This window comes from Rutidosis leptorrhynchoides, chromosome 8, assembly GCF_046630445.1.
Source record: "Rutidosis leptorrhynchoides isolate AG116_Rl617_1_P2 chromosome 8, CSIRO_AGI_Rlap_v1, whole genome shotgun sequence".
Classification (NCBI taxonomy): domain Eukaryota; kingdom Viridiplantae; phylum Streptophyta; class Magnoliopsida; order Asterales; family Asteraceae; genus Rutidosis; species Rutidosis leptorrhynchoides.
This window is the reverse complement of record NC_092340.1, coordinates 240340074-241493506: the sequence shown is the minus strand read 5'-3', so window position 1 is coordinate 241493506 and position 1153433 is coordinate 240340074. Positions and strand designations below refer to the sequence as shown.

The following is a 1153433-nucleotide window of genomic DNA, read 5'->3' as shown; positions in this document are numbered from 1 at the left end:
TATAGAGCTTAGTATTACTTCTTCTAATACATGGGTATTAGACACTGGATGTGGAACTCACATTTGCAATTCTTTGCAGGGGTTCAAAAGAAGTAGCAACCAAATGGGAACATCAAGTCTCTTTATGGGTAATGGAGCCAAAGTGCAAGTGAAGGCTCAAGGAGACTTTGTATTAAAGCTTCCAAGTGGTTTGGAACTTATTTTGAACAATGTTTTGTATGCACCGGATTTATGTCGAAACATTATTTCAGTTTCTCATTTAAAACAATGTGGTTTTTATCTTAATTTTGTTAATGATGATATCCACGTTTATTTAGATAATGTATTCTATTTTAAGGCTTCACCTTCAAATGGAATTTATGAATTGGTTCATGATGACACATCGTCTAGTAGCTCAATATACCATACTAGTACCAAGAAACTCAAAAGGGATTTGAGTGATTCCTACTTATGGCATTGTCGCCTTGGTCACATAAACAAGAATCGAATGCATACACTCCAAAAGAATGGCCTTTTGAAATCAAATGAACTAGACTCATTTGATGTATGTGTATCTTGTTTACAAGGCAAAATGACTAAAGCACCTTTCAAGGGGACCTACGAAAGGGCTAAGGACTTATTGGGATTAATACATTCGGATGTATGTGGACCCTTTAAGCCCATAACTAGGAATGGTGAAAGATACTTCGTTACTTTCATTGATGACTTCAGTCGTTTCGGATATGTCTACTTGTTAAGACATAAGGACGAAACTTTTGAAGCATTCAAAGAGTATCAAAACGAAGTACAAAATCAACTCAATAAGACAATCAAGGTACTTCGTACTGATAGAGGAGGTGAATACCTAAGCGATGCCTTCCAAGATCATCTTAGAAGTTGTGGGATTATCTCGCAACTTACTCCACCCGGGACACCACAGCTTAATGGTGTGTCCGAAAGGAGGAACCGAACCCTAATGGATATGGTTCGATCTATGATGGCTAGAAGCTCGTTACCTCTATCATTTTGGGGTTATTGTCTATGCTCCACGGCTCGTATTTTAAATATGGCCCTAACCAAGAAAGTGGAACGAACACCTCATGAGATGTGGTATGGAAAACCTCCATCTCTATCATACTTAAAAGTATGGGGATGTGAAGCTTACCCTAAGCGTTACGTCCCCAATAAGTTGAATGCTCGATCCACGAAGTGTATCTTCATAGGATATCCCAAGGATGATATGGGATACTATTTCTATGATCCATCCGAGCAAAATGTATTTGTTGCTCAGATGGCTGAATTCCTTGAAACTAAGTTCCTAATGGAAGGTAATAGTGAAAGGAAGATAGATCTTGAGGAGGTTCAAGATCAAGTAGATGATACACAATTGGTTGACACTAGCACTCAACATGAAAATGTTGAGAATGATCAAATGGATGATCAAAATATACAAGACGTTCGTAGATCTGGTAGGATTAGTAATCCACCTGAGAGATATGGGTTTCTCATGGATGGTTGCTATGTGGTTGATTTGGATGAACCAACAAACTACCAAGATGCTTTATCAAGGATTGATAAAGATAAATGGCAGGAAGCCATGAACGCTGAGATGCAATCCATGTATGACAACCAAGTTTGGGAACTTGTTACACAACCGACTGGCTCAAGGCTAGTTGATTGTAAATGGCTTTTCAAAATGAAAACCGACATACATGGAAACTTGGATACATATAAAGCTAGACTTGTAGCAAAAGGTTTCACTCAAACTCAAGGGGTTGACTATGATGAAACTTTTTCACCTGTGGTAATGCTAAAGTCTATTAGGATATTACTTGCCATTGCTGCTCATTATGATTTTGAAATATGGCAAATGGATGTCAAGACCGCTTTCCTAAATGGATATCTTATGGAAGATGTCTATATGGTTCAGCCTGAAGGTTTTGTTGATCCGAAATATCCTAAAAAGGTATGCAAGTTAAAGAAGTCAATCTACGGATTGAAACAAGCATCTAGAATGTGGAATCATCGTTTTAATGAGGAAGCCGAGAAATTTGGCTTCATTGAAAATGGTGATGAAGCTTGTGTATATAAGAAAGCTAGTGGGAGCACTGTCATGTTCCTTGTACTATATGTGGATGATATATTGTTATTTGGGAATGATCTTCCGGCAATGCAAGGAGTTAAAACTTGGTTAAGTAAATGCTTCTCCATTAAGGATCTTGGAGAAGCACAATATGTTTTGGGGATTGGGATCTACAGGGATAGATCCAAGAAACTGATAGGTTTGAATCAAAGTGCATACATTGAAAAGATCTTGAAAAGATTCAAGATGGAAAACTCTAAGAAAGGTTTGGTACCTATTCAAAGAGGAACGCTCCTTAGCTCATCTCAGTGCCCCACCACGAAAGATGAACAAGAGAGAATGAAGAAAGTCCCATATGCGTCTGCCATTGGGTCAATCATGTATGCAATGATATGCACTAGACCGGATGTGTCATGCGCTCTTAGCCTGACAAGTAGATACCAGAATAACCCAGGAAATAGTCATTGGATTGCTGTTAAAAGCATATTGAAATACCTTAGGAGGACTAAGGATATGTTTCTAATATATGGGTCTGGTGAGGAGGAACTCGCTGTAAAAGGTTACGTGGACGCGAGTTTCCAAACTGATCGTGATGATTCTCGATCACAATCCGGTTATGTCTTCACATTAAATGGAGGTGCGGTCTCTTGGAAGAGTTCAAAACAGGATGTTGTTGCATTATCCACTACAGAGTCGGAGTACATTACCGCCTCATTGGCAGCTCAGGAAGCCGCATGGATGAAGAAATTCATTGACGACTTAGGAGTAGTCCCTTCCATTCAGGACCCTCTTGAGATCTTTTGTGACAACGAGGGTGTGATTGCTCAAATCAAAGAACCTCGTGCTCATCAAAAGACCCGTCACATTGAGCGGAGATTCAACTACATAAGGGATGAAGTTGAAAAAGGAAAGATATGTATTCGCAAAGTTCACACAGATCTTAACATAGCGGATCCACTCACGAAGCTCTTACATGGATCAAAACATGCAGGACATGTCTGTGCTTTAGGGCTTCGATATTCTAGTGATTGGTCATGATCTGTTTTAAGTATTGTTACGGAACGAAATTGTTCAAACTCATTAATATAATTATGGTATTAATTTATTTTGAGTTATGTTCCTATTTTGCATATTTTATCCATGAATAAGTAATTATTCTAAATTCCGTAGTCGATCACATTTGTGGGAGTAAATGTGAGGTTTAGACTATTATGAACTTGGATTGGTATACATTCAAGGACTGAATGTGGGGCAAGGTTACTACCAAGGTTCATAAATATTTGTGGGATGCAAATATTGGAAGACCCGCCCTCAAGATTTGCTAAATGGAGCCTTTGTGGTTGATCACATGTAATCTTGAGTAAAGGCGAATATCATTGTATCCTCTGACCTGAGATACATATTGGGTTCAGATATTCACCAAGTACTGTGCCTTGATTCTTTCCATCGCTATTCTGAAATATGGTAGTTCATAAGGAAGAGCTCAGGTACAATGCAAGGTACATATTTAGGACGTATGTAGTCAAGATAGAATTTGTCCCTCTTATTCGTTGAGAGTCAGATGTCTAAGGCCTGATAAAGTTAAATCTAGAAGAGAGTGATCACTCTGTGTCTCTTGGATTTAACATGACATCTAGGATGAAAGGAAATAATGAAAGATTCACCTATTCATATTCGAGATGGAAACTCAAAAGGGATGATGTTATTGAATGGCACAAAGTCATAACATGTTGGGGGTGATGGACGGTCGTTAGGTGGTATCCATCGCTTGCATTAATTTCTTATGTTTCTCGTGCAAGTGGGAGATTGAAAGTATTTCGTATGCCCAAGAGACATATTAAATTAATGTGGCTAATGTGTTATGATCCAAGTCGGGTCATACCCAATAACAAGCTTACCGACACCTTATAAGTATTTAATCTTAACGATTGGATCATTGATTAAATACGCGACACTTGAACATTAAGAAAAATGGTTTTCTGAAATTTTACTTGATGTGTACGTATATATATATATATATATATATATATATATATATATATATATATATATATATATATATATATATATATATATATATATATATATAAATTATGTAATAATTTATATAATATGGATTTAATTATTTATAGGTTAAATAATTAATAATGTTATATTACATTATTTTATATAATTGGTTTTATATAAAATGTAAATATAATTATCCATAGAAGTTTATAAAATGTTTTATAAAATCTTATTCTTTTATAAAACTCATTTAATAAACAAATGTGGGAGTGGCATTGGAGTCTCAACTTGCATGCTCTTGACTAGCCATTTTGAATGGTTAATTCTCTTTTCAAGGTGCATAAGACCAAGCCTTTTGTGGAGACCAAGTTACACTTTGAATACTCATCAAAACAACTAAAAAAAACTGCACTTGACCCCTTTCTTTTCCTGCCTGCTGCCGTGACTTTTTTTGTAAGGAAAGGGGTTCTAAATTTTTTTTACAAGTTGGTTCAAGTGTTGCAATCAAATCCTAACTAAAAGCAAAGGTGTTGGTGGTTAGCTTGAGGTATAACTACTTAAGGTTTCATTGTTTTGGAGCTCCATTCATCATCATCTTCATCATCATCTATCAACAAGCTAGGAGAAGGTATAAACACTTTTCTTACTTGTAGTTTGTAAGTATGTTTCACAACTTGATCCTAATTGGGATTTAACTTTAAAAAGGTTAAAGATTAACAAGTTTAATTGGTAATAATTTTCATGCTTCCGATTTAATTTGATCTTTAAATATTCAAGTATGTTTATGAACTTGTTAAATCCCAACAATAACATGAACATGAATTAAACAAAACTCAAAGTTTATGTAAATAAGTTAGGGTTTATGTTATACCTTTGAAGATTCGAAGACGACTAACAAAGAAAAGATGAACACGATGAAGATTGAAGATCAAAGCCCTTAAAGATTCGAAGAACACCTCGAAGATTCTTGAAGAACGCGAAGAACACTTGAAGATCACTTGGAAATCCCTTGAAGGTGGTGGTGGATTTCGATGGTGATGGTTTCGGCTTTGAGCTGAAAATAAGAGGGAGAGAGATTTTTGGGAGAGAGATTTGATTGTGATTTGGTACAATGAAAAGGTTTAGGTTATGCCTCTATTTATAGGAGTGTTAGGAAAATTCTAGAATTAGGGTTAGGGTTAGATTTACTTAGGGAACAAGTTAGCTTGATGAGGGGGTTAAGAGGGTAGCTTAGGGCCGAAATTTTTAGGGGCAAAAGGGTAATTTTACCCTCCTAAAATCGGCTAAGGTTTATGGGGATTAGGGTTTAACTTTTTCACTTAAGTCCTTGTACTTTATTTTATCTTAAATGGTTCATTAATTATCCAAGTTTAAATATTTTAAGTACACAAGTTTTAAAGTTATTTATTTATTCACAAAAGTTAATAAGCTTATTATTTTTATCTTTTATTAACTTATTAATTATTACACAAAGTTAATTAACCACCACCCACCCACCACCAACCACCACCACCAACCACCACCAACCACCACCAACAACAACAAACAAAACCACCACCACCAATCACCACCAACCTGCACCACCACCCACCACCACCACCAGCCACCACCATCACCACCACCCACCACCACACACACCACCACCACCACCCACCACCACCCCCACCCACCACCACCACCCACAACCCATCACCACCAACCACCAGCACCAACTACCACCACCACCTCACCACCACCCACCACCACCAACCACCATCCACCACCATCAACCACCACGACCACCCCCACCAACTACCACCACCATCCACCACCACCACCACCCACCACCACTAACCACCAACCACCACCACCACCCACTACCACACTCCACCACCACCACCACCAACCACAAACAACCACCACCAACTACCACCACCAACCACCACCAACCAACCACCACCAAGCACCACCAACCACCACCACCACTACCACACACCACCATCCACCACCACCACCACTAGCCACCACCACCATCACCACCACCAGCCACCTACTCCACCACCACCAACCACCAGCACCACCAACCACCACCCACCACCCATCACCACCAGCCACCAGCACCACCTACCACCACCACCTCACCACCACCCACCACTACCAACCACCATCCACCACGACCACCCTCCACCAACTACCACCACCAAACAACCACCACCACCACCACCAACCACCACCACCACCACCCACCACCACCACTACCAACCACCACCACCAACTACCACTAACCACCTCCAACTACCACCACCACCAACCACCACCACCAACCACCACCAACTACCACCACCACCAACCACCGCCACTGACCACCAACCGCCACCACCAACTAACCACCACCAACCACCACCACCACACACCACCACTAGCCACCACCATCACCACCACCCACCGCCACACTCCACCACCACACACCATCACCACCACCAACCACCACTACCAACCACCACCAATCACCACCAACCACCGCCACCATCACCAGCACCATCCACCACCACCACCACCACCCACCACTAGCACTACCACCACCCACCACCCATCACCACCAACCACCAGCACCACCACCACCTCAGCACCACCTACCATCACCAACCACCAACCACTCCCACCACCATCCACCACCACCACCACTACCACCTCCACCAACCACCTACCACCACCACCAACCACCACTACCACCTACCACCACACACCACCACCACCACCACTAACCACCACCTACCACCACCACTAACAACCAATAACCACCACCAACTATCACCAACCACCACCACCTTCACCACTAACGACTAACACCACCAACTACCACCAACCACTACCCACCACCAACCACCACTACCCACCACCAACCACCACCACCATCCACCACCACCAACCACCAACACCACTCACCACCAACCACCACCCATCACCACCACCTACTACCACACACCATCACCACCACCATCCACCACCCACCACCACCCACCACAACCACTAACTACCACCACCACCACCATCCACCACCACCACCCACCACCACCAACCAACTAGCACCATCAACCACCACCAACCACCACTAACTACCACCACCAACCACCACCACCACACTCTACCACCACCACCACACTCCACCAACCACCACCAGCCACCACCACACACCGCCTCCACCACCCACCACCACATTCCACCACCACCTCACACCATCACCACTACCAACCACCACCACCACCAACCACCACCACCACCACAAACCACCACCACCAGCAGCACTATCCACCACCACCACCACCCGCACCACCACCAACAACCAGCACCACACACCACCACCACCTCACCACCAACCATAACCACCAACCATCACCACCACCAACAACCACCACCACCACCACCCTCCACCAACCACCACCACTACCACACACCACCACCACACACCACCACCACACACCAACCACCATAACCAACCACCACTAACCACCACCAACCATCAGCACCAACCACCACCACCACCACCAACAACCATCTCCTCCACCACCAACGACCACCACTACCAACCAACAACCACCACCACCACCAATAACCACCACTTCCACCACCAATGACCACCGCAACCAACCACCACCCGCCACCACCAACCACCACCACCCAAAATAATTATCATTCATTTATCATTTATTAAATCATTCATCACAAAAATGATTATCATTCATTAAAACATTTATCATTCAGTAAAACATATATCATTTATCGAAAAACAATTACAATTCATCAAACAATTATCATTCATTACACAGTTATGATTCATAAAAGCAACAATTACAATTCATCTGAAAAAACTATCATTCGATTGAGTTATCTTGCATCGAATAGTTATCATTTTTTTAAAACAGTTATTATGCATAAGAAAGTAATAATCATTCATCACAAAAGGATTATCATTCATTAAAATAATTATCATTCATCAAAAAATTATTATTCATCAAACAGTTATGATTCATAAAAGCAACAATTATCATTCATCACAAAAAATTATCATTCATCAGAAAAAAACTGATCATTCATCTAAGTTATCATTCATTAAACAGTTATCATTTATAAACATATGATGAATGATAAAAAATGATGATGATGATATAAAAATAAGATGATTGAGAAAAAAATATGATGTATGATAAAAGTTTTAGTAACAATCACATGTCAATAAGAAGTCAAAAATGTTAACATTCAAAAGGAAACTTGAAACAACCCAACCCGTACTCCGTACGATAAATTTTTAATTTTTTTTAAATATAATACACATTTACGCGCCAATTAAATATGTAACCCATTCCACACGATTCGTCAAAATATACTACGAGTTTAATGTTTACAAAAAGGCACAAAGGCCATTAACGAATGTGATACAAGTTTGACCAACAACAAATGATAGTTTATAATCCAAACGACACTCGAGCATGGTTTGGGGCTAAACTACCCAAAACATTCGGCCACTTCAAAAGCTATCCCAAAAGCATCCCCTGTCAACACAAACGGGAGACAACTAATCCAACCGTATGCCCTTACCCTTGTCCAAGCCGGAACCTATAAAATGGTAAACAATGAGAGGGTAAGCAATGCTTAGTGAGTGCAACAATTATACATACATATATAACCTATCCATTTGCAATCACAATACCAAATACCTCATATGAACTTGTAACTCAATTAGCATGTCAACATACCCGTAACACTAACAAGTCGTACATTATCACACCACTTCATTAGCATATACTCAACTCAATATATTTTATATACTAAACAAACAACAATCTCAATATGGTTAACCAATAACGCTATGGTGCTACCAGCTCGTGGTTCACACCATACGCATTTGAGTCATACTCGTTTATAGTGCTACCGGCTCGTGGTTCACACTCGATGCTACCGGCTCGTGGTTCACATCTTAGTTTATAGTGCTACCGGCTCGTGGTTCACACTCGATGCCACCGGCTCGTGGTTCACATCCCATCCCACACATGTTATGGCACTACCAGCACGTGGTTCATACCATAACATTCACAAATAAACACACCATATACATGAACGCATAATTATTCCACTCACCTTGTCACAAGGATGATGATTTAGCACTTCCAAGCTTCAACGCAATGTACCTAAATCATTAAGTGCACATTCAATTTCACAACTAGTGGGATTAACTACAATACTCCCACTTGAGCATTTAATGACCCAATTTGCATTAAATGACTCAACTACTCACAACCGCCCATAAATGGCCAAGACTCGACTTTAATCACTAAGACTAGTGAATTAAAGTCTATTAACTTCAATTAACACAAAACTTAGGGCAATCCGTACCCATCTCATCTAATTAGGTCAACTAGTACATTTTGACCCATTTTATATTTCTTAGATTCACAATCAAGTCAAACTTACCCATTTACACTTCTTTCATAAATCTTAAAGTGCATTAGTGACTAACAACACCAATTGACACTTACAACCTCAAATCACAAGGCCAAAACCCTAAATTGTGGCTATTAGGGTTTCATTACAACAACATAACACAAACTCCCCCATTTTACTCTCAAATGGGTCATACAAATCTCTAGTAACCCAAACCCTAGCCATTACCCAATCAAAACTTAAAATATAAAGTTAGAACTTACCAAGACTATCTTCTTATAGCTAGTAACAAGGAGAACAACTTTAAATCTCGCTCCTAGGTTTGATTCACACATCTCCAACTCCAAATCTCAAGATTAAACTAAGTAGGTTTTGTGTTTTGGGAGAGAAATAGGAAAGAAAAAGGAAAAGGAAATGAAATAAATGGATGTGTGGTGGAGAGTTAATGCCCCCATCAGATTTACATGTCAAATTACCATTTTATCCCTTAAAGTCATTTAATTTAAGCTAAAACCGGAATCAGAACTGCAGAATTGCCGCGGCGCGGTGCTAAATGTCGCGGCGCGAAGTTACAAAGGAAAAACCACCACTCTTAACTCATGTTCTGATCCATATTTGCTTTGCTTGTCGCGTCGCGGACCCATTTCTCGCGGCGCGGCAGTGGCCTGATCCTGATCCCTTCGACAAGTTAGCATAAAATGATGGCTCAAACCACTAACACACCTCGTTCACTCTTCTTATGCTCGTCTAAGCTTCGACCTTAAGCCTCATACGACTCAATACCAATGCAATACATATACATATGTATATATATATATATATATATATATATATATATATATATATATATATATATATATATATACTCATTAACTAACACTAGGCTCATTTAAAAACGTGCTAATAATTAAGTTTGTACCTTTAGACGTGCAAGGGAAAACGGGGTGTTACAACTCTCCCCCACTTAAATCGGAGCGCGTCCTCGCGATTCAAGCCGCATGACAAGAAGGAAGATAAACCAATACAAACTCTTCGGGCTCCCAAGTAAACTCAGAACCCTTACTACGATGCCATTGAACTTTAAAAGTCCTAACCTCTTTATGTCTCAACCTTTTGACCTTCTCATCAAGTATGGCAATCGGTTCCTCGATATACTCTAACTTATTATTTAGCTCAATCTCGTCTAATGGCACCCAAGATGAATCATCCGCAAGACACTTACGGAGGTGGGAAACAGGAAATGTATTATGGATCCCCGCAAGCTCTTCGGGTAATTCCACACGATACGCGACCTCACCAACACGAGCTAAAACCTTAAACTGCCCAATAAACCGAGGAGCTAACTTTCCTCGTTTCCGGAATCGAATAATACCTTTCCATGGCGAAACCTTAAGCATCACCATGTCACCTTCTTGAAATTCGATCGTTCGTCTACGTTTATCGGCATAAGATTTTTGCCTATCTTGAGCCTTTTTCAAATGCTCTCGAATCACATCAATCTTGCTATTCGTCTCTAAAACCAAATCGGTACTCCCGATTTCCTTTTGTCCCACTTCACCCCAACAAATCGGGGTTCGACACCTACGCCCATAAAGCATCTCATAAGGTGGCATCCCAATACTAGTATGATAACTGTTATTGTACGAGAATTCCACCAAAGGTAAGTGCTCGTCCTAACTACCACCAAAATCGATAATGCACGCACGTAACATATCTTCCAAAGTTTGATTCGTACATTCGGTTTGACCAGTTCGTTTGAGGATGATACGCCGTGCTCAATTTCAATTGTGTACCCATATCCTCATGAAACTTTTCCCAAAATCGAGATGTAAAACGAGTATCTCGATTCGAAACAATCGATATAGGAACGCCGTGTTGAGAGATGACTTCCTTGATAAACAACTTAGCCAAAGTCTCCGACGATATCGCTTCCTTAATGGGAAGAAACAAAGCACTCTTCGTCAATCGATCTACTATAACCCAAATCGAATCAAATTGGGTTCTCGCTGTTTTAGGTAACTTTGTGATGAAGTCCATGGTAACGTGCTCCCATTTCCATTTCGGGATTTCTAACGGTTGTAACTTACCATACGGCTTTTGGTGCTTAACTTTAACTTGCAAACACGTGACGCATTGCTCAACATACTTCACAATATCACGTTTCATGCCCGGCCACCAATAATCTTTCCTTAAATCAAGATACATTTTCGTCGCACCCGGATGAATGGAATACTTTGACTTATGTTCTTCATCGAGTAGCACTTGTCGGTAATCACCCATCTTAGGCACCCACACTCTTCCTTGAAAAGACAACAAACCACGCGAGCCCATAGTAATGAACTCCGATTGTCCCACAATTCGCTCTACATGCTTGTTGTGAACGTAAGCCTCTATTTGAATCACACCGAGTTTATCAAGAAAATCGTTAGTAATAATCATACGTAACAATCCCAATCGTAACGCCGGGTGATGACTCTTTCGACTTAACGCATCCGCGACCACATTCGCCTTGCCCGGATGATAAAGTATTTCACAATCATAATCTTTCACCACATCCATCCACCTACGTTGACGATAATTCAAATCTCGTTGATTAAAGAGGTGTTTCAAACTCTTATGATCCGAATAAATCGTACACTTGACACCATACAAGTAATGGCGCCAAATTTTCAACGCATGCACAACCGCCGCCAACTCAAGATCATGAGTCGGATATCTCGTCTCGTGTTCCTTTAATTGTCGAGAGGCATAAGCGATGACTTTACCTCTTTGCTTTAGAACACACCCGAGTCCATTTAACGAAGCATCACAATAAACCATCATGTCTTCCACTCCTTCCGGCAACACTAACACCGGAGCTTGACATAACTTCTCCTTTAACAATTGAAAGGCAACTTCTTGCTCGTTCTCCCAAACAAACCTCGCGTTCTTCCTCGTCAATTTCGTCAATGAAGAAGCGATCTTAGAAAAGTCTTGGATAAACCGACGATAATAACTGGCCAATCCGAGAAAACTTCGGACCTCCGTAGGCGTAGTCGGTTGTCTCCAACTCTTCACCGTCTCTATCTTCCCCGGATCCACTTGAATACCCTCCTTGTTCACAATATGACCAAGGAATTGAACTTCCCTTAGCCAAAATTCACATTTGGAGAACTTAGCATACAACTTCTCCTTTCGTAATGTCTTCAATATTTCACGCAAATGACGTTCATGTTCGTTCATACTCTTTGAATAAACAAGTATGTCGTCAATGAGCATAATTACCGACTTATCCAACATAGGTTGGCACACTCGGTTCATAAGATCCATGAATGCCGCCGGTGCATTCGTAAGACCAAAAGGCGTAACTACGAACTCAAAATGCCCATAACGTGTTCGAAAAGCCGTTTTCTCAATATCTTCCTCACGGACCCGCATTTGGTGATAGCCAGACCGTAGGTCGATCTTAGAGAAATACGTCGCACCTTGGAATTGATCAAACAAATTGTCGATCCTAGGCAGTTGATATTATTTTTGATTGTCACTTTATTCAACTCCCGGTAATCGATGCACATCCGAATACTACCATCCTTCTTTTTCACGAATAAAACCAGAGCGCCCCACGGCGAAGCACTCGGTCGAATAAAACCCTTCTCGAGCAACTCTTGGGTTTGATTTAACAACTCTTGCATTTCCGTTGGTGCTAAATGATAAGGAGTTTTAGCAATGGGAGTAGCTCCCGGAACCAACTCAATGCGGAATTCAACTTGTCTTTCTGCCGAGACACCCGGTAACTCATCCGGAAAAACGTCTTCGAATTCCCTAACCACCGAAATTTCACGAATACGTGGTGGCTCATCACGAGTATCAACAACATGGGCAAGAAAAGCCATGCCACCACTAACAAGAAAACGACGTGCCCGTGCAAAAGAACATATCGGCACAAGTCTTCTTCGTCTATCGCCATGAATAATCAACTCTCTCCCACTTGGGGTCTTCACACGTATAAACTTTTCTTGGCATGCAATATCGGCTCTATTTCGATTGAGCCAATCCATACCAACAACGATATCAAAATTGCCCAAAGTCATAGGGGTGAGATCAATTTTAAAGTTTTCGGCACCAAAAATGACATCACAATTCTTACACACATCAGCCACTAGCACCGTCTTGCCGTCCGCTATTTCGACTTCTACCGGATAACTTAACTTAGCTAATGGTCTATCAAGTTTAGGCACAAATTTTGGAGACACAAACGACAAATTTGCACCGCTATCAAAAAGAATCCTTGCTGGATTAGAATTAACCAAGAAAGTACCTGAGACAACTTCGTTGGATTGCTTGGCTTCGTCGTTAGTCATCAAATAGTTTTGACCCCTAGCCGTACCTGCCGCTTTCTCTAACCGCTTAACGTTATCATTATTCAAATCGGGGCATTCCTGCCTCTTGTGCTCCTCTTTACCACAATTAAAGCAAGTGACTTTGGTTGACACCTTGGTGCAATCACGGGCCATGTGTCCTCTTTGATTACAATTATAACACGTGGGCCCGAAACCCCCGGAAGCACCCTTCTTCACACTATTAACGCTTTCGAAGCCTTTCTTGTTCTTTTGATTGGAAAAGTTCGAATGACTCGAACCTTCAAACTTTCTTTTAGAAAAAGTGAAATCACTTTTCCTTGGAACCTCTGGCTCAAAACCCCGAGCCAACTCAAACAACTCCTCAAAAGACTTAGCCATACCCCGACTAATCTTACCCTTCAACTCATCATTTAAAGTACGGTAGAAATCTTTCATTAATTTGTGATCGTCACCAACATATTCCGGGCAAAAGCGAGTCTTTGCCAAAAAGGTAGACTTGAGAGTAACCAAGTCCATTGAACCTTGTTGCAAATGATGCAACTCGTCCCAGATTCTATCAAGGTCGGAAGAAGTTCGGTATTCTTGGAAGAATTCTTTCTTAAACTCCTCCCATGTCAAACTCATGCATTGCTCTTCGCCATATAAATTGATTTTATCGTCCCACCACAACTTGCCTTCTTCACGTAACATGCTAGACCCATACCTCGTCTTCTTCTCGGGAGGACATTCCGCGGTACGGAAAGCTCCCTCGATATCGGAAATCCAACAAGTGCTTTTCAATGGATCCCTCACCCCATTAAACATCGGAGGTTGAGTATCCTTGAAATTTTTGTAGTGGAAGTCCCGCCTTCCACCCCCACCATTACCTTCACCCCCTTCGCCTCGAGGATAAATGTTTCTAGCCTCTAAAGCCTCCTCTATTGCGGCTTTCATTCGATCGTTGATCAATTCGGTCACTTGTCCATCGACCGACTCTTGAAAGACCTTCCGGACATCGTCAAGAAAATCCTTCTTTAACTTTTTAAAGATGGCCTCAACCTTGGCCGTGAGTTCAACATCCTCACTCGTACCACCGTTATCATTATCGTGTCCGTTTCTCGTCTTCATTCTATAAAACGGACAAGATCAAACAAAGAACGAAAAGACATAACATGTAAGTATATACATGTACACCACACTACTCCATCTCGCTCGACAATCGTCGTACATTACTTGTTTGACACGATTTGCACACGTAACAACGGTAGCTAATCGTTGTTACGCGAGCACGTCGCATTAACTCGCTAGTACAACGTCCGTCTTGCTTGATGATTGCTAAACACAATACAAAACAATTAGCACAAGGTTAGTTCACATAAACCAAAGCACTAACAATTCCTGATTAGACCCAAAGTTCTACAAGTCCCGCATAAAGCGCTCACACAATAAAGTCCAAGTCTAGGCACCTATCTCAAGTCGCCTAAATCCCTTAGACCATGCTCTGATACCACTTGAAACAACCCAACCCGTACACCGTACGATAAATTTTTTTTTTTTAATATAATACACATTTACGCGCCAATTAAATATGTAACCCACTCCACACGATTCGTCAAAACATACTACGAGTTTAATGTTTACAAAAAGGCATAAAGGCCATTAACGAATGTGATACAAGTTTGACCAACAACAAATGATTGTTTATAATCCAAATGACACTCGAGCATGGTTTGGGGCTAAACTACCCAAAATGTTCGGTCACTTCAAAAGCTATCCCAAAAGCATCCCATGTCAACACAAACGGGAGACAACTAATCCAACCGTATGCCCTTACCCTTGTCCAAGCCGGAACCTATAAAATGGTAAACAACGAGAGGGTAAGCAATGCTTAGTGAGTACAACAATTATACATACATATATATAACCTATCCATTTGCAATCACAATAACAAATACCTCATACGAACTTGTAACTCAATTAGCATGTCAACATACCCGTAACACTAACAAGTCGTACATTATCACACCACTTCATTAGCATATACTCAACTCAATATATTTTATATGCTAAACAAACAACAATCTCAATATGGTTAACCAATAACGCTATGGTGCTACCGGCTCATGGTTCACACCATACGCATTTGAGTCATACTCGTTTATAGTGCTACCGGCTCGTGGTTCACACTCGATGCTACCGGCTCGTGGTTCACATCTTAGTTTATAGTGCCACCGGCTCGTGGTTCACACTCGATGCCACCGGCTCGTGGTTCACATTCCATCCCACACATGTTATGGCACTACCGGCACGTGGTTCATACCATAACATTCACAAATAAACACGCCATATACATGAACGCATAATTATTCCACTCACCTTGTCACAAGGATGATGATTTAGCACTTCCAAGCTTCAACGCAATGTACCTAAATTATTAAGTGCACATTCAATTTCACAACTAGTGGAATTAACCACAATACTCCCACTTGAGCATTTAATGACCCAATTTGCATTAAATGACTCAACTACTCACAACCGCCCATAAATGGCCAAGACTCGACTTTAATCACTAAGACTGGTGAATTAAAGTCTATTAACTTCAATTAACACAAAACTTAGGGCAATCCATACCCATTTCATCTAATTAGGTCAACTAGTACATTTTGACCCATTTTATATTTCTTAGATTCACAATCAAGTCAAACTTACCCATTTACACTTCTTTCATAAATCTTAAAGTGCATTAGTGACTAACAACACCAATTGACACTTACAACCTCAAATCACAAGGCCAAAACCCTAAATTGTGGCTATTAGGGTTTCATTACAACAACATAACACAAACTCGCCCATTTTACTCTCAAATGGGTCATACAAATCTCTAGTAACCCAAACCCTAGCCATTACCCAATCAAAACTTAAAACATAAAGTTAGAACTTAAAAAAGACTATCTTCTTGTAGCTAGTAACAAGGAGAACAACTTTAAATCTCGCTCCTAGGTTTGATTCACAAATCTCCAACTCCAAATCTCAAGATTAAACTAAGTAGGTTTCGTATTTTGGGAGAGAAATAGGAAAGAAAAAGGAAAAGGAAATGAAATAAATGGATGTGTGGTGGAGAGTTAATGCCCCCATCAGATTTACATGTCAAATTACTATTTTGTCAATTAAAGTCATTTAATTTAAGCTAAAACCGGAATCAGAACTGCAGAATTGCGCTAAATGTCGCGGCGCGATGTTATAAAGGAAAAACCACCACTCTTAACTCATGTTCTGATCCAGATTTGCTTTGCTTGTCGCGTCGCGGACCCATTTCTCGCGGCGCGGCAGTGGCCTGATCCTGATCCCTTCGACAAGTTAGCATAAAATGATGGCTCAAACCACTAACACACATCGTTCACTCTTCTTATGCTCGTCTAAGCTTCGACCTTAAGCCTCATACGACTCAATACCAATGAGACACACATACATATGTACATATATATATATATATATATATATATATATATATATATATATATATATATATATATATATATATATACTCATTAACTAACACTAGGCTCATTTACAAACGTGCTAATAATTAAGTTTGTACCTTTAGATGTGCACGGGAAAACGGGGTGTTACAAAACTGTTATCATTCATCACAAAACAATTATTGTGCATCAAAATGTTGTCATTCATCAAACTATTATCATTCATTAAACCGTTATCATGATTACTTTTATAAAAAATATGGGGCATTCCGAGAATCAAACTTGGGACCTCCCGCCCTGAAAGCGAGAATCATACCACTAGACCAAATCATTAGCGCTGAATTGTAGTCATTCATATAAAACAATCATCATTCACCTAATTGTAGTCATTCATATAAAAATTTGGTGATGAATGTTAAAAAGGATGTGAATGATAAAAAAAGATCTAATGAATGATAAAAAAAAAGAAGATATAATGAATGATAGAAGATTTGGAAGAAAAAAATGAGGTGAAGAATGATAAAAACAAGATGAATGATAAAAAATGAAGTGATGAATGATAAAAATAATGTGATGAATGATAAAAAAACAAGATGAATAATAAAAAGTAGGTGATGAATGATTAAACACAAAATGAATGATAAAAAAGATATAATGAATGATAAAAAGAGTTGTAAAAATGAGGTGATGAATGAAGAAAAGGAGATGATGAATGATAAAAAGAAGGTGATGAATAATAAAAAAACAAGATGAATGACAAAAATGAGATGAAGAATGACAAAAAAAACAAGATGAATGATAAAAATGAGGTGATGAATGATGAAAAACAAGATGAATGATAAAAAGGAGGTGATTAAGGATAAAAATGAGGTTATGAATGATAAAAATAAGGCGATGAATGATAAAAAAAAGAGATGAATGATCAACATAATGAATGATAAAAGAACGTGATGAATGATAAAAAATATCTGCTGAATGATAAAAATATCCGATGAATGATAAAAATACTCAGCGAATGATATAGATAGCTGATGAATGATAAGCGAATAATGATAAAAGAACGTGATGAATGATAAAAAACACCCGATGAATTATAAAAAATACCCGACGAATGATAAACATACCCGATGAATGATCAAAATACCTGATGAATGATCAAAATACCCGATGAATGATAAACGAAGAATGATAAAAGAATGTGATGAATGATAAAAAAATACCAGATGAATAGATTACACTATCAACAAATGTTAGATGCATAGATGTTACAGAATCATGAAAGTGTCTTTAATTTCTGATTTTTATAACATGCAGCTGGTAAAATCACATTGGTTACAACATCACACTTCTTTTTATGTTAAATTAACCTTAGACAAAATTGCTCAAATCATCCTCATGTTATATCATTTTAGCTGATTTCATCCCTCCCAATTATAAACTGCTTGATTTTCATCCCAAATTCATCCCTAGTCCTAGCAATTGTTATCTATCCATTAATTAACTATCTATTTGCAGAGATTCTCATCTCAAATCCTCGTTGCTCCCAAATCATATAATTTCTACAATTTCTTAACCGTAGGTGCATTATCTACCAAATGAATGCTAAAAGTAGCTGAAGAATGATAAACGAATAATGATAAAAACAACATTGATTTATCAACATACTTCCAAATATCAGTATATGTTTTCCCTATATGTTTATGTAACTACAAATATCACTCATCAGAAAAGAATTATCATTCAGTAAACAATTTGTAGCGCTTACATCTATAACGGTTATCATTCAAAATGAAACAATTTATCATTCATCACAAATCAATTATCATCCATCAAAATGTTATTCACGTGCTTATTACTACATTTTAAATTGCTCCATTTGTTAGAGATATATTTTTACTACTTTAATGATGAGATTTTTAATCAAAAAAAAAAAAAAAAAAAAAAAAAAAAAAAACTACATGCAAATGAAAAAGAAAACTCCTACACAGAATCACCGCCTACCCTTATACACAGATCTACATATACACCATACATGACTTGTTTCTTACAGTTTGATTTTTTTTCTCTAATATTGATCTGCAATTCGGTAATAACTATTTGTGTAACGATAATTACAGGACAAAGGACAGAAGATGGAGGTCACACATGGAATTCGGTAACAAAGAACTTAGCACTTTAGTGATGTTGCAAGAAATATGAGTTACAGCTCATACTATGAACTGAAAATTGTAGTTTATTTATTGTTTCTAAGTATAAGTTATGTAATTCTTTTTTAATATCATTTGCTCTCACAAACACAAACTGCTTATGTACTGGTTACTTATAAATTAGATACTTCTATGTTTCATGTCTACAGTATGTAGGATCCTACACCGTTGACACCAAATTCTTGAGTCACTTGCAACTTAAAGTTACGTTTTATTATAAACTGATATCATTTAGTCAACATTGAATTACAACCATCGAAAAAACCAACAGTAACCATTCCTAAGATAGACACATATCAAACGAGTCATATGACAACTCACCTCACCCATCTCCAATTTCCCTCCAGGTTTCGGCTGAATTCGACCAACCATCTTGCTGAGCATAGCATCGTATTCCGAATCACGTTGTTCTTCGATAACATTATCACCACTGTTTCTTAATTGATCATCTAACAAGATAAAGCAGTATATCAATTGGACCAAATGCCCAGTAATCATTACGCTTTCCTCCATGAAACCTCAAATTTCGAGTTTTCTATTCTGTAACTTACAATCAAAACATATATTATCTACGAATTAATTTCTGTATGTATCAAATTGTTAATTTTTTTTTTTATCTTTTTCAGTAGTGGCACGTGAACCCAGTAACTACTAAGTGGCTCTGCCCCATGACTCAACTATTAAATTCAGAACAATAACGTATACAACTACACAAATAATTGTTATAATTCAGTAGGCTTATAACTACCTTTAGTGGTTTGATTCTTGATTAAGAATGCTAATAATGAAGTGTAAGAACAAAGATGATAATGGAGAGAAAGAAAGAAACACTTTGTAAGTGTGAGAAAATGGTGCAAGTTTAATGCTTGCATTCATGGCTATTTATAGCAAAAATATCACAAGTTTAGGTAATACAATAATATTACTTTGTGTATCAATAATTGACTATCCATTTATATATATATTTATATATTATAACACTCCCCCTTGGATAGCAATTTTGTTTGTTGAAGATCAACTGTAAGTTACTGCCTCGTTAAAAACCTTGCTAAAGAAAACCCAGTGGGAAAAAAAACTTTAGATAAGAGAAAAAGAGTGCAGCATGGAGTTGACTCCCCCTCAAGTAGACATCGCTTCAGTTGTTACATCTTTTGAACATGTCTCATACCAATGTTATGAACGTGTGTTCTGAAAATAGCAGTTGGAAGTGCTTTCGTGAAAAGATCAGCAGAGTTTTTGCTGGATTGAACATATCTCATTTCAATCTCGTTGTCCTTAATGAGATTTTGAGTGTATGAGAAGAATCTAGGAGGTATGTGTTTGGTTCGGTCACTTTTGATATACCCTTCTTTCATCTGTGCTATGCAAGCTGCATTATCTTCATAGATAATTGTTGGACTTTTATCGCGTTCTAGTCCACAAGAATCAGTAATGATTTGTGTCATTGATCTCAACCAAAAACATTCCCGAGTAGCTTCATGTAATGCAATCACTTCGGCATGATTTGATGATGTAGCAACAAGTGTTTGTTTTTGAGAACGCCATGATATTGCAGTACCTCCATTTAGGAATACATATCCAGTTTGAGATTTAACTTTATGTGGATCAGATAAATAACCTGCATCAGCATAACCAACCAAATCTTGTTTTGATTCGTTAGAATAAAATAATCCTAAATCAGTAGTTCCTCGAAGGTATCGAAATATGTGTTTGATCTCATTCCAGTGTCTTTTGGTAGGAGCAGAGCTGAACCTTGCCAACAAATTAACTGCAAAAGAAATGTCAGGTCTTGTACAATTTGTAAGATACATAAGAGCTCCAATTGCACTAAGATATGGTACTTCTGGTCCAAGAATATCTTCATGATCTTCACATGGACGAAATGGATCAGTTTCAACATTGAGTGATCTAACAACCATAGGAGTACTTAATGGTTTTGCCTTGTCCATATTGAAACGTTTCAAAATCTTTTCAGTATATGTTGTTTAATGTACAAGTAAACCATTAGGCATATGCTCAATTTGTAAACCAAGGCAATACTTGGTTTTTTCGAGATCTTTCATTTCAAATTCTTTCTTTAGAAGTTGAATGGCTTCATAGATCTCTTTATTTGTACCTATGATGTTAAGATCATCAACATAAACAGCTATGATCACATATCCAGATGTTGTTTTCTTAATGAAAACACAAGGGCAAGTAAGGTTATTTGTATACCCTTTGCTTATCAAGTAATCACTTAATCGGTTATACCACATACGTCCCGATTGTTTTAACCCATATAAAGATCTTTGTAATTTAATCGAATACATTTCTTTGGGTTTTGCATTTGATGCTTCTGGTACCTTAAATCCTTCAGGTATCTTCATATATATATCACTATCAAGTGATCCATATAGGTAAGCAGTTACAACATCCATGAGATGCATTTCTAAATTTTTAGAAACTGCCAGGCTGATTAAGTACCTAAAATAATTGCATCCATAACAGGGGAATAAGTTTCTTCATAATCAATTCCCGGTCTTTGAGAAAAACCTTGAGCTACAAGTCTAGCTTTATACCTTGTAACTTCATTTTTCTCATTTCTTTTTCGGACAAAAATCCATCTGTATCCTACAGGTTTCACATCTTTAGGAGTGAGAATGATGGATCCAAAAACTTTTCTTTTATTGAGTGATTCTAATTCAGCTCGTATTGCTTCTTTTCATTGAGCCCAATCATGTCTATTTTGACATTCAACCATAGATGTTGGTTCTGGATCATTATCATTATTCATGATGTCATATGCAACATTAAATGAAAATTTCTCATCAAGATTTTTCATTTCATTTCGGTTCCATAATATTTTTGAATATGCATAATTGATTGCAATTTCTGTATTGACATCATCAATCTCCTCTGCAGCAGGAGTACTGATTTTTGGTTCTTCTTGAACACTTTCTTTTACTTCATTATCAGCTGATTTTCTTTTTCGAGGATTTTTATCCTTTGAACCAATTGGTCTTCCATGTTTCTGACGTGGCAAAGATTCATGAGTGACGTTATTGCCAGCTTTTGGAATTTCAATTCGAGCTGGAGTATTTACTGCTGGTATATATGATTTTGTCACCGTTTTTGTATCTGTAAATGCATCAGGCAATTGATTTGCAAGTTCTTGTATATGCATTATCTTTTGAACTTCTGTCTCGCATTCTTTTGTGCGAGGATCAAGATACTTTAATTGAGGTTCACACCATGAAACATCATTTTCTTTATTTTTCATTTCTCCCCCTAATCTAGGGAACAATGTTTCATTAAAATAACAATCAGCAAAACCTGCTGTAAAAACGTCACCTGTCATAGGTTCAATATACCTTAATATTGAAGATGTTTCATATCCAACATATATTCCCAACCTCCTTTGAGGACCCATTTTTGTACGTTGTGGTGTCGTAATTGGAACATACACTGCACAACCAAATGTTCTAAGATGGGAAATATTTGGCTCTTGACCAAAAGCAAGTTGTAGGGGGGAATATTTGTGACTTGCACTTGGTCTGATACGAATCAATACAGCAGCATGTAAAATTGCATGACCCCATATAGATACAGGGAGTTTTGTTCTCATTATTAATGGTCTAGCGATTAACTGTAAACGTTTAATCAATGACTCGGCTAAACCATTTTGTGTATGCACATGATCAACAGAATGTTCAACAACAATTTCTATAGACATGCAATAGTCATTAAATGCTTGAGATGTAAATTCACCAGCATTATCAAGTCTCACCCTTTTAATGGTGTAATCAGGAAAATGAGCTCTCAATTTAATAATTTGGACAAGAAATTTTGCAAATGCCACATTACGGCTTGATAACAGACAAACATGAGACCATCTGCTAGATGCGTCTATTAGAACCATGAAATATCTAAATGGTCCACATGGTGGATGAATTGGTCCACATATATCACCTTGAATTCTTTCAAGAAACATTGGTGATTCTTTCTCAACCTTAAGTGGTGAGGGTCTAGTTATCAATTTTCCAAGAGAGCAAGATGTACATGGAACCATTGTATCATGATGGATTTTTCTATCCTTTAGTGGATGTCCATGAGTACATTCAATAATCCTTTTCATCATTGTTGATCCTGGATGGCCTAATCTGTTATGCCATAAACTGAATACACCAGGATCAATATATTTTTCGTTAACTACCATATGTATTTCTAGTACATTTATATGTGTATAATGTAATCCAGAACTAAGTCTTGGCAGTTTTTCAACCACATGACTCTTGTCAGTGATACTTAAATATTTCTCATTTTCTGTTGTCACTGACTGATAATCATACCCGTTAAGGTATATGTCGGAGAAACTCAATAAATTTCTGCTTGACTTCGGAGAAAATAAGGCATCATTTATTAAAAATTTTGTACCATTTGGTAGTATGAAATTTTCCTTTCCTATCCCTTTTATCAAGTTAGCAGGTCCTGATATTGTATGTATAGTTCCTTCCGTTAGTTTTAGATCAATAAAATATTTCTCGGATTTAAGTATAGTGTGTGTAGTTCCACTGTCTGCTATACAGAGATCTCCACCACTTGATTGATGTTGTATTCCAGCAAAATTCATATTGAACTTCATATATAAGAAATAAATAGTGAGTACATTAATATTACACAATATTTTACACGCAAATAGATAGTACTGAAACATTTAGCAAACATAATGACAAAGACAGACGATATTAAATCGTTTATTTTTCGAAATACACACAACTTAAACATTCAAGAAATCTTCATATAAATCAGATGGTTTCTCAGTGACTGTTGGATCGATGTTATCCACAAAGTTTACTTCCTTTTCTTTATCTTTCAGCGAATCCTGATACATCTTAACAAGATGTTTAGATGTTCAGCAAGTATTAGCCCAGTGGCCCATTCTACCACATCTGTAGCAAGATTCTTCAGAATTTTTAGAAGAATTTTCTTCAACATCTTGTTTAGTGGGCTTGTTTTGTGGTTGATATTTATATTTTCGTGGATTATTATTTCTTTGACCACCACGGCCACGACCACGACTACGTCCTCGCCCATTACCATTACCATAAGGATGGTTTCTACCATAGTTATGGCTTTTGGCATGATGATGGTGATGGTTATACGACCTTGCCCGCGTCCTTGTCCCTGTTTATAATTATTTGCAGTATTTGCTTCAGGGATTGCAATTTTACCAGTAGGACGGGATTGCTGATTTTTCATTAATAGCTCATCATTTTGCTCTGCAACTAAGAGATATGAATTAAGTTCAGGATATGTTTTGAACTTTAGCATTCTCAAATTTCTTTGCACTGTGATGTTTGCAGCATTCATTGTGGAGAAAGTTTTCTCCATCATGTCTGCATCACTTATTTCATGTCCACAGAATTTAAGTTGTGAACATGTATTATACAGAGCTGAGCTATATTCATTTACTTTCTTAAAGTCTTGGAACCTTAATGTTTTCCATTGTTCCATAGCAGCTGGAAGTAAAATTTCTCTTTGATTATTGAATCTGCTTTTGAGACCTTCCCATAAAACATGGGGATCTTCTACAGTCACATAATTATTTTGTAAGCATTCATCAATATGTTGATGAATAAAGCAACATGTCGTTGCTTGTTCTTTTTCAGAACAAGTGTTGTTTTCATTTATGGCTTCAAGAATGCCCATTGATTTAAGATGCATTTTTACTTTTATAACCCATGGCATGTAGTTGTTTCCAGTTGATTCTAAAGGAGTAAATTTAAGCTTTTCCAGATTCGACATTTTCTATTAAAACAAACAACATGATAAATTATAGTCACTTTATATTCATAAGTATATAAACATTAAACATAAATTTAATATAACATAAATGATAAGTAGGTGACAGTGTCGACAATATGTAAGCAATCATTAATAAATGTTATATAACATAAATATAAATATTAGTAAACATAAATGATAATTAGGCGACAGTGTCGGCCATATAAATGTTAGATAATAGAAATATAAATGTTAGTAACATAAATGATAATTAGGCGACAGTGTCGGCCATATAAATGTTAGATAATTGAAATATAAATGTTAGTAACATAAATGATAATTAGACGACAGTGTCGACCATATATTATTCAGGTGGTATAACCGACCATATATCATTTAGGTGGCAGAGCCAACCATAATTAGTATTAAGATTATCGTGCTGATAACGTGTTATAATTCAGTAGGCTTATAACTACCTTTAGTGGTTTGATTCTTGATGTTATAATTCAGTAGGCTTATAACTACCTTTAGTGGTTTAATTCTTGATTAAGAATGCTAATAATGAAGTGTAAGAACAAAGATGATAATGGAGAGAAAGAAAGAAACACTTTGTAAGTGTGAGAAAATGGTGCAAGTTTAATGCTTGCATTCATGGCTATTTATAGCAAAAATATCACAAGTTTAGGTAATACAATAATATTACTTTTGTGTAACAATAATTGACTATCCATTTATATATATATTTATATATTATAACAATAATAACATATTAACAACTATGCAACTAACAAAAGCTAAAGATGTAACATGAAAATCACAGATATTACAAATGGATGACTTGATAAAAAGGAAAACATACCTGTTTGTGTGAATCCAACACGAAATTTGCTCTAAATCGTTTCAGGAACACTTTCCTATCATCACTTTAATCAGAAACATCACGAAACTCTCGAATCAATTAGTTGACCGAAAGTGAGCGAAGTTTGACTTGGAATCTGCAATTTCCATGATGTTCTTCAATCTAAGTCGATGAATCACGAAGTACAAATAAGGGATAATGAATCTAAATCTATGCTCATTTCATCCTGAGATTGTCTAAATCGTTCTATACTCCTCGATTTGTGAAGTTTTCGAATGAAACATGAATTCGAGATCAAACTCTTCAAATTTGTTTATTTAAACCGAAATTGACGATGAACGTAGTTTAGGATTAGTGCTAAGATCATGTAACATCAATTTGTTGTAGGAATCATCATTTAAAACTCAAAATATGAATTTTGATTAGATAATGATGATGAACGTGAGTGTGTGGATGAACCCTAACTGCAGTTTGTTTCCTTTTCTTTTATTACTTTTAAAAAAGCTATGGAAAAATAAATTGTTAAAATGACCAAAATACCCCTCCGCGTTTTTTAGAAAAAAGTTAGGATTTCTAAAATGTGAGGCTCATATTCACTTATCCAATTTGTACCCCATTTAGTGCTTAGCTATGGATTGATCCAATATATATATATATATATATATATATATATATATATATATATATATATATATCAGTATCAATGAAAACGAGCCCCAACTCCAGAGTCTGTAAACTCATTTCCTTCAACCTTGCCTGTAACTGACAACTAAGCATGATACCCATCTCATTCCACCTATCCGCACCCTATCTCGCTGAAATTTATTTATATATATATATATATATATATATATATATATATATATATATATATATATATATATATATATATATATATAACCATTCAGGCTTGCCTGAGTGGCCACCGAGTTGCCCAATGAAGCATACCACCCGGGTTCAATTACTGGCTATGACAAGTTGTTCAAAAAGGGAGTGTGAGTAGAGGGTGTGCATAATGCGCAATTCACCCGGTACCAGGTCTCGCGCTCGGGGGGCTTGATTATCCGAGGTTTTACCTTCTATGGGGGTGCCAATGTGCTCGTTCATAGGAGGGTTTCCTCGCTTATCCAAATATATATATATATATATATATATATATATATATATATATATATATATATATATATATATATATATATATATTGAATCTACGACAAATTCGGAGTGTTTTTTTTTTTGGTAAGTGAGGAAACTCTCCTATGAACGAGTACATTGGCTCCCCATAGAAGGTAAAACCTCGGGTAATCAAGCCACCCGAACGCGAGACCCGGTACCGGGTGAATTGCGAATTATGCGCACCCTCTAGTCACATTCACATGAGTTATATATATACTTCGTCTATGTTAATAATATGTGAATTAATATGTAACTTGTTTCGTTTACACCGGAATTTCTACAATATGGGTGGACAAACTTTCAAAATTACTGATGAAGAGGGATGGTGCACTATTTAAAGGATTAAATCCAAGTATTCTGGGAAAAACGATAACATTACAACGTTTTATGTTACTAATTTCCCAGAGTCTCCAAGTCCTAATGAACTGAAGATTCTTTGCAGTCCATATGGTGAAGTGGTGGATACTTATATTGCCAAAAAAAGGTAAAAGATGGGAAACGATTCGCATTTGTAAGGTTTAAAGGGATTCTAAATACTGCTAATTTTGCTGATATTCTATCATCGATTCGTCTGAGTCTCTGAGAGGATAATATCTGTATGCTTCAGTGGCAAAGTTTAAAAGGGACGAACCGAAGAAACCTGAAGTAAGTAAGATTGCAGTAAAAAATCGTGTTAAACAAATTTATGTTCCGATCAATTATAATAATGTCACTTCAAAATTTGGAGAAATTTCATTTGCATCTGTGGTTAAAGGACAAATGATTCATAAGGATGAATTACTTGTGTCGGACAAGAAATCTATTTCGTTAGAGGAGGAATTACATCAGACATCAAATCATCAGGAGGTTTTATTACTTAAATGTAACGAAGTCGAATCGATGCATAATATTTATAATTTATGCACTCAAGAAGGCTTCAATGATTTCAATATCAGACATGTTGGTGGTCCGTGGATTTGGTTACGTATTTCAAGTGCTGCTTCATGTAAGTCCTTTAAAAACAATGCTACAATGAAATCATTATTTTCGGTTATGGAAAATTGTTGGTCCACAATCAACAACCTAGAACGTTTATATAAGATCAATTGAACAAAATAACAAAAAGTTATAAAGTACGGAATCAATTGAACTTTATCAATTAAATTTACACAAAGAGAATGAAATAATAGAGAAGATAATTGTTATTGAATTGACGCATTGGAATGAATTACATGTTCCCTATTTATAGATTTGAGAAACACGCTCCTCAAATCTTATCAAATCTATTCCAAAACAAATGTAGCTAAATAAAAGGAAACAAGATAATATCATATCTTCTCCTAGAAATCAGAGATATTCGTTTAGATGAAATCTCTTCATTCTTATCTTTAATAATTTCACGCGTATTTGATTTGATCTTTATCTCTTTTCAGCACAAATAGAATCTGTATTTCTTGTTGAGTAGAGTCTGTGTTCTTCAATCTTCCAGACTCTAAATATTACAGACTCTAAATATATTGACTCAAATAATACAGACTCAAAATACTTTTCAGCCAAGACTTATTTGACACATCAGATTTACAAAATTCCTAACAATCTCCCCCTATCTGATGATGTCAAAACACATAAACAAAAATATAAGTTTAACTGATCTGTGAATACATAAATAAACTTACAGACATAATTACTTAGAACCATTCAGTTTTTCTTTTCTTTCCTACATCCTTCCTTTGACTTGAAGATTCAGTTGTTGCACTTTTCTTCTGAAGTTTTACATACTCATCCTTGATAACATCACTTATGAATCTAAGACTTGAATTGCTTTCAATCTCAGTCAAATTTTTAAACAAAAAGTCCACCAATTTTCTTCTGAATGGTAAACTCTGCTCAGATTCACACTTCTTAAGATGTGCAATCAGATGACTTAGCTGTGTATCCTTGAACTTATCAACCTTCTTCAAACATTCAATGTTTCTTCTATCTTTATACATTAGTCATTCAGGATCAGATATATAAACATTATCTTCAAACTTCACATGACTTGGAACCTGAAACATTGGATTCTTCTCATTTTCAAAAATCAGATTTACCCCATCAATTTTTGTCCTTTCTTCCTCTGAATGAACCCTGCAGTATCCTTTCTGACAAATCTTTGATGGTTCCAAGCTCTGTAGATAGACCAACAACCTCTGATCTAAGACTGTCAACCTCATTAACAGCTATCTCCATTGATTCTAACCTCCTATTTATAGTCTGTAAAATAGCATTGTTAGAACATGAAGTGGTTGCCTGATCCTTCTGTACCTGCATCACCACACCTGACAAATTACCAACCAACCTCCTTACCTCCGCCAGCTCATTTCAGTTTGCCAAGTTATTATTCAAGTTGTTAAACTCATCCTGCACAATTTTTAGCTTGTCATCAAACTGTGTAGTCCACTTAGTCAAAGTATTCAACATACCAACCAAGTTGACTTGTGCCTCAGGTTGGGGTGGAATACCAGTAAGGGGTGATTGTGTTGTTTATGTGTTCTTACCTTCCTCCTGTTGAGAATGACTGAGATCATGAAACACAGAAGGTTTTGGAGCCTGTACCTCACCCTGTGACCTGAGATTAGCATTGGCAGCTCATGCTAGAATGTGTAAGGAGTCATTTGTGGGAGATGAGTAAGTCAGATTTGCATATGAGGTGGTAGTGGGTTTAGGTGAATTTGGTGGAGCTATGGATTGGTTTGTTGAGTCTAGGATTGGGACCTCTGCCGTGTGAGCATCTGAGGGGGTTTTCTCAGTGTCAGTAATGTGGGAATCCAGGTTAACTATTCTAACAGATGAAGGCTGGGTTTGATCAATAACTTCATCAGTCCCTTGCAGAGATGAAGAAGCATTGATTTTTTGCATCTAACCTAGTAGACAGATTTGGCTGAGAGTTACAGATGCTAGTTCATCTATGGTTTCAAGTATGGTGGTATTCTAAGTATGACCTGGTGAAGTCATAAGGTTGTGTGAGGAAATATTTAATTCTTCGGTAGCAGTGGGTGATGATGGGTTAGAGATTGGTGGTTGTACCTCACTCATATCCTCAGTCTGCAAGTTAGTATCCATACCTGAAGGTGTTGTAGAAGAAACACCTTGATCACCTGCAATAGAGGGTGCTGTCGAATCTGCATCATTAGTTGAGTGTTCAACTTCTGGTGCAGATGAATGAGCCCCTTGACTAGGACTAGTAGAAGACCCAGAGTTTGTGAACAAATTAGAATCTGATAAATCAAAGTCTGAACTTTCATCCTCCCCAGATTCAGGTTGCCAATCCTCTGAGGAAGATGACCCAACATTATCTGCTGGTTGATTATTGACTCCAACCCACACCATCATAGCTAGTGTTAAAGCAACCTCAAGTGGGTTGATACGTAAGTGAAACATTTTACTGCTGCACTCTGGTACTGCCATAAAGTCAAATTCATGATTTAGCCCTCCATACAAAGGTGGAGATAGGGCATCCTCAGACATCGAACTCATGAATTCAATGAATGGGACATTATGATCACTAGTGCTCCTGTTAACCAGCATTAAAAGTTCATTGAAAAATAGATTTACAAAATCTATGTCTCTCCCTGTCACAAAAGCATTAAAAATTTGGATTTCCATCTCATTCATCTCACTCAAACTGCCACTTTTATAACTTAGGCTTCTTAAAATATTTACAATTATAAAACTCCATCTTGAAGAAAATATATTCATTCATAGGTTGACCCACCATTGGAAAACTTTGCTTTGCCTCATATTTAGAGGCAAAAGTAACAAAATTGTCTCTAGCAGGCAAATTCAAAACACGTCTTAAAGATGCTTCAGATATAGTTAAAGTGTTTGCACCATCACCGTATGTGCCAGTGATGGTTCTTGCTTCAGAGTTACCTGTACATGTATACCAGAATTCTGCAAGCATAGCTTGATACATGTAATCAGGCGTTTTTAAAAATCATTCTCTGAGAGGATGATTTTTCAAAAACAAAACAAGCTGTTCATATTCCTGGTTTTGATAATTAGAAGGTATATCAATACAAGCCACCCGATTGTTTACAGGCACTTACACATCCTTACCTCATTTAATAGGGCGAGCCATATTCATATTAGCAGTAGGGATAAGAATATAGGGGATGTATTTCACCATTTTTTTTTAAAGAATTAAAAAAATTAAAGATTAACAAGAAGATGAACAGTAATCGAATACCAGATGATCGACAGTGTTTGATTAGAAGATGATGTGGAAGCATCTGTGGAATTGCGATTGCAAAAGTGTCTCCCAATGGTTGAAACTATCTATTTATACCTTTCACACAAACCTTAATTTACCTTAATTAAGAGATTTGACACAAAAGTTACCGTTTGCCCCCAAAATAAAAATTACCGTTTTAAATTAAAAAAAAACTAGCCGTTGTAATAGATTTTAAAAACCGTAATCATTACCAAACCAGAAAAGCATTTTAATTTACACAAAAAACTTCATGAAAAACAAGAAAATGAAATAGTACAAAATTTTACAACTGAGTCTATAAAAAGAGAATCTGGATGATGTCACCCAGACTCAAAAATACTCATTTTTTAGATTCTCCAGATAACATCTCTGGAGAAGGGTTCAACATGCCCAACCTTTCCAAAATATAAAAATGTCTTTCTTCACTTAAAGGTTTTGTAAAAATATCAGCCAACTGATCATTAGTTCCCACAAATTTTAGCACAACTTTTCCTTTTTAACACAATCGCTGATGAAGTGATGTCTAATCTCAATGTGTTTAGTTCTTGAATGAAACACATGATTTTTAGTTATTGCAATTGCACTTTCATTATCACACATGATAGGAGTCTTTGACAGAATCACATCATAATCTGGCAATTGATGTTGTATCCATAACAATTGAGCACAACATCCACCAGCAACAACATACTCAGCCTTTACAGTTGAAGTAGCAACATAATTTTGCTTTTTACTTGACCAACTAACCAATTTTCCACCCAATAATTGACAACCACCAGAAGTGCTTTTTCTATCCAACTTACACCCTGCATAGTCAGCATCTGTATACCCAACGAGATCAAAGCCAGAGCCTTTGGGGTACCACAGACCCAAATTAGGAGTCCCTTTTAAGTACCTGAAAATTCTTTTAACAGCCTTATAATGAGAGTCTTTAGGGTTTGCCTGATATCTTGCACATAAACATTTAGCAAACATGATATCAGGTCTGCTGGCAATTAGGTATAATAATGAACCAATCATTCCCCTGTAAGTCTTTTCACACACAGATTTTCCAGATTCATCTTTACTCAGTTTCTCTGACACACTCATGGGGGTTTTCAAGGTAGAACAATTTCTAAAACCATATTTTTCAATTAAGTTTAAAACATAAGTGCTTTGGTTTATGAAAATTCGCTCAGGACTTTGTTTGATTTGCAAACCCAAAAAGTGATTTAACTTAGACAAGTTACTCATTTTGCACTGTTTAGACACTGTATCATAAAACCATTTACCCAAATGTGAATTTGTAGATCCAAAAATGATATCATCCACATAAATCTGAACAAGCAATACATCACCTCTATCCTTTTTAATAAATAAGGTTTTGTCTATTAATCCTCTGACAAATTTCTTTTACAGAAGAAAGGATGTCAGAGTATCATACCAAGCCCTTGGTGTTTGTTTTAAACCATACAGTGCTTTATCAAGCCTGTAAAAATAATCAGAAAATTTCTTACTTACAAAACCTGGAGGTTGTTTAACATACACCTCCTCTTGAAGTTTCCCATTCAAAAATGCACTCTTTACATCCATTTGTGACACTTCAAAGTCCATGTGTGATGCATAAGATAAGAAGAGTCTGATTGCCTCTATTCTTGCCACAGGAGCAAAAGTCTCATCATAATCAATACCTTTTTCTTGTCTGTAACCTTGAGCAACAAGCCACGCTTTGTTTCTTACAACAATACCAACTTTATCAACCTTATTCCTGTACACTCTAGTTCCAATAGCAGTCTTCCCAGCAGGCTTTGGTATCAAAGTCCAAACTTCATTTCTTTCAAACTACATTAACTCTTCTGTCATGGCTTCAATCCAGTTATCATCCTTTAAAGCTTCATCAATCCTTTTAGGCTCAATGAGAGACAAAAAGCTTGTATACAAGCAGTAGTTAGCAATTGCATCATCAGACATAGGAGTTTGTGAAGTAGAAGCTCCTATTGGTAAACCTTTGGTGTTGACAACATAATCCTCAAGATATCTTGGAGGATTAATAGATCTTGTAGATCTTCTAGTACTTTCTGAACCATGAATCACAGGAACAGCATCAACTTCTTCTTCATCATAACTTACTTCAATAGAAACATCAGTGACTTCCACTTCAGTAGGAGAAGTTTCATTTGAAGCATTCAAAGATTCATTTACCTTTACACAACCATCTTCATCTTCAGATTCATTTTCTGAAATATAAGTCTGTAAACCAGACTCATCCTCCTTGGAAGAGAGTTCAAACAGAATACTGGAATATGTATTAGCAGAGATATCTGTAGCAACAGAATTCTCATCAAAAGTGATGTGAATAGATTCCTCAATCTTCTTTCTTCTAGAGTTGAAAGCTCTATAAGCTTTAGAAACAGATGAATATCCCATGAAGATGCCTTCATCGGACTTAGGTTCCATTTTTCCTAGCAAATCTCTTTGATTGAGAATATAGCATTTACAACAAAAAATTTAAAAATAGTGAACAGTAGGAACTTTCTTGTGATAAAGCTCATAAGCAGTCTTTCCATGCTTCTTGACAATAATAGATCTATTTTGAGTATAACAAGCAGTATTGACTGCTTCTGCCCAAAAACCGATAGCAACATTTTCATGACACAACATAATCCTTGTAGCTTCAATGAGAGTCATATTTCTTCTTTCAGCAACACCATTTTGTTGTGGTGTCCTAACAGCAGAAAAGTTTTGACCAATACCAACACTTTCACAAAACTCAACAAGAGTAGCATTCTTGAACTCTGTTCCATGATCACTTCTTAATTGTTTAACCAGCTTGCCCATTTGTACTTGCTCCTTCTTAATCAAGTTAATGATCTCTTCAGGTGCATCACATTTAGCATACAAGAAAATTACCCATGTAAACCTGGAGTATTCATCAACAATCACCAAGATATACTTCTTTCCTCTCAGACTTCCAACGTTCATAGGCCCAAAAAGGTCCATGTGAAGCATGTGAAGAGGTTCATTAATAGAAGCTAGAGTCTTAGAGTGAAAATGAGCTTTAGTTTGTTTACCCTTAACACAAGAAGAGCAGACTTTATCCTTCTTGTAGGAGAGCTGTGGCAGCCCTCTTACTAACTTCTTTTTAGACAATTCATTTATATTTTTGAAATTCAAATAAGAAAGTCTTCTATGACATAACCAATTTAACTCAGGAATAGTCTACGAATAAAGACAAGTATCAATACCAGAATCTGTAGCATCAAGATCAACTACATACACATTCTGTTGCTACCAAGCAACCAAGATAGGTTTCCCTTTAGGATCTGATATCGGTCAAAAAGTCACATTTTTATCCCCAATATTAAGCCCTAGAACAATAAAGATTTAAAATTTGTTGGCAAAATTATCGCTTTTTTGGTTGATTTTGTAGGTTAAGTAATTGCGAAGGCGATTCAAAAAGAATCAAGTAAAACAGAGCTAAAACGAAGATTCTAGAGCGAAAACGGTGAAAGATAAGAAATCAAGTTACGATCCAGCAAATCTGCAAGCCAAACGGTTTACCAAAAAGGCTGCCAAATGGCCTGCTAGTATGGCAAACGGCCTACCAAACAGTCAGAGCAAACGGGCACCTTAAATGGCCAAACCTGGCAAATGGGCTCTGCAAACGGCTTGCCAAACGGCCTGCCAGCCATTTGAAGGCAAATTTCAAGTCTATTTAAAGGGCTTTTTCCATCCATTTCAACCAAGGTTGAAAACTACGTGAGACGGGGTCGAGACGGTTGGGTTCTAAAAAGGTCGAGACGTTCAAGACGGGGTCGAGACGGGGGTCGAGACGGACGTTGATCAAAGTTGACTTTTAAATATATAAGTATATAAATGTATATATGTGTACATATTTTAAAGCAAAAAACTTTAATTGACTAATTTGTACTCATAATTGCTATCACCGTTAATATAATACATAAAATTCAAACTAAAGTACGACAAACTTGACCGATTTTACCGACTTTCTAGCTTTTCCAAATTTTGAGAGACGTTGACCTGATTTTTTTCAACTTTGACCCGAATTTTGACCGTTGACTGTCATATTAGACGGTTTTCTTCGAGATGGGACGGGCTAGTCACTAAAACGTCGCAACGGGCGTCGAGACGGCTCGAGACGGGGTGTTTTGCAACAGTGATTTCAACACACACTCAATTTGTAATTCATTTCATATTTTTAAGCTTTTAGCTAGTTTTTAGTAGTAGTTAGCTTAGCTTTTATTTCCCAGAGGATATCCCGGCGAGTCCCTGCGATCTCGGGCAGATTTCTTCGGCCTTTATCGGTTTTTATCTGAAACTCTTGTCTTTTTTATTAAACATGTGTTCTTACTTTTTATGTTTAATAATGTGTTCCGATATTACCATGATAGCTTAATTAATCTGTATGTTGCCATGATAGAAGTTTGGGTTAGCGTAATTATGTTAATTTAGTACGATTACTGTTATATTACTGAACTAGGAAGTCTGATAGATTTGTATGCTAGCATCTTAAGGATTGACCAACCTAGGTTGTGATCAGGACTTGTCCACCTATATGAAATTAGCTACTTCATATGATTAAGACCCATGGTTATGCTGTATCTGAAGATTCTATGAACTCGGTATGGTCGGAGTTCCCGAGAGGCATTTAATGCGCTTTTAGGACATGGAACTTAGGAATTGAGACATGAATGACCTAGTATGCTTATTGACTGTTCCGAAGAGACTTCTTAGGAGCTGTTAAGATCTAGTTAGTGCCTTCACTATGTGACCCAAGCCTATTGCATGTTCTTGTCTGGTTGTTGCCTTAAGTCTTAGTCATATCAACTGTTTAGGTATTCATTAGATTTCTATCTGCTTTACTATCAGTATATCAACTGTAATGCTGTATAATGCTTGAATTGATATGATCTCATTAGTATGATGGAATGGTTGTTAGTTTTCATTTAAGGTTTTGCCAACTCAAACCGACGGATTCCTTTCGTTTGATCAGTGTTCAATCAACACGGCACGTTGTTATTCAGTTAACTAAACTGATAACGAGGGTTAGGATTAGAGCTCAACTCACTAATAAACCTAGTACTTTACTGAGGATAAACTCTGAGGTATAGCTACCCTTCAATTATACGGCCAAGTGACATACTTTTCACTGCTCAAAGAGAACTCCGAGAGTTCAGAGATAAGTAGGTCTGTGTAATTGGCTCATCCAACCGGATCTACATCAATCCAAGCATAGTCTTAAAATAAGCATAATTACCTTTCCCTAACCCAACACTGATATCTTGGTCAACATTTCCCTGATCTGCATACTCCGGATTTCCAACCACTTATTTACGTTTCTGCACTTAGGACTTTCAGCTAAAACCAACTACTATCTTTTATCTAGGTAATTTAACTAAAAGAAAAATTATCAACTTGATCTTCAGTTCGTTAATTCATAAAAAAAACACCACACTAGGTTAACTTACACCTTCTACACCTTAGAAAGTAAAAGTAAATTTAGGCCTCGCACAATATAAATAAACAAAACCAATGTGTGCTACCCTGATCATCTGAACCAGACGTCCTGCGACTTAATGATACCCCACGAATAAAACCGTCCGTTTTGGCCATATCATAGTGGTAATGAGTTTTCTAGCGCCGCTGCCGGGGATCGAATATTTTGATTGAGAAAGATTTTAAACAGACAAAAGTGTTGTTTGGTGGTGTCTAAGAAAGACAATTATACACGGACTTGGTTGTTGGATTTTCTGAATAGTCTCCAATTATATTGGAACCAAAAGGATCCTGCCTCTCCGTAGTCGGTCTGGCCACCTCGATACAAGTAATCCGTAAGAAATCCTATAAGTTAAGATATTCGATATGGTTAGCGACCGAATTTCAAGAATAATTGTTTTTATTAAATTATTGATTCTTTTAGTAAATTAATATTTTCTAAAAGATACTTTTAAGTCTTTTTAGATAGAAAATCTAAAAAAATGGAACAACAAGATACCCTTGCTTCTATGCATAAGTCATGCTTAGAGGAAAGAGGAGGACCAATCACCTTAGGAACCGAAGGAATTCCTGAAATCAGTTCACATATGATTAAACTAGTCAGTATGATCTGTAAATTTCAAGGATTACCAACAAACGAACCAAACTTTCACTTAAACAAATTTATCAGTCTGGTTGACTCTTTTAAGAAGGAAGAAAATGAGAAAAACATTTTAAAACTTCATCTTTTTCAATATTCACTTTTAGCACACGCTTTAGCATGGTTTGACGAACCTAACCTGAATTCAATTCATTCATGGGAGGATTTAGCCACTCAATTTCTAAACAAATTTTATCCACCCTCCCTGCAAACCTGTTTAAGAAATGACATCACAAACTTTTCTCAAAAAGAAAATGAGTCATTGTGTCTAGCATGGAATAGAATAAAGATGATGCTTAAAAGATGTCCGAATCATTCGTTAAGACGGGCAGACATAATCTGTACACTTTACAATGGTTTGACCAAGGATGATAAGTCTCTCCTAGACATGGCCTTGCAAGGAAATTTCATGTCCCGAACAGCAGACGAAGCATAGAATCTCTTGAACACAATAGCTGCACAACAGGAAGATTGAAGCAACGAAGCTGCTGAGAAGGATGACGTCTTCGCTCATACGGTAAAAATGCTAGAAACCAGGTTACAAGATCTCACCCTCACTCTTCCAAAATTACCAATTCCTAGAAACTCCGATGCTACTAGAACCAGTCTAAGGTATCCTTACCCTAGATGGGCACACAAACATCAATATAGCTCGGATCGTAATATAATCTTCCTGTTGCACAAACCTACTCTCCACTCTAAGGAAATTTTAGTTGAATTTATGAAAAAGCAATACACGATAAACCTTCAAGTCATATAATGTCAGAATAAGTTCGACACTTTGATAAAGACTTTTGAAGAATTGATCACTAATTTTCAGCTTACGCTTAAATGATTAACCACTAAAATTGAAATAGAGTGCAGTGAGTTTGATGCCCTAGTAATCACTAGAGGAGGGAAGGAAACAACTGTCAATATACCCATACAAGATTTTTCTGATAAGGAACCTGTGCCAATTGACCCAGTTGTCAATCCACCGGAACCTATCTCTCCTAAGGCCCCGGAAATTATTCTGCGCGCCCGCATACCTTTTCTAGGTAGGCTTAGGAAGGAAAAACAAGAAGCACAATTCGCTAAGTATTGGGATATTATTAAGAATTTGCATTTGAATGTACTACTAGTAGATGCTTTAGTAGAAATGCCAAACTGCGCTAAATTTTTCAAATAACTGCTTTAAATAAAGAGAGATTAAGAGAGATAATTAGCTTGCCCCTAAGTGAAGAATGCTCGTTAGTGTTACAACATGGAATTCTCCCTAAGCTAGGAGATATAGGAAGATTTACGGTACGTTGCTACCTGCAAGATGTCCAAATTAGCAATGCATTAGCAGACTTAGGAGCCAGTGTAAACCTAATGCCCTATTTATTATTCAAAAAGCTAGGATTAAATGACTTAAGGCCAACCAGAATGACTATCCAACTCGCAGACAAATCAGTTAAGATTCCTCGGGGAATAGCTGAATATGTCCTAGTTAGAGTGGATAAGTTCACGTTTCCTGTTGACTTCGTCATTATGGATATTGAGGAAGACACAAAGGTCCCACACATTCTTGGCACACCATTCCTGAATACTGCCAAGGCCGTAAATGATGTGCACGAAAAATTGTGGAAATTAAGGGTTGGAGGAGAAGAAATCACATTCAATGTTGATCGTCTCATGAACCATCCTAAAGAAGAAGATGTGAATCTCTCTGATTCTTTTCAAGAACTCATCAATGAATACCTGGAAGAAACCGTGGCTATATTTAGTCAAGATCAAATTTCTAAGGATCTGTTTTTTACACCTCTTGAAGGAAATCTCGACAACCATTCCTCTATAAACCTTAGTCAACACAAATCTCTCCTCTCTGAAAGTAATTTTCTTGGCAAGACTATTCAAATAGCACTACTAGGACAAGACATTCCTTTACCTCTATTAAGAAGAAGACCGAATGAAGAAACGGATTTCATTCCGGTATATCAGGAACCCCAGTCAAAGGAGGACTGTGAGGAGTTTTCCGAACCTACCTTCGAAACTAAAGAAGACGTTTCTGAAGAGGAAGCATTAAGAAGGACAATTTCCAGAAATGAAGAACAGATAGCATTAGTGACCGCTACTGAAGAATCATAATTCCAGGAGAAGTATGACTCGTTAGACCGAAAGGAGATAGCTAGGATGAAGCCATCTATCTAGGAACCACTGGAATTGAAGTTAAAGAAGTTACCCGACACTATGGAGTATGCATTCTTAGAAGGAGAATCGCAACTCCCTGTAATCATCTCGAAAGACCTCACGCCACAAGAGAAGGCAAAACTGATTCAAGTTTTGAAATCACATAAGAAGGCAGTTGCTTGGAAGATCTCTGACATAAAAGGTATCAGCCCCAACTATTGCACCCATAAGATTTTCATGGAAGATGATTTCAAACCTTCAGTTCAGAGGCAAAGAAGGGTCAACCATATGATTCAAGAAGTCGTCAAGAAAGAAGTAATCAAAATTCTGGACGCCGGTCTGATCTATTCCATCTCTGATTCGCCATGGGTTAGTCCTGTTCAAGTGGTACTCAAAAAAGGGAGGGACAACCGTAATTCAAAATGAGAATAATGAGCTTATTCCAACTCGGGAAGTCACCGGTTGAAGGGTTTGCATAGATTATCATAAACTAAATGATGCAACCCGAAAGGATCATTTTCCATTACTTTTCATCGATCAAATATTGGAACGTCTATCAGGAAATGAATATTACTGTTTCCTTGACAGTTTTTCCAGCTATTTTCAAATTCCCCTCTCTCCAAAGGACCAAGAAAAGACAACCTTTACCTGTTCTTATGGAACATTTGCTTATCGATGCATGCCCTTTGGGCTATGCAATGCACCAGCTACATTCCAGCGATGCATGGTAGCAATATTCAACGACATGATTGAACGTTGTATGAAAGTCTTCATGGACGACTTCTCAGTCTTTGGTTGTACCTTTGATTTGTGCCTTTCAAACCTTGACAAGATGCTCACCCAGTGTGAAGAGTCAAATTTAGTTCTAAATTGGGAAAAATGTCACTTCATGGTTAAAGAAGGGATGGTTTTAGGACATAATATTTCAAAAGCAGGAATAGAAGTTGATAAGGCTAAGATTGAGACCATTACTAAACTTCCAGAACCTACCACAGTAAAAGCTGTAAGGAGTTTCCTAGGACACACCGGTTTTTACCGACGTTTCGTTAAGGGTTTTTCAAAGGTCACGCGACCTCTCACTCATCTCCTAGGAAAGGAAGTCCTGTTTGTCTTCGATGAAGAATGTTGAAAAGCGTTCAACTATCTGAAGGAACAGCTAACACATGCACCCATCATGATAGCTCCTGATTGGAGTCTACCGTTTGAAATCGTGTGTGATGCAAGTGACTTAGTAGTTGGATCTGTGCTAGGACAACGGGTAGATAAGCACTTTTATCTAATCTATTACGCAAGCAAAACCTTAACCGAAGCTCAAGAGAATTACACTACCACGGAAAAGGAGCTGCTAGCTGTAGTATTCGCCTTCGACAAATTCTGTTCCTATCTCATCTTATCCAAAACTACGGTCTATATAGATCATTCAGCCCTCAAATATATATTCACTAAGCAAGACGCGAAACCAAGACTCCTACGATGGATCTTACTCCTTTAGGAATTCGACATTGAGATTAAAGATAAGAAAGGAGCAAAGAACATCGCAACAGACCATCTTAGTCGTTTGGAGAACCCAGCGATGGAAAAACTTGCTGAACAAGATGTCAGAGACAAATTTCTGGAAGAACAGCTTATGAGTTTAGGACAAACTCACATAGGATCACAATTTACTGACACTCCTTGGTATGCCGACATGGCCAACTACCTAGTTGCAGGAGTAGTACAGAAGAGAATGAGCACCTCCCGAAGAAGGAAGTTCTTCAGGGATGCCAAGTACTACTACTGGAAAGATCCATACCTGTTTAGAATTTGCCCTAATAAGATAATCAGGAGGTGCGTAGATGAAAAACAAGCAGCAGGGATTCTTCACCATTGTCACCATGGACCAACTGGAGGTCATCATGGAGCAAACTTAACCGCAAGAAAAGTCTACGAATCAGGATTTTATTGGCCATCTATATTCCGAGATGTGCAAGAGCTTGTAAAGCGTTGCGACGCATGCCAAAGGCAAGGTATTATCTCTATGAAAAATGAGATGCCTCAAACTAATATCCAAGCTTGCGAGATCTTCGATATATGGGGATTAGACTTTATGGGGCCATTCCCAAAGTCTAATAGGAAAGAATATGTCCTCGTAGCAGTAGATTACGTCTCTAGATGGGTCGAAGCCCAAGTATTTCCAACCAATGATGCCAAAGTCGTCACCAACTTCCTGAAGAGACTCTTCTGCCGATTTGAAGCTCCCCGTGCTATAATAAGTGATAGAGGCACACACTTCTGTAATACTCAATTTACGAAGGTGATGCAACAATACGGAGTTACCCACAAAATGTCCACTGCCTATCATCCGCAGACTAACGGACAAGCAGAGGTCACGAACAGAGCACTTAAAAGAATCTTAGAACAAACTGTCGGCCATCATGGAAATAAATGGGCCGAGAAACTAGACGATGCTCTGTGGGTATTCCGGACTGCTTACAAGAATCCTCTAGGGACTACACCCTACCTCATGATCTATGGAAAAGCCTGTCACCTTCCACTGGAACTTGAATATAAAGCTCTCTGGGCACTGAAGACCTGCAACCTCGATCCCTCAGTTACCGCAAATCATCGGAAGATGCAGATGAACGAACTCGCCGAATTAAGATACCAAGTATACGAGACGTCATACATATACAAGGAACGAATGAAGCTTACGCATGACGCAAAATTGATTCCTACAAAGTTCGCTCCTGGAGATAAAGTTCTGCTCTTCAATTCTCGGTTCAAGAAGTTCGTAGGAAAATTTAGATCAAGATGGAGTGGCCCATACAAAGTTGTACATGCTTTTCCACATGGAGCCGTGGAATTGGAAAGACCTACTGGCAACTTCAAAGTCAACGGCCACCGTCTAAAAGCTTATCTAGAAGACCACAATAAGGAGGAGCACCTTTTCTCCTTTGATCCATTCTGAAGATCTGACAAGGAAAAGTCGAGCTGTAATAACTTGATAAACAAAGCGCTCTTGGGAGGCACCCCTTGCTTATCCTTTTTATTATTATTTATTTTTATTTCGATTATTTTCAGTCTTAAAATATTATCTCTGTGTACTAAAAACTAAGCACCGTACTTGCACTTAGTACTTACAAGTTTGTTGACTGTGTTCAGGCAAAAAAGCCAAGTTCAGGAGCTTCAGCTTACATCCCAGTTCGCAGGAGGAGGACTCCTAGAGTTTACTCATCCGGAAGTAGTGCTGATTAGAACAGGCCATCAACAGGGTAATTAGGCCCAAGGCGATTGATATTGAGAGTGTTAAGGAGGATATTGGCACATCACCGCCAGCTCCTCCCATTTGACGATCTAGACGTTTAGCCAGGAGACCTGTCGAGCACACACAGCTACCTGAGACACATGAGCCACAGACGGTGATACACTATGGAGCCACCTTAAGTGACCCTGATGTTACATGGGCACTACTCAGAGAATAGCAGAGGCTCTACCGAGCTCTTAGAGCATACATTCAGCATGAGGGGATGCCGCACAGTACTCTGGGCCCGTCGTCATTTAGGCTAGCGCACCGTATCCAGCCGACACGACAAGCTACCCCCAAGTGATCTACACCGGCCTCAGTTCACTCAGTTGCCTCAGCTGACATGCCTGCACATGCTATTCCTATTCACATCACGCCACATGCTCCAGTCACCGAGCCAGTTCCAGTCGTTGAGCTACCTGAGGGTTGTCACTTAGTCACTATTCCCATATCACTTGAGCCACCAACGGCCCAGGCATTTGAGATCACCGGGAGCATACCTGACGAGGAGCCTTTCTCGAGCCTATCCCACCTGGAGTTGCCGTCAGACCTATGTCTGGATTCACTACTAGGCCCTGACTTGGATATAGGGCAACCACTTGAGTACTTGCCTAGACTAGAGGATGATGATGATCTATTTGGATACTTCGCAGCGCCGACTCAGCACATTGTTCAGGATAGCATTCTATAGACTACTTTACTTTATTTTACTTTTAGTTTATCTTTTTAAAGCATTGTACTAAAAAAAGTTATATATAGTGGAAATGCTGCATTTCTCTTTTGTTCTTCATGCAGAAATATTATCAAAAGAGACTGGTCCTTAGGAGACTGACCGTAGGAAAGCCCAGCACTAGGAAAGTAACACGACCATAGGGAAGTAATCCTTCCTCAAACCTATTTCGATTATTACGCACTAAAATCTCTAAGTATGGGGTAACCTCCGCAACTAACTTGGAAATTTTAGAAGTCAATATCCTTAATTTATAAAGTATTAAAATATTCTTTCTAGAGAACATTAGGGACAATGTTCTTCTAAGTGTGGGGTAATGGGTAAAGGTTTTAAAGGTCGTGTAACTGAAAACGCCAAGTTTTGAAAAATTCTTTTGTCTAAAAGTAACTAAGCAATGGATATTGGGTGATTTCAAAAAATTCTTACCTTGTTTTTGCCCAAAAGATCTAATAAAACTACTAGAAATCGGTTTTCGAAACATTTATTAGAACGGAACGATTAAGCTGAAACTTATGTTTTGTGTCAAAAGACTTCTTTTAAGAAAATATGTAAAAGGCTACGCATGATCGAGCACGAACCCTACTCCCAAAAATTTAAGGAATCTTGGACCTAAAGTATCTGTATGACCCATCAAATCTACAGTACTTTGTCATTTTGATTGATGAGCGTGCCGGTGTACGGTTCAAGTTAGAACTTGGTCCTGACATACGTTTCAAGACCAATGGTTAGTAAGCGCCATACGTGGTGCAGGTGCGATACTCTTTTCGAAATCATTCTGAATAGAGAAGACAAAAAGGCATCCGTTTCCGTTTCCACTCAATGCAATTTAAACCGACCAAATCACATAAAGAGTTGATGAATCAAAAATATTCACCCCAAATTCACTCTCAAAATACACCATACACTATTCATTCAACTTTCCATTCATCAAAAGATCCAGAGATTAGTAAAGAGATAGATCGATCAAATTCGCTTCAAAAGCACTTGTTGAAAGATTCCTAACCCCTGATTGTTTTTGATAGGTCAAAGACCTATTTTCAGTGGATTATCACTTCCTCTCTGGGCACCAGGAACGAAATACAAAAGTTATGAAGAAAGGGTATGTCGAAAAAAAATTTGAAAGAGCAAAGTCTCTATAAATAAGGTAAAGAAAAACCCGAGAAGTTACCCTAGAGAAGGATGCCGGAAGAGCCAAAGAAAATTCTTGACAAAGTCTTAGCAAAATCCTCCTCTTCCGAAGAAAACTTTTACGGATTCCAGGCCGTTCTCTATCTAAAAATGGATACTCTAAAGAATCAAAGTCTATCAATTCTCTCAAAAATCAAAAGATCTAGATACCTTTCACCAATCCATAAATTTCCCGACCAAACCCTACAACCCATCTTCCTCTTGAAAGAATGCTTAGGAAGAAGATCAGTGCTGTCCTTACTTAACCGGTGGAGATATCGATGCTTTACCAAGCCTATGATGAGAACTGTTACACGACTGGCTTCTGAGCGACAATACAATTAGAATAGGATGCCCTAAACACTTGAGTGATACAAGTGATCCGCTAGTGAGGAGCCTGATCATGTATACTCTACATTTGAGAGTTGGAAAGTACGCCTTTTTTACTATGGACGCGATTGAAATCTAGCGACCAAATCATCGAAGCTCGAAACTTTTTCTAATACTTTCGAAAGATGTGCTGACTTCTGATGAAGGCATAATAAAAAGATCTACGGGTGGGGAAAGGATGAGTCTATTAGAAAGATCCTTATATTCCCGCTTTTTGCTTGAGGACAAGCAAAGCCAAGTGTGGGGTATTTGATATCGGTCAAAAAGTCACATTTTTATCCCCAATATTAAGCCCTAGAACAATAAAGGTTTAAAATTTTTAGGAAAAATTATCACTTTTTTGGTTGATTTTGTAGAATAAGTAATTATGAAGGCGATGCAAAAAGAATCAATTAAAACGGAGCTGAAACGAAGATTCTAGAGCGAAAACGGTGAAAGACAAGAAATCAAGTTACGATCCAGCAAATCACAAGCCAAACGGCTTGCCAAACGGGCTGCTAAATGGCCTGCCAGTATGTCAAACGGCCTGCCAAACGGTCAGAGTAAACGGGCACCTTAAAAGGCCAAACCTGGTAAACGGGCCCTGCAAACGGCCTGTCAGCCGTTTGCAGGCAAATTTCAAGTCTATTTAAAGGGCTTTCTCCATCCATTTCAACACACACTCAATTTGTAACTCATTTCTTATTTTCAAGCTTTTAGTTAGTTTTTAGTAGTAGTTAGCTTAGCTTTTATTTTCCGGAGGATATCCCAGCGAGTCCCTGCGATCTCGGGCAGATTTCTTCGGCCTTTTCAGGTTTTTATCCGAAACGCTTGTCTTTTGTATTAAACATGTGTTCTTACTTTTTATCTTTAATAATGTGTTCCGATATTACCATGATAGCTTAATTAATCTGTATGTTGCCATGATAGAAGTTTGGGTTAGCGTAATTATGTTAATTTAGTACGATTACTGTTATAATACTGAACTATGAAGTCTGATAGATTTGTATGCTAGCATCTTAAGGATTGACCAACCTAGGTTGTAATCAGGAGTTGTCCACCTATATGAAATTAGTTACTTCATAGGATTAAGACCCCTGGTTATACTGTATCTGAAGATTCTATGAACTCGGTATGGCTGGAGTTCCCGAGAGGCATTTAATGCGCTTTTAGGACACGAAACTAAGGAATTGAGACATGAATGACCTAGTATTCCTATTGACTGTTTCGAAGAGACTTCTTAGGAGCTGTTAAGATCTAGTTAGTGCCTTTACTGTGTGACCCAAGCCTATTGCATGTTCTTGTCTGATTGTTTCCTTAGGTCTTAGTCATATCAACTGTTTAGGTATTCATTAGGTTTCTATCTGCTTTACTATTAGTATATCAACTGTAATACTGTATAATGGTTGAATTGATACGATATCATTAGTATGATGGAATGGTTGTTAGTTTTCATTTAAGGTTTTGCCAACTTAAACTGACGAATTCCTTCCGTTTGTGATCAGTGTTCAATCAACACGGCACGTTGTTATTCAGTTAACTAAACTGATAACGAGGGTTAGGATTAGAGCTCAACTCACTAATAAACCTAGTACTTTACTGAGGATAACCTCCGAGGTATATCTACCCTTCAATTATACGACCAAGTGACATACTTTTCACTGCTCAAAGAGAACTCCGAGAGTTCAGAGATAAGTAGGTCTGTGTAATTGGCTCATCCAACCAGATCTACATCATTCCAAGCATAGTCTTAACATAAGTATAATTACCTTTTCCTAACCCAACACTGATATCTTGGTCAACATTTTCCTGATCTGCATACTCCGGATATCCTTCCACTTATTTACTTTTTTGCACTTAGGACTTTTAGCTAAAACCAACTACTATCTTTTATCTAGGTAATTTAACTAAAAGACAATTATCCACTTGATCTTTAATTCGTTAATCCATAAAAAAACACGACACTAGGTTAACTTACACCTTCTACACCTTAGAAAGAAAAAGTAAATTTAGGCCCCGCACAATATAAATAAACAAAACCACTGTGTGCTACCTTGATCAACTGAACCAGGCATCCTGCGACTTAACGACACCGTACGAATAAAACCATCCGTTTCGGCCATATCAGGATCATAGATGATTCCAACATTTTTCCTTATCCATATGTCACAATCTTCATCAGCAACTTGACTCACACTCAACAGATTATGCATTAATCCTTCTACAAGAGCAACCCTCTTTAAGGAAACACCACCAGCTTTGACAGATCCATACCCAATAGTCTTACCAACAGAGTTATCTCCATATCTAACAGAGGGACCTTTTTTTTTCTACAAACCCTTGAAGATGCTCCTTGCATCTTGTCATGTGTCTTGAGTATCCACTATCCAAAAATCATTTTCTTTCATTCTGCACAAGACACAAAACAATAAACATTAGTTACCTTTGGGAACCCACTTTTCAGTGGGTTCACATGAAGAGTTTTTTTACTCTCCAAACAATTGGTTTGTTCTTTATCCAAACAATTTTTTCTTTACATTGATCCTAAATGTTTGACCATTGTTTGTCTAATTTTATCCATTTGTTGACTTTTTCAAGACTCTTGGGTTTGTTTAACTCAGTTTTGACTTTAGGTTTATCTTTCAACTTTTTACAGAGTTTTAAAATTCTCTTTTTCAGTTTAATAATAGCTTTGACTTCAAAACACTTTTGTTTTTCACTTTTAGAATCATCATGTGTCATTTTATCACTTTGTTTGACTGAGTCTATATCTGAGTCTGTTGATCCAGACTCTGAATTTGAGTCTGCATTTCCAGATTCTGATACAGGCTCAGTGCTATAGATGAATCCTGATTCTGGCCTAACAAAAGCATTTGTTAAGAATTGCTTATCACCATCAACCTTAATAAAAGTATTATGTAAAATCACAGGCTTAAATCTATTTGGATCCTTTTCTTTTTCCATTCCGGTATCATTCTTGAGATCAAAACCTACACCAAGCACAGCCCTAATATCTGCAGGTATTTACCTAGCTATAGCTTCTGAGTTTTTCTTAGATGATACACACCAAGATTTACAAATTTTTTCATACTAATCTGCTCATTTCTCTAATTTTCCTTTTCTCATCATCAAATCTTATAATCTCCTTATTAAAACTAGATTTGTATGCAGCTAGTTCAATTATGCATTGCTCTGTTTCACTTATGTGGAAGTCTTTCTCTCTAACTATGGCTTTAAGATCATTTAGTTTAGATTTTAATCATTTGTTCTTATCTAAACAGGATTTAAAGTCATTCAATAATTACTGAAACATGCTTATCTTTTCATTATCAACATAGTGAACAAAGTTTTGTACCTTATAAGCAGTAGATTTATCACTATTTGATTGACTATTAAGTTTCTCAGTAATTTTCAAATCAGCTTCAAATTGACTAGATGACTTCTCCTGTTCAGCAACTACCATCAAACACTTATCTACCTCTTCATCAGATGATGAATCTTCATCATCCCAAGTTTTTGTGTAGAGAGCCTTCTCAGCCTTCTTTACCACTGGCTTCACTCCTTCCTTCTTCAAGTTCTTGTACTTCTGCTTGCACTTTTTTGCTTTTTCCAAATACTTACCAGAGTGTGAACTAGAATCTACCTTAGACCAACACTCAGTAGCAATGTGACCAATCTTTTCACACTTAAAACAAGTAGCCTTGTTGGGATCAAAAGAACTTTTTCCTTTCCTAGGTCCAAACTTTTTCTTTTCAATTCTTTGAGTAAGAAGAGCCATTTATTTTTCAAGCATTTAAACCTCTTCATCTTCTGAAGAGTCATCACTTTCCTCATCTGACTCAGCCTTGGTAGAAAAAACTTGAGAATAGTTCTTTGTTTCTTTTGGTTGTTGTAACTAGAGCATCATCTGGATCTTTAGCTATGTTCTTAGCATTGATATTCTTCTTCAATTTGGTTTCCTCAAAATTTGTGTGGATTCCAAATAAACCACTAAGATCATAATTATCTAACTTCTCACTTACTACCATAGAGGTAATGATAGATTCAAAAGTTTCTGGAAGTGCATCAACAAACTTTTGACACAATTCTGCTTGTGTCTTTGTTACTCCAGCACCTTCCTGATCATTGATCAAAACCTGAAATCTTGAATGAAGATCAAACAATGATTCCTTTGGTTCAGCTGTAATTTTCATACAACCTTACAAAATTCTTCTTCTTTTGAGTTTTAACCACAGTAACTCCTTCAAAATCATTTAGCAGAATATCCCACATAGCTTTTGCAGTTTTAACATGTCCTACCTTTCTCAAGATAGGAACATAAATGGCATTGCCAACGAGACTTCTAATTTTGCTATTTAATCTATAAAGAATAGCATCTTGGTCTGTCCACTGAGTTCTTGGAGTTTGAATAAACTCAGCAGGTTTGACCACAGTACCATCTGCATTGCTCAAAACTTCAGTCCATTTTCCTGGAATAATGGGTCCTTCAGTTAGAACTCTTTCCATTTCATCATGAAAGGAACCTAGATACCAAAGTAACTTTAGTTTCCAGGTTGTAAAATCAGTACCATCAAAGATGAGAACACCTTTTTCTGCCATAACTGGAGCAGTAATTGTAGCAGACATGATGACTGTGTGTTCTTGTTCTAGGTTTTAATAGATCGTTTAAATAAAATCAAAAGAATTTATATCTTTAACCGCTCTGATACCAGTTGTTGGTCCACAATCAACAACCTAGAACGTTAATATAAGATCAATTGAACAGAATAACAAAAAGTTATAAAGTACGGAATCAATTGAACTTTATCAATCAAGTTGACAAAAAGAGAATGAAACAATAGAGAAGATAATTGTTATTGAATTGGCGCATTGGAATGAATTACATGTTCCCTATTTATAGATTTGAGAAACACGCTCCTCAAATCTTATCAAATCTATTCCAAAACAAACTTAGCTAAATAAAAGGAAACAAGATAATATCATATCTCTTCAATGATCTTCTCCTAGAAAACAAAGATATTCTTTTAGATGAAATCTCTTCATTCTTATCTTCAATAATTTCATGCGTATTTGATTTGATCTTTATCTCTTTTGAGCACAAATAGAATCTGTATTTCTTGTTGAGCAGAGTGCGTGTTCTTCAATCTTCCAGACTCTAAATATTACAGACTCTAAATATATAGACTCAAAAAATACAGACTCAAAATACTTTTCAGCCAAGACTTATTTGACACATCAGATTTAAAAAATTCCTAACAAAAATATTTCAAACGATTTTGTTGTTGACGAAAGAATGGCGTGGGTTGAAATATATGGTTTACCTTTATGTGCTTGGAAAGAAAATGCTTATATAAAGGTGGCTAATATATTTGGTGAGTTTATGTTCTTTGAAAGTGAGAAAAATGGTTCTTTGAGATCACTCGTATCGGTACCGCCCTTGGTACCGTGGTTGAATCCGTGGCCTAATGGTGCCGATACTAGCATTCCGCCATTGGGTCCGCGGTTGTAAAACGTGATGGGTTTTTTCGTTGAACGACATTTGAAACCACGGACTGGTGCACTGTATAACGTTTGAAGTTGCAGACTTTGCAAATGGTAAAATAATTTGAACTGCACATTGAGGCTATATATACATGCATGAACACAAACACAACACACACTACAAATCATTTTCAATATATAAAACACACACACTCAAACACTTCTTCTGTTAAAAAATATACACATTCAAACATCAAACTTATGGCTCGTTGTCTTGTTTCTTTGGATGTTTGGTACGGGGGATCACTAAGCGAAGATTGGAAGATGTATATGGACGGGCAGTGCAAGTCGTTCGAGTCACTCGATATCACCTACTGGGACACGGGGCGTTTGTTCGACTACATACGCGAACATGTTGACTTCGAGGCCTCGGATTTTGCTTGGTGTGATCCAGAAACCGATAAGTTTGAGTTTATCACGACCGAAAAAGAATGGCATGAATTTGTCGGGAGAGCCTTACTCAAATGCAACAGAATCGAGTTGTATTGTATTGGTATTTGGACCCGACAATTCAACACCCGACCTCATCCTCAATACCCGCACAACAGTAGCAATGAGGGTTACGTGAGTGATGACACGATCAGGTCGTATAGAACTTATTTTTTTTAGGACTTTGTAGTGGTTTTTTTTTTTTTTAATTTTAGGACTTTGTAATGTTTTTTATTTTTTTATTTTTTAGGAATTTGTAATGCTTTTTTTATTTTTAGGAATTTGTAATGTTTTTTATTTTTTTTTATTTTTAGGAATTTGTAACATTTATTTTTATTAATAAAATGTTTATTATCTAGAATTTTAAATGTTATATATAAGTTAAAAATATAAAAGTTTAATATAAAAAAATAGAGGTGAGATCAAGTAAGAGGTACGTCATGGATGTTAGCAGTTTAGTGGTTGGTTAGTGATGGGAAGTAAGTGCTGATGTGGCGCTGATGTGGCAGTCAGTTATCCCATGACGGACCGTCATGGTTAAGAGTGGTCTAAGTGTTGGGCGTTTATGTATCAACACTAAGATTAAGAATTTTATAAGGAGAATGTTTCGGTGAAAGTTCGCGGTGTAGATTATGATGTTCACATACATGAATTGAGTTCATGGAATATGAAATTTAATCATTTAGATGTCGATTGTGATGACGCCTCTGTGGATCAAATAATGATGAAAAGGAAAATAATGAAGATAATGCATTTGATAACTTTGATCATGAGGATGATTGTAGTGATAATGATCAGATCAATGGAATGGAAGAGAATGATAATATGAATGTTGGTGTTGGTTGTAATGAGAATCAACAAGGAGGGTCAGTGAGTAGTCATTCTTTATCTAAACCTCTGGGAATTTGAAATGTACAAAGATTGGGAATCTAGTGGAGTAAATTTAAGCAATTCGTTTGGAGTTTCAAAAGAGTATGAGATTGAAAAAAATGGTTGAATTGGGTTTGAAGTTGGGATACAACGAAGTTGACTGTCGAAGGTCATTTGTTGCACTCTTTAATTCGAATGGGAGTTTTGTGAAATCAAGATGAATGTTCTTTCTTTGAATATGTAGGGTAGTAAGTTATGGCGTAAAAGGAATTGGGTTCGGGAGTTATGCTGTTCTAATAAAATTCAATTTCTTTGTATTCAAGAAACAAAAATGACGAGGCTTGAACTCTTTAGATTAAAATCGACGTGGGGCAATTTTTCTTTAAAGTATGCGTGTAGTCCATCTAGAGGCATGTCCGGTGGTATTGTTTCTATTTGGGATCCGATGTGTTTTCGCAAAGATAGAATTTGGTGCGATGATAATTTTATAATTGTCAAAGGTAGTGGTGTATGTTACATGATTAACATCTATGGACCTCAAGATCATGTTGCAAAATCTAGACTTTGGTCAAAATTGTTGGATTTTATTCATAATCATGAAGGTTATTTATTCTTATTGGAGATGTGAATGAAGTTAGAAATGAAGGTGATCGACTTGGCTTGGTTTTTAACAGGAATAAAGTCGATGTATTTAACTCTTTTATTACTGATTCTGAATTATTTGAGGTTCCTTTGGGTGGGCGTAAATTCACGTGGATGAATAAACAAGGATCGAAGATGATTTATATAGATAGGGCATTGGTTTCAGAAAATGTTCTAGCTATTTATCCTGATCGATTTGCGTTTGACATCGTTAGAGAGAGGGTGGTCGGATCATACTCCATTGCTTCTTCATAGTATGAAGATCGATTTTGGACCTATTCCGTTCAAATTTTATCATTCTTGGATGCAATATGATGATCTTGAGGAGGTAGTGCAATCGGTTTTTGAGGTGGAAGGTTCGAATGGTATGTCGTTTACCGAAAAATTAAGAGTTGCAAAAGGAAGAATCAAGTCTTGGATTAAGGTGAAAAAACTTGAGAATTTGTCTCGATCAAAACAGATTCTAATTCGGTTAAATGAGATAGAGATATTGATTGAAAATGGTCAAGCATCAGATGAACTTTTACCCGAAAGATTATCTTTATTTCATGAGATGGAAACTGTTAAAAAGAAGGATGATATGGATATCCACCAAAAGGCGAGAATTAAGTGGGATTTAGAGGGAGACAAAAAATCAAAGTTTTTTCATGGCTTGGTTAATCAGAAGAGAAGATATCAAACCGTTAGAGGCATTATGGTTGATGGTGATTGGGTTACGGATTCAAATGGAATTAAAAATGCGTTCTATGAGTTTTATAAAAATAAATTAGATCAAGAACCTAGTCAGTTTTTATTCAGCGAATTGCTCCCTGATAATAGACTAAGGGGAGATGATTGTTCTTGGCTTGAAAGGGATGTTACCGAATCAGAGATTAAGGAAGCGGTAAGGTCTTGTGGTAATGATAAAGTTCCCGGACCCGATGATTTTACGTTTCTTTTCCTAAAGAATTTTTGGGAGATTATCAAAGGTGATTTGTTACGTTCCATTACAGCTTCTTTTAACGATCGTAAGTTGCCTAATGGGTCTTCGTCGGCTTTTATTACTTTGATTTCAAAAGTGGATAATCCGACTATTATAAAGGATTTTCGGCCTATTTCACTTATTGGAGTGTTCTATAAAATTATTTCGAAGTTACTCGCTATCCGTTTAGCTAAGATTGTTGACAAAATTATTAGTGTGGAGCAATCGGCATTTATAGCGGGTCGACAAATCCTTGTCGGACCATTAGTACTTAGTGAAGTGATGGAGTGGTATAAGATGAAACACAAAAAATTAATGTTGCTTAAGGTTGACTTTGAAAAGGCTTATGATTCGGTAAGTTGGAAATACCTTGAAAATATGCTTTATAAGTTTGGTTTTGGTGAAGTTTGGAGAAGTTGGATACAAATGTGTCTAAAGTCGGCTCGAACTTCAATTTTGATTAATGGAAGTCCTACTAAGGAGTTTGGTTTTAAGAGTGGGCTTAGACAAGGAGATCCATTGAGTTCGTTCTTATTTATCACAATTATGGAAGGCCTACATATGGACTTTAAGGCTGCAGTAGAAGCCAATTTCATAAAAGGTGCTAGTGTCGGTGAATCGAATTGTAAGGTTTCACATTTATTCTATGCAGATGATGCCTTACTAATTTCGTAATGGGATGAAGAATCCTTGAAAAATATGATGAGAGTTCTTGACATCTTTTATCTTGCTTCGGGCCTTAAAATTAATATATCGAAGTCTAATGTATATGGGGTTGGTATGTCGAATACGGAGTTGGATTTTGTTGCGAATAGACTTGGATATAGTCGAGGTAGTATGCCTTTTAACTACCTTGGATTACCAATGGGTGCTAATATGAATTTGATTGTGAATTGGAAGCTTCTTATTGAAAAATTTCGAAAGAAGTTGTCAAAGTGGAAGGAAAATATGCTATCAATTGGAGGTAGAGTGACGCTTATTAAATCGGTTCTTGGAAGTCTTGGGATTTATTTTCTATCGTTGTATAAATGCCCGGAGACGGTTCTAAGAGAATTGGAAAAAATTCGTTGTTCATTTTTTTGGGAAAGTCAAGCTGGAAATCATAAGTTATGTTGGGTCAAATGAGAGAATGTGTTAGCCCTTTGGATAAAGGAGGTCTTGGTATAGGGAGTCTTAAAGGCTTCAATATTGCTTTAATGATAAAATGAATATGGAGATTCCGGACGAATTCTAAAGGAATATGGGTGAAGCTTATTCGTGCAATACATGGTTCAAATGGCGGTATGGATGGTCATATTAATGGTAAACTTGGAGTGTGGAAAAATTTGGTTAACGCTTATGTTATGGCTCAAGATAAAAGTATTATTTTTAAAAACCCAAATTCATTTAAGGTAGGAAATGGTAATACTGCTCACTTTTGAAAGGAAAATTGTCATGTTGTTGATATATGGGATAATGGAGAGTGGAAATTAAGTTGGAATCGAGATAGTCTGGGGGGTCGAAATGCAAATTTTCTAAATGAATTATATGCTATGTTGCTTTCTGTTTCGTCGACTTCAGAAGAGGATAAAGTTACATGGGGTCTAAACGGGCATGGTGAGTACACTGTTGCAGGTACTAGGCGATTAATTGATGACAATATTCTTCCATGTTTGCAAAATGGTACAAGGTGGATCAAGTTAATTCCTAAAAAGGTGAACATTTTTATTTGGCGAGTAGCGATTGATAAACTCCCTACAAGATATAATCTTCTTACCGAGGAGTAAATATTCAAGATTTTGGGTGTCCTCATTGCAATTGTGGAGTGGAAGATATAAATCATGTTTTTTTAATTGTGTTGTTGCTAGAGATTTATGGAGAAAAATTGGATTGTGGACTGAGGTGGTGTTTGATCGTTTTGATTCGTGGAATGATTGGTCAAATTGGATCGATAATCGAGCTTGCCCATCTATTACGAAGGATCAGTTGCAAGTTATTGTGGCGACTTTGGTTTGGGTATTTTGGAGGTTTCGAAATGGAGTTATTTTTTTCGTAGTCTAACGTGAGGAGAGACGAGCTATTTGATTCAATTAGAAGTTTCTCTTATTCTTGGTTGTCAAATAGATGTAAATATAAAATAAGTTGCAACAATTGGCTTTTTAAGTCATTGTAGTTTGTATTATTTTCTTTTTTACTTCTAGTTTTTTGCTAGAAGCCGTAATAAAAAATTTCTGTTCAAAAAAAAAATATTATCTAATTATCTAGACTTTTTTGCTCCGTTGGTCCTTCAAATTTACACGAAATTGCAATCCGAGTTCCTCAAGTTTTTTGGTTTTTTTGGATTTTCGAGTCCTTTAAATTTCAAAATTTTGCAATCCGAGTCCCTCCGTCAGTTTGCCGTCTAAATTAGCCGTTAACCCTTGACATGTGCCATGCATGTGAGGGTAAAATCTTCTTTTTACTCTTTTCTTCAACTTTTTTGCTCCGATGGTCCTTTGTTTATACACAAAATTGCAATCTAAGTTCTACAAGTTTTTAATTCAACTTTTTATCTATTTCTTTCATACACTTCATCTCCTTCCTTTACAATTAATTATTCATTAATCCAAAAATCATTCACATAATTATATTTAATATCCAAATGGGTTTCTGATCCAATTTCTTGCATCTGATCATCGAAGTGAACAAATGGGTTTTTGTTTTAGCACTTATTTAAAATTTTAAATTGACGCAATTGCTTAGATTTGGTCATCTGAAGTGAGGGATATTTGGATGTTAAATATAATTATGTGAATGATATATGGATTAATGAATAATTAATTATAAAGGAAGGAGATGATGTAACGACCCGGATTTTTCCGATCGTTTTATACATATAAGATTAATATTTACATAAATTAAACATTACCAACATGATAAGTAATCCAATTTGTTGAGTCTTGTGTTTTCGAAAAGGGAGATGATAAATCCAACATGATTTTTACTTCTTCCAACATCATTTCATTCCTCTTTCCCAAAATATCCTTCAATAAATTACAACAAAAAGTTTTAAAATTTTTACATTAGTTTATCATTAAGGGCATTTTAGACCATTTAAGTGGAAGAAGTAAAAATAATGTTGGATTTATCATCTCCCTTTCGAAAAGAGTTTTACACAACGTTTGACCGTCCAATTTGATCGATGATATCACGAACTATATAACATACGATAATTATTCGATTGTGTACATATACGTATTTATACATATTTAACATGATCTAAGGATGGTTTAACATCTCATTGTGTACTAATAACAATGAGTTATAAGTATACTTTGAGACTACTAACTTAAGTTTTCAAAACGGTAACTATACGTAACGTTCTTTGACATATATACCTATAAATTATAATGCTTATACAAGTATCGTATAAATACGTATTTAATCACTTTTAAAAGGGCTTAAATACATAAAACAATATAAGTATATTCACAAAAGATAATTATATTTGAATTCTCGTTCCGTTTCCTCAAGATTTCTATACGTATACCTAGGGTATATGTACCCGTATTGTACGCAGCTTATAGACTTATTTACTATTGATAAATACCAATTATTAGACCTCAATTATATGTTCTTGGCAGCCTTTGTTAGTCAACAACATGTGGGATCAAGTGTTAACATCTAGGAAGACTTATGAGCTAAAAATCAAAACAAAAATCCTTATATATACATGCATATACACGTTTTACATACACATACATACACTTTCATATCAACTTTCTTTTAAGCTAAATGATCTTCTACACTCTCTTATCTTCAACTTTCAAGTGTTCTTCAAGGTCTTCATAAGTTTCTAGCTTCATAATCAAGGTAAAACTATGTTTAAACTTTGATTCAATTCATGTAAGTTAATTATCTTAAATCAAGATATAAACTTACTTACAACCTTTGTTTCTTTTCATGATTTCACTTCTTAATCTTCCAAGTCATCAAGAACAAGTTCATATCTTGTTTATTGTAACGACCCGCACTTTTTCGATCATTCTATACTTATAAGATTAATATTTACATAAATTAAACCTTGCCAACATGATAAGCAATCCAAATTGTCGAGATTTATATTTCCGAAAAGAATTTTACACAACGTTTGACCGTCTAGTTTGACCAATGATATCACGAACTATACAATATATGATAATTATACGTTTGTGTATATATATGTATATATACATATTTAACATGATTAATGAATGTTTTAATATCTCATTTTGTATTAATAACAACAAGTTATATGTGTATTTTGAAACTACTAACTTAAGTTTTCAAAACGATAACAATACGTAACGTTATTTGACTTAAATACTTAAGACATATAATGTTTATACATATATTGTATAAGTAATGTATTTAATCACTTTTAAGAACTTAAATACATAAAATCATATAAGTGTATTCACAAAAGATAGCTATATTTGAATCCTCATTCCATTTTTCACAAAATTTCTATACGTATACCTAGAGTATTTGTACTCGTATCATACCAAGCTTCTATACGTATTTACTATTGGTATATACACATCAAATCACCACCTAACCAGCCCTTATTCATGCCTTATGTATAAGGTAATTACTTTTGAATCATTGCAAGACTAATTACAAAAATACAAACTAGAATTTTGTCATGTTATCCTTAAAGATCACATTTTTAGGAGTATATATGTATCATCATTTTTGATTCATTTTTACTTCAATCTCTTAACTAAAAACACACACTCTTTCTTACTCTCTAAACTCCATAACAATCCAGCAAAGTTCCATAAAGATCTAGCTTCAAAAACCATACTAAAACACCATAAGAAAACCATACAAAAACACTTCAAGAAAACCCTCCAAGAACACCAACTTACTTCCAATCTTTCATCCACTTCTATCACCCTTTTGATTCTAGCTTCTTACTCCTCTTTTACAGCAAACTTATCCAAGGAACTTGAGGTAGTAACTATGTTCATAACCTTATTCGATTCATATATATATAGCTATCTTATTTTGTGGTACAAAAGTTTAACAACAAGAACATAGTTTGAATGTTTTCAAACTTGTTTGCAAACTAAATAGATCCTTCTAACTTAACTTTTAAAATACTTCAAGACCTGTAATATAACTTATGTATATGCTAATTTAACAAGGTAAAACTTGGTTTTTCAAAGTATAAGTATTTTTAGAAAAATGGTCATTAAATGATTTTGTTGTAACAAAAATGTTTAACTTCATATGTTTCACTAATGTTTCACTTATGCCGTATGATTTTGAATACAAACCAAGGTATTTACAGTTCATAGTCTTAAAGAAGAACTCGATCCAAGAAGATGGCAATTTGAATCAACGAAAACGGATTTGTAACGAAGAAACTATGACCGAAACAAAATTGGTTATCCTAGATCATTTCAACTACGGGATCAATTGGAAAAAAATGATATAAATCACATATTTCTAAGATAACATGATATTTTATATATATGTACTTATAATTCAATTTTATATGGTTCAGGATCACCCGTAAACAATACGAGAAGATTAATCATAAGATCCCATGTTTGTACGCAACACGTCATTTGACAACACCGGTACTTTATGTACGCAACACGTCATTTGACAACACCGGTACCATGGGTCAAGATTAATCTCGACCAACACATATACGATGGGGTTTTATTGATTTCGTTGGGGGTTTTATTTATTTCATTGCGGGTATATTAAACATCTAAAAATGAACCATTAAAATTGAATTACTAACATCGGACTGCTAACTACGGACTAAGGAATTATTCAAAGTATTAAAAGTATAACAAGTATATATTTATAACGTTTGTTTAAAAATGAAAACATATTGATATATTATATATGGATAGGTTCGTGATATCAACCGGAAGACCGAGTCAAAATATATATATCATCAAGACAAGAGTGAGTATATAGTCCCACTTTTAAACTCTAAATATTTCGGGATGAGAATACATGTATTTTATGTTTTACGTTATGGACACAAGTAACTGAAAAATATATTCTACGTTGAGTTGTACCACTGGCATACTTCCCTGTAGCTTGGTAACTAATATTTACAGCGGTATTGTAAACGCGAATCCTGTTGATAGATCTATCGGGCCTGACAACCCCAACCGGACTGGACGACCAGTATTCAACGGTTGCACAGTACTTCGTTTCGTGACTACACTTGGTACGGTGTAGTAAGATTTCATATTAAAGGGAATATGCGACGTGAAAATGTTAAGTATGGTTACCAAGTGCTCAACCACTTAGAATATTTTTATTGAAATGTTTATATACGAAATCTTGTGGTCTATATATATATATTGCTGCGCACTAAACCTATATCTCACCAACTTTATGTTGACGTTTTTAAACATGTTTATTCTCAGGTGATAATTAAAGCTTCCGCTGCATTATGTTGAATCTAAGCAGGATCATGCGTACTCATATTTGTGTCAAAAATAAAACTGCATATCCGAGGACGTGTGTTGTAAAATATGCTAGAAATCGTGTTGTTATTATCATTTGTAAAGTTTGTAAGTCGAAGATTATCGTTAAACGATAATCATCTTTTTATTGTCTAAAGCTTGTAACAAAAATAATGGTTTGGTTTGTAATGTATAATATATGCAGTTTTCCTTTTTAAAAATGTCGCATATAGAGGTCAATACCTCGCAATGAAATCATACGTTATCTAACACGTTCTTATGGTTAAGGACGGGTTATGACATGTGGTATCAGAGCGTTGGTCTTAGCGAACCAGGTCTGCATTAGTGTGTCTAACCGAGAAGCCGTTAGGATACATTAGTAAGTCTGGACTTTGACCGGGTCTGATTTAAAAAAAAAAAACCATTGCTTATCACTGTTGGTTAAAATTTATATGTAAATATTATATAAGTACTAATGGGTTAGTTGTTGTGTGATAGATGTCGAGCTCAAAAATTGTTATCACAATCAACGACTCCGAATCAGAATCTTCAGATGGCGTTCCAGTCATTAACCTGTCCGATGACGAAAATGATATCCTTGGGGAAGACTCACAAATTCCGGATGAACCAACTATAGAGAACCCGGAAAGTGAACCCGAGGAGGAAAGTGAACCCGAGGAGGAAAGTGAACCCGAGGAGGAAAGTGAACCCGAGGAGGAAAGTGAACCCGAGGAAGAAATACAGGAAATTACAAAAGACGAGTTCGAACTAGGAAAGAAACGAAAGGCTAATGAATTAGAAAATCCAAATCCCGAGTTTAATGAGAATGAAGTGGCACCAATTCCACTCAACACTACCACCCCTATCCCCGCTATTCCTATTCGTTCTGTCCCGGCATCCAGTTCTTCAGTCCCACAGCCAAAATATAGGCAGACAGTTAGGATAAGCGTTAAGCAAATCTTTGTGTCTAAACGTCCTAGAAAATAGATCAAACGATGCGCTGCTGTGTCAAACCATGGAACCGAATAATGTTTTGTATAATATTAATAGTGTGGTTTGCTTAATGTTCGATGTAAGATAAGCATATGTAAAATATTGAAGTATGAAATGCAATAATTTTCCATGGTTAAGTATTATTTAGATTGTAGTAATTGATTCTGTACTAAGCTATTAAGTATGAACATTAACGGGTAGGTACTACCCAAGATATAATTATAAAACGCTAATAAGAAGAAAAGGCTTTTATAATAATACCTAGTTCATATTATTAATAAGCTATAATGTACTATAAATACACACTACATCTATAATAATCCATGTGAATAATTATTTTCTTTCATTAGGAAATGGCGCGATTGAATCGAATGACGGAACAAGAACTCGAGGAACTCATCAACCAGCGAGTGAACGACAGAATGTTATGGGTTGAGGCTGCAAGAGCTGCTGCAGTTAATCCAAATCCTCGTGTAGGATGCTCCTACAAGACGTTTCAAGCTTGCAAGCCATCATCATTCAGTGGAACGGAAGGACCTATCGGTTTAACCCGATGGATAGAAAAGATGGAGACGGTGTTCAAAATCAGTGGTTGTGATGAAAAAGACATGACCAAGTTTGCATCGTGCACTTTACAAGATAGTGTACTCACATGGTGGAAGAATTATGTGAAGGCGGTAGGAGGAGATGTAGCTTATGATACTCCATGGGAAGAATTCAAAGCAATGATAATCACCGAGTATTGTCCAAGGAATGAGGTTATTAAGTTAGAAGATGAGTTACGAAGTTTGAAGGTGGTTGGTACTGAAATCACCAACTACAACCAGCGATTCATGGAATTAGTTTTGCTATGTCCTGAATTGGTTCCAACCGAAGAACGGAAGATTGAAATGTACAAAGCTGGTTTGCCCAAAAAGGTCAAGGCAAATGTTACAGCATCGAAACCTAAGACAATTCATGAAGCTATAACCATGGCAAACGAGCTAATGGATCAGGTCATCATGGATAAGAAAGTATCCAATACTGATGTGAAGGTATCAGGTAACAAAAGAAAGTGGAATGGAAGTTATGATCGAGGTAACCAACAACAACCTTATAAGAAACAAGAAACCACAAAAGGTGCGAGTAGTGGTTCAGGTTTTGGTTATAAAGGACAAAGTCCTTTATACAACCGTTGCCACAAACATCACTTTGGTTACTGTAGTGTGTTATGCACCAAGTGTAATCGACAAGGTCATCTTGCGGAAGATTGTAAGGCTCTCGTTACAAATGGCAACAAGACTCCTGCCACCAACGCAAATAGAACTGTTTTGGCTACCATTACTTGTTTTGGTTGTGGAAAACAAGGTCACTATAAGAGTCAGTGCCCGAATCAGAATGGCGGACCTGCACGTGGAAGAGCGTTTGTTATTAATGCTAGAGAGGCACGAGAAGACCCGGAGCTTGTTACGGGTACGTTTACCATTAATAACTTATCAGCATCTATTTTATTTGATACTGGCGCCGATAGAAGTTACGTGTGTATAAATTTTTACACTAAATTGAATTGTTCATCATTACCTCTAGATGCTAAGTACATGATTGAGTTAGCTAATGGTAAACTAATTAAAGCCGATAAAATTTGTCGTGATTGTAAAATAAATTTAGCCGGAGAAACGTTTAAAATCGACTTAATACCCGTAGAATTGGGAGGTTTTGATGTAATAGTCGGCATGGACTGGATGTCCAAAATAGGAGCGGAAGTTGTTTGTGCTAAGAAGGCAATTCGTATTCCTGGTAAGGATAAAATACCGGTGATGATTTATGGAGAGAAGGGTAATTCAAAGCTAAAACTCATTAGCTGTTTGAAAGCCAAGAAGTGTTTAGAAAAGGGAAGAAATATGAATGGACCTCGGAGCAGGAGAACGCATTTCAAATACTGAAGAAGAAGTTAACTACGGCGCCTATTTTATCGTTACCAGAAGGGAACGATGATTTTGAAATATATTGTGACGCTTCGCGACAAGGTTTTGGTTGTGTTCTTATGCAACGAAAGAAAGTAATTGCATTTGCATCCCGACAATTGAAGATTCACGAGCGGAATTATACGACGCATGATCTAGAATTGGGAGCAGTCGTGTTTGCATTGAAGATGTGGAGACACTACTTGTATGGGGTTAAATTCACTGTGTTTACTGATCATAAAAGCCTTCAACATATTTTTGATCAGAAACAATTGAACATGAGGCAACGTAGGTGGGTCGAGTTAATAAACGACTATGATTGTGAAATTCGTTATCATCCCGGGAAGGCGAATGTGGTGGCTGATGCTTTAAGCAGAAAAGAACGAGAACCAATTCGAGTACGAGCGATGAACATAAAAATTCGCATGAATCTCAACTCACAAATCAAAGAAGTTCAACGAGAAGCACTTACTAAAGAAAATATAGGAAATGAAATAATGAAGAAGTATGCGAAGCAACTCGTTATGCGGGAAGATGGAATTCGATATTTTGCAAATCGTATTTGGGTACCGAAGTTGGGTGGATTAAGGAAGTTGATATTGAACGAGGCACATAAGACAAGATATTCGATACATCCTGGAGTTGGAAAGATGTACCAAGATCTTAAGACGCATTATTGGTGGCCTAATTTGAAGACAGACGTTGCAACATATGTTGGGGAATGTTTAACTTGTTCCAAAGTCAAAGCAGAACATCAAAAGCCGTCAGGGTTACTTCAACAACCAGAAATTCCAGAATGGAAATGGGGCGGTATTACCATGGATTTCATCACGAAGTTACCAAAGACTGCCTGGGGATACGACACCATTTGGGTGATTGTTGATCGTCTCACCAAGTCTGCACATTTCTTGCCTATAAAGGAAACAGATAGAATGGAGAAACTATTACGATTGTATATAAAGGAAGTTGTTTCAAGGCATGGAATACCTATTTCCATTATATCCGATCGTGATAGTAGATTTACCTCAAAGTTTTGGCAATCACTACAGGAGGCACTAGGAACTCGGTTGGATATGAGTACCGCATATCATCCACAAACCGATGGACAGAGTGAAAGAACGATTCAGACTCTCGAAGACATGCTCAGGGCATGTGTGATCGATTTTGGAAACGGATGGGATAAATACCTACCGTTAGCAGAATTCTCGTATAATAATAGTTATCATGCGAGCATTGGAGCTGCGCCATTCGAAGCATTGTATGGAAGGAAGTGTAGATCTCCTATCTGTTGGAATGAAGTAGGAGATCGACAATTAACTGGTCCTGAGATCATACATGAAACGACTGAGAAGATAGTGCAAATCAAGGAGAGATTGAAAACAGCCCGTAGTCGCCAAAAGAGCTACGCCGATGTTCGAAGGAAACCATTAGAGTTTCAGGTCGGGGACATGGTTATGCTAAAGGTGTCACCTTGGAAAGGTGTAATACGTTTCGGCAAAAGGGGTAAACTGAACCCAAGGTACGTAGGCCCGTTCAAGATCATCGAACGCATTGGACCGGTAGCTTATCGACTCGAGTTACCGCAACAACTCGCCGGAGTACATAATACCTTTCACGTCTCAAACCTTAAGAAATGTCTTGCAAAGGAAGACCTCACCATTCCTCTTGAAGAAATCCATGTCGACGAGAAACTACAATTCGTCGAAGAACCAATCGAAATCATGGACCGTGAAGTTAAACAGCTCAAACAGAGTAATATACCGATTGTTAAGGTTCGTTGGAATGCTAGAAGAGGTCCCGAGTTTACTTGGGAACGAGAGGATCAGATGAAACGAAAGTATCCGCACTTGTTTCTCGATGACGCAAAATAGGTACAATTTTAAAATTTCGGGACGAAATTTATTTAACGGGGAGGTAATGTAACGACCCGCACTTTTTCGATCATTCTATACTTATAAGATTAATATTTACATAAATTAAACCTTGCCAACATGATAAGCAATCCAAATTGTCGAGATTTATATTTCCGAAAAGAATTTTACACAACGTTTGACCGTCTAGTTTGACCAATGATATCACGAACTATACAATATATGATAATTATACGTTTGTGTATATATATGTATATATACATATTTAACATGATTAATGAATGTTTTAATATCTCATTTTGTATTAATAACAACAAGTTATATGTGTATTTTGAAACTACTAACTTAAGTTTTCAAAACGATAACAATACGTAACGTTATTTGACTTAAATACTTAAGACATATAATGTTTATACATATATTGTATAAGTAATGTATTTAATCACTTTTAAGAACTTAAATACATAAAATCATATAAGTGTATTCACAAAAGATAGCTATATTTGAATCCTCATTCCATTTTTCACAAAATTTCTATACGTATACCTAGAGTATTTGTACTCGTATCATACCAAGCTTCTATACGTATTTACTATTGGTATATACACATCAAATCACCACCTAACCAGCCCTTATTCATGCCTTATGTATAAGGTAATTACTTTTGAATCATTGCAAGACTAATTACAAAAATACAAACTAGAATTTTGTCATGTTATCCTTAAAGATCACATTTTTAGGAGTATATATGTATCATCATTTTTGATTCATTTTTACTTCAATCTCTTAACTAAAAACACACACTCTTTCTTACTCTCTAAACTCCATAACAATCCAGCAAAGTTCCATAAAGATCTAGCTTCAAAAACCATACTAAAACACCATAAGAAAACCATACAAAAACACTTCAAGAAAACCCTCCAAGAACACCAACTTACTTCCAATCTTTCATCCACTTCTATCACCCTTTTGATTCTAGCTTCTTACTCCTCTTTTACAGCAAACTTATCCAAGGAACTTGAGGTAGTAACTATGTTCATAACCTTATTCGATTCATATATATATAGCTATCTTATTTTGTGGTACAAAAGTTTAACAACAAGAACATAGTTTGAATGTTTTCAAACTTGTTTGCAAACTAAATAGATCCTTCTAACTTAACTTTTAAAATACTTCAAGACCTGTAATATAACTTATGTATATGCTAATTTAACAAGGTAAAACTTGGTTTTTCAAAGTATAAGTATTTTTAGAAAAATGGTCATTAAATGATTTTGTTGTAACAAAAATGTTTAACTTCATATGTTTCACTAATGTTTCACTTATGCCGTATGATTTTGAATACAAACCAAGGTATTTACAGTTCATAGTCTTAAAGAAGAACTCGATCCAAGAAGATGGCAATTTGAATCAACGAAAACGGATTTGTAACGAAGAAACTATGACCGAAACAAAATTGGTTATCCTAGATCATTTCAACTACGGGATCAATTGGAAAAAAATGATATAAATCACATATTTCTAAGATAACATGATATTTTATATATATGTACTTATAATTCAATTTTATATGGTTCAGGATCACCCGTAAACAATACGAGAAGATTAATCATAAGATCCCATGTTTGTACGCAACACGTCATTTGACAACACCGGTACTTTATGTACGCAACACGTCATTTGACAACACCGGTACCATGGGTCAAGATTAATCTCGACCAACACATATACGATGGGGTTTTATTGATTTCGTTGGGGGTTTTATTTATTTCATTGCGGGTATATTAAACATCTAAAAATGAACCATTAAAATTGAATTACTAACATCGGACTGCTAACTACGGACTAAGGAATTATTCAAAGTATTAAAAGTATAACAAGTATATATTTATAACGTTTGTTTAAAAATGAAAACATATTGATATATTATATATGGATAGGTTCGTGATATCAACCGGAAGACCGAGTCAAAATATATATATCATCAAGACAAGAGTGAGTATATAGTCCCACTTTTAAACTCTAAATATTTCGGGATGAGAATACATGTATTTTATGTTTTACGTTATGGACACAAGTAACTGAAAAATATATTCTACGTTGAGTTGTACCACTGGCATACTTCCCTGTAGCTTGGTAACTAATATTTACAGCGGTATTGTAAACGCGAATCCTGTTGATAGATCTATCGGGCCTGACAACCCCAACCGGACTGGACGACCAGTATTCAACGGTTGCACAGTACTTCGTTTCGTGACTACACTTGGTACGGTGTAGTAAGATTTCATATTAAAGGGAATATGCGACGTGAAAATGTTAAGTATGGTTACCAAGTGCTCAACCACTTAGAATATTTTTATTGAAATGTTTATATACGAAATCTTGTGGTCTATATATATATATTGCTGCGCACTAAACCTATATCTCACCAACTTTATGTTGACGTTTTTAAACATGTTTATTCTCAGGTGATAATTAAAGCTTCCGCTGCATTATGTTGAATCTAAGCAGGATCATGCGTACTCATATTTGTGTCAAAAATAAAACTGCATATCCGAGGACGTGTGTTGTAAAATATGCTAGAAATCGTGTTGTTATTATCATTTGTAAAGTTTGTAAGTCGAAGATTATCGTTAAACGATAATCATCTTTTTATTGTCTAAAGCTTGTAACAAAAATAATGGTTTGGTTTGTAATGTATAATATATGCAGTTTTCCTTTTTAAAAATGTCGCATATAGAGGTCAATACCTCGCAATGAAATCATACGTTATCTAACACGTTCTTATGGTTAAGGACGGGTTATGACATTTATTCATTAACTTTCTTCATCATACTTGAGGTATAACCTTGGTTCATCATCTTGTTCAATTCATATATAACTATCTTACTACAAATATATAAAAACAAGAACATAGTTTGAATGATTTCAAACTTGTTCGCAAACTAAAAAGATCCTTCTAACTTGACTTTTAAAACACTTCCAGACCTGTAATATGTCATAATGATATGCTAACTTAACAAGATATAACTTGATTTTACAAAGAACACCTTAAAACTGAATCTACGTCATCAGAGTGCAACCGGGGGCTGTTTTGGGTTGGATAATTAAAAACCATCTTAAACTTTGAGTTGGAAGTTTATATTTTGGAAAAATGATATTTCCAATGAATATGTTAAAATATAAAAATCTCATGGTGTAAACTAATCATATATTTGCTAATTAATATGATATTTTATATATATTTAGTCATGATTTGATTTTATATATTTCAGGACCACCCGTAAACAACACGTGAAGATTAATTATAAGACCTCATGATTGTACACAACACGTCATTTGACAATACGGTACTTTGGGTCACGATTTTAAATCATAAGACACCATGTACACGATACGCCATTTGACAACACGATACCATGGGTCAAGATTAATTCTGATCAATACGAATACGATGGGGTCTTTATTTTATTAAGCAACTAATTGTGGACCACTAACATCGGATTGCTAACTACGGTCTAATAGATATTAAAAGTATTATAAGTATATATGTAACAATTATTTGAAAAGAAAACATGTTGATATATTATATATGGTTAGGTTCGTGATATCTATCGGAGACCAGGTCGTGTTATATATCTTCAAGACAAAAAGTGAGTATATAGTCCCACTTTTAAACTCTAAATATTTCGGGATGAGAATACATGCATTTTATGATTTACGTTATGGACACACGTGATTAAAAATATATTCTACGTTGAGTTGTACCACTGGCATACTTCCCTGTAGCTTGGTAACCCCAACCGGACTGGACGACCAGTATTCAACGGTTGCACAGTACTTCGTTTCGGTGACTGCACTTGGTACGGTGTAGTGAAATTTCATAATAAAGGGAATATACGACGTTGATTAAATGTTAAGTATGGTTATCAAGTGCTCAACCGCTTAGAATATTTTTGATTAAAACGTTTAAGTATATGAAATCTTGTGGTCTATATTTATAACGCTGCTAGCATTAAACCTATATCTCACCAACTTTATGTTGATATTTTAACCATGTTTATTCTCAGGTGATAAATAAAAGCTTCCGCGGCATTATGCCGAATTTAAGCAAGATTTGGAGTATGCATATTTGTGTCAAAAATAAAACTGCATATCGAAAGATTTGTAATGTGAAATATGTTGGAAAACGTATTGTTATTATCAAATGTAAAGTTTGTAAGACTAAGATTATCGCTAAACGATAATCATTATTATGTTGTTTAAATCCTTTGGTTGTAATAAAGGTTATGGTTTGTATTATAAAAACGAATGCAGATTTTGAAAAAATGTCGCATATAGAGGTCAATACCTCGCAATGAAATCATATGTTATTGTATTCATCCTTATGGATTGGGACGGGTTGTCTCATGTGGTATCAGAGCGGTGGTCTTAGCGAACCATATTTTTGCATAAAACGTGTCTAAACTAGTTTTTGATGCATTAGTGAGTCTGGACTTTGACCGTGACTGATTTCGAAAATTATTGCTTATCATTGTTGGTTAAAAATTAATATGTAAATATTATGTGGTACTAACGTGCTAGTTCTTGTGTGATAGATGTCTGGCTCAAAATTTGTTATCACATTCAGCGACTCCGGACCAGAATCCCCAGATAGTGTTCCAGTCATTAACCTATCCGACGATGAAAACGACACCTTTTGGGAAGACTCATAATTTCCGGATGAACCAATTGAAGAGGAACCGGAAAGTGATCCTGAGGAGGAAAAAATACAGGAAATTACGAAAGACAAGTTCGAACAAGGAAAGAAACGAAAGGCTACTGAATTGGAAAATTCAAATCCCGAGTTTAGTGAGGATGTTGTGACATCAACTCCACCAAATACTACCACCCCTATTTCCGTTATTCCTATTAGTTCTATCTCGGCATTCAGTTCTTCGGCCCCTCAGCCAAAACGCAGGGAGACAGCCAGGATAAGCGTTAAGCAATTTTTTTGAACACAAACGTTTTGGGTTAAATGATGCGCTGTTGTTTTAAACCATGGGATCATATAATGTTTTGTATAATATTACTAGTGTGGTTTGCTTAATGTTTGATGTAAGATAAGCATATGTAAAATAGTGAAGTGTGAAATGCAATAATTTTCCATGGTGAAGTATTATTTGGATGGTTGTAATTAATTTCCGTACTAAGCTATTAAGTATGAACTTTAACGGGTAGGTACTACCCTAGATATAATTATAAAATGTTAATAGGAAGAAAAGGCTTTTATAATAATAACTGGTTCATATTATTAATAAGCTACGATGTACTGTAAATACACACTACATCTATAATATTCTATGTGAATAATTATTTTTTTCATTCTTATTGAAGAATATGGCGCGATTGAACCGAATGACGGAACAAGAAATCGAGGAACTCATCAATCAGCGAGTGAATGACAGAATGTTGGTCGAGGCTGCAAGAGATGCTGCAGTTAACCCAAATCCTCGTGTTGGATGCACCTACAAAACTTTTCAAGGTTGCAAGCCCTCATCATTCAGTGGAACAGAAGGACCGATCGGTTTAACCCGGTGGATCGAAAAGATTGAGTCTGTGTTTAAAATCAGTGGTTGTATTGAGAAGGACATGACCAAGTATGCATCGTGCACCTTACAAGATAGTGCACTCACGTGGTGGAAAAACCATGTGAAGGCCGTAGGAGGAGATGTAGCTTATGATACTCTATGGGAAGAATTCAAAACAATGCTAATCAACGAGTGTTGTCCAAGGAACGAGGTTAGGAAGTTGGAAGCTGAACTACGAAGCCTGAAAGTTGTTGGTACTGAACTCACCAACTACAATCAGCGATTCATGGAATTAGCTTTGCTATGTCCTGAATTGGTACCAACCGAAGAACGGAAGATAGAACTGTACAAGGATGGGTTGCCTAAAAATTTCAAGGCAAATGTTACAGCATCGAAACCCAAGACTATTCATGAAGCCATCACCATGGCAAACGAGTTGATGGACCAGATTATTCTGGATAAGAACACTGATGTCAAGACATCGGAAAACAAAAGAAAGTGGGAAGGTAATCATCAACAATCCAACAAGAAACTGTAACAACCCAACCCGATAACCGACCATAAACAGTCCCAAAAAAAATTTTAAAAGCTGCTGGACAGGGGAGTGCACGGCGCACATCCCCTATAGTGCGCGGCGCGCATAGAGCATTCCAGCTTCTGTCCGAACTGTTTTTAACACACAAAAAGATGGACCACTTCCTGACATTTTTAGACCGAACGCTTTTCACAACAAACTTATATATGTAAAACTAACACGAACCAAACATAAAAATGATGTTTTACAAGCGGGGCCCACACGACCCAAAATACAAGTTTAGAGTTTCGACCACCAAAAAGTTTAAGTTCCAAACTACACAATGAGCATGGCGTTTGGGATTAAACTACCCAACTACCGGTCAAACTCCAAGAGCTACTAAAGCCAAAAGCGTCCCCTAGCATCAAGCGGGATCTCTAGTCCAATACGATGCCGTTACCCTTGTCCAAAACCGAACCTATAAAATGGTAAACAATGAGAGGGTAAGCAAAGCTTAGTGAATGCAATAATTATACGAATACATATATAATTATACCTACTTGCATACACTTACACAAACCGCAAACGTGCTAGCAACACAATTAGCTTATCGTCACATTAACAAGCTATAATCTCCAATACCACAAGCTAGCAACAACCGCATACTAATATAACTCGAAATGATATAATATGCTTACAACACAAGTAACCATGGTCGACCAATAGTACAAGGGAACGGCGCTCGCGAAAACGCCATCGGTGTTCATAACATCCATTAGGGCACTTAACACCTCGCACCACTAACCCCTAGGGTGGCACCTTAACACCTCGGCACATCACCCCGAGTGGCATCTTAACACCTCGATGCAACACTCATTATTTTATGGAGTGGTGTCTTAACACCTCGACACTACACTCCTAGGTGGCATCTTAACACCTCGATGCTACACCCGAGTGGCATCTTAACACCTCGATGCTACACCCTTCACGTGAAACGTGGTGTCTTAACACCTCGACACTACACCTTTCACGCTACAACAAATAGATACATTATATACATACGCATATAATTATTCCACTCACCTTAACAATTAGATGACGATTTCAACCTCCACAAGCTTCAAAGCAAAGTACCTAATATAATAAGTACTTGATCAACACACAAGCTAAGTGGACTCAATACTAACACTTACACATGAGCATTTAATGACTTAATGTATTAAATCGCCCATTTATACCAAAACCGCCCAATTAAAGTCAAGACCACCACTAATCACTTAAAAGCTAGTGATTAAGGTCCAACAACACCAACTAATACATAATTAGGGTAATTCATACCCATCTTTCCAAACTAGGTCAATTTATTACCCAAATAACCATTTTAAGACAACACACCCATTTCGGGTCATCCACTAACTAACCAACACCCATTTACTAAATAACTAGGTGTGTTAGCAATTAACTCACCAATTAGGGTTCATAAACATCATTTAATACTTTGAAACCCTAGACTAGTCACCAATTAGTATTCAAGACTCAATTTTACCCGAGAACACCCAAAATCACCAATAATGGGTTTTGTGTTTATCATTTACTCAAACCCTAACCCTTACACTAAATCAATGTAAGGAAAATAAAATTAGAACATACCACAACTACCACAACGAAGCTAGAGATAAGATGAACGACTTTAATGCTTGAACTTTAACCCAAAACAAGCTCCTTCCTCTTGAATTTAAGCTTTCTCTCTCAAAAATCACAATCTCTCTATAGAATTAAAGTTAAAGTGATAAGGTTGTTGATAATGGAGTAATGGTGCTCCACAAACTGACCTATCTGTCTTTAACCCGTCCATAAGTGAATTTACCAAAATGCCCATCAAAATATCTGATTTAAAAAGCTAGAACCCGGCTACAGTAAGGGTGCGCGGCGCGCACTAGGCTCAGCTCACTCGGTGACTTCTGTTTAACTGCACAACATCACCCACACTCTATGTAACATATTTACACTGCTGTACAAACTGATTAGGGTCTTACAACTCTCCCCCACTTATTCGGAGTGCGTCCTCACTATCCAAGCCGCATGACAAGAGGGAAGATAAACCAACACGAATTCTTCGGGCTCCCAAGTAAACTCGGAACCTATACTTTGACGCCATTGGACTTTAAAAGTCCTCACCTCTTTATTTCTCAATTTCTTAACCTTTTCATCGAGTATAGCAATCGGCTCCTCAACATACTCCAACTTGTTATTTAGCTCAATATCGTCTAACGACACCCAAGATGAATCATCCGCAAGACACTTACGGAGATGGGAAACATGAAAGGTATTATGGATCCCCGCAAGTTCTTTGGGTAATTCCAAACGATACGTGACTTCACCAACACGAGCTAAAACTTTAAAGGGACCAATAAACTGAGGAGCTAACTTTCCCCGTTTTCGAAATCGAATAATACCCTTCCATGGCGAAACCTTAAGCATCACCATATCGCCTTCTAGAAATTCGATCGTTCGTCTACGTTTGTCGGCATACGACTTTTCTCTATCTTGAGCCTTTCTTAAATGTTCCCGAATAATATCAATCTTGTTATTCGTCACTAAAACCAAATCGGTACTCCCGATTTCTCTTTGACCCACTTCTCCCCAACAAATGGGAGTTCGACACCTCCATCCATAAAGCATTTCGTAAGGTGGAATCCCGATACTAGTATGATAACTATTATTGTACGAGAATTCCACCAAAGGCAAATGCTCATCCCAACTACCACCGAAGTCAATGATGCACGCCCGTAGTATATCTTCCAAAGTTTGATTCGTACGTTCGGTTTGACCGTCCGTTTGAGGATGATACGCCGTGCTCAACTTCAATTGCGTACCCATATCTTCATGAAACTTTTCCCAAAACCGAGATGTAAAACGGGTATCTCGATCCGAAATAATAGATATAGGAACCCCATGTCGAGCGACCACTTCCTTGATAAACAACTTAGCCAAGGTCTCCGACGATATCGCTTCTTTAATGGGAAGAAACAAAGCACTTTTCGTCAACCAATCAACTATTACCCAAATCAAGTCAAATTGGGTCCTCGCCGTCTTAGGTAACTTTGTGATGAAATCCATGGTAATGTGCTCCCATTTCCATTTCGGGATTTCTAACGGTTGCAACTTACCATACGGCTTTTGGTGCTCGGCTTTAACTTGCAAACAAGTAACACATTGTTCAACATATTTTACAACATCACGCTTCATGCCCGGCCACCAATAATCTTTCTTCAAGTCAAGATACATTTTCGTCGCGCCCGGATGAATGGAATATTTTGACTTATGTGCTTCATCAAGTAGCACTCGTCGGTAATCACCCATCTTAGGCACCCACACCCTTCCTTGGAAAGACAACAAACCACGCGGACCCATAGTAATAAACTCCGATTGGCCCATGATTCGCTCCGTATGCTTGTTGTGAACATAAGCCTCTATTTGAATCTCACCAAGCTTTTCAAGAAAATCGTTGGTAATAATCAAACGTAACGATCCAACTCGTATCGCCGGATGTCGACTCTTTTGACTCAACGCATCCGCGATAACGTTCGCCTTACCCGGATGATAAAGTATCTCACAATCATAGTCTTTCACCACATCCATCCACCTACGTTGGTGATAATTCAAATCTCGTTGATTAAAGAGATGTTTCAAACTCTTATGATCCGAATAAATCGTACACTTGACACCATACAAGTAATGTCGCCAAATTTTCAACGCGTGCACAATCGCCGCCAACTCAAGATCATGAGTCGGTACCTCGTTTCATGTTCCTTTAATTGTCGAGAGGCATAAGCGATGACTTTACCTCTTTGCATTAGAACACACCCGAGACCATTTAAGGAAGCATCATAATAAACCACCATGTCTTCAACACCTTCCGGTAACACTAACACCGGAGCTTGACACAACTTCTCTTTTAACAATTGAAAAGCAATTTCTTGCTCGTTCTCCCAAACAAACCTCGCATTCTTCCTTGTCAATTTCGTCAACGAAGAAGCGATCTTAGAAAAATCTTGGATAAACCGACGATAATAACCGGCCAATCCGAGAAAACTTCGGATTTCTGTAGGCGTAGTCGGTCGTCCCCAACTCTTCACCGTCTCGATCTTCCCCGGATCTACTTGAATACCGTTTTCGTTCACAATATGACCAAGGAATTGAACTTCCCTTAGCCAAAATTCACATTTGGAGAACTTTGCATACAACTTCTCCTTTCGTAGCGTCTTCAATACTTCACGCAAATGATGTTCATGTTCGTTCATACTTTTCGAGTAGACTAGTATGTCGTCAATGAACACTATTACCGACTTGTCCAACATAGGTTGGCACACTCGGTTCATAAGATCCATGAATGCCGTCGGTGCATTTGTAAGAAAGAAAGGCATCACAACAAACTCAAAATGCCCATAACGCGTTCGAAAGGCCGTTTTCTCAATGTCTTCCTCACGGACCCGCATTTGGTGATAACCGGACCGTAGGTCGATCTTAGAGAAATACGTTGCACCTTGAAGTTGATCAAATAAATCGTCAATCCTAGGTAATGGATAACGATTCTTGATCGTCACTTTATTCAACTCACGGTAATCAATGCACATACGCATACTACCATCTTTCTTCTTCACAAATAACACCGGAGCGCCCCATGGCGAAGCAATCGGTCGAATAAAACCCTTCTCGAGCAACTCTTGGGTTTGATTTAAAAACTCTTGCATTTTCGTTGGTGTTAAACGATAAGGAGTTTTAGCAATGGGAGTAGCTCCCGGAACCAACTCAATACGAAACTCAACTTGTCTTTCCGCCGGAACACCAGGTAATTCGTCCGAAAAAACGTCTTCGAATTCACTAACAACCGGAATTTCACGAATAGGTGGTGGCTCATTGCGAGTATCAACAACATGAGCAAGGAAAGCCATGCCACCGGTAACAACAAAACGACGTGCCCGTGCAAAAGTGCATATCGGCACCGGTCTCCTTCGCTTATCACCATGAATAATTAACTCTCCCCCACTTAGGGTCTTTACACGAATAAACTTATCATGGCATGCAATATCGGCTCTATTTCGATCGAGCCAATCCATACCAACAACGATATCAAAATCGCCCAAAGTCATAGGGGTGAGATCAATTTTAAAGTTTTCGGCACCAAAAATGACATCACAATTCTTACACACATCAACCACTAGCACTGTCTTGCCGTCCGCTATTTCGACTTCTATCGGACGACTTAACTTAGCTAACGGTCTATTAAGTTTAGGAACAAATTTAGGAGACACAAACGACAAATTTGCACCGCTATCGAAAAGAATCCTCGCCGGATTAGAATTAACCATGAAAGTACCTGAGACAACTTCGTTCGATTGTTTGGCTTCATCATTAGTCATCAAGTAGTTGCCACCCCTAGCCATACCTGCCACCTTCTCTAACCGCTTCACATTGTCGTTTCGCAAGTCGGGACAATCCGGCTTCTTATGCCCTTCTTTGCCGCAATTAAAACAAGTGACTTTGTTTCCGGAAGATGGTTTCGGACACTCACGAGCCATATGACCCGGTTGCCCACAATTGTAGCACGTATAAGAAAACCCACCAGTAGTGCCCTTCTTTGCACTATTGACACTTTCGGCCCCCCTCTTGCTCTTGCTCTTCTTGCTTGAGGCGTTAGAGTAACTAAAACCTTCAAACTTTCTTTTGGAAAACATGAAATCACTCTTTCTTGGAACCTCCAGCTCAAAACCCCGAGCCAACTCGAACAATTCATCAAAAGACTTAGCCATACCCCGACTAATCTTCCCCTTGTACTCATCATTCAAAGTACGGTAGAAATCCTTCATGAGCTTATGATCATCACCAACATATTCCGGGCAAAAACGAGTCTTTGCCAAGAATGTGGACTTGAGGATAACCAAATCCATGGAACCTTGTTGCAAATGGTGCAACTCGTCCCGGATTCTATCGAGGTCGGAAGAAGTTCGGTATTCTTTGAAAAATTCTTTCTTGAACTCTTCCCAAGTCAAGCCCATACATTGTTCTTCACCATACAAGTTGATTTTATCATCCCACCACAACTTAGCTTCTTCGCGTAACATGCTAGAACCATACCTCGTCTTCTTTTCGGGAGGACATTCCGCGGTACGGAAAGCTCCCTCAATATCGGAGATCCAACATGTACTTTTTAAAGGATCCCGCACCCCATTAAACATCGGGGGTTGAGCATCCTTGAAGTTCTTGTAGTGGAAGTCCCGCCTTCCTTCACCTCCTTCACCGCGAGGATAGATATTCCTAGCGTCAAGGGCCTCTTCGATAGTGGCCTTCATTCTTTCATTTATCAAATCGGTCACCTGCCCATCGACCGAATCTTGAAAGACCTTTCGGACGTCCGTAAGAAAATCCGCTTTTAACTTTTTAAAGACGGCCTCAACCTTGGCCGAAAACTCGGCGTCCTTGCTTGTACTTCCGTTATCATGATCGGGACCGTTTCTCGTCTTCATTCTATAAAACAAAATAGGTTAAACCACAAAAACGAAAGGACAATTACATATGTATATACATATATGCCACACTACTGCATCTCGCTCAACAATCGTCGTACATTGCTTGTTTAACACAATTTGCGCCCATAACAATGGTAGCTAATCATTGTTACGCGAGCACGTCGCATTAACTTGCTAGTACAACGTCCATCTCGCTCGATGCCCGCTAAACATACATAACAATTAGCGCATGATTAGTTTACATAAACCTATGCACTAACCATCCCGATCCGACCCAAATTCCTACAAGTCCCGCATACACGCGCACACAAAAGTCTAAATCTAGGCGCCTATCTCAAGTCACCTAAATCCCTTAGACCATGCTCTGATACCACTTGTAACAAACCAACCCGATAACCGACCATAAACAGTCCCAAAAAAAAAATTTTAAAAGCTGCTGGACAGGGGAATGCGCGGCGCGCATCCCCTATAGTGCGCGGCGCGCACAGAGCATTCCAGCTTCTGTCCAAACTGTTTTTAACACACAAAAAGATGGGCCACTTCCCGACATTTTTAGACCAAACGCTTTTCACAACAAAGTTATATATGTAAAACTAACACGAACCAAACATAAAAATGATGTTTTACAAGCGGGGCCCACACGACCCAAAATACAAGTTTAATACAAGTTTAGAGTTTCGACCACCAAAAAGTTTAAGTTCCAAACTACACAATGAGCATGGCGTTTGGGATTAAACTACCCAACTACCGGTCAAACTCCAAGAGCTACTAAAGCCAAAAGCGTCCCCTAGCATCAAGCGGGATCTCTAGTCCAATACGATGCCCTTACCCTTGTCCAAAACCGAACCTATAAAATGGTAAACAACGAGAGGGTAAGCAAAGCTTAGTGAATGCAATAATTATACGAATACATATATAATTATACCTACTTGCATACACTTACACAAACCGCAAACGTGCTAGCAACACAATTAGCTTATCGTCACATTAACAAGCTATAATCTCCAATACCACAAGCTAGCAACAACCGCATACTAATATAACTCGAAATGATATAATATGCTTACAACACAAGTAACCATGGTCGACCAATAGTACAAGGGAACGGCGCTCGCGAAAATGCCATCGGTGTTCATAACATCCATTAGGGCACTTAACACCTCGCACCACTAACCCCTAGGGTGGCACCTTAACACCTCGGCACATCACCCCGAGTGACATCTTAACACCTCGATGCAACACTCATTATTTTACGGAGTAGTGTCTTAACACCTCGACACTACACTCCTAGGTGGCATCTTAACACCTCGATGCTACACCCGAGTGGCATCTTAACACCTCGATGCTACACCCTTCACGTGAAACGTGGTGTCTTAACACCTCGACACTACACCTTTCACGCTACAACAAATAGATACATTATATACATACGCATATAATTATTCCACTCACCTTAACAATTAGATGATGATTTCAACCTCCACAAGCTTCAAAGCAAAGTACCTAATATAATAAGTACTTGATCAACACATAAGCTAAGTGGACTCAATACTAACACTTACACATGAGCATTTAATGACTTAATGTATTAAATCGCCCATTTATACCAAAACCGCCCAATTAAAGTCAAGACCACCACTAATCACTTAAAAGCTAGTGATTAAGGTCCAACAACACCAACTAATACATAATTAGGGTAATTCATACCCATCTTTCCAAACTAGGTCAATTTATTACCCAAATAACCATTTTAAGACAACACACCCATTTCGGGTCATCCACTAACTAACCAACACCCATTTACTAAATAACTAGGTGTGTTAGCAATTAACTCACCAATTAGGGTTCATAAACATCATTTAATACTTTGAAACCCTAGACTAGTCACCAATTAGTATTCAAGACTCAATTTTACCCAAGAACACCCAAAATCACCAATAATGGGTTTTGTGTTCATCATTTACTCAAACCCTAACCCTTACACTAAATCAAAGTAAGGAAAATAAAATTAGAACATACCACAACGAAGCTAGAGATAAGATGAACGACTTTAATGATTGAACTTTAACCCAAAACAAGCTCCTTCCTCTTGGATTTAAGCTTTCTCTCTCAAAAATCACAATCTCTCTCTAGAATTAAAGTTAAAGTGATAAGGTTGTTGATAATGGAGTAATGGTGCTCCACAAACTAACCTATCTGTCTTTAACCCGTCCATAAGTGAATTTACCAAAATGCCCATCAAAATATCTGATTTAAAAAGCTGGAACCCAGCTACAGTAAGGGTGCGCGGCGCGCTCCCTTTAGTGTGCGCGGCGCGCACTAGGCTCAGCTCACTCAGTGACTTCTGTTTAACTGCACAACATCACCCACACTCTATGTAACATATTTACACTGCTGTACAAACTGATTAGGGTCTTACAGAAACAAGAAACCACGCAAGGTGCGGGTAGTGGTTCAAGCTCAGGTTACAAAGGACGAAATCCTTTATGTAACAGATGCCACAAACATCACTCTGGTTATTGTAATGTGGTGTGCAACAATTGTAATCGAAGGGGTCATCTTGCTGAAGATTGTAGGATTCCCGTTACAAATACAAATGGCACCAAGACTCCTGCCACCAATGCAAATAGAACTGCCCTGGCCACTGTTACTTGTTATGGATGTGGGAAACAGGGTCACATTAAGAACCAGTTCCCGAATCCAGAGAAGAATAACGGACCTGCACGTGAAAGAGCATTTATTATTAATGCTAGAGAGGCGTGTGAAGACCCGGAGCTTGTTACGGGTACGTTTACCATTAATAACTTATCAGCATCTATTATATTTGATACTGGTGCCGATAGAAGTTACGTGTGTAGAGACTTTTACGCTAAATTGAATTGTTCATCATTACCTCTAGATGCTAAGTACATGATTGATTTAGCTAATGGTAAACTATTTAAAGCCGATAAAATTTGACGTGATTGTAAAATAAATTTAGCCGGAGAAACGTTTAAAATTGATTTGATACCCGTAGAATTAGGAAGTTTTGACGTAATAGTCGGCATGGACTGGATGTCCAAAATAGGAGCCGAAGTTGTGTGTGCCAAGAAGGCAATTCGCATTCCTCGTAAGGATAAAATGCCAGTAATGATTTATGGAGAGAAGGGTAACTCAAAGTTAAAACTCATTAGCTATTTGAAAGCTCAAAAGTGCTGCGAAGAAAGGGTGCTATGCTATCCTAGCACATGTTAATAAAGTCAAAATGAAAGAAAAAGAGAAGTGCATCAACGACGTGCCTGTGGCAAGAGATTTTCCTGAAGTCTTTCCGGAAGAGTTGCCAGGATTACCTCCATTTAGATCTATAGAATTTCAAATAGATCTAGTACCAGGAGCTGCACCAGTGGCTCGTGCTCCATACAGACTTGCACCATCTGAGATGAAAGAGTTACAAAGCCAGTTACAAGAATTACTGGACCGTGGTTTCATTCGACCGAGCACTTCACCGTGGGGAGCTCCGATTTTATTCGTCAAGAAGAAAGATGGATCCTTCTGAATGTGTATAGATTACCGTGAATTAAATAAGTTAACTATCAAGAATCGGTATCCATTACCGAGAATTGACGACTTATTTGATCAACTGCAAGGATCATGTGTTTACTCGAAAATCGACCTAAGATCGGGCTATCATCAACTACGCGTCAAAGAAGAAGATATTTCAAAAACTGCTTTCCGGACACGCTACGGTCATTACGAATTTTTGGTCATGCCGTTTGGATTTACAAATGCGCCAGCTGTATTCATGGACCTCATGAATCGAGTTTGTAGTCCGTATTTAGATAAGTTTGTTATCGTTTTCATTGACGATATTCTCATCTATTCCAAAAATGAGCAAGAGCATGAGCAGCATTTAAGGTTGGTATTAGAATTGTTAAGAAAAGAACAGTTATACGCAAAATTTTCTAAGTGTGCGTTTTGGTTGAAAGAGGTGCAATTTCTTGGTCACGTTGTTAGTAGCAAAGGAATTCAGGTTGATCCAGCTAAAATTGAGGCCATTGAAAAATTGGAGACTCCTAAGACACCAACACAAATACGTCAATTTTTGGGCTTAGCTGGTTATTATAGAAGGTTTATTCAATATTTTTCCCGAATAGCTAACCATTGACAGCGTTAACGCAAAAAGGGAAGAAGTACGAATGGACCTCTAAGCAGGAGAGTGCATTTCAATTACTGAAGAAGAAGTTGACTACAGCGCCTATCTTATCGTTACCTGAAGGGAACGATGATTTTGAGATATATTGTGACGCTTCGCGACAAGGTTTTAGTTGCGTCCTTATGCAACGAAAGAAAGTTATCGCGTACGCATCCCGACAATTGAAGATTCACGAGCGAAATTATACGACGCATGATCTAGAACTAAGAGCAGTCGTGTTTGCATTGAAGATATGGAGACACTACCTATATGGGGTTAAATGCACTGTGTTTACCGATCATAAAAGCCTTCAACATATTTTTGATCAGAAACAGCTGAACATGAGGCAATGTAGGTAGGTTGAGCTGATAAACGACTATGATTGTGAGATTCGCTATCATCCTGGGAAAGCGAATGTAGTGGCCGACGCTCTAAGCAGAAAGGAACGAGAGCCAATTCGAGTACGAGGATGAACATAAAAATTCGCATGAATCTCAACTCACAAATCAAAGAGGCTCAACGAGAAGCTCTTACTAAAGAAAACATAGGAAATGAAATAATGAAGAAGTATGAGAAGCAACTCGTTATACGGGAAGATGGAATTCGATATTTTGCAAAACGTATTTAGGTAACAAAGTTGGGTGGATTAAGGAAGTTGATATTGAACGAGGCACATAAGACAAGATACTCGATACATCCTGGAGTTGGAAAGATGTATCAAGATCTTAAGACGCATTATTGGTAGCCTAATTTAAAGACAGACATTGCAACATATGTCGGGGAATGTTTAACTTGTTCTAAAGTCAAAGCAGAACACCAGAAGCCGTCAGGGTTACTTCAACAACCAGAAATCCCAGAATGGAAGTGGGACGGTATTACCATGGATTTTATCACGAAGTTACCCAAGACTGCATGGGGTTATGACACCATTTGGGTAATAGTTGATCGTCTCACAAAATCTGCACATTTCTTGCCTATAAAAGAAACGGATAGAATGGAGAAACTATTACAATTATACATAAAGGAAATTGTTTCAAGGCATGGAATACCCATTTCCATTATATCCGATCGTGATAGTAGATTTACATCAAAGTTCTGGCAATCACTACAGGAGGCCCTGGGAACTCGTTTGGATATGAGCATCGCATATCATCCGCAAACTGACGGGCAGAGTGAAAGAACAATTCAGACTCTTGAAGACATGCTCAGGGCATGTGTGATCGATTTTGGAAACGGATGGGATAAATATCTACCATTAGCAGAATTCTCGTATAATAATAGTTATCATGCGAGCATTAAAGCTGCACCATTAGAAGCACTGTATGAAAGGAAGTGTAGATCCCCTATCTGTTGGAGTGAAGTAGGAGATCGATGATTAACTGGTCCCGAGATCATACACGAAACTACTGAGAAGATAGTACAAATCAAGGAGAGATTGAAAATAGCCCGTAGTCGCCAAAAGAGCTACGCCGATGTCCGAAGGAAACCATTAGAGTTTCAAATCGGTGACATGGTTATGCTAAAGGTGTCACCTTGGAAAGGTGTAATACATTTCGGCAAAAGGGGTAAACTGAACCCAAGGTATGTAGGCCCGTTCAAGATCATTGAACGCATTGGACCGGTAGCTTATCGACTCGAGTTACCACAACAACTCGTCGGAGTACATAATACGTTTCAAGTTTCAAACCTTAAGAAGTGTCTTGCAAACGAAGACCTCACCATTCCTCTTGAAGAAATCCAAGTCGACGAGAAACTGCAATTCATAGAAGAACCAGTCGAAATCATGGACCGTGAAGTTAAACAGCTCAAGCAGAGCAACATACCAATCGTTAAGGTTCGTTGGAATGCTCGAAGGGGTTCCGAGTTTACTTGGGAACGAGAGGATCAGATGAAACAAAAGTACCCACATTTGTTTCCCGAGAACGCAAAATAGGTACAACTTTAAAATTTCGGGACGAAATTTATTTAACGGGTAGGTACTGTAACGACCCGAATTTTTCCGATCGTTTTATACATATAAGATTAATATTTACATAAATTAAACATTACCAACATAATAAGTAATCCAATTTGTTGAGTCTTGTGTTTTCGAAAAGAGTTTTACACAACGTTTGACCGTCCAATTTGATCGATGATATCACGAACTATATAACATACGATAATTATACGATTGTGTACATATAGGTATTTATACATATTTAACATGATCTAAGGATGGTTTAACATCTCATTGTGTACTAATAACAATGAGTTATAAGTATACTTTGAGACTACTAACTTAAGTTTTCAAAACGGTAACTATATGTAACGTTCTTTGACATATATACCTATAACCTATAATGCTTATACAAGTATCATATAAATACGTATTTAATCACTTTTAAAATGGCTTAAATACATAAAACAATATAAGTATATTCACAAAAGATAATTATATTTGAATTCTCGTTTCGTTTCCTCAAGATTTCTACACGTATACCTAGGGTATATGTACCCGTATTGTACGCAGCTTCTAGATGTATTTACTATTGATAAATACCAATTATTAGACCTCAATTATATGTTCTTGACAGCCTTTGTTAGTCAACAACATGTGGGATCAAGTGTTAACATCTAGGAAGACATATGAGCTAAAAATCAAAACAAAAATCCTTATACATACATGCATATACACGTTTTACATACACATACATACACTTTCATATCAACTTTCTTTCAAGCTAAATGATCTTCTAAACTCTCTTATCTTCAACCTTCAAGTGTTCTTCAAGGTCTTCATAAGTTTCTAGCTTCATAATCAAGGTAAAACTATGTTTAAACTTTGATTCAATTCATGTAAGTTAATTATCTTAAATCAAGATATAAACTTACTTACAACATTTGTTTCTTTTCATGATTTCATTTCTTAATCTTCCAAGTCATCATGAAAAAGTTCATATCTTGTTTATTCAGTAACTTTTTTCATCATACTTGAGGTATAACCTTGGTTCATCATCTTGTTCAATTCATATATAACTATCTTACTACGAATATATAACAACAAGAATATAGTTTGAATGATTTCAAACTTGTTCTTAAACTAAATAGATCCTTCTAACTTGACTTTTAAAACACTTCAAGACCTGTAATATGTCATAATGATATGCTAACTTAACAAGATACAACTTGATTTTACAAAGAACACCTTAAAACTGAATCTACGTCGTAAGAGTGCAAACGGGGGCTGTTTTGGGTTGGATAATTAAAAACCATCTTAAACTTTGAATTGGAAGTTTATATTCTGGAAAAATTATATTTCATATAAATATGTTAAAATATAAAAATCTGATGGTGTAACTCAAAGTGTAAGTATTTTTATAGAAATGATCATCTAGATGTTGTTTTTACGACGGAAATGATCACTTTCATAAGATTCACCCATGTTTGACCTATAACCTGTGATTTCGAATGCAAACCAAGGTATTTACAGTTCATATTCATAAATAATGGCTCGATCTAAGGAAGTGGCAAGTTAAACCAACAAAAACGGAGTTGTATTGAAGAAACTACGGCTAAAACAAAATCGGGTATCCGAAGCTAGTTTAGCTACGAAAATATTTTGAGTAAAACTAAACTAATCATATATTTGCTAATTAATATGATATTTTATATATATTTACTCATGATTTGATTTTATATATTTCAGGACCACCCGTAAACAACACGTGAAGATTAATTATAAGACCTCATGATTGTACACAACACGTCATTTGACAATACGGTACTTTGGGTCACGATTTTAAATCATAAGACACCATGTACACAATACGCCATTTGACAACACGGTACCATGGGTCAAGATTAACTCTGATCAATACGAATACGATGGAGTCTTTATTTTATTAAGCAACTAATTGTGGACCACTAACATCGGATTGCTAACTACGGACTAATAGATATTAAAAGTATTATAAGTATATATGTAACGATTATTTGAAAAGAAAACATGTTGATATATTACATATGGTTAGGTTCGTGATATCTATCGGAGACCAGGTCGTGTTATATATCTTCAAGACAAAAGTGAGTATATAGTCCCACTTTTAAACTCTAAATATTTCGGGATGAGGATACATGCATTTTATGATTTACGTTATGGACACAAGTGATTAAAAATATATTCTACGTTGAGTTGTACCACTGGCATACTTCCCTGTAGCTTGGTAACTACTATTTACATGCGGTATTGTAAACGCGAATCCTGTTGATAGATCTATCGGGCCTGACAACCCCAACCGGACTGGACGACCAGTATTCAACGGTTGCACAGTACTTCGTTTCGGTGACTACACTTGGTATGGTGTAGTGAAATTTCATAATAAAGGGAATATGCGACGTTGATTAAATGTTAAGTATGATTATCAAGTGCTCAACCACTTAGAATATTTTTGATTAAAACGTTTAAGTATATGAAATCTTGTGATCTATATTTATAACGATGCTAGCATTAAACCTATATCTCACCAACTTTATGTTGACGTTTTAAGCATGTTTATTCTCAGGTGATAAATAAAAGCTTCCGCTGCATTATGCCGAATTTAAGCAAGATTTGGAGTATGCATATTTGTGTCAAAAATAAAACTGCATATCGGAAGATTTGTAATGTGAAATATGTTGGAAAACGTATTGTTATTATCAAATGTAAAGTTTGTAAGACTAAGATTATCGCTAAACGATAATCATTATTATGTTGTTTAAATCCTTTGGTTGTAATAAAGGTTATGGTTTGTATTATAAAAACGAATGCAGATTTTGAAAAAATGTCGCATATAGAGGTCAATACCTCGCAATGAAATCATATGTTATTGTATTCGTCCTTATGGATTGAGACGGGTCGTCTCAGATGAAGTGTATGAAAGAAACATATAAAAAGTTGAATTAAAAACTTGAGGGGCTTGGATTGCAATTTTGTGTATAAACGAAGGACCACATGAGCAAAAAAGTCGAAGAAAAGAGTAAAAAGACGATTTTACCCTCACATGCATGGCACATGTCAAGGGTTAACAGCTAATTTAGACGGCAAACTGACGGAGGGACTCGGATTGCAAAATTTTGCAATTTTAAGGACTCGATAATCCAAAAAAAAATTTAGGGACTCGGATTACAATTTCGTGTATAATTGAAGGAAAAAGTCAATTATGTATGACAAAATTATTTAAAGTTGTCCACACACTTTAATAAATATACAAATATAAATATAAATGAGTTCATCCTAAATAATTAAATATGTGACTACATTCGTTGGAGATAAATTATTGCAAGTTAGTTGTACGCAATTCGAACAAATAGAATTCCTAATATTCGTGTTGCACGTTGCATGACTTGAAAGTGCGCCTCACGTAGTACTACCATTTCACCAACCTTACTAATTCCCAATCATATCTATGTGTATTTATATACATAAACTCACTTATGATTCATACAACTTATATCTAAACTTATACACAATGAACATTTCTAGCTTTATAACCTACCTTCTCATAATCTCATTTTTTGTATCGGTTTTAGCCTACGATTACTCATCAACGGTTCTCAAGGTACCGACCCTCGAAGACCTCACGGATGTTCAAGATGATCTCTCCTACTCGTTTTACCACGAGAAATGCCATGATGTGGAAGGTATTATTTACAATAAGGTCAAAGAATGGGTTACCAAGGATCCCACACTCGCACCCAGTCTTCTAAGGCTACATTACCACGACTGCATTGTTCGGGTACAATTTTTTTTATTAAATAATAATTGTAAATATTTTAAAATTTTTACGTCTGGATATAAATTACGACCGATGCTGTTGATTATAGGGATGTGACGCGTCCATACTTCTGGATCATGAAGGGAGCGAAAAGAGGTCGAATATGAGCAAGTCACTTAGAGGGTTTGAAGTAATTGATGATATAAAAGCCGAAATTGAGAAGAAATGTCCAAGAACTGTATCTTGTGCCGATATTTTAACAGCCACGGCTCGAGATGCCACAGTTTTAGCAGGCGGAAGATATTGGATGATCCCTTTTGGCAGAAAAGACGGCCGAGTTTCACTAACCAAAGAAGCCACAATGATCCCTAAGGGTTCTGAAAGCGTCACCAATCTCATCGAGTTTTTCCAATCTAAGGGACTAAACGTGCTCGATTTGGTTGTCCTCTCTGGTAATTAATTCAGAAAAAAATTAAAATTAAAATTGATTATTATTATTATTATATTATGAGATATCCAAGTAAAAATGATAGTATGGTGATTGGGACCTTGAGCTCCACCCGGAGGTCTCGTTCAAACCCCACTCGAAGCAAATTTTGGACTGACAAGAAATAAAGTCGAAAATACCCTGAAAGGATTAAAATATTGGCGTGAGCAGTAATCACCAAATCTCAAATGATATAATTAAAATATCCTTATCCGTTTATCTGTTTAGATTATTATTATATTTTTTTTTTCTTTTTTCGTAACGACAAACCTCAATCTATCATGGATCATACTTATGTGCAACTATTAACACGTAATAAGTTTTGTATATTAGGTGCGCACACGATTGGAAAGACTACATGCGAGTCAGTGCAACGTAGGTTATACGATTACAAAGGAACAAAGAAACCTGATCCATCTTTGGATGTGAAATATTTGAACTACTTGAGGAGAAAATGTCGATGGGCATCTGAAAATGTGTACCTTGATGGTGAAACACCGAACACATTCGATTCACAGTACTACGAAAACCTTAAGAAGAACATGGGGCTCTTATCGACTGATCAAATGTTGTACTCGGACTCGAGAACTAAACCTATAGCCAATGGTTTGTCATACGATTCTTCGCTCTTTAAGAACCAATTCGGTGTATCGATGGTGAAGTTTTCGAATATTCTCGATTTGACATCACAAGATGAAGGAGAAATTCGCGTTAATTGCAAATATGTTAACTATTAAGGAACTTGAAAGTGTGTTCAATTTTTACTTATTCCTTACATACTTTATACTCATACAATCATTTCTCTTATGATTTACATCGTCATTTAAAAACTAAAATGTAAACATAATTAATTTGAATTAAATAATTTAATTTTAATTATTGTATTATTAGTTTAAAACCCGTAAATTCGCGAGATTTTTATAAATGACAAATTAAATATCCAACTGATTCATTGTTATGAATTTATATAGCATTTATTAGTTTGTTTTGAGCTTATATTTCTCTAAAGTGTATTCAAGTACTTACAAACTAACTCGTATTACACAGGCTCGGGAATCAAAAAATCTAATAATGAATGACAGTTTAAGAGCAGGTCATTTTATTACGCTAACGAACTAAAGTTTAAATAAATTGTAGAATTGATAAGAAAATAAACAAAATAAATTGTGAAGGGTACCGATAAAGTCTTGAATGCGTTCTTCTAGGATTTCAGCATTATTGTTCTTTTCTCTGGAGATAAAGGTTGTATTCGTCCTTAATAGCCGTGATTCTTTCGGTTAAACGTAGCGTGTAATCAATTGTTGATTTATGGATGGCTTCGAGTATCTCTTCAAATTCATCGGTGTCATTGATGAAGGTTATCATGTCGGCGTGAGTAGATATGATCGGAATCCGATCTGAAGAAGAGTCCTTCTCCTCCTGATCTGGTTCGGATGGAGAATATGAGTTATCCCGAATATCTTCATGTTGCTCTTCCTCGTTATCATCGGTAGAATAATCGTCTGAAGATTCGTCTGATGAATGGGTTTCTTCAGTATTATGGTTCTTCACTTTGACACCTTCGGGGTCAATTTCTATGTCCTTAACTTCAACCTTATCAGTCTTCTTTTTGAAGCGAATGATTAAACTGTGATTTTTAGTGTCAAGCCACATTAATTGTTCGTGACGCTCTGGGCTTGGAGATGGTATTATCGCAGTTTCTTTTACGTCTTCCATTTCCTCTTCCTCTTCAGATTCCTCCTCTTCCTCTATTTCTTCGCTGGGATCCTCTTCTTCCATTTCTGGATCGTCAACAGACTGTGACTCGACACTCATCTCGATATCTTCGGCTGGTGGCGGGGACTCATCATCGGAAGTGATCCGTCTGGTGAAAATAGCAAACATCTCTGCCTGCCCAGAAAGATCGGTAGGTTGGTCAATTTTGAATGTGACGCTCTCCCCATGTGATCGTAAGATCAGGGTTTGATTGTATACATCAATGACGGTCCTAGCCGTATTCATGAAAGGTCTTCCTAAAACTATTAATATGTGTAGGTCTTCCTGAATGTCCATCACTACTAAATTCGTAGGATACAAGAATTTGTCGACTTTCACCAAAACGTTCTCAACTATTGAAACAACCCAACCCGTATTCCATACGATAAATTTTTTTGAAATAATACACATTTACGCGCCAATTAAATATGTAAACCATTCCACACGTTTCGTTAAAACATACAACAAGTTTAGTGTTTACAAAAGGCACAAAGGCCATTAACGAATGTGATACAAGTTTGACCAATACAAAAATGATAGTTTTAAACCAAATAACACATCGAACATGGTTTGGGACTAAACTACCCAAAACGCTAGGCCAACTTCCAAAAGCTCCAACATAACATCATCAAGGGACACCTAGTGCCCAACAACCCCTTGCCCTTGTCCACACCTGCATCTAAAAAGATAAACAACGAGAGGGGTAAGCTAATGCTTAGTGAGTGCAACAATTATACGTTTGCATATACAACCTACTTACTTGCAATCACTTACGCATTTACCGCATACATGCTAGCATTATAAGTAATCATACCATCACAAGTATAACACTAAACCTTCCACCATACGAGCTAGCATAACAATAGCATATAGTTTAAACAATATAATATGCTACAATCCACACACACACAACCATGGTTAACCAAACGAACGAGGGAACGGTGTTTAAAGACCATCGGAGTTCATAACAACCATTAGTGCACTTAACACTTCGTACACTAACCCCACGGGTGGCATCTTAACACGTCGATACTTCACCCCGAGTGGTGCCTTAACACTTCAACACTTCACCCGGAGTGGTGTCTTAGCACATCGACACTTCACTCGTTACATCTCTCGGAGTGGCATCTTAACACATCGATACTTCACTCCCGAGTGGTGTCTTAACACTTCGACACTTCACTCGCCACGTGAGGAGTGGTGTCTTAACACGTCGACACTTCACAACTCAACTACACAAATAAATACATCATATATGCACACATATAATTATTCCACTCACCTTAACACTTCGGTGATGATTATGCACTTTCGAAACTTCAAGGCAACGTACCTAATACATAAGTACACATTCAATTACACAACTAGTGGAATTAACCACATTACACATACTTGGGCATTTAATGACCCGATTCGCATTAAATGACTCAAACACACCAAAACCGCCCTTAAATGGCCAAGACCCGACTTTAATCACTAAAGCTAGTGAATTAAAGTCTACTAACTTCAACTAACACAAACTTATGGCATTTCATACCCATTTCACCCAATTAGGTCAACTAGTACATTTTTGACCCATTTTAATTAATTAGACTCACAATCAAGTCAAACTCACCCATTAACACTTCTTTCATTAATCTAAAAGTGTATTAGTTACTAACAACACCATTTGACACTTACAACCTTAAATCACAAGACCAAAACCCTAGATTGTGGCTAGTAGGGTTTCATTACAACAACATAACCTAAATTCACCCATTTTACCCTCAAATAGGTCATACAAGTCTCTAGTAACCAAAACCCTAGCCATTAACCAATTAAAACTCAAAACTTAGAGTTAGAACTTACCGAGACTATCAACGGGTAGCTAGAGACAAGAGGAACAACTTTAATTCTTGCTCCAAAGATCAACCCTCAATCCTACACTCTCAAATCTCACCTTTAATTCAATTGGATTTTAAGTTTTGGGAGAGAAAATAGAAAGAAAAGGGAAAAGAATTTAAATTAAATGAACTAGTGGTGCAAATTTAATGCTCCAATCTGATCCATACGCCAAATTAGCAAATTGCCCCTTAAAATCACTTATAAAGAGCTAAGTCCGACACCAGTCTGGCAGTAATGCCGCGGCGCGGCTCAAATCGTCGCGGCGCGACGAACAAAGGGAAAATCACCCTTTCTTAACCCATGTTCTGTCCCTGGTTTGCTTGATATGCCGCGGCGCGGACCCATTTGTCGCGGCGCGGCCTAAGGCACTATCTGGCCAGCTCGACAACCTTAAACACAAAAATCATTTTACACAACATTCAAGTCATTCAAGCTTCCAATACACGTCAAAACATCGTATCTAAGCCTCACATGACCTAACGCTAACCAAAACTCATTTACAAACTTATATACGCACACATTAACAAGTACATATATATATGTATCTACACAATTACGCATAAACAACGAGTTACAAACGTGCAAATGATTAAGTGTGTATCTTTCAATACGTACGGGAAAAACGGGATGTTACAACTCTCCCCCACTTGAATCGGAGCGCGTCCTCGTGATCCAAGCCGCATGACAAGCTGGAAGATAGACCAAGACAAACTCTTCGGATTCCCATGTAAACTCGGAACCCTTTCGATGTCGCCATTGCACCTTGAAAGTTCTAATTTACTTGTTTCGCAACATCTTAACCTTCTCATCAAGGATTGCAACCGGTTCTTCCACATACTCTAGTTTGTTATTCAACGTAATCTCATCTAAAGGCACCCAAGTCGAGTCATCCGCAAGACACTTACGAAGATGGGAAACATGAAACGTGTTATGGATTCCCGCAAGTTCTTCGGGTAACTCTAGTCGATAAGCAACCTCACCAACACGTGCCAAAACCTTGAAAGGACCAATAAACCGAGGAGCTAACTTTCCTCGTTTCCGAAACCGGATAACACCCTTCCATGGAGAAACCTTAAGCATCACCATGTCACCTTCTTGAAACTCAATCGTTCTCCTACCTTTATCGGCATAAGACTTTTGTCGATCTTGTGCCGCTTTAAGTCGAGCCCGAATCATTTCAATCTTACTATTCGTCTCCAAGACCAAATCGGAACTCCCGATCTCTCTTTGACCCACTTTTCTCCAACAAATGGAAGTTCGACACCTACGCCATAAAGCATCTCATACGGTGGCATTCCAATACTAGTGTGGTAACTATTATTGTACAAGAATTCCACCAATGGCAAGTGCTCATCCCAACTTCCACCAAAATCAATAATACACGCCCTTAACATATCCTCCAACGTTTGGTTCGTACGCTCGGTTTGCCTGTCCGTTTGAGGATGATACGCCGTGCTCATTTTCAACTGAGTACCCATATCTTCATGAAACTTGTTCCAAAACCGGGACATAAAACGAGTATCTCGATCCGAAACAATAGATATAAGAACCCCATGTCTCGATATCACCTCTTTGATAAACAACTTGGATAAAGTCTCCGATGATATCGTTTCTTTAATGGGAAGAAACAAAGCACTTTTCGTCAAACGATCAACTATCACCCAAATCGTATCATATTGGGTTCTCGCCGTCTTTGGTAACTTAGTAATGAAGTCCAGGGTAATGTGCTCCCATTTCCATTTCGGGACTTCCAAGGGTTGTAACTTACCGTACGGCTTTTGGTGTTCGGCCTTAACTTGCAAACACGTGACGCATTGTTCAACATACTTAACCACATCATGTTTCATACCGGGCCACCAATAATCTTTCTTCAAGTCATAGTACATCTTTGTTGCACCCGGATGAATTGAATACTTTGACTTATGTGCTTCATCTAGTAGCACTTGTCGGTTACCACCCATCTTAGGTACCTACACTCTTCCTTGAAACGACAACAAACCACGCGAGCCCATAGTAATGAACTCTGTTTGCCCCACAATCCGCTCTTCATGCTTGTTGTGAACATACGCTTCTATTTGAATCTCACCAAGCTTTTCAAGGAAATCGTTAGTAATAATCATGCGCAATGATCCTACTCGTATCGCCGGATGTTGACTCTTTCGACTCAACGCATCCGCGACCACGTTCGCCTTTCCCGGATGGTAAAGTATCTCACAATCATAATCCTTTACCACATCCATCCACCTACGTTGACGATAATTCAAATCTCATTGAGTAAAGAGATGTTTCAAACTCTTATGGTCCGAATAAATCGTACACTTGACACCATACAAGTAGTGGCGCCAAATTTTCAACGCATGAACCACCGCCGCCAATTCAAGATCGTGAGTCGGGTATCTCTTTTCGTGTTCCTTTAATTTTCGAGAGGCGTAAGCGATGACTTTACCTCTTTGCATCAAAACACACCCGAGCCCATTTAAAGAAGCATCACAATAAACCGTCATATCTTCTACCCCTTCCGGCAACACTAACACCGGAGCTTGACACAATTTCTCTTTTAACAATTGAAAAGCGATTTCTTGCTCGTTCTCCCAATTGAACCTTAAGTTCTTCCTCGTCAATTTAGTCAAAGGAGAAGCAATCTTAGAAAAGTCTTGGATGAACCGAAGATAATAATTGGCCAATCCGAGAAAGCTTCGGATTTCCGTAGGCGTAGTCGGTTGTCCCCAACTCTTCACTGTTTCTATCTTCCCCGGGTCTACTTGAATTCCTTCTTGATTCACAATATGTCCAAGGAATTGAACTTCCCTTAGCCAAAATTCACATTTGGAGAATTTTGCATACAACTTCTCCTTCCGCAATGTCTTCAACACTTCACGCAAATGGTGCTCATGTTCCTTCATACTCTTAGAATAAAAAAGTATGTCGTCGATGAACACAATTACCGACTTGTAAAACATAGGTTGGCACACTCGATTCATAAGATCCATGAATGCCGCCGGTGCATTCGTAATACCAGAAGGCATAACTACAAACTCAAACTGCCCATAACGCGTTCGAAAAGCCGTTTTCTCTATGTCTTCCTCACGGACCCGCACTTGATGATAGTCGGACCGCAAGTCAATCTTAGAAAAATACGTTGCACCTTGAAGTTGGTCAAACAAATCGTCAATCCGAGGCAATGGATAATGATTCTTGATCGTCACTTTATTCAACTCCCTATAATCGATGCACATCCGCATACTTCCATCTTTCTTTTTCACAAACAAAACCGGAGCACCCCATGGCGAGGAGCTCGGTCGAATGAAACCCTTCTCAAGCAACTCTTGGGTTTGATTTAACAACTCTTGCATTTTCGTCGGCGCTAAACGATAAGGAGTTTTAGCAATGGGAGTAGCTCCCGGAACCAATTCAATGCGAAATTCTACTTGTCTTTCCGCCGGAACACCCGGTAACTCATCCAAAAAAATGTCTTCAAACTCATTAACCACCAGAATTTTACGAATGGGTGGTGGCTCATCACGAGTATCAACTACATGAGCGAGATAACATACACCACCACTCTTGAGAAAACGTCGTGCCCGTGCATAAGTGCATAATGGTGCGAGTCTTCTTCGTTTATCACCATGAATAATTAACTCTCCCCCACTTGGGGTTCTCACACGAATGAACTTATCATGGCATGCAATATCGGCTCTATAACGATCGAGCCAATCCATGCCAACAACAATATCAAACTCACCCAAAGTCATTGGAATGAGATCGATTTTAAACGTTTCGGTACCAAACACAACATTACAATCTTTACACACATCAACCCCTAGCACCGTCTTACCATCCGCTATTTCAACTTCTACCGGATGACTTAACTTAGCTAGCGGTTTGTTAAGCTTAGACACAAATCGAGGCGATATAAAAGACAAATTAGCACCGCTATCAAATAATATCTTTGCCGGATTAGAGTTAACCATGAAAGTACCTGAGACAACTTCATTGGAATGCATGGCCTCATCATTGGTCATCAAATAATTCCGCCCCTTAGCCGTGCCCGCCGCCTTCTCTAACCTCTTAACATGATCACCCCGCAAGTCAGGACACTCCGGCCTCTTATGCCCTTCTTTACCGTAATTAAAACAAGTGAGCTTGGTTGTGGTTGATTGTTTCGGGCACTCACGAGCCATGTGCCCCCTTTGCCCACAATTGTAGCAAGCATAAGTAAAATCACCGGAAGCACCCTTCTTAACACTACCAACACTCTCGGAGCCCTTCTTGTGCTTCTTGTTAGAAAAGTTCGAATGACTAGTAGCTTCAAATTTCTTTTTGCCGAAGGTAAAGCCACTCTTTCTCAAGATGAGCGACTCGAAACCTTTGGCCATATCAAACAACTCATCAAAACTCTTCACCACATTCATGCTTATCTTCTCTTGATAATTATCATTCAAGATTCGGTAAAAGTCTTCCTTCAACATTTTATCATTCCCGACATACTCCGAGCAAAATTGAGTTTTCGACAAGTAAACAGATTTAAGAGTATTCAAATCCATCGACCCTTGCCTTAAGGAACGTAACTCGTCCTTAAGCCTAGTAAGATCGGCCGAAGTTCGGTACTCTTGGAAGAACTCCATTTTGAACTCATCCCAAGTAAAATCCATGCATTGTTCTTCACCATAAACTTAGATTTTCGCATCCCACCATAGCTTAGCATCACCTCTTAGCATGCTACAACCATACTTTGTCTTTTTATCAAACGGGCATTCACAAGTTCGAAAGGCCCCCTCCATATCGGAAGTTCAACGGGTCTCTTTCGCCCTCAAAAGTAGGTGGTTGAGCATCCTTAAAGTTCTTATAGAGAAAGTCACGTCTTCCCACATTATCTTCTTGTAGGACGGCTTTAACTTGTTCTTTGACTACATTGACCAATTGTTCGTCAATTGAGTCTAGGAACATCTTCTAGATATCCACAAGGTACTCCGCCTTTTGACTTTTAAGAATGGCCTCAATCTTGGCCGTCAACTCGGCGTCCTCACTAGTGGCCCCATTTTCGGTGTCGTGTCCGTTTCTCATCTTCATTCTATAAAACGGAAAAGATTAAACAACGAACGAAAAAAAAGGACATAACACGTATGCATATACGTATACCCCACACTTCTCCATCTTACTCAACAATCGTCGTACATTACATGTTTGACACGATTTGCACCCGTAACAATGGTAGCTAATCATTGTTACGCGAGCATGTCCCATTAACTTGCTAGTACAATGTCCATCTCGCTTAATGATTGCTAAACACAACACAAATCAATTAGCACGAGGTTAGTTCACATAACCAAAGCACTAACAATTCCCGATTAGACCCAAAGTCCTACAAGTCCCGCATAAAAGCGCATGCACAATAACGTCTAAGTCTAGGCACCTATCTCAAGTCGCCTAAATCCCTTAGACTATGCTCTGATACCACTTGAAACAACCCAACCCGTATTCCATACGATACAATTTTTTGAAATAATACACATTTACGCGCCAATTAAATATGTAAACCATTCCACACGTTTCGTTAAAATATACAACAAGTTTAGTGTTTACAAAAGGCACAAAGGCCATTAATGAATGTAATACAAGTTTGACCAATACATAAATGATAGTTTTAAACCAAACAACACATCGAGCATGGTTTGGGACTAAACTACCCAAAACGCTAGGCCAACTTCCAAAAGCTCCAACATAACATCATCAAGGGACACCTAGTGCCCAACAACCCCCTTGCCCTTGTCCACACCTGCATCTAAAAAGATAAACAACGAGAGGGGTAAGCTAATGTTTAGTGAGTGCAACAATTATACGTTTGCATATACAACATACTTACTTGCAATCACTTACGTATTTACCGCATACATGCTAGCATTATAAGTAATCATACCATCACAAGTATAACACTAAACCTTCTACCATACGAGCTAGCATAACAATAGCATATAGTTTAAACAATATAATATGCTACAATGAACACACACACAACCATGGTTATGTAGAGACCCGAACTTTTCCATGTTTATATATATATATTAAATGAAATTGTTATTTACATGATTAAGTGTTTCCAACATATTAAGCAATCAAACTTGTTAAGACTTGATTAATTGAAATAGGTTTCATATAGACAATTGACCACCCAAGTTGACCGGTGATTCACGAACGATAAAACTTGTAAAAACTATATGATGACATATATATGGTTATATATATAGTTAACATGATATTATGATAAGTAAACAAATCATTAAGTAAACTAATAATGAACTACATATGTAAAAACAAGACTACTAACTTAATGATTTTGAAACGAGACATATATGTAACGATTATCGTTGTAACGACATTTAATGTGTATATATCATATTAAGAGATATTCGTACATCATAATATCATGATAATATAATAATTTAAAATCTCATTTGATATTATAAACATTGGGTTAACAACATTTAACAAGATCGTTAACCTAAAGGTTTCAAAACAACACTTACATGTAACGACTAACGATGACTTAACGACTCAGTTAAAATGTATATACATGTAGTGTTTTAATATGTATTCATACACTTTTGAAAGACTTCAAGACACTTATCAAAATACTTCTACTTAACAAAAATGCTTACAATTACATCCTCGTTCAGTTTCATCAACAATTCTACTCGTATGCACCCTTATTCATACTCGTACAATACACAGCTTTTAGATGTATGTACTATTGGTATATACACTCCAATGATCAGCTCTTAGTAGCCCATGTGAGTCACCTAACACATGTGAGAACCATCATTTGGCAACTAGCATGAAATATCTCATAAAATTACAAAAATATGAGTAATCATTCATGACTTATTTACATGAAAACAAAATTACATATCCTTTATATCTAATCCATACACCAATGACCAAAAACACCTACAAACACTTTCATTCTTCAATTTTCTTCATCTAATTGATCTCTCTCAAGTTCTATCTTCAAGTTCTAAGTGTTCTTCATAAATTCTACAAGTTCTAGTTTCATAAAATCAAGAATACTTCCAAGTTTGCTAGCTTACTTCCAATCTTGTAGAGTGATCATCCAACCTCAAGAAATCTTTCTTATTTACAGTAAGATATCTTTCTAATACAAGGTAATACTCATATTCAAACTTTGATTCAATTTCTATAACTATAACAATCTTATTTCGAGTGAAAATCTTACTTGAACTGTTTTCGTGTCATTATTCTGCTTCAAGAACTTTCAAGCCATCCAAGGATCCTTTGAAGCTAGATCTATTTTTCTCATTTCCAGTAGCTTTATCCAGAAAGCTTGAGGTAGTAATGATGTTCATAACATCATTCGATTCATACATATAAAGCTATCTTATTCGAACGTTTAAACTTATAATCACTAGAACATAGTTTAGTTAATTCTAAACTTGTTCGCAAACAAAAGTTAATCCTTCTAACTTGACTTTTAAAATCAACTAAAAACATGTTCTATATCTATATGATATGCTAACTTAATGATTTAAAACCTGGAAACACGAAAAACACCGTAAAACCGGATTTACGCCGTCGTAGTAACACCGCGGGCTGTTTTGGGTTAGTTAATTAAAAACTATGATAAACTTTGATTTAAAAGTTTTTTTTCTGGGAAAATGATTTTTCTTATGAACATGAAAATATATCCAAAAATCATGGTTAAACTCAAAGTGGGAGTATGTTTTCTAAAATGGTCATCCAGACATCGTTCTTTCGACTGAAATGACTACGTTTACAAAAAAGACTTGTAACTTATATTTTCGACTATAAACCTATACTTTTTCTGTTTAGATTTAAAAAATAGAGTTCAATATAAAACCATAGCAATTTGATTCACTCAAAACGGATTTAAAATGAAGAAGTTATGGGTAAAACAAGATTGGATAATTTTTCTTGTTGTAGCGACGTGAAAATTGGTAACAAATCTATATTAATCATATCCTAGCTAACTTATATTGTATTATACATGTATTCTAATATATTATGTAATCTTGGGATACCATAGACACGTATGCAAATGTTTTGACATATCATATCGACCCATGTGTATATATTATTTGGAACAACCATAGACACTCTATATGCGGTAATGTAGGAGTTAGCTATACAGGGTTGAGGTTGATTCCAAAAATATATATACTTTAAGTTGTGATCTAGCCTGAGACGTGTATACACTGTGTAGTGACCCGAACTTTTCTATGTTTATATATATATATTAAATGAAATTGTTATTTACATGATTAAGTGTTTCCAACATGTTAAGAAATCAAACTTGTTAAGACTTGATTAATTGAAATAGGTTTCATATAGACAATTGACCACCCAAGTTGACCGGTGATTCACGAACGTTAAAACTTGTAAAAACTATACGATGACATATATATGGTTATATATATAGTTAACATGATTTTATTATAAGTATGTATTACATTAGGTATTTTAACAATGAGTTATAAACATAAAAATGAGACTATTAATTTAAGAAATTCGAAAACGATATATATAACGATTATCGTTATAACAACGTCTTACTAGGTACATATGAATCATATTAAGATATTGATACACTTGGTTAATTATGTTAAATGATAAGTAAATATATTATTAAGTGTATTAACAATGAAATACATATGTAAAAATAAGACTACTAACTTAATGATTTCGAAACGAGACATATATGTAACGATTATCGTTGTAACGGCATTTAACTGTATATATATCATACTAAGATATATTATATATCATAATATCATGATAATATAACAATTTAACATCTCATTTGTTATAATAAACAATGGGTTAACAACATTCAACAAGATCGTTAACCTAAAGGTTTCAAAACAACATTTACATGTAACGACTAACGATGACTTAACGACTCAGTTAAAATGTATATACATGTAGTGATTTAATATGTATTCATACACTTTTTAAAGACTTCAAGACACTTATCAAAATACTTCTACTTAACAAAAATGCTTACAATTACATCCTCGTTCAGTTTCATCAACAATTCTACTCGTATGCACCCGTATTCGTACTCGTACAATACACAGCTTTTAGATGTATGTACTATTGGTATATACACTCCAATGATCAGCTCTTAGCAGCCCATGTGAGTCACCTAACACATGTGGGAACCATCATTTGGCAACTAGCATGAAATATCTCATAAAATTACAAAAATATGAGTAATCATTCATGACTTATTTACATGAAAACAAAATTACATATCCTTTATATCTAATCCATACACCAACGACCAAAAACACCTACAAACACTTTAATTCTTCAATTTTCTTCATCTAATTGATCTCTCTCAAGTTCTATCTTCAAGTTCTAAGTGTTCTTCATAAATTCCAAAAGTTCTAGTTTCATAAAATCAAGAATACTTCCAAGATTGCAAGTTTACTTCCAAGTTTTCTAAATCCATTCCAATTAATCATCCAAGATCAAGAAATCTTTGTTACTTACAGTAGGTTATCTTTCTAATACAAGGTAATAATCATATTCAAACTTTAATTCAATTTCTATAACTATAACAATCTTATTTCGAGTGGAAATCTTACTTGAAATTGTTTTCGTGTCATGATTCTGCTTCAAGAACTTTCAAGCCATCCAAGGATCCTTTGAAGCTAGATCTATTTTTCTCATTTCCAGTAGGTTTATCCAAGGAACTTGAGGTAGTAATTATGTTCATAACATCATTCGATTCATACATATAAAGCTATCTTATTCGAAGGTTTAAACTTGTAATCACTAGAACATAGTTTAGTTAATTCTAAACTTGTTCGCAAAAAAAAGTTAATCCTTCTAACTTGACTTTTAAAATCAACTAAACACATGTTCTATATCTATATGATATGCTAACTTAATGATTTAAAACCTGGAAACACGAAAAACACCGTAAAATCGGATTTACGCCGTCGTAGTAACACCGCGGGCTGTTTTGGGTTAGTTAATTAAAAACTATGATAAACTTTGATTTAAAAGTTGTTATTCTGGGAAAATTATTTTTATTATGAACATGAAACTATATCCAAAAATTATGGTTAAACTCAAAGTGGAAGTATGTTTTCTAAAATGGTCATCTAGACGTCGTTCTTTCGACTGAAATGACTACCTTTACAAAAACGACTTGTAACTTATTTTTCCCACTATAAACCTATACTTTTTATGTTTAGATTCATAAAATAGAGTTCAATATGAAACCATAGCAATTTGATTCACTCAAAACGGATTTAAAATGAAGAAGTTATGGGTAAAACAAGATTGGATAATTTTTCTCATTTTAGCTACGTGAAAACTGGTAACAAATCTATTCCAACCATAACTTAATCAACTTGTATTGTATATTATGTAATATTGAGATACCATAGACACGTATACAATGTTTCGACCTATCATGTCGACACAGCTATATATATTTCGGAACAACCATAGACACTCTATATGTGAATGTTGGAGTTAGCTATACAGGGTTGAGGTTGATTCCAAAATATATATAGTTTGAGTTATGATCAATAATGAGATACGTAAACACTGGGTCGTGGATTGATTCAAGATAATATTTATCGATTTATTTCTGTACATCTAACTGTGGACAACTAGTTGTAGGTTACTAACGAGGACAGCTGACTTAATAAACTTAAAACATCAAAATATATTAAAAGTGTTGTAAATATATTTTGAACATACTTTGATATATATGTATATATTGTTATAGGTTCGTGAATCAACCGGTGGCCAAGTTTTACTTCCCGACGAAGTAAAAATCTGTGAAGGTGAGTTATAGTCCCACTTTTAAAATCTAATATTTTTAGGATGAGAATACATGCAGGTTTTATAAATGATTTAAAAAATAGACACAAGTACGTGAAACTACATTCTATGGTTGAATTATCGAAATCGAATATGCCCCTTTTTATAAAGTCTGGTAATCTAAGAATTAGGGAACAGATCTAAGAATTAGGGAACAGACACCCTAATTGACGCGAATCCTAAAGATAGATCTATTGGGCCTAACAAACCCCATCCAGGTGTCCCGGAATGATGGGGATATTCTTATATATATGCATCTTTTTAATGTCGGTTACCAGGTGTTCACCATATGAATGATTTTTATCTCTATGTATGGGATGTGTATTGAAATATGAAATCTCGTGGTCTATTGTTACGATTTGATATATATAGGTTAAACCTATAACTCACCAACATTTTTGTTGACGTTTAAAGCATGTTTATTCTCAGGTGAATACTAAGAGCTTCCGCTGTTGCATACTAAAATAAGGACAAGATTTGGAGTCCATGTTTGTATGATATTGTGTAAAAACTGCATTCAAGAAACTGATTTCGATGTAACATATTTGTATTGTAAACCATTATGTAATGGTCGTGTGTAAACTGGATATTTTAGATTATCATTATTTGATAATCTACGTAAAGCTTTTTAAACCTTTATTTATGAAATAAAGGTTATGGTTTGTTTTAAAAATGAATGCAGTCTTTGAAAAACGTCTCATATAGAGGTCAAAACCTCGCAACGAAATCAATTAATATGGAACGTTTTTAATCAATAAGAACGGGACATTTCAGTTGGTATCCGAGCGTTGGTCTTAGAGAACCAGAAAATTTGCGTTAGTGTGTCTTATCGAGTTTGTTAGGATGCATTAGTGAGTCTGGACTTCGACCGTGTTTTCTTTAAAAATGATTGCTTAACATTTTTGTTGGAAACTATATATTATTAACATGTATATATTATGTGATATATTAATCTCTTAACATGTTTAATTTTGTGTGATAGATGTCTACCTCTAGCACAAATCCCATTGACTCACCTAATAATAAAGAAGAGTCGAATATATATTGGACTGATTCACAAGTTCCCGAAGAAGAACCGGAAGAAGAATCAGAACCGGAAGAAGAATCAGAACCGGAAGAGGAGGAACCGGAGGAGGAAATAGAACCGGTGGGGGAAATAATAAAACGGTTAAGTAAAAGAAAATCCTCAACCAACCGACCAAGGTTAATTATGGTCAATGGTGTTTCCGCCAAGGAAGCAAAATATTGGGAGGATTACCAATTCTTCGATGAATCGGATTTCGACAAGAATTCCGATGATGTTATAGAAATTACCCCAACTGAATTTAAAAAGGTAAAAGAAATTAATAAGGGAAAGGGCATAAAAATAGAGAAATCTAATTCCAACTCTGATGAATTTTATATGTATCGTCAACCCCCGAAGCCCTTAAGTTGTAACAATGACCCGGGAACCTCTAAACCACCAGGTTTTTCTAAACCGTTGTGGAAAACGACAGCTCGTATTAGGGGAACATCATATATCCCTAGAAACTTGGCAAAACGAACCAAAACCGAAGAAGAAGAAACGAGCGACTCGGAATAAGATAGTTGTATTCGTGTGGTGTAATATATGTAATATAGTGTGCTTATGCTTTATGATATATGTAAAAATTGCTTGTATTAATAAGTATTTTTTTTTTATGAATCTAACTCTTGTCTATTTTACAGTATAAAAACACAAAATGGATAGACAACCCAATATTTTAAGAGACCTACCCGGAGACATGATTGATGAAATCTTGTCTAGAGTCGGTCAGAATTCTTCGGCACAACTATTTACGGCGAAATCAGTTTGTAAGACATTCGAAGAACGTTCCAAGAATGTCTTGGTTTATAAGAGACTTTCGTTTGAAAGATGTGGGATATCACATTGGGAAACCCATAAGTTACGATGTGTTTACTTTGACGCATATATTGCGGGGAACCTAAATGCTATTTTACGCAACGGGTTAAGAAATTATTTTGACTCAATGTATCCGAATATAGGACTTCATGATTTAGAAAAAGCGGCTAACATGCAACATAAAGAAGCATGCTATGCTTACGGGTTAGTAATGTTCGCTTCTCACTAAAGTGAGAAAAAGAACATCGGGCTACAACTATTAAACAAAACGTTCCCACAAGTGACGGAGTCGGTAATTGGGGTAAGAAATGAGGTTTTTAGGTTATTACGAGACTGTTGGTCATTACGTAACCCTCGTCCCTTTGACGACGTTACAACACGCTGTCTTATCAACGGCCATAACGGTTATGTTCCACAAGACCAAGGATGGGAAGTAGTCCTAGTAAAACCAGAATGCATGACTTGTTTCTGGACGTATGAATTACGTGTCTTTATTGCCTTTGCTGAACGACTTGTGTACTAACTAGAATTATCTTCACAACTATCTTGTATCAAAGTTATTGTGTGCTATATTTCATGCTTTATGTAAAATAAGCGGTATTGTAAGTTTGTAAAATATTGTATAAAAGTTTGAACGCGAAATATTATTATAATCAGTTTTTCATATAGAATTGTAGTAGTTGAATTGTATATTAGCTACTAAGTATGAACTTAACGCGTAGGTACTACCCGAATTTAAACTTATAAGACGCTAATATGAAGAAAAAGCTTTTATAAATGTGTTCATATTATGCTACGAAATACTATTAACTACTCTTAATATTCTGTATGATTAACTTGTTCCATTTGACTATTTTGAAGGAAATGGCACCGACTACTCGACACACCGTGAATATGAATGAAGAGGAATTCCGTACTTTTCTAGCTTCAAACATAGCCGCAGTACAGGCTGCGCTACATACCAACAATAACCTTGGATCTAGCAGTACAGGAAATCGTGTAGGATGCACCTACAAAGAATTCACTGCCTGCAAACCTTTGGAATTTGATGGAACCGAAGGACCGATCGGATTGAAACGGTGGACTGAGAAGGTCGAATAGGTGTTTGCCATAAGTAAGTATACTGAAGAGGACAAAGTGAAGTACGCTACGCATACCTTCACAGGTTCTGTGTTAACATGGTGGAATACCTACCTAGAGCAAGTGGGACAAGATGATGCGTACGCACTACCGTGGTCAGCATTCAAGCACTTGATGAACGAGAAGTACCGTCCCAGAACCGAGGTCAATAAGCTCAAGACAGAACTTAGAGGGTTACGAACCCAAGGATTTGATATTACCACGTACAAAAGACGATTCACAGAATTGTGCCTATTGTGTCCGGGAGCGTTCGAAGATGAGGAAGAGAAGATCGACGCGTTTGTGAAAGGATTACCGGAAAGAATCCAAGAAGATATAAGTTCACACGAGCCCGCCTCCATACAACAGGGATGTAGAATGGCTCAAAAACTAGTGAACCAGATTGAGGGAAGAATTAAAGAACAGACGGCTGAAGAGGCCAATGTGAAGCAAGTCAAAAGAAAGTGGGAGGAAAACGGTGATAAGAATCACCAATACAACAACAACAGCAATTACAATAATAATCGCAACAATTATCCCAACAATCGCAACATCAATCGCAACTACAACAAATGGCCCAACAACAACAACAACAATAACAACAACAACAACAACAACAGCAACTACAACAATCATCCCAACAACAATAACAACCGTAACAACAACAACAATCAGAAGCAGCTATGCCAAAGGTGTGAAAAGTATCACTCGGGGTTCTGCACCAAATTTTGCAACAAGTGTAAAAGAAATGGTCATAGCGCGGTGAAGTGTGAGGTCTACGGACCAGGGGTTAACAGAACGAAAGGAACAAATGGTGTCGGAACGAGTAATTGCGGAGCAAGTAGTGTCGGCGCAAGTTATGCCAATGTAGTTTGTTATAAATGTGGAAAACCGGGCCACATTATTAGAAATTGCCCGAACCAGGAGAACACGAATGGACAAGGCCGCGGAAGAGTTTTCAATATTAATGCGGCAGAGGCACAGGAAGACCCGGAGCTTGTTACAGGTACGTTTCTTATTGACAATAAATCTGCTTACGTTTTATTTGATTCGGGTGCGGATAGAAGCTATATGAGTAGAGATTTTTGTGCTAAATTAAGTTGTCCATTGACGCCATTGGATAGTAAATTTTTACTCGAATTAGCAAACGGTAAATTAATTTCAGCAGATAATATATGCTGGAATCGAGAAATTAAACTGGGTAGCGAAATATTTAAGATTGATTTGATACCAGTAGAGTTAGGGAGTTTTGATGTAATAGTTGGCATGGACTGGCTGAAGAAGGTGAAAGCAGAGATCGTATGTTATAAAAATGCAATTCGCATTGTACGAGAAGAAGGAGAACCCTTAATGGTGTACGGAGAAAAGGGCAATATGAAGCTACATATTATTAGTAATTTGAAGGCACAAAAACTAATAAGAAAAGGTTGCTATGCTGTTCTAGCACACGTCGAGAAAGTACAAACTGAATAAAAGAGCATCAATGATGTTCCCGTCGCAAAAGAATTTCCCGATGTATTTCCGAAAGAATTACCAGGACTACCTCCACATCGATCTGTTGAATTTCAAATAGATCTTGTACCAGGAGCTGCACCAATAGCTCGTGCTCCTTATAGACTCGCACCCAGCGAGATGAAAGAACTGCAAAGCCAACTGCAAGAACTATTAGAACGTGGTTTCATTTGACCAAGCACATTACCATGGGGAGCTCCTGTTTTGTTTGTCAAGAAGAAGGATGGTACATTTAGGTTGTGTATTGACTACAGAGAGTTGAACAAACTTACCATCAAAAACCGTTATCCACTGCCGAGAATTGACGACTTATTTGATCAACTACAAGGCTCTTCGGTTTATTCGAAGATCGATTTACGTTCTAGATATCATCAAATGCGAGTAAAGGAGGATGATATTCCAAAAACTGCTTTTAGGACGCGTTATGGTCATTACGAGTTTATGGTTAGCCCGTTTGGATTGACTAACGCACCAGCTGTGTTCATGGACCTTATGAACCGAGTGTGTGGGCCATATCTTGACAAGTTTGTCATTGTTTTCATCGATGACATACTTATTTACTCAAAGAATGATCAAGAGCACGAAGAACATTTGAGAAAAGTGCTAGAAGTATTGACGAAAGAAAAACTGTACGCTAAGTTTTCAAAGTGTGCATTTTGATTGGAAGAAGTTCAATTCCTCGGTCACATAGTGAACAAAGAAGGTATCCAGGTGGACCCGGCAAAGATCGAAACCGTTGAAAAGTGGGAAACCCCAAAAACTCCGAAGCATATACGTCAATTTTTAGGATTGGCTGGTTACTACAGAAGATTCATCCAAGATTTCTCCAAAATAGCAAAACCCTTGACTGCATTAACGCATAAAGGGAAGAAATTTGAATGGAAGGATGAACAAGAAAAGGCGTTTCAATTATTGAAGAAAAAGCTAACTACGGCACCTATATTGTCATTGCCTGAAGGAAATGATGATTTTGTGATTTATTGTAACGCATCAAAGCAAGGTCTCGGTGGTGTATTAATGCAACGGACGAAGGTGATTGCTTATGCGTCTAGACAATTGAAGATTCACGAGCAAAATTATACGACGTATGATTTGGAATTAGGCGCAGTTGTTTTTACATTAAAGACTTGGAGGCACTACTTATATGGGGTCAAAAGTATTATATATACCGATCACAAAAGTCTTCAACACATATTTAATCAGAAACAACTGAATATAAGGCAGCGTAGGAGGATTGAATTGTTGAATGATTACGACTTTGAGATTCGTTACCACCCGGGGAAGGTAAATGTGGTAGCCGACACCTTGAGCAGAAAGGACAGAGAACCCATTCGAGTAAAATCTATGAATATAATGATTCACACTAACCTTACTACTCAAATAAAGGAGGCGCAACAAGGAGTTTTAAAAGAGGGAAATTTAAAGGATGAAATACCCAAAGGATCGGAGAAGCATCTTAATATTCAGGAAGACGGAACCCGGTATAGGGCTGAAAGAATTTGGGTACCAAAATTTGGAGATATGAGAGAAATGGTACTTAGAGAAGCTCATAAAACCAGATACTCAATACATCCTGGAACGGGAAAGATGTACAAGGATCTCAAAAAACATTTTTGGTGGCCGGGTATGAAAGCCGATGTTGTTAAATACATAGGAGAATGTTTGACGTGTTCTAAGGTCAAAGCTGAGCATCAGAAACCATCAGGTCTACTTCAACAACTCGAAATCCCGGAATGGAAATGGGAAAATATTACCAAGGATTTCATCACTAAATTGCCAAGGAATGCAAATGGTTTTGATACTATTTGGGTAATAGTTGATCGTCTCACCAAATCAGCACACTTCCTGCCAATAAGAGAAGATGACAACATGGAGAAGTTAGCACGACTGTATTTGAAGGAAGTCGTCTCCAGACATGGAATACCAATCTCTGTTATCTCTGATAGGGATGACAGATTTATTTCAAGATTCTGGCAGACATTACAGCAAGCATTAGGAACTCGTCTAGACATGAGTACTGCCTATCATCCACAAACTGATGGACAGAGCTAAAGGACGATACAAACACTTGAAGACATGCTACGAGCATGTGTTATTGATTTTGGAAACAGTTGGGATCGACATCTACCGTTAGCAGAATTTTCCTACAACAACAGCTACCATTCAAGCATTGAGATGGCGCCGTTTGAAGCACTTTATGGTAGAAAGTGCAGGTCTCCGATTTGTTGGAGTGAAGTGGGGGATAGACAGATTACGGGGCCGGAGATAATACAAGAAACTACCAAGAAAATCATCCAAATTCAACAAAGATTGAAAACTGCCCAGAGTCGACAAAAGAGCTACGCGGACAGTAAAAGAAAAGATATAGAGTTTGAAATTGGAAAAATGGCCATGCTTAAGGTTTCACCTTGGAAAGGCGTTGTTCGATTTGGTAAACGGGGGAAACTAAATCCAAGGTACATTGGACCATTCAAGATTATAGATCGTGTGGGACCAGTAGCTTACCAACTGGAGCTACCTCAACAACTCGCGGCTGTACATAACACTTTCCACGTCTCAAATTTGAAGAAATGTTTTGCTAAAGAAGATCTCACTATTCCGTTGGACGAAATCCAAATCAATGAAAACCTTCAATTCATTGAAGAACCCGTCGAAATAATGGATCGTGAGGTTAAGAGACTTAAACAAAACAAGATACCGATTGTTAAGGTTTGATGGAATGCTCGTAGAGGACCCGAGTTCACCTGGGAGCGTGAAGATCAGATGAAGAAGAAATACCCGCATTTATTTCCAGAAGATACGTCAACACCTCCAACTGCTTAAAATATCGGGACGAAATTTATTTAACGGGTAGGTACTGTAGTGACCCGAACTTTTCCATGTTTATATATATATTAAATGAAATTGTTATTTACATGATTAAGTGTTTCCAACATTTTAAGCAATCAAACTTGTTAAGACTTGATTAATTGAAATAGGTTTCATATAGACAATTGACCACCCAAGTTGACCGGTGATTCACGAACGTTAAAACTTGTAAAAACTATACGATGACATATATATGGTTATATATATAGTTAACATTATTTTATTATAAGTATGTATCTCATTAGGTATTTTAACAATGAGTTATATACATAAAAATGAGACTATTAATTTAAGAAACTCGAAAACGATATATATAACGATTATCGTTATAACAACGTCTTACTAGGTACATATGAATCATATTAAGATATTGATACACTTGGTTAATTATGTTAAATGATAAGTAAATATATTATTAAGTGTATTAACAATGAAATACATATGTAAAAATAAGACTACTAACTTAATGATTTCGAAACGAGACATATATGTAACGATTATCGTTGTAACGGCATTTAACTGTATATATATCATACTAAGATATATTATATATCATAATATCATGATAATATAACAATTTAACATCTCATTTGTTATAATAAACAATGGGTTAACAACATTCAACAAGATCGTTAACCTAAAGGTTTCAAAACAACATTTACATGTAACGACTAACGATGACTTAACGACTCAGTTAAAATGTATATACATGTAGTGTTTTAATATGTATTCATACACTTTTGAAAGACTTCAAGACACTTATCAAAATACTTCTACTTAACAAAAATGCTTACAATTACATCCTCGTTCAGTTTCATCAACAATTCTACTCGTATGCACCCGTATTCGTACTCGTACAATACACAGCTTTTAGATGTATGTACTATTGGTATATACACTCCAATGATCAGCTCTTAGCAGCCCATGTGAGTCACCTAACACATGTGGGAACCATCATTTGGAAACTAGCATGAAATATCTCATAAAATTACAAAAATATGAGTAATCATTCATGACTTATTTACATGAAAACAAAATTACATATCCTTTATATCTAATCCATACACCAACGACCAAAAACACCTACAAGCACTTTCATTCTTCAATTTTCTTCATCTAATTGATCTCTCTCAAGTTCTTTCTTCAAGTTCTAAGTGTTATTCATAAATTCCAAAAGTTCTAGTTTCATAAAATCAAGAATACTTCCAAGATTGCAAGTTTACTTCCAAGTTTTCTAAATCCATTCCAAGTAATCATCCAAGATCAAGAAACCTTTGTTACTTACAGTAGGTTATCTTTCTAATACAAGGTAATAATTATATTCAAACTTTAATTCAATTTCTATAACTATAACAATCTTATTTCGAGTGGAAATCTTACTTGAAATTGTTTTCGTGTCATGATTCTGCTTCAAGAACTTTCAAGCCATCCAAGGATCCTTTGAAGCTAGATCTATTTTTCTCATTTCTAGTAGGTTTATCCAAGGAACTTGAGGTAGTAATTATGTTCATAACATCATTCGATTCATACATATAAAGCTATCTTATTCGAAGGTTTAAACTTGTAATCACTAGAACATAGTTTAGTTAATTCTAAACTTGTTCGCAAATAAAAGATAATCCTTCTAACTTGACTTTTAAAATCAACTAAACACATGTTCTATATCTATATGATATGCTAACTTAATGATTTAAAACCTGGAAACACGAAAAACACCGTAAAACCGGATTTACGCCGTCGTAGTAACACCGCGGGGTATTTTGGGTTAGTTAATTAAAAACTATGATAAACTTTGATTTAAAAGTTTTTATTCTGGGAAAATTATTTTTATTATGAACATGAAACTATATCCAAAAATTATGGCAAAACTCAAGGTGGAAGTATGTTTTCCAAAATGGTGATCTAGACGTCGTTCTTTCGACTGAAATGACTACCTTTACAAAAATGACTTGTAACTTATTTTTCCAACTATAAACCTATACTTTTTCTGTTTAGATTCATAAAATAGAGTTCAATATGAAACCATAGCAATTTGATTCACTCAAAACGGATTTAAAATGAAGAAGTTATGGGTAAAACAAGATTGGATAATTTTTCTCATTTTAGCTACGTGAAAATTGGTAACAAATCTATTCCAACCATAACTTAATCAAATTGTATTGTATATTATGTAATCTTGAGATACCATAGACACGTATACAATGTTTCGACCTATCATGTCGACACATCTATATATATTTCGGAACAACCATCGACACTCTATATGTGAATGTTGGAGTTAGCTATACAGGGTTGAGGTTGATTCCAAAATATATATAGTTTGAGTTGTGATTAATACTGAGATACGTATACACTAGGTCGTGGATTGATTCAAGATAATATTTATCGATTTATTTCTGTACATCTAACTGTGGACAACTAGTTGTAGGTTACTAATGAGGACAGCTGACTTAATAAACTTAAAACATAAAAATATATTAAAAGTGTTGTAAATATATTTTGAACATACTTTGATATATATGTATATATTGTTATAGGTTCGTGAATCAACCAGTGGCCAAGTCTTACTTCCCGACGAAGTAAAATCTGTGAAGGTGAGTTATAGTCCCACTTTTAAAATCTAATATTTTTGGGATGAGAATACATGCAGGTTTTATAAATGATTTACAAAATAGACACAAGTACGTGAAACTACATTCTATGGTTGAATTATCGAAATCGAATATACCCCTTTTTATAAAGTCTGGTAATCTAAGAATTAGGGAACAGACACCCTAATTGACGTGAATCCTAAAGATAGATCTATTGGGCCTAACAAACCCCATCCAAAGTACTGGATGCTTTAGTACTTCGAAATTTATATCATATCCGAAGGGTGTCCCGGAATGATGGGGATATTCTTATATATATGCATCTTGTTAATGTCAGTTACCAGGTGTTCACCATATGAATGATTTTTATCTCTATGTATGGGATGTGTATTGAAATATGAAATCTTGTGGTCTATTGTTACGATTTGATATATATAGGTTAAACCTATAACTCACCACCATTTTTGTTGACGTTTAAAGCATGTTTATTCTCAGGTGAATACTAAGAGCTTCCGCTGTTGCATACTAAAATAAGGACAAGATTTGGAGTCCATGTTTGTATAATATTGTGTAAAAACTGCATTCAAGAAACTGATTTCGATGTAACATATTTGTATTGTAAACCATTATGTAATGGTCGTGTGTAAACTGGATATTTTAGATTATCATTATTTGATAATCTACGTAAAGCTTTTTAAACCTTTATTTATGAAATAAAGGTTATGGTTTGTTTTAAAAATGAATGCAGTCTTTGAAAAACGTCTCATATAGAGGTCAAAACCTCGCAACGAAATCAATTAATATGGAACGTTTTTAATCAATAAGAACGGGACATTTCGCACTGGGTCGTGGATTGATTCAAGATAATATATATCAATTTTTTTCTGTACATCTAACGTTGGACAACTAGTTGTAGGTTACTAACGAGGACAGCTGACTTAATAAACTTAAAATATCAAAATGTATTAAAAGTGTTGTAAATATATTTTGAATATACTTTGATATATATGTACATATTTGTTATAGGTTCGTGAATCGACCAGTGGCCAAGTCTTACTTCCCGACGAAGTAAAAATCTGTGAAAGTGAGTTATAGTCCCACTTTTAAAATCTAATATTTTTGGGATGAGAATACATGCAGGTTTTATAAATGATTTACAAAATAGACACAAGTACGTGAAACTACATTCTATGGTTGAATTATCGAAATCGAATATGCCCCTTTTTATTAAGTCTGGTAATCTAAGAATTAGGGAACAGACACCCTAATTGACACGAATCCTAAAGATAGATCTATTGGGCCTAACAAACCCCATCCAAAGTACCAGATGCTTTAGTACTTCGAAATTTATATCATATCCGAAGCGTGTCCCGGAATGATGGGGATATTCTTATATATGCATCTTGTTAATGTCGGTTACCAGGTGTTCACCATATGAATGATTTTTATCTCTATGTATGGGATGTATATTGAAATATGAAATTTTGTGGTCTATTGTTACGATTTGATATATATAGGTTAAACCTATAACTCACCAACATTTTTGTTGACGTTTAAAGCATGTTTATTCTCAGGTGAATATTAAGAGCTTCCGCTGTTGCATACTAAAATAAGGACAAGATTTGGAGTCCATGTTTGTATGATATTATGTAAAAACTGCATTCAAGAAACATATGTCGATGTAATATATTTCTATTGTAAACCATTATGTAATGGTCGTGTGTAAACAGTATATTTTAGATTATCATTATTTGATAATCTACGTAATGCTTTTGAAACCTTTATTGATAAAATAAAGGTTATGGTTGTTTTAAAAATGAATGCAGTCTTTGAAAAACGTCTCATATAGAGGTCAAAACCTCGCAACGAAATCAATTAATATGGAACGTTTATAATCAATATGAACGGGACATTTCAGTTGGTATTCGAGCGTTGGTTTTAGAGAAATAGAATTTTGCATTAGTGTGTCTTATCGAGTTTGTTAGGATGCATTAGTGAGTCTGGACTTCGACCGTGTTTACTTGAAAAATGATTGCTTGACAAATTATGTTGGAAACTATATATTTTTAACATGTGAATATTATGTGATATATTAATCTCTTAACGCGTTTGATATTATGTGATAGATGTCTACCTCTAGAACAAGTCCCATTGACTCACCTAATAATAATGAAGAGTCAAATGTAAATTGAAATGATTCGTGGACTGATTCACAAGTTCCCGAAGAGGAACCGGAAGAAGAGCCGGAACCGAAAGAAGAATCGGAACCGGAAGAAGAAATAGAACCAGTGGGGGAAATAATAAAACGGTTAAGTAGAAGAAAATCCTCAACCAACCGACCAAAGTTAATTATGGTCAATGGTGTTTCCGCCAAGGAAGCAAAGTATTGGGAGGATTACCAATTCTCCGATGAATCAGATCCCGACAAGGATTCCGATGATGTTATAGAAATTACCCCAACACAATTAATAAGGCAAAAGAGAACAATAAGGGAAAGGGCATAAAAATAGAGAAATTTGATTTCAAACCCGATGAACTTTATATGTATCATCAACACCCGTATTTCTTAAGTTGTGACAATAACCCGGGAACCTCTAAACCACCAGGTTTTTTTAAACCAATGTGGAAAACGACGGCTCGTATTAGGGGAACATCATATATCCCTAGAAACTTGGTAAAATGAACCAAAATCGAAGAAGAAGAAACGAGCGAATCGGAATAAGATAGTTGTATTCGTGTGGTGTAATATATGTAATGTAGTGTGCTTATGCTTTATGATATATGTAAAAATTGCTTGTATTAATAAGTATTTTTTTTATGATTCTAACACTTGTCTATTTTACAGTATAAAAACACAAAATGGATAGACAACCCAATATTTTAAGAGACCTTACCCGGAGACATGATTGATGAAATCTTGTCTAGAGTCGGTCAGAATTCCTCGGCACAACTATTTAAGGCGAGATCAGTTTGTAAGACATTCGAAGAACGTTCCAAGAATGCCTTGATTTATAAAAGGCTTTCGTTCGAAAGATGGGGGATATGACATTGGGAAATCCATAAGTTACGATGTGTTTACTTTGACGCATATATTGCGGGGAACCCAAATGCTATTTTACGCAACGCGTTAAGAAATTATTTTGACTCAATATATCCGAATATAGGACTTCGTGATTTAGAAAAAGCGGCTAACATGCAATATAAAGAAGCATGTTATGCTTACGGGTTAGTAATGTTCGCTTCTCACCAAAGTGAGAACAAGAACATCGGGCTACAACTATTAAACAAAACGTTCCCACAAGTGACGGAGTCGGTAATTGGGGTAAGAAATGAGGTTTTTAGGTTATTACGAGACTGTTGGTCATTACGTAACCTTCATCCTTTTGACGACGTTACAACACATTGTCTTACTATCAGTCACAACGGTTATGTTCCACAAAACCAAGGATGGGAAGTGGTATTAGTAAAACCAGAATGCATGACTTGTTTCTGGACGTATGAATTACGTGTCTTTATTGCCTTTGCTGAACGCCTTATTTTTTAACTAGAATTATCTTCGCAGCTACTTTGTATCAAAGTTTTATGTGCTATATTTCATGCTATATGTAAAAAAAAGCGGTATTGTAAGTTTGCAAGTTATTGTATAAAGGTTTGAATATGATATTTTTTTTTTGTGATTAGTTTTTCATATAGAATTGTAGTAGTTGAAATGGTATGTTAGCAACTAATTATGAACTTAACGGGTAGGTACTACCCGAATTAAAGAGTATAAAATGCTAATATGAAGAAAGAGCTTTTATAAATAAGTTCATATTACGCTACGAAATACTATTGACTACTCTTGATATTCTATATGATTAACTCGTTTCATTTGACTATTTTGAAGGAAATGGCACCGACTACTCGACACACCTTGAATATGAGCGAAGAGGAATTTCGTGCCTTTCTTACTTCAAACATAGCCGCAGTACAGGCTGCGCTACATACCAATAATAACCTTGGATCTAGCAGTACAGGAAATCATGTAGGATGCACCTACAAAGAATTCACTGCCTGCAAACCTTTGGAATTTGATGGAACCGAAGGACCGATCGGATTGAATCGGTGGACCGAGAAGGTCGAATTGGTGTTTGCCATAAGTAAGTGTACTGAAGAGGACAAAGTGAAGTACGCTACGCATACCTTCACAGGTTCTGCTTTAACATGGTGGAATACCTATCTAGAGCAAGTGGGACAAGATGATGCTTACGCACTACTGTGGTCAGCATTCAAGCACTTGATGAACGAGAAGTACCGTCCCAGAACCGAGGTCAATAAGCTCAAGACAGAACTTAGAGGGTTACGAACCCAAGGATTTGATATTACCACATACGAAAGACGATTCACAGAATTATGCCTATTGTGTCCGGGAGCGTTCGAAGATGAGGAAGAGAAGATCGACGCGTTTATGAAAGGATTACCGGAAAGAATCCAAGAAGATATAAGTTCACACGAGCCCGCCTCCATACAACAGGCATGTAGAATGGCTCACAAACTAGTGAACCAGATTAAAGAAAGAATTAAAGAACAGACTGCTGAAGAGGCCAATGTGAAGCAAGTCAAAAGAAAGTGGGAGGAAAACGGTGATAAGAATCACCAATACAACAACAACAACAATTACAACAATAATTGCAACAACTATCCCAACAATCGCAACATCAATCGCAACTACAACAAACAGCCCAACAACAACAACAACAACAACAACAACAACAACTACAACAATCATCCCAACAACAATAATAACCGCAACAACAACAACAACAACAACAATCAGAAGCAGCTATTCCAAAGGTGTGAAAAGTATCACTCGGGGTTCTGCACCAAATTTTGCAACAAGTGTAAAAGAAATGGTCATAGCGTGGCTAAGTGTGAGGTCTACGGACCAGGGGTTAACAGAACGAAAGGAACAAATGGTGTCGGAATGAGTAATGGCGGAGCAAGTAGTGTCGAAGCAAGTTATGCCAATGTAGTTTGTTATAAATGTGGAAAACCGGGCTACATTATTAGAAATTTCCAGAACCAGGAGAACACGAATGGACAAGGCCGCGAAAGAGTTTTCAATATTAATGCGGCAGAGGCACAGGAAGACCCGGAGCTTATTACGGGTACGTTTCTTATTGACAATAAATCTGCTTACGTTTTATTTGATTCGGGTGCGGATAGAAGCTATATGAGTAGAGATTTTTGTGCTAAATTAAGTTGTCCATTGACGCCTTTGGATAGTAAATTTTTACTCGAATTAGCAAATGGTAAATTAATTTCAGCCGATAATATATGTCGGAATCGAGAAATTAAACTGGTTAGCGAAATATTTAAGATTGACTTGATACCAGTAGAGTTAGGGAGTTTTGATGTGATAATCGGTAAGGACTGGTTGAAAGAAGTGAAAGCAGAGATCGTTTGTTACAAAAATGCATTTCGCATTATACGAGAAAAAGAAAAACCCTTAATGGTGTACGGAGAAAAGGGCAACACGAAGCTACATCTTATTAGTAATTTGAAGGCACAAAAACTAATAAGAAAAAGTTGCTATGATGTTCTAGCACATGTCGAGAAAGTACAAACTGAAGAAAAGAGCATCAATGATGTTCCCGTCGCAAAAGAATTTCCCGATGTATTTCCGAAAGAATTACCGGGATTACCCCCACATCGATCCGTTGAATTTCAAATAGATCTTGTACTAGGAGCTGCACCAATAGCTCGTGCTCCTTACAAACTCGCACCCAGTGAGATGAAAGAACTGTAAAGCCAATTACAAGAACTTTTAGAGCGTGGTTTCATTCGACCAAGCACATCACCGTGGGGTGCTCCTGTTTTGTTTGTCTAGAAGAAAGATGGTACATTCAGGTTGTGTATCGACTACCGACAGTTGAACAAACTTACCATCAAGAACCGCTACCCACTACCGAGAATCGTCGACTTATTTGATCAACTACAAGGCTCGTCTGTTTATTCAAAGATTGACTTACATTTCGGGTATCATCAAATGCGGGTGAAAGAAGATAATATTCCAAAGACTGCTTTCAGAACATGTTACGGTCATTACGAGTTTATGGTCATGCCGTTTGGTTTAACTAATGCACCAGCTGTGTTCATGGACCTTATGAACCGAGTGTGTGGACCATACCTTGACAAGTTTGTCATTGTTTTCATTGATGACATACTTATTTACTCAAAGAATGACCAAGAACACGGTGAACATTTGAGAAAGGTGTTAGAGGTATTGAGGAAGGAAGAATTGTACGCTAAGTTTTTAAAGTGTGCATTTTGGTTGGAAGAAGTTCAATTCCTCAGTCACATAGTGAACAAAGAAGGTATTAAGGTGGATCCGGCAAAGATAGAAACTGCTGAAAAGTGGGAAACCCCGAAAACTCCGAAACACATACGCCCGTTTTTAGGACTAGCTGGTTACTACAGAAGGTTCATACAAGACTTTTCCAGAATAGCAAAACCCTTGACTGCATTAACGCATAAAGGGAAGAAATTTGAATAGAATGATGAACAAGAGAAAGCGTTTCAGTTATTAAAGAAAAAGCTAACTACGGCACCTATATTGTCATTACCTAAAGGGAATGATGAGTTTGTGAGTTATTGTGACGCATCAAAGCAAGGTCTCGATTGTGTATTAATGCAACGAACGAAGGTGATTGCTTATGCGTCTAGACAATTGAAGATTCACGAACAAAATTATACGACGCATGATTTGAAATTAAGCGCGGTTGTTTTTGCATTAAAGACTTGGAGGCACTACTTATATGGGGTCAAAAGTATTATATATACCGACCACAAAAGTCTTCAACACATATTTAATCAGAAACAACTGAATATGAGGCAGCGTAGGTGGATTGAATTGTTGAATGATTATGACTTTGAGATTCGTTACCACCCGGGGAAGGCAAATATGGTAGCCGACGCCTTGAGCAGGAAGGACAGAGAACCCATTCGAGTAAAATCTATGAATATAATGATTCACAATAACCTTACTACTCAAATAAAGGAGGCGTAACAAGGAGTTTTAAAAGAGGGAAATTTAAAGGATGAAATACCCAAAGGATCGGAGAAGCATCTTAATATTCGGGAAGACGGAACCCGGTATAGGGCTGAAAGGATTTGGGTATCAAAATTTGGAGATATGAGAGAACTGGTACTTAGAGAAGCTCATAAAACCAGATACTCAATACATCCTGGAACGGGGAAGATGTACAAGGATCTCAAGAAACATTTTTGGTGGCCGGATATGAAAGCCGATGTTGCTAAATACGTAGGAGAATGTTTGACGTGTTCTAAGGTCAAAGCTGAGCATCAGAAACCATCAGGTCTACTTCAACAACCCGAAATCCCAGAATGGAAATGGGAAAACATTACCATGGATTTCATTACTAAATTGCCAAGGACTGCAAGTGGTTTTGATACTATTTGGGTAATAGTTGATCGTCTCACCAAATCAGCACACTTCCTGCCAATAAGAGAAGATGACAAGATGGAGAAGTTAGCACGACTGTATTTGAAGGAAGTCATCTCCAGACATGGAAAACCAATCTCTATTATCTCTGATAGGGATGGCAGATTTATTTCAAGATTCTGGCAGACATTACAGCAAGCATTAGGAACTCGTCTAGACATGAGTACTGCCTATCATCCACAAACTGATGGGCAGAGCGAAAGGACGATACAAACGCTTGAAGACATGCTATGAGCATGTGGTATTGATTTCGTAAACAGTTGGGATCGACATCTACCGTTAGCAGAATTTTCCTACAACAACAGCTACCATTCAAGTATTGAGATGGCACCGTTTGAAGCACTTTATGGTAGAAAGTGCAGGTCTCCGATTTGTTGGAGTGAAGTGGGGGATAGACAGATTACGGGTCCGGAGATAATACAAGAAACTACCGAGAAGATCATCCAAATTCAACAACGGTTGAAAACCGCCCAAAGTCGACAAAAGAGCTACGCTGACATTAAAAGAAAAGATATAGAATTTGAAATTGGAGAGATGGTCATCCTTAAAGTTGCACCTTGGAAATGTGTTGTTCGATTTGGTAAACGAGGGAAATTAAATCCAAGGTATATCGGACCATTTAAGATTATTAATCGTGTCGGACCAGTAGCTTACTGACTTGAGTTACCTCAACAACTCGCGGCTGTACATAACACTTTCTATGTCTCGAATTTGAAGAAATGTTTTGCTAAAGAAGATCTCACTATTCCGTTAGATGAAATCCAAATCAACGAAAAACTTCAATTCATCGAAGAACCCGTCTAAATAATGGATCGTGAGGTTAAAAGACTTAAGCAAAAAAAGATACCAATTGTTAAGGTTCGATGGAATGCTCGTAGAGGACCCAAGTTCACCTGGGAACGAGAAGATCAGATGAAGAAGAAATACCCGAATTTATTTCCAGAAGATACGTCAACACCTCCAACTGCTTAAAATTTCGGGACGAAATTTATTTAACTGGTAGGTACTGTAGTGACCCGAACTTTTCCATGTTTATATATATATATATATTAAATGAAATTGTTATTTACATGATTAAGTGTTTCCAACATATTAAGCAATCAAACTTGTTAAGACTTGATTAATTGAAATAGGTTTCATATAGACAATTGACCACCCAAGTTGACCGGTGATTCACGAACGATAAAACTTGTAAAAACTATATGATGACATATATATGGTTATATATATAGTTAACATGATATTATGATAAGTAAACAAATCATTAAGTAAATTAATAATGAACTACATATGTAAAAACAAGACTACTAACTTAATGATTTTGAAACGAGACATATATGTAACGATTATCGTTGTAACGACATTTAATGTGTATATATCATATTAAGAGATATTCGTACATCATAATATCATGATAATATAATAATTTAAAATCTCATTTGATATTATAAACATTGGGTTAACAACATTTAACAAGATCGTTAACCTAAAGGTTTCAAAACAACACTTACATGTAACGACTAACGATGACTTAACGACTCAGTTAAAATGTATATACATGTAGTGTTTTAATATGTATTCATACACTTTTGAAAGACTTCAAGACACTTATCAAAATACTTCTACTTAACAAAAATGCTTACAATTACATCCTCGTTCAGTTTCATCAACAATTCTACTCGTATGCACCCGTATTCGTACTCGTACAATACACAGCTTTTAGATGTATGTACTATTGGTATATACACTCCAATGATCAGCTCTTAGCAGCCCATGTGAGTCACCTAACACATGTGGGAACCATCATTTGACAACTAGCATGAAATATCTCATAAAATTACAAAAATATGAGTAATCATTCATGCCTTATTTACATGAAAACAAAATTACATATCCGTTATATCTAATCCATACACCAACGACCAAAAACACCTACAAACACTTTCATTCTTCAATTTTCTTCATCTAATTGATCTCTCTCAAGTTCTATCTTCAAGTTCTAAGTGTTCTTCATAAATTCTACAAGTTCTAGTTTCATAAAATCAAGAATACTTCCAAGTTTGCTAGCTTACTTCCAATATTGTAGAGTGATCATCCAACCTCAAGAAATCTTTCTTATTTATAGTAATATATCTTTCTAATACAAGGTAATACTCATATTCAAACTTTGATTCAATTTATATAACTATAACAATCTTATTTCGAGTGAAAATCTTACTTGAACTGTTTTCGTGTCATGATTCTGCTTCAAGAACTTTCAAGCCATCCAAGGATCCTTTGAAGCTAGATCCATTTTTCTCATTTCCAGTAGCTTTATCCAGAAAACTTAAGATAGTAATGATGTTCATAACATCATTCGATTCATATATATAAAGCTATCTTATTCGAAGGTTTAAACTTGTAATCACTAGAACATAGTTTAGTTAATTCTAAACTTGTTCGCAAACAAAAGTTAATCCTTCTAACTTGACTTTTAAAATCAACTAAACACATGTTCTATATCTATATGATATGCTAACTTAATGATTTAAAACCTGGAAACACGAAAAACACCGTAAAACTGGATTTACGCCGTCGTAGTAACACCGCGGGCTGTTTTGGGTTAATTAATTAAAAACTATGATAAACTTTGATTTAAAAGTTGTTCTTATGGGAAAATTATTTTTCTTATGAACATGAAACTATATCCAAAACTCATGGTTAAACTCAAAGTGGAAGTATGTTTTCTAAAATGGTCATCTAGACGTCGTTCTTTCGACTGAAATGACTACCTTTACTAAAATGACTTGTAACTTATATTTCAGACTATAAACCTATATGTTTTCTGCTTAGATTCATAAAATAGAGTTCAATATAAAACCATAGCAATTTGATTCACTCAAAACGGATTTAAAATGAAGAAGTTATGGGTAAAACAAGATTGGATAGTTTTTCTTGTTGTAGCAACGTGAAAATTGGTAACAAATCTATATTAATCATATCCTAGCTAACTTATATTGTATTATACATGTATTCTAATATATTATGTAATCTTGGGATACCATAGACATGTATGCAAATGTTTTGACATATCATATCGACCCATGTGTATATATTATTTGGAACAACCATAGACACTCTATATGCAGTAATGTGGGAGTTAGCTATACAGGGTTGAGGTTGATTCCAAAAATATATATACTTTGAGTTGTGATCTAGCCTGAGACGTGTATACACTGGGTCGTGGATTGATTCAAGATAATATATATCAATTTTTTTCTGTACATCTAACGTTGGACAACTAGTTGTAGGTTACTAACTAGGACATCTGACTTAATAAACTTAAACATCAAAATGTATTAAAAGTGTTGTAAATATATTTTGAATATACTTTGATATATATGTACATATTTGTTATAGGTTCGTGAATCGACCAGTGGCCAAGTCTTACTTCTCGACGAAGTAAAAATCTGTGAAAGTGAGTTATAGTCCCACTTTTAAAATCTAATATTTTTGGGATGAGAATACATGCAGGTTTTATAAATGATTTACAAAATAGACACAAGTACGTGAAACTACATTCTATGGTTGAATTATCGAAATCGAATATGCCCCTTTTTATTAAGTCTGGTAATCTAGGAATTAGGGAACAGACACCTTAATTGACGCGAATCCTAAAGATAGATCTATTGGGCCTAACAAACCCCATCCAAAGTACCGGATGCTTTAGTACTTCGAAATTTATATCATATCCGAAGGGTGTCCTGGAATGATGGGGATATTCTTATTTATGCATCTTGTTAATGTCGGTTACCAGGTGTTCACCATATGAATGATTTTTATCTCTATGTATGGGATGTATATTGAAATTTGAAATCTTGTGGTCTATTATTACGATTTGATATATATAGGTTAAACCTATAACTCACCAACATTTTTGTTGACGTTTAAAGCATGTTTATTCTCAGGTGAATATTAAGAGCTTCCGCTGTTGCATACTAAAATAAGGACAAGATTTGGAGTCCATGTTTGTATGATATTATGTAAAAACTGCATTCAAGAAACATATGTCGATGTAATATATTTCTATTGTAAACCATTATGTAATGGTCGTGTGTAAACAGTATATTTTAGATTATCATTATTTGATAATCTACGTAATGCTTTTGAAACCTTTATTGATAAAATAAAGGTTATGGTTGTTTTAAAAATGAATGCAGTCTTTGAAAAACGTCTCATATAGAGGTCAAAACCTCGCAACGAAATCAATTAATATGGAACGTTTATAATCAATATGAACGGGACATTTCTGGTTAACCAAACGAACGAGGGAACGGTGTTTAAAGACCGTCGGAGTTCATAACAACCATTAGTGCACTTAACACTTCGTACACTAACCCCACGGGTGGCATCTTAACACGTCGATATTTCACCCCGGGTGGTGCCTTAACACTTCGACACTTCACCCCGAGTGGTGTCTTAGCACATCGACACTTCACTCGTTACATCTCTCGGAGTGGCATCTTAACACATCGATACTTCACTCCCGAGTGGTGTCTTAACGCATCGACACTTCACTCGCCACGTGAGGAGTGGTGTCTTAACACGTCGACACTTCACAACTTAACTACACAAATAAATACATCATATATGCACGCATATAATTATTCCACTCACCTTAACACTTCGGTGATTATTATGCACTTCCGAAACTTCAAGGCAACGTACCTAATACATAAGTACACATTCAATTACACAACTAGTGGAATTAACCACATTACACATACTTGGGCATTTAATGACCCGATTCGCATTAAATGACTCAACCACACCAAAACCGCCCTTAAATGGCCAAGACCCGACTTTAATCACTAAAGCTAGTGAATTAAAGTCTACTAACTTCAACTAACACAAACTTATGGCATTTCATACCCATTTCACCCAATTAGGTCAACTAGTACATTTTTGACCCATTTTAATTACTTAGACTCACAATCAAGTCAAACTCACCCATTAACACTTCTTTCATTAATCTAAAAGTGAATTAGTGACTAACAACACCATTTGACACTTACAACCTTAAATCACAAGACCAAAACCCTAGATTGTGGCTAGTAGGGTTTCATTACAACAACATAACCCAAATTCACCCATTTTACCCTCAAATGGGTCATACAAGTCTCTAGTAACCAAAACCCTAGTCATTAACCAATTAAAACTCAAAACTTAGAGTTAGAACTTACCGAGACTATCAACGGGTAGCTAGAGACAAGAGGAACAACTTTAATTCTTGCTTCAAAGATCAACCCTCAATCCTTCACTCTCAAATCTCACCTTTAATTCAATTGGGTTTTAAGTTTTGGGAGATAAAATAGAAAGAAAAGGGAAAAGAATTTAAATTAAATGAACTAGTGGTGCAGATTTAATGCTCCAATCTGATCCATACACCAAATTACCAAATTGCCCCTTAAAATCACTTATAAAGAGCTAAGTCCGACACCAGTCTGGCAGTAATGCCACGGCGCGGCTCAAATCGTCGCGGCGCGACGAACAAAGGGAAAATCACCCTTTCTTAACCCATGTTCTGTCCCTGGTTTGCTTGATATGCCGCGGCAGCGCGGCCTAAGGCACTATCTGGCCAGCTCGACAACCTTAAACACAAAAATCGTTTTACACAACATTCAAGTCGTTCAAGCTTCCAATACACATCTAAACATCGTATCTAAGCCTCACAAGACTTAACGCTAACCAAAACTCATTTACAAACTTATATACGCACACATTAACAAGTACATATATATATGTATCTACACAATTACGCATAAAAAATGAGTTACAAACGTGCAAATGATTAAGTATGTACCTTTCGATACGTACGGGAAAAATGGGATGTTACAACTATGCCCTTAGGATATCGAATTGTGTGATCGGAAAGTTGGATTATCATTTTAGTTGGTGACAAGTCTCCTAACTCTAATCTCTTGTATAGAAAGTAGGGGATGAGGTTGATACTTGCTCCTGAATCTGCTAGCACATGAATGGTTCCAGATTGGTAGATTGAACACGGAAAAATGAATTGGCCCGTATCTCCTAGCTTCTGCGGTAGAGAGTTTCTGAGTACTGCTGAGCAGTCTTCACTCAGTGGAATTTTGTTAGAATCTGGTATCTTTTCCTTTGTAGAGAGAAGCCTTCGGATATATCTCTTTTGATTAGGCACTTTGAACACGGTGTCCAGGAATCTTCTATCAAGTTTGAAGGAATCAAGCTTAGATGGTTTCTCCTGCAACCTTCTAGGGTAGGGTACACGAACCGGAGTTGCGGTGGACAACTGCTGAGTACATGTCGATTTGTTCTTGATTCTAGCTGACCTTCTCCGTGGTTCTTGAAATGTCCCGTTCATATTGATTATAAACGTTTCATATTAATTGATTTCGTTGCGAGGTTTTGACCTCTATATGAGACGTTTTTCAAAGACTGCATTCGTTTTTTTTTAAAACAAACAATAACCTTTATTCTATCGATAAAGGTTTAATATACATAACATAGATTATCAAGTAATGATAATCTAAAATTCAGCTTTTACACACGACCATTTCATAATAGTTTACAATAATATTTTACAACAATTTATTTTCCGAATGCAGTTTTTAAACAATATCATACAAGCATGCTGACTCCAATTCTTGTCTTTAATTAGCATGCAACAGCGGAAGCTCTTAATAATCACCTGAGAATAAACATGCTTTAAATGTCAACAAAAATGTTGGTGAGTTATAGGTTTAATCTATATATATCAAATTGTAATAATAGACCACAAGATTTCATTTTCCATAAACATCCATCTCATATCAGGCATTTCGTAAACTGCATAGAGATAAAAATCATTCATATGATGAACACCTGGTAACCGACATTAACAAGATGCATATAGAATATCCCCAAAACAGAATCCTCTCGTCTGTATAACAGAATCCTCTCGTCTGTATAAAAACCGAAGTACTAAAGCATCCGTACCTCGGATGGGGTTTGTTAGGCCCATAGATCTATCTTTAGGATTCGCGTTAATTAGGGGTACTGTTCCCTAATTATTAGGTTACCAAGCTAAAAAAGGGCGATATTCGATTTCGATAATCCAACATAGAATGTAGTTTCAAGTACTTGTGTCTATTTTGTAAAACATTTATAAAACTGCATGTATTCTCATCCCAAAAATATTAGATAGTAAAAAATGGGACTATAACTCACTTTCACAGATTTTCAAATCGTCGGAAATAAGACTTGGCCACGGGTCGATTCACGAACCTATAACAAATATATACATATATATCAAAGTATGATTGAAATATATTCACAACATTTTTTATTATGTTTTAATGATTTAAGTTTGTTAAGTTAATAATCCAATGTTAGTAGTCCACAATTAGTTGTCAACAGTTAGTAGTACATAAATAAATCAATATATATTATCTCGAATTATTCCACGACCCAGTGTATACAAGTCTCAGACTCGATCACAACTCAAAGTATATATATTATTTTGGAATCAACCTCAACCCTGTATAGCTAACTCGAACATTACCGCATATAGAGTGTCTATGGTTGTTCCAAATAATATATATAGATGACGTTGATATGATATGTCAAAACATTGTATACGTGTCTATGGTCTATCAAGGTTACATAATATATGTTAAACTACATGTATAATACAATATAAGTTAGTTAAGTTATGGTTAGTATGGGTTTTTGTAAATTCATTCCGTAGTCAAATTAATCATTTTTAACCAATTTTGTTTTACCCATAACTTCTTCGTTTTAAATCCGTTTTGAGTGAATCAAGTTGCCATGGTTTCATAATGAACCGAAATTTATGAAACTAAATAGAAAAAATACAAGTTTATAGTCGAAAATAAAAGTTACAAGTCGTTTTTGTAAGAGGTAGTCATTTCAGTCAAAAGAACGACGTCTTGATGACCATTTTGAAAAACATACTTCCATATGACGGCGTATGTCCGGTTTTACGGTGTTCTTCGTGTTTCCAGGTTTTAAATCATTAAGTTAGCATATCATATAGATATAGAACATGTGTTTAGTTGATTTTAAAAGTTAAGTTAGAAGGATTAACTTTGTTTGCGAACAAGTTTAGAATTCACTAAACTATGTTCTAGTGATTACAAGTTATAATTTTCGAATAAGATAGTTATATATATATGAATCGAATGATGTTATGAACATCATCACTACCTCAAATATAGTAGGTAAACCTACTAGAAATGAAAAGAAATAATCTTGAGCTTGAATGGATCTTTGATGGCTTGGAAGTTCTTGAAGTAGAATCATGACACAAAAATAATTTCAAGTAAGATTACTACTCGAATTAAGATAGTTATAGTTATAGAAATCGAATCAAAGTTTGAATATGAATATTACCTTAAATAAGAAAGATAACCTACTATAAATAACAAAGGTTTCTTGATCTTAGATGATTGATTGGAATGGATTAGAAAGCTTGGAAGTAGACTTGCAAACTTGAAAGTGTTCTTGAAGTTTTTTTGAGTAGTTGTTTTGTAAGTTGATTTATGTATGGATTTATGAGCTAGATTGATGTAGATTTTGATGAAGATGATGAAGAACACTTAGAGCATCAAGAGAGAGCTTGAGAGAGATGAGTTTGATGCATGGAAGTTGATTAAAAATGTGTGTGTGTGTTCATCATTCACGTGAATGTATGCATGTGTATATAGGCTCCATTAGTTTGATTTTTAGTGTAATCATTCATGCTAGTTACCAAATAATGGTTCCCAGATGTTTGATGACTCATTAAGGCTGCTAAGGAGCTAATCATTGAGTGTATATACCAATAGTATATACGTCTATAAACTGGGTATTGTACGAGTACAAATACGGATTGAATACGAGTAAATAGTGTTTAATGTAGTAAATAGTGTTCACTGTAGCAAATAGTATTTTAATGCAGCAAATACTATTTTTCTGTAGCAAAGCGAAAATTTACTGTAGCAAATAGTGTTTTACTGTAGCAAAGTGAAAATTTACTGTAGCAAATAGTGTTTTACTGTAGCAAAATAGTGTTTTACTGTACATCTTTGATTTAATTGTATTTCTTCTTATATATATATATATATATATATATATATATATATATATATATATATATATATATATATATGAAAGGACCCGTCCTAATCCATCCGGACGAAGTCCATATCGATTATAAACGATTCACAATAGTTGATTACATCGCGAGGTACTTGACCTCTATATGATACATTTTACAATCATTGCATTCGTTTTTGAAAAGACAATCTTTCATTACATCGAAAGTTGACGGCATGCATACCATTTTAGAATATATCTAAGTATAATTGACTTAATAATAATCTTGATGAACTCAACAACTCGAATGAACGTCTTTTGAAATATGTCATGAATGACTCCAAGTAATAACTTTAAAATGAGCAATTGCACAGCGGAAGACTTCTTTCATACCTGAGAATAAACATGCTTTAAAGTGTCAACCAAAAGGTTGGTGAGTTCATTAGTTTATCAAAAACAATCATTTTCATCATTTTAATAGACCACAAGATTTCATTTTTTCCATAAACATACATCTCATATCAGGCATTTTGCAAATTACATAGAGATAAAAATCATTCATATGGATTGAACACCTGGTAACCGACGTTAACTTAATGCATAGAATATCCCCAAAACAGAACCTCTCGTCTGTATAATAATCTCGAAGTACTAAAGCATTCGTACCCCGAATGGGACTTGTCAAGGTCCATAGATCTATCTTTAGGATTCGCGTCAATCAGGGGCCATTTCCCTAAATTCTTAGGTTACCAGACTTGAAGGGCGATATTCGGTTAATAATCCAACCATATAATGTAGTTTTTGTGTCTATTTCGTAAAACATTTATAAAAGCAGCGCATGTATTCTCAGTCTCAAAAATATATATTGCAAAAGCTTTTAAAAAGGGAGCAAATGAAACTCACCATACTGTATTTCGTAGTAAAAATACATATAACATCATTGAACAAGTGTAAGGTTGGCCTCGAATTCACGAACCTATATCATTTATATGTATATTAATACATATACTTGTAATCGAATAAATTCCTATATTATATCTTAAATTATATATCTTATATATTTAGGTTGTATATATTTAAAATAGTTAATATTTATATAGTTTAATATTATATTTAAAAATAAATAATTTGTTATATGTAAATATTTATATAAGTAATCTTAATATATATAATTATATATAATATTATGGTAACTGTAATATATATACTCTTATATAGAAAATATAGAAAATATTTATTTGTTATAATAATATTGTTAATATAAAAGTAGTAATCATAATAATACAATTAATAATAATAATAATAATTAGTAAAACTACCTTCCAAGATAAGCTCCAAAAATATAAACTGCCTCATCACGGGATCGAACCCGCGACCTCCCGCTAACCCATACCAACGCCTAACCACTCCTCTATGGTTCTTTTTCTGTTATGATTCTTAAATTAATTCTATTTAACCAATACACGACTGACTTCATCTTTATCATTATTCTTTATTATTATTATCTAAATCATCATCAAGTAACACATAAAATCATGAACGTATCATCATTATTGTTGTATCATCATCGCCATTTTCTATCAGTATCTCATCATCACAGTCTTCACGACAAGATCAAAGAAGTAGCAGGCCAAGTTTCTTGTATACGGCCCAACACCACAATTGTATTAACTCGGCCCGACACCTTAATTGTATTAATTCGGCCCAACACTCACTTGGATCTTAGTCTAATTCAATCGGCCCATGTTTTATTCTGAGTTTGATCAGTTTATATAATATTCGATTATATCCATGTACAGCTCATCATACCACAACAAGACCCTACCATTATCAATCAACAGATAGGTTTGCCGACACATTAAAACCTAAGATTTGTATATTTAAATAATTATTCAAGTATAGTCATAAATATTATCCTCCTTTATTTGAAACAGAACGTAACTTACAGTAGCGATAGTTTTAAGATTATAGCATCTGGTTTCGTTGAGTGGGGATTTAAACAGAGAAAAACGTGGAAACAGATGAACCGAAATAGCAGCAGGTAAATGGTGTTTTCTTAATGGTTGTTGTGTTGATGATTCATGGAGTGGTTCAAGATCAAGGATTTGTAGAGAGAGAGAGAGAGATAGTGAGAGAAAAAGTGAAAAGGGATGATGGTCGTGTGGGTTATTAATGAGGTGGTGTTGAGTGATTGTTCGTTGTCCCAAAACCGAAACAGAAGTCAGGAAACCGAAACAGAAAAATGGAGATGGTTTGGTTTGACATTACCTTTGAAATAGAAAAACAGAAGTACAAAAGTGGTTAGTAGTGAAAGATTATGGTAATGTTTGTTCGTGGCAGGAAACACAGAAACAATTGGGTTCTGGTTATGGGTCTGATCGATAGGGGGTATTTTGGGCTGAGTCTCGAGCAAGCAAAAGGTAATAGCAGTTGATGATAGTGGTGGTGTTTGTTTGGGTTATACGATAGTAGAAGAATTGATGATGGTTTTGAATAAGTTGCAAAAGGTTCATGGGGGTGAATCATATGGTGGTGTGATCGAATAACAAGGCTGCAGTAACCGTATCTAATTTAGATGATGGTGATCGATGTTATGGTGATAATGGTGGCGGTTGAAGATGGTGGCATGGAGTTGTCGACGAATCAAATAATCAAAAGTAATTGGCAGCTTTAGCACATGAATTGCAGGAACATGGTTGTTGTTGTTGATGATTCTCATGGTGAAGTGGTTTATGAGTAGTAGACAACACAGAATAACAACTAATGGTGATGGGTTAGTGATTGATGATGGTTTGTAGTTGTAGTTCATGATGGTTTGGTCGTAGTAGGAAGGTGCTAGCCACAACAAAAATAAAAGAAAAGTATCGACTAGTAACAGTGGCAAGGTTGTAGTTGGTGGGTTAATGATTTAACAAAGAGAAGTATATTATGTCTATATGTAAATGTAGATGCATATGTTTAATATAGATATTTTATAAAGAGTTCAGATAAAAGATGAAACAGATAGTGGTTGACATATAATCACAGGCAAAACAAGAAAAATATAAAAAGACACATTGGACTGTGATATCTAACAGAAAATGATAATGGGGTTTGTCTCTTATATTTGTTGATCGAATTTTATGGTGTTAGTGGGAGACTAACACATGGGACAAATTATGGATAAAACAATAGTCACACGCTAGTTCACATTCCATACCAATTTCAGTATTTTAAACATACAATATTCGAATTAGATAGATATATATAATATAGTATTAAATATAATAATATTATATTATGTACTCTTGATAAAAGAAATGGGTGAAGTGAATTGAAATGGAATAGAAATTGTAAATTTTCAAAGAAAGTACAGTACATCACTTTATAATTTGATGTGTTGGGTTGATGTGTTCGATAGAAAAGAAACTGAAGACAGTGACAGGGTTTGTTAGATGTTTTGATAGGTAGATATTGATTGATAGATATGGCTAACAGAAAACATTATAATTCAATCATAAACACACCACTTCAATCGTTCAATCAGGCACAGTAGTCAAATAGTAAACTTAATGTAAATCACGGATTCAATCTATTGAGATTGTAAATATATAATATAATAATATTAATAAACGTGCATCTAATTAGATATCTTACCGACATTTTTATTAGAGATATTATATCGTGTAATATTTTATATTTTTCAGTTCTAACGATTAAATCGTATATTATTATTTTAAGTTATTATATATACATACATAAATATATACATGTTTATTTGCAAGTAATTGTTCGTGAATCGTAGAGATAGTCAAAGGGTAATTGATTACATGAATATAGATTTTAAAACTTTCGAGACTCAACATAACAGATTTTGCTTATCGTATCGAAATCAAATAAGATTCAGGTTTAAATTTGGTCAGAAATTTTCGGGTCATCACAATATATATATATATATATATATATATATATATATATATATATATATATATATATATATATATATATATATATATATATATATATATATATATATATATATATATATATATATATATATATATATAAAATAAAAACTTATATCATAAAATAAATAAAACGATTATATAATTATCACAAGTTATGACGTTCATGAAGCATCAGGCAAACTGGGTGGTCAAACGTTAACACTAAATCCGTTTCAGTTAATAAAGTCTTAACAAGTTTGATTGCTTAACATGTTGGAAACATTTAATCATGCAAATGTAGTTTTCATTTAATATATAATAATGGAAATTTTAAGCTGTTGGAGGTGTTGACGTATCTTCTGGAAATAGGTGCGGGTATTTCTTCTTCATCTGATCTTCACGTTCCCATGTGAACTCGGGTCCTCTACGAGCATTCCATCGAACCTTAACAATTGGTATTTTATTTTGCTTAAGTCTTTTAACCTCACGATCCATTATTTCGAAGGGTTCTTTGATGAATTGAAGTTTTTCATTGATTTGGATTTCGTCTAAGGGAATAGTGAGATCTTCTTTAGCAAAACATTTCTTCAGATTCGAGACATGAAAAGTATTATGTACCCCGGTGAGTTGTTGAGGTAAGTCAAGTCGGTAAGCTACTGGTCCGACACGATCTATAATCTTGAATGGCCAATGTACCTTGAATTTAGTTTCCCCCATTTACCAAATTGAACAACGCCTTTCCAAGGTGAAACCTTAAGCATGACCATCTCTCCAATCTCAAATTCTATAACTTTTCTCATAATGTGCGCGTAGCTCTTTTGTCGACTCTGGGCGGTTTTCAACCGTTGTCGAATTTGAATAATTTTCTCGGTTGTTTCTTGGAATATCTTCGTACCCGTAATTTTTCTATCCCCCACTTCACTGCAACAAATCAGAGACCTGCACTTTCTGCCATAAAGTGTCTCAAACGGTGCCATCTCAATACTCGAGTGGTAACTGTTGTTGTATGAAAATTCTGCTAATGGTAGATGTCGATCCCAACTGTTTCCAAAATCAATAACACATGCTCGCAGCATGTCTTCAAGGGTCTGTATCGTCCTTTCAATCTGCCCATCAATTTGTGGATGATAGGCAATACTCATGTCTAGACGAGTTCCCAATGCTTGTTGTAACGTCTGTCAAAATCTTGAAACAAATCTACCATCCCTATCAAAGATAATAGAGATTGGTATTCCGTGTCTGGAGACAACTTCCTTCAAGTATAGTCGTGCTAACTTTTCCATTTTATCATCTTCTCGCATTGGTAGAAAGTGTTCTGATTTGGTGAGACGATCGACTATTACCCATATAGTATCATAACCACTTGCAGTTCTTGGAAATTTAGTAATGAAATCCATGGTAATGTTTTCCCATTTCCATTATGGGATTTCAGGTTGTTGAAGTAGACCTGATGGTTTCTAATGTTCAGCTTTGACCTTAGAACACGTCAAACATTTTCCTATGTATTTAGCAATATCGGCTTTCATACCCAGCCACCAAAAGTGTTTCTTGAGATCTTTATACATCTTTCCCACTCCGGGATGTATTGAGTATCTGGTTTTATGTGCTTCCTTAAGTACCATTTCTCTCACATCTCCAAACTTTGGTACCCAAATTCTTTCAGCCCTATATCGAGTTTCGTCTTTCCGAATATTAAGATGTTTCTCCGATCCTTTGGGTATTTCCTTCTTCAAATTTCCTTCTTTTAAAACTCCCTGTTGCGCCTCCTTTATTTGAGTAGTAAGGTTAGTACGAATAATTATATTCATAGCTTTTACCCGTATAGGTTCTCTGCCCTTTCTACTCAAAGCGTCGGCTACCACATTCGCCTTCCCCGGGTGATAACAAATCTCAAAATCGTAATCATTTAACAATTCAATCCACCTACGCTGCCTCATGTTCAGTTGTTTCTATTAAAATATATGTTGGAGACTTTTGTGGTCGGTATATATGATACTTTTGAAACCATATAAGTAGTGCTTCCAAGTTTTTAATGCAAAAACAGCAGCGCCCAATTCTAAATCGTGAGTCGTGTAATTTTGCTAGTGAATCTTCAATTGTCTGGACGCATAGGCAATTACCTTCGTTCGTTGCATTAATACACAAATGAGGCATTGCTTTGAGGCGTCACAATATATCACAAAATCATCATTCCCTTCAGGCAATGACAATATAGGTGCCGTAGTTAACTTTTTCTTCAACAATTGAAACGCTTTCTCCTGCTCATCCTTCCATTCAAATTTCTTCCCTTTATGTGTTAATACAGTCAAGGGTTTTGCTATTTTGAAAAAATCTTGGATGAACCTTCTGTAGTAACCAGCCAGTCCTAAAAATTGACGTATCTGTGTCAGAGTTTTCGGGGTTTCCCATTTCTCAATGGTTTCAATCTTTGCCGGATCAACCTGAATACCTTTTTTGCTCACTAAGTGATCGAGGAATTGAACTTCTTTCAACCAAAATGCACACTTTGAAAACTTGGCGTACAGTTTTTCTTTTCTTAACAATTCTAGCACTTTTATCAAATGTTCTTCGTGCTCTTGATCATTTTTAGAGTAAATAAGTATGTCATCGATGAAGACAATGACAAACTTATCAAGATATGGTCCACACACTCGGTTCATGAGGTCCATGAACACGGCTAGTGTGTTAGTTAAGCCAAACAGCATAATCATAAACTCATAATGACCGTAACGTGTTCTGAAAGCAATCTTCGGAATATCATCCTCCTTCACTCGCATTTGATGATAACCGGAACGTAAATTGATCTTTGAATAAACCGACGAACCTTGGAGTTGATCGAATAAGTTGTAGATTCTCGGTAGTGGATAACGATTCTTGATGGTAAGTTTGTTCAATTCTCTGTAGTCGATACACAACATGAATGTACCATCCTTCTTTTTGACAAACAAAACAGGAGCTCCCCACGGTGATGTGCTTGGTCGAATGAAACCACGCTCTAAAAGTTCTTGTAATTGACTTTGTAACTCTTTCATTTCGCTGGGTGCGAGTCTGTATGGCTCACGAGCTATCGGTGCAGCTCCGGGTACAAGATCTATTTGAAATTCAACGGATCGATGTGGAGGTAGTCCCGGTAATTCTTTCGAAAATACATCGGGAAATTCTTTTGCGACGGGAACATCACTGATGTTCTTTTCTTCGGGTTTGACTTCCTCGATGTGTGCTAAAATGACATAGCAACCTTTTCTTATTAGTTTTTGCGCCTTTAAACTACTAATAAGATTTAACTTCGCGTTGCTCTTTTCTCCATACACCATTAAGGGTTTTTCTTTTTCACGTACAATGCGAATCGCATTTTTGTAACATACAACCTCTGCTCTCTTTTTTTTCAACCAATCCATGCCAATTATCACATCGAAACTCCCTAACTCTACTGGTATCAAATTAATCTTAAACGTTTCGCCAACTAAATTAATTTCTCGGTTCTGACATATTTTATCCGCTGTAATAAATTTACCGTTTGCTAATTCGAGTAAAAACTTATTATCCAAAGGCGTTAGTGGACATTTCAATTTAGCACAAAAATCTCTACTCATATAGCTTCTATCCGCACCCGAATCAAATAAAACATAAGCAGGTTTTTCATCAATAAGAAACGTACCCATAACAAGCTCCGGGTCTTCCTGTGCTTCTGCCGCATTAATATTGAAGACTCTTCCGTGGCCTTGCCCATTAGTATTCCCTTGGTTTGGGCAGTTAGTCCTGAAGTGGCCCAGTTTCCCACATCTATAACAAATAATGGTGGCATTATTTGTTCTGACATTATTTGTTCCGACATTATTTGTTCCCTTAATTCTGTTGATCATTAGTCCGTAGACTTCACACTTTGTTGCACCATGACCACTTCTTTTACACTTGGTACAAAATGTCGTGCAGAACCCATTCGGATGGTACTCTTCACACCTTTGGCATGACTTTTTCTGATTCTTGTTGTTGTTACGGTTGTTATTATTGTTGGGACGGTCGTTATGGTTGTTGTTGTTGTGATGGTTGTTGTTGCGTTTGTTGTTGCAAAAAATGGTGCCAGTGAAGTTGTGATTGTTGTGTTGATTGTTGACGCGATAGTTACTGTTGTTGTGTTGGTGACCCTTGTCACTATTTTCTTCCCACTTTCTCTTGACTTGTTTCATTTTGGCCTACTCGGCCGCCTGCTCTTTAATTTTTCCCTCGATCTGGTTTGTGAGCCATTTGGGTTGCCTTTTGCATTGAAGTGGGCGTGCTTGCACTCACATCCTCCTGAATTCTCTCTGGTAACCCCTTTACAAACGCATCGATCTACTCTTCTTCATCTTCGAACACTCTTGGGCACAATAAACACAACTCGGTGAATCGTCGTTCGTATGTGGTGATATCGAATCCCTGCATTCGTAATTCTCTAAGCTCTGTATTGAGCTTATTGACTTCGTTTCTGGGACAGTACTGCTCGTTCATCAAGTGTTTGAATGCTGACCACGGTAGTGCGTAAGCAGTATCTTGTCCCACTTGTTCGAGATATGTGTTCCACCATGTTAACGCAGTACCTGTGAAGGTATGCGTGGCGTACTTTACCTTGTCTTCTTTAGTACATTTGCTTATAGCAAACACAGATTCGACCTTCTCGGTCCATCGTTTCAGTCCGACTGGTCCTTCAGTTCCATCGAATTCCAGAGGTTTACAGGCAGTGAAAGCCTTGTAGGAGCATCTACACGGTTTCCTGTAGAGTTAACTCCACTGCTAGACCCTGAGTTATTGTTGTTGTTTTGCATTGCGGCCTGTACTGCGGCTATATTTGCTGCAAGGAAAGCATGGAAGTCTTCCTCGCTCATGTTCAAGTTCTGCCTAGTAGTCGGTGCCATTTCCTTCAAAAATAGCCAAAAGAGTTCGGTTAATCATATAGAATATTTTAGAGTAGTCAATAGTATTTCATAGCATAATATGAACGTATTTATAAAAGCTTTTTCTTCATATTAGCATTTTATAATTTTTAATTCGGGTAGTACCTACCCGTTAAGTTCATACTTAGTAGCTAATATACAATTCAACTACTACAATTCTATATGAAAAAACTGATTACAATAATATTACGTTCAAACTTTTATACAATTTTTACAAATTTATAATACTGCTATTTTACATATAGCATGAAGTATAGCACACAATAACTTTAATACAAGGCAGTTGCGAAGACAATTCTAGTTAATACGCAAGTCGTTCAGTAAAGTCAATAAAGACATGTAATTCATAAGTCCAGAAACAAGTCATGCACTCGGGTTTTACTAGTATTATTTTCCATCATTGGTCTTGTGGAAAATAACCCTTGTGACCGTTGGCTAAGTAGCATGTTGTAACGTTGTCAAAAGGACGAGGGTTACGTAATGCCCAACAGCCCCGTAACAATCTAAAAACCTTGTTTCTCACCCAAACTACCGAATATGTCACTTGTGGGAACGTTTTATTAAGCAGTTGTAATCCGATGTTCTTTTTCTCAATTTGGTGAGAAGCAAACATCACTAACCCGTAAACATAACATGCTTCTCTAAGTTGCATGTCGGAAGCTCTTTCTAAAGAACGAAGTCCTATGTTGGGATATGTGGAGTCAAAATAGGATCTCAACCCGTAGCGTAAAATTGCATTTGGGTTCCCCGCATTTAATGCTTTAAAGTAAACACGGCGTAACTTAAAATCTCCCCAATGTGGTATACCCCATCTTTCAAAGGAAACCCTTTTATAAACTAATGCATGTCTGGAACATCTTTCAAATGTTTGACAAACTAATTTTCATAAATAATTGTGCCGATGAATTCTGACCGACTCTAGACAAGATTTTATCAATAATGTCCCCGGGTAGGTCTTCTAAAATATTCGGTTGTCTATCCTTAACGTCCATTGTGTGTTTTTATACTGTAAAATAGACGATGATTAGATTCGTAAAAGATAATTAACAAACAAAATAAGCAATTTTTACATATAACATAAAAGTACAAGCACACTTCAATATATATATTACACATCATGGTTACTACTCTTCATTCCGACTCACTTGTTTCTTCCTCTTCGGACTTGGTTCGTTTCGCTAATTTCCTAGGGATATATGGTGCTCCCCTAATACGAGCCGTTGTTTTCACAAATGGTTTAGAAAAACCTGGTGGCTTAGATGTCCCCGGGTTATAGTTAAAACTTAAGAAATACGGGTGTTGACGGTATCCCATCGGGATATTTCATGTTAACATAAAGTTCATCGGGGTTGGAATTAGGTTTCTCTATTTTGATGACTTTTCCCTTATTGTTTTCTTTTGTTTTTTCAAATTGGGTCAGGGTAATTTCTTTAACATCATCGGAATCCTCGCCGGGATCTGATTCATCAGAAAATTGGTAATTTTCCCAATATTGACCATTTTTAATTTTGGTCTATTGGTTGAGGATTTTCTTTTATTTATCTGTTTTTCTGCGGTTCCTAATATTTTCTCCTTCGGAACATCTTCTTCCGGTTCCTCTTCTTCCGGTTCCTCTTCTTCCGGTTCTTCTTCTTCTTCTTCTTCCGGAATTTGTGAATCTTCCCAAAATACATTCGACTCTTCATTATTATTGGGTGAGTCGATGGGATTTGTACTAGAGGTAGACATGTATCACACAATAGCAAGCACGTTAAGAGATTAATATATCACATAATATTTACATGTAAAAATATATAGTTTCCAACAAACGTGTTAAGCAATCGTTTTTAAAGAAAAGCACGGTCAAAGTCCAGACTCACTAATGCATCCTAACAAACTCGATAAGACACACTAATGCAAATTTTTGGTTCTCTAAGCCAACGCTCTGATACCAACTGAAATGTCCCGTTCATATTGATTATAAACGTTTCATATTAATTGATTTCGTTGCGAGGTTTTGACCTCTATATGAGACTTTTTTCAAAGACTGCATTCATTTTTTTTTAAACAAACCATAACCTTTATTCTATCGATAAAGGTTTAATAGACATAACATAGATTATCAAGTAATGATAATCTAAAATTCAGCTTTTACACACGACCATTTCATAATGGGTTACAATAATATTTTACAACAATTTATTTTCCGAATGCAGTTTTTAAACAATATTATACAAGCATGCTGACTCCAATTCTTGTCTTTAATTAGCATGCAACAGCAGAAGCTCTTAATAACCACCTGAGAATAAACATGCTTTAAACGTCAACAAAAATGTTGGTGAGTTATAGGTTTAATCTATATATATCAAATTGTAATAATAGACCACAAGATTTCATTTTCCATAAACATCCATCTCATATCAGGCATTTCGCAAACTGCATAGAGATAAAAATCATTCATATGATGAACACCTGGTAACCGACATTAACAAGATGCATATAGAATATCCCCAAAATAGAATCCTCTCGCCTGTATAACAGAATTCTCTCGTCTGTATAAAAATCGAAGTACTAAAGCATCCGTACCTCGGATGGGGTTTGTTAGGCCCATAGATCTATCTTTAGGATTCGCGTCAATTAGGGGTACTGTTCATAATTCTTAGGTTACCAAGCTAAAAAGGGCGATATTCGATTTCGATAATCCAACATAGAATGTAGTTTCAAGTACTTGTGTCTATTTTGTAAAACATTTATAAAACTGCATGTATTCTCATCCCAAAAATATTAGATAGTAAAAAATGGGACTATAACTCACTTTCACAGATTTTCAAATCGTCGGAAATAAGACTTGGCCACGGGTCGATTCACGAACCTATAACAAATATATACATATATATCAAAGTATGATCGAAATATATTCACAATATTTTTTATTATGTTTTAATGATTTAAGTTTGTTAAGTTAATAGTCCAACGTTAGTAGTCCACAATTAGTTGTCCACAGTTAGTAGTACAGAAATAAATCAATATATATTATCTCGAATCAATCCAGGACCCAGTGTATACAAGTCTCAGACTCAATAACAACCCAAAGTATATATATTATTTTGGAATCAACCTCAATCCTGTATAGATAACTCGAACATTACCGCATATAGAGTGTCTATGGTTGTTCCAAATAATATATATAGATGACGTCGATATGATATGTCAAAACATTGTATACGTGTCTATGGTCTATCAAGGTTACATAATATATGTTAGACTACATGTATAATACAATATAAGTTAGTTAAGTTATGGTTAGTATGGGTTTTTGTAAAATCATCCCGTAGTCAAATTAATCATTTTTAACCAATTTTGTTTTACCCATAACTTCTTCGTTTTAAATCCGTTTTGAGTGAATCAAGTTGCTATGGTTTCATAATGAACTGAAATTATGAAACTAAACAGAAAAAGTATAAGTTTATAGTCAAAAATACAAGTTACAAGTCATTTTTGTAAGAGGTAGTCATTTCAGTCGAAAGAACGACGTCTTGATGACCATTTTGAAAAACATACTTCCACTTTGAGTTTAACCATGATTTTTGGATATAGTTTCATGTTCATAATAAAAATCATTTTCGCATAAGAACAACTTTTAAATCAAAGGTTATCATAGTTTTTAAATATCTAACCCAAAACAGCCCCTGGTTTCACTATGACGGCGTATGTCCGGTTTTACGGTGTTCTTCGTGTTTCCAGGTTTTAAATCATTAAGTTAGCATATCATATAGATATAGAACATGTGTTTAGTTAATTTTAAAAGTTAAGTTAGAAGGATTAACTTTGTTTGCGAACAAGTTTAGAATTCACTAAACTATGTTCTAGTGATTACAAGTTATAATCTTCGAATAAGATAGTTATATATATGAATCGAATGATGTTATGAACATCATCACTACCTCAAGTATAGTAGGTAAACCTACTAGAAATGAAAAGAAATAATCTTGAGCTTGAATGGATCTTTGATGGCTTGGAAGTTCTTGAAGTAGAATCATGATACGAAAATAATTTCAAGTAAGATTACTACTCGAATTAAGATAGTTATAGTTATAGAAATCGAATCAAAGTTTGATTATGAATATTACCTTGAATAAGAAAGATAACCTACTGTAAATAACAATGGTTTCTTGATCTTAGATGATTGATTGGAATGGATTAGAAAGCTTTGAAGTAGACTTGCAAACTTGAAAGTGTTCTTGAAGTTTTCTTGAGTAGTTGTTTTGTAAGTTGATTTATGTATGGATTTATGAGCTAGATTGATGTAGATTTTGATGAAGATGATGAAGAACACTTAGAACATCAAGAGAGAACTTGAATGAGATGAGTTTAATGTATGGAAGTTGATTGAAAATGTGTGTGTGTGTTCATCATTCACGTGAATGTATGCATGTGTATATAGGCTCCATCAGTTTGATTTTTAGTGTAATCATTCATGCTAGTTTCCAAATAATGATTTCCACATGTTTGATGACTCATTAAGGCTGCTAAGGAGCTGATCATTTAGTGTATATACCAATAGTATATACGTCTATAAACTGGGTATTGTACGAGTACGAATACGGATTGAATACGAGTAAATAGTGTTTACTGTAGTAAATAGTGTTACTGTAGCAAATAGTATTTTACTGCAGCAAATAGTATTTTACAGTAGCAAATAGTGTTTTACTGTAGCAAAGCGAAAATCTACTATAGCAAAGCGAAAATCCACTGTAGCAAATAGTGTTTTACTGTACATCTTTGATTTAATTGTATTTCTTCTTATATATATATATATATATATATAAAATAAAAACTTATATCATAAAATAAATAAAACGATTATATAATTATCACAAGTTATGACGTTCGTGAATCATCAGGTAAACTGGGTGGTCAAACGTTAACACTAAATTCGTTTAAGTTAATCAAATCTTAACAAGTTTGTTTGCTTAACATGTTAGAAACATTTAATCATGCAAATATAGTTTTCATTTAATATATTATCATGGAAAAGTTCGGGTCACTACAGTTCTTCTCCTAGGATTACTGAGTCCATTTGCTTAGCTTCCTCTATGTGGGAATTTTGGATAGTATTACTAGGTAACCTTCCCTGTGGTCGGGTTTGAAGGCGTTGTGATAACTGTCCGAGCTTTGTTTCTAGACTTTTGAGCAGAGCCAGTTGATTTCTCATTAATATCTCCATCTGATCTTCTCCAGATGCAGTTCTCTGATTTAGCTGTTCCTGTCCTTGAATGAAATGCATCAACTTATCATCAGTTTCGAGAGTAGGGTTGGCTACTTTTGTAATTTGGGTGGTTGGGGAATTTTTCTCAGCTGGTGGGCCAGTGAGCTGAAGTGGTTGATCGTAGGTTAATTGAGATTATTGGGGTGGTTAAGGTGGGTAACGATAGCGAAAAGGTTGGTTGTTTCTTTAGAATTGGTTAACCCTAGGTTGTTGATTGAATCCGGGATTTGATTGGCGAGCTGGGTATTGAACGTAATAGACTAAACCGTTAGGGTTTCAGTGGGTTGCGGGTTGGTATAATTAATACAGGCATGGACCTGGTTAACTTGCTGCGGCTGCATCTTCAATTCTCCGAGCTGTTTAGCAAGAGACTCCATCTTGTCTGTAAGAGATTTGATAGCCTCTATTTGATTATTAACTGCGGAGAGTGGTGCAGATGATGAAGTTGTTTCACCACTGTTGCAGTCATGATGATGTATTTTCATGTTCTCGAGAAACTCCCATGCTTCGTCTGCGGTTTGGTTCATCAGATTTCCTTGAGCGGCGGCATCGATCGTCGTCCTATGATTTACCGTAAGACCATTATAGAAGGTGCAGATTTGGGCTGACCGTTCTACCTGGTGATTAGGGCATTTCTTCAGCATGGTTTTGAATTGCTCCCATGCAGTGGGAAGAGATTCATCATAACTTTGTTTGAAGTTAATGATGTCATTCTTAAGTTTGGTTTGTTTAGAAAGAGGGAAATATTGGGTTAGGAATTTAGTAGCCATCTCCGTCCAAGACGTGATGGAATTGTTTTACAGTCCTTCGAACCATGTATGTGCATGATGAGTGAGAGAATAGGGGAACAAGTATAGCAGGGATATATCTTGTCCTATACCTGGCTGTTTGTAGGAATTTGAAAGAGATATGAATTTATCAAGGTGATAATTTGGATCGTCATTCGGTAATCCATGGAATTGGCAGCCATTTTGGATGAGCTGTATAATATGATGTTTTAACTCGAATGAGTGCCCTTGAATCTCTGGAAATCTAATCGGTCCTCCTCGACCTTCAATCGAGGGTTTAGTTTTGTCTGTTAAAGTAACGCGTAACGCCATTTGTTTTCTGATTCTTGCTTCCTTGCGTGCTTTAGAGATTATGGCGTCTGGATCAGGTACGAATAACAATGGCCCTGGTCTAGATCGGGTTTGGGTCATACACTGGGTATGCCTCTTTTTGTTGTTTTAAATTTTAAGCAGAGAAACTAGGTTCCTAATTTAGTCTAAGGCAATCTAAGATAAATCTAAAGTAATCTAAGGTAGTCTTAATCTAAAGTAATCTAAGGTATTCTAAGCTAAAGTATTCTAATTATCCTAATTATAGATATGTTTTTGGTTCTTGCTACTGATTTCATGGTATTTCGATAACAGAGGTTCACACAAACTATTCAACAAACCAAGTGGCCAGGCCGACTACGGAGAGGCAGGATTCTCCTGGTTCTAATATAATTCGAGATTGTTCGGAAAATCCAACAACCAAGTCCGTGTATAATTGTCTTTCTTAGACACCAATTAAATTCTTGTGAATGAGTTTGATAGAGAGCAATATTCGCCGATAGCAGTTCCCCGGCAGCGACGCCAAAAACTTTGTCTCTCTCTTGATATGGCCAAAACGGACGGTTTTATTTCGTGCGATGTCGTTAGGTTACAACGTATCAGAGTCAGCCACTGAATAGAACCTATATCTAAAACTTAAGATAATTCTAAGGTGCAGGAGTAGTGGTTGATTACCTAATTTTGGATTTTCTAGATAAAGTTAAGTAAATGCGATAAAATTTGTAATTCATATAAGGCTAAGACAAGAGCATGCTATGATTTCATCAGTTACTTTACCATTATTATGGAGTGCTGGCTCATGGATAGGCAGTGACCTTGTATTTACTATACTAGTCCTTGTTGGGATTTTAACAAGTTTGATAAGTCTTAAAACCTTTTAAGAATCATTATGAACGGAAGCGTGTAATTACCAATTAAACTTGTTTAATCTTTAAACCAATTAAAGTTAAATCCCACAAGGATCAAGTTATGAAATCATGCTTACAATTAACAAGAAAAGGAAGAGTTATATACCTCCTTAAAACAAGTTTAAGGGCTGTTCAAAATGGTAGTAAGATGATGAACAAAAGTGTAGAACTTCAAGCCTTTGAAGCACCAAAACCACCCTTGATTTAAGTTAGGATTTAGACACTTAATGAGCTAAATAACCAAGCAAGAACCTCTTCCTTTTGAGCTTACTGATTTGGACAGCAGCTACCTTCAAAAGTAGGTGATGAATGGAGTTCCAAAACTATGGAACCTCAAGAGATAATACCCCAAGCCAACCTCCAACACCTAGTACTTTAGTTAGGATTTAATGACACTTGATTAGAGCTTGCAAAGATCAAAATTTGAACTCCTTTTGACCTCCAAAAGGCCACGGCAGCAGGCAGCAAAAGAGCTGAATTGTGTGCAGTTTTTTTTGATCTTTTGATATGTGTTACATCCATTACTTGAGTCAAGACCTTGGTAGACTACTTAAGCATGTACCTAAGGAGTTGTGCTATCTTAAAAGTGACAAAACAAAGCATGGGTGTCTCCTTGGAGACTCCAAAATCTGCACACTATTAATTTTATAACAAGGTTTATATTTTATACAACTTGTTATAAAATACTTTGTAATTATATAAAACTTGTTATATAAAGTATGCATTTGTTAAATCACTTATTTTATAAACCAATTTTATAAAATATAACACAACATAATTATGTAAACCTATAAATAATTAAATACAAATTATCCAAATAATTTGTTTCAAGTAATAACATTTCAGAAAACCGATTTCTTAAAGTTCAAGTGTCGCGTATTTATTTAACGATCCAGTCGTTAAGATTAAATACATATAAAGTGTTGGTAAGCTTGTTATTGGGTATGACCCGACTTGGATCATAACATGTTGGCCACATTAATTTAATATGTCTCTCGGGCATACGAAATACCTTCAATCTCCCACTTGCACGAGAAACATAAGAAATTAATGCAAGTGACGGATACCACCTAACGACCGTCCATCACCCCCAATATGTTATGACTTTGTGCCATTCAATAACATCATCCTTTTCGAGTTCCCGTCTCGAACATGAATAGGTGAATCTATCATTATTTCCTTTCGTCCTAGATGTCATGTTAAATCCAAGAGATACAGAGTGATCACTCTCTTATAGATTTAACTTTATCAGGCCTTAGACATCTGACTCTCAACGAATAAGAGGGACAAATTCCATCTTGACTACATACATCCTAAATATGTATCTTGCATTGTACCTGAGCTCTCCCTTATGAACTACCATATTTCAGACTAGCGAAGGAAAGAATCAAGGCACAATACTTGGTAAATATCCGAACCCAATATGTATCTCAGGTCAGAGGATACAATGATATTCGCCTTTAATCAAGACTACATGTGATCGACCACAAAGGCTCTATTTAGTAAGTCTTGAGAGCGGGTCTTCCAATATTTGTGTCCCACAAATATCTATGAACCTTGGTTGCAACCTTGCCCCACATTCATCCCGTGAATGTATACCAATCCAAGTTCATAATAGTCTAAACCTCACACTTGTTCCCACGAATGTGATCGACTATGGCATTTTAGAATAATTACTTATTCATGGATAAAATATGCAAAATAGGAACATAACTCAAGATAAATTAATGCCATAATTGTATAAATGAGTTTGAACTACTTCGTTCCGTTACAATACTTAAAACAGATCATGACCAATCACTAGAATATCGAAGCCCTAACGCACAAACATGTCCAGCATGTTTTGATCCATGTAAGAGCTTCGTGAGAGGATCCGCTATGTTAAGATCTGTGTGAACTTTGCGAATACATATCTTTCCCTTTTCAACTTCATCCCTTATGTAGTTGAATCTCTGCTCAATGTGACGGGTCTTTTGGTGAGCACGAGGTTCTTTGATTTGAGCAATCGCACCCTCGTTGTCACAAAAGATCTCAAGAGGGTCCTGAATGGATGGGACCACTCCTAAGTCGTCTATGAATTTCTTCATCCATGCAGCTTCCTGAGCTGCCAATGAGGCGGCAATGTACTCCGACTCTGTAGTGGATAATGCAACAACATCCTGTTTTAAACTCTTCCAAGAGACCGCACCACCATTTAATGTGAAGACATAACCGGATTGTGATCGAAAATCATCTCGATCAGTTTGGAAACTCGCATCCACGTAACCTTTTACAGTGAGTTCCTCCTCACCAGACCCATATATTAGAAACATATCCTTAGTCCTCCTAAGGTATTTCAATATACTTTTAACAACAATCCAATGACTGTTTCCTGGGTTATTCTGGTATCTACTTGTCAGGCTAAGAGCGCATGACACATCCGGTCTAGTGCATATCATTGCATACATGATAGACCCAATGGCAGACGCATATGGAACTTTCTTCATTCTCTCCTGTTCATCTTTCGTGGTGGGGCACTGAGATGAACTGAGAAGTGTTCCCTTTTGAATAGGTACCAAACCTTTCTTAGAGTTCTCCATCTTGAACCTTTTCAAGATCTTTTCAATGTATGCACTTTGATTCAAACCTATCAATTTCTTGGATCTATCCCTGTAGATCCCAATCCCCAAAACGTATTGTGCTTCTCCAAGATCCTTAATGGAGAAGCATTTACTTAACCAAGTTTTAACACCTTGCATTGCCGGAATATCATTCCCAAATAACAATATATCATCCACATATAATACAAGGAACATGATAGTGCTCCCACTAGCTTTCTTATATACACAAGCTTCATCACCATTTTTAATGAAGCCAAATTTCTCAGCTTCCTCATTAAAACGATGATTCCACATTCTAGATGCTTGTTTCAATCCGTAGATTGACTTCTTTAACTTGCATACCTTTTTAGGATATTTCGGATCAACAAAACCTTCAGGCTGAACCATATAGACATCTTCCATAAGATATCCATTTAGGAAAGCGGTCTTGACATCCATTTGCCATATTTCGTAATCATAATGAGCAGCAATGGCAAATAATATCCTGATAGACTTTAGCATTGCCACAGGCAAAAAAGTTTCATCATAGTCAACCCCTTGAGTTTGAGTGAAACCTTTTGCTACAAGTCTAGCTTTGTATGTATCCAAGTTTCCATGTATGTCGGTTTTCATTTTGAAAAGCCATTTGCAATCAACTAGCCTAGAGCCAGGGGGTTGCGTAACAAGTTCCCAAACTTGGTTGTCATACATGGATTGCATCTCAGATTTCATGGCTTCCTGCCATTTATCTTTATCAATCCTTGATAAAGCATCTTGGTAGTTTGTTGGTTCATCCAAATCAACCGTATAGCAACCATCTATGAGAAACCCATATCTCTCAGGAGGATTGCTAATCCTACCAGATCTACGAATGTCTTGTGTATTTTGATCATCCATTTGATCACTCTCAACATTTTCATGTTGAGTGCTAGTGTCAACCAATTGTGTATCATCTACTTGATCTTGAACCTCTTCAAGATCTATCTTCCTTTCACTATTTCCTTCCATTAGGAACTTAGTTTCAAAGAATTCCGCCTTCCGAGCAACAAATACATTCTGCTCGGATGGATCATAGAAATAGTATCCCATATCATCCTTGGGATATCCTATGAAGATACACTTCGTGGATCGAGCATCCAACTTATTAGGGACGTAACGCTTAGGATAAGCTTCACATCCCCATACCTTTAAGTATGATAGAGATGGAGGTTTTCCAAACCACATCTCATGAGGAGTTCGTTCCACTTTCTTCGTTGGGGCCATATTTAGAATACGAGCCGTGGAGCATAGACAATAACCCCAAAATGATAGAGGTAACGAGCTTCTTGCCATCATAGATCGAACCATATCCATTAGGGTTCGGTTCCTCCTTTCGAAAACTCCATTAAGTTGGGGTGTTCCTGGTGGAGTAAGTTGTGAGATAATCCCATAACTCCTAAGATGTTCTTGGAAAGCATCGCTTAGGTATTCACCTCCTCTATCGGTACGTAGTACCTTGATTGTCTTGTTGAGTTGATTTTGTACTTCGTTTTGATATTCTTTGAATGCTTCAAAAGTTTCATCCTTATGCCTTAACAAGTAGACATATCAAACGACTGAAGTCATCAATGAATGTAACAAAGTATCTTTCACCATTCCTAGTCATGGGCTTAAAGGGTCCACACACATCCGAATGTATTAATTCCAATAAGTCTTTAGCCCTTTCATAGGTCCCTTTGAAAGGTGCTTTAGTCATTTTGCCTTGTAAACAAGATTCACATACATCAAACAAGTCCATCTCATTTGATTTCAAAAGTCCATTCTTTTGAAGTGGATGCATTCGGTTCTTGTTTATGTGACCAAGGCGACAATGCCATAAGTAGGAATCACTCAAATCCCTTTTGAGTTTCTTGGTGCTTGTATGGTATATTGAGCTATTAGATGATGTGTCATCATGAACCAATTCATAAATTCCATTTGAAGGCGAAGCCTTAAAATAGAATACATTATCTAAATAAACGTGTATATCATCATTAACAAAATTAAGATAAAAACCACATTGTTTTAAACGGGAAACTGAAATAATGTTTCGACATAAATCCGGTGCATACAAAACATTGTTCAAAATAAGTTCCAAACCACTTGGAAGCTTTAATACAAAGTCTCCTTGAGCCTTCACTTGCACTTTGGCTCCATTACCCATAAAGAGACTTGATGTTCCCATTTGCTTGCTACTTCTTTTGAACCCCTGCAAAGAATTGCAAATGTGAGTTCCACATCCAGTGTCTAATACCCATGTATTAGAAGAAGTAATACTAAGCTCTATATATACCATATATATGTTACCTGAGGATTGCCCCGCATCCCTCTTTTCCTTCAACTCCTTAAGGTAGACCGGGCAATTGCGTTTCCAGTGACCCATTTCACCGCAACCGAAGCACGGGTCTTCCTTGGGGTTTTCTTGTCCGGCAACCTTTTGCTTCTTGTTCTTGTTTTTGGTTAGGGTAACCATTCTCCCCTTTCCTTTGCCTTGATGGGCGGGTCCTTTCCTCTTAGCCGCCTTTGGCTTAGAGGTGTTGTTACCTTTGGACCCACCATCATTGATCTTTAGCACGGGTGAAGCCCTCTTACCCATGCTAGTTTCCGCCGTCCTTAACATGCCATGAAGTTCACCAATGGTCTTATCCATCCCATTCATATTGTAATTAATTACAAATTGGTCAAACCTCTTTGACAGGGAGTTTAGGATAAGATCAGTGGCTAGCTCATTAGATATGTTGAGATTAAGACGGTTTGCGCGATCAATAAGGCTTTTCATTTTGAGGACATAAGAGGACACGGATTGGGTGTCATCCATACGACATGCATGTAACGCTTGAACCGTTTCGAAGCGCTCGACACGTGCTTGTTGAAGGAACATCTCCTTCAATTGCGTAATCATGTCATATGCACTATGATGTTCGAAATCCTTTTGGAGTTCGGGTATCATAGTCCCAAGCATTAGGCAAGCGACTTGCACCGAATCGACGCAATACTTATCCCAATAAGCCATGCCTTCCGTATCATCCTCGTCGGGTTGATCGGGAATGGGGTCTTCCAACACATACGCCTTATCCTCAAGTTTGAGGACAATCCTAAGATTGCGGAACCAATCCATAAAGTTTGTATGGTTGAGTTTGTCTTTCTCGAGGAGAGACCTTAACGATAGGTTGTTCAAGTTAATAGGTGCGTTTTGCATGTTGTTGTTATTGGCGGCCATCTACAAAATTTAACAAAGTTGTTTAAGTATTAATTTTAATTTAACAATCAATACCCTTTAAATCCAATTGATATTTATTAAATTTTTAGAATCCAACGGTAAACCAAATTTCGGTTAGGTGACCTTTATCCCGTCATTTGATTTAGCTAGGTAGTCATTATATGACAATTGCAATCCTTTTGCAACTTCTAAGTTATGGGATCATGCAATCCTTTTGCATGGCATATTATCCCATCAACGCCTATTTGTTCATCATGCTTCGGTGACCCTAAGTTCATGATTCCCAAATCAAGTCGTCCTACTTGTGCTAACGTGTAAATTCAACATACTAGTGGTTAGGTGACCTTTATCCCACAAGTGTGCGAAATTTACCTCAATCATATTAGTTTGCTCATAACGGTTAGGTGGCCTTTATCCCATTAAGAGTTCCCTAATATTTTTAAGTGTTTGCACAAAAGGATGGCATTTAACTTGTTTGTCTTGTTGTTTAAAAGGGATTTTAAGTTTTCGTTATTTCTAGTTTGAGAAAACATTTATGCCATACACCAACATGCATTTAGTGTATGGTACTTATGAAAAACCAATTTCATGTCTTGTAATTGAGCCAATTACTTGATATAAACCAATTTATATTTGTTATCCTTTTCTTGTTCCTAATAACCATTTATTAAGGTCTTTAGTTGCCTTTTCAATTTAACCATTTAAATTGCCGTTTTGCATGTCGTTAATACGTCTAATTTAACTAATTAAATTGTCGTTATGTTTGTTGTTAACTTGTGTGATTAATTTGTTACAATCAAACATACAATCCATAAACATACAAACAACCACACATGCAAAATAAGTATGTTCACAATCTAGCCATTTAGGTGGACATTTGTTTAGCCGAAAACAAATGTCACCGGGTAAGGGTTTTCAACACAAAGCAAGAGATTTCCAATCTCCCACTTAACCTTGCATCCAAATGCTACTTGTGTTCTTCAAGTCTTCATTCATCATCTTGTATCTTCATTTTACAAAATATGTATCCTAATACATTTTTCTAGAAAATGAAAATACAACCTAATCTATTTTACATACCAAATATAAAATAAAATTACATAGCCTTATGAATGAATTATTATATACCAATTGAACAAATATTACATGCCATTGAATAATTATAATTACAAACCAAATGAATCATAAATCAACCAAATATAGCATGCAATCAACACACGGTCAAGGCTAGGATTGTGAACATCAACATGCAACCAATTGTGACCAAAATGCAAGAGCCCAAACCCAATTTTGGAGCCCTAACAATTCGGAATTCATCAAACACCCTCCCAAAACCCATGATTTTTGCATTCTTCTTTCATGCATGTACTTAGAATGCAAAGTTGATGGGTTTTAAAACAACAATTCGAAGCATATTTCAACAACTTCGGCTCTAGATACCAATGTTGGGATTTTAACAAGTTTGATAAGTCTTAAAACCTTTTAAGAATCATTATGAATGGAAGTGTGTAATTACCAATTAAACTTGTTTAATCTTTAAACCAATTAAAGTTAAATCCCACAAGGATCAAGTTATGAAATCATGCTTACAATTAACAAGAAAAGGAAGAGTTATATACCTCCTTAAAACAAGTTTAAGGGCTGTTCAAAATGGTAGTAAGATGATGAACAAAAGTGTAGAACTTCAAGCCTTTGAAGCACCAAAACCACCCTTGATTTAAGTTAGGATTTAGACACTTAATGAGCTAAATAACCAAGCAAGAACCTCTTCCTTTTGAGCTTACTGATTTGGACAGCAGCTACCTTCAAAAGTAGGTGATGAATTGAGTTCCAAAACTATGGAACCTCAAGAGATAATACCCCAAGCCAACCTCCAACACCTAGTACTTTAGTTAGGATTTAATGACACTTGATTAGAGCTTGCAAAGATCAAAATTTGAACTCCTTTTGACCTCCAAAAGGCCACGGCAGCAGGCAGCAAAAGAGCTGAATTGTGTGCAGTTTTTTTTGATCTTTTGATATGTGTTACATCCATTACATGAGTCAAGACCTTGGTAGACTACTTAAGCATGTACCTAAGGAGTTGTGCTATCTTAAAAGTGACAAAACAAAGCATGGGTGTCTCCTTGGAGACTCCAAAATCTGCACACTATTAATTTTATAACAAGGTTTATATTTTATACAACTTGTTATAAAATACTTTGTAATTATATAAAACTTGTTATATAAAGTATGCATTTGTTAAATCACTTATTTTATAAACCAATTTTATAAAATATAACACAACATAATTATTTAAACCTATAAATAATTAAATACAAATTATCCAAATAATTTGTTTCAAGTAATAACATTTCAGAAAACCGATTTCTTAAAGTTCAAGTGTCGCGTATTTATTTAACGATCCAGTCGTTAAGATTAAATACATATAAAGTGTTGGTAAGCTTGTTATTGGGTATGACCCAACTTGGATCATAACATGTTGGCCACATTAATTTAATATGTCTCTCGGGCATACGAAATACCTTCAGTCCTAAACATCCCTATCATAAGACATGTCACTGGGTAATGCGATAGGCTTAAAGATTCTGAATAGACAGCAACGTCCCTTACCCCCGACGCCCGTTCACTATGACTACATGCATACACGTTCAGACTGCTCATCCAATTGAGCGACTCGGTTGGGTGACGTATTAACATTCCAAAATGGTCTAAACTTTTTTAAGTATAATAGAATATATGGTTTTCCATATCCGAGAGACGTGATGTGCCTCGAAGCTTTCGTTAATGATTGGTTTAAAAGATAGTTAGGCCCTTAAAAGAGTTCAACCATAAAGAACACCATGACCAAGTCAAGCTGACTTCAATGAATACGTTCGGTTATCCTAACGGTCCAATCCTTTATGTGTTCGAACAAACAGTTCCTTAATTAACTAAGAATCCCGCGTTATGGTGAAGTGTACTAGTCAACACTAACCGTGTTCCATGGCCTTACTTTTGAAAGGACCCGTTCATATCGATTATAAACGATTCACAATAGTTGATTACATTGCGAGGTACTGACCTCTATATGTTACATTTTACAAACATTGCATTCTTTTTAAAAGACAAACTTTCATTTCAACGAAAGTTTACAAATATGCATACCAATGATATTATCGTGTTTCCCAAATATGACTGACTAATCTGTCATTCATCTATTAACAATCTTTTTGAACTCAAATGATTTGAATGCAACGTATTTTGAAATATGCCATGAATGACTCCAAGTAATATCTTTAAAATGAGCAAAAGCACAGCGGAAGATTTCTTTCATACCTGAGAATAAACATGCTTTAAAGTGTCAACCAAAAGGTTGGTGAGTTCATTAGTTTATCATAATCAATCATTTCCATAATTTTAATAGACCACAAGATTTCAATATTTAATCACACATGTAACCCGTGTACAAAACACGATTCCAATAACCTGTGTATAAAAATCATTCATATGGTGAACACCTGGTAACGGACATTAACAAAATGCATCTAGAATATCCCCATCATTCTGGGACTCTCATCGGATATGATAAATCGAAGTACTAAAGCATCCGTAACCCGGATGGGGTTTGTTAGGCCCAACAGATCTTTTTTTAGGATTCACGTCAATTGGCGGCAATTATAATAAACACCAATTCTTAGGCTACCAAGCTAAAAAGGGTGATATCCGGTATAATAATCCAACAATAGAATTTAGCTTCAAGTACTTGTGTCTATTTCGTAAAACATTTATAAAAGCAGCGCATGTATTCTCAGCCCAAAAATATATATTGCAAAAGCATTTAAAAAGGGAGCAAATGAAACTCACGATACAATATTTTGTAGTACAAATATGCATACGACGATACTGAACAATACAGGGTTGGCCTCGGATTCACGAACCTATATTAGTTACGTACGCATTAAAACATGTAACAAGTTTATATATATACACTCATAATTATATGTAAACAAGTATGTATAATTATATTATTAATATACTTTTTATATTAATAACATATATGTTATATTAATAACAAGTTCTATATATATAAAGTAGTTAATATATATTTCCAAAATTACATTTATTAATATAAATACTTTCTTTTTAAAAATAGTTTAATCATGTAATTTAATTCAATATAATATAATAATAAAAATTTGTATTAAAGTTTATATATATCATAAAAACATATATTTATATGTTAAGTAATATAATTTAATTAATATCATTTTAATGAAGGAAATATAGTGATATGTAATATTAATATAATTATATTATACATAGTAAATATATTTATATGTATCAAATATTTATTTGGTAAAATAATATTAATAATATAAATAATGAATAAAAGTTGTATTATTTTGTAATAATAATAATAATAATTATTTTGGAAATAAAAATAATTATATTTACAATGATAATAATAATAATTTTGATGGTAAATAATAATTATTTGTAGTAATACTAATATCATAATAATTATAATATTAATGATAAAAACGTTATGATCATCTTAATGATTATGATAATACAAATAATGTTAATAAAAATAAAAATGATAATAATGATAATTTTAATTAAACGATAGTTTTAAATTCCATACTTTTTAATAATAATATATGATAATTTTTAATAATAATAATTTTTAATAGAATGACAGTTTTAATAACAATGATAAATTTTAAATGATGAAAATAACGATGCTTTAGTAATAATGATAATAATAATTTTCAATATTATTGTAAATTGTCTTAATAATAATATTTATTAAATATACTAATTATCATAACAATAATAATAATATTTTATAAAAATAATAATTCTATCAAGAATGATATTTTTAATGCTAATGCTACTCTTAATAATAATAATAATAATAATGATAAAATATAATAAAATAATAGTTTTTATAAATATGTTTATTTTTAATAATAACGATAACAATAGCAACAATAGTAGTAATAATAATAATAATAATAATAATGATAATAATAATAAATATAATAATAATAATAATAATAATAATAATAATAATAATAATAATAATAATAATAATAATAATAATAATAATAATAATAATAGTAATAATAATAATAATAATAATAATAATAATAATAATAATAATAATAATAATAATAATAATAATAATAATAATAATAATAATAAAAGTGACGAGAGTTATACCATCCTAATCTCAGCGTCATTGACCTGCTATCCACATTGTACCCTTAACCTCCTTAGCTAACCCATAACTCCACAACTATAACCCATAATTTCCTTAGCTCTAATCTATTTGAACACCCGTTTTGAAAATACGCGAGCAAAACTTCGTCATAGTATTTTATGTATAATACTAATAATAATACTAATAATAATAATAGGATTAATAATAATAATAATAATATAAATATAATTATAATTATATACAGAGTACATATATAAGATAGAGAGATTGAGAATGAAATTGAGTCGAGCAAGCAGAACAATCGAGCTTTTATAACCCTTTTCTGGTCCCATTAACTCCGCGATCGTGGAGGTTTTAAGGGAGTGAGGCTCGCGATCGCGGCACTCCAACTTCCAGCTCAGACTCGATAATCTCGTGGGCTGCCGACAGTTTTTATTATATTATAAATATATATTATATTTTTATAATTATATATATTATATTATATTCTCGTGCATAGTTAACTCGTAATTTTTGTTCCACTGGATTGTACGTTGACACTCGACTAGTGTCCTGGTTTTGGTTTTTCGAACGACGTTTCGTATGCTTAGAAAAACTTATACCTTACATTTTGTGACACGTACCTTTATTAATAATTAGACTTAAATCATCCCTAAACTATATCACTCAAAGTGTAACTTAAACGTTCGAGTGTTTTGGTCATTTGCTTCTTTAAATCAACTTCTCGTTGTTTATTAAAATATATATAATAGTATTATTTTGAATCAAAACGTTTTATAACTAAGTTAATATTATATTTTACCACTTTGCGAAATATATATATTCTCATTTAGAAATATAAATTTGTACATATTATATATAATTAAAATAATTACTTAATAATATAATATTTAGTTTTTCAAAACTAATATATTTCAAAATTTATTAAAAATCGTTTAGAAATTATTATTTCGTATCACATTTATCTAAATATATTTGCAAATACAAAGCTTTAATTAACTTCTTCAAATTTTATATATATAAACAAATTACCTTAATAAACATTTTAATAATAAAGTTCTTTTTAAACTGAAAACGTTTTAGTACATTTGAAACTAAATCAAATAAATATTATAATTTGTTTTCCAAAGCTAAATATACTTAGGAATCGTTTTGTTAAAAGGTTAAAATAATGGAAATCGTTATATCATAAAATGTTTTAGAAAAGTAAAATCGTACATAACTCATAACAGGTTTTCAAGTTTTTAGATTACCATTTGCTGGTGAAGCGTAAGATAAAGTCCAAAGGTTAAATAAAGGTATGAAATCATCTTAATGTAAAATGTCGATTTACTTAACTTGTCGCTATCCAATTTCTAAGTTATCTACATTCCCAAAATTTCACTTTCACCCTAAATAATATGAAAGCTAACTAGTTAACGCATATATAGGAAATCGAACAGGAAACTCCACTAACCCTTGTCTAGTTCCCGTTAATTGACACTTTTATTCTTACTTGCAAATCACTTTACCATTTTCCGAATATTGTTAAAAAGGACAGATTTCTTAAATCACAGTGGACCTCTCAACAGAGACCCGTAATCATATCACAATGTATCAGATAACTCAATCATTTGATATTGTCTTATAATTCCGTCGATAAATATATTAAACATATATTGAAACAAATACGTTCGTGTAAAGTATTATATATCTAATACTTTATTAATTAATATAACTATATATTATATATACATATCTATATACACATAAATGTTCGTGAATCGTCGAGCACAGTCAAAGGGTAATTGATTATATAAAAGTAGTTTAAAAATTTTGAGATTCAACTTTACAGATTTTGCTTATTGTGTTGAAATCATATGAAGATTAAGTTTAAATTTGGTCAGAAATTTATGGGTCGTCACAGTACCTACCTGTTAAAGAAATTTCATCTCGAAATTTGATTGGGATCGTCATGGCTGACAATAAGTATGTTTACATGACTCATACGAGTTGGAATTTAGAGTTTTATCATCAGTGAGTAATATGGATAAAAAAATTTATTGATGTGAAGAGTACGAGTGAAGCTATCATAAAAGAGAGAAATGAGTAAATGTAGGTTCGTCTTAACCGGTGACGTAGTCACGCTTGATTTCCGGAATTGAAGGGATTTAGAGTAAATATCCGTAATAAGATTTGGTTCTTAGGTAATTAAGGAAATTAGGATCCTCTTTGGTTAAATGCGATGATCTGTCTCGATTGCCCTGTCTAATATTTCACTATAAATCTATCCTATTTATTTCTTTATTTTCACATCTCTCATCCTCTATACTTTCCTCTTTAATTCATACTTCGAAAACATTCATCAATATGCTCCATCCAGTTCTGATTCTTGATATATTCTTGACTATCACATCTGTCATTCTTCTTTTTTGTCTACCCCCAGAGGAATCTATTTACTTCTACTATGCTCTTGGGTTCATAGTATTTTTAGTTCTGCCGTCTCTTTATATTGCTATACGCATTGATATACACGGTTTGTAATTTCTGTGTTGTTGTCGTACTTATATTTTCCATTTTATTTTGGAGCTCCATGCTTTTGTTTTCTCTTCTCGACTTTAAGTAAAGCGAGTAATGGTCCAGAATTTGTAGGTAAGGAGTTTCAAATGAACATAACTAATGTTCTAAGCAGAAAAAGGAAATGTAATAGCACGATCTTGATTTGTTAAATTACCAGAAGTTACGGGAAAAGATAGAACTATCAAGAAAATATGTTATTGATTTGTTTAGAGATTTTGTAGAATGTAAGAGTCATGTAACATGGCTCATGATGATGGTATGGTCTGTGAATCATCATGTTCCATTAGAAACTCAGCATGACTTACTGTAATATAATCACGTTGATCAAGTATCATTATATTATACTAACTCAGGCTTCAATTCCCAACACTACTTCAAAAACATTCATAATTTGACTCGAAGGTTTACAGAATATAGAAACTAAACAGTTTCGTTTATGATGTAACACTGTTAGCGTGAAGAGATAAATGATTTCAGATAAGAATAGTTATGAAAATATCTTCAGAAATATCGAGGATATTTATAATGAAGGATACGATGATATCTTAGAATTTATAATATCAAATGATGATGAAAAAGATCTGTCCGTAAAGGTTTAGAGTCAGGAGCAAGGTATTCGTTAATGACTTCAGCAGATATTGAATCATTTAGATTCTTTGAAAGCAGGTTTAGTCTTTGTGATTTGTCCACAGCCTCCTTCATGGTTTGCTCAATCCGTTTTCTAGTTCCAACTGTTCTGTGCTTTGCCAACACACTATTCTTTATCAGCAAACCTTCGATTGTTAAGGTCGTTTGCAGTTTTTGCTGCTTCATTCAGCTTTTTCAACATTCAGAGTATTGATTCGGAGACTGGGTGCTTTTCATAATTTCAGAATGAAAGATCATACTTCTAAGAGATAAATGTTATATGTATACATGTAACTATTGATGTAAAAATGTTGCGAGATTCAAAATACTGATTGCTGATTCCCGGTAATTGGTATGGCAATTCTCGTTACCAGATGCGGATGAGTATATGATAGGGTTTTAATGAACAATTATAATGGTTTTTTGGAGAGACTTAAGCCAATGAGTAATGAAGTTGCTGGTAAGTTTACTGCTAATGTGGTAGGATATAAAAGGTTCCCCAGTAACGACGACGAAGGGGCAAACATATATTTTAAAGTTATAATAAGGTTGATCCGAAAAAAAAAAATCAAAGTTGATTTGTTGGATGTGTGACAAAATTGGCTATTTTGGAAAGGGATTGCAAAGTTATTTTCAGTACTAATAATGCCAAAGGATCTGACACAGATACGTTTTAAACTTTTACTTAGGTTTCAAGAGTTTTCCAGGTGTATAACCATTATGTCTAAATCTTTCTTTTCGTAGATAACGTGTGGTTGAATCATCCTATCGGTTGTTTCTTATTTAAGGTGTTTTCAAGAATCATGAAGGGTTTGAATGCAGATTGTAATCATATGATGTTCTAAAATTTTCAATGATAAGAATATTTTTCTGGGTTTTTATGAATATAAGTGATGTTCTAGCACAGTTTTGAAGTCAAAGTATATCTTTGAAAGATGTAGGGATCTAAGAATGATGTCACCTGTTAAATCTTGACTTGAATTCTGATCTGTCAAAACCAGAATATGTAATCAAATTTGGATGAGAATGGTTTTTCTGTTTTCTATGAAGAATGTATATCGTTGTGAAGGTAGCGAGTATAGTTGATGATTGTTGAATCAGAATCGAAGAATGTAACATATTAATTGTGAATTTATATATCTCTTGGGTATTACATACCCGTTAAAGTTTCACAAATAATATTTTGTACAAGAGAATTTTATTACAATCTTTATGAATATATATATATATATATATATATATATATATATATATATATATATATATATATATATATATATATATGTATGTATGTATATTTTCTTCAGATAAAATACAGCTTTAATGAGTTAATATCATATTAAGCTCTTTTGATTTTCGGCTGGAATTAAAAAATGAATAATCTCTAAAACATTAGAGATTACATACTCTTCGTGGAATATTTCACTAATGTAATCAATACTTCATTATTTATTCTTATTGATATTCCTTGGTGACAGATGTTGATGCTCGTGGTATTCTTGCGAACTTTGCAAGGTACGAATGATGTTTAGAAATCTCGAGTACATCGAAGATGAAAGTTTAAAATCAAACATATGATTGAATAATACACTTGATTTATTATGAAATGGAATTCATTTTGTTGAAACAGAGATTGTGGTTAACGATGGTTAAGTTGTTGACGAAGGATATACATCATAGCATATTAGTAATATGAATATGAATTAAACGAGTAGTATCTACCCTTTTTCAATTCCTACATAATAGCTTAGTACGAAAAGATATTATGTATTCCAAAATTTATATATATAATATATAAATTCTTTGGAAATAATGAGTTAATGCTCCATAACTCGTTATTTCAATATACCCATCGATGATTGTGGTGTCGATATCGTCGGTGGTTATGTAGCTGGTGTAGTTTGTGATGTTATAGATGTTGTTGGTGTTGGCGATACTGACGGTGATGCTGGTGGTACTACTGGTGACACTTGTATAACAAATCTAGCTTGTAATCACGCACCATTCTTGTCAGGGTTTCTACTCTTCCTTTTCTCATTGCGGTCCACTCATCTGATTTATGGTTAAGGCTAGAATAGATAATCTCTAAGACTTTAGAGATTACATAATTGTCATAGAATGTTTCTCTATTGAAGTTATGAATCAATACTTCATCGGTTATTGTTGTTGGTACTCCTTGGTATCTATGGTGCGTATGACATTGATGCTTGTGGGACATTTTGTGATGTTGAATCATGGGATGCAGATGTTGTTGTTGTTGGTGGTAATGGTACTGTTGGTGTTGATGATTGTGGTACTGTTGGTGCCAGTGATGCTGCTGGTGCTTGTGGTATTGAGGCTTGCGATGTGGATGTTGTTGGTGGTACTGGTGTTGTTGATGGTGCTTGTAATCTTTGCACCATATTCTCCAAAGACAATACTCGAGCGCGAAGCTCATTGACTTCTTCTATTACACCGGGATGATCGGTGGTTCGTACGAGTGGGTGAATAAGATCTAGAATTTGAGATAGTATATCAGTAGTTCGGATGATCGGTGGTTCGGATGATCGGTGGTTCGAACTCAGTGGTCTAATATTACTGAGTCTTTACTTCCACTTTATCACCTCAGAATAGCATATCTTGAGTTAGTATATAATGCTTTTCCAAATTATGTTTTATCAAAACAATGATGTAAAACATTTTGATACATCACGTGGGTCAAGATGTCACTTAACTTGTTCACAGAACCGAGTTCCATACACAGTACATCTAGTACGCACGGATTACCTGACACACATATCAAAAATCATCATTTTATTATAACTATATGTTATATTTGTTTTATTTGCATGTACGAACCCCAAATTGCATAATTAATGCTTAACGCTCGTGCTGAAAATCTCACACTTGTGAGCTGACAAGAATGAGCCATCAAACGTGTGATTGAGCCCTCAAACGCGAGGTTGAGCTCTCAAATGCTTGGTCAAACGCGGGGTTAAGCTCACTCGTGCATTTGAACTCACTCGCGTGGTTGTGCTCACTCACATGGTCAAACGCGCGGTTGAGCTGTCAAACGCTTGGTCACTCGTACGGTTGAGCTGTCAAACGCGTGGGAGCTGCAAAACAGTACCAGGTCGCTGCTTTTGGGTATTTTGCACCTAAAACTCAGTGTCTGCTAGTTTTGGCCAATCTAATGCATCAAGGACATCATATATATGATATATACACTCTAACAATCATCAAATCGACATCACAAACACATTCAAAGCATGAATCAAGCATCAAAAGCTTATGTTTCAAAAACCCACTCAAAACCCAATTTAATTCACCAAAATATGAGATATTTACATTGTTTTGATCCTTGAAAACACTAGAATCAGATGCACGGAATCACTAGGCTTGAATTACACTTACTGATTTATGGATTTAAAGAGCAGTAAGTGTTTTAAGCTTTAAGTTTCTAAAATGAGTAAGTGAAGGAACGTACGATGTATATATCTATTTGGGGTTACTTCATTGTGAGGAAACCCCATTCACCATTTCACATGGGTATTTACCAGTTATCTGAACCACAATGTACCTCATTAGTGAAATGTCCCGTTCTTATTGATTAAAAACGTTCCATATTAATTGATTTCGTTGCGAGGTTTTGACCTCTATATGAGACGTTTTTCAAAGACTGCATTCATTTTAAAACAAACCATAACCTTTATTTCATCAATAAAGGTTTAAAAAGCTTTACGTAGATTATCAAATAATGATAATCTAAAATATCATGTTTACACACGACCATTACATAATGGTTTACAATACAAATATGTTACAACAAAATAAGTTTCTTGAATGCAGTTTTTGCACAATATCATACAAGCATGGACTCCAAATCTTGTCCTTATTTAAGTATGCTACAGCGGAAGCTCTTAATAATCACCTGAGAATAAACATGCTTAAAACGTCAACAAAAATGTTGGTGAGTTATAGGTTTAACCTATATATATCAAATCATAATAATAGACCACAAGATTTCATATTTCAATACACATCCCATACATAGAGATAAAAATCATTCATATGGTGAACACCTGGTAACCGACATTAACAAGATGCATATATAAGAATATCCCCATCATTCCGGGACACCCTTCGGATATGATATAAATTTCGAAGTACTAAAGCATCCGGTACTTTGGATGGGGTTTGTTAAGCCCAATAGATCTATCTTTAGGATTCGCGTCAATTAGGGTGTCTGTTCCCTAATTCTTAGATTACCAGACTTAATAAAAAGGGGCATATTCGATTTCGATAATTCAACCATAGAATGTAGTTTCACGTACTTGTGTCTATTTTGTAAATCATTTATAAAACCTGCATGTATTCTCATCCCAAAAATATTAGATTTTAAAAGTGGGACTATAACTCACTTTCACAGATTTTTACTTCGTCGGGAAGTAAGACTTGGCCACTGTTGATTCACGAACCTATAACAATATATACATATATATTAAAGTATGTTCAAAATATATTTACAACACTTTTAATATATTTTGATGTTTTAAGTTTATTAAGTCAGCTGTCCTCGTTAGTAACCTATAACTAGTTGTCCACAGTTAGATGTACAGAAATAAATCGATAAATATTATCTTGAATCAATCCACGACCCAGTGTATACGTATCTCAGTATTGATCACAACTCAAACTATATATATTTTGGAATCAACCTCAACCCTGTATAGCTAACTCCAACATTCACATATAGAGTGTCTATGGTTGTTCCGAAATATATATAGATGTGTCGACATGATAGGTCGAAACATTGTATACGTGTCTATGGTATCTCAAGATTACATAATATACAATACAAGTTGATTAAGTTATGGTTGGAATAGATTTGTTACCAATTTTCACGTAGCTAAAATGAGAAAAATTATCCAATCTTGTTTTACCCATAACTTCTTCATTTTAAATTCGTTTTGAGTGAATCAAATTGCTATGGTTTCATATTGAACTCTATTTTATGAATCTAAACAGAAAAAGTATAGGTTTATAGTCGGAAAAATAAGTTACAAGTCGTTTTTGTAAAGGTAGTCATTTCAGTCGAAAGAACGACGTCTAGATGACCATTTTAGAAAACATACTTCCACTTTGAGTTTAACCATAATTTTTGGATATAGTTTCATGTTCATAATAAAAATCATTTTCTCAAAATAACAACTTTTAAATCAAAGTTTATCATAGTTTTTAATTAACTAACCCAAAACAGCCCGCGGTGTTACTACGACGGCGTAAATCCGGTTTTACGGTATTTTTCGTGTTTCCAGGTTTTAAATCATTAAGTTAGCATATCATATAGATATAGAACATGTGTTTAGTTAATTTTAAAAGTCAAGTTAGAAGGATTAACTTTTGTTTGCGAACAAGTTTAGAATTAACTAAACTATGTTCTAGTGATTACGAGTTTAAACCTTCGAATAAGATAGTTTTATATATATGAATCGAATGATGTTATGAACATCATTACTACCTCAATTTTAGTAGGTAAACCTACTGGAAGTGACAAGAAATGATCTAGCTTCAAAGGATCTTGGATGGCTTGAAAGTTCTTGAAGTAGGATCATGACACAAAAACAAGTTCAAGTAAGATTTTTGCTCGAATTAAGATAGTTTATAGTTATAGAAATTGAATCAAAGTTTGAATATGAATATTACCTTGAATAAGAAAGATAACCTACTGTATATAACAAAGGTTTCTTGATCTTAGATGATTACTTGGAATGGATTAGAAAGCTTGGAAGTAAATTAGTAAACTTGAAGGGATTTTTGAAGTATTCTTGAAGTGTTCTTCTTATGATGATTATAGCTTGATTCTTGAAGTGATTTTTGATGAAGATGATGACTAACTACTGGAAAAATACCTTCATAATAGTGTGGGTGTGTTGAGAGAGAATTAGAAAGAGATTTGGAAGTGAAATGGAGTGAATGATGAGTGTTAATTGGTGAGTGGTGAGTGGGGTTAAAAGGAGTTCTAGTTAGTTGACTAGCTCATGGTAGAAGTTAAAATTGATTAGTCATACATGACATAATCAAGAGTGGAATCCCATGCTAGTTCCTATTGGTATATACCCATAGTAAGTACGTTTTGAAGCTGTGTATAATACGGGTAAGAATACGACTAGAATTCTTGATGAAAGAAAAGAATGGGAAAGTAACTGTAACCATTTTCGTTAAGTATGAGTGTTTTGATATATGTCTTGAAGTCTTCCAAAAGTATTTTAATACATCTAAATACACTACATGTATATACATTTTAACGGAGTCGTTAAGTCATCGTTAGTCGTTACATGTAAGTGTTGTTTTGAAACCTTTAAGTTAACGATCTCAATTAATGTTGTTAACCCATTGTTTATTATATCTAATGAGATGTTAAATTATTATATTATCATGATATTATGATATATTAATATATCTTAATATGATATATATACATTTAAATGTCGTTACAACGATAATCGTTACATATATGTCTCGTTTCGAAATCCTTAAGTTAGTAGTCTTGTTTATATGTATATAACTCATTGTTAATATACTTGTGGAGATACTTACTTATAATAATCTCATGTTAACCATATGTATATCCATATATATATCGTCAAGTCGTTTTTACAAGTTTTAACGTTCGTGAATCGCCGGTCAACTTGGGTGGTCAATTGTCTATATGAAACATATTTCAATTAATCAAGTCTTAACAAGTTTGATTGCTTAACATGTTGGAAACATTTAATCATGTAAATATCAATCTCAATTAATATATATAAACATGGAAAAGTTCGGGTCACTACAGTACCTACCCGTTAAATAAATTTCGTCCCGAAATTTTAAGCTGTTGAAGGTGTTGACGAATCTTCTGAAAATAGATGCGGGTATTTCTTCTTCATCTGATCTTCACGCTCCCAGGTGAACTCGGGTCCTCTACGAGCATTCCATCGAACCTTAACAATTGGTATCTTGTTTTGCTTAAGTCTTTTAACCTCACGATCCATTATTTCGACGGGTTCTTCGATGAATTGGAGTTTTTCATTGATTTGGATTTCATCTAACGGAATAGTGAGATCTTCTTTAGCAAAACATTTCTTCAAATTTGAGACGTGGAAAGTGTTATGTACAGCCGCGAGTTGTTGAGGTAACTCAAGTCGGTAAGCTACTGTTCCGACACGATCAATAATCTTGAATGGTCCAATATACCTTGGATTTAATTTCCCTCGTTTACCAAATCGAACAACGCCTTTCCAAGGTGCAACTTTAAGCATGACCATCTCTCCAATTTCAAATTCTATATCTTTTCTTTTAATCTCAGCGTAGCTCTTTTGTCGACTTTGGGCGGTTTTCAACCGTTGTTGAATTTGGATGATCTTCTCGGTAGTTTCTTGTATAATCTCCGGACCCGTAATCTGTCTATCCCCCACTTCACTCCAACAAATCGGAGACCTGCACTTTCTACCGTAAAGTGCTTCAAACGGCGCCATCTCAATGCTTGAATGGTAGCTGTTGTTGTAGGAAAATTCTGCTAACGGTAGATGTCGATCCCAACTGTTTCCGAAATCAATAACACATGCTCGTAGCATGTCTTCAAGCGTTTGTATCGTCCTTTCGCTCTGCCCATCAGTTTGTGGATGATAGGCAGTACTCATGTCTAGACGAGTTCCTAATGCTTGCTGTAATGTCTGCCAGAATCTTGAAATAAATCTGCCATCCCTATCAGAGATAATAGAGATTGGTATTCCATGTCTGGAGACGACTTCCTTCAAATACAGTCGTGCTAACTTCTCCATCTTGTCATCTTCTCTTATTGGCAGAAAGTGTGCTGATTTGGTGAGACGATCAACTATTACCTAAATAGTATCAAAACCACTTGCAGTCCTTGGCAATTTAGTGATGAAATCCATGGTAATGTTTTCCCATTTCCATTCTGGGATTTCGGGTTGTTGAAGTAGACCTGATGGTTTCTGATGCTCAGCTTTGACCTTAGAACACGTCAAACATTCTCCTACATATTTAGCAACATCGGCTTTCATACCCGGCCACCAAAAATGTTTCTTGAGATCCTTGTACATCTTCCCCGTTCCAGGATGTATTGAGTATCTGGTTTTATGAGCTTCTCTAAGTACCATTTCTCTCATATCTCCAAATCTTGGTACCCAAATCCTTTCAGCCCTATACCGGGTTCCGTCTTCCCGAATATTAAGATGCTTCTCCGATCCTTTGGGTATTTCATCCTTTAAATTTCCTTCTTTTAAAACTCCTTGTTGCGCCTCCTTTATTTGAGTAGTAATGTTATTATGAATCATTATATTCATAGATTTTACTCGAATGGGTTCTCTGTCCTTCCTGCTCAAGGCATCGGCTACCACATTTGCCTTCCCCGGGTGGTAACGAATCTCAAAGTCGTAATCATTCAATAATTCAATCCACCTACGCTGCCTCATATTCAGTTGTTTCTGATTAAATATGTGTTGAAGACTTTTGTGGTCGGTATATATAATACTTTTGACCCCATATAAGTAGTGCCTCCAAGTCTTTAATGCAAAAACAACCGCGCCTAATTCCAAATCATGCGTCGTATAATTTTGTTCGTGAATCTTCAATTGTCTAGACGCATAAGCAATCACCTTCGTTCGTTGCATTAATACACAACCGAGACCTTGCTTTGACGCGTCACAATAAATCACAAAATCATCATTCCCTTCAGGCAATGACAATATAGGTGCCGTAGTTAGCTTTTTCTTCAATAACTGAAACGCTTTCTCTTGTTCATCATTCCATTCAAATTTCTTCCCTTTATGCGTTAATGCAGTCAAGGGTTTTGCTATTCTGGAAAAGTCTTCGATGAACCTTCTGTAGTAACCAGCTAGTCCTAAAAACTGGCGTATGTGTTTCAGAGTTTTCGGGGTTTCCCACTTTTCAACAGTTTCTATCTTTGCCAGATCCACCTTAATACCTTCTTTGTTCACTATGTGACCGAGGAATTGAACTTCTTCCAACCAAAATGCACACTTTGAAAACTTAGCGTACAATTCTTCCTTCCTCAATACTTCTAACACCTTTCTCAAATGTTCACCGTGTTCTTGGTCATTCTTTGAGTAAATAAGTATGTCATCAATGAAAACAATGACAAACTTGTCAAGGTATGGTCCACACACTCGGTTCATAAGGTCCATGAACACAGCTGGTGCATTAGTTAAACCAAACGGCATGACCATAAACTCGTAATGACCGTAACGTGTTCTGAAAGCAGTCTTTGGAATATCATCTTCTTTCACCCGCATTTGATGATACCCGGAACGTAAGTCAATCTTTGAATAAACAGACGAGCCTTGTAGTTGATCAAATAAGTCGTCGATTCTCGGTAGTGGGTAGCGGTTCTTGATGGTAAGTTTGTTCAACTCTCGGTAGTCGATACACAACCTGAATGTACCATCTTTCTTCTTGACAAACAAAACAGGAGCTCCCCACGGTGATGTGCTTGGTCGAATGAAACCACGCTCTAAAAGTTCTTGTAATTGGCTTTGCAGTTCTTTCATCTCGCTGGGTGCGAGTCTGTAAGGAGCACGAGCTATTGGTGCAGCTCCTGGTACAAGATCTATTTGAAATTCAACGGATCGATGTGGGGGTAATCCCGGTAATTCTTTCGGAAATACATCGGGAAATTCTTTTGCAATGGGAACATCATTGATGCTCTTTTCTTCAGTTTGTACTTTCTCGACGTGTGCTAGAACAGCATAGCAACCTTTTCTTATTAGTTTTTGTGCCTTCAAATTACTAATAAGATGTAGCTTCGTGTTGCCCTTTTCTCCGTACACCATTAAGGGTTTTCCTTTTTCTCGTATAATGCGAATTGCATTTTTGTAACAAACGATCTCCGCTTTCACTTCTTTCAACCAGTCCATACCGATTATCACATCAAAACTCCCTAACTCTACTGGTATCAAATCAATCTTAAATGTTTCGCTAACCAGTTTAATTTCTCGATTCCGACATATATTATCTGCTGAAATTAATTTACCATTTGCTAATTCGAGTAAAAATTTACTATCCAAAGGCGTCAATGGACAACTTAATTTAGCACAAAAATCTCTACTCATATAGCTTCTATCCGCACCCGAATCAAATAAAACGTAAGCAGATTTATTGTCAATAAGAAACGTACCCGTAACAAGCTCCGGGTCTTCCTGTGCCTCTGCCGCATTAATATTGAAAACTCTTCCACGGCCTTGTCCATTCGTGTTCTCCTGGTTCGGGCAATTTCTAATAATGTGGCCTGGTTTTCCACATTTATAACAAACTACATTGGCATAACTTGCTCCGACACTACTTGCTCCGCCACCACTTGTTCCGACACCATTTGTTCCTTTCGTTCTATTAACCCCTGGTCCGTAGACCTCACACTTCACCGCGCTATGACCATTTCGTTTACACTTGTTGCAAAATTTGGTGCAGAACCCCGAGTGATTCTTTTCACACCTTTGGCATAGCTGCTTCTGATTGTTGTTGTTGTTGCGGTTATTATTGTTATTGGGATGATTGTTGATGTCGAACGAGGTGTATATAAAATAGTTATTATTTTACTAGGAAAATACTATTAAATACGATACAATTTTACACAAGATATTTATTTATTTATAGAATGGATATACTTAAACCTTGCTACAACACTTATAGGCAGTGTACCTAATCGTACAGTAGTGTAGTTTTTAGTAAGTCCGGTTCGTTCCACAGGGAAATCTTTAAGCAAAGCTCAACGCTATATTAGTTTACTTTTATAAAAATACAAATATATATATAAGTGATATTATTATTATAAAGGGGGGTTTTTACCGTTTAATGACCGGTTTGTCGATTTTAAAACTTTAGTCGCAGTTAAAACCTAATGTAAAATATAAAATAAATACAAGACTTTAAATTAAAGCGTAAAGTAAATAACGATAATGAAATTGCGAATAATAAAAATGCGATAAAAATTAAATTGCGATAATTAAAAAGTACGATAATTAAAAGTGCGATAAAATGAAATAACAATAAATAAAAGTGCGATAATTAGAAGTGCAATTAAATATAAAATAAAGGAAATAAAATATGATATAAAAGAATTATGCTTATTTAAACTTCCGTAATCATGATGTTTGACGTGTTGGTTTTAGTTTTATGCCCATGGGTTAATTGTCCTTTGTCCTGGATTATTCAATATGTCCGTCTGGTTTTTGTCCATAACAGTCCATCAGTCATAAATATAAATTGCAAGTGTCCTTGTCAAATTATTATTATACCCGAAGATAAATATTCCAACTAATTGGGGATTCGAATTGTAACAAGGTTTTAATACTTTGTTTAATGAATACACCAGGTTATCGACTGCGTGTAAACCAAGGTTTTACTACTTTGTTAACAATTACACCAATTACCCTTGAATGTAATTTCACCCCTGTTTTAATTATTCTAGTGGCTATTAATCCATTCCCGTGTCCGGTTAAATGAACGATTATTCGTACATATAAATACCCCGCCCATCGTGTCCGATCGAGTGTATATGGTAATTTATAGGGACGCCCAATTGTAAATCTTTATATTAACATTAACAAACTTTCATTTAGTTAAACAAATATAAAGCCCATTAATAGCCCATAGTCTAGTTTCCACAAGTGTCGTTCTTTTGTCCAAACCCCAATTATGGTACAAAGTCCAATTACCCAATTTTAGTAATTAGCCCAACATCATGATTACTTCGTTTTAAATAAGCATAATAATAACTTAGCTACGAGACATTAATATAAAAAGGTTGAACATAACTTACAATGATTAAAAATAGCGTAGCGTTACACGGACAGAATTTCGACTTACACCCTTACAACATTCGCTAACATACCCTTATTATTAGAATTATAATTAAAATTAAAATATAAATTATAAATATAAATATATTACTTCGTATGAAGAGAAGAAAAAAATGATGATGATTTTGATCAGAATTCGGGTTGATTTATAGCCAGGAATGATTTTTGGGGCTCCGCGACTCGCGGCCAAAAGCCCTTAAAACTCCGCGAGTCGCGGAGAGGTATTTTCAGTTTACACCCTTGGAGTTTCCTGCTGCCGACGGTTTTAAATATATATATATAATATATATATAATTAATATAATTAATTATATATTATATTATATTTATATATATAGTTAACTTGTAATTTTTAGTCCGTTGCGTCGAGCGTTAAGAATTGACTCTGGTCCCGGTTCCGGATTTTCGAACGTCCTCGCGTACAATTTAATATCTTGTATTTTGCGTTTTGAATCTTGTACTCTTGTGATTTCGAGACGTTTCTTATCAATAATTGGAACCTTTTTGATTGTCTTTTGTTCTTTTGAGCTTTTTGGTCGTTTGCGTCTTCAATTCGTCGAATCTGTCTTTTGTCTTCACCTTTTATTATTTAAACGAATATCACTTGTAAATAGAACAATTGCAACTAAAAGCTTGTCTTTCTTGAGGAATAATGCTATGAAATATATGTTCGTTTTTAGCATTATCAAATATTCCCACACTTGAGCGTTGCTTGTCCTCAAGCAATATCGTCTTGAAATACTAGAATCACTTCTTTATTCTTCACACTTTGTACATCAGTGATTTCTATACGGCGGTATAAACAATGGTAGTAACGATATGGTTTACAGTCCCACATGACTATAAAAATTTAGATCCATTAAGGAAATTGGATCTTTATGAAAACATTTGATCTTTTGAAAATTAAATCTAGTTTTTACCCTAGATAAGTTTTCCGGAATAACCCTTTACCGGTGTTTGCAAAATATTTTTGTGGGTTTGGTGGGTTTCAGATTTGAAAATTTTAGCTCAAAACTTGCGGTTTTGTGTCACCCACTTGCTAACCTTGTATTTGGAAAGCAACACGTCCAGTTTACTTGTTCCGTATATTACCTTTCGGCAAACTACCGTCCGGTTGTAAAGGAAAGCGTTGAACAAGCAACTGTTTAAGGCAATGTCCCGTGACATGCTTTTGATTATGGTCTATAACGTGTCGGACGCAATTACTATCCTTGGTAGGAGCAATAGTAAAGCTCACCCTTATAATTTTTCGGTCTGGCACAAGGTCCTGTCTTTGACCATGCTATGCAACCACCGTTCTTACGGTTGACACCCGATTTGATTCAGGTGACCTAATGAATTCCAGGTGAATTCCTAGGATTTTACGTTCAATGGTAATGAACGCATTGAAAATAGGGTTTTCAGAAAACAAATCGGTTTATAATTTTGATCAAAATATTTTTTCGTTTAAGCTCGAGTTTAGATATCATTGAATTCCATGAGTTTGAATTCTTAATCTTTAAGGTCAATCTCTAGGATTGAGTAATATCAGTCTTAAAAGCTGATTTTTAATCTTTAAGGAGATTATCCTTTCTGGGGATCTGATTCATTAGTCTTATCCAGCTAATTTGCACGGTGCCTCCCCATTGTACGAGATAAATCCTTCTCATGGTTAGGATAAATCTGACCACTTGGCGACCCTGTTTAATGCTGAGGTCCGTGGATTTCCTGCTGATTTTAGTGATGACTTTTCTAGATTTTTCGTCAACCTACAGCTGGTCTGGACGACAACTTCATGACCTAAATCAAGAAGCGCGTGTCTTTTTCGGAAGACTTTACTTCCTTTTAATGATGGAATTGATTCATCGTGTAGATCCATCTCTTCTTTTCTTTCATTGGGTAAAACAGTTTAGTTTAGTTCAAAGCAAAAGTATTTTCAGTTATTTGTTACAAATATATGTGGCATATGTTTAAAATAACTTGGTAAATTTTCCCACACTTGGCTTTTTATTTTTCTTTTTATCGTCCTCTATTCCATTTTAAATGAATTTTAACATTTTAGTTTGTTTCTCAATTTATGTCCTTTCCGAGGTAACAATAATTTCGGTGTTAAAACCTAGTTTTATCGTTCATAAATATGTATAAACATGATTTCAATTCATTTAATTGAAAATTTTGAAAAATTTTACTAGAATTGGGTAGTCAGTATATAAGACTAGGGCTGTTCTTTTTTTATCAGAGAGCACTAGATTCTAATACGACTACTGCTTTACTAGTATTTTTAATAGTAACCAAGTGTTTAATATAAAAATTTTAAAATCCGAAAGAATTTAACCCCTTCCCACACTTAAGATCTTGCAATGCCCTCATTTGCAAGAAATCAGTAACAATTTAAATTATTGAGGGTGATTTGTGTGAAAATGATTAAATTTTTACCAAAGTTTCCAAATATATTGGCTTTTGTTTGCTGAATGATAAATGGTGCACATCATTTGTTCATTCCGTCTTGTTGTTATTTCACATATATTTTGCATCTTGTCGTCAAAATTAGTTGCTTTTGCTGAACTTAATGCCAGTCTTTGAAAATGCGTTGTTTTACCCTGTTGTGTACATAAGATAAACTGCAAACATATATACATATTTTTGAAGTTTGGTATATTACCCCACATTCAAAAATTATTAAAATCTAAGAATAAAAGTTAGATAATTATAAAAATGATTACAATATTAACAAAAGTATTAAACATATCAATAATTACAAATTACAAAATAAAAATAAAATAAAAAATAAACTAAGGATGATATTGGTACCAATAGGGGTTCCACGCATAACCATAAGTGCTATAGAATGCTTCGGCAGGGTCATACGTAGGATATGGTGGCTGCATCTCTATCGACCAAGGAGGGAAGACGGGTTTCGGAGTAGGAATATAGTTTCTACCTATATGTTGGCAATGCGCTATGATCTGGTTCTGATGAACTTGCCAATCTTCAAATGCTCTCTGTCTAGCATTTTCGTATTCCTGAGAAGCTATAAACCTATGTATTTCTTGTCCCCCTCCTACATTACCTTGTTCCTGGTTTCTCTCTACCTGTGGATGTCTACCATTGTATCGTACTGCGGCGTTATTTCGCCGCTTCAACACTTTCGCACCATGGTATACATTTAAACCTATAGTGTCGCGGGGTTCCGGCTCTTCTACTAATAATCCCCCCCGACTTATATCCACACCGAGATATTCACCAATCAAAGTAATAAAAATACCACCTCCTATTATGCTATGTGGACGCATCCCTCGAACCATAGCTGATAAATAATAACCCACACAATATGGTATACTTACAGCGCTGTGTGGGTCTCGAATACACATATGGTAAAACAAATCTTGTTCATTTACCTTTTCTTTGTTTTTACCCCTTTGTGTAATCGAATTAGCTAAAAACCTATGTATTACTCTTAATTCGGCTCTATCTATATCCAAATAAGAGTAGTTTCCCCCTTTAAAACGGTGATGGCTTGTCATTTGACTCCACACACCGTGTGTATCAAAATTTTCATCTATTTTCCTACCGTTTAGTATCAATCCTCTACAATCGGCAGACGCTAATTCCTCAGGCGTGTATATACGTAAAGCCTGAGCCATGTCCAGTAAAGACATGTGGCGCATCGAACCGCCTAACAAAAATCTAATAAAAGAACGATCGGTTAAACTAGCTACCCGATCATTCAACTCTATACTACATAACAACTCTTCACACCATACTTTATATACAGGTCTGCGTATGGTGAATAAACATATCCAGTCATTAAAAGAAGAATTACCATACCTCTGTACCAGTAATTCCCTAATTGGCCCGGCCAATTCTACAGCTTCCAAGGGTCCCCATTCTATGACCCTCGGTACCTCAACAACCTTGGAATGAAGAGTATGCAAACCCCGTTGATATTTTGGATAATCTATCCAAAGTCTGTCAAATCGCAGGTTCGGGTGCAACTGTTCCAAGTGCATATCTGAAAAGGTCATAACTGGATGAGGTACATCCTGCTTGTAGTAATTATCTACCTCCTGTTGTTCCAAGTTCTCAGCAGGAGCGTGACGGGCTTGGGATGAAGATTCACCCCTTTCATTCTGCAAAACACATCAAACACAAATTTTGTGCATCCAAATATGCATTAGTGTCAGCAAAATCATCAATCAAAATAATTACAATGACATTATCAATTTATATCAAACTTAAGCTTATTTCCACATTTTTATCAAATCTACACTTTTTCAAATAAGCATATACGAAAATTTTCGCCAAGTTCATAAGCATTCAACTCAAATAACATGTCAAAATAATCATTATTAGCAAATAAACAAGTCTCAAATGGCATTATCTTTCAAAAATCAAGTTCATGAATTTTGGACTTGAAAAAGTCCACTTTAATTCTCAAAATCATGTTTAGGCTCAAAGTTTGGATCATTTAACTACCTAGACATGTTACACTACTCAATTTAGCAACAATTCATGACAAAAATCGGCCATAACCTGTTTATATCAAAAAGCCCCAAATTGCTCAAGAACACAAACCCTAGATTCTAAAGATTTTGAAGTTTTTGGCTTCAAATCATGTTAACAAGCATCAATCTAGGTTATACATGCATAATATACTAACAATTTAACACTAATTACACTAAAAATTAACAAAATTCAAATTATGAAAATATGCTCAAGAACACACTAAAATTCGGATTTAAAGGTGATTTGGGGTGTAATTGTACCTGTTTTCTTGAGTAGTTCCTAGATATCATCCTTCTCAACATGATTGTAGTGAAAAATTTGAAGATTAACGGTGAAAAATCGAGTTTTTGGGATGATTTTCGTGGGTTTTCTCGTGTTTTTTCGCAGCTATTTCGGGTGTTTATGTGTGTGTGTGAGTTATCTGATCGAGCAGCTAGTTTTATTTTTTTTCTGTAATTTTGTCCCTCCGCGAGTCGCGGAGGTTTGTACTGAAAACTCCGCGAGTCGCGGAGTTACTTTTTTTTTTTTTTTTTTTTTTTTTTTTTTTTTTTTTTTTTTAATCCTTAACTTATAAAACAATTAAGAAATTAATTTTAAAATTTTGTTTCCCTTGTTATTTAGGACGAGGTCGTTTCGGATCGATGTCCTAGTCCGTCCCTCGACAAAATTTTAAAATTTGTCTTTTTGTAGCGATTGTTTTAAAAGCTAAGATTTTTGGGTTTTTTCAATGTTTTTGGCATACTTTAAATCAATAAGATTAAAAATAATGATAATAAAAGTTCTCGTCCCTCCCTCGGGTAAAGCAATTTCGGTTCAAAGACCTAGTCTTCAACTTACGACGAATTTTAAAAATCATATTCTTAACTTAATGAGATAAAGTAAATTTTTGTTTTTAAATTCACACAACTTAAATATAAAATTTAAAATTTCATATTTAAAAATTCAAAATTCACACCAAACTTAATTTAAAAATTCATAAATTCATACCAAACTTATATTAATTTTTCAAATATTTACAATTTTAAAAATATTGTTTTTACAAAGTTTACAATATTAATTTAAGATTTAAATATTAATTTTAAAAACATGGTAAAAATAAAATTAAAAATCTTTTTGTCTTTTTATCCCACTTTTAATCAATCAAATATTATCAAAAATATGCGCCCCTCTTTTTGGTAAAGTAATTTCGGTTTCAAGACCTAATTTAACTCATGACGAATTTTTGAAATATTTTGGGTTGATTGATTAAAGATATTTATACCTTAAGAATAAACGTTAAATTTCGCAGTGATGTAATAAATTTTTGAACGATATCAATAATTTCGGTCGCCAAACCTAATTTTATTCAATACCAATTTAATACTTTTTAGCGAACAAATTAGCGTTTATTATCAAAAGGTTAAAAATAAAAATAAAAATAAAAACTGTACAGACATACCTGTGAAATAGATTTCTTAGTTATATGATCTATTATATTCATAAGATAGTCGGTTTAATTGGTCTTCCATGGCTGCATAGGCGTAACCTCGAGCATTCATTGTCTTTTCTTCTAAACATATGAACGGTCCGTCTCTGCATAAAGTAACAAATTCGGTATTTGAATAGGTTTGATTATTTGAACATTTACCTCCATGTGACCATTTTCCGCATTTGTGACATTTTTCTAGGTGTCGTGCTCTTCTTTTCGCTGCGGATTTTGATTTTCCTTTACCAAATTGTAACTTATTATCTTCGCATCTGGATCCTTTTCTAACTCCGTCCATTCTTTCTCTGATTACTGATACTATTTCACTCGGGAGTATGTCATTATTACGTTTAGTGATCAAAGCGTGTAGCATTAGACCATGGTTTAGTTCACAGGCAGTCTTCATTACGTAAAAACCTAAAAAAAAATAAAAATTCAGAATGGGGGGAGAAGACTAGTTCTTTAGGGTCTGCTAGGGAAAGACCATACGTGTTCCATTTTCGAGAACTACATGAAAACAGACAATCTAACTCTAACAGAAATTCATATTATTCTTTAAAGACTTGATTCTCCCCACACTTAGTTAGCTGTGGTGTCGAAATTGTGATTAACTTCGTTGTCGACTTCCATCGGACCATGTATGTAATGTTTAACTCTGTGACCATTAACTTTAAATTCAATCCCATTTGAATTTATTAATTCTATCGTTCCGTATGGGAAAACTCTTTTTACTATGAATGGTCCAGACCATCTTGATTTCAATTTTCCAGGAAATAGCTTGAATCGTGAATTGAAAAGAAGAACTCTGTCTCCTTCTTTGAATTCTTTTGAACTTCTGATTTTTTTATCATGCCATTTCTTCGTTCTTTCTTTATAGATTAACGAATTTTCGTATGCTTCATGTCTTAATTCTTCTAATTCGTTTAGTTGACTTAATCGTAGACGTCCGGCTTCATGTAAATCAAGATTACATGTCTTCAAAGCCCAAAATGCTTTGTGTTCAATTTCTACTGGAAGATGACATGCTTTTCCATAAACAAGTCTAAAAGGTGTGGTTCCAATTGGAGTTTTGTAGGCTGTTCTAAAAGCCCAGAGTGCATCCTCCAATTTAATGGACCATTCCTTCGGATTTGATCCTACGGTTTTCTCTAGAATACGTTTTAAAGCTCGGTTTGTATTTTCAACTTGTCCACTTGTTTGTGGATGATATGCGGTGGAGATTTTATGAGTTACTCCATATCTTTTAAGAACTTTTTCAAGTTGATTATTACAAAAATGAGTACCCCGATCACTTATTAAAGCTTTCGGTGTTCCAAACCTTGCAAAAAGACGTTTTAAAAAGTTGACTACAACTCGTGCATCGTTAGTTGGGAGAGCTTGTGCTTCCGCCCATTTAGATACATAATCAATGGCTACGAGTATATATAGATTATTATGAGATTTTGGAAATGGACCCATAAAGTCAATACCCCAAATGTCAAATACTTCACATACTTGGATGACATTTTGTGGCATTTCATCACGTTGACTTATTCTTCCGGCCCTTTAACATGCATCACAGGATTTGCAAAGAAGGTGTGCGTCTTTGTAAATTGTAGGCCAATAGAATCCAGCTTCATAAACTTTTCTTGCTGTTAGTTGAGGCCCATAATGCCCTCCTGTTGGTCCTGTGTGACAATGGTTTAAAATTTTACTAGCTTCATCTCCAAATACACATCGGCGTATTATTCCATCGGGACAACTTTTAAACAGGTGTGGATCTTCCCAGAAATAGTGTTTTATATCACTGAAGAATTTCTTTCGTCTTTGGTACGATAATCCTTTTTCAAGGAATCCACAAACTAAGTAGTTTGCATAGTCTGCAAACCATGGGATTTCTTTATAATCTATCTTCAATAGATATTCATCAGGAAAGTTGTCTTGTATGGCCGATTCATTCAGAACTTCTAATTCGGGATTTTCAAGACGAGAAAGATGATCAGCGGCGAGATTTTCTGCTCCTTTTTTATCTCGGATTTCAATATCAAACTCTTGTAAGAGTAAGATCCAACGGATTAATCTTGGTTTAGCATCTTGTTTTGAAAATAGGTATCTAAGAGCAGAATGGTCGGTATAGACCACCGTTTTTGCTAGAACGAGATATGATCGAAATTTGTCAAAAGCAAAGACAATAGCAAGGAGTTCTTTTTCAGTAGTTGTATAGTTCGTTTGTGCTCCTTGTAATGTCTTACTAGCATAATATATAGGTTGAAATCGTTTTTCAATCCTTTGTCCTAAAACGGCTCCCATTGCAAAATCACTTGCATCGCACATTAGTTCAAATGGTAGATTCCAATTTGGTGTTATCATGATCGGCGCATTAGTGAGTTTTTCTTTAAGAATATTAAAAGATTTGATACATTCATCTGAAAAGATGAATGGCGCATCCTTTTCTAGGAGTTTATTCATAGGAGTGGCAATTTTAGAAAAATCTTTTATGAAACGTCGGTAAAAACCGGCATGCCCTAGAAAACTCCTAACTCCTCTAACATTGGTGGGATGTGGAAGTTTAGCAATTACATCTACTTTAGCTCTATCCACTTCAATTCCTTCTTTTGAAATTTTATGTCCAAGAACGATGCCTTCTTTAACCATGAAATGGCATTTCTCCCAATTAAGTACTAGATTTGATTTTTCGCATCTAATTAGCATTCGTTCCAGATTAACTAGACATGATTTAAATGTATCACCGAAGACTGAAAAGTCATCCATGAATACTTCCATGCATTCTTCTATCATGTCATGAAAAATCGCCATCATACACCTTTGAAAGGTTGCAGGGGCGTTACAAAGTCCAAATGGCATGCGTTTGTAAGCAAAAGTACCATAAGGGCACGTGAATGTGGTTTTCTCTTGATCTTCGGGTGCTATTGGAATTTGAAAATATCCGGAAAATCCATCTAGAAAACAATAGTAACTATTTCCGGCTAATCTTTCCAACATTTGATCTATGAAAGGTAAGGGAAAGTGATCTTTTCTGGTGGCGTCATTTAATTTTCTATAATCAATACATACACGCCATCCTGTTACAGTCCTAGTAGGAATAAGCTCATTTTTCTCATTTGTAATGACAGTCATGCCACCCTTCTTAGGCACGCATTGAACTGGGCTTACCCATGGACTATCAGAAATTGGATATATCAAACCTGCATCTAGCAGTTTAATAATCTCTTTTTTAACTACATCTTGCATATTAGGATTTAGTCTTCGTTGGCGTTGCACATACGTTTTATGACCTTCTTCCATAAGGATTTTATGTGTGCAATACGAAGGACTTATTCCTTTAATATCATGAATCTTCCATGCAATGGCTGGTTTATGAGCTTTCAACACAGAAATGAGTTGTGATTTCTCATTTTTAGTAAGAGAAGACGATATTATTACAGGTAATTCAGATTCACCATGTAAATAAGCGTATTCCAAATGGTTTGGAAGTGGCTTTAACTCTAATTTCGGAGGTTCTTCTATCGATGATTTATATCGATATCTGTCTTCTTCTTTTAGCATTTGAATTTCTTCTGTTGTTGGTTCATATCCATTAGCTATAAGTGTAGCTAACATTTCAGCTTCATCAATTGGTTCATTACCTTCTCCTAAAGAACATTCTCCCGTTCCTTGTAATTCTGGAAATTCTTCTAATAATTCTGCATGTGCATTTATAGTTTGAATATAATAACATGTATCATCTGCAGATTGTGGTTGTTGCATTGCTCTATCAACTGAAAAGGTAACACTCTCATCCTCTATACTTAGGGTCAGTTTCTTACCGAACACGTCTATCATTGCTTTAGCCGTGTTTAAGAATGGTCTTCCTAATATGAGAGGAACTTGAGAATCTTCTTCCATGTCCAAAACAACAAAATCTACTGGAAATACTAAAGTACCAACTTTAACTAGCATGTTCTCCATTATCCCTCTAGGATATTTTATTGATCTATCGGCTAGTTGTATGCTTATTCTGGTTGGTTTCAATTCTCCAAGGTCTAGTTTAGCGTATAGTGAATACGGCATTAGATTTATACTAGCACCTAAATCAGCCAATGCTTCTATTGAACTAAGACTACCCAGAAAACATGGAATTGTGAAACTTCCTGGATCAGATAGTTTTTCTGGTATCTTATTCAACAGCACTGCTGAACAATTAGCATTCATAGTAACAGCCGAGAGTTCTTCCATTTTCTTTCTATTCGTGATTAGATCTTTCAAGAATTTAGCATATCTTGGCATTCCTGAAATCACATCAATGAAAGGAAGATTTACATTTATCTGTTTAAAAATATCCAAGAATTTGGATTGCTCGGCTTCAAGTTTTTCCTTCTTCATTTTACTCGGATAAGGAAGTGGTGGTTGGTATGGTTTAACATAAGGTTTATCCTTAACTGTGTTATCTTCATTAACCTTTTCAATTACCGGTTCTTTTTCCTTATCTTGATCAGGTTGTGGTTCTTGTGTAGTAGGAATAGTTTCATCAGAAGTTACAGGTATTTCAGGTGGTTTAAGTGTTGTACCACTTCTTGTGGTAATAGCTTTAGCTGTTTCATTCCGGGGGTTAGCATTTGTATCACTAGGTAAACTTCCCGGTTTTCTTTCACCTATTAACCTTGCTAGGTTACTTACTTCTTGTTCCAGATTTTGAATAGAAGCTTGTTGATTTCTAAATGCTTGAGCATTTTGTTCATTGGTTTGTTTCTGAGATGTGAAAAACTGCGTTTGAGTTTCAACTAGCTTCGTCATCATATCTTCTAAATTTGGCTTTTTATCATCGGTTTGTTGTGGTGGTTTGTTTTGAAAATTCGGTCTTTGCTGATTGTAAGTATTATTGGATAATTGTTGATTGCTAGGACCTTGTTGGTTGTTGTATGGAATATTTCGGTTATAATTCTGGTTTTGATTGTAAATCGGTCTTGGCGGTTGATAATTATTCTGATAATTATTTCCAGGCCTTTGGTTTATGTATGAAATATTCTCTCTTTGTTCCATTGTTAATTCAATACTTAGACAATCTTTTGTCAAATGTGGTCCTCCACACTGCTCACAACTAATTCGTATAGCATGAATATCCTTAGTCATCTTTTCCATTCGTCTCTCGAAAGCATCTATCTTTGCCGAAATGGAATCTAAGTCATGGCTAGAATCGGCTCTAGCTGCTTTAGATGATCTAATGATATCTTTTTCTTGGTGCCACTCATGTGAGTGGGAAGCAGTATTATCAATAATTTTGTAAGCATCAGTTTCGGTTTTCTTCATAATAGAACCACCAGCTGCTATATCTATGTCTTTCCTTGTAGTGATGTCGCATCCTTGGTAGAATATTTGTACTATTTGACAGGTGTCTAAACCATGTTGCGGACATCCTCTTAATAACTTCCCATATCTTGTCCACGCCTCATATAGAGTTTCATTTGGCTTTTGTGTGAACGTAACAATTTCTGCTTGAAGTCTTACGGCTTTAGATGCAGGAAAGAATTGTTTAAGAAATTTATCAATTAAAACATCCCATGTATCAATTGCCCCTTCAGGTAACGATTCCAACCAATCTTTGGCTTCTCCCTTTAAAGTCCAGGGAAATAACATGAGATATATCTGTTCATCCTCCACTTCTCGTATTTTAAATAGTGTGCAGATCCTATTAAAGGTACGTAGATGTTCATTTGGATCTTCCTTCGGCGCACCACTAAATTGGCATTGATTAGTCACCATGTGTAGAATTTGTCCTTTGATTTCATAATCTGGCGCATTAATGTCTGGATGAGTAATTGCGTGACCTTGGCCAGTGCGTTTAGCTCTCATTCGGTCTTCCATACTTAAAGGTTCCAGATTCTCCATAATTGAATTTGTTGAATCGGTATCACTAGATGATTCTGATTTAATAGTTCGTTCCTCAACAATCTCTGTTTGAATGATTGGTGGTTCCGGAGGAAAGTTTAGTGGTTCAGGATCTACGAACCGTTCCTGAATATTTTCTGGATTCTCAATTGTGAGGTTTGTTTCAAAAACTGGATTATCGGAAATTTGAGTTTGAGGATTTGGTCGACTTGATGACGATTCTAAAGAAAAATCAACGGCGGCGATATTCGTTAAACGATGTCTTGATCGAGTTACAGGTGGTGAACGTATGACCGGCGGCGAACGTCTTGCTCGGTGCATTCACTGAATATCCTATTAGTTTTTAAAAAAGGAAAGAAAAATTATAATAAGTTATCCAACCAATAGACTTTTCTGATTTTGCCCACGTTTCGAATAGCCAAAAGATGCAGCAGAGGGGCAGGATTCGTTTGGTCTCAATATAATTGAGGACTGTTTGGCTCCAATAACCCGGTCCACGTACAAATCCAACTATTACTACGAACCAGAAAATTTTGATGTCTATCAATTTAACCACTTAAAAGAAATTTTCGTAATTTTAAGAAATTTAGAGAAGAAGTAGAAAAAAATTCTAAGTCCTAAAAACTAGAATGGCGAGAAATAAGAGAGAAAAAGATTGCGCGTCGAAAAATGTCGAAAAAGAAAAAAAATGGTTGAAAAATAAAAGGTGACGGAAAAATAAAAGAAACTTATAAAAACTTAAAAATACTTAACTAATTTAACCTTATTACTACAACTAACTTAAAATTATAATCGCAAATTGAAATTACTAATTGGAATGATAATTGATACATAGTATAAGGTCTAAAAATATTAAAGCTTACAGGAAAAACTAAATCCCAAATGGAAATAACTTAAAAAGAAACTAAAACTTAAAAAGGCGTCGCAAAATTCTAAAGCACCTAAATCTTAGTCTAAAGAAAAGGCACTTAAGGAATTCTATGGCAAAGCCTAAAAATATAGGAGTAAAAATAACTATAGCAAAAACTAAGTTTAAAATTAATTATGAGCTAAAAATACAAAAGTTACGCTACAACGATTAAAAAGGTACAAAATATAAAAATATACAAAAAGTTATAAAAAGTACAATTTTTATAAAAATATTATTTTTATATTATTATTTTATTAAACTACTAATTTTACAATTTTAATAAAACTAATTTAACAAAATACATATATAAAGTAAAAAGTAAAAATAAAACTAAAATTAATAATAATAATAATAATAATTAAGTTAAATAATAATAATAATAAATTAAAACTCCGTAATTAATGCAACTTTAGGGTTTTGTCCGTGTGTCAGAAGACCTCCGCGAGTCGCGGCAAATAAAGAGGAAAACCCCGCGAGTCGCGGGGTTCAGAAAAACAGTTGACAGGTTTCACTTTTTACGCGTTTTTCTTTATTTTTTTTTTTTTTTTTTTTTTTGTTTTTAGTTTAAATAAACGATTTTTAATAAAATTTATATTTTTATAAATTAAAATAAAGATAAAGAAACTTATAAAACTTAAATATTTAACAAAATCCTAAAAATACTTATATTTTTGTTTTTCTTTTTATATTTTTGAATAATTAAAACGTAATTTTTACAAAAACGACTTTTAATAAAAGTAGATAAAATTTTTTTTTTTTTTTTTTTATTAGCGTTGCGCTTCCGGCTTTTAAGAGTAGTTCCCCGGCAGCGGCGCCAAAAATACTTGATGTCGAACGAGGTGTATATAAAATAGTTATTATTTTACTAGGAAAATACTATTAAATACGATACAATTTTACACAAGATATTTATTTATTTATAGAATGGATATACTTAAACCTTGCTACAACACTTATAGGCAGTGTACCTAATCGTACAGTAGTGTAGTTTTTAGTAAGTCCGGTTCGTTCCACAGGGAAATCTTTAAGCAAAGCTCAACGCTATATTAGTTTACTTTTATAAAAATACAAATATATATATAAGTGATATTATTATTATAAAGGGGGGTTTTTACCGTTTAATGACCGGTTTGTCGATTTTAAAACTTTAGTCGCAGTTAAAACCTAATGTAAAATATAAAATAAATACAAGACTTTAAATTAAAGCGTAAAGTAAATAACGATAATGAAATTGCGAATAATAAAAATGCGATAAAAATTAAATTGCGATAATTAAAAAGTACGATAATTAAAAGTGCGATAAAATGAAATAACAATAAATAAAAGTGCGATAATTAGAAGTGCAATTAAATATAAAATAAAGGAAATAAAATATGATATAAAAGAATTATGCTTATTTAAACTTCCGTAATCATGATGTTTGACGTGTTGGTTTTAGTTTTATGCCCATGGGTTAATTGTCCTTTGTCCTGGATTATTCAATATGTCCGTCTGGTTTTTGTCCATAACAGTCCATCAGTCATAAATATAAATTGCAAGTGTCCTTGTCAAATTATTATTATACCCGAAGATAAATATTCCAACTAATTGGGGATTCGAATTGTAACAAGGTTTTAATACTTTGTTTAATGAATACACCAGGTTATCGACTGCGTGTAAACCAAGGTTTTACTACTTTGTTAACAATTACACCAATTACCCTTGAATGTAATTTCACCCCTGTTTTAATTATTCTAGTGGCTATTAATCCATTCCCGTGTCCGGTTAAATGAACGATTATTCGTACATATAAATACCCCGCCCATCGTGTCCGATCGAGTGTATATGGTAATTTATAGGGACGCCCAATTGTAAATCTTTATATTAACATTAACAAACTTTCATTTAGTTAAACAAATATAAAGCCCATTAATAGCCCATAGTCTAGTTTCCACAAGTGTCGTTCTTTTGTCCAAACCCCAATTATGGTACAAAGTCCAATTACCCAATTTTAGTAATTAGCCCAACATCATGATTACTTCGTTTTAAATAAGCATAATAATAACTTAGCTACGAGACATTAATATAAAAAGGTTGAACATAACTTACAATGATTAAAAATAGCGTAGCGTTACACGGACAGAATTTCGACTTACACCCTTACAACATTCGCTAACATACCCTTATTATTAGAATTATAATTAAAATTAAAATATAAATTATAAATATAAATATATTACTTCGTATGAAGAGAAGAAAAAAATGATGATGATTTTGATCAGAATTCGGGTTGATTTATAGCCAGGAATGATTTTTGGGGCTCCGCGACTCGCGGCCAAAAGCCCTTAAAACTCCGCGAGTCGCGGAGAGGTATTTTCAGTTTACACCCTTGGAGTTTCCTGCTGCCGACGGTTTTAAATATATATATATAATATATATATAATTAATATAATTAATTATATATTATATTATATTTATATATATAGTTAACTTGTAATTTTTAGTCCGTTGCGTCGAGCGTTAAGAATTGACTCTGGTCCCGGTTCCGGATTTTCGAACGTCCTCGCGTACAATTTAATATCTTGTATTTTGCGTTTTGAATCTTGTACTCTTGTGATTTCGAGACGTTTCTTATCAATAATTGGAACCTTTTTGATTGTCTTTTGTTCTTTTGAGCTTTTTGGTCGTTTGCGTCTTCAATTCGTCGAATCTGTCTTTTGTCTTCACCTTTTATTATTTAAACGAATATCACTTGTAAATAGAACAATTGCAACTAAAAGCTTGTCTTTCTTGAGGAATAATGCTATGAAATATATGTTCGTTTTTAGCATTATCAATTGTTGTAGTTGTTGTTGTTGTTGTTGTTGTTGTTGTTGTTGGGCCGTTTGTTGTAGTTGCGATTGATGTTGCGATTGTTGGGATAATTGTTGCGATTATTGTTGTAATTACTGTTGTTGTTGTATTGGTGATTCTTATCACCGTTTTCCTCCCACTTTCTTTTGACTTGCTTCACATTGGCCTCTTCAGCAGTCTGTTCTTTAATTCTTTCTTCAATCTGGTTCACTAGTTTGTGAGCCATTCTACATGCCTGTTGTATGGAGGCGGGCTCGTGTGAACTTATATCTTCTTGGATTCTTTCCGGTAATCCTTTCACAAACGCGTCGATCTTCTCTTCCTCATCTTCGAATGCTCCCGGACACAATAGGCACAATTCTGTGAATCGTCTTTCGTACGTGGTAATATCAAATCCTTGGGTTCGTAACCCTCTAAGTTCTGTCTTGAGCTTATTGACCTCGGTTCTGGGACGGTACTTCTCGTTCATCAAGTGCTTGAATGCTGACCACGGTAGTGCGTACGCATCATCTTGTCCCACTTGCTCTAGATAGGTATTCCACCATGTTAACGCAGAACCTGTAAAGGTATGCGTAGCGTACTTCACTTTGTCCTCTTCAGTACACTTACTTATGGCAAACACCGATTCGACCTTCTCGGTCCACCGTTTCAATCCGATCGGTCCTTCGGTTCCATCAAATTCCAAAGGTTTGCAGGCAGTGAATTCTTTGTAGGTGCATCCTACATGATTTCCTGTACTGCTAGATCCAAGGTTATTGTTGGTATGTAGCGCAGCCTGTACTGCGGCTATGTTTGAAGCTAGAAAAGTACGGAATTCCTCTTCATTCATATTCACGGTGTGTCGAGTAGTCGGTGCCATTTCCTTCAAAATAGTCAAATGGAACAAGTTAATCATACAGAATATTAAGAGTAGTTAATAGTATTTCGTAGCATAATATGAACTCATTTATAAAAGCTTTTTCTTCATATTAGCGTTTTATAAGTTTAAATTCGGGTAGTACCTACCGGTTAAGTTCATACTTAGTAGCTAATATACAATTCAACTACTACAATTCTATATGAAAAACTGATTATAATAATATTTCGCGTTCAAACTTTTACACAATATTTTACAAACTTACAATACCGCTTATTTTATATATAGCATGAAATATAGCACACAATAAATTTGATACAAGATGGTTGTGAAGATAATTCTAGCTAGTACACAAGTCGTTCAGCAAAGGCAATAAAGACACGTAATTCATACGTCCAGAAACAAGTCATGCATTCTGGTTTTACTAGGATTACTTCCCATCCTTGGTCTTGTGGAACATAACCGTTATGGCCGTTGATAAGACAGCGTGTTGTAACGTCGTCAAAGGGACGAGGGTTACGTAATGACCAACAGTCTCGTAATAACCTAAAAACCTCATTTCTTACCCCAATTACCGACTCCGTCACTTGTGGAAACGTTTTGTTTAATAGTTGTAGCCCGATGTTCTTGTTCTCACTTTGGTGAGAAGCGAACATTACTAATCCGTAAGCATAACATGCTTCTTTATGTTGCATGTTAGCCGCTTTTTCTAAATCACGAAGTCCAATATTCGGATATATTGAGTCAAAATAATTTCTTAACCCGTTGCGTAAAATAACATTTGGGTTCCCCGCAATATATGCGTCAAAGTAAACACATCGTAACTTATGGGTTTCCCAATGTGATATCCCCCATCTTTCAAACGAAAGTCTCTTATAAACCAAGACATTCTTGGAACGTTCTTCGAATGTCTTACAAACTGATCTCGCCTTAAATAGTTGTGCCGAGGAATTCTGACCGACTCTAGACAAGATTTCATCAATCATGTCTCCGGGTAGGTCTCTTAAAATATTGGGTTGTCTATCCATTTTGTGTTTTTAAACTGTAAAATAGACAAGAGTTAGATTCATAAAAAAATACTTATTAATACAAGCAATTTTTACATATATCATAAAGCATAAGAACACTATATTCCATATATTACACCACACGAATACAACTATCTTATTCCGACTCGTTCGTTTCTTCTTCTTCGGTTTTGGTTCGTTTTGCCAAGTTTCTAGGGATATATGATGTTCCCCTAATACGAGCCGTCGTTGTCCACATTGGTTTAGAAAAACCTGGTGGTTTAGAGGTTTCCGGGTCATTGTTACAACTTAAGGACTTCGGGGGTTGACGATACATATAAAGTTCATCGGGGTTGGAATTAGATTTCTCTATTTTTATGCCCTTTCCCTTATTATTTTCTTTTGCCTTTTTAAATTCAGTTGGGGTAATTTCTATAACATCATCGGAATTCTCGTCGGAATCCGATTCATCGGAGAATTGGTAATCCTCCCAATATTTTGCTTCCTTGGCGGAAACACCATTGACCATAATTAACTTTGGTCGGTTGGTTGAGGATTTTCTTTTACTTAACCGTTTTATTATTTCCCCCACCGGTTCTATTTCTTCATCCGGTTCCGATTCTTCTTCCGGTTCCGATTCTTCTTCCGGTTCCGACTCTTCTTCCAGTTCCTCTTCGGGAACTTGTGAATCAGTCCACAAATCATTCCAATTTACATTTGACTCTTCATTATTATTAGGTGAGTCAATGGGACTTGTTCTAGAGGTAGACATCTATCACATAATATCAAACACGTTAAGAGATTAATATATCACATAATATTCATATGTTAAAAATATATAGTTTCCAACAAAAATGTTAAGCAATCATTTTTAAAGAAAACACAGTCGAAGTCCAGACTCACTAATGCATCCTAACAAACTCGATAAGACACACTAATGCAAATTTTCTGGTTCTCTAAGACCAACGCTCGGATACCAACTGAAATGTCCCGTTCTTATTGATTAAAAACGTTCCATATTAATTGATTTCGTTGCGAGGTTTTGACCTCTATATGAGACGTTTTTCAAAGACTGCATTCATTTTAAAACAAACCATAACCTTTATTTCATCAATAAAGGTTTAAAAAGCTTTACGTAGATTATCAAATAATGATAATCTAAAATATCCTGTTTACACACGACCATTACATAATGGTTTACAATACAAATATGTTACAACAAAATAAGTTTCTTGAATGCAGTTTTTGCACAATATCATACAAGCATGGACTCCAAATCTTGTCCTTATTTAAGTATGCTACAGCGGAAGCTCTTAATAATCACCTGAGAATAAACATGCTTAAAACGTCAACAAAAATGTTGGTGAGTTATAGGTTTAACCTATATATATCAAATCATAATAATAGACCACAAGATTTCATATTTCAATACACATCCCATACATAGAGATAATAATCATTCATATGGTGAACACCTGGTAACCGACATTAACAAGATGCATATATAAGAATATCCCCATCATTCCGGGACACCCTTCGGATATGATATAAATTTCGAAGTACTAAAGCATCCGGTACTTTGGATGGGGTTTGTTAAGCCCAATAGATCTATCTTTAGGATTCGCGTCAATTAGGGTGTCTGTTCCCTAATTCTTAGATTACCAGACTTAATAAAAAGGGGCATATTCGATTTCGATAATTCAACCATAGAATGTAGTTTCACGTACTTGTGTCTATTTTGTAAATCATTTATAAAACCTGCATGTATTCTCATCCCAAAAATATTAGATTTTAAAAGTGGGACTATAACTCACTTTCACAGATTTTTACTTCGTCGGGAAGTAAGACTTGGCCACTGTTGATTCACGAACCTATAACAATATATACATATATATTAAAGTATGTTCAAAATATATTTACAACACTTTTAATATATTTTGATGTTTTAAGTTTATTAAGTCAGCTGTCCTCGTTAGTAACCTATAACTAGTTGTCCACAGTTAGATGTACAGAAATAAATCGATAAATATTATCTTGAATCAATCCACGACCCAGTGTATACGTATCTCAGTATTGATCACAACTCAAACTATATATATTTTGGAATCAACCTCAACCCTGTATAGCTAACTCCAACATTCACATATAGAGTGTCTATGGTTGTTCCGAAATATATATAGATGTGTCGACATGATAGGTCGAAACATTGTATACGTGTCTATGGTATCTCAAGATTACATAATATACAATACAAGTTGATTAAGTTATGGTTGGAATAGATTTGTTACCAATTTTCACGTAGCTAAAATGAGAAAAATTATCCAATCTTGTTTTACCCATAACTTCTTCATTTTAAATCTGTTTTGAGTGAATCAAATTGCTATGGTTTCATATTGAACTCTATTTTATGAATCTAAACAGAAAAAGTATAGGTTTATAGTCGGAAAAATAAGTTACAAGTCGTTTTTGTAAAGGTAGTCATTTCAGTCGAAAGAACGACGTCTAGATGACCATTTTAGAAAACATACTTCCACTTTGAGTTTAACCATAATTTTTGGATATAGTTTCATGTTCATAATAAAAATCATTTTCTCAGAATAACAACTTTTAAATCAAAGTTTATCATAGTTTTTAATTAACTAACCCAAAACAGCCCGCGGTGTTACTACGACGGCGTAAATCCGGTTTTACGGTATTTTTCGTGTTTCCAGGTTTTAAATCATTAAGTTAGCATATCATATAGATATAGAACATGTGTTTAGTTAATTTTAAAAGTCAAGTTAGAAGGATTAACTTTTGTTTGCGAACAAGTTTAGAATTAACTAAACTATGTTCTAGTGATTACGAGTTTAAACCTTCGAATAAGATAGTTTTATATATATGAATCGAATGATGTTATGAACATCATTACTACCTCAAGTTTAGTAGGTAAACCTACTGGAAGTGACAAGAAATGATCTAGCTTCAAAGGATCTTGGATGGCTTGAAAGTTCTTGAAGTAGGATCATGACACAAAAACAAGTTCAAGTAAGATTTTTGCTCGAATTAAGATAGTTTATAGTTATAGAAATTGAATCAAAGTTTGAATATGAATATTACCTTGAATAAGAAAGATAACCTACTGTATATAACAAAGGTTTCTTGATCTTAGATGATTACTTGGAATGGATTAGAAAGCTTGGAAGTAAATTAGTAAACTTGAAGGGATTTTTGAAGTATTCTTGAAGTGTTCTTCTTATGATGATTATAGCTTGATTCTTGAAGTGATTTGTAGCGACCCGACCAAATTATGTTTGACGGCGCCATCTACTTAGGTCCCGTTACGTGGTCATAAGTCTTTAAGACAAAGTTTGACCAAAATATGTCGCCTTCATTTCATAATAAAGATTGTTCCCAAAGTTTATAAGAATTGTTCAACCAATAGTTAAGTTACAACGTTATAATACGAATGAAATCTAGGCGACACGGTTTAAAGTAAAGTCAAGAGACGCTCCATGAAATGCACATATACTCGACATCCAATGCAAGTATCAAATAATGAGCGGAAGCATGTATCATGTATCGTTCAAGGACCTGAGAAAAACATAGAAATCTGTCAACGAAAACGTTGGTGAAATCATAGGTTTAAGTAAGTAAGTACAAGTGAACCACAAGATTTGCATCAATGAAATAATAGTAAATACATTCCAAAAGTTTGTTTCACGAGCACCCAATTATCAATGCTTAACATTTCCTTCCATTGAACCCCATCACTTAGTGCTAGAACATACACTGTTTCTCGAAAATATATTTCATTCGTAAACGGTAGCGAACCGTTTGAATGAGGGTTTGTCAAACCCATATGGATCCATACAACATAAGTTCTCGCTTACACCCGGCAAGTGTAACTAATGATAATCGAATTGAGGATTTTGTTCTAAACTCGTATGTAGAATGTTTGTTTTCCTGTACTTGTGTTCGCTTAGTAAAGAAATGTTTATGTTTTCTCATCCCAATTGTAAGTTCAAAAAGAGTAAAAGTGGGACTATGATCTCACCTTGTATGCACGAACCAAAAAGTACTTCGACAAGTAAACGTGCAGTAACAATGCTAGTCTTAACCTAAACAAATAGGTTGTATCAATAACGAAAGTCACGAGGGGTCAAAGTTGTTCAATTAGTCCTATGGCTCAATACGACTCGATTACGAAGCATGTGAAGCAAATAGTCAAGTTTCATGCAAGGTACACGTATAGAACAAGTTAGAAAGATTACATAAGTAATTGGTCAAGTTTGATTAAAAGTCAAACTTGGTCGGGTCAAAGTCAACGAAAAAGTCAACACGTTCGGGTCGGGCCTCGAACGAATTTTCTGAAGTTTTTAATCATATATAAGCATGTTGGAACAAGTCTCATGTGAAACGGAGGTCTAGAACGTCCCAAACATTTTTCGTTAAATGACAACCAAAACAGCCCACTTTAGGCTTATGGGACGGCGTCCCAAAAGGCCTAGACGGCGTCCCAATATGAAGGTTGGGACGGCGTCCCAGGTTGCTAGACGGCGTCCCAATATAAAGATTGGGACGGCGTCCCAAGTTGCAAGACGGCGTCCTGGTTGGGTTGCAGGCCCTGTTTGCTGCAACTCTAAGTGCACGAACCAACAATCAAACCAACCCAAATTACAAACCGCAAACAATTAGAACATGTATTTTATATCACCGGAAAGGTAATTTGACGAGGAAAACACCTAGACACATTTCATCAAGCAATTCAACACTTACACACCCCAAAACCGCATTTAAACGTCCATAATCAAGGTTCAAGTTCCAAATATGCATTTCATGATTCGGGCAACCAATTTACATGTACGATATGCCGTTTCGAAGGTAATTAAGCATACAACACAACTTAACACTTATAATTAACACTTCATGTCATTTAATGCATCAAAATCCATTCCTAGTTCATGAAACCCTAACCAAAAGTTACCAAATTTCATAATCAAGTTTAAGAGATTTCTTTGATCAATCTTTACATCATAATGAAGCTAGTAACACTAGGAACAAGATTAAAACATGAAGTCTTAGCATCTAACAACACATGAACACTTAAAACTCAAGATTAAGCATGTTAACTTTCCATATGAACTAGTTACTCCAAAATATCAAAAACGAGCATACAAAACACATAAACAAACTAGACTTGAGCCATAGATACTAATTAACAAACTTATAACTTAAAAATCTCAAGAACACAAAGATTAGTGATTTTAGAAAGTTACCCAAAATTGATGAAACCGGTATGAAATCGAAGAGGAGATCACGAGGAGTTCAAATATGTATTTTGTTTGGCAAGAAGATCACTAGCTCGGTTTTGGATGATGAATCTTTGTTCTTGAAGTTGAGAGGAAAAATTGAAGTATTAAGAAATTGGAAGAGATGAATGAATGGATAGAAATGAGAGTTTGACTCTTTGACCTAGTCACAAGTTTCAACATTTGGCAAGATTGGTCCCTCAACTTAAATCGGGTGCGGGAATTACCTAACAAGATAATTCAAACGCATATTAACGAGATGTGTTATAAACATCTAACGGAACTTAAATAGTTAAACGGAAAAGTTGACGGAAAAAGGCGGGATGTTACATTACCTACACCTTAAAAGAAATTTCGTCCCGAAATTTAGGTAGGCGTAGTAGTCGTTGTTTCTTCCTCGAGATCTTGCGTTTCCGAATTCACGAATAGATGAGGATACTTCCTTTGCATTTGATCTTGTCTTTCCCAAGTAAACTCGGGTCCTCTTTTGGCATTCCAACGAACCTTGACAATCGGAATTCGGCTTTGTTTCAATGTCTTGACGGAGGTGTCCACAATTTCAACCGGTTCCTCCACAAAATGAAGTTTGTCATCAATAGTAAGTTCTTCGAGAGGGATGACGATATCGGGTTCGGCAAGACACTTTTTCAAGTTAGATACATGGAAGGTAGGATGAACGGAGTTCAATTGAGGCGGAAGATCTAAACGATAAGCAACGGTTCCAATACGCTCCAAGATTTCGAAAGGACCAATATACCGCGGATTTAGCTTCCCGCGTTTCCCAAAACGGATTACACCCTTCCAAGGTGCGACTTTTAACATTACTCGGTCACCGACTTGAAATTCAAGATCGTTGCGTCGTTTGTCGGTATAGCTCTTTTGACGACTTCGGGCCGTCCTAAGCCTATCTCGGATTTGAACGATTTTCTCGGTGGTTTCGTGAATGAGTTCGGGTCCGGTGATTTGCACGTCGCCTACCTCGGCCCAACAAAGAGGTGAACGACATTTGCGGCCATATAGCGCTTCAAAAGGTGCGGCCTTTATACTCGCGTGATAACTATTATTGTAAGAGAACTCGGCGAGAGGTAAGTGCTTGTCCCAAGCTTTTCCGAAATCAACCACGCAAGCTCGTAACATGTCCTCTAAGGTTTGAATTGTACGTTCGCTTTGTCCATCGGTTTGAGGATGATATGCGGTGCTCATATCTAAACGCGTTCCCAACGCTTCTTGCAATGTACGCCAAAATCTAGAAACGAAACGGCCATCTCGGTCGGAGATAATCGATAAAGGTACACCGTGTCGGGCTACGATCTCCTTAATGTAAAGTTGTGCAAGTTTCTCCATTTTGTCCGTTTCTTTCATGGCAAGGAAGTGTGCGGATTTGGTGAGACGGTCAACAATAACCCAAATGGTATCATAACCGCCCGTCGTTTTTGGTAGCTTGGTGATAAAATCCATCGTTATCCTTTCCCACTTCCATTGCGGGATCTCGGGTTGTTGAAGTAGTCCGGACGGTCTTTGGTGTTCGGCTTTGACCTTGGAACATGTCAAACACTTGGAAACATAAGTAGCTACGTCCTTTTTGATGTTCGGCCACCAATATAGTTGTTTAAGGTCGTGGTACATCTTATTAGCACCGGGGTGAATCGAGTATCGTGACTTATGGGCTTCATCTAAAATAAGGCTTCGTAGATCCCCAAAACTAGGCACCCAAATTCTTCCGGCGAAATATCGGAGTCCGGTTTCTTTAACTTCGAATCGAGAGGTGAGGACGTTCAAGTGTTCGAGAGAGATGTTTTCATCCTTGAGAGCCTCATCTTGGGCTACCCGAATTTGGCTATTAAGGTTGGTGTGAATGGTGATGTTTAAAGCTCGGACACGAAGAGGCACCGCTCTTTCTTTTCGACTTAAGGCATCGGCTACTACATTTGCCTTCCCGGGATGGTAACGAAGCTCGCAATCGTAATCGTTTAAGGTTTCAATCCACCTTCGTTGTCTCATGTTTAGTTGCTTTTGATCGAAAATGTGTTGGAGGCTTTTGTGGTCGGTAAAGATAGTACTCTTGGTCCCGTAAAGATAGTGTCTCCACATTTTAAGTGCAAAGACAACGGCTCCGAGTTCGAGATCATGTGTCGTATAGTTTCGTTCATGAATTTTGAGTTGTCGAGAAGCATAAGCAATGACTTTCGTTCGTTGCATCAATACACACCCAAAACCATGTTTTGAGGCATCGCAATATACAACAAAGTCATCATTGCCTTCGGGAAGTGACAAGATAGGAGCGGTGGTTAGCTTCGTTTTCAAGATTTGGAATGCGGATTCATGTTCGGTCGCCCAAATGAATTTCTTTCCCTTGTGAGTCAATGCGGTTAGAGGACGTGCAACCAAAGAGAAATTTTCGATGAATCTACGATAGTACCCGGCGAGACCCAAAAATTGACGAATGTGAGTAGGAGTAGTAGGAGTCTCCCATTTGCTAATGGCTTCGATTTTTGTGGGATCGACTTTAATACCTTGATCACTTACAACATGACCAAGAAACTGAACTTCCTTTAACCAAAATTCACACTTGGAGAATTTGGCATAGAGTTGTTCTTGTCTTAAAAGTTCAAGCACAAGTCGGAGATGTTGTTCGTGCTCTTCTTCATTTTTAGAATAAATCAATATGTCATCGATGAACACAATAACGAATTTATCGAGATACGGTTTGCACACGCGGTTCATAAGATCCATGAACACCGCCGGTGCGTTAGTGAGACCAAATGGCATGACAAGGAATTCATAACTACCATAACGAGTTCGGAAAGCGGTTTTGGAGACATCTTCCCCCTTAACCCTTAATTGATGATAACCCGAGCGGAGATCGATTTTTGAATATACACAAGACCCTTGTAGTTGATCAAAGAGGTCATCGATGCGAGGAAGAGGATATCGGTTCTTAACCGTCAATTTATTTAGTTCACGATAATCAATGCACATTCGTAGGGATCCGTCTTTCTTTTTAACAAACAAAATCGGAGCGCCCCAAGGTGAATGGCTAGGTTGGATGAAACCTCGATCAAGTAGTTCTTGGATTTGACTTTGCAATTCTTGCATTTCAGATGGAGCGAGTCTATATGGTGCACGTGCTACGGGTGCGGCTCCCGGAATAAGATCGATTTGGAATTCAACAGGTCGATGAGGTGGAAGACCCGGCAATTCGTCGGGAAATACATCGGAAAAGTCACTAACAATTGGCACATCATCGATATGCTTCTCATCGGACTCGACTTTCTTAACGTGGGCAAGGATCGCAAAACAACCCTTACGGAGTAGTTTTCTAACTTTAAGGCATGAAACGAGATTGAGTCTGGTGCAACTCTTATCGCCATAAACAATCAAAGGTTCACCATTCTCGATAGGAATTCGGATTGCGTTAAGATCACAAAGGATGTGAGATTTCGTTTTGACTAACCAATTCATACCGATTATTACATCAAAGCTTCCTAGTTCCATGGGTATCAAGTCAATTTCAAATTCCTTACCCAAAATGTTTAACGCACACCCCCGGTAATATGTGTCGGCACTTAATAGTTTCCCGTTAGCCACTTCAATGGTATAAGGGGTGTCTAATGGAAGAGGTGGAGTGCTAAAAGAATGAGTCAAAGTCTTGGATACAAAGCATTTATCGGCACCCGAATCGAATAAGCAAGAGACATAAGAATTGTTGAGAAGAAACGTACCCGTGACTAGTTCAGTGTCATCCCGGGCTTCCTCGGTGTTGATGTTGAAAGCTCGGCCGCGCGTATTGGGGTTATCTTTCTTCTTTGAGCATGCATTTCTATAATGACCCGTTTGGCCACATTCGTAACAAGTGCCCGTCTTTGGTGCATTGGGCCACTTTCGAGCGACGGGAGTGGCACTTTTACAATCGTTGGCCTTATGACCAACTCCTTGGCACCGGTGGCAAATTAACTTACTACATTCGCCAAAGTGATGTTTGTTGCATTTGTTGCAAAGAGGTAGGTTCCCGGCATAACCCTTCTTGCCGTCGGAAGTGAAAGATTTCTTGGCAAAGTTGTTGTTGCTTGATTGGGAGGGTTCCCACTTTCTTTTGTTGCCGCCCGATTTATCCTCGGCCTTAGGTGCCGGAACTACGATTTCGTCAACCGTTTCAATTAGTTGGCGAGCCATGTTCATAGCGGCTTGATGAGTAGTGGGTTTGGATGACATCACCCCTTGTTTGATGCTTTTTGGAAGACCGAGCATGTAGAGCTCAATCCTTTGAGATTCGGGGTTAACAAGATTAGGACACATCAAGGATAGTTCGGCGAAGCGTTGATTATAAGCTTTAAGATCGTTTCCGACCGCTTTCAAAGCTCTTAGTTCTTCCTCAAGCTTTCGGGTTTCTTCGCGCGGAAAATATTCAACAATCATCTTTTCCTTTAGATCGGCCCAAGAGAGGGCATGAGCTTCATCGGTACCCACCGATTGAACATAGGTATTCCACCATGTTAGAGCAATTCCGGAGAAAGTGTGAGTGGAGTATTTGACCTTATCTTGGTCCCGACAACCGCTTATGCTAAAGACGGCTTCCGTTTGCTCAAACCATCGGGTGAGCACGACCGGTCCCCCGGTTCCATCAAAAGTGTGAGGTTTGCACCCCATGAAAGCTTTATAAGAGCATCCCTCGTTTGAGTTTCCGGCTCCATTGTTGTTGTTGTTGTTGTTGTTGTTGTTGTGGTTGTTATTATTATTGTTGTTGGATGAGTGACCGGCCATGGCCGCATCTACGGCGGTAGCTATCATCCGTTCGAGAGCTTGTTCGGGAGTTTCATTGCGGCGTACACGACGAGGAGCCATTGTTCCTTCAAGACACAAGAATATCATTGATTAGTATTCTCAATAATACTAACCGTGATATAGAATAAAGATAAAGAGAAGTTTTTCCTCGACTCGCCTTAAATTCTTTATGTCATAATGTCGGAACGTTCATATGAGTCACCGTAATATAATCCCGGAAATTATATTACCCTGATTCATATGTGCATTCGACATCATTTCATATAGTCAAGGTGGCGCGTCAATCAAATTAAACAACGTGAGGTTAAGATGAGCTAAGAGTAGATATGAGTAGAAGCGTTCGAGTATAAATGCACAAGTAGTCAAGTAATTCCTACTTCAAGTCTATATGCCGGTTGTAGTCTAGACTCACCAATGTACCCTATGACTCGGGGTTGACACTAATGAACTCTAAATCCCTACAACCAACGCTCTGATACCATCTGTAGCGACCCGACCAAATTATGTTTGACGGCGCCGTCTACTTAGGTCCCGTTACGTGGTCATAAGTCTTTAAGACAAAGTTTGACCAAAATATGTCGCCTTCATTTCATAATAAAGATTGTTCCCAAAGTTTATAAGAATTGTTCAACCAATAGTTAAGTTACAACGTTATAATACGAATGAAATCTAGGCGACACGGTTTAAAGTAAAGTCAAGAGACGCTCCATGAAATGCACATATACTCGACATCCAATGCAAGTATCAAATAATGAGCGGAAGCATGTATCATGTATCGTTCAAGGACCTGAGAAAAACATAGAAATCTGTCAACGAAAACGTTGGTGAAATCATAGGTTTAAGTAAGTAAGTACAAGTGAACCACAAGATTTGCATCAATGAAATAATAGTAAATACATTCCAAAAGTTTGTTTCACGAGCACCCAATTATCAATGCTTAACATTTCCTTCCATTGAACCCCATCACTTAGTGCTAGAACATACACTGTTTCTCGAAAATATATTTCATTCGTAAACGGTAGCGAACCGTTTGAATGAGGGTTTGTCAAACCCATATGGATCCATACAACATAAGTTCTCGCTTACACCCGGCAAGTGTAACTAATGATAATCGAATTGAGGATTTTGTTCTAAACTCGTATGTAGAATGTTTGTTTTCCTGTACTTGTGTTCGCTTAGTAAAGAAATATTTATGTTTTCTCATCCCAATTGTAAGTTCAAAAAGAGTAAAAGTGGGACTATGATCTCACCTTGTATGCACGAACCAAAAAGTACTTCGACAAGTAAACGTGCAGTAACAATGCTAGTCTTGACCTAAACAAATAGGTTGTATCAATAACGAAAGTCACGAGGGGTCAAAGTTGTTCAATTAGTCCTATGGCTCAATACGACTCGATTACGAAGCATGTGAAGCAAATAGTCAAGTTTCATGCAAGGTACACGTATAGAACAAGTTAGAAAGATTACATAAGTAATTGGTCAAGTTTGATTAAAAGTCAAACTTGGTCGGGTCAAAGTCAACGAAAAAGTCAACACGTTCGGGTCGGGCCTCGAACGAATTTTCTGAAGTTTTTAATCATATATAAGCATGTTGGAACAAGTCTCATGTGAAACGGAGGTCTAGAACATCCCAAACATTTTTCGTTAAATGACAACCAAAACAGCCCACTTTAGGCTTATGGGACGGCGTCCCAAAAGGCCTAGACGGCGTCCCAATATGAAGGTTGGGACGGCGTCCCAGGTTGCTAGACGGCGTCCCAATATAAAGATTGGGACGGCGTCCCAAGTTGCAAGACGGCGTCCTGGTTGGGTTGCAGGCCCTGTTTGCTGCAACTCTAAGTGCACGAACCAACAATCAAACCAACCCAAATTACAAACCGCAAACAATTAGAACATGTATTTTATATCACCGGAAAGGTAATTTGACGAGGAAAACACCTAGACACATTTCATCAAGCAATTCAACACTTACACACCCCAAAACCGCATTTAAATGTCCATAATCAAGGTTCAAGTTCCAAATATGCATTTCATGATTCGGGCAACCAATTTACATGTACGATATGCCGTTTCGAAGGTAATTAAGCATACAACACAACTTAACACTTATAATTAACACTTCATGTCATTTAATGCATCAAAATCCATTCCTAGTTCATGAAACCCTAACCAAAAGTTACCAAATTTCATAATCAAGTTTAAGAGATTTCTTTGATCAATCTTTACATCATAATGAAGCTAGTAACACTAGGAACAAGATTAAAACATGAAGTCTTAGCATCTAACAACACATGAACACTTAAAACTCAAGATTAAGCATGTTAACTTTCCATATGAACTAGTTACTCCAAAATATCAAAAACGAGCATACAAAACACATAAACAAACTAGACTTGAGCCATAGATACTAATTAACAAACTTATAACTTAAAAATCTCAAGAACACAAAGATTAGTGATTTTAGAAAGTTACCCAAAATTGATGAAACCGGTATGAAATCGAAGAGGAGATCACGAGGAGTTCAAATATGTATTTTGTTTGGCAAGAAGATCACTAGCTCGGTTTTGGATGATGAATCTTTGTTCTTGAAGTTGAGAGGAAAAATTGAAGTATTAAGAAATTGGAAGAGATGAATGAATGGATAGAAATGAGAGTTTGACTCTTTGACCTAGTCACAAGTTTCAACATTTGGCAAGATTGGTCCCTCAACTTAAATCGGGTGCGGGAATTACCTAACAAGATAATTCAAACGCATATTAACGAGATGTGTTATAAACATCTAACGGAACTTAAATAGTTAAACGGAAAAGTTGACGGAAAAAGGCGGGATGTTACATGATTTTTGATGAAGATGATGACTAACTACTGGAAAAATACGTTCATAATAGTGTGGGTGTGTTGAGAGAGAATTAGAAAGAGATTTGGAAGTGAAATGGAGTGAATGATGAGTGTTAATTGGTGAGTGGTGAGTGGGGTTAAAAGGAGTTCTAGTTAGTTGACTAGCTCATGGTAGAAGTTAAAATTGATTAGTCATACATGACATAATCAAGAGTGGAATCCCATGCTAGTTCCTATTGGTATATACCCATAGTAAGTACGTTTTGAAGCTGTGTATAATACGGGTAAGAATACGACTAGAATTCTTGATGAAAGAAAAGAATGGGAAAGTAACTGTAACCATTTTCGTTAAGTATGAGTGTTTTGATATATGTCTTGAAGTCTTCCAAAAGTATTTTAATACATCTAAATACACTACATGTATATACATTTTAACGGAGTCGTTAAGTCATCGTTAGTCGTTACATGTAAGTGTTGTTTTGAAACCTTTAAGTTAACGATCTCAATTAATGTTGTTAACCCATTGTTTATTATATCTAATGAGATGTTAAATTATTATATTATCATGATATTATGATATATTAATATATCTTAATATGATATATATACATTTAAATGTCGTTACAACGATAATCGTTACATATATGTCTCGTTTCGAAATCCTTAAGTTAGTAGTCTTGTTTATATGTATATAACTCATTGTTAATATACTTGTGGAGATACTTACTTATCATAATCTCATGTTAACCATATGTATATCCATATATATATCGTCAAGTCGTTTTTACAAGTTTTAACGTTCGTGAATCGCCGGTCAACTTGGGTGGTCAATTGTCTATATGAAACATATTTCAATTAATCAAGTCTTAACAAGTTTGATTGCTTAACATGTTAGAAACATTTAATCATGTAAATATCAATCTCAATTAATATATATAAACATGGAAAAGTTCGGGTCACTACAATTAGGTGGTCCTAAAGAGGTCCAATTCACATAAGGAAATATGTTCTATGACCCTTGTCACAAAATACACAGTTACCCATACACAAATAACTATTTATACATGATTATTTAATCACTAAAAATTCACACACAAGGACAAAAATGTCAATTCCTACTAGGCCCAGTTGAGAGTGTTACAGAAATATGCCACTAGAATATTCTGTTGATGAAGCATAGAATGCATTAGGCGAATTTCATCTTGAGTGACATCGCCACCGTGCCGAGCTTTGAGGAGAACCGAGTGGGAACAAGATAGTGGAGAATTCGGTGCACCGATGAAACAATCCAACACGTATTTAAGCCGGCCCATATTTTCTTCTTCTTTTTAACGCAATAATATTATTAACATTGGGCCCAATTATGTTTCCAAAAACATCTTCATTACAATATTAAGTTTAATCAACTTTAAAACATTTAATACATAAGTTGAAACACAAAACGGGCATACAACCCGAGACCCGTTTGACATAACCAAAAGATATTAAATGACTTTCCCAACAAAAGACTGAGCATGGTAATTGGGAAAGCTACCCAATGCTAATCAAAGTCTAAAGCACAATCTTCTAAAACAACCCGCAAAGCACTAGTCCCCATGCTTACCCAAGCCGCTACCTTGCGAACCTATAAAAATGTAAACAACGAGAGGGTAACCTATGAAAGCTTCGTGAGTGAAAGTATACTACATCCATATATATGCATAAAATGGACACGCCAAATAATAATAATCAAATAGCACATACCGGAGCATCCAAGCATAAAGGCAAGCTAATCTAAGCATACCATACGAGCTCTATACAACAAGCTATAATAATATCAACAATGTAAGTACACCAACAACGATATGTACAACGCCAATAAGCTACACCCGGAGGGTTAGCTACATCACAACAATACAACAATATATATAACAAAGCGTAAACCGCCCAAGGTTAACCCCTTAACCCAATACCAAATGCCAAATACCAACTACCAAAATGAAGATTGGCCGAGCTACACGAGCCTTAGTAAATCCGCACCACACGAGACTACTATCTTCATTACCACTACAACATTGAGGTTGGCCGAAACTACACGAGCCTTAGTGAATTCGCACCACACGAGACCACTACCTAAATATGATGACCGAATCTACACGCGTCATCGTGAATCTGCACCACACGTGACTCACATCCCAAGTCAAAACCCACGCCATCGGGATTACTCAAATCCACATCATCGGGGTTACTCAACCGCATCTCAAGTACCAATCCCACGCCATCGGGATTTTCCATATCACAAGCCCATGTGATACCGTACACACAAGTGTACACCGCGCCAAAGGTGGTCAACCAAAATGCACAACCGTGCCAATTGGACCTTTACACAAGTCCATCAAATCCACCTACATGTGAAGTGAGCTCTATAGCCGAGAATCACTTCACTCAACCCGCACTCATCCTATACATACATATGCACATAGTATATTAACACTCACCTTGAAATCTTGATGGATGCACAACCAAAATCTGCAATCGCCAATGGAATGTACCTATTCCATTTATCACATAACAAACAACACAATTAGGGTGGATTTACAAATCAACCCAAATTGACACTTAGTGCAATTTCGACCCAAATGCACTTCTAAGGACAAACCGCGCCCAAACTAACCAATAATCACTAACACAAGTGAGAATGATCCTAATACACCAATCAAACCCAATCATAAGCGTTAAACACTTATCTTGCCCAATTTGACACCTAAACCTAATTTTGACCCATTTCAAAATTAGTCAACCCGAATACACCCGAATGGGTTCCAACACTTCCATAATCACTAACACTAGTGATTATACACCACTTACAAGCCTTAAACATGGTAAAATCATCAACCAACTCAAAACCCACCAAGTATCAAAAATAAAAAGTTTCCATAAACCCTCTTCATCATCTAAATGGGTTTTACAACTAACAATCTCAAAACCCAAACTTGAATATCAAATTATAATGATGAAATTCGGAGTTGAGACTTACCAATACCACCAAAATGATGCTGTTGACGAGTAGAACAACTTTAACACTTGAGCTTTCACCCGAAACACTCTTCTTCTTCTCCAAATGGAGCTCTCTCTCTCTAAACTCTCTTCCTCTCTCTAGGGTTTGAAGATGAGAGTGTTTGTGTGTGAAAATGAAGATAAGATAAGGTTTGGAACTGATTTGGGGTATAATACCCATCCACAATGCGAAATTACCAAAACACCCTCAAAATACCCCTTAAAAACGGGTCAAAGAAGTTAGTTCTTTGTAAATGTCGCATTTCGCGACTCCCTGTCGTGTTTCACGATGCCCAAGATGCGACACCACTCACCTAAATGCGATAACTTGATCAGGAGAGGGGGGTTTTATCCCATCGCATTTCGAGCCCTTCAATCGCGTATCGCGACTCTCCAAAACACGACAGAACCTCTTAAAACGTGATATCTAAACTGATGCACCCCAATTCCACTTTTAATAACACCCAAGGTCAAACGTGGTCACTTAAACGTGTCCTAAAGATTTTAACACCCACCTTGGACTCCATATGATGCCCGAGTGTCATGTTTAGAAAAACGGTGTAACGACCCAACTTTTTCTACTTGCTTTTTTACTTTGTGCTTTCACGAAACTGCGTATTTGTGCGTACTGAGCTATATCATACTCTGGGATCTTACTACATGTGGATTACTTTCATTTATATGTGAAAACATGCCTTTAAGTACGTAGGGTACTTAACTTGATCCCCGGAAGCCTTTATGACCGTTAGTGTCACTTGACGTTTAAAACGAACTGCGTACTGTGTACAAGTTTAGCTTTGGTCATAATCGGAATATTATGACTACGAAATACTAATTGTTATTTTATAATAACAATTACATGGGTTTTTGGATGCTTAATTACGCTTAGTAATTTACTAGAGCACACTAGTTGGTCTTGTTGGACTTTCTACCTTGTTGGACCTTAGCCCACCCTACACTAGCTAGTGGACTATTTAATTAGCCCAATTTTAATAAGTTAGTGACCCATAATAATGAAAGATAAATGCCCATTTATTAGAGGGAACATACTAGCATTTTTGTTAAGCATTATCCTTAATGTTGCATGAGATCCTAACATAAGCACCAACTTTAGACAACCATTAACCAAAAAATAAAAAGGTGTCCCCCTTGTCCCCCCACCATACCCACAGCCTAAACACCTCACCACCACCTCACTTCCTATAAATACCAAGCTTATCCCATTCATTTCACACTTGATTTCATTTACAAATTACACACACTTACTCTCTAATTCTCTCTCTAGTCTTTCTCACTCAAAAAAGTGTAAGTTTTAAATTTTTCTTTCTCTTCTTCTCCTCTTCTCATCCATGACATCATCATCATCCTTTAATGGATCTAGCTTTTAGCTTTTGATCTTGTTATATCTTGTAAATTCAAACTTGGGATTGAATCCTTCAAGAACATGAAAGATTCAAGCTTTCTAGCTTTGAATCTTCATTTACTTATTAGATCTAGCTTGTGATATCTTTGTTTTGTTATAAAGATTAAAACTTGTGTTTATGATCTTCACGTATCTTAAAGATCCAAGCCTTATGCTTCAAGATCTTCAAGAACACTAAAGATCCAAGCTTTCTAGCTTAGGGTTTCATTATTTTGTTTAAGATCTTAGCTTTTTAGCTTATGGTCTCATTACTTTCATTATTTTGTTAAAGATCTTAGCTTTCTAGCTTATGGTCTCATTAATCTTGTAAAGATCCAAGCTTTCTAGCTTAGGGTTTTCTTAATACTTGAGATCTAAGTTATTATTATAGATCTCACTTACTTGGAATCTTTTTGTGTTTGTTGTGATGATAAAGATCAAGTCTTCATCATCATATATGATGGAGATGCATAAACTTGTCTAAAATGGACAAAGGTTGAAGCTTTATTGGATCTATGCAATAAAGAGGCAATCTTGATATTCAAAACTTGTAGAATGATAGATTTTACTCTTAGTTGTGTATTGATAGTTGAACCTTGGTCAAAGTGATGCTAAAACATCAATGAGTTGTACACTTGAAGCTTACAAGCATCAAGGATGAGAACCTTGATGAGCATCAAGCACCAAGAACCTCACTGGAGCACTTGTTTACTGTTTTTTGGGGTCTGATCAGACTCCTGGGCTTCTGGAAAATTAATTTTCAGATAGTTTGTTTCGAGTAGATGACTTATCATTTAGGCCTCGACTTAATCCGATATACGGTTTAGGATTTATAGCCTTCCGAAGCAGCCTTTTGTTTCGATCTCTATTCTTGTTAAACTTACCTTAGTGTTGATGAATGATGATGATAATGATGATGTTGATGATGACACTTAAACTTAATTTATTCACTTTTACACTTATTGGGACAACATACTGACCTAGTAACCTTTGACATATGTTGACGACCTTTCGGACCGAATTACTACATGCATACGTTTTATATCGACTTTTACTGCTTATTCACTGTGAGTTATAGCATCCCTTTACTACTTTTTATTATTTTTGGGACTGAGAATACATGCGCTTTTTACATTTTACAAACTAGACACGAGTACTTAAACTTTACATATGTATGGGTGATATAACGGCACAAAGATTCCCCTTAGCTCGGTAACGTTTAATCATTGGTTTCCTAACCGTGAACGCGAATCTTAGATATGGATCCATAGGGTTTGACAACCCCACTCGGGCTAGTCGCACTAGCATTCAACTGGTGTTTAATACTTCGAGGACAAATGCACTCGCTAAGTGCACTTTTAGGGGATGATAAACATACGTTAAGTCTAGTTACCGGGTACCCACGGTTAAGCATATACTTTTCATACTAATTTAAACTGATGATTGAAGCACTGAAATCTCATGGTCTATACTACTTTACTGATCACAAACTATAGCTTACCAACATTCGTGTTGACTTTTAAGCGTGTATTTATCAGGTGCTTAGACGATGTTGCTTCTGCTGTTAGAATTGCTGTCTTGGTGTTATAGACTTGCTGTTATGGACCTGCTGTGTTAGATTTCTACTGCATTACTTAGAGATGTCTCAATCATTGAACTTTTCTTTTGCATTCGTAACTTATGTTATTCTCAAATAATGACTTTGTAACGACCTTTGTGTCACGTTATCTTTTGTAAAACGCTATCTACCATGAATGCAAAACTGGTTTTCAAACAGCATATAGTGTTTGACCTTGTAATGATCCTGTTGTTGATGAACCATACTCGATGGTTTTGTACGGGGCGTCACATTTGGTATCAGAGCATTGGTTGTAGGGAATTAGGTTGCATTAGTGAGTCTAGACCAGACCGAGTAGGATTCACTAATAGACTAATATACAACTAGCTCGTTTACTTGTTACTGCTTACTACTGCTGCATGCTACTGCTTACTTATACTGCCGTATTATCTTGCTGCATGCTACTGCTTACCATTACTGCTATGTAAACTTGCAGTATGCTATTGCTTATCCTCGTTACTGCATGCTATTGTCTGCTTTCGATTGCATGTTACTTTGTTTAATACTGTTGTTATTGTCTTGCTATGTACTGCGGTAGACAATCTAGGTTGTTGTAGTGCCTGATTTCGTGCTTGCTATATGTCTTACTGACATGAAAAAAGTTATTTTTCCTTGTTCAGATGTCAGACATGCTGCCCATGAACTTTGACTTCGAGAGTGATTCAGAGACGACTGTTGCCTCGCCTACTATTGTTGCTGATTCACCGCTACCCTTCGATGACTCTGGCGATTAGCCTTCTGGAGATAGTGGGCTCGTGCTTGACCGGATGGACATCTCAAACGGAGATGAGGATCTCGAGATGATTCCAGCGCCACCCAGCCCTAGACTCCCGGAGCCACAGTACCATTTCGGTGGTACTGTGATTCCTGGTGGAAATGAAGACGGTCCTTTCCGTAACGAGCATGGACATTGGGCTAGACACACCGCTGATGGACGTGTTGTACCGATTCCACCAGGAAGATATCGACTTATGACCACCGGTCAGACGCTTTCTCCCGCCCGCGATGATCCTGTATTTCCTTCTGACGATTCAGACGGATGATCATCCGACGACTCCAGCGAGGAGGATTCTGAGGAGGAGCCCGTGCAGCCACCCTCTACCCCGTCGAAGAAGCGGTATCGTTTTGATGGTACTGTTATCCCAGGGATTAACGGAGGAAGACCGTTCGTGGACGCACGTAGACAGTTGGTTAGGGTCACAACCCGTAAGAGGGTCGTACCGTATCCCACTGATCCATTCGTGCGTAAGATCGCCCGCACTGTATCGTCTACATATGCATCATCTGGACCACCTGCACCATCTGTACCACCTGCCCCACCAGCATCCCCCGTCGTTGAGGAGCTGACGAGGGAAGTGCATACCCTCCGTGCTCGGGTAACTGAGCTCGAGGACCAGATGTCCCACCTGATGGACATCATTTACCCACCTTCGCCCTAGAACTATTGTATTAGATTTCCTTATGTATTCCGTTTGTAGTTTCCTATTTTTTATTAATGTAATGTACGAACCTCATGCCATTGTATGCAATTTTCTTATTATGAATGGAATTACTGTTGCTTAATTGTTGTACGGCATTTTATTACATGTTGGCTTTTGTGCTACCTGCTGCTTGTTGCCATGCTTAGTTATCGTGTGTTGTGTTGTTTCCGTACTGTTTACCTTCTGTTATGAAGCTACCGATTGTGGAATTTTGACTTAAGTCGGAATTTTTGTTTGGAAGATCGATGGCTAACGGAAGAGGTCTGCGAGAAATCCCCACCGCAGCTCAGATCGAGGAGATTATAGCTACTCGAGTCGCCGCGGCTATAACGAATGCCAACCTTGCTCCAGCTCCACCGGCTAACCTAGCTGTTCATAACGGATGTACTTACAAAGAGTTCCAGAGCTGCAAGCCCCACAATTTCCGCAGAACAGAAGGGCCAGTTGGGCTAACGAGATGGTTTGAGAAGTTGGAATCCGTGTTCCATGTGAGTAACTGCTCCGAGGGGAATAAGACTAAGTTCGCATCCTACACTTTGTCGGATGGCGCTTTGACTTGGTGGAATACGCTCGCCCAGGCACGAGGAATTGACGAAGCTTATGCTACACCATGGGAAGAGTTTAAGAGTGCCATGATCGAGGAGTACTGCCCCAGAACTGAAATTCAGAAAATGGAAGCGGAGTTTTGGGAACTGAAAGTTGTAGAAACTGATCTTGATATCTATAACTGAAGGTACTTGGAATTAGCTTTGATGTGCCCCACAGTGGTTACTCCGAAGTACAAGCAGATGGAGAGGTATCTATGGGGACTCCCCAAGGACATTCAAGGAAATGTCACTTCATCGAAACCAGCGAATGTCCTAGAAGGTATGCGTATGGCACACACCCTGATGAATCAAATTACCCACCAAGAGCCAGAGAAGGCGAAATCAGAATCGGGAGCTAGTAATGGGAAACGTAAGTGGGACGAAAGCAAGGGAAAAGGTTTTGACCAGAACCCGACTAAGAGGTATGAGAATTTCAAAGGGAACAACGACTGGAGGAACTCGAACCCGAATCCTAGCTCTAATCCTAACTACAAAGGTACCCTTCCTCAGTGTAAGAGATACTACAAGCATCACACTGGATACTGCAACGCGGTGTGTGAGAAGTTCAAGAGGATTGGACACATCGGCAGAGACTGTAAGAGCACCGCCCCAGCAGTGAGGACAAACCCAAATGGACCAAGGAAGTGCTATGAGTGTGGACAGTAGGGCCACTTCAGAAATGAATGCCCTAACAAGAAGAAGGATGGTGGGCCAGCACATGGAAGATCCTTTAACATGAACACAAGAGATGCCCGCGAGAATCCTGACTTGGTTATATGTACATTCACTATCAATAACCTATTAGCTTCTGTTCTGTTTGATATTGGTGCCGATAGGAGTTATGTATGTAGACACTTTTGCTCTAACATAAATTGGTCGTTAGTGCCTTTGGAGGAGAGTATGTTGGTTGAGGTAGCCAATGGAAAACATGAGAAGGTTGACCAAATTCGCCGAGGAGGTATTATCAACCTAGCCGGAGTGGATTTTGAGATTGATCTAATACCCATCAAATTGGGAAGCTTTGATGTGATAGTCGGTATGGACTGGTTGTCCAAGGTAAGAGCCGAAGTTATCTGTGGTCAGAAGTTTCTTTGTATACCACGCGAAGATGGTGAGCCTCTGATTGTTTACGGAGATAGACGTAGTCCGAGGTTGAACCTTATTAGTTGCTTGAAGGCACAAAAGGTTATGAAGAACGGACACTTTGCTATTCTGGCACACGTGAAGAAGCTAGAAGTTGAAGAGAAAAGTGTCGATGATGTACGAATCGTGAACGAATTTCCCGATGTCTTTCCAGAAGAGTTTCCTGGATTACCGCCGTCAAGATCAGTAGAGTTTCAGATCGATCTAGTGCTAGGAGCTGCACCCGTAGCTCGCGCACCTTATCGACTTGCACCTTCCGAACTTGTAAAGACCCATCCTAATCCATAAGAACGAATACAAAAACATATGATTACATTGCGAGGTATTTGACCTCTATATGATACATTTTACAAACATTACATTTGTTTTAAAAGACAAACTTTCATTACATCGAAAGTTGACATGCATGCATACCCTTTCATAATATATCAAAACTATAAATGACTTAATAGTAATATTGTTGAACTCAACTACTCGAATGCAACGTCTTTTGAAATATGTCATGAATGACTCCAAGTAATATCTCTAAATGAGCAAATGCACAGCGGAATATTTCTTTCAAATCTGAGAATAAACATGCTTTCAAGTGTCAACCAAAAGGTTGGTGAGTTCATTAGTTTATCATAAACATTTATTTCCATCATTTTAATAGACCACAAGATTTCATATATTTAATTGTACACGTAACTCGAGTACAAAATAACACGCGTAACCCGCGAATTAAAAATTATTCATATGATCAACACCTGGTAACCGACATTAACATAATGCATATAGAATATTCCCCGCATACTCGCAAGTATGCCATATAATATTGGCAATCGCAATCACCATTTAAATCGAAGTACTAAAGCATTCCAAATTCCAGAATGGGGTTTGTTAGGCTCATAGATCTATCTTTAGGATTCGCGTCAATTAGGGGCCATTTCCCTAATTCTTACGTTACCAGACTTGAAGGGGCAATATTCGGTATAGTAATCCAACCATAGAATGTAGTTTTAAGTACTTGTGTCTATTTCGTCAAACATTTATAAAACAGCGCATGTATTCTCAGTCTTAAAAATATATATTGCAAAAGCATTTAAAAAGGGAGCAAATGAAACTCACAATACAATATTTTGTAGTAAAAATATTCATACTACGGAACTGAACAATGCAAGGTTGGCCTCGGATTCACGAACCTATATCAGTTATTTTTATCAAATAATATTAACACAAATAATAGCAACAAATATATTAAGATTAATATCTTCACATATAGTTATATATAGTATTATGGTATTGTTAATAAATATATTCTTATATAGATAATATTTATTTGTTATAATAATGTTATTAATATGAAAAGTAATAATAATAATAATGATTATAAATTTTAAAAGATATATTATTTTTATAATAATAGTAATGATGATAATAATAATAATATTAGTAATAATAATAATAATAATAATAATAATAATAATAATAATAATAATAATAATAATAATAATAATAATAATAATAATAATAATAATAATAATAATGTTAATATAATAAAATGTTAATAATGATAATATTAATAATAATTAGATTAAATAATAATAATAATAATAATAATAATAATAATAATAATAATAATAATAATAATAATAATAATAATAATAATAATAATAATAATAATAAACCTATTAAGAGTGGATCTATTGTTGGCGGCTCTAACAGATCGAGCAAAGGAGAAACAAACGCACAGGAAAAGAAAAGAAAAGAGGAAAAAATCACGGTTCAAGGGTTATTCAATTCATGAATCAAAAGATCGATCAAGCAGTAATCTCAATGTTTAGTAGATTATCGATTCATCAATATCAGTTATCATCATCATCGTTAATCTTCATCCTTCACAAATCAATCGAGTATTCAATTCCTCCATTAACTCAAGTAGGTAATCGATTAATTGATAATCTCTTAATTTACTCATCCATTTATTTATTTATATATATGTATATATATATATATATATATATATATATATATATATATATATATATATATATATATATATATATATATATATATATATATATATATATATATATATATATATTGTTCTTTTGAATGGATTGAACAGGAGCAGTAATTAATTATGTTCTTGGTGGGTTTGATGATGGTAATTGAGAAAAAAAATGATGAGGGTCAGTGGTGGTTTTACGGACAGGAAAACAAACGCAAGTGGTGTTCATCTTCCTGGGTTTTGTTCCAAATTAGAAATAAATAATAACAGTTTTGATTTAGGTTTTTGTGATGATTTTCTTCTTCGAGCAGTAGATAGTAGATGGTGGTAACTTGGTGATGGTTTGGGTTATATCTCATTAGCAAACTGAAACAGTAGTAATCATTGTTCAAACCAGAATGGGGTTTATTGGGTCTCGATGGGCTACAAAGCAAGAACAGGAACATGTATAACTGCAGCAAGGGCTTCAACTTATGTTGTTGTTTTGCCAAACAGAAACGAATAACAGAAGTACTTGTTCGAGCAGTCTAGTAGCAGGAAAAGTGGTGTTCAAGTGGTGTTTGCAACAGTGGTCGAATAGCAGCAAGATACAGTGATGGTGACGGTTTGTGTGAAGGTGAAAGTGATGTGGGTGTGGTGTTTCGAAGAAAGGTGGCTGATGGGTTTCATGGTGACGGATGGGAGGGGTGGTGAAGGTGGTGTTTGTTTGTCGGGTTGAATCATTAACAGATGGTGTTTGTTGGGTTATGAGGTGTTTTGGGTTGGCGGGTTCGGACAGAAACCGAAGCAGAAAACATAAGCAAGTAGTTATAGTTGGGTTGTTTCGGTGATCATTTGAAATGGAAACAGAAAACACGAATCACGGCAGTAGAAGTAGTATTATAGCAGCGTAGCAGTGGGTTTTTATTCAAAAGAAATAGTAAGTCGTAATAACAAAAGTAGTTGCAGTAAAGCTCGAGTGTTGGAGGTGGTTTTTCATGGTCATAAATAGAAAAACAGTGGTGTTTGGGTTTGATATTTACTTGAAGTAGAAACAGGAATCAACAAGCGTTTTAAAGGTCGGTGGTGGTAGTGTGAAGGTGGTTTCGTGAAGGAGGTGAGCCAAGGTGGTTAGATGATCTCGGTTACAAGGTGGTACTTCGAATAGTAGTCTCAAAACCGAAGTGGGTTTGTGTTTAAGGTGGGTTTCGAAGAATTAAATAACAAGTGGTTGAGTCATTTAACAAGGATGCTTGTTAACCAACAAGTAGGTTTCGAAGGGATGTAACTAGCAGCAAGAATGGTTCGAACAGTAGTTGATGTTGAATGGTGATCGAAGGTGTTTGTTTGTGTCTTGACAAGGAAATAGAATAGATGCAGAGAACAAAATAAAAGAGGTGATGACTACCTCCAAAGGTTGAGATATATATAATAAAATGATAATGATGATGATAATAGATTAGAATAATATTTGTATGTACAAAGCAATCGTGTCATATGCCAACTGTAAAGTAAAAATATTTATGATTCACAAATCAACACATGAGATAAAGAAAACAAAACATATAATGTTGGTGCATGATTATATGTCGATACCTATATGCATATATTATATGTATATGATGTGTTCTCATGATAGTAACACAACCAATAATAACAATGCATATTCAATGAATGTTGATATAATAGAAAAAAAGTAATACTTCAGTGGAGTGGAAAAAGAATTAGAAAACGGAACAAGTTGTGAGTAAAAAGAATTAAAAATCTTGTTCAATATGCAAGAATCAAAATATTAGCAATAATATGGAATTCAAAAAGTTAAAAACGTACGCAATGAATTTATAAGTTGGCATATTTGTTTCTAACAATTAAATCATATAATGTTTTATTAAAGTTCAAGTATTTGTATATATATACATATATTTATATATACATATCTATTTACGAACAATTGCTCGTGATTCGTTGAGAATAGTCGAAGGTCAATTGAATATATGAAACATTTCAAAATTTTTGAGACTCAACCTTACAGACTTTGCTTATCGTGTCAAAATTATATAAAAATTAAGTTTAAATTTGGTCGAAAATTTCCGGGTCGTCACAGTACCTACCCGTTAAAGAAATTTCATCACGGAATTTGAAAGAGATCGTCATGGCTAACAGTAAAAATGTTTTCATAACGAATATGAGTTGATAATAGAGTTTTATCATTATTGGGTAATATATATAAAACAATTTTATTATGTGAAGCGTACGAGTGAAGCTGTCACAAAAGATTGAAATGAAAAACAGATATTCGTCTTATCTTTTGACGTAGTCACGTTTGAATTTAGAAAATAAGGTGCATCTTAACTTTTGACATTGTCTTGGTTGAATTCCGGAATTCAAGGGATTTAGAAAAAATCTTCGAAATCTAAAAGATTTGATTCTTCGGCGAATAAGGGAATTAAGATCTCTTTTAATAAATACGGTGATCTGTCTCGATTGCTTTGTTGGATATTTCCATTATAAATTCACTTTTTTCCGTTCCATTAATTTTCACCACCTCAATACTTTCTTTCTTAGTTCATACATCCAAAAGATTGTGAAAATGTTTAATCCCGTTCTAATCCTTGATATTTTCCTAATTATCATTTCTGTCATCCTTCTTTTCAACCTTTCACCAGGAAAATCTGTTTACTTCTGCTATTACCTTGGGGTGATACTATTCTTAATTCTACCGTGTCTTTATATTGTTATTCGTATTAATATCCACGGTTTATAACCTCCGTGTTGTTATTGGGCTTTATATTTTCTCTTATATTTTGGAGCTCTTTGCCTTTTTATTCTCTTCTCGACCTCCAGTAAAGCGAGTAATGGTCCAGAATTCGTAAGTATGGAGTTTCGAATGAACTTAATGTTCTAAACAAGAAAGAACGTAATAGCACGATTTTAATTGGTTAAATTACTAGAATTTAAGGGAAGAGATAGAACTATCAGGAAGATATGTTCTCGATATGTTTGGAGATTAGGTAGAATGTAAAAGTCATGTAACGTGGCACATGATGACGTTATGATCTGTGAATCATCACGTTCCATTAGAAACTCAGCATGACTTATTGTAATATAATCACGTTGATCAAGTGTCATTATATTATACTAATTCATGCTTCAGTTCCCAACATTACTTCAAAAACATTCATAATTTAAATTCGAATTTTTCAGAATTTAGAAACGAAAACAGTTTCCTTTCTGATGTAACACTGATAACGCGAGAAGATAAATGATTTCGGATAAGAATAGTTATGAAAATATCTTCAGAAATATCGAGAATATTCGTAATGAAAGATACAATGATATCTTAGAATTTTAGAATCAAATTGTGATGAAGAAATTCATTCATGATGATTTAGAGTGATTAAGGAGCAAGGTATTCGCTAAAGATTTCATCAGAATCAGAATCATCAGGATTCTTTATGTACAAGTTTAGTCCTTTTGATTTGTCCACAGTCTCCTTCATAATTTTGCATAATTCGCTTTTTGGTACTAAATTTTCTATTGAGCGTTTCCAACACTCCATTCTTTATCATCACACTTTTTACTGTTAAGGTCATTTACAGTTTCTGTTGCTTCATTCAGCTTTTTCAAAACTCTGATTATTGATTCGCAGACTGGGTGCTTTTCAGAATTTCAGAATTTCAGAATTGAAGATCATAATTCTAGGATGTGAATGTTATATGTATACATATAACCGTTACTGTAGACATGCAGTGAGATTCGATATACTGATTATTGATTCTCGATAATTGGTATGGCAATTCTCGTTACAAGATGCGGATGAGTATATGATAGGATTTTAATGAACAAATATAATGGTTCTTCGGGGAGACTTAAGTCAATGAGTAATGAAGTTGCTGGTAAGTTTATTGCTAATGCGGTGGAATATAAACAGTTTCCTGGTAACGATGACAAAAGGAAACTTATATATCGAGGTTATAATAAGATCAATCAGGATGAAAAGTCAAAGTTGACTTGTTGAAGCTGTGACAAAACTGGCTATTTTGAAAAGGAATTGTAATGTTATTTTAGGTAATAACAATGCCAACGGAGCTAGCACAGATACGTGTTAAATGTTTACTCAGGTTCTGAGTGTTTTCAGGTGCTTAACTATACGTATCAATCTTTTCTTCCGTGGATAAAGTGAAGTTGGTTCGTCCTCTCGATTGAGGTGTTTTCAAGAATCATGAAAGGTTTGAACGCAGATTTAATCATCAAGATACAAATGAGGTTTAAGATGAAATCAAGTGGCAAAATTGAAGAATTGTTTAGTTTCATATGTTATAATCAATATTTTAATTCATTTTAATTGTCCAATGTTGGCATTCCACAGTTAGCAGTCCACAATTAGTAATTTAATAATTCATATATAGTTTAATATATAATACTCTAATTAATTAATACGTATCGTGACCCATTGTATACATGTCTCAGACTTGATCACAACTCAAAGTATATATATTATTCTAGAATCAACCTCAACCCTGTATAGCTAACTCAAGCATTACTGCATATAGAGTGTCTATGGTTTTTCCAAATAATATATATAGATGCGTCGATATGATATGTCAAAACCTTGTATACGTGTCCCGATATTTAAAGTGCGTAAAGTATGCGAGAATTAAAATTGCGATAATTAAATTGTGATAAATAAATGTAATAAGGAATTAACAGTTAGTTAGGAACAGTTAGCTAGGATTTTGTTAGCATGGTTTCTTAACAGAATTTCTTATAGTTAATTTGTTTGTTTCTAACAAATTTTTATTTTGTCCAATGTTTTTCTTCATTATGCCATTGTTGGATTCTGATAGGTCAAAATCCAAATATGAAATTGAAAGAAAATGGTTATTCTGTGGTGAACGAATTCGTATATCTGTGGATGTAAGTAGGATAGTAAATGATTGTTGAATCAGCTTCAACGAATGTACAGTGTAACTTATTAATGTGAAATCTAAATATTCCTCGGGTATTACCTACCCGTTATAATATTTTCACCATTAACAGTTTGTACAAAAGAATTTTTAATTACAATCCTTATGAAAACCTATACACATGTATATTTTCTTTAGATGTAATCATGGATTTATGAGTTAATATGATATTAATCTCATTTGCTTTTTGGTTTGAGCTAGAATAAATAATCTCTAAGACTTTAGAGATTACATAATCGCCGCCTAATAGTTCTCCAATGAAGTTATGAATCAATACTTCATCGTTGATTCTTATTAGTACTCCTTGGTATCTATGAAAAGTACGATGTTGATGCTCGAGGTAAAGATTATGATGTTGAGGTGTGGGATGCGGATGTTGCTGTTGGTGCTATTGCTGGTGCTTGTAACCTTTGCACCATATTCTCCAAAACTACTACCTGGGCGCGAAGCTCGTTGACTTCTTCTATTACACCTGGGTGATTGTCGGTTCGGACGAGCGGATAAATAAGATCTAGAATTTGGTATAGTATATAATCGTGACGAGATACTCTGGAAATGAGGCTGAAAATGGTGTTTCGGATAGGTTCGCCGGTAAGTGCTTCAGGTTCCTCGTTGAGAGGGCAATAAGGTGGGTGGAAAGGTTCACCTTATTCTTGTCTCCAGTGATTAAGTAGACTACAAACCCATCAGATGAATTGGGGATGGCTGATTGGTTGATTCATTATGGTCACACTGCTTTCAGAGCTCGAGTGAAACTCCATATCGGATTAACTGTCAGAATCTGAAGAACTTGAACTAGTGGCAAGTTCCATTTCGTATGATTGAATAAAGAATTTCGATATGAAATGATTTCCGGCTATCGGGTGGTATTCTATTTATATAGAATATCTATATATATAGAACAAAAGATTTCGTAGATTGCGGAGGAATTTACGGAATATACTAGGCAAAGTTTACAGTAACAAATACGTTAATATATGAATTAGCAGATACGCTAAGATATGAATTTTGACTATATACTATTCATGCAATCAATGCAGTAAGATGTGTCTAGACTAAGAATGATAAGCAAGTGATTCCCTAAGAATGATAAGCAGGTAATTTTGGACACGAAATGATAAGCAAAAATTTTTTGACATGCAGACACGGTCAAAGTTCAGACTCACTAATGCATCTAATCAACTATCAGTTAGACACACTAATGCAAGACCTGGTTCGCTAAGACCACCGCTCTGATACCACATGTAAAGACCCGTCCTAATCCATAAGAATGAATACAATAACATATGATTACATTGTGAGGTATTTGACCTCTATATGATACATTTTACAAACATTACATTCGTTTTAAAAGAAAAACTTTCATTACATCGAACGTTGACATGCATGCATAACCTTTTATAATATATCGAAACTATAAATGACTTAATAGTAATCTTGTTGAACTCAACGACTCGAATGCAACGTCTTTTGAAATATGTCATGAATGACTCCAAGTAATATCTCTAAATGAGCAAATGCACAGTGGAAGATTTCTTTCAAACCTAAGAATAAACATGCTTTCAAGTGTCAACCAAAAGGTTGGTAAGTTCATTAGTTTATCATAAACATTTATTTTCATCATTTTAATAGACCACAAGATTTCATATTTTTAATTGTACACGTAACCCGAGTACAAAATAACACACGTAACCCGCGAATTAAAAATCATTCATATGATCAACACCTGGTAACCGACATTAACATAATGCATATAGAATATTCCCCGCATACTCGCAAGTATGCCATATAATATTGGCAATCGCAATCACCATTTAAATCGAAGTACTAAAGCATTCCAAATTCCAGAATGGGGTTTGTTAGGCCCATAGATCTATCTTTAGGATTACGTCAATTAGAGGCCATTTCCCTAATTCTTAGGTTACCAGACTTGAAGGGGCAATATTCGGTATAGTAATCCAACCATAGAATGTAGTTTTAAGTACTTGTGTCTATTTTGTCAAACATTTATAAAACAGCGCATGTATTCTCAGTCCCAAAAATATATATTGCAAAAGCATTTAAAAAGGGAGCAAATGAAACTCGCAATAGAATATTTTGTAGTAAAAATATTCATATGACGGAACTGAACAATGCAAGGTTGGCCTCGGATTCACGAACCTATATCAGTTATTTTTATCAAATAATATTAACACAAATAATAGCAACAAATATATTAAGATTAATATCTTCACATATAGTTATATATAGTATTATGGTATTGTTAATAAATATATTCTTATATAGATAATATTTATTTGTTATAATAATGTTGTTAATATGAAAAGTAATAATAATAATAATGATTATAAATTTTAAAAGATATATTATTTTTATAATAATAGTAATGATGATAATAATAATAATATTAGTAATAATAATAATAATAATAATAATAATAATAATAATAATAATAATAATAATTATAATAATAATAATAATAATAATAATAATAATAATAATAATAATAATAATAATAATGTTAATATAATAATAACAATATATAAAATCATGATGATAATAATAATAATAATAGTTTTAATATTTTTAGAACAACAATAACTATAATAATAATAATAATAATGATAATGATAATTTTTAGTAATCTTAATAAAAATGATAATTTTAATAAAAATGATAAATTTAATAATAATGATAATTTTAATGATAAAAATGATAATAATAATAATAGTAATAGTTTTTAAAAGATGATACTACTTATAATAATAATAATAATTAATATAATAAAATGTTAATAATGATAATAATAATAATTAGATTTAATAATAATAATAATAATAATAATAATAATAATAATAATAATAATAATAATAATAATAATAATAATAATAATAATAATAATAATAATAATAAAATACCTATTAAGAGTGGATCTATTGTTGGCGGCTCTAACAGATCGAGCAAAGGAAAAATAAACACGCAGGAAAAGAAAAGAAAAGAAAAGAGGAAAAAATCACGGTTCAAGGGTTATTCAATTCATGAATCAAAAGATCGATCAAGCAGTAATCTCAATGTTTAGTAGATTATCGATTCATCAATATTAGTCATCATCATCATCGTAAATCGCCATCCTTCACAAATCAATCGAGCATTAGATTCCTCCATTAACTCAAGTAGGTAATCGATTAATTGATATTCTCTTAATTTACTCATCCATTTATTTATTTATATATATGTATATATATATATATATATATATATATATATATATATATATATATATATATATATATATATATATATATATATATATATATATATATATATATGTATATTGTTCTTTTGAATGGATTGAACAGGAGCAGTAATTAATTGTGTTCTTGGTGGGTTTGATGATGGTAATTGAGAAAAAAAATGATGAGGGTCAGTGGTGGTTTTACGGACAGGAAAACAAACGCAAGTGGTGTTCATCTTCCTGGGTTTTGTTCCAAATTAGAAACAAATAATAACAGTTTTGATTTCGGTTTTTGTGATGATTTTCTTCTTCAAGCAGTAGATAGTAGATGGTGGTAGCTTGGTGATGGTTTGGGTTATATCTCATTAGCAAACTGAAACAGTAGTAATCATTGTTCAAACCAGAATGGGGTTTATTGGGTCTCGATGGGCTGCAAAGCAAGAACAAGAACATGTATAACTGCATCAAGGGCTTCAACTTAGGTTGCTGTTTTGCCAAACAGAAACGGATAACAGAAGCACTTGTTCAAGCAGTCTAGTAGTAGGAAAAGTGGTGTTCAAGTGGTGTTTGCAACAGTGGTCGAATAGCAGCAAGATACAGTGATGGTGACGATTTGTGTGAAGGTGAAAGTGATGTGGATGTGGTGTTTTGAAGAAAGGTGGGTGATGGGTTTCATGGTGACGGATGGGAGGGGTGGTAAAGGTGGTGTTTGTTTGTCGGGTTGAATCATTAACAGATGGTGTTTGTTGGGTTGTGAGGTGTTTTGGGTTGGCAGGTTTGGACAGAAACCGAAGCAAAAAACATAAGCAAGTAGTTATAGTTTGGCTGTTTCGGTGATCATTTGAAATGGAAATAGAAAACACGAATCACAGCAGTAGAAGTAGTATTATAGCAGCGTAGCAGTAGGTTTTTGTTCGAAAGAAATAGTAAGTCATAATAACAAAAGTAGTTGCAGTAAAGCTCGAGTGTTGGAGGTGGTTTTTCATGGTCATAAATAGAAAAACAGTGGTGTTTGGGTTTGATATTTATGTGAAGTAGAAACAGGAATCAACAAGCATTTTAAAGGTCGGTGGTGGTAGTGTGAAGGAGGTTTCGTGAAGGAGGTGAGCCAAGGTGGTTAGATGATCTCAGTTACAAGGTGGTTCTTCTAATAGTAGTCTCAAAACCGAAGTGGGTTTGTGTTTAAGGTGGGTTTCGAAGAATTAAATAACAAGTGGTTGAGTCATGTAACAAGGATGCTTGATAACCAACAAGTGGGTTTCGAAGGGATGTAACTAGCAGCAAGAATGGTTCGAACAGTAGTTGATGTTGAATGGTGATCGAAGGTGTTTGTTTGTGTCTTGACAAGGAAATAGAATAGATGCAGAGAACAAAATAAAAGAGGTGATGACTGCCTCCCAAGGTTGAGATATATATAATAAAATGATAATGATGATGACAATAGATTAGAATAATATTTGTATGTACAAAGCAATCGTGTCATATGCCAACTGTAAGTAAAAATATTTATGATTCTCAAATCACCACATGAGATAAAGAAAACAAAACATATAATGTTGGTGCATGATTATATGTCGATACCTAAATGCATATATTATATGTATATGATGTGTTCTCATGATAGTAACAAAACCAATAATAACAATGCATATTCAATGAATGTTGATATAATAGAAAAAAAGTAATACTTCAGTGGAGTGGAAAAAGAATTAGAAAACGGAACAAGTTGTGGGTAAAAAGAATTAAAAAACTTGTTCAATATGCAAGAATCAAAATATTAGCAATAATATGGAATTCAAAAAGTTAAAAACGTACGCAATGAATTTATAAGTTGGCATATTTGTTTCTAACAATTAAATCATATAATGTTTTATTAAAGTTCAAGTATTTGTATATATATACATATATTTATATATACATATCTATTTACGAACAATTAATCGTGATTCGTCAGGAATAGTCGAAGGTCAATTAAATATATGAAACATTTCAAAATTTTTGAGACTCAACATTACAGACTTTGCTTATCGTGTCGAAATTATATAATGATTAAGTTTAAATTTGGTCGGAAATTTCCGGGTCGTCACAGAACTGCAAGAGTTGCAGAGTCAACTGCAGGAATTGCTAGACCGAGGATTTATCCAACCGAGTTCATCACCTTGGGGCACACCTATTTTGTTCGTGAAGAAGAAGGACGGATATTTTCGCATGTGTATCGATTATCGCGAACTGAACAAGTTGACAATCAAGAATCGGTATCCCCTTCCCAGTATTGACGATCTTTTTGATCAGCTACAAGGATCCAGTGTTTACTCCAAGATTGATTTACGATCAGGTTATCACCAGTTAAGCGTGAAGGAGAGCGATGTGCTGAAGACTGCGTTCCGAACTCATTATGGCCATTATGAGTTTCTTGTGATGCCATTCGGTTTAACCAACGCACTTGCTGTGTTTATGGATCTCATGAATCACGTATGCAAACCGTACCTGGAAAAGTTCGTTATCGTCTTCATAGATGATATCCTCATCTATTCCAAAAGCGAAGAAGAATATGAGCAACATCTTCGACTCATGCTAGATCTCTTGAGGCAAGAGCAACTTTATGCCAAATTCTCTAAGTGCGAATTTTGGTTGAAGGAAGTTCAATTTCTCGGTCATATCGTGAGCGATCAGGTTATCAAATTCGATCCCACTAAGATCGAAGCTATCAGCAAGTGGGAAACCCCCACTACTCCTACTCATATCCACCAATTCTTAGGCCTCGCCGGTTACTATCGTAGATTCATCGAAGGTTTCTCTTTGATTGCGTGTCCTTTGATCGCATTAACTCACAAAGGGAAGAAGTTCGTTTGGAAAACTGAGCAAGAGTCGGCATTCCAAACCTTGAAGTAGAAGTTAACCACCGCTCCTATTTTATCCCTTCCCGAAGGCAGTGATAACTTCATTGTGCATTGCGATGCCTCCCGACAGGGTTTTGGGTGTGTATTGATGCAACGGAAGAAGGTTATTGCTTACGCCTCCCGACAACTGAAGATTCACGAGCGAAACTACACTACTCACGATCTTGAACTTGGAGCCGTTGTCTTTGTGCTTAAACTATGGAGACACTATCTGTATGGAACCAAGAGTACTATCTTCACCGATCACAAACGCCTCCAACACATCTTTGATCAGAAGCAACTAAATATGAGACAGCGTCGATGGATTGAGAAGTTGAACGACTATGATTGTGAACTTCGTTACCACCCTGGCAAGGCAAATGTTGTAGCTGATGCCTTGAGCCGAAAGGAGAGAATGGTACCACTTCGTGTCCGTGCCTTGAACATCACCATTCAGACGAATCTCAACAGCCAGATCCGCATAGCCCAAGAAGAGGCTCTCAAGGAGGAGAATATTTATCAAGAGCACTTGAACATTCTCGTTTCTCGATTCGAGGTCAAGGAGACTGGACTCTGATTCTTTGCCGGAAGAATTTGGGTGCCTAGTTATGGAGATTTACAAAGCCTTATTCTAGACGAAGCCCACAAGTCAAGGTATTCGATTCATCCAGGAGCTGGTAAGATGTACCACGACCTCAAGGTACAATATTGGTGGCCAAACCTCAAAAGGGATGTTGCGGCATATGTTGGAAAGTGTTTAACTTGTTCCAAGATCAAAGCCGAACATCAGAAGCCGTCTGGGTTACTTCAACAACCCAAAATCCCGCAATGGAAGTGGGAAGGAATGACAATGGACTTCATCACGAAGCTACCGAAGATGGTAGGCGGTTATGATACCATCTGGGTTATCGTTGATGATCTTACCAAATCTACACACTTCCTAGCCATGAAGGAAACTGATACGATGGAGAGACTGGCACAGCTATATATAAAGAAGATTGTATCTCGTCACGGTGTACCCTTATCGATTATCTCAGATCACGATACCCGTTTTGCTTCTAGATTTTGGCGTTCTTTACAAGAAGCCTTCGGAACACGTCTAGATATGAGTACAACGTATCACCCGCAAACTGATGGACAGAGCAAGCGCATGATTTAAACCCTGGAGGACATGTTACGTGCTTGTGTTATTGATTTTGGAAAGGCTTGGGAGAAGCACTTTCCGCTAGCCGAATTCTCTTATAACAACAGCTATCACGCAAGCATTAAGGCCGCACCTTTTGAAGCATTGTATGGCCGTAAATGTTGTTCTCCTATCTGTTGGGCCGAAGTAGGTGAAAAGCAACTCACCGGTCCCGAACTCGTCTATGAAACAACCGAGAAGATTGTCCAAATTTAAGCTAGGATTAATATGGCCCGTGATCGTCAAAAGAGCTATGCCGACCTTAAACGTGGAGATTGCGAATTTCAAATTGGTGACCGCGTTATGTTGAAAGTCGCACCTTGGAAAGGTGTAATCCGTTTCGGAAAGCGTGGGAAGTTGAACCCGCAATACCTTGGTCATTTTGAAGTATTGGAGCATGTTGGACCCGTTGCTTACTGTTTGGACCTTCCGACTCAGTTAAGTTGCTTACTGAGGAATGCAAAACGAGGGCCTGAGTTTACTTGAGAGCGAGAGCATCAGATGAAATAGAATTATCCTCACCTCTTCACAACTCTACCATCTACCTCAGCTTAAAATTTCGTCACAAAATTTTCATTAACAGGGGGTAATGTAACGACCCGACTTTTTTGACTTGCTTTTGTGATTTGTGCTTTCACGAAACTGCGTATTTGTGTGTACTGAGCTATACCATACTCTAGGATCTTACTACATATGGATTACTTTCGTTTATATGTGAAAACGTGCCTTTAAGTATGTAAGGTACTTAACTTGATCCCCGGAAGCCTTTATGACCGTTAGTGTCACTTGACGTTTAGAACGAACTGCGTACTATGTACACGTTTAACTTTAGTCATAATCGGAATATTATGACTACGAAATACTAATTGTTATTTTATAATAACAATTACTTGGGTTTTTGGATGCTTAATTACGCTTAGTAATTTACTAGAGCACACTAGTTGGTCTTGTTGGACTTTCTACCTTATTGGATCTTAGCCCACCCTACACTAGCTAGTGGACTATTTAATTAGCCCAATTTTAATAAGTTAGTGACCCATAATAATGAAAGACAAATGCCCATTTATCAGAGGGAACATACTAGCATTTTTGTTAAGCATCATCCTTAATGTTGCATGGGATCCTAACATAAGCACCAACTTTAAACAACCATTAATCAAAAAGCAAAAAGGTGTCCCCCATGTCCCCCCACCATACCCATGGCCTAAACACCTCACCACCACCTCACTTCCTATAAATACCAAGCTTATCTCATTCATTTCACACTTGATTTCATTTACAAATTACACACACTTACTCTCTAATTCTCTCTCTAGTCTTTCTCACTCTAAAAAGTGTAAGTTTTAAATTTTTCTTTCTCTTCTTCCCTCTTCTCATCCACGACATCATCATCATCATTTAATGGATCTAGCTTTTAGCTTTTGATCTTGTTATATCTTGTAGATTCAAACTTGGGTTTGAATCCTTCAAGAACATGAAAGATTCAAGCTTTCTAGCTTTAAATCTTCATTTACTTGTTAGTTCTAGCTTGTGATTTCTTTGTTTTGTTATAAAGATCAAAACTTGTGTTTATGATCTTCATGTATCTTAAAGATCCAAGCTTTATGCTTCAAGATCTTTAAGAACACTAAAGATCCAAACTTTCTAGCTTAGGGTTTCATTATTTTGTTAAATATCTTAGCTTTTTAGCTTATGGTCTCATTACTTGCATTATTTTGTTAAAGATCTTAGCTAACTAGCTTATGGTCTCATTAATCTTATAAAGATCCAAGCTTTCTAGCTTAGAGTTTTCTTAATACTTGAGATCTAAGTTATTATTGTAGATCTCACTTACTTGGAACCTTTTTGTGTTTTTTGTGATGATAAAGATCAAGTCTTCATCATCATATATGATGGAGATGCATAAACTTGTGTAAACTGGACAAAGGTTGAAGCTTTATTGGATCTATGCAATAAAGAGGCAATCTTGATTTTCAAAACTTGTAGAATGATAGATTTTACTCTTAGTTGTGTATTGATGGTTGAACCTTGGTCAAAGTGATGCTAAAACATCAATGAGTTGTACACTTGAAGCTTACAAGCATCAAGGATGAGAACCGTGATGAGCATCAAGCACCAAGAACCTCACCGGAGCACTTTTTTGCTTTTTTCAGGGTGTGATCAGACTCCTGGGCTTCTGAAAAATTAATTTTCAGATAGTTCGTTTTGAGTAGATGACTTTTCATTTAGGCTTCGACTTAATCCGATATACGGTTTAGGATTTATAGCCTTCCGAAAGTCACTACGCCTTTGTAACGTTGTGCTAAAATTTATGTCCTACTAGCACTTAAACCGTCTCCACGGTCAGACGAAGACGATTTAGGTTCTGAAAATTGGTCAGCAGTTAGAGGACTCAAATACGGAGCCATGGCCTCTGACTACGTGTCTTTTAGATTTTTATAGACTCCGTAACAACTGTCCGAAGTCAGCCTTTTGTTTCGATCTCTATTCTTGTTAAACTTACCTTAGTGTTGATGAATGATGATGATAATGATGATGTTGATGATGACACTTAAACTTAATTTATTCACTTTTACACTTATTGGGAAAACATACTGACCTAGTGACCTTTGACTTAGGTTGATGACCTTTTGGACCGACTTACTATCTGCATACGTTTCATATCGACTTTTACTGCTTATTCACTGTGAGTTATAGCAACCCTTTACTACTTTTTACTATTTTTGAGACTGAGAATACATGTTCTTTTTACGTTTTACATACTAGACATGAGTACTTAAACTTTATATATGTGTGGGTGATATAACGGCACAAAGATTCCCCTTAGCTCGGTAACGTTTAATCATTGGTTTCCTAACCGTGAACGCGAATCTTAGATATGGATCCATAGGGTTTGACAACCTCACTTGGGCTAGTCGCGCTAGCATTTAACGGGTGTTTAATACTTCGAGGACAAATGTACTCGCCAAGTGCACTTTTAGGGGGTGATATACATACGTTAAGTATAGTTACCGGGTGCCCACGGTTAAGCATATACTTTTCATACTGATTTAAACTGCTGATTGAAGCACTGAAATATCGTGGTCTACACTACTTTACTGATTACAAACTATAGCTCACCAACATTCGTGTTGACTTTTAAGCGTGTATTTCTCAGGTGCTTAGACGATGTTGCTTTCGCTGTTAGAATTGTGTCTTGGTGTTATAGACCTGTTGTGTTAGATTTCCGCTGCATTACTTAGAGATGTCTCAATCATGGAACTTTTCTTTTGCATTCGTAACTTATGTTATTCTCAAATAATGACCTTGTAACGACCTTTGTGTCACGTTATCTGTTGTAAAACGCTATCTATCATGAATGCAAAACTGGTTTTCAAACAGCATATAGTGTTTAACCTTGTAATGATCCTGTTGTTGATGAACCTTACACGATGGTTTTGTATGGGGCGTCACAAACGGGGTGTTACAACTCTCCCCCACTTAAATTCGATCACGACCTCATGATCTTAGCCACTTAACAGTCCGGACCCACACTCTATGGTCCTCGAACAATCGTCCCAATCCAACTTCCACCACATTCTTCATTAACCCGAAGATTAATCCATTAACTAAATACACACTTGCACGCATCCCAAGACGTGCAATACTCACAATATCCGAAGCCTATAATGATCACTTAGAATACACGAAATTGCCACGTATTCTTCCAACTCCTCTAGGAAATTCTTCTCAAAGAGTCACCTCTAACAACTAAATCGTCACCCGCGATTTATTAAAATCCACAAATCCGAGCACTAACACTTGCTCAATTCCTCACATCGGAAAAACTCAACCAATCTCGTACCGAGATATCAACTCCTAGCGTACTCATACCAAGTACATTGCTAGTAACAACCACATACAAAAATAAGGTCAACAACCAAACCGATGAAGACCGAATATCAGCGAATCCTTACGGATAACACTTACCACTTAACATCCCTTGTAGTGCGCAAACACGGCTAATACGTAACTACCATAAATACGAGAGCAAAAAACGGCTATTGCATCACTAATCACACAACATGGTCCTCACGACCGAAACATCAACCAATGGTTCTCAAAATCCACATGAAGGCTGGCCGAACTACACGCGCCTTAGTGAATCCGCACCACACGCGACTCACCACCTCCACCGCAATAACAATCGGGATGGCTGAACTACATGCACCCTAGTGAATCCGAACTACAAGAGAGTCACTATCCCAATAGAATGACCGCATCTACACGTGTCATTGTGAATCCGCACCACACGAGACTCACTTCCCAAATCTCAACACAGGAATGGTACTCCCATTCTCTACCGGTACTCGCATTTCCCGATAACGTTATACCATACCGATATAACACTACTCCCAAGATGAAGATAGAGAACCAAGTCAACGACTGTAACTCACCAATCGCACACACTCTTTTGGCCTCAATCAACGAGTAGTGTAACATCGCGCCCTACTACACCATAGTGAATCCTGACAGAATACACTAACCATCAACACACGTTCTTTTGGCCTCGATCACAACGAGTAGTGTAACATAGCGCCCTGCTACACCATAGTGAATCCTAACGGAATACACTAGCCATCCACCTCGAACAACAAGTATATACACATACTTAGAAACGTTCCATTCGCTTGGAATCTTTGCACACACATCATATGTACGCGTACTCAACGCCATCACAATCGAGCAAGAACCACCTATATCATACATAGGCACAAAACAATAATTCTCTAGAAGAGAATCCAACACACACATCCCTTAACCGAGGGATCTCACCTTGCTCGTCAAACACGTCCATCATCTCCCAAAGAGATTCACCACATTACCACCTTGGTGGTAATTAAATCCAAAATCATAAGTACAATTTATTACAAACCATAATTTTTACCACTATCGACCAACGTAGGTCTCAACGCTAGCCTCGAATCTATACGAGCATCGTCCAATATCAACTCACTAGGACATTTTTGTGCGAGAGTACAGCTCCCCCACTTAGAACTCCGTTCCGTAACCACATCATCGAGATTAAAGTATCCCGTGAAACCACTATCCACTCATTGTTGACTTAGTCAACAGCCGAGCCCGTCTCTGTCTCACCGAGACTCATACAACCAACATGCTAAAGAAAGACAAGATCCATCCGTCTCGCATTCCATAATATACACATCACAATACCTTACTCCATCCTTGAGCACACGAAGGATTTCGGATTATCCTTCGCTACTTCAACCGAAGTACTTACCAAACCGTACAAGTAACTTTCCCACCGTCACTCAAGCACCTAAGGGTTTCTCACCGGTACCCTAAGTTCAATGTGACCGCAACACCATCGAAGTGGAATACCACGCTAGTAGGTATGAAAGAGGCACCTAACATCGCGTCACGTAGACTCCATCACCAACATACATCGAGATCAAGCACTCGATCTCTCGTGTTCCATCTACCCGATGAACCTCATGGTTCCACCATCCTCAACACAAAAGCGAACACACGCTTAATAACCGAACACCAAAGCCCATTCCCATGGCTTCGTAGAAACATTTCTCAAACACAAAGGAATGCTTGGTTACACCAAGTCTTACGCCCTTCATCCGTCAAAACATCAGCATAGGGTAATTCCATTAGGAATGTCACCCATAACAATAATATGCACAACATTTAACAAACCCGAACTCATCGGCACATAATAAATAATCAAAAGGCATATTTATTAAAATGAAAAGTACCTTAATGTCTTCTCGTCACACCCGTCCCCGATAACTCGGAACACTCCGACTTGCGATGTCCTTCTCTTTGGCAATTGAAGCACACCGTGTCGTCCCCCTTTAGCACCGAACCTTCCCAAAACTTTTGACCTCTCATGACACATTTGTAACATCTAGACGTACTAGAATCTAATATACCCATTCGTATACCACCCGTGCTCACACTTGCACCCTTTGCTCTCTTACTTGGAGCACCATACGAAACAACCCTTCTATTACTTGAAGGTTCACCAACTATCGATTGCGAATGGGATTCGAAACCCTTAGCCACCGCGAAATAACTCTGCAAACGACTTCACTTGACCAAGACTAATTTTTTTCCGCAAGTCATCATTCAAAGTTCGATGAAAATCCCCCATCAATGCATGATTATTCCCAATATACTCTGGGTAAAAACGAGCCTTCGCCATAAGGTCGTCTTGAGAGTATTCAAGTCCATAGATCCTTGTCGCAAATTTCGCAACTTATCATGCAAATTTGACAAATCGGCTTGCGTCCGGAACTCCTCGAAGAATTCCTTCTTAAAATCATCTCACGATAACCCCATAAACGCTTCACCACCAACAATATCAATTTTACCATCCAACCAATCCTTCGCCCTACCCCATAACAAAGTAGTAGCGAGTCTTGTCCTCTTCTCGGGAGGGCATTCAATAGTGCGAAAACACCCTTCGACATCCGAGATCCATGTTGTGCTTATCAACGGATCCAGTTTTCCGTCATACATCGGAGGCTTAGTCCTCATGAAGCTCTTATGACAATGCTCCATTTCACCAATACTCGGAAATTCGGAATACTTCTCATCCATTTCTACTCGTAACACTCCCAATTTCTCCACAACGGCGGTCGAAACTCTAGTGTTAAACTCATCGTCGCTCACCTAGATCCCGTTTCTCGTTGTCATTCTAAAGAATGCAAAACGATTAGACCACGAACGTATAAAACCACACACGCAACATCACCCCATCTTGCTCAACAATCGTCTTACATCACTTGTTCAACACGATTTGCACTCACAATAATGGTAGCTAGTCATTATTACGCGCACACACCATATCAACTCGTTAGTACAACGACCGCCTCGCTCGATGATACAGACCAAAACAAACAAAAATTCTACACGATATAAACACACGTAAGTTGACCATACTATCCTTAGCTAACGGCACTCGCAAATCATACTCATCGGGCTTCCTCGGTGGATCATATGCTAAACCACTTCGGGTGGCGATAGCATTAACGTGCCCATTCTTCTGGTTAGTATCCGTTTTACTCGGTAATTCCCCCAGTTTCCTCTCATTACTCTGATTAGCAAGTGACCAATTTGTTTCTCCAGATTCTGAATAGCTGCTTGTTGATTTCAAAACATTTGATCATTCTTCTCATTGTTTTGGGTGACAGTAGTAACAAGCTGAGTTTGAGACATCACAAGCTTTTCGATCATCACTTCAAGGTTGGACTTTTTCTCTTCTGCTTGGGGCTTCTGAAAATATCCAGGAGCTTACTGTTGATAACCTCCACTAGATCCTGGCTGGAACCTCGAACCTTGATTACCTTGAGGGTTATAAGGATTGTTGAAATTCCTATTAAAATGAGCACGTCCCTGAAATTGATTGTTGTTCTGTTGACTAATAAAAGCGATCTCTTCTTTCTAGTTCATTGTCAAACTTGCATCACAATCTTTCGCTAAATGTAATCCCCCGCAATACTCACAACCAACCTTCATACCATGAATGTCCTTATCCAACTTCTCTAAATGCCTACCAAATTTGTCTAACTTAGCATGTATAGACCCATAATCATCATACGCACCAGTGGTTTCGGTTCTCTTAACTGAAGCTGAACGGGATGACTCATGATCTTGATGCCATTCATGAGTGTAAACAGCTTGCTTTCCAATAATCTCTAGTGCCTCTTCTTCTGTCTTATCCATTAAAGTTCCACCTGCTGCTTGATCAATACTCTGACGAGTTGGTATGTCACAACCTTTGTAGAAAATCTGGACCTTTTGTAAGTCATTCAACCCGTGTTGAGGACACGAGCGTAACAAATTAGAATAACGGTCCCAAGCATCAAATAATGTCTCACTGCTCTTTTGTCTGAATTGCGAAATATCTGCTTGAAGTCTAGCAGCTCGAGACGCAGGGAAAAACTTTGATAAAAACATATCTACCAAAACTTCCCAAGAGGTAATCGCTCCTTCTGGTTTCTTATCTAACCATCTCTTAGCTTCTTCCTTAAGGGTCCAGGGAAAAAGCCTTGTATTGATCGAAGTATCGACAACCTCATGCAGCTTGAATAAGTTGTAAACATCATTGAAAACACAAAGATGCTCATTAGCATCCTCATTATCCTTGCCATGAAATTGGCAGTCAGAATAAATCAAACTCAGAATCAGACCTGTGATTTGGAAAGGCTGAGTGATGTTTGGTTGAGTAATCAAATTGCCTTGGCCAGCTCGGGTGGCCTTCAACTTTTCTGCCATAGTGTGAGGACGAGGTGGTTGATCAGCCATCTCTTCAGTCTCGAAAATATCTAATGAAACGTAAGAGTCTTCTGCTTTGTTGATTTCAGGTGGTGCATCGGGCACCACAGTCTCAGAACTACTACCCAAATGAATTATATTATCACTTAAAGAAGCTGATGAAACCACTGTAGACTGTTTCTCTTGACTTAACGCTCTAAATATCTCTCTTTCGGGTTCTTCAAATGGTTGAAGAATAGGAGAATTTGAAGAACGCGTATGTGGCATGCACTACCTGTTATCTGCGAAATCACAACTAACAACTGATTAATCGCACCGATTCAACTGAGAATTAACGAAAAGTAATAATAAACTATAATTAAAACTAAACTAAGAACAATTAGATAACAATCTTAATTTTCGACACAACTGTCCCCGACAGCGGTGCCAAAAACTTGATGTGTAATATCTAGTATATAATTTATCTCTGGAAAATGTCGGTTTAAAGATTACTACACACTAACGGGCAGTGTACCCGATCGTGCAATAGTATGAAGTTGGTAATCTCCGAAATCGTTCCAAGGACAGTTTAAACGTGAAAATTAAGATTGCAATTAATGGAAATAAACTAAGTTAATCTATGAAAATTGAAAGTATGAGATAATTTGTTTTGGTGGCTATTTAACGATTAGCCAAATCAAGATTTGATCGAAATAAAAACAATATTTTTGGGTTTTTAGAATTATAAAACTTAAAACAAGAAAGCAATTAAGATAATTTGATATGAAATGGAATGAGAATGCTCGTCTAGACCTTTTACCCTCGGAATTGGATGTTTTTATACTTTAGCCCGATTTATGACTTAATACATGCAAATTACTTAGTCGCCCCGCCAAGAGTTCTCTTTAGCAAGTACTCAAACTAGAATTACTAAATGTAGGGTTCCCTGGCACCTAAGACCTTTTCATTTGTGACTAATTAATTAACTAAATCAAATATTTGAATAACAATTGCCTTTCCGTTCGCTCTACACAATTCACCCCTATATCGTCTAACCGTTTAAACTTAATTTACCCCCTTGGTCCGGTTTAGCAAACAATTAATGAAGACAAATCAATTGTAAACTAGTGTATTAAATCAACAAGAGTTCTCTTTATCAAACAAATACACTAATCAATCAAGTTCATAAAGTTAAACATCAATAAGAATCGATCTTTTATTCAAACTATTGAAATAAACATGCAATAAATTCATAAATCATTAATCATAACATCCAAATCCTCGGTTATTAATCTAGACAAGCATTGAAAACTTAGCCAACAATCATGGCTGAAAACAAAATTATAAATAAACAATTAAGATAATTCATTGTGTTTGATAAGAATTAAACCTAGTTGAAATCATGATCTTGAATGATTGACGAATCGAAACGTGTTCCCGGAATAATTGAGTTGATTGAATGATGTTGGGATCCCCAAAAGTCACCAAAAATTGCCCCAAAGCTGCTGGAATTCGTCTGGAAAAAAAATTGTGTAAAAGTTAGGGTTTAATTTCCCTTTTTATAGCCCAAAAACCGCCATCAGTATCGACCCGCGCCGCGGCCCCATTAGCCGCACCGCGGCTTAACACAAGCCAAAACTCCACCTTTTATCAATATGCTCGACCTTCAGAATCAGCTTCAACCCGCGCCGCGGTCTCCCTGGCCACGCCGAGGCTTAACACGTACACAGATTCCTTCTTTAATCTTTTACAAAACTCGCGCAAAATCAACATTAAACACCAAATTAAGAATAACGATGATAGGATAACATAAACTATACCTCAAAATGATCCAACAATCGAAGAAATAATCTTCTCGGCTCTCGAATCCCAAATCTCTCAAATGTCTTCCAAAATACATCAATTCGTATCCAAACGGACCCAATAATGATCAATATTGTGTGAATAAATATGTGTAAATTAAGCAATATCAAACCACCCCACGCTAGAGTTTTGCTTATCCTCAAGCAACTTAACTCGAAAGAAAATGATATTGTCTTCAAAGAAAGTATAGAATCGACGAACCAACAACCAATTATCAACTAGCGTGGGTACGAATATGGAGAAAATACTAACCATGGCTCCACCTTGCATTCCTAAATAAATATCTTCCCAAACTTCAAGCAATATGTAATGAATAATGTAACCAAAGACAGTCTCGATAATGTACCATAATGATGAAGCTGAGAATCTCGAACTATGGTAAAAGTCTTCAAATAAACAGGAAGCAAATAGAGCCATGAACCGAGAAGATGAACCAAGCGAACCATATGGGCTACCCCGCGATTGGTCAACCCAATGTCTCCCACAGTACCTAACATCACGAGATGTCGGTAAGAAAATAATGTGCTTAGGAGGATACACATTACGTCCGGATATCATCGATAATTATGAGGTAATCATCTAAGCCGTTAAGTCAATCGTAAAGATTGAAGTTCATCAGGCTTAAAAGCTGATATCTTACCTTTCCAGAGGTTATCCACTGGGAATCTGATCAATCACTGATATTTTGTGTATCATGGTGCGCTTCCCATTTGGCTAGCAAATCTCCCTCATTGAGATAAGCTTTTACTACCAGTTTTCCTATTTGATGTTGAGGCCTAGTAGATTTCCAGTCGATTTTAGCAATGACTTTTCAAGATTTTTCATCACCCTACAATTGGTCTGGACTACAACTTCTGAAATGAAGCAGCAAGTGTATCGTTCGGGAGACTTGACTCCCTTTAGGATGGAATGGATACATCCTGTGTGGTCATATTAAAGTGATCGGATAAAACATTGTCCTTGTTAGGAGAAACAATGAGGATCGCCCTGTTAAAAATGTTCGATCTAGCGCATGGCCCAGTTTCAACCATGCGATCCAATCACCGTTCATACGGTTGACACCCGCCTTGGTGCAGATGACCTACGTATGAATTTTTATGTTCATGTAGGATTTCACATTCAAAATAATGAACATGTTTTGAAAGTACAAGACTTTCACCTCTAATAGTACCTCATCGTGATATGATGGGTAATGAAATGGCACAGCTTAAGAGGTATACGTACCAAACGATCGGAAGACTTTACTTCCTTAATGAGTGGATCTGACTCACTCGGGAGTGCCAATCTATTTCAATTGACACTCGGGTTGAAACATCTTTCGAAAGACTTTACTCCCGATAAATCCCAAAAACCTTTGGGTGCCATAGCTTTTGGCTATGGGTTGTGTTGTCTAAGCAAACACAAGAACGTAGCTATTGTTCCTAAAAAGGACAACACTGGTGAAGCTCAAGGCTCCTCTTCCCATAGTATCACACCATTAGATGATGTAATAATAAAATGGTATAGTTTCGGAAGTCTGCTATACCAAGTAACCAAAAGTTCTTGATCTGGCACGTGATTCGGTCACAATCACGTTATGCAATCACCGCTCTCTTACGGTTTACACCCGTTTTGGTACGTGTGACCTACTATTGAGTTCCCCGAACTCGTAGGATTTCATGTCCAAGAAGATGAACATGTGGAACAATTTTGGCTTCTTTGAAATCACGAAATATGCCATAAAATACCAAGCCAAATCAAAACCAATTTTCATAACAAAGGTTTTGGAATTTTCAATAGTTTTTCTATTTTTTTTTTATTTTTAAACTAACTTTTCTCATTTTTTTTTATTTTTTCCTAATTTTTCAATTTTTTTTTACAACTAAAACCCGTGAAACGTTAAGTCTTTTTAGATCAAAACTAATATGATGATGATTTCATTACAAACCAACCCGAGAGATTTTACATCCCCCACCCCACACTTGAGATCAAGTAATATCCCCATCACTTGAGATCAAAAATATAGTAAAATCGAAAGGGTTATGTGAGAAAGAGAATACAAAAACTTATCGAGCTTAACCACCGATCGCGGAATGCCAGTGACAGATTGATCTGAACTGACTGCCAGCATAAGAACATTGTCCATTCCCGATCATCACACCAATATCATCAATCATGTAGTTTTGATGAACTTAATGCCAGACTTGAAAAATCGTTTCACCAACAAACCTAAAAAAGTAAAACAAAATAACTACATAAACGGAACAAGGTGGCACCACCCGATGCCTAACCGCCTTGTCCCCAAAATAAGTTTTCAAAGTACAGAAACAGAATACATAATTATCCAAATACAGACCAAAAGAAAGGAAATAGTTTTAAACCAATTACAACATGATCATCAGGCTCGCAGGCCCTCAATAAAAGTCATCAAAAGGCCAATGGCCTTGCGGGTATTGCTCATGGAACTGCCTCCTCATCTCATCCATCGATTCGTGAGGGTTGTATGTTGGTGCGGACACTCGGGGTCTGATTGGATTGTGGTAATAAACTGGCTCTACATGTGGCGTACTCATATAATCATTAGGATAATTATAATAATTACGTGAATTATGTCGCTGCCAATCATTACCATACGCAATCCATTGTTGGTCATGCACGGACTCGGCCAACCTCTCTTCTTATCGTAACGTACTCGCCTCGACCCGCTGTTGACTTTCCCACATACGATCATTATGCGATCGTTGCTCTCCCCGAAATTCATTAAAACTATTCGACACACCAATTTGAACATTATCAACCCTCGAGATCAAATTATTCCAAACCTCCTCAGAAACAGACCACTGCTGCCCACTACCCGAACCATACGGCTCACCTCAAAACACTCGTGAAGGCGAGCCGCAACTTCCTCATCATCATCATGTCGCGCACCACTACCACTTGCCCCCTTGTTGAGTCGGTTCAACATATTCAACTAACGTAGTCCTATTCGAGTTCCACATCAAAATGCGTGCATTAATATAAAACGATGACCCGAACGGCTTCATAGAGTCACGAGCCGGTATGCAACGAGTGAAGTTAATATTGAAAAACTTGGCAATTTTTGTAACGTAATGACCTCCCAAAAGTGGTTTTGCCCGTTGCTTTTCAAGCGCATGCTTTCGAAAATATTCACCAACCAGATTTGCCAAATCAGCAAACTCATTATTCATAATCATATAAATCGACCATAAATCATGATTTGTCACTTTGTCGTACCCATTCACTCTTGCACAAAATGTGCACCCCAAGAACCTTTGAATCAACCTTGCATCCTTATCACGAATGTCTGACCCCTTCGATTCACTTGACACAAACGGATTCTTGCCACTGAGTTGATACCAGTATTGCTGCGCATTAAAGAATTCGGCACCATAAAACTTAGTCTCTCCTAAATAATGCCTTAAAATGAAATCATCCATGTCAGGGTATAAATTCAACGCTCGACAAAGATCCATCCTACTCATTTCCCGATCCATTCCTCCTAACCGAAACTGTAAGAAACTCACATCCGTAGCCGCGCGACGAGGATTAAAAGTTAACGTGGAAAAGAATTCCCACACCAACTCATCATAGATAACATCCGTACGCATAAAAGCCTGCTCCCATGCGCGAATAAAATGATTACCCGGTTGTTTAGTGCATGTTAACATACTTTGGAAATGAGCCCTTAAATGTCTTCCCTCTTGTTCAACCGGGGCCCAGTCCAAATACCAAGAACCATTGATTGCACGCCTTCTAATCCACTCAAATATGTCTGAATACTCTTCCTCATTTCTTAATGCCTGCAACCAATTTCCGGGATTTGTTTGCATTTCTAAGAGCCTTTCTTCCTCCCTTTGAGCAGCCGTCTATCTTTGCTTCTGTGATACCAAACACAAAACAAACAAAACGCAAAGGAAAACATAGCTATTAGCATTAAAGATTAGTTCCTGTTCAAATTCAAACAATCCACATTTAAAGCATAAGTCAACCGTGGTCAACAAATTGCTACAAGCATTAAATTATTCACGCCAAACGTTAAAAACACAAGCTAACAACCATAACAAATCATCTTTCCAAATACTCGAAAAATTATCATTCATTAATAGCATCTCAAGCATAAACTTAAAACGTTCTAAGTAATTAACATTGGTGGAAAGATAAATTCAAACTCCAAAATTAGCAATTTAATTCCAAATTCAACAAACATCCTTGCACAAGTCATCATAGCATCAATGTCATGGCATCTATATCATATAAAAGCAAGTTAACATACGAGAGCCATTAAATTAAGACTAGAACTCTAATGACCCGGCCAAATTAACACCCTACACTTATCATTCAAGTCAAACCATATTTAACAAAACCCATAACCAATTTTCCAATTTACTCATCTCTTAATTCGAAATCAAATCAACCATAAACCTTAGAATCAAAGATATGTATTAAAAACATACTAATCATATTCAACAAAGTCCCATGATTAATTTAAGCATACAAGAACAAAATCAACAACCCACACTTATTCTAAACCCAATCCAAAATTAAACATCATATAAGCATGTAATTAGGCAAGAACAAGAAAAAGAAAGTCAAAATCGGACCTTAGGTGCCATGGATTAGAGATGTGATGAAGAAATTAAAGCAAAAATTGAAGATTAAAGATTAGGGTTTTGAGAAGATTTGCAATCGTGCTTGAGTTAGATAGGATGTGTGTGTTTTCAATCAGCAAAAATATCCTAAATAAAGTGGATTCCCGTCGGGTATAAGCCTTGGGTCGGGTTTGACCCATTTTCCTTTTAAAAAAACGACTTGGGAATTTCCTACAGATACGGCCCGCGCCGCGGGTGAACTCGCCGCGCCGCGGCTTAAAACACTAAAACCCCCTGAAATTTGAAAAACCCTAGAACCTGCTTTTGTAGTTTTAGCCCGCGCCGTGGTCATTCTAGCCGCGCCAAGGCTTATAACGTGGAAAAATTCCTTCAGCTTGTACAAATGTCGACATCAAAAACAAGTGATACCTGCCAATGATCATATTGTCGTTTATTATTTTAAAAATTATCTCGTACCCTAAGTTAATCTATGAAAATTGAAAGTACGAGATAATTGGTTTTGGTGGCTATTTAACGATTAGCCAAATCAAGATTTGATCGAAATAAAAACAATATTTTTGGGTTTTTAGATTTATAAAACTTAAAACAAGAAAGCAATTAAGATAGTTTGATATGAAATGGAATGAGAATGCTCGTCTAGACCTTTTACCCTCGGAATTGGATGTTTTTATACTTTAGCCCGATTTAAGACTTAATACATGCAAATTACTTAATCGCCCCACCAAGAGTTCTCTTTAGCAAGTACTCAAACTAGAATTACTAGATGTAGGGTTCCCTGGCACCTAAGACCTTTTCGTTTGTGACTAATTAATTAACTAAATCAAAGATTTGAATAACAATTGCCTTTGCGTTCGCTCTACACAATTCACCCCTATATCGTCTAACCGTTTAAACTTAATTTACCCCCTTGGTCCGGTTTAGCAAACAATTAATGAAGACAAATCAATTGTAAATAGTGTATTAAATCAACAAGAGTTCTCTTTATCAAACAAATACACTAATCAATCAAGTTCATAAAGTTAAACATCAATAAGAATCGATCTTTTATTCAAACTATTGAAATAAACATGCAATACGTTCATAAATCATAAATCATATCATTCAAATCCTCGGTTATTAATCTAGACAAGCATTGAAAACTTAGCCAACAATCATGGCTGAAAACAAAATCATAAATAAACAATTAAGATAATTCATTATGTTTGATAAGAATTCAACCTAGTTAAAATCGTGATCTTGAACGATTGACGAATCTAAACGCGTTCCCGGAATGATTGAGTTGATTGAATGATGTTGGGATTCCCCAAAAGTCAACAAAAATCGCCCCAAAGCTGCTGGAATTCGTCTGGAAAAAAAAGTGTATAAAAGTTAGGGTTTAATTTCCCTTTTATAGCCCAAAAACCGCCATCAATATCGACCCGCGCCGCGGCCCCATTAGCCACGCCGCGGCTTAACACATGCCAAAACTCCACCTTTAATCAATATGCTCGACCTTCAGAATCAGCTTTAACTCGCACCGCGGTTTGTGATGCCCCGTACAAAATTAACGTGTACGGATCATCAACAACAGGATCATTACAAGGTCAAACACTATATGCTGTTTTAAAATAAGTTTGTATTCATAAGAAACGGTGACGTCATAACCAACGTCAAATGTTTAACATACGATAGTGTGCTTCTACGAATAGAAGGCAATAATAATAGTACGTGACCCAATAGTCATTACAGATTCATTGTTTCAAAAGTAACATAGTTTGAATGCAAAATAAATGTTTCATGCAGAGACATCTCTAACAGAAGCAGCGGGTGTCTACACAGCAATACTACAATAGCGGAAGCAACCAAACCTCTAAGCACCTGAGAAAACATGCTTAAAAACGTCAACACAAATGTTGGTGAGCTATAGTTTAAGTATAATAGTAATGTAAGGTAGGCCACGAGATTTCAGTATTTCAAAACAGTATGAAAAGTATATGTTCAACCGTGGGCACTTGGTAACTAACTTAACGTAATATCACCCCCTAAAAGTACACTTGGCGAGTGCGTATGTTTACGAAGTATTAAACACCCATTAAATGCTAGCGCTACTAGCCCGAGTGGGGATGTCAAACCCTATGGATCCATATCTAAGATTCGCGTTCACCGGTTCAAAGACCAATGGCTAAACGTTACCGAGCTAAGGGGAAAGTTTATGCCGTTGTATAACCCACACATATATAAAGTTTAAGTACTCGTGCCTGGTATGTAAAACATAAAACGTGCATGTATTCTCAGTTCCCAAAATAGTTAAAGTAAAAAGGGATGCTATAACTCACAGTGAAAAGTTGTAAAGTCTTTGCGAGATAAGTAAGCAAGTAGTTGGTCCGAAAGATCCTCAACCTAAGTCAAAAGTTACTAAGTCAGTAAATCGTTCCTAAAGGTTTAAAAGTATGTAAATTAAGTCTTAAGTATCATCATCATTCACCATAAGTCAAAAAGTGTAAAGTAAGTTTCAATCAAGAATAGAGTTTGAAACAAAGGCTGATTTCGATCAACTGCCACGACCTCTATACAAACTGAAATGAGGTGAGACCAGTGGCCATGGCTCCGTATATGAGTTCCCTAGTTGCTGACCAATTTTCAGAACCAACAATCGAAAAATAATCTTCTCGGCTCTCGAATCCCAAATCTCTCAAATGTCTTCCAAAATACTTCAATTCGTATCCAAACGGACCCAATAATGATCAATATTGCGTGAATAAATATGTGTAAATTAAGAAATATCAACATAACAAACAACACAATTAGGGTGGATTTACAAATCAATCCAAATTGACTTTTAGTGCAATTTCGACCCAAATGCACTTCCAAGCACAAACCGCGCCCAAACTAATCAATAATAACTAACACAAGTGAGAATGGTCATAATACATTAATCAAACCCAATCATAAGTTTTAAACACTTATCTTGCCCAATTTGACACCTAAACCCTAATTTTGACCCATTTCAAAATTAGTCAACCCGAATACACCCAAATGGGTTCCAACACTTCCATAATCACTAACACTAGTGATTATACACCACTTACAAGCCTTAAACATGGTTAAATCATCAACCAACCCAAAACCCGCCAAGTATCAAAAATAACAAGTTTCCATAAACCTTCTTCATCATCTAAATGGATTTTACAACTAACAATCTCAAAACCCTAACTTGAATATCAAATCATAAAGATGAAATTCAGAGTTGAGACTTACCAATACCACCAAAATGATGCCGTTGATGTGTAGATTAACTTTAACACTTGAGATTTCACCCGAAACACTCTTCTTCTTCTCCAAATGGAGCTCTCTCTCTCTCTCTCTAAACTCTCTTCCTCTCTCTAGGGTTTGAAGATGAGAGTGTTTGTGTGTGAAAATGAAGATAAGGTTTGGAACTGATTTGGGGTATAAAACCCGTCCATAATGTGAAATTACCAAAACACCCTCAAAATACCCCTTAAAACGGGTCAAAGAAGTCAGTTCTGCGTAAATATCGCGTTTCACGACTCCCTGTCGCGTTTCGCGACACCCAAGATGTGACACCACTCACCTAAATGCGATAACTTGATCAGGAGAGGGGGTTTTTAGCCCATCACGTTTTGAGCACTTCTATCGCGTATCGCGACTCTCCAGAACGCGGCAGAACCTCTTAAAACACGATATCTAACCTGATGTACCCCAATTCCACTTTTAATAATACCCAAGGTCAAACATGGTCACTTAAACGTGTCCTAAAGATTTTAACACCCACCTTGGACTCCATATGACGCCCCGAGCGTCATGTTTAAAAAAACGGGGTGTTACAACCGAGTTGTTGATATTGGAAACTTTGATTTTGAATATCCATGGAGTTATGTTGGACATTCTAGCCCAACGTTTTTGGATATCGACGAGTAACCTGAAATCGGTGAGTCCGTGGGTAAACACCTAGTATTTTATCATAACCCGAACTTTTCCGACCAGGTTGTTTAATCTAACTTTCATGACATAGAATTTTCAACTTCACTAGTAAATTTGATGAATAAGATCTTGGTTTGTTTTTAGGATTTGTAAGACTCTAGGGTTACAATTAAGTCTTGTTCAAACAAGAGTTGTCTTGCACATTTGCACAATGTCTTGAAACCCTAACTTTTTTTTTTTTTTTTTTTGGTAAATCTATACCCTTATATATAATAACTTAATAAGTAAACTTATTAATCAAATACTTAAACTTATAACTAATTCACTTTGACATTAGATCATAAGTTAAGACAGTTTTACTTTCACACCTAGACTTGATCAACTTGTACTTAGTCATTACTTCCATTTAGCCAACCTTAACCTATCTTTATTAGAAATTAATACAAGATTAATTTCTAAACTTTAACCATATAATTTAATACCTTAGGTAATACATTAGGTAAACTACACAAGTACATGTACATTTAAATACCAAAAATTGACAAAATATCTTCCACCATCATCATCATAATCGTCCACCATCATCACTATTATCATCATCATCCCTAAATATCTTCACTAAATATCTCCATGCAAGAACCATGCAAACTTCCATTAGAAGCCATGCAAAACATTAATTAACCATGTAAAACACCATGATTAAGTAATGCATGAACATTAATACAAGTTAGTGAGTCATTATTCTTCTTCCTCTCCATGTGCCACCTCCACCACCACCTTATCACCACCATCAACACTTCCTCTCCAAGCAACTAGCCATGCAAATATCTATCTATCTTGTTAACTAGATATTAGACACCTTTTGCATGGCCATTACCGATCAAAGATGAGTCGCTCCCTCCTCTCTTCCCCTCTTTTTGCCACGCCATCATCACCATAAGATCATGCAATCTTCTTCACTAAGCTAGAACCACGAAAATCTCATCACCACCTTGTCTTCAAGATATTAAACATAGTTGCATGAATTGCATGCGACATCATTGGCAAGGTTGAGTCACCACCTCCTTTGCTTCTCATATTGCCACACCACCCCCCTCTTCTTTATATAAGCACCTCCTTTCTCATCTTCCATCACTTTATATGCATTTTCCTCTTAAAACTATCTCAACTTCCAGCCAGTATATTCATTGTTCTTCATCTTCACAAGCATCTTCATCATCCTTCTTCAAGGTACAAACCATTTCTTCACTTCTATCACCTATTCTAGTCACCTTCAAGAATTGTTAAGGTGTAAAAGCTTGATCTAGAGTGCTTAATCACTCAATGATGATTACATGGCTAGCCTTGATCTTGATATTAGATCAGTAAACTTAAGTTTCCTACATGTCCAATGACTAAAATGAACCTAAACTAAGAACTAAAGTGGTTAAAAACATAAAACAGTTTTATGTTGAAGCTCTCCAAATTTTCTACTTGAAGTTCATGACTTAAAAACAAACTTAGGCTTTAGATCTCGGCTTTATAAATTTAATCCATGTTCATATATATGTTCTTGACCCTCTATAAAGTTTTCGTGATTTTTCTCAAAGAAAAAGGTATTTTTCATTTTTATTTAGTGACCCAAGGTTCAGATTTTAAGCAATCTGATCAAGAGTCCAAGAATCATGCAAAAATTAGATTTTAAGATAGATCTTCAAATATAGGCTTTTGATTTGAAAAATAGACATAATAAGGAAAACATGACAAGTTGAAACACCAGAAACCATTAAGGAATCATTGAGAAATCATTGAGAAATAGTCCCATCAAGTTGACATAAGATTTTATTGTAGTCAGATTTTAGTCTAAAACTTCATCTCTAAAAACTAGGTTAATGAAGTCCCGGAGGTTATTCCTTTTGAAAATGAGTATTATATGTCCTAAGCTCTCAGTAAAACTCTTTAGTCAAACAAATCTATTTTGCTATTTTTAAACTTGCATGGGAACTTATATTGTAAATCTGAGTAGTTTTGCACACTTGTAAAAGGGGGAACGTTTGACCAACTTTTATTTTGAGTCTAGAAGCTAACCTTATATGGTTGGAAACTGTACTCAAAGAGATTTCCAGAGGTGGTATTATCATTATAAATGGATGTCTAGATTGATAGAAACACCTAGGCTAAATTTATGGTAAAACTAGCCAAAACTGTCAACACTTAAACTATGAACTATATAACATTTTGAAATCGAGAATCAAAATGGACATGTAAGATCACTTGAGAACTAATCTTAGACCTAACCTAAATACTATATTAAATAGTATAACCTCTGACCTTATAATATTATTTAGATTCCAAGTTCGGATCACCGTAAACTATTTATCTCGTACTTCCGAGTCTCGCACCGCATTACATCATAAGTGAGTTCGTAGCCCCCATTTTCTTCTTTTATAATTTTTTTGGGGTGAGAATACATGCTTAACGTTTTAAGACATGTTTTATGTTTTCCAAAACATGCGTACTGTTTTATTATGCTTTATTTAATAAGTTTATTTTATAAACATTTTTATTATTTAATGACACTTTATGCATTTCGAAGTTTGTTATATGTGAGTTTTATGCTAAAAAGCCCTTAACTCGGTAGTATTAATTATAGTGACTTGTAAGCGCGAATCACTATAGCAGATCTGTTAGGTTTGATAACCTCACCTTACCTTAACTGTGGTGCAAGTTACTTCGACACAATACATTTAGCATAGTGTATAGTCCAATATAGGGTAAAGGAAAATCATGTAGGATACTACATGTGGTGTTAAGCGTTATTACTGAGTGCTCAGGAAACATATACACTTTGAAACTGTATGGAAACCGTTTATGAACTTGACAAATGTGAACATCTTATAAATCGTGGAACTGTTTACAAACTTGATATGTTACGAACTACGAACTTATTTTTGTACTTAAGATCTTGAAATCATATTACTTCTAAACTGTTTATGAAGCTGAGATCTTGTGATCAGTTTTACTAACAAACTATTTATGTACTCGAAAATTTAATAATTGTGTTACTGTTTTAAACTATCTCAAATTGTTTAAAACTGTGAAACTTTCGTAAAACTTTATACGTTGTACAAAAACCTATGAACTCACCAGCCTTTGTGTTGACGCTTTAGCATGTTTATTTTCAGGTACTTATTGCTTCCGCTAAAACTTTGTTGTTGCTTAGAGGTCAAGCCAAGCACTGGGACCAGATTTAACATCCTCGTCAATGGCGACTTTGGCGGGGTGTTACATATTTCAGCTGACCCTCTGTATATAGATTGAGTAGAACGGCAAACCAGCCCTGAAATGTCCCGTTCTTATTGATTAAAAACGTTCCATATTAATTGATTTCGTTGCGAGGTTTTGACCTCTATATGAGACGTTTTTCAAAGACTGCATTCATTTTAAAACAAACCATAACCTTTATTTCATCAATAAAGGTTTAAAAAGCTTTACGTAGATTATCAAATAATGATAATCTAAAATATCCTGTTTACACACGACCATTACATAATGGTTTACAATACAAATATGTTACAACAAAATAAGTTTCTTGAATGCAGTTTTTACACAATATCATACAAGCATGGACTCCAAATCTCGTCCTTATTTAAGTATGCGACAGCGGAAGCTCTTAATAATCACCTGAGAATAAACATGCTTAAAACGTCAACAAAAATGTTGGTGAGTTATAGGTTTAACCTATATATATCAAATCATAATAATAGACCACAAGATTTCATATTTCAATACACATCCCATACATAGAGATAAAAATCATTCATATGGTTAACACCTGGTAACCGACATTAACAAAATGCATATATAAGAATATCCCCATCATTCCGGGACACCCTTCGGATATGATATAAATTTCGAAGTACTAAAGCATCCGGTACTTTGGATGGGGTTTGTTAGGCCCAATAGATCTATCTTTAGGATTCGCATCAATTAGGGTGTCTGTTCCCTAATTCTTAGATTACCAGACTTAATAAAAAGGGGCATATTCGATTTCAATAATTCAACCATAGAATGTAGTTTCACGTACTTGTGTCTATTTTTTAAATCATTTATAAAACCTGCATGTATTCTCATCCCAAAAATATTAGATTTTAAAAGTGGGACTATAACTCACTTTCACAGATTTTTACTTCGTCGGGAAGTAAGACTTGGCCACTGGTTGATTCACGAACCTATAACAATATATACATATATATCAAAGTATGTTCAAAATATATTTACAACACGTTTAATATATTTTGATGTTTTAAGTTCATTAAGTCAGCTGTCCTCGTTAGTAACCTACAACTAGTTGTCCACAGTTAGATGTACAGAAATAAATCGATAAATATTATCTTGAATCAATCCACGACCCAGTGTATACGTATCTCAGTATTGATCACAACTCAAACTATATATATTTTGGAATCAACCTCAACCCTGTATAGCTAACTCCAACATTCACATATAGAGTGTCTATGGTTGTTCCGAAATATATATATATGTGTCGACATGATAGGTCGAAACATTGTATACGTGTCTATGGTATCTCAAGATTACATAATATACAATACAAGTTGATTAAGTTATGGTTGGAATAGATTTGTTACCAATTTTCACGTAGCTAAAATGAGAAAAATTATCCAATCTTGTTTTACCCATAACTTCTTCATTTTAAATCCGTTTTGAGTGAATCAAATTGCTATGGTTTCATATTGAACTCTATTTTGTGAATCTAAACAGAAAAAGTATAGGTTTATAGTCAGAAAAATAAGTTACAAGTCATTTTTGTAAAGGTAGTCATTTTAGTCGAAAGAACGACGTCTAGATGACCATTTTAGAAAACATACTTCCACTTTGAGTTTAACCATAATTTTTGGATATAGTTTCATGTTCATAATAAAAATCATTTTCTCAGAATAACAACTTTTAAATCAAAGTTTATCATAGTTTTTAATTAACTAACCCAAAACAGCCCATGGTGTTACTACGACGGCGTAAATCCGGTTTTACGGTGTTTTTCGTGTTTCCAGGTTTTAAATCATTAAGTTAGCATATCATATAGATATAGAACATGTGTTTAGTTGATTTTAAAAGTCAAGTTAAAAGGATTAACTTTTGTTTGCGAACAAGTTTAGAATTAACTAAACTATGTTCTAGTGATTACAAGTTTAAACCTTCGAATAAGATAGCTTTATATGTATGAATCGAATGATGTTATGAACATCATTACTACCTTAAGTTCCTTGGATAAACCTACTGGAAAAGAAAAAAATGAATTTAGCTTCAACGGATCCTTGGATGACTCGAAGTTCTTGAAGCAGAATCATGACACGAAAACAAGTTCAAGTAAGATCATCACTTGAAATAAGATTGTTATAGTTATAGAAATTGAACAAAAGTTTGAATATGATTATTACCTTGTATTAGAATGATAACCTACTGTAAGAAACAAAGATTTCTTGAGGTTGGATGATCACCTTACAAGATTGGAAGTGAGCTAGCAAACTTGAAAGTATTCTTGATTTTATGAAACTAGAACTTTTGGAATTTATGAAGAACACTTAGAACTTGAAGATAGAACTTGAGAGAGATCAATTAGATGAAGAAAATTGAAGAATGAAAGTGTTTGTAGGTGTTTTTGGTCGTTGGTGTATGGATTAGATATAAAGGATATGTAATTTTGTTTTCATGTAAATAAGTCATTAATGATTACTCATATTTTTGTAATTTTATGAGATATTTCATGCTAGTTGCCAAATGATGGTTCCCACATGTGTTAGGTGACTCACATGGGCTGCTAAGAGCTGATCATTGGAGTGTATATACCAATAGTACATACATCTAAAAGCTGTGTATTGTACGAGTACGAATACGGGTGCATACGAGTAGAATTGTTGATGAAACTGAACGAGGATGTAATTGTAAGCATTTTTGTTAAGTAGAAGTATTTTGATAAGTGTATTGAAGTCTTTCAAAAGTGTATAAATACATATTAAAACACTACATGTATATACATTTTAACTGAGTCGTTAAGTTATCGTTAGTCGTTACATGTAAGTGTTGTTTTGAAACCTTTAGGTTAACGATCTTGTTAAATGTTGTTAACCCAATGTTTATAATATCAAATGAGATTTTAAATTATTATATTATCATGATATTATCATGTATGAATATCTCTTAATATGATATATATACATTAAATGTCTTTACAACGATAATCGTTACATATATGTCTCGTTTAAAAATCATTAAGTTAGTAGTCTTGTTTTTACATATGTAGTTCATTGTTAATATACTTAATGATATGTTTAATTATCATAGTATCATGTTAACTATATATATATCCATATATATGTCATCATATAGTTTTTACAAGTTTTAACGTTCGTGAATCACCGGTCAACTTGGGTGGTCAATTGTCTATATGAAACATATTTCAATTAATCAAGTCTTAACAAGTTTGATTGCTTAACATGTTGGAAACATTTAATCATGTAAATATCAATCTCAATTAATATATATAAACATGGAAAAGTTTGGGTCACTACAGTACCTTCCCGTTAAATAAATTTCGTCCCGAAATTTTAAGCTGTTGAAGGTGTTGACGAATCTTCTGGAAATAGATGCGGGTATTTCTTCTTCATCTGATCTTCATGCTCCCAGGTGAACTCGGGTCCTCTACGAGCATTCCATCGAACCTTAATAATTGGTATCTTGTTTTGCTTAAGTCTTTTAACCTCACAATCCATTATTTCGACGGGTTCTTCGATGAATTGAAGTTTTTCGTTGATTTGGATTTCATCTAACGGAATAGTGAGATCTTCTTTAGCAAAACATTTCTTCAAATTCGAGACGTGGAAAGTGTTATGTACAGCCGCGAGTTGTTGAGGTAAATCAAGTCGGTAAGCTACTGGTCCGACACGATCAATAATCTTGAATGGTCCAATATACCTTGGATTTAATTTCCCTCGTTTACCAAATCGAACAACGCCTTTCCAAAGTGCAACTTTAAGCATGACCATCTCTCTAATTTCAAATTCTATATCTTTTCTTTTAATGTCAGCGTAGCTCTTTTGTCGACTTTGGGCAGTTTTCAACCGTTGTTGAATTTGAATGATCTTCTCGGTAGTTTCTTGTATAATCTCCGGACCCGTAATCTGTCTATCCCCCACTTCACTCCAACAAATCGGAGACCTGCACTTTCTACCATAAAGTGCTTCAAACGGCGCCATCTCAATGCTTGAATGGTAGCTGTTGTTGTAGGAAAATTCTGCTAACGGTAGATATCGATCCCAACTGTTTCCGAAATCAATAACACATGCTCGTAGCATGTCTTCAAGTGTTTGTATCATCCTTTCACTCTGCCCATCAGTTTGTGGATGATAGGCAGTACTCATGTCTAGACGAGTTCCTAATGCTTGCTGTAATATCTGCCAGAATCTTGAAATAAATCTGCCATCCCTATCAGAGATAATAGAGATTGGTATTCCATGTCTGGAGACGACTTCCTTCAAATACAGTCGTGCTAACTTCTCCATCTTGTCATCTTCTCTTATTGGCAGGAAGTGTTCTGATTTGGTGAGACGATCAACTATTACCCAAATAGTATCAAAACCACTTGCAGTCCTTGGCAATTTAGTGATGAAATCCATGGTAATGTTTTCCCATTTCCATTCCGGGATTTCGGATTGTTGAAGTAGACCTGATGGTTTCTGATGCTCAACTTTGACCTTAGAACACGTCAAACATTCTCCTACGTATTTAGCAACATCGGCTTTCATACCCGGCCACCAAAAATGTTTCTTGAGATCCTTGTACATCTTTCCCATTCCAGGATGTATTGAGTATCTGGTTTTATGAGCTTCTCTAAGTACCATTTCTCTCATATCTCCAAATTTTGGTACCCAAATCCTTTCAGCCCTATACCGGGTTCCGTCTTCCCAAATATTAAGATGCTTCTCCGATCCTTTGGGTATTTCATCCTTTAAATTTCCCTCTTTTAAAACTCCTTGTTGCGCCTCCTTTATTTGAGTAGTAAGGTTATTATGAATCATTATATTCATAGATTTTACTCGAATGGGTTCTTTGTCCTTCCTGCTCAAGGCATCGGCTACCACATTTTCATTCCCCGGGTGGTAACGAATCTCAAAGTCGTAATCATTCAATAATTCAATCCACCTACGCTGCCTCATATTCAGTTGTTTCTGATTAAATATGTGTTGAAGACTTTTGTGGTCGGTATATATAATACTTTTGACCCCATATAAGTAGTGCCTCCAAGTCTTTAATGCAAAAACAACCGCGCCTAATTCCAAATCATGCGTCGTATAATTTTGTTCGTGAATCTTCAATTGTCTAGACGCATAAGCAATCACCTTCGTTCGTTGCATTAATACACAACCGAGACCTTGCTTTGATGCGTCACAATAAATTACAAAATCATCATTTCCTTCAGGCAATGACAATATAGGTGCCGTAGTTAGCTTTTTCTTCAATAACTGAAACGCTTTCTCTTGTTCATCATTCCATTCAAATTTCTTCCCTTTATGCGTTAATGCAGTCAAGGGTTTTGCTATTCTGGAAAAGTTTTGGATGAACCTTCTGTAGTAACCAGCTAGTCCTAAAAACTGGCGTATGTGTTTCGGAGTTTTCGGAGTTTTCGGGGTTTCCCACTTTTCAACAGTTTCTATCTTTGCCGGATCCACCTTAATAAATTCTTTGTTCACTATGTGACCGAGGAATTGAACTTCTTCCAACCAAAATGCACACTTTGAAAACTTAGCGTACAATTCTTCCTTCCTCAATACTTCTAACACCTTTCTCAAATGTTCACCGTGTTCTTGGTCATTCTTTGAGTAAATAAGTATGTCATCAATGAAAACAATGACAAACTTGTCAAGGTATGGTCCACACACTCGGTTCATAAGGTCCATGAACACAGCTGGTACATTAGTTAAACCAAACGGCATGACCATAAACTTGTAATGACCGTAACGTGTTCTGAAAGCAGTCTTTGGAATATCATCTTCTTTCACCCGCATTTGATGATACCCGGAACGTAAGTCAATCTTTGAATAAACAGACGAGCCTTGTAGTTGATCAAATAAGTCGTCGATTCTCGGTAGTGGGTAGCGGTTCTTGATGGTAAGTTTGTTCAACTCTCGGTAGTCGATACACAACCTGAATGTACCATCTTTCTTCTTGACAAACAAAACAGGAGCTCCCCACGGTGATGTGCTTGGTCGAATGAAACCACGCTCTAAAAGTTCTTGTAATTGGCTTTGCAGTTCTTTCATCTCGCTGGGTGCGAGTCTGTAAGGAGCACGAGCTATTGGTGCAGCTCCTGGTACAAGATCTATTTGAAATTCAACGGATCGATGTGGGGGTAATCCCGGTAATTCTTTCGGAAATACATCGGGAAATTCTTTTGCAATGGGAACATCATTGATGCTCTTTTCTTCAGTTTGTACTTTCTCGACTTGTGCTAGAACAGCATAGCAACCTTTTCTTATTAGTTTTTGTGCCTTCAAATTACTAATAAGATGTAGCTTCGTGTTGCCCTTTTCTCCGTACACCATTAAGGGTTTTCCTTTTTCTCGTATAATGCGAATTGCATTTTTGTAACAAACGATCTCTGCTTTCACTTCTTTCAACCAGTCCATACCGATTATCACATCAAAACTCCCTAACTCTACTGGTATCAAATCAATCTTAAATGTTTCGCTAACCAGTTTAATTTCTCGATTCCGACATATATTATCTGCTGAAATTAATTTACCATTTGCTAATTCGAGTAAAAATTTACTATCCAAAGGCGTCAATGGACAACTTAATTTAGCACAAAAATCTCTACTCATATAGCTTCTATCCGCACCCGAATCAAATAAAACGTAAGCAGATTTATTGTCAATAAGAAACGTACCCGTAACAAGCTCCGGGTCTTCATGTGCCTCTGCCGCATTAATATTGAAAACTCTTCCGCGGCCTTGTCCATTCGTGTTCTCCTGGTTCGGGCAATTTCTAATAATGTGGCCCGGTTTTCCAAATTTATAACAAACTACATTGGCATAACTTGCTCCGACACTACTTGCTCCGCCATTACTCGTTCCGACACTATTTGTTCCTTTCGTTCTATTAACCCCTGGTCTGTAGACCTCACACTTCGCCGCGCTATGACCATTTCTTTTACACTTGTTGCAAAATTTGGTGCAGAACCCCGAGTGATACTTTTCACACCTTTGGCATAGCTGCTTCTGATTGTTGTTGCTGTTGCGGTTATTATTGTTGTTGGGATGATTGTTGTAGTTGCTGTTGTTGTTGTTGTTGTTGGGTCGTTTGTTGTAGTTGCGATTGATTTTGCGATTGTTGGGATAATTGTTGCGATTATTGTTGTAATTGCTGTTGTTGTTGTATTGGTGATTCTTATCACCGTTTTCCTCCCACTTTCTTTTGACTTGCTTCACATTAGCCTCTTCAGCAGTCTGTTCTTTAATTCTTTCTTCAATCTGGTTCACTAGTTTGTGAGCCATTCTACATGCCTGTTTTATGGAGGCGGGCTCGTGTGAACTTATATCTTCTTGGATTCTTTCCGGTAATCCTTTCACAAACGCGTCGATCTTCTCTTCCTCATCTTCGAATGCTCCCGGACACAATAGGCACAATTCTGTGAATCGTCTTTCGTACGTGGTAATATCAAATCCTTGGGTTCGTAACCCTCTAAGTTATGTCTTGAGCTTATTGACCTCGGTTCTGGGACGGTATTTCTCGTTCATCAAGTGCTTGAATGCTGACCACGGTAGTGCGTACGCATCGTCTTGTCCCACTTGCTCTAGATAGGTATTCCACCATGTTAACGCAGAACCTGTGAAGGTATGCGTAGCGTACTTCACTTTGTCCTCTTCAATACACTTACTTATGGCAAACACCGATTCGACCTTCTCGGTCCACCGTTTCAATCCGATCGGTCCTTCCGTTCCATCAAATTCCAAAGGTTTGCAGGCAGTGAATTCTTTGTAGGTGCATCCTACACGATTTCCTGTACTGCTAGATCCAAGGTTATTGTTGGTATGTAGCGCAGCCTGTACTATGGCTATGTTTGAAGCTAGAAAAGTACGGAATTCCTCTTCATTCATATTCACGGTGTGTCGAGTAGTCGGTGCCATTTCCTTCAAAATAGTCAAATGGAACAAGTTAATCATACAGAATATTAAGAGTAGTTAATAGTATTTCGTAGCATAATATGAACTCATTTATAAAAGCTTTTTCTTCATATTAGCGTTTTATAAGTTTAAATTCGGGTAGTACCTACCCGTTAAGTTCATACTTAGCAGCTAATATACAATTCAACTACTACAATTCTATATGAAAAACTGATTATAATAATATTTCGCGTTCAAACTTTTACACAATATTTTACAAACTTACAATACCGCTTATTTTACATATAGCATGAAATATAGCACACAATAAATTTGATACAAGATGGTTGTGAAGATAATTCTAGCTAGTACACAAGTCGTTCAGCAAAGGCAATAAAGACACGTAATTCATACGTCCAGAAACAAGTCATGCATTCTGGTTTTACTAGGATTACTTCCCATCCTTGGTCTTGTGGAACATAACCGTTATGGCCGTTGATAAGACATCGTGTTGTAACGTCGTCAAAGGGACGAGGGTTACGTAATGTCCAACAGTCCCGTAACAATCTAAAAACCTCATTTCTTACCCCAATTACCGACTCCGTCACTTGTGGGAACTTTTTGTTTAATAGTTGTAGCCCGATGTTCTTGTTCTCACTTTGGTGAGAAGCGAACATTACTAATCCGTAAGCATAACATGCTTCTTTATGTTGCATGTTAGCCGCTTTTTCTAAATCACGAAGTCCAATATTCGGATATATTGAGTCAAAATAATTTCTTAACCCATTGCGTAAAATAGCATTTGGGTTCCCCGCAATATATGCGTCAAAGTAAACACATCGTAACTTATGGATTTCCCAATGTGATATCCCCCATCTTTCGAACGAAAGCCTTTTATAAACCAAGGCATTCTTGGAACGTTCTTCGAATGTCTTACAAACTGATCTCGCCTTAAATAGTTGTGCCGAAGAATTCTGACCGACTCTAGACAAGATTTCATCAATCATGTCTCCGGGTAGGTCTCTTAAAATATTGGGTTGTCTATCCATTTTGTGTTTTTATACTGTAAAATAGACAAGAGTTAGATTCATAAAAAAATACTTATTAATACAAGCAATTTTTACATATATCATAAAGCATAAGCACACTATATTACATATATTACACCACACGAATACAACTATCTTATTCCGACTCGCTTGTTTCTTCTTCTTCGGTTTTGGTTCGTTTTGCCAAGTTTCTAGGGATATATGATGTTCCCCTAATACGAGCCGTAATTTTCCACATTGGTTTAGAAAAACCCGGTGGTTTAGAGGTTCCCGAGTCATTGTTACAACTTAAGGACTTCGGGGGTTGACGATACATATAAAGTTCATCGGGGTTGGAATTAGATTTCTCTATTTTTATGCCCTTTCCCTTATTATTTTCTTTTGCCTTTTTAAATTCAGTTGGGGTAATTTCTATAACATCATCGGAATTCTCGTCGGAATTCGATTCATCGGAGAATTGGTAATCCTCCCAATATTTTGCTTCCTTGGCGGAAACACCATTGACCATAATTAACCTTGGTCGGTTGGTTGAGGATTTTCTTTTACTTAACCCTTTTATTATTTCCCCCACCGATTCTATTTCTTCATCCGGTTCCGATTCTTCTTCCGGTTCCGATTCTTCTTCCGGTTCCGACTCTTCTTCCGGTTCCTCTTCGGGAACTTGTGAATCAGTCCACGAATCATTCCAATTTACATTTGACTCTTCATTATTATTAGGTGAGTCAATGAGACTTGTTCTAGAGGTAGACATCTATCACATAATATCAAACGCGTTAAGATATTAATATATCACATAATATTCACATGTTAAAAATATATAGTTTCCAACAAAATTTGTTAAGCAATCATTTTTCAAGTAAACACGGTCGAAGTCCAGACTCACTAATGCATCCTAACAAACTCGATAAGACACACTAATGCAAAATTCTGGTTCTCTAAGACCAACGCTCGGATACCAACTGAAATGTCCCGTTCTTATTGATTAAAAACGTTCCATATTAATTGATTTCGTTGCGAGGTTTTGACCTCTATATGAGACGTTTTTCAAAGACTGCATTCATTTTAAAACAAACCATAACCTTTATTTCATCAATAAAGGTTTAAAAAAGTTTTACATAGATTATCAAATAATGATAATCTAAAATATCCTGTTTACACACGACCATTACATAATGGTTTACAATACAAATATGTTACAACAAAATAAGTTTCTTGAATGCAGTTTTTACATAATATCATACAAGCATGGACTCCAAATCTCGTCCTTATTTAAGTATGCGACAGCGGAAGCTCTTAATAATCACCTGAGAATAAACATGCTTAAAACGTCAACTAAAATGTTGGTGAGTTATAGGTTTAACCTATATATATCAAATCATAATAATAGACCACAAGATTTCATATTTCAATACACATCCCATACATAGAGATAAAAATCATTCATATGGTGAACACCTGGTAACCGACATTAACAAAATGCATATATAAGAATATCCCCATCATTCCGGGACACCCTTCGGATATGATATAAATTTCGAAGTACTAAAGCATCCGGTACTTTGGATGGGGTTTGTTAGGCCCAATAGATCTATCTTTAGGATTCGCGTCAATTAGGGTGTCTGTTCCCTAATTCTTAGATTACCAGACTTAATAAAAAGGGGCATATTCGATTTCGATAATTCAACCATAGAATGTAGTTTCACGTACTTGTGTCTATTTTGTAAATCATTTATAAAACCTGCATGTATTCTCATCCCAAAAATATTAGATTTTAAAAGTGGGACTATAACTCACTTTCACAGATTTTTACTTCGTCGGGAAGTAAGACTTGGCCACTGGTTGATTCACGAACCTATAACAATATATACATATATATCATAGTATATTCAAAATATATTTACAAAACTTTTAATATATTTTGATGTTTTAAGTTTATTAAGTCAGTTGTCCTCGTTAGTAACCTACAACTAGTTGTCCACAGTTAGATGTACAGAAATAAATCGATAAATATTATCTTGAATCAATCCACGACCCAGTGTATACGTATCTCAGTATTGATCACAACTCAAACTATATATATTTTGGAATCAACCTCAACCCTGTATAGCTAACTCCAACATTCACATATAGAGTGTCTATGGTTGTTCCGAAATATATATAGATGTGTCGAAATGATAGGTCGAAACATTGTATACGTGTCTATGGTATCTCAAGATTACATAATATACAATACAAGTTGATTAAGTTATGGTTGGAATAGATTTGTTACCAATTTTCACGTAGCTAAAATGAGAAAAATTATCCAATCTTGTTTTACCCATAACTTCTTCATTTTAAATCCGTTTTGAGTGAATCAAATTGATATGGTTTCATATTGAACTCTATTTTATGAATCTAAACAGAAAAAGTATAGGTTTATAGTCGGAAAAATAAGTTACAAGTCATTTTTGTAAAGGTAGTCATTTTAGTCGAAAGAACGACGTATAGATGACCATTTTAGAAAACATACTTCCACTTTGAGTTTAACCATAATTTTTGGATATAGTTTCATGTTCATAATAAAAATCATTTTCTCAGAATAACAACTTTTAAATCAAAGTTTATCATAGTTTTTAATTAACTAACCCAAAACAGCCCGCGGTGTTACTACGACGGCGTAAATCCGGTTTTACGGTGTTTTTCGTGTTTCCAGGTTTTAAATCATTAAGTTAGCATATCATATAGATATAGAACATGTGTTTAGTTGATTTTAAAAGTCAAGTTAGAAGGATTAACTTTTGTTTGCGAACAAGTTTAGAATTAACTAAACTATGTTCTAGTGATTACAAGTTTAAACCTTCGAATAAGATAGCTTTATATGTATGAATCGAATGATGTTATGAACATCATTACTACCTTAAGTTCCTTGGATAAACCTACTAGAAAAGAGAAAAATGAATTTAGCTTCAACGGATCCTTGGATGGCTCGAAGTTCTTGAAGCAGAATCATGACACGAAAACAAGTTCAAGTAAGATCATCACTTGAAATAAGATTGTTATAGTTATAGAAATTGAACCAAAGTTTGAATATGATTATTACCTTGTATTAGAATGATAACCTACTGTAAGAAACAAAGATTTCTTGAGGTTGGATGATCACCTTACAAGATTGGAAGTGAGCTAGCAAACTTGAAAGTATTCTTGATTTTATGAAACTAGAACTTTTGGAATTTATGAAGAACACTTAGAACTTGAAGATAGAACTTGAGAGAGATCAATTAGATGAAGAAAATTGAAGAATGAAAGTGTTTGTAGGTTTTTTTGGTCGTTGGTGTATGGATTAGATATAAAGGATATGTAATTTTGTTTTCATGTAAATAAGTCATGAATGATTACTCATATTTTTGTAATTTTATGAGATATTTCATGCTAGTTTCCAAATGATGGTTCTCACATATGTTAGGTGACTCACATGGGCTGCTAAGAGCTAATCATTGGAGTGTATATACCAATAGTACATACATCTAAAAGCTGTGTATTGTACGAGTACGAATACGGGTGCATACGAGTAGAATTGTTGATGAAACTGAACGAGGATGTAATTGTAAGCATTTTTGTTAAGTAGAAGTATTTTGATAAGTGTATTGAAGTCTTTCAAAAGTGTATAAATACATATTAAAACACTACATGTATATACATTTTAACTGAGTCGTTAAGTCATCGTTAGTCGTTACATGTAAGTGTTGTTTTGAAACCTTTAGGTTAACGATCTTGTTAAATGTTATTAACCCAATGTTTATAATATCAAATGAGATTTTAAATTATTATATTATCATGATATTATCATGTATGAATATCTCTTAATATAATATATATATACATTAAATGTCTTTACAACGATAATCGTTACATATATGTCTCGTTTAAAAATTATTAAGTTAGTAGTCTTGTTTTTACATATGTAGTTCATTGTTAATATACTTAATGATATGTTTACTTATCATAGTATCATTTTAACTATATATATATCCATATATATGTCATCATATAGTTTTTACAAGTTTTAACGTTCGTGAATCACCGGTCAACTTGGGTGGTCAATTGTCTATATGAAACATATTTCAGTTAATCAAGTTTTAACAAGTTTGATTGCTTAACATGTTGGAAACATTTAATCATGGAAATATCAATCTCAATAAATATATATAAACATGGAAAATTTCGGGTCACTACAAGCCCAATGTCATATGGTACATGACATTCTGATGTATGAGGTTTATACAGTTTTCAGTCGTATACTTCTCGCAAGTGATATTCTCATCAAACTTCCATGTTACCATAAACTCTGCGTATGGCTCAATGTAAACATACTCGTCTATACTAAACACTCGGTTCCATGCCCGATGTGTTTGTCGTCCAACCTTAAACTCTAGAATACTTACCAATTCTTCCCACCATCAACCGTTCTGCATTACATTCCTATCTATTATCTTTAAATGCCCTAATCTCCTATTCATCTTGTCCTCATTAATGGTTCGTAGATTTGGGATGATCTTGATTTCGAAGGGAATCTGGAAGTTCCTCTTCCGGAGAGATAAACTGTCAAGCCATCTGAAAATAATAGGGAAATGTAAGTTGTATTCCAAAATTATAGCACAAACAAACAGTTATATAAAAATCGTATAATATTTTTCGAAAAAAAATTCGACATGAGGGCTTTACAAATGGTACTTTCCATATTCACGTTTTCACAAAATCATAGCCAAATTTATCGCAAACAATTCCTAAACACGCTACAACATACTATAAGTATTATTTAATGCGTACCCGTGATTACAAAAATAATACTAAAAATAGTAATTATAACGAGTTAGTCGTAATAAGCAAATTTGGTCAAATACGTTGTCTTTTTAAACATGTAACAACCTAAATGGTTATTAATAATTACCTTAATAAAGTCGAAAACAATCTTTTCTATAATGATGTATGCGTGTTTCAGGTTGATTAAGCATAGAAAATATAGATTTGAGCTATAATGTACGTTTTTAAGAAATCTTAGACTATGTTCCAAGTTTTAATTTTAGTCAAAGATATCTTTAAAATCTATAAGAACTTAGGTTATCTTAAGTTTTAAATATGTTTTAACATTAGGGAATAATGGTAAGCTTATTTCATACATTTTTCCTAAACTTGTATTTCCTTACGGTTTTGTCGAAGATCTATGTTTCTAGAGCAACAATTGTTGAAGTGGAATATTATAACTTAGTTTAAGCAACAAAAAATAATCATATTTCCAAAAAATTCATCAAAAAACCAAGTCAAACCTAGTCAAACGATTCGTATGCTACTAATTAATTTTATATGCCTCAATCGTACCTAAAAATTAACAGTTGTCAACCACATTGCCTATTTAAGAATGTAAGAAAAGGTAATCAGACATAAAATTCAAATTTTAACAAAGGTCAAAATTGAAACTGTTGGTCAAAATTTGAAATTGGGGCAAGAAAAGTACCTTATACGCAAAATTGAACACGACAATGAATTTATACGACACGAGAGAATAAGATTCGGCCTTGGAATCGTTTGATTTGGTTGAAAAATGGTTATAGAAGTGTGGTGGTGGTGTTCTCGGTCGAAGGAAGAAAAGAAGAAGGAAGAAAAGAAGAAGGGGAAGAATTTGGTTTTTTTTTTATGTTTTGAAAGTGGGAAGAGGAAGAAAGAAGAAAAGAGAAAAAGAAAAATGTGCCCCCCCCCCCCCCCTCTCTTTTATTGTTGACTAGTCTTGCTGACCGGTTAACCCTTTTTCCGAACACGGCTTTCCATGAATTTGTTTAACGACCATACTTTTTCCGTTCCTGTTTTTATTAATCCTTTAACGTTCGTTGGTTGACTTCTAATGACTATTAATTTTTAATATAAATTTTAAGTTATAATTAGTTATAAATATTATTTTCAATATGTATGTGACAATTCGAAATAGTAAGAATTCCTATTCTTAGTTAATTATGCGTAACGACCGTAAATCGAATTCTGAGTCACATTTTCAAAAAATAATATTTTTATATTATTGTTGAGTTATAATTATTATCCATAATATTTATCTGAGACTAAAAGTAATTTAAGAATTCATATTCTTAATTTAATGGATTAAAACTCGACGATCATTTAAAAACGTTTTAGTCTGTGGATATCGGTAAACGTCATTTTTGACTTATAAAGATTCTCAATATTTTTAAAGACATTCTTATGTCAACCTTATTCATAATTATTATTTATAATAATTTATTCTTCTTTGTGCTATCCTTTGTACAACGTTTAAGAATTTAATCGTTATCGTGTCCCGTAAATATCACCAAGACTTGCAAGGTTTGAATGTAATCTTTTAGTGGCCAAAATGTGAAAAAACAAACTTCCGGGAGCCCCTTTTTGGCTCCCAAAAACCGTCCATCACCCCTAGGGGGTTTAGTGTAACTTTTGTTATAGTTAGGATTAGGTTTAGAAATTTTAATCCCACTAAAACACATACACTACACAAATTTTTTTCTCATGCTCTCTTTTGGTCGTCTCCTACCTCACGACATCACCCTCATCATCGTGACCTTCCACCATCAAAACACCCTTGATTTCTTGCTTGATCGTCTAATAAATTATATATTTGAAACCTACGTGTGAAGAGGTACACATCCAATCATGCAATTGTTGAATTGGGTAAAATGATAAACCCTAAATTATGTTATCGTATAGACTAAAAACCGACGTTGTAGGGGTCAAAAGTTGTGATTAAAAAAAACGTTATCGTATAGACTAAAAACTGACGTTTTTGACATAGTAAATGACCTGAAACTGAAAATATGGGTTGATAGTATTGTTGGCCTCGATTAATGTAATTATCGAATAGCGATAATTACCTAGATTAGGCGGTAAACGGGGTTTGTAAACGATTGGAGGTGCATCTGAAGTTATCACTTTTGTACTTTCGGAACTCGATTAATCTACATGTACTTCTATCCCTTATCTATCTTTAATAATGTTTTTCGTTATTATGATTGATGACAATATTGTCATGATTAGCTTGTAGTTATCTTTAGTGTATGCTATGATGTAGTCAGTAACGCTTCTGAAATAATATTGTAAACTATGTATGTTTTTGTAATAGCCCTAAATCCGTTTACCAAAAACGAAGCACATTTTATTTATAAGTTAGGTCCCATTAATACAATTCATTTCCAACTCTCTTTTAACCAAAAACATAATATTGTAACGATACGTTTGACAATTTATAATGACCCTTGGTACACAAATTACACATTACAAAACCAATTGTAATAATGACCCGATCACACGAATACGGGTTAATAAACAATAACCCAACCCGATACCAAGAGCATAATCCCGGGGACTACCAAATCCCCAATCCGCGTCCGAACCTCCAAAAGCTACCCCATCGAGCCCAAGCGCTCCTACGCATCTAGTCTACAACTAGCTAACATCACAATCACAATCCCTGTAAAAAGGAAAACAATGAGAGGGGTAAGCATAAAGCTTAGTGAATACAATAATTATACATATACATATATAACCTACTTACTTGCAATCACTTACACAATTACCTCATACCCGCTAGCAATTTATATAGCATACCATCTCAAAGTATAACGCTAAAACTTCAAGACCACAAGCTAGCACAAACAATAGCATATATATCTCGAACAATATAATATGCTACACTACAACACATAACCATGGTTAACCAATCGTACAAAAGAATGGTACTCGAATTTCCCATCGGTGTTCATAACAACCGTTAGTGTACAACGACATATATCACTAACCCTTGGGCGGAACGACAACACATATCCGTTCATAACAACCATTAGTGTACAACGACATATATCACTAACTCATGGGTGGTATAGACAACACATATCCATTCGCACACGGGGATGGTACTCGAATTTCCCATCGGTGTTCATAACAACCGTTAGTGTACAACAACATATATCACTAACCCTTGGGTGGTAATGACAACACATATCCGTTCATAACAACCGTTAGTATACAACTACATATAACACTAACTCATGGGTGGTATAGACAACACATATCCATCCTACACAAATAAATACATTATATACATTCACGTATAATTATTCCACTCACCTTGAAAAGCCCGCACAAGTCATGTATGTAAATAGCCTCCAAATGCAACCGCAAACCTTTACCTATAATACGCATATAGGTATACACATATTCAACATACATTCTCTACAAGAGGATTTAACGCCAACACCCTTAACCAAGGGTTTATACCTACCTTCACAATCCGCCCATTTAGACACCTAAAGTGGACTTCACCAACTACCACTACGGGTAGTAATTTAAACCCCACAACAAAGTACAATTTAGCCCAAATCATACTTTACACCAATTAGACCAAACCTAGGTCTTAACATTAAATTACTACTTAGGTAGTAATCATTTCAAACGCCAAATACACCAAAAACCCCAACACGTGCAATATTGACCCATATTGCTTTTGACCACGTTTGACTTATGTTAAAAATATCATTTTAACCCAAAATCACTTCCCAAGTTTACTTTCATTCAAAAATGCCATTTAACACTTAACAAAAGTGTTTAACATCCATTTGACCAAAACTAGTGTCATCATCAAGTTTGACCCAATTCAATTTACCCATTTTGACCAAAGTCATAAAAATGCCCAAACTAACCAATAATCACTAACACACGTGAAAATGGCCCTAATACACCAATTAAACTAAATCACAAGTGTTAAACCCTTAACTTACTCAATTTGACACATAAACTCTAATTTTGACCCAATTCAAAATTAGTCAACCAAATAAGCCCATATGTGTTTCAATACTTCCATAATCACTAAACCTAGTGATTAAACTCATTTTGCAAACCTTAAACTTGACCAAAACATCAACCAATCCAAAATCCACCAACGACACTATAAAACCCGATTACTTGCAACACTAAACTCACTTCATGAGTTTAAATGGGTTTCTCAACAAACCAAGTTCAAACCCTAACTTTAAATATCAAATCAAACAATAAAATTCAGAGTTAGAACTTACCAACACTACCAAAATATAGCCTGAACGAGGAGAACAACTTTAACTCTTGTGACCCGACCTAAAACACTCTTCTTCTTTCCCGATTCGAGCTTTCTCTCTAAACCCTTTACTATCTCTCTCTAGGGTTTGGTGTGTGAGTGGGGTGGAAGGAGAATGAAGAAAATGAGGTGGAGATAAGATTGTGGCCAGATATGTGGCCCTCAAACCGTCCACAAGCAAAAAAGATAACTTTACCCTCCATTAAACTCATTAAAAGGCTGAAAAGCATCAGATCGTGCCTATCTCCGCACCGCGGAGTAAACCCTCCACGCCGTGGCTTAAAGGGTGATTTTAGTTCACATTTTCAAGCTTTCTGACCCTCAAAATAGACAAAATCCGCGTCGTGGCGATTCTGGTCGCGCCGCGGAGATAGCCTATTTCATCCGAACTTCGGCAACTTGTTTTGCCCATAACTTTTTGACCGTAACTCCGTTTTCGATGAATTAAATATCGTTGGAAACGTAATAAGATTTCCTTTCTAATGGTAAGGTTTTAAAACAGTAACTCAAACTTTATTTAGGGTTGAAAAGGTACGTACACACCTTGTAACTCAAACAACGTCCAGTTTTCTTCGACAATCGAACAAGCAACACGTACATGCTTGGTACACTTCATACACGCATCGTACAATCTTCTTTATACAATTATACAACCCTTCGTTCAACCCTTGTACACTATAAATATATATATATATATATATATATATATATATATATATATATATATATATATATATATATATATATATATATATATATATATATATATATATATATATATATATATACAACATATATACATCGTACGAATAAATGGGTTCTACAACTCTCCCCCACTTATTTCGATCACGTCCTCGTGATCCTAGTCACTTAACCAATCCGAACCTACACTCTATATGAAATGTCCCGTTCTTATTGATTAAAAACGTTCCATATTAATTGATTTCGTTGCGAGGTTTTGACCTCTATATGAGACGTTTTTCAAAGACTGCATTCATTTTTAAAACAAACCATAACCTTTATTTCATCAATAAAGGTTTAAAAAGCTTTACGTAGATTATCAAATAATGATAATCTAAAATATCCTGTTTACACACGACCATTACATAATGGTTTACAATACAAATATGTTACAACAAAATAAGTTTCTTGAATGCAGTTTTTTTACACAATATCATACAAGCATGGACTCCAAATCTCGTCCTTATTTAAGTATGCGACAGCGGAAGCTCTTAATAATCACCTGAGAATAAACATGCTTAAAACGTCAACAAAAATGTTGGTGAGTTATAGGTTTAACCTATATATATCAAATCATAATAATAGACCACAAGATTTCATATTTCAATACACATCCCATACATAGAGATAAAAATCATTCATATGGTGAACACCTGGTAACCGACATTAACAAGATGCATATATAAGAATATCCCCATCATTCCGGGACACCCTTCGGATATGATATAAATTTCGAAGTACTAAAGCATCCGGTACTTTGGATGGGGCTTGTTGGGCCCAATAGATCTATCTTTAGGATTCGCGTCAATTAGGGTGTCTGTTCCCTAATTCTTAGATTACCAGACTTAATAAAAAGGGGCATATTCGATTTCGATAATTCAACCATAGAATGTAGTTTCACGTACTTGTGTCTATTTTGTAAATCATTTATAAAACCTGCATGTATTCTCATCCCAAAAATATTAGATTTTAAAAGTGGGACTATAACTCACTTTCACAGATTTTTACTTCGTCGGGAAGTAAGACTTGGCCACTGGTTGATTCACGAACCTATAACAATATATACATATATATCAAAGTATGTTCAAAATATATTTACAACACTTTTAATATATTTTGATGTTTTAAGTTTATTAAGTCAGCTGTCCTCGTTAGTAACCTACAACTAGTTGTCCACAGTTAGATGTACAGAAATAAATCGATAAATATTATCTTGAATCAATCCACGACCCAGTGTATACGTATCTCAGTATTGATCACAACTCAAACTATATATATTTTGGAATCAACCTCAACCCTGTATAGCTAACTCCAACATTCACATATAGAGTGTCTATGGTTGTTCCGAAATATATATAGATGTGTCGACATGATAGGTTGAAACATTGTATACGTGTCTATGGTATCTCAAGATTACATAATATACAATACAAGTTGATTAAGTTATGGTTAGAATAGATTTGTTACCAATTTTCACATAGCTAAAATGAGAAAAATTATCCAATCTTGTTTTACCCATAACTTCTTCATTTTAAATCCGTTTTGAGTGAATCAAATTGCTATGGTTTCATATTGAACCCTATTTTATGAATCTAAACAGAAAAAGTATAGGTTTATAGTCGGAAAAATAAGTTACAAGTCATTTTTGTAAAGGTAGTCATTTCAGTCGAAAGAACGACGTCTAGATGACCATTTTAGAAAACATACTTCCACTTTGAGTTTAACCATAATTTTTGGATATAGTTTCATGTTCATAATAAAAATTATTTTCTCAGAATAACAACTTTTAAATCAAAGTTTATCATAGTTTTTAATTAACTAACCCAAAACAGCCCGCGGTGTTACTACGACGGCGTAAATCCTGTTTTACGGTGTTTTTCGTGTTTCCAGGTTTTAAATCATTAAGTTAGCATATCATATAGATATAGAACATGTGTTTAGTTTATTTTAAAAGTCAAGTTAGAAGGATTAACTTTTGTTTGCGAACAAGTTTAGAATTAACTAAACTATGTTCTAGTGATTACAAGTTTAAACCTTCGAATAAGATAGCTTTATATGTATGAATTGAATGATGTTATGAACATCATTACTACCTTAAGTTCCTTGGATTAACCTACTGGAAAAGAGAAAAATGGATCTAGCTTCAACGGATCCTTGGATGGCTCGAAGTTCTTGAAGCAGAATCATGACACGAAAACAAGTTCAAGTAAGATCATCACTTGAAATAAGATTGTTATAGTTATAGAAATTGAACCAAAGTTTGAATATGATTATTACCTTGTATTAGAATGATAACCTACTGTAAGAAACAAAGATTTCTTGAGGTTGGATGATCACCTTACAAGATTGGAAGTGAGCTAGCAAACTTGAAAGTATTCTTGATTTTATGAAACTAGAACTTTTGAAACTTATGAAGAACACTTAGAACTTGAAGATAGAACTTGAGAGAGATCAATTAGATGAAGAAAATTGAAGAATGAAAGTGTTTGTAGGTGTTTTTGGTCGTTGGTGTATAGATTAGATATAAAGGATATGTAATTTTGTTTTCATGTAAATAAGTCATGAATGATTACTCATATTTTTGTAATTTTATGAGATATTTCATGCTAGTTGCCAAATGATGGTTCCGACATGTGTTAGGTGACTCACATGGGCTTCTAAGAGCTGATCATTGGAGTTTATATACCAATAGTGCATACATCTAAAAGCTGTGTATTGTACGAGTACGAATACGGGTGCATACGAGTAGAATTGTTGATGAAACTGAACGAGGATGTAATTGTAAGCATTTTTGTTAAGTAGAAGTATTTTGATAAGTGTATTGAAGTCTTTAAAAAGTGTATAAATACATATTAAAACACTACATGTATATACATTTTAACTGAGTCGTTAAGTCATCGTTAGTCGTTACATGTAAGTGTTGTTTTGAAACCTTTAGGTTAATGATCTTGTTAAATGTTGTTAACCCATTGTTTATTATAACAAATGAGATGTTAAATTATTATATTATCATGATATTATGATATATAATATATCTTAGTATGATGTATATACAGTTAAATGTCGTTACAACGATAATCGTTACATATATGTCTCGTTTCGAAATCATTAAGTTAGTAGTCTTATTTTTACATATGTATTTCATTGTTAATACACTTAATAATATATTTACTTATCATTTAACATAATTAACCAAGTGTATCAATATCTTAATATGATTCATATGTACCTAGTAAGACGTTGTTATAACGATAATCGTTATATATATCGTTTTCGAGTTTCTTAAATTAATAGTCTCATTTTTATGTATATAACTCATTGTTAAAATACCTAATGAGATACATACTTATAATAAAAACATGTTAACTATATATATAACCATATATATGTCATCGTATAGTTTTTACAAGTTTTAACGTTCGTGAATCACCGGTCAACTTGGGTGGTCAATTGTCTATATGAAACATATTTCAATTAATCAAGTCTTAACAAGTTTGATTGCTTAACATGTTGGAAACATTTAATCATGTAAATATCAATCTCAATTAATATATATAAACATGGAAAAGTTCGGGTCACTACAGTACCTACCCGTTAAATAAATTTCGTCCCGAAATTTGAAGCTGTTGAAGGAGTTGACGAATCTTCTGGAAATAGATGCGGGTATTTCTTCTTCATCTGATCTTCACGCTCCCAGGTGAACTCGGGTCCTCTACGAGCATTCCATCGAACCTTAACAATTGGTATCTTGTTTTGCTTAAGTCTTTTAACCTCACGATCCATTATTTCGACGGGTTCTTCGATGAATTGGAGTTTTTCATTGATTTGGATTTCATCTAACGGAATAGTGAGATCTTCTTTAGCAAAACATTTCTTCAAATTCGAGACGTGGAAAGTGTTATGTACAGCCGCGAGTTGTTGAGGTAACTCAAGTCGGTAAGCTACTGGTCCGACACGATCAATAATCTTGAATGGTCCAATATACCTTGGATTTAATTTCCCTCGTTTACCAAATCGAACAACGCCTTTCCAAGGTGCAACTTTAAGCATGACCATCTCTCCAATTTCAAATTCTATATCTTTTCTTTTAATGTCAGCGTAGCTCTTTTGTCGACTTTGGGCAGTTTTCAACCGTTGTTGAATTTGGATGATCTTCTCGGTAGTTTCTTGTATAATCTCCGGACCCGTAATTTGTCTATCCCCCACTTCACTCCAACAAATCGGAGACCTGCACTTTCTACCATAAAGTGCTTCAAACGGCGCCATCTCAATGCTTGAATGGTAGCTGTTGTTGTAGGAAAATTCTGCTAACGGTAGATGTCGATCCCAACTGTTTCCGAAATCAATAACACATGCTCGTAGCATGTCTTCAAGCGTTTGTATCATCCTTTCACTCTGCCCATCAGTTTGTGGATGATAGGCAGTACTCATGTCTAGACGAGTTCCTAATGCTTGCTGCAATGTCTGCCAGAATCTTGAAATAAATCTGCCATCCCTATCAGAGATAATAGAGATTGGTATTCCATGTCTGGAGACGACTTCCTTCAAATACAGTCGTGCTAACTTCTCCATCTTGTCATCTTCTCTTATTGGTAGGAAGTGTGCTGATTTGGTGAGACGATCAACTATTACCCAAATAGTATCAAAACCACTTGCAGTCCTTGGCAATTTCGTGATGAAATCCATGGTAATGTTTTCCCATTTCCATTCCGGGATTTCGGGTTGTTGAAGTAGACCTGATGGTTTCTGATGCTCAGCTTTGACCTTAGAACACGTCAAACATTCTCCTACGTATTTAGCAACATCGGCTTTCATACCCGGCCACCAAAAATGTTTCTTGAGATCCTTGTACATCTTCCCCGTTCCAGGATGTATTGAGTATCTGGTTTTATGAGCTTCTCTAAGTACCATTTCTCTCATATCTCCAAATTTTGGTACCCAAATCCTTTCAGCCCTATACCGGGTTCCGTCTTCCCGAATATTAAGATGCTTCTCCGATCCTTTGGGTATTTCATCCTTTAAATTTCCCTCTTTTAAAACTCCTTGTTGCGCCTCCTTTATTTGAGTAGTAAGGTTATTATGAATCATTATATTCATAGATTTTACTCGAATGGGTTCTCTGTCCTTCCTGCTCAAGGCATCGGCTACCACATTTGCCTTCTCCGGGTGGTAACGAATCTCAAAGTCATAATCATTCAATAATTCAATCCACCTACGCTGCCTCATATTCAGTTGTTTCTGATTAAATATGTGTTGAAGACTTTTGTGGTCGGTATATATAATACTTTTAACACCATATAAGTAGTGCCTCCAAGTCTTTAATGCAAAAACAACTGCGCCTAATTCCAAATCATGCGTCGTATAATTTTGTTCGTGAATCTTCAATTGTCTAGACGCATAAGCAATCACCTTCGTTCGTTGCATTAATACACAACCGAGACCTTGCTTTGATGCGTCACAATAAATCACAAAATCATCATTCCCTTCAGGCAATGACAATATAGGTGCCGTAGTTAGCTTTTTCTTCAATAACTGAAACGCTTTCTCTTGTTCATCATTCCATTCAAATTTCTTCCCTTTATGCGTTAATGCAGTCAAGGGTTTTGCTATTCTGGAAAAGTCTTGGATGAACCTTCTGTAGTAACCAGCTAGTCCTAAAAACTGGCGTATGTGTTTCGGAGTTTTCGGGGTTTCCCACTTTTCAACAGTTTCTATCTTTGCCGGATCCACCTTAATACCTTCTTTGTTCACTATTTGACCGAGGAATTGAACTTCTTCCAACCAAAATGCACACTTTGAAAACTTAGCGTACAATTCTTCCTTCCTCAATACTTCTAACACCTTTCTCAAATGTTCACCGTGTTCTTGGTCATTCTTTGAGTAAATAAGTATGTCATCAATGAAAACAATGACAAACTTGTCAAGATATGGTCCACACACTCGGTTCATAAGGTCCATGAACACAGCTGGTGCATTAGTTAAACCAAATGGCATGACCATAAACTCGTAATGACCGTAACGTGTTCTGAAAGCAGTCTTTGGAATATCATCTTCTTTCACCCGCATTTGATGATACCCGGAACGTAAGTCAATCTTTGAATTAACAGACGAGCCTTGTAGTTGATCAAATAAGTCGTCAATTCTCGGTAGTGGGTAGCGGTTCTTGATGGTAAGTTTGTTCAACTCTCGGTAGTCGATACACAACCTGAATGTACCATCTTTCTTCTTGACAAACAAAACAGGAGCTCCCCACGGTGATGTACTTGGTCGAATGAAACCACGCTCTAAAAGTTCTTGTAATTGGCTTTGCAGTTCTTTCATCTCGCTGGGTGCGAGTCTGTAAGGAGCACGAGCTATTGGTGCAGCTCCTGGTACAAGATCTATTTGAAATTCAACGGATCGATGTGGGGGTAATCCCGGTAATTCTTTCGGAAATACATCGGGAAATTCTTTTGCAATGGGAACATCATTGATGCTCTTTTCTTCAGTTTGTACTTTCTCGACGTGTGCTAGAACAGCATAGCAACCTTTTCTTATTAGTTTTTGTGCCTTCAAATTACTAATAAGATGTAGCTTCGTGTTGCCCTTTTCTCCGTACACCATTAAGGGTTTTCCTTTTTCTCGTATAATGCGAATTGCATTTTTGTAACAAACGATCTCCGCTTTCACTTCTTTCAACCAGTCCATACCGATTATCACATCAAAACTCCCTAACTCTACTGGTATCAAATCAATCTTAAATGTTTCGCTAACCAGTTTAATTTCTCGATTCCGACATATATTATCTGCTGAAATTAATTTACCATTTGCTAATTCGAGTAAAAATTTACTATCCAAAGGCGTCAATGGACAACTTAATTTAGCACAAAAATCTCTACTCATATAGCTTCTATCCGCACCCGAATCAAATAAAACGTAAGCAGATTTATTGTCAATAAGAAACGTACCCGTAACAAGCTCCGGGTCTTCCTGTGCCTCTGCCGCATTAATATTGAAAACTCTTCCACGGCCTTGTCCATTCGTGTTCTCCTGGTTCGGGCAATTTCTAATAATGTGGCCCGGTTTTCCACATTTATAACAAACTACATTGGCATAACTTGCTCCGACACTACTTGCTCCGCCATTACTCGTTCCGACACCATTTGTTCCTTTCGTTCTGTTAACCCCTGGTCCGTAGACATCACACTTCACCGCGCTATGACCATTTCTTTTACACTTGTTGTAAAATTTGGTACAAAACCCCGAGTGATACTTTTCACACCTTTGGCATAGCTGCTTCTGATTGTTGTTGTTGTTGCGGTTATTATTGTTGTTGGGATGATTGTTGTAGCTGCTGTTGTTGTTGTTGTTGTTGTTGTTGTTGTTGGGCCGTTTGTTGTAGTTGCGATTGATGTTGCGATTGTTGGGATAATTGTTGCGATTATTGTTGTAATTACTGTTGTTGTTGTATTGGTGATTCTTATCACCGTTTTCCTCCCACTTTCTTTTGACTTGCTTCACATTGGCCTCTTCAGCAGTCTGTTCTTTAATTCTTTCTTCAATCTGGTTCACTAGTTTGTGAGCCATTCTACATGCCTGTTGTATGGAGGCGGGCTCGTGTGAACTTATATCTTCTTGGATTCTTTCCGGTAATCCTTTCACAAACGCGTCGATCTTCTCTTCCTCATCTTCGAATGCTCCCGGACACAATAGGCACAATTCTGTGAATCGTCTTTCGTACGTGGTAATATCAAATCCTTAGGTTCGTAACCCTCTAAGTTCTGTCTTGAGCTTATTGACCTCGGTTCTGGGACGGTACTTCTCGTTCATCAAGTGCTTGAATGCTGACCACAGTAGTGCGTACGCATCGTCTTGTCCCACTTGCTCTAGATAGGTATTCCACCATGTTAACGCAGAACCTGTGAAGGTATGCGTAGCGTACTTCACTTTGTCCTCTTCAGTACACTTACTTATGGCAAACACCGATTCGACCTTCTCAGTCCACCGTTTCAATCCGATCGGTCCTTCGGTTCCATCAAATTCCAAAGGTTTGCAGGCAGTGAATTCTTTGTAGGTGCATCCTACACGATTTCCTGTACTGCCAGATCCAAGGTTATTATTGGTATGTAGCGCAGCCTGTACTGCGGCTATGTTTGAAGCTAGAAAAGTACGGAATTCCTCTTCATTCATATTCACGGTGTGTCGAGTAGTCGGTGCCATTTCCTTCAAAATAGTTAAATGGAACAAGTTAATCATACTTAATATTAAGAGTAGTTAATAGTATTTCGTAGCATAATATGAACTCATTTATAAAAGCTTTTTCTTCATATTAGCGTTTTATAAGTTTAAATTCGGGTAGTACCTACCCGTTAAGTTCATACCTAGTAGCTAATATACAATTCAACTACTACAATTCTATATGAAAAACTGATTATAATAATATTTCGCGTTCAAACTTTTATACAATATTTTACAAACTTACAATACCGCTTATTTTACATAAAGCATGAAATATAGCACACAATAACTTTGATACAAGATAGTTGTGAAGATAATTCTAGCTAGTACACAAGTCGTTCAGCAAAGGCAATAAAGACACGTAATTCATACGTCCAGAAACAAGTCATGCATTCTGGTTTTACTAGGACTACTTCCCATCCTTGGTCTTGTGGAACATAACCGTTATGGCCGTTGATAAGACAGCGTGTTGTAACGTCGTCAAAGGGACGAGGGTTACGTAATGTCCAACAGTCCCGTAACAATCTAAAAACCTCATTTCTTACCCCAATTACCGACTCCGTCACTTGTGGAAACGTTTTGTTTAATAGTTGTAGCCCGATGTTCTTGTTCTCACTTTGGTGAGAAGCGAACATTACTAATCCGTAAGCATAACATGCTTCTTTATGTTGCATGTTAGCCGCTTTTTCTAAATCATGAAGTCCAATATTCGGATATATTGAGTCAAAATAATTTCTTAACCCGTTCCGTAAAATAGCATTTGGGTTCCCCGCAATATATGCGTCAAAGTAAACACATCGTAACTTATGGGTTTCCCAATGTGATATCCCCCATCTTTCAAACGAAAGTCTCTTATAAACCAAGACATTCTTGGAACGTTCTTCGAATGTCTTACAAACTGATCTCGCCTTAAATAGTTGTGCCGAGGAATTCTGACCGACTCTAGACAAGATTTCATCAATCATGTCTCCGGGTAGGTCTCTTAAAATATTGGGTTGTCTATCCATTTTGTGTTTTTAAACTGTAAAATAGACAAGAGTTAGATTCATAAAAAAAATACTTATTAATACAAGCAATTTTTACATATATCATAAAGCATAAGCACACTATATTACATATATTACACCACACGAATACAACTATCTTATTCCAACTCGCTTGTTTCTTCTTCTTCGGTTTTGGTTCGTTTTGCCAAGTTTCTAGGGATATATGATGTTCCCCTAATACGAGCCTTCGTAATCCACATTGGTTTAGAAAAACCTGGTAGTTTAGAGGTTCCCGGGGCATTGTTACAACTTAAGGACTTCGGGGGTTGACGATACATATAAAGTTCATCGGGGTTGGAATTAGATTTCTCTATTTTTATGCCCTTTCCCTTATTATTTTCTTTTGCCTTTTTAAATTCAGTTGGGGTAATTTCTATAACATCATCGGAATTCTCGTCGGAATCCGATTCATCGGAGAATTGGTAATCCTCCCAATATTTTGCTTCCTTGGCGGAAACACCATTGACCATAATTAAACTTGGTCGGTTGGTTGAGGATTTTCTTTTACTTAACCGTTTTATTATTTCCCCCACCGGTTCTATTTCTTCATCCGGTTCCGATTCTTCTTCCGGTTCCGATTCTTCTTCCGGTTCCGACTCTTCTTCCGGTTCCTCTTCGGGAACTTGTGAATCAGTCCACGAATCATTCCAATTTACATTTGACTCTTCATTATTATTAGGTGAGTCAATGGGACTTGTTCTAGAGGTAGACATCTATCACATAATATCAAACGCGTTAAGAGATTAATATATCACATAATATTCACATGTTAAAAATATATAGTTTCCAACAAAATTTGTTAAGCAATCATTTTTCAAGTAAACACGGTCGAAGTCCAGACTTACTAATGCATCCTAACAAACTCGATAAGATACACTAATGCAAAATTCTGGTTCTCTAAGACCAACGCTCTGATACCAACTGAAATGTCCCGTTCTTATTGATTAAAAACGTTCCATATTAATTGATTTCGTTGCGAGGTTTTGACCTCTATATGAGACGTTTTTCAAAGACTGCATTCATTTTTAAAACAAACCATAACCTTTATTTCATCAATAAAGGTTTAAAAAGCTTTACGTAGATTATCAAATAATGATAATCTAAAATATCCTGTTTACACACGACCATTACATAATGGTTTACAATACAAATATGTTACAACAAAATAAGTTTCTTGAATGCAGTTTTTTTACACAATATCATACAAGCATGGACTCCAAATCTCGTCCTTATTTAAGTATGCGACAGCGGAAGCTCTTAATAATCACCTGAGAATAAACATGCTTAAAACGTCAACAAAAATGTTGGTGAGTTATAGGTTTAACCTATATATATCAAATCATAATAATAGACCACAAGATTTCATATTTCAATACACATCCCATACATAGAGATAAAAATCATTCATATGGTGAACACCTGGTAACCGACATTAACAAGATGCATATATAAGAATATCCCCATCATTCCGGGACACCCTTCGGATATGATATAAATTTCGAAGTACTAAAGCATCCGGTACTTTGGATGGGGCTTGTTGGGCCCAATAGATCTATCTTTAGGATTCGCGTCAATTAGGGTGTCTGTTCCCTAATTCTTAGATTACCAGACTTAATAAAAAGGGGCATATTCGATTTCGATAATTCAACCATAGAATGTAGTTTCACGTACTTGTGTCTATTTTGTAAATCATTTATAAAACCTGCATGTATTCTCATCCCAAAAATATTAGATTTTAAAAGTGGGACTATAACTCACTTTCACAGATTTTAACTTCGTCGGGAAGTAAGACTTGGCCACTGGTTGATTCACGAACCTATAACAATATATACATATATATCAAAGTATGTTCAAAATATATTTACAACACTTTTAATATATTTTGATGTTTTAAGTTTATTAAGTCAGCTGTCCTCGTTAGTAACCTACAACTAGTTGTCCACAGTTAGATGTACAGAAATAAATCGATAAATATTATCTTGAATCAATCCATGACCCAGTGTATACGTATCTCAGTATTGATCACAACTCAAACTATATATATTTTGGAATCAACCTCAACCCTGTATAGCTAACTCCAACATTCACATATAGAGTGTCTATGGTTGTTCCGAAATATATATAGATGTGTCGACATGATAGGTCGAAACATTGTATACGTGTCTATGGTATCTCAAGATTACATAATATACAATACAAGTTGATTAAGTTATGGTTAGAATAGATTTGTTACCAATTTTCACTTAGCTAAAATGAGAAAAATTATCCAATCTTGTTTTACCCATAACTTCTTCATTTTAAATCCGTTTTGAGTGAATCAAATTGCTATGATTTCATATTGAACCCTATTTTATGAATCTAAATAGAAAAAGTATAGGTTTATAGTCGGAAAAATAAGTTACAAGTCATTTTTGTAAAGGTAGTCATTTCAGTCGAAAGAACGACGTCTAGATGACCATTTTAGAAAACATACTTCCACTTTGAGTTTAACCATAATTTTTGGATATAGTTTCATGTTCATAATAAAAATCATTTTCTCAGAATAACAACTTTTAAATCAAAGTTTATCATAGTTTTTAATTAACTAACCCAAAACAGCCCGCGGTGTTACTACGACGGCGTAAATCCTGTTTTACGGTGTTTTTCGTGTTTCCAGGTTTTAAATCATTAAGTTAGCATATCATATAGATATAGAACATGTGTTTAGTTTATTTTAAAAGTCAAGTTAGAAGGATTAACTTTTGTTTGCGAACAAGTTTAGAATTAACTAAACTATGTTCTAGTGATTACAAGTTTAAACCTTCGAATAAGATAGCTTTATATGTATGAATCGAATGATGTTATGAACATCATTACTACCTTAAGTTCCTTGGATAAACCTACTGGAAAAGTGAAAAATGGATCTAGCTTCAACAGATCCTTGGATGGCTCGAAGTTCTTGAAGCAGAATCATGACACGAAAACAAGTTCAAGTAAGATCATCACTTGAAATAAGATTGTTATAGTTATAGAAATTGAACCAAAGTTTGAATATGATTATTACCTTGTATTAGAATGATAACCTACTGTAAGAAACAAAGATTTCTTGAGGTTGGATGATCACCTTACAAGATTGGAAGTGAGCTAGCAAACTTGAAAGTATTCTTGATTTTATGAAACTAGAACTTTTGAAACTTATGAAGAACACTTAGAACTTGAAGATAGAACTTGAGAGAGATCAATTAGATGAAGAAAATTGAAGAATGAAAGTGTTTGTAGGTGTTTTTGGTCGTTGGTGTATGGATTAGATATAAAGGATATGTAATTTTGTTTTCATGTAAATAAGTCATGAATGATTACTCATATTTTTGTAATTTTATGAGATATTTCATGCTAGTTGCCAAATGATGGTTCCCACATGTGTTAGGTGACTCACATGGGCTGCTAAGAGCTGATCATTGGAGTGTATATACCAATAGTGCATACATCTAAAAGCTGTGTATTGTACGAGTACGAATACGGGTGCATACGAGTAGAATTGTTGATGAAACTGAACGAGGATGTAATTGTAAGCATTTTTGTTAAGTAGAAGTATTTTGATAAGTGTATTGAAGTCTTTAAAAAGTGTATAAATACATATTAAAACACTACATGTATATACATTTTAACTGAGTCGTTAAGTCATCGTTAGTCGTTACATGTAAGTGTTGTTTTGAAACCTTTAGGTTAACGATCTTGTTAAATGTTGTTAACCCATTGTTTATTATAACAAATGAGATGTTAAATTATTATATTATCATGATATTATGATATATAATATATCTTAGTATGATGTATATACAGTTAAATGTCGTTACAACGATAATCGTTACATATATGTCTCGTTTCGAAATCATTAAGTTAGTAGTCTTATTTTTACATATGTATTTCATTGTTAATACACTTAATAATATATTTACTTATCATTTAACATAATTAACCAAGTGTATCAATATCTTAATATGATTCATATGTACCTAGTAAGACGTTGTTATAACGATAATCGTTATATATATCGTTTTCGAGTTTCTTAAATTAATAGTCTCATTTTTATGTATATAACTCATTGTTAAAATACCTAATGAGATACATACTTATAATAAAAACATGTTAACTATATATATAACCATATATATGTCATCGTATAGTTTTTACAAGTTTTAACGTTCGTGAATCACCGGTCAACTTGGGTGGTCAATTGTCTATATGAAACATATTTCAATTAATCAAGTCTTAACAAGTTTGATTGCTTAACATGTTGGAAACATTTAATCATGTAAATATCAATCTCAATATATATATATAAACATGGAAAAGTTCGGGTCACTACACTATAGTCCTCCGACACATCTCCAAACTCGATGTCCGCAACAATTTCAATAACAATTTCCATTAAACTGAAGTTTTCACCACACGCTAATAATCACTAGCGTGCATTACTGCAACAAGCGATATCTCACACGCTCAACGTTCAAAATGCCCACTTAGGAAATATGGAAAACACCATATATTCTTTCAAGTTCTCTCGGCTACAACTCGCAACAAGCTACATCCATAACCATATCACCCAACCTGATCTACCTGGTCCACTACGCTGTGTACCAAGTCTTGCATTAGTCCAAATCGAGAAGGATTTATGCCGCATTAAACTTCGTACTTCAACACGGTCGCACATCCACTTATGCACAACATTTGTTTTCTAACCCATAAAACTCGTGATTCTCAAATTTACAAGTCGATGCCAACGGGGCAATCGACATACTCCTCCAACGAGTACTTCTTACAGTCACCACAACCGGGTTATTCCTTCAACGAAGAAATTTCGGTATCGCCAAATAATCACACTGGGAACACAAACTTTCCCATCAATCGATCCGCACACGACCACCAGTCTCTAGATTAATCCGGGATGACATTAGTACACCACGAACTAGGCAAAACATCAACACTCGACATAGGGTTTCTCCCTTAAACCCTACAACACATCCATACACTACTCCTAGTACTAGTATGGAAACTATTCATGTACTAGAATCCCGTCAACAGCGAATTATCATCATAACAACTCGTGATTTGCCACACGGACCCACAAATATATTCACCTATACAGGGTGAATCCTCCTACCTAGACCGTCCGTTAAGGATGGCCTCGACATTTTAATAACACTAACGGGTCACATCACTAGGGAACACACCCTCGCAACAAACAACATTATCGTGTCTCGATGTGAGACAATCGGAACTGGCACTCCCCGTTTCACTTGATCCCGTCATCACAACTCCACACATAGCATTTCGGAATCGTAACTCACAATCATAACGTACGATCTCGAGTCAACTTCAACAACCCATCACTCTTCCTTGCTAAGAACTCCGAATAACTATTGAGGCTTAACACGGTACACTCTGACATTTCACTATACATAACACCACCGGAGTTTTCCTCGGGCGGCAGTAAAAACTCCCCCACTTAGGATTTAGCTCCACATTCTCGCCGCCAAGGTGATAACATCCCGCGGAATTACCATTCCACAACACACATGATCATTCTCATCACTGATCATAAACACCGAATCACTGCAAATTCACTTTAGGCTCTCAGAGCAGTCATACACATTCACTTGAAATGTCGTACATGCGACGACATCGCACCTTCATACCACAAATCATAATCAACTGCCTTAATCGTTCACAAAGCCTACTCCACCAAAGTCCCACATACGTCTCTATGCCTAAGCATATGCCACTTCGCTTAATCAGTCATGCATCTCAGTCGAGATCACCCGACATTCCACCCAACGAACCTTTATCAACATTTGCTGATTCTCGTGGAGAAGAGTGACCAATCCGACACAATAATTGCATCGACCGCAATATCAACGCTTCATCATAACCTTCGACCTAATCGACCATTAAGTCCATCACCGGCTCACCGGTCATCTTTACCGTCTATCGCTCAAGAGTAACAAGATTCGTTCATCCGTCACTTCATAAGAAGTATTTACCGCAATGCTCTTAAACTTCCACTTTCACCACCGTCGAATCACTATCACTTGTCGATCACTCTTGTAATCTCCGCCGCTTCCAAGGGCATCTCACAGTCACCCTAAGCACAAAGTGATCACACTACTACCGGAGTTGAACATTACACTAGCAGGTATAAAGAGGCACCTGACGCAGTGTAATGCAGGCTCCCACCACAATCTACCGAATTTTAGAAACTCGTCCTTTAGGTTCCATACACCCGATGTCACCCATCTCTCTATAATAATGACCCGAAGTCATACCTTGTTGAAAGTTCCTAGCGATCACACGCTACCCGCAATTTCCACAAGGCCAAACAATAGAGCCTCACGAAACCTTTCATCTAACATTAAAGAGATGCTTGGAACACCAAGTCTTACACCCTCCCACGTATCGACACAACCACTACAACAAGGGGTATTCCGTTAGGAATGTTACCCTATACTCCACAACACGCTAACACACTAACGCAATCACCGTCATACGGGTTCTACTCCCATGAGATTAATGACCTGAAGACTCCTCGATTCGCCAACTCCAAGGCGACTCTCAACAAGAATCCGGACACGATTTTCTAACCACACACTCTACCGAGTGTAATCCAATACAAAAATCATTAGACTTGTTGCATCCCATTACAGAATTCAAGTCCTCGACGTACACACACGAACACCTTAATCGATCATCCAAGTTACGATGGGTAACTACAACCAATGACCATCTCAACAGTGCACCCACTACTTATTGTGACTAAGCATGCACCAAACTCGTGAGTTGCTCATTCACCTTAGTTAACCGAAACCATCGTAACACCTTCCCTACTCACAAAGAACCCCATGTGATAACAAGCACATCACCCGAGACCACTATATCCTAGGAACCAATAAAAGATTCCTAACTCGTCCCGATTCTATCCAAACCATGCCACGTTTTCTCCGCTCGGTACTCGTCATGTCATGCTTGGTGTCAAGATACACGGTTGTAATAATGGTGATCAGTCACTATTACAATTGCATACCTTACCATTTCTACATGGTCAAACAAAGTACTTTACCCGGACATACGCAACTTTCACACAAAATAACACACGATAATTCCTAGTACCCGAATGATCAAGTCCTTACGGTGAACCTGGATCACTCAAAACTGCCAAACATCCGAATCTCTCCAATAGATTCGTCTCTAGGACACCACACCAATCGATACCTGTATATATACACCAATATACAATATAGTAATAAATATTCACATGTAAACTGCAACAACAAGTCAACCTACAAGTCCCGCAAATAACGCACAACCGTCATTAAGTCTAAGACTAGGCACCTATTCCAAGGTCACCTAATTCCCTTAGACTATGTTCTGATACCACTTGTAACAGCCTCAAATCCGTTTATCAAAAACTAAGCACATTTTTTTTTTATAAGTTAGGTCCCATTAATACAATTCATTTCCAACTCTGTTTTAACCAAAAACATAATATTGTAACGATACGTTTGACAATTTATAATGACCCTTGGTACACAAATTACACATTACAAAACCAATTGTAATAATGACCCGATCACACGAATACGGGTTAATACACAATAACCCAACCCGATACCAAGAGCATAATCCCGGGAACTACCAAATCCCCAATCAGTGTCCGAACCTCCAAAAGCTACCCCCATCGAGCCCAAGCGCTCCTACGCATCTAGTCTACAACTAGCTAACATCACAATCACAATCCCTGTAAAAAGGTAAACAACGAGAGGGGTAAGCATAAAGCTTAGTGAATGCAATAATTATACATATACATATATAACCTACTTACTTGTAATCACTTACACAATTACCTCATACCCGCTAGTAATTTATATAGCATACCATCGCAAAGTATAACGCTAAAACTTCAAGACCACAAGCTAGCATAAACAATAACATATATATCTCGAACAATATAATATACTACACTACAACACATAACCATGGTTAACCAATCGTACAAAGGAATGGTACTCGAATTTCCCATCAGTGTTCATAACAACCGTTAGTGTACAACGACATATATAACTAACCCTTGGGCGGTGTTGAAATGTCCCGTTCTTATTGATTAAAAACGTTCCATATTAATTGATTTCGTTGCGAGGTTTTGACCTCTATATGAGACGTTTTTCAAAGACTGCATTCATTTTTAAAACAAACCATAACCTTTATTTCATAAATAAAGGTTTAAAAAGCTTTACGTAGATTATCAAATAATGATAATCTAAAATATCCTGTTTACACACGACCATTACATAATGGTTTACAATACAAATATGTTACATCGAAATCAGTTTCTTGAATGCAGTTTTTACACAATATCATAAAAACATGGACTCCAAATCTTGTCCTTATTTTAGTATGCAACAGTGGAAGCTCTTAGTATTCACCTGAGAATAAACATGCTTTAAACGTCAACAAAAATGTTGGTGAGTTATAGGTTTAACCTATAAATATCAAATCGTAACAATAGACCACAAGATTTCATATTTCAATACACATCCCATACATAGAGATAAAAATCATTCATATGGTGAACACCTGGTAACCGACATTAACAAGATGCATATATATAAGAATATCCCCATCATTCCGGGACACCCTTCGGATATGATATAAATTTCGAAGTACTAAAGAATCCGGTACTTTGGATGGGGTTTGTTAGGCCCAATAGATCTATCTTTAGGATTCGCGTCAATTAGGGTGTCTGTTCCCTAATTCTTAGATTACCAGACTTAATAAAAAGGGGCATATTCGATTTCGATAATTCAACCATAGAATGTAGTTTCACGTACTTGTGTCTATTTTGTAAATCATTTATAAAACCTGCATGTATTCTCATCCCAAAAATATTAGATTTTAAAAGTGGGACTATAACTCACTTTTACAGATTTTTACTTCGTCGGGAAGTAGGACTTGGCCACTGGTTGATTCACGAACCTATAACAATATATACATATATATCAAAGTATGTTTAAAATATATTTACAACACTTTTAATATATTTTGATGTTTTAAGTTTATTAAGTCAGCTGTCCTCGTTAGTAACCTACAACTAGTTGTCCACAGTTAGATGTACAGAAATAAATCGATAAATATTATCTTGAATCAATCCACGACCCAGTGTATACGTATCTCAGTATTGATCACAACTCAAACTATATATATTTTGGAATCAACCTCAACCCTGTATAGCTAACTCCAACATTCACATATAGAGTGTCTATGGTTGTTCTGATATATATATAGATGTGTCGACATGATAGGTCGAAACATTGTATACGTGTCTATGGTATCTCAAGATTACATAATATACAATACAAGTTGATTAAGTTATGGTTGAAATAGATTTGTTACCAATTTTCACGTAGCTAAAATGAGAAAAATTATCCAATCTTGTTTTACCCATAACTTCTTCATTTTAAATCCGTTTTGAGTGAATAAAATTGCTATGGTTTCATATTGAACTCTATTTTATGAATCTAAACAGAAAAGTATAGTTTTATAGTCAGAAAAATAAGTTACAAGTCGTTTTTGTAAAGGTAGTCATTTCAGTCGAAAGAACGACGTCTAGATGACCATTTTAGAAAACATACTTCCACTTTGAGTTTAACCATAATTTTTGGATATAGTTTCATGTTCATAATAAAAATCATTTTCTCAGAATAACAACTTTTAAATCAAAGTTTATCATAGTTTTTAATTAACTAACCCAAAACAGCCCGCGGTGTTACTACGACGGCCTAAATCCGGTTTTACGGTGTTTTTCGTGTTTCCAGGTTTTAAATCATTAAGTTAGCATATCATATAGATATAGAACATGTGTGTAGTTAATTTTAAAAGTCAAGTTAGAAGGATTAAATTTTGTTTGCGAACAAGTTTAGAATTAACTAAACTATGTTCTAGTGATTACGAGTTTAAACCTTCGAATAAGATAGTTTTATATATATGAATCGAATGATGTTATGAACATCATTACTACCTCAAGTTTAGTAGGTAAACCTACTGGACGTGACAAGAAATGATGTAGCTTCAAAGGATCTTGGATGGCTTGAAAGTTCTTGAAGTAGGATCATGACACAAAAACAAGTTCAAGTAAGATTTTTACTCGAATTAAGATAGTTTATAGTTATAGAAATTGAATTAAAGTTTGAATATGAATATTACCTTGAATAATAAAGATAACCTACTGTATATAACAAAGGTTTCTTGATCTTAGATGATTACTTGGAATGGATTAGAAAGCTTGGAAGTAAATTAGTAAACTTGAAGGGATTTTTGAAGTGTTCTTGAAGTGTTCTTCCTATGATGATTATAGCTTGATTCTTGAAGTGATTTTTGATGAAGATGATGATTAACTACTGGAAAAATACGTTCATAATAGTGTGTGTGTGTGTGTGTTGAGAGAGAATTAGAAAGAGAATTGGAAGTGAAATGGAGTGAATGATGAGTGGTAATTGGTGAGTGGTGAGTGGGGTTAAAAGGAGTTCTAGTTAGTTGACTAGCTCATGGTAGAAGTTAAAATTGATTAGTCATACATGACATAATCAAGAGTGGAATCCCATGCTAGTTCCTATTGGTATATACTCATAGTAAGTACGTTTTGAAGCTGTGTATAATAAGGGTAAGAATACGACTAGAATTCTTGATGAAAGAAAAGAATGGAAAAGTAACTGTAACCATTTTCGTTAAGTATGAGTGTTTTGATATATGTCTTGAAGTCTTCCAAAAGTATTTTAATACATCTAAATACACTACATGTATATACATTTTAACTGAGTCATTAAGTCATCGTTAGTCGTTACATGTAAGTGTTGTTTTCAAAACCTTTAAGTTAACGATCTCAATTAATGTTGTTAACCCATTGTTTATTATATCTAATGAGATGTTAAATTATTATATTATCATGATATTATGATATATTAATATATCTTAATATGATATATATACATTTAAATGTCGTTACAACGATAATCGTTACATATATGTCTCGTTTCGAAATCCTTAAGTTAGTAGTCTTGTTTATATGTATATAACTCATTGTTAATATACTTATGGAGATACTTACTTATCATAATCTCATGTTAACCATATGTATATAAATATATATATCGTCATGTCGTTTTTACAAGTTTTAACGTTCGTGAATCGCCGGTCAACTTGGGTGGTCAATTGTCTATATGAAACATATTTCAATTAATCAAGTCTTAACAAGTTTGATTGCTTAACATGTTGGAAACATTTAATCATGTAAATATCAATCTTAATTAATATATATAAACATGGAAAAGTTCGGGTCACTATAATACCTACCCGTTAAATAAATTTCGTCCTGAAATTTTAAGTTGTTGAAGGTGTTGACGAATCTTCTGGAAATAGATGCGGGTATTTCTTCTTCATCTGATCTTCACGCTCCCAGGTGAACTCGGGTCCTCTATGAGCATTCCATCGAACCTTAACAATTGGTATCTTGTTTTGCTTAAGTCTTTTAACCTCACGATCCATTATTTCGGCGGGTTCTTCGATGAATTGGAGTTTTTCGTTGATTTGGATTTCATCTAACGGAATAGTGAGATCTTCTTTAGCAAAACATTTCTTCAAATTCGAGACGTGGAAAGTGTTATGTACAGCAGCGAGTTGTTGAGGTAACTCAAGTCGGTAAGCTACTGGTCCGACACGATCAATAATCTTGAATGGTCCAATATACCTTGGATTTAATTTCCCTCGTTTACCAAATCGAACAACGCCTTTCCAAGGTGCAACTTTAAGCATGACCATCTCTCCAATTTCAAATTCTATATCTTTTCTTTTAATGTCAGCGTAGCTCTTTTGTCGACTTTGGGCGGTTTTCAACCGTTGTTGAATTTGGATGATCTTCTCGGTAGTTTCTTGTATAATCTCCGGACCTGTAATCTGTCTATCCCCCACTTCACTCCAACAAATCGGAGACCTGCACTTTCTACCATAAAGTGCTTCAAACGGCGCCATCTCAATGCTTGAATGGTAGCTGTTGTTGTAGGAAAATTCTGCTAATGGTAGATGTCGATCCCAACTGTTTCCGAAATCAATAACACATGCTCGTAGCATGTCTTCAAGCGTTTGTATCATCCTTTCACTCTGCCCATCTGTTTGTGGATGATAGGTAGTACTCATGTCTAGACGAGTTCCTAATGCTTGCTGTAATGTCTGCCAGAATCTTGAAATAAATCTTCCATCCCTATCAGAGATAATAGAGATTGGTATTCCATGTCTGGAGACGACTTCCTTCAAATACAGTCGTGCTAACTTCTCCATCTTGTCATCTTCTCTTATTGGCAGGAAATGTGCTGATTTGGTGAGACGATCAACTATTACCCAAATAGTATCAAAACCACTTGCAGTCCTTGGCAATTTAGTGATGAAATCCATGGTAATGTTTTCCCATTTCCATTCCGGGATTTCGGGTTGTTGAAGTAGACCTGATGGTTTCTGATGCTCAGCTTTGACCTTAGAACACGTCAAACATTCTCCTACGTATTTAGCAACATCGGCTTTCATACCCGGCCACCAAAAATATTTCCTGAGATCCTTGTACATCTTCCCCGTTCCAGGATGTATTGAGTATCTGGTTTTATGAGCTTCTCTAAGTACCATTTCTCTCATATCTCCAAATTTTGGTACCCAAATCCTTTCAGCCCTATACCGGGTTCCGTCTTCCCGAATATTAAGATGTTTCTCAGATCCTTTGGGTATTTCATCCTTTAAATTTCCCTCTTTTAAAACTCCTTGTTGCGCCTCCTTTATTTGAGTAGTAAGGTTATTATGAATCATTATATTCATAGATTTTACTCGAATGGGTTCTCTGTCCTTCCTGCTCAAGGCATCGGCTACCACATTTGCCTTCCCCGGGTGGTAACGAATCTCAAAGTCGTAATCATTCAATAATTCAATCCACCTACGCTGCCTCATATTCAGTTGTTTCTGATTAAATATGTGTTGAAGACTTTTGTGGTCGATATATATAATACTTTTGACCCCATATAAGTAGTGCCTCCAAGTCTTTAATGCAAAAACAACCGCGCCTAATTCCAAATCATGCGTCGTATAATTTTGTTCGTGAATCTTCAATTATCTAGATGCATAAACAATCACCTTCGTTCGTTGCATTAATACACAACCAAGACCTTGCTTTGATGCGTCACAATAAATCACAAAATCATCATTCCCTTCAGGCAATGACAATATAGGTGCCGTAGTTAGCTTTTTCTTCAATAACTGAAATGCTTTCTCTTGTTCATCATTCCATTCAAATTTCTTCCCTTTATGCGTTAATGCAGTCAAGGGTTTTGCTATTATGGAAAAGTCTTGGATGAACCTTCTGTAGTAACCAGCTAGTCCTAAAAACTGGCGTATGTGTTTCGGAGTTTTCGGGGTTTCCCACTTTTCAACAGTTTCTATCGTTGCCGGATCCACCTTAATACCTTCTTTGTTCACTATGTGATCGAGGAATTGAACTTCTTCCAACCAAAATGCACACTTTGAAAACTTAGCGTACAATTCTTCCTTCCTCAATACTTCTAACACCTTTCTCAAATGTTCACCGTGTTCTTGGTCATTCTTTGAGTAAATAAGTATGTCATCAATGAAAACAATGACAAACTTGTCAAGGTATGGTCCACACACTCAGTTCATAAGGTCCATGAACACAGCTGGTGCATTAGTTAAACCAAACGGCATGACCATAAACTCGTAATGACCGTAACGTGTTCTGAAAGCAGTCTTTGGAATATCATCTTCTTTCACCCGCATTTGATGATACCCGGAACGTAAGTCAATCTTTGAATAAACAGACGAGCCTTGTAGTTGATCAAATAAGTCGTCGATTCTCGATAGTGGGTAGCGGTTCTTGATGGTAAGTTTGTTCAACTCTCGGTAGTCGATACACAACCTGAATGTACCATCTTTCTTCTTGACAAACAAAACAGGAGCTCCCCACGGTGATGTGCTTGGTCGAATGAAACCACGCTCTAAAAGTTCTTGTAATTGGCTTTGCAGTTCTTTCATCTCACTGGGTGCGAGTCTGTAAGGAGCACGAGCTATTGGTGCAGCTCCTGGTACAAGATCTATTTGAAATTCAACGGATCGCTGTGGGGGTAATCCCGGTAATTCTTTCAGAAATACATCGGGAAATTCTTTTGCAATGGGAACATCATTGATGCTCTTTTCTTCAATTTGTACTTTCTCGACGTGTGCTAGAACAGCATAGCAACCTTTTCTTATTAGTTTTTGTGCCTTCAAATTACTAATAATATGTAGCTTCGTGTTGCCCTTTTCTCCGTACACCATTAAGGGTTTTCCTTTTTCTCGTATAATGCGAATTGCATTTTTGTAACAAACGATCTCTACTTTCACTTCTTTCAACCAGTCCATACCGATTATCACATCAAAACTCCCTAACTCTACTGGTATCAAATCAATCTTAAATGTTTCGCTAACCAGTTTAATTTCTCGATTCCGACATATATTATCTGCTGAAATTAATTTACCATTTGCTAATTCGAGTAAAAATTTACTATCCAAAGGCGTCAATGGACAACTTAATTTAGCACAAAAATCTCTACTCATATAGCTTCTATCCGCACCCGAATCAAATAAAACGTAAGCAGATTTATTGTCAATAAGAAACGTACCCGTAACAAGCTCCGGGTCTTCCTGTGCCTCTGTCGCATTAATATTGAAAACTCTTCCGCGGCCTTGTCCATTCGTGTTCTCCTGGTTCGGGCAATTTCTAATAATGTGGCCCGGTTTTCCACATTTATAACAAACTACATTGGCATAACTTGCTCCGACACTACTTGCTCTGCCATTACTTGTTTCGACACCATTTGTTCCTTTCGTTCTATTAACCCCTGGTCCATAGACCTCACACTTCACCGCGCTATGACCATTTCTTTTACACTTGTTGCAAAATTTGGTGCAGAACCCCGAGTGATACTTTTCACACCTTTGGCATAGCTGCTTCTGATTGTTGTTGTTGTTGCGGTTATTATTGTTGTTGGGATGATTGTTGTAGTTACTGTTGTTGTTGTTGTTGTTGTTGCTGGGCCGTTTGTTGTAGTTGCGATTGATGTTGCGATTGTTGGGATAATTGTTGCGATTATTGTTGTAATTGCTGTTGTTGTTGTATTGGTGATTCTTATCACCGTTTTCCTCCCACTTTCTTTTGACTTGCTTCACATTGGCCTCTTCAGCAGTCTGTTCTTTAATTCTTTCTTCAATCTGGTTCACTAGTTTGTGAGCCATTCTACATGCCTGTTGTATGGAGGCGGGCTCGTGTGAACTTATATCTTCTTGGATTCTTTCCGGTAATCCTTTCACAAACGCGTCGATCTTCTCTTCCTCATCTTCGAATGCTCCCGGACACAATAGGCACAATTCTGTGAATCGTCTTTCGTACGTGGTAATATCAAATCCTTGGGTTCGTAACCCTCTAAGTTCTGTCTTGAACTTATTGACCTCGGTTCTGGGACGGTACTTCTCGTTCATCAAGTGCTTGAATGCTGACCACGGTGTGCGTACGCATCATCTTGTCCCACTTGCTCTAGATAGGTATTCCACCATGTTAACGCAGAACCTGTGAAGGTATGCGTAGCGTACTTCACTTTGTCCTCTTCAGTACACTTACTTATGGCAAACACCGATTCGACCTTCTCGGTCCACCGTTTCAATCCGATCGGTCCTTCGGTTCCATCAAATTCCAAAGGTTTGCAGGCAGTGAATTCTTTGTAGGTGCATCCTACACGATTTCCTGTACTGCCAGATCCAAGGTTATTGTTGGTATGTAGCGCAGCCTGTACTGCGGCTATGTTTGAAGCTAGAAAAGTACGGAATTCCTCTTCATTCATATTCACGGTGTGTCGAGTAGTCGGTGCCATTTCCTTCAAAATAGTCAAATGGAACAAGTTAATCATACAGAATATTAAGAGTAGTTAATAGTATTTCGTAGCATAATATGAACTCATTTATAAAAGCTTTTTCTTCATATTAGCGTTTTATAAGTTTAAATTCGGGTAGTACCTACCCGTTAAGTTCATACTTAGTAGCTAATATACAATTCAACTACTACAATTCTATATGAAAAACTGATTGTAATAATATTTCGCGTTCAAACTTTTATACAATATTTTACAAACTTACAATACCGCTTATTTTACATAAAGCATGAAATATAGCACACAATAACTTTGATACAAGATAGTTGTGAAGATAATTCTAGCTAGTACACAAGTCGTTCAGCAAAGGCAATAAAGACACGTAATTCATACGTCCAGAAACAAGTCATGCATTCTGGTTTTACTAGGACTACTTCCCATCCTTGGTCTTGTGGAACATAACCGTTATGGCCGTTGATAAGACAGCGTGTTGTAACGTCATCAAAGGGACGAGGGTTACGTAATGACCAACAGTCTCGTTATAACCTAAAAACCTCATTTCTTACCCCAATTACCGACTCCGTCACTTGTGGGAACGTTTTGTTTAATAGTTGTAGCCCGATGTTCTTGTTCTCACTTTGGTGAGAAGCGAACATTACTAACCCGTAAGCATAACATGCTTCTTTATGTTGCATGTTAGCCGCTTTTTCTAAATCACGAAGTCCTATATTCGGATATACTGAGTCAAAATAATTTCTTAACCCGTTGCGTAAAATAGCATTTGGGTTCCCCGCAATATATGCGTCAAAGTAAACACATCGTAACTTATGGATTTCCCAATGTGATATCCCCCATCTTTCGAACGAAAGCCTTTTATAAACCAAGGCATTCTTGGAACGTGATAATGCTAAAAACGAACATATATTTCATAGCATTATTCCTCAAGAAAGACAAGCTTTTAGTTGCAATTGTTCTATTTACAAGTGATATTCGTTTAAATAATAAAAGGTGAAGACAAAAGACAGATTCGACGAATTGAAGACACAAACGACCAAAAAGCTCAAAAGTACAAAAGACAATCAAAAAGGTTCCAATTATTGATAAGAAACGTCTCGAAATCACAAGAGTACAAGATTCAAAACGCAAAGTACAAGATATTAAATTGTACGCGAGGACGTTCGAAAATCCGGAACCGGGACCAGAGTCAACTCTTAACGCTCGACGCAACGGACTAAAAATTACAAGTTAACTATGTATATAAATATAATATAATATATAATTAATTATATTAATTATATATATATTATATATATATATATATAAAACCGTCGGCAGAGAAAACTCCAAGGACTGAGCTGTAAATACTATCTCCGCGACTCGCGGAGTTTGAGGAGCATTTTGCCGCGAGTCGCGGAGCCCCAATTTTCAACTCTGGCTATAAAGCCAACCGAATTCTGATCAAATTTCATCATCTTTTTTTCTTCCTCTTCATACGTAAAACTTATATATATATATATATATATATATTTTAATTTTAATTTTAATTATAATTCTAATAATAAGGGTATGTTAGCGAATGTTGTAAGGGTGTAAGTCGAAATTCTGTCCGTGTAACGCTACGCTATTTTTAATCATTGTAAGTTATGTTCAACCTTTTTATATTAATGTCTCGTAGCTAAGTTATTATTATGCTTATTTAAAACGAAGTAATCATGATGTTGGGCTAATTACTAAAATTGGGTAATTGGGCTTTGTACCATAATTGGGGTTTGGACAAAAGAACGACACTTGTGGAAATTAGACTATGGGCTATTAATGGGCTTTATATTTGTTTAACTAAATGAAAGTTTGTTAATGTTAATATAAAGATTTACAATTGGGCGTCCTTATAAATTACCATATACACTCGATCGGACACGATGGGCGGGGTATTTATATGTACGAATAATCGTTCATTTAACCGGACACGGGAATGGATTAATAGCCACTAGAATAATTAAAACAGGGGTGAAATTACATTCAAGGGTAATTGGTGTAATTGTTAACAAAGTAGTAAAACCTTGGTTTACACGCAGTCGATAACCTGGTGTATTCATTAAACAAAGTATTAAAACCTTGTTACAATTCGAATCCCCAATTAGTTGGAATATTTAACTTCGGGTATAATAATAATTTGACAAGGACACTTGCAATTTATATTTATGACTGATGGACTGTTATGGACACAAACCAGACGGACATATTGAATAATCCAGGACAAAGGACAATTAACCCATGGGCATAAAACTAAAATCAACACGTCAAACATCATGATTACGGAAGTTTAAATAAGCATAATTCTTTTATATCATATTTAATTTCCTTTATTTTATATTTAATTGCACTTCTAATTATCGCATTTTATTAATTGTTAATTTATTTTATCACACTTTTAATTATCGTACTCTTTAATTATCGCAATTTTATTTTATCGCATTTTTTATTATTCGCAATTTCATTATCGTTATTTACTTTACGCTTTAATTTAAGTCTTGTATTTATTTTATATTTTACATTAGGTTTTAACTGCGACTAAAATCTTAAAATCGACAAACCGGTCATTAAACGGTAAAAACCCCCCTTTATAATAATAATATTACTTATATATATATATATTTGTATTTTTATAAAAGTAAACTAATATAGCGTTGAGCTTTGTTTAAAGATTTCCCTGTGGAACGAACCGGACTTACTAAAAACTACACTACTGTACGATTAGGTACACTGCCTATAAGTGTTGTAGCAAGGTACAAGTATATCCATTCTATAAATAAATAAATATCTTGTGTAAAATTGTATCGTATTTAATAGTATTTCCTGCAAAAATTTAATAGTATTTTATACCCCTCTGCTTTGACATCAGAACGTTCTTCGAATGTCTTACAAACTGATCTCGCCTTAAATAGTTGTGCCGAGGAATTCTGACCGACTCTAGACAAGATTTCATCAATCATGTCTCCGGGTAGGTCTCTTAAAATATTGGGTTGTCTATCCATTTTGTGTTTTTATACTGTAAAATAGACAAGAGTTAGATTCATAAAAAAAAATACTTATTAATACAAGCAATTTTTACATATATCATAAAGCATAAGCACACTATATTACACCACACGAATACAACTATCTTATTCCGACTCGCTCGTTTGTTCGGTTTTGGTTCGTTTTGCCAAGTTTCTAGGGATATATGATGTTCCCCTAATACGAGCCGTCGTTGTCCACATTGGTTTAGAAAAACCTGGTGGTTTAGAGGTTCCCGGGTCATTGTTACAACTTAAGGACTTCGGGAGTTGACGATACATATAAAGTTCATCGGGGTTGGAATTAGATTTCTCTATTTTTATGCCATTTCCCTTATTATTTTCTTTTGCTTTTTTAAATTCAGTTGGGGTAATTTCTATAACATCATCGGAATTCTCGTCGGAATCCGATTCATCGAAGAATTGGTAATCCTCCCAATATTTTGCTTCCTTGGCGAAAACACCATTGACCATAATTAACCTTGGTCGGTTGGTTGAGGATTCTCTTTTACTTAACCATTTTATTATTTCCCCCACCGGTTCTATTTCTTCTTCCGGTTCCGATTCTTCTTCCGGTTCCGATTCTTCTTCCGGTTCCGACTCTTCTTCCGGTTCCTCTTCGGGAACTTGTGAATCAGTCCACGAATCATTCCAATTTACATTTGACTCTTCATTATTATTAGGTGAGTCAATGGGACTTGTTCTAGAGGTAGACATCTATCACATAATATCAAACACGTTAAGAGATTAATATATCACATAATATTCATATGTTAAAAATATATAGTTTCCAACAAAAATGTTAAGCAATCATTTTTAAAGAAAACAAGGTCGAAGTCCAGACTCACTAATGCATCCTAACAAACTCGATAAGACACACTAATGTAAATTTTCTGGTTCTCTAAGACCAACGCTCGGATACCAACTGAAATGTCCCGTTCTTATTGATTAAAAACGTTCCATATTAATTGATTTCGTTGCGAGGTTTTGACCTCTATATGAGACGTTTTTCAAAGACTGCATTCATTTTTAAAACAAACCATAACCTTTATTTCATAAATAAAGGTTTAAAAAGCTTTATGTAGATTATCAAATAATGATAATCTAAAATATCCTGTTTACACACGACCATTACATAATGGTTTACAATACAAATATGTTACATCGAAATCAGTTTCTTGAATGCAGTTTTTACACAATATCATACAAACATGGACTCCAAATCTTGTTCTTATTTTAGTATGCAACAGCGGAAGCTCTTAGTATTCACCTGAGAATAAACATGCTTTAAACGTCAACAAAAATGTTGGTGAGTTATAGGTTTAACCTATATATATCAAATCGTAACAATAGACCACAAGATTTCATATTTCAATACACATCCCATACATAGAGATAAAAATCATTCATATGGTGAACACCTGGTAACCGACATTAACAAGATGCATATATATAATAATATCCCCATCATTCCGGGACACCCTTCGGATATGATATAAATTTCGAAGTACTAAAGCATCCGGTACTTTGGATGGGGTTTGTTAAGCCCAATAGATCTATCTTTAGGATTCGCGTCAATTAGGGTGTCTGTTCCCTAATTCTTAGATTACCAGACTTAATAAAAAGGGGTATATTCGATTTCGATAATTCAACCATAGAATGTAGTTTCACGTACGTGTGTCTATTTTGTAAATCATTTATAAAACCTGCATGTATTCTCATCCCAAAAATATTAGATTTTAAAAGTGGGACTATAACTCACTTTTACAGATTTGGACTTCGTCGGGAAGTAGGACTTGGCCACTGGTTGATTCACGAACCTATAACAATATATACATATATATCAAAGTATGTTTGAAATATATTTACAACACTTTTAATATATTTTGATGTTTTAAGTTTATTAAGTCAGCTGTCCTCGTTAGTAACCTACAACTAGTTGTCCACAGTTAGATGTACAGAAATAAATCGATAAATATTATCTTGAATCAATCCACGACCCAGTGTATACGTATCTCAGTATTGATCACAACTCAAACTATATATATTTTGGAATCAACCTCAACCCTGTATAGCTAACTCCAACATTCACATATAGAGTGTCTATGGTTGTTCCGATATATATATAGATGTGTCGACATGATAGGTCGAAACATTGTATACGTGTCTATGGTATCTCAAGATTACATAATATACAATACAAGTTGATTAAGTTATGGTTGGAATAGATTTGTTACCAATTTTCACGTAGCTAAAATGAGAAAAATTATCCAATCTTGTTTTACCCATAACTTCTTCATTTTAAATCCGTTTTGAGTGAATCAAATTGCTATGGTTTCATATTGAACTCTATTTTATGAATATAAACAGAAAAGTATAGGTTTATAGTCGGAAAAATAAGTTACAAGTCGTTTTTGTAAAGGTAGTCATTTCAGTCGAAAGAACGACGTCTAGATGACCATTTTAGAAAACATACTTCCACTTTGATTTTAACCATAATTTTTGGATATAGTTTCATGTTCATAATAAAAATCATTTTCTCAGAATAACAACTTTTAAATCAAAGTTTATCATAGTTTTTAATTAACTAACCCAAAACAGCCCGCGGTGTTACTACGACGGCGTAAATCCGGTTTTACGGTGTTTTTCGTGTTTCCAGGTTTTAAATCATTAAGTTAGCATATCATATAGATATAGAACATGTGTGTAGTTAATTTTAAAAGTCAAGTTAGAAGGATTAACTTTTGTTTGCGAACAAGTTTAGAATTAACTAAACTATGTTCTAGTGATTACGAGTTTAAACCTTCGAATAAGATAGTTTTATATATATGAATCGAATGATGTTATGAACATCATTACTACCTCAAGTTTAGTAGGTAAACCTACTGGAAGTGACAAGAAATGATCTAGCTTCAAATGATATTGGATGGCTTGAAAGTTCTTAAAGTAGGATCATGACACAAAAACAAGTTCAAGTAAGATTTTTACTCGAATTAAGATAGTTTATAGTTATAGAAATTGAATCAAAGTTTGAATATGAATATTACCTTGAATAAGAAAGATAACCTACTGTATATAACAAAGGTTTCTTGATCTTAGATGATTACTTGGAATGGATTAGAAAGCTTGGAAGTAAATTAGTAAACTTGAAGGGATTTTTGAAGTGTTCTTGAAGTGTTCTTCCTACGATGATTATAGCTTAATTCTTGAAGTGATTTTTGATGAAGATGATGATTAACTACTGGAAAAATACATTCATAATAGTGTGTGTGTGTGTGTTGAGAGAGAATTAGAAAGAGAATTGGAAGTGAAATGGAGTGAATGATGAGTGGTAATTGGTGAGTGGTGAGTGGGGTTAAAAGGAGTTCTAGTTAGTTGACTAGCTCATGGTAGAAGTTAAAATTGATTAGTCATACATGACATAATCAAGAGTGGAATCCCATGCTAGTTCCTATTGGTATATACTCATAGTAAGTACGTTTTGAAGCTGTGTATAATACGGGTAAGAATACGACTAGAATTCTTGATGAAAGAAAAGAATGGAAAAGTAACTGTAACCATTTTCGTTAAGTATGAGTGTTTTGATATATGTCTTGAAGTCTTCCAAAAGTATTTTAATACATCTAAATACACTACATGTATATACATTTTAACTGAGTCGTTAAGTCATCGTTAGTCGTTACATGTAAGTGTTGTTTTGAAACCTTTAAGATAACGATCTCAATTAATGTTGTTAACCCATTGTTTATTATATCTAATGAGATGTTAAATTATTATATTATCATGATATTATGATATATTAATATATCTTAATATGATATATATACATTTAAATGTCGTTACAACGATAATCGTTACATATATGTCTCGTTTCGAAATCCTTAAGTTAGTAGTCTTGTTTATATGTATATAACTCATTGTTAATATACTTATGGAGATACTTACTTATCATAATCTCATGTTAACCATATGTATATCCATATATATATCGTCATGTCGTTTTTACAAGTTTTAACGTTCGTGAATCGCCAGTCAACTTGGGTGGTCAATTGTCTATATGAAACATATTTCAATTAATCAAGTCTTAACAAGTTTGATTGCTTAACATGTTGGAAATATTTAATCATGTAAATATCAATCTCAATTAATATATATAAACATGGAAAAGTTCGGGTCACTACACGTGTAACATCCCAACCCGTAATACAAACGATCACGCAGAAATATCAATTAAAAATTTTTTTTTGCTGGAACAGCATATGGCGCGGCGCGCCATATGGCCGCGCGGCGCGCCAAAGTGGCCTGTCCAAAAAGTCATGAAATGCGAAAATGTTTGACCACTTCCTGACGTATTTAGACAAAACGATTTTAAACATACATTAATATATGTAGAACTAACACGTTCCATTAATAAAATTAGTTTTACGAAGACCGGGCCCACATCGGCCATTTTACGACTTTCGTACGAAAATACAAGTTTTCAACCACATGATTTGTAATACAAAATAAAGGCCGAGCATGGCGATTGGGGATACGCTACCCAATCCTAATCAATCCAAAAGCAAGCCTTCTAAAGCAACTACGCAAGTCCACTAGTCCCCGCTCACCCGAGCCTCCGCATCCATGCAATCTATATAAAAAAGTCAACAACGAGAGGGTAAGCTAACGCTTAGTGAATAATAACATACTACATGCATATATATGTATAAAATGGACACGCCACACAAATATCAAATACCGCATACCGAAGCATCCAAGCATAAAGGCAAGCTAGTCTAAGCATATCGTAACATCACTAAGCAACAAGCTAACAATAAATAAAGTGAGTTCACCAACGACGATGTGAACAACGCCAATAAGGCACACCTGGAGGGTTAGCTACATCACAACAATTCATTAATATAAACAACAATATACGTATACAATATATATATATATATATATATATATATATATACATCTATATATATATTCATATATATATATATACATATATATATATATAAAATATATCGAATAGCATAATTGCTTATGCTTACATCACAATAACCATGGTTAACCAAATCTTCACAAGGGAATGACTTCGCGAAACAAGTCATCGATGTTCATAACATTCTTTAGTATACTTAACACCTCGTATCACTAAACCCTAGGGTGGCACCTTAACACCTCGGTACTTCACCCCGAGTGGCATCTTAACACCTCGATGCTTCACTCATTATTTTACGGAGTGGTGTCTTAACACCTCGACACTACACCCCTAGGTGGCATCTTAACACCTCGATGCTTCACCCCGATTGGCATCTTAACACCTCGATGCTTCACCCGTCAATTACTTAGAGTGGCATCTTAACACCTCGATGCTTCACTCCGAGTGGCGTCTTAACACCTCGACACTTCACTCGTCACGTGAAACGTGGTGTCTTAACACCTCGACACTACACATTTCACGCTACCACAAATAGATATATTATATACCTACACATATAATTATTCCACTCACTATATTAACCCTTCGTCATTGGGGTTATATAAGTCCACATCACACGCCCATGTGATAACGTACACACAAAGTGTGCACCTCGCCAAAGTGGTCAACCAAAACGCACAACCGTGCCAATTGGACCTATACACAAGTCCAACAATTCCACCTATACGAGAAGCGAGCTCTACAAGCGAGAACCCCTTCACCCGACCCGCACCCATCCTACACATACATATGCATATAGGATATTAACACTCACCTTGTCGCCTTGAAGAATGCTACCGAATAATCCGCAATCGCCGATGGAATGTACCTAATCCATTTATCACATAACAAGTAACACAATTAGGGTGGATATACAAATCAACCCAAATTGACAACTAGTGCAATTTCGACCCAAATGCACTTCCAAGCACAAACCGCGCCCAAACTAACCAATAATCACTAACACAAGTGAGAATGGTCCTAATATGCCAATCAAACCCAATCATAGGTGTTAAACACCTATCTTGCCCAAAATGACACTTAAACCCTAATTTGACCCATAAGAAGTCAATATCACACCATTAGCAAGTTTTGACACCAAAACATATTTAACTCGATTCTATGCTTCAACTTAATCCATTTTAAGTTTATAAACCTTATTAAATCGACAATTGGGTTATAATCATCACCAAACCCTAATCTTTGACTCTAGTCAAAGTTAGTCAACCAAACATACCCAAAGGAGTTTCAACACTACTAGAATCACTAATACTAGAGATTACACACTACATACAAGCCTTAAACATGGTTAAATCATTAACCAACCCTAAACCCACCAACATCAACAATAACTAGTTACAATTACCCATTTCACCTCCTAAATAGGTTTTATAACTAACTAGTTCAAAACCCTAAACTTGAATATCAAATTACAAAGATGAAGTTCGGAGTTTGAACTTACCAATACCGCCAAAATGATGCCGTGGACGAGTAGAACAACTTTAATACCCGAGGTTTGACCCGAAACACCCTTCTTCTTCTCCAATTGGAGCTCTCTCTCTCTCTCTCTAAAACTCTCCTCTCACTCTAGGGTTTGAAGATGAGAGTGTTTGATGAGTGAAAATGAGCTCCAATGGAGTTCTAGATAAGTTTTGGTGACCCTAAACCGACTCTAAATGAAAAGACCAAAGTACCCCTCATTTAAGCGTTTTAAAAAGGCTGAAAATTGCATCAGACGGGTTCGGAGCGCCGCGCCGAAAGGTGGAGCGCCGCTCCAACCTACAGGTCAGTTTTCAGAAACTTGTTTTGGCCATAACTTTTTGACCGTAGCTCTGTTTTCGATGAATCAAATATCGTTGGAAACGTAATAAGATTTCCTTTCCAATGGTAAGGCTTTGAAACATCAACACAAACTTTATTTGGGGTTGAAAAGATACGTACACACCTTGCCACTTCAGACAACGTCCAGTTTCCTTTGGCGTTCGAGCAAGCAACACGTACACTTCATACACGCATCGTACACCATAAATACATTATGTACAATAAATATTTGGGTCTTACAACTCTCCCCCACTTAAACTCGATCACGTCCTCGTGATCTTCTCCACTTAACCAATCCGGAACTACTCAACGGCCCTCAATCCTAAGTTCCAATCCGAACTTTCCTAGACAATTCTTCCCAATGAATCACCTTTAATAACTAAAATCGTCACCCGCGATTTATCAAGACCACCATCCGAGCACTAAAACCTGCTCTTTTCCCCATATCGGGAAAAACTCAACCAATCTCGTACCGAGATATCAATTCCTTAACGTACCTTTATCGAGGACAACGCTAAAAGTGACCAAGTCTCAACCTAAAGTCAACGATCCGAACGTTGAAGATCGAACCACATGAATCCTTACGGATTACACTTACCACTAAACATCCTTTGTAGTGTGCAATACAACCAATATGCCACTATCCTAACATCATAAGCAACGGCTAAAACCAAAAGCGCCTAAAACAACTATGGCAACGCTAAACCTAAGGTGTACAAAATCGACTATTGTCACACCCGTAACAACATGTGAGCGAAACACGGCTATCGTCTCACTAATCCCACGACATGGTCCCCACGACCCCACCATCGGCATATAAAACTACCGTTAGTTCACACAACGTGGTCCTTACGACCCCACCATTGGCGTATAAAACAACCAATAGATCACATATCCAACAACATGAAGGCTGGCAGAAAACTACACGCGACCCACTTCTCAAATCTCAACACCGGATGAAGTCAGCGGACTCCATCAACGGTCATGCTTCACCGATATAACACTACACCATGATGAAGTCAGCGGACCCCAAAGGCCATGCTTCACCAATCAACGATCCCAAGATGAAGTCAGCGGACCCTGAAGGTCATGCTTCATCAATCACCAATACCATGATGAATTCAGCGGACCCCGAAGGTCATGCTTCATCAATCAACGCCCTTTTGGCCTCGAACGACGAGTAACGTAACATCGCGCTCTGCTACGCCATAGTGAATCCTAACGGATACCACTAACCATTCACACAATCGAGCAAGAACCACCTATATCAAACATAGGCACAAAACAAAAATTCTCTAAAAGAGAATCCGCCACACACACATCCCTTAACCGAGGGATTTCACCTTGCTCACCATACCCGTCCATTATCTCTCAACGAGATTTACCTCATTACCACCTTGGTGATAATTCAAATCCAAAATCATAAGTACAATTTAACCGAAATTGTACCCTACCACAATTTGACCAAAACTAGGTCCCAACACAATTTTCGGATCTTACTAAAACGTCATCCGAAATCTCACACTAGAACTTCCTCGGGCGGGAGTGTAACTCCCCCACTTGGAACTACGTCTCATAATCGCATCTCGTACAACCGTACCATGCTACCAAAGGTAGACTTTACCAACAATTAAGTTCACACGACCCATCACCATATTTTGCTCCCACCTTGAGCATACGAAGGATTTCAACCAATCCTTAAACACTTCGAACGAAAATTGTACCGCAAATTACACCACTTTACTCTCGCAATCATCCAATTGCTTTAGTTTGTCAAATTTCACCCGATCACACATGTACCTAAGGGTTTCACTTCGGTACCCTAAGTACAATGTAACCATAACATAATCGGAGTCGAACACCACGCTAGTAGGTATAAAAGAGGCACCTAATGTCGCGTCACGTAGACTCCTTTACCAACATACATCGAGATCCGAAACACTCGATTTCTCGGGTTTCATCCCACCGGTCAAACCTCATGGTTCATCAACTTCAACACGAGAGCGAACACGCTCTAGCATCCGAACACCAAAACTCATTTCCATGGCTTGGTAGAAACATTTCCCAAATACTAAGGAATGCTTGGTTGCACCAAGTCTTACGCCCTTCGCCCGACAATCAAACGTCACCATAGGGTACTTCCATTAGGAATGTCACCCATCTCAATAACATGCACAACACAATTGAGACCTTAAGGGTCTCACTCGAACGAGCTTAACGACCCGGTACCAACCAAAATGCCTAAGCGTCTAAGGATTCGCACCATAGAGTCAAGGCACAACACACCACTTATACGTTCTACTGAGAGCAAACCGGAGCCATAACGTAAACCGTCCGCTCGCTACGAATTATCTCCAACGGAAAATAAAGTTTAGCTAAGACTTACGCACATATCGCATGTTATTACAAACGAACAACATATAATTTCGTACTAAAAGTACCTGATGTAGCGCCGTTGGGCTTCCGTGCTCCACTACCCATCATGTATTCGCGCTCTAACCTCCTAACCCGATCGTCATGCGATTCGGAACACTCTGACTTCTGGTGTCCCTCCATTCGGCAAATGAAACACCTGATTGAGCCTAAAGGCACCACCGTACAATCTTGTGCCAAATGACCCCGTTCCCCACACTTAAAACACGTAAGCTTGTAACCCTTCTTACTCTTCTTCTTCACATTCCCGACGCCTTCAAGCGTACTTCGTGCCCTCTTACCATGAGCACCATGTAATCCTAACCTTGCAAGTATATCTTCATCATCACTACCTTGAGGTTTGGGAAACCTCTTTTCAAACTCTTCCTTTACAACTTTAGTCACTTGGTCTCGGACCATTTCCGTCATTTGTCCTTCGACCAACTCCTTGGTTACTTCCCTAACTTTGCCGATGAAAACCGAGACATATTGTTCAAACACGGCCTCAATCTTTAACGTTAACTCATCCTTCCCTTCATGAATAGGCTCACTCGTTCCGCATCCATCTTCCGTTTTCATTCTAAGGAATGCAAACGATTAGATCACGAACGTATAAACCACACGCACAACACCGTCCCATCTTGCTAACACTCGTCGTACATCACTTGTTAGACATGATTTGCACCCATAATAAGGTTTGCAAGTCCTTATTACGCACACACACCCTATCAACTCGTTAGTACAACGACCGCCTCGCTCGATGATATAAAGAAACACAAACAAAATTCTACGCGATATGCACATACGTGAGAATTATTATCACAACACAATTAATATATTAATAATATCCGCATTACTAATATAAACGTTAGTCCACCTACAAACAAGGCACTAACTATAACCTATTCCGACCCGTAATCCTACAAATCCCGCAATATTTAAGCACACACAAAAGTCTAAGTCGAGGCACCTATCTCAAGCCACCTAAATCCCTTAGACCATGCTCTGATACCACTTGTAACATCCCAACCCGTAATACAAACTATCACGCGGAAATATCAATTAATTTTTTTTTTGCTGGAACAGCATATGGCGCGGCGCTCCAAAGTGGCCTGTCCAAAAAGTCATGAAATGCGAAAATGTTTGACCACTTCCTGACGTATTTAGACAAAACAATTTTAACCATACATTAATATATGTAGAACTAACACGTTCCATTAATAAAATTAGTTTTACGAAGACCGGGCCCACATCAGCCGTTTTACGACTTTCGTACGAAAATACAAGTTTTCAACCACATGATTTGTAATACAAAATAAAGGTCGAGCATGGCGATTGGGGATACGCTACCCAATCCTAATCAATCCAAAAGCAAGCCTTCTAAAGCAACTACGCAAGTCCACTAGTCCCCGCTCACCCGAGCCTCCGCATCCATGCAATCTATATAAAAAAGTCAACAACGAGAGGGTAAGCTAACGCTTAGTGAATGATAACATACTACATGCATATATATGTATAAAATGGACACGCCACACAAATATCAAATACCGCATACCGAAGCATCCAAGCATAAAGGCAAGCTAGTCTAAGCATACCGTAACATCACTAAGCAACAAGCTAACAATAAATAAAGTGAGTTCACCAATGACGATGTGAACAACGCCAATAAGCCACACCCGGAGGGTTAGCTACATCACAACAATTCATTAATATAAACAACATTATACGTATACAATATATATATATATATATATATATATATATATATATATATATATATATATATATATATATATATATATATCTCGAATAGCATAATTGCTTACGCTTACATCACAATAACCATGGTTAACCAAATCTTCGCAAGGGAATGACTTCGCGAAACAAGTCATCGATGTTCATAACATTCTTTAGTATACTTAACACCTCATATCACTAAACCCTAGGGTGGAACCTTAACACCTCGGTACTTCACCCCGAGTGGCATCTTAACACCTCGATGCTTCACTCATTATTTTACGGAGTGGTGTCTTAACACCTCGACACTACACCCCTAGGTGGCATCTTAACACCTCGATGCTTCACCCCGAGTGGCATTTTAACACCTCGATGCTTCACCCGTCAATTACTTAGAGTGGCATCTTAACACCTCGATGCTTTACTCCGAGTGGCGTCTTAACACCTCGACACTTCACTCGTCACGTGAAACGTGGTGTCTTAACACCTCGACACTACACATTTCACGCTACCACAAATAGATATATTATATACCTACACATATAATTATTCCACTCACTATATTAACCCTTCATCATTGGGGTTATATAAGTCCACATCACACGCCCATGTGATAACGTACACACAAAGTGTGCACCTCGCCAAAGTTGTCAACCAAAACGCAAAACCGTGCCAATTGGACCTATACACAAGTCCAACAATTCCACCTATATGAGAAGCGAGCTCTACAAGCGAGAACCCCTTCACCCGACCCGCACCCATCCTACACATACATATGCATATAGGATATTAACACTCACCTTGTCGCCTTGAAGAATGCTACCGAATAATCCGCAATCGCCGGTGGAATGTACCTAATCCATTTATCACATAAAAAGTAACACAATTAGGGTGGATATACAAATCAACCCAAATTGACAACTAGTGCAATTTCGACCCAAATGCACTTTCAAGCACAAACCGCGCCCAAACTAACCAATAATCACTAACACAAGTGATAATGGTCCTAATATGCCAATCAAACCCAATCATAGGTGTTAAACACCTATCTTGCCCAAAATGACACTTAAACCCTAATTTGACGCATAAGAAGTCAATATCACGCCATTAGCAAGTTTTGACACCAAAACATATTTAACTCGGTTCTATGCTTCAACTTAATCCATTTTAAGTTTATAAACCTTATTAAATCGACAATTGGGTTATAATCATCACCAAACCTTAATCTTTGACTCTAGTCAAAGTTAGTCAACCAAACATACCCAAAAGAGTTTCAACACTACTAGAATCACTAATACTAGAGATTACATACTACATACAAGCCTTAAACATGGTTAAATCATTAACCAACCCTAAACCCACCAACATCAACAATAACTAGTTACAATTACCCATTTCACCTCCTAAATAGGTTTTATAACTAACTAGTTCAAAACCCTAAACTTGAATATCAAATTACAAAGATGAAGTTCGGAGTTTGAACTTGCCAATACCGCCAAAATGATGCTGTGGACGAGTAGAACAACTTTAATACCCGAGGTTTGACCCGAAACACCCTTCTTCTTCTCCAACTAGAGCTCTCTCTCTCTCTCTAAAACTCTCCTCTCACTCTAGGGTTTGAAGATGAGAGTGTTTGATGAGTGAAAATGAGCTCCAATGGAGTTCTAGATCAGTTTTGGTGACCCTAAACCGACCCTAAATGAAAATACCAAAGTACCCCTCATTTAAGCCTTTTAAAAAGGCTGAAAATTGCATCAGACGGGTTCGGCGCGCCGCGCCGAAAGGTGGAGCGCCGCTCCAACCTACAGGTCAGTTTTCAGAAACTTGTTTTGGCCATAACTTTTTGACCGTAGCTCCGTTTTCGATGAATCAAATATCGTTGGAAACGTAATAAGATTTCCTTTCCAATGGTAAGGCTTTGAAAAATCAACACAAACTTTATTTGGGGTTGAAAAGATACGTACACACCTTGCCACTTCAGACAACGTCCAGTTTCCTTCGGCGTTCGAGCAAGCAACACGTACACTTCATACACGCATCGTACACCATAAATACATTATGTACAATAAATATTTGCGTCTTACAGGCGGAACGACAACACATATCCATTCATAACAACCGTTAGTGTACAACGACATATATCACTAACTCATGGGTGGTATAGACAACACATATCCATTCGCACACGGGGATGGTACATGAATTTCCCATATGTGTTCATAACAACCGTTAGTGTACAACGACATATATCACTAACCCTTGGGCGGTAATGACAACACATATCCGTTCATAACAACTGTTAGTGTACAACGACATATAGCACTAACTCATGGGTGGTATAGACAACACATATCCATCCTACACAAATAAATACATTATATAAATACACGTATAATTATTCCACTCACCTTGAAAAGCCCGCACAAGTCATGTATGTAAATCGCCTCCAAATGCAACCGCAAACCTTTACCTATAATACGCATATCGGTATACACATAATCAACATACATTCTCTACAAGAGGATTTGACGCCAACACCCTTAACTAAGGGTTTATACCTACCTCTACAATCCACCCATTTAGACACCTAAAGTGGACTTCACCAACTACCACTACGGGTGGTAATTCAAACCCCACAACAAAGTACAATTTAGCCCAAATCATAGTTTACACCAATTAGACCAAACCTAGGTCTTAACATTAAATTACTACTTAGGTAGTAATCATTTCAAACGCCAAATACACCAAAAACCCCAATACGTGCAATATTGACCCATATTGCTTTTGACCACGTTTGACTTATGTTAAAAATATCATTTTAACCCAAAATCACTTCCCACATTTACTTTCATTCAAAAACGCCATTAACACTTAACAAAAGTGTTTAACATCCCTTTGACCAAAACTAGTGTCATCATCAAGTTTGACCCAATTCAATTTACCCATTTTGACCAATGTCATAAAAATGCTCAAACTAACCAATAATCACTAACACAAGTGAAAATGGCCCTAATACACCAATTAAACCTAATCACAAGTGTTAAACCCTTAACTTACCCAATTTGACACATAAACTCTAATTTTGACCCAATTCAAAATTAGTCAACCAAATAAGCCCAAATGTGTTTCAATACTTCCATAATCACTAAACCTAGTGATTAAACTCATTTTGCAAGCCTTAAACTTGACCAAAACATCAACCAACCCAAAATCCACCAACGACACTATAAAACCCGATTACTAGCAACACTAATCTCACTTCATGAGTTTAAATGAGTTTCTCAACAAACCAAGTTCAAACCCTAACTTTGAATATTAAATCAAACAATGAAATTCGGAGTTAGAACTTACCAACACTACCAAAACATAGCCGTGAACGAGGAGAACAACTTTAACTCTTGTGACCCGACCCAAAACACTCTTCTTCTTCCCCGATTCGAGGTTTCTCTCTCTAAACCCTTTACTCTCTCTCTAGGGTATGGTGTTTGAGTGGGAGGGAAGGAGAATGAAGAAAATGAGGTGGGGATAAGATTTTGGCCAGATATGTGGCTCTCAAACCGTCCACAAGCAAAAAAGACAACTTTACCCTTCATTAAACTCATTAAAAGGCTGAGAAGCGTCAGATCGTGCCTATCTCCGCGCCGAGTAAACCCTCCGCGGTGGCTTAAAGGGTGATTTTAGTTCACATTTTCAAGCTTTCTGACCCTCAAAATAGACAAAATCCGCGCCGTGGCGATTCTGGTCGCGTCGCGGAGATAGCCTATTTCATCCGAACTTCAGCAACTTGTTTTGGCCATAACTTTTTGACCGTAACTCCATTTTCGATGAATCAAATATCGTTGGAAACGTAATAAGATTTCCTTTCTAATGGTAAGGTTTTGAAACATCAACTAAAACATTATTTGGGGTCGAAAAGGTACGTACGCACCTTGTAACTCAAACAACGTCCAGTTTTCTTCGACAATCGAACAAGCAACACGTACATGCTTGGTACACTACATACACGCATCGTACAATCATCTTTATACAATTATACAACCCTTGTACACTATATATATATATATATATATATATATATATACACACACACAACATATATACATCGTACGAATAAACGGGTCTTACAGTTTTCAAGATGCTTTCAGATTATGTTTTGAACTTAATTGCTTTTTTAACTAAGAGAGTTATTGGCTCTGTTATTGGGAAGTCATGAACCCCGATTCAAAGTACACTATCTGTGTACCCCCTTGGTAAGAGAACTCTATTGGATACATAGAAAGTTTGACAGAGGCACAACGGTTGTAGTAAGTCAACCTAAGCTAAGGATTCCGGTACAAGTCTCTTTCGTAATGGAAACTCTGACTAAGACTTGAAGTACATTATCATTCTTGAACCATGCTGGTGTAGACACTGAGCATATAAACTTAGTATGTGCACGCTGAAGCACAACGGTTATTGTAAGTTGTACCTCTAGTACGTATGGCCATGGAAACAAGTTCAGTGTTGACAAATACATTACACCATAACACAGTCTCAAGCATTGCACCCCGCTTGAGGGATTCATAGTTAGTTCAGGAACTATTTTTTTAACAGTCATAAAGGATTAGAACGTTAGGATAAACGAACGTGTTCATGGAGGTTGCAGTGCAACTTGGCCATGATGTTCTTTATGGTTGAACTCTTTTATAAGAATCTAACTACCCTTTTTATAAAACCAATCAATTAACGAAAGCATCGAAACACATCGCGCCTCTCGAATTAGGAATAGTTTGTCCTTCGTTATGCATAAGAAAGTTTAGACCTTGTGGAATTTTAATATGCCGCATTTTCTGAGCGCTCCTATTGATTAGCCACCCATGCCTACACGTACTCGTGTTTGATGGACGTCGGGGGTTGAGGGCATTGATGTCTATTCATAATCACCAAACCTAGTGTAATTACCCAGTGACATATCAATTATCTGATAGGGGCATCTAGGTACATCATAACGAGTACAAAGTCACTACATATTCATGAACCAACATTTTACAATCTCAGCCAAGTAACTGATGAATTCATAACATGCACTTATCTTAACCTTATCTGAAATACAAATTTTATCTTTACCGCTTTATTATAGAAAATTATTAAAAACCAAAAAATTACCCAACTACTCCTTAAAACTATTCTAGGATAATTCTACGGCAACAGTTCGATTCTATTGTTTTCTTAAACTATCTACCCTAAGTCATACTTCTCTTGCTCACTCATACGAAGGAGTAGTAGATTTAGGCCCCGCTATTATAAATTTAAAACATAGCCTTCCTACTGATGCTCTTGATAGATGGCCCGCGGTCTAACGACACTGCGCAAAATCAAACCATTCGTTTTAGTCGTGTAACAAAATTAATACCATATAACTTCTTAATCTCGTACATTTGATTGATCACCTTTCATCCACTTTCCTTGATCATTATAATTACCTTAAGACAATTACACTTGATCAGTTAAAATAAAAACTTGATACTAAAACAACAAAACAGATCAATCGTGAAACATAAACTTTATTTAACACTATCGAATCAATCATTGATTCAAGAGTATCCTTTGTTCTTGTTAGAACAATGATAGAATTGATGGCACCCATCCTCGTAAGTTGACCCAACATTCAAACCTCAATTCAAATATTAATCGGCGTCGCATTTTGTTATAACTACTTATTCGCAAAATAAAATTTTGTGATCTGGAAGTAGAAACTACTGATGTATTAATAGTTTGATTATAGATTTCATATGTTTATGATATATTAAGTTAGGGGAAAAATCAATTATCTAAAAAGGCAGTAAGTTAAAAATCTTGAAGCGTGAGACAAATCGTACAACTCGTGAACTTTATCCACCAATTTATTTAGTAAAGAGAAAATTGCGCGGATAGTCCATGTGGTTTGTACCAGCCAGCATGGATAGACAAAGTTGCTGTTTTGAGTGTGGATAGTCCCTGTGACTTAAAAGTGGAGCAAGGATAGTCGAATTCACTAACACTGTTAACTTTTTCCGTTAAAGTTAGTCATTTGCCAAGCATGTGAGGGTATAATTGTCATTTAACTTTTAGATCTAAACTGAAACTTATTCTAATTCAATATTCCTAATCACAAACACAATTCAACATCATTCAGATTCACTTCACATTTAAACAGAAAATTAAATTTTCAGAATTATATTCTATCTACTGTTCGTGATTCATTCACTAGTTCATCAAGCTTAAAATTGCATCATTTGATGTTATTCACAACGAATTGAAATTAGAATCATGAATCCTAACCAAAACCTAAGCTTCGTGCATCATCAATTGAAAGAAACAACAACAGATTTGTGATTAATTGGATCGAGTTCTTCATTATTTGAAAAGTCAAACGGACTAGCTCTCTGGATCAATCTGTTATGACTTGATGAAAACTAAAAGTTCAATTACATCTCAATTCATCTCGTGAAGCTATCTATTAATTTCCTAGCTCTCTGGATCAATCTGGATCCTTCACAAACAATTCAAATCGCTGCTCTAGGATCATTTTTCAACGAATTTTAAGGATCAATTTCGGAATTCACAAATTTGTGTGTTCATGTGGATCCACAACAGTGCCGGGAAACCAGCCATATTTAGACGGAGCCATATCGACGCTGGTGGCTAAACCAACTACCGGTGACGGATCCAGTGAAGTGAAGTGGTGTTGCTACATTTGTAGAACTCCAACATCTCCGCCGTCTTTAGTTCGCTTCTTTAAACACTAAAAAACTAAAGGGCGGCTGGTGATGGCGGTGGCTGTGGCGGTAGTGGTGGCGGTGGTGGTGGTTGTGGGGGTGGTGGTGGTTGGTGGTATGAATGAAGAAAGAAGAGAGTGGTAGTTGCCGGTGGGTGGTAATGAATGAAGAATGAACAATATAAGTATAAATAAATATAAAAAAATAAAATATATAAATATGAGTATACGAAAATACCCTCACATGCTTGGCACATGATTCATTTTTAAGAGAAAATTTAACGATGTTAGTGAACTGGGCTATCCTTGCTCCACTTTTAAGTCACAAGGACTATCCACACTCAAATCACCAACTTTGTCTATCTACGCTGGGTGCTACAAACCAGAGGAACTATCCGCGCAATTTTCTCTTTAGTAAATTCAACAACTTTGAGCGATCTAAAAGTTATGACATTAACAAAATCATATAGTAATGACATGTCATCACCAAACCTACTTAATTGTTATTAATGTGCCACCCTATTATTTTTATATTATTTTATAATATAATATAATGTAATATAATATAATGTAATATAACATAATATAAGAATAACAACAAAAAAATTATTATAGCTATATATTAAATAAACATATAATATTATCCATAATTTCTGCGTCCTGATTTAGTTATCTTCAAATACAAAAAAAAAACATATATAATTTAATAAATATTAATCACACTGTATTTTTTTTAATATACTATTTTACACATTTCTTTTTATGTATATTTTGTTTCAAATTAGGTATCTTCAAATACAAGAAAATATATATAATTTAATAAATATTAATCATACTGTATTTTTTTTAAAAACTTACTTATTATTATTATTATTATTATTATTATTATTATTATTATTATTATTATTATTTTGGATTAGCGAGTAAACCCCCTATGAAAGAGTACATTGACTTCTCCATATAGGGTAAACGTTGGGTTATTTAGCTCCCCGCGAAACATGATATTGAGTGAATTGTGCATTATATGTTGTATTTATGAAATTGAACAATAGATTTAGGAAGAAAACTTGACAATTAAATTAGAATATCCATTTTACTAACGGCAAATAGCCCAAAAAAATAATGTAAAAGACCAAAATTTCCAATAAAAAGAATATCAGATTTACCATTGCCCGAGAAATGACTCTAATTTTACTAATTGTGAAACTTTTAATCATTGGAATTCTAATGTATCAATGGAATAATTGGATTGTTTATATTAATGTACATAATTGTAGTGTGTACGTACAAATCATTTCTTCTCTTTCACCGACTTTATTGTTATTATTGCTATATATATGTATCATAATTCCACCTGAAAATTCACTTACTAAAAACAAAATTTAACTTTTACAACAATATGAGTATATGTATACTATAATTATATTTATTATATATTATATAATTCTGAAAATATACTTATTAAAAACAAAATTTAACTTTTACAACAATATGAGTATATATATATATATATTATAATTATATTATATATTTTTATTACTAATAACAGGCAAAGCCTCATTTGTCGTTTTTGCTTTTCCAATATCGTTTGAGGTGGCCAACAATTGTAGGCAATTGGCATGAAACCCAAACCTAGATTAGGAAATGGCCCATATTTTAATTATATATATTATTAAAAAAAGGAAAAACTCAAACCTCGATTAGGATGCCAGTAGCTACTTTGGTTTGACCATGTTCGTTTCCTTTTACAAAAATACTCGCGAAATCGTGGGACTTAAGCTAATAATATATAAATAGAAAAACAAAAACAATGGTCCGTTTGTTTACAATTGTTATACTACGTATAAATTATTCATATATTGAAACGGATTATTGTCTCTAGATTATGTTAAATTTATATTCATATATTGAAACGGATTATTGTCTCTAGATTATGTTAAACTCATTAAAGATACGACAAAAAAGTTTTATAAGCAACAAAGGAGTATACACTAGACACCACAATGCGTAGCTAACCACCTTGGTTGTAAGTATCGTAAATACACAATATATAACATGAAATAATTTAGAAAAATCACCTCAAATGAAAATGAATTATTGACTAGAGTTGTAATCCCTTTAATCCAATATGTTGTTTGAAATTTAACGGAGCAATCAGAGCGCGACATGTGGGGCGACAATCACATGTGATTGAAAAAAATAATTTTTTTCCGAAACTTCTTTTTTTTAAAAAAATTTGAAAAACTTTTTTTGAATTTTTTTTTTTTTAAAATTTAGCATGTCAAATGCAATCACATGTGATTGTAAAATTCAATCACATGTGATTCTGCATGTCAAATCCAATCACATATGATTGAAAAAAAAATTAATTTTTTTTTTTCAAAATTATAATTTTTTTTTTCAACCACATGTCATTCGATTTAACCTGCAGAATCCCATGTGATTGGATTTTACAATCACATGTGATTGACATAAAGAATCACATGTGATTTACTGCATCTCAAAGTCAATCACATGTGATTGAAAATAAAAACTTATGAAAATTTTTTTTAGGAAAAAAAATTAAAAAAAATTCTTTTTTTTTTTGAAAAAAAATAAATTTTAATTTTTTTTTTCAATCACATGTAATTGTCGCGTCACATGTCGCACTCTGATTGTCCCTTGGATCTCAACTTAAAAGTTGAATTCATATGAATATTTCTCTTATTAACTAATCAGATTCCGTAAACCAATTATTAAAAGTATTAATAATAGAAATTAAAATAAATTTCAATTTTATCATATAGATCGAGTATGGCCCGAAGCACATTGTTGGCAATTCAATGACAAAGCACGTCGGACCAACCCAATTTTCCCCGTCCAAAACGACTACTCCGGATTGGGGCTCCTAGATGCTATAGCATTTGAATCGAAAGCTCGAGGGTTAGATATCCATGTATCCCAATCAATTTCGAAACCTTCAATCCTAGTTGATATCCATTCGAAGCTTTTGAGTTGGATTTCTTTGAACACCATCACACTGTTGGGTTTAGCTTTAGAAAAGGTAGTAATGTTCCTATTTTTCCAAATCAAATACCCGGTCACCCATTCGGTTGCTTGCCATAATTTCCTACCAATCTCAAAAGAAAACGAGTACCCATCCCCCAAGAATGATTCGTTGATGCTTAAGTTTGAGTGAGGGCCAAACTTCCACCAATCAAAAACCCGATTCCAAATGTCAAGGGCCAAAGTACATAGAATGAGGGAATGTTCCACCGTCTCAAGGCCATTATCACAAACTGGACATCGTACCGTCCCCAAGTCCATGCCACGCTTGTCAAGTTCGATCCTGGTAGGTAGACGTTTGAGCCTCGCACGCCAAATAAATGTTAGCCGATCATTGCTCAGGACCAGTGAGCCCAGATATTTAGCATCACTTGTTTAGCTTTGGGCCTGTGAGCCTACTCGTTTATTGTTATGGGCATGTGTGTCCATCTAGTGTTAGGTTTATGTTCTATATATGCATTTGTGTGTACGGGGGTTTGTGGCAATTCAATCAATCGACCACTTACGTTATCATGGTATCAGACAATTTACCCTAACCCTAAAAACACAAACTGCAGTCGACATCATCTCTTCCTCAGTCGACTCTCTGTAAATTTTTCATGGCTCCTACAGGCAAGTATGACAAGATCTACACGGTCACATCGGTCTCTCATCTAATACCGATTAAACTTGATCTCGCCAAGTTGAACTATACGCACTGGAGCACTTTATTCAGCACCCATTGTGCGGCGTTCAACGTTGATCACTTTCTCCAAGCAGCCTCAACAACCGACTCCCCCTGATGAAGAAACACGAAAAGCAGATGCTGTTGTATTAGGTTGGATTTTCTTGACTATTTCCGAACCTCTTCTAGAGCGATTATTAAACTCTCAACCAAAAACTGCTTCTGCCGCTTGGGATTTTCTTAAAAAAATCTTTACATACAATAAAAGATCTAAAGTTGTCGAACTAACCGTTGAATTAAGGACTCTCAATATTGGTGATTTAAATGCCGAGCAATACTTTCGCAAAATAGACTCATTATCCGCAATGTTAACCAACCTCGGTGCCACCATTGAAGACGATGAATTGGTAACATATGCGATCAATGGGTTGAACGACCGGTTTCCACATACTCATCACATCATCTTGCATAGCAACCCGTTTCCGGATTATAATACAGTTAGGTCCATGATCACACTTGAGGAGATGCAATTATCATGCAAAAATCGTTCCAACACCGAAGCTCAGGGCACTCCGTCAGCCCCCACGGTTCTCGTTGCGCAGGCTACAACTCCGAAGACTGGTTTTTCGAGACCAAACAACACCCCACAAGTTTATCGTAATTCTAATCATGGACATTGTCGTTTTGCTGATCGGTGCAGGTACCTTCATCACTCCAATCGACCTGCTTCTGCTACGCCACATAAACCTACTGGTAATACTTAGACTCAACTTTTAGAAATCATAGCAGCCCAACAAAAATTATTAACCCAACAAGGAAACCTACAGGCTTTTAATACTCCTTCGGCTCTGTATCAGTTTCGGCCTTGAACTCCTTTGGCCAATATGTCAAGCCCACCCGATTTTCCCTCAGCTAGTCTACAAGCACATTGGGTTGACCCCATTTCACAGATTGCACCTACTGGACCTACTGTTCATCCTGGTCAGACTTATCCTGGGTTAATGACACAGCCCTCGGCCCAATTTTACGCAGCTCAAGCTGGGCTGCCAACACCAACAGGTTCTGCTTATATTGGGCCTGCGAATTTTCCTGGATCGAGCTTATTTACATCTCCACAACAGCCCAGGCAGGAAACTCTTCTTCCACATACTTTTAACACAATGACACTACAGGACTATGGTAATTCTGGATGGCATATGGACACAGGTTCTTCCACCCATCTTACATCTAGCATTAATGATTTAAATACTATTTTTAATTATTGCATGTACCCTTCGGTTGCCGTTGGTAACGGGAACACTATACCCGTTACCAACACTGGCCATTGCGTGTTGCCTAATATTCATCGACCACTTTATCTTTCTAATGTTCTTGTCACCCCAAATATTATAAAGAATCTTATTTATGTTCGTCATTTTACTCGTGATAATAAAGTTTCTGTATGTTTTGACGAGTTTGGTTTTTCTGTGAAGGATTACTTGACTCGCCGCCTGCTCCTCCGATGTGACAGCACCGGAGATCTCTACCCGTTCACATCCCAATCTTCCACACCAGCTCAGCATGCTCTACTTACCACCTCCACTACCTGGCATCAATGACTTGGACATCCCAGTGTTGCATCTTTTCATCGTCTTATTTCTAATAATTCTATAGCTTGTAATGATACGAAGTCTCTCGAGTTTTGCCATGCATGCCAACTTGCCAAACACGTGAGACTTTCATTTAATAGTTCTAGTTCACATGTTACTTCTGCTTTTGATATTATACATTCAGACTTATGGACTTCTCCTGTTTTAAGTCTTAGTAGTTTTAAATATTATGTTCTCTTCTTAGATCATTTTACGTATTATTTGTGGGTTTTTCCATTACGCAATAAATCTGAAGTTTTTAATATCTTTGTACAATTTTGTGCTTTGGTTAAAACACAATTCAACACTGAAATAAAAGCCTTTCAATGTGATCAAGGGGGAATTTGACAACACACCTCTCCACCAATTATTCAAATCAAATGGCATTCAACTTCGCATGTCTTGTACTTAAACCTCTCAACAAATCGGCAAATTTGAAAGAATGATACGTACCATTAATAATCTCATTCGTACTCTTTTGTTTCAAGCTAACCTTCCTCCCACATTCTGGACAAAGGCACTACACATGGCAGCTTACCTTCTAAACCTTCTTCCATCCTCCGCTATTAGCTACGAAATTCCTCACACAAGCCTCTACAAAACTCCACCCAACTACTTCACACTACGTGTTTTCGGTTGCCTCTGTTACCCTCATCTAAACACCACTAACAAACTCGCTCCCCGATCTACCCCATGCATTTTTCTTGGATATTCATCTAATCATCGAGGCTATCGATGCCTTGACCTCTCCACACATAAAGTCATCTTATCTCGTCACGTTACCTTTCATGAAACATCTTTCCCGTACGGTTCCTCCACCTCTTCCACTACCACTACCACCACTCCTACTTCCTATGACTTTCTCGATCCACCACCTAACACATTCTCTCGTACTTTCTCTGAACATAACACCTCCACATCATCTCCTTCCACAGATGACACACCACCATCTCCACCATCACCTACCACGGATGACACACCACCACCTCCCAACCTACCACCTCCGCCGCCATCTCCCGTCCCAGAAAATCAAATCAATCACACCACTTATACTACCACGTCCAGTCACCCTATGGTGACTCACCACCGCCTTGGCGTCACTAAACCCGTAAAATGCCTAAACCTACATGTATCCACCATTTCTCCCATTCCTACTTCCTACTGTCACGCATTCAAAGACCCTAACTGGCAACACGCTATGACTGAAGAGTATAATGCTTACATTAAAAATAATACTTGGACCCTTGTGCCTCGCCCCTCGGACACGAACATTGTTCGCTCCATGTGGTTGTTTAAGCACAAGTATAATGCTGATGGGACTTTGAGCAGATATAAGGCTCGACTCATTGCTAATGGTCACAGCCAGTAGGTCGGTATCGATTATGATGAGACATTCAATCCGGTTGTTAAACCGGCCACCATTCAGAATGTTCTCAGTCTTGCTATTTATCAACACTGGCCCGTTTATCAGCTAGATGTCAAGAATGCTTTTCTTCATGGCCATCTTACTGAGACTGTCTATATGCACTAACCTCTAAGGTTTCATGATGTAACACCCGTTTTTCAGTTACACGTTATTTCGAGCGTCATTCGAAATACGAGGCATGTAAGCGTATATTTGGATCCCAAATAAAATTAGAGTTGATGTTCTAAAACCTTACCATTAGATAGTAAATCTCATTACGTTTCCAACGATATTTGATTCGTCAAAAACAGAGTTACGATTTGAAAGTTACGACCAAAACAAGTTCAGTTTCAGACTCAGTTCATTGGGACTCCGTCCAGACTTTGGGACGCCGTCCAAAAATGAAGGTTAGGACGCCGTCCAAGCTTTTTGGACGCCGTCCAGAAGTCCTGACGGGCCAGCAACTCTATTTTACTCAAATTAAAAGGGGTATTTGGGTCTTTTCACTTGGGGTCGGTTTGGGATCATCAAAAATGATCTAGAACTCCATTTGGAGCTCATTCTCACCCACACAAAACACTCTCATCTTATTTTAGAGAGAGAGGGTTAATTTAGAGTGAAAAAGCTTGGTTTGGTGAAGAAGATGAGCGTTTCGGGTCAAAGCTCGAGAGTTAAAGTTGTTCCTTCCATTCACGGCTACATTTTGGTAGTATTGGTAAGTCTCAACTCCGAATTTCATTGTTAATATAACAACCCTCATATTTTCATACTTGAATTGACTAATTTGCCTATAGGGTTGTTATCCGTACGTAATATATAATTAAATTCGACGTTGATCAAATATTTATTTTTAGTCGACACTTTTTGTTAACTAAAGTTTACACTAATTATATAAAATAACTTTAGTTAATATTAATATTAATGCGTATTATATTTAAAACTATATGTAACATAATTATTAATTAAATGATAAGTTATTTTAATATATATATATATATATATATATATATATATATATATATAGCTTATAAAAAAAAGATTTTTTTATAAATTAAATAATGAGCCCATGAAATTTGACTAATATTTTTTTTATTTTTTTTTTCAAAAACAATCTTATCAAAAAAACATTTTCCACATTTTTTTCATTTTTGTCAAATATGGCATTCTTGAAATTTTTATTTTATTATTTTTTTTCTTTTTCACCTACCATTTTTAACTATAAATATCACATACATTTCTCATTTCAAACTTGCACCTTAATCTCTTATTTCTCTCTTTGAAGAATTACTACTAGTAAGTATTCTTTTCTTACTTTTTATTTTTTTTACTTTTTACTTTTTACTTTTTTTTTTTACTTTTTACTTCAGTTATTATTTTTACCAAAACATGTAAATAATGTTATAAATTATATGCAATTAAAAATAAAATAAATAACATGTATATACTATTACTATTACTAGCACCTATAACCTACTACTTATATTGTAACATAAAAACATTTTGGGATATGTATTAGAGATGTATAGATCTTCGAACATTCTTGACGAATGGTTTCTATGAGATTCTAGGCAGAGGGTTTGGACTTCCGATTTAAAGGGTCCTATGGCTCAAGCCCCTAGATCTAAATTAGCCATTCGAAAGGAAAGGGGTGATTGGAAGCTTATCTAATACGGCAAGTATCCTAAAATGGAAAACACTGATAAAAGTAGAAACTCTCTAGTCATAGAAACTTAGTAAAATAAGAAACTTTCTAAAAATGGAAACTTTATAAAAATAGTAACTTACTAGGAATAGAAACTTAGTAAAACGAACTACACTTAAACACATACTTAAACTTAAACATGGGCAAAACACTTAACTACTCTTAAATGTCAATAGGTTGACTTTCCTGCTCACTCGTTCAACTCTTTATTCCGAGGAATAACTCTCTCTACTTACTAAGGTGAACTTCATAGCCCCACTTTTTACTGTTTCATAACTGTTTTATAACTTTTGGGGTGAGACACATGCTTGCTTTATAACTGTTTTACGCTTAGACACAAGTACTAAATTATTAACTATGCTGTCATGCTTTTATTCATGCTAAATCCCTACCGTAATATCGTTAATTGCTACGTTTAAATGCAAACTTAATTATTGTGAGTAGGCCTATTGAGAGTAACGTCTCTAACCATTCGACCGTTGGTCTTTGGTTACATAATAATGATTCCACGACACTGACAGTACAAGGTGTCATAGGGTAAACTTGTTTAGTAGCGATATTACAAACTGCAGCAACACTTTTAGATTGATATATTTGGTATCAATCAAACTTAAACTAAATCTTGTGGTCTAATGCATATTATATAAACCTATGAACTTCACTCAACCTTTTTGGTTGACACTTTAAGAATGTTTTATCTCAGGTGACGAATAAGATGATTGTTATGACTGCTACTTGATGAATTGAATGCTGCATGGAGTCTTCATTTCATTACATCTACTTTGCATTTTAAAACTATTATTACTATTTCAGTTTAGATTTGATGTAAACATTCTTAATGCTTCCGCTGTTTTATTAATAAAGGTTTATTTCAAAACGTCTCATATACAGTCGTTCTCGTTTATACAACTGTAATTTGATATAATTAGTCACAAATACCCCAGGCCCTATTTGGGGGTGTGACAGATTGGTATCAGAGCAAGCTGTTGTAGAGAACCAGGATTGCATTTTAAGTGTGCCATATACAATTAGGTACCTTAGCAATGTAGGACTACAACTTCCTTTGGCTATAGTGCCTTTAATTGTTGCCTTTAACTGTTAAATGCTACACTATACTTTAGAAACTTTACTTATCTTAGAATGCCGAGCCAATCTAAGAACTCTGCTCATTCTCCGAAGTACTATCCAGTTCCGCCACCACATTTAAATGCGACACCATTCTCGACATTCCTTTGTCATTTATCATGGTTTTGTGTATTACATATGTATTACATGAAATATTATCCATGAATTTTGAAACTCCTATAATAATTACTATTCATACTCAAACATAACTCCCTGTTATATCACGTACCTATATGCCTTATACCTTTATGCATCGGTTTGCGAACCGAAAAATGTCATTGAGTTACCACAGTATACGAATTGAAAGTCTTTAATTGAAAGATTATTATATTACATACTTATCATTTTATAATCTCGACACGTCATACTGCCATTATTGGAGTATAGCCAAATCATATCTTATCATATCTATCCCAATAGACCTTGTCTAACACTTTTTCTAAATTTCCTCCGTAAATTACGGAAATCTTTTTGCTATATATACGTATATCAAGAAGACAAATATATCATTCAATATTCAACACTCATCTTATAACAAAAACCCTTATTCCGATCAGATAATATGGATTTCTCACTTGATTCCTTGAACTCCTCAAGCTCTAATGGCAGCGTAACCGGAATGAACCAACCAATTAGTCATCACCTTTTCTGGATGAATTGGGGGTGAGTTTGTAGTCTACTTAATCAATGGAGAAGTGAAGAAGGTGATCCTTTTCACCCACCACATTGCCCTATTGGCGAAGAACCTGAAGCACTTACCGGCGAACCCATTCGGAACACTATTTTCACCCTCATTTCCAGGATATCCCGTCACGAATATATAATATCTAGAATTTCAGATCTTATTCATCCCCTTATCCGAACCGCCAATCATCCCGGAATAATAGAAGAAGTCAACGAGCTTCGCGCTCGAGTAGTGGCTTTGGAAAATATGGTGCAAAACCTACTAGCACCAGCAGCATAACCAGCACCACCAGTACCATCAGCATCACCGCCAACAGCATCAGCTTCACCAACAACAACATCTGCATTCCACGCCTCAACATCACACTCAGTACCTCAAACATTAACATCATACGCCCCATAGATACCAAGGAATATTAGTAATAATAAGTTAAGATGTATTGAATCATTCTTTCTGAAGGATTATATATGTATACTTTATATATATATGGTTTGGAACAATAATAAATATTTTCGTACTAAGCTATTACGTGTGAATCTTAACTAGTAAATACTACTCGGATAATTCATATCACTAATATGCTATGATGTACATCCTTCGTTAATGACTTAACAATCGTTAATCACTGCTTCAGCACACTAAACTCCATTTTCATAATAAATCAAGTGTATTATTCAAATACATGTTTGATTTTACACTTCCATTTTCGATGTACTCAAAACTTTCTAGAAAACATTATTCGTGCCTTGTGAATTTCACAAGAAATCCACGAGCACCAACATCATATACCGAGATATATCAATAACAATGAACGATGAAGTATTGATTCATAACTTCATTAGCGAAATATTTCGCGACAATTATTAAATCTCTAAGGTTTTGGAGATTATTAATTCTCATTTCCACCGTAAATCAAATGAGTTTAATATTATATTAACTCATTAAATCCATGATTACATCTGAAAGAAAATATATATGTACGTATATTTTCATAAAGATTGTAATTAAATATTCTGTTGTACAAACTGTTGACGGTGAAAATATTTTAACGGGTAGGTAATACCCGAGAAATATTTATATCTCACATTAATATGTTACACCGTACATTCTTCAATTCTGATTCAACAGTCATTAACTATACTACTTACATCCACATATGTATCCGTTCACTAAAGAACAACCATTTTCATACAAATTCAAATACATATTCTGATTTTGACATATCGGAATTTAAGTAAAACTTTAGCAAGTGTTATCTTCTTAAAGATCACTACATTCATGAATTATATTCATTCGTATTCTATGATGAATTATCACATCAAACCACCGAACTTACCATTCCTTACTTTTGAAAATCACAAACATTTCTTCGTCAACTGTTAGATCCATTGATGGATGCATCTTACGCTTAAACACTTCAAATTCAAAATTTTTGAAAACATCCTTTGAATCTTGACGATCACAATCAGCGTTCAATCATCTAAAAACAAAATTTCTTGAAACCATCTCAGATTGATAACCGACGATTCAAATATGGCTGCATTAAATGCAGAGGAAACAGCAAAATTGTAGATGGCCTAAATGGCCAGGAGTTTGATGATAAAGAATGGGGTATTGGGAACGCTCGATAGAAAATTTGGTGCTGAAAAACGGATTGAGCAAACCATGAAGGAGACCGTGGACAGATCACAAGGATTAAACCTGTAATCAAAGAATCTAGATGATTCGATTTCTGATGAAAATCACAAAAGATCTCCTTACGCATTCTAAATCCTTACAGAAGAATTTTTCTCGTTATCATTTGATCTTAGAAAATTCTAAGATATCATCGTATCTTTCGTTATAAATATCCTCCATATTTCTGAAGATACATTCATAACTACTCTTATCCGAAATTATTTATCACTTCGCACTTTCTGTGTTACATAATAAAGGAAACTGTTTTAGTTTCTATATTTCTATAACATACAACTTTAAATTTTGAATGATTTGAGGTAGTGTTGGGAATTGAAGCATGAGTTAGTATAATATAATGATGTCAGGCCAACGTGATTATATTACAGTAAGTCATGCTAAATTTTTAATGGAAGATGATGATTCATAGACTTTATAATCATCATTTGCCATGTTACATGACTTTTACATTCTACTTAACCTCTGAACATATCAAGAACATATATTCTTGATAGTTCTATCCTTAGTAATTCTAGTAATTTGACAAATCAAATCGTGCTATTACCTTTCCTTCTGCTTTGTATATTATGATCATTTGAAACTCCATACCTACGAATTCTAGACCATTACTCGCTTGACTTGAAGTCGGGAAGGAAAAACAAGAGCATAGAGCTCCGACATATAAGGGAAAATATAAAGCCCGATAACAACACGGAAATTACAAATCGTGTATATCAATACGTAAAGCAACGTAAAGACACGGGAGAATTAAAAACACTATAAACCCAAGGTAATAGTAGAAGTGAATAGACTCTTCCGGTGACAGATAAAAAAAGAAGAACGATAGATATAAAAGTCAGGACTATATCCAAAATTAGAACTGGATGAAGCATATTGACGAATCTTTTGGAAGTATGATTTGAGGAAGAAGGTATAGAAGTAGTGAAGATAATGAAACGAAAGAAGCTAATTTATAGCGAAATTCTAGACACAGCAATCGAGGCAATTCACCGCATTTAATCAAAGAAAATCACAAATTCCTTAATTACCGGAGAATCAAATCTTATAGATTACGAAAATTTCCTTTAAATTCCGGAAATCAATCGTGACTACGTCAAAAGTTAAGGCGAACATTTAATTTCCTCATTTCACTCTTTTGTGATAGCTTCGTTTATACTCTTCCTATAATCGAATCATTTTATCCATATTACCAATGTTGATAAAACTCTATTTTCAACTCACATTCATCATTCTTGTTGTAAAGAATGACAATCTCTATCAAATTTCACGACTATGATTTTCATGAACTCCTCTCTATTTTGTCTACCCTATCGTGGTGGCATAAAAGCTCAAGGTTTAAATGAGCTCAATATTATTCAGAACACATTTCATGTATCCAATTTACTGAAATGACTTGTAAAACATCATCATTTTGAATGATCTCCGCATTAATAATAAAATGCACTTCGTAGAAGAACTTGTAGAAATTATGGTTTGTATGATTTTAATTCTTGAAACAGAACAATATTCTATCCGTTGGAATTCACGCAAGGCCCCGAGCATACCCCGGAACGTGAAAACCAAATAAAACGTAAATATCCTCGTCTATGTACGAACAACGCCGATTGATGGCAACAACTAAATTTCGGGACGAAATTTCTTTTAACGGGTAGGTACTATAACAACCCTCATATTTTCATACTTGAATTGACTAATTTGCCTATAGGGTTGTTATCCGTACGTAATATATAATTAAATTCGACGTTGATCAAATATTTACTTTTAGTCGACACTTTTTGTTAACTAAAGTTTACACTAATTATATAAAATAACTTTAGTTAATATTAATATTAATGCGTATTATATTTAAAACTATATGTAACATAATTATTAATTAAATGATAAGTTATTTTAATATATATATATATATATATATATATATATATATATATATATATATATATATATATATATATATATATATATATATATATATATATATATATATATATATATATAGCTTATAAAAAAAAGATTTTTTTATAAATTAAATAATGAGCCCATGAAATTTGACTAATATTTTTTTATTTTTTTTTCAAAAACAATCTTATCAAAAAAACATTTTCCACATTTTTTTCATTTTTGTCAAATATGGCATTCTTGAAATTTTTATTTTATTATTTTTTTTCTTTTTCACCTACCATTTTTAACTATAAATAACACATACATTTCTCATTTCAAACTTGCACCTTAATCTCTCATTTCTCTCTTTGAAGAATTACTACTAGTAAGTATTCTTTTCTTACTTTTTAATTTTTTTACTTTTTACTTTTTACTTTTTTTTTACTTTTTACTTCAGTTATTATTTTTACCAAAACATGTAAATAATGTTATAAATTATATGCAATTAAAAATAAAATAAATAACATGTATATACTATTACTATTACTAGCACCTATAACCTACTACTTATATTGTAACATAAAAACATTTTGGGATATGAATTAGAGATGTATAGATCTTCGAACATTCTTGACGAATGGTTTCTATGAGATTCTAGGCAGAGGGTTTGGACTTCCGATTTAAAGGGTCCTATGGCTCAAGCCCCTAGATCTAAATTAGCCATTCGAAGGGAAAGGGGTGATTGGAAGCTTATCTAATACGGCAAGTATCCTAAAATGGAAAACACTGATAAAAGTAGAAACTCTCTAGTCATAGAAACTTAGTAAAATAAGAAACTTTCTAAAAATGGAAACTTTATAAAAATAGTAACTTACTAGGAATAGAAACTTAGTAAAACGAACTATACTTAAACACATACTTAAACTTAAACATGGGCAAAACACTTAACTACTCTTAAATGTCAATAGGTTGACTTTTCTGCTCACTCGTTCAACTCTTTATTCCGAGGAATAACTCTCTCTACTTACTAAGGTGAACTTCATAGCCCCACTTTTTACTGTTTCATAACTGTTTTATAACTTTTGGGGTGAGACACATGCTTGCTTTATAACTGTTTTACGCTTAGACACAAGTACTAAATTGTTAACTATGCTGTCATGCTTTGATTCATGCTAAATCCCTACCGTAATATCGTTAATTGCTACGTTTAAATGCAAACTTAATTATTGTGAGTAGGCCTATTGAGAGTAACGTCTCTAACCATTCGACCGTTGGTCTTTGGTTACATAATAATGATTCCACGACACTGACAGTACAAGGTGTCATAGGGTAAACTTGTTTAGTAGCGATATTACAAACTGCAGCAACACTTTTAGATTGATATATTTGGTATCAATCAAACTTAAACTAAATCTTGTGGTCTAATGCATATTATATAAACCTATGAACTTCACTCAACCTTTTTGGTTGACACTTTAAGAATGTTTTGTCTCAGGTGACGAATAAGATGATTGTTATGACTGCTACTTGATGAATTGAATGCTGCATGGAGTCTTCATTTCATTACATCTACTTTGCATTTTAAAACTATTATTACTATTTCAGTTTAGATTTGATGTAAACATTCTTAATGCTTCCGCTGTTTTATTAATAAAGGTTTATTTCAAAACGTCTCATATACAGTCGTTCTCGTTTATACAACTGTAATTTGATATAATTAGTCACAAATACCCCAGGCCCTATTTGGGGGTGTGACAGTTAAGATTCTTGTGTACATTTAGGGTTTGAGCTTGTTATTTGTAAAACCCTTTTAGATGATGAAGAGGGTTTATGGAAACCCACTATTTTGATATTTTGCGGGTTTTGGGTTGGTTAATGATTTAAGCATGTTTAAGGTTTGTAAGTGGGGTATAATCACTAGTATTAGTGATTTTAGGAGTGTTCGAACTTGTAAGACCCATTTGGGGGTAAAATGGGTGAATTTGGGTTATGTTGAGATAAGGAAAACCCTAATAGCTATGATCTAGGGTTTGGCCATGTGAATTGAAGTTGTAAGTGTTAAATTGTGTTGATTAGTCATTAATACACTTGTAAATGATGGAAGAATTGTAAATGGGTCATGTTTGGCTAAAATGGTATGTATAAGTGTTGAAATGGGTCAAATGAGTTAAGGTTGACCTAATTGGGTGAAATGGGTATGAAACACCCTAAGTTTGTGCTAATTGGTGTTAGTAGACTTACATCACTAGTTTTAGTAATTAAAGATGAGTCTTGGCCATTTTATGGGCGGTTTTGAGTGTGAGTGAGTATTGTGGTTAATTCCACAAGTTATGTATTGAATGTGTACTTATGTATTAGGTACCTTGCTCGAAGCATACGGAAGTGCTAAATCACCACCGACGTGATAAGGTGAGTGGAATAATTATATACGTATGTATATAATGTGTCTATTTGTTGTAGCGTGAAATGTGTAGTGTCGAGGTGCTAAGACACCATGTTTCACGTGAAGAGTGTAGCATCGAGGTGTTAAGATGCCACTCGGGTGTAGCATCGAGGTGTTAAGATGCCACCTAGGAGTGTAGTGTTGAGGTGTTAAGACACCACTCCGTAAAATAATGAGTGTTGCATCGAGGTGTTAAGATGCCACTCGGGGTGATGTGCCGAGGTGTTAAGGTGCCACCCTAGGGGTTAGTGGTGCGAGGTGTTAAGTGCCCTAACGGATGTTGTGAACACCGATGGCATTTTCGCGAGCGCCGTTCCCTTGTACTATTGGTTAACCATGGTTATTTGTGTTGTAGCGTAAGCATATTATATTTGTTCATATTATATATGCTTTTGTTATGCTAGCTTGATTATTGGATGTTATAGCTTGTAATTGTGATGATAAGCTAATTGTGTTGCTAGCATGTATGCGGTATGTGAGTAAGTGTTTGCAAGTAGGTATATTATATATGTATGTGTATAATTATTGCATTCACTAAGCCTCGGCTTACCCCTCTCGTTGTTTACCTTTTTACAGGTATTGTGTTATTGATGCTAGCTAGTTGTTAGACTAGACGTGCAGGAGCGGTTGGGCTTGATGGGGTAGCTTTCGGATAATTGGACGCGGATGGGGGTTTTAGTAGTCCCCGGGATTATGCTCTTGGTATCGGGTTGGGTTGTAGAGTTCTAATCCGTCTAAAGAGATAAATGGGTCGAAACTGCTACTTTATTTGTAAAACGGGTCATTGTGAGCCCGGGGTTGTAAAACTTGTTTTTATGGTGGCAATATCTTAGTTTTACTTAATATGTCATATTGTGAAAATGGTTTCGTTGAAAAGTGTCGGGGAGCGAGTTTTTCGCTCGCGTGTAAACAAAAACTGATCAGTACTTTTTAGTTCATTGGGACGCCGTCCCAAATCCTTGGACGCCATCCCAGTTGTAAAGGCTGGACGCCGTCCCGATTTCTGGACGCCGTCCAGATGGGCAGTCACAGAATTTTTTTTTTGTGTCGTGTTTTTGGTAAATAAATGTTGGGTTGTTACAAGTGGTTTCAGAGCATAGTCTAAGGGAATTAGGTGACCTTGGAATAGGTGCCTAGTCTTAGACTTATTGACAGTGGTGCGTTATTTGCGAGACTTGTAGGAGTACGGGTCGGATTGAGATTTGTTAGTGCCTTAGAGTAGGTGACTAACTAGGACTAGTGCTTGTCCAATGTGGGATTATGTGGGGCCTTATTTCGTGAGTAAATTAGTGCCTTAGATTGTTAGTGCCTAAGGTAAGTAGGCGAACGGGGACGTTGTTTTAGTGATAGTCACCTAGGCTGGAGGATGACGTGTTATTGCGGTGTACTTGTGTATATTTATTATTATGTTGTATATAGGTGTATATATACAGGTATCTTTTGTGCGGTATCCTAGGGATGAATCTATTGGGGAGATTCATATGTTTGGCGGTTTTGAGTGATCAAGTTCACGGTAAGGACTTTGGTCATTCGGGTACTAGGAGTTATCGCGTGTTATTTTGTGTGAATGTTGCGTCAGTCCGGGTAAAGTACTTTGCGTGACCATGTGGAAATGGTAAGGTACGCATTTGTAATAGTGACCGATCACCATTATTATGAAAGTGTATCTTGACATCAAGCATGACATGATGAGTACCGAACGGAGGAAACGTGGCATGGTTGGGGTAGATTCGGGATAAATGAGGAATCTTTATTGGTTCCTAAGTGATAGTTGTCTCGGGTGATGTGCTTGTAGTCGCATCGGGTTCGTTGCGAGTCGTGAAGTGTTACGATGGATTCGGTTAGTTAAGTGAGTGAGCCAACTCACAAGTTTAGTGCGTGCTTAGCCACCCTAAGTAGTGGGTGCATTATTGAGATTGTTATTGGTTTTAGTTACCCATCGTAACTAGGAAGATCGATTTACGTTTGCGTGTGTGCGACGAGGACTTGAATTCTGTAATGGAATGCGACAAGTCTAATGATTGTAGTTTTGAGTTACACTCGGTAGAGTGTGTGGTTAGAGAATTGTGTTAGGATTCTTGTTGTGAGTTGCCTTGGAATTGGCGAATCGAGGAGTCTTCGGGTCGTTAAACTAATGGGAGTGGGACCCGTGTAATGTTGATTGCGTTAGTGTGTTGTAGATTATAGGGCAACATTCCTAATGGAATATCCCTTGTAGTAGTGGTTTTATCGAGATGTAGAAGGGTGTAAGACTTGGTATCCCCGAGCATCTCCTTGTGTTAGATGAAGGGCCTCATTAGGCTATATCGTTTGGCCTTGTGGAAATTGCGGGTAGCGTGTGATTGCTAGGAACTTTCGATAAGACAATAAACCGTAAGGTTATCGGGTAGGTATGACTTCGGGTCGTTATTATAGAGAGATGGGTGACATAGGGTGTATGGAACCTAAAGATCGATTTTCTAAAAATTCATTTGATTGTGGTGGGAGTCTGCATGACACTGCGTCAGGTGCCTTTTTATACCTGCTAGTGTAATGTTCAACTCCAGTAGTGGTGTGATCACTTTGTGCTTAGGGTGCCAGTGAGATACCCTTGGAAGCATCGGAGATTATAATAGTGATCGACAGGTGATGGTAATTCGACGGTTGCGAAAGTCGAAGTTTAAGAGCATTGTGACGAATACTTCTTATGAAGTGACGGGTGAGCGAATCTTGTTGCTCTTAAGTGATAGACGGGTAGAGATGACCGGTGAGCCGGTGATGGACTTAATGGTCGGTTAGTCCGAAGGATATGATGAAGTGTTGACATTGTGGTGGACGCAATTATGGTGTCGGAATTGGTCACTCTTCTCCATGAGAGTGCGCAATTGTTGAAAAAGTTCGTTGAGTGGAAGGTCGGGTGATCTCGACTGAGAATCACGACTAAGTAAGCGGCGTGACATATGCCTAGGCTTAGAGGCATATGTAAGACTTTAGTGGAGTTTGCTTTTCAAACAATTAAGGTAGTTAGTTGTGAATTGTGGTATGAAGGTGCGATTTCATCGCGTGTACGACGTCTCAAGTGATTGTGCCTGTCGGCTCTGAGAGCTTAAAGTGAATTTGCGGTGAATTGATGTTTATGACCAACGGTGACAATTGTCAGGTGTGACGTGGAATTTCAATTCCGCGGGATGTTATCATCTTGGCGGTGAGAATAGGGAGATAAATCCTAAGTGGGGGAGTTTTTACTGTCGCTCGAGGAAAACTCCAGTGGTGTTATGTGTAGTGAAATGTCAGAGTGTACCATGCTAAGCCTCAATAGGTATTCGGAGTTCCTAACGAGGAAGAGTGACGGGTTGCTAATGTCGACTCGAGATCGTGCTTTACGATTGTGAGTTACAACTCTGGAATGTTATGCGTGATGATTGTGATGATGGGATCGAAGGAAGTGTAAGACTTCCTATGTAAGGTGGTCGTGTAGTACCAATGTGCGGTATGAGACCAAATGTGAAGTTTGAGATCCCGGAGTGAGAGAATGAAGTGTCATTGCGAGTGCCCCCGTAGTGAAAAATCTGGGTTGTCATGAAACCCGGACAGTATAATTGAATGAGAACGAGTTCGATATCGTGGCGAATATCGTATTTTCCCTGTCGAGAAACGCAATCGTGAAGATTGTTAGTGGATTATTCCACTTTATGGACGAATGTGAGGCGGAGAGTGTCGATTTTGACTGTCTCACATCGAGACACGCAGATGTTGTTTGTTTGCGAGAGTGTGCTCCCTAGTGATGCGACTGTTAGTTGCATTGAAATGTTGAGACCATCCTTAACGGACGGTCTAGGTAGGAAAGTTCACCCGGCGTGGTGAATATTTTTGTGAGTCGTGTGGCGAATTGCGGAAATTTTGTGATGATGATTCGCCGTTGACGGGATTTTGGTATACGAATAGCTTCTATGCTAGTACTAGAAAGCCGTATTGTATGGTTCAGAGGAGAAACCCTATGACGATGTGTTGATGTTTCGTCTAATTCGTGGTGTATTATTGTCGTCCTGGATTAATCCAGTGACGTATAGTCGTGTGTGGATCGATCGGCGGGAAAGTGGTGCTTCTTAAGTGTTATTGCGGGGTTATTAAAATTTTTTCGTTGAAGGAATGATCCGGTGTAGAGCCGGAGGGAGTTTGGTTCTTGGCCTAAAGAATATTCAGGAATGATCGGTTGAGTAGTACGGTTATGAACCGAATGAGTACAAAATTTTAAGGAAGCATGAATCCTTCTCGATTTGGATTAATGTAAGACTTGGTTCGCGGCGTAGTGAATTTAGAAGATCGCATAGGGCGATATAGTTATGGATGACGCTTGTTGCGTGTTGCAGCCGTGAGAACTTGAAGGAAAATGTGGTATTTTTCGTATTTCCTAAATGGAAATTCTGGACGTTGAGTGTATGAGATATCGTTTATTGCGGTAGTGCACGCTAGTGATCATTAGCGTGTGGTGGGATATTAGAATTCACGGATGATGTTATGGATGACGGGCTTTGTTGTGTTTTGTAGGAATCGTGAGGTGTGACGACGATGGTTGCCGGTGAATTGTCCTTCTTTTAGGACGATTGTGAAGTACGGTTGTTGTATTATGATGCGTTAGTGCACGAAGCGAGGATTCAGGTGAGTTTACTACTTGTGTGACTCCGCGTTGGAAGCGGAAATGTTCGTGGAAGAAGTGCTTAACTTCTAATGTTTGTGCGGATCACGAGGACGTGATCCAATTTAAGTGGGGGAGAGTTGTAACACCCGTTTTTCAGTTACACGTTATTTCGAGCGTCATTCGAAATACGAGGCATGTAAGCGTATATTTGGATCCCAAATAAAATTAGAGTTGATGTTCTAAAACCTTACCATTGGATAGTAAATCTCATTACGTTTCCAACGATATTTGATTCGTCAAAAACGGAGTTACGGTTTGAAAGTTACGACCAAAACAAGTTCAGTTTCAGACTCAGTTCATTGGGACTCCGTCCAGACTTTGGGACGCCGTCCAAAAATGAAGGTTAGGACGCCGTCCAAGCTTTTTGGACGCCGTCCAGAAGGCATGACGGGCCAGCAACTCTATTTTACTCAAATTAAAAGGGGTATTTGGGTCTTTTCACTTGGGGTCGGTTTGGGATCATCAAAAATGATCGAGAACTCCATTTGGAGCTCATTCTCACCCACACAAAACACTCTCATCTTATTTTAGAGAGAGAGGGATAATTTAGAGTGAAAAATCTTGGTTTGGTGAAGAAGATGAGCGTTTCGGGTCAAAGCTCGAGAGTTAAAGTTGTTCCTTCCATTCACGGCTACATTTTGGTAGTATTGGAAAGTCTCAACTCCGAATTTCATTGTTAAGATTCTTGTGTACATTTAGGGTTTGAGCTTGTTATTTGTAAAACCCTTTTAGATGATGAAGAGGGTTTATGGAAACCCACTATTTTGATATTTTGCGGGTTTTGGGTTGGTTAATGATTTAAGCATGTTTAAGGTTTGTAAGTGGGGTATAATCACTAGTATTAGTGATTTTAGGAGTGTTCGAACTTGTAAGACCCATTTGGGGGTAAAATGGGTGAATTTGGATTATGTTGAGATAAGGAAAACCCTAATAGCTATGATCTAGGGTTTGGCCATGTGAATTGAAGTTGTAAGTGTTAAATTGTGTTGATTAGTCATTAATACACTTGTAAATGATGGAAGAATTGTAAATGGGTCATGTTTGGCTAAAATGGTATGTATAAGTGTTGAAATGGGTCAAATGAGTTAAGGTTGACCTAATTGGGTGAAATGGGTATGAAACACCCTAAGTTTGTGCTAATTGGTGTTAGTAGACTTACATCACTAGTTTTAGTAATTAAAGATGAGTCTTGGCCATTTTATGGGCGGTTTTGGGTGTGAGTGAGTATTGTGGTTAATTCCACAAGTTGTGTGTTGAATGTGTACTTATGTATTAGGTACCTTGCTCGAAGCATACGGAAGTGCTAAATCACCACCGACGTGATAAGGTGAGTGGAATAATTATATACGTATGTATATAATGTGTCTATTTGTTGTAGCGTGAAATGTGTAGTGTCGAGGTGCTAAGACACCATGTTTCACGTGAAGAGTGTAGCATCGAGGTGTTAAGATGCCACTCGGGTGTAGCATCGAGGTGTTAAGATGCCACCTAGGAGTGTAATGTCGAGGTGTTAAGACACCACTCCGTAAAATAATGAGTGTTGCATCGAGGTGTTAAGATGCCACTCGGGGTGATGTGCCGAGGTGTTAAGGTGCCACCCCTAGGGGTTAGTGGTGCGAGGTGTTAAGTGCCCTAACGGATGTTGTGAACACCGATGGCGTTTTCGCGAGCGCCGTTCCCTTGTACTATTGGTTAACCATGGTTATTTGTGTTGTAGCGTAAGCATATTATATTTGTTCATATTATATATGCTTTTGTTATGCTAGCTTGATTATTGGAGGTTATAGCTTGTAATTGTGATGATAAGCTAATTGTGTTGCTAGCATGTATGCGGTATGTGAGTAAGTGTTTGCAAGTAGGTATATTATATATGTATGTGTATAATTATTGCATTCACTAAGCCTCGGCTTACCCCTCTCGTTGTTTACCTTTTTACAGGTATTGTGTTATTGATGCTAGCTAGTTGTTAAACTAGACGTGCAGGAGCGGTTGGGCTTGATGGGGTAGCTTTCGGATAATTGGACGCGGATGGGGGTTTTAGTAGTCCCCGGGATTATGCTCTTGGTATCGGGTTGGGTTGTAGAGTTCTAATCCGTCTAAAGAGATAAATGGGTCAAAACTGCTACTTTATTTGTAAAACGGGTCATTGTGAGCCCGGGGTTGTAAAACTTGTTTTTATGGTGGCAATATCTTAGTTTTACTTAATATGTCATATTGTGAAAATGGTTTCGTTGAAAAGTGTCGGGGAGCGAGTTTTTCGCTCGCGTGTAAACAAAAACTGATCAATACTTTTTAGTTCATTGGGACGCCGTCCCAAATCCTTGGACGCCGTCCCAGTTGTAAAGGCTGGACGCCGTCCCGATTTCTGGACGCCGTCCAAATGGGCAGTCACAGAATTTTTTTTTTGTGTCGTGTTTTTGGTAAATAAATGTTGGGTTGTTACACGTGACCCCTCCCGACCAGATCACATGTGTCTTCTACAGAAATCATTATATGGGCTCAAGCAAGCTCCACGAGCCTGGTACCAGCGGTTTGCTGGATATGCACAAAGTGTCGGCTTTCAGCAAAGTCGATGTCCCACTTCACTCTTTATCTATCGACACGGCACTAACACCGCATACCTCTTATTATACGTGGACGATATTATTCTGGTTGCATCATAGACAGAGTTTCTCCAGCGGGTTATTGCTTCATTACATCATGAGTTCTCGATGACCGACCTGGGCCCGCTAAACTATTTTTTGTGGATTTCTGTGTCTCGTAACCCCTCGGGGATGTTCCTTTCTCAAAAGAAATACGCCACTGAGATTCTCGAACGTGCAGATATGTTGGGATGTCAATCAAGCCGGACACCAGTCGAAACCAACTCCAAACTTAGTACTTCAGGTCCACCTGTTTCTAACCCGACCTTGTATCGTAACCTTGCAGGGGCTCTTCCGTACCTCACTTTCACGAGACCAGACATAGCCTATGTGTAGAGACCCGTCCTAATCCATCCGGACGAAGTCCATATCGATTATAAACGATTTACAACAATTGATTACATCGCGAGGTACTTGACCTCTATATGATACATTTTACAAACATTGCATTCGTTTTTGAAAAGAAAATCATTCATTACATTGAAAGTTGACGGCATGCATACCATTTTATAATATATCTAACTATAATTGACTTAATAATAATCTTGATGAACTCAACGACTCGAATGCAACGTATTTTGAAATATGTCATGAATGACTCCAAGTAATATCTTTAAAATGAGCAATTGCACAGCGGAAGATTTCTTTCATACCTGAGAATAAACATGCTTTAAAGTGTCAACCAAAAGGTTGGTGAGTTCATTAGTTTATCATAAATAATCATTTCAGATAGTATAATAGACCACAAGATTTCATTTTCCTAAACATCATTCTCGTATCAGGCATTTCGCAAACTGCATAGAGATAAAAATCATCTATATGGATTGAACACCTGGTAACCGACGTTAACTTAATGTATAGAATATCCCCAAAACAGAACCTCTCGTCTGTATAATAATCTCGAAGTACTAAAGCATTCGTACCCCGAATGGGACTTGTCAAGGTCCATAGATCTATCTTTAGGATTCGCGTCAATCAGGGGCCATTTCCCTAAATTCTTAGGTTACCAGACTTGAAGGGCGATATTCGGTTAATAATCCAACCATAGAATGTAATTTTAAGTAATTGTGTCTATTTCGTAAAACATTTATAAAAGCAGCGCATGGAATCTCAGTCCCAAAAATATATATAGCAAAAGCATTTAAAAAGGGAGCAAATGAAACTCACCATACTGTATTTTGTAGTAAAAATACATATGACGACATTTAACAAGTGTAGGGTTGGCCTCGGATTCACGAACATATATCAATTATACATATTAAAACATATGATTATAGTTTGAACAAATACATATTATAATTTTGATTTTGTATAATATCTATATATGTTTATTTAATTTGTGTGTATTTTAAAACGATTACTTTATATAATTATATCAATACATATATGATTAGTATTATGTTAGGACAATAATTAATTTGTTATTTATATGAATATTTATATAAAAACAAATATTAATATGATTAATACGTTCTTATATGTAATATTACTATAAGTATATTTTTACATCAATAATATTAATGAAAGTTGTATTTGATTAAAATGATAATTTTAATAATAGTATTACTGATAATAATAATAATAATAATAATAATAATAATAATAATAATAATAATAATAATAATAATAATAATAATAATAATAATAATAAAACTAATAATAGTAATAATAATAATAATGTTCTTAAAATTGATACTAATAATAATAATGATAATAATTTTTCTAAAAATAGCACTTTTATTACTAATGTTATTAATGCTAATAAGTTTAATATTAACAATAATAAAAATTATAAAATGCTACTAATTCTTAATATTATTAATATTAAATTTTATTATTTTCATATTTATAATAATAATAATCATAATCATGATATGGATAATGATACTGAAAATGATAAAATTAATAATAATAATATTAGTGATACTTTTATTAATACTAATGATAATGATAATTATAATACTTATAAGTATAATTATGATAACATTTATAATTATAATACAAATAATCATAATAATAACAATAATCATAATAATAATAATAATGAAAAAATAATAATACAAATAATAAGATCACTACATATCAAAATAGGCTGAAAAAGAAGAAAAGATGCCACTAGCCAGAATCGAACCCTCAACCATTAGCTTAACCCACACACACTTCACCATCTGATCTAATATCTTTTTCTGTTTTTAATACCACTTCCATTTTTTTTTAAACCCGTATTCTGTTTTCTTTCTTCTTCATCATCATCCACGAATTTGATTAACCAGAGACACTTAGTAATAATGAATACGAGGTTTGAATAAATATACATATTTGAAACGAAACTAAATCAACTGAGATATCAAATTTAATATATAAAAAAAATATGTAAACAAGTAACCTGCATCAGAAGTTACTGTTCGAAGAACAACAAATTGATTTTCAATTTTTAAAATGTTTTAGCTTATAATCACAAAATGAAATACGTTCAAAATCCTTTCTAGAAACTCTCTAAACCCTTAATTGAACCAAAAACATTACATTGATCTTTAATTTCATGAACACATTAGTTGACTTTTTTTTTAAAATTAATCTTTGACTTGAGAATTAGAACACGATACAGCAAATTGGACTTTAAGATTTTGTAGATAGTTTGAAATAGAGATTATAAACACAACTGTATTAATGAATTTTGAAATTGAACTCAAATTCCAGGTTTTTGAATTAAAACTGCACGAACAGGGTAGTTTTCTTGTTCCGTTCACTTTTCTGATTGAATTCAATAATTGTAATGCTGTAAAGGATAATTGGAGTTGGTAGTTAGTAATATGTGTCGAATACTATCTCTTGATAATGAATTTGATCAATTATACTCCTCTGGTTACGTCGACTGGAATTTTACAAGGACAGAAGATAATATAAAAAAATAAAACAGATAATCAAAATAATAGATTCGTACTGATTATATGTCATGAATTTTGTTGTGTTTCAGTAAATGGATCGACAAGGATATCAATTTAGAACAGAATCAGAAGAAAAATTAAAGTGATGGTGATGTATACTGATCGATCTATATCTATATATATAACTTTTTTTAATTACTTTTAATAATTATAATACTGTTAACCAATAATTAGTAATAATAATTACAGAATTAATAATAAAGATATTTATTTATAATAATAATAATGATAATAATAACAAAATAATAATATTAATAATAACCATGTTAACACAAAAATCACATTTATAGTAACGATAATGGATATTAATATTTATAATGATATTAATAATAATAACAATAATATTAGAAATTAAATATATCAAATTTCATATTTAGGTATTATAATTAGTATTTAATATTTATTTTAATAACAAAAGTAGTATCATTAATGTTAGTATTAATACAACAACTATACTTAAATCTTGTAATCATATAAATAAATATTATAAGTTTCTACATATAATATTTATAAAATTATTTATAACATAACATTCATATAAATAACTATGTATATATATTACATTTATTAACTTACCAATGTTAATTATTTGTTATTAACTTCGTTAATAATACCAGTATTACAATATCTCTCTTAATAATTATATTTAATGTACTTTATATATATATATATATATATATATATATATATATATATATATATATATATATATATGTTTTAATAACAAGTTTATTATAATTCTAATGATTATTTTATATTTTTCATTATTATATATACCCTTATCTTTTTATTTATATATATACGTGTGTATATATATATACGTATTTATTTACACACAATTGTTCGTGAATCGTCGGGAATGGTCAAAGGTTAAATGTATTCATGTAAACTGTTCAAGAACTATTGAGACTCTACAATACAGACTTTGCTTATCGTATCGAAATCATATGAAGATTTAGTTTAAATTTGATCGGAAATTTCCGGGTCGTCACACTATGCGGTTCAGCAGATATGCCTATTTATGCACGATCCACGTGAGCAGCATTTCTCCACCCTCAAGAGGATTTTACGGTATATTCAGGGTACACTTGATCTTGGTCTACAACTCTTCGCATCCTCCACCACATCCTTGACTGCGTACTCGGATGCTGACTGGGCTGGTTGCCCCAATACTCGTCGATCGACCTCCGTATATTGTGTTTTTAGGCAATAACCTTCTGTCATGGTCCTCTAAACGGCAGTTGACTCCATCCCGCTCTAGTGTCGAAGCAGAATACCGAGGTGTTGCTAATGCTGTAGCTGAGACATGTTGGCCTCGCAATCTTCTTCGTGAGCTTCATTGTCCACTGTTTTCCACCACTATTGTGTATTGTGATAATGTGAGCGCAGTTTAGATGTCAGGTAACCCTCAACGCACTAAACATATAGAGATTGACATTCATTTTGTGTGGGATCTTGTTACGCAAGGACATGTGCGAGTTTTACATGTCCCTTCTCGATATCAGTATGCTGACATTTTCACCAAAGGGCTTCCTACAGTTCTATTTGATGAGTTCCGATCCTGTTTGAGCGTCCGTCGTGCTCCCGTTCCAACTGAGGGGGGATGTTAGCCGATCATTGCTCAGGGCCTATGAGCCCAGATATTTAGCATCACGTGTTTAGCTTTGGGACTGCGAGCCTACTCGTTTATTGTTATGGGCCTGCGTGTCCATCTAGTGTTAGGTTTATGTTCTATATATGCATTTGTATGTACGGGGTTTTGTGGCAATTCAATCAATCGATCACTTACGTTATCAATAAATAGCTCGACTTTAAGAGGGACCATTTTGTTTCTAATCGTCTTGGTTACCGAAGGTTGATTCACGGTTCCAGCCCGCACCAAAATGTCCGTGAGATTGCTAACAGATAACGAACCATCGTTGCTCCATGACCAAATCCAATCCTCGCTACCTGTGCTACAAGGGACAAAACTAGATAAAAGATTAGTGAGGTGGTGAGGTCCCCGCTTAATCTCCTTGAGATATTACGGGACCAACACCATGTGAAATGTCCCGTTCTTATTGATTAAAAACATTCCATATTAATTGATTTCGTTGCGAGGTTTTGACCTCTATATGAGACGTTTTTCAAAGACTGCATTCATTTTTAAAACAAACCATAACCTTTATTTCATAAATAAAGGTTTAAAAGCTTTACGTAGATTATCAAATAATGATAATCTAAAATATCCTGTTTACATACGACCATTACATAATGGTTTACAATACAAATATGCTACATCGAAATCAGTTTCTTGAATGCAGTTTTTACACAATATCATACAAACATGGACTCCAAATCTTGTCCTTATTTTAGTATGCAACAGCGGAAGCTCTTAGTATTCACCTGAGAATAAACATGCTTTAAACGTCAACAAAAATGTTGGTGAGTTATAGGTTTAACCTATATGTATCAAATCGTAACAATAGACCACAAGATTTCATATTTCAATACACATCCCATACATAGAGATAAAAATCATTCATATGGTGAACACCTGGTAACCGACATTAACAAGATGCATATATATAAGAATATCCCCATCATTCTGGGACACCCTTCAGATATGATATAAATTTCGAAGTACTAAAGCATCCGGTACTTTAGATGGGGTTTGTTAGGCCCAATAGATCTATCTTTAGGATTCGCATCAATTAGGGTGTCTGTTCCCTAATTCTTAGATTACCAGACTTAATAAAAAGGGGCATATTCGATTTCGATAATTCAACCATAGAATGTAGTTTCACGTACTTGTGTCTATTTTGTAAATCATTTATAAAACCTGCATGTATTCTCATCCCAAAAATATTAGATTTTAAAAGTGGGACTATAACTCACTTTCACAGATTTTTACTTCGTCGGGAAGTAAGACTTGGCCACTGGTTGATTCACGAACCTATAACAGTATATACATATATATCAAAGTATGTTCAAAATATATTTACAACACTTTTAATATATTTTGATATTTTAAGTTTATTAAGTCAGCTGTCCTCGTTAGTAACCTACAACTAGTTGTCCACAGTTTGATGTACAGAAATAAATCGATAAATATTATCTTGAATCAATCCACGACCCAGTGTATACGTATCTCAGTATTGATCACAACTCAAACTATATATATTTTGGAATCAACCTCAACCCTGTATAGCTAACTCCAACATTCACATATAGAGTGTCTATGGTTGTTCCAAAATATATATAGATGTGTCGACATGATAGGTCGAAACATTGTATACGTGTCTATGGTATCTCAAGATTACATAATATACAATACAAGTTGATTAAGTTATGGTTGGAATAGATTTGTTACCAATTTTCACGTAGCTAAAATGAGAAAAATTATCCAATCTTGTTTTACCCATAACTTCTTCATTTTAAATCCATTTTGAGTGAATCAAATTGCTATGGTTTCATATTGAACTCTATTTTATGAATCTATACAGAAAAAGTATAGGTTTATAGTCGGAAAAATAAGTTACAAGTCGTTTTTGTAAAGGTAGTCATTTCAGTCGAAAGAACGACGTCTAGATGACCATTTTAGAAAACATACTTCCACTTTGAGTTTAACCATAATTTTTGGATATAGTTTCATGTTCATAATAAAAATCATTTTCTCAGAATAACAACTTTTAAATCAAAGTTTATCATAGTTTTTAATTAACTAACCCAAAACAGCCCGCGGTGTTACTACGACGGCGTAAATCCGGTTTTACGGTGTTTTTCGTGTTTCCAGGTTTTAAATCATTAAGTTAGCATATCATATAGATATAGAACATGTGTTTAGTTGATTTTAAAAGTCAAGTTAGAAGGATTAACTTTTGTTTGCGAACAAGTTTAGAATTAACTAAACTATGTTCTAGTGATTACAAGTTTAAACCTTCGAATAAGATAGCTTTATATGTATGAATTGAATGATGTTATGAACATCATTACTACCTTAAGTTCCTTGGATAAACCTACTGGAAAAGAGAAAAATGGATCTAGCTTCAACGGATCCTTGGATGGCTCGAAGTTCTTGAAGCAGAATCATGACACGAAAACAAGTTCAAGTAAGATCATCACTTGAAATAAGATTGTTATAGTTATAGAAATTGAACCAAAGTTTGAATATGATTATTACCTTGTATTAGAATGATAACCTACTGTAAGAAACAAAGATTTCTTGAGGTTGGATGATCACCTTACAAGATTGGAAGTGAGCTAGCAAACTTGAAAGTATTCTTGATTTTATGTAACTAGAACTTGTAGAATAAATGAAGAACACTTAGAACTTGAAGATAGAACTTGAGAGAGATCAATTAGATGAAGAAAATTGAAGAATGAAAGTGTTTGTAGGTGTTTTTGGTCGTTGGTGTATGAATTAGATATAAAGGATATGTAATTTTGTTTTCATGTAAATAAGTCATGAATGATTACTCATATTTTTGTAATTTTATGAGATATTTCATGCTAGTTGCCAAATGATGGTTCCCACATGTGTTAGGTGACTCACATGGGCTGTTAAGAGCTGATAATTGGAGTGTATATACCAATAGTACATACATCTAAAAGCTGTGTATTGTACGAGTACGAATACGGGTGCATACGAGTAGAATTGTTGATGAAACTGAACGAGGATGTAATTGTAAGCATTTTTGTTAAGTAGAAGTATTTTGATAAGTGTATTGAAGTCTTTCAAAAGTGTATAAATACATATTAAAACACTACATGTATATACATTTTAACTGAGTCGTTAAGTCATCGTTAGTCGTTACATGTAAGTGTTGTTTTGAAACCTTTAGGTTAACGATCTTGTTAAATGTTGTTAACCCAATGTTTATAATATCAAATGAGATTTTAAATTATTATATTATCATGATATTATCATGTATGAATATCATTAAATGTCTTTACAACGATAATCGTTACATATATGTCTTGTTTAAAAATCATTAAATTAGTAGTCTTGTTTTTACATATGTAGTTCATTGTTAATATACTTAATGATATGTTTACTTATCATAGTATCATGTTAACTATATATATATCCATATATATGTCATCATATAGTTTTTACAAGTTTTAACGTTCGTGAATCACCGGTCAACTTGGGTGGTCAATTGTCTATATGAAACATATTTTAATTAATCAAGTCTTAACAAGTTTGATTGCTTAACATGTTGGAAACATTTAATCATGTAAATATCAATCTTAATTAATATATATAAACATGGAAAAGTTCGGGTCACTACACCATGTTGTAAAGAAACAATTATCCCCCCAATGGGCCCAATCACTAATGGAAGCATTTTTATTAGTTTCAAGCCGGTAAAGTCTATTAAATTTATCTTTTAGCAAACAGTCACCGAGCCACAAATCATCCCAAAATCTAGTGCACGATCCATCTATAATTCTTTTTTTAAATGAGTTAGCAAACGGTGTACCATTGTGATTATATTAGATATAGATACTAGTTTTTGAGCCCGTGCTTTTCACGGCTACTCAAAATATGTTTGAAGATTAGTTACATAAAAACATAAAAAAAATTTCTCTAGCGATCTTGGTTCACAATAATGACATATAAATGAATAACGACAAAATAATGAATATGTATCATAAGTGGTCTACTAATTCACAAGTGGTAATTAATCTATATGGCTTGCTATAGAGTAAGGGGCTGTTTACTTTTTTTTTTCTAAAACAAATTATATTTTACTCGTGAGTTGTTATAAGAAATGATGTGTTCTACTATAATTAATCATATTTTTAATCATTGATTAGTTACAACGATCTCTTAGATTTACCCGTACTAATTGCTCTCATTTTTTTTATTAATTTCTTTATTCTCTAATATTGTTATTAATCATTTATTTAATGAATTTTAATCACAATCATTGAAAATTTGATAAGTGTAAATTCCACTTGTCATTCATCTCTTAAAAAATGGTTTTGTTAACAAGTAAGCTAAAAAATCTCTTTTTTATATAAGTATATAGATAGATAGATATAGATAGATAGAAGATTATTATAATATTTGATTATATTATATAATTATAAAAATTATATAATAATAAAGCTTTTAAATTTCTATTATTGATGACTTAACAAGTATTTCGGAATCACAACATAATTTTTTTAAATAAACTTTTGCATTTTTTAACACCAGGTATTGTTTACTTGATTACTTTTATAGAAAATACATACTCCGTTCATTTTTATACATATATACTTGTTAGATTCAATATCTTTTCACACGGCTTTATTATTTATTACACAAAATATATCATCCGAAGTTGCACAATGTATGCCAAGTGGTACAAATAGACAAACACATGTCAAAACTATGTATATATCCACAAACGTTTTTATTACTATTCCCCAAACTAAAAATAAATAAAAGACAAATAAAATGTATTTAAAGCATAGCACATTAATTATCAATTTGATTATTATATATACAAAATTACAAGTTAAATATCCTTTCATTTAAATTTGCTCTCTCCTTCCTCATATTAAGATGAATAATTCAACATCTCCTAAAATTGAATCCAATAATCATGACCAACCACATTAAGAAATGAATCACTCCCTTTTTACATCCAACAAATCAAAACTCAATGGTAAACCCTACAAAATACTTTTAGCCATAAATTATTTATGTCTTTTCATTGGTTCTATATCTTCTTCACTTCTTATAAAGTTCTACTTTAACCACAACGGGTCGAACCGATGGGTCTCTACTTGGATCCAATCAGCCGGGTTCCCTCTTCTCTTGCTTCCCATTTACATCCCATATTATTTCAACCATTTTCGGGTTCGGTTTAATAATAATGGTGATGGTGATGATGATAAAAGTATTAATGTGAGGAAACCATTTTCTAATTTTGACAAGAAAATTTTGTCATTGTGTCTTGGTATTGGAATAATGTTGGTCGTAAGTAATTTATGTTTTTCTTGGGGGAATTCATATCTTCCTTTATCAACTTCGGCTTTAGTTTTATCTTCACAACTTATATTTACTCTAATTTTATCAGTTATAATTGTAAAACAAAAGATCACATTTTTAAATCTTAATTGTGTCATTCTTTTGACATTAAGTTGTGTACTTTTAGCTTTAACTCATAAAAATGATCGACCCGAAGGACTAACAAAAACAAAATATTTTATCGGGTTCTTTTCGACTATTTCCGCGGGGCTATTATTCGCATTTTACCTTCCATTTATGGAAAGAATTTATAGTAAAGTAGATTGTTACGCGATGGTTGTAGAAATGCAATTCGTTATGGAAGCCATTGCGACACTGATTGCCACCGTGGCAATGGCTTCGGCAGGAGGTATAAAACAAATGAAAAATGAAACTGTGACAGAGTTCGATTTGGGCCCCACAAAATATTGGTTGACAGTTGGAACTAATATTATGACGTGGCAGTTGTGTTTTATGGGTACAGCTGGAATGGTGTTCTTGACCACGTCGTTAACCGGAGGGATATGTATGACTGCGTTAATGGCGATGAATGTGATCGGTGGAGTGGTGGTTTACGGCGACGATTTTAAAGGTCCAAAAGTTGTGTCGACGGTGTTGTGTTTATGGGGATTTTGTTCGTATGTTTACGGGATGTATGACAAGATGAAAAAAGGTTATCCAAATTATGATTCAAATGATGATGGTGCACAAAAACATCAAAATAAGTCATTGTTGGAGTTATCTGGAATTGTAACGGAAATTAATACGCTTTAAAAGATGATACCTTTCGATGTTTGCTATAAAAATTAAATTAAATAATAATAATTGATAATTTAAATAAAATTCAAGTATCACTTGGATCCTTATCCCATGCTTTTTTCTTTTTTTCCTAACTGAACTAACTATCTACAAGTATATCATATCAGTATATTATTTATTTCAATTTTTTGTTTGCAAGATTCTATTTTATTTTTATTTTTTTTTTTTGGAAAAAATGAATACTAGATAACCAACCGTTTTCTCGAAAACAAAAGAGCTGGACAAAGTACAAGAAATAAGCATCTTACCACAAAACAGACAAAGCCAACTAAACCTGAGTCAAAACGCTAACAACCGAAAAACGAACTTACACAAACACAAAGAAGCAATACAAACAACACAAAGACAATCAAACAAATATATATATCTGCTTATTGCGAGACTTGAACCAACATCATCTGAGCTCAATAAACACTAACATAGAAGGGTTAAATTAACTCAATCAAAACATGTACGTTCGTAATAGTAAACACACACACACACACACACACACACATATATATATATATATATATATATATATATATATATATATATATATATATATATATATATATATATGGGCAGGATCAATGGGGAAGTTACCAATCGGGAGGAAGCGGGGGGAAGCAATTTTTTATTTTTTTCGTTTTTTTTTAATTTTTTTTTCCGGCATCAAGATCACACGAAAATATGAACATTTAGAAGAGACACTTCGTGATGAATGCTATTATTTAGGCGGGACAACGATCGACAAAAATAACATTCAAGATAATATTGTTCGTGAAGAATATGAACGCTTTTTTTTCTTAATGTTTTGTGAAGTAAAATTTAGCCCGATTTAGAGTTTAGGGTTTAAGGTTTAGGGTTTAGGGTTTGGTGTTTTGGGTTTATTCCATAAACCCAAAACACCAAACCCTAAACCCTAAACCCTAAACTCTAAACCGTTCATGTTAAAAACTCAATCTAAATCCTAAATCTAAACCCTAAATCTAAACCCTAAACCCTAAATTTCTAAACTCTAATATCTAAACCCTATAAACCCTAATATCTAAACCCTAATATCTAAACCCCAATAGCTAAAACCTTAAAATACGCTCGAAAAACACGATAATTGTTATATATTACTTCCTCGAGCGTTTTCCCGCCAAAATATAAACATTTATCACAAAGTTTCTCTACTAAATGTTCATATTTTCATCTCATCTATAATGTTCGTGAACAAAGTTTTTTCAAAAAACGAAAAAAAAAATTTTTTGCTTCCCTCGCTTCCCCCCGAATGGTTACTTCCCTCTTGATCCTACCACTATATATATATATATATATATATATATATATATATATATATATATATATATATATATATATATATAGATATATACATACATACATACATACATACATACATACATACATATATAGGGAGAGATCAAGGGATAAATGACTTTTTTGGGATAAGGGGATAAGTAAAATGATATTTTTATATCTTTTACATTAGAGCTTCAATTTAAAAAAAAAAAAAATTTCGTGATCTACTAACATTGTGTAGATTCATAAAATTTATTATTATTATTTTTTTTTCAACAGGTGCTAATAATGCACCGGATGCATGTTAACGTTTTTTGAGGTTTTTTTGAGTTTTTTTTAGGATTTAGCCCGATTTAGAGTTTAAGGTTTAGGGTTTTCGGGTTTACTCCGTAAACCCTCAACCCTAAACCCTAAACCCTAAACCCTAAACTCTAAACCGTTCGTTTAAAAACTCGTTCTAAAACCCTAATTTCTAAACCCTAAACCCTAATTTCTAAACCCTAATTACTAAACCCTAAACACTGTTTTTTTAATTAAAAGCCATTTTTTCTTTGTTTTTTGATAAGATGCATCTGCTGCATGAAAGGCAGTTAACATGCATCAAACAGCGGATAACATGCATCAGATGCATCTTAACGCTCCAGTTAAAAAAAAATTTATTTTTTTTGAATCTGCACACTGAAAATAGATACCAGCAATTTTTTTTTTTAAATCGGAGTTGTAGAAATAAAGATATAAAAATCACAAAATTACTTATCCCCTTATCCCCCAACACCCACTTAGCGCTTGATCTTCACCCTATATATATATATATATATATATATATATATATATATATATATATATATATATATATATATATATATATATAAATACACAAAGAATACACGGAATTGATGAAATAATAATAAATACAATGTAAATACATTATATGTCTAGTTAATATTAATAAATAAAAGTATCAATAAAATAGAATAAAATAATATAATACATTTCATTGATGATCAAAGACGAAAGCAAGATGATGGAAGTCAAAAATTGTAATAGGGTTTTGAAATATAATTTAATAACTTATTTAATTTAATTTTCATATATTTAATTATCTATGATTTGATAAATCGTCTTATATTTAAATTTTTTTTGTAGAGACAAGATTTAAAATTAAAGTATTTAGACCCTAAAAGCATAGTAAGGAAAAAATTCTATTTAATATAAACACAAAATATAATTAAACTTCTTTATCAAAATTTTCCAAAGTTATAAATACAAAATAAAAAATAGAAAATATAATTAGTCTTTAATCTTTTAATATAATACAATCTTCTTTAATACATGATTTTATTTTAGTTTTGGTTTTGATCGGAGTTTCCAACTTGCTTTAAGAACAAACTAATATCAAGACCACTATTTATTTTGTAATTTGTTTTTATTATTATTAATTAATTATTAATTATTATTTTTTAATTTAACCTTAACCTTATATACTAAAAGTGGTGTGAAATGTTGTAGTTTCAGTTATGTCTTACTGTAGCTTTGAGTTCGCGTTCACATTACAAATGGTCCCCTAACTTCGCCTATATTTCCACAACGGTCCCTCACGTTTACACTTTTAAGGGGTAAAAAGTGTAAATATATAATTTAATTAAAATATAAGAAACTAATTCCACCCGAATTTATAACGGGCTCTATCTTCTCGCTGGGTGCGACTTAAATTTTTCAGAGACCATCGTTCAACTCGGAAAAATCTTACGAACTCAACGGGACTAACTATATGCGAAACGGACACTTCTCAAAAAAACGCTAAACACAACGACAAATACCGACAACTCGTATCTTCCCGCTCGGCACGAGTTAAATTTTTTCCACTACAGCGTCAGACTCGAAATAATCTTATGTACAAAACGATACTAACTACTTTCGAAACAGACACTTTTTAAAAAAACACGCTAAACACAACGACAGCACGTATCTTCCTGCTCGCCGCGAGTTAAATTTTTTCGTCAGCACCATTAGGCTCGAAATAATTTTATCAACAAAACGAAAATAACTACGTTCGAACCGGACAGATTTTAAAAACGCTAAAGACGACGACACCAACAACGACGCATAACAGATGACTCGTTTTCCCTTATGTAAATAAAACTGCGTTAAATATGAATACGCCTGCCGAAAGCCCCAGCCGCATTGCGCGGACCGGTCCGGACTAGTTAGATACTATAACTACAAAAAAACATATTAATATAATAATTATTGTCTATCGAATATCACCAAAAAGCAAAATCATCTTTTTCCTCTTTCTTCAATTATCTTATCTCCTCTGTATATGCAAATCCGATTAACATCTAAGATCAGTCAAGGGTGATTAAGAAGATCAATCATCAATTACAAGTTAAGAATTATGATTGTTAACTCCATCTCATCGTTTTCTAGTTTCTGATAGTAAGTCCATATCATCATTTGAAACTTCAGTATTTCAATCAGTACATCAAATCAGGTAATTTTTGTTTTGGTTCCTTTAATTCCTTCCTAGAACCTCTTAAAAAAAATGTCTTACATGTTATCGTTAGCCATGTGTGGATAAAAAAAAAATTAAAAAATATAATAATAATATCATCAGATCTCTTTTTCCTCTTTCTTCAATGGCTTCTCGATTTGTATTTCAATCAACCAATTTATCACCTCATTAGCTGTATTGATTTGATCAATTATCTATACATTTGAGTTCTTCCGGCAAGGCGACAATGAACTTTCCGGCAAAATTTTCCGGCAACCATAAGCAACTTCTCTAAATCCGTTTCAAACAGTAATCGATCTCTTCCAATCAATCTTTTTTTTCTTTTTTTCATCTGTAATCTTTTTTCTAATCAAAACATTGTCCAATCTATCTCCAATCTAATATGGCGTTTAAAATTCCAACCTCGCCTTTTACTCCGGCCACTGTTGGCCGTCGTCGTCGTCTCCATCCACTACCTGCGCAATCATCCCGTCAATATAACCATCATAATAATCACAATCCCCCATCGACTTTTCCTAATCCCTCGGCTGATGAGGTTTGGACTTTGGTTGAAAGAAGGCAAAAAGGCAACACAAAACTCACTAATAATCACTCGTTTGCAAGAAACCTGATCCACCGTTTTGGTAATCCAAACACACATCATCCGGTTTACAAACAGAAATGGGTGCCATCTTCATCGGCTAACCCTAACCCTAACCTCATAGAAAATACTACAAACCCTAATACCACAAACCCTAAACAAGCAACCAAACCTACAAATCCTAAAAGTGCAGCCACCTTTCCTAACAACATTCCACTAAAGCAACAATCTAGTTCTCGTGATCACGAACCTTTCACCCCAAAACCTATCCCGGTATCAACGTCTATCACATCGGTTATGGTTTTCGGATTCCCAGATTCATGGAGCAAGATTGATCTTCGTTGCTTCATTAGCACGTATGGGAATGTACATGACATCTTCATACCCTTCACGAAAAGATTAAGAAATGGTAATAAATTCGCTTTTGTTAAATTCATGGATGTTACCGACCTTAATTTCTTGCTTAAACGTCTAAACTCCATATATCTTGGTAATGGGTGGCTAAAGGCTTATAGGGCCCTTGATCGAAAAGCTTCTGCCTCGAATGATAAACCTATACAACCCCCTTATACAAAACCCGTTTCATCATCTTTACCTATTCATCATACCATTCCGAATAAGGGGATCACTGATGGGCGTCCGTTTAACAAGGTGGTTGGGAATATGGATAGATACACTAGTGATATTACGAAAGAATTAACGAGCATCGGGTGGTTTAATCGTTGAGACTGCAATGGTAAATTTAGAGAAATCTCTGTTGTGGGTAGACGTAATGACACTGAAATCCTGAATAAAGCTATTATTGGTACCATCCTTAAACTTGAATATCTTGAACATATCTTATTTCTGTGCGAAATGGAGAATCTGTATAATGTGCAGGTAAAGTACCTTGGCGGGAAGGAAGTTATGTTCATCTTTGAGTCCGAGGAGCAAGCTTCATCCATTCTTAATGCGAAACACCATTGTATCCACAAATGGATGTCCAACATTTGCAAATGGGATGAACACCACTCATACCAAGGTCGAATTACATGGTTAAACATCACGGGTATTCCTGTCCAGTTTTGGAATGAAAACACATTTACTGCCATCGCAAAATGGTGGGGTGAACCAATTGACTTCTCAAATTGCTCTCTAAAAGGTAACCAAAAACTCGTTGTAGCAAAAGTATTAGTTAAGTTACGTGATGCACACTTGGTACATGACATTGTGCGTGTTACATCCGATAGTTCCATCTTTTTTGCTTATGTAATGGAAGAAACCAATGGGATTTTCGAAGTTAATGTTAACCCGGATCACGTGGAAAGTGATGGAAGTGATGGGATATCGGTATCTGAGTTACCGGGTAATGTCGAATATGCAAATATAGATGATGAAACAAAATCAGATTTCTCTGATGACTTCTTTGGTCATAACCCAAATCTAAAGTCTAATGAGGTTGAACCGGGTGACAACAATTCAAAATGTTGGGTGGCTGAAAGCTCATTTGTTGGTCCTAATAAAGAACAGGTGAATGGTACATCATCTGTTAACAATATCGATAATCATGTAAAGGATTCTGTTAATGAACATTTAAATGAGGTCGACCAAAAAATGAGTGATATTGGATTAGCCCAAATTTCTGCTGAAGGGCTGGCCCAGAAGGCTTGCGGCAATGTTACAGGTTCGGGAAATGTTACTGTTAATGATAATTTTGTGTTGGAACAAATAATATTCGATGATGTTGCGGCCCAGACGTCTTCTGCCCGTAATGTTCCAAAAGTGGTGAGAATAATGCAAATGTCCAGCCCAACAATTCTCACAGGCCAGAACTTCAAGACGGACCTCCTCCCATTCCTACGTTCACACCTGACTCACCATATGTGCCGTACGTTGAAAAAAGGACACTTCTATCCCTAATCCTACATGTGATAACGATAACATTCAGGGTAATGTTGTGGGACATGTGGATGTTGACTGCCCCCCGGGTTTTCAACCAACCCCACGACATACGCACGAATTACATAAGTGGCTCCCGGCACAACGAATTAAAGAAAGTGACAACGAGATCATTGACACCAAGAATAATAAAGATGTCGACACCAACACTCCAACTGATATTAATTGTGTTCCAGCCCAGGCTGAGCCGAATGTTTCTGTCAAGGGTCCTGTCAATCAAAATCTAGTAAAGGACTGTAAGGGGTGTTCCAATAGGACCGGTTCAAACAATTATGAGAAGGAATGTAAGGTTTCAAGGATAAGAGCTTCAAACAATCCTACTTCTAGCAACGAACAATCGCTTTCGAATTGTAGCATGGGCTTAAAAGAATTTGGCCACGTTATTGGGCTTGAGTGGATCGGGGCCCCGTCAGGGAAGTAACTTTACCCTTCTTTCGTTTTCTCTTTATATATGTGTTTAAAATGATGATAATATCGTTAAACGTACGTGGGCTCGGGAAAATTGAAAAAGAAAAATTTAATTGGATTAAAAAATTAATTCATTTTCATAATCCGGACATTTTTGCAATTCAAGAATCCAAAAGAAAACGAGTTACTGATTTTATGATTGAGTTGTTATGGGGAAATAAAATTTTTGAATATATCTTTAAACCATCGGTGGGATTATCGGGCGGGTCAATTTTAATTTGAAACCCTACTAGATTTTGTGTGTCCGGGGCGGTTGAAAGAGAATTTTTCTTGGGAATACGTGGTCGATGGGTGGGCAAAATGGCGGACTCTATTATATTAAACTTTTATGGGCCACATAATGATCAGTTGAAACATAAATTTTGGGATAGTCTTGACAATATTATGCAGGTGGATATTGATGATTGGTTATCTGTGGCGATTTTAATGAAGTAAGGCGAAGAGCGGAAAGGAAAAATTGCGAATTTATCGAAAGTAGAGCAAAGATGTTCAACGATTTCATTGACAAGGCTAATCTTATTGAAATTCCATTAGGGGGAATGAAGTTTACCAGGATTAGTGACGATGGTTTGAAATATAGTAAACTTGACAGGTTCTTAGTCTCGGAAGCGTGTTATGCATCATGGGATGGAATTTCTGCATGTACTCTCGATAGGGATTACTCCGATCATTGCCCCATCGTTTTGAAGGATATGAATAACGACTTCGGGCCAAAACCTATTAGGATTTTCAACAATTGGTTCGAAGATGAAAAAAGTGGTGATTTGATAAAAGATGCATGGAAAGTTACCATTCATAATCCAAGGGCCGATTGTATATTTCGTGATAAACTTAAGAACGTAAAAGGGGTGTTGAAGGAAAAATGTAATCCTAAATATAATAGTCTAAATGCCGAAATCGACTCACTTCATAAAGAAATTTCTAAATGGGAAAACATCATCGATACTCGTGACCTTTCGGAAGTTGAATTTGCATCTTGGTTAGACTCGAAAAAAGTGGTTTCAAAAAGATAGGGAGAAAGGCGATATATTGAAACAAAAGGCAAGGATTAAATGGGTTACGGAAGGGGATGAAAATAGCAAATTTTTTCATTCATGTATTAAAAGGAGGCAAAACAAAAACAACATAAGGGGTATAAATTCAAATGGCTTATGGATCGAGAACCCGGAGGACATCAAAATGGCGGCATTCACATACTTCAAAAATCGTTTTAGTGAACATAATTATCGTACCTTTAAAATTCGTGGCCCCCTGAACAAACGACTTAATAATGTGGAGGCATCGAACCTTGAATCTCCTTTTACACTCTCCGAAATCCATGATGCTATATTAGACTGTGGTGGTGAAAAGGCCCCGGGACCCGATGGTTTTAACATGAAATTTTTTTCAAAATATTGGGTCGTTGTCAAAGAAGACCTTCTCGCGGTATTCACTCATTTTTGGGAGGTTGGTGAGATCTCTAAAGGCTGTAATTCCTCTTTTGTTGCATTAATCCCGAAAAAATGACCCACAAGAATTTGGGGATTATCGTCCAATCAGTTTAATCGGGAGCCTCTATAAAATTCTATCTAAAGTTTTGACCAAAAGGCTACAAAGGGTTATTTCTTCGGTTATCGGTTTCGAACAAAGTGCATATATTAAGAATCGATATATTCTTGATGGCGTGTTAATTGCGAATGAAGTCCTTCATGATATCAAAGTAACCAAAAGAAAAGGCTTCCTATTTAAAGTTGACTTTGAGAAGGCTTTTGATAGCATTACTTGGGACTTTATAATGGAAATCATAGAGTTAATGGGATTCGGTCTCCGATGGAGACAATGGATCTTCGCATGTCTTTCATCCACTTCCATTTCGATTTTGCTCAACGGTTCCCCAACTAAAGAATTTTCTATTCAGAAAGGCGTGAGGCAAGGGGATCCCCTCTCCCCTTATCTTTTTATCATGGTAGCCGAAGGTTTGAACCATCTAATTAAATCTGCTGCACTTCATAGCCGCTTTTCAGGGATCCCAATTGGGCGGGGGAACTTACGGGTCACGCATTTGCAATACGCGGATGACACTATATTTTTTGGTGAATGGGATAGGCGTAATGCGCAAAATCTTACCAAAATTCTTAAGTGCTTTGAATTGACATCGGGATTAAAAATCAATTTTCATAAGAGCTGTGTTTATGGACTTGGGGTCTCAAAAGTAGAAACGGAAAATATGGCGGCCTGGCTTGGGTGCGCAGCAGGTACACTCCCTATTACCTACCTTGGGCTTCCACTTGGATCGTCGATGAAACTCTCGAAGTCATGGGATCCGGTATTTGACAAGTTTGATAAGAGGCTGGCGGATTGGAAAGCTAGATCCCTCTAGTATGGTGGTAGACTTACATTAATTAAATCGGTATTATCTAGTCTACCTCTTTATTTCTTTTCGCTTTACTTATCCCCATCTTGTGTTATTGATAAACTTGAGGGTTTGAGACGTCGGTTTTTTTGGGGCGGATCTTCCGAGGTCTCAAAAATGGCATGGGTTAAATGGAATACTTGTCTTAAGCCTCGTGAATTTGGTGGGTTAGATATTGCACCTCTTGCTTTTAAAAATCGTGCCTTACTTGCAAAATGGTGGTGGCGGTTTAAACATGAAAATGACTCACTCTGGGTGTCTATTATTAAAAATATATACGGACGGGGGCCTTAGCACTCCCTTTTCTCCCTCTTCCTCACGAGCTTCTTCCACTTGGGCGGGTATCCTTAAGGTGGGTAAAAATATCTTTAATGCAAACTCCGCTTTCGCTAATTCTTTCAAAAAAAGAGTCGTAGATGGGTCTAGTACACGTTTTTTGGGATGAATTATGGCTTGGGGAAATGGTTCTTAAAGACAAATTTAATAGGCTTTATAGACTTGACACAAATAAATTTGCCACAATTCTTGACCGGGCTCGATGGGAGGGCGGGAACTTTCATGCCACGTGGTGTTAGTCCCGCGATATCTCGGGGAGATTGTCCAGGGACCTCACCACTCTTACAAATCTTTTATCTAGTTTTGTCCCGTGCAGCTCAGGTCGAGAAGAATGGTCATGGTCTTGGAGTAAGGATGGCTCATTTTCGGTTCACAAGCTTACGGATATTCTGGTCCGGAGCAGCCCTGACATCTCACCCGTGAGCATAAAGTCGCTCCGCAACAAACTGGTCCCCCTCAAAGTTGAGTTGTTTATTTGGCGTACTCGACACAAAAGGTTGCCTACAAGAGTTGAATTGGACAAGAGAGGTATGGACTTGGGTACTGTACGTTGTCCGATTTGTGACAATGGTTTGGAATCAGTAGAGCACTCCATCATCTTATGCACGTTCGCTTCTGACATTTGGAATCGAGTTTATGATTGGTGGAAGCTCGGCCCTTTTACAAACTTGAGTATAAATGAATCTTTTCTTGGGAATGGATACAACTTCACCTCCGACTTGGGAAAACAGTTGTGGCAAGCTAAGGAATGGGTTACGGGAGATTTGGAAAAATAGGAACGCTTTCACTTTCACTAAGATAAAACCGATATGCGCAATGGTTTTCAAAGACATCCAACTTAAATGCTTCAAATGGTTCTCTAATAGGATCAAAGGTACCAATATTGAATGGGATGTCTGGCTTGCAAATCCACGAGTTTATGATTCGCTAGCTTTACTGTGTAGGAGATCCGGGATAGGTTAATTAATTGTTCTCCACGCAGGTTTTTTGCCCCACTCTTGGAGTAGTCGTTTTGATCGAGAGAATTTGGGGTGGATCATGGTGCTTTGTTATTGAATTGCCAACACTGTGCTCTGTCCCCACTCCAGCTTGTTTGGTTAATTCTTCTCAAGTCCAATCTAGACCTTAACGATAATGAACGGACTAAGGCGTTTTCCTGCACACTTGTGGAGTCTTACTGTCTCGGTTATATTTTGTTGTTTTGTTCTCCTAGATATAGTTCCCTTTTTTTGTAATTGTGACATTATTGTAATTATTTCGTTTTGATATATATATATATATATATATATATATATATATATATATATATATATATATATATATATATATATATATATATATATATATATATATATATATATAAAATACATTTTTTGCCGTTAAAAAAAATATATATAATAATTATTAATTAATATAAACAACGAATTATAATTAGTTGTTTAAGCTATACTATTGAAATTGAATGCTATAATATTATTATAGTGTATTTAAGATATGATGCAGTACATCAAATTTTAAGGTCACGTCTGATAAAAAAAAAATGATTAATGTTGTAAGGTTCAAAATAATACAAAGGTTCTTATTGAACTTGATTTTGAATAAAAATATATAACATGTTTGATAATCATTTTGAATAAAAAATATTAGTAATTTGAATTTACCTTAATACAATTTTTGTATTAGTAAATAAACATATATAGTTGTTTAAAAAATTTTCAATCGCGTATTTATTAACTTATAGCAAATTTTTGCATACATAATTACATATGTAGTATATTCTTAAAATAGCTCCTATTAATTGAATCAACATTAAGCGTCGATTTATTGGCGTCTTGACTGCCGTTTAAAGTCTAAATTGAATGTGCAGGATTTAAAACCCATGAAAATTTGATCCTACCATTTTCATGGCGTCTCATGTTTTATTTTTTTATATTTTATTTTATTTTTCTAAAAAAAAGTTCCTACTTATTCGACGGAGGTCCATTCGAAAGCAATCTCCTTATCCGTCGAAAAGAGGGAGGGGGGAGACTTTCTTTACTTCTTGGAGTGTATCACTCTGGGTGGTGAAACGACTTCTCTTTATTCAAAGATATGAGAAAGATTGTCTACATCTCACCTCTCCCATACACCACGCATGTGATATTGGGTTTTGTTGTTGTTGTTTGTTGTTGTAGCTTATAAAGAAAAAACGAATGGGAAAATAGATGAAATAAAATTTATGATTTGAGTGTTTTTAATGACAAACAACAATATTATTTGATCTCAATCTTGTGGAATATAAGGAATTTTTTAAGGTAGGTTAGGACTTACTGACAGGGTTCGAACGTGTTGTTAGAACCTACGTAACCGATAATTTCCTAGGACGAATCATTTACAGTCCCACTACCAGTCAGCATGAAGCCCTCACAGTGAATCCATACGAGCATCGTGCGTGGTAAAACTCCCTCGAGTGAGACTATCTTTGAGATCTCTTAGGCCCATGAAATAGACGAGTAAACTCAAGGATAATATTTGATAGCTCATTGGTTGAACTCGTAACATTTTTTATGGGGTCTAATCACCACCAATATACTAACACCTTGAAGTTTAGAATATAAGGATAATAAAACTTCTACCCAAAAATGGATAGACCATTTCGTTTTATCATTTTTATATGTCGTTTGTCATCTCTTTTTCATTCATTTCATAAATCATAACAGAACTTAATAGTACGGTTCATTTTTATATTGTTTTATATATTTATCTTTTCCAATATAAACTAAACAAATTCAACTAAGAAAATAGTGACTATTCGTAGTGACCTACTATATTAATAAATGTAATGACTTATTCGTAACATTAAACTATTGCGTGTGTATCTTTTCTAATATGACTGAAAGACATTTTATTCAGTACGTCGTTGATAATTATTTGTAATGTTTTAACTTTTTACTATTATATCGGAGAATCCTTGTTAGCTCATTTATCCATTTTTATTGTATTGGGCCGAACTCATAATTAACCTAATAAGCTTAGTTTATATATATATATATATATATATATATATATATATATATATATATATATATATATATATATATATATATATATATATAACAAAAAGGTATTTGCTTAGGTGTCATTTTCTAATTAAATTGAATTATTTATTCATTATAATTAATATATACATATACATATAGATTAACATATATATGTATGTATATGATATAAATATTATCTGTATATATGTATTTTTTAAAATTTATATCGCATTATTCGCGTGGCAGACCCTCATTTTTTTAGGGTTTCACGAAAAAATCGTCAACATGCCTCTCTCTGTAAATTCGACCCCTCGGAAATCGATCTCGAACAATCGTCAATGTTTTCAACCTGTAATCCGCGTGAATCAATTTCATGAATCATAACGCCGGATTCAATATTACATACAAGTATCTGATTTTCAAGACCAAATTTTTTATGAAATAAAATTATTGATTTCGATAATTTACTATGTATTGCAGAATTGCAGTTTGGGGATTACACATGTGATATTATGTTATTGGTTTATGATACGATCAAATAGTATCCTACGGATCTTTGCTTCATTGTCGTCCATTATTATGTTCTTCAATCTCTAAATAGGTATTAAGCTTAGTTAGTTATCGTTTGATGATACGTTGGGTTCAAATTGATCACATGCCACTCACGTGAACGTTTAAAACAAATATCACGTGCCCTGCACGTGCCGTCTTCCACCTGTAGAAGTCAACAAAAGTCAAAACAGCCAACTCGAAGTTTGTTAATTCTGTTACTGCATTTCTGTTACAATTCAGTTAGCCTGCGTGCTATAGAAGTGAAATTGAAATGTATCTGTATTTAGTTTTTCAGTTTATCACTTCCAATTCTCTCTGTAATTGTAAATTTCGACATTCAATAAAATTGTTCATTTGAGCTGCGTAGTTCTTTCTCCATTACATAGCTATTAGGTTCTTATGATTAGTTAACTGCAATCTTACAATCTAGGTTAACACATCAATTGGTATCAGAGCTTCGATCTTGAAGCTAATTGATTCAATTCAACCATGGTGAACACTCGTCAAGCTGTAAATGATGACGTCATGCCGGATGCAGTTCAAGCTGCAATCACTCATCTTACTCGCACTATCCAAGATATGACTGCACAATTCAACACTCGAATTGATGCAGTTTCTGGTTCGATCAATCACAAGGTAGACGACATTATTCTTCAACAACAATACTTGACTGCAGAATTCAATCGAATCAAGAATGGTGAAGGTACTCAACATAGAGGTGCAGGACAACAATTGACCAAGCTAACTAAGCTTGACTTCCCTAAATTTGAAGGTGAAGATGTCAAAGGATGGTTATATCAATGTAATCAATACTTTATAGTTGATAACGTTGATGATCATGACAAACTTCGTATAGCTTCAATACACATGTACAAGAAAGCATTGGTTTGGCATCAGCAATATATCAAGAATCATGGTGTTTGTAACGACCAGTCCTAATCCATAAGAACGAATACAATAACATATGATTACATTGGGAGGTATTTGACCTCTATATGATACATTTTACAAACATTGCATTCGTTTTAAAAGACAAACATTCATTACATCGAAAGTTGACAGGCATGCATACCATTTCAAAATATCCAACTATAAACGATCTAATCTGTCATTTACTTAATCATAATCTTTACTGAACTCAATGACTTGAACGCAACGTCTTTTGAAATATGCTATGAATGACTCCAAGTAATATCTTTAAATTGAGCAAATGCACAGCGGAAGATTTCTTTCAATCCTGAGAATAAACATGCTTTAAAGTGTCAACCAAAAAGTTGGTGAGTTCATTAGTTTATCATAATCAATCATTTCCATAATTTTAATAGACCACAAGATTTCCTTTATTTAATAATCATACACTCGCAAGTGTTTAAAAATCATTCATATGGATTGAACACCTGGTAACCGACATTAACATCATGCATATAGAATATCCCCAAAACAGAAATCCATCTGTATAATATAAACTCGAAGCACTAAAGCATACCATTTTCCAGTATGGGGGGTGTTAGTGCCCGTAGATCTACCTTTAGGATTCGCGTCAATTAGGGTGTATGTTTGTTTCTTCAGGATCTTCATCTCCATCACGAGCATTCAGATCCAAAGTGTTTTCATTTAGATCCTGCCTTGCAACATTTCTCTCTTCAGAAACCTGAAAAATTAACTAGCTTTTTAATAAAATGACTTGCTATAGCTACAAATGCAAAAAAAAAAAAAAAAATCAGTTTTAAAAACCCTAATTCTTAGGCTACCAAACTAAAAGGGGTGATATACGATTCGATAATCCAACCATAGAATGTAGTTTGGATTACTTGTGTCTATTTCGTAAAACATTTATAAAAGCAGCACATGTATTCTCAGTCCCAAAAATATATATTGCAAAAGCATTAAAAAGGGAGCAAATGAAACTCACAATACGATATTTTGTAGTAAAAATATGCATATGACGGCACTGAACAAGTGCAGGGTTGGCCTCGGATTCACGAACCTACATCATTTATATATATATATATATATATATATATATATATATATATATATATATATATATATATATATATATATATATATATATATATATATATATAATTAACATGTAATAATAATCAAACTAGTTTATATATATTACTTATTTAATTTAGTAATGTATTTGTTATTTCAAAGGTTATATATATATATATATATATATATTTATTTTGTATATTAATATTTATACATATAGTTATGCTAATACATATATATCTATATAATTAGTATTATATTGTTTAAATCAGAATTTGTTATATGTAAATATTTATGTAAATAATGTTATTATGTTTGTAGTAATAATAATACTAATAATAAAAGTAATGTTAGTAATAATAATAACTTTAATAAAATGATAATAATACTAATAACCTTATTTTAAATATTGGTGATAATAATAATTACTTAATAACAATCAATAATAATAATAATAATAATAATAATAATAATAATAATAATAATAATAATAATAATAATAATAATAAAAATGAGACTACCTTCAAAGAAATAGGCCTTTTAAAAAGAATGATGCCTCATCCCGAACTCGAACCATAGACCTCTCGCTCACCCGAATCATCCCTTAACCATTCTTTTGTCCCAATTTATCCGTAATTATACAAATCTAATACTTATTAAACTCGTTTTCTGTTTCCTTATTAATCTTTAAACCAAATCATCCTCTTCTAAATCATAACAACAACATCTTTATCATTATCTCCGAGCATCATCTTAATCATCTTTAGATTATTATCAACATCATCATCGTTATCAATTACTCGTAATCATTATCATTCGTTCATCATGTACATCACTCCTCATCATCGATCATATCATCATATACGTATCATTATGATCATTTAACATCACTCATCATCCATTATGATTAGATAAAAAGATTAGGCCCAACAATAAGTCTATGTTGAGTCCACTTAAAAGTATGGTTGGTCCATACATTCGAATGATCCACCCGATTTTATATGATCCAATATAAAAAAAATGGTCTGTTAAAAGTGAAACAGATTGCAGCAATTTACGGATGATGATTTCGTCTATTTCTAAATCATCATCATAATCATGATTATTATCATCATTAACTTAACATTACTTAATCAAGTCACCATCATCATTCATTATTTATTCGTTAATATCATTCTTCCATTGCCGTCTCCTTCTTTTCGTTATCATCACTGTATCATCAAGTGGGTTTTAACGGTTTTGTTTTGGTTTTGATTGAAACAACAAGCCACAACAGTGGACTAGGTGAGCGTGTGTATTCTGCAATTGATCCGTATCAAAACAGTAACCATGGTGGGTTTGGTGACGGGTTGATGATGGAGGTTTCGGTGGTTGTTTAAGACGATTTAAAACAGAAAGTCAGAGTTTAAATAGCTGCAAAAAAATAAGTTTTGCAGCAACTTTTCGATGGTTGTTGTTCATTAGGTGGTTTGATGCGGTGTTTCAAAATAAATGGAAAACATAAATAGTGAAAAGAGCAGTAGTAAACACGATGGTGGTGTTGGTGTTATGTTGGTCACGAAAAGAACGAAAGAGAGGAAGAAAAAGGTGGCGGTTTTTGAAGATTGGGTGGTGACCATGAGGTTTGGGAGCTGGTGGTTAATCGTGGTGCTTTTTGCAGCTGAAACGAAAATAAAATGGTTGGTAGTCGATGTTGTTTATGGTTACAAATTGGTGGTGATGATTGTAGTGGCGGTTGTTCTTCGTGGTGGTGGATAGTGATGGTTTGCGATAGTTTGTAACATGAAAACAGAAGTGAGAAAGAGGTGGACTGATCCAAATGCTTTTCTCCGTATAACAGCATTTTCGAACGGATAGGGATCGAAACAGTAGCAGCAGCCAAGGTCCTATATTGGTACATTCAATTCATAAATTCAAAAGTTATTTGCGAATGAGTAACGATAAGAAATGGAACCAGATTAAGCAGCCATGGTGGCGGTTATGTTGATGGTTTCGTTATGATGGGTTTTCGTTGCAAGTGGGTTTCGATTGATAATGGGTAAATGGGTTCTCTAGTGATTATCGGTTGGGTTTCGATGGAAATAGATACATAGAAGTGGATTTTTGTGTTCTCTCGATCCAAAATTGAAACAGAAGGGTAATAGAAGTAGATAGCAGCTCATGTCACTTGTAAATTGTAGTAGCTGAACCGGACCACACATAAAATGAAACAAGTATTAATAGTAACAACATTTGTGGTGTCGTGGTTGTATTTTAATTGGTGTTAGATGATAGTTGTTGAAAGGTGATGAGAGATGGTGTTGTATTGATGGGTTACGAAAAGAAAATAGAAACATAGTGATGTTCGTGATGGTTTGTTGTGGTGAGGCTTGGTGGCCGGTTGTAGTGATGTATGAAGTGGAGAAGAAGATCAAAGTTATAATATGGTTTATGGATGCAATGTATGTATGTATGTATATATATATATATATATATATATATATATATATATATATATATATATATAATGCTAAAATATATCTAATAATAGAAGTAAGTGGGATGTCACAATAGTTAGCAGCCATTCTGGAAATTGTGTTGCCGACATCTATTTATTTATTTATTTATTTATTTATTTTTTTACTTATTTTAATTACTTATACATATATTTGTTAATTATCTTTTATGTTATATAAATCCATAAAGAAATAGTATATCCCAATCATCATTTGAGTATCGGGTTTCGACTTTGGTGAACTACTAAACATCACCATCATTCCAAATTCAATGTACTACGTGTTATATTCTCATATTAGATTGCTAACTATTTAGTTATTAATTTTACTTATTATTGTTTATTACAACTTAATATTATTTTAAATTATTAGTAAGTTAAGATTTATATATGATTATTGGATCATTCTATGTTTATACACCAAAATTGACTTATGAATTCTTTAACTAAAAGTTACACGTCAAAGGAAGAAATGTGAAGAAAATGCTTAAGCAAGTAGGTATGCTTTACAAAATTATTCATGAAAAGGTTTGCCCATCACTTGTACATTAAATAATATGAAAGTTAAATAGTTACCTTATCAAAAGTCACGAGTAAATTAGTGTAAAGCATGTATTCTAAATCAAACAGAAATCTCCATTAACTTTTGTCTAGTTATCGTTAATTGATACATTTGTTCTTACTTGTAAATCACTTTACCATTTATTCCAAATACCGTTAAAAAGAATAGATTTCCTAAATCATAGTGGACCTTACTACAGAGATCCATAATCATATCACCATGCATCTGATAATTTAATCATTTGAAATTATCTTTTAATTTTTGTCGATAAATATATTAAACATATATTGGAACTAATACGTTCATGAAAAGTATTGTACATCTAATACTTTGTTAACGTTTCAAGTTATAATATATATATACATATATACATATATAATCATATCTATTTATATATTGGTTCGTGAATCGTCGAAATTTGGTCGAGGTTAAATGAATGTATGAACACGGTTTAAAATTCTTGAGATTTAACTTAACAAACTTTTCTTATCGTCTCAAAATAATATAAAGATAAAGTTTAAATTTGGTCGGAAATTTCAGGGTTGTCACAATACCTACCCGTTAATGAAATTTCGTCCCCGAAATTTGATCGAGGTCGTCATGGATAACAATAAGAATGTTTTCATGACAAATATGAATTGATAAATAGAATTTTATCATCATTGAGTAATATGGATAAAACAATTTGATTATGCGAAGAGTATAGGTGAAGTTATCATAAAAGAGTGAAATGAGTAAGCGTAGATTCGTCATATCTTTTGACGCAGATAGGATTGATTTCCGGAGTTCAAGGGATTTGGAGAAAATCTTCGTAATAAGAATTGATTCTTCGGTAATTAAGAAAATTAGGATCCGCTTTAAATGTGATCATCCGTTTTGATTGCTCTGTCGAATATTTTACTATAAATTCACCCCCTTCGTTTCCTTACAGCTCACACCTTCTATTCTTTCTCCTCAATTCATACTTTAAAGCATTAATCAATATGCTTCATCCAGTTCTGCTTCTTGATATATTCCTCACTTTCATATCCGTCATTCTTCTTTTTCATCTACCGCCGAAAGAATCTATTTACTTCTACTATACACTTGGTTTTATAGTGTTTTTAGTTCTCCCGTGTCTTTATATTGCCATATGCATCGATATTTATGGTTTGTAATTTATGGGTTATTGTTGGGCTTTATATCTTCCCTTATATTTCAAAGTTCCTGCTTCTGCCTTCTATAATCATTATCCTCCACAGTTAATGCTCCCTTCTATTTACTGTGATTTATACTCTCATTTCTATTTCGAAGCTTCATTCTTTCGTTTCCTCTTCTTGCGATTAAGCACCGCTTGTAATGGTCCAGAATTCGCAGATATGAATTTCGGAATGAACATAGTTAATGTTCTAAGAAGAAAATTATAATGGCATGATCTTGATTTGTCAAATTACCAGAATATTCGAAAAAGACTGAATCATCAAGAATATATTTTCTTGATGTTTTTAGAGGTTAATAGAATATCAGAGTCGTGTAACATGGCACATGATGATGGTATGGTATGTGAATCATCACGTTCCATTTAGAAACTCATCATGACTTACTGTAATATAATCACGTTGATCAAGTGTCATTATATTATACTAACTCATGCTTCAGTTCTCAACACTACTTCAAAAACATTCTTATTTTAAACTCGAAGGTTTCAGAATTTAGAAATTAAAATAATTTGTTTTATGATGTAATGCAGATAGCGCGAAGAGGTAAATAATTTCAGATAAGAATAATTATGGAAATATCTTTAGAAATATGGAGGATATTTATAATGAAAGATACGATGATATCTTAGAATTTCTAACATCGATGGATGATGATGAAGATTTGTCCGTAAAGGTTTAGAGTCAGGAACAAGGTATTTGCTAAGGATTTCAGCAGACGCTGAATCATTTGGATTCTTTGAAGGTAGATTTCGTCCTTGTGATTTGTCCACGTCCTCTTTCATAGTTTGCTCAATCCGTTTTCCAGTACCAAACTTCTCTTTTTCTGAGTTTTGCCAACACATTATCATCAAACTTTTGACTGTTATGGTTGTCTACCGTTTCTGCTGCTTCATTCAGCTTTTCTAAAAATTCGGAGAACTAAATCGTAGATTGGGGTGTTTTTCAGAAACTTCACATTCGAAGTATGTAAGTCCGTTATATGTACACATATAACTGTTGGCGTAGACATGCTGCGAGATTTCAAAATACTGATTGCCGATTCTCGGTAATTGGTATGACAATTCTCGTTATAAGATGCAGATGAATAAATGACGGGGTTTTGATAATTATAATGATTTTTTGGAAAAATCAAAGATCAGCGGAGTTGTTGGTAAGTTTATTGCTAATGTGGTGGAACATAAACGGTTCCCCCGTAACGATGGCGAAAGGGCAACATATATATCGAGGTTATAATAAGATGTTTCAACTGAAAAGTCGAAGTTGTCTTGCTGGAGCTGTGACAAAACTGGCTACTTTGAAAAGGAATCGCAAAGTTATTTTTGCTAATAAATGCCAAAGAATCTGATGCGGATACGTGTTTAAACTTTTACTTTGGTTTCAAGAGTTTTTCAGGTACATAACTGTGGGTAATCTGTGGTTGGATCATCATCTCGATTGTTCATTATTTGAAGTGTCTTCAGGAATTCCGAAGGGTTTGAACACAGATTGTAATCGTTAATATACATATAATGTTCTAGGATTTTGAATGATACAAATATTTTCTGGGTTCTATGAATAGAAATGATGTTTTAGCACAGTTTTGAAGTCAAAGTATAGCTTTGAAAGATGTAAGAATCTAAGAGTGATGTCTTCTGTTAAATCTTGACTTGGATTTTGATTCGTCAAAATCAGAATATGTAATCAATTTTTGATGAGAATGGTTGTTTTGATTTTTATAAAAGAATGTATATTGTTGTGAGAGTAGTGAGTATAGTTAGTGATTGCTGAATCAGATTCGAAGAATGTAATATATTAATTGTGAATTTATAAATATCTCTCATGTATTACCTACCCGTTAAAAAAAAATTCACAGTTAATATTTTGTACAAAAATTTTATTACAGTCTTTATGAAAATATATAAGTATATATTATCTTCAGATGTAACATAAATTTAATGAGTTAATGTTAAATTAAACTCATTTGATTTACGGTTGTAATTGAATAATCCCTAAAACTTTAGAAATTACATAACTTTTACGAAGTATTTCTTCAATGAAATTGAAATTATGAATCAATACTTCGTTGTTGATTTGTAATGATGTCCACGGTGATTCTTGAACTGGCGAAGCTTGTGATATTATAGATGCTGTTGGTACTGACGGTGCTGGTGATGTTGACGATACTGTTGATGCTGTTGGTAAAACGAGTCTAGCTTGTAAATTGTGCACCATTCCGGTCAGGGTTTCTACTCTACTGTCTCTGTTCACTCATCTGATTTGTAATTAGAATCAGAATAATCTCTAAGATTTTGGAGATTACATAATCGCCGCAAAATCTTTCTTCAATGAAGTTATGAATCAATACTTCATCGTTGATTCTTATTAGTACTCCTTGGTATCTATGGTACGTACGACGTTGATGCTCGTGGGACAGATTGTGAAATTGAGGTTTGTGGTGTGGATATAGTCGTTGATGGTACTGTTGGTGCAGGTGATAGTGGTACTGTTGTTGCTGGTGCTTACAACCTTTGCACCATATCCTCCAAAGTTATTACCCGAGCGCGAAGCTCGTTAGCTTCTTCTATTACACCGGGATGATTGGAGGTTCAGACGAGCGGATGAATAAGATCTAGAATTTGATATAATATGTAGTCGTCACGAGACACTCTGGAAATGAGAGAGAAAATGGTGTCTCAGACAGGTTCACCGGTAAGTGCTTCAGGTTCATCGCCAAGAGGGCAATGTGGTGGATGGAAGGGATCGCCTTCTTCTTGTCTCCAATGATTAAGTAGACTACGAACCCATCCCCAATTCATCCAGAATAGATGATGGCTGATTGGTTGGTCCATTCCGGTCACACTGCTTTCGGAGCTTGAGTGAAACTCCATATCGGAATTCGAGGGACTTGAACTAGTGGCGAGTTCCATATCGTACAATTAAATAAAGAATTTTTTGATATGAAATGATTTCCGGCTATCGGATGGTATTCTAATTACATAGAATATCTATGTATATAGAGTAAAGATTTCATAGATTACGGAGGAATTTAAGGAATATGTCAGACAAAGTTTACAGTAACAGATACGCTAAGATATGAATTAGCAGATACGCTAAGATATGAATTAGCAGATACGCTAAGATATGAATTTTGTCTATACACTATTCATGCAACCAATGCAGTAAGATGTGTCTAGACTTAAGAATGATAAGCAGGTAATTTCCGATAAGAAATTATAAGCAAAAATTTTTGACATGCAACTAAGGTCGAAGTCCAGACTCACTATGTAACGACCCTGGATTTTCCAACGTTTAATTATTAATATTTATTATTAATGCTTGCGTGTTAATGAATGTATTTTATTACATTTACTTGTTGCTATACATGACTTTAAATGTCCGACACGTCTTTGTGACACACGAAGTTTTCACGAATAATATTTCGGATATTATTTGCATCCATGATTAATTATTATTAATCATTTTTAATTAACTAGTGTTAATAGTTAATTACTTGGGCTTTGTTGGATTAACTTGTTAATTACTTGAACTTAGACTTTTATTAATGTTAATGGACTTAGAAGCCCACCTTACTAATCTTAATGGACTAATTAGCCCATCTTTCATGTAAGTATTACTTTAAGGCTTAACTAGTTTGTTTAGTGCATATGGAATCTGGTTACTTGTATCAATTACACCTAGTTCCCATGCAAACTCACTTTACTACCATTTTAAGCTAATTACATGCATGTAACTTGTGGACACTTCCCTTCCCCCTTTTCCTTGAAAAACCGTCGGCCACAATGGGATCAAGGGAGGATTCAAAATTTTTTTTTGTTAACTTATCTACTAGTATTCTCTCATTTTACTCTTTCACTTTTCACACACATCAAACTTACTTCTCCTTTTCTCTCATTTTCTCTCTACATTGTAAGTAACTTGAACAAATTTTTCTCTTCTTCCTTTGCTTTAAAAACCAAAACATACTCACATCTTCATCATCATTTACTTGTCTTTGATTATTGTTTACTTACTTGTAGTTGTTTGTTAAGAATCAAAACTTTCAAGTTTGTTCTTCATATTATCTTGTATTAAAAGAACAAACAAGAACCTAAACTTCCTAGTTTATAGTTCTACATTTATTGTTTTGAAAGATTGAAAGTTTATGAGTTGTAAATCATTAATTGTGTTCATGTTTGTAAACTTAAAGTTTACTTTCTTAAGGATCAAGTCTTGGCTTGAATCTTTCCAAGTATGAACAACCATAAACTTAGTACTTGTAGATATAATTTATTTCTTCATTTTGTACATGTATCAATTCATGTTTGTTGGTTAAATGGTCAAGTATTACAAGTTAATCTTGATCTCATACTTTCTTGAACTAAAGTTAACTTTATAATTTCAAGAACATGAAAGTATAACTTTCTAGTTATAACTTCACATACTTATGAAAGATCTAAGTTTCTATAGCTTATGGTCTACTTATTTTGTCATAATCAAGAGCTCATAAGCTTACATACACTTTACAAGATGAAAATCTAAGTTTCATAACTTATGGTTTCATTAAAGTAAAGATTCAAGTGTTATGACTTAGGATTTAACTTAGTAACTTTAGATCTAGATTTTTGGGTCTTGGATCTTCAAGATCTAACTAAGAACTATGTTCTACAACTTAAGATCTTGATTAGTTAGTTTACTTTCAAGTTTGTAGCTAAATATTACTTTTAGAGTTCATGTATGTGTCGGATCTAAGATCTTGATGTAACTTTGGTTCATCAAACTACTTGCAATACTTAATTGAGTTGTGCTACTCATCTTAGACTTACACTTGTGTTATTATGGTCAAAACTTGGTAAAGATGATGCAAACACATCAACGAGTTGTACACTTGAAGCTATATGCATCAAGGATGAGAACCGTGATAAGCATCGAGCACCAAGAACTCACTGGAACACTAAACCTACTGTTTTTCGGATCTGATCAGAATACCTGTGCTACTGTAAAATTGATTTTCAGTTAGCTCTATTCGAGTAGATAATTTTTCGTTTAAGACTCGTCTTAATCCGAGTTACGGTTTAGGATCTATGGCCCTCCGAACGTCACTATGTCCTTTTAACGTTGTGCTGAGAATTCTGACCTACTCGCACTTAAACCGTCGCCACGGTCAAACAAAGACGAGTTTGCTTCTGAAATTTTTACAATAACTAAAGTACTTATATATGGAGCCATGGCCACTGGTTTCACCTTAATTCAGTAGGTATAGAGGCCGTGGTGGTTGATCGAAATCAGCTTTAGTTTTAAACTCTTTTCTAGAATGAAACATACTTTATACTTTTGTTTGATGATGAATGATGATGACCCTTAAGACCTAATTTACATACATTTAAACCTACTGGGACAATTTACTAACTTAGTAACTTTTGACTTAGGTTGAGGACTTTCCGGACCAACGTACTTGCTTACCTTTCCCGAACCAACTTTACTACTACTTTATCACTGTGAGTTATAACATCCCTTTTTACTTTAACTATTTTGGGAACTGAGAATACATGCGCATTTTAAATTTTACATACTAGGCACGAGTACTTAAACTTTATATATGTGTGGGTTATACAACGGCATAAACTTTCCCCTTAGCTCGGTAACGTTTAGTCATTGGTTTTTGAACCGGTGAATGCGAATCTTAGATATGGATCCATAGGGTTTGACATCCCCACTCGGGCTAGTAGCGCTAGCATTTAACGGGTGTTTAATACTTCGTAAACATATGCACTCGCCAAGTGTACTTTCAGGGGGTTATAAACGTTAAGTTAGTTACCAAGTGCCCACGGTTAAACATATACTTTACATACTGTTTTGAAACGCTCTTTGTAGCACTGAAATCTCGTGGCCTACCTTACATTACTGATATACTTAAACTATAGCTCACCAACATTCGTGTTGACATTTTTAAGAATATTTTTCTCAGGTGCTTAAGGTTGCTTGCTTACGCTGTTGTACTAGTCATGCCTTGTAGACACCCGCGGCGCTTGTTAGAGTTGTCACCGCATGAAACGTTTTATTTGCATTCAAACTATGTTACCTTTTGAAACAATGATTTGTAACGACCATTGGGTCACGTACTATTACTAATTGCTTCTGTTCATTAAAGCATACTTTTGTTGTAAAACATTTGACATTGGTTATGACGTCACCTTTTATCATGAATGCAAACTTATTTTGAAACCGCATATAGTATTTGACCTTGTAATGATCCTGTTGTTGATGATTCGTACACGATGGTTTTGTACGAGGCGTCACATTTGGTATCAGAGCATTGGTTGTAGGGAATTAGGTTGAATTAGTGAGTCTAAGACTGACCCGAGTAGGATTCACTAATAGGACTAATCTACAACTTGCTAGTTTACTTGTTTCCGCTGAACTTACTGCATGCTGCTGCTTACTTTTACTGCGATATGCCGTATGCTACTTTTTTTCACTACTGCATGCTATTATTTGCTTTCGATTGCATTCTACTTCCGTACGATTCGTTATTATTGCCATGCTATTTACTGCTATACATGATTTAGACTTTCGTAGTTACTTTGCCTAATACGTGCTTGCTTTATGACTTACTAACGTGGAAAAAGTTATTTTTCCTTATTCAGATGTCGGATATTCCACCTGTCATCATTTTGGACAGTGACACAGACTCATCAGCCACTTCAATGACCGTTGTTGCCGATTCTCAGATGCCGTCGTCGACACCCACCAGTGACCCTGGCGCTTCATCCTCTGGTGCCAGTAGTCATGCACCTGCCCCAGTGGTTACCTCTGACAGAGCCGAGGACCTCCAGGAGATTCCAGCTCCACTTGCCCCCGGACCCTCGGAGCTACAGCACCATCCCGGTGGTGCTGTGATTCCCGCGGATCTTGGAGAAGGTCCTGTCCGTAATGAGCATAACCATTGGTGCCGACGTGCTCCTGATGGACATCTTGTGCCGATCGGACCCGCCAGATATCAAAAGATGATGGACGCCCAAGGAGAGCCACCCGTGCAGCCACCCCAGTCGATCTAGACTACCCATCATCCTCCGACTCATCATCTGACGACACCTCCTCAGACGACTCCAGTGACGATGATTCTGATGAGGACCCTGATGATGCACCTGTACAGCCACCCTCCACCCCGCCGAAGAAGCGGTACCGTTTCAATGGTACCGTCATTCCAGGGATTAATGGAGGTCGAGCATTCACTGACGCATATGGTCGGCGTCGTAGGGTTACCGCTCGTAAGCGGCTTGTGCTGTATCCTGCTGATCCCTTCATCCGTAAGCCTTACCGCTTCGCAGCCTCTACTTCTGGAGCCGGACCGTCTGCACCACCAGCTCCACCAGCACCACCCGTGCCGACTGCACCGCCTACTCCACCATCTCCCTCTGTCGAGGAACTGATGAGGGAGGTGGAGATCCTCCGTGCTCGGGTAACTGAGCTCGAGGATCAGATGTCCCACGTATTGGACATCCTACACCCACCATCACCGTAGGGCCTTTGTAGTAGATTTCATTATATATTTAGTTGTAGTTTCATGTTTCACTTATGTATTGTACGAGCCTATGCGGATGTATGCAACTTATTATTAATGAATGGAACTTTGCGTTATTTAATTCTTGCACAGTGTTCTATTTACGTTACTGTATGATGATTATGTGGTATTTGTACCTGGTTGCATTACTTAATAAACATGTGATGTGTTGATTCCATGTTGGTTACCATATACTGTATTATTACTATTTGAATACCGGATTTTGACTTGAGTCAAAAATTTTGTTTAGAACACCAATGGCCAACGGACGATCAACACCCACCGCAGCCCAAATCGAGGAGATGATCAATGAATGAGTCACCGCAGCTTTAGCGGAAAGGAACCTCCAAGCTCCACCGCCACCGGTTATCCAGCCCATTTGTAATGGGTGCACATACAAAGAGTTTCAAAGCTGCAAACTCCACAACTTTAGTGGAACGAAGGGGCCGGTTGGTCTCACTAGATATTTTGAGAAATTAGAATCTGTGTTTCGAGTTAGTAACTGCTCAGAGGCGAATAAAACCGAGTTTGCTTCATGTACGCTGTCTGACGGCGCACTAACATGGTGGATGTAGTGACCCGAACTTTTCCATGTTTTTATATATTAAATGAAATTGATATTTACATGATTAAATGTTTCCAACATGTTAAGCAATCAAACTTGTTAAGACTTGATTAATTGAAATAGGTTTCATATAGACAATTGACCACCCAAGTTGACCGGCGATTCACGAACGTTAAAACTTGTAAAAACTATATGATGACATATATATGGATATATATATAGTTAACATGATATTATGATAAGTAAACATATCATTAAGTATATTAACAATGAACTACATATGTAAAAACAAGACTACTAACTTAATGATTTTGAAACGAGACATATATGTAACGATTATCGTTGTAACGACATTTAATGTATATATATCATATTATGATATATTAATACATCATGATATCATGATAATGTAATAATTTAACATCTCATTTGATTTAATAAATAATGGGTTAACAACATTTAACAAGATCGTTAACCTAAAGGTTTCAAAACAACACTTACATGTAACGACTAACGATGACTTAATGACTCAGTTAAAATGTATATACATGTAGTGTTTTAATATGTATTTATACACTTTTGAAAGACTTCAAGACACTTATCAAAATACTTCTACTTAACAAAAACGCTTACAATTACATCCTCGTTCAGTTTCATCAACAATTCTACTCGTATGCACCCGTATTCGTACTCGTACAATACACAGCTTTTAAATGTATGTACTATTGGTATATACACTCCAATGACCAGCTCTTAGTAGCCCATGTGAGTCACCTAACACATGTGGGAACCATCATTTGGCAACTAGCATGAAATATCTCATAAAATTATAAAAATATGAGTAATCATTCATGACTTATTTACATGTAAACAAAATTACACATCCTTTATATCTAATCCATATACTAACGACCAAAAACACCTACAAATACTTTCATTCTTCAATTTTCTTCATCTAATTAATCTCTCTCAAGTTCTATCTTCAAGTTCTAAGTGTTCTTCATAAATTCTACAAGTTCTAGTTTCATAAAATCAAGAATACTTCCAAGTTTGCTAGCTTACTTCCAATCTTGTAGAGTGATCATACAACCTCAAGAAATCTTTATTATTTACAGTAAGATATCTTTCTAATACAAGGTAATACTCATATTCAAACTTTGATTCAATTTCTATAACTATAACAATCTTATTTCGAGTGGAAATCTTACTTGAACTTGTTTTCGTGTCATGATTCTGCTTCAAGAACTTTCAAGCCATCCAAGGATCCTTTGAAGCTAGATCCATTTTTCTCATTTCCAGTAGCTTTATCCAGAAAACTTGAGGTAGTAATGATGTTCATAACATCATTCGATTCATACATATAAAGCTATCTTATTTGAAGGTTTAAACTTGTAATCACTAGAACATAGTTTAGTTAATTCTAAACTTGTTCGCAAACAAAAGTTAATCCTTCTAACTTGACTTTTAAAATCAACTAAACACATGTTCTATATCTATATGATATGCTAACTTAATGATTTAAAACCTGAAAACACGAAGAACACTGTAAAACCGGACATACGCCGTCGTAGTAACACCGCGGGCTGTTTTGGGTTAGTTAATTAAAAACTGTGATAAACTTTGATTTAAAAGTTGTTATTCTGGGAAAATGATTTTTCTTATGAACATGAAACTATATCCAAAAATCATGGTTAAACTCAAAGTGGAAGTATGTTTTCTAAAATGGTCATCTAGACGTCGTTCTTTCGACTGAAATGACTACCTTTACAAAAATGACTTGTAACTTATATTTCGGACTATAAACCTATACTTTTTCTGTTCATATTCATAAAATAGAGTTCAATATGAAACCATAGCAATTTGATTCACTCAAAACGGATTTAAAATGAAGAAGTTATAGGTAAAACAAGATTGGATAATTTTTCTTGTTGTAGCAACGTGAAAATTGGTAACAAATCTATATTAATCATATCCTAGCTAACTTATATTGTATTATACATGTATTCTAATATATTATGTAATCTTGGGATACCATAGACACGTATGCAAATGTTTTGACATATCATATCGACCCATGTGTATATATTATTTGGAACAACCATAGACACTCTATATACAGTAATGTGGGAGTTAGCTATACAGGGTTGAGGTTGATTCCAAATATATATATACTTTGAGTTGTGATCTAGCCTGAGACGTGTATACACTGGGTCGTGGATTGATTCAAGATAATATATATCAATTTTTTTTCTGTACATCTAACGTTGGACAACTAGTTGTAGGTTACTAACGAGGACAGCTGACTTAATAAACTTAAAACATCAAAATGTATTAAAAGTTTTATAAATATATTTTAAATATACTTTGATATATATGTACATATTTGTTATAGGTTCGTGAATCGACCAATGGCCAAGTCTTACTTCCCGACAAAGTAAAAATATGTGAAAGTGAGTTATAGTCCCACTTTTAAAATCTAATATTTTTGGGATGAGAATACATGCAAGTTTTATAAATGATTTACAAAATAGACACAAGTACGTGAAACTACATTCTATGGTTGAATTATCGAAATCGAATATGCCCCTTTTTATTAAGTCTGGTAATCTAAGAATTAGGGAACATACACCCTAATTGACGCGAATCCTAAAGATAGATCTATTGGGCCTAACAAACCTCATCCAAAGTACCGGATGCTTTAGTACTTCGAAATTTATATCATATCCAAAGGGTGTCCCGGAATGATGGGGATATTCTTATATATGCATCTTGTTAATGTCTGTTACCAGGTGTTCACCATATGAATGATTTTTATCTCTATGTATGGGATGTATATTGAAATATGAAATCTTGTGGTCTATTGTCACGATTTGATATATATAGGTTAAACCTATAACTCACCAACATTTTTGTTGACGTTTAAAGCATGTTTATTCTCAGGTGAATATTAAGAGCTTCCGTTGTTGCATACTAAAATAAGGACAAGATTTAGAGTCCATGTTTGTATGATATAATGTAAAAACTGCATTCAAGAAACATATATCGATGTAATATATTTCTATTGTAAACCATTATGTAATGGTCGTGTGTAAACAGTATATTTTAGATTATCATTATTTGATAATCTACGTAATGCTTTTGAAACCTTTATTGATAAAATAAAGGTTATGGTTGTTTTAAAAATGATTGCAGTCTTTGAAAAACATCTCATATAGAGGTCAAAACCTCGCAACGAAATCAATTAATATGGAACGTTTATAATCAATATGAACGGGACATTTCAGTTGGTATTCGAGCGTTGGTCTTAGAGAACCAAAAAATTTGCATTAGTGTGTCTTATCGAGTTTGTTAGGATGCATTAGTGAGTCTGGAATTCGACCGTGTTTTCTTTAAAAATGATTGCTTAACATTTTTGTTGGAAACTATATATTTTTAACATGTGAATATTATGTGATATATTAATCTCTTAACGTGTTTGATATTATGTGATAGATGTCTACCTCTAGAACAAGTCCCATTGACTCACCTAATAATAATGAAGAGTCAAATGTAAATTGGAATGATTCGTGGACTGATTCACAAGTTCCCGAAGAGGAACCGGAAGAAGAGTCGGAACCGGAAGAAGAATCGGAACCGGAAGAAGAAATAGAACCAGTGGGGGAAATAATAAAACGGTTAAGTAGAAGAAAATCCTCAACCAACCGACCAAATTTAATTATGGTCAATGGTGTTTCTGCTAAGGAAGCAAAGTATTGGGAGGATTACCAATTCTCCGATGAATCAGATCCCGACAAGGATTCCGATGATGTTATAGAAATTACCCCAACACAATTTAATAAGGCAAAAGAGAACAATAAGGGAAAGGGCATAAAAATAGAGAAATTTGATTCCAAACACGATGAACTTTATATGTATCGTCAACACCCATATTTCTTATGTTGTGACAATAACCGGAGAACCTCTAAACCACCAGGTTTTTCTAAACCAATGTGGAAAACGACGGCTCGTATTAGGGGAACATCATATAGCCCTAGAAACTTGGCAAAACGAACCAAAACCGAAGAAGAAGAAACGAGCGAGTCGGAATAAAATAGTTGTATTCGTGTGGTGTAATATATGTAATATAGTGTGCTTATGCTTTATGATATATGTAAAAATTGCTTGTATTAATAAGTATTTTTTTATGAATCTAACTCTTGTCTATTTTACAGTATAAAAACACAAAATGGATAGACAACCCAATATTTTAAGAGACCTACCCGGAGACATGATTGATGAAATCTTGTCTAGAGTCGGTCAGAATTCCTCGGCACAACTATTTAAGGCGAGATCAGTTTGTAAGACATTCGAAGAACGTTCCAAGAATGCCTTGATTTATAAAAGGCTTTCGTTTGAAAGATGGGGGATATCACATTGAGAAATTCATAAGTTACGATGTGTTTACTTTGACGCATATATTGCGGGGAACCCAAATGCTATTTTACGCAACGGGTTAAGAAATTATTTTGGCTCAATATATTCGAATATAGGACTTCGTGATTTAGAAAAAGCGGCTAACATGCAACATAAAGAAGCATGTTATGCTTACGGGTTAGTAATGTTCGCTTCTCACCAAAGTGAGAACAAGAACATCGGGCTACAACTATTAAACAAAACGTTCCCACAAGTGAAGGAGTCGGTAATTGGGGTAAGAAATGAGGTTTTTAGGTTATTACGAGACTGTTGGTCATTACGTAACCTTCATCCTTTTGACGACGTTACAATACATTGTCTTACTATCGGTCACAACGGTTATGTTCCACAAAACCAAGGATGGAAAGTGGTATTAGTAAAACCAGAATGCATGACTTGTTTCTGGACGTATGAATTACGTGTCTTTATTGCCTTTGCTGAACGCCTTATTTATTAACTAGAATTATCTTCGCAACTACTTTGTATCAAAGTTTTATATGCTATATTTCATGCTATATGTAAAAAAAAGCGGTATTGTAAGTTTGCAAGTTATTGTATAAAGGTTTGAATATGATATATATATATATATATATATATATATATATATATATATATATATATATATATATATATATATATATATATATATATATTTTTTGTGATTAGTTTTTCATATAGAATTGTAGTAGTTGAAATGGTATGTTAGCTACTAAGTATGAACTTAACGGGTAGGTACTACCCGAATTAAAGAGTATAAAACGCTAATATGAAGAAAGAGCTTTTATAAATAAGTTCATATTACGCTACGAAATACTATTGACTACTCTTGATATTCTATATGATTAACTCGTTTCATTTGACTATTTTGAAGGAAGAGCGAAGAGGAATTTCGTGCCTTTCTTGCTTCAAACATAGCCGCAGTACAGGCTGCGCTACATACCAACAATAACTCCGAATCTAGCAATGCAGCTAACGGCGCAAGAAATTGTGTAGGATGCACCTACAAAGAATTCACTGTCTGCAAACCTTTGGAATTTGATGGAACCGAAGGACCGATCGGATTGAAACGGTGGACCGAGAAGGTCAAATCGGTGTTTTCCATAAGTAAGTGTACTGAAGAGGACAAAGTGAAGTACGCTACGCATACCTTCACAGGTACTGCGTTAACATGGTGGAATACCTATCTAGAGCAAGTGGGACAAGATGATGCTTACGCACTACCGTGGTCAGCATTCAAGCACTTGATGAACGAGAAGTACCGTCCTAGAACCGAGGTCAATAAGCTCAAGACAAAACTTAGAGGGTTACGAACCCAAGGATTTGATATTACCACGTACGAAAGACAATTCACAGAATTGTGCCTATTGTGTCCAAGAGCGTTCGAAGATGAGGAAGAGAAGATCGACGCGTTTATGAAAGGATTACCGGAAAGAATCCAAGAAGATATAAGTTCACACGAACCCGCCTCCATACAACATGCATGTAGAATGGCTCACAAACTAGTGAACCAGATTGAGGAAAGAATTAAAGAACAGGCGGCTGAAGATTCCAATGTGAAGCAAGTCAAAAGAAAGTGGGAGGAAAACGGTGATAAGAATCACCAATACAACAACAACAGCAATTACAACAATAATCGCAACAACTATCCCAACAATCGCAACATCAATCGCAACTACAATAAACGGCCCAACAACAACAACAACAACAACAACAACAACAGCAACTACAACAATCATCCCAACAACAATAATAACTGCAACAACAACAATCAGAAGCAGCTATGCCAAAGGTGTGAAAAGTATCACTCGGGGTTCTGCACCAAATTTTGCAACAAGTGTAAAAGAAATGGTCATAGTGTGGCGAAGTGTGAGGTCTACGGACCAGGGGTTAACAGAACGAAAGGAACAAATGGTGTCGGAACGAGTAATGGCGGAGCAAGTAGTGTCGGAGCAAGTTATGCCAATGTAGTTTGTTATAAATGTGGAAAACCGGGCCACATTATTAGAAATTTCCAGAACCAGGAGAACACGAATGGACAAGGCCGTGGAAGAGTTTTCAATATTAATGCGGCAGAGGTACAGGAAGACCTGGAGCTTGTTACGGGTACGTTTCTTATTGACAATAAATCTGCTTACGTTTTATTTGATTCGGGTGCGGATAGAAGCTATATGAGTAGAGATTTTTGTGCTAAATTAAGTTGTCCATTGACACCGTTGGATAGTAAATTTTTACTCGAATTAGCAAACGGTAAATTAATTTCAGCAGTTTATATATGCCGGAATCGAGAAATTAAACTGGGTAGCGAAATATTTAAGATTGATTTGATACCTGTAGAGTTAGGGAATTTTGATGTAATAGTTGGCATGGACTGGCTGCAGAAGGTGAAAGTAGAGATCGTATGTTATAAAAATGCAATTCGCATTATACGAGAAGAAGGAGAACCCTTAATGGTGTACGGAGAAAAGGGTAACACGAAGCTACATCTTATTAGTAATTTGAAAGCACAAAAACTAATAAGAAAAGGTTACTATGCTGTTCTAGCACACGTCGAGAAAGTACAAACTAAAGAAAAGAGCATCAATGATGTTCCCGTCACAAAAGAATTTCCCGATGTATTTCCGAAAGAATTACCGGGACTACCTCCACATCGATCTGTTGAATTTCAAATAGATCTTGTACCAGGAGCTGCACCAATAGCTCGTGCTCCTTATAGACTCGCACCCAGCGAGATGAAAGAACTGCAAAGCCAACTGCAAGAACTATTAGAACGTGGTTTCATTCGACCAAGCAAATCACCATGGAGAGCTCCTGTTTTGTTTGTCAAGAAGAAGGATGATACATTTAGGTTGTGTATTGACTACAGAGAGTTGAACAAACTTACCATCAAAAACCGTTATCCACTGCCGAGAATTGACGACTTATTTGATCAACTACAAGGCTCGTCGATTTATTCAAAGATCGATTTACGTTCTGGATATCATCAAATGCGAGTAAAGGAGGATGATATTCCAAAAACTGCTTTTAGGACGCGTTATGGTCATTACGAGTTTATGGTTATGCCATTTGGATTGACGAACGCACCAGCTGTGTTCATGGACCTTATGAACCAAGTGTGTGGGCCATATCTTGACAAGTTTTTCATTGTTTTCATCGATGACATACTTATTTACTCAAAGAATGATCAAGAGCACGAAGAACATTTGAAAAAAGTGCTAGAAGTATTGAGGAAAGAAAAACTGTACGCTAAGTTTTCAAAGTGTGCATTTTGGTTGGAAAAAGTTCAATTCCTCGGTCACATAGTGAACAAAGAATGTATCCAGGTGGACCCGGCAAAGATCGAAACCGTTGAAAAGTGGGAAACCCCAAAAACTCTGAAGCATATACGTCAATTTTTAGGATTGGCTGGTTACTACAGAAGATTCATCCAAGATTTCTCCAAAATAGCAAAACCCTTGACTGCATTAACGCATAAAGGGAAGAAATTTGAATGGAAGGATGAACAAGAGAAGGCGTTTCAATTATTGAAGAAAAAGCTAACTACGGCACCTATATTGTCATTTCCTGAAGGGAATGATGAGTTTGTGATTTATTGTGACGCATCAAAGTAAGGTCTCGGTTGTGTATTAATGCAACGGACGAAGGTGATTGCTTATGCGTCTAGACAATTGAAGATTCACGAGCAAAATTATACGACGCATGATTTGGAATTAGGCGCGGTTGTTTTTGCATTAAAGACTTGGAGGCACTACTTATATGGGGTTAAAAGTGTTATATATACCGACCACAAAAGTCTTCAACACATATTTAATCAGAAACAACTGAATATGAGGCAGTGTATGTAACGACCCGGCTTTTTCGACTTGCTTTTGTGCCTTGTATATTTGCGAAACTGCGTATTTGTGCGTACTGTGTTACTTTATACTCTGGAAACTTGATTTACGTGGTTTACTTCCATTTATATGTTAAAACGTGCCTTAGAGTACGTAGGATATATAACTTGATCTTTGGAAGCCTTTATAACCGTTAGTGTTATTTGACGTTTCGAATAAACCGCGCACATTTAACTTTTGTCGTAATCGGAATATTATGACTGCGAAATATTAATTATTATTTTATAATAATAATTACCTGGGTTTTTGGATGCTTAATTACGCGTAGTAATTTAATTATGCACAATAGTTAGTCTTGTTGGACTTTCTACCTTGTTGGGCTCAAGCCCACCCTACTCTAGCTAGTGACCCAATTAATTAGCCCTTGTCCATGTCATCAATCCTTGTCAAATTCCTTGCTTATAAATACTAGCCCTTGTCCATGTCATCAATCCTTGTCAAATTCCTTGCTTATAAATACTAGCCATTTACCTCTCATTCAAATCACTTGCTCATTTGGTTTTCACACACACTTGTTCTTTCTTTCTTTCCTTTCTAGTATTGCTTGTAAGTCTTCTTTTTCTTCTTCTTTTCCTTTCATTTTCGTGGCCATCATCATCATATTATGGAGATCAAAGTTCCTTTTAGCTTTGATCTTGCTTATATCTTGTTGATTCAAGCATGAATCTTTCAAGAACATGGAAGATTCAAGCTTTCTAGCTTTGAATCTTCACCAACTTTGTAGATTCATCTTTCTTTTACTTTAATCTTGTTATTTTGTGATAAAGATTCAAACTTTTGTTTGTTATCTTCATATATCTTAAAGATCCAAGCTTTATGCTTCAAAGATCTTCAAGAACACTAAAGGTTCAAGCATTCTAGCTTTGTGACCTTATAAATTGTGTGAAAGGGATCCAAGCTCTCTAGCTTAGGGTTCCATCACCTCTTTTGACTTGGATCATGTTCATACTTGTTTGATTGATGTAAAGTTTGTAACTTTGTTTGTAAATAGGACTTGTAATTGTGTTAAGACTAAGGATATGATGTAACCTTGGTTCATCATCCATCTAAGACTCTTAAATGAGTTGTGTTACCACTTGGTCTTAATATATTGTGTATTGATGGTAGAATCTTGGTCAAAAGTGATGCTAAACCATCAACGAGTTGTACACTTGAAGCTACAAGCATCAAGGATGAGAACCGTGATGAGCATCAAGCACCAAGAACCTCACCGGAGCACTTGTCCACTGATTTTCGTATCTGATCAAACCACCTGGGCTACTGTAAAGTTAATTTTCAGTTAGTTCAGTTCGAGTAGATGATTTTTGTCACGACCCTACTTTTTCCGTTATCTTTTTCCGTTAATTATTTAACGACCGTTAACTGTTAGTGTGCCACGTCATTTCCATGACCTATATTATTATTTTTGTAATAATATATATATAATAATTATTATGTGTTATGTGGATATATGTATTCATATTTTAAATTATACGTTTCTACGTTCCGCGGATTTCCATCCGGCGAATCTTTTCGGTTTTTAAACCAACGGTCGAGCTTTCGGGATTTTTAAATCCTAAATATTTTAAATATGATATTTTAAGGTCATATTATTGTTAGGTGTATTTATATTTATTTTTCGTCGCGCGTTTGTTATCTTTCCGGATTTTTAATCGCGTAAGCGTGTTTTCGCGTTTCGGGTTTCGTTCGGGCTTTCGGGCCATCAGGAAATTACATTTAAGTGAGATGGACCAAGTGGGGCCCACCCCACTAAAGAATTCGGCTGAATCAATGGGAGGGAGTAATACTCCCTTGATTTTTCATTTTGAAATTATTTTACAATTCACCAAAATTACCAAAAACCTAATTCTATTATTTTTCTCTCAAACCCTCTCTTCCTCCCTCCTTTGTGCCGTCACCATCCACCACCATCATCACCATCATCATCTAAAATTGTAACTTGGATCAAGGAGTAATTAGTACGAGCGCGTTCCTCTCTTCGTCCTCTACGCGATCATATACTTTGATTCTTGATTAGGGTATAAACCCTAACCCTAGAACTTTCCATATTTATTTATTTTTCTGTATTTTGATGTTATATGATTAGTATGATATGTATAAGTTGTTGTAATGTTGTTTGAATGCGTAGAATTACTCGTTTGTTCATGTTTTCGGTTTGTAAATTTTGGACAGCAGTTTGATTCGTATATTCTGACTATATAACTGTTATGAATGTTAAAATAAAGTGCATAAATGAGTTCCTCTCATCAAGACATTAATTTTAGACTCCGGATTCATGTCGTTTCGATTCCCGGAGCCCTAGATACGCTTAATTTGGTTTTTGTTAAAGATTGAAAGGTGTTCTTGGCATGAACAAGGTTGGGTCCGACTTTGTGACCTTCCTTGGTGTCTTTAGGGTGTGTTATTTGGTTAGGACTGATGGTGAGACGAATATTCATGTTCGGGTCACCTAAATCCGAGCCACGGTTCACCGGTTTTGCCCGAATTACTGTTTTGAGTAAAATGATTTCCCAATTGAAGTCATGGCTGATATGCACGACTTAGGGACTGTTCTTGGAGTGTTCTTGAGTTCATAAATGTGTCGGGTGGTTTGTGTAGGTGAAGTTACATATGTGGCTTGCCCGAAACCGACACCCGGGGCTCAAGATACGACCCGGCGAACTTTTAAATTTATACTTATGGTTAATGATTTAACTTATGATAAAAATTTATGGATTTCATTATTAAATAAATTACTTATGTTAAAGAAGTAATTATTTTATTTTAAGACTTTTAATATAATTATTTATTATATTATTTAATTATTAATTATAATTTAATTAACATTTTAATTAAACTTATGATTAGTAATACTTTTATTATTAAAGGAAAATACTTATGATAAGTATTAAATTTAATTATGAGAAATTATTATAAGACTTATAATAAAGATTAAATAATTATTTAATTATTATAAGACTTAATTATTATTTAATTATGACTTAATTATTAAATACTTATGATTTAATAATTTTAATTAGAAACTTATGATATGATTAATAATTCATTATTAATTAATAATACTTATGATATGATTTAAAATTTATTATAAATTAATAATATTTATATTATGATTGACATTTAATTAATTAATTAAATACTTATGTTATACAAATTATAACATTTCAACTTATATTAACTTTAATAATTCATTTTATTTAATTAAACTTATGTTAAGACATTATTATACACTTTTGACTTTAAATAACATTATAACCTATGTTATTAATATAACTTACACTTTTAAAATTAATGTTGACTAGGTTTGACCAAGGTTGACTTTTGAGTTGACTTTCGGTTGACTTTGACTTTCAGTTGACTTCAGTTGACTTTCTAAATAAGGAAACTTTCCTAACTTCAAAACTTTCTAAAAATAGAACTTTCTAAATTTGGAAACTTTCCAAAAATAGAAACTTTCCAAAAATAGAAACTTTCCAAAAATAGAAACTTTCCAAAAATAGAAACTTTCCTAAAATAGAAAACTTTCCAAAAATGGAAACCTGCTAAAAATAGAAACTTTCTAAAAATAGAAAGTGTGTGTCCTTATGCTGTTCCAATCAAACCGATGCTTGTTGAGTAATGTTCTATGCCTACTTGCAACATGTACAATAGCTATCATACTAAGACTTGGCCTAAGTTAGTTATTTATTTCGACCTGCTTTATTTATAGGTCGGCGTTGTGATCTTTCTTGATCACTTTACTTTACGTGCTGTTCGCTTGTTTGTGAGATTTCTTCAGTTGCTATTTAAGGTGAGTTATAGTCCCGTTTTTACATACTTTTCAAAGTATATTTTTGGGATGTGATTACATGCAGATTTTTATTTACGTTTAGACACAAGTAACAGTTAAATTTAATTATTCATTGTGAGTTGGACAAAAATATTCCCTAGTCTGGTAACTGTAATCATTGGTTTCTACCGGTGAACGCGAATCCTACGGATAGATCTATCGGGTTTGACAACCCCATTTCGAGCTAGTCGCGCTAGCAATTTATAATCGGAATGTTTAGTACTTCGTAATTTGTTGTAGATACACTGTCCAAGTGTATATTTTTTTATTGTGTTTGGCAAGGGTAAATAAAGGGTTAAGTGGTTACCAGGTGGCTCATTGATAATGGAATAATGTTTAATGTTTTCTAACATTTTTAAATCTTGTGGTCTAAAGTTTACTTATTTATTTAAACCTATAATTCACTCAACCTTTGTGTTGACAGTTTACTTGCATGTTTTCACAGGTACTTGAGTTATTTGACGCTTCCGCTGTCGTTAGAAGAGTCTGCATGCATTTTGGGCAGATTTTATGAAACTATTTATGAAACTTAAGTTTGCATTCTATTTTGGATAATTTAAATTGTGGGATTGTTGGCAATGTTTTGTGTCAACTTTTGGTTTCATATTATGGTTGGTTGGTTTTCAAACTACTTAATTTGGTTTGTTTCCTTTTTGGGGAACATTTTGAAATAAAAGAATGCAACTTTGTTTATTTAATTCATTTAAGTCCGATCAAGCTATGGGACCAACTGACGGATCCGTTAAGTGTTTTGACGGGGTCGTCACATGTGGTATCAGAGCTCTGGTTGTAGGGAACTAGGCGGTCTTAATGTGGTCAACCCGTGGTTATTAGGGTGCATTAGAGTCTAGTCTACAGCCCGACCATTTTGCTATAGCATTATTATGCATTTCATTTCGTATAAGTTATATTATTAGCTTTCATATCTTTTGGTATATGGTTTGCGGTTTTGCTGTTTGCAGATGTCGACTTCGAGCGATAACTCCGTTGCTGCTCCTGCTCCACCGTCTCCTGCTAGACGTCGTGCTAATCAACCGGAGATCGATGATCCTGTTCATTACTATTTTTCTACCATTACTCATATGAACCGGGCTTATAATGAGGTGACACGTATTAACGCCCTTAGTGATTGTTTGCGCACCTTGCCACATAATGAAGTTATGGACGAGATCCGTGCCGACATGCGTAACTTTGTCACTTTCAAGCATAGGGTTGAGGATGCGAACCGCAAGCGTGATCGAGAAGTTAATGCTAAGTTCGAGGCTCTCGAGAGCACTGTTCGTGTGTTGAAGGAAGAGTTGGATGATGTGAAAGGGAAGTTGCGTAAGTATGAGGATCCTGCTGAGACTCATGCTGGACCAGCTTATCACACCCGCTCTAAGCGAATGTGATGTGATTATTCATATTGATTATCTATTTCATCAGACTTAATGTCCTTTTTATACATACATTTTGGGTTATGTACGGCGTTTTGCCGAGGATTTTATTAAGATTTTGTTATGGGATATTTTTTTTCATTATGTATGGATGGTTATTTTTATGACATCTATTATCATTATCACGTTTTATTTCTGATGTTGTGGCTCTTGGCATGTTATATTATGCGTAATATATGTTCATGTATGTTAGGTGCTATGTATGTTGTATGATGTTATCATAAAATATGTATGCATGTGATGGTTATTTCTATAACAATCATAACTGTCATGTTATTACTCATAGTGTTAGTTGACTAATATCTTAATGGTTAGTCTTTTCGTGTTTTGATCTATTCCTTTATGACACTAGTATTATTCTTGGTACTAACGGATGTGTTATTCTATTTTGAAGATCATGCCTCCAAGAGAGTCCAATGAAGCGCGTATGCAACGCCTGATCAATGAAGGAATTGCTGCTGCTATGGCAGCAAATGCTGATGTTAACGCCAATGTGAACAACAACGTGGGATGCTCCCACAAAACTTTTATGGCTGGTCGACCTCAAGAATTCAGTGGTACGGAAGGACCAATAGGGCTTACTCGTTGGTTCGAGAAAATCGAATCTATTTTCAGGGTCAGTCGGGTCCGTGAAGAGGACAAAGTTAGTTTCGCTAGTTGCACTCTCAAGGATAGTGCCTTGACATGGTGGAACAATCTGGTTAGTAGTTTGGGAAGCGATGTAGCTTATGGTTTGGCCTGGAATGATTTTAAGGAAAGATTGATCACCCGCTATAGACCTCGGGGTGAGCTTAAGAAGCTAGAGGTTGAGCTCAAGAATTTGAAAATGCATGGCACCGAGTTAGATGCCTATGAACGAAGGTTTTTCGAGTTAACTTTGCTGTGTCCTAGGGTTTATGCGGATGAGGACCGCAAAATTGAGGCTTACATTGATGGTTTGTCCGAGAAGATTGAACACGGGGTTGAGTCCAGTGAACCCCAGACTATTGAGGCAGCTATGTCTATGGCCCACAAACTTAATGACAAGGTGTTGAGAAGAAGCAAGACTACAGTTGTTGAAAGTAGTGAGGAGGTTGTCAAGAAGGCTGATAATGGGAAACGAAAGTGGGATAACAACCGCAATCAAAACCAAAATCAGCAGAAGAAACAGGATACCTCAGGTGCTAACAACAGAAATCAGCGTGTGTGTCCTCGTTGCTATAAAGTTCATGATGGTTACTGCACAGTTACTTGTAAGAGGTGCTCTAAGCAAGGGCACATTGCTAAAGATTGTACAGTGCTTTTGCCGGGGTCTGCTACTCCCGCGACTGGTGGTAATAATAATAATGTTGGTAATAGAGGTGGTAACGGTAACGGTAATGGGAAATCGAATAATGGAGGTAATCCAAGGGTTTGTTATGAGTGTGGGAAGCCGGGGCATTTCCGAGATGCTTGTCCCAACAAGAAGACTGCAGAGACTGCACGCGGCCGAGCGTTCAACATTAATGCTAAGGATGCGGAGGAAGATCCTAAGCTTGTTACTGGTACGTTCTCAGTCAACGATTTATCAGTTTATGTGTTATTTGATTCAGGGGCTGATTTAAGTTTCGTGTCGAGTAAATTAAGTCCGAGAATCAAAACGCCGTTAGCTCTCTTAGACAATACTTATGTTATTGAAGTAGCTAATGGTAAGGAACTTACTGCTAAGACTGTACATCGTAAGTGTAACATTAATCTGGGTGGTAGGGATTTCGAGATAGATTTGATACCGATTGAACTTGGTAGTTTTGATATTGTTATTGGTATGGATTGGTTGTCCGCGAACCGTGCCGAGATCGTCTGTTATGATAAGGCTATTCGTATTACTGATGTGATTGGAGAGCCACTGATGGTCTTTGGAGATAAGAAATGCACACAGTTAAACCTTATTAGCTGTATGAAAGTTCGTAAACATCTCCGTAAGGGCTGTCATGCTATTCTTGCTCATGTTGTTGATCCTAGTAAGGAAGTAATGAACGTTGATTACGTTCATATTGTCAGGGATTTTCCCGAGGTGTTTCCCGATGACTTACCTGGCCTTCCGCCGCAACGCGCGGTAGAATTTCAAATTGATCTTGTTCCCGGCGCTGCTCCTGTAGCACGTGCTCCTTATCGTCTTGCGCCTTCTGAACTTCAAGAATTGTCAAGTCAACTCCGTGAGTTGATAGACAAGGGTTTTATTCGTCCTAGTTCGTCCCCTTGGGGAGCTCCTGTTCTGTTTGTTAAGAAGAAGGATGGTTCTTTTCGTTTATGCATTGATTATCGTGAACTGAATAAGCTCACTGTTAAAAATCGTTATCCTCTTCCGAGAATTGATGATCTGTTCGATCAGCTTCAGGGTTCTTCTGTTTATTCAAAAATTGATCTTCGTTCTGGCTATCATCAGTTGCGTGTTAAAGAATCTGATGTTTCAAAAACTGCTTTTCGCACCCGTTACGGTCACTTTGAATTTCTTGTTATGCCGTTCGGATTGACAAATGCACCTGCTGTGTTCATGGACCTCATGAACCGTGTGTGTAGACCCTATCTGGACAAGTTCGTTATTGTTTTCATCGACGACATCCTTATCTATTCTAAGAGTGATGAAGAGCACGAAGAACATTTGAGGTTAGTGCTTGATTTGTTAAAGAAAGAAGAGTTGTACGCTAAGTTCTCTAAGTGTGCTTTTTGGTTAAGAGAAGTTCAGTTCCTTGGTCACGTTGTTAGCAAACAAGGAATACAGGTTGATCCTGCTAAAATTGAGGCGATTGAAAAGTGGGAAACCCCGAAAACTCCTACTCAAATTCGTCAGTTCTTAGGATTGGCAGGTTACTATCGAAGGTTCATCCAGGATTTCTCTCGTATAGCGAAACCTCTGACTGCTTTAACGCATAAAGGGAAGAAGTATGAGTGGAGGGATGAACAGGAGAATGCTTTTCAGATTTTGAAGAAGAAACTGACTACCGCTCCGATATTGTCTCTACCGGAGGGTAATGATGATTTTGTTGTTTATTGTGACGCATCACGACAAGGCTATGGTTGCGTCTTGATGCAACGAAAGAAGGTTATTGCGTACGCATCACGTCAGTTGAAGATTCACGAGCAGAACTATACAACTCATGATTTAGAGTTGGGGGCCGTTGTATTTGCACTTAAGATTTGGAGACATTATTTGTATGGGGTCAAGAGTACTGTGTACACAGATCACAAAAGTCTTCAACATATCCTCGATCAGAAACAGTTGAACATGAGACAACGAAGATGGATTGAGACGTTGAATGATTACGATTGTGACCTTTTGTATCACCCGGGTAAGGCCAATGTTGTGGCTGATGCATTGAGTCGTAAAGAAAGGACTGAACCTCGCAGGGTTAGGGCCTTGAATATGACAGTTAGATCAAACCTCGCAAGGCAGATTCTTGAGGCACAACAAGAAGCCTTAAAGGAAGAGAATTTTGTGAAAGAGAACGTAAGAGGTATGGCTAAGAAATTTGAGATTCGAGCAGATGGTACTAGGTACTTTGTAGGACGTCTTTGGGTTCCGAAGTTTGGTGAACTGCGACAACTTGTTTTGGATGAGGCTCATAAGTCTAGGTACTCTATTCATCCTGGTTCAGGGAAGATGTACCATGATCTTAAGGAGCTGTATTGGTGGCCAAATTTGAAAGGTGATGTGGCTACGTATGTGGCTAAGTGTTTGACCTGTTCTAAGGTCAAAGCTGAACATCAAAAACCGTCCGGATTGTTGGTGCAACCAGAAATTCCCGAGTGGAAGTGGGAAGGTATCACTATGGATTTTATCACTAAGTTACCAAGAGTTTCGGGTGGCTACGATGCGATTTGGGTGATTGTAGATCGACTCACTAAGTCGGCTCACTTTTTGCCGATTAGGGAAACCGATTCCATGGAGAAACTCACCCGTTTGTATTTGAAAGAGATTGTTTCGAGGCATGGTGTTCCCGTTTCTATAATTTCCGACAGAGATAGTCGATTTGTATCGAGATTTTGGCAATCGTTGCAAGAAGCCTTGGGCACTAGATTGGATATGAGCACCGCTTATCATCCTCAAACGGATGGTCAAAGTGAGAGGACCATTCAGACATTAGAAGATATGTTGCGAGCTTGTGTGATTGATTTTGGGAATGGGTGGGATAAGTATTTGCCGTTAGCTGAGTTTTCTTATAACAACAGCTACCACGCAAGTATTAAAGCCGCACCGTTTGAAGCTTTGTACGGTAGGAAATGTAGGTCTCCTGTTTGTTGGAATGAGGTTGGGGATGCTCAACTTACAGGTCCAGAGATTATTCACGAGACTACTGAGAAGATTGTTCAAATTAAAGAAAGGTTGAGAACTGCTAGAAGTCGGCAAAAGAGTTATGCCGACAAAGGAAGGAAAGATGTTGAATTTCAAGTTGGTGATCGTGTTATGTTAAAAGTTTCGCCTTGGAAGGGTGTTATTCGTTTTGGTAAAAGAGGGAAGTTAAGTCCTCGTTTTGTGGGACCGTTTGAGATCATTGAAAGAGTTGGACCGGTGGCTTATCGTTTGAAGTTGCCACAAGAACTCAGTGCTGTTCACGATGTTTTCCATATTTCGAACTTAAAGAAGTGTTTGGCTGAATTTGATCAGACTATTCCTTTGGAGGAACTTCAGGTTGACAAGCAATTGCATTTTATTGAGGAGCCAGTTGAGATCATGGACCGAGAGGTTAAGACTCTTAAACAGAGCAAAATTCCTATTGTTCGGGTCCGATGGAACGCTAGACGCGGTCCCGAGTTCACTTGGGAGCGTGAAGACCAAATGAAGCAGAAGTATCCGCATTTGTTCTCAGATGCCGAGTCAACCCCTGCGCCTGCTTAAATTTCGGGACGAAATTTCCATAACGGGGAGGTACTGTCACGACCCTACTTTTTCCGTTATCTTTTTCCGTTAATTATTTAACGACCGTTAACTGTTAGTGTGCCACATCATTTCCATGACCTATATTATTATTTTTGTAATAATATATATATAATAATTATTATGTGTTATGTGGATATATGTATTCATATTTTAAATTATACGTTTCTACGTTCCGCGGATTTCCATCCGGCGAATCTTTTCGGTTTTTAAACCAACGGTCGAGCTTTCGGGATTTTTAAATCCTAAATATTTTAAATATGATATTTTAAGGTCATATTATTGTTAGGTGTATTTATATTTATTTTTCGTCGCGCGTTTGTTATCTTTCCGGATTTTTAATCGCGTAAGCGTGTTTTCGCGTTTCGGGTTTCGTTCGGGCTTTCGGGCCATCAGGAAATTACATATAAGTGAGATGGACCAAGTGGGGCCCACCCCACTAAAGAATTCGGCTGAATCAATGGGAGGGAGTAATACTCCCTTGATTTTTCATTTTGAAATTATTTTACAATTCACCAAAATTACCAAAAACCTAATTCTATTATTTTTCTCTCAAACCCTCTCTTCCTCCCTCCTTTGTGCCGTCACCATCCACCACCATCATCACCATCATCATCTAAAATTGTAACTTGGATCAAGGAGTAATTAGTACGAGCGCGTTCCTCTCTTCGTCCTCTACGCGATCATATACTTTGATTCTTGATTAGGGTATAAACCCTAACCCTAGAACTTTCCATATTTATTTATTTTTCTGTATTTTGATGTTATATGATTAGTATGATATGTATAAGTTGTTGTAATGTTGTTTGAATGCGTAGAATTACTCGTTTGTTCATGTTTTCGGTTTGTAAATTTTGGACAGCAGTTTGATTCGTATATTCTGACTATATAACTGTTATGAATGTTAAAATAAAGTGCATAAATGAGTTCCTCTCATCAAGACATTAATTTTAGACTCCGGATTCATGTCGTTTCGATTCCCGGAGCCCTAGATACGCTTAATTTGGTTTTTGTTAAAGATTGAAAGGTGTTCTTGGCATGAACAAGGTTGGGTCCGACTTTGTGACCATCCTTGGTGTCTTTAGGGTGTGTTATTTGGTTAGGACTGATGGTGAGACGAATATTCATGTTCGGGTCACCTAAATCCGAGCCACGGTTCACCGGTTTTGCCCGAATTACTGTTTTGAGTAAAATGATTTCCCAATTGAAGTCATGGCTGATATGCACGACTTAGGGACTGTTCTTGGAGTGTTCTTGAGTTCATAAATGTGTCGGGTGGTTTGTGTAGGTGAAGTTACATATGTGGCTTGCCCGAAACCGACACCCGGGGCTCAAGATACGACCCGGCGAACTTTTAAATTTATACTTATGGTTAATGATTTAACTTATGATAAAAATTTATGGATTTCATTATTAAATAAATTACTTATGTTAAAGAAGTAATTATTTTATTTTAAGACTTTTAATATAATTATTTATTATATTATTTAATTATTAATTATAATTTAATTAACATTTTAATTAAACTTATGATTAGTAATACTTTTATTATTAAAGGAAAATACTTATGATAAGTATTAAATTTAATTATGAGAAATTATTATAAGACTTATAATAAAGATTAAATAATTATTTAATTATTATAAGACTTAATTATTATTTAATTATGACTTAATTATTAAATACTTATGATTTAATAATTTTAATTAGAAACTTATGATATGATTAATAATTCATTATTAATTAATAATACTTATGATATGATTTAAAATTTATTATAAATTAATAATATTTATATTATGATTGACATTTAATTAATTAATTAAATACTTATGTTATACAAATTATAACATTTCAACTTATATTAACTTTAATAATTCATTTTATTTAATTAAACTTATGTTAAGACATTATTATACACTTTTGACTTTAAATAACATTATAACCTATGTTATTAATATAACTTACACTTTTAAAATTAATGTTGACTAGGTTTGACCAAGGTTGACTTTTGAGTTGACTTTCGGTTGACTTTGACTTTCAGTTGACTTCAGTTGACTTTCTAAATAAGGAAACTTTCCTAACTTCAAAACTTTCTAAAAATAGAACTTTCTAAATTTGGAAACTTTCCAAAAATAGAAACTTTCCAAAAATAGAAACTTTCCAAAAATAGAAACTTTCCAAAAATAGAAACTTTCCTAAAATAGAAAACTTTCCAAAAATGGAAACCTGCTAAAAATAGAAACTTTCTAAAAATAGAAAGTGTGTGTCCTTATGCTGTTCCAATCAAACCGATGCTTGTTGAGTAATGTTCTATGCCTACTTGCAACATGTACAATAGCTATCATACTAAGACTTGGCCTAAGTTAGTTATTTATTTCGACCTGCTTTATTTATAGGTCGGCGTTGTGATCTTTCTTGATCACTTTACTTTACGTGCTGTTCGCTTGTTTGTGAGATTTCTTCAGTTGCTATTTAAGGTGAGTTATAGTCCCGTTTTTACATACTTTTCAAAGTATATTTTTGGGATGTGATTACATGCAGATTTTTATTTACGTTTAGACACAAGTAACAGTTAAATTTAATTATTCATTGTGAGTTGGACAAAAATATTCCCTAGTCTGGTAACTGTAATCATTGGTTTCTACCGGTGAACGCGAATCCTACGGATAGATCTATCGGGTTTGACAACCCCATTTCGAGCTAGTCGCGCTAGCAATTTATAATCGGAATGTTTAGTACTTCGTAATTTGTTGTAGATACACTGTCCAAGTGTATATTTTTTTATTGTGTTTGGCAAGGGTAAATAAAGGGTTAAGTGGTTACCAGGTGGCTCATTGATAATGGAATAATGTTTAATGTTTTCTAACATTTTTAAATCTTGTGGTCTAAAGTTTACTTATTTATTTAAACCTATAATTCACTCAACCTTTGTGTTGACAGTTTACTTGCATGTTTTCACAGGTACTTGAGTTATTTGATGCTTCCGCTGTCGTTATAAGAGTCTGCATGCATTTTGGGCAGATTTTATGAAACTATTTATGAAACTTAAGTTTGCATTCTATTTTGGATAATTTAAATTGTGGGATTGTTGGCAATGTTTTGTGTCAACTTTTGGTTTCATATTATGGTTGGTTGGTTTTCAAACTACTTAATTTGGTTTGTTTCCTTTTTGGGGAACATTTTGAAATAAAAGAATGCAACTTTGTTTATTTAATTCATTTAAGTCCGATCAAGCTATGGGACCAACTGACGGATCCGTTAAGTGTTTTGACGGGGTCGTCACAATTTTCCGTTTAGGCCTCATCTTAATCCGAGTTACGGTTTAGGATTTATGGCCCTCCGAGAGTCACTACACCCTATTAACGTTGTGCTGAAATTTCTGACCTACTCGCACTTAAACCGTCGCCACGGCCAAACGAAGACGAGTTAGGTTCTGAAAATTGGTCAGAGGTTAGGGGACTCACATACGGAGCCATAGCCACTGACTATGCATCTTTTAAATTTACGTAGAGGTCTCAGCAGCTGACCGAAGTCAGCCTATTGTTTCGATCTCTATTCTTGTCGAACTTACTTAGCTTTTATGATGATGAATGATGATGATGATGACACTTAAACTTATTTTATGCACTATTAGAATTTATAAAAAACAACCTACTGACCTAGTAACCCTTTATTTAGGTTGACGACCTTTCGGACCGACTTACTACTTGCGTACTTTCATTACCGACTTTACCGCTTTTATCACTGTGAGTTATAGCATTCCATTTTTACTTTAACTTATTTTGGGAACTGAGAATACATGCGGATTTTATGTTTTACATACTAGGCACGAGTACTTAAACTTATATATGTGTGGGTTATACAACGGCATAAACATTCCCTTTAGCTCGGTAACGTTTAATCATTGGTTTTTGAACCGTGAACGCGAATCTTAGATATGGATCCATAGGGTTTGACATCCCCACTCGGGCTAGTCGCGCTAGCATTTAACGGGTGTTTAATACTTCGTGAACATACGCTCTCGCCAAGTGTACTTTCAGGGGGTTATAAACGTTAAGTCTAGTTACCGGGTGCCCACGGCTATACATATACTTTATCATACTGATTTGAATTACTGATTTGAAATGCTTGTTTGAAGCACTGAAATCTCGTGGCCTACATTACATTACTGAATACAAACAAACTATAGCTCACCAACATTCGTGTTGACTTTTTAAGCATGTATTTCTCAGGTGTTTTGACGTTGTTGCTTCTGCTGTTAGCCTTGCTGTTCTAGTCTCGGTGTATAGACTTGCTGTTACCAACTTGCTGTGTTAGACTTCCGTTGCATTACTTAGAGATGTCTCAAGCATGAAACTTTTACTTTGCATTCCCAACTTATGTTATTTTCAAAACAATAGCTTTGTAATGACCTTAGTATCATGTACTCATGTTAATGTTTCCTATTCATCTTTTGTAAAACGTTATCTGTTCATGAATGCAAAACTGGTTTTCAAACAGCATATAGTGTTTGTCCTTGTAATGATCCTGTTGTTGATGTACCGTACACGATGATTTTGTACGGGGCGTCACAGTTGGTATCAGAGCATTGGTTGTAGGGAATTAGGTTGCATTAGTGAGTCTAGGACTGACCCGAGTAGGATTCACTAATAGGACTAATCTACAACTTGCTAGTTTACTTGTTTCTGCGGAACCTGCTGCATGCTACTGTGTTATATTACTACATGTTACTGCTTACTACTACTGCATGCCACTGCTTACTTTTACTACCGTATGAACTTGCTGCATGCTACCGTTTCCTTTTACTGCTATGTAAACTCGCTGCATGCTTTTGCTTATTCTAGCTACTACATGCTACTATCTGCTTTCGATTGCATGTTACTTCTGTTTAGTACTGTTAATATTGCCATGCTATATACTGCTGTAAACGAGCTAGGTTTCTGTAGTGCCTGATTACGTGCTTGCTTCATGCCTGCTATTTGCTGCACCGACTTGGAAAAACTTACCTTTCCTAGTTCAGATGTTCTTCTGAACCCATTTTCCACACGTCTAACCCTAAGGATTAGTATTGTAATCCACCTGTTACTACTGTTCCACCATTCCAGAGATCAAAACGATTCTTCACGCAATCTAGGAGGAGTACCCCTCGGATTACAGGCCCACTAAAGTCGATCCTCGGAGGAGGAGATATTGGAGGATTTGTCGGAGTAACCGCACCCCGAGCTCACTCTAAATAGCCACGTACGACGTGTGAACATTCGAAGGTTGTTCAGTTCCTGCAAGATGGCTCGTATCTCGTACGCTTTCATGACCGTCACTTATCTCTTTCGTTCTTCACCACTACTCGACGATCTGACGACATTTCTGGATTTAGTACCCTAACACTCTTAGGCATTGGGGAAGTTGGGAGGACATCTCCTTTCACAAGGTCAGAGTGCCTTCTACTGATGCTCAACCATACCCAAAGATTTGGGAGTCGCCTCAAGACATATCGTACTACTACTTGCTACACATACAACTCGACGCGAGACCCAGATTGAATTTCTAGAAAGGAACCTAACGATGTTACCTGAACCTGAACATTTTGAAGAAATTTCGGGACATTTAGGCATTGGTGCATGACCTACGGAACTTACGTACCCACACCGAGAAACCGTGAGATTAATTATGTAGATTTTGTTTTGAGATAGCATAGATAAAGCACCGTTGGATGAAATTGAGTAGAACTGAAAGTGATCACGTTACATTGACCATATGGAGTGATATTGGAATGAATGTACAATTTAGTACACTATAATGACGCCAGGCCAGCGTAATTATATTGAAGTGAATCATGCAGAAGTCCCAATGTTACTACAAAAGGAATATGAAGCGATTCAAAGGAAATTTTGATAGGAACCACTTGAGTATACGCATTATGGTCTGATAAAGGCAGGAATAACCACTTAGTCTAGATACTGTACGAGAAGGGCCTGGACTGCAGAATTGATAACCCGAAAATTAGTTATAGATATAGACACCCTGGATACTTAAGGAAAAAGTTCTCAAATAGAAAAAAAAAAAAACTTTGGACTCACATACGATAGAGCAATCATTATCTCAGCTATGGAGACTCGCATGGATCCTGATTTTAGTTAGGGTACGTTTCTTCACAACGATTTATCGTCTCGGAATTGTTTAATACTAGAGTGATAGAAACCTTATATCTAAGAATCCTAGTGTGATGACTAATAAGCCATTAACAATCATGAGAGTTAAGTATTCTATAGGACAAGCTAATGGTAAGTTGGCAGAGATAGAGGAGTAATTTAAGATAGTACCTTAAAAATTAACAGGTGGGTCATTTGGAGATGACCTCATGCCAACAAAACTTGGAAGTTTTATAGTAGTAGTTGGAAAGGATTAGTTACCTGCACACAAGCAGATGTTATTTGAGAAGGTTGATAAAAATTTTCATGGCAGTATAATAAGATTTGGTTGGAATGGACCTTAAAATTAACCTAATACTCATCGAGTTAGAAAGCTTTGAGGAAATGGTTGGAACGGACTGACTTTCAAGGACGAAAGTGAAAGTTATTTATAGTAAGAAGATTATTCGTATACCTCGCGAGAATGGTGAGCCAAAAGCCATCTGGATTATTTCAACAACCCGAGATCCCACAATGGAAATGGGAATGGATGACGATGGATTTCATTCTGAAACTACCAAAAACAGTCGGCAGTTATGACACTATCGGGGTTATCGTTGATCGCCTCACCAAATCTGCTCACATTCTAGCCATGAAAGAAACCGATACAATGGACAACGATACATAAAGGAAATTGTATCCCGTCACTTCAGCAATTCAAATTCTATACTACCCAAGAATCGTATTTGATGCTCATTCTTATGCGACACTGAATCCTAACTTATTCCGAGAGAATTCTTAATCAATGATAATCACAGCATCACCCTTCTTACTTCGATATTAGTCATACCAGTTCGGAATTTCCAAAATCAATGGGTAGTTAATCCCCGTCCTCATACTCTCCCTTTCGTGTCTCACTTATAAGCAACAACTTTATACTTAAGCATTTTTGGTCGAAGGACTTATGCCCTACTAATAGTCATCAACCACATTAAAATTCAACAGTTTTCATTACCTCGTAACTTTTTTGCTCAAATATCACCGGAGATTTTCAAAAGTCTTTTACTCGATTCTCATCAATCTTTTTCCAACTTGTAACCTCCGAAATATGAAAATTTTGTTTGCCAAAATATTACTTACACTATTTTACTGTGCGATCCTCTCAAAACTTAATAAAAATAAATTTATTTTATTTGCCATTCGTGCAAATTTTTGAAATCGTATACGTTATATAAAATAAAGTAAATAATTACTTCTTTTTGACAAATACATATGAAATTTTACTTTTAATTTCACTTTTACAAATCAAATCTTTTATTCAAAGGATATTTTATCTTGAATGGTACGTGTTGTACATAACCCTAGTTTGCTAAGAACTTAATTTCTTTTCTTACATCGTCACCTTAAACGAATTCTATAAAATTTTCGTTGCTTGTCAATATAAAATTTTTCATTGCTTATTCATATCCAAGTCATCATGAAGACAGAAAACTGTCGAAACTAAGAGATTCATGTGTGTGTATGTGATGAAGGCACTTACTACCACATCATGAAGAGCCTTCGGGCATCCACAAACACTTAAACCATTCAAAATTACTGCGTTACCCCAGGGATCTTATTCTTCACACCTGTAGGAGCGATGCTCTATCTTACATAACTCAAAGTCCTGACCTATTCCAAGGAAATTCTCATCTAGCGATATTAACATCATTAGTATTTCGACTTTAACTTCTCATCCTCATGCTCTATCCTTCATACCTCACTTTTTAGCAACGGCTTCGCACGTAAATATTTTTGGGCCAAAGACTTAAGTTCGGATAATCATCAAAACTACATTTAATTTATTAGTTTTCATTACCTAGTAACATGTCAACCGATGATTCAAAGATTTTTCACTCGACCTTTTTCAACTCGTAACCTCTGAAATACGAAAAACTATGTTTATCAAAATTTTTACACGTTGATTTACACGTTGCTTATTTGTGCGGTCCTCACGAGATTTATGGACAAATGAAAGTACTAAAAATTTTTCTATCACTTACGCGATTTATAAAATCATATATGTATAAATTTACCCTTACTTATTTTGGGTTAGTACATACTAAGTTATACCTTCAAGATGATTAAAAATCGCTCCTTTATTGAGTTGTTTTAAGTCAAATAATTTTGTGCAAATGGTACTCGTTATACATACTTCTAAATTTACCAAGAACTTCGTTCCATTTATGTTGTCGCATCAAACGTTTAAAGGTTTTTCAAAATTTCCTCGGTTGATTTTATTAAAGGTTTCTGTATTAGACTACACCATGTAGGGATCACACTTCTTCTCTCCCTCCGTTAGGGATGAAGCTTACTATTAAAATCCTTATTAAAAACGCTTGAGCCACTTTGGGTGGCAGATTTATTAAAAAAAAAAAATTTGTTAGGAAGTCTTTGTACTCGAAAAATGTTCCTTTTAAGGTTAAACATGGCAAAATCGCGGGCCGATAAATCAATTTTCTGAGGTACACTCAATGGTCACCCCATTGTAGGAAGGGCACTAGGTGGGTTTCTATTCTCAATATTTCACGGCTAATCGCAACATCCTCGTAAAAATCATCTCTATGAATTAGTAGGTTAAGGTACAAGGAATCGTTTTGAGATTCTTTTCACTTAGAGTAAACTGTTCTTTACGACCAAGGGTCCATGTATCTTCTTGTCCGCGCATCTCCTTAAGTATAAGGATAAATTCAGAACAAACCGCTCGAAGAGTTCACCCTAGTTCAAAGATCACACCTTTCGTGCGATTCTCTTTCGGAAATGTAAAGTAACATACTTTAGGAATCTATGAATCTTGTTATCCTCTTGGAAGGGACTGCTTAAAACATCTGTAATACGGAAATGGTTACTCTACACATTCCTTTCTTCGTTGGTTGCAACTATATGTTGTTCTAGTTAATGTTAACCCTAACTTCAACATGTAACTGAAAGGATAAAGTTACATTATGGAACTATTCTTTCATTCCATCTAAGGATAAGTTCACCTGCAGTATGGTAAACTGGGTGATATCCTTCATTGTTCGTTCAGACCGTCCTGAAGGCACTATAGATAATTATGGCTTGCATTGCATATAAGTCCGATTATTCACTTTCAGCAAAAGTTTAAATTCATATAGTCAAATGAAATGTTCTTAAATATCGAGTTCTTTATGCCTATGGTCTCTTTTCGAAATCAAGGGGTTAGTAAAATCCATGGCTAACACTATCCAGACATCAAATCGCATGGTTATGATCACCATGTTTTCCATCCTACCTATCAGCTTTGTATTGCGACATAAGCGCTCAATGTTTTAGATGAGTTTAGTAACATTCATGATGTATTTCATGCATCCAGCTTACTAAAGATGCCTGTAAGGCTAAAAACATCATCTTTCCTTTTGTGGATATATTCAGAAAACATACTCATGTTAACCAGAAACGAAATCAATTTGTTGATCTCCTAAAAGACTTAGTTAATAGCATATACCTATTCTTACTTTTATACGCCCGAGTACCTTTCAAGGTAAATAGCTCACTTTTTAGCCCACGAATCTTTCAGAACTTTGATACGCTACTTCTTATTTAAATACGGTACCATTTTTTTTTGTGTCACTCCTCAAATTTCGGGACGAAATTTCCATTAACAGGTGGGTAATGTAACGACCCGGCTTTTTCGACTTGCTTTTGTGCCTTGTATTTTTGCGAAACTGCGTATTTGTGCGTACTGTGTTACTTTATACTCTGAAAACTTGATTTACGTGGTTTACTTCCATTTATATGTTAAAACGTGCCTTAGAGTACGTAGGATATACAACTTGATCTTTGGAAGCCTTTATAACCGTTAGTGTTATTTGACGTTTCGAATAAACCGCGAACTGCGCGCACATTTAACTTTTGTCGTAATCGGAATATTATGACTGCGAAATATTAATTATTATTTTATAATAATAATTACCTGGGTTTTTGGATGCTTAATTACGCGTAGTAATTTAATTATGCACAATAGTTAGTCTTGTTGGACTTTCTACCTTGTTGGGCTCAAGCCCACCCTACTCTAGCTAGTGACCCAATTAATTAGCCCTTGTCCATGTCATCAATCCTTGTCAAATTCCTTGCTTATAAATACTAGCCCTTGTCCATGTCATCAATCCTTGTCAAATTCCTTGCTTATAAATACTAGCCCTTGTCCATGTCATCAATCCTTGTCAAATTCCTTGCTTATAAATACTAGCCATTTACCTCTCATTTAAATCACTTGCTCATTTGGTTTTCACACACACTTGTTCTTTCTTTCTATCCTTTCTAGTATTGCTTGTAAGTCTTCTTTTTCTTCTTCTTTTCCTTTCATTTTCGTGGCCATCATCATCATATTATGGAGATCAAAGTTCCTTTTAGCTTTGATCTTGCTTATATCTTGTTGATTCAAGCATGAATCTTTCAAGAACATGGAAGATTCAAGCTTTCTAGCTTTGAATCTTCACCAACTTTGTAGATTCATCTTTCTTTTACTTTAATCTTGTTATTTTGTGATAAAGATTCAAACTTTTGTTTGTTATCTGCATATATCTTAAAGATCCAAGCTTTATGCTTCAAAGATCTTCAAGAACACTAAAGGTTCAAGCTTTCTAGCTTTGTGACCTTATAAATTGTGTGAAAGGGATCCAAACTCTCTAGCTTAGGGTTCCATCACCTCTTTTGACTTGGATCATGTTCATACTTGTTTGATTGATGTAAAGTTTGTAACTTTGTTTGTAAATAGGACTTGTAATTGTGTTAAGACTAAGGATATGATGTAACCTTGGTTCATCATCCATCTTAGACTCTTAAATGAGTTGTGTTACCACTTGGTCTTAACATATTGTGTATTGATGGTAGAATCTTGGTCAAAAGTGATGCTAAACCATCAACGAGTTGTACACTTGAAGCTACAAGCATCAAGGATGAGAACCGTGATGAGCATCAAGCACCAAGAACCTCACCGGAGCACTTGTCCACTGATTTTCGTATCTGATCAGACCACCTGGGCTACTGTAAAGTTAATTTTCAGTTAGTTCGGTTCGAGTAGATGATTTTCCGTTTAGGCCTTGTCTTAATCCGAGTTACGGTTTAGGATTTATGGCCCTCCGAGAGTCACTACACCCTATTAACGTTGTGCTGAAATTTCTGACCTACTCGCACTTAAACCGTCGCCACGGCCAAACGAAGACGAGTTAGGTTCTGAAAATTGGTCAGAGGTTAGGGGACTCACATTCGGAGCCATAGCCACTGACTATGTATATTTTCAATTTACGTAGAGGTCTCAGCAGCTGACCTAAGTCAGCCTATTGTTTCGATCTCTATTCTTGTCGAACTTACTTAGCTTTTATGATGATGAATGATGATGATGATGACACTTAAACTTATTTTATGCACTATTAGAATTTATAAAAACAACCTACTGACTTAGTAACCCTTTATTTAGGTTGACGACCTTTCGGACCGACTTACTACTTGCGTACTTTCATTACCGACTTTACCGCTTTTATCACTGTGAGTTATAGCATTCCCTTTTTACTTTAACTTATTTTGGGTACTGAGAATACATGCGGATTTTATGTTTTACATACTAGGCACGAGTACTTAAACTTATATATGTGTGGGTTATACAACGGCATAAACATTCCCTTTAGCTCGGTAACGTTTAATCATTGGTTTTTGAACCGTGAACGCGAATCTTAGATATGGATCCATAGGGTTTGACATCCCCACTCGGGCTAGTCGCGCTAGCATTTAACGGGTGTTTAATACTTCGTGAACATACGCACTCGCCAAGTGTACTTTCAGGGGGTTATAAACGTTAAGTCTAGTTACCGGGTGCCCACGGCTATACATATACTTTATCATACTGATTTGAATTACTGATTTGAAATGCTTGTTTGAAGCACTGAAATCTCGTGGCCTACATTACATTACTGAATACAAACAAACTATAGCTCACCAACATTCGTGTTGACTTTTTAAGCATGTATTTCTCAGGTGTTTTGACGTTGTTGCTTCTGCTGTTAGCCTTGCTGTTCTAGTCTCGATGTATAGACTTGCTGTTACAGACTTGCTGTGTTAGACTTCCGCTGCATAACTTAGAGATGTCTCAAGCATGAAACTTTTACTTTGCATTCCCAACTTATGTTATTTTCAAAACAATAGCTTTGTAATGACCTTAGTATCATGTACTCATGTTAATGTTTCCTATTCATCTTTTGTAAAACGTTATCTGTTCTTGAATGCAAAACTGGTTTTCAAACAGCATATAGTGTTTGACCTTGTAATGATCCTGTTGTTGATGTACCGTACACGATGATTTTGTACGGGGCGTCACAGCGTAGGTGGATTAAATTGTTGAATGATTACGACTTTGAGATTCGTTACCACCCGGGGAAGGCAAATGTGGTAGCCGACGCCTTGAGCAGAAAGGACAGAGAACCCATTCGAGTAAAATCTATGAATATAATGATTCACACTAACCTTACTACTCAAATAAAGGAGGCGCAACAAGGAGTTTTAAAAGAGGGAAATTTAAAGGATGAAATACCCAAAGGATCGGAGAAGCATCTTAATATTCGGGAAGACGGAACCCGGTATAGGGCTGAAAGAATTTGGGTACCAAAATTTGGAGATATGAGAGAAATGGTGAAATGTCCTGTTCTTATTGATTAAAAACGTTCCATATTAATTGATTTCGTTGCGAGGTTTTGACCTCTATATGAGATGTTTTTCAAAGACAGCATTCATTTTTAAAACAAACCATAACCTTTATTTCATAAATAAAGGTTTAAAAGCTTTACGTAGATTATCAAATAATGATAATCTAAAATATCCTGTTTACACACGACCATTACATAATGGTTTACAATACAAATATGTTACATCGAAATCAGTTTCTTGAATGCAGTTTTTACACAATATCATACAAACATGGACTCCAAATCTTGTCCTTATTTTAGTATGCAACAGCGGAAGCTCTTAGTATTCACCTGAGAATAAACATGCTTTACACGTCAACAAAAATGTTGGTGAGTTATAGGTTTAACCTATATGTATCAAATCGTAACAATAGACCACAATATTTCATATTTCAATACACATCCCATACATAGAGATAAAAATCATTCATATGGTGAAAACCTGGTAACCGACATTAACAAGATGCATATATATAAGAATATCCCCATCATTCCGGGACACCCTTCGGATATGATATAAATTTCGAAGTACTAAAGCATCCGGTACTTTGGATGGGGTTTGTTAGGCCCAATAGATCTATCTTTAGGATTCACGTCAATTAGGGTGTCTGTTCCCTAATTCTTAGATTACCAGACTTAATAAAAAGGGGCATATTCGATTTCGATAATTCAACCATAGAATGTAGTTTCACGTACTTGTGTCTATTTTCTAAATCATTTATAAAACCTGCATGTATTCTCATCCCAAAAATATTAGATTTTAAAAGTGGGACTATAACTCACTTTCACAGATTTTTACTTCGCCGAGAAGTAAGACTTGGCCACTGTTGATTCACGAACCTATAACAATATATACATATATATCAAAGTATGTTTAAAATATATTTACAACACTTTTAATATATTTTGATGTTTTAAGTTTATTAAGTCAGATGTCCTCGTTAGTAACCTACAACTAGTTGTCCACAGTTAGATGTACAGAAATAAATCGATAAATATTATCTTGAATCAATCCACGACCCAGTGTATACGTATCTCAGTATTGATCACAACTCAAACTATATATATTTTGGAATCAACCTCAACCCTGTATAGCTAACTCCAACATTCACATATAGAGTGTCTATGGTAGTTCCGAAATATATATAGATGTGTCGACATGATAGGTCGAAACATTGTATACGTGTCTATGGTATCTCAAGATTACATAATATACAATACAAGTTGATTAAGTTATGGTTGGAATAGATTTGTTACCAATTTTCACGTAGCTAAAATGAGAAAAATTATCCAATCTTGTTTTACCCATAACTTCTTCATTTTAAATCCGTTTTGAGTGAATCAAATTGCTATGGTTTCATATTGAACTCTATTTTATGAATCTAAACAGAAAAAGTATAGGTTTATAGTCGAAAAAATAAGTTACAAGTCGTTTTTGTAAAGGTAGTCATTTCAGTCGAAAGAACGACGTCTAGATGACCATTTTAGAAAACATACTTTCACTTTGAGTTTAACCATAATTTTTGGATATAGTTTCAGGTTCATAATAAAAATCATTTTCTCAGAATAACAACTTTTAAATCAAAATTTATCATAGTTTTTAATTAACTAACCCAAAACAGCCCGCGGTGTTACTACGACGGCGTAAATCCGGTTTTACAGTGTTTTTCGTGTTTCCAGGTTTTAAATCATTAAGTTAGCATATCATATAGATATAGAACATGTGTGTAGTTAATTTTAAAAGTCAAGTTAGAAGGATTAACTTTTGTTTGCGAACAAGTTTAGAATTAACTAAACTATGTTCTAGTGATTACGAGTTTAAACCTTCGAATAAGGTAGTTATATATATATGAATCGAATGATGTTATGAACATCATTACTGTAGTGACCCGAACTTTTCCATGTTTATATATATTAATTGAGATTGATATTTACATGATTAAATGTTTCCAACATGTTAAGCAATCAAACTTGTTAAGACTTGATTAATTGAAATGTGTTTCATATAGACAATTGACCACCCAAGTTGACCGGTGATTCACGAACGTTAAAACTTGTAAAAACTATATGATGACATTTATATATATATATATGTATATATATATAGTTAACATGATACTATGATAAGTAAACATATCATTAAGTATATTAACAATGAACTACATATGTAAAAACAAGACTACTAACTTAATGATTTTTAAACAAGACATATATGTAACGATTATCGTTGTAAAGACATTTAATGATATTCATACATGATAATATCATGATAATATAATAATTTAAAATCTCATTTGATATTATAAACATTGGGTTAACAACATTTAACAAGATCGTTAACCTAAAGGTTTCAAAACAACACTTACATGTAACGACTAACGATGACTTAACGACTCAGTTAAAATGTATATACATGTAGTGTTTTAATATGTATTTATACACTTTTGAAAGACTTCAATACACTTATCAAAATACTTCTACTTAACAAAAATGCTTACAATTACATCCTCGTTCAGTTTCATCAACAATTCTACTCGTATGCACCCGTATTTGTACTCGTACAATACACAGCTTTTAGATGTATGTACTATTGGTATATACACTCCAATGATCAGCTCTTAGCACCCCATGTGAGTCACCTAACACATGTGGGAACCATCATTTGGCAACTAGCATGAAATATCTTATAAAATTACAAAAATATGAGTAATCATTCATGACTTATTTACATGAAAACAAAATTACATATCCTTTATATATAATCCATACACCAACGACCAAAAACACCTACAAACACTTTCATTCTTCAATTTTCTTCATCTAATTGATCTCTCTCAAGTTCTATCTTCAAGTTCTAAGTGTTCTTCATAAATTCTACAAGTTCTAGTTACATAAAATCAAGAATACTTTCAAGTTTGCTAGCTCACTTCCAATCTTGTAAGGTGATCATCCAACCTCAAGAAATCTTTGTTTCTTACAGTAGGTTATCATTATAATACAAGGTAATAATCATATTCAAACTTTGGTTCAATTTCTATAACTATAACAATCTTATTTCAAGTGATGATCTTACTTGAACTTGTTTTCGTGTCATGATTCTGCTTCAAGAACTTCGAGCCATCTAAGGATCCGTTGAAGCTAGATCCATTTTTCTATTTTCCAGTAGGTTTATCCAAGGAACTTAAGGTAGTAATGATGTTCATAACATCATTTGATTCATACATATAAAGCTATCTTATTCGAAGGTTTAAACTTGTAATCACTAGAACATAGTTTAGTTAATTCTAAACTTGTTCGCAAACAAAAGTTAATCCTTCTAACTTGACTTTTAAAATCAACTAAACACATGTTCTATATCTATATTATATGCTAACTTAATGATTTAAAACCAGGAAACACGAAAAATACCGTAAAACCGGATTTACGCCGTCGTAGTAACACCGCGAGCTGTTTTGGGTTAGTTAATTAAAAACTATGATAAACTTTGATTTAAAAGTTGTTATTCTGGGAAAATGATTTTTATTATGAACATGAAACTATATCCAAAAATTATGGTTAAACTCAAAGTGGAAGTATGTTTTCTAAAATGGTCATCAAGACGTCGTTCTTTCGACTGAAATGACTACCTTTACAAAAACGACTTGTAACTTATTTTTCCGACTATAAACCTATACTTTTTCTGTTTATATTCATAAAATAGAGTTCAATATGAAACCATAGCAATTTGATTCACTCAAAACGGATTTAAAATGAAGAAGTTATGGGTAAAACAAGATTGGATAATTTTTCTCATTTTAGCTACGTGAAAATTGGTAACAAATCTATTCCAACCATAACTTAATCAACTTGTATTGTATATTATGTAATCTTGAGATACCATAGACACGTATACAATGTTTCGACCTATCATGTCGACACATCTATATGTATTTTGGAACAACCATAGACACTCTATATGTGAATGTTGGAGTTAGCTATACAGGGTTGAGGTTGATTCCAAAATATATATAGTTTGAGTTATGATCAATACTGAGATACGTATACACTGGGTCGTGGATTGATTCAAGATAATATTTATCGATTTATTTCTGTACATCTAACTGTGGACAACTAGTTGTAGGTTACTAACGAGGACAGCTGACTTAATAAACTTAAAACATCAAAATATATTAAAAGTGTTGTAAATATATTTTGAACATACTTTGATATATATGTATATACTGTTATAGGTTCGTGAATCAACCAGTGGCCAAGTCTTACTTCCCGACGAAGTAAAAATCTGTGAAAGTGAGTTATAGTCCCACTTTTAAAATCTAATATTTTTGGGATGAGAATACATGCAGGTTTTATAAATGATTTACAAAATAGACACAAGTACGTGAAACTACATTCTATGGTTGAATTATCGAAATCGAATATGCCCCTTTTTATTAAGTCTGGTAATCTAAGAATTAGGGAACAGACACCCTAATTGACGCGAATCCTAAAGATAGATCTATTGGGCCTAACAAACCCCATCCAAAGTACCGGATGCTTTAGTACTTCGAAATTTATATCATATCCGAAGGGTGTCCCGGAATGATGGGGATATTCTTATATATTTGCATCTTGTTAATGTCGGTTACCAGGTGTTCACCATATGAATGATTTTTATCTCTATGTCTGGGATGTGTATTGAAATATGAAATCTTGTGGTCTATTGTAACTATTTGATACATATAGGTTAAACCTATAACTCACCAACATTTTTGTTGACGTTTAAAGCATGTTTATTCTCAGGTGAATACTAAGAGCTTCCGCTGTTGCATACTAAAATAAGGACAAGATTTAGAGTCCATGTTTGTATGATATTGTGTAAAAACTGAATTCAAGAAACTGATTTCGATGTAGCATATTTGTATTGTAAACCATTATGTAATGGTCGTGTGTAAACAGGATATTTTAGATTATCATTATTTGATAATCTACGTAAAGCTTTTAAACCTTTATTTATGAAATAAAGGTTATGGTTTGTTTTAAAAATGAATGCAGTCTTTGAAAAATGTCTCATATAGAGGTCAAAACCTCGCAACGAAATCAATTAATATGGAACGTTTTTAATCAATAAGAACGGGACATTTCAGTTGGTATCCGAGCGTTGGTCTTAGAGAACGAGAATTTTGCATTAGTGTGTCTTATCGAGTTTGTTAGGATGCATTAGTGAGTCTGGACTTCGACCGTGTTTACTTGAAAAATGATTGCTTAACAAATTTTGTTGGAAACTATATATTTTTAACATGTGAATATTATGTGATATATTAATCTCTTAACGCGTTTGATATTATGTGATAGATGTCTACCTCTAGAACAAGTCCCATTGACTCACCTAATAATAATGAAGAGTCAAATGTAAATTGGAATGATTCGTGGACTGATTCACAAGTTCCCGAAGAGGAACCGGAAGAAGAATCGGAACCGGAAGAAGAATCGGAACCGGATGAAGAAATAGAACCGGTGGGGGAAATAATAAAACGGTTAAGTAAAAGAAAATCCTCAACCAACCGACCAAGGTTAATTATGGTCAATGGTGTTTCCGCCAAGGAAGCAAAATATTGGGAGGATTACCAATTCTCTGATGAATCGGATTCCGACGAGAATTCCGATGATGTTATAGAAATTACCCCAACTGAATTTAAAAAGGCAAAAGAAAATAATAAGGGAAAGGGCATAAAAATAGAGAAATATAATTCCAACCCCGATGAACTTTATATGTATCGTCAACCCCCGAAGTCCTTAAGTTGTAACAATGACCCGGGAACCTCTAAACCACCAGGTTTTTCTAAACCAATGTGGAAAACGACGGCTCGTATTAGGGGAACATCATATATCCCTAGAAACTTGGCAAAACGAACCAAAACCGAAGAAGAAGAAACAAACGAGTCGGAATAAGATAGTTGTATTCGTGTGGTGTAATATATGTAATATAGTGTGCTTATGCTTTATGATATATGTAAAAATTGCTTGTATTAATAAGTATTTTTTTTATGAATCTAACTCTTGTCTATTTTACAGTATAAAAACACAAAATGGATAGACAACCCAATATTTTAAGAGACCTACCCGGAGACATGATTGATGAAATCTTGTCTAGAGTCGGTCAGAATTCTTCGGCACAACTATTTAAGGCGAGATCAGTTTGTAAGACATTCGAAGAACGTTCCAAGAATGCCTTGGTTTATAAAAGGCTTTCGTTCGAAAGATGGGGGATATCACATTGGGAAATCCATAAGTTACGATGTGTTTACTTTGACGCATATATTGCGGGGAACCCAAATGCTATTTTACGCAATCGGTTAAGAAATTATTTTGACTCAATATATCCGAATATTGGACTTCGTGATTTAGAAAAAGCGGCTAACATGCAACATAAAGAAGCATGTTATGCTTACGGATTAGTAATGTTCGCTTCTCACCAAAGTGAGAACAAGAACATCGGGCTACAACTATTAAACAAAACATTCCCCAAGTGACAGAGTCGGTAATTGGGGTAAGAAATGAGGTTTTTAGGTTATTACGAGACTGTTGGTCATTACGTAACCCTCGTCCCTTTGACGACGTTACAACACGCTGTCTTATCAACGGCCATAACGGTTATGTTCCACAAGACCAAGGATGGGAAGTAGTCCTAGTAAAACCAGAATGCATGACTTGTTTCTGGACGTATGAATTACGTGTCTTTATTGCCTTTGCTGAATGACTTCTGTACTAGCTAGAATTATCTTCACAACTATCTTATATCAAAGTTATTGTGTGCTATATTTCATGCTTTATGTAAAATAAGCGGTATTGTAAGTTTGTAAAATATTGTATAAAAGTTTGAACGCGAAATATTATTATAATCAGTTTTTCATATAGAATTGTAGTAGTTGAATTGTATATTAGCTACTAAGTATGAACTTAACGGGTAGGTACTACCCGAATTTAAACTTATAAAACGCTAATATGAAGAAAAAGCTTTTATAAATGAGTTCATATTATGCTACGAAATACTATTAACTACTCTTAATATTCTGTATGATTAACTTGTTCCATTTGACTATTTTGAAGGAAATGGCACCGACTACTCGACACACCGTGAATATGAATGAAGAGGAATTCCGTACTTTTCTAGCTTCAAACATAGCCGCAGTACAGGCTGCGCTACATACCAACAATAACCTTGGATCTGGCAGTACAGGAAATCGTGTAGGATGCACCTACAAAGAATTCACTGCCTGCAAACCTTTGGAATTTGATGGAACCGAAGGACCAATCGGATTGAAACGGTGGACCGAGAAGGTCGAATCGGTGTTTGCCATAAGCAAGTGTACTGAAGAGGACAAAGTGAAGTACGCTACGCATACCTTCACAGGTTCTGCGTTAACATGGTGGAATACCTATCTAGAGCAAGTGGGACAAGATGATGCGTACGCACTACCGTGGTCAGCATTCAAGCACTTGATGAACGAGAAGTACCGTCCCAGAACCGAGGTCAATAAGCTCAAGACAGAACTTAGAGGGTTACGAACCCAAGGATTTGATATTACCACGTACAAAAGACGATTCACAGAATTGTGCCTATTGTCTCCGGGAGCATTCGAAGATGAGGAAGAGAAGATCGACGCGTTTGTGAAAGGATTACCGGAAAGAATCCAAGAAGATATAAGTTCACACGAGCCCGCCTCTATACAACAGGCATGTAGAATGGCTCACAAACTAGTGAACCATATTGAAGAAAGAATTAAAGAACAGACTGCTGAAGAGGCCAATGTGAAGCAAGTCAAAAGAAAGTGGGAGGAAAACGGTGATAAGAATCACCAATACAACAACAACAGCAATTACAACAATAATCGCAACAATTATCCCAACAATCGCAACATCAATCGCAACTACAACAAACGGCCCAACAACAACAACAACAACAACAACAACAACTACAACAATCATCCCAACAACAATAATAACTGCAACAACAACAACAATCAGAAGCAGCTATGCCAAAGGTGTGAAAAGTATCACTCGGGGTTCTGCACCAAATTTTGCAACAAGTGTAAAAGAAATGGTCATAGCGCGGCGAAGTGTGAGGTCTACGGACCAGGGGTTAATAGAACAAAAGGAACAAATGGTGTCGGAACGAGTAATGGCGGAGCAAGTAGTGTCGGAGCAAGTTATGCCAATGTAGTTTGTTATAAATGTGGAAAACCGGGCCACATTATTAGAAATTGCCCGAACCAGGAGAACACGAATGGACAAGGCCCCGGAAGAGTTTTCAATATTAATGCGGCAGAGGCACAGGAAGACCCGGAGCTTGTTACGGGTACGTTTCTTATTGACAATAAATCTGCTTACGTTTTATTTGATTCGGGTGCGGATAGAAGCTATATGAGTAGAGATTTTTGTGCTAAATTAAGTTGTCCATTAACGCCTTTGGATAGTAAATTTTTACTCGAATTAGCAAATGGTAAATTAATTTCAGCAGATAATATATGTCGGAATCGAGAAATTAAACTGGTTAGCGAAACATTTAAGATTGATTTGATACCAGTAGAGTTAGGGAGTTTTGATGTGATAATCGGTATGGACTGGTTGAAAGAAGTGAAAGCAGAGATCGTTTGTTACAAAAATGCAATTCGCATTATACGAGAAAAAGGAAAACCCTTAATGGTGTACGGAGAAAAGGGCAACACGAAGCTACATATTATTAGTAATTTGAAGGCACAAAAACTAATAAGAAAAGGTTGCTATGCTGTTCTAGCACACGTCGAGAAAGTACAAACTGAAGAAAAGAGCATCAATGATGTTCCCATTGCAAAAGAATTTCCCGATGTATTTCCGAAAGAATTACCGGGATTACCCCCACAACGATCCGTTGAATTTCAAATAGATCTTGTACCAGGAGCTGCACCAATAGCTCGTGCTCCTTACAGACTCGCACCCAGCGAGATGAAAGAACTGCAAAGCCAATTACAAGAACTTTTAGAGCGTGGTTTCATTCGACCAAGCACATCACCGTGGGGAGCTCCTGTTTTGTTTGTTAAGAAGAAAGATGGTACATTCAGGTTGTGTATCGACTACCGAGAGTTGAACAAACTTACCATCAAGAACCGCTACCCACTACCGAGAATCGACGACTTATTTGATCAACTACAAGGCTCGTCTATTTATTCAAAGATTGACTTACGTTCCGGGTATCATCAAATGCGGGTGAAAGAAGATGATATTCCAAAGACTGCTTTCAGAACACGTTACGGTCATTACGAGTTTATGGTCATGCCGTTTGGTTTAACTAATGCACTAGCTGTGTTCATGGACCTTATGAACTGAGTGTGTGGACCATACCTTGACAAGTTTCTCATGGTTTTCATTGATGACATACTTATTTACTCAAAGAATGACCAAGAACACGGTGAACATTTGAGAAAGGTGTTAGAAGTATTGAGGAAGGAAGAATTGTACGCTAAGTTTTCAAAGTGTGCATTTTGGTTGGAAGAAGTTCAATTCCTCGGTCACATAGTGAACAAAGAAGGTATTAAGGTGGATCCGGCAAAGATAGAAACTGTTGAAAAGTGGGAAACCCCAAAAACTCCGAAACACATACGCCAGTTTTTAGGACTAGCTGGTTACTACAGAAGGTTCATCCAAGACTTTTCCAGAATAGCAAAACCCTTGACTGCATTAACGCATAAAGGGAAGAAATTTGAATGGAATGATGAACAAGAGAAAGCGTTTCAGTTATTGAAGAAAAAGCTAACTACGTCACCTATATTGTCATTGCCTGAAGGGAATGATGATTTTGTGATTTATTGTGACGCATCAAAGCAAGGTCTCGGTTGTGTATTAATGCAACGAACAAAGGTGATTGCATATGCGTCTAGACAATTGAAGATTCACGAACAAAATTATACGACGCATGATTTGGAATTAGGCGCGGTTGTTTTTGCATTAAAGACTTGGAGGCACTACTTATATGGGGTCAAAAGTATTATATATACCGACCACAAAAGTCTTCAACACATATTTAATCAGAAACAACTGAATATGAGGCAGCGTAGGTGGATTGAAATCCTGCCAATGATTACGACTTTGAGATTCGTTACCACCCGGGGAAGGCAAATGTGGTAGCCGATGCCTTGAGCAGGAAGGACAGAGAACCCATTCGAGTAAAATCTATGAATATAATGATTCATAATAACCTTACTACTCAAATAAAGGAGGCGTAACAAGGAGTTTTAAAAAAGGGAAATTTAAAGGATGAAATACCCAAAGGATCAGAGAAGCATCTTAATATTCGGGAAGATGGAACCCGGTATAGGGCTGAAAGGATTTGGGTACCAAAATTTGGAGATATGAGAGAAATGGTACTTAGAGAAGCTCATAAAACCAGATACTCAATACATCCTGGAACGGGGAAGATGTACAAGGATCTCAAGAAATATTTTTGGTGGCCGGGTATGAAAGCCGATGTTGCTAAATACGTAGGAGAATGTTTGACGTGTTCTAAGGTCAAAGCTGAGCATCAGAAACCATCAGGTCTACTTCAACAACCCGAAATCCCGGAATGGAAATGGGAAAATATTACCATGGATTTCATCACTAAATTGCCAAGGACTGCAAGTGGTTTTGATACTATTTGGGTAATAGTTGATTGTCTCACCAAATCAGCACACTTCCTGCCAATAAGAGAAGATGACAAGATGGAGAAGTTAGCACGACTGTATTTGAAGGAAGTCGTCTCCAGAAATTCAACAACGGTTGAATACCGCCCAAAGTCGACAAAAGAGCTACGCTGACATTAAAAGAAAAGATATAGAATTTGAAATTGGAGAGATGGTCATGCTTAAAGTTGCACCTTGGAAAGGCGTTGTTCGATTTGGTAAACGAGGGAAATTAAATCCAAGGTATATTGGACCATTCAAGATTATTGATCGTGTCGGACCAGTAGCTTACCGACTTGAGTTACCTCAACAACTCGCGGCTGTACATAACACTTTTCACGTCTCGAATTTGAAGAAATGTTTTGCTAAAGAAGATCTCACTATTCCGTTAGATGAAATCCAAATCAACGAAAAACTTCAATTCATCGAAGAACCCGTCGAAATAATGGATCGTGAGGTTAAAAGACTTAAGCAAAACAAGATACCAATTGTTAAGGTTCGATGGAATGCTCGTAGAGGACCCGAGTTCACTTGGGAGTGTGAAGATCAGATGAAGAAGAAATACCCGCATCTATTTTCAGAAGATTCGTCAACACCTTCAACAGCTTAAAATTTCGGGACGAAATTTATTTAACGGGTAGGTACTGTAGTGACCCAAACTTTTCCATGTTTATATATATTAATTGAGATTGATATTTACATGATTAAATGTTTCCAACATGTTAAGCAATCAAACTTGTTAAGACTTGATTAATTGAAATATGTTTCATATAGACAATTGACCACCCAAGTTGACCGGTGATTCACGAACGTTAAAACTTGTAAAAACTATATGATGACATATATATGGATATATATATAGTTAACATGATACTATGATAAGTAAACATATCATTAAGTATATTAACAATGAACTACATATGTAAAAACAAGACTACTAACTTAATGATTTTTAAACAAGACATATATGTAACGATTATCGTTGTAAAGACATTTAATGATATTCATACATGATAATATCATGATAATATAATAATTTAAAATCTCATTTGATATTATAAACATTGGGTTAACAACATTTAACAAGATCGTTAACCTAAAGGTTTCAAAACAACACTTACATGTAACGACTAACGATGACTTAACGACTCAGTTAAAATGTATATACATGTAGTGTTTTAATATGTATTTATACACTTTTGAAAGACTTCAATACACTTATCAAAATACTTCTACTTAACAAAAATGCTTACAATTACATCCTCGTTCACTTTCATCAACAATTCTACTCGTATGCACCCGTATTCGTACTCGTACAATACACAGCTTTTAGATGTATGTACTATTGGTATATACACTCCAATGATCAGCTCTTAGCAGCCCATGTGAGTCACCTAACACTTGTGGGAACCATCATTTGGCAACTAGCATGAAATATCTTATAAAATTACAAAAATATGAGTAATCATTCATGACTTATTTACATGAAAACAAAATTACATATCCTTTATATATAATCCATACACCAACGACCAAAAACACCTACAAACACTTTCATTCTTCAATTTTCTTCATCTAATTGATCTCTCTCAAGTTCTATCTTCAAGTTCTAAGTGTTCTTCATAAATTCTACAAGTTCTAGTTACATAAAATCAAGAATACTTTCAAGTTTGCTAGCTCACTTCCAATCTTGTAAGGTGATCATCCAACCTCAAGAAATCTTTGTTTCTTACAGTAGGTTATCATTATAATGCAAGGTAATAATCATATTCAAACTTTGGTTCAATTTCTATAACTATAACAATCTTATTTCAAGTGATGATCTTACTTGAACTTGTTTTCGTGTCATGATTCTGCTTCAAGAACTTCGAGCCATCTAAGGATCCGTTGAAGCTAGATCCATTTTTCTCTTTTCCAGTAGGTTTATCCAAGGAACTTAAGGTAGTAATGATGTTCATAACATCATTCGATTCATACATATAAAGCTATCTTATTCGAAGGTTTAAACTTGTAATCACTAGAACATAGTTTAGTTAATTCTAAACTTGTTCGCAAACAAAAGTTAATCCTTCAAACTTGACTTTTAAAATAAACTAAACACATGTTCTATATCTATATGATATGCTAACTTAATGATTTAAAACCTGGAAACACGAAAAATACCGTAAAACCGGATTTACGCCGTCGTAGTAACACCGCGGGCTGTTTTGGGTTAGTTAATTAAAAACTATGATAAACTTTGATTTAAATGTTGTTATTCTGGGAAAATGATTTTTATTATGAACATGAAACTATATCCAAAAATTATGGTTAAACTCAAAGTGGAAGTATGTTTTCTAAAATGGTCATCTAGACGTCGTTCTTTCGACTGAAATGACTACCTTTACAAAAACGACTTGTAACTTATTTTTCCGACTATAAACCTATACTTTTTATGTTTAGATTCATAAAATAGAGTTCAATATGAAACCATAGCAATTTGATTCACTCAAAACGGATTTAAAATGAAGAAGTTATGGGTAAAACAAGATTGGATAATTTTTCTCATTTTAGCTACGTGAAAATTGGTAACAAATCTATTCCAACCATAACTTAATCAACTTGTATTGTATATTATGTAATCTTGAGATACCATAGACACGTATACAATGTTTCGACCTATCATGTCGACACATCTATATATATTTCAGAACAACCATAGACACTCTATATGTGAATGTTGGAGTTAGCTATACAGGGTTGAGGTTGATTCCAAAATATATATAGTTTGAGTTATGATCAATACTGAGATACATATACACTGGGTCGTGGATTGATTCAAGATAATATTTATCGATTTATTTCTGTACATCTAACTGTGGACAACTAGTTGTAGGTTACTAACGAGGACAGCTGACTTAATAAACTTAAAACATCAAAATATATTAAAAGTGTTGTAAATATATTTTGAACATACTTTGATATATATGTATATACTGTTATAGGTTCGTGAATCAACCAGTGGCCAAGTCTTACTTCCCGACGAAGTAAAAATCTGTGAAAGTGAGTTATAGTTCCACTTTTAAAATCTAATATTTTTGGGATGAGAATACATGCAGGTTTTATAAATGATTTACAAAATAGACACAAGTACGTGAAACTACATTCTATGATTGAACTATCAAAATCGAATATGCCCTTTTTTATTAAGTCTGGTAATCTAAGAATTAGGGAACAGACACCCTAATTGATGCGAATCCTAAAGATAGATCTATTGGGCCTAACAAACCCCATCCAAAGTACCGGATGCTTTAGTACTTCGAAATTTATATCATATCTGAAGGGTGTCCCGGAATGATGGGGATATTCTTATATATGCAACTTGTTAATGTCGGTTACCAGGTGTTCACCATATGAATGATTTTTATCTCTATGTATGGGATGTGTATTGAAATATGAAATCTTGTGGTCTATTGTTACGATTTGATACATATAGGTTAAACCTATAACTCACCAACATTTTTGTTGACGTTTAAAGCATGTTTATTCTCAGGTGAATACTAAGAGCTTCTGCTGTTGCATACTAAAATAAGGACAAGATTTGGAGTCCATGTTTGTATGATATTGTGTAAAAACTGCATTCAAGAAACTGATTTCGATGTAGCATATTTGTATTGTAAATCATTATGTAATGGTCGTGTGTAAACAGGATATTTTAGATTATCATTATTTGATAATCTACGTAAAGCTTTTAAACCTTTATTTATGAAATAAAGGTTATGGTTTGTTTTAAAAATGAATGTAGTCTTTGAAAAATGTCTCATATAGAGGTCAAAACCTCGCAACGAAATCAATTAATATGGAACGTTTTTAATCAATAAGAATGGGACATTTCAATTACTACCTCAAGTTTAGTAGGTAAACCTACTAGAAGTGACAAGAAATGATCTAGCTTCAAAGGATCTTGGATGGCTTGAAAGTTCTTGAAGTAGGATCATGACACAAAAACAAGTTCAAGTAAGATTTTTACTCGAATTAAGATAGTTTATAGTTATAGAAATTGAATCAAAGTTTGAATATGAATATTACCTTGAATAAGAAAGATAACCTACTGTATATAACAAAGGTTTCTTGATCTTAGATGATTACTTGGAATGGATTAGAAAGCTTGGAAGTAAATTAGTAAACTTGAAGGGATTTTTGAAGTGTTCTTGAAGTGTTCTTCCTATGATGATTATAGCTTGATTCTTGAAGTGATTTTTAATGAAGATGATGATTAACTACTGGAAAAATACGTTCATAATAGTGTGTGTGTGTTGAGAGAGAATTAGAAAGAGAATTGGAAGTGAAATGGAGTGAATGATGAGTGGTAATTGGTGAGTGGTGAGTGGGGTTAAAAGGAGTTCTAGTTAGTTGACTAGCTCATGGTAGAAGTTAAAATTGATTAGTCATACATGACATAATCAAGAGTGGAATCCCATGCTAGTTCCTATTGGTATATACTCATAGTAAGTACGTTTTGAAGCTGTGTATAATACGGGTAAGAATACGACTAGAATTCTTGATGAAAGAAAAGAATGGAAAAGTAACTGTAACCATTTTCGTTAAGTATGAGTGTTTTGATATATGTCTTGAAGTCTTCCAAAAGTATTTTAATACATATAAATACACTACATGTATATACATTTTAACTGAGTCGTTAAGTCATCGTTAGTCGTTACATGTAAGTGTTGTTTTGAAACTTTTAAGTTAACAATCTCAATTAATGTTGTTAACCCATTGTTTATTATATCTAATGAGATGTTAAATTATTATATTATCATGATATTATGATATATTAATATATCTTAATATGATATATATACATTTAAATGTCGTTACAACGATAATCGTTACATATATATCTCGTTTCGAAATCCTTAAGTTAGTAGTCTTGTTTATATGTATATAACTCATTGTTAATATACTTATGGAGATACTTACTTATCATAATCTCATGTTAACCATATGTATATCCATATATATATATATCGTCATGTCGTTTTTACAAGTTTTAACGTTCGTGAATCGCCGGTCAACTTGGGTGGTCAATTGTCTATATGAAACATATTTCAATTAATCAAGTCTTAACAAGTTTGATTGCTTAACATGTTGGAAACATTTAATCATGTAAATATCAATCTCAATTAATATATATAAACATGGAAAAGTTCGGGTCACTACACGTGTAACATCCCAACCCGTAATACAAACGATCACGCGGAAATATCAATTAAATTTTTTTTTTGCTGGAACAGCATATGGCGCGGCGCGCCATATGGCCGCGCGGCGCGCCAAAGTGGCCTGTCCAAAAAGTCATGAAATGCGAAAATGTTTGACCACTTCCTGACGTATTTAGACAAAACGATTTTAAACATACATTAATATATGTAGAACTAACACGTTCCATTAATAAAATTAGTTTTACGAAGACAGGGCCCACATCGGCCGTTTTACGACTTTCGTACGAAAATACAAGTTTTCAACCACATGATTTGTAATACAAAATAAAGGCCGAGCATGGCGATTGGGGATACGCTACCCAATCCTAATCAATCCAAAAGCAAGCCTTCTAAAGCAACTACGCAAGTCCACTAGTCCCCGCTCACCCGAGCCTCCGCATCCATGCAATCTATATAAAAAAGTCAACAACGAGAGGGTAAGCTAACGCTTAGTGAATAATAACATACTACATGCATATATATGTATAAAATGGACATGCCACACAAATATCAAATACCGCATACCGAAGCATCCAAGCATAAAGGCAAGCTAGTCTAAGCATACCGTAACATCACTAAGCAACAAGCTAACAATAAATAAAGTGAGTTCACCAACAACGATGTAAACAACGCCAATAAGCCACACCTGGAGGGTTAGCTACATCACAACAATTCATTAATATAAACAACATTATACGTATACAATATATATATATACATATATATATATACATATATATATATATATATATATATACATATATATATATATATACATATATATATACATATATATATATATGTATATATATATATATATATACATATATATATATATATATATATATATATATATATATATATAAATATATCAAATAGCATGTAAATATCAATCTCAATTAATATATATAAACATGGAAAAGTTCGGGTCACTACAGTACCTACCCGTTAAATAAACTTCGTCCCGAAATTTTAAGCTGTTGAAGGTGTTGACGAATCTTCTGGAAATAGATGCGGGTATTTCTTCTTCATCTGATCTTCACGCTCCCAGGTGAGCTCGGGTCCTCTACGAGCATTCCATCGAACCTTAACAATTGGTATCTTGTTTTGCTTAAGTCTTTTAACCTCACGATCCATTATTTCAACGGGTTCTTCGATGAATTGGAGTTTTTCATTGATTTGGATTTCATCTAACGGAATAGTGAGATCTTCTTTAGCAAAACATTTCTTCAAATTCGAGACGTGGAAAGTGTTATGTACAGGCGCGAGTTGTTGAGGTAACTCAAGTCGGTAAGCTACTGGTCCGACACGATCAATAATCTTGAATGGTCCAATATACCTTGGATTTAATTTCCCTCGTTTACCAAATCGAACAACGCCTTTCCAAGTTGCAACTTTAAGCATGACCATCTCTCCAATTTCAAATTCTATATCTTTTCTTTTAATGTCAGCGTAGCTCTTTTGTCGACTTTTGGCGGTTTTCAACTGTTGTTGAATTTGGATGATCTTCTCGGTAGTTTCTTGTATAATCTCCGGACCCGTAATCTGTCTATCCCCCACTTCACTCCAACAAATCGGAGACCTGCATTTTCTACCATAAAGTGCTTCAAACGGCGCCATCTCAATGCTTGAATGGTAGTAGTTGTTGTAGGAAAATTCTGCTAATGGTAGATGTCGATCCCAACTGTTTCCGAAATCAATAACACATGCTCGTAGCATGTCTTCAAGCATTTGTATCGTCCTTTCGCTCTGCCCAACAGTTTGTGGATGATAGGCAGTACTCATGTCTAGACGAGTTCCTAATGCTTGCTGTAATGTCTGCCAGAATCTTGAAATAAATCTGCCATCCCTATCAGAGATAATAGAGATTGGTATTCCATGTCTGGAGACGACTTCCTTCAAATACAGTCGTGCTAACTTCTCCATCTTGTCATCTTCTCTTATTGGCAGGAAATGTGATGATTTGGTGAGACGATCAACTATTACCCAAATAGTATCAAAACCACTTGCAGTCCTTGGCAATTTAGTGATGAAATCCATGGTAATGTTTTCCCATTTCCATTCCGGGATTTCGGGTTGTTGAAGTAGACCTGATGGTTTCTGATGCTCAGCTTTGACCTTAGAACACGTCAAACATTCTCCTACGTATTTAGCAACATCGGCTTTCATACCCGGCCACCAAAAATATTTCCTGAGATCCTTGTACATCTTCCCCGTTCCAGGATGTATTGAGTATCTAGTTTTATGAGCTTCTCTAAGTACCATTTCTCTCATATCCCCAAATTTTGGTACCCAAATCCTTTCAGCCCTATACCGGGTTCCGCCTTCTCGAATATTAAGATGTTTCTCCGATCCTTTGGGTATTTCATCCTTTAAATTTCCCTCTTTTAAAACTCCTTGTTGCGCCTCCTTTATTTGAGTAGTAAGGTTATTATGAATCATTATATTCATAGATTTTACTCGAATGGGTTCTCTGTCCTTCCTGCTCAAGGCATCGGCTACCACATTTGCCTTCCCCGGGTGGTAACGAATCTCAAAGTCGTAATCATTCAATAATTCAATCCACCTACGCTGCCTCATATTCAGTTGTTTCTGATTAAATATGTGTTGAAGACTTTTGTGGTCGGTATATATAATACTTTTGACCCCATACAAGTAGTGCCTCCAAGTCTTTAATGCAAAAACAACCGCGCCTAATTCCAAATCATGCGTCGTATAATTTTGTTCGTGAATCTTCAATTGTCTAGACGCATAAGCAATCACCTTCGTTCGTTGCATTAATACACAACCGAGACCTTGCTTTGATGCGTCACAATAAATCACAAAATCATCATTCCCTTCAGGCAATGAAAATATAGGTGCCGTAGTTAGCTTTTTCTTCAATAACTGAAACGCTTTCTCTTGTTCATCATTCCATTCAAAATTCTTCCCTTTATGCGTTAATGCAGTCAAGGGTTTTGCTATTCTGGTAAAGTCTTGGATGAACCTTCTGTAGTAACCAGCTAGTCCTAAAAACTGGCGTATGTGTTTCGGAGTTTTCGGCGTTTCCCACTTTTCAACAGTTTCTATCTTTGCTGGATCCACCTTAATACCTTCTTTGTTCACTATGTGACCGAGGAATTGAACTTCTTCCAACCAAAATGCACACTTTGAAAACTTAGCGTACAATTCTTCCTTCCTCAATACTTCTAACACCTTTCTCAAATGTTCACCGTATTCTTGGTCATTCTTTGAGTAAATAAGTATGTCATCAATGAAAACAATGACAAACTTGTCAAGGTACGGTCCACACACTACGTTCATAAGGTCCATGAACACAGCTGGTGCATTAGTTAAACCAAACGGCATGACCATAAACTCGTAATGACCGTAACGTGTTCTGAAAGCAGTCTTTGGAATATCATCTTCTTTCACCCGCATTTGATGATACCCGGAACGTAAGTCAATCTTTGAATAAACAGACGAGCCTTGTAGTTGATCAAATAAGTCGTCGATTCTCGGTAGTGGGTAGCGGTTCTTGATGGTATGTTTGTTCAACTCTCGGTAGTCGATACACAACCTGAATGTACCATCTTTCTTCTTGACAAACAAAACTGGAGCTCCCCACGGTGATGTGCTTGGTCGAATGAAACCATGCTCTAAAAGTTCTTGTAATTGGCTTTGCAGTTCTTTCATCTCGCTGGGTGCGAGTCTGTAAGGAGCACGAGCTATTGGTACAGCTCCTGGTACAAGATCTATTTGAAATTCAACGGATCGCTGTAGGGGTAATCCCGGTAATTCTTTCAGAAATACATCGGGAAATTCTTTTGCAATGGGAACATCATTGATGCTCTTTTCTTCAGTTTGTACTTTCTCGACGTGTGCTAGAACAACATAGCAACCTTTTCTTATTAGTTTTTGTGCCTTCAAATTACTAATAATATGTAGCTTCGTGTTGCCCTTTTCTCCGTACACCATTAAGGGTTTTCCTTTTTCTCGTATAATGCGAATTGCATTTTTGTAACAAACGATCTCTGCTTTCACTTCTTTCAACCAGTCCATACCGATTATCACATCAAAACTCCCTAACTCTACTGGTATCAAATCAATCTTAAATGTTTCGCTAACCAGTTTAATTTCTCGATTCCGACATATATTATCTGCTGAAATTAATTTACCATTTGCTAATTCGAGTAAAAATTTACTATCCAAAGGCGTCAATGGACAACTTAATTTAGCACAAAAATCTCTACTCATATAGCTTCTATCCGCACCCGAATCAAATAAAACGTAAGCAGATTTATTGTCAATAAGAAACGTACCCGTAACAAGCTCCGGGTCTTCCTGTGCCTCTGCCGCATTAATATTGAAAACTCTTCCGCGGCCTTGTCCATTCGTGTTCTCCTGGTTCGGGCAATTTCTAATAATGTGGCCCGGTTTTCCACATTTATAACAAACTACATTGGCATAACTTGCTCCAACACTACTTGCTCCGCCATTACTCGTTCCGACACCATTTGTTCCTTTCGTTCTATTAACCCCTGGTCCGTAGACCTCACACTTCGCCGCGCTATGACCTTTTCTTTTACACTTGTTGCAAAATTTGGTGCAGAACCCCGAGTGATACTTTTCACACCTTTGGCATAGCTGCTTCTGATTGTTGTTGTTGTTGCAGTTATTATTGTTGTTGGGATGATTGTTGTAGTTGTTGTTGTTGTTGTTGTTGTTGTTGTTGTTGTTGGGCTGTTTGTTGTAGTTGCGATTGATGTTGCGATTGTTGGGATAATTGTTGCGATTATTGTTGTAATTGTTGTTGTTGTTGTTGTATTGGTGATTCTTATCACCGTTTTCCTCCCACTTTCTTTTGACTTGCTTCACATTGGCCTCTTCAGTAGTCTGTTCTTTAATTCTTTCTTCAATCTGGTTCACTAGTTTGTGAGCCATTCTACATGCCTGTTGTATGGAGGTGGGCTCGTGTGAACTTATATCTTCTTGGATTCTTTCCGGTAATCCTTTCACAAACGCGTCGATCTTCTCTTCCTCATCTTCGAATGCTCCCGGACACAATAGGCACAATTCCGTGAATCGTCTTTCGTACATGGTAATATCAAATCCTTGGGTTCGTAACCCTCTAAGTTCTGTCTTGAGCTTATTGACCTCGGTTCTGGGACGGTATTTCTCATTCATCAAGTGCTTGAATGCTGACCACGGTAGTGCGTACGCATCATCTTGTCCCACTTGCTCTAGATAGGTATTCCACCATGTTAACGCAGAACCTGTGAAGGTATGCGTAGCGTACTTCACTTTGTCCTCTTCAGTACACTTACTTATGGCAAACACCGATTCGACCTTCTCGGTCCACCGTTTCAATCCGATCGGTCCTTCGGTTCCATCAAATTCCAAAGGTTTGCAGGCAGTGAATTCTTTGTAGGTGCATCCTACACGATTTCCTGTACTGCCAGATCCAAGGTTATTGTTGGTATGTAGCGCAGCCTGTACTGCGGCTATGTTTGAAGCTAGAAAAGTACAGAATTCCTCTTCATTCATATTCACGGTGTGTCGAGTAGTCGGTGCCATTTCCTTCAAAATAGTCAAATGGAACAAGTTAATCATACAGAATATTAAGAGTAGTTAATAGTATTTCGTAGCATAATATGAACTCATTTATAAAAGTATTTTCTTCATATTAGCGTTTTATAAGTTTAAATTCGGGTAGTACCTACCCGTTAAGTTCATACTTAGTAGCTAATATACAATTCAACTACTACAATTCTATATGAAAAACTGATTGTAATAATATTTCGCGTTCAAACTTTTATACAATATTTTACAAACTTACAATACCGCTTATTTTACATAAAGCATGAAATATAGCACACAATAACTTTGATACAAGATAGTTGTGAAGATAATTCTAGCTAGTACACAAGTCGTTCAGCAAAGGCAATAAAGACACGTAATTCATACGTCCAGAAACAAGTCATGCATTCTGGTTTTACTAGGACTACTTCCCATCCTTGGTCTTGTGGAACATAACCGTTATGGCCATTGATAAGACAGCGTGTTGTAATGTCGTCAAAGGGACGAGGGTTACGTAATGACCAACAGTCTCGTAATAACCTAAAAACCTCATTTCTTACCCCAATTACCGACTCCGTCACTTGTGGGAACGTTTTGTTTAATAGTTGTAGCCCGATGTTCTTGTTCTCACTTTGGTGAGAAGCGAACATTACTAACCCGTAAGCATAACATGCTTCTTTATGTTGCATGTTAGCCGCTTTTTCTAAATCACGAAGTCCTATATTGGGATATACTGAGTCAAAATAATTTCTTAACCCGTTGCGTAAAATAGCATTTGGGTTTCCCGCAATATATGCGTCAAAGTAAACACATCGTAACTTATGGATTTCCCAATGTGATATCCCCCATCTTTCGAACGAAAGCCTTTTATAAACCAAGGAATTCTTGGAACATTCTTCGAATGTCTTACAAACTGATCTCGCCTTTTATAGTTGTGCCGAGGAATTCTGACCGACTCTAGACAAGATTTCATCAATCATGTCTCCGGGTAGGTCTCTTAAAATATTGAGTTGTCTATCCATTTTGTGTTTTTATACTGTAAAATAGACAAGAGTTAGATTCATAAAAAAAATACTTATTAATACAAGCAATTTTTACATATATCATAAAGCATAAGCACACTATATTACATATATTACACCACACGAATACAACTATCTTATTCCGACTCGCTCGTTTCTTCTTGTTCGGTTTTGGTTCGTTTTGCCAAGTTTCTAGGGATATATGATGTTCCCCTAATACGAGCCGTCGTTGTCCACATTGGTTTAGAAAAACCTGGTGGTTTAGAGGTTCCCGGGTCATTGTTACAACTTAAGGACTTCGGGGGTTGACGATACATATAAAGTTCATCGGGGTTGGAATTAGATTTCTCTATTTTTATGCCCTTTCCCTTATTATTTTCTTTTGCCTTTTTAAAATACAGTTGGGGTAATTTCTATAACATCATCGGAATTCTCGTCGGAATCCGATTCATCGGAGAATTGGTAATCCTCCCAATATTTTGCCTCCTTGGCGGAAACACCATTGACCATAATTAACCTTGGTCGGTTAGTTGAGGATTCTCTTTTACTTAACCGTTTTATTATTTCCCCCACCGGTTCTATTTCTTCTTCCGGTTCCGATTCTTCTTTCGGTTCCGATTCTTCTTCCGGTTCCGACTCTTCTTCCGGTTCCTCTTTGGGAACTTGTGAATCAGTCCACGAATCATTCCAATTTACATTTGACTCTTCATTATTATTAGGTGAGTCAATGGGACTTGTTCTAGAGGTAGACATGTATCACATAATATCAAACACGTTAAGAGATTAATATATCACATAATATTCATATGTTAAAAATATATAGTTTCCAACAAAAATGTTAAGCAATCATTTTTAAAGAAAACACGGTCGAAGTCCAGACTCACTAATGCATCCTAACAAACTCGATAAGACACACTAATGCAAATTTTCCGGTTCTCTAAGACCAACGCTCTGATACCAACTGAAATGTCCCGTTCTTATTGATTAAAAACGTTCCATATTAATTGATTTCGTTGCGAGGTTTTGACCTCTATATGAGACGTTTTTCAAAGACTGCATTCATTTTTAAAACAAACCATAACCTTTATTTCATAAATAAAGGTTTAAAAGCTTTACGTAGATTATCAAATAATGATAATCTAAATTATCCTGTTTACACACGACCATTACATAATGGTTTACAATACAAATATGTTACATCGAAATCAGTTTCTTGAATGCAGTTTTTACACAATATCATACAAACATGGACTCCAAATCTTGTCCTTATTTTAGTATGCAACAGCGGAAGCTCTTAGTATTCACCTGAGAATAAACATGCTTTAAACGTCAACAAAAATGTTGGTGAGTTATAGGTTTAACCTATATGTATCAAATCGTAACAATAGACCACAAGATTTCATATTTCAATACACATCCCATACATAGAGATAAAAATCATTCATATGGTGAACACCTGGTAACCGACATTAACAAGATGCATATATATAAGAATATCCCCATCATTCCGGGACACCCTTCGGATATGATATAAATTTCGAAGTACTAAAGCATCCGGTACTTTGGATGGGGTTTGTTAGGCCCAATAGATCTATCTTTAGGATTCGCGTCAATTAGGGTGTCTGTTCCCTAATTCTTAGATTACCAGACTTAATAAAAAGGGGCATATTCGATTTCGATAATTCAACCATAGAATGTAGTTTCACGTACTTGTGTCTATTTTGTAAATCATTTATAAAACCTGCATGTATTCTCTTCCCAAAAATATTAGATTTTAAAAGTGGGACTATAACTCACTTTCACAGATTTTTACTTCGTCGAGAAGTAAGACTTGGCCACTGTTGATTCACGAACCTATAACAATATATACATATATATCAAAGTATGTTTAAAATATATTTACAACACTTTTAATATATTTTGATGTTTTAAGTTTATTAAGTCAGCTGTCCTCGTTAGTAACCTACAACTAGTTGTCCACAGTTAGATGTACAGAAATAAATCGATAAATATTATCTTGAATCAATCCACGACCCAGTGTATACGTATCTCAGTATTGATCACAACTCAAACTATATATATTTTGGAATCAACCTCAACCCTGTATAGCTCACTCCAACATTCACATATAGAGTGTCTATGGTTGTTCCGAAATATATATAGATGTGTCAACATGATAGGTCAAAACATTGTATACGTGTCTATGGTATCTCAAGATTACATAATATACAATACAAGTTGATTAAGTTATGGTTGGAATAGATTTGTTACCAATTTTCACGTAGCTAAAATGAGAAAAATTATCCAATCTTGTTTTACCCATAACTTCTTCATTTTAAATCCGTTTTGAGTGAATCAAATTGCTATGGTTTCATATTGAACTCTATTTTATGAATCTAAACAGAAAAAGTATAGGTTTATAGTCGAAAAAATAAGTTACAAGTCATTTTTGTAAAGGTAGTCATTTCAGTCGAAAGAACGACGTCTAGATGACCATTTTAGAAAACATACTTCCACTTTGAGTTTAACCATAATTTTTGGATATAGTTTCAGGTTCATAATAAAAATCATTTTCTCAGAATAACAACTTTTAAATCAAAGTGTATCATAGTTTTTAATTAACTAACCCAAAACAGCCTGCGGTGTTACTACGACGGTGTAAATCCGGTTTTACGGTGTTTTTCGTGTTTCCAGGTTTTAAATCATTAAGTTAGCATATCATATAGATATAGAACATGTGTGTAGTTAATTTTAAAAGTCAAGTTAGAAGGATTAACTTTTGTTTGCGAACAAGTTTAGAATTAACTAAACTATGTTCTAGTGATTACGAGTTTAAACCTTCGAATAAGGTAGTTTTATATATATGAATCGAATGATGTTATGAACATCATTACTACCTCAAGTTTAGTAGGTAAACCTACTGGAAGTGACAAGAAATGATCTAGCTTCAAAGGATCTTGGATGGCTTGAAAGTTCTTAAAGTAGGATCATGACACAAAAACAAGTTGAAGTAAGATTTTTACTCGAATTAAGATAGTTTATAGTTATAGAAATTGAATCAAAGTTTGAATATGAATATTACCTTGAATAAGAAAGATAACCTACTGTATATAACAAAGGTTTCTTGATCTTAGATGATTACTTGGAATGGATTAGAAAGCTTGGAAGTAAATTAGTAAACTTGAAGGGATTTTTGAAGTGTTCTTGAAGTGTTCTTCCTATGATGATTATAGCTTGATTCTTGAAGTGATTTTTGATGAAGATGATGATTAACTACTGGAAAAATACATTCATAATAGTGTGTGTGTGTGTTGAGAGTGAATTAGAAAGAGAATTGGAAGTGAAATGGAGTGAATGATGAGTGGTAATTGGTGAGTGGTGAGTGGGGTTAAAAGGAGTTCTAGTTAGTTGACTAGCTCATGGTAGAAGTTAAAATTGATTAGTCATACATGACATAATCAAGAGTGGAATCCCATGCTAGTTCCTATTGGTATATACTCATAGTAAGTACGTTTTGAAGCTGTGTATAATACGGGTAAGAATACGACTAGAATTCTTGATGAAAGAAAAGAATGGAAAAGTAACTGTAACCATTTTCGTTAAGTATGAGTATTTTGATATATGTATTAAAGTCTTCCAAAAGTATTTTAATACATCTAAATACACTACATGTATATACATTTTAACTGAGTCGTTAAGTCATCGTTAGTCGTTACATGTAAGTGTTGTTTTGAAACCTTTAAGTTAACGATCTCAATTAATGTTGTTAACCCATTGTTTATTATATCTAATGAGATGTTAAATTATTATATTATTATGATATTATGATATATTAATATATCTTAATATGATATATATACATTTAAATGTCGTTTCAACGATAATCGTTACATATATGTCTCGTTTCGAAATCCTTAAGTTAGTAGTCTTGTTTATATGTATATAACTCATTGTTAATATACTTATGGAGATACTTACTTATCATAATCTCATGTTAACCATATGTATATCCATATATATATCGTCATGTCGTTTTTACAAGTTTTAACGTTCGTGAATCGCCGGTCAACTTGGGTGGTCAATTGTCTATATGAAACATATTTCAATTAATCAAGTCTTAACAAGTTTGATTGCTTAACATGTTGGAAACATTTAATCATGTAAATATCAATCTCAATTAATATATATAAACATGGAAAAGTTCGGGTTACTACAAATGGTACTTAGAGAAGCTCATAAAACCAGATACTCAATACATCCTGGAACGGGGAAGATGTACAAGGATCTTAAGAAACATTTTTGGTGGCCCGGTATGAAAGCCGATATTGCTAAATATGTAGGAGAATGTTTGACGTGTTCTAAGGTCAAAGCTGAACATCAGAAACCATCAGGTCTACTACAACCACCTGAAATCCCGGAATGGAAATGGGAAAACATTACCATGGATTTCATTACTAAATTTCCAAGGACTGCAAGTGGTTATGATACTATTTGGGTAATAGTTGATCATCTCACCAAGTCAGCACACTTTCTGCCAATAAGAGAAGATGACAAGATGGAGAAGTTAGCACGACTGTATTTGAAGAAAGTCGTCTCCAGACATGGAATACCAATCTCTATTATCTCTGATAGGGATGGCAGATTTATTTTAAGATTCTGGCAGATATTACAGCAAGCATTAGGAACTCGTCTAGACATGAGTACTGCCTATCATCCACAAACTGATGGGTAGAGCGAAAGGACGATACAAATGCTTGAAGACATGCTACGAGCATGTGTTATTGATTTCAGAAACAGTTGGGATCGACATCTACCGTTAGCAGAATTTTCCTACAACAACAGCTATCAGTCAAGCATTGAGATGGCGCCGTTTGAAGCACTTTATGGTAGAAAGTGCAGGTCTCCGATTTTTTGGAGTGAAGTGGGGGATAGACAGATTATGGGTCCGGAAATAATACAAGAAACTACCAAGAAGATCATCCAAATTCAACAACGGTTGAAAAACGCCCAAAGTCGACAAAAGAGCTACGCCGACATTAAAAGAAAAGACATAGAATTTGAAATTGAAGAAATGGTCATGCTTAAGGTTGCACCTTGGAAAGGTGTTGTTCAATATGGTAAACGGGAGAAATTAAATCCAAGGTATATTGGACCATTCAAGATTATTGATCGTGTCGGACCAGTAGCTTACCGACTTGAGTTACTCAACAACTTGCGAATGTACATAACACTTTCCACGTCTCGAATTTGAAGAAATGTTTTGCTAAAGAAGATCTCACTATTCTGTTGGACGAAATCCAAATCAATGAAAAACTTCAATTCATTGAAAAACCCGTCGAAATAATGGATCGTGAGGTTAAGAGACTTAAACAAAACAAGATACCGATTGTTAAGGTTCGATGGAATGCTCGTAGAGGACCCGAGTTCACCTGGGAGCATGAAGATCAGATGAAGAAGAAATACCCGCATCTATTTCCAGAAGATTCGTCAACACTTTCAACAGCTTAAAATTTCGGGACGAAATTTATTTAACGGGTAGGTACTGTAGTGACCCGAACTTTTCCATGTTTTTATATATTAAATGAAGTTGATATTTACATGATTAAATGTTTCCAACATGTTAAGCAATCAAACTTGTTAAGACTTGATTAATTGAAATAGGTTTCATATAGACAATTGACCTCCCAAGTTGACCGGCGATTCACGAACGTTAAAACTTGTAAAAACTATATGATGACATATATATGGATATATATATATATATATATATAGTTAACATGATATTATGATAAGTAAACATATCATTAAGTATATTAACAATTAACTACATATGTAAAAACAAGACTACTAACTTAATGATTTTGAAACGAGACATATATGTAACGATTATCGTTGTAACGACATTTAATGTATATATATCATATTAAGATATATTAATACATCATGATATCATGATAATGTAATAATTTAACATCTCATTTTATTTAATAAATAATGGGTTAACAACATTTAACAAGATCGTTAACCTAAAGGTTTCAAAACAACACTTACATGTAACGACTAACGATGACTTAACAACTCAGTTAAAATGTATATACATGTAGTGTTTTAATATGTATTCATACACTTTTGAAAGACTTCAAGACACTTATCAAAATACTTCTACTTAACAAAAACGCTTACAATTACATCCTCGTTCAGTTTCATCAACAATTCTACTCGTATGCACCCGTATTCGTACTCGTACAATACACAGCTTTTAGATGTATGTACTATTGGTATATACACTCCAATGACCAGCTCTTAGCAGCCCATGTGAGTCACCTAACACATGTAGGAACCATCATTTGGCAACTAGCATGAAATATCTCATAAAATTACAAAAATATGAGTAATCATTCATGACTTATTTACATGTAAACAAAATTACACATCCTTTATATCTAATCCATATACCAATGACCAAAAACACCTACAAACACTTTAATTCTTCAATTTTCTTCATCTAATTAATCTCTCTCAAGTTCTATCTTCAAGTTCTAAGTGTTCTTCATAAATTCTACAAGTTCTAGTTTCATAAAATCAAGAATATTTCCAAGTTTGCTAGCTTACTTCTAATCTTGTAGAGTGATCATACAACCTCAAGAAATCTTTATTATTTACAGTAAGATATCTTTCTAATGCAAGTTAATACTCATATTCAAACTTTGATTCAATTTCTATAACTATAACAATCTTATTTCGAGTGGAAATCTTACTTGAACTTGTTTTCGTGTCATGATTCTGCTTCAAGAACTTTCAAGCCATCCAAGGATCCTTTGAAGCTAGATCCATTTTTCTCATTTCCAGTAGCTTTATCCAGAAAACTTGAGGTAGTAATGATGTTCATAACATCATTCGATTCATACATATAAAGCTATCTTATTCGAAGGTTTAAACTTGTAATCACTAGAACATAGTTTAGTTAATTCTAAACTTGTTCGTAAACAAAAGTTAATCCTTCTAACTTGACTTTTAAAATCAACTAAACACATGTTCTATATCTATATGATATGCTAACTTAATGATTTAAAACCTGGAAACACGAAGAACACTGTAAAACCAGACATACGCCGTCGTAGCAACACCGCGGGCTGTTTTGGGTTAGTTAATTAAAAACTATGATAAACTTTGATTTAAAAGTTGTTCTTCTGGGAAAATGATTTTTCTTATGAACATGAAACTATATCCAAAAATCATGGTTAAACTCAAAGTAGAAGTATGTTTTCTAAAATGGTCATCTAGACGTCGTTCTTTCGACTGAAATGACTACCTTTACAAAAACAACTTGTAACTTATATTTTTGACTATAAACCTATACTTTTTCTATTTAGATTCATAAAATATAGTTCAATATGAAACCATAGCAATTTGATTCACTCAAAACGGATTTAAAATGAAGAAGTTATGGGTAAAACAAGATTGGATAATTTTTCTTGTTGTAGCAACGTGAAAATTGGTAACAAATCTATATTAATCATATTCTAGCTAACTTATATTGTATTATACATGTATTCTAATATATTATGTAATCTTGGGATACCATATACACGTATGCAGATGTTTTGACATATCATATCGACCCATGTGTATATATTATTTGAAACAACCATAGACACTCTATATGCAGTAACGTGGGAGTTAGCTATACAGGGTTGAGGTTGATTCCAAAAATATATATACTTTGAGTTGTGATCTAGCCTAAGACGTGTATACACTGGCTCGTGGATTGATTCAAGATAATATATATCAATTTTTTTCTGTACATCTAACGTTGGACAACTAGTTGTAGGTTACTAACGAGGACAGCTGACTTAATAAACTTAAAACATCAAAATGTATTAAAAGTGTTGTAAATATATTTTGAATATACTTTGATATATATGTACATATTTGTTATAGGTACGTGAATCGACCAGTGGCCAAGTCTTACTTCTCGACGAAGTAAAAATATGTGGAAGTGAGTTATAGTCCCACTTTTAAAATCTAATATTTTTGGGATGAGAATACATGCAGGTTTTATAAATGATTTACAAAATAGACACAAGTACGTGAAACTACATTCTATGGTTGAATTATCGAAATCGAATATGCCCCTTTTTATTAAGTCTGGTAATCTAAGAATTAGGGAATAGACACCCTAATTGATGCGAATCCTAAAGATAGATCTATTGGGCCTAACAAACCCCATCCAAAGTACCGGATGCTTTAGTACTTCGAAATTTATATCATATCCGAAGGGTGTCCCGGAATGATGGGGATATTCTTATATATGTATCTTGTTAATGTCGGTTACCAGGTGTTCACCATATGAATGATTTTTATCTCTATGTATGGGATGTATATTGAAATATGAAATCTTGTGGTCTATTGTCACGATTTGATATATATAGGTTAAACCTATAACTCACCAACATTTTTGTTGACGTTTAAAGCATGTTTATTCTCAGGTGAATATTAAGAGCTTCCGCTGTTGCATACTAAAATAAGGACAAGATTTGGAGTCCATGTTTGTATGATATTATGTAAAAATTGCATTCAAGAAACATATGTCGATGTAATATATTTCTATTGTAAAACATTATGTAATAGTCGTGTGTAAACAGTATATTTTAGATTATCATTATTTGATAATCTACGTAATGCTTTTGAAACCTTTATTGATAAAATAAAGGTTATGGTTGTTTTAAAAATGAATGCAGTCTTTGAAAAACGTCTCATATAGAGGTCAAAACCTCGCAACAAAATCAATTAATATGAATGTTTATAATCAATATGAACGGGACATTTTAGTGGAACACGTTGGCTCAAGCAAAGGGCATTGATGAGGCGTTTGCTACCCCATGGGAGGAATTCAAAGGGGCCCTGATTGAGGAATATTGCCCTGGGACCGAGATCCAGAAGATGGAGATTGAGTTTATGCAGTTGAAGGTTGTGGGAAACGACCTCGATGGTTACAATCATAGGTATTTGGAACTAGCTCTGATGTGTCCTACCATGGTTACCCCGGAGTTCAAGCGTATGGAAAGATATTTGTGGGGACTTCCTAAGTCCATTAAGGGAAACGTCACCTCGTCTAAGCCAACCAATGTCCCGGAAGCAATGTGCATGGTGCATACCTTAATGAACCAAATCATCATCGATGAACCGAAAAAGGCAAAATCCAAAGCGGGTAGTAGTGATAAGCGTAAGTGGGATAACAACAAGGGCAGAGCCTATGATCAAAACCCGCGAAGCGACATGAGGGTTTCAAAGGAAACAACAATGGTGGGAATCCCAATCCGAACACCAACTCAAAACCCAACTACAAAGGTACCCTACCACAGTGCAAGAGGTGCTACAAGCACCATACCGGGTACTGTAATGTTGTTTGTGAAAAATTCAAAAAGACCTGGCATATTGGCAGGGACTGCAAGATCACCACCATGACTGGGAAGCCAAACCCTAATGGACCGAGAAAGTGCTACGAATGCGGACAAACGGGCCATTTCAGAAATGAGTGTCCCAACAAGCGAAAGGACGGCGAACCACCGCGTGGCAGAGCTTTCAACGTTAATGCTAGGGATACTCGTGAGAACCCCGACTTGGTGACAGGTATATTTACTATCAACAATCTATTAGCTTATGTCCTATTTGATACTGGTGCCGATAGAAGTTATGTATGTAGATACTTTTGCGATAAGATAAATTAGTCGTTAGTTCCTTTAAAGGAGAGTATGCTTGTAGAGGTAGCCAATGGAAAACTTGAGAAAGTTGACCATATTAGTTGAGGAGCCATTATCAACATAGTTGGTGTAGATTTCGAGATTGACCTGATACCCATTAAGTTGGGAAGCTTTGATGTTATTGTCGGTATGGACTGGTTGACCAAGATAAGGGCCGACATTATCTGTGGAGATAAAGCTCTTCGTATACCACACGGAGACGGCGAGCCACTGATCATTTACGGAGAGAGATGTACCTCGAAGCTGAACCTCATTAGTTGCGTGAAAGCGCAAAAGATCATGAAGAAAGGACGTCTTGCTGTGCTAGCACATGTGAAAACATTAGAAACCGAGGTGAAGAGTGTGAACGATGTTCGAATTGTGAACGAGTTTTTCGATGTCTTTCCGGAAGAATTGCCTGGATTACCGCCACCGAGAGCAGTAGAATTTCAAATTGATTTAGTGCCAGGAGCTGCACCTGTAGCTCGCGCACCTTATCGACTCGCACCTTCCGAGATGCAAGAGTTACAAAGCCAACTACAAGAACTACTTGACCATGGATTTATCCAACCAAGTTTCTCGCCTTGGGGCGCACCTGTGTTGTTTGTGAAGATAAAGGATGGATCCTTCAGTATGTGTATCGACTACCGTGACCTCAACAAATTGACGATCAAGAATCGGTATCCCTTCCCCGTATTGACGATCTTTTTGACCAACTACAAGGATCGAGTGTTTACTCTAAGATCGATTTACGATCCGGTTATCACCAGTTGAGGGTGAAAGAGAGCGATGTGATGAAGACTGCATTCAGAACTCGTTATGGTCATTATGAGTTTCTCGTAATGCCTTTCGGTTTAACCAACGAAGCTGCCGTGTTCATGAACCTTATGAATCGTGTCTGCAAGCCGTACTTGGATAAATTTGTTATCGTCTTCATAGATGATATCCTCATCTACTATAAGAGCGAAGAAGAACATGAACAACACCTTCGATTAGTGCTTGAAATCTTGAGACAAGAACAACTTTATGCCAAATTCTCCAAGTGTGAATTTTGATTGAAGTAAGTCCAATTTCTGGGTCATGTTGTGAGCGACCAGGGTATCAAAGTTGATCCCGCCAAGATTGAAGCTATCAGCAAGTGGGAAACCCCCACTACTCCAACTCACATTCGCCAATTTCTAGGTCTCGCCGGTTACTACCGAAGATTTATTGAAGGTTTCTCTCTAATTGCGCGTCCTTTGACCGCGTTGACTCACAAAGGGAAGAAGTTCATTTGGGAACCGCACACGAATCAGCATTTTAAACCTTAAAGAAGAAGTTGACCACCGCACCTATCTTATCTCTTCCTGAAGGCAGTGACGATTTCGTCGTTTATTGCGATGCTTCGAAAAGTGGTTTTGGTTGTGTACTGATGCAAAGATCAAAGATTATTGCCTATGCTTCTCGTCAACTGAAGATTCACGAACGGAACTACACTACTCACGATCTCGAACTTGGAGCCGTTGTCTTTGCACTCAAATTGTGGAGACACTATTTGTATAGAACTAAGAGCACTATTTTCACCGACCACAAGAGCCTCCAACACATCTTTGATCAGAAGCAACTTAATATGAGACAGCGTCGATGGATCGAGATGCTAAACGACTATGATTTTGAACTTCGCTATCATCCTGGCAAGGCCAATGTTGTAGCTGACGCCTTGAGCCGAAAGGACACGATGGCACCTCTTCGTGTTCGGGCACTGAACATCACCATCCATTCGAACCTCAACAGCCAGATCCGAGCAGCCCAAGATGAGGCTCTCAAGGAGGAGAATATATCTCATGAACATTTGAACATTCTTGTCTCTCGATTCGAGGTTAGGGGGACTGGACTCCGATGTTATGCCGGAAGAATTTGGGTACCTTGTTATGGAGATCTACGGAACCTTATACTAGATGAAGCCCACAAATCGAGATATTCGATTCATCTCGGAGTGGGCAAAATGTACCATGATCTTAAAGAACAGTATTGGTGGCCGAATCTTAAGAAGGACGTTGCTACTTATGTTGGTAAGTGTTTGACTTGCTTGAAAGTTAAGGTCGAGCATCAGAGGCCCTCTAGATTACTTCAACAACTGGAAATCCCACAATGGAAGTGGAAAAGGATAACAATGGATTTTATCACCAAGCTACGAAAGATGATGGGCGGATATGATACAATCTGGGTTATCGTTGACCGTTTTACCAAATCTGCACACTTCTTAGCAATGAAGGAAACGGATACGATGGAGAGACTTGCTCAACTATATATCAAAGAGGTTGTATCTCTTCATGGTGTACCTTTGTCGATCATCTCAGATCGCGATCCCCGTTTTGCTTCTAGATTTTGGCGTTCTTTGCAAGAAGCCATGGGAACTCGTCTCGACATGAGTACTTCTTATCACCCACAGACTGACGGGCAAAGTGAACGAACCATTTAGACCTTGGAAGACATGTTGCGTGCATGTGTTATTGATTTCGGAAAGGCCTGGGAAAGGCATTTGCCACTCGCCGAATTTTCTTACAACAACAGTTATCACTCGAGGTTAATGCCGTACCTTTTGAAGCATTGTATGGCCGCAAGTGCCGATCTCCTATTTGTTGGGCCGAAGTAGGCGAAAAGCAAATCACCGGACCCGAGGTAGTCCATGAAACAACGGATAAGATTGCTCAAATTCAAGCTAGACTTAAGACGGCCCGTGATCGTCAGAAGAGTTATGTCGATCTTAAACGTAAAGACTTTGAATATAACGTGGGCGACCGTGTAATGTTGAAGATTGCACCTTGGAAAGGTGTGATCCGTTTTGGAAAACGTGGAAAGTTAAACCCACGATACATTGGTCCTTTTGAAATCTTGGAGTGTGTTTGACCCGTTGCTTACCGTTTAGATCTTCTAACACAATTAAGCTCAGTTCATCCTACCTTCCATGTATCAAACTTGAAGAAGTGTCTTGCTGCACCCGAACTTATCATACCACTGGAAGAACTTACGATTGATGATAAACTCCACTTCGTGGAAGAGCCTGTTGAAATTATGGACCGTGAGGTCAAAACTTTGAAACACAACAAGATTCTGATCGTCCAAGTACGATGGAATGCCAAACGAGGACCTGAGTTTACCTGGGAGCGAGAGGATCAAATGATGCAAAAGTATCCTCACCTTTTCCCAACTCCTCCATCTACCTCAGCTTAAAATTTCAGGATGAAATTTTCTTTAACAGGTGGGTAATGTAACGACCCTGGATTTTCCAATGTTTAATTATTAATATTTATTATTAATGCTTGCGTGTTAATGAATGTATTTTATTACATTTACTTGTTACCATACATGACTTTAAATGCCCGACACGTCTTTGTGACACACGAACTTTTCACGAATAATATTTCGGATATTATTTGCATACATGATTAATTATTATTAATCATTTTTAATTAACTAGTGTTAATAATTAATTACTTGGGCTTTGTTGGATTAACTTGTTAATTACTTGAACTTGGGCTTTCATTAATGTTAATGGACTTAGAAGCCCACCTTACTAATCTTAATGGAGTAATTAGCCCATCTTTCATGTAAGTATTACTTTAAGGCTTAACTAGTTTGTTTAGTGCATATGGAATCTAGTTACTTGTATCAATTACACCTAGTTCCCATGCAAACTCACTTTACTACCATTTTAAGCTAATTACATGCATGTAACTTGTGGACACTTCCCTTCCCCCTTTTCCTTGAAAAAGCGTCGGCCACAATGGGATCAAGGGAGGATTCAAATTTTTTTTTTGTTAACTTATCTATTAGTATTCTCTCATTTTAGTCTTTCACTTTTCACACACATCAAACTTACTTCTCTTTTTCTCTCATTTTCTCTCTACATTGTAAGTAACTTGAACAAATTTTTCTCTTCTTCCTTTGCTTTAAAAACCGAAACATACTCACATCTTCATCATCATTTACTTATCTTTGATTATTGTTTACTTACTTGTAGTTGTTTGTTAAGAATCAAAACTTTCAAGTTTGTTCTTCATATTATCTTGTATTACAAGAACAAACAAGAAACTAAACTTCCTAGTTTATGGTTCTACATTTAATGTTTTGAAAGACTGAAAGTTTATGAGTTGTAAATCATTACTTGTGTTCATGTTTGTAAACTTAAAGTTTACTTTCTTAAGGATCAAGCCTTGGCTTGAATCTTTCCAAGTATAAACAACCATAGACTTAGTACTTGTAGATATAATTTATTTCTTCATTTTGTACATGTATCAATTCGTGTTTGTTGGTTAAATGGTCAAGTATTACAAGTTAATCTCGATCTCATACTTTCTTGAACTAAAGTTAACTTTATAATTTCAAGAACATGGAAGTATAACTTTCTAGTAATAACTTCACATACTTATGAAAGATCTAAGTTTCTATAGCTTATGGTGTAATTATTTTGTCATAATCAAGAGCTCATAAGCTTACATACAATTTACAAGATGAAAATCTAAGTTTCATAAATTATGATTTCATTAAAGTAAAGATTCAAGTGTTATGACTTAGGATTTAACTTAGTAACTTTAGATCTAGACTTTTGGGTCTTGGATCTTCAAGATCTAACTAAGAACTATGTTCTACAACTTAAGATCTTGATTAGTTAGTTTATTTTCAAGTTTGTAGCTAAATATTACTTTTAGAGTTCATGTATGTGTCGGATCTAAGATCTTGATGTAACTTTGGTTCATCAAACTACTTGCAACACTTAATTGAGTTGTGCTACTCATATTAGACTTACACTTGTGTTATTATGGTCAAAACTTGGTAAATATGATGCAAACACATCAACGAGTTGTACACTTGAAGCTATATGCATCAAGGATGAGAACCGTGATAAGCATCGAGCACCAAGAACCCACCGGAACACTAAACCTACTGTTTTTCGGGTCGGATCAAAATACCTGGGCTACTGTAAAATTGATTTTCAGTTAGCTCTATTCGAGTAGATAATTTTTCATTTAAGACTCGTCTTAATCCGAGTTACGGTTTAGGATCTATGGCCCTCCGAACGTCACTATGTCCTTTTAACGTTGTGCTGAAAATTCTGACCTACTCGCACTTAAACCGTCGCCACGGTCAAACAAAGACGAGTTTGCTTCTGGAATTTTTACAGAAACTAAAGGACTTATATACGGAGCCATGGCCACTGGTCTCACCTTAATTCAGTAGGTATAGAGGCCGTGGTGACTGATCGAATTCAGCTTTTGTTTTAAACTCTTTTCTAGAATGAAACATACTTTATACTTTTGTTTGATGATGAATGATGATGACCCTTAAGACCTAATTTACATACATTTAAACCTATTGGGATGATTTAATGACTTAGTAGCTTTTGACTTAGGTTGAGGACTTTCCGGACCAACGTACTTGCTTACCTTTCCCGAACCAACTTTACTACTACTTTATCACTGTGAGTTATAGCATCCCTTTTTACTTTAACTATTTTGGGAACTGAGAATACATGCGCATTTTACGTTTTACATACTAGGCATGAGTACTTAAACTTTATATATGTGTGGGTTATACAACGGAATAAACTTTCCCCTTAGCTCGGTAACGTTTAGTCATTGGTCTTTGAACCGGTGAACGCGAATCTTAGATATGGATCCATAAGGTTTGACATCCCCACTCAGGCTAGTAGCGCTAGCATTTAACGGGTGTTTAATACTTCGTAAACATACGCACTCGCCAAGTGTACTTTCAGGGGGTTATAAACGTTAAGTTAGTTACCAAGTGCCCACGGTTAAACATATACTTTACATACTGTTTTGAAACGCTCTTTGTAGCACTGAAATCTCGTGGCCTACCTTACATTACTGATATACTTAAACTATAGCTCACCACATTCGTGTTGACATTTTTAAGCATGTTTTTCTCAGGTGCTTAAGGTTGCTTGCTTCCGCTGTTGTACTAGTCATGCCTTGTAGACACCCGCTGCACTTGTTAGAGTTGTCACCGCATGAAACGTTTTATTTGCATTCAAACTATGTTACCTTTTGAAACAAAGATTTGTAACGACCATTGGGTTACGTACTATTACTAATTGCTTCTGTTCATTGAAGCATACTTTTGTTGTAAAACATTTGATGTTGGTTATGACGTCACCTTTTATCATGAATGCAAACTTGTTTTGAAACCGCATATAGTATTTGACCTTGTAATGATCCTGTTGTTAATGATTCGTACACGATGGTTTTGTACGGGGCGTTACACACTAATGCATCCTAACAACTATCAGTTAGACACACTAATGCATACCTGGTTCGCTAAGACCACCGCTCTGATACCACATGTAACGACCCATCCTAATCCATAAGAATGAATACAATAACATATGATTACATTGCGAGGTATTTGACCTCTATATCATACATTTTACAAACATTGCATTCATTTTAAAAGACAAACGTTCATTACATCGAAAGTTGACAGGCATGCATACCATTTCATAATATCCAACTATAAATGATCTAATCTATCATTTACTTAATCATAATCTTTACTGAACTCAATGACTTGAATGCAACGTCTTTTGAAATATGCTATGAATGACTCCAAGTAATATCTTTAAATTGAGCAAATGCACAGCGGAAGATTTCTTTCAATCCTGAGAATAAACATGCTTTAAAGTGTCAACCAAAAGGTTGGTGAGTTCATTAGTTTATCATAATCAATCATTTCCATAATTTTAATAGACCACAAGATTTCATTTATTCAATAATCATACACTCGCAAGTATTTAAAAATCATTCATATGGATTGAACACCTGGTAACCGACATTAACATCATGCATATAGAATATCTCCAAAACAGAAATCCATATGTATAATATAAACTCGAAGTACTAAAGCATACCATTTTCCAGTATGGGGGGTGTTAGTGCCCGTAGATCTACCTTTAGGATTCGCGTCAATTAGGGTGTCTGTTCCCTAATTCTTAGGCTACCAAGCTAAAAGGGGTGATATTCGATTCGATAATCCAACCATAGAATGTAGTTTCGATTACTTGTGTCTATTTCGTAAAACATTTATAAAAGCAACACATGTATTCTCAGTCCCAACAATATATATTGCAAAAGCATTAAAAAGGGAGCAAATGAAACTCGCAATACGATATTTTGTAGTAAAAATATGCATATGACGGCACTGAACAAGTGCAGGGTTGGCCTCGGATTCACGAACCTATATCATTTATATATATATATATATATATATATATATATATATATATATATATATATATATATATATATATATATATATATATATATATATATAACACATATATATATATATATATATATATATATATATATATATATATATATATATATATATATAACACATATAATTAACATGTAATAATAATCAAACTAGTTTATATATATTACTTATTTAATTTAGTAATGTATTTGTTATTTAAAAGGTTATATATATATATATATATATATATATATATATATATATATATATATATATATATATATATATATATATATATATATATATATATATATATATATATATATATATATATATATATCTTGTATATTAATATTTATACATATAGTTATGCTAATACACATATATCTATATAATTAGTATTATATTGTTTAAATCAGAATTTGTCATATGTAAATATTTATGTAAATAATGTTATTATGTTTGTAGTAATAATAATACTAATAATAAAAGTAATGTTAGTAATAATAATAACTTTAATAAAATGATAATAATACTAATAACCTTATTTTTAATATTGGTGATAATAATAATTACTTAATAACAATCAATAATAATAATAATAATAATAATAATAATAATAATAATAATAATAATAATAATAATAATAATAATAATAATAATAATAATAATAATAAAAATGAGACTACCTTCAAAGAAATAGGCCTTTTAAAAAGAATGATGCCTCATCCCGGACTCGAACCCTTGACCTCTCGCTCACCCGAATCGTCCTTTAACCATTCTTTTGTCCCAATTTATCTGTAATTATATGAATCTAATACTTATTAAACTCGTTTTCTATTTCCTTATTAATCTTTAAACCGAATCATCCTCTTCTAAATCATAACAGCAACATCTTTATCATTATCTCCGAGCATCATCTTAATCATCTTTAGATTATTATCAACATCATCATCGTTATCAATTACTCGTAATCATCATCATTCGTTCATCATTTACATCACTCCTCATCATCGATCATATCATCATATACGTATCATTATGATCATTTAACATCACTCATCATCCATTATGATTAGATAAAAAGATTAGGCCCAACAATAAGTCTATGTTGAGTCCACTTAAAAGTATGGTTGGTCCATACATTCGAATGATCCACCCGATATTATATGATCCAATATAAAAAAAATGGTCTGTTAAAAGTGAAACAGATTGCAGCAATTTACGGATGATGATCTCGTCTGTTTCTAAATCACCATCATAATCATGATAATAATCTTCATTAACTTAACATTACTTAATCAAGTCACCATCATCATTCATTATTTATTCGTTAATATCATTCTTCCATTGCCGTCTCCTTCTTTTCGTTATCATCACTGTATCATCAAGTGGGTTTTAACGGTTTTGTTTTGGTTTTGATTGAAACAACACGCCACAACAGTGGACTAGGTGAGCGTGTGTATTCTGCAATTGATCCGTATCAAAACAATAACCATGGTGGGTTTGGTGACGGGTTGATGATGGAGGTTCCAGTGGTTGTTTAAGACGATTTAAAACAGAAAGTCAGAGTTTAAATAGCAGCAACAAAATGAGTTTTGCAGCAACTTTTCGATGGTTATTGTTCATGAGGTGGTTTGATGTGGTGTTTCAAAATAAATGGAAAACATAAATAGTGAAAAGAGCAGTAGTAAACACGATGGTGGTGTTGGTGTTATGTTGGTCACGAAAAGAAAGGAAGAGAGGAAGAAAAAGGTGGCGGTTTTTGGTGATTGGGTGGTGACCGTGAGGTTTGGGAGCTGGTGGTTAATCGTGGTGCTTTTTGCAGCTGAAACAGAAATAAAACGGTTAGTAGTCGATGATGTTTATGGTTGCAAAATGGTGGTGATGATTGTAGTGGCGGTTGTTCTTCGTGGTGGTGGATAGTGATGGTTTGATTAGTTTGTAACATGAAAACAGAAGTGAGAAAGAGGTGGACTGACCCAAATACTTTTCTCCGTATAACAGCATTTTTGAACGGATAGGGATCGAAATAGTAGCAGCAGCCAAGGTCCTATATTGGTACATTCAATTTGTAAATTTAAAAGTTATTTGCGAATGAGTAACGATAAGAAATGGAACCAGATTAAGCAGCCATGGTGGCGGTTATGTTGATGGTTTTGTTATGATGGGTTTTCGTTGCAAGTGGGTTTCGATTGATAATGGGTAAATGGGTTCTCTAGTGATTATCGATTGGGTTTCAATGGAAATAGATACACAGAAGTCGATTTTTGTGTTCTTTCGATCTGAAATTGAAACAGAAGGGTAATAGAAGTAGATAGCAGCTCATGTCACTTGTAAATTGTAGTAGCTGAACCGGACCACACAGAAAATGAAACAAGTATTAATAGTAACAACATTTGTGGTGTCGTGGTTGTATTTTAATTGGTGTTAGATGATAGTTGTTGAAAGGTGATGAGAGATGGTGTTGTATTGATGGGTCACGAAAAGAAAATAGAAACATAGTGATGTTCGTGATGGTTTGTTGTGGTGAGGCTTGGTGGCCGGTTGTAGTGATGTATGAAGTGGAGAAGAAGATCAAAGTTATAATATGGTTTACGGATGCAATGTATATATATATATATATATATATATATATATATATATATATATATATATATATATATATATATATATATATATATATATATATATATATATATATATATATAATAATAGAAGTAAGTGGGATGTCACAATAGTTAGCAGCCATTCTTGAAATTGTGTTGTCGACATCTATTTTTTTATTTATTAATTTTTTTTTACTATTTTAATTACTTATACATATATTTGTTAATTATCTTTTATGTTATATAAATCCATAAAAAAATAGTATATCCCAATCATCATTTGAGTATCGGGGGTTTCGACTTTGGTGAACTACTAAACATCACCATCATTCCAAATTCAATGTACTACGTGTTATATTCTCATATTAGATTGCTAACTATTTAGTTATTAATTTTACTTATTATTGTTTATTACAACTTAATATTATTTTAAATTATTAGTAAGTTAAGATTTATATATGATTATTGGATCATTCTATGTTTATACACCAAAATTGACTTATGAATTCTTTAACTAAAAGTTACACGTCAAAGGAAGAAATGTGAAGAAAATGCTTAAGCAAATAGGTATGCTTTACAAAATTATTCATGAAAAGGTTTGCCCATCACCTGTACATTAAATAATATGAAAGTTAAATAGTTACCTTATCAAAAGTCACGAGTAAATTAGTGTAAAGCATGTATTGGAAATCAAACAGGAATCTCCATTAACTTTTGTCTAGTTATCGTTAATTGACACATTTGTTCTTACTTGTAAACCACTTTACCATTTATTCCGAATACCGTTAAAAAGAATAGATTTCCTAAATCATAGTGGACCTTACTATAGAGATCCGTAATCATATCACCATGCATCTGATAATTTAATCATTTGAAATTATCTTTTAATTTCCGTCGATAAATATATTAAACATATAATGGAACTAATACGTTCATGAAAAGTATTGTACATCTAATACTTTGTTAACGTTTCAAGTTATAATATATATATACACATATACATATATAATCATATCCATTTATATATTGGTTCGTGAATCGTCGAAATTTGGTCGAGGTTAAATGAATGTATGAACACAGTTTAAAATTCTTGAGATTTAACTTAACAAACTTTGCTTATCGTCTCGAAATAATATAAAGATAAAGTTTAAAAAGATAGCGTTTTACAAAAGATAACATGCTTCTTATGAATAGAAGCGTTAACATAAGTATGTGACCCAAAGGTCGTTACAAAGCCATTGTTTGAAAAATAACGTAAGTTACGAATGCAAAAGAAAAGTTCCATGATTGAGACATCTCTAAGTAATGCAGCGAAAATCTAACACAGCAGGTCCGTAACAGCAAGTCTATAACACCAAGATAGCAAGTCTAACAGTGGAAGCAACAACGTCTAAGCACCTGAGAAATACATGCTTAAAATGTCAACACGAATGTTGATGAGCTATAGTTTGTTTGTAATCAGTAATGTATACCACGAGATTTCAGTGCTTCAACAAGCAGTTTAAATCAGTAATTCGAATCAGTATGATAAAGTATATGCTTAACCGTGGGCACCCGGTAACTAACTTAACGTAATAGTAATACCCTCAAAAAGTACACTTGGCGAGTGCGTATGTCCTCGAAGTATCAAACACCCATTAAATGCTAGCGCGACTAGCCCGAGTGAGGATGTCAAACCCTATGGATTCATATCTAATATTCGCGTTCACCGGTTCAAAAACTAATGATTAAACGTTACCGTGCTAAGGGGCATCTTTGTGCCGTTATATCACCCACACATATATGAAGTTTAAGTACTCGAGTCCAGTATGTAAAACATAAAAAGCGCATGTATTCTCAGTCCCAAAAATAGTAAAGTAAAAAGGGAAGCTATAACTCACAGTGGATAAGCAGTAAAAGTCGATATGAAACATATGCAGGTAGTAAGTCGGTCCGAAAGGTCGTCAACCTAAGTCAAAGGCTACTAGGTCAGTATGTTGTCCCAAAAGCTTTAAAAGTGCAAAAATTAAGTTTAAGTGTCATCATCATTATCATCATCATTCATCAATACTAAGGTAAGTTTAACAAGAATAGAGATCGAAACAAAAGGCTGATTTCGGACAGCTGTTACGACCTCTCTACAAATAGAAAAGATGCGTAGTCAGTGGCTATGGCTCCGTATGTGAGTTCTCTAACCGCTGACCAATTTTTAGAACCTAACTCGTCTTCGTTTGACCGTGGCAACGGTTTAAGTGCGAGTAGGTCAGAAATTTCAGCACAACGTTACAAAGGCGTAGTGACTCTCGGAAGGCTATAAATCCTAAACCGTATATCAGATTAAGTCGAGGCCTAAATGAAAAGTCATCTACTCGAAACGAAATATCTGAAAATCAATTTTCCAGAAACCCAGGAGTCTGATCAGACCCCAAAAAACAGCAAACAAATGCTCTGGTGAGATTCTTGGTGCTTGATGCTCATCATGGTTCTCATCCTTGATGCTTGTAAGCTTCAAGTGTACAACTCTTTGATGTTTTAGCATCACTTTGACCAAGTTTCAACCATCAACACATAACTAAGAGTAAAATCTATCATTCTACAAGTTTTGAACATCAACATTGCCTCTTTATTGCATAAATCCAATAAAGCTTCAACCTTTGTCTATTTTACACAAGTTTATGCACTCCATCATATGTGATGATGAAGACTTGATTTTTATCATCACAACAAACACAAAAAGGTTTCAAGTAAGTGAGATCTACAATAATAACTTAGATCTCAAGTATTAAGAAACCCTAAGCTAGAAAGCTTGGATCTTTACAAGATTAATGAGACCATAAGCTAGAAAGCTAAGATCTTTAACAAAATAATGAAAGTAATGAGACCATAAGCTAAAAAGCTAAGATATTTAACATAATAATGAAACTCTAAGATAAAAAGTTTGGATCTTTAGTGTTCTTGAAGATCTTGAAGCATAAAGCTTGGATCTTTAAGGTACATGAAGATTACAAACACCGGTTTGAATCTTTTAGCAAAATAACAAGATTAAAGCAAAAAAGATTTAGATCTACAAAATAAGTGAAGATTGAAAGCTAGAAAGCTTGAATCTTCCATTTTCTTGAAGGATTCAAACCCAAGTTTGAATCTTTAAGATATAACAAGATCAAAAGCTAAAAGCTAGATCCATAAAATGATGATGATGATGATGTCGTGTGGATGAAGGGGAGGAGAAGAAGAAATAAATCAAAAACTTACACTTTTTAGAGTGAGAATGACTAGAGAGATAATTAGAGAGTAAGTGTGTGTAAATTGCAAATGAGATCAATTGTGAAATGAGTGAAATAAGGCTTGTATTTATAGGTGGTGAGGAGGTGGTGGGGTGGTTTAGGCCATGGGTATGGGGAGGGGACAAGGGGAACACCTTTTTGGTTTTTGGTTAATGGTTGTCTAAAGTTGGTGCTTATGTTAGGATCCCATGCAACATTAAGGATAATGCTTAACAAAAATGCTAGTATATTCCCTCTAATAAATGGGCATTTGTCTTTCATTAATATGGGTCATTAACTTATTTAAATTGAGCTAATTAAATAGTCCACTAGCTAGTGTAGGGTGGGCTAAAGTCCAACATGGTAGAAAGTTCAACAAGACTAACTATTAAGCACAAGTAAATTACTAAGCGTAATTAAGCATCCAAAAACTCAAGTAATTGTTATTAGGAAATAACAATTAGTATTACGTAGTTATAATATTCCATTTATGACCAAAGTTAAACGTGTACCAAGTACATAGCTCGTTTCAACGTCAAGTGACACCAACGGTTGTAAAAGCATTCGGGGATCAAGTTAAGTGATTACACACTTAATAGCACGTTGTAAGGTATTAATGAAAGTAATTAATCATTAAATAAGAACTCAGAGCATAAACTAGCTCAGTACATACATATACGCAGTTTCGTGAAAGCACAAAGCACAAAAGAAAGTCGAAAAAGTCGGGTCGTTACAGAATTGTTCAAATGTATGAAAGTGGCATTACATCTCTCAACAGCTTACCATCCTCAAACAGATGGCCAAACTAAAGAGGTCAACAGGTGTTTAGAATGCTATCTGAGATGTATGACTAGTGACAGGCCAAAGGAGTGGATGAAGTGGTTAACCCTGGCTGAGTATTGGTATAATACAAATTTCCACACATCTATTCAAACAACACCATTTGAAGCAGTTTATGGTCAACCACCACCTATTCCTATCATTTACACAGCTAAAGACAGTAAAGTGGAAGCAGTTGACAGATCATTGACTGCTAGAGAGGGTGCCATTAACCTTCTGAAGTTCCATCTTAAAAGGGCTCAAACTTGAATGAAGAACTTAGCTGATAAGAGAAGGACAGATAGAATATTTGATATTGGAGCATGGGTCTATGTGAAGCTACAACCACACAAGAAAGTTACCCTTAGAGCACACAAGTATAGCAAGCTATATCCTAAATTTTATGGTCCTTATCAGATCATTTCTAGAATAGGAGCTGTAGCTTAAAAATTACAGTTACCTGAGTCTGCTCAAATCCATCTAGTATTTCACATTTCACAGCTCAAAGAGCATAAAGGAGCACCACCTGCTGTAATGGGTCCTATTCCACCTATTGATGGTGATGGAACACTTCATGCTCACCCAATTAAGTTGCTGGAACGCAAAATGGTGAAAAAAGATAATCATGTTGCAATTTATGGTTTGATTCAATGGCAAAATGGATCAATTGAAGATGCTACATGGGAATTGTTGGAAGATTTGTACATTCGATTTCTAGAATTTGAAGCTGTTCTTGCCAAATCTTGAGGGCAAGAATTGATTGAAGAAGGGGGTATTGATACGTTGGGTTCAAATTGATCACATGCCACTCACATGAACGTTTAAAACAAATATCACGTGCCCTGCACGTGCCGTCTTCCACCTCTAGAAGTCAATAAAAGTCAAAATGGCCAACTTGAAGTTTGTTAATTCTGTTACTGCATTTCTATTACAATTCAGTTAGCCTGCGTGCTATAGAAGTGAAATTGAAATGTATCTGTAGTTAGTTTTTCAGTTTATCACTTCCAATTCTCTCTGTAATTGTAAATTTCGACATTCAATAAAATTGTTCATTTGAGCTGCGTAGTTCTTTCTCCATTACAGAGCTATTAGGTTCTTATGATTAGTTAACTGCAATCTTACGATCTAGGTTAACACATCATTTGATTATGGCTATCACCAGTATCCGCTGCATAATTGTTATTTTGTAATATTGAATATGATAATCGAATATTATTTTAATTGCTAAAACGATGTTAATTGATATTAATAATACCTGCGTTTTATTTGCGTGATTAAAGTTCATCCGGTATAATAGCAATACTTAGAATTTAGATAAAATCGGAATGTCAAAGGCAATACATAGTAATATCAATCATTTATAGGGTCTAATGTGTATATAAATATATATAATTATAGGTATATGAATATATGATGATTGTTGTAGCAGGTGTTAGTAGTAGTAAGAAAGTTTGAAGTAATTAATGGTTGTATATGTGTTATCCCTTTGCTATTGAAAATGCTCCTTTTCATGTCTACTGTTGTGTACTTTAATGACCTATTTACTAGCTTAGACAAAGTTGTTAATTTAGTACCTACTGAAATCTGACTAACCAGATGAATTCTTGCTTTCTGCTATGTTAAATTTACAGTGTCATTTGTATACCAATTGTAATTATTTATTTGATTATATTCTATACTACTAACACAAGATGTGTTATTTGCTCATGTTTCGTGTTCATATTGACAGCGACGTCTTTCCTTCAGCTACAAAAAGACCATTCGTAAGGCAGTTGTAAAATTTGTTTGGCTTTCAAGTGTTGGGTTTATAATCTCGTCAGTGCTCCCCATATTTGTTAATGAGATACGAAGATGTGCTGGGCATTAGAGATATAGTTGTTGAGCAGATTGATACCAATAGTACCACTACTATACCAGAACAAGTTATTGGGATCAGTACTACTAGGCCCAAACGAACAGTCCAACAACCAATTTGGACTCAAGATTACCAGCTCAAGCCCAACAAGAAGAAATAGGCCACTAGCTAGTTGTTTAGTCAATTACATGTAATAAATAGAAATGTTGTAAACAGATGGTGTAACGAATTAACAAATTAATCAATTCTGTTATCTTTTCCCTCTCTTTTCTGTTAGGAGGTTAGCTGCCTCAAATCAAGCTGTATCATTTTGGTGCTTTCATTGAGAGATCTCATCTTTCGAGATCCCAACACCTCGGAGTGGTGGCCTATGGAGTGGTGGCTTGGACCGGAAGAGAGAGGGTGCCAACCGTGACCAACATAGCCGTGACCAACGAGGCCTCAGAGTGGTGGCTTGGACCGAAAGAAAGGGTGCCAACCGTGACCAATGAGGATGTTGGATCTTTAAAGGGTGGGGTAATGATACAATCCCACATTGACTAGAGACTAAATTAGTTGGTGCCTTATAAGGGTGGGTGTCCCCTCCTCCTTCAAGCTAGCTTTTGGGAGTGAGTTCTACACTTCCCCTTGTAAGGTTGATACATGCCTAGTGTGGGATCATCATCATCTTCTCAATCTGCTCTCCTCGAACAATTAACCAATCGCATCATCAAAGCATTACAGCCTATTATCACAATCGCATCACAAAATCATCAATCACAACAATCACATACAACTCCCAATTTACATATTCCTGTTAAGACACATCATGCAATGGATCAACAATTCATACTAAATAAACCTACCATGGATTTTCCCAGATTTGGTGGTGGTGATCCATCTGAATGGTTATACAAGGTCGACAAATTCTTCAAATTTCATAAAACTTCTGATAGTCAAAAGTTGATCTTTGTGTCGATGCATCTTGATGGTTTGGCCAGTAGTTGGTTTCAGTGGTTGGAAATGACAAATCATATCCATTCTTGGTCTGATTTTGTTATTGCAGTTCAAGTGCAATTTGGGCCATCTACATATGAAGATCCTGTGGAGAAATTAACGAGATTAGTGCAGAGAGGTACCGTTACTGATTACCAGTTAGAGTTCCAGAAATTGTGTTGTCAAACCAGAGATATGTCAGATAAAGCATTGATGATTTGCTTTATTGCTGGTTTAAAACCAGAGATCAAAAGAGAAGTTAAGTCAAAGATGCCTTTTTCTCTTAGTCAAGCTATTGGGCTGGCCAAAATGTATGAAGACAAGTTGAATGATAGGGTGTTTACCAATTCTTTGACCAAAAATACACCATTATTACCCACACCTACTCCTACTACCAGGCAAACTCCTTCTCATACCACCAGATTACTGATACCCTTGTCAGCTGCAGAGAAGGCACAAAAAGATGCAAAAGGTGAATGTTATAATTGTAATGAAAAATGGAATAGAGGTCACAAGTGTACCTTGAGATCAAACTTACATTACATTGAAATTGAAGAAGAAGTGGAGGATGTAGAGTGTGAAAGTCAAGAACTGCAATATCTTGAGGGTCCAATTGAGTCAACTGAGCAGGTCCAATTGGAGCAACCAACAATAAGTTTACATGCTTTGTTAAGAAAAACAAATCCTAGAGCATTGAGAATGGAAGGGGCTATTAGTAAGAAGAAGTTACAATTGATGATAGATAGTGGCAGCAGCCATAATTTCTTGCAAGAAAGAATGGTGAAGTATTTAGATCTAGCTTTATACCCCATAGATCAGTTTCATGTTATGGTGGGTAATGGTCAAAGTTTAAGATGTGTGGGAAAGTGTGTGGATGTAGCTGTGACCATTCAAGATTATGTACTGCATACTGATTTCTTTCTGATAGACTTACATGGTGCTGATGCAATATTGGGTATGGCATGGATGGAAGACTTAGGTGATGTCACTACCAATTACAAAGCCAAAACTATGAGTTTCAATTATAAGGGTAGAGATGTGGTGCTACAGGGTATCATCAACACAAGTCCTAAAATGATATCCAACAAATAAATCAAAAGGCTAGTCAAAAGTAATCCTGTAGCAGATTGCTATATGTTATGGATAGCCGACACTCAAGGTGATGCAGAGTTACATACACACACCTTAAACACTGACACAATTAAGGAACCATTACCTTTACCAGAAGGTTTGGATCCTGAAATAGTGAGTGTTCTGCAGTATTACTCAGATGTGTTTGCAGATCCCAAAGAATTACCTCCCAATAGGTTTCTGAATCACAGGATCAACTTATTGCCTGCAACACAATCAGTCAATGTTAAACCATATAGATACCCACACTTTCAAAAGAATGAAATTGAAAAGCAAGTAGAGCAAATGTTACAATCTGGTGTTATTCAAGCTAGTACAAGTTGTTTCAGCTCTCCAGTGTTGTTGGTTAAGAAAAAAGATGGGTCTTGGAGGTTTTGTATTAATTACAGAGCATTGAATGCTGTTACATTCAGGGATAGGTTCCCTATTCCTACCATTGATGAACTTATAGATGAATTGTTTGGGGCCAGTTTGTTTACAAAGTTGGATCTTAGAGCTGGTTATCACCAAATAAGAATGCATGAAGAAGATGTACACAAAACAGCCTTTAGAACTCATTCTGGACATTATGAGTTTAAGGTAATGCCCTTTGGGCTAACTAATGCCCCATCTACTTTTCAAGCTACCATGAATACCATTTTTACTGGCCTATTAAGGAAATGTGTCATAGTATTTTTTGATGATATATTGGTGTTTAGTAAGTCTGTGGCAGAGCATGTAGAACATCTGAAGTTAGTGTTTGACATTCTAAGGTAACATCAATTCTTTGTTAAGGCCAGTAAGTGTAGTTATGTTGTTAATCAAATTGAGTATTTAGGTCACATAATCAACAGTCAAGGGTTAGCACCAGATCCCACTAAGAACAAATCTATGGTTGACTGGCCTGTACCTAGGAATACTAAGCAACTTAAAGGATTTTTGGGTCTTACTGGATATTATAGAAAGTTTATACAAGGTTATGCTGCTATTGATGCTCCCATGACATATCTACTTAGAAAAGATTCATTTATTTGGGGTGATGAGGCACATCAGGCATTTCAAACCTTGAAAGATAAAATGGTAACAGCTCCAGTGTTGGTTCTGTCTCTTTCAAGTTACCATTTCAATTGGAGACAGATGCTAGTGGGGTGGCAGTTGGTGCTGTGTTGTTACAAGATAAACATCCTCTAGCTTATTTTAGCAAAAAGATGAGTTTGAAGTTACAAAGATCATCTACTTATGTGAGAGAGTTGTATGCTATAACTGCAGCTGGGGCTAAATGGAGACAATATTTGTTAGGGGGAAAATTCACCATTTATACTGATCACAGAAGTTTGAAAATTTGATGGATCAAATTATTCAAACCCCTGAACAACAACACTATCTCACTAAGTTGCTAGGGTATCATTATGATATCATTTATAAACCTAGAAATACAAATACTACAGCAGATGCTCTATCTAGGTTGCCTGAACCTACAGAAAGCTTAAATGCCATGTCTGCAGTACAGTTTGTATTGGTGGAAGATTTAAGAAAATTTATAGCACAATATGCTAAGTCACAAAAGTTAAGTGAAGAAATTACAAAAGGGTCTACTCAATATGCTCAGTGGTCAGTCAAGGAAGGATTGATCTATCATAAGTATAGACTTTTTGTACCAGAGATGCCTACTTTAAAGAAGATATTATTAGAAGAGTATCACTCTTCTCCCATGGGAGGGCATGCAGGGATTCATAGAACTTATTTGAGGTTAGCTGCAAACTTTTATTGGATAGGTATGAAAGAGGAGGTGGCAACTTTTTTCAAAGAATGTGTAATCTGTCAACAAGTGAAAACTCTTAATGTTGCTCCTTATGGGTTATTGCAACCCCTCAATGTGCCTGAGAGGGTATGGGAAGATGTTAGTATGGACTAAATAACAGGTTTGCCAAATTCAAATGGTTTCACAGTCATTTGTGTGGTGGTAGATAGGCTAACAAAAGGAGTTCATTTTGGTACTCTCACTTCTAAGTACACTGCAGTCTCTGTAGCTGCTTTATTCTTTGAAATGGTGTTCAAATACCATGGAATGCCAAGGTCTGTGGTGTCTGATAGAGATAAGGTGTTCTTAAGTAAGTTTTGGACAGAGCTATGCAAAATAAGTAAGACTAAGATGAAATTATCTTCAGCTTACCATTTCCAAACCGATGGGCAAACTGATGTTATCAATAGGTGTTTGGAACAGTACTTGAGGTGTTTTGTAGCTGAATGCCCAAAGAAGTGGTGTCAATTTTTATCATTAGCAGAGTATCACTACAATACAGGTATCCATTCAGCAACTGGTATCAGTCCTTTTGAAGCTATGTTTGGTAGAGCACCTCCAGTTATTTCTGACTACTTACAAGATAAGACCACCTTGGAAGCTTTACATCAGATCCTACAAGAAAGACATGCACAATTACAAGTCTTAAAGCAAGTTTTGATTCAAGCCAAGGAGAAAATGAAGTCGACAGCTGACTGAAAATGTACAGATATTGAATTTCAAGTTGGTGATTTAGTATGGATCAAATTACACCCATATAGACAAAATTCAGTGGTTAAACGTTTAAATAAAAAATTGAGTAAACGTTACTTTGGTCCTTACAAGATTGAATAGCAAATTGGAAGCGTGGCTTATCGATTGCAATTACCGGCGACATCTTGAATACATCCGGTATTTCATGTATCGTTACTGAAGCGTTTTAGTGGCACTGAACCGGTTCTATGTAATCCATTGCCGAAAAAGGATAATTTCGGTTGGCCAATCTTGTTACCCTAACATGTCCTGGATAATCGTGAAATACTTCGAGATGGAAAATTGATTGCTCAGGTGTTGCTGAAGTGGGAAACGTTAACTGATGATGAAGCTACGTGGGTTGATTTGGTTGATTTTGAGCAAATGCAACAGGCTATGCACCATGAGGACATGGTCGATTGTGAAGGGAAAGGCAATGATACCAATAGTACCACTACTGTACCAGAACAAGTTATTGGGCTCAGTACTACTAGGCCCAAACGAACAGTCCAACAACCAATTTGGACTCAAGATTACCAGCTCAAGCCCAACAAGAAGAAATAGGCCACTAGCTAGTTGTTTAGTCGATTACATGTAATCAATAGAAATGTTGTAAACTGATGGTGTAACGAATTAACAAATTAATCAATTATGTTATCTTTTCCCTCTCTTTTCTGTTAGGAGGTTAGCTGCCTCGAATCAAGCTGTATCACATATCATGTTTTGTTTTGCTTCATGTGTGGTGAAATTAATCGTCATTTCCTCTAGGATTCAGGTTTAATCCCTTAGCTACTTTGTTTAATTGTATTTATAGTTCTGAAAATATTGAGATATTCTTCATCCTTCAAGCTTTTAAATGTTATTAAAAGGGTATAAAAATTTCCCGGGCATTGAAAGTATCAGTTAGTTTTGTTCAAATCAGTTAATTTTGTTAAAATTTATCACTTAAATGTTGGTTATAGACTTATAGTTATTTTTTTCGGCACAATTTGCATAGCAAAGGTTTTGGGTCGAAATTACCATCCAAGGAAAAAGATCCTAATGATCATGAGAAATTAGATATGTCATTTGTTCTGTATGGACTGATTTATGAAAGTTATAATGAAACATTTGTACTATTCTATCTATAACTAACAACAATAACTAAAAAATGAACTCAATTAATTTGCACGGTTATCTACTCACCTGTGCAACGCACGGGCTCAAAAATATAATATATATATATATATATATATATATATATATATATATATATATATATATATATATATATATATATATATATATATATATATATATATATATATATATATATATATATATATATATAGGTATGATCAAGAGGGAAGGAACCAATCGGGGAGAAGCGGGGGAAAGCAAAAACTTCTTTTTTTTTCGTTTTTTGAAAAAACTTTGTTCACGAACATTATAGATGAGATGAAAATATGAACATTTAGTAGAAACACTTTGTGATAAATGTTTTTATTTTGGCGGAAAAACGCTCGAAGAAGTAATATATAACAATTATCGTGTTTTTCGAGCGTATGTTGAGGTTTTAGCTATTGGGGTTTAGATATTAGGGTTTAGATATTAGGGTTTATAGGGTTTAGATATTAGGGTTTAGAAATTTAGGGTTTAGGGTTTAGATTTAGGATTTAGATTGAGTTTTTAACACGAACGGTATAGAGTTTAGGGTTTAGGGTTTGGTGTTTTGGATTTATGGAATAAACCCAAAACACCAAACCCTAAACCCTAAACCTTAAACTCTAAATCGGGCTAAATTTTACTTCACAAAACATGAAAAAAAACGTTCATATTCTTCACGAACAATATTATCTTCAATGTTATTTTTGTCGATCGTTTTCCCGCCTAAATAGTAACATTCATCACGAAGTGTCTCTTCTAAATGTTCATATTTTCGTGTAATCTTGATGCCGGAAAAAAAAAATTCCAAAAAAAATGAAAATTTTTTTTTTGCTTCCCCCCGATTGGTTACTTCCTCATTGATCTTGCCTATGTATATATATATATATATATATATATATATATATATATATATATATATATATATATATATATATATATATATATATATATATATATATAAAAGATCTAAACTAATACGGGTAGAACAAATAGGAAAAAGGTGCAGGTCGTAATCTCATATTTTTAAAATTTGTCAACACCACGAGCTCTTAAATAATTCTTATATTTTTCCTATTTTTTTTAGTATCACTATTTACATACCAATATGAAATGCAAATTACATTTTTGCACGATTTTTACACACCCGTGCAACGCACGGGCTCAAAAACCTAGTGTGTGTGTGTGTGTATGTGTGTGTGTGTGTATATATATATATATATTTTGAAAAGAAAGAAATGAATGTAATCTTTTTTTTTTTTTTTTAATTTAATCTTATCCTAATTTTTTTTTTCTTTAAAAGCCAATCAACATTTCATTGATATAAGAAGATTTACATAATCATGTTTTATGCTAAAAGCATTTGAACATGAGAGAAAAATACAACACGAAAATTACAATATATCGAATAACAAGAAGCATATTAACTTAAAGATGTTTTAGCCCTTATCATCAAAAACATGTGGATTTAAGATCCAATGAGCCATTCTAGCTTGGACTTCCTAAAACGATTTGCAATCCATTCAAAACTTTTCACTTGTATTTCTTGAATAATCATTGGTGCCGCAAGATTTGTTGCGAAAAAATTTGTTGTTTCGATTTTGCCAAAGCTTATATGCACAAACCCAAACCGAAGCTTGCCAAATCTTTGCGAGGTTCTTGTTAATTGAAGATAAGGTGTTTCCTTTAAAAAGATCCATGAGTTCTAAATCGTTTGGCATAGCTACGCCCCACCATCGAAAAAAATGAGACCAAACATCTTTTGCAAAGCAACACCGGAGAAGAACATGATCAATGGATTACAACGCATCATTACAAAGCGGGCATCTAACCGAGTCTAAATCGATTCCTCTTTTGTCCAATTCTAGACGCACCGGAAGTCTATTTCTTTGAGCTCTCCAAATGAAAATTGCTATTTTTTGAGGAAGCAAATTATTTAGAAGCGTTTTACATGGGCTTGTTGGTGTTGGAAGAAGAACATCATCAATCTTTTCTCTTAGTATGCAAGAAACAAAAAGACCATTATTGTTCAATTTCCATTTCCATGAATCACTACCTTTGTTACCATAATTAAGGCTCGAAAATAGCTGCTGTAAATTCGCCAACTCAGTAGCAGTTCGACCCATAGGAGCATTGGTCCAGCTCCATGACATAGTTGTACACGACCCATCCTGTTTAACACGATCATGCACGCAAACGTCTTTGTTCGATTCTGATCTATAAAGTGTATTGAAAGAAACACATAGGGGTTGATCTCCAATCGAAACATCCTTCCAACAAAGCATCTCTTTCCCATCATTAACAACTTTCGAAAACGAATTAGTGAAATCTATATTGAACTTGAGTAAAAAAGAATTAACATTTTTAATCCCATCCCAAATAGAAACTTTGAATGCTTCTAATGACCCTTACCCAAAAAGCATATTTACCTAATAAAGATAGGTTTTTTTGCCTTTAAAGACCCAATAGTAACACCAACACCCCCCCCCCCCCCCCCCCAAAACCCCCAACAACACACACACACACACACAAAAAGAAGAAAGAATAGTGTCCCATTTAACCCAAGGCATATGAGAATTAGAACCCGAACCACCCCAAAAAAAATTACGTCTCAAACCTTCAAGCGAGTTTATAGTACACGAATGGGCGCGGAATACGGAGAAGACATACAACGGTAGGCTACTTAGAACTGAATTGATGAGGATAACACGACCTCCGAAAGACATGATTGTATCAGAGGCGGAATACACTAGAGACAACTAAACCGAGATATGGGTTGTGTTGGATTCGTTTTGGTCAAACCTAGAGAGAGAGATCTAGATTAGAACGAAGCCTAAACTTGATATTTCGGTGGTATTTGGTGTTAGGTATCGAGAGGTAAACGAAACCAGTCGATTAGGGTTGATAGAGAATGTAACCTAGCAATGTAGGCCAAAACCCGTATATATACTGCAACCTAGACACAGTCGGTCGACTGAGTTAAACAGTCGGTCGACTGAGTCACACAGTCGGTCGAGTGTGTGGACACACTCGGTCGACTCTGTATGCAGTTTAACTTATTGATTGTTTAATTAATTAAGCACACACAAACACATATATAATCAATAGCCACAAGAGTACGTTATTACATGACTAAATGTATTAAAACGACAAGTTATCTACGGCTGGGGATTACATGCACCAACAAACTCCCCCTAAGACCTAGCCGTAGTTTAGAAATATCTAGTCATTAATCTGTATAAGGATTTGTCACCCAGTTCCGCAAATAACAAAGTTTGACAACTCAGCAATACTGTTCAGCTTGTACACGATTCTCTGGGCGATACAACATCCTGTTATAGTATAGGGTAAACATATCTTCTTCACAGCAGTTTCTCAACCAAACTGGATCAAAAACCCTGATACTATCATTGTCATCACCTCTATCCTTATCTAACACGATAACCGCTTCTTCCGAGCGTTCATCGTAATACCACCAACGAAAACGTGGGCAGAAGTTCTGCGGCATTTTCCTAACAGGAACCTTTAGCATATACTTCACTGGTTCGTATTTGACTATCTTCCTCCGTAAGCCCTTTTCTTGTTCGTCCTGTAAGAGATCGTTGGAAATTGGGGTCGAAAACCTTCAAAATTAGGTGACCTGAATGATCATCTTATCTTACGAACCAAAACATCCGGAATACCAGCAAAATTCTGATATAACATCTTGAGCCTTGCTATCTGCATAAATTCAAAATAAGGTAATGACTTGAACTGGAAAGCATGCTTGATGTAGTCCACGCCATACTCTTTCTTTATCACGTAAATATCAAATTCCTTAATATATGCCTAGGCCAAGATCTTTCCTTTAGCACGTAAACTTGCACTTTGCTCAATGAATTTCAAATACTGAGGCTCCACCTCAGGTTTCATCAAGTACTTACGTATCCTCAAGGAAATCTTCCATTCTTCTTCCAAGACTTCAAATTTTTCCTTATTAATTTTCACCAGCAAAAACCCTTCCGGTAACTTCTCCTCCTCTTCTTTACGTTCCTTCTCTTCACACTTTCTGTTTAACAGTTCATCATCCATTTGAAAATAATCAGCAAAAGTAGGAAGATCACCATCCGCAAAACCTTCATATCTAGGATAAGGCTCTGTCGGCTCATCCTCAATAATAACTTCATCAAAAGTGTTATCACTCTCATCAACAGCTTCCGATTCACTCATATCCTCGTCAAATTCATTTACCCCTGACTACGAGGCTTTTGATGTGGCGTCAGCAGATTCCTTAGCTTCTCTCTAGACGCTCCATCAATTCTTCCTCAGTTTCTGTAAGATCCGGAGGGATCTCCCCTTCTTAGTGGGTTATCCTCCGTGTAACCTTTAGCGAGTTCGATCGGCATGTCATCCTCATTATCTGAAGTACCAAAAGGATTCGGACATTCTTCAATTTCTTCAATCATCACCTTCTTTTCCCACTCATTCAATCTGTCAGTCAGATCCCGTGTATTGGTTTGTTGAGACAAGATCTCACCAGCATGATCTTCCACAGTCTTCTCAAGCTCATCAATTTTCAGTTGCTGTGTATCAACCCGCTTTCTCATCTCAGAAATCTCAGCATCTCTCTTTCGTCTGTCCTCCTCTGCAGCCCTTTGAAACTTAGCTAAATCTACAGACAATTGAACAAGTCGTCGGTTTATCATACCAGACGAATCACCAGTAAGAACAGTTGGAGGCTGAGTTGTTTGAACTTGTTGTTGTTGTTGTTGAGCTTGAATCGGCTGAGTCTGTGTGTTACCACCAGCGGCAGCATCGGGTTGAGCAGATGGAGTAACCTTCGGTTGTGATTTAGTTGTAGAAGATGAACTCCCATCTTTAACAGCAATCCTCAAATGCTTTTGCCTCAGCTTAGTAGATACATTGGGTGCCTCAGCCATCTTTCTCTTTATCAGCTCTGTTTGAGTGTGATCAAGAGCTATCACATCATCCTCATCAACTAGCCGAGGACCCGTTTGTCTTGGAGGTGGTTGGTTAACTTCTTCTTCACCTACTATAGTGATATCGGTTTCATCACCAGATGTGCTGTTTTCATGTCGGTAGCTTAGACCCTCAAGACATACATAGTTTTCATTTGTCAGATGACCAATCAGCCTCTTTTCTGGAATCACAACTGAACGGATCCTGTTTTGCATAAATCGATTAAAAGATTGATCATTCAAATGATTTAGTTTAAGCACATCCTGTGGAATTTTCACCAAACCCTGAACCTGCTTCTCCAACATGATTTGCAGGAACCTTGGAAACACAAGATGAATCTTCTTCTTCACATTCAACACCATACCATCAAAGACAACTTGCAAGAAATTAAACTTCGCATTTAAAACCAGAGCAACAAACATCGAACTATATGTCTCTGTCATCTCATCAAAACCACCCTTCATTGGGCTCAAACATCTCAAGAGCACATAGGTGAAATATCTGTACTGCCTACTAAACTTCGTACGCTTCACCGCCTTAGTAATATCGTCTGCACCACCACAACGTTTCAAACATCTTCGCACTTTCAAACATCATCAGGAAACCCAATATCCTCTCTAATAGTCTGCGCAGAGATTCGAACAATGGTGTTATTAACCGAGCTGAGTATCACTTGCTTGTTATCTTCCATGACTACTCTAGCAATGAAAGGACCCGTTCATATACATTATAAACGATTCTCAATAGTTGATTTCATCGCGAGGTATTTGACCTCTATATGATACATTTTTCAGACGTTGCATTCGTTTTTAAAAGATAAACTCTCTTTACATCGAAAATTAACAGGCATGCATACCATTTCATAATGTCCAACTATAAATGACCTAATCTATCATTTAACACCTGAGAATAAACATGCTTTAAAGTGTCAACCAAAAGGTTGGTGAGTTCATTAGTTTATCATAATCATTCATTTTCATCATTTTAATAGACCACAAGAATTTCATTTCCAGTTCTCATAAATATACGTCTCATGCATAGAGACAAAAATCATTCATATGGATTGAACACCTGGTAACTGACATTAACAAGATGCATATAGAATATCCCCATCATTCCGGGACACCCATCGGACATGATAAAATTGAAGTACTAAAGCATTTCAAATTTCAAAATGGGGCTTGTTGGGCACGATAGATCTATCTTTAGGATTCGCGTCAATTTGGGGGTCTGTTCCCAAATTCTTAGGCTACCAAGCTAAAAAGGGGCATATTCGGCTTCGATCATTCAACCATATAATGTAGTTTCGATTACTTGTGTCTATTTCGTAAAACATTTATAAAAATTTCGCATGTATTCTCAGCCCAAAAATATAAAGGGTAAAAAGGCAAATGAAACTCACCATACTGTATTTCGTAGTAAAAATACATATAACATCATTGAACAAGTGCAAGGTTGGCCTCGGATTCACGAACCTAAATTAATTATATATATTTATATGTTGGTCAATATTTGTCTTAACAAATTAGGTCAAGTCATAGTGTACCACAATCCTAATGCTCGAGACTAATATGCAAAAGTCAACAAAAGTCAATTTGACTCAAAATGATGTCCAAAATTTATACATGATTATTCTATAGTTTAAACATCGTCATTTTATATTTTTAAATATTTTTAAAAGATTTATTAGAGTAAATAATATAATTCATTATTTAAAAAAAATACTTTTATATATCTTAAGTAATAAAATTTATAAAGTTCATTTAATATCATAAAGATAATATGATAGGTATTATTAAAGTAATTTTATTACACGTAGTAAAATATGTTTGTATCACATATTTCTTTGATAAAATAATATCTATAATAATAGTAAGTAAAAGTTATATTATTTTGTAATAATAATAATTATTATTCTATTAAAAAAAATATCACTAATTATAATTACTAAAAATGATATTATGATAAAATGATAATTCTAATTATGATAACTTTAATATTTACGATATTTTTTAATATTAACTTTAAAATAATAATTCTATTTAAAATGATAATAATAATGATATTTTATAATAACAATGACATTTCTATTAGAATGATAATTTTTGTTAAAATGATAGTTTTAATATTAACGATACTTTTAATAATAATAGTAAAGATAAAAATAATAAAAATGATAATTTTATCTAAATCAATATCTTATAAGATTTTAATTTCATCATGATACTCATACTCATTATTTCCTAATCGTTTCGTTTAATAGCTTTTAATCGTCTTTTATATCGTATTCATAATACTAATAATAATAGTACTCAAAAAATTAGGTTACTAATATTAATTTTAATTACAATAATACTAATAATGATAATTACTATGATATTATTAATATTACTAATAACTATTTTAATGATAATAATAATAATAATAATAACAATAACAATAACCATTTTTAAATAGTGATATATATATTAATAATGATAATAATAATAATGATAATAATAATAATAATAATAATTATAACTTTAATGATAATAACGATAGTATTAATACTAAAAATAACAATTTTTAATGATACCTCCTTTTATTGATAATGATAATAATAAGATAAAATTAGAACGACGATAATAACGACGATGATAATAATCATTTTTAATAATAATACTAAATTTCAATTGACTATAACTCCAAATCTGTTCATCGAAACTATTCGATATCTAAAGGAAAAGTTCTTAATTTTTCGCTAGATTTCCAACGACATGCATATCTTATATCTTATCTCAACCGCATATATAACTAATTCAGGATTCAACATAACCTAACTAAAGGCAATATCAAAAGTACAGACATGCATAATCCTATATACTCGAGCACTAGTCAGGGATACACTATTAGTATGTAAAAGTTAAATTATGAGTACTCACGTATCAATATTGAGATTCAATATTGTAGGAAAGGTACGTAAACGCAACGGAGACGATAAATACTAGGTTGACCTCATGGGCATACCCTCGACCCATACCCATAACCTCCATAGCTATAGCCCATAATTTCCTTAGCTTTATCTCGCTCATAAAAATTCGTTTTGAAAATAATGCACTCTTGACCTCGTCGTAATATTTTATGTATAATACTAATTATAATAATACTAGTACTACTAATAATAAGTTTAATGATAATAATCTTTATAATATTAATAATATATATATATATATATATATATATATATATATATATATATATATATATATATATATATATATATATATATATATATATATATATATATATATATATATATATATATATATATATATATATATATATATATATATATATATATATATATAACGGGAGAGATGGAAGATAGATTGAAGAATGGTGAGCTCGAGTTTTTTTTTATAGTGAAACAACCCAACCCGTATTAAACCGGCCCATAAAAATTTTTCCTTTTTAATACGCTTTAAATAACACTTTAGGTCCCAATACACAATTTCCAAAACATATTTGTTACCGAAGTAAGTTCAACGAACTTAAAACATACATTAATAATTTAAACTCCTTAATACATTAATATGTTATTTAGAACATAAACCGAGCATGGTGATTTGGGACTACGCTACCCAAATCCTAATCAAGTACGAAAGCAAGATCTTCTAAAGCAAACTAGCCAAGATCTCTAATCCCCATGCTTACCCGAGCCACCATCATGCGAACCTATAAAAAATATCAACAACGAGAGGGTAAGCTAACGCTTAGTGAGTGAGAATATACTACATACATATATATACATAAAATGGACACGCCACAATAATCAAATACCGCATACCGGAGCATCCAAGCATAAAGGAAAGCTAACCTAAGCATACCGTACGGTCACTAAGCATAAGCTAAATATACATCAACAAAAATATAAGTTCACCAACGACGATGTGAACAACGCCAAATAAGCTACACCCGGAGGGTTAGCTACATCACAGCAATACGTCAATATATATAAATACAACAATATATAAACGCCCAAGTTAACCAATTGTAAAAAGGGATGGTACTCGAATTTCCCATCGGTGTTCATAACAACCGTTAGTGTACAACACATATATCACTAACCCTTGGACAACACATATCCGTTCATAAAATCGTTAGTGTACAATACATATATCACTAAATTGGACAACATATATCCATTCATAAATCGTTAGTGTACAACACATATATCACTAAATTGGACAACATATATCCATTCATAAATCGTTAGTGTACAACACATATATCACTAAATTGGACAACATATATCCATTCATAAAACCGTTAATGTACAACGCATATATCACTAACTTAGACGACACATATCCGTTCCTACAAATAAATACATTATATACATACATGTATACTTATTCCACTCACAAGCCCATGTGATAACGTACACACGAAGTGTGCACCTCGCCAAAGATGGTCAACCAACACGCACAACCGTGCCAATTGGACCAATACAAGTCCATCAAATCCACCTACATGTAAAGTGAGCTCTATAGCCGAGAATCACTTTACCTGACCCGCACCCATCCTACACATATATATGCACATAGGATATTAACACTCACCTTGTCGCCTTGAAGAAAATGCTTCCAAGTAATCCGCAACTCGTCAATGGAAAGTACCTATTCCATAATCATAAATACCACAACACAATTAGGGTGGATTTACAAACCAACCCAATTTGACACTTAGTGCAAATTCGACCCAATTGCACTTCCAAGCACAAACCGCGCCCAAACTAATCAATAATCACTGACACAGGTGATAATGGCCCTAATATGCCAATTAAACCTGACCACAAGTGTTAAAAACTTATCGTTCTCAAAATCGCCCATAAACCATAATTTTGACCCATAAGGTCAAAATCTCACCATTTACAAGTTTTGACACCAAAACATGTTTAACTCAGTTTTATACTTCAACTTAATCCGTTTTAAGTTTACAAACCTCATCGAATCGACATTCGGGTTATAATCCTCAACAAACCCTAATTTCGACTCTAGTCAAAGTTAGTCAACCACAAGAACCCTAAAAGTCTCCAAAACATCAATAATCACTAATACTAGTGATTATACACCATTCTCAAGTCTTATACATGGTTAAATCATTAACCAACCCAAAACCCGCCTTTAACACTTACAAACCCGAATCTTGGTGTTAATTTCCAATTAACAACTAAATGGGTTCCATCTATGAATCATACAATCAAAAGCCCCAAAATTGAATGATGAACACGAAAATGAAATTCAGAGTTAGAGCTTACCACTAGTATCACCGTGTAGCTAAGAATGAGGAGAACAAACTTGTCAACTACGCCAAAGATCAAAGCCCACTTCTTCCTTTCCTAAATCCCACTTGAATCACTTGAGGATTTTAAGTTTTGAGAGGAAAATAGGAAAGAAAAGGAAAAAGAAAATAAGAAATGAAATGAGTGGATGAGGTTAAAGCCTCAAATCTGGCTCAAACGTGAAAAGACCAAATTACCCTTGAACTTCATTTAAAATTACAAGAATCTGGTGCCAGTTCGTGTAGTTTGCCGCGTACCCACACAATACACCTAGTCGTACCCACACAATACACCTATATTGTAACAACCCAAGCTTTTTCGTTAAAACTTCCGTTAAATACTTGACGATCGTTAGTTAAATCATACGATTTGCATACGCCGAATTTTTTTTCTGAATAGTTAACAGTGGCTACGTGAAACTTTTCGTATTTAAAGTAATTAAATGCGTACTTGATCCTTAGTGGATTACTTGAATTAATATGTTATATTAATTAGTGAACTTAATTCGGTTAACGAATTAAACTAGAAACGACACGATTAAAGTTAATCGCCTAGAAAACTTTTCAGTTAACGGAACTCAGAAAAATGATAGAATAATTATTGTTAATAATTATTGAACTTATGAAAGAAATTTAATTTATTATTTACTTAATGAATTAAACACGGTGCTTTTGTTTCAACGACTAGTTAACGCGCCGGAGATTCGGTACGGTTAATGGCACTCGAAACGAACCACGCGCGAACGAGCTTTTACACAAAATGAGCCCGAGACCCGAGCCCGAGGCCACATGGACATGACCTCATACCTCATCATCCTTGGCCCCATGAGTAGCCAATGCATGTTGACTATTAGTTTAGGCCCATGTTTGTTGACTAATTAGTTTAGGCCCATGTTTGTTGACTTTTGATTTTTAGGCACTAAATAACTAGTTAGATAATCCTCTCATTCTATCCTAACTATGAAAAATGCAGCTCATTCCTCCTCCCTCTCTTCTTCTTCAATTCAAACACACACACACACACACAAATCAACCATCAAACTTGCTTGTTTGCTCTTACTCGTTTGATCAATCTTGCTCCGATCGTTGTTCTCTACGCGTGCGTATCATTAATTTTGTGATCAAAGGTATAATTACATAAATCCTAATATTTAAAATCTGATTTTTGTTAAAGTATCATGGATTAGGTTGTCTATTGCTCAAGTCTTGATGTTTGATGAATACTAGATGCGATAAATTGCTCGTTTTGATTGATTAATGCGAAAACCGAATTGTTTATTGCATGTACAGTAAATTTTGACTTTTTAAATGTATGATATTATGTGATATTCAGAATCCTTGCGAAAAACTATTAACTTTAGGCTTTGGAATCGCTTGATTTCGTTTCCGGATGATCAAGTTATGATCAATTGAAATTAATGTTGTGTTTTTGTGATTGATCGGAAATTCTGGGTTTGATAGACCACGAATTGGATTGTGAAATTAATACCATTGGATAGGTAATTTAAAAACACTCAGGTTACACTAGGATATCATGTTGTTTGCTTATGTATAACTTGAGATATGCTTGATTTAGTGAAAAAGTTGATTTATACAGCACTTGCATGAAAACAGCCTTGTATGATAAAATGTGTTAACTTCTGGATTTAAAGCTTTACATATTTGAAATGTACACAAAAAGTACTTCATCTTTCATGTAGATATAATAGGTTAATTATATCTAGATCTTCGGGTAATCGCGTGCGAATGTGACTAGCGAAACTAGAATCGAATCTGTAAATTGCTCTATGTTTTATACTCTGTTGATTGTGTTTATTGAATGAGCATGTATGCTTATGGAATATGAATTTTAACATGATATGTGACTTATTTTTAGTTTATGTCAATCTCTGAAACCTTATGCAGTGGGCACAATAGGGCCATACTTTATGTAAATTCTGATTTGAGCTGAAAAACTGAATGTTCAACTTGTACGAATAAACTGTACAAATTGGCTAAACAAAAATTGCTCAACTTTTGATATGTGTTAGTTTAACTTGTCCTTGAACCATGGCCACTGGTCTTGTATTAATTTCATGTCCCTAGCTCCGGTTATAGCCAAAACGAAATCAGTGCGCGGTCAAAAACTGACTTGGCAAACCATAAATGTATCCCTTCTGATTCCTGACTTTTAATTATCGTATGAGGCCCTGGCTGGACTTTTTGGAATCAATTTTGAGTATACTTATAATCTGGAGTTTTCCATGTTTACTTGAATTTTGTACTATGAGATAATATGCTAAGTTTGCTACATGTACATGAACTTTGTGCACAACGATAAACTAAAATTGTGAAATTGACCAATTATGATCTAAAACGTGTTGTTTGACTTAGGTTTGACATGTTGACCAACATTTGACATGAACCTACTGATGTTGAATTTAGTTGACTACTTTGACCAAGTTTGACTTTCGGTTTGACTTCGGTTGACTTTGTTTGACTTGCATGAATTAGTTGACTGTATGTTGACTTCTACTTTGAAACGCGTCGATTCGAGCAATAAGACAACTTATACTATGAAACCACACTTGTTTAAGATATATTTATTGACCAACCTAAATACATATACTTAGGTTGCATTACTCGGCTATAAACCGTACAAGTAAATTTTCCACTTTTCAATCCTAGCTTTATTCAAAGGTGAGTCTACAGTCCCGCTTTTTACATGTTTTTTAGGGATGAGAATTCACGCTGTTATACTTACATTATCAAATGCTTTTGTATTGACACGAGTACTATATATGCATATTGAGTTTGTTCAAAAAGCCTTTAGCTTGAATACTTTAAATACCATCGGTGTAGGCACAATTTAGATGGACGAATCCGTTAGGTTGACAACCTCACCCGCTATAAAAACTGTGGTGCATTTACTTTGAACATTAAGACACTCGAACAAGTGTATAACATTTTATGAGGTAAAGGTGAGTATAGTGAATTCTATACTCGGGTCATTGCTAGTATTCAGGTGCTCATAGATTATGCAAACGTTTCGCAACTTGGAGTTGTACTTGTAAAATCTCGTGGTCAAGGAAACTAAACTATATTTCTGATAACTGTTTTTCAGATACTATACAACGTTATTTAAAACTGTGGTTTACGAACAAATGAGATAAAACTTGACATGGTATTGTCTACGAATATTTGAAACTTGACATGGTATTGTCTACAAATGATTGAAACTTGACATGGTAGTGTCAACAAACTTTTGAAATGGGACACGGAGTTGTCTAACTTTTAACATTGAACCTTGGTGGTCTTCCACTAATAACCGTTTTCGAAATGTATTTCTTAAACATACTGTATTGTTTACCTAAAACCTGTAGATTCACTCAACATTGTTGTTGACCCGTTTTGCGTGTTTTATTCTCAGGTATTAATTGCTTCCGCTGTAGAATATTGCTGTTACGTAGAAGTCAAGCCAAGCACTGGGACCAGAGTTAACATTTCGTTAAAGGGATTTTTGATGGGGTGTTACAGTATGGTATCAGAGCTTTGGCTATAGGGAACTAGGATACATTAGTGTGTCTAACCGTAGGATGCATTAGTGAAGTCTAGTCTATAGCCGTGTGTCTTGGACGACTTTTATGCACCGTACTTACACTGTATGTGTCACTATGCTACATGTAGGGCTACACATTACATCACGTACATATACACCTTACACTCATATGATATGGACTTGAACTGAACACCATACTACAAAACACATATGTACACGCGACGCGAGATTTAACTAAATTAAGTTGATTACGCCATCTTGAACTTATGGAGTGATGTCGAATGGAAATGTGAGATAGCGTAATGTAATGACCGGGATTACATTACGGTAACTCATATAGAAGTTTCGACATTGCAAAATAAGGAATTGGGAGCGAGTCAAGTAGGTTACTTGGATAAATACCGTTTAGAACATAAACCGTTTAATTTCAAATATGAGTAGAAATTTACACTGTACGAATTAATTGTTATTATAACCTATAAGGAGCGTGTAATCACGTCACAATTCGTCACTACCCGACACTGTCCATCACCCCTGATTTCTACTTGGCACTACGAAGACACTGCCTGGACATACTCATCATCTTATACCACTACTCCTTGTTATTTATCGTTGGTTACTACTACTTAACGCCGCCTCTCACTACTAGACGCGACCGATCACTACTTCTCACTGCTTATCATTTTTGATCCACCGACATCTTACTGCAATTATTGTACCAATTACATATAGGCTAATCCTGTCGCTATCATACTTATTATATTAGATTTTGTATGATATATTTCCTAAATTTCCTCCGTAAATTACGGAAATCTTTTTTCTATATACACGTATTCAAGGAGACAAACATAGCATCCAACACTCAATTCATATCAAACCCTATTCCAAACACATAATATGAATTTCTCATCAGATTCCTCGAGCTCCATGGACAGCGTAACCGGAACGAACGAACCTATAAGCCATCATCTTTTCTGGATGAATTGGGGGTGGGTTCGTAGTCGACTTAATCAATGGATGCGAGAAGAAGGCGATCCCTTCCACCAACAGAATTCACCTATTGGCGAAGAACTTAAATCACTTACCGGCGAACCAGTTCGGAACACTATTTTCACCCTTATTTCTAGAATATCCCTTCACGAATATCTAATATCCAGAATTTTAGATCTTATTCATCCGCTTGTCCGAACCGCCAATCATCCCGGAATAATAGAAGAAGTCAATGAGCTTCGCGCTCGAGTAGTGGCTTTAGAAAATATGGTACAAAACCTACGAGCACCAGCAGCAGCACCAACAGCATAACCAGCACCACCAGTACCATCAACATCACCACCAACAACATCAACTTTACCAACAACAACATCCACAACCCACATCACACTCGGTACCTCGGATATCAACATCATACGCCCCATAGATACCAAGGAATATTAGTAATAATGAGTTAAGATGTATTGACTCATTCGTCCTAAAGAATTATATATATATATATATATATATATATATATATATATATATATATATATATATATATATATATATATATATGGTTTGGAACAATAATAAATCTTTTCTTACTAAACTATTACGTGTGAATCTTAACTAGTATGTACTACTTGGTTAAATCATATCACTAATATGCTATGATGTACATCCTTCATTAATGACTTAATAATCATTAATCACTACTTCAGCACAATAAACTCCATTTCATAATAAACTAAGTGTATTATTCAAATACATGTTTGATTTTTCACTTCTATTTTCGATGTACTTGAAACTTTCTAGAAAACATTATTCGTGCCTTGTAAATTTCACAAGAACTTCACGAGCATCAATATCATATACCGAGGTATATCAATAAACAATGAACAATAAAGTATTGATTCATAACTTCATTAGCGAAATATTTCGCGACAATTATGAAATCTCTAAGGTTTTGGAGATTATCTTCAACCGTAAATCAAATGAGTTTAATATTATATTAACTCATTAAATCAATGATTACATCTGAAGAATATATATGAATATATATCTTCATAAAGATTGTAATTAAAAACTCTTCTGTACAAACTTTAATTGTAAAAATATTTAACGGGTAGGTAAAACTCGAGAAATATTTATATCTCACATTAATATGTTACATTATACATTCTTCAAATTCTGATTCAATAATCAGTAACTATACTAATTACACTCATAAGATATGTGTATCCGTTCACTAAAGAACAACTACTACATATTCTGATTTTGACTTATCGGAATCTAAGTAAAGCTATAGCAAGTGTTATCTTCCTAAAGATCACTACATTCATGAATTATATTCATTTGTCTTCTATGATGAATTATCACATCAAACCATCTAAATTATCATTCATTACTTTTGAAATCAACAACGCCTATTCGTCAACCATTAGATCCGTTAACGATTACAATCAGCGTTTAATCATCTAAAAATAAAATCTCTTGAAACCATCTCGGATTGATAACCAACGATTCAGATTCGTTAACCTTGAGAATGATGACGAAGCAGCAAAAGCTATAGATGGTCTTAATGGCCAAAAGTTTGATGACAAAGAATAACGTATTGAAAAAGCTCAGATTTGGAACTGAAAAACGGATTGAGCTAACCATGAAGGAGACCAGGGATAAATACAAGGACCAAACCCTATATTCAAAGAATCCAGGTAATTCTGGATCTGATGACATCTTTAGAGAATATCTTGCTCCGAAGTCATGCAGAATTTCTAATGGAAGATGATGATTCACAGACCTTACAATCATCATGAACCATGTTACATAACTCTTTCATTCTATTTAACTTCTAAACATATCAAGGAAATATATTTCTTGATGATTCGGTCTTTTTCGGATATTCTGGTAATTTGACAAATCAAATCGTGCTATTACCTTTCCTTTCTACTTTGTATATTATGATCATTCGAAACTCCATACCTACGAATTATGGACCATTACTTGCTTGATTTAAAGTCGAGAAGAGAAAACAAGGTGAAAACGGATACTATGACGATGAACAACGAATGTTTCTGCATCATCACCAGCTATTGATCCGTATTATTTGACCATGTATAGAAGAACAAGTTGAAGATCTTCTTGGATAAAAAGCACGAGTCTTCGAAAAATAGGTCAGAATATAAAAGACAACAAACATGGAAGATCATAAACCATTTATATCAATAAGTATTGAAAAACAGAGGAGTGGTAGAATTAAAAATAATGTCACCCCTAGAGCATTATAGAAGAACAGAGATTCTTCTGGTGGTAGACTAAAAAGAAGAATGACTGTATACACAGTCAAAATAGTAACGAAAATCAAGAGCGGATGAAACATCTTCACAAAATTTTTGAAAATAGAATTTTGAAAGTAAGAAGATTGAGGTTGAGAAAATAAGGACGAAGAGATGATTAATTTATATCAAAACTTTTTACCATAGCAACGCGTCAGCCGATTAAGATAATCGTATTAAATCAAAAAGAAAAGGATTCTAATTTCCTTAATTACCGGGATCCAAATCTCATAGATTTCAAACGATTATATTCAAATCCCTTAAATTTAGGAGAATCAATAGTGATTACATCGAAAAGTCAAGGCAGACAACTATTACTTCAATACATCCATTAGTGACATATTCAGTCGTATTTTTACACGTAACCGAATCATTTCATTCATATTCTTGATGATAAGAAATACTATACACTTAACTCATATTCATTACGAAACTGAACGGACCTTAGAAATCCATCCGTATAGAGATCTCGAAAGATTATTTAATCTTATCATATTATTTGACGAAACACTCGTATATGACCAAATTCTTTTATTAAAAGAATCTATGAAGGCTTACGTCTGGAAAGACAAACTATTCAAGCCAAGTATAAACTTTATTTGCAAACTTCGTTATAGAATTCAAGCTCACGTTGAAACGTGGATTTCTAATGATACGAAAATATTTTATTTTCATCAATAACTACCATCATCCAAATTTCGGGACGAAATTTTCAATAACGGGTGGGTAATGTAACAACCCGAGCTTTTTCATTAAAACTTCCGTTAAATACTTGACGATCGTTAGTTAAATCATACGATTTGCATACGCCGAATTTTTTTTCAGAATAGTTAACAGTGGCTACGTGAAACTTTTCGTATTTAAAGTAATTAAATGCGTACTTGATCCTTAGTGGATTACTTGAATTAATATGTTATATTAATTAGTGAACTTAATTCGGTTAACGAATTAAACTAGAAACGACACGATTAAAGTTAATCGCCTAGAAAACTTTTCAGTTAACGGAACTCAGAAAAATGATAGAATAATTATTGTTAATAATTATTGAACTTATGAAAGAAATTTAATTTATTATTTACTTAATGAATTAAACACGGTGCTTTTGTTTCAACGACTAGTTAACGTGCCGGAGATTCGGTACGGTTAATGGCACTCGAAACGAACCACGCGCGAACGAGCTTTTACACAAAATGAGCCCGAGACCCGAGCCCGAGGCCACATGGACATGACCTCATACCTCATCATCCTTGGCCCCATGAGTAGCCAATGCATGTTGACTATTAGTTTAGGACCATGTTTGTTGACTAATTAGTTTAGGCCCATGTTTGTTGACTTTTGATTTTTAGGCACTAAATAACTAGTTAGATAATCCTCTCATTCTATCCTAACTATGAAAAATGCAGCTCATTCCTCCTCCCTCTCTTCTTCTTCACATCAAACACACACACACACACACACACAAATCAACCATCAAACTTGCTTGTTTGCTCTTACTCGTTTGATCAATCTTGCTCCGATCGTTGTTCTCTACGCGTGCGTATCATTAATTTTGTGATCAAAGGTATAATTACATAAATCCTAATCTTTAAAATCTGATTTTTGTTAAAGTTTCATGGATTAGGTTGTCTATTGCTCAAGTCTTGATGTTTGATGAATACTAGATGCGATAAATTGCTCGTTTTGATTGATTAATGCGAAAACCGAATTGTTTATTGCATGTACAGTAAATTTTGACTTTTTAAATGTATGATATTATGTGATATTCAGAATCCTTGCGAAAAACTATTAACTTTAGGCTTTGGAATCGCTTGATTTCGTTTCCGGATGATCAAGTTATGATCAATTGAAATTAATGTTGTGTTTTTGTGATTGATCAGAAATTCTGGGTTTGATAGACCACGAATTGGATTGTGAAATTAATACCATTGGATAGGTAATTTAAAAACACTCAGGTTACACTAGGATATCATGTTGTTTGCTTATGTATAACTTGAGATATGCTTGATTTAGTGAAAAAGTTGATTTATACAGCACTTGCATGAAAACAGCCTTGTATAATAAAATGTGTTAACTTCTGGATTTAAAGCTTTACATATTTGAAATGTACACAAAAAGTACTTCATCTTTCATGTAGATATAATAGGTTAATTATATCTAGATCTTCGGGTAATCGCGTGCGAATGTGACTAGCGAAACTAGAATCGAATCTGTAAATTGCTCTATGTTTTATACTCTGTTGATTGTGTTTATTGAATGAGCATGTATGCTTATGGAATATGAATTTTAACATGATATATGACTTATTGTTAGTTTATGTCAATCTCTGAAACCTTATGCAGTGGGCACAATAGGGCCATACTTTATGTAAATTCTGATTTGAGCTGAAAAACTGAATGTTCAACTTGCACGAATAAACTGTACAAATTGGCTAAACAAAAATTGCTCAACTTTTGATATGTGTTAGTTTAACTTGTCCTTGAACCATGGCCACTGGTCTTGTATTAATTTCATGTCCCTAGCTCCGGTTATAGCCAAAACGAAATCAGTGCGCGGTCAAAAACTGACTTGGCAAACCATAAATGTATCCCTTCTGATTCCTGACTTTTAATTATCGTATGAGGCCCTGGCTGGACTTTTTGGAATCAATTTTGAGTATACTTATAATCTGGAGTTTTCCATGTTTACTTGAATTTTGTACTATGAGATAATATGCTAAGTTTGCTACATGTACATGAACTTTGTGCACAACGATAAACTAAAATTGTGAAATTGACCAATTATGATCTAAAACGTGTTGTTTGACTTAGGTTTGACATGTTGACCAACATTTGACATGAACCTACTGATGTTGAATTTAGTTGACTACTTTGACCAAGTTTGACTTTCGGTTTGACTTCGGTTGACTTTGTTTGACTTGCATGAATTAGTTGACTGTATGTTGACTTCTACTTTGAAACGCGTCGATTCGAGCAATAAGACAACTTATACTATGAAACCACACTTGTTTAAGATATATTTATTGACCAACCTAAATACATATACTTAGGTTGCATTACTCGGCTATAAACCGTACAAGTAAATTTTCCACTTTTCAATCCGAGCTTTATTCAAAGGTGAGTCTACAGTCCCGCTTTTTACATGTTTTTTAGGGATGAGAATACACGCTGTTATACTTACATTATCAAATACTTTTGTATTGACACGAGTACTATATATGCATATTGAGTTTGTTCAAAAAGCCTCTAGCTTGAATACTTTAAATACCATCGGTGTAGGCACAATTTAGATGGACGAATCCGTTAGGTTGACAACCTCACCCGCTATAAAAACTGTGGTGCATTTACTTTGAACATTAAGACACTCGAACAAGTGTATAACATTTTATGAGGTAAAGGTGAGTATAGTGAATTCTATACTCGGGTCATTGCTAGTATTCAGGTGCTCATAGATTATGCAAACGTTTCGCAACTTGGAGTTGTACTTGTAAAATCTCGTGGTCAAGGAAACTAAACTATATTTCTGATAACTGTTTTTCAGATACTATACAACGTTATTTAAAACTATGGTTTACGAACAAATGAGATAAAACTTGACATGGTATTGTCTACGAATATTTGAAACTTGACATGGTATTGTCTACAAATGATTGAAACTTGACATGGTAGTGTCAACAAACTTTTGAAATGGGACACGGAGTTGTCTAACTTTTAACATTGAACCTTGGTGGTCTTCCACTAATAACCGTTTTCGAAATGTATTTCTTAAACATACTGTATTGTTTACCTAAAACCTGTAGATTCACTCAACATTGTTGTTGACCCGTTTTGCGTGTTTTATTCTCAGGTATTAATTGCTTCCGCTGTAGAATATTGCTGTTACGTAGAAGTCAAGCCAAGCACTGGGACCAGAGTTAACATTCCGTTAAAGGGATTTTTGATGGGGTGTTACATATATATCATGTACGGAGAAAAAAGGGGTGTTACAACTCTCTCCCCCACTTAATTTCGATCACGTCCTCGTGATCCTAGTCACGAACCCAACGGACCCACACTCAATGGTTCCCGGTATTCCGAACTAACTTCTACCACAATTTCACTAACTCGAAGGTTAACCAAATGACAAATTACACACCTGCTCGCATTCTGAGACGTATAATACACCCAACAACTGAAATCTACAACGATCCCTTAGACAATTCTTCTCAAAGAGTTGCCCTTAACAACTAAATCGTCACCCGCGATTTATCAAATTCCACAATTCCGAGCACTAGCACTAACTCAATCCCTCACATCGGGAAAAACTCAACAAATTTCGTACCGAGGTTTCAACTCCTAGTGTACCATACCAAGTACATCGCTAGTAACAACCACAAACCAAGACAAGGTCAACCATCAAACCGAAGAAGACCGAATTTAAGCGAATCCTTACGGATAATACTCATCACTAAACATCCCTTGTAGTGCGCAATACAACCAATACGCAACTACCATAACATTATAACAAACGGTTAAGACCGATAACGCCCAAAACGACTATGGCAACGCTAATCCTAAGGTGTCCAAAATCGACTATTGTCACACCCGTAACATCATGTGAGCGAAACACGGCTATCGCCTCACTAATCATACAACATGGTCCTCACGATCCCACCATCGGTGTATAAAACAACCGATAGATCACACCACACGGTCCTTACGAACCCACCATCGGTGTATTAAAACAACCGATAGATCACTCAACACCGGATGAAGTCAGCGGACCCCGTCAACGGTCATGCTTCACCGATATAACACCTCGCTCATGATGAAGTCAGCGGACCCCGAAGGTCATACTCCACCAATCGCATACTCCCATGATGAAGTCAGCGGACCCTAAAGGTCATGCTTCATCAATCACCAATACCATGATGAAGTCAGCGGACTCTGAAGTCATGCTTCATCGATCAATGCCCTTTTGGCCTCGAACGACGAGTAGCGTAATATCGCGCTCTGCTACACCATAGTGAATCCTAACGGATACCACTAACCATTCACACACTCGAGCAAGAACCACCTATATCAAACATAGGCACAAAACAATAATTCTCTAGAAGAGAATCCGACACACCTCCCTTAACCGAAGGATTTCACCTTGCTCACCAAACACGTCCATTACCTCTCAACGAGATTTACCACATTACCACCTTGGTGATAATTCAAATCCAAACCATAAGTACAATTTATCCGAAATTGTAATCTACCACAAATCGACCAAAACCAGGTCTCGACAACATTTTCCGGATCTACCAAAAGCATCATCCGAAATCTCACACTAAAACTTTCTCGTGCGGGAGTGTAACTCCCCCACTTGGAACTACGTCCCATATCCACAACTCGTACAACCGTACAATGCTACCAAAGGTAGACTTTACAAACGATTGGGCTCACACGACCCATCACCATATCTTGCTCCAATCTTGAGCACACGTTGGATTTCAAACCATCCTTAAACACTTCGAACGAAAAGTGTACCACAATTTCACAAACCATACCCTCGCAATCATCCAATTGCTTTAGTTTGTTAAATTTCACCTAGTCACTCATGTACCTAAGGGTTTCACTCCGGTACCCTAAGTACAATGTAACCACAATACAATCGGAGTCGAACACAACCCTAGTAGGTATAAAAGAGGCACTAATGTCGCGTCATATAAACTCCATTACCAACATACATCGAGATTCAAAACACTCGATCTCAAGGGTTCCAACCACCCGACGAACCTCATAGTTCATCAACTTCCACACTATAGCGAACACGCGCTTAACAATCGAACACCAAAAACCATTTCCATGGCTTGGTAGAAACATTTCCCAAATACTAAGGAATGCTTGGTTACGCCAAGTCCTACGCCCTTCACCCAACAATCAAAACGTCACCATAGGGTACTTCCATTAGGAACGTCTCCCATAATAACACTATGCACAACACAATGCATTTAACAGATTCAAATTCAACGGCACTTAATAAATAATCAAAGGGCATATTTATTAAAACGAAACGTACCTTAACGTCTCCTTGCCGCACCCGTCCCCGCTAACTTGGGACATTCCAACTTACGATGTCCTTCTTTTTGGTAAATGAAGCACACCATGCCAACACCCTTTGGTACCGAACATTCCCAAGACTTGTGACCCCTCATGCCACAATTGTAACATCTAGATGCACTAGAATTCGCTATACCCGTCCGCGTACCACCCGTGCTCACACTCGGACCCTTATTCCCCTTACTCTGAGCACCATACGAAACAACCCTTCTCTCACTTGAAGGTTCACCAATCTTTGATCGCGTATACGACTCGAAACCTCTAGCCACGGCGAATAATTCCGCAAACGATTTCGCGTGACCCCGGCTAATCTTATTCTTCAAGTCATCATTCAAGGTTCGATAGAAATCTTGCATCAACAAATTATCATTCTCCAAATACTCCGGGCAAAAACGAGCCTTCGCCATAAAGGTCGTCTTGAGAGTATTCAAATCCATAGAACCCTGTTGCAAATTTCGCAACTCATTACGCATTTCCAACAAATCGGCTGAAGTCCGGAACTCCTCGAAGAATTCCTTCTTAAACCTGTCCCACGATAACGCCATAAATGGTTCACCACCGACAAGATCAATCTTACCATCCAACCAATCCTTTGCCCTACCCCGCAACAAACTAGTAGCGAGTCTCGTCTTCTTCTTAGGAGGGCATTCAATAGTACGAAAACACCCTTCAACATCCGAGATCCAAGTTGTGCTTACCAAAGGATTCGGTTTCCCGTCATACATCGGGGGTTTAGTCCTCATGAAGCTCTTAAGACAACGCTCCATTTCACTACTACCCCGAAATTCGGAATACTTCCTATCCATTTCTTCTCGAAACGCACTCATTTGCTCCGCAACGGCGGCCGCAACTCTAGAGTTAAACTCCTCGTCAACACAACTACGGTTCCACGCGATATAAACACACGCAAGGGAATAGCATCACAACACAAGCCAAAAATCTTAGTTAGTCCACCTATAAACAAGGCACTAACTTTAACCCGTTCCGACCCGTTCACCTACAAGTCCCGCAACAATAAGCACACACAAAAGTCTAAGTCTAGGCACCTATCTCAAGTCGCCTAAATCCCTTAGACCATGCTCTGATACCACTTGAAACAACCCAACCCGTATTAAACCGGCCCATATAAATTTTTCCTTTTTAATACGCTTTAAATAACACTTTAGGTCCCAATACACAATTTCCAAAACATATTTGTTACCGAAGTAAGTTCAACGAACTTAAAACATACATTAATAATTTAAACTCCTTAATACATTAATATGTTATTTAGAACATAAACCGAGCATGGTGATTTGGGACTACGCTACCCAAATCCTAATCAAGTACGAAAGCAAGATCTTCTAAAGCAAACTAGCCAAGATCTCTAATCCCCATGCTTACCCGAGCAACCATCATGCGAACCTATAAAAAATATCAACAACGAGAGGGTAAGCTAACGCTTAGTGAGTGAGAATATACTACATACATATATATACATAAAATGGACACGCCACAATAATCAAATGCCGCATACCGGAGCATCCAAGCATAAAGGCAAGCTAACCTAAGCATACCGTACGGTCACTAAGCACAAGCTAAATATACATCAAGAAAAATATAAGTTCACCAACGACGATGAGAACAACGCCAAATAAGCTACACCCGGAGGGTTAGCTACATCACAGCAATACGTCAATATATATATATATATATACAACAATATATAAACGCCCAAGTTAACCAATCGTAAAAAGGGATGGTACTCGAATTTCCCATCGGTGTTCATAACAACCGTTAGTGTACAACACATATATCACTAACCCTTGGACAACACATATCCGTTCATAAAATCGTTAGTGTACAACACATATATCACTAAATTGGACAACATATATCCATTCATAAATCGTTAGTGTATAACACATATATCACTAAATTGGACAACATATATCCATTCATAAATCGTTAGTGTACAACACATATATCACTAAATTGGACAACATATATCCATTCATAAAACCGTTAATGTACAACGCATATATCACTAACTTGGACAACACATATCCGTTCCTACAAATAAATATATTATATACATACATGTATACTTATTCCACTCACAAGCCCATGTGATAACGTACACACGAAGTGTGCACCTCGCCAAAGGTGGTCAACCAACACGCACAACTGTGCCAATTGGACCAATACAAGTCCATCAAATCCACCTACATGTAAAGTGAGCTCTGTTTCCGAGAATCACTTTACCCGACCCGCACCCATCCTACACATATATATGCACATAGGATATTAACTCTCACCTTGTCGCCTTGAAGAAAATGCTTCCAAGTAATCCGCAACTCGTTAATGGAAAGTACCTATTCCATAATCATAAATACCACAACACAATTAGGGTGGATTTACAAACCAACCCAATTTGACACTTAGTGCAAATTCGACCCAATTGCACTTCCAAGCACAAACCGCGCCCAAACTAATCAATAATCACTGACACAAGTGATAATGGCCCTAATATGCTAATTAAACCCGAACACAAGTGTTAAACACTTATCGTTCTCAAAATCGCCCATAAACCCTAATTTTGACCCATAAGGTCAAAATCTCACCATTTACAAGTTTTGACACCAAAACATGTTTAACTCGGTTTTATACTTCAACTTAATCCATTTTAAGTTTACAAACCTCATCGAATCGACATTCGGGTTATATTCCTCAACAAACCCTAATTTCGACTCTAGTCAAAGTTAGTCAACCACAAGAACCCTAAAAGTCTCCAAAACATCAATAATCACTAATACTAGTGATTATACACCATTCTCAAGTCTTATACATGGTTAAATCATTAACCAACCCAAAACCCGCCTTTAACACTTACAAACCCGAATCTTGGTGTTAATTTCCAATTAACAACTAAATGGGTTCCATCTATGAATCATACAATCAAAAGCCCCAAAATTGAATGATGAACACGAAAATGAAATTCGGAGTTAGAGCTTACCACTAGTATCACCGTGTCGCTAAGAACGAGGAGAACAAACTTGTCAACTACGCCAAAGATCAAAGCCCACTTCTTGCTTTTCTAAATCCCACTTGAATCACTTGAGGATTTTAAGTTTTGAGAGGAAAATAGGAAAGAAAAGGAAAAAGAAAATAAGAAATGAAATGAGTGGATGAGGTTAAAGCCTCAAATCTGGCTCAAACGTGAAAAGACCAAATTGCCCTTGAACTTCATTTAAAATTACAAGAATCTGGTGCCAGTTCGTGCAGTTTGCCGCGCCACGGCCTTAAATGTCGCGCCGCGACATTTGACTAAGTCTGGAATCATTTTAAACCTAACTTCTGATCTTTGTTTCAGTAGAATGCCGCGCCGCGGCCTCGTTTGTCACGCCGCGACCCAAAGCTCAACCTGAACCCTTCTCCCGCGTACAAGACTTTAACACCCGAACACGTCTCAAATCCTTCAAACTCTAGTCGTACCCACACAATACACCTATATATCATGTACGGAGAAAAATGGGGTGTTACATATAGTCCTAAATCTGGCCCCACCTTCGCAATCTCGAAGGATTGCTGAAATAAAAGTCCTCAATTTACGGCATTAATCATTAAAGTTATACGTAATTTACATGTTTCTTATGTTTTATTAAATATTATTATATATATAATATATTTAATTTATATAATTACTTATATATTATATTATATTTACGCTTATGGTAAAAATGTAATTTTTACTCAAATAACTTGGACGTTGTCACTCGACTCATGTACCACTTTCGGTTTTTCGAGCGCAGTTTCGTACGTTTAGAAAACTAGCCTTTTACGTTACGCGACATGTACACTTATTAATACTTTGACTTTACTCATCAAAATTTTACCTTATAATAGATGTAACCTATAAAATTGAGCGTTGTGGTCATTTGCTTCTATAAATCAGAGTCTCGTAGTTTATCAAAATGTATCATTTTAAATCATCTGTTAAAATATTATATTTTGTCACTTGTATAATATATACATATATATATATATATATATATATATATATATATATATATATATATATATATATATATATATATATATATATATATATATATATATATATATATATATATATATATATATATATATATCCTTATTTAAAATATATATTTGTTCATATTGAAATATGTAATAATACAATATTTAGTTTTTTTTCAAAACTGATTATATTTTTAAAGTTTATTTTGGAATCGTTTAGATAGTAGAAAAATATTATATCAATTACGTTTACATTTTTGAAACGCTTTATCTACTTGTAATTTATAATATCAACTTTATTTAAATTCTTCAAAAGTCATATACAAATTATCTTATAAAACGTCCTAATTAATTAAGTTCTTTTTAAATTGAAACGTTTTTATACATTTAAATCAAATATGATAACTTTGTTTTTCTAAAACTAAATATATAAAATAATCATTTTATTAAAAGGTTAAAATAGAAGAAGCTGTTATATCGTAAAAAAGGTTTCAGAAAAGTAAGATTAAATATACTTTTAATAGATTTTAAGTTTTTAACGTTTGTTGGTGCAACATGATATAACGTCTAAAGGTTAGATAAACATATAAAAATCATTTTAATGTAAAACGTTAATTTACTTAACTTGTCGATATCCATCTTCTAAGTTATCTATACTCTACAATTTTACTTGCACGTTAATTAATATACAAGTTGAATAGTTTATCTTATCAAAAGTCACGAGGCAATTATTGTAAAGCATAAATTGAAAAATCAAATGGGAATCTCCACTAACCCTTGTCTAGTTCCCGTTAATTGACACTTTTGTTCCTTCTAATGAATCACTTTACCAATTATTCCAAATACCGTTAAAAAGAATAGATTTCTCAAATCATAGTGGACCTATTAACAGAGACTCGTAATTATAATTCAATGTATCTAATAATTCAATCATTTGATATCATCTTTTAATTCCATTGATAACTATTAGAATATATTTTGAAACAAATACGTTTATATAAAGTATTATACGTCTAATACTTTGTTAATGTTTTCAAGTTATAATATATACACATATACATATATAATCATATCCGTTCATATAATGGTTCGTGAATCATTGGAATTTGGTCGAGGTTAAATGAACGTATGAATATAGTTTTAAAATGTTTGAGATTTAACTTAACAAACTTTGCTTATCGTGTTGGAATAATATAAAGATTAAAGTTTAAATTTGTTCAGAAATTTCCGGGTCATCACAAGCAACCTCTCAGAAGGTTCTTTGATGTGAGTAGTACGGAGTGCTCTCTATAGTAATAGCTTTGAAGATTCTAGATCGCTTCAGATGCTTAATGATAGGACCAAAATTTCCTCTTTGAGCTTCAGTTCCAGTCTCATCAACACAAGCTAGGACATTCGTATCTTCACGTCCAATAATTAGACCGGGCAATTCAGATGATAATGGAATCTGGGGTTCAGTTGGAACAGTTTCCTCCGAAGAATGTTGTTGTTCATGAGACATTCTATATAACTGTAAAACACTCAAAACAAAACAACTAATAAGCAATTACCACCATGTATAATGGGGTATCAAGTTTAATCATATGAATCAGTAAATAATTAAGCAATATAACCACAATAGCTGATTAGCATACAATTACATAGAGGTCACTGTTAGGTCATTACACACCAGAGTTTCAAGGCTAACAGGCTAGCCTTATTGAATTACATATTAAACATAATTAAACATAACATTGAAATACAAATACTTGTCTTATCCCACAATGACATCTTCTGGTACGAGTTTCATGTTGTAATTCTTGTCCTCAAATAAATCAAGTTCATCAAACAGATTATTCAAAAGAACGGCATAAGGAAATGGTCTTCCCTCTGTATTCATAACATCCTTCATTATATTAATGAGAATCTGTCCAAAATTCACTTTAATTCGTTCCATGAGACAATATAACAGAATTGCTTCAGTACCAGAAAGCATGTCATCATTGACATCTCTAAAAACCACATTTCGTTTGATAATCCTCAGGTGAGGTATCAAGTCGTTTAGAACATCACTGTCTCTGACCACAATTCTACCATTACCCATTGCATACCCTGGCTTACAGATATGAGTAGCCACCCCTCCAGCATCGAACTTGCTAGGAATTCTCCTAAGATCTTTGCTAGGACAATAAATCTTGGCTCCCTAATACGGTACAGATAAATGATCTGAAAACTCATCTAGGGTCCACTTAAAAGATTGCCCGAAGAAATTTGCATGAACGTAGTTCTTATTACCCTCTTCTAAAGCTACACTGGTATAATACTCTCGGATAAGCTTGGGACAGTAATAATCTCCTATCTCAATGAAGGTCAAACAATCTAGACCCTTCCATTGTTCATGAGTGGTCTGAGTGGCAACTACTTTCGATTCTACTTGGATAGGCCGATGTTTGGCCAAAACTCTCCTACGGTCAATATCAGATGTCTAAGTTCCAACAAACAAACCACCTGACATACCTAAAATAAGACTATACAAAACATTCAGAATAATTTCTCATGAATTCAACAGAATAACCAAAAATAGCAAATTATCAAAAATTAGGGTTTGAACACACTCGGTCGTGTGTATAGAGACACACGGCCGTCCATGTATTCACACGGTCGAGTGTGTGGACTCAGTCGATCGAGTGTGTCACACACTCAGTCGAGCGTATTCTTCCAGATTTGGGTGACCGAGTGAGTCACACAGTCGGTCGAGTGTGTTCTTCCAGATCTGGGTTCCCCCAATTTGTCAAATCGGTCAAATCTGTTGTTTTGGATCAAAACCTGGTCGCATAGGATACTACGATGGCCAATTAACACAATTATAACATTAATTTCAACATATAACGTCTAAAATACACTCGATTTAACTGTTAACCTTCAAACGTAATATCAACGATTTAAAACAAAAGAAAACGAGTTAGGCTACCTCGTTTGTGGCACTGTAATCACAAGCGAAAGTTGTATCTAAAATGCGAGATCAAAACCTTCTTCCTTAACTTTGAAAAATCTAGGTAAAAATCGTCCAAAATCTCATAAGTGAACTGAGCCGTTTAACGATCAACACCTTTCATACTCTCAGACACACTCGATCGAGTGTGTCACTTACTCGGCTGTGAGTGTGACTCACTCGGTTGAGTGTGTTTCTAACACATCTCATTCTTTCACACACAGAGTCGGTCGTGTGTGGCACTCACACGGTCGTGTGTGTATACTCACTCGGCCGACTGTCTTTCAAAAATTAAAACTTAAAACTTTTCAGATTTCAATTTTAACAAACCTTTTCACGTCCACTCCCCCAGGGACTAATCTCTACAGTAATATTTATTCAGGCTTTGTTCCATTAGGCTTCAAACATCTAACTTTCAGACTTAAAATATCGAGATTCCTTACACAGTGAACCCTTTGAGAACTGAGTTGCCAAGCTTAATAACTATTATAAAATGCACATGAAAATTTAAAAGAAACAAAATACTGTACAAGATTCAGTGTGTCACGATAAACAATATTACATCATACATATTCAATAAAGCTTTAACATTACGTGTCTGCAATTCTCTACATGCAACATTCAATATCTGATTCATTAATCATTATGATCATTAGAAATCAAACGTTATCACTATAAAGACGGACAATATTGTTTATCAAGAGCAACACCAAGTATAACCTAACACATGTTTTTGTGAGTGGATATAACACATTGATTCAATCTTTTGATTCGGGGATCAGAACTAAAATATATTGACAAGTTATTTCAATAATTCATTCAATTTTATGTTTAATAAAGCATATACAGAACAACATTCAAATATATCAATAAAACATTTACCAACTTTCACCCTAGACTTCGATGATCACGTTGAATTAATTACTTTAACATATTTCTATGCTAGATTTGATCATAGAATCAGTCCTCATTTGAGATCGCACAATGTATCAGGTAGAACAATTGAGCACAAATATATCGGCGCTGTCCTCTTATCACATAAATGTACTTTCGATTTGATTGAACAGAACTGTAACGACCCTGGAATTTCCAACGTTTATTTATTAATAATTACTATTATTAATACGTGTGATTAAATGAATGTATGTTATTACATTTACATGTTACCATGATTGCCCGTACTTGACTTTTAAGTGCCCGAAACGTCTTTGTGACACCCGGAACTTTCACGAATAATATTTTTAGATATTATTTACATTCATGATTAAATTTATTAATCATTTTAATTAACTAAGGCTATTAGTTAGTTACTTGGGCTTTAATTGGTTTAACTTGTGATTTATTTGAACTTGGGCTTTGTTAGTGTAATGGACTCATGTTATTGGACTTCCAAGCCCACCCTACATTATTAGTGGACTTAATTAGCCCAACACTACTTGTAAGTATCAATTAGTTCATGAACTAGTTGGTTAAAGAAGACTTGGAATCTAGTTTCACACCTTCCCCATGCATGCACCCTTAATACCCATCTTTTGTAAGCTTTTCATCCAAGTATCCAACAAACAAACTTCTCCCTCCTAAAATCTGCAGCAAAACCGTGGACTTAGGGCCACCATATGGAGGTTTTGATTTCATTTTTACTTTACTACTTCATCACTTATTACTCACTCAAACACACACACAAAAATACTTCCAAGTTTACTCTCTTTTCTCTCTTGCTTTTCTCTCAAAACTAGTAAGTAGCAAGATAACTTTTCTCTCCTTTTTACTTCTAAAAACTGAATTCTACATCTTCATCATCATCATTCTTTTATTTGAATGTTACTTGTCTTTGATTACTAGTTATTTAAATCATGTTGTTGTTACTTACTTTGTAGTTTCTTGTTACTTAATTACTAGCTTTCAAGAATCAAACTTACTAGTTTGAATTCTTCATAATATCTTCTATTCATCAAGAACACAAGAACTAAACTTACTAGTTTATGTTCTACATATATTGTTTCAAAAGATATAAGTTCATTGTTGTTGAAATCATACTTGTAAGTCATGGAAGTAAACTTAAAGTTTACTTTACTTAAAGATCAACTTTGGTTGAATCTTTAAAGTATGAGCAACCCTTGAACTAATTACTTGTTTAATTAACTTGTTTCTTTATTTTATACACTTTAATTTCATGTAGTTAGTTTATATGGTCAAGTACTACAAGTTAGTCTTGATCTCATATCTCTTGAACAAATTAAGTTAACCTTGGAAGTTCAAGAACACACAAACAAGTTTTCTTTAAATATAACTTTGGATCTAGATTTTTGAGTCTTGGATCTTCAAGATCAAACTAAGAACTATGTTCTACTACTTATGATCTTGATTAGTTAGTTAACTTTCAAGTTTATAGTTCATGTATGTGTTAGATCTAAGACCTTGATGCAACTTTGGTTCATCAAACTTCATACAACTCTTAAGTGAGTTGTGCTTCATGTCTTAGACTTTCACATGGGTTATGATGGTCAAGACTTGGTTAAGATGATGTAGATACATTAATGAGTTGTACACTTGAAGCTATATGCATCAAGGATGAGAACCATGATGAACATCAAGCACCAAGACCACCAGAACCCTTTTAAACTCACTGTTCTGTCCAAAACCTACTGACCTGATGATTCTGGAACAGACCAGTAGACCTGGGCTGTTCTAACCTTGATTTTTAGATAGAACTTTTTGAGTAGATAACTTTTCATATAGGACTCGTCTTAATCCGAGTTACGGTTTAGGATTTATGGCCCTCCGATCGTTACTATGTCCTTTAACGCTGTGCAGAAATTTCTGACCTACTCGCACTTAGACCGTCACCACGGTCAAACCAAGACGAGTTTGCTTCTGTAAATTTTACCACACTTAAGGGACTCATAGACGGAGCCATGGCCACTGGTCTCACCTTAATTCAGTAAGGGTAGAGGCCGTGGTGACTGACTGAAGTCAGACTTTGTTTTAAGCTACTTTCATAAACGAAACCTACTTTACGCCTTTTGTTTGATGATGAATGATGATGACCCTTAAGACCTTAATTACATACTTTTAAACCTATTAAGACGATTTACTAACTTAGTACTATTTGACTTAGGTTGAGGACTTCGGACCATTTACTTGCACACCTTTCCCGACTACTACTTTACCGCTACATATCATTGTGAGTTATAGCATTCCCTTTTTACTTTAACTTATTTTGGGAACTGAGAATACATGCGGATTTTATGTTTTACATACTAGGCACGAGTACTTAAACTTATATATGTGTGGGTTATACAACGGCATAAACATTCCCTTTAGCTCGGTAACGTTTAATCATTGGTTTTTGAACCGTGAATGCGAATCTTAGATATGGATCCATAGGGTTTGACATCCCCACTCGGGCTAGTCGCGCTAGCATTTAACGAGTGTTTAATACTTTGTAGACATACGCACTTGCCAAGTGTACTTTCAGGGGGTATAAATATTAAGTTAGTTACCAAGTGCCCACGATTAACATATACTTTATCATACTGTTTTGAAATGCTCTTTGTAGCACTGAAATCTCGTGGCCTACCTTACATACTGTTATACTTAAACTATAGCTCACCAACCTTTGTGTTGACGTGTTTAAGCATGTTTTTCTTAGGTGCTTGAGGTTAGCTTCCGCTGTGTACTAGTCGTGCTGTAGACACCCGCTGCTTAGAGTTGTCATCGCATGAACTACTTTACCTTGCATTCAAACTTTAGTACTTTTGAACTATGACTTGTAACAATCATTGTGGTCACATACACTTATTATTTGCTTCTACTTAGTGAAGTATGCTTTTGAAATGTAAAAAATTTGATGTCGGTTATGACATTACCTTTTTATCGTGAATGCAACATCTTTAATTACAGCATATAGTACTTAACCTTGTAATGATCCTGTTGTTGATGATTCGTACACGATGGTTTTGTACGGGGCATCACATTTGGTATCAGAGCATTGGTTGTAGGGAATTAGGTTGCATTAGTGAGTCTAAGACCGACCCGAGTAGGATTCACTAATAGGACTAATCTACAACTTGCTAGTTTACTTGTTTCCACTGAACTTACTGCATGCTGCTGCTTACTGTTACTACTATATGCCGTATGCTACTACATGATTTCACTACTGCGTGCTATTACTTGCTTTCGATTGCATGCTACCTTCGTACAATTTGCTGTTATTGCCATGCTACTTATTGTTATACATGATTTAAACTGTTGGCCTAATACGTGCTTGCTTTATGACTTACTGACATGGAAAATTTATTTTCCTTGTCCAGATGTCGGATGCTCCACCTGCTAGCATTTTGGGCAGTTCAGACTCAGACCCCGTCGCCCCACCTGCTGCTGCTGCCGATACACCAGTCCCGCTACCCATTAGTGATCCCAGCGCTTCTACTTCAGGAGCCAGTAGTAGTACACCTGCCCAAGTGGCAGATTCCGATGGACACGTAGGCCCTACGGAGATTCCAGCTCCGTCTGCTCCCGGACCCTCGGGCTCACAGCCCCGCATCGGTGGGATTGAGATTCCCGCGGAGTTCGGGAAAGGGCCATTTCGTAACCATATGCGCACGCCTTGTCGACGCACTCCCGACGGACGTTTAGTGTCGATTCCGCCAGGCAGACACAGACAGATGTTGGCCGCCTTCGGACTGCCAGTTGAGCCACCTGTGTCACCACCACATGATTCAGACGACGGGTCTTCCACTGATGCTCCATCATATGACACCTCTTCGGATGACTCCAGTGACGACGAGGACCCTGCTAATATACCTATACAGGCACCCTCCACCACGCCGAAGAAGCGGTACCGTCCTGATGGAACCGTTATTCCAGGGGTGAATGGAGGTCGTGCTTTCACTGACACTTTTGGTCGGCGTCGGAGGGTTACTGCCCGTAAGCAGCTTGTGCCATACCCTGCTGACCCACTCATACGTAAGGCACCTCGTTACGTGCTGACTATTTCTGGAGTCGGGACATCTGAACCTCGTTTCGTGAGGGCTGCACCACCTGCACCACCGGCACCACCTGCACCACCGGCACCATCTGCACCACCGGCACCACCTGTACCACCAGCACCGCCTGCCCCACTAACTCCCACTGTCGAGGAATTGATAAGGGAGGTAGGAATCCTCCGAGCTCTGGTTACTGAGATCGAGGAGTAGTTGGCTCAGGTTTTAGACATCCTACACCTACCTTCACCGTAGGACTTTTCTATTAGATTTCGTTATGTAATCTAGTTATAGTTTCATGTATTTCATATGTATTGTACGAACTTATTCAGATGTATGAAACTTATTATTATTAATGAATGGAACTGATGTCAAAGCTAAGGGGTATAAAATACTATTAAAGTTTACAAGAAATACTATTAAATACGATACAATTTTACACAAGATATTTATTTATTTATAGAATGGATATACTTAAACCTTGCTACAACACTTATAGGCAGTGTACCTAATCGTACAGTAGTGTAGTTTTTAGTAAGTCCGGTTCGTTCCACAGGGAAATCTGTAAACAAAGCTTAACGCTATATTAGTTTACTTTTATAAAAATACAAATATATATATAAGTAATATTATTATTATAAAGGGGGTTTTTACCGTTTAATGACCGGTTTGTTGATTTTAAAACTTTAGTCACAGTTAAAACTAAATGTAAAATATTAAAAATAAATACAAGACTTAAATTAAAGCGTAAAGTAAATAACGATAATGAAATTGCGAATAATAAAAGTGCGATAAAATAAACTTGCAATAATTAAAAAGTACGATAATTAAAAGTGCAAATAAATAAAATAACAATAAAAATGCGATAATTAGAAGTGCAATTAAATATAAAATAAAGGAAATTAAATATGAAATAAAAGAATTATGCTTATTTAAACTTCCGTAATCATGATGTTTGACGTGTTGATTTTAGTTTTATGCCCATGGGTTAATTGTCCTTTATCCTGGATTATTTAATATGTCCGTCTGGTGTTTGTCCATAACAGTCCATCAGTCATAAATATAAAGTGCGAGTGTCCTCGTCAAATTATCCTTATACCCGAAGTTAAATATTCCAACTAATTGGGGACTTAAACTGTAACAAGATTTTAATACTTTGTTTAATAATTATACCAGGATGTCGACTGAGTGTAACCCAAGGTTTTAATACTTTGTTATCAATTATACCAAGTGTCCTTGTACATAATTTCACCCCTGTTTTAATTATTCTAGTGGCTATTAATCCATTCCCGTGTCCGGTTAAATGAACGATTATTCGTACATATAAATACCCCGCCCATCGTGTCCGATCGAGTGTATATGGTAATTTATAGGGACGCCCAATTGTAAATCTTTATATTAACATTAACAAACTATCATTTAGTTAAACAAATATAAAGCCCATTAATAGCCCATACTCTAATTTCCACAAGTGTCGTTCTTTTGTCCAAACCCCAATTATGGTACAAAGCCCAATTACCCAATTTTAGTAATTAGCCTAACATCATGATTACTTCGGATTAAATAAGCATAATAATAACTTAGCTACGAGACATTAATGTAAAAAGGTTGAACATAACTTACAATGATTAAAAATAGCGTAGCATTACACGGACAGAATTTCGACTTATACCCTTACAACATTCGCTAACATACCCTTATTATTAAGATTAAAATTAAAATTAAAATTAAAATATAAATTATATATATATATTTTACGTATATAGATAGAGAGAATGATATATGATGGATTAAAAATGCTCAGAATTCGGTTGCTTTTATAGGGACTTTCAAAACTTGGGGCTCCGTGACTCGCGGCCTATTTTGCCTTCAAACTCCGCGAGTCGCGGAGTTTGTAAATACAGCTCACCAGCTTTTGGAGTCTTTCTTGCCGACGATTTATTTATAAATATAATATATATATAATTAATATAATTAATTATATATTATATTATATTTATATACATAGTTAACTTGTAATTTTTAGTCCGTTGCGTCGAGCGTTGAGAGTTGACTCATGTCCCGGTTCTGGATTTTCGAACGTCCTTGCGTACAATTTAATATCTTGTACTTTGCGTTTTGAATCTTGTACTCTTGTAATTTCGAGACGTTTCTTATCAATAATTGGAACCTCTTTGATTGTATTTTGTACTTTTGAGCTATTTGGTCGTTTGCGTCTTCAATTCGTCGAATCTGTCTTTTGTCTTCACCTTTTATTATTTAAACGAATATCACTTGTAAATAGAACAATTGCAACTAAAAGCTTGTCTTTCTTGAGGAATAATGCTATGAAATATATGTTCGTTTTTAGCATTATCAGGAACTTTGCGTTATTTAATTCTTGCACGATGTTCTATTTACATTGCTGTACGATGATTCTGTGGTATTTGTACCTAGATGCATTATTTAATAACATGTGATGTTTTGATTCCATGTTGGTCACTATATACTGTAGTACTACTACTTGCATGCTGAATTTTGACTTGAGTCAAAATTTTTGTTTAGAATACCATGGCTAACGGAAGATCCACACCTACCGCCGCCCAAATTAAGGACATGATCAACGAACGGGTCGCTGCAGCCCTAGCAGAAAGAAATCTCGAAGCTCCACCGTCACCACCACTGGTTATTCCACCCGTTCGAAATGGGTGTACATACAAGGAATTTCAGAGCTGCAAACCGCATAACTTCAGTGGAACCGAGGGACCGGTTGGTCTCACCAGATGGTTCGAGAAACTTGAATCAGTATTCCGAGTTAGCAACTGTTCGGAGGATAATAAGACTAAGTTTGCTTCATGCACGCTATCTGACGGCGCGCTAACGTGGTGGAACACGTTAGCTCAAGCGAAAGGCATTGACGAGGCGTATGCTACGCCATGGGAGGAATTCAAGGCGGCTATGATTGATGAGTATTGTCCGAGAACCAAAATTCAGAAGATGGAAATTGAATTCATGCAGTTGAAGGCCGTAGGGAACGACCTTAACAGTTACAATCGTAGGTTTTTGGAGTTAGCACTGATGTGTCCGACCATGGTCACCCCCGAATTTAAGCGCTTGGAGAAATACTTCTCGGGACTCCCTAAGTCCATCAAAGGAAATGTCACCTCATCCAAACCACCGAATGTTCCCGAAGCAATGTGCATGGCGCATACTCTCCTGAATCAAATCATCCTTGACCAGCCGGAGAAGGCTAAGTTTGAAGCCGGTAGTAGTGAAAAGAGGAAATGGGACAACAGCCACAACAACCACAACAACAACAACAACAACAACAACAACAACAACACCAATAACAACAGGGGGAGAAACTACGATCAAACCCCCGCCAAGAGGCACAACAACGGTGAAAACCCTAATCCCAACAACAACACAAACACCAACCCGAACTACAAAGGAACCTTACCACAATGCAAGCGGTGCTACAAGCACCATACTGGATATTACAATATTGTCTGTGAGAAGTGCCAACGGGCTGGGCATATCGGAAAGGACTGCAAGGTCACCACTTTGAATGGGAAACCGAACACCAATGGACCTAAGAAGTGCTACGAATGTGGACAGACGGGCCATTTCAGAAATGCGTGCCCAAACAAGCGAAAAGACGGAGGACCACCCCGAGGTAGAGCCTTCAATGTTAATGCAAGGGATGCACGCGATAACCCCGACTTGGTGACAGGTATATTCAAAATCAACAATCTTTTAGCTTCTGTCTTGTTTGATACTGGTGCGGATAGAAGTTATGTATGTTGACATTTTTGCGATAAGATTAATTGGTCATTAGTCCCGTTAAAAGAGAGTATGCTTGTCGAGGTCGCCAATGGAAAACTTGAAAAGGTTGACCATATTAGTCGTGGAGCTATTATCAACATAGCTGGTACAGATTTCGAAATTGACTTGATACCAATCAAACTGGGAAGTTTTGACGTGATCGTCGGTATGGATTGGTTGAGCAAGATAAGGGCCGATATTATTTGTGGAGATAAAGCACTTCACATACCACAAGGAGATGGCGAACCACTGATCATCTATGGAGAGAGATGTACCTCGAAGTTGAACCTCATTAGTTACGTGAAAGCGCAAAAGATTATGAAGAAGGGATGTTTTACTGTCCTAGCACATGTGAAAGCGGTAGAAACTGATGTGAAGAGCGTGAACGACGTTCGAATCGTGAACGAATTTTCCGATGTCTTCCCAGAGGAATTGCCTGGATTGCTGCCGCAGAGAGCCGTAGAGTTTCAGATTGATTTAGTGCCAGGAGCTGCACCTGTAGCTCGCGCACCTTTTAGACTCATACCTTCTGAGATGCAAGAATTACAGAGTCAACTACAAGAGCTACTTGATCGAGGGTTTATCCAACCAAGTTTCTCGCCTTGGGGCGCACCAGTTCTGTTTGTGAAGAAGAAGAAGGATGGATCCTTCCGTATGTGTATCGACTACCGTGAACTCAACAAATTGACTATCAAGAATCGATATCCTCTTCCACAAATTGACGATCTTTTTGATCAACTACAAGGATCGAGTGTCTACTCAAAGATCGATTTGCGATCCGGATATCACCAGCTGAGGGTGAAAGAAAGTGACGTGATGAAAACTGCATTCAGAACTCGTTATGGTCATTATGAGTTTCTCGTGATGCCATTCGGTTTGACAAATTCACCTGCCGTGTTCATGGACCTCATGAATCGTGTCTGAAAGCCGTACTTGGATAAGTTTGTTATCGTCTTCATAGATGATATCCTCATCTACTATAAGAGCGAAGAAGAACATGAGCAACACCTCCGACTAGTGCTTGAACTCTTAAGACAAGAGCAACTTTACGCCAAATTCTCCAAGTGCGAATTTTGGTTGAAGGAAGTACAGTTTCTAGGTCATGTTGTGAGCGACCAGGGTATCAAAGTTGATCCCGCCAAGATTGAAGCCATCAGCAAGTGGGAGACCCCCACTACTCCGACGCATATTCGCCAATTCCTAGGTCTCGCCGGTTATTACTGAAGATTCATCGAAGGATTTTCTCTGATTGCGCGTCCTTTGACCGCGCTGACTCACAAGGGCAAGAAGTTCATTTGGGAACTCGCACACGAATCAGCATTCCAAACTTTAAAGAAGAAGTTAACCTCCGCACCTATCATATCACTTCCTGAAGGTAGTGACGACTTTGTTGTTTATTGTGATGCATCGAAGAGTGGTTTTGGTTGTGTACTGATGCAACGATCAAAGGTTATTGCCTATGCCTCCCGCCAATTGAAGATTCACGAGCGGAACTACACTACACATGATCTTGAACTTGGAGCCGTTGTCTTTGCACTCAAATTGTGGAGACATTATTTGTATGGAACTAAGAGCACTATCCTCACCGACCACAAGAATCTCCAGCACATCTTTGATCAGAAGCAACTGAATATGAGACAGCGTCGATGGATCGAGATGCTCAACGACTCTGATTGTGAACTCCGTTATCACCCTGGCAAGGCCAATGTTGTAGCTGACGCTTTAAGCCGAAAGGAGAGGACGGCACCTCTTCGTGTTAGGGCTCTGAACATCACCATTCATTCGAACCTCAACAACCAAATCAGAGTAGCCCAAGTTGAGGCTCTCAAGGAGGAGAATATATCTCACGAGCATTTGAACATACTTGTCTCTCGATTCGAGGTTAGGGAGTCTGGACTCCGATGTTATGCCGGAAGAATTTGGGTACCTTATTATGGAGATCTACGAAACCTGATACTTGATGAAGCACACAAATCGAGATATTCAATTCACCCCGGTGCGGGTAAGATGTACCACGACCTTAAAGAACAGTATTGGTGGCCGAATCTTAAGAAGGACGTTGCTACTTATGTTTGTAAGTGTTTGACTTGCTCGAAGGTTAAAGCCGAGCATCAGAGACCTTCTGGTTTACTTCAACAGCCAGAAATCCCACAATGGAAGTGGGAAAGGATCACAATGGATTTCATTACTAAGCTGCCGAAGACGGTGGGCGGATACGATACTATTTGGGTTATTGTTGACCGCCTTACCAAATCTGCACACTTTCTAGCGATGAAGGAAACTGATACAATGGAGAGGCTTGCTCAGTTATACATCAAAGAGGTTGTATCTCGTCATGGTGTACCTTTATCGATCATCTCCGATCGCGATCCCCGTTTTGCTTCCAGATTTTGGCGTTCTTTGCAAGAAGCCATGGGAACTCGTCTTGACATGAGTACTGCTTATCATCCTCAGACTGACGGGCAAAGTGAACGAACGATTCAGACCTTGGAGGACATGCTGCGTGCATGTGTCATTGATTTTGGAAAGGCCTGGGAAAGGCATTTGCCATTCGCCGAATTCTCGTACAACAACAGTTATCACTCAAGCATTAATGCTGCACCTTTTGAAGCATTGTATGGCCGTAAGTGCCGATCTCCTATTTGTTGGGCCGAAGTAGGCGAAAAGCAAATCACCGGACCCGAGGTGGTCCACGAAACCACGGAGAAGATTGCTCAGATTCAAGCTAGACTTAAGACTGCCCGTGATCGCCAAAAGAGTTATGCCGATCTTAAACGTAAGGACTTTGAATTCAACGTTGGTGATCGGGTAATGTTAAAGGTTGCACCTTGGAAGGGTGTGATTCGCTTTGGAAAACGTGGAAAGTTAAAGCCACGATACATTGGTCCTTTTGAAATCTTGGAACGTGTTGGACCCGTTGCATACCGTTTGGATCTACCAGCACAATTGAGCTCAGTTCATCCTACCTTCCATGTATCGAACTTGAAGAAGTGTCTTGCTGCACCCGAACTTATCATACCATTGGAAGAACTTACTATTGACGACAAACTCCACTTTGTGGAGGAACCTGTTGAAATTATGGATCGTGAGATCAAAACTTTGAAACACAACAAGATTCCAATCGTCCGAGTACGATGGAATGCCAAACGAGGACCTGAGTTTACTTGGGAACGAGAGGATCAAATGATGCGAAAGTATCCTCACCTTTTCCCGACTCCTCCATCTACCTCAGCTTAAAATTTTGGGACAAAATTTTCTTTAACAGGTGGGTAATGTAATGACCCTGGAATTTCCAACGTTTATTTATTAATAATTACTATTATTAATACGTGTGATTAAACGAATGTATGTTATTACATTTACATGTTACCATGATTGCCCGTACTTGACTTTTAAGTGCCCGAAACGTCTTTGTGACACCCGGAACTTTCACGAATAATATTTTTAGATATTATTTACATTCATGATTAAATTTATTAATCATTTTAATTAACTAAGTCTATTAGTTAGTTACTTGGGCTTTAATTGGTTTAACTTGTGATTTATTTGAACTTGGGCTTTGTTAGTGTAATGGACTCATGTTATTGGACTTTCAAGCCCACCCTACATTATTAGTGGACTTAATTAGCCCAACACTACTTGTAAGTATCAATTAGTTCATGAACTAGTTGGTTAAAGAAGACTTGGAATCTAGTTTCACACCTTCCCCATGCATGCACCCTTAATACCCATCTTTTGTAAGCTTTTCATCCAAGTATGCAACAAACAAACTTCTCCCTCCTAAAATCTGCAGCAAAACCGTGGACTTAGGGCCACCATATGGAGGTTTTGATTTCATTTTTACTTTACTACTTCATCACTTATTACTCACTCAAACACACACATAAAAATACTTCCAAGTTTACTCTCTTTTCTCTCTTGCTTTTCTCTCAAAACTAGTAAGTAGCAAGATAACTTTTCTCTCCTTTTTACTTCTAAAAACTGAATTCTACATCTTCATCATCATCATTCTTTTATTTAAATGTTACTTGTCTTTGATTACTAGTTATTTAAATCATGTTGTTGTTACTTACTTTGTAGTTTCTTGTCACTTAATTACTAGCTTTCAAGAATCAAACTTACTAGTTTGAATTCTTCATAATATCTTGTATTCATCAAGAACACAAGAACTAAACTTACTAGTTTATGTTCTACATATATTGTTTCAAAAGATATAAGTTCATTGTTGTTGAAATCATACTTGTAAGTCATGGAAGTAAACTTAAAGTTTACTTTACTTAAAGATCAACTTTGGTTGAATCTTTAAAGTGTGAGCAACCCTTGAACTAATTACTTGTTTAATTAACTTGTTTCTTTATTTTATACACTTTAATTTCATGTAGTTAGTTTATATGGTCAAGTACTACAAGTTAGTCTTGATCTCATATCTCTTGAACAAATTAAGTTAACCTTAGAAGTTCAAGAACACACAAACAAGTTTTCTTTAAATATAACTTTGGATCTAGATTTTTGAGTCTTGGATCTTCAAGATCAAACTAAGAACTATGTTCTACTACTTATGATCTTGATTAGTTAGTTAACTTTCAAGTTTATAGTTCATGTATGTGTTAGATCTAAGACCTTGATGCAACTTTGGTTCATCAAACTTCATACAACTCTTAAGTGAGTTGTGCTTCATGTCTTAGACTTGCACATGGGTTATGATGGTCAAGACTTGGTTAAGATGATGTAGATACATCAATGAGTTGTACACTTGAAGCTATATGCATCAAGGATGAGAACCATGATGAACATCAAGCACCAAGACCACCGGAACCCTTTTAAACTCACTGTTCTGTCCAAAACCTACTGACCTGATGATTCTGGAACAGACCAATAGACCTGGGCTGTTCTAACCTTGATTTTTAGATATAACTTTTCGAGTAGATAACTTTTCATATAGGACTCGTCTTAATCCGAGTTACGGTTTAGGATTTATGGCCCTCCGATCGTTACTATGTCCTTTAACGTTGTGCAGAAATTTCTGACCTACTCGCACTTAGACCGTCGCCACGGTCAAACCAAGACGAGTTTGCTTCTGTAAATTTTATCACACTTAAGGGACTCATAGACGGAGCCATGGCCACTGGTCTCACCTTAATTCAGTAAGGGTAGAGGCCGTGGTGACTGACTGAAGTCAGACTTTGTTTTAAGCTACTTTCATAAACGAAACCTACTTTACGCCTTTTGTTTGATGATGAATGATGATGACCCTTAAGACCTTAATTACATACTTTTAAACCTATTAAGACGATTTACTGACTTAATACTATTTGACTTAGGTTGAGGACTTCGGACCATTTACTTGCACACCTTTCCCGACTACTACTTTACCGCTACATATCATTGTGAGTTATAGCATTCCCTTTTTACTTTAACTTATTTTGGGAACTGAGAATACATGCGGATTTTATGTTTTACATACTAGGCACGAGTACTTAAACTTATATATGTGTGGGTTATACAACGGCATAAACATTCCCTTTAGCTCGGTAACGTTTAATCATTGGTTTTTGAACCGTGAACGCGAATCTTAGATATGGATCCATAGGGTTTGACATCCCCACTCGGGCTAGTCGCGCTAGCATTTAACGAGTGTTTAATACTTTGTAGACATACGCACTTGCCAAGTGTACTTTCAGGGGGTATAAACGTTAAGTTAGTTACCAAGTGCCCACGGTTAACATATACTTTATCATACTGTTTTGAAACGCTCTTTGTAGCACTGAAATCTCGTGGCCTACCTTACATACTGTTATACTTAAACTATAGCTCACCAACCTTTGTGTTGACGTTTTTAAGCATGTTTTTCTCAGGTGCTTGAGGTTAGCTTCCGCTGTGTACTAGTCGTGCTGTAGACACCCGCTGCTTAGAGTTGTCATCGCATGAACTACTTTACCTTGCATTCAAACTTTAGTACTTTTGAACTATGACTTGTAACAACCATTGTTGTCACATACACTTATTATTTGCTTCTACTTAGTGAAGTATGCTTTTGAAATGTAAAACATTTGATGTCGGTTATGACATTACCTTTTTATCGTGAATGCAACATCTTTAATTACAGCATATAGTACTTAACCTTGTAATGATCCTGTTGTTGATGATTCGTACACGATGGTTTTGTACGGGGCATCACAAGAACCATCTCACGATGTTTCTAGTAACCCTGTCAGCCATGATTTTCTACCTTAAACTTACACTTTTCATTTCAGATAGCATTGTTTGTCTCAAATTTATTGCATACTTTGACCAGACGCATACCAGCCGCTATAAACCCCATACTTAAATGGAAATAGTATGATGTATAATGGATGGATGGTAGTGATATATTTGAGTTATGGAATGCTAAGATATCCTCCAGAAGATGCCCTCTGCTATCTAGGCCAATAGGTACATCCCCATACCATAGACAAAAGATGTAAAGTCCAACAAATTGGTGATGTGGACATAATGATTTAAGTTCTCTATATCTGATGATCTGACAATCTTCTCCCCCTCGGATGTAGATAACTAAATCTTTCAAATAGTTCTCTATATTGAAACATCTGTTGTCTCAGACTTGGATAATGTAGGAATCCTTTAAAATTTGTTCAATTCTTGATCCATGATTCTTTTATAGTAATGTGGTGCATCATCCGTATTTACAATACAATTTTTGTTTTTTTTTTTACATAGCAATTTTCTCAACGCTATATTACAAAGCATAAATACAACTATACAAGATGATGCACTACTATCTTTAACTTTTGTTGTATCAGCACGGAAAACCAATCTTCTGGTGTTAAAATCTGTAACTCGATGATGTTGCGTATATAAATCATTCTATGTCTATGATACAAGATTGCACTTCTCAACCCACATAGAGAGAACACCCCCCTTTGTATACCTGACATGTATGATGTAGACTTTTTGTCCAAGCATTAAAGGTAAATAGAAACAAGTATGCATCCTAGACAAAGTATGCTCACCTTGGGGACTCACAATATTATCCTTTGCTTCCGAGTATAAATCGTAGTAGGGGAGACCTCAATCATCTGTTGAGTTTCTAACAATCATTTCTCGGTACATATTAAGGGATAAGTAGGTGACTACCCTCAACCGCTATAAATATTTCCACGATTTCCTCATCATGATATTTACTCGTTGTTAATGTGATCATCTCTATCTAGAATTAGGTCAGTAAAGTCTAGCAATACATTATCAATCGTCCTATACTACTTGTATTTCACCAATTACATGTCAATTCAGTATTGCAATCACTTCCCCACAGATAGAAAAAGCAACTCATTTTCAGGATTTTCCAAATTTTTCATGGATTTTCTATTTTTCAAACTTTTTATTTGATTTTCTGGTTTTATGATTTTTATGGCTTTTCTATTTTCTCTGTACAGAAGCATATAACCTAACTAAAAAGAACTCAAACGAGCATGCAACATTATCAGAAAACAATTATCTATCATGCAAACGAAAATTAACATGCAAATGACCTACAAACTATTATGCAAAACTTCATGTATTATACAAGCAGTTTCAAATGAATTCACAAAACAGTCTCCTTGTCATGTTCCTCTGTGTTAGGAACCTCGGTTTCAGGAACCACGTCTTTCAACAGTTTAATACCTATTTCTTTTAACAAGTAATCAAAACGTGGTTTATCAAAAGCTTTAGTGAAGAGATCAGCCCGGTGGGTTGTATTGTCTATCTGCACTACATATATTAACTTCTTTTCATAGCAATCTCTAATGAAATGGTATTTAATCCCTATGTGTTAGGTTTTAGAATGATTAACATGATTTTTAGTGACAACTATAGCGGCAGTATTATCAACAAAAATAGGAGTGTTAGAAATATGCAAACCATAGTCACGTAGCTACTGTTGGATCCAGATGACTTGAGATGTACAGCTCGCTGTAGCAATATATTCAGCTTCACAAGTAGACTGAGCCACTACTGTCTGCTTTTTACATTGCCAAGTAACTAATTTGCTTCCCAAAAATTGGCACCCCCAGAAGTTGACTTGAAATCTTTCTTGCATCCTCCATAGTCTGAATCACTATACGCAGTAAGCTCAAAACCATCATCACACGGATACCATAACCCCAAAGTTGGTGTATCTTTCAAATATCTCAGAATCTTCTTAACCACGAGCATATGATGAACATTTGGATTCGGTTGATAACGAGCACACAAGTAAACTGCAAACATAATATCTAGTCTAGAAGCTGTAAGATACATTAGAGACCCAATTATCGCCCTGCATAATGTCTGATCCACCTTAGCACCTTCACAATCTGGTGAAATACTGTGATTCATCGACAACGGAGTTTTAGCCGGTCTCTCAACTTCCATTTGGAAACGTTTTAGAATATCAGCAACATACTTGGTTTGATGCAAGAAGATGCCTTTATCCGTCTGAGCTACCTGCAAGCCTAAGAAAAACTTGATAGTTCCCATGGAACTCATTTTGAATTTCTGTTGCATAACCTTCTCAAACTCATCAACCATCGACTGATCTGTCGATCCAAATATGATATCATCAACATAAACCTGCACTAGCATGAGATGCTATCCCTTCTTTTTGATGAAAAGAGTCTGATCAATCAAACCTCTTCTGACACCGTTCTCAAGCATGTAATTGGATAAAGTAGCATACCACGCTCTTGGAGCTTGATGAAGCTCATACAGTGCCTTTTCTAGTCGATATACCTTCTCGGGAAAATGAGGATCTTCGAAACCAGGTGGTTGTTCAACATACACTTTCTCATTAATCTCTCCATACAAAAATGCACTTTTCACATCCATCTGATAAACTTTAAATCCCATGAATGATGCAAAAGTCAAGAAAATTCTAATTGCTTTCAGTCTAGCTACCGGAGCAAAAACCTCATCGTAGTCAATCGCAGGGTTTTATTGATATCCCTTTACCACCAATCTAGCTTTATTTCTAATGACAATACCATGTTCATCTTTCTTATTCTTCAACACCCATCGAAGACCATAGGGTTCACAACCATGTAGTGGATTGACTAATCTCCAAACTTTCAAATGTTTAAATTGCAACAGCTCTTCCTGCATAGCACTGACCTACTCATCATATTTCAATGCCTTAAAGGCATCTTTCGGTTCAATCTGACATACATAACATGAGTGTGCATGCACAAACGCTCTCCCCATCTTATTTAACGAAGAATAGAAGGCTGTTACCACATTTGCACTCTCTGTTTCAACATCTTCTGCTGCTGTTGGGCTTTCACTTACCACAAGAACTTCTGATGTAGTTGGAACTGCAGATGTAGATGCTTCAGTTGTGTTAGTATGAGGAATACCAATATGAGGAATGCCCCTTGTATCCACATAATAATCATCCAAACGTTTTGGAGGCATGATAACACGGTTTGACCTACGTACACTTCCTGCTTCAGTTGGCTGTTCAGACACTGTTACAGTTGGTGGTTGATTGTAGAGAGGATTCATATGATCTTCTGTCAACCATGTTGGATTTACTTCCTCATCTTCATCTAACTCACTGTCTTCATCTTTTTCATACACAATTTCCATATTAGGATCTGCGTTAGTATTATCACCTTGAGAACTCTGTCGCGGACTCGGAATCGGACTCTGTTGAGTGCCATGAATCAGATTCTGTATCTGACTAGGAATCGATATGACGTTCTCTATGGAATTTTGAGCATCATACAACATCTGAGTAAGGACTTCATCGTCAGTAAAATCTGGTGGAAGATTAAAAGAATCAAACAGTTTATCATATTTGAATTGCCAAGCGAATCCTTTACTGACACGAGCAGGAGCATTACGTTGAATATCAACCTCAAATCTTTCCTCAACACATTTGGTTTCGGTGTTGTACACCCGCTTGTTAGGATTCCCATAGCCACGAAGATACCCGAAACAGCCTTCAGATTAAATTTTCCTCCAGTGTCTCGTACCAGGATAGTACAAGGAGCACCGAAAGGTTCAAAATGTTTAATATTTGGCTTTCTCCTGTGCAGCAATTCATAAAAAGTCTTCCCATGTAGCTTTACCACTAGCACTCTGTTCAAAACATAACAGGCTGTACTGACTGCTTCACCCTAAAACGTAATAGGCAAACACGAATCAGCTAACATCATTCTAGCGGTCTCAATAAGTGTCTTATTCTTTCTTTCAGTGACACCGTTTGACCGTGGCGTATAAGCAGGACGAAATTGTTGTTGTATCCCCTTTTCATTACAAAACTGCAGCATCTGCTTATTCTTAAATTCCACACCATTGTCTGTACGAATCTTTCTCACTTTCAACTTGTACAAACTTTCTAGCTTCAGAATCAACACTTTAATGTGCTCAAAAGTGTCTGACTTATTCTTCAACATAACAATCCATGAGAAACGCGAATATTCATCAGTAACCACCAAGCAGTAAATATCTCTAGTAATAGTTTTGCGATTAACTTGACTGAAGAGATCCATGTGCAACAATTCCAGAGGAACACTAACCAAATGATGCTTCTTGGTAGCATGAGACTTCTTAACCTGTTTCCCTTATTTACACGGAAGACAACCTTCAGGAATATGAAAACTTTTAACATTAACACCATCAACTAGTCCATTGTGAACTAGATTATTCATCTTCCTGAGACTTAGATGACCCATACGCTTATGCCAAATGATAGACTCATGTTCAGTAGCCTTAGAAACGAAAGCCTGATAGCTGTAGCTGCTTTAACATGAGCCTTATGCATATCAAGAATACACAGATCCTTGCACCTTGGAGTGGTCATCAAAATCATATCTTCTGGAATCACAAACTCTTTCCTCAAAATATAATAAAAATTGTCATCAAAAGCAACTGTATACTTTTTTTCAGCAACCTGTGAACAGAAAGCAGATTGTTCGACATCTGCTCCACAAAATTTACTTTATAAAAGCTGACATTTTCGTTAGCCATCACCCCTTGCGCAGTAATAAAACCTCCTTCACTACCTGCAAAAGAAACTGGTCCTCCATTCACTGTTTTCACATTAGAAAGTAAGGACAAGTTCCCTGTCATGTGCCTGGACGCCCCACTATCAACAATCCATGTACTGCATAGACGACCTGCACATGAAAATAAGGAGATTAGTTAGAGAGGGCCACTGATGCCCTAACGGCAGTGGGTTTCCCATCAATGCCAACCACTGGCAGATCGACCCATTTCCCTTTGGTTTCAGATGGACTTTCTATTTTTCGTAACTACATAGCATTCTTTGGTACAGGTTTTCTGTAGTAATCATTACTATGGAAAATTTTAAGCTCATTTGATTTTACAGAAGATGATTTTGAAACAGGCAACGATGATCTTCTAATAAACGTTCGTTTAGGATTAAGATCTTTCTTTGTATGTGGTGTCTGATTAACAGGTTTGCAATTCACAGCCCGATGTCCCAACATCCCAAAATTGTAACAAATTACACTACCAAAATTACTATCATTAAACACTTGACGTCTAGGTGATGAAACCTGTCTCCTAGGTGTTGTGGTTTGTTGTTTAGTCCGTGGTGGTGACGAAACCTATTGTTTAACAGTTTGTCTCCGATTAAGGGGAACATACTTCGGCACGCTGCCGGAAGTGGAACTCTCACCTTTTGGTGGGTGTTCAGCCTTAGGATCAACAACCTGTGAATTCAAATCCCTACTTTTCTTGACAAACTGACCGGGAGTTAAAGCGTTCTTCTTTCTAGTTTGCTTATGTTTCTCAACACTTTTCATCGGTGTATTCTGACTATCACTCTCCTTTCTCGCATGTTTAGGATTTTTCAGAATAGTGATCGGTTTAGTTATAAGCTTAAAGGGTTTGCTGTCTTTCTCGGTGTCGATATCAGTATCGGACTCCATCTCATAGACAGCTTCTACAGGTTTCTTACTCTGAACGTCCTTACTTGTACTCTTAACAGGTGTTTCCTTAGACTTACCATACTGTTGTTCTACAACCTGACCCTTACTCTTCTCAACAGGCTTATTAACAAACTCATTCAAAAGTGGTGGGGCAACCTGATCATAACCTAACCCTTATTTTTTAGGATGATTAAAAGTTTGCGTCACGTATGATATTCTCTGCCAATTATCAATCCTAGCATTTTCTGATTCATACTTTAACTTATATGAATCTTTTTCTACCTTAAGGGCTTCTATCTGGCTCAGATACAGATTAATCACTTTCTGATCATCTACAACAGTTGATTTTAAGTGACCTACCTAATTCTCTAAGGACTTAATGACATCAACATACTCTTTCTGCTTATTAAGGTAGTAAAGAGCATCATCATAGTTCTTCTTGTTTGTCTGATTTTCAAGACTCAAATTCTTAAGTTCAAGTCTAAGTTTCGGACAAGTTTCACAAGTAGCAGGAATTTCATTAAGCTTAGAAATTACACATTCCAGTTTAGCTATCTCCTGCTCAAAATCAGTGCATTTAGAACAAACAGAATGGGATTCAGTACATACTTTATCATTAGTAGAGGTGTTGGCCATGAAAGCATAATTGTTACGATCATCCTGTGAATCGACATCTGATTCTGATTCAGACTTCGAGCTAGTACTGTTGGAACAATCAGCATCATAACCTCCTGCGCTCTCAACCTTATCAGTACTATCGGAACCTTTTGACGTAACATTCTTCTCATTAGTACCTTTACCCTCACTTGCAAACAAATGCTCTAGTTCCTTTCCGAACCAGGTACCCGTATGATAACTCATTCCCGAAGATTCATCATCATCAGAAGAATTTGTTGTAAACTCAAGATCTGACAAATCCTTGGCTTGACGGAACTTGTCATACAGACGATCTCGAATTCTCTTTCTGAGACAAAGCTTTATAATTTCCTCAGCTCTCTTCAATCTAGCATCACACTTGCAGACATAGCATTTGCAATTAGGATTATCCTTACCTACACCACCAGCTCTCATTCTTGTTACTCTTTCTTCTTCAATTTCAGCTTCACTCTTACCAACAAAAACCACATTAGCTTTCTCTGCATCAACTGAAATGGACCAATCGCAAACCTCATCAGCATAAGTAGTAGTCAATTCTTTAGATTGACCAGTTGCTGCAGCATCCTTCTCTACAGTTGAACTCACTTGTCTTGGATTCACTTCAATGGTTGTAGTATGAAAAGAATTATGAAAACCAGGCTCAGGTGGTCTAGTCCACGTCTTCTTAAAGTGACCAAGTTCATCACAGTTGTGGCATCTAACCTTGGGGACATATCAAAACCAAATTTAGTTTTACGATTTAAACTCAATGTTCTCTGACCTTTTCTTTTCAAATACTTTCGTGCACGTCTCACAATACTACCCATTCTATAAAGTATATCCATTCTCTTTCTCATCCTCATCAATTTGGTCATAATATTCATTCTCAAGATGACCACTAATTATCTGCCCACTAATCATATCATTGTACGAGTTGACAACAATATCTGCCAATGCCATATCCTCCTGAATCGATTCTAGAGACCTCTTCTTGATATTCTCTGTCTTAAGCACTGGTGTCTGAGTCTGTTGAACAGGAGAGGACTCAATCACTTTAGCAGTTGTGCTCTGAGCTTGAGATTTAGCATGAAAATAACCAGATACTGACTGTGGTGCCGAGGTCTGTGAAGCATTGGTTGAAATATACGTTGTCTGTAATGGAGCATGAACTCCTGAGGATGACCCAATAGTGGAAGAAGCAGCTACAGTACCAAGTCTCTTTCTTTTAGCTTCAACTTGAATATCCTTCTCCATCAAATTAGATGTAAAGGCCGTCAAAGTTAACGTACGACCTGATGCAACGTACCTGTTCTGAATTTGTTCAATTTTAGTGTCCCATCTTTCAGGAAGACCATCTTTCAAAACCCTGATAGCCTTGGTATCTGACACTTCTATTCCATAATCAGCCATTTCAGCAACAAGTAGACGGTATCGCTCCAAAGTCTGTCCAAGAGTATCTGAAGGAAGAGCTGCAAACACTCTCCATTCATCCTTTAAAATCTTACCCTTAGTGGCACGATAAGTTGCGGTACCTTCTGTGGCTGACTGAAGAGCAAGCCAAAGGGTGTATGAAGTCTTGTTTCTGTTCTTGAATTGTTGAAAGATTTCCTTAGACAGTGCCTGTGTTAGCTGTGCATAACACCTACATTCTAAATTATACTGTTCACGCTCAGCAGGATTAAACTGCGAAGTTTCCTTTGGTTCACCATTTGCTCCATCTGGCCACACATATTCAGTTTCTATAAACTCCCATAGCCTAGATTCAATACCATTCAGATAGATCATAAACCGGGCTTTCCAGTCCAAAAAGTCTTTCAGATTATCAAGTTTTAGAACCTTATTGGAAGTTCCAGACTCACTTTCAGAAAGGATTAATTTTTGAAGTCCAGGAGCAATCACTAAAGCACTATATTCATTAGCCACTTGTTCATTAGTTTCCGACATTCTGATTAATTAAGTGTGATTTAAATACAAATTAAATTTCTGATCAAGATGACACACGGTGGATTGTCTCAGTCACACGGTAGAGTGTCTATGTCACACGGTCGAGTGTCTAACAAAAATTGGGCAGCACTTCGTTACTAAAGTTCTCTTTGGTATAATAACTCCCACAGACGATTGTCTTACACACTCGGTCGGTTGGCTGATTCACACGGTCGGTTGACAGAACTCACACGGCCGATTGACTAGACAAAACTCACACGACCTAAAAGGAACTCACAAGGTCAATTATGTCACTCAAACGGTTGATTGTCAAGACTCACATGGCCGTCCGTGTTCTTGACAGTAGCAGGTCGTTTTTTAGGGTTTTCTAGAGGAAAATCGATTTTTCTATCGATTTTTTACGAGATCACCTTAACCAAAATTTAGAAAACTTTGCTAAACACACCGAAAGCACGATTTGACACAAAACACTTGAACTATAACGTAAAAACACAAATTAATTCGTAAAACGTGTAAAAAACACCAAAAACCAAAAATCTTGACCCAAAAACGATTTTGATAAGCGAAACCAGAGAACCTGGCTCTGATACCACTTTGTAGACGATGTTAAACAGTCGGTCGACTGAGTTAAACAGTCGGTCGACTGAGTCACACAGTCGGTCGAGTGTGTAGACACACTCGGTCGACTGTGTATGCAGTTTAATTTATTGATTGTTTGATTAATTAAGCACACACAAACACATATATAATCAATAGTCACAAGAGTACGTTATTACATTACTAAATGTATTAAAATGACAAACTATCTGCGGCCGGGGATTACATGCAACAACACTTTTTCACAATAATTCATAGTTTATCATAACAAAGAGAAACATAGAAAGCTACTCGTGGATTTGGATGGGTATTCATAAACCCATTATGTATACCGTATATATACAATGAATGAAATCTTTTTTTTTTTTAAAGAGGTTTATCAAAAGAAACAAAAAAGAATTCATAGTCAAACCACGACATCGTGGCATTCTCTGCAACAACTTCCAAACAAATGCAATTTGTGTTGCCATAGTGTTCACCACGTCGGGTTCCCTAAAAAAATAAAAAATCAAATTGAAAACAAATGCAGCCGCCATACAAAGTGGAAAACGAGAATTTACACCCATCACTAAGGGTGTAAATGAGCCGAGTCGAGCTCGAGCCGAGATTACGTAAATACCCCTGTTTAATATTCCTTCGCTCCCGCTGATATACTTATTAAGAATTCGCTCGTGTAATATTATACAAGTTCAAGTTCAGCTCGAACTCGACTCGTTAATTACATCATATTATTTGTTTTTATATTATTTGATTTATTTAATTTAATATATTTTTGTTTATATACTTTATATTATTTGTCTTCATATTACAAATATTAATATAATACTAATTATAATAAATGTATACTTATATAATATACTATTTCAAAAAATAGTATTTTAGCGTATATAAATGCAAAGCTCGTTTAGACTCACGAGCTCGAGATACAAAGCTTGAGTTTGGGCTCGTTTATTAAACGAGCTTCAAAATAAGTTCAAACTCAGGCTCGCCTCAAATCAAATTTTTAAAGAGTCGAGCTCGAGTAACTCGGCTTATATACATCCCTACCCATCACTCCCTTTGTGTACAACCAAATCTAGCTACTCTCAAATATAGTGAACAACAATACTCTATCAGTCTATCACAGACCCACTTATTGAACATCATCCAACCCCAACAATAGTTATTAAACCTACATGGATTAACTCAACTACACCATGAGATCCAGTCCACAACTACGACGCAAAACTTTGCTCCTGTCGTGCACAACCCAGTTACAAGAGTACACTACATCGGCCTGGTCCACCGCACAATGACTTCGCAAAATCTCGAGTTGTCAAATTGAAACATGAATACAAGTGAATCATATCATCTTAACAAATTCATTAATAATTTGAGTACTATTTATAGTAACCGCATTTATCATGTTACTTTTGGAGACAAGAACACAATTCCCGTTACAAAAAATGATAACGGTATGTAGTCAAACACCCGCTTACCACTTCATCAGAATGATATCTTAATTACTCCTACTATAATCAAAAATCCTATATAATGTTTGTCAATTTAATTATGATAGTTGAGTTTCTATTGAATTTAATGAAATTTGAATTTTCTAGAATCTCGAAGCCTATCCGCCAAGCTGTTGAGGTGTGGAGACATTTAAACAAAGTTGGAAATGTCGCCACAAAAGGTGAGTTAAAGTGTTGCACGGATTTTGCAGATTTCGGGTTGCGTGAAACCTGAATTCAGGAAGTTCCAGGGCGTGATGCGGCGCATCACTCATGGATGCGGCGCATCCATATAGCATTTTGGCCCGAAGATTTGTGATGCGGAGCTTTAAAGTGATACGGCGCATTTTTGGTGCACGATGCGGCGCATCAAGTGGAGATGCGGCGCATCCCCTGCTGGCAGCAAGTGGATCAACTTGCTCACATGAGATCCGATCTTGATTGACTCAAGTTGCACTTTAGGTGCATGTTGGGCTGCTTTACACCATCAAAGGTGGCTGTGATCATGCCATTGTATGGGTGTAAAGGCTTGCAAGTTGTCCATGTTGATTCCTTTATGTGATCTTGAAGATCAAGTTGAAGAACACAAGTGTGTTCTTGGTTTCCTATAAATAGGCCCCATTATAACTCATTGTAAACTTACCACCACGAAATTAATCAATATAGAACACTCTTTGGTTGACCGTGGACTAAAGCAATCATAAACGATTGCATATAACCACGTTAAATTCCCGTGTTTTTATCATTCTTGCTAGTTTTATGATTATCACTATATTTTTCGTTTGTTGGAAGTGGGTTGATAACTTGAGGTTATCTAGTCTTGTTTGGGCTCACCTAGTCGGGTTTCCTAACAAGTGGTATCAGAGCTCTCGGGTTTACGATTTTTTTCGGGAACAATGGCGGAAAAGAGTGATGTGAAGATCGATCGGTTTGATGGAACCGACTTTAGTTTTTGGAAGATGCAAATGGAAGATATGCTCTATCAAAAGAAGCTTTACCAACCCTTGAAGGGTGTTAAGCCGGAAGGAATGGATCAAGGTAGTGGGAGTTGTTAGATAGGCAAGCCCTAGGGGTTGTTCGACTTTCTTTGGCCAAGAACGTCGCTTACAACATTGTGGGTGAAACCACAACTGCGGGATTGATTGCGGCTTTATCTAACATGTATGAAAAGCCATCCGCTTTGAATAAGGTTTTCCTAGTTAGGCAATTGGTGAACGCTAAGATGATGGAGGGATCCTCGGCGGCAGATCATGTAAACGAATTTAATTTGATTTTAACCCGGTTGAAATCGGTTGATATTAAATTTGATGATGAGCTAGAGGCGTTGTTTTTACTATCTTCATTGACCGATAGTTGGTCCGGTTTAGTGACGGCGGTTAGTGGTTCATTCGGAACTACTAAACTCACTTTTGAAGGAATCCGTGATTTGATTCTTAGCGAAGATATTCGTAGAAAAGATTCGAATAGGAGTTCGGGTTCGGTTCTAGGTGTTGGTCGGGGAAAAGCTAAGTCGCGAAGTCTGTAAAAGAGCAAGAGTGTAGTGTGTTGGAATTGTCAACAAGTCGGTCACTATAAGTCTAAGTGCCCGAGTTTAATGTCGGGTGGGAGTTCAACGAATATGGTGATTGAAGATGCGTTGTTGTGCCAAGAAGATGTTCTTGACGAATCTTGGGTTTTAGATTCGGGTGCCTCGTGTAGTGACCCGAACTTTTCCATGTTTATATATATTAATTGAGATTGATATTTACATGATTAAATGTTTCCAACATGTTAAGCAATCAAACTTGTTAAGACTTGATTAATTGAAATATGTTTCATATAAACAATTGACCACCCAAGTTGACCGGTGATTCACGAATGTTAATACTTGTAAAAACTATATGATGACACATATATGGATATATATATAGTTAACATGATACTATGATAAGTAAACATATCATTAAGTATATTAACAATGAACTACGTATGTAAAAACAAGACTACTAACTTAATGATTTTTAAACGAGACATATATGTAACGATTATCGTTGTAAAGACATTTAATGTATATATATCATATTAAGAGATATTCATACATGATAATATCATGATAATATAATAATTTAAAATCTCATTTGATATTATAAACATTGGGTTAACAACATTTAACAAGATCGTTAACCTAAAGGTTTCAAAACAACACTTACATGTAACGACTAACGATGACTTAACGACTCAGTTAAAATGTATATACATGTAGTGTTTTAATATGTATTTATATACTTTTGAAAGACTTCAATACACTTATCAAAATACTTCTACTTAACAAAAATGCTTACAATTACATCCTCGTTCAGTTTCATCAACAATTCTACTCGTATGCACCCGTATTCGTACTCGTACAGTACACAGCTTTTAGATGTATGTACTATTGGTATATACACTCCAATGATCAGCTCTTAGCAGCCCATGTGAGTCACCTAACACATGTGGAAACCATCATTTGGCAACTAGCATGAAATATCTCATAAAATTACAAAAATATGAGTAATCATTCATGACTTATTTACAAGAAAACAAAATTACATATCATTTATATCTAATCCATACACCAACGACCAAAAACACCTACAAACACTTTCATTCTTCAATTTTATTCATCGAATTGATCTCTCTCAAGTTCTATCTTCAAGTTCTAAGTGTTCTTCATATATTCTACAAGTTCTAGTTACATAAAATCAAGAATACTTTCAAGTTTGCTAGCTCACTTCCAATCTTGTAAGGTGATCATCCAACCTCAAGAAATCTTTGTTTCTTACAGTAGGTTATCATTCTAATACAAGGTAATAATCATATTCAAACTTTGGTTCAATTTCTATAACTATAACAATCTTATTTCAAGTGATGATCTTACTTGAACTTGTTTTCGTGTCATGATTCTGCTTCAAGAACTTCGAGCCATCCAAGGATCCGTTGAAGCTAGATCCATTTTTCTATTTTCTAGTAGGTTTATCCAAGGAACTTAAGGTAGTAATGATGTTCATAACATCATTCGATTCATACATATAAAGCTATCTTATTCGAAGGTTTAAACTTGTAATCACTAGAACATAGTTTAGTTAATTCTAAACTTGTTCGCAAACAAAAGTTAATCCTTCTAACTTGACTTTTAAAATCAACTAAACACATGTTCTATATCTATATGATATGCTAACTTAATGATTTAAAACCTGGAAACACGAAAAACACCGTAAAACCGGATTTACGCCGTCGTAGTAACACCGCGGGCTGTTTTGGGTTAGTTAATTAAAAACTATGATAAACTTTGATTTAAAAATTGTTATTCTGAGAAAATAATTTTTATTATGAACATGAAACTATATCCAAAAATTATGGTTAAACTCAAAGTGGAAGTATGTTTTCTAAAATGGTCATCTAGACGTCGTTCTTTCGACTGAAATGACTACCTTTACAAAAATGACTTGTAACTTATTTTTCCGACTATAAACCTATAATTTTTCTGTTTAGATTCATAAAATAGAGTTCAATATGAAACCATAGCAATTTGATTGACTCAAAACGGATTTAAAATGAAGAAGTTATGGGTAAAACAAGATTGGATAATTTTTCTCATTTTAGCTACGTGAAAATTTGTAACAAATCTATTCCAACCATAACTTAATCAACTTGTATTGTATATTACGTAATCTTGAGATACCATAGACACGTATACAATGTTTCAACCTATCATGTCGACACATCTATATATATTTCGGAACAACCATAGACACTCTATATGTGAATGTTGGAGTTAGCTATACAGGGTTGAGATTGATTCCAAAATATATATAGTTTGAGTTGTGATCAATACTGAGATACGTATACACTGGGTCGTGGATTGATTCAAGATAATATTTAGCGATTTATTTCTGTACATCTAACTATGGACAACTAGTTGTAGGTTACTAACGAGGACAACTGACTTAATAAACTTAAAACATCAAAATATATTAAAAGTGTTGTAAATATATTTTGAACATACTTTGATATATATGTATATATTGTTATAGGTTCGTGAATCAACCAGTGGCCAAGTCTTACTTCCCGATGAAGTAAAAATCTGTAAAAGTGAGTTATAGTCCCACTTTTAAAATCTAATATTTTTGAGATGAGAATACATGCAGGTTTTATAAATGATTTACAAAATAGACACAAGTACGTGAAACTACATTCTATGGTTGAATTATAGAAATCGAATATGCCCCTTTTTATTAAGTCTGGTAATCTAAGAATTAGAGAACAGACACCCTAATTGACGCGAATCCTAAAGATAGATCTATTGGGCCTAACAAACCCCATCCAAAGTACCGGATGCTTTAGTACTTCAAAATTTATATCATATTCGAAGGGTGTCCCAGAATGATGGGGATATTCTTATATATGCATCATGTTAATGTCGGTTACCAGGTGTTCACCATATGAATGATTTTTATCTCTATGTATGGGATGTGTATTGAAATATGAAATCTTGTGGTCTATTATTATGATTTGATATATATAGGTTAAACCTATAACTCACCAACATTTTTGTTGACGTTTTAAGCATGTTTATTCTCAGGTGATTATTAAGAGCTTCCGCTGTCACATACTTAAATAAGGACGAGATTTGGAGTCCATGCTTGTATGATATTGTGTAAAAACTGCATTCAAGAAACTTATTTTGTTGTAACATATTTGTATTGTAAACCATTATGTAATGGTCGTGTGTAAACAGGATATTTTAGATTATCATTATTTGATAATCTACGTAAAGCTTTTTAAACCTTTATTGATGAAATAAAGGTTATGGTTTGTTTTAAAATGAATGCAGTCTTTGAAAAACGTCTCATATAGAGGTCAAAACCTCGCAACGAAATCAATTAATATGGAACGTTTTTAATCAATAAGAACGGGACATTTCAGTTGGTATCCGAGCGTTGGTCTTAGAGAACCAGAATTTTGCATTAGTGTGTCTTATCGAGTTTGTTAGGATGCATTAGTGAGTCTGGACTTCGACCGTGTTTACTTGAAAAATGATTGCTTAACAAATTTTGTTGGAAACTATATATTTTTAACATGTGAATATTATGTGATATATTAATCCCTTAACGCGTTTGATATTATGTGATAGATGTCTACCTCTAGAACAAGTCCCATTGACTCACCTAATAATAATGAAGAGTCAAATGTAAATTGGAATGATTCGTGGACTGATTCACAAGTTCCCGAAGAGGAACCGGAAGAAGAGTCGGAACCGGAAAAAGAATCGGAACCGGAAGAAGAATCGGAACCGGATGAAGAAATAGAACCGGTGGGGGAAATAATAAAACGGTTAAGTAAAAGAAAATCCTTAACCAACCGACCAAGGTTAATTATGGTCAATGGTGTTTCCGCCAAGGAAGCAAAATATTGGGAGGATTACCAATTCTCCGATGAATCGGATTCCGACGAGAATTCCGATGATGTTATAGAAATTACCCCAACTGAATTTAAAAAGGTAAAAGAAAATAATAAGGGAAAGGGCATAAAGATAGAGAAATCTAATTCCAACCCCGATGAACTTTATATGTATCGTCAACCCCCGAAGTCCCTAAGTTGTAACAATGACCCGGGAACCTCTAAACCACCAGGTTTTTCTAAACCAATGTGGAAAACGACGGCTCGTATTAGGGGAACATCATATATCCCTAGAAACTTGGCAAAACGAACCAAAACCGAAGAAGAAGAAACAAGCGAGTCGGAATAAGATAGTTGTATTCGTGTGGTGTAATATATGTAATATAGTGTGCTTATGCTTTATGATATATGTAAAAATTGCTTGTATTAATAAGTATTTTTTTTTATGAATCTAACTCTTGTCTATTTTACAGTATAAAAACACAAAATGGATAGACAACCCAATATTTTAAGGGACCTACCCGGAGACATGATTGATGAAATCTTGTCTAGAGTCGGTCAGAATTCTTCGGCACAACTATTTAAGGCGAGATCAGTTTGTAAGACATTCGAAGAACGTTCCAAGAATGCCTTGGTTTATAAAAGGCTTTCGTTCGAAAGATGGGGGATATCACATTGGGAAATCCATAAGTTACGATGTGTTTACTTTGACGCATATATTGCGGGGAACCCAAATGCTATTTTACGCAATGGGTTAAGAAATTATTTTGACTCAATATATCCGAATATTGGACTTCGTGATTTAGAAAAAGCGGCTAACATGAAACATAAAGAAGCATGTTATGCTTACGGATTAGTAATGTTCGCTTCTCACCAAAGTGAGAACAAGAACATCGGGCTACAACTATTAAACAAAACGTTCCCACAAGTGACGGAGTCGGTAATTGGGGTAAGAAATGAGGTTTTTAGATTGTTACGGGACTGTTGGACATTACGTAACCCTCGTCCCTTTGACAATGTTACAACACGCTGTCTTATCAACGGCCATAACGGTTATGTTCCACAAGACCAAGGATGGGAAGTAATCCTAGTAAAACCAGAATGCATGACTTGTTTCTAGACGTATGAATTACGTATCTTTATTGCCTTTGCTGAACGACTTGTGTACTAGCTAGAATTATCTTCACAACCATCTTGTATTAAATTTATTGTGTGCTATATTTCATGCTATATGTAAATTAAGCGGTATTGTAAGTTTGTAAAATATTGTGTAAAAGTTTGAACGCGAAATATTATTATAATCAGTTTTTCATATAGAATTGTAGTAGTTTAATTGTATATTAGCTACTAAGTATGAACTTAACGGGTAGGTACTACCCGAATTTAAACTTATAAAATGCTAATATGAAGAAAAAGCTTTTATAAATGAGTTCATATTATGCTACGAAATACTATTAACTACTCTTAATATTCTGTATGATTAACTTGTTCCATTTGACTATTTTGAAGGAAATGGCACCGACTACTCGACACACCGTGAATATGAATGAAGAGGAATTCCGTACTTTTCTAGCTTCAAACATAGCCGCAGTACAGGCTGCGCTACATACCAACAATAACCTTGGATCTAGCAGTACAGGAAATCGTGTAGGATGCACCTACAAAGAATTCACTGCCTGCAAACCTTTGGAATTTGATGGAACCGAAGGACCGATCGGATTGAAACGGTGGACCGAGAAGGTCGAATCGGTGTTTGCCATAAGTAAGTGTACTGAAGAGGACAAAGTGAAGTACGCTACGCATACCTTCACAGGTTCTGCGTTAACATGGTGGAATACCTATCTAGAGCAAGTGGGACAAGACGATGCGTACGCACTACCGTGGTCAGCATTCAAGCACTTGATGAACGAGAAGTACCGTCCCAGAACCGAGGTCAATAAGCTCAAGACAGAACTTAGAGGGTTACGAACCCAAGGATTTGATATTACCACGTACGAAAGACGATTCACAGAATTGTGCCTATTATGTCCGGGAGCATTCGAAGATGAGGAAGAGAAGATCGACGCGTTTGTGAAAGGATTACCGGAAAGAATCCAAGAAGATATAAGTTCACACGAGCCCGCCTCCATACAACAGGCATGTAGAATGGCTCACAAACTAGTGAACCAGATTGAAGAAAGAATTAAAGAACAGACTGCTGAAGAGGCCAATGTGAAGCAAGTCAAAAGGAAGTGGGAGGAAAACGGTGATAAGAATCACCAATACAACAACAACAGCAATTACAACAATAATCACAACAATTATCCCAACAATTGCAACATCAATCGCAACTACAACAAACGGCCCAACAACAACAACAACAGCAACTACAACAATCATCCCAACAACAATAATAACCGCAACAACAACAACAATCAGAAGCAGCTATGCCAAAGGTGTGAAAAGTATCACTCGGGGTTCTACACTAAATTTTGCAACAAGTGTAAAAGAAATGGTCATAGCGTGGTGAAGTGTGAGGTCTACGGACCAGGGGTTAATAGAACGAAAGGAACAAATGGTGTCGGAACGAGTAATGGCAGAGCAAGTAGTGTCGAAGCAAGTTATGCCAATGTAGTTTGTTATAAATGTGGAAAACTGGGCCACATTATTAGAAATTGCCCGAACCAGGAGAACACGGATGGACAAGGCCGCCGAAGAGTTTTCAATATTAATGCGGCAGAGGCACAGGAAGTCCCGGAGCTTGTTACGGGTACGTTTCTTATTGACAATAAATCTGCTTACGTTTTATTTGATTCGGATGCGGATAGAAGCTATATGAGTAGAGATTTTTGTGCTAAATTAAGTTGTCCATTGACGCCTTTGGATAGTAAATTTTTACTCGAATTAGCAAATGGTAAATTAATTTCAGCAGATAATATATGTCGGAATCGAGAAATTAAACTGGTTAGCGAAACATTTAAGATTGATTTGATACCAGTAGAGTTAGGGAGTTTTGATGTGATAATCGGTATGGACTGGTTGAAAGAAGTGAAAGCAGAGATCGTTTGTTACAAAAATGCAATTCGCATTATACGAGAAAAAGGAAAACCCTTAATGGTGTACGGAGAAAAGGGCAACACGAAGCTACATCTTATTAGTAATTTGAAGGCACAAAAACTAATAAGAAAAGGTTGCTATGCTGTTCTAGCACACGTCGAGAAAGTACAAACTGAAGAAAAGAGCATCAATAATGTTCCCATTACAAAAGAATTTCCCGATGTATTTCCGAAAGAATTACCGGGATTACCCCCACATCGATCCGTTGAATTTCAAATAGATCTTATACCAGGAGTTGCACCAATAGCTCGTGCTCCTTACAGACTCGCACCCAGCGAGATGAAAGAACTGCAAAGCCAATTACAAGAACTTTTAGAGCGTGGTTTCATTCGACCAAGCACATCACCGTGGGGAGCTCCTGTTTTGTTTGTCAAAAAGAAAGATGGTACATTCAGGTTGTGTATCGACTACCGAGAGTTGAACAAACTTACCATCAAGAACCGCTACCCACTACCGAGAATCGACGACTTATTTGATCAACTACAAGGCTCGTCTATTTATTCAAAGATTGACTTACGTTCCGGGTATCATCAAATGCGGGTGAAAGAAGATGATATTCCAAAGACTGCTTTCAGAACACGTTACGGTCATTACGAGTTTATGGTCATGCCGTTTGGTTTAACTAATGCACCAGCTATGTTCATGGACCTTATGAACCGAGTGTGTGGACCATACCTTGACAAGTTTGTCATTGTTTTCATTGATGACATACTTATTTACTCAAAGAATGACCAAGAACACGGTGAACATTTGAGAAAGGTGTTAGAAGTATTGAGGAAGGAAGAATTGTACGCTAAGTTTTCAAAGTGTGCATTTTGGTTGGAAGAAGTTCAATTTCTCGGTCACATAGTGAACAAAGAAGGTATTAATGTGGATCCGGCAAAGATAGAAACTGTTGAAAAGTGGGAAACCCAGAAAACTCCGAAACACATACGCCAGTTTTTAGGACTAGCTGGTTACTACAGAAGGTTCATCCAAGACTTATCCAGAATAGCAAAACCCTTGACTGCATTAATGCATAAAGGGAAGAAATTTGAATGGAATGATGAACAAGAGAAAGCGTTTCAGTTATTGAAGAAAAAGCTAACTACGGCACCTATATTGTCATTGCCTGAAGGGAATGATGATTTTGTGATTTATTGTGACGCATCAAAGCAAGGTCTCGGTTGTGTATTAATGCAACGAACGAAGGTGATTGCTTATGCGTCTAGACAATTGAAGATTCACGAACAAAATTATACGACGCATGATTTGGAATTAGGCGCGGTTGTTTTTGCATTAAAGACTTGGAGGCACTACTTATATGGGGTCAAAAGTATTATATATACCGACCACAAAAGTCTTCAACACATATTTAATCAGAAACAACTGAATATGAGGCAGCGTAGGTGGATTGAATTATTGAATGATTACGACTTTGAGATTCGTTACCACCCGGGGAAGGCAAATGTGGTAGCCGATGCCTTGAGCAGGAAGGACAGAGAACCCATTCGAGTAAAATCTATGAATATAATGATTCATAATAACCTTACTACTCAAATAAAGGAGGCGTAACAAGAAGTTTTAAAAGAGGGAAATTTAAAGGATGAAATACCCAAAGGATCGGAGAAGCATCTTAATATTCGGGAAGACGGAACCCGGTATAGGGCTGAAAGGATTTGGGTACCAAAATTTGGAGATATGAGAGAAATGGTACTTAGAGAAGCTCATAAAACCAGATACTCAATACATCCTGGAACGGAGAAGATGTACAAGGATCTCAAGAAACATTTTTGGTGGCCGGGTATGAAAGCCGATGTTGCTAAATACGTAGGAGAATGTTTGATGTATTCTAAGGTCAAAGCTGAGCATCAGAAACCATCAGGTCTACTTCAACAACCCGAAATCCCGGAATGGAAATGGGACAACATTACCATGGATTTCATCACTAAATTGCCAAGGACTGCAAGTGGTTTTGATACTATTTGGGTAATAGTTGATCGTCTCACCAAATCAGCACACTTCCTGCCAATAAGAGAAGATGACAAGATGGAGAAGTTAGCACGACTGTATTTGAAGGAAGTCGTCTCCAGACATGGAATACCAATCTCTATTATCTCTGATAGGGATGGCAGATTTATTTCAAGATTCTGGCAGACATTACAGCAAGCATTAGGAACTCGTCTAGACATGAGTACTGCCTATCATCCACAAATTGATGGGCAGAGCGAAAGGACGATACAAACGCTTGAAGACATGCTACGAGCATGTGTTATTGATTTCGGAAACAGTTGGGATCGACATCTACCGTTAGCAGAATTTTCCTACAACAACAACTACCATTCAAGCATTGAGATGGCGCCGTTTGAAGCACTTTATGGTAGAAAGTGCAGGTCTCCGATTTGTTGGAGTGAAGTGGGGGATAGACAGATTACGGATCTGGAGATTATACAAGAAACTACCAAGAAGATCATCCAAATTCAACAACGGTTGAAAACCGCCCAAAGTCGACAAAAGAGCTACGCTGACATTAAAAGAAAAGATATAGAATTTGAAATTGGAGAGATGGTCATGCTTAAAGTTGCACCTTGGAAAGGCGTTGTTCGATTTGGTAAACGAGGGAAATTAAATCCAAGGTATATTGGACCATTCAAGATTATTGATCGTGTCGGACCAGTAGCTTACCGACTTGAGTTACCTCAACAACTCGCGGCTGTACATAACACTTTCCACGTCTCGAATTTGAAGAAATGTTTTGCTAAAAAAGATCTCACTATTCCGTTAGATGAAATCCAAATCAACGAAAAACTTCAATTCATCGAAGAACCCATCGAAATAATGGATCGTGAGGTTAAAAGACTTAAGCAAAACAAGATACCAATTGTTAAGGTTCGATGGAATGCTCGTAGAGGACCCGAGTTCACCTGGGAGCGTGAAGATCAGATGAAGAAGAAATACCCGCATCTATTTCCAGAAGATTCGTCAACACCTTCAACAGCTTAAAATTTCGGGACGAAATTTATTTAACGGGTAGGTACTGTAGTGACCCGAACTTTTCCATATTTATATATATTAATTGAGATTGATATTTACATGATTAAATGTTTCCAACATGTTAAGCAATCAAACTTGTTAAGACTTGATTAATTGAAATATGTTTCATATAGACAATTGACCACCCAAGTTGACCGGTGATTCACGAACGTTAAAACTTGTAAAAACTATATGATGACACATATATGGATATATATATATATAGTTAACATGATACTATGATAAGTAAACATATCATTAAGTATATTAACAATGAACTACGTATGTAAAAACAAGACTACTAACTTAATGATTTTTAAACGAGACATATATGTAACGATTATCGTTGTAAATACATTTAATGTATATATATCATATTAAGAGATATTCATACATGATAATATCATGATAATATAATAATTTAAAATCTCATTTGATATTATAAACATTGGGTTAACAACATTTAACAAGATCGTTAACCTAAAGGTTTCAAAACAACACTTACATGTAACGACTAACGATGACTTAACGACTCAGTTAAAATGTATATACATGTAGTGTTTTAATATGTATTTATACACTTTTGAAAGACTTCAATACACTTATCAAAATACTTCTACTTAACAAAAATGCTTACAATTACATCCTCGTTCAGTTTCATCAACAATTCTACTCGTATGCACCCGTATTCGTACTCGTACAATACACGGCTTTTAGATGTATGTACTATTGGTATATACACTCCAATGATCAGCTCTTAGCAGCCCATGTGAGTCACCTAACACATGTGGGAACCATCATTTGGCAACTAGCATGAAATATCTCATAAAATTACAAAATATGAGTAATCATTCATGACTTATTTACATGAAAACAAAATTACATATCCTTTATATCTAATCCATACACCAACGACCAAAAACACCTACAAACACTTTCATTCTTAAATTTTCTTCATCTAATTGATCTCTCTCAAGTTCTATCTTCAAGTTCTAAGTGTTCTTCATATATTCTACAAGTTCTAATTACATAAAATCAAGAATACTTTCAAGTTTGCTAGCTCACTTCCAATCTTGTAAGGTGATCATCCAACCTCAAGAAATCTTTGTTTCTTACAGTAGGTTATCATTCTAATACAAGGTAATAAGCATATTCAAACTTTGGTTCAATTTCTATAACTATAACAATCTTATTTCAAGTGATGATCTTACTTGAACTTGTTTTCGTGTCATGATTCTGCTTCAAGAACTTCGAGCCATCCAAGGATTCGTTGAAGCTAGATCCATTTTTCTCTTTCCAGTAGGTTTATCCAAGTAACTTAAGGTAGTAATGATGTTCATAACATCATTCGATTCATACATATAAAGCTATCTTATTCGAAGGTTTAAACTTGTAATCACTAGAACATAGTTTAGTTAATTCTAAACTTGTTCGCAAACAAAAGTTAATCCTTCTAAATTGACTTTTAAAATCAACTAAACACATGTTCTATATCTATATGATATGCTAACTTAATGATTTAAAACCTGGAAACACGAAAAACACCGTAAAACCGGATTTACGCCGTCGTAGTAACACCGCGGGCTGTTTTGGGTTAGTTAATTAAAAACTATGATAAACTTTGATTTAAAAGTTGTTATTCTGAGAAAATAATTTTTATTATGAACATGAAACTATATCCAAAAATTATGGTTAAACTCAAAGTGAAAGTATGTTTTCTAAAATGGTCATCTAGACGTCGTTCTTTCGACTGAAATGACTACCTTTACAAAAACGACTTGTAACTTATTTTTCCGACTATAAACCTATACTTTTTCTGTTTAGATTCATAAAATAGAGTTCAATATGAAACCATAGCAATTTGATTCACTCAAAACGGATTTAAAATGAAGAAGTTATGGGTAAAACAAGATTGGATAATTTTTCTCATTTTAGCTACGTGAAAATTGGTAACAAATCTATTCCAACCATAACTTAATCAACTTGTATTGTATACTATGTAATCTTGAGATACCATAGACACGTATACAATGTTTCGACCTATCATGTCGACACATCTATATATATTTCGGAACAACCATAGACACTCTATATGTGAATGTTGGAGTTAGCTATACAGGGTTGAAGTTGATTCCAAAATATATATAGTTTGAGTTGTGATCAATACTGAGATACGTATACACTGGGTCGTGGATTGATTCAAGATAAGATTTATCGATTTATTTCTGTACATCTAACTGTGGACAACTAGTTGTAGGTTACTAACGAGGACAGCTGACTTAATAAACTTAAAACATCAAAATATATTAAAAGTGTTGTAAATATATTTTGAACATACTTTGATATATATGTATATATTGTTATAGGTTCGTGAATCAACCAGTGGCTAAGTCTTACTTCCCGACGAAGTAAAAAATCTGTGAAAGTGAGTTATAGTCCCACTTTTAAAATCTAATATTTTTGGGATGAGAATACATGCAGGTTTTATAAATGATTTACAAAATAGACACAAGTACGTGAAACTACATTCTATGGTTGAATTATCGAAATCGAATATGCCCCTTTTTATTAAGTCTGGTAATCTAAGAATTAGGGAACAGACACCCTAATTGACGCGAATCCTAAAGATAGATCTATTGGGCCTAACAAACCCCATCCAAAGTACCGGATGCTTTAGTACTTCGAAATTTATATCATATCCGAAGGGTGTCCCGGAATGATGGGGATATTCTTATATATGCATCTTGTTAATGTCGGTTACCAGGTGTTCACCATATGAATGATTTTTATCTCTATGTATGGGATGTGTATTGAAATATGAAATCTTGTGGTCTATTATTATGATTTGATATATATAGGTTAAACCTATAACTCACCAACATTTTTGTTGACGTTTTAAGCATGTTTATTCTCAGGTGATTATTAAGAGCTTCCGCTGTCACATACTTAAATAAGGACGAGATTTGGAGTCCATGCTTGTATGATATTGTGTAAAAACTGAATTCAAGAAACTTATTTTGTTGTAACATATTTGTATTGTAAACCATTATGTAATGGTCGTGTGTAAACAGGATATTTTAGATTATCATTATTTGATAATCTACGTAAAGCTTTTTAAATCTTTATTGATGAAATAAAGGTTATGGTTTGTTTTAAAATGAATGCAGTCTTTGAAAAACGTCTCATATAGAGGTCAAAACCTCGCAACGAAATCAATTAATATGGAACGTTTTTAATCAATAAGAACGGGACATTTCACCTCGTGTCATGCTACCCCATACATGAACGAGATGGTGAATTTCAAGTCGTATTCCGGTAAGGTTCGAGTCGCGAATGGGAGTACACTTGATGTTGCGGGTATTGGTGATCTTGTGGTTAAACACACTTGGATCTTGAGGAACGTGAGGTTCATTTCAAAACTCAAGAGTAGGTTAATCTCAATTGGGCAATTGGATGATGATATGCGTCATGTCCTATTTGGAGATCAAAGGTGGAAGGTGTTTAAGGGAGGTCATGTGGTTGCTCGCGGGTACAAGAGGGGAGCCATGTATATGGTTGAAGAATCGCTAGGTGATTTCGTGGTTATTAGAAATCCTAGCATGCTAATTCTTTCCGGGTTTGTTTAGGGATCTTGTTTGAGTGGAAGCTCAAGGGAAGTCGAAGCTAGTGAAGATTCGGGTCGAATTAGTTATACTAGAGCTTTCGTTACTTCAAGTAGATCTTCTCCAATGGCAACTTTGTTGCAATCAGCCGAAGAAGATGAACAAGAGATTTTCTTGAGAGTCACTGTTAATGAAACGTCCGTACAGTGGGAGTTGGCTCGTGGTGGAAAATTAGGTTTGTCAAAAGACGTGCGCGCGTATGTAGTCAGTGTTCCAATGGTGAAAGCAAAGGCGGTTATATGGAAGATCAAGGGTGTAAATGCATTCTCACACGGTTGCCTTGATGGCATTGTCCACATGTTTGATCTACCGGGTGGTTTATTCTATGTTGGAAAGATAAATCGGGTAGATGTTATAGTGTACAGGTGGATCACTTGGGCGATGGGGATGATTGGGTCGGGTCGGACTCAAATGACCCGTTATCTCCTAGACTAAGGAGATAGGTGTCATAGCCAAAGAGTTGTTGTTTGTTTGTCGTTTTGTTTTCCCAAGCTAGTAACATGAAAGTTGTTATTGTGGGATGATGATGTTGTTAGGCGAGTTTAACGAAGGATGAGTTTGTTCAAAGTCTCCAAGTGGGAGATTTGTTGAGGTGTGGAGACATTTAAACAAAGTTGGAAATGTCGCCACAAAAGGTGAGTTAAAGTGTTGCACGAATTTTGCAGATTTCGGGTTGCGTGAAACCTGAATTCAGGAAGTTCCAGGGCATGATGCAGCGCGTCACTCATGGATGCGGCGCATCCATACAACATTTTGGCCCGAAGATTTGTGATGCGGAGCTTTAAAGGGATATAACGCATTTTTGGTACACGATGCGGCGCATCAAGTGGAGATGCAGCGCATCCCCTGCTGGCAGCAAGTGGATCAACTTGCTCACATGAGATCCGATCTTGATTGACTCAAGTTGCACTTTAGGTGCATGTTGGGCTGCTTTACACCATCAAAGGTGGCTGTGATCATGCCATTGTATGGGTGTAAAGGCTTGCAAGTTGTCCATGTTGATTCCTTTATGTGATCTTGAAGATCAAGTTGAAGAACACAAGTGTGTTCTTGGTTTCCTATAAATAGGCCTCATTGTAACTCATTGTAAACTTACCACCACGAAATTAATCAATATAGAACACTCTTTGGTTGGCCGTGGACTAAAGCAATCATAAACGATTGCATATAACCACGTTAAATTCCCGTGTTTTTATCATTCTTGCTAGTTTTACGATTATCACTATATTTTTCGTTTGTTGGAAGTGGGTTGATAACTTGGGGTTATCTAGTCTTGTTTGGGCTCACCTAGTCGGGTTTCCTAACACAAGCTAGTATCACCTCACCTACACCAGGCATTAACGTCTCGATTATCCCAACAGTGATGTTTTTTCATCGTTTAATTTCAACTCATGCAATATTGTTTAATATAACGAACTCCATGTCGCTTTGCCACACTTATCAGTTGGCAAAGCTAGTAAAACTCACATTTTTTGTTTCTAGTTCTAACTAGCGTTAAGGGTCCGCGCGTTGCCCCACGAAGACACGAGTGCAACATGTAGGTTGCTCCGTCAAAATACAAAGCCATTTTTTTCTTATTGTTGAATTGAGTTCCGGATCACAACCTTCCTTTTAATACAACCTTCCTTTTAATACTTTGCAAGGCCTAAAAACACGCAACAATAAATGATGTAACATGTAGGCACCCTTAAACATTGTTGCTGACAATATAGCAAAAATCTCTCTCTCTCTCTCTCTCTCTCTCTCTCTCTCTCTCTCTCTCTCTTTTATATATATATACTAGCCTTTAAGAGCCCGTGCGTTGCACGGTGACTCTTAATACAACAAACTGGATACGTATATTTTAAATCAATTAACGGTATATTATTGTAGATGAAATAAATATAATATGGTTAAATTTTTATGATTTACACAAAACAAATAGATTAAGGATAGTAATCTATTTATAGGTGTGATACTTAATGCGTAGGATAAAACTTTTTGAAAAATAAAATTATAATAGGAGTTTGTCACAACGTTTTCATAAAATTGACTAACACCGTTAGGTGATGCTCGGTTATAAATAGTTAGTTTGTTTTATCGCTTTCTAGGTTCGAGCCTCGACGGTATTATTCTTGTACTATTGGTTGAAGACGTTTCCCTTTAAAACATCTTCGCTATCTATACAAGTTTTTGTTTTTTCGCCCAAAAAAATATTAGGATTTTGTCACAACAGCCACATGTTGACATGCAATAGCCTCAACATCAACATACTATATAGAGTTGTGCCAACAAATGCTTAAGAAAAAACTTTTGAATGATAAAGTAAATATAGCCATATAACTGTAAGTATGTGATTAGTAAAATCAATACATCATTACAATATACAACAGCTTCATATATAAAGTTCTCTTGAGAAGTTACAATAACCACACAAACATGTCAAATTATTTCAAAAGTACAAACTTAACATAGCTTCACTCTTTTTTCTTATAATATTATTCAAGGACATATAAGGACTATCCATTGACAACTGTTCCATCTGCCAAAAAAAAAATTAAAAAATGAATAATAATAATAAATCAATATTAAAAGTGTGATAACTGATATTAAGTTATTAGCAGATAATAATACCATTAGGATGAAGAACTTGGCCAGTAAAGTAGGAAGAGTCCTCAGATGCTAGGAACACATACGATGGAGCAACCTCATACGTCTGACCCGCCCGATTCATGGGCACAGTTGACCCTAACCTTCCTATATCATAGTCATTGAGTGCAGAAGCTTCCGGTGGTGTCCATATAGGTCCAGGAGCCACACCATTTACACGAATCTTCTTATCGACCAGATCCAAAGCTAAACCCCTTGTGAAAGACACTATAGCTCCCTTTGTTGAAATGTAGTCAAGCCAGCTTGGTGGGTCAGGTATGTATGCTAAAATTGATGTTGTCTTTATGATGCTGCTTCCTTCTTTCATGGACATCAAGATTGACTATCCATAACTTATTTTTACTATCAAATTTTAAATGGAAAAAAGTCACTGTATTACAATTTCATCCCGCATTAATCATAAATGGCAGTTTCAAAGCTAATCCACAATATGATATCGTCATTGAAGTAAGTAATCTCTTATCAATGATGAAAAGGCTAATCTTAAAACTGGGGTACTACATCAGTCACTATCACTATATCACTCTACACATCATATTGCACATTTATTATAACAAAAAACTCCAAATATACTTGGACAACAATAAGAATGACATAAAAATAAATGCGTTCATCCAAGATACATGATGTCATGTTCTAACCTTACATAAAATACATAACATCCCGTCTGGAAAAAAATAATAATCACCTTTCATCTCATATTTCATGTTGTGGACTTCACAAACAACCAAAAGGCATAACAAATTTGAAAAAGTAATCACCTTTAAGATATTCATCTCATATTTCATGTTCTAATTTAGGTTGTACAGACCAACCCAAATTCAAATGCAAAATTATATATATTTGAAATTGCCATAAATATCTAAACTATAAGATGTCAAATTTAGGCATAACAAAATTCGTTTAATTTGAGTAACAAATTGAAAAATTGGATACTTACAGGATGTCATCAAGTTAAACAACCCGTGACTAGACCATCGAATAGAATTGGTTACCACGATCACAAGTTGAAATGATGAATAAAGTCAGCTCAACCCACCCATTTTGCCATCTGAATAAAACGGCTGCATACTAACTCGTTCAGTGGAAAGTATCCATTTTGACCCGTTACCCACCTATCCGGATGACCCATTTTACCACCTTTAGAAACTACAACGATATACTTGCATTGTAATATATTTATTTTATGGACGGTTTGATAAACGTTCATAACAATCACCTGATTGCATCTAACATTTTGTCGCCTTGTGACTTTCCGCCTAAGATCATCGAACGTACACATGTAACCATATATCAACAATAGCATTGTGTAGTCAAAAACTGCATAAAAAATGACGTGTTATAGAAAATGCATTGAAATAGTTCATCATTTTTCTATAAATTATTAAACATATTGATTCGTATGCCTGAGTGGCGAGTGATATAGTGTATTCGAACATTTTAACAGATGATCCTAGGGTCTAGGTATTTTATAAAAATGTAATTTCGATTATCGAATCATGAATCATAACTACTCATGGAGTATTTATTAAAGTAGCCCAATTATTAATCGATAACAAAACATTCACGTACTGCAAATACGGGTTTAAATCGAAAAAAAACTGTGATAATCAATCAGGACCACATCCTGCTGGAAATCAGACCACTAACATACCCAGATTGAAGCGTTTTTTTACGACTTCAAGTGCATAAGACCCTAATTTAGCGCTTACCGAGTGAGCAATGGGGAAAACCTCTACAAATACAGACACCATCACAAAACCCACAATCAACAATTACAAACGAAAAGTAATTCATAAAACATAACTAAATAAAAAAAACTAATTTAGCGCTTACCGAGTGAACAATTAAAAACCGTGCAACAACAATGAATATACATGATATGTCAACCTACATGTCAAGAAATACTTCCGAGAAATGTTGTTGTAGCTACATATTGTAAATTTGCACCATCTCGGTGTTAATGTTCTTTCATTAATTAAAAATGAAAACGTGATATTGAATAACCACAATCCGATAATCATATGTAACATAGTACATTGCTTGGGAGGGTATTTAGATCAGATGAACCTAAACATATATTTTTCTAAACGCATCGATACACACTGAAAATTGTGTGTAATAAGAAGGTCGAACATATGTAAACTTATTACCAATATTAACATCTTAAGAATCAGCAATGCTGCAACATGTATAAATATAATTATCGAAAACATACTATCCAAAACATACATATAATGACCATTAATTTTAAAGTGTGTAAATATTAACCTCTTAAGAATCAACATTTCTGCAACAGGTATAAATACAATTATCCCAAACATACTATCCTAAAGATACATATAATGAACAAACATAAAAAAAAAAAAATACAAATGTGATGAACAAAGCTCTTTAAACCATTCATGGTCTAGAATCAACAAAGAAATAATCAGTTTAAAAATATGTCTATGTGATAAAGTTACCTCTTTAACATTCATGTTATATTTTATTTCGAATAAATGGAATAATGATTATAAAAATTAAAATAGTTATAAACATAAAAAAAGATAACCTGTATTTTTGATTACGTCGATTGAGATTGAGATCGAAGGAGATATCGAGATGACTTTACAAATCGATTCACAGATTTGTGCCCTAAAGTCGAATACTTCTGATCGAGATGAAGGTTCTATTGATGATTATGTAAAAAATTGGGTGAGGAGAAGAACGGTATATTGGGCGATGATTAGGGTTGTGACCATTCCACTTCAAGCTACTATCAATTTCTCAAAGATACCTCGTACAACTTCAATAAATGGTAAAAACCAAGAACCCGATACAATCTTCAATATATAAGCAAAATACTATCGTCGTCACCGTCGTTGAAATAAAAAGAGAATATTAGGGCAAAAAAATTAATACAATCGATTATTACAAAATTTATACCATTAGGTGCGTAAAATTGTAACGGATAAATTAGTGGTAGTGGTGTGGTCGATTGCTGCAGTCTTCGGCCATCTTCTCCGGCGAAAAAGCTGAGGTTTTCGGATTTTAGAAGAGAGAGAGAGAGGGGTGCAGTGGTGACGATTTTAAAAGAGAGAGGGTTTTTATTTGTTCACGGTTTTCTTTTTTAAAGGCGTAGTTTTTGTTAATTAATGGTATAATTTGGTGTGTGATTGGTACACGTGTAATATTAATAGAATTAACAGAGTTAATTAGTAATTATTAGAAAATTACAAATGGTCTGAATTTGTCAGACTTTCTGTCAGAGTGACATGTCAGACTAAACCTTTACGGTTTGTAATATGTATGTATGTATGTATGTATATATATATATATATATATATATATATATATATATATATATATATATATATATATATATATATATATATATATATATATATATATATATATATATAGTGGTAGGATCAAGAGGGAAGTAACCAATCGGGGGGAAGCAAAAACTTTTTTTTTCTTCGTTTTTTGAAAAAACTTTGTTCATGAACATTATAGATGGGATGAAAATATGAACATTTAGTAGAGACACTTTGTGATAAATGTTTTTATTTTGGCGAAAAAACGCTCGAAGAAGTAATATATAACAATTATCGTGTTTTTCGAGCGTATGCTGAGGTATTAGCTATTGTGGGTTTAGATATTAGGGTTTAGATATTAGGGTTTATAGGGTTTAGAAATTTAGAGTTTAGGGTTTAGATTTAGGATTTAGATTGAGTTTTTAACACGAACGGTTTAGAGTTTAGGGTTTAGGGTTTGGTGTTTTGGGTTTATGGAATAAACCCAAAACACCAAACCCTAAAACCTAAACCCTAAACTCTAAATCGGGCTAAATTTTACTTCACAAAACATGTAAAAAAACGTTCATATTCTTCACGAACAATATTATCTTGAATGTTATTTTTGTCGATCGTTTTCCTGCCTAAATAATAACATTCATCACGAAGTGTCTCTTCTAAATGTTCATATTTTCGTGTGATCTTGATGCCGGAAAAAAAAATTTCAATAAAAACGAAAAAAAAAATTTGCTTACCCCCGGTTGATTACTTCCCCATTAATCCTGCCCATATATATATATATATATATATATATATATATATATATATATATATATATATATATATATATATATATATATATATATGGGGTAGGATTAAAGGGGAAGTAACAAATTGGGGCGAGTGGGGGAAGCAATTTGAGCCACAAATTCAGATTTAGCTTATATTTGGGCGGAGGGGCAATATGGTCATTTTCTAAATATTAGGCTTTGTATATGATATTAACTGAAAACCATCTCCTCGCTAATGAACGGTCACTACAACTTCAATCACATATCTTATTTCAAACTCATCCACGTAGTTGATTGTTACGCGATTTCACTTTCCTTCAAACCGTCAACCACCTACGCATCTATCACCGTCGCATACATCACGACGACATCCACCACCAGATAACGCTCTACGACCGTGTTTTACTCAAACACAATTGTGAATAAAATTTGCTGAAGACGACGATCAATCGATCGATCTGAGTAGCGATATGATATTTATCGAAAGTAGAGACCGCTGCTGTCGGTAATTGATTTCGATTATGAGTTTCATGCTAATTAGGTTTTTGAGTTTATAATAGATAAAACGGAATCGAAAAAATTCGCACATACCTGCTAGGGCGTAAGAATTCTATTCTATTCCTGATGATTAAGAAGTTGGAAATTGATTTCGTTTCGGTTGTGAACATCCACCTTCTTCGAAGCTTTTTCTATTATTTGTTCTTTTAAATTTTATCCTGGTGCTGGATGAGAGATGAGATCTATATTTGTTTATTTCCTGATAATTTATGAGTTACGTGTTACTAATGTTAAGAAAATTATATACTTAAATTGATATATTATGAGTTATGCCTTGGATGTCTAAATAGATGCTTGTGCGGTCTATGATAATCATTGAGAAAAGAGTAAATTACATGTGTATATTATATTTTATATAAGTAAGATAATACAGTAACAAAAAGAATTAGTGCTTCGGCTGCAGTCACTATTTTTGGGATTAATATTTGCAAGTGTAATTCAATTGCTGAGATTGAGTATGAGTGTATTCTGTATGCTATTTGCTATCTTTTGCACTAATATTATCTGGATTTATAGCAAAGAAATAATATTATTGGTTAGAAAGAATATTAATTTTCTGAACAAAAATTAGCCATTTTTTTATAAATATATTAATTTTGAAAAGAATATTAACTTTTTATGTTTGTGTGTTTTTTGATTATTCTTTACTTGATAAATGCTTTAGTTTATGAAATCAAATAACAAATTGAATGCGACTATAAACCTTAAAAAAATTAATATTGTCTTTTAACAGTAATATTGTTGAGTAACAATTTTAAATGTATTCTTGTTTTTACCGAACATATTGATGAATATGAAATGAAAGTTGAATTTATTAAATAATTTTGTATTTATTAAAATTATAATAAATATATATGTATTGTGATACCTACGATTGATGAATTGTTCTTGTAGTTTTTTATGGTTAATTTAAGCATCTTGATGAGAATAAAATCAAAAAATAAATTGTGCGACTCTAAACTTGGAAAAAATTAGTATTGTTTTTTAACAATAAAATTCTTGTGTAACTATATTTTTGTTTTTAACAGACATATTGATTGAAAAGAGTAATTACATGTGTATATTTTATATAAGTAAGATAATCATTGAGAAAAGAGTAATTACATGTGTATATTTTATATAAGTAAGATAATACAGTAACAAAAAGTATTAGTGCTTCGGCTGCAGTCACTATTTTAAATGTATTCTTGTTTTTACCGAACATATTGATGAATATGAAATGAAAGTTGAATTTATTAAATACTTTTGTATTTATTAAAATTATAATAAATATATATGTATTGTGATACCTACGATTGATGAATTGTTCTTGTAGCTTTTTATGGTTAATTTAAGCATCTTGATAAGAATGAAATCAAAAAATAAATTGTGCAATCTCATTTTTGTCATAATCTTTTGTTTGTAATTAACACATTTGCTAAAGTCCTATTGGTTGGTCAACATGTAATTGATGACAATAACCCACTTAATCACAAAGCACGTTAATATTCATCTTTAAGCTTGTTTGTGGATTAATTAAGTGTATTCATAATGTCTTAACAAGTTAACCAAGTAATATCAATTAAGTATGTTGTAAGACATTAAGTTAATCAAGACTAAACCATTCTTAAACTTGTTTCTAGACTTAAGCAAATCCTATGTGTGTTAATAATTCTTTATCCTTTTAAGACCACTAGATTATGACTCTTTAATTGTTATCCAAGTAGCATAAGTAGACATTGAAGTAGTCAAATACAAGTTGATGTTTTTCCAACTTGTAACACATAGCAAGACAAAGTTCATATATATATATATATATATATATATATATATATATATATATATATATATATATATATATATATATATATATATTAACTACTAGCATGGTGACATTTAGCACATAGTCAAATAATACTCATGTAATGACTACTAAGAGATCATTAATTAATTTAGGATTAAACATATAGTGATGGCATAGCATTGTACCAAGGCTATGTAAGTTTCACTTGCAATGTGGCATTTGCAAGATTAATGTTATAGTTGATATTGTTGTTCAAAATTCATCGGAGGTAAAGATTGATTTAACCCGAACAAATATATAGTGATGTTCGTAAATTGTTGTGGACTAGGAGTTTGGAGTGATCAAGATGATAATCCGGGAGAATTTGTGGCCCCTGAACATAAAACATTAGTTAACGAACCGGTATTGTAACCATGTGGTGTTTTCGGGTTCTTGATATTAATTGTTTAAAGTGTTAGCTATTTTTTATCTTATTTATTTATTTTTTATTTTTTAGAGAATGGTAAAGAAGTATAAACTGTTTGTGTAGGAAAGGGTGAATATATGTAGGTATATACAAAAAATAATATTGTTTTATTTTAATAAATGATAAATGTAAAAAAGGCTAAACTAATTACAATTGTGCATGTGGAACCCACCCGTTGCTTTAGCTGTTGGAAAGCAATCAACACCTCAAAAAAATTGGAATTCAACGCCTTGTTTTCCTTTGGGGTATGGGATTGGTGATAGTCAGATCCCACGACGTTCTGTTACAAGTGGTTTTAATTGTTCCATTCAGATGCAAACAAACACATCATGAATGAGATTATTTTTTATGTTTATTGTTTATGGGTGTGTTTGAAGGAAACTACCTAGTGAGATTATAACTAGAGCTTATTTTTAAATTTTCGAAGTTGAAGCTTATTATTTTTTCTATAAGTTTTTGTAAAACGATTGGAGTTTATTGTCGTAAATTAACTAAAGAGGATAATAATTATAATAGTAACAATATGTAAAATAGTAAGTTACGTACCAAACACACTCTATGTAAAACATTATATGTTAATGTTAAAGATTTATCTAAGAATATTCTTAAAGGTTATACTCAGGATGATAATCTATCCAATAAGAATGGTACATAGAGGTTAGTAAAATAGTTATTTGTGTTGGTTTTTTATATTATATAACTAAACTATGTATGTCTTAAATATTTAGTGCTTTGGGCTATGTATACAAAACTATAATATTAAAAAACTTAATATTTACAATATAATAATTTATTTGAGTTTTCTAGGATTTTCTTTAAACGCAATAATAAATATATACTCTATTTGATTAATGACAAATGTTATGTTTTTACTTTCAATTTTTATTTTACTTTAACTTTAAATATTTTTATTTATATTATATAATATCTTATGAAAATTAATATAAATAGAATTAGATTTTAAATGTGTTTCATTATAATCATTGGCAGAGTCAACATTGTTTTGTGAGGTCAATTGATATCAATGAATTTTTTTGTTAGCATTTAATTTTATAACTGATACACTCCAAGCTTTGAATCTTTTAAGGGAAGTTGGTCAAAATATCTCCAAAGTGTTGAGACGCTCTTAAAATCCCTAAATTATAAAAATGCTCTCTGATCACGCACCACACACCGTGCATGCTGGGCCTTGCTTGGTGCTTGTTCCCTTTGTCGTTGATTCATTTTACCAGCATCATTTAAGTTTACCCGCACCACTCACCAATTACCACGCACTTAGCGTGGTTCCCATATCATATATTTGTTCAGCTTAAATCCACAACCATCCATCACTTGTTCATCAAATCCAAATTCAAATTATTAATTAAAGTTATATGCTAAAAAGTAATGATATTTCTCTTTTTCGATTAATATTTGATAAAACAATTCTTTAATTATTTCAATTGAAAATATTTTACTTTTAATGCTAAAATAAATTGAAGTAAACAAGTTACATTTGAATGGAATTTGCCATACTTTTTATTTTAAAATTTTCACTAATTTTTTCTTATCGTCTCGGGATCAAAGTATTTTAACAAATTGACACTAATTAGCAATAGCTAGTTTGAGTAGGGTTTGCGCTTCGCTGTGGAGCACGAAATGCAACAATTTTTGCTAAATTGACCATATGCTAAAAGTATTAAAAATGAAAGTTAATAATCTCCATGTATTATATAAGTACGTGTCCTTCGGGATTCAAACCCGATCCGCTGCCCCTCTGAATGGTTAAAAGATCGGGTTCTGTAATGCGATTCGGGTTTCCTCCCGAACGCGTGTGTGTGCAAATGATGAGTATCGTTGAAATAAATGATACATTGATGCAAAGCTTGACGTTCAATATATATATATATATATATATATATATATATATATATATATATATATATATATATATATATATATATATATATATATATATATATATAGTGGTAGGATCAAGAGGGAAGGAACCAATCGGGAGGAAGCAAAACCTTTTTTTTTGTTTTTTGAAAAAACTTTGTTCACAAACATTATAGATTGGATAAAAATATGAACATTTAATAAAGACACTTTGTGATAAATATTTTTATTTTGGCGGGAAAACGCTCGAAGAAGTAATATATAACAATTATCGTGTTTTTCGAGCGTATGTTGAGGTTTTAGATATTAGGGTTTAGATATTAGGGTTTATAGGGTTTAGATATTAGGGTTTAGAAATTTTGGGTTTAGAGTTTAGATTTTAGATTTAGGATTTAGATTGAGTTTTTAACACGAACGATTTAGAGTTATGGATTTAGAGTTTAGGGTTTAGGGTTTGGTTTTTTCCACTTAGATGAAAATGCATCCTTCCGTTGTAGTCGTCCGTAACCAAAAACCAAAACGACACACCTACAAAATTATATAACGAATTATAATATGAATATATATATATATATATATATATATATATATATATATATATATATATATATATATATATATATATATACACACACATATATGTTAATAGTATGTATATATTTATATATAAAGTATATATATATATATATATATATATATATATATATATATATATATATATATATATATATATATATATACATATAATATAAATATAATATATATTTATATATAAATATTTAACTCACAAAAATGTAAAATAAATATATACCGGTTTGGTTGTTGCCTTTGAGTGATTCTTCGGAATTATGAACCCAAGCTTTCGCCAAACGTAACTCATCTAGCTCAGACCACGAGTTCATCACAACTCCAGTACGTCTTGCCCACATTTTTTTGGTCGGTTCTTCCTCAACCATCTTTTCCTTTCCTTTACCGCGAACACGTTGAGACGTTGGTGTTGGGACTTCGTCTTGAACCGATTGCGTGTTCGATTCGCTAAGTTGTTGACTAGACTTCCAAGCCATAAAATGTTCCATGTCTTCGGGACTCATCAATGGGGTTTGTGGGACTTGAGTTTGTGGAATTTGTGTTTGATGAGCGTAATTTTGAAACGCGTTTGGTACGTTGTGAAAGGGTGTAAACGGATTCAATTGACTAGAGTATGGGTTTAAGGGATCGTGTAAATTGTTTGGATGGTTTGCGGGATAGTTCGGACCAACTCGGTGGGAAAAGTTCGGATTAATTTAGTTGGGGAAGTTGGAATTTCCTTGATTGCTAGACATTTATTTTGATTAAATTTTTGATGTATAGAAATGTAGAGAAAAAGAGAGAAAGATGTGTGGAAAAATGATGATAAATGGAGAGTATTTATAGAATATAAAATAAATTATTAAATAAAAAAAAAAACAATTTCGACCGTTGAACGGGTCAAAATTCTCCAACGGCTCATTTTTACACCGTTGGCTACGTAACGGTGGCCACCGTTAAACAACTTTAACGCCGATTTAACGGCGGGGTGGAGTTGTGTTTGCCACCGTCCCCACCGTTAAATCCATGTAATGGTGATTTTTGCAATCGACTCCTGGTGCTCTAATGTTAAGAAAATTATATACTTAAATTGATGTATTATGAGTTATGCCTTGGATGTCTACTATAGATGCTTGTGGTCTATGATAATCATTGAGAAAAGAGTAATTACATGTGCATATTTTATATAAGTAAGATAATACAGTAACAAAAAGAATAGGTGCTTCGGCTGCAGTCACTATTTTTGGGATTAATATTTGCAAGTGTAATTCAGTTGCTGACATTGAGTATGAGTGTATTCTGTATGCTATTTGCTATCTTCTGCACTAGCAAAGAAAGAATATTATTGGTCAGAAAGAATATTATTGGTCAGATCAAAAATTAGCGATTTTAAAAGAATATTAACTTTTTATGTTTGTGTGCTTTTTGATTATTCTTTACTTGATAAATGCTTTAGTTTATGAAATCAAATAACAAACTGAATGCCACTATAAACCTTAAAAAAATTAGTATTGTCTTTTAACAATAGTATTGTTAAGTAAAAATATTAAATGTATTCTTGTTTTTACCTAACATATTGATGAATATGAAATGAATGTTTAATTTATTAAATAATTTTGTATTTATTAAAATTATAAAAAATATATATGTATTGTAATATCTACGATTGATGAATTGTTCTTGTAGCTTTTTATGGTTAATTTAAGCATCTTGATGAGAATGAAATCAAAAAATAAATTGTGCGACTCTAAACTTGGAAAAAATTAGTATTGTTTTTTAATAATAAAATTCTTGTGTAACTATATTCTTGTTTTTAGGAGACATATTGATTGAATTTGTTGAGAATATATTAAATTTTTAGGCAAATATTAATAATATTCGTTGTTAAGAATGCTATTGTTTGTAAAGAATTTTATTTTTCAAGGCAAAAAATAACATATTTTTAGAAGAGAATATTTTTATTTTTTAAAAATAATAATTACAATTTGGACGAAATTAGTTAACATTCATCAAACATGTTAGTTTTTTGAGAAAAATCTCAAAAATATTAAATATTCTTTTGAAAGAATAGTATCCTTTTTAAACAATATTCAAGTTATAGTGTTTAACAACATAATATTGTTTGTAAACAATACTATTTTTCCAGAAGGAAAAAAATTCAAGAAAAAAATAATATTCTTTGGAAACAATATTATTTTACTGGAAAAAAATATTAGGAAAAAAAATTTTCAGGAAAAAAATTTTCGAAATTTTTTTTTATTATTTTTTCAAATTTTTTTTAAAATGATGAAAATACCCCTCCACCTATTTTAGGGATCCTAAATTTTAGGAAGTGAATGTGTGGTCAAGAATGCTTCCTTCCACTTCCCCCAATTAGTTACTTCCTCATTGATATATATATATATATATATATATATATATATATATATATATATATATATATATATATATATATATATATATATATATATATATATATATATATATATATATATGGTTTAACTAAAAGAACATGAGCTCACATGGTTGCAACACAGATGCCCTATCAAGATACAACTCATTTTTTCTCATTCAAAAGAACATAGATGATGCCATAGCTGCAAGTCAGTAACCCTACCAAGACACACCTCATTTTTTCCATGGGTTGTAACTCGGTTGGATGCCAAAGATACAACTCATTTATCAATAAAAAGGACACTTAGACAATCCTTACACTAGCATTTATGTTCAATAGTATATTTTATATAATGGATAATGTATGGTGGAGACTTGCCTCGGGCCTTACACATATTTCATCTATATATTCAGTCGACACAAGCTAGAGAAGGCATCATCATTTATTATTTTTTCTCCGTACGTTTTGGTGGAGTCTTTGTAACACCATTGGTTTCCTGGGATAGTTCAACTCTGCGTGCAATTCGGTCGAAAGTTTTCGTGAGGTTTGTAGTTCGGGTCAGGTCCTTAAAGGAGGTTTGGTAAGGTTGCTCAAGATATATTCATTGTCAAAGTGGAGCATGTAATATGGGTTAGAGTGTTTAAATCAATCAATGAGTTATACATCCTTCAAAATTTCTAGTTTGTAGAGTATTTGCAATATAAAGGAGCTCTCAAATTCTCATTCAGCTTGGTTGACTGACTTCAAGAAAATACAAAGTTAAATTAAGGCAAATTCAATGTATGGGTGTATTGTCCATAATATCTCACTACAAGCATTTCCTTGCTTTGGTCATATTTGTATGCTGTTGTAATATTTTGGCTCACTCATTAGTTGGCAAAAGGTTTGGACTGGCGGAGAAACCCTGACCCCGTGTGCCTTCGGCACCCATACCGCCCACCCCGTAAGGGCTAAGTATGCCCGGTAAAATACCTCCCCCCAATACCGCTCACTCATTAGTTTAGCCATTGTATTCTTTTTCCTTTGATTTGGCAGTGTTTTTTAAACACTGGCCTAAGCTTGTAATTTTAGTGATTTCATCTTTTTGATGAATCTCACTTTATATTTAATTTTCCTGTTTTTTCGCCGAAAAAAAAAATGGATAATGTATGCCTCTCAGTTGATCATCACATACATTCAAAGGTCAATACAACCCGTAGTGAAACACAACTAAACATTTCAATTAAACTCATTTCCACATAAACATGTAACATACAAAGTGCAATACAATTAGCGAATTGAAAAAAGGAAATGAGAATTTCAATTCAAAAGAAAGAGTTAAGAAACTGTAATTGCAAATAAGTTATCTTCAGTTGGAACGTCAGGCTTGATTTAAAATTCATGGAAATTTGCTGCTACCATTTTCATGGCGTCTAGATTTTATTACTTTTTATCATGTATGTATCTATTTTATTATTTTTATTTATTTATTTATATCTAGTTATTTATATTATTTACTTTATTTATTTTTAGTTTGTTTTCTTTTATTTTCTCCTACTTTTTGGGCCGGAAGTCCTCTTGGAAGCAATCTCTCTATCCGTCGAACAGAGAGATGGATGACTTTCTCTACTCTTGTGAGTGTTTCACTCGGAGTGGAGAAATGAATTCTTTTTATTCTAGGATAGAAGAAGAATTGTCTACGTCTCACCTCCCCCATACCTCACGTACGTGGGATTGAGCCTGTTGTTGTTGTTGTAATCAAATAAATAAACAGTTGCCACTTCAATAAATTGATGCGACTTATCGAATAAAGATATTTGCGAGATTAAAAAAATTAAATGCATATCAGGCATGGTTGACACATTCAACCCATTTATGAAACATAACCCAGATAGACCCGTTATTGAGTCATTGAGTATGTATCATTATCTCTAAGAATTGAGGGTCTGCAGTTGAATCTATTAAATTCTTCTACTTATTTGTCAAGTCTGCTACCTATATGTTAAGCAATACAAACTGCTAATGATATTTCTACTTCAATTTTTGATAGATCCACTCAAATATCCTAATTTACCTTTAATTGCTCTCTCACATTAATTTCTTGTGGTTATCTATTGGAGGGTATATCTGAAAACTGACTTGAAATTTAAGTGGATCTACAAAAAAACACAAGTGAAAATATCAACTATGATACAAACAAACTAACACTTTTAACTCCAAATACGACCAAAATGACACCATAGATTGATAAATGACCATTAGTCCTTATTCTAAAAACGGTTATAAACAGAGAAGTTAACTACTTTTCATGTTTTGACTAATAGGAGTAAGCTTTTTCATGTTGTCTAACCACTTTAAATTTGAATGATAGCCAAGGCACCAAAACTTTAATGCTTGTTTTCTACATCTTTAATTTGTCTACAAAAGTTATATTGATCAGATGGTATAAGTTTCTTTGTATATATTTAAGTATTATTCATCCTATTATATTTACTAATCTACCTTACGAAAGTAATAACTTTACAATGTCAATAGGATTGCTATCTACGGGTTCAAAACCATTTGGGGGGTTATAAACAGCCAGAAGAAGTATCTGAGTTGCCACCCAGAAGTGTATATGTAAGCCAAAGTCGCAATTAAAAAATCTCGGCGCATATGAAGCAGAACAATTAAACCCAAGTAAAACACACAGAAATTAAACCTGCTGGTACTGGTCCCATATACATGTAAACTCACATTCATGTTGTATTTACGACATGTATACTTGTACCCATGTTGCATACGAATACAAATTCTAACAAAATTCACGAATATGCTCCATGAAGCGCATATGCCATTGCAAACTCACAGGCAACAACAATACATAAAAATAAGTAAAATAACACAGCAGTAAGCAATGATTAGGTTACCGTAAAATAAATAGCAGTTTAGAAAGAGTGCAAAGGCACATCAAAAACCTCCAAACAGTAACACCATGGGAAAACGAAATCATAATAACATGGACAAAACAAACAGTAAAACGGAAGTAACCGACGATCAAAACACTGCAAATTGAAAAGCAATTCCAAAAATGAGCCACATCAATAGCAAAAACCTGTATAAATATTTAATGATATACTAAAACAAATTTAAGTATTTTAACACCTGCTTTAGATCAACTACAAATAATTTATGCATATTGTATTTTATTACAAATCCATCATAGTCCTTGGATAGTGAAGTAAGTATTAAGTGCATTCCAAGAACTTGTGGCATAGCATAATCTAGGCGCACCAATTGATCCAGATAGCCTTTCATCTTCAAGACATACTGGCTAACCGGCTGCCCCAACTCATGTTTGCAAGCGTGAAACGCTTTCACAGTTTCAAACAATTCTTGTTCTGCCTGCTGTTGAAACATCGTCTTGAGTTCCTCGATCATGTCATATGCATTGTAGTCCATTAAATTCCTTTGGAGCTCAGAGGTCATGCTAGCAAGCATAAGACATGCTACTTAATGATACGCATAGCGCATCGGGCTAATAATTGGTTTTATGCTTGAGCCTGGCCCGTTAGCGGTCCATTGGCATTTTCCCTTAAAACCCTAATATTGCTTCTATAAATAAAGGGCATGACTTCTACCCTAAAGACACACATCCTGGAAGCTAAAACGCTCTCCTCTCCCCTCTAGGGTTTTACCTACACAAGTGTAGGGTTTTTCCTAAAACAGCCATAACCACCCTCCCGAGATCATCATCTCGACTAGGGTTGTCACGGTAACCGGACCGGAGGTTAACGCCGCTGTATATAACAAACTCTCCTCTATTGCACTCAAGCGTATCTACAGCATTCGATGTAAATATGCTTGATTAAATGGCGCCATCTGTGGGACCACGAAAGAATTATTACAACCTTGTTCGGTTCTACGACATGCCTGTAAGTTTTTATTATTTATTTTAATAGAAGTAATCGAACGACTCATATGTGGATATGAATACACCGAATTTAAATAGATCTAATTATTTAGAAAGATTATATCCACATCCGTCGTTGCACGTGTTCAGTTATCTTTACAAACTAAATCGATATATTCTGGCCACCAGAGCATGAATGGTTTATTATGATATGAATGTAAATAAATATTTTTCATGTGGAATCGCTCCACAAACAACGCTTAAATGCATTATTTAACTGATGACATTTACAAAGTTGTAACAAGATCCGTTTGATTAAATGCGATCAAATACATTTGTTCGGTTAAATATTTTTGAAACCTATAATCCTCAGTTTTTATGAATTAACTGACGAAAAATTGGTGTGCCTGTATGAGTTAATGATACGCAATGTTTGATTACGATACATGGAGGACACGAGAAAAAAGATTTGAATATCTTTACCTTTACAATGATACAATACAATAACAATTAATTTGGTCACCACCTGTTGTGGTTCATAAAGAATTATTTTGATAAGAGACGTTTTGTTCCGCTGCAATCGATCGGCTAAGGGCCAAATTACTGACTGCTAAGGTAATTAATACCTTGTAGAAACCACGTTAGTTTATTTACAACCATATCTATAGTTAATATTAAAACTCTAAAATGATAAAATCATAATTAACTATTTATCAAATTTAAAAAAAATTATAAAATAAAAAGAAAAAATGTGAGACATCTGATGATGTCATTAACACTAATTAATTACATTTAAAAAAAATAAACAAATAAAAGGCACAAATCGTATCCATAAATAATATACATCCTTCTTTCTCTCTCAACTTGTGGAATCTTCACAATAACATTGGATAAAAAAATAAAAAAAAACTCACGCATCTATATTAATGAAATTGAATTTCACAATAATTAAATCGGCTAATTAAGAGCTATTAATGTCGCGGTCTGTTACAATTTTTAAAAATATTTCCCCATGATCATATGTACAACATTTAAATCATTATGTACAACTTTATGGTAAAACATCTCCATGATCATATATACACTATTTGAAGCATTGTGTATAACTTTATGATAAAACATTCTCATGAGCATTACAGATTTTTTAAAAAAGTGTACAACCCTTTACAAAACACTCCATGAACACATGTACAAACTTTGAAGCATATTGTACAACCTTTATACAATAGTTGTATTTAAAATTTAAAAAAAATTAAAGAGACATTTGTTATTACTAATAATTATTATTTAAAATATAAAATATTCAATTTTAAAGTAAACATTATTACTATTATATTATTATTATTCAAATATGGGTTTTTTTACGAGATTAGTTACGTTACATATGTACAAAATACATGTCTCAATAAAATGTGACAAGGAAAATAACAATTGTGATGAAAATTAGAAGAAGGTCGTACGAGAATAAATGTAGTTCATTTATTTCAGACCAAGTTAAGTATATCAATATGTTTGTAAAAAAACGACAAGTTTCTTAGTCGGAATCTGTGGGTCCACGGGTCATTAAACTAAATGGCTTTGACATTTACGTTCACCTAATACCTAAGACATATAATTAAACTGTTTCGTTTAAACAAACCCGTGATTTCACGGGTCATTTCACTAGTACGGCAAAAGTAAAGCCTTAATATTGATCGTACCATGAAGTTCATTGTGACAAATAGTCACGAACTCGATGCCTTCGGGCTGATCTCAATACTCCGGGCACGAACTTAATGCCTTCTTGTTGTGATTTAGCGCACTTTCAAGACCCAAGAAATTAATAGAACAATTAAGCAATAAATAAAGACACAAGGATTTACGTGGTTCGGCGTGAGGCCTAGTCCACGGGCGGAAGCAGAGATGGATTTTACTAGCAAATATGGCAAACCCGAGGTTACAATGTATCACTCAAATCTAGGCTCCGAAAATACTAATGAAGTATTTGGACCACTCACTAGATTATTACACTTCCCTCACTCTATAATGTTTCTCACAAGAACAAGAGTAATCAACTCTTTCTTTTAATACTTTTACAAGAGTTCTTTAAACTCTTTCAAGTATTGGGATATTTTGAATGATTTCTAAATACAATACATGACATCCTTTTATAGTTGAAGTAATGGCATGCATGGAAATAAGAATTGTCAGTAACCTACTCTCATTCATTTTTCACATACGTTGAATGAAATTTGAGCCACAATAAACATGTGGTCAACAATCATGGTAGGTGGCCTCCAAAGCAATAGTGAAGTAGACTTTTAATTCATCCATGGAACATGTGTTTTATTCCACAGTCCAACAAATCTCCACCTTGGCGAACATTTCATTCTTTTGCTATCAGTTCTCAATCTCCGCTACCTGTCAGCCCTCCCGGGCTCATCACTTTCTTCGAAAGCCAACCAAGTCCAAACAATGTTTGAACTTGTTTGTAGTAACGGGCTTAGTCAACATATCTGCCGGATTATCTGTTGTACTGATCTTTCTCACAATTATAACCCCTTTAGATATTACTTCACGAATAAAGTGATACGGTACATCAATGTGTTTGGTTCTCTCATGATACACTTGATTTTTAGTCAAATGTATGGCACTCTGGCTATCACAATGCACCACAGTTTCATTCTGTTGCAAACCCAGATCACCAACCAAACCCCTCAGCCACTTTGCTTCTTTCACACCCTCAGTCATAGCCATGTATTCCGCTTCAGTTGTCGACAAAGCAACAGTCGATTGTAATGTTGCTTTCCAACTAATAGCACATCTTCCGAGAGTAAAAACATATCCCGTCTGAGACCTTCTCCGATCCAAATCACTAGCATAGTCTGAATCAACGTATCCGGTAACATTAGTATTATCATCGCTATCAAATACTAAGCCAATATCTGTTGTCCCTCTGAGGTACCGTCGAATCCATTGCACCGCTTTCCAATGAGCTTTCCCTGAACAATCCATATATCTACTCACCACGCTTACCGCTTGTGCAATATCCGGTCTAGTACATACCATAGCATACATGATGCTACCCACAGCACTAGCATATGGAACATGTGACATATGCTCCACCTCCTCCTCAGTTTCTGGTGACAACGCCGATGAAAGTTTGAAATGTGCAGCAAGTGGAGTACTAACCGGTTTGGAGTTATCCATCCCAAAACGCTGAAGAACCTTCTCAATATATTTCTTTTGTGACAAATACAATTTTCCTCCACATCTATCTCTGATAATCTCCATTCCCAATATCTTCTTAGCTGCACCCAAATCTTTCATCTCAAACTCACTTTTGAGTTGAGATTTTAACTGATCGATCTCAGACATGTTTTTTGAAGCAATCAACATATCATCCACATATAACAGTAAATAAACGTACGAGCCATCAGGAAGCTTCTTGTGATATACGCAACTATCATAATCACTCCGCGAGTAACATTTACTAGTCATGAATACGTCAAACCGCTTATACCATTGTCGAGGTGATTGCTTCAAGCCATATAATGACTTTTTCAGCAAACAAGCATAATCTTCCTTTCCTTTGACCACAAATCCCTCTGGCTGGCGCATAAAGATCCGTTCCTCCAACTCATCATGTAAGAATGCCGTCTTGACATCTAGTTACTGCAGCTCCATATCAAGTAAAGCAACCATGACAAGTAACACGCGAATAGATGTATGCTTTACAACCGATGAGAAAACTTCATTAAAGTCAACTCCCTCTCTCTGAGTAAAGCCTTTTGCTACAAGGCGTGCTTTGAACCTTTCATCTTCTACACCCGGAATTCCGTCCTTCTTCTTGAAGATCCATTTGCATCCAACAATCTTCTGACCTTTTGGCGGTTTCACCAGCTCCCACGTATGATTCTTATAAAGAGACTCCATCTCTTCATTCATAGCTACAGACCACTTTGCAGATTACGGGCCACTAATAGCTTCACGATATGTAGCAGGTTCTTGGACCTCTATATCTTCTGCCATACTCAGGGCATAAGCTACCAAATCTGCATGCCCGAACCGTTGTGGTGGTTTTATTGCTCGTCGTTCTCTATCTCTTGCTAGATTATAATTCTGTAGATCATGTTGCTCATCTGACTGATCTTCTAGTGTCATTTGATCAACACCAGAGTCATGTACGTCTTCTACAACGGGCTCGACAGAAGTATCTTGTACTACTCCTTGTGGAACTTCTATTTCTTGCTCCACCTGCTCTTCAACTTCACGATCTTTTCCAGCAACTACTTGTTCCTCCTCTGTCTTTTTCAACATAGCAGACTCATCAAATGTCACATCCCTGCTGATGAGAAATCGGGATGATTTACCATCAGGGCACCACAATCCATAACCCTTCACCCCGTCTGCATACCCTAGAAATATGCATCTCTTTGCCCTTGGCTCAAGCTTACCATCTTTCACATGAGCATAAGCAGGACAACCAAAAATCTTCAAATCACTATAACTTGCAGGGGAACCTGACCATTTCTCCAAAGGAGTTTGACAATCAATTGCCATTGATGGAGATCAATTTACCAAATAACAAGCTGTGTTTACAGCTTCAGCCCAAAATATATTTGATAATTTTGCGTTCGAGAGCATACACCTTGCTCGCTCAAGGAGCGTTCTATTCATCCGTTCTGCAAAGCCATTCTGTTGTGGTGTAAATCGTACTGTGTGGTGTCTTACAATGCCTTCGTTCTTGCAGAACTCATTGAATTCACTTTTGCAGAATTCCAGTCCATTGTCCGTTCTCAGGCGCTTGATGAACTTTTCAGTCTGCTTCTCTATCGTCATCTTCCATTGCTTGAAATTGACAAAGACTTCATCCTTACGTTTAAGGATATAAACCCACACTCTTCTCGAATAGTCATCAATAAAGGTTAGCATGTATCTCGCACCACCTTTTGAAGGAACAGGAGATGGATCCCAAAGATCTGAATGGATATAATCCAAAGTACCTTTCGTCCTGTGAACGGCTGTGCCAAACTTTATTCGGCTCCGTTTTCCAAATACACAATGCTCGCAGAATTCCAATCTTCCGATATTCTGACCGCACAACAAACCTCGTTTACTAAGCTCCATCATTCCTCTCTCGCTCATGTGCCCAAGGCGCATGTGCCATAACTTGGTGGTATCTACATCTTTAGCCGATGAAGAAACTCCAGCCGCTCCAGTAACCGTGCTACCCTTTAACAGGTAAAGGCCATTACACCTTTCACCTTTCATCACGACAAGTGCACCTCTAGAAACTTTTAATACTCCACCTCGAGCTCGATACTCGCAACTGATGGAGTCCAGCGTACCCAAGGAAATAAGATTCTTCTTCAATTCTGGAACATGCCTGACATCTATCAACGTCCTCACCGTGCCATCATACATCTTGATTTGGATCGTTCCTATGCCAACAACCTTACAAGCTACATCATTTCCCATAAGGACTTTACCACCATTTATTTGTTGATAGGTAGTTAACCAGTCCCTAATAGGACACATATGATAAGAATAACCCGAGTCAAGAATCCACTCATTACTTGATAGGCCATCGGTAACACTAAGAACATTTGCACCATCAGAATCATTTTCTGCAACCGCGGCAACTTTATCGGCTCCCGCTGCATTCCAAGTCTCTCTTTTTCCTTTTAAGTCTGGACAGTCTCTACGCATGTGACTGTAGTGACCCGAACTTTTACATGTTTATATATATATTAAATGAAATTGTTATTTACATGATTAAGTGTTTCCAACATGTTAAGCAATCAAACTTGTTAAGACTTGATTAATTGAAATAGGTTTCATATAGACAATTGACCACCCAAGTTGACCGGTGATTCACGAACGTTAAAACTTGTAAAAACTATACGATGACATATATATGGTTATATATATAGTTAACATGATTTTATTATAAGTATGTATCTCATTAGGTATTTTAACAATGAGTTATATACATAAAAATGAGACTATTAATTTAAGAAACTCGAAAACGATATATATAACGATTATCGTTATAACAACGTCTTACTAGGTACATATGAATCATATTAAGATATTGATACACTTGGTTAATTATGTTAAATGATAAGTAAATATATTATTAAGTGTATTAACAATGAAATACATATGTAAAAATAAGACTACTAACTTAATGATTTCGAAACGAGACATATATGTAACGATTATCGTTGTAACGACATTTAACTGTATATATATCATACTAAGATATATTATATATCATAATATCATGATAATATAACAATTTAACATCTCATTTGTTATAATAAAAAATGGGTTAACAACATTCAACAAGATCGTTAACCTAAAGGTTTCAAAACAACATTTACATGTAACGACTAACGATGACTTAACGACTCAGTTAAAATGTATATACATGTAGTGTTTTAATATGTATTCATATACTTTTTAAAGACTTAAAGACACTTATCAAAATACTTCTAATTAACAAAAATGCTTACAATTACATCCTCGTTCAGTTTCATCAACAATTCTACTCGTATGCACCCGTATTCGTACTCGTACAATACACAGCTTTTAGATGTATGTACTATTGGTATATACACTCCAATGATCAGCTCTTAGCAGCCCATGTGAGTCACCTAACACATGTGGGAACCATCATTTGGCAACTAGCATGAAATATCTCATAAAATTACAAAAATATGAGTAATCATTCATGACTTATTTACATGAAAACAAAATTACATATCCTTTATATCTAATCCATACACCAACGACCAAAAACACCTACAAACACTTTCATTCTTCAATTTTATTCATCTAATTGGTCTCTCTCAAGTTCTATCTTCAATTTCTAAGTGTTCTTCATAAATTCCAAAAGTTCTAGTTTCATAAAATCAAGAATACTTCCAAGATTGCAAGTTTACTTCCAAGTTTTCTAAATCCATTCCAAGTAATCATCCAAGATCAAGAAACCTTTGTTACTTACAGTAGGTTATCTTTCTAATACAAGGTAATAATCATATTCAAACTTTAATTCAATTTCTATAACTATAACAATCTTATTTCGAGTGGAAATCTTACTTGAAATTGTTTTCGTGTCATGATTCTGCTTCAAGAACTTTCAAGCCATCCAAGGATCCTTTGAAGCTAGATCTATTTTTCTCATTTCCAGTAGGTTTATCCAAGGAACTTGAGATAGTAATGATGTTCATAACATCATTCGATTCATACATATAAAGCTATCTTATTCGAAGGTTTAAACTTGTAATCACTAGAACATAGTTTAGTTAATTTTAAACTTGTTCGCAAATAAAAGTTAATCCTTCTAACTTGACTTACAAAAAAAACTAAACACATGTTCTATATCTATATGATATGCTAACTTAATGATTTAAAACCTGGAAACACGAAAAACACCGTAAAACCGGATTTACGCCGTCGTAGTAACACCGCGGGCTGTTTTGGGTTAGTTAATTAAAAACTATGATAAACTTTGATTCAAAAGTTGTTATTCTGGGAAAATGAATTTTATTATGAACATGAAATTATATCCAAAAATTATGGTTAAACTCAAAGTGGAAGTATGTTTTCTAAAATGGTCATCTAGACGTCGTTCTTTCTACTAAAATGACTACCTTTACAAAAATGACTTGTAACTTACTTTTCCGACTATAAACCTATACTTTTTCTATTTAGATTCATAAAATAGAGTTCAATATGAAACCATAGCAATTTGATTCACTCAAAATGGATTTAAAATGAAGAAGTTATGGGTAAAACAAGATTGAATAATTTTTCTCATTTTAGCTACGTGAAAATTGGTAACAAATCTATTCCAACTATAACTTAATCAACTTGTATTGTATATTATGTAATCTAGAGATACCATAGATGAAATTTCCCGTTCTTATTGATTAAAAACGTTCCATATTAATTGATTTCGTTGCGAGGTTTTGACCTCTATATGAGACGTTTTTCAAAGACTGCATTCATTTTTAAAACAAACCATAACCTTTATTTCATAAATAAAGGTTTAAAAAGCTTTACGTAGATTATCAAATAATGATAATCTAAAATATCCTGTTTACACACGACCATTACATAATGGTTTACAATACAAATATGTTACATCGAAATCAGTTTCTTGAATGCAGTTTTTACACAATATCATACAAACATAGACTCCAAATCTTGTCCTTATTTTAGTATGCAACAGAGGAAGCTCTTAATATTCACCTGAGAATAAACATGCTTTAAACGTCAACAAAAATGTTGGTGAGTTATAGGTTTAACCCATATATATCAAATCGTAACAATAGACCACAAGATTTCATATTTCAATACACATCCCATACATAGAGATAAAAATCATTCATATGGTGAACACCTGGTAACCGACATTAACAAGATGCATATATATAAGAATATCCCCATCATTTCGGGACACCCTTCGGATATGATATAAATTTCGAAGTACTAAAGCATCCGGTACTTTGGATGGGGTTTGTTAGGCCCAATAGATCTATCTTTAGGATTCGCGTCAATTAGGGTGTCTGTTCCCTAATTCTTAGATTACCAGACTTAATAAAAAAGGGCATATTCGATTTCGATAATTCAACCATAGAATGTAGTTTCACGTACTTGTGTCTATTTTGTAAATCATTTATAAAACCTGCATGTATTCTCATCCCAAAAATATTAGATTTTAAAAGTGGGACTATAACTCACTTTCACAGATTTTTACTTCGTCGGGAAGTAAGACTTGGCCACTGGTTGATTCACGAACCTATAACAATATATACATATATATCAAAGTATGTTTAAAATATATTTACAACACTTTTAATATATTTTGATGTTTTAAGTTTATTAAGTCAGCTGTCCTCGTTAGTAACCTACAACTAGTTGTCCACAGTTAGATGTACAGAAATAAATCGATAAATATTATCTTGAATCAATCCATGACCCAGGGTATACGTATCTCAGTATTGATCACAACTCAAACTATATATATTTTGGAATCAACCTCAACCCTGTATAGCTAACTCCAACATTCACATATAGAGTGTCTATGGTTGTTCCGAAATATATATAGATGTGTCGACATGATAGGTCGAAACATTGTATACGTGTCTATGGTATCTCAAGATTACATAATATACAATAAAAGTTGATTAAGTTATGGTTGGAATAGATTTGTTACCAATTTTCACGTAGCTAAAATGAGAAAAATTATCCAATCTTGTTTTACCCATAACTTCTTCATTTAAAATCCGTTTTGAGTGAATCAAATTGCTATGGTTTCATATTGAACTCTATTTTATGAATCTAAACAGAAAAAGTATATTTTTATAGTCGGAAAAATAAGTTACAAGTCGTTTTTGTAAAGGTAGTCATTTCAGTCGACAGAACGACGTCTAGATGACCATTTTAGAAAACATACTTCCACTTTGAGTTTAACCATAATTTTTGGATATAGTTTCATGTTCATAATAAAAATCATTTTCTCAGAATAACAACTTTTAAGTCAAAGTTTATCATAGTTTTTAATTAACTAACCCAAAACAGCCCGCGGTGTTACTACGACGGCGTCAATCCGGTTTTACGGTGTTTTTCGTGTTTCCAGGTTTTAAATCATTAAGTTAGCATATCATATAGATATAGAACATGTGTGTAGTTAATTTTAAAAGTCAAGTTAGAAGGATTAACTTTTGTTTGCGAACAAGTTTAGAATTAACTAAACTATGTTCTAGTGATTACGAGTTTAAACCTTCGAATAAGATAGTTTTATATATATGAATCGAATGATGTTATGAACATCAATACTACCTCAAGTTTAGTAGGTAAACCTACTGGAAGTGACAAGAAATGATCTAGCTTCAAAGGATGTTGGATGGCTTGAAAGTTCTTGAAGTAGGATCATGACACAAAAACAAGTTCAAGTAAGATTTTTACTCGAATTAAGATAGTTTATAGTTATAGAAATTGAATCAAAGTTTGAATATGAATATTACCTTGAATAAGAAAGATAACCTACTGTATATAACAAAGGTTTCTTGATCTTAGATGATTACTTGGAATGGATTAGAAAGCTTGGAAGTAAATTAGTAAACTTGAAGGGATTTTTGAAGTGTTCTTGAAGTGTTCTTCCTATGATGATTATAGCTTGATTATTGAAGTGATTTTTGATGAAGATGATGATTAACTACTGGAAAAATACGTTCATAATAGTGTGTGTGTGTGTGTTGAGAGAGAATTAGAAAGAGAATTGGAAGTGAAATGGAGTGAATGATGAGTGGTAATTGGTGAGTGGTGAGTGGGGTTAAAAGGAGTTCTAGTTAGTTGACTAGTTCATGGTAGAAGTTAAAATTGATTAGTCATACATGACATAATCAAGAGTGGAATCCCATGCTAGTTCCTATTGGTATATACTCATAGTAAGTACGTTTTGAAGCTGTGTATAATACGGGTAAGAATACGACTAGAATTCTTGATGAAAGAAAAGAATGGAAAAGTAACTGTAACCATTTTCGTTAAGTATGAGTGTTTTGATATATGTCTTGAAGTCTTCCAAAAGTATTTTAATACATCTAAATACACTACATGTATATACATTTTAACTGAGTCGTTAAGTCATCGTTAGTCGTTACATGTAAGTGTTGTTTTGAAACCTTTAAATTAACGATCTCAATTAATGTTGTTAACCCATTGTTTATTATATCTAATGAGATGTTAAATTATTATATTATCATGATATTATGATATATTAATATATCTTAATATGATATATATACATTTAAATGTCGTTACAACGATAATCGTTACATATATGTCTCGTTTCGAAATCCTTAAGTTAGTAGTCTTGTTTATATGTATATAACTCATTGTTAATATACTTATGGAGATACTTACTTATCATAATCTCATGTTAACCATATATATATCCATATATATATCGTCATGTCGTTTTTACAAGTTTTAACGTTCGTGAATCGCCGGTCAACTTGGGTGGTCAATTGTCTATATGAAACATATTTCAATTAATCAAGTCTTAACAAGTTTGATTGCTTAACATGTTGGAAACATTTAATCATGTAAATATCAATCTCAATTAATATATATAAACATGGAAAAGTTCAGGTCACTACAGTACCTACCCGTTAAATAAATTTCGTCCCGAAATTTTAAGCTGTTGAAGGTGTTGACGAATCTTCTGGAAATAGATGTGGGTATTTCTTCTTCATCTGATCTTCACGCTCCCGGGTGAACTCGGGTCCTCTACGAGCATTCCATCGAACCTTAACAATTGGTATCTTGTTTTGCTTAAGTCTTTTAACCTCACGATCCATTATTTCGACGGGTTCTTCGATGAATTGGAGTTTTTCGTTGATTTGGATTTCATCTAACGGAATAGTGAGATCTTCTTTAGCAAAACATTTCTTCAAGTTCGAGACATGGAAAGTGTTATGTACAGCCGCGAGTTGTTGAGGTAACTCAAGTCGGTAAGCTACTGGTCCGACACGATCAATAATCTTGAATGGTCCAATATACCTTGGATTTAATTTCCCTCGTTTACCAAATCGAACAACATCTTTCCAAGGTGCAACTTTAAGCATGACCATCTCTCCAATTTCAAATTCTATATCTTTTCTTTTAATGTCAGCGTAGCTCTTTTGTCGACTTTGGGCGGTTTTCAACCGTTGTTGAATTTGGATGATCTTCTCGGTAGTTTCTTGTATAATCTCCGGACCCGTAATCTGTCTATCCCCCACTTCACTCTAACAAATCGGAGACCTGCACTTTCTACCATAAAGTGCTTCAAACGGCGCCATCTCAATGCTTGAATGGTAGCTGTTGTTGTAGGAAAATTCTGCTAATGGTAGATGTCGATCCCAACTGTTTCTGAAATCAATAACACATGCTCGTAGCATGTCTTCAAGCGTTTGTATCGTCCTTTCGCTCTGCCCATCAGTTTGTGGATGATAGGCAATACTCATGTCTAGACGAGTTCCTAATGCTTGCTGTAATGTCTGCCAGAATCTTGAAATAAATCTGCCATCCCTATCAGAGATAATAGAGATTGGTATTCCATGTCTGGAGACGACTTCCTTCAAATACAGTCGTGCTAACTTCTCCATCTTGTCGTCTTCTCTTATTGGCAGGAAATGTGCTGATTTGGTGAGACGATCAACTATTACCCAAATAGTATCAAAACCACTTGCAGTCCTTGGCAATTTAGTGATGAAATCCATGGTAATGTTTTCCCATTTCCATTTCGGGATTTCGGGTTGTTGAAGTAGACCTGATGGTTTCTGATGCTCAGCTTTGACCTTAGAACACGTCAAACATTCTCCTACATATTTAGCAACATCGGCTTTCATACCCGGCCACCAAAAATGTTTCTTGAGATCCTTGTACATCTTTCCCGTTCCAGGATGTATTGAGTATCTGGTTTTATGAGCTTCTCTAAGTACCATTTCTCTCATATCTCCAAATTTTGGTACCCAAATCCTTTCAGCCCTATACCGGGTTCCGTCTTCCCGAATATTAAGATGCTTCTCCGATCCTTTGGGTATTTCATCCTTTAAATTTCCCTCTTTTAAAACTCCTTGTTGCGCCTCTTTTATTTGATTGGTAAGGTTATTATGAATCATTATATTCATAGATTTTACTCGAATGGGTTCTCTGTCCTTCCTGCTCAAGGCATCGGCTACCACATTTGCCTTCCCCAGGTGGTAACGAATCTCAAAGTCGTAATCATTCAATAATTCAATCCACCTACGCTGCCTCATATTCAGTTGTTTCTGATTAAATATGTGTTGAAGACTTTTGTGGTCGGTATATATAATACTTTTGACCCCATATAAGTAGTGCCTCCAAGTCTTTAATGCAAAAACAACCGCGCCTAATTCCAAATCATGCGTCGTATAATTTTGTTCGTGAATCTTCAATTGTCTAGACGCATAAGCAATCACCTTCGTTCGTTGCATTAATACACAACCGAGACCTTGCTTTGATGTGTCACAATAAATCACAAAATCATCATTCCCTTCAGGCAATGACAATATAGGTGCCGTAGTTAGCTTTTTCTTCAATAACTGAAACGCTTTCTCTTGTTCATCATTCCATTCAAATTTCTTCCCTTTATGCGTTAATGCAGTCAAGGGTTTTGCTATTCTGGAAAAGTCTTGGATGAACCTTCTGTAGTAACCAGCTAGTCCTAAAAACTGGCGTATGTGTTTCGGAGTTTTCGGGGTTTCCCACTTTTCAACAGTTTCTATCTTTGCCGGATCCACCTTAATACCTTCTTTGTTCACTATGTGACCGAGGAATTGAACTTCTTCCAACCAAAATGCACACTTTGAAAACTTAGCGTACAATTCTTCCTTCCTCAATACTTCTAACACCTTTCTCAAATGTTCACCGTGTTCTTGGTCATTCTTTGAGTAAATAAGTATGTCATCAATGAAAACAATGACAAACTTATCAAGGTATGGTCCACACACTCGGTTCATAAGGTCCATGAACATAGCTGGTGCATTAGTTAAACCAAACGGCATGACCATAAACTCGTAATGACCGTAACGTGTTCTGAAAGCAGTCTTTGGAATATCATCTTCTTTCACCCGCATTTGATGATACCCGGAACGTAAGTCAATCTTTGAATAAACAGACGAGCCTTGTAGTTGATCAAATAAGTCGTCGATTCTCGGTAGTGGGTAACGGTTCTTGATGGTAAGTTTGTTCAACTCTCGGTAGTCGATACACAACCTGAATGTACCATCTTTCTTCTTGACAAACAAAACAGGAGCTCCCCACGGTGATGTGCTTGGTCGAATGAAACCACGCTCTAAAAGTTCTTGTAATTGGCTTTGCAGTTCTTTCATCTCGCTGGGTGCGAGTCTGTAAGGAGCACGAGCTATTGGTGCAGCTCCTGGTACAAGATCTATTTGAAATTCAACGGATCGATGTGGGGGTAATCCCGGTAATTCTTTCGGAAATACATCGGGAAATTCTTTTGCAATGGGAACATCATTGATGCTCTTTTCTTCAGTTTGTACTTTCTCGACGTGTGCTAGAACATCATAGCAACCTTTTCTTATTAGTTTTTGTGCCTTCAAATTACTAATAAGATGTAGCTTCGTGTTGCCCTTTTCTCCGTACACCATTAAGGGTTTTCCTTTTTCTCGTATAATGCGAATTGCATTTTTGTAACAAACGATCTCTGCTTTCACTTCTTTCAACCAGTCCATACCGATTATCACATCAAAACTACCTTACTCTACTGGTATCAAATCAATCTTAAATGTTTCGCTAACCAGTTTAATTTCTCGATTCCGACATATATTATCTGCTGAAATTAATTTACCATTTGCTAATTCGAGTAAAAATTTACTATCCAAAGGCGTCAATGGACAACTTAATTTAGCACAAAAATCTCTACTCATATAGCTTCTATCCGCACCCGAATCAAATAAAACGTAAGCAGATTTATTGTCAATAAGAAATGTACCCGTAACAAGCTCCGGGTCTTCCTGTGCCTCTGCCGCATTAATATTGAAAACTCTTCCGCGGCCTTGTCCATTCGTGTTCTCCTGGTTCAGACAATTTCTAATAATGTGGCCCGGTTTTCCACATTTATAACAAACTACATTGGCATAACTTGCTCCGACACTACTTGCTCCGCCATTACTCGTTCCGACACCATTTGTTCCTTTCGTTCTATTAACCCCTAGTCCGTAGACCTCACACTTCACCGCGCTATGACCATTTCTTTTACACTTGTTGCAAAATTTGGTGCAGAACCCCGAGTGATACTTTTCACACCTTTGGCATAGCTGCTTCTGATTGTTGTTGTTGTTGCGGTTATTATTGTTGTTGGAATGATTGTTGTAGTTGCTGTTGTTGTTGTTGTTGTTGTTGGGCCGTTTGTTGTAGTTGCGATTGTTGGGATAATTTATAACGACCCTCATTTTTCCATTCTATATTTTTTCAATATTAAATGCCCAAACAATATAATTAAAACTTAATGATCAAACTTTAATCAACAATTGTTAAGTGTTAAGAGTTAGAAAACATATTAATTAACTTTGTGCAATAATTGACAAGTTAATAAAAGATGAAAATAATAAACTGTTAGTCGACACTCACTGCTAATTAAAATTTATGCATTTATGTAATATTATAACTAATAACCTATAAGTAATAAATAAAAATTGACATTTATATAAATAATAAAACAATTGGGAACTAAATATATACAAGTCATGAATTAGTAAAAAGAAATAATACTTATCATGTAGTAAATGTAAAAATAATAATAGTAATAATAGTAATAATAATGAGACTAAAGAATCTTAAACAATTACATCCTTATGTTGACTAAAAATTAAAATAAAATATATATATAAACTAGTACCACCTATTGTTGACTAAAAATTATAAAACAAAATAAAATCATTAATTAGAACATCCTTATGTTGACTAACACTCTAATACTTGCACTATATAAACTCCTAGTTTCTCATTCACAAATCACACCAAAATCCTCTCTCAAAAACAATCTCTCCCTCTCCCTCTCTTGTGGTATTCGGATCTTCAAGCTTGTTCTTCGTGTTCTTCAAGAATCTTCAAGGAGTTCTTCAAGATTTTCAAGGCTTTGATCTTCCATCTTCATCGTGTTCATCTTTTCTTTGTTAATTATCTTGAATCTTCAAAGGTATAACATAAACCCTAAACTATTTACATAAACTTTAATCTTTGTTAATTCATATTCATATTATAAACTTGTTATCCATAAACACACCTAGATTTATATATACATATATACATGTAAAAAAAATATATATATATATTTTTATATATACATATACATATTAAAACCTTAAACCCTAATACTACTTATACTAGTACTTAACATGTATATACTATTACTATTACTAGCACCTATAACCTACTACTTATATTGTAGCACACAAACATTTTGGGATATGTATTAGAGATGTATAGATCTTCGAACTTTCTTGACGAATGGTTTCTACGAGATTCTAGGCAGAGGGTTTGGACTTCCGATTTAAAGGGTCCTATGGCTCAAGCCCCTAGATCTAAATTAGCCATTCGAAGGGAAAGGGGTGATTGGAAGCTTATCTAATACGGCAAGTATCCTAAAATGGAAACACTCATAAAAGTAGAAACTCTCTAGTCATAGAAACTTAGTAAAATAAGAAACTTTCTAAAAATAGAAACTTTATAAAAATAGTAACTTACTAGGAATAGAAACTTAGTAAAACAAACTATACTTAAACACATACTTAAACTTAAACATGGGCAAAACACTTAACTACTCTTAAATGTCAATAGGTTGACTTTCCTGCTCACTCGTTCAACTCTCTATTCTGAGGAATAACTCTCTCTCTACTTACTAAGGTGAATTCATAGCCCCACTCTTTATTGCTAGCAAACTTATTTAATTTATTTGGGGTGAGACACATGCTGCTTTTACTATTTACAATTTAGACACAAGTACCAACTGCTAAAACTATGCTATACCCGGCTATGTCCGACTAAGTCCCTACAGTGATATTTTTAAGTGCTGCGGCATGCTTATTTATTGGGGGTAGGCCTATCGGGAGTAACGTCCCCGATACATTTGACTCAGTCTTTGTATTACTTGATAATGAAATTTAAACCGACAAGGACAGACACAACTTGTCATGGGGCAAACTTGAACGTTTAGTCTAAATATCACGCACTGGCATAACTTTTGGATCTGCGAGATCTACTTTTTGATCCTGCGGGAGATCAACTTTACAACTAAATCTTGTGGTCTAAAACAAACGGTCAAACTTATTTGTTAAACCTATGAACTTCACTCAACCTTTTGGTTGACACTTTAGCATGTTTTGTCTCAGGTGCTGTTTGATTCAAGCTCTTATACTTACTGCTTATGTGATGCTACTTGGACATAGGATCAAGAGATATCGCATTTATTACTTCTGCATGTGAACATTTCCATTATTGTTATTCCTATCATTGTAACTACGTTTCATTTTCCGCTGCGTGCTCAATAAAGTTTGTTTTATCATTTAGTATTGTTCTCGTATATTATAATATGTTGGTTGATTTGATATTAAGTCACATTTCACCCAGACCCTAACTGGGGGTGTGACAGATTGGTATCAGAGCAAACCAGGCTGTTATAGAGAACCAGGATTGCATTTTTATGTGTGCCTTACTTGTTAGCTAGGGTGCCTTAGCAATCTAGGAAACTATAACCTTTCCTGCCTTAGACTTAAAGCACTTAGGATTGTCGTATAATCTTAACAATTATGCTTTAATAAACTTGACTCAAAGATTCTAATCAAGGTCTCTTTCCTAATGATAGGATGTCAAGCTCAAACGTTAACAAGCCCAACAAAGCAACTCACAACCCTACCACCGAAGTAGGTGTTGGACACTCTTCAACTTCGAGACCAGTTCGAAGTCCTCTTTATAGTCCTGCTTCACCACCGCTGAATTATAGCCCGAATACTATTTTAGATTCACATGGGTCTCCTCAATACTACCCAACTCCGAGAACCCAAGATAAGGGAAAACGGCATGAAGAAGTTGGTCCATCAAGGAAGAGAGCCCGATCTCCTTTTTATGATGGTCCTAAGTATGAAATCATGAGATTACGAAATGATACCGAGAGAAACATTGGAGGTCTACTTCGCCACATGGAAAGAGTGGATCGTCGAATGAAGAAACTTATGAAAGAAAACGTCGAGCTAAGAAAGGAGTTGCTGATGCTAAAGTGCGAGGAAGAACGCAACACTCGCTGGGGAAAGCAATCACTTGCTTACCTCAAGGAGGATGTTGATGTCCGAATGAAAATGGAGAAAGGTCGAGTCGACGAACAACTTGCCATAAGAGAGTACAACACTAATGCCGTAAACAGTCGTGTTACCAACCTTTATGACAACTTCGAGTATCTCTATGAGAAACAAAAGACGAAAAATGAGAAAGTTGAGGAGTTTATGAAGAAGGTTGGAGACGAAATATGAAGACTACTTCAATCTTAATATTTCCTAGTTATTTTTCCTATTTTCCATCTATGTAAAGGCTGTGCCTTAAACAATTTCTATTTCCGAATCATGTAATAAAGGCTTATTTAATGCCTCGTTCTAATAATATAAAGTGCTTTATTAATATCATGCGATATCAATACTTTAGTTTATTCATACTTGTGATTACTCAAACTTATAACTTGTTAAACTTATCAAACATATGTTCACTTTTATGTAGTGACATCATGGTTCGTCCAGCTGCACCTACCGTTAACAACGTTGTGTTAACTACTGAGCAATTCCAACAGTTACTCGCTGCTGCCCAAGGCAACGCCCAAGCTAATCATGCTAATACTCAACCAAAACCTTGTTCCTACAAGGACTTTACAAACTGTCACCCTCCCGCTTTTAAGGGAAACGAAGAAGCTGTCGAACTAGTTCGTTGGTTCGAAAAGATGGAATCTATTTTCCGTATTTGCAACTGTGGTGATGATGATCGAGTAAAGTATGCCACTAGCTCGTTGGGTGGTAATGCTTTAACTTGGTGGACTGCTTATGCCAAGTCCGTAGGAATTGATAATGCTAATGCAATTCCATGGGACGAACTCAAAAGTATGATGGTCAACAAATTCTGCCCAAGGAGTCAAGTTCAGAAGCTTGAAGCTGAGTTCTGGGAACTCAGGGTCAAGGGTACTGACATTGAGAATTATACCAATCGTTATCTGGAGCTTTCTACTCTATGTCCTGAAATGTTTCCTACTGAAGCTAGAAGAATTGAGCGGTATATTGAAGGTCTTCCCGAGGATGTTCAAGGGAATATTATTGCTGCTGAGAAGGTTACTTTGGATGCTGTGATTCTCATGGCACAAAATCTCATGTTGGCCAAGAGAAGAAGGGCGTCGGCCAATAAGCAAGTTGAAACCAAGGGTAATGATGGTAAGAGGAAGTTTGAGCCGTCTCAAGGTTCAACTCAGAATGTTAGTAAAAAGCTTATGGATAGTACAAGGACGAATTATAGGGGCACTTATCCTTTTTGTGTTCGTTGTGAAAGGCATCACCCGGGGCAGTGCACTGCCACTTGTTCGTTGTGTAAGAAAGTGGGACACGTAGCTAAGACGTGTAGGACTCCTCCAAAGAATAAATCTATTGTTCCTGCCAAAGCTCCTCCTACTTGTTATACTTGTGGGGAAAAGGGACACATTAGTCCAAATTGCCCTAAGAAGAGAGATAATCCTGCTACTGGAGCCAATACTACTGCTGCAAAGGGTCGTGCATTTGTTATTACTGCTGCTGAAGCCCGAGATGAAGATGAGGTCATCACGGGTACGTATCTCGTCAATAATTGCTACGCAACTATTTTATTCGATACTGGTGCCGACCGAAGTTACGTATCTAATGAATTTTGTACCCTATTTACTGAAAAGCCTCAACCCTTAGAAACTAAACGATTAGTAGAAGTAGCCAATGGAAAGATCATGAAAGTTGATAAAATTTATAAAAACTGCAACCTAATCTTAGCCAGCAAAGAATTTAAGATAGACCTTTTGCCGGTCGAGCTAGGAAGTTTCGATGTCGTAGTTGGAATGGATTGGTTACGTCCATTAAGAGCTGCGATCATGTGTTACGATAAAACCGTTCATGTTCCATTAGGAAATGGAGAGACTCTTATTATCCAAGGTGAAAAGAGTGGTTCCAATCTCAATATTATCTCCTGTATTAAAACCCGCAAATACCTTATGAAAGGTTATCCAGCTATTCTAGCCCACGTTAATCTGATTGAATCGAAAGAGAAGCGAATTGAAGATGTACCAGTAGTTAAAGACTTTCCCGATGTGTTTCCCGAAGATCTTCCGGGTATTCCACCTCCTCGACAAGTTGAATTCCAAATTGATTTAACTCCTGGTGCTGCTCCTGTTGCTAAAGCACCATACCGTTTAGCACCTTCCGAAATGAAGGAATTATCCAACCAACTCCAAGAACTATTGGATAAAGGTTTCATTCGTCCAAGCTCGTCCCCTTGGGGAGCTCCTATTCTGTTTGTTAAAAAGAAGGATGGTACATTAAGGATGTGCATTGATTACCGCGAACTTAACAAGCTTACTATCAAGAACCGTTATCCGTTGCCACGTATTGATGATCTATTTGACCAACTTCAAGGGTCAAGTGTTTATTCAAAGATTGATTTAAGATCCGGTTATCACCAACTCAAGGTCAAGGAATCCGATATTCCTAAGACTGCTTTTCGCACTCGTTATGGGCACTATGAATTCTGTGTCATGCCTTTTGGTTTAACTAATGCTCCTGCCGTGTTCATGGACCTCATGAATCGTGTTTGTAAACCGTATCTTGACAAATTTGTCATCGTATTCATTGACGACATCTTGATCTATTCGAAGAATGAGAAAGAGCATGAGCAACATTTGCGCATGATTCTTGAACTCTTACGAAAGGAACAACTTTATGCTAAATTTTCTAAGTGCGAGTTTTGGCTCAAAACCGTACAATTTCTCGGACATGTTGTTGATAGAAACGGAATACATGTCGATCCAGCTAAGATTACTGCTATTCAGAACTGGGAGATACCAAAGACTGCAAAGCATATTCGTCAATTTTTGGGACTTGCCGGTTACTATCGAAGGTTTATAAAAGATTTTTCTCTCATTGCCAAACCTCTTACAAAGCTGACTCAAAAAGGGAAGAAATTTGAGTGGTCCGAAGAACAGGAATCTGCTTTCAAGATTCTGAAGGAGAAGTTGACCACAGCCCCGATTCTTTCTTTACCTGAAGGTACCGACGACTTTGTTGTTTACTGCGATGCCTCAAAGCATGGCTTTGGTTGTGTTTTAATGCAACGAGAGAAGGTTATCGCCTATGCATCTAGACAGTTGAAGAAACATGAAGTAAACTATACCACACATGACCTAGAGTTAGGTGCCGTGGTATTTGCATTAAAGATATGGAGACATTATCTCTATGGTAATCACTTTACGGTGTACACTGACCATAAAAGTCTTCGACACATCTTTGATCAAAAACAGCTGAATATGAGGCAAAGTCGATGGCTCGAGACATTGAACGATTATTATTGTGAGCTGAAATATCATCCTGGCAAGGCGAATGTAGTTGCCGATGCCCTTAGTCGAAAAGATGATATTAAACGTGTTCGTGCTTTAAACCTAAAAATCAAATCGAATCTTATTTCACGAATCTGTGAAGCTCAATTGGAAGCTATTAGACCGACACTTATCGAAGGTGAAGGACCTATTGGTTTTGAGAACCAACTTCAAGTGAAAGCTAATGGTACACGGTACTTTGGCAATAGAATCTGGGTTCCTCGTTTTGGTAATCTTCGCGAACTAGTCTTGGATGAAGCACATAAGACTAGATATTCTATCCATCCCGGTTCCAGTAAGATGTATCACGATGTGAAGGAATTCTACTGGTGGCCTAACATGAAAGCCGATATTGCTACTTATGTTAGTAAGTGTCTCACTTGTTTGAAAGTCAAGGCCGAACATCAAAAGCCTTCTGGTCTGTTGACACAACCCGACATTCCGCAGTGGAAGTGGGAAGGTATCACTATGGACTTCGTTACTAAGTTACCTAAGACTTCGAACGGTAACGATACTATTTGGGCCGTAGTTGATCGTCTTACTAAATCTGCACATTTCATACCGATCAAGGAAACTGACAAGATGGAGAGATTAGCACAGCTTTATATTAAAGAAATCGTCTCACGTCATGGTGTTCCTATCTCGATCATTTCTGATCGCGATAGTCGATTTGTTTCTAGATTTTGGAAAACTTTACAATCTGCTCTTGGAACTCAACTCGACATGAGTACAGCTTATCATCCGCAAACCGATGGTCAAAGTGAACGAACCATTCAAACTATGGAGGATATGCTACGTGCTTGTGCAATCGATTTCGGCAAAGGATGGGATAGACATCTACCTTTGGTTGAATTTTCTTATAATAACAGTTATCACTCCAGCATTAAGGCTGCACCTTTTGAAGCTTTATATGGACGGAAGTGTAGATCCCCTTTGTGTTGGGATGAACTTGAGGACAGACATTTAACTGGTCCTGAAATTATTCACGAAACTACCGAAAAGATCGTTCAAATCAAGCAACGTTTAGAAACTGCCCGTAGCCGACAGAAAAGCTATGCCAATAAGAAACGAAAAGACATCGAATACCAAGTTGGAGATAAAGTCATGTTGAAAGTATCCCCTTGGAAAGGTGTTGTCCGCTTCGGTAAGCGAAGTAAACTCAGTCCACGATATGTTGGACCATTCACAATCACTGAAAGAGTCGGTCCCGTGGCATACCGATTAGAACTGCCAACCGAACTTAGTCAAGTACATGATGTGTTTCATGTCTCAAATCTTAAACGGTGTCTTGCCGATGACACACTCGTTATTCCTCTGGATGATGTCCGCATTGATGAGCAAATGCACTTCGTTGAAGAACCTATAGAAATCATGGAAGGAGAGGTCAAACAAACGCGTAAAAGCAATATACCTATCGTTAAAGTCCGGTGGAATTCGCGTAGAGGCCCCGAATATACCTGGGAACGCAAAGACCATATGAAACGGAAATATCCCCATCTCTTCTCAACTGCTGATGCAAACGAGAAAACTACCTAAAAACTTCGGGACGAAGTTTTCAATAACGGGGAGGTACTATAACGACCCTCATTTTTCCATTCTATATTTTTTCAATATTAAATGCCCAAACAATATAATTAAAACTTAATGATCAAACTTTAATCAACAATTGTTAAGTGTTAAGAGTTAGAAAACATATTAATTAACTTTGTGCAATAATTGACAAGTTAATAAAAGATGAAAATAATAAACTGTTAGTCGACACTCACTGCTAATTAAAATTTATGCATTTATGTAATATTATAACTAATAACCTATAAGTAATAAATAAAAATTGACATTTATATAAATAATAAAACAATTGGGAACTAAATATATACAAGTCATGAATTAGTAAAAAGAAATAATACTTATCATGTAGTAAATGTAAAAATAATAATAGTAATAATAGTAATAATAATGAGACTAAAGAATCTTAAACAATTACATCCTTATGTTGACTAAAAATTAAAATAAAATATATATATAAACTAGTACCACCTATTGTTGACTAAAAATTATAAAACAAAATAAAATCATTAATTAGAACATCCTTATGTTGACTAACACTCTAATACTTGCACTATATAAACTCCTAGTTTCTCATTCACAAATCACACCAAAATCCTCTCTCAAAAACAATCTCTCCCTCTCCCTCTCTTGTGGTATTCGGATCTTCAAGCTTGTTCTTCGTGTTCTTCAAGAATCTTCAAGGAGTTCTTCAAGATTTTCAAGGCTTTGATCTTCCATCTTCATCGTGTTCATCTTTTCTTTGTTAATTATCTTGAATCTTCAAAGGTATAACATAAACCCTAAACTATTTACATAAACTTTAATCTTTGTTAATTCATATTCATATTATAAACTTGTTATCCATAAACACACCTAGATTTATATATACATATATACATGTAAAAAAAAATATATATATATATTTTTATATATACATATACATATTAAAACCTTAAACCCTAATACTACTTATACTAGTACTTAACATGTATATACTATTACTATTACTAGCACCTATAACCTACTACTTATATTGTAGCACACAAACATTTTGGGATATGTATTAGAGATGTATAGATCTTCGAACTTTCTTGACGAATGGTTTCTACGAGATTCTAGGCAGAGGGTTTGGACTTCCGATTTAAAGGGTCCTATGGCTCAAGCCCCTAGATCTAAATTAGCCATTCGAAGGGAAAGGGGTGATTGGAAGCTTATCTAATACGGCAAGTATCCTAAAATGGAAACACTCATAAAAGTAGAAACTCTCTAGTCATAGAAACTTAGTAAAATAAGAAACTTTCTAAAAATAGAAACTTTATAAAAATAGTAACTTACTAGGAATAGAAACTTAGTAAAACAAACTATACTTAAACACATACTTAAACTTAAACATGGGCAAAACACTTAACTACTCTTAAATGTCAATAGGTTGACTTTCCTGCTCACTCGTTCAACTCTCTATTCTGAGGAATAACTCTCTCTCTACTTACTAAGGTGAATTCATAGCCCCACTCTTTATTGCTAGCAAACTTATTTAATTTATTTGGGGTGAGACACATGCTGCTTTTACTATTTACAATTTAGACACAAGTACCAACTGCTAAAACTATGCTATACCCGGCTATGTCCGACTAAGTCCCTACAGTGATATTTTTAAGTGCTGCGGCATGCTTATTTATTGGGGGTAGGCCTATCGGGAGTAACGTCCCCGATACATTTGACTCAGTCTTTGTATTACTTGATAATGAAATTTAAACCGACAAGGACAGACACAACTTGTCATGGGGCAAACTTGAACGTTTAGTCTAAATATCACGCACTGGCATAACTTTTGGATCTGCGAGATCTACTTTTTGATCCTGCGGGAGATCAACTTTACAACTAAATCTTGTGGTCTAAAACAAACGGTCAAACTTATTTGTTAAACCTATGAACTTCACTCAACCTTTTGGTTGACACTTTAGCATGTTTTGTCTCAGGTGCTGTTTGATTCAAGCTCTTATACTTACTGCTTATGTGATGCTACTTGGACATAGGATCAAGAGATATCGCATTTATTACTTCTGCATGTGAACATTTCCATTATTGTTATTCCTATCATTGTAACTACGTTTCATTTTCCGCTGCGTGCTCAATAAAGTTTGTTTTATCATTTAGTATTGTTCTCGTATATTATAATATGTTGGTTGATTTGATATTAAGTCACATTTCACCCAGACCCTAACTGGGGGTGTGACATAATTGTTGCGATTATTGTTGTAATTGCTGTTGTTGTTGTATTGGTGATTCTTATCACCATTTTCCTCCCACTTTCTTTTGACTTGCTTCACATTGGCCTCTTCAGCAGTCTGTTCTTTAATTCTTTCTTCAATCTGGTTCACTAGTTTGTGAGCCATTCTACATGCCTGTTGTATGGAGGCGGGCTCGTGTGAACTTATATCTTCTTGGATTCTTTCCGGTAATCCTTTCACAAATGCGTCGATCTTCTCTTCCTCATCTTCGAATGCTCCCGGACACAATAGGCACAATTCTGTGAATCGTCTTTCGTACGTGGTAATATCAAATCCTTGGGTTTGTAACCCTCTAAGTTCTGTCTTGAGCTTATTGACCTCGGTTCTGGGACGGTACTTCTCGTTCATCAAGTGCTTGAATGCTGACCACGGTAGTGCGTACGCATCATCTTGTCCCACTTGCTCTAGATAGGTATTCCACCATGTTAACGCAGAACCTGTGAAGGTATGCGTAGCGTACTTCACTTTGTCCTCTTCAGTACATTTACTTATGGCAAACACCGATTCGACCTTCTTGGTCCACCGTTTCAATCCGATCGGTCCTTCGGTTCCATCAAATTCCAAAGGTTTGCAGGTAGTGAATTCTTTGTAGGTGCATCCTACACGATTTCCTGTACTGCCAGATCCAAGGTTATTGTTGGTATGTAGCGCAGCCTGTACTGCGGCTATGTTTGAAGCTAGAAAAGTACGGAATTCCTCTTCATTCATATTCACGGTGTGTCGAGTAGTCGGTGCCATTTCCTTCAAAATAGTCAACTGGAACATGTTAATCATACAGAATATTAAGAGTAGTTAATAGTATTTCGTAGCATAATATGAACTCATTTATAAAAGCTTTTTCTTCATATTAGCGTTTTATAAGTTTAAATTCGGGTAGTACCTACCCGTTAAGTTCATACTTAGTAGCTAATATACAATTCAACTACTACAATTCTATATGAAAAACTGATTGTAATAATATTTCGCGTTCAAACTTTTATACAATATTTTACAAACTTACAATACCGCTTATTTTACATAAAGCATGAAATATAGCACACAATAACTTTGATACAAGATAGTTGTGAAGATAATTCTAGCTAGTATACAAGTCGTTCAGCAAAGGCAATAAAGACACGTAATTCATACGTCCAGAAACAAGTCATGCATTCTGGTTTTACTAGGACTACTTCCCATCCTTGGTCTTGTGGAACATAACCGTTATGGCCGTTGATAAGACAGCGTGTTGTAACGTCGTCAAAGGGACGAGGGTTACGTAATGACCAACAGTCTCGTAATAACCTAAAAACCTCATTTCTTACCCCAATTACCGACTCCGTCACTTGTGGGAACGTTTTGTTTAATAGTTGTAGCCCGATGTTCTTGTTCTCACATTGGTGAGAAGCGAACATTACTAACCCGTAAGCATAACATGCTTCTTTATGTTGCATGTTAGCCGCTTTTTCTAAATCACGAAGTCCTATATTCGGATATACTGAGTCAAAATAATTTCTTAACCCGTTGCGTAAAATAGCATTTGGGTTCCCCGCAATATATGCGTCAAAGTAAACACATCGTAACTTATGGATTTCCCAATGTGATATCCCCCATCTTTCGAACGAAAGCCTTTTATAAACCAAGGCATTCTTGGAACGTTCTTCGAATGTCTTACAAACTGATCTCGCCTTAAATAGTTGTGCCGAGGAATTCTGACCGACTCTAGACAAGATTTCATCAATCATGTCTCCGGGTAGGTCTCTTAAAATATTGGGTTGTCTATCCATTTTGTGTTTTTATACTGTAAAATAGACAAGAGTTAGATTCATAAAAAAAATACTTATTAATACAAGCAATTTTTACATATTTCATAAAGCATAAGCACACTATATTACATATATTACACCACACGAATACAACTATCTTATTCCGACTCGCTCGTTTCTTCTTGTTCGGTTTTGGTTCGTTTTGCCAAGTTTCTAGGGATATATGATGTTCCCCTAATACGAGCCGTCGTTGTCCACATTGGTTTAGAAAAACCTGGTGGTTTAGAGGTTCCCGGGTCATTGTTACAACTTAAGGACTTCGGGGGTTAACGATACATATAAAGTTCATCGGGGTTGGAATTAGATTTCTCTATTTTTATGCCCTTTCCCTTATTATTTTCTTTTGCCTTTTTAAATTCAGTTGGGGTAATTTCTATAACATCATCGAAATTCTCGTCGGAATCCGATTCATCGGAGAATTGGTAATCCTCCCAATATTTTCCTTCCATGGCGGAAACACCATTGACCATAATTAACCTTGGTCGGTTGGTTGAGGATTCTCTTTTACTTAACCGTTTTATTATTTCCCCCACCGGTTCTATTTCTTCTTCCGGTTCCGATTCTTCTTCCGGTTCCGATTCTTCTTCCGGTTCCGACTCTTCTTCCGGTTCCTCTTCGGGAACTTGTGAATCAGTCCACGAATCATTCCAATTTACATTTGACTCTTCATTATTATTAGGTGAGTCAATGGGACTTGTTCTAGAGGTAGACATCTATCACATAATATCAAACACGTTAAGAGATTAATATATCACATAATATTCATATGTTAAAAATATATAGTTTCCAACAAAAATGTTAAGCAATCATTTTTAAAGAAAACACGGTCGAAGTCCAGACTCACTAATGCATCCTAACAAACTCGATAAGACACACTAATGCAAATTTTCTGGTTCTCTAAGACCAACGCTCGGATACCAACTGAAATGTCTCGTTCTTATTGATTAAAAACGTTCCATATTAATTGATTTCGTTGCGAGGTTTTGACCTCTATATGAGACGTTTTTCAAAGACTGCATTAATTTTTAAAACAAACCATAACCTTTATTTCATAAATAAAGGTTTAAAAAGCTTTACGTAGATTATCAAATAATGATAATCTAAAATATCCTGTTTACACACGACCATTACATAATGGTTTACAATACAAATATGTTACATCGAAATCAGTTTCTTGAATGCAGTTTTTACACAATATCATACAAACATAGACTCCAAATCTTATCCTTATTTTAGTATGCAACAGCGGAAGCTCTTAGTATTCACCTGAGAATAAACATGCTTTAAACGTCAACAAAAATGTTGGTGAGTTATAGGTTTAACCTATATATATCAAATCGTAACAATAGACCACAAGATTTCATATTTCAATACACATCCCATACATAGAGATAAAAATCATTCATATGGTGAACACCTGGTAACCGACATAAACAAGATGCATATATATAAGAATATCCCCATCATTCCGGGACACCCTTCGGATATGATATAAATTTCGAAGTACTAAAGCATCCGGTACTTTGGATGGGGTTTGTTAGGCCCAATAGATCTATCTTTAGGATTCGCGTCAATTAGGGTGTCTGTTCCCTAATTCTTAGATTACCAGACTTAATAAAAAAGGGCATATTCGATTTCGATAATTCAACCATAGAATGTAGTTTCACGTACTTGTGTCTATTTTGTAAATCATTTATAAAACCTGCATGTATTCTCATCCCAAAAATATTAGATTTTAAAAGTGGGACTATAACTCACTTTCACAGATTTTTACTTCGTCGGGAAGTAAGACTTGGCCACTGGTTGATTCACGAACCTATAACAATATATACATATATATCAAAGTATGTTTAAAATATATTTACAACACTTTTAATATATTTTGATGTTTTAAGTTTATTAAGTCAGCTGTCCTCGTTAGTAACCTACAACTAGTTGTCCACAGTTAGATGTACAGAAATAAATCGATAAATATTATCTTGAATCAATCCACGACCCAGGGTATACGTATCTCAGTATTGATCACAACTCAAACTATATATATTTTGGAATCAACCTCAACCCTGTATAGCTAACTCCAACATTCACATATAGAGTGTCTATGGTTGTTCCGAAATATATATAGATGTGTCGACATGATAGGTCGAAACATTGTATACGTGTCTATGGTATCTCAAGATTATATAATATACAATACAAGTTGATTAAGTTATGGTTGGAATAGATTTGTTACCAATTTTCACGTAGCTAAAATGAGAAAAATTATCCAATCTTGTTTTACCCACAACTTCTTCATTTTAAATCCGTTTTGAGTGAATCAAATTGCTATGTTTTCATATTGAACTCTATTTTATGAATCTAAACAGAAAAAGTATAGGTTTATAGTCGGAAAAATAAGTTACAAGTCGTTTTTGTAAAGGTAGTCATTTCAGTCGAAAGAACGACGTCTAGATGACCATTTTAGAAAACATACTTCCACTTTGAGTTTAACCATAATTTTTGGATATAGTTTCATGTTCATAATAAAAATAATTTTCTCAGAATAACAACTTTTAAGTCAAAGTTTATCATAGTTTTTAATTAACTAACCCAAAACAGCCCGCGGTGTTACTACGACGGCGTAAATCCGGTTTTACGGTGTTTTTCGTGTTTCCAGGTTTTAAATCATTAAGTTAGCATATCATATAGATATAGAACATGTGTGTAGTTAATTTTAAAAGTCAAGTTAGAAGGATTAACTTTTGTTTGCGAACAAGTTTAGAATTAACTAAACTATGTTCTAGTGATTACGAGTTTAAACCTTCGAATAAGATAGTTTTATATATATGAATCGAATGATGTTATGAACATCATTACTACCTCAAGTTTAGTAGGTAAACCTACTGGAAGTGACAAGAAATGATCTAACTTCAAAGGATCTTGGATGGCTTGAAAGTTCTTGAAGTAGGATCATGACACAAAAACAAGTTCAAGTAAGATTTTTACTCGAATTAAGATAGTTTATAGTTATAGAAATTGAATCAAAGTTTGAATATGAATATTACCTTGAATAAGAAAGATAACCTACTGTATATAACAAAGGTTTCTTGATCTTAGATGATTACTTGGAATGGATTAGAAAGCTTGGAAGTAAATTAGTAAACTTGAAGGGATTTTTGAAGTGTTCTTGAAGTGTTCTTCCTATGATGATTATAGCTTGATTCTTGAAGTGATTTTTGATGAAGATGATGATTAACTACTGGAAAAATACGTTCATAATAGTGTGTGTGTGTGTGTGTATGTGTGTGTTGAGAGAGAATTAGAAAGAGAATTGGAAGTGAAATGGAGTGAATGATGAGTGGTAATTGGTGAGTGGTGAGTGGGGTTAAAAGGAGTTCTAGTTAGTTGACTAGCTCATGGTAGAAGTTAAAATTGATTAGTCATACATGACATAATCAAGAGTGGAATCCCATGCTAGTTCCTATTGGTATATACTCATAGTAAGTACGTTTTGAAGCTGTGTATAATACGGGTAAGAATACGACGAGAATTCTTGATGAAAGAAAAGAATGGAAAAGTAACTGTAACCATTTTTGTTAAGTATGAGTGTTTTGATATATGTCTTGAAGTCTTCCAAAAGTATTTTAATACATCTAAATACACTACATGTATATACATTTTAACTGAGTCGTTAAGTCATCGTTAGTCGTTACATGTAAGTGTTGTTTTGAAACTTTTAAGTTAACGATCTCAATTAATGTTGTTAACCCATTGTTTATTATATCTAATGAGATCTTAAATTATTATATTATCATGATATTATGATATATTAATATATCTTAATATGATATATATACATTTAAATGTCGTTACAACGATAATCGTTACATATATGTCTCGTTTCGAAATCCTTAAGTTAGTAGTCTTGTTTATATGTATATAACTCATTGTTAATATACTTATGGAGATACTTACTTATCATAATCTCATGTTAACCATATGTATATCCATATATATATCGTCATGTCATTTTTACAAGTTTTAACGCTCGTGAATCGCCGGTCAACTTGGGTGGTCAATTGTCTATATGAAACATATTTCAATTAATCAAGTATTAACAAGTTTGATTGCTTAACATGTTGGAAACATTTAATCATGTAAATATCAATCTCAATTAATATATATAAACATGGAAAAGTTCGGGTCACTACAATAGACACGTATACAATGTTTCGACCTATCATGTCGACACATCTATATATATTTCGGAACAACCATAGACACTCTATATGTGAATGTTGGAGTTAGTTATACAGGGTTGAGGTTGATTCCAAAATATATATAGTTTGAGTTGTGATCAATACTGAGATACGTATACACTGGGTCGTGGATTGATTCAAGATAATATTTATCGATTTATTTCTGTACATATAACTGTGGACAACTAGTTGTAGGTTACTAACGAGGACAACTGACTTAATAAACTTAAAACATCAAAATATATTAAAAATGTTGTAAATATATTTTGAACATACTTTGATATATATGTATATATTGTTATAGGTTCGTGAATCAACCAGTGGCCAAGTCATACTTCCCGACGAAGTAAAAATCTGTGAAAGCGAGTTATAGTCCCACTTTTAAAATCTAATATTTTTGGGATGAGAATACATGCAGGTTTTATAAATGATTTACAAAATAGACACAAGTACGTGAAACTACATTCTATGGTTGAATTATCGAAATTGAATATGCCCCTTTTTATTAAGTCTGGTAATCTAAGAATTAGGGAACAGACACCCTAATTGACGCGAATCCTAAAGATAGATCTATTGGGCCTAACAAACCCCATCCAAAGTACCGGATGCTTTAGTACTTCGAAATTTATATCATATCCGAAGGGTGTCCCTGAATGATGGGGATATTCTTATATATGCATCTTGTTAATGTCGGTTACCAGGTGTTCACCATATGAATGATTTTTATCTCTATGTATGGGATGTATATTGAAATATGAAATCTTGTGGTCTATTGTTATGATTTTATATATATAGGTTAAACCTATAACTCACCAACATTTTTGTTGACGTTTAAAGCATGTTTATTCTCAGGTGAATATTAAGAGCTTCCGTTGTTGCATACTAAAATAAGGACAAGAGTTGGATTCCATGTTTGTATGATATTATGTAAAAACTGCATTCAAGAAACATATGTCGATGTAATATATTTCTATTGTAAACCATTATGTAATGGTCGTGTGTAAACAGTATATTTTAGATTATCATTATTTGATAATCTACATAATGCTTTTGAAACCTTTATTGGTTGTTTTAAAAATGAATGCAGTCTTTGAAAAAATGTCTCATATAGAGGTCAAAACCTCGCAACGAAATCAATTAATATGGAACGTTTATAATCAATATGAACGGGACATTTCAGTTGGTATCTGAGCGTTGGTCTTAGAGAACCAGAATTTTGCATTAGTGTGTCTTATCGAGTTTGTTAGGATGCATTAGTGAGTCTGGACTTCGACCGTGTTTACTTGAAAAATGATTGCTTAACAAATTTTGTTGGAAACTATATATTTTTAACATGTGAATATTATGTGATATATTAATTTCTTAACGCGTTTGATATTATGTGATAGATGTCCACCTCTAGAACAAGTCCCATTGACTCACCTAATAATAATGAAGAGTCAAATGTAAATTGGAATGATTTGTGGACTGATTCACAAGTTCCCGAAGAGGAACCGGAAGAAGAGTCGGAACCGGAAGAAGAATCGGAACCGGAAGAAAAATCGGAATCGGAAGAAGAAATAGAACCAGTGGGGGAAATAATAAAATGGTTAAGTAGAAGAAAATCTTCAACCAACCGACCAAAGTTAATTATGGTCAATGGTGTTTCCGCCAAGGAAGCAAAGTATTGGGAGGATTACCAATTCTCCGATGAATCAGATCCCGACAAGGATTCTGATGATGTTATAGAAATTACCCCAACACAATTTAATAAGGCAAAAGAGAACAATAAGGGAAAGGGCATAAAAATAGAGAAATTTGATTCCAAACCCGATGAACTTTATATGTATCGTCAACACCCGTATTTCTTAAGTTGTGACAATAACCCGGGAACCTCTAAACCACCAGGTTTTTCTAAACCAATGTGGAAAATGATGGCTCGTATTAGGGGAACATCATATATCCCTAGAAACTTGGCAAAACGAACCAAAACTGAAGAAGAAGAAACGAGCGAGTCGGAATAAGATAGTTGTATTCGTGTGGTGTAATATATGTAATATAGTGTGCTTATGCTTTATGATATATGTAAAAATTGCTTGTATTAATAAGTAATTTTTTTATGAGTCTAACTCTTGTCTATTTAAAGTATAAAAACACAAAATGGATAGACAACCCAATATTTTAAGAGACCTACCCGGAGACATGATTGATGAAATCTTGTCTAGAGTCGGTCAGAATTCTTCGGCACAACTATTTACGGCGAAATCAGTTTGTAAGACATTCGAAGAACGTTTCAAGAATGTCTTGGTTTATAAGAGACTTTCGTTTGAAAGATGGGGGATATCACATTGGGAAACCCATAAGTTACGATGTGTTTACTTTGACGCATATATTGCGGGGAACCCAAATGCTATTTTACGCAACGGGTTAAGAAATTATTTTGACTCAATGTATCCGAATATAGGACTTCATGATTTAGAAAAAGCGGTTAACATGCAACATAAAGAAGCATGCTATGCTTACGGGTTAGTAATGTTCGCTTCTCACCAAAGTGAGAAAAAGAACATCGGGTTACAACTATTAAACAAAACGTTCCCACAAGTGACGTAGTCGGTAATTGGGGTAAGAAATGAGGTTTTTAGATTGTTGAGGGACTGTTGGATATTACGTAACCCTCATCCCTTTGACGACGTTACAACACGCTGTCTTATCAACGGCCATAACGGTTATGTTCCACAAGACCAAGGATGGGAAGTAGTCCTAGTAAAACCAGAATGCATGACTTGTTTCTGAACGTATGAATTACGTGTCTTTATTGCCTTTGCTGAACGACTTGTGTACTAGCTAGAATTATCTTCACAACTATCTTGTATCAAAGTTATTGTGTGCTATATTTCATGCTTTATGTAAAATAAGCAGTATTGTAAGTTTATAAAATATTGTATAAAAGTTTGAACGCGAAATATTATTATAATCAGTTTTTCATATAGAATTGTAGTAGTTGAATTGTATATTAGCTACTAAGTATGAACTTAACGGGTAGGTACTACCCGAATTTAAACTTATAAAACGCTAATATGAAGAAAAAGCTTTTATAAATGAGTTCATATTATGCTACGAAATACTATTAACTACTCTTAATATTCTGTATGATTAACTTGTTCCATTTGACTATTTTGAAGGAAATGGCACCGACTACTCGACACACCGTGAATATGAATGAAGAGGAATTCCGTACTTTTCTAGCTTCAAACATAGCTGCAGTACAGGCTGCGCTACATACCAATAATAACCTTGGATCTAGCAGTACAGGAAATCGTGTAGGATGCACCTACAAAGAATTCACTGCCTGTAAACCTTTAGAATTTGATGGAACCGAAGGACCGATCGGATTGAAACGGTGGACCGAGAAGGTCGAATCGGTGTTTGCTATAAGTAAGTGTACTGAAGAGGACAAAGTGAAGTACGCTACGCATACCTTCACAGGTTCTGCGTTAACATGGTAGAATACCTATCTAGAGCAAGTGGGACAAGATGATGCTTACGCACTACCGTGGTCAGCATTCAAGCACTTGATGAACGAGAAGTACCGTCCCAGAACCGAGGTCAATAAGCTCAAGACAGAACTTAGATGGTTACGAACCCAAGGATTTGATATTACCACGTACGAAAGACGATTCACAGAATTGTGCCTATTGTGTCCGGGAGCGTTCGAAGATGAGGAAGAGAAGATCGACGCGTTTGTGAAAGGATTACCGGAAAGAATCCAAGAAGATATAAGTTCACACGAGCCCGCCTCCATACAACAGGCATGTAGAATGGCTCACAAACTAGTGAACCAGATTGAGGAAAGAATTAAAGAACAGACGGCTGAAGAGGCCAATGTGAAGCAAGTTAAAAGAAAGTGGGAGGAAAACGGTAATAAGAATCACCAATAAAACAACAACAGCAATTACAATAATAATCGCAAAAATTATCCCAACAATCGCAACATCAATCGCAACTACAACAAACGACCTAACAACAACAACAACAACAACAACAATAACAACAACAACAACAGCAACTACAACAATCATCCCAACAACAATAACAACCGCAACAACAACAACAATCAGAAGCAGCTATGCCAAAGGTGTGAAAAGTATCACTCGGGGTTATGCACCAAATTTTGCAACAAGTGTAAAAGAAATGGTCATAGCGCGGCGAAGTGTGAGGTCTACGGACCAGGGGTTAACAAAACGAAAGGAGCAAATGGTGTCGGAACGAGTAATGCCGGAGTAAGTAGTGTCGAAGCAAGTTATGCCAATGTAGTTTGTTATAAATGTGGAAAACCGGGCCACATTATTAGAAATTTCCCGAACCAGGAGAACACGAATGGACAAGGCCGCGGAAGAGTTTTCAATATTAATGCGGCAGAGGCACAGGAAGACCCGGAGCTTATTACGGGTACGTTTCTTATTGACAATAAATCTGCTTACGTTTTATTTGATTTGGGTGCGGATAGAAGCTATATGAGTAGAGATTTTTGTGCTAAATTAAGTTGCCCATTGACACCTTTGGATAGTAAATTTTTACTCGAATTAGCAAATGGTAAATTAATTTCAGCAGATAATATATGTCGGAATCGAGAAATTAAACTGGTTAGCGAAACATTTAAGATTGACTTGATAGCAGTAGAGTTAGGGAGTTTTGATGTGATAATCGGTATGGACTGGTTGAAAGAAGTGAAAGCAGAGATCGTTTGTTACAAAAATGCAATTCGCATTATACGAGAAAAAGGAAAACCCTTAATGGTGTACGGAGAAAAGGGCAACATGAAGCTACATCTTATTAGTAATTTGAAGGCACAAAAACTAATAAGAAAAGGTTGCTATGCTGTTCTAGCACACGTCGAGAAAGTACAAACTGAAGAAAAGAGCATCAATGATGTTCCCGTCGCAAAAGAATTTCCCGATGTATTTCCGAAAGAATTACCGGGACTACCTCCACATCGATCTGATCCTAGTTATATATATAACCCGTCCTCCTCACAAATAAGGTGTCCAATAATACGGCCCATTTAGCAATTAGGAAATCCAAGTATCTAGTTAAATCTCGGCCCAAGATATATATATATATACTGCGGTGGCCTCACAGTTACAAAAGTCCCGAAATTTAAACTGACAAATCTAATTAATAGGGATTGTGGGGTTTATTTGTTTATGGAATTTGTCTGTCATATTACAAAAGAAAAGTCACCCACTAACTTGTGAAGATAACTTTGTCTGCCATTAACTCCTAAGCCGTCCCACTTGCAAGATCCTTACCTAATACGTTTGAATTTTAGCTCAATAGCATTTGTTTTAATACGTACCAAATACTAGAAAAACGAAGCATTTGCACATGGGTGACCTTCGTGGATTTTGTAAAGGATAGAGAGAAGACAGAGCGAGTGGTAGTCTATTGTCTACACATGAATACACAGCAGGAAATGAAGTATGGTGGTATTCACGATTGGAAGTGGGTTTGAGAGGTGGTTGCTCTTGGTGGTGTTTGGGTCTCGGTCTGATGATTACATGTAGGTTTGTTGTAGGGCTTCGATTCTCAGCAGGAGTATAAAATCATTTGTGGTCTTGTGATGGTTTTATGTAAAGATACAAAAAAATTGAAAGAGCGAGATGGAGCGAGAGAGGGGTGGAGGTAGGGTGAAGGTTGGTGGCCTGCTGTAACAGAAAACGATTAGTAGCAGATATATAGCAACGACAGGAAGATGTTATCGTGATTGTTGTGATGTTCGAATGGTGGTTGAACATGGTTATCTTCGTTGGTTGATATAATGAAAATAGTGATGACTTAGTGGTGACTTTGATGGTGGTAGTTTACGGTTGAGGGAGGGAGATAAAGTGAGTGAGATGGTGAGATGGTTGTGGGTCAAGTGATATGAAGCAGAAGCAGTTGTCTTGAAAGAACACGATGATAGTTGTGACGGGTTTGAGACAAGATTATGGTGCGAGGAAGAAGATAGATAATTTTATCAAGTAAGAAGATAATCACTTGATTTATACTCCAGTCTGAAACCGACACCTTCTTTGTCCCGTTTATCTTTTAGTTGGGCGACCATAAATCACGGAGGAAAATAGAGTTGACAGGAAAGATGGTGACATCTAAGATTATTCGTGTAGTGTCTGTTTTTATATCTTTCACTTGTTATGTATTATTAAGTAGTAGTAAAGGTGGGTTTAACAGGAAAGGTGCATGTTATGCAACAAATTTTGGAATATAAACAAAATCACAAACAATTTGATTGTTACTTAAAACAGATTCTGATCCTAAATTTATATATATATGATTTTGTATAAAGAATATATTAATAATTAATAATTATAATTATATTAATAAAAATATAAATACTAATAATAATAATAAAAATAATATCACTAATTCAATTAACAATAATAACAATGATACTAATAGAATACTAACAATCATATTAATGTTAATTAATAAGTTTAATAATAAGAATGATAACCATAATATTATCTATATTACTAATAATAATATTAATATTATTAATGATAATAATAATAATAATAATATAATAATAATTCTTACATATCAAATTTCATATATAATAACAATAATAACATTCATGTTAATATTTAATTTTTAATCTAATAATAACGAAAGTAATAACAGTATTTAATAATACAAATATTAATTAATCATAATACTATAATCATCATCTTGCTACTAGTTATATGTTGTAAATGATAATTATTGTAATATCATATTTTTATTTTATTTTACATAATTAATTTTTAATAACAACATATAATATTTCAAATTATATTCTCAATTATTAATTACATATCTATATATGTATATCTACACACATATCTATTTACAATTAATTGTTCGTGAATCGTCGATAACAGTCGAAAGTCAGTTGAATATATGAAACAGTTTAAAAATTTTGAGACCCAACCTAACAGATTTCTCTTTTCGTGTCAAGAATATTAAATCGTGTCGAGAGTTTGGTTTAAAATTTGTCGGAATTTTCCGGGTCGTCACAGTACCTACCCGTTAAAGAAATTTCGTCCCCGAAATTTGATAGAGATCGTCATGGTTGACAATAAATATGTTTTCATGACGAATATGAGTAGATAAATAGAGTTTTATCATTATTGATTAATATAGATAAAACGATTCGTTCATGTGAAGCGTATGAGTGAAGCTATCACAAAAGAGTGAAAAGTTTCGTCTTAACTTTTGACGTAGTCATGGTGTATTTCCGAAATTCAAGGGATTTAAGGAAATCTTCTAATCGGAAGGAAAATGTATTAGCACGGATTATTAGCAGCTGTTGGAATTACGAAAGAACAGAAATATCAAGGAAATATTTCCGTGATATGCTTAGAGATTAAGTAGAATGAAAGAGTTATGTAACATGGTACATGATGACGATATTGTCTGTGAATCATCACGTTCCACTAGAAATTTAGCATGACTTACTGTAATATAACCACGTTGGCCTGACGTCATTATATTATACTACCTCATGCTTCAATTCCCAACACTTCTCTAGGAAATCATTCATAATTCAAACTCGAATTTTACAGAAATTTAGAACTAAAATGGTTTCCTTCATGACGTAACACAGATAGCACGAAGAGATAGATAATTTTGAATAAAGATATTTATGAAGGTATCTTCAGAAATTTTTAAGATATTTATAACGAAAGATACGATGATGTCTTAGAATTTAAAATATTTAAAATCAGAAGATGATGAAGAAATTCGTCCGCAAGGATTTAGACTAATTAAGGAGCAAGATATTCGCTAGAGATTTCGTCAGATACTGAATCGTCTGGATTCGTTAAGTACAGGTTTAATCCTGGTGATTTGTCTACAGACTCCTTCATGGTGTGCTCAATTCGTTTTTCAGTACCAAATGTTCTATCGAGCGTTCCTAACACTTCCTTCTTTATCATCAACTTTTGGCCATTAAGACCACCTACAACGTGCTGCTTCGTCAGCATTTTCAAAGTTAACGGATCTGGGTCATCGGTTACCAACCGAGGTGGTTTTAGGAGAATTGTGTTTTTAGATAATTAAACGCTGATGGTAATATGGTGGAATATGGAAGGTTCTCTGGTATCAATAAATAAGCACGTATATATTCCGAGGTTATAATACGGTTGTTTTGAACGAAAAGTCGAAATCAACTTGCTGGAGCTGTGACAAAATTTGGCTAATTTAAGAAGGAATTGTAAAGTTATTTTCGGTAATAACAACGCCAAAGGAGCTAGCACAGATACGTGTTAAACGTTTACTCAGGTTCCGAGAGTTTTTCAGGTGCGTAACTATATGCATCAATCTCTTCTTACGTAGATGAAGTGCGGTTGGTTCATCCTCTCGATTGAGGTGTTTTCAAGAATTACGAAAGGTTTGGACGCAGATTGTAATCGTCAAGATACAAAAGAGGTTTAAGATGAAATCAAGTGGCAAACTTGAAGAATTATTTAGTTTCATATATTATAATCAATATTTTAATTCATTTTAATTGTCCAAAGTTAGTAGTCCAATAGTCCAATTGTCCAATAGTCCAATAGTTCATATATAGTTTAATATATAGCATTCGAATTAATTAATACGTATCGTGACCCGTGTACCGGTCTCAGTATTGATCACAACTCAAATTATATATATATTTTGGAATCAACCTCAACCCTGTATAGCTAACTCCGTCATTTGCATATAAAGTGTCTATGGTTGTTCCAAGATAAATATATAGATGGGTCAATATGATATGTCGAAACCTTGTATATGTGTCCCGTTATTTAAAGTGTGTAAAATAAATACAGAAATTAAATGACGATAAATAAAATTGCGAGAATGTAAATTGCGATAATTAAATTGCGATAAATAAAATGTAACCAGTTAGCTAGGAACAGTTAGCGTGGATTCTTAACAATATTTCAATTAGTTAGTTCGTTTGTTTCTATCAAATTTTTATTTTGTACCATGTTTTCTTCATTATGCCACTTGTTGAATTTTGATAGGTCTAAATCCAAATATAACATTGAATGAAAATGGTTATTCTGTAGTGAACGGATACGTATATCGATGGATGTAGATAAGATAGTAAATGATCGTTGAATCAGATTCGAAGAATGTACAGTGTAACTTATTAATGTGAAATCTAAATATTCCTCGGGTATTACCTACCCGTTAAAATATTTTCACCATTAACAGTTTGTACAAAAGAATTTTTAATTACAATCTTTATGAAAATATACATACATATATATTTTATTCAGATGTAATAATGGATTTAATGAGTTAATATGATATTAATCTCATTTGCTTTACGGCTAGAATTAGAGTACATAATCTCTAAAACATTAGAGATTACATAATCCTCATGTCGAGCGAAGATAATCGATGTAGAACGATATGTAGAACGAAGATAAAGTAGATAGTACGATACATAGATCGATGATTATGCTCGAGGTATAGATTGTGATGTTGAGACATGTGATGTTGAAACTTGGGTTGTTGGCGGTACTGGTGTCGATGTTGGTGGTACTATTGGTGCCGATGATGTTGATGGAGCTGTTAAGTTTTGCACCATATTCTCCAAAGCCACTACTCGAGCGCGAAGCTCGTTGACTTCTTCTATTATTTCGGGATGATTGTCGGTCGAAACGAGCGGATGAATAAGGTTTAGAATTTTAGATAGAAGATAATCGTGACGAGTTACCCTGGAGATGAGGCTAAAAATGGTGTTTCGGATAGGTTCACCGGTAAGTGCTTCAGGTTCTTCATCAAAAGGTGAATTCGGTTAGTGGTAGGGATCGCCTTCTACGCGTCTCCATTGATTAAGTCGACAACGAAACCATCAGATGAATTGGGGATGGATGATTGGTTGATTCATTCTGGTGACACTACTTTCGGAGCTTAGGTGAAACTCCATATTAGAATAGCTGTCGGAATCCGAAGAATTCGAACTGGTTGAGGGATTCATCTTGTACGATCAGATGAAGGATTTTCGATAAGAATTAGATTATAGGATGTAGATTAGTATCCTGCAATACATAATTTACATATGCATATATAATACTAAAATCCCATAAGTTACGGAGGAATCTACGGAATATGTTAGGCAAAGTTTACAGTAACAGATACGCTAAGATATGAATTTATCTGTACACTATCTATCAAATAAGTGCAGGAAGTCGTGTCTAGACTTAGGAATGATAAGCAGGAAAGTTTCTACTAGGAATGACAAACAATACTTATAATATGCAGCTAAGGTCGAAGTCCAGACTTGCTAATGCATCCTATCAACTATCAGTTAGACTCACTAATGCAAGACCTGGTTCACTAGGACCAATGCTCTGATACCACCTGTAAAGACCCGTCCTTATCCACCTGGACAAAGTCATCAACATTTGGTCCCATTGCGATGATCAACTCCAAGTAATGTCCTTAAAATGATCTAATGCACAGCGAAAGACTTAATTCGTACCTGAGAATAAACATGTTTAAAAATGTCAACCAAAAGGTTGGTAAGTTCATAGGTTTATCATAACAATCATTTCAATATATTAATAGACCACAAGATTTCATTATTTATAAACATAATACACTCGCAAGTGTATGTAAAGCATTCTAAGTGGTTGAGCACTTGGTAACCATACTTAACTATTAATCAACGTCGCATATTCCCTTTATTATGAAATCTCACTACACCGTACCAAGTGTAGTCACCGAAACGAAGTACTGTGCAACCGTTGAATACTGGTCGTCCAGTCCGGTTGGGGTTGTCAGGCCCGATAGATCTATTAACAGGATTCGCGTATACACTACCCCGTGTAAATAGTAGTTACCAAGCTACAGGGAAGTATGCCAGCAACTCAACTCAACGTAGAATATATTTTTAAGTACTTGTGTCTATTTCGTAAAACAGTTATAAAAGCAGCGCATGTATTCTCAGCCCAAAAATATATATTGCAAAAGCAATTAAAAAGGGAGCAAATGAAACTCACCATACTGTATTTTGTAGTAAAAATACATATAACGTCATTTAACAAGTGTAGGATTGGCCTCGAATTTACGAACCTATATTAATTATATATAGATTAACACATATAATTGTGATCGAACAAATTTAGTGATATAAATGTTATTTTAATAAATTATACGTTTCATTAGTGACTTAATTAGATACATTTATTTTTTTATTTTTTTATATATACTTTAAATTACTAATTAATATTTATTACAAAAATATTACTATAGTTATATTTTATGTCATAAATATATTTGAATATAGAAAATCTTTATTTAATATGCTAATAAAAATGATAAAAAATAACACTAATTATGATAAAAATCATGGTAATTTTAATAATGTTGATAATTTTAATGATAATGAAATATTTATAATAATAGTTATAATATCTATAATAAGAATGTTTTTTTTTTCTTAATAATAATAATAATAATAATAATAATAATAATAATAATTATAATTATAATTATAATTATAATTATAATAATAATAATAATAATAATAATAATAATAATAATAATAATAATAATAATAATAATAATAATAATAATAATAATAATAATAATATTAATAATGAGTATTAGGCAACTACCTCAAGGATGTAGTCCTAAAAGAAAATGCCCAAGTCCGGGTTTGAACCCGCGACGTCCCGCTAACCCGATAATATCCTTAACCATAATTATTATTCTCATTATATCACCTATATCACCTATCATTAACGAATCATAATCCTCAATCATAATCGTACCCGTAACCTTCGTCGTTTATCGCTATTATCAACATCATAAGATCATCGACCACATTAAGTTATCATCATAATCTTTAGTTATCATCATAATACTATTATTATCATGATACTAGTTATATATATAACCCGTCCTCCTCACAAATAAGGTGTCCAATAATACGGCCCATTTAGCAATTAGGAAATCCAAGTATCTAGTTAAATCTCAGCCCAAGATATATATATATATATACTGCGGTGGCCTCACAGTTACAAAAGTCCCGAAATTTAAAATGACAAATCTAATTAATAGGGATTGTGGGGTTTATTTGTTTATGGAATTTGTCTGTCATATTGCAAAAGAAAAGTCACCCACTAACTTGTGAAGATAACTTTGTCTGCCATTAACTCCTAAGCCTTCCCACTTGCAAGATCCTTACCTAATACATTTGAATTTTAGCTCAATAGCATTTGTTTTAATACGTACCAAATACTAGAAAAACGAAGCATTTGCACATGGGTGACCTTCGTGGCTTTTGCAAAGGATAGAGAGAAGACAGAGCGAGTGGTAGTCTGTTGTCTACACATGAATACACAACAGGAAAAGAAGTATGGTGGTATTCACGATTGGAAGTGGGTTTGAGAGGTGGTTGCTCTTGGTGGTGTTTGGGTCTCGGTCTGATGATTACATGTAGGTTTGTTGTAGGGCTTCGATTCTCAGCAGGAGTATAAAATCATTTGTGGTCTTGTGATGGTTTTATGTAAAGATACAGAAAAATTGAAAGAGTGAGAGGGAGCGAGAGAGGGGTGGAGGTAGGGTGAAGGTTGGTGGCCTGCTGTAACAGAAAACGATTAGTAGCAGCTATATAGCAACGACAGGAAGATGTTATCGTGATTGTTGTGATGTTCGAATGGTGGTTGAACATGGTGATCTTCGTTGGTTGATATAATGAAAATAGTGATGACTTAGTGGTGACTTTGATGGTGGTAGTTTACGGTTGAGGGAGGGAGATAAAGTGAGTGAGATGGTGAGATGGTTGTGGGTCAAGTGATATGAAGCAGAAGCAGTTATCTTGAAAGAACACGATGATAGTTGTGACGGGTTTGAGACAAGATTATGGTGCGAGGAAGAAGATAGATAATTTTATCAAGTAAGAAGATAATCACTTGATTTATACTCCAGTCTGAAACCGACACCTTCTTTTTCCCGTTTATCTTTTAGTTGGGCGACCATAAATCACGGAGGAAAATAGAGTTGACAGGAAAGATGGTGACATCTAAGATTATTCGTGTAGTGTCTGTTTTTATATCTTTCACTTGTTATGTATTATTAAGTAGTAGTAAAGGTGGGTTTAACAGGAAAGGTGCATGTTATGCAATGAATTTTGGAATATAAACAAAATCACAAACAATTTGATTGTTACTTAAAACAGATTCTGATCCTAAATTTATATATATATGATTTTGTATAAAGAATATATTAATAATTAATAATTATAATTATATTAATAAAAATATAAATACTAATAATAATAATAAAAATAATATCACTAATTCTATTAACAATAATAACAATGATACTAATAGAATACTAATAATCATATTAATGTTAATTAATAAGTTTAATAATAAGAATGATAACCATAATATTATCTATATTACTAATAATAATATTAATATTATTAATGATAATAATAATAATAATAATATAATAATAATTCTTACATATCAAAGTTCATATATAATAACAATAATAACACTCATGTTAATATTTAATTTTTAATCTAATAATAACGAAAGTAATAACAGTATTTAATAATACAAATATTAATTAATCGTAATACTATAATCATCATCTTGCTACTAGTTATATGTTGTAAATGATAATTATTGTAATATCATATTTTTATTTTATTTTACATAATTAATTCTTAATAACAACATATAATATTACAAATTATATTCTCAATTATTAATTACATATCTATATATGTATATCTACACACATATCTATTTACAATTAATTGTTCGTGAATCGTCGATAACAGTCGAAAGTCAGTTGAATATATGAAACAGTTTAAAAATTTTGAGGCCCAACCTAACAGATTTCTCTTTTCGTGTCAAGAATATTAAATCGTGTCGAGAGTTTGGTTTAAAATTAGTCGGAATTTTCTGGGTCGTCACATAACTACTCTTAATATTCTGTATGATTAACTTGTTCCATTTGACTATTTTGAAGGAAATGGCACCGACTACTCGACACACCTTGAATATGAGCGAAGAGGAATTTCGTGCCTTTCTTGCTTCAAACATAGCCGCAGTATAGGCTGCGCTACATACCAACAATAACCTTGGATCTAGCAGTACAGGAAATCGTGTAGGATGCACCTACAAAGAATTCACTGCCTGCAAACCTTTGAAATTTGATGGAACCGAAGGACCGATCGGATTGAAACGGTGGACCGAGAAGGTCGAATTGGTGTTTGCCATAAGTAAGTGTACTGAAGAGGACAAAGTGAAGCACGCTACGCATACCTTCATAGGTTCTGCGTTAACATGGTGGAATACCTATCTAGAGCAAGTGGGACAAGATGATGCTTACGCACTACCGTGGTCAGCATTCAAGCACTTGATGAACGAGAAGTACCGTCCCAGAACCGAGGTCAATAAGCTCAAGACAGAACTTAGAGGGTTACGAACCCAAGGATTTGATATTACCACGTACGAAAGACGATTCACAGAATTATGCCTATTGTGTCCGGGAGCGTTCGAAGATGAGGAAGAGAAGATCGACGCGTTTGTGAAAGGATTACCGGAAAGAATCCAAGAAGATATAAGTTCACACGAGCCCGCCTCCATACAACAGGCATGTAGAATGGCTCACAAACTAGTGAACTAGATTGAAGAAAGAATTAAAGAACAGACTGCTGAAGAGGCCAATGTGAAGCAAGTCAAAAGAAAGTGGGAGGAAAACAGTGATAAGAATCACCAATACAATAACAACAGCAATTACAACAATAATCGCAACAACTATCCCAATAATCGCAACATCAATCGCAACAACAACAACAGGCCCAACAACAACAACAACAACAACAACAACAACAACAACAACAACAACAACAACAACAACAACAACGACAACAACAACAACAACAACAACAACAGCAACTACAACAATCATCCCAACAACAATAATAATCGCAACAACAACAACAACAATCAGATGCAACTATGCCAAAGGTGTGAAAAGCATCACTCGGGGTTCTGTACCAAATTTTGCAACAAGTGTAAAAGAAATGGTCATAGCGCGGCGAAGTGTGAGGTCTACGGACCAGGGGTTAACAGAACGAAAGGAACAAATGGTGTCGGAACGAGTAATGGCGGAGCAAGTAGTGTCGGAGCAAGTTATGCCAATGTAGTTTGTTATAAATGTGGAAAATCGGGCCATATTATTAGAAATTTCCCGAACCAGGAGAACACGAATGGACAAGGCCGCGGAAGAGTTTTCAATATTAATGCGGCAGAGGCACAGGAAGACCCGGAGCTTGTTACGGGTACGTTTCTTATTGACAATAAATCTGCTTACGTTTTATTTGATTCGGGTGCAGATAGAAGCTATATGAGTAGAGATTTTTGTGCTAAATTAAGTTTTCCATTGACGCCTTTGGATAGTAAATTTTTACTCGAATTAGCAAACGGTAAATTAATTTCAGCAGATAATATATGCCGAAATCGAGAAATTAAACTGGGTAGCGAAATATTTAAGATTGATTTGATACTAGTAGAGTTAGGGAGTTTTGATGTAATAGTTGGCATGGACTGGCTGAAGAAGGTGAAAGCAGAGATCGTATGTTATAAAAATGCAATTCGCATTGTACGAGAAGAAGGAGAACCCTTAATGGTGTACGGAGAAAAGGGCAACATGAAGCTACATCTTATTAGTAATTTGAAGGCACAAAAACTAATAAGAAAAGGTTGCTATGCTATACTAGCACACGTCGAGAAAGTACAAACTGAAGAAAAGAGCATCAATGATGTTCCCGTCGCAAAAGAATTTCCCGATGTATTTCTGAAAGAATTACCAGGAATACCTCCACACCGATTCGTTGAATTTCAAATAGATCTTGTACCAGGAGCTGCACCAATAGCTCGTGCTCCTTACAGACTCGCACTCAGCGAGATGAAAGAACTGCAAAGCCAATTACAAGAACTTTTAGAGCGTAGTTTCATTCGACCAAGCACATCACCGTGGGGAGCTCCTGTTTTGTTTGTCAAGAAGAAAGATGGTACATTCAGGTTGTGTATCGACTACCGAGAGTTGAACAAACTTACCATCAAGAACCGCTACCCACTACCAAGAATCGATGACTTATTTGATCAACTACAAGGCTCGTCTGTTTATTCAAAGATTGACTTACGTTCCGGGTATCATCAAATGCGGGTGAAAGAAGATGATATTCCAAAGACTGCTTTCAGAACACGTTACGGTCATTACGAGTTTATGGTCATGCCGTTTGGTTTAAATAATGCACCAGCTATGTTCATGGACCTTATGAACCGAGTGTGTGGACCATACCTTGACAAGTTTGTCATTGTTTTCATTGATGACATACTTATTTACTCAAAGAATGACCAAGAACACGGTGAACATTTGAGAAAGGTGTTAGAAGTATTGAGGAAGGAAGAATTATACGCTAAGTTTTCAAAGTGTGCATTTTGGTTGGAAGAAGTTCAATTCCTCGGTCACATAGTGAACAAAGAAGGTATTAAGGTGGATCCGGCAAAGATAGAAACTGTTGAAAAGTGGGAAACCCCGAAAACTCCGAAACACATACGCCAGTTTTTAGGACTAGCTGGTTACTACAGAAGGTTCATCCAAGACTTTTCCAGAATAGCAAAGCCCTTGACTGCATTAACGCATAAAGGGAAGAAATTTGAATGGAAGGATGAACAAGAGAAAGCGTTTCAGTTATTGAAGAAAAAGCTAACTACGGCACCTATATTGTCATTGCCTGAAGGGAATGATGATTTTGTGATTTATTGTGAAGCATCAAAGCAAGGTCTCGGTTGTGTATTAATGCAACGAACGAAGGTGATTGCTTATGCGTCTAGACAATTGAAGATTCACGAACAAAATTATACGACGCATGATTTGAATTAGGCGCGGTTGTTTTTGCATTAAAGACTTGGAGGCACTACTTATATGGGGTCAAAAGTATTATATATACCGACCACAAAAGTCTTCAACACATATTTAATCAGAAACAACTAAATATGAGGCAGCGTAGGTGGATTGAATTGTTGAATGATTATGACTTTGAGATTCGTTACCACCTGGGGAAGGCAAATGTGGTAGCCGACGCCTTGAGCAGGAAGGACAGAGAACCCATTCGAGTAAAATCTCTGAATATAATGATTCACAATAACCTTACTACTCAAATAAAGGAGGCGCAACAAGGAGTTTTATAAGAGGGAAATTTAAAGGATGAAATACCCAAAGGATCGGAGAAGCATCTTAATATTCGGGAAGACGGAACCCGGTATAGGGCTGAAAGGATTTGGGTACCAAAATTTGGAGATATGAGAGAAATTGTACTTAGAGAAGCTCATAAAACCAGATACTCAATACATCCTGGAACGGGGAAGATGTACAAGGATCTCAAGAAACATTTTTGGTGGCCGGGTATGAAAGCCGATGTTGATAAATACGTAAGAGAATGTTTGACGTGTTCTAAGGTCAAAGCTGAGCATCATAAACCATCAGGTCTACTTCAACAGCCCGAAATCCCATAATGGAAATTGGAAAATATTACCATGGATTTCATCACTAAATTGCCAAGGACTGCAAGTGGTTTTGATACTATTTGGGTAATAGTTGATCGTCTCACCAAATCAGCACACTTCCTGCTAATAAGAGAAGATGACAAGATGGAGAAGTTAGCATGAATGTATTTGAAGGAAGTCGTCTCCAGACATGGAATACCAATCTCTATTATCTCTGATAGGGATGGCAGATTTATTTCAAGATTCTGGCAGACATTACAGCAAGCATTAGGAACTCGTCTAGACATGAGTACTGCCTATCATCCACAAACTGATGGGTAAAGCGAAAGGACGATACAAACACTTGAAGACATGCTACGAGCATGTGTTATTGATTTTGGAAACAGTTGGGATCGACATCTACCGTTAGCAGAATTTTCCTACAACAACAGCTACCATTCAAGCATTGAGATGGCGCCATTTGAAGCACTTTATGGTAGAAAGTGCAGGTCTCTGATTTGTTGGAGTGAAGTGGGGGATAGACAGATTACGGGTCCCGAGATAATACAAGAAACTACCAAGAAGATCATCCAAATTCAACAACGGTTGAAAACCGCCCAAAGTCGACAAAAGAGCTACGCTGACATTAAAAGAAAAGATATAGAATTTGAAATTGGAGAGATGGTCATGCTTAAAGTTGCACCTTGGAAAGGTGTTGTTCGATTTGGTAAACGAGGGAAATTAAATCCAAGGTATATCGGACCATTCAAGATTATTGATCGTGTCGGACCAGTAGCTTACCGACTTGAGTTACCTCAACAACTCGCGGCTGTACATAACACTTTCCACGTCTCGAATTTGAAGAAATGTTTTGCTAAAGAAGATCTCACTCTTCCATTAGATGAAATCCAAATCAACGAAAAACTTCAATTCATTGAAGAACCCGTCGAAATAATGGATCGTGAGGTTAAGAGACTTAAACAAAACAAGATACCGATTGTTAAGGTTCAATGGAATGCTCGTAGAGGACCCGAGTTCACCTGGGAGCGTGAAGATCAAATGAAGAAGAAATACCCGCATTTATTTCCAGAAGATACGTCAACACCTCCAACTGCTTAAAATTTCGGGACGAAATTTATTTAACGGGTAGGTATTGTAGTGACCCGAACTTTTCCTTGTTTATATATATATTAAATGAAATTGTTATTTACATGATTAAGTGTTTCTAACATGTTAAGCAATCAAACTTGTTAAGACTTGATTAATTGAAATAGGTTTCATATAGACAATTGACCACCCAAGTTGACCGGTGATTCACGAACGTTAAAAATTGTAAAAACTATACGATGACATATATATGGTTATATATATAGTTAACATTATTTTATTATAAGTATGTATCTCATTAGGTATTTTAACAATGAGTTATATACATAAAAATGAGACTATTTATTTAAGAAACTCGAAAACGATATATATAACGATTATCGTTATAACAACGTCTTACTAGGTACATATGAAACATATTAAGATATTGATACACTTGGTTAATTATGTTAAATGATAAGTAAATATATTATTAAGTGTATTAACAATGAAATACATATGTAAAAATAAGACTACTAACTTAATGATTTCGAAACGAGACATATATGTAACGATTATCGTTGTAACGACATTTAACTGTATATATATCATACTAAGATATATTATATATCATAATATCATGATAATATAACAATTTAACATCTCATTTGTTATAATAAACAATGGGTTAACAACATTCAACAAGATCGTTAACCTAAAGGTTTCAAAACAACATTTACATGTAACGACTAACGATGACTTAACGACTCAGTTAAAATGTATATACATGTAGTATTTTAATATGTATTCATACACTTTTGAAAGACTTCAAGACACTTATCAAAATACTTCTACTTAACAAAAATGCTTACAATTACATCCTCGTTCAGTTTCATCAACAATTCTACTCGTATGCACCTATATTCGTACTCGTACAATACACAGCTTTTAGATGTATGTACTATTGGTATATACACTCCAATGATCAGCTATTAGCAGCCCATGTGAGTCACCTAACACATGTGGGAACCATCATTTGGCAACTAGCATGAAATATCTCATAAAATTACAAAAAATATGAGTAATCATTCATGACTTATTTACATGAAAACAAAATTACATATCCTTTATATCTAATCCATACACCAACGACCAAAAACACCTACAAACACTTTCATTCTTCAATTTTCTTCATCTAATTGATCTCTCTCAAGTTCTATCTTCAAGTTCTAAGTGTTCTTCATAAATTCCAAAAGTTCTAGTTTCATAAAATCAAGAATACTTCCAAGATTGCAAGTTTACTTCCAAGTTTTCTAAATCCATTCCAAGTAATCATCCAAGATCAAGAAACCTTTGTTACTTACAGTAGGTTATCTTTCTAATACAAGGTAATAATCATATTCAAACTTTAATTCAATTTCTATAACTATAACAATCTTATTTCGAGTGGAAATCTTACTTGAAATTGTTTTCGTGTCATGATTCTGCTTCAAGAACTTTCAAGCCATCCAAGGATCCTTTGAAGCTAGATCTATTTTTCTCATTTCCAGTAGGTTTATCCAAGGAACTTGAGGTAGTAATGATGTTCATAACATCATTCGATTCATATATATAAAGCTATCTTATTCGAAGGTTTAAACTTGTAATCACTAGAACATAGTTTAGTTAATTCTAAACTTGTTCGCAAATAAAAGTTAATCCTTCTAACTTGACTTTTAAAATCAACTAAACACATGTTCTATATCTATATGATATGCTAACTTAAGGATTTAAAACCTGGAAACACGAAAAACACCGTAAAATCGGATTTACGCCGTCGTAGTAACACCGCGGGCTGTTTTGGGTTAGTTAATTAAAAACTATGATAAACTTTGATTTAAAAGTTGTTCTTCTGGGAAAATGATTTTTCTTATGAACATGAAACTATATCCAAAAATCATGGTTAAACTCAAAGTGGAAGTATGTTTTCTAAAATGGTCATCTAGACGTCGTTCTTTCGACTGAAATGACTACCTTTACAAAAATGACTTGTAACTTATATTTCCGACTATAAACCTATACATTTTCTATTTAGATTCATAAAATAGAGTTCAATATAAAACCATAGCAATTTGATTCACTCAAAACGGATTTAAAATGAAGAAGTTATGGGTAAAACAAGATTGGATAATTTTTCTTGTTGTAGCAACGTGAAAATTGGTAACAAATCTATATTAATCATATCCTAGCTAACTTATATTGTATTATAAATGTATTCTAATATATTATGTAATCTTGGGATAACATAGACACGTATGCAAATGTTTTGACATATCATATCGACCCATGTGTATATATTATTTGGAACAACCATAGACACTCTATATGCAGTAATGTGGGAGTTAGCTATACAGGGTTGAGGTTGATTTTAAAAATATATATACTTTGAGTTGTGATCTAGCCTGAGACGTGTATACACTGGGTCGTGGATTGATTCAAGATAATATATATCAATTTTTTTCTGTACATCTAACGTTGGACAACTAGTTGTAGGTTACTAACGAGGACAGCTGACTTAATAAATTTAAAACATCAAAATGTATTAAAAGTGTCGTAAATATATTTTGAATATACTTTGATATATATGTACATATTTGTTATAGGTTCGTGAATCGACCAGTGGCCAAGTCTTACTTCCCGACGAAGTAAAAATCTGTGAAAGTGAGTTATAGTCCAACTTTTAAAATCTAATATTTTTGGGATGAGAATACATGCAGGTTTTATAAATGATTTACAAAATAGACACAAGTACATGAAATTACATTCTATGGTTGAATTATCGAAATCGAATATGCCCCTATTTATTAAGTCTGGTAATCTAAGAATTAGGGAACAGACACCCTAATTGACGCGAATCCTAAAGATAGATCTATTGGGCCTAACAAACCCCATCCAAAGTACCGGATGCTTTAGTACTTCGAAATTTATATCATATCCGAAGGGTGTCCCTGAATGATGGGGATATTCTTATATATGCATCTTGTTAATGTCGGTTACCAGGTGTTCACCATATGAATGATTTTTATCTCTATGTATGGGATGTATATTGAAATATGAAATCTTGTGGTCTATTGTTATGATTTTATATATATAGGTTAAACCTATAACTCACCAACATTTTTGTTGACGTTTAAAGCATGTTTATTCTCAGGTGAATATTAAGAGCTTCCGTTGTTGCATACTAAAATAAGGACAAGAGTTGGATTCCATGTTTGTATGATATTATGTAAAAACTGCATTCAAAAATCGACATATGTTTCTTGAATGCAGTTTTTACATAATATCATACAAACATGGACTCCAAATCTTGTCCTTATTTTAGTATGCAACAGCGGAAGCTCTTAATATTCACCTGAGGTTAAACATGCTTTAAACATCAACAAAAATGTTGGTGAGTTATAGGTTTAACCTATATATATCAAATCGTAACAATAGACCACAAGATTTTATATTTCAATATACATCCCATACATAGAGATAAAAATCATTCATATGGTGAACACCTGGTAACCGACATTAACAAGATGCATATATAAGAACATCCCCATCATTCTGGGACACCCTTCGGATATGATATAAATTTTGAAGTACTAAAGCATCCGGTACTTTGGATGGGGTTTGTTAGGCCCAATAGATCTATCTTTAGGATTCGCGTCAATTAGGGTGTCTGTTCCCTAATTCTTAGATTACCAGACTTAATAAAAAGGGGCATATTCGATTTCGATAATTCAACCATAGAATGTAGTTTCACGTACTTGTGTCTATTTTGTAAATCATTTATAAAACCTGCATGTATTCTCATCCCAAAAATATTAGATTTTAAAAGTGGGACTATAACTCACTTTCACAGATTTTTACTTCGTCGGGAAGTAAGACTTGGCCACTGGTTGATTCACGAACCTATAACAATATATACATATATATCAAAGTATGTTCAAAATATATTTACAATATTTTTAATATATTTTGATGTTTTAAGTTTATTAAGTCAGCTGTCCTCGTTAGGAACCTACAACTAGTTGTCCACAGTTAGATGTACAGAAATAAATCGATAAATATTATCTTGAATCAATCCACAACCCAGTGTATACGTATCTCAGTATTGATCATAACTCAAACTATATATATTTTGGAATCAACCTCAACCCTGTATAGGTAACTCCAACATTCACATATAGAGTGTCTATGGTTGTTCCGAAATATATATAGATGTGTCGACATGATAGGTCAAAACATTGTATACGTGTCTATGGTATCTCAAGATTACATAATATACAATACAAGTTGATTAAGTTATAGTTGGAATAGATTTGTTACCAATTTTCACGTAGCTAAAATGAGAAAAATTATCCAATCTTGTTTTACCAATAACTTCTTCATTTTAAATCCGTTTTGAGTGAATCAAATTGCTATGGTTTCATATTGAACTCTATTTTATGAATATAAATATAAAATGTATAGGTTTATAGTCTAAAAAATAAATTACAAGTCATTTTTGTAAAGGTAGTCATTTCAGTCGAAAGAACGACGTCTAGATGACCATTTTAGAAAACATACTTCCACTTTGAGTTTAACCATAATTTTTAGATATAGTTTCATGTTCATAATAAAAATCATTTTTCCAGAATAACAACTTTTGAATCAAAGTTTATCATAGTTTTTAATTAACTAACCCAAAACAGCCCGCGGTGTTACTACGACGGCGTAAATCCGGTTTTACGGTGTTTTTCGTGTTTCCAGGTTTTAAATCATTAAGTTAGCATATCATATAGATATAGAACATGTGTTTAGTTGATTTTAAAAGTCAAGTTAGAATGATTAACTTTTATTTGCGAACAAGTTTAGAATTAACTAAACTATGTTCTAGTGATTACAAGTTTAAATCTTCGAATAAGATAGCTTTATATGTATGAATCGAATGATGTTATGAACATCATTACTACCTCAAGTTCCTTGGATAAACCTACTGGAAATGAGAAAAATAGATCTAGCTTCAAAGGATCCTTGGATGGCTTGAAAGTTCTTGAAGCAGAATCATGACACGAAAACAATTTCAAGTAAGATTTCCACTCGAAATAAGATTGTTATAGTTATAGAAATTGAATTAAAGTTTGAATATGATTATTACCTTGTATTAGAAAGATAACCTACTGTAAGTAACAAAGGTTTCTTGATCTTGGATGATTACTTGGAATGGATTTAGAAAACTTGGAAGTAAACTTGCAATCTTGGAAGTATTCTTGATTTTATGAAACTAGAACTTCTGGAATTTATGAAGAACACTTAGAACTTGAAGATAGAACTTGAGAGAGATCAATTAGATGAATAAAATTGAAGAATGAAAGTGTTTGTAGGTGTTTTTGGTCGTTGGTGTATGGATTAGATATAAAGGATATGTAATTTTGTTTTCATGTAAATAAGTCATGAATGATTACTCATATTTTTGTAATTTTATGAGATATTTCATGCTAGTTGCCAAATGATGGTTCCCGCATGTGTTAGGTGACTCACATGGGCTGCTAAGAGCTGATCATTGGAGTGTATATACCAATAGTACATACATCTAAAAGCTGTGTATTGTACGAGTACGAATACGGGTGCATACGAGTAGAATTGTTGATGAAACTAAACGAGGATGTAATTGTAAGCATTTTTGTTAATTAGAAGTATTTTGATAAGTGTCTTTAAGTCTTTCAAAAGTGTATGAATACATATTAAAACACTACATGTATATACATTTTAACTGAGTCGTTAAGTCATCGTTAGTCGTTACATGTAAATGTTGTTTTGAAACCTTTAGGTTAACGATCTTGTTGAATGTTGTTAACCCATTGTTTATTATAACAAATTAGATGTTAAATTGTTATATTATCATGATATCATGATATATAATATATCTTAGTATGATATATATACAGTTAAATGTCGTTATAACGATAATCGTTACATATATGTCTCGTTTCGAAATCATTAAGTTAGTAGTCTTATTTTTACATATGTATTTCATTGTTAATACACTTAATAATATATTTATTTATCATTTAACATAATTAACCAAGTGTATCAATATCTTAATATGATTCATATGTACCTAGTAAGACGTTGTTATAACGATAATCGTTATATATATCGTTTTCGAGTTTCTTAAATTAATAGTCTCATTTTTATGTATATAACTCATTGTTAAAATACATAATGAGATACATACTTATAATAAAATCATGTTAACTATATATATAACCATATATATGTCATCGTATAGTTTTTACAAGTTTTAACATTCGTGAATCACCGGTCAACTTGGGTGGTCAATTGTCTATATGAAACCTATTTCAATTAATCAAGTCTTAACAAGTTTGATTGCTTAACATGTTGGAAACACTTAATCATGTAAATAACAATTTCATTTAATATATATATAAACATGGAAAAGTTCGGGTCACTACAGTACCTACCCGTTAAATAAATTTCGTCCCGAAATTTTAAGCAGTTGGAGGTGTTGACGTATCTTCTGGAAATAAATGCTGGTATTTTTCTTCATCTGATCTTCACGCTCCCAGGTGAACTCGGGTCCTCTACGAGCATTCCATCGAACCTTAACAATCGGTATCTTGTTTTGCTTAAGTCTTTTAACCTCACGATCCATTATTTCGACGGGTTCTTCGATGAATTGAGGTTTTTCATTGATTTGGATTTCGTCCAACGGAATAGTGAGATCTTCTTTAGCAAAGCATTTCTTCAAATTTGAGACATGAAAAGTGTTATGTACAGCCGCGAGTTGTTGAGGTAACTCAAGTCGGTAAGCTACTGGTCCGACACGATCAATAATCTTGAATGGTCCGATATACCTTGGATTTAATTTCCCTCGTTTACCAAATCGAACAACGCCTTTCCAAGGTGAAACCTTAAGCATGACCATTTCTCCAATTTCAAACTCTATATCTTTTCTTTTACTGTCCGCGTAGCTCTTTTGTCGACTCTGGGCGATTTTCAATCTTTGTTGAATTTGGATGATTTTCTCGGTAGTTTCTTGTATTATCTCTGGACCCGTAATCTGTATATCCCCCACTTCACTCCAACAAATCGGAGACCTGCACTTTCTACCATAAAGTGCTTCAAACGGCGCCATCTCAATGCTTGAATGGTAGCTATTGTTGTAGGAAAATTCTGCTAACGGTAGATGTCGATCCCAACTGTTTCCGAAATCAATAACACATGCTCGTAGCATGTCTTCAAGCGTTTGTATCGTCCTTCCGCTCTGTCCATCAGTTTGTGGATGATAGGCAGTACTCATGTCTAGACGAGTTCCTAATGCTTGCTGTAATGTCTGCCAGAATCTTGAAATAAATCTGCCATCGCTATCAGAGATAATAGAGATTGGTATTCCATGTCTGGAGACGACTTCCTTCAAATACAGTCGTGCTAACTTCTCCATCTTGTCATCTTCTCTTATTGTCAGGAAGTGTGCTGATTTGGTGAGACGATCAACTATTACCCAAATAGTATCAAAACCACTTACTGTCCTTGGCAATTTAGTGATGAAATCCATGGTATTGTTTTCCCATTTCCATTCTGGGATTACGGGTTATTGAAGTAGACCTGATGGTTTCTGATGCTCCGCTTTGACCTTAGAACACGTCAAATATTCCCCTACGTATTTAGCAACATCGGATTTCATACCTGGCCACCAAAAATGTTTTTTGAGATCCTTGTACATCTTCCCCGTTCCAGGATGTATTGAGTATCTAGTTTTATGAGCTTCTCTAAGTACCATTTCTCTCATATCTCCAAATTTTGGTACCCAAATCCTTTTAGCCCTATACCGGGTTCCATCTTCCCGAATATTAAGATGCTTCTTTGATCCTTTGGGTATTTCATTCTTTAAATTTCCCTCTTTTAAAACCCCTTGTTGCGCCTCCTTTATTTGAGTAGTAAGGTTATTGTGAATCATTATATTCATAGATTTTACTCGAATGGGTTCTCTGTCCTTTCTACTCAAGACGTCGGCTACCACATTTGCCTTCCCCGGGTGGTAACGAATCTCAAAGTCGTAATCATTCAACAATTCAATCCACCTACACTGCCTCATGTTCAGTTGTTTCTGATTAAATATGTGTTGAAGACTTTTATGGTCGGTATATATAATACTTTTGACCCCATATAAGTAGTGCCTCCAAGTCTTTAATGCAAAAACAACCGCGCCTAATTCCAAATCATGCGTCGTATAATTTTGCTCGTGAATCTTCAATTGTCTAGACGCATAAGCAATCACCTTCGTCCGTTGCATTAATACACAACCAAGACCTTGCTTTAATGCGTTACAATAAATCACAAAATCGTCATTCCCTTCAGGCAATGACAATATAGGTGCCGTAGTTAGCTTTTTCTTCAATAATTGAAACGCCTTCTCTTGTTCATCCTTCCATTCAAATTTCTTCCCTTTATGCGTTAATGCAGTCAAGGGTTTTGCTATTTTGGAGAAATCTTGGATGAATCTTCTGTAGTAACCAGCCAATCCTAAAAATTGACGTATATGCTTCGGAGTTTTTGGGGTTTCCCACTTTTCAACGGTTTCGATCTTTGCCGGGTCCACCTGGATACCTTCTTTGTTCACTATGTGACCGAGGAATTGAACTTCTTCCAACCAAAATGCACACTTTGAAAATTTAGCGTACAATTCTTCCTTCCTCAATACTTCTAACACCTTTCTCAAATGTTCACTATGTTCTTGGTCATTGTTTGAGTAAATAAGTATGTCATCAATGAAATCAATGACAAACTTATCAAGGTATGGTCCACACACTCGGTTCATAAGGTCCATGAACACAGCTGGTGCATTAGTTAAACCAAACGGCATGACCATAAACTCGTAATGACCGTAACGTGTTCTGAAAGCAGTCTTTGGAATATCATCTTCTTTCACCCGCATTTGATGATACCCGGAACGTAAGTCAATCTTTGAATAAACAGACGAGCCTTGTAGTTGATCAAATAAGACGTCGATTCTCTGTAGTGGGTAGCGGTTCTTGATGGTAAGTTTGTTCAACTCTCGGTAGTTGATACACAACCTGAATGTACCATCTTTCTTTTTGACAAACAAAACAGGAGCTCCCCACGGTGATGTGCTTGGTTGAATGAAACCACGCTCTAAAAGTTCTTGTAATTGGCTTTGCAGTTCTTTCATCTCGCTGGGTGCGAGTCTGTAAGGAGCACGAGCTATTGGTGCAGCTCCTAGTACAAGATCTATTTGAAAAAAAAATATCCAATCTTGTTTTACCCATAACTTATTCGTTTTAAATCCGTTTTGAGTGAATCAAATTGCTATGGTTTCATATTGAACTCTATTTTATGAATATAAACAGAAAAAGTATAAGTTTATAGTCAGAAATAAAAGTTACAAGTCATTTTTGTAAGAGGTAGTCATTTCAGTCGAAAGAACGACGTCTTGATGACCATTTTGAAAAACATACTTCCACTTTGAGTTTAACCATGATTTTTGGATATAGTTTCATGTTCATAAGAAAAATAATTTTCCCAGAAGAACAACTTTTAAATCAAAATTTATCATAGTTTTTAATTATCAAACCCAAAACAGCCCGCGGTGTTACTACGACGGCGTATGTCCCGTTTTACGGTGTTTTTCGTGTTTCCAGGTTTTAAATCATTAAGTTAGCATATCATATAGATATAGAACATGTGTTTAGTTTATTTTAAAAGTCAAGTTAGAAGGATTGAACTTTATTTGCGAACAAGTTTAGAATTAACTAAACTATGTTCTAGTGATTACAAGTTTAAATCTTCGAATAAGATAGTTTTATATGTATGTATCGAATGATGTTATGAACATCATTACTACCTAAAATTTAGTAGGTAAACCTACTGGAAGTGACAAGAAATGATCTAGCTTCAAAGGATCTTGGATGGCTTGAAAGTTCTTGAAGTAGGATCATGACATAAAAACAAGTTCAAGTAAGATTTTTACTCGAATTAAGATAGTTTATAGTTATAGAAATTGAATCAAAGTTTGAATATGATTATTACCTTGAATAAGAAAGATAACCTACTATAAATAACAAAGATTTCTTGATCTTAGATGATTACTTGGAATGGATTAGAAAGCTTGGATGTAAACTAGTAAACTTGAAAGGATTTTCGAAGTGTTCTTGAAGTGTTCTTCCTAAGATGATTATAGCTTGATTCTTGAAGTAATTTTTGCTGAAGATGAATATTAGCTACTGGAAAAATTCGTTCATAAGTGTGTGTGTGTGTGTGTTGAGAGAGAATTGGAAGTGAAATGGAGTGAATGATGAGTGGTAAGTGGTGAGTGGTGAGTGGGGTTAAAAGGAGTTCTAGTTAGTTGACTAGTTCATGGTAGAAGTTAAAATTGATTATTCATACATGACATAATCAAGAGTGTAATCTCATGCTAGTTCCTATTGGTATATACCCACAGTAATTACTTCTAGAAGCTGTGTATAATATGGGTATGAATACGACTAGAATTCTTGATGAAAAAAAAAAGAATGGGAATGTAACTGTACCCATTTTCGTTAAGTATGAGTATTTTGATATATGTCTTGAAGTCTTCCAAAAGTATATTAATACATCTAAATACACTACATGTATATACATTTTAACTGAGTCGTTAAGTCATCGTTAGTCGTTACATGTAAGTGTTGTTTTGATACCTTTAAGTTAACGATCTCATTTAATGTTGTTAACCCATTGTTTATTATATCTGAGATGTTAAATTATTATATTATCATGATATTATGATATATTATTATATCTTAATATGATATATATACATTTAAATGTCGTTACAACGATAATCGTTACATATATGTCTCGTTTCGAAATCCTTAAGTTAGTAGTCTTGTTTTTACATATGTAGTTCATTGTTAACATATATAATTATCATTTTATCATGTTAAATATAGTGTAACAATATCTTAATATGATACATATGTATTTAGTAAGACGTTGTAATAACGATAATCGTTATATATATCGTTTCGACTTTCTTAACTTAGTAGTCTCATTTTTATGTATATAACTAATTGTTAATATACTTATAGAGATACTTACTTATCATAATCTCATGATAACTATATGTATATCTATATATATATCGTCATGTCGTTTTTACAAGTTTTAACGTTCGTGAATCGCCGGTCAACTTGGGTGGTCAATTGTCTACATGAAACTCATTTCAAATAATCAAGTCTTAACAAGTTTGATTGCTTAACATGTTGGAAACACTTAATCATGTAAAAATCAATTTCATTTAATATATATAAACATGGAAAAGTTCAGGTCACTACACAATCGAATGCGAATACGAGTATAGCTATCTTTGTTGAGTATAAGTATGTTAATATATGTATTTAAGTCTTTCAAAAGTGTATTAATACTTCTTAGTACAATACATATATATTCATTTTAATTTAGAAGTTATTACAACGTTAATCGTTATCTATATGTATATAGTCTTGAAGTCTTTAAGTTAGTAATCTCATTTTATGTATATAACCAATTGTTATTATATGTAATGAGATACTTAAATATCATTTTATCAAATCATAAGTATATATATATATATATATATATATATATATATATATATATATATATATATATATATATATATATATATATATATATATATATATATATATATATATATATATATATATATATATATATATATATATATATATATATATATATATATATATATATATGTATACATATATATATATATACATATATATATATATATATATATACATATATATATATATATATATATATATATATATGTATATATCCATCATTATATAATGATTTCGAGTTATGACGCTCGTGACTCGTCAGACAGACTGGGTGGCCAAACATTTGTATAAAATTCATTTCAAATAACCAAATCTTAATGAGTTTGATTGCTTAACATGTTGAAAACATTAATTATGTAAATATTAATCTTCTATATGTTAGCGGAAAAATCCGGGTCGTTACATGTTCAATCCATATGAATGATTTTTGTCTCTATGCATGGGACGTATATTTATGAGAAATAGAAACGAAAATCTTGTGGTCTATTAAAATGATGAAAATGATCGATTATGATAGACTAATGAACTCACCAACCTTTTGGTTGACACTTTATAGCATGTTTATTCTCAGGTGTTAAAGAAATCTTCCGCTGTGCATTTGCTCATTTTAGAGATATTACTTGGAGTCATTCATGGCATATTTTGAAAGACGTTGCATTCGAGTCGTTGAGTTCATCAAGATTATTATTAAGACAATTATAGTTGGACGTATTATGAAATGGTATGCATGCCGTCAACTTTCGTTGTAAAGAAAGTTAGTCTTTTAGAAACGAATGCAATGTTTGTAAAATGTATCATATAGAGGTCAAATACCTTGCGATGAAATCAACTATTGTGAATCGTTTATAATGTATATGAACGGGTCCTTTCATTTTGTCCCACGTTACTGAGCAAACATACAAAAATACGAACCTGAGTTATATTTACCACTTACTCGTTAAAAGGAAGACAAGTAGGTGAGTTATAGCTAGGAAACCCCAGCTAAATATAAATAATAAAACCATTACTTTCTTTTGATAGCTAATTATGACGTGTTGCGACCTAACGACACCGCACAAATAAAACCGTCCGTTTTGACCATATCATACATCCTACAAATTAATGAGTAAGACCTATTAATTACTCCTTCCGTCCCAAAATAATTGTCCTGTTGGACTTTTCAAAGTCAATTTATTAAGTTTTGACTTTAAATATTTGTTGGTGTATGCTATAAAATATTTGATGAAATTTATACGAATACATTCATTTTCGAATGTATTTTCATTTGGTATAGCTTTCAATTCGATATTTCATAACACAAAGATAGATATCTAAAGCCAAAATTGAAGAAAAAAGAATCAAAAAGTCAAAACAGGACAATTATTTTGGGACAGAAGGTGTATATGGTTATTGTTATAATTGATGCATATATGGTCGAAATTTATGCAAATACAATAAGTTGATCCATAAATGTATCGATGCAAAATAAACTTCTTCTCACATAAAAGCTAATCTTCTCTTCTCTATCTCTTCTCTACCCCTTACAAAGCATGTGGTCTAATGCCACTTGTCACACAACCATTTTATGATGCCACGTGCCACTCAATGATTGGCAGTTCAGTTTCTGTCAGCATGGCCTCACATCACGACATCTGTTACAACTGGTACGTTCATTCCCAAAACCCTATTCAGCCAAAATTTTCGTCTCCTCTCTTCTCCTACGGTGACTCAATTGATGCAAACCCTAAAACTCAATTGATTTAATCTCATCTTCACAAAAATAAACCGCATGCTTTGGCCTTCTGGCGATTTTCTTCCCCAAATTCGGCCTATTTCGTGGTTTGCAATTCACATAGTGACTAGGGTTTCAGACGATTTGCTCAGTCATTTTTGCCTGTTCGTTGCTTGCGATACCCTAAAGTTTCCTTCAATTCCGATTGTTTATAGTTGTTCGAATGGATCTACGATACTAATTATGTATTATTCATTGCATGTTTTTTTTTCCTTCAAATTTTGTGTATCATAGTAGTTTGTATGTGCTTTTCACATAATTTGTGAGGTTATAGAAGATTGCATTTAGCAAGATGCTCGAAAGAGACTAACTATGAAAGAAGTGGTTACAAAGCTAAGAAAAGTACTACGCATTTCACCAGAACAAACAATTTCTAGACTCTCCCCGCTTTGGTGGGCTGAGCTAAAAGGTCGACCAAAGTTGTACATGCATTTTTACCATTTGTTGCCGAAGGTGAGGATGGTGATGTATGCTTAACCTCTTCAATGACAAAAAAGAAGTATCTTGAGAATTTGAGTGTTAGAGATAGTGGTTTTGTGACTGCATTTTTGGGGATAGTGTTCCAAATCAAACTCTGGGTTATTTGAATTTTGATAGTTGTTCGTCATTTGGTTTATCAAATGTTGCAGGTACTTTTTTTATTGTTGTGTGAATTCTGTTATTATGTTGTGATGTTTTATGTTAGTGATTGAAAATGATATGTTTTTCATTTAATATGCAGTGAATGTATCGCCTTCGATTGCCATACGTAGCTCACTATCTGCAACGCTTATGACTCATGGTATTTTTTCGATTACTGTTTGATTTGTTTTGTATGTATGCTTTTTGTAACTACTGTTTTCTAGCATGTTAGTAATTCTTGAATATTGTAAGAAAGTAACGCAGTTCATAAGTTGTCTCAAAAGTCAAACGTGTATGGTAAATAGGTGAGTTAGGTTGGGTCACGGGTCAAAATGGGTTACGAGTCAGATGGTTCAATACGGTTGTCCTTAAAAGAATGAACGACAATAGATTGTCTATAAGGTTGATTTAGCTATTGGTAATGTCATGTAATATATTATATATAATATTAGTTACGAGTCAGATGGTTCAATTTACGCACACCTTGAATCTTCATCTCGAAAGCATGTTAACAATATTAGTTAAAAGTTAAAAACATTTATCCATGTGACAATTCCAAGAGTGGCGTCATAACTATAATATGCTGAGATCGATCTGTTGCAGCATATCTGAAACCATCATATTATTGTTATAGTAAGCAATTGTTATATTTAAATGCAAGTGTACTTTCAAGTGAATCTAATTTAGTTTGACCTAAGAAGTCAACTTATGAATATTTTGTGAATAAACAGAATACCAGTTGAACAATTGCAACTCATAAGTGGTCTGGACAAGATATAGGTAGAAGATTCTGGCTTGAAATTAGCTGCTATTACGAATGCTCCCAGTTCAACAGTAAATACCGACTTTAATACTTAACTGAAGAATGTGCAAGACTAAAACATTTTCCCGAACCTTACCTCAATGATCTAAATTAGTAAATTCATAAAAGATTCTCCAAATCACACTATTGTGTTTGGGCTATGACCCATAAGGAAAAATAATTTTATACACAAACTTCATTTAACTTCAATGATTTACTTAAATTATGTTTTATATATCTTGAATAGGATTCTATTTCTGGGATTAAAGCGCCAATGGAGCCGGGACGCCTACACTTGGTATGGCTACTACAAACCCTGAACAAATGTAATTTTACTTTCGTAGAGAGATCTATACAATAGAGATTTAGTTACTCAATGATTAAGGATTGAATAATACGTATGCAACTCATCTTTTTAGTTTTGTTTGTGTGTATAACTATTATTTCATAGTTTGGTCGGTTGGTGTTATGTATTATTATTTCATAGTGTGTGCTTCTATTTTGTTTTGTTATTGTGTGTACAACTTATTTTCAAGTGGCTAATGTATGTCGACATGGGACAGTTTTAATGAGAAGACGACACGTCAGCATATTTACACGCACTTTATATAATGTACTAGATTTATCGAGTCCGTGCGTTGCACTGGAAATCTTTCGCAAATGATCGAGAATCTTAAAAATGATATATCAATTCACCATATCATATATTCATTACCACAAGTAATTTAGTGGGTGAGTTCGTTAAGTATGATTTTTTAAACCAAACACATAACCAAGAGTTGGGTAACATAGACTTTGGGTTAGTCATTATAGATACCTGAAAGAAATAAATAGAACATGTTCATTACTTGTTAATATACTATTATATTTGAGCAAATACAATCTACTGTAGACGGCATTATTTAATTCAAGGGTACTTTGGTCTTTTGACACTTCATATATTTGTTGGTTTCCACACTCTTTGCTGTAACACCCAGCTTAACATGACCACAATATTGTCCGCTTTGCCCGCAGGCGCACGACTTTTTCTTGGCGACCACACACGAGAAGCACTTTCCCGGGAGGTCACCCATCCTGGTAGTGCTCTCGCCCGAGCACGCTTAACCACAACGTACTCGCACTTCTACTTAGCATGTGATCCCAAAACGCGTTGTGTCATTTAAGCGTGAGTATTACCTTATAATCCCATGATCACTCATGTTCGTGGGCGATGTGGGATTTGCCTAGCGTGTTACATTCACCCCCCTTAGGGACTCATCGTCCTCGATGAGGTTTGCCCCACCACCCCCAACGGCACATGAGTGGCTCTGATACCATTCTGTAACACCCCAGCTTAACATGACCACAATATTGTCCGCTTTGCCCGCAGGCGCACGGCTTTTTCTTGGCGACCACACACGAGAAGCACTTTCTCAGGAGGTCACCCATCCTGGTAGTGCTCTCGCCCGAGCACGCTTAACCACAACGTACTCGCACTTCTACTTAGCATGTGATCCCAAAACGCGTTGTGTCATTTAAGCGTGAGTATTACCTTATAATCCCATGATCACTCATGTTCGTGGGCGATGTGGGATTTGCCTAGCGTGTTACATTCGCCATCATTCATCATTCTCAGTTTTAGACTCTTCACCTTCATTATGTTTCTCACACCACAACCATCCCAAATATATCATTTGAGCACGGGATTTTACTGTTCACGCGATTATTTAATTGTGTAAAGGGCATTTCGGTCTTCTTACACCTTAGGTATACCTGCTTAAGATCTGGCACGTTCTCAGTCTCTCCATCTGGCTATGGTTTTTTGCAGTTCGATTTATTTAATTTTTTTGGTAGCTGTTACTGATTTCCAGTTGACTTCGGTACAAAGTAGTGAAGTACAAACGCAGTATTTTTTCGTTAATTGTTATTACTTACGTGTATGGAAAACAAAGGTTATGATGATCATTGCTATTAACGGCTATAGAAGAATTGAATCGCATTCTGGCAGGGCAACACCTGAGACGGCATACCATGTGTTGCAACTGTGTGTGTTTGCAGCCATGTCGGGTTTCTAATCATCTTTTGTCCGAAACTCGCAACTTCAAATCTGAACCTAATTGATAAATTGTCTACAAAATAGGTTTTAAGTGTGTGGATTTACTACATTACTTTACCTATAATATGAATCAGCTCTAAGCAGTTGCTGTAACTTACATTGGTGGCTTTTTTATTCACTTATGATAATACTGTAACATGATATGATGTAACATGTTTTCGTGCCACTATCATCAAATAAACTAACACCATAATATTTACGATCATGTTGCCTTTATGGATCGAGTATCTTTAGAACAATAAGCGCTTCGTTTCATTGACTACATTCTTCATTTCACTCAGGTGGGTGCAAGCCTACTTCACTTCACACACCTATTTTGTTAAGGCGTATTTCTGGTCAGCTAATGACATAAAACATGTCCAAATGTGATTCGGTCCAAATGGGTACATTTTTTAAATGGTTCACTTAGTTTACATTCCGTTAAATGGTTCACTTAGTTTACTTTATTTGTTAAAAAAACATGTCGTATTTGGCAAGGTATGCTTAGGGGTACAATTTATATGATTTATATTTTGTAGTATTTAGTAATACTTATTTGTACAGATATAAGAGCTCCAATGATAAGGCTTCTAAGTAATTTGTAATTATATTTAACATTGTGTTCAAGCTTTTCGGTTAACAATCAAACCACCCATTTTACCTACTCTTTGTATTTATTATATTTAATATTTTAATGTAGTTTAACTTTTTTTTTTTTTCCATTTTCCGAGTTAGTAGTTAGAACGTGTTTAATGCAGGTTGTATCTCCTTCTGAATGTCTTGGCATGGTGGCTTTCAGGATCACTCTAAAAAACATCTTTAACCTCATGACTATCTATGTTTATACTTATTCTGTTACCACCAATCTTATACTTAGTCTTTATAGAGCCCTCCGTGCAACGCACGGGCTCTTAAAGGCTAGTTAACTGATATTTACACCTCACAAAGTATCACTCCTACTATTATGGAGGAGGTTGCTGATCATTCCACCAACCCATAATCCGCGATTTCCTATCTAAACGTTTATTATAATTATAATTTACATTTATATTTACATTTACATTTACAATAACTATATTAGCCAACACCAATGAATATTACTCGGGTGATAACAACCACCTCCATATCACCGGTACCGTCACATCCCCGTCGCCTTCTTCGCCTTATAACAACCACCATCAAGGTCGCCCCCTCCATTTCTGTGTTTTTTGTTGCCCAAAACCATGCTATTTTCATAACTTTGGTTTAGGGATTTATTAATTTCCGGTATATCATCACCATCACCGGCGCATCCACCATCGTATTCTTCCCCGATATCGTCTTCCAGGTAACACATGTACTTCCACTTCACTATTTTCATCGTTAATTATTAACAAAACCATTCGTCGTCGGTCTTTTCTAGGTTTTTTACGCCTGAAAAAAAGAAGATTGCTTTCCGGTATGTAATATGTTTAAGCTTTTTTTTTTTTTTTTTTTCATATATGTTAAGTGTTAACGCTGGCGACTCCGATTTTCTATTTTGTTTATACATCTTTGAAGGTCTGTATTATTAAGTTTGTTATTTCATGAATTTACTACGCTGATAAACTAATAAGCTTACCAGGGTTCTCATATGGTGCAGGTCTTTTGATTATTTCCTGCCTAACTCACTATATAGTAAGATTTTTTTTTTTTTTTTTTTTTTTCTCTATTAATGGTTGTAGTTTACGTGTCTTTTTGTTATTCATACATCTTGCCAATGTTTTAGTGACAGATGTCTCATATCCTATAATTATTAGGGTAACATTGATATTGACAAAAGGTTGTTAACATCTGCATTTTTTACTTTTTGTGATGTGTAACATTTGGTTTATATAGTGATTTGTAATATTTTATTTGAAGGGAATTAGGATTGGAACAGTGTAGGTGAAAAAGATGAGAAAAGAGTGTAATAAATTGGACAAGTTGGACTTCATTATTCAAGAATGTTGTGAGCTATCAACTGATGTTGTGGACGAAAGTGATCCTGATTTAGATGAACCGCAAATTGAATGTTTGTCGCAGGATGTTGATGCCATTAGATAAGACTATCCAAATGAAAAATGTTTTATGCCCTTCGTTTATTTGTAGTTTGTTTGAGATTTATGAAACATGAACAAATTATCCTTACAGTTAATTGCCTTATTAACAGATATCGAGGAAATATATTTTATGGTCTCTGTTTGTTTGTAGTTTTTTTTTAAATACCAATATTGAGGGTAGATTCTGAATATAGATGAACAACGAGTTTGGTGGTACAACACGTGCACAACTTGCAATGAAGAGTTAGAAGACATTCGAACTGGGCTTGACTGCACCAATCATGATCTACAGCCCGACAATCACAGGTTAGTTGCTTAACAAACAATTTTCGAAACTACAGATAAGAAACTCTATATTAACAAACAATATTTTTTAGAGACAGTTTCAAGCTCATCTTGACGACTTGACAGACAACACAACAGAGGCTTCGTTGATATTTTTTGAAGATGCAGGAAGAGAACTCATCGCTCAACCATGCTACACACTTATTTCACAAATCGAACCCTACAATTGAAAAGAACTTCCAGAAGCCATGAAAGCCTTGCGAGGAACTACACATATTTTCCAATTCCAGTACGGTTCTTCATACCCAATTAAACCACAAAAATTCATCGCCATACACGTCTTTGCAACATCTACAACTTCCACTGAAAACTAAGGCTCAAACAAACACTATTGCTTTTTTACACACGGAAAAGTGTTCACAGTTATCGATTATAATATTTGTTTTCAGTGATTTTGAAGGTTCTTATGGAAGCACAATCTGAGCTTTCAATGGGATTTGATCAAACAAACACTATTGCTTTGCACATGTCTTCTTTTAAGCCCATATTGAGGTGGTGAAGTTTCTTTTGGAGAAAAATAGTAAAATGGCAACTATTGCAAAAAGCAACCTTATTACCCCTTTACATTCGTGTGCATGAAAGGTTCATTTGGATGTGATGAAAGCACTTTTAGAAAAAGTACCGGAATTGCTACAAGAGCCGATAAAATAGGTCAAACTGCTCTTCATATGGTTGCTAAGGGACAAAGAGTTGACATTATTAACGAGCTTATAACAGCGGATAATGGGATGTTGAATATGGTGGATAAAAAGGAGAACACTGCATTTCATATAGCTACACGAAAGGGTCGAAAAGAGGTAGTTAAAATATCGATTATACTTGCATTTCTATGATGTTTGACTTTGACTTTTGAGGTCATTTACAAGTTTGTAGTGTTATTTTTTCCAGATACTTTGAAGTTTTGTACCAAAATTTGCCCATTTCTTGATTATGCTATGTATAAAAGTAAATGAATTGATACAGTTATTTCTTAAAGAGTAACATAGTTGAGCTTTTAGAAAGTTGACTTTGACTTTTGAGTTCAAATAACTAATTTTAGGGTTAATGTCAAGTGCTACTTGGGCTGCTGCTAAATGCTTTTGGGAGCCAAGGAAGTCTTTGCTGCCACTACAGGTAAGAAGTTGATCATGCCAATTGTAACAGCTTTTCTATGCACTTTTGTGTATTTATAATACCTTTATGTAATAGTTTCATAAGTATTTTTTTAAACACGTAACGAAATTGTGTTCTATGACGAAAATGTGTTCACCGCGGCAACGCGCGGTTGACCAAACGCTTGTTTTATTAAACAGAATAAGACAATTAATTTTTTTGTAAATTAGTGTTAGACTAATATGCCCTTAATTCTCTTAATTGCTCTATCACTTTGTATTAGACATGTGTCAATAAATGAGTGGCATCTTAATCTAAAATACTCTTATTTTATCATCTTCTTCATTACGCTTCCTCCTTTGTCTGCAACCAAACAAAAAACAAGGGAAAAAAAAATAGAAAATAAAAAAAGAAAATGAAAAAGAAAATAAGAAAGAAAAGAAAAAAAAAAAAAAAATTTTTTTTTTTTAACGGTTCCTCCCTTTCACCATCGCCTGGCTAACGATGAAACCCGACGCCGACGTTTAACGGCTAATTAACGGCCGGCCGGAGTGGAGATTCCCACCGTCCCCACCGTTAAATATGTTTAACGCCGAAAAAAAGCTCCGACTCCTGGAGCTCTCATATGTTTCATTCCTTATTTAACGATACACATTTTCTAAATCATATATAATCAATCGACAAATAGTCCACAGTTGTGTATTTTGCAAGCGATTTTTTTAATTTGATTATCGCCAACTATTATTCTACAATTCTTCTGAATTTCACCATTCTATATATCGTTAGTTGCTAGATAGTAAAAAAACTACCATGCCATTATGTGTATCTTTAAATCTTTATTGCTTAATCGTAAAATTTAAAATGAATGTACAAATGGTCTTCAAGCTAGTAGACGAAGTTGGATGCAAAATTAAAAATTGTAGACACCAAAATAACACAAATCAATTAATACCCCTTCACATTCAAAATCCAATCAAAACCCAACATAAATACTAAATAATGTAATATAAACAAAAAACATGGTTGACATTCAAAATCCAATCGAAAAACTAAATAAAATCCAACATAAACATATATGGCAAGCTTTTTACACAAGTAAATATTAAGTCCTGCAAATGAAGACGTTCTACACCCTTTGATTTTTCTTGCAGCTCCTTTCTTTAGTTGTTTCTTGTTAGCTTCAGGTACTCACAAACTACAAACTTTCAAACTTGCATATGTAACCATGTCTACATAAACTAAACATAATAAATTAAGTAATTCACACTACAAACTTTTCATACCTTACATAGTAAGACTCTGAATTATGTTCTTACAAACACAAATATAGTCATAAAAAAGGTAAACTTTTATTTCATAACTATAATTTATCCAATATGTTCCATTGAACAATTGTTCACACTGTACAAATGAACCAAATGTACAATTGTCAAATGATCCAATTGTTCACACTGTACAAATGAACCAAATGTACAATTGTACACAATTTGCAATTGCCCAGATTGTGCATATCAACAATCTGTTTTACTGGTCACCTGTAGTTATAAGTCCATGTTGTGTTCATGAACAATTGGTTAGTTTTGCACACATTAACAACCGTCAAACAAGTGTACATGAGCATTGTGTCAAACTTGTTCAAATCGACAATGGTACAATCGCACAATTGTTCACATAAACAGTTAGTTGAATCTCTTATGGTCAGATGTCCATGGTGTGCAAATGAACAATCGTAGAATTTCTGCACATTAACAATTGACCACCTAGTTTACATAAACATTTGTCAAAGTTGTACTCCTACATAGTTCTAACAAAAATGACATGAGCAATCTATGATTTAATAAAACTACATCAATAAAGGTTCATATACTTCCAAATCGGTCCATATTTCACTTGACGCCACGACCGAATAGAATGAGTTTTTACGATAACAACTGGGAAATTGATATCGATCCCTTCAAATTCTCCATTCTCTCACACAAATGGATAAAGATCCCTAATATTTTTCAACTGTTATAGACGGTTACCATGGATTATACGTATTGTATCAATTTTGATTTAGGGCATGCTTGGTTGAAACTAGGTAAAGGTAATGGGAAACACTATAGGAATACTAAAGGAATACTATGAAATAAATGGTATATAATGAAGAAAAATGTTAATGACAACCCTTAGAGTTATCATTAAGAGATTAAAACATGCAAAATATACTTGTACCTTAATATAAATCAACCACCTCCTAGAAAATAACTACCCCATGTACCATCATTTTTAGCATGTTTTAATCTCTTAATGACAGGGTTGTCATTAAGCATTTTTCTATAATGAAATATTTGAAATTTAAAGTTAAAAGTTAAAATAAAAATAGAAAAAATAAAAGAAACCGTGTATATATGTGTAAATAAGTAAGTAAGTGGTGGAGAAAAATAAGGAAGAGTGAGAAAGAAGTTTAAAAATGCATTAATAAGCTCATTCCCCCAATTTAGAAGGTAATGGTGGATTACCCACTAGTAGGCAACGATTAACTAATTCAAAATAAACCAAACATCATCAATGATAATCACTCCCATTGTCCACCCACTAATACCTCCAACCAATCACACTCTTAAATCTGATGACGATTGTACCCTTTTAGTCAAATATTGTGTTTTTCTTTAAAGTTTTAAATTGTTTAATATGTCTTTTAATCATAGCCGTAGATCTTGATAATCTTATGGTATATATATAGTTAGTGAAATCATTTATTGTTGTAAATGATTTTTCGCAACAACGCACGAATAGTTCTTTCCTCGTTATGAACAAGAGTTATAACCATAACATGCAGATTAAATAATAGAATATATATAATGTTCACATTTTCGCTTATCAAATGTTCATATGTGCATTTGATGTGCTTCCAAGACTTACAAAAACTAGATTCAAATACTACAATAAGCACAAAACTAACGAGCAACTATGACCCGATAATTATAGCACTTTGCATTTAAGTATCCAATTCAAGTTCGTCACAAGAGAGTAGTAGGTTTAATTGAATATCGAAAACTAATAATCGTTCTAGGTTTTGATCGGGGGGTTTTGAATGATTTTGACTAACAACTAATACTTGCAATAACAAGCAAACAATGAAATATCGAAATCTAAATAAAATAACTAAGAAGTGTCCACTTGTCTAATCCACCCTTATGCTTGGATTACCCCTTTTTATCCCAATTGTTATCGCATTCGTTGTTGAACTATTAAACGTTTAAATCACTACTAAACCTTAATCGAGTTAAACTTTGCAAACTCACATAAGCATCGAATTTCAAGATCAAGTTGACTCATGAGAAAGCCATTGAGATTATGATTGGATTAAAATCACTTAAAATCCTTTAGTAATCAAAGTCACCTAAGAAAACTAAACACCACTAGTTTTGACTAAGAACATTTTGAAAACCAATCCAGTTAGAGGACACAATCACTTTTAATCATTTCCTTGATTGTTTAGATCATACAAACATGTTGAAGTACAAATTGTATCCCATTTGAAATCACTTAGAAATGATCAACAACTCAAATAATCAAAATTAAGTCCAAAACAACACTAGTAATGGATCACTAGCTAACTCAACAATAATTTCTCAATTATTTTATTCAAACAACAAATATTCAATAGATTTGGGGTAAATCCATACACTAGAGTTTCAGAGATAAGCTAACACAATGAAATTAGCCAATCATGGCTAAACAAGCACTAATCAATGATAAACTAACAATAACAAACATCATATTGCAAATTACAAGTAAATAAAGTGAAGTAACGAAGAACAAAGGTGGGATTTTTATTTTTGAATAGCAGAAAAAAAAAAGATTTTTATTAAAAAAAAAAACCACCTATCTAGCAAGAAGCTAGAAAAAGGAAGGAAAAAGAATTACAGCGGATTACATAACCAAGAGTTTCACGCTATAGATTTTCGTCCTCTATGAGTAAACCAATTAAATGAAACATTACGAATACAATCAAATATCTCCTCTCTTCTGAAGGATGACGGGTTGAATATCGAGCAATTCCGAAAACGCTATAAAGTCCAAATTGTCGTCACTAAAATGATGAATAGGATCTCCTTTTTTGTAGCTGTCATGGAATAATTATCAATCCATTCGAGGAGACGAAAAAAATGGAACCATAACCCCAGACCATACTATAATTTTGGTCCATATTGCCATCGCCAGATTACAATCAAAAAGTACATGGTGAAGAGTTTCATCTTGGCTGCTACATCTAGTGTTTTCCAATTGAATACCCCTTGTAAGTAGATTAATACAAATTGAAGATCTAACACTAGCAATGCACCCACTTGAGCTTGATCCTTCAAATCTTCCTTTATATCCTACTAGATGATGAAATTAGGGTTCTTAGGGTGAAATTCGAGGATAAGACTACATCTCTAATGATGCACACCCCCAAAAACCCTATTCTTCCATTTTTATATTCGGGCTCCAAATTTTCCAATCTGCAGGTAGGATCGACGTTCCTAGTTAAAGAACGTCTTTCCTCAAAACATGAAATAGGTACGCCGTTGTTGGTCTAAGAATGGCGTTCTTGATAATGTGAAGCAGGTACGCTGTTCCAAAATGTAGAATGTCGTTCTTGAAATGACCCAAAACTTTTTGATGTGATTTTTCCAATTTCGTTTGTAATGGTACGCGGTCCATAATTGAGGAACGTCGTTCTTGATCTGAAGCATAAAGGAATGTCGTTCCAAACAGAAGAACAATGTTCTTGTTCCCAGTTTTCAACACTTCATCAATTTTTACTCATTTTGGCTCAAGACTTGGTCAATTTCGCACCAAACTAGGCTTTTAGCCTTGAAACATCATTTCAGCTCAAAACCAACGATATCATGCATTATTTCTATCAAAACTTAGCCATATGAAGATGCATGTTGCGAGGATTATATGTATAATTCGAGTAATATCAAATCCTCCATATTTAAGTCTTGATTGTCCTCAAGCAAGCTCAAATCAACAAACCATGGAGATAATGCTTCAAGAATTAAATAGACCCTCTAGGTCACCACATTACATCATTCAGTAAGAATACACTTTTTTCCTCACACAGTACTTTCTCACTCTAGAACTTCACCGCTTAGCAACACTATACTAGACGGACCAGATCATAGTTTGGTCCCCAAAGATTGATAAGGCCACGCTCGGAGAACTCGTCCATGATCCGGTCTGCAGGGATTATCCCGAGGGAAAACATCAATCGACAACAGATCCCACCACACTGAACAATTCTAGTATTGTACTGGTATATATTAGCCACTAGCCGAAAAATAGTACCAGCACTTGTCATTCAGATGTGCATCCGAATCACCATTTGCATGTGTTTCACTTGTGAATTCCCCTTCCTTTTTTTCATCAACGTGCTGCTTTGGTTTTTTATTTTTCCTGTCTGAATTAGTTTCATCGACAGAAGATTTATACTATCTGAACGAATGGATGACATTTCTTTCTCAGATTCTTCTTTAACCTCCTCATCCAAGTTGATAGTCCATGAACCTAATTCATGAACATGCACCTCGTACACCACCCCATTTAGCTCAACTTTAACCTATTCCTTAATGAAACTTTTTTGTCTAGTGGCAATACAAACTCATCCAAGACTCATAACCTTACCATTACTTTTGACGAAATAAACAAACCTACAAAACAATTCAGCTACTCTCTTAAACACATTTGACTTCCACATACAAAGAGGCATACTGTAACGACCCAAAACATTATACGAGAAAACACGTCCTTTTTACAAAGTGGCTACAACGTATTTCCAATTCAGAACTTGACACCTGGGCCGACTACCAAACTCTGGCCATCTGCGCGGTGCGCACTAAAGCTGGAAATCAACTGCAGCCCGTTTTTAACATAAAGTACCAATTTCACCCAAACTGAGATTCATTAATACCCGAGCCCCATTCCAACACTTTCGAAACATTAAATAAAAGTGTTTAGACGACAAAATGGGTACGACCCTTGGGACTCCAACGACCCGTTAAATACATTAAAGTAGCGATTTCGACCCAAATGAGTTTAATTTTCCAAACAAACTACGAGCATGATGTTTGGGGATAAACTACCCAATCCTAGGTCGAATCCAAAAGTAATCCAAGCAAGCAACAAAATGGTAAATCATCTAGATCCCGAGCATACCTTTGCCACATCTGCCTCCGAACCTAAAATGAAAACAACGAGAGGGTAAGCTAATTGCTTAGTGAATGCAATACTTATACGCATACATACATAATTCAATCACTTGCATACACCTACACAAACAACGCATACCATTAGCAAAACACAATAAACGAATAATCAAACGTGCAAAGATAATAAAACTCACACAACCCAATATTCATGATGTCGACATTTGACTAGATGGTGGCCGACGAAGAGCGGTAGGTCAAATACATTAACTATTCACCACCGATCGCAACGAGTACATGGTCGACGAAGAGCGGTAGGTCAAATACATTAACCACTCACCACTACGCACTGTAGCGACCCGACAAAATCGTCATTGACGACGCCGTCTACTTAGGTCCTGTTACGTGGTCATAAGTCTTTAAGATGACGTTTGACCAAAATATGTCGCATTCATTTCAAATGTAAAAGTGTTTCAAGTTTACAAAGGTAGTTCCACGACTAGTTACATTAAAATATTTAACGTACAAATGAAACCTATGCAACACAATTTTAAAAGTCAGCCAAAAGATGCTCCATGTATGCATATATACTCGACATCCAAGCAAGTATCAAAAAGAGTGCGGAAACATGCATCACATAGCGTTCAAGGACCTGAGAAAACATATAGAAACTGTCAACGAAAAACGTTGGTGAAATCATACGTGTATTAGTAAACGTTGTATTTGAACCACAAGATTTAATATAGTTGATTATCCAAATCGTTTGCATTCCAAAATGTTTGTGGAGCACCCAATTATCAAGACTTTACTGTTTGGTACCCTGTTATGTAGTGTTAGAACATACACTATAATCGAAAATATATTTCATCCGCCGACGGTTGCGAACCGTCCGAATGAGGGCACGTCTAGCCCGCATGGATCCATACAACATAAGTTCACGCTCACACCCGCAAGTGTAACTAATGATAATTGAATTGAGGATTTTTGTTCAAACTCTCACGTGGAATGTTTGTTTCGTACTTGTGTTCAAAGTATAAATGTAAGTTGTATAAATTGTATATGTTTCTCATCCCATGTTTTAAAGTACAAAAGTTGTTGAGAAGGTGGGACTATGATCTCACCTTCAGTGCATGAGTAAATAAGGTACTTCACAAAGTAACGTGTGCAAGAACGAATGCTAGTCTTGACCTAAACAAGTAGGTTGTATCAATAACGGTAAACACGGTTGGTCAAAGATGTTCAATTAGTCCTATGGCTCGTTACGACTCGATTAATGTAGCATGTGAATCAAATTGTCAAGTTTCATGCCAGATTTAAGTATAAAAGCATGTTAGAAACGATCGCATAAGTATTCGGTTAAGTTCGATTAAAAGTCAAACTTGGTCAAACTTGGTCAAAGTCAAAGTCAACGGGGTCGGGTCGGGTATCCAACAATTTTTATTTGAAAGATAAGCATATATAAGTATGTTGGCCAAGTTTCATGTTAATCGGACATGTATAGCATAGCGGGAATTAAACGGAAAAAAAAATGGACATCAGCCATCAGATGCGCCGCATCTGCAAGTGATGCGCCGCATCTGCAAGTGATGCGCCGCATCTGCAAGTGATGTGCCGCATCTGCAGCAGATGCGCCGCATCCAAGGTAGATGCGCCGCATCTGTATCCGATTCAGTGAAACTGCTTTAAAAATTTTACATGTCTCGGACCAAACTTCAATTTATCGTAACTAACGAACCGTAAACACCTAAAACGCATACCATACATCGTTGGAAAGGTAATTTAACGAGGAATACAACTAAACATATTTCATCAACCAAAATCATCACTTACAATAATCAAAACCAAATTGAAAGCTCATTAAATGCTCACCATAAATGTTTTCAAGTTCATAAATGCACTTAGATGATTCGAGAATTTAATGCACACATGTGGTACGCCGTTTTGTAGATAATTACCCATACAATACAACTAAACACTTACAAACAATATTGCAAAGCATTTAATGCATCGAAAGTTCATAATCAAGCCTATCAAACCCTAACCCAAATCACCAAAACAATAATCATGTTAATGAAGTTTCCTTAATCAACCTACACATCAAAATGAAGCTAGTGATGCTAGTAACACAATTATTACATGAACTTTTAACATTTAACAACATTAAACAACCAAATCACCAAATCAAACATACCAACTTTCAAGTTCATGCTAGTTACATAAAATAACAAGATCGAACATATAAATCACATATTCATGTTAGTCTTAAGCCATAGACACTAATTAACACCTTTATAAGTCAAAATCATCAAGAACACAAAATCTAGTGTTTTTAGAAAGTTACCCAAATGAGATGTAATCGGTATGGATTCAAAGAGGAAGATGCAAGGATTCCAAATATGTAATTTGTTTGAATTGATGCTTGCTAGATCTTGAAAAGATGATGAATTTGTGTTGAGTGAATTGAGAGAAAAGTGGAAGTATTAGAGAAAAAGGAAAAGATGAAATGAATGGATGAGAGGTCATGGTTGACTAGTTGACCTAGTCAAAACTATGACCTCTTGACAAGTTTAGTCCCTCAACTTTAAATTCGGGTGCGTGAATTACCTAAACGAAATATTTTAAAACGCGTATTAACAGAAGATGTTATAATCATATAACGGACTTTAAATAAATAAACGGAAAGTAAACGGAATAAGGCGAGATGTTACATTACCTACTCCTTAAAAGAAATTTTGTCCCGAAATTTAAGTAGGCGTAGTAGTCGTTGTTTCTTCCTCGAGATCTTGCGTTTTCAAATTCGCGAATAAATGAGGGTATTTCTTTTGCATTTGATCTTGTCTTTCCCAAGTAAACTTGGATCCCCTTTTGGCATTTCAACGGACCTTAACGATCGGGATTCTACTTTGTTTTAGCATTTTGACGGAGGTGTCCACAATTTCAACCGGTTCCTCCACGAAATGAAGTTTGTCATCGATAGTAAGCTCTTCGAGAGGGATGACGACATCGGGTTCGGCAAGACACTTCTTCAAGCTTGCTACATGAAAGGTAGGGTGAACGAAGCTCAATTGAGGCGGAAGATCTAAACGATAAGCGACGGTTCCAACACGCTCCAAGATTTCGAAAGGACCAATATACTGCGGATTTAGCTTCCCGCATTTCCCGAAACGGATTACACCTTTCCAAGGTGCAACTTTTAACATTACGCGGTCACCAACTTGAAATTCGTGGTCGTTGCGTCTTTTTTCGGTATTGCTCTTTTGACGACTACGGGCCGTCCGGAGCCTATCTCGGATTTGAACAATCTTCTCGGTTGTTTCATGAATGAGTTCGGGTCCGGTGATTTGTGTGTCGCCTACTTCGGCCCAACAAAGAGGTGAACGGCATTTTCGGCCATATAACGCTTCGAAAGGTGTGGCGTTGATACTCGCGTGGTAACTATTGTTGTAAGAGAATTCGGCAAGAGGCAAGTGCTTGTCCCAAGCTTTTCCGAAATCGATAACACAAGCTCGTAGCACGTCTTCCAAGGTTTAAATAGTGCGTTCGCTTTGTCCGTCGGTTTGTGGATGATATGCGGTGCTCATGTCTAAACGCGTTCCCAACGCTTCTTGTAAAGTACGCCAAAATCTAGAAACAAAACGGCCATCTCGGTCGGAAATAATCGATAAAGACACACCGTGACGGGCAACGATCTCTTTAATGCAAAGTTGTGCAAGTTTTTCCATGTTGTCAATCTCCTTCATGGCGATGAAATGTGCGGATTTGGTAAGACGGTCAACAATAACCCAAATAGTATCATAACCGCCCACCGTCTTTGGTAGTTTGGTGATAAAATCCATCGTTATCCTTTCCCACTTCCTGTGACAACCCGAAAATTTTTGACCAAATTTAAACTTTATCTTTAAATGATTTAATGTTTTCGACACGATAAGCAAAGTCTGTAATGTTGAGTCACGAAAGTTTTGGAACTAACTAAAACGTTTAAGATGAACCAGTAAAACACTAATTTGCTACAGTATTTTTGAATTGTTACAGTACCCAAAAAGCTACAGTGTTTTCAAAAATCACTATTTGCTACAGTACTTTGCCAGAAGCCTAGTAAACCATGCGATCGCATGGCAGGCAATTTCAGGCCACCATTTCTACTTCTGATTCAATTCATTTTACTCCGTATTTATTTTATTAATTATTATTATTATTAATTATTATTATTATTATTATTATTATTATTATTATTAATATTATTATTATTAATCTTATTATTAATAGTATTAGTATTATTATTTTTACGATACAAAAATAATAATATACATAAAATATTACGACGGAGTGATGTCCAAATGATTTCAAAATGGGTTTTCAAGCGGGATAGAGCTAAGGAAACTATAGGTTATAGCTATGGAGGTTATGGGTAATATTCATGGGTACTGTTCGCAAGTCAAACCTAGTGTTTATCATCTCTGTTGCGTCTACGTACTTTCCTGCAATATTGAATCACAATATTGATACTTGAGCATTCATATCTTATCTTTTATGTATTATTTGTGTATCCATGTCTAGTGCTAGAGTATATATATTTAGGCATACTTGTATGCTAAATTTCGTCGTTAAACAGTTTATGATGAATCACGAATTAAATGCATATATTACTGATAAAAGGTATATGATATGCATGTTTTTGGAAAGCTGGCGAAAAATCAATAACTTTTCATTTAGAAATCGCGTAATTTCGATGAACGAATTAAAAGATATGGTCAACTGAATTATGATTGACGTTAATTGGAATTGCTTTTGAATCTGTAATTAATATTTAAACAACTTGTTTGTAAGATTGATAAATTGGATTTTTGAATATTACCAACCGAGTAAATGAATCCTTATATAAGGTACGTCTCGTTTTGTTGAACTATTGTCAAAATTGACCTTTTGAAACGACTTTGGATAACTTTTGTATATCGATCTCGAGCATTAGGATTGTGATACACTATGACCAGACCTAGCTTGTTAAACATTTATTGACCAACATATGTTCTCTAGGTTGAGATCTACGGTTATTTGGGTATTCCGAGTTTCGGTCACATTTCGGTGAACAACTTTATGTGCTGCTAAGGTGAGTTTCATTTGCTCCCTTTCTAATTGCTTTTGCAATATATATTTTTGGGCTGAGAATACATGCACTGTATTTTAAACGCAATGGATACAAGTACATACTAAATTTTACACCGAGTTTGAACCGAAAATCCCTTAGCTTTGGTAACTACTAACTGCCGATTATAAGAACTGGTGGGCGCGAGTAGTTATATATGGATCCATAGGGCTTGACATCCCCGTCTGTTCCAGGTATAGAAACCCTAGCCTGAACTATAAAACAGACGTATGCTATTTGAGTTTAGTACACGTTGGATTGCGTGTATTGTACATGTTGGTTGCATGTATGTTAAAACAGGGGTACTTATTATATATACATTAAGTTTAGTTACCAGAGTGCTCAATCTTGTAGAATATTTTGATAAACGTTTCTAGATGAAACAACTGAAATCTTGTGATCCACCTTTATATACATATTATGCGCAACATTAAAACTATGAACTCACCAACCTTTGTGTTGACACTTGTTAGCATATTTATTCTCAGGTTCCCTAGAAGTCTTCCGCTGTTTGCTTATATGTTATGCAAGATATGTGCATGGAGTCATACATGCTTTATTCGAGAAAACGTTGCATTCACAAATCATCACCATCTATCTTATTTTGACTGCATTGTCAACGGAAGTACTATTGTAAACTATTATTTACGGTGATTGTCTATATGTAGAAATCATCAGATGTCGAAAACCTTTGATTTAAATATTCATTTATGGTGTGCCTTTTCAAAAGAATGCAATGTTTACAAAACGTATCATATAGAGGTCAAATACCTCGCAATGAAATCGATGAATGACGTGTTCGTCCATATGGATTTGGAGCGATCGTCACAGTTGGTATCAGAGCGTTGGTCCTAGCGAACCAGGTCTTGCATGAGTGTGTCTAACTGATAGTTGTTAGGATGCATTGGTAAGTCTGGACTTCGATCGTGTCTGCATGTTAAAAGTTTTGCTTATCATTTCTTGTCGAAAATTACATGCTTATCACTCTTAAGTCTAGACACGTTTTCCTGCATTTATTGCATAAATAGTGTATAGACAAAAATTCATATCTTAGCGTATCTGTTACTGTAAACTTTTCCTGACATCTTCCGAAAATTTCTCCGTAATTTATGGGATTTTGGTATTATATATACATATGTAAATTATGTATTGAAGAATATCAATCTAAGTTCTATAATCTAATTCATATCAAAAATCAATTCCCTAATTATACTAGATGGATCCCGCATCTAGTTCAAATTTCTTAAACTCCGACAGCTATTTCGATATGGATATTCACCTGAATTCCGAAGATAGTGTAACCGGAATGGATCAACCAATCAGCCATCACCTATTCTGGATGAATTGGGGATGGGTTCATAGCTTACTTAATCATTGGAGATAAGAATAAGGCGATCCCTTCCATCCACCACATTGTCCTCTTGGCGAAGAACCTGAGGCACTTACCGGCGAACCTGTTCGTAATACCATTTTCTCTCTCATCTCCAGAATATTTCGTCATGATTATATACTCTCTCAAATTCTGGATCTTATTCATCCGCTCGTCCGAACCGCCAATCATCCCGGTGTAGTAGAAGAAGTCAACGAGCTTCGCGCTCGGGTAGTGGCTTTGGAGAATATGGTGCAAAGGTTACAAGCACCATCAGAATCACCGGCATCAATAATATCACCGACAACAACACCAACAGTACCATTACCACCACCAACAACATCCGCACCGCAAGCCTCAACATCATAATATGTACCTTGAATATCAACGTCATACGCACCATAGATATCAAGGAGTACCAACAACAATAACCGATGAAGTATTGATCCATAACTTCATTGGAGAAATATTCTGCGGCGATTATGTAATCTCTAAAGTCTTAGAGATAATCTATTCCAGCCGTAACCGTAAATCAGATGAGTGGACCGAAATGATACAAGAAAGAGTAGAAACCCTGACCGGAATGGTGCATGATTTACAAGCTAGACTTGTTTTACCAGCAGCATCAACAGTACCGTCAGTATCACCAACACCGGCAAAACCTGTAGCACTACAAGTTCCACCAATTTCATAATCACCAACATCATCACAAATCAACAACGAGTATATTATATCAACGAGTTATGAAGTATTAACTCATTTCACCTGAAGAAATTATATGTATATTTTAAATATATATATATGTAAAATTTGAAATCAAAATAAATCTTTTCGTACTAAGCTATTACATGTAAATCATAACTAGTAGGTACTACTCGGTTAGTTTATGTTACTAATATGCTATACATCCTTCGTTAATGACTTAACAATCGTTAACTATAATCTCTGCTTCGACTTAATAGATTTCATTTCATAATAAATCAAGTGTATTATTCAAATACATGATTGATTTTACACTTTCATTTTCGATGTACTTGAAACATTCCAGAAAACATCATTTGTGCCTTGTAAGGTTCACAAAAAAAAAAAAAAAATTTCCTCGAGCAACAACATCCTTCACCAAGGAATATCAATAAGAATAAATAATGAAGTATTGATTTCATTAGTGAAATATTCCGCGAAGATTATATGATCTCTAATGTTTTAGAGATTTTTCATTTCTAATTCAAGCAAAAAAAAAAATCAAATGAGCTTAGTATGATATTAACTCATTAAATCTGTATTACATCTGAAAAAAATATACATACATATATTTTCATAAAGATTGTAATGAAAATTCTTTTGTACAAAATATTACTTGTGAAATCTTTAACCGGTAGGTAATATTCGGGAAGTATATAAGTTCACAATTAATATGTTACACTGTACATTCTTCAACTTTGATTCAAAAATTATTAACTATGCTCACAGCGATATACAATCGTTTTCATACAAATTCAATTTTATATTCTGACAGAACAGAATCCAAGTCAAGATTTAACAAGTGACATCATTCTTAGATCTCTACATCTTTCAAAGCTATACTTTGACTTCAAAACTGTGCAAGATCCTTTAGCATTGTTATTACCGAAAATAATCTTGCAATCCCTTTTCAAAGTATTCAGTTTTATCACACTTCCAACTAGTCAACTTTGACTTTTCAGATTAGCCTTATTGTAACTTTGACATATACGTTCTTGTTACCGGGGAACCTTTCATGTTCCACCACATTAGCAGTAAACTTACCAGCAAATTCATTACTCATTGGTTTAAGTCTCTCCGAAAAACCATTATAATTATTCATTGAAACCCTATCATGTACTCATCCACATCTTGTAACAATAATTGTCATACCAACTATCGGGAATTAGCAATCAGTATTTCGAATTTCGCAGCAATTCTACGCCAACAGTTATATATATACATATAATGTCTATCTCCTAGATTTACTTACTTCGAATGTGAAGTTTCTGAAAAACACCCCAAACTGCGAAACTAGTTCTCCGAATTTTAAAAAAATGCTGATGAAGCAGTAAAAACTGTAAACGACTTTAACAGTTTAAAGTTTGATAATAAAGAGTAGTGTGTTGAAAAAGCACAGAAAAAGAGAAAATTTGGTACTGAAAAACGGTTAAACAAACCATGAAGGAGGCTGTGGACAAACCACAAAGACAAAATCTACCTTCAAAGAATCCAAATGATTCAGTGTCTGCTAAAATCGTTAGCGAACATCTTACTCCTTATTCTAAACCTTCACAGACAAATTTTCTGCATCATCCTTTGATTCCAGATATTTTAAAAATTCTAAAACATCATCGAATCTTTCATTATAAATATCCTCGATATTTCTGAAGATATTTTCGTAACTATTATTATCCGAAATTATTTATCTCTTCGCGCTATCTGTGTTACATCATAAAAGAAGCTATTTTAGTTTCTAAATTCTGAAAATTTCAAAAAAAATGGATGTTTTTGAAGTAGTGTTGGGAATTAAAGCATGAGTTAGTATAATATAATGACACTTGATAAACGTGATTATATTACAGTAAGTCATGCTGAGTTTCTAATGGAACGTGATAAAGGTTCACATATCACACCCTCATCATAAACCATGTTACATAACTCTTTCATTCTATTTAATCTCTAAACATATCAGTAAAATATTTTTCTTGATGATTCGGTCTTTTCCAGATATTCTGGTAATTTGACAAATCTAGATCATGCCATTACAATTTCTTTCTTAGAACATTAGCTATGTTCATTCCGAAATGTATAGCTACGAATTCTGGACCATTATTCGCTTGACTTAAGGTTGGGAAGAGAAAATGAAATCATGAATCTTCGAAATATAATGGAAAATATAAAGCCCGATAACAACCCCGAAATTACAAACCGTGTATATCAATGCGTATAGCAATATAAAGACACGGGAGAATGAAAAACACTATAACCTCAAGGTAATAGTAGAAGAAAATAACTTCCTCTGGTGGCAGATGAAAAAGAAGAATGAAGGATACGATAGCCAGAAAAATATCAAGAATCAGAACCGGATTAAGCATTTTCACAATCTATTAGAAAGTATGAAATAAGGAAGAAGATTATAGGAGTGGTGAAAAATAAATGAAACGGAAAAGGTCAATTTATAGCAAAATATCAAACATAGCAATCAAGGCAGATTACGCATTTAATCAAAGAAAATCCTAATTTCCACAATTACCGAAAAATCAAATCTTATTCAGATTATGAAAATTTTCTATTCCTTAAATTCTGGAAATCAATCGTGACTACGTCAAAAGATATGACGAATCCATATTTATTCATTTCACTCTTTTGTGATAACTTCACTCGTACTCTTCACAAAATCGAATTGTTTTATCTATATTACTCAATGATGATAAAACTCTAATTTTCAACTCGTATGAGTCATGAAAACATACTTATTGTCATCCATGACCATCCCAACCAAATTTCGGGATGAAATTTCTTTAACGGGTAGGTACTGTGACAACCCGAAAATTTTTGACCAAATTTAAACTTTATCTTTAAATGATTTAATGTTTTCGACATGATAAGCAAAGTCTGTAACGTTGAGTCACGAAAGTTTTTGAAACAACCCAACCCGTACTCCATACGATAAATTTTTTTTTTATACACATTTATGCGCCAATTAAATATGTAAACCATTCCATAAGTTCCATTTAAATGTACATCAATTTAAATGTTTACAAAAGGCACGAAAGCCATTAATTAAGTTTAATACAAGTTTGACCCACTACAAGGATAGTTTATAATCCAAACGACCTCGAGCATGGTTTGGGGCTAAACTACCCAAAACGTTAGGCCAACTTCAAAACCACTTTTCGTCAATCGATCAACTATAACCCAAATCGAATCAAATTGGGTCCTCGTCGTTTTAGGTAACTTTGTGATGAAATCCATGGTAATGTGCTCCCATTTCCATTTCGGGATTTCTAACGGTTGTAACTTACCATACGGCTTTTGGTGCTCGGCTTTAACTTGCAAACACGTGACGCATTGCTCAACATACTTCACAACATCACGTTTCATGCCCGGCCACCAATAATCTTTCCTTAAATCAAGATACATTTTCGTTGCGCCCAGATGAATAGAATAATTTGACTTATGTGCTTCATCAAGTAGCACTTGTCGATAATCTCCCATCTTAGGCACCCACACTCTTCCTTGAAAAGACAACAAACCCCGCGAGCCCATAGTAATGAACTCCGATTGTCCCACAATTCGCTCCGCATGCTTGTTGTGAACGTAAGCCTCTATTTGAATCACGCCGAGTTTTTCAAGAAAATCGTTAGTAATAATCATACGTAACAATCCCAATCGTAACGCCGGGTGATGACTCTTTCGACTTAACGCATCCGCGACCACATTCGCCTTGCCCGGATGATAAAGTATCTCACAATCGTAGTCTTTTACCACATCCATCCACCTACATTGATGATAATTCAAATCTCGTTGATTAAAGAGATGTTTCAAACTCTTATGATCCGAATAAATCGTACACTTGACACCATACAAGTAATGGCGCCAAATTTTTAACGCATGCACAACCGCCGCCAACTCAAGATCATGAGTCGGATATCTCGTCTCGTGTTCCTTTAATTGTAGAGAGGCATAAGAGATGACTTTACCTCTTTGCATTAGAACACACCCGAGTCCATTTAACGAGGCATCACAATAAACCGTCATGTCTTCCACCCCTTCCTGCAAAACCAACACCGGAGCTTGACATAACTTCTCTTTTAACAATTGAAAAGCAATTTCTTTCTCGTTCTCCCAAACAAACCTCACGTTCTTCCTCGTCAATTTCATCAATGAAGAGGCGATATTAGAAAAGTCTTGGATAAACCGATGATAATAATCGGCCAATCCGAGAAAACTTCGGACCTCCGTAGGCGTAGTCGGTTGTCTCCAACTTTTCACCATCTCTATCTTCCCCGGATCTACTTGGATACCCTCCTTGTTCACAATATGACCAAGGAATTGAACTTCCCTTAGCCAAAATTCACATTTGGAGAACTTCGCATACAACTTCTCCTTCCGCAATGTCTTCAATACTTCACGCAAATGACGTTCATGTTCGTTCATACTCTTCGAATAAACAAGTATGTCGTCAATGAACACAATTACCGACTTGTCCAACATAGGTTGGCATACTCGGTTCATTAGATCCATGAATGCCGCCGGTGCATTCGTAAGACCAAAAGGCATAACTACAAACTCAAAATGCCCATAACGCGTTCGAAAAGCCGTTTTCTCAATATCTTCCTCACGGACCCTTATTTGGTGATAGCATGACCGTAGGTCGATCTTAGAGAAATACGTCGCACCTTGGAGTTGGTCAAACAAATCGTCAATCCGAGGAAACGGATAATGATTCTTGATCGTCACTTTATTCAACTCCCGATAATCGATGCACATTCGCATACTACCATCCTTCTTTTTCACGAATAAAACCGGAGCGCCCCACGGCAAAGCACTCGGTCGAATAAAACCCTTCTCAAGCAACTCTTGGGTTTGATTTAACAACTCCTGCATTTCCGTCGGTGCTAAACGATAAGGAGTTTTAGCAATGAGAGTAGCTCCCGGAACCAACTCAATGCGAAATTCAACTTGTCTTTCCGCCGGAACACCCTGTAACTCATCCGGAAAAACGTCTTCGAATTCACTAACCACCGGAATTTCACGAATGGGTGGTGGCTCGTCACGAGTATCAACAACATGGGCAAGAAAAGCCATGCCACCACTAACAAGAAAACCACGTGCCCGTGCGAAAGAACATATCGGCACAAGTCTTCTTCGCTTATCGCCGTGAATAACTAGCTCTCCCCCACTTGGGGTCTTCACGCGGATAAAATTTTCATGGCATGCAATATCGGCTCTATTTCGATCGAGCCAATCCATACCAACAACGATATTAAAGTCGCCCAAGGTCATCGGAATGAGATCTATCTTAAAGTTTTCGGCACCAAACACAACATCACAATGTTTGCACACATAGACCACTAGCACCGTCTTGCCGTCTGCTATTTCGAATTCTACCGGACGACTTAACTTAGCTAACGGTCTATTAAGTTTAGGCACAAATTTTGGAGACACAAACGACAAATTTTCACCGCTATCAAATAAAATCCTTGCCGGATTAGAATTAACCATGAAAGTACCTGAGACTACTTCGTTTGATTGTTTGGCCTCGTCCTTGGTCATCAAATAGTTTCGCCCTAGAGCCGTACCCGCCGCCTTCTCTAGCCTTTTAACATTATCGTTGTTCAAATCGGGACACTCTGACTTTCGATGTCCTTCTTTGTTGCAATTAAAACAAGTGAGCTTGTTTGTTGAATTTGGCTTCGGACAATCTCGAGCCATATGTCCACGTACCCCACAATTGTAGCAAGTAGGGACAAAGCTCCCAAAATCACCGGTAGCGCCCTTCTTCACACTATTGACACTTTCGGAACCCTTTTTGTTCTTGTTCCTTTTATATGAAAAATTCGAATGACTCGACTCTTCGAACTTTCTTTTTGAAAAAGTGAAATCGCTTTTTCTTGGAACCTCCGGTTCAAAACCCCGAGCCAACTCGTATAGCTCTTCAAAAGTCTTAGCCATTCCCCGACTAATCTTACCCTTGAACTCGTCGTTCAAAGTACGGTAGAAATCTTTCATTAACTTGTGATCGTTGAAATGTCCAGTTCTTATTGATTAAAAACGTTCCATATTAATTGATTTCGTTGCGAGGTTTTGACCTCTATATGAGACATTTTTCAAAGACTGCATTCATTTTAAAACAAACCATAACCTTTATTTCATCAATAAAGGTTTAAAAAGCTTTACGTAGATTATCAAATAATGATAATCTAAAATATCCTGTTTACACACGACCATTACATAATGGTTTACAATACAAATATGTTACAACAAAATAAGTTTCTTGAATGCAGTTTTTACACAATATCATACAAGCATGGACTCCAAATCTCGTCCTTATTTAAGTATGCGACAGCGGAAGCTCTTAATAATCACCTGAGAATAAACATGCTCAAAACGTCAACAAAAATGTTGGTGAGTTATAGGTTTAACCTATATATATCAAATCATAATAATAGACCACAAGATTTCATATTTCAATACACATCCCATACATAGAGATAAAAGTCATTCATATGGTGAACACCTGGTAACCGACATTAACAAGATGCATATATAAGAATATCCCCATCATTCCGGGACACCCTTCGGATATGATATAAATTTCGAAGTACTAAAGCATCTGGTACTTTGGATGGGGTTTGTTAGGCCCAATAGATCTATCTTTAGAGTTCGCGTCAATTAGGGTGTCTGTTCCCTAATTCTTAGATTACCAGACTTAATAAAAAGGGCATATTCGATTAGATAATCCAACCATAGAATGTAGTTTCACGTACTTGTGTCTATTTTGTAAATCATTTATAAAACCTGCATGTATTCTCATCCCAAAAATATTAGATTTTAAAAGTGGGACTATAACTCACTTTCACAGATTTTTACTTCGTCGGGAAGTAAGACTTGACCACTGGTTGATTCACGAACCTATAACAATATATACATATATATCAAAGTATGTTCAAAATATATTTACAACACTTTTAATATATTTTGATGTTAAGTTTATTAAGTCAGCTGTCCTCGTTAGTAACCTACAACTAGTTGTCCACAGTTAGATGTACAGAAATAAATTAATAAATATTATCTTGAATCAATCCACGACCCAGTGTATACGTATCTCAGTATTGATCACAACTCAAACTATATATATTTTGGAATCAACCTCAATCCTGTATAGCTAACTCCAACATTCACATAAAGAGTGTCTATGGTTGTTCCGAAATATATATAGATGTGTCGACATGATAGGTCGAAACGTTGTATACGTGTCTATGGTATCTCAAGATTGCATAATATACAATACAAGTTGATTAAGTTATGGTTGGAATAGATTTGTTACCAATTTTCACGTAGCTAAAATGAGAAAAATTATCCAATCTTGTTTTACCCATAACTTCTTCATTTTAAATCCGTTTTGAGTGAATCAAATTGCTATGGTTTCATATTGAACTCTATTTTATGAATCTAAACAGAAAAAGTATAGGTTTATAGTCGGAAAAATAAGTTACAAGTCGTTTTTGTAAAGGTAGTCATTTCAGTCGAAAGAACGACGTCTAGATGACCATTTTAGAAAACATACTTCCACTTTGAGTTTAACCATAATTTTTGGATATAGTTTCATGTTCATAATAAAAATTATTTTCTCAGAATAACAACTTTTAAATCAAAGTTTATCATAGTTTTTAATTAACTAACCCAAAACAGCACGCGGTGTTACTACGACGGCGTAAATCCGGTTTTACAGTGTTTTTCGTGTTTCCAGGTTTTAAATCATTAAGTTAGAATATCATATAGATATATAACATGTGTTTAGTTGATTTTAAAACTCAATTTAGAAGGATTAACTTTTGTTTGCGAACAAGTTTAGAATTAACTAAACTATGTTCTAGTGATTACAAGTTTAAACCTTCGAATAAGATAGCTTTATATGTATGAATCGAATGATGTTATGAACATCATTACTACCTTAAGTTCCTTGGATAAACCTACTGGAAAAGATAAAAATGGATCTAGCTTCAACGGATCCTTGGATGGCTCGAAGTTCTTGAAGCAGAATCATGACACGAAAACAAGTTCAAGTAAGATCATCACTTGAAATAAGATTGTTATAGTTATAGAAATTAAACCAAAGTTTGAATATGATTATTACCTTGTATTAGAATGATAACCTACTGTAAGAAACAAAGATTTCTTGAGGTTGGATGATCACCTTACAAGATTGGTAGTGAGCTAGCAAACTTGAAAGTATTCTTGATTTTATGTAACTAGAACTTGTAGAATTTATGAAGAACACTTAGAACTTGAAGATAGAACTTGAGAGAGATCAATTAGATGAAGAAAATTGAAGAATAAAAGTGTTTGTAGGTATTTTTGGTCATTGGTGTATGGATTAGATATAAAGGATATGTAATTTTGTTTTCATGTAAATAAGTCATGAATGATTACTCATATTTTTGTAATTTTATGAGATATTTCATGCTAGTTGCCAAATGATGGTTCCCACATGTGTTAGGTGACTCACATGGGCTGCTAAGAGCTGATCATTGGAGTGTATATACCAATAGTACATACATCTAAAAGCTGTGTATTGTACGAGTACGAATACGGGTGCATACGAGTAGAATTGTTGATGAAACTGAACGATGATGTAATTGTAAGCATTTTTGTTAAGTAGAAGTCTTTTGATATGTGTATTGAAGTCTTTCAAAAGTGTATAAATACATATTAAAACACTACATGTATATACATTTTAACTGAGTCGTTAAGTCATCGTTAGTCGTTACATGTAAGTGTTGTTTTGAAACCTTTAGGTTAACGATCTTGTTAAATGTTGTTAACCCAATGTTTATAATATCAAATGAGATTTTAAATTATTATATTATCATGATATTATCATGTATGAATATCTATTAATATGATATATATACATTAAATGTCTTTACAACGATAATCGTTACATATATGTCTCGTTTAAAAATCATTAAGTTAGTAGTCTTGTTTTTACATATGTAGTTCATTGTTAATATACTTAATGATATGTTTACTTATCATAGTATCATGTTAACTATATATATATCCATATATATGTCATCATATAGTTTTTACAAGTTTTAACGTTCGTGAATCACCGGTCAACTTGGGTGGTCAATTGTCTATATGAAACATATTTCAATTAATCAAGTCTTAACAAGTTTGATTGCTTAACATGTTGGAAACATTTAATCATGTAAATATCAATCTCAATTAATATATATAAACATGGAAAAGTTCGGGTCACTACAGTACCTACCCGTTAAATAAATTTCGTCCCGAAATTTTAAGCTGTTGAAGGTGTTGACGAATCTTCTGGAAATAGATGCGGGTATTTCTTCTTCATCTGATCTTCACGCTCCCAGGTAAACTCGGGTCCTCTACGAGCATTCCATCGAACCTTAACAATTGGTATCTTGTTTTGCTTAAGTCTTTTAACCTCACGATCCATTATTTCGACGGGTTCTTCGATGAATTGAAGTTTTTCATTGATTTGGATTTCATCTAACGGAATAGTGAGATCTTCTTTAGCAAAATATTTCTTCAAATTCGAGACGTGGAAAGTGTTATGTACAGCCGCGAGTTGTTGAGGTAACTCAAGTCGGTAAGCTACTGGTCCGACACGATCAATAATCTTGAATGGTCCAATATACCTTGGATTTAATTTCCCTCGTTTACCAAATCGAACAACGCCTTTCCAAGGTGCAACTTTAAGCATGACCATCTCTCCAATTTCAAATTCTATATCTTTTCTTTTAATGTCAGCGTAGCTCTTTTGTCGACTTTGGGCGGTTTTCAACCGTTGTTGAATTTGGATGATCTTCTCGGTAGTTTCTTGTATAATCTCTGGACCCGTAATCTGTCTATCCCCCACTTCACTCCAACAAATTGGAGACCTGCACTTTCTACCATAAAGTGCTTCAAACGGCGCCATCTCAATGCTTGAATGGTAGCTGTTGTTGTAGGAAAATTCTGCTAACGGTAGATGTCGATCCCAACTGTTTCCGAAATCAATAACACATGCTCGTAGCATATCTTCAAGCGTTTGTATCGTCCTTTCTCTCTGCCCATCAGTTTGTGGATGATAGGCAGTACTCATGTCTAGACGAGTTCCTAATGCTTGCTATAATGTCTGCCAGAATCGTGAAATAAATCTGCCATCCCTATCAGAGATAATAGAGATTGGTATTCCATGTCTGGAGACGACTTCCTTCAAATACAGTCGTACTAACTTCTTCATCTTGTCATCTTCTCTTATTGGCAGAAAAAGTGTGCTGATTTAGTGAGACGATCAGCTATTACCCAAATAGTATCAAAACCACTTGCAGTCCTTGGCAATTTAGTGATGAAATCCATGGTAATGTTTTCCCATTTCCATTCCGGGATTTCGGGTTGTTGAAGTAGACATGATGGTTTCTGATGCTCAACTTTGACCTTAGAACACGTCAAACATTCTCTTACGTATTTAGCAACATCGGCTTTCATACCCGGCCACCAAAAATGTTTCTTGAGATCCTTGTACATCTTCCCCGTTCCAGGATGTATTGAGTATCTGGTTTTATGAGCTTCTCTAAGTACCATTTCTCTCATATCTCCAAATTTTGGTACCCAAATCCTTTCAACCCTATACCAGGTTCCGTCTTCCCGAATATTAAGATGCTTCTCCGATCCTTTGGGTATTTCATCCTTTAAATTTCCCTCTTTTAAAACTCCTTGTTGCGCCTCCTTTATTTGAGTAGTAAGGTTTTTATGAATCATTATATTCATAGATTTTACTCGAATGGGTTCTCTGTCCTTCCTGCTTAAGGCATCGGCTACCACATTTGCCTTCCCCGGGTGGTAACGAATCTCAAAGTCGTAATCATTCAATAATTCAATCCACCTACGCTGCCTCATATTCAGTTGTTTCTGATTAAATATGTGTTGAAGACTTTTGTGGTCGGTATATATAATACTTTTGACCCCATATAAGTAGTGCCTCCAAGTCTTTAATGCAAAAACAACCGCTCCTAATTCCAAATTATGCGTCGTATAATTTTGTTTGTGAATCTTCAATTGTCTAGACGCATAAGCAATCACCTTCGTTCGTTGCATTAATACATAACCGAGACCTTGCTTTGATGCGTCACAATAAATCACAAAATCATCATTCCCTTCAGGCAATGACAATATAGGTGCCGTAGTTAGCTTTTTCTTCAATAACTGAAACGCTTTCTCTTGTTCATCATTCCATTAAAATTTCTTCCCTTTATGCGTTAATGCAGTCAAGGGTTTTGCTATTCTGGAAAAGTCTTGGATGAACCTTCTGTAGTAACCAGCTAGTCCTAAAAACTGGCGTATGTGTTTCGGAGTTTTCGGAGTTTCCCACTTTTCAACAGTTTCTATCTTTGCCGGATCCACCTTAATACCTTCTTTGTTCACTATGTGACCGAGGAATTGAACTTCTTCCAACCAAAATGCACACTTTGAAAACTTAGCGTACAATTCTTCCTTCCTCAATACTTCTAACACCTTTCTCAAATGTTCACCGTGTTCTTGGTCATTCTTTGAGTAAATAAGTATGTCATTAATGAAAACAATGACAAACTTGTCAAGGTATGGTCCACACACTCGGTTCATAAGGTCCATGAACACAGCTGGTGCATTAGTTAAACCAAACGGCATGACCATAAACTCGTAATGACCGTAACGTGTTCTGAAAGCAGTCTTTGGAATATCATCTTCTTTCACCCGCATTTGATGATACCCGAAACGTAAGTCAATTTTTGAATAAACAGACGAGCCTTGTAGTTGATTAAATAAGTCGTCGATTCTCGGTAGTGGGTAGCGGTTCTTGATGGTAAGTTTGTTCAACTCTCGGTAGTCGATACACAACCTGAATGTACCATCTTTCTTCTTGACAAACAAAACAGGAGCTCCCCACGGTGATGTGCTTGGTCGAATGAAATCACGCTCTAAAAGTTCTTGTAATTGGCTTTGCAGTTCTTTCATCTCGCTGGGTATGAGTCTGTAAGGAGCAAGAGCTATTGGTGCAACTCCTGGTACAAGATCTATTTGAAATTCAACGGATCGATGTGGGGGTAATCCCGGTAATTCTTTCGGAAATACATCGGGAAATTCTTTTACAATGGGAACATCATTGATGCTCTTTTCTTCAGTTTGTACTTTCTCGACGTGTGCTAGAACAGCATAGCAACCTTTTCTTATTAGTTTTTGTGCCTTCAAATTACTAATAAGATGTAGCTTCGTGTTGCCCTTTTCTCCGTACACCATTAAGGGTTTTCCTTTTTCTCGTATAATGCGAATTGCATTTTTGTAACAAACGATCTCTGCTTTCACTTCTTTCAACCAGTCCATACCGATTATCACGTCAAAACTCCCTAACTCTACTGGTATCAAATCAATCTTAAATATTTCGCTAACCAGTTTAATTTCTCGATTCCGACATATATTATCTGCTGAAATTAATTTACCATTTGCTAATTCGAGTAAAAATTTACTATCCAAAGGCGTCAATGGACAACTTAATTTAGCACAAAAATCTCTACTCATATAGCTTCTATCCGCACCCGAATCAAATAAAACGTAAGCAGATTTATTGTTAATAAGAAACGTACCCGTAACAAGCTCCGGGTCTTCCTGTGCCTCTGTCGCATTAATATTGAAAACTCTTCCGCGGCCTTGTCCATTCGTGTTCTCCTGGTTCGGGCAATTTATAATAATGTGGCCCGGTTTTCCACATTTATAACAAACTACATTGGCATAACTTGCTCCGACACTACTTGCTCCGCCATTACTCGTTCTGACACCATTTATTCCTTTCGTTCTATTAACCCCTGGTCCGTAGACCTCACACTTTGCCGCGCTATGACCATTTCTTTTACACTTGTTGCAAAATTTGGTGCAGAACCCCGAGTGATACTTTTCACACCTTTGGCATAGCTGCTTCTGATTGTTGTTGTTGTTGCGGTTATTATTGTTGTTGGGATGATTGTTGTAGTTGTTGTTGTTGTTGTTATTATTGTTGTTGTTGGGCCGTTTGTTGTAGTTGCGATTGATGTTGCGATTGTTGGGATAATTGTTGCGATTATTGTTGTAATTGCTGTTGTTGTTGTATTGGTGATTCTTATCACCGTTTTCCTCCCACTTTCTTTTGACTTGCTTCACATTGGCCTCTTCAGCAGTCTGTTCTTTAATTCTTTCTTCAATCTGGTTCACTAGTTTGTGAGCCATTCTATATGTCTGTTGTATGGAGGCGGGCTCGTGTGAACTTATATCTTCTTGGATTCTTTCCGGTAATCCTTTCACAAACGTGTCGATCTTCTCTTCCTCATCTTCGAATGCTCCCGGACACAATAGGCACAATTCTGTGAATCGTCTTTCGTACGTGGTAATATCAAATCCTTGGGTTCGTAACCCTCTAAGTTCTGTCTTGAGCTTATTGACCTCGGTTCTGGGACGGTACTTCTCGTTCATCAAGTGCTTGAATGCTGACCACGGTAGTGCGTACGCATCGTCTTGTCCCACTTGCTTTAGATAGGTATTCCACCATGTTAACGCAGAACCTGTGAAGGTATGCGTAGCGTACTTCACTTTGTCCTCTTCAGTACACTTACTTATGGCAAACACCGATTCGACCTTCTCGGTCCACCGTTTCAATCCGATCGGTCCTTCGGTTCCATCAAATTCCAAAGGTTTGCAGGCAGTGAATTCTTTGTAGGTGCATCCTAAACGATTTTCTGTACTGCTAGATCCAAGGTTATTGTTGGTATGTAGCGCAGCCTGTACTGCGGCTATGTTTGAAGCTAGAAAAGTACGGAATTCCTCTTCATTCATATTCACGGTGTGTCGAGTAGTCGGTGCCATTTCCTTCAAAATAATCAAATGGAACAAGTTAATCATACAGAATATTAAGAGTAGTTAATAGTATTTCGTAGCATAATATGAACTCATTTATAAAAGCTTTTTCTTCATATTAGCGTTTTATAAGTTTAAATTCGGGTAGTACCTACCCGTTAAGTTCATACTTAGTAGCTAATATACAATTCAACTACTACAATTGTATATGAAAAACTGATTATAATAATATTTCGCGTTCAAACTTTTACACAATATTTTACAAACTTACAATACCGCTTATTTTACATATAGCATTAAATATAGTACACAATAAATTTGATACAAGATGGTTGTGAAGATAATTCTAGCTAGTACACAAGTCGTTCAGCAAAGGCAATAAAGACACGTAATTCATACGTCCAGAAACAAGTCATGCATTCTGGTTTTACTAGGATTACTTCCCATCCTTGGTCTTGTTGAACATAACCGTTATGGCCGTTGATAAGATAGCGTGTTGTAACGTCGTCAAAGGGACGAGGGTTACGTAATGTCCAACAGTCCCGTAACAATCTAAAAACCTCATTTCTTACCCCAATTACCGACTCCGTCACTTGTGGGAACGTTTTGTTTAATAGTTGTAGCCCGATGTTCTTGTTCTCACTTTGGTAAGAAGCGAACATTACTAATCCGTAAGCATAACATGCTTCTTTATGTTGCATGTTAGCCGCTTTTTCTAAATCACGAAGTCCAATATTCGGATATATTGAGTCAAAATAATTTCTTAACCCATTGCGTAAAATAGCATTTGGGTTCCCCGCAATATATGCGTCAAAGTAAACACATCGTAACTTATGGATTTCCCAATGTGATATCCCCCATCTTTCGAACGAAAGCCTTTTATAAACCAAGGCATTCTTAGAACGTTCTTCGAATGTCTTACAAACTGATCTCGCCTTAAATAGTTGTGCCAAAGAATTCTGACCGACTCTAGACAAGATTTCATCAATCATGTCTCCGGGTAGGTCTCTTAAAATATTGGGTTGTCTATCCATTTTGTGTTTTTATACTGTAAAATAGACAAGAGTTAGATTCATAAAAAAAATACTTATTAATACAAGCAATTTTTACATATATCATAAAGCATAAGCACACTATATTACATATATTACACCACATGAATACAACTATCTTATTCCGACTCGCTTGTTTCTTCTTCTTCGGTTTTGGTTCGTTTTGCCAAGTTTCTAGGGATATATGATGTTCCCCTAATACGAACCGTCGTTTTCCACATTGGTTTAGAAAAACCTGGTGGTTTAGAGGTTCCCGGGTCATTGTTACAACTTAAGGACTTCGGGGGTTGACGATACATATAAAGTTCATCGGGGTTGGAATTAGATTTCTCTATTTTTATGCCCTTTCCCTTATTATTTTCTTTTGCCTTTTTAAATTCAGTTGGGGTAATTTCTATAACATCATCGGAATTCTCGTCGGAATCCAATTCATCGGAGAATTGGTAATCCTCCCAATATTTTGCTTCCTTGGCGGAAACACCATTGACCATAATTAACCTTGGTCGGTTGGTTGAGGATTTTCTTTTACTTAACCATTTTATCACTTCCCCCACTGGTTCTATTTCTTCATCCGGTTCCGATTCTTCTTCCGGTTCCGACTCTTCTTCCGGTTCCTCTTCGGGAACTTGTGAATCAGTCCACGAATCATTCCAATTTACATTTGACTCTTCATTATTATTAGGTGAGTCAATGGGACTTGTTCTAGAGGTAGACATCTATCACATAATATCAAAAGCGTTAAGAGATTAATATATCACAATATATTCACATGTTAAAAATATATAGTTTCCAACAAAATTTGTTAAGCAATCATTTTTCAAGTAAACATGGTCGAAGTCCAGACTCACTAATGCATCCTAACAAACTCGATAAGAGACACTAATGCAAAATTTTGGTTCTCTAAGACCAACGCTCGGATACCAACTGAAATGTCCCGTTCTTATTGATTAAAAACGTTCCATATTAATTGATTTCGTTGCGAGGTTTTGACCTCTATATGAGACGTTTTTCAAAGACTGCATTCATTTTAAAACAAACCATAACCTTTATTTCATCAATAAAGGTTTAAAAAGCTTTACGTAGATTATCAAATAATGATAATCTAAAATATCATGTTTACACACGACCATTACATAATGGTTTACAATACAAATATGTTACAACAAAATAAGTTTCTTGAATGCAGTTTTTACACAATATCATGCAAGCATGGACTCCAAATCTCGTCCTTATTTAAGTATGCGACAGCGGAAGCTCTTAATAATCACCTGAGAATAAACATGCTTAAAACGTCAACAAAAATGTTGGTGAGTTATAGGTTTAACCTATATATATCAAATCATAATAATAGACCACAAGATTTCATATTTCAATACACATCCCATACATAGAGATAAAAGTCATTCATATGGTGAACACCTGGTAACCGACATTAACAAGATGCATATATAAGAATATCCCCATCATTCCGGGACACCCTTCGGATATGATATAAATTTCGAAGTACTAAAGTATCCGGTACTTTGGATGGGGTTTGTTAGGCCCAATAGATCTATCTTTAGAGTTCGCGTTAATTAGGGTGTCTGTTCCCTAATTCTTAGATTACCAGACTTAATAAAAAGGGCATATTCGATTAGATAATCCAACCATAGAATGTAGTTTCACGTACTTGTGTCTATTTTGTAAATCATTTATAAAACCTGCATGTATTCTCATCCCAAAAATATTAGATTTTAAAAGTGGGACTATAACTCACTTTCACAGATTTTTACTTCGTCGGGAAGTAAGACTTGGCCACTGGTTGATTCACGAACCTATAACAATATATACATATATATCAAAGTATGTTCAAAATATATTTACAACACTTTTAATATATTTTGATGTTTTAAGTTTATTAAGTCAGCTGTCCTCGTTAGTAACCTACAACTAGTTGTCCACAGTTAGATATACAGAAATAAATCGATAAATATTATCTTGAATCAATCCACGACCCAGTGTATACGTATCTCAGTATTGATCACAACTCAAACTATATATATTTTGGAATCAACCTCAACCCTGTATAGCTAACTCCAACATTCACATATAGAGTGTCTATGGTTGTTCCGAAATATATATAGATGTGTCGACATGATAGGTTGAAACATTGTATACGTGTCTATGGTATCTCAAGATTACATAATATACAATACAAGTTGATTAAGTTATGGTTGGAATAGATTTGTTACCAATTTTCACGTAGCTAAAATGAGAAAAATTATCCAATCTTGTTTTACCCATAACTTCTTCATTTTAAATCCGTTTTGAGTGAATAAAATTGCTATGGTTTCATATTGAACTCTATTTTATGAATCTAAATAGAAAAAGTATAGGTTTATAGTCGGAAAAATAAGTTACAAGTCGTTTTTGTAAAGGTAGTCATTTCAGTCGAAAGAACGACGTCTAGATGACCATTTTAGAAAACATACTTCCACTTTGAGTTTAAGCATAATTTTTGGATATAGTTTCATGTTCATAATAAAAATCATTTTCTCAGAATAACAATTTTTAAATCAAAGTTTATCATATTTTTTAATTAACTAACCCAAAATAGCCCGCGGTGTTACTACGACGGCGTAAATCCGGTTTTACAATGTTTTTTGTGTTTCCAGGTTTTAAATCATTAAGTTAGCATATCATATAGATATATAACATGTGTTTAGTTGATTTTAAAAGTCAAGTTAGAAGGATTAACTTTTGTTTGCGAACAAGTTTAGAATTAACTAAACTATGTTCTAGTGATTACAAGTTTAAACCTTCGAATAAGATAGCTTTATATGTATGAATCGAATGATATTATGAACATCATTACTACCTTAAGTTCCTTGGATAAACCTACTGGAAAATAGAAAAATAGATCTAGCTTCAACGGATCCTTGGATGGCTCGAAGTTCTTGAAGCAGAATCATGACACGAAACAAGTTCAAGTAAGATCATCACTTGAAATAAGATTGTTATAGTTATAGAAATTAAACCAAAGTTTGAATATGATTATTACCTTGTATTAGAATGATAACCTACTGTAAGAAACAAAGATTTCTTGAGGTTGGATGATCACCTTACAAGATTGGAAGTGAGCTAGCAAACTTGAAAGTATTCTTGATTTTATGTAACTAGAACTTGTAGAATTTATGAAGAACACTTAGAACTTGAAGATAGAACTTGAGAGAGATCAATTAGATGAAGAAAATTGAAGAATTAAAGTGTTTGTAGGTATTTTTGGTCGTTGGTGTATGGATTAGATATAAAGGATATGTAATTTTGTTTTCATGTAAATAAGTCATGAATGATTACTCATATTTTTGTAATTTTATGAGATATTTCATGCTAGTTGCCAAATGATGGTTCCCACATGTGTTAGGTGACTCACATGGGCTGCTAAGAGCTAATCATTGGAGTGTATATACCAATAGTACATACATCTAAAAGCTGTGTATTGTACGAGTACGAATACGGGTGCATACGAGTAGAATTGTTGATGAAACTGAACGATGATGTAATTGTAAGCATTTTTGTTAAGTAGAAGTATTTTGATAAGTGTATTGAAGTCTTTCAAAAGTGTATAAATACATATTAAAACACTACATGTATATACATTTTAACTGAGTCGTTAAGTCATCGTTAGTCGTTACATGTAAGTGTTGTTTTGAAACCTTTAGGTTAACGATCTTGTTAAATGTTGTTAACCCAATGTTTATAATATCAAATGAGATTTTAAATTATTATATTATCATGATATTATCATGTATGAATATCTCTTAATATGATATATATACATTAAATGTCTTTACAACGATAATCGTTACATATATGTCTCGTTTAAAAATCATTAAGTTAGTAGTCTTGTTTTTACATATGTAGTTCATTGTTAATATACTTAATGATATGTTTACTTATCATAGTATCATGTTAACTATATATATATCCATATATATGTCATCATATAGTTTTTACAAGTTTTAACGTTCGTGAATCACCGGTCAACTTGGGTGGTCAATTGTCTATATGAAACATATTTCAATTAATCAAGTCTTAACAAGTTTGATTGCTTAACATGTTGGAAACATTTAATCATGTAAATATCAATCTCAATTAATATATATAAACATGGAAAAGTTCGGGTCACTACAATCGTCACCAACATATTCCGGGCAAAAGCGAGTCTTTGCCAAAAAGGTAGACTTGAGAGTAACCAAGTCCATTGAACCTTGTTGCAAATGATGCAACTCGTCCCAGATTCTATCAAGGTCGGAAGAAGTTCGGTATTCTTGGAAGAATTCCTTCTTAAACTCCTCCCATGTCAAGCTCATGCACTGCTCTTAGCCATACAAATTGATTTTATCGTCCCACCATAACTTGCCTTCTTCACGTAACATGCTAGACCCATATCTCGTCTTCTTCTCGGGAGGACATTCCGCGGTACGGAAAGCTCCCTCGATATCGGAAATCCAACAAGTGCTTTTCAATGGATCCCTCACCCCATTAAACATCGGAGGTTGAGTATCCTTGAAATTCTTGTAGTGGAAGTCCCGCCTTCCTTCACCTCCTTCACCGCGAGGATAAATGTTTCTAGCATCAAGGGCCTCTTCGATATTGGCCTTCATTCGTTCATTTATCAAATCGGTCACTTGCCCATCGACCGAATCTTGGAAGACCTTTCGGACGTCCGTAAGAAAATCTGCTTTTAACCTTTTAAAGACGGCCTCAACCTTAGCCGAAAACTCGACGTCCTCGCTTGTACTTCCGTTATCATGATCGGGTCCGTTTCTCATCTTCATTCTATAAAACAGAAAGGGTTAAACCATGAACGAAAAGCATAATACGTGAGTATATACATGCGTACCACACTACCCCATCTTGCTCAACAATCGTCGTACATTACTCGTTTGACACGATTTGCACTCGTAACAACGGTAGCTAATCGTTGTTACGCGAGCAAGTCGCATTAACTCGCTAGTACAACGTCCGTCTTGCTTGATGATTGCTAAACACAATACAAAACAATTAGCACAAGGTTAGTTCATATAAACCAAGGCACTAACAATTCCCGATTAGACCCAAAGTCCTACAAGTCCCGCATAAAGCGCTCACACAATAAAGTCCAAGTCTAGGCACCTATCTCAAGTCGCCTAAATCCCTTAGACCATGCTCTGATACCACTTGACACAACCCAACTCGTACTCCATACGATAATTTTTTTTTATACACATTTATGCGCCAATTAAATATGTAAACCATTCCATAAGTTCCATTTAAACGTACATCAATTTAAATGTTTACAAAAGGCACGAAAGCCATTATTTAAGTTTAATACAAGTTTGACCCACTACAAGAATAGTTTATAATCCAAACGACCTCGAGCATGGTTTGGGGCTAAACTACCCAAAACGTTAGGCCAACTTCAAAAGCTAACACCAAAAGCACCCCCGACAACATAAGCGGGAGACCACTAGTCCAAACGTATGCCCTTACCCTTGTCCAAGCCGGAACCTATAAAATGGTAAACAACGAGAGGGTAAGCAACGCTTAGTGAGTGCAAAAATTATACATACATATATATAACCTACTTACTTGCAAACACTTACCAAATCCGCATACATACTAGTTACATGCTTAGCATACATTTCATAAGTATAACGCTAAGTACCACGATAGCAAGGCTAGTATAACAATAGCATATATCACAACAACACATTATGCTAAAATACAAGTATAACGATGATGTTCACAACATCCATAGTACTCAAGATCTCAAGGCTAGCCCAACGAATGGTATCGTCAACATCGAACTTAAACCCCATTCGCCTACATTAATGTGGTATCGTCAACACCGAACTTTAAACCCACATATGAGGTATCGTCAACATCGAACTTTAAACCCTCATCAACTCACTACAATAGTCATATGGCATCGTCAACATCGAACTTTAATTCCATACGTGAGGTATCGTCAACAACGAACTTTAAACCCTCATCACAACACAATATACTCTAGTGTATGGTATCGTCAATAACGAACTTTAAAACCACACCGCACAAGTAAATAAATTATATACATACACATATAATTATTCCACTCACCTTGTCACAAAGATGATGATTTAGCACTTCCGAGCTTCAACGTAATGTACCTAAATCATTAAGTGCACATTCAATTTCATAACTAGTGGGATTAACCACAATACTCCCACTTGAGCATTTAATGACCCAAATTGCATTAAATGACTCAACCACTCACAACCGCCCATAAATGGCCAAGTCTCGACTTTAATCACTAAGACTAGTGAATTAAAGTCTATTAACTTCAATTAACACAAAACTTAGGGTAATCCATACCCATTTCATCTAATTAGGTCAACTAGTACATTTGACCCATTTTACATTACTTAGACTCATAATCAAGTCAAACTTACCCATTTACACTTCTTTCATAAATCCTAAAGTGCATTAGTGACTAACAACACCAATTGGCACTTACAACCTCAAATCACAAGGCCAAAACCCTAGATTATGGCTATTAGGATTTCATTACAACAACATAACCCAAACTCACCCATTTTACCCTCAAATGGGTCATACAAATCTCTAGTAACCCAAACCCTAGTCATTAATCAATTAAAACTCAAAACTTAGAGTTAGAACTTACCGAGACTATCCACGCGTAGCTAGAGACAAGGAGAACAACTTTAAATCTCGCTCCTAGGTTTGATTCACAAATCTCCAACTTCAAATCTCAAGATCAAGCTAGGTGGGTTTTGTGTTTTGAGAGAGAAATAGGAAAGAAAATGGAAATAAAAATGAAATAAATGGTTGTGTGGTGGAGAGTTAATGCTCCCATCAGATTTACATGTCAAATTACCATTTTGTCCCTCAAAGTCATTTAATTTAAGTTAAAACCGAAATCAGAACTGCAGAACTGTCGCGGCGCGACCTTAATCGTCGCGGCGCGACACATAAAGGGAAAATATACTCTTCTTAAGCCAACTTCTGATCCCAATTTGCTTGTTATGCCGCTGCGCGGACCCAATTGTCGCGGCGCGGCCTAAGGCACGATCTGGTCAGCTCGACCATCTTAAACACAAAAATCGATTTACACAACATTAAATTCGTTCAAGCTTCCAATACACGTCTAACTCTCATATCTAAGTCTCACAAGACTTAACACTAACCGAAACTCCTTTAAGACTTATTTACGCACACATTAACAAGTACATATATACGTATATATATATATCCACACATATATCCATGCATTTACGCATAAGTTGACGAGTTATAAACGTAAAATCGATTAAGTGAGTACTTTTCACTGCGTACGGGAAAACGGGATGTTACAACTCTCCCCCACTTGAATCGGAGCGCGTCCTCGCGATCCAAGCCGCATGACAAGAAGGAAGATAGACCAACACAAACTCTTCGGGCTCCCAAGTAAACTCGGAACCCTTACTACGACGCCATTGAACTTTAAAAGTCCTAACCTCTTTATGTCTCAACCTTTTGACCTTCTCATCAAGTATGGCAATCGGTTCCTCGATATACTCTAACTTATTATTTAGCTCAATCTCGTCTAATGGCACCCAAGACGAATCATCCGCAAGACACTTACGGAGATGGGAAACATGAAATGTATTATGGATCCCCGCAAGCTCTTCGGGTAATTCCAAACGATACGCGACTTCACCAACACGAGCAAAAACCTTAAATGGTCCAATAAACCGAGGAGCTAACTTTCCTCGTTTCCGAAATCGAATAATACCTTCCATGGCGAAACCTTAAGCATCACCATGTCACCTTCTTGAAATTCGATCGTTCGTCTACGTTTGTCGGCATACGACTTTTGCCTATCTTGAGCCTTCTTCAAATGCTCTCGAATCACATCAATCTTGCTATTCGTCTCTAAAACCAAATCGGTACTCCCGATTTCCTTTTGTCCCACTTCACCCCAACAAATCGGGGTTCGACATCTACGCCCATAAAGCATCTCATATGATGGCATCCCAATACTAGTATGATAACTATTATTGTACGAGAATTCCACCAAAGGTAAGTGCTCGTCCCAACTACCACCAAAATTGATAATACACGCTCGTAACATATCTTCCAAAGTTTGATTCGTACGTTCGGTTTGACCGTCCGTTTGAGGATGATACCGTGCTCAATTTCAATTGTGTACCCATATCCTCATGAAACTTTTCCCAAAACCGAGATGTAAAACGAGTATCTCGATCCGAAATAATCGATATAGGAACACCATGTCGAGAGATGACTTCCTTGATAAACAACTTAGCCAACGTCTCCGACGATATCGTTTCCTTAATGGGAAGAAACAAAGCACTTTTCGTCAATCGATCAACTATAACCCAAATCGAATCAAATTGGGTCCTCGCCATTTTAGGTAACTTTGTGATGAAATCCATGGTAATGTGCTCCCATTTCCATTTCGGGATTTCTAACGGTTGTAACTTACCATACGGCTTTTGGTGCCCGGCTTTAACTTGCAAACACGTGACGCATTGCTCAACATACTTCACAACATCACGTTTCATGCCCGACCACCAATAATCTTTCCTTAAATCAAGATACATTTTCGTTGCGCCCGGAAGAATGGAATACTTTGACTTATGTGCTTCATCAAGTAGCACTTGTCGATAATCTCCCATCTTAGGCACCCACACTCTTCCTTGAAAAGACAACAAACCCCGCGAGCCCATATTAATGAACTCCGATTGTCCCACAATTCACTCCGCATGCTTGTTGTGAACGTAAGCCTCTATTTGAATCACGCCGAGTTTTTCAAGAAAATCGTTAGTAATAATCATACGTAACAATCCCAATCGTAACTCCGGGTGATGACTCTTTCGACTTAACGCATCCGCGACCACATTCGCCTTGCCCGGATGATAAAGTATCTCACAATCGTAGTCTTTTACCACATCCATCCACCTACGTTGACGATAATTCAAATCTCGTTGATTAAAGAGATGTTTCAAACTCTTATGATCCGAATAAATCGTACACTTGACACCATACAAGTAATGGCGCCAAATTTTTAACGCATGCACAACCGCCGCCAACTCAAGATCATGAGTCGGATATCTCGTCTCGTGTTCCTTTAATTGTCGAGAGGCATAAGCGATGACTTTACCTCTTTGCATTGGAACACACCCGCGTCCATTTAACGAGGCATCAAAATAAACCGTCATGTCTTCCACCCCTTCCAGCAAAACCAACACCGGAGCTTGACATAACTTCTCTTTTAACAATTGAAAAGCAATTTCTTGCTCGTTCTCCCAAACAAACCTCACGTTCTTCCTCTTCAATTTCGTCAATGAAGAGGTGATATTAGAATAGTCTTGGATAAACCGACGATAATAACCGGCCAATCCGAGAAAACTTCGGACCTCCGTAGGCGTAGTCGGTTGTCTCCAACTTTTCACCGTCTCTATCTTCCCCGGATCTACTTGGATACCCTCCATGTTCACAATATGACCAAGGAATTGAACTTCCCTTAGCCAAAATTCACATTTGGAGAACTTCGCATACAACTTCTCCTTCCGCAATGTCTTCAATATTTCACGCAAATGACATTCATGTTCGTTCATACTCTTCGAATAAACAAGTATGTCGTCAATGAACACAATTACCGACTTGTCCAACATAGGTTGGCATACTCGGTTCATTAGATCCATGAATGCCGCCGGTGCATTCGTAAGACCAAAAGGCATAACTACAAACTCAAAATGCCCATAACGCGTTCGAAAATCCGTTTTCTCAATATCTTCCTCACGGACCCGCATTTGGTGATAGTCGGACCGTAGGTCGATCTTAGAGAAATACGTCGCACCTTGGAGTTGGTCAAACAAATCGTCAATCCGAGGCAACGGATAACGATTCTTGATCATCACTTTATTCAACTCCCGATAATCGATGCACATCCGCATACTACCATCCTTCTTTTTCACGAATAAAACCGGAGCGCCCCACGGCGAAGCACTCGGTCGAATAAAACCCTTCTCAAGCAACTCTTGGGTTTGATTTAACAACTCCTGCATTTTCGTCAGTGCTAAACGATAAGGAGTTTTAGCAATGGGAGTAGCTCCCGGAACCAACTCAATGCGAAATTCAACTTGTCTTTCCGCCGGAACACCCGGTAACTCATCCGAAAAAAGGTCTTCAAATTCACTAACCACCGGAATTTCACGAATGGGTGGTGGCTCGTCATGAGTATCAACAACATGGGCAAGAAAAGCCATGCCACCACTAACAAGAAAACGACGTGCCCGTGCGAAAGAACATATCGGCACAAGTCTTCTTCGCTTATCGCCGTGAATAACTAGCTCTCCCCCACTTGGGGTCTTCACGCGGATAAAATTTTCATGGCATGCATTATCGGCTCTATTTCGATCGAGCCAATCCATACCAACAAAGATATCAAAGTCGCCCAAGGTCATCGGAATGAGATCTATCTTAAAGTTTTCGGCACCAAACACAACATCACAATGTTTGCACACATCGACCACTAGCACCATCTTGCCGTCCGCTATTTCGACTTCTACCGGACGACTTAACTTAGCTAACGGTCTATTAAGTTTAGGCACAAATTTTGGAGACACAAACAAAAAATTTGCACCGCTATCAAATAAAATCCTTGCCGGATTAGAATTAACCATGAAAGTACCTGAGACTACTTCGTTTGATTGTTTGGCCTCGTCATTGGTCATCAAATAGTTTCGCCCTCGAGCCATACCCGCCGCCTTCTCTAGCCTTTTAACATTATCGTTGTTCAAATCGGGACACTCTGACTTTCGATGTCCTTCTTTGTTGCAATTAAAACAAGTGAGCTTGTTTGTTGAATTTGGCTTCGGACAATCTCGAGCCATATGTCCACGTACCCCACAATTGTAGCAAGTAGGGACAAAGCTCCCAAAACCACCGGTAGCGCCCTTCTTTACACTATTGACACTTTCGGAACCCTTTTTGTTCTTGTTCCTTTTATATGAAAAATTCGAATGACTCGAACCTTCGAACTTTCTTTTTGAAAAAGTGAAATCGCTTTTTCTTGGAACCTCCGGTTCAAAACCCCGAGCCAACTCGTATAGCTCTTCAAAAGTCTTAGCCATTCCCCGACTAATCTTACCCTTGAACTCGTCGTTCAAAGTACGGTAGAAATCTTTCATTAACTTGTGATCGTCACCAGCATATTCCGGGCAAAAGCGAGTCTTTGCCAAAAAGGTAGACTTGAGAGTAACCAAGTCCATTGAACCTTGTTGCAAATGATGCAACTCGTCCCGGATTCTATCAAGGTCAGAAGAAGTTCGGTATTCTTGGAAGAATTCCTTCTTAAACTCCTCCCATGTCAAGCTCATGCACTGCTCTTCGCCATACAAATTGATTTTATCGTCCCACCATAACTTGCCTTCTTCATGTAACATGCTAGACCCATATCTCATCTTCTTCTCGGGAGGACATTCCGCGGTACGGAAAGCTCCCTCGATATCGAAAATCCAACAAGTGCTTTTCAATGGATCCCTCACCCCATTAAACATCGGAGGTTGAGTATCCTTGAAATTCTTGTAGTGGAAGTCCCGCCTTCCTTCACCTCCTTCACCGCGAGGATAAATGTTTCTAGCATCAAGGGCCTCTTCGATAGTGGCCTTCATTCGTTCATTTATCAAATCGGTCACTTGCCCATCGACCGAATCTTGGAAGACCTTTCAGACGTCCGTAAGAAAATCCAGTTTTAACCTTTTAAAGGCGGCCTCAACCTTAGCCAAAAACTTGACGTCCTCACTTGTACTTCCGTTATCATGATCGGGTCCGTTTCTCGTCTTCATTCTATAAAACGGAAAGGGTTAAACCATGAACGAAAAGCATAACACGTGAGTATATACATGCGTACCACACTACCTGAAAGGATCGCTTCCTAACCATCCGAACGACGTCCATATTGATTATAAACGAATCACAATAGTTGATTACATTGCGAGGTACTTGACCTCTAAATGATACATTTTACAAATGTTACATTTATTCTTAAAAGACAATCTTTCATTACATCAAGAGTTGACATGTACGCCTATCATTTCATAATATCCAAATGACCTAATCTGTCATTTACTTAATAATAATCTCTAATGAACCTCAATGACTCGAATGCAACGTCTTTTGAAATATGTCATGTATGACTCCAAGCAATATCCTTAAAATGAGCTAATGCACAGCGAAAGACTTAATTCGTACCTGAGAATAACATGCTTTAAAACATCAACATAAAGTTGGTGAGATATAGGTTTGATGCTAGCAGCGTTATAACTATGGACCACAAGATTTCGTAGATTTAAACATAATACACTCGCAAGTGTATGTAAAAGTAGTTGAGCACTTGGTAACCATACTTAACATTTAAATCATCGCAGCATATTCTTAAATAATCGCTACATCGTACCAAGTGTAGTATACAGAAACGAAGTACTGTGCAACCGTTGAAAACTGGTCGTCCAGCCCGGTTGGGGTTGTCGGGCCCGATAGATCTATCAACAGGATTCGCGTTTACATTCCTCATGTAAATATTAGCTACCAAGTATAAAGAAATATGCCATGGTACAACTCAACGTAGAATTTATTTTTGATCACTTGTGTCCATAACGTAAATCATAAAATGCATGTATTCTCATCCCAAAATATTTAGAGTTTAAAAGGGACTATATACTCACCATACTGTATTTTGTAGTAAAAATACATATAACATCATTGAACATGTGTAGGGTTGGCCTCGGATTCACGAACCTATATCAATTGTATATCTATTAACACGTATCATCGTTGGCAAACAGATTTATATAATATGGTCTTAAATTACATATCATATATATATTTAAAATAGTTAATATTTATATAGATTTATATATACATAGACATATGTTTAATTTTATATTAAAAATAAATAATTTGTTATATGTAAATATTTATATAAATAATCCTAAAATTTATAATTATAGGAGATATTATGATAGTTGTAGTAATTATACTTTTATATAGAAAATATTTATTTGTTATAGAAATTTTGTTGTTATGAAATTGATAATGATAATAATAATAACTAATAGTTGTCATGTCTTTATAATGATAATACCTACAATTGTAATAACTAAAATAATAACCATAGTAATACTAATAATAATAATAAGAACAATAATAATACTTAATGATAATAAGAATTATAATACTTGTAATAATAATGCAAATGATAATTTTAGTAAAAATACTTTTGTTAATAATATAAATTAAAAAAAAAATGATAATTGTAATGATAATACTAATAATAATTGAGAACTACCTTATTAACTTGTCCTAAAAATTAAAGCACCTCAGGTAGGACTAGAACCCGCGACCTCTCGCACACCCGGCACACACCTTAACCACTCTGCTGTAACCATTTTTCTGACAAAAGCTCAACTGACAAAGTTATAACCCGTTTATCCTCACTATCATTTTATTTCCTGCGTTGTCAGCTTAAAAGAAACTGAAACTGCAGCAGCCCAGCAAGAAAATGAAACACGGCCCAAGATAAAAATAAAAAATGACGGCCCAATATCCTCATGGAGTCACGGCCCAACTAGAAGGTTCAGTTTTTGTGTAAAGGAAAACGAATCCTAAGTTAAGGATAGGAATAATAGCAGCCGTATAATTAATTTAACAAGCTGCACAATTTGTTTGTCTGGTATCACAGGAACAGTCATCGCCTCTTTCTCTCCTTTACAACTCATCATATCGTCATTAAAACATAACAAGGAGTATACAATAGCAGTATTTCGCTGGGGTTTCGGTTTGCATAAATTTAACAAAGCAACAACAGATATAGATTTCGGTTTTATGGAGGTTATCGAAACAGAAGTTTGCAGGTGAGTTTAATTGAAATAATTAATTTTCATCATCATCATCATCATCATCACAATTTTAGGTTCACGGCTTCCTCATCATCGAATTATCTTTGCAGGTGGTGTTTGGGGTGGTGTTCAGCCGGAATACGTTAGCTATAGTAGTAGGAATAAGCAACCAGATACAGCAACAATGTTAACCAGATACAGTGAGCAGAAGCAATAGTTTAACAGATGCAGTTGTGGGTTTGTTAGGATGGTTTAACAATGGGGTGAGGTGGGTTCATCCGTGATTTTAGAGAGAGAGAGAGAGAGAGAGAGAGAGAGAGAGAGAGAGAGAGAGGTGGTTCTATGGTTGAAATGGTGGTTAATCGATGAAGATGAAAGTGGTGGCGTCAGGTTATGGTGAAGTGGGTTACAATGGTTCACGATGGTGGTGATGCAACCGGAACCTTAAGCAAACAAGAAAGGGAGTTAGTTAGAGAGAGAAGAGAGAAAGAGAGACGTTAGAGAGGGTGAGTCTGGTGGCAACTAGGTTGGTTGTTCGAATTAAAAAGGGGAAACAGAAAGATGATATTTCATATGGGTTTGTATTTCTTGGTGTTACTCGATGAGGGTTTTAATGATGGTGGTGATGATTGTTATGGTGGCGTATGGTTCTTGGTGGTCACCGTGGTGGTTTTGGGTCGATAGAAGGTGGTGCAAGGTTAGGTTGTACATTGATGGGTTTCAAAAGTAACTAGAAACAGAAGGTGGTGTGCAGTTCTCGTAGCAAGTAATCAACTAGAAGTAGATGGTTTGAACACTTGTGATGGCCTGATGATAGTTCGTAGATGGTAACAGTTAATATGTTGGTGATCATAGGTAATGGGTTGTTGACGACGGAAGAAGGTGATGCTTGTCATGGTGACGGTAGTAGGAGAAAAAGATGGAAATGAGTTCAAGTTGAGGTGTAGTATAGAAAAGAAGAAATAAATTTGTGTGGATTGTTGGTTATGTCGATGCATTCATATGCATATATGTATTGTTTAAGTCAAAATAAAACAAGAATGGTACAATGCATGCATACATATAATTTGATATCCCACTAACATGAGCAAGTAAGCATATGATAATCAAACAAGAAAACAATAATTCTGCCAGTTGTAACGCATATATGTATAGTATATAATATAATATATAATCTTAAGGACAATAATCGTGATACTAGTAAAGTGATAATATCAATATCAATCTCAAAGAAAACGTGTAATCTACAGTCACCATTTTATTTCATATAATATTTTATATCTTTAATTCTAATAATTAAATCGTATTTTATTTCAAATTATCATATACATTTATATATATATATATATATATACATATACATATCTATTTACAAATAATTGTTCGTGAATCGTCAGGCTCGGTCAAAGGGTAACTGATTATCCGAATATAGATTTCAAAATTTCTAGACTCAACATTACAGATTTTGCTTATCGTGTCGGAAACATATAGAGATTAAGGTTTAAATTTGGTCGGAAATTTCCGGGTCATTACAGTACCTACCCGTTAAAGAAATTTCGTCCTCGAAATTTGATAGAGGTCGTTATGGATAACAATAAGAATGTTTTCATGACGAATATGAGGTGATAATGAAGTTTTGTCATCATTGAGTAATGTAGATAAAACGATTCGATTATGCGAAGAATATAAATGAAGCTATCGCAAAAGAGTGAGATGAGTAAAAATATACTCGTTTTAACCGATGACTTAGTTATGATTGATTTCCGAAATTCACGGGATTTAAAAAAAATCTTATGTAATAAGATTTGGTTATTCGGCGATTTAGGAAATCAGAATCTTCTTTGATTAAATGAAATAATCTGTTTCGATTGCTCTGTTGGATATTTCACTATAAATCCACCCCTTCGTTTCATCATTTTTCACAACCCACATCTTTTATTCTTTCTCCTTAATTCCTAATTTAAGACATTCGTCAATATGCTCCATCCCATTCTGATCCTTGATATACTCTTAATTTTCACATCGGTCATTCTTCTGTTTCATCTACCACCAGAAAAATCTATTTACTTCTACTATACTCTTGTGTTTATAGTGTTTCTAGTTCTCCCGTGTCTCTATATTGCTATCTGCATTGATATACACGGTTTGTAATTTCTGGGTGGTTGTTGGGTTTTATATCTTCCCTTATACTTCGATGTCCCTGCTTCTGTCTTCTATAATCGTTGTCATCCACATTTAATACTCTCTCCTATTTGCTGCGATTTATACTCCAATTTCTATTTCGGAGCTTCGTTCTTTTGTTTCCTCTTCTTGCGATTAAACATCTCTTGTAATGGTCCGGAATTCGTAGGTATGAAATTTGGAATGAACATAGCTAATGCTCTCAAAAAGAAATAGTAATGGCACGATTTTGATTTGTCAATTTACCAGAGTATCCTGGAAAAGACCGAATCATCAAGAAATATTTTCTTGATATTTTTAGAATTTATAGAATGTAAGAGCCGTGTAACATGTCACATGATGATGGTATTGTGAATCATCACATTCCATTAGAAACTCAACATGACTTACTGTAATATAATGACGTTGATCAAGTGTCATTATATTATACTAATTCATGCATCAGTTCCCAACACTACTTTAAAACATTCATTTTTTTGAATTTTTTTTTCAGAATTTAGAAACTAACATAGTTTCTTTTATATTGAATCACAGATATTGCGAAAAGATAAATGATTTCAGATAAGAAAACTTATGAAAATATCTTCAGAAATATCGAGGATATTTATAATGAAAAATATGATGATATCTTAGAATGTTCAAGATATGATAATAAAGAATATCTGTCTATGAAGGTTTAGAATAAGGAGTAGGGTTCTTACTAACGGTTTCAGCAGGTACTTAATCATTTGGATCCTTTGAAGTCAAACTTATTATTTGTGATTTATTCATGGTTTTCTTCATAGTTTCGCATAATCCACTTTTCGGTGCTAAATTTTCTATTGAATGTTCCTAACACTTCCTTCTTCATCATCAACTTTTGACCATTAAGATCATCTACAACATGCTGCTTCGTCAGCATTTTCAAAGTTAACGGGTATGGGTCATCGCTTATCAAACCGAGGTAGTTTCAGGAGAATTATGTTTTTAGATGATTAAACGCTAATGGTAATACGGTGAAATATAAAAGGTTCCATGGTGACAATAAATAAGCACATATATACTCTGAGGTTTTAATTAGGTTGTTTTGAACGAAAAGTCAAAATCAACTTGCTGGAGCTGTGACAAAATTGTCTAATTTGGAAAGGAATTGCAAAGTTATTTTGGGTAATAATAGCGCCAAAGGAGCTAGCTCAGATATGTGTTAAATGTTTACTCAGTTTCCGAGAGTTTTTCAAGTGCATAACTATATGCATCAATCTTTTCTTCTGTAGATATAGTACGGTTGGTTCATCATCTCGATCGAGGTGTTTTCAAGAATCATGAAAAGATTTGAACGCGAATTGTAACTGTCGAGGTACAAATGAGGTTTAAGATGAAATCAAGTGGCAAACTTCAAGAATTATTTAGTTTCATATGTTATAATCAATATTTTAATTCATTTTAATTGTCGAAAGTTAGCAGTCCAGTAGTCCGATTGTCCAATGGTCCAATAAATTCATATGTAAATTAAATATATAATATTCGAATTAATTAATACGTATCATGACCCGTGTACCGGTCTCAGTATTGATCACAACTCAAACCATATATATATTTTGGAATCAACTCCAACCCTGTATAGTTAACTCCAACATTTACATATAGAGTGTCTATGGTTGTTCCGAAATATATATATAGATGGGTCAATATGATAGGTCGAAACCTTGTATACGTGTCCTGTTATTTAAAGTGCGTAAAATAAATAAATATATATCATGACCCGTGTACAACGTATTGTCTCAGAATTAATCCGACGTATTGTGTACATGTGTCCCGATTTAAAGTGCGTAAAAGTAAATAACAGAAATTAATTGACAATAAATAAAATGTAATACGGAATTAACAGTTAGCTGGGAACAGTTAGCTAGGAACAGTTAGCGTGGATTCTTAACAAAATTCTTTATAATTAATTTGTTTGTTTCTAACACTTTTTATTTTGTCCAATGTTTTCTTCGTTATGCCATTTGTTGGATTCTGATAGGTCAAAATTCAAATATGTAATTGAATGGAAATGGTTGTTCTGTGGTGAACGAATACGTATATCGGTAGTTGTAAGTAGGATAATAAATGATCGTTGAATCAGATTCGAAGAATGTACAGTGTAACTTATTAATGTGAAATCTAAATATTCCTCGGGTATTACCTACCCGTAAAATATTTTCATCATTAATAGTTTGTACGAAAGAAATTTTTAATTACAATCTTTATGAAAATATATTTGCATATATATTTTCTTCGAATGTAATCATGGATTTAATGAGTTAATATGATATTAAACTCATCTGATTTACCGTTAGAACAAGAATATTACCGTTAGAACAAGAATATTCAATCTCTAAAACATTAGAGATTACATAATCGCCCTGTCGAACGAAGATAAATGAGGTAGAACAATACGTAAAGAGAAGGTAATCGATTTAGAACGATATGTAGAACGAAGATCATACTCGAAGTACAGATGGGGTTTTTGAGGCGTTTGATGTTGATGTCCGAGGTACATATTTTGATGTTGAGGTTTACGACGCAGTTGTGGTTGGGGGTGATAAGGGTACGGTTGGCGTTGATGATGGTAGTGTTGATTACGCTGTTGGTGCTGCTGCTGGTGTTTGTAACCTTCGCACCGTATTCTCTAAGGCCACCACCCGAGCGCGAAGCTCGTTGACTTCTTCTATTATACTAGGATGATTGGCGGTTGGAGCGAGCGAATGAACAAGATTCGAAATATGGGATAGTATATAATCGTGACGAGATACTCTAGAAATGAGAGAGAAAATGGTTTCTCGAACAGGTTCGTCGGTGAGTGCTTCAGGTTCATCGCCAAGAGAGCAATTTGGTGGATGGAAAGGATCCTCGATGTGAAATGATTTTCAGATATCGGATGATATTCTAGCTATACAGAATATCTATATATGTAATACTAAAGATTTCGTAGACTATAGAGGAACCTACGGCATATGTCAGGCAAGTCTACAGATGTGCTAAGATATGAATTATCATATACGCTAAGATATGAATTTTGTCTATACACTATCAATGCAGTAAATGCAGTAAGACGTGTCTAGACTTATGAATGATAAGCAGGCAATTTCCTAAGGATGATAAGCAGATGATTTTCGACTAGAAATGATAAGCAAAACTTTTGACATGCAGACACGGTCAAAGTCCAGACTCACTAATGTATCCTAACAACTTATCAGTTAGACATACTAATGCACACCTGGTTCGCTAAGACCACCGCTCTGATACCAACTGAAAGGATCGCTTCCTAACCATCCGGATGACGTCCATATTGATTATAAACGAATCACAATAGTTGATTACATTGCGAGGTACTTGATCTCTAAGTGATACATTTTACAAATGTTACATTTATTCTTAAAAGACAATCTTTCATTACATCAAGAGTTGACATGTACGCCTATCATTTCATAATATCCAAATGACCTAATCTGTCATTTACTTAATAATAATCTCTAATGAACCTCAATGACTCGAATGCAACGTCTTTTGAAATATGTCTTGTATGACTCCAAGCAATATCCTTAAAATGAGCTAATGCACAGTGGAAGACTTAATTCGTACCTGAGAATAACATGCTTTAAAACGTCAACATAAAGTTGGTGAGATATAGGTTTGATGCTAGCAGTGTTATAACTATGGACCACAAGATTTCGTAGATTTAAACATAATACACTCGCAAGTGTATGTAAAAGTAGTTGAGCACTTGGTAACCATACTTAACATTTAAATCATCACAACATATTCTTAAATAATCGCTACACCGTACCAAGTGTAGTATACAGAAACGAAGTACTGTGCAACCGTTGAAAACTGGTCGTCCAGCCCGGTTGGGGTTGTCAGGCCCGATAGATCTATCAACAGGATTCGCGTTTACATTCCTCATGTAAATATTAGCTACCAAGTATAAAGAAATATGCCATGGTACAACTCAACGTAGAATTTATTTTTGATCACTTGTGTCCATAACGTAAATCTTAAAATGCATGTATTCTCATCCCAAAATATTTAGAGTTTAAAAGGGACTATATACTCACCATACTGTATTTTGTAGTAAAAATACATATAACATCATTGAACATGTGTAGGGTTGGCCTCGGATTCACGAACCTATATCAATTGTATATCTATTAACACGTATCATCGTTCAAACAGATTTATATAATATGGTCTTAAATTACATATCATAAATATATTTAAAATAGTTAATATTTATATAGATTTATATATACATAGACATATGTTTAATTTTATATTAAAAATAAATAATTTGTTATATGTAAATATTTATATAAATAATCCTAAAATTTATAATTATAGGAGATATTATGATAGTTGTAGTAATTATACTTTTATATAGAAAATATTTATTTGTTATAGAAATTTTGTTGTTATGAAATTGATAATGATAATAATAATAACTAATAGTTGTCATGTCTTTATAATGATAATACCTACAATTGTAATAACTAAAATAATAACCATAGTAATACTAATAATAATAATAAGAACAATAATAATACTTAATGATAATAAGAATTATAATACTTGTAATAATAATGCAAATGATAATTTTAGTAAAAATACTTTTGTTAATAATATAAATTTAAAAAAAAATGATAATTGTAATGATAATACTAATAATAATTGAGAACTACCTTATTAACTTGTCCTAAAAATTAAAGCACCTCAGGTAAGACTCGAACCCGCGACCTCTCGCACACCCGGCACACACCTTAACCACTCTGCTGTAACTGTTTTTCTGACTAAAGCTCAACTGACAAAGTTATAACCCGTTTATCCTCACTATCATTTTATTTCCTGCGTTGTCAGCTTAAAAGAAACTGAAACTGCAGCAGCCCAGCAAGAAAATGAAACACGGCCCAAGATAAAAATAAAAAATGACGGCCCAATATCCTCATGGAGTCACGGCCCAACTAGAAGGTTCAGTTTTTGTGTAAAGGAAAACGAATCCTAAGTTAAGGATAGGAATAATAGCAGCCGTATAATTAATTTAACAAGCTGCACAATTTGTTTGTCTGGTATCACAGGAACAGTCATCGCCTCTTTCTCTCCTTTACAACTCATTATATCGTCATTAAAACATAACAAGGAGTGTAAAATAGCAGTATTTCGCTGGGGTTTCGGTTTGCATAAATTTAACGAAGCAACAACAGATATAGATTTTGGTTTTATGGAGGTTATCGAAACAGAAGTTTGCAGGTGAGTTTAATTGAAATAATTAATTTTCATCATCATCATCACAATTGCAGGTTCACAGCTTCCTCATCATCGAATTATCTTTGCAGGTGGTGTTTGGGGTGGTGTTCAGCCGGAATACGTTAGCTATAGTAGTAGGAATAAGCAACCAGATACAGCAGCAATGTTAACCAGATACAGTGAGCAGACGCAATAGTTTAACAGATGCAGTTGTGGGTTTGTTAGGATGGTTTAACAATGGGGTGAGGTGGGTTCATCCGTGATTTTAGAGAGAGAGAGAGAGAGGTGGTTCTATGGTTGAAATGGTGGTTAATCGATGAAGATGAAAGTGGTGGCGTCAGGTTATGGTGAAGTGGGTTACAATGGTTCACTATGGTGGTGATGCAACCGGAACCTTAAACAAACAAGAAAGCGAGTTAGTTAGAGAGAGAAGAGAGAAAGAGAGACGTTAGAGAGGGTGAGTCTGGTGGCAACTAGGTTGGTTGTTCGAATTAAAAAGGGGAAACAGAAAGATGATATTTCATTTGGGTTTGTATTTCTTGGTGTTACTCGATGAGGGTTTTAATGATGGTGGTGACGATTGTTATGGTACCGTGTGGTTCTTGGTGGTCACCGTGGTGGTTTTGGGTCGATAGAAGGTGGTGCAAGGTTAGGTTGTACATTGATGGGTTTCAAAAGTAACTAGAAATAGAAGGTGGTGTGCAGTTCTCGTAGCAAGTAATCAACTAGAAGTAGATGGTTTGAACACTTGTGATGGCCTGATGATAGTTCGTAGATGGTAACAGTTAATATGTTGGTGATCATAGGTAATGGGTTGTTGACGACGGAAGAAGGTGATGCTTGTCATGGTGACGGTAGTAGGAGAAAAAGATGGAAATGAGTTCAAGTTGAGGTGTAGTATAGAAAAGAAGAAATAAATTTGTGTGGATTATTGGTTATGTCGATGCATTCATATGCATATATGTATTGTTTAAGTCAAAATAAAACAAGAATGGTACAATGCATGCATACATATAATTTGATATCCCACTAACATGAGCAAGTAAGCATATGATAATCAAACAAGAAAACAATAATTCTGCCAGTTGTAACGCATATATGTATAGTATATAATATAATATATAATCTTAAGGACAATAATCGAGATAATAGTAAAGTGATAATATCAATATCAATCTCAAAGAAAACGTGTAATCTACAGTCACCATTTTATTTCATATAATATTTTATATCTTTAATTCTAATAATTAAATCGTATTTTATTTCAAATTATCATATACACTTATATATATATATATACATATACATATCTATTTACAAATAATTGTTTGTGAATCGTCAGGCTCGGTCAAAGGGTAACTGATTATCCGAATATAGATTTCAAAATTTCTAGACTCAACATTACAGATTTTGCTTATCGTGTCGGAAAGATATAGAGATTAAGGTTTAAATTTGGTCGGAAATTTCTGGGTCATTACACTACCCCCATCTTGCTCAACAATCGTCGTACATTACTCGTTTGACACGATTTGCACTCGTAACAACGGTAGCTAATCGTTGTTACGCGAGCAAGTCGCATTAACTCGCTAGTACAACGTCCGTCTTGCTTGATGATTGCTAAACACAATACAAAACAATTAGCACAAGGTTAGTTCATATAAACCAAGGCACTAACAATTCCCGATTAGACCCAAAGTCCTACAAGTCCCGCATAAAGCGCTCACACAATAAAGTCCAAGTCTAGGCACCTATCTCAAGTCGCCTAAATCCCTTAGACCATGCTCTGATACCACTTGAAACAACCCAACCCGTACTCCATACGATAAATTTTTTTTTTATACACATTTATGCGCCAATTAAATATGTAAACCATTCCATAAGTTCCATTTAAACGTACATCAATTTAAATGTTTACAAAAGGCACGAAAGCCATTAATTAAGTTTAATACAAGTTTGACCCACTACAAGGATAGTTTATAATCCAAATGACCTCGAGCATGGTTTGGGGCTAAACTACCCAAAACGTTAGGCCAACTTCAAAAGCTAACACCAAAAGCACCCCCGACAACATAAGCGGGAGACCACTAGTCCAAACGTATGCCCTTACCCTTGTCCAAGCCGGAACCTATAAAATGGTAAACAACGAGAGGGTAAGCAACGCTTAGTGAGTGCAACAATTATACATACATATATATAACCTACTTACTTGCAAACACTTACCAAATCCGCATACATACTAGTTACATGCTTAGCATACATTTCATAAGTATAACGCTAAGTACCACGATAGCAAGGCTAGTATAACAATAGCATATATCACAATAACACATTATGCTAAAATACAAGTATAACGATGATGTTCACAACATCCATAGTACTCAAGATCTCAAGGCTAGCCCAACGAATGGTATCGTCAACATCGAACTTAAACCCCATTCGCCTACATTAATGTGGTATCGTCAACACCGAACTTTAAACCCACATATGAGGTATCGTCAACATCGAACTTCAAACCCTCATCAACTCACTACAATAGTCGTATGGCATCGTCAACATCGAACTTTAATTCCATACGTGAGGTATCGTCAACAATGAACTTTAAACCCTCATCACAACACAATATACTCTAGTGTATGGTATCGTCAACAACGAACTTTAAACCCACACCCCACAAGTAAATAAATTATATACATACACATATAATTACTCCACTCACCTTGTCACAAAGATGATGATTTAGCACTTCCGAGCTTCAACGCAATGTACCTAAATCATTAAGCGCACATTCAATTTCATAACTAGTGGGATTAACCACAATACTCCCACTTGAGCATTTAATGACCCAAATTGCATTAAATGACTCAACCACTCACAACCGCCCATAAATGGCCAAGTCTCGACTTTAATCACTAAGACTAGTGAATTAAAGTCTATTAACTTCAATTAACACAAAACTTAGGGTAATCCATACCCATTTCATCTAATTAGGTCAACTAGTACATTTGACCCATTTTACATTACTTAGACTCATAATCAAGTCAAACTTACCCATTTACACTTCTTTCATAAATCCTAAAGTGCATTAGTGACTAACAACACCAATTGGCACTTACAACCTCAAATCACAAGGCCAAAACCCTAGATTATGGCTATTAGGGTTTCATTACAACAACATAACCCAAACTCACCCATTTTACCCTCAAATGGGTCATACAAATCTCTAGTAACCCAAACCCTAGTCATTAATCAATTAAAACTCAAAACTTAGAGTTAGAACTTACCGAGACTATCCACGCGTAGCTAGAGACAAGGAGAACAACTTTAAATCTCGCTCCTAGGTTTGATTCACAAATCTCCAACTTCAAATCTCAAGATCAAGCTAGGTGGGTTTTGTGTTTTGAGAGAGAAATAGGAAAGAAAATGGAAATAAAAATGAAATAAATGGTTGTGTGGTGGAGAGTTAATGCTCCCATCAGATTTACATGTCAAATTACCATTTTGTACCTCAAAGTCATTTAATTTAAGCTAAAACCGGAATCAAAACTGCAGAACTGTCGCGGCGCGACCTTAATCGTCGCGGCGCGACACATAAAGGGAAAATATACTCTTCTTAAGCCAACTTCTGATCCCAATTTGCTTGTTATGCCGCGGCGCGGACCCAATTGTCGCGGCGCGGCCTAAGGCACGATCTGGTCAGCTCGACCATCTTAAACACAAAAATCGATTTACACAACATTAAATTCGTTCAAGCTTCCAATACACATCTAACTCTCATATCTAAGTCTCACCAGACTTAACACTAACCGAAACTCCTTTAAGACTTATTTACGCACACATTAACAAGTACATATATACGTATATATATATATATATATATATATATATCCACACATATATCCATGCATTTACGCATAATTTAACGAGTTATAAACGTAAAATTGATTAAGTGAGTACCTTTCGCTACGTACGGGAAAACGGGATGTTACAGTTTTGGAACTATAATCAATTATTCTTTGACTGTTCTCGAAGATTCACGAATAATATATATATAAAACTTAATGTGAATATATATATATATATATATATATATATATATATATATATATATATATATATATATATATATATATATATATATATATATATATATATATATAATTTCAAGTTATTTAGTAAACGATAGTAACATTCGATTATTGATTTGATTGATATTTAGATAAGTTAACTAAAACATTTAAGATGAACCAGTAAAACACTAATTTGCTACAGTATTTTTAAATTGCTACAGTACCCGAAAAGCTACAGTGTTTTCAAAAATCACTATTTGCTACAGTAAAAAAACTTTGCTACAGTAACTTTGCCAGAAGCCTAGTAAACCATGCGATCGCATGGCAGGCAATTTCAGGCCAACACTATAAAAGCTCGACCATTTCTACTTCTGAATCAATTCATTTTACTCCGTATTTATTTTATTAATTATTATTATTATTAATTATAATTATTATTATTATTATTATTATTATTATTATTATTATTATTATTATTATTATTATTATTATTATTAATATTATTATTATTAATATTAATATTAAGATTATTATTATTAATCTTATTATTAATAGTATTAGTATTATTATTTTTACGATATAAAAATAATAATATACATAAAATATTACGACGGAGTGATGTCCAAATGATTTCAAAATGGGTTTTCAAGCGGGATAGAGCTAAGAAAACTATGGGTTATAGCTATGGAGGTTATGGGTAATATTCATGGGTACTGTTCGCAAGTCAAACTTAGTGTTTATCATCTCTGTTGAGTCTACGTACTTTCCTGTAATATTGAATTACAATATTGATACGTGAGCATTCATATCTTATCTTTTATATATTATTTGTGTATCCATGTCTAGTGCTCGAGTATATATATTTATGCATGCTTGCATCCTAAATTTCGTCGTTAAACAGTTTATGATGAATCACGAATTAAATACATATATTACTGATAAAAGGTATATGATATGCATGTTTTTGGAAAGCTGGCGAAAAATCAATAACTTTTCATTTAGAAATCGCGTAATTTCGATGAACGAATAAAAAGATATGGTCAATTGAATTATGATTGACGTTAATTGGAATTACTTTTGAATCTGCAATTAATATTTAAACAACTTGTTTGTAAGATTGATAAATTAGATTTTTGAATATTACCAACCGAGTAAATGAATCCTTATATAAGGTACATCTCGTTTTGTTGAACTATTGTCAAAATTGACCTTTTGAAACGACTTTGGATAACTTTTGTATGTCGATCTCGAGCATTAGGATTGTGATACACTATGACCAGACCTAGCTTGTTAAACATTTATTGACCAAAGGTTGAGATCTACGGTTATTTGGGTACTCCGAGTTTCGGTCACATTTCGGTGAATAACTTTATGTGCTTCTAAGGTGAGTTTCATTTACTCCCTTTCTAATTGCTTTTGCAATATATATTTTTGAGCTGAGAATACATGCACTTTATTTTAAACGCAATGGATACAAGTACATACTAAATTCTACATCGAGTTTGAACCGAAAATCCCTTAGCTTTGGTAACTAGTAACTGCCGGTTATAAGAACTGGTGGGCGTGAGTAGTTATATATGGATCCATAGGGCTTGACATCCCCGTCTGTTTCAGGTATAGAAATCCTATCCTGAACTATAAAACAGACGTATGCTATTTGAGTTTAGTACACGTTGGATTGCGTGTATTGTACATGTTGGTTGCATGTATGTTAAAACAGGGGTACTTATTATATATACGTTAAGTTTAGTTACCAGGGTGCTCAATCTTGTAGAATATTTTGATAAACATTTCTGGATGAAACAACTGAAATCTTGTGATCCACCTTTATATACAGATTATGCGCAACATTAAAACTATGAACTCACCAACCTTTGTGTTGACACTTGTTAGCATGTTTATTCTCAGGTTCCCTAGAAGTCTTCCGCTGTTTGCTTATATGTTATACAAGATATGTGCATGGAGTCATACATGCTTTATTCGAGAAAACATTGCATTCACAAATCATCACCATCTATCTTATTTTGACTGCATTGTCAACGGAAGTACTATTGTAAACTATTATTTACGGTGATTGTCTATATGTAGAAATCATCAGATGTCGAAAACCATTGATTTAAATATTCATTTATGGTGTGCCTTTTCAAAAGAATGCAATGTTTACAAAACGTATCATATAGAGGTCAAATACCTCGCAATGAAATTGATGAATGACGTGTTCGTCCATATGGATTTAGAGCGATCGTCACACTTCCATTGCGGGATTTCGGGTTGTCGAAGTAGTCCAGACGGTCTTTGATGTTCGGCTTTGACTTTGGAGCAAGTTAGGCACCTTCCAACATAAGTAGCAACGTCCCTTTTAATGTTCGGCCACCAATATTGTTCTTTGAGGTCGTGGTACATCTTATTAGCACCGGGGTGAATCGAGTATTTTGACTTATGGGTTTCGTCTAGAATAAGGCTTCGCAAGTCCCCATAACTAGGCACCCAAATTCTTACGGCGAAATATCGGAGTTCGGTCTCCTTAACCTCGAATCGAGAGGTGAGGACGTTCAAGTGTTCGAGAGAGATGTTTTCATCCTTGAGAGCCTCGTCTTGGGCTACACGGATTTGACTATTAAGATTGGTGTGGATGGTGATGTTTAAAGCTCGGACACGAAGAGGCACCGCTCTTGATTTTCGACTTAAGGCATCGGCTACTACATTTGCCTTCCCGGGATGATAACGAAGCTCGCAATCGTAGTCGTTTAAGGTTTCAATCCACTGTCGTTGTCTCATGTTTAGTTGCTTTTGATCGAAGATGTGTTGGAGGCTTTTGTGATCGGTGAAGATGGTACTTTTGGTTCCATAAAGGTAGTGTCTCCACATTTTAAGTGCAAAGACAATGGCTCTGAGTTCGAGATCATGCGTCGTGTAGTTCCGTTCATGAATTTTTAGTTGTCGAGAGGCATAAGCAATGACTTTCTTTCGTTGCATCAATACACACCCAAAACCATGTTTAGAGGCATCGCAATATACAACAAAATCATCATTACCTTCGGGAAGTGACAAGATAGGTGTGGTGATTAGCTTTGTCTTCAAGACTTGAAACACGGATTCTTGTTCGGTAGCCCAAATGAATTTCTTTCCCTTGTGAGTCAACGCGGTTAGAGTAAGTGCAACCAAAGAGAAGTTTTCGATGAATCTACGATAGTACCCGACGAGACCCAAGAATTGACGAATGTGAGTAGGAGTAGTAGGAGTCTCCCATTTGCTAATGGCTTCGATTTTTACGGGATCGACTTAAATACCTTGATCACTTACAACATGACCAAGAAATTGAACTTCCTTCAACCAAAATTCGCACTTGGAGAATTTGGCATAGAGTCGTTCTTGTCTCAAGAGTTCGAGCACGAGTCGAAGGTGTTGTTCGTGTTCTTATTCGCTTTTAGAATAGACCAAGATGTCATCGATGAACACAATAACGAATTTATCGAGATACGGTTTGCACACGTGGTTCATAAGGTCCATGAACACCACCGGTGCGTTAGTGAGGCCAAATGGCATTACAAGAAATTCATAACTACCATAACGAGTCCGGAAAGTGGTTTTGGAGACATCTTCCCCATTAACCCTTAATTGATGATAACCCGAGCGGAGATCAATTTTGGAATATACACGAGATCCTTGTAATTGATCAAAGAAGTCATCGATGCGTGGAGAGGATATTGGTTCTTAACCGTCAATTTGTTTAGTTCACGATAGTCGATACACATTCGTAGGAATCCATCTTTCTTCTTAACGAACAAAATCGGAGCGCCCCATGGTGAATGGCTAGGTTGGATAAAACCACGGTCAAGTAGTTCTTGGATTTGACTTTGTAATTCTTGTATTTCGGAGGGAGCAAGTCTATACGATGCACGTTCTACGGGTGCGGCTCCCGGAATAAGATCGATTTGGAATTCTATCGGTCGATGAGGTGGAAGACCCGGCAATTCGTCGGGAAATACATCGGAAAAGTCACGAACAATTGGTACATCATTGATATGCTTCTCATCAGACTCGACTTCCTTAACGTGGGCAAGGATCGCAAAACAACCCTTACGGAGTAGTTTTCTAACTTTAAGGCACGAGACGAGGTTGAGTCCGGTGCAACTCTTATCGCCATAAACAATCAAAGGTTCACCATTCTCGATAGGAATTCGGATTGCGTTAAGATCACAAAGGATGTGAGATTTTGTTTTGACTAACCAATTCATACCGATTATTACATCAAAGCTCCCTAGTTCCATGGGTATCAAGTCAATTTCAAACTCATTACCCAAAATGTTTAACGTACACTCCCGGTAATATGTGTCGGCGCTTAATAGGTTCTCGTTGGCCACCTCAATGGCGTAAGTAGTATCTAGGGGGAGTGGTGGAGTGCAAAGAGTATGAGTCAAAGGCTTAGATATAAAACATTTATCGGCACCCGAATCGAATAAGCAAGAAACATAAGAGTTGTTGAGAAGAAACGTACCCGTGACTAGTTCATTGTCATCTCGGGCCTCTTGGACGTTAATGTTGAAAGCTCGACCACGTGTATTGGGGTTGGCTTTCTTCTTTGGGCAATCATCCCTATAATGACCCGTTTGGCCACATCCGAAACAAACACCCGGTTTTGGTGCATTGGGCCCCTTTTGAGCGAAGGGAGCGGTATTTCTACAATCGTTGGTCACATGGCCACTTCTTTGACATTTGTTGCAAAATGGCTTGCCAGATTCGCCATAATGATGTTTGTGGCACTTGTTGCAAAAGGGTTTATTCCCGGAATAACTTTTCCTATCATCGGAGGTGAAAGGCTTTTTGGTGAAGGTGTTGTTGTTGTAGTTGTTTGATGGGGTGGCTTCCCATTTTCTCTTGTTGCCACCCGATTTATCCTCGGCCTTAGGTGCCGGTACTATGATTTCATCCACCGTTTCTATCAATTTGCGAGCCATATTCAAAGCTTCTTGGTGATTAGTGGGTTTGGATGACATTATCCCGTGTTTGATGCTCTTAGGGAGGCCATCCATGTAAAGTTCCACTCGGAGGGATTCGGGAGTCACGAGTGCCGGACACATTAAGGCTAGTTCGGCAAACCGTTGATTATAAGCTTTGAGGTCATTTTCGACCGCTTTTAGAGTTCTTAGCTCTTGCTCGAGCTTGCGAGTCTCTTCACGTGGGAAGTATTCGGTAATCATCTTCCCCTTTAAGTCAGACCAAGAGAGAGCGTGGGCTTCATCGGTACCCACTGATTGTACATACGTGTTCCACCACGTGAGAGCGATACCGACAAAAGTGTGGGTGGAATATTTGACCTTGTCTTGGTCTCGACAACCGCTTATGCTAAAAACGGCTTTCGTTTGTTCGAACCATCGGGTGAGAGTAACCGGTCCCCCAGTTCCATCAAAAGTATGAGGTTTGCACCCCATAAAAGCTTTGTAGGAGCATCCCTTGTTTGAATTTCTGGATCCATTGTTGTTGTTGTTGTTGTTGTTGGGGTTGTTGGTGTTGGATGAGTGACCGGCCATGGCCGCATCTACGGCGGTGGCGATCATTCGTTCAAGAGCTTGTTCGGGTGTTTCATGGCGTGGTACATGGCGAGGAGGCATTGTTCCTTCAAAACACAAGAATATAATTGATTAGTATTCTCAATAATACTAACCGTGATATGGAATGAGGATAAAGGGAAAATTTTCCTTGATTCGCCTTAAATTCTTTATGTTATAATGTCGGAACGTTCATATGAGTCACCGTAATATAATCCCGGCAATTATATTACCCTAATTCATGTGTGCATTCGACATTATCACATAAGGTCAAGATGGCGTGTTAATCAAATTAAACAACGTGAGATTTAGATGTAATAAGAGTTAGATACGAATAGAAGAGTTCTAGTATAAATGCACAAGTAGTCAAGTAATTCCTACTTCAAGTCTATATGCCAGTTGTAGTCTAGACTCACCAATGTACCCTATGACTCGGGGTTGACACCAATGAACTCTAAATCCCTACAACCAACGCTCTGATACCATCTGTAGCGACCCGACAAAATCGTCATTGACGGCGCCGTCTACGTAGGTCCCGTTACGTGGTCATAAGTCTTTCAGATGATGTTTGACCAAAATATGTCGCATTCATTTCAAATGTAAAAGTGTTTCAAGTTTACAAAGGTAGTTCAACGACTAGTTACATTAAAATGTTTAACGTACAAATGAAACCTATGCGACACAATTTTAAAAGTAAGCCAAAAGATGCTCCATGTATGCATATATACTCGACATCCAAGCAAGTATCAAAAAGAGTGCGAAAGCATGCATCACATAGCATTCAAGGACCTGAGAAAACATATAGAAACTGTCAACGAAAAACGTTGGTGAAATCATAGGTGTATTAGTAAACGTTGTATTTGAACCACAAGATTTAATATAGTTGATTATCCAAATCGTTTGCATTCCAAAATGTTTGTGGAGCACCCAATTATCAAGACTTTACTGTTTGGTACCCTGTTACGTATTGTTAGAACATACATTATAATCGAAAATATATTTCATCCGCCGACGGTTGCGAATCGTTCGAATGAGGGCACGTCTAGCCCGCATGGATCCATACAAGGCCGACGAAGAGTGATAGGTCAAACATTAACCGCTCACCACATGCCCCATTCCCAATTGTGGTCGACAAAGAGTCAATCCTTCCGGCTGTCAATCACCACATAACGCAAACCAAATATAGCCAATGAAGAGCTATCCATACGGATATCACTCACTATATTTTCCCAACCCAATTGTGGCCCACGAAAAGCGTATCCTACCGGATAACACTTGCCACGTTGCATGCAAGCAACCAAATTATATACGTACACGTATAAATATTCCACTCACCTCGGTTACAAGAAAGGCAACTCCCGCTTGAGCTCCTAATCGTCCAAATATAAATCACCTAAGTAATTCACATAAAAATAAGCTAAACACTCTAGCTTATGCCCAAAACACCGTATGTGCAATTTCGACCCATTTGCAATTACTTTCATTTGACTAAGCCAAAACTCGTCCAAATCACCCATAATCATAATTAACTAGTGATTACGTTCTAACACCACATTATACACAATGTTTCATCATCAAAACACGTACTTGCATCATTTTGACACCGAACCCATTTTGACCAAATCTCAAGTCAAAACACCAATTTTGCAAGCTTACACCTTTAATCACTTATAACCTAAGTTAACTAGTGATTTTAAAACTCAAACATGATAATCAACTAATCAATTTCATCATCCAACCCAAAACCCACCAACAATGGTCATCAACACCATTTACTAGCTTAAACACCCATTTATCAACTAGTGGGCTTTACTCAAGAACACCCAAGCTAAAACCCCAATTATGAACAACAATCAAACTATGAAAACTCGGAGTTAGAACTTATCACAACAACCAAAACGTAGCTAGGAGCGAGATGAACAACTTTAAGACTCAGACCTTTGATCGATTAAAGGTTCTTCCTACTTTTCTCAAGCTTTCTCACTCTTCTCTCTCTCTCTCTCTAGAACTTGAGGTTGAAGATGAGAGGATAAGATTGGTGAGGATAAGGTTGAATGAGCTTAACCCTGTCTATTTGTGGCTTAAAACCGGTCACCAAAGTGTAATTACCAAAATGCCCTTTTAATTTCTTTAAATAAAACGAACCAGTCTGCCAGCTGGCTATGCGCGGCGCGCGTCCCTTTGCTGAAACGAAATCCGGGTCTTACACATACCCGATATTTCTATCTAAAGGTGTAATTGAGCCGAGTTACTCGAGCTCGACTCGTTAAAAGCTCGATTAGAGCCGAGCCTAGACGAGCTCGAGTTCGAGCCCGAGCTTGAACTTATTTTAAAGCTCGTTTAGTAAACATAACCAACAAGCTCGTTTAGGGAGAACTTGAAAGTTGGGAACATAACCAACAAGCTGAGGGAAGGACGACTAAGATGGTTTGGACATGTTTTGAGGCGCCCACTTTTAGCCCCGGCTAGGAGAGTCGAGACCCTTGTTGTTGGGGGCGTAAGGAGAAGGGGTAGACCCAGACGTAGGTTGGAGGATAGATTGAAGCTTGACATGAAGGAGCTCTTATTGACTGAGGACATGACTTCTGATAGGAATTTGTGGAGGAGTAGAATTAGAATAGATGACTAGGCTTTACATTTTGTTTATTTTTTTATATATTTATATTATATTTCCTGCCTACTTGCTTGTGTGCCTTATCGTATTGGCTGTACCTGTTTTACGGTTATATTATATATCTATACTTATTGTAGCATTTTCAGAGGATTTATTGCACTATATGGTTACATGTTTGTATTACATTATATAGCAATTAATTTATACATACTTACATATCACATGCTTTTATGCTATCATTGTATGCTTATTTGTCTATGTTTACATTGTATACCATCTATTTTATACTGCATAGTATACCTACATGCTTCTTACCAACATATTTTCGTATACTTATTGTACTTACATGACTGGTTATACTTGCATATTTGACACGCACATATTTTAATTATATGTTATATTACATTATTTTGTTACATGCTTTATTTACCTATACATATCGTATTGATATATACTTTATTCATGGTAAAGTTTCTTTTTTATCTACTTTACTTGTATACTTTTACTGTACATATTGGAATTCATGGTTCTTTATGGTCGGAGGTCCCTAGGAAGCAGCCTCTCTGCTCTACAGAATAGGGAGGGACGACTTCCTCTACCTGGGGACCGATAGGTATCCGTGGGTGGAGGAATGACTTCCCTTTTACTTTAGGGTAGAGGAAATGACTGTCTACATCTAACCTCCCCCATACTCCGCTCTAGTGGAATTGGGTATTGTTGTTGTTGTTGTTGTTGTTGTTGTTAGTAAACGAGTCTAGCTCGAGCTTCATATCTTGAGCTCGAACTAGCTCGTGAGCCTAAACGAGCTTTTCGTTTATATACACAAAATATTATTTTTTAATAATGTAATATATAATTATATAGTAATTACTATTATTTAGTATAGTAAATCTTATTATATGTTGATAAAAATTATAAAAAAATATGAAATATAATAGAAATAAATAATATAAAAAACTTTTGATTATGTATGTTAATGAGTAGAGCTCGAGCCGGGCTCGAACTTGTAAAATATTAAACGAGACAAGATCGAGCTTTAGATATTAGGCTCGAATCGAGCGGAGCTCGAGCTTTAAATATTATGCTCGAACCGAGCCGAGCTCGAGCTTTAAGAAATCTAAACGAGCCGCGCTCGAGCATAGCCGAGCTCGGGCTCGGCTCAACTCGTTTACAACCATATTTTTATCCACGTAAGTCTCTCATCCATCACAAAGTTTTTTGTAATCGATTTAGCATACGAGTATAATTATCTGTGACTCGTGTTCAGCTTAAATGTTGAAATGCATCGACAGATTCGAATAAACACCAAATCCACAAACCCCCACCATATTGAATCGTCACATCAGTAAAACCCTCCTCCTTCAAAATAGTCCGAATGCTTGACATAGTTTGTACATTCTTAAGGTTTACCAAAATTGATTCCAAAGGATTAAAAATCTGAACCAAAACCTGTCCACCAATGTTACGTCCTTTATAGTCACATGTTCTTGTATCGTAATAGCAGCAGATCGACACTACATTAGCATAAGTAACAAATTTTTAGAACTAGTAGCTTCCTGTGAAACCTTCTTGTTAACTAAGGTACCTGGTTATGAACAGTCGGTTTAGGTCTAACATGTTTCTCCTCATCTCCACGTTGAAACCAAGCAATCGTAGCGTACAATTCATATTATCGACACAGATCGTTGATAATACTTCTGGAAATGTAATTGGATCTTTGACAACCGAGAAATGAACAAATCCAAAATGAGTCCCTAGCTTCGATTGTTTGAACACTACATACGAGTCCGTTATATTGCCATGTGGTTGACAGAATGACCACAACCCTTTACGATCAACCATTTCAGGAAGATTCGTAACATAAAAAGTAGTCGAAGGTTTGGACGAATTGGCCGTATAAGGATTTGGAATCGGTTTAGAGGAGTCGCAGGGTCGGTCCTGAGTGTTTTGTTGCACAGGACGAAACAATCAAATAATGCCTCTTATTCTATTTATAAACAAGTGTTCGAAAGCTAATCGACTTATATAACTCATTTTCACGTTAATTTTTTTAAATAAATTTAGTGTGACAATTTGAAGAGATAAACTACGATAAAAGTGACGACTTCGAGTCTAGTTAAAATCTTTATAGTCTTTTTCTTTTTCATATGTGATTTAATTCATGCGTAAATTATCAAGAAAAATATCAAGCTAATGTAACTTGTGTCTAAATTATTAAACTATTACTCGATCCATCCCGAAATATGTGTCTAAATTATTAGACTATTCGGTAAACTCATTTTATGAATTCACATTATTATGGCACCTCTATTGCTAGACTAGAATTTCAAAATTCATACGTGATTGGACAATACGTTATATCTGTTGTAAGATATATTGAATTTTAATAAAATTAACACATCTGACAAAGGGAAAAAAAAAAACTTACAATATTTAGGAACAAAAGATTTTTTTCTCTTTTCAACTTTTGGCTTTTCCTTTTTCCTCTCCATTCTTCCATGAAATTTCTCATCTGAACTTACAAAAAAAACCCAACTGCACTTAAAAAAACTCAGAACTTCATATTAGATGCCCCTTAAAATGTGATATCCGGTGCGGTCGCCCTTATGGCCCTACCCTATGGCCGGTCCTGAGGAGCCGTTACGTACCTTATAGAATAATAGAACCAACCGTACAAAAAAACAGGTTGACCTTCCATGATCGGAATGAGAATCGGCGCCGGAAATTGAACTGAGATCCGAGAAATTAGGCGTCGCCCTAATCATCGGTTTATTGGAGCGCTAGGCTTTTATTTTTTTAATGTGTGGTTATATTATATCTTACATTATACGTTATTATGCATTATATTATACATATACATATATACATATACATAATTTATCAGTGTTATCTTTGTATTTAAAATTAAACTCCAACCATTTTTTTTTTTTTTTTTTTTTTTTTTTTTGGAAAAACAAGAAAGGTATTATAAACATAAACATAACCATTTCCAACCAAATTATTGAGCATGACGTGTAATATAATTGGTTTTACATTTTGTGAACTTTACGCATAATATTTTGTTCATAATACTTGATAAACATAAACATAACCATTTTAATTTAGTAAAAACGAAGTATGTTCAAAATCAATAACACATGGGAAAAGTACTAGTGAAGATCTTTTGTTGAAGTACTAGTTTGAACTTTGAAATGGCTAATATGCAAGTGGTAGACTGTGGACCATATAGTGATGCATGTGTAACGACTAAGGTAACTTGCATTTACAATAAGAGTATCAAGATCAACCTTTTTTCTATCTACTCTGATTCTTATTACTACTTTAAGTTCAACTGGTTTCGTGTTCTGTTATTAGTCACTTGGTTATACGATGTCGAATCTGCAAGTAGGTAAGCAAAACTAGCAACTTCGTTGAGTTAGGTTAACTTTGGTCGAGTTAATGTGTTAAAATTACTCTCACGTGCCTGGCATATGAAAATTAAACGAGATTTTCTAACGGATATTAGTTAGAGAAACTTGTAATATGTGCAGGTTGACAGTCACATTTAAAAAATTTACGGACGCAACTAATACTATGGTACAAATCACATTAACAAATCAACGTGATTTTGTTGTATATATAGTTACAAATATGATGCCAAAATATTGATATAACATGATTAGAAGACAGCAAAATTATGGATGAAACAGCAGGTTGACAAAATTGGTTGCATTCATAGACATTTTGTCCCATGAATTGGAGCTATCTGCCTCCATGATAATATATGATTATATATGTTTGGTTGAAACCAAATAACTTGGTTACACTAATTCTTTAGGTTTGGATAAAGGAATAATATATGGTAAGTTATTGTCATATTCATTTGGAGTCTGGGTAAAGGTATCTAGTTTAGTACTTAATTATCCCAACAAAACAATGCTACTTTTATTCAAAATTAAATGCATAATTGCAATGTCGATCTAATAATTCCCAAAATAATGCTATTTTTTTTATTGCAATGTGGATCTGTAATAATTCATGCATGATGTTCCACCATTGAAAAAGCAATCAAATTTTTTTTTTTTTTTGAACGGCAAGCTTGCATCAGTGTATCATTTATTTCAACGACACTCATCATTTGCACACACACACACGTTCGGGAGGAAACCCGAATCGCAATACAGGAACCCGATCCTTTAACCATCCTGAGGGGCAGGCGGACCGAGTTTGAATCCTGAATGGATCCGGGAGAAAACCCCCTGGGGTCAATCTGGATATCCATATTTCAGACAGATTAATTAATAGGATGGGCAGAGCGAGACTCGAACTCATGACCTAACCCCCAGCCCCAACACACAAGGTGAGGGGATGCCGTTGAAGCAATGCTTCGTTGGTCAAATTTGTGAATTAGATACTTTTACTATACAAGTACATAATGCATATTTATAATGAATTTATCAATTTTAATGATAGACATCTCAATATCCATAATTCATCGTCACAAGCGTTTTCCAAACACTACTAAATGCTTCATCCGTCCCAGAATAAGTTTTCCCCTGAAATATTAGTTAGATTTAAAATTTGTTTAATAAATGCCAATTACCGTTGTATTAAAGGCAGGTATAACTGAATTTATTTAAGAGTTAAATGACTGGAAGTAAAAACTGAGGGTAAATCTAAGAATTTAATGATATTAATACGAGCGTTTTTTGTAAGTAATTTGTTTTTTATTTTTGTTTCGAGCTTGGATGTTTTTGTTGTATTTGTTTGTTGCTCGGGCTTCATCTTTTGGATGAGATTTTCCCGTTTGTTATAAAGTTTATTTAGTCTTTCGGAAAAGAAAAAATAGTGGTGATTATTAAGGTGGATACTTTTATAAGACAGAAAGAATAAATGATTATCATAATCGTGTGGTTTAAAATTATACTACATAGTTCGCGAGTGAAGTTAGAACTAGATAAAATTGAAAGGATTCAGGGAAAACTTTTAATAGTAGAGAATCCATAGACTCAAACTTAACTTTTGAGATTTTTGACAAAATTTCAAATTGATTGATTAAACCTTGAAATCGATTGCAATACTCCCTATGTAGCGATTAAACATTCTGGTGAAGGATTCAAACCAAAAACACCACTTATATTAACATATTTGATGATGCCAAATATTGTTCATATGAACGCAAAATCAAAAAAATGAAATCTAGAACGTTTCAGTGATTGAATTCTTCATGAAAAATGTTTATAATCACGTTCCTAATGCTCGTCAATTATCATTATAACCTGAAACATTATATGGATTTCGAATTTGATTCATGAAGAAAATATTGACAATTTTTCTCCCTATCTTTAACTCGCGAATTTGAGCTCAAATTTAAAAGTTAGAATTTAAAACTTTGCAGATAGATTCACGAGATGAATCCTAACATATCTGTTTTTTTGCTTTTCACTCTAGGCTTGAATTTAAGAGATGCATCTACCATATACACCTAAATTTAAGAGAAATGTGATGTTACTGTTAATAATTCCATGCACATCGATAATAACGTGAGTGTTTTAATCATTCCATGTAATTTTCATGATATTATTATCGCATATTAAGTTCAATCAGGGCAGATTGAGTTCAGACTGTGGGGCAGATTGATTCAATATGTGGGCAGACTGAACTCAGTCTGGGAATTTATGAATTCTCTTCCTACCTAAGTTTTCCATGGATTCCTACCATACAGTGGCGGAACTTGAACCCGAGTACAGATGGGGCGGGTGAATAAATTTAATAAATTTTCCATTGTCAGCAGGGGTAACCACTAAAAAAAACCCTTATTTTTTAGTAAAATTTTCAATTTTTTAGTGTAAATATATTTTTCCCGATAAATCCAGGTGGGCAGGTACCCCCTCCGGAGTACTCTATATTCCGCCACTGCTACCATACATACACACACATATTGACGAAACTCGAAAGGGACAAAAGGGCACCCGCCTCCATTGAATTTATACTTTTTAGTGCAAAAAATTTGTATTTTTTTATTTTGCCCACAGTGTTAATTTTCCTCTCAAAACTCCATATTTTGCCACAAAAAAAAATTAGTATTTTGTTCAAAAAAGTTGGTACATTTTTAAAAAAAAAAAAAATCGCCCTTAGTGGAAAAAAAATTGGTTCCGCAGCTATATATGCGCGCGCGCGCGCACACACACACACACACACACAAACACACACACACACACACACACACACACATATATATATATATATATATATATATATATATATATATATATATATATATATATATATATATATATATATATATATATATATATAATAGAAAGAAAACCAACCAAACTACCTAAGGTAAAATATAAGTACAAGTAGGTGACGATTGATAAAAGAAGCAAAATTATTTAAGTATGAGGTTTTGGAAGTTTGGGGTTAAATCAATGAAGTTTTAAAAGGACAAACGGATTTGTTGGCTCAACCCCAATAACTTTCAATTTCGTACAAATGGAATATAACACTTTTCATTACTTTTGCCCTTTAAACTAATCACTATCTCATCATCAACTAATCATGAAATATAAAGTAGCCCAAAATAAACCAACATGCATACACCCTCTTTTAACAACATGACATTAAACTAAAGTATTTCAATAAATAACTTGATTAACATGGATGAAGTAGGCCTTCTAAACAAGAAATTAAGTTTAGATTATACATAAAGACGTTCATTTATATTGCAATATTATTCATCCAACGGGGCGACTTATTGTATAGGAATAGTAGCCTGTTCTTCTGTAGGTTCTAGGAACTACTTTTACAGCATACTGTATTAGTTATACTTCATATGAGTAAAATTTAGCAATCAAACTTGTTTGTATATTGGTATCATATATTGATGTACGAACTCCATTTTTATGTGAAATGTGTAACGAAAAAGATACGTACGTTTAATTTCCAAGGGGTAGCTTGATGATTGAAGAGTTGAGAATATCTATTGGAGACTCAAATTCAATCATCATAAACTACAACTTTGAAGTTTTGCCTTAGAAAAAGACATGTACATTTAATTTGTGTGTTTATATACAAACTTTGAGACATTTGACAACAATTTGTTGAAGTTGGAAACCCTGTTAAAATTAGAACTTGTGACTGTGTTCGTGGCTAGAGCTTATGATTGGTGCTAAAGAAGCTCGAATTCTAAAAACACTTTAAAAACTTCAATGCATAAAAGGGCTTTTACCCTAGCAGTATCTAAGTGGGTCCTTTTAACTTTTACATTGTGAGTTTTAGTTTACAGGTGGTGAACAAAAAATGTATATATACGTGAAATTATTTATGTTGAGTGTATGAATTTGCATTTAAATAACTTCAATATTAAGATTTTTTTTTTAAAATTTCTAACTCCTTGTTAGGTGTTTGTTAATACAAATTTGTTTTTAGTAAAGTATTATGGGTTTTTATTTGTCTATTATACCCCATTTTAATTGACTTACAAAAATAATTTAATAGAAGCTTAGAAATTCTAAAAACACAACCCTCTAAAATCTCCAAGAATTTTGGTGGTAAATATATGCATAAAAAGGAAAAATATAGAGGATACATTGTTAGGAAACAATTAGGTGAGCCCTATTAAAATTTGATAACTTCAAGTACCAAACATACTGATAATAAACGGATTAAATGTGATGAACACGAAGAAACTAGCAGAATGTAAAAAACATGAGAATTTAACGAGATTATATGTAATCAAATTTGATTACTTTAATCTTCGACCAACCAAAGAGTATTCTTTTATTAATTCTCGTATGTATATATTGCAGGTTACATATGGGGGGTATTTATAGTGCAAAACGATAACAAATTCGAAGCAAACGCGAACTCCTAGTCCAAATCCAACTCTAGTTGACAGAATTTCGCGATCGCAACTCCAACTTCGCGGTCGCGAAGCCCAAATTTCCAGAAGCTTTTTTGACCTGTTGAAATCTCGCGGTCGTAACCCAGATTTCGCGGTCGGGATGTCTTGAATTTCAGTAACTGTTCGAACTAATGAAATCTCGCGGGCACCATCTCAACTTCGCGATCGCGAAGTTGCATTCCCAACAATCACTCCAACTAACCTGCGCGACCAGAATAGCTCTCTCAAACACTCCGCGATTTCAGGTAGCGTGTACAACGTAAATCCTAACATCGCCCTTGGGCCATCAACTTCGGCTAACCCGAATGATGGTGGGTCACGTTTAACTACCCTTTCTGAGATCATCATCTCGTATGAGGGTTATTCACGGTACTCCGGACCGGAGAGTTAAACTAAAAAAACCCTTAAACCCCCCTTATTTGTTGATCTTGCATGAACCGAACCCCTTTGACCATTTTATGTTTGATCAAATGGCGCCATCAGTGGGACTCTAAGTTAAAAACTTTTGTTAAAATCTTTTTTCCTTAAAGTTCTTTACATTCAAACGTTTCTTTTGTGTATGCGTGTTTCAGTCCCAGGTCGTTTAAAGCATAGCGCGAAGAAATGACGAGTCAACCGGAGACCTCAAAGGCAGTTCCAGCACGCCCGCAAGCACCGCGAGTATCCAAACCTGCTAGTACACGGGCGAGCAGCGGCACAATTGCATTGCCAACCAGAACTACCATTCCTCCCTCACCAGAGACTCCTGTACAAGGTTTCAAAACCCCAGAAACTACACGACCAATATCGTGGGCGGAGAACACCACATACGTGGGAACCATTCCCATCTATGTTGGCGCGTCTAGGTCATCTGCGCATGGTACTAACGCTAAGTTCTCAAGTATCGAATCGCGCACACCCACTACGCCGGCTAGCGCAATAGAAGCTTTGCAAAAAATGGGCTTTCATACGCAAGAGTTGAACATTCAAAGTACTCAGCTGAGCTCGGGGTTGTATCATACGGCGCCACTAACAGAACAGCGCCCAACCCCAATAGTTTATGTCTCTCGGCGGACACCTCTCAACGCAGTGTTAAATTCCGCGCCAAGCACCCGAAAACTTGAAGAGCGCGCCCAAAACCAAGCTAACTTAATTTATTCGCTAATGAAGGCTGCACCAGATGATATGGTAAAGGAATTTGAACAACCAGGAAAGTCAGAACTCATGATTAGGAACTTATTTACGTTACGGTACTATGACGGACTTTCATATCCTGATGATTTCTTGCAGAAATACGAAGGTATCGCGCGCAATCAAAGATGGGCAGACGAAACCAAATGCGCTGAATTCCCTCCTCTCCTTGAGGGAATAGCACGTCAATGGTTCAACAACCTACCCGCACCACTCATCATCTCATACCATGATTTGAGGGAGCGTTTCTTGCTCAATTTTCACAACGTGAGAGCATCCAGAAGAACTCACGTTGAGTGTCATGACATCAAGCAAGGGCGTGGCGAGTCTATGAGACAGTTTATCGATAGGTACAGTCGAGAAGTCGCGCGCATACCGAATCTGGCAGAATCACAGAAAGTTTCCGGATTCATTTATGGAATCTGCAGAGAGCGCCACTTACAGTTGTGGCAAAACCTGCGAAAGAGGCCACTAGAAACATTAGTTGAAACTATCAGAGAAGCGCACGAGCATTTACGCGTAGCCGAAGACACCATACGGTACTCAGCGTATGGTAATAGCCATGGTCGTCGCGACGACCATGATTCACCAAGAGGAGGGCGTAATTCGCATAACTCTCACAGAGGATACCAAGATAATGGTCCATATCAAAATGGCAATGACAATAGGCGCGGGCACGCTAATGGACGCCATGGCAGCAACAATCATCGAAACAGAGACCGGGAATACAACCAAACGCTCATCAAAAACTTGGCAAAAAGTCTCATATAAATTCTTGCGATGGAACCAATATCTCAGACCTTTTCCAGGTCTGCGCGCATGTCAGAATACGCAAGGCGCGACAAGTCTAAATTCTGTGACTTTCACGACGACCATGGGCACGAGACTAACAGATTCAAAGCATTGACAGATAAGGTTGTAGCATGCTTGAAGCGAGGCGAGCTTCATCATTTGAAGGAGCCTAAAGGGCGACCATGCAAGGAAGGGTATGATGAAGACAAAGAAAAGGGACGAGATAAGGTGATTCACGTTGTCACAAAGAAATGCGCCGCTATGAAGCCAAGACTTGCGCACTCCCGGGAATACCTGCAGGTTCTATTTTCGGCCAGCAAAGTTCAAGAAGCCGAGAGTGACCACATCCTGGTTGGCGGATGTTTGCCGGAGAGCGCAAGTCCCGGGTCGTTTAAAGCATAGCGCATCTCATCAAATTCAAGCTCATCATCGAATTTAATATTAACCGATTTCAACTGAGTTATAATCAAAATAAACGCATTAACGTGATCCATCTTCGAGGAACCCTCCATCATCCTAGCATTTACCAATTGCTGAATTAATAAAACTTTGTTTAAAGCGGATGACTTTTCAAACATATTGATAACGCCACAATCCATCCTTTTGTTGTGGTTTCACCTACAATGTTGTAAGCAACGTTCTTGGCCAGAGAAAGTCGAACAACTCCTAGGACATGCATATCAAAAAGTCTCACTCTCCTTGCCCCATATCTTCCAGTTTAACACCCATTAACGGTAGGTAAAACTCCTTTTGATAGAGAAGGTCTTCAATTTGCATTCTCCAAAAGCTGAAGTCAGTCCCATCGAACCAATCAATCTTTACATCACTCTTATTCGTCATTGTTCCAGCAAATACATGAGCCTAAACTCTGATACTACTTGTTAGGAAACGATTAGGTGAGCCCTAACGAGACTTGATAACCTCAAGTTACCAAACCCACTAACAATAAACGGATTAAATATGATGATCACGAATAAACTAGCAAGAAAGTAAAAAAAACACGAGAATTTAACGAGGTTATATGTGATTAAACTTGATTACTTTAATCCTTGGTCAACCAAAGAGTGTATGTATAGTGCAAAACGGTAACGAATTCGATGCAAACACGAAGTCGTAGTCCCAATCCAACTCCAGTCGACAACACTTCACGGTCGCAACTCCAACTTCGCTGTCGCGAAGTCCAAATTTCCAGAAGCTTCTTCGACTTGATGAAATCTTGCGTTTGCAACCCAGATTTCGTGGTCGCGATGTCTTGATTTCCAACAACTGTTCGAACTGATGAAATCTCGCACCATCTCAACTTTGCAGTCGTGAAGTTGCATTCCTAGCAACATCACTTTTTCGTTTTCGTTGAACATTATTCGCACTCAACATACACTATAAGTGATAAGTGTAAGTGATTGTGTGAGGTTAAAAAGTAATTATGCTTTGAAACATATATCTAATCTAATAATATCTTTACTCTTTAGTTATACGGAATATTTTTCATAGTCATATATCATATATGTGATATGATATAATGTATGATATAGACCTCTGCCTATCTTAGGACGCTAATTTGCTTGCTTATTACACTAAAAAGACAACTAAAACAATTGGAGGCCATAAGTCATAACCATATTTTCACTGACTTGCTTTAACTCTTTGAAGAACAGTATTGAAATGATACAATCATCAAAAATAATATCTTACGCTAGCCCATGTTTATAATATTATAAGTAGCTACTCTATTTTTTAGCTATATTTTTAGCTAATCATAAAAATTGATTAACACGGTCAAATCAACTAATAAAAAATGGACCCATTTTGACTTTGTATAACAATAACAATTCCAATATCAACACCATGCAAAAACTGGAAACTCAACCAATCACTTTCCAGTTTCTTTAAACGAATTGAAACAAACCCATACTCACTCCCCTTTCGTCTACTTCATCTTTAATTCAACTGCTACAATAGTTGACTTATTTTTCTCTGCAAACCCATTTATACATCTTTATAATTTCAACCCTCTGCTGTCTGCAAATGGTCAGTAGCTACGGTTACCATAAATGGTCATGTTCATACTTCTGACACCCAAATTTATACCTCTTCATTTACCCATAACAATTTACACATATATCATAGCTTCATGCACTGGTTCTATGACACCTCACACGTTTTCATTTAAAGCTTCTTCATCTTCATCAACCTTTTCTCATGAACACACACAAAAAAATAAAACATTAACCTAAATCACACTCTCATTTGAAATTTAAACCCATGGCTAATCAGGTACTACTGCAAGTTCTTGTTCTGTTTATGTTCTGTTTTTTGTTATTTGGTAACGGTAAAGTTAAGTCACAAAATTTGGATACTGTTACTACTCATAAGATTCTATTAGAGATTAAAAAATCATTCACTGATGACCCACAAAATGTGTTACAAACTTGGTCTGATAAGAACCAAAGTTATTGTAATTGGGAAGGTGTTACTTGCGCCGGAAACTTTTCTCAGGTGGTCGGACTTAATCTTTCCGGTGGGTCCCTGGGCGGCTCAATCTCACCGTCGATTTCGTTATTAAAAAACTTAATCAATCTTAATCTTTCATCTAATCACCTTTCTGGTCCCATTCCACCTAATATTTCTACACTAACTTCTTTGTCTTCACTCATATTATTCTCTAACCAACTTTCCGGCCAAATTCCGGCAGAGCTCGGTTCTCTTCCGAATTTACGAATACTCCGTATTGGCGATAACCGCCTCACGGGTCCTATCCCGGGTTCTTTGGGTCAACTTGAGAATTTGGTTGTTCTTGGTTTGGCTTCTTGTTATCTATCCGGGTCAATACCACCCGAACTAGGAAAACTCGGTAACCTTGAGAGTTTGATCCTTCAGGATAACGAATTGGAAGGACCGATTCCACCAGAGATTGCGAACTGTTCGAATTTGGTTACGTTCGCGGCTGCGTTTAACAACCTTAATGGTTCGATACCAGATGAACTGTTTGGTCTCAAGAATCTAGAAATAATAAATTTGGCTAATAATAGTTTGTCTGGTGTTATACCGGATAGGATAGGCGAGCTGAGTCAGCTCGCCTATCTTAATCTGCTTGGGAATCAGCTTGTGGGGCCAATTCCCAAGACAATCGGGAAGCTCGGGAATCTAACGACGTTAGATTTTTCAGCAAATAAGTTGACTGGTGAAGTCCCTGTGGAGTTGGGGAATATGGGTCAGTTGGTGTACTTGGTGTTATCAAACAATAGTCTTACTGGTACAATCCCTAGAAATATATGTTCTAACAACAACAAAACATTGGAACAACTTATGATTTCTCAAAATTTGATTTATGGTGAAATACCAAAAGAATTGGGAGATTGTGTGTCGTTGAAGCAGCTTGATTTGTCGAATAATACACTCAACGGGTCGATTCCAATCGAGTTTTTTAGTTTGGTTAATTTAACGGCTGTTTCGCTTAATAACAATACGTTAACGGGTTCGATTCCCTCAGCGATAATGAATCTGACCAATCTGGAGATATTGATGTTGTTTCAGAACAGGTTGAACGGTGAGTTACCAAAAGAAATCGGAATGCTCCAGAATCTACAGATGCTGTATTTGTACGAGAACCAGTTTACGGGAAGAATCCCGTTGGAGATCGGGAACTGTTCGAGCTTGCAGATGGTTGATTTTTACGGGAATCATTTTAATGGCGAAATCCCGGTTACTTTCGGGAGGCTCAGCCAGTTAAATTTCGTTCATTTGAGGCAGAACGATATATCCGGTGAGATACCGGCAACTTTCGGGAATTGTCATCAGCTGACGATAATCGACGTGGCTGATAATGGTCTCACGGGTGGTATTCCGGCAACGTTTGGGTACTTACGATCGTTGGAACAGCTTATGGTTTACAATAACTCGTTAACGGGTAGTCTCCCGAAAGAGCTAACGAACATGGCGAATTTAACGAGAATTAACTTCTCGAACAACAAGTTTAACGGTAGCATTGGCCCGTTATTGGGTTCGAGTTCGTTTCTCTCGTTTGATGTGAGTAACAACGAATTCGACGGTGAAATTTTAACCGAGTTAGGTAATTCAACGTTTCTTCAACGGATAAGGCTTAACAGGAACCGGTTTACGGGTCCCATCCCGTCTGCATTGGGGAACTTGCGAGAATTGACGCTTATCGATTTATCGAGTAATTTACTTACTGGTTCGTTACCTCGTGAGCTTTGGATGTGTAAAAAACTAACTCATATTGATCTCAACAACAATCTCCTTTCGGGTTCGATCCCGTCTTGGTTAGGAAACTTACCACAGTTGGGAGAGCTAAAGCTCTCGTCTAACAGGTTAACGGGCCCGCTTCCGTTGGACTTGTTTAACTGCTCGAAACTGTTGGTGCTTTCGCTCGATTCCAACTTGCTCGAGGGTAACCTCCCGGATGACATCAGCAAACTTTCGGCTATCAATGTCCTTAACTTGAACAAGAATAAGTTTTCGGGACAAATCCCGGGAGCTATCGGTAAATTGAGCAAGCTGTATGAGATCCAGCTCTCGGGTAACAGATTCAGAGGCGAAATCCCAACACAAATTGGTCAACTAAAGAATCTACAAAGCGTTTTAGACTTGAGTTACAATAACCTGACCGGAAGCATACCGGTATCAATCGGGACACTGTCGAAACTCGAGGTACTAGACTTATCTCACAACGCGTTGACTGGGCCCGTTCCACGAGAACTGGGCCAGATGAGTAGTTTGGGCCGGCTTAACTTGTCTTATAACAATCTCGTTGGGAAATTAGACGATGGGTACGCTGACTTACCGGTTGACTCGTTTGTCGGAAATGGCGGTCTTTGTGGGCCCCCTCTTGGTCAATGCAAGCTCACCAAACATCGACCACTAAACGGACTGAGTCAAGCGTCTGTTATTGCAATCTCAGCTGTATGTACATTAGCTGCAATCGGGCTAATGTTTTTGGCAGCTCTGTTATATTCCAGAAACAAGCGGTCGGGTTTCATAAGAGCAGGAGACGGGTCCAGCACCGACTATTCTTCAACAAATTCATCACGGGTTCAAAAAAGACCGCTCTTTTTCAAGCGTGGGTCCACACGAAGCGATTTCAGATGGGATGATATAATGGAGGCCACGAATAATTTAAGTGACGAGTTCATTATCGGGTCAGGCGGGTCAGGAAAAGTGTACAGAGCCGAACTTATAACGGGTGAGATCGTAGCCATTAAAAGGATACCATGGAAAGATGATGTGTTTCTTGATAAAAGTTTCGCTAGAGAAGTGAATACAATCGGTCGGATAAAACACAGGCGGTTAGTTAAGTTACTTGGGTATTGTAGCAACAAAGGGGCGGGAACGAACTTGTTAATATACGAGTATATGGATAACGGGAGTGTATACGATTGGTTGCACCGGGACCCGGAAAATATTAAGAAAAAAACGACGCTTGATTGGGACACGAGGTTGAAGATTGTGGTTGGGTTAGCTCAGGGTGTTGAGTATCTGCATCATGATTGTGTGCCGAAGATCATTCACAGGGACATTAAGTCCGCTAATGTTCTGCTAGATATAAACATGGATGCGCATTTGGGGGACTTTGGGCTCGCAAAAGCTATGACCGAGATGCAAGACTCGTTGGCTAGCAATTCAAATATGTGGTTTGCAGGGTCTTACGGTTACATCGCTCCAGGTACACATTTTAACTCAAAGTTACTCAAAATTTACTTATAGTATATAATTTTTATGAACTGATAAGCTTGTCTTTTTGAATACAGAGTATGCATATTCGTTAAAAGCAACGGAGAAAAGTGATGTTTATAGTATGGGGATTGTGTTGATTGAGTTGGTGACTGGAAGAATGCCTACTGATGGAAGTTTTGGTGAAAATGTGGATATGGTGAGATGGGTCGAGTCTCATATTGGAATGCAAGGTTTGGGTCGTGAAGAACTAATAGACTCGGGGCTCAAACCGCTATTACCTCATGAAGAAAGTGCTGCCTATCGAGTTCTTGAAATTGGTCTTCAGTGTACAAAAACTGTTCCTGCTGAAAGACCTTCTTCAAGGCAGGTTTGTGATATGCTTCGGCATGTACTCAAGGATGGAACAACAAATGCTGAAAAGGCGAGTCGAGATTCATATGCATAGATTGTGAATTATGAGAGAATATGAAGTGTTTGACAAATTTTAGATGTAGTTAAGGTTCAAATTGTTTACTTACTGCACGCATCTATTGTAAATCATTTTTCAACCGTATAACTTGGTAACTCGTGCATTTTAAGCTGCATCCTTTTGATGAATATATTTATCTAATCATAGAAGGTGTTCTTGATGGGTTTAATTTACTGTTTGATTTGAGTGTTTGATTTGGTATGAAGGTTTTCATGAAATTAGTGAAAATGAAAGATATTCTTGGAGATGATGAAGGGTAGAATTGAATAAAATGACAGCATTACCCCCATGTCATCATGAGTATATCATGTGATAAAATTTAACAGAACAATTTAATGATCGATAATGAAAAGAACCAACAACGTAACTAGTGCAAACGTGGGTGACTAGCCGTGTAAAAAAAAGACATAAATAGCTAACATGCAATTTTTTGCAAACATCAGGGACCAACCGCGTAATCTTTTCTTAATCATAATAACAAAAATAATGAAAAAGAACCATAAGTCAAACAATAGATTCACCAAGTTCAGTACTTACTCTTATTACATGATAACTGCATGTGTCAAAACTAAAACCTTCGATTCAATAACATAAAATTGAAAGTAACAAGGATTAAACAGCCTTACAAATTCAACAGCACACAATTATTCAATAACATAAAATTGAAGGTAACAAGGGTTAAACAGCCTTACAAATACAACAGCACGCAATTAAGATGAACCGCATAAAAATTGAAATGAAACTGCATTCGCTGGACAATGAATTGTCCCAAAGGCTCTTCACTGTGCTTTACTCGTCATCTTCGTCTGCATTTCATAGTTTAATATAAGTCACACATATACAACCTTGGTTAAAATAGAATATTACATTAGCCATACAGGGGAGAATTTAAACCAATTAACCAAATACAATAGTACAAGAACAAAAAGATGATCATTATGATCCCTAATTTACTAGTATTCTTAGAACATTTCTTAACATCAAACTTTTTTGTCTTGTTTAGTCTAGTTGCAACCTAATGTACCCTAAAGAAAATAACGGCAGTCCACAAGGATCACAAGTAATTTCAACAGCATTGACATAATTGTGGTTAACATTATGAGCATAGTGAAGGTGAATAGGATATTATTTGAGAATCTAACTTACAGTCAGGATCAACTGTAGTTGGTAATATTGTCATTAACCAGGTGAACTGTTTAACCCTCAGTGATACCGAGTTCTGAGTGTAAATTTTAGAGGTTAAGAATTAGACAAAAGGTTGATTCGAAGTAATTGGTTGAGTAACTGGCTAATGGCAGAGTGAGTTGAGATTCTGTTTGGGATTTGATCAAAACATTTCTGTTCTAAGCATGGTTGCAAAACTCGGCCAACTCGGCCGAGTAATCGGCGATTACTCCTCTGGAAGAACAAAACGAGTAATCAGTGTCTGACTCGTCCATTTACTCGGTCAACGCCGGTCAACACCGGTCAATGCCGGTCAACGGCGTCGGAAAACTCAGTGAAAAGATGAAGGAAAACAGGAGACGATTAATCTGAGTTCAATAAGGTTTTGATCGACGTCCAACTCCCAAATTTCTCCAACAACTTTCTCGTCCAAATTTTTTCAGAATTGAAATTAAGAGTTCTGAATCGATTTGATGTGTTTGTTTGTTTAGATAGAACAAATTGAAGGAACATACCTGTAATGTCTCGATTTCCATCCATGAAGAGAACAAACAATTTAGGGTTTGGTGACTGAGCGGTTGAAGAAGAAGAAGTGGGTAGCGTGACTGCTACTGCTAGGGTTTCTGAGTCATTTTATTATTTTTTAACTTACATTCAAACCCCCCTAAAGTTTAACTGTTATTTATTTTAACACCTCAAGTTTAGTTTTTCTTTCAACTTCATTATTAAATATATACAAATCTAACCCCTCCAATTAAAATAAATATTTATATGTAACTAAACTTTACATATTTAACATATATATTTATAAATTTTATATATTTAACATATATATATTCTTAAAAATGTTTGTTTATAGCTGATATATATATTATATATCTATAATATATTGAAAATATTTAGTTATATTAGAAAAGTCAACAAAAGTCAACATCCGAGTACTCCTCCGAGTACTCCCCGAGTCGCCGATTACTCCTCAAAAACCTCCGGCCGAGTACTCCCCGAGTCGCGAGTTTTACAACCTTGGTTCTAAGTGTAACAAATTTAATGTTATTGCAAGCCCATATATTTAGAATCTTCCAGTGGCATTGTTTGGCCCTTTTGCTCATTACATAACTATGGAACGGCCCTTGAGAATATTCCAAATGTGTGAGCTAACTGGAAAATGTTGACCAATTTTGAATTTGAAGTTCTAGTTTAGATTCATGTTAAAATGTTGACCAATTTTGACTTTGACTGACTTTGAATACCAAATTCGATTTTAACCCATCAATCTTGACAGATTAATTAAACATTTTGGAAAATCGGAACGGACTGCTCTTAAAAATGAGTAATCGGGGATTAATCGGGAAGTAGTAGGGTTTTATACAACAGGGGTGGTATGAATGTTATGGATAGAAATCATGCGTAAATGGTCGATGGTGTAACTAATTATATTAATATAATAACTTATAACTATAAATACTAATAACTAATTATAAGTTAGTCATATTAATAACGATCTTTATAAATCATATTACTATACTGTAATAACTTATAAGTAATTATAACTAACGGTTTATGATTCTACAATACTTCCAGTAGAAGCACGCTGTATATTCAATTTTATTTAGGTAGTCACTAGAAACCATTTATCTGAAAAATTATTAGGTAAAATTCCCAAATCAAACTATATAAACCCTAAAAGGAGAAACAGATGAAATGAAATGACCAGTAAAAGGTTCAAAATTATTTCTAAAGCATAAATCCCCTAAATTTTTTATTTTTTAAATTTTAAACAAAAATTTAATCTAGTGGATGAACAATAACGAGATCAACTTGAAGCTTGGCATTGGCATCTAAACGATTTAGGGTTAGGTTAGGGTTAGGGTTGGAGTTAATACCGAAGTAACGGCGCTCATTAGCAGCTTTAGCCTTTTCAAGCATGTTATCCAGATCAACTTGAAGCTTGGCATCCCATTTCACTAGCTGATTAACAAATACAACACCCAATCCCATTCCCAAAACATGCTCCCACGGATCTGTGAGAAAATTAATTCATTAATTAACTAAATTAAGGTTATCAATTGATTGATAAACTAAAAAATGAAGACTTACGGCGCATATAAGGGAGTTTACGGAGGGCGTTGGAATACATCTGGGTGCCCAAACCCAGTAGAGCTCCGATCATCGTCGTTGTCACCGGCATCTTTCTATTTACCTCTCACTCCTTTGTATGTGTGATAACATCCCTCGCTGTTACATTTACAATATTTGTATCCGCCAGTTTTGTCAAATATCATAAAAGCCCCTCTAAAATAAGATAGTTGTAAATATCATCCAATAACAATATAACATCTTACAAACTTTCTTTTGTTTTTTGGTTATCAAGGGAACTTGGTTCAAAGACGGGAACACGAACGGGAACGAAAACGGTAATAAAAATGGGAATGGGAATGGAAATGTGAGTGAAAATGAGAATGGGAATAGAATGGAAAAAAATATATTAGGCAATGTAATTTAGAGGGTAATTTCACATTGACAAATTTAGAAGGTTACCTTTCAATTTTAGGTTTGGCATTAATATCGATGGTCTCACGAGTCACTAGTAAAACTTAATGGGACATGTTTAGATTGGCGGGTTGACCCGTTAACTCAAATATTGATCGGAGCCCAACGCGAAAAGATTAAATGAGTTGGGAGGTTACGAAATCATGATACTTGGTAGGATAACCATGTCAACTTTTATGGGTTATATTTGAGTTTGTCGGTTAATCCGTTAACTCAAACATTGAATAGGTTTGGTGGGTTTCGAATTTATGAGTTAGTATACATAAGTAAACGTTACTAAACATAATTAATAAAAGATAGTTACTAGTCCAAATGTCAGTAGTTCATATGTTAGTAGTCCAATTGTTCAAATCTAATGTTCGATATATTCAATTCTAACATTATTAGTAGTCTAATATTATTAATAGCCCAATTCATATTATTAGTAATTAAGTTATTAGTATTATTAGTCTTAGATATGGATACTCCTTTATTTCTTTAAGTGTATATGATAACTAGATTTATGAGCCCGTGCGTTGCACGGGTACATATCCGCAAATAATATATTGAATTTAAAAATTGTATATGAATTAACGATATTATACGGACACTTTCACAAGTACTATAGTTGTGCATCAAATAAATAGAAAATGTTATATCATTTAAAGTTATTAATTTTTGTAAACATGAGCCCGTGCGTTACACATCATCTCTAAAAAGTAGTATGCGAAAAACTTAGTATTAATACTGATTAATGACGTAAACAATGTTAATAAATAAAATTACAATGTAACAATGAATTATTTATAGGCAAAAGTCATCATATACTTGTTCCAGATGTCACTAAAAAATGAATATAATTTAAAGTATCGAGCCACCTTCAAAGTTTTAGGTTTTTCGTGAATAGACAAATTTTATCCACTGAAATATTTCAAGTTGTGGTAAAAAAATGAGTACATTACGGGGGTAACAAAATGTGATCATAAATAGATAATATGTGAGCTTTCAAGACTATAATTATGAACTTGTAAGCTTTCTAATTCAAAAAAGCTAAATTAAACAAAAATATAGATAAACATATTAGAAAAAATTACCTAAATTTAGTCAAAAAGTTTGATACGTAGGACAAACACAACAACTCTGTAATGACCCGGATTTTTCCGCTAATATATAGAAGATTAATATTTACATAATTAAGGTTTCCAACATGTTAGGTAATCAAATTTATTAAGACTTGGTTATTTGGAATGAATTTTATACAAACGTTTGGCCACCCAGTCTGTCTGACGATTCACGAACGTCATATATCGTAATAATTAATTAAAGGAATATATATATATATATATATATATATATATATATATATATATATATATATATATATATATATATATATTAAGATTTGATTAAATGATATTTAAGTATCTCATTAAGTATAATAACAATGAGTTATATATATTAGATGAGACTACGAACTTAAAGACTTTAAAACAATATACATATATGTATCGATTATCGACGTATTAACTCTTAAGTTAAAATCAATATATATGTATTGTATTAAGATGTATTAATACACTTTTGAAAGACTTAAGTACATATATGAATATACTTATACTCAACAAAGATAGCTATACTCGTAATTGCATTCAATTCTATCAAGAATTCTACTCGTATTCATACGATATTTATACCCGTATCATACCCAGCTTCTATACGTATTTACTATTAGTATATACATACCAAATCATTGATCTTAGCAGCCCTCAATTAGTTGTGAGACATGTATAAACATGATGTAGACTTGTGGGAACCATGGCTTGGAAACTAGTATGACTAAATGCATAAAATTACAAACCATGGAGCCATGTTGATGCCCCCATTTTGACGCCAACTTGGAGGTTAAATAACCATCCATTTCATTCCAATTAACTACATCATTTTACTCTCTAAACACATACTCAAACACTCTCTCAAACCTCCATTCAATTCAGCAAGTATTGGTCTCATAATCCAAGTTATAATCATCATAACAAAGCTTGATCAAGAACACTTCAAGAATCATTCCAAGTGTACAAGTTTACTTCCAATCTTTCAATCCAACTCCACAACTCTTTAGAATCCATAATCCTACTTTCATATCAGTAGCTTCTCATATAATAATCAAGGTAAGAATCATATATAAACTTTGGTTCAATTTATATACTTATAACTATCTTAATTCAAGATAGAATTCTTATTCGAACTTTTGTTCATTCCATGTTTATACTTCAAGAATTCCAAGCCATCAAGGGTATCTTTGAACTCAAGATATTCTCCTTATTTCTCCAGCAACTTTATTCATTTAATTTGAGGTAGTAACCTTATTCATAATCTTATTCGATTCGTATTCATATAGCTATCTTATTTTGAGTTATAACTAATAACAACAAGAACATAGTTTAGATTATTTCTAAACTTGTTTGCAAATAAACTTAATCCTTCTAACTTGACTTTTAAAATACTTCAACACATGTATTATGATAGTATGTCAAGCTAACATAAGGATATAAAACTTGTAAACACGAAGAACACCTTAAAATCGAATATACGCTGTCTTAGTCGAACGGGGGCTGTTTTGGGTTTAATTTTAAAAACCTATCTTAAACTTTGAATTAAAAGATTTCCTTTGGTGAAAAGTCTTATTTTATATGGATATGAAATATATCCAAAATCCATGGTTAAACTCTAAGTGGAAGTATGTTTATCAAAAGGGTCATCAAGATGTCGTTCTTACGACGGATATGACTATCTTCTCTTATTTGACACCTAAGCTGTATTTTCGACTATAAACCTATACTTTTTCTGTTAAGATTAATAGTGTTGAGTCCGATACGAAACCATGGCAACTCAAATCACTCAAAATGGATTTGTAACGAAGAAATTATGGGTAAAACAAAATTGGATATTTTTCTTAATTTTTAGCTACGGACATGATTTATAAAAATGGATGCTAACCTTATCCTAGCTAACTTACCTTGTATCCTACATGTATTTATACATGTCTTGTTCCCGAACTTATGTAAATACAATTTATAATAGTCGTGATTAAGTTCTACGACAATATATTATAGTCTTAATAAAGATCGTAAGACACCATATATATATATATATATATATATATATATATATATATATATATATATATATATATATATATATATATATATATATATATATATATATATATATATATATATATATATATATATATATATATATATATATATGACTTGATCACCGTGGATCCGTATACAGCGTTTTGACATATCATTTTGATTTCTTCTATATATATTATTGGAACGAACTATAAGACATCATTGGCAGTAATTTCAAGTTAGCTGTGGGTCGAAGTGGATTCCAAAATATTATATACTTTGAGTTGTGATCGAGCCTGAGACATGCATACAATGGGTCGCGGATTGCTTCAGACAATATACATATTATGTGTCTTATAATATTAAGACAATATATTATAGTGTTAGTGAATTCTAACACAATATACGCATTTATATTTATATATATATTTATACTGTTGGACTATTGGACTATTGGACTACGAACGTTGGACTACTAACAATGGACAATTAAAATTATCACAAGTATCATAAGTATGGAATATTAATTATATATATATATATATCTTGATACAAGAATATTATTATTAGGTTCGTGAATTTGTCAAAGGCCAAGTCTTATCACCATCTATTCGGAAATCATCACAAGTGAGTTATAGTCCCATTTTTTTACTATCTAAATTATTTTGGGATGAGAATACATGTAAAATTTATAAATGTTTTACAAAATAAGCACAAGTTCATGGAACTACATTCTACGATTGTTTTGTTATACCGGATATCTGTAGTTATTATTATTATGCTTGGTAACATAAGAATTAGTGAAAAACACTAATTGACGCGAATCCTAAAGGTAGATCTACGGGCACCAACCACCCCCATTTTCGAATAATGGAAATGCTTTAGTACTTCGAAGGGTCCTTGTCATACATTTGAATAGTGGAATATATGATGCCAGATATCTTAAGCGCTCTATGTTAAGGTCGGTTACCAGGCGACTCATCGTATGAATGATTTTTGCAGTTGTAATGATCCTGCGCATTTAATTATATGAAATCTTGTGGCTTATTAAATATTATGATTATTATATAAAAATTAAACCTATGACTCACCAACATTTTGTTGACGTTTTAAGCATGTTTGTTCTCAGGTGAATATTAAAAACGCTTCCGCTGTCGTATGCCAACCTAAGGTCAAGATTTGGAGTCGGCATAATTGTTTATATTGTTTAAACTTGCATTCCGAGTATTTGTTGTAATATATTTGATCATATTGTAATAGGTTGTGTAAAAACTTATTTATTTGAGGAGATTGTCTTTGATAGACAATCTAAATTATGTCATTAAGACCTTTATTCAATAATAAAGGTTATGGTTGTTACTAAAAACGAATGCAAGATTTGAAAAACGTCTCATATAGAGGTCAAAACCTCGCAAAGAAACTAATTAATATGAAACGTTTATAATTAATATGAACGGGGCATTTCAGTTGGTATCCGAGCGTTGGTCTTAGAAAATCAGAAAATTTTTTATTAGTGTGTCTAACTGATTTTTGATGCATTAGTGAGTCTGGACTTCGACCGTAATTATTTTAAAAAAATGATTGCTTAATATAATTGTTGGAAACATTAGATTATTAACATATAAATATTATAAGATATATCATTCTCTTAACGTGCCTGCTATTATGTGATAGATGACTTCACCCGATTATATAAGCATCTCTAGTGATTCAGATTTCATTTACTTATCAAGTGATTCGGAGGCTGAGTCAAAGCATACGACTTATGAACCAACGGAAAAGTTAACTTTTGGTGCTACCATTAAAGTGGAAAATTGTTGGAAAAATTGGGAAGATTCACAATTGCTAGTAGAAGTTCCAGAAGAGGATCTAGAAGAAGATTCTGAAGAGGAACCCGAAGAAGAGGATCTTGAAGAAGTTGTGGAAATTACCGAACCACAACGTGATTTGGGAAAATCTTTGGCTGTTATACCCGATCCCAAACCCGATGAACCTATTATGACCCAAAATGTTTGTGATCATCCACCTGAACCACCTAAGAGACCAGTTTATAAAATGACCGCTCGTATAACGACTGTTGGTTTTGCTCCCAAACAATTAGCCGAAAGAACCAATTGGGAGGAATTGGAAAAAGAATTATCCAAACGAAAATCCAAACGTTTGGCCGAGAAAGAAACAACGTCAACATCTAAGAAATCTCGTCGTTCTTGAACCATCGGCAGCTATCTTGTATTCCGTGCATTGTGAAATATGTATTATATTGTGTGTTTAAGTTTGTAAGAAAGTCCGCAATGTAATTTTCCTTATGATTGTATAATAATAAGAATAAGCATGGAAGGTTTATTATTATTATTATTACAACTTATTATTACGTAGTAACGTAATAACTTACCATAGTTTTTCATATTAGAATTTTATTAGTTAATTTGTGTGTTAGCTGCTAAGTATGAACATTATTACAGTTATAAAATGCTAATATGAAGAAAAGGCTTTTATAATAATAAGTTCATATTAAGCTACAAAATACTTTTTGGCTACTTCTAAAAATTCTATATGATTAACTCATTCGGCTATTTTTGAAGGAAATGGCTCCTCCAGCTACTAGACAACAACAATTGAACACAGAAGAACTTCAAGCTTTCGCTGCAAATGTGGCTGCAGTGGTGAATGCAATGAACAACAATAACCAATCGGGTTCCAGCAGTGGAGGAAACAATGGCAACCAGATAGGATGTTCCTATAAAGCTTTTATGGCCTGCAAACCCAATGAGTTTGAAGGAACCGAAGGACCCGTTGGACTAAAGCGGTGGACAGCGAAGGTTGAAGCTGTGTTCGCAATCAGTAACTGCGCAGAAGAGGATAAAGTTAAGTATGCCACACATACTTTCAGGGGTACTGCTTTGACATGGTGGAATACCTACATGGATTACGTAGGATAGAATACCGCCTACGCACTTCCATGGTCCGCTTTCAAGCACATGATGACGAAAGAGTACCGTCCCAGAACCGAAATCAACAAGCTTAAGGCAGAGCTTAAAGCACTGACAACCCAAGGGTTAGATGTCACTACCTACGAGTGACGTTTCAATGAACTGGCATTAATGTGTCCTGGAGCATTTGAGGACGAAGAAGCAAAAATTGAAGCATTCATAAAAGGGTTGCCGGAACGAATCCAAGAGCATGTAGGTGCTAACGACCCTGCAACAATGCAGAAAGTGAGCCGTATAGGCCACAAATTGATAGGCCAAGTTACAGGAAGGATAAAGAAAGAAGTGGCCGAGGAGGCCATAATGAAACAGGGGAAAAGAAAGTGGGAGGAAAGCGGTGATCTGGGTCACCAGTACAACTGATGTGCAGAAACGTAACCTTTATTTATGAACGGATTTGAGTTGTTTTGTTACACGAATTGATTTATTGTATATGTGGTATTTTATTGATTTCAGGTTGATTTCACACATATATATAGGCAACTAGTCCTATCCGTGTAGTTTAGTTTGTTGGTAAATCCGATTCGTTCCACAGGGAGATGGAGTGTTTAATGGTTTTTAATAGTCTTTGATGTCAAACTTAATTAAAGGGGGTTTTGGATTAGGCAATTGTAAAATAACAGTAAAAGAAAATAACTAAAACTAATTTACTAAATAAAATTACAAGATTACAAAAATTAACTTAAAAAGGAACTAAATGAAAATAAACTAATTATGATGCATTAATTATGTTACTAAATGGTAATTAGTAAAATAGTAATTTTTAATGAAACTATATATTTAGAATTTTGTTTTGAGCAATTACAATAGAAACTTATTTAAATTAACTAAAATGCATTTTTAGTAAAACTAATACAAATTAAAAGGAATTTAATTAATTTACTAATTATAAACTAATTACAATTTATAAACCTATAATAAGTAATACTAATTTTAGGATTAAAACATGTATTTTAAGTATTTTAAATAACTTTAACTAATTAACTTAATTAAAATAACTAAAATAACTAATAACCTAAATATAAATATAATTAAATAACAAAAACCCTAATTTTAACCTAGCTGTACTGTAGCCGCGTTTTAGCCTTACACGATTCGTGTGATGATACACGATTCGTGTACGTGTAAAAATATGTGACAACTTAACTGTTACGAAAATTAAATGTTTTTATGTATTTTTCTAATATTTTAAAATGGTAAATCGTAAATAATAATAATAATACTTTTATAACAAATATAAATAAGATAAATGGGAGTGTTTACTTAATTGTGTCACCCCTAGGTCCATGGATTGTTTTAAGTTTTACGCCCTATTAAAATGTTCTAGTATCAAACTTTACATTTTTCTCTCGAATAAACATAAGGTTACAACTTAACTAAATAAAATCTAATTTTCATCGGATTCTTTTTAGAAAGCTACTATTCCCCAAGTATTTAAATTGAGACCTAGCCTAGTTTTGACCTTCGCCAATACCCAAATTATAACGGTTTCCCTTTTTATAATTTCACTGTCATGTAATTTATTGATATCACCCAAACCACCGAAGTTTATTTCTAAATTGGTGTTAATAAATTATCCATAAATTCGTCTAGATCACTTTTAATGTTGAAGCTTAATTTATGTAAATAAAAATAACTTTCGTTATTTGAATTTAATAAATTAAGTGGCAAGGGTTAAATACCTAATTACATAAAAATGGTTCTTTTTAACTAGGCTCAATATTAAAAATACTAAAGTTACATTTTAACTTTTACAGATGGTAACAATCCATTTCACTAGGGGCTCTACATTTAAGCAAACACTAGGGAAATTTAGCTATTCATTACACTAGGGTAGACATAAAAATATAGATATGCAAACATAATAACAACGCTAATTTTAACAGAGTAAACTTACTAAAATATCTTCACTTGCATTAACTTCAAACGGTAGAAAAATTACAATAATAACACCCCTTTCACGCGTACAATAACACCCTTTATCACGAACAATACCCCCTTAATATTTGAAACTAATCCTAATAATTGAACTTTGAAACTGAAATGTAAATAATACTGATAATAAAAGTGACAATAGTATGTGTATAGTAATTTTGTGTTGCAATCTCCTATGTGTAATATATGTGTCTTGATCTCTGTACGTACTCCATATTTATGCTTGAAAAATTAGTAGTTGGTGAAGTTTAGTTGGTCAAAAAGCTAGTCCATTTGCTGAATGTTTGAGTCAAAAGTCTGCACCACTTGAAAAGAAATGTTTTAAAACCATAAAGCCAGCCGCCCCTTCTGGAAATCCGGAACAGTACTTTGGCCTAACATTACACGATTCGTGTATGGCTACACGATTCGTGTAAGACCAGATATTCTACACGATTCGTGTACCACTACACGATTCGTGTAAGAGTAAACAGAAATTTTCTTCATTTTTCTTTTTCAGTTGTTCTTTGTTGATTCCGTGTTGACGTGTACTGACTTGGCACTTTACATTTGAACTTCTTTTCTTCATTTATCTTGTACTTTCATTCGGATAAACGTTTCTTGATATAAATCTGGTTTAAAACTATCGTTTTATCGTCGAATCTTCAAATAGTAAGCTCTTATCCACTTTTGTCGTTTTTCTCGTGAAATGCGCGTTGAATGTCTTTGTAGATGATAAAAACCTATGAAATATAAGTGATATTGCGTCGAATAATATGTATGTTTAGAGCAATATCAAAATACCCCACACTAGAACGTTGCTTGTCCTCAAGCAATTACATCTTTTAACAGAGTTAGAACATTATATATTACACAACACACACTACACGAAATGAAACACACGCTATATGAAATATATTACACAACACGGTATTTATTGGATCACACGCACACCACACGAAATGAAATTCTGACAACAGAAACAAACATGAAACTCGTGATTAGGGTTTTAAAAATTTGGATCCTTAGGGAAAATTGGACCTTAAGAAAACATTTTATCATTTTAAACAGGATAACAAGCTAGCTTTTACACTAGACTCATTTTCCGAAATTTTAGTTAATAAGGTCATGTGCATTCAAAGTTATTCTGATTTTGAACAACCGCATGGATAACATACTACCCCGGTAAACATACTTTCTCGGTTCAGAGAACGCGATGAGATAGCACTTATCAATTGTGAGTGTTTTGGTGTCATCCACAGCTAATCTGGTAATGATAGCGACACGGAACAAGTATCAAACCTTTACAAATCTCCGGTGTTGAAGGAGTAAGATAGGAATGATACAGGAAAATAGTTATATATATATATATAGTTTTTTTTTTTTTTTTTTTTTTTTTTTTTTTTACTAAAATATCTTCACTTGAAAAATACATGGTAAATGACAATGCAATTTCGTAAGAACTTAATATGGTGAACCGAAATGTATTGTGATATTTCGTAAGTTTCTGAATCGTCGGTGGATATATCGTGTATTTGAATAGTATGGATGGTGGTTTAGGTAATGATTTGGTTGAGAGGTAATCGGAAGTGTTTGGTTATGATGGTGGTTCTAATTGAAGGGTGTTTCAAAAGTTGGTTTAAGATTTGTATATAGTACACACGCACACATTTGAACACACACTTTTCTCGTATAACACACACTTGATACACACTCACACTTTGAAGTATACACACCAACACGAATCACAATTTCATGAAACACACGCTTTTCTGAATACTCACGCTTTTGGGTACACGGGACAATAGATTTCAATGGAATGAAAAATTTGATCCTAAGGAAAACAGGATCTTTCATTAAAACATTTTGATTTTTTGAAAAGGATAACAAGTCTGTTAAGACAAGTTTCCGTAATTTGAAAATCCAGATATTCCTGATGAGCCATGAGTTGTCAAATCTCAATCTGTAGTTTTGTGCTGAAATTGATTTAATTGCACATTCTGAGATTTTAAAAACGTGTTTTCTTTTTCTTTTATCCTTTCTTATAGTTGGTTTTACCTTTTCATATGTTTTTAATCAAATAACTTGTTTTTCTAGGGTATAGCGATGATACTTTCTGTTTTTGACAAGTATATTTGTTTAAAATTTTTCAAAATTTTCTCAATTTTCGTAAAAATGACCAAGTTATAAGTTCTCGAAAATTTATATCCCCACCCCACACTTATTTTTTTTGGAATGCCCTCATTACAACAAAATAGATTAAAATATATAAATGTGAGAGCTTAAAAAGTGTAAGGTTTTTAGAACTTCCTTTGTTAACCGATTTGAATTTTTTTTTCAAATTGTTTTACCTATGATTGTATCCAATTTTTGTATCACAATGCATATCCGTGTTTGGTTTCGTTTCATCTTATTGCATTTCCGTTTGTACCTGTCAAAACCATGTTAAAAACATATAAGATATGGGGTTGTACTTCAGTCGTACAAAACAATTTTACCCCACACTAATTTCTTGCAAAAATATAATCAAACATAAGAAACATAAAAATGTAAAAAAAACACACCACACAATTATATGTTATTACAAACCATAAAAATAAAAATGTAAATGTTCAAAACAATAGAACTAGAACTAATCAAATGGGCTCCAATATGGGCCTCCTCGTTCGCCCTCCTCCTGCTGCTGTCGTTGCCGTTGCTCGTTTAGGCGTTGTTCCTCGTAGAAACGCCTATATGCATCCTGACTCGCGGCAATGGCGGCGTTGTGATCATATGGTGGAGGTAGAGGGTCATTGGGTGACTGCCATGGGGGATATGATGGAAAGGCTGAGGGTGCGTATGATTGTGGGTTAGACGCGTATAAATATGCCTGTTGGTGCGCCCACTCTAATTGATTTCCTATTCCCCTCTGATCATATCGGATGTTGGACAGCATACTATATTGATCTAATTGGGTCTGCCTGATGACTAATTGGGTATGCCTAATGTCCCCTAACTGCCGAGATAAAGCCGTGTACTGATCTTCTGATCTGACTCCCCAGTTTTGATAAGAGTTACGTACATCCAAACTCAATGAGTTAAATGAGTTTTGGAGCATATCAAAATCAGAAGTACCTGTATGAGACGAGCTAGCCTGATCTGTATCTCGTCGTCTCCTCCTGGCTTCCCTCTCGGGTTCGTCATCCTCTTCCATGGGTTCCTGAGGCGCAACTTCCTGTGGCCTTAAACTAATCACCCCAGCCCTCACACGTATGGCCTTAGCTGTCCTATACACATCCAATCCTAAGGTGCGAACCTGTTTATTTATCGGTTGGATTGGAGGTGCGAAGTCGTTCGGGTTGATATCGAACCAGGATGCCAAACACGTGATATAGTGACCCCCCGACATGTCACTGTCTCCTCGAGCACCCTTACCTACATTGGCCAAAAAGTAGGCCACTCCATAGGGTATACTAATATTAGTTTCCCTATCTCTAATAACATCCAAATACCAAAGGTCGACATAATTAATCCTATCTGTAGTAAGGAATGCCCTTTGGTTAATCGTGTTCGCTATAAATTTATGAATTAATCGATAGCGAATATCTTGGATCTTAAGGTATGATTCTCGGCCTGCTGTATATGAATTTCTTCCGGAAAAAGATCGCCAGACGCTGACAGAATCATAATCTCCTGAATACCTAGCTCCTGTAAATATAAATTCCCAAAAACCTGGAGCAATCATATCATCACCCTCATAAATCCCTAAGGCCATAGTTATGTCGCCTAGGGACATTACTCTATCAACCCCACCCAGTCGGAATTGTAGGAAACTAGTATCTTGGACAGTTGCGGGGCGGGTATTCATCCTAACAGTAGAGTAAAATTCTAAACACAATTCCCTATATACAGGAGCAGTCAAACGAAATAATCTCTCCCAGTCATTAAAATACCTAATTACCCCAAATTCATCCGTGTAGCTTTGGGTTAAAGTATTCTTTATCTGTGTATCTAAATTAACTGGGGGACCTAGGGGAGTCCAATCAACAATGCAAACTTGATTGATTGTTCGATTTACCAGAGTAAGTAAATCCTTAACTTTTTGTACCCTTTGGCTTAATTCCATAGGAAATTGAAGAATCGGGTGTAGTTGCAAAAGCTGTTGTTCCATTTCGGGCGTAACTTGATCTTGTTGTTGGTTTACTGCCCTCATTCTAATTGGTCCCTGCATAACATTTTCAAAACAAGGAGATCATCTCAATAGGATGTGTCAATGTTAGCAAAGATTCTAATTTCAACAAACAACTTTGTTGTCAACACCACCTTAATCAATTTAATTCAACAAACTTGGAAGATTTAGTTCTATAATTCAAAACAAAGCAAAAACAAACCAAAAAATCACAAATCAAAAATCAAGTTTCATACAGAAAGTTTAATTCACAAGTGAAAACACGTAATTTTTCTAAGCATATCTAATTCAATTCAATCACATTGCGCGTATCTCAGCTTCTAAATCATCCTTAACATCATTAAAACGCATACTTGATTCATAGAAATGACAAAACTTAACAAATTTAGGCTAAAATTAAAAATCACACAATCAAGCAATCAAAATCATGTTCACAAGTTCTATCTACTAACAAAACACTCAAAAACAACTAATTACAACCAAATTAACACACCTCAGTTTCAATTTCTCAATTTTCCCCAATTTTGTATAAACCCTAATTTTCAATCACCAATTAAACATCAATTTCTTATGCTAATCGGGTTTATTATGTTACTAACAACATATATATAACAATAATCAAGCAAAAATCAACAAAAACATGCACAAAATGCGGATTATAACTATAAAGAAAAATAATGAAAAACTTGAAGAACACTAATAAAAATGGGTTAAAAATTCTTACCACTCTTGGCATGATGAAAGATTGAAGAATTAGAGAAGATTGAGAGTGTTAATTTAAGTATTTGGTGCAAATTTGGGTGTTTTGGGTGTTTGGTCTCGTCGCAGCAGAAAAAAATTGGGAGAGGAGTGTTGAAAACAGACTGCTGCTCGTCCAGTTATGTTCAGGTTTTTTGGCCTTACACGAATCATGTACCACTACACGATTCGTGTAAGGTATTTTTTTTTTTTTTTCGTGGTTTACTATTTAATAGATATCTTATGAATCCAATAAGAAATTTCGTGCAATTTGAAAAACGATAATTCAGTTGTAACACTTAACATTTATCGTTTTTAATGAAAACATATTGAACTCAAGGTTCATCACTTTTAAATGGTAGACCGTTTTAATAGAACATACAATAAACAAAAACAAACCAAACACACCAAAACATTACACAAAAAAAAAAAAAAAAACACAAATACACAATTGGCGAGAAAAAGATTTAAAGAGTGAAGCCTCGTTGGCTCGCCTCGTAGTGGAGTCGCATTATTTCGCTCCCCATTGCTTCGTAGGCGTAACCTCGCTGGTTTAAGAGGTTTTCTTCTGCACATTTTAAAGGCCCTTCTCGGCATAAGGTTACGTATTCGTAATTAGAGTCCGTTTGATTCTTTGGGCAATCTCCGGAGTGAGTCGGTTTTCCACATTTCACACATTTACCCAAATTACGTGCTCTACGCCTTTTAGCTGATTTAGATTTTCCTCTTGCATAGTTTGTCTCATTTAGTTTCTGTCTTTCTTCTTTCCTCGCCTTATCGCATCTTTTCTTAATATCTAACACCACATCCCTCGGTAAAATCTTATCGCACTTTAAAATGAAATGGTTGTAGATATACTGACTGCGCATCTTGAAATTACACAATAGAAACAAAAAGAAATTAAAAAGGTAGAATGGAGGGAGAAGACTAGTTCTTTAGGGTCTGCTAGGGAAAGACCAATCTAACCCCACTCTTAAAGATAAGAATAAAAATCGAGAATGGAGTTTAAAACCTTAGAGTTACCCTGAATTTATTTGTCCTTAGGGTAGAAGGTGGTTTCGTCTCTTTCCGTAGTATTGATTTCTTTAAAGTATAACTTTAGTCTGTGTCCGTTCACTTTGAAAGTTCCACCGTCTTTACCATACAACTCTGCATATCCAGATGGAAAAAACTGTTTTATTATATATGGCCCATTCCATCGGGATCTAAGTTTACCAGGTGAAAACTTGAAACGTGATTGGAATACCAATACTTTATCCCCTTGTTCAAATTCTTTCTTTTTTAATCGCGCATCGTGCCATACTTTAGTTTTTTCTTTATATGTTTTAGAATTTTCGTAGGCTTGTAATCTTAATTCATCTAGTTCGTTAAGTTGTGATAACCTATTTTCTCCGGCTTGTACAAGGTCAGTATTACATTCTCTCATAGCCCAGTACGCCTTGTGTTCAACTTCAACAGGTAGATGACACGCTTTACCGTATACAAGTCTAAATGGTGTGGTACCTATTGGTGTTTTATACGCAGTCCTAAAAGCCCACAACGCGTCATCTAACTTACGCTGCCAGATTTTAGGGTTGTTATTAACCGTCTTCTCAAGTATGCGTTTTAAGGCACGATTCGTGTTCTCCACTTGACCACTTGTTTGCGGGTGGTACGGAGTAGAGAAACGATGAGTTACGCCATACTTCTTCAACACCTTTTCAAGAAGGTTGTTGGTAAAATGTGTTCCTCGGTCGGATATGAGTGCTTTTGGGATCCCAAAGCGTGAGAAGAGATTTTTCAAGAAGTTTACCACCACCCTAGCATCATTTGTAGGCAAAGCTTTTGCTTCAGCCCACTTGGATACATAGTCAACGGCTACTAGTATGTACTTTCACTTATGTGAACTTGGAAAGGGTCCCATGAAATCGATTCCCCAAATGTCAAAGATTTCACAAACTTGGATGCCGGTCTGAGGCATCTCATCCTTTTTCGTGATGTTACCCGTTCGTTGGCATGCGTTACAAGTCCGAACGAAATCATGGGCATCTTTAAAGATCGTGGGCCAATAAAAGCCCGATTCAAGGATTTTTCTTGCAGTGTGGTTTGGTCCGAAATGACCGCCGGTTGGCCCTTGATGGCAATGCTCAAGAATTTGTTGAGCTTCTTGTCCGTATACACAACGGCGAATTATTTGATCCACACCAACACGAAATAGGTCTGGGTATTCCCAGAAATAAGACTTTAAATCCGCAAAGAATTTCTTCTTTTGCTGATAAGTAAGTCCTTTTTGTAGAATGCCTGAAGCAAGATAGTTTGCAAAATGGGCAAACCATGGGATTTCAGATTCTTTTTCAACCCTCATTAGAGATTCGTCAGGAAATGTGTCCTTGATGATTGTGTCATCAAGTTTATCTAATTCGGGGTTTTCAAGTCGGGATAAATGATCGGCAGCTAGATTCTCAGCTCCTTTCTTGTCACGTATCTCAATGTCAAATTCTTGAAGTAAAAGAACCCAACGTATGAGACGATGTTTTGCATCTAGTTTCGAGAATAAATACCTAAGTGCCGAATGGTCCGTGTAAACAATGGTCTTGGACAACACCAAATATGACCGAAATTTATCAAATGCATAAACAACCGCTAGGAGTTCTTTTTCCGTGGTGGTATAATTAATTTGGGCTCCCGTTAGAGTTTTACTTGCATAATAAATCGGAAGAAAATGATTATCGGGACGTTGTCCTAAAACAGCACCTAAAGCATAGTCGCTTGCGTCACACATTAGCTCAAATGGCATACTCCAATCTGGAGATACCATAATGGGAGCTTGTGTGAGTTTTGACTTTAGAATTGAGAATGCATTCTCGCAATTAGTGTCAAAGTCAAATGGAGCATCCTTTTCAAGAAGCTTGGTCAATGGGCGGGCGATTTTAGAAAAATCTTTGATAAATCGCCTATAGAATCCTGCGTGACCAAGAAAGCTTCTAATTGCTTTAACATTTGATGGTTTAGGTAGCTTAGAGATAACTTCAATTTTAGCTTTATCTACCTCTATTCCCGCACGAGATATTTTGTGACCAAGTACAATGCCCTCCTTCACCATGAAGTGGCATTTTTCCCAATTTAGGACCAAGTTTGCTTTCTCACATCGGATAAGCATACGTTCTAGATTGAAAAGACACGATTCAAAGGAATCTCCAAACACGGAAAAGTCATCCATGAAGACTTCCATACAATCCTCTACCATATCATCAAAGATTGCCATCATGCACCTTTGAAAGGTTCCGGGTGCATTGCATAAACCAAACGGCATGCGGCGATAGGCAAAGGTACCGAAAGGACAAGTGAATGTGGTCTTATCTTGGTCGTTGGGATCAATTGGAATTTGGAAGTAACCGGAGAAACCGTCTAAAAAGCAATAATATTCTTTTCCCGCTAATCGTTCAAGCATTTGATCAATAAAAGGTAACGGGAAATGATCCTTTCTAGTGGCATCATTTAGACGTCTGTAATCAATACAGACTCTCCAGCCGGTAACTGTTCTAGTTGGGACGAGTTCGTCCTTTTCATTTAATATAACGGTTGTACCCCCCTTTTTGGGTACTACTTGTACTGGACTAACCCATGGACTATCGGAGATGGGGTAGATTAACCCGGCGTCAAGAAGCTTGACGACCTCCTTTTTAACAACCTCTTTCATGTTGGGATTTAGCCTGCGTTGTCTTTGTACTACGGGTTTGTAGTCATTCTCAAGGAGAATTTTATGTGTACAATAAGACGGGTTTATTCCCGGAATGTCGATTGTTTTCCAGGCTATAGCCTTTTTATGGGTTTTTAATACAGAAATTAGCTTATCCTTCTCATTATCTGAAAGATGTGAAGCAATAATTACTGGTAATTTAGATGTACCTTCGAGATAAGCATACTCCAAGTGTTTGGGTAGCTCTTTAAGCTCTAGTACGGGTGGTTCTTCTAAGGAATTTTTTATACGAAATCTATCTTCATTTTTGATTTCCTCAAACGATTCCTCTTCCATGGGAATTTCTTCTATTATGGTCTCGTCATCCGTGACCACCTTCATCAACTCATCAAAATCTTTATCAATATTGAAGTATTCATTCTCACTTACCGGGGCTAACCCCGGGATATCAATTTTAAGTAGCTCCTTCAATTCATTCTCGACACAAAGATCTATAACATCAATTTGAAAACAAGAGTCATCGGTAGAAGTGGGTCTTTTCATGGCTTTGTCAATGTGACAAATTATTCTCTCGTTTCCCACACCAAGACTCAATTGTTCTTTTTGGACATTAATGATAGCATCTGCAGTGTTTAGGAAAGGACGTCCTAAAATGATAGGAACTTTTGTGTCCTCTTGCATTTCTAGAATAACAAAGTCGACGGGAAAGATAAGTGAGCCAACTTTTACAAGTATATCCTCGGCTATACCTATGGGAGTATCAAATGATTGGTTTGCTAATCGAATACCCATCCGGGTTGGTTTTAAGTCTCCTAAGTCAAGTTTTAAATATAACGAGTAAGGCATTAAGTTAACACTTGCACCTAGGTCGGCTAGTGCATCGTACACTACCGAATCACCCATCATACATGGTATGATAAAACTACCAGGGTCTCCTAATTTTGGAGGTACATTTTGTTTCTTTAAGATGGCCGAACATTCCTCATGGAGGAATGTGGCAGAAACGTCGTGGTATTTACCCTTCGAGGATATGAGATCCTTTAAAAACTTCCCGTAATTGGGCATATCCCTAAGAACCTCCGCGAGTGGCATGTTAATGCTAATTTGCTTAATCATGTCCGCAAATTTCTCATACCGCCTTGCGAGTCTGTCTTTCTTTAATGCTTTCGGGTAAGGAATAGGTTCCTTATGCACCTTTACTGGTGGTTCTTCACTTTTCTTTGGTATGACCTCAGGTGGATCATCTTTCTCTTGTTCTTTATCAACTTGCTCATTTTCATCAACCGGTATTTGTAAAACAGAAGGAGATAAAGAAACTTCAGGGGACTTAAGAGTCTCCGGTTTAGTAGTTAAGCCACTTCTAGTAGTTATAGCATTTACATGCTCGTTCCTTGTTTAGGGGTTGTTGGGATTCACTTGAGTATTTGAGGGGAGAGTACCTGGTGGTCTCTCTGATAGTAACTGTGATAACCTTCCAACATCCCTTTCTAAGTTTTGTATTGTGGCTTGTTGATTTCGGATTTGCTGAGTTTGGAGCTCTGCATTTTGCTCGTGCTTAACCATAAAATCTCTTAAGAGATCTTCTAAACCAGATTTCCTCACAGGTTGAGGTTGCATAATTGCTAATGGTTGTGGTTGATTGAATGCTAGTGGTTGTGGTTGATTGTGTTGGAAATTATTTTGATAATTTCGTTGAGGTTGATTTCGGTTATTATAACCTGGTGGCGGATTTCTTTGATTTTGATTTGGGAAATTCCGGTTATTTTGGTAACCTGGATTTCCTCCTTGATAGTTATTATTATTTTGATAGTTATTATTATTTGATCCTGAAGGTCCTCCTACTTGATAGCTGTTTATAGGAGGATATTTTCGGTTGTTTGCTTCTATACCTGGAAAATCACTGAAGTTCATTTCACCTTTTCGTAAGTATCCTAAGAAATTTGCTTGTTCTTCCATTGTACTTTGATCACAATCTCTAGTAAGATGGGGACCTTGGCACAGTTCACATCCTACTCTGATAGCATGCATTTCCTTGGTTACTTTCTCGATTTGCCTTGCTTGATTTGCTATTTGAACTTTTAAAGAAGCAATTTCATCATTGCTTTCAATACTAGCAACATTTGATGATCTAGAAAATTCTATTTCTTGATGCCAATTATGAGAATGGGAAGCTAAATCAGCAATGATTGTGTGAGCGTCTTCAGGTGTTTTCTTCATGATCGAACCTCCGGCTGCAACATCTATATCTTTTCTAGTTGCCACATTGACTCCTTTATAGAATATTTGGACCTTTTGGAATGTATTCAACCCATGTTGAGGACATATTCGAAGCATTTTATTGAATCGGGTCCAAGCTTCATAAAGAGTTTCATTAGGCTTTTGTTTAAAGTGATTTATGTCACTTTGTAATTTTGCTGCTTTTGAAGCAGGAAAGAATTCTGACAAAAATTTATCCATCATATCATTCCAGTTTTCAATATAACCTTCTGGTAATGAGTCTAGCCAATCTCTTGCATCATCTTTTAAGGACCATGGAAAGATTTTTAAACATGCAACTTCATCGGTGACATCTTTGATTTTGAAAAGCTTGCAAATGCTTACAAACTTACGAAGATGCTCGTTAGGATCCTCATTTGGGGCTCCACCGAATTGACATGTATTAGTTACCATGTGTAAAAATTGACCTTTTATTTCAAAGCCATCACTCATCGTGGGTTGGATGATTGCGTGGCCTTGACCTTTTCTTGTGGCCTTCATTAATGCTTCCATCGTTTGATTTGTATCAGCCATTTCTTCTTCTTCTTTAATAATCGGCTCTATGATTGGTTGAATTATTGGTTCAGAGTCGGATTCTAAGAAAAGTGACTCTAAATTTTTAGCAAGAGATTCTACTTCTTGAGCTCTTAAGCGTTCGTGGAATTTTCTTTCGGGTTCAGGATGTGAGGGAGTTAATTCAGCGTTGGAGGAACGTAAGTTCATACATTAATTTCTATTATGAGATCACTTCACTAAAGGTTTATCTAGGGTTACCTACTTGTTTCTCTTTTTTTTTTTTTTTTTTTTTTTTAGTGTTTTTCGGTGTTTTAAAATTACTAGTACTTCCTATTTATTTTTGTTGTTTTTGTCCTTTATTAATTCTTTGAGGTTCCGGATTAAGTTTAACGAGTTTAGGATTGAACGGATCATACAATTTGGGAAATTGTACAAAGAATTAAAGGATTTATTCAAAAACTTTGAACTTTCTTGGAAATGAATTTCCTCGAGAGGATCGAATAACATAAAAACAATGATAAAAACCCTTAAACAAACAGATTTTCCTTCTGATTTTGCCCACGTTTTGAATAGCCAAAAGATGCAGCAGAGGGGCAGGATCCTTCTATTGACCAATAAAATTGGTGATCCAACAACCCGGTCCACGTACAAATCCAACTACTACTACGAATCAGAAAAATTATCTATTTATTTAACTGCCAAGTCCCCGGCAGCGGCGCCAAAAAGTTGATGTGCGGAAACGTAACCTTTATTTATGAACGGATTTGAGTTGTTTTGTTACACGAATTGATTTATTGTATATGTGGTATTTTATTGATTTCAGGTTGATTTCACACATATATATAGGCAACTAGTCCTATCCGTGTAGTTTAGTTTGTTGGTAAATCCGATTCGTTCCACAGGGAGATGGAGTGTTTAATGGTTTTTAATAGTCTTTGATGTCAAACTTAATTAAAGGGGGTTTTGGATTAGGCAATTGTAAAATAACAGTAAAAGAAAATAACTAAAACTAATTTACTAAATAAAATTACAAGATTACAAAAATTAACTTAAAAAGGAACTAAATGAAAATAAACTAATTATGATGCATTAATTATGTTACTAAATGGTAATTAGTAAAATAGTAATTTTTAATGAAACTATATATTTAGAATTTTGTTTTAAGCAATTACAATAGAAACTTATTTAAATTAACTAAAATGCATTTTTAGTAAAACTAATACAAATTAAAAGGAATTTAATTAATTTACTAATTATAAACTAATTACAATTTATAAACCTATAATAAGTAATACTAATTTTAGGATTAAAACATGTATTTTAAGTATTTTAAATAACTTTAACTAATTAACTTAATTAAAATAACTAAAATAACTAATAACCTAAATATAAATATAATTAAATAACAAAAACCCTAATTTTAACCTAGCTGTACTGTAGCCGCGTTTTAGGCTTACACTATTCGTGTGATGATACACGATTCGTGTACGTGTAAAAATATGTGACAACTTAACTGTTACGAAAATTAAATGTTTTTATGTATTTTTCTAATATTTTAAAATGGTAAATCGTAAATAACAATAATAATACTTTTATAACAAATATAAATAAGATAAATGGGAGTGTTTACTTAATTGTGTCACCCCTAGGTCCATGGATTGTTTTAAGTTTTACGCCCTATTAAAATGTTCTAGTATCAAACTTTACATTTTTCTCTCGAATAAACATAAGGTTACAACTTAACTAAATAAAATCTAATTTTCATCGGATTCTTTTTAGAAAGCTACTATTCCCCAAGTATTTAAATTGAGACCTAGCCTAGTTTTGACCTTCGCCAATACCCAAATTATAACGGTTTCCCTTTTTATAATTTCACTGTCATGTAATTTATTGATATCACCCAAACCACCGAAGTTTATTTCTAAATTGGTGTTAATAAATTATCCATAAATTCGTCTAGATCACTTTTAATGTTGAAGCTTAATTTATGTAAATAAAAATAACTTTCGTTATTTGAATTTAATAAATTAAGTGGCAAGGGTTAAATACCTAATTACATAAAAATGGTTCTTTTTAACTAGGCTCAATATTAAAAATACTAAAGTTACATTTTAACTTTTACAGATGGTAACAATCCATTTCACTAGGGGCTCTACATTTAAGCAAACACTAGGGAAATTTAGCTATTCATTACACTAGGGTAGACATAAAAATATAGATATGCAAACATAATAACAACGCTAATTTTAACAGAGTAAACTTACTAAAATATCTTCACTTGCATTAACTTCAAACGGTAGAAAAATTACAATAATAACACCCCTTTCACGCGTACAATAACACCCTTTATCACGAACAATACCCCCTTAATATTTGAAACTAATCCTAATAATTGAACTTTGAAACTGAAATGTAAATAATACTGATAATAAAAGTGACAATAGTATGTGTATAGTAATTTTGTGTTGTAATCTCCTGTGTGTAATATATGTGTCTTGATCTCTGTACGTACTCCATATTTATGCTTGAAAAATTAGTAGTTGGTGAAGTTTAGTTGGTCAAAAAGCTAGTCCATTTGCTGAATGTTTGAGTCAAAAGTCTGCACCACTTGAAAAGAAATGTTTTAAAACCATAAAGCCAGCCGCCCCTTCTGGAAATCCGGAACAGTACTTTGGCCTAACATTACACGATTCGTGTATGGCTACACGATTCGTGTAAGACCAGATATTCTACACGATTCGTGTACCACTACACGATTCGTGTAAGAGTAAACAGAAATTTTCTTCATTTTTCTTTTTCAGTTGTTCTTTGTTGATTCCGTGTTGACGTGTACTGACTTGGCACTTTACATTTGAACTTCTTTTCTTCATTTATCTTGTACTTTCATTCGGATAAACGTTTCTTGATATAAATCTGGTTTAAAACTATCGTTTTATCATCGAATCTTCAAATAGTAAGCTCTTATCCACTTTTGTCGTTTTTCTCATGAAATGCGCGTTGAATGTCTTTGTAGATGATAAAAACCTATGAAATATAAGTGATATTGCGTCGAATAATATGTATGTTTAGAGCAATATCAACAACAACAACAATCAAAACAACAATTACAACAACAATCGCAACTACCCCAACAACAACAATAATCGCAACAACAACCGCAACAATAACCGCAACAACCATCCCAATAATAATAACAACAACAACAATCCCAATCACAACAATAACAACAACAAACGTCTCAACAACAATAACTCTAACAACAACAACAATGACAACAAAAAGCAAAGGACTATATGCCCAAGGTGTGATACGTTTCATCCGGAATGGTTTTGTAGAGAATTATGTACCAAGTGCAATAGGAATGGCCATATTGCGGCAAAGTGTGAAGTCTACGGACCAAATAGAAACAAAGGAGTAAATAATGCCGGAAAAAATAATAACGCCGTTGTTTGCTATGGATGTGGAAAACCGGGACATACCATAAACCAGTGCCGGAATGGAAATAGGCAAGGCCATGGGAGAGCCTTCAACATTAATGGGGAGAAATCACAGGAAGACCCGGAGCTTGTTACGGGTACGTTTCTTATCAACAATACACCTGCTTATGTTTTATTTTATTCGGGTGCCGATAGAAGTTATATGTGTAGAGAATTTTGTGCCAAATTAAATTGCCCGTTAACGCCTTTGGATAAAAAGTGTATAGTTGAAGTAGCAAACGGTAAACTAATTAAGGTTGATAAAATTTGCCGAAATCAAAAAATTAGTTTAGTTAGCGAAACGTTTGCAATTGATTTAATACCGGTGGAATTGGGAAGCTTCGACGTAATTATTGGAATGGATTGGATGTCCAAGGTGAAAGCCGAAGTTGTTTGTCATGAGGAGGCGATTCGCATTCCGAGAGAAAACGGGTTACCCTTAATGGTGTACGGAGAAAAGGGTAATGCCAAATTAAATCTTATTAGTAGTTTGAAGGCGCGCAAACTAATAAGAAAAGATTGCTATGCCATACTAGCACACGTCAAGAAGGTTGAAAAAGAAGAAAAGAAAATCAATGACGTTCCTGTTGCAAGAGAATTTCCTGAGGTGTTTCCGGACGAATTACCGGGACTACCTCCACACCGATCCGTTGAATTTTAAATAGATCTTGTACCAGGAGCCGCACCAATAGCTCGTGCTCCATATAGACTTGCGCCCACCGAAATGAAAGAATTACAAAGTCAGCTACAAGAATTATTAGAACGTGGTTTTATCCGACCAAGTACGTCACCATGGGGAGCTCCAATTTTATTCGTTAAAAAGAAAGATAGGTCTTTTCGCATGTGTATCGATTACCGTGAGCTGAACAAAGTAACCATCAAAAACTGATACCCTTTACCCCGAATCGACGACCTATTTGATCAACTCCAAGGTTTGAGCGTATACTCCAAAATCGACTTAAGGTCGAGTTATCATCAACTGAGGGTTAAAGAAGCCGATATACCAAAAACAGCCTTCAGAACTCGTTATGGCCATTACGAATTCATGGTTATGCCATTCGGTCTAACCAATGCACCCGCAGTTTTCATGGATCTCATGCACCGAGTATGTAGTCCATATTTAGATAAGTTTGTTATTGTCTTTATTGATGACATTCTTATCTATTCAAAGAATAACCAAGAACACAAACAACACTTGAGACTTGTATTAGAGTTGTTAAGAAAAGAACAACTTTATGCAAAATTCTCTAAGTGCGCTTTTTGGTTAAATGAAGTACAATTTCTTGGCCATGTAGTCAGTAGTAATGGAATCAAAGTTGATCCCGCCAAGATCGAAGCCATCAAAAATTGGGAAACCCCGAAAACTCCAACGCAAATACGTCAATTTTTGGGTTTAGCCGGTTTTTATAGGAGATTTATTCAAGATTTCTCTTGAGTAGCCAAACCTTTAACTGCCTTGACACACAAGGGAAAAAAGTATGAATGGACTTCCGAACAAGAGGGTGCCTTCCAATTGTTGAAAAAGAAGTTGACTACGGCACCTACTTTATTGTTACCTGACGGAATGGAAGATTTTGTTATCTACTGCTACGCATCAAGAATGGGTTTTTGGGTGTGTTCTTATGCAACAGAAGAAGGTGATTGCATATGCTTCTCGACAACTCAAAATTCATGAACAAAACTACACCACACATGATCTGGAATTGGTCGCCGTTGTTTTTGCATTAAAGATGTGGAGACATTATCTATATGGGGTCAAGTTTATTGTATACATGATGTCGTGCGAGGTGTATACGAAATAGTTATATATTTTTAATTACGAAATACGATACAAATTACACAAGTTTTAATTATTTATTTACAGATGGGATATACTTAAACCTTGCTACAACACTATAGGCAGTGTACCTAATCGTAGAGTAGTATAGTTTTTAGTAAGTCCGGTTCGTTCCACAGGGAGACGACTTATTTTACACTATATTTTTAAACAATTATATTTGTACAAAATATATTATATATAGTAATAATATATAAAAGGGGGTTTACCGTTTAATGACCGATTTGTCGATTTTATATTTTAAGTCACAATTAAAACCTAATGCAAAATATAAATGACGATAATTAAAGTAGCAAAAATTAAAATGCGATAAGAAATAAAATAAAGGAATTATGCTTAATTAAACTTCCGTAATCATGATGTTTGACGTTTTAATTGATTACCCTGGGTTAATTGTCCTTTGTCCTAAATTATTCGATAAGTCCATCTGGTTTTGTCCATAATAGACCATCAGTCATAATTATAAAGTGCGAAGGTCTTCGCCAAATTAACCTTATACCCGAAGTCAAATATTCCAACTAATTGGGGATTCAAACTGTAACAAGGTCTTAATACTTTGTTTAATGAATACACCAGGTTATCGACTGTGTGTAATCCAAGGTTTTAATACTTTGTTAACAATTACACCAATTTCCCTTGAATGTAATCCACCCCTGGTTTAATGAGTCCAGTGACTATTAATTCATCCCCGTGTCCGGTCAAATGAACAATAATTCGTATTTATAAATATCCCGTTCATCGTATCCGATCGAGCGTATGTGGTTATATATAACTACGTCAAATTGTAAATCTCTATATTAATCAAATATAAAGTCCATTAATAACCCATAGTCCCATTTCCACAAGTGTCATTCTTTTGTCCAAACCCCAATTATGGTCCAAAGCCCAATAACCCCGTCTTTAATATTTATTCCAACATCACGATTACTTCGACTTAAATAAGCATAATAATAACTTAGTTACGAGACATTAATTTAAAAAGGAGAACATAACTTACATTGAGTATTTATCGCGTAGTGTTACACAGACAGAACTTCGACTTCAAAACCTGTAATTAACCGTTACATTAACTAAACTAATCTAATATAAAACTAAACTAATATTTATATTATATATAATATATATTATAGACAGAGAGATAGATTGATGGTCTCTTCTCTCTGCTGAATTCGATGGCTTTTATAGGCCATTTCTTGAAACAGACAGCTCCGCGAGTGTGGAGGTTTTACCCTTTACAGCTCCGCGAGTGCGGAGCTTCGGATTCCAGCTCACCAAATTTTGGATCCTAGCTTTGTCGACATATTTATTATATATATATAATATATAAATAATTTATATAATTATTTATATATTATATTTTATTCTTGCATAGTTGACTTGTAATTTTAGGTCCGATGACTTGCGCGTTGATGCTCGATTTATGTCTCGGTTCCGGATTTTTGAACGTCTTTTCGTACGCGTAGATATCTTGTACTTTGTGTTTCGCAACTTGTACTCTTGTCATTTTTAGACGTTTCTTATCAATAAATTGAACCACTTAAATTGTATCTTGTACATTTGAGCTTTTTGGACGTTTGCGTCTTCAAATCTTCGTTTTCGCCTTTTGTCTTCGCACTTATTTATTTAAACGAATATTACTTGAAAATAGAACAATTGCAACTGAAAACTTTACATATAGGAAGGATATTGCTACTAAATATATGTTCATTTGGAGCACTATCAAATATCCCCACACTTGAACGTTGCTTGTCCTCAAGCAATACAGAACTTGAAATTAAATCACACTTTACTCGAATCACTTTTTTTTATTCTCACACTTTATACATCAGTGATTTTGATACGGTGGTATAAACAATGATAGTAACGTTGTGGTTTACAGTCCCACATAACTATGAAAATTTAGATCCTTTAGGAAATTGGATCTTTATGAAAACATTTGATCTTTTAAAAATTCAATCTTGCTTATACCCTAGATAAGTTTTCTGATTTGACCCACCATCGGTGTTGCAGAATATATTTGTGGATCAATATTTTGGCTAAAAACTTTTAGGTTCGTGTAATCCACTGTTATCCCTGTATCGAAAAGCACACATCCAGTTTACTTGTTCCGTATATTACCTTTCGGCAAACTACCGTCCGGTTGTAAAGGAAAGTGATGAACATGAAACTGTTAAGGCAATGTCTAATGACATGCATTTGTTCATGGTCTAAAAACGTGTCGGATGCAGCTACTATCCTTTGTAGGAGCAATAGTAAAGATCACCCTATGATTTTTTGGTCTGGCACAAGGTCCTGTCTTCGACCATGCTATGCAACCACTGTTCTTACGGTTGATACCCGATTTGGTTCAGGTGACCTAATGAATTCTGATGAATTCTTAGGATTTTACGTTCAATGGTAATGAACGCATTGAAAATGGGTTTTCAGAAAACAAATCGGTTTGTATTTTGATCAAAATATTTCTCGTTCAAGCTCGAGTTTAGATATCATTGAATTCCATGAGTTTATAATTCTCAATATTTAAGATCAATCTCAAGGATTGAGTAATATCAGGCTTAAAAGCTAATTTTTAATCTTTTAGGAGATTATCCTTTCCGGGAGTCTGATTCATTAGTCTTATCAAGCTAATTTGCACGGCGCCCTCCCCATTTTACGAGACAGATCCTCTCATAGTTAGGATAAGTCTGACCACTTGGCGACCCTGTTTGATGCTGAGGTTCGTGGATTTCCTGCTGATTTTAGAGATGATTTTTCTAGATTTTTCGTCAACCTACAGCTGGTCTGGACGACAACTTCTTGACCTAAATCAAGAAGCGCGTGTCTTTTTCGGAAGACTTTACTTCCTTTTACTGATGGAATTGATTCATCGTGTAGATCCATCTATTCTTTCAAAAGTATTACAATAAATCGGGTAAAACAGTTAATTTAGTCCAAAACAAAAGCACCTGCAATAACTTTACAGAAACATGTGATAGATAGTTTTTAATTGAATAACTTGGTATATTCTCCCCACACTTGGCTTTTTTCATGCGTCTTTTTATATCTTAATAAATAAATTCAAGCGTTTTAGTTGTTTATCAATTTATGTCCTTTTTGAGTTAAAAATTTTTCAAATTTTCACAATATTTAGAAAATAAGCCAAGTATAAACCCGAGAGAATTTATAACCCTTCCCCACACTTGAGATCATGCAATGCCCTCATTTGCATGAAATTAGACTCTAATTATAAATTCATGAGGGTGATTAGTGTTGAAAGTGATTAAAAATACCCAGTTTGTATTTACAAAGCTCGTCGAATGATAGATGGTGCACCTCATCGTTCATTCCTTCTTGTTTTATCACACATATTTTTCTTCAAAAACGGTTGCTTTTCTGAATTGTTTGCTAATCTTTGAAAATGCGTCTTTTACCCTTACTCATCATGCATGTTTATTAACGAGTTATGCACTAACCCGAACCCCTAATTTAACGTTAAGTGGGGTTAGACTTCCACACACTTAGCTGATGACATGTGAAGTTGGTAGAATAAGTTCCGCTAATTAAAATAGTGAGCCAGTTATTTACATCTCGGGTGGTATAAAATATATCAATGGGTTTAAAGTTTAGACCCGCCCGATCGTCACTACTTAATTCTTTTTTAAGTGTAGCTTTTAGTAAATGGATATGTCTCTTTTCTGGTTCTTGGTCAAATGGATTGATATACACCGACATACATAATATAGGGTGGACAATTCCTAACATTTCCTTCCGTTTATTCTCGGGATAAAAGTTTTCACCTCTATTACCCAATTGGGTGAAATCCGAGGTGTCAATATCTATTACAGCTCGTGGTTCATCTTCGGTAGATGACTTGTTTATTGAGAATATTGGGTTGGAAGGTTGTGGAATGGTGAATTTCGGGATCGAAGCAAATTCTTCTTCATTAACGGTACTTATAGGTCCCACCACTTTGGTCTCGGGGGTAAAATTTTCAACGTTATCGTTTTCCCAAGAGTACCAATTTGTCACCCTTACTTCTTCTTCATTCATTAATTGACCGATGAATTCGTCGGTAGAGGCTAATGTGTCGATATGTTGTGAAATTGGTAAAGCTGAATAAAAAGTATCATCGGGATATTTGGTGATTTCGGAGCTCTCGAATTCATCAAAATTCGATGATATGATATTTTCTTGCACAATACTCCTCAGATCAACAGGTGTGTAGTCTGATAGAGTTTCAGCTTGCCTATTTACAAACTCTCTCATTTGTTCATTTTGAGCATCAAGTTCTTCGAGTTTGATTTTCATATAATCTAAAGAATTCTCAGACACGTAATTTTCCTCGTCTTCTGGTTGTTGAGTTTGGATATATTCTTGGGAATAATCCCAATTTGAATTGTATTCTTCATAATCATTCCATTCAGGTTCCGTGGGTGCGTAATTTTCCATAGAAACGTAATAATAACATTCCCATGTTGAGTGATAATCTCCACAGATTTCACAACTAGTTATTGTTTCGTCATTCTTGATCTAAGTTTGACCGAACGAATTATCATCAATGCCCGTTTGAGAGTATTGATTTCGTATGTCATAAAGAGTTTCCTAAATATTTTCGAGATTTTCCATACTACACTTATTACTTAAATTTTAAATTAATAGACTTTTCTGATTTTGCCCACGTTTCGAATAGCCAATAGATGCAGCAGGTAGCCAGGACCCTTTAAATCGGAAGCCCACAACTCACCACTAACAAATTCAACTATTACTATGAACCAGAAAATTGGCGTCCATCAATTTAAAATTGCTTACAATTTTTTTTTCCGTCAAAAATTTAAATATTTAAAAACAAGTGCGTAGAAATGAAAAAGAAAAAAAACGCGTCGAAAAACGTCGAAAAAAATAAAATATAAATAAAAATAAGAAATAAAAATGTCAAAACTTAAAGTCTAAAAATTATATCTAAAAAGTTACGCCTAAAGTTCTAAAGGTAAATACAATTCTATTCAGAAAACGGTAATTACTTAAATTGGCACTAAAATCTATTACAAACTAAAGCGAAAAATGGCGTCGCAAAATTCTAAAGCGCCTAAATCTTAATTCTAAAGAAAAAGAACTTAAGGGATTTTATGGCAAAGCTTAAGAATCTAGAAATATAAAATTACAACGGCAAAATACTAAGTTTAAAATTAATTACGAACGAAAAATATACAAATGATTAAAATATAAAATTTATAAAAAGAGACAAAAAATGATAAAATTACTTATTTTTATAAAAATATTATTTTTATATTATTATTTATTAAATGTATTAATTTATATATTAATAAAACTACTTAAAACTTAAAAATACAAAATTAATTTAAGCTAAACTAAATATTAATTTAATTAAACCCTAATTAGGTTTAATAATAATAATAATTAATAAATAAAACCCTAATTTCGTAATAAATGAAGGCTAGGTTCAGCCTGTCAGATGCTCCGCGATTGCGGATTCTTTCTGCCCAAGATGCTCCGCGAGTGCGGAGGTATGCAGATTCAGAATATGTTGCAGGTTCAAAATGGTTCGTTTTTTTTTTAACTTTTATATTGTTTTTTTCAAACTTAAATATAAATATATTTTTACAAATATATATTAAAAATATAGCGTTTCGCCAACTCTCCGGCAGCGGCACCAAAAACTTGATGTCGTGCGAGGTGTATACGAAATAGTTATATATTTTTAATTACGAAATACGATACAAATTACACAAGTTTTAATTATTTATTTACAGATGAGATATACCTAAACCTTGCTACAACACTATAGGCAGTGTACCTAATCGTAGAGTAGTATAGTTTTTAGTAAGTCCGGTTCGTTCCACAGGGAGACGACTTATTTTACACTATATTTTTAAACAATTATATTTGCACAAAATATATTATATATAGTAATAATATATAAAAGGGGGTTTACCGTTTAATGACCAGTTTGTCGATTTTATATATTAAGTCACAATTAAAACCTAATGCAAAATATAAATGACGATAATTAAAGTAGCAAAAATTAAAATGCGATAAGAAATAAAATAAAGGAATTATGCTTAATTAAACTTCCGTAATCATGATGTTTGACGTTTTAATTGATTACCCTGGGTTAATTGTCCTTTGTCCTGAATTATTCGATAAGTCCATCTGGTTTTGTCCATAATAGTCCATCAGTCATAATTATAAAGTGCGAGGGTCTTCGCCAAATTAACTTTATACCCGAAGTCAAATATTCCAACTAATTAGGGATTCGAACTGTAACAAGGTCTTAATACTTTGTTTAATGAATACACCAGGTTATCGACTGTGTGTAATCCAAGGTTTTAATACTTTGTTAACAATTTCACCAATTACCCTTGAATGTAATCCACCCCTGTTTTAATGAGTCCTGTGACTATTAATTCATCCCCATGTCCGGTCAAATGAACAATAATTCGTATTTATAAATATCCCGCTCATCGTATCCGATCGAGCGTATGTGGTTATATATAACTACGTCAAATTGTAAATCTCTATATTAATCAAATATAAAGTCCATTAATAACCCATAGTCCCATTTCCACAAGTGTCGTTCTTTTGTCCAAACCCCAATTATGGTCCAAAGCCCAATAACCCCGTCTTTAATATTTAGTCCAACATCACGATTACTTCGACTTAAATAAGCATAATAATAACTTAGTTACGAGACATTAATTTAAAAAGGAGAACATAACTTACATTGAGTATTTATCGCGTAGTGTTACACAGACAGAACTTCGACTTCAAAACCCGTAACTAACCGTTACATTAACTAAACTAATCTAATATAAAACTAAACTAATATTTATATTATATATAATATATATTATAGACAGAGAGATAGATTGATGGTCTCTTCTTTCGGCTGAATTCGATGGCTTTTATAGGCCATTTCTTGAAACAGACAGCTTCGCGAGTGCGGAGGTTTTACCCTTTACAGCTCCGCGAGTGCGGAGCTTCGGATTCCAGCTCACCAAATTTTGGATCCTAGCTTTGTCGACATATTTATAATATATATATATATATATATATATATATATATATAATATATAAATAATTTATATAATTATTTATATATTATATTTTATTCTTGTGCATAGTTGACTTGTAATTTTAGGTCCGATGACTTGCACGTTGATGCTCAGTTCATGTCTCGGTTCCGGATTTCCGAACGTCTTTTCGTACGCGTAGATATCTTGTACTTTGTGTTTCGCAACTTGTACTCTTGTCATTTTTAGACGTTTCTTATCAATAAATTGAACCACTTAAATTGTATCTTGTACATTTGAGCTTTTTGGACGTTTGCGTCTTCAAATCTTCGTTTTCGCCTTTTGTCTTCGCACTTATTTATTTAAACAAATATTACTTGAAAATAGAACAATTGCAACTGAAAACTTTACATATTAGAAGGATATTGCTACTAAATATATGTTCATTTGGAGCACTATCAAATATCCCCACACTTGAACGTTGCTTGTCCTCAAGCAATACAGAACTTGAAATTAAATCACACTTTACTCGAATCACTTTTTTTATTCTCACACTTTATACATCAGTGATTTTGATACGGCGGTATAAACAATGATAGTAACGTTGTGGTTTACAGTCCCACATGACTATGAAAATTTAGATCCTTTAGGAAATTGGATCTTTATGAAAACATTTGATCTTTTAAAAATTCAATCTTGCTTCTACCCTAGTTAAGTTTTTTGATTTGACCCACCATCGGTATTGCAAAATATATTTGTGGATCAATATTTTGGCTAAAAACTTTTAGGTTCGTGTAATCCACTGTTATCCCTGTATCGGAAAGCACACATCCAGTTTACTTGTTCCGTATATTACCTTTCGGCAAACTACCATCCGGTTGTAAAGGAAAGCGATGAACAAGAAACTGTTAAGGCAATGTCTAATGACATGCATTTGTTCATGGTCTAAAAACGTGTCGGATGCAGTTACTATCCTTTGTAGGAGCAATAGTAAAGATCACCCTATGATTTTTCGGTCTGGCACAAGGTCCTGTCTTCGACCATGCTATGCAACCACTGTTCTTACAGTTGACACCCGATTTGGTTCAGGTGACCTAATGAATTCTGATGAATTCTTAGGATTTTACGTTCAATGGTAATGAACGCATTGAAAATGGGTTTTCAGAAAACAAATCGATTTGTATTTTGATCAAAATATTTCTCGTTCAATCTTGAGTTTAGATATCATTGAATTCCATGAGTTTGTAATTCTCAATCTTTAAGGTCAATCTCAAGGATTGAGTAATATCAGGCTTAAAAGCTGATTTTTAATCTTTTAGGAGATTATCCTTTCTGGGGGTCTGATTCATTAGTCTTATCAAGCTAATTTGTACGGCGCCCTCCCCATTTTACGAGACAAATCCTCTCATGGTTAGGATAAGTCTGACCACTTGGCAACCCTATTTGATGCTGAGGTCCGTGGATTTCCTGCTGATTTTAGAGATGACTTTTCTAGATTTTTCGTCAACCTACAGCTGGTCTGGACGACAACTTCTTGACCTAAATCAAGAAGCGCGTGTCTTTTTCGGAAGACTTTACTTCCTTTTACTGATGAAATTGATTCATCGTGTAGATCTATCTATTCTTTCAAAAGTATTACAATAAATCGGGTAAAACAGTTAATTTAGTCCAAAACAAAAGCACCTGCAATAACTTTACAGAAACATGTGATAGATAGTTTTTAATTAAATAACTTGGTATATTCTCCCCACACTTGGCTTTTTTCATGCGTCTTTTTATATCTTAATAAATAAATTCAAGCGTTTTAGTTGTTTATCAATTTATATCCTTTTTGAGTTAAAAATTTTTCAAATTTTCACAATATTTAGAAAATAAGCCAAGTATAAACCCGAGAGAATTTATAACCCTTACCCATACTTGAGATCATGCAATGCCCTCATTTGCATGAAGTTAGACTCTAATTATAAATTCATGAGGGTGATTAGTGTTGAAAGTGATTAAAAATACCCAGTTTGTATTTACAAAGCTCGTCGAATGTAGATGGTGCACCTCATCGTTCATTCCTTCTTGTTTTATCACACATATTTTTCTTCAAAAATGGTTACTTTTCTGAACTGTTTGCTAATCTTTGAAAATGCGTCTTTTACCCTTACTCATCATGCATGTTTATTAACGAGTTATGCACTAACCCGAACCCCTAATATAACGTTAAATGGGGTTAGACTTCCCCACACTTAGCTGACAACATGTGAAGTCGGTAGAATAAGTTCTACGAATTAAAATAGTGAGCCAGTTATTTACATCTCGGGTGGTATAAAATATATCAATGGGTTTAAAGTTTAGACCCACCCGATCGTCACTACTTAATTCTTTTTTAAGTGTAGCTTTTAGTAAATGGATATGTCTTTTTCTGGTTCTTGGTCAAATGGATCGATATACACCGACATACATACTATAGGGTGGACAATTCCTAACATTTCCTACCATTTTTTCTCGGGATAAAAGTTTTCACCTCTATTACTCAATTGGGTGAAATCCGAGGTGTCAATATCTATTACTGTAACACCGTATTTTTTTTATTTTATAAAACAGCGGAAGTCATATTTACAAAACGTGCCCTTATGTACACACATAAACATAATTACTACAAATTCATTTATCAATACATATTTAACAAACAACCGGTGTTACTTTAATATCCGATTCTATATAGAAAACATCAGAGTTCTAGACTTGTCGAACACAACCCAACACGCCCATCTTCTCCCATGTCCACAAAAGCAAAAGACCTACAACCTGCAAGGGGGAAGGTGGAGGGGTTAGCACGAAGCTAAGTGAATGGACTAATCTAACAGCTAAAACACATAGGTACAATCACTAGAACACACATCATCAAATTAGGCAGACAGTTAATCAAATAACCACTAGAACATACAGAAACAGAGTAATCTACCATTAGCATATCACATAAAAGCAATACAAGTACAATATCTACAGCAACGGTCTATCCAAAGCAACTGTGATGACTACAAGCAATGGTCAATCAGAAGCAACCATTTGGGTAATCCGAAGCAACCCATTGAGAGACCCGGCGGCCTGGCCGGGCCAACGACCCCAGTTGATCAATCTAGAGTCTACTGAAAACTCATAACTCTGTATTACTAGTATAAGTCTTCCACACGCTACGGACGCGTGATTCCGACTTATATTAATCATACAACATCAATGAGCCCAACCTGATCAGAAGCAAGGTTGATCTCTCCCGACCTGATCAGAAGCAAGGTCGGTCCAATAAACGCGCGAGGTCACAGTCCACAACTCTTAACAACATAATTCAAATCATAGTAACTAGGTCAACGGTCTAGGTCATGTCACTATATGCCTTAACGGCTAGATTAACCCACTCACCGAATACCAGCACAAGAAGAACTCAGAGGTCTTATATTTCTGAGTCTTCACTTCTCCTGATCACCTGGAAAAGATACAAATAAAGTCAGTAATTATATCCTGATAATATTCTATCAACAAGACAGACACAAAAACGAGATAGAAATAAAACAATCATACATGCCCATTTAACCGTAAGAGCAACACCATCACACGCACGCTTGAGAACACTCAACCGTGCGGTTGATAACTCACTTGCACGTTTGGTCTATGACTAAACATCCAACAATGACTCGCCTGATCCGTACGGTTCACTACACGAGTGACCAGTGACTCGTACGAGTCACATTTCAACCGTACGTATCATCACAATCAAAACATAAGTTCCCATCACCACTCACTCGCACGGTTCACCACACGGTTGGCTACCTCAACCGTACTAGTGAAGGCTCACTCGTGCGAGTGATGAAGAACAGTAGTAACAGCTAAATATATGAGTTTCAACCCAAAAACACAACATCAAACATCAATACATACACTAAATCAACACCTAAAAACATGTAATCACTGTATGATAAGTCTACATCATAATTTCAACCTATAACGACACTCTAAATCGTGTAAAATAAGGCATACACCCTAAAACCCCTTTTTCTGATCAAAATAAAGTTTGATCCAGATTCTTAAAATTTTACCATTGGAAAGGATTTTTCATTACGATTCCAACGATACTTGATTCATCAAAAACGGAGTTACGGTTTGAAAGTTATGACCAAAATAAGTTTTCCTCAAAGCTGACTAGTGCTCACACGTGTGACTGAGACATCACACGTACGAGTGACTCCTCAACCGCGTGGTTGACCATCAAAAGTGTGGTCACACGTACGGTTGATCTGTCAAAAGTGTGGGTGCTGAAAATCAGTTTCAGCACGCTGTTTTCGCCTTTTTTGACCCAAAATCATGATTTTTGCTCAATCTGGTCATGAAACCACTTCAAAAACATCATATAACAACTATAGAACATATACCTAACAACAATTAACACTAACAAACACAATTCATCAAGATTCAAGCTAAGAAAGCACACTTCTATTCAAGAACACAAAAACCCAAATTATGCAAGATTCAAGCAATGATTTAAGCATGCTAACCTGGTTTGATGATCACAAAGATGATATGAATCAATCCTTAAAGCCTCACAATCCAATTTAAGACTTGAATCAATTAGGGTTTCACAAGAGCAAGGGTTTGGTACGTTTTCTAAATTAGGGAAATGAATGGAAAAGTCTGGAATCTTGTATATAAATGGGTTAAAACCCATACCCCATTTCACACGGGTATTTATCAGTTATCTAATATCTTTCGTACTTCGTTAAGCGGCCCTAATGGAGTCCAAATTAAACAAACGAACCTGTTCTGTGACCCTTGTCACGAACTGGTCTAAACCAAATAGTCAAATGGTTATAAATATTCAACTAATAAAATAACAATATAAATGCACACAAGGGCAAAATGATCATCTCATCTAGGCCCAATTATCGGGTGTTACAAATCTACCCCCTTAAAGAGATTCCGTCCTAGGAATCTGGTCAAAGTCAAAAGCCACGGTAACATAATCTCATCAAGTATTCATCAAGCAACACATATTAACAACGGGCGAACGACGGGAATTGAACCCGCGCATGGTGGATTCACAATCCACTGCCTTGATCCACTTGGCTACATCTGCCCCTCTACTATATATATATATATATATATATATATATATATATATATATATATATATATATATATATATATATATATATATATATATATATATATATATATATATATATATATATATATATATTAAGCAGCCAACTATCCTACTTCTCTTCTTAACTTACCGAAACTTCCGCATGATCTACCAAAATGTGCTTACATTGGCCAGACGTAATACATTATCATAGATCAAGTCTCCATTTCAGTTAAGAAAATCCGAGAAACCTAAATCCAAGTCATCTCTATCACTACAACCAACGCTACCTCAAAGTACCTTTTATTAAACAGAATACATCATCTACATAACATACTAAACACGTGATTCTGAATTCAAAAGCAATAACAAGGTTAGTCTGAACATACCAGTATTTAAGTCTTCTGATACAACATCAGTATCTGCTACCATCTGATAAGCTCTAGCTATAGCCGTGGGAGGACCTTTTCTTTTCTGTCCTACTGATGCGGTAGATCCACCAACAGACGCTGGCTGTACCCCGGACCCTGCCCCGGAACCACCTCTACCCGCTGCCGGATACTGTGCTGACCTTCTTTATGACAATTCCAACATACATTGCTTCCGAAAGAACATTGTTGAACATCATGTCCCACTATACCACACCTTAGACACCTTTTTGTACCCGGAGAACACTGTCCACTATGGTAAGATCTGCACGAGTTACACCACTCTTTCTGTACGGAACCTGACCCACTCGTACTCGAAACTTCCTTCATACTGGACCCGGTTGAATTTCTTGATTTCGGACTGGACTGATAACTGGATTGACCTTCCGTCCTCTTCCCATAAGAACCACTCCCCACTCCCGCATTCCTTGCGGCTTTAACATCACCCTCTATCACTTTTGCCATCTCAAAAGCTTGCGATAAAGAAGAAGCAAATCTAACCATTGACCGATACTCTGGCTTGATAACTCTAATAAAATGCTGAATTTTATCTTTCTCATGCAGTACCCACTGTTGGCAAAACCTTAACTTAGAGGTAAAGTCCAAAATAACATCATCAATCGACATATCATCAGTCATTCTCATCCCCAAGAACTCGGTTTTCAATTTCTCCAAATCATATTCTGAACAATACTGCTCGCGAACCTTAGCATGACACTGCTCCCATGACACTTGACTTAGTTGTTCCTTTGATAAATGACCCGTGATGGAGTCCCACCACTCCATAGCTCGCCCCTTGAACAATCGACTGACATATACCACTCTCAACTCTGGCTCGCACTGACAAGCATCTAATGCTCTTTCCACTTCCCTGAGCCAATTTAGAGTCTCAGTCGGGTCAGTTTTACCAGTATACTCTGAAGGTTGACAATTAAGAAAGTCCTTATACTAGCACTTCTTTTTTTCAAACATCGGTGGTTGGAAGAATGGTGTATGAAACGGGTGCATCACTTGATTCGGAAGTAGTGGATTGAACTTAGATGGTATCTGATACTGAGGTGGCATATACTTTTGTTGAGAAATGTTTTCAAACTGTGGGTAAACACTTGGAGGAAAGCTTTGATTTATTGCTGTGGTGTTAGAATGCGATATCACTTGTTGTTCAAGCTCTTTTGAAATGTCCCGTTCTTATTGATTAAAAACGTTCCATATTAATTGATTTCGTTGCGAGGTTTTGACCTCTACATGAGACGTTTTTCAAAGACTGCATTCATTTTAAAACAAACCATAACCTTTATTTCATCAATAAAGGTTTAAAAAGCTTTACGTAGATTATCAAATAATGATAATCTAAAATATCCTGTTTACACACGACCATTACATAATGGTTTACAATACAAATATGTTACAACAAAATAAGTTTCTTGAATGCAGTTTTTACACAATATCATACAAGCATGGACTCCAAATCTCGTCCTTATTTAAGTATGCGACAGCGGAAGCTCTTAATAATCACCTGAGAATAAACATGCTTAAAACGTCAACAAAAATGTTGGTGAGTTATAGGTTTAACCTATATATATATATCAAATCATAATAATAGACCACAAGATTTCATATTTCAATACACATCCCATACATAGAGATAAAAATCATTCATATGGTGAACACCTGGTAACCGACATTAACAAGATGCATATATAAGAATATCCCCATCATTCCGGGACACCCTTCGGATATGATATAAATTTCGAAGTACTAAAGCATCCGGTACTTTGGATGGGGTTTGTTAGGCCCAATAGATCTATCTTTAGGATTCGCGTCAATTAGGGTGTCTGTTCCCTAATTCTTAGATTACCAGACTTAATAAAAAGGGGCATATTCGATTTCGATAATTCAACCATAGAATGTAGTTTCACGTACTTGTGTCTATTTTGTAAATCATTTATAAAACCTGCATGTATTCTCATCCCAAAAATATTAGATTTTAAAAGTGGGACTATAACTCACTTTCACAGATTTTTACTTCGTCGGGAAGTAAGACTTGGCCACTGGTTGATTCACGAACCTATAACAATATATACGTATATATCAAAGTATGTTCAAAATATATTTACAACACTTTTAATATATTTTGATGTTTTAAGTTTATTAAGTCAGCTGTCCTCGTTAGTAACCTACAACTAGTTGTCCACAGTTAGATGTACAGAAATAAATCGATAAATATTATCTTGAATCAATCCACGACCCAGTGTATACGTATCTCAGTATTGATCACAACTCAAACTATATATATTTTGGAATCAACCTCAACCCTATATAGCTAACTCCAACATTCACATATAGAGTGTCTATGGTTGTTCCGAAATATATATATATAGATGTGTCGACATGATAGGTCGAAACATTGTATACGTGTCTATGGTATCTCAAGATTACATAATATACAATACAAGTTGATTAAGTTATGGTTGGAATAGATTTGTTACCAATTTTCACGTAGCTAAAATGAGAAAAATTATCCAATCTTGTTTTACCCATAACTTCTTTATTTTAAATCCGTTTTGAGTGAATAAAATTGCTATGGTTTCATATTGAACTCTATTTTATGAATCTAAACAGAAAAAGTATAGGTTTATAGTCGGAAAAATAAGTTACAGGTCGTTTTTGTAAAGGTAGTCATTTCAGTCGAAAGAACGACGTCTAGATGACCATTTTAGAAAACATACTTCCACTTTGAGTTTAACCATAATTTTTGGATATAGTTTCATGTTCATAATAACAATCATTTTCTCAGAATAACAACTTTTAAATCATAGTTTATCATAGTTTTTAATTAACTAACCCAAAACAGCCCGCGGTGTTACTACGACGGCGTAAATCCAGTTTTACGGTGTTTTTCGTGTTTCCAGGTTTTAAATCATTAAGTTAGCATATCATATAGATATAGAACATGTGTTTAGTTGATTTTAAAAGTCAAGTTAGAAGGATTAACGTTTTTTTGCGAACAAGTTTAGAATTAACTAAACTATGTTCTAGTGATTACAAGTTTAAACCTTCAAATAAGATAGCTTTATATGTATGAATCGAATGATGTTATGAACATCATTACTACCTTAAGTTCCTTGGATAAACCTACTGGAAAAGAGAAAAATGGATCTAGCTTCAACGGATCCTTGGATGGCTCGAAGTTCTTGAAGCAGAATCATGACACGAAAACAAGTTCAAGTAAGATCACCACTTGAAATAAGATTGTTATAGTTATAGAAATTGAACCAAAGTTTGAATATGATTATTACCTTGTATTAGAATGATAAGCTACTGTAAGAAACAAAGATTTCTTGAGGTTGGATGATCACCTTACAAGATTGAAGTGAGCTAGCAAACTTGAAAGTGTTCTTGATTTTATGTAACTAGAACTTGTAGAATATATGAAGAACACTTAGAACTTGAAGATAGAACTTGAGAGAGTTCAATTAGATGAATAAAATTGAAGAATGAAAGTGTTTGTAGGTGTTTTTGGTCGTTGGTGTATGGATTAGATATAAAGGATATGTAATTTTGTTTTCATGTAAATAAGTCATGAATGCTTACTCATATTTTTGTAATTTTAGAGATATTTCATGCTAGTTGCCAAATGATGGTTCCCACATGTGTTAGGTGACTCACATGGGCTGCTAAGAGCTGATCATTGGAGTGTATATACCAATAGTACATACATCTAAAAGCTGTGTATTGTACGAGTACGAATACGGGTGCATACGAGTAGAATTGTTGATGAAACTGAACGAGGATGTAATTGTAAGCATTTTTGTTAAGTAGAAGTATTTTGATAAGTGTATTGAAGTCTTTCAAAAGTGTATAAATACATATTAAAACACTACATGTAGATACATTTTAACTGAGTCATTAAGTCATCGTTAGTCGTTACATGTAAGTGTTGTTTTGAAACCTTTAGGTTAACGATCTTGTTAAATGTTGTTAACCCAATGTTTATAATATCAAATGAGAATTTAAATTATTATATTATCATGATATTATCATGTATGAATATCTCTTAATATGATATATATCCATTAAATGTCTTTACAACGATAATCGTTATATATATGTCTCGTTTAAAAATCATTAAGTTAGTAGTCTTGTTTTTACATATGTAGTTCATTGTTAATATACTTAATGATATGTTTACTTATCATAATATCATGTTAACTATATATATCCATATATATGTCATCATATAGTTTTTACAAGTTTTAACGTTCGTGAATCACCGGTCAACTTGGGTGGTCAATTGTCTATATGAAACATATTTCAATTAATCAAGTATTAACAAGTTTGATTGCTTAACATGTTGGAAACATTTAATCATGTAAATATCAATCTCAATTAATATATATAAACATGGAAAAGTTCGGGTCACTACAGTACCTACCCGTTAAATAAATTTCGTCCCGAAATTTTAAGCTGTTGAAGGTGTTGACGAATCTTCTGGAAATAGATGCGGGTATTTCTTCTTCATCTGATCTTCACGCTCCCAGGTGAACTCGGGTCCTCTACGAGCATTCCATCGAACCTTAACAATTGGTATCTTGTTTTGCTTAAGTCTTTTAACCTCACGATCCATTATTTCGACGGGTTCTTCGATGAATTGAAGTTTTTTGTTGATTTGGATTTCATCTAACGGAATAGTGAGATCTTCTTTAGCAAAACATTTCTTCAAATTCGAGATGTGGAAAGTGTTATGTACAGCCGCGAGTTGTTGAGGTAACTCAAGTCGGTAAGCTACTGGTCCGACACGATCAATAATCTTGAATGGTCCAATATACCTTGGATTTAATTTCCCTCGTTTACCAAATCGAACAACGCCTTTCCAAGGTGCAACTTTAAGCATGACCATCTCTCCAATTTCAAATTCTATATCTTTTCTTTTAATGTCAGCGTAGCTCTTTTGTCGACTTTGGGCGGTTTTCAACCGTTGTTGAATTTGGATGATCTTCTCGGTAGTTTCTTGTATAATCTCCGGACCCGTAATCTGTCTATCCCCCACTTCACTCCAATAAATCGGAGACCTACACTTTCTACCATAAAGTGCTTCAAATGGCGCCATCTCAATGCTTGAATGGTAGTTGCTGTTGTAGGAAAATTCTGCTAACGGTAGATGTCGATCCCAACTGTTTCCGAAATCAATAACACATGCTCGTAGCATGTCTTCAAGCGTTTGTATCGTCCTTTCGCTCTGCCCATCAGTTTGTGGATGATAGACAGTACTCATGTCTAGACGAATTCCTAATGCTTGCTGTAATGTCTGCCAGAATCTTGAAATAAATCTGCCATCCCTATCAGAGATAATAGAGATTGGTATTCCATATCTGGAGACGACTTCCTTCAAATACAGTCGTGCTAACTTCTCCATCTTGTCATCTTCTCTTATTGGCAGGAAGTGTGCTGATTTGGTGAGACGATCAACTATTACCCAAATAGTATCAAAACCACTTGCAGTCCTTGGCAATTTAGTGATGAAATCCATGGTAATGTTTTCCCATTTCCATTCTGGGATTTCGGGTTGTTGAAGTAGACCTGATGGTTTCTGATACTCAGCTTTGACCTTAGAACACGTCAAACATTCTCCTACATACTTAGCAACATCGGCTTTCATACCCGGCCACCAAAAATGTTTCTTGAGATCCTTGTACATCTTCCCGGTTCCAGGATGTATTGAGTATCTGGTTTTATGAGCTTCTCTAAGTACCATTTCTCTCATATCTCCAAATTTTGGCACCCAAATCCTTTCAGCCCTATACCAGGTTCCGTCTTCCCGAATATTAAGATGCTTCTCCAATCCTTTGGGTATTTCATCATTTAAATTTCCCTCTTTTAAAACTCCTTGTTGCGCCTCCTTTATTTGAGTAGTAAGGTTATTATGAATCATTATATTCATAGATTTTACTCGAATGGGTTCTCTGTCCTTCCTGCTCAAGGCATCGGCTACCACATTTGCCTTCCCCGGGTGGTAACGAATCTCAAAGTCGTAATCATTCAATAATTCAATCCACCTACGCTGCCTCATATTCAGTTGTTTCTGATTAAATATGTGTTGAAGACTTTTGTGGTCGGTATATATAATACTTTTGACCCCATATAAGTAGTGCCTCCAAGTCTTTAATGCAAAAACAACCGCGCCTAATTCCAAATCATGCGTCGTACAATTTTGTTCGTGAATCTTCAATTGTCTAGACGCATAAGCAATCACCTTCGTTCGTTGCATTAATACACAACCGAGACCTTGCTTTGATGCGTCACAATAAATCACAAAATCATCATTCCCTTCAGGCAATGACAATATAGGTGCCGTAGTTAGCTTTTTCTTCAATAACTGAAACGCTTTCTCTTGTTCATCATTCCATTCAAATTTCTTCCCTTTATGCGTTAATGCAGTCAAGGGTTTTGCTATTCTGGAAAAGTCTTGGATGAACCTTCTGTAGTAACCAGCTAGTCCCAAAAACTGGCGTATGTGTTTCGGAGTTTTCAGGGTTTCCCACTTTTCAACAGTTTCTATCTTTGCCGGATCCACCTTAATACCTTCTTTGTTCACTATGTGACCGAGGAATTGAACTTCTTCCAACCAAAATGCACACTTTGAAAACTTAGCGTACAATTCTTCCTTCCTCAATACTTCTAACACCTTTCTCAAATGTTCACCGTGTTCTTGGTCATTCTTTGAGTAAATAAGTATGTCATCAATGAAAACAATGACAAACTTGTCAAGGTATGGTCCACACACTCGGTTCATAAGGTCCATGAACACAGCTGGTGCATTAGTTAAACCAAACGGCATGACCATAAACTCGTAATGACCGTAACGTGTTCTGAAAGCAGTCTTTGGAATATCATCTTCTTTCACCTGCATTTGATGATACCCGGAACGTAAGTCAATCTTTGAATAAACAGACGAGCCTTGTAGTTGATCAAATAAGTCGTCGATTCTCGGTAGTGGGTAGCGGTTCTTGATGGTAAGTTTGTTCAACTCTCGGTAGTCGATACACAACCTGAATGTACCATCTTTCTTCTTGACAAACAAAACAGGAGCTCCCCACGGTGATGTGCTTGGTCGAATGAAACCACGCTCTAAAAGTTCTTGTAATTGGCTTTGCAGTTCTTTCATCTCGCTGGGTGCGAGTCTGTAAGGAGCACGAGCTATTGGTGCAGCTCCTGGTACAAGATCTATTTGAAATTCAACGGATCGATGTGGGGGTAATCCCGGTAATTCTTTCAGAAATACATCGGGAAATTCTTTTGCGACGGGAACATCATTGATGCTCTTTTCTTCAGTTTGTACTTTCTCGACGTGTGCTAGAATAGCATAGCAACCTTTTCTTATTAGTTTTTGTGCCTTCAAATTACTAATAAGATGTAGCTTCGTGTTGCCCTTTTCTCCGTACACCATTAAGGGTTTTTCTTTTTCTCGTATAATGCGAATTGCATTTTTGTAACAAACGATCTCTGCTTTCACTTCTTTCAACCAGTCCATACCGATTATCACATCAAAACTCCCTAACTCTACTGGTATCAAGTCAATCTTAAATGTTTCGCTAACCAGTTTAATTTCTCGATTCCGACATATATTATCTGCTAAAATTAATTTACCATTTGCTAATTCGAGTAAAAATTTACTATCCAAAGGCGTCAATGGACAACTTAATTTAGCACAAAAATCTCTGCTCATATAGCTTCTATCCGCACCCAAATCAAATAAAACGTAAGCAGATTTATTGTCAATAAGAAACGTACCCGTAACAAGCTCCGGGTCTTCCTGTGCCTCTGCCGCATTAATATTGAAAACTCTTCCGCGGCCTTGTCCATTCGTGTTCTCCTGGTTCGGGCAATTTCTAATAATGTGGCCCGGTTTTCCACACTTATAACAAACTACATTGGCATAACGTGCTCCGACACTACTTGCTCCGCCATTACTCGTTCCGACACCATTTGTTCCTTTCGTTCTGTTAACCCCTGGTCCGTAGACCTCACACTTCGCCGCGCTATGACCATTTCTTTTACACTTGTTGCAAAATTTGGTGCAGAACCCCGAGTGATACTTTTCACACCTTTGGCATAGCTGCTTCTGATTATTGTTGTTGTTGCGGTTGTTATTGTTGTTGGGATGATTGTTGTAGTTGCTGTTGTTGTTGTTGTTGTTGTTGTTGTTGTTGTTGTTGTTGTTGTTGTTGTTGTTGTTGTTGTTGTTGTTGTTGTTGTTGTTGTTGTTGTTGTTGTTGGGCCGTTTATTGTAGTTGCAATTGATGTTGCGATTGTTGGGATAATTGTTGCGATTATTATTGTAATTGCTGTTGTTGTTGTATTGGTGATTCTTATCACCGTTTTCCTCCCACTTTCTTTTGACTTGCTTCACATTGGCCTCTTCAGCAGTCTGTTCTTTAATTCTTTCTTCAATCTGGTTCACTAGTTTGTGAGCCATTCTACATGCCTGTTGTATGGAGGCGGGCTCGTGTGAACTTATATCTTCTTGAATTCTTTCCGGTAATCCTTTCACAAACGCGTCGATCTTCTCTTCCTCATCTTCGAATGCTCCTGGACACAATAGGCACAATTCTGTGAATCGTCTTTCGTACGTGGTAATATCAAATCCTTGGGTTCGTAACCCTCTAAGTTCTGTCTTGAGCTTATTGACCTCGGTTCTGGGACGGTACTTCTCGTTCATCAAGTGCTTGAATGCTGACCACGGTAGTGCGTACGCATCGCCTTGTCCCACTTGCTCTAGATAGGTATTCCACCATGTTAACGCAGAACCTGTGAAGGTATGCGTAGCGTACTTCCCTTTGTCCTCTTCAGTACACTTACTTATGGCAAACACCAATTCGACCTTCTCGGTCCACCGTTTCAATCCGATCGGTCCTTCGGTTCCATCAAATTCCAAAGGTTTGCAGGCAGTGAATTCTTTGTAGGTGCATCCTACACGATTTCCTGTACTGCTAGATCCAAGGTTATTGTTGGTATGTAGTGCAGCCAGTACTGCGGCTATGTTTGAAGCTAGAAAAGTAAGGAATTCCTCCTCATTCATATTCACGGTGTGTCGAGTAGTCGGTGCCATTTCCTTCAAAATAGTCATATGGAACAAGTTAATCATACAGAATATTAAGAGTAGTTAATAGTATTTCGTAGCATAATATGAACTCATTTATAAAAGCTTTTTCTTCATATTAGCGTTTTATAAGTTTAAATTCGGGTAGTACCTACCTGTTAAGTTCATACTTAGTAGCTAATATACAATTCAACTACTACAATTCTATATGAAAAACTGATTATAATAATATTTCGCGTTCAAACTTTTACACAATATTTTACAAACTTACAATACCGCTTATTTTACATATAGCATGAAATATAGCACACAATAAATTTGATACAAGATGGTTGTGAAGATAATTCTAGCTAGTACACAAGTCGTTCAACAAAGGCAATAAAGACAAGTAATTCATACGTCCAGAAACAAGTCATGCATTCTGGTTTTACTAGGATTACTTCCCATCCTTGGTCTTGTGGAACATAACCGTTATGGCCGTTGATAAGACAGTGTGTTGTAACGTCGTCAAAGGGAAGAGGGTTACGTAATGTCCAACAGTCCCGTAACAATCTAAAAACCTCATTTCTTACCCCAATTACCGACTTCGTCACTTGTGGGAACGTTTTGTTTAATAGTTGTAGCCCGATGTTCTTGTTCTCACTTTGGTGAGAAGCGAACATTACTAATCCGTAAGCATAACATGCTTCTTTATGTTGCATGTTAGCCGCTTTTTCTAAATCACGAAGTCCAATATTCGGATATATTGAGTCAAAATAATTTCTTAACCCATTGCGTAAAATAGCATTTGGGTTCCCCGCAATATATGCGTCAAAGTAAACACATCGTAACTTATGGATTTCCCAATGTGATATCCCCCATCTTTCGAACGAAAGCCTTTTATAAACCAAGGCATTCTTGGAACATTCTTCGAATGTCTTACAAACTGATCTCGCCTTAAATAGTTGTGCCGAAGAATTCTGACCGACTCTAGACAAGATTTCATCAATCATGTCTCCGGGTAGGTCTCTTAAAATATTGGGTTGTCTATCCATTTTGTGTTTTTATACTGTAAAATAGACAAGAGTTAGATTCATAAAAAAAATACTTATTAATACAAGCAATTTTTACATATATCATAAAGCATAAGCACACTATATTACATATATTACACCACACGAATACAACTATCTTATTCCGACTCGCTTGTTTCTTCTTCTTCGGTTTTGGTTCGTTTTGTCAAGTTTCTAGGGATATATGATGTTCCCCTAATACGAGCCGTAATTTTCCACATTGGTTTAGAAAAACCTGGTGGTTTAGAGGTTCCCGGGTCATTGTTACAACTTAAGGACTTCGGGGGTTGACGATACATATAAAGTTCATCGGGGTTGGAATTAGATTTCTCTATTTTTATGCCCTTTCCCTTATTATTTTCTTTTGCCTTTTTAAATTCAGTTGGGGTAATTTCTATAACATCATCGGAATTCTCGTCAGAATTCGATTCATCGGAGAATTGGTAATCCTCCCAATATTTTGCTTCCTTAGCGGAAACACCATTGACCATAATTAACCTTGGTCGGTTGGTTGAGGATTTTCTTTTACTTAACAGTTTTATTATTTCCCCCACCAGTTCTATTTCTTCATCCGGTTCCGATTCTTCTTCCGGTTCCGATTCTTCTTCTAGTTCCGACTCTTCTTCCGGTTCCTCTTCGGGAACTTGTGAATCAGTCCACGAATCATTCCAATTTACATTTGACTCTTCATTATTATTAGGTGAGTCAATGGGACTTGTTCTAGAGGTAGACATCTATTACATAATATCAAACGCGTTAAGAAATTAATATATCACATAATATTCACATGTTAAAAATATATAGTTTCCAACAAAATTTGTTAAGCAATCATTTTTCAAGTAAACACGGTCGAAGTCCAGACTCACTAATGCATCCTAACAAACTCGATAAGACACATTAATGCAAAATTCTGGTTCTCTAAGACCAACGCTCGGATACCAACTGAAATGTCCCGTTCTTATTGATTAAAAACGTTCCATATTAATTGATTTCGTTGCGAGGTTTTGACCTCTATATGAGACGTTTTTCAAAGACTGCATTCATTTTAAAACAAACCATAACCTTTATTTCATCAATAAAGGTTTAAAAAGCTTTACGTAGATTATCAAATAATGATAATCTAAAATATCCTGTTTACACATGACCATTACATAATGGTTTACAATACAAATATGTTACAACAAAATAAGTTTCTTGAATGCAGTTTTTACACAATATCATACAAGCATGGACTCCAAATCTCGTCCTTATTTAAGTATGCGACAGCGGAAGCTCTTAATAATCACCTGAGAATAAACATGCTTAAAACGTCAACAAAAATGTTGGTGAGTTATAGGTTTAACCTATATATATATCAAATCATAATAATAGACCACAAGATTTCATATTTCAATACACATCCAATACATAGAGATAAAAATCATTCATATGGTGAACACCTGGTAACCGACATTAACAAGATGCATATATAAGAATATCCCCATCATTCCGGGACACCCTTCGGATATGATATAAATTTCGAAGTACTAAAGCATCCGGTACTTTGGATGGGGTTTGTTAGGCCCAATAGATCTATCTTTAGGATTCGCGTCAATTAGGGTGTCTGTTCCCTAATTCTTAGATTACCAGACTTAATAAAAAGGGGCATATTCGATTTCGATAATTCAACCATAGAATGTAGTTTCACGTACTTGTGTCTATTTTGTAAATCATTTATAAAACCTGCATGTATTCTCATCCCAAAAATATTAGATTTTAAAAGTGGGACTATAACTCACTTTCACAGATTTTTACTTCGTCGGGAAGTAAGACTTGGCCACTGGTTGATTCACGAACCTATAACAATATATACGTATATATCAAAGTATGTTCAAAATATATTTACAACACTTTTAATATATTTTGATGTTTTAAGTTTATTAAGTCAGCTGTTCTCGTTAGTAACCTACAACTAGTTGTCCACAGTTAGATGTACAGAAATAAATCGATAAATATTATCTTGAATCAATCCACAACCCAGTGTATACGTATCTCAGTATTGATCACAACTCAAACTATATATATTTTGGAATCAACCTCAACCCTGTATAGCTAACTCCAACATTCACATATAGAGTGTCTATGGTTGTTCCGAAATATATATAGATGTGTCGACATGATAGGTCGAAACATTGTATACGTGTCTATGGTATCTCAAGATTACATATATACAATACAAGTTGATTAAGTTATGGTTGGAATAGATTTGTTACCAATTTTCACGTAGCTAAAATGAGAAAAATTATCCAATCTTGTTTTACCCATAACTTCTTCATTTTAAATCCGTTTTGAGTGAATCAAATTGCTATGGTTTCATATTGAACTCTATTTTATGAATCTAAACAGAAAAAGTATAGGTTTATAGTCAGAAAAATAAGTTACGGGTCGTTTTTGTAAAGGTAGTCATTTCAGTCGAAAGAACGACGTCTAGATGACCATTTTAGAAAACATACTTCCACTTTGAGTTTAACCATAATTTTTGGATATAGTTTCATGTTCATAATAACAATCATTTTCTCAGAATAACAACTTTTAAATCAAAGTTTATCATAGTTTTTAATTAACTAACCCAAAACAGCCCGCGGTGTTACTACGACGACATAAATCCGGTTTTACGGTGTTTTTCGTGTTTCCAGGTTTTAAATTATTAAGTTAGCATATCATATAGATATAGAACATGTGTTTAGTTGATTTTAAAAGTCAAGTTAGAAGGATTAACATTTTTTTTGCGAACAAGTTTAGAATTAACTAAACTATGTTCTAGTGATTACAAGTTTAAACCTTCAAATAAGATAGCTTTATATGTATGAATCGAATGATGTTATGAACATCATTACTACCTTAAGTTCCTTGGATAAACCTATTGGAAAAGAGAAAAATGGATCTAGCTTCAACGGATCCTTGGATGGCTCGAAGTTCTTGAAGCAGAATCATGACACGAAAACAAGTTCAAGTAAGATCACCACTTGAAATAAGATTGTTATAGTTATAGAAATTGAACCAAAGTTTGAATATGATTATTACCTTGTATTAGAATGATAAGCTACTGTAAGAAACAAAGATTTCTTGAGGTTGGATGATCACCTTACAAGATTGGAAGTGAGCTAGCAAACTTGAAAGTATTCTTGATTTTATGTAACTAGAACTTGTAGAATATATGAAGAACACTTAGAACTTGAAGATAGAACTTGAGAGAGATCAATTAGATGAATAAAATTGAAGAATGAAAGTGTTTGTAGGTGTTTTTGGTCGTTGGTGTATGGATTAGATATAAAGGATATGTAATTTTGTTTTCATGTAAATAAGTCATGAATGATTACTCATATTTTTGTAATTTTATGAGATATTTCATGCTAGTTGCCAAATGATGGTTCCCACATGTGTTAGGTGACTCACATGGGCTGCTAAGAGTTGATCATTGGAGTGTATATACCAATAGTACATATATCTAAAAGCTGTGTATTGTACGAGTACGAATACGGGTGCATACGAGTAGAATTGTTGATGAAACTGAACGAGGATGTAATTGTAAGCATTTTTGTTAAGTAGAAGTATTTTGATAAGTGTATTGAAGTCTTTCAAAAGTGTATAAATACATATTAAAACACTACATGTATATACATTTTAACTGAGTCGTTAAGTCATCGTTAGTCGTTACATGTAAGTGTTGTTTTGAAACCTTTAGGTTAACGATCTTGTTAAATGTTGTTAACCCAATGTTTATAATATCAAATGAGATTTTAAATTATTATATTATCATGATATTATCATGTATGAATATCTCTTAATATGATATATATCCATTAAATGTCTTTACAACGATAATCGTTACATATATGTCTCGTTTAAAAATCATTAAGTTAGTAGTCTTGTTTTTACATATGTAGTTCATTGTTAATATACTTAATGATATTTTTACTTATCATAATATCATGTTAACTATATATATATCCATATATATATCATCATATAGTTTTTACAAGTTTTAACGTTCGTGAATCACCGGTCAACTTGGGTGGTCAATTGTCTATATGAAACATATTTCAATTAATCAAGTATTAACAAGTTTGATTGCTTAACATGTTGGAAACATTTAATCATGTAAATATCAATCTCAATTAATATATATAAACATGGAAAAGTTCGGGTCACTACATCTTTGATCCTATCTTGAGCATCTTTCAACTGACTCTGAAGCTCTAACACTTCTTCTGATACTTCTTCTTCTGATATATGGCTGTCTTCATCAGGAGCTCTAAAGGTTCCAGAGGCATTGGGGGCAGCGTCTTGATTACCTGACATATCAGCACTACCAAAACATCTCACACAAACGCTTAGTAGATAACCGGTTAGTGCCTATCAACTAATACATAAAAGCTCCTACATTCACTAAACCCGTCCCCTTTGTGTTATGTTCGACAAGATCCTCTCAAGGTTTGGGAACATGACATTCAAGTACAATGTTGATGCTGCCAAACCTATGCTCTGATACCAACTTGTAACACCGTATTTTTTTTTTTATAAAACAGCGGAAGTCATACTTACAAAACGTGCCCTTATGTACACACATAAACATAATTACTACAAATTCATTTATCAATACATATTTAACAAACAACCGGTGTTACTTTAATATCTAATTCTATATAGAAAACATCAGAGTTCTAGACTTGTCGAACACAACCCAACACGCCCATCTTCTCCCATGTTCACAAAAGCAAAAGACCTACAACCTGCAAGGGGGAAGGTGGAGGGGTTAGCACGAAGCTAAGTGAATGGACTAATCTAACAGCTAAAACACATAGGTACAATCACTAGAACATGCATCATCAAATTAGGCAGACAGTTAATCAAATAACCACTAGAACATACAGAAACAGAGTAATCTACCATTAGCATATCACATAAAAGAAATACAAGTACAATATCTACAGCAACGGTCTATCCAAAGCAACCGTGATGACTACAAGCAATGGTCAATCAGAAGCAACCATCTGGGTAATCCGAAGCAACCCATTGAGAGACTCGGTGGCCTGGCCGGGCCAACGACCCCAGTTGATCAATCTAGAGTCTACCGAAAACTCATAACTCTGTATTACTAGTATAAGTCTTCCACACCCGACGGACGCATGATTCCGACTTATATTAATCATACAACATCAATGAGCCCAACCTGATCAGAAGCAAGGTTGATCTCTCCTGACCTGATCAGAAGCAAGGTCGGTCCAATAAACGCGCGAGGTCACAGTCCACAACTCTTAACAACATAATTCAAATCATAGTAACTAGGTCAACGGCCTAGGTCATGTCACTATATGCCTTAACAGCTAGATTAACCCACTCACCGAATACCAGCACGAGAAGAACTCATAGGTCTTATATTTCTGAGTCTTCACTTCTCCTGATCACCTGGAAAAGATACAAATAAAGTCAGTAATTATATCCTGATAATATTCTATCAACAAGACAGACACAAAAACGAGATAGAAACAAAACAATCATACATGCCCATTTAACCGTACGAGTAACACCATCACACGCACATTTGAGAACACTCAACCGTGCGGTTGATAACTCACTCGCACGTTTGGTCTATGACAAAACATCCAACAATGACTCGCCTGATCCGTACGGTTCACTACACGAGTGACCAGTGACTCGTACGAGTCACATTTCAACCGTACGTATCATCACAATCAAAACATAAGTTCCCATCACCACTCACTCGCACGGTTCACCACACGGCTGACTACCTCAACAGTACGAGTGAAGGCTCACTCGTGCGAGTGACAAAGAACAGTAGCAACAGCTAAATATATGGGTTTCAACCCAAAAACACAACATCAAACATCAATACATACACTAAATCAACACCTAAAAACATGTAATCACTGTATGATAAGTCAACATCATAATTTCAACCCATAACGACACTCTAAAGCGTGTAAAACAAGGCATACACCCTAAAACCCCTTTTTCTGACCAAAATAAAGTTTGATCCAGATTCTTAAAAGTTTACCATTGGAAAGGATTTTTCATTATGATTCCAACGATACTTGATTCATCAAAAACGGAGTTACGGTTTGAAAGTTATGACCAAAACAAATTTTCCTCAAAGCTGACTAGTGCTCACACGTGTGACTGAGATATCAAACGTACGAGTGACTCCTCAACCGCGTGGTTGACCATCAAAAGTGTGGTCACACGTACGGTTGATCTGTCAAAAGTATGGGTGCTGAAAATCAGTTTCAGCACGCTGTTTTCGCGTTATTTGACCCAAAATCATGGTTTTTGCTCAATCTGGTCATGAAACCACTTCAAAAACATCATATAACAACTATAGAACATATACCTAACAACAATTAACACTAACAAACACAATTCATCAAGATTCAAGTTAAGAAAGCACACTTTTATTCAAGAACACAAAAACCCAAATTATGCAAGATTCAAGCAATGATTTAAGCATGCTAACCTGGTTTGATGATCACAAAGATGATATGAATCAATCCTTAAAGCCTCACAATCCAATTTAAGACTTGAATCAATTAGGGTTTCACAAGAGCAAGGGTTTGGTACGTTTTCTAAATTAGGGAAATGAATGGAAAAGTCTGGAATCTTGTATATAAATGGGTTAAAACCCATACCCCATTTCACACGGGTATTTATCAGTTATCTAATATCTTTCGTACTTCGTTAGGAGGCCCTAATGGAGTCCAAATTAAACAAACGAACCTGTTCTGTGACCCTTATCATGAACTGGTCTCAACCAAATAGTCAAATGGTGATAAATATTCAACTAATAAAATAACAATATAAATGCACACAAGGGCAAAATGGTCATCTCATCTAGGCCCAATTATCGGGTGTTACAATTACAGCTCGTGGTTCATCTTCGGTAGATGACTTGTCTATTGAGAATATTGGGTTAGAAGGTTGTGGAATGGTGAATTTCGGGATCGAAGCAAATTCTTCTTCATTTACGGTACTTATCGGTCCCACCACTTTGGTCTCGGGGGTAAAATTTTCAACGTTATCATTTTCCCAAAAGTACCAATTTGTCACCCTTACTTCTTCTTCATTCATTAATTGATCGATGAATTCGTCGGTAGAGGCTAATGTGTCGATATGTTGTGAAATTGGTAAAGCTGAATAAAAAGTATCATCGGGATATTTGGTGATTTTGGAGCTCTCGAATTCATCAAAATTCGATGATATGATATTTTCTTGCACAATGCTCCTCAGATCAACAGGTGTGTAGTCTGATAGAGTTTCAGCTTGCCTATTTACAAACTCTCTCATTTGTTCATTTTGAGCATCAAGTTCTTCGAGTTTGATTTTCATATAATCTAAAGAATTCTCAGACATGTAATTTTCCTCGTCTTCTGGTTGTTGAGTTTGGATATATTCTTGGGAATAATCCCAATTTGAATTGTATTCTTCATAATCATTCCATTCAGGTTCCGTGGGTGCGTAATTTTCCATAGGAACGTAATAATAACATTCCCATGTTGAGTGATAATCTCCACAGATTTTACAACTAGTTATTGTTTCGTTATTCGTGATCCAAGTTTGACCGAACGAATTATCATCAACGCCCGTTTAGGTGTATTGATTTCGTATGTCATAAAGAGTTTCCAAAATATTTTCGAGATTTTTCATACTACACTTATTACTTAAATTTTAAATTAATAGACTTTTCTGATTTTGCCCACGTTTCGAATAGCCAATAGATGCAGCAGGTAGCCAGGACCCTTTAAATCGGAAGCCCACAACTCGCCACTAACAAATCCAACTATTACTACGAACCAGAAAATTGGCGTCCATCAATTTAAAATTGCTTACAATTTTTTTTTTCGTCGAAAATTTAAATATTTAAAAACAAGTGCGTAGAACGAAAAAGAAAAAAAACGCGTCGAAAAACGTCGAAAAAAAATAAAATAAGAAATAAAAACATCGAAACTTAAAGTCTAAAAATTATATCTAAAAAGTTGCGCCTAAAGTTCTAAAGGTAAATTCAATTCTATTCAGAAAACAACAATTACTTAAATTGGCACTAAAATCTATTACAAACTAAAGCGAAAAATGGCGTCGCAAAATTTTAAAGCGCCTAAATCTTAATTCTAAAGAAAAAAGAACTTAAGGGATTTTATGGCAAAGCTTAAGAATCTAGAAATATAAAATTACTACGGCAAAATACTTAGTTTAAAATTAATTACGAACGAAAAATATACAAATGATTAAAATATACAATTTATAAAAAGAGACAAAAAATGATAAAAATTACTTATTTTTATAAAAATATTATTTTTATATTATTATTTATTAAATGTATTAATTTATATATTAATAAAACTACTTAAAACTTAAAAATACAAAATTAATTTAAACTAAACTAAATATTAATTTAATTAAACCCTAATTAGGTTTAATAATAATAATAATTAATAAATAAAACCCTAATTTCGTAATAAATGAAGGTTAGGTTCAGCCTGTCAGATGCTCCGCGAGTGCGGATTCTTTCTGCCCAAGATGCTCCGCGAGTGCGGAGGTATGCAGATTCAGAATATGTTACAGGCTCAAAATGGTTCTTTTTTTTTAACTTTTATATGGTTTTTTTCAAACTTAAATATAAATATATTTTTACAAATATATATTAAAAATATAGCGTTTCGCCAACTCCCCGGCAGCGGCGCCAAAAACTTGATGTCGTGCGAGGTGTATACGAAATAGTTATATATTTTTAATTACGAAATACGATACAAATTACACAAGTTTTAATTATTTATTTACAGATGGGATATACCTAAACCTTGCTACAACACTATAGGCAGTATACCTAATCGTAGAGTAGTATAGTTTTTAGTAAGTCCGGTTTGTTCCACAGGGAGACGACTTATTTTACACTATATTTTTAAACAATTATATTTGCACAAAATATATTATATATAGTAATAATATATAAAAGGGGGTTTACCGTTTAATGACCGGTTTGTCGATTTTATATTTTAAGTCACAATTAAAACCTAATGCAAAATATAAATGACGATAATTAAAGTAGCAAAAATTAAAATGCAATAAGAAATAAAATAAAGGAATTATGCTTAATTAAACTTCCGTAATCATGATGTTTGACGTTTTAATTGATTACCCTGGGTTAATTGTCCTTTGTCCTGAATTATTCGATAAGTCCATCTGATTTTGTCCATAATAGTCCATCGGTCATAATTATAAAGTGCGAGGGTCTTCGCCAAATTAACCTTATACCCGAAGTCAAATATTCTAACTAATTGGGGATTCGAACTGTAACAAGGTCTTAATACTTTGTTTAATGAATACACCAGGTTATCGACTGTGTGTAATCCAAGGTTTTAATACTTTGTTAACAATTACACTAATTACCCTTGAATGTAATTCACCCCTGTTTTAATGAGTCCAGTGACTATTAATTCATCCCCGTGTTCGGTCAAATGAACAATAATTCGTATTTATAAATATCCCGCTCATCGTATCCGATCGAGCGTATGTGGTTATATATAACTACGTCAAATTGTAAATCTCTATATTAATCAAATATAAAGTCCATTAATAACCCATAGTCCCATTTCCACAAGTGTCGTTCTTTTGTCCAAACCCCAATTATGGTCCAAAGCCCAATAATCCCGTCTTTAATATTTAGTCCAACATCACGATTACTTCGACTTAAATAAGCATAATAATAACTTAGTTACGAGACATTAATTTAAAAAGGAGAACATAACTTACATTGAGTATTTATCGCGTAGTGTTACATGGACAGAACTTCGACTTCAAAACCTGTAATTAACCGTTATATTAACTAAACTAATCTAATATAAAACTAAACTAATATTTATATTATATAAAATATATATTATAGACAGAGAGATAGATTGATGGTCTCTTCTCTCTGCTAAATTCGATGGCTTTTATAGGCCATTTCTTGAAACAGACAGCTCCGCGAGTGCGGAGGTTTTACCCTTTACAGCTCCGCGAGTGCGGAGCTTCGGATTCCAGCTCACCAAATTTTGGATCCTAGCTTTGTCGACATATTTATTATATATATATATAATATATAAATAATTTATATAATTATTTATATATTATATTTTATTCTTGTGCATAGTTGACTTGTAATTTTAGGTCCGATGACTTACGCGTTGATGCTCGGTTCATGTCTCGGTTCCGGATTTTCGAACGTCTTTTCGTACGCGTAGATATCTTGTACTTTGTGTTTCTCAACTTGTACTCTTGTCATTTTTAGACGTTTCTTATCAATAAATTGAACCACTTAAATTGTATCTTGTACATTTGAGCTTTTTGGATGTTTGCGTCTTCAAATCTTCGTTTTCGCCTTTTGTCTTCGCACTTATTTATTTAAACGAATATTACTTGAAAATAGAACACTTGCAACTAAAAACTTTACATATTGGAAGGATATTGCTACTAAATATATGTTCATTTGGAGCACTATCAAATATCCCCACACTTGAACGTTGCTTGTCCTCAAGCAATACAGAACTTGAAATTAAATCACACTTTACTCGAATCACTTTTTTTATTCTCACACTTTATACATCAATGATTTTGATACGGCGGTATAAACAATGATAGTAATGTTTGTGGTTTACAGTCCCACATGACTATGAAAATTTAGATCCTTTAGGAAATTGGATCTTTATGAAAACATTTGATCTTTTAAAAATTCAATCTAGCTTCTACCCTAGATAAGTTTTCTGATTTGACCCACCATCGGTGTTGCAAAATATATTTGTGGATCAATATTTTGGCTAAAAACTTTTAGGTTCGTGTAATCCACCGCTATCCCTGTATCGGAAAGCACACATCCAGTTTACTTGTTCCGAATATTACCTTTCGGCAAACTACCGTTCGGTTGTAAAGGAAAGCGATGAACAAGAAACTGTTAAGGCAATGTCTAATGATATGCATTTGTTCATGGTCTAAAAACGTGTCGGATGCAGTTACTATCCTTTGTAGGAGCAATAGTAAAGATCACCCTATGATTTTTTGATCAGGCACAAGGTCCTGTCTTCGACCATGCTATGCAACCACTGTTCTTACGGTTGACACCCGATTTGGTTCAGGTGACCTAATGAATTCTGATAAATTCTTAGGATTTTACGTTCAATGGTAATGAATGCATTGAAAATGGGTTTTCAGAAAACAAATTGGTTTGTATTTTGATCAAAATGTTTTCTCGTTCAAGCTCGAGTTTAGATATCATTGAATTCCATGAGTTTGTAATTCTCAATCTTTAAGGTCAATCTCAAGGATTGAGTAATATTAGGCTTAGAAGTTGATTTTTAATCTTTTAGGAGATTATCTTTTCTGGGGGTCTGATTCATTAGTCTTATCAAGCTAATTTGCACGGTGCCCTCCCCATTTTACGAGACAGATCCTCTCATGGTTAGGATAAGTCTGACCACTTGGCGACCCTGTTTGATGCTGAGGTCCGTGGATTTCCTGCTGATTTTAGAGATGACTTTTTTAGATTTTTCGTCAACCTACAGCTGGTCTGGACGACAACTTCTTGACCTAAATCAAGAAGCGCGTGTCTTTTTCGGAAGACTTTACTTCCTTTTACTGATGGAATTGATTCATCGTGTAGATCCATCTATTCTTTCAAAAGTATTACAATAAATCGGGTAAAACAGTTAATTTAGTCCAAAACAAAAGCACCTGCAATAACTTTACAGAAACATGTGATAGATAGTTTTTAATTGAATAACTTGGTATATTCTTCCCACACTTGGCTTTTTTTCATGCGTCTTTTTATATCTTAATAAATAAATTCAAGCGTTTTAGTTGTTTATCAATTTATGTCCTTTATAGTTGTTCTAAAGTCAATTTTAGTTGTTGAATAACTTGGGACAATTTATTCAATACATCCCGGAGGGGGAAAAATGTACCAAGACCTCAAGAGAAACTTTTGGTGGCCAGGAATGAAGGTCGATATAGCTACATATGTAGGAGCATGTTTGACTTGTTCTAAAGTCAAAGCTGAACATCACAAACCATTGGGTCTACTCCAACAACCTGAAATCCCAGAATGGAAATGGGAAAACATTACCATGGATTTCATTGCTAAGTTACCGAGAACCGCAGGTGGTTATGATATGATTTGGGTAATAGTCGATCGTCTTACTAAGTCAGCACACTTTCTGTCAATGAAAGAAGAGGATGTTATAGAGAAATTAGCACGATTATACCTGAAAGAAGTTGTTTCTAGACATGGTATACCAATCTCTATTATCTCTGATCGTGATAGCAGATTTACTTCCAGATTCTGGCAGGCATTACACGAAGCGTTGGGAACACGTCTAGATTTAAGTACTGCCTATCATCCACAAACTGATGGGCAGAGTGAAAGGAGGATTCAGACACTCGAAGACATGCTACGAGCATGTGTTATTGATTTTGGAAGCAGTTGGGATCGACATCTACCGTTAGCTGAGTTTTCCTACAACAACAGCTATCATTCTAGCATTGAGGCGGCACCATTTGAGGCACTTTATGGGAGGAAATGCAGGTCTCCGATTTGTTGGAGTGATGTGGGGGAAAAACATATTACAGGTCTAGAAATTATCCAGGAAACTACCGACAAGGTCATTCAGATTCAGCAACGATTGAAAACAGCCCGGAGTCGGCAAAAGAGCTACGAGGATGTTAGAAGGAAACCTTTAGAGTTTGAGGAGGGTGATATGGTTATGCTTAAGGTATCACCTTGGAAAGGTGTTATTCGTTTTGGAAAGCGAGGGAAATTGAGCCCAAGATACATTGGGCCATTCAAGATCGAAAAACGCATTGGGCTGGTGGCCTATCGACTTGAACTACCTCCACAATTAGAAAAGATTCACAACACCTTTTATGTTTCGAACCTGAAGAAATGCCTAGCTACCGAAGATCTCATTATCCCTTTAGACGAAATTCAAATTGATGAGAAACTAAATTTCGTCGAAGAACCCGTCAAAATTATGGATCGTGAGGTCAAACGACTCAAACAAAGTAAGATACCAATCGTTAAGGTTCGGTGGAATGCTCGTAGAGGACCTAAATTCACTTGGGAACGAGAAGACCAAATGAAGCAGAAGTACCCACATTTGTTTTCCGATATCGCACGTTAACTAGGTACTATTCTAAATTTCGGGACGAAATTTAATTTAACGGGTGTGTAATGTAACGACCCGGATTTTTCCGCTAATATATAGAAGATTAATATTTACATAATTAAGGTTTCCAACATGTTAGGCAATCAAATTTATTAAGACTTGGTTATTTGGAATGAATTTTATACAAATGTTTGGCCACCCAGTCTGTCTGACGATTCACGAACGTCATATATCGTAATAATTAATTAAAGGAATATATATTTGGATATATATATATATATATATATATATATTAAGATTTGATTAAATGATATTTAAGTATCTCATTAAGTATAATAACAATGAGTTATATATATATATATATATATATATATATATATATATATATATATATATATATATATATATATATATATATATATATATATATATATATATATATATATATATATATATATATATTAGATGAGACTACTAACTTAAAGACTTTGAAACAATATACATATATGTATTGATTATCGACGTATTAACTCTTAAGTTAAAATCAATATATATGTATTGTATTAAGATGTATTAATACAATTTTGAAAGACTTAAGTACATATATGAATATACTTATACTCAATAAAGATAGCTATACTCGTAATTGCATTCAATTCTATCAAGAATTCTACTCGTATTCATACGGTATTTATACCGTATCATACCCAGTTTCTATACGTATTTACTATTAGTATATACATACCAAATCATTGATCTTAGCAGCCCTCAATCAGTTGTGAGAGATGTATAAACATGATGTAGACTTGTGGGAACCATGGCTTGGAAACTAGTATGACTAAATGCATAAAATTACAAACCATGGAGCCATGTTGATTCCCCCATTTTGTCGCCAACTTGGAGGTTAAATAACCATCCATTTCATTCCAATTAACTATATCATTTTACTCTATAAACACATACTCAAACAATCTCTCAAACCTCCATTCAATTCAGCAAGTATTGGTCTCATAATCCAAGTTATAATCATCACAACAAAGCTTGATCAAGAACACTTCAAGAATCATTCCAAGTGTACAAGTTTACTTCCAATCTTTCAATCCAACTCCACAACTCTTTAGAATCCATAATCCTAGTTTAATATCAGTAGCTTCTTATATAATAATCAAGGTAAGAATCGTATATAAACTTTGGTTCAATTTATATACTTATAACTATCTTAATTCAAGATAGAATTCTTATTCGAACTTTTGTTCATTCCATGTTTATACTTCAAGAATTCCAAGCCATCAAGGGTATCTTTGAACTCAAAATATTCTCCTTATTTCTTCAGCAACTTTATTCATTTGATTTGAGGTAGTAACCTTATTCATAATCTTATTCGATTCATATTCATACAGCTATCTTATTTTGAGTTATAACTAATAACAACAAGAACATAGTTTAGATTATTTCTAAACTTGTTTGAAAATAAACTTAATCCTTCTAACATGACTTTTAAAATACTTCAACACATGTATTATGACAGTATGTCAAGCTAACATAAGGATATAAAACTTGTAAACACGAAGAACACCTTAAAATCGAATATACGCCGTCTTAGTCGAACGGGGGCTGTTTTGGGTTTAATTTTAAAAACCTATCTTAAACTTTGAATTAAAATATTTCCTTTGGTGAAAAGTCTTATTTTATATGGATATGAAATATATCCAAAATCCATGGTTAAACTCTAAGTGAAAGTATGTTTTTCAAAAGGGTCATCAAGATGTCGTTCTTACGACGGATATGACTATCTTCTCTTATTTGACACCTAAGATATATTTTTGAATATAAAACTATACTTTTTCTATTAATATTAATAATATTGATTTCGATACGAAACCATGGCAACTCGAATCACTCAAAATGGATTTGTAACGAAGAAATTATGGGTAAAATAAAATTGGATATTTTTCTTAATTTTTAGCTACGAACATGATTTATAAAAATGGATGCTAACCTTATCCTAGCTAACTTACCTTGTATCCTACATGTATTTATACATGTCTTGTTCTCGAACTTATGGAAATACAATTTATAATAGTCGTGATTAAGTTCTACGACAATATATTATAGTCTTAATAAAGATCGTAAGGCACCATATATATATATATATATATATATATATATATATATATATATATATATAACCTGATCACCGTGGATCCGTATACAGCGTTTTGACATATCATTTTGATTTCTTCTATATATATTATTGGAACGAACTATAAGACACCATTGGCAGTAATTTTGAGTTAGCCGTGGGTCGAAGTGGATTCCAAAATATTATATACTTTGAGTTGTGATCGAGCCTGAGACATGCATACAATGGGTCGCGGATTGCTTCAGACAATATACATATTATGTGTCTTATTATATTAAGACAATATATTATAGTGTTAGTGAATTCTAACACAATATACGCATTTATATTTATATATATATTTATACTGTTGGACTATTGGACTACGAACGTTGGACTACTAACAATGGACAATTAAAATTATCACAAGTATCATAAGTATGGAATATTAATTATATATATATATCTTGACACAAGAATATTATTATTAGGTTCGTGAATTTGTCAGAGGCCAAGTCTTATCACCATCTATTCGGAAATCATCACAAGTGAGTTATAGTCCCATTTTTTTTACTATCTAAATTATTTTGGGATGAGAATACATGCAAAATTTATAAATGTTTTACAAAATAAGCACAAGTTCATGGAACTACATTCTATGATTGTTTTGTTATACCGGATATCTGTAGTTATTATTATTATGCTTGGTAACCTAAGAATTAGTGAAAAACACTAATTGACGCGAATCCTAAAAGTAGATCTACGGGCACCAACCACCCCCATTTTCGAATAGTGGAAATGCTTTAGTACTTCGAAGGGTCCTTGTCATACATTTGAATAGTATAATGTATGATACCAGATATCTTAAGCGCTCTATGTTAAGGTCGGTTACCAGGCGACTAATCGTATGAATGATTTTTGCAGTTGTAATGATCCTGCGCATTTAATTATATGAAATCTTGTGGCTTATTAAATATTATGATTATTATATAAAAATTAAACCTATGACTCACCAACATTTTGTTGACGTTTTAAGCATGTTTGTTCTCAGGTGAATATTAAAAACGCTTCCGCTGTCGTATGCCAACCTAAGGTCAAGATTTGGAGTCGGCATAATTGTTTATATTGTTTAAACTTGCATTCGGAGTATTTGTTGTAATATATTTGATCATATTGTAATGGGTTGTGTAAAAACTTATTTATTTAAGGAGATTGTCTTTGATAGACAATCTAAATTATGTCATTAAAACCTTTATTCAATAATAAAGGTTATGGCTGTTTCTAAAAACGAATGCAAGATTTGAAAAACGTCTAATATAGAGGTCAAAACCTCGCAAAGAAACCAATTAATATGAAATGTTTATAATTAATATGAACGGGGCATTTCAAACTCAATCTTTACACGGTTGACTCATACACGTATAAACTGTAACACCTCAAATTTCAAGATATTTATCTAGTAATTAATAAGTAACTTTTATTAAAGTTTTATATTTATGATTTAAGAATAAATGTAAAAGAAATTATTAGTTAAGTAAATAACTTTAGTTAGTCAAGGGGTCTTGGGTGTAAAATGTCCAAGTGTTTGGGACTACAAGGGTGAAGTTTTAGGGTCTTGAGGGACCAAAGGTGATTAACTTTCAAACTTAATCAAATGCAGATTTTTAAGGTCTATTTGCTCATTTTTGACAAAAAAAAAAAAAAGAAGATGAAGTATAGAGAGAGTGAGAGAGTGATGAGTAGGAGGAAGAAAGGGAGGAAGTGGGTCTTTGATTTCCTTCAAATTGAAGTTTGAAACTTGTGAGTTTATGCAATTAATGATGAACTAAGCTCAAGGGTGTAGAGATTTTAGGGAAAACATCTTCCTTTTTCATCTCAAGATCTTGGTAAGAACCTTAAACTTGATTATTTTGTTTTCTTATGAATTGTGATCATATATGTATGTGGGTGTTGTGATTAGTTTATGCATGATGCATAAGTATCATGGATGAACTAGGGTTTTTGATTGGATGAACTAAACTTCATGATTGTTAGTATCTTGAAATGAAGATGATGATGATGTTAGCTAGTGAAATGGAGTGATTTTAATAAGTGTAAAAGATTGCATGACATGTGTTTGTTAAAATGCCTAAGAAAAGAACTAGTAATGTTTTTGAGGTTACTAGCCATGTATGATGATTAAATTGAGTCAAGAATCATCCCTAATAGTGTTATTAGTACATGTATGTAACTTGATTTTGTTGGAAATGCTTTTGTGTTGATTTGAGTTGAAAATGGAGTCAAAATTGGTCAAACCCGTCACTAATAAAAACTGCACAAAACTTGATTTTGTAAAAATCATATAAAATCAACCGTAGCTCCGTATTGGGCGTGTGAGCACTTTTCGGAAAGGTCTTTGAGTGTCCTTTTCAATGAACAAGTCATTAAATGCTCAACAGAGACTTAAATGTGTCAGAATCTGCTGTGAATGTAGGGCTGTCTAAATGGTGGAATTGTATAAAGCTTGTGTAAAGTATTATTGTTTGGAATTTTTGGCATGTTGTAAGTGTCCATATTATTAGGGAGTTATTTAGACATGAGTTACCACTTGTAGTGTAGTGGTTCAAGTTCCTTTCTTGAGTCAAAATCGGTCAAAAGCTTAATTGGGTTAAAATTAAGCTAGTAGCCACTTTGATGCTTAATGGCGTTATGAGCGGATTTATGTGTTAAGCAAGTTATTAATGTGAGTAGCATTGTGATTAGGAGCTAATCAAGGGAAGGAAAGCGGCCGAGTGTGCAAACGAGACAAAGGTGAGTTTCATAGGTAAAGTTATATAGTAATTAATGTGTAAATTATATTCGATATTATTATGTGTTGTTGGTTATGTTCATGAGTATTATGACTAAATGGAACAAGTATCTTGTTTATGGAAGATTTATAAATAGAGAGTTTGATAAAGTTGATTATGTTACGTTACGATCGATAATGACTAGTTATTAATGAATAAGGTAGATGATATTAAATGTTGTTGTATTAAATTCGCTAATACGAATTACAAGATGTTAAGTGAGTCGATCAAGGAATATATTGTAAGAAATTTTGGGTGGAGTGATGGATGTGAGTTTATGATGAACCAATAGAGAAGGATTCTTTCTAGAGCAAGCCGGACATGTGGATCAAAAAGGTAAGTGGGGATGTACTTATACGTAATCAAGTAAGCGAGGTAAGTATCATGCTTATGATGATTTATGCTTATTGTAATGCTTTTTCTTATGAATGTGTTATGTTGTAGATATGTGATGTTTTGATGCCTTAGTGGTTACATGTAGGTAGTGCCATGGAGCATGGGTGAAAGAGAAATAATTTACAATTCTTATAAAAAAAAGAATTGCTACCACGCAAGCGCGACGTTTATGAAAATATGATTTAAAGAATAAACAAGTTTATCGTTAGTCGTTTTATACCCTCTATGTTGCTCACTAAGCTTAAAGCTTACCTCTATTAGTTGTTGACATGTTGTAGGTTCTTGGAAAGCGGTACAAGATTGTAAAGTGGACTTGCACGAAGTAGTGATTAAAGGAAGGAGTACATAAATAGCAAGTTCTTGAATTGGTATGTAACAAGTGTTAGAAAGGTAAAGAGAATGTGAGGAAATTGAAGAAAAAGGGCTAACTCAAGTAAGTTCTATTGAATTACGTCTTTGGATAAATGCATGTATTAATGTCTTGAGTTGAAGTCCGTTAAATGTTTTGGATCGAACTAAGTGGTCAAAGGTTTTGTAATGAGGTTGATGAAAGGTTTAAGTGTTCAAATAAAGTATAAATTAAAATGAAATGAGTCGAAATGGGTCAAGTTTGACATATAAGTCGATATGGGTCAAAACGATATGTTTGATTGGTGTAACGGGTCGTGTGTAACCGAATGTTGATTGTGAAATTTTAATGATGTTTGAAAGTGTAAGTGTGTCGTACATGACTAAAAGATTTTCGTAATGTTTGACGATGTAAGAAACTGCTTAAATTAAGTTTGTTTATGTGTTATGACGATTAAAATAGGTTGGAACGGAGTTGTTATGCGTTGATAGTCAAATGGGTCACATGGTTAAAAACTACCATGTCGGGGCCTGATCCCAGAATGGGATTAAAAGATCTCAGAATGTGATCAAAGGTGATTTTCAAGAAATTTGTTCAGAACCTGATCCCATAGTGGGATGATGGGATCCCATAGTGGGATCTAAAAAAAAATAAAAAATTTCATCGTTTCAAGGCGTTAAAAGTTGGTATCAGAGCGGAGGTTTAAGAGAATTAGATAATCCACCTTAGGATTATTTAGACTTAAACCGAGGTATATCTATGCTTAGACATATATGATTGCATGATTATTATGAGTTGCTTACGCTAAATGAATGATATGTGACTATATGATTATTAAATGAAATGAATATTGAACGCATGAAGTTTAATTCGATAATGGTATGCATCAAATGGAATAAGTTAACAAGTAGATATAGTTTCAAGAAGACTATGCACTTGTGATGTGATGTATGAGAGTGGTTTGGTGCACCCGGATTGCATCCGTGCAAGAGGGTGACGATCAAACCCACTAAGTAATGAAGCTTGGATCCATGTCAATGACTATTAGCTTGGACGTGTGTTAATGTCAATGACGATTATCTTGGACTTGTGTTCATGTCAATGACGATTAGCTTGGACTTGTGTCCATGTCAATGACGATTAGCTTGGATTTGTGTCCATGTCAATGACGATTAGCTTGGACTTGTGTCCATGTCAATGACGATTAGCTTGGACTTGTGTTCATGTCATTGACGATTAGCTTGGACTTGTGTCCATGTCAATGATGATTAGCTTGGATTTGTGTCCATGTTGATGATGATAAGCTTGGACTTGTGTCCATGTCGATAATGATAAGCTTGGATCCATGGTAAAGTTAATGAGCTTGGACTTGTGTCCATGGTAAAGTTAATGAGCTTGGACTTGCGTCCATGGTAAAGTTAATGAGCTTGGACTTGCGTCCATGGTAAAGTTAATGAGCTTGGACTTGCGTCCATGGTAATGATAGTGAGCCTGGACTTACGTCCATATTCATGATTATGAGCTTAGACTTATGTTCATGTAAATTGTGATAAGCGTAGGCCATATGTCTATGAATGATATGATTGAATCAGATTTTAGAAGGAAACTTTCGAGTCGAAAGGTTATGATTATGTATGAAAGAATGTTCATAATTTTATCATGAACACAAATTATGATGTCATAAGTGACTTGATGCTCCCGGATTGCATTCGTGCAAGAGGGTGACGATCAAGATCACTAGGTGAAAAGCTTAGACTTATATCTATGTTAATGTGACGAGCTTAGACTCGACATCCATGTTAATTTTGATGAGTTTAGATCTTATGTCTATGGATATATGTTTAGCTTATTCACAATCCTAGGTCATCCCTAGTAAGTTGTGTCTATGATGTGGTATGACCGGATCCGATACAAGAAAGAAACTTGCGGGTTGACAGGTTATATTTTTGGTTATGATTATGCTAATGCTAAGAGTGCTCTTGGGTTTTTGTGGCCACGAGTTCTATATAGGATGATGTAAGTTTCAAGTTTAAGATGAACAAACATATGAATAGGTGTAAGACTTAGCGCGAGGCTAAGCAAAAATGAATAGAAACTGTCACGTAAAGTAGTTGTCAAAAGTATAACGAATGTACCCTTAAATGATGATGACTAATAACGATGTAACGAAAATGTGCTAAACAAATTTTGACTTAGTTGAATGGTGTTTAAGAACGAGTCGATAAGAAATGTTAAATGAGTTAAAGTTGTATGCTTGATAAAGAGCTAAATTGTGAAGGGTAGACTTAAGTCTCTGGATGGTACCGAGCAAGGGATTTCTTATGGTTATACGAAAAGTCAGAGTTGCAAAGATATAAATGTTAATGTGGTCGTTAAATGATAAATATGTAAATGATGAAATCTAAGTTTTATATCAAAGAATATGTAATGTGTAAGGATCATAAGTTGCAGGAACTATGAAATGCATAATTGATGGATGAAAAGACCTTAAGACAAATGAACGGACTCTGTCGATCAGAGTATCAATGTTTGAAAGAGTTTTACTTTTAAGTGTGGAAGGACATGTAATAAAGGACTACCAAATTCGTGTCATGCACACATTAAGCAAGGTTTGATTTCTTGTAAGTTATGTTAATTACTCATATGAATGATGATACGATTGAGAAGTATAGATAATGGTCATTAAAGCACAAAGACAGGAACCTGCAACGACTAAGTGGATGTGAATCCGTACGTTTGGAACACTCAACGCGACAACAAGATAAGTAAATTTTATACTATACATGATGTTGATTATATGTATATTTTGATTTAAGAAAACCCGAGGGTTGTATTTATGATGAATATTATCACACAAGTGTTGTGGGATTACAAGCGTTAAGAAAGTTTAACATGATTAACGGTAATTATGAGATGAAAGAACTGATCACCAAACGATGTAGATAGATAGAGTTTTAACTAAATGGAATACTGAGAAAGAAAAGAAGTATTTCTTTAAAGTAGAATGACTTAGAAATATAATGGATTATGCCAAAGAAGAATGAATATTATGCTTAAAGTAAACGCATGAGTTAACACACCCAAAATGCCATGATAGGTACTCTTATTATATGATTACACATTTAGTGTTTAGATAAAGTGGAGATAGCTAGCAAGATTTTCCTCAATAAATAAGAATGTTTACATTGTCACGAAAGTTATATGATGAAGCTAAAAAGAAAACGGTGATTCCATTATTGAATATGGTTAGTTGTAATTAGTTGAAAACGAGTAAGAGTGGACGGGAAGTCACTTTAATTCTTCTATTTTGATAAACATATTCAAAGAGGATATACCACACAGGTGTAAATAAATTTTATGCAAGTAAATTGGGAAGAAATAGAGTGAGATAAATGTACGCTTCCGCAAATAAGAAGATAACTAAGTTATGTAGAGTCATTGAACTAAAGTCATATTGTCGTAAATCGAAAGAAGTAAGGCAATACCAAGGAACTTGACGTATTTTTTATGACATCCTTCGTGTATTTTCATAAGAAAATGCATTTGATAGAAATAGCTTGTAAAGTATGGTTATTGATTGAGATGTTGGTTTAAGAGAAACCGTTTAAAAGAAGAAAAATCATGATTAGCATAGTAAAAGTTATATTAGAGGCTAGTGAACAGTATAGTGGTATAAAGGAAGTGATGTGAATTCACTTCGTTTATGTGTAATAAATGACGGTTAGCTATGATCGGTATGATAGAATCGGTTCGTGAGGACACGAACGATCCAACGGGGGGAGAGTTGTAACACCCCAAATTTCAAGATATTTATCTAGTAATTAATAAGTAACTTTTATTAAAGTTTTATATGTATGATTTAAGAATAAATGTAAAAGAAATTATAAGTTAAGTAAATAACTTTAGTTAGTCAAGGGGTCTTGGGTGTAAAATGTCCAAGTGTTTGGGACTACAAGGGTGAAGTTTTAGGGTCTTGAGGGACCAAAAGTGATTAACTTTCAAACTTAATCAAATGCAGATTTTTAAGGTCTATTTGCTCATTTTTGACAAAAAAAAAAAGATGAAGTATAGAGAGAGTGAGAGAGTGACGAGTAGGAGGAAGAAAGGGAGGAAGTGGGTTTTGATTTCCTTCAAATTGAAGCTTGAAACTTGTGGGTTTATGCAATTAATGATGAACTAAGCTCAAGGGTGTGGAGATTTTAGGGAAAACATCTTCCTTTTTCATCTCAAGATCTTGGTAAGAACCTTAAACTTGATTATATTGTTTTCTTATGAATTGTGATCATATATGTATGTGGGTGTTGTGATTAGTTTATGCATGATGCATAAGTATCATGGATGAACTAGGGTTTTTGATTGGATGAACTAAACTTCATGATTGTTAGTGTCTTGAAATGAAGATGATGATGATGTTAGCTAGTGAAATGGGGTGATTTTAATAAGTGTAAAAGATTGCATGACATGTGTTTGTTAAAATGCCTAAGAAAAGAACTAGTAATGTTTTTGAGGTTACTAGCCATGTATGATGATTAAATTGAGTCAAGAATCATCCATAATAGTGTTATTAGTACATGTATGTAACTTGGTTTTGTTGGAAATGCTTTTGTGTTGATTTGAGTTGAAAATGGAGTCAAAATTGGTCAAACCCGTCACTAAGAAAAACTGCACAAAACTTGATTTTGTAAAAATCATATAAAATCAACCGTAGCTCCGTTTTGAGCGTGTGAACACTTTTCGGAAAGGGCTTTGAGTGTCCTTTCCAATGAACAAGTATTTAAATGTGAACAGAGATTTAATGGGTCAGAATCTGCTGTGAATGTAGGGCTGTCCAAATGGTGGAATTGTGTAAAGCTTGTGTAAAGTATTATTGTTTGGAATTTTGGGCATGTTGTAAGTGTCCATGTTATTAGGGAGTTATTTAGACATGAGTTACCACTTGTAGTGTAGTGGTTCAAGTTCCTTTCTTGAGTCAAAATCGGTCAAAAGCTTAATTGGGTTAAAATTAAGATAGTAGCCACTTTGATGCTTAATGGCGTTATGAGTGGATTTATGTGTTAAGCAAGTTATTAATGTGAGTAGCATTGTGATTAGGAGCTAATTAAGGGAAGGAAAGCGGCCAAGTGTGCAAAAGAGATCAAGGTGAGTTTCATAGGTAAAGTTATATAGTAATTAATGTGTAAATTATATTCGATATTATTATGTGTTGCTCATTATGTTTATGAGTATTATGACTAAATGGAACAAGTATCTTGTTTATGGAAGATTTATAAATAGATATTTTGATAAAGTTGATTATGTTAGTTTACGTTACGATCGATAATGACTAGTTATTAATGAATAAGGTAGATGATATTAAATGTTATTGTATTAAATTCGCTAATACGAATTACAAGATGTCAAGTGAGTCGATCAAGGAATATGTCGTAAGAAATTTTGGGTGGAGTGATGGATGTGAGTTTATGATGAACCAATAGAGAAGGATTCTTTCTAGAGCAAGCCGGACATGTGGATCAAAAAGGTAAGTGGGGATGTACTTATACTTAATCAAGTAAGCGAGGTAAGTATCATGCTTATGATGATTTATGCTTATTGTAATGCTTTCTCTTATGAATGTGTTATGTTGTAGATATGTGATGTTTTGATGCCTTAGTGGTTACATGTAGGTAGTGCCATGGAGCATGGGTGAAAGAGAAATAATTTACAATTCTTATAAAAAAAAGAATTGCTACCACGCAAGCGCGACGTTTATGAAAATATGATTTAAAGAATAAACAAGTTTATCGTTAGTCGTTTTATACCCTCTATGTTGCTCACTAAGCTTAAAGCTTACCTCTATTAGTTGTTGACATGTTGTAGGTTCTTGGAAAGCGGTACAAGATTGTAAAGTGGACTTGCACGAAGTAGTGATTAAAAGAAGGAGTACATAAATAGCAAGTTTTTGAATTGGTATGTAACAAATGTTAGAAAGGTAAAGAGAATGTGAGGAAATTGAAGAAAAAGAGCTAACTCAAGTAAGTTTCTATTGAATTACGTTTTTGGATAAATGCATGTATTAATGTCTTGAGTTGAAGTCCGTTAAATGTTTTGGATCGAACTAAGTGGTCAAAGGTTTTGTAATGAGGTTGATGAAAGGTTTAAGTGTTCAAATAAAGTATAAATTAAAATGAAATGAGTCGAAATGGGTCAAGTTTGACATATAAGTCGATATGGGTCAAAACGATATGTTTGATTGGTGTAACGGGTCATGTGTGACCGAATGTTGATTGTGAAATTTTAATGATGTTTGAAAGTGTAAGTGTGTCGTACATGACTAAAAGATTTTTGTAATGTTTGACGATGTAAGAAACTGCTTAAATTAAGTTTGTTTATGTGTTATGACGATTAAAACAGGTTGGAACGGAGTTGTTATGCGTTGATAGTCAAACGGGTCACAAGTGTTAATTTGGTTAAAAACTACCATGTCAGGGCCTGATCCCGAAATGGGATTAAAAGATCCCGGAATGGGATCAAAAGTGATTTTCAAGAAATTTGATCAGAACCTGATCCCATAGTGGGATGATGGGATCCCATAGTGGGATCTAAAAAAAAAAACAAAAAAAAAAAAATTCATCGTTTCAAGGCGTTAAATAAACTAACATGTTTAGACATTATATACCAAGGCATGGTTATAAGTGACTATTTTGACTTTGTCAACAAATGTTATTATTTTTCAAATAGATCCTAAATAACACAAACATTTAAAAATTTTGACTATTACATAATGATGTTAATAACTATGTTAAAATTCCTTTAATAAAAAACTACTTGACATATTAGAAGAGAACACCTTTGAAGATAGCACTGCCATATAGGGATGACAATGGGTACCCGATCCAGTGGATATCCATCCGATCCACCCGATTATTCCTGGATATGGACGATCTAAATGGATATGGATATGGATGTGGATGGAAAAATTTCATCCATGGATGAACCCGCTTTCACCCGAAATAACTAAATATATAAATTTATCACTCAAATTAGTATCATTTATGTAGTGATATTTCATTAATTATATTCATATTCATCTTTCTTTATATTTTCTCTAAACATATAACTTTCTTCTTATATTTTGTTTTGTTTAAATAATCAAATGTATTTATCGTACTTTGGTGGTTCAAATGTGATTCCATGTAACTAAAAGTAAGCAACTTACATGTCGATATCTTTACACGTTTAATAGGTTATCTATTGAATATTTGTTATATAGATTAGTAAAATGTGACCTTCGGTCGCAAAAACTATTAAAAATATTACTTTTGATCGTATATAGTGAACCACCGCTTATAATTATTAAAAATAAAATAAATTTAAACGGATATGGATAATTATCCATTAACCCGCTTCACCCGACGGATATGGATATGGATGGATGAAAAGTAAAAAAAATAAATGGATATAGATATGGATACGGCCTCACCCGATCCATATTTGATCCATTGCCATCCATACTGCCATAAAGTGATTCAAAGGTGATGTCAATAGCTTAATTTTACATCTGTAGTTTATATACATATAGATTTAAGAGGCCGTGCGTTGCACGGCAGAATAGAAAAAATTGTTTTCGAATGCGTTATTGTTGATACTGATGAAATTACCCTATTCTGATCTAAGGCATTATATTTTCTAATATTTTTGTGACACTGTACAACATAAAAATTGGGATCAACACAATTCTATTGTTTGGTTCCATAATATCTCAAATATTATTTGGTTCCATAAACAGGGTCGGCAACAAAATAAGCGGGATGCTTCACATAATTCCCCGACAATGGATAATCTTCAAGGGTAACATAATCATCATCATTATCATAGCCAGAAACACAGGCAACCCCTGCATTTCAGATACGATACTTAGTTTAACAAAAAAAACTACCATTCATTTTGGATTCTACTGGAAAGAAAAATAATGAAATAAATACATAATGCAAAAAGATAAATGAAGGAATGATACTAAAGCAACAAAAACGGAAGTGATAAATTGTTTTTCTTTCTAAACGTACTTGAACAAACAACGTAGTAATGATAGTTTGAAATGGTTTCAAACTTCGCCCAAAACTATATTGTATGCATCCAACAAACCCCTAAAATGTCACAAGATAAAAACAAAAGTTAAATATACAGACTACCAAGACACAATCATACGATGTTTGCTCAAAATATAGTCAAATTAAACATAGTATACTACTGAAAAGTTACAACTGAGGGATAAAAAAATTATATTGCATAAAGTCCATAATAGTCATCTGGAGCCACAAGAGCCAAAGTATAATCCAAAGCTTATGTGTTTGTTGAAATAATTTAAAATGCAAAAAAAAAAAATTATTATCCTAAAACACTAAAAAAGTCATCATAGCTTGTATAAATATGGGATCATAACTTGTATACAAATAGGATGAGTTAAACACCATTTCATTTCCATAAAAATTATAAAAGAAACCTATTTCATTCCCCATTAAAGTATGCAACATAACTCCCACCTGCCTGGTCCTCATCACTACTAAAACTACTTCATCTCTTTCTATTTTCCAGCATGGTTCCTTTACTTCTTTCTACACTGGAACACATGCTGCTCATATCCAGATCAGTAACTTCAACATACCTACTGAATTTATTATTACAATGTATCAAACTTTATTTATCCAACAACTATATACGAACCAAATCAAGTTACACATTACCTAATTCAACTTGCATCTATCCCAAATTCAACCAAATCAGAAGAGGCATATGTGGACTATATAGTATAGCCCTTTTACTCGAGATTTACTACAAAATTTAGTAGTCATAATTGATATTTCAAAGTAGCAAACGTACCTCTTTACATTAATTATGGTTCCCAATGGAGCTTGATAACATAACATCAAGACCTTTGGTCATGGGAACAACTCCTCTTCGCTGAAAAGGACAAATTCTAGCAATAAGATACACTTTTGTTGTAATCATTCAAAAACAATGAGAATTTAGAAGATTTTCTTGCAAACCCATAGCATCAAAACTATCGTAAACCCTCATACTACGATATAAAGAAATCTTCTCCATCGGTAGGCTTGTAATCGCAATACAGTAAATCGAATCACAAAAATGAGGTGAAAACACAAATTTTGTACCAACTCCAAAATCAATTTCAAACCCTAATAGAAAACAGCAAATCAAAACCCTGGATCAGTGGGAACATGATACAAAACATGTATAGTACCTTAATCACTAAATATAAAGATTATGAAGGGAAAAAAAAATTAAGATTTTTACCTTCAAATAATGAAATTCTTTCAAACTCCATCTTCGTATCTTCATGTTCTATCTTAAATCACCATTACAGACAACAAATTAGAATCTAAAATAACCTACTTAGAAAAAATAAATAGAAAAGTATTAAACACATGAAAACTCTTTTCATTCGGGCATTTCATCTAGCACGTAGTGTGCATTGTACTCGTGTTTCTGAATCTAACCTTGATTTAAACATCAGTTATATTCATAGTACACAAACCGGTGATTTCTTCTCAAGTGCCTAGCATCACGTTTCTACCTTAAACATACACCACTATCTACACGCCTGCAAAAATAAAACCAAACATAAGTGCTCTTAAAATAACTAAATCAAACCGTTAACTTCTTTTTTTTGTTGGGCAAGTTGGGTTGACCCATTACACTGATTGTCTATAAAGCTAATATTTTTAAGGTGTATCCCATATAAATATCATATTAAAAAAATAAAGGGCGTTAAAGGTATAATATCAACCATTTAAAGTTAAACCAATTAGTGCCCAAACCGAACTCATTTCACGCGCATTGCCTGTTTTGACCCATTACGCAACCTGCTAATTTGCAGTGGCCCACCACTTAAAATCTTAAGTTTAAATCTTGCAATAATGAAACCAGGTTAAATGTATTAACCTGTACTTTAAAGACAACAAAAGAAGATATAAAAAGATCTGTGTACCAGCACGATCAATATGAACATCAGCAGTGGTTTCAGCTGGGTTCCTATTTCAAACGTATTCAAATCATGGCGAGATGGTTAGTAGCTAAGTTGATAATTTAGCCCGTAGTTGCACACCTCAGGTTACGTATTGGATTATTATGCTAGGCGTGGCATTCTTTATAGCTTGACACCTCAGAATACTTGAGCCATGATTAACACTAATTGCACACCTCAGCACAATGAACCTGATGTTTAATCTAATAATTCTAAGTTTATACCACATATATAAACTTATTTGTACTTGGGACGAACTACGAAAACAGGGCAAAGCTAAAATAAATGCGTTCGATTTATCAGGAGTTCATTTATCAAAGTTTCAGTAGTGACTACTTATAAACAATTTACTTTGAACTAAATTAGTTAAGACGAAACAACTTACTTCGAACTCACCAATCAATAAGTTACTACGAAGTAAAGCACACGAAATCCAAATTGACATTTCAAACAGTTGGAATGCATAGTACTTTATCCCAAAACAACACAATAGGTTGTCGTGGCCAATTTACTCATTTTCCCCTACAAATCTAAATAACGGGCACATTATAAATAACAAATTTAAAAGGGGAGGGGGGGAAGGGGAGGGGGGGGCAACAAACCTTCAATCACAGAAGAAAAAGCAAAACAGTAACTGCAGAATTTAACTTCAAACTAACAAAGAGCAAACAATTAACATAAAATAAACACACACTACAAACATAAGACCATGCGAATTCCTACTCAAAACACACACTACAACCAATTTGTCAGCTCTATCAATCTAATAAAAATTCAGAATCCACAAAAATGTCAATTCTCAATTACTCCCAGTTTAGCTATACATATAACCAATATGATCTTTAACCAACATATGTTTCTAATGGTCTAAGAGCATATTTCAATGAACAAATTGATACTGAAAGCATTAAACAAAATAACACAAAGTAAACACTACACAGTTATTTCAATTTTTTATATAAGTCAATACTCAATTTCACCCACTTTAGCTATACATATAACCTGGACTCAGACTCAAAATACTACATAAGTTTCAGAATTGTTAATAAGTGCCATGGAAGCATATTAGCATAAGAACTCAGTGGCATGCAAATATTATTTTTAATAATGTAAGTAAATAGACGGGGGTGAATAGTTATTTAATGCGTTTTTAACACTTTTTCGATTGATCACCAAATTCGATTAACTTTGATCAACCAATTCAACTCAAACTTGATGTGTGTGGTGTATATGTTCGAAATGATAAATGAAGTAATGTAAAGAACATAGACACAAGGATTTATAGTGATTCGGGTGGATGTTAACTAATCCACCTTAATCTACTCCCCGATTACACTAATCAGGATTTGTTGCTTCACTAAGCACTTTTCTCCAAACCCGGTGGAGATCCGATTTACAAGTCTTCAAATTTTTTGGTAGATAACAAACCTAATCTTTCCATCCCTTTGAAAGATCAACTCCAACCTAGATCAACTTGTCTTCACCTTGGACAAGTATTAATCTTCAAATAAGATTAATCAACTTCCTAAGTCCCTTTAAGGAAGTAGATCACTAAGCTAGCCTATGCTTCTACTAATTGAAGTTACAAGACTTATACACTTTGTAATGATGATCCTAAGACAATACTAGGACATACATTACACTAAGTAAACTCACAAGATTAATGATTTTGATTAGTAAGTTTACAACAACCAAATTCTATATCTATAAGATCATAGAATCTTCTCTTGCTTGATCACATTTGAGTAGTAATTAGAACCCTTGTGATCTCTGGAAATAAGCTTTTGAAATATGCAAGAGGGTCAACTTCAAATGCTCTTAAATTCTTTCCTTTTATAGTAGGATTCAAAAAATAGCCGTTGACACACGGTTACCAGCACGGTCGACCGTGGTTTGACCGTGCGTGCTCCAGTCCAAAATTGGTATCCGTTGTATAGCCTTTTGACTCAAATTTGAACACCGCATTTTGGCACCTTTACTCCTTCTAGCACCTGCAAAAGAAACCAAACATCCTATACAAGTACTATATACATTAAGTGTGCGAGATTTGGTCTTATTGTGTGAAAGTGACATAACACTCCATTAGTGGTAAACCCAACATTCTTGGAGAAGTGTCTTGATTGATATTTTGGGAAATATCATATTGGTCAAGACTTAGTCACTTTAATGCATTTGGTTCAATTCTAAAGACTAGTCAATATGTCATTAACATCCTAGTTTCAATTAATCACAAGTCATGTTTATTTTAAGCTTAGGTAGATTAATTGAATGATGCCTTTCTAAGATAATCATTAAGTATGTAGAGACATCAAAGTTAAGTCATACTTGAACAAGGAATCACAATTTGTTACTTAGACAAGACCAAGTAAACAATTGATCATAATTTCATTGTGAACAAATTTACACTTAAATTGTTGGAGTAGACTAGTTACTTGAATCCTAACTAGTAAGCACATAGTAAGCATGTTAATCAAGTTGACAAATTTATGAGTATTAAACATATTAGCAAGTAATACTCACACATAGCAAGAGATAGTTACTCTAAGATCAATCATATAGATATTTGCACAACTTATAATTTAAGCTTTTAGCAAGCTTACTTGCAATATAACATATTGCCTGATTAATGTGTAAGCACACATTAATGTTCAATACATGCACAAGGGAAGAACAATCTCTAGTTGGGACTTGGTGACCATCTTAAATATATCTAAGTGTATTTTAGGATTACAAGTCTTTACTAGTTACACTTGAAAGCATTGTTCTTCATTTAGCCTTAATTAATCAGTAAGTCATCTTTAATAGAAATTATTGTTCTAGTGACTTTGGCTTAAGTGTGTTGGTACTTGATGATCATACTAAGGATGTCTAGATAAGATTTAAGATCACAAGTTGTTGTTTAACACTTATGTGTTATGCTTAATCTTGGTTAATTTGTCATTAAGAAGTCATTAGGCATAATTAACCACGATTAGTGTTTTTATGACCAAAACTCAATTAAGTATGGAGAAGACATCTATTCTAAGCGTGTTGAGAAAGGTTTCATGAATTATAGATGTCGAGAACTAGTCAAACTTTATTTGGTCAAAATTGGTAATAGAGAAAACTGCGGTCGCACTGCGGTTGACCGGGGTGGCGACCGTGCAATTTGTTTTCACAAAACTGCGTTGTAATTCATTTTGGGGTTCTACGGCTGCCTATGCGGTCAACCGTACCTTTGACCGTGTATTTTGCTGATCTTTTAAGCTATGTTTGACTTGGTCATTTGCAAGATAAAGTATGGATTAGTAACCTTGCGTGTTTTACGTTAAGATGTCGGTCATCACTTATGCATATGTATGTGTCATCATCAAAACATATTCTTTAGTTAATCATCATATTTAACTTTGTCGTTTACTTCATTAACCAACATTCAACCAACATTCTCCCTCTTTTTGATGATGACAAATATACAAGTGATGAGGGACATTTTGCTATAAATACGCAAGTGTTAACAATCACTTGTATCCATCTTTCTCCCCCTTTTGTCGAAGCAAAAAGGTTAGCTCCCCCTAGAACTATGCTCGCCCTTAGAGTAAAGCTCCCCCTTAAATTGTGCACGTTGGAAAATATTTACTAAAACATAACAAGCACACATTTTATTCAAAGCAAGCAAGAAACATAGTTATGCATATATGAAAATATGCATGGAAGGTACAACAAGTTATTCCTAGATTCGATCTACATGGGATGAGAGGAGCTTGGACGAGATGAACATTTTCCACAAACAAGATTGTTCAGAAATCGTCGTAAGATTTTGTGAGTTCGGCGATTCTGACGGTGGAGAATGGACATTTGAGTGGAGGATAATAGTGTAATGAACTGGTCATCTTCAACACTATCATCGGACCCTGTGACACTCTAGGGGGTGTGTTTTCTCCTTCTCTTTCTTCATTGAAGGATCGAACCGAATCATAATTGATTAGGAATGTGGTTAGACCAACAGGATGAAGATCTTGAACATAGAGTTACGTGAACAGTTTCATCAGGTGTGCTCCATAAGGAAGGGAGAGTGATTCATTATACTTCAACCCACTCATCCTCTTTGCCATGAACAGTGCCATGTTGACTTGAATACGGTGTTGGAGACACCAAAGTAAGGAGGCTTCACTGGTATGGACTCTTGTGGAGAGATTTTCCACCTTACAGTAGATGTTTTGATTTATGACCTTAAGCCAAAGGTCAAACTAGGGTGCAAGATGATTTGCATTAAGGCCATCGTTTTCGATTTCAATGTGATTGATGGGCCTTTGACAGAAGGTGTTGATAATGTCACCTTTTGCGACAAATTCGAGAAGACAATAGAGGTATGGACTGTAGGTGAAGAATTCCACACCTTCATCGGGCACGTGCATGAATTTTCCAAAGTCCTTAAGAGACATGGAAAATCCTTTGTCAAATAACCAAAATTTGATGTTGTTTGGTGGAATGAATTCATAGTTCGCGTAAAATTCTCGAACTAGAGTGGAGTGAATAGGACCTTTTTAGGTCAAGAATGCATCCCATTTTATGTGAGCAAAATTTTCAAGAAGATTCTCGAGAAAGTGCTCAATAGTGACTACACAACCTTCGACAATTGGTCTAGTGCTAACCATTTGTCGGTTGTGATTGATCACATCTCTCTCTTCTTGGGAGTTGGGAAAATGATTATCGAAGGAGTCGGAGACGGAGGAGGACAAGTCAATCACGAAAAGATTATTAGGGGACTTGTTTGTTTGACTCATTTTGAGTGAAATGGAGTAGTGAGTCTTCCATCATGATCTACTCAATTTAAAGGGAAAAAGATGAGTCTTCATTTAATCTTTTATTCCCTTTTGGAGTAATTGAAACTTTTGAGGAATTGAGTCATATTTAAGTATGATAAATTGTGTTAAAGTATGTATGACATTTTGAAATTAGATCCATTTAGGTTTGAAGGATTCAATGTGCATTAATTCTTTGAGAAAGAAAAGGTGAAACTGTCAGACAGTTGTATGGTCGATCCTACGGTCGACCGTTTGCTTGACCGCATGAGTTCTGAGAAAATTTATCAAGCTGTTGCTAGCCTATGTTGACTTATTCATGCAAACATTATTAAAAAGATATTCAAGTAGTCATTAAAAACACACAATCACATAATGTATTTCATCAAACAAGCACTTCAACTAACATTGCAAATTTATCTTCTTTTACTACTTCCTTCACCTCCACTTTTTACATCGTTGCTTCTTCGGCATGAGAAGGCCCTTTTCGCTTTCTTCAGTAGCAGTTGAATCTTAGATTGATACTTCTTTATCTTAGCTTGATTCAGGTAGATTCGTTCTGCTTTTGAATCCTTATCCAACCCATAAAAAGGATCATTAGCCTCATCTGGAAATAGTTCTTCGTCACTGTCGAATATTTCTTCCAGGTTGATTTGTGAGTTGGTCATAGCTTCATAGACCCTTTCAATCTCATAGAGTCATCTTCATCTCCGCAATCCATCAATGTTAATGAATGACGATTGAATATTTGATTGGTTGGATTTGTGTAAATGTCATCTGTTATTCTTAGTTTTTCAAATAACCTTGTAAGATGCATTCCATAAGGAAGAGCTCTATTTGAGTCATTTAGTATATTGCTCATTCGTATTGCCATAAAATAAGCCATGTTCACTGGTACTTGCACTTCCAGACACCAAAGGAGAGCCATCTGAATAACATGAATATGCGAACGATTTCCCATTCTACAATAAACATTATAATCGATCACTGTGTTCCATATGCGGAACTTATTTCGCAGGTGTTTGCCAGTACTCCTCGATTGAAAATTTCTTCTCTTGGAGCGTTGTCCTCACACAACGTTCGAATAGAAGAGTCTCTATTGATGAATTCTGGAAGATAAGTTAGACTATGTCCTGTGTGGAAGAACTTTTTTCCAGTTGCTGGAACTTCTAAGAGTTTTCTGAATTCTTGAAGGCTTAACGTTTTTCTTGTTCCTTTCAACCTAAAGGTAATCAATCCATCGGTATAGATGAAGCTAGAGTAAAATTATCGAATGAGTGATGGATAAATTGGTCCGCGTAAATCAAGAAATACATCCCAGTTTAAATCTGAGAAGGCTGCCACCATTTCAGGAAAGTCTTCCGCTTCAATTTTTCTTCCTTCTGCTATTTTTCAATTTTTCACTTTTTCTTTATTGAGTGTCGATTGGTGTGGACGAAAGTTGGATGAGCTTTCTCCTTGATTGGCCATATTTTGCACATTGGCACTTCAAATTAATCTAAAGTGTATGGTTCAATTGTAGGCAACAAGTTTTGCAAACTTTAATTATCATCAATACTTAGATGTTTTGATGTTAATGTTCTTCACATTTTCACTCTTCATTAGTGTTAATGAGTTTGCAACTAGATTACGATTTTCACAAAGTTCATATGTGTCTTAGACTTTTGAGATCATCATCAACACATGTTTTGACATCTAACATTATCACACTCAATTTGCAACAATGTTGTTTATATCATATGAACAATGATTCGATGAAAATCTAACCTAAATGTATAATGAACTCTAGAATTGTCCAAAGTTAAATCAATGCATAGATATATTACAATCATCACTACAATCGTTTCTAAATTGTTCTTCAAAAACAATTTCGATTGTTTGCATCAATTTGAGTTTTGATTCATTCTAGTTAGGGTTTCTTAATAACCCTAATTCATTATACAAACACAATTGAATGCTAGGAAAGCAAGGATTAATCATACCGAGAGTAGGAATTGAGATGAAAGGAATGCGTATTTTTCTTCGTGTGGTCGATCTCCTCAGTCGTGTGCAAGGTGTGTGTGTTTTGAAGTGGGTTTGAAATAAATAAAAGTGCGGGTTTTATTTAAATTAAAACAGATCAAACAATGCACGGTCGAAGCACGGTTGACCGTGGTGTCTGCCGTGAAAGGATTTCCAAACGTATAGAGAAGGAATCTGCGGTCGAGTATACGGTCAGCCGTGATCCAGCCGTAGATTCTTCTGATCACCAATTTCTTCACTTCTACTTCTTTTGAGCGCGTTTTGACGATTTGTAGGTTCTATAGAATACTTGAGGACAAGTTTTCTTTCCTTAACATTGAATGATTACATCCTCCCGATGTTTAATCATCAATGACATGTAGTATACTATATATATATATATATATATATATATATATATATATATATATATATATATATATATATATATATATATATATATATATATATATATATATATATATATAGTATACACAAAGCGCATCCATCTTGTATTTAGCATGCAATACATAGTTTCACACAGACACACAATCCTAATACAAGTAAGCTTCCTTCACTAATATTTTAAAATCATTTTTCAAAAACAATTTTGCATTTGTAAGAAAAACCTTTCATTAATACAAAGTCTTTTTGAGAAGGTTATTCTCATTAGCATTTTGATCATTGGTTTTAATTGATTTTAAGTTTACCCAATCATTGACTTATCCCTTCCATAGAATTGACACTTTCAAAAATGTTTATAGAGCAATGATTTGAGCAACCGCTCTGATACCAATTGTAAGTAACTAGAGGGGGTGAATAGTTACTTAATGCGTTTTAACACTTTTTCGATTGATCACCAAATTCGATTAACTTTGATCAAACAATTTAACTCAAACTTGATGTGTGTGGTGTATATGTTCGAAATGATAAATGAAGTAATGTAAAGAACATAGACACAAGGATTTATAGTGGTTCGGGTGGATGTTAACTAATCCACCTTAATCCACTCCCCGATTACACTAATCGGGATTTGTTGCTTCACTACGCACTTTTCTCCAAACCCGGTGGAGATCCGATTTACAAGTCTTCAACTTCTTTGGTAGATAACAAACCTAATCTTTCTATCCCTTTGAAAGATCAACTCCAACCTAGATCAACTTTTCTTCACCTTGGACAAGTATTAATCTTTAAATAAGATTAATCAACTTCCTAAGTCCCTTTAAGGAAGTAGATCACTAAGCTAGCCAATGCTTCTACTAATTGAAGTTACAAGACTTATACACTTTGTAATGATGATCCTAAGACAATACTAGGACATACATTACACTAAGTAAACTCACAAGATTAATGATTTTGATTAGTAAGTTTACAACAACCAAATTCTATATCTATAAGATCATAGAATCTTCTCTTGCTTGATCACATTTGAGTAGTAATTAGAGCCCTTGTGATCTCTGAAAATAAGCTTTTGAAATATGCAAGAGGGTCAACTTCAAATGCTCTTCAATGCTTGCCTTTTATAGTAGGATTCAAAAAATAGTCGTTGACACACGGTTGCCAGCAAGGTCGACCGTGGTTCAACCGTGCGTGCTCCAGTCCAAAATTGGTATCCGTTGTATAGCCGTTTAACTCAAATTTGAACACCACATTTTGGCACCTTTACTCCTTCTAGCACCTGCAAAAGAAACCAAACATCCTATACAAGTACTATATGCATTAAGTGTGTGAGATTTGTTCTTATTGTGTGAAAGTGACATAACACTCCATTAGTGGTAAACCCAACATTCTTGGAGAAGTGTCTTGATTGATATTTTGGGAAATCTCAGATTGGTCAAGACTTAGTCACTTTAATGCATTTGGTTCAATTCTAATGACTAGTCAATATGCCATTAACTTCCTAGTTTCAATTAATCACAAGTCATGTTTATTTTAAGCTTCGGTAGATTAATTGAATGATGTCTTTCTAAGATAATCATTAAGTATGTAGAGACATCAACGTTAAGTCATACTTGAACAAGCAATCACAATTTGTTACTTAGACAAGACCAAGTAAACAATTGATCATAATTTCATTGTGAACCAATTTACACTTAATTTGTTGGAGTAGACTAGTTACTTGAATCCTAACTAGTAAGCACATAGCAAGCATGTTAATCAAGTTGACAAATTTATGAGTATTAAACATATTAGCAAGTAGCAAGTAATACTCACACATAGCAAGAAATAGTTACTCTAAGATCAATCATATAGATATTTGCACAACTTATAATTTAAGCTTTTGGCAAGCTTACTTACAATATAACATATTGCATGATTAATGTGTAAGCACACATTAATATCCAATACATGCACAAGGGAAGAACAATCTCTAGTTGGGACTTGGTGACCATCCTAAATATATCTAAGTGTATTTTAGGATTACAAGTCTTTACTAGTTACACTTGAAAGCATTGTTCTTCATTTAGCCTTAATTAATCACTAAGTCATCTTTAATAGAAATTATTGTTCTAGTGACTTTGGCTTAAGTGTGTTGGTACTTGATGATCATACTAAGGATGTCTAGATAAGATTTAAGATCACAAGTTGTTGTTTAACACTTATATGTTATGCTTAATCCTGGTTAATTTATCATTAAGAAGTCATTAGGCATAATTAACCACGATTAGTGTTTTTATGACCAAAACTCAATTGAGTATGGAGAAGACATCTATTCTAAGCGTGTTGAGAAAGGTTTCATGAATTATAGATGTCGAGAACTAGTCAAACTTTATTTGGTCAAAATTGGTAACAGAGAAAACTGCGGTCGCACTGCGGTTGACCATGGTGGCGACCGTGCAACTTGTTTTCACAAAACTGCGTTGCAATTCAGTTTGGGGTTCTGCGGCTGGCTATGCGGTCGACCGTACCTTTGAGCGTGTATTTTGCTGATCTTTAATTCTGTTCTTTAAGCTATGTTTGACTTGGTCATTTGCAAGATAAAGTATGGATTATTGACCTTGCGTGTTTTACGTTAAGATGTCGGTCATCACTTATGCATATGTGTGTGTCATCATCAAAACATATTCTTTGGTTAATCATCATATTTAACTTTGTCGTTTAGTTCATTAACCAACATTCAACCAACAAATAAATAAAAAGAACGAATAATTTGTTACCTTATGTGAAGGGTTGAAGATAAACAAATACGGTTAATCTTTGTTTTCTTCTAAACAAAACAAAAAGTTCGAATACATATAAAATTTGGCAAAAAAACACAAATACTTTGTTAACTTACCTGGAGAGTTGAAGTCACGATCGATTAGAAAATCATCTTGGGATAATTTGAAATCAAAAACTGTAATATCAACTACATCTTAAATTGCCTTTGATTCCTGAAAATTGAAGGGTATGTATCGAATTGAGTATCAATCTTCCTGTTAAGAGATTGGGGATTTGAGGTTGGATCGTGGATTTGATTTTCGGAACCCTAATTAAGAGATTGGGAAGACGCTAAAAGTGAAGCATGAATGAATGAAACAGTAGATGAATCGATGATTTTGGTTTTATCCGAATGATGGATGGGATGATAACTGCTCCAAATATTGAGGAGAATGAACAGTAGTTGTTAACCCTAATCTCGCTAATTACGGATGATTGAGGGGACACGCGTGAGTCTTACAAAATTAACCAATTTTTTAATTCAAAATTCTGAGAAAATTAGAAATGCTGAGGATGAATACCCCGCTAACACGTGTCTGAATTATGTATGGGATTTATGAATATAAAAGATACTTTTTAATGTTGTTTATAATTTTTTTTTTTTTTTTTTTTTTTGAAAGGCTTTAATGTTGTTTATAATGATAATAATATTTACAAACTAATAAATATTAGAAGATATTGTTAAAGAATTCCTTATCTTGATCAGTGACTTTTGGTTGCTTGGATAAACCTTGATCATACGAAGAAACCTTGATTATACGTAGCTCTTCGTGCTAATAACGTGTTGTAACTTAGTCGTTTATAACTATCTTTAGTGGCTTAATTTTAACTATATAGTAATAGTAATAATATGAAAGAAGAAAGAAGATAGTAAATTCTTATTGAGGAATGGTGTACCATATCCTTTTATTTCAATCGATATTTATAATACTAAAGTTTAAGTGTACATTACTCGTTCAATTATAGAGTATGTGAAATAGTAAATTATAATTGTCATCCAACTTTTATGTCCAACATAATAATAGACATATTATAATATATATTTTTTCTAGTTAATTCAAAATATGATATTAGCAAAATTTAAACCTGAAATTCCTTGTTAATGTATCAAAACCCCAATCAATAGACTATTCTTGTTAAAAAATATCTAAAATATAGATGAAAATAATACCCCATCATTTTTTACTTACTTATAACATATAATAATATCATATTTATATATTTCCTTTTTTTCTTAAATTAACCATTTACTTTTTTTTATCCTTTGTTTATACAAACAAATAAGAATTTAAATTAAAGATAAAATTTTATTTCAACTGACTTAGATAATCGTTTGAAGATCCAACTATCTTTTGAAACAAGTGGTAAAGACCTTATTGCACAATCAATAAACTAAATATGAAATAATGGAAAAACCATAACCAACCACATACAAACACACTCAAGTACAATCATCAAGCTGATCGAAAGCACCTAACAAACGAACCAATACGTGAAACACCAATTGAGATCCCAATGTCCCAACAACATCAAGCCACATTCAGACCATACTGAAGATCCAACAAACAACGAAAAGCCACCACAAACCAAATCCAAAATTGAACTAGAAGTCACCTAATTACACCCAAAACTAGACATCTTCACAATGACAACTAGAACAAAGTTTGACGGCCAGAAGATAAGGAACGCTGCCGAAAATTACCAAGAACTAATGGGTGCCGAACGCATCCTTGAATACCAAAGCCACAACCATCCGAGCAAGTTAAAGAAAACGAAGAACATGAAGCAATAGTCATTCGGTTGAAAAAGCAGAGACACTAGGGCAAGGCCGTCGTTGAAGAGATGTGGCATGAAGAAAGAGACAACCAAGGAGTGAAAATCAGGGAAGCAAAATCAGTGTAGGGTCTAGAGACGCTGTACTTAACTAACCCGAGTAAAAACACAAACCAACCAACTACCAATGAACTTAATGACAAGTCACAATCTCTGATGAATACCGAACCTAAAACTTTCATGTAACCAATAAATAAATAAACCTCAACTGAAAGACAAATACTTAGTAAACATAGTTACCGTATTTTTTATTTGAGTTTTGCTAATGTATGCTCTTATAGAACATATTAAAGTGTATTTAATCAAAATTCGAATTTTTTTAAATGTTAGTATTTATATTTAATTTTCTTTAACCTAAAAATTTAGGTTTTTCAGACATGTATTAATTATAATAAAATCATGGGTTTAATTGATATAATTATAATTTTTTTTTATTACGAAAATCAAAGTACAACAAATGGCGGACGCTTTCATCAATGATGGAAAGGACCCGGAAAACATACAAAAGACCGAGTTCATACAAACAAAATACACCAAACCATCCTAAACATTCGATTTCCAACGCCCTATCGTAAAAAACCGGTCCTACCTCGGAGAGCCACCAACATCTTCGATCTCATCCATAAAATCTCATAACTTCTCTACAATAATGTGAAGTTTATTTTTTTTACGCGCGGACTTAATAAGCTACCATGAAATTAAGAATTTATTAAATATATACTTTAACGATACCAAAACCCTGTTTATATTTGCGTAAAAAAAACAAAGTTGCACTACATCTTATCTTTTTGTACATATATAGAAGAAAAAATTACGTCGTTGGCACCTGTGATTTATTCACATTTGCATCATAACACTTAAACTTTATTTTTTGCGTAGTTGGTACCCCAGTTTTGTTTAACTATCATGGTTGGCACCCCAACCTAACTATAGTCAAAGTTTTATGGTTAACCCCTCACATGTGCTATGCATGTGAGGGCAAATTCGTCCCTTTTCCATTATTTTATTTTATTAATTTATTTAATTTTAATTTTAATTTATAATAAAGATAAAACAAAAAAAAAAAAGTTGTACATTTGCGTTTCTTGATTCTTCACCTCCATTTCTTTACTTTCAGAATAAAACTATCATCAAAATGGTTTCTGATAAAAATGAGCCAGTAGCTCTAGTTGTTAATAGACTAAAATCGTTTGCAAAATCAGCACAAGATTTCACAAATCACATCCTTCACAACTTTGAAACCGCTAGGCGTCGTCATCCGGTATTAGTTTGGTAATTATGATATTTCGTAAATTCGTTGGTAACCTGTAGTTCTGACTGATTTACATGCTCTTACGCCGTTAAGGCTAGCTCCAAAGTTGTAGCAGATGGGGAACATGGATCGATATTTGGAACTTAATGATTAATCGTCAGTCCAAATGTCGAACCAAAATGCGATTTGTTCACAATTTTAAGGTTTAATTCATCATCCAGATGCTCTTATGTATTTAACAGTAAATATGTAGTAGTGTATTAGCTCGTTCAACAAACTTGTTTGATTTGATTTTATTGAATGAGTCGAGCCGGGTTTTTTTTTATAGCTTGACTCGTAAAAATAATCGAACAGTTAAATTTTGTTCGAGTTCACTTGTGTTCGAAAATTATCAAGCTCAAACTCGTTTTATACGAACTTTAACTAAGAGTAGCTCGTTAAAAGCTCGACTCGTTAACAACAATACGATTTAATATTATTACTACAATTATACAATTCAAATATTGAAGCGGTTGCAACTAGAGGCGTTTTCAGATCGAAGTGAGGTACTTTGTGGTTCGTTTGGGTCCACAGCTTTGGTCATTGAATCGGATCTTGATGTAAGCATGAGAGTTGGAGGTTGGGTTGAGATGAACAAGGTCGGTGTAAGAAATGTACAGTGGGAATGTCGATATTGTAAATGGATTACAACAATGGAAATGGACAAATTTACCCTCACATGCATGACACATGTGAGGGGTTAACCATTAAATTTGACTATAGTTAAGTTGGGTGTCAACCATGATAGTTAAGCAAAACTGGAGTACCAACTGCACAAAAAATAAAGTTTAGGTGTTATGATGCAAATGTGAAAAAACTACAGATACCAACGGCCTAATTTTTTCTATATAGAAATAGAAACGTCCCAATTAAAAACCACACTATTACCATTTCAACGGTCTAACTCCTCTGATTTCGTCCAGTAATTAATCATACACGAAATAAATTCACTCAAAATTCAAACATTCCATTTGACCCTTAATTTACCCCATATTGTTTCTGCTTCATATTACACAAACACAAAACTAAATTTCCTTAACAATCAAATCTAAACTTGATTTCATATTGAATTATCATCAACATTTCAAATAGTGATTGTTGTGTACGTTAAGGCCTCCATGAAGATCGAAGTAGCTACATCTTCTTCACCATTTCATTACACATGTCTTCGCGAACATAATCGTTCGACAAGCATTAAGGGTTACATTCATCCTCAATCTATTCGAAAGAATAAAGCTGAAGGTGGTGGTGATCAAGATGATGATTCTTGGCTGCCTTCAAGCAGCCAAAACTCGACTGTAATATCAAATGCTGAGTGCTCGAATCATCGAATAGGACAAAACGATGTTGATGATTCGTGGCTTCCTACGTTTAGTGACCCCGATGCAAAATACAGGACAAATACTAATGAAGCGGAGAATGATATCGATTATTCATGGTTGCCTTCTACTTTCATTAACAACAACAAAAACAAAATCAAACCGAAAAATGATGCCAAGAGCAAGAACATAAACACGAACGCGATCAATGGCAATGGCAATGGCAATGGTAAAAGTAATAGTAATAACAGTCTGCAAAAGAGATCAAGGAATGAGCATTGGGCGTTGGCACGTGAGGCTGTTTTTTCGTCTGACCAACAAAATAGACATAATGAAGTTAAAACATCGAATTCTAAAAGTGTTCAACAAGATAATTCTCCTTCGAAAAAAAGATATGTTGTCGAATCTCCAACTTCAGGTGGTGTGTCTTCTCTGCTTCAAAGATGGAAAGATTTAGCCGAAGTTAAAAATTCGAACAAAAATGGCAATACTTTTCGTTGCATCAACCGTAACAATTTGGGAACAACATGTAAAGAGAATAATAGTAATAAGGGCTTATCACCTTTTTGCCCACTTTTTTACCCCTTTCTGAGCTGCAACCTTTTTTTTTTTTTTTTTTTTGAGAATTTGCCTGCGCAAGGCGCAAGGATCATTAGTCCTTGCGACCTTGCGACTTGCGCCCTTGCGTGCAAACGCAAGGCGCAAGGTTTATGACTTGCGTCCTTGCGGCTTTGCGCCTTGCGTCTTGGGTATCAAAGCGTGCACGAAAGAAGGTCTTGGCCATTTTCAGTCTGTAGTCTTCTGCAGCCTTTTTAGGATCTCCAATGTTGGGGATTTCATCCCACCCAAAGATCACCCTCTCCATATGGATGCAGACCCAAACACCACAGTCCCCATTACCACCTCTTTTCACTGGCACGACTGGTGCTGTCTCGGTCATGAACTCTATACTCTCCTTGTTTTTCAAGTATTCAACAATCTGGGAGTCTTGCTTTTGGTTAAAGTAATCAATTGCTCTTAAGTATACAGGCAATTGATCTCCCAGATCTTTGGTGAGCTGGGCAATTTCTTGATCAGCATGACCGGGCAAACTATCATACACCAATATCTTCTGGTCCTCCAAGTTCAACACAATGAGAATAAAGTGTTCAGCATTGTAAAAGTGAACGGGGATCAAAATCTGCAAAAATCATACACAATATTAGCTGAACTGAAGTAGGCGCAAGGATGCAAGACAATACCTTGCGCCTGAAGCAAGGACGCAAGGGCGCAAGAAACACCTTGCGACTAACCTTAAACACAGGCGCAAGGACGCAAGGACCACCTTGTGACCAACCTAAAACACCAGACGCAAGGCGCAAGGAACACCTTGCGCCTGACCTAAATGAGACGCAAGGTCTCAAGAATGAACCTTGCGCCTGTTCCAGAACATCTCAAATTTTAAAATTTAAAGAGGGAATTAAAACAAACCTTATCAGAATAGGCCCAAGATGGATATAGCTCATCACTACCATCCCCTAGTCCAATCAAATACATATAATCAGGTGGATTCTCCCCTGTGATGGCTACTTCTCCTCTTTTCTTCGCTTCTTTCCGTTTCTCTTCCTCCATTTGTGTATCATCATAATAGGATTGAAACGCTGCAAGCCTAGAAAGGAAACCAAATGGCATCACAGTCCATCAAGAACTACAAGCAAACGAGTCGGTCGGGATAACAGGAGTGGAATACTGGCTTGCTCGGGGGAGAACTCTCTGACGATATCTCAACATAAGTGTAGCCCATCCATCAATATGCTACAATTGTGATAAAATAAATATGTTAGACATTAACTATAATTTTCGAGAATGAAAACAAATAAGCAAGAAACTTACTAAGTTTTCCAAGTAACTGGAATATCCAAGACCAAGTAACCTGATCCAAAACTCAGGTGTGAGGTATAAAAATTGTTCGTTCTGGAAGATGAACATGCACCGCGTTTCTTGCTTATTTTCCACCATACTCTTCGGATCCTTTGAAGGCCCAACGTGCTTTCTACCATCTCTCCAAGCATTTGGTGGTGGTGGTAGTAGAGTTCCTTGATCATTCACTAGTTTGTCTACCATCGACCAAATTTCCTCGTCATTAACCCAATCCTTTTGCGACCTTTTTCGCTTTTTCACAATCGGAGCAACAACAGTTTCTTCAACATTAGGGTGAGGTTCTTCTTTTTCTTGTTCTTCAGTATCTAGCTTAACAACCTCCTCAGCCTCAGACACCCCCATCCTTTTCACTTTCCGAGCAACATCATCTGACAGCTGTGATTTAAAGAAGTCAGTTAAGATGGCGCAAGGGCGCAAGGTACACCTTGCGCCTGACGCAAGGACGCAAGGTATGACCTTGCGCCACATTTGTAACTAAGGCACAAGGTCGCAAGATATAACCTTGCGCCTGTTTGGCTAAACAAGCGCAAGGACGCAAGGTATGACCTTGCGCCTAATTTTTTACAAACTCAGCCTGTTTAGTTACAAAAATTAATAAAAAAACTGCAAGTATAAGGTAAAAAAACTGTAATTAAAGGCTTACCTTCTCAATTGGTTTTCTGTATCCCGGTGTTGTGAAAGGGGAGCTTAGTATACGTGTTGGTCGTCGATCTCTCATTCCACGTCTAATCCGTTGAGCTGTTTTGTTGTTTTCATTGTCTGAGAAGGATCGACCAAGTAACTCCTCATCTTGATGTTGCTCTTGTTCTGATAATCATTTCTCTTGTTCAGATATACGTTTCTCGTGATCATTTATTTGTTTTCGACACTCTTGCAGCTCTTTTTCTTGCCTATCCATCCGTTTCACCAAAGAATTGTATAATTCCTTTGCATCATTAGATAAGTTTGTTTGAGACTAAGATTGAGACTATGATTGAGATTGAGATTGAGACTGTTCTCCACCACCATGTTCCTGATCTTGCAGTTCATCTTCAACATGTTCTTCAACTTCCTCATCAACTTCCGTCCCATCAAAGTATTGTCAACTTTTTATCCACCATTGACATCCAATCTCAACATCAGTGGGATGCAGAGTACAAAAAGGTCGTTTATTCTTCAGACAATCATCCTGTACAACAGCAGCAAAAGTTAAAAACACAGGCGCAAGGACGCAAGGTGAACCTTCTGCTTTCTTTTTAACGAGGCGCAAGGACGCAAGGTGTACCTTGCGCCTAGTTACTGACGACGCAAGAGTAGACTTGCGTTGGCCATAAGACATAAGATGTAGGCGCAAGGGCGCAAGGATAAACCTTACGACACGTAAATAAACACGCAAGTCTTAATCTTGTGTAGCCTCAATAATACAGGCGCAAGGTCGCAAGAATGGACCTTGCGCCTTGGCTACGCAAGGACGCAAGACTGATCTTGAGCCCATCACAGAACCCATATTATCCTAAATTTTTAATCTGTATTCTTCCAGCACCAACAAAATTTTTATATTATAAACAAACAACACTTACCATAACGTTTAGTAGATGCATGTAATCAGTGACTGAAAAAGACTCAGCCGATGAACGTTTCCAAAATAAGGCCCTCGGTACTCCATTCTTGTCTGTCTTGTGAGCAAAACTTTTAATGGTTCGTCGATATGCCTCAAGAATCCAAATCTACCAAATTAAATAAATAAGGAAGCATAATAAAATAATATACGATTCAAATGTAGTAATATTATCCAAATCTACCAAACTTTTATTTTTACCTTAAATGACCACATAAAACCCGCCAAAGTATAACCCTTTCCGACCTCTAACTGACTTTCCAGAGCTTGAAATCTATCTTTAACTATGGGGTAAGTGGCATCCCAAATACGATTACCCCACGGGTAGTCATTCAATTTAGAAAAGTCTTCGACTAACCATAGGTATTTTTTTCTCACCACATGAATCCATTGCTTACCCATAAATGCTCTCTCCACAATCAAAATAATGGCTAGTCGCACGACATCTTCATCACTAACCACAAAATCATCACCATCATATAAAAGCTTTTGGATATCGGTAATTGTAATGTTTGCATTATCTTTACGTTTTGGGAAACAACGTCGTCTAATCGGTGGTGTTTCTACATCATAAATTCTTGGAATGTAATGTGCCATGTCCGTGCGACGACTAAACCTAAACCCCGTGATGAGACAAAATTCCCGCCTACTAAATCTAATTTTGAAATTCGGACGGAAACTAAACCATATTTCCTCATTATCAGCTGGGTACTTTTCGTCTATTCCTATCGGCCGCTCACTTTTTCTTTGGATCATTGCATGTACAAGGCTCGGATCATTGCCCGTGTATAGAAGATCTAGCCAAGGACCAAAACAAGTTCCCCTAAAATTTTTTTGTTGATTTTCAGTCATGACTGCCTTTAGTTGAGGTATAACATTCAACATATTCTTCATCGTCAACTTCGCCTCAACATATCCCTGAAACAGACAATTTTTCAGAAAAAAAGTACAGGCGCAAGGACGCAAGTATCACCTTGCTTCTGGTTTATCACACAGGTGCAAGGACGCAAGACGTGCCTTGCGCCAACTATTTCGGCCAAGCGCAGGGACGCAAGAAGTTCCTTGCGCCTATACCAGATTGTAGTTTTATGCCCCTAAAACAATCGTGTTCCAGTTTTTATAATATGTATCACACCAAAGAATGTAACTTAAATAAATCTTGCAACAGTTTAATTGAGTTTTGCATCACCAAGCTCGTTGAAGCATTACATCGAACACTTGGTGTGCAACAAAACTTATAAATCAATTTCGACATAATAAATGACCAATCGAACGAGAATAGTTAAAAGGATATACTTACCTATTCTTGTGACATCTTGATGGAGTTTTTTATCGGTTTTTTTCTCATCCTTTTTCTCAATACACCAATCGTGGTGCTGATGGTGATGGTGGCGGAGAAGATGTACTGATGGTGGTGGTGCTGGTGATGGTGGTGGTGGTGGTGATGTAGTGGTGATTCTCAGAAGAAGGGTCGCAAGGGTAGACGGGTCGTAAGGGGGTCGCAAGTGCAAGGTTCTTCGTAATCGTCGTCGATCGCAAAGAGGTCGCAAGATCTCAGTCTGTCGGTGTGTGTGTGTGTGTATGTGGTGTCTGTTTCGTTTATTTGACCTAATTTATTAAGACTAGGACGCAAGGACGCAAGGCGCAAGGATGCAAGTCGCAAGGTCTCTTGCGCCTTGCGCGGGTAATTTGACAATTTTTTTTTTTTTGGGTTCCAGCTCAAAAAGGGGGAAAAATGGGTAAATATGTGATAAGCCCTAGTAATAACTCTTCACAAAGCCCAAGCCCAAGCCCAAGTAACGAGTCAAATGGTGATTGGGAATCTGATAAATCTTGAGGCGGCTTTCGTGTCCACTTCCTAGTAGAGATGTGAATGATTCGAATCCTGGGGGTGCAGAAAAGGAGAAGATTCGTGTGGTCGATATTATCAAGAAGTTGTCAAGAGAAGAGGAATTGGCTGCTTCTCGCGGGCGCAATGCAAATGTATTATTGCCTCCGATTCGTACTCATTTAAAACATAAACATATTGAAGGAGAACATAATGGTTTCAAGGGTGTCAAAGTATCGCGTCATGTTATACGAGGTAGGCAAGCTTTCAATAATTTTCTTATGCAAATGGAACATGATATACATCATGAGCTCAAATGGTTGGTCGAACGGAAAACAGTTTCAAAGTTTTCACATCGTGGCCGAATTCAAGTACTATATATCTTCTTATATATCTTCTTATATATGCATTTGCTTCCTTCAATTGATATAGTTTTCTTGTGTACATATGATCTAAAATAGGTATCTTTTCATGTTGGTATCTTCATAGGCCTTGCTTCATTTTAAAATCCTACGTCTTGGAGTTGAACCCGAAATAAAACATGAAGTTAAAAGACATAGGCGTTGCATTTCAAAGACTTTGGAATCAAATAACCGCTTAGACATCATGGATCTAAGGTATTTTCACCCATTAATTCACTTTAAACGTTTATATTGTAATTGTATTAATTGGCTGGAGGTCTTTTTGGAAACAATATCTACTGTTCGGTAGAGGTATATTTAGGTATTGTTTTTGTTGTTGCATTAGATATTCTTTTACATGAAATGACATGAATAACACTTGTAATATAGGGAAAGAGTCAATTCAGGAGTTGAGAAAGAAGCAAGTGATTCAAGAAAATACAAAAGAAATGTGATCAAGAACACCTTTAATGAGGAAACTTCGGTCACCCTTAGTGATGCAGGCGTTAAGACCAAAACCAAGACTACAACCAGCATCAAGAAACATGAATCACTATTAAAACCAGAACCAATGACTCCTAAATCAACACAAGACTCTTGTAAAGAAGTGGTTCATAAAGCTAGATTTGTAGATAGTTGTTCCAACTCCATCATTCATAAGAAAAATGGGCATTATAAGAATGATAATAAGTATGAATTTTATGATGATGAGGGTCAATTCGAGTCAGCTAGAACATCATATAGTCAAATGGAAGATAGGGTACTTGGTGATACGGAAGAGATGAACTGCACTAACACGAATCATTATGACAACTTCAATAATTGGATGACAATCCCAAACACGTAGCGAATTAGATGAGGATGATGAGTCTAATTACGATACATAAACTTTTGACCCAAACTATGATTGGATTAGTGACATTTCTCGCCCAAAGAGCGATTGGGAAAATATGAGGATAGCAAGGTACCAGGAGATGTCATCCAGAAATCGGGATATACAACGACTTCTAGAAAGGTAAGTTACGAATTCTTAATTTCTTATTGATTACAACATGTTAGAAGTTTTATTAACAAGTGTCTTGTTTTAACATTTGTTTATGTAGAAAAAGTGTCTCGAGTTTTCTTGATAGTGGTTTACGCGACCTAATAGACCAATTAATGGCAAATCGCTTTCAGCAATCGAACGTACAGGTAGAAAAACAAGTTGTAATGAGAGAAAAGGTTGATTTAAGTAAGGAAGTAGTCGAAAAAGAGGATGGTTTAACATTAGATGATGATGGAGATTGTAGGAGTAGAACTGAGACAAAATGTAGTGAATGCAATGAATATGTAGATCAAACGTCGTTTTCAGAACATTCGTAGAGACAAAGCGACAGTGTTTATAATTCTGAGATTGCAAATACAACAACAACAACGTCTCCATCTTTAGAACGCTCTCCAGCTTCAAATATTTCACTTAACAATAGTACTCCATCATCATGCATATATTTTCCATAGGGTCAATATGCCTGTTCAACATGTTTAAGGGGGGGTTTAAGGATCTTAGAACTTAGCTCTCCGATCTGGCTACCGTGAATAACCCTGGCCGACATGATGATGTCGGCGGGGTGGCTAAGTGGTTAAGTCCACCTTCGATAACGTTCGTTGATCAGAAGGCCCCAGATAAGGTTGTAGGTGCCAGTTTATGAAGAACTAACCTGTAAACCTTTAGAAGTTGAGAGTCGATGATCTTTACTACGTGTTGTAGGCTATGTTGTTTTATTTTGTGAAGACGACTAGGGTATATATATAGGAAAACCTTAATCCTAGAATCGTCCAAGATAATGATGATCCATTCCATAACAAACTCCCCGAATCTCGGATATAATTATGTAAAAGATATTCAGGCTTGATGGCTGATAATGCTAAAAACGAACATATATTTCATAGCATTATCCCTCAAGAAAGACAAGTTTTTCGTTGCAATTGTTCTATTTACAAGTGATATTCGTTTAAATAATAAAATGTGAAGACAAAAGACAGATTCGACGATTTGAAGACGCAAATGACCAAAAAGCTAAAAAGAACAAAGTACAATCAAAGTGGTTCAAATTATTGATGAGAAACGTCTCGAAATTACAAGAGTACAAGACGCAAAACGCAAAGTACAAGATATTAAATTGTACGCAAGGACGTTCGAAAATCCGGAACCGGGACCAGAGTCAACTCTCAACGCTCGACGCAACGGACTAAAAATTACAAGTCAACTATGCACATGAATATAATATAATATATAATTAATTCTTAAAATTATATATATATATTATATTATATATAAAACCGTCGGCAAACAAGAAAACAAACGAATGTGAGCTGGAATCCCAGGCCATGCAATCGCAAGGCTAGCAAGACCAATTTCCATGCGATCGCATGGCCCCAAATTTTGGGTCAGGTCCTATAAATTTCGCAGTTTTGGTCGAATTTCATACATCTTTTTCTCTTCTCTATCTCTCAACGTAATATATATATATATATATATATATATATATATATATATATATATATATATATATATATATATATATATATATATATATATATATATATATATATATATATATATATATATATATATATATTATAATTTTAATTTTAATTTTAATTTTACTAATAAGGGTATGTTAGCGAATGTTGTAAAGGTGTAAGTCGAAATTCTGTCCGTGTAACGCTACGCTATTATTAATCATTGTAAGTTATGTTCAACCTTTTTAAATTAATGTCTCGTAGCTAAGTTATTATTATGCTTATTTAAGTCGAAGTAATCGTGATATTGGGCTAAAATATTAAAGAAGGGGTAATTGGGCTTTGTACCATAATTGAGGTTTGGACAAAAGAACGACACTTGTGGAAATTAGACTATGGGCTATTAATGGGCTTTATATTTGTTTAATTGAATGATAGTTCATTAATTTAATATAAATATTTACAATTGGACACGATGGGCGGGATATTTATAAGTACTAATAATCGTTCATTTAATCGGACACGAGAATGGATTAATAGTCAATGGACTTATTAAAACAGGGGTGAATTATATACAAGGAAAATTGGTATAATTATAGTTTAAGTCCCCAATTAGTTAGAATATTTGACTTCGGATATAAGGATAATTTGACGAGGACACTCGCACTTTATATTTATGACTGATGGACTGTTATGGACAAAAACCAGATGGATATATTGAATAATCCAGGACAAAGGACAATTAACCCATGGTAATAAACTAAAATCAACACATCAAACATCATGATTACGGAAGTTTAAATAAGCATAAATCCTTTATTTCATATTTAATTGCACTTTTAATTATCGCACTTTAATTTATTGTCATTTTAATTATCGCACTTTTTAATTATCGCAATTTTATTTATTGTCATTTTATTTATCGCACTTTAATTTATCACACTTTAATTATTGTTATTTACTTTACGCTTTAATTTAAGTCTTTTATATATTTAAAATTTTACATTTGGTTTTAACTGCGACTAAAGTTTTAAAATCGACAAACCGGTCATTAAACGGTAAAAACCCCCTTTTATAATAATAATACTACTTATATTTATATTTATATTTATATTTATACAAATATAGTTTTAAAAATATAGCGTTAAACTTGGCTAGCTCCCTGTGGAACGAACCGGACTTACTAAAAACTACACTACTGTACGATTAGGTACATTGCCTATAAGTGTTGTAGCAAGGTTTAGGTATATCCACTCTATAAATAAATAAATAACTTGTGTAAAATTGTATCGTATTTAATAGTATTTTGTAGTAAAAATATAACTATTTCGCATACACCTCTACGCACATCAATGGCCAAGTAACCGCCATTCCGGGAACAAAGGTATTCGATACGCTACCGCATACCGCATATAAAGTATACACGTAGACACACTAGTGATTGCCCGCATACGTATAGAATGCTCATGCGGGTTGCGGTATCATTATATCCCCCCAGTTTGATGTTATGTGACGCAAGACATATGATATCAAACTATTAAGAGAAAAATAAAAAAGAAAACATCCATCATTAAATTTTTCGCATGCTGTTTGAGGTCATTAAATGCCTGTCACTGTCGCAGAAGCCCATTCGGCTGATGTAACGACCCGGATTTTTCCGTTAATATATAGAAGATTAATATTTACATAATTAATGTTTCCAACATGTTAAGCAATCAAACTCATTAAGAATTGGTTATTTGAAATGAATTTTATACAAACATTTGGCCACCCCATCTGTTTGACGATTCACGAACGTCATAATTCGTAATAATTATTTAATGACGTATATATGAATATAAATATATACTCATGATTGTTAAATGATATTTAAGTATCTCATTACATATATTAACAATTGGCTATATACATAAAATGAGATTACTAACTTAAAGACTTCAAGACTATATACATATATATAACGATTAACGTTGTAATAACTTCTAAATTAAAATGTATGTATATGTATTGTATTAATACACTTTTGAAGGACTTAAACATATATAATAACATACTTATACTCAACAAAGATAGCTATACTCATAATCTCATTCAATTCCATCAAGAATTCTATTCGTATTCATTCAGTATTTACACCCGTATCATACCCAGCTTCCATACTTAAATACTATGAGTATATACCAATATGAAATACCAATTATAGCCTCCTTAGCAGCCCTATGAGTCACACGACAAGGATAAACATGATGGAGACTTGTGGGAACCAACATTTAACTTCTAGTTTGCATTATTATGCTATATTCCAAATTTTGATAAAGTCTCTTAACCATATACATGAACCACGACTTTTAACACTCTTTTTAATCATTTATATCAGCTATTTAACTTACCTTCACTCTCATAATACTTACACACAATAACTCCAAGTATTTTCTCCATTTCTTACTCTTTAAACACTCTTTAAACACACATACTTCAAGTACTAGAAAATCTTCATTCACTTTGATCATAAACTAGCTTCAAGAATACTTTGTTAACTCATCTACTCCTCTTTATCAAGGTAAGAATCATATATAAGCTTCGGTTCAATTCATATACTTATAACTATCTTAATTCAAGATAGAAATCTTATTCGAACTTTTGTTCATTCTATGATTCTACTCCAAGAATTACAAGCCATCAAGGATATCTTTGATCACAATATTATCATCTTATTTTATTAGCAACTTTGTTCATTTAATTTGAGGTAGTCACCTTATTCATAATCTTTTTCAATTCATATCCATATAGCTATCTTATTATGAGTTTATAACTTACAACAACAAGAACATAGTTTAGATTAATTCTAAATTTGTTCACAAACAAACTTAATCCTTCTAACTTGACTTTTAAAATACTTCAACACATATATTATGACAGTATGTCAAGCTAACATAAGGATATAAAACTTGTAAACACGAAGAACACCTTAAAACTGAATATACGCCGTCATAGATCATCGGGGGCTGTTTTGGGTTTGATTTTAAAAACCTATCTTAAACTTTGAATTAAAAGATTTCATTTGGTGAAAAATCTTATTTTATATGGATATGAAATATATCCAAAATCCATGGTTAAACTCTTATTGGAAGTATGTTTTTCAAAAGAGTCATCAAGATGTCGTTCTTACGACGGATATGACTATCTTCTTGTATTTGACACCTAAGCTATATTTTTGACTATAAACATATAACTTTTATGTTTAGATTGATAAATAACGGTTTGATACAAAACTATGGCAAGTCGAATCACTCAAAACGGATTTGTAATGAAGAAATTATGGGTAAAACAAAATTGGATATTTTTGTTTGTTTTTAGCTACGCTTTTGATTAATAAAAATGGATGCTAACCTTATCCTAGCTAACTTACCTTGTATCCTACATGTATTTATACATGTCTTGTTCCCGAACTTATGGAAATACAATTTATAATTGTCGTGATTAAGTTCTACGACAATATATTATAGTCTTAATAAAGATCGTAAGGCACCATATATATATATATATATATATATATATGACTTGATCACCGTGGATTCGTATACAAAGTTTTGACATATCATTTTGACTTCTTCTATATATATTATTGGAACAAACTATAAGACACCATTGGCAGTAACCTCGAGTTAGCTGTGGGTCAAAGTGGATTCCAACATAATATATATACTTTGAGTTGTGATCGAGCCTGAGACATGTATACAATGGGTCGCGGATTGCTTCAGACAATATACATATTATGTGTCTTATTATATTAAGACAATATATTATAGTGTTAGTAAATTCTAACACAATATACGCATTTATATTTATATATATATTTATACTGTTGGACTATCGGACTATTGGACTACGAACATTGGACTACTAACAATGGACAATTAAAATTATCACAAGTATCATAAGTATGGAATATTAATTATATATATATATATATATATATATATATATATATATATATATATATATCTTGACACAAGAATATTATTATTAGGTTCGTGAATTTGTCAAAGGCCAAGTCTTATTACCATCTATTCGGAAATCATCACAAGTGAGTTATAGTCCCATGTTTACTATCTAAATTATTTTGGGATGAGAATACATGCAAATTTATAAATGTTTTACAAAATAAGAACAAGTTCATGAAACTACATTCTACGATTGTTTTGTTATACCGGATACCTGTACTTATTATTATTATTATGCTTGGTAACCTAAGAATTAGTGAAAAACACTAATTGACGCGAATCCTAAAGGTAGATCTACGGGCACCAACCACCCCCATTTTTAAATAGTGGAAATGCTTTAGTACTTCGAAGGGTTCTTGTCATATATTTGAATAGTGGAATGTATGATGCCATATATCTTAAGCGCTCTATGTTAAGGTCAGTTACCAGGCGACTCATCGTATGAATGATTTTTGCAGTTGTAATGATCCTGCGCATTTAATTAAATGAAATCTTGTGGCTTATTAAATGTTATGATTATTATATAGAAACTAAACCTATGACTCACCAACAATTTTGTTGACTTTTTAAGCATGTTTATTCTCAGGTGATTATTAGAAAGCTTCCGCTGTTGCATGTTTACTCAACGTCAAGATTTGGAGTCATCATGCTTTTCTAAATAAACAAACTTGCATTCGAAAATTGTATTTGTAATATATTATTGACAAGTATGTAATGGTGTGTGTAAAATACATGTATTTTGAGGAGATTGTCTTTGATCGAAAATCAAAACTTATGCTTTTAAACCTTTATTCAATAATAAAGGTTATGGTTATTTTAAAATGAATGCAAGCTTTGAAAACGTCTCATATAGAGGTCAAAACCTCGCAAAGAAATTAATTAATATGAAACGTTTATAATTAATATGAACGGGGCATTTCAGTTGGTATCCGAACGTTGGTTTTAGAGAATCAGAAAATTTTTCATTAGTGTGTCTAACTGATTTTTGATGCATTAGTGAGTCTGGACTTCGACCGTAATTGTTTTAAAAATGATTGCTTAATATAATTGTTGGAAACATAAGATTATTAACATATAAATATTATTAGATATGTCATTCTCTTAACGTGCCTACTATTATGTGATAGATGACTTCATCCGATCATATAAGCATCTCTAGTGATTCAGATTTCATTTACTTATCAAGTGATTCGGATGTTGAGTCAAAGCATACGACTTATGAACCAACGAAAAAGTTAACTTTTGGTACTACCATTAAAGAGGAAAATTGTTGGGAAAATTGGGAAGATTTAAAATTGCCAGAAGAGGTTCCGGAAGAGGATCCGGAAGAAGATCAAGAGGAGGAACCCTAAGAAGAGGATCCTGAAGAAGTTGTGGAAATTACCGAACCACAACGTGATTTGGGAAAATCTTTGGCTGTTATACCCAATCCCAAACCCGATGAACCTATTATGACCCAAAATGTTTGTGACCATCCACATGAACCATCTAAGAAAGCAGTTTACAAAATGACCGCTCGTATAACGACTGGTGGTTTTGTTCCTAAGCAATTAGCCGAAAGAACCAATTGGGAGGAATTGGAAAAAAGAACTATCCAAACGAAGATCCAAACATTTGACTGAGAAAGAAACAACGTCAACATCTAAGAAACCTCGTCATTCTTAAACTATCGACGACTACCCTATATTCCATGCATTGTATAATATGTATTATATTGTGTGTTTAAGTTTGTAAGAAAATCCGCAATGTAATTTTTCTTATGATTGTATAATAATAAGAATAAGCATGGAAGGTTTATTATTAGTATTACAACTTATTATTACGTAGTAACGTAATAACTTACCATAGTTTTTCATATTAGAATTTTAGTTGTTAATTTGTGTGTTAGCTGCTAAGTATGAACATTATTATAGTTATAAAACGCTAATATGAAGAAGAGGCTTTTATAATAATAAGTTCATATTAAGCTACAAAATACTTTTTGGCTACTTCTAAAATTATATATGATTGACTCAGTCGGCTATTTCTGAAGGAAATGGCTCCTCGCGCTACTAGACAACAACAATTGAACACAGAAGAACTTCAAGCTTTCGATGCAAATATGACTGCAGTGGTGAATGCAATGAACAACAATAACCAATCGGGTTACAGCAGTGGAGGAAACAATGGCAACCGGGTAGGATGTTCCTACAAAGCTTTTATGGCCTGCAAACCCAATGAGTTTGAAGGAACCGAAGGACCTATTGGACTAAATCGGTGGACAGAGAAGGTTGAAGCCGTGTTTGCAATCAGCAACTGCGCAGAAGAGGATAAAGTTAAGTATGCCATATATACTTTCAGGGGTACTGCTTTGACATGGTGGAATACCTACATGGATTACGTAGGACAGAATACCGCCTACGCACTTCCATGGTCCACCTTCAAGCACATGATGAAGGAAGAGTACCGTCCCAGAACTGAAATCAACAAGCTCAAGGAAGAGCTTAAAGCACTGACAACCCAAGGGTTAGACGTCATTACCTACGAGCGACGTTTCAATGAACTGGTTTTAATGTGTCCTGGAGTATTTGAGGATGAAGAGGCAAAAATTGAAGCGTTCATAAAAGGGTTGTCGGAACGAATCTAAGAGCATGTAGGTGCTAACGACCCTGCAACAATGCAGAAAGCGAGTCGTATATCCCACAAATTGATAGGCCAAATTATAGGAAGGATAAAGAAAGAGGCGGCCGAGGAGGCCATAATGAAACAGGGAAAGAGAAAGTGGGAGGAAAGCAGTGATCAGGGTCACCAGTCCAACAACAACAATCAAAACAACAACTACAACAACAACCACAACCACCCCAACAACAATAATAATCGCAACAACAACCGCAACAATAACCGCAACAACCATTCCAATAACAATTACAATAACAACAACCGCAACCAAAACTACAACAACAACAACAACTCCAATCCTAACAATAACAACAACAACAACCGTCTCAACAACAATAACCCTAACAACAACAACAACAACAACTACAACAACAACGACAACAAAAAGCAAAGAACTATATGCCCAAGGTGTGATACGTTTCATCCGAAGTGGTTTTGTAGAGAGTTATGTACCAGGTGCAACAGGAATGGCCATATTGCGGCAAAGTGTGAAGTCTACGGACCAAATAGAAACAAAGGAGCAAATAATGCCGGAACAAATAATAACGGCGTTGTTTTTTATGGATGTGGAAAACCGGGCCATACCATAAACCAGTGCCGGAATGGAAATAGGCAAGGCCGTGGGAGAGCCTTCAACATTAATGGGGAGAAAGCACAGGAAGACCCGGAGCTTGTTACAGGTACGTTTCTTATCAACAATACACCTGCTTATGTTTTATTTGATTCGGGTGCCGATAGAAGTTATATGAGTAGAGAATTTTGTGCCAAATTAAATTGCCCGTTAACGCCTTTTGATAAAAAGTGTATAGTTGAAGTAGCAAATGGTAAACTAATTAAGGTTGATAAAATTTGCCGAAATCGAAAAATTAGTTTAGTTAGCGAAACGTTTGCAATTGATTTAATACCGGTGGAATTGGGAAGCTTCGACGTAATTATTGGAATGGACTGGATGTCCAGGGTGAAAGCCGAAGTTGTTTGTCATGAGAAGGCGATTCGCATTTCGAGGGTAGACGGGTTACCCTTAATGGTGTACGGAGAAAAGGGTAATGCCAAATTAAATCTTATCAGTAGTTTGAAGGCGCGCAAACTAATAAGAAAAGGTTGTTATGCCGTACTAGCACACGTCGAGAAGGTTGAAAAAGAAGAAAAGAAAATCGATGACGTTTCCGTTGCAAGAGAATTTCCTGAGGTATTTCCGAACGAATTATCGGGACTACCTCCACACCGATCTGTTGAATTCCAAATAGATCTTGTACCGGGAGCCGCAACAATAGCTCGTGCTCCATATAGACTTGCGCCCACCGAAATGAAAGAATTACAAAGTCAGCTACAAGAATTATTAGCACGTGGTTTCATCCGACCGAGTATGTCACCATGGGGAGCTCCAATTTTGTTCGTTAAAAAGAAAGATGGGTCTTTTCGCATGTGTATCGATTACTGTGAGCTGAACAAAGTCACCATTAAAAACCGATACCCTTTACCCCGAATCGATGACCTATTCGATCAACTCCAAGGTTCGAGCGTATACTCCAAAATCGACCTAAGGTCGGGTTATCATCAACTAAGGGTTAAAGAAGCCGATATACCGAAAACAGCCTTCAGAACTCGTTATGGCCACTACGAATTCATGGTTATGACATTCGGTTTAACCAATGCACCCGCAGCTTTCATGGACCTCATGCACCGAGTATGTAGTCCATATTTAGATAAGTTTGTTATTTTCTTTATTGATGACATCCTTATCTATTCGAAGAATAACCAAGAACACGAACAACACTTGAGACTTGTGTTAGAGTTGTTAAGAAAAGAACAACTTTATGCTAAGTTCTCTAAATGTGCTTTTTGGTTAAATGAAGTACAATTTCTTGGTCACGTAGTCAGTAGTAATGGAATCAAAGTTGATCCCACCAAGATTAAAGCCATCAAAAATTGGGAGACCCCGAAAACTCCAACTCAAATACGTCAATTTTTGGGTTTAGCCGGTTACTATAGGAGGTTTATTCAAGATTTCTCCCGAGTAGCCAAACCTTTAACTGCATTGACACATAAGGGGAAGAAGTATGAATGGACTTCCAAACAAGAGAGTGCCTTCCAATTGTTGAAAAAGAAGTTGACTACAGCACCTATTTTATCGTTACCTGACGGAATGGAAGATTTTGTTATCTACTGCGACGCATCAAGAATGGGTTTTGGGTGTGTTCTTATGCAACGGAAGAAGGTGATTGCATATGCTTCTCGACAACTCAAAATTCATGAACAAAACTACACCACACACGATCTGGAATTGGGCGCCGTTGTTTTTGCATTAAAGATGTGGAGACATTATCTATATGGGGTCAAGTTCATCATATACACTGACCACAAAAGTCTCCAACATATTTTAAAACAAAAGCAACTAAATATGAGGCAGCGTAGGTGGGTTGAGCTGCTAAATGATTATGATTGTGAAATCCGTTACCACCCGGGGAAAGAAAATGTGGTAGCCGATGCCTTGAGTGGAAAGGAAAGAGAACCTATTCGAGTAAAAGCTATGAACATGATTATTCATACTAATCTTATTACTCGAATAAAAGTGGCACAACAGGAGGTTTTGAAGGAAGGAATTTTTGGAAGGGAAATACCCAAAGGATTAGAAAAACAGCTTAATATTCGGGAAGACGGAACCAGGTATTTAGCTGAAAGAATTTAGGTACCAAGGAATGGGGATTTGAGGAAAGTGGTACTAGATGAAGCACATAAAACCAATTATTCAATACATCCCAGAGTGGGGAAAATGTACCAAGACCTCAAGAGAAACTTTTGGTGTCCAGGAATGAAGGTCGATATAGCCATTTATGTAGGAGCATGTTTGACTTGTTCTAAAGTCAAAGCTGAGCATCAGAAACCATCGGGTCTACTCTAACAACCTAAAATCCCAGAATGAAAATGGGAAAACATTACCAAGGATTTTATTGCTAAGTTACCGAGAATCGCAGGTGGTTATGATATGATTTGGATAATAGTCGATCGTCTTACTAAGTCAGCACATTTTCTGCCAATAAAAGAAGAGGATGGTATAGAGAAATTAGCACGATTATATCTGAAAGAAGTTGTTTCTAGACATGGTATACTAATCTCTATTATCTCTGATCGTGATAGCAGATTTACTTCTAGATTCTGGCAGGCATTACACGAAGCGTTGGGAACTCGTCTAGATTTAAGTACTGCATATCATCCACAAACTGATGGGCAGAGTGAAAGGACGATTCAGACACTTGAAGACATGCTACGAACATGTGTTATTGATTTTGGAAGCAGTTGGGATCGACATCTACCGTTAGCTGAGTTTTCCTACAACAACAGCTATCATTCTAGTATTGAGGCGGCACCATTCGAGGCAATTTATGGGAGGAAGTGCAGGTCTCCGATTTTTTGGAGTGATGTGGGGGAAAAACAGATTACAGGTCCGAAAATTATCCAGGAAACTACCGATAAGGTCATTCAGATTCAGCAACGATTGAAAACAGCCCGGAGTCAGCAAAAGAGCTACATGGATGTTGGAAGGAAACCTTTAGAGTTTGAGGAGGGTAATATGGTTATGCTTAAGGTATCACCTTGGAAAGGTGTTATTCGTTTTGCAAATCGAGGGAAATTGAGCCCAAGATACATTAGGCCTTTCAAGATCGAAAAACGCATTGGGCCGGTGGCCTATCGACTTGAACTACCTCCACAATTAGAAAAGATTCACAACACCTTTCATGTTTCGAACCTGAAGAAATGCCTAGCTACCGAAGATCTCATTATCCCTTTAGACGAAATTAAGATTGACGAGAAACTAAATTTTGTCGAAGAACCCGTCGAAATTATGGATCGTGAGGTCAAACGACTCAAACAAAGTAAGATACCAATCGTTAAGGTTCGGTGGAATGCTCGTAGAGGACCTGAATTCACTTACGAACGAGAAGACCAAATGAAGCTGAAGTACCCACATTTGTTTTCCGATATCGCACGTTAACTAGGTACTATTCTAAATTTCGGGACAAAATTTAATTTAACGGGTGCGTAATGTAACGACCCGGATTTTTTCGTTAATATATAGAAGATTAATATTTACATAATTAATGTTTCCAACATGTTAAGCAATCAAACTCATTTAGAATTGGTTATTTGAAATGAATTTTATACAAACATTTGGCCACCCCGTCTGTCTGACGATTCACGAACGTCATAATTCGTAATAATTATTTAATGACGTATATATGAATATAAATATATACTCATGATTGTTAAATGATATTTAAGTATCTCATTACATATATTAACAATTGGCTATATACATAAAATGAGATTACTAACTTAAAGACTTCAAGACTATATACATATATATAACGATTAACATTGTAATAACTTCTAAATTAAAATGTATGTATATGTATTGTATTAATATGTATTAATACACTTTTGAAGGACTTAAATATATATACTAACATACTTATACTCAACAAAGATAGCTATACTCATAATCTCATTCAATTCCATCAAGAATTCTATTCGTATTCATTCGGTATTTACACCCGTATCATACCCAGCTTCCATACTTAAATACTATGAGTATATACCAATATGAAATACCAATTATAGCCTCCTTAGCAGCCCTATGAGTAACAAGACAAGGATAAACATGATGGAGACTTGTGGGAACTAACATTTAACTTCTAGTTTGCATTATTATGCTATATTCCAAATTTTGATAAAGTCTCTTAACCATATACATGAACCATGACTTTTAACACTATTTTTACTCATTCATATCAGCTATTTAACTTACCTTCACTCTCATAATACTCACACACAAGAACTCCAAGTATTCTCTTCATTTCTTACTCTTTAAACACTCTTTAAACACACATACTTCAAGTACTATAAAATCTTCATTCACTTTGATCATAAACTAGCTTCAAGAACACTTTGTTAACTCATCTACTCCTTTTTATCAAGGTAAGAATCATATATAAGCTTGGGTTCAATTCATATACTTATAACTATCTTAATTCAAGATAGAAATCTTATTCGAACTTTTGTTCATTCTATGATTCTACTCCAAGGATTACAAGCCATCAAGGATATCTTTGATCACAAGATTATCATCTTATTTTATCATCAACTTTGTTCATTTAATTTGAGGTAGTCACCTTATTCATAATCTTTTTCGATTCATATCCATATAGCTATCTTATTATGAGTTTATAATTTACAACAACAAGAACATAGTTTAGATTAATTCTAAATTTGTTCACAAACAAACTTAATCCTTCTAACTTGACTTTTAAAATACTTCAACACATGTATTATGACAGTATTTCAAGCTAACATAAGAATATAAAACTTGTAAACACGAAGAACACCTTAAAACTGAACATACGCCGTCATAGATCATCGGGGGCTGTTTTGGGTTTGATTTTAAAAACCTATCTTAAACTTTGAATTAAAAGATTTGCTTTGGTGAAAAATCTTATTTTATATGGATATGAAATATATCCAAAATCCATGGTTAAACTCTAATTGGAAGTATGTTTTTCAAAAGAGTCATCAAGATGTCGTTCTTACGATGGATATGACTATCTTCTTGTATTTGACACCTAAGCTGTATTTTTGACTATGAATATATACTTTTTCTGTTTAGTTTAATAAATAATGGTTCGATACAACACTATGGCAAGTCAAATCACTCAAAACGGATTTGTAACGAAGAAATTATGGGTAAAACAAAATTGGATATTTTTGTTGGTTTTTAGCTATGGTTTTGATTAATAAAAATGGATGCTAACCATATCCTAGCTAACTTACCTTGTATTCTATATGTATTTATACATGTCTTGTTCCCGAACTTATGGAAATACAATTTATAATAGTCGTGATTAAGTTCTACGACATTATATTATAGTCTTAATAAAGATCATAAGGCACCATATATACATATATATATATATATATATATATATATATATATATATATATATATATATATATATATATATATATATATATATATATATATATATATATATATATATATGACTTGATCACCGTGGATTCGTATACAAAGTTTTGACATATCATTTTGATATATATTGGAACGAACTATAAGACACCATTGGCAGTAATCTCGAGTTAGCTGTGGGTCAAAGTGGATTCCAACATAATATATATACTTTGAGTTGTGATCGAGCCTGAGACATGTATACAGTGGGTCCTAGATTGCTTCAGACAATATACATATTATGTGTCTTATTATATTAAGACAATATATTATAGTGTTAGTAAATTCTAACACAATATACGCATTTATATTTATATATATATATATATATTTATACTGTTTGACTATCAGACTATTGGACTACGAACATTGGACTACTAACAATGGACAATTAAAATTATCACAAGTATCATAAGTATTGAATATTAATTATATATATATCTTGACACAAGAATATTATTATTAGGTTCGTGAATTTGTCAAAGGCCAAGTCTTATTAACATCTATTTGGAAATCATCACAAGTGAGTTATAGTCCCATTTTTACTATCTAAATTATTTTGGGATGAGAATACATGCAAATTTATAAATGTTTTACAAAATAAGCACAAGTTCATGAAACTACATTCTACGATTGTTTTGTTATACTGGATATCTGTACTTATCATTATTATTATGCTTGGTAACCTAAGAATTAGTGAAAAACACTAATTGACGCGAATCCTAAAGGTAGATCTACGGGCACCAACCAGCCCCGTTTTCGAATAGTGGAAATGCTTTAGTACTTCGAAGGGTTATTGTCATACATTTGAATAGTGGATTGTATGATGCCAGATATCTTAAGCGCTCTATGTTAAGGTCGGTTACCAGGCGACTCATCGTATGAATGATTTTTGCAGTTGTAATGATCCTGCGCATTTAATTAAATGAAATCTTGTGGCTTATTAAATGTTATGATTATTATATAGAAACTAAACCTATGACTCACCAACAATTTTGTTGACTTTTTAAGCATGTTTATTCTCAGGTGATTATTAGAAAGCTTCCGCTGTTGCATGTTTACTCAACGTCAAGATTTGGAGTCATCATGCTTTTCTAAATAAATAAACTTGCATTCGGGAATTGTATTTGTAATATATTGTTGACAAGTATGTAATGGTGTGTGTAAAATACATGTATTTTGAGGAGATTGTCTTTGATCGACAATCAAAACTTATGCTTTTAAACCTTTATTCAATAATAAAGGTTATGGTTATTTTAAAATGAATGCAAGCTTTAAAAACGTCTCATATAGAGGTCAAAACCTCGCAAAGAAATCAATTAATATGAAACGTTTATAATTAATATGAATGGGGCATTTCAGCTGACAAGACATAAAGTGACAGTGAGCAGGCGCGTGTGGTCCACTCGCTCAACATTAGGTAGAGCAAACAAAAACCTACGCGCGTGTAAAAAACATCGACCGTGGGTTTTTTACACGTGTACATTCACGATGAAACCGTTTCACCCCACTACACTCATACCTCACTATAAATAGACGTGATTCACCCTCATTTCTATTTTTCTACCCAAAGCTTGTCTTATACGCTGCTAAATCAACTCCGATCAAATCCCATATATTCTGGCAAACTACAAAAGGTTAGTTACTCTTCGATTACTCTTAGAAAATGACAAAGGCAAATGAGACTTTCATAGATAGCGTAGTATCGATAATAGAGAAGAGACATATAGATTCTTTAGTTAAACAATACCCGCCGCTAAAACAGTACAATCCGGTGCCACCCCTTTCTAACCAAGGTGCCCATAAACCACCGGAGAAGAAGGTAGCCATATACGAACATGCGTTTAAGCATGGCAATTTTTGGGTTCCACCTTCGGACTTCTTTCTAGCCGTACTAGATCACTTTCGCGTAGGATTAGGGCAATTACACCCATATGCCATAGGAAAGATAGTGCTGTTTGAGATGTGGTGCGTTGCGCTAAACAAGGTACCATTAGTTAAGGTGTTCTGCCATCTATACCGCCTATCCACCCACCATAAGTCCTGGTTTACTTTCTTCGCCAGATAAAACTTTACCAAAACCCCCAAATCGAATGCGGGTCAACGGAAAGAAACTTTCTTTTTCATTGACCAATCAGTTGTTGGAGCCAACTTTCCGCAAATGCTACTTTGGTGCGAAAGCATTGCAAAGGACGTAAACAAGACCCCCGTCCTTAATGATGAGGAAACGAAACTATTAGCGGAGTGAGCTAACGTACAGCTTGTGCACCGGTTGTACGAGAACGTTATGCTGCGGTTAGGAAAGATTTTCGCGCACTGGCCATGGGAGAACATGCGTCCAGCCATAATCGCACTGAATGGCAAGGGTAGGAATAGTATAAATGCATGTGAATATATAATCGCTGCTGCATACATATATGCTCTAACTTTGCGCGTATGTTTGCAGAGATGAAGATGAAGAAAGTGCTCACTGCGGAGGAGATTGCTGGTATCTCTTTCCGCAAGCAAAATGTCGACGAACAGCTTGAGCAGGAGAGGACCGGTGAGAATGATGTGTCCGCACCCGCTACCTCGGCCAACAAACTCAAGGCAACCAAAACGCCTCAAACGAAGCAAAAGAAGAAAAAACTCACTCCGAAACAAAGGGAGGACATGCGGAACGACAATTTTGTCCCCGTGGAGCAAGCGTCTGCAGGTCTGCCTCCCCCCATTACTGGTAAGCGTCTCTTTTTGTTTGTTTAAATACCGCACAATTAGTTTCTGCGTGCTAACGAATCACTAATTCGCAGAGCATATTGAGGAAACTCATCAGACGCCGCTGCGAGGAAATCCGGACCTTGAAGCCACCGCCACGTCAAGAGATAAGGAGATACATCTTGACTCTGATTCCATACCAACTCCACCACGCGGTAGCTTCTGATTAGCAAACCTGGCACAGCTCACCCAGTCCTCCGCCGAAAATACCGCAGAGCAATCTGCTTTTTTGCAACAAATTTTTTCGGCTGAATTCCGCGAGCAAATAGCCGCACTGCCCTTCCACCAGTCGCATAACGCCTTTATCCAAAACGGCCTTGTGTTCTTTGGCATGTTTGCGGATCACGCACATCATGCCACCAATTTGTACCAAATGGCCTTGCGGAAAGAAACGGAGCTAGGATTGCTGCAGGGGGTGTTGATCAGGTAAAGAAAGATAGGGAGAATTCGAAAGAGGCGTGTAAAGCTACGGAGGTGACTGCGGCTGAGACAAAAACCGCATTGTTTGATGAAAAGAAGAAAAACCGCGAGCTAGTGGAGGCGGTTGATCAGGCAAAAGGGGAGACAGAGCGTCTGCGGGTAGAGCTTGAAAAGGTACGCAGGGAGAAGGATGACGCGGTGATTGGCCACGAGCTGGCAGAGGCGGACTTGTTGAAGCTTCGCACCTCCCTTCCTACCATTGCACAAAAGGTGATGGACTCGGAGCCCGTATCCGAAAAGTTTAATGCCTATGTCGATGCAGTGAAGGAGCATGACCGCAACAAGGTGATGCTAGAGGTGATCAAAGGCTGCGACCTTACGCCACCGTACCCCTACATTGTACAGAAGTATTTGAAGGAGGGTACAGCTGCGGTGCTCCTTGAAGCTGAGCATGCCATCCAGTCCATCCCAATCCCCTTACTAAATGATTTTGCTGCGGACCCTAATATGTCACTTGATGGCTTCCTCAAGGAAGAATTTTAATTTGAACAACTAACCAATCGTTCACGCCGTAAGTCCTATGTTTAGGCAGGCAATGTGTAATTATTATTTTTTGTTGAGCCCTAAGTCCCTTGTTGGGCAGGCATTGGAAACAATTTGTATGTGTAATAACTTATTTTTCTATATATGTTCGTCTTACGCATGCGTTGTTGTGTATTTCATTGTTTATATATCGTGAATCAAAACAAAATGTAAACCGCTTGCCTATGCGCGTAAGTTAACCAAAACTCATGCGCATGGTACTGCGTAAAATAAACCAATACTTTAGCAAATTTACCCTTAGATTTTTAGACTCAAAAGCTACTGCTTTCTTGCTTTGTCATGTGCTAGAGGTGTACTTTAGCTGTATGGTAAGCAACGCAACTAAAAACAAACCAATGCTTTTATACTTAAGAGTTCCTCAAGCAAACCAATGCGAGAGTAATTACGCACAAGCAAACCAATGCTTGTATTTTTAAGTCGACTTGGCAGCCATCTAGTCCGCGTGGTGCTTGGTTAGGGGAAAACCAATTCCCTTTAACTGCCATTTATGTCTAGCCTTGTAACCAAACATGCTTCTGTCAAGCGGGGGCTAGAGGACACCCCTTAAGTAGGCAGAAACCGCATACAAAAAGAAACATACATATAGAAAGCGTATGCGCGAGTAAATATTTTAATTGGCATTAATCATAATTACAACCGCGACACATCCAAACGGACGAAAATTACAGAGGAAAAACTAATGTGCTAAAAAAATTTGGAGTGATCAGGTCCAACCAGCTACATGTAACATTTTTTCAACAACGTCGCGTGTCAAGTGCGCTTCACAGGTTTTTCATCTAATGTCGCGAGATGGTATACCCCGGTGTTGCTTGCTCCCACCACCTTGTACGGACCTTCCCAACGGGGGCCCAACTTCCCAGTATCTTCCGCATGACTTGTGTCGTTTTGACGCCAAACTAGATCCCCGCACTTATAAGAGCGCGAACGCACACGCTGATTATAGTACTTTGCGATTTTTTGCTTATTATTAGCTTCGTTAATCGCCGCAGAGAGTCTGCGTTCTTCCAGCAAATTAAGGTTTTCTCGCAAAGCTTCTGAGTTGTTTTGCTCATTAAAATTCTGTACGCGGAACGTTGGTACCCCAATCTCCGCGGGTACCACAGCTTCCTGATCCATATACCAAACTGAATGGAGTCTCACCAGTGCTTACTTTAGGTGTCATTCTATGTAACATCCCGCATTTTTCCATTAAATTATTTTAACGCCCGTCTTTTTTTTTAGATAATATCTTCCGTTATCTAAATTCGTACCTTTCGTTGACTAACGTTCTAATAATTCCGTTATTTAATTATAACATCACTCATTTACTCGAGCATTTTTAAAATAATTCGTTTGGTTAATTCCCGCACCAGACTACAAACTTGAGGGACTAAACTTGCCAAGAGGGTAAAGGGATGACTAGGTCAACTAGTCAACCTTCACCCTCCTCCATTCATTTCATCCTCCCCATTTCATTACTTCCATTTTTATTCTCTCAAACCCTCAAACACAAAATCATCATCTAAATTCGATCTAGGAAGCTTGCAACAAAACAAATCACATATTTGGATTCCTCTCTTCATCCTCTACAATTTGATACCAACTTCATCTCGTTTGGGTAACATTTCTAAAACTCTAGATTTCTCTAAACTCGTATTTTTGACTTGAAATTGTGTTAGTTAGTGACTATGGCTCGTGTCTAGCATGAATATATGATTTATTTGCTCGATTTATTATTTTGAGTAACTAGTTTGAACATTTGAAATGGGTGTGCTTAATCTTGAGTTTTGGATGATTAAAGTTGTTAAATTGTTAAAGTTCATGTTTTAATTGTGTTACTAGTATCACTAGCTTCGTTTTGATGTATAGGTTGATTAAGAAAACTTCAAACACATGAATATTGATTTTGTGAGTTTTGGTTAGGGTTTGATAACTCTTAAAATGCACTTTTGATGATTTGAATGCCATGAAATGTTGTTGGTAAGTGTTTGGTTGGATTGTATGCTTGATTACCTTCAAAACGGCATATCATACATGTAAATTGATTGCCCGAATCATGAAATGCATTTTGCAAACTTGAGACTTTGATTATGAACATTTAACGATTATTTGATGAGGTTTTTGTTATTGTAAATGATGAACTCGATTGATGATATGTGGTTAGTTGTACTCCTTGTCAAAATACCTTTTCAACGATATAAGATACATGTTCTGAGTGTTTTCGGTTCACAAATTGTGTTAGTTTGAGTTTTGGTTCGTGCTCTTGTGTGTTTCAGTAAAACAGGGTCTGTATACTGATCTGGACGCCGTCCAGATTCTTGGATGCCATCCAGTCCTTAAATGCTGGACGCCGTCCAGTAAATCTGGACTTCGTCCAGATGAACTGTCAGATTCTGTTTCGTTTGGTCGTTTACCGTTTAATTCTAACTATGCTACGCACCTCCGATTAACATGAAACTTGGCCAACATGTTCATATATGATTATATAACTTAGAAAAATTGTCGGATACCCGACCCGACCCCATTGACTTTGACTTTGACTTTGACCAAGTTTGACCTTTAGTCAAACTTAACCAAATACTTATGCAACGTCCTAATCTCTCTTTAATACTTGATTCTTGCATGAAACTTGACAACGTGACTCACATGCTATATATATATTCGAGTCATAACGAGCCACAGGACTAATTGAACACATTTCGCCTGACCTTGTGTCGTAACCGGTTAATTGATACAACTTACTTGTTTAGGTCAAGGCCAAGCAACTTTCATGCACACGTTTACTTTGTGAAGTACATTTATACTCGTGCACTCGAGGTGAGATCATAGTCCCACCTTTTCAACAACTTTTATACTTTTAAATCGTGGGCTGAGAAACATATACTTTGTTACATCTTGTACTACTTACTTTTATATTTTGAACACAAGTCTGATGAAACAAACATTCTACAGTGAGTTTAGAACAAAATCCTCGATTCGATTATCATTAGTTACACTTGCCGGGTGTACTTACGTTGTATGGATCCATATGGGTTTGACAAACCCTCATTCAAACGGTTCGCTACCGTTTACGAATGAAATATATTTTCGAGAAACAATGTATGTTCTAACACTATTGTGATGGGGTTCTATGGAAGGAATGTTAAGCATTGATAATTGGGTGCTCGTGAACCTACTTTTGGAATGCAACTTTTGGATGATCAATTTTATGGAAATACTAAATCTTGTGATTCAAAAATAATGTTTATAACTACATCTATGATTTCACCAACGTTTTTCGTTGACAGTTTTCTATATGTTTCTCAGGTTCATGAATGGCTATTTGATACATGCTTCCGCGTACACTTTGATTACTTGCTTGGGGTCAAGCATACATACATGCATACGCTAGTGATAGCACCTTTGGATTTAAAAATATTGTTTACATACTTACGCTATTTATAGCAACCGTGATTTTCAACTTATTATGTTCCAAGTTATATCATTTATACTTTACTACTTTTGTAAACTTAAACTTGTTGTCGATCCTTTTGGTAAACTAAACTTCGTAGGTCTTGTACATTTCAAGGGAATACGACATAATTTTGGTCAAACGAGTCTCATATAGGGACTACGACTACGTAATGAGACCTAAGTAGTCGGCACCGTCAATGACTATTTTATCGGGTCACTACATTCTATGCGCCCATAATACCTTTGGTAGTTCGTCCACCCAACCGATGTGACCGTGGCCTAATCTAGCCTTAATTCCGGCTACTATATCCCGGTTGGTGACTTTACACTGGCCATTCGCTTGCGGATGCACGACGGACGTGAAAGTTTGCTTAATATTAAGCCCCGCGCACCAACTTCGAAAAGGATCCCCTGCAAACTGCGTTCCATTATCGCTAACAATTTCGTTTGGTATGCCGAATCGATAGACAATGTCTTCCCATACAAAATTTCGCACTCTTTTTCCTGAAAGTGTTGCCAGCGGTCTTGCTTCCACCCACTTTGTGAAATAGTCAATTGCAACAATCAAAAACTTGATGTTTCCTGCGTGTGCAGAGTATGCGTAAGATTCTGATGTAAGTAGCATATGGTAGAAGATAAATGATTATATTACCTCGGCCTTTTGGAAATGGTCCGACTATGTCAATTGCCCATTTGCAGAATGGCCATGGTGAGGAGACTGAAATCATTGGATGCGCAGGTGCTCTGCTGATAGGTGCATGTATTTGGCAGGACTGGCAGTGTTTAACTATGCGTGCGGTATCTGCTTACATGGTAGGCCAATAATAACCCAACCGCATAATCTTTGACACAATATATCTGTGCCCTGAATGAAGAGCGTATGCACCCTCATGCACTTCGCATATAACCTTATCTGCTTCATTTGGACCAATGCACCTTAAATGTGGTCCTAAATAATTCTTTCGATACAGGACGTCACCCTGAAGGGCATACATTGGTGCCTTGGTACGAACTTTCTTTGCTTCAACATAGTCTGCGGGTGATGTGCCATCCCGCATGAAAGCAATGATGGGTGTCATCCACGTTGAGCTGGATTCCTCAACAGGTGCCACTAAGGGCATCATAACAATAGATTTCTTGTGTAGTTCTTCTATGAGAACTCTTTTCCCCAGATGATCAAAGGCCAAGCAGCCAATTTGCTAAGCGCATCTGCCTTCTTTTTTTGCCCTCGCATTACATGGGAAATTTGAAAAGCCTCAAACTGGTCAGCGAGGTTATGAACAAGCGACAGATATTGCTGCATGGCTATGTCATGTTCCTCAAAATCTCCACTAACTTGGCTGCATACCAACTTTGAATCCACATAAGCGTGCAACACTTGAACATTTAATTTATGCGCAATCCGCATACCTGCTAACAAAGCTTCGTATTCTGCTTCGTTGTTTGTAACAGCAAAATTAAACTGCAGCGCATATGTATGCTCTTCGCCATCCGGGCCAGTTAAAATTATGCCTGCACCCGCACCAGCGGCGCTGCAAGTACCATCAGTGTATAACTCCCATGGTGTTAAAATTGGTGCGGGCATATCCTGATGTTTAGCCGATGCTTCAACATCCGCTGGTAACTCTGCTAGGTAATCCGCAAGTATTTGACCTTTAACCGCGCTTCGCGAAGAAAAATTTATTTCGTGTTCTCCTAACTCCACTGCCCATTTAGCCATTCGGCCAGAAATCTCAGGTTTATATAGCACCTGAAAGAAAAATGATTGCGTTAGTAAATGCGGTATTCCCGGACATTACCGCAAATTAGGTATTTACCAACCCGTTTGATTGGCTGATCAGTTAGAACCACAATTGTATGTGCCTACTGACGCAAACGTCGCGGTGTATGGACTAGCGCATACACTAGTTTCTCCATTGGTGAATAGTTTACTTCGCTTACTGTCAGCGTCTTGCTTACGAAGTAGACCGGAATTTGCGTCTGAGAAAACCTCAGTGTTACGAAATAAATAATTCATATGTAAACAAATAAAATAAAAATAATGGATTACCTTTCCGCGGTTCGCGATAAGAACCGAGCTAATAGCTTCTTTTGATGCCGCAAGGTACAGCGTAAGCGTTTCTCCTGATACTGGCGCGGTGAGTGTTGGTAATTCAGCAAGTAACTTTTTCATTTCTTGAAAAGCTGATTCTGCTCCCTGAGTCCATACGAAGTCTTTTTTCTGTAAACAACTCTTCAAAGTATTGAAGAATGGCAGCTGCCTCTCTGCGGCTTTTGACAGAAACCGCGTAATCGCCGCGAGCTTTCCGGTTAGACTCTGCACGTCTTTCTTTGTTCTTGGGGATGGTAAACTATCAATGGCCTCAATCTTTTTGGGATTTGCCTTGATTCCCCGCTCCGTCACCACATGACCTAGAAACTTGCCTTCCTCTTCTTCAAAACTACATTTAAGCGGGTTAAGCTTCATGTTGATCCTGCGTAAAGACGCAAATGTTTCTAGGATGTCCGCAAGCATTTCTTCTTCGGTGTTACTATTAATTACCAAATCGTCGACATACGCTTCAAGATTTCTCCCAATTTGGTGCTTGAAGAATGCGTCAATTACGCGTTGATAGGTAGCTCCTGCGTTCTTTAATCCGAAAGGCATCTTAGTATAACAATAAATACCCTGCGGTGTATGAAAAACAGTTTTGTCCTCATCTTTCGCAGCCATGAGAATTTGGTGATAACCGTTATACGCATCCAGAAAACATTTGTATTGAAAACCCGATAACGATTCTACCTTCCAGTCAATCTCCAGGAGAGGGTAATTGTCTTTAGGACACGCTTTGTTAATGTCCTTAAAATCAACGCACATCCGCCAGTTAACATCAGCTTTTTTCACCAACACAGGGTTAGCGACCCATGTCTGGTATCGCACTTCCCGCAGAATATTTTCTCTGACTAGGTTATCAACTTCTGCACATAACCAATCACTGCGCTCAAGGGCCATGTGCCGCTTCTTCTGCCTAACGGGTGTAAGTGACGGATTAACATTCAACTTATGTTCCGCAATATCCCGCGGGACAATATACCTTGCAATTTAGCCTTAGTTTTGGCTGACAAGCCTGCGCCGATTTTGACACGCTTGTCCGAATGCAGTCGGTTGACTATGACTGTACTGCTTTTAAGTTGCTCTCCCATGATGGGAATGCTTATAGGCACAACTGAACCACATAACTCAGTTGTTTGATGTGACGCGATTGTGGCAACTCCGCCCATTGTAGGAAACTTAATCAAGCCATGCACGACCGATGGTATGATGTTAAAACACCGTATGAAGTTTCTCCCTAGTAGCGCATTGTAACGCGAAGTCAAACAAACCACATAAAAGTCAACTAACTCGTGCCTGATCAACTGCGGGTTCTTATCATCCGCAAGCTCTACTATTAGCTCCATCCGGCCTAGCGTCCATGAGCTTTCCCCAGAGAATCCTGATAGCGTAATATCGGATTGGCGTAACTGCGCTTTAATTTCTACGGGAAGAAAATGATAGCAATGCTCATACATAATGTCGACACCGCTTCTGGTGTCAACATGCATACGTTTAATCTGTATTCCGCAGCTAGGAATGCGACACTTGATTATAATTGGCTCGTTAACTGTGTCGATTGACAGTACAGGAGGGAATGTGATTGGGAGAAGTTCCCAATCCTGGTGGTCATTGTACTTTCTTCGCTGGCTAACTTTCTCCGTGTCGACCATATTAATGGTTAAATCGGCATTTTTAGCTTTATCTGTTTTCTGCCATGCGAAAGTTTTGGTTTTTGAACCTTTTTTCTTAGCTTTTCCCTTATCCTTCTTTGGTGGTTTCAAGTGATCTAATTTACCTGCGCGCAGTGCTTCCAACACTCGTTCCATTAAGTTTCTACACCAATTAGTGTCATGACCGTGATCGTCATAGAATTCGCAATACTTTATTTTATTCCGCTTACCAAATTCTGTCAGCGGAGTTGCAACCGCAAAGGTCGCGCATATTGGCTCGGTGGCTAAAATTTCTTTTGGTGTCTTAGACAGGCTTTTGAGCAGCGCATAGTTCTGATTATTAATGCCGCGCTGATTATTGTTTCGATAATTACCACTTGCTCGTCCTTTATCATTCCTAATAGGGCCACCGCTAGAATACCTTCCGCGAGAATTGCTTCCACTGCTTTGATCACGTGACCGATCATCATCGTCTTTCCTTTCATTGCGCGAACTTGCGGTGGGAATATGATTATCTTCGCCACTCCGCATATAATCGTGGCATTCTTTAAGTGCTTCAGCATAAGTTGTCGGCACCGTATGGCGCAGACGCTTGACCAACGTTGGGTGACTTTCTGAACTTATACCATGTATGAGCCCAGAAATTTGCTGCTCTGGCTTAAGATTTGGTATGCGTAAGCACTCATTAGTATATCTCGTGAGAAATTCACCCAAAGATTCCTTGGATTTCTGTACAATATCATGACATTCGATGTGAGTGCGTTTGCGCGGTCTCTGATTTTGATACTGTAGCAAGAACATCATCCGATCCATGAACTCGGATATGCTACATGCTGGAAGTTTATTAAACCATTCGCGAGCAATTCCCTGAAGCGTCATGGGAAATATCTGACACGCAACCGGATCCACCCACCCTTGGGTACGCATTGCGCCTTCGAAACGATGCAGGAAGTCATCTGGATCAGTCAAGCCATTGTAAGTACCTAACGTGTGAGGTATCTTTGGTGCTGATGGAAACGGATATGCAGTTATATGTGAAGGAAACTTATCAAAAGTGGTTGGTAGCTCAAAGGGTGGTTTAACAGGGTCCCCTTTTAGCCCCGCGAAGAAACGCTTCATCATATCCTGAACAAAGTCAGGTTGTGAAAATAAGTGAACCATGTCAGGAGGTGCAGCCTGCATAAATTGACCTGCAAGGTTCACCTGTCCCTGAATATTTTGCCAAGGTTATACCTGTGTCTGCGGGTATAACCAAGGTTGTTGCGTTGGAAAAGAAGGAAGACCTGATGGCGCAGAGTATACAAGTAGTTGCAAAGGAACCGAAACCTATAGCGCAGATGTCTACGAGGCCTGAGGGTATGCCGTTAACAGCCCAACTGTATGCGCCGTGCTTTGCTGTTCTTCAGTTATTGGCGTCCAATGTGAGTTTGTGTCTGGAATGACACCGAACCCCTAACTATTAAGTAATGCCTGCGCATCCACGGGGGTCAGAAACTGCAAAACTGGATGCGGCTGTTGCCAAGGCTGCAATGGTGTAAATGATGAATTTTGCTGACCGCTCTGCGTCTGCAGAGGGATTGAAACTGTGCTACTGTAAATAGGTACCTGGCCACAACATACTACATGCGCCCACAGCATCACCGCTAGTGCCTACAAAGATGACTCTTGGATCCACTGCGGAAAAGTCCAGCCGTGTGGTTGTGACTGGCGAGTTTGCCCTTGGTGGTGTAATTCCATCCAGGAATATCGGCTTATACCTTTGAAAAGGCTCGCTGGACACGGGTGGAGGGTAAGGCGTGTATCCCGCCCCCGTAGTCATAGCGTGCGTCTGCTGGTTACCAGACGGTGTGTTCTGATTGTCCATTTGAGTACGTTCCGATGATCCCTCGGAAGCCATAATACTGTAAAAGAAACAAAAAATTCGAAAATTCTGTAAACAATGAGCCTTATGATTCAAAACTTTTTTTAAAAGAAAAAATAATTAAACACGTCTTGAATTAATTCGGATCTCAATGAAAGCACCACTTGATCATGCATATATTTTCCATAGGGTCAATATGCCTGTTCAACATGTTTAAGGGGGGTTTAAGGATCTTAGAACTTAGCTCTCCGGTCCGGCTACCGTGAATAACCCTGGCTGACATGATGATGTCGGCGGGGTGGCTAAGTGGTTAAGTCCACATTCGATAACGTTCGTTGATCAGAAGGCCCCAGATAAGGTTGTAGGTGCAAGTTTATGAAGAACTAACCTGCAAACCTTTAGAAGTTGAGAGTCGATGATCGTTACTACGTGTTATAGGCTGTGTTGTTTTATTTTGTGAAGACGACTAGGGTATATATAGGAAAACCCTAATCCTAGAATAGTCCAAGATAATGATGATCCATTCCATAACAAACTCCCCGAATCTCGGATATAATTATGGAAAAGATATTCAAGCTTGATGGCCAAGTAACCGCCATTCCGGGAACAAAGGTATTCGATACGCTACCGCATACTGCATACCACATATAAAGTATATGCGTACACACACTAGTGATTGCCCGCATACGTATAGAATGCGCATGCGGGTTGCGGTATCATTACTCAGCAATCCTCTCCTGCCACCACTCATCAAACCAATGTGAGTTCTTGTAAAATAATGCATCATAGAAATATTTTTAAAAAATAATGATAAATAAATAATGTGTTTGTCTTATGATAGGAGATGGAACTAGCATATGACTTGAGAGGACACATGGAGCAACTACATCAAGAGATTATGGAGTTGCAAAAATCTATAAGAAGTTGTGTTAACATGCAAGTCAAAATGCAGTATTCCTTCAAGCAACATGTACTTGCCAATACTGCAACTTGTTCAGGTTAGATTTTTGAACCTATATATGTAGTTGCTAGTACTGCAACCAGTTAAATCTGAACCATTGAATCATCCATATTTTTGATTTTTGAACCATTCAATACAGTTACATTGTATGATTGTGGCTACAGCTTAAAAGAAAGAAAGGAAGCCAACAGGTTTGGTGACACATGACTGCTCTATTTGTAGAGATATGCAAGTTGATTCACTTCTCTACAGGTAGTAATTCCGTTTTACACAGTTACTAATTGTATTGTAAGTGGTCCTAATACCATTGGGCTTGTTTTATAGATGTGGACATATGTTGTAATACCCCGTCAAAATGAGGCAATGACGTGCTGTATTACCAGAGGTCAAAGTCTGATCGATGCAAGCTATATGCAACGTTTTAAAAACAATAGTGGCATTTTATTCATAAAAACCAAACGTTTACAATACTTAAAGAAAACCAACAAAGTACTAATCAAACCAAATGAAAAGACATAATGCCACTATCAAAGTTTAAACAAATATTCATTTCCAATGCATGACCTCTACTACCTTACTAGTTAGAGCGGAAGCATTCCTTAATTACCTGAGAATAAACATGTAAAAACGTCAACACAAAGGTTGAGTGAATCATAGATTTAAGTAGTATAAAGTGTAGAGTATAGACCACAAGATTTCATTTGCATGCTCGCAAGCACCTTTAAAAATTTAAAAAGATTCTATAAGTTTGAGCACCCAGTAACTAAGCCTTAACGTTTGTTTAGTACCCCTGTTGTTACGTACACCTAACCAAAATGTACTACCTCAAATAGTATACGCCCGTTAAGTTTAGGTTAGTTTCTAACCCAGACGGACGGGGATGTCAAGCTCTATGGATCCATATACACCTATTCGCGCCCACCAGTTCTTAAACTGATAGTTACTAGTTACCAAAGCTAAGAGATTTTCGGTTATAACTCGGCATAGAATGTAAGTTTAGTACTTGTGTCTACTTGTAAAACAGAAAAAGACATGTATTCTCACCCCGAAAACAGTTTATTAAAACAATTAAAAAGTTAGGGCTATGACTCACCTTATGAGCACAGTAACAGTGTGATAGCAAGTAGCAGCGGTAGTCCAAAATTGTCAACCTATCACCATTAGGGTTTAAGTTAGTTGGATCATCATGGTCATCATCATCATCATAATAGTTATGTGTTTGATATATACGTTCATATATATTACCGGTGTCCTTTCTAGAGTTTACAATGCTAATCATTCCCACATTTTAGATGTTGCATAACTCAAATGATCCTCGTTTCTATCAAGTAAGGCAATGGACAGCCAGATGTAACCAGGGGCCAGGACTCTTGATCCGACTTTAAGTCGTGACATTCGAGATCCACAACCTTATCCCAAACTGGAAACCTAGACACCATCCATGACCGCAAGTAGCGGTGAGTCTCGCAAAAGTCATACGTTATTTGTTTGTGATTTTTAATTCCACGTATGTTCTAGTGAGTATAGGAATACATCACTTGTTTATTTTTTACCATGTATATATTTACACACATACACATATACTTCTAATTATGAATAACGTATATATGTATCTACATTAATACATGCGTGCACTCATGTATACATGTATATCTACATATACGCATGAACATAATCTTCCATATATATATCTACGTGTTTCATATATACAATATCCATATTTTATCAAATCTTTATCAACATAATACATTATAGCAATAATATCCATATTTAATCATATTCGTTAATGTAAGTATTATCTTTAAAGTTTAATTCATAACTGATACTTAATAATATTAACTTCATAATATTATCATGTTCATTACCATTAACTTCTCATTCCTATCACAAATTCATTATCACTTAATAATTCAATAATGTCTTCTAAATAATCTTCCTACTTTCCATGATAATATTTATAATGATATAATTTTATTCATACTTTTTTTTAAACCTTAATACTTTCATTCATTATCATTACAAGTTTCTTTTTTTTTTCTTCTTTAAAAAAAATATATAGATAGATATTACAAATATATAAATTTATACTCATATCTAAAATTAAAGTGTCAAACCATACTGTTAGATCGATAAGTATGTACATATATCATTTATATTGTTTTTTACACTTACATATTAATAAATAAAAATCAATAACCAATTAAGGACTTGTTTTACATTAATGTCGTATATCAGGGGGTAATCGGTAATTCTAGGAATCTACTTCTTTAATTTTTGATCATAACCATAGATGGAGGGCTAAACTGTAACCTTTAATTAAATCATGTATCTTTATCGTTTTGTTTCATGGAACTTACAACAGCATCCATTTTTGTTTTATTACTATATATACATATTGCTTTAATTCTTAATTCTTAATTATAACATGGCATAATACTTGAAGTATTAATCAAAAGCTTGGATAAAAGCTTATACCTTTGGTTTAAACAACGAAAGAGAGATGATCGGGTGTTTGCGGCAGTCGAAGCTCGACCGGAAAACAGCAGCGGCAGCAGCAAATAGTCGATCAAAGTTGACTTTGTTGATGGTTTGGCTCGTCGAACAGCAACAACAACAAAAGGGTTTCGGTTTGGCGTTGGCGACCGCAAACAGTAGCAACAGTAATCGTACAATCGATGGTGCGGGTGTGGAAGTCCGACGAGTAGCAGCAGCTTGCAATGGCTTGTGTGTTGGTGGTGGTCGAGGGTTGTTATGAGGGTGGTGGGGAAGTCGCCCAAGGTGATGGTTGTTTGGGTTTTTCTCACGACAGCAAAAAGGAAGCAGGGGCTTTTGAGGGTGATTTTATGAGTTAAATGGTGAGTTTTGTGTATATTTATAGGGTAGAAAGTTAGAGTTTGAGTTGGGTTTCAATTCCTCAAATTTTGGGATTGAGTTCAAGTTAGTTTAGGGTAGGATGTGGGTTTGTTTTAGGATAGCAAATTTAAAAATCAAGTGACAATTTGTTGTACAGCAACCTTGGCCGACTACCTATCCCATATTCATTTTTTTTTTACTTTGTTTTTGAATATGGGTTTTGATTAAATGGGTTATACTTATAATTGAAAGTGGGTATAGATAGAGGACAAAGTGGGGACAAGTTTGGGATGACTATGAACTTGAAACTTTTATTTTTATTTTTATTTTTTTTATAGCCGGTTTTAATTATATATATATATATATATATATATATATATATATATATATATATATATATATTTTTACTAAATTAATGTGCGTTTTAGTCCCTGCACAATTTATTCGCGTTAATCCTTCGTTAAATTTTTATTGATGACGATGATCCATGATCGTAGGTTTAGGTAACCTCGTTACCCATTTCGTTACTTTCATTAGTTTTGGGTTTTCTAACCGAACATGTATTAGTTGGACTACCTAAGTTTCAAATTCGTTCGTATAAAAATAATCGAAAAAGTTGGGGTGTTATAGTACCTACCCGTTATTAGAAATTTCGTCCCGAAATTTGGTCGTTGCCATCATCTGGCGTTTCGTTTGCAAATAAATGAGGATATTTCTCTCTCATGTGATCTTCACGTTCCCACGTGGTCTCAGGTCCTCGAAGTGCGTTCCATCAAACTTTGACGATTGGTATTCTACTTTGACGAAGTCCTTTGACGTTTCGGTCAATGATTTCCGCGGGTTTTTCAATAAAGTTCAGTTTGTCGTCAACTTGGATTTCATCAAGTGGGATGATAAGGTCCTCATTTGCTAAGCACTTTTTCAAATTCGACAAGTGAAACGTATCGTGTATTCCAGCGAGTTGTTCAGGTAATTCTAGTCGATAGGCCACTGGCCCAATACGTTCGATGATCTTAAAAGGCCCCACATATCTTGGGCTCAGCTTTCCTCGTTTGCCGAAGCGTATTACACCTTTCCAAGGTGACACCTTTAGCATAACTCTATCCCCAACTTGAAATTCTAAGTCTTTCCTTCGAACGTTGGCATAGCTCTTTTGACGACTTCGGGCCGTCTCTAGCCTTTGTTTAATCTTTACAACATGCTTGGTTGTCTCATGGATGATTTCAGGTCCAGTCAATTGTCGGTCACCCACTTCATTCCAACAGATCGGCGATCTACATTTTCGCCCATAGAGTGCCTCGAACGGTGCAGCTTGGATACTTGAATGGTAACTGTTATTATAAGAAAACTCAGCTAATGGTAGGAATCGATCCCATCTTTTACCAAAATTCAATAACACAGGCTCGTAACATATCCTCGAGCGTTTGAATCGTTCTCTCGCTTCGTCCATCTGTTTGAGGATGGTAAGTAGTACTCATGTCTAACTGCATCCCCAAAGCTTCTTGTAACGACTTCCAGAATCTAGAAATAAAACGACTATCTCGATCCGAAATAATAGAAACAGGCACACCATGCCTTGAAACAATTTCCTTCAAATACAATTGAGCAAGCTTTTCCATCTTGTCAGTTTCCTTCATCGGTAAAAAGTGAGCTAATTTGGTGAGACGGTCAACAATCACCCAAATCGTATCATAACCATTCGCAGTCTTAGGCAACTTGGTAATAAAATCCATGGTAATTCGTTCCCACTTCCACTCGGGAATCTCAGGCTGTTCCAGTAGTCCAGAAGGTTTCTGGTGTTCAGCTTTAACCTTAGAGCAAGTCAAGCACATTCCTACATATGTGGCAATATCCGCTTTCATTCCAGGCCACCAATATAACATTTTTAAATCATGATACATCTTGTTGGCGCCTGGGTGAATCGAATACCTTGTCTTATGTGCCTCATCAAGCACTTTCTTTCTTACTTCGCCAATTCTTGGGACCCAAATTCTTCCAGCAAAGTAACGAGTTCCATCTCCTTTAATTTCGAACTGCTTGTCTAAACCTCTAAGAGATTCTTCCTTCTTATTTTCTTCTTTAAGCGCTTCAAGTTGGGCATCTCGAATTTGTGTAGTCAAATTGGTATGGACAATCAGATTTAAAGCTCTAACTCGTAAAGGTTTAGCCCTTTCTTTTCGGCTTAGGGTGTCAGCCACTACATTTTCTTTACCAGGGTGGTATCGGATGTCGCAATCATAATCATTTAATAACTCAACCCAGCGTCGTTGCCTCATGTTGAGTTGTTTCTGGTTCAAAATATGCTGCAAACTCTTATGATCAGTAAAGATGGTACACTTGGTTCCATAAAGATAGTGTCTCCACATTTTGAGTGCGAAGACCACAGCACCAAGTTCTAAATCATGTGTGGTGTAGTTTTGTTCGTGGATTTTTAGTTGACGGGAGGCGTAAGCAATGACCTTTTGACGTTGCATCAAGACACATCCAAAACCTTGGCGGGATGCGTCATAGTATAAGACAAAGTCATCGTTTCCTTCGGGTAGGGATAGGATAGGAGCAGATGTTAACTTCTGTTTTAGAAGTTGGAAAGCAGCTTCATGCACATCGGACCACTCATATTTCTTTCCCTTGTGTGTCAAGGCGGTCAATGGTCGTGCAATCTTTGAGAAACCTTCAATGAATCTCATATAATAACCAGCAAGACCTAAAAATTGTCGCACTTGGGTTGGCGTCTTAGGTGCTTCCCAGTTTCTAATAGATTCAATCTTCGCTGGATCCACTTGTATCCCTTGGCTACTAACCACGTGACCAAGGAATTGTACCTTTGATAGCCAAAACTCACACTTTGAAAACTTTGCGTACAATTGTTCCTTCTCGAGTAGTTCCAATATCAATCTCAGATGTTGCTCATGTTCCACTTTACTCTTCGAGTATACCAAGATGTCATCGATGCGAACGATTACAAACTTGTCCAGATAGGGCTTGCATACACGATTCATAAGGGCCATAAATACTGCAGGAGCATTTGTTAGCCCGAATGGCATCACTAAAAATTCGTAATGGCCATAGCGAGTTCTAAACGCTGTCTTGGCAATGACATCACTAGAAACTGTAATACCCCGTCAAAATGAGGCAATGACGTGCTGTATTACCAGATGTCAAAGTCTGATCGATGCAAGCTATATGCAACGTTTTAAAAACAATAGTGGCATTTTATTCATAAAAACCAAACGTTTACAACACTTAAAGAAAACCAACAAAGTACTAATCAAACCAAATGTATTTAAAAATGAAAAGACATAATGCCACTATCAAAGTTTAAACAAATCTTCACTCTTCACCCTCAATTGGTGATAACCAGATCTCAAATCGATCTTAGAGTATACGAATGACCCATGTAGTTGGTCGAATAGATCATCGATTCTCGGTAGTGGATACCTGTTCTTGATAGTTAACTTATTCAGCTCGCGATAGTCGATACACATTCGTAGGGATCCATCCTTCTTTTTGACAAAGAGAATGGTGGCTCCCCATGGAGATGAGCTCGGTCGGATGAAACCTCTATCCAACAATTCTTGCAATTGGTTGGATAACTCTTTTAGTTCCGATGGTGCCAGTCTATATGGTGATCGTGCAACTGGTGCATCTCCGGGTACGAGATCAATCTGGAATTCTACTGATCTATGAGGTGGAAGACCAGGTAGTTCTTCGGGAAAGACATTTAGGAATTCTCTAACGATCGGTACATCTTCAATTAAACTTTCTTCGGTTTCGATCTTTTTCACATGTGCTAGGATAGCTTGATAACCTTTCCTTAGATACTTTCGTGCCTTCATGCACGAAATCAGGTTAAGTTTTACGCCGGTTTTATCTCCATAAACCATCAAATTTTCCCCGTCATCAAGGGGTATACGAATCGCCTTCTCGAAACATACGACTTCGGCTCTATTCTTAGACAACCAATCCATTCCTATTACTACGTCAAAACTTCCTATTTCAATAGGCATCAGGTCCACCAAAAATGGTATTCCTTCTAAAACTAAGGTACAGTCTTTGTAGATTTTATTAGCCTTGATAAGTTCACCGTTTACCAGTTCAATACAGTACTTAGTGTCTATGGGTACATGGGTTTTGTCGAGCATGCAACTAGATTCTATGGGTACGAAACTTCTATTTGCACCACAATCAAACAATACTGAAACAATGTGATTGTTTAGAAGAAACGTACCAGTAACCAAGTCGGGGTCCTCACGAGCCTCGTTAGCATTGATATTAAATGCTCTTCCTCTTCCTTTCTCTGGTCCTTTCTTGTTTGGACATTCATTTCTAAAATGCCCCTTTTTACCGCACTCATAACATGTCTTCACGGCACCGTTATTAGTAGCAGGAGGATTTGCGGTACCAGTAGTCTTTGACCAGCAGTTCTTGGTCAGGTGCCCTATTTTCTTGCACTTTCCATAAGTCACAGTGCATCTTACCTCATGGTGTCTCTCACACCTTGAACAGTAAGGAGCCTTTCCTTGATACCCCTTTCCAGAAACTTCCTGCTTTTTGGAGGACTGTGAGTTAGAATTTCCAGTCCACTTCCTCTTATTATCCCCAGATTTCACTTCAGCAGCATTCCGTTGAGTAAATTGATCCATGAGATCATTTGCCATATTAATGGTCTCTTGCAAAGTTTGGGGTTTGGAAGCATGAACGCTAGCTTGAATATTTTCAGAAAGACCCTTAACATAACGGTCGATTTTCTTCCTTTCAGTTGGGACCATTCTCGGACACAGCAGAATCAATTCCAAATAGCGGTTGGTATAAGTAGCAAGATCAATCCCAATAACCTTTAGATCCCATAACTCTGCCTCCATCTTCTTAACTTCATTATCGGGACAATACTCAGCAGTCATACAGGTTTTGATGTCTTCCCAAGGGATGGCATGAGCAGCCTCGAGACCCATAGGTCGAGCAATAGAATTCCACCAGGTCAAGGCTTTACCTTCCAGTGTGGAAGTAGCAAACTTTACCCAGTTAGCTTGAGCATAATTACTAATACTAAACACTGACTCCATCTTCTCAATCCAATGGGTTAAACCCACCGGTCCTTCAGTGCCTTTGAATGGTAGTGGCTTACAAGCCATAAACTCCTTGTAAGTGCAGTTTTGTATTGTGTTTGAGCCTCCAGGCATATTAGCCAATGCAGCGGAGACACCTTCATTGATAAGTGCTCGGAGTTCATCAGGACTGTAGGTTCGTCTTCCAGACATTGTTCTTCAAACAATAAATATAGAGTTAGCATCATTAGATATATATGCATATTGTCAAATAGTCTGGGTAATTTCTCCATTCGGAGGAGGTCATAGGGTGGTAGCTCGGTGAATGACTAGGACTTTCATCCTCGGAGTCGGAGAGAATGATGGGGTTAACTTTTGACATGTTATCTAAAAGAAAACGAGTAAATCTAGAGTAACAAGTAAGTAAGGCAACTTATAATCATCTAGTTATAGATTAGGCTTATTAACGTATCCTATAGGTAGACACACTAATGCATCCTAATTCCCTATAACCAGCGCTGTGATACCAACTGTAATACCCCGTCAAAATGAGGCAATGACGTGCTGTATTACCAGAGGTCAAAGTCTGATCGATGCAAGCTATATGCAACGTTTTAAAAACAATAGTGGCATTTTATTCATAAAAACCAAACGTTTACAATACTTAAAGAAAACCAACAAAGTACTAATCAAACCAAATGTATTTAAAAATGAAAAGACATAATGCCACTATCAAAGTTTAAACAAATCTTCATTTCTAATGCATGACCTCTACTGCCTTACTAGCTAGAGCGGAAGCATTCCCTAATTACCTGAGAATAAACATGTAAAAACGTCAACACAAAGGTTGAGTGAATCATAGGTTTAAGTAGTATAAAGTTGTCATAACCCGACCTTAACCATAAGGACGAATACAATAACATATGATTTAATCGCGAGGTATTGACCTCTATATGCGACATTTTTCAAAAACTGCATTCGTTTTTACAATACAAACCATAGCTTTTATTACAAATACAAGGTTTAAACAACTTAATAATGATTATCGTTTAGCGATAATCTTAGACTTACACACTTTACATGTGATAATAAAAATACGACTTCCAACATATTTTACATTACAAATACTCCGTTATGCAGTTTTATTTTTGACACAAATATGCATACTCAAGATCTTGCTTAAATTCAACATGTTGCAGCGGAAGCTTTTAGTTATCACCTGAGAATAAACATGCTTAAAACGTCAACATAAAGTTGGTGAGATATAGGTTTCATGCCGGTAGCGTTATAAATATAGACCACAAGATTTCATATATAAATGTTTTAATAAAAATATTCTAAGTTGTTGAGCACTTGATAACCATACTTAACATTTAATCAACGTCGCATATTCCCTTTATTATGAAATCTTACTACACCGTACCAAGTGTAGTCACCGAAATGAAGTACTGTGCAACCGTTGAATACTGGTCGTCCAGTTCAGTTGGGGTTGTCAGGCCCGATAGATCTATCAACAGGATTCGCGTTTACAATACCTCATGTAAATAATAGTTACCAAGTTACAGGGAAGTATGCCAGTGGTACAACTCAACGTAGAATATATATTTTTAATCACTTGTGTCCATAACGTAAATCATAAAATGCATGTATTCTCATCCCGAAATATTTAGAGTTTAAAAGTGGGACTATATACTCACTTTTGCCTTGAAGGTATTTATCACGACTTGGTCTCCGATAGATATCACGAACCTAACCATATATATAATATATCAACATATTTTCTTTTTAAGTAATCGTTACACATATATATATATATATATATATATATATATATATATATATATGTATATATATGTATATATATATATACTTTTAATACTTTTAATAGTTTTAATATTTTCTTAGTCCGTAGTTAGCAGTCCGATGTTAGTGGTCCACAATTAGTTGCTTAAATAAAATAAATAAAGACTCCATCGTATTCATATTGATCAGAATTAATCTCGACCTATGGTACCATGTTGTCAAGTGACGTGTTGCGTACATAAAGTACCGTGTTGTCAAATGACGTGTTGCGTACAATCATGAGGTCTTATGATTAATCTTCTCGTGTTCTTTACGGGTGGTCCTGAAATATATAAAATCAAAACATAAGTAAATATATATGAAATATCATATTAATTAGAAATATATGATTAATTTAATTTTTCTCCAAATATTTTCGTAGCTAAACTAGTTTCGGATACCCGATCTTGTTTTAGTCGTAGTTTCTTCATTACAACTCCGTTTTTGTTGGTTCAACTTGCCACTTCCTTGGATCGAGTCAAATTTTAAGAATATGAACTGAAAATACCTTAGGTTGTATTCGAAATCACAGGTTATAGGTCAAACTTTGGTGAAACTTATGAAAGTGATCATTTTCCATCATAAAAACAACATTTAATGATAATTTTTCTAAAAATACTTACACTTTGATTTGAACCATGAAATTTTTATGTGTTAACATATTCATAAGAAATATCATTTTTCAGAACATGAACTTCCAATTCAAAGCTTAAGATGGTTTTTAATTATCCAACCCAAAACAGCACCCGGTTGCACTCCGACGACGTAGATTCAGTTTTTAAGATGTTCTTTGTAAAACCAAGTAATATCTTGTTAAGTTAGCATATCATTATGATATATTACAGGTCTTGAAGTGTTTTAAAAGTTAAGTTAGAAGGATCTATTTAGTTTGCAAACAAGTTTGAAATCATTCAAACTATGTTCTTGTTGTTAAAATTTTACAACACAAAATAAGATAGCTATATAAATATGAATCGAATAAGGTTATGAACAAGGTTACTACCTCAAGTTACTTGGACAAAGATACTGTAAAAGATGAGAAAAATCCTAGAACCAAAAGAATGGTGGAGTTGGATCAAAAGGTTGGAAGTAAACTTGTATTTTTGGAAGGATTATTGAAGTTTTCTTGTAAGGAATTTATTATGATGATTAAGGCTTGTTTTTGAAGCTAGATATTCATGGTTATTTGCTGAGATTGTGAAGAACACTTAAGGTTCCTAAGAGTGTGTTTTTGGTTAGAGAAAATGTGTAGTAAAAATGAAATTGGAATGGAGTATAAATGGTGGTGAAAAGATGTATAAATTTGTAATATTGTGCAAAAGTCTTGTAATATGCCAAATTGATTAATCATGCATGCTAAGATCCAAAATTAGCTGACTCATGGCTGCTAATAAAGTGATTGTGATGTGTATATACTAATATTAAATACGTATAAGAGCTAGGTATGATACGAGTACATATACTCTAGGTATACGTGTAGAAATTTTGAGAAAACGGAACGAGAATTCAAATATAGCTATCTTTTGTAAATATACTTATATTGTTTTATGTATATAAGCCCTTTAAAAGTGATTAAATACATATTTATACGATACTTGTATAAGTATTATAGGTTAAAGGTATATATGTCAAATAACGTTACGTATAGTTATCATTTTGAAAACTTAAGTTTGTAGTCTCAAAGTATACTTAACTTATTGTTATTAGTACACAATGAGATGTTAAACCATTCTTAGATCATGTTAAATATATATAAATACATATATATACACAAACGTATAATTATCGTTTGTTATATAGTTCGTGATATCATCGGTCAAATTGGACGGTCAAACGTTGTGTAAAACTCTTTTTAAAAACATAAATCTCAACAATTTAGATTACTTATCATGTTGGTAAGGTTTAACTTATGTAAATATTAATCTCATAGGTATAAAATGATCGGAAAAATCCGGGTCGTTACAGTACCTACCCGTTAAATAAATTTCGTCCCGAAATTTTAAAATTGTACCTATTTTGCGTTCTCGGGAAACAAATGTGGGTACTTTCGTTTCATCTGATCCTCTCGCTCCCAAGTAAACTCGGAACCCCTTCGAGCACTCCAACGAACCTTAATGATCAGTATGTTGCTCTGCTTGAGTTGTTTAACTTCACGGTCCATGATTTCGACTGGTTCTTCTATGAATTGTAGTTTCTCGTCGACTTGGATTTCTTCAAGAGGAATGGTAAGATCTTCCTTTGCAAGACATTTCTTAAGGTTTGATACATGAAATGTATTATGTACTCCGGCGAGTTGTTGCGGTAACTCGAGTCGATAAGCTACCGGTCCAATGCGTTCGATGATCTTGAACGGGCCTACATACATTGGGTTCAGTTTACCCCTTTTACCGAAACGTATTACACATTTCCAAGGTGACACCTTTAACATAACCATGTCACCGCTCTAAAACTCTAATGGTTTCCTTCGGACATCGGCGTAGCTCTTTTGGCGACTACGGGCTGTTTTCAATCTCTCCTTGATTTGTACTATCTTCTCAGTCGTTTCGTGTATGATCTCGGGACCAGTTAATTATCAATCTCCTACTTCATTCCAACAGATAGGGGATCTACACTTCCTTCCATACAATGCTTCGAATGGTGCATCTTTAATGCTCGCATGATAACTGTTATTATACGAGAATTCTGCTAATGGTAGATATTTATCCCATCCGTTTCCAAAATCGATCACACATGCCTTGAGCATGTCTTCAAGAGTTTGAATTGTTCTTTCACTCTGCCCGTCAGTTTGTGGATGATATGCGGTGCTCATATCCAAACGAGTTCCCAGGGCCTCCTGTAGTGATTGCCAAAACTTTGATGTAAATCTACTATCACGATCGGATATAATGGAAATAGGTATTCCATGCCTTGAAACAATTTTCTTTATGTATAATCGTAATAGTTTCTCCATTCTATCTGTTTCCTTTATAGCAAAAAATGTGCAGATTTGGTGAGACGATCAACTATTACCAAAATGGTGTCATAACCCCAGGCAGTCTTAGGTAACTTTGTGATGAAATCCATGGTAATACCGTCCCATTTCCATTCTGGGATTTCTGGTTGTTGAAGTAACCCTGACGGCTTCTGGTGTTCTACTTTGACTTTGGAACAAGTTAAACATTCCCCAACATATGTTGCAACATCTGTCTTTAAATTAGGCCACCAATAATGCGTCTTAAGATCTTGATACATCTTTCCAACTCCAGGATGTATCGAGTATCTTGTCTTATGTGCCTCATTCAATATCAACTTCCTTAATCCACCCAACTTCGGTACCCAAATACGGTTTGCAAAATATCAAATTCCGTCTTCCCGTATAACGAGTTGCTTCTCGTACTTCTTCATTATTTCATTTCCTATGTTTTCTTTAGTAAGACCTTCTCGTTGAGCCTCTTTGATTTGTGAGTTGAGATTCATGCGAATTTTTATGTTCATCGCTCATACTCGAATTGGTTCCCGTTCCTTTCTGCTTAGAGCGTCGGTCACTACATTCGCTTTCCCGGGATGATAGCGAATCTCACAATCATAGTCGTTTATCAGCTCGACCCACCTACGTTGCCTCATGTTCAGCTGTTTCTGATCGAAGATATGTTGAAGGCTTTTATGATCGGTAAACACAGTGCTTTTAACCCCATATAAGTAGTGTCTCCATATCTTCAATGCAAACACTACTGCTCCCAGTTCTAGATCATGCGTCGTGTAATTCCGCTCGTGAATCTTCAATTGACGAGATGCGTATGCAATAACTTTCTTTCGTTGCATAAGGACGCAACCAAAACCTTGTCGCGAAGCGTCACAATATATCTCAAAATCATCGTTCCCTTCAGGTAACGATAAAATAGGTGCCATAGTCAACTTCTTCTTCAGTAATTGAAATGCACTCTCCTTCTCAGAGGTCCATTCGTACTTATTCCCTTTTTGCGTTAACGCTGTTAATGGTTTAGCTATTCGGGAAAAATCTTGAATAAATCTTCTATAATAACCAGCTAAATCCAAAAATTGGCGTATCTGCGTTGGTGTCTTAGGAGTCTCCCATTTTTCAATGGCCTCAATTTTAGCTGGATCAACCTGAATTCCTTTGCTACTAACAACGTGGCCAAGAAATTTCACTTCTTTCAACCAAAATGCACACTTAGAAAATTTGGCGTATAACTGTTCTTTTCTTAACAATTCTAATACCATCCTTAAATGTTGCTCATGCTCTTGCTCACTCTTGGAATAGATAAGAATATTGTCTATGAAAACGATAACAAACTTATCTAAATATGGACTACAAACTCGATTCATGAGGTCCATGAATACAGCTGGCGCATTCGTTAATCCAAACGGCATGACCAAAAATTCATAATGACCGTAGCATGTCCGAAAAGCAGTTTTCGGAATATCTTCTTCTTTGACGCGTAGTTGATGATAGCCCGACCTTAGGTCGATTTTCGAGTAAACACATGATCCTTGCAATTGATCAAATAAGTCATCAATTCTCGGTAGTGGATACCGATTCTTGATAGTTAACTTATTTAATTCATGATAATCTATACACACTAGGAAAGATCCGTCTTTCTTCTTGACGAATAAAATCGGAGCTCCCCACGGTGAAGTGCTCGGTCGAATGAAACCACGGTCCAGTAATTCTTGTAACTGGCTTTGTAACTCTTTCATCTCAGATGGTGCAAGTCTATATGGAGTACGAGCCACTGGTGCAGCTCCCGGTACTAGATCTATTTGAAATTCTACAGATCTAAATGGAGGTAATCCCGGTAACTCTTCCGGAAATACTTCAGGAAAATCTCTTGCCACAGGCACGTCATTGATGCTCTTCACTTTTTCCTTCGTTTTGACTTTATTAACATATGCTAAGATGGTATAGCACCCTTTCTTCAAGCACTTTTGAGCTTTCAAACAACTAATGAGTTTTAGCTTTGAGTTACCCTTCTCTCCATAAATCATTACTGGCGTTTTATCCTTACGAAGAATGCGAATTGCCTTCTTGGTGCACACAACTTCAGCTCTTATTTTGGACATCCAGTCCGTGCCGACTATTACATCAAAACTTCCTAATTCTACGGGTATCAAATCAATCTTAAATGTTTCTCCGGCTAAATTTATTTTACAATCACGGCAAATTTTATCGGCTTTAATTAGTTTACCATTAGCTAACTCAATCATGTACTTAGCATCTAGAGGTAATGATGAACAATTCAATTTAGCGTAAAAGTCTCTACACACGTAACTTCTATCGGCACTAGTATCAAATATAATAGATGCGGATAAGTTATTAATGGTAAACGTACCCGTAACAAGCTCCGGGTCTTCACACGCCTCTCTAGCATTAATAACAAATGCTCTTCCACATGCAGATCCATTATTCTTCTCTGGATTCGAACACTGGATCTTATAATGACCCTGTTTCCCACACCCATAACAAGTAACAGTGGCCAAGGCAGTTCTATTTGCATTGGTGGCAGGAGTCTTGGTACCGTTTGTATTTGTAGCGGGAACCCTACAATCTTCAGCAAGATGACCTTTTCGATTAAAATTGTTGTACACCACATTACAATAACCAGAGTGATGTTTGTGGCATCTGTTACATAAGGGATTTCGTCCTTTGTAACCTGAGTTTGAACCGCTACCCGCACTTTGCGTGGTTTCTTGTTTCTTGTTGGATTGTTGATGATTACCTTCCCACTTTCTTTTGTTTCCCGATGTCTTGACATCGGTGTTCTTATCTAGAATAATCTGGTCCATCAACTCGTTCGCCATGGTGATAGCTTCATGAATAGTCTTGGGTTTGGATGCTGTAACATTTGCCTTGACCTTTTTAGGCAAACCGTCTTTGTACAGTTCAATCTTCCGTTCTTCGGTTGGTACCAATTCGGGACATAGCAAAGCTAATTCCATGAATCGCTGATTGTAGTTGGTGAGTTCAGTACCAACAACTTTCAGGCTTCGTAATTCAGCTTCCAACTTCCTAACCTCGTTCCTTGGACAATATTCGTTGATTAGCATTGTTTTGAATTCTTCCCAAGGAGTATCATAAGCTACATCTCCTCCTACGGCCTTCACATAGTTTTTCCACCACATGAGTGCACTATCTTGTAGGGTGCACGATGCATACTTGGTCATGTCCTTCTCAATACAACCACTGATTTTAAACACAGACTCAATCTTTTCGATCCACCGGGTTAAACCGACCGGTCCTTCTGTTCCACTAAATGATGAGGGCTTGCAACCTTGAAAAGTTTTGTAAGTGCACCCCACACGAGGATTTGGGTTAAATGCAGCACCTCTTGCAGCCTCGACCCATAACATTCTGTCGTTCACTCGCTGATTGATGAGTTCCTGGATTTCTTGTTCCATCATTCGGTTCAATCGCGCCATAATCTTCAACAAGAATGAAAAAAATAATTATTCACATGGAATATTATAGATGTAGTATGTATTTACAGTACATCGTAGCTTATTAATAATATGAACCAGTTATTATTATAAAAGCCTTTTCTTCTTATTAGCGTTTTATAATTATATCTAGGGTAGTACCTACCCGTTAAAGTTCATACTTAATAGCTTAGTACGAAAATCAATTACTACCACCCAAATAATACTTAACCATGGAAAATTATTGCATTTCACACTTCACTATTTTACATATCCTTATCTTACATCAAACATTAAGCAAACCACACTAGTAATATTATACAAAATATTATATGATCCCATGGTTTAAAACAACAGCGCATCATTTAACCCAAAGCGTTTGTGTTCAAAGAAATTGCTTAAAGGTTATCCTGGTTATCTCCCTGCGTTTTGGCTGAGGAACCGAAGAACTGGATGTCGGGATAGAACTAATAGGAATAGTGGGAATAGGTGTGGAAGTATCTGGTGGAGTTGATGCCACAACATTCTCTCTAGACTCGGGATTTGGATTTTCCATTTCAGTAGCCTTTCGTTTCTTTCCTCGTTCGAACTTGTCTTTCGTAATTTCCTGTATTTCTTCCTCCTCAGGATCACTTTCTGGTTCCTCTTCAATTGATTCATCCGGAACTTGTGAGTCTTCCCCAAAGGTGTCGTTTTCATCATCGGATAAGTTAATGACTGGAACACCATCTGAAGATTCTGGTTCGGAGTCGCTGAATGTGATAATAAGTTCTAAGTCAGACATCTATCACATAACAACTAGCACGTTAATACCACATAATATTTACATATTAATTTTTAACCAACAAGGATAAGCAATAGTTTTCGAAATCAAACACGGTCAAAGTCCAGACTCACTAATGCATCCTAACAAACTCGATAAGACACACTAATGCAAATTCTCTGGTTCTCTAAGACCAACACTCTGATACCACATGTCATAACCCGACCTTAACCATGAGGACGAATACAATAACATATGATTTCATCGCGAGGTATTGACCTCTATATGCGACATTTTTCAAAAACTGCATTCGTTTTTACAATACAAACCATAGCTTTTATTACAAATACAAGGTTTAAACAACTTAATAATGATTATCATTTAGCGATAATCTTAGACTTACAAACTTTACATGTGATAATAACAATACGACTTCCAACATATTTTACATTACAAATCCTCCGATATGCAGTTTTATTTTTGACACAAATATGCATACTCAAGATCTTGCTTAAATTCAACATGTTGCAGCGGAAGCTTTTAGTTATCACCTGAGAATAAACATGCTTAAAACGTCAACATAAAGTTGGTGAGATATAGGTTTAATGCCGGCAGCGTTATAAATATAGACCACAAGATTTCATATATAAACGTTTTAATAAAAATATTCTAAGTTGTTGAGCACTTGATAACCATACTTAACATTTAATAAACGTCGCATATTCCATTTATTATGAAATCTTACTACACCGTACCAAGTGTAGTCACCGAAACGAAGTACTGTGCAACCGTTGAATACTGGTCGTCCAGTCCGGTTGGGGTTGTCAGGCCCGATAGATCTATCAACAGGATTCGCGTTTACAATACCTCATGTAAATAATAGTTACCAAGTTACAGGAAAGTATGCCAGTGGTACAACTCAACGTAGAATATATACTTTTAATCATTTGTGTCCATAACGTAAATCATAAAATGCATGTATTCTCATCCAGAAATATTTAGAGTTTAAAAGTGGGACTATATACTCACTTTTGCCTTGAAGGTATTTATCACGACTTGGTCTCCGATAGATATCACGAACCTAACCATATATATAATATATCAACATATTTTCTTTTTAAGTAATCGTATATATATATATATATATATATATATATATATATATATATATATATATATATATATATATATATATATATATATATATATATATACTTTTAATACTTTTAATATTTTCTTAGTCCGTAGTTAGCAGTCCGATGTTAGTGGTCCATAATTAGTTGCTTAAATAAAATAAATAAAGACCCCATCGTATTCATATTGATCAGAATTAATCTAGACCCATGGTACCATGTTGTCAAGTGACGTGTTGCGTACATAAAGTACCGTGTTGTCAAATGACGTGTTGCGTACAATCATGAGGTCTTATGATTAATCTTCTCGTGTTGTTTATGGGTGGTCTTGAACTATATAAAATCAAATCATAAGTAAATATATATGAAATATCATATTAATTAGAAATATATGATTAATTTAATTTTTCTCCAAATATTTTCGTAGCTAAACTAGCTTCGGATACCCGATCTTGTTTTAGTCGTAGTTTCTTCATTACAACTCCGTTTTTGTTGGTTCAACTTGCCACTTCCTTGGATCGAGTCAAATTTTAAGAATATGAACTGAAAATACCTTAGGTTGTATTCGAAATCACAGGTTATAGGTCAAAATTTGGTGAAACTTATGAAAGTTATCATTTTCCATCATAAAAACAACATTTAATGATCATTTTTCTAAAAATACTTACACTTTGAGTTAAACCATGAAATTTTTATGTGTTAACATATTCATAAGAAATATCATTTTTCCAGAACATGAACTTCCAATTCAAAGCTTAAGATGGTTTTTAATTATCCAACCCAAAACAGCACCCGGTTGCACTCCGACGACGTAGATTCAGTTTTTAAGATGTTATTTGTAAAACCAAGTTATATCTTGTTAAGTTAGCATATCATTATGATATATTACAGGTCTTGAAGTGTTTTAAAAGTTAAGATAGAAGGATCTATTTAGTTTGCAAACAAGTTTGAAATCATTCAAACTATGTTCTTGTTGTTAAAATTTTACAACACAAAATAAGATAGCTATATAAATATGAATCGAATAAGGTTATGAACAAGGTTACTATCTCAAGTTACTTGGACAAAGTTACTGTAAAAGATGAGAAAAATCCTAGAACCAAAAGAATGGTGGAGTTGGATCAAAAGGTTGGAAGTAAACTTGTATTTTTGGAAGGATTATTGAAGTTTTCTTGTAAGGAATTTATTATGATGATTAAGGCTTGTTTTTGAAGCTAGATCTTCATGGTTATTTGCTGAGATTGTGAAGAACACTTAAGGTTCCTAAGAGTGTGTTTTTGGTTAGAGAAAATGTGTAGTAAAAATGAAATTGGAATGGAGTATAAATGGTGGTGAAAAGATGTATAAATTTGTAATATTGTGCAAAAGTCTTGTAATATGCCAAATTGATTAATCATGCATGCTAAGATCCAAAAATTGGCGGACTTATGGCTGCTAATAAAGTGATTGTGATATGTATATACTAATAGTAAATACGTATAGGAGATGGGTATGATACGAGTACATATACTCTAGGTATACGTGTAGAAATTTTGAGGAAACGGAACGAGAATTCAAATATAGCTATCTTTTGTAAATATACTTATATTATTTTATGTATATAAGCCCTTTAAAAGTGATTAAATACATATTTATACGATACTTGTATAAGTATTATAGGTTAAAGGTATATATGTCAAATAACGTTACGTATAGTTATCATTTTGAAAACTTAAGTTAGTAGTCTCAAAGTATACTTATAACTTATTGTTATTAGTACACAATGAGATGTTAAACCATTATTAGATCATGTTAAATATATATAAATACATATATATACAAAAACATATAATTATCGATTGTTATATAGTTCGTGATATCATCGGTCAAATTGGACGGTCAAACTTTGTGTAAAACTCTTTTTAAAAACATAAATCTCAACAATTTAGATTACTTATCATGTTGGTAAGGTTTAATTTATGTAAATATTAATCTCATAGGTATAAAATGATCAGAAAAATCCGGGTCGTTACAAAAGTGTAGAGTATAGACCACAAGATTTCATTTGCATGCTCGCAAGCACCTTTAAAAATTTAAAAAGATTCTATAAGTTTGAGCACCCAGTAACTAAGCCTTAACGTTTGTTTAGTACCCCTGTTGTTACGTACACCTAACCAAAATGTACTACCTCAAATAGTATACGCCAGTTAAGTTTAGGTTAGTTTCTAACCCAGACGGACGGGGATGTCAAGCCCTATGGATCCATATACACCTATTCGCGCCCACCAGTTCTTAAACTGATAGTTACTAGTTACCAAAGCTAAGAGATTTTCGGTTATAACTCGGCATAGAATGTAAGTTTAGTACTTGTGTCTACTTGTAAAACAGAAAAAGACATGTATTCTCACCCCGAAAACAGTTTATTAAAACAATTAAAAAGTTGGGGCTATGACTCACCTTATGAGCACAGTAACAGTGTGATAGCAAGTAGCAGCGGTAGTCCAAAATTGTCAACCTATCACCATTAGGGTTTAAGTTAGTTGGATCATCATGGTCATCATCATCATCATAATAGTTATGTGTTTGATATATATGTTCATATATATTACCGGTGTCCTTTCTAGAGTTTACAATGCTAATCATTCCCACAGTTTAGATGTTGCATAACTCAAATGATCCTCGTTGCTATCAAGTAAGGCAATGGACAGCCAGATGTAACCAGGGGCCAGGACTCTTGATCCGACTTTAAGTCGTGACATTTGAGATCCACAACCTTATCCCAAACTGGCAACCTAGACACCATCCATGACCGTAAGTAGCGGTGAGTCTCGCAAAAGTCATACGTTATTTGTTTGTGATTTTTAATTCCACGTATGTTCTAGTGAGAATAGGAATACATCACTTGTTTATTTTTTTCCATGTATATATTTACACACATACACATATACTTCTAATTATGAATAACGTATATATGTATCTACATTAATACATGCGTGCACTCATGTATACATGTATATCTACATATACGCATGAACATAATCTTCCATATATATATCTACGTGTTTCATATATACAATATCCATATTTTATCAAATCTTTATCAACATAATACATTATAGCAATAATATCCATATTTAATCATATTCGTTAATGTAAGTATTATCTTTAAAGTTTAATTCATAACTGATACTTAATAATATTAACTTCATAATATTATCATGTTCATTACCATTAACTTCTCATTCCTATCACAAATTCATTATCACTTAATAATTCAATAATGTCTTCTAAATAATCTTCCTACTTTCCATGATAATATTTATAATGATATAATTTTATTCATACTTTTTTTTTTTAAACCTTAATACTTTCATTCATTATCATTACAGGTTTCTTTTTTTTTCTTCTTTAAAAAAAAATATATAGATAGATATTACAAATATATAAATTTATACTCATATCTAAAATTAAAGTGTCAAACCATACTGTTAGATCGATAAGTATGTACATATATCATTTATATTTTTTTTTACACTTACATATTAATAAATAAAAATCAATAACCAATTAAGGACTTGTTTTACATTAATGTGTTATATCAGGGGGGTAATCAATAATTCTAGGAATCTACTTATTTAATTTTTGATCATAACCATAGATGGAGGGCTAAACTGTAACCTTTAATTAAATCATGTATCTTCATCGTTTTGTTTCATGGAACTTACAACAGCATCCAGTTTTGTTTTATTACTATATATACATATTGCTTTAATTCTTAATTCTTAATTATAACATGGCATAATACTTGAAGTATTAATCAAAAGCTTGATAAAAGCTTATACCTTTGGTTTAAACAACGAAAGAGAGATGATCGGGTGTTTGCGGCAGTCGAAGCTCGACCGGAAAACAGCAGCGGCAGCAGCAAATAGTCGATCAAAGTCGACTTTGTTGATGGTTTGGCTCGTCGAACAGCAACAACAACAAAAGGGTTTCGGTTTGGCGTTGGCGACCGCAAACAGTAGCAACAGTAATCGTACAATCGATGGTGCGGGTGTGGAAGTCCGACGAACAGCAGCAGCTTGCAATGGCTTGTGTGTTGGTGGTGGTCGAGGGTTGTTGTGAGGGTGGTGGGGAAGTAGCCGAAGGTGATGGTTGTTTGGGTTTTTCTCACGACAGCAAAAAGGAAGCAGGGGCTTTTGAGGGTGATTTTATGAGTTAAATGGTGAGTTTTGTGTATATTTATATGGTAGAAAGTTAGAGTTTGAGTTGGGTTTCAATTCCTCAAATTTTGGGATTGAGTTCAAGTTAGTTTAGGGTAGGATGTGGGTTTGTTTTAGGATAGTAAATTTAAAAATCAAGTGACAATTTGTTGTATAGCAACCTTGGCCGACTACCTATCCCATATTCATTTTTTTTTTAAGTTTGTTTTTGAATATGGGTTTTGATTAAATGGGTTATACTTATAATTGAAAGTGGGTATAGATAGAGGACAAAGTGGGGACAAGTTTGGGATGACTATATACTTGAAACTTTTATTTTTATTTTTATTTTTTTTATATCCGGTTTTAATTATATATATATATTTTTACTAAATTAATGTGCGTTTTAGTCCCTGCACAATTTATTCGCGTTAATCCTTCGTTAAATTTTTATTGATGACGATGATCCATGATCGTAGGTTTAGGTAACCTCGTTACCCATTTCGTTACTTTCATTAGTTTTGGGTTTTCTAACCGAACATGTATTAGTTGGACTACCTAAGTTTCAAATTCGTTCGTATAAAAATAATCGAAAAAGTTGGGGTGTTATATATGTGCACTTGCTTCAAATGTGCAGTGGAGTTGCAACGTATTACCGGGGAATGCCCTATTTGTGAAGCTCCAATTGTGGATGTTGTGAAGGCATGTGCTCATTAGAATTAAATTTTAGCTAGTTTTACATGCTTAGATCTCTCTAATCCTTTATTCAATAGCAAATTTGATATTCAGTAGATTTCGTTCATATAAGTTTCATCAAATACTACGTAATACAAATAAAAATATTTGAAGTCAAAATTTTGAAAGCAAGACCTTGAAAAGTCAAACAGAACACTTATTATCGGACGGAGGGAGTACATAATTAAACTAGTACTCAAAAGCGAGAACATATATATAGCATCTTACGAATATAAATCTTTTCACGCCATATATGAACTAAACTAGATATGTACATCAGGCACTTTTATTTTCAAAATATAATTTAGATAAAATATTATACTACGCTGAAGTCTGCTACTTAAACAAAGTTTCATAAACTACTACAGCCATTACACAAACAGATGAGGTTTTCCATATCGATTATTTTTACTCAAACGTACAACCTCAAGATGTGTTGCCGCCTGCTAGTGAGACCTCTTATGACCCACTAGGTAATATTGTCATGGTTAATTTATAGTCGTGACCCGGAGAATGAAGCATGAAAGATTTGATCGGTGCCAAAACTAGGTTCCTAATGATCACAACGCTAGGACCACATATTCTTTGATAATTTTTTGTTAACTTAATGAAAAGAAAATGTGAAAAATAATGTTAGTCTAATCAGTAAACACTAACCAATTACATTTATTTTCGCCAAAATAATAATGTCCTGGTGGGGACTTCGATGGCCGCTTCCTCCGCGTCATTAAGTTGTATTCGTATTCTTCCCGTAAAGGAAAGTTTGTCTCGTATTAAACTGTCGGTGGAAACGTTTCAAATTCGGGGATCGTAGTAAAAAAAGCGTCTCTCGCCGAAGTTAGGTTGCCTATGTTTTTGGTTATTTTTGTGTGTTTCTTCTGCCTGCCTTGTTTGGTTATGTGCTAGGTCCCTTGGTTTAAGCTTAGTTTATAGTTTTTGTTTGTTCACATGTTCTCATTGGTTTTGAATTTTGTTTTGCTTCGGTAAGGGTCACCTTTAGCTGGCTCTGATCCGTTATAATACGAAGAATTCGTGTTTGTGATATTTAACTCGATTAACAGAAAGTAAATATAACAAACATAAAAATTGGGGAATAAGTTTTATTATTGAAAAAAACTCCTCTCTTTAATTACATAAGTATATAATTAAGTAATTAAAGGCTATTCTCCACTCTCTCCTATACTAACTATATAAAAGGAGTACAGGAGGCAACTCTCCACTATTCCAACAAAATAGGAACGTGGGCCATGAGACCATTTCCACTACCACATGTTTGTATGTAGGCTAGTGTTAACACCTATTTCCTTATGAGGTAAGGCTTATTGTGCCAACAAGATACTAGAAGTAATCTAGCTTTAGGAGGGCGGAATGTTGCCGATTGATATTTACCCTCGGGAAATAATCCCTGCAGACCCGGTTCACAAGTGTAGAAACTTGTGGGGTGGCTTAATCAATCTGTCGTCCGTAGAGCGTAAAAGTGCTAGCCGGATGACTTCTAGTGAGAGAAAGTAGAGAGAGAAAGAGAAGTGAAGTCTCAGCTCTCAAAGTTGTCAGAATAACTGAACTGTGTAAAATGACGACCCAAGGGGTCTATTTATAGTGTCAGATCCACCAAATTGCTCGGGAACACGTGTCAAATGATGATACGTTCTGTTATTCGTGATCCGAAATTTATGCTGAAGGTGGCGCTCTCCGGCCAGGGCTTACACGCTAGGCGGCCTTCAGGGGTTACGCATGACGGAGCGGCCTGTACAGCGTAGAACGCTGAACGGAAAACTTCACAGAACTGTTGTTTCCAGCCTTTCTGATGCTACTTTTATGCAACAATTATGCCTTTTATGTGTGTATACGATAGGATACACCATTAAGTCCCCCCAGTTTAATGACTTAAGCATTTGAAGAATGATTAAGTCGTTAAACTTTTGAAAACGCATGCCAAACCAGCCTGTTCATTGCCCACTTGCATCGGGGAAAACATTTTAGGCATTAAATGCAGACGAGTTTTACTGACGCTGTTATGATTAATTTTTTACGGCTGAGATCGTCCACGCGCCTCCAGCTGTAAAAAGTGTTATTTCGTACCCTTCGTTTAAACTCACCCCTACACGTGTCTTAATCGTGGCCATAAAAATTGCATCGATGAAATCCTATAAAAACCGTCATAACCCTGTTACCATCATTTTTTTACTTTTGCCAAGATCTAAAAAGCATATTTCTCCCCCAAATCTTCATCGCCTTCTTCAATCTTCAACTTTTTAAGGTTTAACGTCTTCCAAGGTCAGTACACTTCATCTTACTGCTATTTTCTTCTTGTTGATATCTTTTACTGTATTATCATGGCTTCTACACGGAGTACTGGCCAAGAGCACGCTAAGCCTTCGTCGTCAAATACCGCTGACATCCCAGAAGTTAGCACGATGGCTTCATCATTGACAAATGGATATTTAGATGGCTTAAAGATTGCCTTCCGCCATCTCAATCAATACAACCCCATTCTTCCCACCAATAAACAAACTGCTGACAACCCTCCTGAGGGGAAAATTACTTTATACGCCTTACAAATTACCCACGGCAACCTCCGTGCTCCCCTTACTAACTTTCTTCTTCGCCTTCTTAGATATTATAAGGCCTGTCTTAGTCAAATGCATCCCCACGGCCTTCAAAAAATCATCCTTTTTGAAATGTACTTCAATGCTATTAATATAAAGCCTCGCATTAAAGTTTTTATCTCTTTGTTTAGAATTCGCACAATTAGTGATTGCTGGCTTACTATTGATAGTAAGAAAAATAACCATTTTGTTGGTCCGAATAGAGTTTCAAATTTGAAGGACTGGAAAAGTCCATTTTTCTTTGTTGATGAGACCGTTATTCCGGAAGAGTACTCTGTTGTCCGGGAATGGGGTGCTATTGATGCTGGTATAGGAAAGGGCGTTAAGATTTCTCCCTCAGAGCAGCGGATAGTAAATAGCTTGAAAGAGCTCCGTCTTCCGCCCAGATCATACGAAAGGTATGAGGGAATTCTTGTGCTGTGCAAAGTGAGTCAAGAATGGCCAAGCAATTCTGTGCCAGTACTTCGTGAGAAAAACCAGGGTAGGATGTGATATGATCATCCTATTATATATATATATATATATATATATATATATATATATATATATATAGATTTGTGTCTATTGTTTGTTATGTTTACTTATATTGCTGTTTATGTATAATTTTTGTAGCCAACTCCGTGATGCAGGTTCGCTCTGCTCTTTTATCCGCTGATCTTGATGATGACGTAGAGGTCACTGTTCGTGACAAAACTGTTGAAGAGCTAGAGGCGGAGAGAATTGCAGCTGAAACTAAAGCTGCTGCTGATGCTGCTGCTACTGCTGAAAAGGGGAAAGAAATTGCTGTGAGCAGCTCAGACAGTGAATCTGGGTCTGAGCATACAGACACTGAGCGGACAGCGGATGATACCACCACCGCCGATCAACAAACATCGGGATCAGTCGACATCACGGGTGAAACTAACCCCACTCCTCCTCCAACCCTAAAGACAAGAAAGAAGAGCATAGGCTCTAAAAGGGCGAAGAGTACAGAGGAGGGCAAAAAGCAGAAACGCAGGAGAAGTATTTCTAATCTGTGCTTTCTTGAAAATGCACATGTTTTTGCTTACAACCATTATGTTTGTTCATAATGCTAATTTGTTCTTGTTAGTAATTTTAGCAGAGTCGGATGATAGCCATGGGAAGGCCGCGGAGGGCGGTGAACGGAAGATGGAGGAGAATCTTGAAAGTGAAGGAGAGAAGGGCCTGAAAACGCCTGACCCAAAATTTACTCCATTTGATGAATCTGAATTTCATGAAGATAGGCCGGAAGGCAACTCTGCTTATCATTCTCCTCCTCCTAATATCACTAACCCAGCTATTACATCCTCCAATGTTCAAGAACCAACTCTTCCTGCTCATGTGAGGGCATTGCAAGCCATCATTGCAAACCCTGCCACTAAGGATAAAGAATTTGCAACTCTTCTTCGGGTATGAATGATAAGATCTTCTGCATGTATATGTTTGTAATTTATTGATGTGAGTTGCCTGAAATTACTCATAAATTTTTTTCTTGTACAGGGTTGTGTTATCCCTGAGCTGAAACCCCAATTTACCGCTCTCCGTTCTGATCAACTCAGAGATTCAACTATGACAGCTCATGTACTGCTAACCAATCATCTGGACTCTGTGCTGCAACTGCAGAAGCATCAAGAGTCTATTCTCGCTAGAGCCCGTAAAGACATAGCTGAAGGTGCAAATGCTCGTAAAAGAGTTGCCGATGCTGAGCGTGCCTTAAGTGATGCGCAGAAAATAATAAAGGCTAAAGAAGTTGAGCTAAAAAGTGCTCAAGATGCTGCTGTTGCTCTGCAAAGGGAAATAGATGCTGAGAAGAATAGACTTGAAGAGGAGCAGGTGAAAGTGGGTGAGCTGGAGAAGCAGCTGAATGCAGAGAGGGAAAGGTCTGCTGAGCTTCTCCGGATTGGCGGAGAAAGGCGAAGGTAATTTTGCTGAGCTTAAGAAGGGTATACCAGGTCTAATAGCTAAGGTGCTTGGATCCAGTCTTGTAGGGAATCCCTACAATGATTATATTGATGCTGCCTGCACCCATGCTATTGCTGATGTGACCGGCAAGCTGTTTAAACGCCTTGCTCCTAACCAGACCCCTTCTACTGCTATTGCCAAACTTATGCCTCCTGGTACTCAGGAAAAGGTTAATGAGACTAAAGACAAATTGATAAATTTGAAGATAAACGTTTATGATGAAGTATGCAGCAAAGAAGATTCATCTGCTCAAGATGTGCTTAGCGTGCAGTTTGATTGATTTGTGTAAAAATGTTAAACAATGTTTTGTAATAAATTTCCTTCTGATCTTGACATTATATACATACTGACGTTATTGTGATGACTACGTGTGTTTACATGCTTGTTGCAAATTTTTTGATGCTTAATGCTTTAAAACCAATCGATTATGCACCTGAGCATAAAATTTCTATACACAATTGTGCAGTGTATAATTGAGCAAATCATTTTGAAAAGTGTATAAGGTAATTCATATGTAAACGCCTTGTAGTATTAAATTTTGCTAAATGAATATGATGTCTGGATTCTGTTATACGCCTTCCGTCATAAAATTAATGAGGATGAATTATGAAGTGTTTTAGAAGAATGATTACAAATCAATAGACTCTCCGTCTTACGCCTTCCGTCATAAAGTATATGAGGAAGAATTGCTAATTATTTTGCCTTCAAACATAAAATATAGAACTTCGTTCTGTGAAGTAAGTTTTTTATAATGTTTGTCATGACAAGTATCTGAGTTTTGTATCATGCCTCGGTGCGTTCTAGTAAAACTTAAACGTTTTCTAGCCGATCCCTTGTGCCTTTACTGGCCGGCACAAAAGCTTCCGCCATCGGAGGTATTTTAAAAATACACTCTTTCTGTGGGCAGGTTATAAATGTAATGTTTTACATTTGTCACGGGCAGCACTTTGTTTAAGAAAAATATAAAATTTATTGTTCGGTACTATGCAGTACATAAATGATTGATGACGAATTTAGGTGGATCAAGCCTAATTAGTACGCCATGAATGTTTAATGTATGCAATTGCTAACATATGCACTGTAAAATAACCACAATGGTTCACAGTAAATTGATAAACATTGCTCTTCATATAATGCAAAAATATGTTGTTCAAATGCCAAACATGTGTATTTTGGCATGAATACAATGATTGTAAGAGACAATGTCTTTATAAAAATGCTAAAAAACTGCTCTGATAATAAACTTTTGTTCATGCTGAGATTTTCTTCTTCACACGTCGAGCGCCCAGCGCTATCCGGCCTACACACTTGATTATGGAATGAAAAATTCCTGAACTTCATCATCACTAAACAACCAATCATGCTTTCTCCAGTTTACGTTGTCTTTTGGTAAGTTCACAAATGTGGATCTCTCCCTAGCCGGTGCCACATACTGTGAATGTATGGCGGCTACTCCGTTAGGAGTTGGGAACCTGATCTCTGCATGAGCTGTCGATGTTATTGTTCCAAATTTAGTCAACGCTGCCCTTCCAAAAAGGACGTTAAACTGAGAATTTCCATCTATGATTGTGAAATCGATTGTTTCTGTTCTCAACAATGGGAATGTGCCTATAACAACTTTCAAACGAATCTGCCCCATGGCATTTACCGGTGCTCCCGTTAATCCTGAAACCTTCAATCTCATTTGCCTAGCTCTGTCCTGCACATGCCTTGGAAAAGTCTTCAAGCAATGCCAGTAAATGATGTCAGCTTCACTTCCCGTATCTGTGTAGATACAGTTGACAAACTTATTTGCTATCTCTGCTGAAATGATCACTGGCTGAACGGGCAACGCCCAATTCTGAATTGGCTGAAAGATAATTAGAGCATATCTCCAGCTGTCCAAATTGCTGTTTGATGATTCACCTTCTGCATAATAACTGTCGTTGATCCAAACCATCCTAATTACAACTTCTGGAGTTATCTCACGCTCTGTGACCCGGTCTCCGTACTGCGGTTGGTTCCGATTATCTCTTCCGCCATGCTGCTCTCTTCTGTTTTCTCCGCGGAGTCCTCTGTTACCATCATTCCTTTGCCACGCAAATTTCCTGCGAGGATCATTCCCCCTGTACCGTTTTCCAGGCAACAAATGATTCAATTCTCCTGCCTTGATTTTCGCTATGATTTTCCCCATCAAAGATTTGAAATTGTCCGTATCATGGCCCCATGCCTCATGGAAATCGCACCACAACTCACTCTTTGGTCCCTCCCTTTCTTCCATAGGTGCTGGAGCATTGAAAGTGGTCCGAATTGGTTCAGTGAAGAGGATCTCTTTCGGAGTTTTGGTAAGCGCCATAATCAACGGGTGCCTTCCTATTGGCCTTCTGTTGTGGTGAAAATCATTAGGGTGATTGTTTCCTCTCCATCCTCCATTTGAATTGTCATTCCTTCTCTGATTTCTGTCAAAATACCGTCCTCCGTTGTGCGGCTTGCTACTACTGCCAGTATCAAACTTGTTCAACCCACGCTCACCAGCTCGAACATGCCTCTGTGCAACCTCCAACGCTTGATGCAATGTTTTTGGCAAGTCATACCGTAATGCATGAACAAGTGCACTAAACCGTCGCTGGTCCAAACAGAAAATGAAACCAGATACAAGCTGTGATTCTGGACAATCAGGAATCTTCTGTGCTTCAAGTGTATAACGCTTCATAAAATTGCTCAAAGATTCATTATGATGTATTGTGATCTCGTGTGCATCAAGATGTGTCAGAGTACAGCTCCGTAGATTTTGGTATTGCATCACAAATTTTGCTCTCAAATCAAGAAAACTAGTAATACTCCTTGGCGGCAAACTAGCAAACCATTCGCATGCCATTTTTTGCAGTACCATAGGAAACATATGGCACGCAGTTTCATCCTCCCAATGCTGCAACCTCATAACACCTTCAAACATAGTCAGAAAATCTTCCGGATCCGTTGTGCCATCATAAACTTCAATTGTTGGTATAGCAAGATTTCTGGGCAATGGATAATTAGCAATTCGATCAATGAAACACTGTGTAGATTCTGCCATGGCTGGTGGCTTGGTGGCTTGCTCTCCAGTAATGAGGGCAAAGAAATTGTCCACGGCCACAACACGGACGGCGGGCTACGCTAAGCGTGGCTTATATTTTGCCGGAGCTGTCTGCTTAAGAATGTCATTTAATAGCAACACTGCCTGCTTCTCTGACATGAACTCATCTTTGTCAATTTCATCATCAGAGTCATTATTATCATAGCTCAGGTCGTTATCATCCCCAGAATCATCAATAAGACTGCCCAGCTTGTCGAGTAGCCTAGATAACTTGTATTTTGATATAGATTGCCTTTTCATTATTTGCTTGTCTCTGCCATCCGCCATCCACCGAAGAGGTATAAATGATGGACATCGCCGTGGTTGTATCAATGGTCGTCGCTCTGAATTAGTAACAAAATTTGAAAGTCTTTCTGCACTTTTAGCTGTCGCTTCTTCGATTACTGGCCTTTTCTCCGAATTAGTTCTCAAATGTTTAAGCCTTTCTGCAGTTTCAGCAACTGTTTCTTCAATCGTACCATCTAGTGGCTGAATGGGTACATCTTCAACAGTTATCATGTCATCAGTTGATGGATTGTTGACTGCTTCAAGTACAAATGGAGCTTCAGTTGTTTTTGTTCCTTTTTCGTTTCGTGTGTTCTTTGCATTAGTGGATGGCGCCATTGTTAATACCTATTTCCTTATGAGGTAAGGCTTAGTGTGCCAACAAGATACTAGAAGTAATCTAGCTTTAGGAGGGCGGAATGTTGCCGATTGATTTTTACCCTCGGAAAATAATCTCTGCAGACCCGGTTCACAAGTGTAGAAACTTGTGGGGTGGCTTAATCAATCTGTCGTCCGTAGAGCGTAAAAGTGCTAGCCGGATGACTTCTAGTGAGAGAAAGTAGAGAGAGAAAGAGAAGTGAAGTCTCAGATCTCAAAGTTGTCAGAATAACTGAACTGTGTAAAATGACGACCCAAGGGGTCTATTTATAGTGTCAGATCCACCAAATTGCTCGGGGACACGTGTCAAATGATGATACGTTCTGTTATTCGTGATTCGAAATTTATGCTGAAGGTGGCGCTCTCCGGCCAGGGCTTACACGCTAGGCGGCCTTCAGGGCTTACGCATGACGGAGCGGCCTGTACAGCGTAGAACGCTGAACGGAAAACTTCACAGAACTGTTGTTTCCAGCCTTCCTGATGCTACTTTTATGCAACCATTATGCCTTTTATGTGTGTATACGATAGGATACACCATTAGCTAGTAAACTTGGTCTTCATATTTCCATTGTTATCGGAGGAGATAAAACGGACCCTCAACAAATAGTAACGGATCAAGCCCCGTTGGCTCGTTAGGGTTTTTTTTTAAAAAAAAACTTTCTAGTAGCGAGGCTTGTAGGATGTTTATTATGGGTCTTTCACCCGTTGATAAAAGTCCCTAGTAATATATGGACAAAAAATTGTGTTGTACTTATAATTGGACTTTCACTTTCAATGTTACTTGAAATTTGTTAGAAGAGAGACGAATATAATCACATGGACGTACATATTTCAGCTCATAAAAATGTAAGATGATTAATGAATGATGAATCATAAAAACAATAGTGCATAAATTGAAAGATTACCTTTATAGCTTATACATCTCATTGATTTCACTTGAACAACCGACTTGAAGATTAAAGAGAAAGTAAGAAAAGAATGGAAGAGGATGTGTTTTTTTATGAGTGACTATTACTAATATAACTAATATATAGACAAAATTTGTGTTATTCGTTATGAATAGTACTATTTAATATTTCATTTTTCACACACCCAACTCCATAATTTTCATTAAAATACAAATCGAACCCCCCACTTTATAGTACTATTTAATATTTCATTTTTCACACACCCAACCCCCTAACTTTCATTAAAATACAAATCGAACCCCCCATTTTATACCTATATTCTAAAATATTATTTATCTCATCACTAACATTAAAAATATTGAATAATAACACTCACCACGCTACTACTGTGCTACTTTTTTTTTGTCTCAAACGATAAAAAAACAACTTTCATAAAAGGAACAACCCTTCAATGCTACCAAAAGATGTCGAAAAATATTCTTTTTTACAAAATAGATCAACTAACTTTAAAAAAAAAAAAAAAAACCCCGAACGCTAAAAGAAGCAACTTTCACAAAGGAACAACCCTTCAATGTTAGATGTCGATTTTTTTTTTAACAAAATAGATCAACACTTTTTTTTAACTCGCATTCAAAACGGATCCCCCGACGCGAAGCGAGGGCTCCACAACTAGTTTAGCATATAGGCGTCTTATTGTCAATGGGCCTGATATCTCAATTGAGCTTATTTGGGCTGATCATGCATGGTCCAACTATATATGTTGTATTTCAACATCCCCGGTTAGGCGGTAAACACCTAAATTAATTCGATAAACATTGTACAACAAAGTAAGCGACTTTTCGGGTGCCTTTATTTCGGGTGGGGTTAATAAGATTTCGTTGTCTAATTCTACTTGGAGTAAAATTGTTAAAACAGGCTTCGAGATAGATGGTCTTGGAGTTGACTTTTCCAAGTCCTTCTCAAGATTGATTGGTAATGGTTCTCATACTAAGTTTTGGGATGATGTTTGGGTCAACGACAAACCTTTAAAAGAGATTTTCAAGAGATTGGTGCGGCTTGATTTTAATGGTGATGCTACGGTTGCGGATAGGGTCTTATGGGGTGCTCAAAAGTGCGTTCCAAGTGGGTGCTGGTCACGAGACATTTCGGGCAGAATATGTGCTGAGCTAGCTGAATTGGAGCTGATCATTGCGTCTACAACAATCGTTCCCGATAAAGCTGATTCTTGGGTTTGGAGATTATGTGGGTCGGGTCGATTTACTACCCACTATTTATCTAATCTTTTCATGTCTAAATGCCTTCCTCCAAATGCGTCAAACTTAGCTACACTTAGATGCTCTCTTATTCCAAAAAAAGTTGGTGTTTTTATATGGAGGGCGAGGCGGGGAAGGTTACCCGTCTTGTTAGAACTTGACAAACAGGGTATTGATCTTCATTCCGTCCTTTGTCCTCTATGCGATGACATCGTGGAATCGGTTGAGCATGCTTTGTTTTCTTGTTCTAAGGTCCGAGAAGTTTGGGAAAAAGTCCTTAAGTGGTGGCGTATTGCCCCGACTCACTATAATCTCGACTCCCTCCTTGGTGATGATTTATCCTCTCAATTTTCGGATTTGGGTAAAAAGTTATGGCAAGCGACGGTGTGGACTAGTGTGTATCTCATTTGGAAAAATAGGAATAAAAAAGTATTCAAGAATTCGAGTTGGTCCGCTCCGGTTTGTCATAACCCGTCCTAAACCATAAGGACAACTATAATAACATATGATTTCATCGCGAGGTATTGACCTCTATATGCGACATTTTTTAAAGAAAACTGCATTCGTTTTTACAATACAAACCATAACTTTTATTAAAAATACAAAGTTTAAACAACATAATAATGATTATCGTTTAGCGATAATCTTAGCTTTACAAACTTTACATGTGATGATAACAACACGATTTCCAACGTATTTTACATTACAACTTCTCCGATATGCAGTTTTATTTTTGACACAAATATGCATACTCAAGATCTTGCTTAAATTCAACATGTTGCAGCGGAAGCTTTTAGTTATCACCTGAGAATAAACATGCTTAAAACGTCAACATAAAGTTGGTGAGATATAGGTTTAATGCCGGCAGCGTTATAAATATAGACCACAAGATTTCATATATAAACGTTTTAATAAAGATATTCTAAGTTGTTGAGCACTTGATAACCATACTTAACATTTAATCAACGTCGCATATTCCCTTTATTATGAAATCTTACTACACCGTACTAAGTGTAGTCACCGAAACGAAGTACTGTGCAACCGTTGAATACTGGTCGTCCAGTCCGGTTTGGGTTGTCAGGCCCGATAGATCTATCAACAGGATTCGTGTTTACAATACCTCATGTAAATAGTAGTTACCAAGTTACAGGGAAGTATGCCAGTGGTACAACTCAACGTAGAATATATATTTTTAATCACTTGTGTCCATAACGTAAATCATAAAATGCATGTATTCTCATCCCGAAATATTTAGAGTTTAAAAGTGGGACTATATACTCACTTTTGCCTTGAAGGTATTTAACACGACTTGGTCTCCGATAGATATCACGAACCTAACCATATATATAATATATCAACATATTTTTTTTTAAGTAATCGTTACATATATATATATATACTTTTAATACTTTTAATATTTTCTTAGTCCGTAGTTAGCAGTCCGATGTTAGTGGTCCACAATTAGTTGCTTAAATAAAATAAATAAAGACCCCATCGTATTCGTATTGATCAGAATTAATCTCGACCCATGGTACCATGTTGTCAAGTGACGTGTTGCGTACATAAAGTACCGTGTTGTCAAATGACGTGTTGCGTACAATCATGAGGTCTTATGATTAATCTTCTCGTGTTGTTTACGGGTGGTCCTGAAATATATAAAATCAAATCATAAGTAATTATATATAAAATATCATATTAATTAGAAAAGATATGATTAATTTACTTTTTCTCCAAATATTTTTCGTAGCTAAACTAGCTTCGGATACCCAATCTTGTTTTAGTCGTAGTTTCTTCATTACAACTCCGTTTTTGTTGGTTCAACTTGCCACTTCCTTGGATCGAGTCAAATTTTAAGAATATGAACTGAAAATACCTTAATTTGTATTCGAAATCACAGGTTATAGGTCAAATTTTGGTGAAACTTATGAAAGTGATCATTTTCCATCATAAAAACAACATTTAATGATCATTTTTCTAAAAATACTTACACTTTGAGTTAAACCATGAAATTTTTATGTGTTAACATATTCATAAGAAATATCATTTTTCCAGAACATGAACTTCCAATTCAAAGTTCAAGATGGTTTTTAATTATCCAACCCAAAACAGCCCCCTTTTGCACTCCGACGACGTAGATTCAGTTTTTAAGATGTTCTTTGTAAAACCAAGTTATATATTGTTAAGTTAGCATATCATTATGATATATTACAGGTCTTGAAGTATTTTAAAAGTCAAGTTAGAAGGATCTATTTAGTTTGCGAACAAGTTTGAAATCATTCAAACTATGTTCTTGTTGTTAAAATTTTATACCACAAAATAAGATAGCTATATGAATATGAATTGAATAAGATTATGAACAAGGTTACTACCTCAAGTTACTTGGACAAAGTTACTGCAAAAGATAAGAAATAATCTTGGAATCAAAGAGTGGTGGAGTTAATTCAAAAGGTTGGAAGTAAACTTCTTCAAATGGGTGGTTATTTTGATATGTTCTTGAAAGAGTTTTCTTATGGTGTTTAAGGCTTGTAATTGAAGCTAAATGAGGGGTAAAATGCTTGGAGATGATCAAGTATGAAGTTAGGAGTATTTTGAAAGAGAAATGAGGGTGTAGGTATGAGAAAATGGAGTGAAGAAATGGTGTTCATTCATAAAAACGTTTTTAGTTTATAAAGAAAGAAAAGGATTCCTAATTTTGTTTTCTTACTAATAATTCATGCTACTTGACAAATCCTAGTTACCTCATATCTAGGGCAGTAATAATGTTGATTAGGATGTTGATTTGATGTGTATATATCAATAGTAAATACGTATAGAAGCTGGGTATGATACGGGTACATATACCCTAGATATACGTATAGAAATCTTGAGAAAACGGAACGAGAATTCAAATATAGCTATCTTTTGTGAATATAATTATATTGTTTTATGTATTTAAGTCTTTAAAAAGTGATTACATACATTATATATACGATACATGTATAAGCATTATAGATTATAAGTATATATATTAAAGAATGTTACGTATAGTTATCGTTTTGAAAACTTAAGTTAGTAGTTTCAAAATATACTTTTAACTCATTGTCATTAGTACACAATGAGATGTTAAACCATCCTTAGATCATGTTAAATATATATAAATACATATATATACACAAACGTATAATTATCGTATGTTATATAGTTCGTGATATCATCGGTCATATTGGACGGTCAAATGTTGTGTAAAACTCTTTTCAAAAACACAAGTCTCAACAATTTAGATTGCTTATCATGTTGGTATGGTTTAATTTATGTAAATATTAATCTCGTAAGTATAAAATGATCGGAAAAAATCCGGGTCGTTACAGTACCTACCCGTTAAATAAATTTCGTCCCGAAATTTTAAAGTTGTACCTATTTTGCGTTGTCGGGAAACAAATGTGGGTACTTTTGTTTCATCTGATCCTCTCATTTCCAAGTAAACTCGGGACCCCTTCGAGCATTCCAACGAACCTTAACGATTGGTATGTTGCTCTGCTTGAGTTGTTTAACTTCACGGTCCATGATTTCGACTGGTTCTTCTATGAATTGTAGTTTCTCATCGACTTGGATTTGTTCAAGAGGAATGGTGAGATCTTCCTTTGCAAGACATTTCTTGAGGTTTGAGACGTGAAATGAATTATGTACTCCGGCGAGTTGTTGTGATAACTCGAGTCGATAAGCTACCGGTCCGATGCGTTCGATGATCTTGAACGGGCCTACATACCTTGGGTTCAGTTTACCTCTTTTTCCAAAACGTATTACACCTTTCCAAGGTGACACCTTTAGCATAACCATGTCACCGATCTGAAACTCTAATGGTTTCCTTCGGATATCGGCGTAGCTCTTTTGGCGACTACGGGCTGTTTTCAATCTCTCCTTGATTTGTACTATCTTCTCAGTAGTTTCATGTATGATCTCGGGACCAGTTAATTATCGATCTCCTACTTCATTCCAACAGATAGGGGATCTACACTTCCTTCTATATAGTGCTTTGAATGGTGCAGCTTTAATGCTCGCATGATAACTATTATTATACGAGAATTCTGCTAATGGTAGATACTTATCCCATCCGTTTCCAAAATCGATCACACATGCTCTGAGCATGTCATCAAGAGTCTGAATTGTTCTTTCACTCTGCCCGTCAGTTTGTGGATGATATGCGGTGCTCATATCTAAACGAATTCCCAGGGCCTCCTGTAGTGATTGCCAAAACTTTGATGTAAATCTACTATCACGATCGGATATAATGGAAATCGGTATTCCATGCCTTGAAACAATTTCCTTTATGTATAATCGTATTAGTTTCTCCATTCTATCCGTTTCCTTTATAGGCAAGAAATGTGCAGATTTGGTGAGACGATCAACTATTACCCAAATGGTGTCATAACCCTAGGCAGTCTTAGGTAACTTTGTGATGAAATCCATGGTAATACCATCCCATTTCCATTCTGGGATTTCTGGTTGTTGAAGTAACCCTGACGGCTTCTGGTGTTCTGCTTTAACTTTGGAACAAGTTAAACATTCCCCAACATATGTTGCAACGTCTGTCTTTAAATTAGGCCACCAATAATGCATCTTAAGATCTTGATACATCTTTCCAACTCCAGGATGTATCGAGTATCTTGTCTTATATGCCTCGTTCAATATCAACTTCCTTAATCCACCCAACTTTGGTACCCAAATACGGTTTGCAAAATATCGAATTTCGTCTTCCCGTATAACAAGTTGCTTCTCATACTTCTTCATTATTTCATTTCCTATGTTTTCTTTAGTAAGAGCTTCTCGTTGAGCCTCTTTGATTTGTGAGTTGCGATTCACGCGGATTTTTATGTTTATTGCTCGTACTCGAATTGGTTCCCGTTCCTTTCTGCTTAAAGCGTCAGCCACCACGTTCGCTTTCCCGGGATGATAGCGAATTTCACAATCATAGTCATTTATCAGCTCGACCCACCTACGTTGCCTCATGTTCAGCTGTTTCTGATCAAAAATATGTTGAAGGCTTTTATGATCAGTAAACACAGTGCATTTAACCCCATATAAATAGTGTCTCCATATCTTCAATGCAAACACTACTGCTCCCAATTCTAAATCATGCGTCGTATAATTCTGCTCGTGAATCTTCAATTGTCGGGATGCATATGCAATAACTTTCTTTCGTTGCATAAGGACGCAACCAAAACCTTGTCGCGAAGCGTCACAATATATCTCAAAATCATCGTTCCCTTCAGGTAACGATAAAATAGGCGCCGTAGTCAACTTCTTCTTCAGTAATTGAAATGCACTCTCCTACTCAGAGGTCCATTCGTACTTCTTCCCTTTTTGCGTTAACGCTGTTAATGGTTTAGCTATTCGGAAAAAATCTTGAATAAACCTTCTATAATAACCGGCTAAACCCAAAACTTGGCGTATCTGCGTTGGTGTCTTAGGAGTCTTCCATTTTTCAATGGCCTCAATTTTAGCTGGATCAACCTGAATTCCTTTGCTACTAACAACGTGGCCAAGAAATTGCACTTCTTTCAACCAAAATGCACACTTAGAAAATTTGGCGTATAACTGTTCTTTTCTTAACAATTCTAATACCAACCTTAAATGCTGCTCATGCTCTTGCTCATTTTTGGAATAGATAAGAATATCGTCAATGAAAACGATAACAAACTTATCTAAATACAGACTACAAACTCGATTCATGAGGTCCATGAATACAGCTGGCGCATTAGTCAACCCAAACGGCATAACCAAAAATTCGTAATGACCATAACGTGTCCGAAAAGCAGTTTTTGGAATGTCTTCTTTTTTGACACGTAGTTGATGATAGCCCGATCTTAGGTCGATTTTTGAGTACACACATGATCCTTGCAGCTGATCAAATAAGTCGTCAATTCTCGGTAGTGGATACCGATTCTTGATAGTTAACTTATTTAATTCTCGATAATCTATACACATCCTAAAAGATCCATCTTTCTTTTTAACAAATAAAATTGGAGCCCCCCACGGTGAAGTACTTGGTCGTATGAATCCACGGTCCAGTAATTCTTTTAACTGACTCTGAAGTTCTTTTAACTCGGACGGTGCAAGTCTATATGGAGCACGAGCAACCGGTGCAGCACCTGGTATAAGATCTATTTGAAATTCTACAGACCTGAAAGGAGGTAGTCCCGGTAATTCTTCCCGAAAAACATCGGGAAAGTCTTTTACTACATTTACATCGTTGATATTCTTCTCCTTTTCTTCAACTTTCTTTACATGTGCTAGGATGGCATAACATCCTTTTTCTAAGCACTTTTGAGCTTTCAAACAGCTAATGAGATTTAGGTTTAAGTTACCTTTATCTCCGTAAATCATTATCATTGATTTATCCTTTCGATGAATACGAATTGCCTTTTCAGCACATACCACTTCGACTCCTACTTTGGACATCCATTTCATGCCGATAATTACGTTAAAACTTCCTAATTCTATAGGTATCAAATCAATCTTGAATGTTTCTCCGGCTAAATTTATTTTACAATCACGGCAAATTTTATCGGCTTTAATTAGTTTACCATTTGCTAACTCGATCATGTACTTAGCATCTAGAGGTAATGATGAACAATTCAATTTAGCGTAAAAGTCTCTACACACGTAACTTCTATCGGCACCAGTATCAAATATAATAGATGCTGATAAGTTATTAATGATAAACGTACCCGTAACAAGCTCCGGGTCTTCACACGCCTCTCTAGCATTAATTATAAATGCTCTTCCACGTGCAGGTCCGTTATTATTCTCTGGATTCGGGCACTGGCTCTTATAATGACCCTGTTTCCCACACCCATAACAAGTAATAGTGGCCAAGGCAGTTCTATTTGCATTGGTGGCAGGAGTCTTGGTGCCATTGGTATTTGTAACAGGAATCCTACAATCTTCAGCAAGATGACCCCATCGATTACAATTATCGCACACCACATTACAATAACTAGAGTGATGTTTGTGGCATCTGTTACATAAAGGATTTCGTCCTTTGTAACCTGAGCTGGAACCACTACCCACACCTTGCGTGGTTTCTTGTTTCTTGTTGGATTGTTGATTACCTTCCCACTTTCTTTTGTTTTCTGATGTCTTGACATCGGTGTTCTTATCCAGAATAATCTGATCCATCAACTCGTTTGCCATGGTGATGGCTTCGTGAATAGTCTTGGGTTTCGATGCTGTAACATTTGCTTTGACATTTTTAGGCAAATCATCTTTGTACAGTTCTATCTTCCGTTCTTCGGTTGGTACCAATTCGGGACATAGCAAAGCTAATTCCATGAATTGCTGATTGTAGTTGGTGAGTTCAGTACCAACAACTTTCAGGCTTCATAATTCAGTTTCCAACTTCCTAACCCCGTTCCTGGGAAAATACTCGTTGATTAGCATTGTTTTGAATTCTTCCCATGGAGTATCATAAGCTACATCTCCTCCTACGGCCTTCACATAGTTTTTCCACCACGTGAGTGCACTATCTTGTAAGGTGCACGATGCATACTTGGTCATGTCCTTCTTAATACAACCACTGATTTTAAACACAGACTCAATCTTTTCGATCCACCGGGTTAAACCGACCGGTCCTTCTGTTCCACTGAATGATGAGGGCTTGCAACCTTGAAAAGTTTTGTAAGTACATCCCACACGAGGATTTGGGTTAACTACAGCACCTCTTGCAGCCTCGACCCATAACATTCTGTCGTCCACTCGCTGATTGATGAGTTCCTCGATTTCTTGTTCCGTCATTCGGTTCAATCTCGCCATAATCTTCAATAAGAATGAAAAAAATAATTATTCACATGGAATATTATAGATGTAGTATGTATTTACAGTACATCGTAGCTTATTAATAATATGAACCAGTTATTATTATAAAAGCCTTTTCTTCTTATTAGCATTTTATAATTATATCTAGGGTAGTACCTACCCGTTAAAGTTCATACTTAATAGCTTAATACAGAAATTAATTACTACCATCCAAATAATACTCAACCATGGAAAATTATTGCATTTCACACTTCACTATTTTACATATGCTTATCTTACATCAAACATTAAGCAAACCACACTAGTTAATATTATACAAAACGTTATATGATCCCATGGTTTAAAACAACAGTGCATCATTTAACCCAAAACGTTTGTGTTCAAAGAAATCGCTTAAAAGTTATCTTGACGGTCTCCCTGCGTTTTGGCTGAGGGGCTGAAGAACTGGATGCCGGGATAGAACTAATAGGAATAGCGGGAATAGGGATGGAAGTGTCTGGTGGAGTTGGTGCCACAACATCCTTACTAAACTTGGGATTTGGATTTTCCAATTCAGTAGCCTTTCGTTTCTTTCCTCTTTCGAACTTGTCTTTCGTGATTTCCTGTATTTCTTCCTCCTCAGGATCACTTTCCGGTTCCTCTTCAATTTATTCATCCGAAAATTGTGAGTCTTCCCCAAAGTTGTCGTTTTCATCATCGGATAGGTTAATGACTGGAACACCATCTAAAGATTCTGGTTCGGAGTCGCTGAATGTGATAACAAGTTCTAAGCCAGACATCTATCACATAACAACTAGCAAATTAGTACCACATAATATTTACATATTAATTTTTAACCAACAAGGATAAGCAATATTTTTCGAAATCAAACACGGTTAAAGTCCAGACTCACTAATGCATCCTAACAAACTCGATAAGACATACTAATGCAAATTTTATGGTTCTTTAAGACCAACGCTCTGATACACATGTCATAACCCGTCCTAAACCATAAGGACAAATATAATAACATATGATTTCATCGCGAGGTATTGACCTCTATATGCGACATTTTTCAAAGAAAACTGCATTCATTTTTACAATACAAACCATAACTTTTATTAAAAATACAAAGTTTAAACAACATAATAATGATTATCGTTTAGCGATAATCTTAGCCTTACAAACTTTACATGTGATGATAACAACACGATTTCCAACGTATTTTACATTACAACTTCTCCGATATGCAGTTTTATTTTTGACACAAATATGCATACTCAAGATCTTGCTTAAATTCAACATGTTGCAGCGGAAGCTTTTAGTTATCACCTGAGAATAAACATGCTTAAAACGTTAACATAAAGTTGGTGAGATATAGGTTTAATGCCGGCAGCGTTATAAATATAGACCACAAGATTTCATATATAAACGTTTTAATAAAGATATTCTAAGTTGTTGAGCACTTGATAACCATACTTAACATTTAATCAACGTCGCATATTCCCTTTATTATGAAATCTTACTACACCGTACCAAGTGTAGTCACCGAAATGAAGTACTGTGCAACCGTTGAATACTGGTCGTCCAGTCCGGTTTGGGTTGTCAGGCCCGATAGATCTATCAACAGGATTCGCGTTTACAATACCTCATGTAAATAGTAGTTACCAAGTTACAAGGAAGTATGCCAGTGGTACAACTCAACGTAGAATATATATTTTTAATCACTTGTATCCATAACGTAAATCATAAAATGCATGTATTCTCATCCCGAAATATTTAGAGTTTAAAAGTGGGACTATATACTCAATTTTGCCTTGAAGGTATTTAACACGACTTGGTCTCCGATAGATATCATGAACCTAACCATATATATAATATATCAACATATTTTCTTTTTAAGTAATCGTTACATATATATATACTTTTAATACTTTTAATATTTTCTTAGTCCGTAGTTAGCAGTCCGATGTTAGTGGTCCACAATTAGTTGCTTAAATAAAATAAATAAAGACCCCATCGTATTCGTATTAATCAGAATTAATCTCGACCCATTGTACCATGTTGTCAAGTGACGTGTTGCGTACATAAAGTACCGTGTTGTCAAATGACGTGTTGCGTACAATCATGAGGTCTTATGATTAATCTTCTCGTGTTGTTTACGGGTGGTCCTGAAATATATAAAATCAAATCATAAGTAATTATATATAAAATATCATATTAATTAGAAAAGATATGATTAATTTACTTTTTCTCCAAATATTTTCGTAGCTAAACTAGCTTCGGATACCCAATCTTGTTTTAGTCGTAGTTTCTTCATTACAACTCCGATTTTGTTGGTTCAACTTGCCACTTCTTTGGATCGAGTCAAATTTTAAGAATATGAACTGAAAATACCTTAGTTTGTATTCGAAATCACAGGTTATAGGTCAAACTTTGGTGAAACTTATGAAAGTGATAATTTTCCATCATAAAAACAACATTTAATGATCATTTTTCTAAAAATGCTCACACTTTGAGTTAAACCATGAAATTTTTATGTGTTAACATATTCATAAGAAATATCATTTTTCCAGAACATGAACTTCCAATTCAAAGTTCAAGATGGTTTTTAATTATCCAACCCAAAACAGCCTTGAAGTGTTTTAAAAGTCAAGTTATATCTTTTTAAGTTAGCATATCATTATAATATATTACAGGTCTTGAAGTGTTTTAAAAGTCAAGTTAGAAGGATCTATTTAGTTTGCGAACAAGTTTGAAATCATTCAAACTATGTTCTTGTTGTTAAAATTTTATACCACAAAATAAGATAGCTATATGAATATGAATTGAATAAGATTATGAACAAGGTTACTACCTCAAGTTACTTGGACAAAGTTACTGCAAAAGATAAGAAATAATCTTGGAATCAAAGAGTGGTGGAGTTAGATCAAAAGGTTGGAAGTAAACTTCTTCAAATGGGTGGTTATTTTGATATGTTCTTGAAAGAGTTTTCTTATGGTGTTTAAGGCTTGTAATTGAAGCTAAATGATGGGGAAAATGCTTGGAGATGATCAAGTATGAATTTAGGAGTATTTTGAGAGAGAAATTAGGGTGTAGGTATGAGAAAATGGAGTGAAGAAATTGTGTTCATTCATAAAAACGTTTTTAGTTTATAAAGAAAGAAAAGGATTTCTAATTTTGTTTTCTTACTAATAATTCATGCTACTTGACAAATCCTAGTTACCTCATATCTAGGGCAGTAATAATGTTGATTAGGATGTTGATTTGATGTGTATATACCAATAGTAAATACGTATAGAAGCTGGGTATGATACGGGTACATATACCCTAGATATACGTATAGAAATCTTGAGGAAACGGAACGAGAATTCAAATATAGCTATCTTTTGTGAATATACTTATATTGTTTTATGTATTTAAGTCCTTAAAAAGTGATTAAATACATTATTTATACGATACATGTATAAGCATTATAGATTATTAGTATATATATCAAAGAATGTTACGTATAGTTATCGTTTTGAAAACTTAAGTTAGTAGTTTCAAAATATACTCATAACTCATTGTCGTTAGTAAACAATGAGATGTTAAACCATCCTTAGATCATGTTAAATATATATAAATACATATATATACACAAACGTATAATTATCGTATGTTATATAGTTCGTGATATCATCGGTCATATTGGACGGTCAAACGTTGTGTAAAACTCTTTTCAAAAACACAAGTATCAACCATTTGGATTGCTTATCTTGTTGGTATGGTTTAATTTATGTAAATATTTATCTCATAAGTATAAAATGATCGGGAAAAATTCGGGTCGTTACACGGTTGCCTTAAACGTTATTCAAGTTAAGAGTTACGAATGGATCGCGAGGTGGTGTAAGTTAAAAGTATTGATTGGATTGATTGGTTACATAATCCATATGTATTAGTCATGTAATCTTGCTCATTGTTATATGTAATTCGATGTATAGCATAGGATTCTAGCTCGGAATCGTATGCTTGTATCTTGTGCGAACATTGTACATTCGAGTTTCTTTTAATAATATTGTTGCCGTTCAAAAAAAAAAAAGTAAGCGACTTTTCGATATATAAACAAAGAAAATGATGGTATATAGTGAAGAATGGGGCTGTAAAATAAAGGGAATTTTATATTATCTTACTTGACTTATCCCTTGTGATGACCCGAGAATTTCCGACTAAATTTAAACTTAATCTTTATATATTTCCGACACGATAAGCAAAGTCTGTAATATTGAGTCTTTAAAAGTTTTGGAACAGTTTACAAGAAACCATTTGACCTTTGACCAAATCCGACGATTCACGAACAACTGATAGTTAATAGGAATGTAATTATATTATATGTATATATATATGTAAAGTATATCGAATATTCATATATTGTTTCTAATTTATAATAACACACGTCCACTATTTTGATTGATATTAAATAAGTTACGAGCTTGTGTGTATAATAAGATAAATAGTAGACGAGCCTACTCGATCATTTTTCGCACATTTTATGACTAAAATAATTACATGAACTTGATATGAGATTTTTCTGAAGACTTGTGTCCGCCACTAATTATCAACTGAGCACGGTATACTATCCGGATTAAAAGTGATTAAAATTGGATTTTCTGTTTCACATGTTGATTCTTTTATTATTAATCATTATTAATATTAATTATTATTAATATTATCTAATTACATTCTATTATCTATTGATTGACACAAATGGACGTAATTGAATAATGTTATTGATTCTTTTAGTGTGTGTTTTGTTTCTATGTTCCCACTAAACATCTAATCTAATCTATATCTCTATCTACCTAATACATTATACTTATGCTTAGATATATACATATATAACTCGATCAATCAACAAACAATCAATTTAGTGATTGGCATCACCATAAATCACTATACCTAATTGAATATGATTGATCACTTTCTGTTACGGGTCCCTTTCAACTTGAAAGTTATATTCAATGATATGTTATTAATATCAATAATCAATAAATTAAATTATATTACAACATAAATATATGTATATGTATGTGATAGATAAAGAGGCTTCTTTACAGCTACACTAAGATCAATCATCACCAACCATTCTACTTTCGTGTTCCTACTTGAATCACCATCCTCACTCTAACTCGTCACCTTCGGTCACCACCTCAAACCCACTACAAAAATCGCCCATGTGAACCACCAACAACCCTACTATCTACTTCGGTTTTCTGTTTCTTACTCATTGAACAACATCAAGACATCACCACTTTGACTTGTTAACCATCAAAGCACTACTACTATCTATTTGCTATGGCCAAGAGTAACCAACACCCATGAACACCATTGTTTTTCTTCTTATTCCTATTTATGATGGAAGACCCAACAAACCACCACTGTTTCACTGTTGAACCCGCCACATCTGCTTATGTTATTATAGCTATTACCCGTCTTTTGTTGCAGGTCAACACCACCCAAAATGACTCTATAAAGACAACAATCAAGGAAACAAACAACAATGATATGCTATGAACATAATCAGTTAGGAAAGAAAACATAAATACCATCACATCCTCTTAAATTGTCTCTGAAACCGATCATCAACTTGACTTCTTCGCAAAGTGCAGCTGCCATTCGATCATCATCATTAAACTGTCACTAGCTGCTACCATTTCTTTTCGTTGAATCACAATCGTCTTTCTTTATACCTCTTCCTGTTCACCTTGTAAAATCACGAACCTGCAGCTGCTGTCTTGCCATTCGAATCACCACCCTAGAACACACCTGCAAATGTATTTCTTGTTTACATACCTGCTGTGTTTACAGTCATAAACCACATAAAAACTTAACCACTTATAGTTAACTTCTACTGCTATTACCGTCGCTGAATTTCATCAAACTCTTCTTCTCTTTTCAACATCAACCATTTAAACTTATTCATATCTTGTGCACTATTACTCGTCCTCTGTTGCAGCCCAAATATCCACAACTAACCATCGTAATTGTTGTCAAGAAACTCATGGGTTGTTACTATTGACGAACGAAACCTAAATTGTGGAGATATTGTTCCTGTTATTATTACTTGATGCTACTGCCACTATCTGTTCGTGATCCTCCTGCAACTACGATGTAAGCAAGTTAACAAGTCTACATCTATTAACATGTTTCTTTTGTTATTACTAAACTGAAGCCTGCTACACTTTGATTAACATGTGAACAATCAAAACCAAACTAATCTCTAAAATAAAAATCTAATTTTTAATTCAACAACAAAATAAAAACTAACAAAAATCATAACTATGAACATTAGATTTAGTATAAACAAATTAATCAGACTAATACGACCACTAGTATACAAATTAATTATAAATAAATCGAATTACATACATAGATCCTTGATTGCATATATCAATTTAAACATAAAATCGAAATTGATGATGATGAAGACTGATAGAGGTTGAACGATAGTGACGATGATGATGAATCGATGACCTGTTTTACCTCGATGATTGTTGGTTGATCAATTGATCGATTGGAGAATCAAAGGACCGTGATTTCTTCTGTGTATCTACTTTTGAAATCTCGATCTGTTTTTCTGTTGGGAACCACAAATAACGCGCGATTCTTTATATATTAGGTATATTATTATTATAATTATTATTATTATTATTATTATTATTATTATTATTATTATTATTATTATTATTATTATTAAAATTATCATTTTCATTGAAAAATAGTATTATTGAAACTATCATTTTATTTAAAAGTAACATTTTTTATTATTATCAACAATAGTAAAAATTATAAATACTTTAATTATTATTATTATTATCATCACTACTAATATCATTATGATCACTAACATTATTATTATCACAATTAGTATTATCATTAAATTTTAACATCTATTTTAATATAATAAAATATTATTATTATTACTTTCATATTAACAATATTATTATTATTATAACAAATAAATATTAACTATTTTATATATATATATATATATATATATATATATATATATATATATATATATAAGATATATAATTTAAATCATAATATATAAATTTGTTTGATTACGATTATAGGTATTAATATATATAAATGATATAGGTTCGTGAATCTGAGGTCAACCCTACTCATAATCAATGTCGTTATATGTATTTTTACTACAAAATACATTAGGTGAGTTTCATTTGCTCTCCTTTTACTCTTTACATTTTTGGGACTGAGAATACATGCAAATGTTTTATTAACTGTTTTACAATAATTATATGCATGAGTTTCATTTGTTCCCTTTTTAAATGCTTTTGAAATATATATTTTTGGGACTGAGAATACATGCAAATGCTTTATTAACTATTTTACAATAATTATATGTGTGAGTTTCATTATTCCCTTTTTATATATATTTTTGGGACTGAGAATACATGCGCTGTTTTATAAATGTTTTACGAAATAGACACAAGTAATCGAAACTACATTATATGGTTGAATTATCGAAATCGAATATGCCCCTTTTTATTAAGTCTGGTAATCTAAGAATTAGGGAACATACACCCTAATTGACGCGAACTCTAAAGATAGATCTATCGGGCCCAACAAGCCCCATCCAAAGTACCAGATGCTTTAGTACTTCGAAATTTATATCATGTCCGAAGGAGGATCCCGGAATGATGGGGATATTCTTATATGCATATTGTGAATGTCGGTTACCAGGTGTTCAATCCATATGAATGCTATTTTTTTGTCTCTATGCATGGGACGTATGTTTATGAGAAATGAAAATATGAAATCTTCTGGTCAATTAAAATTATGAAATGATTATTTATGTTAAACTAATGAACTCACCAACCTTTTGGTTGACGCTTGAAAGCATGTTTATTCTCAGGTATGAAAGAAATCTTCCGTTGTGCAATTGCTTATTTTAAAGATATTACTTGGAGTCATTCATGACATATTTCAAAAGACGTTGCATTCGAGTCGTTGAGTTCATCAAGATTATTATTAAGTCAATTATAGTTAGATATTATAAAATGGTATGCATGCTGTCCACTTTCAATGTAAGGAAATATTATCTTTTCAAAAATGAATGCAATGTATGTAAAATGTATCATATAGAGGTCAAGTACCTCGCGATGTAATCAACTATTGTGAATCGTTTATAATCGATATGGACTTCGTCCGGATGGATTAGGACGGGTCTTCACAGTTGGTATCAGAGCGGTGGTCTTAGCGAACCAGGTCTTTCATTAGCGTGTCTAACTGATAGTCGTTAGGATGCATTAGTGAGTCTGGACTTCGACCGTGTCTGCATGTCAAAAGTTTTGCTTATCATTTTGTGTCAAAAATTAACTGCTTATCATTCTTAAAGAATCACTTGCTTATCATTCTTAGTCTAGACACGTTTTACTGCATTGATTGCATGAATAGTGTATAGATAAAATTCATATCTTAACGTATCTGCTACTTCAAGTTAAAGCTATTCTTGCAATATCTGCCAAGACTCGGTTCGGTTCTTTGCAATATCTGCCAAGACTCGTCCGAGACAACCGAACATATTCTTGCCACATGCCCCCAGGTTAAAGCTATATGGTTGGATTTTTACAAATGGTGGAATTTTTCTCCCCCGGCAGAACTAAACGTCGCGGATTTATTTTCAAGTAGCTGCAGCTCCAGTCTCTCATCGATAGGTTCAAAAATATGGGAAGCCACCAAGTGGGTCTGCGGTTATTCTATTTGGAGATATCGCAACCTAAAAATCTTTCAAAACCAAATCTGGGACATACCTTCAATTCTAGCGGATATCCAACTTTCATCCTTTAAATGGATTTCGGGTCGAATAAAGAAAGCTCAAATTCAATGGTCACAATGGCTCATTAACCCGAACTCGTATTGCGTTGTTACATCAAGAGTGGGCATTGGCTAATACCCCACAGCATCCCCTATGCTTCTCGTGGCTAACCTTCTATAAGGCAAGATCTTCAGGGGTTAAACGGGCCTTGGAGTTTATGCTTTGTCGCTGCTCGATCAGCACTGTGTACTACTTCGTGTCCCTACTCGATTCGTTGAGTCCCCTCTCCTGGGGGTTTTACTTATAGTCGGTTTTTAATTCCATTTGTCTAGTAGTTATAATCGTTGGATGTTTGTTACTTTTCGGGGATGTATAATGTACATATATTTATATATTAATAAAATTATTTTGCCTTTCAAAAAAAAAAAAAAAAAAAAAAAACGTATCTGCTACTTCATATCTTAGCGTATCTGTTACTGTAACTTTGCCTGACAACTTTCGTAGATTCCTCCGTAAATTATGGGATTTTAGTATTATATATGCATATGTAAATTATGTATTGCAGGGTACTAATCTACATCCTATAATCTATTTCTTATCGAAAATCCTTCATCTGATCGTATGAGATGAATACTGCAACCAGTTCGAGTCCCTTAGATTCCAATAGTTATTCTGATAGTTATTCCGACAGCTATTCCGACATAGATGTTCACCTAAGCTCCGAAAATAGCGTCATCGGCATGAATCAACCAATCAGCCATTATCAATTCATCTGATGGGTTCGTAGTCGACTTAATTAATGGAAACGCGCAGAAGGTAATCCCTTCCACCAATCGAATTCACCTCTTGACAATGAACCTGAAGCGTTTACCGGCGAACCTATTCGACACACCATTTTCAGTCTCATTTCCAGGGTAACTCGACAAGATTATATTCTATCCACAATTCTGAACCTTATTCATCCGCTCGTTCCGACCGACAATCATCCTGGAGTAATAAGTCAATGAACTTCACGCTCGAATAATCAATTCGGAGAATATGGTACAAAATGTACCAGCTTCAGCAACATCACCGGCATTAACAGTACCATCAATAACAGCACCAGTACCATCAACAATCCATGCTTCAATATCATCATCTGTACTTTGAGTATGTTCTTCGTTCTACGTATCGTTCTACCTCATTTATCTTCGTTCGACATGGCGAATATGTAATCTCTAAAGTTTTAGAGATTATTTATTCTAGTTCCAACCGAAAAGCAAATGAGTTTAATATCATATTAACTCATTAAATCCATGAATACATCTGAAGAAAATATATATGTATATATGTTTTCATAAAGATTGTAATTAAAAATTCTTTTGTACAAACTGTTAATGGTGAAAATATTTTAACGGGTAGGTAATACCCGAAGAATATTTAAATTTCACATTAATAAGTTACATTGTACGTTCTTCGAATCTGATTCAACAATCATTTACTATCCTACTTACAACCACTGATATACGTATCTGTTCACCGCAGAATAACCCTTTTCATTCAATTTCATATTTGGATTTTGATCTATCAGAATTTAACAAGTGGCATAATGAAGAAAACATTGGACAAAAATAAAAATTTGTTAGAAACAAACAAATTAACCATGAGAAAATTTTGTTAAGAATCCTAGCTAACTGTTCCTAGCTAGCTGATTACACTTTGTTTATCGCAATTTATTTTATCGCAATTTACATTCTCGCAATTTTATTTATCGTCATTAAATTTCTGTTATTTACTTTACGCACTTTATTTATCGTTATTTAATTTTCTGTTATTTATTTTACGCACTTTAAATATCGGGACACGTATACAAGGTTTTGACATATCATATCGACGCATCTATATATATGATTTGGAATCACCATAGACACTCTATATGCAGTAATGATCGAGTTCTCTATACAGGGTTGAGGTTGATTCTACAATAATATATATAGTTTGAGTTGTGGTCGAGTCTGACACATATACGGGTCACGACACGTATTAATTAATTCGAATATTATATATTAAACTATATATGAATTATTGGACTGTCAACTGTGGACTATCGACTGTGGACTAATAACATTGGACAATTAAAATGAATTAAAATATTGATTATAACATATGAAACTAAACAACTCTTCAAGTTTGCCACTTGATTTCATCTTAAACCTCATTGAATCTTGACGATTACAATCCGCGTTCAAACCTTTCATGATTCTTGAAAACACCTCAATCGAGAGGATGAACCAACCGCACTTTATCTACATAAGAAAAGATCGATGCATATTGTTATGCACCTGAAAACTCTCGAAAATTGAGTAAACGTTTAACGCGTAGCTGTGCTAATTCCTTTAGCGTTATTATTATCGAAAATAACTTTGCAATCTCTTTCCAAATTAACCAATTTTGTCACAGCTCCAACAAGTCAACTTCGACTTTTCGTTCAAAACAACCTTATTATAACCTTGATATATATACGTGCTCTTTTATTGTTACCAGGGAACCTTTCATATTTTACCATATTACCAGCAGACGTACCAGCAACCTCGTTGCTTCTTGGTTTAAATCTCTCTGATAAATCATTATATTTATACATTGAAACCCTATCATATACTCATCCGCATCTTGTAACGAATACTGCCATACCAATTACTGGGAATCAGCTATCAGTACTTTTAAAACTCACAGCATATCTACAACAACAGTTATATGTATTCATATAACATTTATCTCTTAGAAATATGATCTTCATTCTGAAATTTTGAAAAGGCACCCAGCTTACGAATCAATACATTGAACTTTGAAAAAGTTGAATGAAGCAGCAGAAACTGTAGGCAACTGTAAACGACCTTAGTCATCAGAAGTTTGATGATAAAGAATAATATGTTGGAAAAGCTCAGAAACGTTGGAACTGGAAAACGGATAGAGTTAACCATGAAGGAGACCAAGGACAAATACAAGGACCATACCCTATATTCAAAGAATCCAGTTAATTCTGGATCTGATGAAATCTTCAACAAATATCTTGCTCCGTACTCATATTAAAATCTTGCGGAAAATCTTTCTCTATCAACCATCGAACTTAGAAATTCCAAAAATATCATCATCAATATCTTCGATATTTCTGAGGATATTTTCATAAATATTCTCGTCCGAGATTATATACCTCTTCGTGCTTCCTGTGTATCATTATATTGGAAACATTCAATAGAAAATTTAGTATCGAAAAGCAGATTATGCGAAACTATGAAGAAAGCCATGGACAAATCACAAAGAATAAGTTTGACTTCAAAGAATCCAAATGATTCAATGTCTACTAAAGTCTTTAGTGAATATCTTGCTTCTTACTCTAAACCCTTGCAGACAATAGTTTCTATTATCCTCTGATATTAGATATTCAAAGATATTATCTTATCTTTCATTATAAATATCCTCCATATTTCTGAAGATATTTTCATAACTATTCTTATCTGAAATCATTAATCTCTTCATGCTATCAGAGTTACATCATATAGAAATTGTTAGTTTCTATATTCTATAAACTTTCAAGCTTAAAATATGAATGTTATTGAAGTAATGTTGGGAACTGATGCATGAGTTAGTATAATATAATGACACTTGATCAACGTGATTATATTACAGTAAGTCATGCTGAGTTTCTAATGGGACGCGATGATTCACAGATTATAACGTCATCATGTGCCATGTTACATAACTCTTTCATTGTGCTTAACTTCTGAACATATCAAGAAAAATATATTCTTGATAGTTCTATTCTCAGTGATTCAGGTAATTTGACAAAACAAATTGTTCTACTACTTTTCCTTTCTATCTTGTATATTATGATAATTCGAAACTCCATACCTATGAATTCTGGACCGCTACTTGCGAAAAGTAAACAAAAGCATGAAACTCCAAAATAGAAAAGGGGTATAAATAGCAGCAAATAAGAGAGTGCATTAACTGTGGATGACAATGATTATAGGAGACAGAAGCAGGGACATTGAAATAAAAGGGAAGACATAAAACTCAACAACAACCCAGAAATTACAAACTGTGGATATTAGTACGTATAGAAATATAAAGACACGGGAGGATTATAAATATAATAATCCATAGAGCATAATAGAGATAAACGGATTCTTCAGGTGGAAGTTGGAAAAGAAGAACGATCATTGCAATAGTTAGAATAAGAGCAAGGATCAGAACAGGGTTAAGCATTTTCATAAATCTTTTGAATTTGGGAATTGAGTATAGAAGTGGTGAAAACAAATGGAACGGAAAAGGTAAATTTATAAAGAAAATATCAGACGTAGTAATCGGGGCAGATCACCGTATTTAATTAAAGAGATCTTAATTTCCATAAATCCCGAAGAATCAGATCTTATAGATCTTTAAGATTTTCTTTTAAATCCCTTGAATTCCGAAATTCAAACTTGATTACGTCAAAAGTTAAAAACAAATCTTCGCTTCTCATTTCATTCTTTTGTGAATAGCTTCATTCGTACTCTTCGAATAATCGAATTGTTTTATCCACAAAACTCAATGATGATAAAACTCTATTTATCAACTCATATTCGTCATGAAAACAATTTTATTACTAGCCATGACCACCTCACTCAAATTTCGGGGCGAAATTTCTTTAACGGGTAGGTACTGTGATGACCCGGGAATTTCCGACTAAATTTAAACTTAATCTTTATATATTTCCGACACGATAAGCAAAGTCTGTAATATTGAGTCTTTAAAAGTTTTGGAACAGTTTACAGGAAACCATTTGACCTTTGACCAAATCCGACGATTCACGAACAACTGATAGTTAATGGGAATGTAATTATATTATATGTATATATATATGTAAAGTATATCGAATATTCATATATTGTTTCTAATTTATAATAACACACGTCCACTATTTTGATTGATATTAAATAAGTTGCAAGCTTGTGTGTATAATAAGATAAATAGTAGACGAGCCTACTCGATCATTTTCCGCACATTTTATGACTAAAATAATTACATGAACTTGATATGAGATTTTTCTGAAGACTTGTGTCCGCCACTAATTATCAACTGAGCACGGTATACTATCCGGATTAAAAGTGATTAAAATTGGATTTTCTGTTTCACATGTTGATTCTTTTATTATTAATCATTATTAATATTAATTATTATTAATATTATCTAATTACATTCTATTATCTATTGATTGACACAAATGGACGTAATTGAATAATGTTATTGATTCTTTTAGTGTGTGTTTTGTTTCTATGTTCCCACTAAACATCTAATCTAATCTATATCTCTATCTACCTAATACATTATACATATGCTTAGATATATACATATACAACTCGATCAATCAACAAACAATCAATTTAGTGATTGGCATCACCATAAATCACTATACCTAATTAAATATGATTGATCACTTTCTGTTACGGGTCCCTTTCAACTTGAAAGTTATATTCAATGATATGTTATTAATATCAATAATCAATAAATTAAATTATATTACAACATAAATATATGTATATGTATGTGATAGATAAAGAGGCTTCTTTACAGCTATACTAAGATCAATCATCACCAACCATTCCACTTTCATGTTCCTACTTGAATCACCATCCTCACTCTAACTCGTCACCTTCCATCACAACCTTAAACCCACTACCAAAATCGCCCATGTGAACCACCAACAACCCTACTATCTACTTCGGTTTTCTGTTTCTTACTCATTGAACAACATCAAGACATCACCACTTTGACTTGTTAACCATCAAAGCACTACTACTATCTGTTTGCTACGGCCAAGAGTAACCAACACCCACGAACACCATTGTTTTTCTTCTTATTCCTATTTCTGATGGAAGACCCAACAAACCACCACTGTTTCACTGTTGAACCCGCCACATCTGCTTCTGTTATTATAGCTATTGCCCGTCTTTTGTTGCAGGTCAACACCACCCAAAATGATTCTATAAAGACAACAATCAAGGAAACAAACAACAATGATATGCTATGAACATAATCAGTTAGGAAAGAAAACACAAATACCATCACATCCTCTTAAATTGTCTCTGAAACCGATCATCAACTCGACTTCTTCGCAAAGTGCAGCTGCCATTCGATCATCATCATTAAACTGTCACTAGCTGCTGCCATTTCTTTTCGTTGAATCACAATCGTCTTTCTTTTTACCTCTTCCTGTTCACCTTGTAAAATCACGAACCTGCAGCTGCTGTCTTGCCATTCGAATCACCACCCTAGAACACACCTGCAAATGTATTTCTTGTTTACATACCTGCTGTGTTTACAGTCATAAGCCACATAAAAACTTAACCACTTATAGTTAACTTCTACTGCTATTACCGTCGCTGAATTTCATCAAACTCTTCTTCTCTTTTCAACATCAACCATTTAAACTTATTCATATCTTGTGCACTATTACTCGTCCTCTGTTGCAGCCCAAATATCCACAACTAACCATCGTAATTGTTGTCAAGAAACTCATGGGTTGTTACTATTGACGAACGAAACCTAAATTGTGGAGATATTGTTCCTATTATTATTACTTGATGCTACTGCCACTATCTGTTCTTGATCCTCCTGCAACTACGATGTAAGCAAGTTAACAAGTCTACATCTATTAACCTGTTTCTTTTGTTATTACTAAACTAAAGCCTGCTACACTTTGATTAACATGTGAATAATCAAAACCAAACTAATCTCTAAAATAAAAATCTAATTTTTAATTCAACAACAAAATAAAAACTAACAAAAATCATAACTATGAACATTAGATTTAGTATAAACAAATTAATCAGACTAATACGACCACTAGTATACAAATTAATTATAAATAAATCGAATTACATACATAGATCCTTGATTGTATATATCAAGTTAAACAGAAAATCGAAATTGATGATGATGAAGACTGATAGAGGTTGAACGATAGTGATGATGATGATGAATCGATGACCTGTTTTACCTCGATGATTGTTGGTTGATCGATTGATCGATTGGAGAATCAAAGGACCGTGATTTCTTCTGTGTATCTACTTTTGAAATCTCGATCTGTTTTTCTGTTGGGAACCAAAAATAACGCGTGATTCTTTATATATTAGGTATATTATTATTATTATTATTAATTATTATTATTATTATTATTATTATTATTATTATTATTATTATTATTATTATTATTATTATTATTATTATTATTATTATTATTATTATTATTATTAAAATTATCATTTTCATTGAAAAATAGTATTATTGAAACTATCATTTTATTTAAAAGTAACATTTTTATTATTATCAACATTAGTAAAAATTATAAATACTTTAATTATTATTATTATTATCATCACTACTAATATCATTATGATCACTAACATTATTATTTTCACAATTAGTATTATCATTAAATTTTAACATCTATTTTAATATAATAAAATATTATTATTATTACTTTCATATTAACAATATTATTATAACAAATAAATATTAACTATTTTAAATATATATATATATATATATAATTTAAATCATAATATATAAATTTGTTTGATTACGATTATAGGTATTAATATATATAAATGATATAGGTTCGTGAATCTGAGGTCAACCCTACTCATAATCAATGTCGTTATATGTATTTTTACTACAAAATAAATTAGGTGAGTTTCATTTGCTCCCCTTTTACTCTTTACATTTTTGGGGCTGAGAATACATGCAAATGTTTTATTAACTGTTTTACAATAATTATATGCGTGAGTTTCATTTGTTCCCTTTTTAAATGCTTTTGAAATATATATTTTTGGGACTGAGAATACATGCAAATGCTTTATTAACTATTTTACAATAATTATATGTGTGAGTTTCATTATTCCCTTTTTATATATATTTTTGGGACTGAGAATACATGCGCTGTTTTATAAATGTTTTACGAAATAGATACAAGTAATCGAAACTACATTATATGGTTGAATTATCGAAATCGAATATGCCCCTTTTTATTAAGTCTGGTAATCTAAGAATTAGGGAACAGACACCCTAATTGATGCGAACTCTAAAGATAGATCTATCGGGCCCAACAAGCCCCATCCAAAGTACCGGATGCTTTAGTACTTCGAAATTTATATCATGTCCGAAGGAGGATCCCGGAATGATGGGGATATTCTTATATGCATATTGTGAATGTCGGTTACCAGGTGTTCAATCCATATGAATGATATTTTTTTGTCTCTATGCATGGGACGTATGTTTATGAGAAATGGAAATATGAAATCTTGTGGTCTATTAAAATTATGAAATGATTATTTATGTTAAACTAATGAACTCACCAACCTTTTGGTTGACACTTGAAAGCATGTTTATTCTCAGGTATGAAAGAAATCTTCCGCTGTGCAATTGCTCATTTTAAAGATATTACTTGGAGTCATTCATGACATATTTCAAAAGACGTTGCATTCGAGTCGTTGAGTTCATCAAGATTATTATTAAGTCAATTATAGTTAGATATTATAAAATGGTATGCATGCTGTCCACTTTCGATGTAAGGAAATATTATCTTTTCAAAAATGAATTCAATGTATGTAAAATGTATCATATAGAGGTCAAGTATCTCGCGATGTAATCAACTGTTGTAAATCGTTTATAATCGATATGGACTTCGTCCGGATGGATTAGGACGGGTCTTCACATCCCTTCTGAATAATATATGTATTTTATTATATATATTTGTAGGAACGTGTAAACAGGATTAAACGGTCGAATCTTCAATATCGAGTGCGAAAAAACTCAATATTGGTTTTACTATCAAAACACACAATTAACCTTTGATCTTAGTATGTAATATGACTTTAGGATGATTTGGATCAAACCAAACGAATGCTAGATGACCAGGGAATCGATTTAGACACTTAGGTATGTTTTGGATACGTAACCCTAACAATGAACCCGAATTGGCCTCTATATACTTACAGCCCGTGCAACCGTGTGGTTGTATCTTGCAACCGTGCGGTTGCCCAGTGTACCGTACGGATGCATTCTGCATCCGTGCGGTTGCATTCCAGCAGTGAAAGTTAAACATTAAAGCATATTAACTTGGTCGTAATGAACTCGGGGACTATAATGTGTAGTGACCCGAACTTTTCCATGTTTATATATATTAAATGAAATTGATATTTACATGATTAAGTGTTTCCAACATGTTAAGCAATCAAACTTGTTAAGACTTGATTAATTTAAATAGGTTTCATATAGACAATTGACCACCCAAGTTGACCGGTGATTCACGAACGTTAAAACTTGTAAAAACTATATGATGACATATATATGATTATATATATAGTTAACATGATATTATGATAAGTAAGTATCTCATTAGGTATTTTAACAATGAGTTATATGTAGTGACCCGAACTTTTCCATGTTTATATATATTTAAGGAGAAATCAGTTTGTAAGACATTCGAAGAACGTTCCAAGAATGCCTTGGTTTATAAAAGGCTTTCGTTCGAAAGATGGAGGATATCACATTGGGAAATCCATAAGTTACGATGTGTTTACTTTGATGCATATATTGCGGGGAACCCAAATGCTATTTTACGCAACGGGTTAAGAAATTATTTTGACTCAATATATCCGAATATAGGACTTCGTGATTTAGAAAAAGCGGCTAACATGCAACATAAAGAAGCATGTTATGCTTACGAGTTAGTAATGTTCGCTTCTCACCAAAGTGAGAACAAGAACATCGGGCTACAACTATTAAACAAAACGTTCCCACAAGTGACGGACTCAGTAGTTGGGGTGAGAAACAAATTTTTTAGATTGTTACGGGACTGTTGGTGTGATGACCCAAAAATTTTCGACCAAATTTAAACTTAATCTTATATGATTTCGTTACGATAAGCAAAGTCTGTTAAACTGAATCTCAAAATTTTTGAACTATTCAAATACCTTTCGGTTATTCTCAACGATTCGCGAACCATTATATGTAAATAGATACATATATATACTATAACTTGAAAATGTAACAAAGTTTTAATTGCATGATACCGTACATTAAACTTATTGGTTTATATATCTATTTGAATATATATGATTTCAAGTTATTTAGTAAACGATAATAACATTCGATTATTGATTCGATTGATATTTAGATAAGTTAACTAAAACGTTTAAGATGAACCAGTAAAACACTAATTTGCTACAGTGTTTTCAAATTGCCACATTACTCAAAATGCTACAGTGTTTTCGAAAATCACTATTTGCTACAGTGAAATTGACTTTGCTACAGTGAATTGCTACAGTAAAAATTGACTTTGCTACGGTAAAACACTCTTTTAAAATGTATTTTAACAAATAGCGAGACAATGATTTATAGAAGTAAATGACCAAAACACTCAAATGTATAAGTTATAATTTGAGTGATATAATTTAGGGATAATTTAAGTTATATTGTGACAAAGGTACGAGTCACAAAACGAAAAGTACTAGTTTTCTAAGCGTACAAAAATGCGTTCGAGAAACCGGAACCGGGACATAAGTCGAGTGATGACGTACGACTTATCGGAACGAAAATTACAAATCAACTATGCACGTGAATTTAATATAATATATAATTAATTATATAAATTATATATATTATATTAATATTTAATTATGTCGACGAACTACAAAACAAATCAAATGTGAGCTGTCATTTAAGCTCATACGATCGCATGAGCATACCAAAGAAACTCCATGCGATCGCATGGAGGCTGGATCCAGAAAACATCTATAAATTCAGTCGAATTCGTTCCATTTTTTTTCACATATATTACTCCGTATAATATTTATTATTATTATTATTATTATTATTATTATTATTATTATTATTATTATTATTATTATTATTATTATTATTATTATTATTATTATTAATAAGATTATTATTAATCTTATTATTTTTATTATTAGTGTTATTATTTTTGCGATACAAAAATAATAATGTACATAAAATATTACGACGGAGTGCTGTCCAAGTAATTTTCAAAACGAGTTCCAAGCGAGCTAGAGCTAAGGAAAATATGGGTTATTACCAAGGAGGTTATGGGTAATGTTCGGGGGTATTTTTGTGAAGCAAATCTCGTGTTTATCATCTCCGATGCGTCTACGTGCTTTTCTACAATATTGTATATCAATATTAAACAGTGAGTTTCATATGATCCCTTTTACTCAATATATTTTTGGGCTGAGAATACATGAGACTGTTTATAAATACTGAAAATACCAGATTTATATGAGTGAGTTTCATATGATCCCTTTTACTCTCTACATTTTTGGGCTGAGAATACATGCAAATGCTTTATTAACTGATTTACAATATTTATATGTGTGAGTTTCATTTGCTCCCTTTTTAATTGCTTTTGCAATATATATTTTTGGACTGAGAATACATGCACTTTATTTTAAACGCAATGGATACAAGTACATACTAAATTCTACACCGAGTTTGAACCGAAAATCCCTTAGCTTTGGTAACTAGTAACTGCCAGTTATAAGAACTGGTGGGCGCGAGTAGTAGTATATGGATCCATAGGGCTTGATATCCCCGTCCGAGCTAGAGCACTAGCCTTTTAACGGACGTATGCTATTTGAGAAGCGTACACGTTGGTTTACGTGTATTATTAAGATGATTATACAAAGGGTACAAATTATATATACGTTGAGTTTAGTTACCAGGGTGCTCAATTTCGTAGAATATTTTGATAAACGTTTCTGGATGAAACAACTGAAATCTTGTTATCCACTTTTATATGCAGATTATGCGAAACACTAAAACTATGAACTCACCAACCTTTGTGTTGACACTTGTTAGCATGTTTATTCTCAGGTTCCCTAGAAGTCTTCCGCTGTTTGCTTATATGATAGACAAGCTATGTGCATGGAGTCTTACATGGCATATTTTTTCAAGAAAACGTTGCATTCACCAATTCATCACCATGTACCTTATTTAGACTGCATTGTCAACGGAAGTACTGTTGTAAACTATTATATAAGGTGATTGTTTATATGTAGAAATCATCAGATGTCGAAAACCTTTGATTTAATATTCATTTATGGTGTGCCTTTTCAAAAGAATGCAATGTTTATAAAACGTATCATATAGAGGTCAAATACCTCGCAATGAAATCGATGAATGACGTGTTCGTCCATATGGATTTGGAGCGATCGTCACAGTTGGACATTACGTAACCCTCGTCCCTTTGACGATGTTACAACACGTTGTCTTATCAACGGCCATAACGGTTATGTTCCACAAGACCAAGGATGGGAAGTAGTCCTAGTAAAACCAGAATGCATGACTTGTTTCTGGATGTATGAATTACGTGTCTTTATTGCCTTTGCTGAACGACTTGTGTACTAGCTAGAATTATCTTTACAACTATCTTGTATCAAAGTTATTGTGTGCTATATTTCATGTTATATGTAAAATAAGCGGTATTGTAAGTTTGTAAAATATTGTGAAAAAGTTTGAACGCGAAATATTATTATAATCAGTTTTTCATATAGAATTGTAGTTGTTCAATTGTATATTAGCTACTAAGTATGAACTTAACGGGTAGGTACTACCCGAATTTAAACTTATAAAACGCTAATATGAAGAAAAAGCTTTTATGAATGAGATACTATTGACTACTCTTAATATTCTGTATGATTAACTTGTTTCATTTGACTATTTGAAGGAAATGACACCGACTACTCGACAAACCATGAATATGAGCGAAGAGGAATTTCGTACCTTTCTTGCTGCAAACATAGCCGCAGTACAGGCTGCGCTACATACCAACAATAACTCCAAATCTAGCAATGCAGCTAATGGCACAAGAAATCGTGTAGGATGCACCTACAAAGAATTCACTGCCTGCAAACCTTTAGAATTTGATGGAACCGAAGGACCGATCGGATTGAAACGGTGGACCGAGAAGGTCAAATCGGTGTTTGCCATAAGTAAGTGTACTGAAGAGGACAAAGTGAAGTACGCTACGCATACCTTCACAGGTACTGCGTTAACATGGTGGAATACCTATCTAGAGCAAGTGGGACAAGATGATGCTTACGCACTACCGTGGTCAGCATTCAAGCACTTGATGAACGAGAAGTACCGTCCCAGTACCGAGGTCAATAAGCTCAAGACAGAACTTAGAGGGTTACGAACCCAAGGATTTGATATTACCACGTACGAAAGACGATTCACAGAATTGTGCCTATTGTGTCCGAGAGCGTTCGAAGATGAGGAAGAGAAGATCGACGCGTTTGTGAAAAGATTACCGGAAAGAATCCAAGAAGATATAAGTTCACACGAGTCCGCCTCCATACAACAGGCATGTAGAATGGCTCACAAACTAGTGAACCAGATTGAGGAAAGAATTAAAGAACAAGCGGCTGAAGAGGCCAATGTGAAGCAAGTCAAAAGAAAGTGGGAGGAAAATGGTGATAAGAATCACCAATACAACAACAGCAATTACAACAATAATCGCAACAACTATCCCAACAATCGCAACTACAACAAACGGCCCAACAACAACAACAACAACAACAACAGCAACTACAACAATCATCCCAACAACAATAACAACCGCAACAACAACAACAATCAGAAGCAGTTATGCCAAAGGTGTGAAAAGTATCACTCAGGGTTCTGCACCAAATTTTGCAACAAGTGTAAAAGAAATGATCATAGCGCGGTGAAGTGTGAGGTCTACGGACCAGGGGTTAACAGAACGAAAGGAACAAATGGTGTCGGAACGAGTAATGGCGGAGCAAGTAGTGTCGGAGCAAGTTATGCCAATGTAGTTTGTTATAAATGTGGAAAAATGGGCCACATTATTAGAAATTGCCCGAACCAGGAGAACACGAATGGACAAGGCCGCGGAAGAGTTTTCAATATTAATGCGGCAGAGGCACACGAAGACCCGGAGCTTGTTACGGGTACGTTTCTTATTGACGATAAATCTACTTATGTTTTATTTAATTCGGGTGCGGATATAAGCTATATGAGTAGAGAATTTTGTGCTAAATTAAGTTGCCCATTGGCGCCTTTGGATAGTAAATTTTTACTCGAATTAGCAAAGGTAAAATAATTTCAGCAGATAATATATGTCGAAATCGAGAAATTAAACTGGTTAGCAAAACATTTAAGATTGACTTGATACCAGTAGAGTTAGGGAGTTTTGATGTGATAATCGGTATGGACTGGTTGAGAGAAGTGAAAGCAGAGATCGTTTGTTACAAAAATGCAATTCGCATTATACGAGAAAAAGGAAAACCCTTAATGGTGTACGGAGAAAAGAGCAACGCGAAGTTAAATCTTATTAGTAACCTGAAGGCACAAAAACTAATAAGAAAAGGTTGCTATGCTGTACTAGCACACGTCGAGAAAGTCAATTCCAAAGAAAAGAACATCAATGATATTCCCGTCGCAAAAGAATTTCCCGATGTATTTCCGAAAGATTTACCGGGACTACCTCCACACCGATCCATTGGTTTTCAAATAGACCTTGTACCGGGAGCTGCACCAATAGCTCGTGCTCCTTATAGAATCACACCCAGCGAGATGAAAGAACTGCAAAGCCAACTGCAAGAACTATTAGAACGTGGTTTCATTCGACCAAGCACATCACCATGGGGAGCTCCTGTTTTGTTTGTCAAGAAGAAGGATGGTACATTTAGGTTGTGTATTGACTACAGAGAGTTGAACAAACTTACCATCAAAAACCGTTATCCACTGCCGAGAATTGACGACTTATTTGATCAACTACAAGGCTCGTCGATTTATTCGAAGATCAATTTACATTCTGAATATCATCAAATGCGAGTAAAGGAGGATGATATTCCAAAAGCTGCTTTTAGGACGCGTTATGGTCATTACGAGTTTATGGTTATGCCGTTTGGATTGACTAACGCACCAGCTGTGTTCATGGACCTTATGAACCGAGTGTGTGGGCCATATCTTGACAAGTTTGTCATTGTTTTCATCGATGACATACTTATTTACTCAAAGAATGATCAAGAGCACGAAGAACATTTGAGAAAAGTGATAGAAGTATTGAGGAAAGAAAAACTGTACGCTAAATTTTCAAAGTGTGCATTTTGGTTGGAAGAAGTTCAATTCCTCGGTCACATGGTGAACAAAGAAGGTATCCAGGTGGACCCGGCAAAGATCGAAACTGTTGAAAAGTGGGAAACCCCAAAAACTCCGAAGCATATACGTCAATTTTTAGGATTGGCTGGTTACTATAGAAGATTCATCCAAGATTTCTCCAAAATAGCAAAACCCTTGACTGCATTAACGCATAAAGGGAAGAAATTTGAATGGAAGGATGAACAAGAGAAGGCGTTTCAATTATTGAAGAAAAAGCTAACTACGGCACCTATATTGTCATTGCCTGAAGGGAATGATGATTTTGTGATTTATTGTGACGCATCAAAGCAAGGTCTCGGTTGTGTATTAATGCAACGAACGAATGTGATTGCTTATGCGTCTAGACAATTGAAGATTCACGAGCAAAATTATACGACGCATGATTTGGAATTAGGCGCGGTTGTTTTTGCATTAAAGACTTGGAGGCACTACTTATATGGGGTCAAAAGTATTATATATACCGACCACAAAAGTCTTCAACATATATTTAATCAGAAACATCTGAATATGAGGCAGCGTAGGTGGATTGAATTGTTGAATGATTACGACTTTGAGATTCGTTACCACCCGGGGAAGGCAAATGTGGTAGCTGACGCCTTGAGCAGAAAGGACAGAGAACCCATTCGAGTAAAATCTATGAATATAATGATTCACACTAACCTTACTACTCAAATAAAGGAGGCGCAACAAGGAGTTTTAAAAGAGGGAAATTTAAAGGATGAAATACCCAAAGGATTGGAGAAGCATCTTAATATTCGGGAAGACGGAACCCGGTAAAGGGCTAAAAGAATTTGGGTACCAAAATTTGGAGATATGAGAGAAATGGTACTTAGAGAAGCTCATAAAACCAGATACTCAATACATCCTGGAACGGGGAAGATGTACAAGGATCTTAAGAAACATTTTTGGTGGCCAGGTATGAAAGCCGATATTGCTAAATATGTAGGAGAATGTTTGGCATGTTCTAAGGTCAAAGCTGAACATCAGAAACCATCAAGTCTACTACAACAACCTGAAATCCCGGAATGGAAATGGGAAAACATTACCATGGATTTCATTACTAAATTGCCAAGGACTGCAAGTGGTTATGATATTATTTAGGTAATAGTTGATCGTCTCACCAAGTCAGCACACTTCCTGCCAATAAGAGAAGATGACAAGATGGAGAAGTTAGCACGACTGTATTTGAAGGAAGTCATCTCCAGACATGGAATATCAATCTCTATTATCTCTGATAGGGATGCCAGATTTATTTCAAGATTCTGGCAGACATTACAGCAAGCATTAGGAACTCGTCTTGACATGAGTACTACCTATCATCCACAAACTAATGGGCAGAGAGAAAGGAAGATACAAACGCTTGAAGACATGCTACGAGCATGTGTTATTGATTTCAGAAAAAGGTTGGGATCGACATCTACCATTAGCAGAATTTTCCTACAACAACAGCTATCATTCAAGCATTGAGATGGCGCCGTTTGAAGCACTTTATGGTAGAAAGTGCAGGTCTCCGATTTGTTGGAGTGAAGTGGGGGATAGACAGATTACGGGTCCGGAGATAATACAAAAAACTATCGAGAAGATCATCCAAATTCAACAACGGTTGAAAACAGCCCAAAGTCGACAAAAGAGCTACGCCGACATTTAAAAAAAAGACATAGAATTTAAAATTGGAGAGATGGTCATGCTTAAGGTTGCACCTTGGAAAGGTGTTGTTAGATTTGGTAAACGAGGTAAATTAAATCCAAGGTATATTGGACCATTCAAGATTATTGATCGTGTCGGACCAGTAGCTTACCGACTTGAGTTACCTCAACAAATCGCGGCTGTACATAACACTTTCCACATCTCGAATTTGAAGAAATGTTTTGCTAAAGAAGATCTCACTATTCTATTAGACGAAATCCAAATCAACGAAAAACTTCAATTCATCGAAGAACCCGTCGAAATAATGGATCGTGAGGTTAAAAGACTTAAACAAAACAAGATACCAATTATTAAGGTTCGATGGAATGCTTGTAGAGACCCGAGTTCACCTGGGAATGAGAAGATCAAATGAATAAGAAATACCCGCACTTATTTCCAGAAGATACGTCAACACCTCCAACTGCTTAAAATTTCGGGACGAAATTTATTTAACGGGTAGGTACTGTAGTCACCCGAACTTTTCCATGTTTATATATATTAAATGAAATTTTTATTTACATGATTAAGTGTTTCCAACATGTTAAGCAATCAAACTTGTTAAGACTTGATTAATTGAAAAAGGTTTCATATAGACAATTGACCACCCAAGTTGACCGGTGATTCACGAACGTTAAAACTTGCAAAAACTATATGATGACATATATATATATATATAGTTAACATGATATTATGATAAGTAAACATATCATTAAGTATATTAACAATGAACTACATATGTAAAAGCAAGACTACTAACTTAATGATTTTGAAACGAGACATATATGTAACGATTATCGTTGTAACGACATTTAATGTATATATATCATATTAAGATATATTCATACATCATATTATTATGATAATATAATAATTTAAAATCACATTTCATATTATAAACATTGGGTTAACAACATTTAACAAGATCGTTAACCTAAAGGTTTCAAAACAACACTTAAATGTAACGACTAACGATGACTTAACGACTCAGTTAAAATGTATATACATGTAGTGTTATAATATGTATTCATACACTTTTCAAAGACTTCAAGACACTTATCAAAATACTTCTACTTAATAAAAATGCTTACAATTACATCCTCGTTCAGTTTCATCAACAATTCTACTCGTATGCACCCGTATTCGTACTCGTACAATACACTACTTTTAGATGTATGTACTATGTAGTGACCCGAACTTTTCCATGTTTATATATATTAATTGAGATTGATATTTATATGATTAAATGTTTCCAACATGTTAAGCAATCAAACTTGTTAAGACTTGATTAATTGAAATATGTTTCATATAGACAATTGACCACCCAAGTTGACCGGCGATTCACGAACGTTAAAACTTGTAAAAACGACATGAAATATATATATGGATATACATATGGTTAACATGAGATTATGATAAGTAAGTATCTCCATAAGTATATTAACAATGAGTTATATACATATAAACAAGACTACTAACTTAAGGATTTCGAAACGAGACATATATGTAACGATTATCGTTGTAACGACATTTAAATGTATATATATCATATTAAGATATATTAATATATCATAATATCATGATAATATAATAATTTAACATCTCATTAGATATAATAAACAATGGGTTAACAACATTAATTGAGATCGTTAACTTAAAGGTTTCAAAACAACACTTACATGTAACGACTAACGATGAGTTAACGACTCAGTTAAAATGTATATACATGTAGTGTATTTAGATGTATTAAAATACTTTTGGAAGACTTCAAGACATATATCAAAACACTCATACTTAACGAAAATAGTTACAGTTACTTTCCCATTCTTTTCTTGCATCAAGAATTCTAGTCGTATTCTTACCCGTATTATACACAGCTTCAAAACGTACTTACTATGGGTATATACCAATAGGAACTAGCATGGGATTCCACTCTTGATTATGTCATGTATTACTAATCAATTTTAACTTCTACCATGAGCTAGTCAACTAACTAGAACTCCTTTTAACCCCACTCACCACTCACCAATTACCACTCATCATTCACTCCATTTCACTTCCAATTCTCTTTCTAATTCTCTCTCAACACACACACACACACTATTATGAACGTATTTTTCCAGTATTTAATCATCATCTTCATCAAAAATCACTTCAAGAATCAAGCTATAATCATCATAGGAAGAACACTTCAAGAACACTTCAAAAATCCCTTCAAGTTTACTAATTTACTTCCAAGCTTTCTAATCCATTCCAAGTAATCATCTAAGATCAAGAAACCTTTGTTATATACAGTAGGTTATCTTTCTTATTCAAGGTAATATTCATATTCAAACTTTGATTCAATTTCTATAACTATAAACTATCTTAATTCGAGTAAAAATCTTACTTGAACTTGTTTTTGTGTCATGATCCTACTTCAAGAACTTTCAAGCCATCCAAGATCCTTTGAAGCTAGATCATTTCTTGTCACTTTCAGTAGGTTTACCTACTAAACTTGAGGTAGTAATGATGTTCATAACATCATTCGATTCATATATATAAAACTATCTTATTCGAAGGTTTAAACTCGTAATCACTAGAACATAGTTTAGTTAATTCTAAACTTGTTCGCAAATAAAAGTTAATCCTTCTAACTTGACTTTTAAAATTAACTAAACACATGTTCTATATCTATATGATATGCTAACTTAATGATTTAAAACCTGGAAACACGAAAAACACCGTAAAACCGGATTTACGCCGTCGTAGTAACACCGCGGGCTGTTTTGGGTTAGTTAATTAAAAACTATGATAAACTTTGATTTAAAAGTTGTTATTCTGAGAAAATGATTTTTATTATGAACATGAAACTATATCCAAAAATTATGGTTAAACTCAAAGTGGAAGTATGTTTTCTAAAATGGTCATCTAGACGTCGTTCTTTCGACTGAAATGACTACCTTTACAAAAATGACTTGTAACTTATTTTTCCGACTATAAACCTATACTTTTTCTGTTTAGATTCAAAAAATAGAGTTCAATATGAAACCATAGCAATTTGATTCACTCAAAACGGATTTAAAATGAAGAAGTTATGGGTAAAACAAGATCGGATAATTTTTCTCATTTTAGCTACGTGAAAATTGGTAACAAATCTATTCCAACCATAACTTAATCAACTTGTATTGTATATTATGTAATCTTGAGATACCATAGACACGTATACAATGTTTCGACCTATCATGTCGACACATCTATATATATTTCGGAACAACCATAGACACTCTATATGTGAATGTTGGAGTTAGCTATACAGGGTTGAGGTTGATTCCAAAATATATATAGTTTGAGGTCTGATCAATACTGAGATACGTATACACTGGGTCGTGGATTGATTCAAGATAATATTTATCGATTTATTTCTGTACATCTAACTGTGGACAACTAGTTGTAGGTTATTAACGAGGACAGCTGACTTAATAAACTTAAAACATCAAAATATATTAAAAGTGTTGTAAATATATTTTGAACATACTTTGATATATATGTATATATTGTTATAGGTTCGTGAATCAACCAGTGGCCAAGTCTTACTTCCCGACGAAGTAAAAATCTGTGAAAGTGAGTTATAGTCCCACTTTTAAAATCTAATATTTTTGGGATGAGAATACATGCAGGTTTTATAAATGATTTACAAAATAGACACAAGTACGTGAAATTACATTCTATGGTTGAATTATCGAAATCGAATATGCCCCTTTTTATTAAGTCTGGTAATCTAAGAATTAGGGAACAGACACCCTAATTGACGCGAATCCTAAAGATAGATCTATTGGGCCTAACAAACCCCATCCAAAGTACCGGATGCTTTAGTACTTCGAAATATATATCATATCCAAAGGGTGTCCCGGAATGATGGGGATATTCTTATATATGCATCTTGTTAATGTCGGTTACCAGGTGTTCACCATATGAATGATTTTTATCTCTATGTATGGGATGTGTATTGAAATATGAAATCTTGTGGTCTATTGTTACGATTTGATATATATAGGTTAAACCTATAACTCACCAACATTTTTGTTGACGTTTAAAGCATGTTTATTCTCAGGTGAATATTAAGAGCTTCCGCTGTTGCATACTTAAATAAGGACAAGATTTGGAGTCCATGTTTGTATGATATTGTGTAAAAACTGCATTCAAGAAACTGATTTCGATGTAACATATTTGTATTGTAAACCATTATGTAATGGTCGTGTGTAAACAGGATATTTTAGATTATCATTATTTGATAATCTACGTAAAGCTTTTTAAACCTTTATTTATAAAATAAAGGTTATGGTTTGTTTTAAAAATGAATGCAGTCTTTGAAAAACGTCTCATATAGAGGTCAAAACCTCGCAACGAAATCAATTAATATGGAACGTTTTTAATCAATAAGAACGGGACATTTCAGTTGGTATCCGAGCGTTGGTATTAGAGAACCAGAATTTTGCATTAGTGTATCTTATCTAGTTTGTTAGGATGCATTAGTGAGTCTGGACTTCGACCGTGTTTACTTGAAAAATGATTGCTTAACAAATTTTGTTCGAAACTATATATTTTTAACATGTGAATATTATGTGATATATTAATCTCTTAACGCGTTTGATATTATGTGATAGATGTCTACCTCTAGGACAAGTCCCATTGACTCAACTAATAATAATGAAGAGTCAAATGTAATTTGGAATGATTCGTGGACTGATTCACAAGTTCCCGAAGAGGAACCGGAAGAAGAGTTGAAACCGGAAGAAGAATCGGAACCGGAAGAAGAATTGGAACCGGATGAAGAAATAGAACCGGTGGGGGAAATAATAAAATGGTTAAGTAAAAGAAAATCCTCAACCAACCGACCAAGGTTAATTATGGTCAATGGTGTTTCCGCCAAGGAAGCAAAATATTGGGAGGTACCAATTCTCCGATGAATCGGATTCCGACGAGAATTCCGATGATGTTATAGAAATTACCCCAACTGAATTTAAAAAGGCAAAAGAAAATAATAAGGGAAAGGGCATAAAAATAGAGAAATCTAATTCCAACCCCGATGAACTTTATATGTATCGTCAACCCCCGAAGTCCTTAAGTTGTAACAATGACCCGGGAACCTCTAAACCACCAGGTTTTTCTAAACCAATGTGGATAACGACGGCTCGTATTAGGGGAATATCATATATCCCTAGAAACTTGGCAAAACGAACCAAAACTAAAGAAGAAGAAACAAGCGAGTCGGAATAAGATAGTTGTATTCGTGTGGTGTAATATAAGTAATATAGTGTGCTTATGCTTTATGATATATGTAAAAATTGCTTGTATTAATAAGTATTTTTTTTATGAATCTAACTATTGTCTATTTTACAGTATAAAAACACAAAATGGATAGACAACCCAATATTTTAAGAGACCTACCCGGAGACATGATTGATGAAATCTTGTCTAGAGTCGGTCAGAATTCTTCGGCACAACTATTTAAGGCGAGATCAGTTTGTAAGACATTCGAAGAACGTTCCAAGAATGCCTTGGTTTATAAAAGGCTTTCGTTCGAAAGATGGGGGATATCACATTGGGAAATCAATAAGTTACGATGTGTTTACTTTGACGCATATATTGCGGGGAACCCAAATGCTATTCTACGCAATGGGTTAAGAAATTATTTTGACTCAATATATCCGAATATTGGACTTCGTGATTTAGAAAAAGCGGCTAACATGCAACATAAAGAAGCATGTTATGCTTACGGATTAGTAATGTTCGCTTCTCACCAAAGTGAGAACAAGAGCATCGGCCTACAACTATTAAACAAAACGTTCCCACAAGTGACGGAGTCGGTAATTGGGGTAAGAAATGAGGTTTTTAGATTGTTAGGACTGTTGGACATTACGTAACCCTCGTCCCTTTGACGACGTTACAACACGCTGTCTTATCAACGGCCATAACGGTTATGTTCCACAAGACCAAGGATGGGAAGTAATCCTAGTAAAACCAGAATGCATGACTTGTTTCTGGACGTATGAATTACGTGTCTTTAGTGCCTTTGCTGAACGACTTGTGTACTAGCTAGAATTATCTTCACAACCATCTTGTATCAAATTTATTGTGTGCTATATTTCATGCTATACGTAAAATAAGCGCTATTGTAAGTTTGTAAAATATTGTGTAAAAGTTTGAACGCGAAATATTATTATAATCAGTTTTTCATATAGAATTGTAGTAGTTGAATTGTATATTAGCTACTAAGTATGAACTTAACGGGTAGGTACTACCCGAATTTAAACTTATAAAACGCTAATATGAAGAAAAAGCTTTTATAAATGAGTTCATATTATGCTATGAAATACTATTAACTACTCTTAATATTCTGTATGATTAACTTGTTCCATTGGACTATTTTGAAGGAAATGGCACCGACTACTCGACACACCGTGAATATGAATGAAGAGGAATTCCGTATTTTTCTAGCTTCAAACATAGCCGTAGTACAGGCTGCGCTACATACCAATAATAACCTTGGATCTAGCAGTACAGGAAATCATGTAGGATGCACCTACAAAGAATTCACTGCCTGCAAACCTTTAGAATTTGATGGAACCGAAGGACCGATCAGATTGAAACGGTGGACCGAGAAGGTCGAATCGGTGTTTGCCATAAGTAAGTGTACTGAAGAGGACAAAGTAAAGTACGCTACGCATACCTTCACAGGTTCTGCGTTAACATGGTGGAATACTTATCTAGAGCAAGTGGGACAAGACGATGCGTACGAACTACCGTGGTCAGCATTCAAGCACTTGATGAACGAGAAGTACCGTCCCAGAACCGAGGTCAATAAGCTCAAGACAGAACTTAGAGGGTTACGAACCCAAGGATTTGATATTACCACGTACGAAAGACGATTCACAGAATTGTGCCTATTGTGTCCGGGAGCATTCGAAGATGAGGAAGAGAAGATCGACGCGTTTGTGAAAGGATTACCGGAAAGAATCCAAGAAGATATAAGTTCACACGAGCCCGCCTCCATACAACAGGCATGTAGAATGGCTCACAAACTAGTGAACCAGATTGAAGAAAGAATTAAAGAACAGACTACTGAAGAGGCCAATGTGAAGCAAGTTAAAAGAAAGTGGGAGGAAAACGGTGATAAGAATCACCAATACAATAACAGCAATTACAACAATAATCGCAACAATTATCCCAACAATCGCAACATCAATCGCAACTACAACAAACGGCCTAACAACAACAACAACAACAACAACAACAGCAACTACAACAATCATCCCAACAACAATAATAACCGCAACAACAACAACAATCAGAAGCAGCTATGCCAAAGGTGTGAAAAGTATCACTCGGGGTTCTGCACCAAATTTTGCAACAAGTGTAAAAGAAATGGTCATAGCGCGGCGAAGTGTGAGGTCTACGGACCAGGGGTTAATAGAACGAAAGGAAAAAATGGTGTTGGAACGAGTAATGGCAGAGCAAGTAGTGTCGGAGCAAGTTATGCCAATGTAGTTTGTTATAAATGTGGAAAACCGGGCCACATTATTAGAAATTGCCCGAACCAGGAGAACACGAATGGACAAAGCCGCGGAAGAGTTTTCAATATTAATGCGGCAGAGGCACAGGAAGACCCGGAGCTTGTTACGGGTACGTTTCTTATTGACAATAAATCTGCTTACGTTTTATTTGATTCGGGTGCGGATAGAAGCTATATGAGTAGAGATTTTTGTGCTAAATTAAGTTGTCCATTGATGCCTTTGGATAGTAAATTTTTACTCGAATTAGCAAATGGTAAAATAATTTCAGCAGATAATATATGTCGGAATCGAGAAATTAAACTGGTTAGCAAAACATTTAAGATTGATTTGATACCAGTAGAGTTAGGGAGTTTTGATGTGATAATCGGTATGGACTGGTTGAAAGAAGTGAAAGCAGAGATTGTTTGTTACAAAAATGCAATTCGCATTATACGAGAAAAAGGAAAACCATTAATGGTGTACGGAGAAAAGGGCAACACGAAGCTACATCTTATTAGTAATTTGAAGGCACAAAAACTAATAAGAAAAGGTTGCTATGCTGTTCTAGCACACGTCGAGAAAGTACAAACTGAAGAAAAGAGCATCAATGATGTTCCCATCGCAAAAGAATTTCCCGATGTATTTCCGAAAGAATTACCGGGATTACCCCCACATCGATCCGTTGAATTTCAAATAGATCTTGTACCAGGAGCTGCACCAATAGCTCGTGCTCCTTACAGACTCGCACCCAGCGAGATGAAAGAACTGCAAAGCCAATTACAAGAACTTTTAGAGCGTGGTTTCATTCGACCAAGCACATCACCGTGGGGAGCTCCTGTTTTGTTTGTCAAGAAGAAAGATGGTACATTCAGGTTGTGTATCGACTACCGAGAGTTGAACAACCTTACCATCAAGAACCGCTACCCACTACCGAGAATCGACGACTTATTTGATCAACTACAAGGCTCGTCTGTTTATTCAAAGATTGACTTACGTTCCGGGTATCATCAAATGCGGGTGAAAGAAGATAATATTCCAAAGACTGCTTTCAGAACACGTTACGGTCATTACGAGTTTATGGTCATGCCATTTGGTTTAACTAATGCACCAGCTGTGTTCATGGAACTTATGAACCGAGTGTGTGGACCATACCTTGACAAGTTTGTCACTGTTTTCATTGATGACATACTTATTTACTCAAAGAATGACCAAGAACACGGTGAACATTTGAGAAAGGTGTTAGAAGTATTGAGGAAGGAAGAATTGTACGCTAAATTTTCAAAGTGTGCATTTTGGTTGGAAGAAGTTCAATTCCTCGGTCACATAGTGAACAAAAAAGGTATTAAGGTGGATCTGGCAAAGATAGAAACTGTTGAAAAGTGGGAAACCCCAAAAACTCCGAAACACATACGCCAGTTTTTAGGACTAGCTGGTTACTACAGAAGGTTCATCCAAGACTTTTCCAGAATAGCAAAACCCTTGACTGCATTAACGCATAAAGGGAAGAAATTTGAATGGAATGATGAACAAGAGAAAGCGTTTCAGTTATTGAAGAAAAAGCTAACTACGGCGCCTATATTGTGATTGCCTGAAGGAAATGATGATTTTGTGATTTATTGTGATGCATCAAAGCAAGGTCTCGGTTGTGTATTAATGCAACAAACGAAGGTGATTTCTTATGCGTCTAGACAATTGAAGATTCACGAAAAAAATTATACGACGCATGATTTGGAATTAGGCGCGGTTGTTTTTGCATTAAAGACTTGGAGGCACTACTTATATGGGGTCAAAAGTATTATATATACCGACCACAAAAGTCTTCAACACATATTTAATCAGAAACAACTGAATATGAGGCAGCGTAGGTGGATTGAATTATTGAATGATTACGACTTTGAGATTCGTTACCACCCGGGGAAGGCAAATGTGGTAGCCGATGCCTTGAGCAGGAAGGACAGAGAACCCATTCGAGTAAAATCTATGAATATAATGATTCATAATAACATTACTACTCAAATAAAGGAGGCACAACAAGGAGTTTTAAAAGAGGGAAATTTAAAGGATGAAATACCCAAAGGATCGGAGAAGCATCTTAATATTCGGGAAGACGGAACCCGGTATAGGGCTGAAAGGATTTGGGTACCAAAATTTGGAGATATGAGAGAAATGGTACTTAGAGAAGCTCATAAAACCAGATACTCAATACATCCTGGAACGGGGAAGATGTACAAGGATCTCAAGAAACATTTTTGGTGGCCGGGTATGAAAGCCGATGTTGCTAAATACGTAGGAGAATGTTTGACGTGTTCTAAGGTCAAAGCTGAGCATCAGAAACCATCAGGTCTACTTCAACAACCCAAAATCCCGAAATGGAAATGAGAAAACATTACCATGGATTTCATCACTAAATTGCCAAGGACTGCAAGTGGTTTTGATACTATTTGGGTAATAGTTGATCGTCTCACCAAATGAGCACACTTCCTGCCAATAAGAGAAGATGACAAGATGGAGAAGTTAGCACGACTGTATTTGAAGGAAGTCGTCTCCAGACATGGAATACCAATCTCTATTATCTCTGATAGGGATGGCAGATTTATTTCAAGATTCTGGCAGACATTACAGCAAGCATTAGGAACTCGTCTAGACATGAGTACTGCCTATCATCCACAAACTGATGGGCAGAGCGAAAGGACGATACAAACGCTTGAAGACATGCTACGAGCATGTGTTATTGATTTCGGAAACAGTTGGGATCGACATCTACCGTTAGCAGAATTTTCCTACAACAACAGCTACCATTCAAGCATTGAGATGGCGCCGTTTGAAGCACTTTATGGTAGAAAGTGCAGGTCTCCGATTTGTTGGAGTGAAGTGGGGGATAGACAGATTACGGGTCCGGAGATTATACAAGAAACTACCGAGAAGATCATCCAAATTCAACAACGGTTGAAAACCGCCCAAAGTCGACAAAAGAGCTACGCTGACATTAAAAGAAAAGATATAGAATTTGAAATTGGAGAGATGGTCATGCTTAAAGTTGCACCTTGGAAAGGCGTTGTTCGATTTGGTAAACGAGGGAAATTAAATCCAAGGTATATTGGACCATTCAAGATTATTGATCGTGTCGGACCAGTAGCTTACCGACTTGAGTTACCTCAACAACTCGCGGCTGTACATAACACTTTCCACATCTCGAATTTGAAGAAATGTTTTGCTAAAGAAGATCTCACTATTTCGTTAGATGAAATCCAAATCAACGAAAAACTCCAATTCATCGAAGAACCCGTCGAAATAATGGATCGTGAGGTTAAAAGACTTAAGCAAAACAAGATACCAATTGTTAAGGTTCGATGGAATGCTCGTAGAGGACCCGAGTTCACCTGGGAGCGTGAAGATCAGATGAAGAAGAAATACCCACATCTATTTCCAGAAGATTCGTCAACACCTTCAACAGCTTAAAATTTCGGGACGAAATTTATTTAACGGGTAGGTACTGTAGTGACCCGAACTTTTCCATGTTTATATATATTAATTGAGATTGATATTTATATGATTAAATGTTTCCAACATGTTAAGCAATCAAACTTGTTAAGACTTGATTAATTAAAATATGTTTCATATAGACAATTGACCACCCAAGTTGACCGGCGATTCACGAACGTTAAAACTTGTAATTACGACATGACGATATATATATGGATATACATATGGTTAACATGAGATTATGATAAGTAAGTATCTCCATAAGTATATTAACAATGAGTTATATACATATAAACAAGACTACTAACTTAAGGATTTCGAAACGAGACATATATGTAACGATTATCGTTGTAACGACATTTAAATGTATATATATCATATTAAGATATATTAATATATCATAATATCATGATAATATAATAATTTAACATCTCATTAGATATAATAAACAATGGGTTAACAACATTAATTGAGATCGTTAACTTAAAGGTTTCAAAACAACACTTACATGTAACGACTAACGATGAGTTAACGACTCAGTTAAAATGTATATACATGTAGTGTATTTAGATGTATTAAAATACTTTTGGAAGACTTCAAGACATATATCAAAACACTCATACTTAACGAAAATGGTTACAGTTACTTTCCCATTCTTTTCTTGCATCAAGAATTCTAGTCGTATTCTTACCCGTATTATACACAGCTTCAAAACGTACTTACTATGGGTATATACCAATAGGAACTAGCATGGGATTCCACTCTTGATTATGTCATGTATGACTAATCAATTTTAACTTCTACCATGAGCTAGTCAACTAACTAGAACTCCTTTTAACCCCACTCACCACTCACCAATTACCACTCATCATTCACTCCATTTCACTTCCAATTCTCTTTCTAATTCTCTCTCAACACACACACACTATTATGAACGTATTTTTCCAGTATTTAATCATCATCTTCATTAAAAATCACTTCAAGAATCAAGCTATAATCATCATAGGAAGAACACTTCAAGAACACTTCAAAAATCCCTTCAAGTTTACTAATTTACTTCCAAGCTTTCTAATCCATTCCAAGTAATCATCTAAGATCAAGAAACCTTTGTTATATACAGTAGGTTATCTTTCTTATTCAAGGTAATATTCATATTCAAACTTTGATTCAATTTCTATAACTATAAACTATCTTAATTCGAGTAAAAATCTTACTTGAACTTGTTTTTGTGTCATGATCCTACTTCAAGAACTTTCAAGCCATCCAAGATCCTTTGAAGCTAGATCATTTCTTGTCACTTTCAGTAGGTTTACCTACTAAACTTGAGGTAGTAATGATGTTCATAACATCATTCGATTCATATATATAAAACTATCTTATTCGAAGGTTTAAACTCGTAATCACTAGAACATAGTTTAGTTAATTCTAAACTTGTTCGCAAATAAAAGTTAATCCTTATAACTTGACTTTTAAAATTAACTAAACACATGTTCTATATCTATATGATATGCTAACTTAATGATTTAAAACCTGGAAACACGAAAAACACCGTAAAACCGGATTTACACCGTCGTAGTAACACCGCGGGCTGTTTTGGGTTAGTTAATTAAAAACTATGATAAACTTTGATTTAAAAGTTGTTATTCTGAGAAAATGATTTTTATTATGAACATGAAACTATATCCAAAAATTATGGTTAAACTCAAAGTGGAAGTATGTTTTCTAAAATGGTCATCTAGACGTCGTTCTTTCGACTGAAATGACTACCTTTACAAAAATGACTTGTAACTTATTTTTCCGACTATAAACCAATACTTTTTCTGTTTAGATTCAAAAAATAGAGTTCAATATGAAACCATAGCAATTTGATTCACTCAAAACGGATTTAAAATGAAGAAGTTATGGGTAAAACAAGATTGGATAATTTTTCTCATTTTAGCTACGTGAAAATTGGTAACAAATCTATTCCAACCATAACTTAATCAACTTGTATTGTATATTATGTAATCTTGAGATACCATAGACACGTATACAATGTTTCGACCTATCATGTCGACACATCTATATATATTTCGGAACAACCATAGACACTCTATATGTGAATGTTGGAGTTAGCTATACAGGGTTGAGGTTGATTCCAAAATATATATAGTTTGAGTTGTGATCAATACTGAGATACGTATACACTGGGTCGTGGATTGATTCAAGATAATATTTATCGATTTATTTCTGTACATCTAACTGTGGACAACTAGTTGTAGGTTATTAACGAGGACAGCTGACTTAATAACTTAAAACATCAAAATATATTAAAAGTGTTGTAAATATATTTTGAACATACTTTGATATATATGTATATATTGTTATAGGTTCGTGAATCAATCAGTGGCTAAGTCTTACTTCCCGACGAAGTAAAAATCTGTGAAAGTGAGTTATAGTCCCACTTTTAAAATCTAATATTTTTGGGATGAGAATACATGCAGGTTTTATAAATGATTTACAAAATAGACACAAGTACGAGAAATTACATTCTATGGTTGAATTATCGAAATCGAATATGCCCCTTTTTATTAAGTCTGGTAATCTAAGAATTAGGGAACAGACACCCTAATTGACGCGAATCCTAAAGATAGATCTATTGGGCCTAACAAACTCCATCCAAAGTACCGGATGCTTTAGTACTTAGAAATATATATCATATCCGAAGGGTGTCCCGGAATGATGGGGATATTCTTATATATGCATCTTGTTAATGTCGGTTACCAGGTGTTCACCATATGAATGATTTTTATCTCTATGTATGGGATGTGTATTGAAATATGAAATATTGTGGTCTATTGTTACGATTTGATATATATAGGTTAAACCTATAACTCACCAACATTTTTGTTGACGTTTAAAGCATGTTTATTCTTAGATGAATATTAAGAGCTTCCGCTGTTGCATACTTAAATAAGGACAAGATTTGGAGTCCATGTTTGTATGATATTGTGTAAAAACTGCATTCAAGAAACTGATTTCGATGTAACATATTTGTATTGTAAATCATTATGTAATGGTCGTGCGTAAACAGGATATTTTAGATTATCATTATTTGATAATCTACGTAAAGCTTTTTAAACCTTTATTTATGAAATAAAGGTTATGGTTTGTTTTAAAAATGAATGCAGTCTTTGAAAAACGTCTCATATAGAGGTCAAAACCTCGCAACGAAATCAATTAATATGGAACGTTTTTAATCAATAAGAACGGGACATTTCATACTATTGGTATATACACTCCAATGATCAGCTCTTAGCAGCCCATGTGAGTCACCTAACACATGTGGGAACCATCATTTGGCAACTAGCATGAAATATCTCATAAAATTACAAAAATATGAGTAATCATTCATGACTTATTTACATGAAAACAAAATTACATATCCTTTATATCTAATCCATACACCAACGACCAAAAACACCTACAAACACTTTCATTCTTCAATTTTCTTCATCTAATTGATCTCTCTCAAGTCCTATCTTCAAGTTCTAAGTGTTCTTCATAAATTCTACAAGTTCTAGTTTCATAAAATCAAGAATACTTTCAAGTTTGCTAGCTTACTTTCAATCTTGTAGAGTGATCATCCAACCTCAAGAAATCTTTCTTATTTACAGTAAGATATCTTTCTAATAGAAGGTAATACTCATATTCAAACTTTGATTCAATTTCTATAACTATAACAATCTTATTTCGAGTGGAAATCTTACTTGAACTTGTTTTTCGTGTCATGATTCTGCTTCAAGAACTTTCAAGCCATCCAAGAATCCTTTGAATCTAGATCCATTTTTCTCATTTCCAGTAGTTTTATCCAGAAAACTTGAGGTAGTAATGATGTTCATAACATCATTCGATTCATACATATAAAACTATCTTATTCGAAGGTTTAAACTTGTAATCACTAGAACATAGTTTAGTTAATTCTAAACTTGTTCGCAAACAAAAGTTAATCCTAATAAATTGACTTTTAAAATCAACTAAACACATGTTCTATATCTATATGATATGCTAACTTAATGATTTACAACCTGAAAACACGAAGAACACTGTAAAACCGGATATACGCCGTCCTAGTAACACCGCGGGCTGTTTTGGGTTAGTTAATTAAAAACTATGATAAACTTTGATTTAAAAGTTGTTCTTCTGGGAAAATGATTTTTCTTATGAACATGAAACTATATCCAAAAATCATGGTTAAACTCAAAGTGGAAGTATGTTTTCTAAAATGGTCATCTAGATGTCGTTCTTTCGACTGAAATGACTACCTTTACAAAAATGACGTGTAACTTATATTTCTGACTATAAACCTATACTTTTTCTGTTTAGATTCATAAAATAGAGTTCAATATGAAACCATAGCAATTTAATTCACTCAAAACGGATTTAAAATGAAGAAGTTATGGGTAAAACAAGATTGGATAATTTTTCTTGTTGTAGCAACGTGAAAATTGGTAACAAATCTATATTAATCATATCCTAGCTAACTTATATTGTATTATACATGTATTCTAATATATTATGTAATCTTGGGATACCATAGACACGTATGCAAATGTTTTGACATATCATATCGACCCATGTGTATATATTATTTGGAACAACCATAGACACTCTATATGCAGTAATGACGGAGTTAGCTATACATGGTTGAGGTTGATTCTAAAAATATATATACCTTGAGTTGTGATCTAGCCTGAGACATGTATACACTGGGTCGTGGATTGATTCAAGATAATATATATCAATTTTTTTTTCTGTACGTCTAACGTTGGACAACTAGTTGTAGGTTACTAACGAGGACAGCTGACTTAATAAACTTAAAACATCAAAATGTATTAAAAGTGTTGTAAATATATTTTGAATATACTTTGATATATTTGTACATATTTGTTATAGGTTCCTGAATCGACCAGTGGCCAAGTCTTACTTCCCGACGAAGTAATAATCTGTGAAAGTGAGTTATAGTCCCACTTTTAAAATCTAATATATTTGGGATGAGAATACATGCAGGTTTTATAAATGATTTACAAAATAGATACAAGTACGTGAAACTACATTCTATGGTTGAATTATCGAAATTGAATATGCCCCTTTTTATTAAGTCTGGTAATCTAAGAATTAGGGAACAGACACCCTAATTGACGCGAATCCTAAAGATAGATCTATTGGGCCTAACAAACCTCATCCAAAGTACCGGATGCTTTAGTACTTTGAAATTTATATCATATCCGAAGGGTGTCTCGGAATGATGGGAATATTCTTATATATGCATCTTGTTAATGTCGGTTACCAGGTGTTCACCATATGAATGATTTTTATCTATATGTATGGGATGCGTATTGAAATATGAAATCTTGTGGTCTATTGTTAGGATTTGATATATATATAGGTTAAACCTATAACTCACCAACATTTTTGTTGACGTTTAAAGCATGTTTATTCTCAGGTGAATACTAAGAGCTTCCACTGTTGCATACTAAAATAAGGACAAGATTTGGAGTCCATGTTTGTATGATATTGTGTAAAAACTGCATTCAAGAAACATATGTCGATGTAATATATTTCTATTGTAAACCATTATGTAATGGTCGCGTGTAAACAGTATATTTTAGATTATCATTATTTGATAATCTACGTAATGCTTTTGAAACCTTTATTGATAAAATAAAGGTTATGGTTGTTTTAAAAATGAATGCAGTCTTACTAAATATGGAACGAAAACCTTTAATCATATAGAGGTCAAAACCTCGCAACGAAATCAATTAATATGGAACGTTTATAATAAATATGAATGGGACATTTCACTATATACATAAAATTGAGATTATTGAATTAAGAAACTCGAAACGATATATATAACGATTATCGTTATAACAACGTCTTACTAAATACATATGAATCATATTAAGATATTGATACACTATGTTTAATCATGATAAATGATAAATAAACATGTCATTATGTATATTAACAATGAACTACATATGTAAAAACAAGACTACTAACTTAAGGTTTTCGAAACGAGACATATATGTAACGATTATCGTTGTAACGACATTTAAATGTATATATATCATATTAAGATATAGTAATATATCATTATATCATGATAATATAATAATTTACCATCTCATTAGATATAATAAACATTGGGTTAACAACATTTAACAAGATCGTTAACTTAAAGGTTTCAAATCAACATTTACATGTAACGACTAACGATGACTTAATGACTCAGTTAAAATGTATATACATGTAGTGTTTTAATATGTATTCATACACTTTTGAAAGACTTCAAGACACTTATCAAAATACTTCTACTTAATAAAAATGCTTACAATTACATCCTCGTTCAGTTTCATCAACAATTCTACTCGTATGCACCCGTATTCGTACTCGTACAATACACATCTTTTAGATGTATGTACTATTGGTATATACACTCCAATGATCATCTCTTAGCAGCCCATGTGAGTTACCTAACACATGTGGGAACCATCATTTGGCAACTAGCATGAAATATCTCATAAAATTACAAAAATATGAGTAATCATTCATGACTTATTTACATAAAAACAAAATTACACATCCTTTATATCTAATCCATATACCAATGACCAAAAACACCTACAAAAACTTTCATTCTTCAATTTTCTTCATCTAAGTGATCTCTCTCAAGTTCTATCTTCAAGTTCTAAGTGTTCTTCATAAATTCTATAAGTTCTAGTTTCATAAACTCAAGAATACTTCCAAGTTTGCTAGCTTACTTCCAATCTTGTGAAGTGATCATCCAACTTCAAGAAATCTTTCTTATTTACAGTAAGATATCTTTCTAATACAAGGTAATACTCATATTCAAACTTTGGTTCAATTTCTATAACTATAACAATCTTTTTTCGAGTGAAAATCTTACTTGAACTTGTTTTCGTGTCATGATTCTGCTTCAAGAACTTTCAAGCCATCCAAGGATCCTTTGAAGCTAGATCTATTTTTCTCATTTCCAGTAGGCTTATCCACAAAACTTGAGGTAGTAATGATGTTCATAACATCATTCGATTCATATATATAAAACTACCTTATTCGAAGGTTTAAACTTGAAATCACTAGAACATAGTTTAGTTAATTCTAAACTTGTTCGCAAACAAAAGTTAATCCTTCTAACTTGACTTTTAAAAGAAACTAAACACATTTTCTATATCTATATGATATGCTAACTTAATGGTTTAAAATCGGAAAACACGAAAAACACCGTAAAACCGGATATACGCCGTTGTAGTAACACCGCGGGCTGTTTTGGCTTAGTTAATTAAAAACTATGATAAAATTTGATTTAAAAGTTATTATTCTGGGAAAATGATTTTTCTTATGAACATGAAACTATATCCAAAAATCATGGTTAAACTCAAAGTGGAAGTATGTTTTCCAAAATGGTCATCTACACGTCGTTCTTTCGACTGAAATGACTACCTTTACAAAAATGACTTGTAACCTGTAATTCCGACTATAAACTTATACTTTTTCTGTATATATTCATAAACTTAAGTTCAATATGAAATCATAGCAATTAGATTCACTCAAAACGGATTTCAAACGAAGAAGTTATGGGTAAAACAAGATTGGTTATTTTTGCTTGTTGTAGCTTCGTGAAAATTGGTAACAAATCTATGTTAATCATATCCTAGCTAACTTATATTGTATTATACATGTATTCTAATATATTATGTAATCTTGGGATACCATAGACACGTATGCAAATGTTTTGACATATCATATCGACCTATCTATATATATTATTTGGAACAACCATAGACACTCTATATAAAGTAATGTTGGAGTTAGCTATACAGGGTTGAGGTTGATTCCAAAAATATATATAGTTTGAGTTATGATCTAGCCTGAGACGTGTATACACTGGGTCGTGTATTGATTTAAGATAATATATATCGATTTATTTCTGTACATCTAATTATGGACAACTAGTTGTAGGTTACTAACAAGGACAGCTGACTTAATAAACTTAAAACAGTAAAACTTATTAAAAATGTTGTAAATATATTTTGAACATACTTTGATATATATGTACATATTTGTTATAGGTTCGTGAATCGACCAGTGGCCAAGTCTTACTTCCCGACGAAGTAAAAATATGTGAAAGTGAGTTATAGTCCCACTTTTAAAATTTAATATTTTGGGATGAGAATACATGCAGTTTTATAAATGTTTTACGAAATAGACACAAGTAAATGAAACTACATTATATGGGTGAATGATCGAAGCCGAATATGCCCCTTTTCCTTGGTAGCCTAAGAATTAGTAAACCGATCTACTAATTGACGCAAATTCTAAAGATAGATCTATTGGGCCTAACGAACTGCATCAAAAGTACCGGATGCTTTAGTACTTCGAATTCATTTTTATCATGTCCGAAGGATTTCCCGGAATGATAGGGGATATTCTTATATGCATCTTCTTAATGTCGGTTACCGGGTGTTCACCATATGAATAATTTTTATCTCTATGTATGGGATGTATATTGAAATATGAAATCTTGTTTTCTATTATTATGATTTGATAATATATAGGTTAAACCTATAACTCACCAACATTTTTGTTGACGTTTTAAGCATGTTTATTCTCAGGCGATTATTAAGAGCTTCCGCTGTTGCATACTAAAATAAGGACAAGATTTAGAGTCCATGCTTGTAAGATATTATGTAAAAACTGCATTCAAGAAACTTATTTTTGATGTAATATATTCTTATTGTAAACCATTATGTAATGGTCGTGTGTAAACGGTATATTTTAGATTATCATTATTTGATAATCTACGTAATGCTTTTTAAACCTTTATAGATAAAATAAAGGTTATGGTTGTTTTAAAAATGAATGCAGTCTTTGAAAAACGTCTCATATAGAGGTCAAAACCTCGCGACGAAATCAATTAATATGGAACGTTTATAATCAATATGAACGGGACATTTCATAATGCACCAACAAACTCCCCCTAGGACCCAGTTCATTATCTTAAATAATAAAATCGACTTTCACCTGCATTTACACAAACAAACACGCAATCAAACAATTCACATAACAAAAAGCTTATACGTTCACATTACGTTATTACAACCAAATCGAAATCAAAAGAAAATAAACGTTCAAGTCCAAAGTTCAAAATTTTATGATCACAAGACAGACTTTAAGCATGAATATCAAATTCATAACACGTACGAACAGCCCTGTTGAACTGAATGGCTTGTTCCATGTTTTGCAACTCATGGAAGATCAGATGTCTTCTCAACACTTTGATATCTTCCTTGCACAGATTTCTGATCCACCTAGGATCAATAATCCTAATCTGGTCCAGAGTATCACCAGATTCCAATAGAATAATAGCTTCCTCAGTTCGCCCATCATAATGCCACCACCTAAACCGCTTACCAAAGTTCTGTGGCCTTTTGCGAACCGGTGCATACCTCATAGTCTTCGCACGCTTGTACTTAACAACTCTAACCCTGTTTCCCATTACTTGATAAATACGATACGACGTTTTCAGAAACTGAGGCTCTAACATAGACAAACCATACTTAAACTCCTTCTTAATCTTAAACTGAGGCCTAGCCAATGGTCATAACGGTTATTTTCCACAAGACCAAGGATGGGAAGTCGTCTTAGTAAAACCAGAATGCATGACTTGTTTCTGGACTTATGAATTAAGTGTCTTTATTTCCTTTGCTGAACAACTTGCGTATTAACTAGATTTATCTTCAAAACTGTCATGTATCAAAGTGTACTATATTTCATGTTATATGTAATATAGCGAAGTTGTAAGTTTGAAGAATATTTTTATGTGATATATTATTATAACCAGTTTTTCATATGGAATTTTAGTAGTTGAATTGTATATTAGCTACTAAGTATGAACTTAACGGGTAGGTAGTACGCGAATTTAAACTTATAAAACGCTAATATGAAGAAAAAGCTTTTATAAATGAGTTTATATTATGCTACGAAATACTATTGACTACTCTTAATATTCTGTATGATTAACTCGATTCAGTTGGCTATTTTAAAGGAAATGGCACCAACTACTCGACACACCATGAATATGAGCGAAGAGGAATTCCGTACTTTTCTTGCTGCAAACATAGCTGTAGTACAGGCTGCGCTACATACCAACAATAACTCTGAATCTAGCAATGCAGCTAACGGCGCAAGAAATCATGTAGGATGTACCTACAAAGAATTCACTGCCTGCAAACCTTTGGAATTTGATGGAACCGAAGGACCAATTGGATTGAAACGGTGGACCGAGAAAGTCAAATCGGTGTTTGCCATAAGTAAGTGTACTGAAGAGGACAAAGTTAAGTACGCTACGCATACCTTCACAGGTACTGCGTTAATGTGGTGGAACACCTATCTTGAATAGGTAGGACAAAATGCTGCTTATGCACTACCGTGGTTGGCATTCAAGCAATTGATGAACGAGCAGTACCGTCCTAGAAACGAAGTCAATAAACTCAAGGCAGAACTTAGAGAGTTACGAATACAAGGGTTCGACGTTACCACATATGAACAACGATTCACAGAGTTGTGCCTATTGTGTCCGGGAGCATTCGAAGATGAAGAAAAGAAGATCAACGCGTTTGTAAAAGGGTTACCAGTAAGGATTCAAGAAGATGTAAGTTCACACGAGCCCGCTTCTATACAGAAGGCAAGTCGAATGGCTCATAAACTCATAAATCAGATTGAGGGAAGAACTAAAGAGCAGGCGGCCGAAGAAGCCAACACGAAACAACTCAAGAGGAAGTGGGAGGAAAACGGTGACAAGAGTCACCAGTACAACAACAACAACAATTACAACCACAATCGCAACAACTATCCCAATAACCGCAACAACAATCGTAACAATAACTGCAATCCTAACAATAACTACAACAAACATCCCAACAACAACAACAACTACAACAACCGTTTCAACAACAATAACAATCCTAACAACAACCTCAATAACAACAACGGCAACAAAAACCAAAAAAAGCCATGTCATAGGTGTGAAGAAAATCATCAGGGGTTTTGCACGACATTTTACAATAGGTGTAAAAGAAATGGTCATAGCGCGACAAATTATGAGGTCTACGGACCAAAGTTTAACAGAACTAAAGGAATAAATAATGTCGGAACAAGTAATGCCAAAACGAATAGTGTCAGAGCAAGTAATACCAACGCTGTTTGTTATAAATGTGGAAAACCGGGCCACATTATTAGAAATTGCCCGAATCAGGGGAATACTAATGGGCAGGGCCGTGGAAGAGTTTTCAATATTAATGCGGCAGAAACACAGGAAGACCCGGAGCTTGTTACGGGTACGTTTCTTATTGACGATAAATCTGCTTATGTTTTATTTGATTCGGGTGCGGATAGAAGCTATATGAGTAGAGAATTTTGTGCTAAATTAAGTTGCCCATTGACGCCTTTGGATAATAAATTTTTACTTGAATTAGCAAACGGTAAATTAATTTCAGCAGATAATATATGTCGGGAGAGAGAAATTAAAATGGGGGATGAAACGTTTAAAATTGATTTAATACCAGTCGAGTTAGGGAGTTTTGATGTAATAATTGGCATGGACTGGTTGAAAAAGGTGAGAGCAGAGGTCGTTTGTTACAAAAATGCGATTCGCGTTATGCGTGAAAAAGGAAAACCTTTAATGGTGTATGGAGAAAAGAACAACGCGAAATTAAATCTTATTAGTAGTTTGAAGGCGGAAAAACTAATAAGAGAAGGTTGTTACGTCATTCTGGCACACATCAAGGAAGTTAAACCTGAAGAAAAGAACATCAGTGATGTTCCCGTCGTAAAAGAATTTCCCGATGTATTTTCGAAAGAATTACCGGGATTACCCCCACATCGATCCGTTGAATTTCAAATAGACCTTGTACCAGGAGCTGCACCAATAGCTCGTGCTCCATACAGACTCGCACCCAGCGAAATGAAAGAATTACAAAGTCAGTTACAGGAACTTTTAGAGCGTGGTTTCATTCGACCAAGCACATCACCATGGGGAGCTCCTGTTTTGTTTGTCAAGAAGAAAGATGGTACATTCAGGTTGTGTATCGACTACCGAGAGTTGAACAAACTTACCATCAAGAACCGCTACCCACTATCGAGATTCGACGACTTATTTGATCAACTACAAGGCTCGTCTGTTTATTCGAAGATCGATTTACGTTCTGGATATCATCAAATGCGAGTGAAGGAGGATGATATTCCAAAGACTGCTTTTAGGACGCGTTACGGTCATTACGAGTTTATGGTTATGCCGTTTAGATTAACTAACTCACCAGCTGTGTTCATGGACCTCATGAACCGAGTGTGTGGGCCATATCTTGACAAGTTTGTCATTGTTTTCATCGATGACATACTTATTTACTTGAAGAATGATCAAGAGAACGAAGAACATTTGAGAAAAGTGCTAGAGTTGCTGAGAAAAGAAAAACTGTACGCTAAGTTTTCAAAGTGTGCATTTTGGTTGGAAGAAGTTCAATTCCTCGGTCACATAGTGAACAAAGAAGGTATTCAGGTGGATCCAGCAAAGATTGAAACCGTTGAAAAGTGGGAAACCTCAAAAACTCCGAATCACATACGCCAATTTTTAGGACTAGCTGGTTACTACAGAAGGTTCATCCAAGACTTTTCCAAAATAGCAAAACCCTTGACTGCATTAACGCATAAAGGGAAGAAATTTGAATGGAAAGATGAACAAGAGAAAGCTTTTCAATTGTTAAAGAAAAAGTTAACTACGACACCTATATTGTCATTACCTGAAGGGAATGATGATTTTGTGATATATTGTGACGCCTCAAAGCAAGATCTCGGTTGTGTATTAATGCAACGAACAAAAGTAATTGCTTATGCGTCTAGACAATTGAAGATTCACGAGAAAAATTATACGACGCATGATTTGGAATTAGGCGTGGTTGTTTTTGCATTAAAGACTTGGAGGCACTACTTATATGGGGTCAAAAGTATTATATATACCGACCACAAAAGTCTTCAACATATATTTAATAAGAAACAACTGAATATGAGGCAGCGTAGGTGAATTGAATTGTTGAATGATTACGACTTTGAGATTCGTTACCACCCAGGGAAGGCAAATGTGGTAGCCGACGCCTTGAGTAGAAAGGACAGAGAACCCATTCGAGTAAAAGCTATGAATATAATGATTCACACTAACCTTACTACTCAAATAAAGGAGGCGCAACAAGGAGTTTTAAAAGAGGGAAATTTAAAGGATGAAATACCCAAAGGATCGGAGAAGCATCTTAATATTCGGGAAGATGAAACCCGGTATAGGGCTGAAAGAATTTGGGTACCAAAATTTGGAGATATGATAGAAATGGTACTTAGAGAAGCTCATAAAACCAGATACTCAATACATCTTGGAACGGGGAAGATGTACAAGGATCTAAAGAAATATTTTTGGTGGCCAGGTATGAAAGCCGATGTTGATAAATACGTAGGGGGAATGTTTGACGTGTTCTAAGGTCAAAGCGGAGCATCACAAACCATCAGGTCTACTTCAACAACCCAAAATCCCGGAATGGAAATGGGAAAACATTACCATGGATTTCATCACTAAATTTCCAAGGACTGCAAGTGGTTTTGATACTATTTGGGTAATAGTTGATCGTCTCACCAAATCAGCACACTTCCTGCCAATAAGAGAAGATGACAAGATGGAGAAGTTAGCACGACTGTATTTGAAGGAAGTCATCTCTAAACATGGAATACCAATCTCTATTATCTCTGATAGGGATGGCAGATTTATTTCAAGATTCTGGCAGACATTACAGCAAGCATTAGGAACTCGTCTAGATATGAGTACTGCCTATCATCCACAAACTGATGGGCAGAGCGAAATGACGATACAAACACTTGAAGAAATGCTACGAGCATGTGTTATTGATTTCGGAAACAGTTGGGATCGACATCTACCGTTAGCAGAATTTTTCTACAACAACAGCTACCATTCAAGCATTGAGATGGCACCATTTGAAGCACTTTATGGTAGAAAGTACAGGTCTCCGATTTGTTGGAGTGAAGTGGGGGATAAATAGATTACGGGTCCGGAGATAATACAAGAAACTACCGAGAAGATCATCCAAATTCAACAACGGTTGAAAACCGCCCAAAGTCGACAAAAGAGCTACGCCGACATTAAAAGAAAAGATATAGAATTTGAAATTGGAGAGATGGTCATGCTTAAGGTTGCACCTTGGAAAGGCGTTGTTCGATTTGGTAAATGAGGGAAATTAAATCCAAGGTATATTGGACCATTCAAGATTATTGATCGTGTCCGACCAGTAGCTTACCGACTTGAGTTACCTCAACAACTCGCGGCTGTACATAACACTTTCCACGTCTCGAATTTGAAGAAATGTTTTGCTAAAGAAGATCTCACTATTCCGTTAGACGAAATCCAAATCAACGAAAAACTTCAATTCATTGAAGAACCCGTCGAAATAATGGATCGTGAGGTTAAAAGACTTAAACAAAACAAGATACCAATTGTTAAGGTTTGATGGATTGCTCGTAGAGGACCCGAGTTCACCTAGGAAAGAGAAGATCAGATGAAGAATAAATACCCGCACTTATTTCCAGAAGATAAGTCAACACCTCCAACTGCTTAAAATTTCGGGACGAAATTTATTTAACGGGTAGGTACTGTAGTGACCCGAACTTTTCCATGTTTATATATATTAAATGAAATTGATATTTACATGATTAAATGTTTCCAACATGTTAAGCAATCAAACTTGTTAAGACTTGATTAATTGAAATAGGTTTCATATATACAATTGACCACCCAAGTTGACCGGTGATTCACGAACGTTAAAACTTGTAAAAACTATATGATGACATATATATGATTATATTTATAGTTAACATGATATTATGATAAGTAAGTATCTCATTAGGTATTTTAAAAATGAGTTATATACATAAAATTGAGTTTATTGAATTAAGAAACTCCAAACGATATATATAACGATTATCGTTATAACAACGTCTTACTAAATACATATGAATCATATTAAGATATTGATACACTATGTTTAATCATGATAAATGATAAGTAAACATGTCATTATGTATATTAAGAATGAACTACATATGTAAAAACAAGACTACTAACTTAAGGTTTTCGAAACGAGACATATATGTAACGATTATTGTTGTAACGACATTTAAATGTATATATATCATATTAAGATATAGTAATATATCATTATATCATGATAATATAATAATTTAACATCTCATTAGATATAATAAATATTGGGTTAACAACATTTAACAAGATCGTTAACTTAAAGGTTTCAAATCAACATTTACATGTAATGACTAACGATGACTTAACGACTCAGTTAAAATGTATATACATGTAGTGTTTTAATATGTATTCATACACTTTTTAAAGACTTCAAGAAACTTATCAAAATACTTCTACTTAACAAAAATGCTTACAATTACATCCTCGTTCAGTTTCATCAACAATTCTACTCGTATGCACCCGTATTCGTACTCGTACAATATACAGCTTTTAGATGTATGTACTATTGGTATATACACTCCATTGATCAGCTCTTAGCAGCCCATGTGAGTCAACTAACACATGTGGGAACCATCATTTGGCAACTAGCATGAAATATCTCATAAAATTACAAAAATATGAGTAATCATTCATGACTTATTTACATGAAAACAAAATTACACATCCTTTATATCTAATCCATATACCAACGAACAAAAATACCTACAAACACTTTCATTATTCAATTTTCTTCATCTAAGTGATCTCTCTCAAGTTCTATCTTCAAGTTCTAAGTGTTCTTCATAAATTCTATAAGTTCTAGTTTCATAAAATCAAGAATACTTCCAAGTTTGCTAGCTTACTTCCAATCTTGTAAAGTGATCATCCAACTTCAAGAAATCTTTCTTATTTACAGTAAGATATCTTTCTAATACAAGGTAATACTCATATTCAAACTTTGGTTCAATTTTTATAACTATAACAATCTTATTTCGAGTGAAAATCTTACTTGAACTTGTTTTCGTGTCATGATTCTGCTTCAAGAACTTTCAAGCCATCCAAGGATCCTTTGAAGCTAGATCTATTTTTCTCATTTCTAGTAGGCTTATCCACAAAACCTGAGGTAGTAATGATGTTCATAACATCATTCGATTCATATATATAAAACTACCTTATTCGAAGGTTTAAACTTGAAATCACTAGAACATAGTTTAGTTAATTCTAAACTTGTTCGCAAACAAAAGTTAATCCTTCTTACTTGACTTTTAAAAGTAACTAAACACATGTTCTATATCTATATGATATGCTAACTTAATGATTTAAAACCGTAAAACACGAAAAACACCGTAAAACTGGATATACGCCGTTGTAGTAACACCGCGGGCTGTTTTGGGTTAGTTAATTAAAAACTATGATAAACTTTGATTTAAAAGTTGTTCTTCTGGGAAAATGATTTTTCTTATGAACATGAAACTATATCCAAAAATCATGGTTAAACTCAAAGTGGAAGTATGTTTTCCAAAATGGTCATCTAGACGTCGTTCTTTCGACTGAAATGACTACCTTTACAAAAATGACTTGTAACCTGTAATTACAACTATAAACTTATAATTTTTCTGTATATATTCATAAATTTAAGTTCAAAATGAAACCATAGCAATTGGATTCACTCAAAACGGATTTAAAACGAAGAAGTTATGGGTAAAACAAGATTGGTTATTTTTGCTTGTTGTAGCTACGTGAAAATTGGTAACAAATCTATATTAATCATATCCTAGCTAACTTATATTGTATTATACATGTATTCTAATATATTATGTAATCTTGGGATACCATATACACGTATGCAAATGTTTTGACATATCATATCGACCCATCTATATATATTATTTGGAACAACCATAGACACTCTATATGCAGTAATGTTGGAGTTAGCTATACAGGGTTGAGGTTGATTCCAAAAATATATATAGTTTGAGTTGTGATCTAGCCTGAGATGTGTATACACTGGGTCATGGATTGATTCAATATAATATATATCGATTTATTTCTGTACATCTAATTATGGACAACTAATTGTAGGTTACTAACAAGGACATCTGACTTAATAAACTTAAAACAGTAAAACGTATTAAAAATGTTGTAAATATATTTTGAACATACTTTGATATATATATACATATTTGTTATAGGTTCGTGAATCGAGCAGTGGCCAAGTCTTACTTCCCGACGAAGTAAAAATCTGTGAAAGTGAGTTATAGTCCCACTTTTAAAATCTAATATTTTGGGATGAGAATACATGCAGTTTTATAAATGTTTTATGAAATAGACACAAGTAAATGAAACTACATTATATGGGTGAATGATCGAAGCCGAATATGCCCCTTTTGCTTGGTAGCCTAAGAATTAGTAAACCGATCTACTAATTGACACGAATCCTAAAGATAGATCTTTTGGGCCTAACGAACCGCATCAAAAGTACCGGATGCTTTAGTACTTCGAATTCATTTTTATCATGTCCGAAGGATTTCTCGGAATGATAGGGGATATTCTTATATGCATCTTGTTAATGTCGGTTACCAGGTGTTCACCATATGAATGATTTTTATCTCTATGTATGGGATGTATATTGAAATATGAAATCTTGTGGTCTATTATTATGATTTGATAATATATAGGTTAAACCGATAACTCACCAACATTTTTGTTGACGTTTTAAGCATGTTTATTTTCAGGTGATTATTAAGAGCTTCCGCTGTTGCATACTAAAATAAGGACAAGATTTGGAGTCCATGCTTGTATGATATTATGTAAAAACTGCATTCAAGAAACTTATTTTTGATGTAATATATTCTTATTGTAAACCATTATGTAATGGTCGTGTGTAAACGGTATATTTTAGATTATCATTATTTGATAATCTATGTAATGCTTTTTAAACCTTTATAGATAAAATAAAGGTTATGGTTGTTTTAAAAATGAATGCAGTCTTTGAAAAATGTCTCATATAGAGGTCAAAACCTCGCGACGAAATCAATTAATATGGAACGTTTATAATCAATATGAACGGGACATTTCATAATGCACCAACAAACTCCCCCTAGGACCCAGTTCATTATCTTAAATAATAAAATCGACTTTCACCTGCATTTACACAAACAAACACGCAATCAAACAATTCACATAACAAAAAGTTTATACGTTCACATTACGTTATTACAACCAAATCGAAATCAAAAGAAAATAAATGTTCAAATCCAAAGTTCAAAATTTTATGATCACAAGACAGACTTTAAGCATGAATATCAAATTCATAACACGTGCGAACAGCCCTGTTGAACTGAATGGCTTGTTCCATGTTTTGCAACTCATGGAAGATCGGATGTCTTCTCAACACTTTGATATCTTCCTTGCACAGATTTCTGATCCACCTAGGATCAATAATCCTAATCTGGTCCAGAGTATCACCAGATTCTAACAGAATAACAGCTTCCTCAGTTCGCCCATCATAATACCACCACCTAAACCGCTTACCAAAGTTCTGTAGCCTTTTGCGAACCGGTGCATACCTCATAGTCTTCGCACGCTTGTACTTAACAACTCCAACCCTGTTTCCCGTTACTTGATAAATACGATATGACGTTTTCAAAAACTGAGGCTCTAACACTGACCAACCATACTTAAACTGCTTCTTAATCTTAAACTGTATCCACCGGCCCCATCCATCAGTCTTATGATAGAGCAGCGGCAGTCTAGCTAGTTCCATCATCTCAAAGTAAGGGAGCGATTTCATATCAACAACATGTTTGAAATAATCATCTCCGTTCTCCGTTCTAATAGCAAAACAACTCAGATCTTTCAAGTACGCCCAACTGAGAATCTTTCCACCTGTAACCTTTCCCGTTCTATCATAAAACAACTTGTATTTTGGTTCCAACGGTATCTTCTTAAACCACGACTTCGTACTTGATTTCTGATACTCTCTCCATTCACGATTCTCACCGTCTCACGATTCTTCTTTTTATTTACCGTCTCAAGATTCTCACCATCTTTATTCACACCGGAAGACTCACCCTCCTTAGCAGTTCACTTCTCATTAACCTTACGATTCAAAACCTCATCATTTTGTTGTTTGAATAGATCCGCAAACTCTGGTAAGTCTTTCTCATCAATACTATCAACAGTTTCTTCAACATCAGAAGCATCTTCAATGATACTTTCTTCAGCACTGTCATCCCCAGTATGTCTGTTTTCACGTGTACCAGCTTTATTCTATTTTTTCTCAGCAGCAATCAACTGTTCCACTTCTATACCAAACATTTTAGAAATCTCCTCATCACTCATCGTATGTACAATTTCTCCCTCCTTCACATCATAGTTCAGCGAGCTGATCACTGTACCTTGATTGTCCAAAAAATATGTTAATTTATAAATATCAACAAACAGAGCTTTAGGGAAATGTACCTCCTGTATTTGACTTACGTTCTCAGTCTCATCAGATGACGAGTCCGAGGAGAATTCGATTTCAGTAGATAACAAATTATTATCAATATGCTCCATCTTCAAACGAATAGTCCCATCTTAGGAATCTGCTTCTAACTTCCCCTTAAACCTACGATCTTAATGATCCAAACGTCTGATCCTCTTAGCCTGTTTCTCAGTAAGCTTTCTAAGATTAGCAACCTCTTTCTTTGACTTCTCGAGATCACTAGTCAAAGAATTCACCTTTGCTTCTATATCAAGAACCACCTTATTCTTCTCCTTGTGCTTAGCTTTCATATCGTCATACTTATTCACCAGGCCGAGCACAGTAGCCTGTAGGCTCACAAAAGCAGGATCAGTAGTCAAAAGAGCCAACAAGCTGCCAGCCTGTGTAGAAGCGACTGGTGGTGGTGGAACTTGAAGAGTTGGTTGATTTGGTGGCACAAGAGGTGCATGAGAAGATTGAGTTGGTAGGACCTCAGGTCTTTGTGTTGCAGATTGAGTATTACGACCAGCAGCAGAACCTGATGAAGACACCTCAGTCCTTTTCACGTGTGTGCTCTTTCTCTTTTGCCTTCGTAACGATTCATTTTCCGGAACCTCCCTCCTTTTCAATGACAGCAATATATGACCACCTTCCATCGCATCTACCTCATCCTCCAGACTGTATTTCTCCAAGTCTTCACCAGTCCGAGCTGACTGAGAACTAACCTCCTGAACCTCTTCATCATCATCTGACTCAGTAAGAACCGGAGCAATACCCTCCTTACCCGAATCACTTTCCTTGTTTCTCCACATTCTTGGATTATGAGCTACATAATCAGCCTTCTTTAAATGTCCAAACAACGGACGGTTCGGAGGAGCAGGCTTACCCCTGTAAAACATCATTTGTCCCACAACCTCATAGGTCTTGACGTTTAGCTTGATTCGATCCGAGTCCTCCTTTACCAGCTCATTATGCTGAGAATCGATGACGAGCTGAAGAAACCGCGGATATAGCAGATAAGGATCAGATTTGAATTTGTTATTCTCAATCATATAGTCGAAGATCACTCCAGAGGAATTGAACGGTAAATTTAAAATCAAAACAACCATCATTGATTGCATTACAGAATTTAGCTCATCGTGTCCTTCTCTCCTTGAGCTCAAACAGTGAATGATTACGTGAGCCAAGTAGCGGAAAGTCGGACAAAAACCGGATTTAAGAACCTTTGACTTGGTCAAATCCCCAGAATACTTGCACCTTTGAAGACAGCCTTTGACCAGTCCCATATTTAATCTAGTTTTCATTTTAGCTGAATCACTGAAATTCAACAACCTTCGAATATGCCCTTCAGTAACAACAATGGGCCTTCCTTGATCTGTGCTATTTAGAACATCAATGCGACGCTCACCATCCATTGTCTTTGACAGAGTAACATTCTTCCAAAACTCACATTGATAAGACATATAAGCAGACACATCATGAGAGATCGCCTTGAAGCTACGAGACCTCTCCAGAAACTCCATAATTCCCTTATAATCAACCAGGTAGTCATACTTGTTCAAATTAGCCAGCATGTTGTTGTTTGGGACAACCTGAAGTTCGTTGTTATGTTCAGTGGCTTTCTTTGATCGAGACTTTGTCACACGGTGAGGTTTCTACCTCTTCTCAGCACGAGGACGACCAGAACTAGAGCCGGCACCCTCACCAGTAGGAACGTTAGAAACAGGAGCTCCAGACATAGTTAATCTGAGAAAAATACGCAAAATATCGCAAACGCAAGTGTTAATAAACAAAGATTCAAAATTAGGGTTTCTGATGTGCATCCGTACGGTTGCATGATGGTTTAACACGGTTGCAAGTGTAACCGTACGGGTGCATTGCCAATCCACACCGATACACAATTAAAATTTAAAATTTGAATCTGCAGTGTAAGCGTGCGGTTGCACTGAATAGTACCCGGATGTAAGTCCAACCGTGCGGTTGCAGGATGCAATCATATGGTTGTATTCATCGAACCTGTTAGTTTTTTCAAAACCTAAGTCCACTCTCATGAGTGTTGATCATCGAAAAACTGATTGAAACACATCCACTGACCTCCGACTAACTTGTATCAACCCTCAATTTCAATTAACACAACCTAAATCTAAGAGTATTGATCTAACATTAATAAAAATAAAAAACTAATCAAAACACAAGATTTAGAGCACAAAATCGGTACCTGTTATGATCAATAGATTCACAAACAAAAGATGAAGATGAAAAACGAAAGCAAAAACTCCTCCTTGCACTTAACAATTTTTGATGATTTTTTCACACAAGTATTTTGAAAGCACAAGTTCATATGGGTATGTGATTTGGGTATTTATACCCACTTTGCAACCGTACGATTGCAGAGGTATAACCGTGAAACAACCCAACCCGTATTTAAACCGGCCCATAATTTTTTTTAAATACATTAATATTTAGGTCCCATTTATGTTTCTAAAAACATCTTTAACACAATAATAAGTTCAATACGCTTTAAAACATTTAGTGCATAGTTTAAATATCTAAACGAGCAAACACGACCCGACTATTTTAATTTCCAACAAAACTGAGCATGGTGATTGGGGATACGCTACCCAATCCTAATCAATACAAAAGCACGTCTTCTAAAGCAATCTACGCGAGTCCACTAGTTCCCACGCTTATCCGTGCCACCGCCTCCATGCAAATCTATAAAAATGTAAACAATGAGAGGGTAAGCTAACGCTTAGTGAGTGAAAATATACTACATACATATATATATGCATAAAATGGACACGCCACACAAGTAATCAAATAACGATATTTCAGAGCATCCAAGCATAAAGGCAAGCTAAGCTAAGCATACCGTACGATCACTAAGCAACAAGCTAAAATAACAACAAATATAAGTTCACCAATGACGATGTGAACAATGCCAATAAGCTACACCCGGAGGGTTAGCTACAACACAACAATACAACAATATATATAACAATATACAAACGTCCAAGGTTAACTCCTTAACCCAATACCGGAACTGACTACCAATTACCAACATGAAGATTGGCCGAACTACACGAGCCTTAGTAAATCCGCATCCACACGAGATTACTATCTTCAATACCACAACAACATCGAGGTTGGCCGAACTACACGAGCCTTAGTGAATCCGCAACCACACGAGATCACTACCACAATAAGATGACCGAACTACACGAGTCATCGTGAATCCGAACTACACGAGGTTCACTTTCTCAATAAGATGACCGAACTACACGCGTCATCGTGAATCCGCATCCACACGTGACTCACTTCTCCCATCAACCCTTCGCCATTGGGGTTATCGAATTCACAACACGATTCAATATCAACCCTTCGCCATTGGGGTTAAATAGTCCACATCACGATCACATGCGATAACGTACACACAAAACGTGCACCTCGCCAAAAGGTGGTTAACCAAAATGCACAACTGTGCCAATTGGACCCATACACAAGTCCATCAAATCCATGTATATGTGAAGTGAGCTCTATAGTCGAGAATCACTTCACCCGACCCGCACCCATCCTACACATACATATGCGCATAGGATATTAACACTCACCTTGTCGCCTTGATGAATGCCACCGAATAATCCGTAACTTGCCGATGGAATGTACCTATTCCATTATCACAATTTCAACATCACAATTAGGGAGGATTTACAAACCAACCCAAATTGACAACTAGTGCAATCTCGACCCAAATGCACCTCCAAGCACAAACCGCGCCCAAACTAACCAATAATCACTAACACTAGTGACAATGGTCCTAATAAGCCAATTAAACCCGAACACAAGTGTTAAACACTTGGCTTGCCCAATTTGACACCAAACCCTAATTTTGACCCATTTCAACATTAGTCAACCAAACACACCCAAATGAGTTCCAACACTTCCATAATCACTAATCATAGTGATTACACTCAATTTAAAGCCCTAAACAAGGCTAAATCATCAACCAACCCAAAACCCGCCATCATCACTAATAAACCCGAATCCTAGTTATTATCTTCCATTAACAACTAAATGGGTTTCATCTATGAATATACAAGTCAAAAGCCTAAATTTAGATGATGAACACGAAAATGAAATTCGGAGTTAGAGCTTACCACTAGTATCACCTTGTAGCTAAGAACGAGGAGAACAAAGTTGAATCTTACGCCTTCGATCAAAACCCGAATCTTCCTTTCCGAAATCCCACTTGAATGATTTGAAGTATTTAAGTTTTGAGAGGAAATGAAGAAGAAAAGGAAAAAGAAATAAAGAAAATGAAATGGGTGGATGTGATTTAAGATCCCAAATCTGGCACATACGCGAAATGACCAAAATGCCGCTAAAAACCTTTAATATCACGAAATTGGAACCAGCTCGTCAGAGGTGCCGCACCGCGGCCCTCTTCCTCGCGCCGCGGCTCTCTTCCTCGCGCCGCGACATATAATGCGGTCTGGGATCAGTTTTTCATGCCACCTGATCCTGATTTCATTTCATTGCCGCGCCGCGGCCTATTCTGTCGCGCCACGACCTTGGCCGTGGTCTGGTGCCTGTCTTAACGTGCTTTCTAAAAACTGAAACCAGTTGTATGCCGCACCGCGGCCCCTTCTGCCGCACCGCGACTCAAAGCGTGGTCTGATCATTTCCCACGTACATGAAATTTAACACACGAATACGCCTCAAATGTTTCATACACTAGTCGTACATACACGACATACCTCAATATCATATACGGGGAAAACGGGGTGTTACAACTCTCCCCCACTTAGATTCGATCACGTCCTCGTGATCCTAATCACGTAACCAATCCGAGCCTATACGCTACGGTTCTCGAACAAACGTTTCAATCCGACTTCCAACACATTTCTCATCAATCCGAAGATTAATCCATTACCAAATACACACTTGCACGCATCTCGAGATGTGCAATACATACAACCTCCGAAGTCTATAACGATCACTTAATATACGCGAAACTGCCACGTATTCTTCCGACTCGTCTAGGCAATTCTTCTCAGAGAGTTACCCTTAACAACCAAATCATCATTCGCAATTTATTAAAATCCACAAATCCGAGCACAAGAACTTGCTCAATCCCTCACGTCGGGAAACTCAACCAATCTCGTACCGAGATATCAACCCGTTAGCATACCATACTAAGTACAATGCTAAAAGTAAACACGTCCCAAACTAAAGTCAACCATCTAACCGATGAAGACCGAATAAAAGTGAAATCTCACGGATAACACTTACCGCTTAACATCCTTTGTAGTGCGCAAACACGTCTAATACGCAACTACCGCAAACACGTGAGCAAAATACGACTATTGCATCACAATTCACACCAAAATAGTCCTCACGACCCCACCATTGGCGTATAATACAACCAACAGATCACACAACATGGTCCTTACGACCCCACCATTGGCGTATGAAACAGCCAATAGATCACACAACATGGTCCTTACGACCCCACCATTGACGTATGAAACAACCAATAGATCACACAACATGGTCCTTACGACCCCACCATTGGCGTATAAAACAACCAATTGATCACACAACATGAAGGCTGGCCGAAAACTACACGCGCCTTAGTGAATCCGAACTACACGCTACTCACTACCTCCACCGCACAACAATCAGGATTGGCCGAACTACACGCGCCCTAGTAAATCCGAACTACACGAGAATCACTGCCCCAAAAGAATGATCGCATCCACACGTGTCATTGTGAATCCGAACTACACGAGACTAACTTCCTCAATATAATGACCGCATCCACACGTGTCATTGTGAATCCGAACTACACAAGACTCACTTCCACAATAAGATGACCGAACTACACGCGTCATCTTGAATCCGCATCCACACGTGATCCACCTCTTAATAGAATGACCGCATCCACACGTGTCATTGTGAATCCGAACTACACGCGACTCACTTCCAAAATCTCAACACATGAATGGTACTCCCATTCCGATAACGTTATACCATACCGATATAACACTACTCCCATGGTGAAGTTTGTGGGCCGAGTCAACGGTCATAACCCACCAATCACATACGCGCTTTTGGCCTCAAACAACGAGTAGTGTAACATCGCGCACTGCTACACCATAGTGAATCCTAACGGAATACACTAACCATCCATCCCAAACAACAAGTATATACACATACTTAAAAACATTCCACTCACCTCGAAAATCTTTGCACACACATCACACGCACGTGTACACAACGCCACCACAATCGAGCAAGAAACACCTATATCGCACATAGGCACAAAACAATAATTCTCTAGAAGAGAATCCGACACGCACATCCCTTAACCGAGGGATCTCATCTTGCTCGTCAAATACGTCCATTATCTCTCAAAGAGATTCACCACATTACCACCTCGGTGATGATTTAAATTCAAAACCATAAGTACAATTTATTCTAAATCATACTCTTACCACAAATTGACCAAATCTAGGTCCCGACACCAATTTCGGATCTACTAAGAGTATCATCCGAAATCTCACACTAAAACCTCCTCGTGCAGGAGTGTAACTCCCTCACTTGGAACTACGTTCTATAACCGCACCTTGTACAACCATACAATGCTACCATGGGTAGACTTTACTAACAATTGGGTTCACATGACCCATCACCACTTCTTGCTCCAACCATGAGCATACGAAAGATTTTAACAAATCCTCAAACACTTCGAACGAAGAGTTTACCACAACTCACACAAACTTCATTCTTTCAACCTTCCAATTACTATAGTTTGCCAATCTCCACCTAGTCACTCATGTACCTAAGGGTTTCTCTCCAGTACCCTAAGTACAATGTAACCCCAACACCATCAGAGTCGAATACCACGCTAGTAGGTATGAAAGAGGTACCTAACATCGCGTCACGTAGACTCCATTACCAACATACATCGAGATCAAACACTCGACCTTTAGAGTTTTAAACCACCCGTCGAACCTCATAGTTCATCATCCTCAACACGAAAGCAAATACATGCTTCACAACCGAACACCCAAGCCCATACCCATTGCTTGGTAGAAACATTTCCCAACACTAAGGAATGCTTGGTTGCACCAAGTCTTACGCCCTTCGCCGACATTCAAAATGTCACAAATAACAATAACATGCTCAACACAAGGCTTTTAACAAATCCAAACTCAACGGCACATAATAAATAATCAAAGGACATATTTATTAAAATGAAATGTACCTTAACATCTCCTTGCCGCACCCGTCCCGGCTAACTCGGGACACTCCGACTTACGATGTCCTTCTTCTTGGCAATTGAAGCACACCGTGCCATCACCCTTTGGTACCGAACATTCCCAAGACTTGTGACCCCTCATGCCACAATTGTAACACCTAGACGCACTAGAATCCGATATACTCATCCGTGTACCACCCGTGCTCACATTTTCACCCTTAGCCCTCTTACTTGGAGCACCATACGAAACAACCCTTCTCTCACTTGAAGGTTCACCCATCTTCGATCGCGAATACGACTCGAAACCCCTAGCCACCACGAATAACTCCGCAAACGACTTCGCGTAACCCCGGCTAATTTTATTCTTCAAGTCATCATTCAAAGTCCGATAGAAATCTTCCATCAACAAACGATCATTCCCCAAATACTCCGGGCAAAAACGAGCCTTCGCCATAAAGGTCGTCTTGATAGTATTCAAATCCATAGAACCTTGTTGCAAATTTCGCAACTCATTACGCAATTTCAACAAGTCAGCTGATGTCCGGAACTCCTGAAAGAATTCCTCCTTAAACTCGTCCCACGATAATGCCATAAATGGCTCACCACCGATAAGATCAATCTTACCATCCAACCAATCCTTCACCCTACCCCGCAACAAACTAGTAGCGAGTCTTGTCCTCTTCTCGAGAGGACATTCAATAGTATGAAAACACCCTTCGACATCCAAGATCCATGTTGTGCTAACCAAAGGATCCAGTTTCCCGTCATACATAGGGGTTTAGTCCTCATGAAACTCTTAAGACAACGCTCCATTTCACTACTACTTCGAAATTCAGATTACTTTCTATCCATTTCTTCTCGAAATGTGCCCATTTGCTCAGCAACGGCGGTCGCAACTCCAGCGTTAAACTCGACGTCATTCGTCTTGATCTCGTTTCGCATCGTCATTCTAAAGAATGCAAAACAATTAGTCCATGAACGTATAAAACCACACGCACAACACCGCCCAATCTTGCTCAACACTCATCGTACATCACTTGTTAGACACGATTTGCACCCGTAATAAGGTTTGCAAGTCCTTATTACGCACACACGACGTATTAACTTGTTAGTACAATGACCGCCTCGCTCGATGATATAAACCAACACAATAAAAATTCTACGCGATATACACATACGCAAGAATTATATCACAACACAAGCCAAAATCCTAGTTAGTTCACCTACACTCCCGCAACAAATAAGCACACACAAAAGTCTAAGTCTAGGAACCTATCTCAAGTCGCCTAAATCCCTTAGACCATGCTCTGATACCACTTGAAACAACCCAACCGTATTTAAACCGGCCCGTAAATTTTTTTCTTAAATACATTAATATTTAGGTCCCATTTATGTTTCCAAAAACATCTTTAACACAATAATAAGTTCAATACGCTTTAAAACATTTAGTGCATAGTTTAAATATCTGAACGGGCAAACACGACCCGACTATTTTAATTTCCAACAAAACTGAGCATGGTGATTGGGGATACGCTACCCAATCCTAATCAATACAAAAGCACGTCTTCTAAAGCAATCTACGCGAGTCCACTAGTTCCCACGCTTACTCGTGACACCGCCTCCATGCAAATCTATAAAAATGTAAACAACGAGAGGGTAAGATAACGCTTAGTGAATGAGAATATACTACATACATATATATGCATAAAATGGACACGCCACACAAGTAATCAAATAACGCATACCGGAGCATCCAAGCATAAAGGCAAGCTAAGCTAAGCATACCGTACGATCACTAAGCAACAAGCTAAAATAACAAAAAATATAAGTTCACCAACGACGATGTGAACAACGCCAATAAGCTACACCCGGAGGGTTAGCTACAACACAACAATACAACAATATATATATCAATATACAAACGTCCAAGGTTAACCCCTTAACCCAATACCGGAACCGACTACCAATTACCAACATGAAGATTGGCCGAACAACACGAGCCTTAGTAAATCCGCATCCACACGAGATTACTATCTTCAATACCACAACAACATCGAGGTTGGCCGAACTACACAAGCCTTAGTGAATCCGCAACCACACGAGATCCTACCTCGATAAGATGACCGAACTACATGAGACTCACTTTCTCAATAAGATGACCGAACTACACGTGTCATCGTGAATCCGCATCCACACGTGACTCACTTCTCCCATCAACCCTTCGTCATTGGGGTTATCTAATTCACAACACGATTCAATATCAAACCTTCGCCATTGGGATTAAATAGTCCACATCACGATCACATGTGATAACGTACACACAAAACGTGCACCTCGCCAAAAGGTGGTCAACCAAAATGCACAACCGTGCCAATTGGACCCATACACAAGTCCATCAAATCCACCTATATGTGAAGTGATCTCTATAGCCGAGAATCACTTCACCCGACCCACACCCATCCTACACATACATATGTACATAGGATATTAACACTCACCTTGTCACCTTGATGAATGCCACCGAATAATCCGCAACTTGCCGATGGAATGTACCTATTCCATTATCACAATTTCAACAACACAATTAGGGAGGATTTACAAACCAACCCAAATTGACAACTAGTGCAATCTCGACCCAAATTCACCTCCAAGCACAAACCGCGCCCAAACTAACTAATAATCACTAACGCTAGTGACAATGGTCCTAATAAGCTAATTAAACCCGAACACAAGTGTTAAACACTTGTCTTGCCCAATTTGACACCAAACCCTAATTTTGACCCATTACAACATTAGTCAACCAAACACACCCAAATGAGTTCCAACACTTCCATAATCACTAATCATAGTGATTACACTCAATTTAAAGCCCTAAAAAAGGCTAAATCATCAACCAACCCAAAACCCGCCTTCATCACTAATAAACCCGAATCCTAGTTATTATCTCCCATTAACAACTAAATGGGTTCCATCTATGAACATACAAGCCAAAAGCCTAAATTTAGATGATGAACACGAAAATGAAATTCGGAGTTAGAGCTTACCACTAGTATCACCTTGTAGCTAAGAACGAGGAGAACAAAGTTGCCTCTTACGCCTTCGATCAAAACCCGAATATTCCTTTTCAAAATCCCACTTGAATGATTTGAAGTATATAAGTTTTGAGAGTAAATGAAGAAGAAAAGGAAAAAGAAATAAAGAAAATGAAATGGGTGGATGGGATTTAATATCCCAAATTTGGCACATACGCGAAATGACCAAAATGCCCCTAAAAAGCTTTAATATCAAGAAATTGGAACCAGCTTATCAGAGGTGCCGCGCCACAGCTCTCTTCCTCGCGCCGCGACATATAACGCGGTCTGGGGTCAGTTTTTCATGCCACCTGATCCTAATTTCAGTTCATTGCCGCGCCGCGGCCTATTCTGTCGCGCCGTGACCCAAAGCGTGGTCTGATCATTTCCCATGTATATGAACTTTAACACACGAATACGCCTCAAATCTTTCATACACTAGTCGTACATACACGACATACCTCAATATCATATACGAGGAAAACGGGGTGGTACAAACCGGCCACAAGTTATGCAACCGTGCGGGTGCAAGGTGTACCCGTACGGATGCACTTTAAATCCAACAACTCTTCACTCATATGTATCCGGGCGGTTACATGGTGTAACCTTGTCATTGCATTGTGTAATCGTCCGTGTGCATAATTCAGATTTAAAATTTTAACTTTAAGTCTCGTTTTTCTCACTTTCGTTAATTCTCGATTTTAACTTAACAGACTAATTCAAAACTAACTCATACACTAGAATTCTCAAACCTATCCATTTCTCAAGATCCCGTTCCAATTTCGAATAAATCAAGTAACCTAATACCCGACTTTTAACCTTTTCGCTTATTTCGGATCTTTCACGCTTGCTTACTCCCCCTGGTCCACCCATACGGAGTTTATGAAGTAACCACCAAATGTAATGCACCATTTACAGTATGGTAAGTTAACACAATAAACTAAACGCATAGTAAACATCACAAGCATGAAATTTAGAACTAATCAACTCCCTATCCATCTTACATAATCAAGAATAGATATTACAACTATCGAAGCATAAGCACATGTTTTTGTGAGAAGATGATTTAATCTATTTTTCTGGGATCAGAAGTGAACTATAATTGTAGTTTGAACATCGTTAGTTCCTTTTAGTTCAGATTTTAAGTACCTACACTTTTAGCTTTTGAAAATCAATAAACTCGTCAGATTTTCCTTCCAGACATTTTAAATATCACTTTAGCATTTAATTAATTGAACATATTTCTATGTCTGCTTAAATCTTAGACTCAGTCCTCATTTGAGATCGCCCAATTTATTAGGTAGTTAATTGAGCACAATATATTGAAGTTGTCCGCTATCACCTTGATGTGCTTTCGATTTAATCGAACAGGAAGGTTCTTACGGTGTTTCTAGCAACCCTATCAGCCATGAGTTTCTACCTTAAACTTTTACCTTTCGATTCAGAAGGCTTTGTTTATCTCAATTTTATTGGATACTCCAAAAGAACGCAATTACCAGTCGCTATAAACCCCATGCTTGAGCGAAAAGCCTTTAATGATGGAATGATATGATGTATTTATGGGTGATGGAAATTTACGTCTGAATACCCTCTAGAAGATGTTCCCAATAATCTAGATCAATCGGCACAACCCATATCACAGACAATATAAGCAACGTCCTACTAACTGATGACTTTAAGGACAGAATGATTTGAGTTCTCTAGATCTGAAACTCTGACACTTCTCCCCCTTGGATATAGATAACTTAAATTGATCTGATCATCACATTGTTTGATCACCTTTCTCGCTCATATATATAGTACATTGGATGAATAGACATGTAATCCAAAACTGATATCCTTGATTCTCCCTTGTTGATGTGGTGCATCATCTTTATTAAGATACAAAATGACATATATACATGAAATAGAAATCACAGAATCCATTTATTTATTTATTTTTTATTTTTATTTTTTTTTATTTTCTGATGTTGCGCTTTAGCTTTTGCAAACATAAATGAGGATAAACACAAAAATGAAATAATAAGTACAATTTTTTATGATGATGCACCACTTATTTTATTGAAGATGAATCACTCTGCAGCCTTAATCTTTAGTGTTGAAGTAGTCTCCTTCCTTTGTTGACACAATCTCAAACTGATGAAAGTCTGTGATGCATAATTTCACTTTTCGACCCTTCAAACTGAGAACACCCCCCTTTGGATACCTAAATGACCTACTGATGCGTTTCAGACCAAGCAATAAAGGTAAATAGAAACTGGTATAGGTTCTAACAGAGTAAACTCACCTTGTAGACTTACTTGGAAATCCTTCACTAGAGTATAAATTGTAGTATGGGAGACCTTAACCGTCTGTTGAGTTCCTGAACGATTGTTTCTGAGTACATTCTCAGTGATAGTTATGTGACTACCATCAATCGCTGTAAATCTTTCCATGAATTCCTTGTCAAGATTATATACTTTATGTTTGTGCGATCATCTCATTCCAAAATTCAATCGTCAAAATTTATCAACATTCATCAACTAATCATGCATTACTTACTTTATATGCAAAATGATTAACATGCAAGTTCAGTTATACAATCATTTCCCACTTTCACATAACAACTTCTCATTTTCTGATTTTTCAGATTTTTATGTTTTTTCATTTTTCAATGTTTTTGTATTTTCTGGTGATGCCATTTTCTCAACTAATCTACTAAAGCAAAAAGCAAAAAAACACAATCTTTTTGGTTTTTCATTTTAATATGCATTACAGAAAATAAAATGAACATGCAAAGCAGAAAATAATTAATTAACATGCAAAATAATGCAACATGCAGATGAAAATATACAAATGATACACATTTGATATTTACTTCAATAACTCCTTATCGGACACAACCTCCTCTCTATCTTTCACTCCTAACACATTTAACAGGAATAGGAAACGAGGTCGGTCAAAGGCCTTAGCGAACAAGTCAGCACGTTGGGTTGTTGTACCTATTTGTAGGACATCTATTAATTTCTTTTCATAGCAGTCCCTAACGAAATGGTACTTGATCCCTATGTGTTTGGTCTTTGAATGATTAACAGGGTTTTTAGTTACAACAATAGCATCAATATTATCAACATATATAGGAGTATTAGAAATTTGCAAAGCGTAATCCCACAGCTGATATTGAATCCAGATAACTTGAGATGTATAACTTGCAGCATCAATATATTCAGCCTTACACGTTGACTGTGCGATAGCTGTTTGTTTCTTACACTGCTAACTTACCAACCTGCTACCCAGAAACTGACAAACACCAGAGGTTGATTTGAAATCTCTTTTGCAGCCTTCATAGTCAGAATCACTGTATGCTGTTAGTTCAAACCCATCCTTTCTTGGATACCATAAGCCCAAACTAGGAGTCCCCTTAAGATAACGCATGATCTTCTTTGCAGCTAACATGTGATTCACATTCGATTGTGCTTGATAACGAGCGCACAAACAAGTTGCGAACATGATATCCGGACGTGATGCCGTAAGATACATCAAAGAACCAATAATAGCCCGATATAGGATCGGCTTGACTTTTGCCCCTGCATTTTCCGGTGTAATCCCGTGATTCACAGAGAGAGGATTCTTGGCAAATGGTTCATCTTCTATCTTGAACCGGCTCAAGATGTCAGCTACATACTTCGATTGATGTAGAAAGATGCCTTTTTCCGTTTGATCAACCTGCAATCCTAAAAAGAAATTTATGGCTCCCAGTGAACTCATCTTGAATCATTTCTGCATAACATCCTGAAACTCATCTACAGTTTTCTGATCTGTAGACCTAAAGATGATATCGTCCATATACACCTGTACCAGCATAATGTCGTCGCCCTTTTCTTTGATAAACAGAGTCTGATCGATGACTCATCTCCTAAAACCATTCTCTATCATATAGTTTAACAGAGTTGCATACCAAGCTCTCGGGGCTTGGTGAAGACCATACAGCACCTTTTTCAAGAGATACACCTTTTTCGAATGATGTGGATCAACAAAACCTGGCGGCTAAGTCACATACATTGTTTCTTGAAGAGTGCCATACAAGAATGCACTCTTAACATCCATCTGAAAAAATTGAAGCAAACACCAAAAACATTCGAATAGCCTCCAGTCTAGCAACCGGAGCATAAACCTCATCATAATCTATTTCCGAAATCTGCTGATTACCTCTGACAACCAATCTTGCTTTGTTCTGGATCACGATAACTTGGTCATATTTCTTGTTTTTCAAAACCTACTTCAGGCCATACGGTTTACAACCCGATGGTGGAATCACCAAACACCCAAATGATTAAGCTGCTGTAGTTCTTCCTGCATAGCTGAAACCCACTCATCATACTACAAAGCATCTTTGACGTCTTCAGGTTCGATTTGTGACATGAAGCAGCAGTGCGCATTCCTGAAGATTCTTCCGGTCTGATTCAAATGAGTATAAAAAGCAGTAATAACATTAGCAGATGGTGTGACGCGCTCATCTGAAGTAGAAGTTCTATCTGTCTTAGCACCTGAAACACCTGCAGGGTTAAATACAGAATCATCAAAATGTTTAGGGAGAGATACCGTTTGACTAAACTGTCGTAGTCCGTCGGGTTCAATAGATTCTTCCGTTGTGGTCTGAATAGGTTCCTCTGTCGTTGATTGAGTGGTTTCCTCATTCACCACATCATCAAATGCCTCATCAAGATATACATCCTCCCCTTCAGATTGTAATGTCGTTTCCTCAAGTTGAAGAACTGAATCATCAGAATTCGACTCATCATTCTATGACCCAGTTTTTGGTGCATGTTCTTCAGCTACAATCGGTATATTAGTTTTCACACGTGCATCAGACATGCGTTCAGCAGAGATACGCATGTTGTACATCATTTGTGCTGCAATCTCTTCATCCTCAGATTTATCCTTAGGTAGATGGAACGACTCAAACAAATCGTCATAGACAAATTGCCATGAATACCCTTTACCAGCTGGTATAGAGGCATTCCTTTGAATATCAATTTCAGTATGTTCTTTAACACATCGAGAATCCATGTTATATACCCTTTTACACGCATTCCCATAACCCAAGAATCTTCCCGTAACCACTTTCGGATTTAATTTCCCACCTGTATCCCGAACCATAATGGTACAAAGAGAACCAAATGGTTCAAGATGTTTGATATTTGGTTTTCTTTTCAATAGTAGCTCATAACATGTCTTGCCGTGACGTTTCACAACAAGAACCTTATTCATCGTATAACACGCATTTGAAACTGCTTCACTCTAAAACGTAACAGGTAGTTCTGAGTCATCTAACATGGTTTTGGCAGTCCCAATTAGAGTTCTATTATTTCTCACAGCTACACCATTCATCTGTGGAGTGTATGGTGAACTGAACTGTTGTTGAATACCTCTTTCATTACAGAACTCTTCCATTTTCTGATTCTTAAATTCGGTCCCATTATATGTCCGAATCCTTCTTACTCTCAACTTGTACAATGTTTCAAGTCTCGTGTTCAGCAACTTGATTTGATCAAACGTATCAGCTTTACTCTTCAGCATCACTACCCACATGAAACACGAGTATTCATCGGTAGCCACTAAGCAATAAGAATGTCTAGTGAAACTCTTTTTGTTGATTGGACCAAAAAGATCCATATAAAGAAGCTCAAGGGGAGTATCAATGGAATGATGTTTCTTAACTTTATGAGGTTTCTTGGCTTGCTTCCCTTTCTTACACGGCAAGCAACCTTCAGGAACATGAAACCCTTTGACATTAACTCCTTCAACCAGATTGTTGTGAACTTAGTGGTTCATCTTCCCGAAGCTTAGATGACCCACCCGTTTATGCTACAAGATAGACTCTTGTTTAGTAGCCTTGGACACGAAAGCCAGCTGCCCTGTTTCTGCCTTAACATAAGCCTTTGACATATCCAAAATATATAGGTCTTGACATCTTGGTGCCATCATAAGAATCATGTTTTCTGAAACTTTGTAATCTTTTCTCATAATATAACACTGCTGTTCGTCAAATAAAACTTTATGCCTCTTATCACAAATTGAGAGACTGACAGCAGGTTATTTGACATTTCTTTCACATAACTCACTTTATCAAAGCTGACCGAGGAATTAGAAATCAATCCTTGAGCAGTAGTAAAACCTCCTTGATCACCCGCAAAAGAAACATGTCCACCTTTAATAGATTTAACATCATGAAGCAGTGACATGTTTCCTGTCATGTGTCTGGACGCCCCACTATCCACAATCTACGTATTTTTGTTTAGACTATAGGCGACCTGCACAAGTAAAGAAAAATGATTAGTTTAAGGGGAATACCCATGCCTTGTCAGTAATGGGTTTCCCCTCAATAGTAACATCCTTTTCATTTCCCTTATTATTAACAGTGCCTGAACTGCTAGCCCCAACGACTTCATCCTTAGTTTTCCACATTTGATTTTTTTTGTAAAGGTTTCTTAAAGTAAACATTGTTTTGAATGACCTTTAAATCATTTGTAGATTTGGATGGATGAGCAGGAATCACATGCTTTCAGACTTCCCTGAATTAGGACTGGAAGACATATGATTCTTTGGAGGAGAAACTGATCTAGATTTATGAAATTTCTTAAGGGGACTCAGCTCAATCCTCCTCCTAGGTGCGATGAACCTTTTTGGACAATTAATTACCCTGTGACCTCCCAACTCACAATGAAAACATGAACGAGTAGTCTCTACATTATCGTCCCTATAGCAAGAGTTAAACATAGGGTTGTATGCAGGTGGGGATCTAAGTCTTTGAGGCCTTGGTGAAGACCTCGTTTTCACAGGCGACCTTTCAGGAGTCCTAACCGGAGACCTTTTGAGTGGAGGAATATTTATACGGTGAGTTACATGCGGGTTTCAACAAAATCCTCCTCCTCAAAACTAGGACCTTTAACAAATTTAATCAGGGATCTGTTCCTAATTCTGATTGGTCTCTGATTAGCGAGGTTCTTCAAAATAGTCATGGTCTTTGGGTTAGGTTTCTCTACCTTATCAGTCTTTTCTACCCTTCCCTTAGAAGTCTCAGATTTCTCTACCCCTTTACCCTTTTCCTGTTCAGTCACCATGGGTTGAATAGGAACATAGTCCTTACCAAACTGTTTCTAAGGCGGTGAGAAACTGTAATCATGCTCAAATGGTGGAGGACATTGCTTATAGTAACCACTAGATTCCTTTCCCGGTACGTTTTGACAATTCTCTAAAACAAAATCAGACTTCTTATAGATATATGCCTTATCTCTTTCGGTTTCATAACTAATCCTAAAGGATTCTTTTTCTCTCTTAAGGTCATCTATCTCAGCAAACTGCCTCATAATGGTCTGGGTATTCAAGAGCACATTAGGCTTCAAATCCATCACCTGGTCCTCTAGAGATTTGATGATCTCCCTAAACTCTTTCTCCCTACTCCTATAGAACATATTATCCTCATATTGTCTCTTAAGTGTCTCATTACATCTCTTAAGAAAATCAACTTCTTGTTCTAAGGCAGTGCAGTTATTACAGTTTAGGCAAATCTCAGTCAACTTCTTAACCTGTTCTTCTAATGTAACACATTTACTACAGGCCTTTACGGATTCCCTAAGTTCTTTAAGTTTTAAATCTAAGCTAACACAATTTTCATAAACAGTATTAGTTTCATATTGTACCTTTGCTTTATAAGAAGAATCTGCCATAAAAGCGTAAAGACGCGTGACTTTTCCCTCAGCTTGACCAGATTCTGATTCGGATTCTAATTCTGATTCTGAACTTGAGCTATCCGACCCAATCTCCAAGTTTTCCACACTTACCTTCTCAGCAACATTACCTACCATAACACCATCAGTACCAGAACCGCTTCCCGAATACTGACCACCATTCTCACACGATTTCTAAGATTCATCGTCTGAGGATGAAGATTCACTATCTGTCCACACATTACCATCACTGTGAATGGCCCACTTAAAATTTTATTGCACCCTTTTGTTCGCAAACCTTCGACACAAGTAATTTGCCCAGTACCATGCTCGATCAATTCTTTCTTCCATCTTGCATCCAAGGAATTTGCACAACTTGTCTCGTCCAACACATCCCATTTTCTCTCTCTCAGCTTTCTCTTTCTCAACCTCTTCCTCAGTCATTTGAACTCTCACAACATTTGCATGATGATCATAAGTATCAGTCACATCTGTAACACCGTACCCTTTTTTTTTAAATCACAGCGGAAGTATTTAAAGCATATAATATTCATATGTTAAAAGCACCTCATTAATATACATTACAATCCACTGGTGTTACTTTTCAAAACAGTTAGGCATAGTTATATCAGACATCAGAGTTCTTCAGTCTGTCAAACATAACCAAAGTATATCATCTCCCGTCCTTAGCATGTAAAACCATATAACCTGCAGGGGAGAAAATGTGGGGGATTAGTACAAAGCTAAGTGAGTGAGATATCCCAATGGATACTAATACAAAGTACCAAGCCTAGCTTTTAGGGATCATGCATTAGGTCAAGGGCATAAGGACATAGCATTACACAGCCATCACATAATATAGCATTACTCAACTATATCATTCAGAGCTAGGCAGTGATTCGATTGACAGAGTAGTAATGGCATCAACAAGCTATTCAGTAAAGGCACCAAAGGCACTATACTAACATAGCCTTACTTAGCTATACAATAAAGGTATCCATAGCTATACATAGCTACTCACTAATGATATCAATAGCTCTACACAGCTATTCACTCTCATAGCACTAAAGGCTATACATAGCACTAACAGCTATAAATCCCAAGAGGATCATTGACCCTGCCAGGTCTACAACTACTAGCTGATCAAGCTAGAGCCATACCGATAGCTCCAGTTATTGTCCCACAGTATACCTCTCCTGACATTTACATACTTCAATTGCAGTATACTGCCCATACAATAACCCCCGAGCCCAACCCTTCTATACACGGTTGACCTCTTCCGTCCCTTCTATACACGGACGGTACTGACCCTTCTATACACGGCCAGTTCCCAAATGTGCAAATAACCCACCTACAATCTCACCGTAGGTAACATCTCCAATAACTACAAGGCAATCTAATCAGGCATTCTACTATTTTAATCTAAGCGGAAACCTGATAACAGTAGTATAACCTACTACATATCATTACAACAATAATTAACATGCATACATAGATTATCATAATCTATATTAAGCAAGCAGCGGGTAATAACTACACTTGTTACCAAATACCAATATCCATAAGGATAGTCCCACTCACCGATTACCAGCACGAACTCAGTGGTCTAATGTTACTGAGTCTTCTCCATTCCTTTATCACCTAAGAATGATACAATCCAAGTCAGTAATTGCATCTCAATTATATATTTCGAAATCAAAAACACTGATAATATATAATCACATCAAGTGGGTCGAGATGACCACCGACCCTATAGTAACGTCACTTTTCAGTCACGTTCTTATTAAAACATATAGAATCATACATCAAACAAATCAACGAAGCAGAAACACAACACCAAGAAAATCTATCAGATCAACAGCACGAGTGACCATCACTCGCACGAGTGAGTCACTTCACCCGCACGGGTGACATCTGACTCGTGCGTGTGAATTACACATAAACATACAACACCAACATGTAATGGCTCGTATGGTTAACCACCGACTCGTACGATTGACCATCTCACTCGTACGAGTGAGATGTCAGTCGTACGGTTCATTTCTCACAAACAAAGATTTAATAAAAATATCTCGTCCGTACGAGTGATGGACTTAACCAAAATTTATACCAATTCAGCACAACACTCAACTCATATATGTCCCTATGTATATACGACAAGATTATAAAATTCCCCCTTCAATAGTGATTCTCGCACGTGCGTAAAACGAAGCATATACACTTATATTGTAATTTGACCCAAATATAAAGTTTTATTTAGTGTTTTAAAACCCTATCATTGTAAAGGACAGTTCAATATGATTCTAATGATAGTTTATTCGTCGAAAACGGAGTTACGGTTTGAAATTACACCCTTTTCAATTTTACCAAAAGCCGACCACTGCTCAACTGCGTGGCTGAGACCTCACACGTATGGTTGAGCCCTCAACCGCGTGGTTGAGCCCTCAAAAGTGTGCTCAACCGCGTGTTTGAGCTATCAAAAGTGTGGGTGCTGAAAATCAGTTCCAGCTCGATGTTTTCGCGTTTTTAGCACCCAAAACTCGATTTTTGCATGTTTTGGTCGATCCAAAGGCTTAATAAAATCACATAACACATATATGAACTATTTATAACATCAATCAAGCATCACAAACACATATTGTAGTGACCCGAATTTTTCCATGTTTATATATATATTAAATGAAATTGTTATTTACATGATTAAGTGTTTCCAACATGTTAAGCAATCAAACTTGTTAAGACTTGATTAATTGAAATAGGTTTCATATAGACAATTGACCACCCAAGTTGACCGGTGATTCACGAACGTTAAAACTTGTAAAAACTATACGATGACATATATATGGTTATATATATAGTTAACATGATTTTATTATAAGTATGTATCTCATTAGGTATTTTAACAATGAGTTATATACATAAAAATGAGACTATTAATTTAAGAAACTCGAAAACGATATATATAACGATTATCGTTATAACAACGTCTTACTAGGTACATATGAATCATATTAAGATATTGATACACTTGGTTAATTATGTTAAATGATAAGTAAATATATTATTAAGTGTATTAATAATGAAATACATATGTAAAAATAAGACTACTAACTTAATGATTTCGAAACGAGACATATATGTAACGATTATCGTTGTAACGACATTTAACTGTATATATATATATATCATACTAAGATATATTATATATCATAATATCATGATAATATAACAATTTAACATCTCATTTGTTATAATAAACAATGGGTTAACAACATTCAACAAGATCGTTAACCTAAAGGTTTCAAAACAACATTTAAATGTAACGACTAACGATGACTTAACGACTCAGTTAAAATGTATATACATGTAGTGTTTTAATATGTATTCATAAACTTTTGAAAGACTTCAAGTCACTTATCAAAATACTTCTACTTAACAAAAATGCTTACAATTACATCCTCGTTCAGTTTCATCAACAATTCTACTCGTATGCACCCGTATTCGTACTCGTACAATACACAGCTTTTAGATGTATGTACTATTGGTATATACACTCCAATGATCAGCTCTTAGCAGCCCATGTGAGTTACCTAACACATGTGGGAACCATCATTTGGAAACTAGCATGAAATATCTCATAAAATTACAAAAATATGAGTAATCATTCATGACTTATTTACATGAAAACAAAATTACATATCCTTTATATCTAATCCATACACCAACGACCAAAAACACCTCCAACACTTTAATTCTTCAATTTTCTTCATCTAATTGATCTCTCTCAAGTTCTAAGTGTTCTTCATAAATTCCAAAAGTTCTAGTTTCATAAAATCAAGAATACTTCTAAGATTGCAAGTTTACTTCCAAGTTTTCTAAATCCATTCCAAGTAATCATCCAAGATCAAGAAATCTTTGTTACTTACAGTAGGTTATCTTTCTAATACAAGGTAATAATCATATTCAAACTTTAATTCAATTTCTATAACTATAACAATCTTATTTCGAGTGGAAATCTTACTTGAAATTGTTTTCGTGTCATGATTCTACTTCAAGAACTTTCAAGCCATCGAAGGATCCTTTGAAGCTCGATCTATTTTTCTCATTTCCAATAGGTTTATCCAAGGAACTTAAGGTAGTAATGATGTTCATAACATCATTCGATTCATACATATAAAGCTATCTTATTCGAAGGTTTAAACTTGTAATCACTAGAACATAGTTTAGTTAATTCTAAACTTGTTCGTAAATAAAAGTTAATCCTGCTAACTTGACTTTTAAAATCAACTAAACACATGTTCTATATCTATATGATATGCTAAATTAATGATTTAAAACCTGGAAACACGAAAAACACCGTAAAACCGGATTTACGCCGTCGTAGTAACACCGCGGGCTGTTTTGGGTTAGTTAATTAAAAACTATGATAAACTTTGATTTAAAAGTTGTTATTCTGGGAAAATGATTTTTATTATGAACATGAAACTATATCCAAAAATTATGGTTAAACTCAAAGTGGAAGTATGTTTTCTAAATTGGTCATCTAGACGTCGTTCTTTCGACTGAAATGACTACCTTTACAAAAATGACTTGTTACTTATTTTTCCGACTATAAACCTATAATTTTTCTGTTTAGATTCATAAAATAGAGTTCAATATGAAACCATAGCAATTTGATTCACTCAAAACGGATTTAAAATGAAGAAGTTATGGGTAAAACAAAATTGGATAATTTTTCTCATTTTAGCTACGTGAAAATTGGTAACAAATCTATTCCAACCATAACTTAATCAACTTGTATTGTATATTATGTAATCTTGAGATACCATAGACACGTATACAATGTTTTGACCTATCATGTCGACACATCTATATATATTTCGGAACAATCATAGACACTCTATATGTGAATGTTAGAGTTAGCTATACAGGGTTGAGGTTGATTCCAAAATATATATAGTTTGAGTTGTGATCAATACTGAGATACGTATACACTGGGTCGTGAATTGATTCAAGATAATATTTATCGATTTATTTCTATACATCTAACTGTAGACAACTAGTTGTAGGTTACTAACGACGACAGCTGACTTAATAAACTTAAAACATCAAAATATATTAAAAGTGTTGTAAATATATTTTGAACATACTTTGATATATATGTATATATTGTTATAGGTTCGTGAATCAACCAGTGGTCAAGTCTTACTTCCCGACGAAGTAAAAATCTGTGAAAGTGAGTTATAGTCCCACTTTTAAAATCTAATATTTTTTAGATGAGAATACATGCAGGTTTTATAAATGATTTACAAAATAGACACAAGTGCGTGAAACTACATTCTATGGTTGAATTATCGAAATCGAATATGCCCCTTTTTATTAAGTCTGGTAATCTAAGAATTAGGGAACAGACACCCTAATTGACGTGAATCCTAAAGATAGATCTATTGGGCCTAACAAACCCCATCCAAAGTACCGGATGCTTTAGTACTTCAAAATTTATATCATATCCGAAGGGTGTCCCGGAATGATGGGGATATTCTTATATATGCATCTTGTTAATGTCGGTTACCAGTGTTCACCATATGAATGATTTTTATCTCTATGTATGGGATGTGTATTGAAATATGAAATCTTGTGGTCTATTGTTACAATTTGATATATATAGGTTAAACCTATAACTCACCAATATTTTTGTTGACGTTTAAAGCATGTTTATTCTCAGGTGAATACTAAGAGCTTCCACTGTTGCATACTAAAATAAGGACAAGATTTGGAGTCCATGTTTGTATGATATTGTGTAAAAACTGCATTCAAGAAACTGATTTTGATGCAACATATTTGTATTGTAAACCATTATGTAATGGTCGTGTGTAAACAGGATATTTTAGATTATCATTATTTGATAATCTACGTAAAGCTTTTTAAACCTTTATTTATGAAATAAAGGTTATGGTTTGTTTTAAAAATGAATGCAGTCTTTGAAAAACGTCTCATATAGAGGTCAAAACCTCGCAACGAAATCAATTAATATGGAACGTTTTTAATCAATAAGAACGGGACATTTCAGTTGGTATCCGAGCGTTGGTCTTAGAGAACCAGAATTTTGCATTAGTGTGTCTTATCGAGTTTGTTAGGATGCATTAGTGAGTCTGGACTTCGACCGTGGTTACTTGAAAAATGATTGCTTAACAAATTTTGTTGGAAACTATATATTTTTAACATGTGAATATTATGTGATATATTAATCTCTTAACGCGTTTGATATTGTGTGATAGATATCTACCTCTAGCACAAATTCTATTGACTTACCTAATAATAACGAAGAGTCGAATATATATTGGACTGATTCACAAGTTCCCGAAGAAGAACCGGAAGAAGAATCAGAACCGGAAGAAGAATCAGAACCGGTAGAGGAGGAACCAGAGGAGGAAATAGAATCGGTGGGGGAAATAATAAAACGGTTAAATAAAAGAAAATCCTCAACCAACCGACCAAGGTTAATTATGGTCAATGGTGTTTCCACCAAGGAAGCAAAATATTGGGAGGATTACCAATTCTCCGATAAATCGGATTCCGACGAGAATTCCGATGATGTTATAGAAATTACCCCAACTGAATTTAAAAAGGCAAAAGAAAATAATAAGGGAAAGGGCATAAAAATAGAGAAATCTAATTCCAACTCCGATGAACTTTATATGTATCGTCAACCCCCGAAGCCCTTAAGTTGTAACAATGACCCGGGAACCTCTAAACAACCAGGTTTTTCTAAACCGTTGTGGAAAACGACAGCTCGTATTAGGGGAACATCATATATCCCTAGAAACTTGGCAAAACGAACCAAAACCGAAGAAGAAGAAATGAGTGAGTCGGAATAAGATAGTTGTATTTGTGTGGTGTAATATATGTAATATAGTGTGCTTATGCTTTATGATATATGTAAAAATTGCTTGTATTAATAAGTTTTTTTTTATGAATCTAACACTTGTCTATTTTACAGTATAAAAACACAAAATGGATAGACAACCCAATATTTTAAGAGACCTACCCGGAGACATGATTGATGAAATCTTGTCTAGAGTCGGTCAGAATTCTTCGGCACAACTATTTACGGCGAAATCAGTTTGTAAGACATTCGAAGAACGTTCCAAGAATGTCTTGGTTTATAAGAGACTTTCGTTTGAAAGATGGGGGATATCACATTGGGAAACCCATAAGTTACGATGTGTTTACTTTGATGCATATATTGCGGGGAACCCAAATGCTATTTTACACAACGGGTTAAGAAATTATTTTGACTCAATGTATCCGAATATAGGACTTCATGATTTAGAAAAAGCGGCTAACATGAAACATAAAGAAGCATGCTATGCTTACGGGTTAGTAATGTTCGCTTCTCACCAAAGTGAGAAAAAGAACATCGGGCTACAACTATTAAACAAAATGTTCCCACAAGTGACGGAGTCGGTAATTGGGGTAAGAAATGAGGTTTTTAGATTATTACGAGACTGTTGGTCATTACGTAACCCTCGTCCCTTTGACGACGTTACAACACGCTGTCTTATCAACGGCCATAACGGTTATGTTCCACAAGACCAAGGATGGGAAGTAGTCCTAGTAAAACCAGAATGCATGACTTGTTTCTGGACGTATGAATTACGTGTCTTTATTGCCTTTGCTGAACGACTTGTGTACTAGCTAGAACTATCTTCACAACTATCTTGTATCAAAGTTATTGTGTGCTATATTTCATGCTTTATGTAAAATAAGCGGTATTGTAAGATTGTAAAATATTGTATAAAAGTTTAAACGCAAAATATTATTATAATCAGTTTTTCATATAGAATTGTAGTAGTTGAATTGTATATTAGCTACTAAGTATGAACTTAATGGGTAGGTACTACCCGAATTTAAACTTATAAAACGCTAATATGAAGAAAAAGCTTTTATAAATGAGTTCATATTATGCTACGAAATACTATTAAGTACTCTTAATATTCTGTATGATTAACTTGTTCCATTTGACTATTTTGAAGGAAATGGCACCGACTACTCGACACACCGTGAATATGAATGAAGAAGAATTCCGTACTTTTCTAGCTTCAAACATAGCCGCAGTACAGGCTGTGCTACATACCAACAATAACCTTGGATCTAGCAGTACAGGAAATCGTGTAGGATGCACCTACAAAGAATTCACTGCCTGCAAACCTTTGGAATTTGATGGAACCGAAGGACCGATCGGATTGAAACGGTGGACCGAGAAGGTCGAATCGGTGTTTGCCATAAGTAAGTGTACTGAAGAGGACAAAGTGAAGTACGCTACGCATACCTTCACAGGTTCTGCGTTAACATTGTGGAATACCTATCTAGAGCAAGTGGGACAAGATGATGCGTACGCACTACCGTGGTCAGCATTCAAGCACTTGATGAACGAGAAGTACCGTCCGAGAACCGAGGTCAATAAGCTCAAGACAGAACTTAGAGGGTTACGAACCAAAGGATTTGATATTACCACGTACAAAAGACGATTCACAGAATTGTGCCTATTGTGTCCGGGAGCGTTCGAAGATGAGGAAGAGAAGATCGAAAGGATTACCGGAAAGAATCCAAGAAGATATAAGTTCACACGAGCCCGCCTCCATACAACAGGCATGTAGAATGGCTCATAAACTAGTGAACCAGATTGAGGAAAGAATTAAAGAACAGACGGCTGAAGAGGCCAATATGAAGCAAGTCAAAAGAAAGTGGGAGGAAAACGGTGATAAGAATCACCAATACAACAACAACAGCAATTACAATAATAATCGCAACAATTATCCCAACAATCACAACATCAATCGCAACTACAACAAACGGCCCAACAACAACAACAACAACAACAACAACAACAACAACAACAACAACAAAAACAACAACAACAACAACAACAACAACAACAGCAACTACAACAATCATCCCAACAACAATAACAACCGCAACAACAACAACAACAACAACAACAACAATCAGAAGCAGCTATGCTAAAGGTGTGAAAAGTATCACTAGGGTTTCTGCACCAAATTTTGCAACAAGTGTAAAAGAAATGGTCATAGCGCGGCGAAGTGTGAGGTCTACAGACCAGGGGTTAACAGAACGAAAGGAACAAATGGTGTCGGAACGAGTAATGGTGGAGCAAGTAGTGTCGGAGCAAGTTATGCCAATGTAGTTTGTTCTAAATGTGGAAAACCCGACCACATTATTAGAAATTGCCCGAACCAGGAGAACACGAATGGACAAGGCCGCGGAAGAGTTTTCAATATTAATGCGGCAGAGGCACAGGAATACCGGGAGCTTGTTACGGGTACGTTTCTTATTGACAATAAATAAATCTGCTTACGTTTTATTTGATTCGGGTGCGGATAGAAGCTATATGAGTAGAGATTTTTGTGCTAAATTAAGTTATCCATTGACGCCTTTGGATAGTAAATTTTTACTCGAATTAGCAAATGGTAAATTAATTTCAGCAGATAATATATGTCAGAATCGAGAAATTAAACTGGTTAGCGAAACATTTAAGATTGACTTGATACCAGTAGAGTTAGGGAGTTTTTATGTGATAATCGGTATGGACTGGTTGAAAGAAGTGAAAGCAGAGATCGTTTGTTACAAAAATGCAATTCGCATTATACGAGAAAAAGGAAAACCCTTAATGGTGTACGGAGAAAAGGGCAACACGAAGCTACATCTTATTAGTAATTTGAAGGCACAAAAACTAATAAGAAAAGATTGCTATGCTATTCTAGCACACGTCGAGAAAGTACAAACTGAAGAAAAGAGCATCAATGATGTTCCCATGGCAAAAGAATTTCCCGATGTATTTCCGAAAGAATTACCGGGATTACCCCCACATCGATCCGTTGAATTTCAAATAGATCTTGTACTAGGAGCTGCACCAATTGCTCGTGCTCCTTACAGACTCGCACCCAGCGAGATGAAAGAACTGCAAAGCCAATTACAAGAACTTTTAGAGCGTGGTTTCATTCGACCAAGCACATCACCGTGGGGAGCTCCTGTTTTGTTTGTCAAGAAGAAAGATGGTACATTCAGGTTGTGTATCGACTACCGAGAGTTGAACAAACTTACCATCAAGAACCGCTACCCACTACCGAGAATTGACGACTTATTTGATCAACTACAAGGCTCGTCTGTTTATTCAAAGATTGACTTACATTCCGGGTATCATCAAATGCGGGTGAAAGAAGATGATATTCTAAAGACTGCTTTTAGAACACGTTACGGTCATTACGAGTTTATGGTCATGCCGTTTAGTTTAACTAATGCACCAGTTGTGTTCATGGACCTTATGAACCGAGTGTGTGGACCATACCTTGACAAGTTTGTCATTGTTTTCATTGATGACATACTTATTTACTTAAAGAATGACCAAGAACACGGTGAACATTTGAGAAAAGTGCTAGAAGTATTGAGGAAAGAAAAACTGTACGCTAAGTTTTCAAAGTGTGCATTTTGGTTGGAAGAAGTTCAATTCCTCGGTCACATAGTGAACAAAGAAGGTATCCAGGTAGACCCGGCAAAGATCGAAACCATTAAAAAGTGGGAAACCTCAAAAACTCCGAAGCATATACGTCAATTTTTAGGATTGGCTGGTTACTACAGAAGATTCATCCAAGATTTCTCTAAAATAGCAAAACCCTTGACTGCATTAACGCATAAAGGGAAGAAATTTGAATGTAAGGATGAACAAGAGAAGGTGTTTCAATTATTGAAGAAAAAGCTAACTACGGCACCTATATTGTCATTGCCTGAAGGGAATGATGATTTTGTGATTTATTGTGACGCATCAAAGCAAGGTCTCGGTTGTGTATTAATGCAACGAACGAAGGTGATTGCTTATGCGTCTAGACAATTGAAGATTCACGAGCAAAATTATACGACGCATGATTTGGAATTAGGCGCGGTTGTTTTTGCATTAAAGACCTGGAGGCACTACTTATATGGGGTCAAAAGTATTATATATACCGACCACAAAAGTCTTCAACACATATTTAATCAGAAACAACTGAATATGAGGCAGCGTAGGTAGATTGAATTGTTGAATGATTACGACTTTGAGATTCGTTACCACCCGGGGAAGGCAAATGTGGTAGCCGACGCCTTGAGCAGAAAGGACAGAGAACCCATTCGAGTAAAATCTATGAATATAATGATTCACACTAACCTTACTACTCAAATAAAGGAGGCGCAACAAGGAGTTTTAAAAGAGGGAAATTTAAAGGATGAAATACCCAAAGGATCGGAGAAGCATCTTAATATTCGGGAAGACGGAACCCGGTATAGGGCTGAAAGAATTTGGGTACCAAAATTTGGAGATATGAGAGAAATGGTACTTAGAGAAGCTCATAAAACCAGATACTCAATACATCCTGGAACAGGGAAGATGTACAAGGATCTTAAGAAACATTTTTGGTGCCCAGGTATGAAAGCCGATATTGCTAAATATGTAGGAGAATGTTTGACGTGTTCTAAGGTCAAAGCTGAACATCAGAAACCATCAGGTCTACTACAACAACCTGAAATCCCGGAATGGAAATGGGAAAACATTACCATGGATTTCATTACTAAATTGCCAAGGACTGCAAGTGGTTATGATACTATTTGGGTAATAGTTGATCGTCTCACCAAGTCAGCACACTTCCTGCCAATAAGAGAAGATGACAAGATGAAGAAGTTATCACGACTATATTTGAAGGAAGTCGTCTCCAGACATGGAATACCAATCTCTATTATCTCTGATAGGGATGGCAGATTTATTTCAAGATTCTGGCAGACATTACAGCAAGCATTGGGAACTCGTATAGACATGAGTACTGCCTATCATCCACAAACTGATGGGCAGAGCGAAAGGACGATAAAAATGCTTGAAGACATGCTACGAGCTTGTGTTATTGATTTCGGAAACAGTTGGGATCGACATCTACCGTTAGCAGAATTTTCCTACAACAACAGCTACCATTCAAGCATTGAGATGGCGCCGTTTGAAGCACTTTATGGTAGAAAGTGCAGGTCTCCGATTTGTTGGAGTGAAGTGGGGGATAGACAGATTACGGGTCCAGAGATAATACAAGAAACTACCGAGAAAATCATCCAAATTCAACAAAGATTGAAAACCGCCCAGAGTCGACAAAAGAGCTACGCGGACAGTAAAAGAAAAGATATAGAGTTTGAAATTGGAGAAATGGTCATGCTTAAGGTTTCTCCTTGGAAAGGCGTTGTTCAATTTGGTAAACGGGGGAAACTAAATCCAAGGTACATTGGACCATTCAAGATTATAGATCGTGTCGGACCAGTAGCTTACCAACTGGAGCTTCATCAACAACTCGCGGCTGTACATAACACTTTCCACGTCTCAAATTTGAAGAAATGTTTTGCTAAAGAAGATCTCACTATTCCGTTGGACGAAATCCAAATCAATGAAAAACTTCAATTCATTGAAGAACCCGTCGAAATAATGGATCGTGGGGTTAAGAGACTTAAACAAAACAAGATACCGATTGTTAAGGTTCGATGGAATGCTCGTAGAGGACCCGAGTTCACCTGGGAGCGTGAAAATCAGATGAAGAAGAAATACCCGCATTTATTTCCAGAAGATACGTCAACACCTCCAACTGCTTAAAATTTCGGGACAAAATTTATTTAACGGGTAGGTACTGTAGAAACCCGAACTTTTCCATGTTTATATATATATTAAATGAAATTGTTATTTACATGATTAAGTGTTTCCAACATGTTAAGCAATCAAACTTGTTAATACTTGATTAATTGAAATAGGTTTCATATAGACAATTGACCACCCAAGTTGACCGGTGATTCACGAACGTTAAAACTTGTAAAAACTATACGATGACATATATATGGTTATATATATAGTTAACATGATTTTATTATAAGTATGTATCTCATTAGGCATTTTAACAATGAGTTATATACATAAAAATGAGACTATTAATTTAAGAAACTCGAAAACGATATATATAACGATTATCGTTATAACAACGTCTTACTAGGTACATATGAATCATATTAAGATATTGATACACTTGGTTAATTATGATAAATAATAAGTAAATATATTATTAAGTGTATTAACAATGAAATACATATGTAAAAATAAGACTGCTAACTTAATGATTTCGAAACGAGACATATATGTAACGATTATCGTTGTAACGACATTTAACTGTATATATATCATACTAAGATATATTATATATCATAATATCGTGATAATATAAAAATTTAACATCTCATTTGTTATAATAAACAATGGGTTAACAACATTCAACAAGATCGTTAACCTAAAGGTTTCAAAACAACATTTACATGTAACGACTAACGATGACTTAACGACTCAGTTAAAATGTATATACATGTAGTGTTTTAATATGTATTCATACACTTTTGAAAGACTTCAAGACACTTATCAAAATACTTCTACTTAACAAAAATGCTTACAATTACATCCTCGTTCAGTTTCATCAACAATTCTACTCGTATGCACCCGTATTCGTACTTGTACAATACACAGCTTTTAGATGTATGTACTATTGGTATATACACTCCAATGATCAGATCTTAGCAGCCCATGTGAGTCACCTAACACATGTGGGAACCATCATTTGGCAACTAGCATGAAATATCTCATAAAATTACAAAAATATGAGTAATCATTCATGACTTATTTACATTAAAACAAAATTACATATCCTTTATATCTAATCCATACACCAATGACCAAAAACACCTACAAACACTTTCATTCTTCAATTTTATTTATCTAATTGATCTCTCTCAAGTTTTATCTTCAAGTTCTAAGTGTTCTTCATAAATTCTAAAAGTTCTAGTTTCATAAAATCAAGAATACTTCCAAGATTGCAAGTTTACTTCCAAGTTTTCTAAATCCATTCCAAGTAATCATCCAAGATCAAGAAACCTTTGTTACTTACAGTAGGTTATATTTCTAATACAAGGTAATAATCATATTCAAACTTTAATTCAATTTCTATAACTATAACAATCTTATTTCGAGTGGAAATCTTACTTGAAATTGTTTTCGTGTCATGATTCTGTTTCAAGAACTTTCAAGCCATCCAAGGATCCTTTGAAGCTAGATCTATTTTTCTCATTTCCAGTAGGTTTATCCAAGGAACTTAAGGTAGTAATGATGTTCATAACATCATTCGATTCATACATATAAAGCTATCTTATTAGAAGGTTTAAACTTGTAATCACTAGAACATAGTTTAGTTAATTCTAAACTTGTTCGCAAATAAAAGTTAATCATGCTAACTTGACTTTTAAAATCAACTAAACACATGTTCTATATCTATATGATATGCTAAATTAATGATTTAAAACCTGGAAACACGAAAAACACCGTAAAACCGGATTTACGCCGTCGTAGTAACACCGCGGGCTGTTTTGGGTTAGTTAATTAACAACTATGATAAACTTTGATTTAAAAGTTGTTATTCTGGAAAAATGATTTTTATTATGAACATGAAACTATATCCAAAAATTATGGTTAAACTCAAAGTGGAAGTATGTTTTCTAAAATGGTCATCTAGACGTCGTTCTTTCGACTGAAATGACTACCTTTACAAAAACGACTTGTAACTTATTTTTCTGACTATAAACCTATACTTTTTCTGTTTAGATTCATAAAATAGAGTTCAATATGAAACCATAGCAATTTGATTCACTCAAAACGGATTTAAAATGAAGAAGTTATGGTTAAAACAAAATTGGATAATTTTTCTCATTTTAGCTATGTGAAAATTGGTAACAAATCTATTCCAACAATAACTTAATCAACTTGTATTGTATATTATGTAATCTTGAGATACCATAGACACGTATACAATGTTTTGACCTATCATGTCGACACATCTATATATATTTCGGAACAACCATAGACACTCTATATGTGAATGTTGGAGTTAGCTATACAGGGTTGAGGTTGATTCCAAAATATATATAGTTTGAGTTGTGATCAATACTGAGATACGTATACACTGGGTCGTGGATTGATTCAAAATAATATTTATCGATTTATTTCTGTACATCTAACTGTGGACAACTAGTTGTAGGTTACTAACGAGGACAGCTGACTTAATAAACTTAAAACATCAAAATATATTAAAAGTGTTGTAAATATATTTTGAACATACTTTGATATATATGTATATATTGTTATAGGTTCGTGAATCAACCAGTGGTCAAGTCTTACTTCCCGACGAAGTATAAATCTGTGAAAGTGAGTTATAGTCCCACTTTTAAAATCTAATATTTTTGGGATGAGAATACATGCAGGTTTTATAAATGATTTACAAAATAGACACAAGTACGTGAAACTACATTCTATGGTTGAATTATCGAAATCGAATATGCTCCTTTTTATTAAGTCTGGTAATCTAAGAATTAGGGAACAGACACCCTAATTGACGCGAATCCTAAAGATAGATCTATTGGGCCTAACAAACCCCATCCAAAGTACCGGATGCTTTAGTACTTCGAAATTTATATCATATCCGAAGGGTGTCCCGGAATGATGGGGATATTCTTATATATGCATCTTGTTAATGTCGGTTACCAGGTGTTCACCAAATGAATGATTTTTATCTCTATGTATGGGATGTGTATTAAAATATGAAATCTTGTGGTCTATTGTTACGATTTGATATATATAGGTTAAACCTATAACTCACCAATATTTTTGTTGACGTTTAAAGCATGTTTATTCTCAGGTGAATACTAAGAGCTTCCGCTGTTGCATACTAAAATAAGGACAAGATTTGGAGTCCATGTTTGTATGATATTGTGTAAAAACTGCATTCAAGAAACTGATTTCGATGTAACATATTTGTATTGTAAACCATTATGTAATGGTCGTGTGTAAACAGGATATTTTAGATTATCATTATTTGATAATCTACGTAAAGCTTTTTAAACCTTTATTTATGAAATAAAGGTTATGGTTTGTTTAAAAATGAATACAGTCTTTGAAAAACGTCTCATATAGAGGTCAAAACCTCGCAACGAAATCAATTAATATGGAACGTTTTTAATCAATAAGAACGAGACATTTCACATATAATCAAGAATCAAACCCAAAAATCATCAAAACCCATTTTAACCCAAAACCCACTTTAAATCTATCAAATTCAATGATGTTTACCTTGTTTTGATCCTTAAAAACACTTGAATCTTATAAACGAAATCACAAGCTTTGATCTTGCACTTTTGATTTTATGAATTTAGGGAGCTAGAGTGTGTTTAAGGTTTGGGTTTACTAAAAATGATAAAGGAAAGAACGTACGGGTTATTTAAACAGATGTGGGTTTCTTCATTGTAATTAAACCACATTCCCCACTACACACGGGTATTTACCAGTTATCTAAAACACAATGTACCTCATTAGGTGGCCCTAACGAGGTCCAATTCATATAACGAAACATGTTCTGTGACCCTTGTCACAAAACACACTTTATCCCATACACCAATAATTATGAACACATAATTATTAAAAAACACTAATATTAATAAATTAATATTAACTAAGGATAAAAAGGTCATTTACTACTATGCCCAGTTTGAGGGTGTTACAAATCTACCCCCCTTAAGAAGATTCCGTCCTCGGAATCTGGTCAGTCATTATCACAAAAGTCACAGTTTCATCACAACCTCTAATTTCTAATTCACATGCAAGTCCAAATGGTCATAACTAATTATTCTAACCTACTTAATCGGGCATCATTATCAGCGAACCTTCAATCAACCGATTACACATACTCACTTACTACGATCAATACTGAAATCCGACCCTTTGTCATTCGAAACTTATCACCGTTCCCGTCAAAATGCAAAGGATAGTCAAATTTTTACAACCAATCAGCATCCAAAACAATGACATTTACTTCAAACGTCGTTCTACTAACCACTAGTGTCCATAACTTGCCACGGTCAACTCATGAGTCAAGATTTAAACCATGTTAGTATATCACTTGTACCATCAATTTCACCAAATTGTCATCAAGTTTAACTCTTTACACCATTAAATTCTCTCAAATTTCCAAGCAATGACAATTGAATTTCATTTATTTCACTAAAATCTGTAAATATGTTCACAAAATATGTCTTTAATTTTTCAAAATTGTTCAGGTTAGTCGTTTCATGCTCAATAATTCATTGTTCAATAGTGAATTCACTGTCCATACACCATTCGAGTCTTCTATATTTCCTTCAGCTTCTCAGAATTCCTTTATGATTTACCAAAATATACTTTCGTTGGCCAGACGTGAGTATATTCTTCTAAATCATACCGTCGTCCTAAGTCACTCGATAAGGAAAATCCTGTATGGTTCATACATTGCTCATGGCACTCAATATCCTGTTAAGCATAGGTAATAGGAAAGTTTACTTAATCACTAGTCTATTAGTCTCATCAATCATATATCATCACGAATTCTTCACACTTGGATATTTACTAAATCCGATCTAGTCATCATTTACAACATATCACCATAGTGCAACTTGAGCTTATGGAAGTCACACCATTCGAAAATCAATAACAAGCCATGTATTATCAATCCAATTCCCGAAGGTTACAACCATTATATGCAATTATCACAAGACCATCCAAGCATAGGAATTTATTAAGTCATGCCATTCTATCATAATGATACACTAGTCACAATTCAAAACACCGTCTAATGCTTAGCTATATCTTTCAGTCATAACACACACTCGGTATCAATCACCACTCAAGTCAAGGGTTTCCTATCCCTTAGAAGACTACCCACGGAACACCACCCATAATTCCTTTCTAAAGGTTTCCACAAATCACGCAAGTCTAAGGAAAGAAAAACAATTCCTTAAGGCTTCACTTTTGTCTCACGCATTTTAATCTAAGCATGTATTGTAAGAAATACAATAGGGCCAGCATCCTACATAATGTACAAGTCACATACACCTGGGGACTATATACAGGGTTTAAGTCCTTTATCTATATACAATGGGACTACTACCATATTCCAATCCTTACGGGCCACTATGCGTGCCCCGTCAGTCCGAGGTAAAAGTACAAATCACATAAGCCCTACGCAGTCTTATCAGGTCATACATAACGTTATAGCAAGACTTGTATAATAAACAAGTTATTCAAAACAGGGTAACCACTTTACCTGGAATATAGCCAAAAGTAACATGTAGTACATAACTAACAAATCACAAGAATCATGGAAAGCATAACTAGTGCATCATATCTAACCAGTCTTAGAGAACATAGCAATCACCTAAGGCATGTCAACTAATCAAAAGGAATAAAATCCCAATAATGTCAATGGTAGCTCCAGACAAAACTTATGTAACAGGAGTCATCAAACCACCGACTACTTTTACTTTAAAGCGAGAAGCAATCACTTCACATGCACATAATCATGCAGCAGACCAAACACATTACAAAAGGCTGGGGAAACAATCTATAAATATCACACAGACATGTCAGGGATTAAGTTTCCTAAATCACCAAAAGTACTTCCAATCACAATCATTGTCGTTGGAACCACTAAACCTTTGATTACTTCGGCCCTTAAGTGAGACGACCCGTCCTAATCTATAAGAACGAAGACAATAACATATGATTACATTGCGAGGTATTTGACCTCTATATGATACATTTTATAAACATTGCATTCATTTTAAAAGACAAACTTTCATTTCTTCGAAAGTTGATAGGCATGCATACCATTTCATAATATACAACTATAAATGACCTAATGTCATAACCCGTCCTTAACCCTAAGAACGGGTTAGATAACGTATGATTTCATTGCGAGGTATTGACCTCTATATGAGACATTTTTAAAAGAAAACTGCATATATTTTACATTACAAACCACAAATCTTATTTTTGATACAAGCTTTAGACGATAGAAAGATGATTATCGTTTAGCGATAATCTTCGACTTACAAACTTTACAAATAATGATAACAACACGATTTCTAGTATATTTTACAACACAAATCCTCGGGTATGCAGTTTTATTTTTGACACAAATATGCGTACGCAAGATCCTGCTCAAATTCAACATAATGCAGCGGAAACTTCTAATTATCACCTGAGAATAAACATGTTTAAAACGTCAACATAAAGTTGGTGAGATATAGGTTTAGTGCCGGCAGCAATATATATATAGACCACAAGATTTCATATATAAACAGTTTAATAAAAATATTCTAAGTGGTTGAGCACTTGGTAACCATACTTAACAATTAATCACGTCGCATATTCCCTTTAATATGAAATCTTACTACACTGTACCAAGTGTAGTCACGAAACGAAGTACTGTGCAACCGTTGAATACTGGTCGTCCAGTCCGGTTGGGGTTGTCAAGCCCGATAGATCTATAAACAGGATTCGCGTTTACAATACCGCTGTAAATATTAGTTACCAAGCTACAGGGAAGTATGCCAGTGGTACAACTCAACGTAGAATATATTTTTCAGTTACTTGTGTCCAGAACGTAAAACATAAAATACATGTATTCTCATCCCGAAATATTTAAAGTTTAAAAGTGGGACTATATACTCACTTTCGTCTTGAAGATATATATATTTTGACTTGGTCTCCCGGTTGATATCACGAACCTATCCATATATAATATATCAATACCTTTTCTTTTTAAACAAACGTCACATATATATACTTGTTATACTTTTAATACTTTTAATAATTCCTTAGTCCGTAGTTAGCAGTTCGTTGTTAGTAATTCAATTTTAATGGTTCATTTTTAGATGTTTAATATACCCGCAATGAAATAAATAAAACCCCCATCGTATATGTATTGGTCGAGATTAATCTTGACCCATGGTACCGGTGTTGTCAAATGACGTGTTGCGTACATAAAGTACCGGTGTTGTCAAATGACGTGTTGCGTACAATCATGGGATCTTATGATTAATCTTCTCGTATTGTTTACGGGTGATCCTGAACCATATAAAATTAAATTATGAGTACATATATATAAAATATCATGTTATTTTAAAAAGATGTGATTTATTTAATTTTCTCCAATTATTTTCGTAGCCAAACTAGTCTTAGCTATCCGATCTCGTTTTGGTCATAGTTTCTTCGTTACAACTCCGTTTTCGTTGATTCAACTTGCCACTTCCTTGGATCGAGTCCCTCTTTAAGACTATGAACTGTAAATACCTTAGTTTGTATTCGAAATCACAGGTCATAGGTCAAACTTTAGTGAAACTTATGAAGTTAATCATTTTCCATCATGTAAACAACCTTAAATGATTATTTTTCTAAAAATACTTATACTTTGAGTTAAATCATGAAATTTTTATGTGTTATCATATTCATAGTAAAAATCATTTTTCCAGAAAATAAACCTCCAATTCAAAGTTTAAGATGGTTTTTAATTATCCAACCCAAAACAGCCCCCGGTTGCACTCCGACGTCATAAAAACAGTTTTTAAGGTGTTCTTTAAAAAACCAAGTTATACCTTGTTAAATTAGCATATTTTTAAGTTATATTACAGGTCTTGAAGTATTTTAAAAGTTAAGTTAGAAGGATCTATTTAGTTTGCGAACAAGTTTGAAATCATTCAAACTATGTTCTAGTTTATAAACTCTTATATATATAGCTATAAATATATGAATTGAAAAAGAGTTGAAGTAGAGTTTTTACCTCAAGTTTAAAATGTAAAGTTGCTGGAAAGAAGTAGTAAAATAAAAGTTGAGAGAGTTCTTGCAAGTGTGTGTGAAAATTGGAAGTAAAATTTGGAAAATGAATGTGTAAAAATGAGTTAGAAATGGTGCTTATTTATAGGCTTGAAAATTTGGTTTTTAGTGAAAATATCTAAGATAAGTTAAAATTTATTATGTCATGAATGACATATTATTCCAATAATTGAAGATTTCTATTGGTATATACCAATAGTAAATACTTCTAGAAGCTGTGTATAGTACCCTAGATATACGTATAGGATTATTGAGGAAACGGAACGAGAATTCAAATATAACTATCTTTTGTAAATATACTTATATTGTTTTATGTATAAAAGCCCTTTAAAAATGATTAAATACATTACTTATACGATATATGTATAAACATTATAAATCATCAGTATTTATGTCAAATAACGTTACGTATGGTTATTGTTTTGAAAACTTAAGTTAGTAGTTTCAAAATATACTTATGACTTTTTGTTATTAATACAAAATGAGATATTAAAACATCCTTAGATCATGTTAAATATATATGTATAATTATCATATATTGTATAGTTCGTGATATCATCGGTCAAACTAGACGGTCAAACGTTGTGTAAAACTCTTTTCAAAAACATAAATCTTAACAATTTGGATTGCTTATCATGTTGGTAAGGTTTAATTTATATAAATATTAATCTTATAAGTATAGAACGATCGAAAAAGTGCGGGTCATTACAGTACCTACCCGTTAAATAAATTTCGTCCCGAAATTTTAAAATTGTACCTATTTTGCGTCATCGGAAAACAAGTGTGGATATTTTTGTTTCATTTGATCCTCTCGTTCCCAAGTAAACTCGGGACCCCTTCGAGCATTCCAACGAACCTTAACGATCGGTATGTTGCTCTGCTTGAGCCGTTTAACTTCACGATCCATGATTTCGATTGGTTCTTCGATGAATTGTAGTTTCTCGTCGACATGGATTTCTTCAAGAGTAATGGTGAGGTCTTCCTTTGCAAGACACTTCTTAAGGTTTGAGACGTGAAAGGTATTATGTACTCCGGCGAGTTGTTGCGGTAACTCGAGTCGATAAGCTACCGGTCCAATGCGTTCGATGATCTTGAACGGGCCTACATACCTTGGGTTTAGTTTACCCCTTTTTCCAAAACGTATTACACCTTTCCAAGGTGACACCTTTAACATAACCATGTCACCGATCTGAAACTCTAATGGTTTCCTTCGAACATCGGCGTAGCTCTTTTGGCGACTACGGGCTGTTTTCAATCTCTCCTTGATTTGTACTATCTTCTCAGTCGTTTCGTGTATGATCTCGGGACCAGTTAATTGTCGATCTCCTACTTCATTCCAACAAATAGGAGATCTACACTTCCTTCCGTACAATGCTTCGAATGGCGCAGCTTTAATGCTCGCATGATAACTATTATTATACGAGAATTCTGCTAATGGTAGATATTTATCCCATCCGTTTCCAAAATCGATCACACATGCCCTGAGCATGTCTTCAAGAGTCTGAATCGTTCTTTCACTCTGCCCGTCGGTTTGCGGATGATACGCGGTACTCATATCCAAACGAGTTCCTAGGGCCTCCTGTAGTGATTGCCAGAACTTTGATGTAAATCTACTATCACGATCGGATATAATGGAAATAGGTATTCCATGCCTTGAAACAACTTCCTTTATATACAATCGTAATAGTTTCTCCATTCTATCCGTTTCCTTTATAGGCAAGAAGTGTGCAGACTTGGTGAGACGATCAACAATCACCCAAATGGTGTCGTATCCCCAGGCAGTCTTTGGTAACTTCGTGATGAAATCCATGGTAATACCATCCCATTTCCATTCTGGGATTTCTGGTTGTTGAAGTAACCCTGACGGCTTCTGGTGTTCAGCTTTGACTTTGGAACAAGTTAAACATTCCCCAACATATGTTGCAACGTCTGTCTTTAAATTAGGCCACCAATAATGTGTCTTAAGATCTTGGTACATCTTTCCAACTCCAGGATGTATCGAGTATCTTGTCTTATGTGCCTCATTTAATATCAACTTCCTTAATCCACCCAACTTCGGTACCCAAATACGATTTGCAAAATATCGAATTCCATCTTCCCGCATAACGAGTTGCTTCTCATACTTCTTCATTATTTCGTTTCCTATATTTTCTTTAGTAAGTGCTTCTCGTTGAACTTCTTTGATTTGTGAGTTGAGATTCATGCGAATTTTTATGTTCATCGCTCGTACTCGAATTGGTTCTCGTTCCTTTCTGCTTAAAGCATCGGCCACCACGTTCGCCTTCCCGGGATGATAACGAATTTCACAATCATAGTCGTTTATTAACTCGACCCACCTACGTTGTCTCATGTTCAGCTGTTTCTGATCAAAAATATGTTGAAGGCTTTTATGATCAGTAAACACAGTGCATTTAACCCCATACAAGTAGTGTCTCCATATCTTCAATGCAAACACGACTGCTCCCAGTTCTAGATCATGCGTCGTATAATTCCGCTCGTGAATCTTTAATTGTCGGGATGCGTATGCAATAACTTTCTTCCGTTGCATAAGAACGCAACCAAAACCTTGTCGCGAAGCGTCACAATATATTTCAAAATCATCGTTCCCTTCTGGTAACGATAAAATAGGCGCCGTAGTCAACTTCTTTTTCAGTAATTGAAATGCACTCTCCTGCTCAGAAGTCCATTCATATTTCTTCCCTTTTTGCGTTAACGCTGTCAACGGCTTAGCTATTCGGGAAAAATCTTGAATAAACCTTCTATAATAACCGGCTAAACCCAAAAATTGGCGTATCTGCATTGGTGTCTTAGGAGTCTCCCATTTTTCAATGGCTTCAATTTTTGCTGGATCAACCTGAATTCCTTTGCTACTAACAACGTGGCCAAGAAATTGCACTTCTTTCAACCAGAAAGCACATTTAGAAAATTTAGCATATAGCTGTTCTTTTCTCAATAACTCTAATATCAACCTTAAATGCTGCTCATGCTCTTGCTCACTCTTGGAATAGATAAGAATATCATCAATGAAAACGATAACAAACTTATCTAAATATGGACTACAAACTCGATTCATGAGGTCCATGAATACAGCTGGCGCATTCGTCAATCCAAACGGCATGACCAAAAATTCGTAATGACCGTAGCGTGTCCGAAAAGCAGTTTTCGGTATATCTTCTTCTTTGACACGTAATTGATGATAACCCGATCTTAGGTCAATTTTCGAGTACACACATGATCCTTGGAGTTGATCAAATAAGTCGTCAATTCTCGGTAGTGGATACCGATTCTTGATAGTTAACTTATTTAATTCACGATAATCTATACACATTCGGAAAGATCCGTCTTTCTTCTTGACGAATAAAATTGGAGCTCCCCACGGTGAAGTGCTTGGTCGTATGAATCCACGGTCTAGTAATTCTTTTAACTGACTTTGAAGTTCTTTTAACTCGGACGGTGCAAGTCTATAGGGAGCACGAGCCACTGGTGCAGCTCCTGGTACTAAATCTATTTGAAATTCTACAGATCTAAATGGAGGTAATCCCGGCAACTCTTCCGGAAATACTTCAGGAAAATCTCTTGCCACAGGCACGTCATTGATGCACTTCTCTTTTTCTTTCTTTTCGACTTTATTAACATGTGCTAAGATAGCATAGCACCCTTTCTTCAAGTACTTTTGAGCTTTCAAATAACTAATGAGTTTTAGCTTTGAGTTACCCTTCTCTCCATAAATCATTACTGGCGTTTTATTCTTACGAGGAATGCGAATTGCCTTCTTGGCGCACACAACTTCAGCTCCTATTTTGGACATCCAGTCCATGCCGACTATTACATCAAAACTTCCTAATTCTACGGGTATCAAATCAATCTTAAATGTTTCTCCGGCAAAATTTATTTTACAATCACGGCAAATTTTATCGGCTTTAATTAGTTTACCATTAGCTAACTCAATCATGTAATTAGCATCTAGAGGTAATGATGAACAATTCAATTTAGCGTGAAAGTCTCTACACACGTAACTTCTATCAGCACCAGTATCAAATATAATAGATGCGGATAAGTTATTAATGGTAAACGTACCCGTAACAAGCTCCGGATCTTCGCGTGCCTCTCTAGCATTAATAACAAATGCTCTCCCACGTGCAGGTCTGACATTCTTCTCTGAATTCGGGCACTGACTCTTATAGTGACCTTGTTTTCCACACCCAAAACAAGTAACGGTAGCCAAAGCAGTTCTATTTGCATTGGTGGCAGGAGTCTTGGTACCATTTGTATTTGTAACGAGAGCCCTACAATCTTCAGCAAGATGACCCTGTCGATTACACTTGGTGCATAACACACTACAGTAACCAAAGTGATGTTTGTGACAACGGTTGCATAAAGGATTTTGTCCTTTGTAACCAAAGCTTGAACCACTACCTGCACCTTGCGTGGTTTCTTGTTTCTTAAAAGATTGTTGTTGGTTACCTCGATCATAATTTCCATTCCACTTTCTTTTGTTACCTGATACCTTCACATCAGTATTGGATGCTTTCTTATCCATGATGACCTGATCCATTAGCTCGTTTGCCATGGTTATAGCTTCATGAATTATCTTAGGTTTCGATGCTGTAACGTTTGCCTTGACCTTTTTGGGCAAACCATCTTTGTACATTTCAATCTTCCGTTCTTCGGTTGGAACCAATTCAGGACATAGCAAAACTAATTCCATGAATCGCTGATTGTAGTTGGTGATTTCAGTACCAATAACCTTCAGACTTCGTAACTCATCTTCCAACTTCCTAACCTCGTTCCTTGGACAATATTCGTTGATTAACATTGTTTTGAATTCTTCCCACGGAGTATCATAAGCTACATCTCCTCCTACAGCCTTCACATAATTTTTCCACCACGTGAGTGCACTATCTTGTAAAGTGCACGATGCATACTTGGTCATGTCCTTTTCAACACAACCACTGATTTTAAACACAGTCTCTATCTTTTCTATCCACCGGGTTAAACCGATCGGTCCTTCTGTTCCACTGAATGATGAGGGCTTGCAAGCTTGAAAAGTTTTGTAAGTGCACCCCACACGAGGATTTGGGTTAACTGCAGCACCTCTTGCAGCCTCGACCCATAACATTCTGTCGTTCACTCGCTGATTGATGAGTTCCTGGATTTCTTGTTCCGTCATTCGGTTCAATCGCGCCATATTCTTCTATAAGAATGAAAAGAAAATAATTATTCACATGGAATATTATAGATGTAGTGTATATTTACAGTACATTATAGCTTATTAATAATATGAACCAGGTATTATTATAAAAGCCTTTTCTTCTTATTAGCGTTTTATAATTATATCTAGGGTAGTACCTACCCGTTAATGTCCATACTTAATAGCTTAGTATAGAATCAATTACTACCATCTAAATAATACTTAACCATGGAAAATTATTGCATTTCACACTTCACTATTTTACATATGCTTATCTTACATTGAACATTAAGCAAACCACACTAATAATATTATACAAAACATTATATGATCCCATGGTTTAATACGGCAGCGCATCGTTTGGTCTATTTTCTAGGACGTTTAGGTTCAAAGAATCGCTTAACGCTTATCCTGGCTGTCTGCCTATATTTTGGCTGTGGGACTGAAGAACTGGATGCCGGGATAGAACGAATAGGAATAGCGGGAATAGGGGTGGTAGTGTCTAGTGGAGTTGGTGCCACATCATCCTTATTAAACTCAGGATTTGAATTTTCTAATTCATTAGCCTTTCGTTTCTTTCCTAGTTCGAACTCGTCTTTTGTAATTTCCTGTATTTCTTCCTCGGGTTCACTTTCCTCCTCGGGTTCACTTTCCTCCTCGGGTTCACTTTCCTCCTCGGGTTCACTTTCCTCCTCGGGTTCACTTTTCGGGTTCTCTATAGTCGGTTCATCCGGAATTTGTGAGTCTTCCCCAAAGATATTATTTTCGTCATCGGATAGGTTAATGACTGGAACACCATCTGAAGATTCTGGTTCGGAGTCGCTGAATGTGATAACAAGTTTTGAGCCAGACATCTATCACACAACAACTAACCCATTAGTACTACATAATATTTACATATAAATTTTAACCAACAATGATAAGCAATGGTTTTTAAATCAGACCCGGTCAAAGTCCAGACTTACTAATGTATCCTAACGACTTATCAGTTAGACACACTAATGCAAACCTGGTTCGCTATGACCACCGCTCTGATACCACATGTCATAACCCGTCCTTAACCCTAAGAACGGGTTAGATAACGTATGATTTCATTGCGAGGTATTGACCTCTATATGAGACATTTTTAAAAGAAAACTGCATATATTTTACATTACAAACCACAAATCTTATTTTTGATACAAGCTTTAGACGATAGAAAGATGATTATCGTTTAGCGATAATCTTCGACTTACAAACTTTACAAATAATGATAACAACACGATTTCTAGTATATTTTACAACACAAATCCTCGGGTATGCAGTTTTATTTTTGACACAAATATGCGTACGCAAGATCCGGCTCAAATTCAACATAATGCAGCGGAAACTTCTAATTATCACCTGAGAATAAACATGTTTAAAACGTCAACATAAAGTTGGTGAGATATAGGTTTAGTGCCGGCAGCAATATATATATAGACCACAAGATTTCATATATAAACAGTTTAATAAAAATATTCTAAGTGGTTGAGCACTTGGTAACCATACTTAACAATTAATCACGTCGCATATTCCCTTTAATATGAAATCTTACTACACTGTACCAAGTGTAGTCACGAAACGAAGTACTGTGCAACCGTTGAATACTGGTCGTCCAGTCCGGTTGGGGTTGTCAAGCCCGATAGATCTATCAACAGGATTCGCGTTTACAATACCGCTGTAAATATTAGTTACCAAGCTACAGGGAAGTATGCCAGTGGTACAACTCAACGTAGAATATATTTTTCAGTTACTTGTGTCCAGAACGTAAAACATAAAATACATGTATTCTCATCCCGAAATATTTAAAGTTTAAAAGTGGGACTATATACTCACTTTCGTCTTGAAGATATATATATTTTGACTTGGTCTCCCGGTTGATATCACGAACCTATCCATATATAATATATCAATACCTTTTCTTTTTAAACAAACGTCACATATATATACTTGTTATACTTTTAATACTTTTAATAATTCCTTAGTCCGTAGTTAGCAGTTCGTTGTTAGTAATTCAATTTTAATGGTTCATTTTTAGATGTTTAATATACCCGCAATGAAATAAATAAAACCCCCATCGTATATGTATTGGTCGAGATTAATCTTGACCCATGGTACCGGTGTTGTCAAATGACGTGTTGCGTACATAAAGTACCGGTGTTGTCAAATGACGTGTTGCGTACAATCATGGGATCTTATGATTAATCTTCTCGTATTGTTTACGGGTGATCCTGAACCATATAAAATTAAATTATGAGTACATATATATAAAATATCATGTTATTTTAAAAAGATGTGATTTATTTAATTTTCTCCAATTATTTTCGTAGCCAAACTAGTCTTAGCTATCCGATCTCGTTTTGGTCATAGTTTCTTCGTTACAACTCCGTTTTCGTTGATTCAACTTGCCACTTCCTTGGATCGAGTCCCTCTTTAAGACTATGAACTGTAAATACCTTAGTTTGTATTCGAAATCACAGGTCATAGGTCAAACTTTAGTGAAACTTATGAAGTTAATCATTTTCCATCATGTAAACAACCTTAAATGATTATTTTTCTAAAAATACTTATACTTTGAGTTAAATCATGAAATTTTTATGTGTTATCATATTCATAGTAAAAATCATTTTTCCAGAAAATAAACCTCCAATTCAAAGTTTAAGATGATTTTTAATTATCCAACCCAAAACAGCCCCCGGTTGCACTCCGACGTCATAAAAACAGTTTTTAAGGTGTTCTTTGAAAAACCAAGTTATACCTTGTTAAATTAGCATATTTTTAAGTTATATTACAGGTCTTGAAGTATTTTAAAAGTTAAGTTAGAAGGATCTATTTAGTTTGCGAACAAGTTTGAAATCATTCAAACTATGTTCTAGTTTATAAACTCTTATATATATAGCTATAAATATATGAATTGAAAAAGAGTTGAAGTAGAGTTTTTACCTCAAGTTTAAAATGTAAAGTTGCTGGAAAGAAGTAGTAAAATAAAAGTTGAGAGAGTTCTTGCAAGTGTGTGTGAAAATTGGAAGTAAAATTTGGAAAATGAATGTGTAAAAATGAGTTAGAAATGGTGCTTATTTATAGGCTTGAAAATTTGGTTTTTAGTGAAAATATCTAAGATAAGTTAAAATTTATTATGTCATGAATGACATATTATTCCAATAATTGAAGATTTCTATTGGTATATACCAATAGTAAATACTTCTAGAAGCTGTGTATAGTACCCTAGATATACGTATAGGATTATTGAGGAAACGGAACGAGAATTCAAATATAACTATCTTTTGTAAATATACTTATATTGTTTTATGTATAAAAGCCCTTTAAAAATGATTAAATACATTACTTATACGATATATGTATAAACATTATAAATCATCAGTATTTATGTCAAATAACGTTACGTATGGTTATTGTTTTGAAAACTTAAGTTAGTAGTTTCAAAATATACTTATGACTTTTTGTTATTAATACAAAATGAGATATTAAAACATCCTTAGATCATGTTAAATATATATGTATAATTATCATATATTGTATAGTTCGTGATATCATCGGTCAAACTAGACGGTCAAACGTTGTGTAAAACTCTTTTCAAAAACATAAATCTTAACAATTTGGATTGCTTATCATGTTGGTAAGGTTTAATTTATATAAATATTAATCTTATAAGTATAGAACGATCGAAAAAGTGCGGGTCATTACACCTAATCTGTCATTTGCTTAATCATAATCTTTAATGAACTCAATGACTTGAATGCAATGTCTTTTGAAATATGTCATGAATGACTCCAAGTAATATGTTTAAAATGGGTAAATGCACAGCGGAAGATTTCTTTCAATCTTGAGAATAAACATGCTTTAAAGTGTCAACCAAAAGGTTAGTGAGTTCATTAGTTTATCATTAATATTCATTTCCATCATTTTTAATAGACCACAAGATTTTCATTTCCATTTCTCATAAATAATCATCTCATACATAGAGATAAAAATCATTCATATGGTGAACACCTGGTAACCGACCTTAACAAGATGCATATAGAATATCCCCATCATTCCGGGACTCCCTTTGGACAAGATAAAATCGAAGTACTATAGCAGTTCAAATTCTATGACTAGGGCTTGTTAGTGCCCATAGATATATCTTTAGGATTCGCATCAATTAGGGGCCAGTTCCTAATTCTTAGGCTACCAAGCTAACAAGGGCATATTCAATTTCGATAATTCAACTATAGAATGTAGTTTCAATTACTTGTGTCTATTACGTCAACATTTATAAAAGCTCATGTATTCTCAGCCCCAAAAATATATATTGCAAAAGCATTTAAAAAGGGAGCAAATGAAACTCACAATACTGTATTTCGTAGTAAAAATACATATGACGGCATTGAACAAGTGCAAGGTTGGCCTCGGATTCACAAACCTATATATATATATATATATATATATATATATATATATATATATATATATATATATATATATATATATATATATATATATATATATATATATATATATATATATATATATATATATATATATATATATATATATATATATTTATGTTGGTCAATATTTTGCCTAACAATTTATGTCAGGTCATAGTGTATCACAATCCTAATGCTCGAGATCGATATGCAAAAGTCAACAAAAGTCATCTTGGCCCAAAATGACTTCCAAAATCTATACATGTTTATTATTTAACATAAATATAGTCATTTTATATATTTAAAAATAGTTATCAGATTTTATTAGAATAAATAATACAAGTCATTTATTAATAAATAAAAATTTATATTAAAATTTTAAATATGATAAAAATACACCTTTATATATCTTAAGTAATAAAATTTATAAAGTTCACTTAATATCATTAAAATATAATGGTATGTATTATTAATGTAATTATATTACATGAAGTAAAATATCTTTGTATCACATATTCATTTGATAAAATAATATTGATAATAATAATAATAAGTAAAAGTTGTATTATTTTGTAATAATAATAATTATTATTATTCTTCTAATAATAATAACAATATTTATATTTACTAATAATGATATTAATTATGGAAAAAAATGATAATTCTAACCATGGTAATTTTAATAATTTTGAAACTTTTTAATATTAACTTTAAAATAATATTTTATATAAAATAATAATTCTTATTCAAAATGATAATTTTTAATAATAATAATTCTAAAATGATAATAATAATGATATTTTATAATAACAATGATATTTCTATTAAAATGATAATTTTTGATAAAATGATAGTTTTTATATTAACAATACTTTTAATAATTATAATAATGATAAAAATAATAAAAATGATAATTTTATCTAAATCAATATCTTACAATATTTTAATTTCATCATGATACTCATACTCATTATTTCCTAATTGATTTGTTTAATAGCTTTTAATCCTCTATTATATCACATTCATAATAATGATAATAATAACAATCATAATAATTAGATGATACTAATATTAGTTTTTAATGATAAACATTAATGATAATACTAATAATTATTTTAATGATAAAAAATAAAATAATAATAAAAATAATAATAATAATAATAATAATAATAATAATAATAATGATGATGATGATGATGATGATGATGATGTTAATAATAATCTTAATGATAATAACGATAGTAATACTAATAAAAATGACATATTTTAATGATAACACTTATAACGATAATGATAATAATAATAATAATAATAATAATAATAATAATAATAATAATAATAATAATAATAATAATAATAATAATAATAATAATAATAATAATAATAATAATAATAATAATAATTAGATAATAATAATAACGACGATAATAACGACGATAGTAATAACAATAACCATTTTAACAATAATACTTAAAATTATAGATAATTTAATTGACTATATCTTTTAATCCGTTCATCAAAATCGCACGATTTCTAAATGAAAAGTTATTGATTTTTCGTCAGCTTTCCAATGACATGCATATCATATACCTTATCCTAGTAGCATGTGTATTAAATTCATGATTTGTCATAAACTATTTAACGACGAAATTAAACATACAAGCATGCATAATCCTATATACTCGAGTACTAGTCAGGGATACACTATTGATATATAAAAGATAGGATATAAGTGCTCACGTATCAATGTTGTGATTCAATATTGCAGGGAAGTACGTAGTCGCAACGGAGATGATAAACACTAGTTTGACCTCATGAGCATACCCCCGAATCATACCCATAATCTCCTTAGCTATAACCCATAATTCCCTTAATTCTATCCCGCTCGAAAACCAGTTTTGAAATAACCCGAACAGGACCTCGTCGTAGTATTTTATGTATAATACTATCAATAATAATACTAATAATAATAACAATAATAATAATAATAATAATAATAATAATAATAATAATAATAATAATAATAATAATAATAATAATAATAATAATATATGTGTAAGAAGAGTGCGAGAGAAAACAGATAGATGAAATGAATCAGGAATCGTGCGTTTTATAAAACCTCTCATCCATCCACACCCCATGCGATCGCATGGGGTTTCTTCCTCATAGCCATGCGATCGCATGGCTGTCTTTTCCAGCTCACAATCCACCAACAAAAGCTGCCGACACTCGTTTAATTTATTTAATATATATTTATTTAATTTATATAATTATATATATTATATTATATTTACGAGTATAGATGACTTGTAAATTTGGTTCCGAAAACTTGTACGTTAATGCTCGACTTATGTCTCAGTTCAGGTTTTTCGAACGACGTTTCGTACGCTTAGAAAACTAGCTCTTTTCGTTTCGCGATGTGTGCCTTTATCAAAAATTAGACTCAAATCAATGAAAAACTATCCTACTCAAAGTGTAACTTATTCATTTGAGTGTTTGGTCATTTGCTTCCATAAATCGGTATATCATTATATATATATATATATATATATATATATATATATATATATATATATATATATATATAATAGTATTATTTTAAATAAAATGTTTATAAATAAAATTAATACTAAATCTTATTATGTTGTAATATATATATATATATATATATATATATATATATATATATATATATATATATATATATATATATATATATATATATTTACTTTCATTTCGAAATAAAAATTTGAAATACTTATTTAATATAATATATATTTTTTCAAAACTAAATGTATTTCAAAGACCGTTATATAATTTAAAACCATTTAAATATTTAACAATGGTTATGTCACATAACGTTTACATAATAGAAATTATTATATCATATAACATTTATATTTTAAATCATATAATTCATTCATGCATCAAATTCTCATAAGTTAACTTATCTAAATATCAATTGATTCAATAATCGAATACTAATATGGTTTATTAAATAATTCAAAATATATATATATATATATATATATATATATATATATATATATATATATATATATATATATATATATATATATATATATATATATATATATATATATATTCAATTAAATCACGGACCGTTATCATTTATAACTTGTGAAAAGGTTTCTAGAAAGATTCTAATTTTTAAGATAACGTTAAAACCTTTATCCTTATTAAAATGAATCGGTAACAATTTGTCAAAAGTGGTTCCAGACATTTATAAAGTTATATTCCTTTTTAAAGAAGACGTGACACCCAAATCATTGTATATAATTTCTAAAATTTAATACAGTAAAAGATAATGATAATAACTTTAATAATTTACTTCTTGACATATTGTAAAATGTATAAATCTTTCAAAACATATCGTAGTATGTTTTATATCTATTAATTGTATTCAAAACCACCTATATATAAGCTCAATATACTTGTCTATATATATATATATATATATATATATATACACATTTCACATAACACTTTTTATTACGTAGACGTTTATCTATAACGAATAAGTATAACGTTATACGTTTAATATTTTGCTAACGTTTACAAGTCATAAAATAGATTCCCTAATATATTTACATGTCAATCAAACCGTTTAATATTTTGTTAATATTTCTCAATTTAATAATCACACATATGTATATATATTCATACATATCTATTTACACATAATTGTTCGTGAATTGTCAAGAGCAGTAAGGGTAACATAGTTCAAAGTTTTTGAGATTTCCACTTTACAGACTTTGCTTATCGTGTCGGAAATATTAAATCATATAAAGATAAAGTTTAAATTTGGTCAGAAATTTCCTGGTTGTCACAGTACCTACCCGTTAAAGAAATTTCGTCCCGAAATTTAATTAGGATGGTCATGGCTGACAATAAGTATGTTTTCATGACGCATATGAGCTGAAAATTAGGGTTTTATCATCATTGAGTAATATAGATAAAACAATTCGATTTTGTGAAAAGTACGAGTGAAGTTATTACAAAAGAGTGAAATGAATAAATGTAGATCCGTCATATCTTTTGGCGTAGATAGGATTTATTTTCGGAGTTCAAGGGATTTAGAGAAAATCTTCGTAATAAGATTTGATTCTTCGGTAATTAAGGAAATTAGGATCCTCTTCGGTTAAATACAATAATCTGTCTCGATTACTCTGTCGGATATTTCACTATAAATCCACCCCCTTCGTTTCCTTATTTCCACAGCTCATACATTCTATTCTTTCTCTCTCAATTCATACTTTAAAGCATTTGTCAGTATGATCCATCCAGTTCTGCTTCTTGATATATTCCTAACTTTCATATCTGTCATTCTTCTTTTTCATTTGCCACCGGAAGAATCTATTTACTTCTACTATACTCTTGGTTTTATAGTGTTCTTAATTCTCCCGTATCTTTACATTGTTATATGCATCGATATATAGGGTTTGTAATTTCTAGTTTGTTGTTAGGTTTTGTATCTTCCCTTATATTTTGATGTCTCTGCTTCTGTCTTTCTATAATCATTGACATCCAGAGTTAATGTTTTCTCCTATTTGCTGCAATTTATGCTCCAATTTCTATTTCGGAGCTTCATTCTTTTGTTTTCTCTTCTTGCCATTAAGCACCGTATGTAATGGTCTAAAATTCGTAGATATGAATTTCGGAATGAACATGGTTAATGTTCTAAGAAAGAAATTGTAATGGCACGATCTTGATTTGTCAAATTACCAGAACACCTCGTAAAAGACTGAATCATCAAAAAATATTTTCTTGATATGTTTAGAGTTTAAGTAGAATACAAGAGTCGTGTAACATGGCACATGATGACGTTATGATCTGTGAATTATCACGTTCCATTTAGAAACTCAGCATGACTTATTGTAATATAATTACGTTGATCAAGTGTCATTATATTATACTAAATCATGCTTCAGTTCCCAACACTACTTCAAAAACATTCATATTTTAAACTTGAAGGTTTCAGAATTTAGAAACTAAAATAGTTTCTTTTATGATGTAACACAGATAGCGCGAAGAGATAAATGATTTCGGATAACAATGGTTATGAAGATATCTTCAGAAATATCGAAGATATTTATAATGAAAGATATGATGATATCTTAGAATTTCTAACATCGATGGATGATGATGAAGATTTGTCCGTAAAGGTTTAGAGTTAGGAGTAAGGTATTCGCTAAAGACTTCAGCAGACACTGAATCATTTGGATTCTTTGAAGGCAGATTTAGTCGTTGTGATTTGTCCACAGTGTAGTGACCCGAACTTTTCCATGTTTATATATATTAATTGAGATTGATATTTACATGATTAAATGTTTCCAACATGTTAAGCAATCAAACTTGTTAAGACTTGATTAATTGAAATATGTTTCATATAGACAATTGACCACCCAAGTTGACCGGCGATTCACGAACGTTAAAACTTGTAAAAATGACATGACGATATATATATGGATATACATATGGTTAACATGAGATTATGATAAGTAAGTATCTCCATAAGTATATTAACAATGAGTTATATACATATAAACAAGACTACTAACTTAAGGATTTCGAAACGAGACATATATGTAACGATTATCGTTGTAACGACATTTAAATGTATATATATCATATTAAGATATATTAATATATCATAATATCATGATAATATAATAATTTAACATCTCATTAGATATAATAAACAATGGGTTAACAACATTAATTGAGATCGTTAACTTAAAGGTTTCAAAACAACACTTACATGTAACGACTAACGATGACTTAACGACTCAGTTAAAATGTATATACATGTAGTGTATTTAGATGTATTAAAATACTTTTGGAAGACTTCAAGACATATATCAAAACACTCATACTTAACGAAAATGGTTACAGTTACTTTCCCATTCTTTTCTTTCATCAAGAATTCTAGTCGTATTCTTACCCTTATTATACACAGCTTCAAAACGTACTTACTATGGGTATATACCAATAGAAACTAGCATGGGATTCCACTCTTGATTATGTCATGTATGACTAATCAATTTTAACTTCTACCATGAGCTAGTCAACTAACTAGAACTCCTTTTAACCCCACTCACCACTCACCAATTACCACTCATCATTCACTCCATTTCACTTCCAATTCTCTTTCTAATTCTCTCTCAACACACACATACTATTATGAACGTATTTTTCCAGTAGTTAATCATCATCTTCATCAAAAATCACTTCAAGAATCAAGCTATAATCATCATAGGAAGAACACTTCAAGAACACTTCAAAAATCCCTTCAAGTTTACTAATTTACTTCCAAGCTTTCTAATCCATTCCAAGTAATCATCTAAGATCAAGAAACCTTTGTTATATACAGTAGGTTATCTTTTTTATTCAAGGTAATATTCATATTCAAACTTTGATTCAATTTCTATAACTATAAACTATTTAATTCGAGTAAAAATCTTACTTGAACTTGTTTTTGTGTCATGATCCTACTTCAAGAACTTTCAAGCCATCCAAGATCCTTTAAAGCTAGATCATTTCTTGTCACTTCCAGTAGGTTTACCTACTAAACTTGAGGTAGTAATGATGTTCATAACATTATTCGATTCATATATATAAAACTATCTTATTCGAAGGTTTAAACTCGTAATCACTAGAACATAGTTTAGTTAATTCTAAACTTGTTCGCAAACAAAAGTTAATCCTTCTAACTTGACTTTTAAAATTAACTACACACATGTTCTATATCTATATGATATGCTAACTTAATGATTTAAAACCTGGAAACACGAAAAACACCGTAAAACCGGATTTACGCCGTCGTAGTAACACCGCGGGCTGTTTTGGGTTAGTTAATTAAAAACTATGATAAACTTTGATTTAAAAGTTGTTATTCTGAGAAAATTATTTTTATTATGAACATGAAACTATACCCAAAAATTATGGTTAAACTCAAAGTGGAAGTATGTTTTCTAAAATGGTCATCTAGACGTCGTTCTTTCGACTGAAATGACTACCTTTACAAAAACAACTTGTAACTTATTTTTCTGACTATAAACCTATACTTTTTCTGTTTAGATTCATAAAATAGAGTTCAATATGAAACCATAGCAATTTGATTCACTCAAAACGGATTTAAAATGAAGAAGTTATGGGTAAAACAAGATTGGATAATTTTTCTCATTTTAGCTACGTGAAAATTGGTAACAAATCTATTCCAACCATAACTTAATCAACTTGTATTGTATATTATGTAATCTTGAGATACCATAAACACGTATACAATATTTCGACCTATCATGTCGACACATCTATATATATTTCGGAACAACCATAGACACCCTATATGTGAATGTTTGAGTTAGCTATACAGGGTTGAGGTTGATTCCAAAATATATATAGTTTGAGTTGTGATCAATACTGAGATACGTATACACTGGGTCGTTGATTGATTCAAGATAATATTTATCAATTTATTTCTGTACATCTAACTGTGGACAACTAGTTGTAGGTTACTAACGAGGACAGCTGACTTAATAAACTTAAAACATCAAAATATATTAAAAGTGTTGTAAATATATTTTGAACATACTTTAATATATATGTATATATTGTTATAGGTTCGTGAATCAACAGTGGCCAAGTCTTACTTCTCGACGAAGTAAAAATCTGTGAAAGTGAGTTATAGTCCCACTTTTAAAATCTAATATTTTTGGGATGAGAATACATGCAGGTTTTATAAATGATTTACAAAATAGACACAAGTACGTGAAACTACATTCTATGGTTGAATTATCGAAATCGAATATACCCCTTTTTATTAAGTCTGGTAATCTAAGAATTAGGAAACAGACACCCTAATTGACGCGAATCCTAAAGATAGATCTATTGGGCCTAACAAACCCCATCCAAAGTACCGGATGCTTTAGTACTTCGAAATTTATATCATATCCGAAGGGTGTCCCGGAATGATGGGGATATTCTTATATATATGCATCTTGTTAATGTCGGTTACCAGGTGTTAACCATGTGAATGATTTTTATCTCTATGTATGGGATGTGTATTGAAATATGAAATCTTGTGGTCTATTATTATGATTTGATATATATATAGGTTAAACCTATAACTCACCAACATTTTTGTTGACGTTTTAAGCATGTTTATTCTCAGGTGATTATTAAGAGCTTCCGCTGTCGCATACTTAAATAAGGACGAGATTTGGAGTCCATGCTTGTATGATATTGTGTAAAAACTGCATTCAAGAAACTTATTTTGTTGTAACATATTTGTATTGTAAACCATTATGTAATGGTCGTGTGTAAACAGGATATTTTAGATTATCATTATTTGATAATCTACGTAAAGCTTTTTAAACCTTTATTGATGAAATAAAGGTTATGATTTGTTTTAAAATGAATGCAGTCTTTGAAAAACGTCACATATAGAGATCAAAACCTCGCAACGAAATCAATTAATATGGAACGTTTTTAATCAATAAGAACGGGACATTTCAGTTGGTATCCGAGCGTTGGTCTTAGAGAACCAGAATTTTGCATTAGTGTGTCTTATCGAGTTTGTTAGGATGCATTAGTGAGTCTGGACTTCGACCGTGTTTACTTGAAAAATGATTGGTTAACAAATTTTGTTGGAAACTATATATTTTTAACATGTGAATATTATGTGATATATTAATCTCTTAACGCGTTTGATATTATGTGATAGATGTCTACCTCTAGAACAAGTCCCATTGACTCACCTAATAATAATGAAGAGTCAAATGTAAATTGGAATGATTCGTGGACTGATTCACAAGTTCCCGAAGAGGAACCGGAAGAAGAGTCGGAACCAGAAGAAGAATCGGAACCGGAAGAAGAATCGGAACCGGATGAAGAAATAGAACCGGTGGGGGAAATAATAAAACGGTTAAGTAAAAGAAAATCCTCAACCAACCGACCAAGGTTAATTATGGTCAATGGTGTTTCCGCTAAAGAAGCAAAATATTGGGAGGATTACCAATTCTCCGATGAATCGGATTCTGACGAGAATTCCGATGATGTTATAGAAATTACCCCAACTGAATTTAAAAAGACAAAAGAAAATAATAAGGGAAAGGGCATAAAAATAGAGAAATCTAACTCCAACCCCGATGAACTTTATATGTATCGTCAACCCCCGAAGTCCATAAGTTGTAACAATGACCCGGGAACCTCTAAACCACCAGGTTTTTCTAAACCAATGTGGAAAACGACGGCTCGTATTAGGGGAACATCATATATCCCTAGAAACTTGGCAAAACGAACCAAAACCGAAGAAGAAGAAACAAGCGAGTCGGAATAAGATAGTTGTATTCGTGTGGTGTAATATATGTAATATAGTGTGCTTATGCTTTATGATATATGTAAAAATTGCTTGTATTAATAAGTATTTTTTTATGAATCTAACTCTTGTCTATTTTACAGTATAAAAACACAAAATGGATAGACAACCCAATATTTTAAGAGACCTACCCGGAGACATGATTAATGAAATCTTGTCTAGAGTCGGTCAGAATTCTTCGGCACAACTATTTAAGGCGAGATCAGTTTGTAAGACATTCGAAGAACGTTCCAAGAATGCCTTGGTTTATAAAAGGCTTTCGTTCGAAAGATGGGGGATATCACATTGGGAAATACATAAGTTACGATGTGTTTACTTTGACGCATATATTGCGCTGAACCCAAATGCTATTTTACGCAATGGGTTAAGAAATTATTTTGACTCAATATATCCGAATATTGGACTTCGTGATTTAGAAAAAGCGGCTAACGTGCAACATAAAGAAGCATGTTATGCTTACGGATTAGTAATGTTCGCTTCTCACCAAAGTGAGAACAAGAACATCGGGCTACAACTATTAAACAAAACGTTCCCACAAGTGACGGAGTCGGTAATTAGGGTAAGAAATGAGGTTTTTAGATTGTTACGGGACTGTTGGACATTACGTAACCCTCGTCCCTTTGACGACGTTACAACACGCTGTCTTATCAACGGCCATAACGGTTATGTTCCACAAGACCAAGGATGGGAAGTAATCCTAGTAAAGCCAGAATGCATGACTTATTTCTGGACGTATAAATTACGTGTCTTTATTGCCTTTGCTGAACGACTTATGTACTAGCTAGAATTATCTTCACAACCATCTTGTATCAAATTTATTGTGTGCTATATTTCATGCTATATGTAAAATAAGCGGTATTGTAAGTTTGTAAAATATTGTGTAAAAGTTTGAACGCGAAATGTTATTATAATCAGTTTTTCATATAGAATTGTAGTAGTTGAATTGTATATTAGCTACTCAGTATGAACTTAACGGGTAGGTACTACCCGAATTTAAACTTATAAAATGCTAATATGAAGAAAAAGTTTTTATAAATGAGTTCATATTATGCTACGAAATACTATTAACTACTCTTAATATTTTGTATGATTAACTTGTTCCATTTGACTATTTTGAAGGAAATGGTACCGACTACTCGACACACCGTGAATATGAATGAAGAGGAATTCCGTACTTTTCTAGCTTCAAACATAGCCGCAGTACAGGCTGCGCTACATACCAACAATAACCTTGGATCTAGCAGTACAGGAAATCGTGTAGGATGCACCTACAAAGAATTCACTGCATGCAAACCTTTGGAATTTGATGGAACCGAAGGACCGATCGGATTGAAACGGTGGACCGAGAAGGTCGAATCGGTGTTTGCCATAAGTAAGTGTACTGAAGAGGACAAAGTAAAGTACGCTACGCATACCTTCACAGGTTCTGCGTTAACATGGTGGAATACCTATCTAGAGCAAGTGGGACAAGACGATGCGTGCGCACTACCGTGGTCAGCATTCAAGCACTTGATGAACGAGAAGTACCGTCCCAGAACCGAGGTCAATAAGCTCAAGACAGAACTTAGAGGGTTACGAACCCAAGGATTTGATATTACCACGTACGAAAGACGATTCACAGAATTGTGCCTATTGTGTCCGGGAGCATTCGAAGATGAGGAAGAGAAGATCGACGCGTTTGTGAAAGGATTACCGGAAAGAATCCAAGAAGATATAAGTTCACACGAGCCCGCCTCCATACAACAGGCATGTAGAATGGCTCACAAACTAGTGAACCAGATTGAAGAAAGAATTAAAGAACAGACTGCTGAAGAGGCCAATGTGAAGCAAGTCAAAAGAAAGTGGGAGGAAAACGGTGATAAGAATCACCAATACAACAACAACATCAATTACAATAATAATCGCAACAATTATCCCAACAATCGCAACATCAATCGCAACTACAACAAACGGCCCAACAACAACAACAACAACAACAACAACAACAACAACAACAACAACAACAGCAACTACAACAATCATCCTAACAACAATAATAACCGCAACAACAACAACAACAATCAGAAGCAGCTATGCCAAATGTGTGAAAAGTATCACTCGGGGTTCTGCACCAAATTTTGCAACAAGTGTAAAAGAAATGGTCATAGCGCGGCGAAGTGTGAGGTCTACGGACCAGGGGTTAATAGAACGAAAGGAACAAATGGTGTAGGAACGAGTAATGGCGGAGCAAGTAGTGTCGGAGCAAGTTATGCCAATGTAGTTTGTTATAAATGTGGAAAACCGGGCCACATTATTAGAAATTGCTCGAACCAGGAGAACACGAATGGACAAGGCCGCGGAAGAGTTTTCAATATTAATGAGGCAGAGGCACAGGAAGACCCGGAGCTTGTTACGGGTACGTTTCTTATTGATAATAAATCTGCTTACGTTTTATTTGATTCGGGTGCGGATAGAAGCTATATGAGTAGAGATTTTTGTGCTAAATTAAGTTGTCAATTGACGCCTTTGGATAGTAAATTTTTACTCGAATTAGCAAATGGTAAATTAATTTCAGCAGATAATATATGTCGGAATCGAGAAATTAAACTGGTTAGCGAAACATTTAAGATTGACTTGATACCAGTAGAGTTAGGGAGTTTTGATGTGATAATCGGTATGGACTGGTTGAAAGAAGTGAAAGCAGAGATCGTTTGTTACAAAAATACAATTCGCATTATACGAGAAAAAGGAAAACCCTTAATGGTGTACGGAGAAAAGGGCAACACGAAGCTACATCTTATTAGTAATTTGAATGCACAAAAACTAATAAGAAAAGGTTACTATGCTGTTCTAGCACACGTCGAGAAAGTACAAACTGAAGAAAAGAGCATCAATGATGTTCCCGTCGTAAAAGAATTTCCCGATGTATTTCCGAAAGAATTACCGGGATTACCCCCACATCGATCCGTTGAATTTCAAATAGATCTTGTACCAGGAGCTGCACCAATAGCTCATGCTCCTTACAGACTCGCACCTAGCGAGATGAAAGAACTGCAAAGCCAATTACAAGAACTTTTAGAGCATGGTTTCATTCGACCAAGCACATCACCGTGGGGAGCTCCTGTTTTGTTTGTCAAGAAGAAAGATGGTACATTCTGGTTGTGTATCGACTACCGAGAGTTGAACAAACTTACCATCAAGAACCGCTACCCACTACCGAGAATCGATGACTTATTTGATCAACTACAAGGCTCGTCTATTTATTCAAAGATTGACTTACGTTCCGGGTATCATCAAATGCGGGTGAGAGAAGATGATATTCCAAAGACTGCTTTCAGAATACGTTACGGTCATTACGAGTTTATGGTCATGCCATTTGGTTTAACTAATGCATCAGCTGTGTTCATGGACCTTATGAACCGAGTGTGTGGACCATACCTTGACAAGTTTGTCATTGTTTTCATTGATGACATACTTATTTACTCAAAGAATGACCAAGAACACGGTGAACATTTGAGAAAGGTGTTAGAAGTAATGAGGAAGGAAGAATTGTACGCTAAATTTTCAAAGTGTGCATTTTGGTTGGAAGAAGTTCAATTCCTCGGTCACATAGTGAACAAAAAAGGTATTAAGGTGGATCCGGCAAAGATAGAAACTGTTGAAAAGTGGGAAACCCCGAAAACTCTGAAACACATACGCCAGTTTTTAGGACTAGCTGGTTACTACAGAAGGTTCACCCAAGACTTTTCCAGAATAGCAAAACCCTTGACTGCATTAACGCATAAAGGGAAGAAATTTGAATGGAAGGATGAACAGGAGAAAGCGTTTCAGTTATTGAAGAAAAAGTTAACTACGGCACCTATATTGTCATTGCCTGAAGGGAATGATGATTATGTGATTTATTGTGACGCATCAAAGCAAGGTCTCGGTTGTGTATTAATGCAACGAACGAAGGTGATTGCTTATGCGTCTAGACAATTAAAGATTCACGAGCAAAATTATACGACGCATGATTTGGAATTAGGTGCGGTTGTTTTTGCATTAAAGACTTGGAGGCACTACTTATATGGGGTCAAAAGTATTATATATACCGACCACAAAAGTCTTCAACACATATTTAATCAGAAACAACTGAATATGAGGCCGCGTAGGTGGATTGAATTGTTGAATGATTACGACTTTGAGATTTGTTACCACCCGGGGAAGGCAAATGTGGTAGCCGATGCCTTGAGCAGGAAGGACAGAGAACCCATTCGAGTAAAATCTATGAATATAATGATTCATAATAACCTTACTACTCAAATAAAGGAGGCGCAACAAGGAGTTTTAAAAGAAGGAAATTTAAAGGATGAAATACCCAAAGGATCGGAGCAGCATCTTAATATTCGGGAAGACGGAACCCGGTATAGGGCTGAAAGGATTTGGGTACCAAAATTTGGAGATATGAGAGAAATGGTACTTAGAGAAGCTCATAAAACCAGATACTCAATACATCCTGGAACGGGGAAGATGTACAAGGATCTCAAGAAACATTTTTGGTGGCCGGGTATGAAAGCCGATGTTGCTAAATACGTAGGAGAATGTTTGACGTGTTCTAAGGTCAAAGCTGAGCATCAGAAACCATCAGGTCTACTTCAACAACCCGAAATCCCAGAATGGAAATGAGAAAACATTACCATGGATTTCATCACTAAATTGCCAAGGACTGCAAGTGGTTTTGATACTATTTGGGTAATAGTTGATCGTCTCACCAAATCAGCACACTTCCTGCCAATAAGAGAAGATGACAAGATGGAGAAGTTAGCACGACTGTATTTGAAGGAAGTCGTCTCCAGACATGGAATACCAATCTCTATTATCTCTGATAGGGATGGCAGATTTATTTCAAGATTCTGGCAAACATTACAGCAAGCATTAGGAACTCGTCTAGACATGAGTACTGCCTATCATCCACAAACTGATGGGCAGAGCGAAAGGACGATACAAACGCTTGAAGACATGCTACGAGCATGTGTTATTGATTTCGGAAACAGTTGGGATCGACATCTACCGTTAGTAGAATTTTCCTACAACAACAGCTACCATTCAAGCATTGAGATGGCGCCTTTTGAAGAACTTTATGGTAGAAAGTGCAGGTCTCCGATTTGTTGGAGTGAAGTGGGGGATAGACAGATTACGGGTCCGGAGATTATACAAGAAACTACCGAGAAGATCATCCAAATTCAACAACGGTTGAAAACCGCCCAAAGTCGACAAAAGAGCTACGCTGACATTAAAAGAAAAGATATAGAATTTGAAATGGGAGAGATGGTCATGCTTAAAGTTGCACCTTGGAAAGGCGTTGTTCGATTTGGTAAACGAGGGAAATTAAATCCAAGGTATATTGGACCATTCAAGATTATTGATCGTGTCGGACCAGTAGCTTACCGACTTGAGTTACCTCAACAACTCGCGGCTGTACATAACACTTTCCACGTCTCGAATTTGAAGAAATGTTTTGCTAAAGAAGATCTCACTATTCCATTAGATGAAATCCAGATCAACGAAAAACTCCAATTCATCGAAGAACCCGTCGAAATAATGGATCGTGAGGTTAAAAGACTTAAGCAAAACAAGATACCAATTGTTAGGGTTCGATGGAATGCTCGTAGAGGACCCGAGTTCACCTGGGAGCATGAAGATCAGATGAAGAAGAAATACCCGCATCTATTTCCAGAAGATTCGTCAACACCTTCAACAGCTTAAAATTTCGGTACAAAATTTATTTAACGGGTAGGTACTGTAGTGACCCGAACTTTTCCATGTTTATATATATTAATTGAGATTGATATTTACATGATTAAATGTTTCCAACATGTTAAGCAATCAAACTTGTTAAGACTTGATTAATTGAAATATGTTTCATATAGACAATTGACCACCCAAGTTGACCGGCGATTCACGAACGTTAAAACTTGTAAAAACGACATGACGATATATATATATATATGGATATACATATGGTTAACATGAGAATATGATAAGTAAGTATCTCCATAAGTATATTAACAATGAGTTATATACATATAAACAAGACTACTAACTTAAGGATTTCGAAACGAGACATATATGTAACGATTATCGTTGTAACGACATTTAAATGTATATATATCATATTAAGATATATTAATATATCATAATATCATGATAATATAATAATTTAACATCTCATTAGATATAATAAACAATGGGTTAACAACATTAATTGAGATCGTTAACTTAAAGGTTTCAAAACAACACTTACATGTAACGACTAACGATGACTTAACGACTCAGTTAAAATGTATATACATGTAGTGTATTTAGATGTATTAAAATACTTTTGGAAGACTTCAAGACATATATCAAAACACTCATACTTAACGAAAATGGTTACAGTTACTTTCCCATTCTTTTCTTTCATCAAGAATTCTAGTCGTATTCTTACCCGTATTATACACAGCTTCAAAACGTACTAACTATGGGTATATACCAATAGGAACTAGCATGGGATTCCACTCTTGATTATGTCATGTATGACTAATCAATTTGAACTTCTACCATGAGCTAGTCAACTAACTAGAACTCCTTTTAACCCCACTCACCACTCACCAATTACCACTCATCATTCACTCCATTTCACTTCCAATTCTCTTTCTAATTCTCTCTCAACACACACATACTATTATGAACGTATTTTTCCAGTAGTTAATCATCATCTTCATCAAAAATCACTTCAAGAATCAAGCTATAATCATCATAGGAAGAACACTTCAAGAACACTTCAAAAATCCCTTCAAGTTTACTAATTTACTTCCAAGCTTTCTAATCCATTCCAAGTAATCATCTAAGATCAAGAAACCTTTGTTATATACAGTAGGTTATCTTTTTTATTCAAGGTAATATTCATATTCAAACTTTGATTCAATTTCTATAACTATAAACTATCTTAATTCGAGTAAAAATCTTACTTGAACTTGTTTTTGTGTCATGATCCTACTTCAAGAACTTTCAAGCCATCCAAGATCCTTTGAAGCTAGATTATTTCTTGTCACTTCCAGTAGGTTTACCTACTAAACTTGAGGTAGTAATGATGTTCATAACATCATTCTATTCATATATATAAAACTATCGTATTCGAAGGTTTAAACTCGTAATCACTAGAACATAGTTTAGTTAATTCTAAACTTGTTCGCAAACAAAAGTTAATCCTTCTAACTTGACTTTTAAAATTAACTACACACATGTTCTATATCTATATGATATTCTAACTTAATGATTTAAAACCTGGAAACACGAAAAACACCGTAAAACCGGATTTACGCCGTCGTAGTAACACCGCGGGCTGTTTTGGGTTAGTTAATTAAAAACTATGATAAACTTTGATTTAAAAGTTGTTATTCTGAGAAAATTATTTTTATTATGAACATGAAACTATATCCAAAAATTATGGTTAAACTCAAAGTGGAAGTATGTTTTCTAAAATGGTCATCTAGACGTCGTTCTTTCGACTGAAATGACTACCTTTACAAAAACAACTTGTAACTTATTTTTCCGACTATAAACCTATACTTTTTCTGTTTAGATTCATAAAATAGAGTTCAATATGACACCATAGCAATTTGATTCACTCAAAACGGATTTAAAATGAAGAAGTTATGGGTAAAACAATTGGATAATTTTTCTCATTTTAGCTACGTGAAAATTGGTAACAAATCTATTCCAACCATAACTTAATCAACTTGTATTGTATATTATGTAATCTTGAGATACCATAGACACGTATACAATGTTTCGACCTATCATGTCAACACATCTATATATATTTCGGAACAACCATAGACACTCTATATGTGAATGTTGGAGTTAGCTATACAGGGTTGAGGTTGATTCCAACATATATATAGTTTGAGTTGTGATCAATACTGAGATACGTATACACTGGGTCGTGGATTGATTCAAGATAATATTTATCGATTTATTTCTGTACATCTAACTGTGGACAACTAGTTGTAGGTTACTAACGAGGACAGCTGACTTAATAAACTTAAAACATCAAAATATATTAAAAGTGTTGTAAATATATTTTGAACATACTTTAATATATATGTATATATTGTTATAGGTTCGTGAATCAACCAGTGGCCAAGTCTTACTTCCCGACGAAGTAAAAATCTGTGAAAGTGAGTTATAGTCCCACTTTTAAAATCTAATATTTTTGGGATGAGAATACATGCAGGTTTTATAAATGATTTACAAAATAGACACAAGTACATGAAACTACATTCTATGGTTGAATTATCGAAATCGAATATGCCCCTTTTTATTAAGTCTGGTAATCTAAGAATTAGGGAACAGACACCCTAATTGACGCGAATCCTAAAGATAGATCTATTGGGCCTAACAAACCTCATCCAAAGTACCGGATGCTTTAGTACTTCGAAATTTATATCATATCCGAAGGGTGTCCCGGAATGATGGGGATATTCTTATATATATGCATCTTGTTAATGTCGGTTACCAGGTGTTCACCATATGAATGATTTTTATCTCTATGTATGGGATGTGTATTGAAATATGAAATCTTGTGGTCTATTATTATGATTTGATATATATAGGTTAAACCTATAACTCACCAACATTTTTGTTGACGTTTTAAGCATGTTTATTTTCAGGTGATTATTAAGAGCTTCCGCTGTCGCATACTTAAATAAGGACGAGATTTGGAGTCCATGCTTGTATGATATTGTGTAAAAACTGCATTCAAGAAACTTATTTTGTTGTAACATATTTGTATTGTAAACCATTATGTAATGGTCGTGTGTAAACATGATATTTTAGATTATCATTATTTGATAATCTACGTAAAGCTTTTTAAACCTTTATTGATGAAATAAAGGTTATGGTTTGTTTTAAAATGAATGCAGTCTTTGAAAAACGTCTCATATAGAGGTCAAAACCTCGCAACGAAATCAATTAATATGGAACGTTTTTAATCAATAAGAACGGGACATTTCACACAGCCTCCTTCGTGGTTTGCTCAATCCATTTTCCAGTTCCAAACCTTTTTTTTTAGCTTTGCCAACACACTATTCTTTATCATCAAACTTTTAACTGTTACGATTGTCTAAAGTTTCTGCTGCTTCATTCAACTTTTCCAAAAATTCGGAGAACTAATTCATAGATTGGGGTGTTTTTCAAAAACTTCACATTTGAAGTATATAAGTCTAGGAGATAGACGTTATATGTACACATATAACTGTTGGCGTAGACATGTAGCAAGATTTCAAAATACTGATTCCCAGTAATTGGCATGACAATTCTTATTACAAGATGCGGATGAGTAAATGATGGGGTTTCGATAAATATAAAGATTTTTCGGAAAGTCAAAGATCAGTGAAGTTGTTGGTAAGTTTATTGCTAATGTGGTGAGATATAAAAGGTTCTCCGGTAACGATGACGAAAGGACAACGTATATATCGAGGTTATAATAAGACTGTTTCGACTGAAAAGTCGAAAGTTGACTTGTTGGAACTGTGACAAAATTTTTTATTTTTGAAAGGAATTGCAAAGTTATTTTTTCTAATAAATGCCAAAGGGTCTGACACGGATATGTGTTGAACTATGACTTTGGTTTCGAGAGTTTTTCAGGTGCATGACTATGGGTAACATGTGGTTGGATCATCATCTTGATGATTCATTATTTGAATTGTCTTCAGGAATTTCGAGGGATTTGAACATAGATTGTAATCGTTAATATTCATATGATGTTCTAGGATTTTGAATGATACAAATATTTTTTTGGGTTTTATGAATAGAAATGATGTCCTAGCACAGTTTTGAATTCAAAGTATAGCTTTGAAAGATGTAGGGATCTAAGAGTGATGTCTTCTGTTAAACCTTGACTTAAATTTTGATTTGTCAAAGTCAGAATATGTAATCAAATTTGGATAAGGATGGTTGTTTTGATTTCTATAAAGAATGTGCATCGCTGTGTAAGTAGTGAGTATAGTTAATGATTGCTAAATCAGAATCAAAGAGTGTACAGTGTAACATATGAATTGTGAATTTATATATCTCTCGGGTATTACCTACCCGTTAAAAGTTTCACAAGTAATATTTTGTACATGGGAATTTTATCAGTCTTTATGAAAACATATGTATATTTTCTTCAGATGTAATACAGATTTAATGAGTTAATATTAAATTAAACTCATTTGATTTTCAGCTGGAACTAGAAATGAATAATCTCTAAAACTTTAGAAATTTCGTAATCTTCGTGGATTATCACTTCAACGTAAATGAAATTATGAATCAATAATTCATTATTCATTTTTATTGATATTTACTCGGTGAATGATGTCGGTGTTCGTGGAATTCTCGTGAACTTCGCAAGGTACAATGATGTTGTCTAGAAATTTTTGAGTATATCAAAAATGAAAGTATAAAATCAAACTTGTAATTGAATAATACACTTGGTTTATTATGAAATGGAATTCACCGAGTTGAAACGGATATTGTAGTTAACGATGGTTAACTTATTAACGAAGGAGGTACATCATAGCATATTTATATCATGAATTATCCGAGTATCTACTCTTTAGAATTCACGCGTAATAGCTTAGTACGAAAAGATTTATTGTGGTTTCAAAACTTTATATATGTAAGATATACATATAAATTCTTTAGTGAAAGTGAGTTAATACTTCGTAACTCGTTGATACAATATGCGCGTTGTTGATTAGTGATGATGTTTGCAGGAATTATGGATCTGAAGGAGCTTGTGATGTTGTAGATGCTGCTGGTTTTGACGTCACAGACGGTGCTGGTGATGCTGATGGTACTGTTGATTGGTAAAACAAGTCTAGCTTGTAAATCGTGCACCATTCTAGTCAGAGTGGCATTTCATCATTTCGCTCACCCATCTGGTTTACAATTAGAACTAGAATAAATAATCTCTAAAACTTTTAGAAACTACATATTCTCTGCAGAGTATTTCCTTGATGAAGTTATGAATCAATACTTCATCGTTTGTTGTTGTTGGTACATCTTGGTATTTACGGTGCGTATGATGTTGATGCTTGAGGTACAGATTATGATGTTGAGGTGTGGGATGCGGATGTTGTTGATGGTGGTAATAATTCTGTTGATGTTGATGATGGTGGTACTGTTGATGCCGGTGCTGCTGCTGGTGCTTGTAACCTTTGCACCATATTTTCCAAAGCAAATACTCTAGCGTGAAGCTCATTGACTTCTTCTATTACACCGGGATGATCGGTGGTTCGAACGAGCGGATGAATAAGATCTAGAATGTGAGATAGTATATAATCGTGACGAGATACTCTGGAAATGAGAGAGAAAGTGGTACTTCGGACAGGTTCGCCTGTAAGTGCTTCAGATTCTTCGCCAAGAGGGCAATGTGGTGGATGGAAGGGATCGCCTTCTTCTTGTCTCCAATGATTAAGTAGACTACAAACCCATCCCCAATTCATCCAGAATAGATGATGGCTAATTGGTTGATCCATTTCGATCACACTGCTTTCGAAGCTCGAGTGAAACTCCATATCGGAATCCGAGGGACTTGAACTAGTGGCGAGTTCCATTTCGTAAGATTGAATAAAGGATTTTTCGATATGAAATGATTTCCGGCTATCGGATGATATTCTATTTACATAGAATATCTATGTATATAGAACAAAAGATTTCGTAGATTACGGAGGAATTTACGAAATATGTCAGGCAAGGTTTACAGTAATAGATATGCTAAGATATGAATTAGCAGATACTCTAAGATATGAATTTTGTCTATACACTATTCATGCAATCAATGCAGTAAGATGTGTCTAGACTAAGAATGATAAGCAGGTAATTTCCGATAAGAATGATAAGCAAATAATTTTAACATGCCGCTAAGGTCGAAGTCCAGACTTATTAATGCATCATAATATCTATCAGTTAGACACACTAATGCAAGACCTGGTTTGCTAAGACCACCGCTCTGATACCACATGAGACGACCCGTCCTAATCCATAAGGATGAATACAATTACATATGATTACATTGCGAGGTATTTGACCTCTATATAATACATTTTACAAACATTGCATTCATTTTAAAAGACAAACTTTCATTTCTTTAAAAGTTGATTGGCATGCATACCATTTCATAATATCCAACTATAAATGACCTAATCTGTCATTTGCTTAATCAAAATCTTTAATGAACTCAACGACTTGAATGCAACGTCTTTTGAAATATGCCATGAATGACTCCAAGTAATATCTTTAAAATGGGCAAATGCACAGCGAAAGATTTCTTTCAATCCTGAGAATAAACATGCTTTAAAGTGTCAACCAAAAGGTTGGTGAGTTCATTAGTTTATCATTAATATTCATTTCCATCATTTTTAATAGACTACAAGATTTTCATTTCCATTTCTCATAAATAATCATCTCATACATAGAGATAAAAATCATTCATATGGTGAACACCTGGTAACCAACCTTAACAAGATGCATATAGAATATCCCCATTATTCCGGGACTCCCTTCGGTCATGATAAAATCGAAGTACTAAACCAGTTCAAATTCTCTTACTGGAGCTTGTTAGTACCCATAGATCTATCTTTAGGATTCGCGTCAATTAGGGGTCAGTTCCCTAATTCTTAGGCTACCAAGCTAACAGGGGCATATTCAATTTCGATAATTTAACCATAGAATGTAGTTTCAATTACTTGTGTCTATTACGTCAAACATTCGCATGTATTCTCAGTCCCAAAAATATATATTGCAAAAGCATTTAAAAAGGGAGCAAATGAAACTCACAATACTGTATTTCGTAGTAAAAATACATATGACCGCATTAAACAAGTGTAAGGTTGGCCTCGGATTCACGAACCTATATATATATATATATATATATATATATATATATATATATATATATATATATATATATATATATATATATATATATATATGTTGGTCAATATTTTGCCTAACAATTTAGGTCAGGTCATAGTGTATCATAATCTTAATGCTCGAGATCGATATGCAAAAGTCAACAAAAGTCATCTTGGCCCAAAATGACTTCCAAAATCTATACATGTTTATTATTTAACATAAATATAGTCATTTTATATATTTAAAAATATTTATCAGATTTTATTAGAATAAATAATACAAGTCATTTATTAATAAATAAAAATTTATATTAAAATTTTAAAAATGATAAAAATACACCGTTATATATCTTAAGTAATAAAATTTATAAAGTTCACTTAATATCATTAAAAATATAATGGTATGTATTATTAATGTAATTATATTACATGTGGTAAAAAAATCTTTGTATCACATATTCATTTGATAAAATAATATTGATAATAATAATAAGTAAAAGTTGTATTATTTTGTAATAATAATAATTATTATTCTTCTTCTAATAATAATAACAATATTTATATTTACTAATAATGATATTAATTATGAAAAAATGATAATTCTAACCATGGTAATTTTAATAATTACGAAACTTTTTAATATTAACTTTAAAATAATATTTTATATAAAATAATAATTCTTATTCATAATGATAATTTTTAATAATAATAATTCTAAAATGATAATAATAATGATATTTTATAATAACAATGATATTTCTATTAAAATGATAATTTTTGATAAAATGATAGTTTTAATATTAACGATACTTTTAATAATTATAATAACGATAAAAATAATAAAAACAATAATTTTATCTAAATCAATATCTTACAATATTTTAATTTCATCATGATACTCATACTCATTATTTCCTAATTGATTTGTTTAATAGCTTTTAATCCTCTTTTATATCGCATTCATAATAATGATAATAATAACAATCGTAATAATTAGATGATACTAATATTAGTTTTTAATAATAAACATTAATGATAATACTAATAACTATTTTAATGATAAAAAATAAAATAATAATAATAATAATAATAATAATAATAATAATAATAATAATAATAATAATAATAATAATAATGATAATGTTAATAATAATCTTAATGATAATAACGATAGTAATACTAATAAAAATGACAATTTTTAATGATTACACTTATAACGATAATGATAATAATAATAATAATATTAATAATAATAATAATAATAATAATAATAATAATAATAATAATAATAATAATAATAATAATAATAATAATAATATTAATAATAATAATAATAATAATAATAATAATAATAATAATAATAATAATAATAATAATAATAATAATAATAATAATAATAATAATTAGATAATAATAATAACGACGATAGTAATAACAATAACCATTTTAACAATAATACTTAAAATTATAGATAATTCAATTGACAATATCGTTTAATCCGTTCATCGAAATCGCACGATTTCTAAATGAAAAGTTATTGATTTTTCGTCAGCTTTCCAACGACATGCATATCATATACCTTATCCTAGTAGCATGTGTATTAAATTCGTGATTTGTCATAAAGTATTTAACGACAAAATTAAACATACAAGCATGCATAATCCTATATATTTGAGCACTAGTAAGGGATACAATATTGATATATAAAAGATAGGATATGAATGCTCGTGTATCAATATTGTGATTCAATATTGCAGGGAAGTACGTAGACGCAACGGAGAAACTAAACACTAGTTTGACCTCACGAGCATACCCCCGAATCATACCCATAATCTCCTTAGCTATAACCCATAATTTTCTTAATTCTATCCCGCTCGAAAACCAGTTTTGAAATAACCCGAACAGGACCTCGTCGTAGTATTTTATGTATAATACTATCAATAATAATACTCCTAATAATATTAATACTAATAATAATAATAATAATAATAATAATAATAATAATAATAATAATATTAATAATAATAATAATAATAATAATAATAATAATAATAATAATAATAATAATAATAATAATAATAATAATAATAATAATAATAATAATAATAATAATAATAATATATGTGTAAGAAGAGTGCGAGAGAAAACAGATAGATGAAATGAATCAGGAATCGTGCGTTTTATAGAACCTCTCATCCATCCACACCCCATGCGATCGCATGGGGTTTCTTACTCATAGCCATGCGATCGCATGGCTGTCTTTTCCAGCTCACAATCCACCAACAAGGGCTGCCGACACTCGTTTAATTTATCTAATATATATTTATTTAATTTATATAATTATATATATATATATTATATTATATTTACGAGTATAGATGACTTATAAATTTGGTTACAAAAACTTGTACGTTAATGCTCGACTTATGTCTCGGTTTCGGTTTTTTGAACGATGTTTCGTACGCTTAGAAAACTAGCTCTTTTCGTTTCGCGATGTGTACCTTTATCAAAAATTAGACTCAAATCAATGAAAAACTATCCTACTCAAAGTGTAACTTATTCGTTTGAGTGTTTTGGTCATTTGCTTCCATAAATCGATATCTCATTATGTATACATATGCATATATATATATATATATATATATATATATATATATATATATATATATATATATATATATATATATATATATATATATATATATATATATATATATATATATATATATATATATATATATATATATATATACTTTCATTTTGAAATATAAATTTGAAATATTTATTTTATATAATATATAATTTTTCAAAACTAAATGTATTTCAAAGACCGTTATATAATTTAAAACCATTTAAATATTTAACAATGGTTATGTCACATAACATTTACATAATAGAAATTATTATATCATATAACATTTATATTTTAAATCATATAATTTATTCATGCATCAAATTCTCATAAGTTAATTTATCTATATATCAATTGATTCAATAATCGAATACTAATATCGTTTATTAAATAATTCAAAATATATATATAAACACGTTTTTAATTACACGATGGAAGTTATATATATATATATATATATATATATATATATATATATATATATATATATATATATATATATATATATATATATATATATATATATATATTCAATTAAATCACGGACCATTATCATTTATAACTTGTCAAATGGTTTCTATAAAGATTCTAATTTTTAAGATAACGTTAAAACCTTTATCGTTATTAAAATGACTCGGTAATAATTTGTCAAAAGTGGTTCCAGACATTTATAAAGTTATATTCCTTTTTAAAGAAGACGTGACACCCAAATCATTGTATATAATTTCTAAAATTTATAACAGTAAAAGATAATGATAATAACTTTAATAATTTACTTCTTGACATATTGTAAAATGTATAAATCTTTCGAAACATATCGTAGTACGTTTTATATATATTAATTGTATTTGAAACCACCTATATATAAGCTCAATATACTTATATATATATATATATATATATATATATATATATATATATATATATATATATATATATATATATATATATACACGTTTCACATAACACTTTTTATTACGTAGACGTTTATCTATAACGAATAAGTATAACGTTATACGTTTAATATTTTGCTAACGTTTACAAGTCATAAAATAGATTCCCTAATATATTTGCATGTCAATCAAACCGTTTAATATTTTGTTAATATTTCTCAATTTAATAATCACACATATGTATATATATTCATACATATCTATTTACACATAATTGTTCGTGAATCGTCAAGAGCAGTTAAAGGGTAACATAGTTCAAAGTTTTTGAGATTTCCACATTACAGACTTTGCTTATCGTGTCAGAAATATTAAATCATATAAAGATAAAGTTTAAATTTGGTCGGAAATTTCCGGGTTGTCACATTAAGGAGGAAGTAATTGTATCATAAATAATCTCAGTGAATCCCCACTGACTACAAGCACAGTCAAGTAATTGTCAACAATCAAACAGTTCACTTATATATATAAAAATTAATCAAGAACATACCTTTTAGATTCAAGAGGATTTCTTCCTCTTCTGCCCCATCACTGAAACTGATGATCCTCCCGTCGAACCCCCGGTTGATCCTGACCTTGTCTCAGACCTTGATTCAGGATATGACTTTCTCGCAGATGGACACTGATCAGATCGATGACTGGACAAGACTGGACATCATGTCCTATTAAACCACATCGGTGCGCATTCTTTCAGAACAATATCCATCGTGACTTGCTCTACAATGAACACACCACGTTTTAAATTTTGACTTAGATACACTTTGAGTCTGTTTCCTTTTCATCTTGTTCCAAAAAGATTTCTTTGACTTTGAACTAGGTTGACTTATTGTTTGACCTTGCTTCTGAAGACTTACATTCTCTTTTCTACGGTTAATTGCAGCTTTCATATCACCCTCAATCATTTTTTCCATAACAAAAGCTTGAGATAAAGTGGTGGCAGTTCTTGCCAAAGTTCGATATTATGGCAATAAATTTTCCACAAAATGATCAATTTTTGATCGTTCATCCGGAACCCATTGATGCGCAAACCTTAGTTTGTCAATTTATTGATCAATTGCATTGTCCACAGACATTTGTTCGGTCATTTTCAATTCCATAAACTCTCTCCTTAACTTTCCTATCTCGTACGGGGTACAATACTATTCGTACACTTTTTCATAAAACTGCTCCCAAGTGATTTGACTAAATTGTTCCTTTGATACATGGGTAATGACAGAATCTCACCATATCATAGCTTTATTCTTCAATAACCGACAAGCAAAAGTAACTCTAAGTTCTGGTTCACATTGACACGCTTCAAATGCCCGGTCCACTTCTCTGAACCAATTTAATGTGTCATTCGGGTTAGTGCTGCCCGAATACGTAGGGGGATTACAATTTAAGAACTGTTTATAGGTACACTTTTTCTTGGTTTTAATTGAGGATTGTTGAAAGATCTGATACGGATACAACGTCTGTGCTGGATTTGAATAATTAAACTGAAATGGAATTTGTGATTGTTGTGGTAATTCACCTCTAATAGGCACTGATACACTTTACAATGTTGCAAAACCTAGAGGTGTACATGGAATAGTTGTGAATGGAGCAATAGTAGTATTATCTGTTTGCGAATTTTGTTGTTCCAACTCTCGTATTATGTCCCTCATTTCTTTCGATTGACTTTGTAACTGAAAATTATACTTTCGTAAATCATCTTCTACACTAAGCTCCTCTAAGGATGCTCTTGTTAGTCTGAGGGTCAAGGGGGTATCGACGTCCCGAGTTTGATCAGCCATACCTGTCTTATCACAACATCTCATAAAAGCTTAGTGGATAATCAGTTAGTACATATCAACTAACACATATACCACCCATATTCATTTTCCCTTCCCCTACTAGTATGTTTGACACAGATCCAATCAAGATTTTTGAACATGACATTCATCACAATGTACATGCTACCAAACATATGCTCTAATACCAAGTTGTAACACCGTACCCTTTTTTTTTAAATCACAGCGGAAGTATTTAAAGCATATAATATTCATATGTTAAAAGCACCTCATTAATATACATTACAATCCACTGGTGTTACTTTTCAAAACAGTTAGGCATAGTTATATCAGACATCAGAGTTCTTCAGTGTGTCAAACATAACCAAAGTATATCATCTCCCGTCCCTAGCATGTAAAATCATATAACCTGCAGGGGAGAAAATGTGGGGGATTAGCACAATGCTAAGTGAGTGAGATATCCTAATGGATACTAATACAAAGTACCAAGCCTAGCTTTTAGGGATCATGCATTAGGTTAAGGGCATAAGGACATAGCATTACACAGCCATCACATAATATAGCATTACTCAACTATATCATTCAGAGCTAGGCAGTGATTCGATTGACAGAGTAGCAATAGCATCAACAAGCTATTCAGTAAAGGCACTAAAGGCACTATACTAACATAGCCTTACTTAGCTATACAATAAAGGTATCCATAGCTATACATAGCTACTCACTAATGATATCAATAACTCTACACAGCTATTCACTCTCATAGCACTAACGGCTATAAATCCCAAGAGGATCGTTGACCCTGCCAGGTCTACATCTACTAGCTGATAAAGCTAGAGCCTTACCGATAGCTCCAGTTATTGTCCCACTGTATACCTCTCCTGACGTTTACGTACGTCAATTGCAGTATACTGCCCATACAATAACCCCTAAGCCTAAACCTTCTATACACGATTGACCTCTTCCGTCCCTTCTATACACGGACGGTACTGACCCTTCTATACACGGCCAGTTCCCAAATGTGCACATAACTCACCTACAATCTCACCGTAGGTAACATCACCAATAACTACAAGGCAATCTAATCAGGCATTCTACTATTTCAATCTAAACGGAAACCTGATAACAGTAGTATAACCTACTACTTATCATTACAACAATAATTAACATGCATACATAGATTATCATAATCTATATTAAGCAAGCAGCGGGTAGTAACTACACTTGTTACCAAATACCAATATCCATAAGGATAGTCTCACTCACCGATTATCAGCAAGAACTCAGTGGTCTAATGTTACTGAGTCTTCTCCGTTCCTTTATCACCTAAGAATGATATAATCCAAGTCAGTAATCGCATCTCAATTATATATTTCGAAATCAAAAACACTGATAATATATAATCACATCAAGTGGGTCGAGATGACCACCGACCCTATAGTAACGCCACTTTTCAGTCACGTTCTTATTAAAACATATAGAATCATACATCAAACAGATCAACGAAGCAGAAACACAACACCAAGAAAATCTATCAGATCAACAGCACGAGTGACCATCACTCGCACGAGTGAGTCACTTCACTCGCACGGGTGACATCTGACTCGTGCGTGTGAATTACACATAAACATACAACACCAACATGTAAGGACTCTTATGATAAACCAATGACTCGCACGATTGACCATCTCACTTGTACGAGTGAGATGTCAGTCGTACGGTTCATTTCTCACAAACAAAGATTTAATAAAAATATCTCGTCCGTACGAGTGATGGACTTTACCAAAATTTATACCAATTCAGCACAACACTCAACTCATATATGTCCCTATGCATATACGACAAGATTATACAATTCCCCCTTCGATAGTGATTCTCGCACGTGCGTAAAACGAAGCATATACACTTATATTGTAATTTGACCCAAATATAAATTTGATTTAGTGTTTTAAAACCCTATCATTGTAAAGGACACTTCAAGATGATTTCAACGATAGTTTATTCGTCGAAAATGGAGTTACGGTTTGAAAGTTACACCCTTTTCAATTTTACCAAAAGCTTACCACTGCTCAACCGCGTGGCTGAGACCTCACACGTATGGTTGAGCCCTCAAAAGTGTGCTTAACCACGTGGTTGAGCTGTCAAAAGTGTGGGTGCTGAAAATCAGTTCCAGCTCGCTGTTTTCGCGTTTTTAGCACCCAAAACTCGATTTTTGCATATTTTGGTCGATCCAAAGGCTCAATAAAATCACATAACACATATATGAACTATTTCTAACATCAATCAAGCATCATAAACACATATAATCAAGAATCAAATCCAAAGATCATCGAAACCCATTTTAACCCAAAACCCACTTTAAATCTATTAAATTCAATGATGTTTACCTTGTTTTGATCCTTGAAAACACTTGAATCTTATAAACGAAATCACAAGCTTTGATCTTGCACTTTTGATTTTATGAATTTAGGGAGCTAGAGTGTGTTTAGGGTTTAGGTTTACAAAAAATGATAAAGGAAAGAACGTACGGGTTGTTATTTAAACAGATGTGAGTTTCTTCATTGTAAGGAAACCACATTCCCCACTACACACGGGTATTTACTAGTTATCTAAGACACAATGTACCTCATTAGGTGGCCCTAACGAGGTCCAATTCATATAAAGAAACATGTTCTGTGACCCTTGTCACAAAACACACTTTATCCCATACACCAATAATTATGAACACATAATTATTAAAAAACACTAATATTAATAAATTAATATTAACTAAGGATAAAAAGGTCATTTACTACTAATCCCAGTTTGAGGGTGTTACAACATCAATGGACCAGTCGTACACCTCATCTTCATACGTAGCAGCCAAGTCCTTTGAAGACTCTTCTACTATCAGAATATTGATCTTAACTGTCGGTTCTCGCTTCTGATTGTGAAATGGATTATGAAAACCTGGTTGCTTCGGCTTACTACATTTTCTCCTGTAATGACCCAATTCATTACAATTGTGACACCTCACTTTATTCATATTGATGCCAAACTTGGTGTTCTTATTGATACCTAAATTCTTCTCACCAGTCTTCTACAGATACCTCTTAGTCCTACGAATAACACTACCCATAGCCCAGAGGATATACATTTTCTCCATCTCATTCTCATCTATTTGATCATAATCCTCTTGTTCTAAGTGACTGTTCCCGATGTATCCATTCAATAGATCATTGTACTAATTCACAACCATAGCGACTAATGCCATATCCTCCTCAACCCCTTGAATAGTAAGCAAATGAATGTTATCTATTTTGAGGATTTCAGACTTCTCATCCTTGCATGAAGTAGTCTGATGTTAAACACTTTGAGGAGCTGGAGTAACATAGCTTGATGTCAACTTCTGAGTGTTTGAAGTGAAACCTGTCTGAAGAGGTGCGTGTTTCTTATTTATAGAGCCGATTGCCGGAGCTTTGTAAACCATGGGGTTTTGAACCACTTCCAATCTTTTCAACCTTTCCTGCAATTCAAGTTCCTTTGCCTGCAGCTTAGTAACAAAGATGCTAAACGAGTTATCTAAAATCAAGCAAAATTGCACAATTTGATGCACAATAGGATCCCACTTAATCGGTAAACCCTCACGAAAACATCGCAAAATCTTCTTATTTGTGAAGACAATATCAAACCTTTTAAGCTCAGTCAACAAGTGACGGTACCTAATAATAGCTGCCTCTAAAGACATCAGGTTGAACCGCAAAATTCTTCCACTCTTTCTTAAGCACCTTACCTTTAGTCTTTCGATACTCAACACTACCCTCAACGCCACTCTCAATCACATTCCAAACTCCATAGGTGGTCGTATGCGTCTCAAATTGATGGAAATTTTTTTTTTGAGAGAGCCTGTGTTAGATGACTGAAAGCCTTACATTCTAAATTATAGTCCTCTCTTTCCTGGGCTGAAAGTTCCATAGGAGTCTTTGGTTCATCATGATCCTTGATAGGGAACTTATATTCAATCTTCAAGCTGTTGTAAAGTCTAGAATCAATTCCATTGAGCGAGATTAAAAACCTAGGTTTCCATTCAGCATAATCATCGAGAGATTCAAGCCTAGGTACGCGATATGAACTTCCTATCTCATTCTATGTTTTAAGCAATTGATGTAGACTTGACGACGAGGCCCCAACTAAAGCGGACTGAGTTTCTGAAGTTTCAAAATATTCTGACATTGTAACCGTACGGTTACAATACATGGTTGCAGAATAGTAACACGGTTGCACTAACACGGTTTCAAGTTACACAGTTGCAGGGTGTAACGGGTTAAGGTAATACGGTTGCAGGTATAACCGGACGGGTACAGAGTGTATCCGTACGGTTGCAGTGACACACGGTTGTAAGTTACGCGGTTGGGATGTACACGGATGCAGATGTGTATCTGTGCGGTTGTAGTAACCGGGTGGTTTATCCGTACGGTTGCAGGGTGTAACCATACGGTTGTGTTCTTGGCGTATTCTGGGCAGAAAACTGTACCAAAATTAGGGTTTTGGTATGGAATGGGTCTAGCACTCGATCTGGATCAAAATTCTTGGTTTTATTACGTCCAAAACAATGATTTTGACCAGATTAACACTTTCAATTAACAAAAACACAATTTAACACGTAAAAATTTTGAGATTTAGTGATTTCTTTACAAAAACACCAAACCACAACTTTTAAAATCGATTTTGACACAAAACTGATCGTGTAATCCCACACAAAAGCTCTGATACTACTTGTAGGATCGTGTAAACAGGATTAAATGATCGAATCTTCAATATCGAGTGCGGAAAAACTCAATATTAGGTTTTACTATCAAAACACACAATTATCCTTTCATCTTAGTATGTAATATGACTTTAGGATGATTTAGATCAACCCAAACGAATGTTAGATGACCAGTGAATCGGTTTAGACACTTAGGTATGTTTAGGATACATAACCCTAACAATGAACCCGAATTGGCCTCTATATACTTACAGCCTGTGCAACCGTGCGGTTGCCCAGTGTACCCGTACAGATGCATTCTGCATCCGTGCAGTTGCATTCCAGCAGTGAAAGTTAAACATTAAAGCATATTAACTTGGTCGTAATGAACTCGGAGAATATAATGCACCAACAATTTCATGTTTTAATTTTATTTATTAACATTATATATGTGTTTTTGGATATGAATGATAAATGATGTATAAAAGTATCAAACGAGTAGTGACATGAAGTTATGCTCTTACCATACCATATCCATACTCATATCTATCTTCAAGCAAGTGGGGTTGAGGGGTTCTTTATGCACAAAGTGTTTGGCGTACAAACTTATTCTAGGACTTAAATTGATCTTATTAAAGTTTTGAAGTTCATGGGAAAATAAGAAAACTAATTGAACTATATTTTAACATAAGTTTCCATTTTAACAGTTACAACTTTCAGCTTTCAAAATAAACTTCACTTAAAACGTACATGTAGTGACCCGACAAAATCGTCATTGACAGCGCCCTCTACTTAGGTCCCGTTACGTGGTCATAAGTCTTTAAAATAACGTTTGACCAAAAGTATGTCGCATTCATTTCAAATGTAAAGATTGTTTCAAAGTTTACAAGAATAGTTCAACCACTAGTTACATTACAACGTTATAAGTACAAATGAAACCCATGTAACACAATTTAAAAGTAGCCAAAAGACGCTCCATGTATGCACATATACTCGACATCCAATGCAAGTATCAAATTAATGAGCGGAAGCATGTATCATAAAACGTTCAAGGACCTGAGAAAAACATAGAAATCTGTCAACTAAAACGTTGGTGAAATCATAGGTTTAAGTAAGTAAGTAAGTATAAATGAACCACAAGATTTATAACTAGAAATAATTGTAAACTATTCTAAAAGTTGTCACGAGCACCCAATTATCAAGGCTTAACTTTCCATCCGTAGAACCCCATCACAATAGTGTTAGAACATACACTGTTTCTCGAAAATATATTTCATCCGAATAACGGTAGCGAACCGTCCGAATGAGGGTTTGTCAAACCCATATGGCCATACAACATAAGTTCTCACTTACACCCGGCAAGTGTAACTAATGATAATCGAAATGAGGATTTTTGTTCTGATAATCGAAATGAGGATTTTTGTTCTAACTCGTATGTAGAATGTTTGTTTTTGTGCTTGTATTCACTTTGTAAAATGAAACGTTTATGTTTTCTCATCCCAATGTAAGTTTAAAAGAGTAAAAGTGGGACTATGATATCACCTTGAGTGCACGAGAAATAAAGTACTTCACAAGTAAACGAGTGCAAGGACAAATGCTAGTCTTGACCTAAACAAATAGGTTGTATCAATAACGGTAACACGATTGGTCAAAGTTGTTCAATTAGTCGTATGGCTCGTTACGACTCGATTAATGTAGCATGTGAATCAAATTGTCAAGTTTCATGCAAGATTCAAGTATAAAAGCATGTTAGAAACGATCGCATAAGTATTCGGTTAAGTTTGATTAAAAGTCAAACTTGGTCAAACTTGGTCAAAGTCAAAGTCAACGGGGTCGGGTCTAGTATCCGACAATTTTTCTATGAAAGATAAGCATATATAAGTATGTTGGCCAAGTTTCATGTTAATCGGACATGTATAGCATAGCGGGAATTAAACGAAAAAAAATAAAAAATGGACAACAGCCATCAGATGCGCCGCATCTGCAAGGGATGCGCCGCATCAATAGCAGATGCGCCGCATCTAAGGCAGATGCGCCACATCCCTACCTGATTCAGTGAAATGCTTAAAAATTTTACAAGTCTCGGGCCAAACTTCAATTTATCGTAACTAATGAACATTAAACACCGAAAACGCATACTATACATCGTTGGAAAGGTAATTTAACGAGGAATACAACTAAATACTTTTCATCAATCAAGTTCATCATTTACAAAAACAAAAACCTCGTCTAATGATCGTTAAACATTCAAAATCAAAGTTTCAAGTTCATAAAATGCATTTCTTGACTCGGGAATCCAATCTACACATATGATATGCCGTTTCGAAGGTAATGAAACATACAATACAACTAAACACTTATTAACAACATTTCATAGCATTCAATGCGTCAAAAGTTTGTTTTAAAGTTCATCAAACCCTAATTCAAAATCACAAAATCAATAATCATGTTAGTGGAGTTTTCTTAATCAACCTACACATCAAATTGAAGCTAATGATGCTAGTAACACATTTAATACATGAACTTTAACATTTAAACAACATTTAATCACCCAAAACTCAAGATTAAGCACACCCATTTTTCATAATCAAACTAGTTACTCAAAACAACAAATCGAGCAACTAAACACATATTCATGTTAGACGTGAGCCATAGACACTAATTAACACCATTTCAAGTCTATAAAATAAATTTAGAGAAATCTAGTGTTTTAGAAATGTTACCCAAAATTGATGAAGTTAGTATCAAATCGTAGAGGATGAAGAGAGGATCAAGAATATGTAGTCGGATTTGTTGTGAGCTCCCTAGATGTGAAAAGGATGATGAATTCTTGTTTAAGTGTTTGAGAGAAAAAGAGGAAGTAAGAAAGAAAGAAAGAGATGAATGAATGAGTGGAGGTGGTGAGGTGGTTGACTAGTCAACTACTAGCCACCTCTTTGGTCAAGTGGCAAAACTAGTCCCTCGATTTCGGATGCGGGTGCGTGAATTACCTAAACGAATATTTTAAAAAAGCGTATTAACGGAAGATGTTATAATTCAATAACGAGAAATATTAAGAATGTTAGATAATGGAGAATACGAATCTAGATACGAAGGGTATTATCAAAATAAAAAGACGGGCGTTAAAATAATTTAACGGAAAAATGCAGGATGTTACATTACCCACACCTTAAAAGAAATGTCGTCCTGAAATTTAGTTGGAAGTAGTGGTCGATGTCTCTTCCTCGAGACCTTGTGTTGTTAATTCTACGAATAAGTGAAGGTACTTTCTTTTCATTTGATCTTGCCATTCCTGAGTAAACTCGGGTCCTCTTTTGGCATTCCAACGAACTTGGACAGTCGGGATTTTACGTTGTCTTACGATTTTGTCTTACGATCCATAATTTCAACCGGTTCTCTTATGAAGTTGAGCTTGTCATCGATAGTAAGTTTATCTAAAAGAATAGTACATTCATGTTCCACAGGACACATCTCTAAGTTTGTTATATGGAATGTAGGGTAAACGGAAACTTAATTGAGTCGGAAGATCTAAATGGTAGGAAGAAGTTCCAATACGTCCCATGATTTCAAAAGGTTCAATATTGCGGATATAACTTTCCTCGATTTCCCGAACGGATTACACCTTTCCACGATTACTGACTTGGAATTCGGAAGGTTTACGCCTAACATCGGCATAGTCCTTTTGGCGACTACGGGCCTTCTTGAGGCCTTCTCGGACTTGAACTATCTCAACGGTTATTTCTTGAATAAGTTCGGATCCTGTGATTGCTTGTCACCTACTTCAGTCCAATGAATAGGAGAACGACATTTGCGGTCATTTAAAGTTTTGAAAGTGCAGCGTTAAACACGAGTGGTAACTACTGTTGTAAGAGGGAAACAACTAAAGGCAACAACACATGTTTGTAACATGTCTTTCCAAGATTTGAATCGCACGTTTGCTTGGTCCGTCGGGGTGTGGATGATACGCGGTACTCATGTCTAAACGTGTTCCCAAGGCTTCTTGTAAAACTAGAAGTGAAACGAGTATTGTGATCCGAGATAATTGACAATGGTGCACCGTGTTGGAATAGAATTCTTTAAGACGTGTTTGAACAAGTTAGTTAGGGCTCGAAAACATTTGTTGGAGTAAGTTTCTTATCGGCTGCTGAAAAAGTTAGTCAGGGCTATTCACCCTCGTGGTGAATACTAGTCATACGTGAAGAGTCTCTCTCTCCGTTGAGAATTTAGATAAAAGGTTTCCTTATACGGAAGTATGAGCGAAAAAGATAGGAGTGAAATGAGAATTTAGAGTAGGATGAGTTTACATCTTGATGTAGCCATATTGCGCATCTTGTGATCAAATGTTGAGACTTGGTGGGAACGAGATAATACACGTAGTTGTATAGTTCGGAGTTGGGTATTAGTTAGCCGTATATCAGAAGCATAAGGACGATGAGTCAAAGAAGAAAGAGGTATCCTTGGATTGTGTGTTATTTTAGGTTCCAGTAATATCAGACGGTAACAGTGAAATAACATAGTTATGTAACGTGGTACGGGGTGATGAGAAAATTGATCGGACCCATAATTTAAGTATTCGAATTCTCCGTGCAAAATAACGAATTTCAGTTTCCTTGATTTCGAGTCGAGAGGGTATGCCTTTCAGGCGTTCACGTAGAAGTATTTCCATATTTGAGTTTCACCTTGTGCTACACGAATTTAGCTGGTAAGGTTGGTGTGGATAATCACGTTCGAGGCTCGGACACGGAGAGATTCAAGGACGAGCAATATAGGAAAAATCGAAAATGAATCTTCGATAGTAACCGGCGAGATCTAGGATTTTACGAATTCAAGTCGGAGTCGTGAGGGTTTTCCGATTACGTATGGCTTCGATTTCGCGAGATCTACTTTAATACCTTGACCACTAACAACATGGTTTAGAATGTGGACTTCGTTTAACCAAAATTCTCACTTGGAGAATTTGGCAAAGAGTTGTTCATTTTCTTGGCATATAGAATTTGGCATAGAGAATTTGGCATAGAATTTGGCATAGAGAATTTGGCATAGAATTTGGCATAGATTTGGCATAGAGTTGTTCGTTTTCTCAAGAGTTCGAGCGTAGGACGGAGACGTTGTTCGTTTTCTTCTTCGCTTGAATTGAATAGGTTAAGACATCATCTATGAATACGATAACGGATTTGTCTAGATACGTTTACATAAGCAATTAATAATGCTAAAAACAAACATATATTTCATAGCATTATCCTTCAAGAAAGACAAGCTTTTGGTTGCAATTGTTCTATTTACAAGTGATATTCATTTAAAATATAAAAGGTGAAGACAAAAGACAGATTCGATGATTTGAAGACGCAAATGACCAAAACGGTAAAAAGTACAAAGTACAATCCAAAAGGTTCAATTTATTGATGAGAAACGTCTAAAAGTTACAAGAGTACGAGCCGCAAAACGCAAAGTACAAGATATTAAATAGTACGAAAGGAATTTCGAAAATCCGGAACCGGGGCCTGAGCCAACTAACAACGCGCGACGCAACGGAGCTAAAATTACAAGTCAACTATGCACATAAATATAATATAATATATAAATAATTCTTAAAATTATATATATATTATATATATTTAATAAAACCTTCTGCAACAAGAAAACAAAGCTTTGTGAGATGGAAAAGCAGGTCATGCAATCGTATGGCTAGGAAGGCTTAAAACCATGCGATCGCATGGCTGCCTGTAGCAGGCCAAGTCCTATAAAAAGCAACGAATTCGGCCGATTTAATTACACAATATTCAATCTCTCTCACTCTCTACGATATATATATATATATATATATATATATATATATATATATATATATATATATATATATATATATATATATATATATATATATATATATATATATTATAATTTTAATTTTAATTTTAATTTAAGATTAATAATAATAAGGTTATGTTAGCGAATGTTGTAAGTGTGTAACTCGAAATTCTGTCCGTGTAATGCTACGCTATTATTAATCATTGTAAGTTATGTTCAACCTTTTTAAATTAATGTCTCATAGCTAAGTTATTATTATGCTTATTTAAGCCGAAGTAATCGTGATGTTGGGCTAAATATTAAAGACGGGGTAATTGGGCTTTGTACCATAATTGGGGTTTGGACAAAAGAACGACACTTGTGGAAATTGGACTATAGGCTATTAATGGGATTTATATTAACTAAATGATACCTCGTTAATTTAATATAAAGATTACAATTTGACGTATCTATATATAACCACATACGCTTAATCGGGTACGGTGGGCGAGATATCTATAAATACGAATTATCATTCATTTTACCGGACACGGGGATGGATTAATAGTCAATGGACTCATTAAAACAGGGGTGGATTTCATTCAAGGGTAATTGGTGTAATTGTTAACAAAGTATTAAAACCTTGGACTACACGCAGTCGATAACCTGGTGTATTCATTAAACAAAGTATTAAAACCTTGTTACAGTTCGAATCCCCAATTAGTTGGAATATTTGACTTCGGGTATAAGGAGAATTTGACGAAGACTCTCGCACTTTATATTTATGACTGATGGACTATTATGGACAAAATCGAATGGACATATCGAATAATCCAGGACAAATGACAATTAACCCATGGTAATAAATTTAAATCAACACGTCAAACATCATGATTATGGAAGTTTAAATAAGCATAATTCCTTTATTTTTTATCTTATCGCACTTTTAATTATCGTACTTTTTAATTATCGCAATTTTATTTATCGCATTTTTAATTATCGCATTTTTAATTATCGCAATTTTATTTATCGTCATTTACTTTACGCTTTAAATTAAGTTATATTTATTTTTAATATTTTACATTAGGTTTTAATTGCGACTTAAGACATAAAATCAACAAACCGGTCATTAAACGGCAAAACCCCCCTTTTTATAATAATAATATTACTTATATATATACATATTTATATTTTTACAATTATAGGTTAAAATAATTATAGCGTTAAACTTGTTTACTGTATCCCTGTGGAACGAACCGGACTTACTAAAAACTACACTACTGTACGATTAGGTACATGCCTATAAGTGTTGTAGCAAGGTTTAGGTATATCCATTCTATAAATAAATAAATAACTTGTGTAAAATTGTATCGTATTTAATAGTATTTCGTAGTAAATATATAACTATTTCGTACCCCTCTGCTTTAACATCAAGTATTTTTGGTGCCGCTGTCGGGGAACTTCTTAAACGCTAAAGCGAAACGCTATTAAAAAAAGATTTTTATTAAATTTTAATTTCTTTTTGTAAAAAATACGTTTTAAATATTAAAAATACAAAAACATAAAAAGAAAATATTTAAGTGTTTTAAAAAAGAAAATATCTTTTATAAAAAATAAAAAAAAGTATTAAAATATTTTTTTTTAGTTTAGTTCTTAAAATTATAACTTATATTATTATTTTGTAAACTTAAAAAAAATCAAATTATAAATTAAAAACAGAAAAAAAAATTATAATTGTAAACAAGCCGAACACTGTAGCTGCCCAAACATCTGGCCTGGATCCACGAACCATGCGATCGCATGGCCAGAGCAAAGAAACCTCATGCGGTCGCATGAGGTGAAAAGACTGGTCTGATCATAGTACCGTACGAATTAGGGTTAAGTATTAATAATTATTATTATTAATTAATTATAATTAGGGTTTTTAATTCCATAATATTTAGTTTTAGTTGTATTTAATTTGTAATATTTAGTTTAAATTAGTTTTATTAATTATAAATTGATACTTTTATAAAATAAAAAATATAAAAATAATATTTTAATAAAATTGTATTTTTAAGCTTATTTTATATTTTGTATCTTTTTATTAGTTAAAGCGTAATTTTATAATTTTTCTTTCCCAATTAGTTTTAATCTAGTATTTTGCCGTAGTTATTTTTTTATTTCTAAATTTTTAGGCATTGCCGTAAAATCCCTTAAGTGCTTTTTCTTTAGATTAAAATTTAGGTACTTTAGAATTTTGCGACGCCGTTTTAAGATGTTTGTACTTTTTAAGTTATTGCCGTTTTAGATATAAAATTCCTTTTAAGCTTTAATACCTTTAGACATAAGTTTTAATTTTTTGTATTTAGTACCTTTTATTTTTCGACGCTTATTTTTTTCGACCTTTTATTTTTCAACGTTTTCTGACGCGCTCTTTTTCTTTCTTATTTCTCGACGCTCTAGTTTTTAGGACATGGAATTTTCTATTTCTTCTCTAAAATTTCAAAATGAAAAAATTATTTTAAGTGGTTAAATTGATAGACATCCAAAATTTTCTGGTTCGTAGTAATAGTTGGATTTGTTAGTGGCGAGTTGTGGGCTTCCGATTTAAAGGGTCCTGGCTACCTGCTGCATCTATTGGCTATTCGAAACGTGGACAAAATCAGAAAAGTCTATTAATTTGATAACTTATATAATTTTTATCTTTTATAACTAATAGGATATTCAGTGAATGCACCGAGCAAAACGTTCACCACCTTTCATACGTTCACCACCTGTAACTCGATCAAGACATCTACCCAATATTATCGCCGTTGATTTTTCTTTAGAATCGTCATCAAGTCAACCAAGTACTCCAATTCAAATTTCCGATAATCCATTTTTTGAACCCGACCTCACAATTGAGAATCCGGAGGATATTCAGGGACAATTCAGAGATCCTGAACCACTAATCATTCCTCCTGAACCACAAATTACTCATCAAGAAATTGTCGAGGAAGAAACCATTAAATCAGAATCCTCTAGTGATTCAGATTCAACAATTTCAATCATGGAGAATCTGGAACCTCTAAGTATGGAAGACCGAATGAGAGCTAAACGCACTGGCCAAGGTCATGCAATTACTCAACCAGACATTAATGCGCCAGATTATGAAATCAAAGGAAAAATCCTACACATGGTAACTAATCAATGCCAATTTAGTGGTGCGCCGAAGGAAGATCCAAATGAACAACTTCGAACCTTTAATAAGATCTGTACTCTATTTAAAATCAGAGAAGTGAAGGATGAACATATATATCTCATGTTATTTCCCTGGACTTTAAAAGGAGAAGCCAAAGATTGGTTAGAATCATTACCTGAAGGGGCGATTGATACATGGGACGTTTTAGTTGAAAAATTTCTTAAACAATTCTTTCCGGCATCTAAAGCCGTGAGACTTCAAGGAAAATTGTTACGTTCATACAAAAGCCAAATGAAACTCTATATGAGGCATGGACAAGATTTGGAAAGTTGTTAAGAGGATGTCCGCAACATGGTTTAGACACTTATCAAATAGTGCAAATATTCTACCAAGGATGCGACATCACTACAAGAAAGGACATCGATATAGCAGCTGGTGGTTCCATTATGAAGAAAACCACAACCGAAGCTTACAAAATTATTGATAACACTGCTTCCCACTCACATGAGTGGCATCAAGAAAAAGACATCATTAGATCATCTAAAGCAGCTAGAGCCGATTCTAGCCATGACTTTGATTCCATATCCGCAAAGATAGATGCTGTCGAGAGACGAATGTAAAAGATGACTAAAGATATTCACTCAATACGAATTAGTTGTGAACAGTGTGGAGGACCACATTTGATAAAAGATTGTCTCAGTATTGAACAAGCAATGGAACAAAGAGAGAATGTTTCATACATGAACCAAAGGCCTGGAAATAATTATCAACCGCCAAGACCAAACTACAATTAAAATCAGAATTATAACCGAAATGTTCCATACAACAACCAACAAGGTCCTAGCAATCAACAAGTATCCAACAATACTTACAATCAGCAAAGACCTATTTTTCCAATTAAACCACCACAACCCGATGATAAAAAGCCAAATTTAGAAGATATGATGTCGAAGCTAGTTGAATCTCAAACTCAATTTTTCACATCTCAGAAACAAACCAATGAACAAAATGCTCAAGTATTTAGAAATCAACAAGCTTCTATTCAAAATTTGGAACAAGAAGTGAGCAACCTAGCAAGGTTGATAGGTGAAAGAAAACCAGGGAGTCTACCTAGCGATACTAATGCTAACCCCCGGAATGAAATAGCTAAAGCCATTACCACAAGAAGTGGTATTACACTTAAACCACCTTAAATACCTATAAATTCTAATGACTCTATTCCTACTACACAAGAACCACAATCTAAACAAGATAAGGAAACAGAACCGGTAGTTGAAAAGGTTAATGAAGATAACACAGTTAAGGCTAAATTTTATGTTAAACCATACCAACCACCACTTCCTTACCCGAGTAAAATGAGAAAAGAAAGACTTGAAGCCGAGCAATCCAAATTCTTGGATATTTTTAAACAGATAAATGTCAATCTTCCTTTCATTAATGTGATTTCAGGAATGCCAAGGTATGCTAAATTTTTTAAAGATCTAATCACAAATAGAAAGAAAATGGAAGAACTCTTGGCTGTTCCAATGAATACTAATTGTTCTGCAGTACTGTTGAATAAGATACAAGAAAAATTATCAGATCCAGGAAGTTTTACAATTCCATATTTTCTGGGTAGTCTTAGTTCAATAGAAGCATTGGCAGACTTATGTGCAAGTATAAATTTAATGCTATATTCATTATACACTAAACTAGACCTTGGAGAATTAAAACCAACACGAATAAGCATACAACTAGCCGATCGATCAGTAAAATATCCTAGAGGGATAATGAAAAACATGCTAGTTAAAGTTGGTACTTTAGTATTTCCAGTAAATTTTGTTATTCTGGACATGGAAGAAGATTCTCGAGTTCCTCTCATATTAGGAAGACCATTCTTAAATACGACTAAAGCAATAATAGACGTGTCCGATAAGAAACTGACCCTAAGTATAGAGGACGAGAGTGTTACCTTTTCTGTTGATAGAGCCATGCAACAACCGTAATCTGCAGATGATACATGTTATTATATTCAAACTATAGATTCACATGCAGAATTGTTAGAAGAATTTCCAGAATTACAAGGAACAGGAGAATGTTCTTTAGGAGAAGGAACTGAACCAATTGATGAAGTTGAAATGTTAGCTACACTCATGGCTAATAATTATGAACCAACAACAGAAGAACTTCAAATGCTAAAAGAGGAAGACAGATATCGATACAAATCATCGATAGAAGAACCACCGACATTAGAGTTAAAGTCACTTCCAAACCATTTAGAATATGCTTATTTACATGGTGAATCTGAATTACCTGTAATAATATCGTCTTCTCTTACGAAAAATGAAAAATCTCAACTCATTTCTGTGTTAAAAGCTCATAAACCAGCTATTACATGGAAGATTCATGATATTAAAGGCATAAGTCCTTCGTATTGCACACATAAAATCCTTATGGAAGAAGGTCATAAAACGTATGTGCAACGCCAACGAAGACTAAATCCTAATATGCAAGATGTTGTTAAAAAAGAAATTATTAAACTGCTAGATGCAGGTTTAATTTATCCAATCTCTTATAGTCCATGGGTAAGCCCAGTTCAATGCGTACCTAAGAAGGGTGGCATGACTGTCATCACAAATGAAAAAAAATGAGCTTATTCCTACTAGGACTGTAACAGGATGGCGTGTATGTATTGATTATAGAAAATTAAATGACGCCACCAGAAAAGATCATTTTCCATTACCTTTCATTGATCAAATGTTGGAAAGATTAGCCGAAAATAGTTACTATTGTTTTCTTGACGGTTTTTTCGGATATTTTCAAATTCCAATAGCACCCGAGGACCAAGAGAAAACTACATTCACATGCCCTTATGGTACTTTTGCTTATAAACGCATGCCATTTGGACTTTGCAACACCCCTGCAACCTTTCAAAGGTGTATGATGGCGATTTTTCACGACATGATAGAAGAATGCATGGAAGTTTTCATGGATGACTTTTCAATCTTCGGTGATACTTTTGAAACATGTCTAGTTAATCTTGAACGAATGCTTATTAGATGTGAGCAATCAAATCTAGTACTTAATTAGGAGAAATGACATTTCATGGTTAAAGAAGGCATCGTTCTTGGTCATAAAATTTCTGTAACATCCCGCCTTTTTCCGTTTACTTTTCCGTTATACTAATATAAAGTCCGTTATATGTTTATAACATCTCCCGTTGATACGCATTTTAATTTACCTCGTTTAGGTAATTCCCGCACCCGAACGAAAGTTGAGGGACTAAACTTGACAAGGGATCAAACCCTTGACTAGGTCAAAGGGTCAAACCCCTTTCACCCATTCATTACCATCTCCATCTCTCTCTTTCTCTCTAGCAAGAACACACACCCATTTACAAAATTCATTCAATCATCATCTAAATCCGATCTAGGAGGCTTACAACAAAATAAATTACATATTCGTAATCCTCTCTTCATCCTCTTCATTTTGGTACCAACTTCATCTCATTTGGGTAACTTTCTAAAATCACTAGATTTTGTGTTCTTGATGTTTTTAACTTATAAAAGTGTTAATTAGTGTCTATGGCTCAAGTCTAACATGAATATATGATTTGTATGCTCGATCTCGTTGTTTTAGTGTAACTAGCATGAACTTGAATTTGAGTGTGTTATTCTTGAATTTTGGATGATCATATGTTGTTAGATGTTAAAAGTTGATGCTTTAATTGTGTTACTAGCATCGCTAGCTTCAATTTGATGTGTAGGTTGCCTTAGAAAACTTCATGAACTTGATTATTGATTTTGGTGAATTTGGGTTAGGGTTTGATGAACTTGAAATGGACTTTTGATGCATTGAATGCCATGGATTATTATTGGTAAGTGTTTAGTTGGATTGTATGCTTGATTACCTTCGAAACGGCATATCATTCATGTAAATTGGTTGCCCGAATCATTGAATTGCATTTATGAACTTGTATGCGGTTAATGTTAAGCATTAGATGCGGTTTTGGTTGTTGTAATAGGTAGATTGATTGATGAAATGTGTTTAGTTGTTTTCCTTGTCAAATTACCTTTCCAACGATATATAGTATGCATTTTGGATGTTTTCGGTTCATAAAATATGTTAATTTGAGTTTTGGTTCGTGACTTGGACCATTTTTTTCTGCAAACTGCATGATTCCCAGGTATTGCGCGCCGCGCATTTACCCGCGCGCCGCGCAGAATCAGAAATCTCAGATGCTTGCCTTCTTGGTTGAGTTCTGACCAGAAATTGCACTGGGTGCGCGCCGCGCAACCCATTGCGCGCCGCGCATATGCCCAGCTCATTTTTGTTTTTATTTTTCCTTTCACAAAATGTTTCCCGCTTAACCGTAACTCCGATTAACATGAAACTTGGCCATTCTGCTCATAAATGATTTCTCATCATGGGAAAATTGTTGGATACCCGACCCGACCCGTTGACTTTGACTTTGACCAAGTTTGACTTTTAGTCAAACATAACCAAACGATTATACAATCGTTCTAACATACTTAACTACTTGTATCGTGCATGAAACTTGACAAATTGATTCACATGCTATATTAATCGAGTCGTAACGAGCCATAGGACTAATTGAACATCTTTGACCGTTTGTGTTTACCGTTATTGATACAACCTATATGTTTAGGTCAAGACTAGCTTTGTCTTTGCACACATTTACTTGTTGAAGTACTCTACTACTCGTGCATTCAAGGTGAGATCATAGTCCCACTTTTACTCTTTTTGAACTTACATTTGGGATGAGAAAACATAAACATTTCTTTTACTAAGTGAACACAAGTACAGGAAAACAAACATTCTACATACGAGTTTAGAACAAAATCCTCAATTCGATTATCATTAGTTACACTTGCCGGGTGTAAGCGAGAACTTATGTTGTATGGATCCATATGGGTTTGACAAACCCTCATTCAAACGGTTCGCTACCGTTTACGAATGAAATATATTTTCGAGAAACAGTGTATGTTCTAGCACTAAGTGATGGGGTTCAATGGAAGGAAACGTTAAGCATTGATAATTGGGTGCTCGTGAAACAAACTTTTGGAATGTATTACTATTATTTCATTGATGCAAATCTTGTGGTTCACTTGTACTTACTTACTTAAACCTATGATTTCACCAACGTTTTCGTTGACAGATTTCTATGTTTTTCTCAGGTCCTTGAACGATACATGATACATGCTTCCGCTCATTATTTGATACTTGCATTGGATGTCGAGTATATATGCATACATGGAGCGTCTTTTGGATACTTTTAAATTGTGTCGCATAAGTTTCATTTGTACTTAAAACTTTGTATCGTAACTTGTGGTGGAACTATTCTTGTAAACTTGAACAACCTTTACATTTGAAATGAATGCGACATATCTTTTGGTCAAACGTTGTTTTAAAGACTTATGACCACGTAACGGGACCTAAGTAGACGGCGCCGTCAAACATGATTTGGTCGGGTCGCTACAGATGGTATCAGAGCGTTGGTTGTAGGGATTTAGAGTTCATTGGTGTCGACCCCGAGTCATAGGGTACATTGGTGAGTCTAGACTACAACCGGCATATAGACTTGAAGTAGGAATTACTTGACTACTTGTGCATTTATACTCGAACGCTTCTACTCATATCTACTCTTAGTTCATCTTAATCTCACGTTGTTTAATTTGATTGACGCGCCACCTTGACTATATGAAATGATGTCGAATGCACATATGAATCAGGGTAATATAATTTCCGGGATTATATTACGGTGACTCATATGAACGTTCCGACATTATGACATAAAGAATTTAAGGCGAGTCGAGGAAAAACTTCTCTTTGTCTTTATTCTATATCACGGTTAGTATTATTGAGAATACTAATCAATGATATTCTTGTGTCTTGAAGGAACAATGGCTCCTCGTCGTGTACGCCGCAATGAAACTCCCGAACAAGCTCTCGAACGGATGATAGCTACCGCCGTAGATGCGGCCATGGCCGGTCACTCATCCAACAACAATAATAATAACAACCACAACAACAACAACAACAATGGAGCCGGAAACTCAAACGAGGGATGCTCCTATAAAGCTTTCATGGGGTGCAAACCTCACACTTTTGACGGAACCGGGGGACCGGTCGTGCTCACCCGATGGTTTGAGCAAACGGAAGCCGTCTTTAGCATAAGCGGTTGTCGGGACCAAGACAAGGTCAAATACTCCACTCACACTTTCTCCGGAATTGCTCTAACATGGTGGAACACCTATGTTCAATCGGTGGGTACCGATGAAGCTCATGCCCTCTCTTGGGCCGATCTAAAGGAAAGGATGATTGTTGAATATTTTCCGCGCGAAGAAACCCGAAAGCTTGAGGAAGAACTAAGAGCTTTGAAAGCGGTCGGAAACGATCTTAGAGCTTATAATCAACGCTTCGCCGAACTATCCTTGATGTGTCCTAATCTTGTTAACCCCGAATCTCAAAGGATTGAGCTCTACATGCTCGGTCTTCCAAAAAGCATCAAACAAGGGGTGATGTCATCCAAACCCACTACTCATCAAGCCGCTATGAACATGGCTCGCCAACTAATTGAAACGGTTGACGAAATCGTAGTTCCGGCACCTAAGGCCGAGGATAAATCGGGCGGCAACAAAAGAAAGTGGGAACCCTCCCAATCAAGCAACAACAACTTTGCTAAGAAGCCTTACACCTCCGACGGCAAGAAAGGTTATGCCGGGAACCTACCTCTTTGCAACAAATGCAACAAACATCACTTTGGCGAATGTAGTAAGTTAATTTGCCACCGGTGCCAAGGAGTTGGTCATAAGGCCAACGATTGTAAAAGTGCCACTCCCGTCGCTCGAAAGTGGCCCAATGCACCAAAGACGGGCACTTGTTACGAATGTGGTCAAACGGGTCATTATAGAAATGCATGCCCGAAAAGGAAAGATCACACCAATACGCGCGGCCGAGCTTTCAACATCAACACCGAGGAAGCTCGGGATGACACTGAACTAGTCACGGGTACGTTTCTTCTCAACAATTCTTATGTCTCTTGCTTATTCGATTCAGGTGCCGATAAATGCTTTGTATCCAAGACTTTGACTCATTCTTTTAGCACTCCACCTCTTCCATTAGATACCACTTATACCATTGAAGTGGCTAACGGGAAACTATTAAGTGCCAACACATATTACCGGGGGTGTACGTTAAACATTTTGGGTAAGGAATTTGAAATTGACTTGATACCCATGGAACTAGGAAGCTTTGATGTAATAATCGGTATGAATTGGTTAGTCAAAACGAAATCTCACATTCTTTGTGATCTTAACGCAATCCGAATTCCTATCGAGAATGGTGAACCTTTGATTGTCTATGGCGATAAGAGTTGCACCAGACTCAACCTCGTTTCGTGCCTTAAAGTTAGAAAACTGCTCCGTAAGGGTTGTTTTGCGATCCTTGCCCACGTTAAGAAAGTTAAGTCCGATGATAAGCATATCGATGATGTGCCAATTGTTAGTGACTATTCCGATGTATTTCCCGATGAATTGCCGGGTCTTCCGCCTCATCGACCGATTGAATTCCAAATCGATCTTATTCCGGGAGCCGCACCCGTAGCACGTGCACCATATAGACTCGCTCCATCTGAAATGCAAGAATTGCAAAGTCAAATCCAAGAACTACTTGATCGTGGTTTTATCCAACCTAGCCATTCACCTTGGGGCGCTCCGATTTTGTTTGTTAAAAAGAAAGACGGATCCCTACGAATGTGCATTGATTATCGTGAACTAAATAAATTGACGGTTAAGAACCGATATCCTCTTCCTCGCATCGATGACCTCTTTGATCAACTACAAGGGTCTTGTGTATATTCGAAAATCGATCTCCGCTCGGGTTATCATCAATTAAGGGTTAAGGGGGAAGATGTCTCCAAAACCGCTTTCCGGACTCGTTACGGTAGTTATGAATTCCTTGTCATGCCATTTGGTCTCACTAACGCACCGGCGGTGTTCATGGATCTTATGAACCGCGTGTGCAAACCGTATCTCGATAAATTCGTTATTGTGTTCATCGATGATATATTGATCTATTCTAAAAATGAAGAAGAGCACGAACAACATCTCCGACTTGTGCTTGAACTTTTAAGACAAGAACAACTCTATGCCAAATTCTCCAAGTGTGAATTTTGGTTAAAGGAAGTTCAATTTCTTGGTCATGTTGTAAGTGATCAAGGTATTAAAGTCGATCCAACGAAAATCGAAGCCATTAGCAAATGGGAGACTCCTACTACTCCTACTCACATTCGTCAATTTTTGGGTCTCGCCGGGTACTATCGTAGATTCATCAAAAATTTCTCTTTGGTTGCACGTCCTCTAACCGCATTGACTCACAAGGGAAAGAAATTCATTTGGGCGACCGAACATGAATCCGCATTCCAAATCTTGAAAACGAAGCTAACCACCGCTCCTATCTTGTCACTTCCCGAAGGCAATGATGACTTTGTTGTATATTGCGATGCCTCGAAACATGGTTTTGGGTGTGTATTGATGCAACGAACGAAAGTCATTGCTTATGCTTCTCGACAACTCAAAATTCATGAACGAAACTATACGACACATGATCTCGAACTCGGAGCCGTTGTCTTTGCACTTAAAATGTGGAGACACTATCTTTATGGAACCAAGAGTACTATCTTCACCGATCACAAAAGCCTTCAACACATTTTCGATCAAAAGCAACTAAACATGAGACAACGAAGGTGGATTGAAACCTTAAACGATTACGATTGCGAGCTTCGTTACCATCCCGGGAAGGCAAATGTAGTAGCCGATGCCTTAAGTCGAAAAGAAAGAGCGGTGCCTCTTCGTGTCCGAGCCTTAAACATCACCATCCACACAAACCTTAATAGCCAAATTCGGGTAGCCCAAGATGAGGCTCTCAAGGATGAAAACATCTCTCTCGAACACTTGAACGTCCTCACCTCTCGATTCGAAGTTAAAGAAACCGGACTCCGATATTTCGCCGGAAGAATTTGGGTGCCTAGTTATGGGGATCTACGAAGCCTTATTTTAGATAAGGCCCATAAGTCACGATACTCGATTCACCCCGGTGCCAATAAGATGTACCACGACCTTAAACAACTATATTGGTGGCCGAACATCAAAAGGGACGTAGCTACTTATGTTTCCAAGTGTTTGACATGTTCCAAAGTCAAAGCCGAACACCAAAGACCGTCCGGACTACTTCGACAACCCGAGATCCCGCAATGGAAGTGGGAAAGGATAACGATGGATTTTATCACCAAGCTACCAAAAACGACGGGCGGTTATGATACCATTTGGGTTATTGTTGACCGTCTCACCAAATCCGCACACTTCCTTGCCATGAAAGAAACGGACAAAATGGAGAAAATTGCACAACTTTATATTAAGGAGATCGTAGCCCGACACGGTGTACCATTATCGATTATCTCCGACCGAGATGGCCGTTTCGTTTCTAGATTTTGGCGTACATTGCAAGAAGCGTTGGGAACGCGTTTAGACATGAGCACCGCATATCATCCTTAAACCGATGGACAAAGTGAACGTACAATTCAAACCTTAGAGGACATGTTACGAGCTTGCGTGGTTGATTTCGAAAAAGCTTGGGACAAGCACTTACCTCTCGCCGAGTTCTCTTACAACAATAGTTATCACGCGAGTATTAAAGCCGCACCTTTTGAAGCGCTATATGGCCGCAAATGTCGTTCACCTCTTTGTTGGGCCGAGGTAGGCGACGTGCAAATCACCGGACCCGAACTCATTCACGAAACCACCGAGAAAATCGTTCAAATCCGAGATAGGCTTAGGACGGCCCGAAGTCGTCAAAAGAGCTATACCGACAAACGACGCAACGATCTTGAATTTCAAGTCGGTGACCGAGTAATGTTAAAAGTCGCACCTTGGAAGGGTGTAATCCGTTTTGGGAAACGTGGGAAGCTAAATCCGCGGTATATTGGTCCTTTCGAAATCTTGGAGCGTATTGGAACCGTTGCTTATCGTTTAGATCTTCCGCCTCAATTGAACTCCGTTCATCCTACCTTCCATGTATCTAACTTGAAAAAGTGTCTTGCCGAACCCGATATCGTCATCCCTCTCGAAGAACTTACTATTGATGACAAACTTCATTTTGTGGAGGAACCGGTTGAAATTGTGGACACCTCCGTCAAGACATTGAAACAAAGCCGAATCCCGATTGTCAAGGTTCGTTGGAATGCCAAAAGAGGACCCGAGTTTACTTGGGAAAGACAAGATCAAATGCAAAGGAAGTATCCTCATCTATTCGTGAATTCGGAAACGCAAGATCTCGAGGAAGAAACAACGACTACTTAGCCTACTTAAATTTCGGGACGAAATTTCTTTTAAGGAGTAGGTAATGTAACATCCCGCCTTTTTCCGTTTACTTTTCCGTTATACTAATATAAAGTCCGTTATATGTTTATAACATCTCCCGTTGATACGCATTTTAATTTACCTCGTTTAGGTAATTCCCGCACCCGAACGAAAGTTGAGGGACTAAACTTGACAAGGGATCAAACCCTTGACTAGGTCAAAGGGTCAAACCCCTTTCACCCATTCATTACCATCTCCATCTCTCTCTTTCTCTCTAGAAAGAACACACACCCATTTACAAAATTCATTCAATCATCATCTAAATCCGATCTAGGAGGCTTACAACAAAATAAATTACATATTCGTAATCCTCTCTTCATCCTGTTCATTTTGGTACCAACTTCATCTCATTTGGGTAACTTTCTAAAATCACTAGATTTTGTGTTCTTGATGTTTTTAACTTATAAAAGTGTTAATTAGTGTCTATGGCTCAAGTCTAACATGAATATATGATTTGTATGCTCGATCTCGTTGTTTTAGTGTAACTAGCATGAACTTGAATTTGAGTGTGTTATTCTTGAATTTTGGATGATCATATGTTGTTAGATGTTAAAAGTTGATGCTTTAATTGTGTTACTAGCATCGCTAGCTTCAATTTGATGTGTAGGTTGCCTTAGAAAACTTCATGAACTTGATTATTGATTTTGGTGAATTTGGGTTAGGGTTTGATGAACTTGAAATGGACTTTTGATGCATTGAATGCCATGGATTATTATTGGTAAGTGTTTAGTTGGATTGTATGCTTGATTACCTTCGAAACGGCATATCATTCATGTAAATTGGTTGCCCGAATCATTGAATTGCATTTATGAACTTGTATGCGGTTAATGTTAAGCATTAGATGCGGGTTTGGTTGTTGTAATAGGTAGATTGATTGATGAAATGTGTTTAGTTGTTTTCCTTGTCAAATTACCTTTCCAACGATATATAGTATGCATTTTGGATGTTTTCGGTTCATAAAATATGTTAATTTGAGTTTTGGTTCGTGACTTGGACCATTTTTTTCTGCAAACTGCATGATTCCCAGGTATTGCGCGCCGCGCATTTACCCGCGCGCCGCGCAGAATCAGAAATCTCAGATGCTTGCCTTCTTGGTTGAGTTCTGACCAGAAATTGCACTGGGTGCGCGCCGCGCAACCCATTGCGCGCCGCGCATATGCCCAGCTCATTTTTGTTTTTATTTTTCCTTTCACAAAATGTTTCCCGCTTAACCGTAACTCCGATTAACATGAAACTTGGCCATTCTGCTCATAAATGATTTCTCATCATGGGAAAATTGTTGGATACCCGACCCGACCCGTTGACTTTGACTTTGACCAAGTTTGACTTTTAGTCAAACATAACCAAACGATTATACAATCGTTCTAACATACTTAACTACTTGTATCGTGCATGAAACTTGACAAATTGATTCACATGCTATATTAATCGAGTCGTAACGAGCCATAGGACTAATTGAACATCTTTGACCGTTTGTGTTTACCGTTATTGATACAACCTATATGTTTAGGTCAAGACTAGCTTTGTCTTTGCACACATTTACTTGTTGAAGTACTCTACTACTCGTGCATTCAAGGTGAGATCATAGTCCCACTTTTACTCTTTTTGAACTTACATTTGGGATGAGAAAACATAAACATTTCTTTTACTAAGTGAACACAAGTACAGGAAAACAAACATTCTACATACGAGTTTAGAACAAAATCCTCAATTCGATTATCATTAGTTACACTTGCCGGGTGTAAGCGAGAACTTATGTTGTATGGATCCATATGGGTTTGACAAACCCTCATTCAAACGGTTCGCTACCGTTTACGAATGAAATATATTTTCGAGAAACAGTGTATGTTCTAGCACTAAGTGATGGGGTTCAATGGAAGGAAACGTTAAGCATTGATAATTGGGTGCTCGTGAAACAAACTTTTGGAATGTATTACTATTATTTCATTGATGCAAATCTTGTGGTTCACTTGTACTTACTTACTTAAACCTATGATTTCACCAACGTTTTCGTTGACAGATTTCTATGTTTTTCTCAGGTCCTTGAACGATACATGATACATGCTTCCGCTCATTATTTGATACTTGCATTGGATGTCGAGTATATATGCATACATGGAGCGTCTTTTGGATACTTTTAAATTGTGTCGCATAAGTTTCATTTGTACTTAAAACTTTGTATCGTAACTTGTGGTGGAACTATTCTTGTAAACTTGAACAACCTTTACATTTGAAATGAATGCGACATATCTTTTGGTCAAACGTTGTTTTAAAGACTTATGACCACGTAACGGGACCTAAGTAGACGGCGCCGTCAAACATGATTTGGTCGGGTCGCTACAATTTCAAAGGAAGGAATTGAAGTAGATAGAGCTAAAGTAGATGTAATTGCTAAACTTCCACATCCCACCAATGTTAGAGGAGTTAGGAGTTTTCTAGGGCATGCCGGTTTTTACTGACGTTTCATAAAAGATTTTTCTAAAATTGCCACTCCTATGAATAAACTCCTAGAAAAGGATGCTTCATTCATCTTTTCAGATGAATGCATCAAATCTTTTAATATTCTTAAAGAAAAACTCACTAATGTGCCGATCATGATAACTCCAAATTGGAATCTACCATTTGAACTCATGTGCGATGCAAGTGATTTTGCAATGGGAGCCGTTTTAGGACAAAGAATTGAAAAACAATTTCAACCTATTTATTACGCTAGTAAGATGTTACAAGGAGCACAAACGAATTACACAACTACTGAAAAAGAACTCCTTGCTATTGCCTTTGCTTTTGACAAATTTCGTTCATATCTCGTTCTGGCTAAAACGGTGGTCTATACCGACCATTCTACTCTTAGATACCTATTTTCAAAACAAGAAGCCAAACCAAGATTAATCCGTTGGATCTTACTCTTACAAGAGTTTGATATTGAAATCCGAGATAAAAAGGGAGCGGAAAATCTCGCAGCTGATCATCTTTCTCGTCTTGAAAATCCTGAATTAGAAGTTCTAAATGAATCGGCTATACAAGATAACTTTCCTGGTGAATATCTATTGAAGATAGATTATAATGAAATTCCATGGTTTGCAGACTATGCAAACTACTTAGTATGTGGATTCCTTGAAAAAGGGTTGTCATACCAAAAACGAAAGAAATTCTTTAGTGATATAAAACACTATTTCTGGGAAGATCCACATTTGTTTAAAAGTTGTCCCGATGGAATAATACGCCGATGTGTATTCGGGGATGAAGCTAGTCAAATCTTAAACCATTGTCACACAGGACCAACAGGAGGGCATTATGGGCCTCAACTTACAGCAAGAAAAGTCTATAACGCTGGATTCTATTGGCCTACAATTTTCAAAGATGCACACCTTCTTTGTAAATTCTGTGATGCTTGTCAAAGGGCCGGAAAAATAAGTCAACGTGATGAAATGCCATAAAATGTCATTCAAGTATGTGAAGTATTTGACGTTTGGGGTATTGACTTTATGGGTCCATTTCCAAAATCTCATAATAATCTCTACATTCTCGTTGCCATTGATTATGTATCTAAATGGGTGGAAGCACAATCTCTCCCAACTAACGATGCACGAGTTGTAGTCAACTTCTTAAAATGTCTTTTTGCTAGGTTCGAAACACTGAAAGCTTTAATAAGTGATCGGGGTACTCATTTTTGTAATAATCAACTTGAGAAAGTTCTCAAAATATATAGAGTAACTCATTAAATCTCAACCGCTTATCATCCACAAACAAGTGAACAAGTTGAAAATACCAACCGAGCATTAAAACGTATTCTATAGAAAACCGTAGGATCAAATCCGAAGGGATGGTCCATGAAATTGGAGGATGCACTTTGGGCTTTTAGAACAGCCTACAAAACTCCAATTGGTACCACACCTTTTAAAATCGTTTACGAAAAAGCATGTCACCTTCTAGTAGAAATTGAGCACAAAGCATTTTGGGCTTTGAAGACATGTAATCTTGATTTGCATGAAGCCGGACGTCTACGGTTAAGTCAATTAAATGAATTAAAAGAGTTAAGACATGAAGCATACGAAAATTCGTTAATCTATAAGGAAAGAATGAAGAAATGGCATGATAAAAGAATTAGAAGTTCAAAAGAATTTAAAGAATGAGACAGAGTTCTTCTTTTCAATTCAAGATTCAAGCTATTTCCTGGAAAATTGAAATCAATATGGTCTGGACCATTCATAGTCAAAAGAGTTTTCCCATATGGAACAGTAGAGTTAATAAATTCAAATGGAATTGAATTTAATCTTAATGGTCACAGAGTTAAACATTACATAGATAATCCAATGGAAGTTGAAGATGAAGTTAATCACAATTTCGACACCACACTAACTAAGTGTGGGAAGATTCGAATCTTTTTAGGGTAATATGTATTTCTGTTAGAGTTAGATATTCTATTTTCGTGTAGTTCTCGAAAATGGAATTCGAATGGCCTTTCCCTAGCAGACCCTAAAGAACTAGTCTTCTCCCTCCATTCTAAATTTTTATTTCTTTTAGGTTTTACGAGATGAAGAATTCCTTTGATCTGAACCATGGTCTATTACTACACGCTATGATTACTAAACATAATAATAAAACTTTCCCGAGTGAACTGATATCATTCATAAGAGGCAAAATGGATGATGTTAAAGCAGAGGGGTACGAAATAGTTATATTTTTATTGCGAAATACTATTAAATACGATACAATTTTACACAAGTTATTTATTTATTTACAAATGGGATATACCTAAACCTTGCTACAACACTATAGGCAGTGTACCTAATCGTAGAGTAGTGTAGTTTTTAGTAAGTCCGGTTCTTTCCACAGGGAGCTAGCTGAGTTTAACATTATATTTTTTTTTTACAACTATATTTTAATAAAATATATATAATTATATATAGTAATATTATTATAAAAGGGGGTTTTTACCGTTTAATGACCGGTTTGTCAATTTTATATTTTAAGCATAAAGATAAATGACGATAATATAAATGACAGAATTTAAATTGCGATAAAGTAAATTGCAGTAATTAAAATGACAGTAAATAAAGGTACGATGAAATATGAAATAAAAATATTATGCTTATTTAAACTTCCGTAATCATGATGTTTGACGTGTTGATTTTAGTTTATTACCATGGTTAATTGTCCTTTGTCTTAGATTATTCAATATGTCCATCTGGTTTTTGTCCATAACAGTCCATCAGTCATAAATATAAAGTGCGAGTGTCCTCGTCAAATTATCCTTATATCCGAAGTCAAATATTCCAACTAATTGGGGACTTAAACTGTAACAAGGTCTTAATACTTTATTTAATAATTACACCAAGATATCGACTTAGTGTAACCCAAGGTTTTAATACTTTGTTAACAATTACGCCAAGTGTCCTTGTACATAATTTCACCCCTGTTTTAATAATTTCATTGACTATTAATCCATTCCCGTGTCCGGTTAAATGAACGATTATTAGTACTTATAAATATCCTGCCCATCGTGTCCGATCGAGTGTATATGGTTATTTATTGGTACGTCCAATTGTAAATCTTTATATTAAATTAACAAACTATCATTTAGTTAAACAAATATAAAGCCCATTAATAGCCCATAGTCTAATTTCCACAAGTGTCGTTCTTTTGTCCAAACCCCAATTATGGTACAAAGCCCAATTACCCAATCTTTAATATTTTAGCCCAACATCATGATTACTTCGATTTAAATAAGCATAATAATAACTTAGTTACAAGACATTAATTTAAAAAGGAGAACATAACTTACATTGAGTATTTATCGCGTAGCTTTACACAGACAGAACTTCAACTTGAAAACCCGTAAAATAAACGTTACGCTACCCAAACTTGTAGAAATGTAACCACTAAATTAACCTACACTTACTCCTAAAACTAAATTACATAAAATAAAAATTAAAAACTGAATTTGAAAATATAAAAGAGTGTGTTTGAAGCTCGAGCACAGGCCTGGTATTTATAGCATTTTGGCCTGCTACAGTAACCCATGCGATCGCATGGGTTTTATACCTATTTCCCATGCGATCGCATGGCCGCCAGATCCAGCTCACATATTTTTTGTACACTAGCTTGTCGACATATTTAATAAATATATATAATATATATATAATTTTATATAATTATATATATATATATATATATTATATTATATTCTTGTGCATAGTTGACTCGTAATTTTGGCTCCGATGTTTCGTACATTTACGCCCGGGTTATGTCTTGGTTCCGGTTTCTCGAACGTCTTTTCGTACAATTTAATATCGTGCAATTTGCGTTCCGCGACTTGCGTTCTTGTTAATCTTTAGACGTTTTTCTTCGATAAATTAAACCACTTGGTGTGTAACTTGTACGTTTGAGCATTTTGGACGTTTTCGTCTTCAAATTGTCGTTTTTCGCCTTTTTTCTTCGCACTTATTTAATATAAACGATTACAACTTAAAATAGGACAATTACAACTAAATAATTTATATATTGGGAGGATATTGCTACTAAATATATGTTCATTTGGAGCACTATCAAATATCCCCATACTTGAACGTTGCTTGTCCTCAAGCAATACAGAACTTGAAATTAAATCACACGAATCACTTCTTTATTCTTCACACTTTATACATTAGTGATTTTGATACGACGGTATAAACAATGATAGTAACGATGTGGTTTACAGTCCCACATGACTATAAAAATTTAGATCCTTAAGGAAATTGGATCTTTATGAAAACATTTGATCTTTTGAAAATTCATTCTAGCTTTTACCCTAGATAAGTTTTCCGGAATAACCCTTCACCGGTGTTTGAAAAATATTTTTGTGGGTTTTGTGGGTTTCAGATTTTAAAATTTTAGCTCAAAACTTGCGGTTTTGTGTCACCCACTTGCTAACCTTGTATTAGGAAAGCACACGTCCAGTATACTTGCTCCGTATATTACCTTTCGGTAAACTACCGTCCGGTTGTAAAGGAAAGCATTGAACAAGCAACTGTTAAGGCAATGTCTAATGACATGCAGATGTTCATGGTCTACAACGTATCGGATGCAATTATTATCCTTTGTAGGAGCAATAGTAAAGATCACCCTATAATTTTTCGGTCTGGCACAAGGTCCTGTCTTCGACCATACTATGCAACCACCGTTCTTACGGTTGACACCCGATTTGGTTCAGGTGACCTGATGAATTCCAGGTGAATTCCTAGGATTTTACGTTCAATGGTAATGAACGCATTAAAAATGGGTTTTCAGAAAAAAAATCGGTTTGTAATTTGATCAAAATATTTTCTCGTTCAAGCTCGAGTTTAGATATCATCGAATTCCATGAGTTTTTAATTCTCAATCTTTAAAGTCAATCTCAAGGATTGAGTAATATCAGTCTTAAAAGCTGATTTTTAATCTTTAAGGAGATTATCCTTTCTGGGGGTCTGATTCATTAGTCTTATCAAGCGAATTTGCACGGCGCCCTCCCCATTTTACGAGACAGATCATCTCATGATTAGGATAAGTCTGACCACTTGGCGACCCTGTTTGATGCTGAGGTCCTTGGATTTCCTGCTGATTTTAGAGATGACTTTTCTAGATTTTTCGTCAACCTACAGCTGGTCTGGACGACAACTTCTTGACCTAAATCAAGAAGCGTGTGTCTTTTTGGAAGACTTTACTACCTTTTAATGATGGAATTGATTCATCGTGTAGATTCATCTTTTCTTTTATCTTTATTATAATATTGCGGGTAAAACAGTCAATTTAGTCCAAACAAAAGCACCTGCAATAACTTTACAGAAACATGTGATAGATAGTTTTTTTAATTGAATAACTTGGTACATTCTCCCCACACTTAGTTTCTTTCTTTGCCTTTTTATTCTCCTTTATTCCATTTTAAATTAATTCAAGTGTTTTAGGGTGTTTCTCAATTTATGTCCTTTCCGAGGTAACGATAATTTCGGTATTAACACCTAGTTTTCATCGTTCATAAATATGTATAAACATGATTTTGAATTCATTTATTTGAAAATTTTTAAAATTTTCACAAAATTTGGCAAATAAACTAAGTGCAAACCCGAGAGAATTTATAACCCTTCTCCACACTTGAGATCATGCAATGCCCTCATTTGCATGAAATCATACTATAATTATAAACTCACGAGGGTGATAAGTGTAGAAAAGTAATTAAAAATACCCAGTTTGTAATTACAAAGCTCGTCGAATGATAGATGGTGTGCCTCATCGTTAATTCCTTCTTGTTTTATCACACATGTTTTTCTTCAAAAACGGTTGCTTTTCTGAACTGTTTGCTAATCTTTGAAAATGCGTCTTTTACCCTAACTTATTATGCATGTTTATTAACGAGTTATGCACTAACCTGAACCCCGAATTTAACGTTAAGTGGGGTTAGACTTCCCCATACTTAGCTGACGACATGTGAAGTCGGTAGAATAAGTTCCACGAATTAAAATAGTGAGCCAGTTATTTACATCTCGGGTGGTATAAAATATATCAATGGGTTTAAAGTTTAGACCCACCCGATCGTCACTACTTAATTCTTTTTTAAGTGTAGCTTTTAGTAAATGGATATGTCTCTTTTCTGGTTCTTGGTCAAATGGATCGATATACACCGACATACATATTTCTATAGGGTGAACAATTCCTAACATTTCCTTTCGTTCATTCTCGGGAACAAGGTTTTCACCTCTATTACCCAATTGGGTGAAATTCGAGGTGTCAATATCTATTACAGCTTGTAGCTCATCTTTGGTAGATGACTCGTCTATTGAGAATATTGGGTTAGAAGGTTGTGGAATGGTGAATTTCGGGATCGAAACTAATTCTTCTTCATTAATGGTACTTATCGGTCTCGGGTGTAAAATTTTCAACGTTATCATTTTCCCAAGAGTACCAATTTGTCACCCTTACTTCTTCTTCATTCATTGATTGATCGATGATTTCGTCGGTAGAGGCTAATGTGTCGATGTCTTGTGAAATTAGTAAAGCTGAATAAAAAGTATCATCGGGATAGTTGGTGATTTTGGAGCTCTCGAATTCATCAAAATTCGATGATATGAGATTTTCTTGCACACGACTCCTCAGATCAACAGGCGTGTAATCTGATAGAGTTTCATCTTGCCGATTTACAAACTCTCTCATTTGTTCATTTTGAGCATCAAGTTCTTCGAATTTGATTTTCATATAATCTAAAGAATTTTCAGGCACATAATTTTCCTCGTCTTCTGGTTGTTGAGTTTGGATATATTCTTGGGAATAATCCCAATTAGAATTGTATTCCTCATAATCATTCCATTCAGGTTCCATGGGTGCATAATTTTCCATAGGAACGTAATAATAACATTCCCATGTTGAGTGATAATCTCCACAGATTTCACAACCACTTATTGTTTCGTCATTCGTGATCCAAGATTGACCGAACGAATTGTCATCAACACCCGTTTGAGAGTATTGATTAAATTGATTTCGGATGTCATAAAGAGTTTCCAAAATATTCTCGAGATTTTCCATAATGCGCTTATTACCAAATTTTAGCTACAATGTGGTGCATTTACTAATTATCCTATTAGTTATAAAACTAAAAATTATATAAGTTGTCAAATTAATAGACTTTTCTGATTTTGCCCACGTTTTGAATTGCCAATAGTTGTAGCAGAGAGCCAGAACCCTTTAAATCGGAAGCTCACAACTCAGCCACTAACAAATCCAACTATTACTACGAACCAGAAAATTTGGATGTCTATCAATTTAACCGCTTAAAATAATTTTTTGTTTTTGAAATTTTAGAGAAGAAATAGAAAATTCTATGTCCTAAAAACTAGATCGTCGAGAAATAAGAAAGAAAAAGATCGCGTCGGAAAACGTCTAAAAATAAAAGGTCAAAAAATAATAAAAAGAACGTAGCGCGTCGAAACTTAAAAGTCTAAAACTAAGAATTAAAGGTTGCGTCTAAAGGTATTAAAGCTTAAAAGAAATTCTATATCCAAAACGGCAATTACTTAAAAAGGTACTAAAATATTAAAACGGCGTCGCAAAATTCTAAAACACCTAAATCTTAGTCTAAAGAAAAAGCACTTAAGGGATTTTGCAAAACCTAAAATTCTAGAAATATAAAAATAACTATGACAAAATACTAAATTTAAAATTTATTACGAACGATAAATATACAAATTACGAATTAAACGATTAAAAAGGTACAAAATATAAAAATAAAACTAAAGTTATAAAATACAATTTTTATAAAAATATTATTTTTATATTATTTATATAAAAGTATTAATATAAATATGTAAATAATAATAACTAAAACTTAAAATACAAATTATATTAAAACTATATAATAATTAAACCCTAATAATAATAATAATTAAATATTTTAACCTAATTTCGTAATTAATGCTCAGATCAGAGCCGTCAGGTTAACCCATGCGATCGCATGGGCCTGGGTTACAGGTTTTTTTTTAAATATATATTTTATATTGTTTTTCTAAAAATGATATATAAATATATTTATACAAATATAAATTAAAAATATAGCGTTTCGCCGTGTCCCCGGCAGCGGCGCCAAAAACTTGATGATAAAGCAGAGGGGTACGAAATAGTTATATTTTTATTGCGAAATACTATTAAATACGATACAATTTTACACAAGTTATTTATTTATTTACAGATGGGATATACCTAAACCTTGCTACAACACTATAGGCAGTGTACCTAATCGTAGAGTAGTGTAGTTTTTAGTAAGTTCGGTTCGTTCCAAAGGGAGCTAGCTGAGTTTAACACTATATTTTTTTTTACAACTATATTTTAATAAAATATATATAATTATATATAGTAATATTATTATAAAAGGGGGTTTTTACCGTTTAATGACCGGTTTGTCGATTTTATATTTTAAGCGTAAAGATAAATGACGATAATATAAATGACAGAATTTAAATTGCGATAAAGTAAATTGCAGTAATTAAAATGACAGTAAATAAAGGTATGATGAAATATAAAATAAAAATATTATGCTTATTTAAACTTCCGTAATCAAGATGTTTGACGTGTTGATTTTAGTTTATTACCATGGTTAATTGTCCTTTGTCCTGGATTATTCAATATGTCCATCTGGTTTTTGTCCATAACAGTCCATCAGTGATAAATATAAAGTGCGAGTGTCCTCGTCAAATTATCCTTATATCCGAAGTCAAATATTCCAACTAATTGGGGACTTAAACTGTAACAAGGTCTTAATACTTTATTTAATAATTACACCAGGATATCGACTGCGTGTAACCCAAGATTTTAATACTTTGTTAACAATTACGCCAAGTGTCCTTGTACATAATTTCACCCCTGTTTTAATAATTTCATTGACTATTAATCCATTCCCGTGTCCGGTTAAATGACCGATTATTAGTACTTATAAATATCCCGCCCATCGTGTCCGATCGAGTGTATATGGTTATTTATAGGTACGTCCAATTGTAAATCTTTATATTAAATTAACAAACTATCATTTAGTTAAACAAATATAAAGCCCATTAATAGCCCATAGTCTAATTTCCACAAGTATCGTTCTTTTGTCCAAACCCCAATTATGGTACAAAGCCCAATTACCCAATCTTTAATATTTTAGCCCAACATCATGATTACTTTGATTTAAATAAGCATAATAATAACTTAGTTACAAGACATTAATTTAAAAAGGAGAACATAACTTACATTGAGTATTTATCGCGTAGCTTTACACAGATAGAACTTCGACTTGAAAACCCGTAAAATAAACGTTACGCTACCCAAACTTGTAGAAATGTAACCACTAAATTAACCTACTCCTACTCCTAAAACTAAATTACATAAAATAAAAATTAAAAACTGAATTTGAAAATATAAAAGAGTGTGTTTGAAGCTCGAGCACAGGCCTGCTATTTATAGCATTTTGGCCTGCTACAGTAACTCATGCGATCGCATGGGTTTTATACCTATTTCCCATGCGATCGCATGGCCGCCAGATCCAGCTCACATATTTTTTGTACACTAGCTTGTCGACATATTTAATAAATATATATAATATATAAATATAATTTTATATAATTATATATATATTATATTATATTCTTGTGCATAGTTGACTGGTAATTTTGGCTCCGATGTTTCGTACATTTACGCCCGGGTTATGTCTTGGTTCCGGTTTCTCGAACGTCTTTTCGTACAATTTAATATCGTGCAATTTGCGTTCCGCGACTTGCGTTCTTGTTAATCTTTAGACGTTTTTCTTCGATAAATTAAACCACTTGGAGTGTAACTTGTACGTTTGAGCATTTTGGACGTTTTCGTCTTCAAATTGTCGTTTTTCGCCTTTTTTCTTCGCACTTATTTAATATAAACGATTACAACTTAAAATAGGACAATTACAACTAAATAATTTACATATTGGGAGGATATTGCTACTAAATATATGTTCATTTGGAGCACTATCAATGGACGAAGTAAGGAAAGAACTCAGGAAAGATCATCATAAGACACATTTTGGTAAAGGAAAATCAAAATCCGCAATAAAAAGAAGAGCACGACACCTTGAAAGATGTCATAAATGCGAAAAATGGTCACAAGAAGATAAATGTTCAAACAATCAAACATATTCAAATACCGAATTTGTTACTCTGTGCAGAGAAGGACCGTTCATATGTTTAGAAGAAAAGTTATTGAAGAATCGAGGTTACGCTTATGTAGCTATGGAAAACCAAATCACACAACTCTCCTATGAGTCGACTAAATCAGGTCTCTGAGAATTCAATAAAATTAGGTATGCGAAATCGAAATTTATTGATATCTTAACCGGAAATTATTTAGTTCACGATAATCTATACACATGTAAGGAGTCATTTTCTTCTTAACGAATAGGTTTTGTGCTCCCTAGTTCTATAGGTATCAAGTCAAAAGTTCAAATTACCCACCCAATAAGTTTAACGTACACCCTCCGATAAAATTTATCGGTACGCAATAGTTTTCCGTTGGTCACTTGAATGGCGTAAGTAGTGTCTAGGGAAAGTGGTAGTGTGCAAAGAGTAGGCTCCAAAGCCTTGGATACGAAACATTTATCGACACCAGAATCGAATAAACATGAAACATAAGAGTTGTTGAGAAGAAACGTACCCGTGACTAGTTGTCATCCCGGGCATCCTAGGTGTTGATGTTGAAAGTTCAATCGCGTGCGTTGGGGTTGGCTTTCTTACTTGGGCACGCATTCCTAAAATGACCCAGTTGGCCACATTCGAAACAAGCACCCGTTCTGTGTGCATTGGGTGCCTTTTGAGCGACGGTAATGGTACTCTTACAAACATGGGCCACATGGCCACTTCTTTGACACTTGATGCAAAATGGTTTGCCACATTCACCCAAATGATGTTTGCGACACTTGTTACAATAAGGTAGTTTTCCGACATACCCTTTCTTGTCGTCGGGGGTGAAAGGCTTCTTGGTGAAGTCGTTGTGGTTGTGGTTGCTTGATTGAGAGGCTTCCCGTTTTCTTTTGTTGTTACCTGTTTGGTCCTCGGTCGTTGGTGTCGGCGCTTCAATTTCATCTACCATTTTTATAAATTGGTGGGCCATCGTTAAAGCCTCTTGTAGGTTAGTGGGTTTGAATGACATTACCCCGTGTTGAATGCTCTTAGGGAGGCCATCCATGTAAAGTTCAACTCTTAGGGACTCGGGAGTCATGAGGTTCGGACACCTTAAGGCTAGTTCGGCAAACCGTTGATTATAAGCTTCGAGATCATTCTCGACCATTTTTAAATTTCTTAGCCCCTATTCGAGCCTTCGAATCTCATCGCGCGGGAAGTATTCGGTGATCATTCTTTCTCTTAATTCGGTCCAAGAGAGTGTGTGGGCTTCATCGATACCCACCGATTGTAGATACGTGTTCCACCATGAGAGAGCAATATCGGTGAAAGTGAGGGTGGAAAACTTGACCTTATCTTGGTCCCGACAATCGCTTATGCTAAAAACGGCTTCCGTTTGATCAAACCATCGAGTGAGAGCAACCGGTCCCCCGGTTCCATCGAAAGTGGGAGGTTTGTATCCCATGAAGTTTTTGTAGGAGCACCCCTCGTTTGAATCACCGGCTCCATGATTGTTGTTGTTGTTGGAGAAGTGACCGGCCACAGCCTCACCCATGGCGGTGGCTATCATTCGTTGAAGAGCTTGTTCTAGAGTTTCAGGAGGAGTAATATGTTGACCTTGGTGAGCCATTGTTCCTTCATGACATAAGAATATCGTTGATTAGTATTCTCAATAATACTAACCATGATTTGGAATAATGATGAAGAGAAAATTTTCCTTGACCCGTCTTAAATTCTTTATGTCATAATGTCGGAACGTCCATATGAGTCACCATAATATAATCCCGGCAATTATATTACCCTAATTCATATGTGCATTCGACATTATTTTACAAAGTTAAGGTGACGTGTCAATCAAACTAAATAACGTGAGATTAAGATAGAATAAGAGTTAGGTATGAATAAAAGAGTTCGAGTATAAATGCACAAGTAGTCAAGTAATTCCTACTTCAAGTCTATATGCCGGTTGTAGTCTAGACTCACTAATGTACCCTATGACTCGGGGTCGACACCAATGAACTCTAAATCCCTACAACCAATGCTCTGATACCATCTATAGCTACCCGACAAAATCGTCATTGACGGCACCGTCTACTTAGGTCCCGTTACGTGGTCATAAGTCTTTAAAATAACGTTTGACCAAAAGTATGTCGCATTCATTTCAAATGTAAAGATTGTTTCAAAGTTTACAAGAATAGTTCAACCACTAGTTACATTACAACGTTATAAGTACAAATGAAACCCATGTGACACAATTTAAAAGTAGCCAAAAGACGCTCCATGTATGCACATATACTCGACATCCAATGCAAGTATCAAAATAATGAGCGGAAGCATGTATCACAAAACGTTCAAGGACCTGAGAAAAATATAGAAATCTGTCAACGAAAACGTTGGTGAAATCATAGGTTTAAGTAAGTAAGTAAGTACAAATGAACCACAAGATTTATAAATTGAAATAATTGTAAATCATTCTAAAAGTTGTCATGAGCACCCAATTATCAAGGCTTAACTTTCCATCCATAGAACCCCATCACAATAGTGTTAGAACATACACTGTTTCTCGAAAATATATTTCATCCGAATAACGGTAGCGAACCGTCCGAATGAGGGGTTGTCAAACCCATATGGCCATACAACATAAGTTCTCGCTTACACCCGGCAAGTGTAACTAATGATAATCGAATTGAGGATTTTTGTTCTAACTCGTATGTAGAATGTTTGTTTTTGTACTTGTGTTCACTTTGTAAAATGAAACGTTTATGTTTTCTCATCCCAATGTAAGTTTAAAAGAGTAAAAGTGGGACTATGATCTCACCTTGAATGCACGAGAAATAAAGTATTTCATAAGTAAACGAGTGCATGGACAAATGCTAGTCTTGACCTAAACAAATAGGTTGTATCAATAACGGTAACACGATTGGTCAAAGTTGTTCTATTAGTCCTATGGCTCGTTACAACTCGATTAATGTAGCATGTGAATCAAATTGTCAAGTTTCATGCAAGATTCAAGTATAAAAGCATGTTAGAAACGATCGCATAAGTATTCGGTTAAGTTTGATTAAAAGTCAAACTTGGTCAAACTTGGTCAAAGTCAAAGTCAAAGTCAACGGGGTCGGGTCTGGTATCCAACAATTTTTCTATGAAAGATAAGCATATATAAGTATGTTGGCCAAGTTTCATGTTAATCGGACATGTATAGCATAGCGGGAATTAAACGAAAAAAATAAAAATAAAAAATGGACAGCAGCCATCAGATGCGCCGCATCCCTACCTGATTCAGTGAAATGCTTAAAAATTTTACAAGTCTCGGACCAAACTTCAATTTATCGTAATTAATGAACCGTTAACACCTAAAACGCATACCATACATCGTTGGAAAGGTAATTTAACGAGGAATACAACTAAATACTTTTCATCAATCAAGTTCATCATTTACAAAAACAAAAACCTCGTCTAATGATCGTTAAACGTTCAAAATCAAAGTTTCAAGTTCATAAAATGTATTTCTTAACTCGGGAATCCAATCTACACATATGATATGCCGTTTCGAAGGTAATGAAACATACAATACAACTAAACACTTACTAACAACATTTCATAGCATTCAATGCGTCAAAAGTTCGTTTTAAAGTTCATCAAACCCTAATCCAAAATCACAAAGTCAATAATCATGTTAGTGGAGTTTTCTTAATCAACCTACACATCAAATTAAAGCTAATGATGCTAGTAACAGATTTAATACATGAACTTTAACATTTAAACAACAGTTAATCACCCAAAACTCAAGATTAAGGACACTCATTTTTCATAATCAAACTAGTTACTCAAAACAACAAATCGAGCAACTAAACACATATTAATGTTAGACTTGAGCCATAGACACTAATTAACATCATTTCAAGTCTATAAAACGAATTTAGAGAAATCTAGTGTTTTAGAAATGTTACCCAAAATCGATGAAGTTAGTATCAAATCGTAGAGGATGAAGAGAGGATCAAGAATATGTAGTCGGATTTGTTGTGAGCTCCCTAGATGTGAAAAGGATGATGAATTCTTGTTTGAGTGTTTGAGAGAAAAAGAGGAAGTAAGAAAGAAAGAAAGAAAGAAAGAAAGAGATGAATGGATGAGTGGAGGTGGTGAGGTGGTTGACTAGTCAACTACTAGCCACCTCTTTGGTCAAGTGGCAAAACTAGTCCCTCAATTTCGGATGCGGGTGCGTGAATTACCTAAACGAATATTTTAAAAACGCGTATTAACGGAAGATGTTATAATTCAATAACGGGAAATATTAAAAATGTTAGCTAACGGAGAATACGAATCTAGATACGAAGGGTATTATCAAAATAAAAAGACGGGCGTTAAAATAATTTAACGAAAAAATGCGGAATGTTACGGTACATAAACAAAAAATTATAGTGGATGGGACCCAAATCTAATACCTCCATGTTACCATTTATTCCACATTATATACACTCTGTCCCACCACATCCAAGATCATAGGGTGTTACTATTATAAATAAACAGCTTCCATTTACATGCCCATCTAACTTGCTTATAAAAACCTCTCTATAATTAATTAAATGACACTACCTTTATATCTCCACAAACTCATTTCACAATTTCATCAATCATGTGTTCTTCAAACTCCAAATTAGTACAACCAACAGACATCAACGGGCGTCCGGTACTTCAACCAGCCACCTCCAACCGCGTTCTAACCAAAAATCCGCTTAAAAAGAGTCTTTCTCGACCACTGGTCCCACCACCACCACCAATCTCACCTAAGCTAAAATCACCGCGAAAGCCTGCCGTTAAACGAGATGGCACTAACCCGACAGATTCAATGAATTCAACCTCACAAAGACTTATTTCGACACCACCTACAAAATGCACCACTACAAAAACTGTTAAGATGACAAAAAAATCTGTTGGTACTGATACTAATCCATTGGTGGTGAAGTACTCGTCGGCTGCAATTGTGGATGCACCTGGGAGTATAGCTACTGCAACGAGGGAACAAATAACAGTGATGAAATATCAAAGGAAAATGAAGATTGCTCATTATGGTAGATCAGTGTCTGCGAAGTATGATAGCTGCAGCAAGCTATCATCTTTACTTGATCCCCATGCTCTAATTAATACCACCACCATTAATAATGTTATAGAAGAAAAAAGATGTAGCTTCATCACTCCTAATTCAGGTACTTTTAACTTTTTTATATGTAAAAGATGAATGTTTCCTGTTATGAACTAATCACATGTAACTCATAATACCAAAAGTTTTCAATCTCAAAAGGAAAACCTTTAAAAAGAAGTTAGAACTTACTATTTATTAGTACAATTATATGAAATTCTTTCCTTTTATATCTATAAAATAAAATATATTATTAGCAATGTTTAAGATATACATTGATTTTCAGACCCTATCTACGTTGCATACCATGATGAAGAATGGGGAGTTCCTGTTCATGATGATAAGTAAGCTTTATTTTTCTTCTTCTTTTTCTCTATGTATGTAATATGTATATGTATGGTGGTTATCTATATTGATTAATGTTGTTGGAAAATTAAAGAATTTGTGAATTGTGTGCAGGTTTCTGTTTGAATTGTTGGTGTTGACAGGTGCTCAAGTTGGCTCAGATTGGACTTCAGTATTAAAGAAAAGGGAGAAATTTAGGTATTTTCCATAAATGATATTTAAAATTTGATATAATTGTTATGTACTAAATTAAATAACTGAAAATTACAGGGAAGCATTTTCAGGATTTGATGCAGAAATTGTGTCAAAGTTTACAGATGTAAAGATACAAACATTAAGTAGTTATGGAATTGAAGTGGGCCTTATCAGATGTGTTGTGGACAACTCCAAATGTGTTCTTGAGGTATGGCATTAAGTATTTGAGTTACTATTTCTGTTTGTTTAAAAACTTCAATTCCTATATAGAAACCAAAGTAACATATAAGTCAAGATTTTATAGTTTTTAAACCAATGTCCAAAAATATAAACTTTAATCAAACAAACATTACCTTATAGATATAAATAACATGATGTTTCTTTTTGGAAACATGTTGTGTATATTTATCTTGGAATGAAAATTTTATAATGGAATAGCTTTTGCTGATTTTTCTATGTGATTTCAAAAGCATGTGCTATGTGCTATGTTACTAAAGATATAAAATTGATTGTGGAACAGATCAAGAAAGCATTCGGATCATTCGACAAGTACATTTGGGGATTTGTGAATCACAAGCCGATTTCAACGAACTACAAACTAAATCAAAAAATGCCCGTAAAGACATCAAAATCCGAAGCAATAAGCAAAGATATGGTGAGAAGAGGATTTCGTAAAGTTGGACCAACAATCATCCATTCGTTCATGCAAGCTGCAGGGCTCACGAACGATCACCTCACCACTTGCCCGCGTCACCATAATCTAATCATCAACTAAATTAATTAATTAACAACTCTTAACAACATATGTTAAGAAACTTTATGATCTAATATCTAAAACTAACTACACATTTTTTATTTATTTTTGTAATATTAAAGTTTTGAGTGAGGTTTGTATGGTTTGGTTTTGGTTAGCTGTAAAGATGATGTAATGTGGAGATTGGGCAGGAAATGGAATCTGGGGCATGTGGATATGGTCCAGGTGACCACTTTTTTCTGCCATTTTATTGAGTGGTATAAGTTCGTATATATCTTATTTCTTACCTTAATTCCTTGAGGAACAAGTGTAGGGTATATGGATTATAATGTGTAGTTATTACTGTAATATTTAATGATTCCATCCATCATTATAAAAGTGATGGGGAATGCATGTGGGAATAGCATAACATTTTTAATGATAGTTTGTAAATGCTGGATGCATAAGTTAAGTATCTTTTTATATTTTTGTTCTGTTTTTGTGGTATATATCTTCTTCTCTTTTTGTATTTTTTGCAGGCTTTTTCTCTATGCTTTGCTTTTGAAAGCACATACATAGCAGGATAGCACCATCTTTCACATGGGTGTCTTAGCTATTTATGCTCCACATATTGCAATATTTCTTGCTGTAAAGTTTTCAACGTGTATTCAGTGAAGAATAACACCTATTATGTCCCTATTCTTATTATTTAATAAAGAATTGTTATTCTAATGATCATGAATCATGAATATATATAGATGTCAAGTACTTTGTTTTCACGCAACTAAAAGTAATGGCTCTAATCATCTCAACCTGGTTTTCTCATAATAGGTCTTAGGTTCATACTCCCGAACCATATCCGTATCAATAATGGATCACCAACTATGCTTGTGAAAGCCGCCTTATATTGCTCAAGTTACACATATATATCTTCGCAATATCGGTTCCATTTATGTTCGTTACACTTTATAGTTGAAGGTTTTTCGCTAATATCTGTTGAACATTACGCCTATTGTTTCAAGAGAGTTATTTGTAGTGGTTATAGTGAATTATACTTGTTTCGGAGCTAAAAAGTTATTGGTCCAGGTTCGGGATGGGGATCAAACATACAAGTTCAATTAATTTTCTAGCCAAAATGGGAATTTAAAGGCTCGCTAACGCGAGGTACTTCTGGTTCGCGGTCACGAAATGGTGGTCGATAACTCGCGACGCAAAATTATGAAAAACAAACGCGAAGTGTGGAATCATAGAGGCTCGCGATCGCGAGCCTGGAGGCACAACAAATCCCTCAATCACGAGATGAGGCGCTTTCGGGCTGAATTGTTTTAAAAACGTATTTTCGAGCAGGTTTGGGGGAGAACTTAATTGGGACGATTTGAGAGCTAGGGTCAGGCGATTTTGGTCATTCAAAGCCATTCCAAATCTAAAAGGCGTTTCATCAAGGATTGAAGATTTGATCATCTTAACATTATTGATACTCTAGTTTTCATATATATTAATATATATTAGTATTAGTGATTTTATAATGAATTCTTATGTTATCATGAGTTTGATTGTTTCTACTTTGATGATGGTTGGCTAAACCCTTAAATGTTTGTTTGGATGTGAAACTTTTATTGATTAGATTGTTCTATTTTATGGATTATATTGTTTGAATGATTATTAATTGTTGAGTTTAATCAAAAGCTCAATTATTGTAAATTTTGTTACTTTAATCCAAATATATAGATTGTTGACTAGTTAATGTGAGTTAACTTGTGATAAACAATTGATACTTCAACACTTGGTGATCTAGACATTTGCATTTGTGTGTAGATGTAATTGAATGGTAATTAAATATCACAGTCGTATAATTGCATTGAATGATCTTTGTAATTAGGATTTTATGTGAATTTAATCCAGGTTGAATCTCAATAACTTAGTCATTATATAGTTTGGTGTTTTGAATGAGATTAATGTGAACTAGTCAAGTTTGATTGATTGGATTATAATCTATCGGACATTTAATCACCTTTAATAGATAAGACAATTCACCGTAATTGTGAATCATTTGAGTGAACATTGCTCTTTATCTCTAGTTAATCATTTACTTTATACTAGTTTAATTTTAATCCAACCAATTCAAACCTTTTCTTAAGAACTAATATTAGTTAACTGAAGTTCCTCCTTGTGGACAAATCCGGACTTACTTTACCAACTACATTCGATTGAGACTAGTTGCTCATTCGTGTGGAGTTAAAAAAAAGTTCTGATATGGCCGAAACGGACGGTTTTATTTATGCGGTGTCGTTAGGCCGCGAGGCGTCAGAATCAACCACCAACAGGGGGGTAATGGTTTTAAATTTATATTTAGCGGGGCCTAAATCGTACTACTCCTTTATTATGAGTAAGAAAATTCTGACCTAGGATCGTATTTTGAGATATCAGTAGAATCGAACCTATATTTAAAGCTTAAGATAATCTTAAAGTGTAGGAGTGGTGGTTTGTTACCTAATTTTGGATTTTTCTAGTTCATAAGATAGATAAAGTAAATGCAATAAATTTGTAATTTAGATAAAGTTAAAACAAGTGCATGCTATGATTTTGTCAGTTACTTTGTCGGAATTATGGAATGCTGGCTCATGAATAGGCAGTGGCCTTGTATTCATTACACTAGTCCTAAACGCCCCTGTCATAAGACATGTCACTAGATAATGCGACAGGCTTGAAGATTCTGAATAGACAGCAACGTCCCTTACCCCCGACGCCTGTGCAGTCTGACTACAGGCATACACGTTCAGACGGCTCATCCAATTGAGCGACTCGGTCGGGTGAGGTATTAACATTCCACAAAGGTCTAAAATTTCTTAAGCATAATAGAATACAGGGCTTACCGTATCCGAGAGACGTGATGTGTTTCGATGCTTTCGTTAATGATTGGGTTTAAAAGATAGTTAGGCCCTTAAAAAGAGTTCAACCGTAAAGAACACCATGGCCAAGTCAAGTTTGACTTCCATGAACTCGTTCGGTTATCCTAACGGTCCAATCCTTTATGTGTTTAAACAAACAGTTCCTTGATTAACCAAGAATCCCTCAAGCGGGGTGCAATGCTTGAGACCGCATTATGGTGAAGTGTACTAATCAGCACTGACCGGGTTCCATGGCCTTACTTAGCAGAGGTAAAGCTTACAACAACCACTGTGCTTCAGCTTGCACGTACGAAGTTTATATGCTTGGTGACTACACTAGCATGGTCTAGGACCGCCAATGTACTAGGGGTCTAGTTAGATGTTTCACTACGAAAGAGTCCTCAGTCAGAATCCAAGGCTCGGTGGACTTACTAAAACCGGTGTGCTTCAGTCAAACTTACGTTGTATCCGATAGACTTCTCTGACCAAGGGGTGACACCGATAATGTACTCTGAATCGGGGTTCGCGACTTCCCAATTACAGAGCCAATAACTAATTTCTATTAGTTGGAAAGCGATTGAGTTTAAAGCATAATAGGAAAGCATCTCAACAACATACACAAGCCATAATATTATTTCGGCATTATAACTGACTACATCATAACATACACTAAAGATAACTACTCGCTAATCATGGCAACAATATCACAAGGAATAATAATGGAAATAATTATATAAAGACAAAGGATAGAAGTACCAGTTGATTAAATGAGTTTCGAATACAAAAGTGACAACTTAAAATCCAGACCGCTCCTAATACAATCTTCGGCGTTCTTCTCCGGGTACTAGGTTTCCAGCACGTAGTTGAAGACTTTGAAAGTATGACTAATATTATAGAAAGAGAGAGAAAGAAGTGAATTGAAGTGTGTGTAAAAAAGGATGACAAAGACCCTTTAAATAGACTTGAAATTTGCCTGCAAACAGCTGGCAGGCCGTTTGGCAAGCCGTTTGTAAAGCCCGTTTGCCAGCCTTTCCCATTTGCTGTGCCCGTTTGCTGGACCCGTGTGACAGGCCGTTTGCCATAGTGGCAGGCCATTTGGAAAGCCGTTTGGCCTGCTCTGGTTTGCTGAATTCACTGTATCGTAACTTGATTTCTTGTCTTTCACCGTTTTCGCTCTAGAATCTTCATTTTAGCTCCGATTCTCTTGATTCTTTTTGCACCATCTTCATAATCACTTGTTCTTCAATTTTAACCAATGAAGCGGGTATTTTGGTGATAAAGTTTAGAACTTTATTGTTTTTGGGCCTTAATACCGAAGTGAAAACGTGACTTTTTAGCCGATATCAAATATCCCACACTTAGACTTTGCTTGTCCTCAAGCAAACTTCTCATTTTTACTTAAAGAAATCTTTTTAGAGTTTCTTTTCTAATAGCTTAAGCAGTTTGCTTTTTATTATAAGAGCGAAAGATAAGGTGAGTCATCTCTGTTAGGGTTGAAACTTTCTCTGCAAACATGCGAGGAGGTTACATAACTTAGGCTAGCTTTCACGGGTCACTCAAATCACTCAAGTGTTTAGGGTTCCCTATAGATCTAATAAATGAATTCACTCATAGTCATTCATGTTGCACCCATCGTCAGAGGCTTGATAAAGACTTAAATCCTTGCTACTAATGTGAAAACGGTAGTAACCATAGCTTCTAGGTCATTTGTCAATGATGGAAAGGAATTTTGGAGTGGTGGTGAAGTTGTTTTAAGGGGGTGATAAAAAGGTAATATAGTCTTTTAAAGACTATTATTCGGAATTTTGGAAAATTTAAGATAGATAGGAGTGCTGATATTTTTGAGAAGCACTTTTGAACTATTCTCCATTTGTGGAGTGATAAACATTTGTGGTCAAGTTCTTCTTCGGCGTTTCTCTTTATAAGTTCTGCTTCTTTTTTCAGAACTTTGAAAGATACATATATATATATATATATATATATATATATATATATATATATATATATATATATATATATATATATATATATATATATATATGGAGATTTAATCTCGAGAAACTTTTTGCTGGTAAACTATTTCAAGACCTTTGTCATGATACATGAGAGGTTTAAAACATCAGGTTTTCAGAAGGAATCTCATTTTCTGGTTTTTCGAGTGATAGTAAAGATGATGTAGATGAGTTGGTGTGGTAGAAGTGGTGAAGGTGTGAAAGGCTTATTTTGACAAATGGGCAGTTCTTCTGATCATAACCGAATCACATTTCGTTACTTGAAAATGCAGATCTAGAGCAAGTTCTGATTTTGAGCATAGACATCAGCACTCTCAACGAAAAACAGCGAAGCATTAAAGATGAATGTTGGTCTTATTTGGGTGCCTCACCATAATCAATTTAGGTCGATAATGCCTAGTCATGCAATGCTCTATTAGAGATTTGGTTCATCCCAATAAGATTTCTATCTTACTTAAGCCTTAATTTTATTTACAAACGCTTTAGGTTTTCAAAAATACTTTTTCAGAAAGGCTTTCTCTTGTTAAAAATTTTGAAATTTGGCTTAAGAACTTAGAATCTTCGTAATGGGTTATTTTAATATAGCATAAAAAGTTTATACCAACATCCCACACTTAGACGAACATTGTCCTCAATGTTCCCATTGTATCTGATGTCAAAGCAGAGGTGTATATAAAATAGCTTATATTTTACAAGGAAATACTATTAAATACGATACAATTTTACACAAGATATTTATTTATTTAGAGAATGGATATACTTAAACCTTGCTACAACACTTATAGGCAGTGTACCTAATCGTACAGTAGTGTAGTTTTTAGTAAGTCCGGTTCGTTCCACAGGGAAAATATTTTAATCAAAGCTTAACGCTATATTAGTTTAATTTATAAAAATACAAATATATATATAAGTAATATTATTATTATTATAAAGGGGGGTTTTTACCGTTTAATGACCGGTTTGTCGATTTTAAAACTTTAGTCGCAGTTAAAACCAAATGTAAAAAAAATAAATACAAGACTTAATTTAAAGCGTAAAGTAAATAACGATAATGAAATTGCGATAAATAAAAGTGCGATAAAATAAACTTGCGATAATTAGAAGTACGATAATTAAAAGTGCAATTAAATACAATAACAATAAAATAAAATGCGATAATTAGAAGTGCAATTAAATATAAAATAAAGGAAATTAAATATGAAATAAAATAATTATGCTTATTTAAACTTCCGTAATCATGATGTTTGACATGTTGATTTTAGTTTTATGCCCATGGGTTAATTGTCCTTTGTCCTGGATTATTTAATATATCCGTCTGGTTTTTATCCATAACAGTCCATCAGTCATAAATATAAAGTGCGAGTGTCCTCGTCAAATTATTCTTATACCCGAAGTTAAATATTCCAACTAATTGGGGACTTAAACTGTAACAAGATTTTAATACTTTGTTTAATAATTACACCAGGATGTTGACTGAGTGTAACCCAAGGTTTTAATACTTTGTTATCAATTATACCAAGTGTCCTTGTACATAATTTCACCCCTGTTTTAATTATTCTAGTGGTTATTAATCCATTCCCGTGTCCGGTTAAATGAACGATTATTCGTACATATAAATACCCCGCCCATCGTGTCCGATCGAGTGTATATGGTAATTTATGGGTACGTCCAATTATAAATCTTTATATTAACATTAACAAACAATCATTTAGTTAAACAAATATAAAGCCCATTAATAGCCCATAGTCTAATTTCCACAAGTGTCGTTCTTTTGTCCAAACCCCAATTATGGTACAAAGCCCAATTATCCAATTTTAGTAATTAGCCCAACATCATGATTACTTCGGATTAAATAAGCATAATAATAACTTAGCTACGAGACATTAATGTAAAAAGGTTGAACATAACTTACAATGATTAAAAATAGCGTAGTGTTACACGGACAGAATTTCGACTTACACCCTTACAACATTCGCTAACATACCCTTATTATTAGGATTTAAAATTAAAATTAAAATTAAAATATAAATTATAAATATATTTACGTATACATATATAGAGAGAGATTAAATTATTGATTTTAAAATGATCAGAATTCATTTGCTTTTATAGGGAATTGAGTTCAGGGGGTCTTCGTGACTCGCGGCCTTTTCTGCCTTCAAACTCCGCGAGTCGCGGAGTTTAAAATTCCAGCTCACCAACTTTGGAGTCTTTCTTGCCGACGGATTTTCATTATTTATATAATATATAAATAATTATAAGAATTATTTAAATATTATATTATATTTATGTGCATAGTTGACTTGTAATTTTTAGTCCGTTGCGTCGATCGTTGAGAGTTGACTCTGGTCCCGGTTCCGGATTTTCGAACGTCCTTGCGTACAATTTAATATCTTGTACTTTGCGTTTTGAATCTTGTACTCTTGTAATTTCGAGACGTTTCTTATCAATAATTGGAACCTCTTTGATTGTATTTTGTACTTTTGAGCTTTTTGGTCGTTTGCGTCTTCAATTCGTCGAATCTATCTTTTGTCTTCACCTTTTAATATTTAAACGAATATCACTTGTAAATAGAACAATTGCAACTAAAAGCTTGTCTTTCTTGGGGAATAATGCTATGAAATATATGTTCGTTTTTAGCATTATCAAATATTCCCACACTTGAGCGTTGCTTGTCCTCAAGCAATATAGTCTTGAAATACTAGAATCACTTCTTTATTCTTCACACTTTGTACATCAGTGATTTCTTTATGGCGGTATAAACAATGGTAGTAACGTTGTGGTTTACAGTCCCATATGACTATAAAAATTTAGATCCTTTAAGGAAATTGGATCTTTATGAAAACATTTGATCTTTTGAAAATTAAATCTAGCTTTTACCCTAGATAAGTTTTCCGGAATAACCCTTCACCGGTGTTTGCAAGTTCTTTTTGTGGGTTTGGTGGGTTTCAGATTTGAAAATTTTAGCTCAAAACTTGCGGTTTTGTGTCACCCACTTGCTAACCTTGTATTAGGAAAGCAACACGTCCAGTTTACTTGCTCCGTATATTACCTTTCGATAAACTACCGTCCGGTTGTAGAAATCGTTGAACAAGCAACTGTTAAGGCAATGTCCTCTGACATGCTTTTAATTATGGTCTTTTAACGTGTCGGACGCAATTACTATCCTTTGTAGGAGCAATAGTAAAGCTCACCCTTATAATTTTTTGGTCTGGCACAAGGTCCTGTCTTCGACCATGCTATGCAACCACCATTCTTACGGTTGACACCCAATTTGGTTCAGGCGACCTAATGAATTCCAGGTGAATTCCTAGGATTTTACGTTCAATGGTAATGAACGCATTGAAAATGGGTTTTTAGAAAACCAATCGTTTGTAATTTTGATCAAAATATTTTCTCGTTCAGGCTCGAGTTTAGATATCATCGAATTCCATGAGTTTGTAATTCTCAATCTTTAAGGTCAATCTCTAGGATTGAGTAATATCAGGCTTAAAAGCTGATTTTTGATCTTTTAAGGAGATTATCCTTTCTGGGGAACTGATTCATTAGTCTTATCCAGCTAATTTGCGCGGTGCCCCTCCATTGTACGAGATAAATCCTTCTCATAGTTAGGATAAATCTGACCACTTGGCGACCCTGTTTTATGCTGAGGTCCGTGGATTTCCTGTTGATTTTAGAGACGACTTTTCTAGATTTTTCGTCAACCTACAGCTGGTCTGGACGACAACTTCATGACCTAAATCAAGAAGCGCGTTTCTTTTTCGAAAGACTTTACTTCCTTTTAACGATGGAATTGATTCATCGTGTAGATCCATCTCTTCTTTTCTTTCATCGGGTAAAACAGTTAATTATCGTCCAAAACAAAAGTATTTTCAATTTTTTGTACAAAAATATGTGATATGTATTTTGAATAACTCGGTGAAAATTTCCCACACTTGGCTTTTATTTTCCTTTTTATTGTCCTTTATTCCATTTTAAATGAATTTTAACATTTTGGTTTGTTTCTCAATTTATGTCCTTTCTGAGGTAACAATAATTTCGGTGTTAACACCTAGTTTTATCATTCATAAATATGTATAAACATGATTTTGAGTTCATTTAGTTGAAAATTTTGAAAATTTTTACTAGAAGTGGGTAGTCAGTATATAAGACTAGGGCTGTTCTTTATTATCAGAGAGCACTAGATTCTAATACAACTACTGCTTTACTAGTATTTTTAATGGTAACCAAGTGTATGAAGTAAAAAATATTAAAAATCCGAAAGAATTTAACCCCTTCCCACACTTAAGATCTTGCAATGCCCTCATTTGCAAGAAATCAGTAACAATTTAAATTATTGAGGGTGATTAGAGTAGAAATGATTAAATTTTACCAAAGTTTTCAAACATATTTGTGTTTGCTTGCTGAATGATAAATGGTGCATATCATTTGTTCATTCCGTCTTGTTGTTATTTCACATATATTTTGCATCTTGTCGTCAAAATTAGTTGCTTTTGCTGAACTTAATGCCAGTCTTTAAAAATGCGTTGTTTTACCCTGTTGTGTACATAAGATAAACTGCAAACATATATACATATTTTTGAAGTTTGGTATATTACCCCACATTCAAAAATTATTAAAATCTAATAATAAAATTTAGAAAATTATAAAAACTAATACAAATCCAACATAAGTATTAAATATATCAACATTACAAATAATAAAATAAATAAAACTAAGTAGACTAGGGATGATACTGATACCAGAAGGGGTTCCATGCATAACCATATGTGCTATAAAATGCTTTTCCTGGGTTATACGTAGGATACGGTGGTTGCATCTCTATAGACCAGGGAGGGAATATGGGCGTTGGGTTAGGAATATAGTTTCTACCTATATGTTGGCAATAAGCTATGATTTGGTTTTAATGAACTTGCCAATCTTCAAATGCTCTATGTCTAGCATTTTCATACTCTTGTGAAGCTATAAACCTTTGCATTTCTGCCATTTCATTTCCCCCTCCTACATTACCTTGATGTTGGTTTCTCTCAACCTGTGGATGTCTACCATTATATCGTACTGCGGCGTTATTTCACCTCTTCAAAACTTTAGCACCATGGTATAAATTTAAACCATTTGTATCTTGGGGTTCTGGTTCTTCGACTAATAATCCCCCTCGACTTATATCCACATTGAGATATTCAGCAATCAAAGTAATAAATATACCACCTCCTATTATGCTATGCGGTCTCATCCCCCTAACCATAGCTGATAAATAATAACCCACACAATATGGTATACTTACAGCGCTTTGTGGGTCTCGAATACACATGTGGTAAAACAAATCCTGTTCATTTACCTTTTCCTTATTCTTACCTCTTTGTGTAATCGAATTAGCTAAAAATCTATGAATTACTCTTAACTCTGCTCTATCTATATCCAAATAAGAGTAATTTCCCCCCTTTGAATCAGTGATGGCTAGTCATTTGACTCCATACACCATGTGTATCAAAATTCTCATATATCTTCCTACCGTTCAATATCAACCCTCTACAATCGGCAGATGCTAACTCCTCAGGCGTATATATACGTAAATCCTGAGCCATGTCTAGTAAAGACATGTGGCGCATCGAACCTCCTAACAAAAATCTAATAAAAGATCGATCGGTTAAACTAGCTACCCGATCATTTAATTCTATACTACACAACAATTCTTCACACCATACTTTATATACAGGTCTACGCATGTTGAATAACCGTACCCAATCGTTGAAAGTAGAATTACCATACCTCTGTGCAAGTAATTCCCTAATTGGCCCGGCCAATTCTACAGCTTCTAATGGTCCCCATTCTATGACCCTAGGTACCTCAACAGCTTTAGAATGAAGAGTATGCAATCCTCTTTGGTATTTTGGATAATCTATCCAACGTCTGTCAAATCTCAAGTTCGGGTGCAAATCTTCTAAGTGCATATCAGAAAATGTCATTACTGGATGAGGTATATCTTGCTTGTAGTAGTTATCCACCTCCTGTTGGTCCGCATTCTCAGGAGGAGCATTGCGAGCTTGGGATGAAGATTCACCCCTTTCAGTCTGCAAAACACATCAAACACAATTTTTGTGCATCCAGATATGCATTAGTGTCAGCAAAATCATCAATCAAAATAATTACAATAACATGTCCAATTTATATCAAACTTATGCTCATTTTCATATTTTTATCAAATCTACACTTTTTCAAATAAGCATATACGAAAATGTTCGCCAAGTTCATAAGCATTCAACTCAAATAACATGTCAAAATAATCATTACTAGCAATTAAACAAGTTTCAAATGGCATTATCTTTCAAAAATCAAGTTCATGAATTTTAGACTTGAAAAATTCCACTTTAATTCTCAAAATCATGTTTAGGCTCAAAGTTTGGATCATTTAACTACCTAAACATGTTACACTACTTAATTTAGCAACAATTCATGACAAAAATCGGCCATAACCTGTTTATATCAAAAAGCCCCAAATTGCTCAAGAACACAAACCCTAGATTACTCAAAATTTGAAGTTTAAGGCTTCTAATCATGTTAAATAACATCAATCTAGGTTATACAAGCATAATACATAAGCACTTTAAGCATAATTACACTAAAAAGCATCAAAATCGAATTGGGTATAAAATTGCTCAAGAACACCAATTTTCGTATTAAATGGTGTTTAGGTGTAGAAATTTACCGTTTTTCTTGAGTAATTCCTTGATAGCATCCTTCTTAACATGATTTTAGTAAAAGATTTGATGATTAACGGTGAAAAATTGTGAATTTGGGAGTGTTTTCTCGGGTTTTTTCAGGTTTATTTCGCAGTTTGTTTTTGTGGTGTGTGCAACTGATCTGTTCGTTCAGCTTTTTATTTTTTCTGGATTTTGCAAGCTCCGCGAGTCGCGGCATATTTACCCTTCAAACTCCGCGAGTCGCGGGGTTTGATATATATATATATTTTTAATATAAAATCTTAACTTATAAAACAAATATAAAATAAATTTAAAATTTTGTTTTCCTTTGTTATTTAGGACGAGGTCGTTTCGGATCGATGTCCCAGTCCGTCCTTCGACAAAATTTTAAAATTTGTCTTTTTCAAGCGATTGTTTTAAAAGCTTAGATTTTTGCGTTTTTTAATGTTTTTGGCATACTTTAATTCAATAAGATTAAAAATAATGGTAATAAAAGTTCTCGTCCCTTCCTCGGGTAAAGCAATTTCGGTTCAAAGACCTAGTCTTCAACTTACGACGAATTTTAAAAATCATAGTTTTAACTTAGCGAAATAAAGTAAATTTTTGTTTTTAAATTCACACCAAACTTAAATTTAAAATGCATAAAATTCAAAATTCATATAATAAAAATTAAAAATTCACACCAAACTTACATTATATTTTTGTTTTTAAACATACAAACTTATATTGAAAAGATTAATTTTTCAAATATTTACATTTTTAAATATATTAATTTTAAAAAGTTTACATATTAATTTAATATTTATATATTAATTTTTTAAAACATGGTAAAAATAAAATTAAAAATCTTTTTGGCTTTTATCCCACTTTAATCAATCAAATATTATCAAAAACATACGCCCCTCTTTTCGGTAAAGTAATTTCGGTTCCATGACCTAATTTAACTCATGACGAATTTTTGAAATATTTTGGGTTGATTGATGAAAGATATTTATACCTTAAGAATAAACGTTAAATTTCGCAGTGATGTAATAAATTTTTGTATGGTATTAATAATTTTGGTCGCCAAACCTAATTTTATTTAATATCAATTTAATACTTTATAGCGAACAAATTAGCGTTTATTATCAAAAGGTTAAAAATAAAAATAAAAATAAAAACAAGAAACTGTACAGACTTACCTGTGAGATAGTATTCTTAGTTACTGATACTATTTCACTCGGAAGTGTGTCATTATTATGTTTAGTGATCAAAGCGTGTAGCATTAGACCATGGTTTAGTTCACAGACAGTCTTCATTTCGTAAAAACCTAAAAAAAATAAAAATTCAGAATGGGGGAGAAGACTAGTTCTTTAGGGTCTGCTAGGGAAAGACCATTCGGGTTCCATTTTCGAGAACTACACGAAAACAGAAAATCTAACTCTAACAGAAATACATAAAATCCTTAAAAGACTTGATTCTCCCCACACTTAGTTAGCTGTGGTATCGAAATTGTGATTAACTTCGTTGTTGACTTCCATCGGACTATCTATGTAATGTTTAACTCTGTGACCATTAACTTTAAATTCAATCCCATTTGAATTTATTAACTCTACTGTTCCGTATGGGAAAACTCTTTTGACTATGAATGGTCCAGACCATCTTGATTTCAATTTTCCAGAAAATAGCTTGAATCGTGAATTGAAAAGAAGAACTCTGTCTCCTTCTTTAAATTTTTTTGAACTTCTGATTCTTTTATCATGCCATTTCTTCGTTCTTTCTTTATAGATTAATGAATTTTCGTATGCTTCATGTCTTAATTCTTCTAATTCATTTAGTTGACTTAATCGTAGACGTCCGGCTTCATGTAAATCAAGATTACATGTCTTCAAAGCCCAAAATGCTTTGTGTTCAATTTCTACTGGAAGATGACATGCTTTTCCGTAAACGAGTCTAAAAGGTGTGGTTCCAATTGGAGTTTTGTAGGCTGTTCTAAAAGCCCAGAGTGCATCCTCCAATTTAATGGACCATTCCTTCGGATTTGATCCTACGGTTTTCTCTAGAATACGTTTTAAAGCTCGGTTGGTATTTTAAACTTGTCCACTTGTTTGCGGATGATATGCGGTGGAGATTTTATGAGTTACTCCATATCTTTTAAGAACTTTCTCAAGTTGATTATTGCAGAAATGAGTACCTCGATCACTTATTAAAGCTTTCGGTGTTCCAAACCTTGCAAAAAGACGTTTTAAAAAGTTGACTACAACTCGTGCATCATTAGTTGGGAGAGCTTGTGCTTCCGCCCATTTAGATACATAATCAATGGCTACGAGAATATAGAGATTATTATGAGATTTTGGAAATGGACCCATAAAGTCAATACCCCAAATGTCAAATACTTCACATACTTGGATGACATTTTGTGGCATTTCATCACGTTGACTTATTTTTCCGGCCCTTTGACAAGCATCACAGGAATTGCAAAGAAGGTGTGCGTCTTTGTAAATTGTAGGCCAATAGAATCCAGCATCATAAACTTTTCTTGCTGTTAGTTGAGGCCCATAATGCCCTCCTGTTAGTCCTGTGTGACAATAGTTTAAGATTTTACTAGCTTCATTTCCAAATACACATCGGCGTATTATTCCATCGGGACAACTTTTAAACAAATGTGGATCTTTCCAGAAATAGTGCTTTATATCACTGAAGAATTTCTTTCGTTTTTGGTATGATAATCCTTTTTCAAGGTATCCACAAACTAAGTAGTTTGCATAGTCTGCAAACCATGGGATTTCATTATAATCTATCTTCAATAGATATTCATCAGGAAAGTTGTCTTGTATGGCCGATTCATTTAGAACTTCTAATTCGGGATTTTCAAGACGAGAAAGATGATCAGCGGCGAGATTTTCTGCTCCTTTTTTATCTCGGATTTCAATATCGAACTCTTGTAAGAGTAAGATCCAACGAATTAATCTTGGTTTGACATCTTGTTTCGAAAATAGGTATCTAAGAGCAAAATGGTCGGTATAGACCACCGTTTTAGCTAGAACGAGATATGATCGAAATTTGTCAAAAGCAAAGACAATAGCAAGGAGTTCTTTTTCAGTAGTTGTATAATTTGTTTGTGCTCCTTGTAACGTCTTACTAGGATAATATATAGGTTGAAATCGTTTTTCAATCCTTTGTCCTAAAACGGCTCCCATTGCAAAATCACTTGCATCGCACATTAGTTCAAACGGTAGATTCCAATTTGGTGTTATCATGATCGGCGCATTAGTGAGTTTTTCTTTAAGAATATTAAAAGATTTGATACATTCATCTAAAAAGATGAATGGAGCATCCTTTTCTAGGAGTTTATTCATAGGAGTGGCAATTTTAGAAAAATCTTTTATGAAACGTCGGTAAAAACCGGCATGCCCTAGAAAACTCCTAACTCCTCTAACATTGGTGGGATGTGGAAGTTTAGCAATTACATCTACTTTAGCTCTATCCACTTCAATTTCTTCCTTTGAAATTTTATGACCAAGAACGATGCCTTCTTTAACCATGAAATGGCATTTCTCCCAATTAAGTACTAGATTTGATTGTTCGCATCTAATAAGCATTCGTTCCAGATTAACTAGACATGATTCAAATGTATCACCGAAGACTGAAAAGTCATCCATGAAAACTTCCATGCATTCTTCTATCATGTCGTGAAAAATCGCCATCATGCACCTTTGAAAGGTTGCAGGAGCGTTGCAAAGTCCAAATGGCATGCGTTTGTAAGCAAAAGTACCATAAGGGCACGTGAACGTGGTTTTCTCTTGGTCTTCGGGTGCTATTGGAATTTGAAAATATCCAGAAAATCCATCTAGAAAACAATAGTAACTATTTCCGGCTAATCTTTCCAACATTTGATCAATGAAAGGTAAGGGAAAGTGATCTTTTCTGGTGGCGTCATTTAATTTTCTATAATCAATACATACACGCCATCCTGTTACAGTCCTAGTAGGAATAAGCTCATTTTTCTCATTTGTAATGACAGTCATGCCACCCTTCTTAGGCACGCATTGAACTAGGCTTACCCATGGACTATCAGAAATTGGATATATCAAACCTGCATCTAGCAGTTTAATAATCTCTTTCTTAACTACATCTTGCATATTAGGATTTAGTCTTCGTTGGCGTTGCACATACGTTTTATGACCTTCTTCCATAAGGATTTTATGTGTGCAATACGAAGGACTTATTCCTTTAATATCATGAATCTTCCATGCAATGGCTGGTTTATGAGCTTTCAACACAGAAATGAGTTGTGATTTCTCATTTTCAGTAAGAGAAGACGATATTATTACAGGTAATTCAGATTCACCATGTAAATAAGCGTATTCCAAATGGTTTGGAAGTGGCTTTAACTCTAATTTCGGAGGTTCTTCTATCGATGATTTATATCGATATCTGTCTTCTTCTTTTAGCATTTGAATTTCTTCTGTTGTTGGTTCATATCCATTAGCTATAAGTGTAGCTAACATTTCAGCTTCATCAATTGGCTCATTACCTTCTCCTAAAGAACATTCTCCTGTTCCTTGTAATTCTAGAAATTCTTCTAACAATTCTGCATGTGAGTCTTTAGTTTGAATATAATAACATGTATCATCTGCAGATTACGGTTGTTGCATTGCTTTATCAACTGAAAAGGTAACACTCTCATCCTCTATACTTAGGGTCAATTTTTTACCAAACACGTCTATCATTGCTTTAGCCGTGTTTAAGAATGGTCTTCCTAATATGAGAGGAACTTGAGAATCTTCTTCCATGTCCAGAACAACAAAATCTACTGGAAATACTAAAGTACCAACTTTAACTAGCATATTCTCCATTATCCCTCTAGGATATTTTATTGATCTATCGGCTAGTTGTATACTTATTCTGGTTGGTTTCAATTCTCCAAGGTCTAGTTTAGCGTATAGTGAATACGGCATTAAATTTATACTAGCACCTAAGTCTGCCAATGCTTCTATTGAACTAAGACTACCCAGAAAACATGGAATTGTGAAACTTCCGGGATCAGATAGTTTTTCTGGTATCTTATTCAATAGCACTGCTGAACAATTAGCATTCATAGTAACGGCCGAGAGTTCTTCCATTTTCTTTCTATTCGTGATCAGATCTTTCAAGAATTTAGCATATCTAGGCATTCCTGAAATCACATCAATGAAAGGAAGATTTACATTTATCTATTTAAACATATCCAAGAATTTGGATTGCTCGGCTTCAAGTTTCTCTTTCTTCATTTTACTCGGGTAAGGAAGTGGTGGTTGGTATGGTTTAACATAAGGTTTAGTCTTAACTGTGTTATCTTCAATAACCTTCTCAACTACCTGTTCTTTTTCCTTATCTTGTTCAGGTTGTGGTTCTTGTGGAGTAGGAATAGCTTCATCAGAAGTTACAGGTATTTCAGGTGGTTTAAGTGTTGTACCACTTCTTGTGGTAATGGCTTTAGCTGTTTCATTCCGGGGGTTAGCATTTGTATCACTAGGTAGACTTCCCAGTTTTCTTTCACCTATTAACCTTACTAGGTTACTTACTTCTTGTTCCAAGTTTTGAATAGAAGCTTATTGATTTCTAAATGCTTGAGCATTTTCTTCATTAGTTTGTTTCTGAGATGTGAAAAACTGCGTTTGAGTTTCAACTAGCTTCGTCATCATATCTTCTAAATTTGACTTTTTATCATCGGTTTGTTGTGGTGGTTTGTTTTGAAAATTAGGTCTTTGCTGATTGTAAGTATTGTTGGATACTTGTTGATTGCTAGGACCTTGTTGGTTGTTGTATGGAATATTTCGGTTATAGTTCTGGTTTTGATTGTAAATCGGTCTTGGCGGTTGATAATTATTCTGATAATTATTTCCAGGCCTTTGGTTTACGTATGAAACATTCTCTCTTTGTTCCATTGTTAATTCAATACTGAGACAATCTTTTGTCAAATGTGGTCCTCCACACTGCTCACAACTAATTCGTATTGAGTGGATATCTTTAGTCATCTTTTCCATTCGTCTCTCGACAGCATCTATCTTTGCGGAAATGGAATCTAAGTCATGGCTAGAATCAGCTCTAGCTGCTTTAGATGGTCTAACGATATCTTTTTCTTGGTGCCACTCATGTGAGTGGGAAGCAGTGTTATCAATAATTTTATAAGCATCAGTTTCGGTTTTCTTCATAATGGAACCACCAGCTGCTATATCGATGTCTTTTCTTGTAGTGATGTCGCATCCTTGGTAGAATATTTGTACTATTTGACAGGTGTCTAAACCATGTTGCGGACATCCTCTTAATAACTTTCCAAATCTTGTCCACGCCTCATATAGAGTTTCATTCGGTTTCTGTGTGAACGTAACAATTTTTCCTTGAAGTCTTACGGCTTTAGATGCCGGAAAGAATTGTTTAAGAAAATTTTCAACTAAAACGTCCCATGTATCGATCGCCCCTTCAGGTAACGATTCCAACCAATCTTTGGCTTCTCCCTTTAGAGTCCAGGGAAATAACATCAGATATATTTGTTCATCTTCTACTTCTCGGATTTTAAATAGTGTGCAGATCCTATTAAAGGTACGAAGATGTTCATTTAGATCTTCCTTCGGCGCACCACTAAATTTGGCATTGATTAGTCACCATGTGTAGAATTTGTCCTTTGATTTCATAATCTGGCGCATTAATGTCTGGATGAGTAATTGCGTGACCTTGGCCAGTACGTTTAGCTCTCATTCGGTCTTCCATACTTAAAGGTTCTAGATTCTCCATAATTGAATTTGTTGAATCGGAATCACTAGAGGATTCTGATTTAATGGTTCGTTCCTCAACAATCTCTGTTTGAATGATTGGTGATTCCGGAGGAAAATTTAATGGTTCAGGATCTATGAATCGTCCCTGAATATTCTCCGGATTCTCAATTGTGAGGTCGGGTTCAAAAAATGGATTATCGGAAATTTGAATTGGAGTACTTGGTCGACTGGATGACGATTCTAAAGAAAAATAAACGGCGATAATATTTGCTAAATGTCTTGATCTAGTTACAGGTGGTGAACGTACAAAAGGTGGTGAACGTCTTGCTAGGTGCATTCACTGAATATCCTATTAATTTTTAAAAAGGAAAGAAAAATTATATAAGTTATCTAATTAATAGACTTTTCTGATTTTGCCCACGTTTCGAATAGCCAAAAGATGCAGCAGAGGGGCAGGATTCGTTTGGTCTCAATATAACTGAGGACTGTTTGGCTCCAATAACCCGGTCCACGTACAAATCCAACTATTACTACGAACCAGAGAATTTTGATGTCTATCAATTTAACCACTTAAAATAAATTTTCGTAATTTTAAGAAATTTAGATAAGAAGTAGAATAAAAATCTATGTCCTAAAACTAAAATAGCGAGAAATAAGAAAGAAAAAGAGCGTGTCGGAAAAAGATCGAAAAAATAAAAATAAGAAAGAAAAAGAGTGACTTATAGAACTTAAAAACACTCGACTAACCCAACCTTATTACTATCACTAACTTAAAATTATAATCGCAAATTGAGATTACTAATTGGAATGATAATTGATACATAGGTAAAAGGCGTCTAAAAATATTAAAGCTTACAAGTAAACTATATCCCAAATGGCAATAACTTAAAAAAAAAAACTAAAACTTAAAAAGGCGTCGCAAAATTCGAAAGCACCTAAATCTTAGTCTAAAGAAAAAGCACTTAAGGGATTTTACGGTAAAGCCTAAAAATCTAGAAATAAAAATATAACTATGGCAAAAACTAAGTTTAACACTAAAAACTAGCGAAAAACACAAATATTACGCTAAAACAATTAAAAAGGGATAAAATATAAAAATATACAAAAAGTTGTAAAAAGTACAATTTTTATAAAAATATTATTTTTATAATATTTATTTATTAAAACTATTAATTTTACATTAATTAAACTAATTTAACTAAATATATAACTTAAATAAAAAGTAAAACTAATTAATATATTAAAATTAAACCTAATTAGGGTTAAAAGTTAATTAATAAATATAAAACCCGTAATTAATGCTGATTAGGGTTTCTGTCACGTGTGTCAGGACTGCTCCGCGAGTTGCGGTGCCCGAAGCTGCAAACTCCGCGAGTCGCGGGGTTCCAATTTTCAGATGACATGTTGATTAAAATTCGACGCGTTTTACTTTTTTTTATTTTTTTTATTTTCTGTTTTATATAAAAATATTTATAAAATAAAAACTTAAATTTTTAAAAACTAAAATAAAAATAGAAATATCTTATAATAAAACTCTTAAAACTAGATTTATAAATGTTTTTTTTTTCGGTTTTTAAATTTATATTTTAAATAAACACAAAATTTTTAAATAAAACTTATATTTTTATAAAATAAAAATAAAGAAACTTTATAAAACTTAAATATTTAACAAACTCTTAAAAATATTTATATTTTTGTTTTCTTTTTATGTTTTCGAATAATTAAAAAAAACGTATTTTTCCAAAAGCGTATTTTAATAAAAGTAAACTAAAAATAATTTATTTTTTTTTAAAATTTAGCGTTACGCTTCCGGCTTTTAAGCTAGATTGTTCCCCGGCAGCGGCGCCAAAAATAACTTGATGTCAAAGCAGAGGTGTATATAAAATAGCTTATATTTTACAAGGAAATACTATTAAATACGATACAATTTTACACAAGATATTTATTTATTTAGAGAATGTATATACTTAAACCTTGCTACAACACTTATAGGCAGTGTACCTAATCGTACAGTAGTGTAGTTTTTAGTAAGTCCGGTTCGTTCTACAGGGAAAATCTTTTAATCAAAGCTTAACGCTATATTAGTTTAATTTATAAAAATACATATATATATATATATATATATATATATATATATATATATATATATATATATATATATATATATAAGTAATATTATTATTATAAAGGGGGGTTTTTACCGTTTGATGACCGGTTTGTCGATTTTAAAACTTTAGTCGCAGTTAAAACCAAATGTAAAAAAAATAAATACAAGACTTAATTTAAAGCGTAAAGTAAATAACGATAATGAAATTGCGATAAATAAAAGTGCGATAAAATAAACTTGCGATAATTAGAAGTACGATAATTAAAAGTGCAATTAAATACAATAACAATAAAATAAAATGCGATAATTAGAAGTGCAATTAAATATAAAATAAAGGAAATTAAATATGAAATAAAATAATTATGCTTATTTAAACTTCCATAATCATGATGTTTGACGTGTTGATTTTAGTTTTATGCCCATGAGTTAATTGTCCTTTGTCCTGGATTATTTAATATGTCCGTCTGGTTTTTGTCCTTAACAGTCCATCAGTCATAAATATAAAGTGCGAGTGTCCTCGTCAAATTATTCTTATACCCGAAGTTAAATATTCCAACTAATTGGGGACTTAAACTGTAACAAGATTTTAATACTTTGTTTAATAATTACACCAGGATGTCGACTGAGTGTAACCCAAGGTTTTAATACTTTGTTATCAATTATACCAAGTGTCCTTGTACATAATTTCACCCCTGTTTTAATTATTCTAGTGGCTATTAATCCATTCCCGTGTCCGGTTAAATGAACGATTATTCGTACATATAAATACCCCGCCCATCGTGTCCGATCGAGTGTATATGGTAATTTATGGGTACGTCCAATTATAAATCTTTATATTAACATTAACAAACTATCATTTAGTTAAACAAATATAAAGCCCATTAATAGCCCATAGTCTAATTTCCACAAGTATCGTTCTTTTGTCCAAACCCCAATTATGGTACAAAGCCCAATTATCCAATTTTAGTAATTAGCCCAACATCATGATTACTTCGGATTAAATAAGCATAATAATAACTTAGCTACGAGACATTAATGTAAAAAGGTTGAACATTACTTACAATGATTAAAAATAGCGTAGTGTTACATGGACAGAATTTCGACTTACACCCTTACAACATTCGCTAACATACTCTTATTATTAGGATTTAAAATTAAAATTAAAATTAAAATATAAATTATAAATATATTTACGTATGCATATATAGAGAGAGATTGAATTATTGATTTTAAAATGATCAGAATTCGTTTGCTTTTATAGGGAATTGAGTTCAGGGGGTCTCCGCGACTCGCGGCCTTTTCTGCCTTCAAACTCCGCGAGTCGCGGAGTTTGAAATTCCAGCTCACCAACTTTGGAGTCTTTCTTGCCGACGGATTTTTATTATTTATATAATATATAAATAATTATAAGAATTATTTAAATATTATATTATATTTATGTGCATAGTTGACTTGTAATTTTTAGTCCGTTGCGTCGAGCGTTAAGAGTTGACTCTGGTCCCGGTTCCGGATTTTCGAACGTCCTTGCGTACAATTTAATATCTAGTACTTTGCATTTTGAATCTTGTACTCTTGTAATTTCGAGACGTTTCTTATCATTAATTGGAACCTCTTTGATTGTATTTTGTACTTTTGAGCTTTTTGGTCGTTTGCGTCTTCAATTCGTCAAATCTGTCTTTTGTCTTCACCTTTTAATATTTAAACGAATATCACTTGTAAATGGAACAATTGCAACTAAAAGCTTGTCTTTCTTGGGGAATAATGCTATGAAATATATGTTCGTTTTTAGCATTATCAGTATCCCACACTTGGGTGGTTTATTTAAAGATTTGAGAATATTTGTCTAGTGTTTATTTGGGTTGGAATCCCACACTTAGTGATAAGCTAGGATGTGGCATAATTTAAAATTTGAGCTAGTAACGGGAAGAAAAGAGTACCCCCAGCAGATGTGTTTGCTTGTGAAAAAACTAGCTTTCTTGCAATCTTGAAAGTTACGTCCTTTATTTATCTGCTCATTGTCATCCTTTATTCTTCTACTCTACTTTATTGCACGGGTTGCCTCCCGAGAAGCGCTTTTGTTTAAGGTCGTTGGCTCGACCGTAATGATGCCTAAAAAGCAGACATTCTCCTCTTGGTCTTCTCGATGGAATGTGAGTCTTGGTGGATAAATCTTGAGAAAGTGTCGGACTAAAAGTGGTAGCAGATCAGGTACTTCTCTTGAAGAACTTCTGAAAGAGAGATAATGCGCGGTTTTGGCTCGTGACAGATCTTGAAGTCCGATAAGAATATGATCTACTGCTCTACTGATTGATCTTTGAATGTCAATCATTGAGGCAGTACTGGTGGTGATTACTTCTCTGATAGGATGTTCATTTCGGAGGTCTTCAAATAGTGTCAGAAATTGTATCTTCAGTATCTCAAAATCTTTTGATCGGTGGTCTCCACAGTAGGAGTCTGTAGCCTTGCACAGATGATAATGCTAAAAACGAACATATATTTCATAGCATTATTCCTCAAGAAAGACAAGCTTTTAGTTGCAATTATTCTATTTACAAGTAATATTCGTTTAAATAATAAAAGGTGAAGACAAAAGACAGATTCGACGAATTGAAGACGCAAACGACCAAAAAGCTCAAAAGTACAAAATACAATCAAAGAGGTTCCAATTATTGATAAGAAACGTCTCAAAATTACAAGAGTACAAGATTCAAAATGCAAAGTATAAGATATTAAATTGTACGCAAGGACGTTCGAAAATCCGGAACCGGGACCAGAGTCAACTCTCAACGCTCGATGCAACGGACTAAAAATTACAAGTTAACTATGTATATAAATATAATATAATATATAATTAATTATATAAATTATATATATATATATATTATATTTATATAATAAACTGTCGGTAAACAAAGAGCCAAAGCTGGGTGAGCTGTAATTACAAACTCCGCGACTCGTGGAGTTTGAAGAGCAAAAAGGGCTCGAGTCGCGGAGTTCCCTTGGACTCAATTCCCTATAAAAGCCAACGCAGTTCGACGAGTTTTAATCCAATATAAAAAAATCTCTCTTTCTCTATATGTAAACGTAATATATATATATATATATATATATATATATATATATATATATATATATATATTTATACTTTAATTTTAATTTTAATTCTAATAATAAGGGTATGTTAGCGAATGTTGTAAGGGTGTAAGTCGAAATTCTGTCCGTGTAACGCTACGCTATTTTTAATCATTGTAAGTTATGTTCAACCTTTTTAATTTAATGTCTCGTAGCTAAGTTATTATTATGCTTATTTAAAATGAAGTAATCATGATGTTGGGCTAATTACTAAAATTGGGTAATTGGGTTTTGGACAAAAGAACGACACTTGTGGAAATTAGACTATGGGCTATTAATGGGCTTTATATTTGTTTAACTAAATGATAGTTTGTTAATTTTAATATAAAGATTTACAATTGGACGTCCCTATAAATAACCATATACACTCAATCGGACACGATGGGCGGGGGTATTTATATGTACGAATAATCGTTCATTTAACCGGACACGGGAATGGATTAATAGCCACTAGAATTATTAAAACAGGGGCGAAATTATGTACAATGACACTTGGCATAATTGTTAACAAAGTATTAAAACTTTGGATTACACTCAGTCGACATCCTGGTGTAATTATTAAACAAAGTATTAAAATTTTGTTACAGTTTAAGTCCCCAATTAGTTGGAATATTTAACTTCGGGTATAAGGATAATTTGATGAGGACACTCGCACTTTATATTTATGACTGATGGACTGTTATGGACAAAAACCAGACAGACATATTAAATAATCCAGGACAAAGGACAATTAACCCATGGGCATAAAACTAAAATCAACACGTCAAACATCATGATTACGGAAGTTTAAATAAGCATAATTCTTTTATTTCATATTTAATTTCCTTTATTTTATATTTAATTGCACTTCTAATTATCGCACTTTTATTTATTGTTATCGTATTTAATTGCACTTTTAATTATCGTACTTTTTAATTATCGCAAGTTTATTTTATCGCACTTTTATTTATCACAATTTCATTATCGTTATTTACTTTACATTAAGTCTTGTATTTATTTTTAATTTTGGTTTTAACTGCGACTAAAGTTTTAAAATCGACAAACCGGTCATTAAACGGTAAAAAACCCCCTTTATAATAATAATATTACTTATATATATATTTGTATTTTTATAAATTTAAACTAATATAGCGTTAAGCTTTGTTTAAAGATTTTCCCTGTGGAACGAACCGGACTTACTAAAAACTACACTACTGTACGATTAGGTACACTGCCTATAAGTGTTGTAGCAAAGTTTAAGTATATCCATTCTATAAATAAATAAATATCTTGTGTAAAATTGTATCGTATTTAATAGTATTTCCTTGTAAAATTTAATAGTATTTTATACCCCTTAGCTTTAACATCAAATATTTTTGGCACCGATGCCGGGGACAATCTAGCTTAAAAGCCGGAAGCGCAACGCTAATAAATATATAAAAAAAAAAGATTTTTTTTAGTTTACTTTTATAAAAAATACGCTTTTGTAAAAATACGTTTTAAATATTCGAAAACATAAAAAGAAAACAAAAATATAAATATTTTTAAGAGTTTGTTAAATATTTAAGTTTTATAAAGTTTCTTTATTTTTATTTTATAAAAATATAAGTTTTATTTAAATATTTTGTTTTTATTTAAAACATAAAATCAAAAAAAAAAAAAAATATATATATATATATATATATATATATATATATATATATATATATATATATATATATATATATATATATATATATATATATCTCTATTTTTAAGATTTTTTATAAAATTATAGAGTATTTCAATTTTTTTAGTTTTTAAAACATAAGTTTTTATTTAGTTTTTATAAATATTTTATTTAATTATTAAAACAGAAAATATAATTTAAAAAAAATATAATTACGTAAAAACGCGTCGAATTTGAAACAGCCTGTCATTTGGAATCTCGAACCCCGCGACTCGCGGAGATTTTTGCCAGGTGGAACCGCGACTCGCGGAGGAACCCTGACACGGGTACACAGAACCCTAATCAGGCATTAATTACGGGTTTTTATTTTTATTATTTAAATTTAACCCTAATTAGGTTTAATTATTTTAATTAATTTAGTTTTGTTTATTTATTATTTTGTATTTTTAGTTAAATTAGTTTAATTAAAATTTAAAATTAATAGTTTTATAAAATAAATAATATAAAAATAATATTTTTATAAAAATTGTAATTTTTACAACTTTTAGTATATTTTTATATTTTGTCTCTTTTTAATTGTTTTAGCGTAATATTTGTGTTTTTCGTTCATATTTAGTTTTAAACATAGTTTTTGCCATAGTTATTTTTACTTCTAGATTTTTAGGCTTTGCCGTAAAATCCCTTAAGTGCCTTTTCTTTAGACTAAGATTTAAGTGCTTTAGAATTTTGTGACACTTTTTTAAGTTTTAGTACCTTTTTAAGATATTGCCATTTGGGATATAGTTTTTCCTATAAGCTTTAATATTTTTAGACGCTTTTACTATGTATCAATTATCATTCCAATTAGTAATCTCAATTTGCGATTATAATTTTAAGTTAGTAATAGTAATAAGGTTGGGTTAGTCAAGTGTTTTTAAGTTTTATAGTCACTCTTTTTCAATCTTTTTCTTTTTTGACCTTTTTCGACGCGCTCTTTTTCTTTCTTATTTCTCGCTATTCTAGTTTTTAGGACATAGATTTTTATTCTACTTCTTATCTAAATTTCTTAAAATTACGAAAATTTATTTTAAGTGGTTAAATTGATAGACATCAAAATTTTCTGGTTCGTAGTAATAGTTGGATTTGTACGTGGACTGGGTTATTGGAGCCAAACAGTACTCAATTATATTGAGACCAAACGAATCCTGCCCCTCTGCTGCATCTTTTAGCTATTCGAAACGTGGGCAAAATCAGAAAAGTATATTGATTGGATAACTTATATAATTTTTCTTTCCTTTTAAAAACTAATAGGATATTCAGTGAATGCACCGAGCAAGACGTTCACCACTTGTAACTAGATCAAGACATCTAGCTAATATTACCGCCGTTGATTTTTCTTTAGAATCGTCATCCAGTCAACCAAGTACTCCAAGTCAAATTTCCGATAATCCATTTTTTGAATCCGACCTCACAATTGAGAATCCGGAGAATATTCAGGGACGATTCATAGATCCTGAACCACTAAACTTTTCTCCGGAACCACCAATCATTCAAACAGAGATTGTTGAGGAACGAACCATTAAATCAGAATCCTCTAGTGATTCCGATTCAACAAATTCAATTATGGAGAATCTGGAACCTTTAAGTATGGAAGACCGAATGAGAGCTAAACGCACTGGCCAAGGTCACGCAATTACTCATCCTGACATTAATGCGCCAGATTATGAAATCAAAGGACAAATTCTACACATGGTGACTAATCAATGCCAATTTAGTGGTGCGCCGAAGGAAGATCCAAATGAACATCTTTGTACCTTTAATAGGATCTGCACACTATTTAAAATCCGAGAAGTGGAAGATGAACAGATATATCTCATGTTATTTTCCTGGACTTTAAAGGGAGAAGCCAAAGATTGGTTGGAATCGTTACCTGAAGGGGCGATTGATACCTGGGACGTTTTAGTTGAAAATTTTCTTAGACAATTCTTTCCGGCATCTAAAGCCGTAAGACTTCAAGCAGAAATTGTTACGTTCACACAGAAGCCAAATGAAACTCTATATGAGGCGTGGACAAGATTTGGAAAATTATTAAGAGGATGTCCGCAACATGGTTTAGACACCTGTCAAATAGTACAAATATTCTACCAAGGATGCGACATCACTACAAGGAAAGACATCGATATAGCAGCTGGTGGTTCTATTATGAAGAAAACCGAAACTGATGCTTACAAAATTATCGATAACACTGCTTCCCACTCACATGAGTGGCACCAAGAAAAAGATATCGTTAGATCATCTAAAGCAGCTAGAGCCGATTCTAGCCATGACTTAGATTCCATTTCCGCAAAGATAGATGCTGTCGAGAGACGAATGGAAAAGATGACTAAAGATATCCACTCAATACGAATTAGTTGTGAGCAGTGTGGAGGACCACATTTGACAAAAGATTGTCTCAGTATTGAACTAACAATGGAACAAAGAGAGAATGTTTCATATCTAAACCAAAGGCCTAGAAATAATTATCAGAATAATTATCAACCGCCAAGACCTATTTACAATCAAAATCAGAACTATAACCGAAATATTCCATACAACAACCAACAAGGTCCTAGCAATCAACAAGTATCCAACAATACTTACAATCAGCAAAGACCTAATTTTCAAAACAAACCACCACAAACCGATGATAAAAAGCCGAATTTAGAAGATATGATGACGAAGCTAGTTGAAACTCAAACGCAGTTTTTCACATCCCAGAAACAAACTAATGAACAAAATGCTCAAGCATTTAGAAATCAACAAGCTTCTATTCAAAACTTGGAACAAGAAGTAAGTAACCTAGCAAGGTTAATAGGTGAAAGAAAACCGGAAAGTTTACCTAGTGATACAAATGCAAACCCCCGAAATGAAACAGCTAAAGCCATTACCACAAGAAGTGGTACAACACTTAAACCACCTGAAATACCTGTAATTTCTGATGAAGCTATTCCTACTCCACAAGAACCACAATCTGAACAAGATAAGGAAAAAGAACCGGTAGTTGAAAAGGTTAATGAAGATAACACAGTTAAGGCTAAACCTTATGTTAAACCATACCAACCACCACTTCCTTACCCGAGTAAAATGAAAAAAGAAAGACTTGAAGTCGAGTAATCCAAATTCTTGGATATGTTTAAACAGATAAATGTAAATCTTCCTTTCATTGATGTGATTTTAGGAATGCCTAGATATGCTAAATTCTTGAAAGATCTAATCACAAATAGAAAGAAAATGGAAGAACTCTCGGCCGTTACTATGAATGCTAATTGTTCAGCAGTGCTGTTGAATAAGATACCAGAAAAATTATCTGATCCAGGAAGTTTCACAATTCCATGTTTTCTGGGTAGTCTTAGTTCAATAGAAGCATTGGCAGACTTAGGTGCTAGTATAAATTTAATGCCGTATTCACTATACGCTAAACTAGACCTTGGAGAATTGAAACCAACAAGAATAAGCATACAACTAGCCGATAGATCAATAAAATATCCTAGAGGGATAATGGAGAACATGCTAGTTAAAGTTGGTACTTTAGTATTTCCAGTAGATTTTGTTGTTCTGGACATGGAAGAAGATTCTCAAGTTCCTCTCATATTAGGAAGACCATTCTTAAACACGGTTAAAGCAATGATAGACGTGTTTGGTAAGAAACTGACCCTAAGTATAGAGGATGAGAGTGTTACCTTTTCAGTTGATAGAGCAATGCAACAACCGCAATCTGCAGATGATACATGTTATTATATTCAAACTATAGATTCACATGCATAATTGTTAGAAGAATTTCTAGAATTACAAGGAACAGGAGAATGTTCTTTAGGAGAAGGAACTGAACCAATTGATGAAGCTGAAATGTTAGCTACACTAATAGCTAATGGATATGAGCCAACAACAGAAGAAATTCAAATGCTAAAAGAAGAAGACGGATATCGATATATGATGTCAAAGCTAAGGGGTATAAAATACTATTAAATTTTAGCAGAAAATACTATTAAATACGATACAATTTTACACAAGATATTTATTTATTTATAGAATGGATATACTTAAACCTTGCTACAACACTTATAGGCAGTGTACCTAATCGTACAGTAGTGTAGTTTTTAGTAAGTCCGGTTCGTTCCACAGGGAAATCTTTAAACAAAGCTCAACGCTATATTAGTTTACTTTTATAAAAATACAAATATATATATAGGTAATATTATTATTATAAAGGGGGGTTTTTACCGTTTAATGACCGGTTTGTCGATTTTAAGATTTTAGTCGCAGTTAAAACCTAATGTAAAATATAAAATAAATACAAGACTTAAATTAAAGCGTAAAGTAAATAACGATAATGAAATTGCGAATAATAAAAATGCGATAAAATAAAATTGCGATAATTAAAAAGTACGATAATTAAAAGTGCGATTAAATAACAATAAATAAAAGTGCGATAATTAGAAGTGCAATTAAATATAAAATAAAGGAAATTAAATATGGAATAAAAGAATTATGCTTATTTAAACTTCCGTAATCATGATGTTTGACGTGTTGATTTTAGTTTTATGCCCATGGGTTAATTGTCCTTTGTCCTGGATTATTCAATATGTCCGTCTGGTTTTTGTCCATAACAGTCCATCAGTCATAAATATAAATTGCAAGTGTCCTTGTCAAATTATTATTATACCCGAAGTTAAATATTCCAACTAATTGGGGATTCGAATTGTAACAAGGTTTTAATACTTTGTTTAATGAATACACCAGGTTATCGACTGCGTGTAAACCAAGGTTTTACTACTTTGTTAACAATTACACCAATTACCCTTGAATGTAATTTCACCCCTGTTTTGATTATTCTAGTGGCTATTAATCCATTCCCGTGTCCGGTTAAATGAACGATTATTCGTACATATAAATACCCCGCCCATCGTGTCCGATCGAGTGTATATGGTAATTTATAGGGACGCCCAATTGTAAATCTTTATATTAACATTAACAAACTTTCATTTAGTTAAACAAATATAAAGCCCATTAATAGCCCATAGTCTAATTTCCACAAGTGTCGTTCTTTTATTCAAACCCCAATTATGGTACAAAGCCCAATTACCCAATTTTAGTAATTAGCCCAACATCATGATTACTTCGTTTTAAATAAGCATAATAATAACTTAGCTACGAGACATTAATATAAAAAGGTTGAACATAACTTACAATGATTAAAAATAGCGTAGCGTTACACGGACAGAATTTCGACTTACACCCTTACAACATTCGCTAACATACCCTTATTATTAGAATTATAATTAAAATTAAAATATAAATTATAAATATAAATATAAATTTTACGTATGAAGATGATGAAATTTGATCAGAATTCGGTTGGCTTTATAGCCAGAGTTGAAAATTGGGGCTCCGCGACTAGCGGCAAAATGCCCTTCAAACTCCGCGAGTCGCGGAGATAGAAATTACAGCTCAGTCCTTGGAGTTTTCTCTGCCGACGGTTTTTATTATATATATATAATATATATATAATTAATATAATTAATTATATATTATATTATATTTATATACATAGTTAACTTGTAATTTTTAGTCCGTTGCGTCGAGCGTTAAGAGTTGACTCTAGTCCCGGTTCCGGATTTTCGAACGTCCTTGCGTACAATTTTATATTTTGTACTTTGCGTTTTGAATCTTGTACTCTTGTGATTTCGAGACGTTTCTTATCAATAATTGGAACCTTTTTGATTGTCTTTTGTACTTTTGAGCTTTTTGGTCGTTTGCGTCTTCAATTCGTCGAATCTGTCTTTTGTCTTCACCTTTTATTATTTAAACGAATATCACTTGTAAATAGAACAATTGCAACTAAAAGCTTGTCTTTCTTGAGGAATAATGCTATGAAATATATGTTCGTTTTTAGCATTATCAAATATTCCCACACTTGAGCGTTGCTTGTCCTCAAGCAATATTGTCTTGAAATACTAGAATCACTTCTTTATTCTTCACACTTTGTACATCAGTGATTTCTATACGGCGGTATAAACAATGGTAGTAACGATATGGTTTACAGTCCCACATGACTATAAAAATTTAGATCCATTAAGGAAATTGGATCTTTATGAAAACATTTGATCTTTTGAAAATCTAGTTTTTACCCTAGATAAGTTTTCCGGGATAACCCTTTACTGGTGTTTGCAAAATATTTTTGTGGGTTTGGTGGGTTTCAGATTTGAAAATTTTAGCTCAAAACTTGCGGTTTTGTGTCACCCACTTGCTAACCTTGTATTTGGAAAGCAACACGTCCAGTTTACTTGTCCCGTATATTACCTTTTGGCAAACTACCGTCCGGTTGTAAAGGAAAGCGTTGAACAAGCAACTGTTAAGGCAATGTCCCGTGACATGCTTTTGATTATGGTCTATAACGTGTCGGACGCAATTACTATTCTTGGTAGGAGCAATAGTAAAGCTCACCCTTATAATTTGTCGGTCTGGCACAAGGTCCTGTCTTTGACCATGCTATGCAACCACCGTTCTTACGGTTGACACCCGATTTAGTTCAGGTGACCTAATGAATTCCAGGTGAATTCCTAGGATTTTACGTTCAATGGTAATGAACGCATTGAAAATAGGGTTTTCAGAAAACAAATCGGTTTGTAATTTTGATCAAAATATTTTCTCGTTTAAGCTCGAGTTTAGATATCATTGAATTCCATGAGTTTGTAATTCTCAATCTTTAAGGTCAATCTCTAGGATTGAGTAATATCAGTCTTAAAAGCTGATTTTTAATCTTTAAGGAGATTATCCTTTCTGGGGATCTGATTCATTAGTCTTATCAAGCTAATTTGCACGGTGCCTCCCCATTGTACGAGATAAATCCTTCTCATGGTTAGGATAAATCTGACCACTTGGCGACCCTGTTTAATACTGAGGTCCGTGGATTTCCTGCTGATTTTAGTGATGACTTTTCTAGATTTTTCGTCAACCTACAGCTGGTCTGGACGACAACTTCATGACCTAAATCAAGAAGTGCGTTTCGTTTTCGGAAGACTTTACTTCCTTTTAATGATGGAATTGATTCATCGTGTAGATCCATCTCTTCTTTTCTTTCATTGGGTAAAACAGTTTAGTTTAGTCCAAAGCAAAAGTATTTTCAGTTATTTGTTACAGATATATGTGACATATGTTTAAGATAACTTGGTAAATTTTCCCACACTTGGCTTTTATTTTCCTTTTTATCGTCCTCTATTCCATTTTAAATGAATTTTAACATTTTAGTTTGTTTCTCAATTTATGTCCTTTCCGAGGTAACAATAATTTCGGTGTTAAAACCTAGTTTTATCGTTCATAAATATGTATAAACATGATTTTGAATTCATTTAATTGAAAATTTTGAAAAATTTTACTAGAATTGGGTAGTCAGTATATAAGACTAGGGCTGTTCTTTTTTATCAGAGAGCACTAGATTCTAATACAACTACTGCTTTACTAGTATTTTTAATGGTAACCAAGTGTTTAATATAAAAATTTTAAAATCCGAAAGAATTTAACCCCTTCCCACACTTAAGATCTTGCAATGCCCTCATTTGCAAGAAATCAGTAACAATTTAAATTATTGAGGGTGATTTGTGTGAAAATGATTAAATTTTTACCAAAGTTTCCAAATATATTGGCGTTTGTTTGCTGAATGATAAATGGTGCACATCATTTGTTCATTCCGTCTTGTTGTTATTTCACATATATTTTGCATCTTGTCGTCAAAATTAGTTGCTTTTGCTGAACTTAATGCCAGTCTTTGAAAATGCGTTGTTTTACCCTGTTGTGTACATAAGATAAACTGCAAACATATATACATATTTTTGAAGTTTGGTATATTACCCCACATTTAAAAATTATTAAAATCTAAGAATAAAAGTTAGAAATTATAAAAATGATTACAATATTAACAAAAATATTAAATGTATCAATAATTACAAATTACAAAATAAAAAAAAAATAAGTATACAAAGGATGATATTGGTACCAATAGGGGTTCCAGGCATAACCATAAGTGCTATAGAATGCTTCGGCAGGGTCATACGTAAGATATGGTGGCTGCATCTCTATCGACCAAGGAGGGAAGACGGGTTTCGGTGTAGGAATATAGTTTCTACCTATATGTTGGCAATGCGCTATGATCTGGTTCTGATGAACTTGCCAATCTTCAAATGCTCTCTGTCTAGCATTTTCGTATTCCTGAGAAGCTATAAACCTATGCATTTCTTGCATCTCATTCCCCCCTCCTACATTACCTTGTTCCTGGTTTCTCTCCACCTGTGGATGTCTACCATGGTATCGTACTGCGGCGTTATTTCGCCGCTTCAAAACTTTCGCACCATGGTATACATTTAAACCTATAGTGTCGCGGGGTTCCGGCTCTTCTAGTAATAATCCCCCCCGACTTATATCCACACCGAGATATTCACCAATCAAAGTAATAAAAATACCACCTCCTATTATGCTATGTGGTCGCATCCCCCGAACCATAGCCGATAAATAATAACCCACACAATATGGTATACTTACAGCGCTCTGTGGGTCTCGAATACACATATGGTAAAACAAATCTTGTTCATTTACCTTTTCTTTGTTTTTACCCCTTTGTGTAATCGAATTAGCTAAAAACCTATGTATTACTCTTAATTCGGCTCTATCTATATCCAAATAAGAGTAGTTTCCCCCTTTGAAACGGTGATGGCTTGTCATTTGACTCCACACACCGTGTGTATCAAAATTCTCATCTATCTTTCTACCGTTTAGTATCAATCCTCTACAATCGGCAGACGCTAATTCCTCAGGTGTATATATACGTAAAGCCTGAGCCATGTCCAGTAAAGACATGTGGCGCATCGAACCGCCTAACAAAAATCTAATAAAAGAACGATCGGTTAAACTAGCTACCCGATCATTCAACTCTATACTACATAACAACTCTTCACACCATACTTTATATACAGGTCTGCGTATGGTGAATAAACATATCCAGTCATTAAAAGAAGAATTACCATACCTCTGTACAAGTAATTCCCTAATTGGCCCGGCCAATTCTACAGCTTCCAAGGGTCCCCATTCTATGACCCTCGGTACCTCAACAACCTTGGAATGAAGAGTATGCAAACCCCGTTGATATTTTGGATAATCTATCCAAAGTCTGTCAAATCTCAGGTTCGGGTGCAACTCTTCCAAATGCATATCGGAAAAGGTCATGACTGGATGAGGTACATCCTGCTTGTAGTAGTTATCCACCTCCTGTTGTTCCAAATTCTCGGCAGGAGCATGGCGGGCTTGGGATGAAGATTCACCCCTTTCATTCTGCAAAACACATCAAACACAAATTTTGTGCATCCAAATATGCATTAGTGTCAGCAAAATCATCAATCAAAATAATTACAATGACATTATCAATTTATATCAAACTTAAGCTTATTTTCACATTTTTATCAAATCTACACTTTTTCAAATAAGCATATACGAAAATTTTTGCCAAGTTCATAAGCATTCAACTCAAATAACATGTCAAAATAATCATTACTAGCAATTAAACAAGTCTCAAATGGCATTATCTTTCAAAAATCAAGTTCATGAATTTTAGACTTGAAAAAGTCCACTTTAATTCTCAAAATCATGTTTAGGCTCAAAGTTTGGATCATTTAACTACCTAGACATGTTACACTACTCAATTTAGCAACAATTCATGACAAAAATCGGCCATAACCTGTTTATATCAAAAAGCCCCAAATTGCTCAAGAACACAAACTCTAGATTATTCAAAATTTGAAGTTTAAGGCTTCTAATCATGTTAAACAGCATCAATCTAGGTTATACAAGCATAATACATAAACAATTTAAGTCTAATTACACTAAAAAGCATCAAAATCAAATTGGGGAAAAAATAGCTCAAGAACACCAAATTTTGAATTAAATGGTGTTTAGGTGTAGAAATTTACCGTTTTTCTTGAGAAATTCTTAGATAGCATCCTTCTCAACATGATTTTAGCAAAAAATTTGGTGATTAACGGTTAAAAATTGAGATTTTTGGGGTGTTTTTGGGTGTATTTTCGGGTTCTTTTTTCGCAGTATTTGGGTGTTTATGTGTGTGGGAGCTGATCAGTTCGTGCAGCTCTTTTATTTTTTTTTCTGGATTTTGGTCCCTCCGCGACTCGCGGAGGTTTTGCACTGCAAACTCCGCGAGTCGCGGAGTTTGCTCTTTTTTTTTTTTTTATATAATCTTTAACTTATAAAACAATTAAGAAATTAATTTTAAAATTTTGTTTCCCTTGTTATTTAGGACGAGGTCGTTTCGGATCGATGTCCTAGTCCGTCCCTCGACAAAATTTTAAAATTTGTCTTTTTGTAGCGATTGTTTTAAAAGCTAAGATTTTTGGGTTTTTTTTTTTTTTAATGTTTTTGGCATACTTTAAATTAATAAGATTAAAAATAATGATAATAAAAGTTCTCGTCCCTCCCTCGGGTAAAGCAATTTCGGTTCAAAGACCTAGTCTTCAACTTACGACGAATTTAAAAAATCATATTCTTAACTTAATGAGATAAAGTAAATTTTTGTTTTTAAATTCACATAACTTAAATATAAAATTCAAAATTAAAAATTCAAAATTCACACCAAACTTAAAATTTGAAATGCATAAAATTAAAAATTCATATTTTAAAAATTAAAAATTCACACCAAACTTAATTTTTTTTTTTTTTTTTTTTAAAAAAAAATTCATATTATAAATTCATACCAAACTTATATTAATTTTTCAAATATTTACAATTTTAAATATATTGTTTTTACAAAGTTTACAATATTAATTTAAGATTTAAATATTAATTTTAAAAACATGGTAAAAAAAATAAATTAAAAATCTTTTTGTCTTTTTATCCCACTTTAATCAATCAAATATTATCAAAAATATGCGCCCCTCTTTTCGGTAAAGTAATTTCGGTTCCAAGACCTAATTTAACTCATGACGAATTTTTGAAATATTTTGGGTTGATTGTTTAAAGATATTTATACCTTAAGAATAAACGTTAAATTTCGCAGTGATGTAATAAATTTTTGAATGATATCAATAATTTCGGTCGCCAAACCTAATTTTATTTAATACCAATTTAATACTTTTTAGCGAACAAATTAGCGTTTATTATCAAAAGGTTAAAAATAAATAAAAATAAAAACTGTACAGACATACCTGTGAAATAGATTTCTTAGTTATATGATCTATTATATTCATAAGATAGTCGGTTTAATTGGTTTTCCATGGCTGTATAGGCGTAACCTCGAGCATTCATTGTCTTTTCTTCTAAACATATGAACGGTCCGTCTCTGCATAAAGTAACAAATTCGGTATTTGAATAGGTTTGATTATTTGAACATTTACCTCCATGTGACCATTTTCCGCATTTGTGACATCTTTCTAGGTGTCGTGCTCTTCTTTTCGCTGCGGATTTTGATTTTCCTTTACCAAATTGTAACTTATTATCTTCGCATCTGGATCCTTTTCTAACTCCGTCCATTCTTTCTCTGATTACTGATACTAATTCACTCGGTAATATATCATTATTTCTTTTAGTGATCAAAGCGTGTAGCATTAGGCCATGGTTTAATTCACAGGCAGTCTTCATTTTGTAAAAACCTAAAAAAAAATAAAAATTCAGAATGGGGGGAGAAGACTAGTTCTTTAGGGTCTGCTAGGGAAAGACCATACGTGTTCCATTTTCGAGAACTACACGAAAACAGACAATCTAACTCTAACAGAAATACATATTATCCTTTAAAGACTTGATTCTCCCCACACTTAGTTAGCTGTGGTGTCGAAATTGTGATTAACTTCGTTGTCGACTTCCATCGGACCATGTATGTAATGTTTAACTCTGTGACCATTAACTTTAAATTCTATCCCATTTGAATTTATTAATTCTATCGTTCCGTATGGGAAAACTCTTTTGACTATGAATGGTCCAGACCATCTTGATTTCAATTTTCCAGGAAATAGCTTGAATCGTGAATTGAAAAGAAGAACTCTGTCTCCTTCTTTAAATTCTTTTGAACTTCTGATTCTTTTATCATGCCATTTCTTCGTTCTTTCTTTATAGATTAACGAATTTTCGTATGCTTCATGTCTTAATTCTTCTAATTCGTTTAGTTGACTTAATCGTAGACGTCCGGCTTCATGTAAATCAAGATTACATGTCTTCAAAGCCCAAAATGCTTTGTGTTCAATTTCTACTGGAAGATGACATGCTTTTCCATAAACAAGTCTAAAAGGTGTGGTTCCAATTGGAGTTTTGTAGGCTGTTCTAAAAGCCCAGAGTGCATCCTCCAATTTAATGGACCATTCCTTCGAATTTGATCCTACGGTTTTCTCTAGAATACGTTTTAAAGCTCGGTTGGTATTTTCAACTTGTCCACTTGTTTGTGGATGATATGCGGTGGAGATTTTATGAGTTACTCCATATCTTTTAGGAACTTTCTCAAGTTGATTGTTACAGAAATGAGTACCCCGATCACTTATTAAAGCTTTCGGTGTTCCAAACCTTGCAAAAAGATGTTTTAAAAAGTTGACTACAACTCGTGCATCGTTAGTTGGGAGAGCTTGTGCTTCCGCCCATTTAGATACATAATCAATGGCTACGAGTATATATAGATTATTATGAGATTTTGGAAATGGACCCATAAAGTCAATACCCCAAATGTCAAATACTTCACATACTTGGATGACATTTTGTGGCATTTCATCACGTTGACTTATTTTTCCGGCCCTTTGACATGCATCACAGGATTTGCAAAGAAGGTGTGCGTCTTTGTAAATTGTAGGCCAATAGAATCCAGCTTCATAAACTTTTCTTGCTGTTAGTTGAGGCCCATAATGCCCTCCTGTTGGTCCTGTGTGACAATGGTTTAAAATTTTACTAGCTTCATCTCCAAATACACATCGGCGTATTATTCCATCGGGACAACTTTTAAACAGATGTGGATCTTCCCAGAAATAGTGTTTTATATCACTGAAGAATTTCTTTCGTCTTTGGTACGATAATCCTTTTTCAAGGAATCCACAAACTAAGTAGTTTGTATAGTCTGCAAACCATGGGATTTCTTTATAATCTATCTTCAATAGATATTCATCAGGAAAGTTGTCTTGTATGGCCGATTCATTTAGAACTTCTAATTCGGGATTTTCAAGACGAGAAAGATGATCAGCGGCGAGATTTTCTGCTCCTCTTTTATCTCGGATTTCAATATCAAACTCTTGTAAGAGTAAGATCCAACGGATTAATCTTGGTTTAGCATCTTGTTTTGAAAATAGGTATCTAAGAGCAGAATGGTCGGTATAGACCACCGTTTTTGCTAGAACGAGATATGATCGAAATTTGTCAAAAGCAAAGACAATAGCAAGGAGTTCTTTTTCAGTAGTTGTATAGTTCGTTTGTGCTCCTTGTAATGTCTTACTAGCATAATATATAGGTTGAAATCGTTTTTCAATCCTTTGTCCTAAAACGGCTCCCATTGCAAAATCACTTGCATCGCACATTAGTTCAAATGGTAGATTCCAATTTGGTGTTATCATGATCGGTGCATTAGTGAGTTTTTCTTTAAGAATATTAAAATATTTGATACACTCATCTGAAAAGATGAATGGAGCATCCTTTTCTAGGAGTTTATTCATAGGAGTGGCAATTTTAGAAAAATCTTTTATAAAACGTCGGTAAAAACCGGCATGCCCTAGAAAACTCCTAATTCCTCTAACATTTGTGGGATGTGGAAGTTTAGCAATTACATCTACTTTAGCTCTATCCACTTCAATTCCTTCTTTTGAAATTTTATGTCCAAGAACGATGCCTTCTTTAACCATGAAATGGCATTTCTCCCAATTAAGTACTAGATTTGATTTTTCGCATCTAATTAGCATTCGTTCCAGATTAACTAGACATGATTTAAATGTATCACCGAAGACTGAAAAGTCATCCATGAATACTTCCATGCATTCTTCTATCATGTCGTGAAAAATCGCCATCATACACCTTTGAAAGGTTGCAGGGGCGTTACAAAGTCCAAATGGCATGCGTTTGTAAGCAAAAGTACCATAAGGGCACGTGAATGTGGTTTTCTCTTGATCCTCGGGTGCTATTGGAATTTGAAAATATCCGGAAAATCCATCTAGAAAACAATAGTAACTATTTCCGGCTAATCTTTCCAACATTTGATCTATGAAAGGTAAGGGAAAGTGATCTTTTCTGGTGGCGTCATTTAATTTTCTATAATCAATACATACACGCCATCCTGTTACAGTCCTAGTAGGAATAAGCTCATTTTTCTCATTTGTAATGACAGTCATGCCACCCTTCTTAGGTACGCATTGAACTGGGCTTACCCATGGACTATCAGAGATTGGATATATCAAACCTGCATCTAGCAGTTTAATAATCTCTTTCTTAACTACATCTTCCATATTAGGATTTAGTCTTTGTTGGCGTTGCACATACGTTTTATGACCTTCTTCCATAAGGATTTTATGTGTGCAATACGAAGGACTTATTCCTTTAATATCATGAATCTTCCATGCAATGGCTGGTTTATGAGCTTTCAACACAGAAATGAGTTGTGATTTCTCATTTTCAGTAAGAGAAGACGATATTATTACAGGTAATTCAGATTCACCATGTAAATAAGCGTATTCCAAATGGTTTGGAAGTGGCTTTAACTCTAATTTCGGAGGTTCTTCTATCGATGATTTATATCGATATCTGTCTTCTTCTTTTAGCATTTGAATTTCTTCTGTTGTTGGTTCATATCCATTAGCTATAAGTGTAGCTAACATTTCAGCTTCATCAATTGGTTCATTACCTTCTCCTAAAGAACATTCTCCTGTTCCTTGTAATTCTGGAAATTCTTCTAATAATTCTGCATGTGCATCTATAGTTTGAATATAATAACATGTATCATCTGCAGATTGTGGTTGTTGCATTGCTCTATCCACTGAAAAGGTAACACTCTCATCCTCTATACTTAGGGTCAGTTTCTTACCTAACACGTCTATCATTGCTTTAGCCGTGTTTAAGAATGGTCTTCCTAATATGAGAGGAACTTGAGAATCTTCTTCCATGTCCAAAACAACAAAATCTACTGGAAATACTAAAGTACCAACTTTAACTAGCATGTTCTCCATTATCCCTCTAGGATATTTTATTGATCTATCGGCTAGCTGTATGCTTATTCTGGTTGGTTTCAATTCTCCAAGGTCTAGTTTAGCGTATAGTGAATACGGCATTAGATTTATACTAGCACCTAAGTCTGCCAATGCTTCTATTGAACTAAGATTACCCAGAAAACATGGAATTGTGAAACTTCCTGGATCAGATAGTTTTTCTGGTATCTTATTCAACAGCACTGCTGAACAATTAGCATTCATAGTAATAGCCGAGAGTTCTTCCATTTTCTTTCTATTCGTGATTAGATCTTTCAAGAATTTAGCTTATCTTGGCATTCCTGAAATCACATCAATGAAAGGAAGATTTACATTTATCTGTTTAAACATATCCAAGAATTTGGATTGCTCGGCTTCAAGTTTTTCTTTCTTCATTTTACTCGGGTAAGGAAGTGGTGGTTGGTATGGTTTAACATAAGGTTTATCCTTAACTGTGTTATCTTCATTAACCTTTTCAACTACCGGTTCTTTTTCCTTATCTTGATCAGGTTGTGGTTCTTGTGGAGTAGGAATAGTTTCATCAGAAGTTACAGGTATTTCAGGTGATTTAAGTGTTGTACCACTTCTTGTGGTAATAGCTTTAGCTGTTTCATTCCGGGGGTTAGCATTTGTATCACTAGGTAGACTTCCCGGTTTTCTTTCACCTATTAACCTTGCTAGGTTACTCACTTCTTGTTCCAGATTTTGAATAGAAGCTTGTTGATTTCTAAATGCTTGAGCATTTTGTTCATTAGTTTGTTTTTGAGATGTGAAAAACTGCGTTTGAGTTTCAACTAGCTTCGTCATCATATCTTCTAAATTCGGCTTTTTATCATCGGTTTGTTGTGGTGGTTTGTTTTGAAAATTCGGTCTTTGCTGATTATAAGTATTATTGGATACTTGTTGATTGCTAGGACCTTGTTGGTTGTTGTATGGAATATTTCGGTTATAATTCTGGTTTTGATTGTAAATCGGTCTTGGCGGTTGATAATTATTCTGATAATTATTTCCAGGCCTTTGGTTTATGTATGAAATATTCTCTCTTTGTTCCATTGTTAATTCAATACTGAGACAATCTTTTGTCAAATGTGGTCCTCCACACTGCTCACAACTAATTCGTATCGAGTGAATATCCTTAGTCATCTTTTCCATTCGTCTCTCGAAAGCATCTATCTTTGCGGAAATGGAATCTAAGTCATGGCTAGAATCGGCTCTAGCTGCTTTAGATGATCTAATGATGTCTTTTTCTTGGTGCCACTCATGTGAGTGGGAAGCAGTATTATCAATAATTTTGTAAGCATCAGTTTCGGTTTTCTTCATAATAGAACCACCAGCTGCTATATCTATGTCTTTTCTTGTAGTGATGTCGCATCCTCGGTAGAATATTTGTACTATTTGACAGGTGTCTAAACCATGTTGCGGACATCCTCTTAATAACTTTCCATATCTTGTCCACGCCTCATATAGAGTTTCATTTGGCTTCTGTGTGAACGTAACAATTTCTGCTTGAAGTCTTACGGCTTTAGATGCAGGAAAGAATTGTTTAAGAAATTTGTCAATTAAAACATCCCATGTATCAATCGCTCCTTCAGGTAACGATTCTAACCAATCTTTGGCTTCTCCCTTTAAAGTCCAGGGAAATAACATGAGATATATCTGTTCATCCTCCACTTCTTGGATTTTAAATAGTGTGCAGATCCTATTAAAGGTACGTAGATGTTCATTTGGATCTTCCTTCGGCGCACCACTAAATTGGCATTGATTAGTCACCATGTGTAGAATTTGTCCTTTGATTTCATAATCTGGCGCATTAATGTCTGGATGAGTAATTGCGTGACCTTGGCCGGTGCGTTTAGCTCTCATTCGGTCTTCCATACTTAAAGGTTCCAGATTCTCCATAATTGAATTTGTTGAATCGGAATCACTAGATGATTCTGATTTAATGGTTCGTTCCTCAACAATCTCTGTTTGAATGATTGGTGGTTCCGGAGGAAAGTTTAATGGTTCAGGATCTATGAAACGTTCCTGAATATTTTCTGGATTCTCAATTATGAGGTTTGGTTCAAAAAATGGATTATCGGAAATTTGAACTGAAGTACTTGGTCGACTGGATGACGATTCTAAAGAAAAATCAACGGCGGTTATATTTGTTAAACGATGTCTTGATCGAGTTACAGGTGGTGAACGTACAAAAGGTGATGAACGTCTTGCTCGGTGCATTCACTGAATATCCTATTAGTTTTTTAAAAGGAAAGAAAAATTATAATAAGTTATCCAATTAATAGACTTTTCTGATTTTGCCCACGTTTCGAATAGCCAAAAGATGCAGCAGAGGGGCAGGATTCGTTTGGTCTCAATATAATTGAGGACTGTTTGGCTCCAATAACCCGGTCCACGTACAAATCCAACTATTACTACGAACCAGAAAATTTTGATGTCTATCAATTTAACCACTTAAAATAAATTTTCGTAATTTTAAGAAATTTAGATAAGAAGTAGAAAAAAAATTCTAAGTCCTAAAAACTAGAATGGCGAGAAATAAGAGAGAAAAAGAGTTCGTCGAAAAAGGTTGAAAAAGAAAAAAAAAAATGGTTGAAGAATAAAAGGTGACGGAAAAATAAAAGAAACTTATAAAAACTTAAAAATACTTGACTAACCTAACCTTATTACTACAACTAACTTAAAATTATAATCGCAAATTGAAATTACTAATTGGAATGATAATTGGTACATAGTAAAAGGTGTCTAAAAATATTAAAGCTTACAGGAAAAACTAAATCCCAAATGGAAATAACTTAAAAAGAAACTACAACTTAAAAAGGCGTCGCAAAATTCTAAAGCACCTAAATCTTAGTCTAAAGAAAAAGCACTTAAGGAATTCTACGGCAAAGCCTAAAAATCTAGGAGTAAAAATAACTATAGCAAAAACTAAGTTTAAAATCAAATATGAGCTAAAAATACAAATATTATGCTACAACGATTAAAAAGGTACAAAATATAAAAATATATAAAAAGTTGTAAAAAGTACAATTTTTATAAAAATATTATTTTTATATTATTTATTTAATAAAACTACTAATTTTACAATTTAATAAAACTAATTTAACTAAAATATATAAATAAAAAGTAAAAGTAAAAATAAAACTAATAATAATAATAATAATAATTAGGTTTAAATATTAATAATAATTAATTAAAAATCGTAATTAATGCAGAATTAGGGCTTCCTGTGCGCGTGTCAGAGTAGCTCCGCGAGTCGCGGCAACTAAAGAAGAAAACTCCGCGAGTCGCGGGGATCAGAAATTCAGCTGACAGGGTTGAGTTTTTACGCGTTTTCTTTATTTTTTTTTTATTTTCTGTTTTCTGTTTTTTTTCTATAAATAAAAGATGTTTAATAAAATTTATATTATTATAAACTAAAATAAAGATAAAGAAACTTATAAAACTTAAATATTTAACAAAATCTTAAAAATACATATATTTTTGTTTTTTCTTTTTATATTTTTCGAATATTTAAAACGTATTTTTACAAAAGCGAATAAAAGTAAATAAAAATCTTTTTTTTTTTTATATTAGCGTTGCGCTTCCGGCGTTTAAGAGTTTTCCCCGGCAGCGGCGCCAAAAATACTTGATGTCAAAGCTAAGGGGTATAAAATACTATTAAATTTTAGCAGAAAATACTATTAAATACGATACAATTTTACACAAGATATTTATTTATTTATAGAATGGATATACTTAAACCTTGCTACAACACTTATAGGCAGTGTACCTAATCGTACAGTAGTGTAGTTTTTAGTAAGTCCGGTTCGTTCCACAGGGAAATCTTTAAACAAAGCTCAACGCTATATTAGTTTACTTTTATAAAAATACAAATATATATATAGGTAATATTATTATTATAAAGGGGGGTTTTTACCGTTTAATGACCGGTTTGTCGATTTTAAGATTTTAGTCGCAGTTAAAACCTAATGTAAAATATAAAATAAATACAAGACTTAAATTAAAGCGTAAAGTAAATAACGATAATGAAATTGCGAATAATAAAAATGCGATAAAATAAAATTGCGATAATTAAAAAGTACGATAATTAAAAGTGCGATTAAATAACAATAAATAAAAGTGCGATAATTAGAAGTGCAATTAAATATAAAATAAAGGAAATTAAATATGGAATAAAAGAATTATGCTTATTTAAACTTCCGTAATCATGATGTTTGACGTGTTGATTTTAGTTTTATGCCCATGGGTTAATTGTCCTTTGTCCTGGATTATTCAATATGTCCGTCTGGTTTTTGTCCATAACAGTCCATCAGTCATAAATATAAATTGCAAGTGTCCTTGTCAAATTATTATTATACCCGAAGTTAAATATTCCAACTAATTGGGGATTCGAATTGTAACAAGGTTTTAATACTTTGTTTAATGAATACACCAGGTTATCGACTGCGTGTAAACCAAGGTTTTACTACTTTGTTAACAATTACACCAATTACCCTTGAATGTAATTTCACCCCTGTTTTGATTATTCTAGTGGCTATTAATCCATTCCCGTGTCCGGTTAAATGAACGATTATTCGTACATATAAATACCCCGCCCATCGTGTCCGATCGAGTGTATATGGTAATTTATAGGGACGCCCAATTGTAAATCTTTATATTAACATTAACAAACTTTCATTTAGTTAAACAAATATAAAGCCCATTAATAGCCCATAGTCTAATTTCCACAAGTGTCGTTCTTTTATCCAAACCCCAATTATGGTACAAAGCCCAATTACCCAATTTTAGTAATTAGCCCAACATCATGATTACTTCGTTTTAAATAAGCATAATAATAACTTAGCTACGAGACATTAATATAAAAAGGTTGAACATAACTTACAATGATTAAAAATAGCGTAGCGTTACACGGACAGAATTTCGACTTACACCCTTACAACATTCGCTAACATACCCTTATTATTAGAATTATAATTAAAATTAAAATATAAATTATAAATATAAATATAAATTTTACGTATGAAGAGGAAGAAAAAAGATGATGAAATTTGATCAGAATTCGGTAGGCTTTATAGCCAGAGTTGAAAATTGGGTCTCCGCGACTCGCGACAAAATGCCCTTCAAACTCCGCGAGTCGCGGAGATAGAAATTACAGCTCAGTCCTTGGAGTTTTCTCTGCCGACGGTTTTTATTATATATATATAATATATATATAATTAATATAATTAATTATATATTATATTATATTTATATACATAGTTAACTTGTAATTTTTAGTCCGTTGCGTCGAGCGTTAAGAGTTGACTCTAGTCCCGGTTCCGGATTTTCGAACGTCCTTGCGTACAATTTTATATTTTGTACTTTGCGTTTTGAATCTTGTACTCTTGTGATTTCGAGACGTTTCTTATCAATAATTGGAACCTTTTTGATTGTCTTTTGTACTTTTGAGCTTTTTGGTCGTTTGCGTCTTCAATTCGTCGAATCTGTCTTTTGTCTTCACCTTTTATTATTTAAACGAATATCACTTGTAAATAGAACAATTGCAACTAAAAGCTTGTCTTTCTTGAGGAATAATGCTATGAAATATATGTTCGTTTTTAGCATTATCAATATAAATCATCGATAGAAGAACCTCCGAAATTAGAGTTAAAGCCACTTCCAAACCATTTGGAATACGCTTATTTACATGGTGAATCTGAATTACCTGTAATAATATCGTCTTCTCTTACTGAAAATGAAAAATCACAACTCATTTCTGTGTTGAAAGCTCATAAACCAGCTATTGCATGGAAGATTCATGATATTAAAGGAATAAGTCCTTCGTATTGCACACATAAAATCCTTATGGAAGAAGGTCATAAAACGTATGTGCAACGCCAACGAAGACTAAATCCTAATATGCAAGATGTTGTTAAAAAAGAAATTATTAAACTGCTAGACGCAGGTTTAATTTATCCAATTTCTGATAGTCCATGGGTAAGCCCAGTTCAATGCGTGCCTAAGAAGGGTGGCATGACTGTCATTACAAATGAGAAAAATGAGCTTATTCCTACTAGGACTGTAACAGGATGGCGTGTATGTATTGATTATAGAAAATTAAATGACGCCACCAGAAAAGATCACTTTCCCCTACCTTTCATTGATCAAATGTTGGAAAGATTAGCCAGAAATAGTTATTATTGTTTTCTTGATGGTTTTTCCGGATATTTTCAAATTCCAATAGCACCCGAAGACCAAGAGAAAACCACATTCACATGCCCTTATGGTACTTTTGCTTATAAACACATGCCATTTGGACTTTGCAACGCCCCTGCAACCTTTTAAAGGTGCATGATGGCGATTTTTCACGACATGATAGAAGAATGCATGGAAGTTTTCATGGATGACTTTTCAGTCTTCGGTGATACATTTGAAACATGTCTAGCTAATCTGGAACGAATGCTTATTAGATGCGAACAATCAAATCTAGTACTTAATTGGGAGAAATGCCATTTCATGGTTAAAGAAGGCATCGTTCTTGGTCATAAAATTTCAAAGGAAGGAATTGAAGTGGATAGAGCTAAAGTAGATGTAATTGCTAAACTTCCACATCCCACCAATGTTAGAGGAGTTAGGAGTTTTCAAGGGCATGCCGGTTTTTACCGACGTTTCATAAAAGATTTTTCTAAAATTGTCACTCCTATGAATAAACTCCTAGAAAAGGATGCTCCGTTCATCTTTTCAGATGAATGCATCAAATCTTTTAATATTCTTAAAGAGAAACTCACTAATGCACCGATCATGATAACACCAAATTAGAATCTACCATTTGAACTAATGTGCGATGCAAGTGATTTTGCAATGGGAGCCGTTTTAGGACAAAGGATTGAAAAATGATTTCAACCTATATATTATGCTAGTAAGACGTTATAAGGAGCACAAATAAATTACACAACTACTGAAAAAGAACTCCTTGCTATTGTCTTTGCTTTTGACAAATTTCGTTCATATCTCGTTCTAGCAAAAACGGTGGTCTATACCGACCATTCTGCTCTTAGATACCTATTTTCAAAACAAGATGCCAAACCAAGATTAATCCGTTGGATCTTACTCTTACAAGAGTTTGATATTGAAATCCGAGATAAAAGAGGAGCAGAAAATCTCCCCGCTGATCATCTTTCTCGTCTTGAAAATCCTGAATTAGAAGTTCTAAATGAATCGGCCATACAAGACAACTTTCCCGATGAATATCTATTGAAGATAGATTATAATGAAATTCCATGGTTTGCAGACTATGCAAACTACTTAGTATGTGGATATACCTTGAAAAAGGATTGTCGTACCAAAAACGAAAGAAATTCTTCAGTGATATAAAACACTATTTCTGGGAAGATCCACATTTGTTTAAAAGTTGTCCAGATGGAATAATACGCCGATGTGTATTCGGAGATGAAGCTAGTAAAATTTTAAACCATTGTCACACAGGACCAACAGGAGGGCATTATGGGCCTCAACTAACAGCAAGAAAAGTTTATGATGCTGGATTCTATTGGCCTACAATTTACAAAGACGCACACCTTCTTTGCAAATCCCGTGATGCTTGTCAAAGGGCTGGAAAAATAAGTCAACGTGATGAAATGCCACAAAATGTCATTCAAGTATGTGAAGTATTTGAAATTTGGGGTATTGACTTTATGGGTCCATTTTCAAAATCTCAAAATAATCTCTATATTCTCGTAGCCATTGATTATGTATCTAAATGGGCGGAAGCACAAGCTCTCCCAACTAACGATGCACGAGTTGTAGTCAACTTTTTAAAACATCTTTTTGCAAGGTTTGGAACACCGAAAGCTTTAATAAGTGATCGGGGAACTCATTTCTGTAATAATCAACTTGAGAAAGTTCTTAAAAGATATGGAGTAACTCATAAAATCTCCACTGCATATCATCCACAAACAAGTGGACAAGTTGAAAATACCAACCTAGCTTTAAAACGTATTCTAGAAAAAAAACCGTAGGATCAAATCCGAAGGAATGGTCCATTAAATTGGAGGATGCACTCTGGTTTTCGAACAGCCTACAAAACTCCAATTGGAACCACACCTTTTAGACTTGTTTATGGAAAAGCATGTCATCTTCCAGTAGAAATTGAACACAAAGCATTTTGGGCTTTGAAGACATGTAATCTTGATTTAAATGAAGCTGGACGTCTACGGTTAAGTCAACTAAACGAATTAGAAGAATTAAGACATGAAGCATACGAAAATTCATTAATCTATAAAGAAAGAACGAAGAAATGGCATGATAAAAGAATCAGAAGTTTAAAAGAATTTAAAGAAGGAGACAGAGTTCTTCTTTTCAATTCACGATTCAAGCTATTTCCTGGAAAATTGAAATCAAGATGGTCTGGACCATTCATAGTCAAAAGAGTTTTCCCATACGGAACGATAGAATTAATAAATTTAAATGGAATTGAATTTAAAGTTAATGGTCACAGAGTTAAACATTACATAGATAGTCCAATGGAAGTTGACAATGAAGTTAATCACAATTTCGATGCCACAGCTAACTAAGTGTGGGGAGAATCAAGTCTTTTAAAGGATAATATGTATTTCTGTTAGAGTTAGATTTTCTGTTTTCGTGTAGTTCTCGAAAATGGAACCCGAATGGTCTTTCCCTAGCAGACCCTAAAGAACTAGTCTTCTCCCCCCATTCTGAATTTTTATTTTTTTAGGTTTTTACGAAATGAAGACTTCCTGTGAACTAAACCATGGTCTAATGCTACACGCTTTGATCACTAAACGTAATAATGACACACTTCCGAGTGAAATAGTATCAGTAATCAGAGAAAGATTGGACGGAGTAAGAAAAGAATCCAGATGCGAAGATAATAAGTTACAATTTGGTAAAGGAAAATAAAAATCCGCAGCGAAAAGAAGAGCACGACACCTAGAAAGATGTCACAAATGCGGAAAATGGTCACATGGAGGTAAATGTTCAAATAATCAAACCTATTCAAACACCGAATTTGTTACTTTATGCAGAGACGGACCGTTCATATGTTTAGAAGAAAAAACACTGAATGCTCGAGGTTATGCCTATGTAGCTATGGAAAACCAATTAAACCGACTATCTTATGAATGGGATAGATCATATCACTAAGAATACTATCTCACAGGTAAGTCTGTACAGTTTTTATTTTTATTTTTATTTTTAACCTTTTGATAATAAACGCTAATTTGTTCGCTATAAAGTATTAAATTGGTATTGAATAAAATTAGGTTTGGCGACCGAAATTATTGATATCATTCAAAAATTTATTACATCACTGCGAAATTTAACGTTTATTCTTAAGGTATAAATATCTTTAATCAATCAACCCAAAATATTTCAAAAATTCGTCATGAGTTAAATTAGGTCATGGAACTGAAATTACTTTACCGAAAAGAGGGGCCCATATTTTTGATAATATTTGATTGATTAAAGTGGGATAAAAGCCAAAAAGATTTTTAATTTAATATTGTAAAGTTTTTAAATTAATATATTTAAAATTGTAAATATTTGAACAATTAATATTTTTAATATAAGTTTGTATAAAAACAAAAATATAATATAAGTTTGGTGTGAATTTGTAATAGGAATTTTTAAATTAAGTTTGGTGTGAATTTTTAATTTTTAAAATATGAATTTTTAATTTTATGCATTTTTAATTTAAGTTTGGTGTGAATTTAAAAACAAAAATTTACTTTATTTCGCTAAGTTAAAAATATGATTTTTAAAATTCGTCGTAAGTTGAAGACTAGGTCTTTGAACCGAAATTACTTTACCCGAGGGAGGGACGAGAACTTTTATTATCATTATTTTTAATCTTATTGAATTAAAGTATGCCAAAAATATTAAAAAACCTTTTAAAAAAAAAAAATCAAACACCGCGACTCGCGGTATTTGAAAGGGCCAAATGCAGCGATTCGCGGAGGGTCCAAAACACAGAAAAAAAAATAAAGGCCGAACAGATCAGTCCCAACACAACCAACACCAAAATACTGCGCAAACACCCGAAAAACACACACCAAATTCGCAATTTTTGACCGTTTTTCATCAAATCTTTTACTAAAATCATGTTGAGAAGGATGCTATCAAGGAATTACTCAAGGAAAACGGTAAATTTCTACACCTAAACACCATTTAATCCGAAAATTAGTGTTCTTGAGCAATTTTATACCCAATTCGATTTTGATGCTTTTTAGTGTAATTATGCTTAAATTGTTTATGTATTATGCTTATATAACCTAGATTGATGCTATTTAACATGATTAGAAGCTTTAAACTTCAAATTTTGAGTAATCTAGGGTTTGTGTTCTTGAGCAAATTTGGGGCTTTTTGATATAAACAGGTTATGGTCGATTTTTGTCATGAATTATTGCTAAATTAAGTAGTGTAACATGTTTAGGTAGTTAAATAATTCAAACTTTGAGCCTAAACATGATTTTGAGAATTAAAGTGGACTTTTTCAAGTCTAAAATTCATGAACTTGATTTTTAAGAGATAATGCCATTTGAAACTTGTTTAATTGCTAGTAATGATTATTTTGACATGTTATTTGAGTTGAATGCTTATGACCTTGGCGAACATTTTCGTATATGCTTATTTGAAAAAGTGTAGATTTGATAAAAATATGAAAATGAGCTTAAGTTTGATATAAATTGGACATGTCATTATAATTATTTTGATTGATGATTTTGCTAACACTAATACATATTTGGATGCACAAAACTTGTGTTTGATGTGTTTTGCAGACTGAAAGGGGTGAATCTTCATCCCAAGCTCGCAATGCTCCTCCTGAAAATGCGGAACAACAGGATGTTGAAAGCTATTATAAACAAGATATACCTCATCCAGTTATGACATTTTCAGATATGCACTTGGAAGATTTGCACCCGAACTTGAGATTTGACAGACGTTGGATAGATTATCCAAAATACCAAAGGGGCTTGCATACTCTTCATTCTATAGTTGTTGAAGTACCTAGGGTAATAGAATGGGGACCATTAGAAGCTGTAGAATTGGGCCAATTAGAGAATTACTTACACAGAGGTATGGTAATTCTACTTTTAACGATTGGGTACAATTATTCAACATGCGTAGACCTGTATATAAAGTATGGTGTGAAGAATTATTATGTAGTATAGAAATAAATGATCGGGTAGCTAGTTTAACCGATCGATCTTTTATTAGATTTTTTTTAGGAGGTTCGATGCACCACATGTCTTTACTAGACATGGCTCAGGCCTTACGTATATATACGCCTGAGGAGTTAGCATCTGCCGATTGTAGAGGGTTGATATTAAATGGTAGAAAGATTGATGAAAATTTTGATACGCATGGTGTATGGAGTTAAATGACTAGCCATCACCGATTTAAAGGGGGAAATTACTCTTATTTGGATATAGATAGAGCAGAGTTAAGAGTAATTCATAGGTTTTTAGCTAATTCGATTACACAAAGAGGTAAGAATAAGGAAAAGGTAAATGAACAGGATTTGTTTTACCATATGTGTATTCGAGACCCACAAAGTGCTGTAAGTATACCGTATTGTGTGGGTTATTATTTATCAGCTATGGTTAGGGGGATGAGACCGCACAGTATAATAGGAGGTGGTATATTTATTACACTAATTGCTGAGTATCTCAATGTGGATATAAGTCGGGGGGGATTATTAGTTGAAGAACAGGAACCCTGCGATACAATAGGTTTAAATGTATACCATGGTGCGAAGGTTTTGAAGAGGCGAAATAACGCCGTAGTACAATACCATGGTAGACATCCACAGGTTGAGAGAAACCAACAGCCAGGTAATGTGGGAGGGGGAAATGAAATGACAGAAATGCAAAGGTTTATAGCTTCACAAGAGTATGAAAATGCTAGACATCGAGCATTTGAAGATTGGCAAGTTCATCAAAACCAAATCATAGCTCATTGCCAACATGTAGGTAGAAACTATATTCCTACTCCATCGCCCGTATTTCATCCCTGGTCTATAGAGATCCAACCACCGTATCCTACGTATAACCCAGCCGAAGCATTTTATAACACATATGGTTATGCATGGAACCCCTACTGGTATCAGTATCATCCCTAGTCTACTTAGTTTTATTTATTTTATAATTTGTAATGTTGATACATTTAATACTTATGTTGGAATTGTATTAGTTTTTATAATTTACTAATTTTTATTTTTAGATTTTAATAATTTTTGAATGTGGGGTAATATACCAAACTTCAAAAATATGTATATATGTTTGCAGTTTATCTTATGTACACAACAGGGTAAAACAACGCATTTTCAAAGACTGGCATTAAGTTAAGCAAAAGCAACTAATTTTGAGAACATGATGCAAAATATATGTGAAATAACAACAAGACGGAATGAACAAATGATGTGCACCATTTATCATTCAACACAAACAACAATATGTTTGGAAATTTTGGTAAAATTTAATCATTTCTACGCTAATCACCCTCAATAATTTAAATTGTTACTGATTTCTTGCAAATGAGGGCATTGCAAGATCTTAAGTGTGGGAAGGGGTTAAATTCTTTCAGATTTTTAAAATTTTTACTTTATACACTTGGTTATCATTAAAAATACTAGTAAAGCAGTAGTTGAATTAGAATCTAGTGCTCTCTGATAATAAAGAACAGCCCTAGTCTTATATACTGACTACCCAATTCTAGTAAAATTTTTCAAAATTTTCAATTAAATGAACTCAAAATCATCTTTATACATATTTATGAACGATAAAACTAGGTGTTAACACCGAAATTATTGTTACCTCGGAAAGGACATAAATTGAGAAACAAACCAAAATGTTAGAATTCATTTAAAATGGAATAGAGGACAATAAAAAGGAAAATAAAAGCCAAGTGTGGGAAAATTTACCAAGTTATTTTAAACATATGTCACATATTTCTGTAACAAATAACTGAAAATACTTTTGCTTTGGACTAAACTAAACTGTTTTACCCGATGAAAGAAAAGAAGAGATGGATCTACACGATGAATCAATTCCATCATTAAAAGGAAGTAAAGTCTTCCAAAAAAGAAATGCGCTTCTTGATTTAGGTCATGAAGTTGTCGTCCAGACCAGCTGTAGGTTGACGAAAAACCTAGAAAAGTCATCACTAAAATCAGCAGGAAATCCACGGACCTCAGCATAAAACAGGGTCGCCAAGTGGTCAGATTTATCCTAACCATGAGAAGGATTTATCTCGTACAATGGGGGGGCACCGTGCAAATTAGCTTGATAAGACTAATGAATCAGATCCCCAGAAAGGATAATCTCCTTAAAGATCAAAAATCAGCTTTTAAGACTGATATTACTCAATCCTTGAGATTGACCTTAAAGATTGAGAATTCAAACTCATGGAATTCAATGATATCTAAACTCGAGCTTGAACGAGAAAATATTTTGATCAAATTATAAACCGATTTGTTTTCTGAAAACCCATTTTCAATGCGTTCATTACCTTTGAACGTAAAATCCTAGGAATTCACCTGGAATTCATTAGGTCACCTGAACCAAATCGGGTGTCAACCGTAAGAACGGTGGTTGCATAGCATGGTCAAAGACAGGACCTTGTGCCAGACCGACAAATTATAAGGGTGAGCTTTACTATTGCTCCTACAAAGGATAGTAATTGCGTCCGACACGTTATAGACCATAATTAAAAGCATGTCAGGGGACATTGCCTTAACAGTTGTTTGTTCAACGCTTTCCTTTACAACCGGACGGTAGTTTACCGAAAGGTAATATTCGGAAAAGTATACTGGACGTGTTTCTTTCCTAATACAAGGTTAGCAAGTGGGTATTTTCAAATCTAAAACCCACCAAACCCACAAAAAGAATTTGTAAACACCAGTGAAGGGTTATTCTGGAAAACTTATCTTGGGTAAAAGCTAGATTTAATTTTCAAAAGATCAAATGTTTTCATAAAGATCCAATTTCCTTAATGGATCTAAATTTTTAGAGTCATGTGGGACTGTAAACCATATCGTTACTACCATTGTTTATACCGCCGTATAGAAATCACTGATGTACAAAGTGTGAAGAATAAAGAAGTGATTCTAGTATTTCAAGACTATATTGCTAGAGGACAAGCAACGCTTAAGTGTGGGAATATTTGATAATGCTAAAAACGAACACATATTTCATAGCATTATTCCTCAAGAAAGACAAGCTTTTAGTTGCAATTGTTCTATTTACAAGTAATATTCGTTTAAATAATAAAAGGTGAAGACAAAAGACAGATTCAACGAATTGAAGACGCAAAAGACCAAAAAGCTCAAAAGTACAAAATACAATCAAAGAGGTTCCAATTATTGATAAGAAACGTCTCAAAATTACAAGAGTACAAGATTCAAAACGCAAAGTACAAGATATTAAATTGTACGCAAGGACGTTCGAAAATCCGGAACCGGGACCAGAGTCAACTCTCAACGCTCGACACAACGGACTAAAAATTACAAGTTAACTATGTATATAAATATAATATAATTTATAATTAATTATATAAATTATATATATATATATATATATATATATATATATATATATATATATATATATATATATATATATATATATATATATATATATTATATTTATATAATAAACCGTCGGTAAACAAAGATCCAAAGCTGGGTGAGCTGTAATTACAAACTCCGCGACTCGCGGAGTTTGAAGATCAAAAAGGGCACGAGTCGCGGAGTTCCCCTGGACTCAATTCCCTATAAAAGCCAACGCAGTTCGACGAGTTTTAATCCAATATAAAAAAAATCTCTCTTTCTCTATATGTAAACGTAATATATATATATATATATATATATATATATATATATATATATATATATATATATATATATATATATATATATATATATATATATATATTAATTTTAATTTTAATTTTAATTCTAATAATAAGGGTATGTTAGCGAATGTTGTAAGGGTGTAAGTCGAAATTCTGTCCGTGTAACGCTACGCTATTTTTAATCATTGTAAGTTATGTTCAACCTTTTTAATTTAATGTCTCGTAGCTAAGTTATTATTATGCTTATTTAAAATGAAGTAATCATGATGTTGGGCTAATTACTAAAATTGGGTAATTGGGCTTTGTACCATAATTGGGGTTTGGACAAAAGAACGACACTTGTGGATATTAGACTATGGGCTATTAATGGGCTTTATATTTGTTTAACTAAATGATAGTTTGTTAATTTTAATATAAAGATTTACAATTGAACGTCCCTATAAATAACCATATACACTCAATCGGACACGATGGGCGGGGGTATTTATATGTACGAATAATCGTTCATTTAACCGGACACGGGAATGGATTAATAGCCACTAGAATTATTAAAACAGGGGTGAAATTAAGTACAATGACACTTGGCATAATTGTTAACAAAGTATTAAAACCTTGGGTTACACTCAGTCGACATCCTGGTGTAATTATTAAACAAAGTATTAAAATCTTGTTACAGTTTAAGTCCCCAATTAGTTGGAATATTTAACTTCGGGTATAAGGATAATTTGACAAGGACACTCGCACTTTATATTTATGACTGATGGACTGTTATGGACAAAAACCAGACGGACATATTAAATAATCCAGGACAAAGGACAATTAACCCATGGGCATAAAACTAAAATCAACACGTCAAACATCATGATTACGGAAGTTTAAATAAGCATAATTCTTTTATTTCATGTTTAATTTCCTTTATTTTATATTTAATTGCACTTCTAATTATTGCACTTTTATTTATTGTTATTGTATTTAATTGCACTTTTAATTATCGTACTTTTTAATTATCGCAAGTTTATTTTATCGCACTTTTATTTATCACAATTTCATTATCGTTATTTACTTTACATTAAGTCTTGTATTTATTTTTAATTTTGGTTTTAACTGCGACTAAAGTTTTAAAATCGACAAACCGGTCATTAAACGGTAAAAACCCCCCTTTATAATAATAATATTACTTATATATATATATTTGTATTTTTATAAATTAAAACTAATATAGCGTTAAGCTTTGTTTAAAGATTTTCCCTGTGGAACGAACCAGACTTACTAAAAACTACACTACTGTACGATTAGGTACACTGCCTATAAGTTTTGTAGCAAGGTTTAAGTATATCCATTCTATAAATAAATAAATATCTTGTGTAAAATTGTATCGTATTTAATAGTATTTCCTTGTAAAATATAATCTATTTTATATACACCTAGCGAGAACATCAACAGATTAGTCAAGAGGCGAAGCTGAAAAGAAGTGAAGAGCAGCCCTGAACTAAGCATTAATGACACCATCTTTGAGTATATCTCCCGACATCCAGCTTTGAATGTGAAACTAGGGTTCGTGGATTTGTGGAAGATATGTGCTATCTGCTTCGTAACATAGTTGGCAATGTTGACTCAGTCAGGATCAAGATGAGAAAACGGATTGTTGCGTCTTACTTCTTCTGTGACTGCGTCTCGTAACTCTTTGATAATCAGATCAACGTAGTGGTCAATTGTTACGTAAATCACTAGCCTCTCTGGTGTGCTTTTGAAATTATCTCTTTCCAAGAGAGCGAAAAAGCTGTGAATATCCTCGATCATTTGCAAATCAGAGTGATAAGTTGGGCGTCCGGTGGAAAGATCCATATGCTTCCAGATAAGAGTCAGTAGTGCTCGTTGGTTTGCTGAGAATGGAAGTGCAGATCCGGCTAAGGCGTTGTAAACCTTAGAGTAAATGATCTTCTAATCTCGATAGAATCTTGTCTCAAGAATATTGCGAACCACTGAATTATGCTCTCGTTGCCTTTCTTCGCTGTAGATATGATCGTGAAGGGTATTGATAAAGTCTTGAATGCGCTCTTCTAGGGTTTCAACATTATTATCTTCTCTTTGTAGATAGAGGTTGTATTCGTCTCTTATAGCCATGATTCATTCTGTTAAGCGTAGCGTGAAATCAATTGTTGATTTACGAATGGCTTCGAGAATATCTTCAAATTTATCGGTGTCATTGATGAAGGTTATCATGTCGGCGTGCGTAGATACGGCCGGAATTCGATCTGAAGAAGAGTCTGGCTCCTCCCGATCTGGTTCAGTTGGAGAATATGAGTTATCCAGAATGTCTTCATGTTGCTCTTCCTCGTTATCATCGGTATAATAGTCTTCTGAGGATTCGTTCAATGAACGAGATTCTTCGGTATTCTGGTTCTTCACTTCGACACTTGCAGGGTCAATTTCTATATCCTTAACCTCAACATTATCAGTTTTATTCTTGAAACAGATGATTAAACTGTGATCTTCTATCTCAAGCCTCATTAATTCTTCGTGACGTTCCAGGCTTAGAGAGGGTATCCTCGCAGTTTCTTTTACGCCTCCCATTTCTTCTTCCTCTTCATGTTCTTCCTCTTCCTCTATTTCTTCACTGGTATCCTCTTCTTCCATTTCTGGGTCGTCAGCAGATTGTGATTCGACACCCATCTCGATATCATCGGCCCGTGGTGGAGACTCATCATCGGAAGTGATCCGTCTGGTGGAAATAGCAAACATCTCTGCCTGTCCAGAAAGATCGGTAGGTCGGTCAATTTTGAAGGTAACTGTGATGCCCCGTACAAAACCATCGTGTACGAATCATCAACAACAGGATCATTACAAGGTTAAGTACTATATGCTGTAATTAAAGAAGTTGCATTCACGATAAAAAGGTGATGTCATAACCGACATCAAATGTTTTACATTTCAAAAACATGCTTCACTAAGTAGAAGCAAATAATAAGTGTATGTGACCACAAAGGTCGTTACAAGTCATAATTCAAAAGGACAAATGTTTGAATGCAAAGTAAAGTAGTTCATGCGATAGAAACTCTAAGCAGCGGGTGTCTACAGCACGACTAGTACACAGCGGAAGCTAACCTCAAGCACCTGAGAAATACATGCTTAAAAATGTCAACACAAACGTTGGTGAGCTATAGTTTAAGTATAACAGTAATGTAAGTAGGCCACGAGATTTCAGTGCTACAACGAGCGTTTCGAAAGTATGTAAAAGTATATGCTAACCGTGGGCACTTGGTAACTAACTTAACGTTTATACAGCCTGAAAGTACACTTGGCAAGTGCGTATGTCTACGAAGTATTAAACACTCGTTAAATACTAGCGCTACTAGCCCGAGTGGGGATGTCAAACCCTATGGATCCATATCTAAGATTCGCGTTCACCGGTTCAAAAACCAATGACTAAACGTTACCGAGCTAAAGGGAATGTTTCTGCCATTGTATAACCCACACATATATAAGTTTAAGTACTCGTGCCTATTATGTAAAACAAAAAATCCGCATGTATTCTCAGTTCCCAAAATAAGTTAAAGTAAAAAGGGAATGCTATAACTCACAATGATAATGTAGTCGCAAAGTCGGTTCGGAAAAGGTGTGCAAGTAATCGGTCCGAAGGTCCTCAACCTAAGTCAAATAGTACTAAGTCAGTAAATCATCTTAATAGGTTTAAAAGTATGTAAATAAGGTCTTAAGGGTCATCATCATTCATCATTTAACAAAAGGTGTAAAGTAGGTTTCGTTTATGAAAGTAGTTTAAAACAAAGGCTGACTTCAGTCAGTCACCACGACCTCTACCCTTACTGAAACAAGGTGAGACCAGTGGCCATGGCTCCGTATATGAGTCCCTTAAGTGTGGTAAAATTTACAGAAGCAAACTCGTCTTCGTTTAACCGTGGTGATGGTTTAAGTGCGAGTAGGTCTGAAATTTCTGCACAACGTTAAAAGACATAGTGACGCTCGGAGGGCCATAAATCCTAAAAAGTAACTCGGATTAAGACGAGTCCTATATGAAAAGTTATCTACTCGAAAATATATATTTGAAAATAATGGTTAGAACAGCCCAGGTCTACTGGTCTGTTACAGAAATAGCAGGTCAGTAGGTTTTGGACAGAAACAGTAAGTTTAAAGGGTTCCGGTGGTCTTGGTGCTTGATGTTCATCATGGTTCTCATCCTTGATGCATATAGCTTCAAGTGTCCAACTCATGGATGTGTTTACATCATCTTAACCAAGTCTTGACCATCATAACACTAGTGCAAGTCTAAAACATGAAGCACAACTCACTTAAGAGTTGCATGTAGTTTGATGAACCAAAGTTACATCAAAGTCTTAGGATTGACACTTACATGAACTATAAACTTGAAAATAAACTAACAACATGAAATAAAGTTCATAATATGAAGTAGTAAACTTAAATAAACAAGAAAAGTTTCATGGTTTGTTCATACTTTTAAAGATTCAACCAAGGTTTGATCTTTAAGTAAAGTAAACTTTGAGTTTACTTCAAGAACTACAAGTATGAGTTACAACACATGAACTTACAACTTTTGAAACAAGTATTAAGTATAGATCATAAACTAGAGAGTTTATGTCTTGTATGTTCTTGAAGATTCAAGATAAAAGAAGAATTAAACTAAGAAGTTTGATTCTTGAAATTAGTATGTAAGTAAAGAAAGATAACAACTAGTAACTACAAGTAATCAATCATTAAACAAGAACAAGTAACAAAGATGATGATGATTTTTGTGTTCTTGGTGGCAGTTTTAGAAAGAAAGAAAAGGAAGAACAAGTTAAAGTTACTTACAAAAAGATGAGAGAAATGAGAGAAAAGTTTGGAAGTAAAATGAGAAGTATGTGTGTGTGAGTTTGAATGAGAGAAACTAGTGAATGTAAGTAATGAAAAATGGAAAGCAAAACACCCCATATGGGAGAGAGGGCCGACGGTTTGGAGGCCAAGAGAGGGAAGGGGAAAGTCCAAAAGATCAAGCAAGTAAAAGCCTACAAAAGTTGGTTAAAAGGGTGGGCTTATAAGCCCAAGTTCAAGAGTTCATTAGCTTTAAACAAGCCCAAGTCCAATAATTCACAAGTTAATCCAATTAAAAGCCCAAGTAACTAACTAACAACTTTAGTTAATTAAAATAATTAATAAACTTAATCATGAATGCAAATAATATCTAAAAATATTATTCGTGAAAGTTCCGGGTGTCACAAAGACGTTTCAGGCAATTAAAGTCAAGTTCGGGCAATCATGGCAACATGTAAATGTAATAACATACATTCGTTTTATCACGCGTATTAATAATAACAATTATTAATAAATAAACGTTGGAAAATCCAGGGTCGTTACATTACCCACCTGTTAAAGAAAATTTCGTCCCGAAATTTAAGCTGAGGTAGATGGAGGAGTCTGGAAAAGGTGAGGATACTTCCGCATCATTTGATCCTCTCGCTCCCAAGTAAACTCAGGTCCTCGTTTGGCATTCCATCGTACTCGGACGATCGGAATCTTGTTGCGTTTCAATGTTTTGATCTCACAATCCATAATTTCAACAGGTTCTTCCACAAAGTGGAGTTTGTCGTCAATTGTAAGTTCTTCCAATGGTATGATAAGTTCAGGTGCAGCAAGACACTTCTTTAAGTTTGACACGTGGAAGGTAGGATGAACTGAGCTCAATTGTGCTGGTAGGTCCAAAAGGTATGCAACTGGTCCAACACATTCCAAGATCTCGAAAGGACCAATGTATCGTGGGTTCAACTTTCCACGTTTTCCAAAACGGATCACACCTTTCCAAGGTGCAACCTTCAACATTAAAGGATCACCAACATTAAATTCAAAGTCCTTACGTTTAAGATCAGCATAACTCTTTTGGCAATCACGGGCAGTCTTAAGTCTAGCTTGGATCTGAGCAATCTTCTCCGTGGTTTCGTGGACAACCTCGGGTCCGGTGATTTGCTTTTCGCCTACTTCGGCCCAACAAATAGGAGATCGACACTTGCGGCCATACAACGCTTCAAACGGCGCGACATTAATGCTAGAGTGATAACTGTTGTTGTAAGAAAATTCGGCTAGTGGCAAATGCCTTTCCGAGGCCTTTCCGAAATCAATGACACATGCACGCAACATGTCTTTCAAGGTCTGAATTGTTCGTTCACTTTGCCCGTCAGTCTGAGGATGATAAGCAGTACTCATGTCAAGACGTGTTCCCATGGCTTCTTGCAAAGAACGCCAAAACCTAGAAGCAAAACGGGGATCGCGATCGGAGATGATCGATAAAGGTACACCATGACGAGATACAACCTCTTTGATGTAAAGTTGAGCAAGCCTCTCCATTGTATCAGTTTCCTTCATCACTAGGAAGTGTGCAGATTTGGTAAGGCGGTCAACAATAACCCAAATAGTATCGTATCCGCCCACCATCTTCGGAAGCTTAGTAATGAAATCCATTGTGATCCTTTCCCACTTCCATTGTGGGATCTCCGGCTGTTGAAGTAAACCAGAAGGTCTCTGATGCTCGGTTTTAACCTTCGAGCAGGTCAAACACTTACCAACATAAGTCGCAACGTCCTTCTTGAGATTCGGCCACCAATACTGTTCCTTAAGGTCGTGGTACATCTTGTCCGCTCTGGGGTGAATCGAATATCTTGATTTGTGTGCTTCATCAAGTATAAGGTTCCGTAGATCTCCATAATAAGGTACCCAAATTCTTTCGGCATAACATCGAAGTCCAGACTCTCTAACCTCGAATCGAGAGACAAGTATGTTCAAATGTTCATGAGATATATTCTCCTCCTTGAGAGCCTCATGTTGGGCTACTCTGATCTGACTGTTGAGGTTCGAATGAATGGTGATGTTCAGTACCCTAACACGAAGAGGTGTCATCCTCTCCTTTCAGCTTAAAGCGTCAGCTACAACATTGGCCTTGCCAGGATGATAACGGAGTTCACAATCGTAGTCGTTGAGCGTCTCGATCCATCGACGCTGTCTCATATTCAGTTGCTTCTGATCAAAGATGTGCTGGAGGCTCTTGTGATCGGTGAAGATAGTGCTCTTAGTTCCATACAAATAGTGTCTCCACAATTTAAGCGCAAAGACAACTACTCCAAGTTCAAGATCATGTGTAGTGTAGTTCCGCTCGTGAATCTTCAATTGGCGGGAGGCATAGGCAATAACCTTTGATTGTTGCATCAGTACATAACCAAAACCACTCTTCGATGCATCACAATAAACAACAAAGTTGTCACTGCCTTCAGGAAGTGATAGGATAGGTGCGGTGGTTAACTTCTTCTTCAAAGTTTGAAATGTTGATTCGTGTGCGGGTTCCCAAATGAACTTCTTGCCCTTGTGAGTCAGTGCGGTCAAAGGACGCGCAATCAGAGAAAATCCTTCGATAAACCTTCGGTAATAACCGGCGAGACCTAGGAATTGGCGAATATGCATCGGAGTAGTGGGGGTCTCCCACTTGCTGATGGCTTCAATCTTGGCGGGATCAACTTTGATACCCTGGTCGCTTACAACATGACCCAAAAATTGTACTTCCTTCAACCAAAATTCACACTTGGAGAATTTGGCGTAAAGTTGCTCTTGTCTTAAGAGTTCAAGCACTAATCGGAGGTATTGCACATGTTCTTCTTCGCTCTTAGAGTAGATGAGGATATCATCTATGAAGACGATAACAAACTTATCCAAGTAAGGCTTGCAGACACGATTCATGAGATCCATGAACACGGCAGGTTTATTTGTCAAACCGAATGGCATCACGAGGAACTCATAATGACCATAACGGGTTTTGAATGCAGTCTTCATCACGTCACTTTCCTTCACCCTCAGCTGGTGATATCCGAATCGCAAATCGATCTTTGAATAAACGCTCGATCCTTGTAGTTGATCAAAAAGATCGTCAATTCGTGGAAGAGGGTACCGATTCTTGATAGTCAATTTGTTGAGTTCACGGTAGTCGATACACATACGGAAGGATCCATCCTTCTTCTTCACAAACAACACAGGTGCGCCCCAAGGCGAGAAACTTGGTTGGATAAATCCACGGTCTAACAGCTCTTGTAGTTGACTCTGTAATTCTTGCATCTCGGAAGGTGCGAGTCTATAAGGTGCGCGAGCTATAGGTGCAGCTCCTGGCACTAAGTCAATCTGAAACTCTACTGCTCTCTGCAGCGGTAATCCAGGCAATTCCTCTGGGAAGACATCGGAAAATTCGTTCACAATTCGAACGTCATTCACGCTCTTCACCTCAGTTTCTACCGCTTTCACATGTGCTAGGACAGCAAAACGTCCCTTCTTCATAATCTTTTGCGCTTTCACGCAACTAATGAGGTTCAACTTCGAGGTACATCTCTCTCCATAGATAACCAGTGGTTTGCCATCTTCTTGTGGTATGCGAAGTGCTTTATCTCCGCAGATTATATCGGCCTTTATCTTGCTCAACCAATCCATACCGACGATCACGTCAAAACTTCCCAGTTTGATAGGTATCAAATCAATTTCGAAATCTGCACCAGCTATGTTGATAATAGCTCCACGACTAATATGGTCAACCTTTTCAAGTTTTCCATTTGCAACCTCGACAAGCATACTTTCTTTTAACGGGACTAATGACCAATTAATCTTATCGCAAAAATGTCTACATACATAACTTCTATCCGCACCAGTATCAAACAAGACAGAAGCTAAAAGATTGTTGATTGTGAATATACCTGTCACCAAGTTGGGGTTATCGCGTGCATCCCTTGCGTTAACATTAAAAGCTCGTCCACGGGGTGGTCCGCCATCTTTTCGCTTGTTGGGGCATGCGTTTCTGAAATGGCCCGTCTGCCCGCATTCATAGCACTTCTTCAGCCCATTGGTGTTTGGCTTCCCATTCAAAGTAGTGACCTTGCAGTCCTTCCCGATGTGCCCAACCCGTTGGTACTTCTCACAGACAACATTACAATACCCAGTGTGGTGTTTGTAACATCGCTTGCATTGAGGTAAGGTTCCTTTGTAGTTCTGGTTGGTGTTGGTGTTGTTGTTGGGATTAGGGTTTCCACCGTTGTTGTGCCTCTTGGTGGGGGTCTGATCGTATTTTCTCCCCCTGTTATTGTTGTTGTTGTTGTTATTGTTGTGGTTGTTGTGGTTGTTATGGTTGTTGTCCCATTTCCTCTTTTCGCTACTACTAGCCTCAAACTTAGCCTTCTCCGGCTCATCAATAATAATCTGATTCATGAGAGTATGCGCCATGCGCATTGCTTCGGGAACAGTCGGTGGTTTGGATGAGGTGACATTTCCCTTGATGGACTTAGGAAGTCCCGAGAAGTATTTCTCCATGCGCTTGAATTCGGGGGTGACCATAGTTGGACACATCAGCGCTAACTCCAAAAACCTACGGTTGTAGCTGTCAAGATCGTTTCTTACGGCCTTATGTTGCATGAATTCAATCTCCATCTTTTGAACCTCGATTCTCGGACACTATTCCTCAATCATAACACATTTAAACTCTTCCCAAGGCGTAGCATACACCTCATCGATTCCTTGCACTTGGGCCATGGTATTCCACCATGTAAGCGCACCATCAGAAAGCGTGCAAGAAGCAAACTTGGTTTTATTATCCTCCGAACAGTTGCTAACTCGGAATACTGATTCAAGTTTCTCGAACCATCTGGTGAGACCAACCGGTCCCTCGGTGCCGCTGAAGTTATGCGGTTTGCAGCTCTGGAATTCCTTGTAAGTACACCCATTTTGAACGGGTGGGATAACTGGTGGTGGTGGCGGTGGAACTTGAAGATTTCTTTCTGCTAGGGCTGCAGCGACCCGTTCGTTGATCATGTCCTCAATCTGGGTGGCGGTAGGTGTGGATCTTCCGTTAGCCATGGTATTCTAAACAAAAATTTTGACTCAAGTCAAAATCCAGTATGCAAGTAGTAATAATACAGTACATAGTGACCAACATGGAATCAAAACATCACATGTTATTAAATAATGCATCTAGGTACAAATACCACAGAATCATCGTACAGCAATGTAAATAGAACATCGTGCAAGAATTAAATAACGAAAAGTTCCATTCATTAATAATAATAAGTTTCATACATCTGAATAAGTTCGTACAATACATATGAAATACATGAAACTATATCTAGATTACATCATGAAATCTAAATACAAGGTCCTACGGTGAAGGCGGGTGAACTGCTCCTCGAGCCAACTGCTCCTCGAGCTCAGTAACCCGAGCTCGGAGGATTCCCACCTCCCTTGTCAATTCCTCGACTGTGGGAGATGGTGGGGCAGGCGGTGCTGGTGGTGAAGGTGGGGCCGGTGGAGCGGATGGTGCTGGTGGAGCGGGTGGTGCAGACCACACGAAACGGGGTGCAGATGTCTCGGCTCCAGAAATAGTCAGTACATAACGGGGAACCTTACGTATCTGTGGGTCAGCAGGGTACGGCACAAGCCGCTTACGGGCAGTAACCCTCCGACGCCGACCAAAAGCGTCAGTGAAAGCACGACCTCCATTCACCCCTGGAATGACGGTACCATCAGGAAGGTACCGCTTCTTCGGCGGGGTAGAGGGTGGCTGAATAGGTATATCAGCAGGGTCCTCGTCGTCACTGGAGTCTGATGAAGAATCATCTGATGAAGAATAGGCGGATGATGAGTCATCCGAATCATGTGGTGGTGACACTGGTGGCTGAGCTGGTAATCCGAAGCGTCCGAAGGCAGCCAACATCTGTCTGTGTCTGCCTGGCGGAATCACGACTAAACATCCGTCGGTAGTGCGTCGGTAAGGCATGCGCATGTGGTTACGAAACGGCCCTTCCCCGAACTCCGCGGGGATCTCAATACCACCAATGCGGGGCTGTAACCTCGAGGGTCCGGGAGCAGACACTGGGGCAGGTGCACTAGTACCAACTCCGGAAGTAGAAGCGCCGGGATCACTAGTGGGTGTCGGGGCCGGTGTATCGGCAGTAGCAGCAGCAGGTGTAGCAGTAGGTGGGGCGACGCGGTCTGAGTCTGTACTGCCCAAAATGCTAGCAGATGGTACATCCGACATCTGAACAAGGAAAATAAATTTTTCATGTCAGTAAGTCATAAAGCAAGCACGTATTAGGCCAACAGTTTAAATCATGTATAACAATAAGTAGCATGGCAAAAATAACGAATCGTACAGAAGTAGCATGCAATCGAAAGCAAGTAATATCATGCAATAGTGAAATCATGTAATAGCATACGACATATAGCAGTAAAAGTAAGCAGCAGCATGCAGTAAGTTCAGCAGAAACACGTAAACTAGCAAGTTGTAGATTAGTCCTATTAGTGAATCCTACTCGGGTCGGTCTTAGACTCACTAATGCAACCTAATTCCCTACAACCAATGCTCTGATACCAAATGGGATGCCCCATATAAAACCATCGTGTATGAATCATCAACAACATGATCATTACAAGGTTAAGTACTATATGCTGTAATTAAAGTGTTGGGATTTAACAAGTTCATAATATACTTAAACCATTTTAAGAATTAAGAAAGCGGAAGCATGTTAATTACCAATTTTAGACTTGTTAAACTTTAACCAATTAAAGTTAAATCCCAATTAGGATCAAGTTATGAAATATACTTACAAACTACAAGCAAGAAAAGAGTTTGTACCTACTCTAAGCTTGTTGATAGATGATGATGAAGATGATGATGAATGGAGCTCCAAAACAATGAAACCTCAAGTTGTTATACCCCAAGCTTATCACCAACACCTTGTACTTTGGTTAGGATTTATTGACACTTGAATTTAGCTTCCAAAAACCAAATTAAGAACCCCTTTTCTCCCCTAATACCCCACGGTTTTTACAGCAGAAATGGGAGGAGAAAAAATGCAGTTTTTTGATCACTTTTGATGTGTTTTAATGTATGTTGAGTCTCCAAGAAGTTCAAGTACATATGCACATGGGAATCCTTCAAGTAGCCACTCAAAATGCTAGTCAAATGCATGCATATTTGAGACTCCAATGCCACTCACTCAACAATTAATATAGAATATGTTTTATAAAAGAATTAGTTTTTATAAAAGTTAGATTTTATAAAATCTAATTTATAAAACTTCCATATAATTTTATGTACATTTTAATATATAAAGTCCATTTATATAAAATGTAACATAAACTTATTAATTATTTACCTATAAATAATTAAATCCAATATATATATAAATTATTCCATAATTTATATATATATATATATATATATACACATCAAGTAATATTTAAGAAAACCATCTTTCTTAAAGTTCAAGTGTTGCGTATTTGATCAATGAACCAATCGTTAAAATCAAATACGAATAAAGGTGTCGGTAAGCCTGTTATTGGGTATGACCCGACTTGGATCAAAACATATTAGCCACGTTAATTTAATATGTCTCTCGGGCATATGAAATACCTTCAATCTCCCACTTGCACGAGAAACATAAGAAATTAATGCAAGTGATGGATACAGCCTAACACACCGTCCATCACCCCTAATATGTTATGACTTTGTGCCATTCAATAACATCATCCCTTTCGAGTTCCCATCTCGAATATGATTAGGTGAATCTTTCATTATTTCCTTTCGTCCTAGATGTCATGTTAAATCCAAGAGATACAGAGTGATCACTCTCTTATAGATTTAACTTTTCAGGCCTTAGACATCTGACTCTCAACGAATAAGAGGGACAAATTCCATCTTGACTACATACGTCCTAGATATACACTTTGTAATATACCTGAGTTCTTCCTTATGTACTACCATGTTTCAGAATAGCGAAGGAAAGAATCAAGGCACAGTACTTGGTGAATATCCGAACCCAATATGTATCTCAGGTCAGAGGATACAATGATATTCGCCTTTACTCAAGATTACATGTGATCAACCACAAAGGCTCTATACAGTAATTCTTGAGAGCGGGTCTTCCAATATTTGTTTCCCACAAATATCTATGAACCTTGGTTGCAACCTTGCCCCACATTCAACCTATGAATGTATACCAATCCGAGTTCATAATAGTCTAAACCTCACACTTGTTCCCACAAATGTGATCAACTACGGAATTTAGAATAATAGTTTATTCATGGATGAAATATGCTAAATTGGAACATGACTCATAATTAAATTAATACCATAATTATATTAATGAGTTTGAACTAATTCGTTCCGTTACAATACATAAAGTAGATCAATTCCAATCACTAGAATATCGAAGCCCTAACGCACAAACATGTCCCTCATGTTTTGGCCCATGTAAAAGCTTCGTGAGTGGACCCGCAACATTATGATCTGTGTGAACTTTGTGAATACATATCTTTCCCTTTTCAACCTCATCCCTGATGTAGTTGAATCTCCGCTCAATGTGACGAGTCTTTTGATGAGCACGAGGTTCCTTGATTTGAGCAATCGCACCCTCGTTGTCACAAAAGATCTCAAGAGGGTCCTGAATGGAAGGGACCACTCCTAAGTCGTCGATGAATTTCTTCATCCATGCAGCTTCCTGAGCTGCCAGTGAGGCGGCAATGTACTCCGACTCTGTAGTGGATAACGCAACAACCTCCTGTTTCGAACTCTTCCAAGAGACCGCACCACCATTTAACATGAAGACATAACCGGATTGTGATCGAGAGTCATCTCGATCAGTTTGGAAACTCGCGTCCACGTAACCTTTTACGGCGAGTTCCTCCTCACCAGACCCATATATTAGAAACATATCCTTAGTTCTCCTAAGGTATTTCAATATACTTTTAACAGCAATCCAATGACTGTTTCCTGGGTTATTCTGGTATCTACTTGTCAAGCTTAGAGCGCATGACACATCCGGTCTAGTACATATCATCGCATACATGATAGACCCAATAGCAGATGCGTATGGGACTTTCTTCATTCTCTCTTGTTCATCTTTCGTGGTAGGACACTGAGATGAATTGAGAACGGTTCCTCTTTGAATAGGTACCAAACCTTTCTTAGAGTTTTCCATCTTGAACCTTTTCAAGATTTTATCAATGTATGTACTTTGACTTAAACCTATCAATCTCTTGGATCTATTCCTATAGATCCCTATCCCCAATATGTATTGTGCGTCTCCAAGATCCTTAATGGAGAAGCAACTCTTTAGCCAAGTTTTGACTCCTTGCATTGTGGTAATATCATTCCCAAATAATAATATATCATCCACATATAGCACAAGGAACATTATAGAGCTCCCACTAGCCTTCTTGTACACACAAGCTTCATCACCATTTTTAATGAAGCCAAATTTCTTTGCCTCTTCATTAAAGCGATGATTCCACATTCTAGATGCTTGTTTCAATCCGTAGATTGATTTCTTCAACTTGCATACCTTTTTAGGATTTTTCGGATCAACAAAACCTTCGGGCTGTACCATATAGACATCTTCCTCAAGATATCCATTTAGGAAAGCGGTTTTGACATCCATTTGCCATATTTCATAGTCATAGTGAGCAGCAATGGCAAATAATATCCTAATAGACTTTAGCATTGCCACTGGCGAGAAAGTTTCATCATAATCAACCCCTTGAGTTTGAGTGAAACCTTTTGCTACAAGTCTAGCTTTGTATGTATCCAAGTTTCCATGTATGTCGGTTTTCTTCTTGAAAAGCCATTTGCAATCAACTAGCTTGGAGCTAGGAGGTTGCACAACAAGTTCCCAAACTTGGTTTTCATACATGGATTGCATCTCGGCGTTCATGGCTTCCTGCCATTTATCTTTATCAATCCTTGATAAAGCATCTTTGTAGTTTGTCGGTTCATCCAAATCAACCGTATAGCAACCTTCCACGAGAAACCCATATCTCTCGGGAGGATTACTAATCCTACTAGATCTTCGAACGTCTTGTGTACCTTGATCATCCACTTGATCATTTTCAACATCCTCATGTTGAGTACTAGTGTTAACCAATTGTGTATCATCGGCTTGATCTTGTACCTCTACAAGATCTATCTTCCTTTCACCATCACCTTCCATAAGGAACTTGGTTTCAAGGAATTCCGCTTTCCGAGCAACAAATACAGTTTGCTCGGATGGATCATAGAAGTAATATCCCATGTCATCTTTGGGATATCCTATGAAGATACACTTTGTGGATCGAGCATGTAGCTTATTTGCTACATAACGCTTAGGATAAGCTTCACATCCCCATACTTTCAAGTATGAAAGAGAAGGAGGTTTTCCAAACCACATCTCATGAGGAGTTCGTTCCACCTTATTGGTTGGGGCCATATTTAAAATACGAGCCGCGGAGCTTAGACAATAACCCCAAAATGATAGAGGCAACGAGCTTCTTGCCATCATAGATCGAACCATATCCATTAGGGTTCGGTTCCTCCTTTCGGAAACTCCATTAAGTTGGGGTGTTCCGGGTGGAGTAAGTTGTGAGATAATCCCACAACTCCTAAGATGATCTTGGAAGGCATCGCTTATGTATTCACCTCCTCTATCGGTACGTAGTACCTTAATTGTCTTATTGAGTTGGTTTTGTACTTCATTTTGATATTCTTTGAATGCTTCAAACGTTTCGTCCTTGTGTCTTAATAAGTAGACATATCCGAAACGACTAAAGTCATCAATGAAAGTAACAAAGTATCTTTCACCTTTCCTAGTCATGGGTTTAAAGGGTCCACATACATCCGAATGTATTAATCCCAATAAATCTTTAGCCCTTTCATAGGTCCCTTTGAAAGGTGCTTTAGTCATCTTGCCTTGTAAACAAGATTCACATACTTCAAACGAATCCATTTCATTTGATTTCAAAAGTCCATTCTTTTGAAGTGTATGTATTCGGTTCTTGTTTATGTGACCAAGGCGACAATGCCATAAGTAGGAATCACTCAAATCCCTTTTGAGTTTCTTGGTGCTTGTATGGTACATTGAGCTACTAGATGATGTGTCATCATGAACCAATTCATAAATTCCATTTGAAGGCGAAGCCTTGAAATAGAATACATTATCTTTAGAAACATGAATATCATCATCAATAAAATTAACAACGTAACCACATTGTTTTAAGCGAGAAATAGAAATAATGTTTCTACACAAATCCGGAGCATACAAAACATTTTCTAAAATAAGTTCCAATCCGCTTGGAAGCTTCAAAATAAAGTCTCCTTGAACTTTAACATGAGCCGAAGTTGTTGAAATATGCTTCGAGATGGTTATTAAACCCACTATAATTTTGCATTCTATGAACATGCATGAAGTAGAATGTAAAATTTTGGGTTTTGGGTGGTTGTCATTTTGGCCAAAATCACTTGTGATTCTGCATTCTGTACTGCCAATCACTTGTGATTCTGTACTGCCAATCACTTGTGATTCTGTACTGCCAATCACTTGTGATTCTGTGTTGCCGATCACTTGTGATTCTGTATTGCCAATCACTTGTGATTCTGTGTTGCAGATCACTTGTGATTCTGTGTTTCCAATCACTTGTGATTCTGTATTGCCTATCACTTATGTTGATGATGTTCACAATCTAAGCCTTGACCTTGTGTTTGGTTGCATGCATGGTTGATTGATATTTATTCAATTGGTTTGTAATAATATTTATTCATTTGGCATGTAATAATTCATTTGGTTATGTAATTTATTTTATATTTGGTATGTAAAATAGATTAGGTTGTAATTTCATTTTTTTTAGACAAAATGTATTAGGATATATTTTGTAAAATGATGAAGAATGATGAAGACTTGAAGAACACATGAAGAAGCATTTGGATGCAAGGTTAAGTGGGAGATTTGAAATCTCCTACTTTGTGTAATTACCCCTTATCCGGTGGCATTTGTTTTCGGCTAAACAAATGTCTACCAAAATGGCTTGATTGTGAACATATTTGTTTTGCATGCATGGTTGTTTATTGTATGATTGTGGATTGTATGTTTGTATGCTACAAGTTAATCACACAAGTTAACAACAAGCAAAATGGAAATTTAATTGGTTAAATTATACATTAATTAACGACATGCAAACGTCAATTTAATTGGTTGAATTAAAAATGGCTAAAAGGACATTAATAAACGGTTATTAAGATCATGATTAGGATCATATATATAAAATGGTTTATAGACATGAAATTGGCATTTCATAATGAACTATACACCAAATGCATGTTGGTGTATGGCAAATGTTTTCTTAAACTAGAATTTATGAAAACTTAAAATCCCTTAACTAAAACAAGGTAAACAAGTTAAATGCCATCCTTTTGTGGAAACACTTAGACATATTAGGAATCTCTTGATGGGATAAAGGTCACCTAACCGTCATGAGTGAACTAATATGAATAAGGTACACTTCGCATACATGTGGGATAAAGGTCACCTAACCACTTGTATGTTAAGTCTACATGTTTACACAAGTAGGACGACTTGATTTAGGAATCATGAACTTAGGGTCACCGAAGCATGAGGAACAAATAGGCGTTGATGGGATAAATATGCCATGCAAAAGGATTGCATGATCCCATACTCTAGAAGTTGCAAATGGATTGCAATTGTCATTTATTGACTACCTAGCTAAATCAAATTGCGGGATAAAGGTCACCTAACCGAAATTTGGTTTACCGTTGGATTCTAGAATTTAATAATTCAATTTGATTTAAAGGGTATTGAATGTTAAATTAAAATCGATACTTAAACGAACTTTGTTAATTTTGTAGATGGCCGCCAATAACAACAACAACATTCCAAACGCACCACTTAATCTAAACCACCTATCATTAAGGTCTCTCTTAGAGAAAGACAAACTCAACCATACCAACTTTATGGATTGGTTCCGCAATCTTCGGATTGTCCTCAAACAAGAGGATAAAGCGTATGTACTTGAGGACCCCATTCCCGATCAACCGGATGAGGATGATGAGGAGGCAATGGCCTTTTACGATAAGTATTGCCACGACTCCCTTCAAGTCTCATGCCTAATGCTTGGGACTATGATTCCCGAACTCCAAAAGGATTTCGAGCATCATAGTGCATACGACATGATAACACAATTGAAGGAGATGTTCCTTCAACAAGCGCGTGTCGAGCGATTCGAAACGGTTCGGGCGCTACATGCTTGTCGTATGGACGATATCCAATCGGTTTCATCTTATGTACTTAAGATGAAAAGCCTTATCGATCGTGCTAACCGTCTTAACCTAAACATATCTAATGAGTTAGCCACCGATCTTATCCTTAACTCCCTATCAAAAAGGTTTGATCAATTTGTAATTAATTACAATATGAATGGGATGGATAAGAGCATAGGTGAGCTTCACGGTATGCTTAGAACGGCAGAAACTAGCATGGGTAAAAGGGCTTTACCCGTGTTAACAATCGATCAAGGTGGATCCAAAGGTAAGACCTCTAAGCCAAAGGTGGCTAAGAGAAAAGGACCCGCCTATCAAGACAAAGGGAAGGGGAAGATGGTTACCCCAACCATCAACAAGGCAAAGAAGCAAAAGGTAGCCGAGAAGGCAAACCCCAAGGAAGACCCATGTTTCGGTTGCGGTGAGATGGGTCATTGGAAACGAAATTGTCCGGTCTATCTTAAGGAGTTGAAGGACAAGAGGGATGCAGGGCAAACCTCAGGTAATGTATATATGGTATATATAGAGCTTAGTATTACTTCTTCTAATACATGGGTATTAGACACTGGATGTGGAACTCATATTTGCAATTCTTTGCAGGGGTTCAAAAGAAGTGATCATAAGGCGGGAACATTAAGTCTCTATATGGGCAATGGTGCAAAGGTGCATGTTAAAGCTCAAGGAGACTTTATTTTGAAGCTTCCAAGCGGATTGGAACTTATTTTAGAAAATGTTTTGTATGCTCCGGATTTGTGTAGAAACATTATTTCTATTTCTCGCTTAAAACAATGTGGTTACGTTGTTAATTTTATTGATGATGATATTCATGTTTCTAAAGATAATGTATTCTATTTCAAGGCTTCGCCTTCAAATGGAATTTATGAATTGGTTCATGATGACACATCATCTAGTAGCTCAATGTACCATACAAGCACCAAGAAACTCAAAAGGGATTTGAGTGATTCCTACTTATGGCATTGTCGCCTTGGTCACATAAACAAGAACCGAATACATACACTTCAAAAGAATGGACTTTTGAAATCAAATGAAATGGATTCGTTTGAAGTATGTGAATCTTGTTTACAAGGCAAGATGACTAAAGCACCTTTCAAAGGGACCTATGAAAGGGCTAAAGATTTATTGGGATTAATACATTCGGATGTATGTGGACCCTTTAAACCCATGACTAGGAAAGGTGAAAGATACTTTGTTACTTTCATTGATGACTTTAGTCGTTTCGGATATGTCTACTTATTATAAAGAAGTTGCATTCACGATAAAAAGGTGATGTCATAACCGACATCAAATGTTTTATATTTCAAAAACATGCTTCACTAAGTAGAAGCAAATAATAAGTGTATGTGACCACAAAGGTCGTTACAAGTCATAATTCAAAAGTACAAATATTTGAATGCAAAGTAAAGTAGTTCATGCGATAGAAACTCTAAGCAGCGGGTGTCTACAGCACGACTAGTACACAGCGGAAGCTAACCTCAAGCACCTGAGAAATACATGCTTAAAAATGTCAACACAAAGGTTGGTGAGCTATAGTTTAAGTATAACAGTAATGTAAGTAGGCCACGAGATTTCAGTGCTACAACGAGCGTTTCGAAAGTATGTAAAAGTATATGCTAACCGTGGGCACTTGGTAACTAACTTAACGTTTATACCCCCTGAAAGTACACTTGGCAAATGCGTATGTCTATGAAGTATTAAACACTCGTTAAATGCTAGCGCTACTAGCCCGAGTGGGGATGTCAAACCCTATGGATCCATATCTAAGATTCGCGTTCACCGGTTCAAAAACCAATGACTAAACGTTACCGAGCTAAAGGGAATGTTTCTGCCTTTATATAACCCACACATATATAAGTTTAAGTACTCGTGCCTAGTATGTAAAACAAAAAATCCGCATGTATTCTCAGTTCCCAAAATAAGTTAAAGTAAAAAGGGAATGCCATAACTCACAATGATAATGTAGTCGTAAAGTCGGTTCGGAAAAGGTGTGCAAGTAATCGGTCCGAAGGTCCTCAACCTAAGTCAAATAGTACTAAGTTATTAAATCATCTTAATAGGTTTAAAAGTATGTAAATAAGGTCTTAAGGGTCATCATCATTCATTATTTAACAAAAGGTGTAAAGTAGGTTTCGTTTATGAAAGTAGTTTAAAACAAAGGCTGACTTCAGTCAGTCACCACGGCCTCTACCCTTACTGAAACAAGGTGAGACCAGTGGCCATGGCTCCGTATATGAGTCCCTTAAGTGTGGTAAAATTTACAGAAGCAAACTCGTCTTCGTTTAACCGTGGTGACAGTTTAAGTGCGAGTAGGTCTGAAATTTCTGCACAACGTTAAAAGACATAGTGACGCTCGGAGGGCCATAAATCCTAAAAAGTAACTCGGATTAAGACTAGTCCTATATGAAAAGTTATCTACTCGAAAAGATATATTTGAAAATAATGGTTAGAACAGCCCAGGTCTACTGGTCTGTTACAGAAACAGCAGGTCAGTAGGTTTTGGACAGAAACAGTAAGTTTAAAGGGTTCCGGTGGTCTTGGTGCTTGATGTTCATCATGGTTCTCATCCTTGATGCATATAGCTTCAAGTGTACAACTCATGGATGTGTTTACATCATCTTAACCAAGTCTTGACCATCATAACACTAGTGCAAGTCTAAGACATGAAGCACAACTCACGTAAGAGTTGCATGTAGTTTGATGAACCAAAGTTACATCAAAGTCTTAGGTTTGACACTTACATGAACTATAAACTTGAAAATAAACTAACAACATGAAATAAAGTGCATAATATGAAGTAGTAAACTTAAATAAACAAGAAAAGGTTCATGGTTTGTTCATACTTTTAAATATTCAACCAAGGTTTGATCTTTAAGTAAAGTAAGCTTTAAGTTTACTTCAAGAACTACAAGTATGAGTTACAACACATGAACTTACAACTTTTGAAACAAGTATTAAGTATAGATCATAAACTAGAGAGTTTATGTCTTGTATGTTCTTGAAGATTCAAGATAAAAGAAGAATTAAACTAAGAAGTTTGATTCTTGAAATTAGTATGTAAGTAAAGAAAGATAACAACTAGTAACTACAAGTAATCAATAATTAAACAAGAACAAGTAACAAAGATGATGATGATTTTTGTGTTCTTGGTGGCGGTTTTAGAAAGAAAGAAAAGGAAGAACAAGTTAAAGTTACTTACAAAAAGATGAGAGAAATGAGAGAAAAGTTTGGAAGTAAAATGAGAAGTATGTGTGTGTGAGTTTGAATGAGAGAAACTAGTGAATGTAAGTAATGAAAAATGGAAAGCAAAACTCCCAATATGGGAGAGAGGGCCGATGGTTTGGAAGCCAAGAGAGGGAAGGGGAAAGTCCAAAAAAACCAAGCAAGTAAAAGCCTACAAAAGTTGGTTAAAAGGGTGGTTTTCATGGGGATTAAGGCATAACTAGATTCCTTATGTAAATGACTAACTAGTTACACTTTGAAACTAATACTTACATGTAGTATGGGCTAACTAAGTCCACTAGTAGTGTAGGGTGGGCTTATAAGCCCAAGTTCAAGAGTCCATTAGCTTTAAACAAGCCCAAGTCCAATAATTCACAAGTTAATCCAATTAAAAGCCCAAGTAACTAACTAACAACTTTAGTTAATTAAAATGATTAATAAACTTAATCATGAATGCAAATAATATCTAAAAATATTATTCGTGAAAGTTCCGGGTGTCACAAAGACGTTTCAGGCAATTAAAGTCAAGTCCGGGCAATCATGGCAACATGTAAATGTAATAATATACATTCATTTTATCACGCGTATTAATAATAACACTTATTAATAAATAAACGTTGGAAAATCCAGGGTCGTTACAGTAACGCTCTCCCCATGTGATCGTAAGATAAAGTTTTGATTTTACACATCAATGACAGTCCTAGCCGTATTCATGAAAGATCTTCCTAACCCTATTAGTGTGTGTAGGTCTTCCTTAATGTCCATCACTACAAAATCCGTATGATACAAGAATTTGTTGACTTTCACCAAGACGTTCTCAACTATGCCCTTAGGATATCAAATTGTGTGATCGGAAAGTTGGATTGTCATTTTAGTTGGTGACAAGTCTCCTAACTCTAATCTATTGTAGAGAGAGTAGGGGATTAGGTTGATACTTGCTCCTAAATCTGCTAGCGCATGAATGGTTCCAGATTGGTAGATTGAACATGGGAAAATGAATCGGCCTGTATCTCCTAGCTTTTGTGGTAGAGAGTTTCTGAGTAATGCAGAGCATTCTTCACTCAGTGGAATTTTGTTAGAATCTGGTATCCTCTACTTTGTAGAGAGAAGCCTTCAGATGTATCTCTTCTGGTTGGGAACTTTGGACATGGTGTCCAGGAATCTTCCATTAAGTTTGAAGAAATCAAGCTTGGATGGTTCCTCCTGTAGCCTTCTAGGGTAAGGTATACGAACCGGAGTTACAGTGGACAACTTCTGAGTATATGTCGATTTGTTCTTGAGCCTAGCTGACCTTCTCCGTAGTTCTTCCTCTAGGATTATGGAATCCATTTGCTTAGCTTCCTCTATGTGGGAATTTTGGATAGTATTACTAGGTAATCTCCCTTGTGGTCGGGTTTCAAGGCGTTGTGATAAATGTCCGAGCTACGTTTCTAGACTTTTGAGTAGAGCTAATTGGTTTCTCATTAGTATTTCTGTATAGACTTGTCTGCATGCAGTTCTTTGATTGAGCTATTGTTGTCCTTGAATGAACTGAGTCAACTGATCATCAGCTCTGAGAGTAGGGTTGGTTACTTTCGTAATTTGGGTGGTTGGGTATTTTTCTCAGCTGGTGGACCAGTGAGTGGAAGTGGTTGATCGTAGGACAATTGAGATTGTTCGGGATTTGATTGACGAGTTGGGTATTAAACGTAATAGACCGGGTTCTCGTACTCAACTTGATATTCTTCAGTGGTTTACAGGTTGGTACAATTAACACAGGCCTGAACCTGGTTAACTTGTTGCGGCTGCGTCTTCAATTCTCTGAGTTGTTTGGCAAGAGATTCCATCTTGTCTGTGAGAGATTTGATAGCCTCCGTTTGATTATTAAGTGCGGAGAGTGGTGCAGATGACGAAGGTGTTTCACCACTATTTCAGTCATGATGATGCATTGTCATGTTCTCGAGCAACTCTCATGCTTCGTCTGCGGTTTGGTTCATCAGATTTCCTTGAGCTACAGCATCGATCGTTGTGCTAAGATTTATAGTAAGACCATTGTAGAAGGTATAGATTTGAGCTGACCGTTCTAACTGGTGATTAGGGCATTTCTTCAGCAGGGTTTTGAATCGCTCCCATGCAGTGTAAAGAGATTCATCATAAATTTGTTTGAAGTTAATGATGTCATTCTTGAGTTTGGTTTGTTTAGAAGGAGGGAAATATTTGGCTATGAATTTAGTAGCCATCTCCGTCCATGACGTGATGGAATCTTTTTTCAATCCTTCAAACCATGTTTGTGCATGATGAGTGAGAGAATAGGGGAACACGTATAGATGGACTATATCTTGTCCTCTCCCTGGCTGTTTGTAGGAGTTCGAAAGAGTTATCAATTTATCAAGGTGAGAGTTAGGATCGTCATTCGGTAGTCCATGGAATTGACAGTCATTTTGGATGAGCTGTATAATGTGATGTTTTAATTCGAATGAGTGTCCTTGAATCTCTGGGAATCTGATCGGTCTCGAGGGTTTAGTGTTTTCTACTAAAGTAACACGTAACGTCATTCGATTTCTAATACGTGCTTCCTTGCGTGCTTTAGAGATTATTGCGTCTGGATTAGGTACGAATCACAACGACCCTGGTCTAGATAGGATTTGAGTCATACACTGGGTATGCCTTTTTGTTTTTAAATTTTAAGCAGATAAGCTAAGTTTTTAATTTAGTCTAAAGTAAGCTAAGGTTATTCTAAAGTAATCTAAGGTAATCTAAGGTAGCCTTAATCTAAAGTAGTCTAAGGTAATCTAATCTAATTATCCTAAGTTTAAATATGTTTTTGGTTCTTTCTACTGATTCCCTGGTATTTTGATAACAGAGCTTTGCATGAACTATTCAACAAACCAAGTAGCCAGGCCGACTACGGAGAGGCAGGATCCTTTTGGTTCCAATAAAATTGGAGACTGTTCGGAAAATCCAACAACCAAGTCCGTGTATAATTGTCTTTCTTAGACACCACTAAATGATTGTGAATGAGTTTGATAAAAGCAGTATTATCTGATACCAGTTCCCCGGCAGCGGCGCCAAAAACTTACTCTCCTTATGATATGGCCGAAACGGACGGTTTTATTTATACGGTGTCATTAGGCTGCGAGGCGTCAGAATCAACCACCAACAGGGGTAATGGTTTTAAATTTATATTTAGCGAGGCCTAAATTGTACTACTCTTTAATTATGAGTAAGGGAAGTATGACCTAGGGTCGTATTTTTGAGATATCAGTATAATCGAACCTATATTTAAAGCTTAAGATAATCCTAAGGTGCAGGAGTAGTGGTTTGTTACCTAATTATGGATTTTTCTAGTTCATAAGATAGATAAAGTAAATGCAATAAATTTGTAATTCAGATAAAGTTAAAACAAGTGCATGCTATGATTTTGTCAGTTACTTTGTCGGGATTATGGAATGTTGGCTCATAAATAGGCAGTGGCCTTGTATTCATTACACTAGTCCTGAACACCCTTGTTGTAGTGACCCGAACTTTTCCATGTTTATATATATGTTAAATGAAATTGTTATTTACATGATTAAGTGTTTCCAACATGTTAAGCAATCAAACTTGTTAAGACTTGATTAATTGAAATAGGTTTCATATAGACAATTGACCACCCAAGTTGACCGGTGATTCACGAACGTTAAAACTTGTAAAAACTATATGATGACATATATATGGATATATATATAGTTAACATGATATTATGATAAGTAAACATATCATTAAGTATATTAACAATGAACTACATATGTAAAAACAAGACTACTAACTTAATGATTTTGAAACGAGACATATATGTAACGATTATCGTTGTAACGACATTTAATGTATATATATCATATTAAGAGATATTTATACATCATAATATCATGATAAAATAATAATTTAAAATCTCATATGATATTATAAACATTGGGTTAACAACACTTAACAAGATCGTTAACCTAAAGGTTTCAAAACAACACTTACATGTAACGACTAACGATGACTTAATGACTCAGTTAAAATGTATATACATGTAGTGTTTTAATATGTATTCATACACTTTTGAAAGACTTCAAGACACTTATCAAAATACTTCTACTTAACAAAAATTCTTACAATTACATCCTCGTTCAGTTTCATCAACAATTCTACTCGTATGCACCCGTATTCGTACTCGTACAATACACAGCTTTTAGATGTATGTACTATTGGTATATACACTCCAATGATCAGCTCTTAGCAGCCCATGTGAGTCACCTAACACATGAGGAACCATCATTTGGCAACTAGCATGAAATATCTCATAAAATTACAAAAATATGAGTAATCATTCATGACTTATTTACATGAAAACAAAATTACATATCCTTTATATCTAATCCACACACCAATGACCAAAAACACCTACAAACACTTTCATTCTTCAATTTTATTTATCTAATTGATCTCTCTCAAGTTCTATCTTCAAGTTCTAAGTGTTCTTCATAAATTCCAAAAGTTCTAGTTTCATAAAATCAAGAATACTTCCAAGATTGCAAGTTTACTTCCAAGTTTTCTAAATCCATTCCAAGTAATCATCCAAGATCAATAAACCTTTGTTACTTACAGTAGGTTATCTTTCTAATACAAGGTAATAATCATATTCAAACTTTAATTCAATTTCTATAACTATAAAAATCTTATTTCGAGTGGAAATCTTACTTGAAATTGTTTTCGTGTCATGATTCTGCTTCAAGAACTTTCAAGCCATCCAAGGATCCTTTGAAGCTAAATCCATTTTTCTCATTTCCAGTAGGTTTATCCAAGGAACTTCAGATAGTAATGATGTTCATAACATCATTCGATTCATACATAAAAAGTTGTCTTATTCAACGTTATAAACTTGTAATCACTAGAACATAGTTTAGTTAATTCTAAACTTGTTCGCAAATAAAGTTAATCCTTCTAACTAGACTTTTAAAATCAACTAAACACCTGTTCTATATCTATATGATATGCTAACTTAATGATTTAAAACCCGGAAACACGATAAACACCATAAAACTGGATATACGTCGTCGTAGTAAAACCGGGGGCTGTTCTGGTTGGGATAATTAAAAGCTAAGAAGAACTTTGATTTAAAAGCTATACTTCTGGAAAAATGATTTTTCTTATGAACATGAAACTATATCCAAAAATCATGGTTAAACTCAAAGTGAAAGTAAGTTTTTCAAAATGGTCATCAAGATGTCGTTCTTTCGACAGAAATGACTACCTCTTTCAAAAACGACTTTTAACTTGTATTTCCAACTATAAACTTATACATTTTCTGTTTAGATTCATAAAGTTAAGTTCAATATGAAACTGTGGCCACTGGAATCACTCAAAATGAATTAGAAACGAAGAAATGGCGAGTAAAACAAGATTGATAAAAACTACTCATTTTACCTACGTGAAAGTTAGTAATAAATCTATTCCAACCATAACCTAATCAATTTATATTGTATATTATGTAATCTTGAGATACCATAGACACATATACAATGTTTCGACCTATCATGTCGACCCATCTATATATATATTGTGGAACAACCATAGACACTCTATATGTGAATATTGGAGTTAGCTATACAGGGTTGAGGTTGATTCCAAAATATATATATAGTTTGAGTTGTGATCAATACTGAGATACGTATACACTGGGTTGCGGATTGATTCAAGATAATATTTATCGATTTATTTCTGTACATCTAACTGTGGACAACTAGTTGTAGGTTACTAACGAGGACAGCTGACTTAATAAACTTAAAACATCAAAATGTATTAAAAGTTTTGTAAATATATTTTGAACATACTTTAATATATATGTATATATTGTTATAGGTTCGTGAATCAACCAGTGGCCAAGTCTTACTTCCCGACGAAGTAAAAATCTGTGAAAGTGAGTTATAGTCCCACTTTTAAAATCTAATATTTTTGGGATGAGAATACATGCAGGTTTTATAAATGATTTACAAAATAGACACAAGTACGTGAAACTACATTCTATGGTTGAATTATCGAAATCGAATATGCCCCTTTTTATTAAGTCTGGTAATCTAAGAATTAGGGAACAGACACCCTAATTGACGTGAATCCTAAAGATAGATCTATTGGGCCTAACAAACCCCATCTAAAGTACCGGATGCTTTAGTACTTCGAAATTTATATCATATCCGAAGGGTGTCCCGGAATGATGGGGATATTCTTATATATGCATCTTGTTAATGTCGGTTACCAGGTGTTCACCATATGAATGATTTTTATCTCTATGTATGGGATGTGTATTGAAATATGAAATCTTGTGGTCTATTGTTATGATTTGATATATATAGGTTAAACCTATAACTCACTAACATTTTTTGTTGACGTTTAAAGCATGTTTATTCTCAGGTGAATACTAAGAGCTTCCGCTGTTGCATACTAAAATAAGGACAAGATTTGGAGTCCATGTTTGTATGATATTGTGTAAAAACTGCATTCAAGAAACTGATTTCGATGTAACATATTTGTATTGTAAACCATTATGTAATGGTCGTGTGTAAACCGGATATTTTAGATTATCAATATTTGATAATCTACGTAAAGCTTTTTAGACCTTTATTTATAAAATAAAGGTTATGGTTTGTTTTAAAATGAATGCAGTCTTTGAAAAACGTCTCATATAGAGGTCAAAACCTCGCAACGAAATCAATTAATATGGAACGTTTTTAATCAATAAGAACGGGACATTTCAGTTGGTATCCGAGCGTTGGTCTTAGAGAACCAGAATTTTGCATTAGTGTGTCTTATCGAGTTTGTTAGGATGCATTAGTGAGTCTGGACTTCGACCGTGTTTACTTGAAAAAAAAAAAAGATTGCTTAACAAATTTTGTTGGAAACTATATATTTTTAACATGTGAATATTATGTGATATATTAATCTCTTAACGTGCTTGATATTATGTGATAGATGTCTATCTCTAGAACTAGTCCCATTGACTCACCTAATAATAATGTAGAGTCAAATGTAAATTGGAATGATTCGTGGACTGATTCACAAGTTTCCGAAGAGGAACCGGAAGAAGAGTCGGAACTGGAAGAAGAATCAGAACCGGAAGAAGAACCAGTGGGGGAAATAATAAAACGGTTAAGTAGAAGAAAATCCTCAACCAACCGACCAAAGTTAATTATGGTCAACGGTGTTTCCGCCAAGGAAGCAAAATATTGGGAGGATTACCAATTCTCCGATGAATCGGATCCCGACGAGGATTCCGATGATGTTATAGAAATTACCCCAACTGAATTTAAAAAGGCAAAAGAGAACAATAAGAGAAAGGGCATAAAAATAGAGAAATCTGATTCTAACCCCGATGAACTTTATATGTATCGTCAACACCCGTATTTCTTAAGTTGTAACAATAACCCGGGAACCTCTAAACCACCAGGTTTTTCTAAACCGTTGTGGAAAACGACAGCTAGTATTAGGGGAACATCATATATCCCTAGAAACTTGGCAAAACGAACCAAAACCGAAGAAGAAGAAACAAACGAGTCGGAATAAGATAGTTGTATTCGTATGGTGTAATATATGTAATATAGTGTGCTTATGCTTTATGATATATGTAAAAATTGCTTGTATTAATAAGTATTTTTTTATGAATCTAACTCTTGTCTATTTTACAGTATAAAAACACAAAATGGGTAGACAACCCAATATTTTAAGAGACCTACCCAGAGACATGATTGATGAAATCTTGTCTAGAGTCGGTCAGAATTCTTCGGCACAACTATTTACGGTGAAATCAGTTTGTAAGACATTCGAAGAACGTTCCAAGAATGCCTTGGTTTATAAGAGACTTTCGTTTGAAAGATGGGGGATATCACATTAGGAAACCTATAAGTTACGATGTGTTTACTTTGACGCATATATTGCGGGGAACCCAAGTGCTATTTTACGCAACGGGTTAAGAAATTATTTTGACTCAATGTATCCGAACATAGGACTTCATGATTTAGAAAAATCGGCTAACATGCAACATAAAGAAGCATGTTATGCTTACGGATTAGTAATGTTCGCTTCTCACCAAAGTGAGAAAAAGAACATCGGGCTACAACTATTAAACAAAACGTTCCCACAAGTGACGGAGTCTGTAATTGGGGTAAGAAATGAGATTTTTAGGTTATTACGAGACTGTTGGTCATTACGTAACCTTCGCCCTTTTGACGACGTTACAACACATTGTCATACTATCGGTCACAACGGTTACGTTCCGCAAGACCAAGGATGGGAATTGGTATTAGTAAAACCAGAATGCAGGACTTGTTTCTGGACGTATGAATTACGTGTCTTTGTTGCCTTTGCTGACCGCCTTATTTATTAACTAGAATTATCTTCGTAACTACTTTGTATCAAAGTTTTATGTACTATATTTCATGCTATATGTAAAATAGCGGTATTGTAAGTTTGCAAGTTATTGTATAAAGGTTTGAATATGATATATATATATATATATATATATATATATATATATATATATATATATATATATATATATATATATATATATATATATATATATATATATATATATATATATATATATATATATATATATATATATATATATATATATATATATATATATATTTTGTTGTGATTAGTTTTTCATATAGAATTGTAGTAGTTGAAATGGTATGTTAGCTACTAAGTATGAACTTAACGGGTAGGTACTACCCGAATTAAAGAGTATAAAACGCTAATATGAAGAAAGAGCTTTTATAAATAAGTTCATATTACGCTACGAAATACTATTGACTACTCTTGATATTCTATATGATTAACTCGTTTCATTTGACTATTTTGAAGGAAATGGCACCGACTACTCGACACACCTTGAATATGAGTGAAGAGGAATTTCGTGCCTTTCTTGCTTCAAACATAGCCGCAGTACAGGCTGCGCTACATACCAACAATAACCTTGGATCTAGCAGTACAGGAAATCGTGTAGGATGCACCTACAAAGAATTCACTGCCTGTAAACCTTTGGAATTTGATGGAACCGAAGGACCGATCGGATTGAAACAGTGGACCGAGAAGGTCGAATCGGTGTTTGCCATAAGTAAGTGTACTGAAGAGGACAAAGTGAAGTACGCTACGCATACCTTCACAGGTTCTGCGTTAACATGGTGGAATACCTATGTAGAGCAAGTGGGACAAGATGATGCTTACGCACTACAGTGCTCAGCATTCAAGCACTTGATGAACGAGAAGTACAGTCCCAGAACCGAGGTCAATAAGCTCACGACAGAACTTAGAGGGTTACGAACCCAAGGATTTGATATTACCACGTACGAAAGACGATTCATAGAATTATGCCTATTGTGTCCGGGAGCGTTCAAAGATGAGGAAGAGAAGATCGACGCATTTGTGAAAGGATTACCGGAAAGAATCCAAGAAGATATAAGTTCACACGAGCCCGCATCCATACAACAGGCATGTAGAATGGCTCACAAACTAGTGAACCAGATTGAAGAAAGAATTAAAGAACAGACTGCTGAAGAGGCCAATGTGAAGCAAGTCAAAAGAAAGTGGGAGGAAAATGTTGATAAGAATCACCAATACAACAACAACAGCAATTACAATAATAATCGCAACAACTATCCCAACAATCGCAACATCAATCGCAACTACAACAAACGGCCCAACAACAACAACAACAACAGCAACTACAACAATCATCCCAACAACAATAATAACCGCAACAACAACAACAATCAGAAGCAGCTATGCCAAAGGTGTGAAAAGTATCACTCGGGGTTCTGCACTAAATTTTGCAACAAGTGTAAAAGAAATGGTCATAGCGCAGCGAAGTGTGAGGTCTACGGACCAGGGGTTAACAGAACAAAAGGAACAAATGGTGTCGGAACGAGTAATGGCGGAGCAAGTAGTGTCGGAGCAAGTTATGCCAATGTAGTTTGTTATAAATGTGGAAAACCGGGCCACATTATTAGTAATTGCCCTAACCAGGAGAACACGAATGGACAAGTCCGCGGAAGAGTTTTCAATATTAATGCGGCAGAGGCACAGGAAGACCCGGAGCTTGTTACGGGTACGTTTCTTATTGACAATAAATCTGCTTACGTTTTATTTGATTCGGGTGCGGATAGAAGCTATATGAGTAGAGATTTTTGTGCTAAATTAAGTTGTCCATTGACGCCGTTGGATAGTAAATTTTTACTCGAATTAGCAAACGATAAATTAATTTCAGCAGATAATATATGCCAGAATCGAGAAATTAAACTGGGTAGCGAAATATTTAAGATTGACTTGATACCAGTAGAGTTAGGGAGTTTTGATGTGATAATCGGTATGGACTGGTTGGAAGAAGTGAAAGCAGAGATCGTTTGTTACAAAAATGCAATTTGCATTATACGAGAAAAAGGAAAACCCTTAATGGTGTACGGAGAAAAGGGCAACACGAAGCTACATCTTATTAGTAATTTGAAGGCACAAAAACCAATAAGAAAAGGTTGCTATGCTATTCTAGCGCACGTCGAGAAAGTACAAACTGAAGAAAAGAGCATCAATGATGTTCCCGTCGCAAAAGAATTTCCCGATGTATTTTCGAAAGAATTACCGGGATTACCCCCACATCGATCCATTGAATTTCAAATAGATCTTATACCAGGAGCTGCACCAATAGCTCGTGCTCCTTACAGACTCGCACCTAGGGAGATGAAAGAACTGCAAAGCCAATTACAAGAACTTTTAGAGCGTGGTTTCATTCGACCAAGCACATCACCGTGGGGAGCTCCTGTTTTGTTTGTCAAGAAGAAAGATGGTACATTCAGGTTGTGTATCGACTTCCGAGAGTTGAACAAACTTACCATCAAGAACCGCTACCCACTACCGAGAATCGACGACTTATTTGATCAACTACAAGGCTCGTCTGTTTATTCAAAGATTGACTTACGTTTCGGGTATCATCAAATGCGGGTGAAAGAAGATGATATTCCAAATACTGCTTTCAGAACACGTTACGGTCATTACGAGTTTATGGTCATTCCGTTTTGTTTAACTAATGCACCAGCTGTGTTCATGGACCTTATGAACTGAGTGTGTGGACCATACCTTGACAAGTTTGTCATTGTTTTCATTGATGACATACTTATTTACTCAAAGAATGACCAAGAACACGGTGAACATTTGAGAAAGGTGTTAGAAGTATTGAGGAAGGAAGAATTGTACGCTAAATTTTCAAAGTGTGCATTTTGGTTGGAAGAAGTTCAATTCCTCGGTCACATAGTGAACAAAGAAGGTATTAAGGTGGATCCGGCAAAGATAGAAACTGTTGAAAAGTGGGAAACCCCGAAAACTCCGAAACACATACGCCAGTTTTTAGGACTAGCTGGTTACTACAGAAGGTTCATCCAAGACTTTTCTAGAATAGCAAAACCCTTGACTGCATTAACGCATAAAGGGAAGAAATTTGAATGGAAGGATGAACAAGAGAAAGCATTTCAGTTATTGAAGAAAAAGCTAACTACGACACCTATATTGTCATTGCCTGAAGGGAATGATGATTTTGTGATTTATTGTGACGCATCAAAGCAAGGTCTCGTTTGTGTATTAATGCAATGAACGAAGGTGATTGGTTATGCGTCTAGACAATTGAAGATTCACGAACAAAATTATATGACGCATGATTTAGAATTAGGCGCGGTTGTTTTTGCATTAAAGACTTGGAGGCACTACTTATATGGGGTCAAAAGTATTATATATACCGACCACAAAAGTCTTCAGCACATATTTAATCAGAAACAACTGAATATGAGGCAGCGTAGGTGGATTGAATTGTTGAATGATTACGACTTTGAGATTCGTTACCACCCGGGGAAGGCAAATGTGGTAGCCGACGCCTTTAGCAGGAAGGACAGAGAACCCATTCGAGTAAAATCTATGAATATAATGATTCACAATAACCTTACTACACAAATAAAGGAGGCGCAACAAGGAGTTTTAAAAGAGGGAAATTTAAAGGATGAAATACCCAAAGGATCGGAGAAGCATCTTAATATTCGGGAAGACGGAACCCGGTATAGGGCTGAAAGGATTTGGGTACCAAAATTTGGAGATATGAGAGAAATGGTACTTAGAGAAGCTCATAAAACCAGATACTCAATATATCCTGGAACGGGGAAGATGTACAAGGATCTCAAGAAACATTTTTGGTGGCCGGGTATGAAAGCTGATGTTGCTAAATACGTAAGAGAATGTTTGACGTGTTCTAAGGTCAAAGCTGAGCATCAGAAACCATCAGGTCTACTTCAACAACCCAAAATCCCAGAATGAAAATGGGAAAACATTACCATGGATTTCATCACTAAATTGCCAAGGACTGCAAGTGGTTTTGATACTATTTAGGTAATAGTTGATCGTCTCACCAAATCAGCACACTTCCTACCAATAAGAGAAGTTGACAAGATGGAGAAGTTAGCACGACTGTATTTGAAGGAAGTTGTCTCCAGACATGGAATACCAATCTCTATTATCTCTGATAGGGATGGCAGATTTATTTCAAGATTCTGGCAGATATTACAGCAAACATTAGGAACTCGTCTAGACATGAGTACTGCCTATCATCCACAAACTGATGGGCAGAGCGAAAGGACGATACAAACGCTTGAAGACATGCTACGAGCATGTGTTATTGATTTCGGAAACAGTTGGGATCGACATCTACCGTTAGCAGAATTTTCCTACAACAACAGCTACCATTCAAGCATTGAGATGGCGCCATTTGAAGCACTTTATGGTAGAAAGTGCAGGTCTCCGATTTGTTGGAGTGAAGTGGGGGATAGACAGATTACGGGTCCGGAGATAATACAAGAAACTACCGAGAAGATCATCCAAATTCAACAACGGTTGAAAACCGCCCAAAGTTGACAAAAGAGCTACGCTGACATTAAAAGAAAAGATATAGAATTTGAAATTGGAGAGATGGTCATGCTTAAAGTTGCACCTTGGAAAGGCGTTGTTCGATTTGGTAAACGAGGGAAATTAAATCCAAGGTATATTGGACCATTCAAGATTATTGATCGTGTCGGACCAGTAGCTTACCGACTTGAATTACCTCAACAACTCGCGACTGTACATAACACTTTCCACGTCTCGAATTTGAAAAAATGTTTTGCTAAAGAAGATCTCACTATTCCGTTAGATGAAATCCAAATCAACGAAAAACTTCAATTTATCGAAGAACCCGTCGAAATAATGGATCGTGAGGTTAAAAGACTTAAACAAAACAAGATAGCAATTGTTAAGGTTCGATGGAATGCTCGTAGAGGACCCGAGTTCACCTGGGAACGAGAATATCAGATGAAGAAGAAATACCCGCATTTATTTTCAGAAGACACGTCAACACCTCCAACTGCTTAAAATTTCGGGACGAAATTTATTTAACGGGTGGGTACTGTAGTGACCCGAACTTTTCCATGTTTATATATATATTAAATGAAATTGTTATTTACATGATTAAGTGTTTCCAACATGTTAAGCAATCAAACTTGTTAAGACTTGATTAATTGAAATAGGTTTCATATAGACAATTGACCACCCAAGTTGACCGGTGATTCACGAACGTTAAAACTTGTAAAAACTATATGATGGCATATATATGGATATATATATAGTTAACATGATATTATGATAAGTAAACATATCAATAAGTATATATATATATATATAGCAATGAACTACATATGTAAAAACAAGACTACTAAATTAATGATTTTGAAACGAGACATATACGTAACGATTATCGTTGTAACGACATTTAATGTATATATATATCATATTAAGAGATATTTATACATCATAATATCATGATAAAATAATAATTTAAAATCTCATATGATATTATAAACATTGGGTTAACAACACTTAACAAGATCGTTAACCTAAAGGTTTCAAAACAACACTTACATGTAACGACTAACGATGACTTAACGACTCAGTTAAAATGTATATACATGTAGTGTTTTAATATGTATTCATACACTTTTGAAAGACTTCAAGACACTTATCAAAATACTTCTACTTAACAAAAATGCTTACAATTACATCCTCGTTCAGTTTCATCAACAATTCTACTCGTATGCACCCGTATTCGTACTCGTACAATACACAGCTTTTAGATGTATGTACTATTGGTATATACACTCCAATTGTAGTGACCCGAACTTTTCCATGTTTATATATATTAATTGAGATTGATATTTAAATGATTAAATGTTTCCAACATGTTAAGCAATCAAACTTGTTAAGACTTGATTAATTGAAATATGTTTCATATAGACAATTGACCACCCAAGTTGATCGGTGATTCACGAACGTTAAAACTTGTAAAAACTATATGATGACATATATATGGATATATATATATATAGTTAACATGATACTATGATAAGAAAACATATCATAAAGTATATTAACAATGAACTACATATGTAAAAACAAGACTACTAACTTAATGATTTTTAAACGAGACATATATGTAACGATTATCGTTGTAAAGACATTTAATGTATATATATCATATTAGGAGATATTCATACATGATAATATCATGATAATATAATAATTTAAAATCTCATTTGATATTATAAACATTGGGTTAACAACATTTAACAAGATCGTTAACCTAAAGGTTTCAAAACAACACTTACATGTAACGACTAACGATGACTTAACGACTCAGTTAAAATGTATATACATGTAGTGTTTTAATATGTATTTATACACTTTTGAAAGACTTCAATACACTTATCAAAATACTTCTACTTAACAAAAATGCTTACAATTACATCCTCGTTCAGTTTCATCAACAATTCTACTCGTATGCACCAGTATTCGTACTCGTACAATACACAGCTTTTAGATGTATGTACTATTGGTATATACACTCCAATGATCAGCTCTTAGCAGCCCATGTGAGTCACCTAACACATGTGGGAACCATCATTTGGCAACTAGCATGAAATATCTCATAAAATTACAAAAATATGAGTAATCATTCATGACTTATTTACATGAAAACAAAATTACATATCCTTTATATCTAATCCATACACCAACGACCAAAAACACCTACAAACACTTTCATTCTTCAATTTTCTTCATCTAATTGATCTCTCTCAAGTTCTATCTTCAAGTTCTAAGTGTTCTTCATAAATTCCAAAAGTTCTAGTTTCATAAAATCAAGAATACTTTCAAGTTTGCTAGCTCACTTCCAATCTTGTAAGGTGATCATCCAACCTCAAGAAATCTTTGTTTCTTACAGTAGGTTATCATTCTAATACAAGGTAATAATCATATTCAAACTTTGGTTCAATTTCTATAACTATAACAATCTTATTTCAAGTGATGATCTTACTTGAACTTGTTTTCGTGTCATGATTCTGCTTCAAGAACTTCGAGCCATCCAAGGATCCATTGAAGCTAGATCCATTTTTCTCTTTTCCAGTAGGTTTATCCAAGGAAATTAAGGTAGTAATGATGTTCATAACATCATTCGATTCATACATATAAAGCTATCTTATTCGAAGGTTTAAACTTGTAATCACTAGAACATAGTTTAGTTAATTCTAAACTTGTTCGCAAACAAAAGTTAATCCTTCTAACTTGACTTTTAAAATCAACTAAACACATGTTCTATATCTATATGATATGCTAACTTAATGATTTAAAACCTGGAAACACGAAAAACACCGTAAAACCGGATTTACGCCGTCGTAGTAACACCGCGGGCTGTTTTGGGTTAGTTAATTAAAAACTATGATAAACTTTGATTTAAAAGTTGTTATTCTGAGAAAATGATTTTTATTATGAACATGAAACTATATCCAAAAATTATGGTTAAACTCAAAGTGGAAGTATGTTTTCTAAAATGGTCATCTAGACGTCGTTCTTTCGACTGAAATGACTACCTTTACAAAAACGACTTGTAACTTATTTTTCCAACTATAAACCTATAATTTTCTGTTTAGATTCATAAAATAGAGTTCAATATGAAACCATAGCAATTTGATTCACTCAAAACGGATTTAAAATGAAGAAGTTATGGGTAAAACAAGATTGGATAATTTTTCTCATTTTAGCTACGTGAAAATTGGTAACAAATCTATTCCAACCATAACTTAATCAACTTGTATTGTATATTATGTAATCTTGAGATACCATAGACACGTATACAATGTTTCGACCTATCATGTCGACACATCTATATATATTTCGGAACAACCATAGACACTCTATATGTGAATGTTGGAGTTAGCTATACAGGGTTGAGGTTGATTCCAAAATATATATAGTTTGAGTTGTGATCAATACTGAGATACGTATACACTGGGTCGTGGATTGATTCAAGATAATATTTATCGATTTATTTCTGTACATCTAACTGTGGACAACTAGTTATAGGTTACTAATGAGGACAGCTGACTTAATAAACTTAAAACATCAAAATATATTAAAAGTGTTGTAAATATATTTTGAACATACTTTAATATATATGTATATATTGTTATAGGTTCGTGAATCAACAGTGGCCAAGTCTTACTTCCCGACGAAGTAAAAATCTGTGAAAGTGAGTTATAGTCCCACTTTTAAAATCTAATATTTTTGGGATGAGAATACATGCAGGTTTTATAAATGATTTACAAAATAGACACAAGTACGTGAAACTACATTCTATGGTTGAATTATCGAAATCGAATATGCCCCTTTTTATTAAGTCTGGTAATCTAAGAATTAGGGAACAGACACCCTAATTGACGCGAATCCTAAAGATAGATCTATTGGGCCTAACAAACCCCATCCAAAGTACCGGATGCTTTAGTACTTCGAAATTTATATCATATCCGAAGGGTGTCCCGGAATGATGGGGATATTCTTATATATGCATCTTGTTATTGTCGGTTACCAGGTGTTCACCATATGAATGATTTTTATCTCTATGTATGGGATGTGTATTGAAATATGAAATCTTGTGGTCTATTGTTACGATTTGATATATATAGGTTAAACCTATAACTCACCAACATTTTTGTTGACGTTTAAAGCATGTTTATTCTCAGGTGAATATTAAGAGCTTCCGCTGTTGCATACTAAAATAAGGACAAGATTTGGAGTCCATGTTTGTATGATATTGTGTAAAAACTGCATTCAAGAAACTGATTTCGATTGAACATATTTGTATTGTAAACCATTATGTAATGGTCGTGTGTAAACAGGATATTTTAGATTATCATTATTTGATAATCTACGTAAAGCTTTTTAAACCTTTATTTATGAAATAAAGGTTATGGTTTGTTTTAAAAAGGAATGCAGTCTTTGAAAAACGTCTCATATAGAGGTCAAAACCTCGCAACGAAATCAATTAATATGGAACGTTTTTAATCAATAAGAACGGGACATTTTAGTTGGGGTGTTGCTCTGATACCAACTGAAATGTCCCGTTCTTATTGATTAAAAACGTTCCATATTAATTGATTTCGTTGCGAGGTTTTGACCTCTATATGAGACGTTTTTCAAAGACTGCATTCCTTTTTAAAACAAACCATAACCTTTATTTCATAAATAAAGGTTTAAAAAGCTTTACGTAGATTATCAAATAATGATAATCTAAAATATCCTGTTTACACACGACCATTACATAATGGTTTACAATACAAATATGTTCAATCGAAATCAGTTTCTTGAATGCAGTTTTTACACAATATCATACAAACATGGACTCCAAATCTTGTCCTTATTTTAGTATGCAACAGCGGAAGCTCTTAATATTCACCTGAGAATAAACATGCTTTAAACGTCAACAAAAATGTTGGTGAGTTATAGGTTTAACCTATATATATCAAATCGTAACAATAGACCACAAGATTTCATATTTCAATACACATCCCATACATAGAGATAAAAATCATTCATATGGTGAACACCTGGTAACCGACAATAACAAGATGCATATATAAGAATATCCCCATCATTCCGGGACACCCTTCGGATATGATATAAATTTCGAAGTACTAAAGCATCCGGTACTTTGGATGGGGTTTGTTAGGCCCAATAGATCTATCTTTAGGATTCGCGTCAATTAGGGTGTCTGTTCCCTAATTCTTAGATTACCAGACTTAATAAAAAGGGGCATATTCGATTTTGATAATTCAACCATAGAATGTAATTTCACGTACTTGTGTCTATTTTGTAAATCATTTATAAAACCTGCATGTATTCTCATCCCAAAAATATTAGATTTTAAAAGTGGGACTATAACTCACTTTCACAGATTTTTACTTCGTCGGGAAGTAAGACTTGGCCACTGTTGATTCACGAACCTATAACAATATATACATATATATTAAAGTATGTTCAAAATATATTTACAACACTTTTAATATATTTTGATGTTTTAAGTTTATTAAGTCAGCTGTCCTCATTAGTAACCTATAACTAGTTGTCCACAGTTAGATGTACAGAAATAAATCGATAAATATTATCTTGAATCAATCCACGACCCAGTGTATACGTATCTCAGTATTGATCACAACTCAAACTATATATATTTTGGAATCAACCTCAACCCTGTATAGCTAACTCCAACATTCACATATAGAGTGTCTATGGTTGTTCCGAAATATATATAGATGTGTCGACATGATAGGTCGAAACATTGTATACGTGTCTATGGTATCTCAAGATTACATAATATACAATACAAGTTGATTAAGTTATGGTTGGAATAGATTTGTTACCAATTTTCACGTAGCTAAAATGAGAAAAATTATCCAATCTTGTTTTACCCATAACTTCTTCATTTTAAATCCGTTTTGAGTGAATCAAATTGCTATGGTTTCATATTGAACTCTATTTTATGAATCTAAACAGAAAATTATAGGTTTATAGTTGGAAAAATAAGTTACAAGTCGTTTTTGTAAAGGTAGTCATTTCAGTCGAAAGAACGACGTCTAGATGACCATTTTAGAAAACATACTTCCACTTTGAGTTTAACCATAATTTTTGGATATAGTTTCATGTTCATAATAAAAATCATTTTCTCAGAATAACAACTTTTAAATCAAAGTTTATCATAGTTTTTAATTAACTAACCCAAAACAGCCCGCGGTGTTACTACGACGGCGTAAATCCAGTTTTACGGTGTTTTTCGTGTTTCCAGGTTTTAAATCATTAAGTTAGCATATCATATAGATATAGAACATGTGTTTAGTTGATTTTAAAAGTCAAGTTAGAAGGATTAACTTTTGTTTGCGAACAAGTTTAGAATTAACTAAACTATGTTCTAGTGATTACAAGTTTAAACCTTCGAATAAGATAGCTTTATATGTATGAATCGAATGATGTTATGAACATCATTACTACCTTAATTTCCTTGGATAAACCTACTGGAAAAGAGAAAAATGGATCTAGCTTCAATGGATCCTTGGATGGCTCGAAGTTCTTGAAGCAGAATCATGACACGAAAACAAGTTCAAGTAAGATCATCACTTGAAATAAGATTGTTATAGTTATAGAAATTGAACCAAAGTTTGAATATGATTATTACCTTGTATTAGAATGATAACCTACTGTAAGAAACAAAGATTTCTTGAGGTTGGATGATCACCTTACAAGATTGGAAGTGAGCTAGCAAACTTGAAAGTATTCTTGATTTTATGAAACTAGAACTTTTGGAATTTATGAAGAACACTTAGAACTTGAAGATAGAACTTGAGAGAGATCAATTAGATGAAGAAAATTGAAGAATGAAAGTGTTTGTAGGTGTTTTTGGTCGTTGGTGTATGGATTAGATATAAAGGATATGTAATTTTGTTTTCATGTAAATAAGTCATGAATGATTACTCATATTTTTGTAATTTTATGAGATATTTCATGCTAGTTGCCAAATGATGGTTCCCACATGTGTTAGGTGACTCACATGGGCTGCTAAGAGCTGATCATTGGAGTGTATATACCAATAGTACATACATCTAAAAGCTGTGTATTGTACGAGTACGAATACTGGTGCATACGAGTAGAATTGTTGATGAAACTGAACGAGGATGTAATTGTAAGCATTTTTGTTAAGTAGAAGTATTTTGATAAGTGTATTGAAGTCTTTCAAAAGTGTATAAATACATATTAAAACACTACATGTATATACATTTTAACTGAGTCGTTAAGTCATCGTTAGTCGTTACATGTAAGTGTTGTTTTGAAACCTTTAGGTTAACGATCTTGTTAAATGTTGTTAACCCAATGTTTATAATATCAAATGAGATTTTAAATTATTATATTATCATGATATTATCATGTATGAATATCTCCTAATATGATATATATACATTAAATGTCTTTACAACGATAATCGTTACATATATGTCTCGTTTAAAAATCATTAAGTTAGTAGTCTTGTTTTTACATATGTAGTTCATTGTTAATATACTTTATGATATGTTTTCTTATCATAGTATCATGTTAACTATATATATATATCCATATATATGTCATCATATAGTTTTTACAAGTTTTAACGTTCGTGAATCACCGATCAACTTGGGTGGTCAATTGTCTATATGAAACATATTTCAATTAATCAAGTCTTAACAAGTTTGATTGCTTAACATGTTGGAAACATTTAATCATTTAAATATCAATCTCAATTAATATATATAAACATGGAAAAGTTCGGGTCACTACAGTACTGTAGTGACCCGAACTTTTCCATGTTTATATATATTAATTGAGATTGATATTTAAATGATTAAATGTTTCCAACATGTTAAGCAATCAAACTTGTTAAGACTTGATTAATTGAAATATGTTTCATATAGACAATTGACCACCCAAGTTGATCGGTGATTCACGAACGTTAAAACTTGTAAAAACTATATGATGACATATATATGGATATATATATATATAGTTAACATGATACTATGATAAGAAAACATATCATAAAGTATATTAACAATGAACTACATATGTAAAAACAAGACTACTAACTTAATGATTTTTAAACGAGACATATATGTAACGATTATCGTTGTAAAGACATTTAATGTATATATATCATATTAGGAGATATTCATACATGATAATATCATGATAATATAATAATTTAAAATCTCATTTGATATTATAAACATTGGGTTAACAACATTTAACAAGATCGTTAACCTAAAGGTTTCAAAACAACACTTACATGTAACGACTAACGATGACTTAACGACTCAGTTAAAATGTATATACATGTAGTGTTTTAATATGTATTTATACACTTTTGAAAGACTTCAATACACTTATCAAAATACTTCTACTTAACAAAAATGCTTACAATTACATCCTCGTTCAGTTTCATCAACAATTCTACTCGTATGCACCAGTATTCGTACTCGTACAATACACAGCTTTTAGATGTATGTACTATTGGTATATACACTCCAATGATCAGCTCTTAGCAGCCCATGTGAGTCACCTAACACATGTGGGAACCATCATTTGGCAACTAGCATGAAATATCTCATAAAATTACAAAAATATGAGTAATCATTCATGACTTATTTACATGAAAACAAAATTACATATCCTTTATATCTAATCCATACACCAACGACCAAAAACACCTACAAACACTTTCATTCTTCAATTTTCTTCATCTAATTGATCTCTCTCAAGTTCTATCTTCAAGTTCTAAGTGTTCTTCATAAATTCCAAAAGTTCTAGTTTCATAAAATCAAGAATACTTTCAAGTTTGCTAGCTCACTTCCAATCTTGTAAGGTGATCATCCAACCTCAAGAAATCTTTGTTTCTTACAGTAGGTTATCATTCTAATACAAGGTAATAATCATATTCAAACTTTGGTTCAATTTCTATAACTATAACAATCTTATTTCAAGTGATGATCTTACTTGAACTTGTTTTCGTGTCATGATTCTGCTTCAAGAACTTCGAGCCATCCAAGGATCCATTGAAGCTAGATCCATTTTTCTCTTTTCCAGTAGGTTTATCCAAGGAAATTAAGGTAGTAATGATGTTCATAACATCATTCGATTCATACATATAAAGCTATCTTATTCGAAGGTTTAAACTTGTAATCACTAGAACATAGTTTAGTTAATTCTAAACTTGTTCGCAAACAAAAGTTAATCCTTCTAACTTGACTTTTAAAATCAACTAAACACATGTTCTATATCTATATGATATGCTAACTTAATGATTTAAAACCTGGAAACACGAAAAACACCGTAAAACCGGATTTACGCCGTCGTAGTAACACCGCGGGCTGTTTTGGGTTAGTTAATTAAAAACTATGATAAATTTTGATTTAAAAGTTGTTATTCTGAGAAAATGATTTTTATTATGAACATGAAACTATATCCAAAAATTATGGTTAAACTCAAAGTGGAAGTATGTTTTCTAAAATGGTCATCTAGACGTCGTTCTTTCGACTGAAATGACTACCTTTACAAAAACGACTTGTAACTTATTTTTCCAACTATAAACCTATAATTTTCTGTTTAGATTCATAAAATAGAGTTCAATATGAAACCATAGCAATTTGATTCACTCAAAACGGATTTAAAATGAAGAAGTTATGGGTAAAACAAGATTGGATAATTTTTCTCATTTTAGCTACGTGAAAATTGGTAACAAATCTATTCCAACCATAACTTAATCAACTTGTATTGTATATTATGTAATCTTGAGATACCATAGACACGTATACAATGTTTCGACCTATCATGTCGACACATCTATATATATTTCGGAACAACCATAGACACTCTATATGTGAATGTTGGAGTTAGCTATACAGGGTTGAGGTTGATTCCAAAATATATATAGTTTGAGTTGTGATCAATACTGAGATACGTATACACTGGGTCGTGGATTGATTCAAGATAATATTTATCGATTTATTTCTGTACATCTAACTGTGGACAACTAGTTATAGGTTACTAATGAGGACAGCTGACTTAATAAACTTAAAACATCAAAATATATTAAAAGTGTTGTAAATATATTTTGAACATACTTTAATATATATGTATATATTGTTATAGGTTCGTGAATCAACAGTGGCCAAGTCTTACTTCCCGACGAAGTAAAAATCTGTGAAAGTGAGTTATAGTCCCACTTTTAAAATCTAATATTTTTGGGATGAGAATACATGCAGGTTTTATAAATGATTTACAAAATAGACACAAGTACGTGAAATTACATTCTATGGTTGAATTATCAAAATCGAATATGCCCCTTTTTATTAAGTCTGGTAATCTAAGAATTAGGGAACAGACACCCTAATTGACGCGAATCCTAAAGATAGATCTATTGGGCCTAACAAACCCCATCCAAAGTACCGGATGCTTTAGTACTTCGAAATTTATATCATATCCGAAGGGTGTCCCGGAATGATGGGGATATTCTTATATATGCATCTTGTTATTGTCGGTTACCAGGTGTTCACCATATGAATGATTTTTATCTCTATGTATGGGATGTGTATTGAAATATGAAATCTTGTGGTCTATTGTTACGATTTGATATATATAGGTTAAACCTATAACTCACCAACATTTTTGTTGACGTTTAAAGCATGTTTATTCTCAGGTGAATATTAAGAGCTTCCGCTGTTGCATACTAAAATAAGGACAAGATTTGGAGTCCATGTTTGTATGATATTGTGTAAAAACTGCATTCAAGAAACTGATTTCGATTGAACATATTTGTATTGTAAACCATTATGTAATGGTCGTGTGTAAACAGGATATTTTAGATTATCATTATTTGATAATCTACGTAAAGCTTTTTAAACCTTTATTTATGAAATAAAGGTTATGGTTTGTTTTAAAAAGGAATGCAGTCTTTGAAAAACGTCTCATATAGAGGTCAAAACCTCGCAACGAAATCAATTAATATGGAACGTTTTTAATCAATAAGAACGGGACATTTCAGTTGGTATCAGAGCGTTGGTCTTAGAGAACCAGAAAATTTGCATTAGTGTGTCTTATCGAGTTTGTTAGGATGCATTAGTGAGTCTGGACTTCGACCGTGTTTTCTTTAAAAATGATTGCTTAACATTTTTGTTGGAAACTATATATTTTTAACATATGAATATTATGTGATATATTAATCTCTTAACGTGTTTGATATTATGTGATAGATGTCTACCTCTAGAACAAGTCCCATTGACTCACCTAATAATAATGAAGAGTCAAATGTAAATTGGAATGATTTGTGGACTGATTCACAAGTTCCCGAAGAGGAACCGGAAGAAGAGTCGGAACCGGAAGAAGAATCGGAACCGGATGAAGAAATAGAACCGGTGGGGGAAATAATAAAACGGTTAAGTAAAAGAAAATCCTCAACCAACCGACCAAAGTTAATTATGGTCAATGGTGTTTCCGCCAAGGAAGCAAAATATTGGGAGGATTACCAATTCTCCGATGAATCGGATTCCGACGAGAATTCCGATGATGTTATAGAAATTACCCCAACTGAATTTAAAAAGGCAAAAGAAAATAATAAGGGAAAGGGCATAAAAATAGAGAAATCTAATTCCAACCCCGATGAACTTTATATGTATCGTCAACCCCCGAAGTCCTTAAGTTGTAACAATGACCCGGGAACCTCTAAACCACCAGGTTTTTCTAAACCAATGTGGACAACGACGGCTCGTATTAGGGGAACATCATATATCCCTAGAAACTTGGCAAAACGAACCAAAACCGAAGAAGAAGAAACGAGCGAGTCGGAATAAGATAGTTGTATTCGTGTGGTGTAATATATGTAATATAGTGTTCTTATGCTTTATGATATATGTAAAAATTGCTTGTATTAATAAGTATTTTTTTATGAAACTAACTCTTGTCTATTTTACAGTTTAAAAACACAAAATGGATAGACAACCCAATATTTTAAGAGACCTACCCGGAGACATGATTGATGAAATCTTGTCTAGAGTCGGCCAGAATTCTTCGGCACAACTATTTAAGGCGAGATCAGTTTGTAAGACATTCGAAGAACGTTCCAAGAATGTCTTGGTTTATAAGAGACTTTCGTTTGAAAGATGGGGGATATCACATTGGGAAACCCATAAGTTACGATGTGTTTACTTTGACGCATATATTGCGGGGAACCCAAATGCTATTTTACGCAACGGGTTAAGAAATTATTTTGACTCAATATATCCGAATATTGGACTTCGTGATTTAGAAAAAGCAGCTAACATGCAACATAAAGAAGCATGTTATGCTTACGGATTAGTAATGTTCGCTTCTCACCAAAGTGAGAACAAGAACATCGGGCTACAACTATTAAACAAAACGTTTCCACAAGTGACGGAGTCGGTAATTGGGGTAAGAAATGAGGTTTTTAGATTATTACGGGACTGTTGGACATTACGTAACCCTCGTCCCTTTGATGACGTTACAACACGCTGTCTTATCAACGGCCATAACGGTTATGTTGCACAAGACCAAGGATGGGAAGTAGTCCTAGTAAAACCAGAATGCATGACTTGTTTCTGGACGTATGAATTACGTGTCTTTATTGCCTTTGCCGAACGACTTGTGTACTAGCTAGAATTGTCTTCACAACTATCTTGTATCAAAGTTATTGTGTGCTATATTTCATGCTTTATGTAAAATAAGCGGTATTGTAAGTTTGTAAAATATTGTATAAAAGTTTGAACGCGAAATATTATTACAATCAGTTTTTCATATAGAATTGTAGTAGTTGAATTGTATATTAGCTACTAAGTATGAACTTAACGGGTAGGTACTACCCGAATTTAAACTTATAAAACGCTAATATGAAGAAAAAGCTTTTATAAATGAGTTCATATTATGCTACGAAATACTATTAACTACTCTTAATATTCTGTATGATTAACTTGTTCCATTTAACTATTTTGAAGGAAATGGCACCGACTACTCGACACACCGTGAATATGAATGAAGAGGAATTCCGTACTTTTCTAGCTTCAAACATAGCCGCAGTACAGGCTGCGCTACATACCAACAATAACCTTGGATCTAGCAGTACAGGAAATCGTGTAGGATGCACCTACAAAGAATTCACTGCCTGCAAACCTTTGGAATTTGATGGAACCGAAGGACCGATCGGATTGAAACGGTGGACCGAGAAGGTTGAATCGGTGTTTGCCATAAGTAAGTGTACTGAAGAGGACAAAGTGAAGTACGCTACGCATACCTTCACAGGTTCTGCGTTAACATGGTGGAATACCTATCTAGAGCAAGTGGGACAAGATGATGCGTACGCACTACCGTGGTCAGCATTCAAGCACTTGATGAACGAGAAGTACCGTCCCAGAACCGAGGTCAATAAGCTCAAGACAGAACTTAGAGGGTTACGAACCCAAGGATTTGATATTACCACGTACGAAAGACGATTCACAGAATTGTGCCTATTGTGTCCGGGAGCATTCGAAGATGAGGAAGAGAAGATCGACGCATTTGTGAAAGGATTACCGGAAAGAATCCAAGAAGATATAAGTTCACACGAGCCCGCCTCCATACAACAGGCATGTAGAATGGCTCACAAACTAGTGAACCAGATTGAAGAAAGAATTAAAGAACAGACTGCTGAAGAGGCCAATGTGAAGCAAGTCAAAAGAAAGTGGGAGGAAAACGGTGATAAGAATCACCAATACAACAACAACAGTAATTACAACAATAATCGCAACAATTATCCCAACAATCGCAACATCAATCGCAACTACAACAAACGGCCCAACAACAACAACAACAACAACAACAACAGCAACTACAACAATCATCCCAACAACAATAATAACCGCAACAACAACAACAATCAGAAGCAGCTATGCCAAAGGTGTGAAAAGAATCACTCGGGGTTCTGCACCAAATTTTGCAACAAGTGTAAAAGAAATGGTCATAGCGCGGCGAAGTGTGAGGTCTACGGACCAGGGGTTAATAGAACGAAAGGAACAAATGGTGTCGGAACGAGTAATGGCGGAGCAAGTAGTGTCGGAGCAAGTTATGCCAATGTAGTTTGTTATAAATGTGGAAAACCGGGCCACATTATTAGAAATTGCCCGAACCAGGAGAACACGAATGGACAAGGCCGCGGAAGAGTTTTCAATATTAATGCGGCAGAGGCACAGGAAGACCCGGAGCTTGTTACGGGTACGTTTCTTATTGACAATAAATCTGCTTACGTTTTATTTGATTCGGGTGCGGATAGAAGCTATATGAGTAGAGATTTTTGTGCTAAATTAAGTTGTCCATTGACGCCTTTGGATAGTAAATTTTTACTCGAATTAGCAAATGGTAAATTAATTTCAGCAGATAATATATGTCGGAATCGAGAAATTAAACTGGTTAGCGAAACATTTAAGATTGATTTGATACCAGTAGAGTTAGGGAGTTTTGATGTGATAATCGGTATGGACTGGTTGAAAGAAGTGAAAGCGGAGATCGTTTGTTACAAAAATGCAATTCGCATTATACGAGAAAAAGGAAAACCCTTAATGGTGTACGGAGAAAAAGGCAACACGAAGCTACATCTTATTAGTAATTTGAAGGCACAAAAACTAATAAGAAAAGGTTGCTATGCTGTTCTAGCACACGTCGAGAAAGTACAAACTGAAGAAAAGAGCATCAATGATGTTCCCATTGCAAAAGAATTTCCCGATGTATTTCCGAAAGAATTACCGGGATTACCCCCACATCGATCCGTTGAATTTCAAATAGATCTTGTACCAGGAGCTGCACCAATAGCTCGTGCTCCTTACAGACTCGCACCCAGCGAGATGAAAGAACTACAAAGCCAATTACAAGAACTTTTAGAGCGTGGTTTCATTCGACCAAGCACATCACCGTGGGGAGCTCCTGTTTTGTTTGTCAAGAAGAAAGATGGTACATTCAGGTTGTGTATCGACTACCGAGAGTTGAACAAACTTACCATCAAGAACCGCTACCCACTACCGAGAATCGACGACTTATTTGATCAACTACAAGGCTCGTCTGTTTATTCAAAGATTGACTTACGTTCCGGGTATCATCAAATGCGGGTGAAAGAAGATGATATTCCAAAGACTGCTTTCAGAACACGTTACGGTCATTACAAGTTTATGGTCATGCCGTTTGGTTTAACTAATGCACCAGCTGTGTTCATGGACCTTATGAACCGAGTGTGTGGACCATACCTTGACAAGTTTGTCATTGTTTTCATTGATGACATACTTATTTACTCAAAGAATGACCAAGAACACGGTGAACATTTGAGAAAGGTGTTAGAAGTATTGAGGAAGGAAGAATTGTACGCTAAGTTTTCAAAGTGTGCATTTTGGTTGGAAGAAGTTCAATTCCTCGGTCACATAGTGAACAAAGAAGGTATTAAGGTGGATCCGGCAAAGATAGAAACTGTTGAAAAGTGGGAAACCCCGAAAACTCCGAAACACATACGCCAGTTTTTAGGACTAGCTGGTTACTACAGAAGGTTCATCCAAGACTTTTCCAGAATAGCAAAACCCTTGACTGCATTAACGCATAAAGGGAAGAAATTTGAATGGAATGATGAACAAGAGAAAGCGTTTCAGTTATTGAAGAAAAAGCTAACTACGGCACCTATATTGTCATTGCCTGAAGGGAATGATGATTTTGTGATTTATTGTGATGCATCAAAGCAAGGTCTCGGTTGTGTATTAATGCAACGAACGAAGGTGATTGCTTATGCGTCTAGACAATTGAAGATTCACGAACAAAATTATACGACGCATGATTTGGAATTAGGCGCGGTTGTTTTTGCATTAAAGACTTGGAGGCACTACTTATATGGGGTCAAAAGTATTATATATACCGACCACAAAAGTCTTCAACACATATTTAATCAGAAACAACTGAATATGAGGCAGCGTAGGTGGATTGAATTATTGAATGATTACGACTTTGAGATTCGTTACCACCCGGGGAAGGCAAATGTGGTAGCCGATGCCTTGAGCAGGAAGGACAGAGAACCCATTCGAGTAAAATCTATGAATATAATGATTCATAATAACATTACTACTCAAATAAAGGAGGCGCAACAAGGAGTTTTAAAAGAGGGAAATTTAAAGGATGAAATACCCAAAGGATCGGAGAAGCATCTTAATATTCGGGAAGACGGAACCTGGTATAGGGCTGAAAGGATTTGGGTACCAAAATTTGGAGATATGAGAGAAATGGTACTTAGAGAAGCTCATAAAACCAGATACTCAATACATCCTGGAACGGGGAAGATGTACAAGGATCTCAAGAAACATTTTTGGTGGCCGGGTATGAAAGCCGATGTTGCTAAATACGTAGGAGAATGTTTGACGTGTTCTAAGGTCAAAGCTGAGCATCAGAAACCATCAGGTCTACTTCAACAACCCGAAATCCCGGAATGGAAATGGGAAAACATTACCATGGATTTCATCACTAAATTGCCAAGGACTGCAAGTGGTTTTGATACTATTTGGGTAATAGTTGATCGTCTCACCAAATCAGCACACTTCCTACCAATAAGAGAAGATGACAAGATGGAGAAGTTAGCACGACTGTATTTGAAGGAAGTCGTCTCCAGACATGGAATACCAATCTCTATTATCTCTGATAGGGATGGCAGATTTATTTCAAGATTCTGGCAGACATTACAGCAAGCATTAGGAACTCGTCTAGACATGAGTACTGCCTATCATCCACAAACTGATGGGCAGAGCGAAAGGACGATACAAACGCTTGAAGACATGCTACGAGCATGTGTTATTGATTTCGGAAACAGTTGGGATCGACATCTACCGTTAGCAGAATTTTCCTACAACAACAGCTACCATTCAAGCATTGAGATGGCGCCGTTTGAAGCACTTTATGGTAGAAAGTGCAGGTCTCCGATTTGTTGGAGTGAAGTGGGGGATAGACAGATTACGGGTCCGGAGATTATACAAGAAACTACCGAGAAGATCATCCAAATTCAACAACGGTTGAAAACCGCCCAAAGTCGACAAAAGAGCTACGCTGACATTAAAAGAAAAGATATAGAATTTGAAATTGGAGAGATGGTCATGCTTAAAGTTGCACCTTGGAAAGGCGTTGTTCGATTTGGTAAACGAGGGAAATTAAATCCAAGGTATATTGGACCATTCAAGATTATTGATCGTGTCGGACCAGTAGCTTACCGACTTGAGTTACCTCAACAACTCGCGGCTGTACATAACACTTTCCACGTCTCGAATTTGAAGAAATGTTTTGCTAAAGAAGATCTCACTATTCCGTTAGATGAAATCCAAATCAACGAAAAACTTCAATTCATCGAAGAACCCGTCGAAATAATGGATCGTGAGGTTAAAAGACTTAAGCAAAACAAGATACCAATTGTTAAGGTTCGATGGAATGCTCGTAGAGGACCCGAGTTCACCTGGGAGCGTGAAGATCAGATGAAGAAGAAATACCCGCATCTATTTCCAGAAGATTCGTCAACACCTTCAACAGCTTAAAATTTCGGGACGAAATTTATTTAACGGGTAGGTACTGTAGTGACCCGAACTTTTCCATGTTTATATATATTAATTGAGATTGATATTTAAATGATTAAATGTTTCCAACATGTTAAGCAATCAAACTTGTTAAGACTTGATTAATTGAAATATGTTTCATATAGACAATTGACCACCCAAGTTGATCGGTGATTCACGAACGTTAAAACTTGTAAAAACTATATGATGACATATATATGGATATATATATATATAGTTAACATGATACTATGATAAGAAAACATATCATAAAGTATATTAACAATGAACTACATATGTAAAAACAAGACTACTAACTTAATGATTTTTAAACGAGACATATATGTAACGATTATCGTTGTAAAGACATTTAATGTATATATATCATATTAGGAGATATTCATACATGATAATATCATGATAATATAATAATTTAAAATCTCATTTGATATTATAAACATTGGGTTAACAACATTTAACAAGATCGTTAACCTAAAGGTTTCAAAACAACACTTACATGTAACGACTAACGATGACTTAACGACTCAGTTAAAATGTATATACATGTAGTGTTTTAATATGTATTTATACACTTTTGAAAGACTTCAATACACTTATCAAAATACTTCTACTTAACAAAAATGCTTACAATTACATCCTCGTTCAGTTTCATCAACAATTCTACTCGTATGCACCAGTATTCGTACTCGTACAATACACAGCTTTTAGATGTATGTACTATTGGTATATACACTCCAATGATCAGCTCTTAGCAGCCCATGTGAGTCACCTAACACATGTGGGAACCATCATTTGGCAACTAGCATGAAATATCTCATAAAATTACAAAAATATGAGTAATCATTCATGACTTATTTACATGAAAACAAAATTACATATCCTTTATATCTAATCCATACACCAACGACCAAAAACACCTACAAACACTTTCATTCTTCAATTTTCTTCATCTAATTGATCTCTCTCAAGTTCTATCTTCAAGTTCTAAGTGTTCTTCATAAATTCCAAAAGTTCTAGTTTCATAAAATCAAGAATACTTTCAAGTTTGCTAGCTCACTTCCAATCTTGTAAGGTGATCATCCAACCTCAAGAAATCTTTGTTTCTTACAGTAGGTTATCATTCTAATACAAGGTAATAATCATATTCAAACTTTGGTTCAATTTCTATAACTATAACAATCTTATTTCAAGTGATGATCTTACTTGAACTTGTTTTCGTGTCATGATTCTGCTTCAAGAACTTCGAGCCATCCAAGGATCCATTGAAGCTAGATCCATTTTTCTCTTTTCCAGTAGGTTTATCCAAGGAAATTAAGGTAGTAATGATGTTCATAACATCATTCGATTCATACATATAAAGCTATCTTATTCGAAGGTTTAAACTTGTAATCACTAGAACATAGTTTAGTTAATTCTAAACTTGTTCGCAAACAAAAGTTAATCCTTCTAACTTGACTTTTAAAATCAACTAAACACATGTTCTATATCTATATGATATGCTAACTTAATGATTTAAAACCTGGAAACACGAAAAACACCGTAAAACCGGATTTACGCCGTCGTAGTAACACCGCGGGCTGTTTTGGGTTAGTTAATTAAAAACTATGATAAACTTTGATTTAAAAGTTGTTATTCTGAGAAAATGATTTTTATTATGAACATGAAACTATATCCAAAAATTATAGTTAAACTCAAAGTGGAAGTATGTTTTCTAAAATGGTCATCTAGACGTCGTTCTTTCGACTGAAATGACTACCTTTACAAAAACGACTTGTAACTTATTTTTCCAACTATAAACCTATAATTTTCTGTTTAGATTCATAAAATAGAGTTCAATATGAAACCATAGCAATTTGATTCACTCAAAACGGATTTAAAATGAAGAAGTTATGGGTAAAACAAGATTGGATAATTTTTCTCATTTTAGCTACGTGAAAATTGGTAACAAATCTATTCCAACCATAACTTAATCAACTTGTATTGTATATTATGTAATCTTGAGATACCATAGACACGTATACAATGTTTCGACCTATCATGTCGACACATCTATATATATTTCGGAACAACCATAGACACTCTATATGTGAATGTTGGAGTTAGCTATACAGGGTTGAGGTTGATTCCAAAATATATATAGTTTGAGTTGTGATCAATACTGAGATACGTATACACTGGGTCGTGGATTGATTCAAGATAATATTTATCGATTTATTTCTGTACATCTAACTGTGGACAACTAGTTATAGGTTACTAATGAGGACAGCTGACTTAATAAACTTAAAACATCAAAATATATTAAAAGTGTTGTAAATATATTTTGAACATACTTTAATATATATGTATATATTGTTATAGGTTCGTGAATCAACAGTGGCCAAGTCTTACTTCCCGACGAAGTAAAAATCTGTGAAAGTGAGTTATAGTCCCACTTTTAAAATCTAATATTTTTGGGATGAGAATACATGCAGGTTTTATAAATGATTTACAAAATAGACACAAGTACGTGAAATTACATTCTATGGTTGAATTATCAAAATCGAATATGCCCCTTTTTATTAAGTCTGGTAATCTAAGAATTAGGGAACAGACACCCTAATTGACGCGAATCCTAAAGATAGATCTATTGGGCCTAACAAACCCCATCCAAAGTACCGGATGCTTTAGTACTTCGAAATTTATATCATATCCGAAGGGTGTCCCGGAATGATGGGGATATTCTTATATATGCATCTTGTTATTGTCGGTTACCAGGTGTTCACCATATGAATGATTTTTATCTCTATGTATGGGATGTGTATTGAAATATGAAATCTTGTGGTCTATTGTTACGATTTGATATATATAGGTTAAACCTATAACTCACCAACATTTTTGTTGATGTTTAAAGCATGTTTATTCTCAGGTGAATATTAAGAGCTTCCGCTGTTGCATACTAAAATAAGGACAAGATTTGGAGTCCATGTTTGTATGATATTGTGTAAAAACTGCATTCAAGAAACTGATTTCGATTGAACATATTTGTATTGTAAACCATTATGTAATGGTCGTGTGTAAACAGGATATTTTAGATTATCATTATTTGATAATCTACGTAAAGCTTTTTAAACCTTTATTTATGAAATAAAGGTTATGGTTTGTTTTAAAAAGGAATGCAGTCTTTGAAAAACGTCTCATATAGAGGTCAAAACCTCGCAACGAAATCAATTAATATGGAACGTTTTTAATCAATAAGAACGGGACATTTCAGTGCTCTGATACCATTCTGTAACACCCCAGCTTAACATGACCACAATATTGTCCGCTTTGCCCGCAGGCGCACGGCTTTTTCTTGGCGACCACACACGAGAAGCACTTTCCCAGGAGGTCACCCATCCTGGTAGTGCTCTTGCCCGAGCACGCTTAACCACAACGTACTCGCACTTCTACTCAGCCTGTGATCCCAAAACGCGTTGTGTCATTTAAGCGTGAGTATTACCTTATAATCCCATGATCACTCATGTTCGTGGGCGATGTGGGATTTGCCTAGGGTGTTACATTCACCCCCCCTTAGGGACTCATCGTCCTCGATGAGGTTTGCCCCACCACCCCCAACGGCACATGAGTGGCTCTGATACCAACTGAAATGTCCCGTTCTTATTGATTAAAAACGTTCCATATTAATTGATTTCGTTGCGAGGTTTTGACCTCTATATGAGACGTTTTTCAAAGACTGCATTCATTTTTAAAACAAACCATAACCTTTATTTCATAAATAAAGGTTTAAAAAGCTTTACGTAGATTATCAAATAATGATAATCTAAAATATCCTGTTTACACACGACCATTACATAATGGTTTACAATACAAATATGTTACATCGAAATCAGTTTCTTGAATGCAGTTTTTACACAATATCATACAAACATGGACTCCAAATCTTGTCCTTATTTTAGTATGCAACAGCGGAAGCTCTTAATATTCACCTGAGAATAAACATGCTTTAAACGTCAACAAAAATGTTGGTGAGTTATAGGTTTAACCTATATATATCAAATCGTAACAATAGACCACAAGATTTCATATTTCAATACACATCCCATACATAGAGATAAAAATCATTCATATGGTGAACACCTGGTAACCGACATTAATAAGATGCATATATAAGAATATCCCCATCATTCCGGGACACCCTTCGGATATGATATAAATTTCGAAGTACTAAAGCATCCGGTACTTTGGATGGGGTTTGTTAGGCCCAATAGATCTATCTTTAGGATTCGCGTCAATTAGGGTGTCTGTTCCCTAATTCTTAGATTACCAGACTTAATAAAAAGGGGCATATTCGATTTCGATAATTCAACCATAGAATGTAGTTTCACGTACTTGTGTCT

The 1153433-nt window shown here is 35.3% G+C and overlaps 9 protein-coding genes, 1 long non-coding RNA gene and 1 pseudogene across 13 annotated transcripts; 7 read left to right on the top strand and 4 right to left on the bottom strand.

Moving 5' to 3' along the window:
* The first annotated feature begins 87252 nt into the window (after positions 1-87252).
* LOC139864057 (peroxidase 7-like) lies at positions 87253-88785 on the top strand. Its single transcript, XM_071852642.1, has 3 exons — positions 87253-87582; positions 87671-88013; positions 88382-88785. Exons 1-3 carry the CDS (start codon positions 87253-87255, stop codon positions 88783-88785), a joined length of 1077 nt encoding a protein of 358 aa, XP_071708743.1.
* A 225933-nt stretch (positions 88786-314718) lies between these two features.
* On the bottom strand, positions 314719-315156 carry LOC139864056 (uncharacterized). The gene has a single exon (XM_071852641.1). It carries the CDS (start codon positions 315154-315156, stop codon positions 314719-314721), a length of 438 nt encoding a protein of 145 aa, XP_071708742.1.
* Positions 315157-315494: 338 nt separating this feature from the next.
* On the top strand, positions 315495-316323 carry LOC139864055 (uncharacterized). The gene is made up of 2 exons (XM_071852640.1): positions 315495-315507; positions 315611-316323. The coding sequence occupies exons 1-2, from the start codon at positions 315495-315497 to the stop codon at positions 316321-316323; spliced, it is 726 nt and encodes a 241-aa protein (XP_071708741.1).
* A 28606-nt stretch (positions 316324-344929) lies between these two features.
* LOC139864054 (probable purine permease 4) lies at positions 344930-346150 on the top strand (annotated as a pseudogene).
* A 105294-nt stretch (positions 346151-451444) lies between these two features.
* Positions 451445-451921, top strand: LOC139864053 (uncharacterized). Its single transcript, XM_071852639.1, has 2 exons — positions 451445-451612; positions 451676-451921. Exons 1-2 carry the CDS (start codon positions 451445-451447, stop codon positions 451919-451921), a joined length of 414 nt encoding a protein of 137 aa, XP_071708740.1.
* Positions 451922-532042: 80121 nt separating this feature from the next.
* On the bottom strand, positions 532043-532500 carry LOC139864052 (glucose and ribitol dehydrogenase-like). The gene is made up of 2 exons (XM_071852637.1): positions 532158-532500; positions 532043-532065 (listed from the first exon to the last, which is right to left on the bottom strand). The coding sequence occupies exons 1-2, from the start codon at positions 532498-532500 to the stop codon at positions 532043-532045; spliced, it is 366 nt and encodes a 121-aa protein (XP_071708738.1).
* Positions 532501-615483: 82983 nt separating this feature from the next.
* On the top strand, positions 615484-618110 carry LOC139861371 (uncharacterized). Of its 4 annotated transcripts, none has more exons than XR_011763736.1 (7): positions 615484-615688; positions 615764-615799; positions 615983-616017; positions 616109-616162; positions 616251-616727; positions 616799-617563; positions 617806-618110. It is a non-coding gene; the product is annotated as an uncharacterized lncRNA (long non-coding RNA). The 4 variants fall into 4 exon arrangements; XR_011763735.1 differs by having other exon boundaries at positions 616243-616727; XR_011763734.1 differs by lacking the exon at positions 616109-616162.
* A 73652-nt stretch (positions 618111-691762) lies between these two features.
* On the top strand, positions 691763-695819 carry LOC139862852 (uncharacterized). Its single transcript, XM_071851481.1, has 2 exons — positions 691763-695333; positions 695419-695819. Exons 1-2 carry the CDS (start codon positions 691916-691918, stop codon positions 695787-695789), a joined length of 3789 nt encoding a protein of 1262 aa, XP_071707582.1. The 5' UTR covers positions 691763-691915; the 3' UTR covers positions 695790-695819.
* Positions 695820-696309: 490 nt separating this feature from the next.
* LOC139861089 (uncharacterized) lies at positions 696310-699195 on the bottom strand. Its single transcript, XM_071849391.1, has 3 exons — positions 699075-699195; positions 698861-698998; positions 696310-696619 (listed from the first exon to the last, which is right to left on the bottom strand). Exons 1-3 carry the CDS (start codon positions 699163-699165, stop codon positions 696603-696605), a joined length of 246 nt encoding a protein of 81 aa, XP_071705492.1. The 5' UTR covers positions 699166-699195; the 3' UTR covers positions 696310-696602.
* A 129392-nt stretch (positions 699196-828587) lies between these two features.
* LOC139864050 (uncharacterized) lies at positions 828588-833073 on the bottom strand. The gene is made up of 5 exons (XM_071852636.1): positions 831576-833073; positions 830658-830924; positions 830307-830486; positions 829745-830021; positions 828588-829191 (listed from the first exon to the last, which is right to left on the bottom strand). Exons 1-5 carry the CDS (start codon positions 833071-833073, stop codon positions 828588-828590), a joined length of 2826 nt encoding a protein of 941 aa, XP_071708737.1.
* A 206904-nt stretch (positions 833074-1039977) lies between these two features.
* On the top strand, positions 1039978-1042307 carry LOC139862669 (uncharacterized). The gene is made up of 5 exons (XM_071851293.1): positions 1039978-1040616; positions 1040836-1040893; positions 1041009-1041092; positions 1041165-1041297; positions 1041610-1042307. Exons 1-5 carry the CDS (start codon positions 1040046-1040048, stop codon positions 1041862-1041864), a joined length of 1101 nt encoding a protein of 366 aa, XP_071707394.1. The 5' UTR covers positions 1039978-1040045; the 3' UTR covers positions 1041865-1042307.
* The last annotated feature ends 111126 nt before the right edge of the window (positions 1042308-1153433 follow it).

Bases quoted from the DNA above. Each gene is read 5' to 3' on its own strand.
- LOC139862669 (XM_071851293.1), top strand. From the start codon at position 1,040,046: ATGTGTTCTTCAAACTCCAAATTAGTACAACCAACAGACATCAACGGG. The intron at 1,040,617-1,040,835 runs GTACTTTTAACT...ATTGATTTTCAG, and splicing joins CTTCATCACTCCTAATTCAG to ACCCTATCTACGTTGCATAC. The intron at 1,040,894-1,041,008 runs GTAAGCTTTATT...AATTGTGTGCAG, and splicing joins GTTCCTGTTCATGATGATAA to GTTTCTGTTTGAATTGTTGG.
- LOC139864052 (XM_071852637.1), bottom strand. From the start codon at position 532,500: ATGAAAGAAGGAAGCAGCATCATAAAGACAACATCAATTTTAGCATAC. The intron at 532,066-532,157 runs GTATTATTATCT...TTTTTTTGGCAG, and splicing joins CCAAGTTCTTCATCCTAATG to ATGGAACAGTTGTCAATGGA.
- LOC139864053 (XM_071852639.1), top strand. From the start codon at position 451,445: ATGAAGAACTTAGCTGATAAGAGAAGGACAGATAGAATATTTGATATT. The intron at 451,613-451,675 runs GTAGCTTAAAAA...CACATTTCACAG, and splicing joins TCATTTCTAGAATAGGAGCT to CTCAAAGAGCATAAAGGAGC.
- LOC139864057 (XM_071852642.1), top strand. From the start codon at position 87,253: ATGTGTATTTATATACATAAACTCACTTATGATTCATACAACTTATAT. The intron at 87,583-87,670 runs GTACAATTTTTT...TGTTGATTATAG, and splicing joins ACCACGACTGCATTGTTCGG to GGATGTGACGCGTCCATACT. The intron at 88,014-88,381 runs GTAATTAATTCA...TTTGTATATTAG, and splicing joins CGATTTGGTTGTCCTCTCTG to GTGCGCACACGATTGGAAAG.
- LOC139864056 (XM_071852641.1), bottom strand. From the start codon at position 315,156: ATGGACTTGGGGACGGTACGATGTCCAGTTTGTGATAATGGCCTTGAG.
- LOC139864050 (XM_071852636.1), bottom strand. From the start codon at position 833,073: ATGTCTGGAAGACGAACCTACAGTCCTGATGAACTCCGAGCACTTATC. The intron at 830,022-830,306 runs GTTTTGGATGTG...ACCCTGGTAAAG, and splicing joins CTATGACGCATCCCGCCAAG to AAAATGTAGTGGCTGACACC. The intron at 829,192-829,744 runs GTATTCGATTCA...TTTTGGTAAAAG, and splicing joins GATGAGGCACATAAGACAAG to ATGGGATCGATTCCTACCAT.
- LOC139862852 (XM_071851481.1), top strand. From the start codon at position 691,916: ATGGCTAATCAGGTACTACTGCAAGTTCTTGTTCTGTTTATGTTCTGT. The intron at 695,334-695,418 runs GTACACATTTTA...TTTTGAATACAG, and splicing joins TTACGGTTACATCGCTCCAG to AGTATGCATATTCGTTAAAA.
- LOC139861089 (XM_071849391.1), bottom strand. From the start codon at position 699,165: ATGCCGGTGACAACGACGATGATCGGAGCTCTACTGGGTTTGGGCACC. The intron at 698,999-699,074 runs GTAAGTCTTCAT...ATTTTCTCACAG, and splicing joins TAAACTCCCTTATATGCGCC to ATCCGTGGGAGCATGTTTTG.